The sequence below is a fragment of the Lissotriton vulgaris genome, chromosome 12, assembly GCF_964263255.1.
Source record: "Lissotriton vulgaris chromosome 12, aLisVul1.2, whole genome shotgun sequence".
Classification (NCBI taxonomy): Eukaryota; Metazoa; Chordata; class Amphibia; order Caudata; family Salamandridae; genus Lissotriton; species Lissotriton vulgaris.
Window position 1 is genome coordinate 642,106,577 of NC_141700.1, and position 997,138 is coordinate 643,103,714.

At 46.1% G+C, this 997,138-nt stretch overlaps 3 protein-coding genes and 1 pseudogene across 4 annotated transcripts; 2 read left to right on the top strand and 2 right to left on the bottom strand.

Moving 5' to 3' along the window:
* Nucleotides 1–5,474: 5,474 nt before the first annotated feature.
* LOC147677916 (DNA replication factor Cdt1-like) lies at nt 5,475–31,498 on the bottom strand. Its single transcript, XM_086945808.1, has 12 exons — nt 31,382–31,498; nt 31,203–31,296; nt 30,766–30,860; nt 29,575–29,724; nt 24,427–25,259; nt 23,489–23,692; nt 14,905–15,050; nt 14,696–14,790; nt 9,543–9,728; nt 8,702–8,851; nt 7,190–7,391; nt 5,475–6,329 (listed from the first exon to the last, which is right to left on the bottom strand). The coding sequence occupies exons 4-12, from the start codon at nt 29,683–29,685 to the stop codon at nt 6,163–6,165; spliced, it is 2,094 nt and encodes a 697-aa protein (XP_086801934.1). The 5' UTR covers nt 29,686–29,724; nt 30,766–30,860; nt 31,203–31,296; nt 31,382–31,498; the 3' UTR covers nt 5,475–6,162.
* A 7,811-nt stretch (nt 31,499–39,309) lies between these two features.
* Nucleotides 39,310–41,930, bottom strand: LOC147677917 (uncharacterized; annotated as a pseudogene).
* Nucleotides 41,931–72,774: 30,844 nt separating this feature from the next.
* PIEZO1 (piezo type mechanosensitive ion channel component 1 (Er blood group)) lies at nt 72,775–974,716 on the top strand. 2 transcript variants are annotated; one of them, XM_086945809.1, is made up of 51 exons: nt 72,775–73,224; nt 355,088–355,183; nt 526,248–526,370; nt 535,212–535,254; nt 539,796–539,961; nt 569,791–569,971; nt 571,383–571,596; nt 659,597–659,774; nt 662,071–662,169; nt 668,668–668,749; nt 684,846–684,946; nt 696,940–697,200; nt 697,855–697,969; nt 713,995–714,173; nt 719,392–719,540; nt 721,836–722,012; nt 725,498–725,604; nt 741,156–741,316; nt 788,532–788,708; nt 791,080–791,205; nt 793,953–794,153; nt 794,442–794,646; nt 795,415–795,519; nt 796,286–796,439; nt 796,591–796,834; nt 797,571–797,667; nt 800,836–801,004; nt 831,843–831,932; nt 832,590–832,669; nt 839,691–839,762; nt 841,701–841,801; nt 854,928–855,036; nt 863,854–863,934; nt 866,334–866,503; nt 868,070–868,224; nt 882,915–883,109; nt 895,842–896,100; nt 897,723–897,911; nt 898,305–898,539; nt 899,146–899,248; nt 899,946–900,093; nt 910,069–910,283; nt 912,993–913,151; nt 913,537–913,684; nt 936,021–936,209; nt 936,302–936,394; nt 944,172–944,344; nt 951,762–951,884; nt 965,147–965,226; nt 967,349–967,547; nt 973,146–974,716. In XM_086945809.1, the coding sequence occupies exons 1-51, from the start codon at nt 73,161–73,163 to the stop codon at nt 973,393–973,395; spliced, it is 7,590 nt and encodes a 2,529-aa protein (XP_086801935.1). In that variant the 5' UTR covers nt 72,775–73,160; the 3' UTR covers nt 973,396–974,716. The 2 variants fall into 2 exon arrangements, with proteins under 2 accessions (XP_086801935.1, XP_086801936.1); XM_086945810.1 differs by lacking the exon at nt 839,691–839,762.
* Nucleotides 513,731–518,374, top strand: LOC147677919 (uncharacterized). The gene is made up of 2 exons (XM_086946527.1): nt 513,731–514,867; nt 518,030–518,374. Exons 1-2 carry the CDS (start codon nt 513,731–513,733, stop codon nt 518,372–518,374), a joined length of 1,482 nt encoding a protein of 493 aa, XP_086802653.1.
* Nucleotides 974,717–997,138: the final 22,422 nt, after the last annotated feature.

The window sequence follows — 997,138 nt, forward strand, 5'->3', positions numbered from 1 at the left end:
GAACAAGCAGGATACGGGGGGGGGGGGGGGGGGGGGGACTGTGCCGAGAGCACATTCAAGTTAAGGGGGAGACGATGATTGTCTCGTTTGCCAGGTCCAAGACCGATCAGGGTGCGATCGGGGACATCGTAGTAGTCCATCGGATTCCCGGATCTCCCATGTGCCCCGTCGTATGCGTTGAGGAATATTTGGCGCAGAGAGCGGCATCATGGGGGGGGACCTTGTTGAGACACGCTGATGCCACCCCACTGACGAGGTTTCAGTTCCAGCGGGTGCTTACGATGGCAATTTCGGCCGCGGGCTTGAACCCGGGCGAGTTTGGGACCCATTCCTTCCGGATAGGGGCTGCTACAGAGGCTACCGCCAGGGGTCTGAGTGTGGAAAAGGTGAAACAGTTGGGGCGTTGGTCCTCGAATTGTTACAAAAGGTATGTGCGGTTGCACATGTTGTGAAGCTGATATCATGTACTCACGCTTCTTGTTTTGTTTGGTTTTCAGTTTCGCAAGCTTACGAGGCGGGGCGGACTGTGCAGTCGACCCGACACCTGGGAACCAGCGGTCAAAGATCACCGGCTGAGGAAAAAGTGGTGTGGGTCGTGGGCCACTCATACGTGAGGCGTGCCGCGGACGTATTCAAGGCAGGTGACATGATTCACATGGCTGGGGAATACGGGTACAGGGTGACCTTCTATGGAAGGGGCGGGCTCTGTATTGACCAGTTTCAACCTTTTTTCGAGGGTTTGTTAGGGCGGACAAGGTCACCGCCATCTATAATCATAGTGCATCTTGGGGGCAATGATTTGGTGACCACTGTTAGACGACTACTTCTCGAGGCGATACTATCCACTGTAAGTTGGTTGGCGAGAAGGGTTCCAGGGTGCACGATTGCATGGTCCCATATGATTCCACGAAAGGTGTGGCGGGGGGCTAATTCAGTGTCTGCTATAAATCATTCTGTGAAAAAGGTGAATAACAAGCTTGGTAGACTGTTCCGTACAAGTACATTGCATTCGATTCCTCATGGGTGTATCAGGGGGGACCCTATGTATCTAGAGGATGGGGTCCATTTGTCCCGGGTGGGGAATTCTTTACTCATAGGAGACCTCGTGGCTTGGTTAAAAAGTTTGCAGCATGACCTTTAGGTAGGAGTTTTGTGGGGGGCCCGGATAGCCGGTCAACTATCCGGCCTGTGGCGGTAAGGTCATGATCGGTGAGCAGTAATTGGAAGATCCCTAGGGGGGGGCGTCACCCATTACGGATGGGAGCGCCCGGGGGGAGGTGGCCATTGGCCCCTCAACGGGGAGGCGGTCCCTTCTAAGGATGGGACGCCGAAAGGAAAGGGAAGGCGGTCAAGGCCCCTCCCTGGATAGGAGGGGCTACGGGCCCCTCCTGGGAATTTCCCGGGGCCAGGACATCTGTGACGGCAGATGTGGTAAGTTGTGTGGGGTGGGGAGGGGGGTCTACGCTACCTTCTAGACACCTCACACGAGTCCTCGGACGACCAATAAGATGGCGTCGAGTTAATTGGGGCCCCCGTCAAGAAAAGGGAAATTGGTATGTGCACATGAGGTGCAGTCCTCTGTGCGGCCGCCCCTCACAAGTGAGGGGGGAGTTCTGGTTTAGGGATCTGACACCGGTTACGACCTTGCCGTTGGCCCTTAACGTTAGGATGTACAATTTCAATTTGAAAATGCATTTGTAGGATGTTAGTATCGGCTAGGAGAACCTTTGTATTAGAAATGTGTTAAGGTCAGCCAAAACATCGTAATGTGGAAATGAAATTGTACATGATATGAAACTGTTATTTTAATGTTTTACTTTTGTTTCATATTTTAATAAATACGGCCGGGAGGGTAACTCCCTCCCGCCTTCCAAAAGTTCAGAAATGTTTCCGTATTCCCATTCTTGGGGATTGTGGAGAGGGGGTGGCGGGTATCTCAGCCATAGAGCTTTGAAGAGCACTCCTTATTTGTTGTTTTCTGCGTCTTTGTATATGGTGCAGACGGTGCGTAGTTTTAGATATCAAAGCTTTTGCAGCTGAACTATATCTCGGCTCCAAGATAGTTTTCAGTTACGATGTGTTTTTTTCAGCTCAGGTTTTTCAGATTTGCGGAATGCTTCCTTGTCCAAGTCCTTATTTGACTTCAGGTTTGAAGCGCGTTGCGATGTCTGTGCTGAAACAAATTTTAATGCTTTAAATTTTCGAATGTTAGGAGTTCGATTGGTATCATTGATGTTGGTGGAAAGAACATTGACTTTTAGTCCGGAAAAGTTACGTTCAGTTATATTAGGTTTATCTGAGAAGAAAGATTTTAATCTCATTTTTCTAAACAGTTATTTCTACTTTAGTCTGCCCCATGTCTGGACGGTTGGTTGGAATGAAAGGCAAGCCTTGACTCAGAATTCTGGTTATATCTAGGGGCAGGTCTGCTGGATAGATTAGATGGGAGTGGTCTGTCTCCTCGTTCTACGCTACTTTAAATGGTCTACTAACAGTCTACTAACATCTGACCTTACCAGGACCGCTATAAAACATCAGTACTTGACAGTATTAGAGGACATTATGCCATTAGGTCAAAGTACACAAGAATAAGGACACAACACCGTTATGAGCAATATTTGTAAAAGTAATGTTTGTGATCTGTGCTACTATGAAGAAACAATGAGGTAATACACAGATGAATGAAAAATTGTCTTGTCACCATAAAGTGTTAGATATTAGCCAATATGTAATTTAATTTGATGTACCCAGTCGCAACAAGCTTTTGGTTGATTTGTATTACTTGTTTAGGTTCGTAGTATTCATCAATTGTCTTATGTCCAAATGAAAAATTACTTTGACGTAAAGAATTGAAAACAAGTCTCAGTGTAGACGTGTTTACTAACTGTGCAGGTCTGTAAATTAACCTGGATGTGGGGATTTTTGAATATTTACACCCAAAATTATTTTTTGCAAGTAAAAAGAGGTTAATGAGAGACTCCTACTAGGAATAATGTTCAAGATCCTCAAGTAGTAAATCATGATAATTGATGGTCTGGGAGACAACCCACTATAGATACGATGTGTTTTTTTAGACCGCATGCTGCATGACACGGACTGGCACAAGTACTCTTTGGTAGTACAGGTGTACCATGGCGGTCGACCGCACAGCTATTTATAAATAATACTGCTCACTCTCTCAAAAAGTGTCTTTTTGAGATAATAGTTATACAGCTATGTGTACCTCAGTCGCCTCTCCTCCTGAGGCTTGCCCTGCCCCCCCTCATGCCTGATTGTGTCGTATGTTAATGGCTTAGAATAGCCATGCAACTTATTCTCAGCTTCCGGTTAATAATAAATAATGGGCGGGGCTGCGCACCCTGCTGTAATCCGCGTGTTACTAAACTGCTCAGTGTGTCAGTTTTAAATAAAGTGCACTCTGCGGCCGGGTTGTGACCTCTAGGCTATGTGTGTACTCTTATGGGTGTATTTTCTGATATTTAGGTTTCCCTCGCCTTAATTGCATGATTTTGCTTGCAGAAAAAGTGTCACTCAGATGTTGGAATGTCACTCATAATTACACTGAAATTATCAAAATGTCACACAGCGCAATCTGAAACCTTGGCAGCTAAGCTTTGCGTCGATGCATGTAATGTAAATGTACTTTAATCGACAAAAAAAATCATAAAAGTATGCAATTTATACAATACAATTAAAAAGATAAAAAACAAGAACCCGCCAATCCTTGTATACATACAGCATCACATACTACCCAAATTCTAAAATCAATAAAATATACAGTAAAACAGATACACGAGAACCATGAAACATCCTACCAGAGGGCCATCTGGCAGTTAGGTTGAATGGGGGGTGGGCTTGGCCCTCCTCATACATGTCTGCCATGCACTACCCAAATATTTAGCTACCCCACACACCATAGCAGTAGAGGACGTGTCGGTGCAGGGGACCCGTAGGGCCATTTTATGACACCTAAGGCCCAGCTTATATAACAAGAGAGAGTGAGGGAAATTTTACAAGTACTATGTGAGGTGTGAACTCCTGGTCCCCGAAATAGATTACAAAAACAATGGAGGAGTGTCCCCTCGTAGGTAGAGAAATATTTCTCTGGATCTAGGCGTAAGTGCTCTAGTCAGCACAATATGCCCCAACCTGTTATTGGATAATGCATATCCTTATAGAAGACCCCTCACTCACCAACCTAGTTGGTGACATGCTTCATCATCGGGGTTCCACCCCATAGGCCGAGTGCCTACAGGGTGTGCTGCGACACCTGACTACAGTGGAGCTGGTTAGTATTTTCTTTTATGTGTGCATAACTATCAAGAAGTGAGTTTAAAAAGGGCCAAAACTACTCACTACAAGTATTTATTCTTGAGTGCTTGAACCCTTGTTAAAAATGGTGTGGCACCTGTGCCTAATTAGGTAGGCTTTGGTGTCGTAAGTAATGTATTAAAAATAGCGAAGTGTGCTATGTGAGATGTGGAATTTACAAAGCTATTGATTAAAAAGGTCTACATGTTTCAACCATTATATATATTCATAGGTTGTCAGGACCGTGTTATTTTGAACTGGGTGGTCCGCACACGCTAAGGCGCGTCCTGCCCTAGTCCAAATCAGAGATCACAAATTGTGAACTCGTGTAAAATAGTGTGTTTTTCCTCGTTCGGGAAAAAACCTGTAAGGAAACAGGAAAACAAAAAACAGGAAGGGGTCACATACCGGGGTTGAAATGCTATTATGGTTTAATAGCATTTTGGCCAAGTGACCTTTTCAATTCATCCGGCTATTTACCCTAACACCCCAATAGTCGAAGGAATCAACCAACTCCAAGGGGACACCATTAAGCGAAATATTGTTCCTAAATTGATACATGTTTTTTTAGACCCAATGACGCTCTTGATTTCCAAAGCGTCTTTTTCAATCTAGATGCATAGCAGACCTCACAAGAGGTTTCTTAATGTTCCAGACATAAACATAGATGACATACTATATGCAAGTCCTGTCTGGAATATTTAGCGTTACAGTTAGGGAAAAAACTGAAGGCCCATTTTCCAGCCCCCGTTGATATATTCTCGTAGATCGGAGTTGAATAAGTCGGGTAACGGCAGGCCTGAAAAGGCACAGTGAACAGAGGTATTACCAGTTTGTCTTCCGGGTCTGCGCTTTATAAGATTAGAGAGTATACCGAAAAACTAAAAAGCCCTCTGTGTAGACTGAAGCTTCAGTCCCAGAGCTGCAATAACAATGACCAAACCAGATGGCGGAAAAAAAAACACTAACAAAGAAGCAGAGGAACATGTGCAACACACGAGAGAAGGGGTCACAATACCTAGTGATTCGAAACTTCTTCGAAGAAAAACTTGTAATCATCCAAGAGGAGCACTTGATGGCAGGATTAAGCTAGGCATTTGTACCTACAGCCAACATGCTACAAATACATTGCTTAAATACCAAAAAGGCAAACATATAAACAATTCAAGTAATAAAATATATTTATTTAAACTCTAAATTTTGACAATAAATACTGAAGGAATAATATAATTAGTGCAAATATAAAGTCCTCAACGGACACATCTTTTCATAGTCACAGGGCAAATACAAAAACCAACATTGTTAATTTTAAAAGACAGGATTGTCCAAAAAATACTGAATATGCTACACAGGCAGCACAAGTCCAGGCCAGGGTGAATGACTTGCTGACCAAGAAGGCCACTCTTGCGGAGCTTAGTTTTTTCCACTGCACAGCACACTCAGATGATCATTTGATGAGCACAGTAAATTGAACAGGCTTTTTTTGCAGGTTGCAGATTGGCAGAACATTAGTTTTGTTTTTGGACCTCAGATCTAGTTTAAACAAAAGTTGAGACATTTCGTGATCAAAATAAAAAATCTAAAAATGTCACAACTGCGAAAAAAGTTAATCAGATCTGAAGCAATCGATTGAATGGCGTAGAAGGTGCGTGGACCAAATAAACATCAGCAGTATCCTTCAGGTTCATAAATTCAAGCTCATATAGCTTAAGCCAATAACATTTCTGAGCTTGCTGCAAAGCAGACAGATGGTAGTAAGAACTCAGATTCTGTCCTGAACCTTCAAGGAGACCAAGTTAGAGCAGTGCAAAAAAATCCCATTCTAGAGGAAATGCAGGTCCAAGCAAGGTGTCAGCGTCGGCCTTCTTCTTCCTTCACTTTCTTATCCAGAATGTCTAGAACATAGCTCAGCTCAACCTTATTTTCCAGTTTCAAGAATATTTCGTTCTGGACAGGGTGAATACTGAGCCAAGTCGGAACCAGTTCTGAAAGGAGGAGAAGGTGTTTCTCCAGCTCTCCTATGAATAAAGATAAACAGATTTAAGAATTACGGCAAGGGATGTTTTTGATAGAATACGTGCCTCCATTTCCTGGCTGAAATATTTATTCTCCTGCAGCTAGACACACTCACCAATAAACATCCTCACACATACTACTTTCAAGAAGATGTACACATTTTCTAACCTATTTTAAATATTAAACGTGAGATAGGTCTGATTGCCCATGTTGGATTGAGCAACCATTGCCATCCTGGAAAGTCTAATCACACCAGAAAAGGATTGGATGAGGCTCAAATACTTTTCAAAGTGGGTCATGAAGCAGGGATGCATACTGGTGAGCAGGGCAAGATTCAAACTGGCTAGCAGGACGAGATGCACTTGCACTCTAAATGTGAACTTCACTCTAGTGTTCTCTACTGCCGCCTTTTACCAGCACCACATTAAGTCACAACCCTCGCTTAGAGGTGACAATTTTCCATGCCTGCTAAATAAGAAAGTTTGATATATGAATACAGTGAACCCCAGGGACTTCCAGAAAACATAATGGACTTTTAATCAGATCAGGCTTTAAAAAGTTAAATTCAACTTGAGGCCGGGCACCTAGTCATCTTATCTTAACTTTTGCATAACTGAAACAATCGGTCTTATCTTGTACAATAAGGGAACAACATTTTATATTGTCTATTAATATACAATTTCATTGCAATGGTTTAAATTAATTGTGTAATAAATGTATCAGCTTATGGGAGGGCACGCTTTTTGTGGGTTTCACACACTTCACTTCCTGTATTTTACTTTCTCATATGCTAAAAAAACAGACCCGAGGTGAAAAACCTTAACTCAGAGACCAGAACTTCAATAAGCATCCTGTGCCTTACTTTGTGTAATTGAAGAGGGATAGCTAGTGATTGCTCTGTAGCAGGCCACCTCCATTTTCAGCATTGGCTTTGTTCCAAGCACAAAGACATTGAGCAGTAGGCGGGCTATATCTGGCAGCCTAGACATCATGGCAAGCCGTTCCTCCTGCTGGAGGCTCCGAATCAGTATAGCTTGCATTTTCTGCAATTCGTTTGCTTGAATCTGAAGAGTAGAAGAGACATGCAAGCCACGTGATCAAACTGGTGTAAATCCAAAAATGGAAAGAAAACAAATTAAATAAGGAAAAATGGTCTCATGGGCATGAGGCTACACTCGTTCTAGCCAGATATTGGGGGGGGGGGGGGGGGGGGGGGGGGGGAGGATACCCAATCCAGAAAGACAAGTGCAAACAAATCTTAACATATTTTATCTAACTAACTAGCAGACGAACACAAGCTTTCCTTTGCAATGACCAGCTTACCCCTCACCTTGTTTGCTTATCTCTAACATTTGTTTAGACACATTGCTCAAAGGTAGAGACTCTTTACCACCAGGCCCAGGAATGTCCAAGCTACAAGAGTTCTGATGGGGTTAGGGCTGCAGACATTCTACCAGTGGGGGGGAAAAACACCCAGAAATTAAGACATAGAACTACATTTATGGGTTTATGAGACCACCTTCTAGGAGTACCTGCCACTCCTCTTGAAAGTGAGGCTTAGCAGTATCAAGTTATCTTCTCATGACAAGCCCCCCCACCTCCAGTAGGAGCAGTGACAGTCCATGTGAAGTGAATGTCTCCTACATTCCACTTGTATGCACTGCAGGATTCTTCATTTGGCATTTAACACTGAAAGTAATTTTTTTGGCATCTACTCCTACCTTAGGCAACAGACTTGGCTTCTACACCTTCATTTTACCATGAGTCACATACAGTAAGGTGGAGGGTGGCAATCGAGGTGCCAGACCACAGAGGACAACAGTGAACTTCACTTTGAGTACACGAGGACGAGACGAGGTGCTGTGGGATAATGGCCACATGCCTTTGCTTTTTCCACAGCTTTTAGCACCTGCCTAGTCTTTTTCACATTGTATTAAACAAAAAAAATCGTTTAGGGCCAGTGCAGTAAGAAAGCTGGAACCTTAGGTTATGTTCATATAGGTTTCGATATATGTATACATTAGGGATACAATATATGCAACATTAAAGTACCTTAAACGGACGTTATTAAAATTAAAAATTTAAACTAATTTTAGAAAATTGGCATACAAATCAAATGTAACCTGTAAATATAATTCAGTGATGTAAATTAAAATACTCCTGATGTAATAACCATGATTGATGGACTCCTGATGCAATTGAAAACAAAGTAATGAATGACATTCAACAATTCAATATATGTTCTGCAGACTGTTGCAAAGACATGCTTACTTATATGTAGTAAACAGTCTCCACCCCTGGTGAATGTTGTACTTCTGTTTAAACTCCCACAAAAACAATGTCTCTTCACAGGAACCCCAAATTCTAGACGTACCCTATCTGAGAGGGTCTTCGGAATTGCCTTGTGGGCCTCAGAGATACTGGCCGGTGGACCCTGGCTCACAAGTTCTCCCACAGGGTCCTTTTTCTCCACTGATCTCATATTTGGACTGCTCCAGGTTAGATTGGTGAATGCACCCTCCAGCTGTACAAAAGAAGACAAACAAAAAAGCACACACCTTTGTAAAAGGATGGCACAGATTTTAATATCAACTTAAGATACCCCGCTTTTGTAGAAAATGTAAACGACAGCTGAAACTCAAAAAGTTCACAATTCTTACAACTGAAGGCTTTATTTTTTTTCTGCACTGGAACTATACATTAATCTGTTAGGTGTTTGTTGCATGGAAGCCTGTAAACAATCTGTTACACTCTTCACATACTGAGTCTGCAATGTAGGTTAGAATCTATGCATGAGGAAAGAAGGCACCATTACAAACTAGTAGGCTGTATCAAAACTGGGTCTGAGCAATAAAAAAAAAAAATAGACCGGCTTCTTGTAACAGACAGAATAGATTGGTATTTCAGTTTTGGGAGTGTTTATTATACGGGTAGTGCAAGAACAGTCATGTGGGGGCAAGACAGTTTTTTAGGCAAAGCATTCAATCATAAAAGAAAATACTGTACGGAAGTCCTGCCAACAATGCACCACTCCACATTACACTAGATGAGAAGCTACAACTAGCGAAATGGCAGACAGAGAATAGTGGGTCTTTGAGAAGCCTATTAAGCCTGGGCTAGAATAGGTTTTAGTTTACTTTGTGTTAAAAGGGCTGGGAGGATGCACATAGCTCAGGGAAGACCCTGCAGTGAAAAGGATTCCTCTGGGTCCTCACCTTGGGTGTCAACACTTTACGTGCCTTCTTCAACATCTCCAGAGCAGTGCTCAACCTGCTGACCTGAGGAGGCTGTGGAAGCTCAGCAGGAGGAATATCCGGCAAACTTTCAACATCAAAACGTGGATGCCAGCGGGTTATGTGTCCACGAATGATCACTGGTGGATCCAGGGACTCTATGAAAACCTGGGGGGGGGGGGGGGGGGGGAACAAAAAAAGGCAGCCAGAATACAAAGTAAAAAATACAGCCAGAACTAAATAGAAGCATACTCTAAAGTCAGGATATCAAGTTACTGAGACTAACAATGGAATTAGACTCAACACTCCCACAGGATGGGAAGCAGCACAGGCTAGAAAGCCTTCTGCTCGTGCTCCTACCCTGTCTATATAAAACACTTCTATCGCTAGGAAAGGATATGACCGAGATTACGAAAAAGATCTAAAAATACGTATACTAAATTATTCAGTTCCCAGCGATCTAAACAATGGTTAAGTCATTGCTACTCAGCAATGGGACCACAGATTTCATCTGTAGTAGAAGTCTTGATAAGTGCAGAACAAACCTTGGCTTTCCAGTATTCTTCAAATCATCCCGTGAACAATTCTGGAATAAAGGATATGCAGAGTTTTCATTCAACTTTGTGCTGATCAAAGAGGCATGAAAGACAAAGCACATCCTGCTCTATGCCAATTGCTCCCCATTGGATGAAATCTGAATTGCTTGCCTACCATCAAGTATATACACCCAGCTTTAGTATGATGGACAGAATCTTTGTATTCCATTCACTTCAAGAACTACTCTTAAATTGCTAATGCGCTCTCCTCTCCCAAATACTAGTCCAAGCTGATGTTTGCCCTTTTGAAGTACACTTAGAGGGTCATTAGGATGGTGGGCGGACTTTGCCCGCCCGCCATCCTCGTGGTAATAGGGACCACCCGCCATAAGGGCGGGGGTCCCGTGGGGGGGGGATATTAGGATGTGCCCGCCACAGTGGCGGGCACATCCTGTATTTTTAGCATTGTGGCGGGCGGGGCTCTCTGCACCACCCGCCACAATGCTAAAGCTGCATTTCAGCCTTTGCATTTACAAAGCTGCAGGCACCGCGCGGTGCCTGCCGCTTTGTAAATGCAAATGAAGGGGGGTACCACAGGTACCCCCTGTGTTCACCCCCTACTCCCCTTCACTCTAGGGGCCCACACTGGGCCCCCAGAGTGAAGTCCGCCTGGCGACCGCGGCGGAAAAGTGGCGGGAAGTGTTTGCCTCCGCTGCGGTCCCCCCCGCCATTGTAATGTGGCGGGGGGGGGGGGGGAAGGGTGGCGGGCGGGCATTGTCAGGCAGATAACCACCGCCACCATGGCGGTGGCGATCCGCCCGACATCGTAATGGGCCCCTTAGACTCTCCTTGCTTCTGCTGAATGTATCCAAATCAACTAGTGATTAAAAAGCTTCGACTACTTAACCTTCCCTTGGTCATCTCTGCCTTTACAAATCCTAGTCATATCCTGACCCTCTCTTCCTCCATAATTTCTTATTCTTGCAAGAGCAAGGTGACCACAGAGTGCAGGCTAGAAACGGTTAGCACTTTAACAATAACCTTCAGGGGGGAGGGGGGGGGGGGGATAGCGCCTACTGTTTCATATAATGCAATATATGTCCCTGACTATTCTTGATATATGCCTCGGCTTTTGAGAAAACACTATAATGAACTTTTATATAGTACAGACTTGACCCAAAGGTATCGGTTATCAGAACACTTTACATTAGCTCCAGTTGGGTTCCACAAGAACACATTCATTAGGTCTCGCCTATGCAGCGAGCAAGCATAGCCTAGGAGGGACCTCTTTGAATCACTCAGGACTTTTGTTAAAACTTGTGCATGTTTTGCACGGGCCTCTATTGGCACTCGTGCATGTTTAGAGCTTCCCTTGCGGGAGCGAGCAGCGGCGCCATCTGTTTGCAATTATCGCCACTGCTGCCTCCCACAAGGGAAACGCTGTGCGAGTCTCGCCCCCATTTGAAGCCTCATCGCTGTACCCTCTGCTCGCTCCCACATCACAAACTTTCGTGGCTGCAGGAGTCTTTCAGCGTTTGTTTAATGCAGTATTAGATTTCTCGGTATTGGGTTAGTTGGCTTCTTTAATGAGGCACACGTCCGGCCTTCCAGTGGTGGCGGCTTCTCTGTTGCACTTCTTGGATGACATCACTGTCTAGCGCCGCTCACTTATTTCCTGGAAATATAAACATACTTTCTGCGGAGATACAGGATGTGCCGGTCTGTAAACGGCAATCCAGCATTTGTTTCAGATGTGCAAAGTAAAACCTGACCAAGGCGAATGGAGGCTTTTTGGGAGGAAAGCAGGTCAGAAATTCTCTTTTCCAGACAGTCGTATTTTCCCAGTTCACCTGACCACATTCCTGGATTGTAGTTGCTGAAGTAACTTGGCCAGCGCTCTTTCCTGAAGCGAATGCGTCGGACGTTGTTTAATGAGGCGTTTAAGAGTTAACGGGAGCTTCATTGGATTAGTCTTTATTTTGTTAACCAATACAGAAGATGGGCTGCAGCACACATCTCCGGATCGATGGTTTTCGACTTGCGACCTAGGTTCTTATTCTCTAATTTAGATTACTATATTTTTCTTTCGTATAAGAAACTTTGTGGTTCCTGTTTAAATAAATAACGCAAACTGATCGCTTTGGCTATTTCCTAGTCTACTCAAAAATGTTAAAAGGAGCCCACTAAATCAAGGTAGCTGGCGTTAATATTGCGCTCTGCATGGTCGTCTGAACGTTGCGAGAAGCTACATTGAGCTTTATGCTCTGGACCCTCTGCTCATGTCAAAGGAGTGTTTTTGCTGGAGAGTAGTTCTCCTGGCCAATTTCATAAGCTACCACCCTGGTTGGTGCTATGCTCTCCATCTCTCCCTGGACACTGATCTGCTCTATAACTCTTTAGGGCTGCAATTTCTTGGCCTGCAGAGGGTGCACATCCTACTGCATATACAAGCCAAGTACTCCTGAATTGTATTCATTAAGTACCAGTGAGTAGGTGACAAAGTTGTGCATGTTAGCAAACCACACTTGGGTGTGCTGCTAATGTGTCAGCCAGGGGCGTCTTCTGTTACATTGTGTTGGCATCTCGATGTAAGCAGCTAAGCTTTCTGTAATCATACAGTGCCCCTCTCCTTTACTGCTCTGCACTTTGATACTCCCCCCCCCCCCCACCCCCCCCCCCCCCGCCCCCAGTCCAGTATATCTACCCATCTTGGAGATGAGCTCATACTGTTCTATTCATGATGATTATATTAAATCAACTGTGAAAACTTTGGGACTCACTTCATGGGTGTACTTTATGCCAGCCTGTGTTGTCACATTGTATCACACCTCACATGCACCAATTCCTTTTTTTCTACCCCAAATGCAGTGCAATACAAGTTTGTAGATTGTGTTAATTTGTATATATTCATCACTTTAAGCCCTCCCTCCCGTTGTCCGTGCCTTTTTTACCCTCACACCCTCCCTCCCGTTGTCTGTGTCTTCCCCCTGCCCGCCCTCCCGTTGTCCGTAATGCCTACCATTTACAATGCAATGGGTCTCGAATTTACGCAAATTAGAGCTATTGGCATTGTAAATGACGATGCCTTTAATTTATGTTTTGGTTTTTAAAACATGAATAAAAGGCAGTGTCATTTACAATGCCAATAGCTTAAACTCACGTAAATCCGAGACCTATTGCATTGAAAGTGCTTGTTTTTGTTAGGTATGGGGAGATGAAGTGATGCCCAGAACAGGATGTTGAACGTCATTGCTGAGACTCAAACCCAGTTCCCCAGATTTGAGGTCAACCGCCCTAGCAGTTAGACCAGAACCTCTCCAGTTAACAGCAGAAGAAGTTTAGTCATTTGGCAGAAACACCAGTATTTATTAAAACCCATCGATTATCCAACAGGTTTGCAGCTCTAAAACCATGAATGGCACTCTTCTACCGGGGAACTGAATCAAGGAAGAAAAGCATGGTTAAGAGGTTCTGGTCTCTTTTTCCAGCTCTGAAGTATTGAGAGCCTTCCAAAATAACCTTTAACGCATCTCGTAAATCTGAGAATTAGGATATAATTTACAAATTAAGCACAGTAGGTGCAAGTTAGAGCCAAATGTGAGTCTATCAGAAATATTGATACACGTGAGTAAATTAGTATTCTCTCCTGCTGCCTACTAGAGATTAGTTTTGTGTTTCGCGATAAATGCATTTGAGTTTTGGATACAAAATAAATTCCAAGATCCGCCATCCCTTGTTGAAGGGGTAGTTAAGACAGAACGCCTTATTTCCCGGTTGAAGCAGACCTCAAAGAATTGGGTAAAGGAAAAAAGTCAGGAAGAAAAGAAAGCAGGAAATACACTGGTTTAATGTGCTCTAAAATGGGCTGCAGTTCAATGGTTACTTGGTTGGCGAGCGGGGAGGATGGTGGTCATCAGCAATAGGTAGCATGTGGCTATCCAGTCTCAAATGGGTAGGAGGCAATCAGATGTCAGATACTGAGGTTGTTGGAATCCTGAGGGAGAAGATAATCTTGGGTTATTGAGGCAGAGCTGGCAGGGGAGGCTGAACAATGCAGTAATCTTTCAAGAGACATTGTGTACACTAAGATTAGTAGGTGCAAGAATGGAATTCCAGACGGGTTGAGAGTTGAGGGAAATAAGAGATGCCAAGAATGAATGGAAACAACTCAGAGCTCAAATTGGGGTAGGGTCCCAGGTTGGCAGGCAGAAGCAGAATTGGAGGGAGTAACTAAGAAGCGTCTTGGGTGAGGAGCCTAAAGCCCTGGCCACAAAGAGGTTTGTAGGGTGAAGCACAATGTAAAAAGAGCAAAGTTTAGCTGGTGATGTGAGAAAGAATGTAACGCAGAAGAGGAACTAGTCAAGTGGAGCACTGGCATTGCAAATGCAGAGGAGAAACTATGAATATTAAGAACGTCCTTCTGAAAGTTTGTCAAACTGAAGTTCACAAGAGATTAGAATAGAAAAAAAAATGACCATTCTGATATACCATAAACTTATATGGTGCAACATCAAAGGCAGAGTTACAAATCCACACCCACCATCAATCACGATGGATTGCTCTGCTGCTTTGTACCATCTGCAGTGACTCAGAACTTACGGTGTGATGTTGCTTTACTATGTCCACCAGGTTACGTTCAAAGATGCGGCATCGCTCCAATAAGCGCAATGTGCAGAACTGCTCCTGCGCATTCCCTAGAGGAAAGAAAAATAACTCCTGCTAGTCCAAATCAGTCAAGCACTTTCTAGAAGGTCATTTACAAAAACATAAGGAGACGTATAGGGTTGGCAGAAGCAGCAGAGACATACCATCCCCAGCCAGTGGCTCGATGGTGAGCTGGCAATCAAATTTCTTCACACCGTCTTCGTACGTAGGGATACTGCTCTCTAGACTGAAACGATAAGCTGTGGGATAAACCGTTTTAATCTGACCAATGTTGCGCTCTTCGAATGGCCTGCAAAACGATACAAGAAAAGTAAATTTAACAGTTAGATGGTGACAGTCAGCTTGCTTTTCAAACAAGAATGGAAAAAACTGTACATATATTTATAGATCACCAACCTTCCACAATATTACATTGCATCATGCCATTAAAAAAGGTTTTACACTTTTAGGTTATTTTTGTTTGAAACTCCATGATGTAAAGACACGTCATGTGCATCATTGAGACTTCCATTGGCTCTTTTTTCTGACAATGATATGTCTAGCTATATAGAAGGATTGGTTAGCATGGGACTACAGTGGGCAAGAACCAGCCTTAACCAGCCCAGGAGAAGACGGTCAAAGATTAGCCAAATAGTTCCTTCTGAAGTTAGTCTTACAATTGTTTTGGTAAAGTTAAAGATTACACCCTTTCATTGAAAAAAAAATGGAAAACGGTGCTCTGGAAGAAAAAGATGCTGTAAAATAATGACAAAAACTACAGGAAATATGAGAGGGAGAAAGTGTACAAACTGAGCAACTGAGAAGCGAGGAACAGAAAGAAATAATTGTCCAACAGATATAATAAAAAATAACACATAATTAAATGTTTATCATCTACGGACCAGTAAGATGTGAAGTACTATAGTAAAAAGCAAATACTTGTTTCCAACGACAATTGTAGTACATGCTCTAAGATCTGTTATTTCTGGTCATAATAGCATTACTGGTAAGATTAAAGCCCATCTAAAGATCACATGTAAACGTGATCAGCAGACACAAATTTCTTGGCAAGATAATGCTTCACTTTACCCAGACAGGTTGTTCTATGAGGACTATTTAAAAACCTACTCACACCTTGTACCCAAATTTCCATAGGAGCACATTTGATCTCTAAAAACCGACCTATGGAACAAAACATTGTTTTTCCAACTTACCAGGATCAAAGAAAACATGCCTGAAGCACTTCACAGACAATGGGCTAGCGAATAATTCACTTTGACAATCTCATTGAAAAATCATTGAGTATGTTAATCAACTGGTGGAACTTCTTTGTTTGGGAACCTTACCAATAACTTTTGTCCTTCTACCTGGTGCCTCCTACTTAGTGCCTAATTTGTAATAAAGTAAGTGCCAGGGCCCTGGTCAGGGGATCACTGCAGCTTGGAATCCAGTCTGCCCTAGCCAGTGCTGATGATGATCGTACCAATGCAACTACTAACCAGCACACACTTACAAGTGTGACAATTTAGACTCTTCCAGGCCTGCGAAGCTATAGAAATGACTTTGGCAGCAGGTTTTAGTCATTTATTTTTTAAAAACATGTTTTATTAAGATTGTACACAATGTGCAGGTCTCTGTTCCCCAGAGATAACCGTAGGACAGTTAAGCTTCCAATAATATAGTACAATCCAATTTCCTACTGAACTGATCAGTCAACAAATACTGAGGCAAATGTAAACATTACCCACCAAACCACCCACCACACAAACTCCCCCCTCCCCCAATCCCCCCCCTTTCGCACGGTCATCAACCTTAGTCTCCACTTTGGCACGCAAACTCTGAACCTAATGCATACTCTGATTATTAGCATCTCATCCCACATCCACCAGAGGGTCATGATCCTCCAGAGGCTCGAGCCACAGACCCCTATAATCTGCCCACCTTTTCCAATTTTTGAAGTGTTTCTGTGGGCAGCCCCTAGCAACAAATATCGGCCTCTCCAACCCCATGCAGAAATCGAGCCCCCTCTTCCAAGCCACCACCGTGGGAGCTCGCGTATCTTTCCAAGCTCTGGCCACATCCCTCTTTGCCAGGGTGAGGCCCAACAGAAGCAAATGTCTTATAAATATTCCCTCCTACCCCCTATAAGACATGAAGGAGACCTAGCTGTGATGTCAAGGGAGTTCCCATACAAGCACTTCAGACAGACAGTCCCACACCCCTTTCCAAAATCTAGTCAGCGCAGAACAGCTCCACACTGTATGCAGGAACGTCTCAACTGCCAGCCCACATCGTAGACAGTCCGGGGACAGTATCAGGCCCGCCCGCCATAAGCATGGTCTGGTAAAATAGACCCTATGGAGGTGCTTGAACTGTATAAGCCGCAGGCGCATTGAGATGGCAGCACCCCGGGGCCCGGCCAACGCCTCTCTGCAATCCTCCTCCAAGGCACCCACATCCGCCTCCCAGGACTCATGCAGTTTCTGTAGTGAAGTGGAACAGTGTATAACTAATGATTGATATATACGGGATATCTTTTTGGGCCCCAGGTCTCCCATAAATACCTTGGCCTCTAGGGGGCTAAACTCAGGGAGGGATTCCAACCCCGCCAGAGACGGGGAGAGAGTGTGGCGGAATTTAAGGTATTTGAAAAATTGAGTGCGGGGCATACCAAACTCCCGGCTTAACTCCTGGAAGGACTTAAGGGTCACGCCCGATAGCTCGTCCCCCCGTGTGGAGATTCCGATGCTGTCCCACCCTCCAAAGCCTTGTAACGCGGCTAGGACGGGAAGTCGACCATTGCGCCAGAGGAGTTTCACCTGTCAAAGTGTGCCACCAGCCCATACGCTGCAGGGCTTACCTCCAGATCGGAAACACCAGTTGTGTGCCGGGCGGCAGCGTCTTTCGTATCTGCACCGCATAGACGATAGTGTGGAGCGAGTGGGCACCCATTAGGAGGCGCTCCAAAGCGTACGCCGGGTCTCTATCCCCATACCACCAATCATTTAGAACGAGCAGATGGGATGCCTGGTAGTAGGAGAGGATGTCAGATGTCGCTAAACCACCACAATAGGTGGAGGAAGCACGTGCGCACTGCGACCCGTACTGCCCCCCTGTCCATAGGAACTGCCTGAGCGCCGCATTGACCTGCCTAAACCACTGGGAGGGTATCGGGTAAGGGTGATTCTGCAGTTGGTACAGCAGTCTAGGGACACCATTTTAAAAATGGTCAACCTACCGTATATGGTCAACGGCATGCGGGACCATGTTTTTATATCAGCTCTGGCCCGCTCCCACACTGGCATGACATTCGGTTCCCAGGAGATCGCCGGGACATGGGATATGAACACGCCCAGGTATTTAATGCCTCCCACCGCTACCTGTAGCGCTGACGCCCAACCCCTGCTGGGGGTCACCCCCCCCCCCCCAGTACCCATAGGGTGGATTTGCAGTGGTTCATGTAGAGTCCCGACGTCTCGCCAAAGATCTGCATTATTTCCATGATGCGTGGTCCTGACCTTTTGATGTCGGTTAGGAAAAATAATACGACGTCCGCATATAACGCTATTCTATCAGACAGGTCCCGATCCCACTCGAATCCCTGTACTTGCGCGTCCATGCGCACCCACACGGCCAACGGCTCCATGGCCAGGGCAAAAAGGTAGGGTGAGAGGGGACAACCCTGTTGGGTGCCCCTCCCGATGGCAAATCTAGAGGAGGTGACCCCTGCTACCCTAACTGAGGCCGTCAAGTCGGTATACAATAGCCGGATGTACGACAGGAAGCGAGGACCCAGATTCAGTCGCGACAGGAGGGAAAATCAATAAATCCAACTCAGCGAGTCAAATGCCCTGTTCATGTCGGCCAACAGGAGCGCAGCTGGCACCCCGGTTTTCTGTACTGCCACATGGTGCTCTTCGTATGTTATGACTGGTTGCCCTCTGGCGCATAAAGCCAGCCTGGTCTGGGTGAACAAGATCAGCCACGTGGGACAGGAGACGATTGGCCAAAGCCTTGGCAAGAATCTTTGCTTCAACATTTAAAAGAGAAATCTGGCGGTATGATGCATACTGCTCGGGGGGACGGCCAGGTCTATGGAAGACAACCACTTCCGTGTGTCTCCAGTCGGGTGGAAGGCTGCCCCGCTCTTGTGCCTCCTCCACAGCCATTCTATAATGACTCCCTAGCTGTAGGTGATATTTCCTCAGTCGCGGCTGGTGACATTTGAAAGTGGCGGGGCGTGATGACAGTATCTATTCCCACTGGTCATCCCCGAGGACCGCGGCCGGAAAAAGATAGGTGTGTGATTTTTCCCCCTCTATGGTCAGAGACCCTCGAGTGGCGCTCTGTCAGTTTCAATCGCGTGACCTCTGAGTCCAGGGTGGGAAAAGCATATTGGCATCTGACAGGCAACCACTGCCAGGTAACAGTGACACATTCCAGCAGGGCCTATTTAGTTATTTATATTACATCTACCGGGCACAGTGCTGCAAACACAGGAACTGCAGAGTGCAGCACAAACACAAAGTCATACAAGAGGCACAGAGAATGTCGGTTTGACTCTAAGGGACACGGAGGGAAAGTGAGCATCAAAGGGCAGGAAACGGAGAGGAGCCTCCCGCTTCATGTGGAAAGGAAGACATATGTGCTCTAACAGCAGCAAAGTGGGTTAATCAAGAGCATATATAAGTTAGTGAAACAAGACAGCGGCAGACCAACAGAGTGTGGCGTGATCCAAACGCCAGCTCTGGGCCTCGATTGAAGGGCAGCCAAGGCCACAGCACTCTCCCCCTCCCTTGCGCCGATTTGTTAAACAAAAAAATAGCATCAAGGAAATGAGATAACTGGCGTAATGAATGGTGTAATCACAAATACAATCCAAAATGTACGCTTTCTCCTTTCACTGAATTTGTAGAGTAAATTGTGTGACTTTCCGGAAACTTCTTTATGTCACCGCACCTACCTCTTAAAACTAGTAAATAGGTAACAGCATTTCAGAGCCCAATCCATAGTAAAACAACAAAGTCATAAGTCAATAAACTTAACTACTTACCTTACACCTTCCGGCTTCCCGCCTTCAAGTTAGCTCTGACTCCTGCCGCCGTCCTGTTCTTGAATTCGTCGTCAGACTCGTCACGCAGGAAGCCAGGCAGCCTCCCTCCCCTCCGGCTCCACCACAGCACAGCGCTGTGATTGGTTCGGCCGGCTGCCCCAACACCACATCATTTCTCTGTATGCTGCAGCATACAGAGAACAGGGAGAGTGAGAGGGGTTACCCGAGGGCAGGGGGGAGCGGCTTTCCCCGCTGTTATGAATACAGTTAATACTGTCTGTTTGGACAGCCTCTCAGGCTGCCAAACAGACAGTATTACCAACAGTGGGGAAAACCACTCCCCCCTGCCCTAGAGTGTCTGCTAGGAATTTATCCACAACGTCGGCCGGGAGACATTCACGCGAAGCGTACAGGCTGGCATAGTAAGAGGCAAACCCCTCTGCCAATGCCGTGGGATCCGTGACTGGGCTCCCCTCAGCGTCTAACATTCGAGACAGGGTTTGGGCCTGGAATGTACCCTGGCAGAGCCGGTGGAGCATTGTCCCCGGACTTGTCTCCCAATAGGGAGATCCGCCTGCGGGTGGCCAGCCATATCTGTTTGGCTTCGTCCATCAGCATGGACGTGTAGGATTGCTGCGCCAAAAGAAGCTGCCCTGCCGCCCCACCCTCCATACTCACTAGGAGCTCTAATGCTGCAATGTCGGCCTCGGACCGAACCAGGTTCTCCAAACGTTTCTTCCACGCCGCAGCACACCATGCTATGTCTACTCCCCTGAGCACTGGCTTGTCTCCCACACCGTGCCAATCTCCGCTACTGTCCCTACATTTTCGGTCAGGAAGTGGGCAATGGCCTCGCCCATGTGCTTTTGATAATCTGGCTGCTGCAGGTGCCACATGGAAAGGCGCCACCTGAATGGCCGCCTCTCCTTGTCTAAACCAACATCCACTGTAATAGGGGAGTGGTCCGAGAGCCCTCGGGGCAGGATTTCTGCTGCCTCCACCCTATGTATCGCTGCACCTGGGACAAATAGGTAATCCAGCCTAGAAAAGGATTTATGGACCACAGAGACGTAGGTGTACCCCCTCATAGCACCGTGTAGGCGCCTCCCAATTGAGACCCCGTGCCATGTCCAGAAGTTTAGTAGAGGGGCCTACAACCACACCGCTCCCAGGGCGAAACCCATCTATATAGCCGTCCATAAAATCGTTCCAATCACCTCCTACAATTTGTAGGGCATCGGGATGTCTGCCCACATCCCAAACAGTTTTTCAACCAGCGACCATTGCAGAGGGGGTGGGGCAAAACACTCCCTAATACCAGCGGTTCCTCACCTAGGGTAACTTTGATAATGATGTAGCGGCCCTGTACATCAGCCTATTGCGCTGTGTGGACATAAGGGATCCTGCGATGTATGAGGATAGCCACTCCGGTAGAGCCTCTCGTAAAGCCCGCGTGAAACACCTGGTGATACCCATACTGCTGTAGGCATAGTAATTTTGTGCCCATTAGGTGCGTTTCTTGGAGTAGTAGCACATCTGCGCCTGCCCTCAGCCTGCTGTAGTACTGCCCCCCTCTTGATCTTATCCAGGACACCTTGTACATTCCAACTGAGGACCCTAAGAGTGCTCCTGGACCCATGTGTTCTATGCTCAGAATCAGCCATTAGGGGACATCGAAGGTGAACGGCCAGTCATTAGGCCCTGTCTGCGCACACAAATCAACATTCCCGACTCCCATGAGACCATGCAAAAACTCCCCCCACCAACGATCTAACCCCAACTCTAACAACCCCCCTTTCCCACTGCCCCCCCCCCCCCTCCCATACCTCAGAAACGTCGAAGTATCTGTCGCGGCATAGCAGACACCCGACCCCAAACGGGAGGCCGGAGGCAGTCTACCCCAATGGATCCCCATCAACTCTCCCCAACCCCTCAGTCACATGCTCCTCGGGGAGCCACCCGCCCAGACCTCCCCCCCCCCACCCCGCTCCCTAGCGCTCCTCTAATCTTGTGTGCCATGGAATCGGCTTCCAAGGTATTAGTCATTTCTAATGTATATTAAATTCATAAATAACCGTAGTTGTTCTCATCTCTAAATTAGTCAAACAGTGCTGACAATTAAGTGCTAGTGTTGAGCACCGGAAACCGCCATCTCAAATTAGTCACCTTAGAGTAGATACACCAGGAGCAGTGCTTGAGTGCTTGCACGGGTTTTATAGTTTCATTCTTTTACCAAAGAGCCTTCTACATTATTACAGTCTTCGGGTAAACATACCAGAGGTACATACCAAAAATGTTGGTGCTACAAGTCTTTGACATTTAACAGTAGAAGGTAAATTCCACATGATTATCTGCAATGGGGTAATCATGAATAGCAAATAATTATATTAATAATCAGATTACATACTATAAATTACACGTTCTTGCCATATCAATTGGAAAAACTGCTGAAAAAAACATGCAGTTATTTCCAGAAGTAAAAAGAACAATTGGACAGAATGCAGAACAAGGTCATACATTCACCCCAGTACAGAGATCTGGGCCTAAATCCATCATTTTTTTTTTTGCTCACCATGCCATTTCAGTTTGGACCCAGCCATATGCAAATCAGTCTTGACCCTGTGCCCAATGGGAACAGTCCAGCCCGAACTGCCAGGCCAGGTCCTCCCTGGACTGCAAACAAGCATCTTAGGAGCGGTTTCGGACTTTCAGCTTCCAGAACTAGCAAGAATGTAAGATGTCAATTTTCACTTGATCCGTGTGTGTTTGCCCCCCCCCCCAGTTTTGTTTTTCAGGTGCATTGAAACCTTTGTCAGCTTTACAAGGGTAGACACAGGCCTTAGATGAGGGTGCAATGGACTCCCAATTCCACTCCAAGGAGGTCCGACCTGTTTTCCCTTTCATGGATATTAAAAATGAAGTCTCACAGTCCTTTTACAGGAGGGAAACAAATGGAATAAGGAAGGAAAATCGAATATTTTGGTTTCAAATGGAAAAGGATCCCCAGGGCAATTATTTACTTGAAAGAGCCAATTATATTTTCTTGAAACAGTCATTCCAACTTTACCTTCCAAATGTTTTTTTCTCCAGAGAACAGCCTGCAGAACCAGAGGAACAACCCCCCTAAAGGATGTGAGTTCTCAGTCAACTTTTTGATGTATCTTGGTTTACTCTCAAATACCAAGCCCCTACACTCTCAGGAATGTGTGAGCTTGAAAACTATGAGAATTAACAGACATGCCTTGAGAGGAGAGTGTGTGTGTGTGGGGGGGCGGGGGGGGGAGAGCAGGGTGAGTAAGGGGTTTTGAGATCCACTGACAAGATAAAGCAAACTATATTAAACTACGGCTTATGTTGCTCCATAACAGCAGGGGGTTACCAAAGCAAACGAGGACAGAAGAACAAATGCTGCTGAATACAGCATGCCCAATACTGCTTATAACAAGTTATAGAAGATCTGGCAGAAAGGCTTCTCGAAGGAATAATCGCCAGTAGAGAAGACTCGCTAATCAGAAAGGGTCTCTGGACAGGTTAGCATTACACCCAGATGTTTGAATGTATTTTTCAAACCGATACCAGCTAGCGAAGGAACATGGAACATAATATCACATGGTACTAGTATAGCTTGCAACTACCCTCTCAAACACTTCTTTCCCAAAAAAACACAGACGGCCTACATCTTTTCAGGCACTCACTTGTGCATCATGTTCTGCACACCCTGCTTGACCTTGGCAAAAGTCACAGTCTCACATTGGTTGAAGAGACTAGTCACAATGGTGTCCATGCTGCAAAACATCTGAGCCAGCACTGTGTACTTGTGTGGCAAGGACATCCCCGGGGTCACATCCTGGGTCACAGTGTGGACACGTTGGCAGACTGGTGCTTCCTCAGGGACAGGGCTGTGGAGACAGAAAGAGCAAGTTATGAAAGAGGAATATGCATTACTTTTATGATTCTTTCATGGATATTATTATATTTGAATGAAGTGATATTGAATTGAAAGAGGAATATTGCATGGACAGTCTCAGCAGTAAGTGAAAGAGTCACCAATAAGGTCAGTTATGCGTCCAACATCTGCCAACAAAGCAGCAAGTTAAACAAGCAGTATACTCAGGATTCCACCTTAGTTCCACTAAAGTCTCAACAACCAGCTTTAAGATACAGTGCATGTCCAACCTTAGTATTTGATAAAACGAGCAAAATATATACAACATGCATGTTGTATGTCAACTTCAACCATCAACGCTAGATCTGCGGAACCTTAGTTATGAATGCAGCTAGTCCGCCGATCAATTATAAAAAGAAAAGCCACATCAAACTCAGAACAGCTCAAGAACAGACAGACAGCCAACAGCTTCAACTGACAGCCATCCAGAGTTGATAAAAACAGACATCAGTAAGTTGAACTCATTAAGTCAGACTGTTTCAAGGTCCAAACATGCCAGTAATTGGGAAAGGGATCCAATGTTATCTGAGAACCATCTAAAAATAGCATAGATAGTGCCCTTGCTGAATGCCCTGGGGCACCTGGTCGAGAGCAGTTGCACACTTACCCATACCAAGCTTGCACCGCTCCCCAACCCACCCTAAACTACCGACCCCTTCTGGTTAAACTCCCCTTCCCTTACCTTACCTTTCCTCTTTGACTTGGGGTCCCATAAGCTTGGCTTTCTTCCCTTTGGTTTTCCACTCCTCCTCTCTGGCCCTCTGCTTCTTCTCTTTCGCAGCTTTCAGCTTTGCAATGTGTGCGTCAATCAGCTGCATCCGTTTCAGGCAACTTTGTCGGTCCAGCAATTCGAACACAGGCCGCGGTGGCAGCCGCTGTTCCCCAGGGGCTTTCTGTTCCAGCTCTTCCTCCTTTCTACATTTCCATTTCTTCTCTTTATCTTTCCATCCCTCTTCTCTGGCATTCTGGTGCTCCTCCTTCATGGTTTTCAGCTTTGCAACATGCATTTCAACCCGGTGTAGTTGGCCCTCGTGATCCAGCAATTGAATAATAGGACGGGATGGCAGACACACTTCGACCCTAAATAGCTGTTCCCGCTCTTCTGCTCGGTTTTTTTGCTTCTGCTCTTCCTCTATGGCTTTCTGCTTCTGCTCTTCCTCCATGGCTTTTAATTTCTGTACTCGTGCCTCAATCTCTTGCACCCGTTTTAAGCAACCCTCCAGGTCCAACAATTCAAAAGCAGGCACTGATGGCAGACTTTGCCCTTCATAGGCTTTCTGTTCCTCATTTATCTCCTGTTCCATGTCCTTGGTTTCCCAATTGATTTTCTCCTCCTTGGATTTCCAGTGGCGGGCACGTTTTAAGCCACCAACAGGGTCCAAGCCCTTACTGACCAGATGCCTTGGCAAATCATTGAGGTCTGAGACATAAGGCACAGGTGTCAGAGGCAAATTGAGTTCCTGACGGATTTCTTGAAGTCTTTTCGGATGCAGTTTCAGCTCTACCAGGTTTTCCTCGAGCTGTAAAGGAAACGTTGGATTGAGACATTTGCCAGCAGATACACAATAGATCTATAAGGCCTACCTAGAAGGGCCCTCAAATATATATATTGAATACCTACCATAAAGTGTAGATTTGTTGTGTACCAGTGTCTATAGAGGACACAGGTTTCATTGCCAATTATGGATGTAAATTTGAAGTAGTAAGAAGTCCTCTTCTAACCCAACAAAAGAATACTTTGAAATGTGTTCATTCTTTACAATATTCTATTTAGTCTGAAATTATCAAGTGTAGTAAACTAATGACAGCCCACACCCTTGTAATGACACAAGTCTGCTAAAGTGGTCACAACATTGCACCTGGACTCCTCTGGGAGACTATGAATCATGAAATGTTGTGCAAGTCATCCCGGAAGTAAATTTCCTCAAAAATTCTTTTGGCGTTAGAACCCATTTCATTCAGCCTTCCACAGGACAAAACGCACTCAGCTAAAACATAATACACATACATTACTATACTGGGCAGCTCATGCCAGAAATGGAGCATCAATAGGGTGACCGCAGACCATCAACTGGAGTGACAAACTGTTGGATGCCAGTGGTTGGTTCACCCTTTCAACATTTTATGTGCTTTGCTTGATTAATCCATACACTGCACTGGCTAAACCAAGGGTGGGGAAAACAATCTGTGTGTAAGTGGGAAAGACAATGCAAGAGTGAGACAGAAAAAAGATCAGTGTCTCGGAATGCAAGTAAGAGTGAGGTATAGAACATGGTTCAATGCCAGCTTTAAATATTAGCAGGAACTTTATTCTGAGGTGGCAGGGGCGTAACACAGGCCCTGTAGCCCCCCGGTGGGAAGGGGTGCCTCGGCACAGCACTCTGGCCAGAGCTCCTGATTGAGCCTGGAGGGGGGCCCTACACGGACCTTGCAGGGAGGCCCCCTCAATTTTCGTTACGCCAGTGTGAGGTGGATAGAAGTATTACAATTAATTTCAGCAGCCTCAGACAAATCTGTCTGCTTTGCAATAGCTAACACACTTTTATATATTACTCTTCAATTAAAGACATGTTGTAGGCAGTGAGAAGGAAGCACGTGAGACCACATAAAGCAAACTGAGCAACTTAGTAAAAGCTTCGCTGTAACTCCAATCCTCATACCCAATGAGGGACCACAACAGCTCATCGAGATCACATGATGGATATACCAGCTTAATAGGAAAAATATCTACAGTGTGAAGTTTGTTTTCCTGTTTTACACATCAAATGTGCCAGCCAAAGGTTAGAATTATCATTTTGGCAAATCTCACTGGTTTTTGCCAGGAAATCTATATCTTCATGTGTGGGTGACATGCTGTAATAGTGAGTGCTGGAACGAGGGTGTTCATCTCTGGTGTGGGTGTTTGTATTTGATGTGGGAGAGTGCATCTAGTGTCTACCTGCGTACACTAGCAGTATGCCCATAGTAGATGTGGGTAAGTGTATCCAAGCCAGATGGTGGCATTTGGGTTTTCCATGATGCCTTATCTCTGGCTCTAGCAGTCAGAGGTTAGTGGATAGTTACCATATCAGGTACTGTCATTTATCGCTGGTGTTCCTGGACCAGAAACTACTGAACACCAAATGAGTAACCGCATTCCTCCTGTTAAATGCTTGACTCTCAAAGGAGTACCGAAGAGGAGCAGTTGAGGCTTAAGAAAAGGGGCGGGACATGGTTTAGAACAGAGATGCTATGTGACAAGTAATTACACTCAAACTGCAGTCATGGAGGAATGCAACTATTTACAGACGGGAACAAGTGGGTTGGATAAAATCATGATGCACACAAAGTGGAAGAATCTAGAGCTTTCACAGCCCGTTGAGACTGAACAAACACTGATAAGCACTACAATTCTAACTACAGATCTAGTTTTAAGCAACAGGGAAAGGTTTGGTGCAAGAGCCCTTATGAGTTTTCAGGCTTACTGCAGCTAGTGAATGAAGCAGCGGTAGCACGAACAACAGTCACCCTCAGGCTTGCTCCGACAGCATTTTGTGACAATTGGTCAGATGGTGTCAATATTTATTCTTCCTTGGGAAGCAAAAGTGGGAAAACAAGGCCAACAAAAACCTGAGCTTCACTTAAATGTGAAACATTCCAAGTCAGGACATATTGAATCTCCATGAGTTTTGCAGAGCAAAGGAAAGCCAGGGGGAGAAACTGGTATCAACCGATTATACTTGTGTGCATTTACTCTGATCAGAACTTCAAGTCCTTAAACATACTAAGAACAATATGTAATAGGAGCTCAGGTACCTTGGAGGGAAGAAACTGGTTGGTGGGCACCGGGTATGAATATACGCCCGGCATCTTTAGGGTTTCAGGGATGGCACCTGGGTATCACTTGCATACCGGTTATCCCAACTGGTACAAACAGTCTGAAGAGTAATTAGCAATTTTAAAGCAGGCACTCAATGTATGCTCCCGAGACACCGTGCGCCCTACATGCAACACACATGATTGAGGGGCTTTCGTAAAGACTCTAGCTATGGGACACTGCCGATTTTCTAGAAACCATTTATTTTATGAAAAGACCCGAAAAAGGGCATCCTCTTCAAATCTAATTCAAATAAATGGTGCCTTCAGTAAGGGGAAGGTACTGATGAATTCCACAGACTTCTATTTAAAAACAAAAGAATTCTAGCTCATAGGTAATACAGATGACTATATCAACTGAGAATTGAGCTTATCACAAACATGCCAGGCACGTCATTAAAAAGGCTTTTGATATCCTTCTGGTTTTAGTACGAGATATCAGAGTTGTCGCCTATCTCCATTCATAATAAAAAAAAAAAAAAAAAAAAAATAACAAAAAAAATCGATGCTCCACTTATCTGTATCAATTAATTTATGTTGATTATGTTTTAGCTCATTGATCATTTTCCGACGGTTTTGCAACGGCCCCCCTCACAATGACCTAAAAAGAGCAATTGGCATCCTAATGTAAATCTTAATCATGAAGAGGGATTGCTTTTTATAAAAAATTCAAATTTATGATGTGGCCTTCTCGCTTTAGATTGGTTATATTTTCAGATGTATTCTCCTCCCCTCCCCGAATCCTAGGCTTTGAATGTGAGAAAAGCAAAAATGTGTAGGGTAGGTTGCTTGAATTAGAGTCAAGCGCTGTATTTACTGTGTACCACATTCCATTCCATGATTTATTGCTCATAAGACAGTGATCAACCTCGTGCAAATCAGCCTAGGTCTAATCTCACAATATCTGGTGTCCTGTCATCACCTAAGATGGAGCAATCATTCTATTTTGGGTTATACATTATGGTAACAAGATTGACATGTTCGATTGGATGTGCTGGTAAAGGGTTACAATTCTACAGGAGGCAGTCTAATTGATTTCTTGTGCCGTTTTTGGGTCCTGTGATTCAGAGATTCCTGGTGGTATGAGGTAGTCCATATTTGTGGGGCAAGTATCTCCCTAGAAAATGGATTCAGGCATAAGTAAAGGGGAAAAAACGCGTTTGAGCAGAGTGTGGCCTTGTCCATAGCAAGACTGGGTCAAATAGGTTTTACAGCTGAAACAATGACCACAATGATACACTAGTTTGTTATTTAGGGCTTCCTGAAAAATAATCTAAAACACACATTTAATATGCACATTTATAAACAATTTGGTGGTGCTCCTACTGTGTTGTCCAAAGGGTAATTAAATTTACGATTACAAGTAGATTAAAATGTGTTAGCAAAATTACCTTCACTAAAAGTGAAATAAACATACACCAAATGTATACTTTATAGTTTTAAGTGTCTGGAAGCAAAGGCAATAAACAAATCTTTCACTATGCTGAATTGCAATCAAACTATAAATTGTGTTTACAGGAAACATTAATTGTACACCACAGTTTAAGCAATAGAGCAAAACAGGTTATCAAAACATCACATACACTTCCATAGCTCAAACCAACCAGACCCAACATCACCACTAGGTCACACCAGTTTCACATTGCAAATTACAGCAGTGCAGCGAGAAGGAGTGGTCATTGTACCTGCAATGCATGTTAAAACTCTGCATGGACATCTGCCTTGACTCCTTAGCGCGCAAAGTCTTACGGAGTCCAAGCACTTAGGTTTACAGTAAACCAGTCTTCATAAGCTAGGCTAGAAGGTTGTGGCCCCTGTAAGTTAAATCAAGCAGATTTCCCTTTGACACCACTGCAACCCGGCATACAACTTTCTCCAGGTCTGCCCTAGTTTTATAGTGCTGATTAGTGAATTCACGATTAGACAAACTGGCTTGGGTCATCCGGAGATTAAAAAGCTCACAGATCTACATGGACTCACCATCGCATGCAAAACAGTAGGACGATCCTGGTACTGTCTCCGCCACATTGGTGACAACATCTCATTCACCATGTTTTTGGACTTCTTGTCCATGAATATCGGTGAAGGCATGGAGTGATTCCGAGCTGTCCTGGAGAAGGGGCTAATGAGCTGTAAGAAGATTTTTTTTACCGATAATCAACTTTATTGGGTTTTGAGCAGGAAAGAACATGAGACCAGCAGTAATCAAAAGCAGTGATAGACAGCAGAGACATTACATCATTGTAAAGTTGTACATCAAACACGTCTGAAGGCAAAATATGAGAAGGAAGACAGAGTCTAGCACTGTAAGAAGATTTACCCATTAGACATCAGTGACATGCTATACGAACTTTTCATAACGAAGATCAGTGCTCACAGACACATACTGGAAGGAGACAAACTGTGGACCTGGAACAAACTGCCCGGTGACAAAAGCATAAACTAAAGACTTACAAGTAAATGAACAGAGTTAAAAAAAAAAAAAGCACAAACACGCTGTGTGTACAAAGCAGACTGCAAAACAACACAAAAGTCTTTCATGACGCCTGCATGACAGTCACTTGCCCACCACTACAGAGTTGATGTATTGCTCAGTCAGTGCAGTTTCTCCGATAGTAGTCTTCCTTCTGTCACTGTGCTCTTGAAGTATTTTGTTAATAATTAATGCAAATGGGTGTGGCATTGCTTTTGAACTTTCTTGCAACCTGGCTGTCACCAGAATAAAGTGCATGGCATATCCTCAAACAGCTATGAGTATGACCGGACGCGGCAGTAGCAACATGATTATTTTTTCTTTGCAGTTTTATATAGTGCAAACTCGACTTGAAGGTACTGGAGCACTTTACATGAGCAATAGTTACCTTACACAAGGATACTATTTTTTAAATCCTACCGCTGACCTTAAAGAGAGGATGACAGTTTTGAAATGTGCAAATTGCACTGGAGCAATAAAAGGGGGGGGGGGGCAATTAAACACCCCAGAACAGACCTGGACACACAGATAAAAGACAGGCTGACATGCAAAATAAAAAGAAATGATGTTTCTGATAAAATACACTTGTGGAAAATGTGCGGCAGACTTCACAAGGAAATAAAACAAGAATAGTACATAAATATAACAAAAGAGATGTAATCAATCAATCACAGACATTTATATAGCGCACTACTTACCCGGAGGGTCTCAAGGCGCTAGAATCCACTGGTAAGCTCTCTTTATGTTCAGTCACACACCAGAACAACTTTCCTTTCAAATCGAACGATCACTACTGGGAGATTATCAGAGAAATCCACTTGAGAGATGGTAGAGGTGACGGATACATTTCTGGATAAATTAGTCCAAATGGACGAAAGAACCAAACACCATCACCAAAGCTTCAGGCTGAAAATGGGTGACCATGCATAAACCAACAGTGCGGAAACCCATAGTGTGTACCGAAAAACATAGCGAAACCCAAGTAATGAGAACTAAACAGAGGAGCAGATATAAAGGAAAAAACTAGAACCCCTATAGACAACATTTAGAGACCAAAAGTACTACCTTAAATAATGAGCCGATCATGGACGCACATGAAAGAACTAGTAAAAAAAAGTTCTTACTTTTAACGTACCGGTTTGATTTTCAGCCAAAGTTTATATTTTGCTGATATAGCCACTGATAAACTTCCTGATGTTTCGTACGGTCTCTGGACTAAGCAAAATGTCCTAGAATAATAACAAGAATTCATCAGTTGTGTGACCACTGGGGTCGAGGTCTCATGAGCAATAATGAAAGCTTAAAATCATATACCTGCAAGTGCAGCGTAATAAAGTAAGGCGTGCTTCTGGCAGGCAGCTGGGAAAGTAAATAGAATTTGTAATTATGTTTAGCAGGGAGTGGCAAAAATTGATACGCTAAAACCACCGAAATGGAATACACACCGAAGTAGGGGACGGGATACGGCTAATAGAGTTGACAAACAGAAAAACGTCTAAAAGGCAGATTAAGTGGCCCTAGCCTAGAAGGCCTACTATGATTAGCATGAATACGGAAGTGTTTAAACGCTGATAAAGTTATCCCCAACTACTTACAAGTACGCAAACAAGGTTCTTATATACCGGTTCTCTTTAAGGTTTATCCATTTTTTATAATATTGCTCATATTTATTCTTTTTTTTATTTATTGTTCAAGATGGTTTTTATGTATTATATGCTGTAGTACCTGAATTATTTATACTCTATTAAATTAATAAAATTGTTTGACCAAAAAAGTTCGCAAACAAATGTGCGATGGCTTGCAAACATTAAGGTGCCAAACAGAACTCTTGCAACCAAGGTGGAAACGCTTAAAGGAATATCTGGTAAAGAACATCGTTCATGCCAAACATTGCAGGGACAACCGAAATTGATAATACCAATACTGTCTGCAGACAAAAGAAAAATAGGAACATTATAAAGCTACCATTAAAGTGAGTGAACAACCCCCTCTGCTCGCTAGCCTGAGGAAGAGAAGGTGGGAGGGAAACTTTCCCCGAGCACGAACACATACTGCTCACAAAACCTTTCGCGAGCCGTCTAATCTGTGGCTGAACGCGGGGTCTGTTAAGAAAATATCGGAAACGGCATCGCAGTTGACGCGAAAGTAGGTCATGAACTCGTCTGCCGTTGACTTGCCTTGAAGAACAGCTGTGCGGCATGTGCTGTAAACAGTAGCAGCACGTGTGCTCTGCTGCTTATAAAGAAATACGAAAGCTGGACCGCGCGTCGCGTTGCGCGTCATGACACGAACTTCAATGCCATAAATGGCCGCCATGTTGGAATGGAATGGCGTGATAAACAAAATATATAATACGGGGGAAGGAAAGGCAAGAGTCTGAACCTTTATAGTGTTGAGCTGTGGAACATAAAGGTATATATGATTCGTAAACCACCTTAGTCACACGATGGCAGAACGGATATCAATTTTTATGCATTTGGATATAATGCTCACATGGGCAAAAAGTGCAGAGCACAGATAGTTCACTGTCTCAAATACTGAGTGCGGTCAGTGATTGAATCAATTCTATTTCAGGGCAGGAGGTTCCGATTATGCTTATACTCAATTTTTTTACTGAAACACAGCAGCCAATCACAGAACAGTAAAGAAACGAAAAAACTACATTACCCATAAACCCTGGGTAACCATAGAGTACACCAATGGTATATAAACAGTCATAGAGGTAACCACTTCCTCTTTCTTTGCTGCTCCGCAGCCAGTTAAGTGCATTCTTATTGTTCTTCTTTGCTTACTTGTGCAATTTTATGCTGTTGATTAGCGCTTTGCTTGCGCTGTGTGCCGCTTTGTTAAGCGCTTATCTCGCGCACTTGCTGCCGTTCGTTGCGTGTGTTCCCGCGACCGGTGCTCGCGGTGGGGAGCGTGTGCCACCTCCCTGGGTCAGGCGCTTGCTGCCTGTGTCCCATTCTCTTTGTGGAGGGAGTTTTGGGGTGGTTCTGCCTCGCGCGCGTCTAGCGCGAGCGGTTCCGGTGCTGTCTGGCCAGCCGGGTTTCCGCGCATGCGCGGCTTTCCTCCCGCTGCATTTCCTCCTCACGCTCAGTTTGTTGACATTGCAGCGCCGGCTCCTGAACTCGTCAGAACGACGAAGACGCCCACTGCCTCTCAGCTGGCCCCTTCTGACACCGGAGCTTGTGAAAAAGGTTCCGGTCGTATAATTGCATAGGCTTTGCCGAGAGTGAGCATATTTTTTGTCATCAAGCCTCCCTCCACGCTCTAATTGTTGTTTCCACGCAGTTTTTTCTGCTTTAACTTGCTTGCTGCGAGGTTTTTTCACTCCCTCTGACTGTGTCACTGACATACAGGATTTATAGTCACCTAGTGGGCTGTATTTACACGTTCACTGTGTACCATGAGGGATTCATATTACTATGAGGAGGAGGGTGACTATGAGGAAGAGGGGTCCGAATATTTTGAGCAGGACCTTGTTGAGGCGCTGGACAAAGGGGTTCAGCATTCGATGAACAAGGCGCTGGTACGCGCCATTACGCCCCTGAAGCGCCATTTGACGCAATATGCGCAGAAGCAAGGTTGGGTGCCTTCCAAGAAGTCCGCTTCTTCCCCTGGTAATCCCCATTCTTCTGACTTTCGTAAACTGGCACGGTCATTGTCCTCCTCCAAATTGAAGGCTGTTCCTGTTGGATGTTGACAGTGATGACCACAATGCTTCCTCATCCTCCTCGGAGGTTCTGCCTCCTCCACCAAAAAGCGTAAATGTAAAGAACATTTTGTTGACGCCCCTTCTCACCCTCCTGTCTTGACTTTTGAACCTGAAGATATTGTGCATCCTCATTCCTCTGCCTGGCTCCCCTCCCCGGCTGTGGCAGAGTATGTTCAACAACATATCCGCCATCCATTTGATAAGGACGTGCGTGGGCGTCTTCGCTCAGAGTGTCCACGGCCTGATTTAGCGGATAACCTGGCGGACACGCCTGAGGTCGACCCTACCATGTTGACATATTTGAAAAAGTTTTCTAAGGACCCCAAGAAGGGTTTGGATCGTTCCTGGCGGGCTTGTCAGGACAAGGTCTTGGACCTCCTAGGGCCTCTCACTAAAATTCTGGATCTGGGTTTCATAGCCAAGGAAGCATCCACCACGGTTGATCCTGATGATCTCATTGAATGGGCGCAACGCGCCATTTGCCAGTTGGGTAACGCCAACTGTGCACTCTCTAGTGAACGTCGGCGTTCCATTCTGCTTAAGTTGGACCCGAAATTATCTGAACTTTCATCTTCTGAGGCGGGGGCTGCGGCTCAGGGTCTCCTTTTCGGCCAGCCTTTCTTAAAAGAACTGACTCATTTTGTCAGTACTTTCAGCAGTATTGACAAGGCTCAGGCATCCTTAAAACGGGCCATGCGTCCGGTTTTCAACAGGGCCGGACGAAACAGGGGATGCTCGTCCGGCCATGGTCAACACCAACCCAGTCAACGTGGGTATCAGTCCCATAGGGGAGGCCAGCAGGATTCAGGCTATGCCCAGCGTTCTAACTTCTACTCCTCAAGAAAAGGACGTGGACAATACAAAAAAGGACGATCAGGCGGAAACTCCGGTGGATATCAGGATTCCGCCACTTCAGGTGAGACTTCTTCTTGCATGCAGTGTTGTTCTGGGGGGCAGGATTCCCCATTTTCTAGCCAATTGGCGCGCAATCTCCAGCGATGCCTGGGTGCTGGAGACAGTTCAGGGATTCAAAATCGAGTTCTATCATCCCTTACACCAGTCTCGTCCTCCTTTTCCCCTTCACTTCTCAAGGCAAAGTCAAGAGTTCATCACAGAGGAACTCAAGTCTCTGGAATTGAAGGGGGCCATTGTGCCGACAGTGCGCCATCCTCAGGGTTTTGCCAGTTCGGTCTTCCTGGTGGAGAAGAAGGGAGGGGGATCGAGGTTGGTCCTCAATCTGAAGGAGTTCAATGCGGGAGTGGTTTATCGACACTTCAAAATGGAGGGCATCCATCTGTTGCGGGATCTCCTGCGGGAACGGGATTGGATGGTCCGTCTGGACCTCAAAGATGCTTATCTCTCTGTTCCGATCTTCCCTCCCCATCGCCGCTTTCTGCAGTTTCAGTGGCTGGGGACTTGGTATCAGTATCAAGTTCTACCCTTCGGCCTTTCGTCAGCACCTTGGTGCTTCACGAAGCTGTTACGACCTGTGGTGGAATCTCTCCGCAGCCGCGGAGTTCGCTTGATCATCTATTTGGACGACATCCTCCTACTAGCGGATTGTCCTGTCAAACTGATGACTCATCTAGACTGGACCATAGACCTTCTTCAGTCCCTCGGTTTTCTGGTGAATGTTCCCAAGTCTGTGCTACGACCTACTCAAGTGATCGATTTCTTGGGGTTCAGGGTCAACTCCCTCACTTGTCAGCTTCTGCTTCCCCAACAGAAGATTCGGTACATGAAACGGGAATTGACTTCCGTTATCTCGAGTCAGACTGTATCATTGAGATCGTTAGCACGAGTTGTCGGTCTCTTAGCGTCTTCCCTACAAGCGATATTTCCGGCTCCGCTGCATTATCGTGCCCTACAGCGTTTGAAGATTCAACACCTTCAACGGGGCCTTCGTTATTCCGACCTGATTCCTCTCTCGGAGGAAGCGAAATCGGAAATGCAATGGTGGTTGGACCATATGGAAGACTGGAACGGCCGGGCTCTTTTCGGCTCCTCTCCGGAGATTGTGATCGAATCGGATGCCAGTCGTTGGGGCTGGGGGGCCCGTTGCGGTCCAATCTCGACAGGGGGACGGTGGTCTCCGCAGGAACTTTCACTCCACATAAATTGTTTGGAATTGCTGGCGGGATCGTTTGCGATCAAATGCCTGTCACCTCTTCGGTCCCACTGCTGTATCCTTCTCCGGATGGACAATGTCTCAGCAGTACGCTACATCAACAAGCTGGGAGGGACTCGATCGAGGTTGTTGGCAGAGATTGCCAAGGAGTTTTGGCACTATTGCCTTCAGCACAAGATCACAGTTATTGCAGAGTACCTTCCCGGCTCTCGCAATCTTGTGGCAGATTGGAACTCCAGGTACCTGAAGGACTTCAGCGACTGGAGGCTCCATCCTCGTGTGTTTCGCCAACTCCTTCGCAGTTGGGGCCCGTGTCTGATCGACCTCTTTGCGTCCCGTCTCAACACCCAACTTCCCCGGTTCTTCAGTTGGAGACCGGATCCGGAAGCTCTGGCCACAGATGCTTTCCTCCAACCGTGGCCGTCGTCCCTCTGTTATGCGTTTCCCCATTCATGATGCTCCCCAGGGTTCTGGCTTATGTGACACGCTTTCGGGCGGAGTTGATTCTGATTGCCCCTCTGTGGAGGGCTCAGCCGTGGTTCCCTGTTCTTCTGGAAATGACATGCGAATTGCCATTCCTTCTTCCTCAGAAGTGGAATCTCCTGCTCGATCCGCTTCAGAATCCGCATCCCCTGGTTCAGTCAGGCTCCCTCCTTCTCCTGGCGTGGCGGATTTCGGGGAACGTTGGGCGGTGTCAGGCCTTTCTGCAGACGCTACCAGATTTCTCAGCAACGCCTGGGCCCCAGGTACTCACAAACGTTACAGAAGTTCATGGAAACGTTGGAGTGATTGGTGTGCTCAACGGCAAGTTGATACCACATCGGCGGATGTCTCTTTGATAGTTAATTTCTTGGCTTCTCTATCTTCTTCTTCTGGTTTGGCCTACCGCACCGTTAACAATTTCCGTTCCGCTATTTCGGCGGGCCATCTTTCTGTGGATGGGAAACCTGTGGGGGAACATCCACTTGTGGCTAGGATTCTTAAGGGTATTCGTATGGCTACTCCTCCTCGTCCTAAATATGTTTCTTTATGGGACGTTTCGGTTGTCTTACGTTTCCTGGAAGCTTGGCCGATTAATTCTTTATTGATTCGTAAACAACTTTCGGCCAAGCTTACTATGTTGTTGTGTTTGCTTTCCTGCTTTAGGATACCGCGCGATCACCCAGAATCGGGTCGCGACAACCGCGGAAAATTAAGGCCTGGCAAGCCGACGGACCTTAATTTTCCGCGGTTGTCGCGACCCGATTCTGGGTGATCGCGCGGTATCCTAATGCCCGAGGAGTCAGCCCCCATCCTATGAGGCTACCCGGCATTTTGAGGCTTAATTAATCTAAGGCTTTTCAATGTATTTGTCCTGATGATGGTCCCTGATATTTTATAGGGGTCCGAAACGCCGTCGACCTTTTATGCACTTGAACCTAACTGTGAATACTACTAAAATGTCCAGTGCATGTTTGGTATACTCTGTATAATTGTACTGTTTATAGAGTAACGTTTTTCTGCCTTACTAAGCCCTTCTCTGCTGTCTACATCACCTCTTGTACTTGTTCTGTTAGTACTGGACACAGGCTTGTGGTCCACCCTTGGTGATTGTTGGATGATTTTTATGTGATTTCAATACATAATTCTCGAGTAAAGTCTCTGGAAGACCCCTGTCCGGCTGGACATGTCTTTCTTGAAAGTATAGATTGACTCTGTCTATATTTTATTCATGTGATATCCTTCAATGTTTGGGACCACTGTTGTTGTTCAAAAAGTATGCTCCCCATGGTCCCTGCTGACTAAAATTGGGGTCCCTTGTTGTTATTAAATTTAATAAAATTAAGACTTTCCATCATAAATACTAGGAAAATCTACATTTTATGTCAAGAACGGAGGCTCCTATTATGCTTGTTCAAAGCATATCAACAACTAAAGAAGAAGCAGTAACAACAGGTTTGCAATAAAACGTTTTGAAAATAGTATCATTAGACCAATCTGCTGATTTCAGGATATCCTCCAAACGAGAGCCTGCCCAAAAGGCTTTAGAGGCCATAGCACCCCTAGCGGAGTGAGCACCAAAAGCAGTAACATCAATGCCCGCGAGGGACATGATCCACCTCACCCAACGGGCTAAAGTGGCAGAGGACACAGGATGATGGGGTTTGCGAAAAGAAATGAGCAATTGCGAATGAGAGGAAGACCCGAGATCAGCAGTTTTCTCTTCGTAACTTTTTAAACATTGTCCAACACAAAGTTGAGGTTGCGAAGAAAAATAGGGATAAAACACAGATTATAAAATTAGTTTTGGTACGCCTGTGAACCTGAAACTAAACACCAGTAGGGGAAAACTGTCTGGTAGACAAATCCAAAGCTTTGACATCAGAGACACGTTTGATTGAAATTAAACATAACAACATGGTAAGTTTGGCTGAAAGCATTTTGAGAGAAAGAGCATCATTGTCAAGCCATGAGATAAACAATTTGAACACCAAATTAACATCCCCTAGCCAACTGAGGTTTTGAAAATTGAACTCCACGAAGCAGCCGACACACCAAAGGATGGGAACCTACTGGCGTATTGTCGATGGGACAATGGTTCAAAGAGATAGCAGATCTGTACAAATTAACAGTGCAATAAGATTTACCTGCACTGGCTTCTGAAGCCAGGAAATTAACCAAAAAGCTTAAAGGAGCTGAAAAGGGATCGACAGACTGTTCCATACACCAGCTTGCCCATAAAGACCAAGCAGACTTGTAGGCTCTGGAAGTACCAGGGGCCCAAGCTCTGCTGATAAAGAGTGAAGCCTCCTGTGAAATGATGACGTCAGATGAGGAAGTCCGGAAATCTTCCAAGCTGACAGAACCAGAGATCTGTCTAGAATCATGGCGTGGGGAAGACCCCGAGGGTCCAGCAGGAGATCCTCGCTGAAGGGAAGAAGCACCGGAAAGTCCACTGCCAGCTCCAGGAGAGAGGGGAACCAAATTTGAGCCTGCCAGAAAGGAGCCAGGAGAACCAAGGATGTCGACTGGCGACGAACCTGGGCCAGAACCCTGTTGATCATCAGGAATGGAGGAAACGCATAGTTGAGATGCAGGGACCAGTCCTGGAGAAAGGCATTGGTTGCGAGAGCAAGTGGATCTGGTCTCCAGCTGAAGAAAACGGGAAGTTGGGAATTGAGACGGGAAGCAAAAAGGTCGATAGAAAAGGGACCCCATTTCTGGGAGAGAGAAAGAAAGACGGAGGGAAGCAGCTTCCAATCGCTTGAATCTCAAAGGTATCGAGAGTGCCAATCCGCTATGGCATTGAGACTGCCCGGAAGATATTCTGCTCGAAGAGATAGTTTGTGTTGAAGACAGAATTCCCAAAGACTCTTTGCCAGTTCTGCGAGAGGTTTCGACTTTGGCCACCTAGATGGTTTATGTAGCGAACCGCAGAAACATTGTCCATCCGAAGGAGAAGAGAACAACTTGCTTAGTTCTTTGCCAGACTGCGGATTGCAAATTAGCCTGCCAGCATCTCTAAACAGTTGATGTGCAATGACGACTCCTCTGGAGACCATGTACCTCCAGTCGAGATTGAACCACATCGGGCGCCACAACCCGACAGGCTGGCATCTGATTCTAATACAAGATCTGGTGCCGTCGCGAAGATCGTTCTCCCGTTCCACGCATCTAAATGGTCTATCCACCATTGTAGTTTGAGACGGGACTCTAGGTCTAACTGGATGAGATCTGAGTACGCCAAGCCTTGGCGAAGATGACGAATCTGTAAGCGTTGCAGGGCTCGATAGTGTAGAGGCCCGGGAAATATAGCTTGAATGGAGGCTGACAAAAGGCCTACGACTCTTGCATGAGAACGTAGAGACACTTCAGAAAGACAAAGAATTTGACATAAGTCTGACCGAATGGCTGAAACCTTGGATTTTGGAAGATAAAGGGATGCGGTGGAAGAGTCCACGCGGAAGCCTAGAAACTCTACACTCTGAGAAGGGACTAACAGATTTCTCGGAATTGATGAGGAAACCCAGATCGAGGAGGAGAGACTGAGCTACATCGAGATGGGAAAGAAGAGTCTGCTTGTCTGAGTGCATGATCAAGATATCGTCCAGATAAATGATGAGACGAATACCTAGGGAGCGCAGATAGGATACCACAGGCTTCATCACCTTGGTGAAGCACCAAGGAGCGGAAGAAAGTCCGAAAGGAAGCAAACAAAACCGGTAAGTGACACCGGACCACTGAAATTGTAAATATTTTGTGTGAGACTCGTGGATAGGAATTGAAAGATATGCATCTTGAAGATCGAGTCTGACCATCCAATCGGATTGGCGCAAAGTATCTCTGAGATGGAGAATGGTCTCCATCTTGAAGTGGCGATAAACCACGAACTGGTTGAACCACTTGAGATTGATGACTGGACGAACTTTTTTGTTCTTTTTGTGAACCAAAAAGAGGGAGCTTAGAAAGCTTGAGGGATCGAAGGGAGCGACAAGAATGGCTTGTTTTTGGAGAAGATTTTGAATCTCCTGAGGGACGAGCAGAGCTACGTCTGCGGAAAAAACCAACGGAGGAGGAAAAATAGCCTGGGAAGGTTGAGCGTAAAACTCTATGAGATAGCCTTGGACAGAATTGAGGACCCAGGGGTCTGCTGTTAGCGTGCACCACCTGTGAAGAAAAAGAGCAAGACGACCTCCGATAGGAGGAGGAGGGCTCACTTTGGTTGTTGACATTGTTGTTGTTGGAACGGAAGCCTTTCTGTCCTCGGCCCCAGAAGCCACGTCCTCGTTGGGGGTAAAACTGCGGCTTGAATTTTGATAGCCAGAATTGGCTGCGCCTCTGGAACCTTGGTTCGGATAACCGCGGCCGGAAGAGTGGTTCCTGCCTCTGCCAGCCCTGCCAAAAACCCGAGGGGCAAACACTTTTTTGATGGAAAACTGGGCCTTGTCCAAGGAAGCAAAAGTGGACACATAACGGCTGCGATCCTTGACAAGGGAATCACCAAACAAAAGTCCGTCAGCTTTGTCACCAGGATCCTGGGTAGCCAAGTTGGCCAACTTCGGGTCCAATTTGATTAACAGGCCCTTACGGCGCTCATGAATGATTCCTGCATTGGCATTACCTAACAGGCAAAAGGACCTTTGGAGCCACAAAGAGATTTCTTCTGGATTAAGGTCCGTACCTTCCAAGCAGGCTGTCTCCTCCATATCCAAAACCCGGGCCAAAGGACCTACGACGTCCAAAAGCTTGTCCTGGCAAGTGGACCAGGCCTTATCCACACCCTTGCGTGGATCTTTGCCAAATTTCGAGAAGAAAGTAAGAAGAGACTGATCTATAGAAGGGGTAATGGTAACATGACAGGGAAGGGAAGGTTTGGGACATTCAGACTTGAGTTTTGCCCGAACAGACTTGTCTAAAGGCAGACGGAGCTTGGAGGAGATGTACTCTCCCACATGGGGAGTGGGGAACCACTCTGTAGAATTAGGTTGTCTGATAGAAGCGGGGTCAAACATAGGATTGCCCTCTGTATCCAACACAGGCTGAGATGCAAAAGCATCCAATCTCGCTTTCTTGGGGGAAGGAGGATCAACCAACTGAAAGAAATCTGCTAAGTCATCAGTGTCACCCAAATCATCGTCATCATCTGTGTCAGGAATAGTATTAATGACCAGCTTCTTAGGAACCTCCACATTTTTTGTCTTAGTTTTACTTTTAGACATAGTAATCTTTATCCCCTCCTTGGTGGGAGGCCTGAGAGGAACCACTTCCTCAGTCAAATGCGAGGAGGACTCGCGACCCAACAGTGACACATTTTTGGAAAGAGAGGTGGAAGGAACCAGTTTGATTTTTCTGCTATCCCCCGTAGAATGGGCCAAAGCTTTGGTCAAGAGGCTCAAAAGGGAATTCTCCATGTGCTTAGAAACACGAGTCATTGAAGCCTCGATAGCAGTCTCCACAGAATTATTAATAAATTGACTGAGGTCTGTCTTGAAAGCCTCGCTTTCCTCATTGTCCTACTCGGGAGAGCTTGGAATCTCCATAACAGGAAAAAACAGTGAGGCAGGGGTTAATTAGACCAGGGAAACAAAGGGGGCGTAAACGGGCCGGAATGGAAGGGAGACACTCCCCTGGGGGCGGGCACCGCGTTAATGAAGAAGCGAGAGGCAGACGAACAGCAGGAAGCCACAGAGCACAGTCGTGAGCAGCCGGTGAGGAGCAGGGAGCGGGAAGCGTGCGCAGCGGTAAGAACCAAACGCTGCAGCGCGCGAGGGGGGGGGGGGGGGACCTGAAAACGGGACCGGAGCAAATTGAAAAACGAGCGCGAACGCGCTCGAGGCAAAATACCAAATATGTCAACAAATAAGGAACAAGTAAGCAATAGAAACGCAATAAACACGCAAAGAACAATAAAATCAATAGAGAAATAGTAAATGCGACTTATCTGACTGCGTAGCAGCAAGAAAAGAGGACTTTGTGTGGTCAGAGCTGGCCATATATACTATCCTGGTTATTATTGGTCCATTGTTTGTTTACTCTAATCCCATTGGCCAGTAGTTTTCCTGCTGTGCCTTCTGGGTATTTGTAGTTGTTACTTATCTTGCTGCTATTGAGAATAAAGCAAGAAAAGAAGGCATAATAGGAGCCTCCGTTCTTGACATAAAATTGTTGTTACAATACTATCCCCAGCTATTCCCCCCCTCCCCCAAGTCAGGATGTATTTAAATTAAAATGTGGCAGAAGTGAGTGCCTGAAATGTTTATGGCGGGCTGACTAATTTCCCATACATTTTAAAGGAAAGTTAATCTCGGGGCTTTACTTTTTTTTTTTTTAAAGTTCAGATTTCACACGAGTGGCAGCAATAAGTGTATCGGTTTTCTTTTGTAACACATTTTATTGGGTTTTGCAGATGAATGCTCTTATAAAGCAATGCATCCAATACATTTTAGTTGCATAATGAGACGGCAAGTTACTCAGTTGTAAAGTACACATATGCACATTTCTACTCATGTATATGTTGGGATATCAAGCAGATGTTGAGGATCTAACATTGCATTTGCTAACAATGCATTTGCTAACAACAAAACATTTATAAGTAGTGGAGTCTGGTGATGAGGGAGTGGTGGGAGACCATGTTGAAGGCTGCCGAGAGGTCAAAGAGGATGATGGCAACCTCATTAAAATATTAAAAGCAAGGCATATTTTTTATATATCTAAAAAAAACATCATGTATCTGAGTCTTTCTTTTCACATTCTTCAGTCCACAAAATGCAATCATAGAAATAACCACAGGAGTGCCTTACACTCAAGTTGAAGAGCATATAGCTGCAGCTAGAAGGGCTTTTGAAAATATGAGTCATGGATTAAATGATCCAGGGGAGTTACTGTTTAAAAATAAAAAATGAAAAATGTAATGATGCTGTGGGCTGCTGCCCTTTCAGCAGTTGTTGACAACATAAAAAAAATTATTGGTAGTGCCCCTGCCTCTTTTAGCTTTTAGGTGCACCACCAGCCAGAAAATATCTATTTTTAAAAAGCCATAGGTCACCATTGGTCGCTTCTGCTGGAGCAGTAAATAATAATTGAGTGGCTTCGGCTGCTCATTCATTCATTTATTTTTATTTGCTTTATACATTTTTGTCGGTGTCCCAGTGCCCATCCAGGACACCCACATCTCTGTTTTTATTTTGGGATGGGTACAGGGTTAGCCCCAGGGTCCCCGTAGCCCAAGCTGGTTGTCCAGCTAGCCCACTTCATTTGCGCTGGGTCGAGTCGGCTTTTTAAAAAATTAATTGGGCACCTGATGCCCACCCATGACACCCACATCTCTGTTTTTGTTGCGGGTTGTGGGGGGAGCTCCAAGGCCCGGCGGCCCCAGTTGGCACAACTGGAGGAGAAAGCCATTTTGTTTCTTGTAGGTGGGTGCCCAAGTGCCCTCAGAGGGCACCCACTATTCAAGGTACATTTTGGGCCGTGGTGGGAGTCTTAAGGTCACCCACAACCCACAGCCCCAGCTGGCCCCCAGCCTGCACACTTTATATGTGCCGGGTGAGATTTTTTTTTATTAAGTGGGTGCCCCAGTGCCCACATAGAAAGCCCACAGAAAAGTGGGTACTCTAATGCCCTCCTGGGGCACCCACATCTCTATTTTTGTTGAGAGTTGTGGGGGGAGCCCCAGGGCCCCCGAAGCCCCTGCTGGCACACCTGGAGGAGAAGGCCATTTTCTTTGTAGGTGCTTACCCCATTGCCCACCTAGGGCACCCACAACTCTGGGTTCATTGGCAGCCACAAAGGGAGTCCCAAGCCCCCAACCCCCCCTGCCCGGCACCTACTGGCGCCACTGCCAGAACCATACTGGGTGCTGCTGAGAGTCAGCACCTTTACTTTGCTCCCGCCCGGATGGGAGCGAACTTCTGTTTCCTGTCCAGTGGAGCACTGCAGGATTTGCCTGCATTCTCCCTGCACTGCAGGATATGCCTGCATTCTCCCTGCAGGAAACCACAGTGTCCCAGGGATGGGCTCCCTGGAACACGATGGAGTATTGGGCCCCAGGGATGAGGTCCACAGGGCTGATCTTGGCTCGGAGAGGAGAGCCACATGCATGCCTCCCTGTCCAACATTAGAAAACAGCTATGGGGTATGGGGTTCCCTAGGGCCTCATAAAGGCTCAGGTAGGGGAGCCATAAACCCCCTTCCCGATTTTTAAAAGGGGATTGTGTCCCTGGGGCCCAGGCTGGCTTGGGGAGAAAGGCTGCATGCCCTCTCCTCTTTTAGTTCATATTTGGCCCCAGTGGATGGGGTGCCCAGGGCCTCAATTGGGAACATGTGGGGGGAAGGGGTGGTGCCCACTCCTGTTTTAATAATACATCAGGCCCAGGGGCGTTTATGGAGAGAGCGTGGGTTCCTTACTTCGCATGGAACTAAGATTCAACATGGACAGTTGGTGAATGAACTTTTGGAATCTTTCACTCTCCCAAAGCAGATTGCAATTATGAAGTGTAGTGCGCATAAGAAAGTTGTGGACGATGTTGGTCGAGGGAATGCGTTTGCAGATGAAGTTGCGAAGGAAACGGCGAAAGAAATGATGAGCCGTATGTGTGTTGCAGGCCCAGCTAATTGGGTTATGGCTGGTGGAATGTGTGAAGACACAATAGAAAGTGTGAAAATGATTCAGGCTGAAGCGACTGAGAAAGAAGTGAGTGTTTGGAGAGAAACTACGGGTATGTTGGATTCAACAGGTTGTTGGGTTGAGTTGTCAGAACACCAGCGATGGCTGTTGCCTGATACCTATGTGCTCCCAGTGGTTACAATGGCTCATGGAATGGCTCACATAAGTTCGAAGGGAATATGAAAGTTGTTGGCTCCAGTTTGGCAGAATGCTGGAATCCCGAAATGTGCAGAGAACGTGGTGAAAGATTGTATGATTTGTCTGAAGTATAATCCTAGTAAGGGAACTCCAACTCCAGCTGGTCATTTTGCTCCTTCGACGTATCCGTTTGAGGTGATACAGCTAGATTATATACATATGGAGAGATGCAATAATTTGATAATATACATATGGAGAGATGCAATAATTTGAAGTATGTCCTTGTGGTTGTTTGTGCCTTTTCCAGGTGGATAGAGACCTACCCCCTAAAGGATAATACTGCCTTGTCTACAGCCAAGGTTTTGCTGAGAGAGTACTTCCCTAGGTATGGTTTGCCGAGAATTGTATGGTCGGACAATGGGAGTGAATTTGTGGGTCAAATCATGAAGAAAGTATGTGCTGGTTTGGGAATAAATCAGAAGTTCCATGCAGCGAATCACCCCCAGTCTGCTGGACTTGTTCAATGTTACAATGGTACCTTGAAGCTGAAATTAGCTAAGGTACAAGCGAGCACTGGCCTTACATGGCCGGATGCCTTGCCGTTGGCTCTTTTGTCAACAAGGACGACATTCTCGAGTGGGACTTAGTCCATATGAAATTGTGTTTGGTCGTCCGGCCAATGTTTGGGGTGTGCCTCGTCCTAAAGAATACAGCAGTATTGAGTACCCTATGTTGGTGGATTACTTACATGACTTGACTGCTAAATTACGTGTTCTCCACCAACAGGTCCATGACAGTTTGCCGACAGCTACTACAGATCCAGGGCACACGATCCAACCTGGGGATTTTATCTTGACGAAGAATTTTCAGCGATCCAAGAATTTGGAACCGAGATGGACTGGTCCCTATTTGGTATTGCTGGTCACTAGAACTGCTGTTAGAGTAGCTGGTAAAAAGAACTGGGTGCATGCCACCCATACGAAAAAAGTTCCTTTGCCTTTACCGTATGATCAGTGGGTGAGGGATGGTATAGCTGACACAGATTGCGAGAGAGTCCCCACATTCATCCCTTTTAGTGATGCTCATTTGACATGGACACGGTCAGAACGAGAGGATGATGATGTTCTGCAAGCTGCTGTTCCTCCTCATCTAAAGATTGACACCACCAATCCAGAACTTTTATTTAAGGATCCAACTGTACCTGATAAAGAACGCTACGATTTAAGGCCAAGAAAGCCTATTGCCATGGACAAATAAAACCAATTTTTTTTATATAGTGAATTATACCTTGTCAGATCAAGAGACTTTTTTTTGCTTTTTCCTTTTTCGAGTCACCATCCGGACTCAGCTGCAGGGTCACGGTAGGAAGTTCTTAAGGGGTGAGCCGCGTATTGACACAAGGTCTGTGGTTCATGGTCGTTAGTGCGATCTTGGCGCACACTTAAGTGAAGAAGGAAAATTTCCGTGAGCAGCACGTTAGAGGATGGAGTTTTTTGAGTCTGATAAATGTGTTAGGAAAGTGGATTCTAAAGTCCGAATATGTATATTGATTTGTAGCAAATGTTTTTTAATAATGTGTTTTCTTATGCTTGTGAATATTACGTTAGCTTGTGTGGGTTGGATTTTCTATGTCACACAATTGCCACTTACATCTACCTCCCAACCTACTCTTTCTTTTTCTACTGTTTCTCCACATGAGTTTCATACATTACCTGAACATAAACAGACACGAGGATCAGAATTTGTGAACAATTTGTTTATACAGATGTTGCATCAGCATCAGCTAGTCATAAATACCACAAATTGTTGGGTGTGTGGTCTTATGCCACATACTACAGATAAAGGAATGCCATATTTGGTTTTACCTTTTTCGCCTAATGGGTCAGTTTGGGCACTCCAATCAATGTTTATCTATGCGAATGAAGCCTCTTCTGTACGTTCTGTCAAAGACAATGCGAGTAATAATGCCTTGGTACGGGGAATAGTTCATATGATTAGAGATATCGATGCGTATAACGCTATCCCTAGAAATGAGGTACGAGCATATGTCGGTTAGAATAAGACGACATATAGTGTTAGCTTGACGGAGAAAGAAAGGCAGCGAAGGTATCCTCCTATTTGGATTATACCCCACCGAGGTCATCTCTGTTTGCAAGGTAATGGTCAGAATCCGAGAGCTCAGTTTGGTAAGAGTGTGTGTGTTCACACATACGTTTATACGTCCCAGAAATCTCCTCCGTTCGTGCCAGCTAAAGGCACGTATTTGTCACGACAGAGCCTACACATGGTTGCCATCTGATTTTTCTGGCACATGTTATGTGGCGTTTCTGCTTCCCCCTACATACACTGCTGCTTTTGACTACCATAAGACAAGATATGGTAGAGGTATAATCGATGCAAAAGATACTGTCGCACAAGAAGCTGGAGACTTCTTCAAGGGTTTCCTACCCTTTTGGGGTCCTATGGCTAATAGTAGGAATATTCGTCAGCTTACGAGAGTGGTTGAGGCCACTATAAATGAGACTGCAGTGCCCTTAGCAATATTACAGCTGAGCTTCAAGCGGATCGCCTTATGACATTACAGAACCGCTTTGTTCTAGATATTATACTTGCAGATAGAGGTGGGGTATGCAAATTGATTAGATCTAGTTGCTGCGTTTTCATACCAGATAATGCCCCGACAGTGTACCAAGCCATCTCTAGACTACATAAGATCTCTGAGTCTATTCATGTGGACGAAGGTAACTGGTCGTTGATGGGATGGTCATGGGAATCGCTGTCCAAATGGGGATGGAAGATTGTGATGTTCCTTGGTATGGCGTTAGCTATCCTTTTCTCATGTTGTTTATGTATCCAGTGTGGTCCCGCCAATTGTAGTCTTTGTGCTGCGATCTGTGTGAGAAGACCAGTCCCGAGAGCAGTGAAGGATAATAAGATGATGTTACAGCAACACCTTGATGACCTGATGAGAATAGATATAGGCCTGGATTCAGATTGACATGAGTTTAGGTTATTGCCTACGTAATGGCAAAAGGAGGGTCTGAGGTTCTGTGGTTTTGCGTGCTTTTAAAGTGCACGACTTTCTTTTCTAAACATGGGTTTTTGCCATGCATCGTGACTGCCATCTGGTGTTGCTTTTTACGTAGGCCTCAGAAGTTAGTCTGCGAGCAAAGCAGTCTGACCTTTTGTGGGTCATGCATACATTAACTAAGGTTTTCTTCGTGCGCTGGAGTTAATTTCAGAAGCTGGCCTTTCACCTGGAATTGACCCTGCCAAGCCAATTTCCCTGCAAGATCGTTATCCACTTTCCCAATCACCATTCAAGACATTTGTTAACTTTTAAGTTTCTTTACATTTCTGTTATCTTGCACATTATCTGAAACTACTTTTCTTTACTGTTTCTTCGTTTCATGGGTTACGTTTTCAATTAAGGGTTTGTCCGGGCCTTCCAGATTATTATTTAGATATGCCTAAATATTAACTTGTGGGTTGGGACACTGTAAAATGAGCTTTACTATATGATGCTGTGTGATGTCATGTATTTTCTATTGGTTGAATTTTGGTGCAGGGGCGTGCATTTTAAATGTACCTTTTTGTGTATAAATAGGGATGTCTCGCCTTAGTAAAATTGAGCAGTTTCTTGAGTTGTACACCGTGTTGTATTGCTGGGATTTCTGCTACTACCTGCAGCTAATAAATGTGATCTCTGACGCCACCTAGAAGTATTCCGTGTCTCTGTATACCAAGGCAAGGGAACCCAGAGGACTTTGGGCGTGTCCCTGGCGCCGCTGGGTATTTGATACCCCAGTTCTTCACCAAAGCCAGGGCTCGAAAAACATCGCAAGAAAGCCCGGTTTAAATGTTAGCGTTTGATGTCCTTGCACAAGTCATATGATTAGAATGAACATTTTTAGGAAAGTCCTGCTTTGTTTTAAACCTCTCGTAACCTCCTAACGTAACAGTCATCTGTTTAGATTATATTTGACAACATTTCTAGGCACTGTATTTTAGCAGTCGTGCACAAATGCATATTACCGGTTTTTACAAAGGCACAGTTTCTTTTGCGGGTTAAAGATTGGTATGTGTTAGACCTGACATCATTGGCTTGAGTCTCTCCTCCATTTTTCTGTTTGCCTCTACTGTTTTACGATGTTTTGCTGGTATATGCTTTGGGCGCCGTGTCACTGCTGATCAGTGCCATAGCGCAAGTGCTCCCTATGTTAAAATGATGTATCTATTGTATCCATGTTTGGCTTATTTGGTTTACTGTCAGTCCCTAGTCTAGTGCACCAGGAGTGCCGGGGCTTGTAAATACAAATGCCGCTCGTGGGCTTGCAGCACGTGTTGTGCCACCCACAGGAGCGGCCTTGTAAAAGAATGTCTACGGGTCGGTCATTGCGAGACCCACGTGCAGTCTTGCACTGTCACGTCGGCTGCGCAGGTATACCTACTTGCCAGCCCCTCCAACCTTCCCTTAACTTCATGTTAGTCACCCCTATGGTAGGCCCATGGGCAGGGTGCATTGTAAGTGTAAGGTAGGACAAGCCTGACCAAGTTGGCATGTCCTGATAGTGAAGTACCGCCATCTTAGGGCTTCACTATTGCGAGGTAGCCTGCTCTCCGTTGGATAGAATGGGCCGCCGGGATTATTAATGTTATGATCCTAGCTAGCTCGGAGAGTACGGTGCAATGTCGAGTTTGGTATCCCTGAACTCGGGGTTTAATTACGCATCCGTTGGTGTGGATGGTTTTTGGACTCTAGGTTCGAAAGTAGTACTTTTAGAAAGTGTCTATTTTCTTGTCTAACCATATCTGGTCTCTGCTGGTCTTGCGTGTGTGTGACAGGAGCTGGGTGGCTCCAAGAGGTCTGGATGAGTCAGTGTGGGATGAGTGGGACATTTACGTTGAGAGTAGGGGGAGAGTAGTTGTTGATAGCCTGCCTTGCCTGATACAATGCTGGCTCCACCTCCTGCCAAGCGACTGATGGCTCTGTGCCTGCCATGGACGATCCTAGCCCCACCTCCTGCCAGGAGGGCGATAGCTCTGCTCCTGCCAGTATCAATGCTGGCTCCACCTCCTGCGGGGCGTCTGAGGACCCGGCCCGGCTCCATGAATAGGCCAGGTGCTACTGCCTAGCTCCACCCACCGCAGACCCAGGGTGTTGGGAAACCCCCGGCCTAGACAAAGGGATCAAAGACGAAAAGGGGTATAAGAGAAGGACCCCTGAACTAGGAAATCAGATCACTTCTGACAAGGAACCCTGTAACCAAGGACAAGAAGCCTGCTGATCTAAAGGACTGCCTACCCCTTCTGCCGGTGTGCTGTTGTTGGGGGAATCCTGCGGTGCTTCTTTATTTTTGCCAAGGAACCAGGAGAGAGGAACTGTGTGTGTACTCTCACGCTTGCTAAGAAAATCTCCAAGGACTGGAAGAGTGCCAGTCTCCTGCTGAAGTCACAGGGCTAAAGGACTTCACCTGCTAAAAGTGCTATTTGCTGGAAGTGTGAATCCAGCACCTCTGAAAGAACCAGCAACCACGACGATCGGACGCTGGGCCCAACCGACGCCAGCAGCAACGCCAGTGAGTAGGAGTACGGCTCTAACTCCAGAGGACCTCGTGTCTGCCCCGCTGCTGATCGCATCAACCGTGTGTCCTTCGACGCCGTGAGCGCTGCTCACTCTGTGCAACTGCATCATCGACAACGCCTGCTGAGGCCTGATCGACACCGAAGACGCGACGCCGGATTGCTCGACGCCGCTGATCATCGTGTGCTTCATTTTCCTAAGGTACTGTGTTGTTGGGGGTTCGTGTGACTCCAGGCCCGACGTAGCGCTCCTCGCGGTCGACGCCACGCCTGTGGATTAACTTTGCCTCGACGTTGTGTAGCTCCCGTGTGAGTTACCCTGTTGCTAAGAACTGTGTTTCCAAGAAGAAGATTTGCTTGATACTAAAAGACTTTTGTGCTAAAGAAGAAACTACGTTTGAACTATCCCTTTTTCCTTCCCGAACGTATTTATTCCGATTGTGTACAGTTTTGCCGTTATTTGGTCTTGTGCTAAGTCTTATATAAAGATACTTATTTTTTATAATACTACGGTGTCGTGTCCATTTGTAGTGTATCCACTTTATTACTGTATGTGGTCATAATTGCTTAACACACAGCCTCTGAGATAAGCCTGTTCTGCTCTGCCAAGCTACCAAGGGGGTGAGCAGGGGTTATCGAAGGGTGTGATCCCCTTGCCCTGACTAGAAAAGGAGTGTCCCTATTTGTCAGAAGTGTATACCTCTGCCAACTAGAGACAGCCGGTTCTAACATTGGATGCAGCGGTGAGGATTTGGACCTTGCATTTATGACCCATGTACAGTGATTAGTGTGCGCTACGTAGTGAAAGCAGACCCTAACGCAGTCACAATCTGATTCGGAAGGATCCTATTTTTGTTCTCCGCTTTCCTGAAACTTGATTTTCTGAACACTGCCAGTAACCATGAGTGACAACGGAGTCACTGCCCCTGCTATCGTTGTTGTTGAAGAGTTCGAGAGGAGTAAGCTAAAAAGATACAAGAAAGATGAGCTGAAACACTTTTGCAACCAGTTTGAAGTTCCTACCACCGGCCTCTCGAGAAAAGATGATTTTTATAAAGCATTACAGGCCTGGTGGGAATCCAGAAATCCCTCTGATGTGGTGGTGGTACCCACAGAGGAAGGGGATGAGGAGGTGCCAGTGAATGGACCTGTGCCCTCTCCCGGAAGCAGTGTTTCCTCCAAAGGTCTTTCCCCTGAAGAAAGAGAAGAAAGGGCGAAAGAGCGAGCTTACAACATGGAGATGGCAAGGCTAAAGATAAATGGGCAGTTGGAGTTAGAAAATGCAAGAGGGAGAAGGGAAGCTGATTTAGAGATCAAAAAGTTGGAGTTTGAACGAGAGAAGTTAGCTTTGGAGCGTGAAGCCAGGTTGAGGGAACTGGATATCCAAGCTAAAAAGTTAGAGTTGAATCCCTCTGGTGGCAGCATTCCATCCGAGCCTGCAGAAAGTAAGTTTTACTTCCCGAAAGATGTGATCAAAGATTACAATAAGAATGAAGATATTGGTCAATGGTTTAAAGCATATGAGTTAGCATTGTTGGCCTACCAGGTCCCTGAGAAGAATTGGGGAGCCGGGTTGTGGGGTCGCTTTGTGAATGAGGGAAGAGATACCCTGTTAGACGTGCCTGTTGCAGATAGGATGTCGTATGCTCATATGAAAGATGCTTTAATGTTGCGATATGGTTTAACCCCCGAGCAGTACAGACAAGCTTTTAGAGAATGTAAGAAGTTGCCTGGTACGACGTGGGTTGAATATGTGTCTTATTTTTGCAGAGCCATGGATGGTTGGGTAAAGGGCAGCAAAGTGGAAAGTTATGAAGCTCTCTATGATTTGTTTGCGTGGGAGCACTTGTCTAATAACTGTTTTCCAGAGCTGCGCCAGCACCTGATTGATAGCAAGATATCTAACCCTAGAAAACTTGCTGAGGAGGCGGACCGCTGGGTCAGTACCAGGGTCCACAAGGGTCCAGTGGGAGACTCAGCCAAAGGTGGGCAGGGTCCCCAGCAGAAGAGTGGGGGGGACAAGGGTAAACAGAAGGAGTCTCAGAAAGGGCCCCAAAGTAATCCCCAAGGGAACCAAGGGAAAGGTTCCCAGCCTCTCCCTGAGAAGAAGCCAGGGGCCCCGACGGGTAAACCTGTTCATAGGGGCCCCCTAACCTGCTACGGTTGTGGGCAGGTGGGACACCGGTTTTATGACCCCCAGTGTCCCAAAAAGGATTCAAATGCACCGCCGCGTGCACCCCCTCGTCAGTTGGCAAGTGTAGCCTCGGGAGGGGAGGAAATGGTTGTCCATGGTGGGAGGGGTCCCGCGGAAATGTCCCTGGTCTCGCTAGGAGACATGCAAATGGTCCCTCCACCCCCTCTGCCTAGTAACACTAGTAAATATAGGCAGTGGGTGACCATTAATGGCCATAGAGTGGAAGCTCTCAGAGACACCGGAGCGAGTGTGACAGCTGTCAAGTGTCACTTGGTGTCCAGAGAGCAGGTGGTTCCCCACGCATTCTACCCCGTGATAGCTGCCGATAACTCCCAGAAAGAGTGTGAGGTGGCTCAGGTTTCCTTTGAATGGGGGGGAGTTTCAGGTACTCTTCAGGTTGCTGTGAGGCCCGCCATGCCTGTCGACTGTCTCCTGGGCAATGATTTGGAAGACTCCCCTTGGGCTAAGGTGGAGCGAGCGGCGCACTTGAAAATGTTGGGTGTGCCAGAGTGGGTGTGTGCAACCACTCGATCCATGACAGCGAGTAAGGGTGTTGATGGGGTCCCGGAGCCTGAAAGTACGGCCCAGGACCGAGCTGTGAAGAGAAGAGGCAGGAGGCGCGGGAAACCGGCCCCCGTTGTTCCCGTGGTCCAGAAGGAGGTAGACCCTGAGGGGGATGCCCTGGAGCCCACCGGGGAACAAATTGCCGAACTGGGAGATCTGCCCGAGCTGACCCACTGGCAGCAGGATGGTGGTCCCTCCAGGGAGGAATTCTGTGCGGAACAGAAGGTGTGCCCTTCTCTTGTGGGCATGAGGCAGCAGGCCTCAGCCCAATCCTCAGGTGATCAGTCAGGGTCACATTTTGTGTACTGGGAGAACGACCTCCTGTATAGCGAGCCTAAGGCTGCTGAGCCTGGGTCAGCCCGTGTGCTGGTGGTACCCCAGCGCTTCAGAGCCTTCCTACTGGGTTTGGCTCATGACGTACCGTTAGCTGGACATCTGGGGCAGGACAAGACCTATGACAGGCTTGTCACCCATGTTTATTGGCCTCAGATGCGTAGGGATGTAGACATCCATTGCAAGACTTGTCGCACTTGCCAGGCAAGTGGGAAAAGCGGAAGGAAGCAGAAGGCTCCCCTCCAACCTTTTCCGGTGGTCAGCACCCCCTTTGACCGGGTGGGTATTGACATTGTTGGGCCCCTGGACCCCAAGACAGCCCTGGGCAACAGGTTCATCCTGGTCTTGGTGGATCATGCCACAAGGTACCCGGAAGCCATCCCTCTCAGGACAGTGACGGCCCCCGTGGTGGGACGGGCACTGATGGGTGTTTTCTCCCGGATGGGGTTCCCCAGAGAGGTGGTGTCCGACCGAGGCACCAACTTCATTTCGAACTATATGAAGTCTCTGTGGAAGGAGTGTGGGGTAACCTACAAGTTCACCACTCCTTACCACCCTCAAGGGAATGGGCTGGTTGAGAGATTCAACCGGACCCTGAAAGGCATGATTATGGGTCTTGAAGAACCAATGAGGCGGAAATGGGACGTCCTCTTGCCATGCCTGTTGTTTGCTTACCGTGAGGTACCGCAGAAGGCTCTAGGGTTCAGCCCCTTTGAGCTCTTATACGGTCACCCGGTAAGAGGGCCTTTGAGTCTGGTCAAGGAAGGCTGGGAGCAATCTCCCAGGAAACCTCCCCAGGATGTATACAGCTACATGCTGGCCTTTCGGAACCAGACTCGGCGCTTCAGAGAACTTGCTCAGGCAAATCTGGAGGCCAGCCAGGAGGAGATGAAGCGATGGTACGACCGGAACGCCACTCTGGTAGAGCTTCAGCCTGGTCAGGAAGTGTGGGTCATGTCCCCTGTGGAACCTTGTGCGCTCAAGGACAGGTGGACTGGACCGTTTAAGGTTGTGGAGAAGAAGAGCGATGTTACCTACTTGGTGGACTTGAAATCTCCCAGGAACCCCTTGCGGGTCCTGCATGTCAACCGTTTGAAGCCCCACTTAGAAAGGTCCGAAGTGGGCATGCTCTTAGCTACAGATGATGGAACGGAGGAGGAGAGTGAGCCTCTTCCTGACCTCCTGTATGCTAAAGAGCAAGACGGGTCGGTGGATGGTGTGGTCCTCTCTGACACACTGACCCTTGAGCAGAAACAGGATTGTCGCCACCTGTTGGGACAATTCCCGGATCTGTTTTCCTTGGTTCCGGGTGTCACGCATTGGTGTGTCCATGACGTTGACACCGGAGACAGCCCTCCTGTGAAGCACAAGGCTTCCAGGGTGACTGACAAGGTCAGAGCGTACATTAAGGAGGAGGTCTCCAAAATGTTCGCGTTAGGGGTGATTGAGTCCTCTAGCAGTCCTTGGGCCAGCCCAGTGGTCTTGGTCCCGAAGGCTGCAGCGCCTGGTGCTTCACCAGAACTCCGGTTCTGCGTGGATTACCGAGGACTCAATTCGGTCACGAAGACTGACGCGCACCCCATCCCCAGAGCTGATGAGCTCATCGATCGGTTGGGGGCTGCCTGGTACCTTAGTACGTTTGACTTAACGTCTGGGTACTGGCAGATCGCCTTGACTGATGGGGCAAAAGAGAGGTCAGCGTTCTCCACACCAGATGGGCTATACCAGTTCCGGGTGATGCCCTTTGGGATGAAGAATGCCCCTGCCACCTTCCAGAGGTTGGTCAACCAGGTCTTGGCTGGACTGGAGGAATTCAGCGCCGCCTACCTGGACGACATCGCAGTGTTCAGCGCCAGCTGGGAGGAACACTTGCGCCACCTCCAGGAAGTGTTGTTGGCCCTGCGCGGAGCAGGCCTCACAATCAAAGCCAGTAAGTGCCAGATTGGGCAGGGTTCTGTGGTGTACTTGGGGCACCAAGTAGGGAGTGGTAAGGTGGCCCCCCTGCAACCCAAGATTGATACCATCCTGGCTTGGGCACCGCCCAAAACCCAAACACAGGTGAGAGCCTTCTTAGGACTCACGGGTTATTACAGGAGGTTTGTCAAGGATTACGGTAACATTGTGCACCCCTTGACTTCGCTGACTTCCAGGAAGCAGCCACGAAACGTGATCTGGACTGATGCCTGTCAAACGGCCTTTGACACCCTGAAAACTGCAATGTGCACAGCACCTATACTCCAGGCACCCGACTTTTCAAAAGAATTCATTGTTCAGACGGACGCTTCAGAGCATGGCGTGGGGGCTGTTCTAGCTCAGGTGAATGAAGAGGGCCGAGACTTGCCTGTAGCCTTCATCAGTAGGAGGTTACTTCCCAGGGAAACGAGGTGGAGTGCGATAGAGAGAGAAGCATTTGCTGTGGTCTGGGCGCTGAAGAAGCTAAGACCCTACCTGTTTGGGACTCACTTCCGGGTTCAGACAGACCACAGGCCCCTCAGATGGTTGATGCAAATGAGGGGTGAGAATCCCAAACTGTTGAGGTGGTCCATTGCTCTACAGGGGATGGACTTTACGGTGGAACACCGCCCTGGTACAGATCACGCCAATGCTGATGGTCTGTCCAGATTTTTCCGCCTTAGTGATGAGGACTCCCTAGGTTAAGGGTAGTTCTCCCCACATTTCAGCTGGAGGGGACACGTGTTAGACCTGACATCATTGGCTTGAGTCTCTCCTCCATTTTTCTGTTTACCTCTACTGTTTTACGATGTTTTGCTGGTATATGCTTTGGGCGCCGTGTCACTGCTGATCAGTGCCATAGCGCAAGTGCTCCCTATGTTAAAATGATGTATCTATTGTATCCATGTTTGGCTTATTTGGTTTACTGTCAGTCCCTAGTCTAGTGCACCAGGAGTGCCGGGGCTTGTAAATACAAATGCCGCTCGTGGGCTTGCAGCACGTGTTGTGCCACCCACAGGAGCGGCCTTGTAAAAGAATGTCTACGGGTCGGTCATTGCGAGACCCACGTGCAGTCTTGCACTGTCACGTCGGCTGCGCAGGTATACCTACTTGCCAGCCCCTCCAACCTTCCCTTAACTTCATGTTAGTCACCCCTATGGTAGGCCCATGGGCAGGGTGCATTGTAAGTGTAAGGTAGGACAAGCCTGACCAAGTTGGCATGTCCTGATAGTGAAGTACCGCCATCTTAGGGCTTCACTATTGCGAGGTAGCCTGCTCTCCGTTGGATAGAATGGGCCGCCGGGATTATTAATGTTATGATCCTAGTTAGCTCGGAGAGTACGGTGCAATGTCGAGTTTGGTATCCCTGAACTCGGGGTTTAATTACGCATCCGTTGGTGTGGATGGTTTTTGGACTCTAGGTTCGAAAGTAGTACTTTTAGAAAGTGTCTATTTTCTTGTCTAACCATATCTGGTCTCTGCTGGTCTTGCGTGTGTGTGACAGGAGCTGGGTGGCTCCAAGAGGTCTGGATGAGTCAGTGTGGGATGAGTGGGACATTTACGTTGAGAGTAGGGGGAGAGTAGTTGTTGATAGTAAGTAAAATATCTTTATTCGATTGTTTGCATGTAACAATCATAAAAGTACATATCATAAACATTAGTCACATGGTACAGTTTGTGCAAAAAATAAAATATGTTACCACATCAACATGAGCACAAGCGGAAATTTCAAATTTATAGTATAAAAACAGTAAAAAATACAATGTTAAAAAGAAGAATCATATCGGGAACAGAGTTGATTAACCTTCCATGCTTTTCCTGTATTTAAGTGCAAGTTTTAAAAAACTACATAAGAACAGGGTGCTGTCGCTATTTAGCATTTGAAGGTAATAAAGTGCTGGTCTGTATTGTGCAAAATGGAGCCGTTGTAGTAAAGGTTTTAAAAACAATTTACGAGGGACTATATAATATGAGCAGAAGAATAAAAAGTGTGCCAGATCTTGTGGAGACTTATTGTCGCAGCCACAAGCTGGCAACACTTGGCCCCTGTGTGCCCCACTTGGTACAGCTAGCAAAAGGTGGAACATGTCAAATCGAAACCTTGTGAGCAAAAAGCGTTCGTGACCCGACAGGGGCCAGACTAGGTAGGGTTCCATATGGAGGGTCGTTTTGGTGAGAGCATGCAATCTCACACTGTTTTTCGCGTACTCTCTTTCCTCCCTTGCTAAGTACCTAGTTGTCATAAAGGTATTCTTCACATAAATAACATCAGATTTGGTTATTTTCTCTGGGGCTAGAAAGAGGTCAGGCCGGCCTAGTTCAGAGAGGCATCTTTTAATATATTTTAACCACGGGATCTTGTACTTCCCTTCCCACTCTAAAGCCTCTTGCAGGATGTTTCTAGTGAGGGGTATATCTGGATTTAGCCAACTGTTTAGCCAGCATAGCAGGGGGTTTACCGCAATCCTATCACTTAGATAAGGCATACCTAATTCTGTGTGGACAGAGAAGTTTGCCGCACCCCTAGGGAGCCTTAGAACTTGCTTTAGAAAGTTGTTTTCGATGACCTCAAGGGCGTCTATGGATTCAGAACCCCATATTTCACTCCCATAGCATGCGACTGCAATGCTTTTGGCTTGGTATAACTTCAGAACAGCGGCCACTGGGCTATTTCCCATTTTCTTAGCAAAATCCATTATACCTGTGTTTACGCGCACTATCTCGCCCTTTTTCTTTTGTATTGCAGGTGCCCAGGTTAATTTGTGGTCAAAAAGGACACCAAGATACGAGAAAGTCCTGGTTGTCGGTATTTTTTCGTTGTTAACAGAATGGGGGTAACTGTTTTTGGGGCCTGAGCCGGTCATCATGGTGAAAGATTTCGAATTATTAATGCTCAGACCACGGGAATTCATAAATACAAAAAAAGAATCAAGCAGAGTTTGGAGGCCGATCGCTGTTCTAGAGATTAGGACGGCGTCGTCAGCATATAGCAAGACGGGCACGCCCTTCCTCCCTATGTATGGGTAGTCTGCACCGGTTTTTAGAAGGTGATCCTCCAGGTCGTTAATATAAAGATTAAAAAGAAACGGGGCTAGGATGCACCCTTGTCTAACCCCGCGGTTTATCCTGAAGTCCCTAGTTACTTTCATATCCTGTGTGAAGCGAACATTTGCTCTGGTGTCCGAATGTAAAGCTGATAAAAAATTTATGAGATTTTGCTCCACACCCATTTTTTGCATGACCTCCCAGAGCCTACCTCTGTCGACGCAGTCGAAGGCGGATGATAAATCCATAAAGGCCATGTGGATAGACCCTTTTCTGGCCAGGGTGTATTTGCCGTTTATTAGATACAGGTTCAGACATTGAGCTATCGTGGAATGACCCGGTCTAAACCCGTATTGGATGGGTGACAGAATGTTTTTTTCCTTGGCCCAGAGTACTAGCCTATTTAAAATAATACCCCCCACCACCTTGGCAATTGAGTTGATCAATGATATTGGCCTATAACATGTTACACTTCTACGATCCCCTTTCTTGAATACAGGCACTATGGTCGAGGACCCCCATGATTTCGGGCAACCTTTGGAGATCCCAGCATTTATTACTGCGGTGAGGACTGGTGCCCATAGCTGAGTGTCTGATTTAAAGAGGTCAGGGGGAAGACCATCAGGGCCTGGTGCTTTGTTGCTAGTCAGGCCCTGGATACCCTTTACTACCTCCCCCACTGTGAAACACAATAATTCTTCGTCAGGAGTATTAAAATCAATGTCCGCTTGTGCATCGTCACTTTGGAAAATTGTTCTAAAATGAGTTAACCACTCATCCTCGGGTATGTTTGACCCGATCACAGAGTTACTGGGGTCGTCGAACAGGGGCTGGTTTATGATCTTCCAAAACTTAGAACTATTACCCAGAATTGCTGGATCACTCAGGGAATCCCAAATGCTTGCCTTCACCTCTTTCTTTCGGGCTGCTAGAGATGTCTTGTAGATGTTTCTCAGTTCTTTTACAAGGATAGGATCTCTGGGGTTGGCCTTTAGTGCTTTTTTTAAGTTTCGTCCGGCCTTTGAGCAAGCTTGGTCAAACCATTTCGGGTGGGGTTCATGATGTCCCTTCGCTGGTATAGTTAACAGTTCACCAATTCTGTCTACCACAGCTGAAAAGGCGGTTAAGGTCTCTTCAGGTAAGGTGGTGGAGGAGACACAAAGTGCGAGTTCTTTACCACAGCTGTTATTAATTGAGTTATATAGGGTAACACTGTCGACTTTTGACCACTTCAAACGACGATTTCCATTTATTGGCTTTAAACGGCCACAATCTTTCCTGGGCTTTCGAAGTTCGAAGATACCTCCTCTAATTTTCATGGAGATGGGATTATGGTCACTGAACAGGCTTGTTTGAATTTCAAAGCCAATTACTAGATCAACGAGATCTCTTGAAAGGAGAATGTGATCTATATAAGTGCCGTTTCTAGGACCTTTATACGTGGGGACGTCAAAAATGTAAGAATCCTCTGATATAGTCATTGCAACTGTCAGGTTCCTGTCATCAGTTAAGTTGTTAACATGGGTACCTCGTGGCGAATGATCAAAGTGGAAACCAGATCTATTATTGCATCCTAGAAGACCAATTGGTGTTTCTGCAGGGTTACCACATGGATGCGTATTAAGGTCTCCAGCAATGATGGTGCTGCGGGGCAGACTTGATGCTTTAGCTTTAAGGAAGTTATGTAGATGAAGAATGTTGCACTCCCTATTTGATGATACAGCATTATAGAAGTTAATGAGGGTCAATGCCCTTTTGCCCCTCCTGAGTACCAGAGTTTGGATATGTCTATTGTTGGATTCCCTGTTTAAGACCTGACAGATGAGTGCAAGGCTAACGTAAACTGCCAAGCCCCCCTTTGATCTTCCACTGTTCGTTGGAGTTGCCGGTAGGAAGAAGCTTTGGAAGCCTTCGATATGTACATTTACGTCTTCCAACCATGTTTCTTGGAAACACAAGATAGTATAGTCTTTTATATGTGATACCCATGTTGGATCCTTTACCTTGGAAGCCAGGCCTGCAACGTTCCAGGACAAAAGTTTTATGGGGCATGGTGATGTATCATTTGGGCTTACTTCCTGGGCGATGGTTATAGGTGGGGGTGTCACTTGATTCCCTTGGTCAGTTATTGTGTCTGCTTGTGTATCAGTGCTGGGTAGAGAGTTTACAGCACCGGCAATACCGCAATGGACTTGAGTGGGCGGATGTGAGGGACTAAACTCATATAGGGGCGGTGTGCTCTCTGTCTGGTTTGCTAAAGAAGCTGCCTCGTGGATTTCAACTAACCCTTGAGTAGAATTGTTTGTACACTCTAGTATAGTGCTCACTGGATTATTGGGAGCTGTTTCCATGCATGAAAACTCTGAGTATGTGGGAAGCGGGATTAGGGGTACAGTATGTCAATCGATCTCATCCAGATATTCTGGGGCGTAAAGCATGTCATATCTGTTTGAGACGGGGACCCCATAGTGCATGTTTAACTGTTGTGGATGTGGATAATGCTGAGATTGTGGGTGGGGTAGAAACTCCCTTCTCTCCTGATGGTATGTACGATGTCTATTTTGCCTGTTAGACCATAGGAGTTCATTCCTCTGGTTAATGTGGTCCAGCGGGGTAGGCGGTTCATACAGCCATGGGGTTTCCCTAGCTAGGTGATACGCCGTTTGCTCAGGCGGCCCCCCCTGTCCATAGGTTAGATGTGGTTGTTTTACATTGTGACCAGGATTATTGGAGGGGTAAAAATAGCTTAGATCCATTGTGCGGATCAGGCTGTTGGTCACGCCACTTTTCCAGCTGTTCACAAAACTAGCTGCGCGACTATCACCGAAGGTTACCACGATGCAGTCACCCTCAGTTGATTTGAATCTGGTGCCCACCCAGTCTACTCTTTTCACATGTGAGATATGCCCAATTATGTGTTGTGGAATGGGTCTGTGATTTGTCAGCCAGTGGCTGACCTTATTTTTTAGTTCCGCGTGAGATTCTGTTTTCTCCTCCGGTAATTTAGGAACCCCAATCATAACGCTGGTATAAGGACTGGATTCAGGGGGAAGGTTTATGTGGGGTGGTCTTTTAACTGCCACTGGTTTTGGCAATTTGTCCCCTGTTTGCAATATAGGGATACTCAAATGTGTAGTTTTAGTTTGACTCGTTTGCTCTAGGTGGGTTTGTACTAGTTTGGCTGGGGAGCTTTCAGCGGCCCATTCACTTTCCTCGGTTTCATTGTCAGGTGGGATTTGGGCATTTGTCAGGGTAGTGGCCACTATGGGGGGGGGGGTTAGACACCGTGTCTAGATTTTTTCTCGGCTTAGAGTGGGGAGTTTTATCCAGGCAAGCTGGCAGAGTGTGGTTATTTGCAGTGTTGTGAGTAGTTTGCTTTGTCCTTACTGCTTTATTATGACTTGAGGCAAGTGAGCTGCGAGCTGGTACAAAAGTGGAGGTGGTTTTTGGTGCGTTCAATATTTTAAGTAAAGTGGAAGTTGCATCGTTTTGGGCCCTTTCGAATTTCCCTAGAGCCTTCTCGATGTTAATGACTCTCTCACTAATGGGCTTCAGGAGGGTCTTGAATAGGGCTTCTAGTTGTCCCAGGAGTGGCTTGTTGTTTGTCGGTATATTGTCTGACTGGTCTGAGTGGGCAGTAGTCATATCTGTAGGGCCTGTCTGCTGCTTGCTCAGGGACGACCCTAGCTCCTGACTGGTTGAGGGAGAACAAAGATTTACTGCTATGGGTGTTGGGTTAGCCAGTCTAAAAGTGGACCAGATATCTTTGGCTAAATTATGTTTTTTGGCCTTTAAACAAGGTATTTTTTTAACTATAGTTGTTTTTTTTTTGTTTCGCAGTCTGCAGGACCTGTTTGTATGTTTTGGCCCTGATCTCTTAGCCGGGGGAGGTTCTATTCCTGTAGGTGCAGTAAATGTTAAACCTGCCGAGATTAAGGACCCAGGATCTGAGTGGTCTAAGGACGGCAAGCATGTATTAGTTCCGTTATTGTTAGGCACTATAAGGCTGTTGTCCCTGCTGCTGCCTAGGGAGGGAATAGTCAGGGCAGTTGAAGTGTTGTCTCGTGTTTGGGGACTTGGAAGCCCTGTGAAGGACAACATTAAGATTGATTCTTGTGAATTCATTGTATTGTCTTTAGAGTTAACGTTTTCGGTGGTATGAAGAGAAAGATCCGGAAAACACAGATCTGGCGTTAGAGATAGTCGTCTTTCAGTGTCCTGGATAGCGTCAGCCACCACGCTGATTGTTTTCTGTAACATTAAGTCAATAGCGGTTATTGTAGGAAGAGGGGTTTTAGGAGCACTTATAGTTCTTGTTACAGATCTAGTGGCCACGGGGGTCTTTCTAGTTTTGGACATCTTCACTTTATTTTCCGAGGTATAACAGTAATGAGAGGCTCCCCTTTAGTACGCAGCGGTTTGAGAGCAAGGGGTGTTAGGGTACCTTAACGCAGACGAAAGGGGAATGGCCCGTCCCGTCCTCCTCGGTCCCCTGAGGGCCACAGAGGGCCCGCCCTTTGCCCGGGCTTAGCCCGGCGCTGCCCCGCGCGCTCCCGCGACGCGGGAGATGAAGGTTGCTTTTAAGCGCCTCCTGGCGCGCTCCGCCTCGACACGACTTCCGGTCGCGGAGGCCGCTGGGAATTGTAGTTTTTCCCTCTCCCCCACTCTGCAGCAGCGCTGTTGTTGTGAGGCTGCGGCGGGGGGAGGATGATCTCAGCGGTGGAGCTGCAGCGAGGTCGGCGAGACTGGCGTTCTTTGGCGGTTTTGGCAACCCGGTATGGCGTCGTTACTCCCAGTGACTTTTGCTGGCTTTCAGGATGAGCACCCGCTCCTCTGCAGGTGAAGGCTGCTTTTAAGCGCCTCCTGGCGCGCTCCGCCTCGACGCGACTTCCGGTCGCGGAGGCCGCTGGGAATCGTAGTTTTTCCCTCTCCCCCACTCTGCAGCAGCGCTGTTGTTGTGAGGCTGCGGCGGGGGGAGGATGATCTCAGCGGTGGAGCTGCAGCGAGGTCGGCGAGACTGGCGTTCTTTGGCGGTTTTGGCAACCCGGTATGGCGTCGTTACTCCCAGTGACTTTTGCTGGCTTTCAGGATGAGCACCCGCTCCTCTGCAGGTGAAGGCTGCTTTTAAGCGCCTCCTGGCGCGCTCCGCCTCGACGCGACTTCCGGTCGCGGAGGCCGCTGGGAATTGTAGTTTTTCCCTCTCCCCCACTCTGCAGCAGCGCTGTTGTTGTGAGGCTGCGGCGGGGGGAGGATGATCTCAGCGGTGGAGCTGCAGCGAGGTCGGCGAGACTGGCGTTCTTTGGCGGTTTTGGCAACCCGGTATGGCGTCGTTACTCCCAGTGACTTTTGCTGGCTTTCAGGATGAGCACAGTTGTTGATAGCCTGCCTTGCCTGATACAATGCTGGCTCCACCTCCTGCCAAGCGACTGATGGCTCTGTGCCTGCCATGGACGATCCTAGCCCCACCTCCTGCCAGGAGGGCGATAGCTCTGCTCCTGCCAGTATCAATGCTGGCTCCACCTCCTGCGGGGCGTCTGAGGACCCGGCCCGGCTCCATGAATAGGCCAGGTGCTACTGCCTAGCTCCACCCACCGCAGACCCAGGGTGTTGGGAAACCCCCGGCCTAGACAAAGGGATCAAAGACGAAAAGGGGTATAAGAGAAGGACCCCTGAACTAGGAAATCAGATCACTTCTGACAAGGAACCCTGTAACCAAGGACAAGAAGCCTGCTGATCTAAAGGACTGCCTACCCCTTCTGCTGGTGTGCTGTTGTTGGGGGAATCCTGCGGTGCTTCTTTATTTTTGCCAAGGAACCAGGAGAGAGGAACTGTGTGTGTACTCTCACGCTTGCTAAGAAAATCTCCAAGGACTGGAAGAGTGCCAGTCTCCTGCTGAAGTCACAGGGCTAAAGGACTTCACCTGCTAAAAGTGCTATTTGCTGGAAGTGTGAATCCAGCACCTCTGAAAGAACCAGCAACCACGACGATGGACGCTGGGCCCAACCGACGCCAGCAGCAACGCCAGTGAGTAGGAGTACGGCTCTAACTCTAGAGGACCTCGTGTCTGCCCCGCTGCTGATCGCATCAACCGTGTGCCCTTCGACGCCGTGAGCGCTGCTCACTCTGTGCAACTGCATCATCGACAACGCCTGCTGAGGCCTGATCGACACCGAAGACGCGACGCCGGATTGCTCGACGCCGCTGATCATCGTGTGCTTCATTTTCCTAAGGTACTGTGTTGTTGGGGGTCCGTGTGACTCCAGGCCCGACGTAGCGCTCCTCGCGGTCGACGCCACGCCTTTTGATTAACTTTGCCTCGACGTTGTGTAGCTCCCGTGTGAGTTACCCTGTTGCTAAGAACTGTGTTTCCAAGAAGAAGATTTGCTTGATACTAAAAGACTTTTGTGCTAAAGAAGAAACTACGTTTGAACTATCCCTTTTTCCTTCCCGAACGTATTTATTCCGATTGTGTACAGTTTTGCCGTTATTTGGTCTTGTGCTAAGTCTTATATAAAGATACTTATTTTTTATAATACTACGGTGTTGTGTCCATTTGTAGTGTATCCACTTTATTACTGTATGTGGTCATAATTGCTTAACACACAGCCTCTGAGATAAGCCTGTTCTGCTCTGCCAAGCTACCAAGGGGGTGAGCAGGGGTTATCGAAGGGTGTGATCCCCTTGCCCTGACTAGAAAAGGAGTGTCCCTATTTGTCAGAAGTGTATACCTCTGCCAACTAGAGATAGCCGGTTCTAACAGTATGCCTTGCACAAACATTTCAGGCATGGCCTAGTCCGTGTTTATGGACCCCATGAATAGGTCTGCCAGCCTTGGCAAATACGAATCTGTGATTTTCTGGCACAACTGTGCTACCGCGCTAGAACTGCACCGTGTCCTCCACCCGCCCGAAAAACTGATCTCCATGCAGACATCAAACAAGTCTGTGAGTGGTCTTACTGTGTAGCAAAAATGCATACCATTAAAAACACGAATGCACCCAGCGAAACTCGCTACCCCCTATAGTTTCCATGCTCCACGAATAGGAACTTCCCCAGGCAACTGTAGATTGTTTTTCTCCAAATAAAAACATGGATCCATCACCCCCCTCACCTTATACTGAGTACCTCTGGCTTCTGACCCTTTCCTACATACGGTCCGTTATACCCCACTCGGACGATCTATGTAGTGAGCATCCTATCATTGGTTATCCCAGCCGCACTAACAGTTCCTCTGGGCTTCTATGCCAAATGCCAAGGACTATATCCCAAGAGATAAGTCAGGTACATGGTAAGTAAAAATATTCTCGTTATAATGCACGCTGGCGTGCATTGAATGCTGCCCCCCTCTTCTCTTTTTCTTTAGGTTACATCGAAGTTTCCGCTGAAGAATGGAGAAGGCCTAAATGCACCGTGTTCCACGCGAAAAATAGGCTAGTACTGTGAGATGGTACGTTGTATGCAGAGACTATCTCTGGGAGCGTGAAAAATTGTATGGTATGAATGCGTCTGTGTGCTGATTTGTATGGTATCAATGCGTATGTGTGGTGTACGCCTGGGTCGATAAGAGAATGCCTTTTGTATGGCTGAGGTGTCGATCGAATGGTTAATGGGATGAGAAAAATAGGCCCGAACATGGTACCTACATGCGAAAGACGAATTGAAGTATAGCACATTCCTTACTTAGAAACAAGTCTCTCTCTGAAGCTAGTGATTGGGAGGGTAACCTACATCAGGAGCTTGAAGGATTATTGCAACCCGACGAGCCCAACTCCAACCGATATCCCAAGTGTGCGACCAAAGTAATGCGCACCTGTGAGTTGATTTATGTGCTGACCAAATAGAGAAATGCAGAGTACACAGGGTTGGGGCTCATCCAAATCCTCCTCCACCCAGAAATTAGAGATATTGTCATGTTTTAGATTTACCCCTTCTTCTTCCATCCACGTAGAAAAATAAGAATTGTGCCGTCACACCTCCGACTGACATCCCTCCTTTACTTCAGCTTGGATCATCATTGCTAGATGTTGGGGGACCCCACCGTGAGTATAAGTACGACTGGACTAGTGTCACACCAATTAAAAAAAGGAGTAAGTATTTTCAAAATAGGCCACCAGCTAAAATTGTCAACTATTAGGAAGGAAGGAAAGTAAAGAGTCTGACCACCGAATGAATTAAGTAGAGTACTGAGAATGCGCAACATGAATAAAAAAGTCTTTTTGTCCAAAATAACTGTGTTTTTTGTTGTTTTTTTTTTTTACTTGATGTATGTACTGTCGCGCCCTATTTGATATTTGTGTGTATGTAAACTATGAATTTATGTTTTCCCTCAGCTTGTGTGTTTTATATGTAAAACTGACCTGTACTGTTCTATGTTGTGTGTGCACTGAATGGCCTATTATTGTACACATTCTCTCTCTTTATGTTGTAGGTGTACTGAATAGCCTATTTATTGCGCACGACCCTCTCTCCCTCTGAGAGCTCACTTTTGAATAAATGACGACGCTGTACCTCACCGGTACACGTCTAATTGGCTTTAAACACGACAGTGTTTGAATAAATTGACAGAAACAAAATATCATACTTTGCCATATTACTACCTCTCCGTTCCGTAAAATGATGGAACTTAATTGGCTGAGAAAGAAAGGACAGGTAAGACGACTGATGTCCCCTAATCCGGACCTTAAAAGGGAGCTATATGTCAGTGGCTTTTTGTTTTAGTGCCTTGGTAGCACAACCTTCATTGTTCATATTACCCCGCCCATTGCACAAAAGTAGAGTGACCAAAACGTCCCCGTTTTTCCAGAATGGCCCCAGTTTTGTACCAGCTGTCCCAGAAAATGTTAAGAAATGTAGCTCATGACCAGGTTTTCAAAAGGATAAATTGTCTAAAACTGATAAAAGTTAGCTGTTGTTTCCAGAAAAGATTTAATTGGCAAACAAGCCTCCAGGTTTAAAAATTCGCAATTTATGTAAGTTCTTTCTGACCGTTCTGTAGCTCTCTGCTAAGGAACGCACTCGCAGCCTGAAGTAAGATCGTAGTCCTTCTGCAAATTTTGTGAAATGTCCCTAGTTGTTTTTACTTTTAGATTCCGGTCACCCTAGATATAAGTTGTATGGATATTGCCAGTCCCTCGATAACTAATGAAGTAACCAGATTGTAAAAGTTGATGCAGAAATTAGAATAATGTTTATAAAAATTGATTTGAACCAAAGTAAAAGGAATGTTGTAGTAAACCCTGCTGAAAGAGTATTGAAACCAAAATGCTTAGCTAAAGAGTAGGAAACATTGACAGGATGGAACAATGCTTAGCCTGTGTCCTTTCTAGGAAGAGTACCTATAAGCCCATGATAGTAGCACTTCACACTTTTCGTAGTTAGCAGACCCTGAAGAAAACTATTGTTCAAAAGAATTGTTTTAGAAAGACGAGTCTCTGCCGGAGGAGCCGGTTTGAATTTGATAGACCATGTAATTGATAGATATCAGACTTCTTGCCGCGATCACGAATGTAACAGGAATGAACACCAAAGAGAGAGAAAAAAAAATATGATGGAAATTCGTAGAAATGCTTGCAAACCTGCACCACAGCAATAATTTATGAGTTAATAGCATACCCCGATGTAAGGATTAAAAAGTATCCACCCTATCGTCATTTTGAGCAACCGATAAACGTTTCCCCAGTTACTTGGGGTTGGGAGAGAAATTGACTTGTGTAAACGTCTTCCCCTGCCAGTTCTCTAAAAATTGTTTTTACTTATTTGAAGATATCATGCAGTCGTCAGAGGAGAGGGACCGGACGTGACGCACAGCCTGGCTGCAGATCGTGGAACACCTATGACATCGACCAAGGCGGAGCCGCAGAGCAAAGAGATGCTGGACGAGGCACAACTCCCAACAAGGAAAATGAAAGAAAGAAGGGCTGTCCAGGAGCCCCCAGCTTGTTGATCCACCCGTGCCGAAAGTCCCAGCCCATTGAGCCTGATTGATAGGCCCACTTGCGTGAAATTTCTGCCCCCCTTTGGTCCATTTCAGATCTGACCACACTCCGCCCTCTCTTCCTTCGACCTTCCAAAGCACACCACCTTTTTCATATGGAGTTTTTTAGGTCTCGTTATTACATTCCGCAAGCAGAACTTTGACATAATTACTGAAATGGCCCATCTTGAAAGCATTCTAGAAACTAAACCCTCTAATCATTCCATCGACTCCCATCCCCAGTGACATTCATTTGACTTTCACACCCACACACTCTCTTACTGGACCATCTGATTAACCTCTTCCTCAAACCAAGGCTCCCTTCATGCTGCCGTTAAAACAGGACAGGATACCACACTTCTTAAGAAACCCTCTGCTGATGTGAAAGATCTAAACAATTTTTGCCTTATCACTAACCTCCCTTTTCTTGCTAAAATTACAGAAAGTTGTGTGGCGAAGCAAATTTCCAAACTTATCAATGACAACTTCCTCCTTGACGAATTTCGATCTGGTTTACCCAAGGATGCAGTACCGAAACAGCCCCACGTCAAGTGATCGATGATGCCCTCCGAGTACTTGAATCGGGCGAATCTGGACTCCTGATTCTTCTTGATTGATCCGCAGCCTTTGACTCTATTAATCACAACACTCTTTTGAACACTCTTTTGAGCTCTTTAAAACTAAGAATAAGTTTTGAAGGCACAGTGCTCAAATGGTTTGAATCATTCCTCTCGGACAGACCCCAGATTATCAAATTGGCGAATTGTCTCTTCACTTCAATGGCTGTCGAACAAGGCGTCTCTCAAGGCTCGATCTTCATGCCCACACTGTTCAACCTTTACATTGAACCACTGGGAAATATCCTAAAAAGGTCTGGGATCCATTATCATCCATATGCGGATGACACACAAATCTACCTTAAATTGTCTTCCACTCATGACATTTCAATCCTCAACACCACTCTCAACTCCATCCACTATTGGCTCTTAACTCATCAACTAATACTGAATAGTTCCAAAACAAAATTCCATCTCCTCTCAACCTCACTATCTCCACCTCCTATCCAATCTTGAAAGAACAATCTGAACATTCTCAACAACAAGCCTACCATTGTTGACAGTGCCAAATCTCTAGCATCATCCTAGACAAAAGGCTCAACTTACAGTCCCATATCAATGCCATTACCACGAATGCATGCTACCAACTGCGCCGCCTCCAAAGCACTTCCTGGAATAATTCAACCCATTTCTTGACCCTTAAGGTATTCTGGCACTCGCATGAGGTCAACTTTAAAATATGTATTTTCCTCCTGTTTTAACCTTACTCTGACACCTTTATATATATATATATATATATATATATATATATATATATATATATATATATATATATATATATATATATATATATACAGAACTTGTTAGCATTGTAACTGTATATTTGTAACTTGTTAGCATGGTTGGTCCGTCTTGTGTACCTCTTGTAACTGTATATGTAAAATCCTCTGTTTAGTCCATCTTGTGTACCTCTTGTAACTGTATATGTAAAATCCTCTGTTTAGTCCATCCTGTGTACCTTTTGTAACTATATATATGTAACCTGTTAGCGTGTTTAGTCTATCTTGTGTACCTTTTGTAAATTACCTGATCCTTTTGTAAAGTGCTCTGACACCTCGCGCTATATAAAACTGCATTAAATAAATACAAAATAAAGGTGGTGTAGAATCGGTCTCATTTGGGCAGAGTAGAAAACATGGACGTAAAAACATTTGCGCCGAACACAGTATGAGGCAATGCAAATAACCAAACCCGCCGTCAGCCTATAGGTGCAAGAAAACATATTTTTAAAGCTTTTTTTTAATGATCGATACTCTGAATTAGAGGCTCCCCTGTTGAACTTGTCACTAACAACCAGCCAGGCTACTTCTCTGTGACGTAAAAAGCCATTATCGTGTCTATCGCTAGATGGCACTGCTGCTCCAGCAAAAAAGAGTGATGTGTGGTTCTGCTGATGTTTGTGCGGAGATCTAATATCACTAGACCTCGAGGGGCGTGTTTTCCCCGACTCTTCGCTAAGTGGCGCTGCTGTCGTTGGAATGCAGCTCCCCCCACGCACAGAAAGCAGTGGCTGGTGAATGTTTTCTGCAAAGTGCAACTTTGACGTAGTTGGCCCGGCCAGAGAACGCGTGCACAGACAGAAGTTCGGGGAGTGTGCCAGCTGTACCACCAGGGAGCCAACCGCGCAACCAGCTTCTAGGCGCTACACTCGCACTCCAACTCCGCAATCTAGAAGAGAACTCGCGGAGCAGTTCAAGGAGATCCCCCTTCCCGCCTCTGTGTGAGGTCAGCAGGGCATGTGACCGCCCTGCACCCCGGAGAGGATAGATCAGTTTCAGACATGTGGCGAGGAGCACCGGGCACCTTCCAGCCCCGGAGTTAGGAGCCCGGGGCATGGCACGGCTACAGGCAGGAAGGAGGTACGTAGCTATGGGATACGAGGGTGTTTGGGTTCGTCGGGTGGGGGCGGGGGAGGCTTTCTCCTATGCACAGACAGACTCACCCTGACGTGGTGAGTGTGTCATGGGCTTGAACCGCAGGGAGGGGGCGGGGCTAAGGAGGGTTGCACATGGCAGCCACATGTGGGCAGATGAGCCTATTTTCTGATCCTATAGTGCTCAGTGGGAGGGAACGAGGGTGTTTCCTAACCCATGCCTTACAGGGCAAGTATTAATTGGCATAACTCAGTGCCCCTCAGCCACATGTCTGCACCCTCTCTCCCAGTCTGTGCTGCAAAGGGATGCCAGCTGCTGGGGCATGGGAGGGTTCTGACCAGATTACCCTGCAGTGAGGTGAGCGTTCCCTGCTGCCTGTCCTGGAATGGGGTGGGTGCCACCCGCCTGCCATGCAGTAAGATGGGTGCCACTCACCCTAGCCTGTCTTTTCTGCAGGTTGCTCTGTTGTGGCATATTTGGTGCCCCCTCCAGGCTGCCTGACTTGCAAGGGCATGGTTATCTCCCCGCCATGTGGTGACGTCGATAACCCCGCAGACCTGCCCTGTAATGAGCTTGTTCTAACCGAGGGCTCTGGTGTGCCCGGAAACACGTGCCTATAGATAAGGAGGGACCTGTAGTTTCGGCATGCACGAGCCTTTTGGTAGGTAAAGTGTCGCGTGAGGTCAGCTGAGGTAGGAGGCCGAGACAGCAGGTGGTCCCAGAGCGCAGAGAGGCTCTGGTGACATTATAGGATGACTCCGTGTCACCGGGTACAGGATGTTCCACCCACCCTCCTTCTTGTGAACTTTAGCCTATTTGAGGGGAAACGGTACTACAACTTCCAGAATGCACTTTTCAGTTAACGGACTACACTTGGCTGTTACTTGTATCTTCGGTGACAGGCGGTCCGGATCATGTATTCGGGTATCCCTGGGTTCTCAGCGCAGGGAGTGGAAGTGTGTGTGTGTGTGTTGGGCTCCATCCCTTAGTAAACGGGCCACGAGGCCAATAGAGAGGGGAGGTGTTTGGCTTATAGAAGGGGGAAGAGTGGCTACAGAATGGGGAAGTCTCCAGTCTCTCATGTTTCAGTGCCTCATTTATCCCAGGGCCGCCTTTGCATTATGGGACTTGTAGTCCTGATTTTTTTGCAACGGGCTCTGCAGGACTGCAAATTCCAGAGTGCAAATACAACATAACTTACATTTATGAGTCACTCTCACGTGGACCTGGGAAACTGAAGTTCTCTGGGGAGAGTTTGAGAACAAAGGTGCTTTCCTCAAGTTTTGGGTTGGGCCCGACGCGAGACACCCAGGGGCAGAGCTGACACATGCACAAGGTATACAGAAGTCACAGGCGGCTGGCAGAGCCTGTGTGGCAGACCTGGGCATCAGAAGATCGTTGCCCTGCTCCACCCATTCACTCTCCTCTGCTCTCCCTTTCTGCAGGTCTGGAAGCAGCAGCAGCCCCCCGCCCCCTCCTCCACATGAGGCGGATTTTCCACTGATCGCGGAGTGCAGCGCCCGGCTACTGAACCAGCGGGAAGTTTTCAAGAAGGCGCAGCTTCTGCGGGCACCCCTCGCTGCCACCCACTTCCTGCTCACGCTGCGCTTCAAAGCCCGCGTTCCTTTGGGACTGTCCTGCGGGTACGGGCCGGGCCCTTCTCCGGGGCGCTTTCAGTCGGACACTGGACCGAGTGGATTTATGTGGGAGCTCTGAAGGACCGACCTCGTTGTCACCTGCTCACCCCGCTGGAAGAGATCGGGCGGTGATGCCGAGAGCCTGATCGCCTTCCTCAGGGGTGACCCCGCACCCCCGGGCAGGGAACCCGGCCATGGAGCTGCGGGTCTTGTGTGGGGTACTGTACTGGCTGCTGCTGCCGCTCTCCCTTCTGGCAGGTAAGACCACTTTCCTGCCAACTTTTACTGTCTGTGATTTGCTTTACCGTATCCCAACACACCTACCTGTACAGGTGCCTGTTTGGATTATTTTTGTAGCGCCTACTGTTGGCATTGTTAGCTCACTGACGAAAGAGACGTGCGGTGAGATAAAATGTTGTGCACAGAATCACACATGGTGGTCAAGTGGGGATACAGAGTACTGTACTTCTTTAATTCGAAATGGAGTACCGGCACTTCTCAGCAGGGTCGGGATACTTTTAAAGGGCGAGTGCAGGCACTTCGCAGTACCAGGCTGGTGCTGTGGGGCGGTGTGTACTCTAATTCCTACATTTCAGTTTGAAGCACTGGTCTTACTCCACGGTGTGAACGGGAGCAGAGGGGTGACAGGGCGGAAGACTACGAGGTAGCTCAGTCGGATAACATCCTTGCTGCAGTTGCTGGTGGGACATTGAGGTCTCTGGTTTAAATGCACGAGGCTAGCTCGGCCTTTTATCCTACATTAGTCAACACGAGGAGGACCATTAATTTGGGTTGTATTGACACCTTTTAACACCCTCGAGCCCAGCTTCTGTCACACGATGGAGCTGTCATACATACATATACATGCTGGGTGACTCCTCCCCTGCAAAATATCTTCACCGCGTGTCTTTACAAGTTCAAAACTGCCCTGATATGCGAGGGCCACTTTTATTTTAGTGCCAGGGCATCATTTCTGTCCCAGTGTGTTTGTGAAGCGTGTGAATGTACGTGAGGGCGGGTCCTGCCTCGGGTGCGCCCCGAGGCCCCCTTAATTACCCATTCGCACACATGCTTGGTCCTGTCCGCTCTGTTCCTTGGCCGTGGGAGACTTGAATGTAATCAGTAGGTAATTAACGCAAGTACCCGCGGAGTGAGCCACCCGGCCCTTCCCGGGAGCCCGGCTCTGAGGACACAGAGTCTGTACCTGCAGGTTCAGGGGAGGGTGAGCAGCCCGAGGGAGCTCTCGGAATTCTGTTCCCGCAGGCACCTGAGACAAATAAAAGCTGCACGTGCATAGCACACGGTAGTATTTCCGATCATGTGTCTAGGCACTTTGATCAGTTTGAAGCAAGGCAACTAAATTGCCAAGGCAGTCGTTTGGCATAAAGGCCGATATTTGTCAGACGTGAGTTGCTCGTACAAGCTTGGTCTTTTTTGGCATTCTGGGATTTATAGTCCTAGTTTTGTAACCGGAAATGCAAAACTATAAGTACCAAATGTCATGTGATAATCTAAGGGGCAATTTAAGACCTCAACGGGCCTCTCTCTTACCAAGATGCGAGGCTGAGTTTACAGAAGGGGGTTCAAATATTGACATTGTGCAAGTTATGCAGTCACCCAGTGAGCTGGTTTATCAGCATACGTCACTGTTTGTTTACCATTCAGACACCATGTCTCTCATTTCTCCTGCCTCCCCTCAGAGAGGGAAAGCCCCGCTTTCTGGTAGTTAATGCATCACTCAGTATTTAAAGCGATTTAATCTGTGCAATTAATAACATCGTTTTCAGTGGCATTTAATACCCATCTGTTTAAGTTGTCTCGGTCAGTGCCTATGTGCCCATGGGGCATTTCTTGTTTATCCGTTAATTTGTACCCCATGTCAGAGGTTTTTCTGAAGCAGTGTCTCTTCCACATGTTTCTTTTCTGCAGCTGAACTGGGTTAATTTGTGTATTATGAGTTGCTTTGTGTTTCACAGACTTCTTCTTTTGCAACATTGTATTGTTTGTATCCAAAATGTTGCCCTTTCTAATCTGCAGATCTGAGCGTGGTAGACAGAAGGATGAAGGGGGTGGGGAGAGGGGAGACAGACGGTTTGGCTCAAAGGCCTATGGTTGTCACTTGTCTGGTTTAATTTCCCACATACATAACATTCTCTCAGTAGGTTTCCGCTTCCCATATGTATTTTAGTTTCTTGTTCTATGCTTGCTTCTTGGTGAATTCTGATTTTAAAGGTGGTGGAATAGTAATTTCTAGGCAGTGATTAATTAGTAAAAATAAATACAATAAATAAGTGCCAGGGCCCTTGTCAGGAAGCCACGGCAGCTACCACCACACATTACCCCTGTCTGCACTGCCAATGATAGTAACAACACAGCTACTAACCCTCACACTACTACAAGTGGGACAATTCAGACTATCCCAGACCCCCAAAAGCTAAAAGAATGAGTTCCGCTGCAGGTATTAGTCATTTTTAGTGTACATTGAATTAATAATTAAGTGCTGTTGTGGCCATCTCTAACTTAGCCAGACGGTGCCACTTTATGGCAGACTGCCACAAGTGCCAGTGTTGACAATTAAGTGCCAGTACCGAGCACTGGAAACCACAGGCTCAAATTAAGCACTGCACTAGGGCATCTTTGGAGGCACGGACATAGTTTTAAGACGTACAGAGCCTCTTACAGCTGGCTATTGAATTGTTATGGTCTAGCCTTCTAGATACAGATTTAACTGCCCCCTGTTTCCCAAAAAATCTTAATAAGCATACGCACATTTCTTCTAATTCTGTGGTCTTGAAACTATGTTTCAATCCAACCTTTGCACCACCCCGCCCACCACTGGGGAAAGGGATATGAGGGTCTGCCCAGCAGAGATATGGAAGCTTTCTTATCACATTCATAAATGTCTTTGATAATTATACCAAAATACATTTGTTACAGTCCATAAAAATAGTATGCATAAGAGAAAGGGGAACTAGCCTTCATATTTGTAACTGTTCATTTCAGTTTAACTTATCACTTAGAAGTAAGACCATAGATGACTACCTAAGAATATCCTGTTATTGTATACAATACATGCAGTGTTTTCTCTTGCAGAGTATTGTATGTCACTGTTTTAGATATGTTTAAGCTCTTGAAACCAGACATGACCCTTCTTAACAAACAGGAGCGGCTGGTTTTCAGGAGGAGGGGCACTACGGGTCGCAGGGGGATAACAAAAAAACATACCTCCAGCCATCCCCGCCAAGCTCTTCTGCTCCTCTTAACCTCTTCAGGAAGGCACAGGCTCCCAGAATGCCTTGCGGCCAATCCTGAAGCTGCTCTTGCGCATGAAAGCAGCTTCAGGATTGGCCTGAGCACCCTTGATTTACGCTCCAGGGCAGACTGTGAGTCTGTGCCTGCTAGGTCCAACCCAGCTGCGTTGCTGGGTTGGAGAGAGCTTTCACTGTGCATGATGGTTTGGCTAGCATGAGGCGGCCGGCCAAACCATCATACGCAATGATGGGAGTGCACTACCACTCCCCTCAGTGCATGTCACCACCAGGCCCTGCCCCCAAGACTAAGCAGGCAAGGAAAAATAAAACAAATGTTTTATTTTTTCTTTCCTGCTGTTTTGGGGAGGGGGACGCTCTTCTGCCGCTGTTGAGAAACAAATAAAAATAATTTGTTTCTAAGCCTGCATGTATTCTTACCATTTGAGCGCTTAAAATAAAAGATGTTACTGTTAACCAGCCTACATGTACGCACCTGTGAGGGATGAATTGATGATTTGGCCTTGCTGTGATTTAGTTCTGAGGTCACACCAGATGTTGGCAGCAAGTGCGTAATGCATTGAGCCATCTTGCCAAAAGTGTTTGTAAGAGTAATACAAAGTAGTTCATGTCATCAATAAGTTTGTTCACATTCGTGGGGCAGGCCTCAGACCCTGTATTGTTTGCTGTGGCAGTGCACAAGCCTTTAGTCTGTCTTTTGAACCCATCTATGCCACCAAGTTGGGGTGTAGTGAAACCCAACTGTTTCTTCCATTCCACTGCCTTGGCTGCATTTTTTCCCTTAGGGCAAAACTTTGTCCTGAAAAAGACCCAGTCTCAGAGGATTGGCTCCCGTGTCGAAATGCTGACTTTAAATCCAATATTGGACTGCATTTACTAAATTAATACTGTTGAGTGACAATTGAGTTAATTGAGAACTGTGTCCTGATCAATATTTGATACTGCAGCCAATAGGATTGCTGTGAAGACTTGTTGGCATATTATCAATAGCCAATTCTTTGCAACTCACTGGCACTGCACCATCTCACTTTTATTTGGAGCACCATCTTACCACTTTTGAGTCCTAAATATTTACTTGACTCCAACATAAATTGTCTTTTTTTGTGCATATATATATGGCTGAGTTGTACTTACGATTATAATTACTTGTTAATACATTCAATGATCTTCAGCGATATATATTAAGCATGGGCGAATTTTGCGAATTCGCGATTTGCGAATTTGCAATCCGCAAAATTCGTGAATTTGTGCGAATTTGCGGATTTTCTATTTTTGCGTGTTCGCGGGGGAACTTTGCGTATTCGCGGGGCGCTTTGCGTGTTCGTTTTTTTTTTTGCCTGGTTCATCACTGCCACCCTCGTTTTTTATGCCCTTCTGCCCTCTGTACCACTTGTTTTTGTGCCTTTCTGCCCTCTGCCCCACTCTTGTTTGTGCCCTTTTGCCCTCTGCCCCACTGGTTTCTGTGCCCTTCTGCCCTCTGCCTAACTCATGTTCTCTGTCCCACTTTGTGCCCTTCTGCCCTCAGCCATATGTCAGCTTCAACAGGAAGCACTAATAGATAAAGTATAGCAGGTGCTTGAGTTGAAGGTCAAATTAAGTTACACAGTCATTAATCACCCCAAGTTTGGGGTGATTAATGATTTTGTAACTGAATTTGAGATTCAACTCTAGCACCTGCTTTACTTTATCTATTAGTGCTTCCTGTTGAAGCTGACTTTTTGTAACTATTTTAGAGGCTCTGGCAGCTTGCCGGCGCCATTCTAAAATAGTTACAAAAAGTCAGCTTGAACTTTTGACCCAATCCGTTCCGCTCGCGGATTTTGCAGGAAATTCTCGAATCTCGCAAATTGCAAATTTACCGAAAATCTGCAACATCCGCGAGCGGAACGAATTTTCCGCCCATGATTAATATATATGAAAATGTGTTTTGAATAATTCTGAAGGAACCACTGTTGTGTTGACTGTATAGTAACTCCGGTTCCTCTGCATACAGGAGTGTCCCATAAACCATTAATTCTGCACCTTTGTAAGGTATTGTACCCATAATGTTTTCTTATGCTGCAGAGAATACTATTTAGATATAGCTTCGGAGCAAGGTCGTACTCAGGAGTGGCCGTTGTCAGAGGAGAGTGGCGAGGGGGTTGGACAGGAGATGACAACATGGAAAAAAAGAACTTGCATGTGGCCTGTAGCCCACTTCTTCCTCTGCCCTCTGCCCCTCTTGTGGCTCCACTGTAGGCACGGACTCCCCTGCGGCCAATCCTGAAGCTGCTTTCATGCATGCCATAGTGGAGGAGCTGCCGCTGGTCGGTCTGCACAATTGCTCCGCATTGACATGCAAGAACTTTGTTTGTTTACTATACTATTGTTTATTATGAGTCCAACCTGTCGAATTGTGAACCCTTAATAATGTCAACTGTGCAGCAGGTGATCAAATACTCGATTGACTTAAATGTTTCTAACTGCAGTTCAGAACATGTTAAACCCATAAAATATCATCACTGAGGCTCTGCCTGCTATTTTTTTAACCCGTTCCGTGCTGGTGTCGGCCAATGGCTGACGCGAGCACTACCTTCCAGGTGCTGCGCACAACCGTTTGCCCACGCAGCCCCGCCCACCGTTTAGAACGCCTACACCGCGGCGGAATGTCCCCCGCGGTAAACGGGTTAAGTTTCATTTTGTGGGTTACTGGTACTAGATTATTTATATCTCACATTTATTTGTCCACAGTCCCTGTTTACTTAGGAGCAATAATGTAACCTCTGTTTCGTCTTGGATGTGTTTGTGAGCGGGGTGGGTGTTGGCTAGCCTTATTTTTTATGTGGTTTAGCATTTGTTATCAGCGCTGTAGCACATAGTGCAATGTATTTGATGGTGATATCTACCCATGTCATCCCACCTGTACTTTGCTGTTTGGGATTGGCTTGATATGTTTATTCATCTTGGGTAGTTAGACAGTTACGGCTGGCGAGTTGACAGAGTGACGGTTAGGGGGGTGGGGAATGGAAACGGGCAGGAAACAAATAAAAATAAAAAAAAACACTTACCTGCTCGCCGCATCGCCCTCCTCGATTCTCCAGGCTTAGGCTTCCTGAGTGCATACCGGCCAATCCTGGGGCTGCTTTCATGCTGCTGAAAGCAGCTGTAGGATTGGCCTGAGTGAGTGCCGATGATATGCGCTCCCACACATACTGGGAGCATGTGCCTGCTCTCCTCCACCCAGCAATGCCGCAGAGGTTGGAGAGAGCTTTACTGTGCATTTGGGTTTGGCCGGCCTGAGACGACTGGTCAAACCCACATGCTGGACTGGCCAAACCCACATGCTAAGTGAAGGCGGTGAACAACACTCCCCCGCCAACCTGTCACCACCCTGGTCCCACCCCCCCTAAGCCTCGGCATCGAGAGGAAAGTTAAAGCGATAATAAACAAGAGTTTATTGTCGTTTTCTTTTTTTCGGCTGCTGGCTGTAATGATGTAAATTCGCCCCACAATGAAGACTGAGAGAGAGTGGTTACAAGAACAGGTTTCTTTATTGAGTATTGGGACAGCTATCGCAAAGGAACGCCGAGCGTCTGACTGGTAACAGCTCCGGTCGCTTATGCCGTTAATCTCGCTTCGCGCGCATTCCCTATGCCCAGCTGCGCATGCGCGAGTGTTCCGCTCTGGCTCCGGCGCACCGCGTAATCACGCCGACCCGTCGGAGACTAGAGCGCAACACTACACTGGCATGTGAGGCGACGCTCCACCGCCATGGCGGAGGAGCCTCGGCTGTAAGTTGGTGCTGGTGCATTGCTGGTTTTGTCCCTTGATATCGCACCTTTGCTTTGTGTTTTGTACAAGGCCACGGGAAATAGTGTGAAGAGCGTGTCTGGCCCCGGTCGAGGAATCAGTCCTTACTCAAAGGGAGTGTAATCTATGTTTCTGGTCTTGTACTTTCCTGTCTTCAGACGAGAGGCTGAAAGGTGGAGTTGGCCCTGCTGGGATACAAGTGTATGCCTTTCAGATGTCATGGAAACCTCCAGACCTCTGGACGGGACACACTCGTAAACCTTCCGAAAAACACCGTTAATATATGCTAGCTGTTGGCATGGTAACTAGACACGTAAATAAATACATGGGTATAAAGCTTGCACTCTAGGCAACAGGAGGTGAAACAAGTTGCAAGTGAGAACATTCCTTTCGGGGCACTTTGCTGTAATTGTTGATGAATGAAGTGCTTTCAGTTCACACTTTGAGGTAAACAAGGCCCTGGCCCACTACCTTGGCAGAATGTTGTCGTGTTTCTTCGGTGCAGACTGTATTTGCACCATTATTTTACATCCCAACCTGTTTCCTGACTCGTACAACCCCATCTCCACTGTTGTCACCTAGGCATACTCCCCACTAACAACACGTGTGGAATGAGTGAGTAACAAAACGTCTTGCCTTGTAGATTTATTATGGTTGTTTTATAGCATGCCAAAACTTAATGAAATGAGGTCAAGCGCGCTTCAGGGCGAGTGTAGATGTGTTCTTGAAAGGCTCATGGTTTCCGTGGGTCATCGACAGTCCAAGCCCTGGCGCACAAACATGCTGTGCCTGGTCCTCTTTCATTATTGCTAAGCGGCCCCATGCCACGGGTGTCACCTGAAGCCTCTTCTGGCTTTGTCACCACTTGTAATGTGCTGGCAAGTGTGTCTTTAGTCATGCCAGCCTTTTTCCACAGTCCCTCCAATGCCCGGCAGAATTCTTGGAAGCACCATTGTACGATTTCGCTGTGCGTCTAAAATTTGGGGCGGCTGTGCCAATGGCAGCTTCATTGGATTGATATTGGGTTAATATGTGCAAGATAAGATCCCAGCGGAGTCCACATCTGAAAACAAGATGGTGCCTGCGGGGTCCACATCTGAGAACAAGATGGTGCCTGCGGGGTCCACATCTGAGAACACGATGGTGCCTGCGGGGTCCACATCTGAGAACAAGAAGATGCCTACAGGGTTCTCATCTGAAAGCAAGATGGTGCCTGCGGGGTCCACATCTGAGAACAAGATGGTGCCTGCGAGGTCCACATCTGAGAACAAGATGGTGCCTGGGGGGTCCACATCTGAGAACAAGATGGTGCCTGGGGGGTCCACATCTGAGAACAAGATGGTGCCTGTGGGGTTCTCATCTGAAAACAAGATGGTGCCTGCGGGGTTCTCATCTAAAAACAAGATGGTGCCTGCGGGATTCTCATCTAAAAACAAGATGGTGCCTGCGGGATTCTCATCTGAAAACAAGAATGTGCCTGCAGGGTCTATATCTGCGAACAAGAAGGTACCTGCGGGGTCCACATCTGAGAACAAAATGGAGCATGTAATCTGGATCTAAATTTCGAGGGCACATGACTGTTTTGATAGGTTTTCAATTGTGTTGAATAGAGGCCCGCAGTCTCCCAAAACTCTGGCCTGCTGTAGTGGATTCACAACATATTGATGTTTACCCACCTGCTTTCTCAGCTGACCTCCACATGTCCGCATTAAGTTTCCCTAAGAACAGAAAAGACATCACTGTACTTCAGCACAAATGATTAGTTGTTCTTGATAATAACAGAACCAGAGCCTGTTTGATATGTTTGGAAGCTGTGTAAATGTCTTCATGTATACCAACATGTACTAGTTCAAAGATTATGCTAATGTGTACGCTAGATATGCACAAGATATATTCTATATCTTACTTGCTCACTGAGCTGCGTAACTTTTAATTCAAGAACCATTAAAAAAAGAATGAAAAAGAATGGTGCCTTCAAAGCTGGAAAGAAGATCTGTTCTGATAAATTAGAGGTTTTTTATTCATGAGGTGGGACTTTGTTCTCCACAGCAACTGAGTGTGATGTAAGTTGGTTTGTCATGGCAAAGGCTGCAGCCTGTGCTCAGTGACGGGAAGATTCTGAGATGATAAAAATAGCAAGTTGAGGTTGTGTGGACATTTAGAAGCTGAACATAGCTTTAGTGGTCCATGTCATCTCCTATTCATTGCTATGGACCGTACGTGGATCACATCACCTCCATCCTGATGAAATTCCATTGGCTCCCATTTCTGGCCCACACCATCTTAAAAACCAGCGGCATCGTCTACAAAGCTTTCATGGCTAGCACCCCGGCTTATCATGCAGACAAACTCGCCATCTCTGGTGGCTAGTGTCACACCTGCAGTCAGGCCACCATCAGACTGGAGCCAAAAAGTGTCAAAAATAAAGCAGGAGGACTTTTCTCTTTTATGCACCCAGTATCTGGAACAACTCACCTGTCTCCATCAGGAGCCCTAAAGGCTTCTCCAATTTAAGAGACATTTGAAGATACCCTTTTTTTAAAGAACACTACATCACCTTGCAGCATCGGTAGATTCCTGTTCCTAGAGCTCAACTACCTCTCCTGTCACTCTACTGGATCCTTTCCTCTGACCATCTGAAGTGACCCACTGCCTTTTGGCTACTTTCGTGCTGTACATACGCCACATACATACGTACATGCACAATTGACAGGGTCACGAGAGCATTTGCTGGCTGAAATCTTGAATTCAACCAGTTCAGTAGGCCCCGAAGAAAGAGTTTGAGACGCGTCTATCAGTGATGATGGTGGACGAAGTGTGGCTAGTGATTGCGCTCCTAGTGGGGCTGGTTTTAAGTGAAGAAGACAAGTCAATTTTGGTTCTGCCATTTCTAGTTGGGTTTCACATGCATGTAGCTTGTGCCATTCATGCCAAGCATCCTGTATGCTATACTTTAGGAACTTTGGAGTCCACTTCCTTCAGTGATTGGTGTCTTTTTTTTGCTCGAGAACCTTCAGCCATTGGCTTGAGATATTTGTCAATCTCATCTTGGGTCAGCCCACCGGAGTATTATAGTCTCACCGTGTTTCTATAGGCTGTTTAAATGTGTAATTAATTCCATCTTTATTGGAATGCATGTAGGAATATCTTGCATCTTAAATCAGTTAGCGAGTAGCCCTATTGCACTGAAGCGTTGACGCTGACAAATGCGTCCGAAAACCGATGCTTCAGGAAACGCCCTTTTTCAGATACTTTGCTAGACCTCACTCCCTAGTTCTGTTGCACCAATTGCAGATTCTAAATGCAGTGAACCATCTTGGAGCAGCATTCTACCTAATTTATCATGGTGTGTTCTCCATACTGTTGGACTTGGCCCTTCTGGCAGGTTCACCCCTGAACTTTTTGCCTAGTGATTGCTGGTCTTTGCGCACTTTGACACTGTGGCGCAGTGTAAAGTGCGTGCTCTCCCTGAGTGCATGTGTGAGATTGGCCTGCTCTCCCATAGGAATGCATGGGGAATGTCTGTGTCCCTGGTAGTTCCTGATGCGTGAGGCGTGCATGGTCAAGTTTGGTATGTGCGAACTCGTGAGAGTGAATGCTGCGCAACGATGTATGTGACATGGTTGTGTCTTGTGCGGAAGTGCTTCTTCTAGACATGACTGTGTATGTGCTGTGAAGGTGCTGGCGTGTGATTGGCTGGAGCTGGCTGGGATGCCAGGCTCCAGGAAGTCTGTGTGGGTCTGCCCCGGTGGTGAATGGAGAGATTAGCATGCTGATGTGAGGGAGGGGCTGCGCCTGTGTCCTGAATGAGGCTGGGTTTCCCCCACACAATGCTGGCTCCGCCCCCTGTGGTGCGACTGATGACCCTAGCCTGCCTGATGAATGAAAGGGGTGGTTGAGCCATCAACAGTGCTCACAGACCAGCTGTGACTGGTTCTGCCCCCACCCTGCACCTACAGACAAAGGAAAAGGTGTATAAAAGAGGGGCTGAGACCCCATGAAAATCTTCTTGTTCTGCAACTTGAATCTGCCAGGGGCGTGCTGCTGCTTGGGCCCAGGGGGAAGGCTTGCCTCCCCTGGGCCCTCCTCAGCCCCTGGACTCCTGGAGAGCTTTGCTGGACTTTGCTGGACTTGGGAGCGCTGTTTATTCCCCTCTAGCGCTGTGCTTGGACTTTTGCTGGACTTGTGTTCCCCTGAGGCGCCTGGAGGCCCTTTGTCCTGCTGGTGGCGCTGGGAGCGCTTGACTGGTGGCTTCTGGCGCCTGAAAGCGCTTGTGTGCTGTCCCTGGCGCATTGGAGCGCTTTGTGTCCCGCTAGCGCTGAGAGCGCTTTGTTTTCCGAGGCCGGTGCCCACCCGGCGTTTGTTTGCACGCATTTTGCGTGAGGATCGGCGCGGGAGCCCACTCCGCTGTTTTTGCCGACTTCCGCAATCCACAGCCGGTGCCCACCCAGCGTTGCCAGAGATTGGGGAGCTTGTCCCCGTTATCCTTTCACTTCGAGGGTGCTCACCCCTCTTAAATGCCCCCGAGAATCACCGCCGCGGCCCGAGCGCCGCAAAACAGGAAGCCAGGCACTACGGTGCCTGACGCGGGGCGGGACTTCCGGTTTTGGAGGGACGTCCCGCCTGCCGCCGCGCACCGATTGGCTGCTCGCTGCCACGGGGGAAAAAGGAAACAAACAGCCGGCCGAGAGATGTTGTCTCGTGGCCCGGGGCTCCAGTGAATTATGGAGAGCCCCGGGGCCGCCAGCAGCGCCGCAGCCAGCGAGAGGAGTCCCCGCCACAGCAGATCCGGTGAGTGAGGGTGCTTGCAAAGGGGAGGAGGGGGGCGTCGGGACACATTGCCGGTGTCCGCCCCCCACCCTCTCAGTAGCACAAAGTCCTGGGCATTTCCAAGAGCCTGAGAGGCTCCAAAAACTGCTGCATTGTATGTTTGAGCCTGGAAGGCTCTGGGGCATATTTATTCCTCGAGTCCCCAGGAGGGGGACTCCACCGATTGCCCCACATTTGCTTCAGAGCCCGGAGAGGCTCCAGAGACGGCCGCAGTTTGTGGTTGAGCCTGAGAGGCTCAAGGGGGCATTTATTCATTCCGAGTCCCCAGAGGGGCGACTCCAACGTTGGTGCCACAATTGTTTAGAGCCCAGAGAGGCTTGTGGGCCCATTTCTTTACTCAGAGCCCAGCGAGGCTCCAAAAAGGGGACAAGCATATTTGTTCATGAGCCTAGAGAGGCTCCCACGATTGGCCCATCTTGCTTGCACCAGTTGCCCAGCACTTTGTGGGCAACTGCCACGTTTAGGACCCTGACTCTGAGACACAGGGCGTCCTAGCCCCAACAAGGCCAGTTGGCCTAGGGAAAGTCACAGTTGGTGACTAATGTGGATTTTGCTATTGCTACGTTTAGGTTCTGGCGCAAGTGGCGCAACCTGGACTTTGTGAGTTCTGCGCTAAAGGTGATTTATGCGCTAACTGAGGTTTAGATGCTGTTATGATCTATGTCCTATTGCTTTTGGGTGCTAGGAAATGTACAATGTGTAGTATGTTTTGTGCACCCTGTGCTCTGCACCTCTGAATGTGTTGTTGATGCATCATGTGCCTTTTTCCTTACACCGCTGAACGTGTGTTGATGCGTCATGTGTTCCTTACACCGCTGAATGTGTTGTTGATACATCATGTGTTTTGTCCCCAGGTCTATACCCCTAAATGTATGTTGATATTTAGTTGGTTGTTCTTGCTAGTGCAGGTGGTGCTAGTAAGGTCCTGGTTCCCTGCGTGACCTGTTCCTAGGGTGGTTAGGATTGCGTAGGGAGTACTTACCTGATTACCAGTAGTTACTTGTATTGAGCTACAGTGATTTTCTGTTATATTCTAAGTGCTATTCCAAGGGCGTGGTACTGAGCTCGCCCCCTGACCAGAGTCCCAGGACCAGTGGACTCTATTGTGCCTGCCCTGACAAATTGCTGGGACTTGTCTGATCTCTCTTGGGCCCCTGGGGCCTCGCTGAAATGTGCCTCGCTCATTCCCTTCGGCAGCTCGTGCACGGCAGCCCGTCCAAGCCTCGAGCAGCGCCGCTCTACCCTGAGCCGCGCCGCTTCGCTGGGCCGCCCGCATCCTGCCTCCCCCTCCTCTTCTGAGCCGCACACATTGGTCGCCCCAGAGAAACGCTTGTACCTTGCCGGTGGCCCGCTCAAGCCTCGAGCCGCACCACTCTCCCCTGAGTCGTGCCGCTTCGCTGGGCCGCCCGCTCAAGTTTACTAAGGAGGTCACTCGCATTATCCCTGCAACCAGGTCGGGAGGTACTGTCCGTTAGGCTCTATGTTTAAGTTCTAGGCCTACAAGTATTGTTGTCAGACTCCACGCTGCCTGATCCGGTTGATGCACATATGACTCCACCTCCCTATCTCACCAACACGCCTGTAATAACAACACAGCGTGTTCGAGCGATAAGGCGAGGGAAAAAACAGGAAACAAACAAGGAGGGGACGGAAGGGGGCTGCAGGGAAGGGACAGCTGGAAGACAAGAAAACAATTATACAGGTTAATTCGTATTCGCCTTGAATCCCTACACTCTCTCTGTCTTACTAGGTAAGTGTAGCTGTTCACCTTTATGAAAAGAAGATATCTCCTCCTCCTTCCTGTATTCCTTAATGTTGACGTTCGCCACACTAGTCCCTAGAGAACACAAACACGATTAGTGGCAAGCCTCTTCCTGAATCACATATAATGCTCTCTATTAGTAATGAACCTACCCTGCCTTGTGTTGAAGTGAGTTCAAATTATAAACATGTGAAGAACCCCAAAAAATCCCATGTGAAATCCGCAACAATCCTCTTCAGCAAATAAGTCTGTTCACATATATACAATACTCTCCGTATGCTTTCTGAAGGACACGGTAAGACGTAGCCTCCTACTACTGTCTTCCGCTCTCTATTTCACACCCAGCTTTCCTTTATTAATTCCACTCCAAAAACGGAAAGGTGTAGGATCTCCCCCCACTACCTTCCGCTTTGGCACTTGCTGAGCTAAGCACTAGTGTCTTTCTTCGTAACGGAAGTACGCAGAACTTTTAATCCGCCGTACTCCGTTCTCACTGAATGCCAACAAAATCCTTCAAATCACCTTTAAACGTTCAGGCGCCTTTATTTACTACACCACAGCTTAGGCAACTAACGCGTTAAAACTCACGCGTATTTCAGGGACTCACAGTACTGTCGCCGCTGTTACTCTGGTTCCTCCAATCTCCGGACTTAACTTATCGCCAGCCTTCAGCTCCAGACAAGCCTCGTCTCTCCAGCGAGGTTCCAAATATTCAGGAAGCGCTGACCTCGCGCTACGGGGAAAAAAGGACTGAAAGCGCCGACCTCGCGCTTCGAGGAAAAGGGCAGAAAGCGCCGACCTCGCTCTACGAGGCTTCACTTCCAAAGCGCTTCTCAATTCTCTGCGCGCTCACGCGCCTACAGTTAATTCCAAACCCAATTCCTCCTACGAAGTCTTTCCACAACGCACTCTTCTCCAGACTCTCCCAAACACAGGAGATACACAAAATCACGAACAACGTGAAGTGGGGCCGCCCTGTCTTTTATGGTGCCCCGCCCCCTCACTAGAATTCTGGGAGATGTAGTTCAGGTTTTAGGTGGCGCATCTCGGCAAATCCTGACAGAATGCCCCCCTCCCTAGCGCCTTCTAGGGCCAGACTTAACAGGAAATCTTTGACGAACAGACAGCACCTTCCCAGGAGCAGGCACCTCGGAACAGCCCACCCCTTGCATGTACTCTACCCTGACCTTGTTCAAACATCCCTGCACCCCATTATGATCCCTCTGCAGCATTAACACCTTTTCCTTAACTACAGGCTGAAATTGGAGATCAAAAGGGATAACAACCGGCAAAGTATTGGTATCAATTCCGGAATTAGCAAGGAAGGGGATCATTCCAGGGGGACTACGCCACTCATTCTTACTAGACCTCTCCGCCCTCATCATGCGTTTAACCTTCCCTGTAGGAATGATAGACTGTTTGTCGTCCACTCCCTCCTTGATTGGCAGCATTTGTCGGGTGAATGTGTCTGTATTCAAACTACTCAACCTATTGCGAACGGTGACCACCTCTTTCTTTGCCAACGTGGCCACCTTGAACTGACATGCGACTACCGCTAAAGGTGATGATGCATAAGACACCAGATGTTCCTGACAATACCCAGACAAAAACTGAACTGTTCGAGTTCTCCAATCTATAGAAGGGTTGTGGTACGTAAACCACGGCATCCCCAATATGATCTCGTATTGGGGAGCTTCTATGATGTTCAACGTTATCTTTTCCACATGTCTCCCTTCTGACACATCTATTGACAACATTACTTCAGCTGTCTTCTCCACTATTAGACCTGATTTTATAGGCTGTCCATCTACTGCCAAAACCTCCTCTGGTATATCTCTAGGGACTCTGAGTATAGCTAAGCGAGACACTAACCCATTATCAATAAAATTGCCTGTGGCTCCTGTGTCCAGCATAACCCTAACTGGATGACTTATTTGCTCATACTCTAAGGACATGTTAAGAACCAGGTGTGACTCATTCACTCCTATACCCGGTGAAGATAGGGACGTGAGTCTCCAATCAGGTATCACTTTCTCTATGGATGAAGGTGCTAACAAGTTGTCTGTCTCCCTTCCCACAGTGGAAACAGCTATTCTTTTATTCTTATTCCAACTAGAGGAGTTTTGGGGCTTAGAAGGGCATTCACGCACGTAATGCCCTTTCTTGCCACAGTACATACAAAGACCGCGTACTCTTCTGCTTTCTTTCTCATCATAGGACAGAGGGGATCTAACAGCTCCTATTTCCATAGGTTCTGCCCCGTCTGCCGATGCCTCTAGAGCTATAGGAGGGGAACTCACTATACTATTGTAACCCCTGTCCCATTTTCTTCTATCCCCACTCAGCTCAGTCAGCCTACCATCTAATCTCAGGACCAAGTTCACCATATCTACACAAGTAGTGGGTTGAGGATCTATGTAGGCCACAGCGTTCTTCAATTCATCTCTCAAACCCTGATAAAACAAGGACATTCTTTTTCCCTCGGGCCATTCCGTTTCTGCTATCAACCTGTTGAAAGTTGTTAAATAGGTAATTAAATCACTCCTTCCTTGTCTCAAAGATAGCAACTCTTTATCAGCACTGAAATTGGTGGCCCTTCTATCAAATACTTTTTCGAACTCTTCCCTAAACGCTGTCCAGTTAGATAACATGGCATCATCTCTCTTTACCAGCGGAACCGCCCAATTGGCTGCATCCCCCACCAGATATGATATAGCAAATGCCACCCGGGAGTGATTCGTAGGGAATGAAGCTGGTTTGCATGAGAAGTGAAGCATTATTTGGGTCATAAATGCTTGCGTCTTACGTGGATCCCCCCCATAACGTTCAGGGGTGGCCAAGGGAATAGGGGGAGGAACCGTAACCTGGATCTGAGAAGGGCCAGATGAAAAAGGGTTCTTAGATAGTTGTTCAACCCTATCTTTAAGAGCCACGGCCTCAGCTTTGGAAGAAGCCAATTCCTGTTGAACCAAAACCAACGCCCTCAACACATCATCCAAGGTGGCCATATGTACCCCGACCGTACCAGGCAGAATGCAATTCGTAGGTTCGTGATTCTGTCAGACTCCACGCTGCCTGATCCGGTTGATGCACATATGACTCCACCTCCCTATCTCACCAACACGCCTGTAATAACAACACAGCGTGTTCGAGCGATAAGGCGAGGGAAAAAACAGGAAACAAACAAGGAGGGGACGGAAGGGGGCTGCAGGGAAGGGACAGCTGGAAGACAAGAAAACAATTATACAGGTTAATTCGTATTCGCCTTGAATCCCTACACTCTCTCTGTCTTACTAGGTAAGTGTAGCTGTTCACCTTTATGAAAAGAAGATATCTCCTCCTCCTTCCTGTATTCCTTAATGTTGACGTTCGCCACACTAGTCCCTAGAGAACACAAACACGATTAGTGGCAAGCCTCTTCCTGAATCACATATAATGCTCTCTATTAGTAATGAACCTACCCTGCCTTGTGTTGAAGTGAGTTCAAATTATAAACATGTGAAGAACCCCAAAAAATCCCATGTGAAATCCGCAACAATCCTCTTCAGCAAATAAGTCTGTTCACATATATACAATACTCTCCGTATGCTTTCTGAAGGACACGGTAAGACGTAGCCTCCTACTACTGTCTTCCGCTCTCTATTTCACACCCAGCTTTCCTTTATTAATTCCACTCCAAAAACGGAAAGGTGTAGGATCTCCCCCCACTACCTTCCGCTTTGGCACTTGCTGAGCTAAGCACTAGTGTCTTTCTTCGTAACGGAAGTACGCAGAACTTTTAATCCGCCGTACTCCGTTCTCACTGAATGCCAACAAAATCCTTCAAATCACCTTTAAACGTTCAGGCGCCTTTATTTACTACACCACAGCTTAGGCAACTAACGCGTTAAAACTCACGCGTATTTCAGGGACTCACAGTACTGTCGCCGCTGTTACTCTGGTTCCTCCAATCTCCGGACTTAACTTATCGCCAGCCTTCAGCTCCAGACAAGCCTCGTCTCTCCAGCGAGGTTCCAAATATTCAGGAAGCGCTGACCTCGCGCTACGGGGAAAAAAGGACTGAAAGCGCCGACCTCGCGCTTCGAGGAAAAGGGCAGAAAGCGCCGACCTCGCTCTACGAGGCTTCACTTCCAAAGCGCTTCTCAATTCTCTGCGCGCTCACGCGCCTACAGTTAATTCCAAACCCAATTCCTCCTACGAAGTCTTTCCACAACGCACTCTTCTCCAGACTCTCCCAAACACAGGAGATACACAAAATCACGAACAACGTGAAGAGGGGCCGCCCTGTCTTTTATGGTGCCCCGCCCCCTCACTAGAATTCTGGGAGATGTAGTTCAGGTTTTAGGTGGCGCATCTCGGCAAATCCTGACAATTGTGTTCTGAAAGTGCTGATTCCTGACAGTGGTCCAGGTGGCCCTGTCTTGTAAATATCCCCTGTAAATTCTGCCCGTGCCCCTGGCACATTGTAAAGTGGGTGTTTTTATCTAATGTGTTTATTGTAATACAAAGGCTATTTTTTATATAACCTTGTGTGGAGTTTCCTTTGTGGTGGGCCTTGGGTGTTGTTGCTGGGGTGCGTGCGCAGATACTTAACTCATATCGCCTCCAAGTTTAGCCTTGCTGCTCGCGCCACGTTACCTAGAGGGCGAGTAGGGGTTATCTTGGCGTGTAACTCCCTTGCTCTGACCTTGGGAATGGTGATCCCTGACTGACCTCGACGCGAGTCTTGGCCAGCCAGGGTCCCATTTCTAACATTGGTGGCAGCGGTGGGATAAGGATTTGTGTTTGCGTTGTACCACAGTGGCAACTGGCCACTACAAAGCTCTGCATTTTAGATAAATCACATTTTTGGGGATTATTGTATGGTGCTTTTGCTAAAAATTTCATTTCTGTGGAAATGTGTTTCTTGTGCACTTTGAATTAGGTGTCCCTAGCTCGGGAGGGTAGATCATCCCCCTAAGTGCAGTGTGTTTTCTGGATTCACCAGGAGGGTGGGATCCAGTGGTGGCAGCATAAATATGTTCAGTGCATGTGTCCCCCGTCCCTGCCCTGGAGTAATGGTACCTGTGTCACGTGTGGTCAGGTTGAGAAATCAGGGGTGGTAGAAACTGCCTTACCAGTCTGGGGAGGGGTGTGTGTGGATGAATGGTGTGTGGCACTGGACGTGTGTGTGAGTTCTCTGGAGGGGAGCTTGCTGAATGCTTGTGTACTCTTGTTTTGCTCAGATACTAAAGTTCCGTGTGTTAAACTTTTCCCAAGAACGTCTGCAGACAGTGGAGCTGGCTTTTGATTTCTGTGGTCTATTTAGAGACAGATGTTTGGAGTTGGTAATGTTCTGGGAGGAGAGAGGCATAGGGGATGGAGTGATTCCAAAAGGAGTGGCTGAGGTGTCTTCCAGCCCAGTGTGGTGGAAGAGGTTAAGTGTAGCCCAGCTAGGTCTCGGTGTAGGGGCTCACGTCCTGTCTCAAGAGGAGAAGGAGTGGGTGGGACTGCATGTCTCCAGGTGCCCGAAACCCAGTGTCAGGGCCTAGAATGTTTCTGAAGGGAACGTCAGGTCGGGGGCCTAGGCTGTACCAATAGGTCATTTGAGGAAGATCTCCCAGAGTGTTTGAAGAATGTAGAACATCAGTGAACATGATTTCATGGGTGGGCCTGAAGCTCATGGGAGTTTCCCCTGCCCCTGTGCTATTGTGTTAATTGTTGGGGAGTGACCCTAAGGAAAGGTTCTGGTCTTCCAGCCCAGTGTGGTGGAAGTGGCTCGGAGGAGCACAAGCCTGGTCTTCGTAGTCTGGGTGTTTTTTTTCTTAGGAACACCAGGCGAGGGAGCCTAGCGTGTCCGTATGGAGCGTCCTTGTAGGGAGATCTCCCAGTGTGGAGAGAACGTGGAGCGCCTGTAAGCAGGGCTCTAGTAGTTCTGTTATCTGGCAGTACCGCTCCAGTTGGGAGGGTGCAGAAGTCCAGATGGAGGGGTGCGAGGGGGATAGGTTCCCCAGTGGAGTAACCAGTGGGTCAGGGGCCAACCAGAAGGGTTGTGTCACCCAGGAGTGACCAGGGTGATGCCACTTCTGTCCTGAGTGTCAGGCAGACTTGTACACGACCCATTAGTTATGTGTCACCCTCAAGGAAGTCCTGGTGCGCCAGGCATCTGACCAAAGGGGTACGTCCCTCGGTTGGGGAGCCAGTAGCCGGTGTGTCCGGATCTGGACGTAAGAGCAACTGTATGTAGTGTCCTGAAGGAACTCCTGCCTGAAGAGAAGGAACCGGGTAAGCTGTATGGGGGATTGACCTGCAGTGGTTGCCTTGCTGCTGAAGGAGGAGTGAATTCGAATCCCAGGTGGTAGACCAGTTAAGGGAGCTGTGACTCTGTCATGACCAGCCTGGTGTCCTGTAGGCACCGCACTGAGCCGCGTCTGCCTTCGGCCGCGCAGCCTATGCCGCTCACCGTCCCCGTCTCGACGCGGTCCGTGAGCCGCCGCCTGCGCCGCATCTGGCAACCCGCAAAGTGCAACGCCTCACTACACCGATCTGGTGCTGGTCTGACCATGGTCACTGCTGCTGAGGGAGTAAAGGTCCCGAACTGGTGGGAGAGTTGTGTTCTGGAGGGTGCTTCAGAAGTAGAGGTAGGGTGGGGCACTCTTGCCCGTGACCTCTGGTCAGCCTGAGGGTGCGGACCCTAGGTTGAAGAATCAGTGGTAGTTTGGAACTACACTGAGAAAGGGAGTGGAGAATGGCTATGTAGGCCAGGGGTTACCACCCCCCACTCTGTGGATTGGTAGGGACCAGTGGTATCTGGGTGGCCTAGGGCCTGGTCCTAGCCGTGGACAACTAAGGAGTACCAGTGGGGTAGCCTAGTTGGGCCTGTTTTTTTTTTTAAGTAGGTACTTGTCTTATGGATAGACATGGCGTAGAACCGGAGGGTGTCCCTGCAGTGCGGGCCCGCGTCCGTGTTCTATCGCCCCAAGCAGGGAAGTCCATCACGGTGGTGATTGTTCTCCCCTGCGTTTTGGCTGGAAGGGGGTTGTGTTGGACTTGGCCCTTCTGGCAGGTTCACCCCTGAACTTTTTGCCTAGTGATTGCTGGTCTTTGCGCACTTTGACACTGTGGCGCAGTGTAAAGTGCGTGCTCTCCCTGAGTGCATGTGTGAGATTGGCCTGCTCTCCCATAGGAATGCATGGGGAATGTCTGTGTCCCTGGTAGTTCCTGATGCGTGAGGCGTGCATGGTCAAGTTTGGTATGTGCGAACTCGTGAGAGTGAATGCTGCGCAACGATGTATGTGACATGGTTGTGTCTTGTGCGGAAGTGCTTCTTCTAGACATGACTGTGTATGTGCTGTGAAGGTGCTGGTGTGTGATTGGCTGGAGCTGGCTGGGATGCCAGGCTCCAGGAAGTCTGTGTGGGTCTGCCCCGGTGGTGAATGGAGAGATTAGCATGCTGATGTGAGGGAGGGGCTGCGCCTGTGTCCTGAATGAGGCTGGGTTTCCCCCACACAATGCTGGCTCCGCCCCCTGTGGTGCGACTGATGACCCTAGCCTGCCTGATGAATGAAAGGGGTGGTTGAGCCATCAACAGTGCTCACAGACCAGCTGCGACTGGTTCTGCCCCCACCCTGCACCTACAGACAAAGGAAAAGGTGTATAAAAGAGGGGCTGAGACCCCATGAAAATCTTCTTGTTCTGCAACTTGAATCTGCCAGGGGCGTGCTGCTGCTTGGGCCCAGGGGGAAGGCTTGCCTCCCCTGGGCCCTCCCCAGCCCCTGGACTCCTGGAGAGCTTTGCTGGACTTTGCTGGACTTGGGAGCGCTGTTTATTCCCCTCTAGCGCTGTGCTTGGACTTTTGCTGGACTTGTGTTCCCCTGAGGCGCCTGGAGGCCCTTTGTCCTGCTGGTGGCGCTGGGAGCGCTTGACTGGTGGCTTCTGGCGCCTGAAAGCGCTTGTGTGCTGTCCCTGGCGCATTGGAGCGCTTTGTGTCCCGCTAGCGCTGAGAGCGCTTTGTTTTCCGAGGCCGGTGCCCACCCGGCGTTTGTTTGCACGCATTTTGCGTGAGGATCGGCGCGGGAGCCCACTCCGCTGTTTTTGCCGACTTCCGCAATCCACAGCCGGTGCCCACCCGGCGTTGCCAGAGATTGGGGAGCTTGTCCCCGTTATCCTTTCACTTCGAGGGTGCTCACCCCTCTTAAATGCCCCCGAGAATCACCGCCGCGGCCCGAGCGCCGCAAAACAGGAAGCCAGGCACTACGGTGCCTGACGCGGGGCGGGACTTCCGGTTTTGGAGGGACGTCCCGCCTGCCGCCGCGCACCGATTGGCTGCTCGCTGCCACGGGGGAAAAAGGAAACAAACAGCCGGCCGAGAGATGTCGTCTCGTGGCCCGGGGCTCCAGTGAATTATGGAGAGCCCCGGGGCCGCCAGCAGCGCCGCAGCCAGCGAGAGGAGTCCCCGCCACAGCAGATCCGGTGAGTGAGGGTGCTTGCAAAGGGGAGGAGGGGGGCGTCGGGACACATTGCCGGTGTCCGCCCCCCACCCTCTCAGTAGCACAAAGTCCTGGGCATTTCCAAGAGCCTGAGAGGCTCCAAAAACTGCCGCATTGTATGTTTGAGCCTGGAAGGCTCTGGGGCATATTTATTCCTCGAGTCCCCAGGAGGGGGACTCCACCGATTGCCCCACATTTGCTTCAGAGCCCGGAGAGGCTCCAGAGACGGCCGCAGTTTGTGGTTGAGCCTGAGAGGCTCAAGGGGGCATTTATTCATTCCGAGTCCCCAGAGGGGCGACTCCAACGTTGGTGCCACAATTGTTTAGAGCCCAGAGAGGCTTGTGGGCCCATTTCTTTACTCAGAGCCCAGCGAGGCTCCAAAAAGGGGACAAGCATATTTGTTCATGAGCCTAGAGAGGCTCCCACGATTGGCCCATCTTGCTTGCACCAGTTGCCCAGCACTTTGTGGGCAACTGCCACGTTTAGGACCCTGACTCTGAGACACAGGGCGTCCTAGCCCCAACAAGGCCAGTTGGCCTAGGGAAAGTCACAGTTGGTGACTAATGTGGATTTTGCTATTGCTACGTTTAGGTTCTGGCGCAAGTGGCGCAACCTGGACTTTGTGAGTTCTGCGCTAAAGGTGATTTATGCGCCAACTGAGGTTTAGATGCTGTTATGATCTATGTCCTATTGCTTTTGGGTGCTAGGAAATGTACAATGTGTAGTATGTTTTGTGCACCCTGTGCTCTGCACCTCTGAATGTGTTGTTGATGCATCATGTGCCTTTTTCCTTACACCGCTGAACGTGTGTTGATGCGTCATGTGTTCCTTACACCGCTGAATGTGTTGTTGATACATCATGTGTTTTGTCCCCAGGTCTATACCCCTAAATGTATGTTGATATTTAGTTGGTTGTTCTTGCTAGTGCAGGTGGTGCTAGTAAGGTCCTGGTTCCCTGCGTGACCTGTTCCTAGGGTGGTTAGGATTGCGTAGGGAGTACTTACCTGATTACCAGTAGTTACTTGTATTGAGCTACAGTGATTTTCTGTTATATTCTAAGTGCTATTCCAAGGGCGTGGTACTGAGCTCGCCCCCTGACCAGAGTCCCAGGACCAGTGGACTCTATTGTGCCTGCCCTGACAAATTGCTGGGACTTGTCTGATCTCTCTTGGGCCCCTGGGGCCTCGCTGAAATGTGCCTCGCTCATTCCCCTCGGCAGCTCGTGCACGGCAGCCCGTCCAAGCCTCGAGCAGCGCCGCTCTACCCTGAGCCGCGCCGCTTCGCTGGGCCGCCCGCATCCTGCCTCCCCCTCCTCTTCTGAGCCGCACACATTGGTCGCCCCAGAGAAACGCTTGTACCTTGCCGGTGGCCCGCTCAAGCCTCGAGCCGCACCACTCTCCCCTGAGTCGTGCCGCTTCGCTGGGCCGCCCGCTCAAGTTTACTAAGGAGGTCACTCGCATTATCCCTGCAACCAGGTCGGGAGGTACTGTCCGTTAGGCTCTATGTTTAAGTTCTAGGCCTACAAGTATTGTGTTCTGAAAGTGCTGATTCCTGACAGTGGTCCAGGTGGCCCTGTCTTGTAAATATCCCCTGTAAATTCTGCCCGTGCCCCTGGCACATTGTAAAGTGGGTGTTTTTATCTAATGTGTTTATTGTAATACAAAGGCTATTTTTTATATAACCTTGTGTGGAGTTTCCTTTGTGGTGGGCCTTGGGTGTTGTTGCTGGGGTGCGTGCGCAGATACTTAACTCATATCGCCTCCAAGTTTAGCCTTGCTGCTCGCGCCACGTTACCTAGAGGGCGAGTAGGGTTTATCTTGGCGTGTAACTCCCTTGCTCTGACCTTGGGAATGGTGATCCCTGACTGACCTCGACGCGAGTCTTGGCCAGCCAGGGTCCCATTTCTAACACATACCTTTTGTAAAGGAGAAACCTGCTTTGGAGAATCCATAATGCATAGAAGTCGAACATGTGTTTAAGTCATGCAGTACTCTGGTCGTGTGCTTATGACGAGCTCAGCTCGTCATGAAACAATGTATTCCATGGATCTGCAGCACAGAGGGGGAATTGCTGCAGCATTGATAGTCTTAAGACTATCAATGCTGCAGCAATTCCCCCTCTGTGCTGCAGATCCATGGAATACATTGTTTCATGAAGCATTGATAGTCTTAAGACTATCAATGCTGCAGCAATTCCCCCTCTGTGCTGCAGATCCATGGAATACATTGTTTCATGACGAGCTCAGCTCGTCATAAGCACACGACCAGAGTACTGCATGACGACCTGAGCTCGTCATGAGCATCGAAGGAGTTAATGCAAAAGTTCCAACAAGCATACAAAAATAAGTACGGCAATTGCCTAGTCTATGCACCAGAGCTTTGCCCACGATCAGATGGTGCGTGTAATAATAAAGGCTATGCGTTTTGGTGCAACGTGTATGCAGTTTTTGTAAATGCAAGTGAATAGAAGGGGGAACACTTGATAAAACAAAAACCTACTGATGAGTGGGTGATACTGAGCAGGTGCAGGTTTTACTCGTGGGAAGAATGCAAGAAGACCTGCTTGGGAGGGATACACGTGTATCGCGAGCAAGAGCTGACTCTTAGTCGTTCTAAACTCCTCACCTAGGTGTGATAACTTCAGAACAAGGCCGGACTTACTAGAATGGTGTCCCTAAAATGTGCAGTGTGCAACACAGGATAGCAAGATGGAAACTCAGTTAGGATGCATGGACGTGTGTGTAACAAGGAACCCGGTACCCAAGGGGTGGTCCCGTAAATGGACTGGTGGACTCACAATGATTCGGATTCCCTTCCTCCTTCCCCGCAGGACGAACAGGTTCCATGGCAATCAGCGTCAGGGAGAACCATGTACGGCGCCTTTAACTGGTCGACTGAATCCCAGGAAGACCCCTCCCTCCGTGACGTCCGCTTCGGGGCATTGGTCAAGAACCCGGATATCCCAGGGTTGACGTGTGACATCACCGAAGAGGAGCGGAGACCGGGAGAGTGCGCGGAGAAGAGCTGGAGTGTTCCAGGAAACGAGGACAAAGGGCGAAGAAGAGAAGTAGACGGGCCGCAAGGCGAAGCAGACGAGCCAGGAGGCCAACGGAACTGCGCTGCGCCGTGCCACACTCCCGAGGGAGGAGTGTGGCTCAGACAGGTACGGGACAAGTTGGCAAGTTGGGTGGGAAGTCGTGTAGTCCTGCGTTAGCCAGTACACCCTCTTCCCTGTTTCCCGATCCCTATTTCCCTCCACTTCCTGTTCCCTATCTACCCTCACCACAAAACACAGCAGCGGTAAAGCGTCACTACGGAGGTGTCCCTTAACTACCCCGGTTCCCTCGGGTTTCCAGCAGAAGCGAGGACATCCTTTTAATTGGTCCTTTATTTGTTTTTTTTCCTTTCTGGTCACCACGAGAGTCCGGCACCAACAACACGAGGAGCCCAAACCGAGGGTGACACCGTTTCATAAGGGACGTTTATCCAAAGAGGCACCACGGATCCAGCCAAGTTTGCAAAAGAAAGACTGACATTTCGTAAAAAGAAACTGTATATGAAAATAAAACCCGCTTTACCAAAACCACGTTCCCAGCCTGTTCCTGACTCCCCGTTACAGTGTGTAAATATGCTGCAGGGTTGTGAGCTTCAAGTAGGTACAAAACTGAAATCACAACTGATTAATAAAATATGGCTGCACATGTCAAGCAAGGCACGTAGGTTGATTTGCCTTTTCATATTTTATAAGCAATTATTAAGGCATATATGTAAGCAAAGTCATGTTATCACTTTATTGTCCTTTTTTCTCATTCCACGATGGCTGTCATGTTTGTAATCAGTCAGTAAGTGGCTGATGGGGACTGGTATCTGTGGAGCGAGTTCTGCTGTACTGTAGTGTAGTTCCTAGTTTCCCACTAGGCCCTGCGCATTGGAATAACATAAACAGTAGTATCGACGTGGAACTGCGGATATTCCAGGCCTCCACTGACTATGCTAAACTTAATTGGGTTTGTTACCAACTAGCTCAGAGGTCACTGGAAACTTTCTTCTCTGTATAGGAAGTGATCAGCTTCCCTGGCACAGACAAGAAGAGATTCAGCTTTCCAACAACCGTGCAACATGACAACTTTGCTCCTCAGATCAAGAGTCAATCTCTAGGGTCGTGTGAAACAATAGACAGGTATTTCACTCAGTCAGGTTAGTGCAGTTTACTTTCACGAGATGTAGAGAATAGAGAGACGGGCGTTTGTCAATAAAGGGTTAACATTTATTGAACAGTCGTTCTTCTCGTACAAGAGAAATGTATTGCCACAATTGCAAGACTTGTTATTATAAAAAGTACGTACAGTAAGATAAGTATTGCGAAATAGAACTGTAAAAGCATTGATATGGTTTCTTAGCCATACAATGGTTTAAAAGTAATAAAACATATATACAGTCATATATACATTAGGCTAAAATACTCAACTGGTGCTTCTAACTACGCCTACCCCAGTGTGCCTGACCTAAGCCTAACACGTGGAAGGGGAGTAAGTAAGTAGCTTTAAGTTAAGTTGGTTTTGCCAAGGTTTGCTTCAAGAATTCTCATCTAAGGGTTTAGTCAACACCATACCTCTGAATAGAATGATGGAAGTCTGGTATTTCCTTCAGGGGGCACTCAATATCCCAGTCACCCGCGAGGGCAGACCGGAAACGCTGGAGCTGGATTTCTCTGCACGAGAAAGGCAGCGGCTCTCTTCTTAGCGCGTCGGGAGGAGGAGGCGGGGGACAGCGTCCGAGGCAGCTGGAATCTGCTGGGCTCTTCGCAGAGGGACGGCTGTTCAGCTCCTAAGCTTACCACACCATCGTTCGCGCTTTAGCAGCGATAATGGTATCAGTAGCTTCACCACCACGGGGACAGCAGTAGCATCAGCGTACTGCATACAGCATACAACAGCAATGGTACACCAGCAATTGCTTAAGGCAACGTTGGTAGTATTTATACCTGACAGGTGCCTGGTTTGACACAAGTTTGCTGGACATAAGACGTCAATTAAAGATGTCACTAGGAAGTGATAGCTATCAGTTGCTCATTAGAGTTCCATTACTAATCAAAACACAGCAAGCGGGGATTTCCAGGTTTGCTGAGTTTTTATCTTGTTGAAGAACTCGGAGTGTTAATCTAGGAATATCAGATAGTGACTTCTGCTCTGTCATTGCACTAATTGGTTGCAAAGGAAGTGGCAGAGAACTATTCTGGAATGTGGCTCTGTTCGTGTGAGGCCAGAGATGACTTTCTGAATATCGCACTTGAACGGTTATGCCAATATAGGGAATAAATGGATTTATAGCCGAATAGGGGCATAAGGTCACAGTATCGATCAGGAACCTAGATAAACACGCAACAGTACACATCTAAAACAAGCATTTGCAATGCAAATGGTCTCACATTTACACCAGTTTGAGCTATTGACACTGTAAATAACAATGCCTTTTTTTTTGTTTTTGTTTTTAAAATACAAATAAAAGGCATTGTCATTTACAATGCCAATAGCTTAAACTCTTGTATACCGAACACGTAGGTATTCTATATATCTGCAGTGATGGTGATCTCACACCTATATCTGCAGTGATGGTGATCTCACACCTATATCTGCAGTGATGGTGATCTCACACCTATATCTGCAGTTCTAGTGATATCACACCTATATCTGAAGTGATGGTGATCTCACACCTATATCTGCAGTGATGGTGATCTCACACCAATATATGCAGTGATGGTGATCTCACACCAATATCTGCAGTTATTGTGATCTCACACCAATATCTGCAGTGATGGTGATCTCACATCAACATCTGCAGTGATGATGATCTCACACCTATATCTGAAGTAATGGTGATCTCACACCTATATCTGCAGTGATGGTGATCTCACATCTATATCTGCAGTGATGGTGATCTCACATCTATATCTGCAGTGATGGTGATCTCACACTTATATCTGCAGTGACGGTGATCTCACACCAATATCTGCAGTGACGGTGGTCTCACACCTATATCTGCAGTGATGGTGATCTCACACCTTTTTACTGTTAGCTCATCACTACAGCAAGGCCAAGCAAAAGGAGGTTGTGAAGGGGTGTCTTGAGACCTTAGTAAACAACAAAGGAAGGCTGGACTCTGGTGTTGAGCAGTGACTGGTTGAAGAGTTGAAGGGAGCATTGGCGGCTTGCAGAGGGGGGAGGTGGTGCACACGTGTGCTCTGGAGGCAGAGGGGGGAAGATGGTGTATGTATATCATCACAGAAAACTGTTTAAACTAAACATTAGGTTTAGGGTGAGGAAAAATACAGTAGTGTGAACATTTTCTTTTGGTGTAGACTGTGCGCTGTGCGGTTTTGTAATGTCGTCACTGCCAGACATAATCACATTTAGAAAAAACAACAGACTTCAGAAACCTGATCCGTCACTACAGGCCTCCTTTAGATAAGAAATACCCGCACGACAGCCGTTAAGCAAACAATCCAGTCTGGATGGGCCATCCCAAAAGGAGACAGGGCGGTAAAAAAAGAAGCCTAATTTTCAATCGGAGGCCACCATTTAGCATAAACGATGATGCCAGCCAATGGAAATGATGGGCGGGGCTTCAATTCCCCTTCTGAAATCTCCTCTACCACAATAAGTCTCGCAGAGCAAGCATTGCATCTGCACTGCAACACTAGGCGAGACCTAAAAAAAGGATACTACAGTAAATTTTTAACCCTTTTTGGTCGTAGACTACCAGACAGCGCAGCTGTGTGGTATGTGAAAGAAATCTTGTGGAGTTTCAAGTCACTTGCCATTGGCTTTGTGGTTTGTAACTCACGTTTTCTTGCTTCCCATTTGCTGGCTGTTTTTGCTTTAGGCTCTCCACCTGGAGCTCCTACCTCCCCATGCGAAAGCTGTGTTTAAAATAATCTTTTACGAACTCATTTTCTGTAATAAACATTCCTGTAAATCTTGTTCTTATCTTGTCACATTAGCTGGGCATTCAAAGACAGAGGTCAAATGTCAAGTACCCTCTTTCGAGGGTGCCTGTTTTTCTTGTTACTAAAATCTACTCCTCCTCCTTGTGTTGCTCAGGTGCATCAGTGTCAGTCGGAAAGCCTTTGATATTTTGGTACATGGTACGCCTTCTTATGGTTTCATTATGCCACCGAAGCATAGGAAGTTTTGACAGTTTGTGTTCATGCTACGTTCACTTCATTGCATGTTTTGAAAACAGTTTCTAACACTATTTCATTTAAATTGTGCGTTCATATTAGACTGTCTGCCAAGATTGCAATGTTTTTTAAATGATGTTTTCCCCATTTGGTTGTTGGTGTCAGCAGAAAATAGATAGGATTCTATCCTGTACATTCAAAGAGATGGTGTCCTAATGGAAATCTTGTCAGTTTATCAACTGGGCTGATCCCTCTAAAGGGCTGATAGGTGTCCCATGTCAGACTCATTACATACGACTGACTCACTCTTGCCCGTTTGGCCTTTTCTCAAATCCTAGATTAGTTTATGTGCTAGTGTGGCCGTGAGTACATCTATGCAGACGGCTGCTGGGTTTACAGTATGATGGAGGATACCACAGAAAGCTGTCTTAAAGTAGCACATCAGTGTTTCCTCAAAAGGTGTTCCTTGCCATAAAATTGTTTGAGGGCTCTCCACAAAGAAGCCTTAATTCACCCATTTCCTTCCAGCCTCCTTGCCGTGACAAAGCTACATCGCCCTTGGCAACCTCCATTGCATGTGCCATAGAGCTCTCGCATATCAGCAAAGGGGTGGCGGGTCGGGGATTCATACAATTTTAACGGAATGGATTTAGGTCAATGCAGATGTGCAGGGCCGGACTGGGAACTAAAACAGACCCTGGCAAAGTGCTCGGCCGCCCCCCATTCCCCCCCCCCCCCCCCCCCCGTACGAGCTCTTTGCCAGGTTTTCGGCCGATTTTGCTGCAAAAACGGCCCTGTAACAAAATCGGCCCCCAGGGGCCCAAAACCGGCCCCCACCCATGCAGCGCACCGGGGGATTGCCCGGTGCCCGCTACGGCCAGTCCGGGCCTGCAGATGCGCAGGAACCCCAAAAGGAATCCTCCAGAGTTGTGCGCAGTATGTGATTATAAGAAATCTCCTGTAAAATGCATGCTTTTATTTATTTATCTGGAACAGGGCTTTGCGTTCTGAATATGAGCTCCACCTTGTCGATATGTACCACCCTGACAGCCCTTTCTATAGTATGTATATAGCCAGACAGTAACACTCGAAAGAATTATTAGAACAAGCAAAGCACCCAGCAAAAACCTCACCAGTGCCTGCATAGCAAAGATTCTATTTGTTTACACGTTGGTGGCCTGTTCAATTACATAGGTTTTCTCGCTCAAAGAAAACAAACATTGGCAAATCCAACAGATCTCGCCTATGCGGGATCTATTGGCTTTGTCAATATTGGTTTTTTAGCCATATTGTAAAACACTGCTGGCTTCAATACAACATTGCTGAAAGTAAAAAAAAAAAAATGTTAAAGTTGAATTTATAGTTGTCATAGTTTCAGGGTTTTGCTTAAATCGCCCATCTTTATCTTTTTTTTTTCTTTGTCACTTTCTGCAAGGGGATCGAGGATAGAAGATCCCATGGTGCGTACAGCCCACCTTTCTGATGTGAACTTCAGGCATTAACCCCACCATCCCAATGAAACTTTTCGATTTTCATGACTCCCCTGAGCGATGCTTTTCTCAAGCATTCATGATCTAAATTAGGGGTTCTCTATTAAATCTTTAACCTGTCCTGCTAACAAAAGTCTTTGTGCAATAACCAGTGTTTTCTTAATGCCTTCAAAATATTTTGCCTGTGGGTTTTCTCTCTTTACTCTAGTATTTCATTTCTCGCTTACTTTGGCACAAACTGGTTATTACTGGCAATTTGAATTGACCTCTACTTTATACTGTTTTCTTTTCATTTTGCGCGTTGTGTTTTTATTTATTTATTTATGTTGTATCTGTTGGCTTATGCTTGGTTGCACTGTTGTGAGATTTAGTTTCTAGTTATCTTGTCACAGGGATGTGAACAAGCTATCAAGAAGGTTTTGTTGAAAGGAGACTATTTTTCATGCAACAAAATAATAATGGTTTATGGCCTTTTTGGCTCTCATTCCTGAAGGTTCTGGGAATAGAAAATTATATTGTTTGTGTGTGAATAACCTATTGTATTCAAAATGGGGACCAGTGCTTAATTTGAGGCGTTGGGTCAACCAGTACTCATTTTTGCGTTCCAGCTCATGTTTTTCGTAATCGGACTTTGACCCAGAGTAAGAGAGAGGGAAAATATGAAAGAGGGAAGGCTGGAGGAAGAGAAAGGTGGAAAAACAGGGAAAAAAAAAATAAAAAAACATGAAAGAGTGAGATGAAGGGGACAGGAAGTGTCTGGTGGTGGAGGAAGGAGGCATTAGGTAGGATTACAACTACACTGGTTTGGCATTTGGAACCCAACATTTCTTAGTGCCACCTATGGGCTTCTGCAAAAGACACAAATGATGGGCGGAATGCAGAACAAATCAAACCTTCACCTCCAGTCAACAGATCTGGGCTAAATCCATTGTTAATTTGCTTACCATGCCACCCCAGTTTAGACCCAGCCACATGCAAATCAGTCTTGACCCTGCTCCTCATGGTAGCAATCCAGCCGAACTGCCAAGCCAGGTCCTCCCTGGACCGGGAACAAGCATCCTGGGAACAGTTTCAGGAAAACACCCCTCATCAGCCAGGCTAGCTTTAATCCAGTGGCAAAGTGAGCAAGGGACCCACGTCTGGGCATACCCTGCCAACTTAGCATGAGCAAGGCAAACGCAAGGAGATGATGGACGGAGCACTGAAATTTTTCAGACACTCCCCCCAAGTCACAGATCTGGGTTGAATCCATCATCGTTCTTTAGCTCACTTCATCACCCCATATGCTATATGCAAATAAGTCTTGACCCTGTTTCTCATGGGAACAGTCCATCCCGAACTGACAAGCCAGGTCTTCCCTGGACCAGAAACAAGCATCCTGGGACCAGTTTCGGGGAGTCACCCCTCATCAGCCAGGCTACCTTGAATTTCGTGAGCACGCGACCCACGTCTGGGAATACTGAGGGTTTCTGAGCATAACTTTGGGCCCCCAGCACTCAGTCTTTTACAAATTAAACAGTTAGGAGACACTTCTCGTGGAAGGTTTGTTTTCTTTTTAAAAATGTTGTCCTGCCACACTGAGCCTTTGTAATTAATGTTTGTGCGATAGTGCGATGTAAGCACAAGCAGGGAGTACAATGACATTTAGCGCAGTATTTCCTTTAGACTCTACACAGAGGGCTTTCTGTAAGTAATAATCATGTGCTGTACTTTAATGCTTCATACCACAAGGCTGCATTTTTTAACCTGGAATTGACTGTGGTGAAATTTTAACTTGTGGCCAGCAGGTAACAGTGGATGTCAGCAGCAAGCTTGTAACTCCATACGCCATGTTGCCATGGATACATGCCTATTTGTTTAGAGAATCTTGCACCATTTACGAATTCACCTGGCATTTTTGTTTCAGCCCTCTTCCCAGACCGAGGTATGCCGTGTGCGTGAATATATCACCACATCAGAGTCCGTATTTTTTAAGATGAACCCAGAAGTGAGACTTTTTCTACTGACACCAAACTTCTCCGGGCAAAAATCATGCAAAAGTTCGTTATGCGAATAATTTCACCTATAGGGAGAGGTGTGGCGCAGCGACCAGAATGGCTGGCTCTGGAGCGCGGCGATCGCACTTCGATTGCTGGCAGCAGCTCAGCATCATGTGACTCTGGACAGTAGCTCGCTTAATCTCCCCAACCGCTCCCTCCACCTGGAAACCGTTAAGGGGGTGATATGTTTGCGCTTTACAAATAGGAATTATTTTATTATTATTATATGAGAGAATGAAAAATTCGAATTCAAGACTAGGCCGGCGTAACACATTTTGTGCACATGCCTAATATTTACCTGCGCAAACCAAGGTGCAATAGAGCTGTTCTCGTCTAATGGTCTGCGGCTACAGGTACAGCTAATCCCCCGCTTCACGTTGATTCATTTTGTTTTCAATTGTTTAGGATTTACCACGGTTAAGCTTTTCTTTTCTGTTTTCTGCGCTGGTCACACCTTTAGAAAATAAATGACATTGCAAAATAAAATTGGTAGAACGTTTGCTCTTTTGATACTTCTAAGATTTCAACAATGCAAAGATCTTTGTGTTTTGTTAACAAAATATTTTCCTCTTAAATGGTTTGTGTTGGAAAATCGAAAATAGATTAATACTTCTTCTCTGGAAGTCATGTTTGTAGGTGATTTGGAGGCTTCTCTGTGGAAAATATCTTAGAGCCAAGATGGAAAGCAGAACCCTTGGTTCCTGGCAAGCTTCTTTTACTTAAAGAAAATGAAAGCAGTATCAGTTCTGCAACAGAGACCTCTCCATGCTGTATTTAATTAATATGTTAAGAGCCAACCAGTCTACAAAAATTGTAAATTGATACTTGTATAGCGCACTACTCACCCGCAAGGGTCTCAAGGCGCTTGTACGAATACCGCTGTGGAACCCATCCTGGCTTTCCCTGTGAGGCGTCCACTCCTGGGCACCCCCAAGGTGGAGGCCAGGCATCCTTAGCGTTGTGGGGCCGTTGTGGAGATTAAGCAAGCTATTGCCCAGAGTTGCAGAGTGGGACTCCATGATTGGAATAGGCACCGAGGCGAGAATTATCAGGTCCGTGGAGTTTTGAGCCCAAGACCTGCCGAGGCGGGGAATTGAACCCTGGTCCCGGGCTAGACCTCTGCATCAGGGTCTGCCGCTCTAAGCCACCTACAAGAGTCACCTCTGGACACTCAAGAAATTCAGGGACGCCAAATCACTCCTTCAGCATGGACTCTTTCCATATTTGGGCTTTTGTGTAACAACATAGTGCATTCTGGGTCTTATAATCTGAGTTTCCATTGATTGAATGTATTGGCCTAACTGTCCACATAGCAATTATTTTTTCAGACTGGAACAGTGTTTGTGATGAAATTGAGCAAGATTACTTCACAAAAGTACCTAGATAGTGTACATCAAATACAGAATATTTGAATAAATAAAAGTAGCCTAACGTCTGTGGTTATTGATTTTAGGAAACTGTCTCTTTACACCAGGTAAAGGAGGTGTTCTCTTTTTAGTGGCAGTCATACTCCAGTCCCATACCACACTTCTGCAATGCCTTACAATGTCCGTGCCTTATCGGCTGCTGGGGCAGGCGGGAAAGAGGCCTAAGGTATTGGTCTACCTGTTCACAAAGATGAACCAAATAATTTGTGGTAGCCTAATTTGCTGATAGACCGGATAATGGAAATCATGTTCACACTTCATCCCTCCACGTACTTCTATGTAGGGAGTACTGCACGGCACAAATGCCCGATCTATTATGTTTTGAAAAAATCCTCATCTTACGGGCGAACGACCTCAACTAAAACACCAAACCAATTGGATCTGGTATCAGAACAGACTTACGACCACTCACTTGAGTTATCTGAGTCAAGCGAATTGCAATAGACGGCCCCTTTCTCATCTCTATCTTGATTTTAAAAATATTGAAACATTTTGCATTATGGTTTTTTTTCTTTTTGCAACTACCCAGCTATTTCATGTCTTCAAGATAATATGGTCTGATATTTCAGTGTTCTCTTGTTATTAACTTGGACATTCTCCTGTTTAAAGCTAACCGTGAAATTATTTTTGAGATTCATTACAGGTTAAGTCTTCTTGTTTTGAACTAATAATTAATTTTTGTATAGACCTTAATACTACAGTGTTGCATTTACTTTTTTTATTTTTTTTTATTTTATTGTTTTGTTGCAAGGAAATACAGCAATTCATAGCTCATAAAATAAGACAAATCTTTCTTAAAGTATATATCGTATTGTAAAATAAATATCAATATAAGTCTAACAACTTAATAATTTAAATCCATTCGGCAATTGGTGCCCAGATTTTCTCCCCCAATGCTTTTTTTTTTAACCCCCTTTAACTTGTATATAGCAGATTCAGTATTATACATAAACAGTAGTTTTTCACGCCACATAAAGAATGACGGCGGATCCGAGCTGATCCATTCCTTAGTAATACAAGATCTAGCTGCAGCCATGCAAAGAAATAAAAAATAAGAAATTGAACTTGACCTTGTAACAGTATGATCAATACCTAGTAACAATAGTTCCGCCGTTATCTTAATCTGACTTTTAACAATAATAGATAAGAAATTTTCCATGTGTTGAAACAGCGTAGAGAGTTTAGGACAAAGAAAAAACGTATGCAATTCATCAGCTGCAAGTAACCCGCAACAACTGCAGTTTATACCTGTCGTCGTACTCCACTTAACAACTTTACTAGGGGTATAATACAAATTATGAATACACATAAAATGTTGAGATTTCATCATCCCTGTTATTAAACAATCTGCCGCCATATTAATTGAAAGCAAAATATCAACATCAGGTATACCAAGGTTGTTAGCCCATTTCAGCTGGCATTGTCCCAAATCATCTCCATATTCCTGAATTAAACTTGAATAGATAACTCCTATACGGGTTTTTTTTGTTGCAAAAGTTCTAACAATGAGACTTTAACTGGGGGGCTTAAAGGATGATTCTGTAGGAAACTTCGTAGTTGGAGAAATTTAAAGAAATCATTTCTTCCCACAGAAAATATGTTCATTAAGTCCTGAAATGAAAGCATTTGGTCATTATTAAACAGATCTCCGAAGTAGCATATTCCTTTCTGTTTCCATCTATACATAATTAGATCACAGAAAATTTCAGGAAAAAGGTCCTTTGATATAAGGGGAGTATAAAAGTTTAATTTACGTAATTTCAAATGTTTTCGAACTTTTTGCCAGACTCCAAAAGCGGCCTTCAGTATCTTGTATTTCATTTTTTTATGGTAACTAGGCTCTACAATCCTCAAAAAGCTGCCTTTAACTTTCTCGCCCATAATCATTTCGTAGATTGATGGAGTCTGAAAATTCAACACTTCTACTCTGTCTCCCAAGATTAAAGGGCTTATATATTGCAATACTGCAGAAAAATAATAAAAAAGAAAATAAGGAACATTCCATCCGCCACGTTCATTGCTCAATATCATTTTCTTTGATGCTTTTCTATGACGTTTATAACCCCATAAAAACCGAAAAGTACTTCTTTCTAAATTTTTAAAACAGAGCGGTTGGAATTCTAGTGGAATTGTACGATACAAATACAGTACTTTTGGTAAAATCAACATTTTTAAGATATTCAGTCTGCCATAGAGTGATAAATGTAAGTGGTCTAAACGCTGTAATGAAGCGTTAATTTGCATTATTATGGGATTTACATTGCATTCTGGTATCTTCTCTATGGGTAGGGAGATCTTGATTCCTAAATATGTAACTTCTGGAGTAGTGGAGATAATTGAAGGTGGTTTATCTCCTGAGCAAAAAATGTGTGTTTTCTCCAGGTTAAGTTTGTAACCCGAAAAAAGGCCAAATTGCTTAGCGATATCATCAATCGCTGGTAGGGCTGTCTGAACATCAGCGGTGGTTATAACTATATCGTCAGCATAAGCTAACACTCGATAATTAACATTGGCTAAAAAAATTGGTTTAATTTTTTGTTCTAAAAAAAACGGTTAATTAGAGGATCAATATAAAAGGCAAAAAGTAAAGGGGAGCAGGGACAACCCTGTCGGGTGCCCCAGGTAATTGAAAAGGGCGAGGAAATTTGCCCATTAATTCGAATATACGCCTTAGGAGCAATATACAAAGTTTTTAAGGCTTTTATAATACCAGGGCCTAGTCCCTTCCTAGATAGAAGATCCCAGAGATAGCCCCAAGCCACCCGGTCAAAAGCTTTTTCAGTATCTAAAAATACAAGTCCTACATTAGACCGAGTTGCTTGGGACCAATCCAGAAATGCTATCACTCGCCGAATATGATCAGCAGTGTCTCTAGCAGGAATAAAGCTGTGTTGAAAAATAGAGACTAAGGAAGAGATGATATTGGATAGTCGTTTTGCAAGTATTTTAGAGAAAATGTTACTGTCTGCGTTTATAAGAGATATAGGACGAAAAGTTGAGTAGTAACGGTGGCTTGACTTTTTTGAGAAACACAGTAATTATAGAGTCGTGCCATGATTGAGGGGCACTTCCCTGTTGCGCTCTTAGACATAAGTCCAGCAATTCTGCTTTTAAGACAGACCTAAACTGTTTAAAAAAACTCTAGAGGGATAGCGTCAGGGCCCGCTGCTTTTCCTGATGCTAAAGACATTAAAGAGAGTTCAATTTCCTCCCACGTAAATGGTAAGTCTAATTTCTCCTTCTCCTCGCTAGATAGAGTGATGTTCAAAGCTGGATCAACAAACTGGGTAATCTGATCGGAACAGTCTAACCTAACATCCTCAGTATACCAATTAGAGTAAAAGTCACTGAATACTTTAAGAATATCTTCTATTTTATTAACAGTCGTTCCCGTCAGGTTATTTATTTTATCAATACTGGCAAATGTCGCTTTCTGTTTAGCCCTCTTAGCCAAATGTTTACCAGCATTTTCTCCAACTTCATATACCTCTGTCCTAAAGGCAGAAACTTGTTGAGCAAACTCTGTAGCAAATCCCTGATGAATCTTAACTTTAAAGCTCATTATCTCCCTTGTAATACTTTCAGTAGATGATCCCTTATTACACGCCTGCATAAGTTGAATCTCTAGAGTTCTTAGATTTTTCATTTCTAATACTTCTCGCATTCTATCCTCCTTTTGTTTTCTTATTGAATAGCTCAGTGTTTCTCCCCGAACCCCACACTTAAAAGCATCCCACACTATTTCCGCAGATGCAGTGCCTCTGTTATGTGAAAAAAATTCCGGAATCCAGTTGCTCATATGTTCGATATAAAGTGAATCATACAGTAATTTGCGATCAAAAGACCATGATCGGGGGTAAAAGAAGTAACTGCTTCGAACTAAAGAGTAATGGGATTATGATCTGAAATAATTTTTGATAGCACATCGTATTCCACTTGAATAAGCTCGTTATATAAACATTTTGATACGAAGAAATAGTCAAATCTAAAGAGTCTTTGATGCGGGGCAGAAAAAAAAGTATATCCACACATTGCTCCCCATTTCTCATACCCTACATCCAACATTCTATAATCTTGAATTATCCCTTTAAGTGCCCCAAATACCTTCTTCTTCCTGCCTTTATATGATGTACTGCCGTAGATATCAAATGTTTCATCTAAATGTAGATTAAAGTCTCCACATAATATGATATTGGATGGCCATTGAGCTAACTCCACACTTAGATGATTAAGAGCAGTAGGATCGTCCATTATAGATACGTATATTGAACAAATAGTAATACTTAATCCTCCAAATTTAATTTCAGCAATGACCCATCGTCCTAGTGAATCTTCTTTAACTTTTTTAGTTTCCCCCAATCCAAATCGCTTTAGAATAGCAACTCCTCTTATTGTAGAGCTCTGGCGAGAGCACCCTACGATTTCTAATCCGAGATCTCTTAACCACCTTCTATTAGACCAAGCAATATGAGTCTCCTGTATGCAGACTATATCCAACCGCATGGTTTTGAGCATCTGTGCCATTATACCCCTTTTTAGGTTTCGCCTGGGGCACGGAGCGTAAGCTCCGCCCCCAGGAGAAATCTCTAGTCTTCAGTATGAGGTGCCTTGACTACGCCCTCTGTTCCATTGGCTAGCTCCATAAATGGAGGCTAGCCATTGGAACAGAGATCTGTCCGTCAATCACGGACCAGATTCGTGGGCGTTCCTGACATTTTTTCCCTCTCCGCCTCTTTCACGTCGTCATTGCGGCGGTGGGCGGTTCCTATTTTTTTTTTTGGTCGCCTTGTTTTGGTCAGTTTCGAAGTGTATTTTTCAGGAGTGGGCTGCACGATTGTCCTCTCCGTGAGTCAGAGAGGAGTCTTCGCTGGGATGCCCCCCCCCCCGCCCCGCTTCCGTGTCTTTCCCGCCGCCCCCCCCTCCCGCTTCCGTGTCTTTCCCGCCCCCCCTCCCGCTTCCGTGTCTTTCCCGATAAAAATACTGTTGCAGAAGACTGAAGTCTTCACACTTTAGTCACCAGCCACCTTGAAGTACTGCACCTACGGTACCCGCATCAGCATGCTTTTCTGTGCTATATTTAACGTCAAAGAGACCCACCGTTCGACCGACCCACCCATTGCCTTAAATTACCGCATAGTACAGGCTCATACTAGCAGAGTGGATTTCGCAGATCCCCGAAGAAGCCAAGTCAGGAACACAGTAAGACAGGAGCTTGATCCGAGGTGGACCCAGTTGTGCTGGAGCGTCCAAACAACGAGTGCTTAACACCGACACCCGGAGCACCAGGACGAGCCCCCTCGGCAACGAGGACTGAGACGGCGGATTCGGAGGGTCCAGAGTCTCTTTACCCCGCTCGCTGGAGCACCCGGGTGACCCCCCGCACAGAGGATCGTAACACAGGAGCAGTCACGACCGTCGCCGAGGACCCAGCTGCATGCAACATCAGTGCGGGCTACCGTCACGAATGACACTGCTCTAGCGACCCCTTCCATTCCCTGGCCCCACGCATACTTCTGAGCTGCAATTATAGGTCTGCTGTTCCCCGCTTGCACGAGGAGGTCAACACGCTGAATAACCGATGTGGTGTAGTGCTCGGTTTATTCAACTTTCGCGCTGCTCTTTAACATTTGTTCATTGATATGATCTTCATTCATGAGCTGGCGGTGGAGGGGCACCCAGAGCAGCGCTCCGGGATAGACTGAGGAAGGGGATCATAAAAGGGACCTAGACGGTCAAACACCGATATCTTTCCCGCCCCCCTCTCCCGCTTCCGTGTCTTTCCCACCCCCCCTCCCGCGTCTTTCCCGCCCCCCCTCCCGCTTCCGTGTCTTTCCCGCCCCCCTCCCGCTTCCGTGTCTTGCCCCCCTCCCGCTTCCGTGTCTTTCCCGATAAAAATACTGTTGCAGAAGACTGAAGTCTTCACACTTTAGTCACCAGCCACCTTAAAGTACTGCACTTACGGTACCCGCATCCACATGGCATCAGCATGCTTTTCTGTGCTATATTTAACGTCAAAGAGACCCACCGTTCGACCGACCCACCCATTGCCTTAAATTACCGCATAGTACAGGCTCATACTAGCAGAGTGGATTTCGCAGATCCCCGAAGAAGCCAAGTCAGGAACACAGGAAGACAGGAGCTTGATCTGAGGTGGACCCAGTTGTGCTGGAGCGTCCAAACAACGAGTGCCTAACAGCGACACCCGGAGCACCAGGGCGAGCCCCTCGGCAACGAGGACTGAGACGGCGGATTCGGAGGGTCCAGAGTCTCTTTGACCCCGCACGCTGGAGCACCCGGGTGACCCCCCGCACAGAGGATCGTAACACAGGAGCAGTCACGACCGTCGCCGAGGACCCAGCTGCATGCAACATCAGTGCGGGCTACCGTCACGAATGACACTGCTCTAGCGACCCCTTCCATTCCCTGGCCCCACGCATACTTCTGAGCTGCAATTATAGGTCTGATGTGCCCCCGCTTGCACGAGGAGGTCAACACGCTGAATAACCGATGTGGTGTAGCACTCGGTTTATTCAACTTTCGCGCTGCTCTTTAACATTTGTTCATTGATATGATCTTCACTCATGAGCTGGCGGTGGAGGGGCACCCAGAGCTGCGCTCCGGGGTAGACTGAGGAAGGGGATCATGAAAGGGACCTAGACGGTCAAACATCGATATACAGCACAAGCCCCACCATTTTATGATTTTATCAAACTATGGAACCTAAGACCACCCAATTAGCGGTAGGGGTAACACAAAGAAAGGACCACTCACCTCAAGCCACTGCAACCCACAAAGAAAGGACCACTCACTGCAAGACACTGCAGAACACAGGCCCTATAGCACTCAGCATATCATCAGACAGAAAGAGATGTTCATACAAACGGACAAAGGACCATCCCTTGTTAGTTTTTTTTGTAGCAACAATGCCATTTATTTATAAGTAAAAAAAAAAAAATGTCATGAGCAATGCCAATAGCTCGAACTTTTCCAAAGGCGAAACCATTGCATTGTAAATGCTTGTTCTTTTATCATTTAAACCACAAACATTAATAGAACATATCGTCAAATTAGCCATTCTATTCTTTTAGTGATTTAGCACAGTTGACATATAATAACAAAAATAACAGAAATTTCCAAAGTTCGACACCTGCCTTAAATGGATCATGAGCTTAGAATGAAAACGTCTTTCAGCTGTATGTCCTTGCACCCCAGAACAAAAAGTTTTTACCCACCCTTCCCCCAACACCACCCTTCCCCCAACACCACCCCACCAGAAGCGTAAGGGCAACTGCCCTCATTGATGGTAAGTGAGTATGGGCTGTTAGTTCCGCCCGAGCCAGTCCGACCTGAGAAAAAAAAATATGCCTCTGACACAAAGAAGATGAAAGAAAAAAAGACATAAGGATAGAGCACCGTTAGAAGGGCCAGCCTCTGAATCTAAGTATAGTTGACAGTGTTGCATTTACTAAATAAACACTGTAAACAATGGGTCGCTTTTGGGAATATAAAATACTTACTTAACAAAATTAAAAGGTTGAAAGGCTGAGTTGGCCCAATTTGGATTCAAACTCCAAATGTAAGATTGCTGAACCTACTGACCTATATTACAGGTTACGTTTGATGTTGGATTTATAATGTTTTCCATTTAGGAAAGATTACTGAGTGAGTTGTTCTACCCCCCTATAAAGGTAGTGTACAGTTTTCTTTGGCGCACATTAATCTTCTTGTTTAACACCTTGGCTTCTGTGGTTATTTTTCCCCTGTGCTGAAAAATGTAAGGAGCAAAAATACATGACGAGCTCAGCTCGTCATCAGCACACGACCACCGTGGCTGATGACGAGCTGAGCTCGTCATCAGCATCGAAGGGGTTAAAAAAATAAGTGCGAGGTGGCTGCTAGGTAAGATGCTGTGTGCTTTGTAACACAAGCAAAATATTTAACTCACTTAGAACATGAATCCAATTGGGATCCTCTTTACAAATCTGGGCCTAACTTCTCATGCATAGGATTTACTGGAGGTTTGTGTCCACCTCTAGGGCCCACACCTGCAGAAGAATGCCAGTGAATGCTAGGGCGTCCAGAGGGAAGCAATCAAGAACGTGCAGTGTCTATACTGGGGTTATGAAAAATTATAACTCCACCCATAAACTTTTGCAAAGGTGACAAACTTTGCAGTTTCACAAAATTGTTAGGGCAGTCACCTTTTCAAATTTCAACTGTGCATGGAATTTTACACATTTTTATAATCCGATTTTTCCAGCAAAAACTTTTTGTAGTATAATTTAGGTAGGGACTTATTTTCCATCTTCAGATTTCCACCAGGAGCGAGAGAGAGAGACAAAGGTAGAAGAGGGAGAGAGAAGGAGAAATTGAACCATAGGAAACTGGGTGAAAGGGAGAAAGCAGTGATGGAAATGAACCTAAAAGATTGAGATAAAGAGACAGATTATTAGAGGTGTGGAAGAAAGAAGCCTGTGGAGGACTAGAACTACGCAACTTTGGTACCCGGGAGCGGTTTCTTCAGAAACACTTTGGGCCCCGGAACTTGTTTTTATTTTTTTTCTGTTTTAATAAATTAAGCACCCGCCCTCCCCTTGAACCAAAGCAAAGTGATGCATATATTGATGCAAGAAAAATAGAACGTTGTTGCGTTTTAAAGTCCTCTCCACAAGTTATGTACATCTTTTGTAGCGGACCAGAACTTATCTAACCAAAGAAACCTGGTATTATAGTGTTGTATGGTTCACCTAAGAGAAAACCGAGGCAAATGTTGAATCTCAAGGCTTTGGGGGAGAACAACAACAATAAGGCACCGAGTGTGTTCAAGAATCTGAGAATACATTTCTCTTTGCTGTAGCCTGGTTCTCAGTTTACTATATGAGGTAGTGAATAACCAGTTTACTTGAGTATTACTTAATTAAATAGAAAACCGTTATCTTTCAATGCACAAAAGCCCTGTGAATAAATCATTAGTTTTTGCATCCTTACATGGTTAAACAGTTTTACAAGTTTAACAATTAAACAATATTGTAAAAATACTAAAATATTCAATATTTGATTGCAACAAATATAACTATTGTAGTAATTGGCGCAGTTTTTTTCTTCAAATAATGAAAAACTAGATTTTGTGAATGGCAAAAACTTCAGTTTCCTTGCATCTGAATGGATGCTGTGTCAATATATAGGGAAAGTTTACCATTTCAAGATGGCTGCTGTACTTTCGATAATAACCAGCCAATCACATGGAGGCAGCTTGAATCTGCACAGAAAAGGATTAGCACCCTATTAACTGAGCACCTCAGCATGGTGCTTTGCCATGGGTACATTTGTGGGAAGTCCGAAAGAGTGTACCTTGGCGGGATCACCCTGTGAGCCCATTCTTCAAGGACCACAGTAAATTCTCCCTGAGCAAGTGGACATTCTGCTAATCAAAAATCTATAAATTAATTAGCTTCTAGGGATTTGTTTTCCATGTTTCTTGGCAGATAAAAATCACCCAGACTCGGAGGTGATTACTGGTAAATTGATGATCAGAGTTAGTACATACACTTCTCAAAATACAAAGCCAGTATTCCATACTTGAGCAAAATTGATTCACCATTAAGCTTCCATTGCTTTGATCAAGTGTCTGTACTGTAAAAATACAGCTCACTTATTAATTATTCACAGGCTTTAGAACATATGATGGCCAGTGGTCCTCTACATGAATTATTGACCCACATTTGGCAATATAGGTTGGAATGGCACTTTGAACAACAATAAAAACAGAGCTTATGTTAATTTATAAATAGTGAAAGAACGATAGATTACTGCTGCTCCACAAATTGGGTCACATTTCGAGGTTTGCAGCTAAAGAGTTGGAGCCACAATGGGGGACTTTTGTGGCTTCTTTCTGAAGACCTAGTGGAAGTTTGGCTTTTTATTCTCCAGGCAGGTCCACACAATGATAAGTTGTGCTCTCGTTATTTTGCTACAGCGTGTTCTGTGGGTGTAGAGTAGATTTTGTTTGGATAAGCAGAGAGACACACAGGGACTTGTGCGTAGGCGTGGGCGGAAAATCCGTTCCGCTCGCGGATTTTGCGGATTTTCGGGAAATCCGCAATCCGCGAGATTTGCGAATTTCCCGCAAAATCCGCAAATCCGCGAGCAGCGGATTTTGCTCGCACTGCTCGCACTGTTCGCGTGAGTTCGCGCCCCGCGAATAAGTGCAAAATTGCAGAAATACGATTTTAGCAAAACTGAAAGTAACTACTTACCAGGTTCAAAAGTTCAGGCTCATCATTAGTAGCCATTTCCTGGAGTGCTTCCTGAGGGGCCCCTCCAGAGTTCAGTTGCCAGTTGAAACTAGTATGTGACCCTGCTCTGAACCTCAGAATAGTTACACATATGCCACAAAGGTCCTGAATTACAGCTAAGGGAGACAAGCAGGAGCCAGGCTGGAAGTTAAAATCCATTAATCAGCCCCTAATTCATTATTGTCAGTTGGGGCAGGGCAGGTGTTGTAACTAATTTTGCAACAATGAAAGCACTTAGCAAGTGCAAAAGATCACTAATCAGGGCGCACTAAGGAAGCAGGTGCCAGCTAAAAAAATATTCTGTGACACATGAATCAGCCCCAAATTAATTCAGGTCACTTGAGGCAGGGAAGGTGTGCTTTGCTTTGCCGAAAATAATGTACACTGGACAACCAGAGGGTGTGGTGATGAAACAGAGGGTGGCATGGGTGGGCCAGAGGGTGGCATGAGTAGTCAGAGAGTGGCAGTGGTGACAGAGAGTGGCAGTGATGAAGAAGAGTGTCCCAAACAGGCTGGACACGTAGAAACAACAAGTTCGCGAAACTTGCGACCCGACAGGTAAGTTCGCAATTTGCGAAAGTGTACAAAACCCTCGCGAACTGGCAGAAACACGGGCGAACACAAAAAAAAAAAAAATCCGCAAATTCGCGGGAATTCGCGGATTTTGCGGATTGCGAATCCGCAAATCCGCAAAATTCGCGAACGCGAGATCCGCAAAATTCGCTCATGCTTACTTGTGCGTTGTATTTTTGAGGATTTTTTATGACTTTGTGAATGAGTCTTGATTCTTTAAAAAAAAATATATATTGGAAGCATATAATGCCTATATAAAAGTCCATATTTCTCTTCTGATGTCATTGATTACCATTAAAAAGACATTTATATCACTACTCAAGTATGATATATGGGCTAAAACACCTCCTGTTGTATATTGTATGGATTTTGCAAGCTACTGAGGACTTCCGTGACCATATTCAGGACAAGGCTGTGTTCCTTTAAAAGGCCATGGAACTGTACAGCAACTTGAAATATCCCTTTAACTCCATTGGTGCGGCGCATTTTCCCGCTGTGCGCTGAAGATTTGAAAAACCCGCGGTTCATGAGCGTACGAGAGCTGTACTTCATGACGAGCTGAGCTCGTCATCAGCGTCGAAGGGGTTAAGATATGGCCAAAGGTATTGTATTTAGGGATGGGCAGACTCGTGAAGTTTCATTTTGCGTAATTCCGTGAAGTTACAAAAAAACATTGCGAGGTTCCGTGGAATTCCAACAACGGCAGAAAATATGCAGCTTGTGCTGCTCGCACTGCAATTTAATGCCGGCAGTGCGAGCAGCAGTGAAAATCAGTGCGAATGACACCATGCGTTGAGCAAGAACACACAGCCATTTGAGTTGATTTTCCTGCTGCTTGAGTATAAAATCTACTTGCGCTGCAGTAGATCTATTCGAACGGCAGCCCTCTGACTGCAAATGCTCATGAACGCTGGTGACCGCTCGCTTTAGAAAATCGGGCTACGGGAATCCACATCTAGCTTGCATATTCTGGAGCCTCATGGGAGAAAAATTCCACCCCACCGCGATTGGTGGAATTTGGCCAGAACTCTGCATTAAAGAATAACATTGAGTGGCCAAAATTCAGACAATTCCGCGGGTGAAAATGAACATTCTGCCCACTCCTAATTGCATTCTTTATAATACATGGTCACACTATCATCCTTGTAAAAAAAAGCATAACTTTTTGGTGACTTGCTGCTTCATATGAAAGAGCTACTGAGGTTGCAGAAATGAAGAATGTGAGGTACAAAATTGAACGCACCAAAAAGCAAGGCGTGTTTTTTTGCAAAAAACCTATTACAATTAGTTTAATGTTATATTTAAAAATAACTGTAGCTCGGGAAGTATAGTAGCATACAGAGTTTTTTTTTCCTGTAATGACCTGTAACATGCAAAAATTAACATGTTGCCTTAAATATTTCCTTTCTGCTGACAACTGTTCTTGGTTCGTCATTTAAACTGAAATTGCAATGATGCTCTTTGCCCTGCCATTCACCTTGGCTACCGGCAGCAAGCGTTGTGACGTCCAAAGTGACTGTAGTAATATAGTACGGTTGAGCAGCTGCATCATTTTCTTATTACAGGTGACTAGAGATGTCACAACTCGACTGTAATAAGTAAATTAGAAAAAGGTTTTTTTATATATGGATTGCAGACTTCCATGTATTAAAAAACACTAACATCAGTATTCTTCTGTAATAACTTATGACATGTAAGTGCTGATGCCACAGTGCCAGCTCCCTAAGCAGAGTACCTATTGCCGGTCAAACAGTGAGGACGAAGAATAGCTTTTGATAGCCATTTCTTCTAAACCTTCTTTCACTGAATGAAAGAAAAATATATATATATATATATATATATATATATATATATATATATATATATATATATATATATATATATATCTCCACCAAAAAAGAGTTGCCCCTCGGTGGAACGCCACTCTCAAGTAGGTATATGCTCTTTAAAGAAAGCCGTTACAACAGACATACTTTCCCGCTATTTCTTTCTGTCCAACGCGTTTCGGGCTACGCCCTTCTTCATGGACAGCCTTTGGAGAAACACAGCAAGCACAGCCAGTGCACCAGTATATCCCTTCTTTTATTTCCATTTGGCACGCTCATGTAAGCACTGCTAATGCATTGTGGTCAGCCCGGCTACGGAATGGCACCACCGCAGGAGTCAAGCGCGTCCGCCTCTGTTTATTGGGACAGTAATCGGCAGAACAGGAGGTGCCTTGTTGTACGGTGAAAGTGACTACATCAGACATTGGTGGTTTTCCAAGGAACTCTGTTAAACTGGTTTCACAGCAGCGACCCACATGGGGATGATATTGTTACTACCAGTCCCATAATGCATTAGCAGTTCTCACATGAACGTGCCAAATGGAAATAAAAGAAGGGATATACTGGTGCGCTGCTATCCGGTCTAATTAGTTTATTATTAACTAAGCAACACTACAACACCCAGAATGCATTAGGTTTCCACGTGGAAGCCCAAGTCAGGAAAAAGCGCTGCGATAACATGGAGTGTCGTGGCCACCCTAGTAGGAAGAGGTGTCTCTTTTAATAGAGGTGCTGGTTGAATAATTCTATTTTCAGAAGTACAGGAGAATGGGAACATGCTTGGTGGAAGAGGTGTGGCGCCGCAGCTAGGGCGACTGACTCCGGAATCTGGGGATCACGGTTCGATTCCCCGGCTCCGGCGGCAGGTTAGCCAAGCACAATGTGACTCTGGGCAACAGCTTGCTTAATCTTCCCGACGGCCCCCTGTGCCTGGAGACCCTTGTGGGTGATTGTGCACATTACAAATGTGGATTTATTATTATTATTGGTGTGCCCTGGTGGAAGTTCCAAATCCTGGATTCGGAACTTAAAACATCATTTGCCTTTGCTAGTTTATTTTTTTCAATCTTTGTGACTGGTGATATTTTGCTGTCTTGTTTTGAGGAGGGCTTCTGAGTATTCCTGTGTGTTTTTTTTTTTTCGTTCTTTATTTCTTCCATGAAATGCACCGTTTCATAGTTTTCACCATTAGCGCGACATGTTGCTGGTTCACTGACGTAGCTAGTGGGAGGATGAAAATTCCACATACACTCCGGAATTACATGAAATTCATGGAATTTGTGCAGCAGAACAACTTTGCAAAAAAAGTGGAGCATCCGTTCCATGAGTGAGATTTTTCTGAAAATGGGATTTTGTAGGCGTTGCATTCTGGCAAAAGTTTTGCCCACTGCTAGCAGGGGCGGCTGTAGGCTCATGGCGGCCCTGGGCAGAAAGCGTAGGTAGGGGCCCAGTAAGAGGGGGTCCGGGCGGGGCGGATCCCCCCCCCCCCCCCCCGGAGCTCAGAAAGGTGTTACAGAGCCGGTGGCCGGCAAATCCCTGCCATTGGCCGCCAGGCAAATATGTATCCATCCTCAGAGGATTATTATATTAAGGATATATATCGGCGTGGCGGCCCTGTGCAGGTGCACAGCTTGCACATGCCTAAGGCCGCCCCTGCTGCTACTCCTAGAATATGTCCCTCCAATTGTGTACCCTAGCAGAATTATGCTGCCAGGACCCCCAATTTTGAGATTTCTTTTTTTTTTTTTAATGCCTCCCCCCCCCTTGAAAGCGCAACTGCCTAGTTTGCGTATAACAAAGAGCCCACTGCTGTTCCAGAGAGAGATGGTGCATTGGATTGGAGGGAAAGCAATGGGGCATTGGAGGGGTCTTGGCAGCTCATCAAAGGGTCCTCACATCAAACTAACAATGTGACACGAGAACCCACACTCCGCACAGCCAGGTGTGAGAAACTGGTCTCTGATGGGGCTTCCTGGGTCACGGCCTTTGAGCTTCAGAAGCAGGCGGGCATCTGCGTCGCCCGTACAATGTTCACAAATGAAAGCTTTGCTTTGAAACACAGTAACCTGCATTTACTGTGTGGCGCGCGCCTCCCCTACAGAATGTCCCACCAAATCCGTGAATGTTCTCCGCTCTCACATTTTCGAGTAGGCCTGTTTAATTCCATCAGCTGTCCATGTCACCGACGAAGGTTTTATCAGTGCTCTGTATCCGGAAGTGCGTTTCAGAAGCACATAGTGGCATCAAAGAGCGCCGGCTCCCTCCATGGTCTCCCCAATCTCTCCCCGACTCCCTAGAACAGTTTAAGGGTCGAAAAAAAAAGTAATTAATAAAAGAGTTTACTTTATCGCACACTTTGTAATTACTTGCCAAGCCCGTCTAGTTTGTCTTTATTTTCTGTAATTTCTAATGCAGGTAAACAGAAGAAGGTGTTTTTTTTTTTTTGTTTTTTTTTGTTTTTTTTTGGTTTTTAGGCCATATTGTCAAGCAGTGCTCTAAAAGGGCTGGTGCTAACTGGTACTGAGTACCTGCACTTCTTTATTTGGAAAGAGAAAGCACCTGCACTTCTTCACACTGCTGCAATGGATTCCTGTGATGGTTGTTTCTGCACCAGCCCTTCTGACGTTTCAGGGCTACTCCTTGTGGTAAGATTCACCAACTTCTTTAGAGACCAAGGGTTCAGTCCATGAGTGCTGTAACAATGCCATAGTTTCCGGATTACACCCTGAGATAAATTTGCAAGCACTTTATCCAAAAGGGAACTGTTAACATGTTTGTTTGGCTTTCCTGAAAGGCCTACATGGCTGCCACAGTCTTGGCCGGCCTTGGGAGTCCCCTAAGTAGGCCAATAGGCCTCTTGCTATGAAACTGTTTCTTTCAGACCCCAGCATTGACCTAGAAAAATCTTTGTGTGGTGAATGGCACTGCCACATACAAATCAGAAGACAAACAGATTGGCGAGAACAAGAACTAGTTATTAAAAGACACCATGCAACGTGGTCCATCACCAGCGGTCCAGTCTTTACATGTCCGCTCCACTAGGTTGACAGTGATGCTCTTCCAGCAGTGATAGATTGGTTGTTAGCTTAGTTAATTCACCAGGTCAGTGATTTAGACACCACTAGACTGTCATTATATGCTTTCAAGGACAGTTTGCAGGGATCCATTTGTCCAAGACCAGGCCCAGATGGCAGATCAAATCTGCATCTATAGGGGGGCAAGGGCGTGCAATTAGGATGAAATATTGCAAATTGGAAGAGCTGCGCGCCGCAGATCAATAAAGCCAACCTGGTGCGATAAGATAGTCAAGCTCCCTTGGTGGCAGAAAGCACATAGCAATATTTACACGCCTCCAGGTATAATGAAGTGGAGGCAGAGCGATGGAGATAGGGCAGGTGTCTTGGGAACAGTAGGCCATCACCAGGGCAGTGCATCATGGCGCTCAGGAGCCCAGCTCACTTCCATTTCAATGTGACAAAGAGATGGGGAGATAACGGTGAATGGTTTTGCTGTCAGGCCATGATGAAGCCATATCCAATTATGTTCTCACTTGTGCAAGGAGTGTGAAGAGCTGTATGCAAATGGAGCTGCCGTAAAAGGCTTTTTTTTATCTGAGGGAGGTGGCTTCCCTGCTCAGAGTAAGCGATGCTGAGAACAATATTTTCTTAGGTGGAACAGTTTCCTACTAGGGTACCAGCATGAAAAATAAAGCAGCCCCCCCCCCCCCTTCCCCCTGGAATTCTGGAAGGGCTGACACTGCAGCAAAAGATGCCAGAATGGTCCTTTCAGGGGAAAAGGCAAAAATAACTGTATTATGAGAACCTGCTCTAACTTGATGAGTTGTGATTTAAGTTTATGTATATTTCTACTTTGGAGAGTTGATGGGTAAATGAGGCTAGTGGGGTGAATAGTTAAGGGTCCAGGAACAGTGGCGGCTCCTACGCTAAGGCAAAGGAGCATCGTCCCACTGAACAAAAGGACAAATAAAATGGTAATAAATATTGCTATTATCAATTTAGTTTTCCAATTGAAGTCAGTAGCTCTCAGGTGGGGCTGGCCAGAGCAGGGGGAGGAGTGGTTTACTCTCCCTAAGTGGGCACAACTGCGTGGCCGAGAGTGCCGGCCGAACAGTCCTGCGCACTTTGCATCTTCCTCACCAGGCTGCATACCGCCGTCTGGTAAGGGACATGCAAAGTCTCCCAGTCCCCGTCTGAGCGCCGAACCATGGCGCTCAGACAAATCACAACGATGCATTGCAGCGTTGTGTTTGGCTCAGGGGAGCTTGGGTACTTCCTACTGTCGTCTGGGACTGCAGGAAAAAGGGAGATGACGGAGGAGAGGTGGCGGCCAGCAGTTAAAGGTAAGTGTATTTTTTTTCTTTTTTCGTCGTACCCTCGTCCCGACCGCCCCACCACCCGGGTCTGGTAGCATCCGCTACTGTCCATGTAGGTCTTGACAAAGGTCAGGCCGAAGAGGAAGTCGTGCCTCATGCTCAGGGGCACGAATGGTTTCTGGAGTGGAGGACTCCGAATGTACTCTGTGCTGCTGCCTCTGAAATCTGATTAAATGTTTGATGCTGCAAATTAGACCCTGACTAGGTGTTTCCACTTCAGTTTTTCCAGTACGAGATATTGTGAGGAACACTCGTTCACGGCGTCGGATTGGTAACGGGGGCATTCGGGCAATGCCCGAACGGCCGGGGCCCGAGTTCCACCTGAGGGCTGCATTTGAGCAGCCTGGGGGCCGATTTGAGCAGTGTCTCTGTTGTTCGACTATACCGCCAGCGGCCTAGTGGGTGTCTGAGTGGCCTTTCTGGAGAGAGATGGGCGCTCATTACCTCGCGTATAGCAGCAACAGGTAGAGGTGTCACCCCTTTTCTCTCGCTGGGCCTCCCATTAATGTAGGCATACTGAGCGGGGCAGGGGGCCTGAGCAGAAGTGGCCTGACTTGTTTTCAGGTGTGTTTCACTAGTGTAAACTGATGCGTGCATTCTCCCCCCCCCCCCCCTCTTTTTTATGTAAAATTACGCTGAAGCAGTGGTATGAGGGAAGGCATTATGCAAATGTGGGGCGATTTTTTTTTTTTTTTTTTTTTTTTTTTTTTATGCATGCCTGGGCCGATTTTTAATCCAACCTTGCTCGTGTACAACGTGATTTCCATCACAATGTGCACCCAGAAGAAAGCAAAGATCATGCACTAGAACTAAGACCAGAGGTCTGCAAACTGCGGGCCTGTGGCTGCATACCCTGGGAGTGGATGGGTCGCAAATGCCCCAGCAAGATTTGTAAATGAATATGGCCTGGCAGCACGACTCTGTTTATTCGGCTCGTTTCCAGGCTGTCTTCATTTACAGGCTGCCCTTTAAGTGCCTAAATAAAACTATGAGAACTGAGATCCAGAGTGCGACGGTAGCAGGGTCAAAAACATGGCTAAAAAGTAACATAATATTCTGCAAGTGTCTTGTTTCATCACTTCCAGTTACCTGCATATAAAATAATGTAGCAACCTAAATTGAAAAATAAATGCAAGTTAAGCTAGTAGATCGGAAATGCACTCTTTTGTGTTCTGAAAGTTCAGTTGGGTGATGCGATCACTCAAGATGGGGGGAATAGTGACTTGTTTATTTATTGTGCTACGAGGTCCCAGCTTGGAACAGAAAGCACTGTGAATATGTAAGTTATTATTCTAAAATGTGTAAAGTAGGCAGCTACAAAATGATTTCGTGTTTAAGATAAAAGTGAGTGCTTTTAACTTATCTATGTTAGTAATGGGTAAACTCTACAAAGTGCAAATATTTCTATAAGTATCTATTAAAAGTACACTTTCCAGGGGTCAGCTTATAACATCCTGAGATTAGTGGCATAGGGCAGGGCGGATTACCTTTTAATACTATATGACTGCGTTATAGAGGGCGGCCGACGGGTTGTCACCGCTCTGTAAGTTTGGACAGGCCATGTGGCCAGCATGTAATGTCTATATAAAATCTAATAAAATGTGTCATGAAAAATAAAAGATTACCCTGCTGTCCAAATGAAGCTCCAAGGAACTCCTTCAATTAAAGCCTATTCTGGCTTGCAAACAGCCTTTACATCAGGAGATTAACAAATTGCACACATTTACCTTTCCCACCCCAAAACTGTCCTCCCTTCACTCTCACGCATGCAGGGGCAGACCAAGGGCCACATTAACTGTTCAGGGATGGTTGTTTATTAACTAGGTTTAACAAAAGGTATGGGAACTGCTTTTGTAAAATTAAATTGAACAAGATGGGCATCTTGGCCCTCATACTTCCCACCCACTTTGACCTTTGTTTACATGAAGATGCCCTTTAAGGTGAATCCAAGGGGTGGTGGGGAGCAGGCCAGAAGGTTGCGTTCAGGCGCAGAGCTCAGATCATCTGTACTCCAAGGGCCTTAAAGTAATGGCCCAGGAGAAAGAGGAAAGTACTGAGATCCTTGGATAGTGTTGAAGAGATGGCACAGAGGAAGTGGCTCTATATGTATGGTCATTTGCAGTGGCGGCTGGTGACATTGTAAAGTGGTAAGGCGTAAAAGTTCGGGATGAGGGCCCTATGGCGAGCGAGCGTAGTTGGCGAGCTCGACTGTTATAAGGAGGGATCGGGGATCCCCCCCCCCCACCACCACACACACATCTCCGAGAACATTTTGAAAAAAGATTGGGCAAATGGTTCAATTTCAATCAAATTTTAGAAAGCAAAAAGGTTAATAAGGCAAAATTGTGAAAGTATAGTTATGACATCAATGAAGAGCGTTTATATTATAATGATGTAGGTACAGCCTGAGTTAATTACTGTTACAGTATCCACATTCTCAAATTTACATCACAATGCAAGCAACACTACCAGTACAGTGGCGATGCTTTGCATTTCAATAGAAAGTTCACGTTTGAGCCACAATTTCAATGTCAGAGGACATCTGTTACATATTTTGCATGTTGGAGCCATGCCAAAAACACCTGCCAATGTATCGTTGCAAAATGAAACCACCTAAGGACAGTATGCAAGCACAGCAGTAGTCTGAAGTTAGCTGTACTGTTCTTAAATGTCATTCTAATATACTTTCAAATAGCGCTTGCACTGCTGTTTTGAGGTGCTTTAAATAAAATCCATATATAATACCAAAACCAACCTTCACAATGCACAACTTTTGTGGCCGTGGAAGATTCAGGTGGCTTAGTCCAGGCTGAAAGCTGAATGTATGACGTTTCAACGAATTCCGTTGCCACGCATGCCTTTACCACGCATGCGTTACAACGGAATTCGTGTACCACGCATAACCTTTACCTCGACTATTTGCGTGGTGACGTCATACGTCGTTAAGAGGAAACGGATTTTTTTTCCGATTTCTCTTTAACGACGCTGATAATCTGCAGATTTTGACGTGACTTCTGGTGAGTTTTTTATTTGGGGGGAGACCCCCCAAACCCCCCCCTTTTTTTTACTATTTACCTTTACCACATATGCCTTTACTACAAACATCGTAGTAAAGGTATGCGTGGTAAAGGCTTTAGTGGTAACCACGCATGCGTTGTACTGCATGCGTGGTTAAAGATTTCGTGGAAACGGCTTCGTTGTAAAGGCCGTTTCCCCTGAAAGCTATCCGTTTCCTATATACCCCAGCATGTGTGAGTAACTCACTGTGAGATCTTACTAGGAAATCTGGTGACTGTAACAATGGTATCTGCTGGGTCAATATTTTGAGTGAAACTGTAACTAGGAAATTGTTCCAGGTGAAACCTGGCTCATCACTTCAGCAGCTAAAATCTTACAAGTTCAGCATGCATGTGTAACTTTAATATATATATCAAAGGAAAGGGCGCACTCTGTTCCATATTGACCTCTAGTGACCCTTAAACACCTTTAAACCTATGCTCTGCTGAGGGACCATTAACTATATAGATGAAAACCGCCTCAGTGCCTCATTAACTACGGGCCTCAGGCAAGCACATTCCTGGAAATGTAAAGACTGGAGAGTGAATGTTTTCACCCATTTATTTTAAAGGTTGTTCATATAATTTACATCTTTGTTGCAAAATCAAGATTTTAAGTCCAATCTGTTTAAAAAGGCAATGCCTTTTCCATTTGTACTATGTATACAGATGCATGCACTCTTACACTTTTTAGGACTGACTAAGGAAATACTTAACCCACCACACCTAAACTAGCATATAACCTACCATGCCTTGTTGCTCTCCAACCACACTAACCTACCATACCTAATCTAACCTATCAGTACAAACCATATGGTACGTGTTGCTGTCTCCCGTTAGCAAAAATGGAGGCCCATTGGCCAAAGGGGCTGCAGCCTTTCATGCATCTGGAGGTGTAGTGAGCCCTATTTAAGGTGGGGGCATCAATCAAGCGGACCCAAGGAAGCAAAAAAAAAGAATGTTCGCCACTCAATGTGCAGGGGAAATACTCACATCAATCAGAGTTGACGTCTGAATCGGAGCAATAGTACACCACCAAATGTCGAGAGTGTGACCGTAAGTGAATCAAAAACTAAAACATTTGGGGCCCGATGTAGGATGCCTAATACCGGTCAGTAACAGCGGAAATTACTGAATTTCGGCTGTTACCGACCGGTATTAGGTTTTTCTGAATTAGGGGCCTAATCTAAGGATTTGGTAATTTACCAAATTGGTAATTTAAGGAATCGGTAAATTACCGAATTCTTAAATACCGATTTGGTAAATTACCGAATTCCTAATGTAGGGCGCACTTAAAGGAGTGCTTTTCCCATGTTAGGATTCGTTATTTACCACCAACTACAAGTTGGTGGTAAATAACGAAAACCCCCAAAAAAGCAATTTCATGCAAATTATTTCAGTGCCATGTGGCAGACATACATGACCTTAGGGCATGTATGTGTACCACATGTGCACCCATACACAATTGAGGGGTGCAACAGGGTGTCAAAGTGACACCCTGCCACACTTCAATGTTTTCCCCCTTTTACCGAATCGGTATTTACCGATTCAGTAATTCCTATTCATTCCTATGGGCCTCCAGGCCCATAGGAATGAATGGGGAATACCGAATCAGTAAATACCGATTCGGTAAATACCGAATCTTAACGATTCGGTAATACTTACTGAATTTTTCCCTACATAGCATTTACCGATTCTAAAATACCGAATCGGTAAAATTCGGTATTTTAGAATCATTAAATGTCCCTCACCTACATCTGGCCCTTGGTGGTGTATTGGTCGGAGCAATACACACTGCCACCAAATGTTTTAGTTTTTCATGCACACACTCCCCGGCGAGGTGTTCAGACAGGAAGACAAGACAGATATTATAATGCCTGCAGCCTGAATTAATTACTGTCACACCGCTGTCGGTACTTGACTTTTTAAACTTAGGCAGTATGTGCTACAGAATCAGTAGAATCATGACCGAAAGCCAACAGTTTTTTTTAATCATAATTAGATTTATTATTAATTATTTTGTTAACACCATGGCTTACCCGCTTCTCCAATAGCTTCACCCCCCTTCTACTGTGCTTTTTTTTTTATCAATATACCCATTCCCCTGATTCCCCTGTCCTCCATCAGCCTGAGCGAAAAACAAACTGTGTTAAGGGCACAGATTACTGCTTTTCCAAATTTTAACACTGGGTCCTTATTAAATACAGCAACAACTAGCACTTTATTCCTTGTCCCCAAGCAATTCTAAAAATCAAGGACTGGAATTGATCAAAGTGATGCTTCATGATCTAAACCTTAAAAACGTTTAAAACAATAGTGAGGCCACGATCCTAAACTCACCAAGGACAGCTTGCATCAAAAACAAAGATTACCCACAGCATGTGAATGCTGAATGCAGCTGGGCAGAATCACTTTGTCTTTTAAATAGTGCTTTGGGGTTGTTGGATAATGGTCAGTATAGGCCCACACTCTCCCATTTTTTTTTTTTGAAGAACATACATTGATCTTCTTATATAGAGCTGTGACCATACAAAACTTATTTTTTATGCGAAGAAATTGCAACACCCAACAAACAGAACGCACCGTAGTGTTTTTGGTCAGTTTCTGTTTGATATTCTTGCACTGTTATAAGTCATACATTGGATTCGCTTAGATACAGCTCTAGTCCACCCTATCTCTCTAGCTATTAAAAGACTACACCTCTGGTCCCCCCTCACACACTTTTTAAATACAGCAGCAAAACACACTTCCTCCCCCGAGCCCTCAATACAAGAAGTTACCAAGCCTCCCTGACTTCCTACTGTTTACTTGTATATAATTCTGATTATTTTGTTAATCCCTATTGCACTCCTTTAATGATGTATTGTGGACATGTACTGCTATTTGCAATATTCATGAACCTATGAATGTTTTCATCTCATCTTCTATGTTACACTTTTATTGCCTTGTTGTTTTTTTATATTAACAGTATTCTCTCATGCCTTTATTATTATTATTATTATTATTATTATTATTATTATTATTATTATTATGCTGTTTTATAACGCGCTCAATTACTGCCGGAGTATCCTGGCGCGAAGATGAAGAAACAGATTACACAGCCAACACTTCAAAGAAGAAAAAAAAAGCTAAAAGGCTTGCCGAAACAGATGGGTTTTCAATGCTTTTTTAAAGGAAATAACATTCACAGTAGCTCGCAAGGATAGAGGGAGCTCATTCCAGGCCAAAGCGGCCTTCACGGCCACTGATTGCCCTCCCAGCCGGGAAAGCCGGAAGCGCGGTACCAGCAACAGATGTTGAGCGGCAGAGCGCAAAAGTCGCTTGGGAGAGTAGCGACTAAATCGTTTCATCAAGTAGGCGGGTCCTTGTCCGTTGATAGCTTTGTGGGCCAGTGTCAACATTTTAAAAGTAATCCTTTGAGAAACTGGCAGCCAGTGCAGACTCTGCAGGTGATTCCAGCTTCTTGATATGCCCCTCCAACCAGAGGTCTTCCCCAAACCAGGGGGCATTGATAAATAACTGTTTGTGCGAAGTATTATTTTCACAACAATTTTAATTCTTTAATAAACCTTCACTTGAACTTAAAAACAATAAATCATACATTGGATTATGAGCCACAGAAAAATACCTCTCAAATGATCTCAAGCTCTGCCCGTTCATCCCACTCCTTTTCTTGCCATAAATATTTGGAAGGGGGCTCGACTTCAAAACATTTTGCATAGGGAAGGATCAGAGCAAAAATGTTTGAAGACTTGGACAAAAGGCAAAACAAAGTCTGAAACCTTAAGGAACTGGCTGCTAAATTTCATCCTGCACAGTTTATGCTGCTTCTTCAAGGAGTTCAAACTTTTTTTTTTTTTTACCTTGCAAACATAGAAATATACAACTCATGAGCTGATCAATGTGCTGGATGAATGTGACCGCAATGGAAAGCCAACTGTTTGTTATGATAGGAGCATTTGTTTAGTGCACCTCTACTCTTTGTGTGGTCATTTTGTGCTTCAGGAATCCTGGCGGCCATCACTGATCTGGGATTCTCAATGACTGCGATTGGAGTAAAAAAAAGTTTATGGGGCATTGTGATACTGTCTATCAATGTTGGAGCACATAAGTGCATTGTTTAGTAATCCAATTATATTGGCTAGCAGCTGACTGGATCCTGTTGCACATCTGCCTGGAGGATTGTGTACGTATGTCCATTGAAGAAGTTTGTGATTGGCGGTTGGCATTGCAAATCATCTGTCACAACCCATGTGGTTCTGTGTGCTCAATTTTCTGACTTTGAGTCTACTAATCACCAAATAGAGATCTGTATTGTTAGAGATTCAGCCGCCCCCAAATTCTTTTATGTTTGGCAGCATCTTTTTGGCAGTCGGCTAAAGATTGGGGATCTTATTCCAAAGCTCTCCTAAGCTAGTGTGGTGTCTGTGCTCTGTGTAATTGTGGGCTGCAGTGGGCCAGGCCAGGGCAGGTGTGGATGAGTGCAATGTAATACTTGCAAAACTTTGAAACATTTTAATGTGTGAGAGGAGAGGGGTGGACTGTTGATCCCTCGCTGCTTCACCAGCTATGGAAGGCACGGGGAAAAGGAGAGACGTCTGGCCTAGAGTTTGGCACTACCTAAGCAGAGGTTCTTATCCCCTGGAAACAGGAAAGGTGAACAAGGGTTATTGACGCACATCCCCATGTCTGTAGGATTTTCTAACCCTTGGATGGGTGACGCCAGCTGAAACCCTACTCCACGTAGAGGTTTCCAGCTCACCCTGTCTTCCACCATGTGATCTCAGCTTTTCACTGGAAGCCCGTGTGAAGAGACCCGAAATCCTGTCACACAGGGTGCACATGTGCTTTGGCAGCTCAGTACAGTCAAGCATTGTCTCCTGGACCATTCTGCATCATCAGTGCCGACACGTGTCGCATGCATACCACAGCGTGACAATCTGATGTACGAAATGGCATGCATATTAGAAGTGCACTTGTTGTAGACCAAGCTTCTCCAAAGAGTAGCTTGTGAGCTACTAGTAGGTCCAGCATATGTACATAGCTCTCATGTGTGCTGCCCTGCTTACTAAATTGAAAGCTGTTCCTTTTTTTTGAATTACTATATGTGCGCCAAAATTGAAAACTCGGTATTCAAGATCAAAATGTGTGTATTTTCAGAACTCATTAGCTCATGTTTGGAAAATAATTTGTTGACTTTGTAATATATAATATATTTTTTAAGCGGTGTAGGGATACTTATTACTACTATTATTACCTTGGTATCGGGGTAGTACAGCTCTGGCTGTTATGTATTTCTTGTGTAGAGGTATTCCAAATTGACAATCATTGCTGTTACTCTTGTATGGGGTGGCCACAAATATAAGCTTGTCTGCTATGCTCACCGTTACAGCAGTCATAACAGTAGCTCTGGATGATATTCATTGAACATTAGTAGACCTTCTTGCATATAAGGTAGGAGACCCTTGTTGTAGACCGTACTGCCTCACCACAATGTAAGTTTACAGAGCTCAGTGGAGTTACTGTTAAACTGTACTTTAATCTGGAAAAAGCTTAATTTGTGCTGGTAGATGTGGATAGTGGGCTACAGCACTCCTTTTTAGGTTTCGCCTAGGGGCGGAGCTCCTAGCTCCGCCCAGGAGAAATCTTTTGTTTTGCAGTATGGGGGACTTGAATCCGCCCTCTGTTCCATTGGCTAGCTCCATAAATGGAGGCTAACCATTGAAACAGAGATCTGTCCGTCATTCACGGGACCAGATTCGTGGGCGTTCCCGCGATTTTTTCCCTGGGCGTTCCCTCTGTGTAGTCATGCGGCGGTGGGCGGAGTTTTTTTTTTTTTTGTCTCGGCATCCAGCTCATTCCGCGGCCGACCGCCGCCGCCGGAGGAAGTCCAGTTCCAGGTGAGTGCTTTTGATTCCGCCCCCCCTCCCGCTGTCCGCGTGCCCCTTCCCGCCCCCCCTCCCGCTGTCCATTTGCCCGTTACCGCCCCCCCCCCCCCTCCCGCTGTCCGTCCGTAAATGCTTGTTTTCCCAAGCTATGGGTTTTGTGAATCTTGTGACCTCTGCTGAAAAGAGAAGTGAATGTTCCGCCCAACTGCAATATGACTCAGCTCTGCAAAAACCGGAGTTTCAATATAAGCCAATACAAAACACGGTCTTTCTTTTGAAAACCGAAGATTAACTTAGGTGGGCTTCAAACACCAACGTCAAATGTGGGCAATTTGAAATACGATCAAGCAGTGTAAATCAAAAGGGTGCATTTAACAGGTTAGACTGCAAACACAAGTAAGGATTTTCAACATCAACAAAACTTGCGAAACCATGTGTAAGCGCAAATGTTGAGGGTGTGTTTAAATTAATCCTTGATGTACCATTCCTGCTTTGACGATCAGAGAACTAAATATTAGGAATATATGCGTGTCATCATTGGTTACGTAAATGAAAAGCGGTTCAGTCTCATATCTTTCTCTCCAGACAAAGCCATGAATTGGCTGTTTTTTTTCTTGCTTTTCTTGTGCCCGTTCCCGCCCCCCTCCCGCTGTCCATTTCCCCGTTACCGCCCCCCCTCCCGCTGTCCGTGTGCCCGTTCCCGCCCCCCTCCCGCTGTCCATTTGCCCGTTACCGCCCCCCCCCCCTGCTGTCTGTCCGTAAATGCTTGTTAGTTTATGTAACCTTACAATTGGTGTGTCGCGACAACGTGTTTCCTATGTGGGCACTTTACTTCTGGACCATTAGTTATTTTCTAAATGCCTATTTCGTATAATTTTTATCATTGCTCTTACAATAAATGTAATATCGCAGACCTTCGTAAAACATCTTTTGGCTGTTGGTGGCAGGCGCTGGGGCTGAAGAGAAGACGAGCTTGATCTTAAGTTTATCTTTCATTGGGAGCCTGCCTAAGTTACTAAGAGGCCAACAATTGTTAAAGGGCCGTATGTCTGCCCACCTGCACAGCTGTACCCTGAAGTTACAGATGCACACGGTATGTTCTTAATAAAATGATATACTGCTAAGTCTGTTTGTCCGTTCCCGCCCCCCCTCCCGCTGTCTGTTTGCCCGTTCCCGCCCCCACCCCCCCCCTCCCGCTGTCTGAAACTCTCTTCAAAGGAGGCCCTATTTAGCCAAAGACCAGATATGGGAGACCCGGGGGCTGCTCATCCCATTCTGCACCAAGGGGAGTTGTTAGCATGGCAGCTGCAAGTACAAAAAACCTTCACTGAGTGTTTGAAAAATAGCACACGCTGTAGTGCTGGGAATTACATTGGTGCCTGCGTGTTTTACTTCCTGTTTCTTTTCCCACTCAGAGCCGCAGTTCGATTGAGATGTGGCCAATTTTTGTCCCAACAGCATTAGATTATTACCAAAAAAAAAATAGAATTCGAGCAAAATATGACATTTACTTTAGCTACACATATGCTATTCTTTCTCAAAACAATCTTCAACCATAAATAGCTCGCACTTGACCCCTGCAGTGAAAAACTGCACGTGTCTCGGTGATTATGTGACGGCATTGATTAATTTAAAATGCCTTATCAGAACACTGCAAGGACGAGCTGAAAGAAAACTAAAATGTGTACGTTTTTAGGACTTTGAATTTTTGTTTACATAGATATTGGTCTCTTCCTACTAGTCGAAGTGCTTGAAAATAAGTCCCACGGAATCAGACAGTTGTTAGTATTTTAGTGTCATTCAAACCGTGATTGGGGGGGGGGGGGCTGATCCATTCCTTTTAATTTCAGTGTATTGTCGTATTTGTGAAGTCGAACTTGGAAAGCGACTACCCGGTGACAGTTCCACAAAGCACAAAAAGTAGACTTGTTATGGGTGAGCTACTGCACCATAGAAACTCATCATTTCAGAGCTGTGCATTTTGCACTGTCAGGGGATCACAATCATCACATCAGATACAGAACAGGGTCTGTGCCTGCAGGGCTGACACGGTTGTGGGAGGAGGAACGAGACTGGGGGTCTGCTGATGTCTGTGTGGAACAAGCAGGGTTGCCTGAATGAGTGCGATCTTGCCAGGACCTATGGGAATGGGTAACCTATCCGTAGATAACTTCTTTCCATTCAGATCTTTCATTGAACACTTTCTCAGCGCTTTGTATTCACTGCAAATGATTCTGTTCGTATTAGATCAACGGCGCTTGGTATGTAGGATGGATAGTCGAACCAGTGAGCTCATGTCTAAGCGTACTTTTAAAAATGTAAACATTCATGACATTTCGAATTCACTTGGTAGAAAAGTAATAGTTTTGGATGGGAGTAAATGTCAGACAGATACACTTACCTGCATGGTTAGTTCTTAGTTCAGGGCTCACTTCTGTCCTCAGACTGTGAGTACCTTTCTCCCTAGCAGTAGGACTGAGATCTGTTTCTCTAAGCTTGACGCTGCTCTGTACGCCACCTTGGGTGACTTCACCTTCATCCTCACAATATCGATAGGATAAGTGCTGTCCAGTTGATATTAGCATATGATATCACTTGGTGGTGACGAGTGCGAAGAAGGAGGCGGAAAGCACGAGATGAAATGTATTTTCAACGTATCCGTATCCATGCCATGTGTAATCTTGGGCTAAACAGTTTGTCAACTCCCTCCTATCTCAGTAACATTGGTAGCGCCAATATGGTGCTGCGAGCTATATATGTACAATTGCACATCAGCTTAACAGTGAATCTATATTCGGGTAAACTCTGGTGGGTATAAAAAAAAGTTCCTAGTTTTATAAAAAAGGCACGTCTTAATAAAAGTGCTCCCATCGCCGGAAAGTTTATTTCCTGTAAGGAGGGGGGGGCGCTCCCTGAGTGGAAGGGACCTCTGCTGGGGGATTACCGTTCAGTGCAGCCGGCACTCTATGGGTGTGTGTGTGGCATTTGCGAGAGATTAAGCTATTGACATTGTAAATGACAATGCCATTTATTTATCTGTTTTCAAAACCAACACATAAATAAAAATGTTGTCATTTACAATGCCAATAGCTCTAACTTTTGCAAAGGCGAAACAGTTGCATTGTAAATGCTTGTTTTCAGGTGTTTTCGTGTTTTCCACCATCACACATGTAAAAAAACACAACCTTTAACACCTTGCATGCTTATGACGAGCTCAGCTCATCATGAGGCACGGTGCTCCTGTGCTCATGACGAGCTGAGCTCGTCATGAGCCGTGGAACGCTCACACGGGGGGATAATTCCCGTGCTGTGCTGAACGTTCCACGAAAACGGGTGCGGCCGTGACGATCACAGCTCGTCATGAGCATGGCGTCCACAGGGGGGGGCAAGGAGGGGCCCTTGCCCCCCCCCTGGAGCGACCCTCCTTGCCCCCTCTGCGGACGCCCATGAAAACCGTCACTTCAAGACGGGGTTCTCAGTCTCTTTCCTCTCCTTTCTTTTATTTGCTTCCCTGTGAAATGGATCCAAAAAAGAAAGACGCTTTTGCTGAAAATGTAGTATTTTTCTGTCATTTTAATTCCAAAGTGCAGCATTGAGAATAAAAGGCTAAAAATATGAAAAATAGATAAATAACTAAATAAAGTAAGACAGAGTGGTACCAAATTGGCCAAACTGATTTTATTCACACCTAAACACATTAGTGCCACTTTTACAGAGTTTGCCAGTGATGCGCTATTTTTGTTTTCTTGTCTTTGTTTTCCCTGGACTTGGAACTAGTGCACCAATCCTGGAGGTACCAAAATGTGTGGATTGGAAAACAAAATGTGTGCTGCAGCTCTGCGTCCAGGGATGTGGTCTTTTTACGATACTGCTTACGTTTTGTAAGGATATAAGCAATGGCCATTGAAATGGGTCCATTCAGGGCCCTGTAGTTGTGTCCTTAACTTTTCAGGCAAAAGCACTCACGGATTTCTGAATAGTGAGTGTAAAAGCATGAAGGTAACCATGTTGTTCCTGCTTACATTTCCCATAGTTTGCTAAATCTTGCATTCCCTATAAGTGTTTGCTTATTCCAGGATGTTGTTCCCTTTTTTTTTGTAGACGACATATTGATCTTGTCTAGTGCGTAATTTAAATTGCGCATCCAGGTGTTATATCGGGCAACAATTGGGTTGTAGTTGAAAACAGTGGGAGTTTTTCTCAGTGGGGCAGTACTTTGTTCAGTGGGGGAGAGGATGTGGCACTATGGTCAGAGCTGCTGAATTTGGAACTGGGAACCAGGTTCAGCCTTAACCGCATCGCTGCTGCGGTTATTTTTGCGCTGTGCGGCTGTTTTAAAATAACCGCGTTACATGACGAGCTCAGCTCGTCATCCGCACACGTCACCCGTGGCTGATGACGAGTTGAGCTCGTCATCAGCATCGAAGGGGTTAATAACCAGCCCGCCAGACCACTCTCCTGCGAGAGCACAATCACATGCCAGACCTTAGAAGGCTTCGCAACACCTAAGAAGTCCTGGTGTCTACGTACCAGCAGGTGGACCCTAGCATGGCAAGTGTAGGTTAACCTTCACGGCTTGTCCACCACTATCCATACTGAAGTTCACCTCCAGTCTTGCCAGCAGGCCTATGAAGCAGCACACCCTAGAACAACAGTCACTGAGGTCACAGGCCCCCTGAGAAGGGCCAGCTCTAGGGCGGTGCAACCAGTGTGACCGCACCAGGTAATGACTTTAGGTGAAGGCATCATGTTTGCAAGTATATTATGGTTTTAAAAACGTTTGCTGTCTCCTTCCTGGCTTCCAGCAATTTTCTGCAACAATAAAAATGTCATGAAGACTCTGGTGATTAATGTTCTTCCTAGAGAGAGATCAGAATTTTGTCTAGTGGAAGTTTTGACTCATGGAAAGGTAGCTCAGATGGTTAATGTCCCGGCTGCAAAGAACATGCGCCATGCAGATCACGAAGTGCACATAATGTAAATAGGTCAGTGATCTACTGCTTTTGTCAGAGATCCTTTTGTTACTTGCAGTTTATAAGTTAAAATCCTAACTTAGAACAGTGAGCTATTAACTGTCATCTAAGAGCTGCATACAAACGGCAAGGTATAAATTTCAGCGTTATGTTGCCCCCCGTCTTTGATTATCCTAATGTCCCAAGAAGTGTTCTTTTGGACAGAAATCAATTCTGATTATTAAGAAGAACCCCCAACCATGGTATTAAGTTTTAAATTCCGGGTATTGTGTTTCTCCAGACCAATCACTATAAAACTATACGGGCTACTAGTGTGGTTGTCATGTGACTCCTACACCTTGTGGTCCTTAGTCTTATGTAACATTTTCTATACAGTGATTTACACACATATTGATTGTCTTTGTCTAATGTGTGTGATGTAAAGTGCTCTGACACCCTACAATGATATGAGTGGCGCTGTAAATCAAATTAAATGCATCTGAGAGAGAGTGGTTATGGAGACTTGGGGGCACAAGTAAAGGGTGGTAGTGAAGGAATCCTTGTGCAGAGGTGGTCTTTGGGGGCACTAATAAACATTAATGCACAGGACACCACCAGTGCTATGGCTGGTCCTGCCCTTGAGGCCAGTCTGCCTCACCCAAAGGTACCTCCTTTGGCCTTGTTTCAGCAGCAGTAGCTGCAACTCACCAGGGATTGGCAATCCAGAATTTTCACATACCAAACTAAGTTCGCAAACTTCACAGTCTCCCTGCTTCATTCACAAGCACTTTTAACATGTGCTGCCTGCTGTGGGGCCACTGGAATTAATTACGCAGCAAAGGATGACAACATTATGCCGTAGTGTTGACTAAATTATGCATTAAAAAAAAGGCTGCAGCGTAATGCAGTATATTTTCAGATATTTTATTATTTTGACGTGTGTACACATGCTAACAGTCTATGGAAATATTTTGCCTTATTAGTACCAGTGTAACATACAAATGCAGCAGTGAGAAGGGTGACCAGTCAACCTTTACAATAGGCCATCCACTCCGCAGCAACACAAGTCACATTTTATATTAACTTTTGATATGTTTGAGCTACAAACAATTTATTAGTTTAAATGGTCAGATCATGCAGCAGATCTTGAATTATGAGGCAAATATGGCAGAGCCATAATTTTAGAGAAAACATTTGCAAACTAGGATATTTTGCCATTCATGTTTGAACTGCTGTTGTTGAAAAAGGGTTAAGTGCTGATGACAGAAACTCCATGGCTCGGAGACAAAGTGCTTGTGTTTCCACATTTTATCATATTTGGTACATTCTGTGATTAGAAGAATATCCCACTTTGTGAATATATTTTAATGTCATTAACTCATTATAACCTTAAATAATCATGTGTATCCATTGGTTGATTAAACTGGGCAGTGAAATGCCAAACAAATACTAAAAATTGGGATGTCTGCGCATTCTAGCAACACCTCTGGCTCCACCCACAGATCCAATCCTTGGGTTATTCCAGCCCTCTAATTCTCCGCCCACTTTTCCCCTACTTTTTTCCCCCATTTCGACCACTGTGTAAGACTCAGCATCCCTGAACCTGTGATGAGGCGCAGCTGCGGGCGCCACATGTGCCACACATTTATGGTGCCAGGCTTCCGCATAATGGAGCTGGCCATTATTGTATCCCTAAACGTGCGCACAATGTCAGTTTGACATTGACTACACGTAGAGGGACTCTTAAGTTTCTTTTCAAAAATATAGCTAACATTTGGACCTATACATTTTATTTTGTAGAAATGAATTGAATGTGTGTAAAACTTAGCAATGCCCAGGGAATTCTAGTAAAGGGAGCACCCACTGTCAAATCACTAGCGTTTGTGATTATTGCATTATTTATTACTAACTTTGACGTTGTGCTTTAACTTTGGATAAAAGTTATTATGAATTCTAGCACCAAGAAGCCAATATTGGTAAATATGTGTGCTACAAATAATCCCTAACATACACTGTGCATACAGTATATTTAATCTGGTGCTTTAATCATAGGCTGTTTTAAAGTATTCTGATAAAAATCGAATCGTGCTAAAGACAGCCTTGATTGGTGTTGGATCGAGGACCCAGAAGTCTGCACACCTAGCAGACAGAGATAAAGCACCTTGTCAGAAAGTTTAGCGTTTTCCCTACAGGTGGTGTTTGTTGGCCCGTGGCAGGGTCAGTCACATGTCCTGGATTCCTGGCATTTAATTGAGTCTATCCTAGTTCTGCACCCCAGTGTTTCGTGTGCCCCACCTGGCACACATCATGTCGGAGGATGGTGATGACGTTAACATTTTGCCCCCCCCTGGAAAAATTTCTGCGGATGCCCATGAGCACAGGAGCATTGTGCCTCATGATGAGCTGAGCTCGTCTTGAGCATGGGAGCGCTGTGCGAGCCCCCCCGCCCCCCAGCACAGCGGGGGAATTACCCCCACAGCGAAGGGTATGGAGTGAGATAAAGAAACAGGAAATGCAGCAGTGGGGGAAGAAAAATGCATGAGGTGGAGCAGAGTCTTCTCCGCCTTGGTGTTCAACATCCCCAGCATTCTATAGCACTGGCGGCGTGGTTCTAAGAAAATTCTGGAGTTTGAGCAGTTAAATAGGGTATTGAAATAAATATTTATGAACTTATTACAAATTAAGCACTTTTATATGGCCAATGGGCAAAGCCTACTGGCTGCACCGCTGATTTATAAACTGTAATTTGACTTGCATTTGTTTTTTGCTATGAACACATTGAAAGATCTGCTTGGACAAAATTAGAGACACAAGTAGAAGAAAGCTAAAAGTTATCGTTTGATTTTTACTTTCCACCAAAACATACAGAAAGCACATTTCAATTAAAGTGAGTACAGCTATATTTATCTGCCTGTTTAAAGATGAAAATTGGGGTTTGGAAAACCCCCGCCAAAAGAAGACCAGCTCTCTAGGGAAAGCGAGGTCCCAGCCATCTTTGTTTTCACAGAAGGGTGATAATCGCTCACTTAACTGCAAGAGAGGAAGGGAGGATATGTGTGTGCCTGGAAAATAGTAGCCGCATCAGAAATCGCATCACGAGAGGTGGTCATACATTGTAGCATCAGACTGGTTTAATCTGCCTAACAGGAAGTAGGGCCGGAAAGCAGTTTCATCCTAGAAACCTCTCAGACGCCATATTGGCTACACAGGAAACGCCACATTAAATTTCAGGTGCCACCAAAGAATTCCCACAAGAGTTGGCGGCGCTCAAACTGTTGGTAGACACAGGGAAAAGGTTCGTAATCACGGGCTCATAACCAGGCTAGGAACATGCACCACTAAAGCACAAGAGATTCTATACACTGCTACAATTCTTGCAGCCTTTTGCGGACAAATTGTCTTTTTGCTCTGCTGAAGCAGAAACCCTCTGTTTTACACGTCTTGATTGGACTGGCAATTGCTACTAAAACTAGGGGAATATGGTCCTGGATTAATCTAAATAGTCACTGTCAGAAAATCATCCTTTTGTCCTGTTCACTGCAATTTTTTTGTTTGCTGACTCGTACTGGTGGTAACTGACTCTGACTGTGCCCTGGGCTCTGCTAACCAGGCCCAGGCCCAGGCCCAGGTCCAGGTCCAGTGCTCTGAAAGTACGTGTAATTGGGTACACTTACAATTGGTCATGACCGACCCTATAAGTCCCTAGAAATGGGGCCAGGCGATTGAATCTACCTATACGTCCCAAGTATATAATAGGGCATGGAGGTTTAGAGGCCCTGCAGATTTCCTGAACTTGCATGTGGGCACTGCTGTGTGCCTGCTGCCCTTTTAAAGGCAGTCCTGCCTTGCAACCTATCTTTTCAAGTACATTCTCACAATTGATATTGACGGATCTCATGTGCCCCTAGTATATAATAGGGCTAGGAGGTATCAAACTACCTATAAGTCCCTAGTATATAATGGGGCATGGAAGTTTAGAGGCCCATCAGATTTTCTGCACTTGCATGTGTGCACTGCTGAGTGCCTGTTGTCATTTTAAAAGCAGCCTGACTTTGCAGACTGTCCTTAAAAGTAAATTGTATGCAAATTTGACTTTGGCGATAGGGCACTTTAAAAGTGATCATCTACCTTTATTTTACATATTAGACACCCAGAAGATCTCCCCTAAGTGTCCCAGGGGTAGGGGGCCATATAACTATAAGCAGGGACCTTATAAAATATGTTGTATATACCCTGGTGAGGGATAAACAGCCAATTTCATTTTCCCCATTGTAGATACTTAGTTCAAGCGGCTAACCTGGCAATATTTTTTAGGTATAACTATTGCTACGAAAGGAGTAAATATCATTCAAAGTCTTAAAAGATTGGTCCTGATAAATTCAACAACTTGCCACTGTTGAATTTATCATAACTAGTACAGAAGAGAAGTCACATAACTTTCTCTTCTGTAAGCCAAAATCCAGCCTCATGGCAGTCTATGCTGATTGGTCAGCCTTAACAGGCTTAGCCAGGTTGTTTTGATTAGGAAATAAGTGGTCTGGCTGGAGCAGGGGTTATCTGATGGTGGAAGTTCTGCAGCTGCAAAGATCAGGCCAGGCAGGCAGGGTCAAGAATAGAATTTGCTTAGGGCAGGTGACTAGCAGGCGCAAATTGACCGTAATATTCCTTCATATCCTGAACCGCCTGTTTCAGCGCCATTGATTTGACCGATTACTGTTTACTGTTGACATGCATACTATTCTGCCTGCCATTTTTCACTGCTGGGAAATTGTTCGGCACCTGATCCTTCCACCTTATACTATAAAATGAAAACCTTTTATATCCTGTTTTTCTAATTGTGCTATTTAGTGACCAAGAGTACGCTAGTGTGGTGATTCTGCTCCCCGAGGTGCTGCATGTGATTTAAACTTTGCTTTCTGCTAATCTAACTGCTAAGCGGCCAGCCCCGGGGGTTGTAGGCCCATACTTGTATTTGGTTGAAATGTCAATAAAGGTTTAAAAAAAAAAAAAGAATAGAATTTGCAGGGGTCTGGACGGGGAGGGTTTAGGTAAATGAGCAGCATCTGTAAGTTCCTTTAGCCAGCTCTTACGTCTGTTGGAGGAAATTCATCAATGTTGGATTTTGGATGTGCAATGCTTTGTGGGACAAGAAGATGCCACACATTAGAGGAGGTTGTAATGCTTTGGGTGGCACCCAGCACCACATTGGACACAGCTGCCCTCCTGCTTGTCACCCAGACAACTGAATAAGTATGTGAGAGCTGCTTAGCCGCTCAGATCTGCTGCTTGAAACTAGAAGGAGAAGGTCTGCCCTACTGGAATCTGCACCCAAAGGCCTGCACTCTGAATGACTGTGCTTGCAGCACAATGTGGTACTTCAGATGTGCAAACTGTGACTTGCTTCAAAAAGGATTAAGGAGTGAACTCCATGCAAGCTACAGTTTAACTGAGCTCACCTGCATGATTTCCACAAAGAGTTCTCATCCTGAAATGTGTCCAGTGGACTTTTAAGGATTTGGTCATGTGCATTGTGAGAATTGTAGTCCAGGCATCCCAGACACCACCTCTGAGATCCAGCCCTTTGGGTTGGTGTTTTGTACACTTTTGACCTACAACAAGACCTTCAGGTAGCACCTCCTGAAGTTTGGAGAACTTTATGAAAAAGCTCCATGAGGGGGCCGACTCGATGTGGAGAGTCAAGCCGACTACCTTCAGCCATTACTTTCACAGGATTTCAGGTTTGTCGTGCTGAAAGCTCTAGAGCTCAAGACTTTCAGGATTTTACCTGTTCCTCGAACAAAGTCAAGCCGTCAACCCGTGCCGAATCCAAACTTTCGTGGTGGGTCGATCGACATCGGAAGAAAATCCTCCAGAAAGGTTTCTAAGTGCGAAGGTAACATTTTGACCAAGGCCTCCTGCATAGCGTATCTGACCAGAGCTCCATTGCGGTCGGCCTCAAACTTTGTCCCAGTCAAGCACGACCAGATGTTCAAAAGTGGTGCTATCGGTTTTTAAGCACTATAAAGGGGTTTGTCTTTAAAAATTCACATCTCTGGTTCCCTACATTGGATTTTTGTCGTTTTGGTGTCTATTTGTTAATAAAAATATTACCTTGTTTTATAAATTGGTATGATATTTTTGTGCTCTATGTCTTACTTATTTAATGTATTGGTGTTTTTAAATGCGTTACACTCCTATTTCCCAAGTTATCCCTGACTGCTCATTGTCAGCTACAAGGGTTGAGCAAGGGACTCATTTCCAGAGAACTTTCCTGGACCCTATATCGTGTTGGTGGCCTTATTATTAGTGGTAGGTGCATACTTACCCCTACCAATAATCCACGTTCCAACAGTCACTGACACTCTCTGGTGCCTTTCTTGACTTGGTGTTTTGTGCCCCAGGTGCTTAGATGGGCTGTGCGCAGTGCCTGGTTACTGTTAAACTTCGCCCTTCAATCGGAGTGCAAACAGGCAGAAGGACCAACCATTCAGAAAAGTGCCTGGAGTGTGCTCTTTGCAGCCATAATAATAGTTGTATGTGGCACACAACTGCTATTGTGCTCAGCAAGGAAATGTAGTCTGTGCGCTTTTGTCACTATATTTATGTGGTGACGTGTTTGGAGGACAGTATATGCACCCCACATTCTCTTCCCTGAATTAGACTCCTCTGCAAGAATCTTTTCTGAGGGGATAGCACCCATCTATCCCCAAATATAAGTGCCTCAAGGTGCTTCCAGACAGATGAGGAACAGGCAACTTTCATTGTAGAAACAATCGCAATGGACCGCACACCGCTAGCCCCTCCTCCGGATTGCCCCTCGGGACTCTGGTACATTGTACACCGCTGGTAGTGTGTGGGTTTATAAGGTTCCTGATGTGGGATAATCTTTGGTGCCGTGCGTGAGGTGAGAATTGTGTTCTACTTGTGCTCCAGTGAACCTGTGGCTGCGCTTAGCACGGATGGAAGTAAATAGCTATAAAAGGGACACATATGCGTTTTGTGCATACCTTTTCATGTGTACTGGCTTGTAAATTTCATTGTAGTTCAGGACCACTCAAGAGCCAGTATGGTTGACCTAGTTACATGCAGTGCCTGGCTTGTTGCAGAACGCCACAACATTTTGTTTCCCTTTCTGACACACCATCCTTCGAGACCTTTCAAATGCCCCTGTAGGCCAACACATGCCTAGCCTTCTTTGCATCAGATCGGGTTTCTAAGGAGCATTGCACGTAGCATCCATTCAAGTAAAGCATAAGTAACTATACTAACATCTCATCTGGATAATAAATGAAATGCACTTTGGAACATTGGAACTAATCTTGATTTCAGCACCTGTCCAAAAGGTTTTTATTAATTCTGGGAAAATCATCAGATTTCCCATAGCTCAAATTGTTTGTGTCTAGCTTAGTTGAGTGTGTGTTTGTGGGGGGGGGGGGGCTGGGGGCTTTAAGGTCTTACATCACTTCAATAAATGTATTTTCTAATAAAGAGTTTGGTACCAGTGCTTTCAGTCGGGTATTGTGAGCTGTCAGGGGATTTCAGCTGGAATTTTTACATAAAACACAGACAAAAACGCACACACATTCTCTGTTTTGAAAGTCCTCAAAAATATGGGTTAGTTTCCAAAATATTGTGTTTTGTTTCTCTTAATACTCCTACCAGTCCGCATTCCTCTTCCTTTCCACTGCCCAAAGGCGCCTCTCATGCACCCTTCTTGTTGTATCCTGCGTCTAAACGTTATATGCCAGCCTGATTGTCTGAAAATGTGAAGCTTGCAACCCCCCAATATTACTGACCAAGCTACGCCCCTGTGTAGAATGTAGCCTTGTAAATATCAAGAATACATTGATCTGTCACACTCACTCCCTCCAGCGCTCCCCCAGCATATCCTGGTTTAAATTATCCATGTCAACTACACCTCACTCAGTAGCCTATGTAGTAAGTCTCCTGTTTGAGATATATGCCTGCAGGTTTAAGTACCATACATTGGTTAATTAGAAGAGCTGTTATTTACGCAATTTAAAATAGAAGTGTAATATTTATTATTATTTTTTTCATTACATATTTGTATTACTGTTGCCAATATTATTAATATATTTAATAATATGTCCTATTACAATAAAGAAGTCCCCTGCAGATTGTTCTGTTTTTTTTCTAAAAGCTAGGCCAAAACTAGAAACCATACCTAGAGTTAAATAAACACATTGTATTTGGTCCTCAGAGGTGGGGTGTAAGGCTGGCTGCTGCTTGCAGCCGATGGGCATTGCCTCACATAAGATGGCCGCCTTATCTTGGGGTTCTTGGTTTGGTGCAATTGAGCAGTGGCGTATCTGCCCTTCTTACATTCCTTTTTGGCCAGTTGTGTTAGTCAACCCAGCAGGGGCGTAGTGTGGGGGGCAGAGGGGCGGTCGCACCCGATGCAAAATTCTTAGAGGCATTCTTAAGGGTACAACATTTTAAAAGATAATCTTGCGCTCGTAAGAAAGCGGAAGGATGCTTGCCTTGCCCCGGGCGCTGGCAACCCACGCTACACCGCTACATCCCAGAGGCCTTGACGCGGACTTCAGTTACCCAGACATAATGCAGCCTCATTAATTGCGAAACAGAGAACTCATTCTCCCTCGTCCGCTTCCTCTTCTGCAGTGGAGGAGTCAGCGGATAGGCATGGGACCAGGTCCCTTCTTGACGCCGCAAAACATACTAGAATGCTTTCAGTTGCCAGCTTCTTCCTGGTCTGTGGGCCTTGTGGGGTGTCTCACTTCCTCTCTGTTCGCCAGCTGCAAAGCTGGGAGTTAGGACTCTGTCTCCTTCGCCTGGCGTGTGGTTGTGTCTTGTGCACTGCTCACTTTTCATATTTTGGACCTTCGCTGAGCCTTTACTGTCCCCTTTTCCTTTGTGTTTTGGCTCTCCAATCCAGCATTTCTTGATAAGTTTGCTTGACTCCCTTACTGTGCTCAACACTCTGCATTTTAAGCCTCTTCTCTTATCTCTTGGAAAGTCAACTGTTTGTAATAAATGCATTCTCAATGATTGTGACTGCAATCAAAAGGTTTAAAGGGCATTGTAATGAGTTGTTTTTAGTGTTGCCTATTGGAGCATCCTGTTGGATCATGTCATCAGTGTTAGAATATATATGTGTATTGGCTAGTAATACAATTATAATACATGGGGCTCTGTAGTCCCTGTATAAAAACCCATGCCTTATTTCTGTATAATCTGCGACTTGTGATGCATCCAGTTTGTCGATTATGAAGAAATGATGCCAGAACTAAACTGTAATAACTTATTACAGTTGAGTTCTGACATCACAGTGCCTGCTGCCAGGGTCAACGCCAGGGCCAGACTGATTGTACCGGGCATCAGGCATTTCCCCGGGAGGCTGGAAGAATGGGGGCCGGTTTTGCAGGAGTCTGGACTGGTTTTACAGCGGCGCTGCAATATGGAACACCAGTAACAAAAGGAGCAGTGCTTCACACTTGTGCATCCTTCCCTTGCCCCCTCCACTCCCCCAGGGCTAGTCCGACAAAATTGCCAGGGTTGCTTTGAGCTCCCAGTCCGGTCTTGGTCAACAGCCATGATGAAAGGCAGGTCCGGTCACGGAGCATAATTAAAGCAGCAGCTGAAAGTAGCAAAACGAAGTGCAGCTTTTCTTTCTTCTGCTCTGTTTTTCTAGCTGTACAGTGACAACCAGAAAGGAAATATGATGACGTTTCATTTTCTGCTCTCCTCAGGTAATTGTAGAAAATATAGAATCTTTCTGCACGTTTCTGCACATTCCGAGCTATGGTGGCACATTTAAAAAAAAAAAAACTGAATTGTATTAAATCGATTCGAATTTCTTCTTGCAACAAATATCTCAAAGATTTTTTTGATGTGTTTACTGTTGCAGTATATTCTATTTGTATTCTTTATGTACGAAAACATGGGGGTCTCTTTTCTATGAGAGCGGTCTTGGCTAAGATTTTGCCACTATCTTTGATGCCAACATGCAAGTCTGACAGCCATTCACAACAGTGCCTAGATATTGTACTTTGGAGGCATAGTAATAGCTGAAATTGCCACAGAAGTGCTCATGGGCCCAGCACCGACAGGTGATTTGAGCATTTTTTACTATATTTATGTGGTGCTCTGCCTGGGAAGGCAGTGTTGTACCTCACATTTTTCCTGAATTATACTGCTCTGGCAGTAGTCTTTTCCATGGGGAGAGCTACCCATATATGCCCCAGTATAGTTAATGAAGGCGCTTTCGGGTGGGTGAGGACCAGGCCAGTTCTTTATTTTACACCCTTGGTTGAATATTGGGATAACCGTTTGTGCCGATTTGCGTTCAATTGTGCTGCAGCGAACTTGTGGCAGAGCCTTAAGCAAATAGATTTAAAAGGGATACCCTTGGGTTTTGTGTATACCTGTGCATGTGCACAGGCTTGTACATTTCACGGTAGTTCAGTGCCACTTAAAAGCCAGGATTGCTGACCAACTGTCATGCAGAGCCTGACTTGTTTCTGAATGCTACAACCGTGTACTTATTCTTCTGACCATCAGCCCTTTCAGAACTTTCCAAATCCCCCTAAAGGCTAATCTATCTCTGCCCCACCTGGTGTGTTCTGCATCAAATCATTTTTAAGGCACTTTGCATGTAGCATCCAATCAAGTAAAGTATAAATCACAATTCTAACACCCAGTCTATATAATAAATTATGTGCACCTTGGAATATGGGAATCAATCTTGGCTTCAGCATGTGAATTAAAAGGTTATGTTATGTGATTCTGAGCAAAACGTCATATTTCCGATTGCTCAAATTATTTGCGTAGAATATAACTATGTAAGCATCAATTATACATTGTAATGTCCCAATTACTTGTTAGACCCCTCACTCACCATCCCCTATTTTATACAGTCCATCTCAACTACACCTCTCACTCATACTAGCCTATGTAGAAAGTCTCTGGTTTGAGATGTTTGCCTGCGGGATTAAGTATCATAAAGTGGGTGATGATAACATCTGTTATTTACACCTTTTAGAAATAGAAGTGTAATATTTAGTGCGATAAGATGCACACATAATTATTATGATTAGTTTTGCCATCACATTTTTAGGTCGAGCCTGCCAGTGCATGCGCTGCTCTGCGAGGCATGCTGTACCCAGGTAACGACTTGAAGCTCCGCCCATATTTTTCATTGGCTTGTGTCATTGTCCACTGTAAACTGTTGCTGTTCATTGGTCAGTAAGCTTAGTAGTCTCTCCTTAGTGCCACTTTGTCTCATTTTGCAACCTTCCATGGCGACACTCCCTGTTACGTGTGCTGTTGCTCAGTAGGCTTTAATTACAGCCTCCGAGCACCATTTTCTCAAATAGCTGCTGTTGCAGGCAAGACACACTCTCCTAGCGCTTTTAAAAGATCAAATTATTACACGGGCGCCGGACGCATTTTTGCATTGAAATGCTTGTTTTATATTATGCACGAGGGCTGCTTTCTATCCGGGCCACGTTCATAAGGTTGGTTTATTTCAATTCTTTTGTGCGGTCTTGCATAATATTAAAAAAGTCCTGAAACATACATTCCAGTCACTCCCACTCCCCCTTGTGCTCTTGTCCTCTACAGCAGCGGCGCTTTTAGTGCACGTCATCAAACTTACAAGGGAACCGCGCCTCAATTGTCAGCACGGCGCCCTCTTTCATCCAATGCAGGGCCCCCATCTGCCCTCCCATTGTCCCTGTGGCTTGTAGTAAGTAGTTGCATGTATTTGGTTTGCTGCAGTCGCCAAACTATTAAAAGTAGTGTGTGGCCTTCTAAATAACCATATCACATATGGGTGACTCCCGATGTGATGTATAATAATTACTGTGGTGTTATTTGGCGGCGCTGTGAACACAACAAAACGTGTCCCTGCAGGTGCCTTTCCACCAGTCACCTGCACATAGGATTCTTGCAGGAATCGAAGGCTTTGGGCTGTTTCTTTCCTGTTTGGTATAAACTTCAGAAAGCATTGGCCTGCCTTCTAGGCGGAGACTGTAGAAAGCACATGGTGGGACATCTGCCAAGCAGCAGCGGATGTCCCGTCAGCTCTATATATTGCGCATAGAGGGCTAGTCACTGCTGGTTGGCACATGTCCTGCTTCCAGCAAACTCTGAATCAGGCTGCGAGCCTCTAGTGCTGCGAGGACTGAGTCTGAGAGTGCTGGTTAGCAATTGCAGTGTGTGAGGATGTATCCACCTTGTCTTTGGGTTTAAACATCACAGGATGACCCTAGGAAAGAAGCAGAGGGGAGGCCACGTGTTCACATGCCAGGCCAGCAGCACGCGCACAAAGGCAACAGGGAGCGCTGTGCTAACATCAGTGACAGTCATGTACTGTATGCAGGCAGCCTTATTAGCACCCTCACACAGGCCCATGGTATGGACAGCGCCTTGCAGTTCATGGTACAGGTCCTGAATACCTGAGAAAAACTTTCCGAGCTTATGCGCCCAGCAGAGCCCTATGCTCTGCAGCTGCCAACCTTCTGACCGTTCCCAGAACAAGCAAAGTTAACTGGGGTGACAGAAGATTTGTAGTGGCAACGGCTAAACTTTGGAACCTGCTCCCCCTACAATTTCAGACTAGCCCTACACTACTATCTTTTAGGAAACAAGTAAAAACCTGGTTATTTGAGCAATAGAAGCCTCATGCTATCGTTACAGTCCATAGCGCCAAGACACCCTTGGGTATTTGTATGCTCTTTATATTTATATTTCTTATATAGCGCCAGAATCGACCCCCGAAGGGGTATCTCCGCGCTTGCCTTGGGAACCCGTCCCGTCCTGGTAAGCGCGGAGATACCCCTTCGGGGGTCGATTAAATTGCTAACATAACATTACATAATAACAGTTGTACTCTCGGCACTGCACAAAGCTTCAATACCACAGTGTGCAGTGGAAGCCGCAAGACTCACTAGACAGTGCCTAGACTGAGGCAGTAACCAAGTACACTGCGCAGTGGCAGCTACTCGGTCACAGTGTGCACTGCCAACTTACAAACACACTGCAGTCATCAAGGAGAGCGCTAGTCAACAAGCACTGCACTGCTGTTGGCTTCGAGGCACCTAGGCGTATAATGTCACTCAGTCACACTCTTCCTCTCATCCTATTCTCGGCCCAATTGTCTTCGCTTCTTCTCCATTTCAGTCTCTTCTCTCTCTATTCCTCCTGCCTCTTGTGGTCTTCCTCTGGTTCGCTGTGTTTTCTCATTCATCTTTTTTTCTTTCTCTCCACAGTGCTTGTATCTGTGTCCCACCTTTCTGCTCCTTCCTTGTTCTCGCTTTTCTGTTCTACCATTCCCTCACTCAACCTTTTCTTACCCCCCAATCCTATCTTCACCCCCTCATCCTATCTTCACCCCCTCACCCCACCTAACTCTCTCTTCACGTTCTCTCCCCATCTTCCTTTCACATATGTCTGCCCTTCTCCCCTGTCCCCAAGCAAAAGACCGTAAAGGGGGTCCTTACTCCTCACCAGGCAGAGATCCATGAACGACGGACACAACAGTGGCCCCCACAGCCCCCTGGCATCGCTAAACACTTATAAGGTCCCAAAGGCCTCTGCACTCCAAAGAAAAACACATAGATAAAAGACATTGTCATTTACAACGCCAATAGCTCTAATTCTAAAGAATGCAAGACCTATTGCATTGCAAATGCTTGTTGTTTACTGCTGCTATTGTTATGAATATTATTTTTATTTTGAATAATATCCCCCGCTACAAAAAATATGTCCTCTGCAGAGGGTTCTGCTATTGCGAGGCGCTACGCCAGTACGAGAACAAACACCTAAAGTAAGCCTAATATATTTGGTCCTCCGAGGTTCAGTGCAATGTCGATCCCTGGTTGCATCCGGTTGGGCATGGCATGACATAAGATGGCTGCCTTATGTTGGGGTTGGTGCTCTGGTGGCATTGAGCGGTGGCCGATCTGCCCTTCACAGTGACAAGCTGTGCGAGTCATGCCAGGGGCTTTCATGTGGGCTGAAGTTAGCCAGACACTTGATGTTAACTGCAGCAGTTGAGCATGGGACCAGGTCGCTTCTTGGCGCAGCAGAACTCGACACAATACGTGTGCTTGCCAGCTTCATCTTGGTCTGTGGCCTTGAAGGGTATCTCACTTCCTCTTTGGTTCCCCGCTGCAAAGCTGTGAGTTAGGTCTCTGTCTCCTTCGCCTGGTGGGTCCTGTGCACTGGTAACCTTGCGTAGTTTAAACCTTCTCTTTGAGCCTTTGTGCTTAACCCTCTAAACGTAGCCCTTTTCTTTGTGTTTTTGCGCTTGAATCCAGCATTTCTTCAGAATTTTGCTTCAATCCCTCACTTTGCTCTGCATTTGTTTCCATTTTCTTTTATCTCCTCTCTTCCATCATTAGATTTTTGGGCCTTTCTTTAGTGTTTGCTTTTGCATCCTAGATTTTTGGGCTATGTTGTCCATACTGTTACACCCTGCATTTTTGGCCCTTTGCTTTGAATTCTGCCCCTGCACTTGGCATTACTGGGCCTTGCTTTGCAACCCTTCATCTGGCATTTACTGAGTTGTGAGTTTGATTGCTTCCCTTATAAATTGTAATGTGGGAACTTTGCTTTGATTTCAACCCTTGCATTCTTGACTTATCCAGCCTTTGATTTGCTTGCATTTAATCTTTCTTTCTATCCCCTTGACCGTACATTTTTGCGCCTTTGCTATGATTTCTGTCCTTGTACTCTCTATTCTCCCTGCCTTTTCCTTGATGCTTCCATTATAACTTGCAGTTTTTGCGCCTTTGCTTTCCGCCCTTGTACTCCGCATTGTGCAGCATTTTTCTTCCCTCGCTCCCTTTGCACCTTGCATTTTGGTTTTCCTTACCTCCCTTTGCCCCTACATTTTTGCGTCTTTCTTTTCCTTCTGCCCTCGCTCTCTGCTTTTGTCAAGCCTTCATTTGGGAACTTGCGTTTTTGAACCCTTTCTTTGATGGTTACCTCCGCCCTTCGCTCCCTGGTCCCTCCATTCCTGCATATTTGAGGCCCTCCTTTGATCCTGGCTCCCGAGCTCGTCTCCCGAAGCATCCTCCTCCTCCTGTTCCTTGCAGTAAGCCCTCCCCCGGGCCTTGGCAGCGGGCCCTTGGATCGGTATGCGCTGTTTCCGCGAGTTTACATGAAACACTCTATTGTTTATTTAAACCGTCAAATATTTGAGCCCTGGTGCCCGACACGGGGAGCCGCTCCCGCCTCGGGCTGTGAGTGGAAAATGTTACCGTGCAGCACGCGGAGCGGCGCATTGATCGAGTCTGGGGGCCCTTTGGGACAAACGCGCGCGCTTCTCGCCGCAACGTCACAGGCTTACAAAGACGTAACATGGCTACAAAAATGCGAACTTTGAAACTCCACTGGTCCATACGAAAATGCCCCAAGTTCAAGACGGCTGGGCCGCTGAGAGGGTATTCAATCACAAGCAAGGTCACTTCTGTATAGGGCAAGCACCTGACTCCAGGCCACTGGACTTTGCATCTATTAATGAACTTTTCAGCAACAAATTCATGTTTTCGGGTGTCAGTCTAATTAGTTCAATAGAAACCAATCCAGACTACAAAACCCAGAATGCATTAGCTTAACACTTGAAAGACCAGGACTGAGAATAGGGTCTGTAATGACCTGGATGGAGGCGGTGACCCTACTCCTGTCAGCAACAGGCTTCATCGCCAACTAGTCCCTGCAGGCAGCGTCATGCCATCAATGGTGCAGTTAGTGCAGTGTATATGGGCCCAGAAGGAGAGCACACTCAGTCTACTGACTTATTCTAATTATTTGAATTACTCCCGCTCCAGTGGCGTAACAAAACTTGTGGGGGGCTCCCTGCAAAGTACCTGGAAGTGGGAGGGTCCCACGCTCCAAACCCAGTCAGGAGCTCTCAGTGCTGCACAGTGTCGGAGCGGGCCCCTGGAGCTCTCCCCTCCCCCCCCCCCCCCGCATCGTGGGGGGTGTTGAAGCTATTGTTTTTTTAAATTTTTTTATTTATTTATGGTATTTGCATATATACATATAGTGAACAGGGTGGCTTCAATGTGGGAACCCGCCTGTTGGCATCTTTACATCTTACATGTTCGGTCAATGACGGGCCCCTCGTTCGGGTGAGTAATATAGAGAGAAGGAAGGAGGGAAAAAAGAAAAGAGAAGTAAAAAAGTGAATGAGTAAAGAGAGAAGAGCGGGAGATTGCATCAGTCTGATATTGGCAAGATTTCATAGCATCTCTTGTTGGCTGGTTGTCGCGCTTGGGTATTTTGTTGCTCTCGGTGGGTCAAAAAACACCACTGTCCAGGTCATGGAGTAAGGCATGGGCTACATTGTTTCCTGTGATTGGATATCCCATTGCCGAATGTCACATATGTCTTTCTAAAGCATAACAATGTACTAACACCAGTACTAATAATAATAATAAACAATTTATAAAGCGCTTGACTACTTCCACTGAAGTGTTCCAGTGCTAATGCGAGATAGCTGCCAAAATGAGAACGGCGTAGAAAGAAGAAGCTACCTTAAAGGCCATGTTTTTAACTTTTTCTGAAACAGAAGCTCTCGTTTAGCTTGTCGAAGATATAGAGGAAGAGAGTTCCATAGCTTGGAGGCAAGAAACTAATTTGTAAAAACTGTAATTGCCAGGTCCCTTGTGAGGAGGCCTCTCAACTTGCACCATCCGTTGTCCCCACTAGCACTGCCAATGACCGTACCATCACAACTAGGGGTTTCGGTTTTATGGTATTTATTTTTTTAACATTTCCCTCTGTATTTATCCATATTTATTTTTTGGTCATTTTATCCGTATTTCTCCACATTTTATTTTGTCGCAAGCAAAAAAAGATGTTGCAGCTAGTATTTTTTCACATTTATTTACATAGGCAATGTGCGCTTTGTTTTTATAGGTTTAGATAGATTTATGTACGTGGATAAATGGGCTACTGCTTTTAACAAAGAGATCCTTTTGTTACTTGCTGTTAATACATTGCAATCCTTATAATTTAGCACAGTGAGCTATGAAGGACCTTGCAACCCTCACTAATGTAACACATCTATACATTGATTTAGACACATATGAGTTATTGTCAATGTATAATGTGTGATGTAAAGCGCTCCAACACCCTGCATTGGGATGAGTAGCGCTATAAAAGAAATAAACAAAATAGTGGTATTTAAATTATTTGTGTAAATGCTGGGACAGACCAACCCATCTAACATTCCTACAGTGCATGCATATCTCTTGGATTCAGGGGCTGAAGATAGTCAAAAGCATGCCTCTCAAGTACCTGTGAAGTGATAAGCTGTGTGCATTTGTTTTCCCTCAATTGCTTTTATGTGTGTGTCTCCTCCTCTCCACCCACCACTTCCATTATAGCACCCAGCCACCATACTTAAATAAAAGTAGGCCTGATGGAACCTTAACATCTACCTTTGTTATGGGCTCAGCTGAAATCCCATAAGCCCTCTCTCCGTCTGCATTCAGACAGGCTCCTCTTCTCCTCGCAGACAGCAGCAAAGTTAAACATATTTAATTGCCGTTTTACTGATTCTATTTATATATACAGACAAAGGAAAATATTTTTCCATCTGTATTTATATGCCAAAATCTGTTTAAATGGAAAACCGGGAGCCTTGATCACAACTAACCATCCCACTTATATAAGTGTGAGAATTCCGACTTTTAATATACATTAAAAATGACTAGTACCGCCCAAGATATTCTCATAGCTTCGGGTGGCAGGCATTAGTATTTTTAAAGTATATTTAATTATTAAACAACTGTCGTGCTCCCATTAGACCAACATCCCCATCATGTGGCAGGTTGTTACAAGAGGCGGTGTTGACAAAGTGCCGGTGCTGGGCACCGGAAACCACCGGCTCAAATTAAGCACTAACAGTGCAGTTTGACTAGTGTGCCCAGTGCCATTAAAAGCCTGCATGCTATATGTCAGTTGCTGAGTCAACAGGTAAATGCAGCACTCCCTGCAATGTATGTATGTATGTATATGATATTTCTATAGTGCAAACATAGCCAAAAGGTAGCGGAGAGCTGTACATGGTCAAAGGCAAGCTTAAAGTCGACGAGTGATTGGAGAGGAGGCTGAATTATGTATAGTTAATCTATTGTGATGCATTGTTCTTTAAAGAGGCGAGTCTTCTAATCATTCCTAAATTGGAGCAGCTTTGGAGCAGTCCTGATGAATACCGGGATGTTGATCCAGATCCTGGGTACATAAATGGAAAAGGTGTGGCGTCTTGTCTTTTGTTTTGTTTTTTTCCACTTAGTGTGCAGTCTGAGGGTGTCCTGGATGCTGGTGTGATGAGAACCAGCGGGGCCTGTCTCCAAGATAAGCATGCGGGGTCGTACTGGCCTTTAGGGCGATTGGGCAGTGCCCAATAGGCTGGTCTGACATATCCATGTGTGGGCTGTTTTTTCCGTGGTTTCTGGGCCTGTTATTTCTGTTGAGTTCCCTGATATTAACCCCTTGCCTGCTGACGAGCCCAGCTGATCATGAGGCACAGTGGAGCTGTGCTCATGACGAGACGGCCGCGCCACTCCCCCGCACGGCGAATTCCACGCCTGTGCGGACGTTCTACGGGAGTGGGCGGAGTCATGACGAGCCCAGCTCGTCATGAGCACAGCTGCATTGTGCTGCCCCCGCGGTGAAGGGGTTAAAACAAACATCATCTGCAGCAAACTCAAATCCATGCAGTCTCCCATACCTTGCAAAACACGTGTACAGAGCATCTTTACAAGTTCAACACTGCCTCAAATTTGCAAACATGGAGCATTTTTTACCTTTTTAATTCTCTAGTTGGGGGCAACTTTTTTTTTTATTGCCCTGGCCTCTTTTCTCTTCCCAGTCTGGCCCTGCAAGCTGGGGTGCAGGTCATGAAGTGTTTGTAAATGATGCAGTTAGGTTTGCAGATGATACAGGCTGGCTTGGGCTACCAGTAACGTTCCATCAAGATGGGGATGGATGTGGTCATATTTCTTCAGGCTCTGGCCGAGACTTGCTGTGGTGTGTGGGATGCCCAGCAGGGGTGCCATTGTGAAGTCTGGGAGGCCACAAAGCAGAGCATTACACCACCCACTCTAGGAACTCCTCCTAAAAAATCCTTACCACCTTCGCTCAGCACTCTAGTCACTGGGAAATAAAGGCTCTGTGAGGCAGGTGCATGTACCTACCGATGATACACCCCTCCGTGACCCCCATGCCGCCGCACACACCCCTTCCAAGCAGAGTTATACAGCGCCAGAGCAGCCGAAGTTCAAAGCGCCTAGAAGCGCTGGCCTCTGGGTTAACTCTTTAACTTTGTTCTGGTCTGAAACCGCTAACGTGGGAGAACAGAAGAAATGCCATTGAGTACCAAGCTGAGATACATGGCATGGAAACAGGAAATATATTTTCAAAAACCAAATCTGGGGAATATATTTTCTAATAAGCAGGGCCGGACTGGGAACCAAAACCGGTCCCGGCATAGTGCTCGGCCGGCGGGGGGTGGGAAGTTGGGGGTGCGACCAAGCTCTTTGCCGGGGCTGGTTTTCGGCCGATTTTGTTACAGGGACGATTTTGTGGCTATGCTGCATGAATGGCCCTGTAACAAAAACGGCCCCCAGGGGCCCAAAACCGTCCCCCACCCTTGTGGCGCACCGGGGGATTGCCCGGTGCCCGCCACGGCCAGTCCGGCCCTGCTAATGAGGCTGGTAGTCTTAAATCACATGTATGCCTCACTAATAGACTATCAGACACTCGCTGTCCCTTTTTTCGCTCGTCGAGGTTCCTGCTTTCTCCCTTTGTGTCGGGTTTGCCTTCTTTCTCTTCCTCAGTCTTTCCCATCTTCTGTTTTCTCCCTCTCTTGCACTCAGTAAGTATCTGATGTGGGAAAATAAGTGTCAGTCCCGAAAAATAAGGGGTGATGGGCCTCCATCCTAATCCTCTGATACCTGCAGACCCCTTCATCTCCCTCTGGCCCCTACTGATTATCTTCATCTTTATTACCTGTTCCCTGCTGATCACCTTCATTATCATCATTTTCGATCCCTGCAGGTCACTTTCATCATCACCCTTGTGACCTCTGCAGGTCCGTGTCACCCTCCCCTTCTGAACCCCTGCTGCTCATCTAACCATCACTTTCTGGCCCCTGAAGTTAATTGTCATTGCATCCCTTTGCCAACTGCTGCCCACCTTCCGCAGCAGACCCAGAACCCCATGGGTCATCATCATAATCCCATGTTTACCCTTATGGGCTCCCAGGATCTTACCTCACCAGCCTTTGCCACCCATCAAAGTGTTGCACTGAGTGGGTTGTTTGCACCATCAGCCACCGCTCTGCAAAGGCCACTTTCATCAGCACACTGTGGACTTATCTGCCCTCTGCTGCTCAACTTTCTCATCAACCCTCAACTGCTGCCAGCCCTCCTAATCACCACCCGCAGCGGCTGCGGGCAAACCACTTCATCACCAACTTTTTACCCCTATCTCAGCCGGACTTCTTGAAAAGTTGAGTTCCTAGCCGTCACCGTAGACTCCTTCATCCAATCCATCCCAAGCCGTAAAGTTCTTCTGCATTATCCTCTTATCCGTCAGGCCAGCTTACTCGTCCTCTCGCCTTGCTGTGTTACTCTGTGCTTGTCGTTATTATTCACTCCTAAGCTTCCCTAATTGTGCTAAAGTGCAGAGCTCCAGCTTGATTGTATCTTTAATTTGCCTGTTGTTGTGTATGATCTTCTAAAACTTTAGTCTTTCATTGCCTCTTAAAGCCAGTATGATTTTCAACATCGTGCGAGGTTTCTTGGCAAGGTACTCCACCATCTGGCGCACCAGGCATGCCAGGGCACACCTGCCTTAACGCACGGACTCGCTGAACCGTACTCTAGTTTCCAAGTATTGCTCGATCTCAGAGTCTGAGGTCGTGGCGGCCCATGTCTATCAAACGCTGTAAGATACTTCTGCTCTTGATCCACCGGGCCCTACGAGCTGGGCACAGCCCCTTGCACCCTAGTCGCGAATCTACTGAATCTCAATTCAGTTCTCTTGGACTGTTGGAATGTAAGAGACTTTCTTAAGCTTAAAAGTGTCTCTAGCAGCTTTGTTGTATTTTTGCTGCTGCCTCTATGAGAAGAAAGATCGCAAACCAGTGATCAGAGCAAATCGAACGTAGACAAAATGGCTGCTGTTAGAAGTGATGCCCACTGGAGAACTGTGCACCCCTTCGAAGACCCCAGTGAGCCAAATTTGTCAAGACAGCCTTCTCTCTCTGAACCCCAGTTCTCTGGAATGAAAACCACATATCTCAGTTTTTCTCCCTCGCTTTAGCTCTTGACAAAAGGATTAAAGTTTGTCCTCTTTAATTTAATGACTTGTGTCTGCCTCCATACAGCCCTCAACTCTATTGTGGTTAAGGTATGTCTAAAAATACAAACAATTCAGGTGAACCTGCCAGTCAGTGACAGACTCCAGTAAGGAGGGACCTAACTTTCAGAAACATACTTGTGATCAACACGTAGTCCTCCTGTAGAGACACCCTTATAAGTTCCCCCATCCCTGAAGAAAGGGATGGTGCCTGCAGACAGAGACACCAATACCACCTATCCATGATGGAGCTAGACTTCCAACAGGAAGGTGATTGCAGAATGAGAATAGGTGGACAAAACGGTGGGGACAGTAGATTGGCAACTAGTAAGGGGTGGGAGGAAAACCTATGAAAATGAAGGAGATCCTTGAGTGTGAGCCTTTTAAGGGTGGTACAAGGTGTACATGTGTTTGAGCAAATTCACATGGGATGTAGGGGAACCGGCGAAAATAAGGGCGGTTTGGAAGGTGGGATGTTGAGAGTATGTGAAGAATGTTGGGGAAGTAAGAGGGAAGGGGTGAAGGGATTGCCAAAGTCCTCAACTACTCTCATTTATGTGGCCAGCAGTATTGAGATTTACCTCAATTGCCACATACCCCACCATCAGCTAGCTACATGATGTGCAGATTGAACAGAAAGATTGTCTCTAGCTCAAACAGATCACAAGTTCCTTAAAAGAAACGCCACGCATGGTTCTGTACAGGGTTTGAGCCTTTGCCTAAGGTTAACTGGCCCCCATGTAGTTGAGGATTCCTGTTTTAACCTGTCAGATTGGTATTAAAGGCGGGGTAACATTTTTACCAAGACAATGGTAGTATGTGTTAAAATAACAAAGTAGTAGAGAAATACTTCTGCAAAGCATGCTGCTTTAGGCCACATAATGTGCCTTTCCTCGATGCATAATTTAGTCAACGTTCATGTCTCATTCAGTCCTCCATTGCTGCATAATTCCAGTAACCCTGGCAATAAGGTATGTATGTTCGTTGCATGCTAAGTCTATTGGTGCACCAACATCCGCGGGGGAGGGAAATTTGTCACTAGCCCTACAAAACACAAAAGTTCTACGTCATCATCTTGAGATACCCTTGACAGTGTGGTGGAGACAAAATTATAATGTCACTGGTGACATCCCTCTGCGCCCACCCTGTCTCACCTTTTGTCTTCCTCTATACTTTTCAGGGAGCCCTCTGATCCACTAAAAGGATAAGCCCAGTGGAATCCATCGCAGACTGAGGCCTATGGCTAAAAACCTGACCCAGAGTTATCGTAGAAGGGTTTGTCGGTGCAGATCGAGAGGCAGGGGAGCATATACACCTCAAAATTCAAAGTATTTGTCCTCAGGAGGAATTCGATATGAATAAGCAAGTTGTGTGACCTATAGAATGGTGCCCCCTGATCAGCTCCAACGAGAGCACCAATTAGGTGACATGGAAGCCTACAGGTGCATGCAAGTTTGGCACCCTTTAGCAATTCTAACCACAAAGGACTCCTCCCTGGTAGAGGACAGGGTCAGGCTACCTCACTGATCTGCTAGAAAACCATTAACAACTCCCCCAAACCCCAAGGTGAGGTTGAAGAGTGACTGGGAGAGGGATATAGGGGATCCGCGGGAGGAAAAAAGGGAGGAGGCCCGAGATCCCCACGTGTAGTGGCAATCATACGAAAGTGTTTCGATTCATACAATAAATAGTGCATCCTACACAGATCATACAATGCTAGAGTCATACTGCAGAACATAGGGAAGATCAATACAGAAAATGCATAGGAGGGTGCAATCAATGTGGCAGCTCTATCCATATACTGTGGTCATGCCCAAGATCACACACTTCTCGAAGGAAGTGAGTGACTGTTTGAGATAGGTAGTTGAGCACAAATAGATGTTACAGATGTGTTGGTTCTACCAGCGGTGGCTCCTCAACTAAGATGGAGGAGCGTCGTCCCTTCTGCTGCGTGCGCAGCGAGTACACACAGAATAATAAAATGGTAACAACCATATTATTATTCTCTGTGCCACCGGCCCCGCTATTGCAAGCGTGATGGTGGGGGCGGGCAGACAGATTTCTCCGTATTGTAGGATGACTGCTTAATGTGCTTAGTGCGCATGAGAAAATGGCCGGCTGTCTACAGCCGGCCAATCTATCATGCGCACTTCAGAGCCTGCAATCCCATTGCTGTGAAACAGCCGAGGAATTGCATGTACAGGCCCCAGGCTTCAAATGAGCGCTGGGTTAGCCTGCTCCAACCAATCCAGGAGCTGGTTAACAGCTCCAGGATTGGTTGGATTGGCATGCAGGAAGTAAACCACTTTCTTTTCCTGCTCGCTGTCGTCTGGAGAAGAGAAAGGCAACATATCGATGAGTTTTATAGTGCGCCGCGCCTCACCGATTTTTTTAAGTTGCTAGCCACCCTTGGATTGTAATTATTTTTTGGGGTAGGGAGGGCTGCTGTAATAAATAAATCAAACTGTAGGCCTCAGCCTGGTCGTGGCAAAAAGGAACATCGCTGAAAATGGGGAGTGAGCACCCCACCGAGTTAAAAAGCTGAAAGGAGGACATGGACTGGTGTATACTCGCAGAGAAGAAAGTTTGCAAGGGTTTTCTGAACAAGGGGGTGAAAATGTGGCAAGCATGGCGACAATACAGAGGGATGTTGTTAATTATGGGATTACCTGAAACTATGCAGAATTCAGTGGTCTGGGTCAGAAGTGTTGGGGCGGCCTGGCTGACTTAGTTTGGAAATTGCTAGATTGAATAGTCGGTAGATGTTTCTAAAAGAAGTTGTTAGAAAATCGGTTGTGTTAGTGACTGCATTGCTTCACTTGCCAAACAATAATAAAATGTCTTAGAACAAAAATAGGAAAGTAGTAACACCAGGGGACTATGGGGTTGTACTGCTGTCTGCCTCTGCATCCTTCCAAAGGAGCAGTGGCCCTGGCAGAAGGCCGATAGAAAAATGCACAAGTACTGGCCAACTCTTTTTGCTGTGCCCCACACACTAGTCCCATGAAGAAAGGGGCCCAGACTCGGACTGGCCTTTTATTCTGGGCATTTCACAGGTGGGCTGGCGACGTTGATGCCACTGTTGAAAGTCCAAGGCCACTAATTTCGACTCTGTTACTTTCCCCAGCCCTCCGAGGTTTATTGCAGGACACACAGGGAGGCTTCAGGAGAGCGAGCTAAAGAGAGGGAGGGAAAAGGTAGAGAGAAAGCAATGAAAGAGGAAGAGGAGAGGAGTGATGGTGAATGGGTGGGTGAATGGGTGGGTGGATGGATGGATGGATGGATGGATGGGTGGATGGATAGGTGGATCGATGGGTGGATAGATGGGTGGATGGATGTATGGATGTATGGAAAGAAAGGCTGAGACTGCACCAAGAGATGAAAGGACCGCTCCTGGTTTGATCATTTTTGCTAGGGCTGATTTGATTCCCCGGTCTAGCCCTGATGGGGGTCCCTAGAGCGACCAGTCCAATACATACAAATCTAGCCCCTGTTTTAACTTAAAGCCCTGCTGCCCTAGATGGGAGGAAGGGGGTGCTCCTATAGCCACAAGCAACGCCTCAAAACAACACGTATGGTAAATGAGAGAGCAAAACCGCACAGGGGCCTATGCTGACATACTTACCCCTTGGCACCTTATGGCTATAAGAAATGCAGCGGTGCTTGTGACTCTGCAGTGAGTTGCTGAGCCGAGACCCATTTGGATATATCATTTGTTAGTGAAAAAGAGCACTCCATGTACACTATCTGCCCCTCTTTCTCATTCTATTTTTGTTTACCCCACCCTTCCCTTTGCTCTCTGTCCCTTCCCTCTTCCTTGCGGGCTCTCCTCCTCTTGCCCTTGACTCTTTCCTCTTGTTTATCGTAGTCGCCCTTTCCTGACAGTTGTCTGTCCATACTCTTTCCCACTGTCTCTTTCTGGCGTTTTGCTTTATATTCATGTTCTCTTCCCTCTTGCTTCCATTGCCCGTCTGCTCCCAAGCCTACTGTATGTCTCTCATCCCTGCGATCTTTTCTCCTGACTCTCTACCGTGCAATAATGCCTCTTGGCTGTCTCTATTCTCTTTCCTCTTCTGAATGTATCTCTGCCTGTTCCCTCTGTATCCTGCCATCTTGCTTTCAGTGTCTGCACCTCTCACTCCAGTCCTATCTTGCTTGCCTGCTGATCTCTCTCATCTTTTATGCTGCAGTGTATGCAAGGGTGTAGCTATAATTGGTGCAGCAGGCACGGGCGGCTTCTTCGTAATGGCGGAGGAGCGTCGCTACACTCGTCAGTCGTCACACAAAAACAAAATGTTCATAAAACATTATAATTGTATTTTTTTGTGACTGGCTGGTATGCCTTTGTAGGGGATGGGCCATGAAAGGGTGGAGTGGTGGGCACTTAGGAGTGCATATGTAAGTTTGGCCAGCTGACTTCGGTCGGTCAAACAGACATGCGCACTTCTATTTCTTCAACCCACCTGTGTTCACAGCCTGGTTGGAGAAAAGCCGCAGGCACCCAAGCAGTGTCTGAGTGCCAGACCAGGCCACTCAAACCAATCCTGGAGAGCAGCGTCTGGATTGGGTGGGGAGCCTGTGCCTTCCCAGAGACCGCTGGGATTGAAGGATCGAGGCGAGCATCGGCGTCGGAGGGTGCGACAGCGAAAGGTAAATTTAAAAAATATATATTATTTTCCCCTAAATTCTCCCTGCCCGTCCCCCACTCACCCATTTGATTTTGTGGCAGCCGCCACTGGCAGCAGGTGCAGTGGCACCAGTGCCTAGTGGTCCGAAGGGCCCACTGAACCCTTGTTGTTGCTGTATGTTACAAACTAGGGAGCAGGCGGCGCATTTCCTTGCTTGCTCTAGGGCCCTTGGCTACGCTATTGAGTGTATCCCGGCCTCTCTTGCTGTCGCCTCTCTGGTAGCTGTTATTCTGCGATAATCCTGTTTTGTTGGACAAATAAACACACTGCGGCGTCTGTCATCACCCGCTCCGGATCAGAGCTTGATGGCTTTGCTCTGCATTGTGTGGACTGTTGTGAGGTCGTTTTCTCAGACCCTGAAGCGTGTGCATCTGTAGTCTGTTACATCAGGACTGTCAAAAGTCGCACAACTTCGGGGAGAAGGGCGTCTAACAGGTCACTGGTGCTGCCCTTACACAGTTTATTTTAAGCCTCGTCTGTGACAGAGCTGGAGTGCTGCCCTTCCCTCAGCCTGCAGGCACGTTTCTCGAGCCACACTCATTCAAGATGGCTGCCACTCTCAACATATACTCACTACTTTTTGCCTGCCCCAGGTATTCCCAACCTTTTAATTAATAACCTCTATTTATCCCCGGCCCTTCCACTGAGAGGGTTTTCATGTAACCACTGGCAAGTATATTAAACAAACACCTGCTAAGCCAATAGGTCGGGCTGACATTTTGAGCCCTGACTAAACCGGTATACTTTTCAGATGTGAAATAGTCCCTCCTACATTGGTATGCTAGCCCGCCAGAGAAGGTGGAAGGATACACGCAGCTGCCATTAGCATGAGAGGGAAAGCGAGTAATACTCCTATGGATAGCCAAAGCTCACTCTGTATTTTTCTGAAGAATTTGTAATGATACAGCACAATAGGTCTTGTAGTCAGCCGAGCTGTCAACAAAGACCTCAAAAGGATTTCTAATGTAGCTTCTGACCCACAGTTTCAACAACTCTTCCTGTGCAATCTCCTATAAGGTCTTCTACTTCTTGGAGTACCTACTAAAAATGCAACTTCCCACACGCTGTTTGAAGTAAATACCTCTTCATCTGCTGCTTCCCCATGTGTATAGATGGGTCTTTTCAGGATTTCTTACATCATGGACATGCGGTTTACAATGACTGTTCTAATTTTACCGTACACTCATCCTCTCCAGGGTTATCTATTCGGACCACACTTTCCAACTTCAGTGAGACCCTGCTACTTCATCGAAGAAACTAATTACATAGTATAAATTTTAATTTCAAAAGTACACTCCCGTGGACTGGGCAAGATGAAAACTGGCACATTCCACTCAATACATTTCCACAATACCCAGCTGAGAAGTTCGATAGATAGTGCACCAGAAAGGTGTTCCGACATTGCACTTTCCACTCAAAAGATTCAAAATCGGGTGGTTTGGGTGGCTGTCCATTTCATTCAACTTCCTTTTGGCATCAGTTTCCCTTTCCTCAAAGTCTCCACCATGCACCCGCCTCTCCCAGTGCCTTTACCCCACGTCACCACATTGAAGTGTTACCTTTCCATTTCTGTAATTATCAAGGAGAGAGAGAGGACTAGGTAGCCAGATCGTGTCCCCAAGTCTATTTATGTGTAATCAAAAAGGCCTAGGTGCTTGCATTACAGCGGAGCAGGTATATTACTGAGTGTGCAGTGAAAAGTGAAGTGAAGGTGATAGGTTAAAAACTATTTAGTGGTCCCTGTACCCAGGGGTTGTCTTTAATATCTGGGCCTCTGATAGTAATAAAAGCAAGGCTATGGATGTAGGTGGAGTATTAATTATGAACTCCTGCCTCCGGTAGGTGGTCTACATGTTTCAGCCAGGCCTTTCTGTAATTCTGGCTTTCCTGAGGACCGTAAAGTATGTGAAGGGGAGATCTACACTTAAAGTGAGTGTGTGATCTAAAATGTGTTGCACGCGCTAAGGTGCCATACGTGTGGGAGGGGGATTCCCTCTCCAAGCATAACTAGACATACAACATTAAGGGTAAACAAACATACAGTAAAAGAGTCTCATTATGATTAATATCGTAATCACATAGGATACATTTTTTCTGGTAGTACGTGCTAGATAGGCGGGAAAAATGCGGCAAAAGGTGAAACCGCGGTGGTGATGCGGTTTGGTGAAATTACCGATATATGCGGCAGTACGTGGGGTGGTCTATGTCGGGTAGGCACACACACACATGTGTATCCTGGTGTTCAAGATGGTATTAGCGTATTCCTTTCTCTTCTCTTCTTATGTTTGGCCCTCCCAGGAACATTACCTTATTACTAATCTTTTGATTGGATGACTTGGATCATATCACTGCTCACTTTTAGGCAGCTTCAATTTTCTGTCAGTACTTCATCAGTACTTCATCAGAGTGCATGTGTTTTCTTTCTCTTGTGTGCTGCTTTCCACTCCCAAATACCGCCCCTCCCTATGTGCTCCATGTTGCGCTCTCCCCCTCATTGTGTCCATTGCTTCCACCATCCCTCCTTGTTTTATTTTTTGCATCCCCGCCTAAAACACCTTCATTGCTCCTTCGCCCACTTCCCATTGATTCCTTCCACTCCACCTTGTCTTCACAGCACTCCTCTTTTGCTTTACCATCTTTTCTCTCCTATTATCTTAAATAAAAAATAAAAAAAGTTGAACCTTTTTCAATTTTTGGGACGGCCCGGCAGTGGCCAATTGCTGCCAGTCTGCTCCTATTTATTCAAATGCGCTTTTGCGCAGTTTAATTTTTTTACTTAGCTGCCCGAAGATCTGCATCCACCATCTTGGAATGGTAAATAAGAGAAGGAGAAAAACTACTAATGGAGGCCACTTCATGTTGTATGCTTGTCCCTGCATTATCTATTTGGCCTGTCAGTGTCATGATGTGAGCACATGCTTGCTCACTCGCATTTAATCATACAAGTTATTTCCAATATCCTTTTATTTTTTTGGACATTGCTGCTGCATCAGCTAAAAAGAATTTATTTTTGGTGATGCCGTGGCAAAAACAATAAGTCGAAAAAACGAGACCTATTGGCTTTGCCAACACTTGTCTCAATAGCTTGCGATAAAACAAACTTAAGTTGCAATACATGGGTTAACTGCAAAAACACATGCATTTGTACATTAACAAGCGGTCCTAGCAGAAAGGCAATGTGTGTCTTTCTCTGCGAGATGTGGTACTACAAATTCCACTTGGTCATTTGCTGTATTTTTCGCTTGCCTTATAAATGGTGTGGAAATATTTGAAAACCATTTTCTGAATAGTAAAAAAAAGTCTCTTAATATAACTTTTAATAAAACACATCTTATTGTTTGTGTTCCACACTCAACCCCTCTAATGTTATTGCTCTCTACAATCTTAGCAATCTTCGGGAAAAATGCAAAACACTTGCTGGCTCAAGTGCACTGTAACATTTTCCTATAAACAGAAAGCTTTGACTGAGTTTGCCAGTGCTAAGTGTGTTGCACTGTTTCACAGTGCGCAAAACTGAGACAAGTAGTGCTGTACGGAGATAAATCAAATAAAATCTAGTTTCTTATATTGTTTCCATGCAGCCCAGTGGGGATTGGTGAAGCATTTCATCCAAAGGCAAGATGCAGTTAATCAAAGTGATGTGGAATACATGGCTGTCTGCCTTCTACTTTCCACCTCTGCCCCATCAAGCAGAGCACAGACACAGAAAGTTTCTGGCTTCCTGATTGGCCCAAACAGCAACCAACCAGGCAGCACAAAACGCTTTAACGAAGCGTGCCTTATTGGCAGGAGGTGATCATTTCCATGGCAGGGCAATTGCGGAAGGGCTGGACTGAGAATAGCCAGACAGCCAGGCCTGGTCCTTGTTACCTTGAACAGTCACACGACAGGATACTTTATTACCCCAGTTCGTTGTATACTTCAAAGGGGAGAAGGGTATTGTCATGTCGTAACTCCAATAATGACATACAAAATATATATTGTTTCTAGGAGCTTTATTATCCGCTTCCTATCAGGTCCCTGTCCCTACTCTAACTGCCCCTTTCCTGTTACTGCCCCTCCTCTTCCTCCAACCCCGAAACTCCTCCCATCCCAACTACTAGAGCGTGTACAACATCACATTTCCTCCTTTGTTAACAAAAAAAACTTTAGCTAGTCTTAATCCATTTCTTCAATCAGTCTCTTTGGCTTGAGTATGTCTCTTCGCGGTCGGAGACGCGTTCCAACATCTGTAGGCGCATCTTCCTGTGGCCTGTCAAGTCTCAGGGTCGGACTTGGTTGACTCAGTCCGCCACCATCTCGTTGGGTTGTGTCCCTCTCAAGGGTCTCTTTCATGCCTGGTGTACATTTCTGGAAATGAGACACATTTCGGGTAATTCTTCTCTGCTCCGACTCAGCGGTGATCATGGTGCCTTTGCGCTGAGTAACAATCAGAGGTTCTTCCTTGAACCGACAATCCGTTTTCTTGGCCTGCTCTTGTTTGACCACTACACAATCTCCTGTCTGGAGGGAGGTAGACTTGGCGCGCCGTCTGGCGTCTGCCTATGTTTTCATCCTGCTCTTCTCCGCTCGGTCAGCTCTTGCTGTTTCTCGATGGGTGCGTGTTGGGGACACCGGTGCCAGAGCTCCTTCCCATGTCGGGATCCTTGTCCTGATGGGTCGCCCTAGCATGAGTGTGGCAGGACATTTCCCGGTGGTGGCATGCGGAGTGGTCCGATACGCTCTTAGCACTTCGTTCAATGCTATTTGTAAGTCTTTCTTTTCCAACGTGGCCTGTTGAAAGGTCTTTTTCAGGGTGGCCATGAACCTCTCAATGGTGCCATTGGCTTGGGGCCACAGCGGTGTAATCTTTCTATGTCGAAAGTTCAAATGCTTTGCAAATTCACTGAATTCATGGCCATTGAAAGGAGTCCCATTGTCTGTTTTGAGTTCCTTGGGAACGCCCCATGCGGCAAATACTTCGTCCAACACGGCAATTGTGCTGGAGGCGTTGGTGGACGACACAAACTGAGCTATTGGGAATCTTGAGTATTCGTCCATGATAGCTACCACATACCGGCCTGATTGGAGGGGTCCATAGAAGTCCATGGCAAGTTCCTGCCATACCCCTTTGGGCAGTGGAGTCATTTGAAGAGGAGCTGGAGGCTCTCCCGACTTCACCAGCTGACATTGAGGACAGTCTTTCAACGTGAGCTCAACCATTTGATCGAGTTGCGGGAACCAGACTCTCCCCCTTAAAGCTCTCTTGGTGGCAACCACTCCCCGATGACCTTCATGCGCGAGGTTGACCACTCCTTGACGTAGCTGCCTCGGGATGACAACCCAATGGTCCCTCAGCAGGAGCCCCTCTGAGGTGGATGACAACTCGTCGGAAGGCTTGTATTTCCTGACGTGTTTGTGAGTCACTCATTTCATCCTCACTATCATGTCTTCAGCGATGTGTGCGCAGTCGGCGCACCACCTTCTGAAGGATGTTGTCCTGTGCCGTAGCATCCTTGATCGCTTCTAATGGGACTGCCGGTGGTCGGGCTACACCTACCACAAAGTGTATAATTCCTCAGCCATCGATGGATGTGATTCATGGGATGCTTGGGGGTGTCTGGACATGTAGTCCGCCGGATTCTCCCCTTTCCCGGGTTTGTGAATAATAGTGAATGTGTATTCCTGTAATCGCAGACCCCATCTTTCAATGCGGGGCGGCATCTTGGCTTTGGGATTGCCGAAAATGGTGACAAGGGCCTGGTGATCCGTGATCATGGTGAAATGTTTTCCGAAGATGAACACATGGAAATGTTCACAGGCCCACACGACTGCTAGGCTCCCTTTCTCGGGCTGAGAATAGGCCTTCTCAGTGTGGGAGAGGCTGCGGCTTGCATATGCCACGATGTGACGCCGTCAGTGTCACTGTCATATTGAGCTAAAATGGCGCCCAAACCCACTGGACTGGCGTCCACTGTTATTTCCGTCTTCCTTTTGGTGTTGAAATATGACAGATTGTTCGCTGATTCCACCGCTTGCTTGATTTCTTGGAAAGCCCGCTCACACTGAGGGCTCCACACAAACGGTTGTCCTTGTTTCGTAAGGGCACAAAGGGGGTGACTGATCGTTGCATAGTCCTTGATGTATCTGGAGCAATAGCTAGCCATGCCCAGGAATGATCTGACATCGCTGACATCTTGAGGGCTCTTGGTGGTGTTGAGCGCAGTTACTTTTTCGGGGCCGGGCTTCATTCCGGCCCCTGAAAACACGTGACCGAAAAACTTGAGAGTGGACTGATGGAATTCACACTTGTCCTTGTTTAAAGTTAAATTTGCTTCCAGGAGAGCATGACATACTCGATCCAGGGCTTTGTCGTGTTCTTGTGTGTTTGATCCATACACCAATATGTCGTCACTGTAGTTTAGAGAATTCGGGATATGCCTGATGGTTTGGCGTATCACCTCTTGAAATATTTCCGCTGCGGAAGAGATGCCGAAACTCAGTCTTTTGTACCGAAACAGGCCCAGATGGGTGGCAAATGTTGTAATGTATCTTGATTTTTTGTGCAACTCCAGCTGATGGTATCCCTTGTTGAGATCTAGCTTTGAGAATACCCTGGCTCCATTCAGTGCCGCTATCATGTCACTCAGGTGAAGCCCTGGATGCCGCTCCCGTTCTAGGGCTGTGTTGGGAAGCCTCATGTCCACACACAACCGTACTTTCTCAGGGGTACCCTTTTTGAGGACAATTCCCACTGGTGACATCCATGGTGTGGGACCGTCCGTTTTTTCGATAATGTCCGCTTGAAGTAGTTCCTGAATCTCGTTCTCAACTGCTTGCTGAAGGTGGAACGGCACTCACCTCGGGTGCTGAGCAACAGGGCGCACTTGGTCGTTGATGTGGAGGCGAATCAGACACTTGTTCATTTTGCCGAGTCCACTGAACAACTTGGGAAATTTCCGGACAATGTCTGGATTGTCATGGACTCGGTATAGGATCTCAACCAGTCTGAGTCTCTCTGCCGTGGGCAGGCTGAGAAGGCAATCAGCCTCCGGTCCCTCAATGACGTGGATGTAAGCCGGTACTGCTGTGGACCCGTGCTTGAGCGTCGTAGCAAACTTGCCCAGACAAGGAAGCGGTTTCTTCGCCATCCAGGTAAACACTCTGACGTGTGCAGGACTCAGGACAGGCCGTGGTTTCATCTTGTGATATTCAGTCACAGGCATGTAGTTTAATGAGGCCCCACTGTCAAGCACAAATTTAGAGTCATGAGTCCCCACTTTGATATCTAGCGGAGGATACTTTTTCAGCTGGTCCGGGTCAGCCACCATACATATGTACTCATCTGTGAATGTTGTCTCTTGAGAGGTCGATCTCGATTCCCTCGACGGTGACCTTCTGGTCCATTGAGATCTGTGTGACTCCTTGCTGGAATGTGACGAGCCAGAAGACAACAGTGCCCTGTCTTGCACAGCCTTTGCGTGGTGTCGCTTTTCATCCGGTCGCGATCTGGTTTTCTCACTCCTTCTCTCCATGCTGTACACTCCACACATGGCTTCGAAGTGGTTCATGCGCCCACATTTCCGGCACTGTTGGCCCATTGCTGGACAGGTGTCTGTGTGTGGGAAGTGGTACCCACATCGGTAGCACTTCCGTGGACGTTCTGGCTTCTTGGTGTAGCTCGATTTCTTTTCTCTCCTTCTTGATTCGTAGCGTCGATTTACTTCATTGTGTGTGTCTGGACGCTGGACGAGATCTTCTCTGATGGTCATTTGATCTCCTCTGAGTGCCGGAGCTTTGAGTCCAGTATGCGTGCTCCTTTTTCTCGCCCCGCCCTGTCTCCATGGTTTTCGCGTGTTCTTCTGCCTGGTCGTATACTCTCGTCATTTCCTCAATCTCGTCGAGGTCATGGCTCTTTCTTAGCAGTCGCCTTCGCAGCGTCTCTGAATGACAGCCCTCAATGACTCTCAACCGGATGGCATCCTCTGTTAAGAATGAGTCAAAATTGCAGTACTGCGACAACCGACGCAGTCGCAATATAAACGTGCTCATCATTTCATCCTTGTCCTGACGTGCCTGATGAAACACGTACCTCTCGTAGTCCACGTTTCTTTTGTGCACAAATTTTCGGTTGAGTGCATCACGCACTTTGTCATAGGTCCCTTTATCATCTGTTGGTAGTTCTTTGATCACTTTCCCAATTTCTTTACCAACGAGATTACGGAGTGCAATCAGCTTGTCTCTGTCTCCTGTGACTTTTGACCCTTCTAAATAGTCCTCAAAGTCTTCCAGCCACTCCTGCCACCGAGGGCCCATACTTCCGCCCGCCATCAGGGTCAGCGGTTCCGGAGGGCGCAGGTGTGAGACGATGGGCACGACAGGGGCAGCAGCCATCGCTGCACCACCTCCATTCCGGCTTGGCGAGTTCGACCTGGCTGGGTTGAAGTGCTAGCGACGCACTTATGTACTGGCTAGTGCTCGCTCTTGCACTGCCCAATGCTTGTTTCTGCCGTAGTCAACGTTTGTACTTGCACTCCCCAATGCTTGTTTTGCAATTCTCAATACTGGTCCTTGCACTCACCAGTGCTTGTTTTGCATCTATCAATGCTTGTTTTTGCCTTTTCAGTGCTTGTTTCAACCTCAACTTGAGATGCCTGACTTTAAAATGGCCGTTCATGTATCCCACAGGGGTGTCTTTCTCGACCGCCTGACTCTAAGATGGCCGCCACACAACTTCTCTTATCTCTCACTAGGCTCGGCTGCAATCATTCTCTTACTCGCCGGGCTTCATTCAGCACTCACCACCGCTGCTTCCACGGGCACCAGGAGTCTCACGGCCTGCTCCATACTTCTCGGCTTCCACGAACATCCAGGTGAGCTCAGAGCTTTGTTCTAACTCGTGCCGCTACACGGGTGCCATTCCTCACGCATCGGGGGTGAGTTCCGACATCGGCGTTTTCCTTCGCGCGCTTCTCTGGGTTGTCTACGCTTCTCCCCGCGTTCTCCTCTCCTCACAGCTTCACGGTAGGATCGGGGTGGGCTCCCGACTTCCCCACTTGTAGCACACGGCTCGGTGCGCACCGGGAACGCACTCCCGTTTTTTTTGGCGCGAACTCGCGCTCGATTTGAATTTCGGGCAGCGCTTGGCCACACTTTCTGGCAGGGCTCCACGCGATCACCAAATCGCAGAGCGGGGTACTCACCGCTGGCCTTTATTGGTAGGTGGCGGCTTCGTCGGGGCACACGTGTCTTGCAGACAATCTTCACTTCGTGATGCCCAGGGACAGGACGCTTCTTCTGGATTTCTGGGGTGATTCTCTTCACATCCCACCCTCATTGCCAGTTGTCATGTGGTAACTCCAATAATGACATACAAAATATATATTGTTTCTAGGAGCTTTATTATCTGCTTCCTATCAGGTCCCTGTCCCTACTCTAACTGCCCCTTTCCTGTTACTGCCCCTCCTCTTCCTCAAACCCCGAAACTCCTCCCATTCCAACTACTAGAGCGTGTACAACATCACAGGTATATGTAGTAAGTAGGCCACTCGGACACCCCACCAGGATCAACGTCTTCTCTTCTCGAACATCAGACCCCCAACTCACTCATCCAGCCATACTCACCTTTACATTCACGCATCATCACTGCTACAGGCTGAGCAGTGGCACAGAATATTTGGCATAGATATAGAATATTTGGCATGGGAAGCAAAACTGAGCTCCTCTTTTGCTCATCTGATAAAATCCCGGTATCTCTATCCCCTAACTTCTGGCCTCCACCCACGGAATTGCCTTTGGGCAACCCAGCGGTGGTACGAAACTTTGGTGTGATTATAGATGGTCTGTCCATGGAAAAACAAGTGAACAGACTTACCAGGACTTTCTTCGCACGGATCCGGGCCCTCGGGAAGCTATATCCTCTGCTCGACCTGCCGGCCAGATCACTGATCTCTAGAAGTGTAATACTAAGTAGGCTGGACCCAGGGCACAAGTCCTAAAAAAAGAAGTAGGGGGACGCTGTCACCGGACGTGACGTCACGACTGGATGTGACGTCACAAAAGGTGGCTTGCACCATCGGGCTCATTGCCTCCCCTCGCTCACCCCTTAGATGCGATTGCATCTGAGAAGTCAGCGCCTGAGCAGCGTTCTGTGAGCTTCGAGCTCCTCGTCCCAGAGAGGACAAAGAGTGAATGAAGTCCAGCTGTTTGGCAGGGGGGATGGCGTCCAACCGGTAAAATAAGTGGGGGGACGCCATCCACCCGTGTGGTACCCCGACTCGAGCCCTGGCTGGACCACTCTAATGCCCTTTTATTAGGAGCCCCCAGCTATTTATTAAAGAAGCTAGAGCGAATTCATATAATTACAATAAAGTTAACATTGAACAGACCTCAACACTCTTCTGCCACAAAGGCTTTGAATGATCTCCACTGGTTGTCCATTAAACAGTGATTTTTTTTTTTAATTTCTCTGTATTGTTCATAAGGCACTATACAACAAAGGGCCAAAGCCACTACAAGCTAAACTAATAAAATATACTCCCAGCAGACACCTCCAATCAACCACAGGCAATGATGTCCAAGAACCCAGATTTCAAAAGTCCAACAAGGAGGACGTGCTTTTACCGCAAATGCAGCTTGAGTATGGAACAAACTACCAGCTCCATTAAGATCTCACTCTGACTTATTAAAATTTAGAAGATCACTGAAAACCTGGTTGTTCCCTCATTAATAACCTTATTTCAGCTTTAGATTTCGATTTGTTGTTTCTTCTTTCACAGTGGTTATAACTAGTGCCAGGATACCATATTGGTCACAGTGCGCTTTATAAGTAATACATACAATATAGGAGAAGTGTGGCTCAATGGTTAGAGCGGCAGACCCTGATGCAGAGGTCTAGCCCGGGACCAGGGTTCAATTCCCCGCCTCGGCGGGTCTTGGGCTCAAAAAATTCCACGGACCTGATCATTCTCGCCTCAGTGCCTATTCCAATCATGGAGTCCCACTCTGCAACTCTGGGCAATAACTTGCTTAATATCCACAACGGCCCCCACAACGCTAAGGATGCCTGGCCTCCACGTTGGGGGTGCCCAGGAGTGGACGCCTCACAGGGAAAGCCAGGATGGGTTCCACAGCGGTATTCGTACAAGCGCCTTGAGACCCTTGCGGGTGAGTAGTGCGCTATACAAGTATCAATTTACATTTAATATAGCATTCCTCTTTTTACTGCCCATTGTTCCTTTTTGCCCTGTTACTGAGCTAAGGAGTGTGTTTACACCACCAAATGGCAACTTTATGGCTCCTTTGCTCCACGTGTAATTTTCAACATAATTTTTTTCTCTCTACCCATTGGAAGGGGTTGGGGGCTTCTGAAGCAGCGGTGGGGGTTTTCCACCCCCTTCACTTGGCCTATGAGTCACCCGCCTGCCCCAGGGGAGGTAGGGTCATGAAGGCCCCTCATTGGCTGTACGGTATTCAATTAATTTTCCATCAAAAACAGGATGCTGTGGGCGAGTCTACTTTTCTGAGGTTTGCAGGAAAGTCCAGATGGGCCTTCCTGGAAAACCCTTTATCTACAGACACGTCCAGCTTGCTCCCTGTGGGATGGGCTCATAAGAACTCGGGTACTATTCGTTTTTTCCATTTAATACAATGCTATTCCCAAACCGGATGTTTCAGCTCAACTAAAATGCAGCTCCCAAATACACAGGCCTTTAGAAGAGCGTTTCAGTTATCTGTGATATGTGTGGTAACTGGGTTTTGTGATAAATGTCTGCATGTCAAACCTGTCAATATGTATTAGGGGCAAGAAAATGCCGGCTATTTCTGGAACATTCAGATGTTGGTGCGATAAGCACCAAAAACCACTGCACAAAAAACCAGCAAGTTTCCCCTCCAAAACTCGTAATTTGGTGAGATTTATCATATCCGACTCAGCTGAGCTGGAATTCGGGTTTTATCTGGTGCAGTAAATACCACATCAGTTACTGGGCCACCGATCAGGAGGGCCACGGTGTATATTTTGGTCAATGCACTTTGTAGAGATGCCAGCGGTGTCTCTGGGTGAGAGCAGGCGGGCCTAGAAGGAGTTTTGGCCATGAGATGACATCCCAGGGCGTTGACAAACTTCAGGTGGATTAGCAAAGTCCTCTGCGTGTCAGGCCGTTGCCTGACATGCACGTACATCTGCATCCCCACTAGCCTTCCAGAGTTGCTGGCCTGTGGGCTACTTGCATGATTTGTATGTAGACCGGCTAGCCATGTCTGTGGTCCTACTCAACTAATTTTACAGTCACTTCTAGGAGTATTAACGCATGGGGTGGCTTCTAGTTCCATTCAACCCTCACACACTGGCTTACCTCTGCTGCCGATTCTGTGGCACCCTTAAAACCTGTCAAGACGAGGCGCAAAGATATTTTTTCTATTGTGGAAGAATTATCTAACCCGGCAAGAGTCACTCTAGCCCCCCTCCCTTCCCAGTCTCTGTGCGACTCCCTGAATCAATTTTTTGTGGACAAAATCATTAAGATCAAAACCAGCATCTCCACTCTAGCCCCACCTGTTCCCACATCTTTCAGTGTCCCCGGTCATTCCCACACTCATATTCTTACCCATATTCCCCTTATTTCAAAGGATAATTTTTTATCACTTCTTCACAAAGTTTCCTCCGGTTCTCCCAGCGATTGTTGCCCCCCCTCGGCCCTTCGGGAAGCTTTTACTTCCTGTCCAGAACCTCCCCTTGCTCTTTTGAACAACTCTTTGACTATTGGGGAGGTCCCTGGATCCTTTAAACAGGCCGAGGTGGTTGCCATTTTGAAAAACCCATCGGCAGACCCTTCCATCATGAGCAACTACCGCCCAATTTCCCTTCTTCCTTTTCTCAGTAAAGTTCTAGAGTCGCACGTTACTCATACTCTTGGCTCTTTTGTGGAAGACTCAAGTGTATTGGACCCCCAGCAGGCCGGGTTCAGACCTGCGCACTCCACAGAAGCAGTCATTCTTTCTGTGATGGAGGAACTGCGCAGGGGGGCTGATGCTAACATCTGCCAGGCTTTGGTCCTCCTGGATCTGTCGGCCGCCTTTGACATGGTCGACCATGACATTTTGGTCGACCGTGCCGGGGAGGCTGGCATCCAGGGTACCGCCCTGGACTGGGTCCGCTCTTTCTTGACCCAACGCCATCAAGCAGTCAGGCTGTCCCAGTTTTCCGCTACTCAGGTCAAACTGACCTGCGGTGTCCCACAGGGTTCTTCCTTATCCCCTCTTCTTTTTAATTTGTATCTTTCCCCACTCATCCGTGCCCTTCGTCAGTTTAATGTCACCGCGTTCAATTACGCGGATGACATACAATTAGTTTTTACTATTGACTCCTCTGCTGAATCCATTTCCACTTTCCAAAACACCCTTTGCTTCATTAGCAATTGGATGAGCTCAAATCACCTGAAGCTCAACCCCGACAAGACTGAGCTGGTTCTTGTCGGGGGCCCCTCCAATCCTTGGGATTCTTCCTTTTGGCCTGCTAGCCTTGGCAGCCCTCCTTGCCCTGCCAATTGTGCCAAAAGCCTGGGAGTCGTCATTAGTAGTGACCTCTCTATGACGCCCCAGATAAGCGCGGTAGTCTCCTCAAGCCATTTCCAACTCGGGAAAATACGGAAAATCTCCCGCCTACTTACATCTGAGGCCCTTATCTTGGCCCTGCTTGCGCTAGTCATGTCTAGGCTTGACTATGCCAATGCACTATATGTAGGCATTCCTGCTTACCAACTTAGGAGGTTTCAGTTGATCCAGAACCAGGCTGCCCGCCTGATCCATTTTCAACCTAGAGATCAACATGTCCGCCCTCTCTTAAAAAGTCTCCACTGGCTTCCGGTAGCTGCCCGCTGCAAATTTAAGCTTGGCTGCATCATCTCCAAATCCCTCGCTGGTCATGGTCCCCTCTTCATTTCTTCCCTCCTCCACCCGTATGTTCCTTCTCGAACTCTTCAGTCATCCCAATCAGCCTTGTTATCAGTCCCTAGATACAAGAGGAAGAAACACGGCGGCCTCAAGTTCTCTTTTTTGGCCCCCACCTTCTGGAACTCCCTCCCCCTCCCTCTTAGGTTGTCCTCTCCTTATCCCAAGTTCAGATCCTCCCTCAAAACTTTTTTCTTTTCACTGAATCCTATAAATAACTGTTTCTTCTGTTTCCTCATCTGCTCTCTCCATTACAGCGCCAAGAAACCTAACGGTGTTAGTTGCGCTCTAGAAATTTATTTAACATAACATAACATGTTCCTTATCCGCAGCGGCTCAGCACCAAATTCTTGACCCGTCCTTTGACAGTTAGAGTACAGTACCAGCAGTGTTTTGGGACAGGACCATACTGAGAGTTCTCCTTTGGGAGTGGTATTGAGTTTTTGTTTTGAATTTCCCGCTCTTTGTATAATGTACTATATATATAAAAGCGGTGCACAGAAGCCCATCACTGCTGCCCACCACTTTTACACATGTTGTGCACTTTCATATTTAAAATTGGTCTTTTGCCCCCACGCCTCATTGCCACAATAATGAGGCTATTCCTGAGTTGGGTTGGCCAGCGTCAAACCTTTCCCCAAGCACCCTTGAATGTTAGCTCCCCTCCTTTGAGCCTTGCTCTCAAGGGGGCAGTACCATGTGTCACTGCCCTCTGTGGGGGCTCCCCGCAGCAGTGACAAGAGGAGGGTGGCAGTAATCCTGCCCTGGGAGTAAGGATGACTAAGCTAGTTTCTTCCCCTCCCCTCTTATCTACTTTATTTATCTTCAAAGCAAAACATTATTATGCCACTAGAAACCCTTGAAGCTGGGTGGAAAATGAAAAAAATCCCTTATCGTCCTTAAAAAATGATGTGCTGTGCTTAGAGAGCTTTCCATTGCAGATAACACATTATCTACCACAATATATCAAGTGACCGTCACTGAATGGGTAGTGATAAGGGCAATGGAAGGTCTACTTTCAAACCATCGATATATAGAGTTAGATCTTATATTACCATTTCATTAACCCGAACAAACTTAAACGTTATATTTAGCCTGGCCTTACATTTCTTATGTGACGTGCTCTAATGCTCCCACAGGATACAGTCCGCGGTATGTAAAAAAAAAAATAAAAAAAAAATAAAAAACTAAATAAACAGAAATTGTATCAGAACTAAAAACACAAACTACATTACATAGACTTTTAAAAAGTCTAAATCAATTTGAAATGCAATAAAAAAAATCTACATTTGTGGAACAAAAACTGGAGACTGATTTGCCAGTAGTTTTTTCTTTTTAGCCATAACTATTCGTACCAAGTGAAGATTGACAGGCAGAACATTTTAGCTGTTTTTAGCAGCTGCAGAAAAAAATGTCACTTTGTGGGTGGTCGTGGTGCACTTTCTTTTCATTGCTGGCACCTGTTAATAATGTATCATTTGTCTTAATATCCATTTGTGGATCTCACTCAGGTAGCAAGTTCTACTTGCATATTTAGTTGAAAATATGTGCCTGTCCTGGGATAAACCATCTAAAAAGTGAACTCCTCTCACAGCCCATCTCCTCTTGCCCAGAAGCCTCCATACAATGCTCTGCTCCCTGTTGCTAAAAAAAAAATGTTTTATTTATTTTGGCACCTTAGCTAAGTCGTTGAGGCCTGTTGCCTCTTGCCTTCTGCTTACCTTGAAATTGTGGGTGGAACATTCTGATTGATGATTATAATGTGTTTGGGTAACAAAGTTCTTCTCAAATCAAGAGAGTCCAAAAAGAAAACTGGGGTGCATTGCAACCCCAAAGTTAAGGTTTAGTGCACCTGAAGCAGTGTGCAATATGCCAATTACATTGGCAATCCGGTGTACGGAGAAAGTGAAGTAGCATAGTGTAGGCAGCCTGCTCTTTATGTAGTATATTAAAAACACATATACTGTGCAAAGAGTCCAGGTATTCCCTTGCGAGTGGACAGGGGCTTGCTCTAGCAATCCCAACATGCTCTTTTAGGGTTCAGTGTGGTCGAGCAGACTTAGGCTTATCAGAGAGGAGAGTGAGACATCCGCAAACAGACACAAAAGCCAATAAATGATGCACACGACTCAATAAGGCGATCCACACCAATTTATGAAAAGAAAACACATCTTTATATATGTTTCGGCACCAGAATCATTATGATCAGGTAAGTACGTTTTTCAAGAGAAATAAGTTTGCATTTAAACAGTCGACACCTTGCATTTTTCAGAGGCTGCAATGTTATCCTAAGGAAACAAAAAAAAAATACAGCATACAAGTTTGTTGCAGCAACTTTCGTGTTAGAGCTCCAGGACTTGAGGGGTGTATGGGGCAAGGTCTAATGCGGCACCTGCAGTTCACCTCCAGCGGCACGAGGGTGGCCGGGTGCAGTGGTGCAAAACAGCGTTGGCTGCCTAATACAAGTTGATGGGGATTGGTTTTTGTGAACATATATTGCAGTGTCGGACTGGAAGGCCAGTCCGGCTGAACCAACAGGGGGGATGCATACCTCACAATGCTAAGGGATGTGGGGGACACCTTTGGTCTTCTTTTCCATGGGTCAGGGGCAATGGGGCAGAGGTATCCTTAGGCATCAGGTTTTTCCACTGGGAGTGGTAGTGGTATATAGGGCCTGCGAATAGATGTTGCTTGCGGTGTCAGAGTCCACAGCAGGGAGACCGAAGGTGGGCTACGAGTCTGGAGGGTCTGGGGACCACATTGGCACTGTTGGTCCACTTAAGCTCGGGTGCGGTGGCTCGGATGCAGTGAGGCTTTCCAGTGTCGAGTCTTCGAGAACTTGGAGCCTCCCAGCTCAGTCTTTGATACCTGAAAATGCTTGGAAACAGCCTTGGAGCAGTGCTGGCAGTCCTCCCAGGCTTTGGGGGATCAGCATCTTGCAAGGCGAGATGACTTTGGACAATTGACGAATAGGTGAACAGGCTGGCAGGGCTGGTGCCAATTTAGTTGCTTCTTCTGCAGTTCTTGCTTTCGCTGCTCTTCGACCCTTCCTTTGGTTGGCAGGATCTGATTTCCTGGTGCCTGGGCTCCTCTAAATACTGAATTTAGGGACGTTAGAGTATAGGGTAGTAGCCAATGGGCTAGTTACCTCTGGGGTCACTAGTCCCCAAATATGACCACTTCCTGGGAGAATTTGCCATCACCAAGATGATACCAAACATCCCTGTTTTCAGTGAAGCCCTCATGTATCTGGAGAACTCATTTTCACCAGTGTCCAGCACATGCATTTGTAATGGCTTCCCTGATCACTTGTACTGGCAGTAATGTGACTGACCACTATGAGGGCATATCTGCTCATGCAGTATAATGCACCCTGACTTAGGGCAGTAATGCCTGAGGCAGGGATGACTTACTTATACTGCATGCAGTGTCGTCAGGCAGGGCACATAGGCTGTGTGCCATGTCGTGTTTTTACTTTGGTCTGCACCAAAACATGCAGCCTGCAGTGACAGTTTGCATGAGCTTGGTGAGGGAACTCTGGGGGGTGGGGCATCCTTGGGCACCCTTTATGGTACCTCAGGGCCTGGGTCCAGGGGGTACTAATTACTAGGGAACTACAGAGGGCTCTAAAGTTATCGTCAAGTGGGGAAAACAATTGCACAGCTTGGCGTAGAGATCTGGCACTGGGGACCTGGTTAGCAGGAACCCAGTGCACTTCCAGTAGAAATCATGTCAAATACCAGGCAAAAAGTGGGGGGTGATGTGTAAGAAAGGGCACTTCCGTACACTTTCTGCATTAGTAGCAACAGTTTGCAATGCACAGGCAGCAAAGGTTTGCAACGCCCTGGCATGAGCATACGCTATTGATTCAGATTTGGGCACCATTATCGAATAAACAGACATCAACTAGTAGTCCCCCAAAAGTAGTGTGCAGGGCAGAGCCAGCAGTGAGCAGTGGTATAGGATAGTGTGCGATGCACGGCCTGAGAAGCAGCGCCCCCATGGGCGTTTTTGGTACCCTAGCTTCTATATTACTAGAGGTGTTTTCAAGGGATCTATACAGAGGTTTTAATTGAAATAACTTACCTCGTATTAAGATTTCCTCTTTTTGTGCCTCACAGTTGATATGGTAGAGTCTGTGCAGGTATTTGTGTTTATTTGTTGCAGGTGTGTGGTAGTACAGTGTCATCAGGGTGCACCCCTCCTCTCCACCTCCTGAACTTCTCTCAAGCCTGTTTCAATGCAATCAATTGCGCTACGAATGCAGCTTGCTTAACCCCTTCGACGCTGATGACGAGCTCAGCTCGTCATGAGTTACGCCTGTCGTACGCTCATGACGAACGGAGCTCATCATGAACCGCAGGTTTTTTTAAAAACTCAGCGCACAGCGGGAAAACGCATAGCGCGCATGGGGTTAAAAAATAGATAAAGGGCCGGATTTAGACCCTGGTGGTGTTTACTCTGACCTGATGGTGACAAAGGACATTACATTTGATACCCTTACAGAGGACCGTTGGTCCGCAGTGATCTCTGGGTGTTAATAGGAGTCACCGCCACCACAGCATCTCCTTTGAAGGCACAGAACGTTTGGTGAGCATCGGCCATGGTTCAGTCACCCACTCACCAAACTTTTTTTTTTTTTCCAAAAACATACTCTCAAAGTGGGAGCTCTGAGATTCTCTGAGTTTCCTCTCAGTTTGTGGAATCGTTGTTCATTTTTTTCCGTTCAGGACTGTCAGGTTTATCCTAGGTATCACAAACAGAGGAAAAAGAGCATCACACCTCCCGCTTTAGTTCTAAAGTTCTTACACCGATGGCCCCTACCCCATCAGGATGTCAGTGTGGGTTGCTAATGGTAGAGGCACCACTGTTGAAAACTGATAATGGAGGAGTTGGACCAAGTGTTTGATGGCGATGGTGTTCGTTCATGGTGGAAAACCCTGCCCGCCAAGCTCTAAATTTGGTGTAAGTCTATATTTCAAGGGCAAGCAATAAAGGGTTCCTGAGAGCGCGAGGGATTAGAAAATAAAGACCGTTGAGATCCCTCAACATATCTGTTCCAATAATTCAGCAATCACTGACTGTACGCCTCTCATTCAGCTCCCAAAACTTTCACCACTTTCTGTGACCAAAATAAATGAGGCTGCTTATCATCCCTGACTGCCGTGGCAACACCGTGTCAATACTGATGCTGAGGAGATTCAGCGATTTTATTATGCTTCTTTCAAAACAATATAACTTGACAATTTGTTTAGAAGTTGTTGATTAATTGCGGGTTTCTAACAAGTTTCTAACGCGCTAGATTCGACTCCCGAAGGAGTATCTCTGCGCAATAGACCGCTGGGGAACCCGTCCTGGCTTTCCCTGTGAGATGGTCCCTACTGGGTATCTCCAAGGTGAAACCAGGCATCCCCGGCGTATGTGGGGGGCCGTTGTAGAGATGAGGCAAGCTAGTGCCCAGAGTTGCCGAGTGTGATCCCTGGTTAGAGTAGGCACCGAGGTGAGAATTGTCGAGTCCGCTGACCCTGGTCCACGACCCTGCCGCCTCGGGAATTGAACCCTGGACCTGGGCCGTCCTCTGTTCCCGTCTGCCGCCTCTAACCAGTGAGCCACACCACTCCACTCGAGTTCTTTCATGGAATTCTGATAAAAGAAGTAAAATTGGGTAATGTCAAGTACTTGGAAGGAGCTTTTTCACTTTGAGGTTAGGAGTAGCTGAAATAAAATATGCAGATGCTGAAACATGTAGCAAATCGTGCTCACAGTCCAAATTACGGCATCTGCCAACGGACTGGTATTTTGTCAGTGGGGGCAGGTATTTATCTGTCCCTGCCAAGAATGGAAAACGCTCATTCTTGGCATTGGAAACTGTGCATTTTGTACTTTTTGCTTCTCCTGGCTGCTCTGGGAAATCTCTTCAAGATTAGTGGGTTTCCTTCAATTGTCACAAATTGCCCCCTCCTGTGCTTGGAAATTGTTACTCTTCTGATTCTTGGCCCTGGCTCTAGCTGGGCAACAATCTTTTCCCAACCATTGTTTTGGTGCAGAGAGTAACATCAAGCTACCGCTACCAAAGACAGCCCTCTCTAGTAGGTGCAGACTGAGGCCTGGAGCCAGAGAACCGTTCTCCAGTGTTCTGCGCTGTGAGCCTGCACTGACAGCAGTGTAGAGCAGGGGCGGCTCAAAGCCAGTTCAGAGGGGTTTGGAGCCTGGAGACGTTTCACAAGTACAATCTAGACTTTTCCGAAAACTCTGTACATCCTGCAGCTCTTTGCATAGATTTTCCAATAGTTTTCACACTAACCTATTTGAGACAATATTGAAGAGATGGCTTAATGGAGATACATTGTATTGATTAGACATAGTTATATTATAAGACCTGCTCCCTGTCTGTTTCGGTGTACAGTCAGTATGTTTCAATTTTAGCGAAGAGTGTTACGACCATTTTGGGGAGATGGCTTAATGGAGATGCATGTATTAATTAGCCATAGTTATATTTTAAAACCTGCTCCCAGGGTAATTCCTTGTTCAATCCTGTGGCATAGGTGTTCAAAGTGAAAATCCAATAGACTTCTCTACATTTACGTACTTGGGTACTTAATGTGCCTGATGTTTTTCGGATTTTCTCAAGAATGAGCCAACGAATGTCATTGGCATTATGTTTTGCTTCCAAGTAGTGTCTGACTAGTGGTGCTTGTTACATCCTTGGTTTTAGCGCAACTCTAAAAGTGCATCTAGAGTCTACCCCCCCATATTGCAGCTACAATACTATATTGGTAAGAGATTATGTTAGTAGTATAGTAGCACTTACTACTTTTCCCTCCAATCTTCCTAACAAACAACCCCTCTCTTTATCTGTCTCCCCCTTTTTCCCCCCTTCTTTCTGTTTTCCATTCTCCGTCCCTTTAACACTATGCTATTATTCTAACTGACTCTAAGCGGTGTATACCAATTATTCGTCTATTTCTTATCTTTCATCCTTCACCCTTTTCCTCCCTCCCTTTCTTTCTTACACCTCCCTCCCAGCTGCTATTCTCCGTTCCGTTACCCCCTCATTACATAGATCAGATACCAACTAGCTAGAGTACCGACTTGCAGACAGTCTGGACTCCTTGTAATTCACGGTCTTGGGGAACAGGAACTCCTCTCTAGCCCTTCTATTCACGTTAAATTAGAGGTAATGGCAAAACCCATGAATTGCTATTCAATGCATGACTTGTTTATGCTAGTGTATGTAATCTTGTATATATGTATATAATAAGACTTTCCCCCTCTTGCTTTTATCCATAGTTTTGTAAATAATAAATGTAAAGCACTGAATGCACATGTAACTTTACTAGTAGGACGCTACACTGACACTGACATGTATTTTTCATGTATTTTTTGTATTTGTATAGGTACATTTGGAACGTACACCATGGCTTCCTGATGAAGGCTAATAGCCGAAACGCGCGTAGCAATTATAATTTACTTCTAGCCATGCTTTCAGATTAGTATTAAGCATTCTTGTATTTTTGTATCTTTTTGATCTATTTATGAACTGTATAATTATATTGAAATGTACTGTGCCCCCAAAAAAAATCCTAAATGGCACAGCATGAGATTCATTGCTGGATCTAAATCGATGAATGTTAAAAAGTTAAATCCTTAACAATATTATTAAATAAAGCATCTTTTTTAACCACATGCTACTATGTACATTGTTAATCCATAGTCAGTAATTTCTGCCGTCAGTCTATGTCCATTTAAAATTTATGTTCCTAAACTCCTGTCTTTTCAAATAATATAGTGATCCTGATTTAGGAACTTTAGTCGGAGATACCTCCTTTTCTTACACACACTGTTGCAAACAAAATACATTGAGTGGGTTTGGGGGCAGCCCTTTTCAATCATTGTCTTTCTTCGTCCAGGCTCTTTCAGCCCTTGGTTTGATGTTTTTTAAATCACCCATTGGCTGAGCCCAATGGAGTATTCATCTATCGCCTAATACTATGTTTGGATGCACCCTCACACTTTCACTGAAGTGCTTGCATTGAACAGCAGCTGCCTTCACCCACCTTCTTGTTCCAGCTCACCAGAGACCGTAATTCCATTCAACTTATGATGGCTGAATACCGCAAAGACGTCACCCTCACTGAAAAAGGTAGTAAGATATTAACATCCTTGAAAAAAAAACTTAGAAATTCACTGAAAAAGCCCTGCTGTTTTAAAAAGCACACAAAAACCAAACCAGTTACACAAGTATACCTTGCACTGCCATAGATTTTAGATGTCATCAGTGCTGTAATATGTGTTGTCATAAACAAATCATTTCAGTGTTGAAAGTTATACTGTTATACTTAGTGTCATTTACTTATATATGGCAAATTTCCCCCTTTTTGTTTTTTGAAAGATAGTGAATTTTCAGTGAATCTTTAAGTTTTTTTCTTTTTTATGTAAGTTAAGGCCCTGCTCCCAACCCATTGGAACAAACAGCCTTAGGCCGCGTGTGCTGCCAGTCAGGGGGGTTTGGCCACAGGGCATGCCCTGCGTCCACACCCTGCGTCCAATCTATCGACCCAACCCCTTGAGTTGACAATCTCCCCCGCTGCACACAACGATCCTGGGTCCCTGTAGGAGTCCCTTAGGAGCACACGTAATGCTACGCTGGTTCCTGTGGGATCATTAAAAGGCCATGTTTGTTTTTTCTTTTTGGACCTGGGGAGGGTGCGTCCCTCTCAGACCCCACCATATCGGCCAGAGTACCCCTACTCTTGCCCATACTACCTCATTTATTCTTTTACATTTCTGGACAAGGGAAACGGAATCCGAGCCTTGTCTTGTAATGGCTGCCGCAAAATTTTCTTTTATATTGCAACCAGCTAATCGGATAGCGCTGTAGCAAGCCGACCAACGTGAAAACAAGCACTCATGCCCAATCATATCATTCTATTTTTAAAATTTGCATCCTGCGTGACTTCCACAGGATCACCTGGCAATAGATCTATACATTTTTAACCTTAATTTCTCAAAAACTACTGAACAGTTTTCCCCGAATAGTAAAAAACGCATTTTGTGAGTAAAGATCTACCTTTCTGCCAAATTTGGAGTAGTTCTGGCCAGCCACTTTATCTGTATCCTTGCCTGACTTTTCCTATGGAAAATGCATGGGGGCAAAAACATTTTTTGGGACTCTGCTCCATTTTTCTCAGCCTTTGATTGACAGATAACACTGAAACTTCACAGCAAAGAGTGAGGTGGCTGAACTTTTCTTTTTAAATTCTCATGAAGATTTGTCAAATGCTGCTAAAGTTATTAGCAAAACAAATGTTCTTCCTGTGGAAACTCTGACTCTTACAACGACACATTGGCCACTGCAACAGTGTAAAAAAAAATTGAATAATATGATTGAAAAACATATATACATATATATGTGCGTGTGTCTAGATATGAATATATATATATATGTGTGTGTGTATATATTGTGTATATATATATATATATATATATATATTATAATTAGTTATATAACTATATATAATATATAGTTCATAATGGGCAACGGAATGTAAAATAGGTGCTACACTACCATCAGTGGGCTCTGATGGCATTTATATGCCATGAGGCTGAAGGCAGAGGCAATATAGAACCATATTATAAGTTAAACATTATGTATTTTGTGTATTATATGATTTATTCATTAATTTTTCTACTGTTTAGAAAGAGTTGGAGCATTCATTAGTATTCATTGTTTGTCTAAGACTGCCATATGTGTCAATGTACTGGGAAATGTATGTTTTTGTTAGGCATAATGTGTGAATATTTAAAAAGTATTTCATGCAATACTGTATTGTAATTGCATTTATATAGCACTTACCACCCCTGACAAGGCAGCAAAGCGCTTGTTCGGCGAGTAGCACGCTACTCCGGGACCCATAGAGGATTAGTGTTGAATTAGTATAGTGAAACATGCAAGTACATTTTAAATGGTGGATAGGTTAGTCAGTTATTTGGCTTTGGAATTCTAGTAGAAGGTAGAGGAGGAAAAAGGTTTATATTTATATAGTGCTTGTTGACGCACGCTATTCAGGAAGCCCATAAAGGATTAGTGGTAAATTTAATATGGTGAAATATGAAGTAATTTCAGTGGTGGATATTTAGTCAATTATTTGAAGTGATAAGGATAGCGGAGAGATAAAAAGAGGAAGAAAGGTTTTCATTCATATAGCACGTGTTATCCCTGATGGGTTTGAAGCGCTTTTCTAAGAAAATCAAATATACTGATTTGCTAAGTACTTTGTCCGCTGCTGCTCCCATCTCTACCCCCAACAAAATCTGCATGGCTGACAATTGTGTAGGCGCCCCCAAGATTTTGGGGAGAAATGTTTCCATATGCCCAAACAACCTACTTAAGTGCCCACATGAGTAAAAAACATGCACCACGTCAGCAGCTTCTGTCCCACAGCGGAAACCCTTTTCCCTCCTGACCACCCCCCCACTTAGTGATTTTATCAGGTGTAAAATATAAATTGAAGACCGTCTTATAGTGTTGGGCATAAACATTAGCAGACATAAAGAGTCGTCCAGCAAATCTATGAAAGTCTGAAACTGTATACCCTGGCATCCTAATCTATTATCCCATTTACGGCTATGGACTTCAAAATCATTAGGCATTGTGCCCAGCATTAAGGTATAGAGTGTACCGATTCGTGCCTCTTTCCTTACTACCTCAATAAGAGGGTTGGGTTGAATTTGCCAGCGGGCTTTCAACAAATAATCCCTAAATTGTAGATATTTAAAGAAATCCGCCCAAGACAAATGATATGGATCCCTAAGCTACTCAAACGACTTTAGCCCACCGTCCATAAATAAATCACCAACCATGAAGACTCCTCTAGCCCGCCAGTTGTATACCACCCGGTCCCAAAATACTATTGGAAGAAGGATAGATGCTGTTAGTGGAGTGTACCAAGAAACTCTTTCTACCTTGTACATCTTCTTGACAGCTTTCCATACTTTATAGGCAGCTATAAGAATTTTAAATCTTGGGCGCTTATAATAGCTCCAGTCCAATTTGACAAACCATCGATTTTTTTTGCATCGCTGCCCAACAACATTTGGTAAATAGAGGGAGACTCAGCCTTGTTTTCCTTGTTTTGTCGTGAATTTGTGCCCGTTCTGTATAAATTTTATTTCCCCCGTGTTGTGGTTTCCTTCCTTGTTGTCCGCCTACCTCGCCGCCCTCCCTTCCCGCCACCGCCGCTTTTCCCCGCCCCTTTTTCTATTCTGTACCCTCCCCGCTCCCGCCTCCCAGCTGCTCCGCCCACCCGCGCACTTGGCCTTAAATGGCGACCGTGCGACGCAGGTGAGTGTGACCCACTTGTGGGACACCCCCGCGCCGCACGGCCACCAGCTGCTGCGTGTGCCCCTTGCCTGCCCTCTGCCTCGCTGCTGCCTCGTTTTGCCGATTGCCGGCGGGCGCCGCTGCGGTTGTTTTTGCCCTTGTTTTGTCCAACATTTGTGCCTGTTTGATATAACTTTGGTTTTCTCCTTGTTTTCCTTGTTTTGTCGTGAATTTGTGCCCGTTCTGTATAAATTTTATTTCCCCCGTGTTGTGGTTTCCTTCCTTGTTGTCCGCCTACCTCGCCGCCCTCCGCCCTCCCTTCCCGCCACCGCCGCTTTTCCCCGCCCCTTTTTCTATTCTGTACCCTCCCCGCTCCCGCCTCCCAGCTGCTCCGCCCACCCGCGCACTTCGCCTTAAATGGCGACCGTGCGAACGCGCAGCGGTCACGCGCAGCGGGCGCGCCGATTGTGCGCCGAAGGCGCGCCAAAGGTAAGCCCGTCTACGCCCGTCCGCGACTGGACCGCGCCCAGTGCCAGGACCCCTGGACCTCGAAGACCCCGACCGACCCGCCTGACGTACTCCGCCGCCACCCTCACCGCTCTCAACACCGGCCGACTCCCAGAATGCCATCAAGCCTCTCCACGACGTACCCACGGACCCTTCAGCTGCCACGCCTGCAAGTTCACTTGCATCCGGACCTGCCTCGCACCAGCACCCACCAAGCCGAACACCAGCAGCACCCACCTCAAGTGCATCCTACTCAACACCCGCTCCGTCCACAGACATGCCATCGAACTCTGGAACCTCCTCGACACCACAGCTCCAGACGTTGCCTTCCTCACGGAGACCTGGATGAACGCCTCTTCAGCTCCCGACATCGCCATCGCCATCCCAGAGGGCTACAAGATCGTCCGGAGGGACCGAAACGCCAACCAGATGGGAGGAGGCATCGCCATCATCCACAGGAGCACCATCCGTCTCACGACCAGCACCGACAACTCCCTGACCACCGCCGAACACCTGCATTTCCAGATCCACACCAACCCGAACACCACCCTCAGAGGCACCCTGATCTACCGACCCCCTGGACCACGCACACAATTCAGCGAGGACATCGCCGACTTAGTCAGCCCACATGCCCTCCCCTCCGCTGACTACATCCTCCTGGGAGACCTCAACTTCCATCTGGAGAACAACAACGACCGCAACACCAGCACCCTGCTCGACAACCTCGCCAACCTGGGACTCAAGCAACTGGTGTCCACCCCCACCCACCTCGCCGGACACACACTCGACGCTGTCTTCTCATCCAGCAAGGACATCGACTTCAGCCACGCCACAGAGCTTCAATGGACGGACCACAGCTGCGTCCACTTCACCTTCAAGAAAACAACGACCCACCACCACCAGCAACAGGCCGCCCGCAGAAGCTGGAACAAGATCACAGCAGACCAGCTCGCCACCTCCCTGAGCCAGCACCCTCCTGCCAGCTCAGCGAACCCCAGCCAGGCCGCCGACAACCTCACGAAGTGGATCAGCAACTGCGCGGACGAACTCGCCCCACTGAGGACCCCGCCCAGCAGACCCGGCAGCAAGAAAGCCCCATGGTTCACCGACGAACTCAAGAGCTCCAAGAAGAACTGCCGAGCCCTCGAGAAAGTCTGGAGAAGGGAACCGACACCGGACAACAGGACCTCCTTCAAACTTGCCACCCGGAAACACCACCAGCTGATCCGCGCCGCCAAGAAAACAGCATTCAAGGACCGGTTGGACAACAACGCACACAACTGCAAGGAACTCTTCAACATCGTCAAAGAGCTTTCCAACCCCAGCGCAGGAAACAACGACATCACCCCATCGCAAGACCTCTGCAACTCCCTGGCTTCATACTTCCACAACAAGATCGCGGACATACACAACAGCTTCAACAACCAACCAACGCACACCATGACCGAACAACCACCCCCCACCACCACCCTCCACGCCTGGACCCCGATCAGCACCGAAGACACCATCCGCACGATGAACTCCATCCACTCCGGATCACCGACCGACCCCTACCCTCACCACGTCTTCAACAAGGCCGACGCTGTCATCGCACCCCACCTGCGAGACATCATCAACACATCCTTCGACACCACCATCTTCCCCGAGAGCTGGAAACACGCCGAACTCAGCGCTCTACTCAAGAAACCAACAGCGGACCCCACCGACCTCAAGAATTACCGCCCCATCTCGCTCCTCCCGTTTCCAGCCAAAGTCATCGAGAAGACCGTCAACAAGCAGATGGCCGCTTTCCTCGAGACGAACGGATCCCTCGACCCCTCACAGTCCGGCTTCCGAGCCAACCACAGCACCGAGACCGCCCTCATCGCCGCCACCGATGACATCCGAGCCCTGATGGACAACGGAGAAACAGCGGCCCTCATCCTCCTGGACCTCTCCGCGGCATTCGACACGGTCTGCCACCGCACCCTAGTACGGCGCCTCAGCAACGTCGGAATCCAGGACAAGGCGCTGGAATGGATCATCTCCTTCCTCGACGGGAGAACACAGAGAGTCCGCCTACCACCGTACAAGTCAGAGGCCACCGAAGTCATCTGCGGCGTCCCCCAAGGATCATCTCTGAGCCCCACACTCTTCAACGTCTACATGAGCCCCCTCGCGGCCATCGTACGCAAACACAACCTCAGCATAATCTCCTACGCCGACGACACCCAGCTGATCCTCTCCCTGACCAACGACCCCGCCGCCGCCAGAGCCAACCTGCACGAAGGGATGAAAGAGGTAGCCGAGTGGATGACGACCAGCCGCCTGAAACTGAACTCGGACAAGACGGAGGTCCTCATCCTGGGCTCCTCTCCCTCCGCCTGGGACGACTCCTGGTGGCCTCCCGCCCTGGGCACCGCACCCAAACCGACAGACCATGCACGCAACCTGGGCTTCATCCTGGACTCCTCCCTCTCCATGACCAGGCAAGTCAACAACGTCTCCTCGGCATGCTTTAACATCCTACGCATGCTACGGAAGATCTTCTGGTGGATCCCCACCGAGACCAGGAAGACCGTCACCCAGGCCCTCGTCACCAGCCGACTGGACTACGGCAACGCCCTCTACGCCGGTACCACCGCCAAGCTCCAGAAGACACTCCAGCGGATCCAGAACGCCTCAGCCAGACTCATCCTCGACATCCCACGAACCAGCCACATCTCCGGACATCTGAGAGACCTTCACTGGCTCCCCGTCAACAAAAGAATCACCTTCCGCCTCCTCACCCACGCACACAAAGCCCTACACGACCAAGGCCCGAGCTACCTCAACAGCCGAGTCAACTTCTACGCTCCCAAACGCCACCTCCGATCAGCCAACCACGCCCTCGCCGCCGTCCCCCGCATCCGAAGAGCGACTACAGGAGGAAGGTCCTTCTCCTACCTGGCCGCCAAGACCTGGAACTCCCTCCCGACCGACCTGCGCCTGACCCAAGACCACCTCTCCTTCAGGAAGAAGCTGAAGACCTGGCTGTTCGAGCAGTAGCGGCTCCCCCCCCCCAGCGCCTTGAGACCCTACGGGTATGTAGCGCGCTTTATAAGTGTCACTGATTGATTGATTGATTGATATCTGTTGGTCCTACCCCAGTGAGCAATATATTCATATGTTGCAACATACACGCAAAATAGTATAAAGTAAAATCAGGAACAGCCCAGCCCCCTTGAGCCCTTGGTAAAACCATATATCGCATTGCTCTTCGCATTTTTCCTCGTGCCCATATAAATCTAGCACAAATAGACTGTAACAGAGCGAGATTGGCTCGCAGTATCTCCAAGGGCACACGTCTAAAAAAAAATAACCTTTTCGGTAAGATCATCATTTTTAGGACGTTACATCTTCCCACCAAAGATCAGTGTAGACATTCACATTGATCCAATTGTCTATGGACGCCCGCCACAAGCCTCCCCCAATTAGACTCAACCAGCGCACTCTAGGAGACCTGTATCCTAATCCCCAAGTAAGTCAGCTCTTGTAAGACCCTTTGATCAGTGTTTGGGCCGGTATTAACACATAACATTTGTGTTTTGGATGTATTTAACTGATAGCTTGATACTGCCCCGTACTCTGCTGCCAGTTGCTCTATTTCATACATCGCTGCTGCTGGCTTAGGTGATACTACGGCCACATCATCAGCGTATGCAAAAACGCAATATTGTTGCTGCTGTAGAGTTACTGACTGAATCCGGGGACTGGTTTCTATCATTTTTAAAAAAGGATCTATGTATAATGAAAATAATAATGGGGAGCAGGGACACCCCTGTCTAGTCCCTGTTGCCTAAACCCACGTCGTCGCATCACTGCCCACAAAAATCCCCATGCGACGCGATCAAAAGCCTTCTCGGCATCTAATAGAATAAGACTAAGCGCATCGCCACTACAGTTAGCATGATCGAGCAGCGTTATAACCCTATTAACATGGTTTGTTGTTCCCCGTTTAGGAATAAATCCATGTTGTCTAACCAACACCAGTGAAGTTATCACTTCCGCCAACTTAGTCGCCAAAATTTTCGAATATATTTTGCTATCCGCATTCAGAAGATATCGGACGATATGATGCCGGAAGAACAGCAGGTTTATCCTTTTTTTTAAAACACAACAATACTGGCTTCATCCCATGACATAGGAGAGGCACCAATCTGAGCTTGTCTAAATGTGGCTAACATATCCTCCTGCAGGACTCCAAAAAAGATTTTATAAATCTCGAGCGGGAGTTTATCCAGCCCTGCCGCTTTTCCGGCTGCTAGCTCATTTATAGCTCTCTAGCTCACCCAAAGTTATAGGGGCCTCCTCTACTTCATCCAGATCCTTCTCACAAAAGCTCTGTAGCAGTAATTCGCCTTTTTGACAATCCTATTTTTCTTCTGCATATAGTGTTTCATAAAAATCTTTAAATACATCCAGTATACCAGTTTCATTTTCAACACGCATCCCACTGGAATCTAAAATAGCATTAATTCTTTGAGCCGCTTCCTTTGATCTGAGTTTTTGGGCCAGGCACCAGCCACTTGCCTCCCCATACTCGTAATTCAATTGTCGCTTAATTACATATTTCTTAGCTGCCTCTTGGCTCCAGTGAAGGTTTATTTTTGCCTTACACCTGGCTACTTCAGTTGAAAACTCTCCGACATCGATACCAGCATGTATGCCCCGCATAAGCATCTCTTCAGCCAGTGTCAGGCCCTGATACAATTCCTGTAAATTTCCACCCTGTTGTTTTTGCCTATATAGCCCGAAACTAAGAGCTTCCCCCCTAAAAGCTGCTTTAAAAGCATCCCAAACAAACCCAATGTCCGTACTACCCCGATTACTGCAAAAGAAAGTAACAATCCATTCCTTCATATGAGAAAGAAACTTTTTATCCAACAGTAATTTCCGATCAAAAGAAAAACCCTGAGGCTTAACAGCTACCCCAGAACATAGTAAAGTTAATACCACCGGGCCGTGATCAGAAGTGACCCTTGGGTACACTTGAATTCGGGCATCCTTCAACAACTGGTGAGGGGCAAAAAAATAGTCCAACCTCATCAATTTTTGGTGTGGACAAGAAAAACAAGTATATCCTGGATCCTTTCCCCTCAATGTGATCCACACATCTACCAAGCCATGTGCAGTAATCAAAGATTGCAGCGCCTTAAACACTTTTGGTTTTCTGCCGGTATATCTGTAATTGTCATTTCCCAAAGAATTGGGCAGTAGATTTATGTTTAAATCGCCACAAACAATCACTGGAGTTGGCCATAGCGCCAGCTCAACATTGAGGAGTTCTAAGACTGATGCTTCATCCATATTAGAACCATATATAGAACACAACGTATATTTCAGTGTCCCAACAGCACACTCAGCAATTGCCCATCTCCCCAGACCATCCGTCAATATCCTACCTGTGTTAACAATGTGTTTTTTGCCAGAATTACAATGCCCCTTGATGTGTAAGCCTGTTTAGTACAAGCCACTACAGTATACCCCAACTATGTTAATAATTTTCTCTTAGCCCATGCTATATGGGTCTCCTGAAGACACACCACATCACAGTGGAACATCTGCAACTCGCTTGCAACCCGCTGCCTTTTATTAAGATGGTTCAATCCCCTGACCTTCAACTAGCCAAATCTAATACCCTTAACCGCCAGCTATCTCTACTGTGCCTCCAACGGAAAGAAACCTGTGCCATACATAGCTAGCTATCATACAATGAAAAAAAATGTACTCGTGTATTATATTTTTATTTTTCTCCCCTCCCCCATACTGCCCCCCTGCCCCCCGTCCCCCCTGCCAGCCCTTCTCCACCCCAAACCACCCAAAACGGGACGTAAGGACCATGTCTTCAGAGTGTGTGCCGCCTCCGCCCCTTGGCCCCCCCGCCCGAATTCCACCCATCACCACCATATCTCTTCAGTTATAATACGCCCCTCTTCCGGTGTTAACATGCTCGCATATTATTATTATATGTTATGTTATATGCTGTTTTGTAACGCACACAATTACTACCGGAGTATCCTGGCGCGGTATACCGCTGGGGAACCCATCCTGGCTTTCCCTCTGGGATTGTCCCTACTGGGAGTCCCCAAGGTGGAGGCAGGCATCCCTGGCGGTGATGGGGCCATTGTGGAGATTAGGCAAGCTAATGCCCAGAGTTGCCGAGTGGGACCCCTGGTTAGAGTAGGCAACGAGGCGAGAATTATCGAGTCCGCTGACCCTGGTCCACGACCCTGCCGCGTCGGGAATTGAACCCTGGCCCCAGGCCGACTCCTGCTTCCGGGTCTGCCGCCTCTAACCAGTGAGCCACACCAGTGAGCCACACCACTCCACTATTCATACGTTTAAACATAAAAAAGCATTAAATTTATAGTCCTGTACTTTTCTGACTAATCAACACACTGCCTTTGTATCCTAGCATTACAATCATACTAATCCTGTACCAAAAGAGGGAAAAGCATAAAACAAAGAAGGAGAAAAAAGGAAGAGAACATACAAACTGAGATAATACGAGAGTGAAAAGATAGGTTCTATACACTTATTGACTACCCAATGTCTTCAAAAAGTCTTGCGCCACAACCTCTGATGTTAAAAACTGAGTTTTTTTTCTTTATAAATCACCTTTAACTTGGCAGGATTTAAAAGGAATGGCTGCCCCCCTTTGGCCTGGAAGAGTGAAATTAACTGCAGCAATTGCCACCTTTGTTGCACAGTGGTCGGACAAAAATCTGGGCGCACAAAAAATTTGCATCCTTTGCCAGACCGACGCCTGTCAGGCCGAGCAAGATCGTATATTGCCTCGTGAAGCAGATAGTTGTTAAGAAAAATTAAAATTGCTCTAGGCTGTGCATTCACCTCTCCCCTGGACCCCCCTGTTCTACTAGGTTGTACAAAAAGAAATCTATGTGCCCTGATGACCTCGGTTTCCCAGTTCCAGTCTTTCAAGTCAAGGAAGGCCTCTTTGAACATTTCGACAACAAACTGTCGCACATCCTGCCCCTCTTTGGACTCCGGTATGCCCAAAATACAAATGTTATTATGTCTCGATCTATTTTCGAGATCTGTTAGTTTCCAGTCAACATCCACCTAGGTCTTTTGCAAAACTTCAATAGCTGACTGTTGTTTGACCAGAGAGTCCTCGACGCTAGAGGTGCGCTCTTCTACTTCCACCACCCTAGTAGTTATTTCTGCACACGACTTCGCGATATGGCGTACAGTATTTTGTAATTTACGCACCACCCCCTGTGTTTGCAAGCCTTCCGCCTTTGTCTCCGCCCGGTAGGCCAAAATGATCTTGTAAATTGTATTCAAAGTAACCACGTCACCCTCATCCTCCGGGTTGTTGATACTAAATGCTGCCTGAACCGGATGCTCGGGTGGTGTGCCATCCCATCTAGGTTGATCCACTGGAATCATCATCTCATGCAGTGGGAGATCACCAAATTACTGCATTTTTCTCACAGTCTCTTCATTCAGAGATTGATCTAAACCAGAATCATCGTCTTCATCCTGTATTGCCCCATCATCCCCCCAGTCACGAACTGTACTCACATTGTCATTATCGTTATCATTTTCTGATACTATTGACAGGTCAGACATGGAATAGAATTTCCCCCTGAACCGGCGGAGTCTGCATCGTTTCCCTTATCCAAAAGAGTACATCCATTATTATCTATGTTTAACTGCTTGACGTATCTTTACCCGCAGTTAATAACCCATTCCCGCTAGGCACATCCAAACTCTTCCCAGGCTCTAATATAGGAGCTTCAGTGGGATTATTCAGGAGCTTTTCAACTGCAGTATCACTAGCACGTGTGCTCACCGCCATATCTGTCACCAAATCAACTGTGTCATCCGTGTCTGCCGGTGAGACCGGTAGCATAATATTGCCAGCAAGCCCGCATACAGGCGGGACTGAGGGTTGATTTACCAAGTCCGGGTCTCCAGCTGACTTGGCTTTTAACGTGGATTTTTTTATAGAAGATTGCAGGTACAGTGTGGTCTTTACCAGCAGTATCTTGCTGCGCCCGCCTACCATCTAGCGCTGATGTTTTATTCAGTCCTGCAGCCCCAAGATCAGCGTTCTCACCTGGCCCCGGGGAACCGCGTATCTGGTCAGCTTGCCTCCGTCTATGTCCGCCATTCCCATTTACACGGCAGTTATCCGCTTGTGGAGTGGTAGCTGCAACCATATTCACAGCAGATCCACTCCCTCCATTCATAGATGCCGCCGCTGCCATTGCTGTACTCGACGCTGCAGCCCTGCGGGTTTTAGCCCCTCTCCCTTTCGGGGCCATTGTTCCTCCGCTATTCCAGCCATCCACTACGAGCCGCCAAGTAAAGCGCGAAGCCAGTTAACTTGCAGCGTTCTCCGTCGCGAGCTCCGCTCCACTCCGCAGCACCGCACGGAGTTGCTTCGCCCCACTCCGCGAAGGCAAACCGAAGACGCCAGACTTCGCGCAGCACCGTACAGAAGACACAATCCGCGGGCGCTGGAGCGTCAGCCGGGACCGCCTGAACAACACACAGCCGCCGACAAATCAAGCCCGAACCCTGTCCTCAATCCATCAGAGTCGGGTGATTCAATTCAGGTAAGGAGCCACGGGAGAGCAGTGCACAAGCTGCTCACACGGCCACCGCAGAGGCCGCCATCTTGCCCCTCTTATGTTATATTCTAAATGTAAAGTGCATTGTAAGGAAATGAAACTTGTATACTGAAATATACTGCTTTTTTGAAGTATATTGGCACTACAGAGAAGGCTTAAAAAGACATATATAAAGAAAATAAAGTGCAAAAGGGAGAACGTAACTTTTTGGTTGACACGGTTCTGCGTTTACAATGCTTATTTTCACACACTGGGGAGGATTCATTGGTAGATGCCTCTATCAAGGAAGTGCCTGCAAGGGTGAATTCATCAGATGTGTGGTCAACGCTCTGGGAGCAGCACTGTCATTGGGAAAGTGTTTTTCCCAGCACTGAGAAAAAAAAATAATGCTGAGTTAACCACCCTTCTAACTCCTTTATTTGATTAAGGAAGCTGAATATTCTACAAATTAACTCAGCAATGTGAATTATGGAAAAATAATTCTCAGTTAAAACCTCTTTTATGTGAAATATGAGCGTTGAAACCTCTGGTAAACATTCAATAAGAAGGCTTACTCATGTAATATTTATACACGCACACTTGCACACTGTCGGTGGCTTGTGAGTTTTATTTATGCCCCATCTAAAAATATTTTCTCGAGACCCAACTGCACTTTTTTCACTCCTGCTGGCTCCCTCCTATCTTCCTCTAGTGTGCTAACACCAAATGCTTTTGCGCATTAAAGCCATACCTATTCGCTTTGTCAATGCTTAATTTTGTGTCTTTGCTACTCGTCACTTTGCATATACCACATGTTTCAGCTTAACATTTGGATGAGGCATTCTGCTTATTGTTAAAAAACAAAAAAGGAAATCAATCCCAAATACAGTGTGTGCCCTAAGATCTTTTCCTGGTTTCTTACTGCTCAGACTTGCATGAAGTCACTTCCAACTTGAGTCCGCATCTGGTTTCTGTTCCACCGCATAACTGGAAAGTTACTTTATCTGGCTGGTTCAATATACAACTCAACCTTTTTAAATGCCATGTTTACAGCTAAGTGAAGAATATGAGAGGTTGGCAAACATACTATTGATTCACAACTCTGCTTCAACTGTGTGAATGGCGTTCACCAATGTGTGGCTTCCCAGCATGTCCTGTGGTACCCCCATATGTGGCACAAGCGACCAGGCCACAAGACCATACTGGGTTGGAAAAGCAATCCTCATCTGCGATGGCCCTGTGAAATTCAGCCTCACTGTTGTTAGTGTTGCGATGGAGGAGAAGGGATCTGGACACCAAAGCTCGAGTCTGCGCTCCATCTGCTGGTAAAATATAATTCCAGATTTGTAAAGCGCGACTTATCACCCGTAAGGGTATCCAGGTGCTAAGGGCCGTTTGGTAGATTAAGTGAGCTATTGCCCGGAGTCACATGATGCTGAGCTGCCATCCACGCCGGGGATCGAACCTAGAGTCCCCGCTCCGGACTCAGCCACTCTGGCCGCTACACAACACCTCTCCCTAGCATCCGCTGGGGCTCCTCAATTACTGAGCACATCAAAACCTTGGCAGCTGTCACTCAGTATTGATTGCCGCTTATCAGTCACAGTTAAGAGTTGAGATATCTTGGCAGGGACGTAAAAATGGCTTTGACTTTTATGCCTTTGGGGCTTGAGGACATGTCTTTGATTGAAAGATTGCATTGGCCTTCATGAAAAAGACTTGACATTTTATGAAGTGAGGGCCAAGTCGAGGATCAGCATTCTGTTGACCTGAAGGCATCTCATTGCTCGTAGGATCAGGTCTTAAAGTGACAGGGACTCTTGACACCTCCAGTGTTTGTATCACGCATACCAGCCACCTAGGAATAAGCACTGCCAAAGCATTTATTTTTCCGATTTCTAAGTATTTCTCTGTTGGTGCATTACTGTCCATCAAATGCATTGCTCCCACAGGAGCGAAGATTGCGAAGCATTTGTGAATCATCAGCATCATTCCTCTTGGAACAGAACTGTCAACGTATCTGTACTGGAGCATCACTGATATGCCACACACCTCCTTTTCTCTTACAAAATGCTACTACAACCGCGATCCCTGCAGAATGCCTGGTGTTAACGCAGCACATAAGATGGATTGGGCTAATCATTGATTCCGTTGAACAATTTATGACTAATTTAGCATTTTCTTTCTTTAGCTTTCTTATAAACTAAAATGGAAACGTGGCCATGCCTCACTGAGCTGAAAACATTATCCGTGGAAAAGACCATGACAACATCAGTATTAACGTCCAGGCAATAGCGGGGAAGAAAAGTTTAATTCGAACCAGATTAAATACAAAATTGGAATGAATTTTCCTGTTTCTTGATTCAAGAATAACTGAATTTGAACAAGGAGAGGTTTGCAGAGTGTGTAGCACATTCAGGAACAGGTACCATTAAACTTCTTAAATTAGGATTCTTCTCTAGCCAGATAATGCATTGGGTGAGTGTGCAAACTCATGGTCCTAACTGAGATGACAAAAGTTTCTAATGAAATAGATTTCAAGTTGGCATGATAACTGTAAATGGATTTTATTACTTTTTTTTAGGTCTGGTTTTACAGGTTAGCTGTTTCCATCGTTTGTGATCTTCTGAAAAAGATCTTATTGGCTCTGCCCACATGTTGATCTTCCTCCCTACTGGATTTGATTGGATCCAAGCTGCCCCAATCAGGAAGAAACTGGTCTTGCATAGCTTGTGTTCCCCCAGAAGGGGTTTAACAAGGTCAACTTCAGGGGAAAAAATAGGAACATACTTTGCATTTTTAACTATCTAACAAATACTATAGGATGGGAATTTGGACTGTGAATGATCTTCTGAATAGAATAAGAAGTGCTTAATACATATGCCCCCTTTCTTGGTCTCGCCTCCGAAAAATCTTGATACCTGTATGTAGATATTTACGTCTTCCTAAAACATTTACTGGGTCTCTCTAGGTAGAGCCAACATGGTCCTGCTTATTGGCCTCACGTTAAAGCCAGCATACTTACTTTGTTGATTATTATCAAAGTCTGTTGCCCTTTCATTTTACATTTTGAAGGACTTGACATGGCTGTGGACTTAACATTTTTGATTGTGGAACCTCATTTTTTCGAGTAGGCCCATCCAGGAGCATTGCTGGTTCTTAGGATTTAACCATGCCGATGTGCAAATTTCCACATTGTACTTCAGTGATAATGGGAGCAGACTACATTTTCAGGGTTAGTTTCCCCCAAAACTATTTAGTTTGGGTATATGACTTTTCACCCTTCTGAGTCTGCGGGCCCGTAAAGAAGGTAATTCAATCTGTAAATCCAACTGAAATCTTGTACATATTTGCCATTTCGAGTATAATATTTAGCTTCTTATGGGTGAAGGTACTTTTCCTGTTTAAAGAAAGCCATTGGTTGGATCTTAATTTGTTGTGTGGAAATTTGTATGTTGGTGATTTCGGATTCTCCGTTTTTAACAGACAACAAATCAACGAGTCAGCCTTGGACTGCTCGACTTCAGTACCCCGAGAGCCGGGTGTTACATTCTGAACTCTTTGACACAAGCACTAGGATAGGGTTTTCATTTGTCACAGTGTAGGAGGAAAGAGTTTTACACTGAGAATTCTGCAGCATATGCAATTGGTAGAAATTAGGATTATCTGCACACTTTGTGGAGTTCTTTAATGTTTAACCCCAACTAAAGGGGTTAAATATGTAATGAACTGTCTGTCGACTGTGTAGTTCATATGTTCACATTACATAGTTAGATATTTACAATTTAATTCACAGAGGTAAAGTGTTTCTCTTAGAATCTCTCAATATCTTGTAAGTGCCCAATCAAGCCTGCACAAGGTCTACCCGCATCACACTTAGACATTTGATTTTTAAATATGATTAGGTTTCACAAATAAGCTTTAAAATACAAGAGCGGAAGAGGAGAAAGACAGCAACTTTTAGTCAAAAAGGAAAACAATGGAGTGGGAAGAAAGCCTCCAGTAAGGCGTGGTGGGTGAATCATAGCGGATGTTCTGCGATCACTGACCGGTTATTTTGGTGTTCCGTTACAATAAAGGTTTCGACAATTTAGATCTCACGAGTATCTTTACTGTAAGATGTTGGGTTGAGATTTCGAGGTGAGGTTGAGCACATTCCAGAGTGCAGGGTTTTGCATGACCAGGGGACTCAGTGTTTCATCTGCCTTAACGAGCATTTGTGGACCGCATATGTCCCAAAATTATTCAAAGGAAAATGATACCGTAATCAAAAAAGAAAATGCATGTTGTGTTTGTAAAAAATTAACCACACACTGCAACATTTTTTTCTAAAAAGTTTCTTATGAACATTACCTGTAAACCTCATCAACACGCTTTTTAACCCGTTGTTTATTTCTTTAGTGACGTTGACTTACCTAGGGGCCATGCCCCATCCCCAAAAACACAAACTCCGGGCTATGGCTTTTCTTGTGACCAGCTCTATAAAAGGTCCTCAACAATATGAACAAGTAGTCTGATAGAGAGAAAGGGCTGGGGCAAAATACTTCTGATGCAAGCTTTCCAGAATCTCAAAATGTAAAGGATACATCTTATTTAAACATATGTGTATGTATAATATGGACAGAGTGTGAGGCATACACCTATTATCTCTGCAAGATTAGAGCGTTTAAAAAAAATGTAAATATAAAAAGTCCTGTTCTTCAATGTTATACATGGTTGAATTGTGCGACTGAATTTCTACTGACATTGTCGCTGAGACCATTGTCATGAGTCTTTGCTTGTCCGACTTTCTTGTGCGCTACACAAAAGGAGTGTAGTCTAAAGGACCTAGGGCTAGATGTAGGTAAATCAGATTTACCGATTCATAAATACCGAATTTTACCGATTCGGTATTCATAAATCGGTAAATCTGATGTAGGTAATTATTCGGTAACAAATACCAAATCGGTATTTGCCATTGATTCCTATGGGCCTTGAAGCCCATAGTAATCAATGGCAAATACCGATTCGGTAATTACCGAATCGGTAACAATACTGAATTGCCAAGGGGGACAGGGTGTCACTTTGACACCCTGTTGCACCCCTGTTTCTGGCTTGTGTGCCATGTGACACACATACATGCCCTTAGGGCATGTATGTGTGCCACATGGCACAGGTGTACAAGCACAGATGTACATGTACACAGGAATTCGTTATTTACCATGCAATAGTATTACATGGTAAATAACGAATTCTTAGGGGCCTGTGGCACTGTTTGCAGTGCCACCAACATCTGGATTTACAGAATCAGTTAATTTACCTATTCTGTAAAATAAAGGCCCCCTACATTTCAATACCCAAATACCGGTCGGTAACGGCCGAAATCGGCCGTTACCGACCGGTATTTGGTCTCCTACATCTGGCCCCTACAGTATAGTTCTCGCGTAATAGGCAGGCATGTAATTTATAACTCATTCGTGGAACTTTCTTTGGAATCCCCGATATCCTCCAGAGAGCAACTGGAAATTGCGGACACTGTAGGAAGCAACCAACGATCCTGATAATCAGTTGAGCAGGAGGGTGAAGTCTGGGTCAGACAGTCGGCTATAGTGCCTCGAGGCGGTGCTGTCTATCTTTTTTATGTAATATTCCATCATCCTTTGTCTGCTTGCATGACCTTTTCTGTCCCTCTCTTTTCACTCCCCTCCCTTCAGCCTGTGTAGCTGGAAAGAGGCTGAATGCCATGTGCAACACGTGTCTAGGGTTTCTAGCCAACTCCACATTGCATTCAGAGGCAGTTGGCTGGAAGACCAGTCCTGGAGTCCAGTTATGGCTGAAGGTCAGGCGTCTCAGATGACATGGGTCCCTCTCTCTCTTTCTCTCTACTTCGCACACTCTCCTCTTCCTTGCATGCGGAGCCTCTCTAATGCACGCTCTCTCACACACCACCCCATGCATGTGCACATATCCCATGTGGAGACCCTCTGCAGATGTACATCGTCCCCTATACACAGTCTCACAGATATCCCAAACCTATATGAACACTATGGAACACACATTCAGACACACTACTCGGTCCTTTGATGATCCACACACAATCTGTAGATGAACCACACAAATTCCCAGGCATACTCCGATCGCACCACTGCGTAAAGCGGGCTTAAAAAGATGACGTCCCTAAAAGCGTGGACCTCGATCAGCCTTTATATGAGGCGTGGCTTTTGTAGTTAGTACATGTGATATAGCATCCTTTGATTAACTAATTCATTTAGAGGGTTTCAGTAGACACAGCATAATGAAAATTAGCAGGATATTTTATATAACATTTTATATAGCGCTTTATCCAGGGCTAAAAGCAATAAAAAACTTAACACTTTGGAGGTTAAAAGTGTCAATAAATTAGTCATTTAGTTGAAATGAAATAATGTCTTGGGCCCTGAAATATCAATGGTAACAGTAGCCACTTGGTCTCTGTGTCACCCAAAGAGCTTCTAGTGACTTGTGTTGCAGCACCAGCATGTGACAGGAAGCAAGGTTGGGAGTTTTTCTTCATTCTGTGAATGACAGAAATAGACGGTCCCTTGTTTAATGTCCATTTTTTTGGCTTTGCGAGAGCCCGGTCCTGGCAGGTCCTTTTAGAGCACGGTGTGACACACGCACAACAATGATGTCTCCTACAAAGACAGCAGCAGATGGGCCCTTTGAAAGGGGTGTTGTGGGGTGGGGTGTGAATACCAGCCTGAAGTACAGTGTGCAAGAAAGCTGAGCAGCCCTACTTCTAGCAGTAGACATTTAGGGGATTCTCCCACAAGAAAATGTAGAAACCCTTGGGCTAAATAGAACATTTTCAGCATTATTTTTACATCGTTTCTAAAATAGGAAGGTTGAAAAGACCCTCTTTAAAGTTTCCCATGTTTACCTGGTGTATCAAGCAAGGTTGCCCCTCACTATGGAACTTGACGGTTCAGCTGCACAAGGAAAGTTGGAAACATTAGTGGCAGATTTTGTATATTTCACTACAATGTCTCTTAAAAATGTCTAGAAAACCATGCCTACAATATCTCTGGGCCAGAACTGTTCCAGAGATGGGCTTTGTCATGCATTTGATGCCAGATTCATGCAAAGAATTACCATGATTATGTCAGCACCATTACTATTCCAGTATGGGCAACACTATGCGATTGATATTTATGCTATGCCAAGAAATATCAACATTATGCCAGACAACCACAGTAATAGGCGTGGGATCCCTCATGCAGTGGATGCTCTTGATTTGCCACAAATTTCCCCTAGTATGCTCGGGCCAGCACAATATTAGGGGTCAGCATCTTCACAGAGAGTCACCCGCAGTATGCCAGAACTACCACCATTATGCCAGGGTCAATGGTATGCCGCGAGTGTGCATGTTACCACTTGGCTTCCTCCCTTTCCCATCCATGACAAGTCCTTGGTCTGTTTACAGTGTGATTGACTGCACAAGATCTGTCATCCAGACAGCCACTATGCAGCTAATCTCAAATGGTGATTGGCTGTATTCCAGGCCCTGCTATGTATTTAGCACCAATTGTGAGGCAGGGTCTGCATTCCTTTTCTAATGCTGATGTGAAGTACTCGGCTGCAGGTGTGCTATTCTGGGGCCCATCTCTCTACAGTAGAAACTATGCACAGCTGTTGGGGCTAGGGTAGGTCCCCTGCCTTCAGACAGGCACAGTTAGTGTTTTTTTTCTGCGGAACAAATCATCTCAAGCTAAGATTCAGAGGCAGAGCTGCACCTTCAGACCTTGGAATGCCCAGGGGAAATTCCCGTGGGTAGGAGGGTGGGAGAGGGTCTGCCCAACTCCCTTCTTTGCCAGCCAGCACACAGGCTCCGATGGCAGCCATTTTCCTACACATTTACTTCATGCAGAAAACAGAACTTTTCTTCTCACAGCTAAAATCTTTTGCTCCAAAGGTACAGCGTCATACTGGGAAGGCAAGTTCTTTCTTTCACTGGACTCTGGCTCTGTCACCTGAGGGAGGAGCCTGTGGGACTTTGAAAGTGCATGTGCTGAACCATTTTAGCATTCTATCCCCAGCTAGTCCAACAAAAGATGTTTAGCCTGTAGTGTTTGGATGTCGAGACTACAGTAAGGTAACAGAAGTCCAGCATTTCTTGTCAACAGGATCACAAGAACATCTGGCTGTTTGCACAGAATCTTTCCAAGTAACTGGTATCCTGGTTCTGGGCAGAGCTTACCCACTTCTGCTAGAGTCTGTGTTTTCAAAGCTCAAATAGGCTCCAAGTGAAAACAGTGTTTGTCTTTTACAAGCGCTCAGAGACTAACAGAAGGGATTTGAAAGGATTTATTGTTTGGCTCTGAACCCCATTGTGCATTGCAATGCCCAAATTGTAAATCAAAACAACCATTGGCAATGCCAATATGCTGGTTTATGAATAAAACTGCATTTTGTATCAGTGATGGGATTAGGCCCTTAATAAGTCATCATACATGCACTCTGTCACTCATCTTTGCACTCATCCAGCCATTGACTCACACTTACATTCACCTTCTGACAATACAATAAAACACACACAAACTCAACAACCTATGCAAGAACATTTTAAGAATATCATTGGACAAAAAGAAAATGTCTGCCCTAAAATACAACTGGCATATGCTTGCAATAAGAAAACTAACCACTGGATGGGTGTCCATCTTGCAGATGTGCTGTACATAGCTTATTGTAACTTTAAAGTTCTACCATGGCCACCAGATTTACAGAAATATGTTGACCATCGTGGAATGGTAAAAAAAATGATATTCTATGGAGCACAGCAGAGTGTAGTGTGCTAATCCGCCCCTCAAAATGTCTCAAAATATATGATATCGCATGTAATTGGTTTATTACCATTTAAAGGAATCAATTTAACCAGATATTAATTTATGCAGGCTGCCAAATCGATCTCTGAATTACCTCTGCCCTTATAATGATGGTTGATTGTATGTCTTTCATGTTGTCTTCCTTCCTCTAACAATGTAAATTGGTTTTCATTGTGTTTCATGAGTTCTTAATTAAAAAAAAAAACAAGCATTCCATGACGGAGTCCATAAAGTGGGCATGTGGGATACGGCAGAAGAGTGGCAAACAAGCAACCCATTAGCACTGCCTCGAGAGCTGAAGTTGACATTTAAGAAAAGTGCGAATAAAAAGCGGAGATGCAAAGAAATGAAAACGGAACTATTAAAGGCCAGAACTGAACACTAAAGGACTGGTCAACCAGCTCCGACACTGAAGCATGCTCATTTTCAGGTAGACGTGTACATGTGGTCAGAAATGCCATCATTCACAGGGCAAGAGAGCAAATACCTGATGTTGACTCAACCATTACCCATGCAGTATGCTGTCATGGTTGGAATGTAAACTCAGCCAGACCAATGTGAGAAGAGAGCTGACCAAAAGTCCTCTATGTACCCATTTGAGCATATGTATGAATTTATGTATTATTTAATGATTTTATTTATTGCAAGTTCTTGGCAGTCAGAAAAAAGATTTTATTGCAAGTTCTTGGCAGTCAGTCAGTTAGGCCTTCCAAAGAGATTCTAGCAAGAACTTTTATATTGCAAATCTTCTACCCCTAGAGTTTGTCGGAGGCGGTAGCGAACACCAAAATCTTTCCCTACAATGGTAATCTGTGACATTTCATGTAACAAAATATCTATCCTTCGGATTTAATAGAGAGAAATGGCAATCCACCCTTTAATGTCTATTAGCTTTAACATATGCTTTTCAGAATCCATATGACTTTATCATAACTTGGCATAATAGACAGATTAGGCCTTTGGCATCTGCAATATATTTTCCTAGTGAACTGATTGTATCCAAATACATGCCTATAGTCTATAATATAATGTGGTAACAACCCACAGTTAGAGGCCTATTGGGTTTATCAAATGCTTTTTCACAAAACGTCAGGCCTACTGCCTTTATCATAACTTTTCATACTAAACAGACTAGACCTAAGGCATCTGACCTAACTTTTCTCTGCGCCCCAATTGGGCCTCTAACTGTTATTAGTTTGTCACCATAACCAACTCAGGTGTCCTGTACTGAGCTTAAGCTTTCCCACAAGGCAGCCATCAAGCATGCAGTCATAGAAGTTCAAAAGTAGGCAGTTTGAGAAGCAAAATACTATCACTCCTAAGAGGGCCTAAGAAGGATTCAAGTCTTCTATACCCACGGTTTGTCAGGGGGTTTAACCAGCACCAAAACCGTTGCCTACCACCTGGGCCGGCTTTAGTAGGCAATGGTTTTGGTGCTGTGTACATAGCAACGGCTACATAAGTGGCGCCCGGTGCAACAATCACTTTTGGCGCCACCATGTCCGCCTCCTCGAACTCTCTCACTACCACCGGGCAAAAGTCCCTCTCATCTCTCCAATCAGAAGATATTGCTAAACACAGACCCTCTCCACCCCCTGAGGTCAGCGATCAGCACTCCCTCCACACGTCAGCGCCCAGTGCGGCCGCATCAGTCGCACGGCCCTAAAGCCGGCCCTGCTTACTACAGTAATCTGTTATACTCTATGTAACAAAATGTCTATCTGCAGACTTTAGCACAGTGTAATAACAATCCAGCCCTGACAATCATTTCTTGCATTTAACACGTGCTTTTCACAATAAGTAGGTCAGGCCTTACTGGCTTTGACATAACAAACAGATCAAATCTGTGGGCAAACAGCAAACACTGGACCCCCATTTCCTGGTTTTATAATAAACGGGTGTGGAAGTCGACATCAGGTATATCTGTTATGTCATGGAGAAACGCCAAATGGGGCAATATCAGAGGGCAATAATGGCGTAGTTTGGCCCACACGGGTGTCCAATAGGGCTGTATGAAACTCTTAATGAGAGCATATTATATAATGTGTAAGCCCAACAGCCCAGTAACCTCTAAAACTCACCAGTGGCCTATGTTACAGTGGGAGAATTTCGAGGTTCTGCTTTCCCACTATATTCTTAGTTTCTCCAACCCAAACCTATTCCTCTCTACCTCTTTCTCACTAAATGTCCATCCTACCATCTCTTCTCTTTCACAGTCCTTTTTCCTTCTACTTCTCCTTGGGGATAACTCGTTCCCCTCTTAGCCTTGTACAATTGTCACCCTGTGATGCCCCCCATAAAATCGGTAAACCTTCGGAATCCGCACACTATTATTTTTACCCACAATTTTATGGAGATTTTTGACATATTGGTGATTAACAAAAATGTCAAGAGGAATTTCTAAAATCTTAGTCAAATCCTTCAGTGCATTCTTCTATGTACATAGCTCAGAGGATTGGCCACAAGGTAGGCAACCTGTAAGATTTGGAATCCATTTCAGTCAAAGTCCTTCATGCATACTCATTCCATATCATTCGCTCTAAGGATTGACCATGATGCGGGCAATCTCTAGGGTTATGGGCTGCAGATATGAAAATAAGCACATGCATGGATGTCAATTATGGGTCGCAAACCGTACGTTGCAACCTCTGATACCTTGCTTGCGACCCCTGGCTGTTTGTCTGCCTTTGCAAGCGCTCTGGTGGTATAAAAGCAGCTGCAGTTTGAGCAGCCCTTGACTGCACTGCTGTGGTGAAGCTCTGCCTGGAGAGACAAAATGGTGGCCTACAATCTGGCCCTGGATGGGAGAAACAACTGGTCTTATTTCATTGCTATGGTGACCCAGGCAGGCATTTACAATCCTTGATTTGATACATTGTCAGATTGCCAGTATCTCCTCTTTCAGGAACAACACAAGAGGTTCTTGATCCTGTGCCTAAGACGCTGGTGATGTGTCTCACGATTTACTTATGTATTTAGGGCCAGTGTTTCCTCATTACAAATGTCAACTGGTTTAAGCATCTGCCTAGTTTCTCTTCAGGAAGACTAGTTCCACCACCCACCATGGTGCGTTGCTCCACTTGAGTTCTAAGAAATTTGCAGATGAAATGCAAACACCTGGAGACGAGTGGACCCAGAGACATGACCACATCTGCAGTGACATGGGTGAGTTGCTGGTGATGTGATCCAGCACTAATGGGAAAACGTGCAAACATGCCTGTGTAGTAACACACACACAGTACAAAGTAAGATACCTGCGTAGGCAGAGACACACATTTATTAATTTGCGCACACACTCACCCAACAGTGGCGGCAGGCATGGCTCGCAAGTGGTGCAGCGGGTGCAATGTACAAAAAAAAGAATACAATAAACACTTGCCGCTGGGTCCAGCGTCTCTGCTTCTGCTCTCCTGCGTCTGATTCCAGGAACAGGAAGCACAGGCCAGGCTCCCCTGACCAATCGCAATGCTGCAATACAGTGTTGAGATTGGTTTGAGCGCAGTGACACAGTGCTCAGGCAGGGGTTGGATGGGCAGGCATGTTCTCCACTCAGGTTGTAATGCAGCCTGCATGGAGAACAGGTAAAGTGCGCATGACTGTTTTGGGCGGCCCGAGAGAGCCTGCCAAACAGTCATTGCGCACGTAGGAGGGTTCTGCCTCTCCTCCCATGCTCTGCAGCCCCGCCCCACCCCCTCACGCAAAGCTGCAGCAGCAGTGCAAAATAAAATGATAATAACATTATCTGCAGAGCAGCGGGGCAGTGCTCAGTCGCCTTAGCGGAGGAGCCGCCACTGTCAGACATGCACTAAAGTGCACACATGAATAAACTCACAGCTACGCAACATGCAGGAACACACAGAAATGAATGTACAAACTTCCGGATACACAGAGGTAGAAGAACGCAGTTGGGCGGTAATGTGTAGTTTGCCTTAATCCCCAGGTGGTGGCAGTTTGATATCTCGTTCATTTTAGCTTACCTCTCTTTCTGAAAAGCAGGTATTACCACCATGGGTGTTATAGCTACGCAGTCAGCCATGCATCACGTGATGAGGATTTGGGAAAACCCTTGAATTGCATAATGGTATAATTTGTAGGGTTTTGTCTGTCCAGTTGAGTAATCCCCTGGACAAACATTGGTACACATCCTAGTCCCAGTTGCAGGTTTACCTGCGAGCCGCGCTGTTTGAAAACAAACCCTTCAGTGTATTTCACCCTGTTACAAGCTCTCACGATGAACTAATAAGAGAGGTCAAAGGGTGAGTGGTGGCTCAGCTTCTGTTGTCAGTAGGGCAGCCATGTCTCCTTGAGTATCGGGCTGTAATAGTCAATGGCCCAAGGCTAATGGATATAAACCGATTTCCCAAGATGACAGAAATGTATCGAATGCAGAGAAAACGTCACTGCTCACACTGGTAGCCCCGGGGCCTGAACAGTCTGGTCACAGGTACCCCCTCGCCCCGATACTGAAGGTGCTTTTTTAGGTCTCGCCTAGGCAGTGCATGCGCTGTCTCTTTGAGACATGCAGTATCTACTGTATTGGCTTTGGGCATGCCCCTCTCTTTTCATTGGTCCATTATAGTGCCTTTCTAAATCTGTGTTTTTTTGTGTGGCAAATGTGTCACATTAGTCCCTCCTTTTATGGTTTGGGTCACGCCCATGGCGAATGGCCCTCTAACATGTCTCATCTCTCCAAGGGGCATTTAGGTTACCTTGGCAGGACAATTTTCTTACTTTGCCTTGCCTCAGGATTTTGGTTTGTTGATTTTTAGGGGTAAGGAAAAAAAACAGCTGAAGCCTATGCACTTTTCACCATGCCATCCCCTCCACTGTCTCCTCGCCACACTTTTGCTCCTATCACTGCGGCTTTCAGTGCAGTGAGATGGTCGCTTCCTGGCCCCCGTTCATCATCCCCCACATACCTCAGATGTGGTACATTTTTCAGGTCTGCTGGTTTTAGATCACTGTCCAGCACTGACCGTGTCTGCCCAACACTTCTCTCGAAGCTATTCAACAATCACAAGCGCGCTCACTTATTACAATGCACCCATATTTAGCTCTTTGCTTTGTTCTGTTGGTTTTCACAATGAGTGGGTTTTTCCTCCACAAATTACAGGAGGCTGTGCCTGTTAAAACGTCAAGAGGGGTACTTCTGCAGACTAACTAGCAGCTGCCTGTTGTGCCACCAGCTGGGGATCCAGATTTCCAGCAAAAATATCAATCATGAGCTCCTTTTTGGGGAACTGTAGTCAAATGTCTGCTTGCCTTGAGCAGGAAATCCTTCGACTGGCCATGCAAAACACGCTGGAAAGTGAGGGGCGTGTCATTGATTGCTGGACATTTTTGAGACAGATGATTCCATCTCATTAATAGTGGTGCAAGCTGGCCCTCACCAACGATCACCTTGTTCATTTGTGTAGGTGTTGCTCTGTATACGCAGCAGGCAGGTTGCTTTGTGTATATTTTGCTACTCATCAGGGAATGCTTTTAGAGTGAGAACGGGATTTTCTTCCCTGACTATGCCATAGCTCACTGTGTTTGTTCCAGCATTAAATGCCTGGTTGGGGAGGGCAACTCCCCCAAGTGACGTCATGAAACTAAGGTTCCATGTAAGGCACTGGCAGGGGAGCACCATGTAAGGCACTGGCGGGGAGCGCCATGTAAGGCACTGGCGGGGGAGCGCCATGTAAGGCACTGGCGGGGGAGTGCCATGTAAGGCACTGGCGGGGAGCGCCATGTAAGGCACTGGCAGGGAGCGCCATGTAAGGCACTGGCAGGGAGCGCCATGTAAGGCACTGGCGGGGAGCGCCATGTAAAGCACTGGCGGGAGCAGATGTAAGTGACAGGTGGGGAGCGCCATGTAAGGCACTGGCGGGAGCACATGTAAGGCACTGGTGGGGAGCGCCATGTTAGGCACTGGTGGGGAGCGCCATGTAAGGCACTGGTGGGGAGCGCCATGTAAGGCACTGGTGGGGAGCGCCATGTAAGGCACTGGTGGGGAGCGCCATGTAAGGCACTGGTGGGGAGCGCCATGTAAGGCACTGGTGGGGAGCGCCATGTAAGGCACTGGTGGGGAGCGCCATGTAAGGCACTGGCGGGGAGCGCCATGTAAGGCACTGGCGGGGGGCGCAATGTAAGGCACTGGCGGGGGGCGCAATCTAAGGCACTGGCGGGGGCGCAATGTAAGGCACTGGTGGGGAGCGGCATGTAAGGCACTGTTGGTGAGAGCCATGTAAGGCACTGTTGGTGAGCGCCATGTAAGGCACTGTTGGTGAGCGCCATGTAAGGCACTGGTGGGGAGCGCCATGTAAGGCACTGGTGGGGAGCGCCATGTAGGGCACTGGGAGGGAGCGCCATGTAAGGCACTGGTGGGGAGCGCCATGTAAGGCACTGGTGGGGAGCGCCATGTAAGGCACTGGCGGGGAGCGCCATGTAAGGCACTGGCGAGGAGCGCCATGTAAGGCACTGGCGGGGAGCGCCATGTAAGGCACTGGCGGGGAGCGCCATGTAAGGCACTGGTGGGGAGCGCCATATAAGGCATGGTGGGGATCGCAATGTAAGGCACTGGCGGGGAGCGCCATGTAAGGCACTGGCGGTGAGCGCCATGTAAGGCACTGGCGGGGAGCGCCATGTAAGGCACTGGCGGGGAGCGCCATGCAAGGCACTGGCGGGGAGCGCCATGCAAGGCACTGGTGGGGAGCGCCATGCAAGGCACTGGCGGGGGGCGCCATGTAAGGCACTGGTGGGGGGCGCCATATAAGGCACTGGTGGGGGGCACCATATAAGGCACTGGTGGGGGCGCAATGTAAGGCACTGGTGGGGGGGCAATGTAAGGCACTGGTGGGGGGCGCAATGTAAGGCACTGGTGGGGGGCGCAATGTAAGGCACTGGTGGGGAGCGCCATGTAAGGCACTGGTGGGGAGCGCCATGTAGGGCACTGGGGGGGAGCGCCATGTAAGGCACTGGTGGGGAGCGCCATGTAAGGCACTGGCGGGGAGCGCCATGTAAGGCACTGGCGGGGAGCGCCATGTAAGGCACTGGCGGGGAGCGCCATGTAAGGCACTGGCGGGGAGCGCCATGTAAGGCACTGGCGGGGAGCGCCATGTAAGGCACTGGCGGGGAGCGCCATGTGAGGCACTGGCGGGAAGCGCCATGTGAGGCACTGGCGGGGAGCGCCATGTAAGGCACTGGCGGTGAGCGCCATGTGAGGCACTGGCGGGGAGCGCCATGTGAGGCACTGGCGGGGAGCGCCATGTGAGGCACTGGCGGGGAGCGCCATGTAAGGCACTGGCGGGGAGCGCCATGTACGGCACTGGCGGGGAGCGCCATGTACGGCACTGGCGGGGAGCGCCATGTGAAGCACTGGTGGGGAGCGCCATGTAAGGCACTGGTGGGGAGCGCCATGTAAGGCACTGGTGCTACCTAATAATTCAGGGAAATGCGCATGCATGGGCATTCTGTTTACTTTTTTCTTTGCTGCAGTACTCGGTGTGATGGGTCACTTTTGTAGACCGTCAATAACATTATTATGGCCATCACTTGAGTTGCTTCCATCAGCGTGCGCCGGTTCCCTGTGCCTTTATTCTCTGCGATTCTCATGTGTCTTTGTTCTACGCTTGGCCAGTTGCTCACAGCCTTCAGATGGCCTAAAAATCCCAATGTTGTCACCACTGTAGGCATTTTTGGTAGAATTCTAATATGATCCTCTTATTCTCCTGCCCATGATGTACGCGTCCCATCTGCTTTAAAGCAGATGCCTACTTTTACAACACTATTTTGCAGGCTGTGAGGAAGATTTGATTTTGTGCAAAGAATTATATTGCCCACAGGGCAGATCTGGAGTGTTCCTTCTGCCAAATAAAGCAGAGGAGAGAAGTTACGTTAAATACCATTAGTTACAGAGTTTATATTTTATTCGAAAATGGTCACAAAAAAATGCTAGAAAATGATGTGCTGGAATCCGGATGCGATGTATTCCGCGCATGCAGAGCCTTTTAGTAACATTACGCGTTTCATATAAGCCAGGAATGCGTAAACCAGCGGAACGAATGGATTAATTTCCTGGCTGCGTGGCTCCATTCAGACAATTTTAAAAATTTGTGCAGGCTCGAGCGCTTGCTCTCCAAAGACAGTCGCAGGCAGTAGCTCATCCCTGTCCCCTGAACTGATTCCAGCTCCTTCCTCAGCCAGGCAATAGTTCAGACCTTACTATCTTCCTCGAGATGCGGTCACTGGCTCCATCTGATCTCAAGAGCTCTGTACGCGGCCGAGACCGGCTTCTCTTGTATTTTTTTGGGTGTCAAAGTGCAACGAATAATGACAAACATTTACCCAGAAAAGTGATAACCTGTAAAAAATGCAAAAATAATAAGGCAATACTAACACAAAATGGGCCCCGTTATGTCGCATAATTTGCGTTTTTCTTTCTGCATAATTTAGTCAAAGCTTGTGCATAATTTGGTCCTCCCCTGAGGCCCTTTTCAGTGGCCCTGATCATACGGTATGTAAATACCTACTCTGGGGCACACACCATTTTAAATGCTGCAGTCCTGTCTCTGACCCACCTGTTATGCACTCCTGAGCTGCATCACCACTGGGCAGTGGGACATATGTCCCTGTCAAATGTGACCCCTTGGAAGCCAAAGCCCTCCATAAAAGCGCAAGCTCCTCCCACCGTCTATCCATGTGCCACGTGCTCAGCACTCTGTGTACCACAAGGTCCTAGCACAATGGCTCTGTATACCCTGCACTATTTACAATGCCTGTCCATGTGCCCCAAGTCTGCTGGGGTTGATGAAAAGGAGCTCTGATAGCACCAAACAGTGGCATCATATGCTAGTCTCCTTAGAGTCCCCTCCTCAGGAGAGATTACTGGAAACCATGCTGCTATCCCTGGCCCTGGAAATTGAATTATAAGTCATCCCAGTCTCCCTTACCCAGGAGACAGTAGTGGAAGCTCGTCTGAGTCCCCCCTCCCTTGCAAGAATATTTTGAAAGCCATATTAGTCTCCCCTTTCCCTAAAATGGAGTCCTAGAAATCACAATACCCTCGTATGCATCCTCCCATTACCTGTTACTTTCTGTTCTCCAGAATTAGACACTCCTAAACCAAAATACAGTTTCATTGGTTTGCTGTTTGACATTGCTGCAGAAAGTGATGTTTTGACTTCTGTATACGAAACCTGGCAAACCTGAATAGCTCACTTCCTCTATATAGGACGTAGGGAAGGGAACACACCTCATGCAACATCTGGATTATATTGTTAATGTTTGTTCAAATATTTCTGAACTAGTGAAATCTTCTTTTCCAACAAATTTGCTTTATCTCTCCAACAATGGTTTTTGAATCTTTCTCCAAAAAGCGTGTGTCCGTGTTTAATCTAGGTGGTGTAATGTCTCTGGTTAGCTCGGCCCATTTGTCCCCCACACCCACACTTTCCCTCTTATCTCACACTCCCCCTGCCCCCTCATCTTGCACTCCTGCTGCCACCTCTCATCCTCCCTCACACTCCCTGTCTCCTCTCTGTACTGCCTGCTCCCACATGCTGCCTTCCTGTACTTCCTCGCGCTGTGCACTCGCCCACTACTCACCCCAACCCGGGTGCCCTTCCCACTCTTCTCGGTGCTGCTCTCACTTGTACTTGGAAACTGGAAGATGTGCACAACCTGTCTCTCTCCTTGCTCTCTCTCTGTTGGCTCAGATGCCTCTCCTGGGCCTGTGCCCATTCCCTGTGCCCCGCCGTCGCCTGGTGGGTGGTCATTGTCTCTCTGAACTCCTGCCTTACTTTGAGGTCATAAGGTTTCTTTGGAAAGAGCAACCAGTCCCTCTCTCTCTCGTACTCTCTCTCTCTCTCACACTCTCTTAACCAATCTTCCCACCTCTCTCCTGTCAAACTTTAGGTTTTCAAGCACAGTTTCTTTCCTGTGCCTTTTCATGGTTTCGGCCCCTCAATCATAGGCTCTCCTCCTCTTCTTGGGGTGTCTTCTGCGTACACAGGCGTTCCCTCTTTATTCCTCTGTCGCTGGCTCTCCCTTCCTCTTTCCCTCTTTCTCACGCTCTCTTTCTGCTCCTCTGTCTAGAGTTCATGCAATACTTTGTGCACAAACTACCTGTCCCTCTCTGTCTTCCTGTCTATTCTGTGCAGCTCTCATCCCTATCTATTTACCATGCCACATATTTCCACTACGCAAATTCATTCCACAGCACACAATTCCAAACCACCAAATTCCACAACTAATAATTCCAAACCAATCCACATAATTCCACTCCACACCACATACATCCACTCCACGCCACTCCAAACCAAAATACATGGGTAAAAGACATTGTCATTTACAATGGCTCAAGTGCCATTCTTAAAGCAACTGTCTTATAACTGCGAACATGATTTTCTGCTGCTGGGAAATAAAGCTCTACTGTACAGCCCTATAATACTTAATGTGATTCTCTTTAAGGGATCACATGTAAGTCCATGTGTGTGGACATGGGACCTAGTAAAAAAAAATTACAAAATCACGGGAATGAAAATGATGATCCTAAAACATCTAGGCGTTGGTGGGAGTCGTTGCACTTGGTGTGGTGTCTGTTGTATGGGTGAGGATATTAACCCCTTGCATGCTGCAGCGATTCTGCGCCTGTGTGGCACATTCCGATCGCGGGTGCAGTCCTGACGGCCGGGAGCCGTCATCAGCACACGAGCATCAGCATGCATGGGGTTAAACCGACTTCTGCAGCTGCTAATGGTGTGTGTCCCCCCCACCCCCCCCCATCCGTGTAAGGGACAGGCCAGAATACTACCATTCTAACTGCTTCCAGGGACATATGTGTCATTGGTGCCCTGGTTATTCCATAGTTACTTGTGCAGAATTGTCCAGAAGAGGCCTGTGGCTGCTGCTATATGTGTTGGAGCGTAGCGAATAAATACACAAATGAATGAACGAATATATAAATAAATGTGCACATGCACGCATGAATGAATGAATGGAGTAATAAATGAGAACTGCCAAGGCTTTTTCTCCAGGTTGGCGCTGTAATCGTGGTTTTTGTTTGGTTCTAATTTATGAAATAATTTTTGATGTACAGTGTTGGTGGACTAGCCAACAAGATATTGTCTGTTTTGAACACGACCAAGACCGGAATGACCGGGCATCTGGTGACGGGTTGGCGTTTCTCCGTGAGGCTGGAAGGGTGGGTGGCGAGTTTTGCCGGTTTTGTAGCAGTGCAGCAGTTTTAAAAGCACTGCAAAGTTCCTTGTATATTCAACAGTTTTTGGACCGCAATAAATGTGTCAAAGTTAACTCTGGTGATTTATTACTCTACCTGCTGGAGAAAGTTGGGAGTTTTCTCTAGTGGCAGTTTTAACTTACCTAAGGTAGCTCAGAGGTTAATATGCCTGCTGCAATGACCATGTACCGTGCATACCAACGAACTAGATTTTATGTGGATAGCTCAGTGGGTTACTGCTTTTGTCACAGAGATTCTGTTGTTATTGTGCAGTTCATAAATTACATGTGTAATCTAGCACAGTGAGCTATGAACTGCCATCTAAAGGCTGCATGCAAGCTGCATGGTACAGGTTAGAAAGTTATGTTTTTGTATCCAGTCTTTCTATCCTGATGTTTATAGGGTGCTTCTTTTATAACTGTCCAGATTTTCCAGCCTCTGTGTGAAATGTAAGAAATCAAAAGTTAGATGCATCGCTTCATGTGATAGCACCAAGCCAAAGGTCATGCAATGTCACTTTCTTTGAGTTCATGGGGTCCAAAGATCACGTGATATCACTTCCTGTGACATCAAGCGGGGGTCACATAGTTTGTGATGTCACTTCCGCTACCCCAGGCATTTTGGTGAGTTGACGTCTATGAACACATGTTTTGTTTTCTTCATGTTTTTCCTTAATCTAAGTTTTCAGAGGTGGGATGGCTCTGCAAAATGTTTGTGAGTACTGCAAAGCACAACCGTGTGACTTTGTAGCTGCTACAAATACTTCGTATGCCACTCCTCTGGGTATACCCATGTTACATGGTCCTACCCCTACACTTGTACATGGGCAGATTTCCCCTACCAGTAGGTGTGATCAGAAAAGCTTTCATCTCAATTGTGTTAATCAGGATTTAGACGTTTTAACCAGAAATTCAACTTTCTACGGACCTAATTTGAGCTTGGGTGGACACATTTTTAGGTTTCGCTGGGGGGCGGAGCCGTAGGCTCCTCCTCCAGAGAAATCTATTGAGTACAGTAAGGCACTATGGAACACGCCGCCCGTCCCATTGGCTAGCTCCATAAATGGAGCCTAGCCATTGGACGAGGGGCCTGTCCATCAATGCCGGACCAGACACGGGGGCGTTCCCGAGATTCTTTGGCTTTTGCCGACGTCACGCGACGCCGGGAACGCCCCCGAGTCTGGTCCGGCCCGGCCGTGATTGCTGCTGTCCTGGGCATGTTTTTCCCCGGCACGTTTCCCGCCTCCCTCCCGCCGTTCGTGTTCTCTCCCGCCCCCCTCCCCCCTCACGCCCCCTGTGTCCTCTCCCGCCCCCTCCCGCCGTCCGTTCCTCTCCCGCCCCCCCCCTGTCCTCGTAGGCCTCCCTCCCGCCGTTCGTGTTCGCGTTCGTGAGTAAACGCACCCACTGTCAATTGGACGTGGAAGGGACCCTGCCGGCCGCTTCTGATAGCCTGCCCTCTCTTGTTTTGCCAATTATTCCTCCATGCCATTGATGAGAATTTTTTTTATGTTTTTCTTCTAAACAAAAAAGTGCCCAGTGCTGGTGCCGCCGGAGAGCGCTTTCTTCTCGCGCTCCAAGCGCAGAGCTTGAAACGCGTCTTTAAAGTCGACGCCCGGGTCTGTGGTGTCGGAGGTGAGCCCGGAACAGCAGGGGTGTTTTTGAACCGGTGCTGTGCGCTCCACCCAGGTGCCCTGTTACCACCGCCAGGCTTTCATCCGGCAACTAATCTAACGTTTATGACTGTGAGTGAAGATGCGGCGGTACAGAAAGGCGCTGCCATGTCGATTTAACATCAACTGCCCCGCTGCCCTTCTGATAACTCGCCTCCCTATTGTAGTATTGATAACTTCATGTCAGTATTTTTTTTTTTAAATCAAATGTTTATTTTTCGTTCCATTGGAGATATCGTTCTTCTTCCTAAAATTAAAGAGACTTTACATTCCACAGCTGGGTCAGTGGGCTTCAGTGGGTGTGTTGTTGACCTTGTGAATCATGCGGCACCCACATTCCATCACCAGTCATGCCCCCCTGCCCCCCCCCCCCCCTCGATGCTTCAACTCGTCCGTTTGTTTGGATGCTAACACGGCACACAGTCAGTGCTATTGTGAAATGTCAGTGCTTCGTGGGGGGTCTAGCTTAAACTGCATTTCTGGTCGGACCCTTTCTTAGCATTCCTTTCTCTTTTTGACGGGTGATTTTAATGTCAGATTCGTTTTCCTTAAACAATTTGTTTTGACTTTGGCTAGAGTGTGTAACATAGCGCTTTGTTGTGTATGTAGTTGAACTTTGTAACATAGCGCTTTGTTTCTTATTTGGCTAGACTGTGTAACATAACGCTTTGTTTTCTATTTAATTAGATTGTGTAACATAGCGCTTACTTTTGTATTTAGTTAGACCATGTAACATAGCGCTTTGTTTTGTATTTAGTTGGACTTTGTAACATAGCGCTTTGTTTTGTAGTTAGTTAGACTGTGTAACATAGCGCTTGCAAGGCTGTGCCTCTCACGCTGACCCGTGTGAGTACCTACCGACCCAGGGGGGAGCGTCAGCTCTGCTGTTGGTGACGTCTACTTGCCCCTCTCTCTCACAAGGTACACAGAGTCTACTCCCCTCTCTCTGCGTCTCTTCTCTCCCTCTCTAGCTCTTCATCTCTCTTATTCTGCCTGTTTCCTGCTCGCTCGCTCTCGTGCTCCCTCTCTTTCGGTCTCTCTTTCACATTGTCTCGCTCCTGCTCTAGATGTGTGTCTCTCTCTCTCTTACTCTCACCCCTTTCCATTCTGCTTTTTCTCCTTTCTCTTTAGCTCTTGTTCTTTTTTTCGTTCTCACTTTATCTCCCCTCACTTCATTGCTATTTCTCCTTCTTTCTTTTTCTTACTCTCTCTCCATCCCTTCCTCTCCCTCCCTAACTCTTTTCTTCCCTCCCTTCGTCTCCCCCTCTCTCTCCCTCCTTCCTCTCTCCCTCCCAGCCTCCCTCCCTGCCTCTCTTTGTCCCTCCTACTCATCATCCCTCCCTCCTTTCCTCTCTCGCTCCCTTTCTTCCTCCCTCCCTTTCTTCCTCCCTCCCTCTCCCTCCCCTCCCTCCCTCCTTTCCTCCCTCCGTCCCTCTTTTCTTCCATTCCTCTCTCCAGTCCCCCTCTCTCAACACCTCCCTCCCTCTCCACCTCCCACCCCACCTCACTCCCTCTCTCCCTCACTACCTCTCTCCATCCCTCCCTCTCTCCGTCCGTCCCTCTCTCTACCACCCTTCGTCTCTCTACCTTCCTCCGTCCATCCCTCTCTCCCTCCCTGCCTTCCTCTCTCCCTCCCTCTCTGTCCCGCCCCCTCCCTCTCTGTCCCTCCCTCTCTCTCCCTCGCTGCCTCCCTCTCTCCCCCTCGCTGCCTTCCTCTCTCCCCCGTCCCTCTCTCTCTCCCTCCCTCGTCTCTCTCTCCCTCTCTCTCCCTCTACCTCCCCCCTTCCGTCCCTCCCTCCCTCTCTCCCTCCCTCTCTCCCTGCCTCTCTCCCTCCCTCTCTCCCTGCCTCTCTCCCCCCTGCCTCCCTTCCTCTCTTCCTCCCTCAAACTCTCCGTACCCCCCTCTCTGTACCCCCTCTCTCCCTCTCGCTCTCCCTCTCTCCCTCCCTCTCTCTCTCTCCCCCTCTCCCCCTCTCTCCATCTCTCCCTCTCTCCCTCCGCCCCTCCCTCTCTCCCCTGCCCCCCTCCCTTCCTCTCTTCTTCCCTCACACTCTCCGTACCCCCTCTCTCCCTACCTCTCTTCCTCACTCTTTTGCTCTCATTCGCTTTCACCCTCTGTGTCTCGGAGACTCCCTCATGCTATCGGTCCATAAGCCTGAAGACTACTTAAGGAAGCCTGGGACCCACAATTCCCTGGAGCTCGTGGGGGATCAGTACCACTGAACCCCCTGAGATGTGAAACCGAACCCACTGCACCCTCTTATGTGTGAGCTGCTGCTATGTTACGATATTCTAAATACACCTCACTGTCTCCGAATATTACATATAAACACACATTTTGAATTTGGACGAGTGCCCCTGTGCACTGTCAGTGATCTGGCCAAAGAGGGCACGAACTACCTGAAACTGGATCATAAATCCAAGACGTTCCAAACAGGGTCCCCAAAAATACGTTTGGCCCAGAGCCCCCAAAATCCTTAAAATGTCCCTGATGACAGCGCTGTAGTGATGGACTTCCATTCCTGGAACGTGCCAAACCTGGACCATAGGGCATCCCGACTGACCATACATCCTCCTCCCGGTGACGGGATCAAGTTCCTTCATAGCTCATCCTGCAAAGTGGTTCACTTCAAGGCGTTCAGGTGCGTTCATTGTGTCTGGTGGTTTTGAAAAGCGCCAGATTAGGAATATTGGGGTTTTAAGCGTTGTACAATACAGCGCCCCTACACTCAAATCACACAAGGTCAGGTAGGTGAAAGGAGAGATGAGACTTCATGCCCATTCAATCCACAGGGTTTATTCTAATACTGGCAGCGGGAGGAGCTTGTGTACCAATTACATAGATGCCGCCAAAAGGGAACAAGCATTTACAATGCAATGGTCTCGGCATTCTTAAAGTTAGAGCTATTGGCATTGCTCATGACATTATTTTTATTTATGCTTTTGTTTTTAAAACATAAATAAATGGCATTGTCATTTACAATGCCTATAGCAGGGCAGGAGAGCAAGCACAACGAACAAGGGGGCAGGACAGCAAGCACAACCACGAGGGGGCAGGACAGCAAGCACAAGCAACGAGGGGGCAGGAGAGGCTCCTCCTCCAGAGAAATCTATTGAGTACAGTAAGGCACTATGGAACACGCCCCCCGTCCCATTGGCTAGCTCCATAAATGGAGCCTAGCCATTGGACGAGGGGCCTGTCCATCAATGCCGGACCAGACACGGGGGCGTTCCCGAGATTCTTTGGCTTTTGCCGACGTCACGCGACGCCGGGAACGCCCCCGAGTCTGGTCCGGCCCGGCCGTGATTGCTGCTGTCCTGGGCATGTTTTTCCCCGGCACGTTTCCCGCCTCCCTCCCGCCGTTCGTGTTCTCTCCCGCCCCCCTCACGCCCCCTGTGTCCTCTCCCGCCCCCTCCCGCCGTCCGTTCCTCTCCCGCCCCCCCCCCTGTCCTCGTAGGCCTCCCTCCCGCCGTTCGTGTTCTCTCCCGCCCCCCTCACGCCCCCTGCCCGGGAGTGAGCCGAAGCTCTGCCTGGGCTCCTGAGCCGCTGGTGGAAGCAGCCGCGGAAGAGCTGGCTTCGTATCTGCTGAGGAGTAAATCGGTACGTTGAGAACTGGTGTATAGTTATCATTTATAAATCCTATGCTTTAAAGATCACGTTAAGCTGTTCTTTGGGATGTTCTCCCCTGCCAAATACGTTTTTGGAAATGTTTTTTAATCCAATGTATCTGTCCTTACTCGGTGCTCTCATCTGCCCCCTTAAACTGTTCAAAGTGATTGGCAAGGTATGGGGCGGCCCCTCCCTGAGCGCGGCTGTGTTTTATCCTTTGATAAAAGGAGATGTGGTAAGTGTGGCTGTAATCCGGGCTCCAGTTTCAAAGGGGAATCCAGCAGCCAAGCGGCGTCATCGTTCCAAACCCGGGCAGGCAAGGAGGGCGGGAGGGAGGCGCGCGCGCGAGGGACAGAGATGGAGAGAGGGGGAGAGGGCCATAGTATGCGAGGACCGTCGCAGCGAGGAGATAAAGTACAAAATGTAGGGCCAGGGATAAAGGGGTGAAGTTTGAGGGATGAAAAAATACGCATCAGGGGTTGATGGATACGAGGGGTGAGAGAGTGTAGAGTGAAATGAGAAGGGGGGCATGTGGAGGAGTGGGAAGAAAAAGACTGCAGTCGCGGAAGACGGCTAGGGAGGCGGAAATAGTGACAGGGAAACAGCACGTGTGGGGGGACGGACGGGTATTCGATCGTCCTGGTCCCGCATGGTTGTATCCCGCTGTCCGTCCGTCCCCCCTAACGCTGTCCGTGTCTTTGTTCGCCCTCCCCCCTCCTCCAAGCCCCCACCCGGCCTTGCCATTAATCTTTAGTTTGCTTCGCATTGACCACTCTTTCATTCCTGTAACCAACAGCCTCAGACTAACGTTCATTCGAGGACTGGGACTACGGCTCCCAGAATGCACCGAGCCGCTAATTAAACCCCAGGACTGGCACAGGTGAGTCTGTCTTGTCATGAAACGTCACCGCATCGATATCAAGTGCAGTAAACAAGGCATGCACCTTACGGAATCTCCTCTTTCGCTCGTTTTCTGTCCTCTTCGTTGTTGCCTCGGGTTTCTCTCGAGTGTCCCAGATAAAAGCCCGCAGCACCTCTTTTTATAGCTCTAAACTTGGAATAAACCTAAGTTCGTGCCTTCCGCTGATTGGCGCATGAAAGTGGGGCAGTTATGAGGCCCCTTCATCCGATCAGAGAAGGGGCGGCTCCGAAGAGGCTTTCACTTTCTGCCTGCCCTGCCCTGGGATCCCCTTCATTTCATGGAAAGCCGTGATTTACAGGAAAAAGAAACTTGAGGGATAACAAGCATTGGAAAAGGCAATTGGCCACGCTTTTGCGAAAGATATTGACTTTGCCTGTTTGACAATATCTTTAAGCTAAATTGTAGAGCAGTGGGACTGTGCAGCATGCTAAAAGTAAAGGTAGTAAAAAGGCACAATGATGGGACACATCGTTTGTTTTAAAAGGAGGGTGGCTGTGTCAACAGGGACAATGGGAGGGAAGGAACAACAAGGGGGTGGGAGTTAACAGGCAATGAGGCAGTGAGATAAAAGTGCTATTATGCAGTTGGCGCTGGCCACCTCATAGCGCTAGTTAAACATTTGGGGGGGGGGAGCGCGGAAGGAGCAACACAGGAATCTCGTCCTTCGCTCGTTTTGTGTCCTCTTCGTTGCTGCCTTGGGTTTCTCTCGAGTGTCCCAGATTAAAGCCCGCAGCACCTCTTTTTATAGCTCTAAACTTGGAATAAACCTAAGTTCGTGCCTTCCGCTGATTGGCGGATGAAAGCGGGGCAGTTATGAGACCCCTTCATCCGATCAGAGAAGGGGCGGCTCCGAAGAGGCTTTCACTTTCTGCCTGCCCTGCCCTGGGATCCCCTTCATTTCATGGAAAGCCGTGATTTACAGGAAAAAGAAACTTGAGGGATAACAAGCATTGGAAAAGGCAATTGGCCACGCTTTTGCGAAAGATATTGACTTTGCCTGTTTGACAATATCTTTAAGCTAAATTGTAGAGCAGTGGGACTGTGCAGCATGCTAAAAGTAAAGGTAGTAAAAAGGCACAATGATGGGACACATCGTTTGTTTTAAAAGGAGGGTGGCTGTGTCAACAGGGACAATGGGAGGGAAGGAACAACAAGGGGGTGGGAGTTAACAGGCAATGAGGCACTGAGATAAAAGTGCTATTATGCAGTTGGCGCTGGCCACCTCATAGCGCTAGTTAAACATTTGGGGGGGGGCGCGGAAGGAGCAACACAGATCTTGTGTGGGTGCAATGTGCAGAAGGGGTGGCTGCAACCAGGGCACGAGTCAGGGGTCCACGCGGGTGGACGGATTCCCCCCATTTATTTTCACAGGGTGGCTGCCGTCCACCCTGCCAAGAAGTTGGTCCCCACAGAAAAAGATACTGAATTCGTCCCGGTGTAATTTCCAAACACCGGGACACTCTCAGCAGCGCCTGCACGTTGTTGTCTGCTTCCGATCACAACAAAGTGCAGGAGGGGACAGGGCTCTCTTATTTCTATACTGGCCATAACAAAGGCCGAGTCTTAGGGGTCATAAGCCTCCTTTTGTTGGAGTCTCCTGGCTGTCAGCAGTCAGGAGCCTCACACCTGATGCAAATGGAGCGGAGGGCTCTGTGCGTGTGTTTGGGGAGCTCTTTGCGTGTGTGTGGGGGGCTCTTGTGTGTGGGGGGCTCTTGTGTGTGGGGGGCTCTTGTGTGTGGGGGGCTCTTGTGTGTGGGGGGCTCTTGTGTGTGTGGGGGGCTCTTGCGTGTGTGTGGGGGGCTCTTGCGTGTGGGGGAATCTTGCGTGTGCGTGGGGGGCTCTTGCGTGTGTGGGGGCTTTTGCGTGTGTGGGGGTCTATTGCATGTGTGGGGGGCTCTTGCGTGTGTGTGGGGGGCTCTTGCGTGTGTGTGTGGGGGGGGGCTCTTGCGTGTGTGTGTGGGGGGGGGCTCTTGCGTGTGTGTGTGGGGGGGGGCTCTTGCGTGTGTGTGGGGGGGCTCTTGCGTGGTGTGTGGGGGGGCTCTTGTGTGGTCTGTGTAGGGGGCTCTTGTGTGGTGTGTGTGTGGGCCTCGTGTGTGTGTGGGGGGCTCTTGTGTGTGTGTGGGGCTCTTGTGTGGGTGTGTGTGTGTGCAAATGCAATACGTCTCGCATTTGCGACAGAGTAAGCTATTGGCATTGTAAATGACAATGCCATATATTTATCTGTTTTCAAAACCAACACATAAATAAAAAGTTTGTCATTTACAATGCCAATAGCTCTAACTTTTCCGAAGGCGGAACCGTTGCATTGTAAATGCTTGTTAGATGACTGGGGCAGATTCCTCTGAGCCTTCTGACTCGTCTGAGAGACTTTTTGTTTCTCTGACCCTGCCTAGTTCCAAGATGCTTTTTTCTATCGAATCCTCTGTTTCTTTGAACCTTGTTGGTTCTGAGCTGCCTTTTTCCTAGGATACTCTGTTTCTCTGAGCCTTTCTAGCTCTGGTCTGCCTTTCATCAGAGGGTCCTCTGTATGTCTCTATGATGCGTCTTTTATACTGGCCTCACAATTGTGCGGTGGCAAATGTTAACACTATGTTACGCTTTCACGGTGTGCACCACACTCCTACAATTCCCGTATAATACAGATCAGAGAGACTAACTTTCATGACTCATAATCCATATGGTTTGCAGTGCTCACTTCCTCGATTGCTTCTCGTAATTGTGAAAACTTTTCCATTGCATGCTTGAAGATTACAGACTTGCACTATGTGATTACTGTCCCTTGTGGTATGTTCAAGTGACAGAGTGCGCAATTTGTAATTGTCAGTTTTTTTTTTAACATTCCCGGTTGGTCACTTTAGATAAACCACATTCACCCCAAATAATGTGCTCGCGACTTATTGTGTGAAGCTTTGCTGCAGCTATCTTACTGGAAATTGAACATTTTCAGAAGATTTTTAGGAGGCCCAGTACCAAGATGGACCTACGGCAAGACCATTTTAGGGAGCTGGCCAGTACACCTCCAGCAAGGGAGTTTCAGAGTGTCTCTAGAAGCATCAGATATGTCTACTTTGCTGTGGATTTGCAGGGGTAGATCATCACTTTGCCTTGTTGGTACTCAAAGGTAAACTGAGGTGATGTAGTTTTATGGGATGCAAAAGCTAGATTGTGCACATTGATTTCTTTAAACGTGCCTTTAGCATGGATACTAATCTAATAAACATTGTGTAAATGATGTGGCTGCATTGTTGGAAACTGTATACACAACAATTTATTGTTACGTGGTAACATGACTCACTGATATGGACCATTGGTTATTGTTAATTTTACTGCAGGTTAATCTTTTCCAACAAAGTTTGCTATTAAATGGATATTACATGGCTTAAACTCTTACTATCCCACTAGTTGATTTACAAACCTGATTTCTTGGCATGGCTATGCATATTTTTAAAGGTTGATCTCTTATGCTGAAAGAATGGACCTCTATAAAACTGTCCTGGAATTTGGCACTGGTGGGTTCAATATGTGCTGGAGTACTCTCCAAAATGAAGCACAACTTGGGCATGAGGAAAGCAGAAAGAATGGCAACCATACTGGCATTGTATACAAAATATAATATTTACTGTGGCTTGCTGGAATCAGTGGCCAGGTTTTCCGTAGCAGAGTAAACATTGGTCACTGGAGGGGCTGTGGGTCCACTTGGCAAGCTGCGCGAGGACTGACCCGTGCATAAGCTGCTGTTTGGTTTGGCCACTTGTGCCAAGGGACAGGCGCCCATGTGGCTTCTTGCCATCAGTACAGTGTGTCTGATACAAGCCGCCTACTGTGAGAGGGAGAAAGCGAGAGCGGGAGAAAGAAGGCGGAAGAAACCAGGACCTCTGGGAATGGGCATCTGGGAAGGAAAAGGAAATTGAGAAATTAGAAAATTGCCAAATGTTTTCAAATGGCTGTTTTTCTTGGGATTTCATAGGAGGGGTTGTTAGCTGGAAGATCACACTGCGGGATAGTATGAAGACGGTGGAGAATATTTCTTGCAGTTTATGAAGGCGCTCTTCAATATCATGCTCAACCCTCTGTTTGCAGGAGCACGTTTACTACTACATTTCTGCGTATTGTCTGTGAATCAGCTGTGGTTATTCCTAGCACATATTGATGTTGGTAGTTAATTGGTTCATACAGGCTGGGCAGAGTCAACCCTTGGCACTAAGCCCCAGATCACCAACTTGTGTTATCTTTTTAAGTATTTATAGAAAACTCTTGTGCTCTGCAGTGTGGGATGCATGTTATGCTTCTTCCACTATTTTCTCATTATGTTTGCTTCATGCATTACTTTTCACCTTGCTCTGACTTACAGCATGTCCTTTGCTCTTTGCCCTGCAAGCTCCATCATCTCCTTTGCTCTTTGCCCCGCTAGCTCCATCATGTCCTTTACACTTTGCCCTGCTAGCTCCATGTCCTTTGCTCTTTGCCCTGCTAGCTATTCATGTCCTTTGCTCTGCTTGCTCCATCATGTCCTTTGCTCTTTGCCCCGCTAGCTCCATCATGTCCTTTGCTCCTTGCCCCGCTAGCTCCATCATGTCGTTTGATCTTTGCCCCTCTAGCTCCATCATGTCCTTTGCTCCGCTAGCTCTATCATGCCGTTTGCTCTTTGCCCCACTAGCTCCATCATGTCCTTTGCTCTTTGCCCAGTTTGCTCCATCGTGTCCTTTGCTCTTTTCCCCGCTAGCTCCATCATGTCCTTTGGTCTTTGCCCCGCAAGCTCCATCATGCCCTTTGCTCCGCTAGCTCCATCACGTCCTTTGCTCTTTGCTCCGCTAGCTCCATCATGTCCTTTGCTCTTTGCCCTGCTAGCTTCATGATGTCCTTACCTCTTTGTCTAGATTGCTGGATTATATGTATCATATCCTCTTTATCCAGCCGGCTCTATTGTGTTCTTACCTGTTTGCCCAACTGGCTTCTCCTTCTCTTTAGCTTTTTGGACCGAAATCACATCCTGTCTGTGGGTCTTTGTCCAGACATCTCCACCCCATTTGTAAGTCTATGTCCAGCTAGATCTGTCCCATTTGGCATCTTGTTCCAGCTACCAACATTCTGTTTGTGAGTCATTGTCGGTGCTTAACTTGTAAAAATGGAAGTAGTGTCGGTCCCCAAACTTGGTTTAAGCCAACAGGGAGACAGGGCTTACCTGCAGTGCCTCTGCCATTGGACTACTGCTGCATACTGCCCACCTGCCAGGAGAAACTGACCTACTCTATTTTACATTCTCGTTCATAGAAGTAGAAAGGCTACCAATCCAGTCAAATTGAGAAGATGACTATATTGGCTTTCATTCTATTTCTATGTCCACTGGAAATAAAATAAGGGCTAATCTACTGTTTTCTCTGCTCAGGAGGTGTCAAAGAGTGCCGGTCCCCAGTAATAAGTGCTGGTGGTGTCCACTGGCAGCCACCGGCACAAGTTAATCAGCGGTCGTTGTCCAGTTAGCTCCATCCTTTGCCCAGTTAGCACCATTCTGACCCCCTAAATGTAGACTGCTGGGGGCTTATTACAGAGAGCTTAGTAGATGGGGACGCACGACACAGCTCGTCATTTAGTGAGCTGGAGAAGAGTTGCTTCTAATTTTTACAGAACAATTACAGAGCAGGGATTAACACGGGTTGCAATAAAACTCATTGGCGGTGCGCCCCGCGTGAGCTGGGCTACTGCCCTCCGCGTGGCGCAGAGCCGCCTGCAGTGCGCCCGCGGCTGCTCCTCGCGCCGTGGTGTGGGTTTACCGGTTTGGTGTGAAGTCTTTGTAAGCTCTCCTCCCGGGCGCTGGTGTGTTCGTGACGTCACCTCCTTCGTGCACCAGGGCTCTGTTCCTCTGGCCCCGCCCATCCATCGCAGTTTGCTGCCGATTCGTTGGCTCTTCGCACCTCTGTGGTGAATCTGTCGTCGACTCACGTGGGCTGTGTGCGCGCGCGAGGAAACCGAGCTCCTTCCGGTCTCGCGCCAGCTGCACGCGGCCTCCAGGGTCTGCTGTGGACACAAAAAATAATCCAATATTAACTGCGTGATGGCTGCATGTTCCCGTGTGGCGGGAACAGAGAAGGATATTCATAGCGAACTCTGCAGGGGTCTTTCTAAGACTTGACCTTTAGATGTCTTTATTAATGTATCTTTATTGATCTTTCATTTTGTGGTCTTGCTTTTGGCGGGTAATTAGTTTGCGAGAGTTTGAGGGGTTCATTCCGAGAATTCCCAATAATCGCTGCCCTGTATACACCTAGAAAAGATGAAGAGGAGAGAGATTTTGGGTTGGGAAAGGGCTGATTAGTGGCATAGCTATCCATGGTGCAGTAGGTGCAGTGGCACCAGGGCTTGGGGGTTAAGGAGCCCGTTGAACCCCGATAATTATTGGCGTAGCTTGATCAGTAAGGTTAGGGGGATGTGAGCTTCAGATTTTTCAACAATCACACAGGCTTATAATGTTAAAATACAATATACAACTAGCAGGGCGCATGAGAGGGGTTTATGAGGTAGTGGAAAGGGAGAGGAATGTACACTGGTAGGAGTTTTAAGTGAAAGAAATATTTTGAGAAACAACCAATATTTTCTAGGACTTTAAAAACAGAGGGAGTGAGACAGTGGCGGCTCATCTGAGCATGCTACCCCCTCCGCCCCCCCCCACCCCTCTCCAGAGAGCCAGCTGAGGGAAAAATAAAATGACAATAAACCATTTTATTTGTCTTTCCACACTTGAGCCAGCAAGCTAAGTCTGAGCAGGATGGCACCATGATGAGAGCAGGGGGAGGGGTAGTGCACACTAAGTGCGCATGACTGACCATTTTATTTGTCTTTCCACACTTGAGCCAGCAAGCTAAGTCTGGGCAGGGTGGCACCATGATGAGAGCAGGGGGGAGGGGTAGTGCACACTTTAAGTGCGCATGACTGGTTGTCCACCTGTCTAAGGCCGGCCAAACCGCCATGCTCACTTTGATCTCTGTCCACCCAAGCTATGCTGAATAGCTGGGTGGTAAGAGGCACAGGCTCCTAGGACCTGAGTGGGTGTAAACCAGCCCGCTCAGGCCAATCACGGCGCTCTGCTCTCATGCTGTATTACCAGTATGAGAGCAAAGCACTGTGATTGGCGTCTGGGAGCCTAGCAATATGCACCAACCCCTCGGGAATCTGAGTCCAACCGGAGCAGAAGAACCCCGAGACGGTGGCCGGCATCAGCAGGTAGGTGTTTTTTTTGTTGTTATTTAACCCTTCTCCCGATCCGCCCAACCACCTGCTCACCAACCGGTTAAAAGAGCAGCCGCTACTGGAGAGAGTGTGTGTGAGTATTTTTCTATGTGCATGTAACATGTCCCGGTGACATCCGACAGACACCTCCCCAAATCTGACTGAAAGCACCTGTACCCAACGGCTTATCAAAATTTACATTTACTGGGAAAGGGGGTGTAACATCCAAAACACCCGCCCCCCCCAAAGCTACACTGTGCCAATTTCTGGATTTCACTTGTCAAGCAGCAGGCGAGAGGGCCCATTTCCTTGCTTGCACTAGGGTCCGTGCATCCGATGCTACAGGGGGGGTGGGGGTGGGGGGTTTAATGGTTTTGTGTAGCCTGACAGCATTTTATGTGCAGTAGGAGAGGGGATAATATTCTGAAAATTAAACAGTATTCTAGAACATTTATAAGTAATCCAAGCATCCAGATGTCTTGAAAGAGATTGGTGAGTTTCCTTATGAAATAGATTTGCTGCATCACTTTATTACAAATAGCCTTGTGCAAAGTGTTTATTTTCAACTTGACACGCATTTCTTCCAAAGCTCGTGACATTTATGACATTTGAGGCGATTTGACTATTGCCTAAAATTCGGTGTGTTCGCAATTCCTTTAATATTGCACACTCCCGACTTTCGCAGATTTCTCTGTCAGTGGAATTTGAGGTGCTCTTCCCTCGCGAGTGTCCAGTTACACGAAAGGAAATTCGCGCAAAGTGCGCTCCAGAACAAAATACTGATCTTTACGTTGCCGTCTTCAAATTGTGAGAATAGGAGAGAGAATGCAAAGAAAAGTTCTTTTGTTATTTGGGACATGTTTTATTTGCATCAATGAGTTTACATACATACACACTTGCATGAGTTTACATGTGGGACAAAAGTATCAAACTATGCTTGAGGGCTTAGGGGAAGGGAAAGCAGAAAGTCCAGAAACGAAAGACCATTAAACAAACCTACAGTTAAGTAATAACATTTGGACACACCCCTCTAATTGGAGAGCTGTCTGGTCTCGATGCTTTCTAATGAGGCAGTTTATCCCTCCTGCCCTTTGGTGTTTTAGAGCTGCAGGAATGGAGTGGGGCATAAATGACAGAACACTTCATAGGTTCAGAGAGCACTCGGGTACCAGATCATAAGAGGTACTGAAACTTAACGCAACTCCTGCTGGAATCCCACATCACAAGGATATCACTAGAGTCCCTGAAATGCACACCTGGTGCTCCCTAGAGGAACCACAGCCGGTGTTCCTTTGAGGTACTGCAGCCAGTGCTCCTTTGAGTACTGCAGCCAGTGCTCCTTTGAGGTACTGCAGCCAGTGCTCCTTTGAGGTACTGCATCAGGTGCTCCCTTGAGGCACTTCAGCCTGTGCGCCCCAGACAACGCAGCCCAGTGCTCCCTTGAGGAGTCACAACCAAGTGCTTCCTTGAGGCTTCAAGGCCAGCCAGGTGCACCCTTGAGGTATCGCAGCCCAGTGCTCCCTTGAGGCATCGCAGCCCAGTGCACCCTTGAGGCATCTCAACCTGGTGCTCCCTTGAGGCATCTCAACCTGGTGCTCCCTTGAGGCATCGCAGCCCGGTGCTCCCTTGAGGCATCGCAGCCCGGTGCTCCCTTGAGGCATCGCAGCCCGGTGCTCCCTTGAGGCATCGCAGCCGGTGCTCCCTTGAGGCATCGCAGCCGGTGCTCCCTTGAGGCATCGCAGCCCGGTGCTCCCTTGAGGCATCGCAGCCCGGTGTTCCCTTGAGGCATCGCAGCCCGGTGTTCCCTTGAGGCATCGCAGCCCGGTGCTCCCTTGAGGCATCGCAGCCCGGTGCTCCCTTGAGGCACCACGCCCTGTGTTCCCTTGAGGCACCAAGCCCTGTGTTCCCTTGAGGCACCAAGCCCTGTGTTCCCTTGAGGCACCACGCCCTGTGTTCCCTTGAGGCACCACGCCCTGTGTTCCCTTGAGGCACCATCCCTGTGTTCCCTTGAGGCACCATCCCTGTGTTCCCTTCAGGCACCGCGCCCTGTGCTCCCTTCAGGCACCGCGCCCTGTGCTCCCTTGAGGCACCGCGCCCTGTGCTCCCTTGAGGCACCGTGCCCTGTGTTCCCTTGAGGCACCACTCCCTGTGTTCCCTTGAGGCACCACGCCCTGTGTTCCCTTGAGGCACCACGCCCTGTGTTCCCTTGAGGCACCACGCCCTGTGTTCCCTTGAGGCACCATCCCTGTGTTCCCTTGAGGCACCATCCCTGTGTTCCCTTGAGGCACCATCCCTGTGTTCCCTTGAGGCACCGCGCCCTGTGCTCCCTTGAGGCACCGCGCCCTGTGCTCCCTTGAGGCACCGTGCCCTGTGCTCCCTTGAGGCACCGTGCCCTGTGCTCCCTTGAGGCACCGTGCCCTGTGCTCCCTTGAGGCACCGTGCCCTGTGCTCCCTTGAGGCACTGTGCCCTGTGCTCCCTTGAGGCACTGTGCCCTGTGCTCCCTTGAGGCACTGTGCCCTGTGCTCCCTTGAGGCTCCGAGCCCTGTGCTCCCTTGAGGCTCCGAGCCCTGTGCTCCCTTGAGGCTCCGAGCCCTGTGCTCCCTTGAGGCTCCGAGCCCTGTGCTCCCTTGAGGCTCCGAGCCCTGTGCTCCCTTGAGGCTCCGCGCCCTGTGCTCCCTTGAGGCTCCGCGCCCTGTGCTCCCTTGAGGCTCCGCGCCCTGTGCTCCCTTGAGGCTCTTGCCCTGTGCTCCCTTGAGACACCGCGCTCGGTGCCCTCTTGGGGCACCGCACTCGGGGCTCCTTTGAAGCATCGCAGCCGGTGCTCACTTGAGGCACTGCAGCCCGGGGATCACTTGAGGCACCGTGCCCTGGGCTCCCTTGAGGCACTGCGCCCGCGGCTCCTTTGAAGCATCGCAGCCGGTGCTCACTTGAGGCACCGCAGCCCGGTGCTTCCTTGAGTGACTACTTCTAGTGCTACCTTGAGGCACCGCAGCCCGGAGCTCCCTTGAGGCACCGCAGCCACTGCTCGCTCCCTTGTTCATCACCACCCCCTTTTCTGAATCGTTTTTGGCCACTATAGGTGTGGCAGGGTATACTCAGACATGAGTCCCTTTTTCACTGCACCATCAGGATTCAAGCAAGCCGAGCCGATGACGGCTGAAATGCCAGAAACCGGTCCCCGGTAGCTTGTCTCCTTTCTGGTGAAGAATTGGCTTGGTAGTTTAGTCTGCCCTGTTCCCATGATGCACTGGGCCAGGGACAGGCTGATTTGCATATAGCCAGGTTCTGAACTGGGATGGTGCAGTGAGATAAATAACGGTGATGGATCAAGCCCTGATCTTTGGACTGGGTAAGAGTGGTCTGCTTAATTCAGACACTCTGTTCATCACCACCCCCTTTTCTGAATCGCTCCCTTGAGGCAACACGGACCAGTGCTCCCTGGAAGCACTGCAGCAATTGCTCCCTGGAGGCACGGCAGCCATTGCTCTCTTGGGGCATGGCTGCCATAGCTTCCTTGGGGCACCGCAGCAGGTGCTCCCCCGGTGCACATGACTCTGTGATCCCTAGGCCATACCACCCTCTACTCTCTTGTAGCACATCACTCTATGCTGTTCTACTGCACAACACGCTATGCTCTCCTATTGCACATCACTGTATCCTTCCGTATTGACCATCCCCCATTGCTCCCCTGACGCATAGCACTGTGTAGTACCGGCTGCACATGATTACATGTGAGTGTGTATCTATGTGCATGATTGCCACTGTGTTGATTGGTCTGTCTCCATTGGTGGTGTATGTACGGAATGGGGAATGTATATGGCAAATCTAGCTGGGAAGCACTGGACCTCGGAGGGTCAGTGTATACCTTGGTCTGTGTGCACCGATGTTTTAATATTGTAATTGCATTTATATATCGCTTACTACCCCTGATGAGGCGTCAAAGCTCTTTTTCGGCAAGTAGCACACTACTCTGGAACCCAAAAAGGATTAGTGGTGAATTAGTATAGGGAGTAAATAAATTCATTTCAGTGGTGGGCATGTGAGTTTGTTATTTGGATAGAAAAAGGATAGTGGAGGGCTTGAAGAGGGAAGTGTTTGCACTTAGATAGCGCTTGCTACCACTGATGAGGTGTCGAAGTGCTTTTCAGCGGGTAGCATGATATTCCTGAACCAAAACAAGATATCACTTTTTTAGCAGATTTTCACCCAGGAAAGCTGGTATGGATGTGCTGGGGAGACCGAGTGATAAACTAATCACAAATTCTCGGTTGCACTAGGAGTAAACACCAGGATTTTGAGCTGCTCTCTGAATGGGAGGAGCTGTTTGCAATGGTACCCCACGACTGTGGGTCTATTCCCCACAGGAAACACTCACGATCATGAGAGAAGGGTAAAGCGTGTGAGGGGATAGTTTTTTGTCGGGCTGTTAGAAGACCCACCCTGGAGAAACACCTCCTGAATGTCCCAGGGTATTAACATCCACTGGCAGCCCATGTAGGGGGCTGGGAGCAGCAGAGGCCGAAGAGTGATAGTTCTGGTGTAAAAGTCTCAGGATTGCAGCTTTCTGCACCTGATGAACCTGAGACAAGGCCGGTGCGTGTCAGAGCCCACGCTCTCTGACCTCGAGACAAGGCTAGTGTGTGCCTCGGACCTCGAGATAAGGCTGGTGCGTGCCAGAACCCATGCTCTCTGACCTTGAGATAGGGCTGGTGCATGCCAGAACCCATGCATGTGAGCCCATGCTCTCTGACCTTGAGATAGGGCTGGTGCATGCCAGAACCCATGCATGTGAGCCCATGCTCTCTGATCTTGAGAGAGGGCTGGTGCATGCCAGAACCCATGCATGTGAGCCCATGCTCTCTGCCCTCGAGGCAAAGCTGTTTTGGGCCTCGGATCTCGAGACAAGACCAGTGTGTACCTCAGTCTATGCTCTCTGACCTCTAGTCGAGGCTGGTGCGTGCCACGATCTCGAGACAAGGCCGGTGCATGCCACGAACTCGAGACAAGGCCGGTGTGTACCTTAGCCTATGCTCTAAGTCCTCGAGTCGAGGCCAGTGTATGCCACACCTCGTGACCAGGCTGGAGTGTGCCATGATCTCGAGACAAGGCAGGTGCGTGCCACAACCTCGAGAAAAGGCAGGTGCGTGCCACGACCTCGAGACAAGGCTGGTGCGTGCCACGACCTCGAGACAAGGCTGGTGCGTGCTACGACCTCGAGACCAGGCCGGTGCATGCCACGACCTCGAGACAAGGTAGGTGCGTGCCACGACCTTGAGACAAGGCCGGTGCGTGCTACGACCTCGAGACCAGGCCGGTGCGTGCTACGACCTCGAGACAAGGCAGGTGCGTGCCACGACCTCGAGACCAGGCCGTTGCTTGCCCGACCTCAAGACCAGGCCGGTGCGTGCTACGACCTCGAGACCAGGTCAGTGCGTGCCACGACCTCGAGACAAGGCTGGTGTGTGCCATGACATCAAGGCAAGACTGGTGTGTGCCTGAGCGCACACATCGACACAAAGCCGGTGTGCGGAGGGCTGGTAGGAGGTCCCTGTTGCCAAAGCCCATGCTCCTTGAGCCCTTCGTAAGGCAGACTGAGGCATGCTGAGTAACATGCGAGTGTGCCCATCTGTTGTGTACTCTGCGCATGCGCCAAACATATTGACCTTGTTAAGGTTTGCAACAAATGGGGCTTACTATCAGCCATGCTTCTTGGCACTACAAACAACGGGTCATGTCATTACGCTGCACTGTGGCACTTCTTTTGGTTGAAAGGTGAGTCAGTCCCACTTGAGACTTTACCTTGTCGCCTATACGTTACACACGGAATTCTCTGTTGCAAGTAGTTCCTTTATTCCATTCACATTAGCTTACATTTTGTTTTGCTTAAAAAGCACTTGTTCACTTTGTTGATGTTAGAATCAAACCAATATACTGGGTCAAGTTTATTTTTTATGAAGATCGTTTTCTGTACTGAATATGCATTTCACTTGCTATGTTCTCTCTTTCTCCAACCCTTCGTCTCTTTTGGGCCTCCCAGCCCCACCCATCGTTTTTCTCCCTTCACTGGCATGAAAACTCCCTGCACTGGGTTTGCCAAAACTATTTTGGCTCAGTTTATGTAAACACATTAAACCGTGCAAATGCATTTAGCGCTTACATATCTCAAATCCATCTCTAACCTGGGGCCCAGTGGGTTCCAGAACATTCCCAGGCGGCTTCTCTTTCGGTTATATATCGTCAGTGCGTGACGCCTCTTTTAGTCAGCGGCGGCTCCTCAGGTATGTGGGAGGAGCGTCGCCCCACCTACTGCGACTGCAGCAAGCACACACATTAATGAAATGGTAATAAATACTATTTATTTTAATGTGTCCCAGTCTCTCGCTGTTGCAGCACGAGGGCAGGGGGCAGGGCTGCTTAGTGCAATTGCATCAATGTAGCCCCCGGCCAGTGCGCATTTTAGATTGGCCGGCTGTCTAGAGCCGACCAATCTGACATGCGCACTTCAGAGCCTGCAATACCAGGACTGAGAAACAGCCGAGGGATTGCATCCCCTATTCTCAAAATGAGCGCTGGGTTAGCCAGTTCAAACCAATCCTGGAGCTGCGCTGCAGTTCCAGAATTGGTTGGTTTCGCGTTGTACAAGGGAGGAAGTCCTTCCCTTTCTGCCCGATTTAGAGCCGAGAAGAGCGCCAGGATGAAGGAGACCGCATCCGGAGCCTGGAGAGACCGCATTCAGAGCCTGCGTGCCAGCAAGTGTAACATATATGGTGAGAGTTTTGGGCATCGCGCCTCATCCTATTGTAATGTTGCCGGCCGCCGCTGCTATATATTCCAGAATCCTGGTGCGCGGGCCCCATCGTCTCCATTTGCACCTTCTGGTGGGGGCAGGTCAAATGAGTGAAACCCATGTTACAATAAACAGTTTTTGTGTTGGTTACTCATTTTCAAATGTGGCAACGTTTTTTAGTAACGTCTTCATCTCCTTGACTGGGGACGACATTTTGCTACAAAAGCACAAATCAAACGCATCCATAACTGCCAAGTTATCAGGTTGCGTATGTGTGACATTTTTGTGAACGCCATGTGTAAAATTTTGAGTGTCATATTATTGCGAGCAGAATATAGCAGTTTGGTCCATGCTTACAAGTGGAATATAGCAGTTGTGTCCATGCAATGAGTTGTTTCTGCAAATTATCCCTTTCTATGCTATAGAACAGGTTTGTAAATGGCTGTGTTGCATTCCAACAGCTCATAAGAGCTACTTTTGCTGTTCTGTTTCTCACTCAGAATATCAACGATGAAGTGTGTATCCGTGGGTTGGTCCACGAAATACAAATCTGGATTGCAAACTGCACTAACAAACAGCAGATGGTCCCCAACAGGGCCACCTTACATGGGATGACCATAACCCAAACTCCGCTCACCACACTGACATTCAAAACCGCATCCCCATTAGCAAAAATGCACACTGACTTGGAGAAGTGTCCCAATGGCCAACCAAGCATTAAACAAGCATTTTCAATGCAATGGTTTCGCCTTTGGAAAAGTTTGAGCTATTGGCATTGTTAATGACAACATTTTTATTTATGTGTTGGTTTTGAAAACAGATAAATAAATGGCATTGTCACTTACATTGTTATTAGCTTAATCTCTGGAGTCTCTAGAACTCCATAGCACTCCCTAGCACTGTGCACTTCCTAGCTTCCCTAGTCCCTCCGCACCTCTTAGCATTGTGCACTCCCTAGCTTCCCTAGTCCCTCCGCACCTCTTAGCATTGTGCACTCCCTAGCTTCCCTAGTCCCTCCGCGCCTCTTAGCATTGTGCACTCCCTAGCACTCTCTAGTCATTTCCTAGCACTCCTTAGTCACTCCCTAGTCAATCTGCACTCCCTAGTCACTCTGCACTCCCTAGTCACTCTGCACTCCCTAGTCACACATGCACACTTAGAGCCACACCCCCCCAAAGCCACACACTCCTCCCAGAGCTACACACACCTCCCCCCAGAGCCACACACACACCACCCCAGAGCCACACACACACCACCCCAGAGCCACACACCACCCCAGAGCCACACACACATACACACTTTGAGCTACACATATATAGCCAGAGCCACACACATACACACTGATTACAAACACACCCAGAGCCACACCCAGATGCACACACAGAGCTACACATACATACCCAGAGTCACACACATATAGAGTTATACATACACCCAGAGTTACACACACATATACACACACATACAGAGCCACACACACATACACACCTAGAGCCACATACACACACCCAGAGCCACACAAAGACATACACACACAGAGCCACACACACACACACACACACACATCCTGAGCCACACACACTCCGATCCACACACACAGAGCTCCACACACACACACCTAGAGACACACATACACCTAGAGCTACACGCCGCTTGCAAGCTGTCTAGGCTCGACCTAAAAATCAGAGTGGAGAAAATAAGAGTGGCAAAGTGTTTCGTTTCTAATAGATAGATTACTGTTGTGTGGCAAAGTTCGTAAACAAACTGGGGAATTTTCATCTGGGATTTGTATACACTAGGGTACTGCAATCTAGAAGTCAATATGCTAAGCGTAATTACTGGCAAATGTAAAACATTGGCTTTATCAGTCATGTGACAGTACCAAAACTTATCCTAGTAGAAACCACCTTTCACACAATGCAGAGTTAAAATGATTCATTTTGTACAAAACTGGTAGCGACAGAAGTACGATGTTGAGATTCAGCACCGTGTTGGTTGCAGCTACTGGGCACATGCATTAGTCGTAAAGCTAACATTAATTTAGAGGCTTTATACCTGCCAACAATTATTCCGACATCGCCGCAAAAAGCCGCAAAACAATGTCACTGAAGCCAAGCATGCATGCTTAGATAGCTGCAGTACCTTTTTTAGTGCAGTAAATTGATCAAACATCCTGGCCATTTACAATTAAGAGTGGAAGTACGGATAGATAGATTTTTTTTTTTTTTTAAACAACGAGATAGAAACAATTACTTTCATATGTAAACCTAAGGAGGCATGCAAGACTTCTTCCCCGTGACCTACGGTTATACTAACGCCCTGTATATACAGTCTAAGAAAGGCTACGAAATCAGAGAAGCTGTCTGAAGAAGAGAACATTTTTTAAAGAAGCAATAACGCTAAGGATAGAAACATGGGTAAAGCAGAAACCTGATAAATGTTGACTCCATGGCAGGCATGTGGTATTGAAAATCGGTAGGGCAAAGTGTAAAATAATTTGACATGGCAAACGTTATCTGCCCTAAATTTAACATACGTAATAAAATGTAACTCATTAAATACCTGAAGGAAAAACTAGACCAGTGTAAAAAAAATATTTAGATAACAGAAAGCAAGGTTCCAAGTGAACAATCAGTAAATGGGTGAACCTATGTGGCACAAATTATAAATAAAATTGTTTCAGGAGCACCATTGCATATCTCCTTGGCATCCCTTTTATGTACAACTCCCTTAAACATGCATCTACTCCATACATTTAATCACCTTATTATCTACTTAGACTCCTTTGAAATCTCAACCCTCGTGTCTGATTATCGAAGGCAAAGGTTAAATGGAGGGCAAGGGAATCTACTTTCACTTGCTGGATAGACCTACATCTCATTTGACAAATAGCAGTAGCAAAACCGAGGTAGAGTGGAGGCAAGGAAAGGTGGGTGCAACCCCGGCAGTGTAGGTGGAATCGAGACCACAGCAAAGAAGGGTGGTGAAACCATGTGGGTGGAACCAAGGCAGGAGCAGAGGGAGGGTGATTGTAATCAAGGCAGAGGTGGTGGAACAGAGGACGGGTGGGTGGAACTGAGGTGGGCTGGGGGCACCCCGGAGGCGTGAGGCAATGAAGACGAGGCGGGTCTCGGGAGGAGACGGGCAGTATCAGAGGGTCAGAAGGGAAGACTTGTGGGAACAAGGAGGGCGAGGCAGGATGAATTAAACTAGACGTGCGGAGGCCTTCATGCCAGGCTGCCCTCTGCTGACTGCACTTCGGGGCTTGGGACCGGTCACATTGGAGATGCCAGGGGGGAGGGCGCCGCGCTGTAACCAAGAGGCGGTGTCAGCAGAGCGGGCCTCACCACCACGCCCAGGGCGCCGGGCTATGCGCACAAGCATTTACAAGTACAGCCCCCCCCCCCCCTCTCTTTGAAAGCACCCGCACTCACCGGCTGTCTTCTGGCGGGCGGGGCTAACCTCCTCACACGGGAGCCTTGCTCCCTGCAGCACTCCTCCGGCGGTCGCTTTGGGGCCCATTAAGGGTACATTAATTTACCAATATCCAATCAGTTTAAATGACCTGGGAGTGACTCAAACATTGTTAAAGCAAATGGACCTGCTTTATGTTTAGAGCAAAACATTTTGGGCCTTAGTAAGAGTTCCCCGGATTTAGGTCTTGGATTCCAGTCAATACCTCTTTTCCTAAATCCAACCATTTCAAGCTATTTCTTCCAGAATGGGGAATAACGAATGAGTCCGGGAATACAGGGTCCAGTTCCACATGTCCTAGGGTGACCAACCCTCCATAAATTTCACAGACTGGCCGTTAATTGGAAGTCATGTCCATTGTCCATGACGATACCTCTTACAGACGCCTTTTGTCCATAATTTTGGGGGTTACAGCGACCTGCACTTCGCACCTTTGAAATGCCTCAGATATCTGAAAACTGCCTGCTGGGGCCAAGTCGCACTCCGCTGTGCTCAAGAGCAGCCCCTCCCTAGCATCTCCCAGACTGTGATGGCCCATTGTCCTTCTGTCTGCCCGCTGTGATCGTGGCATACAAAATAACAATGGGCTAGTCTGGACAATCAAGACATGTGGTGGGCCTGAAGGCAAGGAAGAAAAAAATGGAACAAATTAGATGGAAGTAACATTGCATATGCTGGTTTTTAAAAGTAAATGAGCAATCAGCCAAGCATTTGTATAAGTTAGACCTTTTGTTTACCTAATATAAACTTATTTTGACTTGCACTTATGTTGGTTGTCTATTTACTTATAAATTTTTGCACAATCTCCTCTGATGAGTCTTTAAAACGTACCCTTTGACCCAAAGTTTTGTCTTGAATTTTGACCTTCTGTCCTGAATTTTTGTCTGAATTTTGACCTTTTGTCCTGAATTTTTACACTCACCGTCCTGAATTTGCACCCACACCAGTTGGTCAGCCTACATGACCCCCCCCCCCCCCCCCACCCCACCTTCTGGAGGAAACGCCAGACTCTAATCTTCATACATTTTCCTCGAGTTTGGAGCAGGTGGTAAGGGGCCAGGTGGCTTTTTATCTGCCCTTTCGGGGCAGGGGAGGGTTGAACATGAGGGGTTAGCGTTTGTTTCTCGCTTCCTGCTTCCTATAGAGCGGGACCGAGCCAGCAGCTTCATGCAGTTCCACTGAAAGGGCTCGGGGGTCCGACTCCCCAGACCCGGAAGTAGAAGGCCCAGAGTTTACTGAACCGGTGATCCCGGGCTTGGAGACCACAAGAAAAATAGAATCACCCGATACCGCTCTGGCCTTCTCCAAATGAGGACCTTCGTGTAAGTATTAAGAGCAAATGTTTTCTGTTTGTAGATAATTATCGTAAGACAGTCTTACACAAAGAACCAGGATGTTAAACAGGTTGTCAGTAACACAGACGGAAGTGGCTGTCTGTCCAAAAGACACATTAAAATGCTAGCAATGTTAATGACTTTCAAACAGTGCTGGAGTAAAGGCGGCCTGGAGACTCTGTAGGGAATAAGGCTTGGCAGCCAGCAGGCATGTTGTCAGACTACATATGCCCCCTGGATGTTATCCACTGTCAATGTTTATTTAACTATGTAGTTATAATATATAAATCAGATTCATGCAGGCCTGTTAGCAGATATGCTGGGAAATTAATAGACCGAATGCAGAACAATGTCATACATTGACCCTAGTACAGAGATCTTGGCTAAATCCATCGTTTTTTTGCTCACCATGCCATTCCAGTTTGAACCCAGCCATATGCAAATCAGTCTTGACCCTGTACCCAATGGGAACATTCCAGCCCGAACTGCCAGGCCAGGTCCTCCCTGGACTGCAAACCAGCATTCTAGGACCAGTTTCGTGGTTTCACCCCTCATCAGCCAGGATAGCTTGACTCTTGTGGCATGGAGAGCACAGGGCCCACGTCTGGGCATGCCCTTCCCACTCGGGGTGACAAATGCAAAAAAGAACAATTGATGGACAGAGTGCAGACCAATGTCATACATTCACCCCAGTACAGAGATCTGGTCCTAAATCCATAGTTTTCTGTGCTCCCCATGCCATTCAAGATTGAACCCAGCCATTTGCGAATCAGTTTAGACACTGTGCCCGGTGGGAAAAGTCCAGCTCGAACTACCATATCAATGCCTTTTTTTCTGGTGGCGAACTCATCACCTACGAAGGAGCAAGAGCACATGCCGGCAGAATTCAAGTATTCTTTATATTTTATTACTTTAATAAAAGGTAAGTGTCTCACCGGGAGAAATGTTTCGCCAGACCTAAAATGTGACCGGGGAACCTTCCACAGTAGGGCAATATGAGATAAACTTTCCCATGGCTTTTCACATAACCTCTGTCTCACTTGTAGGCTTTTTCAGAGGTTTACCACAAAGAGGTTACAAACGCAAGTCCAGCTGGATAGCTCAGCAAGTTGGGCGCTTGCTGCTGAACACAAAGTGATTTCAGGCAGGACCAAAACAGCTTTCCATCCTTGCAAAGTCAGTCAATTGATGAGCATTAAATTGCGTACTAATAACACATATCATTTACAGCGCCTAGAAACAGCAGGATTCCGATATTAAGCTGTGTGTATACATAAAAATTGATATTCAAATAATAATTATTTTTGTCTTTAGATGGTGAGTTTTAACGTAGTGCTTCCTTAAATCATGACAGTTTATGCGTTTTTATATAGCGCAAACTTTACCCAGAGGTGTCAGAGCTCTTTACACTAGAACCAGTTACATTACATAAGGACTTCAGAGTACATGAATTACATAAAATATACAAACAGATAAACTCTAAATCCACATAAGAATGGTAGTAAGTACATAAATCTACAACAGATACTAGTGGTTAGAGTTCTATATATACAAGTTGCAAATTCACTCAAGGTTACATTTTAAGAAAAGTTGAAGCGGTTAGTGTTGGACAATTATTTATTGCATATTTACACAGTTACACAGAGCAGCTCTTTTTGGAGCAGTAAAAGGACGCATGTGAGTTTAATACATTCTTTACTCCTGATCTTGGGTGCTAGGTGGGTGCAGTATGTCCGTGAGTACTATATTGGAATTTCAGCAGGCTCCCAGACTTCATGTTAAACTTTTCATGATATAGAGGAATGAGGCTGAAGTAACTACCTAGAGCATGGAAAAAATACACCTTTGCATCAATATCTCTTTCCACTGATCACCATTTCTTTTAAGAAAAACATATCCGGAAGAAAAGCTAGTACTCCTTTTCACTGTTTAAACTGCAGCTGCAGTTATGCCATGTGACCTCTCATTGGCTCTGGCTTCTTGCAGGAGGTGTTATAATATCCCAACCCAACTGTAACAATTAAAGTATAGACGGCCTTTTGTACATGGATTGTAGGCTCCCATGTTTATAATACCATAAAAATCAAGCACGCCAGTGAGTCTTAAGACCTCAGTCATAACCGTACAGAAGATTTTCATGAAATAGGTTCGATTTGGCTCTCTTACTTGTTCCCGCATTGTTCTGATTTGTTCTGCTCTGCTTGTTGTCCAAAGCAGTTCTCATGTAAAGTAATGGGCTGATGTACCCCTATGAGAGAGCAGCACCATGGACAACTCATTATCTTTCCTAGATGTAGACATTTTTCGACGTGGGGGGTTGATTGAGCTACCTGGTGGTACAGTAGCTATTTGCCATGAGGAGGCGCCATTTTGATGGTAGAATTGGTCGGTTTGTTATGATTCTCCTTTGTTCTATGTGAATTTTAATTACATAAGCAAAGATCACAACGTTTGAATTAACACAGAATACAAATGTATTTATCCCAGCTCTCACTGGTCTTCAAGAAATGAAGGTATGTTTTGGGAGTTGGGACCTCCTGGTAAGTTGTGGTTAGTTTCAAGGTTCACCCCAGGCTACCAGCACTTGTATCTAGTGCTCTGCGAGTGGCTCTTTACACTGGAGTACAAGGCTAGCCTCCTGTTAGGGTCACCCTCCCAAAATAAAAATGCATATATATTGAGCCACTTCTGGTGGTTGAACATTTCCAATGGCGCTAGGCTGCTAGAAAGCCTGGCTGTCGTTCGTTTGAAGCTTTGGTAATCCAAACGATTCTAAGTTGTAGGCATGGGCTCAGTCTTCAAGGGTACATAGAAGATGCCTTCTGGCTGATGGTGTTAAGGAGTCTCTCCCACCTCCAGGGCAAAATGCGCAGCCCTGACACGAATGTTACAAAGTTAGAGCTGGACATTGCAGGCTAGATGTCGAGCTAAGGTTCTTGTTACACAAGGACATGCCTCTTTGCTGCACATTTGTGTTACTTGATTGTGCACATAATGAGACCCTGGAATGTGCTTTAGGGCCCAATACTCAGCAGGAGATATCCACATTGTAGCCAGAATTTTTGCGGCAAGAGGAACATCAAAATAATCCAGGTTAGAATGAGTGTTGGGGAACATGGTCACCGTTGTGTAATAGGATTGCTCACCTGCACATGCTCCATTAGTTCATAGGTCCTGTAAGGGTCCACCATGGCTTGCTGCTGCATCACTCAGCAGCATGGGGGTGTTGCGTTGGTCATCTGGTAGTCTACTGTTGCTGCTAGTGGAACCCCTGCCCTTGGGAAAGTATTCTTTGCAGGTAGGTACAGCTCCATGACATCTGGCGGATCAGATCTTCCTCAGGCTTAGACACAGCCATGCGGAGTGAGTGGCCTTGCAGATGAAACAGCCAAGAAGCTCCACTATAGGCAAAGTTCAAGAGATGCTGAAGAACTGGCTCAAAAGAGACAGAATGTCTTTGGTTTTCAGGTAGGTAGATTGGGGTTGATCTACCATCAGGCTTAAGTTTCATTCAAATATTTGGATGGCAGCCAATCAAGGATGTAACCTCTTAGCTAAGCTCTAGAAAGAAGCTTGACTCGAGGACTGGCGCAGGATTGCAGCTCCAAGCCGAACATGACACATAATTCTAATGAGTTCCATCCTGGGCAGTTTTGCCCCCAGCCAAGCTAGACCAAGAAGTGAAAGGACAGTGCGCTTTAGGAAAGGGGAGTTGTAGACTAGCATTATTAAATGCTCATCCCAGATGAACCATGTACCTTCCACCTCACCAAACACTCAGCGGTGAAAGACTCTCCACTGCAGAAGGGTCATGGTCGATTTGATGTGGGTTGGGCCAGTAGACATTGATACTGGTGTAACAATAGCTGTGCAGTGCGGGCCCCCGAACTCCAGGGAGCCCTTTTCGGGACTGTGCATGGACCCCTGGCCAGAGAGATGCCTACTGTGTCTGGAGCATGGGGGCCCCCTCTATGTAGTCTCAACGGGGGCCCCCTTAGATTTTGTTACACCACTGGACAATGCCCCGGGCGGTTCTAGGAAAGGCCCTCCACCTCCAAATTATCCAAGTCACTATCATCAACCAGGTAGCCACTTTCTTCTAGCAGAAGCCTAAGGCACCTCTGGAGCTGACTTTCTGGCAGACGTGTAGTTTTAGGGCCTGTGACAGGGCCACAATGGGCAGGAAGTGTAGGGGGTGCGAAAGCAAATAGTCTGGGACTAGTACAAGAAACCGCTACAGACTCTCAACCAGGCCATTCCCATTCAGGCTTTTTGTGGCACTAAGTGGGCTGCAAGAAACAGTTATAGTGCCACTAACTACTCATTGGCTCATGAGTTATAATTCCGCCACCAGGCCCTTTTGCCAGCAGTCTAAGCACTTGAACTTACATATCTCATAATAACTTGGTTTCCAGCCACATTTGTGTGTATTTACTGAAATGGGTTGCGTAGATGTTTATTAAGGCCGTACATGCCTTCTTCCACCTTGACATCCTTCGTACACCTATTGCTGTATCTCTATTCTCACCTGTCTCTTTTCGATACTCTCTTTCTGGCCCCCTTGACTTTTATGAGGCTACCCAGCTAGTTTCTTTGACGAATGTTTAGTAGTAGGATTTCTTTGAAGAATTGCTTGTTTTGTTCTTGTAGGGTTTCCCTCAAATTTCAACATAATTCATTTGGAAGGAAAAATATTTAATGCCAGTGCAGAGTTTTGCCAGCAAGTTACATCACCAGGTTTTGGCTACTTGAACTATGTTCCTGTTGCCAGAATTGAAAGCTGACCCAGCGAGAGGTATTGGAAAAAACAATTTGGCATTCACACTGAAGCAAAGAAAGGCTTTACGTCAATTAATTTCTCTGAAATCTCACCAGATGTGGATAGCCACATGCTGTAGTCTAAAAGTTCCTATAATTTCTCTCTACAGAGAGATCCTGTCGGGTTCCATAGAACATCTTCGGACTGCTTTACTCCTGTCCATCTCACCCTCGGTGTTTCTTCCAAAAACTGGTCCTGGATCTTAAAGGGATTGTCTTTCCTAATACATTCTTTGGATAATGACTGTGCTGTGTAGATTGGTCTCACATTATTTCTAAAACATTACACAGATTTTCTGTTGAAAACCAAAAATGAGACTTCCTTGGGTTCTTTACAGACTCACAGTACATAGCACTTTCATGGGGAAATATATTAACCCCTTCGCTGCGGCGGCTATTCCGCCGCAGCGCTAAAGGGGCGGGGCGGCCGCGCGGCGGCCGCATGCTGGTGACGGAACCGCTCCGTCACTAGCCTCGGTTGAGCTGTGCTGATGACGGAGCGGTTCCGTCATGGCCCGCCCCGCTCAATAGAACGTTCAGCGCAGGCGTGGAATTCGCGCCGCACATGAGCGGCGAGCGGGCCATGACGGAACCGCTCCGTCATCAGCACAGCGCAACCGCAGCTGATGACGGAGCGGTTCCGTCATCAGCGTGCAAGGGGTTAAAAGCTAGGCTAAGCTGCATTATGTTAATTGTATTTATTGTCCACAGCAGGTGCCTTGGAGGTCGGTGCTAGGAGATGGCATGAGACGGATGCTGCATTACTGTTGTAAAGCAAAATCTCTCCAGCTTTGCAAAGCTGGTTGAGGTGGGAATCCATGTGAAGATTTGTGGATAGAATTTGGCAGAGTCCAAAACAAGAAGATTTGGGCCTTACCAGATAGGCTGCAAATCCTGAGGGACACCAAGGGAAAATCACCAATCAAAAAGAGCTGGGCGAGCTTCCCATTCAAATCTGTTTGATATTTTTAGCCACTGCCAGGAGTGGATGGCAGGAGAAAGATTTGTATTTCTTTCTGATCGCACTAACAGACAGACAGCAGAGTTCTGGACTTGTTGCAGAGAGGCCATCAGTTTGTTAAGAAGGTTAGGGGAAGGCAGACAATACAAGCATAAATGAAGAGCTGCCGTTAGATGAGGAAAAAAGTTAGGAGCACAATGTAAGAGATTACATTGAAAGAAGAAATGTGTTGTGGTTTTTTCAGTGTGGTTTCAAAAGACAAGGGCGTTTTTATGATCCTTAAAACTAAGGGTATTGGGTAAAATGTGGGTATTCAGCACTTCTGGTTTGGTAGGATCTAAATATAACTGGAGTCTGTTGCTAGACCTCAAATTTCATTTCCTGCCTGCAACATCTGCTTCCCCAGAGCATCCGTACAGATGAAAAATTCAAGCAAATTTTGAATAAATATAGGGTATCCTGAGGTTTCTTGTTCAACAGTAGGGAAGGTGTTGGACTTTATATCTAATACCACTCCACCAATACACCCCCCTAAAGCAATCCGTTGTAATGACTTGCGTGCTAAAGGAATGTGTCATTACGACTCCTACGTTCTAATGCCGGTGTTGAAAAGGCATGCGTGCTAAACACATGCGTGATTCCATTATACAACCCTTTGGCTCAGCCGGAGTCAGGGGAGGTTTCTTTTTAACTCTAGGATGCTCGTGGGGTGGCAGGATGACCTCAGAAGTGTAATAATTCCATTGGATTATTAGTCCCATTTTACAGGGACCCTTGTAGAATCCTTCACCCTCCCCTCCTAGTTGCTTCCATTGTCCTTGCAGTTTTTTCACAGATACCTCATTTCTTGCGGTCGTAGAACATGCCCTTTGCTCTCCTCATTGCCTTGTTTTACCTCGACCTGTTCTTTCTTCTCCTTCTCATGCTAACACTCTTTTTATTCTACTGTCCCTTCTGCCTCACCTTCCCCTTACCATGTTCTAGTGACCTCCTGCAGCGGATGAGGTACATGAAGAAGTTGGAACTACATCCCATTCCCAATATTTTAGTTTTGTCGACCATCTCCTCTCGAGGCATCACCTAATTCATCTTCCCGCCAATTTCTCTTCCCTCCAATTCCTTTCCAAGTTCTTCCATGTTGACCCATTTGCGTCTTTATACCTTGTTAAAGTTAACTAATGGACTTTTACAAGGCGGCTCATGGAGTCGAGCGTTGGCTGATGACCGCTGTATGGGTTACAAGCCTCAAGTACCAATATTTGCACGGCCAGCCTAAGCTTTCCGAGGTCAATATATTAAACGCTAGTTAATGGAGTATGTGCAACACCTAATACATACAGCGCTTGTAAACGGGAAAATGGTGGTATTAAGCACTATATTAAAACAGTTGCCATCACTTTGAATGTGTCTATCGTCTTGGGTATGCATTGCTACCTCTCTATGGCTTACCTCGGTTTCTTTTCCCTTTCATACCTTCCACTCCATTCTTTTTTTTACTCCACTTTTTCCTCACTCAATTACAATTTATCCTTATTATACCTGCTTCCGTTTTCCCTGCATTTATTCCCCAGCTGTCCATTTTATTTTGCTATATCTCTGTTAACTCCTTTCTTCCCTTTTTACCTGCTCGTTCTCCCATCCTGTAACTTCCTCCTTTGGCTTTCTTTGGCATTACTTACTTGTGCTCTTTCTTTGTTGTTCCTCCCCTTTCTTTCTCCTTGTCTCTCAATCTTCCTCCATTCTACTAACTTTCTCTATCCCTTCCTTTTCTCTTTCCGTGATTTATTTTACAATTCCCCTCCCTCCTCCCGTTGTATGTCTTTGTTTCTTTCCCATCCTTCTCTATTCATCTTCTCCCGCCTCCATCCTCCCCTTTCGCCCTTTATTTCCATCCCTCGTGCCCCTGTCCTCTACTTCTTTCTTGGATTCTTTTCCTTCCTGGTCCAGTTCCCGCTGTCTTTTACTCTCTCCATCCTTCCCATAACGCACCCGTCCCTCCTGTCTCGCAGTTGCTGCTGGCCCGAGAAGCAGAATATTTCTTTCATGAGCTCACCAGTTCTGGAAATGCGGGAGTTTAGCAACCTCAGCTTCTGGGAGCGAGTTAAGACAAGCCAGCCAGGGTCAGGCAAGGGCTGGGCCCTGCTTGCCTGGTTCTCAGCCCTGCTGCCTGGGGCACGCACCCCTCAGGGCCCAGTAATTGAGAGGCAGCAGTGCTCTCCCTTTTACGAGAGAAGCTGCTTCCGAAAGGAGAGGAGTCTCGGTTATCCTTAGTGGCTTTGAAATATGTTTTCCATACAATATTTGCCGAGGCGATTAAGTCTGCCTGTGGCAAGCGGGCGTGAAGCCGCAAAAATAATAATTAAAAAAAGCTGCTGCCTGAACGAGGTGATCATACGCTTGCAATACTATTTTAATTAAAACATAATAATAAAACACTGGGTAGAGCAGTAGAGGTGCTTTATAGCCTGAGTATCTAGAAGAAGTACAGAGTTCTTATTTAGTTTAAATGCACATCACTGCAAAATATGGCTCTGTTTGGAGCAAGGAAAAAATTATCTTGGTTTTAAATCTCTAGAACTTGAATATATAATTGAAACGCACAAGACATTTTTTTTTTTTAAAGGATGAAAAATAAAAAGAAACAAGATTGTCAAAGTAAAGTATTGCCAAATGAGCAGTTGTGATCATTGGGAAAAAAATCTTCACTCACAGTGACTCAGTGGCTGAAGCAGGAGGACCCATATCCCCAAAGTGAATGACCGCTGGACTGTCCAATGGATGTAGAGGGCTGTCCCAACTCGTGTGTCTGTCTGTCTTAGTCGAGTCCGGACTGAAACAGCTCCCTCAGTTTCTTTATATTATGTCCCACTGCAGAACAACAGCAGAAAAACAGTCGCTGACACCTAGTAGAAGCTTTAAATGTATATTTTTTTAACATAGTGTGTTTTAACTCGCAGAAACATTTTCTATTTTCCTAATGAACACATTTTACCATACCATAAAAGTGCTCAGTGGAAATTATTCAAAATCGTGGTACCCTGATCAACAGTATTTAAATATCAATCTTAAGCACAATCTATGGAGTGTCTTCCTCGTGAGACATCATTTCACCCTCATATTTCATTTTCAAACGAAGAGTCATGATATAAGCAGATGAGTAATGACAAATTCTAATTGATGAAAATAAAATAAATTAACGATATGACCTATCAGATTTTTCCAATAAATACATACATTAATTTCTTATATTGTACATCACAGCACAATTATTTTCAGGCAGATTCAAAGTAGATAAAATCCCCGTATAATTATCGTTTTGCAATAATTTCTCTTCCCATTACATCCTTTAAAATAAAATCTCTCCCAAGCGACAAAAATAATCAATCAGTTTTTTTCTATAACTTAATTCATAGCTTAGACAATTATACAAAAGGATAATTTAATGGTAAATTATGTGTATTTTTTGGTATGGATTGACAGCCCAGCTACCAGCAGACCTTATGTGTTCAACAGAAAATAAGATTTCACAAATGCTAAAAGTGTTTGTAATGTATATTTTGGTTTGCGGAAAAGTTAATGCTCCATACAGCAGGGCTGAGTTAGTTATGGTGGCAAGTGCTTTTTATTTATATTTCATTTATTGTGAAAACCATTTGTTAAAGTCAATAGACATTTATGAGTGGTTACATTTCGTTCCATGGAATTTCACAGATTATCGTAGTAGGCAAAGGTTTTGGTGTTAGTTACCCCTGTGACAAACTGTGGGAAGAGAAGATATTCAATGTGATAATCTTGTGGTTAGTCCTCTGAGGAGAGACTATTTTGTTTTGCCAACTGCAAATTTGTATACATTTGTGGAAAAGCTTAAACTTTAGACCACACCATACAAATCATAGTTGACTATGGAGACAGGCCAATGATAAAAGCTATAGGCCTGATCGGTTCACTGGGGAATGTTACGTACAATTCCTTAGGTCAGATTTTTTTTACTATGAAAATGTATGGCAAAGGTTGTAGGTCTGTCTTATTTATAGTGAAACTCTTTTCTTAAAGCCAATAGACTTTTAACAGTGGGTTTTTATGACATTGTTACAAGCTGTTGTCAGGTATTTTGTTACACGTAATCTCCTAGTGTCCTGTAGTAGGCAGGGGTTTTGGTGTCGGTCACCCACTCTGGCAAACCATGAGCGATATAATATTTTCACTGCAATGATACTTTTGCAAGCCATATTCAAACGAGTTGAATTTTGATTTGCCAATCGTCATTTTGACATTGTCTTTTTATAACTGTCCGGTTGTGGGAAAGCTCATTACAGTGGGCCTTATTTTGCCATGGCGACAAAGCAGTAACCGCTCTAGGCTTGATTGAAAAGTTATGTCTGATGCCATGCGTCTAATCTGCTTATTTAAAAAAGTTATGAGAAATGCTGTTGATCTGGCTTATTCATAGTGGTTATTGTAGCAGGCAAGCGTGTTGATGTTGTTATTCACCCTGACAAACCAGGAGGACAGAATATTTTTCCTGTGTGAAGTTAGAGTTTGCACTGCGGCTCTGTGCGGGGCCAGAGTCGGCACTGCGGCTCTGTGCGGAGCCAGAGTCGGCACTGCAGCTCTGTGCGGAGCCAGAGTCTGCCCTGCGGCTCTGTGCGGAGCCAGAGTCTGCCCTGCGGCTCTGTGCGGAGCCAGAGTCTGCACTGCGGCTCTGTGCGGAGCCAGAGTCTGCACTGCGGCTCTGTGCGGAGCCAGAGTCTGCACTGCGGCTCTGTGCGGAGCCAGGGTCTGCACTGCGGCTCTGTGCGGAGCCAGGGTCTGCACTGCGGCTCTGTGCGGAGCCAGGGTCTGCACTGCGGCTCTGTGCGGAGCCAGAGTCTGCACTGCGGCTCTGTGCGGAGCCAGGGTCTGCACTGCGGCTCTGTGCGGAGCCAGGGTCTGCACTGCGGCTCTGTGCGGAGCCAGAGTCTGCACTGCGGCTCTGTGCGGAGCCAGAGTCTGCACTGCGGCTCTGTGCGGAGCCAGAGTCTGCACTGCGGCTCTGTGCGGAGCCAGGGTCTGCACTGCGGCTCTGTGCGGAGCCAGGGTCTGCACTGCGGCTCTGTGCGGAGCCAGGGTCTGCACTGCGGCTCTGTGCGGAGCCAGGGTCTGCACTGCGGCTCTGTGCGGAGCCAGGGTCTGCACTGCGGCTCTGTGCGGAGCCAGGGTCTGCACTGCGGCTCTGTGCGGAGCCAGGGTCTGCACTGCGGCTCTGTGCGGAGCCAGAGTCTGCACTGCGGCTCTGCGCGGAGCCAGAGTCTGCATCTGCACTGCGGCTCTGTGCGGAGCCAGAGTCCGCACTGCGGCTCTGTGCGGAGCCAGAGTCCGCACTGCGGCTCTGTGCGGAGCCAGAGTCCGCACTGCGGCTCTGTGCGGAGCCAGAGTCCGCACTGCGGCTCTGTGCGGAGCCAGAGTCCGCACTGCGGCTCTGTGCGGAGCCAGAGTCCGCACTGCGGCTCTGTGCGGAGCCAGAGTCCGCACTGCGGCTCTGTGCGGAGCCAGAGTCGGCACTGCGGCTCTGTGCGGAGCCAGAGTCTGCACTGTACCTCTGTGCGGTGCCAGGGTCTGCACTGCGGCTCTGTGCGGTGCCAGGGTCTGCACTGCGGCTCTGTGCGGAGCCAGAGTCTGCACTGCGGCTCTGTGCGGAGCCAGGGTCTGCACTGCGGCTCTGTGAGGAGCCAGGGTCTGCACTGCGGCTCTGTGCGGAGCCAGGGTCTGCACTGCGGCTCTGTGCGGAGCCAGGGTCTGCACTGCGGCTCTGTGCGGAGCCAGGGTCTGCACTGCGGCTCTGTGCGGAGCCAGGGTCTGCACTGCGGCTCTGTGCGGAGCCAGGGTCTGCACTGCGGCTCTGTGCGGAGCCAGGGTCTGCACTGCGGCTCTGTGCGGAGCCAGGGTCTGCACTGCGGCTCTGTGCGGAGCCAGAGTCTGCACTGCGGCTCTGTGCGGAGCCAGAGTCTGCACTGCGGCTCTGTGCGGAGCCAGGGTCTGCACTGCGGCTCTGTGCGGAGCCAGGGTGTGCACTGTAGCTCTGTGCGGTACCAGGGTCTGCACTGTAGCTCTGTGCGGAGCCAGAGTCTGCACTGCGGCTCTGTGCGGAGCCAGGGTCTGCAGAGTAGCTCTGTGCGGAGCCAGGGTCTGCACTGTAGCTCTGTGCGGTGCCAGGGTCTGCTCTGTACGGAGCCCGGGTCTGAATATTGCTCTGTGGGAAGACTGGGTCTGATCAGCTGACACGCAAAAACAAATTCTGCTCCGTTGTTCTGTTTCAGTGCTGTGACAGAATAACGTCTGTCCTGCTCTGTGCAATCTGTGAGCCTGTCCTACTACTGGGTGAAAATCCGTCTATACTGTACAGTTTGTAAGCAGTCAGACTGTCCTGCGCTATGAGGAGCCTACCTCTGCCCCCCTCCTGCCCTCAACCTCTTTGCGATACTGAACTCCGACTAAATCCCCTAGGTCCAGAGCAATGAGTCTGGTCTAATGCTGTAAGAAGCCAAAGCCCTTGTTACTGCACTGTGAGAACCGCTGTGTGCCGGTCCACTTGTGCGAGCCAGAGTCTGCCTTACTACTCTGGGAAAGGGCATGGCCTTCTCTAGACCTCGGACATGCTTATGTCTGTCCTACTGCTATTCTGGAAGAAGCCGCAGGCTACCCTATACTCAACTAGGAGCCACATTCTTCCCCTGAGCTTCAAGCATCAATATTGTGTTGGTATACTCGGGGAGAAATCCTGTTCTGGAGAAAACCCTCAGTCTGCCCTACTGCTTTAGGATTGTCTTCAATCTATCTTCCTGCTCTTGGGAACGCACGGCGTTGCCTACCAGTCTGGAAAAAGTCCTAGTCTAATCTACCTCTCTGGAAAAACACGCGGTGTGGCCCACCAGTCCGGAATAAGTTATTATTTGTTGTTCTACTCTAGGACTATCGCCTCCTTCTTGGGGACTGGGACTTGTATTTCATCAGACTTTGAGCCAAAACTAGAAAGAGAGAGCAAGAAAATTGAGAAAGTAAGAGAAAGATACTGTGAAAAAGGAACAGAAGGAGAACGCAGGAATGGAAAAAGAATGTACGTTTGACATGAAAAGGCAGATCGTGTCAGGACATGAAAGAAAGAGACATGAGATGAAATCTAGACTAGAACACTTTGTTATTCGGCAACATTCAGTTAGCAGTAGTTGGTTTCTAAGAAAACTTAGGTTCCTTACCTTGTTTATTTTCACCAATTAGACATTCCCTGACACCAGGCTGCTGAAGTTCTGAGAAAGAAGCTTCTTGAAAGCTAAATGTGATGAATGATCATGCGGAAAATGCAGCAGAAGACCTCCTAGGGGAGCTCCATCTTTAAAACCAGAAAGGGGAAAAAAGGCACAGAGAGCCCTTTGTAGCCACTGACTTCTTGACCTTTATTTTTTCTAATCTGTAGAGTGAGTCAAAAGTGCTAAGAGCGTTCTACTGCCTTGAATATGTCACTTACTCAGATGGTGCCATGACCATGCTGTGGTCCTGATCTTCCCAGCATGACTTGAGGTGCAATCAGAACTTTCGCGGTCATTTCATACCTTCACTGGTTACTTAAAAGAAATTAATCGTCCTAGTGAAGTGATTGCGAAAGGAGCTTTCGCAGGGCTCAATTTGTATTAGCGATAAAATATTTTTTTTAAAACCATAAGTGCCATTGTTCTCTTTGGAGCCCACTGCCACTGTTGTCGACTTTCAAGATTACCGAATGCCGAGACTGCTTCGTCTTCACAACACCACATGCCTCTTGCTTCTTCCACCCTACACTTTCCATCTCTTGATCTCACTCTTGCACATTCTTATTAGTTCCTACTTTCTCACTGATCTACTTGTCTTCTCTTCCTTTTTTTCCATTTATGTCTTTTTCTCTGTTGTTGTGGCTCAAAGTTTGATGATGAAAAATGCTTTTGTCCCCAAAAATGAAAGTCTGGGCCACCACATACCACCACCAGCACAAAATAAGTAAAGGGCTTTCATAAGATGGTTGGAGTTCTCCTTGGAACAGTGGATCTTCTGCACTGAACCAAGGAGGTTTGAGTGTGGAACCATATATTGCATATACTCTTGTTCATGTGACTGTACGGGAACAAGTGACATCAATGGTTTTTGAATGCAACACTATTCCAGCTAGAAAATCGTCAATTGCTCAAGTGGCGAGTCTACCAAATGCTCTTTCTCCACCTCACCTCTGTGTCTTATGTCTGTGGCTGCAGGAAAAAACTGGCTCATTAGGTCTTTTGTTGTTGTCACTTGTGGCTTGAAGAGCGAGTCGCTGCTACTATACGAAATCAGTTGCCGACGTAATTCCGAATTATGGGACCCGATTAAAAATATGGTGAGAATCTTGAAGAATATCACTTAAATTTACTAACCTAGATAAAGGTCATGGGTCAAACAGGGGTCTGTGGGCAGTGGGACCCCTTTATCATCAATTTAGACTGATTGTAAGTGCCTCCTTTACACCTCTTCTAGAATACTAAATTTGGATGCTATGCTGGGCTTAAAGTTGCAGTTTACCATTGGCTGTGTGATTGGTGGTGAGCATGAGTCACTTCCTGGCTTTGTTCTGGTGCACCCCAGATGGGCTCCAGCTCCCGCCCACAGACGTGACCTCAACATGTCTGCCACGCCACTGAAGGCAATACTGCATTGGGCGGGCTCCACGGTGGGTAATTGCTTTGTCTTTTGCTAAACTCTGACAGTTCAACACAAGACTTTAATGGATATCTTGATCCAAGTGTCATTGTCTGTGGAAATGGAACAGACGGAAGAAATTCAGCTCAAGTTTAACCAGCATTTAATGGATCACAAAGATTTTTTAGACTCAAACTCGTTATTGTTCTACGTTCCAAGATCCGATTTTTGATTGGAGTAAATGTTTGGCTCAGAAATGAGGTCACATAGTTGGGTTGACGTTTCTTCAGTCATATGTCTCTTGCATTTTCATTGTGTGTCCTGGCATGATTGTGTTGCCTCTTGTCTGGCTGTGTGAATTGTCTTGTGGCATATTTCTGTGCTTTGTTTTCTTTTGTTCCCGCCGAGTGGTTTTTGAGTCCAACATCTTTCAGTCTATAGAGTTCTCCAACAGGTCTCCTTGGAGTTGAGTGTGTTTTTGTTGGAGTGGACATTGCTACACGGTTTGGAGTGCAGGTGTGCAGTTTTGGGAAAAGACTACTGAACTCCTGGCCCACATCAGCCCCTGAGCAATCAGTTAACTCCTAAACACAACTGTAGATTATTTACTCTATCCGTGTTGTGAATCCCATTTGATCCATTGCAAATGTTTTTAATGGACCCAGTGTCAGGCTTTTGAGAATGAGGTCAGCAACTTTACTGCCATAGAGAACAAGCATATGCAATGCAATAGGTATTTCATTTGCAAGAGTTTAAACTATTGGCATTGTAAATGACAATGCCTTTTATTTCCCTGTTTTGATAATTAACACATAAATAAAAGGCATTGACATTTACAATGCCAGTAGCTCAAACTCTTGTAAATGCGAGACCTATTTCGTTTCAAAGAAGTGGCCACCATTGTCATGGGCTGCTTGGAAAGGGAAAGCTCGCATGCCTGCTGAATGTTGCAGGAAAGCATGTCGTGCCTGCAGTAGGAGAAACTCATTAAAGAAAATAGTGCTTACAGACTACATAAGACACACTGTGTAACAACAGAAGTAAAAGAGACAGTCCTCATGGGAGGTTACAAATGAAGACAAGGTGGTACTAAGGAGGGACTAACAACCCTATTAACGAATCAGCCATCATTTACAAAGGACAATGACACAAGCCTATGGAAACTATGTGCAGAAAGTGGGCGGAACTTCAAGTCCATACTCTAATACAGCATGCCTCGCAGAGCAGCGCATGCGCTGCCCAGGCTCGACCTAAAAATGCTATTTAATTGATTTAAGAGTTGGAACTGTTTTTTGGTTTTGATCTGTTTTTAAGTCGAGCCTGTGAGAGCGCGTTCTAGCTTATGCACTCTCGCTTGTGAGACTCTTGTATTCAATAATGAGTTTGGAACCTGCCCATAGTTTACCAATTGTTGGCATCATTGTTGCTCTTCTTTCCTGCATTCTCATTGGGCAGCGCGTACCATGTCTCACTTCCTTTTCTTGCTGTGTTGTGCGGACTAAGTACAGATTAATTACTATTGATTCGTGCCCCTGCAGTGGCCATATTATCTGCTGCTTATGCTGGAATTCAAGTACTATTTCTGAGCTATGACACTGTCAACGCTGGCCGCATTTTATAGCCTTTTAAAAAAATACTTACCCCCCACCCCTCCCTGTTTCTTATTCTCTCTGTCCTGGATTCTTTTCACCCCCCGCCCCACTGTCTATTTTTTAATTTAATTTATCACCACCCCCCTCTCCCTGTTTCTTCTCATCCTATCCCTAGTTATTCCCCACCTCCCACCCGCCCCATCTCTGAAGTATTAAGATTAAAGCACTATGAAGGCGAGCTTTTTAAAATCATCCCATTATCCACCCCCACCCAATTGACAAAGCCAATAACTCGCCCATTGTGATGTTCTGCCGCAAGTCAATTCTACAGTCTAATTTAAAGCCATCCGAATGGCAACCTTGGAGCGTAAATAATTTCTCTAAGGATCGATTAACCAAGAGGTGAAACAGTGTTAGGCACTAGTTGCGAGGCTAACTTCAGAAAAACTCCATCTGGAGACGCCATGATCAGTTAGACGTATTTGGCGGTTGGCGGTTCAGACTGTTTTGCTGAAAGTCAGCCTAAAATGTGCCTGTAAACGATGTGGGCGATGTTGTGATGATTTTGTTGGGGGAGGAGATGAGTTATAGTGTGTACCTTCAAGCCAAGCAAAACCACCATGTCTTCATCTGCTTCTGGAATACCTGCTGCTCTGCAGCTCACCGCGGTTTGTGGGACTACGTCATATGTAATCCTGTCTGCTAGCAAAAATAACTCTTAGCGTGGTCTAAACTTACCGCCGCACCAGAAATGTGTAAGATGCTGTAAACATCTGCATGTTGCATTGAATTTAGGGAATAAATAGTATATTATTCAATTTCTGCCGAACTTTGAAGAACCTGGCATATTGTTTTTCAAAATGGCAAAATAAAGCAGTGTTGCATGGAAGCTAAAAAGTATGCACTCAACACCTTCTGTATTGTGTAGTAAAGTTTGAGGCGTCCTACAGTGTCCTACCAGACAGAACCAGCAATCGCCTGACCTGCCTTTGAAGGTTTTTAGTTGCATTAGGATTTGTTATGATGAGTTCTGGCAGCCCAGATGGAGCAGAGAATGGCAAGATTTGCTTTAAATTTTATTTGTCAGAAAATATATTTTGAAGCTATCTTGGTACATTAGTAAATAGTACAATGACTAAAATTGCAATAGACAATCTTTCCAGGTGTGTGCTCCACTCGTTGTCTTCCAGTGGTTTCCGATTCTAGTGCGTGCTTCAAGTTAACAGGATGTGAGAGCCATATGCAGTTTATGTATTTTTGTTTTAATTCCATAGTGGTCAGGAAGAAATTGTCTTGTGGCTTGAGGATCTCAGAATGTAGGTGAAACTTGTACATGGGAATCAAAATGGGAAAACGTATCATTTCAGTTAAATCAAAACTCCATCTGAAAAGATGAAAATGCTGTGTGTGTGTGTATGTGTGTCCCCGCCCGTTCTTCATTTCACAGTAGTTGTTGCGTGCAAAATTGATGTTTATATTATCAGCCTTTAACAAGCTCAAGAAAAATTATGTAAAATGCAAAACCCAAATTAAAAAGATTCATGCCACCAACGCGTTGCGGCGTGATGCCTTCTAGTTGGCCTATGTTTCCGTCATGCCGGACATCCTTCCTTTATGTAGTACTACACCAATCTCATTGACCCATGAGACATTAGTGTGTTTTGTTTTCCACAGGGCAACCCACTTTACCCTCTATTTTATAAAACGCACACACACACACACATATATATATGTGTTCGAGGCATATGGGCTGCAGATGGTACATTATGAATAGATCGCCATCTGGTGTTGGGCTCGGATGATTGCACTTTGTTTTTCTCTTGGAGAGTCTTTTGTATCTTGGTGACTCCTCCCTTGGTTGGTAGTGCGCATGGGCATCGGCTCCATCCTTAGATTGTTTTTTTCCGCCATCGGGTTCGGATGAGGATAGAGACGCTCCAGATCAACTTCAGGAAAAAGTGATTTATCGGCACGTATTCCCTTTCCAATTCGACGGTATTGTTATCGAACGCGTTTCATTTCCATTCCGGCGCGTTGCGAATTCAACATCGAAGAAAAAACTTTGATCTACGTCGACGAACAGGAGGCCTTTCTCGACGCAGTCAAGCCCGGAGTCCATGGAAAGGACTCCATTCAAAAAATGTCCAGCGTGTGGTGCTAAGTTCCCACACAAGGACCTACACGAGGTGTGCAACCTCTGTCTATCGCCTGAACACGAATCCAGGGACTGCGAAGCCTGCGCAGCATTCTCCTCCAAGCTAACGATTAGAAATCGTCGGGCTAGAAGACACGAGGTTTCCAGAATGCAGTCGGAGGCGATCCCGGAGCTGTTCGGAGACGAGCAACTTGAGGAAGAAGAGGATCATGAGGATCAGTCGGGGTCGGAAGGGGACCAGTCGGATGTCGAAGAACTCGACGTGCAACAAACCGTGAGTGACGACGTCCCCTTACCGAAAAATCGACCCCGTGTGGTAACGACCCCGCCTTCGAGCCCGGTATATATATACATATATACACACACACACATATATATATATATATATATATATATACATATACAAAAAAGAGGAGGAGAGAACTCTGGGTAGTTCTCAAGTTTATGTGGAAAGCAGCTCCTGTTAGAGCACTCTCAACACCAGCGACACTCTAGATCTCCTCACCTCAAATGTCTGTTTTTCTATCAAAGTCTTTAAGCATAGGATTAGCACAGTGCCATCCACGCCGAGATAGAAAAGGACATAGTCTTTTGCCATTTGCACAGCAAAATCTTTAAGCATAGGACTAGCACAGTGCTGTCCTTGCCGAGCTGTAAAATGACAAAAACCATTTACCACTCCAGGCACAGTATTACAGCTTTGAATTGGTAAAATACCAACTCAAGCCAACCTGAAATTAGTATATATATATATATATGCTGAAGGGGGTGGAGCAAAGCAGGTCAAATCAGGAGGGGCGTGACTTTTTGTCAGATATATTGGCCGCTGCCTGACTAACTGAAAACACCCGCGGCGCTGAAGAAGGCTAATCAGCGGGTGTACAATGTATCCTTACCTGCTGCGGATGGAATAAAGGCTGTTCCCACTTGTTCTCCTGTGTTGGCCTCTTCACTCTCGGCGGCTGCTGTTGGTGATGGATCGCATGTTTCAGCGCGGAGTCTAGTACCGCGCTAAGGGGCCCCCGTCCCACCAAGTTGACTCTGACTCTGCTGGTTGCTGCTTCGGTGGCGTTTTGGAGTTGCCCGGGGTGCCGGGATTTGTCAGAGTCCACCTGCTTGTCTGGGTCATATACGGCGGTGTTGGGGTCAATTGGCTCTACGTTGGGCTGGGCGTGCATGTCAGCCTTGTCCCCGCTTATTTGATAACAGGAACAGGCAGGTTGAGACGATAGGAGACCGGAGGGGACAGCGTATTCTTCTGCAGCAAAGTGGGGAACAATTGCATTACAACGACGCTTTGCCATCTCCACGCAACGTTTTCCAGTGATTAAGCAGGATGCACTCTGGGAATGGTAGTCACTTCACAAGACTCGCCAATAGACATTTGCGTTTGCCTTTGGGCTGAAGGGGGTGGAGCAAAGCAGGTCAAATCAGGAGGGGCGTGACTTTTTGTCAGATATATTTGCCGCTGCCTGACTGACTGAAAACACCCGCGGCGCTGAAGAAGGCTAATCAGAAGCCGAAATGCATTCGCCTTGACAGCGGGTGTACAATGTATCCTTACCTGCTGCGGATGGAATAAAGGCTGTTCCCACTTGTTCTCCTGTGTTGGCCTCTTCACTCTCGGCGGCTGCTGTTGGTGATGGATCGCAATTATATAGATATATATGTATATATATAGATATTAAACAGAAGTGAGCTGCTGTTTTGAGTGAGTGAGGGGACTGGTGGGGGTAGGGGATCTTTAATATGTCTCACTACATTCTAGCACTTTGCATGTACTACCCAGACTTTGGCGGTAAGCAGGATGCTACTGCCGGACTCTTGGTCAGATCAGCGTATCCCTCTGTGAGGAGGAGAGGGTCCTTGAATGGGTGGAGCTTCACCCCGAGAACTGCCAAAGAAGCACTTCTGCCCCCTCATCCCACCAACAGCTCCAAAAAAATACAACAATAGCTTGCTAAGGCTGCTGCTTTTGTCCTGGGGTCTTTCCAGTCCCTCGATGGATATTGGCTGCTTAGAAGCGCCAAACATGATTGGTAAACCCACCCAGTACATGGGTACGCTGCCACTGTATAATATCAGTTCCTTACTGCGTGAAGTGAGCCAATATTATGTGATGTATTAGATGTATTTTATTTTATTTATTTATTTAATGTGATTTTCTATAGCGCGAACATTACCCGAAGGTGTCGGAGCGCTTTACAAAAGAACCAGTTGCGATACATTAGGACTTAGGATTACATGAGTTACATAAAAGATACAAACAGGAAAACAAATTCCAAATGTACAAGTTGTAAAGTCACACAGGGAAGAAATACAAATAGAAAAAATTGCAAAAGTACAAGTTGGAAAGTCATTCAAGGAGGAGATACAATTGGATAAACTCTAAAAATCACATAGGAATGGTAGTTAGTGCAAAGGTCTACTACATATACTAGTGGTTAGTTATCTCTATATACATATATATACAAATAGATTTTCTCAGGATTCCATTTTACCAGCGATTCGGCTTGGACAAGTATATATCACATATTTACAGAGTGAAAAGAGAAATATTGTTTTTTGTTTAATTAAAATAAAAAGGGGTAGAGAGCGGTATGTGGGGGAGAAGAGTTGGAGGCTGAGATTAGTGAGAGGAGAGAGGGGGACCTGAGGGGGAGAAAGAGATCAGGCAGTCCAGCGTAAACTGAAGGTCAGCAGGATGGAATCCAAGGGACCAAAGGAAAGGACCAGAGTCAACAAAATGGCGGACCCAGGTTGTGGCCATCAATAGAAACCATCTCAACATGGCAAAATGCACCCAGGGCAAGAGCGACAACAGGAGAGGGTCCCAAAATGGAGGGGCGCACACTAGTTCCATTCCAAAATTTACATGGGCCAAGTTGCTAAAAGGCACGGCTGAGGATGTCTTGTGAGAAACGAGGCGACTTGGCAGCCATGGAGCAGGCAGCTGTAGGGAGAGGGGCCTCCTGAGCAGGCAGCTGATGCGATGCATACTCCTAGGCGGTCCGCTATAGAAGTACCCAGCCTCCTGGGCACTGCTGTCCCCTACGTGCAGTTAACCCGACCTGTGCATTTATTGTCACCATACTCTGCCCCTAATGTTTAATTGCAAAATACAGTAATACATTATGTCCCAGTGACAGCTGGTCACTGGTAGTGACATCCACTATTCTATCTGGTAGAGAAGGCTAGACTGCTGATTTCTGACTGATTTTTTTCTGTTTTTCCCACGCACCCTACATAGTCTACACCAGTATTTTTAGGTCAGGCTTGAAAGCACCTGCAAAACCTATTGCTATCAATTTAGTAAAATATACACAGAATTTTGCTCCACCTAAATAAATATTTCTCTCTTGCTATTTGCTGCTTGGTGAATCAGTGCCGCAAGTAAGATTGCTTCATTTGCAATGTATGATTTATTATTTTACATCTCAAATGTACACAGAATCACACATGAAATTATTTATCTCATAGATGATTTCAGCACATAAATCTATCATTTTTGTTTGGGTTTTTTCAGCGCAGTAGTCTTTGTTTTGAACAAATTTCAAATGGCCAATTCTTTGACTTTAAAACCTGTTTTCTCATCTTGGTCCAGTCCTGACACCACCCCTGACTATCTCTTATGTTGCTCTATTTCTCAAGTAGTTAGTATGATTTAATCGGTTTTCTTTTAGTGCTTTTATTCGCTGTAGGAAGTCAAAGGTCTGTTCCTTATACTCCTTGATGCTGGTGTACCCTTCAGATTTTTACACGGTCATCCATGGACTTTCAGTATAAACTATTTACCTGTCTAGGTGTCTGCTCTTGGAGGTCACAAGGATGACTGTCTTTCTGGAGCTGTATCTCTCAAAACCTGATGTAAAACTCAAGGGTGTTGGCATTCAGGAATGGTCAAATCATTCCAGACGTAGTCCCCAGAACTACCCACAGTGCTCTTAAACTTGCACTATACTCCGGGTCGGTCCTTCCACACTGGACACAATACTCCAGGCGAGGCCTCTGAAACTGAACAAATATCCAGATGACGCCGCAGAGTTGGACACAATGCTCCAGATTAGGTCCTTGGAGCTGAAAACAAAAGTCGAATTGTAGCCTCAAGAAATTGAACAGGATGAACTAGAAAGTCATATTAGAGTGAGTAGTTGCCTACTTTCCACAAAGAAAATACCTTTCTGCATATTTTTTTAGCAGGCTGGTACTTCCAACCCAGGCTATTTCCTGGCTGAGTCAACTATTGCAACATCAACCTCCCACCTCCTGACATTCCTCATGATGGAGATCATCGCGAGTCATCTACTTGGGTGGATCCTTGACGGGAGGATAGATCATGCCTCACTGCTTGTGCCACTACCTAAGTAGGTGAAAAGGACAAAGTCGTAGCAGGCTCTGGGCAGCTCCCATTCACAATCTGTCTGGCTGCTGGATGGTTGGGGAAGGGTTCAGAGACTCATTCCAAGAAGTGACGCAAGATGGTTTAGTGATGCAACAGACAGAGTGCCTGGATGGTGATCGAATGAGGTATCTCTAGCGGCGCAAAGAGTTACCTAATGTCATTTAGGAATTCGTGTACATTGGTTCATTCTGAAAATGCAGCCTACATAAGGCATGTATTCTCTTATGTGGAAAAGTTGTTCTCACGAAGGGCATGAAACATTTGGGGAAACTGTTTGAAATTATCAGATTTTTCTTGAATCTTCGATTAAACTGTGCAGAGCTTCTACAAGAAGCATTTTACTGACCCTCTGAGAATAAATACACTGTGTTCCTTCTAAGCACTGCTTTTTGGCACTGTACAGTGGTACACCCCAAACACCTTCTAGTAAACCCTTGCAGCGCCTGATGTGCATGTGAAAGTGCGTTATTCTGAAGCTGAATACGGCATGATTTGCAGTCAATGCCGGTGCGCTAAGGGGAATATAGTCTGGCAAAGCATTGCACCACCGGGACCTGAGCGAGGTGACTGACACGCATAGTCATGCTGTGTATGGACATAGACACCTGATGTCATCACATCTTTACCGGCCCACCTTCCTGTGGTGCTGAAGGTGTGCTTGTGGTCTTGCTCCCACTGAGGATCAGTCTTGGACCTCATTTTGGATTGTTTCTACTGACTATAACCAGTTGCTCTGTTCTATCTTCTCCTTGTGACTATCATGGCTGTGATGGATGGTGCAAGCTGGCAGGACTGAGAAGGGGTTTGCTGAGCAGTTGAATTAGTGAAGATCCTTCCTGGAAAGGCAAGGATTTCTTGGACCGTTACAGACCCTCTACTGGCCTATTGACTGATGTTTTTGTAAGGGAGGAGCCTGAAGAATAACATACCCTCCATTTTGAACCATATCCCAACAGGCATTGAATGAGCCAGTGAGGTGAGTGAGCCTAGCACTCGTTTTGGCTGCTGCTCCATGGAAATTCTGATGACAATGTAGACAAATGTATCTCAGTTTCCAATGAACTTGGTCATCTTTACATTTACCCATCCATCCTTAGTTTCTCCTTACATCGAGCCCCACTCTCTATACCTCCATATTTTCCTGCTCCCTTGTTTCGCGTGTTTTCACTCGACCCATGCCTCCATCATGCTATTATCCTTCAGGGGCATTTATGACTTGTTCGAAGACCATTGTCTCCAATCAAAGTCAAGGAAGCCATAAACAACTTGATAAAGGTTCTATGTTACACACACTGCCCAGTGGCCCCCACTACACTCAAGCAGCTAAATTGGGGCCTCAATGACTCCCCTGTGTACATGTAACTTGAGCTACTGTACAAATATAGTGACGTTTTTTCCACCACACTTCTTGTCTTTTTATGACACTCTTTCAGGCTCTTTTTTCACTCCTTTCTCCCTTTGTCATTGTTTTCTTAACTTTTCTGCGTCCTTCCTTTTCCGTCTTTCTTTCTCGCCCTGAGTTAAAGTCAAATGACTTTATTTCTTTTACTTTCTTTCTCCAACTCTCTCTCCTGCAGCACATTCAGTCACTCAGACACAAGACAACATGGCGATGGTCATGTTGCATGCCTCATCGCCATTAGCCACACTGTGAGTGGGCGTTTGGTTAGGAAAAAGAATGCCCAAGAAACCAGGAACCATTTTAGTTCAGATCTGCAGGAGTCAGGGTGCAAGTGTGTGTGGACAATTTGAAAACGGTCCAAAAGACAACAATTCCTGCGACTAGAACAGGGGAGGAGGCATGCAAGGGTACACCTGTCTCTAGGGATGGGTGTCCGGTGGGACTGTGTGTACTTTCATGTGGTTGTAAGAGTGACTAGTCTGGGGGCGTGCGTGGCAGAGACCTGTTCCAACCCGGGGGCAGTCATTATCTGAAACCACGTTTTGAAAGTACGTTTAGCAGTACCTCAACATACAGGGGTCCTCTCTGCCTTACCCTGTCCATTGATGGCGTCATGGTGACAGGGACGCTGCCTTTTAGAGGGAAGTCCTTCTGGCACGACTCGTGAAAGGCAGGAGGGCAAGGAAGAATGTAAGAATGGCACCATGTATGGGGCAGGTCTCTATTGCAATAAGGGGGGCATGATGGCATTATGATGGAGCAGGGCGTGTTGGCACGCTGAAAGGTGGCAGCATGAAACTCTGTAGGATAGAAAAGAATACTGTAATAATAGCACTTTGAAAAGGACAAGGATTCCTGATACTATGAAATGGGGCAGAGCAGCAAGGCACTTTGGAAGGAGGCTTTGCTGCCTGTGAATGGTACTCTGTAAGGGGTGAAGGGTTGCATGGCACTCTGGAAGGAGGCTGTGCTGCATGCGCATGGTACTTTGTAAGGGGTGAAGGGCTGCATGACACTCTGTAAGGGGGATTGCATGGCATTCTGGAAGGAGGCTGTGCAGCCTGTGCTTGGTACTCTCTAAGGGGTGAAGGGTGGCATGGCACTCTGGAAGGAGGCTGTGCTGCATGTGAATGGTTCCCTCCTTTTGGAATTTTGTTTCCACACATGAGGCCTGGCCCTCTTAAATGTGCTCTTACTGTTCAGGTAATTTATAATTCGAGAGAACTTTTTTTTAATGGTCTGCAACTTTGATTATTAAGTGTTCAGTTTACTTGTGCAATTAAACTTCTGCCTCTTTGATCCTGTGGCGCCATTTGCTTGCTGTCCATCCCTTAATCACCCATTCCACAGTACTGCTCCAGGCCCCCACCACCCCTCCAAGGTCACTGGTGTTTAGCCCATGACACTGCTTGCCTGCCCCCGACAATGAATTGTTATGTTATTTTACATTTGTAGCTTTTATTTATATAGTGCACCTATCCGTGCACTCGGGGAGGGGGGGGGGGGGGGGGGGATTAAAGAATCAGGCTGACACCAGACTCAAACTGGGATCCCCAGTCAGCAGCTCTCACCACTGCACCAATATCCTGTCCTTGACCATGTTGCAGGGTGCAGCACCAAATGTGGCCAATAGAGGTGCGAAGGGACTCCTAGTGACAGCCTGTGGTACTGCACCCTCACAACATTGCTTGTTTATTGTATTCGGGTTAGGAAGGATGCTTTTATGACAATTGTCGGACAAAGCTTTGAAATTGAATTGCTTGTTTATTGCTGCTGTGAGACCTATTGCTTGCAAATGCTTGCTAAAACTGGAAAACCCTACCTCGTTTTTTTGTTGTCACAGATTGTTAGTATAAAAGTTACGTTGGAAACAAGTTTCTGGTTGCATAACTGAATTCTGGTCTTCTACGTTCCCTGCAGACAGAGACTACCAAGGTGCATTCTAAGGTTTTTCAATCCAAAACGTTGGCAGGTTGACAAGACAGACGGTCCCGTCCCAAAGCAGTAGCATCATGTGTTCTCTTTTTCCCATGAACAATGACATTCTTCTTAACTTACCGCCACTTCCTCATTTGCAGATTATGATTTTTTTGCAATTTTGGAATTCTTAACAACATTTTTTTTAAAAAGCCCTCCTATAAGGCCTAGCTTTAGGTATTAGTTTTTCTTTGCTTTGCAACTATGAACCAAGCACTAAAAAAAAAGGATCCCTTTGCACTCATCTATGTAAATACATTTTAATTCTTCCTCCAGTGGGGTCTGTCGGCAATTAATGGCCTGGCTAGTAAAATGGATTATAATCACCTTAATTATTTTTAGGTCTGGCTTGACAGCAAAGCGGTATGCAATACATATTGTTATCAGTTCTTTAAAATATACCTAGAGTTGGTATCGACTCCACCCACAGGAGTATTTTTCTCTCAACTCATGCTATTGGCTATTTGGTATATCATTCCGCCTTCTAGGAAGCAGTTTCAATGACACTTCATGACACTTTTTTCAAATTTAGTTCTGAAATTCCTCTGTGTGTTCTGGACAGAAAGCTATTATTTTTTTATACCCTTGTTCCCAGCTTTGATAAAGCCACCTTTAGTGTGCTGAGGAACACTTGTGCAAACACCACATGTAAACAGCATTTGTGAATGCCTGTATTTACATGTCTTGGCATATTACATTAATTTGCCAATTCATGTTATATACACACCATTAAATAAATAACTAGCTCACAGTTACGCCTGATAGGAGAGTTGAAGCACAGGCATGTGAAGTAATTTGCCCAGGATTACACATTTTGGTCAAGGGTGGAGCTAGGAATTAATTGTTCCTCTAGGCTTCAGTGTGCAGGCCTTATCCTTCAGATCTCTTCCCCCAAAGTTATAAATGTGTTCACCTGTAGTGAACTCTTCCAGAGGTAGTCAACCGAGGACACCAGCTACTCTAAATCTGGGGACTATGATATTTACTCATTGACGTCTCCGGTTTTGTTGCTACCGTCTCTAAAACTAGGGGGCTTTTGCTCAAGTGGGACCTGCTACTTCTGCACAAATGTTTGCCTTTTTATTTTTTTTTAATAACTCTTTTTATTAGAAATATATGGCAGTATGAATGTATACATTTTTACAGTGCATGTTATACAGTTTCGTCCATAGTTGGTAGTCTTCTATCGCAGCTAGTGCCTAGATATTACGCACATCCTGTATCACCTAGTTGTATCCATACACGTAATTGTTTTGTTCACCTTCGTACATTTCTAGATCATTAGTCACTGTCGGCAGTTCACATATTTTGCCCCTGTAGGTATTTCAACATCTCCACAATTTTAACCACTTCTTTAGACACCCCCTATGTACATATACCGTCTTTTCTGCCACCATGGCCATATCCATATCTTTGCACCACTTTGTGTGTATGGGGGTGGCTTCTACGCCCCAGTGTTTAGCTATGTTTTGTTTTGCTAGCATCATTCCTAATGTCACCCATATTTGCGCCATGGCGGTAAGATCTGTTGCCTCCCAGATGTTCAAGAGGCACCGCTTGGGTTCCGGGGGGACTGGGTGCCCGCTGACTCTTGTGATGTTACCCATGACCGGCTTCCAATATTGCATTATGGCGGGGCAAGCCCAGAGTGTGTAGAAGGAGGAACCAGGCACACCACATTGTCTCAGGCAAAGTTGGGTATCTGCTCTGCCCATCTTATAAAGAGCGGTTCTTGTGTAATAAATTCTAAGGAGGATTTTGAGCTGTATGAGGCGCAGCTTGGATGTAATCGCTACCTCTCTGGGTGACGCTAATGCTTCTTGCCAATCAGTGTCGTCTAGGTCGCCTACCTCTCCCCCGCCCCCATTTTTCCGGTGGCTTTTGCATGGGGTCAGCCAAGTTATTTATAATCTTTCGATATGTCAGTGATATTGCTTTGGTGTGCAAGTGATCTGTTACCAATCTGTCCTCTAATGGCGAGGCCTTGGGCAAAGTAGTGTTAGGGGGAATCGCTGCCTCTAGGACGTGTCTGATCTGGTGATAACAAAATTGTTCCGTCAGTGTCATCTAATACTACTCCTGGAGCCGTGTGAAGGGGGATCACCTTTCCTCATGCCCAGAGATCTCCCACCTTGGAGATTCCAATATCGTTCCAGCGCTTAAAGCCTTTGCTCTGTCCCAACCGGCCCAATTTGTCCGTAACCCAGAGGGGCATAGCTAACATGTTCTTATTATGCCATCCCAGCTTTTTACGCGCCAAGTTCCATACCTAGAGTGTGTGTTGGGTTGGGCCCATCCGGGTCCGGGTCTTGTTGTATAGAGCTCGATATAGTCCCTCCTCACCCAGGTCAATTCTATCAAGACCGTAGGCCGGGTCTGTACGGGAAACATGAAGCCATTGATTGATTACGGTTAGTTGGAATGCCCAATAGTATACCTGTATATTGTGGAGTGCGATGCCATCATCGTACCACGTCCGGAACAGCTTTGTCATGGCTATTTGGGCTGGTTTATTATCCCAGAGAAGCTTGGTAACTTCTGTTTCTATGGCTCGGAAGTATGACGGGGGGACAAGGAAAAGTGTGTTTTGCAATGCGTAAAGAAATCTCGGGAGCACCATTGTCTTAAAAACAGTTGCCCTTCCCAATAGCGTTAGAGGCAGCGATTGCCAGTGTTTCGTGTCCCTTTGCAGTCGTTGCAGGGGTGCTTGGCGATTCATAGTCCTGAACACTTCCGGATCATGTGTGATATGGATTCCCAAGTATTTGAAAGTATCCTGTACTATTGTTATGTCACAGCCTTTTGGCAGTGTAGGTGTAGGCCCATGCAGGACATATAGGACCAATTTAGCCCAATTAATCGTATACCCTGAGTGTCTGCAATAGGAGCTACATATGTCTAGGAGACACGAAAGGGAACGACGGGAAGAGGCCAGATATAGGAGAATATCATCTGCGCATAGGGATATTCGGTCTTCGCAGCTTTCCATACAACGGAGTCCACGAATGACCTGGTCTGGTCTTATCCCAGCCGCCAGGGGCGCTAGTATAAGGGCAAAGAGGAACAGTAATAATGGGCAGCCCTGTCTTGTGCCGCGGTGCAGTGGGAACTCTCTAGAGATATGCCCATTGGCTACCACATGCGCCATGGGGGTGGTATATAACAGCCTCACCCAGGAACAGAATTTAGGTCCAAACCCCATCTTTGTGTGGACAGCAAAAAGGAACGGTCATTCAACCGTATCAAAGGCCATTCGCGCATCAAGGGACAGAACAGTTGCATCCTCCTGTATAGTATGTTTACGTCCGAACACGCCCTGAAGGCGCCTCGAATTTAAAGCTGTGTTTCTACCCGGCATAAACCATGATTGGTTTTGGTGTATTAATGTAGTTAGATGTGGTGTCAATCTCATGGCCAGGATTTTAGAAACGTTTGCATTTTGAACATTTGTGAGGAAGCCTGCCGAAATCATTCCAGAGAATCTTCACATTTTGGTAGTGGAGCATCATTCTGGGTGAAGCCATTGCTTTGCAGTGATCCAAAGGCCAGAGTGACCCCAGGTAGGAGATGGGATGGGACAGTTTTGGATCAAACGTTAAGGGTGTAACAGATTAAAGGTGAATCTAGAGATATTCTCATTCCACAGCCAAGCAACTGGAGGCAGCTGCAAGGCAGCACAGGCAAAGGGGCCAAGATGGGCCCAACAGCAAATCTTGCCCTACTTCATGGGTGACAAAATATAATTTTGCTTAGAGCAGCAAAAATCTTTATACCAGGCCTGGCCCCAGATAAGAGACTCCTTTTAAAAGCAATGGGTTCATTGCAGTGTTTAATTTGTAAAAATAACGCAACCAAAAAAGTGCCAGGAATCTCTTCAGGAGGCAATTCTGCTTGCACCACGCTTAGCCCTTGCCAGTGCTGCAAACTGCAGTAGCAACACAACTACTAACTACCACACTCCTACAAGTGTGACAGTTCTGAGTATTCCAGGCTCCAAAGCTATAAATATGACTTTTTAATATATACTGAATTAATAAACATATGTTAGGCTTTAAAATAGGACAAACACGGCCAGCATGTGGCAGCGGTCTGGTGCTGACAATTAAGTGTTGGTGTCGAGCAACGGAAACCACGAGCTCAAATTATGCACTAGTTAATTGAGACTCATGAGATGTGAGACTTGCACACAATTGTAAAAATAACTGCCTATTCAAAATACAGTGCGTCATACTATCCTTCTGACATTTCTAAACCCTGTAAATAACATGTATTATCTTTCAAGTTTAATAATACTTACTTTACTGAGCTCAGAACAATGTAACGTGTGGGTGATTCAAACTTGTGCCTGCTAGTTGAAAAATGAATCATAGAAGTCAGCCTGTTTTTGGTCCTGCCATTAAATCACTTCAGTTGAATGTTGCTGAAAAAATTTTGTGTCTAATACAATAAATATGTGAAATAGTGGACATTGGGTCAGCCACTTGCTCTTGATTGGGTGGCTTTCTTATCAATCTCATTTCCTTAATTCTTATTTGTTGGTTTTCCTCCCCAGTCTTTGTTTGTGCTGCCTATGGAGTAGTATTTGTTCTTTGCAGTTTTCTGATTGGATTACTTGTGTCATTCCACTGCTTGTATTCTGGGAATCACTTTTATTTTTTGCTTCTCTTACTCTCTCCACAGGAATGTATATGTTTGAGTGAGGGTATTTTTTTGCCTCTCTCCTGCTTTTACTACTTCCCCCTGCAAACCCCTGCCACCCTCTGTGTTTCTCGCCCTCAGTATTCCATAGCTCCCCCGACTGTTTCGTTATCTCTTTTTTTTTTTCAAAATATTTTATTGAAAATTAATTTTACATATAAACCCACCCCACCCCTGCTCCTCCTGCCTCCTCTGCTCCTCTTCTCACTCAGCAGAGCTGACTTCTCTCACACTAGCTCCTCCATATCTCCCCAGCCTTCACATCACTTCATTTTTTACATATTTTATTTAATTCGTTTGAAAGGCTCCTTTCTTAATGTGCGTTGTGCGGGATTGACAAATAAGCATTTCCACTTTTTGCTAATGGAGAAAAGAATCCGCAAAAAACATTGGTAAAGATAAAAAGTCTTCATTGCTTTGCCAATGCTTGTTATAGTTTACTTGTGAAGGGAAAGTAAAATAAAAAATAAATACATTCGGTGCATATCTGAACACAAAAAGGGCTGACTTTGTTGCCTAACCGCAAAAGACTTTGGGCTGCCTGCACCCACCTGGACTCCAAAATGCAGTCAAGCAAGGCCCAGGCTGTTCACAGGAATTAGGCCTCCATGCCAGCATCCATTCAGAATGTTCATCAAGAAGGGAACCTTTCAGCCAATCAAAATAGATACCTCTGTCAACACAATTCTGATTGGCTGCTCACAGCCAAAGGCATGCAAGACATGCCAGCAGATCGTGCAGATGGGAAATTACACTTCCACTGTGAAATTGCTATCTGGAGTATTCCTCCTGAGTTTGCCTATGGAACCCAGATGTGAACATATGAAAATGGTTTGCAGACCTGCAGATGTGCTGTGATACTCAATATAGGGCTCTACCTCCTAAATACTTTGCATTACATACTGCTATCACTTGCTATTGGTTGCTCTATCAGACTTCAGGTGGACCTGACTAGCACCCTCTTGTTGCGTTCCTTCTCGCACGTACCAGATGCGCTGTCCACTTTGTGTAACTAAGTACATGCTACTTCCTCCCTGAAGACATGCACTGTTCCTGAACTCTTCCTCTTAATGCTATTCATTAATTCACATTACAGATCTGGAACAGTCAACACTCGATTACAGCAGTTCATCAGATATCATATCTGGATGGGCGGTGGCGGGGGCGGACGTGTAAACCAAATGCTGGCCCCAGCCAAGTTAAAGAAACAGATTTCGTGTGGACCAGTGAAAAGAAATCCCTGGCTGTGTAAGAGCCGTGCGAAGAACATTGGGCCAGATGTATGTAGATGTGGTGGCAAAATAGTGGTTGCCGTTTGTGAGCAGCATTTTTGCAACCACTAAATTATTTTGCAAAGAGACGTTTATCTTAATAGATCGGATTGAGTGGTCGAAGTCTGACCTACCTCAATACTATTCATGGGTTCGGTTGTAAAATTGTGATTTACTTAAATTGGGACCTTACATGGATGGGCCTGCTGGGAGTCATTTGACCACCATGTCTGTGATCACTTTTCTGTTTTTTAATGTGGTCCACTTTCCTTAAAGAAAACGGTGCTTTACACAAAGTGGAAGAGGTTTCCAGGGGACTCTCTTCCCCTTTGCTAAATTCAAATTGTGGTCATGAATCATTGGTAAATTGCTTTGCAAATCTCAATTTGGAAGGGACGCCTCAAACTCACCCCTGTGATCCAGTACTTACAGTTTGTTACATGGGTTTAGTACATACTAAAAAGCCAATTAGCAGTTTCAAACCCCCGGTTTTAGGGAATTGCAGGGTTTGCGAGTGCTAAATGGCTTCATACATCTCGCCCCATGTGACACATACCCCAACAGAGCCTCTTCTCGACCACAAAAGCACAACCCATTTTCACTTCTAGAAGTGAATCCCATAAATGGGAAGAGAGGACAGAAATGTGAAGATGCTCCTAAGGGCCAGTGACTTTAAAAGGCGGTTATTGGTGGGGCTTTTATTCACCCGGGATGGCCGCTATATTACTTTGGGTTCCCATGGGGTCAGTATTATTGTTCATTTATGTAGCTCTTATCGTAGGTCAACCAAGTAATTGTGCAAAAACATTTTGCTTTTATTAAAACAACTGCTTCCAAAATACATATGTTTTAGCAATATGCAATAAGACTGTACCTAGTGCAAAACTTTTTTATAACTTTCCATTCAAGACAGAACTCGGAAATCATCTGGAAATACCCATACACCTCATACCCTCCAATCTTACAGAGCAGTTGACCAGTTTGAATTTCACTCGGCAGGTGTCTACAGCCACCCATGTCAAAGACCATATTTTAGATCAAATCTTGTCTCTGAATCTCCATATCTCCTGTTCATTCCCTGTTGTTGGCCAGACCATAATTTATTTAAATTTAGAATAGGTGCTCCCTATTTTTAGGAACCCCATGTCCTGGCACGTTGAACAGGAATTGGAAACCTGTAGATCTCACTGCCTTTTGCAATTCTTTGGCACAGTCCCATCCCAGCGGGCATGCGTTCCAGGAGGAGCTTGAGGCGGCAATGACGAACTGGCTCAGGGAAGCAAATGATACTCATGCCATTCTCTGTGTACAATGAGCCTAATTCGTCGCCACAAGGCATCCAAATGGTTTTCAGATGACCTTGAAGAAGCCAAACTCGTTCTAAGTAAATCTGAGAACAAATGGCGTATGGCATACGACCTCGACGAAAAGGTTCAAATTCTCTTGTAGTTAAAGTCCTACAAGAAACTTATCTGGGAAGCCAAAGCCATCTACTTTTCAAACAAGATTATAAATTCTGAAAGTAAAACTAAAGTAATATTTGAAGCAGTCTCAGAATTGTCCAACCCCAACCGCCTAACCGTCCCAGTGGCCCCCACATAAGCTTTATGTGTAAAATGTAATTTTTTCTTCATTGAAAAGATCAGGCAAATCAAAGACAACATTTTGTCATGTTCCACTTAGCACATGATCTCTGTGGGGCTCCTAGTTACTTACCTCAGGTGGTTCCTTGGGTCCCCAACACTTCTACGTCTTCTGGGTACAGTGTTGACTCGAGTCGTGTTTCGCATTCCACTTATTTAGTATATGGTTTGGTCCCTCCCCTGGTGACCGCTGTGTATTAAGTGCTATTTACCTGTTTCTATCGTAAAGTATTGTGTGCATTGTGTACCTCTCCAGGTAGGATATATCTGAATATGTTAGTGAGTATCTTATAATAAATACATATTTTTATAAATACACTGTAGGTTCTTTTTCACTTAATCTGTACTGCTTTACACTGCTTCTGGACTAAGCCTGAAGGCTGCTCTCCATAGCTACCAGTTAGAGAGTTTTCTAAGGTTGTCTAAGACCACTAAAATCACCACAAGGCTTGTCTGGATTGGTGCAAGGTACCCGCTTACATAAATGTACACCATATACCAAGCCAGCTTCTCACATGAAGCCTGTCTGATTGGCCCGGGAGCAGGTTGTGCTTATCAGACCACCTGATGAGGTCCGCGAAGATAAGTGATGCGTATAACTTTACTTCTACGTCGAGTAAGGCTATGAGCTTATAATTTGCCAGGTTCAGTCGTTCTCCCCCTTTGTAGATTGGATTGATATTCAAGCCTTGCCAACTGGATGGCGTACAACCTAGTAGTTATGCTTCTTTAAATGGAATGGATAGATGATTGCCCCAAAAAGCCAAATCTCATTTGTAAATAGCCTGGGGAATACTTTTTGGTCCCCGTACACCAACTCTTCTGCCTTTGCATATTGTGTTGGTTACTTTTTCAACTGAATAGCTCCACAAGGTTAATTTATTTGCAGGAGGGGTGCTCTGTCTTACTTTGGTTGTGCTGGTTTTTACCGTTATTTCATTCCCCTCACCGTTTTCTCCATTTTTGGCACATTCAGGTTGTGATGCTATCGATGATTCTGCTGTTATATATGTCATGTTGTGTATTCTGTCCAGAAGTGTATTAGATTTGTTTTTTCGTTCCTGCTGGTTATTACTAGTTCCTTTACTGTGCTTTGAAGATCCTGTCCTGTATCATTTATCCATCTTAATCGCTGTACATTTGACAAGTTTATGTGCCACACTGCTGCTGAGGTAATGCTATGCTTTGGAGGGCTTATGCTACAGTGTATATGTTGGTAAGAATGATCACTCAAGATGGTAAATTCCATTGAGAACTATATTAAGAATGGCCTCAATGAAAGTGAGATGATTGTAAAGTCTAGTATGGATCGTGCATTTGCTGCATGATAGGTGAATTTTGGGGGTTGTCTTCTGTTTTCTTCCGTTGATTATTCTCATTTCCAAGTACTCTAGAGCAGTTGCTAATGATGGACTTGTACGATTTGGTTGAATTGTTGATAGTTGATACTGGGTTGCACATTCCAGTGTATGTTATCTATTGTTCATTTTCAATCTTGTCAGGTGTGTGGATTAAGTTGGTGTTAGTCTCAGGATGGGTGGGCAAGCCTTATGTCTGAAATCGTTGATAATTAAAGAGTTAAGTTCTTTTTTTATTTTTTTGGGGGTGAATATATATGTTGATCAACAGAACTGGGTTTACTTCATGAATTCTCCAATGAGTACATTTAATTAGTTGCAGTCCAGGGTCGGGGGATTTTAGATGTTCTGATTTAATATTTAGGGCTGTGGACACATAAACTGCTAATCCCCCTTTTGGATGCCCATACCGCTCAAGTTTTTTCTGCCCAACTCTGAAATGGATAAAACCCTCTAGAGCTAGGTTATCTAGTGTACTTTTCTCCTGGTGGGCTATTATGTCATTCATATTCCATTCTGAGGTGGTGTACCTTCTAGCAATTTTTTGCTTCCTGCTATATTCCATGAGAGCAGATGTAAATCGTTCCTCTCGGTCTTCTTTACTGAATTCTCCCTAGGTTATTCTTCCTTATATGCATTTCGGGTGGCTGGAAGCCAACTCTTTTGCTTTTGGCTTATATCGGTCTGGTCGTCGCTCCTCATTTTTTGTACTTAAGCTTCTTCCTCAGGCGTTCGGCAGCAATGAGTATACCAAGGTCTTTCCTGATGCTTTTATTGTGAAAGTGGTTTTGAGATCAAGGGTTGGGGATAGCGTGATCTAGTTTGTTTAGATAACTTTATACCCAAAGCTACCAATTGTGTGAAGTTCAGAATGAGGAGTGCTGTTTCTTCTGTTTGCCATGTGGTGAGAGTTTGTTCCATACATTTTGGCTCTTCAGCTGGAATAAATTCCTCTGATATGAGATCCGAGGATTCTATATGCTTTAGCCCTAGGATTTCTGCTGTTAGTTTTAATATGTTCCCCCCTATTAAAGATATTGAGAGCCGTATTCTGGTGTTAGAATTATTTGTTGCATTACCTTTATGTTCGGATGTAGATGCCTGGTACCTTCTGACGAGTTTGACTTTCTATGGGTTTGTACAATAACCCTGTGTCTTAACGCATAGGCAAGCTGGACAGTTGCCCAGTGGCCCCACAAGCACAGGGGCCCCATGCAGACCAGATTTTAACACTAATTTTTCGTTAAACATTTTTATTCCAGTGAGTGGTTGTGTGGGCAGGGCCCAATGTATTGCCTTGCCCAGGGGCCTATAATGCTGTTAAGACTGCCCTGTTGATTTGGGAGTGGTACCATCCATTATTACATTGACTGATAGCCTACACTCTTCTGGGTTAGTGAAAGGAAGACACTCCTGATGACCTTCTAGCCAGACATGTGTTGCTTTCTGTGCCTGTCCCCAAAAATTCTGTCGCCTGGGCACTCTTTTTTTTGGCGTTTTCGGTGGCAATGCTTGCTGAGTATATCCGACGTCCGATGTATGGCATAAACTGTTCCTGTTGGTCTTGTTTGAATTAGTGGCTTGATTGGTCCTTGTTTCTGGTTCTTTCTGGGCGGTAGACCTTTGCCCTAGTGCATGGGCATCATTGTCCTTTAGAGATGACCTTTGCTGAGTTGTTCTTTTTGCACTTTAATCGTTTTTCTCCCATGTGTATTGGGTTTTTGATATTATCTGTTTTCCACTTGAGGTAATAGAAATTTTCAGGTAGCTAATGTGTCCCCCACTCGCACCCTATCCATGCACCCATGTTCCTTGTATGTCGTGTAACTTCTTTCCCGTGCATGCTAGAAAGACGCATATGCATTTGCATCCAACCTTAACATGTCAGCTATCCAGTCCAACATGAAAACCACGTTAATTAGGCTTCTAGGCCTATGGTGCCAACGTCTTTACATGGTACACTTCTGAATCCTGCACACGTTTTCTCCATGTTTCCTGGCTCAGTCGAGCTAGGCCCTTAATTGAGGCTCCAAGTCTCTTCTGTCTCTGAAAGCTGTAGTTTAGGTATGCATCCCTGACCTCTGCCTTACTTCCTGCCCAGCGACGCGGTGCCCGGCTCAGCCTGGCCTTCCTGCCAAAGACAGTATTTTGCCTACAGTTATCAGCTCAGCCTCCTCGAAAACACATTCCAGCCTAGTGAAATAGGTAAACATATTCCCGGCTGCAGAGCAAAGGGCCCGGCCTTCCTGTCCTCCTTGCAAGTGATTTACTAAACCCGTTACCATGGTAGGTCCACGGCCCCGCGCATTGCACCAAGACACGTATGCACGCACTAGCATCCAGTATTGAACGGCCTCTGTCCGAGAGACCTTTTACTCCAGATACTACATCCTCCAAACATGAGATACCAGATATGCCATAGGTACAGGTCGTTCTGACATCCCAGACACCAGTCTCCTCTTCTAGTGCTAAAGTCAAAGCCCCCAGTTCACCCCAGTTACACGTCATACTCAGTTGCGCGCGCATCTAGGCCAAATGTTTCTGCTGACCCTGCAGGAATTCACTATGTATCCACCCACTTATGACACTTCTTGTGACGTTTCTCTGACATGTCAAGTGCAGGCCCATGTGTACGCCTTCTTACACGCCTCCTGTTACGCACATGTGTTCTTATCTTTTACTTTTCACTTGTTACGCCTACTGTATTCATTTCAATTATACTGCTTTACTATATATAATGTGTGATGTTAATAAAGCGTTGAATATCCCTTCCTGAACCTTAGTGGTGATGGAACATGATGTCCTGTTCCTCGAGGATCATAATTAAAGCTCGTATGACGGACTCTGCCTCTCATTTGATTGAGCTATCCTTATTGATATTTAATGTATGGAAAAATAGTCCGGTAAATTTATTTACCACATATTCTGGCGCCCGAATAGGTACCCCCCCCTTCCCCACTCGCCGGCGATGTAACGCAGGCCTTGACCCCTTCTACAGCCGTGAGGGATCCAGTGCACACCTGCGGGTTTTCCTGCTATCTCCCTCAGGCCTCCGAGGAGACGGAGACTGCGGTCCGGCATCCAGACGAGGCGGTGAGGAATGCGGAGGATCCCGACCAGAGCCCCAAGTCGGGAGAGCAAGGTCCGAGGTATCCGGAGGACCACCTGTTCCGAAGCGCATGCGTAGGAGAAATCGTAGCCCGACGCAGTCCAGTCCAGTCCAGTTTCCGAGGCCTTCAGTATCTGCTTCCCGGTGAGTACCGTTGTTGGGAACGCATCTAGACGGGTTCATTAATTTGTGCCCGGTCAAGACAGGTCTGGGTACACAGACCTGGTCCAGACGTGTTCACTTAGGTGAACACGGTATGACGTGTCTCTTTACGGGACCGGTATTGTCTGTACTGTTTTAGCAGTGCATCTAGTAATCCAGTGTTCTAGTATTGTTTCTCGAGATTTCCAGAATATATGTTTTCTTTGTTCCAGGTAATATCAGTCTAAAATGTTTTAATGTGTTTAATGTCGTGGTATGAATGATTGTTTGCCATTCATTACTGTGTTTATTGTGCTCACGTTCAAAGTCAGTTCAGATATGCCGCTGTTCTCGAGATTACGTCAGATAGGAACTAGGAAAGGGATACTCGAAGAAGCAGTTCCGGTCCCGCCTAGGGACACTCCAGGACATTTTATGTACCACAAACACGGCTTAGATGTCATACTGTACCTAGATTTGTGGGTGGATTATACTAAAGATCTGGAAGAGAAGTATAGATGGCCTGTCTCAGGGACATGGGATGCTGAATGCATCATGAGAGTAGAAGAAGCACTATGGAAAAGGAAAGCCAGACATTCCCAGAAAGATGCCATAGAATTATGGCGTAAAGAAGCGCATAGAAGAACAGAGAAAGAAATCAGAAAAGCGGAGAAAAGTAGAGAGGAATCTGAAAAAGCTAAAGAAAAGGAATTACTAGAAGAAGGAGAACGAGTCAGAATAGAACAACAAGACCGTCAAAGAAATGCCCTTATTACAGGCATGTATCCTGTTCTTGCCGAGGGCCTGCCTAAAGCGACCCCGGAAGTACCCTGTAACTTGCCACCACCATTAGTCCCGACTAAACTCCGTCATAAACAGACCGCAGCAGACATTTTCCTTTCTTCCTATTTAGATGATGTAGCTCCAGCATACACCAATGTACGCGTACCACCTGTTAATAATGTACAGCAGCCTATTCAGCCTGCTCAGCCTGTTCAGGACACGTTACCCCCACTCCCTCAAGACTCGACTCCCCCACCCGTCGTCATTTCCCATCCTGTCACTACTACTGCTACTGTCCCCCCTGCTGTCGGTCCTACCAACCCTTTTGCTACACTGACAACCCAGAGTCTGCCTACATTACCTACACCTACTTTTCAAGCTCTGACACCAGTAGCAACAACACATCTAGTTGATGGTTACGCTTCCGCTTCAGGAGGAGCGGTAGGAGGTATTCCTGTCACCCCGCCTCCACTACAACGACTTACACTCAGAGAAGCAGCATTACAACGCACACCGAAAGCGGCTACATTCGCAACCCTTAGACAGTACCTTACAGATTGTAGATCTGATCCAGTACCAGGCGAAGGAGAGATGATATTATATTCATTACGTCTGCGACGTGTTGCAAACTATTTGACTATTTTACCGGAAATGACTAAACACTTAGACAACATATATCACTTTATTAGAACGGGGGAGAAACCAGAAAGTATTCACGAGAGCATGGCACGCCAAAAGGTGGAGACTCAGAGTATGATCTTACAGTTCCTGATAAATTGTTTGATTAGGGAACAAGACCGGCCAGGTAAAAACATAGAAGAAATGAAACTTCTGATTAAATGGAGTGATAACATAGCTAATGGAAAACATGATAAACAAAGTTGTATAGAAGCCATGTATAGAAAGATACGTAAAGAAATTCTAGACATACACGTAAGGGACAAAACAGCGAGAGAAGATGAGAAAGCAGATGATGACGTCTCAGAGGACGATGATATGGACACAGGAACTCAAGGCAGAATAGCATACGTAGGAAAAGCGAGACTTCCAAGACAGAATTCTTTTGACAGACCTTTTGACAGACCCATTCGTCTGGAAAAACAGAAACGTTTCCTTTCTCCCATACCAGAACAATGTTCTCTTGAACATGTATTCCAAGCCACTAATAGAATACTGAAAGAAAGAATAGGTTACAGTGAACTTAGTACCATGCGTGATCAGGAACTAGCACGGTCAGCAGTACAATGGGCTGGAAATACTAGTATATATAAAGATGATTCAGTAGCACAAACATTTTTGAGCCTTTCTCCAGACGAACAGCGATTAGTTGGTATGTACATGATCCAACATCTCATTACCCTATATGAAAGTCAGCATTCTGATCCAGGTCCCCTATATAATATATTGGAAGAATTACTCCTAAAAAGATGGAGAGGCCTAGGTACCGATTTAATTAATACCATCCTAGAACAACGCCACAAATACAGAACTTTCCTGACTCCACATTTCGTTCCTGTTCCACCCCCAGTAAGACAACCATACTATATAGACAGACAGAATCCCTTACGAGAAGTTCATCCCGTCCAGACCCCAGGGGGTGAGCTTCAACGAGTATTTGTATACACACCCCTGACCAAAATGGAATTATTGGAAATGAAGAAATTAGTGCCCTGTCATGATAAAGATCCAGAAGGGTTCCACCGTGAATTAAAAGATATGTTACTCATGGGAGATTATACGTATTCCGACATTCTTAAAATGTTAAAGGTATTATTGCCTGCCGGCATTTATGAAAAACTTTAAGAGAGAAAGAATGGGAGGTGGGAGATAAAAAGATTATTTGGACTGAATTAGAAGACGAAGAAAATAGGCGAGTCCCAGGTACAGGTCTTGGGGACATAGCCAAAGCATTACCAGGATTATTAGTACAAGTCTTGCCTAGGTTATTGACAGTTAAAAAGGAAGACTGGGATGCAATCTCAGCCTGCAAACAGAAACAAGACGAAGACACTAGTGATTTTTATTCTAGATTCGAGAAATGTTTTATTATTAATAGCGGCCTGAAAACAAGTAGTGAATCTTATCCACATCTTTTTGTGACCAAACTAGTCGAGAATTCCTTACCACAGGTTAAAAACAGAGTACTGAAAGTCGAAAGTACTTGGCAAGCAAATACTCCTTCCCAAATGTTACAAATGTTACAGTACCACCAGAACCGAATCAGAGAGGAACACGAACATGAACAGAGACGTATGAAAGATACGAAAATGAAAGTACTAGTTGCCCAGTCCGTCCCAGCAGATGGTCAGAAGAGGGGTACCACACAGACTAGTCACCCTGCAGTCCCTGTTAAAGGAAATTGCAATTACTGTAAACAGCCAGGTCACTATATAAACGAATGTACCGTTCTGAAATACAATATTGCTTCAGGCAGGACGAAAGAAAGACCGCGTCCACCTAGACCAGAACATGTTCCACAGAATATTCCACAGAACACGCAACCTCCCCAGAATGCACAACAGACAGTAGCTGTACGCCGGCCCCAACCCATTTCTGCCACGCAACATGTCACACAGCAAATGTACCAATATGCACAGTCAGAGTACCCCGATTATCAGCAGTATTCATGAAACAGCCTAGAGAGGGAGGTTGGCTTGCCCCTTATCGAGGTTCCTGTAGATCAAGAGGGTCCCTATGTACATAGTCAGGTATTAGGGAAGGACAGAAAATTTTTGATTGACACAGGGGCGAGCAGAACTACCGTCAGTCACGACGAGGTTCCAGGGGCACCCCTCTCAGGCTCACAGAATGTTTCCCTTGGATTTTCAGGAAAGCCTATTGTTAACGAAGTGTCAAAGCCAGTTCCCCTTGCAGTTGGTCCATTGTCTCGTACTACAGACTTGTTACTTACGAAATCATGTCCAGAAAACTTACTTGGTATTAAAACATTGAAAGCACTAGGAGCAGTGATATGTTGTTCTCCGGAAGGAGTGAGATTGTTTTTACGTGACTTTAAAGGTCATTATGTGTTGAGAGATTTTGATCCAAGATTGCAAAATGTACCACAGCATTTATGGGCGCAAGGTCCAACTGATGTAGGTTGTATGCACATTACTCCCTATCGTGTCACACTCAAGCAAGGTGTTGTACTACCTCGAATCCGACAATACAAATTGCCTCCCGAGGCTGTAGCAGCCTTACTGAAAATTATTGACAAACTCATTGCCCAAGGAGTAGTCGTAGAAACTGACTCCAATGTATGTAATTCTCCAGTCATTCCGATCCTTAAACGAACAGACCCAAATGCACCTCCAGTCTACCGATTGGTGATCGACCTTCGAGAACTCAATAAATGCATAATACCACAGTACCCAGTAGTCCCAGATATTTCTTCCCTATTGACTGCTATTGATTCCGAAGCAGCGTTCTTTACTGTAATCGATCTCAAGAACGCCTTCTTTAGTGTTCCCATTCATCCTGAAAGCCAGTACCTTTTCGGATTCTGTTTAAATGGCCGAAGCTTCAAATTTGCACGTGCACCTCAAGGGTTCACAGAAAGTCCTAGTATTTACAGTCAAGCTCTGAAACGACAACTAGACAGTATTCATATGCCCACTGACACTGCACTGCTGCAATACGTTGATGACTTGTTAATTACAGCACGGACCGAACGTGACTGCGAACGCGCATCACTGACTGTCTTGTATTTTCTGGCCGAAAAGGGGCATAAAGTGTCCCCTTCGAAGCTACAATTCTGTGCCCAGCAAGTGGTATACCTTGGACACTTGCTGTCCAAGAGGGGTAGACAGTTGACACCAGATCGTATCCAGTTAATTGCACATCTGCCACAACCCAAGACACAAAAGGAAGTACGGGCTTTTATTGGCCTCACTTCTTACTGTAGACAATGGATTCCTCAGTATGCATACCTAGCCAAGCCACTCATACAGTTGACAACACAGGAGGCAGCGACTTCGACTGTCCTCCCTTGGACTCAGGAACATACACAAGCTTTTAATGACTTGAAGAAAGCTTTATGTCAAGCACCAGTTTTAGCTACATCATGTTACAGCAAACCTTTAACGCTTTTTGTCCCAGAACGCGATGGCACAGCATTATCTGTTCTCACACAAGATCAAGCAGGACACCACAAGCCTTGTGCTTATTTTTCTAGTACATTAGATCCAGTAGCCCAGGCTTTGCCTGCGTGCCTTAAATCAGTTGCAGCAACAGTTTTAGCTATCAGACAAAGCGATTCAATAGTGTTAGGACATCCCTTGACAGTACAGGTTCCACACTCCGTGGAAGTTCTCCTAAACCGAACCCAGACTCAACACTTGACCATAGCACGACTGACAGGTTATGTACTGACACTGTTTCAACCACACATAGAAATCAGACGTTGCAACATACTCAACCCTGCCACATTATTACCCTCCATTACAGCAGATCCAGTACCACATGACTTTGTGGAAGTCATTAATACCGTGACAAAGCCAAGACAAGACTTGACAGACATTGCATTGTCCGATCCAGACCTGACACTTTACGTGGATGGTTCATGTATGAGAACAAGCACAGGAGAGTTAGTAGCCGCATATGCAGTGACCACTGAAACTGACATCATAGAAACACATTGTATTGACACATTATCTACCCAAGCAGCAGAGCTCATCGCTCTGACCCAAGCCTGCATACTAGCCAAGAACAAGAAAGTAAATATATACACAGACTCACAGTATGCATTCGGAGTCGTTCACGACTTCGGTGTCCTCTGGGAAGAAAGAGGTTTTTTAACTTCTCACGGTGCCAAGATACAACATGGTCCCCTCATTCAAACCCTGCTAGAAGCAATACATTTGCCCACAGCCATAGCCATCATGAAGTGCAAAGCACATACTAAAGTCACCGATACTATTTCCCAGGGTAACGACCTGGCAGATCGAACAGCTAAACTCACAGCTCAGACTCAGACAGACATACCAACTGATCCGACAAAGACTGAAGTAATTACACTGACACATTGTATGACAGTTAAGGATCCCACGCTAGACGTACTCGACATACAGACACATGCAACTCCAGATGAAATCAAGAAATGGATTGAACAAGGAGGGGTCCAGACAGATCAGGGATGGATGACGAAGGGAAGAGCCACATGGTTCCTCCCCGACTCTATGGTCCATATTATCATTAACACAGCTTATAGTCCAGCACACTTAGGAGAGAAAGCCATGTTAGACAGTTTACAGAATCTTTGGTTCAACAAGCATTTACGTGCAGCAGCGAAACAGAAAGTGCGTACCTGCATGATCTGTTGTCAGTTCAATCCAGGCAAAGGTATCCCCGTGGAACAAGGTGGATTTCATCCTCCTGACCATCCTTTTGAAGTCCTCCAGATGGATTATATCCAGATGGACAGATGCCGAGGATTCAAGTATGTCCTCGTAGTCGTATGTGCCCTTTCCCGATGGACAGAAGCATATCCAGTCCCAGATTACACTGCTGTAACCACTGCCAAGCAGTTGGTCCGCGAATTTTTCCCGCGATACGGTTTGCCCCGTGTCGTGTACTCTGATAATGGTCAGCCATTCTCGTCCGAGCTCATGAAACAGGTATCACTCCTGTTAGGTTACCAGTGGAAATTCCATTGCGTACGACACCCTGAAGCCGCTGGTCTCGTTGAGAGACATAATCAAACCCTGAAAACATGGTTAGCGAAGATCTGTGCAGAAAAAGGTGTAGACTGGATAGTAGCCTTGCCAGTTGCCCTCTTTTACATGCGAATGGTAGCCCATTCTAGAACTGGATTGTCCCCGTAGGAAATAATTTTTGGACGTCCCCCAAACATGTGGGGTACGCCTATGCCCCGAAAAATAACAGATGTTGACAGTACTATGCTGACAGATTACCTAGCTTCCTTGATGTCTGCACTACTATCTTGTCGTTCACAGGTCGCAGTTGCCTTCCCGGACAACACCCAAGTAAAACCGCATGAAATCGTTCCAGGGGACCACGTCTACGTCCGTAATTTAGACCGATCAAGCCCTCTGGAGCCGAGGTGGAAGCAGCCAAAGTTGGTGTTGCTAAGGACGAGGACCGCAGTGAAACTAGAAGGCCGGAAGGGATGGTTGCACTCCAGCCACGTGAAGAGATTTCATGGATTGTGTCCAGAGACTGCAATAAAGGACTGCCCCCTTTCAGACACTGACTCTAAACTCCCCCTGCTAGAGAAAACTCCACAGCAGGAGTACCGAGCCAAGTTGAGGTCTAGTAAGTCAGACAGCGTTTAATTGTTTAAGTCCCCCTCGGGTGAAGCGGTTAGACAGGTTTCTGACATGTATAAGATAGACCCAAGTAGTCAGAGAGATAGGCGAAACGAAAAGAGAGAAAAATATTGCAAGAATTTGCACAGCCGATGCATTATTGCATTAATTTTTATGTTTCTTCTGAGTCTTACGATCATATGCATAAGTTTAATGCTGCATGTTTTCTTTCCTCTTGATTCTCATGTACATACTTCCTCTAATGTCCCTGTAGAGCACACTTTCAGCGACCTGCCCCCTCACGAGCTGTCCTATCGATTAGCAATGCGTAACAATACCTTCATCCGTATGTTACACCATTCTCACCAGACCAGCAATGCCACCAATTGTTGGGTATGTGGCCGACTCCCTCCCTATCAGAAATACAAGGGAGTTCTGCCCCTCTTTCCTTATCCGTTTACACATAATGGTTCGTGTGGTGCATGGTTTACTTTAATGTCCTCCCTAGACAGTACGTCCACGGTTTCCCAAGGCAATTGGATTTGGGGAACTTGAATACAGTTATGAATAAAATATGTTTCCCAGACAAGGAAGGTCTTCCCCAAAGGACAGGGACCGATCTAGAAAATGAAGTGTATGGATTAGGTAATTTTACACTTAACCTCATGATTCTGAATGTGCAGTCTGAGACTAATTCAGACTTGCCGTCTATTACAGTTTTACCAGTGAAAGGCGAGTTATGCGTTAGAAAGAATGGTTCAATACATCTAGGACACAGTGACTGTAATACTGTGGTCGAATTCAGTGATAAAGGAAAGTCTACTTTCAAAGCCTCCCGCCATTCATATTTTATATGTGGTCAGACAGCCTATGTACGTCTGCCATTAGATTGGGATGGGACGTGTTATATCGCGTTCCTATTGCCACCTGTTTTCCTAGCCCCACCTGATTATCATCGAAATCCACATCTTGTGCATGTAAGACATAGAAGGGAGATCAAGACCCCGATTGTCGATCAGACTGAAACAACGTTGGAGCAATATACAGATTTCAATAAAGGATTCTTTTTCTTCATAGGCCCCATTCAAAATAGTAAATTAATACGTAGGTTAACACGAACTTTGGAAGCAGTAGTGAACGAGACTACTTCTGCTTTAGGTAACCTGACCGAGGAGCAGTCTGCCATGAGACTTGTTGTTCTTCAAAATCGCCTTGTCCTTGACGTCATCCTGGCCGATAGGGGCGGGGCCTGTAGAGTCATCGGATCCAGTTGTTGCGTGTTTATTCCTAATAACGCGCCATCTGTGTATAAGGCCATAACACGGCTTCATGAGATAGCTCATCAGATACATCAGAACCCAAGCACCTGGACTTGGTCCGGTTGGCTTTGGAGTGTGATATCCGCCTGGGGATGGAAAGTATTGTCATTCCTAGGAATTATACTGCTCATAGTATTCAGTTGTTGTCTCTGTCTGCAATGTGGGCCAGCGATTTGCGGCTTGTGCGCCACAGCTTGTATTCCCCGTCCAAGTTCACGTTCCCGTTCCCGAATGAAGAAAGATGAACAAATGATGCTATATGAACAGATAGATGGTCTCATGAACATAGATATATCCTAAAGGGTGAAGTAGGGGCCAAGGAGGGAATGAGGTAATAGAAATTTTCAGGTAGCTAATGTGTCCCCCACTCGCACCCTATCCATGCACCCATGTTCCTTGTATGTCGTGTAACTTCCTTCCCGTGCATGCTAGAAAGACGCATATGCATTTGCGTCCAACCTTAACATGTCAGCTATCCAGTCCTACATGAAAACCACGTTAATTAGGCTTCTAGGCCTATGGTGCCAACGTCTTTACATGGTACACTTCTGAATCCTGCACACGTTTTCTCCATGTTTCCTGGCTCAGTCGAGCTAGGCCCTTAATTGAGGCTCCAAGTCTCTTCTGTCTCTGAAAGCTGTAGTTTAGGTATGCATCCCTGACCTCTGCCTTACTTCCTGCCCAGCGACGCGGTGCCCGGCTCAGCCTGGCCTTCCTGCCAAAGACAGTATTTTGCCTACAGTTATCAGCTCAGCCTCCTCGAAAACACATTCCAGCCTAGTGAAATAGGTAAACATATTCCCGGCTGCAGAGCAAAGGGCCCGGCCTTCCTGTCCTCCTTGCAAGTGATTTACTGAACCCGTTACCATGGTAGGTCCACGGCCCCGCGCATTGCACCAAGACACGTATGCACGCACTAGCATCCAGTATTGAACGGCCTCTGTCCGAGAGACCTTTTACTCCAGATACTACATCCTCCAAACATGAGATACCAGATATGCCATAGGTACAGGTCGTTCTGACATCCCAGACACCAGTCTCCTCTTCTAGTGCTAAAGTCAAAGCCCCCAGTTACACGTCATACTCAGTTGCGCGCGCATCTAGGCCAAATGTTTCTGCTGACCCTGCAGGAATTCACTATGTATCCACCCTCTTATGACACTTCTTGTGACGTTTCTCTGACATGTCAAGTGCACGCCCATGTGTACGCCTTCTTACACGCCTCCTGTTACGCACATGTGTTCTTATCTTTTACTTTTCACTTGTTACGCCTACTGTATTCATTTCAATTATACTGCTTTACTATATATAATGTGTGATGTTAATAAAGCGTTGAATATCCCTTCCTGAACCTTAGTGGTGATGGAACATGATGTCCTGTTCCTCGAGGATCATAATTAAAGCCCGTATGACTCCGATACCACGGACTCTGCCTCTCATTTGATTGAGCTATCCTTATTGATATTTAATGTATGGAAAAATAGTCCGGTAAATTTATTTACCACACACTGGTGACTTCCCCGTGGCTAATGGCGTTCATGTATCTTTCGTGGCTATTGCAGTGACTCCTTCAGCCATATCAGTTTTTTCAAGCTCTACAAGGCTTTTATGGATGGGGACTCTGGTCCAGATACTTTAGTTGAGTTTGGTTCTTCAAATGATTCTACCTCCTCTGCTTCCCACTATGTTTGGCACACACTGGCCACTATACTGGTACTTGTGGAATTTATAGATACGGCGGATTCGGCCTTGTTACCTTGGCTTGTTTAAAATGTTGAGTGTACTCTGGGTTCCTGTTATTTTGCCAATTGTTGTGCTTTATTTCTTGCTTTTCTTTTGCGGTTTTCTTTTTGCCTCTTCGTTTGCCTGCCCCTTTTGGGCTCCTCTATGCTTACTACTTCTGTTGGGGGGTGCTGAACCTCTTCCTGTAATGCCCTTCTTGTTTCTTGGCTATTTGGATGTTCACTCACTTCATCTATAGGCTGAAAAAGTTCATGTAGTTTCCCTTCTTGATTTATGAGGTGTTTGATATTTTCTTGTATTTGACTCCTATCCGGAAGATCATTAGCCAGATTGACTTTTTAGGTCTCGTAGAGAGACCTATTGCAGTCAAACCAGAAAGCTTAGGATTTGTAGAAGTGCACGTGCTCGTGAACGCGCTTCTATCCCCCTGCCTTGCTCTTCAAAGGCTCCCCTTACCATTTGCTCATGCCTCCCCGCCCACTACTTCACACTTCACGGCCGCTAGGCCGTGACTTGCATTTCTGCCCAGGAGCTTCAAAGGGATCTGCTTCCCCGCCCACTGCTTCACGGCCTGGCGACCGCGACTCGCATTTCTCCTTCCCCCTTCCCACAGCAATGCCAAGAGCTTGTTCATGCTTGTTTCTTTAATCCCCGCTTTCCGCTCGCACACCACCATTCCACCATTTGTCTGACTTCAAAGGAATGCCTCTCGCTCCCCCCCCCCCAGCAATGCTGAGAGCTTGTTTTGAATTTGCTCATATGGGTCTCAAACGAACCAGTAAGGATGTTCTGCAAATGCTTTAAAATCGTCAAGTTAAATCCGTCACTTGTTTTTCTGAAGCATTCGTTTCTCATGCCATCCATGTCGTCTCGTTGCATGTTTTAAATATTTGTTTTTACATTTTTCAAAAACAGTGTAACTTATTAAGCCAAATCAAAACACACAAAGTGCTTAGCGTGCCTTTAGAAAAAAAGCCACTTCGACCCCGATCCTTCCTTGCTGGTTATGTGGCGCCGAGCCCTACGTTTGACAGACTAGAACAAAGCAGTGCAGAGTGAAATAAAGTTACAAACCTCTTCCCTTTTTACCGGCTCTGTTGACACTCCAGCATGTATTCGATTTTCATCCCATAAATTTAAATAAGTTGCAATCATTAGAAGTCTGTGAGGTTTTCTGGTGAGTTTCATTGTTTATCATTGGCGTGCCTCTGTGGGCAGAGGAACATAATCATTGAGCTTTACACCTTCAATAACACTAAAAAAGCTTGTTTTTTTAATTATTCATTTCGCGGACCGGCTGTGTGGCCAATGCTTGTTTAACATGAGCATGCAGATCTGTACTTTGGATGAGAGGTGAATTTGACGTATGGTGTGTAGAAGTACATGCATTTACTACATGTGAGTAATGTGTGATGCTGCACGAGATTTGAAAGACTGGTACACCGTGTTCCGTGTATTTTTCACTCTGCATGCTGATTATACACAGTGAAAGCTATGGCCTTGTTTTACAAACCCCTAATCATGGCCCCGCTGACGCCGCAGACAGCACCCCCTATTCTCCAGCTGCACACACCTAATTATGCATTTAATACCCCCACCCTCCTTAAATATCACCCCGAGAGCCCGGACTTGCACTACCACACATTTCGCACGCCATGCTTTACAACGTCACAACAGCTTTTCAAAAAAGTATTTTAGAGCGCAGACAATTATTTTCCCTGATTCCATTTCCTAATGAGCCACTGGACCGTTATCGAAGGGGATGTGGTGCTCAGAGCGAGGTAATCGTATTGTATTTATTATGAATGGATAACCATAACGTAGGAGAACACTTGTTAGTGTGTACGGCCCCCTGCACTGCTTTGCATGCTCCAAGCTCGTGACGTGACCCCCTGCACTGTTTCACGGAGCATAAGGAGGCCCGTGGGTTGTGACCCCTCCCCCCGCACTACCTCACGTAGCATAGGGTGGCCCCGTGGGTTGTGACCCATTGCATTTTGTCTTCACCTCACGCCCATATGGGAGCGAACCACTGCACTTCTTTCCGTGGCTCACACAAGCCCATGTGAGTTGTTGTGACCACTGCACTTTTTGATACACAGCACAGGTGCCAACAGAGTGGGGGCACCCCATGCAGACCCATGGAGGCGGAGTACTGTGTCCTGTCCAGATGTCGTTTACCTGAGGCATACCTGCTTGAGATTTTCACATAAAAATGCGGTGAATTAGAAATACAGACAATGTGTTGGCTGCAAAGATCCAACAGTGGTACACGTGGGTAACATCAATGTGGATAAAACGTGCTGGAAGAAACACATACACACTGGCAAGACCGATAATATTGGGCAAGCCACCACATTTTTTATATAATTTGAAGTGTGGTCGGGGCCCGCGGGGACTGCAAGGTGACTGCACAGCTGATGCCTTGCACGCCGGGTGACTTCACCTAACTAATGCCCAGTTGAGTTAGGCACACTCTCTCACCCTGCCTATGCTTTAGAAAATCTGACTGTAGTTTAGATTACCTGTTGAAGGTATTGTTCCTTACTGCAAGACAAAGCACCCCACAACATTGATCTATTTTTTCTTCTTTTCTATTTTTTACAAGCGCATTTTCTACAGTTATGCAGTATTCCCAGTCTTCTTACATTTGTATATTATATTTGTTGGTTTATACACCTCTTCTTTGCCAAGCAGGGGTATTTAACGCCTGATTTCATGATTTACTTACTATCAAGTTGCTGCTCTTCTTGGTATAATTAGCATGAATATCCCACTGGAACATTTTGTCAGAAGTTAAATCAGCTTTGTTAAAAGACCGTGCCCGTCTTATCGCCTTTCTGTTCTCTAGTGTTGTCAGCTGTATGCTCAGTGTCAGAGACTTTCTTATTTCGCAACTTCACTAGCACTTCTCTGTACTAAACGACTATGGGCAAATTGTATTTGGGATTAGGCCTAGTAGGAGTGGCATCATTGATGAAGCGCTGTTATTGAGGACGTCTGCCTTGCCAAAACAAATGTGTTCAGAGTCAAACCTCATAAAGCATAAACACGTGAAATTTGCACTATAACAAGGACTCAATATACTAAATGTATAACCAGCACATTGCGTTAAAACCATATGAAATCAATCTTGGCTAAGAAAATCATTGCAGTATTGATCTGTGCCTACTCGTCTCTCTTCATAACACATCCCATGCTTTGTTAATCAATGTTCTATACATAACAAGGGTTTTGTTTACAGGTCTATTAAGAGGATACTTCACTCGGGGACACCACCACATCACTCGGGGACACCACCACATTACTCTGGGACACCACCACATTACTCTGGGACACCACCACATTACTCTGGGACACCACCACATCACTCGGGGACACCACCACATCACTCGGGGACACCACCACATCACTCGGGGACACCACCACATCACTCGGGGACACCACCATATCACTCGGGGACACCACCACATCAATTGGGGACACCACCACATCACTTGGGGACACCACCACATCACTCGGGGACACCACCACGTCACTCGGGGACACCACCACGTCACTCGGGGACACTACCACGTCACTCGGGGACACTACCACGTCACTCGGGGACACCACCACGTTACTCGGAGACACCACCACAACAGCACTGTCCTTGCTTGCTACCAACAAGCATTGCCGTAGCCAATAGGACTCGCATTAGGAAAGTGTAAGCTATTGGCTTTGTGAATAACAATGCTATTAATTTATATATTTTCAAAGCCAACACATATAAAAAAAATTGACTTTTACAATACCAATAGCTCACACTTTCCTAATGCGATACCTATTGCATTGCAAATGCTTGTTTGCTGCTTATTACCTCGTCCAATATCGCTGGAAGGGTACTTAATTTGTTGATTATTGGGCAACGTGCACGGGTTGCTTGCAATGGTGAATGAATCATTTGGACTCTTATTATTAGGTCTGTGAGATGTTCCAGCTTAGTATTAATACACGAAATATAAGTAGCCATGATATTCATTAGGTTTATTTGAATATCCAATTTGTCAGATTGCATTGCAAGTGCCTTTGTTTAGGCTTGTAAAGTATGTATTAGGGAAATATATAGGCCTGCCTGGCCACCCAGGTCACCATCCAACTGCCCTTGCGCCGCTTTTGGACCAGTGCTTATTTTGTTGGTGTTTTGCTGAATTTTTAAATGTTGGGGGGGTCGGGGGATTGACTGGAGAGGCATCATAGAATGTTTTGGCGAGCATACCATAATTTGGACACTTGACCTGTGTCATCGCTTCTTCTTTTGGTGTGTTGTGGTCATTTTTTCCCTACACCCCTTTGACTTACCTCACTTGATTAACTGTTTTTACTTCCATCTCCTGTAGGAGATCCCCATTGCTTGAAAGGGTGATTGATCTCAAACAGGTATTTTCTAGGTCGTCCTGAACAGTAGCTTTTCTCCCCTGGGTGGCTTCATGTTTTGAGGTGACTCTTGGCGTAGAGTGAGAAAGCTTTATCTCGTTGGTTTGAATGTTTGTGCTTGAGTGGGGCTCACCGGGTGTGCCCACAAACCGCACCCAGTTCTAGCTGGGCCACTTCTGGGGGCCACCCGGGGCACACACACTGCTGCAGCTGACTACAGCTTCTGCGCTCGTTCCTTGCTTGTTTAATCTGTTCCATGCCCCTTCCGACGTCACAGTGGGCGTGTGCGGAGGACGGCCAGGGGCCGTCCGAACTCCGTCCACTCATTATTTCGCCCGCACCGCGGCAGAATTTGCGCCGCGGTCAATGGGTTAACTGAAATACTTGCCCCTCCTGCTTTCACTCCTCTGGAACACCTCACGAGAGACCCCCTCACAAGCTGCCGAGCTCCTCACCTCTGGCTTTCCTTTCCCACAAGGCTATTGCTCCTGCCGTGCCTGATCTGAACTGGTCAGAGATGGTCCCATACTGGTCCTGTACTGCCGCACATCCGAGCCACTAGGCTGCCGGATTGCTGGGTGGGCAGCTGAAGTGTAGTGTAGCCACTAGGCCACTTCTTGCCTTTTCCTGGCATAGGCGGTAAGCAGCCACGGGACCGGAGTAGCAATCCGCTGACCAAACCTACACCACACAGGATCTGGGGTGAGAGGTAGAATGGGGGTGAGGCCTCCTCTGCTTGCCTCCTCCAGTGAACTCCTCCAATCCGCTGCGTCTCTGCTTTTGATGAGTTTCTGCTTCCACTGACCTGGAAGGCTTAGTGGGCTTTGCCTGGCTGCTTCCACTTGTTTTCACAGTACAGGAGATCCTCTCCCTACCTTTTCACCATAAGGCACCTCAAGAACAGTGTTATTCAATCAGGGCCTTTTTATTTTAACAAAGAGCAGTAGGAGCTGTTTTTGTAAATAGAAAAAATGATTGAGAACATTGTTTCCAATAGATCCTGTACACTCCAATCACTGGAAGTTCCATGGCAACTCTAACTGAAGCATGGACATAAAATCACCCAAATGCCGGGGTTAGCAGAAGTGACATCACTCACCCTTTTAGCTTCACTTTCACTCACACACACATGCTCGCTCATGCTCACACATACACACACATTCACACTTGCACACACTCTCTATTACATAAGCACACTCTCTCTTACATAAGCACACTCTCACCCGCAAATATGCTCACAATATGCATTTAAAAGTTTTTTTTTTTTTTACTTACTGCAGCTACTAGGGAAGGTCATATTTCAGCTAATTGTACTCCATGTTTCGTTACGCTTATTGGTAAATAATATAATATTAGTCACTATTAATGTAATAACAACATTGACAGAAACAAGGATCCCCAAAACATGTCCAGCTGCCGCTATGTTCCTGGCACTGCTTTTGCCTCCTCTGAGACCAGGGGTCGCAAAGGCAGTGCCAGGGCTCACAAGGGGCAAGCCAGACATTGCAGCTGCAACCCCTGGCGCCCCTGAACGACATCCAAGAAAAGGCCATGGCATCCATGATTCTTGCGTTTCATATTACTCCACAGGCAACTTTTGGCACGCGCCTCCGCCTCTCTCGTGGATGGGACGGGCCGCGCGCTCCGGGGACCGCTGACGTCACCTGGTCGGGGTCCTAATGACTTTGCCTTCCTCGCGCTCGCGGAGCCTGCAGCTGGTTATTGATCCCGAGGCCGGGACTCCAAGTGAGAGTTTTTACACTGCTGAGCGCTCATCAGCGCGTTTGGTTCTCTCTCATCCTCTGCAGACGGAAATGCACGGAGCGCTGACATTACTTATCCTGCAGCTTTTGTGAGTGTCAAAACACAATAACAGCTTTCTTAAGAACCGGCTCCCAGGGCCGCTCTTCAATCGGCCTCCGCAGAAAGGGCTTAAAGTAGTCCTGTAAGTGGGGATGGAGTTCCCCAGACAAAGACGTGTTTGTTAAAGGGATTAGGAGGGATGATGCCTTTTGTTGTCTGATTGAAGGGAGGTTTGATTGCCTGGGTTTTTTTAAGACTTGGGCTGTCTGATTCCAGAGATACACAGATACTTTTTCCAGTGTGTTGGGTAGGTATTCATAACTTGAGAAGTGACAGCTCGCATCAAAGATAATGCAAGTTCAGCTCTTTGTTTTTTTCTCTCTCTCAAATTCACCAACACAACCACAACACACATGATATTCCAAAATATATTCCACAAGCAACACACGCATACACAGCTCTCTACTTCCAACCTAAATGTGCATCCAACCCCACATAACACACTAAACACAATCACCATCGTGCACCACCAACATCCAAAAATAACACCCAGAGATACACATGAGGGAATGGACCTTGACTGGGGTAGTTATGGGCGAGACATTACAGGTTCTAAAAATTACAGTCCAAACCACATCTGGATGCAATCCTTCATAGAAGTGGATAACCCCAATTTTCACCATGCCTCACTGTTTGGTAGCTTGGTGGAACTTAATGGTACTGACTACATTCACTTGTCTGTCAGGAGTTGCCCCTAAAATATTCTATATTCATATATTCCATGAAGTTGTGTATTACTGAGCTCACAACAGTACCAACCACGAGTTTAAAGAAACAGTCACAACCTCCAACATAGCGCATTTATCGGAACACTGGGCACATATCCAACACAGCTCAGAGGTACCATTTAGTTGATCCACTCTGAGTTCAAAACAGAAGTCGTCTTCTTAAAACAGTACAACACTCCATAAAATCACATAAGAAATTAAACCATCACCCCATAACTTGTACTACACACACATGCTTAAAGCCGGGCAATTCACATACTAACGCTCCCAGGAGGAATCTTCGGAAACTGTAAGCCTGTGGACATTAACAATGCTAACCATTACAGCACATGCATACCCAACCTAACAAGTACACAAAAGCATCAGATTAAGCATGCTCGCACTTCTGATACTGAAACACAGTCAGAAAACAGACTCCTGTCTGTGATGGGATCCTTGTGATCAGTGTGTGAAGTTAAACTCAAAAGCAATGTGAAGACTTGGTAATGGCAAGGAAGGATTAATCATATCTCTGCAACAGGTGATACAATGGCAAAACCTGAAATAAACCTATGGTCCGGCAGCTGACTTGAGCCCAAGACATTTGCCCTTCACACTCTGTGGGCATCTCAAGTCACTACTCCCTAGGTACAAGTGTCTGTCCTGATGATAATGTCTATTTTTGAACTACTACTGGATTTGTGTTTACCTTGAGAACGCCATGTCACAAATCACATGGTAGTCGATTTTGCAGCAGTCATTTCATCACAGATGTTAAGATGGAAGTCCTGACATGGTCCTGGATTGCATTCTTCCAAGCACTGCAACACTTTTCCCTGCATAGCATTTGCCATTTTAGATTTTTGCCCAAACCCACTAAGACCACCCCGTTGAATGGTCTGAGATTCCAAAATAGTGCCTTTGGGTCAACGGATCTCCCAAAGTGCCCACCTCTTTAAGAGAGCCAGCACTATCCCAATGATTAAGTCTGGGCCAAGAATTCTAGCTGAAGCACTGTGGGACAGCCTTACTAGTAGAAGAGCCTTGCCAGCTGTGGAGAGGACACTGGACTGTCCCTTACAAACAAGAGCCTGGCTGTAGGAAGGAGCCAAATAGCCAACCTGTCTGTGAGGACCTGCCGGAGATGATACAAGGTCTGTCCCGCTCCAAGTCTGCCCAGCTGCTGCCGAGGAGAAAAGCTTAAAACATCTTCTTCCAGGGGTAGAGTTGTTCTGCACTTCATGCTCAGTGAGCCTCTTTTGCCACTGGCGCTGTCAGCATGGCAAAGAAACCTAGGTACAGCCCTGATTGCCTGAAGGGACCTTGAAGTCTCAGAGGTATCTAGGTGAGGCTGTGCTGAATTGGAACTGCTGACTGTGAAAATCTGCCAAGCAGCTCCCAAGACATCAGCCTTTGCACCCCTGATCTCTTATCTCTAGTTATCTTAATCACTGGAGACCATGTCCCCGAACTATAGGCACTCTTGAGTGCTGAGAAACCCCGGCTGCATCCTACAGTTTGAAGGTTACATGGTCTTTTAATTAACTTTGCCCTTTACTTTGGCACTGGAACCTCCTTTAATCCCCAGAGAGTAGCAAGTTGGACTAATGGACACCTTTATTTCACGTCCCCATCATCTGGTACAGGACGCTTCCCCTGCACCCCCATTTGAGTGAAAGTTTACTTGCCAGGATTGTGTGTGGGCACTTATTTGTGTGTTTGGGAGGTGGGTGCTTGTTTAGATTTTTAGGCCCTGTGAGGTTTCGAGGAAGGTGCCCCTAAATCTCGATAGCTTTTCTTTGTGTGTCTTTAGTATAGTTTTTGGTTGTGTTGTGTTAAACTACATTTCTTTTTACAGAGTAAATGCTGACTGGACATTTAGTTATTAAGAGGGAGTGTGGTGTTTTGTGTTCTGAGATTCTAAAGCTCATTATTTCTTTCATCAACCTTGCATGGCTCTACCTTCTTACCACTGAGTCAACTGTTAATGAGGGGTGTACATGATCATTCAATTTGGGGTACAATAGTAAAGTGTGGCCAGAGCACCAGTGGTAAAATACTCCCATTATCACAAATGGAACCGAGTAGCCCTTGATTACCCCAGACTACCGTAGCTAGGTCTCTCAAAAGAGAAATAATATAAAATATTGAAGTTTTTTTAAGTGCCCGTGCCTCCATATACTGTCTTTGATAACATTGTAAACCTGAAAGGGACAAAGTTGTTAAACTGCGAGTGCACTCGGGCCCTTGGTGAAGTAACATTGTAAATGTAAATTGATACTTGTATAGAGCACTACTAACCCGCAAGGGTCTCAAGGCGCTTGTACGAATACCGCTGTGGAACCCATCCTGGCTTTCCCTGTGAGGCGTCCACTCCTGGGCACCCCCAAGGTGGAGGCCAGGCATCCTTGGCGTTGTGGGAGCCGTTACGGAGATTAAGCAAGCTATTGCCCAGAGTTGCAGAGTGGGACTCCATGATTGGAATAGGCAACGAGGTGAGAATTATCAGGTCCGTGAAATTTTGAGCCCAAGATCTGCCGAGGCGGGGAATTGGACCCTCATCCCGGGCTAGACCTCTGCATCAGGGTCTGCCACTCTAATCATTGAGCCACACTTCTTCACCATTAAATGTTCCTGACTCAATGCTGTGTTGACATTTGGCTAGAGTTTGTGTGTTTTGTGCTGTAAAGAAATACAGTTGAAGAGGTCTTCCCTTTCTCTGGGAAATGCATTCAGAAGTGGACAAGTGCCCAATGCACCACAGATAAATGTTTACTGAGTACATACAACAGTGAAAACATAACGGAGAACATTTTGTAACATTGTACAGATATAACTGTGTAAAGTAAATGATTTTTCACTAAGATAAAAATGTCATGTTATGCAGATTGAGCAGATTACACACAGTGACTGGCCCAACATGGCCACTGTGGCTAGGGCTAATGGGAAAATCTGGAGCCACATTAGATTAGTTCCATTGTAAATCTCCATGTCGTGCAAGATGCTTATAGTTCCAGGAGGCAACCAGTAGAAAAATGTTTTTTTTTTAAACTCACAGCAACCACTTAATCCATTTTCTATATCGATTGCATGATTTATACGTGCTTGGCACTAAAGCATCACATATTATGCTGAACCTAAAGAAACAGATTTACAAAATCAACAGCTGGAAATTAGTGCATTTCTATTGAAATTTACAATGTAGAAAAAAAGACATAAACAAAAGCAAAAGGTAGCCCTCCTTGTAAGATTCCCCCAACCCCCCAACAGGTAGACCCAAAAACAGTACTCCTCGATATGTTGCGTCCCATCACTGCACTCAACGCTGTTAATAAATAGCAGATTTCACTCTGAGAATATGCATCGGGAGAATGATTGTCAGTGTCTGAGATTAAATCCAGCATTCTTTCCATTACTTTATTATTTTTTGACCAAATTACAAAATGCATGACACACATCTGAACCTCAGGAAATTACAAGGAAGAAAGTGGAACTCCTTGCAGACTAAGAAAAGGCTTTGTCAGAGAAAATAGATCTGGCCTTGTGTTTATAGTAGAAATCTGTGTACATCGAGTTTGAAGATGTATTATCTGAAATACCATTGTGCCTGATGCAGGTGTTTATACTCCCAACCCTCAACAGATAAAACCTGCTGCACATCAGGAAGTCAAACAGAACACGTTCCTGTTTCACACACATCTCAAAATAAGGGAAAAGGTGGAATCTGTAGAAAACTGCAACACTTTTTAAGTTTCGAACTCTCTGCAGCAGTAATGAGCAAGCGCGCAACCTGCACTCGTGATTGGTCTTAATTAGTAATGGGGACCTTTATTAGTCTGCAGTGTTGGACAGACAGAAAATGGGAAGACTAAAAGGACCTGTCCTGATGAGCCATTCCGCAGTTAGTAATTAAGCCTCTTTAGGTTTTGCCTGCATCGGTGCATGCACTCCCGCGTGCATGAGATCTTGTGTTCTACACGGGGCTTGGAGCCCACCCGTTGGTTGCCATTTGTGGGTTTCTTTGCCACTCACATTTGCTGCCTTTTAATTGAGCAGTGCAAGCTGGCTTCACTTCCGCTTCTTTCGGCTGGAGCACGGACCAAGGACTCATTGCTTCATCTAGATTTGGGTCATTTTGCTACTGACTCCGTGTAATTGAAGTACTGTTTTCATTTTCTTTCTTTTTATCCTGCCGTCCTTAGCTGTTGCTTTCCCCCCCCCCCCCACCCGTCCATGTTGCTTCTTCCGCCTCCTACCCACATTTTCCATGTTTCTTATCCCCCCACCCCCTTCCATGTTGCTTGTTTTTCTCCCACTCTCCTATACATGTTGCTTATTCCACTTTCACACACTTGTAACCCCAATTGCTTATTCCACTCCTCCTCAACAGCCTTTAGAGAAAAAATGTGTTATGATGTTACCAGCGCTGGCTGCATCAAAGCGCTTTTTTTAATGGCTCGTTTCCTCACACCCACCCTCTCGTTGTCCACCACCACCCGATTGGCAAATCCACTAGCTTGCCCATAGGCGCGGCCTATTGTCTTTGCCAGTGCTTGTTAAAAATGCACCTCTGTTTTTGCACAAAGTTTGAAAGAAGCTCTCTAATTAAATGAAACAATTTCAAACATGTTTTCATCTGCTGCTGGCTGAACTGAGGTATAATTAACACTTTTTCTTAAGGCACTTTTCATTTTCTAAAACATCTGTTGCTTGCTGACAGCATGTCTCACTATTAGAGCGATGTTTGGTTTTTTTTACAGAATTATGAATATGGAATTCATCTGGCACACTCGTGTTTTGCTAAATATGGTAAACAATGTCCTTTTATATCTCACACCTAATCTCATACGCCCGATCTAAACAAAATAAAAGAAGTGGTGACTGACTGTATAAATTAAAATGAAATATAGCGCAGTAGAATTCCTCACAAAGCAGAAACAGAAATCCACAAAGTGTAAGAAATGTAGAGACTTTGAAAGGCTAGGGTCCTAGCCCCAAGCAATAATGAAAACCGCAGGGAAATTTATTTGGGTTTAGGGGTCAACATTAGCTGGTCGCAGTTCAGACCTTCAGCTAGTGAAAGGCATGTATTTTACGTAGTGTTTGTTCTCTTAATTGTCCCTGCATGTCCCCATCCAATTGCCCGTTAATCGTCAATCTGTTCACATCTAAATCCTATTTTGAACTGCGGTCACACCGCCCGTGTTTGTTTTTCCGCCGTCGTTTATTTATTCCCGTCTGGTTTCTCGACGCTTATCTGCCCATTTTGTCCCAATCCGAATCTCGCCCGCGCAGCTGTTGCTGCTCGTATCGAAACGTTTCCTGTTTTGTCAACACGGCGACGCGATGAAAATCCGGGCGGCGCCATCTTGTAATTGTTTAATCTGCTCCGGAGAGAGTGGGGAGGAGGCGGTGTGCCAGGAGACCGGACCCTCTCCGCCTCTGCCCTGTGCCCCGCAGACAGCCGTCTGCCCTGAATTGTCAAGGATGATATGTTGCTTGATATCCACCAAGACCCGCGACCTATTTTAATGAAGTCGCTCAAAACGTGACCCTAACATTCACATTCACTCCTGGCTCAAGTGACCAATCACTTTGTCCCACAGACAAGGTATTTATTTTATCTTCCCATAAGGCCCTACGAGAAGTACTTTTTTTCAGTAAAATACACGGGCCATTCGTTTACCTTTTGCTGTTGTGGAGCGACCAGGATCTAGTTGGTGAAAAAGAATTCATGTAAAATTGTAAGGATTCTTTTGTAGCATGGCAATTATCCCCCTGTTTGCTCTGAAAATAATTCTGAAACAATTTAGACAGCTCTAATTTTTTTCTTGTTTGCTGTTTTAGGTTTGTTTTTTTTGGAAGGGGGAAGGAGGGTATTCACTGCTTTAGAAAACCACAAGAACTCGGGTAAAGACCCGAGAAGGGAACAAGAGGCAAATAGGGCTCTAGAAGTAGGTCAACCTCCAATTAAATATGTATCACACAAATAGACCGCTTCTAGAAAAAGGACCAAGTTAGTGTGGATAGCCAAGCAGTACTAGGGCATCTCACAAAAAGTGATGGACTGGCATCACACACCACCAGGTGTCATGCTTCATCATCTGCCAGTCCTCGCCCTCCAGAAACCCCCGTTTGGGGGAGGACGGGCATACACCTGACGACAGGGATGCACTTATCTAAAGTGAGTGGGGGCCCAAAGGGAAAAGTGAGTTAAAAAGCCATCTAGAATTCCCCCATGAAACTTTATTTAGTAGGGGAACCATGTGGGATTTAAAAGCAAGAAGTGCGGTGAATAAGAAATCAATTATTCAATCACCGCTATGTGAGTTTTCAAACACAAGGTCAACATGTTTCAGCCATAGTGTCCTGGAGGTACATGGCTTTCGTCAGGACCAATTTAGGGGGCTCCAATCTTACCCTACTGTATAGGTAGTGCCACTCTGTGGATATGACCTATAGTCCTTGTCCACTCTTAAAGGTCCAGTGACCCATTAGTTGGGAGCAATTAGCCCCATGGGAGGCGAAGGTTCTGGGGGTACCCCGTGGTCACATCCGTGTGTGTGGGGCCATTCCCCGTCGAATCACCTACGTAGTACCGCTCTCATTTCCTCCCCCTGCTTTACCCAATATTTTTACTAGCCTGGCCTTAATAGTCTAGGCCAGTAAAAATAGTCAGATTGTAGCCCTATTTACGACTAGGCCCATCTGTCCTCTTTGGCCCAACAGCATAGTGCTGGCACCCGATGCAGTCACCCATCTAGAACCAAATACTCGAGGCTACGCTTGGGTAGCACCTGGTACAGTTGTCGTCACTGTTGCTCTCTGTCTTCACCGGAACGGAGGGTACCTGATTAGCAGCAAGGGATTAGATTGCAGTTGCTGAACCCCCTTCAAGCACTGGTTCTTATTTTCCTGCCTGAGGCCAGAAAGTGGCTGCAAGGGTCTTACTTTTCCTCCCAAGGGAAGAGGCATTTTAAGGCATGGCCAAAGTATTCAATTGCCCAAGACCCCACCTTTCAAGGGACCTCCTGGAAAAATTCAGCTTTTTCTTTATTTGACTTATCTCTGACTATTTCCATATCTCCACCTCTTTCCGCTCTGCCTGCCTCAACTTGCCCAGTGGCATGTTACAGATGTTTGGAGGCTCTGGAAAGATATCTTTCACTGTGTTTGTGTGAACCCCGGTACTGAAAGTTTCTTTGTCAACATGTGAGCTTCAATTAGCAGAAAATGGGCAGTAAAATGAATGAACAGGGGGCCCCAAAATATGTCTTGACCAATGCATCAAAATCCTTAAGACAACACTGCCCAAGTGACATCCCTCCCCTATCTGCCAGTGTTTTTAGGGTTTATCTTTCACCCCCCCTCCGGAAACTCCCTTACCTCTCTATATAACTCAAAAAGGACGGCAATAATCTGCTCTCGGTTGGTACAAAGACCTAATCACTTTGACACATAGTGCTTTCTTTCCTCTGTTGCTCAAGTGGGGCACTTTCATCCATTTGGCATACTTAAAGGAAGCAGACGCTTTAACCCATGTTACAAAAAGGGGGTGGGGTCGCACACTACTCACACACCGGCGGAAGTTGCCCCTAAGGACTCTGGTCATTGTAGTAGAGTGTTCGCGATGCATCATCTTTCGATCTTGCTATCTTCGCTGTCTTCGCCATCCCTGGACACGTGTTTCGGGTTTTCAACCCTCGTCAGCAGGGATAGGCAGTGTTCTGGGGTCGCCGATGGCTGCCAATATCTGCCAGGTATAGTACCACTCCGGCGCGTAGGTGCGGGATCCCAGGCTCGTCAGCCCGCTGCTCAAGGGAGCTTTAAGTTACAAAAAGGGGGTGGGGTCGCGCACTACTCACACACCGGTGGAAGTTGCCCCTAAGGACTCTGGTCATTGTAGTAGAGTGTTCGCGATGCATCATCTTTCGATCTTGCTATCTTCGCTGTCTTCGCCATCCCTGGACACGTGTTTCGGGTTTTCAACCCTCGTCAGCAGGGATAGGCAGTGTTCTGGAGTCGCCGATGGCTGCCAATATCTGCCAGGTATAGTACCACTCCGGCGCGTAGGTGCGGGATCCCAGGCTCGTCAGCCCGCTGCTCAAGGGAGCTTTAAGTTACAAAAAGGGGGTGGGGTCGCACACTACTCACACACCGGCGGAAGTTGCCCCTAAGGACTCTGGTCATTGTAGTAGAGTGTTCGCGATGCATCATCTTTCGATCTTGCTATCTTCGCTGTCTTCGCCATCCCTGGACACGTGTTTCGGGTTTTCAACCCTCGTCAGCAGGGATAGGCAGTGTTCTGGAGTCGCCGATGGCTGCCAATATCTGCCAGGTATAGTACCACTCCGGCGCGTAGGTGCGGGATCCCAGGCTCGTCAGCCCGCTGCTCAAGGGAGCTTTAAGTTACAAAAAGGGGGTGGGGTCGCACACTACTCACACACCGGCGGAAGTTGCCCCTAAGGACTCTGGTCATTGTAGTAGAGTGTTCGCGATGCATCATCTTTCGATCTTGCTATCTTCGCTGTCTTCGCCATCCCTGGACACGTGTTTCGGGTTTTCAACCCTCGTCAGCAGGGATAGGCAGTGTTCTGGGGTCGTCTGGGGTATAGTACCACTCCGGCGCGTAGGTGCGGGATCCCAGGCTCGTCAGCCCGCTGCTCAAGGGAGTGTGTGAGTAGTGTGCGACCCCACCCCCTTTTTGTAGCTTTAACCCATGTGTTAGAACCCTTCTGTCCTCCGCGAGCTTAGATGCCCAATCACTTTGTTCCACACAGCTCTGTACTTCTTTTCATGAATAGCCCAAAGCAGTATGATTTGATCTCTCACAACAAGTCTATTCTGTGCTTGCATGGTCCAAAAGGCTTGTGATTTTGTCCCTTGAAGTTACAACAGATCTCTTCTGTCTTTAGCTGGCCAAAGTCTTATCTGCTTTTTCCCTCCACTGAGCTTCGTCCCTCATTGCACTGGATTTATGTTCTCAGCTCAACCAAAGATCCAATTAGTTTGCCCACAAGTTTCTCAGAACAACCTTCTATACACAAATACAATATGAACACAGAAAAACAGGTAGCCTGAAAGCAAACATGAGATGGATTGTATTTTCAATAGAGTAAAGGACATAGTTTGTATTGTGTAAATGTTAATATTGGGTTTATGTAACCTGCCTCTAACCAGTCCCCATTTATCCAAATAGGGAAACCAAATATACATGAAAAAACAGGAATGGTACAAATGGAAGATGCATGTTACTGTGAACACAGCATAATGTTGCACCAACATCTACTACGTGTGTTTGTGTGTATACATTTGAAATACATACATGCCTGCATGCCATGGCTGTGAAAATACATGTAGTTTAGAGCCACTGTACTAAGAAGCACACAGTGCAAATGTCACATTTGAATCTACCATCACAGTCGAATAAAAAGGACATAAGAAAAACGCTTTTTACTGCCCCATAGATTGCATGCAGCAATTACTTTCTTCAGAGAAACAACTCTCCTATTAGCCACAAGGCTCTTTATCACCTGGCACAAATGCCCTTCCACTCCTGGTTTTGCCTCTAAACACCTTATGTTAAAATAAACGCACATTAAAAAAAACATGGCACAAGCTAAATATGCAGATGTGTAAAATATAATGCTAAGTGCAATTAAAAGTGCAGGTATGGTTGTAAATTAACGCTGAAAAAAACGTGAAATTCACAAGTTATGGTTAGGAGCACAATTCATAACTTGAATAATAGCCTCAAAAGTCACACACCAAATACAATGCTTGCGACCTGACCCTCAATGAAATAGTTTGTTATAAATGTGAGAATAAAGTATTTCATCAAATTGTCCTTACGCCACTTTTGCAGAGACAACTCTGAATGTAGTATCATTAATTGGTTAGATTGTGCTGTTGTTCAATACGTTTTGCTTTTAGGTGCTATTTATTGGTACAAATATTGTGAGGTCATCAGGATTGCCTTTGATGTGCGAGTTATAGTTTCAAGCTGTTGTATAAGTTATGGGTTGTACTCCTAACTATAAATTGTACATTTCTATGGTTTTTCAGGGCTTGGGGTGCTCACGGCAGGTTGGGCGCAGGGCAGGGCTTGTAGCCAGGCCTTCCGCCCAAGCTCAGTTGCCAAATGCCATGCTCACTGGGGGTTCTTAATTACACCATAAAAATGAAATTCAGTGGAAAAAACACAGTTAAAAACTGAGTTATGATTTTGGCTGAAATGCGGAAAAACCACTGCAACTCGCCAGTTATAGTTATCAACACACAGAACACAGCCATAAATCACGACATCCACCATGCTAAAAACACCAGTTTGCCAGCAGCACAAAAATGCAAAAAAACGGTTAACAGGAGAAAAACATGGTGGGTTTCGCAAGTTATGGTGTGTATTGTGTGTGTGTTGCTAACCATACCTTGTGAATTTCAATGGTTTTACATGTTTGAGCCAGAACCATATTTCAGTTTTTAACTGTGTTTTATACAGTGAATATGTATATGTTTGTATAAACCGAGTGGATCACATGATGAGCTCAAGGTGATCAAATTCAGGAGTTGTGTGATTTTAGACTGAGTCATTTGTAATTCTGCTTCAATTCTCGACCACACACACAACACCCCATACCTCCGGGGCAGTTTAATGCATTCTAGGGCCCCAACATGTTTTGTTTGGTCTGTCTAATGAAATACACTTAGACATAATATTTGTATTTTCTGATAGCATCACTTCAAAGCAGGTTTAACTAGAAAATCAATCCTACCCCCAACCCAACAGGAGATGCACAAGAGAGTTGAGAAGGCACTAGGTTAAACTGGCCCTTACCTGCCCTTCTGCACCTCTCCTCCCTTCCCAGTTTCCCTAACCAAGGCCATCTGATTGTCCAGGGGACTAATTAAATTGCTCTTGTCATTTTTGGAAGAATAGTCACATTTCTCTGCATTTTATTGCTGATTTTACCTATAATGTCATTTCCTTGTCCTAGTGTCTCGAGCAAGAGCAAGGTTGGGTTTAAACTTGATAGCCTCTGCTTTAGAATCTAAGTTAATGGAGTTGATAATGGCTAGGAATTATTTAGTCTAAACAGTCTAGTTTTAATTATTAAAAAGTCGGAGAATGCAGAGAGCGTCAGCTAGGGGTGTAAACTTTAAAACGATGACACTGATTTTCAAACTGATCCAAGAGGGTGTTTTTTTACGTATATAACCAAAATCATCAGGTGCCGTAAGTAACATTAGGCACCATTTTACTCCCATCATCATGTCATTATAACATTGCCGGGCTCGTATTTGCTGCTGAGTGTCTGAGGAAGGGTACAAAGTGGAAAATATAAAAAGTAAACAAGACTCTTGGTGGCCTTGTTTCCATTCCTGGTCCTTCTGCAGACTAACTCTTGGAAACAGCACAGCAGGAGATGGAGAAAAAAGACAGGGTTAGCTTTACTTCATTTAATTTGAGTTCCATGCAGTTGTGTAGATACCTTTGAAGTACAGAAAGTTGTGTGTTTTGGTTTTTTAAGGCGAAATAGCTTTGTGCCCATGCAGTCTTTTATAAAGTATGAACCTTATGTTACTTTCAGCATATGGAAATATCTGCACCACCTCTTGTCTCCACCACACACAAAATGGAGCTATAAACTCATGAAGAGTTCTCCACATGCACCTACAATTGTATTAGCCAGTTCTTTACATTCCACATAAACACCTAGACGTTAATGAACCCATATGTGAGTCTAACCACAAACAACTCAATTGAAAGAAGTTTTAGAGCTCCATACAAAACATTTAAATGCTCCCTTTTTAGGTCTCGCCTGTCGATGCGCATGCGCATCTAGCTTGCGAGTCTATGGTGGCTTATCCACTCTTTATCCCCAACTTGCAAGGAATCGTGGCGATTCCTTGCAGTGCACGAGAAATTTAAGCTCAATGCGCATGCGCATTGAGCTTAAATGCGCGTGCACATGCCCCCAGCCGCCTGCCTTGCCTACTCTCTCACACAGACTCCCCCAGCTCCACCCCCTCACATCTTGATTGCACGGCCGCTAGGCCGTGCCTCCTCTACTCTCCTCCTCCTACTCTCCTCCCCGTCTGTTCCCGCACTCCTCCCACACCCCCGCTCCGCCCCCTCCCCTGCCTGCCATGTCGCGTTCAAAACTTTTACTCCATGCATAATCACGTAATAGTGTAAGAATTACAGAAACAGCTGGCCTGTCACAAGCAGAAAATCTATTTGCGTTTCAGGACTTTGAGCACACGTTTTGCTGGGCGATTTGTTTGAATTTGCATTTTTGTATAGTCTCTTATTGCCGTCCTCCGGGGTACATTATCAGATCTTACTACCTGCTACAAAAGTAAAGAAGCAAACAAAACATGCACTGGAGAGGCTAGAAAAACAAGTACCGACTCAATGACCTCTCCACTTAATAACGTAACCCGAAATGCAATAAAGTGTTTTATATCTTCACCAGACTTGCTTAGAAAGGACCTCAAGCTCACGCACAAGCAGGCTTTCTAATTGGAAGGGAGACTCCCTCCATTTAGACCAATAAAGTGTTCTGTCTCAATTTGTGTTTACTTTCTCCATCAAACGGCAAATCTTCAGGGTATGGTGGCCATCCGAGAAGCTGCCATTCCTCTCGACCGGAAACGCTCTCTTCTGAAATGGCCGCCCCGTTACCCTACCCTGGGGAAGCGTTAGTCCTCGGTCTACTTCTTACGCATCTGCAAAAACTACGAGGCAAGGTATGTCAGAACGCTCTTCGACTCTTGCGTTACTGTGGGTGTTTTGTACAATTAGCGAGGATTAAGGGGTTAAAGGCTGTATTTAAGATCCTTCAGCGCGCCATATTTTAAACTATTGTTTGCATTGTTTTATTTAGCAATGGCAGCGGCTTCTGTTGCCCCGAGGGTGCCGCTCAGGACAACAACGATACTGGATATAAATGAAGCGAAATCTGCCTGCCTTCGATTTGGTTGCTACTCATCTCAAGCTCATTTTTTCTCAAACTTCCTTTAGGAGTTCGGCATCAGTTTTGTCAGCCTTGAGCTCCTGACACATAGAACGGAACAGCCAATCCGCGTTCGTCCAAGGGCATGAAGTGTAGACCGAGCTGTCACGCTATAGACCCCACGCCTCAGGATGGAGATGTCAGTAATGTTTAGATCATACTTTCGCCTGTCAATTTGAGGCGGCGCTCTGGATCGTTTCATACGAAAAAATGAAGCAGGGTTTTCCGCCAAGGCTATTCAACTAACCCTTGTATGGTCCTGACTACACTTATAGAAACATATACATTGGTCTGGCCCAGTCCTACCAAACTGTGACTTTGGACATATATTAGGGTGTTATCAGGGTCAATAGTACTTACTATCGACAGTGGTTGTAATTTAAACAGTCTATAAGCAGTCCTCTGAAGTCATTAAATGTAGCTCACTCACCCTCACTCACCCTCACTCACCCTCACTCACCCTCAACCCCTCACCCTCACTCACCCTCACCCTCACTCACCCTCACCCTCACTCACCCTCAACACCTCAGCCTCACTCACCCTCAACCCCTCACCCTCAATCCCTCACCCACACTCACCCACACTCACCCACACTCACCCACCCTCACCCACACTCACCCACCCTCACCCACCCTCACCCACACTCACCCTCACTCACCTTCACCCACCCTCACTCACCTTCACCCACCCTCACTCACCCTCACCCTCACTCACCCTCAACCCCTCACCCTCACTCACCCTCAACCCCTCACCCTCACTCACCCTCAACCCCTCACCCTCACTCACCCTCAACCCCTCACCCTCACTCACACCCACTCACCCTCAACCCCTCACCCTCAACCCCTCACCCTCACTCACCCTCACCCTCACTCACCCACACTCACCCACACTCACCCACACTCACACTCAGCCACCCTCACTCACCCTCACTCACCCTCACTCACCCTCACTCACCCTCACTCACCCTCAACCCCTCACCCTCACTCACCCTCACTCACCCTCAACCCCTCACCCACCCGCAACCCCTCACCCTCACTCACCCTCAACCCCTCACTCACCCTCATTCTCACTCACCCTCACTCACCCTCAACCCCTCACTCACCCTCACTCTCACTCACCCTCACTCACCCTCAACCCCTCAGCCTCACCCTCACTCACCCTCAACCCCTCACCCTCACTCACCCTCACCCTCAACACCTCACCCTCAACACCTCACCCTCAACGCCTCACCCTCACTCACCCTCAACACCTCACCCTCACTCACCCTCACCCTCACTCACCCTCAACACCTCACCCTCACTCACCCTCAACCCCTCACCCTCACCCTCACTCACCCTCAACCCCTCACCCCCTCACCCTCACCCTCACTCACCCCCTCACCTTCTCACCCCCTCACCCTCACTCACCCTCACTCACTCACCCTCACTCACTCACCCTTACTCACCCTTACTCACCCTCACCCTCACTCACCCTCACTCACCCTCACTCACCCTCACTCACCCTCACTCACCCTCACTCACCCTCACTCACCCTCACCCTCACTCACCCTCACCCTCACTCAGCGCAACCACAGCATCTTCACTAAATATATTTAATAAACTTTAAGCTATTGGCAATATAAAATAAAATCCATTTTATTTACGTATTAATTATTAATTGTTTTTTAAAGCCATTGATTTTTTTAATATCAATACATATAAGTCACATATAAGTCCCGTTAATACAAAACATGTTGCTTTACAAATGCTAGAGGTGTCACATTTACAAAAATTATAACTATTGGCTTTGTAAAGAAGAAAGCTATTAATTTAGCTATTTAGAAAAAACAACACATAAATAAAAAACAAAAAAATAAATAACACCTATAGCTCAAACTTTCCTACTGCGAGACCTATTGCATTTCCAATGCAATAGGTCTCGGAGAATTTGAGTTAGAGCTTTTAGAAATGTTTATGGCTTTTTTTTTAATTCTTTAGCATTGGCTACAGGAAACAAAAATGCTAAAGATTTACAAAAAAACCCATAAACAATTCTAAAAGCACTAACTCTAATGCTGCGAGACCTATTGCATTTCTAATGCTTGTTTCTAGTTAATGTGTGTGTATTTTTTGGGGGGGACAGACCTAAAAATATATTAAAATATGTATATACATCAAGGGGGCTTTGCGTCAGCCCTGTTCATACATTGGTATGTTCAGTTCTAATTCACATTTTGTTTCTGCCCACCACAGCATAGAGCATGGGGTAATGGGTCAGCCTATTTCCAACATTGGCTCCCTTTCACTGTGAGTTGACAGCATTTTTTCCCCTGGTCATTTGCACTTTCATCTAAAAAAGGGACTTCAGGACTAGTGGGACAGTACGTTACTTTGAGAATGCTTTTTAGGTCTCGGCTCAACGCGCGGAAGCGCGTCTCGCCGAGATCTTTTGTTAGCGAGTGTGCTTCCCAGGAGACAGTTCCGGACGCGCGCATCCTTGGAGCCGATTTGAAACGTGAACGCGCGCTGTGGCCAGGCGCTGTCTCCTGGGAAGCTCAAGCACCACACACGCATGCTCATACACACACACAAGCGCACATGCACGCACGCACATACATACATACAGAGACACCCCCCTGACACATACACACACGCGCGCGCACACATACACACACGCGCGCGCACACACACACACACACACAAGTGCACCGAGGCCCCCCTCCCTCCCCCGCCTTCACCGTCGCACACATACATACACACACACACAAGCATACACGCGCACACACACACACACACACACACACACGTGCACCAAGCCCCCCCAGCCTTTTGTAACTTACCTGGCCAATGTCGGGGACTCTTCTCTCAGCACGCGGCGCCCAACCTCCGGCTAGCGCGGCCCCGGGGCTCCACACCGCTCACAGGAGCCCCGGGCCGCGAGACGCATTGACTCCGCCTGCCTCCTCTTCCGGTCTGGACGTGGCCCCGCCCCCGTCACAGGCGACCGTGCCTGACTTCCGGGACGGCCGGAATACGACGATTTCATTGAAGCGCGAGCCTCTCCAATTTGGAATTGTACCTGCATTGAGCACAATATTTCCGGGTGATTATTTATTTCTTGGTGAAACATTCACTTCGTGAACGTTTTACAATTGAGTCTAACAGTGATTGCTTCGCTTCTAGGGAAGGTCCTTAAGGTCACAGTGCTCACTTTCAGAAAGTTTGTTTGCTTCTGAGTCCGAGACCTCTAAGTGCTGTCCTCTCAAATGGTCCAGTAACACGCTTGTGGCTTATATGGTAAGGCCGAAGGGCTCTTGCATTATTCACAAACCCAAGAAATGCATTCTGCATCATAAGGAAATAAATGTTAACGTGTAGATTGTTCTCTGTACAAGTCAAAATGAATAGGACTTCGGCGTCACTTTTGCTGAACTTGGTTCATACGACGTGGGCGGGGAACTCTGCTGCAATTGTCCTTTGTTCAGAGAACACCATTTCAATTGTGTTTCAAACATGAACATATGTTTTTAGGTAGTGATCTGAGGATAGTTAGGAATGTATTGAGTACCCGCGCTTCTTAAACCTGAATTATAGTCGACACAATTTCACGTGCAGTCCTGTTTGTTTTGGTCTTTAGGGCTTCATTATAAGTTCCTGATTACTGCCCCACTTGTAATACTGCCCCTTAGAGAGATAGATGTATGTAAGTTTAGCATCATTGGTTAATGAAGGTGTGAATCTTCAATTCCTAACTTTTGATCCCTACATCAGTGGCTTGTTGTTACCTTTATTAATTCCATCTTAAAACGGTTTGCAAAAACAGTACATGGGCACTAGGCTCACAGATGGAGTAAACAAGGGCTAAAATATGTATTTTAGTTACAGTATTTTACTATGTCAAATGTATTGAATTAAGCCAGTGCTGGTAGCTCAGAGGTCTCTTGCATCCACTGCAGAGGTCAACTTTGGCCTCTATAGTCACAGGTCCACTCAGCCTTTCATCCTTTTGAGGTTAATAAAAAGAGTTGGATGAATTGGACAGTAATAAACATTAGTTATCTGACAATATCATGAAGAGACTCCTCAGAATGAAAGGTTCTCTGCAAGCAGCCTGGGTTGTTTGTGCATGTTTTCTTCATTTTCATCATATGTTGCAGTAGCGCTAAGGTGAAATCAGTCAGATGTATGAGGTTCTTGGGGCGCCACTGAATCTGCCTTTTCTCTGTTGCCTGGTAAGGTTCAGAAGTGTCATGTGTCTGGTTATACCGCATCCCCTCCAGCCTTTTAACTGTAATTCATTCACTGGTAGGAGATGTTACTAAATCTGAAACAGCCTGCCGACTTTTCAGGAGCAAATCAGTCGTGCCCCTGAACAATCCTCAGCCCTAGAGGTCTTTTACAAGTGTGGCTGCCACGGGAAAAACAATGGTTTACTTCTGTAAGCCTACTACTGGTAATGTTGACACGTCCTAGATATTGTTTTGTCTGAACATCTTTCACAGATGATCCTGGTGACTGCAGTGCTGGAAAATTGCACAATATTTTAGCCAGCAAAATTGTTGTATTCTGGGGCTTGAAGGTTTAATTTCCCCCCATTATACCTTTGTGTTCTCAAGTCTGTGCATCAGAAGTTCGATTTTCACATCACTCTGGGGGCACCACCACATCACTCGGGGACACCATACATCACTCGGGGACACCATACATCACTCGGGGACACCACCACATCACTCTGGGGGCACCACCACATCACTCGGGGACACCACCACATCACTCGGGGACACCACCACATCACTCGGGGACACCACCACATCACTCGGGGACACCACCACATCACTCGGGGACACCACCACATCACTCGGGGACACCACCACTTCACTCGGGGACATCACCACTTCATTCGGGGACACCACCACACCACTCTGGGTCACCACCACATCACTCAGGGGCACCACTTGTCACTTGGGGACACCACCACATCACTCGGGGGCAGCACTCAGGGACACCACCACATCACTTGGGACACCACACACACACATACATACATACATACATACATACACACACACTCCTCCCTCCCCCCTGCCCCACTTACCGCATCAGCCGCCACTCCTGACTTCTGCTGCCACCGCTACTCTCGCAGTAGACGGAAGTCCCAGGAAGTCCCGCCCCACGACAGCCGTGAGCATGCACATCCCGTAACCGGAAGTTCGGGAGCAATGTAAATGACAATGCCATTGATTATTTAAAAAAAAAAAACCAAATGTCATGAGCAATGCCAATAGCTCTACCTTTAATGATGCCGAGACCATTGCATTGTAAATGCTTGTTTTCTCTCCATTGATTATCCTTTTTGTAGCCATCTTGGTCTGATTAAACAAGCTCTTCAGTTTGCAGTAACTCAAAACCAATAGTCATATTCCTTCATACCAATAGGCATTATATGTTCCTTTCATGCACATTAAAATGAAAATAGGTTCTATTTTATTGCAAACATATGGTCACCACATTTAGGTGCATGCTTCTTTATTTTTTATGAAATTGATAAACATTGTAGAAAAAAAATTGTAACACTTGGTATGGCCTTGGCACCAGCGTGCCAAGGCCATACCTATTGTATTTGCCAATGTGGAGTGATTTTTATATGTGGGGTCTTAATGGTGGACGGAATTATTAAACTTTCTTTGAAAGTGTCTTTGACTTTTTAGATCAAGCCTTTCTAGATAGTGCAGGCTGTCTGATTGTAAAACGCCTATTATCGGCTTACCAAGAACGTACAGTGAGCTTAAAGCCCACATATTGCTTACCATTGGTTGGCTTTGGCACTCTCTTTTCCTTGGTTCCTAATCAATGGCTTGCCTTGTTCATCTTGTGTTTGTACCTCCACTGGAGCATATCCTATTTACTGGTGTCCTTACACTGCTCACTTTTCAGGAACTACTTATTTTCTTTTTTGCTTAAGCCCTCCATAAGAGGGCATGCGTTTTCCAGCTGTCTCCCATGCGTGCGTCTCACCCATGCTGCATGTTGCTCTTTCACGTGCAATTCTCAACCCCGTGCTCCATGTTATTCTCTTTCACTTGTGTTTCACCACCCATGCTCTGCGTGACTGTCTCCCTCGTTTGCTTCTCCCCCACACCTCCATGTTGAACTTACCTTCATGTCCCTTCCCCGCCCGCTCCTCCAATGTCACCCCATTGCTGCAATTTGTTTCTAAATTATTTTTTAAATATTTCGTTTTTTTGCGAGCCAGACAGCAAAATACTACTGCACACATAACATGTATTCAGGAAATGATTTTTATTGATTGATCAAAGTGGCATCCTTTATTTTAGATCAGCCAATAAATAAACAAATAAAAGAAAATGGCTTGGCATCAATCTGTAGGCATATTCATTACGCCTTTTCATTGCGCCTTTTTTGCCAATACTAAATAACACCACCAAAAACCATTGCTTTTTACCGATGCTGTTGGACATTGCCAGAAAGCACCGGCAAAGTGGGTCCTAAAGGAAAGACACGTTGGCTTTGCCATTGCTTGTTTTCACTGGTGGCAAAGTTCTCGTGCAGGCAAGCTATGAACTGACTGAGTTTCAAGGCTTTGAAACAGTTGAAGGTTTGACCCTTTGTGACCTCTTTCACGTGACATTGGAGTGGCATCTGATTCCAACAAACCTTATTGGCCTGACAGACAAGTTATTCAAGTATAATAACGAACAACATAAATCAGATAACAATCGTCGACGATATTACTTTTTATGCATGTTTACGCGTGCATACCTTTCCTTCGTATTCTGGAATAATTTCAGGCACAATGTCAAGGGTTGCAAGAGGTTGCCAGTAAGCTATGACATCCGGCAGCCGCAGGGCGTGGCCTGAAGACGAGGTCACATGAACCATCCAACGTCACAGAGGACAAGGGCCCAGCCTGTGCCTGACGTCACAAAGGAAGACGCCTTAGTCAGGTGCCGACGTCAGACAAGAGATGAGGCGGCTTGCGGCAGCCATTACAGAGCACACGCTCTGTGCTCAGGCCGGGGGCGGATGCAAAAGGGAACCTTCCCTAGTCGCCAGGTCAGCTGAAGAGCAGGCTTCACAGGGAGCCCGACAATCAAAGGTGAGTGTTCGGTTCATTTAATTAATAACCCGCCTTATGCTCCATTTATAAGGTTGGAAATCAGAACCGGTAGCCAGAGGGTGGTTGGAGCGAGCCCAAGCACCTTTGGCGTAACACTTTCTCGGTAAAAAAAACCAAATGAAAATGACCCTTGCAACCTCTACCAACCAGCCAAGCCTGGGTTTTGCTAATTTCATCAAACTCCTTATAGACCGCTTCGAGAATGAAGGCGCATAAGCAGTGCATTTTCCGAAATAATCGTATTTACGTGTCTTTAGCCTTAGCCGTCGCTTGCGGCCTATCTGAAATGCCCCTATGTATTTTATTGTGAGCCTGTTATTAATGTGGCATGGATTTTTCCTGTCACACAAAAGCACCCAGTTCTCCAAAGATAGGAAATTACATTGTCAACGAATTTTTGGGATGCCCTGCATACTGTATGAATAATGAGCCTGGTGATTCCAGCTATATGCTGTTAAAGTATATTTAATATTTTTACATTGTTCAGCACTTACTCCAAAATCGATCCAGCCAGACTAAACTAAGAGGTGAGACAGACCTTTTAGTTGGGCTCATTCTAAATCCGAGTCGTATGAGCGATGCATGGTATTGGCTGAGAGGAGCCAGTACATGAGGGGTTTGGGTGGAAGATGGGAAAGAGCCGTAAATGAATGAATGAGTGAAGGGAAGAGGGCGAGGCCCAGGTGCCAGAGCGGCTGACTCCGAGCGCGGGGCTCACGGTTCGATCGCCGGCGGCAGTTCAGCCCAGCATCATGTGACACTGGGCAAAAGCTCACTTAATCTCCCCAACGGCCCCCAGCGCCTTGAACCCTTGTGGGTGATATGTTTGCGCTTTACAAATAGGAATTGCAAATAGGAATTATAGTGAGTGAGTGGGGCACTTGTAGAGTACCGCATTCACGGGAGACACCCAAGTGCTTGGACTGACCTGAAGATGGAAGACAAGAGAGAGAGCTAACCTAACTGGCACCTCTAGCACTCAACAAAAGTTCAGGTGGTTCATAATTTGGCGAATATGAGTAGACTTTTCCTTCCATAACTGAAGGACCAAGACTGAAAGAACGTCTGCCGCTGGTTTATTAAAGGTGGCGGCTCAATGGCAGCCAGTGCTGGTTGCTATAGGTATCCAATATCTTGAAGTCTCCAGCCACAGTGATATGTTCAGGGGTGTCCAACAATGATTTATAACGGGTTGACCATATATTCGATTCAGATTGTCCAATTTATCCAAAGGACATAACTGCTCATATAATGAATCTTACTGAGAGTAATTTACATACGTTTGATCGGCATGAGAATCTTGCATGGTTCAGCACCATTGCCCGACTCTCCCTTATGGCCCAACATTGGGCAACCCTGCAACTCTAGGATATGCAGTTAGAAATGGCCTGTTTCACTGTTGGGGTTATTATACATCACTAACTAGTAAATAATGTGTGTTAGGTTTGCATTGCTATCAACAAAACAAGGTGCCTCGGACACCATAAATCACACTGGATCTTTTGGTACACAGAAGTCCCTTTTATTGACCCTGTACTTATTTTATTTTTTACATCTTTTGTATACTTTTTGCAATTAAGTATTCCTTCACCAAAAATATTTATAAAAGGGCAAACCCTTTACATTTATATACACAACATGACAAATATGTACAAAAAAACTAATTACACATGTACGACAATACACTTAATTTTTATGAATATTTGAAATTTTTTCAGTTTGGCGTTTAAATATTTTTGCACATAGAAGAGAAACCTTTGACACCTTGTGTCAAGACTATATATACAATGTCGTCCTGTTCACCTGTCCTGACTTATGGTCCTTTAGGGTGGTCTGAAAGGAGTTTTTGAGTTTATTTGCAAAGGGGAGTTTATCCTATTTCAACTCGACCAGATGGAAAAAAGCCAACTTGTCTTGGAGTAGATCTTTCTAGATCACTGGGTTCTGCCGACACGTTTCGACCTTGCAGTTGTGAGACCAACACGTTAATTTATCTCGAGGTCTTCATCAGGGCTGATATCGTTTGTAGTAGGATGGGTTTTGGTGTCGTCTTGGTAGCAGAAGAGCTTAGACTTTTTTTCTTCTTTATTACCATCTCTTTTATGGTTTGTATCTTTTCCTGGTGTGGGATTATCCCTGTGCATACAGCTGATTTCTTCTCTGTACCAGTCCGTACCGGGTTTCCTGGACGTGCTGTTTTGAAGAGGGCTGCCTTCTTCTTCCGTTCCGGAACTTGCTCTCGCTCTAGCTTGAATGGCGTCTGACGTCAGTCGGGCAGTTATTACTGGTGCTTCTCGCATGCATCGTTTTTTTGCGCATGCGTTCCTGCAGTATGATTCTACACCACACATTAGACAGAACTATCAGATTTGGTTTAACGTCTACAAATTCACATTTATGTGCTTTCACCTTCCCATCCTATTGGCAGGCTGCATTCATCGATTATATCATACAAGACCTGATGACTATCCATCTATGTCATTCACATACTCCTAAAGGCCTTGTGCAGCCTGGGGCCCATTTATCAATATCGCTTAAACTCAAAACTCTGTGCTGTAAAATTTGTCAGAATGCATGAGCGTGCAATATGGCTCAGTGAGTTATCTGAGTGCAACTGACCTCTGTGATCTACAGGGCAACACAGCCCTTCATCTTTCTGTGATCGATACATTGAGGACAATTACATTGGGTTCTAGTCACACCTGTTGAATACCGCGCTTCAAAATCTTGAAACTGCAATAATAAGCACTACGTGAACATTTATTATTATCGCAAAAGAAGCATTGAACTTGTACTTGATTATACTTAGTAGAACTCCTCTCTGTTGGTACTTAGTTTCTTGCAATATGCAAGCACTCTGTCAAGCAGGATTTGACACTGCTGTAAATAGGAGGCCCGCAGCCCACACCCTGCTTAGTGCTCAGAGGAATCATCTCTGCCCATTCAGGTCAGCCTATTGTTTGCTTCTGGGAGGCATTTCACCCCCCCATTCAACACGAATCACAGCTCCGCTTCTGCTGGAGTTCTAATACAAATTAGCCTACAAAAACTTCAGGCAGGGAAAAGGTAACTCTCTAAAAATTATTTTTCCTTATAATTTATAACATTTCTGACTTAATCATCGAATTGGATTTTAGATAACTATTAAAATAATCACCTGCCTAAGATCTTCAATTCCATGTTTAGTACAGGTGTTCTTCCTAAACAGTGGAAGGTGGCTCCTGTTCTTCCACTGTCGGAGATGTTCAACTTAAATGTACTGGCCCCGAACAGCTATAGGCCTATCTCCAGGCTTCTCATCCCAGACAAGCTGGTTGAGAAGGCCATGAATACACAACTGGCCAGGTTTCTGGAAAACAGTAGTCTGCTAGATGATACACCATTTGACTTCCTAGGTGGTCATAGCACTGAGTCAGCACTAATTGTGGCCACAGAGGAAATTAGGGCCTCAGTGGATAAGGGTGGCATTGCTGCCCTTATCCTGCTTGACCTATCCACATTCGTTGACATGGTCGATCATGATCTCTTTGATTGGCCAGTTACAGAGCTTGGAAATCGAGGGTGTAGCTCTGGCCTTTCTGTGCTCCTTCCTCACAGACCGTATCCAATCTGTCTCCTTGGAAGACTTTACATCTGAACCCTTTTCACTAGCAAGCGGGGTAAAACAGGGCTTATCATTGAATCTGACATTGTTTAATCTCTACGTCAGCCCTTTGGCAGGGTTTATTCATTTTTTTGGATTGTCGTTAGTCTCTTACACTGACGATACCCAGATTGTGGTTTCACTCTGATATGATATGATAAAAATTATTTATACAGCGCACGTACACCAACGGTTTCTTGGCACTTACAAGGACAGACTTAGAACACAGCAGCGAGGTGGAGTAAATTAATTATATGCTTGGGAGAAGCGCCCTCCTGAATAGGGGGTAGGAGGAGATGAGACAGAGATCTGGGGGAAGTGAGTTCCAGAGGAGTGGGGCCTGCGAGGAAAATCTCAGACCACCATGCTTCTTACGTCTGAAGGTGCATGTGGACAAAAGGTTTGAGCATGAAGATCGGAGGACCCGAGAAGGAATATGGTGGTGGATACGAGAAGCAATAAAGGCCGGGCCATGAAGAGAAAGGGCCTTGTGAATCAGGCAGCCCAATTTAAAAAGGCTGCGCTGGGCCACAGGGAGCCAATGAAGTCTCTTAAGGAGGGGCTTAGTATGACTAGACTTTGGCTGTCCAAAAATGGGTCTAGCTGCTTGATTCTGAATAAGTTGAAGTGGATTGATTGGTAAGCGGGTATTCCGGCGTACAATGCATTCGCATAGTCAATCCGGGATATGGCCAATCCCAGAGTGACTTGGATGAGGGCGTCATGAGAGAGGAATCTGCAAATTTTCCTGATTCGACGTAGATGGAAGAAGCAAGCAGACACCACTGATTTCATTTGAGGCCCCTTAGAAAGATCCATGCTGATGGTAACTCCTAGGCTCTTAACCGAGTTAACGGGATGGTGGACAGACCAGGGAGCATGGCCAGAAATTGGTGTTTCAAGGATTTCCTGCGGGCCCAGTGAGGACCAGCTCAGTCTTATCAGTATTAAGCTTGAGCTGGTTAGCATTCATCCAACTGCTAATGAACGTCATAGTAGATTGAACATTCTCTATGAAGGAGGGTGAAGAATCAATGTTGAAGATGAGCTGAAGGTCATCGGCATAATTAAAGATGGCTACTGGCCTTTTCTGGAGCTCTGAAATTAAAGGAAAATTGTACAGATTAAATAATAAAGGAGAGAGTGAGGAGCCCTGAGGGACTCCACAAGTGAGGCTTTTTGCCTCTGACATAAAAGTGGAGAGGCAAACCGCTTGATTTCAGTCTTGAAGGAATGATGCAAGCCACCTCAATGGAGTGTTCCCGGATGCCGACGTTCTCAACCAGATCGAGTAGGATGGAATGGTCAATGGTATCGAACGCCGCCGACAAATCCAGGAGCACCAGAGCTTGTGAGGTGTTTTGGTCGGCCCCCTTTCAAAGTTCGTCATGAACCGCCAGGGCAATGGACTCAGTGGAATGTTGGGGCCTAAATCCGGCTTGGTGGGGGTCTAGGAAATGAGAATTTTCCATGAAGGTGCTGAGGCAATTTGCTGGAAGCAGTGAGATTGGGCGAAAATTGCTCAGTACCTCAGGGTCCGCTCCCGTTTTTTTGAGGATGGGAGAGACAACTGCTGATTTAAAGGAAATGGGGACCACCCCAGAGCAAAGGGAATTTAAGACCGTCTTAGGGATGCTAATTTTTGATTTTAATTATCTTGTCAATGAAATAACTGTTAAGAGATTGGCAGAGGAACTGCGATGACAAAGGTTTGATGGCAACACGGTCGGGTTTCGCTAATTCGTTGACTATAGAAAAGATGTCTTGGATTTATTAGAAGAATTCAGGATTTTTGCAGAGAAATATTCGTTTTTCGCACTCAAGGATAGAGGATATATAATCATTTAACGCAGTAAGAAAATTAGATTTCTTTAGGGGACAATAGTCGATCTCCACTTGCGCTTGGTTTGTCGAAGGGCGAGTTTCCTATCTTTCAGGTCCTTGGTAAACCAGAGCTGGGCATAATGAGGCCATTTATTTTTGAGTATTTTCAGAGGAGCGAAAGTATCCCTTGCCTCGGCCAGCCAAGTATTGATGTCTTCGTGGGCATGGACTGAGAGAGGTGAACCAGAGGGCTTGAGAGGGCTTGGTGTAGAGGCGGCCAGAGAAAGACAGAGAGAATAGATATCTACTCGACCCCAATTCCTGATCGTAAGGAGATCAGAGGTACGGGGTTTGGTGGTGACAATTTTAAGCAAGGAAAAAGAAATGAAAAAGTGGTCCGACCAGGCACAGGGGGAAATCTGAAGGTTTGACATATCCAGATTTGAAGACCAAACCTGGTCCACCTGGTCCAGGATATGACCCTTGATATGGGTGGCTCCATTAATGTGCTGGGTGAAGTTGAGACCATTTAACAGATCCGTGAACTCCATCGAGCATGCACTTTCATGCTGATCGTGGGGCCAATAATTAAAGTCTCCTATAATAATTTTTGCATGGTTTATCGCCAACTCAGCCACCATACCAACAAATAGGTTGAGAAAATTCGGTAGATGGCCGGGTGGCCGATTAAAAAAAGGGCAAAAGTTAAGGGAAGACTGTCTGAATCAAGTTTGAATAGCAGAAAGTCAACCAAGGGGATTATGAACATAGTGATGGAGGTGACTTTGTAAGTGTGGGAAATAATGGCAGCAACTCCGCCCCCCACTTTCCCCAGTGGCCTGTTTGCCTGGAGAATGTAATAGTTGTCGGGAAAACCTATACCCCACCACCAATACCACCACCACCAATACCACCTCCAATACCACCACCACCATCAATACCATCATCAAAACCACCACCAATACCACCACCAACAATAATACCACGACCACCAATATCACCAATACCACCACCACTATCATCAATACCACCACCATCAATACCACCACCAATACTACCACCAATACCCCACCACCATCAATACCACCATCAATACCACCACCATCAATACCACCATCAATACCACCACCACCAATACCACCACCACTAATTCCACCTCCACCACCACAATCTATACCACCACCACCACCAGTAGCACCAATACCACCACCATCAATATCACCAGCATCAATATCACCACCACCAATACCACCACAACACCAACACCACAAATATCACCACCAATACCACCATCACCACTAATACCACCACCACTAATACCACCATCACCACCACAATCTATACCACCAACACCACCAGTACCACCACCACCACCAATACCACCACCACCCCCACAAATATCACCACCAATACCACCACCACCATCAATACCACCACCATCAATACCACCACCAATACCCCACCACCAATACCATCACCATCAACACCACCACCACTACCAATACCACTACCACCATCAATACCACCACTAATACCACCACCACCAACCACCATCAATACCAACACCATCACTACCACCAATATCCCACCACCACCATCAATAAACCCCACCATCAATAGCACTACCAATACCTCCACCACCACTAATACCACCACCAATACTACCACCAATACCACAACCAACACCACCAATACCACAACCAACGCTACAATACCACAAAAGGGGGATGGAAGCACACTGCTTCACCTCCCAGCACAGTTCGCCCCTCTGCATCCTGGTAAATGCAGTTCAATTTAAATGCTTACTTGAAAATTTGCAGTGTTTCACCAAAGTTGGTGCAGGTTAGTGCTGTCAATCTCTAGACACATGTGTTTCTGGATTTTATCCTTCATCAGTAAAGATAAAACAAAATTCATCTGGGGTTTGCTGAGAAAGCTGCCACAATCCTCTCAGGTCTCTGTACCTCTCCCTGGCACACAGGTGCATCTCCAAGAGCTCGTCAGCTCAGTGGCTCAAGGGAGCCTTTTTAAACAGAAGAGGGATGGAAGCACTACAATACCACCACCACTAATACCACAACCAACACCACCAATACCACCACAACCACCACCATCAATACCACCACCACCACCACTACCACTATGACCATCAATACCACCACCACCAATACCACCACCACTAATACCACCACCACCACCACAATTCATACCACCACCATCACCACCACAAATATCACCACCAATACCACCACCAACAGCTGGAGTGTTTTTTATTAGGTCAAAAGATAGCAATGAATTACGCAATGCCACTATTCCACCTTAGCCACATTGTAAACACAGAGCGAAAGGTGTTGGAGCGCTTTGTTAGTTTTTATAGCTCGGATCATATGTAACTCTCACTTCACACTTTGTGTCAGCGTAATTTACAACACTTACACATCTTCACTGCACTATTTATCACTACTTTGAAGACGTCTGATATTTACAATCTAACCAGAGGTTGAGAAGGCCCTTTATTGCAATGCAGTAGGTCTCTCATTTGCAAGAGTTTAACCTATTAGTATTGTAAATGACAATGCCTTTTATTTATGTTTTAAAACCCAAAACATTAATAAAAGGCATTGTCATTCACAATGCCAATAGCTCAAACTCGCGTGAATGCGAGACCTATTGCATTGCAAATGCTTGTTTTAAATGCACATGGTCGCAAGTTGGCTGATTTTTATAACTTTGCACTCGCCTAAACCACACACAAGAGCATGCTTCTTTCTCCTGCATCTAGTACAATAAACATAATGAAACATCATGAAACAAAAAGAAAAAAACAGGAGAGAGTAAATTATAACCCTCGGGTAATTACAATTCTAGTTTGCACATCACTCTTCCATAATACTGCTAGCACTGTGCCCCTAGACAAGAGCTCTTCCGTAGTCACTCACATACCACACCAAAACACTTCCCACATGTGATCACAACAAATACATAAATCTTTCTACCAAGCATTTCTCCCTGGTGTAGCTCAGTTTTTCATAAGCTTTTGACTTCTGTGGACCCCCAATTAATCACTACTGGAACCCAGGGATCCCCATTGAATCGTTATTGGAATCAAAGGCCACCCACTGAGTCATTACTGGAAGCCAGGGTCCACAACCTAAGCATTTTTGATGATTTAAAACAATACAGAAAAAATGCAGAAACAAGCATTCATAATACAAATACAAACATTATGTAATATTTTATTTAATTCACAAACAAATATTTAAAAAATCTACATTTTATTTTCAAAGTTAAGGTTGGAGCTTTTCTAAATTCAATTGAGACCACTCATCGTCAAAATCACATTCTGTTTGATACACTTGCACTGCTCCCACAAATCAACATGAGGATACTTAATTTTTAGCTGCCAGGTTTACATTTTCTTTCTCTATTAATATGCAGTTTGATAATCTGTTGTTGTTATTATTTAGTTTTCTAAGTGGTGGCAGACCCAGGAGTCAGCTTTGCGGACCCACAGGGGTCCTTGGATCACAGGTTAAGGAGGATGGAATTTGCTGAGTTTTCCAAAGACAGTACAAAAGGGGGGGTGGTGATGGACGGAGCATCTGAATCAATCAAACACTCACACCCAGTCAAAAGATCTGGGTTTAATCCATCACCGTTGTTTAGCCCACTCTGCCACCCCAGTTCAGACATGGCTATATGCAAATCAGTCTGACCCTGTGCCTCATGGGAACAGTCCAGCCCGAACTGCCAAGCCATATCTTCCCTGGACCGGAAACAAGCTTCCGAGGACCGGTTTCTGGCATTCCAGCCGTCTTCAGCCCGGCTTGCTTGAATCCAGTGGCAAAGTGAGCAAGGGACTCACGTCTGAGCATACCCTGCCACACTTATGGCGGCCAAAAGCGGTACAAAAGGGGGTGGTGATGGACGGATCATCTGAATCAATCAAACACTCAAACCCAGTCAAAAGATCTGGGTTTAATCCATCACCGTTCTTTAGCCCACTCTGCCACCCCAGTTCAGACATGGCTATATGCAAATCATTCTGACCCTGTGCCTCATGGGAACAGTCCAGCCCGAACTGCCAAGCCATATCTTCCCTGGAAGGGAAACAAGCTTCCGAGGAACGGTTTCTGGCATTCCAGCCGTCTTCAGCCCGGCTTGCTTGAATCCAAAAAAGACTCGCTGAGATTCCGCGGACTTCCGCAACTGGTGGGATTTTGGTACATCGCGCTGAGTTTTAGCACCAAGATTTTTCCTGCACTGTAAAATCAGCTTGAACTGTACCACGCGGAGTGTCATGGGTGCTGCTTCTTTCTGCTGCTCGTGTAGATGTCCTAGGAAGGCAGCCTGCTTAACATGAGCGGTAGCGACCTGCCGTGACCACCTGCGTTTGAGAAATCTAACTGGTAGGCGGTCTAGTGTTTAATTTCAATTCTCGCCAAATTACCATTGGCCAGCTGAACGCAAGAAACAGCTCCGCCACGCAGCAGTTAGTGGAGTTTTTCTAAAACTGTGCACTTCAAGCAAAGCACAGAGTGGACAAAACTCAGCGAACTACGACAGAGGAGCTGAGTACACCACCCACCCCTAGTTAATAACAACTGGTGTAGCATATTGCCCATCCAAAAAATGCACATAGGTGCCCCCCAACTGGGAATGAAGTACTATATAAATGCACAATGCAAGTACAGCACCTCTTGACTTAAACTCAGAAAAGTCTCAACACTTCCTCTCTTTTATTGAATCCAAGAGCACTGCGAGTTCAAAAAGCACAATAAAGGAGCCAAGCTTTGTCCCACTCCTAAGAGCTGACGGGTCTGAATCCTAAAGTGACTGAAGTGCACAGAGTCAGTTACAGAGGATGTGATTCCCTGCGCCATATTTCATATTTCCTTGAATTATTAATGATCTTTGTACAGCACCCAAGAGGCTGTGTTATATCACACCATGTGTTTTATTTATGCATTCCAGTGCATAGAGCGGAGAAAGTGCTTACGCAGGCAGTTCTCTTTCTGTCCCACTCAGCCTTTTAAAGTGTTAAAGTACCTCGCACAGCAGCAGTGTATTTCTGAAAAGGTGCATTTTACTTGCAAGACTTCCTGTGAACTGAATGGCCTCTAGGCGCTCGTGGGATTTGACTTGTGAAAAGTACCAAGTTTGAGAGCATTGGTACCGGAGGTCCAATGATGGTCGCTCGGGCAAGTGGGCGGGGCACTGGAGGAAAAACGTACCCATCTCTGCCACTCCCCTCAGCCTGCCATAGCACCCTTCACCTCTACCCTGTAAACCTCTACCATTCATGATTTATTTCCCTCCCTCTCAACTCATCTTACTGTATACCCGGGGTGTCCAACGTAGGTCCAGACTGGCAAGATTAATGACAGACTTTCAGGGTATGCATGTAAGGTGTATTTGCCACATCCCAATCCATTGTTATTTTGCACACCATGCCACCTCAGTTTGGATCCAGCTATGTGCAAATCAGTCTTGACCCTGCTGCAATGCAACTGGAATAGCCCATCCTGAACTGCCAAACCAGGTCCTCGCTGCACCAGAACACAAGCAACCCAGGACCTGTTTTTACCTAGTTAACAAAACCAGTCCTGGGTTGCTTGTTTTCGGACTGTTCCTATTGGAGCAGGGTCAAGACTGATTTCCATATAGCTGGGTCCAAACAGAGGCTGCATGATGTGCAAAATAACGATGGATTGGGATGCGGCCCAACTGATTACCAGTGGCTGAGATTAATTCAAGCATTCATCCATCACTGTTTTGTAGACTTTAAGAGATTGTTCTGGTCCTGGTATTTTGGCACAGAAACAAGGTCTTTCTTTTCTTACAAAATCGAAGGAGGACAATATGAGTATTTTTAGGCCTCACCTATATACGGCGGTAGTAGTGGGGGAGAGCCTTTATTACCAATGCTTAATAAAAGTACACATAAGAAAAGATACAGGCAGGTTGGATTTTGTTTCAACCCATTGCAGTGGTTGGCTTTCACAGGTTTTTCGTGGTTTGCCATTTCTTGGATGGGCTGCTAATGGTTGTGCTGGCATTTTGAGAACTGTTTCATTGCCCTGCTTGTTCTCCCATTAATGGTACTCATGAAGTGCTTTGGTAAAACTGTGGAAGCATCCTTACTTGTAACTTGTATTTCACAGTAAGGGCGTGTTCTTTGTTGTATTTAATGACATAATTACAATATAATTGTTGGTTTATGACTTATTTGTTTGGCAATCACACCCTATGTGTCTTCATTGCATTGAATTGGTGTTCACTAATTACCCTTACAAGTTCCTTCCTTCTCTATTGATCTCTTGATAGCATGCTCATAATTGTACGTAAGAGTTTCTTCTGTGCTTTTTTTTCTAACTCCTTTACAAATGGCTGCCATATATCAGCACACATGAACAGTGGCCATCTTGTAATCAGGACCAGCTTTAGCTTTGTTGGCGTCCAATGAGTCACTCTTTGTGGGCACCCCAATCTACTCATTCTCCATGAATTTCCTACTACCACCCCCAAAAGTGCCTCTCATCTCTCCAGGGCCATACAGAGAACCAAATCCGGCCCTGGCAAAGTGCTTGGCTGCTCCCTCGGTTGGGTTGGGGGTGCGGCCGACATGTTTGCCAGGGCCCGTTTCGGCCAATTTTGTTACAGGGGGCGATATTGCAGCTATGCTGCAAAAATGGCCCTGTAACAAATCCGGCACACCAGGTGCCCAAAACCGACCCCCACCCTGGCGGCCTGCTGGGGAAAAGCCCAGTGCCTACTACTGCCAGTCCAGCCCTGCATCTCTCTATATCCCCCCTCTCACAGGTATTTCATGTGTTTTATAGCTTTACTCATACCAGTGTGGGGTGTCAGAGCACTTTAAATCGCACTCATATTATACAGAGACAATAAATCAAAAGTGTGTAAATCAGTGGATAGGAAATGTTACATGAGAAAATGAGGACGACAAGGTGTAGGAGTCCCATGTCATCCACACTGGTAGGTTGTATCTTTTAAGAGTGCTTGGTCTGGAGAAGCACAAACTCCGGATTGAAAGCGTAACACAGTGGTTGCGGTCGGCTTTACCGATAATTCATTTCCACCCAAACAAACCTTTTTTAAGCAACATTAGGATAATGAAAGTCTGGTTGGAAAACAGGATGTTCTAACTTATTCCTTGGAATTTGTGTGCAGCTCTTTGACAGTTCATAGCTCACTGTGCTATATTAGGATTGTAATTTATGAACTGCTAGTTTAAGCTAATTTAATCTGGATAAGTATTTTGCTATGGAACTATGTAAACTAACTAGTCATGGAACTATATGCTACCTAAATGACAATAGAATTCTAATAATTTTATTGCATTGGGGGAATAGAGTGTAACATTGTTACATTATGATAAAACAATATGTGAAATTTAAATTGTAATTGAAGAGCACTATGCATCAATTAACGATTCAACTGTATAACAATGAAACTCTTCTAGCCATAGAACAATGCAATTATGTAACACTAAATGTACTAATTATGTATCCTTGGAACTAGGCAATATCTTACATGGAGGCACTACACTGTAATTATGGAAATGTTTTCACTATGAAATTACAACATAAATATATAATTGGAGAAATGTGGTAACTATCAGGCAACATGACTAAGCCTGCGGTATTAAGGAAGTCTGCCTGTTGTGGGATTATAGACCTATGGTAACTGTGTACCCATAGAAACGAGATCACACTGAACATACTCATACCTCGAACATGCTTTTAAAAAATCATATTTTGGTAAAAAAAGCCTTGGGCGCAGGGATAGGTATTTACATAAGATTATATGGCATGTCTGGGAGGAAGCAGGGACTCTCGAGTCATTACTCTTTAATCCAGGTCTAGTTACTTAAAAGGGGAACTCAAATGTGAGGAAACAGTGTGGTCTTGTAAGATCTCACCATGCTCGTAAAGGTGAGGTCTATAAAAAAAAAAGTAGATTTTTTTTTTTACTATTTCCTTGTAGCTGTGCACTTCACTCTGAGGAGGCAAGCTCTGCTTTCTAAAGAGGCAGTCCAGGGCTATGGGGCGGTGTGCTGAGCACAGCGCCTCAGCTTCTGTGCGCTGGAGACAGTGCGCATGACTCTATTAAAGGGACTCCTAGCCACTTAAATTCTGATCCTCGCAGCAAATGGAACAACTTTTTTTTCAAGGGCCCGCTGTCATGTATATGTTTACGAGGACATTTAAAGAAACGGACATGGCGTGTTTTAGGGGCGAAGTTTGACTTTACCGTGTTTACATACTACGCCACTCCACCCGCTTCGCCTTTTTATTTTGTTTGTAAGTGAGAAATATGCAGCAAATACCTGTCGTTCTTTCAGGGGTTATATTTCGTGCCAAAGTCAATAATAGCAGGTATCTGGAATTCAGGACATTGCATTCGTATCCATCCAAGTTGTCACGATGTTCATCACCTCTGCATAAACTTAAGTTCAGAAGGTAACCAACTCTGTTGAGTTTCCATATAGACACTATATAGAGACACGAAGCTTTCCCTTTTAAATAGTGTATATTTTGGTGCATTTTCTACTGTGCTCCATACATGATTTATGTGTACAGGTTTGTAGATTATGCACATCATTACTTTTGGGTTCTATGGAAAAGCCACATTATTCTGTTGGGAGTCTTACTAATCCAAAGTAATGCTTTCATCTGGTGTATCGCATTCTCTTTCTCCACCAATACAGTGGGTCTTTAGCACAGCTGCTGGTTCTAAGTTTTACATAAAGTTAAGATGGCCAACAATGCACTAGTTTGTGTTTGTTGAGCAGCTTGGAGGATAAAAAACATTGATACACCAAGTATGGTTAGGCTGCCCAGAGGTTAATATCTTTACTAAATGCTCCCGATTTTTAGTAAGTGGGGTTCCTGAAGCACTAGATAATAAGGTGATGTGCCAAGGATCACACAATTTGATCAAATGGGAGAAGTTGATGTTAAAATATAGTTCTCCAGTTACAGGTCCATCTACCTTCGCCTCTAGATCATGCCTCCTTCTGATTGTGAGATTGGTCTTGGGTACTGTGTCACAATAAGGGCCTACCAGGGAGGAGGACCAGCGAGGTGCACGGTCACCGGTGGACCTCAGTGATAGATGCCAAGGGTTCAGCTATGTGTGGACTACTACATTAATGTGATCCTGATTTACTGCACTTGCCACATATTGCATTATCTGTTGCATCATTTACAGATTTTAACAAAAAAATGGTTCTAGTCCAAACATAGCAAACGTTATTTTTAAAATAAGTGGCATTTGCGGTGCCGCGCAGTGGCAATCCCATTGCAAAAGTTTGCGTGAAACCTTGCCAGCCATCACCGATGCTCTGTTCAGGTGTTAATTTGGTATTAATGTAGGTAAAACCTTAGCCCAGATAGTATCATTGCCTGTTAAGATGACAAAATAGCAAAATAATACTGCCACAGAGTGTGCCGCATACTTTTACTTTTCTTGTCAGATAATGTAATCAACCCTATCACATAATCTGGTCTTCCACTGCCACATCATTTCAGTATCCCTGGCTGACGGGTTTATGGTTGCTGGTGGAGGGGGAGGGCGGGTGTTAAGTACACATTGGTATTTGTGCATATATATACATATATCAAAGTCAAAGGTTGCCCCATTGAAGATGCCTCACATGAAGGGTACAGACACAAAACACCCTCGGCAGCAGCAGTGTCAGCACTCTCGCATCCTTGCTTCAATTAAAATGCAAATGCCAAACGCGTTTCGAGCGATGTCACGCTCTTGATCACTGGCTTCACTCTGGCTTGAAAACACGGAGACACAGAACAATTAGGAACAGCTGATTTATTGTCCACACAAGTCCCACCCCATTGGGCGTTGTCAATCCTGGCCTCATGGTTCTAGTAGTCCCACAGTATACCGCCATAGAACTTGTAGTCCTTAGTAAAACCCATGTGGGTGTCATTGGTTCCGTGTTCACAATGATTGCCGCAGTGCAAAATGTTCAAAATACTGACTGGTATATATTGGCATCAGGAAGTGACTCCCGCACTGCTTTTACCCACTGGGGTCTGTATTTTGAACATTTTGCACTGCGGCAAACATTCCTCCCCTCACTTTGTGTGTGTTTTTGTCTGATTGTTGCTACCTCTTGAAGTTGTAAGTTAAGAAAGAATTTTCTAGAGCACACAAATACCAAAGTGTCTTAGCGCTATGCAAACCTCCAAAACGGTGGGAAAAAGACAAATAACTTACTTGACAGTGAGAGTGAAAAGCCAAGTTTTTATAGATTTCCTAAAAAGGATGAGGCTTGGTTAGGATCTTCAATACAGAGGCAGAGCGTTCCACAATGTGCTGCCAAGATAGGAGAAATTCCCCCCCCCCCCCCCCCCCCCCCCACCTAGACTTGTTCATGTTATAAAACTAGCTGTGGAAAATACAAGGTAAAACTTGTCTAAAGATAAATGGCACTGGTGCCATGCAGGGCTTGGTGTCTCATGCAAAGCGCCATGAACTTGACCCTTTCTATCACTGGCCGCCAATGCAGTTCCTGATTTTTCTTAGAAACAGAGCTGAATTATGGTAGCTTTAAAAGAAGGCATATCACTGCTTTGGATTGGGAGCGTTTATTTTTCTCTAAATGGAGGCCATTGCGATATTCGCTCCTCGAAAGGATAAGGGCAACCACAACCGTATTTTGCAGGTCAATGAGAATAAAAGGAAAAACCTTATGAGCAGCTTCATTGTGTAAATATTGGATAGGGGCCGGTAGTGGGCCAGTCCTCAGGCCACCAAGAACTGTTCCAAGCTGCTAAGTTCTTCCCAGAAAAAATCACCTTTGTTTTCTCAGTATTCAATTTTAGAAAATGATCCCACATCCAAACAGCGGTCTGGGTTAAGCATTGATTAAAATTATAGGCAGCTGTGTGTCCTCTGTGGAAAAAGATACAATAATTTGTGTATCATCTGCGTAAGAAGTAGCCGAAAGGCTGAATGTTTGAATGAATTCCACCAAAGGGGTGATATAAATATTAAAAAGCATGGAGGACATCTGTGGTACCCCACAATGAAGAGAGAAAGAGTTGGATTTACAGCTGGCCATCTCAACAATTTGAAGTCCATTAGCTAGGAAGGAACTGAGAAGTGGGAGCCCTGCACCTCTAACCCCGATCCTCTTAAAATGGTTGATGAGCACCCCATGGTTCACCGTATCAAACGCGGCTGAGCGGTCCAGAGAAATCAGGCCGCCACCTTCACCCTCCGGATCTCTATGCGGCAGTATCAACTATGAGACTGCATGTGTTCCCTACTGATCAGGCTTCTGGATAAATGAAAAAGGAGTGTGAATCACTGGAGCTGTAAAAGTGGGGAAAATAATTCTTACCCAATTGTTAAAGCATCCAGACTTTGGATATTTGTTTGTGGCTGTAAGAACCTGCGAACCTGGCATCATGAAAAATCTGTTACAAAAGCAGGAACAACTTGAGTAAATTCCATTTAATGTGGGATGAACGCTGAGATTTTTCAGTGGGTGGGGCTCCTTTATGCAACAAAAAGATGGTTTGTGGTGAGAATGGAGGGGGTGTGCTCACTAGGCAGTCACCAATCTGTAGTTTGCTTAATTGCATGTTTGTCAGGTGTATGTCATTAATATCCAACAGGTATATTCTGAAACTTGCCAGAGTTTCAGGGTGAATTTGTGGTTACCTTTCTCAGTCAGGAGTGCTCTTGTTCTCAAACAAGGACAGTGGCACAAAAGCAGACTGGCACATGAGTAGGAATTTCTGATGACTTACTTAAAATGTGGATCAACAAAGGGAGAGACAGGGTTCAAGGGCACTCTTGGTCCCCGATCAATAGATACAAAAACAAAGGAAGAGTGTCCGTCAGTAAGGCGTGAGTGTGATCGAGATAGCACGTGTAGATGTAAGGCCAGCTGTAGTTGGTCAGAAGGCTGGGCTAACTTTCAAGAAAAAGCTCATTATTTCTTCAAGAAACCCTCACTCACCCTAGTGGTGACATGCTTCATCATCGGGTCCACTCGGGAGATCGAGTACCTCCCGAGTGTGCTACGACGCCAGGAGACTGCGGAGCAGGTTGTTGTGAGAGTGAAATGTGAAAAAAGGTGTAGTTAAAAATGTCAGCGGTTGTACCAAAAAATCATTTATTCGCTGGTCAACTTGACATATTAAAATTAAAGGCTATGTGCAGGGAAACTATCCAAAAGAAATACAGGTGTTTCCCTGTTAGGGGAAGGTCAACATGTTTCTGCCCTTTAAGTGTGTGAGTTTACAGGGCTTTCGTCAGGACCAGTAAGCGGGTGTTACCTCAACAGGTATAGGCGCGCTAAGGCCTACCCTGCCGTAGGTTGTGAAAGTTAAAAACAGTGGCACTATGTGTAAAAATAAGTGCGTGGAAATACAAACCAAAAGGCTTGGGGATTTACCTCTGTTGCGAGGAGCCCAGAAGTCTGCAGATAGGTGAAAGACAGACAGACAAACAAAACACAAAACATAAAATGAACAAATGGTCATTAATGATCATGGTTTGTTGCCATGCAACTTTAGGTGTGGCGTGATACGTGCTAACAGACCTATCAATGGCCGTGGTCGGAGGGGATCACGTTGTAAAGTGGAAGTTGTGCCCAAGAACCTTGGTGATGGGCCTCAACTAGAGCCAGGGTAGTGTGACCTGGCGCAGTAAAAATAGTGAGGTAATGCAACGGGGGCTTGCAGTGCTAAGTCTGTCCGTGTGGGGAGCCTGGTAGGCTGCCCATAATAGTAACATTACCTATGGTAAAAGTACGGAGACATATTCCCCGAGGAGTGATGTAATGAGACAGAACTGCGTAATAGTAATGCGCAGCCCTGTTGGCCGTGAATTAGAGAGCTTAAATAGGCACACTAATTGAGAATATCGGTGGCACAGTCCTCACTTGTATTCAGTATGAACCACGCCCCATAGATTCAGAGGGGGGGTGGGAGCGACAATGGCACACCCTGTCAGGGTAAAAACAAAAACACACACAAAGGAGAGTTCAAGGAGAGTAGGCAGAAGCTTACACACACAAACACTTAGCTTATTAAGATGTCAGGTCGCTTGTACATACGCCCGCAACGCTCAGCACCCTCTCGGCACCTAGCTGTCCCCGCTGGATCTCGTGGATCACGAGCGAGGAACTAGCCCGGCGCTAAGAGAGGGAGGCGTCGGGACGTCGGCCAATCCCGAGCGTTGACTGGAACGAGGCTTGGGAAGCAAGCCTCGCGTCGTCGCGTACAGATCACTGTTGCACGCCGCATCAAAGCGAGGCTTGCAACGCACGTTGTGTGCGCATGCGCGTACATGAACAAGGTTAGAACCAGATCGAGGCTTGGCACGCAAGCTGCCGAGCAAGATTCTAAAAGAGGCTTGACACGTAAGCCTGTAAAAAACGGACCGGCAGTAAGGTTCGTGAAACAGAAGTCGGCTATCATATGAAGTGTAAAGCTCACGCTAAGATCAATTGACATAGTGGATGGGTATAGGTTCAGAATAATCACGATGTTGGAGTACCCATCATCACAAATGTGAATGGGGGTTGATGATGTAATCGATCATATTTGTGTACTGTGGGTTGTAACACGGGAGTACACTCATCAATATGACCAGCACACAAAACGATAGGGGTAAGTACCCACCATCATAGATGATATATTCAAGGGTCTGTAGTATTGGCATACTGAGGGCTGTGTCCAAAAAAGCGATATCACCAGTGAAGAACATATATCATTGGTAGTGCCCTGAAGTGGAGAGAAGCACAATATTAATGTTTCAGAACGCTGGCCCAAGGAATTTGGTCATTTAGACCTTGATTGTGTGTGTTAAGTCTGTAGACCCAGCGCTGCTCTTTTTCAAACAAAATATTCTCTCTGTTCCTGGGGTTGTTGACCTGTTCTATTACTGTCCAGGTCATATCATTGGGGGTATGATTTGCCTGCAGAAAATGCTCGCTGAGTTTGGTCGTTACTTTCTTGCAGCGAACATTGCTGCGATGTTCGCCAATGCGGGTCTTCACTTTCCGAGTTGTCATGCCCACATATCTCTTGGCACACGGGCAAGTAATCAAATAAATAACATGAGTGGAATTGCAGTTGGTATGGGACATTTGCGTCCATATTTTACCCGGTTCCAGATTTAGCTGTTTTGTGTGGGTGGTTAAATGACAGACACTGCAGTCGGTACAAGGGAAGTGTCCAGTAATGGGGGGTAAATGCCATGGTTCAGTAACAGATCTGATAAGTGCTGATGGACATGCTAAGGGCCTTGTGTGTACCAGGGCATCCTTAATACTCCTGCCCTTTTTGAAAGAAAAAAATGGTTTTTCCCAATTACCAATGCTACTGGTGATAATTCTCCAATTTTTGTTTATTGACTTTTTTACATTGTCTGATAGTGTGCTATATGTGGTAACACACGTCAAAGGGACCTCTGTGTCGATTTTTTCGTTCTCTTCCAGAAGGGCTTCCCGGGGTTGGTTCCGGGCTCTAGTCTGTCCTTTGTTGAGGATGCCTTGAGGGTAGCCTCTTTGTTTCAGTTTGACAGTTAGGTCCTCTGCCTGTGTCTTGTAGTCCGTAGTGCTACTGCAATTCCTTCTTAAGCGGAGATATTGCCCGTAGGGCAGGTTCTCACGTAGTGGTCTTGGATGGAAACTACTGAATTGTAGAAGATTGTTCCTTGCTGTCGGTTTGTGATGGGTCACAGTGGTGAGAGCTGTCCCATCGATCCTTATCACCACATCCAAGAAAACTATTGATTCTTTGCTGTAGTTGTTCGTGAATTTTAGATAAGGGTCAAGAGTGTTGACCCAGCTTAAGAATTCAATGAGACTGTTTTCAGTGCCCGTCCATAGTATGAGAATATCATCTATGTACCTCTTCCATAAGCCTATGGAGGAGGCAAAGGGGTTTGAAGGGGGCAGGATGTGTTTAGTCTCAAAATCGTAAACGTACAGCCCCGCTACGCTTGGAGCGAAGGTGCTGCCCATAGATGTCCCTGTGCATTGAAGGTACAGTTGTCCCTTGTACTCAAAGTAATTTTCTTTTAGTGCCATCCTTGCACATTGTAAAATAAACGCCTTAGGCGTGACATAATCCCACGTCACAGTGTCCAGTGCTTGTGCCAGTACCCGTAATGTTTCTTCCTGCGGGATACTCGTGTACAGACTCTCTATGTCCATGGTGACCAAGATGACAGAGTCTGATTCAAAAGAAATGTCATTCAGTAGCCTAAGAAGGCTTTTAGTATCCTTCAAATAGGTGCTGGAGTTTTGTACTATTGGCTTTAGGTAATGATCGCAGAATGTGGATAGCGGTTCTAGTACTGAGCCAATGCCAGACACTATAGGGCGTCCTGGTGGCGGTAATCTATTTTTGTGTGTTTTTGGCAAAGTGTAGAAATAAGGGATTGTTGGTCCCCCTGCCGTGAGATAAGCCGCCTCATGAGCTGAGATATATTCATTCAACTCCGCCTCTCGTACCATTGTGGATATTCGTGCTTTCATATCAGCAGTTGGGTCTGTAATGAGAGGGGTATAGTTGGTCCTGTCATTTAGGAGAGTTAAGCAGACTTCGTCATAATCCTTGGAATCCTGGATGACAATTCCACCGCCCTTGTCGGCGGGTTTTATGACGATGTCTTTGTCATTTTTCAGGTTCTCAAGGGCTTTGTGTTCCGCCGCTGAAAAATTATTGAACCGTTTGGGGTTCTCAAGGGCTTCCAGATCTTTTGTTACCGCCTGTTCAAAGGTCGTGATTGCGGCTGGTATAGTATGCGGTGGTGGCATAAAAGTTGATTTAGGTCTGAATGTTGTGTCAAACTCCTGTTCGTGGGTTTCAGGCTGTTCTTTAGACTCAAAAAACGCCTTGAGTTTAAGTTTTCGGAAGAATTGTGCTAACTCGCAGTGGAGTCGAAATTTGTCCGGACGTGAAGTTGGGACAAATCCTAGGCCCCTCTCTAGGACTTTTGTTTCCTCTGGTGTGAGAATTTTCTTTGAGAGGTTCGTTACGAGACTTAGATTGCACTCGTGCTGGCTGTTGCTGTTCGACTGCGAGTGTGTTTCCCCACTGAGTCCTCGTCCTCCCAGGTCACTTGTGTGTTTCCTCTGCTCCGTCCCCGTCCCCGCCCGCCTCTCCCTAAAAAAGGCATAGGTGGATGGTTCTGAGGAAAAAGGGGTTGCATGTAGGGGTTCCAGTTCATCATCGGGAACTGGGGTTGTTGGTAAAACATGGGTGGGGGACCATTGTTTGGTTGTCCATAGTTCTGCCACCTTGGTTGTTGTGTAGGGTAATTAAATCTGCCCCTACCCCCTCTTCGTCCTCTTTGTTTTGGGCTCTGGTTGCTCGTGGAGCTCCCACTGGACGAGTGGCTATCTGAATCGTCAGATTTATTAGAATCCTTTTTTGGTATACTATAGTTAGGATCAGAGTAAGGGTATACAGTTTCAAATTTAAATTTTTTTAGGTCCTTTTGGAACTTTGTTAGTTTTGCTTGCATCAGGTTGTCTTTGTATTCTACAAGGTCTCTATTAATTTCATCCAACTTTTTTTTATATCCAGTGATTGTAGTTTTGAACTGGGCTTCTGTCTGTTGGATCTCGACTTGTAGGGTTTCTGATAGGCGTAGTGCTGTTTTAATGATCAGCACAAGCCAGTCTGTTGTGCAATGCCATGCAATCATGGCCCAATCCCGTCTAAAGGTGGCATCATTTAAGAATATTCTTGGAGCGTTGGTAACCAATAGCCCTTTTGGGGCCGAGTTAGAGGTGAGGTATTGTTTTAGAATTGTGCCATGTAAAATGGTTCTAATTCTATCACGTTTTAATTCCGTCAATTGTTCCCATTCTGCTGTGTGTGACACTGCTTGAGCTATTGCTGGATCTGCAAAGATGTTTGGGTCTGCCAGTAGTTCGTCTATCTCCTCCGTGGTGAAAGTTAAACCCAGGTTAGGCGTTGCCATTTTGGTTTCTATAGATACACGTTATTGTATCTATGAATATTTTGAAGGAATCAAAGGAAAGGGAAAGGTAGAAACTCTCACTGCTGTGTGCAGCTGAATATCGATCAACAAAGGGAGAGACAGGGTTCAAGGGCACTCTTGGTCCCCGATCAATAGATACAAAAACAAAGGAAGAGTGTCCGTCAGTAAGGCGTGAGTGTGATCGAGATAGCACGTGTAGATGTAAGGCCAGCTGTAGTTGGTCAGAAGGCTGGGCTAACTTTCAACTACAGCTGGCCTTACATCTACACGTGCTATCTCGATCACACTCACGCCTTACTTAAAATGTGGTCAGAGCTTCAGGGGGGGCTCCTCCGTTGGAGCGGAGGAGCGTTGCCTCACTTAAATTCGCCCACCAAATCCCGCGAGATGAAAAATGACATGGTAATCTATTACCATTTTATATTTAAACCCCTGTCTCGAACAGAGCTTTGGGGCGGTACGCTGCTAAGTGACAGCATCAGGGAGGAGGGAGGGCTGTCTATGCACTTTTCAAAGTGCGCATGCCCCTTTGGCCAGCCATCTTGCGACGACCAGCCAGACATGCGCAATTTAAAACCTCTAACCCAGCCGTTTTAAGACAGCTGGGTTAGAGTAAGTGCAGGCCTTAAAGACGCTGTGGAGCGCTGCATGAGGCTGCTCCCTCCAATTAGGGCGCAGCTCTCACAGAATGAGAGCAGTGCCAGGATTGGTTAAGCGACTAGCAGCATCCAGCTCCTTTGGGCGCCTGCGAAAGAAGCGCTCCAGAGCCGAGAACCTCATTTGGTAAGTCTTTTTAATATAATTTTGGGCACGTGTCTGCCCGCCCTCCACCCTGTGGTGTATACCATCCACCACTGCAGAGCTTAGAAATGTGGACAACTTTCAGTTCCATTGTTCAGAATTAGAACAAGACAGGCCTAGGCTTGAGCATGTAAAGGCTGTGAAGTATTGTTCTGAATAGACTGAGTGGAGCTGGACTTTGATTCAGCAAAGGAGAAGCGAACATGTATTGTGTGTGTAGCAAATTATGGTCAAAGCCACTTCAAGGTCAAAGCCTCTTCAAGGACATGCAAGCTAGAAGAATGGGCTTGGAATGGACCAGGATGTTGATACCAGCTTCTGAATCAGACCAATAAAAACACAAGATTTTAAATAAAAATAGAAGGAGGATTTGCGCATGCTCTTAGTACAGGTCCCAAAGAAGCGCTACACAATGCCCTGGAAGACACAAGCGGGACAGCACAAGAAGCTGAAATATTGAAGGACACTGGGGTGAACCTTCACCTACACAATAACTTATTGTGGTGAAAACCTCAAAGCACTGACGAAAACACACCAAATGCAGACTGACTGACCACAGGCTAGGAATAGAGACCAGCCAACACAGATCAAACCGCAGCCCCAGAGAGAACCGGGTCTGCCAAGAGCCTGTGGGTGAAGGAGACAGAGCGACACTGTGTCCTCTTCGGTCCTGTTTGTAAAGATACACAGGAGACTTTCTTCCCACACTCAGCATGGAAAAGCAGGTCTGTGCTAGTTGGACCTGGGAACTCAAACTGAGCAGCATGCTAGGAAGCCTCTTTTTTTGTGTTCAAGAATTTTATTAAAGTTTAAGAATAATTAAATACAATATAGAGTGATACAGTCAAAATTCATAGGTATAGTATTACAGTGTACAGTAAATATAAGAATGCCTGCAAGTAATAGAAAGATGAAAAATAAAATAAGAAATTGATCAGGGAAAAATCAATGGACTAAAGCAACCGTAACAGGTATCACTGAGATTGGGCATGTCTCGAATGGAGCGACCGCGTGTAAAACGTGGACTTTGGAGTGGCTTGAAAATTGAACCAAGCATTGCTGGGGAGACTACAATATGTGTTTGATTTCACGTTTACTTTGGCGGCTGCTGTCTGCCATGGCATCATCAAAGTACATTGAATTGTGTTGCATTTCCCCCTCCATCCTTGGCCTTTTAAAATACTCCCAAAGGAGCAAGGAAGGATGGAATGAAACAAGATGGAGGATATACAGCTATGTCATGTTATCAGCATGCGTTATAGCGCCTTCTATGGCACCGCAGCACTACCCTCATCTGGGCTCCCTTTTCGTGCAGCGCTGGTTTTTGCACCCAGCGCTCGTGTGTGGCTTCTGGTTGCGGGTGGCAGTGGAGATAGAAGAAGGGGGGGAGGGTCATAGGTCATGGTGGGTTCTTGTATTTCGCTATTGGACCTCCCTCCTCATCACCCGGCCCTAACTCCTTTAAGATTGTCCTGGGAAACAGGAGGAGGAGGACAGGGAGAGATGGAAAGGAGCCTGAGAATAGGAAAAGACTGGAACACGCTGCTGTGTGGTGTGTCCACTCACCCAGGGAGGGAGACTGTGGAATGTGGAGGAGGCTTCTGGGTGAGGCATGGGGGGAGGTGTAGGCAGGTATGAGAGTGACGTGATTGGGGGACGAGGGGGATATGCTTCACGCCGCCTGTGGCCGGTACTTCTCGTTTCCACAGCACGCCCTACACCGCATGTAGTATAACTTGGCAGTGCTTCCAGGCGGTTCCCCTCCCCGACGAGCGGCCTTGTACCGGCTGAATACCCAGGCCAGGAATGTTCCATCTTCCTGCACGGCTCGGCTCGGATGCTGTCAGAGAGAACAGGGCGCTGTCTGTGCTGGAATGTGCCTGTGCGCTTTCCCGGGAGCTCGTGTTTGTTTTAGAATGTCTGTGTTTGTAATGAAACGTGCGGCTGTTCAGGGGTGTGCGAGTGCCCACCTGAGGGGCGCGCGCAGGTGGCGAGGGGAGCCCAAGAGTGCATGAGTGGGCTCAGATATGCATGTATAGGGCAATGCGAAGTAAAGCAGAGGTAGGCGCACGTGTAGGATTGTGTGTGAGGTGTAACAGGTAGTATCAGCTAATGTGTAGGCACAAAAAAAGATTGGCGCGTGTGACCCTATAAGAGTGTGATTTGCTTCATTTCGGGAGTGCAGGATTCTCACATGTTCCGGATTGTGTCAATAGTCTATGTGAATGCTCACGTAAAAGTTTTGGAATATATGATTATTCAACGATTTCAAGTTCCACGCATGCCTTTACCACGCGAATTTTAGTTCGCATGTGTCTTTTGCACGCAGCATTTGACAACTCATGTTTTTACTCCGCAATCATAACGTTACGAAACATCTGACGTCCCATTTACATTTACATAATGATACTGATAGGCTACGAAAAAATTTATGATACTGATAGGCTACGAAAAGATCGATGTTTTAAACTATAATAAACAACAGATTCCCTTACATTTTTTTTTTCATAATGCGCTTAATTAATACCCTAATTTACAAAGGTTTGATTCTTATCTTACCCCTGTACGTCTTTCACCATCAGCCCTTTCTTCCACCGACCACGGAAACAAGTGTCAAAACACGTCTATCAAAACTGATAACGGACTTCTATTATGACGTGCTCTTTTCCTTCATCGTTTTGAGGCATTGTAGAGCGTTTTTTTTTTACGTTTTCTTCTTATTTATTTATTATTATCCGCTTGGGTTTTTTTTTGGGGGGGGGGAGACCCTCCCCCCAGCCCCCCCCCCCACCCAGCCCCCCAAAACCAGGAAGGAATACCACTCGCGTGGTAAAGACGGTCGTTGAAAGCTTACGCGTGGGAAAGACCTTTGCGTGGTGAGTGACGCGTGGTAAACGTTATGCGTGTTATTTGCTTCGTAGTAAATGATGTTTCCCAAAGTTTTGAAGCAGTGTGCGACCAGATGGATTTTTTTTCGCATTTTTATTTAGCGCAAGCTCGACCCGAAGGTATTTGAGGACGAGCACCACCAGTTGCATTACACAAGGGCACATTCATTTTTTTGTTTAATTTTTTAAGGCACGGGGACCTTTAAGTAAATTTCCCCAGAATCAAAGGATGATGAGCCGACTCCGGTTCTACAGTTTTACATCCGGCTGCTCTGGCTGTAAGATATATTTTTATATATATATTATTCAGACATTTTAAGTTGTCCCATGTCAGGATAAACATATTATCTCTCTGTCCTGTTTTGTCTTTTAACATGTATACCGGGACTTGTAGTTTTACATTAGCATTATTAAGGCCACAGAATGCAAACATTCATCTTAGCCTGGATAAATCTTCGCTTACCTAACTTGTGACAATTTTAAAGTGTGTGTTTTTTGTAGTCATAGATGTAACTTGAAATACATTGCCTGTTTTTCTCCTTTTCAGGCCTGGCTAGGCAGAGCAAAAGACGCACAGATGATGGACAGAATGCAGAGCAAATCAAACATTCACCCCAAGCCAAGAGATCTGGGTTAAATCCATCGTTCTTTAGCGCATTTCGCCAGAAAAAGACCCTCAAGTGTACCATTGTTGAGCAATGCGATACCAACCACTGTCGTAGGCTTTTACTGATCCGACGGTCCACTCGCAGAAACTTTGATCACTCAAGAGACTATGCAAGCTCATTCTTCTGAACAGGAAGATGTATGTGCACAAGTGCTCCAAGAGCAGATGCTGAACTTGGCTATTACAGTTAAGGAAAAGTGTAATGGTAACCTGGATTTCCGCATAGGTATTACCACTTTTAACCATATCCCACCCACTAGGCCCAGAAAACTTTGTGTATTTATTTGGATGAAGCAAAGCATTCCAAGTGTCTTAAAGCATCCAAAAGTTAGCAAGCGTATTGACTTAACAATACCGTCTTACTTCTTTTTGTAAAGAATAACACTTCGACATAATTTTAATGTTGGGAATACACGCGCTGCCTGTACTAGTTGTTCCACTGGACACCACCCTCCAAAAGTAAGCCTTGACTGTCCGACGTATGCCGTAGCCTGGAAGTCAAGATCTAGTGAGCCTTTTAGTGAGCTCACAGTATTACCTGGTTCTGGTTATCCAAGGACAACAGCAATGCATGTCACAAGGAATACGTAATTGCTCTTGAGTGGTACAGGCCCGAATGTTTTTGTGATTAGGCACAACTTGGGCCATTGACCGTGCCAGATGTTCATTCAGAAACCTCATTTTTAAAAATCTCAGCAAATTCATCTTCAGCAAAAGAGGTTTTGATTAATTTTCCCAGTCTAAAATTTATAAGGATTCTGAACTTAATTTCCCCTGTATTTCCTCTTCTCATCCCTCTTGGGCCAGAATTTTAGAAACCGGCTCGCAGAGAGGCAGAGAAACAAAGCTGTGGCTGCATTTTTCAGAAGGCGGGAAACCACGTGCCTGACCACGGACAAATGTGGAATTATGACTTGGCAGCAACTGCACTGAGCGTGGGTGGTGATGGTGCCATGATGTGCAGGGCGGTCTGAGACATGCGGATTGCAGGTTGACTTCCAGGAAGCACAAAATCCTTCCAGGATACATCTGTGTGCATTCAGTGTCAGCTAGCAGGCACTCAGCATAGTTTTCCTTTCACCAGCTCGTCTTTAGAATAATCACACTATTGTCCCACTAGGAGATGTATATGGCTCAGCATTCTGGTTCACTCGTTAATACACATGGATATAATTCTTTTATTTTACGGAGTTTTATATAGGGCGAACTTGACCCGAATCGGGTTTCAGAGCCCTTTACATAGCACCAGTTGCGTTACATGAGGACACATTCATATTTTTTGTTAGGCAGGGGGAGATTAAGTGATTTGCCCAGAATTACAGGATGTTCAGCGTCGTTGCCGAGACTCTAACCCAGTTCCCCAGATTCGAGGATGACCGTCCTAGTCATTAGGCCAACTCCTCTTCCTAACTTTCCTGACTTTTCGGGGCTAGGACATAGGAATTCATTTTGATTCCTCATTGTACGTTGGACTTGAGCCAATGTTAAAGCATTTAACTTGGTGTGCTGAGCAATACTGGGTCCTTCTCAATGCATTTATACAGCGCACAGCACTCCCCCGACAGAGATAATGCTCTTAACAAATTTTACTATCACCCAATAGAATTGCTACCAATTTTTTCAACTGTGGCAAGGTCAAAAGCTGGGATGACCCTGCCTGTGACCTCCTCCCGGGTCTCTATAGCAGGCACGAGTACTTCCATTAGGTAAGGCAATAACATCAGTAGACCGCCACCTGGTGGTGACACCAAATTATTGCAAAAAAAGCCACAAAAATGTCTTTCGTTTCTGTGGAGTGCTATAGAGGTATAAATGTTTTTGTGTGGGACAAGGGCATATGATATATTCTACAGTTCATTGGATTCTTGGTTCAAAAGCCACAGATCCATGTTTCGGGCCAGATGATCATGAGGCCCACTTCAGAACTACCAAGTATTTCACCAGTGATAATAGTATCACACAAGTGCATAAAAAACAAAACTTTCTCCTTCCACAGGAAACAAAATTAAAAAAACGTCTGACACAATAATCAGGGGCCGGAAGATGGGCCACAAGGCCCCATGATCTTGGCCATTAGCACAGGCAGGGGTCTTCAAGACAGACACTTGTTAACTCGTTGGCATTTAATGAGTGAATTGTGGCAAGGGTCTCAAAAAGTTGGAGGTGTTTTTTTCCTCTCTGGATATTCCGGAGGGATTAACACTCACAAAGGACAGGTTCATGGAAATAAAGAGAAAACTGAAGTGCAAGGTATTAGAGGAATGTCAAGTACATGTAAACAGTGCACTCTGAAGTGGGATTACAGGCCTGCTGGTAGGTAAGTGTCTGGTATTTGCAGATGATTCAGAGATCTGTCATAGGGTGGAAACTCTATAGCGAGTGCCAAAGAGAGGGGAGCTTGGGTTTAACACCACAGAGTGTCGAGATAAGTCTTGGAACCAGACGATCTTAAGCAGAAGTGCAGGGTGAAAAGTGACCAGTTATGGGTGGAATGTGACCAGTTGTGGTAGAGGGCACTCTGATTAGTGGAACTTCCTAAACCCAGGCCTCGTGCCTGGTGCAACAGGTAAGCAATGTAGAGATCGAAATATAGTGGTTGGAGAATAATCACCCTCGATTCTGTGCTTCCTAATTTTTTGTTTTATCTTTGCTTGATTTTTAAATTTGTGTAAAATGTATTTAGAAGTTTCCTCCTTCGAGTTAAGTGTTTAGTCTGAAGTGTAATGGTATTTTGTGGGCCTCGCTCTACTGATGTCTTGACAAATGAAGAGGCATCTGCACTGTTGAAGGGTTCATCTGGTGTAAAGAACACATACATTTCTATTCACCCAGTCCAGGTCCCCTCATGAGTGATGGTGGTTGAGTTTTGAGTTTCCTTGTGACATCATTGACTGACTAATGTAAATGTAAATGTAAATTGATACTTTTATAGCGCACTACTCACCCGCAAGGGTCTCAAGGCGCTTGTACGAATACCCCTGTGGAACCCATTCTGGCTTTCCCTGTGAGGCGTCCACTCCTGGGCACCCCCAAGGTGGAGGCCAGGCATCCTTAGCATTGTGGGGGCCGTTGTGGAGATTAAGCAAGCTATTGCCCAGAGTTGCAGAGTGGGAGTCCATGATTGGAGTAGGCACCGAGGCGAGAATGATCAGGTCCGTGGAATTTTGAGCCCAAGACCCGCTGAGGCGGGGAATTGAACCCTGGTCCCGGGCCAGACCTCTGCATCAGGGTCTGCCGCTCTAACCATTGAGATGTCCTATTAATCAGCGACAGGTGCTGCAAGCAGCAGAAGAAAAGGTTCTCAACATTTTAGCCATCACTGGTGAGGTCTGACCTGGGGGATTTTCTCCAGCTCTGGCCTCACATCACAATAATAAAAAAAAGGCCAGCAACAAAAATATTGCATGGTTCTACTGCTTAATTTGTACAGATACTTGCAGGTGATGGGCTCCCAAACTCCTTTCTTGGGACTGGGGATAACTTTTTATCATCAATCTTTGACCCTGCGCACAAGAGAGGGAGGTGGAAAAGGGAGAAACGAAGGGAAGGGAAGGACAGGGAAACAGTGGCAGAGAGAAAGAAGGGGTGAAAAAGATCCAACGAGTCAGACAAAGATGTGGCAAATATAGAGGGTGATGGAAGAAGTAGGCATGTGCTGGACTCGAGACGAGGCAGTTTTGTTATTCGCAACTCTGGCATTCAACAGCATTGTTGGCAGGAGTGTCTGAAACTAATTTGGCTCCTGCGTATATATTTTGACAAACTATGCACTTCACGGTTCAAACCGCAAGACCTAGAAGAGAGGTCTAACAATTTATTTATGGCGCCTCCCTCCATTACTGGATTGCAATCATTGAATCTCTCGCCCTGGCCATATGCAATAATTGTACCCCTGTCTTTCAGCAGAGCAGGGCAGTAAAAACAAGAACTGATGGAGCCATTTCCATTCTTAAAGGGCATATTACATCCTACATGGCTGCAATTTTCAGTAAAAGGGGCGGGTTGGAGCTAAGGATCATAAATAGTGACTGGAGACGTGAGCCATTGACGACTTTGGAATGCCCTGGCTCAGAAGCGGGCTCACTACAACTGAGTGCATAACGCTAGAGCTGGGGTCCATGTAGCGTCTGTTTGTGAATGGTAAATGGAGGCCAAGTGTCCCTAGCACACTTCTGTATCACCTAATTGTAAGTTTCTGCAAAGTGTAGGTTAGGAGTGTTTGGCTGGACTCAACAGTCACAAACACACAAAAATGTCACTTTAACCACACGTATTAATAGTCTATTGTGTTTTTAAGGGCGTTTGTTTTGGCAGACTTAGTTTGCAGTGAAACCATCAGGAAAAATGCCATTTCGGCTGATTATACATTAAGAGTCCCATGCTGCTCTCTGTAGGATGACTTTTGGTTTAAAGTCGTGCCGACTAAAGCCCGAACTTTGGGATTTAATAAGTTAACGTTTCTCCTCTTCTCATTGTCTGTACATCTAGACTAGGGACAGTCATTCAATCTCAGATGTCAGAACCCGTGCTTAGGTTTCTTTCTAGTAGTCATTTTTACAAAAATGTAAGAATCCACTTCCAGTGCAGAGTCAAATAGTGGGCAGATGGGGGAAAAACTCACCACGCGGAGTGGGACTCCCACTTTCCATTTTTATCAAGTGATTGCGGTGCGCGTATCATAACTCGTAGTTAAGCAAAATGATGTCCCTGAATCTGCTCCGATACATTATACCTGCAGACACATGCCTGTAGGGCTGAATTCTTTCCGTGTGGAATCATGCCCAGGGTTCCATATAATCAACCCAAGAGCCACCAGCAAACCTACAAATATCTAACCGCTGCTCAACAACCGAGCCTTAATTGTGTCCTCTTGGTAATCGTCCACCATCCACATCTGGCTGCTCTATGCAAGATTGCTATAAACCTGCAACCAATCCCCCATGAAGATGAAAGGCTGATGGCATTCTTCCCAGAAACCCTCCTGTTGCTCTTCAGACAGCCAACCATTTTATGTCAAACGACTATCAAAGGCAAAATTGATCGTCCTTGCAACAGAATGCAGAAAAAGTCCCAATAAACAAACAATGCGGAATGTGTGCATATGTTGAAGAATCAGACATAATCCACTTTAATCATCAATGAGGTTTTTTTACAAAACCACCAGCCAACCTGGTAGAAAACCTAGTAATCTGTTGGATCCATGAAATGCGTTACTCAGTCGCCGTGAGTTTGAAACAACAACATTATTTTGTGTTTTATATAGCGCTAGCTAGCCCCTAAGAGCGCTTTACATGTTATGTGATAACCTCTAAGAGTTGAAGAGACAAAAACGAGAAGAAACTTTTCTTTGACCATCTCTAGGACTTGTTGAGAAATACTTGGGTATAAATACTGCTACACCTAGTAGTCGGAGTTTTGTGGAATTACCTGGCTTCTGCAAATTTCTCCTGCACAATTTCCTCCAGATGTTACCTGGAGGAATATGTGCATGGAAAAGTGTGGGGATTTCTTCTGTAGCGAAACAGCATCCACACACTGGTCCCCATTCCGATGTCATTAATTCAGAACAGGGTGGAAAAATCTCCCAGTGGTAATTTCTCGAGCTGCAGTAGCAACATTACACCGGGGCGCTTTTACCCCAGGGTAATTCTGTGGAAATCATAATGTTGTTGTCAGGGAATATACCAAGAGTGTAACTCCAGTCCAACACAGAATTGGGCGTGTTTCCACCCTGTTTCAATCCAGAAACTAAATTTAAGACCCACCAGTTGAAGACATCAGCTCTGTTGCTACATCCAAGAGCTCCAACATTTTTAAGACTCTAGGCGCTGTGCGCTCACTACCTCAGGGGCACTGAGGTTTGGTATTAAATTGGCTATTTTACTGTACACTCTATTCACGTTACTTCCCCTCTCTCCCCATGAAGGCGATTTTGAATTATCCATCTCTACCTGTACGCTTCATCTATTTCAGTATGTCTCCTTGCTGTATGATAGCAACTTGCTTCTTTCTGTGGACAGCCTACCACAAACAACATTGAGATACACAAGAAGCGTGTTTATCAAAATGTAAAAGTAGCATTTAACCCTTTCCTGCTAACACAGAAAAGGCCAGAATGAAATATGCAAGGCCGCTCTCTGCAAAAGAGAGAAGAAGCTTTGTAATTTTCTGAGCTTTACCTCTTAACCTTTAAAACAGAACACTCCCTGTACTTTTTAAAGTTGCATGTTATAGCCAAGCATCCTTTCTACAACTCTTAAACTGCAGTGCATCCATATGGAACAAGGGGCTTGCGTCATTCCGAAATCATGCAAACTAAGTATACATTCGCTGGATTAACAGCATCCTCCTTTCAAAATCTTACTTTGTGGGTTTCCCCCCAAAAATCAACCAATGTAACAATTTTAACTGCGCTACCTATAAAACCATGTAACTATTTTAGAAATGTAGCAATATAGAATTACTAATTAACAATTGATCAATATTATGTAACACGTTTTAATAATGTAAAAATTGTAATTGTACTAATTTACACTGGAGATAAAGTGTGTAACCCTGTCATTATGCATGCTCCCCTGGAACTCTGAACAATCCTAAAGCCATCTGTGCTTCGATCAAACATACTTAATTTACTTTTTGCCTCTGTTTTTTTCGGGGCAATGTTTAATTTTTATGTATTTTTATTTGCAGGATAACATACATAACTTACATCAAATGCCTAAGAATGTACTTCAAGAGCATTTTTCCTCCTCTTTAGATAATTTAATAATATATACTTCCTTATCCCTTCCAGCTGTACCCTTCTACAAGAATGCTTTAGTGCGCAGTTGGTAGTTTAATGCACTATACATGAGTGCGTTCTAAATTGTGCACACTAGGTATATATTTGCAGAGTTCATGTAAAGATTTGGTACGTACTTTGCTCTTACATTCTATGTAATTTATATTTAGCTTCTATGTAAATTGTGAACATTTTCATTACAGATATTTTTTTGCAAGACTTTGAGAAAATTGTGACTTTTCCGATGATGAGCTCATATATTGCAGCATCCCTGTTGTCCATTTTTTAGATTTGGTCTTTAGGCAGCTTTAACTGTTTTGCCAAACTCATGTTGTTTTTTCTTCTTTTTAATATATTCATGCACACACTTCCTTCAGCCTCTTCATCCTTTGATCTGTTTAGGAGTGATTCACTTTTTGCTTCCACACTCCATAACATTCCGTGTGCGATATTGAGTCAGCTCACTTCATCCATTTGTTGTCTTGCAATCCGAGTGATGTCATTTTGCCTGATCACATGTGCACAGCTGCCCGAAAAGGAGCTTGCTGCAGTGAAGGGGCTGATGTGCCGACACTGGTCGGGGTGGAAAGGGTGCCCGCAGCTTTTTCAAAACATTTCTACAGTTATCTTTGCTTATTACGTATGTAAAAATTAAATTTAAAAAAATCATGCTTACCAAATCCAAACCTATCGCATTTGCCAGTGCTTGATGACCTAGAGTATAAATAGTAATCAGTAGATTAGAATACATCTGTTACGTACAATCAGGAGAGCCTTATCCTGAATCGATGCGCACTCGCGCGGGTGACGATCGATGTCCTGTGGTTTAAAGCACCTGAAGTTGGCTCTGATCCCACAAAGCTTGCGGAGTTTGTTTACGAGCTCGTTAAGGGAAACTCTGGCTGCCAATGAGGTGCATAAATACATACTATGATATCCCGTTGCTCATAGCTCACTATCACTTCGCTGCAAATGCAAATCCTGGCAAAAGAATTGTGGTTGCAATTTTTCTTGTCTTCTGCAACGAATGTTGCTCTTGCATCACTTATGACAGAAGGAACATTGCCAATAGTATTTGCTTGGGCTGTTGCTATGCATGCTGGCTTAGCTTGTAATCAATCTGGTAGCAGAATAAATATAATCAAGAAAGTACAACCTAATTCAGAAATATCAAGGATCCAAAAATGAATGTTTGTATGTGCACGTCTGTAATATATTGTGTAGAGCGTCAGTAACTACTGTGTAAGTTATGTAAGAGGTTGAGACCTCGAACATTGTGATGGTAGGTGATGGAGAGCCATGTGGAGAGGCGAACCCCCAACTCTTGCTAGCAGAGTTTGCAGGCTGTCCTTTAACACGACTGTCTGTAGACCCAATGGTGCATAGGGACTCCCCTTGATGGCCCTTGCTTTCTCCAAGACCTTTGGCAATTTGGAACTATATTGGACTCTATGCCACTCTCCCATTTTCCCAGTAGGCTGCAGACTAGGAACAGGATGGGATGCGTTGACCCCACATGACCCCATTGGAGTTACGGTCTCCTGTTTAGCCTAGGTGACGTTTTAGGAACCCCTCTATACATTTTGTTCAATGCCTCTTCCCAAGCCCTCTGCAAGGTCAGCAGTGCAAATGGATGTAATTTATTATATTGTATAGTATTGTAGCATTTGTACCACATTTTATCCGCAGACAGTGGGCCAATTCACGTCAAGTGGGTCGAGAAAGTGGCTACTCCATCCTCTGTGCTTGTTGTTAGCATGAACCTTGTGAGAAGGGGTTTGTTATCATGCTTTAAGTCGGATGTGCACGCCAAACATGTTGCAGTGAAACTGTACTTGCACTTAACCCCTCCCCTGCTGATGACGGAACCGCTCCGTCATCAGCTGCGGTGGCTCTGTGCTGATGACGGAGGGATCCGTCATGGCCCGGCCCCCACGCCTGCGCGGCGCGTTCTATTGAGCGGGGCGGGCCATGACGGAACCGCTCCGTCACAAGCACAGCTCAACCGCGGCTGGTGACGGAGCGGTTCTGTCACCAGCATGCGGCCGCCGCACGGCCGCTCCGCCCTGTTAGCGCTGCGGCGGAATAGCCGCCGCAGCGAAAAGGTTAAGCAAGGAGTGAGGTGTGTAAGAGTGATACAGTCAGATTCCTGCATATTTACCATCTTCGAATACGAGGTTACGTGGTTTCGTTTTGGGGAGTCCACTTGTTCTGAGCAATGGTGCTTCTGTCCCCTCAGGGAACTTTAATCTGAAAGGCTTATTTTCACTTGCTTTGCCCACATCAATGCTTTCAATGCTAATGTTTTCTTCTTTTGTTTTCTTTTCAGCCTGCCTCTTCCGGTATAATGCCCTGTCACTTGTATATCTTCTTTACTTGCTGCTTCTCCCATGGTTCCTTGGTCCAATTGAACGCAGCATTCAAGGTAAATATGTTTCTCTGGATTACTGTTAATCGAAAAATGAAACTGTTTTTTTTTAATGATATATTCTGGTCGGTTACAAAAATAACTTGAATAAATTGCCATTTTTTCACTTTGACCATTTTGTTATTTAACACTATCACCCTCCCTCATTCTGTGATTGAGGATTCATGTAGTTAAAAAATATCTCTAAATATAAAATGAAGACTCGGAAATGTAGTGTGGAAAAATGACTGCCAACGTACATATAGACTTGTATTTATCCCATGACCTACGTCTATGTATGCTAGGTCTGGCGCTGAAGTAGTAATTTAGGACGACTTGTGTTGAACTTAGAATTTAAATTTACAGATCAATATTTCCCATGATCTTTATTTTTGGTCATTACATCTTTTTGGTAACTTGCATTTGTGTGGTCTGTATTTCTAAATAGAGCTCTCATTCCATCAGGGTTCCTCCCCCTTTCCTATCAGCATTTCTGCATCATGTCTCTTCTTTCTTCCACCCTTTACTCCTCTTCCTCTGTTCACTCTTTCAGACCTTCATTTCTCTTTCCCTATTTGCCCATCACTTTCCCTTTGTATACCCTAAGCCCATTGCCGACCGTATTTTGCCACCTGCATTTTTTGCCTAAAAATGTAACATTGCATTCTGATACCCGGTCTCTTGTTTTGACTCTTTCTTTTCTTTATCACTTTTTATCTGCTTTGAACTTTGCATTCATTTTATTGGTTGTACATTCACTCTTTGAATTATTTCTCTATTTTAACCCCTTTTCCTTTTCATCCCATACATTCTGTCCCTCACATTCTGTCCCTCACACCTTCTTTAGCTTTCGTGCCTATTTATTCCTCCCTGACAACCTCTATTTTGAATCTCTCTTTTCATTGTCATTTCCCACCGCACCCATGTTCTTTGGCTCGCTTCACTCTTCTTGACATACTATGGTTTTCTTCCCATACATGCATAATGTGCCTCCCCATCTTATATTTCCACATATCTTTACCATCCCCATATTCGTCTGTCTGGCCAGGGTCTTATATAGTGATACATCTACAGACCACTGCTCCTTCTTCAACACAACTTTTAAAATTAATGTTTTCTCCTGAGCCTTCTTCCCAAAAACGAAAGCAGACTTGGTGCCATTTTTTATTTTAAAAAAAATGTTAAAAGACCCAAATCCCACACATTTCTTTCCTCTTTAAGAGACTCTCTAAAATCTAAAGTTTTAGCCCCTATGAGGTGATTTGGTCAGTTGAATGCTTTATTGGGATTTCCTGGCAGGGCAAAAGTAGTTACGTATATATACTTTGTACTAAATATTGTGGAAAACTGGGGACAATGGAGTTAGTATCAAACTTGGCTACAATAGGAAAAAATCATATCAACAAAAAACGTCAGGATGCCGGTACTGAAAAATTCCATAACAGGCCTCTCGTGTACAACTTCATGCCACTCTAGTTGATCTGACCTGGAGTTTGCAGTCCTAGTTGTCAATTCTTTCATTGTCATTCAACCAAGTCAAGCCTATTGCCCTGTTGCCCGTGTCATGGCCCTTCTTAAAATTGGGTTCTATTCTGTGGGGTTCAAATTAATTATCTATATCTACAAAACCAAGATAATGCACAAATTTCCAAATAAGTTGTGTGTCTGATCAGTAAGAACTAAAGATCTGGATGGGAACCTGTAGAAGTTTCACGTTCATGTAAACCTCTAACTCTCTCCTGACCTCTTCCACATACCTGAAGAGCCACTCACTTTCTTGTATTAGTTTTTGTTATAAATTTCTCAACTTCGTATTGTTTGGCAAGTCATGTTTACTTCCTTGGAGCAGCTCTTAGCCCGTGCGATTGCAGTTGGAATTTGAGGTCTAGCAGATGTCACCACAGACAAAAATGTTTCTTCTATAACCGGTCCAGTTAAGGAGTTTTATCCATTTTGTTGGCGTCTTTATCTGCCTCTTTTCCTTTCCTGTGTAATTTCGTAGTATATTTGTATGGGTCTGTGATGCATCAAGTTGAAAAAAATGATTATAATTAATGAAAATAAAAATAAGGCTTGTAACACCCTCATTACCTTGCTGCTGATGATATCCAGACATCTTTCACATTTTGCTGTAAACTCTCCAACAATGAATTAAAAGACACTCCGATTCTTGGCTTCTCCCTTACGAAGTGTCTGACTTGGACTGAGTCCACCTGGCCCGGCCACAGTGCTGCTCAAACAGCGATCCTCCTGATTGGCTGAGATCAGGCAGTTTTAAGATGTTCTGCATCTCTTTATACCACCTGACGTTTCCATAGGATAAGTTCCCCCCAGTAACACAAGTCATTGAAAAGGCTTTTAAAGTATATATTTACAGTCATGCTGGCTGGATACGGCAACATCTGAAGCGCCTCTAGGAGATTTTCAGCCAACAAGCACTGGTACCTGCAAAAGCCTGTACACCCAACACTCAGCAGACACTTACCATATCCTCCTAGTTCTATGCAGTTAGACTTCTAGACTTCTCAAGTGGACGAGAAATAATTGAAGTCCTTCTCTAGCTAAAAAACAATGTATCGATCGTACACATTGGGTGTTTAGCCCATTGGGACCTGTCCGCCTCCCAGAAACCTTAAGCAGAACAGAGGAACTACAGCTACATGCACTCGGCACAAAATAAGAATGTAGAGTTTATTCACTACCCCACTATACTTGACTCTCAGTGCCTCGCCCACCTCCGTTGACTGCTAGCCCAGTCTCTATCCTTGCTGAATTTTTATCATGCTTGTCTCAATCCGTGAATAAATCCTCTCAATCCTGTGGTCATTATTCACTTGGATCGGTCTCTCCTCGTCCAACCTTTTTTACTGTCCTTTTGGAATTTGTGGCTATTCTAACTTTCCCTATTTTCTCCTGCAGGTCGACACTGTCTGCCCCTCTCACTGTCCTCCTGTTATTGTGTGTACTCGGTCATTCCTATTCGAAATGCTCTTTCTATCCATTCTTCAACCTCTTGTGATTGTAGGCCCAGTGGTATCTTAAAGATTTTTAGAGCTCGAGGCAAGAGATTTCGAGGGGCGGGGTTGGGCTCTTCTGAACAACTTTAACAATTTTTGGCTCATTCAACCACTCATGATGCCAAATAATATTGAATTATATGTTCATGTCAGGGATAGGAGTCCAAAGAAAACAGCCAAAACCTCAAGCTGCTTGGTATCAGACAGCCATATAAGTGCTATATAAAAAAGCTAGAATAAACATTGGCAAATACTTTTCATTTGTGCTTGTATTTACCATTTTTTGTCTTGCAACACTATTTTACAACAAACTCATTGTTTAACACCCCAATTCCACCAATTCTACAAGAGTAAGGGTGACTTGGTGGAGGTTTAGTCGACCATTAGGTAATATTGAAATATTCATGAAGTCACCCTAAACGTGTTCTTTTTTTCCTACAGCTGGATTGCTAGGGTGTTTAGACACGGAATTCCCTGTAAAATATTGTGGTTGCAGGTCAAAAAAACTAATCGAGAGCCATAGAAGTATTGAAGGAGGTATGCAGGACTGCGCAAGATCAGGAGTGAGATGAAAGAGCAAGAGATGGATAAAGTAGAGAAAGAGGCATACAGAAAAGTAGAGAGTCCAAGGTACCTATAGGAAGCAAGAAGTTTACATAGAGCAAGATAGATGTTTCTCCTGATCTCTGTAGCTGGAGGCCCCTTGGAAGTTTGAAACACTGCGAAATTGTCCACTTTGCCCATGCCTTAAACTGTCTCTGTACCCTAAGTTAACAGATGGCTTCTTGACATCCTGAACGGATGTATGACGTTACAACGCATGCTTTTACCACGCATGCCTTTACTATGCGGTTTTAACATCGCAAACCTTTACAACGCATAGCGCTTAGAGGTGCTGGATAGTGAAAAGTTTAATGTTCTATTCCAACTCCAGTCCCCGTGGACACTAGGGAAGGTGTTGGATAGAAAATTAAACTTATTCCCTATCCTAGAGCGCCCCCAGCGCAATGCGTTGTAATGGTTTGCGTTGTAATGCCTGCGTTGTAATGGTAGTGCGTTGTAAAAGTTTCGTTGTAAAGGTTGATCACCTCCCGAACACCTTATTGCAGTCTAGTCTCTCCTCCTTCGAACTTTTGTTATCTGGCAATTTAGATACAAGTGAGGAGAAGAAGACTGCAACTCCCAGAGCCTTGGGTTTATGAAGAAGAACACAGATCTGGAAAACATGATTATATGGTGACATTTGGTAACCCTAAGTTCACCCTCTTTTATTCCATGTTCCTTTCTCTAAAATTCTTCCTTTTCCCCTTGCCCTTCATTTTCTGCCCTCTCTTATGCCCTTAGCTCGTCCAGTGTTTCATTAAAAGTTTCTGATTTCCATTTCATTTTTCATGTTTGGTTTTCTGAGCTGGTAGAGCGAAGGCTCAGCTGCCAGCACTTGACTTTTTTTAATTTCAGTTTTTTTTTTTTAGCCCCTTCCATGCTCATGACTGAACGGTTCCGTCATCCGCGTCGGTTGGCCTGTGCTCATGACAGAACCGCTCCGTCATGGTTCCATAAGCCCAATGGAACGTTAAGCACAGTGCAGGAATTTGCGCCGCGCTGAAGCGGTTAAGTATCCTGGCTTTTGTACTGTCTGTCCAACAGTTGTACCCTAAGCAGACTGCTTCCGGCACACTGGTGCTGTAGAAACGATGTGTCCATCAAACCCCTCTTATTACATTTGTGGCTGTGTATTAAATGCTTGTCTATCTCCGAACACACTAACCAGACAAGCTCCTGTGGTTTGTCACGAGCTGGGAAAAGCACTTAATACTTGCTGCTCATGGTGGTGCGTAGACCTCAGACTGAGGCATATGCTTTATATATGCCGTGCGATCTCCCCAGCCCCGTCCAAAAAAGTTAAAGTTAGGTTATGTTACCAGCATTTGTATGGCACACATCTACCCTTTGTTGGCACTATGGTACATTTCAAAGCCTGATCTCTGTTTTCATCTGGCCCTGGGGTTTATATCGACCGGTTGCGTTTAGATTGGTTTGCTTGTGTTTCATTAGAGAAGACTAGTCTATCTTATGCACTTTTGAAATCATAGTTCACATCCGGGCCGGACTGGCCTTGGGGGGCACCGGGTGTTTGCCTGGTGGGCCAAAGGGTGTGGGCCGGTTTTTGGGTGATGGTGGCCGGTTTTGCAGCAATATTGGCTCCTTGTAACAAAAGCAGAAGCAGTGCTCCTCACTAGCATCCCCCCGTACCAGCAGCAGTGCTTCTCACTAGCATCCCCCCGTACCAGCAGCAGTGCTCCTCACTAGCATCCCCCTGTACCAGCAGCAGTGCTTCTCACTAGCAGCCCCCGTACCAGCAGCAGTGCTCCTCACTAGCATACCCCCGTACCAGCAGCAGTGCTCCTCACTAGCATCCCCCCGAACCAGCAGCACCAGCAGCAGTGCTCCTCACTAGCATCTCCCCGTACCAGCAGCAGTGCTCCTCACTAGCATCCCCCCGTACCAGCAGCAGTGCTCCTCACTAGCATCCCCCCGTACCAGCAGCACCAGCAGCAGTGCTCCTCACTAGCATACCCCCGTACCAGCAGCAGTGCTTCTCACTAGTGCTCTACCCCCACCCCTCATGGGCCCATCCAATTGAATTGCCAGGGCTGGTCTGTGATCCCAGTCCAGCCCAGGTGCACATTGTGTAAAGTGAAAACTAAAATGTGGTCTATACCTCTTGGAACCTTTGTAGTGGACTTCATGAGTGGATACCTGCACTGAATGACTATTTTCTAGACAAGCATCTCTAGCCAAATGTATACCTGCCATGCAGAGTTGTGCGAAACAGGTTTACATGTTAAATCTAAGATTGTCTGAGTATTTGTATGATGTATGTTGTTGAGAGATGTGTTGATGGTTGAGTTGACAACACTGTGTGAACTATATTGTTTGGTGTTGTGTCAATATATGTTTTTGTAAAGTCCATTTACATCTGTTGGCAATAACAACAGATGCTTATTACCGATCTCGGTGGTAATCATTTTAGCAACACCAGGAGGATGAAAATCTGAGTGCATAAAACAAGATTCAAACCTGTGACTTAAAGGTAGAAATATAAAAAATGAGGGACAGAGGGCTTTTGGCAAGTCCAGCATATGCGCCCAGAATCATGAGAAAAAACAAGTAATATGCCTTCCTAATCGTTAAAAGTTGAAACGCCTACACTGGATGTTGTATATGCATTAACATATTTGTCAATCTCTCTCCAAAAAGGTAGATGGATGTATGACGTTACAACGCATACTTTTACAACGCATACCTTTACAAAGCATTTTTTACAACGCAACATCCATTACAACGCATGCCATTACAATGAATTTTTAAAAACTACCTTTACAACGCATTCCATTACAACACATACTACCTTTACAACGCATACCATTACATTGCATGTATGGTAAGTATTGGATCGTGTAGGGGTAAACATTACTATTCTAACTCCAGGGGGGTGCAACAGTAGAGTAAGTGTTGGATAGTTAGGGGTAAAAATTACCATTCTAACTCCAGGGGGTGCAACAGTAGGGTAAGTGTTGGATAGTGTAGGGGTAAAAATTACTATTCTAACTCCAGGGGGTGCAACAGTAGGGTAAGTTTTGGATAGTGTAAGGGTACTATGTGTTGTGATGGTATGCGTTGTAATGGTATGCGTTGTAATGGTATGCGTTGTAGTGTCATGTGTTGAAATGGTTGCATTGTAATGGCATGCGTTGTAATGGATCTTGCGTTGTAAAAGTTTTATTGTAATGGTAGTGCGTTGTAAAAGTTGCGTTGTAAAGGTTGTTTCCCAGGTAGATCCTGTATTATCAGGTAGATCCAGCACTACCAGGTATTCCATACAAATTAGTAGGTAGGGTGGTTAGTAGTGTGATTTTTCGACCACATCACTGCCCTAGGTGACGAGAGCTGACATAAAGTTTTTTAGGTCCTGACGAATCGCCCCTAGATTTAGGATTAGGCGAGAAACATGTTGGCCTTCCTTATGAAAGAGCGCCCCAACTGAGACATACATCTCAGCTATGTGCCTTTTATTTTTGTTTTTACTCGGGGTAGGAGACCCACTTATTAAAATTGTTTTTGCAGGTACTCCCAGCCCTGTTTTAAATTCACTCACTTAACGCATCTTTTTGATATCGTCACTCACAAGGCCCCTCACCCCCACAGCACCAACGGCTATTGGAAAAAAGATCTCCGCCAAATTGCCCCACATTGGGTGCCCGTCGGGTATTGCAGCGCCGACACGACGAGGAGCAGCCCGATGATGAAGCATGACATTCATTTGGGAGTGTGAGGGCCCTCAATTCCAATAAAATGGATTCCCACCCTTTGATTCACTCATAGGCAAGCACTTTTAGATACCTTCAACTGACTCTGCCTTTTAACGATTAGGAACAGCATATTACTTTTTTTTTCACTTAAAAGTAGAACACAGATGCCCGCAGTGGATGCTAAGCCCACTGAGCTACCAGACCTGGGCTTTGGACCTGAGAGTGCCACAAGGTCTCCTTTAAATGTCCTGATGAGGCAAAGCTAATTATAAGCTTTCGATTGAACTTCAGGGAGTTTAGACAGATATTTTCTCAAACAGGACACGTTAAGTATACTATCACCAGGCCCCAACACCTGCGAATGCAAATAAAATTGCACTTTTAGTCGCTCCCCCTTTTTAAATAAATAAATCCCCATCCCCATCCCCAAATCCAAGAAAAGTGCTCTTCCAAGAAAGAAAGCCTTCTGCCTCCAAAACCAGCCTTAAAATCTTGCTATGAGAACTCGAGTCCCAGTAAATGCTTAAAATCGTCTACTTTGTGCTAAGATGTTGACCAGCTCTCTTCTCTATTCCACGCTGGCCTTGCCCTTTAATATTATAGGTTACCGTTTACCATTCACAAAAGAGGACCTGATCCCTGGAGTTAAGGAAATAATAGAAAAAATTGAAAATCCTCCGATCTAGGGTGTTGGTATGGGGTGGGCTTGGATTATCCCTAACAGGATGAAGACCCTCACCCACCCAGGTGGCCTACTTCATTATTTAGCCCCTTCTCGCTACAAGAACCGTGTTATGTAACTGCGGCTGGCGCCTTCCGGAGCTCCCTACGAGGTTGCATTGTTTTTATATCTCGATAATTGACTTCCGAACAGTAAGGTAAACTGGGACCTAATTATAATCTCAAAATGTGTCCTGGGAGGCCATTTTGTTGTGTAGTGCTTACCAGTCGCATCAATAAAACCAGGGTACACCAAGTTCTTGAATACTGCAGATCCTTGGCAAGTAATGTCGTCATCATATTTCTGCTGATGGAGGAAGGGGGGGGGGGTGTACCTCAATCCTCCTTCCATCCCACTCCCCTTTAGGAGTGTAAAATTTCAATTTATCACATATTGCAGTCGTACACCTGGTATGAACTGCTACACCTTAGTTTCCCCCGCGGGGCCATGCGGCGCCCTCGTTAGCACCCTGGAACTCCTGTGGGCCACAGTTCTATTCCAGTCGAAAGTCACATATCTTTATTCCAGTCTGTGGGGTGCCTCCTGGGAGTGTTCACTCACCTCCCTTTTGAATCACTTTGAACCGGAACAGCTTTCAGGCTTTGCAATGCCTGCAGATGCATATTGCATGCATTGCTAACATGTCCTTGTAAGACCGCTTCAGTGCCATGTGAGAACCGAGAACGTTGGATTCTGTCGTAGAAAACCTTCTGCATGAAGTGCTTAATTTGTGCCGGTGGGTGCAGGTGAAGGGCACCAGCACTCATTTTGAGGACTGAAACTTTTTTCATCAGCAGTTTTTTTGACACAGAGTAATAGAGAAGTAGAAACTGGAGAAAGGAAGAAGAGACGATCAGCGAACAGTGACAAAGAGAGAAACCAGACACAAGAAAGAGCCTGCAAGAGTGAGATAAAGAGACATAAAGCATAGGATGGCGGAAAAAAGGTGCAAGGTGGGATCAAAACACGAAAACCCTTCATTTTCTGGAACCCCAGCATTTGAATATGCTGGTGGCGGGCCCAGAAGACAAAATTTAAGCCACTTCATTTATTTATTTACAAATGAAGTACTGTAGCGATATGTGATTTGCAGTGATGTACAGAAGGGCTGCCGATTCACCCGGCTTCATACAATACACGGTTGAAAAAAGCCTGTCAGGTCCCCAGTCAGCCCACGTCCTCACCTGTTACTGTCGCCCCTTCATCTACCTCACTATGCAGGCTGTGCCAACTATGATATTTTAAATTCTTTTTTCTTTACTTCTCCTCTTCAAAACGGGCACACACATGTGCACGCTTCTATCTGCATTTCTCCTGCTACCTTTTGCTTTCAAAGAGAGCTGAGGCCCCGCAGATCTTTGCACCTGCACCCCTCATGCTCCCTTTCTGCTCTCCAAACATAGATGGCCCCATCCTGGGTGAACTGGCTGGGCCATGTCTCACTGCCCAGCCAGCATTGCATTCTGTAGAATAAGGTTACCACATGAGTCCGTGTCCTCAGATATCCCATTACACAGTCTTGGCCTTACCTTGGACAATCTGTTCTTCACTCTGGGAGTTGTATAGCCTGGTTCATTTGAGTTCACCACTTTAACGACCAACACCCGAAACCAAGGATTTGTAAAAATAAAAGTCGAGGACTGGGATATGGGGCCCCTGGTGACCTGCATCAAGAAACAAGGAGTTTCACTTAGAATCCATTCAATCATCTTCACTATATATTACTAGTGTATAGTGGCCAGCAATTAATATAAAATTATCTCATTCATGACCCAAAAGTTGGTTTAATTATAAAAATGAACACATAGCGACACAGCTTATGAAGCATACCATATACAAAAATAAGTACAACAAGACAAAATGAGCAATTCTGCGTGGTGTCAAAAACATTCAAGTGAATAGATTATAAAAATATACAATTTTACACATTCATGTAAGTTTTTAATAGCACACATATGGTGGGCCTATAGAAATAAATACATTTTGTCTATGCCAATATCTATTAGGTGCTATAGTGTTGACATTTCGAATCTTGTTCTGGATGTAATGTTCTCGTCGGGACGGTCAAAAATAAGACGACACCTGAGACCAGGAGCTGATGAGCATCTCCGGTAACTAACGTGTAAGTGACCCAATCGCAGTGCAAGTGACACCGTCACAAACTGTGGAGATGGCGGCTTACTCAGGTGGTGAAGTGACCACCCCAGAGTTATTTATTTATTTATTTATTTAGTGTTTTCTATCCAGAGCGCTTTACAGCCGTGTGTCAACATTAGCACCATTTGGACGCATAGATTGCAATTTACAAACTCTATACCACAGTACACTTCAGGGAAGTGTATTAACAAAATAATGAATCCGCAATTGAATCAGCAATTGAGTTAGTAGCGATCGCATTTAGTCACACCACCACATGCGAGAGGCTGGCGGATAACTGGAGGCAAACATGGAAAGATTTGATCCATAGGTACTGCTGCAAGGTCCAAACGATGTGGGGGTATTAATATTATATAAATTAATGCATATAATACATTGTATGTATTATAAGCCCGGGTTCTAGCTTGTAAAAAGGAGCTCTTGTTATTTCGAGTTCTTGATGACCTGCAGTCATCCCCTAACCTTAACATAGTATGACCATGATGCGAGAGACTACAGTTAATGTTGGGTATACAGCAGTTGCGGCTAGCATGGTTCGCGGGTGGTGGAGTAGGTGCGGGCGCGTGGGTGGGGAGCAACGAGGGGGGAAATAGTGTGAAATGTAAATAAAAGAAACTAATAATAAAATAAACACTGAGCTTGCCGCGCTGTGTCCCTCGTCTCTGCTCCGGCTTTGCTCGTCGGACTGAGGCACAGGAAGCACAGCCAGGCTCCCCTGACCAATCACAACACTACAATGCAGCACTGTGATTTTTCAGCACCCTGGTTCCCCTGACCGATCACAACGCTGCAATGCAGCATTGTGATTGGTTTTGAGCGTCCTGGTTCAAAGCTCAACCAGGGAATGAGGGCCTGGGCATGTTCTCCAAGCAGCCTGTAATGCAACCTCCATGGAGAACGGTAAGAGTGCGCATGACTGGTTTTGGCAGCCCGAGAGTGCCACAACAACAAAAAAACTTGAAGGTCTGGAAGGTTGAGAAAAAGAAGTGGCCACAAAGAAGTATCACACACCACTATCACAACTAACGGTGAAAAACCATCAGATGTAAAGAAATCCTATCAGACCACCCATGTGGCGGAACGTCGTCATCTAGGACCTTATCAGCAGGTTCTTGTATGGCCAAGCCCAAAGGTAATGGCTTTGTGCCAGTAGATCCTGATGCTGAAAGAGGATGTGTCCTCACCGAGAGTGGTGCTGATAGGGTGCAGTGCTGTAATGGCCGGATTTTCCGCTTAGATGGGATCAGCTTCTAGGGGCCCCTATAACCCAGCCAAAACGTACTCACCTCCCTCCTTAGAACGTATTCACAATGGATATGGATAGATATATATATATATATATATATAGATCGTACCTAAGGATGGGGAAATAGCAATACACATGCATAGATTTTCTACTATATCTTATTCACATCAGTTAGTCTCGCGGCCACTCTGACCCAGACTGATCTACCCCAGGGCAGATATGACACACAATCTGGTGCGTCTACACATGGGCCTGCAGAACCCAATGCTCTCTTTTCCAAACGGTTCGCAATCCGGCAAACCTACACGCCAGTCATTCCCCCTGACGCTCTCACTTACACAAGCCACAATCCTGTGGGTATCCACGCTGGTAATCCCACCCAGCGTTCTCACTAACGCCGCATATCAACGACGACCACATTCCTATGAGCACTTATCGGAACAATGTCTCCTTTGTCTACTTGGGATAAAACTATAATAATAGAATTTGGTACGGTTTCCAAATAGTTCAATGTGCCTACTATCCTTGGCATTGAAGGTCCACGTTACTCCCTATTTATGTGATCACCTCTTACCTGATTGGGATTACTCGTCCATTCATATAAATGGAAACCACCTAGGAATGCTGTTTACCAAGATTGAACAAAAATACATGGCACATATTAGTTCACTAGAAACTATGGTATTTATTATCATCAACATATGTATAACACAATACTATGCAACACAAATTATGCAAAGAAAAGAAAAAAAGGTAAGGGTTAGAATGCGCGCTTATGGTGAAAAGAGCAGATGTCACCTTATTAACGTGAAGTCGGGACTCGGCAGTCATCTAGGTTCCCTTCTCGTCTCTGTGTCCTGGCTCGCTCGCAGTCACACCCCAGCCGTCACAAGTACACGTCTGCACCACTAGGCTCAACCTCGTCTGCTTCCCTCCAGGCCACCGGAACCTTGCTGGTTATTAACTACCGTCTCTCTCTCTCTGTTTCAGTGCGCTCCGCGCTAATTCTCCTTCAGTCTTTCTCAGAGAGTTTCGGTCTTAAATCTTTCTCGGACTTCAAAGATGGCGACTGTCTGCCATAGAATAATTAATGGCAGAGATGCTAACGGCTAGATGCCGCCTACGAACTGACTGACGACTAACTAACACCTTCGCTAATATCAAAGCCTGTTCCTTCATGGAAAGCTACGGCCAGCAACCTGCCGCCCACCAAATTCTTGTACCTCCCCGTACCAAGGACACGTTCCCAGCCGGCCGGCCTGAAGTTGTGTCTTCGGAGTGGAGAAAAATACATTCCTTCGATAAGGGCCAGCCCGAGCCGGTTCTCTCCAAGCGAACAACAGCTTGAAACTAAAACATTACACTTGACCTAGAAGGCCTCTCGAGCTACCAGGCAGAGAGCAAGATGGAGTCTGTCTCGTTTAGGGCCTACAGGGCCCGCAATATGCGTAACGCCATGGAAAATATCCTAACACGTTAGCAAATGGGCAAATCATGATTAATACTCATGTATCTATCTCCTAACTTAAACTCATAAGCCCTACTCTAAGGGAAAGGGACACGAAAATACTCTACTATATAAAAGGCAGGGATCCTGTCTATAGTCCTAATCCCTATGCTATGGGGGTGATAGGCTGGAGTCACTCTCCATCATTCTCCCTCTTAAAGGAGCCAGAAAAGGGCAGCCATTACATTACACCCCTTGACTCCAGTCTATTCAACCACAAACTAAATAGAACTCACATCAGTAGAAGAATAATAGGAAACAAAATTAACTGACCTATGTCTCTTACTAAGTCTACAATATTGGAGCAGGGAAGGAATGCACTGAACAAAGCAACAAATAGCTATTAAAACACAAATGGCAACGATAACTCCCCCTAAAATCTGTCGTAAAGAGTGCAAGTCAGGTAACCAATTAAAGAGCCAGTCAAAGAAACCCTGATCTATGTGTTGTCTAATTTCTGCAGTCAAGTCGTGGAGTTTGTCAATATGGGCTTGGATTGATTTAGAATGGTCGGACAAATTAAAACAGCATAGACCTTCAAAATCAGAACATTCATGTCCATGTTTTAGCAAAAGATAATCAATAGCAGCGCGATTCTGTAAAATAGCTCTACGTTCGCCTTGGGCATCTAATAACAGATCAGATAAAACAGTAGAGGTTTGATTGATGGACTTAACCATCCAGCAGGCCATCTTGCCGATTGTTTTGGCATTGTAAACGGCCAACGCAGGGACTCCAATAATAGAAAAAGCTAAACCAAGATATTCCGATTTAGAGTAAAGATGAACAGAGGAATCACAGTCCTCATGCAATGACATTGAATCACGTACCATACGGGAATGTGAATTAGGATGTGAGGAAAACATTAATAAACTCAATCTAGTGATGGCACATGGACCACCAGAAATATTTGCAGGAATATAAGGCCAGGACGAATTTCCGCAAGAAAAGAGCCAGCCAGATGGCAATAACATGGAACGATAATAACTAGGGGCAACTAATAAACGTTTACATGTCATATTATTCTTAACAGAGAGACACGAATTCGGAAGTCTTTTCAAACACAGCAATCGTTGATGAGCTGAAAAAGAAGTTGCAGCTTGTATCTTTAGCCTAATACATTCGGTGATAGCTTTAGGATCACATGTCATCACAAAACACAGATCTCCAGGGGTAATATTAAAAGTAGTAATCCGGGAATGAATAGGGATATCGAGGTCTGGAAGAGCAGTACATAAGGGACAAAATTCGTGGGCCGCAAAATCGCCCAGAATAACATTTGGTCGGGCATTCGAAATATTAAAAATATGTCGTAAAGTCTCGGTAGAAGCAGGGACGGCAACCAAGCAGGTCGCCAAAATGTCAGTCACAGACCTCATCGGTGTAAGACAGAAATGTGGAGAGTTTGTCACTCTCTTTGCGAGTGTTTCCAGAAATTAGATGACGTAGTCCACGCGGAACGCGGAACTCGGATCTTCCCATCAACCGACGTCGGTGGATCCTCTCCTCTCCCGGCGTAGCAGGCCAAAAGGAGTCCAACGCCGACACATCCTGCAGCAGCAGTCCAGAGAATGATCTGAAAAAATACAAATACAGGCCTTAATCATTCTCGTAAGTAACATTTATCAGCTGGGACAGCTTCCCAGCCATCTTTCCCTGGCTTCATCACCAAAACGGTGTTGTCATGACCGGTCGCAATAATATCAGCCTGTTCAGGAGGATTTTTAGGCGATTGCACCCATATTTTAGCTCCAGGAAGATCAGATGATCCGAAGCCTTTTTGTCCTCGCACAGTTAGCAACGTTGGGGCAGAGCCTTTCTTGATCTCACCACTGAAGACAGGCATAATCAATAACTGAGCAACACGGTCAGACTTTTTAATCAATAAATCAGTCTCACTGCTATTAAGCAGGAGAACCTTGATCTCTCCCTGATAGTCACTGTCAATTACTCCTCCGAGCACTTGAATACCTTTCAGGGCAAGGCCTGATCTGGGGGCAATTAATCCAAAACTACCGGCAGGTATACAGACACCAATGCCAGTTTCAACAATGATTCGGTCTCTTCCATGTAATTTTGCATCATTTAAAGCATGCAGGTCTAGGCCTGCGGAACCTGGGGTCGCTCTACATGGAGCCAAAGCACCGGGGGTAATTTCCCAATACATGACAGTGTTGGACAGAGAATTAGGCTTTACATCCACATTTGGAGGAAACAAACGCATCAAAGGGGATTCAGCATGTAACAAAGGGCGATTATTTAAAATCAATAATGCTTGAAACAAAACATCTTTCCAATGTCTCTTCTCACCGATGAACTTCGCTGAACCATCCGTAAACCACACATGTTTTCTATCCTCCGCGGACAGATCATCAAATGATTTACCCCATTTAACAGGAGACTCCTGCACTACAGGTACGGGACAATCGCTCTCAGTCTCACTGGAGGGCGCCTGCGCCACTCGCTCATGTAAAACCGCCACACCTTTCGGACCCACACGTGCCCTGTCCTGAATGTACCATTTCCATTTAATCACGCTCGCCTCTTGAGCATGTCCAATTCGATGAGATTTCGGTGAACTCAAAACCCACTGCATAATGGGAATTTCAGGCCTCAAAATTACAGCATGGCCTAGGGTCAATTGCTCGATATCCACCAGAGCCCAATAACAAGCAAGTAATTGTTTCTCAAAGGGTGAGTAACGCTCACCAGCCTCAGGTAACTTTTTAGTCCAAAAACCTAATGGCACTTTTTGTCTGCCCTGCTTTTGCCACAGACTCCAATTGGCATACAGACCTTCCACGGACACATTCAAGTCCACATCACCTTCACCCACCGGCCACAAATCCAAAGCATATTGAATAGCTTCTTTCGCCAAATTAAAAGCATTCTGTTGAGACTCACCCCATTCAAACGCATTCTTCTTACGAGTGACTCGATATAATGGAGCCAAAATCTGACTTAGATGGGGAATATGTTGACGCCAAAAGCCAAACAAACCAATGAAACATTGAGCCTCTTTCCTGTTCCTTGGGACAGCAAAATCAAGGATTTTTCGCTTCACCTGTGGGATCACCTCTCTGTGACCTTCATGCCAATTAATTCCTAAAAATTTCACATTTTGGGATGGACCTTGTAATTTATCAGGATTAATTTCCCAACCTTTTGCTCGCAAACAGTCAAGGATCTGATCTAAATGGGACTGTACCTGGTCTTGCGATTCACCTTGAATCAAAATGTCGTCAATATAATGACACACCTGAACTTGTGGATTCGTGGGCACTTCAGATAAATGCTCTGCCACCAGCCGGTGACAGATCGTAGGACTGTGCACATAGCCTTGAGGAAGACTCCGGAACGTCATTTGACGTCCATTCCACGTAAAACTAAATTGTTCCTGACACTCGGGGGCAATCGGAATTGAAAAGAAAGCATTAGCAATATCAATAGAAGCATACCATGTACCTGGATGCTTTTGAATTTTCTGAATCAAAGTAACAATGTCTGGTACTGCAACAGTCAATTTAGGTGTGTGTTTATTCAATTCTCGATAATCAACAGTCATGCGCCAAGAATTATCACTTTTGCGCACGGGCCAGACAGGGTTATTCCAAGCAGACGTGACCCGAGTTATAACTCCCGCGTCAACCAAATACTGAATTGTAGCAGTAATTTCTTCATGACCACCTGGGATACGATATTGCTTCTGAGAAACCACTTTCGTGGCTAAAGGAATTTTAATAGGGGGCATTCGCAAACGGCCAACCCGTACGGGTCTGGTCGAAATGTACTGTCTAGTTCCAAATTGATAACAACCATCTTCCAAATGCAAAGTCATTCCTTTTAAAATGTCAATTCCAATTATATATTCCAAAAGTGGTACAACCAACACAGAGTATTCTCTACGAGGAATCCTTCCAATTCTAATTTCAAGTGCAGTTTGTACTGCGGGGGTTTCTTTTCCACCTAAACCAGTAATTGTGAAAAACTGTCCTTTAAATTTCTTTGATTTACCGTGAATTAAAGTGGCCTCCGCCCCAGTATCAACTAATGCTCGGGCCCTTTGGATATTACGATGTTTCCAAAAAATCTCAATATCTACATAGGGTCTGTTGTCTCTGTGAGCCCACTTGTGTACCGGAGCTTGACCTATTTCCTAGTCATTTTTCCTGCGTTCTGTCAACCAAGACAAATCAGGGTAAATGCTCTCTGTTTTCTTCGGTATCAGAATGTCTTGTTCATATCCGTCTCCAGTACGAAACGGATTATTGTCATTTTCAAAAAATTGTGAATGACGTTCAGAAAGTCTGTCACGATCCTCCCGTCTTTTCATTTCAGGGGAATAACTCCTCTCCTCTCTATGCCGGTTGGAACCACGATCATCTCTCCCTCTTTCATGTTCACCCTCTCTCCCCCTCTCGACATTACGACGAGGGGATACGTCACGTGCATAACGCCGATCATCACGGCGATCAGAATTCACACGTCGTCTCTCATCACCACTGTCATCAGAAGCACGATCATACTCATTCTTTCGCACACGACAGGCACCCTCTTTCCGATCCAAACCACGCTTACGAAACATATCCCATAAGCGATTATTAGGCTCACCGTCAATGTCCTCCCTCTTGACACCATCAGCAATAAGAGCAAGAAACATATCACGTCTAGAGAACTTATAGTCCCCACCAGTACGACCCTCAGGTCGAGATTGTCTTTCAGGTTTAAACCACTCACCCAGCTCACCAAGCTGACGAACGGACTGAAGCACAGCAGACAAAGGATTGCCAGTTTGATTAATCAACAAAGTCATCATAACCTGCTTGTAAGCAACAGGCGAAGAACGGATAATGCGATTACGCACAGAAGATGTTAAAAGCCCATCCAGCAATCTGTCAGAAGTACTAAGAAAAATAGCAGTTTTCATGACTTCCTCCTTCAAACGTGCGACGCATCGCGCAAAGTGTACCATGGCTTGTCATCAATAGGCCAATAAGATTCAGTAGAATATTTGTGGTTACAGCCGTCAGACGCAAGCTGGAGCAAGGTAATTTGACCAGCACCATTATAGTTCCGAAAATGATCTTGAATAGTGGAATCAGAACTCAAAGAGCAAAACCGCAAGCAATCAACAGCATCAAGCATAATACCGGCAGCGCCGAGTTCATAAAGGCGCACCATCCAGGTAAGCAAGGCCTCACCAGGCCGTTGTCGAAATCGTTGTAAAATGTCACTAACCTCCTGTTGAGTAAAGTCTTCAATACAATCCAAGGCAATACCAGCTGGATTACCAGGGGCTTGTTGTAATTTGCGTCGAAACACAGGGTGAGCAGAAACCTCCGGAAGAGCTTCCGAGGAAGCCCGCATCTTAGATCTAGAAGAGCAATCGGGGCAAGATACATCATTCAAATGGGAAGAACGTGCACGGTCACCGTGAGGAACCGTGTCATCAGAAGAAGCAGATTTACAATCACGTCCGGAGCGAGAAGATTCGCGCTTGCCACCCTCCTCAGCCGAGGAGTCCGAAGCATTTGAATCCCAGATATTACCATCCCACTCATCAGGGTTCCAATCCATTCCGGCTTTTGCTACAACCAGACGCACTTTCCGTGTCGATACCCGACCACGACGATGTTTGTACTTATATCGTGCAATGCGGACCGCAGCTCTTTCGGCTATGGTCTGATATGTTTCAAGTTTGTCGGCAAGCAATTTATTTTGACAACGCAAAAGAGTATGCGCATTTTGCAACTCAACACACTGTCCTTCCATGTCCTTAAACTGTCTTTGTAGCAGAACAAATCTCTCATGAAGTATTCTGTATGCATTAAGAACAATCCAACCTCTGCGTCCTAAAATAGGAAGCTCATCACCTTTCACTACTGGCGCTTTCTGTAAGCACGATACCACATCGGCAGGCTCCGCCTGCTCCAAACAAAAAGACCAATTTTCACTCAAACCAGTAGAATCAGCCCATTCACGAGCCAAAGCCTCATAAGGCGTACACTCCCAGCCGGGAATCTGAATCGGTAACTTGAAAACCGACGGTGATTTTTTCGCAAACATATTGACACGCAAAAATGATATACACAATTATATACAAAATATTATAAGTACGAGCCGAGCGCAAACCAACAAGATCAAAACAATACAGCGCACACAGGCTTCGTAAACAGTTCGTGACGCCAGATGTAATGGCCGGATTTTCCGCTTAGATGGGATCAGCCCCTAGGGGCCCCTATAACCCAGCCAAAGCGTACTCACCTCCCTCCTTAGAACGTATTCACAATGGATATGGATATATATATATATATATATATATATATATATATATATAGATCGTACCTAAGGATGGGGAAATAGCAATACACATGCATAGATTTTCTACTATATCTTATTCACATCAGTTAGTCTCGCGGCCACTCTGACCCAGACTGATCTACCCCAGGGCAGATATGACACACAATCCGGTGCGTCTACACATGGGCCTGCAGAACCCAATGCTCTCTTTTCCAAACTGTTCGCAATCCGGCAAACCTACACGCCAGTCATTACCCCTGACGCTCTCACTTACACAAGCCACAATCCTGTGGGTATCCACGCTGGTAATCCCACCCAGCGTTCTCACTAACGCCGCATATCAACGACGACCACATTCCTATGAGCACTTATCGGAACAATGTCTCCTTTGTCTACTTGGGATAAAACTATAATAATAGAATTTGGTACGGTTTCCAAATAGTTCAATGTGCCTACTATCCTTGGCATCGAAGGTCCACGTTACTCCCTATTTATGTGATCACCTCTTACCTGATTGGGATTACTCGTCCATTCATATAAATGGAAACCACCTAGGAATGCTGTTTACCAAGATTGAACAAAAATACATGGCACATATTAGTTCACTAGAAACTATGGTATTTATTATCATCAACATATGTATAACACAATACTATGCAACACAAATTATGCAAAGAAAAGAAAAAAAGGTAAGGGTTAGAATGCGCGCTTATGGTGAAAAGAGCAGATGTCACCTTATTAACGTGAAGTCGGGACTCGGCAGTCATCTAGGTTCCCTTCTCGTCTCTGTGTCCTGGCTCGCCTCGCAGTCACACCCCAGCCGTCACAAGTACACGTCTGCACCGCTAGGCTCAACCTCGTCTGCTTCCCTACAGGCCACCGGAACCTTGCTGGTTATTAACTACCGTCTCTCTCTCTCTGTTTCAGTGCGCTCCGCGCTAATTCTCCTTCAGTCTTTCTCAGAGAGTTTCGGTCTTAAATCTTTCTCGGACTTCAAAGATGGCGACTGTCTGCCATAGAATAATTAATGGCAGAGATGCTAACGGCTAGATGCCGCCTACGAACTGACTGACGACTAACTAACACCTTCGCTAATATCAAAGCCTGTTCCTTCATGGAAAGCTACGGCCAGCAACCTGCCGCCCACCAAATTCTTGTACCTCCCTGTACCAAGGACACGTTCCCAGCCGGCCGGCCTGACGTTGTGTCTTCGGAGTGGAGAAAAATACATTCCTTCGATAAGGGCCAGCCCGAGCCGGTTCTCTCCAAGCGAACAACAGCTTGAAACTAAAACATTACACTTGAACTAGAAGGCCTCTCGAGCTACCAGGCAGAGAGCAAGATGGAGTCTGTCTCGTTTAGGGCCTACAGGGCCCGCAATATGCGTAACTCCATGGAAAATATCCTAACACGTTAGCAAATGGGCAAATCATGATTAATACTCATGTATCTATCTCCTAACTTAAACTCATAAGCCCTACTCTAAGGAAAGGGACACGAAAATACTCTACTATATAAAAGGCAGTGATCCTGTCTATAGTCCTAATCCCTATGCTATGGGGGTGATAGGCTGGAGTCACTCTCCATCATTCTCCCTCTTAAAGGAGCCAGAAAAGGGCAGCCATTACAAGTGCTCAGAAAGATAAGTGACGGTTATTAAAATGACGGTCAGGGTAAAAAAATATGTTTATTGGTATCTACCAAGACGTCAAATATAAAAAAGTGTGATGACAGTGTGAGAATATCACTGTACAGTAAGCATATAAGATCTAGGCCAACATGTTTCTGCCGTTATGGTATTGGTTTACCGGCATTCTTCAGGGCCAGGCTGGATTATTAGCTACTGCAACATCCACCATAGTTAGTGTGAAAAAATGATAACTAAATCAAGAAAATAACATGGTTACAAAGATGGAATGGTGTGGCTAGAAAAACCACCCTACAGTATCCTCGTAAATAACCGTGTAACGAGAGTGCCGTCCAAACAGTCATTGCGCACTTAGGAGTGGGCAAACCACTCCTCCCCTGCTCCGACAGCAGAGCAGCTCCGCCCACCCGACCGCAAAGGAAACATAAAATGATAATCCAAAGCTATTATCAGTTTGTTTCCTTTACTTTGCAGTGCACTGCTTAAAAGGAGGCGGGGCAATGCTCCTCAACCATAGCGGAGGAGCCGCCCCTGGTATACAGTCTTGAATGGTACCTTTTCACTCTGTAATGGTCCACTCAGAGAAAAGAATCCGCTTACAGCATGATTAACCTTGTCAATGAATATGTTGTCAAGGCTAAGTCAATGACTTCCATAAAAGAAGGTGCAGTTAAGTCCTCGTTTTTAATATACGACGACAACAATGAATGAGGATTTTGGACTTTTGTAAAGATATTCTGTTGAATGCTCAAAGAAGGCATAGCGTATTAGTCTAATCTCTGAATGCAATATATTGTCCAGGTGGATTGGAGCCTTTCCTGCTCTAGTGCCTCTAGTGGATTAGAGCTGTTGTGTTTTGAATTTGAATTTGAATTTGAATTTGAATTTAAAATATTTGTATAGCGCAACATTCACTATACGGTTTCTTGGCGCTATGGAGGCAAATTTAGCAGCAGGACAAAAAACAAATGCAGAGAGAAATTTAGGATCAATTCACATTAGGAAAAAGCCTGAGTGAATTCAGATACCCGTATATAGGTTTCCCGAATCATGCCCTTATATAGGCACAACTCTCATTGCCCTTATTTAGGCATAGAATCCCAGTCCTTATTTAGGCATTGCCCATGCAAACCAAATACAGGCATGGTCACCTACATCCGTCCATCCCTCGTCACGAGTTTTTAGAAACCAGACTCTTAAGCCATTGGGACGTCCCCTGCTTGGATTATTGATTTCTCCAAGAACTCATTTATTATGCATGAACAACTATTCCTTAGGGGTGCCTTCATGACCTTCCTCTGCCCGACTTTACATCAGTGCTAGCATTCCTAAGCACCTTCCAGGTATAAATATACCTTCACTTACCCTGGCAAACCACGGCTCAGCTACACAGCTCAATACGGCTCGCCATGGCAAGTTCTGTAGAAATTAGAGTCCCCGCCTGACGCGCCGAACAGACGCGGTCATCCTCCTCGCAGAAAATCCGGCTCCAGTGTTTCTGACTCCCTTCGCAGGGTGTTTAAGATCGAGACCCGGAAAGAGATTCCAACCTCTCTTTCTAAGGTATGGAGCAGACTAGAACCTAGAGAGGGACTCTTGGCAATACTAACTATAGCTAAACTAGACTATAAAAAAACTGCACATACTTCTTGGTTCAATAAACCCTTTTTATTGAAACGCCCGTCTATCTATTTCTCTGTAACTCTGTAGAAGCGATGCATGCACAATTGACTAAATTAAACTGTTATCTATTGTTTCAACGATTCTGAGAACTGTTCTGATTCTAAGGGAACCAAAGTTGTCATGTTTATGCGGTTGTCAGAAACAAATCCCTTCTTGTTTATTCGAGAAGTTTCTAGTGACCTCTGAGTTAGCTGGCACACACAAGTAATTATGTTTAATGTACCTCAGTCCTATGCCAAAACTATAGTGTATATCATTCCAATGCGCAGAGCCTATACGGGAAATAGGAACCACTCTACAGAGGCTTTCCTTCTTTACTGCCTCAGGTGGATTAGGGCCTTTCCTTCTCTACTGCCTCTGGTGGATTAGAGCCTTTCCTTCTTTACTGCCTCAGGTGGATTAGAGCCTTTCCTTCTTTACTGCCTCAGGTGGATTAGAGCCTTTCCTTCTCTAGTGCCTCTGGTGGATTAGAGCCTTTCCTTCTCTAGTGCCTCTGGTGGATTAGAGCCTTTCCTTCTCTACTGCCTCTGGTGGATTAGAGCCTTTTCTTCTCTAGTGCCTCTGGTGGATTAGAGCCTTTCCTTCTTTACTGCTTCAGGTGGATTAGAGCCTTTCCTTCTCTAGTGCCTCTGGTGGATTAGAGCCTTTCCTTCTCTACTGCCTCAGGTGGATTAGAGCCTTTCCTTCTCTAGTGCCTCTGGTGGATGAGAGCCTTTCCTTCTCTAGTGCCTCTGGTGGATTAGAGCCTTTCCTTCTCTAGTGCCTCTGGTGGATTAGAGCCTTTCCTTCTCTACTGCCTCAGGTGGATTAGAGCCTTTCCTTCTCTAGTGCCTCTGGTGGATTAGAGTCTTTCCTTCTCTAGTGCCTCTGGTGGATTAGAGCCTTTCCTTCTCTAGTGCCTCTGGTGGATTAGAGTCTTTCCTTCTCTAGTGCCTCTGGTGGATTAGAGCCTTTCCTTCTCTAGTGCCTCTGGTGGATGAGAGCCTTTCCTTCTCTAGTGCCTCTGGTGGATTAGAGCCTTTCCTTCTCTAGTGCCTCAGGTTGGTTAGAGCCTTCCCTTCTCTACTGCTTTGGGTGATTTGGAGCCTTTGCTTCTCTACTGCCTCTGGTTTGATTCTTCATGATGGCTTTATGCTGTGGTTTCAGTTTATTTAAGAGGTGTCATCTGGCAGCACAGTAGGGAAGGCGGCCCAAGAGACCCTTGGTGCCATTGGCCAAGTTGCACCCTTGACTTATGAGAGGTGGGTTGTACATACTGGCCATTTAAGTTGGACCCATGGGGTTGATTCGGGACTGAAGGGCATGGATTATGTTTGCAAAGACAACTCCGCTGATCATGTTGGTTGGCATAAATTGTCAGGTGGACATAAACATATGGTGGTTGCTGGCAGTATCCATGTCAGACTATGATGTAGGCACTTGAAATAGCCTCTCACCCATTGGGCTGACCGCTTGATTTCAGAGGATGGAGAAATCTGCATGAAGGACTTTGGTGGGGAGAGAGGGAAGGAATCGCCAGTAGAGCAAAACAGCCTGCTTTGGGAAGGTAACGAGCTCTCAGAAAATCAAATCAAATGTAGATTAATAGTAACATTATCAGCCTGTTCCAAGCAAATCTAACTTAAGCAAAAAAAAAGAAAAGAAAAGAAAAGATTGAAAGCCAAGTCATCAAGTGCCCTAAGAGAATATTTAGCAATCAAAATGAGTTAGAACCTGTCCTAATTATTTGCATAGGAACAACTGTTCCAGGAGCGGCATATGCTTTACATTTGATTTAATTAAACAAGGCAAAAGGTCAAAACGTGACTCGAGAGCAAATACAAAATTAATGCACATTATTAGTAAGCGGGACAACTCATTTGAAAAATTCAAAGTCTGACATCCGCATGCGAGCCACAAACTCAATTGCCTTCATTCAGACCATTTATTAAAGGGCACGGCACAAGTTGCGCTATTGAATAAGCTGAATAATTGCATTATCGCCATCTGATAATTGCTAATCAAATCTTTTATGCCCTATCATTATGTAACCTAACAACACAGACTTCGCGCAATCACATATTCCAATGATCTATTAGCCATGCATGAAGCCAGATGGCCTGCAGATTTGTGGATCCAATATCCACCTCGTCAAAGTAGTACTGTAAATTAGAGGAGCTCTTTAGAGAGTGGCGCTAGCTGAGCTCAATATGTCTGCCTTCAGGGGATCCTGAGTGCTGTAGCTCTGGTTCCTGTTCTGTAGCCCCATTGCCATAGGGCCAATTGTCTCTGCTCAAGTGGGGAGGGAAGAAAAGGAAAGCAATGTGGTCTTAAACCCACCAACTTTGCACCGATGGACAATACGCCACCTGTACTAGACACGGGTAAACACATCATGGCAAGTGTAGGTGAAAAAAGTCATAAAAGAAAATGCAGGCTACTGGGTATAGGTAGAGATTAGACGTCTAGGTCACAGCTCATTCTGTCTCACGTGGTCCGGATGCAGCTCTTCCGACTAACATAATAGCTCAAGGGTAAGTGGCAGTAAACCGGGAAACCATCTTCGGGAAGTTGGAGGAGCAAATGGGGAGGAATGTCTTGTCTGGCGGAAATGTTACTATAGAACACTCACCAGCTCACAGAATGCGACTGGGCATAATACACTTTCTTCGCTTCCCAGATGGTACTTACTATTGAACAGGGTAAGTAAGACACACTGCCTCCTCCCCTCTTGGTTACAGTAAACAAAATTGTAAGATTCTGTGCTTCCTTTTGATCCCATTCCTGTACCTTTGGAGGTATCCATGAATGTAAGCAATCAAGTATCTTTTCTTCAGCAATGAGCAAAATTAGCCTTGTGCTCGATTGCCCAGAAGGAAGCCGCCAAAATACCTTGTGATGCTGTCTGCCACACAGCAGGAACACATCACCTGCACTGCAGTGTGTCTAATTTTGCTGTCTGCTGCTCCTCGACCTCTCTCCATTCCTAAACGGACTATCATCTATACATCGCACAACATCCAATGAACTATATCCGTTGATGTGGTCCCTACATGTATTCTTCCCTTGGGCAAACACAGTCACAAATTTCACCTGCTTTTCATGTACGCTTCTGGATTCCTGCTTATTTCTACCAAGTGAACTATTCCAGATCAGGCTTAGAGCAGATAATTCACTATGTCCGCCCTGCACTGAACGCACGCTTTCGAAAAGCATCCAGTCCTCAATCTGCTCTCTCAGTAAGTCCCCTTCAGATCATGGTGAATGTGTCAGAGTGGAATGTCCTAGAGCCATATTTATTATTTAGCTTGTTAAATATGCTTAGCCATTACTTAGAGATTCTCTTTTTGTTTGAGCTGTTGTGTTTGGTTTATTGATCATTATTGAAGTTTTGGAGGAGATGTTTTAATATAGACCCTATAGGACACCTGACCCCTTGGGGTGCACAGGGTGTGCTGATCCTTTGAAGGCTTTACATGACCTTGTTTGGGTCTGACTTGAGTATACTTCGGTTGAATTTAAAAGATCCCTTTTGGAGGTACGATGATCTTCAATTTGCTAACTTAAATTGTCATATAAAAATTGACATTGGTTCCTTTGTGAGCCTTCTAAAATTTTAATTTTTGTCCAATGAATAATAATGGAAAAAGAATGGAGTTGAGGCTTGATACACATTTAAATGAGAAAAACCCATTGCAGCATTTTTAACAAGATGAAATATATTCTTCAAGAGTAGAACCTGAGTGGAAAAGATACCCCAGCAGGCATAATTGGTACCCTAAACCTACAGTATAGTAGACCCTATAAATCATAGCTGTTTTACCACCCTTAGAAGATTGAAAGCATAAATCCTAAAATGGAGGAGGAGCTACGCTCGCAACCAAGATGGCTGCGTAAGCTCCCGGCTCCGCCGACCGTCGCCAGTAGCTCATGAATCCTGATATTGATCCTGAATTCGCTCCAGACTCCCGTGTGGCTGAAGTGTTACTGAGCTTAAATGTGTAATCCCGAGATTTCCATCTCCTCGAATGATGGAGCTACGCCGTGTTTTCATTCTCGGCCTAACCCAGCGTGGAAGCTGGGGCCTCGATTTCTAATCCATCCGGGTTGGAGTTGAACAACATCGGCCGCGGGACCTGGGTGGCGTCTGGTCTCCCGAAGTGGAGAATATCCTGACCGGCTTGGATGGTGTTACGGTGGCCAGGAGGATTCTAAGGATACGGCGGTAAGATGCACTGGTTGCTGTGGATGGGAGTCCGTTGCCCGAAGACCCTGCTGACCTCCTGGGGTCGACGGGCTTGGATTCTCACTTGCGGCAACGGTGTCTAGACAGCGATAATGACTGGTGCCCTCCGTTAAAGTCGGACCCGCTTGTACCGGTTACCCTGGAGTAGTCGACCTCTGGAGCCAAAGGTCTGATCTATCGTTTTGCGAGAGGATATGGAGCGGGTGGAATGTACGCCGTCGTTGAAGACCGTAATGGCCGCCATTGGGGCGCTTCACTTGCAGGTCACAGCCATCATCCACAAAATGGACGCAACAGCCGAGAGTATGTGTCTGGGACCGGATCACAACTCTTCAATAGCTTTGGAACACGGTGTGTTACCCGCGGAGCAGGGCATGCCTGAGATAGAGGACCCCGAGTGGAAACCTGATCTGGTGTTTTCTGTCGGCTCCCGAACAAAAGCTAGCGAGCCTGGAACTATCAATAACTCAGCATACTCAATGCCGATACCGCCCAAGATGGACTCTGCTGATTTTATACTCCTGGGTAATTTTATCAGTGATTATCGGAATGATTCATCATTCTTTTTCTCCCAGTTGACTTAATTACGTTCTAGTGCCTTACTGTTGGTGGACAGGTATCTCCTTTTGATTTGTGGTCTTCAAGTACTAACACGTTGGATTCGATCGTACCTCACTGACTTTGACTTTCTTGAACGTTTTGATTCTCCTGTTGGGGGGGCGGTTCGAGCAGAGAGAGCTCACAAGAAAAATCGGAGTGGCCAGGGTTGAGTCTGATTATATGGGTTTGATAACACGGCTTTATTCGAAACAGGACTTGTAGCCTTCAATGATGCGGGAGTCGGGTGGTCTTTACAAACTCCCACGGTTGTTTTGTAATTGCTGCTTCACAGTGTTTTGGCCATAATACGGGGTGGTTTGCTTCTGGCGGTGAGGGAGGGGGGGGCCGGGAGCCTGTATGATATCTCCTCCTCCACTCTTTACCTTCTTTTATGCTTTAGTTGTAGGGCGACAGGCACCCTGCTAGTGGGGTTTGGCCGTAGCCATTACAGGGGTGCAGGGTGGGGGGAACGGGGGAGAGTTTTTTTTATTTTGTCTTTGTTCAGTTCTGTGGCCTTTTTCTTTTCTTTTCTCCCTTTTTACGAGAGGCGGGTTGCTTATCCTGAGTCTATCTCTTTCACATAATCTGGGTGTCTGCTCTGGTCTTAATTATCCTGAATCGTGAGTTGGACGGAATCTGCTGGAGTCAGCTTAACGGTGTTTTGGATCGTATTGTTACTCTCTTTTTATATACCTGTTCATGTTGACGTCCTACTCTCCTGTACACTGACTTTACTGTATTGGCTTATTCGCCTACTCCCAGTTGCAATGTATTTCATCGTATGACACCTGATATGTGTAATATTTCCTCTTGTTTTTCTTCATTCAATAAAAATATATATAAAAATAAATAAATCCTAAAATGAAAATATATACATATATGTTACTGCAGAATGGGTGACTGAATAGGAATAATCAGACACTGACAGTCGCACACAAGTCAGCTGTGAAAAGGAGTCCCTGGACAGTAAACATTTACATTCTAGCACCTGCAGTAAACATTTCATCCAGAGAGCATCCCCTCCATTCCTCACTGAGCTCATAAACAGCTCCTACTGCCAGGAATATCCCAGCCTCCAATGATACAATAAACACTACATGGTTAGTGTTAGTAATGTAAGCAGCATGCCGTGGTGTGTGGTTAAAGCCTGGCTGAGGATAATATTAGGGTCTGCCAGGCCCAACTCCTGATGCCATTCTGCATTAACATCTCTACACTCTACGTAGTGTCCTGATCTGTGTTTGCTCTCACACCATATTTACTCCTATGTCTGTCCTAGACATTATGAATCACACTGATTCTGCCTATGGTCGAAGCCCAAATGTAAAGCCTTATATTTCTAAACCCAGTCACTACATGTCAGAATAATGTACAACATATGAACTGGAACAGCCTTAAGCCCCAAAACTATTGTTACAAGTAAGTAACTTGTTTCATGTAATTTTAAATTGTATTCATATAGCACTTACTAGTGTAATGTTTTTTCCCACTGTCCCTGCTGAAAAATCTGTCCTTAGGGTAAAAACTCTTTTTTTTTTTTTTTTTTAAACGATGGCATCCGTATAACGCTTCTGAGTCGCTCTGACCTACCACCGTGTTTGAAAATGTCCCTTTTCATTTGTTAATAATTACTGTTTATTAACATAATATAGCTCATAGTATGGAATAAAGTTTGTTAATAGTGTAAGTCCAAAAGTAGAGGATGGTGGGGAGCAGGGTTTGGCATAGGTCATGTCCTGTTTCCTACAATATAGCAAAAGGTTAACAGAGGTGTGATGTCACTTCCTCTACTCCTAAGATTTTGGTGAAAACCCCACACAAACTACCTGCACTACAGCAATTGTTTCTTCTGTATCCTCAGAGAGTTCTAACTTCACATGCTTCAGCTGACGTAAAACATGGAAGTCCGCCTCAGCCGTGAGCATCCTAACTTACCTATTCTGCCCATACTACAGCAAAACCCATCAAATCCTGAATCCTTCCATATGCGTGTGTATCCCATACAAAGTCGTCCACCCGATAAAACCAGAGTACAACGCAACCAAACTAGGCCCCACAGTTCTAACAACTCCAAAGAGGCCTCCACTATTGCCCTCTCACTATTCTCAAACTCATCTTTAAGGGCACCATTTTGCTGCGTTCTCACCTGACCGTCCATCACCCACTGCCTCTTAACAACAAACATAATCTAATTGCCTACCAACCTATTGGCATTCATAAAACTAATCGTACGTGAGTATGTATTGAAGCGCAAATCAAGTTAGTGGCAGCAACACTGTACAAGGCCGGCCACCAAGAATACGATCCAAAATAGTCTACAACGTTGAAAAGAAGGTGGGTAGAGTAATGAGTAAGTGTTATGGGGCTTTTCTGAGAAGAGGATGGTTTTCAGTTCTTTTCAGAGTAAGAGGAGGGTATTGGTGGTTTTGATGGTTTAGGGGCTACAGTACAGATCATGGGTCCATGGATGGAAAAGGCTCTTTCCTGTGCTTTAGTTTCATGCCGTTCTTTGTCTTCAATCTATCGGATTTTGGCTGAGGGAGTATCATGTGAGCCCTGAAATGTTCAGCGTCTCATCCAGATAGGCTGCTGAAAGTTGGCTATTATTCCTTGCCATCAACCCCTAATGTACACTAAAATTCCACCAGAGTCGAACGTCGACAAAACAAATCCGTCCCCACTCTGCCTTTCTTACTAGTTGATAGGTAATTGTCGTGGGCACCCTCACCAACCTTTTAAAAACTCACTTTGAGTCTTTTGCGTGGGAGGAGCTATTTATTGTACATGGTATACAACCTTTACAACGAATCTTTTTACACACACTACCATTACAACGCAGTCACTACAACGCAAACCATTACAACGCATTGCGCTGGGGGGCGCTCTAGGATAGGGAATACGTTTAATTTACTATCCAACACCTTCCCTAGTGTCCACGGGGACTGGAGTTGGAATAGTAAATTAAACTATTCACTATCCAGCACCCCAAAGCGCTATGCATTGTAATGGTATGCGTTGTAAAAACCACGTTGTAATGGTATGCGTTGTAAAAACCATATCTGAAAGAAACACGTTAGTGTTAGATTCCTTACCTTAGAATATCCCCAGGCGTCAGTCTGGATCTGGAAACTTTTGCGTAGCAGTACCCCTGCGCGTCGGTAGGCGTCGTCTGCAGGCGTCCCCTGCGGCTCCGCGTCCGTCGTTGGCGTCGTGCGCCGTGATGATGTCGCTGGAGTATATAGACGCCGCCTCCGCGCGCTGACGTCAGTTCTTCTTTTTTCCGCGCCAGTGGACGCAGATCTGAAGAGCAGTACTCCGGTCTTTGACCAAGTTTTTTTTTTCGAATTATTGTCACTTTGTGCCTGTTAGGATGCCTGGGTTCAAGCACTGTGATGACTGTGAGCGCACGATGTCGGTCACAGACCATCACCGCCTCTGTCTCCGGTGTCTGGGCCCCGACCACGACGTGGACTCCTGCGTCGACTGCCGGGCCCTCACCAGCAAAGCTAGACGGGAGCGGTCCCGCAAGCTACTGGAGCTCCGGGTGTCGGCCCCACGTCGGGACCGGGAGCGGTCCCGGTCCGGCCGGAGGTCGAGAGAGCGTTCGAGGGAGCGGTCGCGGGGCCGCGCCGAGCGTTCCGGAAGTCGACACCACTCGTCATCCTCGTCAGGTAAGAAACACAAGAAGTCGGGGCGTCGTCATCGTACCCCCGACTCCCCCCCGACGCTCGCGCGATGCGGCCGGGGGTTCGGGTGACCCCAACCCCGCGGCTCCGCGAGAGTCGCCGGCGCGGCCTGCCCCATACCCTCAGGTCCCTGGGCACGGTAAGACGCCTGAGGAGATAGAGGCGTTCCTCATGGCCATGAGGGCCCTGTCTCCTCCGGCGGGTTCCACGGCGCCTACGGGCCCAGTGAACCCGTCCGGGGGCCCTAGCGGTTCTGCTGACCCTACCTCGACGCCGTCGGATGCTCCGATTCCGGCGCCGCCGGCGGCGCCGATCCCGGCGCCGCTAGGGCCTTCGGGGTCGACGCCGGATGGACGCCCACTCAACCCGGCGCCGATTCCATCAGGGTTGCCCGCGGCTCCGCGCGACGCCGGTTCCTCGGTGCCGGCTTCGGGCGGCACTGGGGCTCCGACGCTGGCTCCGGGCGGCGCCGTCCCCTTACCTTCACCGACGCCGGACGCGGGGCCGGACGGGCGTCGCACGACGCCGGTCCCGGCGCCGATGGGGCCCATGAACCCCGAGGAGCCGGTCTACATCGTTGACTCCGAATACGGAGAGGATGAAGAGTTCGGTGAAGGTTGGGAGGGGTCCGAGGACCCTCTGTCACGCGAGTGCCAGTATGACCCGGACTGGACAGGTGACTTGGGGGATGCCAGTGGTCTGGATGACTCTCCTAACCCTGGTTTGATCTCTCCTCCTTCCGTGGCATCGGTGGAGGGAGCTGCATATTCTGTGGTGCTGATGAGGGCTGCCAAGGCCTTACACCTTGAGCTCCCCGTCGCGGCCGTGAGGCCTAACATCCTCACCGAGGTCTTCAAACCGCAGTCATGCCCACAGGAGCCACTGCTGCCGTTTAATGAAGCCTTGTCGGACGTTCTGTTGGGCACGTGGTCCAGGCCCGCGTCAGGTGCGCCTGTCGATCGGAACGTGGCCAGGCGCCACCGTCCTTGTCCGGACGACCCCAAGTTCCTGTCTACCCACCCCACTCCTGAGAGTCTGGTGATCCAGGCCTCAACCTCCCAGTCCGCATTCCCGTCGGCCCCACCTGACCGGGAATCCAAGAGGTATGACCAATTTGGCAAGAAGGTCTTCTCGTCCATTAGTTTGGGCCTGCGGTCTTGCAACACCGCCTGCCTCTTGGGCCGCTACACCCACTCTGTGTGGGATACGGTCGCGGAACTGCTGCCAGAATGCCCCATGGTGGTGCGGGCAAAACTCGGTCAGGCTGTGGCTGAGGGCCGAGATGCAGCGAAATATTCAATACGGTGTGGTCTTGATACGACCGACTCGCTAGGCAGAGCTATGTCAACGACGGTGGCGATTCGTCGCCACGCCTGGCTGAGATCCGCCAATTTTTCGGCCGATGTCCAGAGTACATTGATGGATATGCCGTTTGATGGCTGTCACCTGTTCGGTGACAAGGCGGACCACGCGCTGGAACGCTTCAAGGACTCCAGGGTCACGGCCAAGTCCTTGGGTCTCTCGACCCAGCGTCAGCAACCGGGTTCGTTTCGCCCCTTTCGTGGCCAAGGAAGGGGCGCCCCCACACGTGCTGCCAGCCACGCGCCGCAACAATCCTTTCAACGCGGTGGCGGCCGTGGAAACCGCCGTGGTGGCGGTCGGGGACAACGGTGGGGTCAAACCACACCCTCCCCCGCAGCATCTACCCCAAAATCCTCCTAGTCCGTGCTTTCGGCCCCATGTGACGCCAGTGGGTGGCAGGGTTCGCCATCACCACGCTCACTGGCGCACAATCACTTCGGACAGGTGGGTGCTGCAAATTGTCCGAAGGGGCTACTCCCTCCCCTTCGAGACCTCTCCTCCAGCCATGCCACCGCAGAACCACCGTGTGTCGGGGGACCACTTGACACTTCTGCAGGAGGAAGTTACGGCCCTCTTGGCCAAGGGGGCCATCGAGCGCGTTCCTGGGCCAGAAGTAGGGCGTGGTTGTTATTCCCACTACTTTCTGGTGCCCAAGAAGGACAAGGGGGGCCTACGTCCTATCTTGGATCTAAGGAACGTCAACGGCTTCCTCCGGAAGGAGAAGTTCAAGATGTTGACGTTAGCTCAGGTCTTGGCTGCTCTAGACCCGCAAGACTGGATGGTAGCGTTGGACTTGCAGGACGCCTATTTTCACATCCCCGTCCTGCCGGCCCACCGGCGTTACCTGCGGTTCACGGTAGGCCTGGAGCACTTTCAGTTTATCGTGCTCCCCTTCGGCCTTACCAGCGCCCCACAGGTGTTCACAAAGGTGATGGCGGTGGTCGCAGCCCATCTGCGCAGGTTAGGGGTTTCAGTCTTCCCCTACCTAGACGACTGGTTGTTGAAGGCGGGCTCGCCCCAGACAGTCGTCCACCACCTTCAGATGACGGCAGACCTCTTGCACGACCTGGGGTTCTCCATCAATGTGCCGAAATCACACCTGTGTCCCTCTCAAAAGCTCCTTTTCATCGGAGCGGTTCTGGACTCGGCGCAGTTTCGGGTTTATCCTCCGGAACGGCGGGTTCGGGATATTCAGGCTTTGATTCCCATCTTTCAGCCGCTATCCCGAGTTTCGGTCAGGTTGACGCTGCGGCTGCTGGGACTGATGGCTTCCTGCATCCTTCTGGTGCATCACGCTCGGTGGCGGATGCGGGCTCTGCAGTGGGACCTGAAGTTTCAGTGGGCCCAGCATCAGGGCAACTTGTCCGACCACGTCTTGATCTCGGAGGGCAGTGCGAGACAACTGCAGTGGTGGCTTACGGACCGCGATTGGGTCAGGGGCAAGTCCCTCTCCCTTCCCCAACCGGAGCACGTTGTCGTGACGGACGCGTCCCTCCAGGGCTGGGGTGGCCACTTGGGAGAGGCAGAGATCAGAGGCATCTGGTCTCCGGCGGAGTCCCGGCTCCATATCAACCTGTTGGAGCTGCGGGCAATTCGTCTGGCACTGAAGGCATTCCTCCCCTTTGTCAACGGGAGTGTGGTGCAGGTGTTCACCGACAACACCACCGCCATGTGGTACTGCAACAAACAGGGCGGAGTGGGGTCGTGGACCCTTTGCCAGGAGGCTCTGCGCCTCTGGCAATGGCTGGAACCTCAGGGCGTGACTCTGACGGTTCAACACCTGGCAGGTTCTCTGAACACCAGGGCGGACGAACTCAGCCGTCGGTGCTCGATGGATCACGAATGGCGTCTGAACTCGGACTTGGCGCAAGGCATCTTTCTGCAATGGGGAGAGCCTTGGTTAGATCTATTCGCCACAGAAGAGAACGCGCAATGTCATCAGTTCTGCGCGTTGGAGTTTCCAAGACGGCACTCGCACGGCGACGCCTTTCGGCGCGAGTGGAGTTGCGGTCTGTTATACGCCTTTCCGCCTATACCACTTCTGCCCAGAGTGCTGAAGAAGATCAGGCGCGACCGGGCCCAAGTTATCCTTGTGGCTCCGGACTGGGCTCGAAGGTACTGGTATCCCGAGCTACTCAGCATGTCAGTCGGTCCCCCGATCCGCCTGCCCCTTCAGGAGGACCTTCTGTCGCAGCAGCAGGGGACGGTCCTCCACCCGAACCTGTCCAGTCTCCACCTCCATGCTTGGAGATTGAGCGGCGGCAGTTGAGGCCATTTGACTTGCCTCCTGAAGTCTGTGATGTTATTCTGGCAGCCAGGCGTCCCTCCACTAAGTCGGTATACGCCTGTCGGTGGAACAGATTTGTGGCATGGTGCACAGCAAATGCTGTGGATCCTCTCTCTGCCCCTCTTTCGGAGGTTCTTCTGTTTCTTCTTTCTCTTGCCCAGCAGGGCTCTGCTCTGGGCACTATCAAGGGCTACCTTTCTGCCCTTTCAGCCTTTTTGAGGCTTCCTGATCAGCCTTCTTTGTTCAAATCCCCGATTGTAACTCGGTTCTTAAAAGGCATCACTCACATGTTTCCACCTGTTCCGTTTGTGATGCCTCAGTGGGATTTGAACTTGGTTCTGACTTTCCTGATGTGTGCTCCCTTTGAGCCCCTTCATTCTTGTCCTCTCCGTCTCCTGACTTTAAAGACGGCTTTCCTGGTTGCCATCACCTCTGCCAGGAGGGTGAGTGAGCTCCAGGCTCTTTCTGTCCAACCTCCTTTCCTGTCCATTCATCCTGACAAGGTGGTCCTGAGGACTAGACCTTCTTTCCTGCCCAAGGTTGTTTCGGCCTTTCACATCGGGCAGTCCATCACCCTCCCTTCCTTCTTCCCGCCTCCGCATCCTTCAAAGGATGAAGAGCGGCTCCATCGTCTGGACCCGAAACGTGCGCTTTCATTCTATATGGATCGCACACGCCAGTTCCGGGTGGATGACCAACTGTTTGTTGGCTACGTGGGTGCGAAGAAGGGACGGGCGGTTTGTAAACGAACCATCTCTCGATGGGTCGTCCTCTGCATCAAAGCGTGCTACTCTTTGGCTCGGAAGGAGCCTCCTGTTGGGCTGAGGGCCCATTCCACTCGGGCCACGGCGGCTACTACTGCCCTGGGCCGGGGAGTCCCCTTGCAGGACATTTGCCAAGCGGCTACGTGGGCCTCGCTGCACACTTTTGCGAGGCACTACTGCCTGGACAGTCAAGTCCGGAGGGATGGCTTCTTTGGCCGTTCTGTCCTCCAGGACTTTCTGGTGTAGTTTTGTATTGGTTCGCAGACCCACCACCGGGGTTGGTATTGCTGGGGTATGTATTCTAAGGTAAGGAATCTAACACTAACGTGTTTCTTTCAGATGAACAAGTTACTTACCTTTGGTAACGATATATCTGTAAGAAACATTAGTTAGTGTTAGATTCCTTACCAAACTCACCCATCCTCCCCGTTCTGCGAACTGATACCTAGGGTTAAGGTCATCCCTTTCAGGGCCCTAGTTTTACATGGCACCAGTGTTGGTTCTCTCATGGCTCTGCGTCTTCTGGCGCCGAAATGCTGTGTGCAAAGAACTGACGTCAGCGCGCGGAGGCGGCGTCTATATACTCCAGCGACGCCATCACGGCGCACGACGCCAACGACGGACGCGGAGCCGCAGGGGACGCCTGCAGACGACGCCTACCGACGCGCAGGGGTACTGCTACGCAAAAGTTTCCGGATCCAGACTGACACCTGGGGATATTCTAAGGTAAGGAATCTAACACTAACTAATGTTTCTTACAGATATATCGTTACCGAAGGTAAGTAACTTGTTCGTTGTAATGGTATGCGTGGTAAAAGTATGCGTTGTAACGTCATACATCCATTGTACATGGATAACTGCTTCCAAAATATAATCTCAGTACACCTGCAGACCACGAAAACAGTTCAAATACTCTCAACTTGTTGAAGCACAGTGAAAAATATCACTATATTTAAACACATTGGAAAAGAAAACCTATCTGTCTTACTGAAATCCTAACGGATATTATTTATTATTATCCCATTATCAAAGGTGAGTCACGCAACCATCAAGCAGTTGCGCCCCATAACCTCCTTTGGTCAAACCATGCTGCAGTGCATCCATTATCCCATGGCTTTGAGATATTCCATCGATACGTCGTATGTTTCCTCACCAGATCTATTGACCTATGATAGCCTTATCTAAGTCTTCTCCTTCCTATGATAGCCTTATCTAAGTCTTCTCCTTCCTATCATAGCCTTATCTAAGTCTTCTCCTTCCTATGATAGCCTTATCTAAGTCTTCTCCTTCCTATGATAGCCTTATCTAAGTCTTCTCCTTCCTATGATAGCCTTATCTAAGTCTTCTCCTTCCTATGATAGCCTTATCTAAGTCTTCTCCTTCCTATGATAGCCTTATCTAAGTCTTCTCCTTCCTATGATAGCCTTATCTAAGTCTTCTCCTTCCTTCTACTTTTATATTATGTTCTATTTTCAGGGGGTCCTAATGTTGGTGTTCAAGATGGCTAGGCCTTCATACTAGAGTATTTCATTTAAGAGTATTGAGTATAGGTCCAGTAGGACTGGATTTCCATCAGATTTTTAGGATAACCACTGAGTATGTATGTGTACTACTTTGTTTACTGCATACAAAGCTTTCTAATATAGCTATTCTAAAATCTGATGTGTATGTGACCGTAATAGATTTACGTTCGACATCGCCAGCTAATTGATTCCGACCCTGGGCTAGATATCGAGGAGGGTGGCGCGGTATTCCATTGAGGGAAGCTATCCACCCTCATCACACTCACATCTGATGCCATATTATGTTAAGTGCTCTGGGTATACAGCAGTATTTTGCACCTGCTTCCATGCACACTGGTGCAGCGGGGATCCCTTCTCCTCTTTCATGGCAAGGCTCGGTTTGCCGCCTTCAGTGAAAGACAAGCCAGCAGCTTAAAACAGCCGGTCCACCTTTCACTAATGAGTTGTTCCCAAGTGCAGGCCTGAGTTCACCCCTGAGCAGTGATGTAACATCTATCTATCTATATATCTATCTATCTATCTATCTATCTATCTATCTATCTATCTATCTATCTATCTATCTATCTATCTATCTATTGCTCGTTCACTCACTACATTATCAGAAGCAGACCATATATATGTGTGTGTATATGTATGTGTGTGTATATGTATGTGTATGTGTGTATATATATATATGTGATATGTGTGTGTGTGTGTATTTGTGTGTGTGTGTGTGTATATATATATTGTTAGACGGACCGGGAGGGTCGGCCGAGGTTACGGGGAGAGGTCTCCAGGGAGAGCCGTCTCCAACGACTGTACAGACAAGTAACTTCCCCCCCACAGACGGACACCACACAAGTTTGAAGGTTAACGAGACTTTATATGCAATTCTTAGGTTACGATGATGGATACAAGGAGGTCTGGACTCAGGGGTCCCCTCGGTTCTAGTCTCTGGCTTAGGAAAAGGGGTAGCGGGACAGTCTTTGTTACCAATGAGTGGAAAATAGCTCTCAATCCTCGAGCTCGGCGTTCTAGATGATCGGGCCGCGGCGGAGCCAGGCAGGTCCCGAGATGGACGAAGGAAAACGACGGTCCGCGGCGGAGCCTGCAGGTCCCGGTGAAGATGGCGGTTACAACGGTCCGCGGCCACGCCAGCAGGTCCCGACGACGATGAAGGTGATGAAGATTACGAAGGCTGTGGCAGCGCCAACAGGCAGGACGATGGTGCACAAGACAGAGCTACGGCAGCGCCAGTAGTCCGTCCAGGATGAGTTCCTCTTTACGTCTCTCGACTCCAAGATACAACTGCCTTCCTGCTCCGGAGCTGCCCCAGTTATAGGGCTGGTGTGCTTTGATGTCCGGACCCTCGCACTTGGAGGTCGGGGGGTCCGGGATGAGGGAGTCCAGACACACAGCAGGGAGGTGGAGCCAGTGCCCGGGGAGGCGATGGGTGAGCGGCACTTGGCGGGGGAGAGCCATCGACACCTCTTTCTCCCATTGACTTGCCAAGTAGCCCGCTCACCTCCTGGGTGGAGAGTGGTGCCGGGATGTCTGAGGCCTGGCCAGGCCCAGGGTTGAGGTCGGCCGGAGGCCAGGCGGCCACGTGGTGGAGTGTCCAAGATGGCGCCCCGGGATGGGCGCGTAGACGGGCAGTGGATCGGGCCCACGAGGTTGACATACTCGAGGGCAGGGGTCCCTGAGGGGACGGAGGCCGTGCAAGAGTGGTGTGTGGTTCCTGCGGGACCGGGCTGAGGCCGGGTCGGGCTGGGGGAGAGCGGCCTTCCATGTGGCCTGTCCAACATGCGTCCCCCCCAGCTGAAGGCGGGGAGAGTTACCCATCCTCTTGGGGACTCTCCTCGTCGAGGCGGAAGAACCGGGACAGGCCATCCGCGTTGGCGTGATCTGGCCCAGGCCGGTGTTCGACTGTGAAGTCCATCCCTTGTAGGGAGATGGACCAGCGTAGTAACTTCGGGTTTTCCCCCCGCATCTGCATCAGCCACTGCAGGGGTCGGTGATCGGTCTGTACCCGAAAGTGTGTGCCAAACAGGTAGGGCCGGAGCTTCTTGAGGGCCCATACCACAGCGAAGGCCTCCCGCTCTATGGTGCTCCAGCGCTGTTCTCGCGGTAGGAGTCGTCTGCTAATGACGGCCACCGGTTGATCCAGGCCTTCGGTGTTCACTTGGGACAGGACTGCCCCAATGCCATGGTCAGAGGCATCCGTCTGGACGATGAACTCCCGGCTGTAGTCGGGGGCCTGGAGCACCGGGGCGGAGCACATGGCGTCTTTCAATTGTTCAAAGGCAGCCTGACACTCGGGTGTCCAGTTGACTTTCTTTGGCTGGTTTTTCGACGTGAGTTCTGTGAGGGGTCCCACTATAGTACCATAGTCCTTCACGAACCTTCGGTAGTAGCCTGTGAGGCCCAGGAAGGCTCGTACCTCGGTCTGTGTGACGGGGGACTGCCATGACTGGATGGCGGCAATTTTTAGCTGCAGAGGAGCCACCAGCCCGCTTCCCACCTGGTGCCCGAGGTAGGTCACGGATCCTTGTCCAATTTGACATTTGCTGGCCTTGATCGTGAGGCCAGCCCGCTGTAAGGCTTGCAGCACTGCTCGGAGGTGGTGGAGGTGCTCGGACCAATGGTGGCTGTACACAGCGATGTCGTCTAGGTAGGCGGCGCTGAATCCTTCGAGCCCCGCCAGGACCTGATTGACGAGCCGTTGGAATGTCGCTGGAGCGTTCTTCATGCCGAAGGGCATGACGGTGAAATGGTAATGGCCATCGGGTGTGGAAAAGGCAGAACGTTCTTGCGCCCGGGGTGTGAGGCCGATCTGCCAGTAGCCCGCCGTCAGGTCGAAGATACTGAGGTAGCGGGCAGCTCCCATGCGGTCGATCAGTTCATCGGCCCGGGGGATGGGATGTGCGTCTGTCCGGGTGACCGCGTTCAAGCCCCGGTAGTCGACACAGAACCGAAGTTCCGGGGTGGTGCCGGGGGTGGCCGCTTTGGGGACCAGTACGACAGGGCTGGCCCAGGGGCTGTCCGAAGCCTCGATGACCCCAAGTGTGAGCATCTTGGCTACTTCTTCCTGGATGCAGGCTCGTACCCGATCTGGCACGCGGTAGGCCCGGTGGCGGATAGGGGGGCTGTCCCCCGTATCTACATCGTGCACACACCAGGAAGTGACACCTGGGGTGAGGGAGAACAGGCTGGCGAACTGTGAGAGGAGAGCTTGACATTCCTGACGTTGCTCTCCGGTGAGGGTCTCCGAGAGTCGGACCCCATCCACGGAGCCGTCTTGTTCCCGAGTCCGTAGGAGGTCAGGGAGGGGCTCGGAGTCTTCTTCCGCCCCAGTGTCTGTGGCCATCAGGAGGCTGAGTTCTGTACGCACAAAGTGGGGCTTCAGTCTGTTAGCGTGGAGGACCCGGAGTGGGTTCCGGGAGGACTCCATGTCGATGAGATAGGTGGCAGGGCCCTTGCGCTCGATTACCTTGAAGGGCCCCGTCCATTTGTCTTGTAGTGCACATGGCTCGGTGGGGGACATCACCCATACCTGTTGCCCAGGTTCAAATTCAATGGATGAGGCATTCCGGTCATACCACTTTTTCATGTCCTCTTGACTGGCCTCTAGGTTGGCTTTTGCTAGTTCCCGGAACCGCCGGGTCTGGTTGCGGAGGGTTAAGAGATACCGGAAGACATCTGGAGGGTTCTTTGATGGCGGCAGCTCCCAGCCTTCTTTGACGAGACTGAGTGGCCCTCGCACTGGGTGTCCATACAGCAGTTCAAATGGGCTGAAGCCCAGGGATTTCTGGGGGACCTCTCGATACGCGAAGAGGAGGCACGGCAGCAGCACATCCCACTGGCGACGGAGGGGCTCTTCCAACCCCCCGATCATCCCCTTTAGCGTGCGGTTGAACCGCTCAACGAGTCCGTTCCCTTGAGGGTGATAGGGGGTCGTGAATCGGTAGGTGACCCCGCACTGTTGCCAGAGGGACTTCATGTATTTGGAAATAAAGTTCGTGCCTCTGTCGCTGACGACTTCTCGGGGGAAGCCCACACGGGAGAAGATCCCCATCAGGGCCCGGCCGACTACCGGGGCGGTCACAGTCCGCAGAGGGACAGCCTCAGGGTAGCGGGTGGCGTGGTCCACCAGCACCAAGATGAATCGATGGCCTTGTTTTGTGCGTGGGTCCAGGGGCCCCACAATGTCTATTCCGACTCTCTCAAACGGGGTAGTGACCACAGGAAAAGGTTGTAGGGGAGCTTTTAGCTTGCGGCCGCTCTTTCCACTGGCTTGGCACGTGGGGCAAGATCGGCAATGCTGGTGCACATCGTTCCTCATTTTTGGCCAGAAGAAGTGGGTCACTAGGCGACTGTAGGTTTTATCTTGTCCCAGGTGTCCTGCCAGGGGGACATCGTGGGCCAGGTTTAACAGGAAGTCTCTAAAACGGAGGGGCACCACTAGTACTCGGTTGCTCCCCAGCTCGGCGATTCTTTGCTCGCTGTACAGCAGATCATTGTCCCAGTAGACCCAATGAGTTCCGGAGGTATCCCCTGCGCTTTGGGCGAGCGCTTGCTGGCGGAGTCCCTCGAGGGAGGGACAGGTCTTTTGTTCTTGGCGAAATTGTTCTTGCGTGGGCCCCCCTTCTTGAGGCCACTGTTCGAGGTTAGCGAGGTCGGTAGGTTGAGCTGGTTCGGAGGGAATGTCACGGTCGGTGTTTTCGGCTGGGGCGACCGGAGGCGGTGGCGCCGGCCATTCGGGTTCTTCTGGGCGGTGATTGGCACGGGCGGCCATGGAACGGGTGGTGACGCACGCCCAGTCTGGGACGCCCAACATCCCCAGGTGTTCTCTTCGCTCCACGGCGGCCCACGGAGAGCTTTCAAGGTCATTGCCCAGGAGGCAGTCTACGGGGGCATCGTCTCGGACCGTTACTTTCAACATGCCGGAGACCCCCCCCCATTCGAAGGGGACGCAGGCCATCCGGCACAGGCTTTCCGAGTTATCGGCTGATCGTACAGGGCAGAGAATGTTCGGTAGATATTGTTCTGGGGCCACCAGGTGACAGCGGACGGCTGTTACACTGGCCCCGGTGTCACGAAGGGCTTCGGCCTGGCGTCCATTGATGCTCACCCATTGGCTGTACTTCTGGGTGTTAGCGGGTAGGGGGACCCGCGGGACTATGTCTTTCCCCCCTAAGCAGGCTAGAGCCATGGCGGCTGGCTCCCACTCTTGATGCTCTTGTTCGTATTCTTCCTGCTCCTCGGAGATCTGTTCTTCCCCTAGGGCTGCAGCGGCCACTTGGCGGGGTCTTGGGCTCTGGTACTGCGGGCAGTTTGGGTCGTTCGCATAGTGGCCGACTCGTTGACATCGGTGACACGTGACATTGGCTCTGTACCCCGGTCGCGCTGGGGTGCTGCCCCGGTTGGCCGGGGGGGTGGTGCTGGTAGCGGGGGCGACCGGGGCGTTGTCTCTTCCTCGCCCTTGGCCCCCTCCTCCTCCTCTGGGTCGGTGCTGACCATTGTTGTTCCGGTTCTGTTCGTAGGACCCATTCCGGCCTACTCTGGTGATCTCCCACCGGTCAGCTTCGGCTGCGAGCTGCCGGGGATCCGTTAACTTGCTGTCGAGGAGGTGCTGGCGGAGTTCAATGAAGCAATTGTTCGACAGATGCTCCCATACCATCAGATTAAATAGTTGCTCGTAGGTCGTGACGTTGCTTCCTCTGATCCAGCCCTCGAAGGCTCGGCTAAAGTATGTTACATAGTCCACCCAAGTTGTACCCGGGATGCGGGTGCAGTCTCGGAACCTCTGACGGTACATCTCGGGTGTGAGGCCATAGCGGGTGAGGAGTGCTGCTTTCATATGATCGTAGGAGGTCATCTGGTGGTCCGGGAGCTGTAGCAGGGTGTCGCGGCCCTCATTGAGGAATCTTCCCCATAGACCGGCTCCCCAGTCGTTTCTATCGATCCGGTGTGCAGTCATAGCGATTTCATAGGCCTTAAACCATTGCTGGATGTCGTCTTCTCTGAAATATTCTCGGACAACATCCTTGGGGATGTGTACCTTTTTCTCAGTGGTCCCTGAGGTGGGGGGTCGCTCTGGCACCCCTGCTTCTTTATTCTGCTTGCGTAGGTTGATCTCGGCTAGGTTCCGTTCGTGTTCGTACGCTAGTTTCTTTTCCTCGAGCTCCCTTTGTCTCTGTTTCTCCTCTCTTTCTTCTCGGAGACGCAGGTGCTCTAAGTTGATTTTTTGTTCGGCCAACTTAAGTTCAACGTCCATTTTGAGTCGGGCCATTTCCAGCTCGTGTAGTCGGGTTCTTTCTCTTTCCTGGATCTCGTCTTGCGAGAGACCCGTTCTTTGTCCTTCAGGGGCCGTGGTTGTTTTTTCTGCGGTGCTTTGATCAGGGGTTCCGGCAGCCCCGGTCTCTGCCCAAGATTCTAGGGCATGCTTAAAATCGTCCTTGGTACTCAGTCCGGTGGTAGCGATACCCAGTTCGATGCAGAATTGTTTTAGTTCACGATGGTTGTACTCCTCCAATTTCTCCATTTGGAATTTCTCGGTTGATCCGCTTTCTTTCGTGGTCATTGTGACTTCGTCGTGGGGTGAGCTACTCTCTGTACGTTTATGCGGTGATTCGGATCGCGCCGCTGGCCACCAATGTTAGACGGACCGGGAGGGTCGGCCGAGGTTACGGGGAGAGGTCTCCAGGGAGAGCCGTCTCCAACGACTGTACAGACAAGTAACTTCCCCCCCACAGACGGACACCACACAAGTTTGAAGGTTAACGAGACTTTATATGCAATTCTTAGGTTACGATGATGGATACAAGGAGGTCTGGACTCAGGGGTCCCCTCGGTTCTAGTCTCTGGCTTAGGAAAAGGGGTAGCGGGACAGTCTTTGTTACCAATGAGTGGAAAATAGCTCTCAATCCTCGAGCTCGGCGTTCTAGATGATCGGGCCGCGGCGGAGCCAGGCAGGTCCCGAGATGGACGAAGGAAAACGACGGTCCGCGGCGGAGCCTGCAGGTCCCGGTGAAGATGGCGGTTACAACGGTCCGCGGCCACGCCAGCAGGTCCCGACGACGATGAAGGTGATGAAGATTACGAAGGCTGTGGCAGCGCCAACAGGCAGGACGATGGTGCACAAGACAGAGCTACGGCAGCGCCAGTAGTCCGTCCAGGATGAGTTCCTCTTTACGTCTCTCGACTCCAAGCTACAACTGCCTTCCTGCTCCGGAGCTGCCCCAGTTATAGGGCTGGTGTGCTTTGATGTCCGGACCCTCGCACTTGGAGGTCGGGGGGTCCGGGATGAGGGAGTCCAGACACACAGCAGGGAGGTGGAGCCAGTGCCCGGGGAGGCGATGGGTGAGCGGCACTTGGCGGGGGAGAGCCATCGACACCTCTTTCTCCCATTGACTTGCCAAGTAGCCCGCTCACCTCCTGGGTGGAGAGTGGTGCCGGGATGTCTGAGGCCTGGCCAGGCCCAGGGTTGAGGTCGGCCGGAGGCCAGGCGGCCACGTGGTGGAGTGTCCAAGATGGCGCCCCGGGATGGGCGCGTAGACGGGCAGTGGATCGGGCCCACGAGGTTGACATACTCGAGGGCAGGGGTCCCTGAGGGGACGGAGGCCGTGCAGGAGTGGTGTGTGGTTCCTGCGGGACCGGGCTGAGGCCGGGTCGGGCTGGGGGAGAGCGGCCTTCCATGTGGCCTGTCCAACATATATATATATATATATATATGTATATATATATATATATATATACACACACATATACACACGTGCATACATTCATAGTCCGTTTGCAATAACCCATACAAGTTAGTTCTTGCACCTGCTTTTAAAACACTACAACAACATTCTCTTTATTGCACAGTAACACACATTTTAAACGCGCAGCCATTTGTATTTCAGTGGTGTACACAGCACATTTAGGCCGACAGTTCAAGTAAGCACAGCCAAGTTTTGAAGTTGGCATTGCCGAGCGAGAACTGCAGATTTAGTGGACTGCTTTCTGCTGCACCCCTCTGCATTGTGCTCCCATGGTCTTCTCACACTCTTCCCACAAGAAGAGCTAGGAGCCTGCTCGTTGGTGTGTATCTTAAGTTTTGATTGGATCATGTATTCTTTTCCTCAGGTTAATACATTGAAGAAAATGTATAAAAGCAGTATAAAAGTGTATAGATTTTAGCATTATGTGCTCCCAAAATTCAGATGGTGGAGCTCTGGTTTTTTGACATTGCGAATCGCACTTAGAATATTTCGGATTCTTGGTACCTATTTTTGATTTTTAAATGTGTGAGGCCTATTTGAGCTTTCCTGGGTACCTGTTTTCTTTCACAAAGGAAAATGGACCTCCCTTACGCACTGGTTGGCAAGTAAAAGCCAGCCATAATTGGGATGCATAGGCCACCCCTCTCCTTTGGGCCTCTGCACTAGTGTCGCTAACGACAGATATACCTGTGGCCAAATTGTACTAATTCATTATTTTGCCCCAGGTGGTCCGTAAGCACAATTTTTGCCATTTCTAAGCACTATAAATTACAGGAAAGAGTACTTCATTCACCCACTTTGGAAGCATGAAAAGCTGAGTTGGCCATGCCAGGACTCAAACTCTTGACCCATGTATCAAATCATGTCAGCTGCAAGACTTTAATTTGCAGAGTCATCTTACCGCCTATGTGTTTTTGTCTTAAAAAAAAAGAAAAAACCATGGAGATGCTAAGCATTTATTTGAAATTCTGTTCAACTTCAAATGTGCAGACTTTCTTTATGTACAAAAACAGTAATTCTCGCTTATCTATAACTATTAGTTACACCTTTCAGTAAGAAAAAGGTTATCCAGAAGTGCTTTTGAGGCTGCTTCATACTTTCCATTTGCCTATGTAATCTTCCATTCAATTTTCTCGGAAGGCCTGACAGTCTCCCATAGGAGCTGTCACTCTTCGAACCCAGCTGGAGTTTCTTCGCCCCGACTCCACCAATGGCGTGAAGCGGCGGTTCTGTAACAAGGCATTCCGCAGCAGCTTAGTCAATAGTTTGCTCAACCTCAAATAATGATATGTATCTCTGACCTCAGTATTCTAATGCATTTCTGTAAATCTATCACAGTTTTCCATTTTATAAAGGCTTCCTGGATAAACTAATCCCACCCGGCTTGATAAAATCACGTCATTATTAGTATTCTGACTTTGTATTAAAGAGCTTTGTCTTGTATGCAAGGATCTCTTCCACCAGAAAGTGAGTACTTAAATAATATAAATATTGTATGCGGGTTGAAATTGGAATATTGTCTGGAGTTTGGTTCACCATTTTATGCATGTTTCTGTTCCTCTTTTTAGTTATCCTCGTGCTTTGTGGGTTATTGGTTAGTCATGGACGTGAAATTACAGTGAACTTTAAATACACATTTACCTTGACCCCCAGTCATCTTTACTCCATCAGGCAACACGTAAATATATGAACTTCTGAATTGTAGACGGAAAGTCTACTGCTTTGAACCCTTTTTTTTTCTTTTTTTAATGTTACACCCCATTTATCACAAGCAGTTTTTCAAGTAGTCCAGGTGTTGTTTGCCTGCATTCTTTATTAAAACAAAGAATGCAAAAGAAAAATGGCAATTTGTGGAAAACGTGCCTTTTCTGAGTGGTCATTGTTAGACGGACCGGGAGGGTCGGCCGAGAATAAGGGGAGAGGTCTCCGGAGAGAGCCGTCTCCAGCGATCGTACAGACAAGTAACTTCCCCCCCCACAGACGGACACCACACAAGGTTAAAGTTCAACGAGACTTTATAGGCAATTCTTTAAGTTACGATGAAATGATACAAGGAGGTCTGGACTCAGGGGTCCCCTCGATTCTGATCTCTGGTTTGGGAAAAGGGGTAGCGGGACAGTCTTGTTACCAAAAGATGGATATCGCTCTCAATCCTCGAGCTCGGCGTTCTAGATGATCGGGCCGCGGCGGAGCCAGCAGGTCCCGAGATGGACGAAGGAAACGACGGTCCGCGGCGGAGCCAGCAGGTCCCGGTGAAGATGACGGTTACAAACGGTCCGCGGCCACGCCAGCAGGTCCCGACGACGATGAAGGATATGAAGGTTGCGAAGGTTGCGGCAGCGCCAGCAGGCAGGACGATGGTGCACAAGACAGAGCTACGGCAGCGCCAGTAGTCCGTCTAGGATGAGTTCCTCTTTGCGTCTCTCGACTCCAAGATACAACTGCCTTCCTGCTCTGGAGCTGCCCCAGTTATAGGGCTGGTGTGCTTTGATGTCCGGACCCTCGCACTTGGAGGTCGGGAGGTCCGGGATGAGGGAGTCCAGACACCCAGCAGGGGGGTGGAGCCAGCGCCCGGGGAGGCGATGGGCGAGCGGCACTTGGAGGGGGAGAGCCATCGACACCTCTTTCTCCCATTGACTTGCCAAGTAGCCCGCTCACCTCCTGGGTGGATGGTGGTGCCGGGGTGTCTGAGGCCGGGCCAGGCCCAGGGTTGAGGTCGATCGGGGGCCAGGCGGCCTCGTGGTGGAGTGTCCAAGATGGCGCCCCAGGATGGGCGCGTGGGCCGGCAGTGGATCGGACCCACGAGGTCGACATGCTCGAGGGCAGGGGTCCCTGAGGGGACGGAGGACGTGCAATGGTGGTGTGTGGTACTTGCGTGACCGGGCTCGGGCCTGGTTGGGCCGGGGGAGAGCGGCCCTTCATGTGGCCTGTCCAACAGTCATCCAGATTTTTGCTTTTTTACTTGACCCTATATTTTTCTGACTTTAGAACTCCTTTTAATTCACACTTGCAAACCAGTAGCAAAGTGCCTGTACTCCCTCTTTAACATGGCTGAATTGGCATACACCTTATTTGTGTATATTTCACTTGCCTACAAATCCCTTGTATATGGAACAAAATGTACCCAGGGTCTAGAAGTTAAACGCCTACGGTTCCATCCACAAAAGTGACAGTGTAAAACATGGTACTATAGCAGCGTAAAAACTGTATTTCGACAAGTCAGAGTAAACCCTTTTCACAGGTTAAAAACCACCCTTTTAAATATTAAATCATGACCCATATGTAGGCCTTGTAGCTCAAAAAGCAGGGTGCATGGTATTCTAGGACACGTATAAATTTAATGTTAGCATGTCCTTACAGTGACAAGCACCAAAAAAGTATTTTTTACTGCGGTAGGCCTAACTGGCCAATGTAGAAAACCAGAGTACAGATTAAAATCCTAATATTGTATCTCAGGAATGCGGCTAGTTAGACAAGCATTTGCAATGCAATGGTCTCGGCATCATTAAAGTAGAGCTATTGGCATTGCTCATGACATTTTTTTTCTTTAAATCAAAAATAAATGGGCATTGTCTTTAACATTGCCAATACACAGCACTCTGCACTCAACAGCACACAATGCTCTGCACTCACTGCTCTGCACACTCACTCTGCACACTCACTACTCTGCACACTCACTACTCTGCACACTCACTACTCTGCACACTCACCACTCTGCACACTCACCACTCACCACTCTGCACACTCACCACTCTGCACACTCACCACTCTGCACACTCACCACTCTGCACACTCACCACTCTGCACACTCACCACTCTGCACACTCACCACTCTGCACTCACCACTCTGCACTCACCACTCTGCACTCACCACTCTGCCCTCACCACTCTGCCCTCACCACCACTCTGCCCTCACCACCACTCTGCCCTCACCACCACTCTGCCCTCACCACCACTCTGCACTCACCACCACTCTGCACTCACCACCACTCTGCACTCACCACCACTCTGCACTCACCACCACTCTGCACTCACCACTCTGCACTCACCACCACTCTGCACTCACCACCACTCTGCACTCACCACTCTGCCCTCACCACTCTGCCCTCACCACTCTGCCCTCACCACTCTGCCCTCACCACTCTGCCCTCACCACTCTGCCCTCACCACTCTGCACTCACCACCACTCTGCACTCACCACCACTCTGCACTCACCACTCACCACTCTGCACTCACCACTCACCACTCTGCACTCACCACCACTCTGCACTCACCACCACTCTGCACTCACCACCACTCTGCACTCTGCACGCACCACTCTGCACTCACCACTCTGCACTCACCACTCTGCACTCACCACTCTGCACTCACCACCACTCTGCACTCACCACCACTCTGCACTCACCACTCTGCCCTCACCACTCTGCCCTCACCACTCTGCCCTCACCACTCTGCCCTCACCACTCTGCCCTCACCACTCTGCACTCACCACTCTGCACTCACCACCACTCTGCACTCACCACCACTCTGCACTCACCACCACTCTGCACTCACCACTCTGCACTCACCACCACTCTGCACTCACCACCACTCTGCACTCACCACCACTCTGCACTCACCACCACTCTGCACTCTGCACGCACCACTCTGCACTCACCACTCTGCACTCACCACTCTGCACTCACCACTCTGCACTCACCACTCTGCACTCACCACCACTCTGCACTCACCACCACTCTGCCCTCACCACTCTGCCCTCACCACTCTGCCCTCACCACTCTGCCCTCACCACTCTGCACTCACCACTCTGCACTCACCACTCTGCACTCACCACCACTCTGCACTCACCACCACTCTGCACTCACCACCACTCTGCACTCACCACTCACCACCACTCTGCACTCACCACCACTCTGCACTCACCACCACTCTGCACTCACCACCACTCTGCACTCACCACCACTCTGCACTCACCACCACTCTGCACTCACCACCACTCTGCACTCACCACTCACCACTCTGACCTCACCACTCTGCCCTCACCACTCTGTCCTCACCACTCTGTCCTCACCACTCTGCCCTCACCACTCTGCCCTCACCACTCTGCCCTCACCACTCTGCCCTCACCACTCTGCCCTCACCACTCTGCACTCACCACTCTGCACTCACCACTCTGCACTCACCACTCTACACTCACCACTCTGCACTCACCACTCTGCCCTCACCACTCTGCCCTCACCACTCTGCCCTCACCACTCTGCCCTCACCACTCTGCCCTCACCACTCTGCCCTCACCACTCTGCCCTCACCACTCTGCACTCTGCACCACTCTGCACTCTGCACCACTCTGCACTCTGCACCACTCTGCACTCTGCACCACTCTGCACTCTGCACCACTCTGCACTCTGCACCACTCTGCACTCTGCACCACTCTGCACTCTGCACCACTCTGCACCACTCTGCACTCTGCACCACTCTGCACTCTGCACCACTCTGCACTCTGCACCACTCTGCACTCTGCACCACTCTGCACTCTGCACCACTCTGCACTCTGCACCACTCTGCACTCTGCACCACTCTGCACTCTGCACCACTCTGCACTCTGCACCACTCTGCACTCTGCACCACTCTGCACTCTGCACCACTCTGCACTCTGCACCACTCTGCACTCTGCACCACTCACCACTCTGCACCACTCACCACTCTGCACTCTGCACCACTCACCACTCTGCACTCTGCACCACTCTGCACTCTGCACCACTCACCACTCTGCACCACTCACCACTCTGCACTCTGCCCTCACCACTCTGCACTCACCACTCTGCCCTCACCACTCTGCACTCACCACTCTGCACTCACCACTCTGCACTCACCACTCTGCACTCTGCACTCACCACTCTGCACCACTCACCATTCTGCACCACTCACCATTCTGCACCACTCACCACTCTGCACCACTCTGCACCACTCTGCACTCACCACTCTGCCCTCACCACTCTGCCCTCACCACTCTGCCCTCACCACTCTGCCCTCACCACTCTGCCCTCACCACTCTGCCCTCACCACTCTGCCCTCACCACTCTGCCCTCACCACTCTGCCCTCACCACTCTGCCCTCACCACTCTGCCCTCACCACTCTGCACTCACCACTCTGCACTCACCACTCTGCACTCTGCACCACTCTGCACTCTGCACCACTCTGCACTCTGCACCACTCTGCACTCTGCACCACTCTGCACTCTGCACCACTCTGCACTCTGCACCACTCTGCACTCTGCACCACTCTGCACTCTGCACCACTCTGCACTCTGCACCACTCTGCACTCTGCACCACTCTGCACTCTGCACCACTCACCACTCTGCACCACTCACCACTCTGCACTCTGCACCACTCACCACTCTGCACTCTGCACCACTCTGCACTCACCACCACTCTGCACTCACCACCACTCTGCACTCACCACCACTCTGCACTCACCACCACTCTGCACTCACCACCACTCTGCACTCACCACCACTCTGCACTCACCACCACTCTGCACTCACCACCACTCTGCACTCTGCCCTCACCACTCTGCCCTCACCACTCTGCCCTCACCACTCTGCCCTCACCACTCTGCCCTCACCACTCTGCCCTCACCACTCTGCCCTCACCACTCTGCCCTCACCACTCTGCCCTCACCACTCTGCCCTCACCACTCTGCCCTCACCACTCTGCCCTCACCACTCTGCACTCACCACTCTGCCCTCACCACTCTGCCCTCACCACTCTGCCCTCACCACTCTGCCCTCACCACTCTGCCCTCACCACTCTGCACTCTGCACCACTCTGCACTCTGCACCACTCTGCACTCTGCACCACTCTGCACTCTGCACCACTCTGCACTCTGCACCACTCTGCACTCTGCACCACTCTGCACTCTGCACCACTCTGCACTCTGCACCACTCTGCACTCTGCACCACTCTGCACTCTGCACCACTCTGCACTCTGCACCACTCTGCACTCTGCACCACTCTGCACTCTGCACCACTCTGCACTCTGCACCACTCTGCACTCTGCACCACTCACCACTCTGCACTCTGCACCACTCACCACTCTGCACTCTGCACTCTGCACCACTCACCACTCACCACTCTGCCCTCACCACCACTCTGCCCTCACCACTCTGCACTCACCACTCTGCACTCACCACTCTGCACTCTGCACTCACCACTCTGCACCACTCACCATTCTTGTTAGACGGACCGGGAGGGTCGGCCGAGATTACGGGGAGAGGTCTCCAGGGAGAGCCGTCTCCAACGACTGTACAGACAAGTAACTTCCCCCCCACAGACGGACACCACACAAGATTGAAGGTTAACGAGACTTTATATGCAATTCTTAGGTTACGTTGGTATGATACAAGGAGGTCTGGACTCAGGGGTCCCCTCGATTCGAGTCTTTGGTTGAGGAAAGGGGTAGCGGGACAGTCTTAGTTACCAGTGAGTTCAAAATAGCTCTCAATCCTCGAGCTCGGCGTTCTTGATGATCGGGCCGTGGAGGAGCCAAGCAGGTCCCGAGATGGATGAAGGAAGGACGACGGTCCGCGGCGGAGCCTGCAGGTCCCGGTGAAAGATGACGGTTACAACGGTCCGCGGCCACGCCAGCAGATCCAGACGACGATGAAGAATGAAGGTTACGACGGCTGTGGCAGCGCCAACAGGCAGGACGATGGTGCACAGGACAGAGCTATGGCAGCGCCAGTAGTCCGTCCAGGATGAGTTCCTCTTTGCGTCTCTCGACTCCAAGATACAACTGCCTTCCTGTTCTGGAGCTGCCCCAGTTATAGGGCTGGTGTGCTTTGATGTCCGGACCCTCGCACTTGGAGGTCGGGAGGTCCGGGATGAGGGAGTCCAGACACCCAGCAGGGGGGTGGAGCCAGCGCCCGGGGAGGCGATGGGCGAGCGGCACTTGGTGGGGGAGAGCCATCGACACCTCCTTCTCCCATTGACTTGCCAAGTAGCCCGCTCACCTCCTGGGTGGATGGTGGTGCCGGGATGTCTCAGGCCTGGCCAGGCCCAGGGTTGAGGTCGGCCGGGGGCCAGGCGGCCACGTGGTGAAGTGTCCAAGATGGCGGCCCGGGCTGGGCGCGTGGGCCGGCAGTGGATCGGGCCCACGAGGTCGACATGTTCGAGGGCAGGGGTCCCTGAGGGGACGGAGGACGTGCAATGGTGGTGTGTGGTGCTTGTGTGACCGGGCTCGGGCCTGGTCGAGCCGGGGGAGAGCGGCCCTTCATGTGGCCTGTCCAACATGCGTCCCCCCCAGCTGAAGGCGGGGAGAGTTACCCATCCTCTTGGGGACTCTCTTCCTCGAGGCGGAAAAACCGGGACAGGCCATCCGCGTTGGCGTGGTCGGACCCAGGCCGGTGTTCGACTGTGAAGTCCATACCCTGCAAGGATATGGACCAGCGTAGCAACTTGGGGTTTTCCCCCCGCATGTGCATCAGCCACTGCAGGGGTCGGTGGTCGGTCTGCACCCGAAAGTGGGTGCCGAAAAGGTAGGGCCGGAGCTTCTTGAGGGCCCATACCACAGCGAAGGCTTCCCTCTCTATGGTGCTCCAGCGTTGCTCCCGTGGTAGGAGTCTCCGGCTGATGAAGGCCACCGGTTGATCAAGGCCCTCGGCGTTCACTTGGGACAGGACCGCCCCAATGCCCTGGTCGGAGGCGTCCGTCTGGACGACGAACTCCCGGCTGTAGTCTGGGGCCTGGAGCACAGGAGCGGAACACATGGCGGCCTTCAACTGTTCGAATGCCGCTTGACACTCTGGGGTCCAGTTCACCTTCTTGGGCTGATTTTTTGACGTGAGTTCGGTGAGAGGCCCCACTATGGTACCATAGTCTTTCACGAACCTTCGGTAATAGCCCGTGAGGCCCAGGAAGGCTCGTACCTCGGTTTGGGTGATAGGGGGCTGCCAGTCCTGGATGGCGGCAATTTTCAGCTGTAGAGGGGCCACTAGGCCGCTTCCCACCTGGTGTCCGAGGTAGGTCACAGACCCTTGTCCAATTTGACACTTGCTGGCCTTGATCGTGAGGCCAGCTCGCTGAAGGGCTTGCAGCACTGCTCGGAGGTGGTGGAGGTGCTCGGTCCAATGGTGGCTGTACACAGCGATGTCGTCTAGGTAGGCGGCGCTGAACCCTTCGAGCCCCGCCAGGACCTGATTGACGAGCCGTTGGAAAGTCGCTGGGGCATTCTTCATGCCGAAGGGCATGACCGTAAAATGGTAATGGCCATCGGGGGTGGAGAAGGCAGAACGTTCTTGTGCTCGGGGTGTGAGGCCGATCTGCCAATAACCTGCTGTCAGGTCGAAGATGCTAAGGTAGCGGGCAGCTCCCATTCGGTCGACCAGTTCATCTGCCCGGGGGATGGGATGTGCGTCCGTTCTGGTGACTTCATTCAGGCCCCGGTAGTCGACGCAGAACCGGAGTTCTGGTGTGGTTCCGGGGGCGGCGGCTTTGGGGACCAGTACGACCGGGCTGGCCCATGGACTGTCTGAGGGCTCGATGACCCCGAGCGTGAGCATCTTAGCCACTTCCGCCTGGATGCAGGCCCGTACCCGATCAGGTACGCGGTAGGCCCGGTGGCGGATAGGAGGGCTGTCTCCGGTGTCCACATCGTGCACACACCAGGAAGTGACACCTGGGGTGAGGGAGAACAGACTGGCGAACCGTGACAGGAGGGCTTGGCACTCTTGGCGTTGTTCTCTGGTGAGGGTCTCCGAGAGTCGGACCCCATCCACGGAGCCGTCTTGCTCCTGGGTCCGCAGGAGGTCAGGGAGAGGCTCGGAGTCGTCTTCAACCCCATTGTCTGTGGCCATCAGTAGGCTGAGTTCTGTTCGTGCAAAGTGGGGTTTCAGTCTGTTGGTGTGGAGGACTCGGAGGGGGTTCCGGGAGGACTCCATATCGATCAGATAGGTGGCAGGACCCTTGCGCTCGATCACCTTGAAGGGTCCCGTCCATTTGTCTTGGAGAGCGCATGGCTCCGTGGGGGACATGACCCATACCTGTTGTCCCGGCTCGAATTCAATGGATGAGGCGTTCTGGTCATACCATTTTTTCATGTCCTCTTGACTGGCCTCTAGGTTGGCTTTTGCTAGGTCTCTGAACCGCCGGGACTGGTTGCGGAGGGTGAGGAGGTACCGGAAGACATCTGGAGGGTTCTTGGCCGGAGGCATCTCCCAGCCTTCTTTGATCAGGCTGAGCGGCCCCCGCACTGGGTGCCCATAGAGCAGTTCGAATGGGCTGAAGCCTAGGGATTTCTGTGGGACCTCTCGGTAGGCGAAGAGGAGGCACGGCAGCAGCACATCCCACTGGCGACGGAGGGGCTCTTCCAATCCCCCGATCATTCCTTTCAGCGTGCGGTTGAACCGCTCAACAAGTCCGTTCCCTTGGGGGTGATAGGGGGTCGTGAAGCGGTAGGTGACCCCACACTGTTGCCAGAGAGATTTCATGTATTTAGAGATAAAGTTCGTGCCTCTGTCGCTGACGACTTCTCGGGGGAACCCCACACGGGAGAAGATCCCCATCAGGGCCCGGCCGACCACTGGGGCTGTCACGGTCCGGAGAGGAACAGCCTCAGGGTAGCGGGTGGCGTGGTCCACTAGCACCAGAATGAAGCGATGGCCTTGTTTCGTACGCGGGTCCAGGGGTCCCACAATGTCTATTCCGACCCTCTCAAATGGGGTCGTGACTACTGGAAAAGGTTGCAAGGGGGCCTTTAGTTTGCGGCCGCTCTTCCCACTGGCTTGGCACGTGGGGCAAGATCGGCAATGCTGGTGCACATCGTTCCTCATTTTGGGCCAGAAGAAGTGGGTCACTAGGCGACTGTAGGTTTTATCTTGTCCGAGGTGCCCTGCCAGGGGGACATCGTGGGCCAGGTTTAACAGGAAGTCTCTAAAGCAGAGGGGCACTACTAGTACTCGGTTGGCCCCCAGCTCGGCGATTCGTTGCTCGCTGTACAACAGATCATTGTCCCAGTAGACCCAATGAGTTCCGGAGGTATCCCCTGCGCTTTGGGCGAGTGCTTGTTGGCGGAGTCCCTCAAGGGAGGGACAGGTCTTCTGTTCCTGGCGAAATTGTTCTTGTGTGGGTCCCCCCTCTTGGGCCCACTGGTCAAGGTTAGCGAGGTCGGAAGGTTGAGCCGGTTCGAGGGGGGTGTCATGGTCGGGGGTTTCGGCTGGGGCGACCGGAGGCGGTGGCGCCGGCCATTCTGGTTCTTCCGGGTGATGGTTGGCACGGGCGGCCATGGACCGGGTGGTGACGCACGCCCAGTCCGGGACGCCCAACATCCCCAAGTGTTCTTTTCGCTCCACAGCGGCCCACGGGGAGCTCTCCAGGTCATTACCGAGGAGGCAGTCCACGGGGGCGTCGTCTCGGACCGTCACCTTCAACATGCCGGAGACCCCTCCCCACTCAAAAGGGACGCAGGCCATCCGACACAGACTTTCCGAGTTGTCGGCTGATCGTACAGGGCAGAGAATGTTCGGTAGATATTGTTCTGGGGTCTCCAGGTGACAGCGGACGGCTGTCACACTGGCCCCGGTGTCCCGAAGGGCTTCGGCCCGTTGTCCATTGATGCTCACCCATTGGCTGTACTTCTGGGTGTTAGCGGGTAGGGGGACCCGCGGGACCATGTCTCTTCCCCCTAAGCACGCGAGAGTCATGGCGGCTGGCTCCCACTCTTGATACTCTTGCTCGTCTGTTTCTTGTTCCTCGGAGATCTGTTCTTCCCCTAGTGCTGCGGCGGCCACATGGCGGGGTTTTGGACTCTGATACTGCGGGCAGCTTGGGTCGTTTGCATAGTGGCCGACTCGTTGGCATCGGTGACACGTGACATTTGCTCTGTACCCCGGTCGCGCCGGGGTGCTGCCCCGGTTGGCCGGGGGGGTGGTGCTGGTAACGGGGGCGGCCGGAGTGTTGTCTCTTCCTCGTCCTTGGCCTCCTCCTCCTCCTCTGGATCGGTGGTGACCATTGTTGTTCCTGTTTTGCTCGTAGGACCCATTCCGGCCCACTCTGGTGATCTCCCACCGGTCAGCTTCGGCTGCGAGCTGCCGGGGATCGGTTAACGTGCTGTCGAGGAGGTGTTGGCGTAGTTCAATGAAGCAATTGTTGGACAGATGCTCCCATACCATCAGATTGAACAGCTGCTCGTAGGTCGTGACGTTGTTCCCTTTGATCCAGCCTTCGAAAGCTCGGCTAAAGTACGTTACATAGTCCACCCAAGTTGTACCCGGGATGCGTGTGCAGTCTCGGAACCTCTGACGGTACATCTCGGGCGTGAGGCCATAGCGGGTGAGGAGGGCCGCTTTCATATGGTCGTAGGAGGTCATCTGGTGGTCTGGGAGCTGTAACAGGGTATCGCGGCCCTCATTGAGGAATCTGCCCCATAGGCCGGCTCCCCAATCGTTTCTATCGATCCGGTGCGCAGTCATAGCGATTTCATAGGCCTTAAACCATTGCTGGATGTCGTCCTCTCGAAAATATTCTCGGACAACATCCTTGGGGATGTGTACTTTTTTCTCCGTGGTCCCTGGGGTGTGTGGTCTCTCGGGCACCCCTAACTCTTTATTCTGCTTGCGCAGGTTGATCTCGGCTAGGTTCCGTTCGTGCTCGTACGCTAGTTTCTTTTCCTCGAGCTCCCTTTGTCTCTGTTTCTCCTCTCTTTCTTCTCGGAGACGTAGGTGCTCTAAGTTTATTTTTTGTTCGGCCAACTTGAGTTCTACGTCCATCTTGAGTCGGGCCATTTCTAGCTCGTGTAGTCGGGTTTTTTCTCTTTCTTGGATCTCGTCTGGCGAGAGGCCGGTTCTTTGCCCTTCAGGGGCCGTGTTGCTTTTTTTCGCGGTGCTTTGCTCAGGGGCTTCGGTATCCCCGGTCTCTGCCCAAGATTCTAGGGCATGCTTAAAATCGTCCTTGGTGCTTAGTCCGGTGGTAGCGATACCTAGTTCGATGCAGAACTGCTTTAGTTCACGATGGCTGTACTCCTCTAGTTTTTCCATTTGGAACTTCTCAGTTGATCCGCTCTCTTTAGTTGTCATTGTGGTTCGTTGTGGGGTGAGCTACTCTCTGTACGTTATGCGGTGATTCGGATCGCGCCGCTGGCCACCAATGTTAGACGGACCGGGAGGGTCGGCCGAGATTACGGGGAGAGGTCTCCAGGGAGAGCCGTCTCCAACGACTGTACAGACAAGTAACTTCCCCCCCACAGACGGACACCACACAAGATTGAAGGTTAACGAGACTTTATATGCAATTCTTAGGTTACGTTGGTATGATACAAGGAGGTCTGGACTCAGGGGTCCCCTCGATTCGAGTCTTTGGTTGAGGAAAGGGGTAGCGGGACAGTCTTAGTTACCAGTGAGTTCAAAATAGCTCTCAATCCTCGAGCTCGGCGTTCTTGATGATCGGGCCGTGGAGGAGCCAAGCAGGTCCCGAGATGGATGAAGGAAGGACGACGGTCCGCGGCGGAGCCTGCAGGTCCCGGTGAAAGATGACGGTTACAACGGTCCGCGGCCACGCCAGCAGATCCAGACGACGATGAAGAATGAAGGTTACGACGGCTGTGGCAGCGCCAACAGGCAGGACGATGGTGCACAGGACAGAGCTATGGCAGCGCCAGTAGTCCGTCCAGGATGAGTTCCTCTTTGCGTCTCTCGACTCCAAGATACAACTGCCTTCCTGTTCTGGAGCTGCCCCAGTTATAGGGCTGGTGTGCTTTGATGTCCGGACCCTCGCACTTGGAGGTCGGGAGGTCCGGGATGAGGGAGTCCAGACACCCAGCAGGGGGGTGGAGCCAGCGCCCGGGGAGGCGATGGGCGAGCGGCACTTGGTGGGGGAGAGCCATCGACACCTCCTTCTCCCATTGACTTGCCAAGTAGCCCGCTCACCTCCTGGGTGGATGGTGGTGCCGGGATGTCTGAGGCCTGGCCAGGCCCAGGGTTGAGGTCGGCCGGGGGCCAGGCGGCCACGTGGTGAAGTGTCCAAGATGGCGGCCCGGGCTGGGCGCGTGGGCCGGCAGTGGATCGGGCCCACGAGGTCGACATGTTCGAGGGCAGGGGTCCCTGAGGGGACGGAGGACGTGCAATGGTGGTGTGTGGTGCTTGTGTGACTGGGCTCGGGCCTGGTCGAGCCGGGGGAGAGCGGCCCTTCATGTGGCCTGTCCAACAATTCTGCACCACTCACCACTCTGCACCACTCTGCACTCACCACTCTGCACTCACCACTCTGCCCTCACCACTCTGCCCTCACCACTCTGCCCTCACCACTCTGCCCTCACCACTCTGCCCTCACCACTCTGCCCTCACCACTCTGCCCTCACCACTCTGCCCTCACCACTCTGCCCTCACCACTCTGCCCTCACCACTCTGCACTCTGCACCACTCTGCACTCTGCACCACTCTGCACTCTGCACCACTCTGCACTCTGCACCACTCTGCACTCTGCACCACTCTGCACTCTGCACCACTCTGCACTCACCACCACTCTGCACTCACCACCACTCTGCACTCTGACCTCACCACTCTGCCCTCACCACTCTGCCCTCACCACTCTGCCCTTACCACTCTGCCCTCACCACTCTGCCCTCACCACTCTGCCCTCACCACTCTGCCCTCACCACTCTGCACTCACCACTCTGCACTCACCACTCTACACTCACCACTCTGCACTCACCACTCTGCCCTCACCACTCTGCCCTCACCACTCTGCCCTCACCACTCTGCCCTCACCACTCTGCACTCTGCACCACTCTGCACTCTGCAGCACTCTGCACTCTGCACCACTCTGCACTCTGCACCACTCTGCACCACTCTGCACTCTGCACCACTCTGCACTCTGCACCACTCTGCACTCTGCACCACTCTGCACTCTGCACCACTCTGCACCACTCTGCACTCTGCACCACTCTGCACTCTGCACCACTCTGCACTCTGCACCACTCTGCACTGTTGGACAGGCCACACGAAGGGCCGCTCTCCCCCGGCTCGACCAGGCCCGAGCCCGGTCACACAAGCACCCCACACCACCATTGCACGTCCTCCGTCCCCTCAGGGACCCCTGCCCTCGAGCATGTCGACCTCGTGGGCCCGATCCACTGCCGGCCCACGCGCCCAGCCCGGGCCGCCATCTTGGACACTTCACCACGTGGCCGCCTGGCCCCCGGCCGACCTCAACCCTGGGCCTGGCCAGGCCTCAGACATCCCGGCACCACCATCCACCCAGGAGGTGAGCGGGCTACTTGGCAAGTCAATGGGAGAAGGAGGTGTCGATGGCTCTCCCCCCACCAAGTGCCGCTCGCCCATCGCCTCCCCGGGCGCTGGCTCCACCCCCCTGCTGGGTGTCTGGACTCCCTCATCCCGGACCTCCCGACCTCCAAGTGCGAGGGTCCGGACATCAAAGCACGCCAGCCCTATAACTGGGGCAGCTCCAGAGCAGGAAGGCAGTTGTATCTTGGAGTCGAGAGACGCAAAGAGGAACTCATCCTGGACGGACTACTGGCGCGGCCGTAGCTCTGTCCTGTGCACCATCGTCCTGCCTGTTGGCGCTGCCACAACCGTCGTAACCTTCATTCTTCATCGTCGTCCGGATCTGCTGGCGTGGCCGCGGACCGTTGTAACCGTCATCTTTCACCGGGACCTGCAGGCTCCGCCGCGGACCGTCGTCCTTCCTTCATCCATCTCGGGACCTGCTTGGCTCCTCCACGGCCCGATCATCAAGAACGCCGAGCTCGAGGATTGAGAGCTATTTTGAACTCACCGGTAACTAAGACTGTCCCGCTACCCCTTTCCTCAACCACAGACTCGAATCGAGGGGACCCCTGAGTCCAGACCTCCTTGTATCATACCAACGTAACCTAAGAATTGCATATAAAGTCTCGTTAACCTTCAATCTTGTGTGGTGTCTGTCTGTGGGGGGGAAGTTACTTATCTGTACAGTCGTTGGAGACGGCTCTCCCTGGAGACCTCTCCCCGTAATCTCGGCCGACCCTCCCGGTCCGTCTAACATTGGTGGCCAGCGGCGCGATCCGAATCACCGCATACGTACAGAGAGTAGCTCACCCCACAACGAACCACAATGACAACTAAAGAGAGCGGATCAACTGAGAAGTTCCAAATGGAAAAACTAGAGGAGTACAGCCATCGTGAACTAAAGCAGTTCTGCATTGAACTAGGTATCGCTACCACCGGACTAAGCACCAAGGACGATTTTAAGCATGCCCTAGAATCTTGGGCAGAGACCGGGGATACCGAAGCTCCTGAGCAAAGCACCGCGAAAAAAAGCAACACGGCCCCTGAAGGGCAAAGAACCGGTCTCTCGCCAGACGAGATCCAAGAAAGAGAAAAAACCCGACTACACGAGCTAGAAATGGCCCGACTCAAGATGGACGTAGAACTCAAGTTGGCCGAACAAAAAATAAACTTAGAGCACCTACGTCTCCGAGAAGAAAGAGAGGAGAAACAGAGACAAAGGGAGCTCGAGGAAAAGAAACTAGCGTACGAGCACGAACGGAACCTAGCCGAGATCAACCTGCGCAAGCAGAATAAAGAGTTGGGGGTGCCCGAGAGACCACACACCCCCGGGACCACGGAGAAAAAAGTACACATCCCCAAGGATGTTGTCCGAGAATATTTTCGAGAGGACGACATCCAGCAATGGTTTAAGGCCTATGAAATCGCTATGACTGCGCACCGGATCGATAGAAACGATTGGGGAGCCGGCCTATGGGGCAGATTCCTCAATGAGGGCCGCGATACCCTGTTACAGCTCCCAGACCACCAGATGACCTCCTACGACCATATGAAAGCGGCCCTTCTCACCCGCTATGGCCTCACGCCCGAGATGTACCGTCAGAGGTTCCGAGACTGCACACGCATCCCGGGTACAACTTGGGTGGACTATGTAACGTACTTTAGCCGAGCTTTCGAAGGCTGGATCAAAGGGAACAACGTCACGACCTACGAGCAACTGTTCAATCTGATGGTATGGGAGCATCTGTCCAACAATTGCTTCATTGAACTACGCCAACACCTCCTCGACAGCAAGTTAACCGATCCCCGGCAGCTCGCAGCCGAAGCTGACCGGTGGGAGATCACCAGAGTGGGCCGGAATGGGTCCTACGAGCAAAACAGGAACAACAATGGTCACCACCGACCCAGAGGAGGAGGAGGCCAAGGGCGGGGAAGAGACAACACTCCGGCCGCCCCCGTTACCAGCACCACCCCCCCGGCCAACCGGGGCAGCACCCCGGCGCGACCGGGGTACAGAGCAAACGTCACGTGTCACCGATGCCAACGAGTCGGCCACTATGCAAACGACCCAAGCTGCCCGCAGTATCAGAGTCCAAAACCCCGCCATGTGGCCGCCGCAGCACTAGGGGAAGAACAGATCTCCGAGGAACAAGAAACAGACGAGCAAGAGTATCCAGAGTGGGAGCCAGCCGCCATGACTCTCGCGTGCTTAGGGGGAAGAGACATGGTCCCGCGGGTCCCCCTACCCGCTAACACCCAGAAGTACAGCCAATGGGTGAGCATCAATGGACAACGGGCCGAAGCCCTTCGGGACACCGGGGCCAGTGTGACAGCCGTCCGCTGTCACCTGGTGACCCCAGAACAATATCTACCGAACATTCTCTGCCCTGTACGCTCAGCCGACAACTCGGAAAGTCTGTGTCGGATGGCCTGCGTCCCTTTTGAGTGGGGAGGGGTCTCCGGCATGTTGAAGGTGACGGTCCGAGACGACGCCCCCGTGGACTGCCTCCTCGGGAATGACCTGGAGAGCTCCCCGTGGGCCGCTGTGGAGCGAAAAGAACACTTGGGGATGTTGGGCGTCCCGGACTGGGCGTGCGTCACCACCCGGTCCATGGCCGCCCGTGCCAACCATCACCCGGAAGAACCAGAATGGCCGGCGCCACCGCCTCCGGTCGCCCCAGCCGAAACCCCCGACCATGACACCCCCCTCGAACCGGCTCAACCTTCCGACCTCGCTAACCTTGACCAGTGGGGCCAAGAGGGGGGACCCACACAAGAACAATTTCGCCAGGAACAGAAGACCTGTCCCTCCCTTGAGGGACTCCGCCAACAAGCGCTCACCCAAAGCGCAGGGGACACCTCCGGAACTCATTGGGTCTACTGGGACAATGATCTGTTATACAGCGAGCAACGAATCGCCGAGCTGGGGGCCAACCGAGTACTAGTAGTGCCCCTCTGCTTTAGAGACTTCCTGTTAAACCTGGCCCACGATGTCCCCCTAGCAGGGCACCTAGGACAAGATAAAACTTACAGTCGCCTAGTGACCCACTTCTTCTGGCCCAAAATGAGGAACGATGTGCACCAGCATTGCCGATCTTGCCCCACGTGCCAAGCCAGTGGGAAGAGCGGCCGCAAACTAAAAGCCCCCTTGCAACCTTTTCCAGTAGTCACGACCCCATTTGAGAGGGTCGGAATAGACATTGTGGGACCCCTGGACCCGCGTACAAAACAAGGACATCGCTTCATTCTGGTGCTAGTGGACCACGCCACCCGCTACCCTGAGGCTGTTCCTCTCCGGACCGTGACAGCCCCAGTGGTCGGCCGGGCCCTGATGGGGATCTTCTCCCGTGTGGGGTTCCCCCGAGAAGTCGTCAGCGACAGAGGCACGAACTTTATCTCTAAATACATGAAATCTCTCTGGCAACAGTGTGGGGTCACCTACCGCTTCACGACCCCCTATCACCCCCAAGGGAACGGACTTGTTGAGCGGTTCAACCGCACGCTGAAAGGAATGATCGGGGGATTGGAAGAGCCCCTCCGTCGCCAGTGGGATGTGCTGCTGCCGTGCCTCCTCTTCGCCTACCGAGAGGTCCCACAGAAATCCCTAGGCTTCAGCCCATTCGAACTGCTCTATGGGCACCCAGTGCGGGGGCCGCTCAGCCTGATCAAAGAAGGCTGGGAGATGCCTCCGACCAAGAACCCTCCAGATGTCTTCCGGTACCTCCTCACCCTCCGCAACCAGTCCCGGCGGTTCAGAGACCTAGCAAAAGCCAACCTAGAGGCCAGTCAAGAGGACATGAAAAAATGGTATGACCAGAACGCCTCATCCATTGAATTCGAACCGGGACAACAGGTATGGGTCATGTCCCCCACGGAGCCATGCGCTCTCCAAGACAAATGGACGGGACCCTTCAAGGTGATCGAGCGCAAGGGGCCTGCCACCTATCTGATCGATATGGAGTCCTCCCGGAACCCCCTCCGAGTCCTCCACACCAACAGACTGAAACCCCACTTTGCACGAACAGAACTCAGCCTATTGATGGCCACGGACAATGGGGTTGAAGACGACTCCGAGCCTCTCCCTGACCTCCTGCGGACCCAGGAGCAAGACGGCTCCGTAGATGGGGTCCGACTCTCGGAGACCCTCACCAGAGAACAACGCCAAGAGTGCCAAGCCCTCCTGTCACGGTTCGCCAGTCTGTTCTCCCTCACCCCAGGTGTCACTTCCTGGTGTGTGCACGATGTAGACACCGGAGACAGCCCTCCTATCCGCCACCGGGCCTACCGCGTACCTGATCAGGTACGGGCCTGCATCCAGGCGGAAGTGGCTAAGATGCTCACGCTCGGGGTCATCGAGCCCTCAGACAGTCCATGGGCCAGCCCGGTCGTACTGGTCCCCAAAGCAGCCGCCCCCGGAACCACACCAGAACTCCGGTTCTGCGTCGACTACCGGGGCCTGAATGAAGTCACCAGAACGGACGCACATCCCATCCCCCGGGCAGATTGTTAGACGGACCGGGAGGGTCGGCCGAGATTACGGGGAGAGGTCTCCAGGGAGAGCCGTCTCCAACGACTGTACAGATAAGTAACTTCCCCCCCACAGACAGACACCACACAAGATTGAAGGTTAACGAGACTTTATATGCAATTCTTAGGTTACGTTGGTATGATACAAGGAGGTCTGGACTCAGGGGTCCCCTCGATTCGAGTCTGTGGTTGAGGAAAGGGGTAGCGGGACAGTCTTAGTTACCGGTGAGTTCAAAATAGCTCTCAATCCTCGAGCTCGGCGTTCTTGATGATCGGGCCGTGGAGGAGCCAAGCAGGTCCCGAGATGAATGAAGGAAGGACGACGGTCCGCGGCGGAGCCTGCAGGTCCCGGTGAAAGATGACGGTTACAACGGTCCGCGGCCACGCCAGCAGATCCGGACGACGATGAAGAATGAAGGTTACGACGGTTGTGGCAGCGCCAACAGGCAGGACGATGGTGCACAGGACAGAGCTACGGCAGCGCCAGTAGTCCGTCCAGGATGAGTTCCTCTTTGCGTCTCTCGACTCCAAGATACAACTGCCTTCCTGCTCTGGAGCTGCCCCAGTTATAGGGCTGGCGTGCTTTGATGTCCGGACCCTCGCACTTGGAGGTCGGGAGGTCCGGGATGAGGGAGTCCAGACACCCAGCAGGGGGGTGGAGCCGGCGCCCGGGGAGGCGATGGGCGAGCGGCACTTGGTGGGGGAGAGCCATCGACACCTCCTTCTCCCATTGACTTGCCAAGTAGCCCGCTCACCTCCTGGGTGGATGGTGGTGCCGGAATGTCTGAGGCCTGGCCAGGCCCAGGGTTGAGGTCGGCCGGGGGCCAGGCGGCCACGTGGTGAAGTGTCCAAGATGGCGGCCCGGGCTGGGCGCGTGGGCCGGTAGTGGATCGGGCCCACGAGGTCGACATGCTCGAGGGCAGGGGTCCCTGAGGGGACGGAGGACGTGCAATGGTGGTGTGGGGTGCTTGTGTGACCGGGCTCGGGCCTGGTCGAGCCGGGGGAGAGCGGCCCTTCGTGTGGCCTGTCCAACATGCGTCCCCCCCAGCTGAAGGCGGGGAGAGTCACCCATCCTCTTGGGGACTCTCTTCGTCGAGGCGGAAAAATCGGGACAGGCCATCCGCGTTGGCGTGGTCGGACCCAGGCCGGTGTTCGACTGTGAAGTCCATACCCTGCAAGGATATGGACCAGCGTAGCAACTTGGGGTTTTCCCCCCGCATGTGCATCAGCCACTGCAGGGGTCGGTGGTCGGTCTGCACCCGAAAGTGGGTGCCGAAAAGGTAGGGCCGGAGCTTCTTGAGGGCCCATACCACAGCGAAGGCTTCCCTCTCTATGGTGCTCCAGCGTTGTTCCCGTGGTAGGAGTCTCCGGCTGATGAAGGCCACCGGTTGATCAAGGCCCTCGGTGTTCACTTGGGACAGGACCGCCCCAATGCCCTGGTCGGAGGCGTCCGTCTGGACGACGAACTCCCGGCTGTAGTCTGGGGCCTGGAGCACAGGAGTGGAACACATGGCGGCCTTCAATTGTTCGAATGCCGCTTGACACTCTGGGGTCCAGTTCACCTTCTTGGGCTGATTTTTTGACGTGAGTTCGGTGAGGGGGCCCACTATGGTACCATAGTCTTTCACGAACCTTCGGTAATAGCCCGTGAGGCCCAGGAAGGCTCGTACCTCGGTTTGGGTGATAGGGGGCTGCCAGTCCTGGATGGCGGCAATTTTCAGTTGTAGAGGGGCCACTAGGCCGCTTCCCACCTGGTGTCCGAGGTAGGTCACAGACCCTTGTCCAATTTGACACTTGCTGGCCTTGATCGTGAGGCCAGCTCGCTGAAGGGCTTGTAGCACTGCTCGGAGGTGGTGGAGGTGCTCGGTCCAATGGTGGCTGTACACAGCGATGTCGTCTAGGTAGGCGGCGCTGAACCCTTCGAGCCCCGCCAGGACCTGATTGACGAGCCGTTGGAAAGTCGCTGGGGCATTCTTCATACCGAAGGGCATGACTGTAAAATGGTAATGGCCATCGGGGGTGGAGAAGGCAGAACGTTCTTGTGCTCGGGGTGTGAGGCCGATCTGCCAATAACCTGCTGTCAGGTCGAAGATGCTAAGGTAGCGGGCAGCTCCCATTCGGTCGACCAGTTCATCTGCCCGGGGGATGGGATGTGCGTCCGTTCTGGTGACTTCATTCAGGCCCCGGTAGTCGACGCAGAACCGGAGTTCTGGTGTGGTTCCGGGGGCGGCTGCTTTGGGGACCAGTACGACCGGGCTGGCCCATGGACTGTCTGAGGGCTCGATGACCCCGAGCGTGAGCATCTTAGCCACTTCCGCCTGGATGCAGGCCCGTACCCGATCAGGTACGCGGTAGGCCCGGTGGCGGATAGGAGGGCTGTCTCCGGTGTCTACATCGTGCACACACCAGGAAGTGACACCTGGGGTGAGGGAGAACAGACTGGCGAACCGTGACAGGAGGGCTTGGCACTCTTGGCGTTGTTCTCTGGTGAGGGTCTCCGAGAGTCGGACCCCATCTACGGAGCCGTCTTGCTCCTGGGTCCGCAGGAGGTCAGGGAGAGGCTCGGAGTCGTCTTCAACCCCATTGTCCGTGGCCATCAATAGGCTGAGTTCTGTTCGTGCAAAGTGGGGTTTCAGTCTGTTGGTGTGGAGGACTCGGAGGGGGTTCCGGGAGGACTCCATATCGATCAGATAGGTGGCAGGACCCTTGCGCTCGATCACCTTGAAGGGTCCTGTCCATTTGTCTTGGAGAGCGCATGGCTCCGTGGGGGTCATGACCCATACCTGTTGTCCCGGTTCGAATTCAATGGATGAGGCGTTCTGGTCATACCATTTTTTCATGTCCTCTTGACTGGCCTCTAGGTTGGCTTTTGCTAGGTCTCTGAACCGCCGGGACTGGTTGCGGAGGGTGAGGAGGTACCGGAAGACATCTGGAGGGTTCTTGGTCGGAGGCATCTCCCAGCCTTCTTTGATCAGGCTGAGCGGCCCCCGCACTGGGTGCCCATAGAGCAGTTCGAATGGGCTGAAGCCTAGGGATTTCTGTGGGACCTCTCGGTAGGCGAAGAGGAGGCACGGCAGCAGCACATCCCACTGGCGACGGAGGGGCTCTTCCAATCCCCCGATCATTCCTTTCAGCGTGCGGTTGAACCGCTCAACAAGTCCGTTCCCTTGGGGGTGATAGGGGGTCGTGAAGCGGTAGGTGACCCCACACTGTTGCCAGAGAGATTTCATGTATTTAGAGATAAAGTTCGTGCCTCTGTCGCTGACGACTTCTCGGGGGAACCCCACACGGGAGAAGATCCCCATCAGGGCCCGGCCGACCACTGGGGCTGTCACGGTCCGGAGAGGAACAGCCTCAGGGTAGCGGGTGGCGTGGTCCACTAGCACCAGAATGAAGCGATGTCCTTGTTTTGTACGCGGGTCCAGGGGTCCCACAATGTCTATTCCGACCCTCTCAAATGGGGTCGTGACTACTGGAAAAGGTTGCAAGGGGGCTTTTAGTTTGCGGCCGCTCTTCCCACTGGCTTGGCACGTGGGGCAAGATCGGCAATGCTGGTGCACATCGTTCCTCATTTTGGGCCAGAAGAAGTGGGTCACTAGGCGACTGTAAGTTTTATCTTGTCCTAGGTGCCCTGCTAGGGGGACATCGTGGGCCAGGTTTAACAGGAAGTCTCTAAAGCAGAGGGGCACTACTAGTACTCGGTTGGCCCCCAGCTCGGCGATTCGTTGCTCGCTGTATAACAGATCATTGTCCCAGTAGACCCAATGAGTTCCGGAGGTGTCCCCTGCGCTTTGGGCGAGCGCTTGTTGGCGGAGTCCCTCAAGGGAGGGACAGGTCTTCTGTTCCTGGCGAAATTGTTCTTGTGTGGGTCCCCCCTCTTGGGCCCACTGGTCGAGGTTAGCGAGGTCGGAAGGTTGAGCCGGTTCGAGGGGGGTGTCATGGTCGGGGGTTTCGGCTGGGGCGACCGGAGGCGGTGGCGCCGGCCATTCTGGTTCTTCCGGGTGATGGTTGGCACGGGCGGCCATGGACCGGGTGGTGACGCACGCCCAGTCCGGGACGCCCAACATCCCCAAGTGTTCTTTTCGCTCCACAGCGGCCCACGGGGAGCTCTCCAGGTCATTCCCGAGGAGGCAGTCCACGGGGGCGTCGTCTCGGACCGTCACCTTCAACATGCCGGAGACCCCTCCCCACTCAAAAGGGACGCAGGCCATCCGACACAGACTTTCCGAGTTGTCGGCTGAGCGTACAGGGCAGAGAATGTTCGGTAGATATTGTTCTGGGGTCACCAGGTGACAGCGGACGGCTGTCACACTGGCCCCGGTGTCCCGAAGGGCTTCGGCCCGTTGTCCATTGATGCTCACCCATTGGCTGTACTTCTGGGTGTTAGCGGGTAGGGGGACCCGCGGGACCATGTCTCTTCCCCCTAAGCACGCGAGAGTCATGGCGGCTGGCTCCCACTCTGGATACTCTTGCTCGTCTGTTTCTTGTTCCTCGGAGATCTGTTCTTCCCCTAGTGCTGCGGCGGCCACATGGCGGGGTTTTGGACTCTGATACTGCGGGCAGCTTGGGTCGTTTGCATAGTGGCCGACTCGTTGGCATCGGTGACACGTGACGTTTGCTCTGTACCCCGGTCGCGCCGGGGTGCTGCCCCGGTTGGCCGGGGGGGTGGTGCTGGTAACGGGGGCGGCCGGAGTGTTGTCTCTTCCCCGCCCTTGGCCTCCTCCTCCTCTGGGTCGGTGGTGACCATTGTTGTTCCTGTTTTGCTCGTAGGACCCATTCCGGCCCACTCTGGTGATCTCCCACCGGTCAGCTTCGGCTGCGAGCTGCCGGGGATCGGTTAACTTGCTGTCGAGGAGGTGTTGGCGTAGTTCAATGAAGCAATTGTTGGACAGATGCTCCCATACCATCAGATTGAACAGTTGCTCGTAGGTCGTGACGTTGTTCCCTTTGATCCAGCCTTCGAAAGCTCGGCTAAAGTACGTTACATAGTCCACCCAAGTTGTACCCGGGATGCGTGTGCAGTCTCGGAACCTCTGACGGTACATCTCGGGCGTGAGGCCATAGCGGGTGAGAAGGGCCGCTTTCATATGGTCGTAGGAGGTCATCTGGTGGTCTGGGAGCTGTAACAGGGTATCGCGGCCCTCATTGAGGAATCTGCCCCATAGGCCGGCTCCCCAATCGTTTCTATCGATCCGGTGCGCAGTCATAGCGATTTCATAGGCCTTAAACCATTGCTGGATGTCGTCCTCTCGAAAATATTCTCGGACAACATCCTTGGGGATGTGTACTTTTTTCTCCGTGGTCCCGGGGGTGTGTGGTCTCTCGGGCACCCCCAACTCTTTATTCTGTTTGCGCAGGTTGATCTCGGCTAGGTTCCGTTCGTGCTCGTACGCTAGTTTCTTTTCCTCGAGCTCCCTTTGTCTCTGTTTCTCCTCTCTTTCTTCTCGGAGACGTAGGTGCTCTAAGTTTATTTTTTGTTCGGCCAACTTGAGTTCTACGTCCATCTTGAGTCGGGCCATTTTTAGCTCGTGTAGTCGGGTTTTTTCTCTTTCTTGGATCTCGTCTGGCGAGAGACCGGTTCTTTGCCCTTCAGGGGCCGTGTTGCTTTTTTTCGCGGTGCTTTGCTCAGGAGCTTCGGTATCCCCGGTCTCTGCCCAAGATTCTAGGGCATGCTTAAAATCGTCCTTGGTGCTTAGTCCGGTGGTAGCGATACCTAGTTCAATGCAGAACTGCTTTAGTTCACGATGGCTGTACTCCTCTAGTTTTTCCATTTGGAACTTCTCAGTTGATCCGCTCTCTTTAGTTGTCATTGTGGTTCGTTGTGGGGTGAGCTACTCTCTGTACGTATGCGGTGATTCGGATCGCGCCGCTGGCCACCAATGTTAGACGGACCGGGAGGGTCGGCCGAGATTACGGGGAGAGGTCTCCAGGGAGAGCCGTCTCCAACGACTGTACAGATAAGTAACTTCCCCCCCACAGACAGACACCACACAAGATTGAAGGTTAACGAGACTTTATATGCAATTCTTAGGTTACGTTGGTATGATACAAGGAGGTCTGGACTCAGGGGTCCCCTCGATTCGAGTCTGTGGTTGAGGAAAGGGGTAGCGGGACAGTCTTAGTTACCGGTGAGTTCAAAATAGCTCTCAATCCTCGAGCTCGGCGTTCTTGATGATCGGGCCGTGGAGGAGCCAAGCAGGTCCCGAGATGAATGAAGGAAGGACGACGGTCCGCGGCGGAGCCTGCAGGTCCCGGTGAAAGATGACGGTTACAACGGTCCGCGGCCACGCCAGCAGATCCGGACGACGATGAAGAATGAAGGTTACGACGGTTGTGGCAGCGCCAACAGGCAGGACGATGGTGCACAGGACAGAGCTACGGCAGCGCCAGTAGTCCGTCCAGGATGAGTTCCTCTTTGCGTCTCTCGACTCCAAGATACAACTGCCTTCCTGCTCTGGAGCTGCCCCAGTTATAGGGCTGGCGTGCTTTGATGTCCGGACCCTCGCACTTGGAGGTCGGGAGGTCCGGGATGAGGGAGTCCAGACACCCAGCAGGGGGGTGGAGCCGGCGCCCGGGGAGGCGATGGGCGAGCGGCACTTGGTGGGGGAGAGCCATCGACACCTCCTTCTCCCATTGACTTGCCAAGTAGCCCGCTCACCTCCTGGGTGGATGGTGGTGCCGGAATGTCTGAGGCCTGGCCAGGCCCAGGGTTGAGGTCGGCCGGGGGCCAGGCGGCCACGTGGTGAAGTGTCCAAGATGGCGGCCCGGGCTGGGCGCGTGGGCCGGTAGTGGATCGGGCCCACGAGGTCGACATGCTCGAGGGCAGGGGTCCCTGAGGGGACGGAGGACGTGCAATGGTGGTGTGGGGTGCTTGTGTGACCGGGCTCGGGCCTGGTCGAGCCGGGGGAGAGCGGCCCTTCGTGTGGCCTGTCCAACACAGATGAACTGGTCGACCGAATGGGAGCTGCCCACTACCTTAGCATCTTCGACCTGACAGCAGGTTATTGGCAGATCGGCCTCACACCCCGAGCACAAGAACGTTCTGCCTTCTCCACCCCCGATGGCCATTACCATTTTACGGTCATGCCCTTCGGTATGAAGAATGCCCCAGCGACTTTCCAACGGCTCGTCAATCAGGTCCTGGCGGGGCTCGAAGGGTTCAGCGCCGCCTACCTAGACGACATCGCTGTGTACAGCCACCATTGGACCGAGCACCTCCACCACCTCCGAGCAGTGCTGCAAGCCCTTCAGCGAGCTGGCCTCACGATCAAGGCCAGCAAGTGTCAAATTGGACAAGGGTCTGTGACCTACCTCGGACACCAGGTGGGAAGCGGCCTAGTGGCCCCTCTACAACTGAAAATTGCCGCCATCCAGGACTGGCAGCCCCCTATCACCCAAACCGAGGTACGAGCCTTCCTGGGCCTCACGGGCTATTACCGAAGGTTCGTGAAAGACTATGGTACCATAGTGGGCCCCCTCACCGAACTCACGTCAAAAAATCAGCCCAAGAAGGTGAACTGGACCCCAGAGTGTCAAGCGGCATTCGAACAATTGAAGGCCGCCATGTGTTCCGCTCCTGTGCTCCAGGCCCCAGACTACAGCCGGGAGTTCGTCGTCCAGACGGACGCCTCCGACCAGGGCATTGGGGCAGTCCTGTCCCAAGTGAACACCGAGGGCCTTGATCAACCGGTGGCCTTCATCAGCCGGAGACTCCTACCACGGGAACAACGCTGGAGCACCATAGAGAGGGAAGCCTTCGCTGTGGTATGGGCCCTCAAGAAGCTCCGGCCCTACCTTTTCGGCACCCACTTTCGGGTGCAGACCGACCACCGACCCCTGCAGTGGCTGATGCACATGCGGGGGGAAAACCCCAAGTTGCTACGCTGGTCCATATCCTTGCAGGGTATGGACTTCACAGTCGAACACCGGCCTGGGTCCGACCACGCCAACGCGGATGGCCTGTCCCGATTTTTCCGCCTCGACGAAGAGAGTCCCCAAGAGGATGGGTGACTCTCCCCGCCTTCAGCTGGGGGGGACGCATGTTGGACAGGCCACACGAAGGGCCGCTCTCCCCCGGCTCGACCAGGCCCGAGCCCGGTCACACAAGCACCCCACACCACCATTGCACGTCCTCCGTCCCCTCAGGGACCCCTGCCCTCGAGCATGTCGACCTCGTGGGCCCGATCCACTGCCGGCCCACGCGCCCAGCCCGGGCCGCCATCTTGGACACTTCACCACGTGGCCGCCTGGCCCCCGGCCGACCTCAACCCTGGGCCTGGCCAGGCCTCAGACATCCCGGCACCACCATCCACCCAGGAGGTGAGCGGGCTACTTGGCAAGTCAATGGGAGAAGGAGGTGTCGATGGCTCTCCCCCCACCAAGTGCCGCTCGCCCATCGCCTCCCCGGGCGCTGGCTCCACCCCCCTGCTGGGTGTCTGGACTCCCTCATCCCGGACCTCCCGACCTCCAAGTGCGAGGGTCCGGACATCAAAGCACGCCAGCCCTATAACTGGGGCAGCTCCAGAGCAGGAAGGCAGTTGTATCTTGGAGTCGAGAGACGCAAAGAGGAACTCATCCTGGACGGACTACTGGCGCGGCCGTAGCTCTGTCCTGTGCACCATCGTCCTGCCTGTTGGCGCTGCCACAACCGTCGTAACCTTCATTCTTCATCGTCGTCCGGATCTGCTGGCGTGGCCGCGGACCGTTGTAACCGTCATCTTTCACCGGGACCTGCAGGCTCCACCGCGGACCGTCGTCCTTCCTTCATCCATCTCGGGACCTGCTTGGCTCCTCCACGGCCCGATCATCAAGAACGCCGAGCTCGAGGATTGAGAGCTATTTTGAACTCACCGGTAACTAAGACTGTCCCGCTACCCCTTTCCTCAACCACAGACTCGAATCGAGGGGACCCCTGAGTCCAGACCTCCTTGTATCATACCAACGTAACCTAAGAATTGCATATAAAGTCTCGTTAACCTTCAATCTTGTGTGGTGTCTGTCTGTGGGGGGGAAGTTACTTATCTGTACAGTCGTTGGAGACGGCTCTCCCTGGAGACCTCTCCCCGTAATCTCTGCCGACCCTCCCGGTCCATCTAACATGCACTCTGCACCACTCTGCACTCTGCACCACTCTGCACTCTGCACCACTCTGCACTCTGCACCACTCTGCACTCTGCACCACTCACCACTCTGCACTCTGCACCATTCACCACTCTGCACTCTGCACCACTCACCACTCTGCACTCTGCACCACTCACCACTCTGCACTCTGCACCACTCACCACTCTGCACTCTGCACCACTCACCACTCTGCACTCTGCACCACTCACCACTCTGCACTCACCACCACTCTGCACTCACCACTCTGCACTCACCACCACTCTGCACTCACCACTCTGCACCACTCACCACTCTGCACCACTCACCACTCTGCCCTCACCACCACTCTGCCCTCACCACCACTCTGCCCTCACCACCACTCTGCCCTCACCACCACTCTGCCCTCACCACCACTCTGCCCTCACGACTCTGCCCATACCACTCTGCCCGCACCACTCTGCCCGCACCACTCTGCCCTCACCACTCTGCCCTCACCACTCTGCCCTCACCACCACTCTGCCCTCACCACTCTGCCCTCACCACTCTGCACTCACCACTCTGCACCACTCACCACTCTGCCCTCACCACCACTCTGCCCTCACCACCACTCTGCCCTCACCACTCTGCCCTCACCACTCTGCCCTCACCACCACTCTGCCCTCACCACTCACCACTCTGCACTCACCACTCACCACTCTGCACTCACCACTCTGCCCTCACCACTCTGCACTCACCACTCACCACTCACCACTCTGCACTCACCACTCACCACTCTGCACTCACCACTCTGCACTCTGCACCACTCACCACTCTGCACTCACCACTCTGCACTCTGCACCACTCACCACTCTGCACTCACCACTCTGCACTCTGCACCACTCACCACTCTGCACCACTCACCACTCTGCACCACTCTGCACTCTGCACTCACCACCACTCTGCACTCACCACCACTCTGCACTCACCACTCTGCACCACTCACCACCACTCTGCCCTCACCACTCTGCCCTCACCACTCTGCCCTCACCACTCTGCCCTCACCACTCTGCCCTCACCACTCTGCACTCACCACTCTGCACTCGCCACTCTGCACTCGCCACTCTGCACTCGCCACTCTGCACTCACCACTCTGCACTCTGCACTCACCACTCTGCACTCACCACTCTGCACTCACCACTCTGCACTCACCACCACTCTGCACTCACCACCACTCTGCACCACTCACCACTCTGCCCTCACCACCACTCTGCACTCACCACCACTCTGCCCTCACCACCACTCTGCCCTCACCACCACTCTGCACTCACCACTCTGCACTCACCACTCTGCACCACTCACCACTCTGCACCACTCACCACTCTGCACCACTCACCACTCTGCACCACTCACCACTCTGCACTCACCACCACTCTGCACTCACCACCACTCTGCACTCACCACTCTGCACTCACCACTCTGCACTCACCACTCTGCACTCACCACCACGCACCACTCACCACTCTGCCCTCACCACCACTCTGCCCTCACCACCACTCTGCCCTCACCACCACTCTGCCCTCACGACTCTGCCCATACCACTCTGCCCGCACCACTCTGCCCTCATCCCTCTGCACTCACCACTCTGCACTCACCACTCTGCACTCACCACTCTGCATTCACCACCACTCTGCACTCACCACTCTGCCCTCACCACTCTGCCCTCACCACCACTCTGCCCTCACCACCACTCTGCCCTCACCACCACTCTGCCCTCACCACCACTCTGCCCTCACCACTCTGCCCTCACCACCACTCTGCACTCACCACTCTGCACTCACCACTCTGCACTCACCACTCTGCACTCACCACTCACCACTCTGCACTCACCACTCACCACTCTGCACTCACCACTCTGCACTCACCACTCTGCACTCACCACCACTCTGCACTCACCACCACTCTGCACTCACCACCACTCTGCACCACTCACCACTCTGCCCTCACCACCACTCTGCACTCACCACCACTCTGCCCTCACCACCACTCTGCCCTCACCACTCTGCCCTCACCACTCTGCACTCACCACTCTGCACTCACCACTCTGCACCACTCACCACTCTGCACCACTCACCACTCTGCACCACTCACCACTCTGCACCACTCACCACTCTGCACTCACCACCACTCTGCACTCACCACCACTCTGCACTCACCACTCTGCACTCACCACTCTGCACTCACCACCACGCACCACTCACCACTCTGCCCTCACCACCACTCTGCCCTCACCACCACTCTGCCCTCACCACCACTCTGCCCTCACCACCACTCTGCCCTCACCACCACTCTGCCCTCACGACTCTGCCCATACCACTCTGCCCGCACCACTCTGCCCTCATCCCTCTGCACTCACCACTCTGCACTCACCACTCTGCACTCACCACTCTGCATTCACCACCACTCTGCACTCACCACTCTGCCCTCACCACTCTGCCCTCACCACCACTCTGCCCTCACCACCACTCTGCCCTCACCACCACTCTGCCCTCACCACCACTCTGCCCTCACCACCACTCTGCCCTCACCACCACTCTGCCCTCACCACCACTCTGCCCTCACCACTCTGCCCTCACCACCACTCTGCACTCACCACTCTGCACTCACCACTCTGCACTCACCACTCTGCACTCACCACTCTGCACTCACCACTCTGCACTCACCACTCACCACTCTGCACTCACCACTCTGCACTCACCACCACTCTGCACTCACCACCACTCTGCACTCACCACCACTCTGCACTCACCACTCACCACTCTGCACTCACCACCACTCTGCACTCACCACCACTCTGCACTCACCACCACTCTGCCCTCACCACCACTCTGCCCTCACCACCACTCTGCCCTCACCACCACTCTGCCCTCACCACCACTCTGCCCTCACCACTCTGCCCTCACCACTCTGCCCTCACCACTCTGCCCTCACCACTCTGCCCTCACCACTCTGCCCTCACCACTCTGCACTCACCACTCTGCCCTCACCACTCTGCCCTCACCACTCTGCCCTCACCACTCTGCACTCACCACTCTGCACTCACCACTCTGCCCTCACCACTCTGCCCTCACCACTCTGCACTCACCACTCTGCACTCACCACCACTCTGCACTCACCACCACTCTGCACTCACCACTCACCACTCTGCACTCACCACTCACCACTCTGCACTCACCACTCTGCACCACTCACCACTCTGCACTCACCACTCTGCACTCTGCACCACTCACCACTCTGCACCACTCACCACTCTGCACTCACCACTCACCACTCTGCACTCACCACTCACCACTCACCACTCTGCACTCACCACTCTGCACTCACCACTCACCACTCTGCACTCACCACTCACCACTCTGCACTCACCACTCACCACTCTGCACCCACCACTCACCACTCTGCACTCACCACTCACCACTCTGCACTCACCACTCACCACTCTGCACTCTGCACTCACCACTCTGCACTCACCACTCTGCCCTCACCACTCTGCCCTCACCACTCTGCCCTCACCACCACTCACCACTCTGCCCTCACCACCACTCTGCCCTCACCACCACTCTGCCCTCACCACCACTCTGCCCTCACCACCACTCTGCCCTCACCACCACTCTGCCCTCACCACCACTCTGCCCTCACCACCACTCTGCCCTCACCACTCTGCCCTCACCACTCTGCCCTCACCACTCTGCCCTCACCACTCTGCACTCACCACTCTGCACTCACCACTCTGCACTCACCACTCTGCACTCTGCACTCTGCACTCACCACTCACCACTCTGCACCACTCACCACTCTGCACCACTCACCACTCTGCACTCACCACTCTGCACTCACCACTCTGCACCACTCACCACTCACCACTCTGCACTCTGCACCACTCACCACTCACCACTCTGCACCACTCACCACTCTGCACTCACCACCACTCTGCACTCACCACCACTCTGCACTCACCACTCTGCACTCACCACTCTGCACTCACCACCACGCACCACTCACCACTCTGCCCTCACCACCACTCTGCCCTCACCACCACTCTGCCCTCACCACCACTCTGCCCTCACCACCACTCTGCCCTCACCACCACTCTGCCCTCACGACTCTGCCCATACCACTCTGCCCGCACCACTCTGCCCTCATCCCTCTGCACTCACCACTCTGCACTCACCACTCTGCACTCACCACTCTGCATTCACCACCACTCTGCACTCACCACTCTGCCCTCACCACTCTGCCCTCACCACCACTCTGCCCTCACCACCACTCTGCCCTCACCACCACTCTGCCCTCACCACCACTCTGCCCTCACCACCACTCTGCCCTCACCACCACTCTGCCCTCACCACCACTCTGCCCTCACCACTCTGCCCTCACCACCACTCTGCACTCACCACTCTGCACTCACCACTCTGCACTCACCACTCTGCACTCACCACTCTGCACTCACCACTCTGCACTCACCACTCACCACTCTGCACTCACCACTCTGCACTCACCACCACTCTGCACTCACCACCACTCTGCACTCACCACCACTCTGCACTCACCACTCACCACTCTGCACTCACCACCACTCTGCACTCACCACCACTCTGCACTCACCACCACTCTGCCCTCACCACCACTCTGCCCTCACCACCACTCTGCCCTCACCACCACTCTGCCCTCACCACCACTCTGCCCTCACCACTCTGCCCTCACCACTCTGCCCTCACCACTCTGCCCTCACCACTCTGCCCTCACCACTCTGCCCTCACCACTCTGCACTCACCACTCTGCCCTCACCACTCTGCCCTCACCACTCTGCCCTCACCACTCTGCACTCACCACTCTGCACTCACCACTCTGCCCTCACCACTCTGCCCTCACCACTCTGCACTCACCACTCTGCACTCACCACCACTCTGCACTCACCACCACTCTGCACTCACCACTCACCACTCTGCACTCACCACTCACCACTCTGCACTCACCACTCTGCACCACTCACCACTCTGCACTCACCACTCTGCACTCTGCACCACTCACCACTCTGCACCACTCACCACTCTGCACTCACCACTCACCACTCTGCACTCACCACTCACCACTCACCACTCTGCACTCACCACTCTGCACTCACCACTCACCACTCTGCACTCACCACTCACCACTCTGCACTCACCACTCACCACTCTGCACCCACCACTCACCACTCTGCACTCACCACTCACCACTCTGCACTCACCACTCACCACTCTGCACTCTGCACTCACCACTCTGCACTCACCACTCTGCCCTCACCACTCTGCCCTCACCACTCTGCCCTCACCACCACTCACCACTCTGCCCTCACCACCACTCTGCCCTCACCACCACTCTGCCCTCACCACCACTCTGCCCTCACCACCACTCTGCCCTCACCACCACTCTGCCCTCACCACCACTCTGCCCTCACCACCACTCTGCCCTCACCACTCTGCCCTCACCACTCTGCCCTCACCACTCTGCACTCACCACTCTGCACTCACCACTCTGCACTCACCACTCTGCACTCTGCACTCTGCACTCACCACTCACCACTCTGCACCACTCACCACTCTGCACCACTCACCACTCTGCACTCACCACTCTGCACTCACCACTCTGCACCACTCACCACTCACCACTCTGCACTCTGCACCACTCACCACTCACCACTCTGCACCACTCTGCACTCTGCACCACTCTGCACTCTGCACCACTCTGCACTCTGCACCACTCTGCACTCTGCACCACTCTGCACTCTGCACCACTCTGCACTCTGCACTCACCACTCTGCCCTCACCACTCTGCCCTCACCACTCTGCCCTCACCACTCTGCACTCACCACTCTGCCCTCACCACCACTCTGCCCTCACCACCACTCTGCCCTCACCACCACTCTGCCCTCACCACCACTCTGCCCTCACCACCACTCTGCCCTCACCACCACTCTGCCCTCACCACTCTGCCCTCACCACTCTGCACTCACCACTCTGCACTCTGCACCACTCTGCACTCTGCACCACTCTGCACTCTGCACCACTCTGCACTCTGCACCACTCTGCACTCTGCACCACTCTGCACCACTCTGCACTCTGCACCACTCTGCACTCTGCACCACTCTGCACTCTGCACCACTCTGCACTCTGCACCACTCTGCACTCTGCACCACTCTGCACTCTGCACCACTCTGCACTCTGCACCACTCTGCACTCTGCACCACTCTGCACTCTGCACCACTCTGCACTCTGCACCACTCTGCACTCTGCACCACTCTGCACCACTCACCACTCTGCACTTTGCACTCCCCACTCTGCACTCCCCGCTCTGCACTCCCCACTCTGCACTCTGCACTCCCCACTCTGCACTCTGCACTCCCCACTCTGCACTCTGCACTCCCCACTCTGCACTCCGCACTCTGCACTCCCCACTCTGCACTCCCCACTCTGCACTCCCCACTCTGCACTCCCCACTCTGCACTCCCCACTCTGCACTCCCCACTCTGCACTCACCACTCTGCACTCACCACTCTGCACTCACCACTCTGCACTCACCACTCTGCACTCTGCACCACTCTGCACCACTCTGCACTCTGCACCACTCTGCACTCTGCACCACTCTGCACTCTGCACCACTCTGCACTCTGCACCACTCTGCACTCTGCACCACTCTGCCCTCACCACTCTGCCCTCACCACTCTGCACTCACCACTCTGCACTCACCACCACTCTGCACTCACCACTCTGCCCTCACCACCACTCTGCCCTCACCACCACTCTGCCCTCACCACCACTCTGCCCTCACCACCACTCTGCCCTCACCACTCTGCACTCACAACCACTCTGCCCTCACCACTCTGCACTCACCACTCTGCCCTCACCACTCTGCCCTCACCACTCTGCACTCACCACTCTGCACTCACCACTCTGCACTCACCACTCTGCACTCACCACCACTCTGCACTCACCACTCTGCACCACTCACCACTCTGCCCTCACCACCACTCTGTCCTCACCACCACTCTGTCCTCACCACCACTCTGCCCTCACCACCACTCTGCCCTCACCACCACTCTGCCCTCACCACCACTCTGCCCTCACCACCACTCTGCCCTCACCACTCTGCACTCACCACTCTGCACTCACCACCACTCTGCACTCACCACCACTCTGCACTCACCACCACTCTGCACTCACCACTCACCACTCTGCACTCACCACTCTGCACTCACCACTCTGCACTCACCACTCTGCACTCTGCACCACTGTTGGACAGGCCACATGGAAGGCCGCTCTCCCCCAGCCCGACCCGGCCTCAGCCCGGTCCCGCAGGAACCACACACCACTCTTGCACGGCCTCCGTCCCCTCAGGGACCCCTGCCCTCGAGTATGTCAACCTCGTGGGCCCGATCCACTGCCCGTCTACGCGCCCATCCCGGGGCGCCATCTTGGACACTCCACCACGTGGCCGCCTGGCCTCCGGCCGACCTCAACCCTGGGCCTGGCCAGGCCTCAGACATCCCGGCACCACTCTCCACCCAGGAGGTGAGCGGGCTACTTGGCAAGTCAATGGGAGAAAGAGGTGTCGATGGCTCTCCCCCGCCAAGTGCCGCTCACCCATCGCCTCCCCGGGCACTGGCTCCACCTCCCTGCTGTGTGTCTGGACTCCCTCATCCCGGACCCCCCGACCTCCAAGTGCGAGGGTCCGGACATCAAAGCACACCAGCCCTATAACTGGGGCAGCTCCAGAGCAGGAAGGCAGTTGTATCTTGGAGTCGAGAGACGTAAAGAGGAACTCATCCTGGACGGACTACTGGCGCTGCCGTAGCTCTGTCTTGTGCACCATCGTCCTGCCTGTTGGCGCTGCCACAGCCTTCGTAATCTTCATCACCTTCATCGTCGTCGGGACCTGCTGGCGTGGCCGCGGACCGTTGTAACCGCCATCTTCACCGGGACCTGCAGGCTCCGCCGCGGACCGTCGTTTTCCTTCGTCCATCTCGGGACCTGCCTGGCTCCGCCGCGGCCCGATCATCTAGAACGCCGAGCTCGAGGATTGAGAGCTATTTTCCACTCATTGGTAACAAAGACTGTCCCGCTACCCCTTTTCCTAAGCCAGAGACTAGAACCGAGGGGACCCCTGAGTCCAGACCTCCTTGTATCCATCATCGTAACCTAAGAATTGCATATAAAGTCTCGTTAACCTTCAAACTTGTGTGGTGTCCGTCTGTGGGGGGGAAGTTACTTGTCTGTACAGTCGTTGGAGACGGCTCTCCCTGGAGACCTCTCCCCGTAACCTCGGCCGACCCTCCCGGTCCGTCTAACATTGGTGGCCAGCGGCGCGATCCGAATCACCGCATAAAAGTACAGAGAGTAGCTCACCCCACGACGAAGTCACAATGACCACGAAAGAAAGCGGATCAACCGAGAAATTCCAAATGGAGAAATTGGAGGAGTACAACCATCGTGAACTAAAACAATTCTGCATCGAACTGGGTATCGCTACCACCGGACTGAGTACCAAGGACGATTTTAAGCATGCCCTAGAATCTTGGGCAGAGACCGGGGCTGCCGGAACCCCTGATCAAAGCACCGCAGAAAAAACAACCACGGCCCCTGAAGGACAAAGAACGGGTCTCTCGCAAGACGAGATCCAGGAAAGAGAAAGAACCCGACTACACGAGCTGGAAATGGCCCGACTCAAAATGGACGTTGAACTTAAGTTGGCCGAACAAAAAATCAACTTAGAGCACCTGCGTCTCCGAGAAGAAAGAGAGGAGAAACAGAGACAAAGGGAGCTCGAGGAAAAGAAACTAGCGTACGAACACGAACGGAACCTAGCCGAGATCAACCTACGCAAGCAGAATAAAGAAGCAGGGGTGCCAGAGCGACCCCCCACCTCAGGGACCACTGAGAAAAAGGTACACATCCCCAAGGATGTTGTCCGAGAATATTTCAGAGAAGACGACATCCAGCAATGGTTTAAGGCCTATGAAATCGCTATGACTGCACACCGGATCGATAGAAACGACTGGGGAGCCGGTCTATGGGGAAGATTCCTCAATGAGGGCCGCGACACCCTGCTACAGCTCCCGGACCACCAGATGACCTCCTACGATCATATGAAAGCAGCACTCCTCACCCGCTATGGCCTCACACCCGAGATGTACCGTCAGAGGTTCCGAGACTGCACCCGCATCCCGGGTACAACTTGGGTGGACTATGTAACATACTTTAGCCGAGCCTTCGAGGGCTGGATCAGAGGAAGCAACGTCACGACCTACGAGCAACTATTTAATCTGATGGTATGGGAGCATCTGTCGAACAATTGCTTCATTGAACTCCGCCAGCACCTCCTCGACAGCAAGTTAACGGATCCCCGGCAGCTCGCAGCCGAAGCTGACCGGTGGGAGATCACCAGAGTAGGCCGGAATGGGTCCTACGAACAGAACCGGAACAACAATGGTCAGCACCGACCCAGAGGAGGAGGAGGGGGCCAAGGGCGAGGAAGAGACAACGCCCCGGTCGCCCCCGCTACCAGCACCACCCCCCCGGCCAACCGGGGCAGCACCCCAGCGCGACCGGGGTACAGAGCCAATGTCACGTGTCACCGATGTCAACGAGTCGGCCACTATGCGAACGACCCAAACTGCCCGCAGTACCAGAGCCCAAGACCCCGCCAAGTGGCCGCTGCAGCCCTAGGGGAAGAACAGATCTCCGAGGAGCAGGAAGAATACGAACAAGAGCATCAAGAGTGGGAGCCAGCCGCCATGGCTCTAGCCTGCTTAGGGGGGAAAGACATAGTCCCGCGGGTCCCCCTACCCGCTAACACCCAGAAGTACAGCCAATGGGTGAGCATCAATGGACGCCAGGCCGAAGCCCTTCGTGACACCGGGGCCAGTGTAACAGCCGTCCGCTGTCACCTGGTGGCCCCAGAACAATATCTACCGAACATTCTCTGCCCTGTACGATCAGCCGATAACTCGGAAAGCCTGTGCCGGATGGCCTGCGTCCCCTTCGAATGGGGGGGGGTCTCCGGCATGTTGAAAGTAACGGTCCGAGACGATGCCCCCGTAGACTGCCTCCTGGGCAATGACCTTGAAAGCTCTCCGTGGGCCGCCGTGGAGCGAAGAGAACACCTGGGGATGTTGGGCGTCCCAGACTGGGCGTGCGTCACCACCCGTTCCATGGCCGCCCGTGCCAATCACCGCCCAGAAGAACCCGAATGGCCGGCGCCACCGCCTCCGGTCGCCCCAGCCGAAAACACCGACCGTGACATTCCCTCCGAACCAGCTCAACCTACCGACCTCGCTAACCTCGAACAGTGGCCTCAAGAGGGGGGGCCCACGCAAGAACAATTTCGCCAAGAACAAAAGACCTGTCCCTCCCTCGAGGGACTCCGCCAGCAAGCGCTCGCCCAAAGCGCAGGGGATACCTCCGGAACTCATTGGGTCTACTGGGACAATGATCTGCTGTACAGCGAGCAAAGAATCGCCGAGCTGGGGAGCAACCGAGTACTAGTGGTGCCCCTCCGTTTTAGAGACTTCCTGTTAAACCTGGCCCACGATGTCCCCCTGGCAGGACACCTGGGACAAGATAAAACCTACAGTCGCCTAGTGACCCACTTCTTCTGGCCAAAAATGAGGAACGATGTGCACCAGCATTGCCGATCTTGCCCCACGTGCCAAGCCAGTGGAAAGAGCGGCCGCAAGCTAAAAGCTCCCCTACAACCTTTTCCTGTGGTCACTACCCCGTTTGAGAGAGTCGGAATAGACATTGTGGGGCCCCTGGACCCACGCACAAAACAAGGCCATCGATTCATCTTGGTGCTGGTGGACCACGCCACCCGCTACCCTGAGGCTGTCCCTCTGGGGACTGTGACCGCCCCGGTAGTCGGCCGGGCCCTGATGGGGATCTTCTCCCGTGTGGGCTTCCCCCGAGAAGTCGTCAGCGACAGAGGCACGAACTTTATTTCCAAATACATGAAGTCCCTCTGGCAACAGTGCGGGGTCACCTACCGATTCACGACCCCCTATCACCCTCAAGGGAACGGACTCGTTGAGCGGTTCAACCGCACGCTAAAGGGGATGATCGGGGGGTTGGAAGAGCCCCTCCGTCGCCAGTGGGATGTGCTGCTGCCGTGCCTCCTCTTCGCGTATCGAGAGGTCCCCCAGAAATCCCTGGGCTTCAGCCCATTTGAACTGCTGTATGGACACCCAGTGCGAGGGCCACTCAGTCTCGTCAAAGAAGGCTGGGAGCTGCCGCCATCAAAGAACCCTCCAGATGTCTTCCTGTATCTCTTAACCCTCCGCAACCAGACCCGGCGGTTCCGGGAACTAGCAAAAGCCAACCTAGAGGCCAGTCAAGAGGACATGAAAAAGTGGTATGACCGGAATGCCTCATCCATTGAATTTGAACCTGGGCAACAGGTATGGGTGATGTCCCCCACCGAGCCATGTGCACTACAAGACAAATGGACGGGGCCCTTCAAGGTAATCGAGCGCAAGGGCCCTGCCACCTATCTCATCGACATGGAGTCCTCCCGGAACCCACTCCGGGTCCTCCACGCTAACAGACTGAAGCCCCACTTTGTGCGTACAGAACTTAGCCTCCTGATGGCCACAGACACTGGGGCGGAAGAAGACTCCGAGCCCCTCCCTGACCTCCTACGGACTCGGGAACAAGACGGCTCCGTGGATGGGGTCCGACTCTCGGAGACCCTCACCGGAGAGCAACGTCAGGAATGTCAAGCTCTCCTCTCACAGTTCGCCAGCCTGTTCTCCCTCACCCCAGGTGTCACTTCCTGGTGTGTGCACGATGTAGATACGGGGGACAGCCCCCCTATCCGCCACCGGGCCTACCGCGTGCCAGATCGGGTACGAGCCTGCATCCAGGAAGAAGTAGCCAAGATGCTCACACTTGGGGTCATCGAGGCTTCGGACAGCCCCTGGGCCAGCCCTGTCGTACTGGTCCCCAAAGCGGCCACCCCCGGCACCACCCCGGAACTTCGGTTCTGTGTCGACTACCGGGGCTTGAACGCGGTCACCCGGACAGACGCACATCCCATCCCCCGGGCCGATGAACTGATCGACCGCATGGGAGCTGCCCGCTACCTCAGTATCTTCGACCTGACGGCGGGCTACTGGCAGATCGGCCTCACACCCCGGGCGCAAGAACGTTCTGCCTTTTCCACACCCGATGGCCATTACCATTTCACCGTCATGCCCTTCGGCATGAAGAACGCTCCAGCGACATTCCAACGGCTCGTCAATCAGGTCCTGGCGGGGCTCGAAGGATTCAGCGCCGCCTACCTAGACGACATCGCTGTGTACAGCCACCATTGGTCCGAGCACCTCCACCACCTCCGAGCAGTGCTGCAAGCCTTACAGCGGGCTGGCCTCACGATCAAGGCCAGCAAATGTCAAATTGGACAAGGATCCGTGACCTACCTCGGGCACCAGGTGGGAAGCGGGCTGGTGGCTCCTCTGCAGCTAAAAATTGCCGCCATCCAGTCATGGCAGTCCCCCGTCACACAGACCGAGGTACGAGCCTTCCTGGGCCTCACAGGCTACTACCGAAGGTTCGTGAAGGACTATGGTACTATAGTGGGACCCCTCACAGAACTCACGTCGAAAAACCAGCCAAAGAAAGTCAACTGGACACCCGAGTGTCAGGCTGCCTTTGAACAATTGAAAGACGCCATGTGCTCCGCCCCGGTGCTCCAGGCCCCCGACTACAGCCGGGAGTTCATCGTCCAGACGGATGCCTCTGACCATGGCATTGGGGCAGTCCTGTCCCAAGTGAACACCGAAGGCCTGGATCAACCGGTGGCCTTCATTAGCAGACGACTCCTACCGCGAGAACAGCGCTGGAGCACCATAGAGCGGGAGGCCTTCGCTGTGGTATGGGCCCTCAAGAAGCTCCGGCCCTACCTGTTTGGCACACACTTTCGGGTACAGACCGATCACCGACCCCTGCAGTGGCTGATGCAGATGCGGGGGGAAAACCCGAAGTTACTACGCTGGTCCATCTCCCTACAAGGGATGGACTTCACAGTCGAACACCGGCCTGGGCCAGATCACGCCAACGCGGATGGCCTGTCCCGGTTCTTCCGCCTCGACGAGGAGAGTCCCCAAGAGGATGGGTAACTCTCCCCGCCTTCAGCTGGGGGGGACGCATGTTGGACAGGCCACATGGAAGGCCGCTCTCCCCCAGCCCGACCCGGCCTCAGCCCGGTCCCGCAGGAACCACACACCACTCTTGCACGGCCTCCGTCCCCTCAGGGACCCCTGCCCTCGAGTATGTCAACCTCGTGGGCCCGATCCACTGCCCGTCTACGCGCCCATCCCGGGGCGCCATCTTGGACACTCCACCACGTGGCCGCCTGGCCTCCGGCCGACCTCAACCCTGGGCCTGGCCAGGCCTCAGACATCCCGGCACCACTCTCCACCCAGGAGGTGAGCGGGCTACTTGGCAAGTCAATGGGAGAAAGAGGTGTCGATGGCTCTCCCCCGCCAAGTGCCGCTCACCCATCGCCTCCCCGGGCACTGGCTCCACCTCCCTGCTGTGTGTCTGGACTCCCTCATCCCGGACCCCCCGACCTCCAAGTGCGAGGGTCCGGACATCAAAGCACACCAGCCCTATAACTGGGGCAGCTCCAGAGCAGGAAGGCAGTTGTATCTTGGAGTCGAGAGACATAAAGAGGAACTCATCCTGGACGGACTACTGGCGCTGCCGTAGCTCTGTCTTGTGCACCATCGTCCTGCCTGTTGGCGCTGCCACAGCCTTCGTAATCTTCATCACCTTCATCGTCGTCGGGACCTGCTGGCGTGGCCGCGGACCGTTGTAACCGCCATCTTCACCGGGACCTGCAGGCTCCGCCGCGGACCGTCGTTTTCCTTCGTCCATCTCGGGACCTGCCTGGCTCCGCCGCGGCCCGATCATCTAGAACGCCGAGCTCGAGGATTGAGAGCTATTTTCCACTCATTGGTAACAAAGACTGTCCCGCTACCCCTTTTCCTAAGCCAGAGACTAGAACCGAGGGGACCCCTGAGTCCAGACCTCCTTGTATCCATCATCGTAACCTAAGAATTGCATATAAAGTCTCGTTAACCTTCAAACTTGTGTGGTGTCCGTCTGTGGGGGGGAAGTTACTTGTCTGTACAGTCGTTGGAGACGGCTCTCCCTGGAGACCTCTCCCCGTAACCTCGGCCGACCCTCCCGGTCCGTCTAACAACCACTCACCACTCTGCACCACTCACCACTCTGCACCACTCACCACTCTGCACCACTCACCACTCTGCACCACTCACCACTCTGCACCACTCACCACTCTGCACCACTCACCACTCTGCACCACTCACCACTCTGCACTCACCACCACTCTGCACTCACCACTCTGCACTCACCACTCTGCACTCACCACCACGCACCACTCACCACTCTGCACTCACCACCACTCTGCCCTCACCACCACTCTGCCCTCACCACCACTCTGCCCTCACCACCACTCTGCCCTCACCACCACTCTGCCCACACGACTCTGCCCATACCACTCTTCCCGCACCACTCTGCCCTCACCACTCTGCACTCACCACTCTGCACTCACCACTCTGCACTCACCACTCTGCACTCACCACTCTGCACTCACCACCACTCTGCACTCACCACTCTGCCCTCACCACCACTCTGCCCTCACCACCACTCTGCCCTCACCACCACTCTGCCCTCACCACCACTCTGCCCTCACCACTCTGCCCTCACCACCACTCTGCACTCACCACTCACCACTCTGCACTCACCACTCTGCCCTCACCACTCTGCACTCACCACTCACCACTCTGCACTCACCACTCACCACTCTGCACTCACCACCACTCTGCACTCACCACCACTCTGCACTCACCACCACTCTGCACTCACCACTCTGCACTCACCACTCTGCACTCACCACCACTCTGCACTCACCACCACTCTGCACTCACCACCACTCTGCACTCACCACCACTCTGCACTCACCACTCTGCACTCACCACTCTGCACTCACCACCACTCTGCACTCACCACCACTCTGCACTCACCACCACTCTGCCCTCACCACCACTCTGCCCTCACCACCACTCTGCCCTCACCACCACTCTGCCCTCACCACTCTGCCCTCACCACTCTGCCCTCACCACTCTGCACTCACCACTCTGCCCTCACCACTCTGCACTCACCACTCTGCCCTCACCACTCTGCCCTCACCACTCTGCCCTCACCACTCTGCCCTCACCACTCTGCCCTCACCACTCTGCACTCACCACTCTGCACTCACCACCACTCTGCCCTCACCACCACTCTGCCCTCACCACCACTCTGCCCTCACCACCACTCTGCCCTCACCACCACTCTGCCCTCACCACCACTCTGCCCTCACCACCACTCTGCCCTCACCACTCTGCCCTCACCACTCTGCCCTCACCACTCTGCCCTCACCACTCTGCCCTCACCACTCTGCCCTCACCACTCTGCCCTCACCACTCTGCACTCACCACTCTGCCCTCACCACTCTGCACTCACCACTCTGCACTCACCACCACTCTGCACTCACCACCACTCTGCACTCACCACCACTCTGCACTCACCACCACTCTGCACTCACCACCACTCTGCACTCACCACCACTCTGCACTCACCACCACTCTGCACTCACCACCACTCTGCACTCACCACTCACCACTCTGCACTCACCACTCTGCATTCACCACTCTGCACTCACCACTCACCACTCTGCACTCACCACTCACCACTCTGCCCTCACCACTCTGCCCTCACCACTCTGCCCTCACCACTCTGCCCTCACCACTCTGCTCTCACCACTCTGCACTCACCACTCTGCACTCACCACCACTCTGCCCTCACCACCACTCTGCTCTCACCCCCACTCTGCTCTCACCCCCACTCTGCCCTCACCACTCTGCCCTCACCACTCTGCCCTCACCACTCTGCCCTCACCACTCTGCCCTCACCACTCTGCCCTCACCACTCTGCCCTCACCACTCTGCCCTCACCACTCTGCACTCACCACTCACCACTCTGCACTCACCACTCACCACTCTGCCCTCACCACTCTGCCCTCACCACTCTGCCCTCACCACTCTGCCCTCACCACTCTGCACTCACCACTCTGCTCTCACCACTCTGCACTCACCACTCTGCACTCACCACCACTCTGCCCTCAACACCACTCTGCTCTCACCCCCACTCTGCTCTCACCCCCACTCTGCCCTCACCACTCTGCCCTCACCACTCTGCCCTCACCACTCTGCCCTCACCACTCTGCCCTCACCACTCTGCCCTCACCACTCTGCCCTCACCACTCTGCCCTCACCACTCTGCCCTCACCACCACTCTGCACTCACCACTCTGCACCACTCACCACTCTGCCCTCACCACCACTCTGCCCTCACCACCACTCTGCCCTCACCACCACTCTGCCCTCACCACCACTCTGCCCTCACCACCACTCTGCCCTCACCACCACTCTGCCCTCACCACCACTCTGCCCTCACCACCACTCTGCCCTCACCACCACTCTGCCCTCACCACTCTGCACTCACCACTCTGCACTCACCACCACTCTGCTCTCACCACCACTCTGCACTCACCACCACTCTGCACTCACCACTCACCACTCTGCACTCACCACTCTGCACTCACCACTCTGCACTCACCACTCTGCACTCACCACTCTGCACTCACCACTCTGCACTCTGCACCACTCACCACTCTGCACCACTCACCACTCTGCACCACTCACCACTCTGCACTCTGCACCACTCTGCCCTCACCACCACTCTGCCCTCACCACCACTCTGCCCTCACCACCACTCTGCCCTCACCACTCTGCACTCACCACTCTGCACTCACCACCACTCTGCACTCACCACCACTCTGCACTCACCACCACTCTGCACTCACCACCACTCTGCACTCACCACCACTCTGCACTCACCACTCACCACTCTGCACTCACCACTCTGCACTCACCACTCTGCACTCTGCACTCTGCACTCACCACTCACCACTCTGCACTCACCACCACTCTGCACTCACCACCACTCTGCACTCACCACTCACCACTCTGCACTCACCACTCTGCACTCACCACTCACCACTCTGCACCACTCACCACTCTGCACCACTCACCACTCTGCACCACTCACCACTCTGCACCACTCACCACTCTGCACCACTCACCACTCTGCACCACTCACCACTCTGCACCACTCACCACTCTGCACTCTGCACCACTCTGCACTCTGCACCACTCTGCACTCTGCACCACTCACCACTCTGCACCACTCACCACTCTGCACTCACCACCACTCTGCACTCACCACCACTCTGCACTCACCACTCTGCACTCACCACCACTCTGCGCCACTCACCACTCTGCACCACTCACCACTCTGCACCACTCACCACTCTGCCCTCACCACCACTCTGCCCTCACCACCACTCTGCCCTCACCACCACTCTGCCCTCACCACCACTCTGCCCTCACCACCCTGCCCTCACCACTCTGCCCTCACCACTCTGCCCTCACCACTCTGCCCTCACCACTCTGCCCTCACCACTCTGCCCTCACCACTCTGCCCTCACCACTCTGCCCTCACCACTCTGCCCTCACCACTCTGCCCTCACCACTCTGCACTCACCACTCTACACTCACCACCACTCTGCACTCACCACTCTGCACCACTCACCACTCTGCCCTCACCACCACTCTGCCCTCACCACCACTCTGCCCTCACCACCACTCTGCCCTCACCACCACTCTGCCCTCACCACCACTCTGCACTCACCACCACTCTGCCCTCACCACCACTCTGCCCTCACCACCACTCTGCCCTCACCACCACTCTGCCCTCACCACCACTCTGCCCTCACCACCACTCTGCCCTCACCACCACTCTGCCCTCACCACCACTCTGCCCTCACCACCACTCTGCACTCACCACTCTGCACTCACCACTCTGCCCTCACCACTCTGCCCTCACCACTCTGCCCTCACCACTCTGCCCTCACCACTCTGCCCTCACCACTCTGCTCTCACCACTCTGCTCTCACCACTCTGCTCTCACCACTCTGCTCTCACCACTCTGCACTCACCACTCTGCACTCACCACTCTGCACTCACCACTCTGCACTCACCACTCACCACTCACCACTCACCACTCACCACTCACCACTCACCACTCACCACTCTGCACTCACCACTCTGCACTCACCACTCTGCACTCACCACTCTGCACTCACCACTCTGCACTCACCACTCTGCACTCTGCAAAACTCACCACTCTGCACCACTCACCACTCTGCACTCTGCACCACTCACTACTCTGCACCACTCACCACTCTGCACTCTGCACCACTCTGCACTCTGCACTCTGCACCACTCTGCACTCTGCACCACTCTGCACTCACCACCACTCTGCACTCACCACTCTGCACTCACCACTCTGCACTCACCACTCTGCACTCACCACCACTCTGCACCACTCACCACTCTGCACCACTCACCACTCTGCCCTCACCACCACTCTGCCCTCACCACCACTCTGCCCTCACCACCACTCTGCCCTCACCACCACTCTGCCCTCACCACTACTCTGCCCTCACCACTACTCTGCCCTCACCACCACTCTGCCCTCACCACCACTCTGCCCTCACCACCACTCTGCCCTCACCACCACTCTGCCCTCACCACCACTCTGCCCTCACCACTCTGCCCTCACCACTCTGCCCTCACCACTCTGCCCTCACCACTCTGCCCTCACCACTCTGCCCTCACCACTCTGCACTCACCACTCTGCACCACTCACCACTCTGCCCTCACCACCACTCTGCCCTCACCACCACTCTGCCCTCACCACCACTCTGCCCTCACCACTCTGCACTCACCACTCTGCACTCACCACTCTGCCCTCACCACTCTGCCCTCACCACTCTGCCCTCACCACTCTGCCCTCACCACTCTGCCCTCACCACTCTGCACTCACCACTCTGCACTCACCACTCTGCCCTCACCACTCTGCCCTCACCACTCTGCCCTCACCACTCTGCACTCACCACTCTGCCCTCACCACTCTGCCCTCACCACTCTGCCCTCACCACTCTGCACTCACCACTCTGCACTCACCACTCTGCACTCACCACTCTGCACTCTGCACTCTGCACTCACCACTCACCACTCTGCACCACTCACCACTCTGCACCACTCACCACTCTGCACCACTCACCACTCTGCACCACTCACCACTCTGCACTCACCACTCTGCACTCACCACTCTGCACTCACCACTCTGCACTCACCACTCTGCACTCACCACTCTGCACTCACCACTCTGCACTCACCACTCTGCACTCTGCACTCTGCACTCACCACTCTGCACCACTCACCACTCTGCACCACTCACCACTCTGCACCACTCACCACTCTGCACCACTCACCACTCTGCACTCACCACTCACCACTCTGCACTCACCACTCTGCACTCACCACTCTGCACTCACCACTCTGCACTCACCACTCTGCACTCACCACTCTGCACTCACCACTCTGCACTCACCACTCTGCACTCACCACTCTGCACTCACCACTCTGCACTCACCACTCTGCACTCACCACTCTCCACTCTGCACTCTGCACCACTCACCACTCTGCACCACTCACCACTCTGCACTCACCACTCTGCACTCACCACCACTCTGCACTCACCACCACTCTGCACTCACCACTCTGCACCACTCACCACCACTCTGCCCTCACCACTCTGCCCTCACCACTCTGCCCTCACCACTCTGCACTCACCACTCTGCACTCACCACTCTGCACTCACCACTCTGCACCACTCACCACTCTGCACCACTCACCACTCTGCACCACTCACCACTCTGCACCACTCACCACTCTGCACCACTCACCACTCTGCACTCACCACTCTGCACTCACCACTCTGCACTCACCACTCTGCACTCACCACTCTGCACTCACCACTCTGCACCACTCACCACTCTGCACCACTCACCACTCTGCACTCACCACTCTGCACCACTCTGCACCACTCACCACTCTGCACTCACCACTCACCACTCTGCACTCACCACTCTGCCCTCACCACTCTGCCCTCACCACTCTGCACTCACCACTCACCACTCTGCACTCACCACTCACCACTCTGCACCACTCACCACTCTGCACTCACCACTCACCACTCTGCACTCACCACTCACCACTCTGCACTCTGCACCACTCTGCACTCTGCACCACTCTGCACTCTGCACCACTCTGCACTCTGCACCACTCTGCCGTCACCACCACTCTGCCGTCACCACCACTCTGCCCTCACCACTCTGCACCACTCTGCACCACTCACCACTCACCACTCACCACTCTGCACTCACCACTCACCACTCTGCACTCACCACTCACCACTCTGCACTCACCACTCTGCACTCACCACTCTGCCCTCACCACTCTGCACTCACCACTCTGCACTCACCACTCACTACTCTGCACTCACCACTCTGCCCTCACCACTCTGCACTCACCACTCTGCACTCACCGCACTCACCACTCACCACTCTGCACTCACCACTCTGCACTCACCACTCTGCACTCACCACTCTGCCCTCACCACTCTGCACTCACCACTCTGCACTCACCACTCTGCCCTCACCACTCTGCCCTCACCACTCTGCCCTCACCACTCTGCCCTCACCACTCTGCTCTCACCACTCTGCACTCACCACTCTGCACTCACCACTCTGCACTCACCACTCTGCCCTCACCACTCTGCCCTCACCACTCTGCCCTCACCACTCTGCCCTCACCACTCTGCCCTCACCACTCTGCCCTCACCACTCTGCACTCACCACTCTGCACTCACCACCACTCTGCACTCACCACTCTGCACCACTCACCACTCTGCCCTCACCACCACTCTGCCCTCACCACCACTCTGCCCTCACCACCACTCTGCCCTCACCACCACTCTGCCCTCACCACTCTGCCCTCACCACTCTGCACTCACCACTCTGCACTCACCACTCACTACTCTGCACTCACCACTCTGCACTCACCACTCTGCACTCACCACTCTGCACTCACCACCACTCTGCACTCACCACCACTCTGCACTCACCACCACTCTGCACTCACCACTCACCACTCTGCACTCACCACTCTGCCCTCACCACTCTGCCCTCACCACTCTGCACTCACCACTCTGCCCTCACCACTCTGCACTCACCACTCTGCACTCACCACCACTCTGCACTCACCACCACTCTGCACTCACCACCACTCTGCCCTCACCACCACTCTGCCCTCACCACTCTGCCCTCACCACTCTGCACTCACCACTCTGCCCTCACCACTCTGCCCTCACCACTCTGCCCTCACCACTCTGCCCTCACCACTCTGCTCTCACCACTCTGCTCTCACCACTCTGCACTCACCACTCTGCACTCACCACTCTGCACTCACCACTCTGCACTCTGCACTCACCACTCTGCACCACTCACCACTCTGCACCACTCACCACTCTGCACTCACCACTCACCACTCTGCACCACTCACCACTCTGCACTCACCACTCACCACTCTGCACTCACCACTCACCACTCACCACTCACCACTCACCACTCACCACTCTGCACTCACCACTCACCACTCACCACTCACCACTCTGCACTCACCACTCACCACTCACCACTCACCACTCACCACTCTGCACTCACCACTCACCACTCTGCACTCACCACTCACCACTCTGCACTCACCACTCACCACTCTGCACTCACCACTCTGCACTCACCACTCTGCCCTCACCACTCTGCATTCACCACTCTGCACTCACCACTCACTACTCTGCACTCACCACTCTGCACTCACCACTCTGCACTCACCACTCTGCACTCACCACCACTCTGCACTCACCACCACTCTGCACTCACCACCACTCTGCACTCACCACTCACCACTCTGCACTCACCACTCTGCCCTCACCACTCTGCCCTCACCACTCTGCACTCACCACTCTGCCCTCACCACTCTGCACTCACCACTCTGCACTCACCACCACTCTGCACTCACCACCACTCTGCACTCACCACCACTCTGCCCTCACCACCACTCTGCCCTCACCACTCTGCCCTCACCACTCTGCACTCACCACTCTGCCCTCACCACTCTGCCCTCACCACTCTGCCCTCACCACTCTGCCCTCACCACTCACCACTCACCACTCACCACTCTGCACTCACCACTCACCACTCTGTACTCACCACTAACCACTCTGCACTCACCACTCACCACTCTGCACTCACCACTCTGCACTCACCACTCTGCACTCACCACTCACCACTCTGCACTCACCACTCACCACTCTGCACTCACCACTCTGCACTCACCACTCTGCACTCACCACTCTGCCCTCACCACTCTGCCCTCACCACTCTGCCCTCACCACTCTGCCCTCACCACTCTGCCCTCACCACTCTGCACTCACCACTCTGCACTCACCACTCTGCACTCACCACTCTGCACTCACCACTCTGCACTCACCACTCTGCACTCACCACTCTGCACTCTGCACTCTGCACTCTGCACTCTGCACTCTGCACTCTGCACTCTGCACTCTGCACTCTGCACTCTGCACTCACCACTCTGCACTCACCACTCTGCACTCACCACTCTGCACTCACCACTCTGCACTCACCACTCTGCACTCTGCACTCTGCACTCTGCACTCTGCACTCACCACTCTGCACTCACCACTCTGCACTCACCACTCTGCACTCACCACTCTGCACTCTGCACTCTGCGCTCACCACTCTGCACCACTCACCACTCTGCACTCACCACTCACCACTCTGCACTCACCACTCACCACTCTGCACTCACCACTCACCACTCTGTACTCACCACTCACCACTCTGCACTCACCACTCACCACTCTGCACTCACCACTCTGCACTCACCACTCTGCACTCACCACTCACCACTCTGCACTCACCACTCACCACTCTGCACTCACCACTCTGCACTCACCACTCTGCACTCACCACTCTGCACTCACCACTCTGCCCTCACCACTCTGCACTCACCACTCTGCACTCACCGCACTCACCACTCACCACTCTGCACTCACCACTCTGCACTCACCACTCTGCACTCACCACTCTGCCCTCACCACTCTGCACTCACCACTCTGCACTCACCACTCTGCACTCACCACTCTGCACTCACCACTCTGCCCTCACCACTCTGCACTCACCACTCTGCACTCACCACTCTGCACTCACCACTCTGCACTCCCCACTCTGCACTCACCACTCTGCACTCTGCACTCTGCACTCTGCACTCTGCACTCTGCACTCTGCACTCTGCACTCTGCACTCTGCACTCTGCACTCACCACTCTGCACTCACCACTCTGCACTCTGCACTCTGCACTCACCACTCTGCACTCACCACTCTGCACTCACCACTCTGCACTCACCACTCTGCACTCTGCACTCTGCACTCTGCACTCACCACTCCGCACTCACCACTCTGCACCACTCACCACTCTGCACCACTCACCACTCTGCACTCACCACTCACCACTCACCACTCACCACTCTGCACTCACCACTCTGCACTCACCACTCTGCACTCACCACTCTGCACCACTCACCACTCACCACTCTGCACTCACCACTCTGCACTCACCACTCTGCACTCACCACTCTGCACTCACCACTCTGCCCTCACCACTCTGCACTCACCACTCTGCACTCACCACTCTGCACTCACCACTCTGCACTCACCACTCTGCACTCACCACTCTGCACTCACCACTCTGCACTCACCACTCTGTACCACTCTGCACCACTCTGCACTCACCACTCTGCACCACTCTGCACTCACCACTCTGCACTCACCACTCTGCACTCACCACTCTGCACTCACCACTCTGCACTCACCACTCTGCACTCACCACTCTGCACTCACCACTCTGCACTCACCACTCTGTACCACTCTGCACCACTCTGCACTCACCACTCTGCACCACTCTGCACTCACCACTCTGCACCACTCTGCACTCACCACTCACCACTCACCACTCACCACTCACCACTCTGCACTCACCACTCACCACTCACCACTCTGCACTCACCACTCACCACTCACCACTCACCACTCACCACTCACCACTCACCACTCTGCACTCACCACTCACCACTCTGCCCTCACCACTCTGCCCTCACCACTCTGCACTCACCACTCTGCACTCACCACCCTGCTCTCACCACTCTGCACTCACCACTCTGCACCACTCACCACTCTGCACTCACCACTCTGCACCACTCTGCACTCACCACTCTGCACCACTCACCACTCTGCACTCACCACTCACCACTCTGCACTCACCACTCTGCACTCACCACTCTGCACTCACCACTCTGCACTCACCACTCTGCACCACTCACCACTCTGCACTCACCACTCTGCACCACTCTGCACTCACCACTCTGCACCACTCACCACTCTGCACTCACCACTCACCACTCTGCCCTCACCACTCTGCACCACTCTGCACTCACCACTCTGCACCACTCACCACTCTGCACTCACCACTCACCACTCTGCACTCACCACTCACCACTCTGCACTCACCACTCTGCACTCACCACTCTGCACCACTCTGCACTCACCACTCTGCACCACTCTGCACTCACCACTCACCACTCACCACTCACCACTCACCACTCTGCACTCACCACTCTGCACCACTCACCACTCTGCACTCACCACTCTGCACCACTCTGCACTCACCACTCTGCACCACTCACCACTCTGCACTCACCACTCACCACTCTGCACTCACCACTCTGCACTCACCACTATGCACTCACCACTCTGCACTCACCACTCTGCACCACTCACCACTCTGCACTCACCACTCTGCACCACTCTGCACTCACCACTCTGCACCACTCACCACTCTGCACTCACCACTCACCACTCTGCCCTCACCACTCTGCACCACTCTGCACTCACCACTCTGCACCACTCACCACTCTGCACTCACCACTCACCACTCTGCACTCACCACTCACCACTCTGCACTCACCACTCTGCACTCACCACTCTGCACCACTCTGCACTCACCACTCTGCACCACTCACCACTCTGCACTCACCACTCACCACTCTGCACTCACCACTCACCACTCTGCACTCACCACTCACCACTCTGCCCTCACCACTCTGCACTCACCACTCTGCTCTCACCACTCTGCTCTCACCACTCTGCTCTCACCACTCTGCTCTCACCACTCTGCACTCACCACTCTGCACTCTGCACTCACCACTCTGCACCACTCACCACTCTGCACTCACCACTCTGCACCACTCTGCACTCACCACTCACCACTCACCACTCTGCACTCACCACTCACCACTCTGCACTCACCACTCTGCACTCACCACTCTGCACTCACCACTCTGCACCACTCACCACTCTGCACTCATGTTGGACAGGCCACATGAAGGGCCGCTCTCCCCCGGCTCGACCAGGCCCGAGCCCGGTCACACAAGCACCACACACGACCATTGCACGTCCTCCGTCCCCTCAGGGACCCCTGCCCTCGAGCATGTCGACCTCGTGGGCCCGATCCACTGCCGGCCCACGCGCCCAGCCCGGGCCGCCATCTTGGACACTTCACCACGTGGCCGCCTGGCCCCCGGCCGACCTCAACCCTGGGCCTGGCCAGGCCTCAGACATCCCGGCACCACCATCCACCCAGGAGGTGAGCGGGCTACTTGGCAAGTCAAGGGGAGAAGGAGGTGTCGATGGCTCTCCCCCACCAAGTGCCGCTCGCCCATCGCCTCCCCGGGCGCTGGCTCCACCCCCCTGCTGGGTGTCTGGACTCCCTCATCCCGGACCTCCCGACCTCCAAGTGCGAGGGTCCGGACATCAAAGCACACCAGCCCTATAACTGGGGCAGCTCCAGAACAGGAAGGGAGTTGTATCTTGGAGTCGAGAGACGCAAAGAGGAACTCATCCTGGACGGACTACTGGCGCTGCCATAGCTCTGTCCTGTGCACCATCGTCCTGCCTGTTGGCGCTGCCACAGCCGTCGTAACCTTCATTCTTCATCGTCGTCGGGATCTGCTGGCGTGGCCGCGGACCGTTGTAACCGTCATCTTTCACCGGGACCTGCAGGCTCCGCCGCGGACCGTCGTCCTTCCTTCATCCATCTCGGGACCTGCTTGGCTCCTCCACGGCCCGATCATCAAGAACGCCGAGCTCGAGGATTGAGAGCTATTTTGAACTCACTGGTAACTAAGACTGTCCCGCTACCCCTTTCCTCAACCAAAGACTCGAATCGAGGGGACCCCTGAGTCCAGACCTCCTTGTATCATACCAACGTAACCTAAGAATTGCATATAAAGTCTCGTTAACCTTCAATCTTGTGTGGTGTCCGTCTGTGGGGGGGAAGTTACTTGTCTGTACAGTCGTTGGAGACGGCTCTCCCTGGAGACCTCTCCCCGTAATCTCGGCCGACCCTCCCGGTCCGTCTAACAACTCACCACTCTGCACCACTCTGCACTCACCACTCTGCACCACTCACCACTCTGCACTCACCACTCACCACTCACCACTCTGCACTCACCACTCACCACTCTGCACTCACCACTCACCACTCTGCACTCACCACTCTGCAATCACCACTCTGCACTCACCACTCTGCACTCACCACTCTGCACTCACCACTCTGCACTCACCACTCACCACCAGGTAGAGATAATACTAGCACCCTAGCCCACTCATTGCCTTTTGTATCTGAAACCTGCAGGGACTTTTGTACAGGCTGCATGCAAAGCTTGACATACATACATCTTGGAGCACCTTGGAAGTGTTGTAGCAGAAAGAGCAGTCGTTTTAATTTAAGTAGACTTAGGTCATTTAATATTTTGAAAATGGTTGTACGTCCTGAAGTAGAAGCAAAGATGCTTTTCATTTGCATCAGTTAATGTAGTAGATTCTGCCTGTGCAATGTACCAGCGTGTTTGTGATTGGGTTATTTGCTGTTGTGGGTCTCCAATCACGCTCCTCATAGTTTCTGAAAAAGCTTTCTTAGTATCGCGGCCGCCCCGGAAGTCAGGCACGGTCGCCTGTGACGGGGGCGGGGCCACGTTCAGACCGGAAGAGGAGGCAGGCGGAGTCGTTGCGTCTCGCGGCCCGGGGCTCCTGTGAGCGGTGTAGAGCCCCGGGGCCGCGCCAGCAGGAGGTTGGGCGCCGCGTGCTGAGGTAAGGTAAGTTCCAAAAGGCTGGAGCGCGATTGGTGCACTTGTGTGTGTGTATGCTCGTGTGTTTGTGTGTATGTATGTGTGCGACGGTGACGGCGGGGGAGGGGGAGGGGAGGGGGAGTGGGAGGGGGGGCCTCGGTGCACTTGTGTGTGTGCGCGCGTGTGTGTATGAGTCAGGGGTGGTGTCTCTGTATGTATGTATGTGCGTGCGTGCATGGGCGCTTGTGTGTGTGTGTATGCGCATGCGTGTGTGGTGCTTGCGCTTCCCAGGAGACAGCGCCTGGCCACAGCGCGCGTTCCAGTTACAAATCGCATGGAAGGATGCGCGCGGCCGGGACTGTCTCCTGGGAAGCATAGTCGCTAACAAAAGATCTCGGCGGAGATGCGCTTCCGCGCGTTAACGCCGAGACCTAAAAAATTACTAAACAACAATTTTTAATAGTTATTAAAAATCCAATTCAATGGCGAAGTTGGATTTTGAAATCATATTAATGAAATATAACTTTTAGAAAGTTACCTTTTCCCTGCCTGAGGTTCCTGGGGTATAATATGCATTTGCTATCCAACTTGTTCCAACCATTGCTTAGCATTTGGATAGGAGTGGCAAATGTGTGAAATGCTTCCCAGGAGTAAACAATAGGCTGACCAAAATGGGCAGATAGGACTCCTCTGAACCTCACAGAATATGTATGCGGGGCTGTGGCATCCCATTTGCCTCTACAGTGTCAAATTCCACTGGAGTGAAAACTTATGCTTGACAGATCTGATCTGGTGAGTTTACATATGACACTGGGTGTACACTTGAATGGCAAGGCATTTGTTTTGTATTCATTGTCTGGTTGCTAGGAAATTCAGTTTTTGTCCTATCAGATTTTTGTCTCTGGGTTTACTAGGGATACAGTAGCTGCTTCAAACTGGATTTTACTATTACATGTGGGAGGGCAATAGGATTAACACAGTACACTTCCCACGTACATCCTTTACCCTCAGAGTTCAAGTTTAGTGTGACTGAAGATGTTTCCCATCTTGAAAATGCCCAAAGTGGATTGGGCTGGCTTATATTTCATTGGTTTGGGCATGCCCAGGAGTCATTCTCACCCACTAGCTCATGCCAGGCTTCAAAGTGAAATCTCCAGACAACCACTTCAGAAAATTACTAGTACTAAGAAAGAACAGAAGAGGAATGGGCCTGCTGACTGTGACCTAAGAGGAGCTCTGAAGGACTGGACCTGCTCCCTCTTGTTACCAGGACTAAGAAGTGAACTCCAAGAGTCATAGTGCTGACCTCCTGTTAAAGTGAAAGCGACACAACAAGTTAAAATAGGCCTTTTCCTGCAGCTGTCCAGCTGGCAATTGAGCCTGTACTGGACTCTGTTGGCCTATTCCTGACATCATTGGGAGTCTCTAAGCGTCTCCCATGATATCCTGTTGCACTTTAAAAGTGTGCTCCTACAGTGGATTGTTGGACAGGCCACATGAAGGGCCGCTCCCCCCTCGGCCCGACCAGGCCCGAGCCCGGTCACACAAGTGCCACACACCACCACTGCTCGTCTTCCGTCCCCTCCGGGACCCCGGCCCCTGAACATATCGACCTCGTGGGCCCGACCCACTACTGCCCCGCGCGCCCAGCCTGGGCGCCATCTTGGACACTCCACCACGAGGCCGCCTGGCCCCCGATCGACCTCAACCCTGGGCCTAGCCAGGCCTCAGACATCCCGGCACCACCATCCACCCAGGGGGTGAGCGGGCTACTTGGCAAGTCAATGGGAGAAAGAGGCGTCGATGGCTCTCCCCCGCCAGGTGCCGCTCGCCCATCGCCTCCCCGGGCGCTGGCTCCACCCCCCTGCTGGGTGTCTGGACTCCCTCATCCCGGACCTCCCGACCTCCAAGTGCGAGGGTCCGGACATCAAAGGGCACCAGCCCTATAACTGGGGCAGCTCCAGAGCAGGAAGGCAGTTGTATCTTGGAGTCGAGAGACGCAGAGAAGAACTCATCCTTGACGGACTACTGGCGCTGCCGTAGCTCTGCCTTGCGCATCATCGCCCTGCCTGCTGGCGCTGCCGCAACCTTCGTAAACCTTCATCGTCGTCGGGACCTGCTGGCGTGGCCGCGGACCGTTTGTAACTACCATCTTCATCGGGACCTGCTGGCTCCGCCGCGGACCGTCGCTTCCTTCATCCATCTCGGGACCTGCTGGCTCCGCCGCGGCCCGATCATCTAGAACGCCGAGCTCGAGGATTGAGAGCTATTCCCATCTTTTTGGTAACAAGACTGTCCCGCTACCCTTTTCCCAAACCAGAGACCAGAACCGGGGGGACCCCTGAGTCCAGACCTCCTTGTACCATTCATCGTACTTAAAGAATTGCCTATAAAGTATCGTTGAACTTTACCCTTGTGTGGTGTCCGTCTGTGGGGGGGAAGTTACTTGTCTGTACGATCGTCGGAGACGGCTCTCCCCGGAGACCTCTCCCCTTATCCTCGGCCGACCCTCCCGGTCCGTCTAACATTGGTGGCCAGCGGCGCAATCCGAATCACCGCATTATCGTACAGAGAGTAGCTCACCCCACGACGAAATCACGATGTCAAACAAAGAAAGCGGATCCACCGAGAAATTTCAGATGGAGAAATTGGACGAGTACAGCCATCGTGAATTAAAACAATTCTGCATCGAACTAGGTATCGCTACCACCGGTCTAAGTACCAAGGACGATTTCAAGCATGCCCTAGAGTCTTGGGCAGAAACCGGGGCTGCCGGAACCCCCGATCAAAACATCGCAGCAATAGAAAAACAAACCACAGCCCCTGAAGAGCGAAGAACGGGTCTCTCGCAAGACGAGATCCAGGAACGAGAAAAAACCCGACTACACGAGCTGGAAATGGCCCGGCTCAAAATGGATGTTGAACTTAAGTTGGCCGAACAAAAAAAAAACTTAGAGCACCTGCGTCTCCGAGAAGAAAGAGAGGAAAAACAGAGACAAAGGGAGCTCGAGGAGAAGAAATTGGCATATGAACACGAGCGAAAATTAGCGGAGATCGACCTACGCAAGCAGAATAAAGAAGTAGGGGTGCCCGAGCAACCCCACACCCCAGGGGCAACAGAGAAAAAGGTACACATCCCCAAGGATGTCGTTCGAGAGTACTTCCGAGAGGACGACATCCAGCAATGGTTTAAGGCCTACGAAATCGCTATGACCGCCCACCGGATCGATAGAAGCGACTGGGGAGCCGGTCTATGGGGGAGATTCCTCAACGAGGGCCGCGACGCCCTGCTACAGCTCCCGGACCACCAGATGACTTCCTATGACCATATGAAAGCTGCACTCCTCACACGCTATGGCCTCACACCCGAGATGTACCGTCAGAGGTTCCGAGACTGCACCCGCATCCCGGGTACAACTTGGGTGGACTATGTAAACTATTTTAGCCGAGCCTTCGAGGGCTGGATCAAAGGAAGCAAGGTCACAACTTACGAACAACTCTTCAACCTCATGGTATGGGAGCATCTATCGAACAATTGCTTCATTGAGCTCCGCCAGCACCTCCTCGATAGCAAATTGACCGATCCCCGGCAGCTCGCAGCCGAAGCTGACCGGTGGGAAATCACCAGAGTGGGCCGGAATGGGTCCTATGAACAGAGCCGGAACAACAACGGTCAGCACCGTCCCCGAGGAGGAGGAGGAGGCCAAGGACGTGGAAGAGACAACGCTCCGGTCGCCCCCGCTACCAGCACCACCCCCCCCCGGCCAACCGGGGCAGCACCCCGGCGCGACCGGGATATCGAGCCAATGTTACGTGCCATCGATGCCAACGAGTCGGCCACTATGCAAACGACCCAAACTGCCCCCAGTATCAGAGCCCAAGACCCCGCCAAGTAGCCGCTGCTGCTCTGGGGGAGGAACAGATCTCAGAGGAACAAGAAGAATATGAGCAAGAGCATCAAGAATGGGAGCCAGCCGCCATGGCTCTAGCCTGCTTAGGGGGGAAAGACATGGTCCCGCGGGTCCCCCTACCCGCTAACACCCAGAAGTACAGCCAATGGGTGAGCATCAATGGACGCCGGGCCGAAGCCCTCCGTGACACCGGGGCCAGTGTGACAGCCGTCCGCTGTCACCTGGTGGCCCCAGAACAGTTCCTACCAAATATTCTCTGCCCTGTCCGTTCAGCCGATAACTCGGAGAGTCTGTGTCGGATGGCCTGCGTCCCTTTCGAATGGGGAGGGGTCTCCGGCATGTTGAAAGTAACGGTCCGAGACGATGCCCCCGTAGACTGCCTCCTGGGGAATGACCTTGAAAGCTCTCCGTGGGCAGCCGTAGAACGACGAGAACACCTGGGGATGTTAGGCATCCCGGACTGGGCATGCGTCACCACCCGGTCCATGGCCGCCCGTGCCAAACCCCGACCCGAGGAACCCGAATGGCCGGCGCCTCCGCCTCCGGTCGCACCAGCCGAAACCACCGACCGTGACGTCCCCCCAGAACCAGCTCAACCTCCAGACCTCGCTAACCTCGACCAGTGGCCTCAAGAGGGGGGGCCCACGCAAGAACAGTTTCGCCAAGAACAGAAGACCTGTCCCTCCCTCGAGGGACTCCGCCAACAAGCCCTCGCCCAAAGCGCAGGGGATACCTCCGGAAAACATTGGATCTACTGGGACAATGATCTGCTATACAGTGAACAAAGAATCGCGGAGTTGGGGGCCAGCCGAGTGCTAGTGGTGCCCCTCCGTTTTAGAGGCTTTCTGCTAAACCTGGCCCACGATGTCCCCCTGGCTGGACACCTGGGTCAAGATAAAACCTACAGCCGCCTGGTGACCCACTTCTTCTGGCCCAAAATGAGGGACGATGTACACCAGCATTGCCGATCTTGCCCCACGTGCCAAGCCAGTGGAAAGAGCGGCCGCAAACTAAAAGCCCCCCTGCAACCTTTTCCCGTGGTCACCACCCCGTTCGAGAGGGTCGGAATAGACATTGTGGGGCCCCTGGACCCGCGTACAAAACAAGGCCATCGGTTCATCCTGGTGCTAGTGGACCACGCCACCCGCTACCCCGAGGCTGTTCCTCTGCGGACTGTGACAGCCCCGGTAGTCGGCCGGGCTCTGATGGGAATCTTCTCCCGTGTGGGCTTCCCCCGAGAAGTCGTCAGCGACAGAGGCACGAACTTTATTTCCAAATATATGAAGTCCCTCTGGCAACAATGTGGGGTTACCTACCGATTCAGGACCCCCTATCACCCTCAAGGAAACGGACTCGTTGAGCGGTTCAACCGCACGCTCAAAGGGATGATTGGGGGGTTGGAAGAGCCCCTCCGTCGCCAGTGGGATGTGCTGCTGCCGTGCCTCCTCTTCGCATATCGGGAGGTCCCCCAGAAGTCCCTCGGCTTCAGCCCGTTTGAACTGCTGTATGGACATCCAGTACGGGGGCCACTCAGCCTAGTCAAGGAAGGCTGGGAGATGCCCCCTCTAAAGAACCCCCCAGATGTTTTCCGATACCTCCTAACTCTCCGCAACCAGACCCGGCGGTTCCGAGAGCTGGCAAAAGCCAACCTAGAGGCCAGTCAAGAGGACATGAAAAAGTGGTATGACCGGAATGCCTCCTCCATCGAATTTGAACCTGGGCAACAGGTATGGGTGATGTCCCCCACCGAACCCTGCGCCCTGCAAGACAAATGGACGGGGCCCTTCAAAGTAGTCGAGCGCAAGGGCCCTGCCACCTATATCATCGACATGGAATCTGCCCGGAACCCCCTCCGGGTCCTCCACGCTAATAGACTGAAACCCCACTTTGTGCGTTCAGAACTCAGCCTCCTGATGGCCACAGACAATGGGGCCGAAGAAGACTCCGAGCCCCTCCCTGACCTCCTACGGACTCGGGAGAAAGACGGCTCCGTGGATGGGGTCCGACTCTCGGAGGCCCTCACCCGGGAGCAACGCCAGGAGTGTCGAGACCTTCTGTTGCAGTTCGCCAGCCTGTTCTCCCTCACCCCAGGTGTCACTTCCTGGTGTGTGCACGACGTGGACACGGGGGACAACCCCCCTATCCGCCACCGGGCCTACCGCGTGCCAGATCGGGTACGGGCCTGCATCCAGGAAGAAGTAACCAGAATGCTCAAGCTCGGGGTCATCGAGCCCTCAGACAGCCCCTGGGCCAGCCCTGTAGTCCTGGTCCCCAAAGCAGCCGCTCCCGGCACCACACCAGAACTCCGGTTCTGCGTCGACTACCGGGGCTTGAATGCGGTCACCCGAACAGATGCACATCCCATCCCCCGGGCAGACGAACTAATCGACCGCATGGGAGCTGCCCGCTACCTCAGTATTTTCGACCTGACGGCGGGCTACTGGCAGATCGGCCTCACACCCCGGGCCCAAGAACGTTCTGCCTTTTCCACCCCTGATGGCCATTACCATTTCAAGGTCATGCCCTTTGGCATGAAGAATGCCCCAGCAACATTCCAACGGCTCGTCAACCAGGTCCTGGCAGGGCTCGAAGGATTCAGCGCCGCCTACCTAGACGACATCGCTGTATACAGCCACCATTGGCCCGAGCACCTCCACCACCTCCAAGCGGTGCTACAGGCCCTCCAGCGGGCTGGCCTCACGATTAAGGCCAGTAAATGCCAAATTGGTCAGGGGTCCGTAACCTACCTCGGACACCAGGTGGGAAGCGGTCTGGTGGCCCCTCTGCAGCTCAAGATTGCCGCCATCCAGTCCTGGCAGCCCCCCATCACCCAGACCGAGGTACGCGCCTTCCTGGGCCTCACGGGCTATTACCGAAGGTTCGTGAAAGACTATGGTACCATAGTGGGGCCCCTCACAGAACTCACGTCCAAAAATCAACCCAAGAAAGTCAACTGGACCCCGGATTGTCAAACAGCCTTCGAACAATTGAAGGCCGCCATGTGCTCTGCCCCTGTGCTCCAGGCCCCCGACTACAGCCGGGAGTTCGTCGTCCAGACGGATGCCTCCGACCATGGCATTGGGGCAGTCCTGTCTCAAGTGAACACCGAAGGCCTTGATCAGCCAGTTGCCTTCATCAGCAGGCGACTCCTACCCCGAGAACAACGCTGGAGCACCATAGAGAGGGAGGCCTTCGCTGTGGTATGGGCCCTCAAAAAGCTCCGGCCCTACCTCTTTGGCACGCACTTTCGGGTGCAGACCGACCATCGACCCCTGCAGTGGCTGATGCAGATGCGGGGGGAAAACCCGAAGCTACTACGTTGGTCCATCTCCCTACAAGGGATGGACTTCACTGTGGAGCACCGGCCTGGGCCAGATCACGCCAACACGGATGGCCTGTCCCGGTTTTTCCGCCTCGACGAGGAGAGTCCCCAAGAGGATGGGTGACTCTCCCCGCCTTCAGCTGGGGGGGACGCATGTTGGACAGGCCACATGAAGGGCCGCTCCCCCCTCGGCCCGACCAGGCCCGAGCCCGGTCACACAAGTGCCACACACCACCACTGCTCGTCTTCCGTCCCCTCCGGGACCCCGGCCCCTGAACATATCGACCTCGTGGCCCCGACCCACTACTGGCCCGCGCGCCCAGCCTGGGCGCCATCTTGGACACTCCACCACGAGGCCGCCTGGCCCCCGATCGACCTCAACCCTGGGCCTAGCCAGGCCTCAGACATCCCGGCACCACCATCCACCCAGCGGGCTACTTGGCAAGTCAATGGGAGAAAGAGGCGTCGATGGCTCTCCCCCGCCAGGTGCCGCTCGCCCATCGCCTCCCCGGGCGCTGGCTCCACCCCCCTGCTGGGTGTCTGGACTCCCTCATCCCGGACCTCCCGACCTCCAAGTGCGAGGGTCCGGACATCAAAGGGCACCAGCCCTATAACTGGGGCAGCTCCAGAGCAGGAAGGCAGTTGTATCTTGGAGTCGAGAGACGCAGAGAAGAACTCATCCTTGACGGACTACTGGCGCTGCCGTAGCTCTGCCTTGCGCATCATCGTCCTGCCTGCTGGCGCTGCCGCAACCTTCGTAAACCTTCATCGTCGTCGGGACCTGCTGGCGTGGCCGCGGACCGTTTGTAACTACCATCTTCATCGGGACCTGCTGGCTCCGCCGCGGACCGTCGCTTCCTTCATCCATCTCGGGACCTGCTGGCTCCGCCGCGGCCCGATCATCTAGAACGCCGAGCTCGAGGATTGAGGGCTATTCCCATCTTTTTGGTAACAAGACTGTCCCGCTACCCTTTTCCCAAACCAGAGACCAGAACCGGGGGGACCCCTGAGTCCAGACCTCCTTGTACCATTCATCGTACTTAAAGAATTGCCTATAAAGTATCGTTGAACTTTACCCTTGTGTGGTGTCCGTCTGTGGGGGGGAAGTTACTTGTCTGTACGATCGTCGGAGACGGCTCTCCCCGGAGACCTCTCCCCTTATCCTCGGCCGACCCTCCCGGTCCGTCCAACATGGATGTATACTAAAAAGACTGAAGTCAGATGTTAAACTCCTAGACCAGGAAGAATCTGACTGGTGTTTCCGACACGCACACCATTGCGGGCAGCCCGAGATTGTGCCTAGGTCCCTGTCTACTGCACCATGGACTATCATTGTGCTTTTCCTACATTAAACTTCAAAGAACCATATGTTTGGTTCTCCTTATTAGATTTTTATAATTTTGGTTTTAATTTGTTTTTTAAGTTTGACTCTATTGTTCAATTTGGTTTTGGATTTTTATTGCTTTTCATTGTTTTACTTTATTATTGTTATAGTACTGCATAAATACTTTATACATTGGTTAGTTAGGTCGGTCTGCTCTGTGCCATACACACCATGGGGTTGAGCTCAGGGTAATTTAGTGATTTGCGGATTCACCCCTACAAGGGTTGTGATAATTCCGTGAGGGGGGTAGTCTCCTATCCAAATTATGAAGCTAATTTTTTACACAACTGATATTTTTTCTTTATAGGTCTCACCTGCACATCACTTTAGCTGCCCGTTAATAAGACCTACTGCCGACAATATCAATACTTCCAGCTGGCTTTAAGTCTGCCCATTGCTCATCATTAGTTAACTTTCTTGTAAATCTCATTTGTGTGATTCTTATTTGATGGTTTTCCTGCCTCTTCTTCTGTTTAGCCTTCCTCTTGAGGATAGCTTCTTTACCATCATTTAATTAGATGATTCATTGGCTCCTTCTACTGCTTACATTAAAGGAACTACTTTTCTTTTGCTTTTTGCACTCCATAGTAGTGCATGTGTATTCTTGCTCATTTTCCTCATGTGTTGTTCCCCCTTTATGTTTCCGGACTCCCTCCTACTCTTTCCATTATGCTCTCCCAACCCCTATCTCATCTTTGGTTTCTTCTCCCTAGCCCACTCAGTGTCTTTTTCTTAATAACCCCCCCCCCCCCCTCCCCTTTACTCCCCTTGCCCGCCCTACTGACTGATGCTGCCTTTTGGCAATGCTTGTTTTCAGAGCCGACTCCAGTTCTGCTCTGTTGATCCCCTGCCCCTCCCTGTCTAATTTTTTTCAAATACTTTTTTGTTTCAACGTACATTTTGAGAGCTTGCCAGCTGCAGCTTGCTACCAGTGCGTATCCTAAAGTGTAAGTAACATTGTTGCTGCGACAACATCTCGCAGACGCATAAGACCTCTTCTCCCACCCCTGTAGTGGCACGTACTGTCCTTGACAAATTTGTAGAGTAACTGGTGTATATGTAAAAAGTCTGAAGTTTCAAGCATATTTCCATCCCAACAGGTGGTAGGATGTTTAGACTGGGCAAAGCAATATCTAGTTGTTTTTTAACCTCATGTTTTTAAAAATAAAATCATAATAAATGTATGTACCTTCACACAGTGGCAGCTGGTGACATTTGAAAGTGGTGGAGCATAAACGTTGGTTATTACTTTTTTGTTGCTAGCAAAGCCAACTGGCTTAATGGACAAAGATCAGGTCAAGGGGCGTCCTCTTCCCAAGAAAGTATTGAAAAAAGATTGGCAAATGGTGCATTTTAAAGCAAATGAATTTAGTGAGAAAGCAAGGTTTATAAAGCAGTGGGAGAGTATAGTTGGGAAAAAATTAAATTTTAAAAACTGCCCCATATTTTACTACATTAATATGTTCAACAGTTACTGTAATGTGCATATTGTACAGCGTGACAAGTTCAGGCCCTTTAAAGTGTGTGCTTGCCTACTGTCTGGCACTGCACGCAGCGCCGACTTTGGAAGAAAATGATCTAACCAGGCTTCAGGAAGCACCCACAGCTGTGACTGCAATCAATTATGTAGAAATATGTGCCGAGAGGTCTTTAAATGGGATGAAATAAGCTGGGGCTTCTAAAAGGGAATATGTAAAATTAATTTCTGTGATTCCATAGTTTGCCACCCAACTGGTATTATGGTTTCTCTCTGAGATGTTATTGCATTCAGACATATAATACAACAACTGGCATGCAACTAAAACCTGCCAGTACTATTGGCTTTGTCGGTGGTTGTTAGCTGTTTAACCCCTTCGCTGCTTATGACGAGCTCAGCTCGTCATCAGCCACGGTGGTCGTGTGCGGATGACGAGCTGAGCTCGTCATCTAATGCGGCTTTTTGAAAAAAGCCGCACAGCGGAAAAATAACCGCCGCAGCAATGCGGTTAAGATAATTGAGTGACAACAATGATTTGTTATAAATAATTAACATGGGAAATGGTTCAATTTTGAAACTGTGCGACTGTGAATGAAATATTTTTGAGGTCTGTGGAAGGAGTATTGGCCTTCAGTTATGTGCGCTTTATGTTAGACATGTGTGTACTTTTTCTCTGCACATCTCATTCATCTGCCTATCTTCAACCTCATCTCCTTCCTGTTCAGCACCCTCTGTTCACTCTTCCCCTGATGCACCTCCTCACATCTCCATCACTTCTCCACTCCCAGACGTACACTGCACTCACTCACATTCAAACACTTCATTTATTTTGCTTTTTCCTTGTAAATATTTTGACTACGGTGTACCACCTTCACACACATTTACACAGAATTTCAATTACAGCTGAAATACATGACCATTGTTCTGTGCGCTCTGCAGAGAGTTTAACTCACTGACAGGCACGTTGCTTTACCATCAGCCTCAGTGCCAGAGTTCTCAAAAGCCCTTCATAAACCGCTGAAGTGACTCCAAGTATGCACTCTACAAGAGTAGTAAGATGCCCAAAATAGTACAGAAACACAACATGATGAAATAGCAAACACTCTTGGGGAATACAAGATTCTCAAAAAATATGAAATAAGAGGAATTAAATTGCTGACATGCCTTACCTCAGCGTTTTTAACCCTTTAAGTGCTGCCGTCGGCCAACGGTCGTCGCGAGCACTACCTTGCCAGTGCTGCGCACGACCGTTGGCCGACGGGCCAGCACCCGTTATTCGAACGTTTAGCACTAGGCACTGAACATTCGACGCTCTTAAGGAGTTAACATCCTTTGTCCATAAATAAATCCATGTTTTTTGTCATTAATGTTAAGGCCTTGAAGATAGGGCCAGGCTTAACACCAAACAGCAAGTAATTGTCTTTTCCATATGCACATATTTTTCCCTTTGTGCTTGACCAGCTATTTGTATCAACTTCATAAGGGAGCAAAGGCCCTGTTTGTCTTGTGGACCAATTTCAAAGTGGGATCTATGCCTGTGAATGACGGACGTCTGGCCTTATGCAGGGATGCAGACTCCGACTACGAAAACCATGACGCTGACAGCGTCACTGGCCTACAGTGGATACCACCATAGACTGCAAAAGCAATGAAGAGTAAGCCCTGCGCCTTGCATAACATTGCAGAAAGTTGTTTACTGCCTGGCTTCCATCTCCTGCTTCAGAGTGAGGTGGGGAAGGCAGCCATGGACAGACAGCCCAGCCTTAAATACATTAATTTGTATAGCGATATGGTTGTGTCTCAATATAAATGGATCTATTTAATATTTTCGGTGAATGTTTAGGAATTTCAGAGGGGCACAGCCCCAGAGCTCTAATGGAGAAACCGTCTCTGCAATTACATCTACATAGAGGGCCTATCAGCCACCATCTTGATCCATTGCTATGCTCCAGTTACATTCATATGCTTCTTCTGTCCCTGACAACCCAAAGTATGGGGCAGTGGGTCAGCCCAATTCAGCCGCTGACTTTCTTCACTGTGAGTGATGAATGGCATTTGGCTCTTTCACATGTGCACATCTACCTAGAAAGTAGACAATTACTTTCTAAGGCTTTTTTTAAATTGTATTAATGTATTTTTGAAGTGAATCAATTTTATAATAGGTCATTTTTATTTTCATATCTTTTTGAAAATGTATACCCATCACCTTTAGACAATTTCACATTTTTACTCTTTATTACTTTTGCAACATTAATGTATTTTAGATATGTTTGCAGAAAACAAATGAAAAAAAAAATTGCAGGCTTGCAAAGGCCTACCTTTTGGCTTTGCCAATGCTAGTTAATAATAGTGCTGGCCTGTTGCTGATGTCAAGCTTTGACGAGCGCGCACCCACACATTATTTTAGGTCCTTAGTTGGAGTTGAGCTAGAGCAGAGTCATTCCATGTTTTACTGGATTGGCTTTTATTTATAATTATTTGGATCTGTTTGGCCGGAGTATGCTAACCAGCCTTAGCTACAATAATCATTTCTCTAAAGCAGTGGGCCACCCACTTATGCCAGAGAATAATCTCAAGTTTCCATTCACACATCATAAACAATACTTAGGCCTGCTAATTCTTGGGCATTAAAACAAGCTCTGGTTGCCCAACTGCTAGAGCAAACGCAGCCCTCCTGCACTAGATAAACATTTAGATTCCTAGACTATTTTGGAAAATGTCACTGGCTGTTTGAAGAAGAAAGTGATTGGAGAATGGAAGATTGACATGAGGTGTCTGAGCAAGCCGCAGGCACCTGGGAGGAAGTACTGAATCTGTGCCTGTGGTTAGTAGTGGGCACCACCTTCAGGGTACCAGAGTTTCTTCCTGGTACCAGGGTTCTTAACTTCCCATTGTGGGTGCAGTCCCAATTCTAATGCGAGTGCTATTGCAGCCCTAGCAGGGCCTATTGTGTTGCCTAGGCCAATGCTCTTGGACTCTTTGCTGTTAGTCGGCCATTTCTGAAACTAGACTACCTGGGAGCACAAAAGTAAAGGAGGATGAGATGGGGATTTAAGAGGAAGAGTAATGAGTGGAGAGAAGGAACACAACTGTGAAAAAGTGGAGGCAAGAGAAGAAATAACAGTAGGATGAAAAACATAAGAACTGTAGAGAAAAATGAAGGGGATAGAAGGGGCGAGAACAGAGAGTGAAAGAAAAATAGGGAAGCAAGGATAAAACATGTAGGAACCAGCATTTGCAATGCAATCGGTCTCGCCTTTGGGACGTTACATGTATTTAGCTATGCAGCACATTACCCTGGGTGCTGAAACATCTACTGTTCTTTAACATGGAGGGAAAGTAAGCACCAAACTGCGTGACACGCCAGCCAGGTATGGGGAAATGGTATAGTCCAAAGCTCTGTTTTTAATATAAATAAGGGCCTTCCATGGTCATATCACTGAAAACACAAGATTCGAAAACAATATTGTGATTCTGGTATTTTACTGACCTCTGCTGGTCGTTTCCTATCAAGAAAGTTAGGAAACCTGTTGTCAAGCCAGCAACCTTTGAAAGTCCTGAGCTGACGTCACAGCAATTATGTGACGAAGTAGCACAGTTCTTCACCAGTAAGATCGACAGGATCTATGATAACATCACCAATGCTAATCTATCCGCCACAGGAGGTGTGGAAATGCCACAGGTTCCAACTAATTCCCCCTCAAGCTCCCTTAGCACATTCCCTCCAATCTCTTTAGATGAGGTAGATGGCTATATTAATCAAATTAAAAGTGGAAGCCCATTGGACATTATTCCAGCAAGAATAATGCCAATTGTTGGGAATATACTGGGCCCAGGCATCCAGAGAATAGTGAATCTTTCACTGACAAATGGTCAGGTGCCTAGAGAATGGAAAAGAGCATCCATCAGACCGATCAGGAAATATTCTACCATCCCATGGACTGATCTGTCTAATTTAAGACCGATATCTCTACTCCTTTTTATGGGAAAATTAGCTGAAAAACACGTAAATAGGCACTTATCTAATTTTCTTGAGCAGACCAATTGCTTGGATCATTCCCAGTTTGGCTTCAGGCCCAAACATGGCACGGAGACCGCGTTATTATCAGTAACAGATGATCTCCATAGATATCAAGATAGAGGCATCTCCGTTGTTCTGGTGCTGCTAGATCTGTCAGCAGCGTTCGATACTGTTTCTCACAGTATCTTACTCGAACGATCTGCTGACATTGGGCTGAAGAACACAGCCTTAGCCTGGCTAAAAAGCTTTCTAACTAACCGGACCCAAACGGTTAGCATGGGTACATTTCCTTCTGCTGAAATGGAGATTGCCAAGGGGGTGCCACAGGGCTCTTGTTTGAGCCCGACTCTTTTTAACATCTCCGTGGCCCCCCTGGCAAATATCCTGAGAGAGTTTGGTTTCATCCCCGTATCTTACGCGGATGATACCCAGCTACTGAACCCTTTCAGGCATCTCACGAACGAAAGGAAGGTCTCCTTCTCCAATGGCATGAAGGCAGTAGCCAAATGGATGTCATCAAGCTGCCTTCAATGCAATGTGGGGAAGACAGAGGTCCTGCTGCTTGGAGAAGCAAAGATCCTATGGACCCCAGATTAGTGGCCGCAGGATCTTGGGCCAGTACCTGAACCCAAACTGGTTGTGAAAAACTTGGGGGTGCGCCTGGATCGAGACCTCTCCCTGAAGCAACATGCCACCTCAGTGGTGGGCACTTGCTTTCATGTGATCGGCCTTCTTCGAAAAGTTTTCCCCTTGCTACCGGATGCCACCAGAAAAAGCTTGGTGCAGGCTCTGATCCTTAGTCGTTTAGACTATTGTAATGGGCTCCTGCTGTCAGCCAACGAGGGAGTTAAAGCTAAACTCCAGGTTGTGCAGAACACAGCAGCAAGGCTGGTTTTAAATGCCCCTCCAAGAACGCCATCTAAACCACTCCTGGCCAAATTACACTGGCTCCCTGTTCGGAAAAGGGTGATATTCAAGATCTGTTGCCTTATCCACAAGAGCCTAAATGAATTAGGGCCAACATACTGGACAGACAAATTTGTACCTTACACTCCGGTGCAATCTCTCAGGTCCAGTAACCAGCTGCTCCTAACAGTGCCAGCTGCTAAAAAAGTAAGGCAGGGTGGCAGGGCTCTGTCCGTAGCCAGTCCCACCTTGTAGAATGGATTACCCCTGTCACTTAGGAAATGTACAGAACATCTGAGTTTTAGGAAACAACTTAAGACCTTTTTGTTTCAATCATAAATCATTTCCTCTGGACTTGTAGAAAACGTTATCTAGGTCACAGGCGCAGAGATACTCCTCCGGGAGTCGATTCCTAGCGCGGTACAAACCTGTAAATAAATAAATAAATAAATGGAGGCAGTTGCCAGAAAAAGAAAAAAAAAAGAAAGTCCCTCCGCAGAAAGCAATTCTGAAATGTTGCTGACCTCTACTGGTTGTTTCTAACAAGACCGTTAAATAGAGGCAGTTGAACAAGCAGAAAGGAATTCTGGTATTTACTGACCTCTCCTGGTCGTTTTCTATCAAGGCAGTTAATTGGAGGCAGGTGAACCGGGGAAAAAAGTCCCCACGTGGAAGCAGACAAGTCCTAGGGCTGATCTCCAGAGCCCACAAAGTACATACACATAGAAGTATATACTAAAGTATATTCAAGCATTCTCGAATGCTCGACCTAAAAAGGAAGAAAGAATGATGATGGCACATCAAGGAAGGACGAGATTAAGAAAGTGATGGGATTGTGGCCAGAGGCAATAAATGACTGAACAAGAATGTCAGTGTAAAAAGCACAAGAAATAAATATGTGCCATAATAAAACGAACATGTGAAGAAGGAAGGCCGTGATGACGCATAGCCGAATAGGGGGGGCATCACAGGACCGTAAAGAGTGGATCCCTGCCTGTAGTGACCGGAGCCAGTATTGGAAATGGGTATTAGCTGGCTAGCAACAATTGAATGTTTATTTATTCATTCATGTAGATATTTATTTATTTATTTATTTATTACAAATTAAGCACTTCAGGGAGGAGGCTATTGGGTTTGGAGCTCTTCGCCTTCAGTCCCTCAAGTTTCCCCTGCCAGTGCTGATTCTTTTGACTGCACAGATAAAGTATTGAAGGGCATATGTACTTTAAATAAGTTTGATGTGTCATGTAGGCATCGCTTTAGCAAGTAAAGACTAATGTTTCTTTCTGAAGACTTGATGCATTGTGCAGTGGGCCTTTAAGTATCCTTGGGGCGGTGGCGGCACTCAGTCAGAGCATTTGTGGTCTTGAGCACCATTCCCAGGTTATGGAGCATATAAGTTATAGTGCCACGAATATACCACTTAAGTATGTGGCCCTTTCTAGGACAGTTCATGCAGGTGCCTTCCTTTGGCACACTCTGTTGAGAGAAGCCTCTTGTGACCCACTGAACATGGATGTAACCCAAAAAGGAGAGGAATGGAGACAGGTATATCACCTTTGGCAATTAATACCTTGAAACTTTGATAGCTGAAACTGGATCTCATTACCATCATTAGGAAATGGGTTAACCAGTTGATCTGACCTTTTATAGTGGTGGCTGGAGGACTAGTGCACTGGTTTTCTAGGACTTTATACCAATAAAGGGAATAATCATGGCTGCCATCTTCAAGTCACTTAAACTTTTACAAATAAAACACACAAAAACGATATTAATCACAGACAGCAGTAATGCCCGTCATTAACTACTCTACAAGTAACTTTCCTGTTGACAACTCTTGCAAGTTAACTGGAGACTCTTACAGCGAACTCTTAAGTTGTAGGATGCGCCGTTATAATAGTCTGAACCCCAAAACTTTATGCTGAACCTGGGAGGGTGAACATGCTCACTACATATTGCTGAGGTTCACAACCCCAGAAAGAGGCAATAATCTATGTCACACTTATACGTTCTGGAAGAACGTATCAGTTTCATGAGATTTGTGGCATATGAAATCTTTGATTTTTTTTTTGTAACATCGTTTTTATTGCAGTACCAAAAATTTTGCATAGACATTACAACAATGGATAATAAATCAATACAACGTGATGGCACACATTTAGACCACTACCATTATCAGGATGCCCATACCCCCAGCTAGAAAGCCGAGCTGCGTCGATAATATGTCCATCTCCTGCTTCTTCTCCCAATGTCCGTTTCTCGAAAGCACAGGAGGACGCGGACCGCTTTTAAGTTTTCGCCCCTCTCCCTCCCCCTATCAACCACCCCCCCAAACTCCCCAACACCCCCCCCCCCGTGGCAGCGCTGTAGTGGAATTTCAGAGAAAAGTAAGTTCTGGTGTGTGCAAGAAGGAATTAAACATTCGCTAAGGGTGTGCTCCTGGTGCGTTAGTGGGGTCAACCATATCAGAGTCCGTGTCTTCTCCTTCCTCCTCCCCAGTACCATCCCGGAGTGCCTGCACTATCATCTCCCACGCTGTTGCCCTCTCCAGAGCTTTCTCATCTGCAGTCCTCCTAGCCATCTGATATCGTAGAGTACTTTCACATGCCGCCCACTTCAAACATTCACTATACCAACGTTTGTACGGGGGCCCCACTTTTGACTTCCAATTCCTGGTTATTTCTCTCTTCGCCAGTATCAACCCCATATCTATAAACCTGCTGGTCGCCTTATTCTTAGGCGTGTGTGGAAACCAGTGTAGCACTCCCACTGCCTTGGTGTATTGTATCTCTCTATCCGTGGCGTTGTTCAGTGCCCTCCCAACCTCCTGCCAATACCCCCCCAGGTTAGGGCAGTCCCAGAGCATATGTCCCAAGTCCGCCTCCAGTGTACTGCATCTAGGGCAGGCCGCCTGTTCCACTCCAAAGTACTGTTTCAGTTTCCCTGGTGTAAGGTACGCCCTATGAATAATATAGAAATGTATGAGTTGGAATCTGGTGTTCCTCGTGCTTTTCCGCGCCCTCCGCAGCAGTTGGCCCCAAGTGGCCTCAGGAATCTCTATTTGGAGGTCCAGTTCCCACTTAGCCTTCAGGGCAGTGAGCGGCTGCAAGGTTTCTCGCAACATTCGGGAATACAGACAGGTCACTGCCTTAAAGGTTCCCGCCGCCATCATCGTGTATTGGCATGCCATAGAGGTAGCGGGTTCCTGCAGACCGTCGCCCCAGTGTTCTTGCATGGCGCCAGTCACTGCCCCGTGCAGAAGATAATCTCCTCTCGGCAGGTCAAAACGCTCCTGTCATATGAAATCTTTGATATAGCATTATATTGTGCTCAAATGCATTTCTTGACTACCCATTTCAAATGAATACTGTCTCTTGCTAGTCCACTCATGGGTTGTGGCGGTTTAACCCTTCAATGTTGAACAAAGGGGCACATGTATCAAGCATTTCACCGGTCCGATTCGGCCCATTTGCGACTGGAAAAATGCCTATTCGGATGCATGTACCTTTTTGCATTCGAAAAATAATCGCAGTTTTTGGCGATTACCTAAATTGCAAATGCATTTAGGAATCGCAATTTACGATTCCCTATTTAAGATGCATGTAGCATTTCCTTAATGCGACTGCATTTTACAATGGCTAATTACCATCAACTTCAAGTTGATGGTAATTTGTGCATGCATTGGAAAATGCAAATAAAATGCATTTTCTCAGTGTGCTGTGTAGCGCAAATATGCCCTTAGAGGATGTGTGTGCTACACATGTGCATACTTACCTTTTCTGTGGTGTGCCTCAGTGGGGCCTTAGGTCCCCAGGCACCCTTGGATTTGCATTCGCAAATTGTGATTACCAAATTGGTGATTGCAAATTGCGAATGCATTCCCATTCATTCCTAGGGACCAGTACAGGCTATGCTCTGATTTGTTTCTTTAGGGGGTACACCTTAAGGTATTGATCCTGTACCCTGACAATATATCCTTTTACAAGCTATAGCTTGATGTGTGGAGCAACTTATATCCTTATCGGTAATACCTTTGATTTATTTACAGTGCGTTACTTTAGAGGTCTTTTCATGATATGTACACCGTGTCTCTCATGGCTACAAATTCCTACTTCTTTACATATTTTTGTACAGGCTTTACCTTGATGTGTTGTAATGTCTGCTTACCGGCACACCTTAACGTGTTATCCAATATCCTGACAATGAATCTCTTCATGGGCTACAGCTTGATGTGTTGTACTGTATCACTTTACTGGCTATATCTTCATGCACAGTACAATTTATATCTACAGGCTCCACTTTGATCTGTGGCACTATGCATCTCTTTACAGGTTACACCATGACAATCTACCTCTTTACTGGCTCTACCTTGATGTCTTGTATTTTACATCTTATGGGGCTTTACCTTGATGCTGGTAAAAGGACTGTCTTCATGGACGGTGCCTCGTATATTGTAATTTGTTCTTAAAGACTATACTTTGTGTGGCATTGCTCCTTTTTATAGCTACTACCTTTATGTGTGGTGCAGTGTGGCCCCTAAAACGCTATGCTTTAATGTGTGTTACAGTGAAATTCATTACATGCTACATCTTGATGCAGTGCAATGTATCTCTTTGCTGAATATATATATATATATATATATATATATATATATATATATATATATTTTTTTTTTTTTTCGAAACAGTCCACTCCAGTCTGGCTAGACAAACGACCAGCACACCATACCATGGATTTCAAAAAGTATTTAATTTAAGCCCCTACCCCCCACAACAGACGCGTTTCGCCCGGAGGCTTCGTCAGTGTTCACCCGTGTTACCATACACAACACTATTTTGCCCCGCAAGTGTGTATTAAATCGTAAAACACCGCCTCCGAGTAAAGAACTGTGTGGGTTGAATGCTGAAAGTGCAAAATAAGAAAATACCACTATGTCAAACACAGGAGATTTGATGCTTGAGAGAGAATCAGCGGCTGAAATAATGTTTAAAACAACCAAAGATAAACAGGCAAAAGCTGGGAAAGAAACCACAACTCCGGCCCCGCCAAGTAATTTAAAAATATTATTTCAAAGACTCGAAAAATTAATGGAAAGAGAAGTAAGAAAGTGGTGGGAAGCCACGTCCCTGCAACGTTATGTGGACTGCGATCGAATTCCAAGGGGTCTCCGCATATTCACAGTGCCCTCATACGAAAAACCAAACCCAGCCCTGCTAAAGGAATGGGCTGAGTATACAGCAGAGAGCGCTAAAGGAATGGTGAAAATGCTAATAAAATATGCCTGGATAGACAGAGAAGATTGTCTAAAGGAAATAGCAGACCTGGAGAAAACGATCGCCAATTAAAAAGATACCAAAACCAGCGACGACTTAAGAGCCACAATAATGAAACGAGTTAAGGAATACGAACTAGGTATCAGAAAAAGAAAACAGAATAAATTCCTCAGAGATGAACAAGATTACTTGTCAGGAAGAATTCTGACTTTTGCTCGCAAGTTTGATGCGACCAGGAAACGCTTGGCACAAGGGGCCCCTGCAGCTAACAATGCAGAAACTTCGGAATCTGAAGCCGAAATCTCTGATGAAGAACGAACAGGGGCACTTGGGAGCAGAGACATAACCAGCGATGAACAAAACGAGAATGTTTTTTTCGACGAGTTTCAGGTGATAAAAGAAACAAGACAGAGGCCACAACAACGCAACCACCCTCCAAATCAAAGAGGAAAACGAGGAGGGGAAAGAGGGGGAAATGCCGCTACCGCCTCGCCAAGAGTAACGAGGAGTGCTTCCAGACGCACGAAGTGGTAGAAGACCAAACCATCATCAATCTCTCTACAAGAAAACTAACTAGAGATGAGGAAAATGTACTCAAGAAAGGCTTGAGCTTTTGCCCCACCAACGATTTCAATTTGGTTGACACTAAAATTGACCTCTTCAAATATATCAGGAAACTGAAATTCCAAAAGATCTTTGCTTTGCATCCCAATGATCCAAGCGATGGGAATAACCAAACGGAAAATGAAGCTGAAGATAACGTTACACTTACCCAACTTTTGGAGACAATAAATGATACTGCCTTAACCATAACGAACGACCGAGACACTGAGGCACAAACTCCATCTAGTGCGAGCAAACAAATAAGAGATCCCAGCAATATGAAAAAGAAATCGAAAAAACTTCCTAAAACACAGTATGATGCGATTGACGTCTTCAGTGATGCAGTGCTTATGGACCTTGATAAACTGGCAAAAGAAAAACTAGATGTGAAGAAATCAAACATAACTAGAAAAGAATGGGAAGCGATAAAATCTTTAAGCAGTGATGAAACTATCGAAATTAAACCCTCCGACAAAGGTGGAAACATCGTTATTTTTACAAAAGAGAACTATCAGGAGGAGGCCCTGAGACAACTAAGGGATAGAGACTGCTATAGAACAATCAACAGGCAGGAATACAACAAAAGCATTTTGGACTTCAACAAATTGTTGGGAGTCTGGAGAGAAAAAGGAATGCTGAATATGGACGAACTGTTGTACCTACAATGTGAGTCACCTATCCTTCCAACATTCTATCACTTGCCAAAAGTCCATAAGAATCCAAAGAGACCTCCAGGATGGCCAATTGTCTCGGCAATTGGCAGTTTACTAGAGAACGCATCTAGATTTATTGATGGTTACATTGCACCAATTGTTAAGGAACTTCCTTCCTATGTGAGGGATACACAGGACTTTCTTCGATTAATAGACAATATTGCCTGGGAACCTGGTTTCCTGTTAATAACTCTTGACGTTGTCAACCTCTATACCTGTATTGCCCATGAAAACGGTATTGCTGCAGTAAAGTGGTTCCTAGATCAGAAACATGATCAATATCGGGACCACAATGAAATGTTGATACAACTGATAACATTCTGCCTCAACAATAATATATTTTTTGTTTGCAGGACAGCTATACAGACAGGTTAGAGGAACATCTATGGGCTCGTGCTTCTCTCCCAGCTACGCGAATTTATTCGTCGGCTGGTGGGAGAAGCACGAGGCCTGGGGGGAGGCCAAGGACCAGTGGACAGACAATATTCTTCTATGGACAAGATATATAGACGACCTGTTTGTGGTTTGGCGCGGCAGTAGAACCTCGGCTGAGGAATATATTGCCGCGCTTAACAACAACAATTGGAACCTCAAATTTACAAGTGAAATCAGTGACACCAGTGTATATTACCTTGATCTGGAGGTTTATGTAGACAACGGGAAAATACAGACCCGGTTGTATAGAAAACCAACGGCCGGGAATGCTGTCCTACATGCAGTGAGCCAGCACCCTAAATGCCTTATAGGAAGCATACCGTACGGCGAATTCCTTCGCCTAAAAAGAAACTGCTCGGACGAGGAGGAGTACGTTTGGGCGAAGGAAGAAGCCAAAACGAGGTTCCAGATCAGAGGATATTCTCGCAACGTACTAAAAAGTGCGGAAGAGAAATCCAAAAAAATCCAAAGGGACCAGCTTTTGGTGGTAAAACAGGTGTCAAAGCATGAGGAAAATCCAAGAAGGATTACCACATTTAACTCAGTCAGGAAGGATAATGCACATATTTCAAAAGAACTGGCATATCCTTAAGACTGACCAGTTAATGAGAAAAGTCCTTCCAGAAAGACCTATCTTGACATATAAACGTAGTCAATCTCTGGCGGACCATCATAGCCACTTTGTATCAAACAAAAAGAAGTCTGTCCAAATCTCAAAATCCAAAGGATTCTTTCCATGTCGAGCCTGCAAGGCCTGTAAGAATAGCAAAATAACAAAAACCTACCCAGGGAAAACTGATGAAAATGAACCCGAGAGAAATATCAAAAAACTACTCAACTGCAACTCTGAGTACACCATCTACTGCCTCACTTGTCCATGTGGGAAACGCTATATAGGCAGTACTATCAAGCCTACCAAAATGCGAATTCTCGAACATCTGCGGGCAATTGTGAATATAGACAAGTCGTACCCTGTGGCACGACACTTCGCAGAATTCCACAAAGCGACAGGGATCTGCTTCGCTTTTACTGTATTGATCAGGTGGAACGTAGCGAAAGGGGTGGTGACAGAGAAAAAACACTTCGCACTTTAGAGTCCAAATATATCATCGGGTTAAAAACCACGGTTCCCTGGGGTCTTAACAACAATGAGGAAATGTGGGTACATCTGGAATAACAACTGTGCATTGTATAACATCAAACAAGTACCACATTCCGTCTACAGGCTCTTGCTGTTCCGCACTCTTAAAACTGTCTTTGATTTATCCTATTTGATTTTGCCCATTCAGGGCTGAATAGACTGTTCAGATTCAGAAGTATTGTATAAGCCCATTCAGGGCACAGATCTGAGCCAGTGTAAATTCCTGTGTGCGTTAATAATCTAAAAACAATGATGTGAGATGAATAAGAACATCTATATCGCAACAGGCAGGGTATAACTGTGTTTGACTGAAAATAAACATGCATGCACTTTAGATATAAATTCATTGCTTACCTGAATGTTTTTAATTGGCACTGAGCACTTTATGTTATTACAACGCCATGATATGTATACATTTTTTCGAGATTTGCACATTGAAAGATGGCCGCCATGAATTGTATTTCGAAAATGTGAAACCGTCATTGATTTCCATGACGAGTTGGCTTTAAATGGCGTTGTGTATTGTAACACGGGTGAACACTGACGAAGCCTCCGGGCGAAACGCGTCTGTTGTGGGGGGTAGGGGCTTAAATTAAATACTTTTTGAAATCCATGGTATGGTGTGCTGGTCGTTTGTCTAGCCAGACTGGAGTGGACTGTTTCGAAAATTCGTAAGCGGCTCACCACCGCGGACCAAGCACCCGGGACTGAGAGGAGCGACGGCGGTGAGGACTCTGTTGTGCAAAAAAAAAAAATATATATATATATATATATATATATATATATACCTTCATATGTTTTAATATAGCTTTTTATAGAAAATACTTGATGTATTTTAGTATCACTTTGCGTTCTATTTCCTGGTCTGTTGTAATATATCTCTGTAAGGCCAATACCTTGATGTACTGTAGTATCTCTTCACAGGCTATATCCTGGTCTGTTGTAATATATCTCTGTAAGGCATATACCTTGTTGTACTTGTTGGTGGATATGGCAAAGTTTTGTCTAAACAGCAATGTTTTTATGTTCAACAATATGATGTATAGGCAGCTACAGGGTGTTGCCATGGGGGCCAGCTTCTCTCCTAGCTACGCGTGCTTGCACATGGGCTATTGGGAGGAGCTGGTCCTCATGGTAGAACACGCAGAGACAATGCACAACAGGGTGGTAACTTGGTTACGCTTCATCGATGACCTGTTTGTTATCTGGAGGGGGGATGTAACATCAGCAGAATTATTCATAACTAACATCAATAGAAACAATCTGAACCTCCAGTTTACTGCCACTATAAGTAAAACATCTATCACATTCTTAGACACAGAAGTGTTTGTTGAACAAGGCAATCTAGAGACGAGACTACACCGTAAATCCACCGCAGGGAACTCTACCCTGCATGCCAAAAGTTCACATATTAAACATCTAGTGAACAGCATTCCGTACGGGGAAATGCTCAGGCTTAAAAGGATACATAGCAGGGAGAGTGACCTGAGAGACGCACAAAAAGAGAGTAAAAACAGATTCCTACAGAGGGGTTACTCAAGTAAAATTATAGATGCAGCTATCCAAAAAACTGAATTAAAAGATAGATCCGAACTGCTGTTAAGACATCCTGAGTTGCCACTGGAAGCTAATGCTACAGTCACTAAGCCACCTGAATTCAGGATAATAGTGCAGTATAGCGCACAATTCAAACAAATACAGTCCATCATCAGCAAGAATTGGCCATTAGTCCTCAGTGACCCGGTGATAGGAAGCGATCTTCCAAAAAGACCATCCATCACTTATAGTAGGGGGCAGTCTATGAGGGACGAACTGGTGAAAACCAGCCCAGAGATCTTGGAGTCAACAGCCTGGTATCAAACACACACAGGCTTTTTTAATTGTAAGGTATGCAAGGCTTGCCAACAAGCAGTCAACAAATCTTGCTACCGCTCTCCATTTGACAGGAGGGAACATAAAATAGATAAGGTGTTAACATGCAAAACTGAATACGCCGTCTATGTCTTGATTTGCCCATGTGAGCTGCTCTATGTTGGGAGCACTAAACATCCCGCACACAAAAGAATTCTCCAACATCTCAGAGCAATTGACAATCAAGATAATACCTACCCTGTCGCGAGACATTTTAAAGCCAAGCACGACTCCAAGAGTAACAAACTTAGGTACTATGTAATAGACTGCGTACCGGCAAGTAGACGAGGCGGCAACAGAGAGGATAAACTTCGCCGCCTCGAGACTCACTATATACTTGCACTGAACACCAAACACCCGTCAGGCCTTAACATTACTGAAGATCTTTACACATGCTTATAGTGGGTCTACTGGGGACATACACGATATTTTAGGATGTGGCCCAATTTTAATTGCATTATGAATTAGCATGTTTTATGGATTTTAGATATATATTTATTATGATGAATTCTTAAGTTTTGTAATGCCATACCATCTTTTAGCAACAATATTCACTGTGATGGTTTTGTAGATATGTACAATTTATACATCAATTTTAGCCTGTATATACCATTTTAAGGTTTTAATTATAGGTGTAATTATGAATTGATTTGTCTATGTATATTTATCTATCTATTGCTGATGATGGTCGGTATTTTACAAATGGAAATGTATTCATTTATTTATTGATATGAATTTCAGAATCCATATTTAAACATGCGTTACTTTGCACATTAACTGTAGCTGGACTGTACAATCATGGTACTTTACCGATATCACCCTAAACCCCCTTATGAGTGGCTTTCCGGGAGGTCATATGATATTGTTTTCTTGCACTTTATCTCCATCCCTTGGGGATTGTAATTAAAGGAACATTCCAAACGTATGGGGCTCCATACCGTTCCACCCGTGAATACACCCAGGGATGTAAAGAAAATGTTTTGCTGCTATAATTGAATGATATATATTCATTACGAACATCAGGAGTCATGCTGCACCAAGACTCAATAATAATGAATTCATTTATTTTAAATCACGTCTAATATTGTTTCTCACCTTCACAATACTTAGGCATTGTATGTTTTTTTACTGATGCACACGATGTAATTTATTTCATTTGGCTGACTGCATATTGAATGCATTATTCATACATAAACACATTGTATTGAAAAGAACAGGTCATTGTAGTTCACAAACGAGGATTTTCTTCATGTCTATGCATTTTGTAGGCCAAGACTTGCAATGTCATCAGTTTATAAACCAATGCCGTAAATTTACCTGTGTCATGTGATCAAGCGCTCTGTGTAGCGCGAAACGCGTCATGATGGCTGGGAAAACTAACACCGATTAAATCACTTTGCACCGAATTTGGGTCCGTGTCCGTGTTTTCAAGTAGAGTAAAGCCTGCCTTGCTGCCGGATTACCTTTGGAATATATATATATATATATATATATATACCTTCATATGTTTTAATATAGCTTTTTATAGAAAATACTTGATGTATTTTAGTATCACTTTGCGTTCTATTTCCTGGTCTGTTGTAATATATCTCTGTAAGGCCAATACCTTGATGTACTGTAGTATCTCTTCACAGGCTATATCCTGGTCTGTTGTAATATATCTCTGTAAGGCATATACCTTGTTGTACTTTATTATCACTTCCCAGGCTATATTCTGGTTAGTTGTAATATATCTCTGTAAGTACTACACCTTGATGTACTGTAGTATCACTTCGCGGGCTATAACCTGGTCTGCTGTAATATATCTCTGTAAGTACTATACCTTGATGTACTGTAGTATCACTTCACGGGCTATAACCTGGTCTGCTGCAATATATCTCTGTGAGGCCTATACCTTGATGTACTGTAGTATCACTTCGCGGGCTATAACCTGGTCTGCTGTAATATATCTCTGTGAGGCCTATACCTTGATGTACTGTAGTATCACTTCGCGGGCTATAACCTGGTCTGCTGTAATATATCTCTGTGAGGCCTATACCTTGATGTACTGTAGTATCTCTTCACAGGCTATATCCTGGTCTGTTGTAATATATCTCTGTAAGGCATATACCTTGTTGTACTTTATTATCACTTCCCAGGCTATATTCTGGTTAGTTGTAATATATCTCTGTAAGTACTATACCTTGATGTACTGTAGTATCACTTCGCGGGCTATAACCTGGTCTGCTGCAATATATCTCTGTAAGTACTATACCTTGATGTACTGTAGTATCACTTCGCGGGCTATAACTTGGTCTGCTGTAATATATCTCTGTGAGGCCTATACCTTGATGTACTGTAGTATCACTTCACAGGCTATATTCCGATCTGTTGTAATACATCTCTGTAAGGCCTATACCTTGATGTATTGTAGTATCACTTCTGTAAGGCCTGTACCTTGATGCATTGTAGTATCACTTCACAGGCTATATTTCGATCCATTGTGTTATATCTCTGCAAGGCCTATACCTTGAAGTATTGTATCACTTCACAGGCTTTATCCTGGCGTGTTGTGATATATCTTTGTGAATGCTATACCTTTATGTGTTGTAATATCGCTTTGCATTGTAATATATCTCTGTAAGGCCTATACTTTGATGTACTGTAGTATCACTTCACATCTCCTGGTCTGTTATATATCACTGTGAACTCTACTCCTTCATGTGTTGCAACATAGCTCCTTTACTGGCGATACTTTGAATGGGTGTAATTTATCAAAGGCATGTATTGGGATATGTGAAAGAATATTAGCTAACCCACAATAGGCCATACCAGGGGATACTCAATGCGTTTCTGTTGAAACAGTGCTTTAGTGTTTTGTAATGTATCCCTGTTATGGCTGTGCCATGGTGTGTAGCAATATATGACTGTAGGAGCTCTACCTTGGTGTGTCATTTAAATCCCTGTTAGGGGTGTACATTACATAACCTTGTAAAATCTGTACCTTGGTGTGTTACAATGTGTCCTTGTTAGAGCTGCTCCTTTGTGTGTTATACTGTATCTTTGTTAGGGCTGCACTTCGGTGTGTTATAATGTATCTTTGTTAGGGCTCCACCTTGTTGTGTTATAATGTATATTTGTTAGGGCTGCACCATGGTGTGTTATAATGTATCTTTGTTAGGGCTGCACCTTGTTGTGTTATAATGTATATTTGTTAGGGCTGCACCTTGTTGTGTTATATTGTATATTTGTTAGGGCTGCACCATGGTGTGTTATAATGTATCTTTGTTAGGGCTGCACCATGGTGTGTTATAATGTATATGTGTTAGGGCTGCACCATGGTGTGTTATAATGTATCTTTGTTAGGGCTGCACCATGGTGTGTTATAATGTATCTTTGTTAGGGCTGCACCTTGTTGTGTTATAATGTATCTTTGTTAGGGCTGCACCTTGTTGTGTTATATTGTATATTTGTTAGGGCTGCACCATGGTGTGTTATAATGTATCTTTGTTAGGGCTGCACCTTGTTGTGTTATAATGTATATTTGTTAGGGCTGCACCATAGTGTGTTATAATGTATCTTTGTTAGGGCTGCACCTTGTTGTGTTATAATGTATATTTGTTAGGGCTGCACCATGGTGTGTTATAATGTATCTTTGTTAGGGCTGCACCTTGTTGTGTTATAATGTATATTTGTTAGGGCTGCACCATGGTGTGTTATAATGTATCTTTGTTAGGGCTGCACCATGGTGTGTTATAATGTATATTTGTTAGGGCTGCACCATGGTGTGTTATAATGTATCTTTGTTAGGGCTGCACCTTGTTGTGTTATAATGTATATTTGTTAGGGCTGCACCATGGTGTGTTATAATGTATCTTTGTTAGGGCTGCACCTTGTTGTGTTATAATGTATCTTTGTTAGGGCTGCACCTTGTTGTGTTATAATGTATCTTTGTTAGGGCTGCACCATGTTGTGTTATAATGTATCTTTGTTAGGGCTGCACCTTGTTGTGTTATAATGTATCTTTGTTAGGGCTGCACCTTGTTGTGTTATAATGTATCTTTGTTAGGGCTGCACCTTGTTGTGTTATAATGTATATTTGTTAGGGCTGCACCATAGTGTGTTATAATGTATCTTTGTTAGGGCTGCACCTTGTTGTGTTATAATGTATATTTGTTAGGGCTGCACCATGGTGTGTTATAATGTATCTTTGTTAGGGCTGCACCTTGTTGTGTTATAATGTATATTTGTTAGGGCTGCACCTTGTTGTGTTATAATGCATCTTTGTTAGGGCTGCACCGTGTTGTGTTATAATGTACCTCTGTTAGAGCTGCACCTTTGTGTGTTATTCTGTATCCCTGATAGGGCTGTAGCTTGTTGTGTTACAATGTGTCCTTGTTAGGGCTGCACTTCGGTGTGGTATAAAGTATCTCTTATAGAGCTGAATCTTAGTGCGTTTCCATTGTATTCTTTCAAGTTTGTTGTGATGTTCCTTGGACTCAAGAAGCCTGTTTACTTTAGCTCAAAGAAGCCTGTGTTCTTGGCGCTGCTCCAGTACCTTTGTGCGGTCACAGCTCACGTGAGAAGAGTGAGAGTCGCTATCGGTATTTAGACAGGGCTCAGCCAGGTGACAGAGCTGCCCTTTGTGTTACTGGTCGAACAAAAGCTACGCTCTAACGGGGAGAGCGCAGCCTCCAGAGTAAACCGATCCCAGCACCACGTCCTGAGTCTACCGCTGAAGCACTGCGTGACCCTCGCCAAATCACTGGGCTAACACAGGTCTGTGCAATGAGAGTGGATGGTGACCTAAATGTAAACATGCGGGAATTGCAGGGGGCCACCGAGAACTGCCCAGAGCTTAATCTGTGAATAATAATAATAAAGATAATAAGTGCTGAGGCCCCACTGCTGGGTAACGGACCTGCTGAGTAACACATCTGCGTAGTCTTGATTCCGCTGCATGCATCTTTCTTCCACCACCCTACTTTGTCTTCTTTATCGCATATTTTCAGGTTCTTATTAATCCCTGCTTTCTCCCTCTGTCACTATTTTCCTATCTTTCTCTCCCTCCTTCTTACTCTCTTTTCTGCCTTTCTCTCATTTGCTCTGAGTCAAAACCGGTTGATGACAACTAGCCGTGGCCCCCGAAAACCAATGCCGGTCAGGCGCGGACTGACTGTAAAGGGGCCGGGCATTTTCTCGATGGGCTAGCAGGGTGGGTGCTGGTTTTACTGCTGGTGGGGGCTGGTTTTACTGCTGGTGGGGGCTGGTTTTGTTGCTGGTACTGGGCTGGCCTCGTTACCTGCCTGCAGATCTTTGGACTTTACAAACAATGCTAAACAAAGGGGTTTAAGGCCTGCCAGTCCAGACCGATCGCTTCAAAACCATTTCTTTTTGCATTTGGTTGGCTCCTGTCTCTTATAGGGTTGCCACAAGCGCTGACTTTAAGAGTGAATGGAGTAAGGCAGGGGTCTCCAACCTTTTCTGCATTGAGAGCTACTTATGTTCAATAAAACACTTTAACAGCTACTAATATTATTAGTGCAGTATAATTTCAATTTCTTTATATGTATATTAATTCAACCAAGCAAAATCTGGGCTGCACACAGGCAAGCTACTCAGAGTTAGTTCAAGAGCTACAGTAGCTCACAAGCTACTGGTTGGAGACCCCTGGAGTAAGGATCTGCTGTGGCTTGGCTCAGAGTCCAGTACATATATGATAAAGTATCATCAAAATTCACAACAGTGCGTTTCTTTATTATGTGACTTTAACAAAGCATTTCAACTTAATATATTAAATTATACTATTGCATTGCGTGACGATTTTTTGAAGTGGCTTTAATCATGCACTTAAAAGCATTCGTGCCCTTATGACGATGCCATTAGTCAACCAAGAGGAGAGTCCGTTGTCTTTTGCGTCCTAATACGTGGCCTAGGGTGTTACTATAGATTTAGTAAAATTATATATAGCCTTTTGTTTGATGCAGCTCACACCTTGCACTGATATACTTCAAGGTCCTCTTATGTCAGGTTAAAGAAAAAGCTGTTAAAAAGTGATTGCCTAGGATCACACAGCGTGGTCAAGTGGAAGCCGTAACTCTTGCAAGTTTTCCTGGTTTCACGTTGTGCTATTTGGCCACTACATGGTTACCTCTTTCTTTCTCCCATTTTATATCAAAGCTTAATGCTTTGTATTTACTTTTTTAAGGCACTAAATCAGCTCACTGTGTTAGATCCATCCAGTCTATAGATGCTTCACAACGTTTGGTGGTAGTAGTGTTTTGGAATTGTGATGTTTTCATGCGGAACTGAAATGAAAACCAGAGCCCTCACTCTTGCTCAGTCCACTGAGACTATTTGTCCACGTACCTAAACGTCTTTCGTCATTGTCATCCATTCTTGACTGACTTCATCCACCCACTGCTCATGCATCCAACTATTCATTCATTCTTTGAGCCAAGCAGCCAGGTCTCCAATCTCCATTCATCGGCTCAGTGATTGTAAAAGGTTCTGTAATGAAAAACGTGTTGTAAAAAGGACCCTATTTGCATTTTTTCCAAACATTCTTTGGTTAAGAAACCCCCCTCAGTCCCCTCCTCCCCCTAACATCGCTTTACAATGATCAGGCTTACCTGCTCACTACATGTCGTATTGCAGGACGAGGGCTTGCCTCACAAAATTTGCGAGGGTTGCTTTTGGCTCTATGTCCGGCCCTGGTGCCGGTTCCCACCACCTCAAACACTATCACAAATTATGCACTGCATTTGACCTCTGTCTATTTGTAAAAGAATGCTGAACAATAAGGAGCCAAGAGGGAAGTACGAGTACTGTAGGGATAGCCCTCCACTCAATAAACAACAATACAAAAAGATCCCAGTACCCTGGACATGGATTAGTGTTCATCTAATGGGGCATATTTGTGTCCTGGGAGACATATAATTGGGTCCCTAGTCACTATCCTACTCAATATTGAGTTAGGTATTTGTCAACAATGCCTATTCGTCCAAACAAATTATTGTTTTAACCTTAAAAAATGGGGGAAGGGAGAGTCCAAATCAACTTTCAACTCGACTTAACCACCTAAGAAAGTAAGTGATCACACACTCATAGTGAAATAACAATAAAAAATGTGTGGTGAAGAGGAAGGCACCTCACGGGAGAACACCCTCGGGGCCCTTGGCAGATGTTTACCAGTTTCTTGCCCCTTTCTCATCATCGGTCGCCATTCCTCCTCAAAAGTAAAGTGTCCAAACGCAAAACCATTTGTGTATTGCATTCCTTGGTATGGAACAGAAACAGGTATTAAAATCAGCAGTCACCCCAAAATTACAAAAAAGGCTGGTAGCTTAACATTGCATACCAATACCCACAGGTGGGTATTGGTATGCAATGTTAAGCTACCAGCCTTTTTAATTCATCAGTACACACCATAACTAATAATAAATTTGTAATTTTGGTTTGACTGCTGATTTTAATCACTGTTTCTGTTCCATACCAAGGAGTGCTTTCTTGGATGGTTTGTCTTGCACCTGTCTTCTTTGAACAATACACGAATGGTTTTGCGTTTGGACACTTTACTTTTGAAGAGGAATGGCGACCGAATAGGTTCAGTTCTGCACCTCTCAAACTCCTTGAAGCACAGGCAATAAGCTTCTCTTGTCCATTCCTTCTTTGTTTTAAAATTGCTCCCAAACCCTTTGAACTTGCATCTGTAATTACATATGTCTCTTCAAAACGAACAAATGCTTGCAAATCTGGTGCAGCAACTAAATCTTTCTTGATATCCTCAAACTCCTTTTGGCATTCATCTGACCACTTAAATTCTTTGTTTTTTCCTAAAAGATTTCTTAAACCACCAGATTTACTTGCTAAATTTTTAATGAACTTTCCATAATATTCCACCATACCAAGAAAAGAAACAACCTCCTCCTTATTCTTTGGTGAGACCAGATTTTTAATGGTATCAACCAATTCTTTCTTAGGTGAAATACCAACCGCTGATATACAATGACCTAAATAATTCACTTCAGTGACAGAAAATCTACATTTCTCATATTTTAAAGTCAAACCAGCATTTTCTAATCTTTTAAGAACTGTCCTCAAAATTCTATCATGCTCTTCTTGATTCACACCATAGATCAACAAATCATCTTGATAGCATTTCACAGATTTTATTCCTTTCAAAATGGATGCCATAACACGTTGGAAAACCGACGCAGCAGACACAAGACCAAACGGCATTCTCTTATACTTGAATGCACCCATCGGAGTGATAAAAGCCGTAAGGTCTTGTGAATCCTGCGTCAACTCAATTTGATGATATGCCTGAGTAAGATCAAGTGTTGTAAAAATTCTAGCATCACCTAAAGACGATAATAATTCATCTACATTAGGCAAAGGGAATTTGTCCACTACAACTTCCTTATTGAGTGACCGTAAATCACAACATAATCTTATATCGCCATTGGGTTTGTTAGCGACAACAATTGGAGCCAACCATTCAGTTGCCTCAACAGAAGTAATTATATCTTGATCTTGTAATTTCCTCAATTCCTGTTCAACTTTTTCCTGAATAGCTATTGGAATCCTCCTAACTTTAAGTACGATGAAGGTTTAAGCAAGGTTTATTCTTAAACACCCTAACCATCAGCTACCAGGCAGCAACTGATCCCTTCAGGAATATTCAACATCTAAACATTCCAGGTTCCAAGGTGCAGACATACAATAGATATAAAGAGAATACTACAAGCTGTAGTGTTGTCTTCGGAGCGCCTAGTGTGTGAAGAGGGAAGACCGAGGAAGTGCAATACTGTGCTGCATACATGTATGGACTCAGCTGAAAACCAGCTAGGGCTTAGAATGCTACCTTCTGTAGGGATATGACAGCCTGAATTAGCCTGAGAACCTTCCTCTACTGACACTACAATTGCTGTTTAACCACCCTTCGAGCATCTTTGCCCCTCACTGCACCACACTAGCACCAACAAGGCAATTAGCGTCTGTGGTTGTTGACAGTTTGTTTCTTACTGAAGACTGCTTAGATTTTAAGTTGACCCAGGACTTATGATGCGCTTCTTCCAATTCTGTTATTTATAACCAACCTCCTCTTATAAGATTGGCCCTCCTGGTCCAGCATGCTATGTGTTGTTGGAGTGTGTAGGCATGTCAGTGGGGATAATGTGCGGCATGGCTAAACACTTATAAGGTCCCAAAGGTGAGACCTATTGGCTATGCCAATGCCTGTTTGGTCTTTTTGCAGTAGTGTGGCGTTTTTATGGGGGTGGGGAGGTCCTTACGGTGCCAAGTGGTGTACTGAGTTATTGCAAAAGGACCAAGTAAAGCGTTTGGGGTTGACCATAAATGTGATGTTTAGACACAATCTTGATTGTGACCACGCACCACAATAGATGGACTGTTTTACTCTGTTTTATAGCTTTAGAAAGTACACCTATAAAATGATTTCACAATAAGTCTGAAAACTCAAATAAATTTCATGAGATAAAGGGACATGCTGGAATGTTGCGATGTTGCCAACAATCTCAACGCTCTTAATCGGACCTCGATGTCTGTGTTTTAAAAACACGAGTCAGCCCATCTTTGAGGCATGCTCCTAGTTAAGTAGAATTTAGTTAATAACATTCCCCCCCCCAAGTGGTTCTTAAACCCCTTAAACCCGACACACTCAATAGGTGGTGAATGTAATGATCCCTCTCCCAATCTCCCTCTTTATAGCCTACCCAGGTTTTATAACAAGAAAGCTATCATATATCACTGTGATACTGTCAATCAATCAATCAATCAGAGTACTTGTCGAGCGCGCTACTTACCTGTGAGGTCCCAAGGCGCTGAGGGGAGGGGGGGAGGGGGGTGCTGCTACTGCTCTAAGAGCCAGGTCTTGAGCAGTCTTCTGAAGGCGAGTAGGTTTTGGGTCTGCTGTATGTGGGTAGGGAGGGTGTTCCAGGTCTTGGCGGCGAGGTAGGAGAAGGCTCTGCCGCCGGAGGTCGTTCGTTGGATGCGGGGGACAGCGGCGAGGGCGAGGCTGGCGGAGCGGAGCTGGGGGGTGGGGTGTGGAAGCTGAGTCTGCTGTTCAGGTAGTCTGGTCCGGCGTTGTGGAGTGCTTTGTGTGTGTGGGTGAGGATACAGTAAAGGATTAGAACAGGGAAGTTCAAATGGGAGTAATGTGATAATAGTCCCTTAATGGAAACCTTACCTCCTTTTCAAGCTTCTTCGTCTCACTCGGAGATATCCCACAGTAAATAGTGTATGGCTCAACAACAAAGAAATCACTCAACCTCTCTGGCTCATTTGAAGGCCCGATGGGAGACGTATATGGGCTGTGAATTCCGGGATAAGGAATGGACCTTTCTCCTTGAATTCCCCAAGAAACTTTCCTGCAACTCTAGATTCAAATTTATGCAGTGCTCTATTTTGCACTGTGCATACCTTACACCACGTAGCCTCCATACCATATTCCACAATGTTCCCTCAACATGCCCCAGATGTCTTGAACAGGATGCTGAGCTGATGCATATGCTGTGGGTTTGCCCCACGATATCCTCATACTGAGCACAGATTGGCACCACACTAGAGGTGGTAACTGGTGGGGCCAACTGGCATTTAGCCGAGAGTTGTGTTCTGGGTCTCTACCCATGCCCCAGAGGCAACAGAGTGAGGGCACAGTTTGCGACCTGGTACTCCTCCTGGCAAAACGCCTACTGACCTGGAGGTAGAAATCTGCAACAACTCTCATGGCATTCCTGTGGAGGGAGGAAGTAGAGAGGTGGGGTTTAGCAGAGAGCAATATTCTTCGCCGGGAAGAATATTGTGGGTTGTGTATGCGACCATTAGCAATGGAACGGGATGCACTGCTGGAATCCTTTAACGCACTAGAGTTGCCCGATAATTAAATACCGATACCTGCTAATTGGAGGACTGATGTAATACCCTGGACAGCAGTTATGGCCCATCACTATAGAAAGGGCTGTGCGTCACCTAAGGCTGAACGAGCATGGGGTCAGACTGTGGAGCCATATTGCCTGAAGCTGTTCCTTTTAACTGCTGAACGCCATGCTACGTTCGCTAACCAATCTTTGTTACCCAATGAGCTGCAACAGACATGTATGAATGTCATGTTACAGGGGAGGGGGAAGGTGACTGTTACATTTGAATATTGGTTATCACCACATACCTTTGGGGAATACAGTGTTCGCTGCCTTGTCTCACACTTGTGGCACTTGCATAGACAGGAATAGCATGTAAGAAACGAATATTACTGTATATGTTCCTGTCTGACATGATCGAGATAATGTCAATAATACTAAAAACTATGGGCTAGATGTAGGTAACTGGGAAATACCGATTCCTAAATACCGAATTTTACCAATTCGGTATTTAGGAATCGGTTTTTCAGATGTAGGTAAGAATTAGGTAAAAAATACCCAATTCTAAATATTCGTTATTACCGAATCGGTAATTGAGATTCGGTAATCACGAATACCTACCCATTCATTCCTATGGGCTTGGAAGCCCATAGGAATGAATGTGAAGACATTCTGTATTACCGATTCAGTATTACCGAATCGGTAATACAGGGAGGTATTTCAAGGGTGCCAGGGTGTCCAAAGGACACCCTGTTGCACCCCTGAAATGCGCATGTGTGCACATGTGCAAAAACCACAGTTGATGGACAGAATGCAGAACAATGTCATACATTCACCCCAGTTCAGAGATCTGGGCCTAAATCCATAGTTTTTTTGCACTCCACACCACCCCAGTTCAGACATGGCCATATGCAAATCAGTCTGACCCTGTGCCTCATAGGAACAGTCCAGCCCGAACTGCCAAGCCATGCCTTCCCTGGACTGGAAACAAGCTTCCGAGGACCGGTTTCTGGCATTCCAGCCGTCTTCAGCTCGGCTTGCATTAAACCAAGTGGTGTAGAGTGCTGAAGATGGCTGGAATGCCAGAAACCGGTCCTCGGAAGCTTGTTTCCGGTCCAGGGAAGACATGGCTTGGCAGTTCTGGCTGGACTGTTCCCATGAGGCACAGGGTCAGACTGATTTGCATATAGCCATTTCTGAACTGGGGTGGCAGAGTGGGCTAAAGAACGGTGATGGATTAAACCCAGATCTTTTGACTGGGTGTGAGTGTTTGATTGATTCAGATGCTCCGTCCATCACCACCCCCTTTTGTACCGCTGTGTGCACATGTGGCACACATGCAAGCCACTAAGGGCATGGATGTGTGCCACATGGCACATTTCAAAAAGCAAAAAAGTGCTTTTTGAAAGGAAATCGCGATTTACTACCAACTTGAAGTTGGTGGTAAATAGCGATTCCTTAAGGCTGAGGTGCACTGTTTAAGTGCTACCTACATTGCATTTAAGGAATCGGTATTACCGATTCCTTAAATGCAAGGCCATAAGGAATCGGTATTAAGGAATCGGTATTTACCGATTCCTTAATACCGAATCCTCCCTACATCTCAAATGCCTAAATACCGGTCGGTAACGCTGAAATTTACCGAATTTCGGCGTTACCGACCGGTATTTAGCCACCTACATCTAGCCCTATGTCTTTTGACAATCAATAAAGTTTGTGGTGAAAAAAACAAATCAAATCAACAAAGAAACAACAGGAACTATTCAGCAGATAGAATTTTGGAATCTAAACCCAGACATGGGGAATCCGAAACCTCCAGCTTGTGACAGGAGGCAAAGGACGAAAGATCAGACCATTTGGACAATTTCGGGGAAAAAACAACTGGGGGTCTCTGAGGCTTGGCCCAGGAAGTTGCCATACCTCTAGGAGAATGCACCGCCACATACTGGGCAATTCACTTGAGCCCAGCTCATTGGCCATTGGAGCCTGATGATGACTACTACCCCATCGCTGTGCAGTGTGTACAAACTCTCATAGCTTGGAAATTTAGCAGTCCTATTAAAATCTACCTCTCTGCTTACCTATCATCAGTCACAAGTAATAGTGAATCTGCAGCAGACATCAGCTCAGAATATTCTATTATGTTGCTCCTTTTACATAGTGTGTTTGCACCATACAGCATTACAAACCATGGCAGTGAAGTAGTATAAGATTCAGTGAAGCCACTGAAGGGTGGGAAGGTATGAGCAATAAGTGAACCGGACATAGCAGGCTTTTTTTAAAATCAGAAATGAGTGATGGCTTCCAGTTGTAGTGTTAGAAAATCTAGGATTTAGCTCAAGTAAGGTCTGAATATAGGGTTCTTTAAGGGCTTTCGGAAAGATGAAAAGGTAGGTTGGGTCCCCACCCTAATGGATTGAACAGTCAATTTATAACTATTGACTTTTTGAGGAACAGTCAGATTTGGGGAGTCATCAATATCAAGAACCCCAACACCCCAGATTCTCATCCAGAATATTGGTACCAAGAATGTCTCAAGAAAACCCTGAAAAAGAGGATCAAAGGGATGCCACTGTACAGCTTAGATGGCAAAGGAAAATCTGAGGCAGGAGCCAAAACCTTTACTGCAAACTGGACCAAGAAAAACTCCTGAAAAATTCGCTTTCAGAGGCCGGTTGCCAATATCTATCACAAAAAGGTTTATTGCCCCAGGCAGCAAATCATAGAAGACAAAACTCAAGATCTGGAGACCTCCAGTAATTATTTCCACAGAATATCCTCGTGTCTTAGAACAGCTTAAGAAAGGCAGCCTCAATCATTATATGTTTGAAACTGTACGAGCGCCAAAAATCCAGACTTGATCTGACACTGTGTGATAACCATATTTCCCTCAGAGCTAAATTGTTGCTGACACTTCTAATCAGATTGTAATGTTCTTGTGGCCACGGGGAAAACCACTACATGCTTGATTTTGAGGCGTATTCCTGGTGTTCCGGTATGACAAATGCCTGCATCGAGGCCGCCAATCTAAAATAATTCTAAGATGTTGAGCAAGTGGCATGCAAGCCATTATCCTCGAATTGTACACTGCACAACCCTGCCCTGTTTGGACTTAAACACAGCATATCGGCCCCTTGAGAAGTACGGTGGCCTACAAGTTCTCAATATTATAAGTCCCCTACTATGGAATCTGCCATGTCACAGTCTCATGCCCATACTCCCCCAATCTGTGGGCTAAGAGCTGCTGAACAAAAGGGCAGGTTCGACCAAAAACCTGATCCAACCTTTTGCCCACCGCCGTCATGTGTATATACATCATCTTCCAAATACCCATTGAACAAAACAAGTTCACCAGCTCAGCAAAACCTTCCTCACCCTGCCCAAAAAAATCAGAATGCCAGTGCAACCTTCATCATCCGTCAACACCGGATTGTACGAGCCCTGCACCCCATTGGTGGCCCATCAGCGGTGCCTCTATTTCGATCAAGTAGGGAGTGAGTCCCAGAAGGGATCTCCTATGGCCCATCTGTCAGGAGACTGGATTAATCAAGAGGAAACATAATTAAATCATAGTATATGAGTCCGCAGGTGGCTGTCTCTTGGGTGGGCCCACCTCACGAAGGGAGAAGAACTGGGATGCAGAAAGTTGCTAGAGAGGTAACTCTTATTCTTGGCACTTGTTGTGGATACAGGATTAGGTAAAGAGATCTGACTTCCTCTTTCCACTGGATGACCCTTTAATAATACAATTATGTGTTACCATCATGACTTGTTCTTTCCAGATTTGATGTTCCTTGCAGAGTAATCCTTTTTAAAAGATTTGATTGATTTTCTTAAGGTAAGACCATGCACAAGCGATGAAGGCAATGCCATTTTTTGTTTTTAAGCTTAAAACCCTCATTTCTGGCCGATGATATTCAGAGACATTTACAGAAAAATATACATTCAGAATAAGCAAAGGCCTAATACGTTGATTAAGTTATTCAAATGGCAGCATGAGTGAGCGTATAGAGAACATTGTTGGTGGCTTCATTGAGCGGAGGAGAAACCAAATATCAGAAAAAGAGGGAAAAAATAAGGGGGGGGAGGTAGGGAAAAGATTGGGGGGGGGGGACAAAAGATCCAATCAATGCCCTAATTTGTGTGAGTATGTGAGGGGGAGTATTTGTGTTGAACCTCATGAGTTTAGCGTGACATGATAGATATTTGAGTATATCCTTTGGCGGTATTCATGGTTGTTTTATCTTTTGGATATGTAATTACTTTTATTCCAAAGTTTATTTGAGGATGTAGGATTCAAGTTTTTGTTTGTAATTGAGTTGTAAGCGCTTCTTGGAAGCATACCCTGGCTCACCAGGTATGCTGTGAGATATTCTGATATGATTTCCATTCGCAGAAAATGCTTTGGATCGCTACGGTTAACAGAAGATCGAGGAGGCAGAGATGTTTGCAAGAGGTTTGAGGGACCAGGGCCCCGGATTATTGCATGATAATTGTAGCTAATATTATTTTGAATGGAATGTATCCTTAAGGTTTATTGTGATTTCTGTTCAGAACTTGTCAAGCAGTTTGCATCGAAGAGCATCCGTGTGGGTGCGCCAGAGGCCTCGTGGCAGTTCCAGCAATCATCTGGTTCTATGAGTCTTTCTGTAAAGAGTTTCTTGGGTTTCCAGAAAGTGTCCACAGTTTGCATTGGGATAAAATGGGGGAGTTTTTATATAATTTTCAATGGGTCTTCAGGAGGGGTTGTGGGGGGTAACTGTCATAGAGGTCTCTTGCCATTTGCTTTGAATTGCTATGACGAATATTTTATTTATGTTGTGGGAGTTTAAGTTACTATATGTTGTGGCCAACACATGTGGTAAGAAAGACATTTTTGTAATTATGTTAATGGGGACAGATGTGTGTTCCCCTGATTTTGTTCAGCCCAACTTTAATTTTAGGAATTTGTAAAAGTCCAAGTTACTTAGGTTGTGTGTTTTTTGTAGCTCAGATAAGGGTTTGGGTATTTTTGGAGTGCACAGGTCTTGCAGCAGCAGTGCCGCTTGAGAGCAGGAAACATGATAAATAAAATGTTAATAAAAGAGATTTATTTTCTCAGTTTATTTTAAATTCTGGCAGAGCAAGTCTGAGGGCAGGACAGCAGCAGGGAGGAATAGTGTGCACTTAACTTTAAAGTGTGCATATCACTTTGGCCGACGGTCTTGAGATGGCGGGCCTGACATGCACACTTTTTTTGGGGGGAGGGGGTGGGGGGAGAGTTTTATATAGCGTGAACTAGACTCGAGAAATCTGGTATCAGAGCTCTTTACATAGCACCAGTTTTGTTACACAAGGACACATTAATTTTTCTGAGGCACGGGGAGATTAAGTGATTTGCCCAGAATCACAGGATGTCGAGCGTTGTAGCCGAGACTCAAACCCGGTTCCCCAGCTTTGATGGCTCTAGCCGTAAAGCTTCATCCTCTCCCCTCTCTTTGAACACTCCAAATCCAAGCTGTCTTAGCTGGGTGGAGGGCAAGCCCAGACCGCCAGTGCTTTAAGAAGTGTTGCATCAGCCAATCTTGTTGCTTCTCTCATGCTACCTGAGCAGCACGAGAGAAGCATTTGGATTGGTAGAGAGAGTTGCTGGCTGGAGCTCTGGGAACCTGTGCTGCCGAGATGAAGAAGAGCATCGAGCACAAGGCTGTAGGTAAATCAATATTTTTATTTTAAGGTCATTTAACTCACTGACGGGCACTGTGAGAAGCTCGCAGTGTCTTCAGGTTGAACTCCAGAGCTCCCAATCATGGCCCTTTATAAACACTGTTTAAAACGAACCACAATTGACAGCTTTGGCTTTGAGCATAAGGGCACTGCTGGTTTTTATTAGTGCCTGTCAGTGGGTTATATATTCGGCCGTTGGCCCACCTGTTTTGTTTGCCGCTGGCCACCACTGAGCTCTTGGATATACAGAATGCCTTTTTTTGCCAAGCTAGGCCACACAGGGGAGCTTCCATCTATTGTTATGTTTGTATTGCCCCAGAGGGATGTGTGATCTGAACCTTGAATTTTTAATAATGGAGTAAGAGTGTTGTATTTTGATCTTTTTTTCATTGCTAGGGCTGATATAAGGGAAAACGGTCTTAAGAGATCCTCTTTGATGTATGTGCATAAAGGTTTGTCCTGTTTTTTTGGTAAGATCCACCACGTGAACTGTCTGGTCAGAATGGCGAGCTGGTATTTACCGAAATCTAGTAGGCTAATTCCACCTACTGATTTGTGTATTCTGAGCTTGTTCAGGGCTAGCCTGCTTTTTTAAAATTTTCTACAAAAGATCGATATTAGGGTATTGAGGTTCTTGAAGAAATTAGGTAAGAGGATGGCGGGAAGCATTGAATTTATGAAGTTAACTGGGGGGGGGGGCAATCATTTTGATGTGCTCCATCCTACGCCACCATGTTAGAAATTTCGGGGACCACGTGGCAAATAAATCCTTAACCTTTAGGGTGAGAGACTCTTCTGCTAGTTTCCTTGTATTACCAAGGTTATGTTTACATTGTATTTCATGGTATTTGATTTGGTTTGACTGCAACTTTAATTTGGTGTTGGTAATTATGGAAGGTAAGCAGGGGTTATTGACAGGAAAAATGTCATTTCTGTCTACATTTAGAGTATCCCGAAACTTCTGCATAGAGGGTAATTGTGTCTAGGATCGCAGGTAGTGCGGTCTCCGCTTTTTGTGAGATTAGGACGTTTTCTGCGTACACAGTCAAGTTAAGTCAAGTCATAGAATTTATATAGCGCACTACATACCCGGAGGGTTTCAAGGCGCTTGGGGAGGGGAGGGGGGCTAGATAACCTTAGGGAGGGGGATTATTTGTCAAATATCCACGTTTTAAGTTGTTTTCTGAACGCTAGGTGATTCTGGGTGAGGCGAAGGTAAGCGGGGAGTGAGTTCCATGTTTTGGCAGCCAGGTATGAGAAGGATCTGCCTCCCATGGTGGTTTTGTTGATGCGAGGGACAGTGGCGAGTGCTTGGCTGGAAGAGCGAAGTTGGCGGGAGGGGGTGTAGAAATATGTGTCATTCTTGAAGGCGATGATTTAGATGGTTGAATTCACCCTTTGTGCAGCCAGTAGTGGTACAATGGCTAAGAGGAATAGTAGTGGGGATAGAGTACAATCCTACCTCCTTCCTTGAAATGCCTATTTTATTGGAGAGGTGTCCATTAACTCGTACATGATCTGAAGGTCAGGTATATAGGGCAAAGACCTTGCGTTTGAAGCTGTTGCCCAGGTTCAGCTTGTACGTGACTGAATGCACGAAGGACCAGGAAGCCTTATCCAATTACTTCTCTGTGTCCAGAACCATGGCCATTGTGGGGGAGGAAAGTGTTTTGGGTTTTTCAGTTAAGTGATAGAAAAGCCTAATATCATCGGATGCGATTCTGACTTTAACGTAACCGTATTGGGTGCGGTGGATCCACTGAGGAAGTACCTTCTCCAGTGTCAATGCTAGGATTTTCATGCAGATTTTACAACTTTCATTTAGTAAGGGAGTGGGCCTGTAAGTTTTTTTACCTCTAGGGGGTCTTTTCCTTCTTTTTGTATGACAGAGATCATTGCCTCGGAGGCTGAGCCTAGGATTTCTCCAGATGTTCTGAAATATTTGTATTGTGATTCCATTTGTGGTAGGGGGCAACTTTCAACAGTTCATAGAAGCTTTCTGGAAAACCATTGGATTCTGGAACTTTTTCAGATTTTAGTGAGTTGATTGTAACACAGATCTCTGGAGCCGTGATGCTTTGGTTGAGAGGGGTGTTCATGGGGGTCACTGAGTCTTGGTAACTATATTTTATTTATGTATTTTAGACATTTATTTTGGGTGGGGGTGCTTGGTGGCTATATAGCTCAGAGTAGTAGTCTTGAAATACCTTAGTTGGGTATCTAATACAGTATCACTTGATTTGATTTTGATAGCAGAAGTATAGGAATTAAGCAATCTGTGTTTAAGATACTTTGTTATCATGCTGCCTGCTTTGTTTGAGTCTTTACATTTCCTTTCTTTGTTGTGTTGGACCCAGATGTGGGCATGTGTACCAATGATATTGTTGTACTCGTATTCCAATGGTTTTAATTTATTTAAGTAGTCCGGATTCTATGTTCTCCATAGTATCTTGTTTTGCTTCTGATTAAAGCTCATTTAGTCATTTATCTGTCGATTTGTTCCTGGCCTCTTTTGTTTTACTAATTACACCTCTGATTGTCGCTTTCAGAGCATCCCAAAGGGTTTCAGTGTGGATGTTTTCTGATGTGTTTTCCTTGAAAAATTCACTGATGGCAGCATCAATTTATCACTGAGCTTTGGGTCACAAATGATCTCATTGTTCATTCTCCACTGTTTTTCCTCTAGGAGTATTGTGAGATGTCTGAAGTTTCATGGTGACACACGTATGGTTAGATATTAAGATTGGTTCAATGGTGGGGGTATTAATGTATGTAGTCATAATGTTATTGGTCATAAAATAATTAATTCTGTATAATGAGTTCTGTGGGTCCGAGTAGAAGGTGAACTTGCTCCCTGTTGGGGTTATGTAATCTCCAAATATCACTCAGGTTATGCTGTTTACATAGGTTTTTCATATGTTTGTGTAATTTGTTGGACCTGTAGGTGCAGAAAGAGATCCTATCTAGTGTCAGGTCTAAAACGAGTTTGAGATCACCTGCGGTAATAATAGTCATCAGGTAGTTTACATAATTCCTTATTTAATCTGATTCAGAATTGAGGAGCATCTGCTTTTTGTGCATAAATATGGCTTGGTTTTTCTTAACTTTTGTAATTAACCCCTTGAAAGCTCATGATGAGCTGAGCTCGTCATGAGCCACGGCGCTCCGGTGCTCATGACGAGCTCAGCTCGTCATGAGCCGTGGAACGCTCGCATGCCGGGATAATTCCCCTGCTGCGCTGAGCGTTCCACGGGAATGGGTGTGGCCGTGACGAGCTGAGCTCGTCATGAGCACAGGAGCGCCGTGCCTCATGACTAGCTCAGCTCGTCATGAGCATGTGAGCACTGTGAGCGCCCCCCTCTCCCCCAGCACAGCGGGGGTTAGACATCTCCCATTGTTGTCATGGAATGTGTCTAGGATATTGAGACAAGATTTTTTCGAAATAAGTGTTATGACTCCATGTTGTCTTCTGCAGTGATGGGGAGTAGATAGAAGTTTGGATCCAGTGATGGCTTATTTTTTGCTTTCTCTGGCATCTATTTTCGTTTCTTGCAAAAGGATATTGTCTCCTTTGAGTCCAAAGCAATAGTCCAACACAATCTTTCTCTTAATTGGGTGGTTCATACCTTTGGCATTAAAATAGAGAATTTTTATTTGTACAGTTGGGAATTGTTTTAGCAGAGGTTTCCTGTTCGATTTACACGCATGGAAAATTGTTCTTTTATTCATTGACGTGGTGGCATGATTGGGTCGGGGTAAACAACCTACAGGTAGCAAATTTGTGTGATAGATGGTAGGTGAAGAGTGAAGGGAAAACATCTATGTCTTGAGAAAGAAGATAGAGAAAGGGGTAAAGAAGAAGAACTCCCCAAGCCCACCAAGCCCATCCTGACAGGAGTAGGAAGGGGCGGTGGAAGCCACGGGTGGAAGGATCCCAAAGAGCTCTTAAAAAATGACTCTTCATAGAGAGGGGGAGAGTTAGTTTTAATAGCTGAGGTGACATTATTTTAGTTTAATTGAAGCCATATAGGGAAGTGTATATGTGTATGCTGGCGTTGTAGTGGGCGAACAGCAATTATTGGCTATGGGTAACAATGTCTAACTAGGGTAAATTTATTAAAGCCAACATTGGTCAAAGTAAACATGAGGGATAGTTATCCAAGTCAAACATATGAAATCTCCATGTCGATAAATAGCCACAGTCATTATTCTTTCAACATTCGCTTATAAGGTAAGATTGCAGAACAATTTAAGGTGTCAACTCATTATAGCATTATGTTGCTGATCACAAAGAGGAATATCCAAACTCACTTCACACTTTAGAATAACCAAACTCATTGATTGATTGCTAGATAGATAGTTTGGTGCTATACTAAAAAAAACGAACATGTGTTCTCGCTAAAAGGTCTTGCTTGAGGGCTTGACAATAATGAGTGTAACATCGCTTGTAATAGTACAAAAAAAGTCAACGTGAAAGCAATAGGAAAGCTCATTAGAAACATTCAGTAATATCTAGTTCTGGAATTAGGTGAGAGTTATGCATCATTATTCGTCGAGGATGAGATTAAGTAAGTGAGCAAGTGATTGTTAAGCTATTTTAGGTATTGTTTATCGTTATTAATCATTGTTATCAGAAAGACCGATTGACAACACTTGTTGGGACATGTCATTTTTTTAGTGTGACTGTATAGGATGATCATTAGGGTGTTTTTTAGTGTGACTGTTGTTGGTTTGTTAGTGTGGGTACTTGTTGGAGCACTGTAAAAAAAAAAACAAGAAGAGGAAGGCAAGAAGTCTCACTGTCATTCCGATGTAGAGAATTTGGTGGGTCACACTTCCTCTTAAAAGGAAAATGTTATGGTTGCAGTATTATTCAACAATAGTAGTAGGTGAATGGGAAATTCCTTGTTAGTGCAGGAGCTGAAGAGCGCTATACTCAGAGTTAGGGTTTAACATGCACAAAGAAAGAGCATCATCACATTATGCTTTCCACATCCATATCAGTTTGCTGTAGTTTGCCCACGATTGCACCCAGATGTGACGGGTGGTCGAAGAAAGATGACATTCCATTAAAGGTGATTCTCATTGTCAAGGGGCCAGAGAAGGAGAAAGAAATGTTCAGTGATTTCATGATGATTCTTAGGGCTAAGAAGCCCTTCCTATGTTTGACAGTTACTTTAGCGTAGTCTTCTGATAATCCTATTTCGTGGCCTTTCCATGTTATGAATTTTCTTTTCTTCATTCAATCCAGAATCATTTCAGTGAGGGATTTGAAGATCATTTATGTGGGGTATTTCCAGTGCTCTGTCATTCTGGATGGTATTCTGTGGGCTCCCTCAATTTTGAAGTCTTGCTTAAATTCGTTATTCAAAGTTCGGGGAATCAGTTGTTCTAAGAAAGATGAGTCGCATTCTGCTTCTCTCTCCGCATTCTTCGGGAGACTGACGATATTAAGGTTTCCCTTTCTATTTCGGTTTTCAAGGTCTGTTCCTTCTTTCTCCAAGAGCTTAAGGTTTCCCTTTCTACTTCGGTTTTCAAGGTCTTTCTCCGAGAGCGCCATTTTTGTTTTTGTCTGTGATTTCTTTTTGTTTGGGATTGTAAATTGGCCTTCGGTTTTGCTTATTCTGGATTAAACTTCATGTCTGCTAGACCTATTTTAGAACTCCTTCCTGAAATCTTGCATCTTAATTTGCAGTTGGTCAGTGTTTATTTTGAAGGAGCTGGTAAGCTCGTGTAGCGAATTCAGTTTCTCTAAGATCAGATCAAGGTTTGAGGAAGTGTCTGATCTGTTTTTAATTGAAGATCCCGGGATTGGGGGTCCAATTTCATTCTTTTGTGTCAGTTTCTGTTCTTTTGTCACCTTTAATCTCCCTTTCTTTCTCTTTTGTGTCTAGCATTATTTAGTTTGAATAAACTCGTCAATAAGGCTAGATATTGAATATATGACTGATACCAGGTTTCTTTGAATGAATGAAGGAAGGTTTTGGTATCTCAAGGCTTCCCTTAGGATTCTGGATTGTGAATGTGCAGGACTGATCTGTTAGCACTGATGGTCTAATGATGAATGCTCCCTAGCCGGTATTATGGCAATAATACTCAAAATATGTAGATAGATTCAGTCTTTTTAGATTTGGTCATCTTAAGAAGACACCCTGGCTTTGGGAACAGCTTAAGATCAAGCAGTGTGCAATAGTCTGTTTAACCAATGATGCTTTGCTCAACAAGCTCTGAAGACTAAGACTAGAGGCAATGATAATGTTTATCACATAAAGACCTTGGATAGGTAGACAGACCAGGTCAATACTTGTCAAATCAGGTCACAGTTGGCAAGTAGTACTAGTAAAAACTATGTAGGCATTTAGGCATTTCTCCAGCTTTTAATTATGTGGTCCTTTTAATATTGCTGTCTGACTGCATGGCGCATGGGTCACACTTAGAGCTTCACTTTCTTAACGACTCTGTTGCGTTTGAAGTGTTTTGATTTCTAGTCTGTCACAGTATTCAGCCAAACTCTTGCTAACTGCTGTGCTGGGTAGTCAGGAGCTATACCTTGAAGTGTGATATGAGGAGACAAGCACAGTGATCTGAGAGGAACAGGAGTCGCAGGATCAGACTGTGCCACGGGGATCAATATGGCTATTTAAGTTGACCTTATGTAAAGTTCGGGTTTTAATTGTTGGTCAAAGCATGTCTTTGATTGATGAGATTAGGAGTCCGTGTTAATGTGAGTTTACTGTTCCAGCCACCTTGCTGTGTAGTTTAACTACTTACCACATTACTGTTAGTCTGAGTAGCTGTGCAGTCTCCTATTGTATTCCAAACCTTGCCAGTACAAGTTGACAGTAAAGTTCCTCAGAATTTGTAAAATAAAGTTCCTCAGAATTTGGAAAATGCCATGGTGTAGGTGGTCAGCCATAATGTCACTAAGGCTCCATCTTCTTTTCAAGTTGCTTTGCGAGTCGCGTGTTTTTACCATTACCCACCGCATTACATTGCTGCTTGGTTTGAGTCTCTTACTGCATTGTAGATGCTTCTAAATTGTCTGATGACTATAGGAGAGAAGGTTACCCTCTTGTTTTGAAAATGGCATAGATTTTATTTGAAGGCGCAGGAGAAGCGGGAGCACTCAGTCGCGTTGTCAGGAAGGCGCCATTATGTTCCCGAGCCGATCTGCCAGGTTTGTGTGGCTGGCAGCTCGCCTCGCGAGAAGAAACACCAATTGCAAATTCTTGGCGGCTCTGAGCCTACAGTCATTCAGAGGGCAACATCACTCCCATATGTCACATGAATGTCTGATCAGATCTTTATTAATTTCCGGATACTCGGCTATCCCAGAAGAGCAACGGGATTAGGCAGCCCTCCTGTCCGGGCTCAATCCACGCTCCCCTTATATAGTAATTTCATGCTTGGCTAATAAAGTGATGACAGTATTCCCTTGGCATTTATAACTAGTTGTTAGTGAAGAAAGATATTATTACAGTACTAAGTAAACTATCAAATTTGCCCATAGGCCAAAATCAGAACTTGGCAGCTGTGCCCAAAGATAAGCAGCTGCTGGTACTCTGTTACAAAATCTTATTTTGGATGGAATATTTTTCACCCCTCCCTGCTCTCCTGCAATCTGCATCTTCTCAAAACGTCTGTCACTCGATAATACCCTGAAGCCCTTATGAAAAGGTAAACCAGACCCTGAAAGCCAGCCCGCTGGGTCCCTCTGAGCATGTGAACTCCACCGGCTTCCGGTCTTTACTTCCTGATTTGCGGTCCATGAACATTACTTCCTTGGGTAACTTTGCTGTTACAGTCCCAATGTATTATGTGGACCCTTAATCAAAAGATATGCAGGTCACTTTGGTCCTTTATTTTGTAGGAACTAAAGTAACTCTGCTGTAGCTCCTATCTCACTTTCCTCTTTTTATATTCCACAAGACCATCCAGTACTCATTAGAATCCTCCTGTTTTCACCTGTCTACTCCGGAGACTGGATTCACAGTGCCTCCTTAGAGAAGACTCTCTAACAGACACCAGATCAGATATTTATCTGATATGTTTAACAGACTGTCTTCTGTGGCTGCGATTTCAGGGCCACCATTGCAATGATGCGACGTATGTATGAGATCATGGGAGAGAATGGTGTATAAAGAAATTTGCTGCTGCTCTTAATCTTTTGTTGGCTCTAGAATATTAGACCCTCAGCTGGAAGACTGAGCTAAACACATGTCAAGAGACACATGAGGGTGATGTTTACTTTTTGGCAGTCCTCATCTTGAGGTCACAGGTTTTCTTTCATTAGGTCTTTGAGGTGACTGGTACCTTTGCAGTGCCTAAAAAACTTTAGTGACAGACTGATAGCCTGGAATCCTTCTATGCAAAAAGATCCAGTCACAGTTTTCACCACCCCTTCACCACACATCTAGTCCTTGAAAAACAATGACTCTTTCACCATCGCAGGGAGCTTTCTAGGTTAGGTCATCAGTGATCGGCTCCTGCATGCCCACCAACAGTGGCACGCTTTCATATTTGAAAAGTGGGCCCTTCGTGTGGTCAGATTAGGATAGGATCACACCAGTCCTGGGCTCCGCACTACCCTAATCTACAAAAATAAGGCAGGCACTGTTGTGTGACCTTAATGATAATTAAACATGAATGCAGTCAGGAGTGGGCAACATGGGGAAAAGGGAACTAGAGTGTACACATTTCTGTTTCTATTGTGCAAGCATTCAGAATTCAGATAATGGGCCTCTAACCAGTGAAACGTGTGTGTCCTTCCCCACCATTCAAAATAGCCACCTTGCATGTTATACACACATTGCTTCAGCCGCTATATCATCAGAAATTATGGGATATAAATGACGTACATCTGCACATTTTGTCTAAATGTCTTCCTGCTTTTCGTGAAACATGGGTGCTTCATTTTCCAGGTACTTCCTTCTGGGTTTGTCTTTGTATCTAATTTATTTACCAAAGTACTTCCTCCACCTCTAGCAACAATACTTTCAAGAGTGGCTCAGATTTTTCTAGACCTGGACACTTGACAAATTATTTCCTGCTATCTATCTAAAATAGAGGAAGACCCCATGGTCTCCTCCATTTCCCTTTCTGTAGAGAGCTTCGAGGAAAATACAGCAGAAAAAGCGGCAGTGATCCTAACACACCAAAGTAGCCTTAGCATTCTTGGTACTCTCTCATGTTACAATTAGACCCACCATTGAGACTGTGTTCACTTCCTTCCCACACCACACCAGTATCTTGGTCACAGCTCCACTGGATCGTTGCCTAGGGGTCTGGAGAGTGAGTGGCTGGGGCTGCAGAAAAAGGGGACTTCATATGGAGTTTCATCTAAATGTAGTAGGGCAAATTCCGGTCTACCATAAAGTCTCATGCTCAGCACCGCAAGCATGAGTATCTGAACGAGTACACCCTAAGCATTTTCTCCAACTTCAGATCTTGGAATTCTTAAGCAATTAACTTTAAACTTGTCTATTGTTTCATTCTTCTGGACTCAGTAGGCGGCTATTAAGGCCCTCCAATAATCTTAGTCAGTTATTGTCCCAATAACCCCTGATTGGCTCATGTCAGATGTTATTCACTAGTCTCTTCCTTTGGTCCTCAAAGCTCTTCTGTTCCCAAAGTTTATCCCCTGTAAATGGTAATATTGTTCCTACTCACTGCCAAAATGGTCTTAATAGTGTACATTGCTTCAGATTATAGGGAGAGGAAACTGGTTGTCTTTTAATGGAAGGAACCCAATCTCTGCTTCCACTCAGATAAGATGGTTCTTTTCTCATTCCCTCTTTTTGGCCCGGGTTTACCTCCTCATTTCACTGAACTCAGTAGATGATACCTTGTTCTTCCATAGTCTGGCAAATACAGTGACTTTTACATTGCTTAGGTGTACATGAGGCAATGTCAATTTACATTACTTTACTTCAGACTTTTGCAAGACTGAAAGCGTGCTTGAAACCTTTCATAGAGCAAGTAAGTGTGCCCTGTCACCAGTCGCTGATTTGGCTGGCCATCAGTAATGTATACGAGTTGTTGGGGTGATTAACTGCACCTGCCTGCAGGAAGATCTCAGTCCATTTTTGAACTGCTCGCCAATCTCCTTTCTCCTGAGGTTGAAAACATGTTGGGGGCAGGGGTCCATGGGTGCTCCTGAGTGCAAAGAGTTCATGATGGAGATTGTGGCTTGCGTTGTGAGGTAGTCCGGATGGGTGAGCCAGTGTTCGGGGTTTGTGTTGGAGGGTGTTATCGGGCTGATGCAGTCAGCAGTGGAGGGGTGGGTTTTGAAGTTTTCGTAGATAAAGATCTTGTCATGGAAGTAGTCTACCAGGGTGGCGCACAGGAAGTTGTTTGTCGTGGCTGTGGGGTTGGAGAATTCTTTTACGATGGTGAAGAGCTCCTTGCTGTGGATCAAGCTGGCTTCTATGCAGTCTGCTAGGGCATTCTTCTTTGTTTCTTTCAGGAGGTGCTGGTACTAGTTGAGTGCTGTCTTGAAGGTGGTATGGTCTCTTGTGTCTTTGCTGCTGCCACTTCCTTTCTAGTTGCTGGCAATTGCATTTGGTGGATTTCAGTTCCGCTGTGAACTGCTGGCTCTTCTGGTGGGTCCTTTGGATTTGGCTGGCTTGGAGGGGGTGATTGTGTCAGCACATTCTGTGATCAACTTGGAGAAGTTTTTCACCACCTGTTCCGGGTAGGATGCAGTGTCTGGAAGGTGGGAGTTTAGAACGTAGTTCCACTGGTCATCCAATATCTTTTTTTTCTTCAATTTCTGTGTGTGGGACTGGAGTGCATGGTGACAGTGTTGGTGGGTCCTGAGATTGTGAAGTGGATGCTGCATTGGTCAGTCAAGGTGAGCTGTGAGACATGGTTGTACTTGACGGACGGTGGTAGGGTCAGTGACCAGTTGCTTGAGGCCGATGTTGCTCATACTTTCCAGTAAGTTGGTTGTGTTGGAGTCGCTTGGGTCGTCAAAGTGAAAGTTAAGATCCCACAAGAAGATGTAGTGCTTGATGTCGATGGTGATGAGGTCAGGAATGGCGTTGCAGAAGCTGGGGCCTGGTCCTAGTGGTCTGTACGCGAGGGTGCCTCTGATGGTGCTTTTTCTGTCTGAGTAAAGTTGGAAATGGATATGTCCCCTTATTAGGGTTGAGTAATCTGGGGAGGTCGTGCAGCCAATAGGATCCTTATAGATTATGGCAATTCCACTGTCGAGTTTGTAGAGTACTATTTTGTATCCTTCAGGGTGACTATTACGATGTCCAGTGTGGAGCTTGCTTTATTCGTAACTGCTGCTACCCAGTTACTGAAAAAAGAACACACACACCTAAAAGTGTAGAGATATGACACCAAGAAAGGGGCATCAGCATACTTGGGAAATTCAGCTTGTTTTCTGACCATTGACCGCTAGCTACTCTTGCTCATAGAATACTTCCTTTTTTGGTTTGTATCTAACTTGTGGGTTTTTGTTTTTACAATTGATTCACGGCTTTGGTTCTCATTCCCATTTACCTATTACTTCAAACAAGGTGTGCATGGACAGCTTGTCTTACTTCCTGGTTTTCCCACCCTTTAGTTCTTCTTAATTTCCAATTTAGAAAAACGCTTTCAACAAAATTTGCACTAACACCACTCAAAGAATTTGGCAGATCTAATAAGAAGATCTTAATTTTATAAATATTATAGTTCAGTAATAAAGACCACCAATTCAAAAACGAATATTTTTGTATCTCTACCACCATCATGTTTTACCCTTTTTGTAGGGTGGATGGCCAGTTTTCACATCGGCGGGCACCTCTTCCCTAAGCAGCATCCTCCCCTGGCTTTGCTATTGTGGGTCCCCTTCTGAATCTAAGATTAGCTCAACAAAGAGGAAGATGGGCACAATGTGCTCAAATAAAGGAGAAAGGACCCACTGCTGCAAGATCAAACGTTCTAATGTACAATATAGGTCTTTTTGCTGAAAATGATTAAGGTAACCCTGTTTATATAAGCGGCCCTAAATCCCTTGAACTCCTTAAGGCGCAGCAATTCTGTGGGTCAGGAAGCACAGGATCTATTGGTTGACATTATATTGGAGCACAGAATTAAGGCCTACTGTCAAGGGCTATAACAGTTGTTAAAGGCCCTCTCCCTGAGTTGTAGGAAATGGCCTATAACAATGGAGAGAATTTTTAACAACTGGTGCAGCTTGAGGCAGAAGGGCTAGAATGCTTTTAGAATATTCCAGCCACTGAGGGTAAAATGTTCTGAAAGAAAACAGAAGAAACAGAAAAAAATGCAACATAGGAGCAGAAGGCCTATGCCAGCCACTGTTGTCTGTGATCCAATTATTTGTCTCCAGAGGAGCTCTCAACATTCCAATGTTCTAATTAAGCAATGTTATTCAGTGGAGAGGACACTTTCAAGTATTCATTAACTGGTGGAGTCAGAGGGCCTGAGGTGAATTCTACATTATGGAAGGCCTAGAGTGAAGCCGAAATTATGGATGGCGCTTCAGAAGCTAAAATGAGAGCACATTATCAATACATTTACAAATATCTTCCTCCTACATGTAACCTAAACGTCTGCCATGTTGACTAAAATACTCACAACAGCAGCAGCAGTCGGTCAGTTGATGATTTCCAAAGTTGTCTACTACAATTTCCCCACAAAGTTCCAATAAACAATTCAAGCACTAACATTTTATACTCATGAGAAAGTGAGACACCTCTGAACATCCTATTTTTGGAATAGGAGCTGTAGAATCGAAATCAAAAGTCTCCACAGGATATGAAGTAAATCAGCAATACAATATTATTGGAGATATGAAAGCAGCTCATTTGATAATAATGTGAGGGAAGTATGGGTTTTTAGTCATTTAAAGTATGATCTATTAATAAAGGGGCTAAAAATCGTTAATGAGAGTGACCCCTACCAAAGTCCAGCATCACCTTTCTACTTCTGTTTTCTCAGGCTACCCATCTTCTCAGTTGCTTATTAACTCCTCAGTTTTTATAGTAACATTTTGGTGGACATCAAATTTTTTATAAAATCACCAATTTAGACTTACTGGAGTAGATTGTTTTAGAGAGGCTAGAAGCTTTTTAAAACACATAGATTTGTGCTCCACAGTTGCTCCGTGGACATTTATTTTTTGGCACTTTTTCCCCACTTATTCTGGTCAGTTATTGCATCTATGTATATGAATGGCTACTGGCTTCGAAATATTTTTTATTGAGAGGTAAACATAATGAAATGATGAAGCACATTCATTATTTCTTGACTATAAAATAGTTTTCTTAAAAACTTTTTAAAAATAAGTAGCTTTCTAAATCCGAGAGAGAGTAGGTAGACTCTTAAAAACAGTGAAAACTGTCCGGGATTCCACCAGTTCACACTCTCCGAGCATTTTAAATATTTAATACTAACAAATGGAAATTAATGTTTTAGAAACTCATTTATTCCGGTAACTCGTCGCTGCAGATATAAAAATCATTTCCATTTACATATTAAGCCTTCTGTACAGGAAAGTGACTGAGAGACTCGTAAACACCCGGCTGACCACCTTCATCAAAGAGAACTCCATCCTAGACGCCTCCCAGTCCGGATTCAGCACCTACCACAGCACCGAGACCGCCCTCCTTGCCGCCACTGACGACATCCACATGCTACTCGACCAGGAACAAACCGCGGCCCTTATCCTCTTGGACCTCTCTGCAGCTTTCAACACCGTTTCTCATAGCACTCTCGCAGCCAGACTTCATGACGCAGGGGTACATGGAACTGCCCTCGACTGGGTGCAGAGGATCAGATTCCATCCCTTCCTTTCTGAACCCACCAATATCAACTGCGGAGTGCACCAAGGATCATCGCTCAGCCCTACACTCTTCAACATCTACATGGCCCCCATCGCCCCGTTCATGAGACAGCATGGGCTCAGCATTGTATCCTACGCTGACGATTCCCAGCTCATCCTCTCACTCATGAGGAACCCCGAAGACACCAGACTCTGCTTCCAGGAAGGAATGAAGCACGTGGCAGCCAGGATGTGAGACAGCTGCTTGAAGCTCAACTCAGAGAAGACCGAGGTCCTCATCCTTGGACTCTGCACCTCCGCCTGGAACAACACCTGGTGGCCCTCCGCTTTCGGGAACCCTCCCACTCCTACAGACCATGCACGAAACCTCTGCATCATCCTCGACTCCGCCCTCTCCATGTACCGCCAGATCAACACCGTCGCCTTCACAAGCTTCAACTGCATGTGCATCCTCCACAAGACCTACAAATGGATCCCCCGACTGCAGAAAAACCGTCACCCACGCACTCATAACCAGCTGACTGGACTGCGGCAACGCTCTATACACCGGAATCAACAGAGCCCTGCTACACAAACTCCAAACATTCCAAAACGCTGCTGCCAGACTCGTCCTCGGAACGTCTCATCACAAACACATGACCCAGCACCTACGTAACCTCCACTGGTTCCCCATCGAGAAGAGGATCACCTCCAAACTCCTCACCCACACCTACAAATCCTTAATAACATCGGACCCAAATACCTCAACTAGAGAATATCCTTCCACGTACCCAATAGGAACCTCCCCTCCACCGACCTCGCCCTGGCAGATGTCCCCCACATCTTCAGAATCAAAACAGGCGAAAGGGCCTTCTCCTACATCAGACAAGAAATGGAAAGAGCTCCCTGTGAACATCAGACGCTCATCAACCCTGCACACCGTCCTGCTCCCTGCAGAAGCGGTCGCTCCACACGCTGCTCCCTGCCTCTCATTGCTGCTCCCTGCCTCTCATTGCTGGTATCGTAGCGATCTCGCCTTGCACTGCTTCAGCCTCCATATTTATTTCATTTACTTTGGTAGCGATAGATTGCCCCGCCTGCCTGCATAATTATTTCATTTACTCTGGTAGCGATAGATTGCCCCGCCTGCCTGCATAATTATATCATTTACTTTGGTAGCGATAGATTGCCCCGCCTGCCTATTACTAATTATAAATTGCTGAGGTATTCTTGATCGTAGCGCTTGATTGCCAAGGTGCGCTTGTTGAACTTTTAACTTGTGCTGCTGCGCTGCCTGCAGTTTCATTTTGCCTGATTGTGCCGGCGCCACTGCCATTTGCTTCACGCTATTGCCGATCGTGCCTGTCACGGGTCTGACTGTCAAGAGACATCTGAATTTAAAGACTGGTGGTGCGCCACCCCCCTTTCACCTTGCGTCTTGTCTCAACAGCCGCAGACTTCTACGTGGCATGAGGAAGAAGGAGACCCCGACACGGAATGGCCATCAGGTGTGAATGAATACGGCTCCTTTAAGGCCGACGGCTGGGATTGTGGAGTCACGCCCCTAGTGACGACAAAAGCAGGAAGCACGGCATCGAGGACGGACGGCGTTTCCCCCGAGGAGGAGAGCAGCACGGAACCAAGTCCAGGAAGAGAAGCAGACGGAAACGACAAGCCAGGAGGCCAACGGTCGGACGAGTCGCCCTGCCACGCGCCCACGGGAGGAGCGTGGCTTAAAGAGGTACGGGGCCGGGTCGCGGGTTGGGTTGGGAGGCGGAGACAGCCCCCGGCGTAACACTTCCTGCAACCAAACCCTTACCTGAGCACGAGCACCTTCCGTCACTCTCATAGTTAATTGGAGCACTTCACGGGGTTTGCGTGTCCCTCACTCCCGGTCCTTGTCTGTGTCCAACCAGAGTGCAGGCAGTAATTCGCCTTCTCTTGATTTCCTTTTCTTTCCGGTACCACGTGGAATCCTGTTGTTGAGACGTATCAAGATAAAGACTTCCACGACCAGAAGGCACCGCGGCATTCAGCGAAACCCAGAGACTAAAGACTACTTACCTGTTCATGAAGAAAACGTATATAACAATAAAGCCCTCCTTAAAACCTTTAATCAAGGACCCAGTGTTTCTCTTTGAGCCGGCCCCTCCCGCTCCAGTGGTCGAACCTCCAATCCTTCCTGAGCCCCCGGGACATTTGGTGTCAGAAGTGGGATCTGCTTCATCATCCATCAGAGAGATCAAGATGGAGACCCTGATCGACCACCTCATAAAAGGGCAGGAGAAGTTAGGATGGGCCGTGGAGAACCAGCTCACCATTGCTCAAGCGGACCGAGAACTTTTTACTAAAACAATGACCGCACACGTAGAGGGTCTTAAGTCCATACCCTCTGTCCAACAGGCGGCCACGGGCGAAGGACGGGTACACACGCCACATCCGTCAGGGATGGCCCTCCAAAAATATGTACCCGGTGAGGATCCTGACGCCTTTTTGGTAAACTTTGAAAGGGCGGCTCGGGCTATGAGCTGGCCCGAAGAAAAATGGCCGTTCTTTCTCGCCCCTCTCCTGACTGCCGAAGCCCAATCTGCATATCAAGCGGCGAATCCCCTGGGGACAACCCCATATGCGACTATTAAAATGGTCATATTGGACCATCTAGGGTTGGACCAGGAGGCCTATAGGGTCCGTTTCCGAAAAGAAAAAGGGGTTCCTGGGGAAAACCCGAAAACACTGTTCTTCAGGCTAAAAATGGCGGCTGACAAATGGCTTCGCCCTGATGTATGTACCAAGGAAGAAATACTGAATAAAATCTATGTAGAGCAGTTTATGGAGGCATTACCATATGCGACCCAGCGTTGGCTCAAACAGCATGTAGGCCTGACAGTAGAACAAGCCATTGAGATGGCATCCCAATATGCCAGGGCCCAACCCAAGTCTATACCGTGGGAGCCAGAAAAAAACTCCAAAGGTACTCCTATCATCAAAACGGACAAAAGGCCAAAACCAGTACTCGAGGCTCCCCGACCCTACAGACCTCCCGGTATGATGGTTCCTCCAACAAAAGGACCTCAGTGTTTCGAATGTGGCGAGTGGGGCCACATCGCCAGGATGTGTCCCAAAAGGAAGAGCCATGAGGAACCCATGGAGGTGGGGTACCTGCCCCGGACTGTGATGTATTCCGCCGAAATGGGCAGCACGTTTTACGTGAGTATAAAAATGAATGGGTTCCAATTGAAAGCATTGTTAGACTCAGGGTGCAGGCAATCTGTGGTACAGTCCAGGTTCGTAACCCCGGATCAGATGAATCATAAAACTCCCGTATATATCAGGTGCGTCCATGGGGACGGGAAGCCTTACCCCATGGCCTCCATCACTCTAACACCGCAGGATAGGGACCCCTGTACTGTTAGCGTAGGGGTAGTTGATTCCCTGCCTGAAGATATGATCCTGGGGACCGACAATCCAGAATTCCTGTCCCTATTTAAGGAACACCTTTCCACAACCAGGAGTGGGGTGCATATACCATCCTACCTATCCCCCGAACCCTGGGTTATTGATCGCAGTTTCAGATTTGCCCAGACTGAAGACCGATCCCTTTTCAACGCCTGGGAAACAGCCCATAGCTCAGACAATCAGACCTCTCCAGTATTTCCCCGCTTTTTGATCAAAAACGATTTGTTATACAGACAAGCCAACCAAGAAGCAGAGATGCAGCTATTGGTTCCCCAGTCTTTCAGAGAACAAGTGCTATTCTTTGCACATGCCCACTTGATGGCAGGACATGCCGGCAAGGAAAAAACCACTGACTGTATCCTGCGCAGCTTCTATTGGCCGGGTATTTACAAAGATGTTCAAGAATTCTGTGCCCGGTGCGAGGTCTGTCAACGTAGAAACACACAGCGCCCTCCGGCTGCCCCCCTACAAAGGATGCCCTTAATTGGTGTCCCCTTCGAGCGAGTGGGCATGGATCTGATAGGGCCCCTACCAAAGACGGGAAGAGGCTTTCTATATGCATTGGTAATCGTGGACTATGCCACTCGATTTGTGGAGGCTTTTCCCTTAAAGAACACTACCACAGCGGCCATCGCTGAAAAATTTGTGGAACTTTTCAGCAGGGTAGGTTTTCCTAAAGAAGTATTGACCGACCAGGGGACTCCCTTCACCTCAAAATTAATGAAGGAGGTGTGTGCCTCATTGGACATAAAACACTTGAAAACCTCGGTGTATCACCCCCAAACTGATGGTTTGGTGGAAAGATACAACCAGACTCTGAAGCAAACACTAAAGAAAATGCTGACGGCGGAAGGGCCCGCCTGGGATCGGCTCCTACCTATCGCACTTTATGTGATAAGAGCCCAAAAGCAAAGCAGCCTAGGATGCTCATCGTTTGAGTTACTGTATGGGAGGATGCCCCGGAGTCTCCTAGACATCACCAAAGAGATGTGGGAAAACGAAACGTCCCAGGAGCAAAAATCCATGTTGGAATATACCTCTCAGCTCCGAACTAGACTTGGTAAATTAAGAGAACTCGCCTATACATCCATGGAGCATCAACATGAGAGATACAAGAAAAATTATGACAAAGGTAAAAGATTAAGATCCCTGGACGTAGGAAAATGGGCTCTAGTGCTACTGCCTTCCATCAGTACTAAGAATAAGCATGAGTGGCAAGGCCCATATCAGATCACGGAAAAAATCGGAAACACTACCTATAGACTCCGATTAACCCCTCACAAATCACAAATCTACCACATCAATCTCTTGAAAGAGTGGTTGGGACCCCTACCCCGGGTGGGACAATTCGTAGGGCAGATGGATGTCCGACATGACTCTACTCTAGAACAGTTGGTGGTGAACCCCGAGCTGACTCCCCAGGAAAAGCAGGAGTTAACAGAGACTCTAACCCCGTATACAGCAGTGTTTTCCGACTTACCAGGAAGGACGGAGTTAGCAGAGCACTGCATAGAAACTCTTCCGGGGGAAGTGGTAAAACAAAGACCATATAGAATTCCCGCAGCAAGAAAAGAGATTGTACGGAAAGAAGTGCAGGACATGCTCGAATTGGGAGTCATACGCCCTTCACAGAGTCCTTGGTCATCCCCGATTGTTCTAATTCCTAAACCTGATGGCACAAAAAGGTTTTGTATGGACTTTCGTGCATTAAATGCTGTCTCGCATTTTGATACGTATCCGATTCCTCGAGTCGATGACTTGATTGAAAAAATTGGAGACGCCAAATTTATCACCACCATTGACCTCACGAAGGGGTATTGGCAGGTCCCCCTTCGGGAGGAGGATAGAAAGAAAACAGCATTTGTAACCGATGAAGGTGCTTTTGAGTTCACCGTCCTGCCTTTCGGATTACACGGCGCCCCGGCAACATTTCAACGCCTGATGAACAAAGTCTTACAACCCTATTCACACTTTAGTTCAGCTTACTTGGATGACATAGTCATTTACAGTCAGAACTGGAAGGAACATTTGAGACACTTACAAACCATTCTGGAAGCCCTACAAACAGCAGGTCTACACATCAATGCAAGAAAATCGCGAGCAGCTTTTCAAAGTGTGAAATACCTGGGCTACGTGTTGGGTGAAGGAACCATCGCTCCCCAAAGCGAAAAAGTAAGAGCGATAGCAGCAGTTCCGTTCCCCAATAACAAAAGGGACCTTAGAGCCTTTCTTGGCCTGGTGGGTTATTACAGGCGCTTTATTCCCGGCTTTGCAGAGTTAGCAGCCCCCTTAACCAATCTGCTCCGCAAAGACGTCAAGGCCAAGGAATTTAGTAACCCATCGAGAGAGGCCTCACAGGCTTTTCACCGTCTTAAGTCCACGATGACAACGGCTCCTGTTTTGATATCACCGGATCACAGCAAACCATTTGTGTTGTCCACGGACGCTTCTAATCAGGGGATAGGTGCGGTACTATCACAAGTCAAAGAGGGCGTTGAACATCCGATCCTATACGTCAGTAGGAAATTGTTCCCCAGGGAGTGCCGATACTCTACCATCGAAAAGGAGGCCTTGGCAATCAAATGGGCAATTGACAAATTGCATTACTACCTGGAGGGCAAGCCCTTTGTTCTACATACAGACCACGCCCCCCTGAAATGGATGCACCAAAACAGTAGCCACAACCCCCGGGTGTTGCGATGGTTTCTGTCCTTACAACCCTATGCATTTACTGTGCAACACCGCAAAGGAAGAGACAATGCAAATGCAGACTTTTTATCCCGGGTGTTTCCTCTCCCCGATCGGGAGATGCCAGGGGGGGAGGTGTGTCACGGGTCTGACTGTCAAGAGACATCTGAATTTAAAGACTGGTGGTGCGCCACCCCCCTTTCACCTTGCGTCTTGTCTCAACAGCCGCAGACTTCTACGTGGCATGAGGAAGAAGGAGACCCCGACACGGAATGGCCATCAGGTGTGAATGTATACGGCTCCTTTAAGGCCGACGGCTGGGATTGTGGAGTCACGCCCCTAGTGACGACAAAAGCAGGAAGCACGGCATCGAGGACGGACGGCGTTTCCCCCGAGGAGGAGAGCAGCACGGAACCAAGTCCAGGAAGAGAAGCAGACGGAAACGACAAGCCAGGAGGCCAACGGTCGGACGAGTCGCCCTGCCACGCGCCCACGGGAGGAGCGTGGCTTAAAGAGGTACGGGGCCGGGTCGCGGGTTGGGTTGGGAGGCGGAGACAGCCCCCGGCGTAACACTTCCTGCAACCAAACCCTTACCTGAGCACGAGCACCTTCCGTCACTCTCATAGTTAATTGGAGCACTTCACGGGGTTTGCGTGTCCCTCACTCCCGGTCCTTGTCTGTGTCCAACCAGAGTGCAGGCAGTAATTCGCCTTCTCTTGATTTCCTTTTCTTTCCGGTACCACGTGGAATCCTGTTGTTGAGACGTATCAAGATAAAGACTTCCACGACCAGAAGGCACCGCGGCATTCAGCGAAACCCAGAGACTAAAGACTACTTACCTGTTCATGAAGAAAACGTATATAACAATAAAGCCCTCCTTAAAACCTTTAATCAAGGACCCAGTGTTTCTCTTTGAGCCGGCCCCTCCCGCTCCAGTGGTCGAACCTCCAATCCTTCCTGAGCCCCCGGGACAGTGCCCCAGTCCCGTTTGGTTACTGGCTTGCAGCCATTTTTGTTGTTGTTGTTTGTGCCTCCCTGCCCTGATCTCCACCCCGCTCCCGCCTCCCAGCTGACCCTCCCTCCCACTGATACTTACTGCCCCGCTCCACCGTGGCTGCGCTGTGACCGTCCTGCTCCCTGCAGAAGCGGTCGCTCCACACGCTGCTCCCTGCCTCTCATTGCTGGTATCGTAGCGATCTCGCCTTGCACTGCTTCAGCCTCCATATTTATTTCATTTACTTTGGTAGCGATAGATTGCCCCGCCTGCCTATTACTAATTATAAATTGCTGGGGTATTCTTGATCGTAGCGCTTGATTGCCAAGGTGCACTTGTTGAACTTTTAACTTGTGCTGCTGCGCTGCCTGCAGTTTTATTTTGCCTGATTGTGCCGGCGCCACTGCCATTTGCTTTGCGCTATTGCCGATCGTGCCCCAGTCCCGTTTGGTTACTGGCTTGCTGCCATTTTTGTTGTTGTTGTTTGTGCCTCCCTGCCCTGATCTCCACCCCGCTCCCGTCTCCCAGCTGACCCTCCCTCGCCCCTCCCCTTCCACTATCCACATATGACAGATCCCTTTGCGCGCAGCGTTCACGCGCAGCAGACGCGCCCCATGCGCGCCGAAGGTGCGCCAAAGGTAAGCCCGTCTACGCCAGTCCGCGCCTGGACCGCGCCCAGCGCCAGACCCCCTGGTTCTTGCAAAACCCACTCCACCCGCATAACGTATGACGCCGCTTCCCTCCTTGCCCTCAACCCCGGACGCTCACAACAATGCTGCACAGCTACCCCAGGATACACCCATGGACCATTCGCCTGCCACTCCTGCAAGTTCACCTGCATCAGAACCCACACCAAATCCTTTTCCCCCAAACACAGCTCCGACTCTAACTACCTGAAATGCATCCTGCTGAACACCCGCTCGGTGCACAGACACGCCACTGAACTCTGGGACCTACTCGACACTACATCGCCGGACGCCGCCTTCCTTACTGAAACATGGATGAACGCCTCATCAGCACCCGACATCGCCATAGACATCCCGGACAATTACAAGATCATTCGAAAAGACCGCACCGTCCAAACAGGAGGAGGCATCGCCATCGTCCATAAGAACACCATCCGAATCACGACCAGCTCCGACGACAACCTCGCGGCCGCCGAACACCTTCACTTCCAGATCCACACCGACCCCAGGACCACACTGAGAGGCACCCTCATCTACAGACCACCAGGAACCCGCACACAATTCAACGAAGACATCACTGACTTCATCAGCCCACATGACCTCACTTCCGAGAACTACATCCTACTGGGAGACCTCAACTTCCACCTGGAAAAGAAAAATGACAGCAACACCACCACCCTCCTGGACAACCTGGCCAATCTCGGACTCAAACAACTTGTTGACACCCCCACCCACTTAGCCGGACACACGCTCGACCCTATCTTCACCTCCAGCAAACACATCTCCTTCGATCACACCCCAGCTCTTCATTGGATGGACCAAAGCTGCGTCCACTTCAGCTACAAAAAGACCACGACTCACAAACCCCCACAACCTATTCCTCAAAGAAACTGGAATAAAATCACCACCAACCAACTCACCACATCGCTTATCCAAAACCCTCCTGCCATTTCATCGGACCCAAACCAAGCCGCCCCAAAATCACACAATGGATCACCCACAGCGTTGACGAATTAGCACCCTTGAAAAACCACCAGATCAAACAAGGTAACAAAAAGGCCCCCTGGTTCAAATATGACCTCAAAAAATCCAAGAAGTTATGTCGCACCCTCGAAACCTGGAGAAAAGACACCACCACCGACAACCTGACCACCTTCAAGGACGCCACCCGCAAACACCACCAATTGATCCGATCCACCAAGAAATCAGCATTCAAGGATCGAATCGACAACAAAGCCCACAACAGCAAGGAACTATTCCACATTGTCAAAGAATTTACCAACCCCACCGCCGGCACCAACACCATCACTCCCTCCCAAGACCTATGCGACTCTTTATCCTCTTTCTTCCACAACAAAATCGCCGACATACATAACAGCTTTGAAAACCAGTCCGAAGAACAGTCCACTTCCCCCACATCCGAACCAAAACATCACTCTCACAACCTTTGCACCTGGAACCCAATCACTACTGAAGACACCATCCGCCTGATGAACTCCATCCACTCAGGTTCTCCAACCGACCCATGTCCCCACCACATCTTCAACAAAGCAGACTCCATCATCGCACCCCATCTCCGCGATGTCATCAACTGTTCCTTCAACTCCGCTACCTTCCCGGAAAGCTGGAAACATGCCGAACTCAGCGCCCTTCTGAAGAAACCCACAGGAGACCCCTCTGAACTTAAGAACTACCGCCCCATCTCACTCCTCCCATTCCCCGCCAAAGTCATTGAGAAAGCCGTCAATAATCAGCTCGCCGCATTCCTCGAATCCAACAATTCCCTCGACCCCTCACAGTCCGGCTTCCGAGCCAAACACAGCACCGAAACCGCCCTCATCGCAGCTACAGACTACATCCGAACGCTACTGGACCACGGAGAAACAGTTGCCCTCATCCTACTTGACCTCTCCGCCGCCTTCGACACAGTCTGTCATAGCACCCTCATACAACGCCTCAGCAACGTCGGAATACAAGGAACAGCTTTGGACTGGATCATCTCGTTCCTCGCCGGAAGAACCCAGAGAGTCCACCTCCCCCCATTCAAATCAGAGGCCACCGAAGTCATCTGTGGCGTACCACAAGGATCATCTCTCAGTCCCACCCTCTTCAACGTTTACATAAGTCCCCTCACATCCATCGCGCAACAACACAACCTCAACATCATCTCCTACGCAGATGACACCCAGCTGATCCTCTCCCTCACCAAAGACCCAAACACCGCCAAAACCAATCTACACGAAGGAATGAAAGAAGTAGCCGAATGGATGAAGAACAGCCGTTTAAAACTAAAGTCCGACAAAACGGAAGTCCTCATCTTAGGACCTTCCCCCTCTGCCTGGGACGACTCATGGTGGCCACCGGCCCTGGGTACAGCACCCATACCTACAGATCACGCACGTAACCTGGGCTTCATCCTAGACTCCTCCCTCTCGATGACCAGACATGTCAATGCAGTCTCATCTTCATGCTTCAACATCCTACGCATGCTCAAAAAAATCTTCAGTTGGATCCCCACCGAAACAAGAAAGACAGTCACCCACGCACTGGTCACCAGCCGACTGGATTATGGGAATACCCTTTACGCCGGAACCACAGCCAAACTTCAGAAAAAACTCCAACGCATCCAAAACGCCTCAGCCAGACTCATACTGGACATCCCCCGTCAAGCTCACATTTCCGGTCACCTGAAGGAACTCCACTGGCTCCCCGTCAACAAGAGAATAACGTTCCGTCTCCTCACCCACGCACACAAGGCCCTCTACGACCTAGGACCCGAATGCCTCAACACACGACTGTCCTTCTACAATCCCACCCACCAATTACGATCTTCCAGTCAAGCCCTCACTGCAATCCCGCGCATCCACAGATCCACCATGGGAGGAAGATCCTTCTCCTACTTAGCGCCCAAAACCTGGAATTCTCTCCCCACTCACCTTCGCCTTACTCAGAACCACCCCTCCTTCAGAAAGCAGCTAAAAACCTGGCTATTCGATAAATAATGCGCCCACCATACCTCAAGCGCCTTGAGACCCTCTGGGTGAGTAGTGCGCTATACAAATTCTAGAACTTGAACTTGAACACTTTCAGGAAGGACCTCAGGACCTGGCTCTTCGACTGACCCGGAGCTACCCCCTAGCGCCTTGAGACCCTCACAGGTGAGCAGTGCGCTTTATAAACTCTTGATTGATTGATTTATTGATTGGTTCTGAAGCTGCGTGATCTAGCGGGTCTTCTGCTTTCCTGGAACGGTCAATGCAGCTCCCCCGACAAATGTAAAAGACCCACCTTCCCTGCATTCTAATTCAATGCTACCTGACATGGCAATCACAAACGATAGTGCTGAAGACAAAGGAATAGGGAAGATTGTTGAAGAATCTAGGCTAGTAATTGGGCACGTCCTTTGACAAGACACCCTTCTCTATTTGTAAGCTATTTCAGAAAATGCCAGGCAGAGGAACAGTTAAAGTCCACCCTTCCCATAGGCAAAAGGTCCTCATAACCAGGCTTTCAACCAGCACATGCCCCCCTATGCCCTCCTCTTGGCAGAGGAGGAGGACATTCTGTGATAAGTGGTATGCGCTGTCCCCATGTACGCCTAGTGACTCATTAGGAACCCTAATAATGGCTATTTTCAATACCTCTAACCACAAACAATTGCTCGGTGTATCTCTCCAACCCATCCCTCTTATGCCCACCATGCCACCTCAGTTTGGACCCAGCCATATGCAGATCAATTTTGACCCTGTTTCTCATGGGAACAGTTCAGCCCGCACTGCCAAGCCAGGTCCTCCCTGAAATGGAGCACAAGCAACCCAGGACCGGTTTTGTCCTAGGTACGGGCTCATCAGGTGGGTACAGCTTTGTTCCAGTGACCCGGTGAGCCAGGACCGATGTCTGGGTATACCCATGCCACTTAGGTCAGTACATGAAACACACAAATAGTGTGGTGTAGCTCTCCAACCCGTTCTTTTGGTCACCATGCCATCTCAGCTTGGATCCAGCCATATGCAAATCAATCTTGTCCCTTCTCCTCGTGTGAACAGCCAAGGTAAAAATGCCAAGCTAGGTCCTCCCTGAACTGGAACACAAGCAACTCAGGACCGGTTTCACCCAAGTTATGGGCTCATCAGCTGGGGACAGTTTGGTTGCATTGCACTGGACCCACATCTGGGTATTCCCGTGTCACTAAGGGCAGTACATGAAACACACAAAAGGTGATGGGAGACTTCTTAGATTAAGTCTGACCACTGGCAGTAGCTCGGGTAGCACTCCAGCCCATTGTTCGTTAGCTCACCATGCCATCTCAATTTGGACCCAGCCGTATGCAAATAAGTCTTGAACCTGTTCCTCATGGGAACAGTCCAGCCCGAAAAGCCAAGCCGTGTCCTTCCTGAACGGGACCACAAGCAAAAGAACGATGGGGTGGAGTGCTTCTCCGAGCTCTTTCCAGTGATTAGACTTATTGCCAGCAGCTTCCATCACCTTTTCTGCATTTCATACTCCACTAACCTGCCTGCTCTTGGCCCAACTGAGGAACTACCAAACAAGTGCCAGTAGCAACTTACAGTGCCCCTCTGCCAACATCAGTACACCCATTAGTTCCAGTCCCATAACTTACTCAAGTTAGGCAGAGCTTTGATTACCCATACCCCACTGGGATGCACCCTGCAGAGACAGCCCTTCATCCACAGAGAAAAACCCATAGCCACCCTATATTTATTGGGCCAGTGCCGGACTACAGGTTTTGCCCCACTGACCCCCCCCCCCTACACCTGTCAAAGCCACAGCTACAAACAAGGTCATCCCTGAAGCGCTAAGGCAGCAAGTAATTGGTCCTTTGCATTGCCCCTCTTCATACCTAGTTTTTCACCTAATTAGAATACAATATAGGCTAGGTCTCACAATAATGGTTTGTTCAGCTGTATAGTTAATGGGCTGCTTGCAGTGCTTATGCACTGCCAAGACTCAATGTCAGGGCAATTCTACTCACAACAACCCTCAGACTAAAGCTTGCCATCCTCTGTGTCGCTCCAGTCCATTGCCTTTCCCAGACACATGGGACCTTAACGGCTATGGCCATTCAGAGCTCATTAGAAGGCTGCAATACCATTATAGCTCAAATTAGTGCTGCATAGACAACTAGACTTGATTATTAGGCCATTTAATGTATGAGATTTCATGCAATGATTTTTAAGAAACAATTTATTACATATTTGTAAGCAAAATAATTGAATATTGAAATATTTCTCTCTCTTATCTATGTTTTCCACTGCTTTGTTCTGTTAATATTGGCCCTTGTACTATTGTCGTTTTGTTGGACTGTGGGTTTTTGATATATGTAAGGATGTCTGTTGATTGAATGTGGTGTGTGTTGCATGGTTGATGAATCGGTGAATCGGTTGTAGACCTCAGGGCGAAATAAAAAGTTGAGATAAATTGAATAAAATACTGGGTGTGCCTGCTGTCACTTAGAGTTGTGGACGTTCTGCAGTGCAAGCCTTTGGGATGTGAGTATGGTCTTGCTGGCTTCTTTCTTGTAAAAGGTGTAAGCATATTTCATGTTGGGATTGATCATCTCTTAGTGTGGACTCCCATATTCTCGAATAGCAACATTGAGCTACCGTAGCTATCTTCAGTGCTAGAATAAGCCACTTGCATTTATTGCAAGTTTGTATTCTGTTGTGTTGCTTTTTATTATTCAGTACAGTTTATAAACCCTTACAGTCTCTCAAAAATATTTCTGGAATATATCTGAGATTCGAGTGCATAGCATGTCACTGGAACTATGGCCAATTTGATTTCCACTTAATACTAATGAACATTCTCTGCTTGAGCACATTAATGTTTATATCGCACTTTTTTCTTTTTGGGTAGTCTATAAATCGTTCCCCGCACTGTTCTTCTCTTCTCATGTGTGCCATGGCTGTCTTCATGGGGGTGGTCAGATATGTCTGCTCTGCAGGCTCTCTGTGGGAGTGAACTATCATTGTCACCTGCTAAAATATTGGCACAGATGGTTGATGTCTGGGGTCTTTGGCTGAAACCAAAAAATGATACTACAACTAAGTTAAATGTGACAGGGACTGAAAGATTTAGTCGAAAATGGGGCTCTGTAGGTAGACCAGTACTTTGGGGCCTATTAAATGGCGTTTTGGAGAACTTAAAGTTGTACTCCTGTAGTACTCTTTATTATACTCTGAAATATCCATGCCTTTGTGACTTGGCCCCAAAATATCTAAAGTGAGCATAGTTGTATACAATTAATACAACTAGAAAAAAAATCTGCTCTCTTTGCACTTTTACGAATTGGGAGTTGGACGTTTAGGGTTGTTTCACTAAGGCATGTAAACGAGTACTCCTGTGGTACAATCGTTGGTACAAACATTTGTGATTGGGCCCCTGGTTGTTTTGAATAACTTGTGTATGGATTGAGCAAATCTTGTGTATTGCAAAGAAGATAAAGAAAGTTCACCATTGAATAATATGGTGATTCCTCACATATAACATAGATGTCAAAATGCTCTATTTAGCCTGTCTTATTGGACTGATGTTCCAAAGCTGTATCAATATGTGCTGGTCGTGTGTGGCAACTATTGGTCAAGGGAGTGTTCTTATGTTGAAATTGATGCCTTTTTGTTTCCTCTTGCTTGATTCTTTTTATACAGTCTCTTTGATATTGTTCAAAGCTTTGGCTGCTCAGAGACCATGAGCAAATGTGTACACACAGCATGACTTACGTCCCTGTTTATTTGTTTTTCAGGTCACACCGGACGTCTACTGAAAGCGCTCCTGAGCACCAGCATCATCTTCCTCTGTGCACACCTAGCCTTTCAAGTGTGCCTTTACACAATACCCACCCTGGACATGTGGCTGGGCCACAACTGTGAGTAAAGAACCTCCTTGGGCCGCAGCATTCTAGTGAATGGGAAACTCAAAGTGACTCCGGTAGCGGCTTTAGGAGCAGTCCAACCATATTGCTGTGTCCAACAGTATACAGTCCTGAGAGGCTGCCCCATTTGTGCACATTATATAGAGAGTCTGGGTTCTGCCCATTAGTACTGGGATAATAAAGGATTCTGGCCTTTTATGTACAGCTTAGTAAGAGTAGAATCTTCCATTTGCATTCAGTGTAAAGAGCCTGGGCTCTGGCCCTCCATAAACAGCCTATAGGGAGACCAGTCAACAAAAACATAAATGGCATAGTACATAAAAGAGATCAACAGATATTTTAACCTGAAAATCAGTCTCTCTCATGCCAAGCCCATGACGCCATGATCCCAGACCAAAGCTCTTTTAGCTACAACTCAACTCATTGGAAGGAGTCCAAACTTTCTTCTCATGTCAAGTGTTCAACCCCACTTACCTGGAAAAAAGTATGCCTTACAGGATATCTGTATGTATCTGTATGTTTCGATGGGGGATCTTCACCTGCAGATGATCTCAGTCCAAGACTGGGAGGCAAGCACACACACCCCACAGTGGACCATTAGTCCTGCCTGAGACTTAAGGGACCTGATTTTTTCCATAAATGCTCTTCTGCTTAGACCAGTATACCTTAGCAATCTAGATTTTGAGACCCTCTTTTTCTAGTGCATGTGCCACAAAATCTGATTTCCTCGGAAATAATACATGTATGCAGGTATGTATAACTGGAAGGATAAACCACTCTGTCAGGGATTGCACCTGCTAACTCATCTGACTCCCTCAGGATGGAGCATCATTGAATGTATCCTCCTGTGCCCCCCCCCAAAAAAAATACATGCGAAAAGAAAGACACTTCTCAGGTAGAAGTAGAAAGAAGGGAATAGGGAAAGAAAGGTAGAAGACACAGCAACTCAGGAGCTAGAAATGGTGAAAGCAACACGAGTAAACACCAGAGAGTTTACCTAACACACATATATAACTATCATGGTGATCTTTTTTAAGTTCCAACCTTCCTGAAAGTGATGGAGGTGAAACACTCCTAGGTAAATCCAGTGTCTATATCAACCCTCACTTCTAATCGAGTCCATCAAGCCCACAGGCGTTGATGTCTTGAGGCACTGTCTGGGACGCACATCAAAGTCGTAGTGCCAATGATGGGTACAAGAGATCCCATAGGCACTTGCTTGATTTCCACTATGATGTTGCTCATTTTGTCTGGCCAAGCTGTGAAAGTCCAAGATTCACCATGGAGCATAGACCCCACTGAGACTCCTGTTGTGCTGTCTGTTTGGCAGACAGTGCACTTCCTACTATCCCACCCGTGCAGGATCCTCTTGTCACTGTGCACTGCTGTATCTATCTAAACTTAGCAACTCTTGGTCACCATCGCTCCAGATGTAGAAGCAGGGTTTTCCTGATGCCCTTATGTCTCTTACCTCAGCAGTGTCTGACTTTTCTTTCTCTTTTCACCTGTTAATGTGCAGCTTAAGTGTTAGCTTGTGTACCAAAGATGCCATAACACACTTTTAGTTGGTATGTGCCATACTGACAACATACCATATCCTCTATCCTGCCTTAAATCCCCAATGTCATCCATATCCTCCAAGATGCCTCAACAACATCCTTTACACATTTCATATCCTCCAAGCTCACACCAAATGTTCCGCTCTCATGGAGGTGAGCGCACTCGACCACCACAAGAAGATAGGTTGGATCCACAAAGTGAAATCCTTTCTTACTGCAATAGGATTAGAGGGTTATTGGGATGTTAAGGACCCAGCATTGCTTCCCAGCAAAGAGCTAGTTAAAAAACAGTACTGGGGCTAGGTCACACAGGCTTCACTTATCCATCTAGGGGGTCTCTCAACCATGGAGTTAGTGGATTTTAAGCTGTCTAGTTTATAGGAACAATACCTAGAGATCATTACGATACCTCAGACCAGGAAAATCTACATGCAGTTCAGGTTTGTTTCCCTCCCCCTGAACTCTTTTGGAGCTTCCTGGAGACAATCCTCCACGACCGCTGCATATGTTATTGTGTTTTCTCTTAAAAAGTCTTTTTTATTGTTTTAATAGCTTATTGGTCCATGTTTTATTAACAATTCCTAATCGGCTTTGAGCATAGTGCAACTCTAGTACTAAGGTAGCATAACGGGCCATGTCGCCCACTTTGGAATAGGCATAGGCTTTTGATTGCTTGGATTGCTAGGTGCACCTATGTTCAATACATTTTTCTGATGGACTTTAGATTATGGTATGAATTATATTTTTATATTAAGCTATTAATGTATTTAGTCTGTTCTTAATCGCTTGTGTGAATTATATTGCACTTGCGCTTTTATGGTCTTGGGACCAAAATAAAGTTTTTATGATGATGATCACACAAAATTCCACATCGATTCTATATGCTCTATGCTCCCACATGCTCACTAACCTAATCAACATATCACTCACTTAATGCATACCCTCTTGTTGAAATAAGATTTTTTTTTGAAACATTCAATAAGCTCTATATGTCTAAAACATCTCTCATACATTCTATATATCCTCTTTTCTGACAACACCATGTTTGAAACATTCTATTTCTTCCAAGCAACAAAAACATCATTCCACACATTCTTTATTGTACATACGGGCATAACGGCATCTGTGATGCATGACTTATCCACTGTAACTCTGTCAGCCCTCATACATTCTACATTCCCACTCTCTTATAGCTTAGCCATCATTTCATGTTCCATGCTCCAATAACAAGTCCAACTCATGTGACAATCCTAACTCATACCACACGCTCTACTCTAAAGCTTTTCCATTCCCAAAAGAACATATGTTTCCCTTCTTGTGCTTAGATGTTCCCTCTGGATTCCAAATTTGCTGTACCTTAATGACATGCAGGCAACTTTAGGCTGATACGACTAATTCTAATGTTGATCAATTAACTTCCAACACCTTGGTGACTGTTTTTGAAATGGACCAGCCCTCTGACCACACATCTCCCACACTAAAACAATACACTTCAAACCATAAGGAAATAAAACCTAACTCTCACTGTCAGTGCATGCAATGGAAGCAATGCTGCTTTATAAATGGATGAGCCCAGTTTACCTGAACCACATTGTCGCTTGAAGACAGTGAATCTGGTTTGTCAGGAATCAAGGTGCTACTAAGGTGCAAATCCTGGATGGTCCATTTGATATATGACCAATAGCAGGTATGTTCTGGACAGAGGCTTGTTATGTAACATGTTTCTTTGTACTGCCTTTACCACTTTATCTCATTATTTTCTTATAGAGAACAATGGGGCTACTCGCAAAGGTAGCTTACCCTCTGAGTAAATTACACACATGTGTTTTCTCTTACACGTCATAGCAGCTATACTACTTTTGGCTATCAACCGTTTACAAGTGTAAAGTTACTAAAAAAGTACAGACTTGCATACCTTTACCCCCTGAAATAGGCGGCGGAGCCAAATTTACTAGTGTAAGTAACAGCAGCCAAAATGGAGCAGTAGTAAGTCCAGCACCACACATTGTCAACCATTGATACTGCAACACTCCCGTAGACCATAATGGTGTCAAAGATTAAAATTAGAACCCAATGGGAAATAATGTTCAATTAATTTTACTAATTTTGACTTAAAAACAAATCTATATAATTTATTTAATGCCAAGAAATATTAAATACAATTAAAAGTATTTTGTGTAAAATAATGCAATAACATTTTTAAATGTAACTGTAAATTAATAGTGCTGTAAGATTTTTTTATTCTGTTTTACATTCAAAGTAAATGGATTATGTTTACATTCATATTTAATATAGGAATATTTGTACTAATGCTTGTAAAGTTTAATGCCCTTTTTAATTTTTCCTTATACTTTGCTTTAGGGAGATCCCTGCCCCATTGGTGGGGATCTGGGTATGGTGAAGTAATGTAATATTATTCCCTATAGGGTTTTATTTTAAGTCCCTACCTTAATTATTTTTCATTTGAGGGTGTTGCAGTATCAGTGGCTGCACTCGTAAATAGAGGGTGTCAAAGACTAAAATTAGAACCCAATAGGAAATCATGTTCAATTAATTTTGCTCATTTTGACTTAAAAACAAATCTATACAACTTATTTAATGCCAAGAAATATTAAATATTATTAAAAGTATTTTGTGTAAAATAATGCAATAACATTTTTAAATTTAAAAGTAAATGTAACTGTAAAATAATAGTGCTGTAAGATTTTTTATTCTGTTTTACATTCAAAGTAAATGGATTATATTTACATTCATATTTAATATAGGAATATTTGTACTAATGCTTGTAAAGTTTAATGCCCTTTTTAATTTTTCCTTATACTTTGCCTTAGGGAGATCCCTGCCCCATTGGTGGGGATCTGGGTATGGTGAAGTAATTTAATATTATTCCCTATAGGGTTTTATTTTAAGTCCCTACCTTAATTATTTTTCATGTGAGGGTGTTGCAGTATCAGTGGCTGCACTCGTAAATAAAGGGACCCCCTCTAAGAGGCGTATGAGGTCGGGGAGAAAGAGGAGAAACCAAAACAACTAAAGCAGGAAAAACTCCCCTGTGACCTATATTTCTTTCCCGAAAATTCAATCTAGTATGGGTTAAAGTAGGAGTCCAAATTTGCATAATTATGACATTTAAATGCACATATACGTGTTCTTTTTTTTAAAAAAATCACTGTATTTATCTTTCTTATTGATATTTGTCTGTTTATGATAAATACATATTAATCTTTATTTTTTATATTTACTAGAAAAACACTTAAACATTTTTTTTTAGTACAAACATTATTACACCTTGTTATATACAGTGTAATACAACTGTATCAGGCCCCAATAAATAAATAAATCAAATGTCAAACACATTCATTCCTCACACTCGCTCACAGTCATACAAGACACTTATACACCTTTGGGTATAAGGAACACATAAATGTATAACGTTTCCAATGGACAGATTTGATGACCAAAGCCAAAAGTTCTGGTCGCATGTGGTCTACGCTTGTTTCGGTGGAGTAACACAACCGTGAGCCACCTTCATCAGGACCTCGCCCAAATAGAATACAGTGCAACCAGAACAAAACAAAGTGAGGGTACTAGTTTCAAATGGGTATGATACCCATTCTGCAGAAAAAAAACAGATTTGAGAAATATGGACAACGAAGTCTGTGTCGCCAATGGCTGACCGTCCCCTTCTAACTCAGGGAGGGAGTTTGCTTCTAGATAATTTGTTTGGTATGTTGTGGGTCTTCAGCACAGATGTGTGTAAAATTTTCAATGCATGTGTGTGCTGAGTTGTATGTTCTTGTTCACCCAAACACAGAGTGAGTCACATTCTGTGCCGTTGCAATGGAGAAATCCTTGTAATATATCCTGATGTGCTCAGCGGGCTAAAACTTCCATAAATGTACCCCCTCTCAGAAAACACTTCCGCGTCCATCTGAAGCTGACCAACTCAGCACAATCATGCATTGAAAATTTTACACACATCGGCGCTGAAGACCCACAACATTACACTGGCTCACAGTTCTCAGAGAACAACATTTGAAGTAATCTGCATTCTTCTCAATGCCCAAAATATCCACAGATGCTGACCCAACGCTGCAATCTTAGATCACATAAATCGAACCTGAATTTTCAAACCAAATTTTATCAGAGGACATATGGGTTCAGAAGAATTTTGTCCAGGATTGAAAATTTTGGAACTTTGGGAGCCACTTCTGAGGAATCAGTCAAGTGTGTCAGCTTTGAAATGAAACCTGAAGTCAAGCCTCATCGAAGAGGTTTTTGCTTCATGCCACTGGCCCCTTCAAGAAGGGCCCATGCCCCTGTAAGCACCTGCATTGAAGATGCACATTTTGAGCCCTTACTGTCCTAGAGCTGCACCAGCCACAACTTTTATAGAGAGGTATTAAGAAAAGATCCAACTATTTATAACTTCTATAGCACTGCTTTGTCTTTTCATGCAGTTCTTATCCATGCATTGCATTACAATGTCCCTTGTAGAGTCTACGTCGTTTGTGCTACATTACATAGCCTTTATCCACATGTTTCACTACATCTCCTCATACATAATCCTCACATTTTTGTCTAATTACTTTTCCCCTATATATTTATTTTTTACATCGTTTTACAAAATGCTGTGCATTGAGTTTAGTTTAGTAATGCTTCACAATGTGTCCACTGTGTGGCTTACAATGTTGGCGTCCAATCAGCAGACCGGAGCATTCCACAGCCTGAGCCACTGGACTCTCTGAGCCTGCCTCCATGTCCCTTCCTTTGAATGTTTTTTGAGTGATCAGATGTGCGTTCCCTGAAAGTAAGATCCTGTTCGAAACAAAATGGAATGCAAGTAGACTAAAACTTTCACAAAGTAGGATATTAGGAAATGTGCACCAGTCATTGGACTTCAAACGTATTCTGAACACCTAAGATGAACCAATCAAGTGCTTTCAGGGTAGATGTTATGTGCTCAAGCTTTCACATTCTTTACTCTGGGTTTGAAGTATTTCCAACCTGTTGGGAGGTGCTTTGGGAGCCGGTGTAAGATGTTGCACTTGTCTAAATGCACCATCTCAAGAACTGTTCTATTTTTAAGGACCACATTTTTTATAGAGCGGGGACATCTTTAAATCAATATTTTTTCCAACCACATTAACTTGGGTAGTAAATAGAGAGTTCAGAGTAAGATAGTATTACCAAGATTCCTACTACAAGCAGAGTCTATGGTGGTGTTCCTATCTTAGTGGGCAGTTAAAGGGTGGGGGATACATTCTTCTCCTCTTTGTGGTAATAACTGAGACCATAAATTAGAATATTTTTTTATCCAGTACAATAAATATTCCATCCATATGGTAGTGTTTGATTGCAATATTTGAACTTAAACTTAATGTGGGTGCATTTGGAGATTCGCCTGCTGCTCAAGACACTGTGCCTAAGGGTGCATGTCAATGTTAAACAGCAGTGTGAACAAATTGGCATAATAACAACACAAAAAGAGGGAGAAATTGTATAAAGGGCACGCAACCAAATAATCAAAAAACTATATTTCATTTATTATATATGTAATTGGTCACATTAAAAACACTGGATAAAAAGGCATAAAAAACAATCATACAAACAACACATATAAACAATAACCATATACTTGTATCACAAAAAATGTTTAAAAAATCATAAAACGGTGGCAGACAATATTATTCGACGCGCGTTTCGGCGTTGTTAGAAACGCCTTCTTCAGGAGCCACAATAATATCTGAAAAACATTTAAAATCCAATTAGAACAGCCTAATTTATTCAAAAATTACATTCTCAAATTCCAGTATGACAACTGAAAATGACAGCAAAGAAATACATTTTACAGTGCCTACATGACAATAACTCCCTACTTGTGTAGCTGATTAAATATAGCTACACAAGGTACAGACTAACATTCATATATTTAAAATGACCTATTATGATTGAAAGGTTAGACATTTTTTAACATTTTTTGTGATACAAGTATATGATTATTGTTTATATGTGTTGTTATTATGCCAATTTGTTCACACTGTCTATTTCCCTGTATTTCGAATTAATTTTCCTAACAGGGAGTCCTTCTAATTTACATTGAATGTTAAACAGCAAGCATGGTATGTACGAAACGTGTACCACTCCACATAAAACTGCATGTGAAGATGATTTCATTACTCCTATTCGCACATGTAGGCTCCAGGTGGAGTGAACGGATCTGATTAAACTCTGGGCAGACCCAGACACTCCAGCCCTTGCCTTGAATCTTCTCAGCTTTATTTTGTGATCCACAGTGTTTTAGGCCCTCAAGAGGTCCAGAGCTATGATTGTGGTTTTCATATACTGTATCCATACCTGAATTGTCGGACATGATCTTTTACACAACCGATATCCTTATGGCATATTATACCTTCTGTTACATGGCACTAATCATTTTGCTTCATTACATCTTCCCTTCATAACTCCATATATTTGTTAGTAACTGTCACACAGGGCCAACATCTATACCGGGTTATATCTTCCTTCTTATACCTTTGCCTCATTACACCGCTGTATCTGCGGTTCATTCCAATTTCACTTACACAGCCCTAATCCATATGGCATAGTACACCTTCCCTAACACAGTACTAAGTGCATTGTTTCATTATAGTCTATTTCCAGCTCCATATATTTTAGTACTTCTTCTCACATACAGCTCATATCCGTACTTAATTTCATCTCCCCTTTAATAATTGTCTCAATTCACAGCTGTATCTGGGATTGAGGTCATTTGCACAATTGTTATCCCTTTGTTGTAATTGATCTTCTCTTATTCAGCCCTTATTAGTGTATTGTGGTTTCATTCTCTTTTTGTATCTTCCTCTGCACATTTCATATCCCTTTATCGCATGGCCTCTTCCCCCTTAAGGGCCGGTTCTTAGTGTCTTAGTGTATCTTCCCGTACACATCTCAATCTCTGCATCTCATTAAATGTTCCCCTTTTACAGCTGATAGTCGTGCATCTTATAACTCTTCCCGTACACAATCACCATTCCTTCGTATCTTGAGGTATACACACTTCATTTTGTCGCACTCACACAAACCATGTCCTCGGTGCTTTTATGACATGTTCATCCATACATCCTCTATCCCTATGCCTCGTTAAAAAATCTCATGTGTAGAAATATGCTTTTCTGGACAGATATACATGCGTGCTACTTATGTGAAGATAATTTTCTAACCTATGAAGATATCTTTTCTATTTATTGGTAAATTGTTTCTTTTTCTTTTCCAGGTAGCACATGGGAAACACTGAGTCGTCACATCGGGGTGATGAGGTGAGTCAAAATTATGTTCTTCATAATCCTCAACAGGACTTGAGGTGTCTGGAATATTCTAAATCACTAGGATAAGGTGGTACCCAATATGTTCTTTATGTGATTGGTCACACAAAGAAACAATGTCTTCTTTGACATCTATGTGACATGTATTTGGTAAACATCACTTACAACGCATTCATTACAACGCACTACCATTACAACGCAACCATTACAACGCATTGCGCTGGGGGGCGCTCTAGGATAGGGAATATATTAAATTTACTATCCAACACCTTCCCTACTATCCACAGGGACTGGAGTTGGAATAGTAAATTAAACAATTCACTATCCAGCGCCTAAAAGCACTATGCGTTGTAATGGTATGCGATGTAAAAACCGCGTTGTAACAGCAGGCGTTGTAATAGCCTGCGTTGTAACGTCCTAGATCCATGTATTTCAACCCTGGACGTAGACAACTATTCTCGGGGCTTCATGCAAAGATTAGATACTGATATCAAGGAACAATTCCGCTTGAACATTTGCATTCATTGAGTAGGTACCAGTGACAGAAGAGAAGAAGGTATCTCTGACCTCAACATTTCCTGTTTGACTTGGCAGTACTACGAAGTATGTTGTGTGCAATGAACCAGAAGGAATGTTGCATGACGAGGGGTCACATTTCAACCTGGTGATCCCCATTCTATGGTGTTATGCTGGAAGTTAATGGATGTATTTTTCTTGCATGGTCCCCTTTGCATGGAGATTTGGCCAAAATGGATAGCATCACATGAATGATTAAAAACGTTGATGGAATTAAACTGTTTGCAAGATTGTTTTTTCAAGTGACTTCTTCACTGGTGCTTGACTGTATTTTGTCTTCGAGGGATGGCCCATTCCATGGGCTTCGGGTTGGGAATAGGGTCTCAGTTGCCAATCTTCAACAGTGATAGACTGGACATAGAGTTCCGGGTTAGATCTTTATTTGTGGTAGGCTGACGATAGTGTCTTCATCTGAGATCTACTTTGGTGATAGGCAAGGATGGTGTTTCGATGCAGAAGCAGTGCCCCAGGTGGTGGATATCATCTTCATGTGAGATTCAGTTTTGTTAAACTGGGGCAGTGTCCCCATGAAAGCTCTCTATCAATGCAAGATTGGATTTAGGGTCCCCATGAAAGCTCTCTATCAATGCAAGACTGGATATAGGGTCCCCATGAAAGCTCTCTATCAATGCAAGACTGGATAGAGGGTCCCCATGATAGCTCTCTATCAATGCAAGACTGGATAGAGGGTCCCCATGAAAGCTCTATATCAATGCAAGATTGGATTTAGGGTCCCCATGAAAGCTCTCTATCAATGCAAGACTGGATAGAGGGTCCCCATGAAAGCTCTCTGTCAATGCAAGATTGGATTTAGGGTCCCCAAGAAAGCTCTATATCAATGCAAGATTGGATTTAGGGTCCCCATGAAAGCTCTCTATCAATGCAAGACTGGATAGAGGGTCCCCATGAAAGCTCTTTATCAATGCAAGACTGGATAGAGGGTCCCCATGAAAGCTCCATATCAATGCAAGATTGGATTTCGGGTCCCCATGAAAGCTCTCTATCAATGCAAGACTGGATAGAGGGTCCCCATGAAAGCTCCATATCAATGCAAGATTGGATTTCGGGTCCCCATGAAAGCTCTCTATCAATGCAAGACTGGATAGAGGGTCCCCATGAAAGCTCTCTATCAATGCAAGACTGGATAGAGGGTCCCCATGAAAGCTCCATATCAATGCAAGATTGGATTTCGGGTCCCCATGAAAGCTCTCTATCAATGCAAGACTGGATAGAGGGTCCCCATGAAAGCTCCATATCAATGCAAGATTGGATAGAGGGTCCCCATGAAAGCTCTCTATCAATGCAAGACTGGATAGAGGGTCCCCATGAAAGCTCTCTATCAATGCAAGACTGGATAGAGGGTCCCCATGAAAGCTCTCTATCAATACAAGACTGGATAGAGGGTCCCCATGAAAGCTCTCTATCAATGCAAGACTGGATAGAGGGTCCCCATGAAAGCTCTCTGTCAATGCAAGATTGGATTTAGGGTCCCCAAGAAAGCTCTATATCAATGCAAGATTGGATAGAGGGTCCCCATGAAAGCTCTATATTAATGCAAGATTGGATAGAGGGTCCCCATGAAAGCTCTCTATCAATGCAAGACTGGATAGAGGGTCCCCATGAAAGCTCTTTATCAATGCAAGACTGGATAGAGGGTCCCCATGAAAGCTCCATTTCAATGCAAGATTGGATTTCGGGTCCCCATGAAAGCTCTATATCAATGCAAGATTGGATAGAGGGTCCCCATGAAAGCTCTTTATCAATGCAAGACTGGATAGAGGGTCCCCATGAAAGCTCTATATCAATGCAAGATTGGATAGAGGGTCCCCATGAAAGCTCTATATCAATGCAAGATTGGATAGAGGGTCCCCATGAAAGCTCTCTATCAATGCAAGACTGGATAGAGGGTCCCCATGAAAGCTCTTTATCAATGCAAGACTGGATAGAGGGTCCCCATGAAAGCTCCATATCAATGCAAGATTGGATTTCGGGTCCCCATGAAAGCTCTATATCAATGCAAGACTGGATAGAGGGTCCCCATGAAAGCTCTCTATCACTGAAAGATTGGATTTACGGTCCCCATGAAAGCTCTCTATCAGTGAATGATTGGATAGAGGGTCCCCATGAAAGCTCCCTATCAATGCAAGATTGGATTTAAGGTCCCCATGAAAGCTCCATATAAATGCAAGACTGGATAGAGGGTCCCCATGAAAGCTCCATATCAATGCAAGACTGGATAGAGGGTCCCCATGAAAGCTCTCTGTCAATGCAAGATTGGATTTAGGGTCCCCAAGAAAGCTCTATATCAATGCAAGATTGGATTTGGGGTCCCCATGAAAGCTCTCTATCAATGCAAGACTGGATAGAGGGTCCCCATGAAAGCTCTTTATCAATGCAAGACTGGATAGAGGGTCCCCATGAAAGCTCCATATCAATGCAAGACTGGATAGAGGGTCCCCATGAAAGCTCTCTATCAATGCAAGACTGGATAGAGGGTCCTCATGAAAGCTCTCTATCAATGCAAGACTGGATAGAGGGTCCCCATGAAAGCTCTATATCAATGCAAGACTGGATATAGGGTCCCCATGAAAGCTCTCTATCAATGCAAGACTGGATAGAGGGTCCCCATGAAAGCTCTATATCAATGCAAGACTGGATATAGGGTCCCCATGAAAGCTCTCTATCACTGAAAGATTGGATAGAGGGTCCCCATGAAAGCTCTATATCAATGCAAGACTGGATATAGGGTCCCCATGAAAGCTCTCTATCAATGCAAGACTGGATTTAGGGTCCCCATGAAAGCTCTCTATCACTGAAAGATTGGATAGAGGGTCCCCATGAAAGCTCTATATCAATGCAAGATTGGATTTAGGGTCCCCATGAAAGCTCTCTATCAATGCAAGACTGGATAGAGGGTCCCCATGAAAGCTATCTATCAATGCAAGATTGGATTTAGGGTCCCCATGAAAGCTCTCTATCAGTGCAAGACTGGATAGAGGGTCCCCATGAAAGCTCTCTATCAATGCAAGACTGGATAGAGGGTCCCCATGAAAGCTATCTATCAATGCAAGATTGGATTTAGGGTCCCCATGAAAGCTCTCTATCAGTGCAAGACTGGATAGAGGGTCCCCATGAAAGCTCTCTATCAATGCAAGACTGGATAGAGGGTCCCCATGAAAGCTCTCTATCAATGCAAGATTGGATTTAGGGTCCCCATGAAAGCTCTCTATCAGTGCAAGATTGGATTTAGGGTCCCCATGAAAGCTCTCTATCAGTGCAAGATTGGATTTAGGGTCCCCATGAAAGCTCTCTATCAATGCAAGACTGGATAGAGGGTCCCCATGAAAGCTCTCTATCAATGCAAGACTGGATAGAGGGTCCCCATGAAAGCTCTCTATCAATGCAAGATTGGATTTAGGGTCCCCATGAAAGCTCTCTATCAATGCAAGATTGGATTTAGGGTCCCCATGAAAGCTCTCTATCAATGCAAGATTGGATTTAGGGTCCCCATGAAAGCTCTCTATCAGTAAAAAAACTGGATACCATGTCCCCATGAAAGCTCTATATCAGGGAAAGACTGGGTATAGTGTTTTGGTGTGTGTAGTCTGCGAAACGTCAGGGATAGTGCTTTGATGAGAGGCCTGTTTCATGTTGTACATTAGGGATAGTGTCTTCATGTGAACTCTACATCATTGATGGAAGGTCTATGTGGGACCACTAACTCCAGCTTACTACCAGTGGAGAATGCGTCTTCCTCTTGACTTAAGTTTCCTGTTGGATTTGGTGTGCATTGGTAAATGAGAAGAAAGCATCTTTCTCACGTAGGTTTTCTTTTCTTCAGTACCTTTTTCCTACGTTAATGCCATTGTGTATGTCTTCATATTGAATCAGAGTATTTTATCTGTTTTGGAATATGAGTGCGGCTTGTTTTCTGATCATTCATTGCATCCCTTTTACAGGTTTGACCTCACTGATATTCCAAACACAGTGCGTTTGGTTGCTCCAGACTTTGGTATCTTGCTGGTGTCGGCCATCAGCCTGGGCCTGTGCAACCGCCTTATACCCAAGAGAGCCGCATCCTCTCGAAGTAGAAGGATCGAGTCCATGGAGCCTGTGGAGCAGGAGGTGAGCAAAGACGGTCCTTCTTTCCATGGCCTCTAATGTCTCGATCAGTAGTGAAAGGCACACTTCTCTGGAGGAGATAACAAGAAGGTGCATGCTTTAGGGACATGTTCTGCAATTTTCTCTCATGTGGATCCCAAACGAAGCACAAGTATCTACCACAGACCGTCATCTCTACCTAGCATAGCAGCAAGCGATAACATGACAAGATTTGGAATTCCTCCATTTTGAGTTGTCCGCTGTTTTGCAACAAGCACGCCACAAAATGAAGGACATCTAAACACTTGTTTTTGCCAACAAACATTGTGGTAAAAATAAGTTACTGTTTTCCAACCAATCACTGTATCTAGAAGGCATATGTACTGCATTTGAATTTATAACTATTCCTACTGAAAAAAACTCTACAGGTAAATAAAGTTTTGTTTTCAGAGATTCCTGGCCAAAATTTCCATAACCGGTATTGTCGGTATGACAGTCGCCTGTGGCCTTTATTGATGCAATGTTTTATTTATGGGTTTACTTTTGCATACATATTGTTACCTTCACCTCGAGGGCAACTAGAGCACTGTTCTAAAAGAATATTTTTAAATAATAACTAATACCTCGAATAAAATCCTTGTTTGGACAGACTCAGAAACTTACTAAGAAGTAAAATTACAATATTCAATTTGTAATTAAATCAAAGATAAAAATGGCCTACCAGTCCATTCGGAACAATTTCCAAGTTACAATAGATAATAAAGAACCAATTAAAAAGACTGAAATCAGAAGAAATATTTCCTCAGTACGTAGGGCCGTTTGCATTATTTACTTTCACATAATTACGATACATTTAGGGGAAATTATTGTTAGTGGCATGAAATGCAAAACCGATATTTAGCACTATACCTTAGTGCGCAGTGTTTTCTCATGCGCATTCCATGCGTTAGAGCACATTTTGATAAAAAGCACAACAAAGAGCTGAAAAAAATGAACTCTAATATTTTGTCATCTGCGTCATTCCTGCACTCCAGCGCTATAACATTACCACAAATGCAATTTAGTTACCAGATGTGGCATAATGGGCTAATCCGAGCAATTTCATATAACAAACATAACGCAAAATTCCCAAAATTAAGTGTATTAGTATTACCAGTGTTATTGAAATGTAGACCAGTTCTACTCAGCAGCCATGGGACAGCATCTCAGAGAGACCATTTAAAGACCAATTCTGACCCCTGCACAATCTTCATTTTGAGCAGATATCGGAATTATCAGTTTTAAGGAATTTATCACACCTTGTAAATACTTGGTGCACTAAAGTCTTCATCCCGCAGGTCAAAGCTGTCTGTTTACAGGAACATGCAAATGTTGGTGCACTGAGCACCAAAATCCAGGTTGTGCCTGATTTTCATTGGCAATAGATGGAATTTATTGCAACTGAAACAATTCCGGACCTGTGGAGTTGGATCTTATCAAGTGCATAAAATACCCTCTATCTCTCCAGGGAACTCCTATTCGGACCTAAAGTCTTGGAATATCCAGTCAAGAGGATCAGTCCTTCTCATCACCCTGAAACCCCTGCAAAAACCCCATCTTCTGCACAAAGACTTAGAATGAGGCAGGACAGGTGCCCCAGTGATTATTAAACCATAGAATGGACCAGGGAGCCAGTGCAATTTGGAGAATTGGTGTAATATTGTCAAATGCTCATGCACCAACAACCAATCATTCAGGAGAGTTAAAGTTGCTATAAGTGGAGCACTGGCAGAGAGGGGGTGTCGTTTCACACAGGGGCGTAGCGCTGTAGATTCCGGGGCTAGTGGTTTCTTGAGGTAAGCACCAGCAGCCATTTTTGGGGACTGGGGCTTATTTTTATCATACCTTGACCTCAGCAAGACAGAGAAAGGCAGAAAAGGGAGTACATAGAAGGGAGAGAAGGATAAGGAAACAGAGACAAAGGGGGAAGCAGGAACGAAATGGAACCTAACAAAAGTGAGCTACAATGACAGGAACTGTAAGGAGCTGGAAGAAAGAGGCATGTGGTGGAATCAAGACTAGGCAGCCTTAGTATTCTGAAGCCTTGGCCTTCAGGAGAGCCAAGCGCATGCATTTTTTTGTGGTTTTTCTACAAATTTACAAATTAATCTTTAATCCCCATAGAACAGATAGAAAACAATCCAGGATGCAGCCAGCAGTTCCTCTGTGAGGTTGTGGTTGAATGTGTTCACCAAATAATTATATTGAGTAGTTTCTAGCCTAGGATGAATTTTTGGCCCTTGGTGCTGGACGTGTTTAACTGTTCTAAGATGGGGGAGAGGAATTTCATCTCTAGGGCTATTTTGTACTGTCCGTTTCCGCTGCTTCTGAAATAAACATGTGGTTCTTTTAGCGACACTGCTACTAGGAGGCTTCATGTGCAGCAAGGTATTGGAGTACACTGCCAACCTGTTTACACTAACATTGTACTACACTCAAGTATAACAAATGTGGCAAAATGTAACTCATTGTAAATAGACAGAGAGGTAGACACAGACTGCCAGAAAGATTGAAAGAGAAAGCCAAGCCAATGATGAGGAAATGAGCAGTTGTAGAAAATATTGTGAAATATAAAGTTAGCCACTTCCTGTAAAATAAGCACCATTAGCCATCACTTCCTGAAAAGTTAACAACTTTAGCCATAATTGTTCCCAACCTGTCTTTTAGTTGGTGGTCTCTTTGTTCATTGTTTTTGTTTCAATGTGGTTTAATGTTCTGATCTCAGTATTTTGTTGCAGCCAAAGTGTTGGAGTTCAGCCTATATAAATGTAGCACTTCCAAAAATAAGGGTGTTCCATTTGAGAAGCTTTGCCCTATCCCTTGCCAGGTAAAGCGTTTGTTAATGTGGGCAGCTCCTGCCTGCTCCACATTTCTGACTCGTGTTGTGTATGGGAATCTTTCCTAGGGCTGCTCATCAAGATTGCAGGGTCTAGGGACTTGCCACATGCCCTACTGCATAGTCAGAAGCAGAAAGAACAAGCATTGCATCTTGCACCATAAATCCTATACAGACCCCACCGCCAACCACGAATCGCACATCTGTACGCAGAAACTGACCTTTTCCTTCATCCTGCTGATGGCCTAGTCTTCACTTGACATAGTGGTCCAAGGTCCCTCTTCCATCATTTTGATCTCGAGTATGAACAATGCAGCACCGGCATCTCCTCAGCTAAGGCAGTGGAGCGTCGCCCCACTGCTTTGTGAGAAAGTTCAACAAGCATTGGAAATGCAATAGGCCTCGCACCATTAGAGTTAGTGCTTTTAGAATTGTTTATGGTTTTTTTTTGTAAATGTTTAGCATTTTTGTTTCCTGTAGCCAATGCTAAAGAATTACAAATAAAAAAAGCCATAAACATTTCTAAAAGCTCTAACTGAAATGGTCTGATACCTATTGCACTGTGTGAGGGTGAGGGGTTGAGGGTGGGTGAGGGTGAGGGTGAGGGTGGGTGAGGGTGAGTGAGGGTGAGGGGTTGAGGGTGAGTGAGGGTGAGTGAGGGTGAGGGGTTGAGGGTGAGTGAGAGTGAGGGTGAGTGAGGGTGAGGGTGAGTGAGGGTGAGGGTGAGTGAGGGTGAGGGTGAGTGAGGGTGAGGGTTTGAGGTTGAGGGTGAGGTGTTGAGGGTGAGTGAGTGTGAGGGCGAGAGGTGTTGAGGGTGGGTGAGGGTGAGTTAGGGTGAGGGGTTGAGGGTGAGTGAGGGTGAGGGTGAGTGAGAGTGAGGGTGAGTGAGGGGTTGAGGGTGAAGGTTTGAGGGTGAGGGTGAGGGGTTGAGGGTGAGTGAGGGTGAGGGGTTGAGGGTGAGTGAGGGTGAGGGGTTGAGGGTGAGTGAGGGTGAGGGTGGGTGAGGGTGAGTGAGGGTGAGTTGAGGGTGAGGAGTGGAGTGAGGGTGAGGGTGAGTGAGTGTGAGGGGTTGAGGGGGAGTGAGGGTGAGGGTGAGGGTGAGTGAGGGTGAGGCTGAGGTGTTGAGGGTGAGTGAGAGGTTGAGGGTGAAGGGTTGAGGGTGTGAGGGTGAGGGTGAGGGGTTGAGGGTGAGTGAGGGTGGAGGGTGAGGGGGTGAGGGTGGGGTGAGGGTGAGGGGGTGAGAGTGAGGGGGTGAGGGTTAGGGGGTGATTGTTAGGGGGTGTGAGCGTTAGGGGGTGTGAGCGTTAGGGGGTGTGAGCGTTAGGGGGTGTGAGTGTTAGGCGGTGTGCGGGTTAGGGGGTGTGAGGGTGAGTGTGAGTGATGGGGTGTGAGGCTTCGGGTGTGTGACGTTGCGTGAGTGTGTGTGAGGGTGAGTGAGGGTGTGAGAGGTGTTGTTACGCAGAGGGTGTGTGACGGTGTGTGAGGGTGAGGGTGTGTGAGGGTGAGTGTGAGTCATTGTGAGGTGTTGAGGGTGAGTGAGGGTGAGTGAGGGGTTGAGGGTGAGTGAGGGTGAGGGTGAGTGAGGGTGAGGGTGAGTTAGGGTGAGGCGTTGAGGGTGAGTGAGGGTGTGGTGTTGAGGGTGAGTGAGGATGAGTGAGAGTGAGGGTGAGTGAGGGGTTGAGGGTGAGTGAGGGTGAGGGTGAGTGAGGGGTTGAGGTTGAGTGAGGGTGAGGGTGAGTGAGGGTGAGGGTGAGTGAGGGTTGAGGGAGGTGGCAACAGGAGATCGCCAATGCGCATTTTAAAATGCTGTTGGTGTTGTGCGAGCGCGCGTGCATATATCCTGTCCTGCGTGTGCGTAGACAGGGAGGCAGGGGCAGTGTGGCATTGCTCCTTGGACAGTTAGCATAAATTGTAGGAGGGTTCTGAAATACGGGGTTTAGGGGCAGATGAGGGATGGAGGGATGTTGTTAGCTTACACTGCCTTTGCTCGCGCAGCATGTTGGTGATAGCATGGCACTATTGGGGGGGTTGCTTGTCGGCGTTTGAAGTTTGCAGTTAGAGTACTAGAGTGTTGGTGGCTCAACAAAGATGAGGTTGTTAAAAAGTGAGATACACTTTAGAAGAGGAACATGGAGTACAAGGGAGGGGGGAATGTAGAAGAGTCTTATAGCAGTTGTATGTTAAAAGAGATGGAGGGTTGATTTTGTAGAAGTTCGTGTATTGGAGAGTAGGTGCTTGAACCGGATGTTTTGGTACTTGTGTACGTTTTTGGCTCTGCCACTGTAGTTATAGTACTGTACAGCGAGTTCTGCCGTTTGGTGTGTGCTTTAACTGTTGGGAACTGAGATACAACTTAAAAGCGAAAGATGTTGGGCATGGAAGAAGTTTACGGAAGACTTTGAAAAGTAATGCAAGTGAAAAGGAATAGAGAGAGGTTTATCATGGTTGGTGAATTTAGAAACGCACTGTTAGACAATGAACATTTTTATCAGTTGTTTTTTCCCCTTGGAAGTTTTAGCGTTGGCCCTGGGTTTTTTGTGTCGTACAGCAAGTTCGCACCTTTTGTGATTTGCTTAGAAAGGCATTCATTATAGAGTGCCTTTGCTTGCGCAGATAATTGAGACTGAGGGCCTTTTTTCAAAATGCTGGTTGTGCTGTTTATGCAATGCGTGAGTAGTTTGTTTAAAACTGTAAAATACGATTGTGCTCTTTTTGTGCACCATGTATGAGGCAATCTTTACACAATACGCTAATAAAGTATACTAGTTGCATGTTAAAAATTAATATTTTTGCCTTTGACGCTTTGCTTTAGTGCGGCCACAGGAATCAGAAGCAATATGGTGTTGACTGCTACAAGACGCTGATAAAGTATTTTAGGTTGCATGTTTAGCTTTAGTGTTTTTGCCTTTGGTGCTTTGTTTGAGTGGGGCCTGGAGAATTAGGAGCAATATGGTATTGACAGCGATGATGATGGCCACAAAGGTCGTAAAAAAAAGGGAATTAAAATAATTACTGGACATTGCCGATGACCGGGTAGACTGCGTATGACGAATTGTAGATGCTGCTATGAAAGTTAGAGAAAAAAAAAAGAAAGCACACTTCCATTCCTTTGCATGGCAATGCTCTGTGCACGCGTTCCTTACTGAAGGCACGGCGCCAGAAAGACGCCACTTATTTACTCTCCTGACAGTGGGTTAAGGAAAACACCAATAAAGGAGGATTTGCAGTGCACACTGTTAAAGCACAGTTCCATTTCTCATGTGCCTGTTAGTAAAGAACACAAATAAAGCCGCATTTCAAACGCACGCTGTTAAAGCACACTTCCATTTCTTGTGTGCTTGTTACTGAAGCTCTGGCGGCAGCGCAGTGGCACTTATTTCCTTTCCTGAAAGTACAAGGCATAAATCTTGCAGTAAGTGGTACAAAAATACGAAACGATTGCATGCGACATGGCAGGGTACAGACGGCTGAGGGAACAGACGGCGAACAGACGGCGGGCAGGGGAGGGGGCGGAGCGGGGAGGGGGTGTGAAAGCAGCAGGGGCCTGGAGTGCGGCTGAGGGAACCGATGTGCACGCGTTTTTAAGCTCAATGCGCATGCGCATTGAGCTTAAAAGTCACGGGCACTGCAAGGAATCGCCACGATTCCTTGCAAGTTGGATAAAGAGTGGATGAGCCCCCATAGTCTCGCTTGCTCGATGCGCATGCGCATCGACAGGCGAGACCTAAAAAGGAAAAATAAAATAACGCAATTTTATTATAAATTATTTTTTTGTACTGGCATTACAAATGCTATAGGTGTCGCATTTGCGAACGTTAAAACTATTGACATTGTAACTGACAAAGCTATTAATTTTGCTATTTTCAAAACCAACACATAAATAAAAAAAGTGTCATTTACAGTACCAATCGTTCAAACTTTCCTAATGCGAGACCTATTGCATTTCCAATGCTTGTTACTTTGTTCAGGCTCTGTTTACTAGATATGCATGCACTGAAAGAATGTCAGATGTGTTGGTCTCTCCCAGTATTTACATGAAATAAATTTAATTTATAATAGCGCTTACTACCCCTGAGGAGGCGTTGACATAATTTAAGACCCACAATTTTTTCTTGTATAGCGCTACTCATCCCAAAGCAGTGTCTCAGAGCGCTTTACATCACATGTACATATTAAAGTCGTGGCTTGTGATGCCACTTCCAATGATGTCAATTTCTGTGATGCCACATGTAATGTCATGTGCCGTGATGTCACTTGCATACTGCCTAACTAGGTTAGTCCTACCAATTCTTTTTTGGGACTTGTGCCCTCGTTAGGGCCAGGATGCATGCTTTTGCATTGCCTGGTTGAGCTGTTCGATGGTGGCTGTGACTGGACAGTTCCTTTACTGTGATTGCAATCCTTGACTTTTAACTGGCTCAGCACCTCTGGAGCCCCGGTAATATTTATAACTTGATTGGACTGATCATTGGAGAAGAGCGTCTGTTCCCGCGAGACGTCGGTGGAAGTCCAGACAGACATTCCCAGCATGCCCCAGGAACCCGAGATTCCACGCGCTCTTGAATTTCAACACCTCTTTGACGTATGTGCGTAGTTTATTGACGCTTTCACCACTGTGCCTCTTTTGGGAACTCGTTGCCCATTTACGCGAGCTCATGTTGGTTTTCCTCTGCGTGCACATTCTCTCAGAATAAACAGTGAGCAGTGAGTTGGTATTCATGCCTCGCATCACGTGCCTGGAAGTTTGCTTCGTTGGTGTGTTTTCGCATGTGCCACTGCCGTCTTCATGCATTGCATGTATGTAATTGTATTTTTTTCGTGAAGGACAGCGCTGTGCCCTACCTACGACTGGCAGTGCTTGCAATGTTCAGCTTCAGTAAACTCTGATTGTACGTATCCTATCGAAATAAAATGGCTAGTAAAGGGTTTTCGGCCCCATTCACATAAACGTTCACAAGTTTGCATTCAAAGTTCTATGACTTTGCATGGGTGCAGAAACCTGATTTGGAGAGTTTTACAAATGTGTCCAAGCATACTCAGAATGTTTTTGTGAATCTCCACTTGAGTCCATGCAGATGTACTTGCTCGCGTACAAACACAAATAGGATTAAGTTATTCATAGAGAGATGCCATCGGATTAGTGCAATGGTACTTTAAAAAATGTTTTTGGTCCACGAGGAAACCCTGTTCCCCATGGAGACACTCTTCACACTAATCAGTTTTGATGGTATCAACCGCATTTCCATTCTGGAAACTAATGTACTCCTGTCTTTGACCAGCGTACACTTCCATCCATTTCCAAGCGGTAATGAGCCAGAAAATTTTTTTGTTTCTCCAGATGTCCATGGCATTCCCGTCCTGGAACACTCTCTCCCCACCCCTGTTGGTGGATTAATCCATGGACGCCATTGCACCATCATTGGGCAACGTTATACATGAGTAAGTTATTATCAACTTGTTTCTGTATAGCAGTTCATGCTGCACTAAAGCATTTTCAAAGCACTAAACATTTTACCATCACCCCTTTTAGTGGTGCTCGACATACTGACCTAAGAAGGATGGAAGGCTGAGTTGGCCTTACTGGGATTCATCGTACCAGGGTTCATACATGTCACAGCAGATTGTCTAATTTATGAGAGGTAAGCATGAAACTCATTGGGTCATCTTTCAAGGTCACCTTTATTGAATCAGCTCTGCCCCAGCAGATGATGACCAGGTCGTTCTTAGCCCCTGCTCACTCAGGCTTCGGCCTCTCTTTCGGGTCCGCCAGCATGCTCTCCGTGAACGTATTAGCCTTGACCCATTGTACCTTGGATAAGACGAACCTCATGCAAGGATCAATGCTGCGGTGTTTTTATTTTACACATCGCTTTGTGTACAGCGACAAGAATGACTGTGGCATATCTTTAGTGAGCATGAGGTGGTTCAGGAGACCGTTAGCCAACATGTGTTCATTAGCCCTGTACTGCCGGAGCTGTGTTGGCTCCCAGCATCCTCTGCAGCTATGAGGGATGCCCCGCTTCCTTTTTAGCCTTGTTGGATGTCCTGCTTCATCTTGAACCAGGCTGGATTTGCTGCTTTCTCTGCAGCTTTATTGTAAGTGCTGCTTCCTTTTCAACAAGTTTTATGCACTGCTTCCTATTCAATCATACTTTACTTCCTCTTCAGCCATGTTGAATGTACTTCTTCCTCTTCAGCCATGTTGGATGAGCGACGACTTGTTCAGCAACGGTTAGATCAACGCTTCCACTTTTCAGTTTTCTTTTATGATGGATAAGAGGGTATGTTCCACCCAATGACCCAAATTGCTAGCCTTGGAGAACTACAAAAGCCTTTCGATTGGAAGATGCATCTTCGAGGTCCACAACACTCGCTCTAGAGTAACCCTCCCCGGGAATTAAAAGCACCTGCCATGCTCTTCTGGTTTGTGGCAAATGGAAAAAGATTTGTTTGGGGATTCCTGTTCCTCATGTACCTCACTCTCTGCCTACTTCTGGTGGTGATACCCATCATTATCGAGAACTTGATCCACTCGCTGTCTGTGGTGATGGTAGTTTGGTCGAGATGAACTGCTCACCCAAAGCCAAGCGTAGAGCCCCACCATCTATTTTTAGATGAGCCAGTGAGAAAGTAATCAGACTGTGAGTCATACTGGCTCTGGTCAAATTAGAAAAGGGTAATTTGGTGGTCAAATGGTCTGAATCCGTTTGCAGTCTGTTGACATTGCTCCCTAAATCAGTTTCCTAAGAACTGGCTGAGAACGATAATCGTAACAACCAGAAATAAAAGTGGATGTCCTTTGTAAAATCCTCCTGTCTGGTAGTGTCCCTCGGTTTGATTCACAAAAGGTCAATTTATGATTTTATGTCCAACATGTGCAAATACCATCAGCGTCGGAGACTGCAAATCATACCAAGAGTGTGTTACTTGATGTTAACAGCGGCAGCTACAGCTAGAAGTATCGAAATGGGATTCTATTCAGCAGGCAGCGCTGGTAGTAGAGTTCACACACCATATAATTCTATAAGATTGGGTAGGCCACACTTGCAAAAGCGTGATGCGCTCAGAAAGTTGGGGTCTAGTGATGACCATCTGGTAGTATTGAATCTAGAAAAAGTTACTGTGTATATATAAAGACAAGAAGTCGAAGACTACTTAAAACAAAGCCAGTGTTCAATGATGGAGGCTTATATGTGAGAAAAATTATGACAAGTAAAGAGTGACCCATTACTTGCGCATTTAGGTGATATCAAACAAAATGAGAATAATCCACTGTAGTAACCAAAGTATATGGCTGAGAGTGTAACAATGTTGTTATTTAAAGAGGGCAAACTTAGCTACAGAGCAATGGAGTACATCATGGAGAAGAAACAATATGAGATTGGTCTGAAAAATCTAAAATCACAGGGAGGTTGAAACACTTTAGAGCCGAGTGAGAGTGGGTAGCAGCAGCTATTAAGCCCATCTTGACGTTGGATGAATGAATGAATTTGGAATTTGTATTGCGCGACTTAACCCGAAGGCATCAAGGCGCATCTGATGGAAACAGCTGAGTGATCGGAAGCAATGTTTATTCAGTTATTTTCTAAATTAAAGGAGTGAAGGGTGAGTATCTAATTCCATGTTCTTCACAGGTATTTGGGGAATCCTGGCCATCTTTTTATGTATCTTCATCACTTTTGCTTGGCAATGCCTTAATTCTGTATGTGGATTTGGCCCCCAGAGATTTGCAGTTTTTCAGCTAAGTATCAAAGCGAGCTGTTTGTTACTGCTTTGTATGTGACGCAACTGATGATGTAGAGGATGCAGACTAGCATGGGTACCTAAGGGAGGTCAATCGCATGGGAAGAGAATTGGTTGAATTCCCCCACATGTTCCAAGCATATGTGGACATCGACAATGCTCTTCTGTGGAGTCCGAGTGGAATAAAGAACACCAAAGAGCAGGGTATTTCCATTGTCCAAATCTGAGAGAACCAGACTTGAGAATCGACTGGGCAATCAGCTTGAGAATGGTATGGTTTGATTTTCAGTAGCAGTGACAGCAGATACCGTACTATCTGCTTTCTTGACAGTAAAAGGAAAGGTTGGAGTCAATGGTGATGCCTAGTGATTTGCGTTTGTTGAGTAGCGATTTAGGGCCTGATTTAGCTCTTGCAACGATGGGTTAGTCCATCACAATGGTGACTAATATCCAGTCTGCCTAAATGTAAATCCCATTATATCCAATGTGAATTATATTTCAGTGGACGGGATTTCCGTCACCTTTGTTACGGAGTAACCCGTCCGCCACGATCTCCATCAGGCCCTAAGATTTGGGCTTGCTCAGTGCTTTTGGTGATGAGGGTGAGATTGCTGTTGGCTGCGTCTGTTGTCGGGTTGGTGCTTGACATCCATGCTTGGAGGATAAAGAAGCATTCTCTGAAGGGGCCAATGTCACTAAATGAAGCTTTTCAGACACAGTTGCATTTTGGTGAGACCTTTTCCAGTCAAGGGTGAGGAGAAATTTGATTGAGGTGTAAAATTGTTTGGGAAATAATGGGAATTGGAGGGACAATATAGGCCACTGGTAGGTGTTGAGATCCTTTAATATTGTAGGATTGCCAGAAAGTAAAATGTTGCTGATTTGTTGGTTACTGTGACGCCTAGATGTTTGTTTTCAGTCGAGGAGTTGGGGGCACTGAATATCTGGGTATGGGTGGAGGGGACCCATGTTTCAGTGATGAAGAGCACATCGAGGTTGTGAGTGACAAATACATCTCCTTTTCAGCTGAATAACACATGAAAAACAAGAGTGAACGAGTATAAGGTTTACTTTTTCCGCTGGTGTCTTCTGTGTGGTGATGAATGGTATGTTCTACAGGTTACGGGACTTAGAATGATGTGAGTAGCTGTATTTATTGTAGGTTTGCATTTGGAGTGATTATTTGGCTTGGACAAGAAGTGCTTTGACTTTGGCACATTATGGTTGCTTCTTTAAGGTATGAGACGCAGGGGCTCTGACCCAGCCATTCAGATATCTGGGAGAGGACTCCCTGAGTCTGCAGCTGAAAAAAAGAAAATGGCGGGATATTCCTCATTGGTTGGTTTTTGTCAGAAGGGGATGATGAGGTCATGTGACCTGTCTCTGATTGTGCTGGCTCTGGATTAGTGGAGATGATGGTGTTGACTTTACTTTTTGAAAAGGTTTCTTCTGGCAGTAATTCCCTTCTGGGACTAACTGGCAGGAAATTAATGGGGATATCACATTGTCTTGATTGACTAGCGAGGGGCAAGCATTTCCAACTTTTTCCTCATTGGCGCATATGAAGTGGAAATTTCCTCTGTACCCTGAATGGCTGGTGGGTGTGGGGAGAGAAGAGGACATGTTTCTATGATGAATTGACTTTTTGGAATAAGCTGGGATATCAACTTTCAAAAGCTGAAGATCTAATGGACAAATTGTTAGAACTAAATCACAAATGGAAGAAAGTAATAGCAATATTGGTCAACGGAGGGGTGGAACAGAATCTGTTTTAGGTACGTAGGTAATAGGAGTTTATCAATACAGGATTATTGAGGCTGAAAGGAAAAGGAAGTAGCCGTCCAGAAAAGTAGGGATACATTTGATGAGCTGTTTGTGGAATACTGATAAAGAAAAAGAACCAGCAGGCCAAACTTGGGAAAGGGGAACAGGGCCTGATGGAATGCACCCTAAGAAATGTAGGAAGCGTACATGAGTATTGGCAGAACTAATGTCAACACCATCTAATCACTGGTTGGTTTGTTGATAGAGGACTAGAGAAAGGAGATTTACATACACCCCACATAAGTGGAAGTGACGAGGAACATTTAGGTGAAAGGCCTAACACCTGTAATTGGCCATAGAGATGCTAATTCAGAGTTTAGAGGAATATTGTAAAGTTCTGGATTTTTAGGACCCATGTCAGCATGGCTTTGAGAGAAGAAATATATAAGACTTGTTTAATAATGTGATGAGGGCATGAGATCAAGGAAGAGCAAATCACCAGAATCACTTTGGTATTCTGGACCATTGAGATGGGTGCATAAACAAGACCCATAGAGAAGTTAAGTAGCCACAGTATAGCCCAAGTAAGGGCAGCTGAAATGAGACCCAACTGTGTGAAAGGGAACATTGGGTACCTGCGAGCATAGTTCACCCTGAGAAGGGGAGCATCAAGTAGGGAGCCCCCTGGTTGCTACAAAGGAAGCTTTTCGTCACCTTGGAGAAAGACATTTGATTTCTCTTTACAAGTAATGCTAAGCTCTTCACCATACTTCATACTTATGAATGGTCACACAGAAAATACAGGAATTTAAGTGCAGTAAAGGATTTCCTTCAAAGAATCAGTTTAGTCGAAGATCGTTGGCAATTAGTATGTGGTTAAACAACCCAGGTAGCAGTTGAAGATTGAGTGCAGGTTTGGCAAACACTAAATGGGAGTTTGTTGTGGGATAACTTACCCAGACACCTCAAATGGTTTACATGGTGTCACAAGGCATCTTCAAGAACCAGTGTTATCTGGGGGCAGAGCAGAAGTTCATTATGAGAAGTACTACATAAAGCATGTCCTCACTGGCGTGGCCTTGCCTCGTGTACTGTATTGTCTATTTTTGAATGATTTCCAGATGGTCTTAACTTACACAGGACAAAGTGGTGGCTCAAATCTACAAGGAGTAGAATGTCAGTAGGAGTTATGGGGTCACAAATACATACTCCACCGAGCACGCCATATGGTGCAAGTTTGATATGAGGGCTGCTCTTCCAAAATGACCTTTCGGGCGAAGTAGGAACTCTGTTACCTAATTTAGACACTGGGGAGTTCCCGGTTGAAATTAAGCGTGAGCGTCCAAACTTTGGTACCATATGAGCATGTAGTATGAATCTATGCATGTTAAAAAAGAATAGGCAGTTGGGGCTGCTGCCCTGCTAAACACTGAGATTTATACTGCTGGGACCAGGCGGGTTCTGATGAAAGCTGGGCAACCTTATTGGTAAACACAACCAGTTAAAACATGTCAACCAGAGGATGGAGGAGCCAGAGGTACTCCAAGTACATCCCTACTTGTTCTTTTTAATCTGCCTATGCACTCTATAGGACACCTGCATGTATTTTTTATCTGTTCCAGGGCTATAGTTCAAGCTTCTCAATTATATCATAGTACCCCCCCCCCAGAGAGCAGTTGAGCCCACCCGGATGTGACAACTATACCTGTTGAGGACTAAATGAAGCATGCCACATAGATATATGTGGGTGAGAGTCCATAAAAAGAACACAGGAGCGTCTCCCCTCAAATTCAGTAAGCAGACGTAATTTAGGAGCGTCCCTCTCCAGTGGTACTGATTTGTAAAATGTACACAACTAAAGAGAGAAGGGAGATTGGCTGTATAATAAAACTTGTTTAAGGCAATGATGTCTAAAGTTTGTTCAAAAGTGCCACGTTTTCAGAATAACCACAAGCAATGAAAATCATTTTCTGTTTATATGGATGTGTTGAAAATGTATCCCATATGAATGTTCAACAAATTTCGTATAGCTCTTTTCCTTCTGGACCAGTGTTGGGCACTGTTAAGTCAAAGGTTTCTACAGCGCACTGGAGGACTCTATATTTCATTGAAAATTCACCAGAGATCATTCTTGATGTTGTAGGTAGGTTGGGAAGGTCAAGACTATTGTATGGAAGCGTGACGGATACATAGAACGGTGCTGCAAGCAGGGCGTGTGGCCGCAGACTCTGCAAATGGATGGAAGAAGCCCTCAGAGATGGGAATAGGCGCAGCGTTAGATCAGGCATTAAAAAATGGGCAGAAAAGGTGGGTCTGGTGGTCCTTGGTTGCCTTCATGAACTATGTACCTATTTAATGTCCAATTTTCACCTGACATGATGTAGGTTAGGTGCTAGCCATTTCAAATGCTCATCTGTAAGCAGAACAGAGCACTTCTTGCAGTGCATGAGCCACTGCCATATGAAACCTCAAGGCCGCCTCTTTAGAGGGTGATGTACAGATAGTCAGGCAGCTGCTTCAAACATTTAACTTATAGCTTTCTGGAAAGTATGTACATGAATATTTATTTAGCATGGCCATATAGCTCACCTTGCAACACCTGTTGTCTGCTCCCCATGGTGTGGCTGCCGGAGCGCCCAGGGGCCGCGCCAGGCTGATGACGCTCGCCCATTGGCGGGTTTGACTTTGCCCATGGCCATAGATGTCCATGGAGGCCTCCTTGCTGTCTGTCTGTCTTTATCGATGCCTGCTGTGGCATTGACTGCTGCCACTCAGATCCTGAGCCTACAGATCTTGTTACCTAATAAAATGTGCAGAGACCCCCTTCACAGGCGCCAGCAGGAATTGTGTATCCGACTGTCTTCTCTCTGTCTTCCGCGAGAGGGGAAGAAGTCTGCCCTCCTACGACTGGCACTAAAATCCGACACAGGGTGTCCTAGAAGCCATTTAATGCCTGGCGTCAGGCTGGTTCTCGACTTTGAGTATTTACAGCAGCAACAGAGCTCTCTGAGAGAAAGTTTAGGGTCCCTGGTAATCCACACTGAAGGCACTGAGCCTGCTATAGAATGTGTGGGTCCCTGAAGCGTCTGATTCTCTGGGTAGACTTGCATTCAAGAGTGTGTGAGGGGTGTGTCTGAGTACAGTACAACACAGTGAACCAAGTGACAAGTATTAATGTCCAGCCAAGACTTGTGTCTATGCAACTTCATAATACCTCATATATTAAAGATATTTAAAGTCTGAACATGATTGAACCAGGTGGAAAGCACCCGGCATACTACACAACGCAATACTAATGTTACAGACTATAATACGAGTCAGTACTGTCACTATGAGAATAGCAGTCTCAAGGGGACACACAAGTAGTACAGGTGTCAACACAATGCTTCACTAAAGCCTGCGCGACTGGCAGTAAGACGAAGCAGTAAAGCTATGCGCCACAAATACCGCAGTCTGAACCTAATGTTTGTGATCAACATGGACACAGTTGACAAAAATGGAGGACTGCATATGCTTTCCCAATAAAATAGGATGCTTTCTATCTCTTTATTTACCTCACAGTGCTCACAGGCCTAAGTGTTGGCACAACGGTGCCATGGGTACCTCCAGGGCCCGGGGCCAGCGTCTCAGTGTTTGTGCATTTAGGGTGGTAGGGTGGAGGTACGCAAACCTTAGGGGTGCCCACCAGCCCGCAGGGAAAGAAACCAACAGCTCAGATGGCTTAGAGTGAACCACAAACGTCCCTGAACCCTGCAGGCAGACTAGGTAACCAGAAAAAAATTTACATTCATTCACTCATGTATTTACTCAATTCTCAGAGTAGATATACATATGGCATCAAACATTCATATTTTATTTATTTATTTATAAAGTTTTATATAGCGCGAACAATATCCCGAGGGATATCAGAGCGCTTTACAATAGGGTGGGAGGAAGGACATAAATGGAAAATCGACAATGCAGCTTGGTTGTTGGCTCTGACTACCATGGGTTCTTGGAGAACCTAAAACCCCTATATATCCCCACAACCAGAAGGGTCTAGTGTTATGTGCCCGGGTTATGCCCTTGTAGCAAAGTTGCTCATTTCTTACAATGTCCTCTTTTTCACAATAACATTTCTGCTGTGACCTTTTGCACATATTTACGTGTGACAATGTTGTATTAGTTTCTCTGAAACAACTTCTGTTTACACATCTAGCTTCGCATAACATTATTTATTTATATTTATATTTTAAGATTTATAGAGCGCGACAGCTGCCCCAGCCAAGGGGCGTCTCGGCGCTAGATGTGTAAACAGAAGTTGTTTCAGAGAAACTAATACAACACCGTCACAATGCCTCGAACACCATGTACAAGGCCCTTTTATGCACAATGCACAAATGTTGTTCGGTATGACTTGTATACCGTTGTCTCTCTCCTATGCAGTAAGCATTCCCTATAGGTTTGCTCAGCCACACAGAATGCCTACAATGTTGGAACTAACAAGTGTTGTTCACCTGCATTCTAAGTTCAGTGGCAGAGCCTGGAAACGATGTAGTGGGTATATTTATTTATTTGCCGGGTACCTTTGGCGGCAGTGTAATAGCATAAATGCCCGTATTCTGTATGGCTTTAACAGCAGTTGACTGCCTGCCCCTCATTATGCACCCTCGTCATATACTCAGGCCTGTGATTTTGAGGCAGGAGATTAAAAAGAGTTAAAGACAAAAGCAGAGAACAGGAACCACTGTTAAGGCCCTGCGAACTGGGCAATAACACTAAAGTGTCGTGCATCCAAAGTCAATCAACACTCGTTTATCATATGCAAAAAATGCAAAACACAAAACTGGTAAAACAATTTTTTTTAGACAAACCAACAGTTTGTTGATCTGGCCGTAGCAATTTTTGGGAAGGGACGAAAAAGGCAACAAGTGACTAAGCGCAAGCCTGGCACTGCACCCTACGGCTTCTTCACTCAATATGTGGACAAGGTACTTCCGCGTTACCAGTTGACCTGTCCATGCCACTGCTGCTGGTGAAATGCCTCCCCACCTCGGTGTTACTGTGGCTGAAAGCCTCAGGAATATTCTGCCATGAGACAGTGTGCTCTTCAGCACACTCACTGTACCAGGAAAAAATGTCCTGGGGGCACAGTGCCAGGGGAAACTTTTACCACCTCAAAACAGTATCCTAGAGTGCGTGTAATGTACAACAAAATACTGGACAAATTCAAAGGTTTGACAACATGTCTTTAACAATCCTATCATTAATTCTAGCGCTCTGTACCCGTGCTGTATTATTTCATGGTTCAGTGAGGAAGCCCAGTGTTGCGCATCCTTACAATTTGTTAGGCCCAATATGTTCCTGTGCAAAATTTGTAATTTGAGCAAATGAATAAAATATATAAAACATGAAGTCTGTTCTAACTTTATAAAAGCATGCCCCAAATATTCTTACAGTCCATGGGAGTCTGCAATTCTGGATTAAAATCCTGTCCATAATGTTCTACTTCGATATCGCTAATAATATATAATAAGAAAATAGCGTAGCTGCTCATCTGTAATAAATAATTACAGCCAAACTGTGATGTTAGAGTGGCTGCTACCAGAGCCAACAGACAGTATAATAGGCAGGCATGGAGCTGAATGATACTTCCAATTTACAACGCTTCTGATCTGTTTCTATGCGATGAAACGTCAGTAGGATAGTTATAAATATATTTAGTTTTTTGTTGCCGTTATAGAGTTCATTACAAATCAGAAATCTTGTCCTGTGGTGTAACACATTTTGAACCACACACATTTTTAGAAAGTTCCTTAAATTAAACTGCTTGTGCTATGTTTTTGCAGCAATCTACTTGCTTTATGTGGAGTGTTTAATATAGCACTACTGATTCTGTGTTTCTTAATATATCTCTAACCATACGTTTTCATGTAACGGAGTAAGAGGCCAAGGATGTATGTTTTCTGGCAAAAGGTAAATTGTGAATCCTTGTATTGTAAGGAATAAAATACCGACCTTCTCGTGCCCTGCAAATAATGTACGGAAGAGGGTACTTTATCCCATATAGTGCACTCTAGTTGACCTCACTAGTTACCTGTAATATGAAAAGGGCATAGCTGCTCCACAATGCATAGACACACTTCACTGAACAGAATCACACAGGCTGTTTCAACAATGGTGGAGATTACTAGCTTTAAAGCATTATTCTGCTCTTTTTTTCTGTGAGACTTACAGCTATTAGCTGATAAGGAGACATTAATAGCAATACTTTATTTAATGCACTTTTGGAATTTTATCTGCATGCTAAAACACATTCTATTAAATGTGATTTACATTGAGCTGCTTGAAATCTAGATTACGACCAGTTTTATGCTGTAAAGTGGTGTGTTTATTTCCACAGTGCATATTTCAAATGAATTCTGTGAATCTCCAATCATATTATCCTTCTTACAAGAAAGAGCAAGGGAGCAAGAATTAAACAAACAAAAACATGTTGGGGATGGTTAGTTCTGTGACCGCGCATTATAAGGAATGAAATACCCTTTAACATTCGTAATGAGGATGTTGTCATTCACCTCTGTTGTTTCATAGATCTAAGAATTCTGCCTACATCCTCGTTCCTCAATATGGTCATCGAACTCTATGATGACTTGCAGCATCCTTATAAAGTACACTAGGGGTGATGTATCCCGTACAAGCCACAGCGATACCACCTATATAGAAACTGTAAGCATGTTAGGGCAGTCTGTACCATTCTAGGACTTTGCTAACAGTGATGCAACATAAAGGACTGTGTGAGGTGCCTAAAGTTCGACTAAATGTAGTCCCTGGAAGACATTTAATCCACTTGCACTGCATGGTCTGTAACATTCCTGCCGTTCTAGAGTCGCAAGTCAACAACAATGTAAGGCCAGTAGGGCTGGGGCAGTGTCAGTCAGTTGTCCAAGACTCTCAAAGGTTGGAATAGCCAGCGGGGAGGCAATCATCTCAAGAGAGAATGCAACCCGAGTGACTGTCCCAGCCTTCTGGTCTAGCAGAGACACCAGTCTGGAGCATGCACACTTTCGAGACGGGCTGATCCCTCAGGATTTAACACTGGACAGGGAGTCACAGAAGTCCTGCTGCTTCTGTTGCATGAACATCTTACTCCAAATCACACATGAACAGGATGTGTGAGTGCTCCTGGTTTTAGAGCACATTGCACATTCAAGAGGTGGGCCATCGTCTGATCACAAATGAAGCGGACTCTCCAAATGATGAATTTTTGAAAGGGTGTCCCAGACTCCTCCTAACTGGCTGATACTGACTCATCCCTCCTCCTGCTGCTAGACCAGGCTTGGAACCCACAGTAGACCGTCTCAGACTTGTAACGAATGAAGGAATGGAGATGAGATAGAGGAGCCGGCCAGCCCCGCGGGCTCATGAATAAGTGCAGTGTGTGATAGGCTGGTGACATCACTGTCTCCATTGTGCTGCAACAATGCATCCATTGGAAGCCGAGCGCGGGAAGGTGTGGTCGAGGTTAAAGACTGTTTTTTCCTTGTGCCTGTGAACTGATTACAAATTGTCTGAGTCATTAGCTATAGCAAATACTCCACCTGGCCTGCAGGGGGCAGTAGAGAGAAATCAGAAGAAGGTGGTAGCACAGGGTCTGAGGTTTTACGGCAGATTGAGCCAATAGGTTCCCAACATGTGAATGCCTTTGAGAACCGAGTACGACCAGCCCAGAACCTTCGCATATCAGATCCTGCTCCAGTCCTATTGGCATTTCAGTGGCACTGGTCTGAAAGGAAGTCTCCCAAGTTGCCCATGGGCCACTGCAGGAATGGCTGATGCTGAAAGAGAGAATTTATTTCTGCCCACGCAGACTCAATTCATTTGACACAAAGGCTGGCACCCAGCTTGGGTCGTTCCAGCTGGAAGGGCACCAGGATGCAGCTGCTGTGGAAATGAGATTTCCTCTTAATTGGCGTAGAGAAAACCTTTTTTTCAGTTTAACTCTCCTAAAAGTCACAGTACTTGTAGCTTGGAGGAAGATGTTCAACATTGGTCCATTTAGGCAATATTTATGCCACATTTTTAGGGTAAGCACTGGCAATGTATTCTAATTGTTATATCGGAATTTTGCTACGGTCACCGTGCAGAGTCCTTGAAGCTAGCTATGGGCCATATTTCCAAAAGCAGATTAGTTTAGGGTCTAGTTTAGAGACTTGACAGTCCAGCAGAAGGTGGCAGAGGGAGTGCCGTGTGACTGTTTTTCCCCCATGTTCATGGTCTGCTGGAGGTAGCACGTGCAGAGAAGTCGTACAGTCTTTATAGGCTGCCTCTGCAGTTCCTCCCGCGGTGAGGCAATATATTAAGGGTGAAAGTGTACAAGACTGTTTATAGTTGCCAAGTTGAAAAAGTCACCGCCTTGCCAGGGCCTGTCATGTACCATACTGTAATCTGGATTTGTGATTTCCTGCGAAGGAATGGGAGGGGCCAGGGTGGAGCAATCAGCCGGTTCTGTTGAGAATTGAGTGTTATGCAGGCTATAGGCGGGAATAGGGAAGTGAAGATATCTGAATGTTCTGGAACAGATTGTCATTACGGGAAGAACAGCTTTCCCACCAAAAACATGATGGGAAATAAGGAAATGAAACCAACACACTCATGGCTGCTGGGAGTAGCATAAGAGGAAGGTACAGAAATAGTCTCTTGAGTCTTATGGTGATGTTAACGCCCAACTCAATGGCGCTCGTCTTATTGGTCTTTGGAGTCTGAAAGACTGAACCCTGCTTGGATTCAAATTTGTGAGTGGAAGATCAGACACATTTCTGATGCATGCACCCATCCTACTACCAGTCTCCCAGACTTAATGGGGAATGGGAAAACAACATTCTGTGGATTTTCTCCCCCCTCCACCTAATATTATTTCTCCCCCAGCACACATTCTCACCATGAGGTCCTGTCCACCTTAGAGGTTGGGGAGGATTTAGAAACTGGATCAAGACCATGATCATTTGTAGTCATTGTTTGATGTCACCTCTCGTCCATGCCATTTTGGTGAATGGATCTCTCTGATGTCAGTGTCACATGAGAGGGGCGCCGACTTTCGCTCTCACAGTTTGTAGGCAACCACTATGAATGAGGTCATATTATAAAGACTGTCAATTTTGATTTCTTTTAAGGTTGAATTTTGTGACCAACATCTGTCTTGATTCCGCCGTCAATTTACTTGATAAAGATCATTAGAGCATTGTGCCTAGATTGTGTCTAGGCAGTGCCTTCAGCTTGATGCGGTGCATGTTTTTCATCATTACATTTTATTTGCAATACACTTGCCCTTAAGGTCAATTCTTCGGTCATGGCCAGGCAGGATAGGTGGTTAATGCAGAGAATGATTCATTCCAAGCAGGAGGGGTTTGTGCTTAGGAATGCATTTTTTCTTGTATTATGGAATGTGGAGGGTATATATGTATTCACCATTGTTATTGGTTTTGCTGTTATTACTCAGTCGATAATTAATTCACATCCTGCCTCTGATGTGTCCTACTGCTAGCAGCGCTCCTTTCACTGGACACTCGCTCCACCACGCCTTGTATAGGAACCAGAAATAGTCATTTAAACATGTGCCTCGTGTTATGGCAGCAAAGTTCCCTTTATAATGTTGTATTCTGCCGAACTGAAAAGTTATGCATGGCTTCCTGCTGTTTCCTTTTTAGGTTCTTAGCCACGGCATTGCTTAAGCAATTTTTCTGTAAAGTAGGAAAATGAAACTTAATTTCAGCAGAGGGCTATAGGAGAAAAATATATTTGTCCTGTTCATTTATCAGACGTCTTGTATTTGAGGGCAGCTGCACACCACACACCCTGCACTTTAAGCTATACATATATAACAACATGTCCCAAATGGCTTTGCTTTGGAAAGTGTGTCATACGTCACTGTATCCCAAAGAGCCCCCCAGGGTCGATGGTTATGGTGACTCAGTGAACTAATGCTTCTACTAGAAGCATCTGTGTTTGATCCTCTGGTCATAAGTTTGAATCCTGGGAGGTTCACTCTTCCTTTGGAGGTTGATAAAATGAGTATTATTGAAATGGGTAGATATAAACATGTTATTTAGAGCCAAGAACCCCACCGGTGGATGTGCGCTTTAGAAATACATGTTTTGCTCTGTGTGTTAGATTAGAACCTGTGTGGGAGGCTCACGGTTCTTGCACACAAGTGTTTTGACTAGGTGAGAATTGGCACCTGTCGGCTCCACTGGGGAGTTGTAAGGTAAGGCGAGGCTCGATCCAGATCTGATATAGGACTGATGCACCAGAGGAAACAGATAAAGTCAGGTGGTTATAGTAATCTGAAACCGCGCTCTAGGAGGTCACTTCTGATGTTCAGGGAAGCCATTTACAAAGTCGCGCAAATAAGTGGTCCTTAGGTCCCACGGTAAGAACTGAACATGTGGCAAGTTTTTCACCAGAGAGTCCTGATGACACGTGATGACCCCAGAGTACTTTAAAAAATGTGACCAGTCATGGAGGAAGAAAAATTGAAAATAAATACGGCAAAAATAAAGGCCATGACCATTACCAGACAAATATCGAAAAAAGGCTCACGGTATGTCGACGGAAAACCAATTGAAATAGTCAATGCGTATAAGTATTTGGGAGTATCGATCAATCACAATGAAAGGCAGATCACTCAGATCACAGCAATACAAGGAGGCGCACAATCGCTACAGGGGGTCTTCTGCAGAGTGAGGAAATCCATGAGCACACCGAATCAAACTCCCCTAATTCGTACAATGGGGCAAAATCCCTACTATCCTTGGCCTATGCTGCAATAGCCTTTAAAGACAAAATGTCGATATTACTGGAAAGAGCTCAGTCATGTTGCTTCCACAGAGCATTCTTCCTACCAACATCCACCTCCCATCCCTTTGGAATTGAATTTGGCATCTCAAAAGTGGCTTTTAAAAGCTAGATATATAGCCTACTGCCTGAAAGCCAAACAAGCCAGGGACCATACACTAAAGAAGCTTATCTGGTTAGTGATAAGCCAACCAGGGTCCAACTGGTACAAATATTTAATACACTGCATAGAAGCATTCGAAGCTCGTGAAATGGTGTCTGCCCCCATACCTACTATTGAAGCGGCTAAACTACTCACCAAACAAGCAAAGGTAATGTCAGCCGACAGTGACGCATTCGTCTTGAAGGAACTGAATCATGGTAGCTGGGCGTCAAAACTTTATAACAGTGGAAATCTGCCACATCCCTTGCCATACTATGTGTCCGGTCTCTTAAAACCAATATTGAAGCACCAGCTAATGAGACTACTGTTAGGTCTAATACCACTATTGGCTTACAAGTATGGTCGAGGATACAAGGAAGTTTTAGTCTCTCAGTGCTGACTGTGCAGGGCAAATAAGGAAACATTAGTCCATATTCTGTGCATTTGTGGGAAACTGCACCCAGAATCTTCTGGCATTGCCCAACTTGCCATATTTTAAATATGCGGACATGCCAAGAAGCCCTGGCAGAGTGATTGAAAGGTGACTCAGTGCAATTAGACGCACTTTTTATGAAATATATGACAGTAGTAAAAGCCATGCTTGACTTGGAGACTTCTAAAGAACAATAAAGCGTTAAGGTGTGCCTATGGCTCCACTTCCTACGCCTTTTTAAAGTGGATTAAAGGTCACATTAACTTTTAATTTCAGAACAACAGAACCAAAAATGAGCTCATGTTTTTACATATTGTCTTAAACCGTGTACTGTATAGTTTTGATTTTTATCCAACGTAATTGCAATGATTTTAAGTAATTGTGCAATAAAAATTATCTTATCTTACCTGGGAGGTTCACTCTTCTTTTTGGCCTTCATAGGTTGCTAAAATGAGTATTATTGAAATGGGCAGATATAAACATTTTATTTAGAGCCAAGAACCCCTCCGGTGGATGTGCGCTTTATAAATACATGTTTTGCTCTGTGTGTTAGATTAGAGCAGAGGTCTTCAAACTTTTTGATGCCGAGACCCCCTTGTAAAACCTTTTTAGGCGTAAGGACCCCCTTCCGACAAAAGTTTCTAGAAACTGGTACTCCTCATCATCAACTTTTGACAATCATAAATGCGCCTGTTAGACCTCATCACATCCCTCCATCATTCATCCACCCACACTTTCACACATCCATCCATCCACCCTTTCATCCTTCCATCCATACATCCATCCACCCTTTCATCCTTACATCCATCCTTTACCCATCCACCCTTCTTTCCATCCACCCATCATTCATCCACCCACCTTTTCACACATCCATCCATCCATCATTCATCCATCCACCCTTTCATCCATCCATTCACCCATCCTTTACCCATCCACCCTTTCTTCCATCCACCCATCATTCATCCACCCACCCACCTATTCGCACATCCATCCATCATTCATTCATGCAACCTTTTATCCATTCATACATTCATCCACCCTTCCATCCATACATCCATCCACCCTTTCATCCTCCCATCCATACATCCATCCTTCATCCATCCACCCTTTCATCCATACATCCATCCACCTACCCTTTCATCCATCCACCCATCATTCATCCCCCCACCTTTTCACACATCCATCCATGCATCATTCATCCATGCAACCTTTTATCCATCCATACATCCATCCACCCTTTCATCCTCCCATCCATACATAGATCCTTCATCCATCCACCCTTTCATCCTCCCATCCATCCATACATCCATCCTTCATCCATCCACCCTTTTATCCTCCCATCCATACATCCATCCTTCATCCATCCCCCCTTTCATCCTTCCATCCATACATCCATCATTCATCCATCCACCCTTTCATCCATCCATTCACCCATCATTCATCCACCCATCTTTTTACACATCCATCCATCCACCCTTTCATCCATCCACCCTTTCATCGATCCATCCTTCATCCGTCCACCTTTCATCCGTCCACCCTTTCATTCTTCCATCCATACATCTATCCATCAATCATCCATCCACCCTTTCATTCATCCATCCACTCATCATTCATCCACCCACCTTATCACACATCCATTCATCCATCCAATCTATCCTTCATCCATCCACCCTTTCATCCTTCCATCCATACATCCATCCATCAATCATCCATCCACCCTTTCATTCATCCATCCACTCATCATTCATCCACCCACCTTATCACACATCCATCCATCCATCCTTCAGCCTTTCATCCATCCACATCCATCCATCCTTCAGCCTTCCATCCATCCATCCACCCATCATTCATCCACCCACCTTTTCTGTATCCCTCTCATGGGGGGGTCAGTATCTCTCTGCGTCATCGTCCTTCTTCTTTCCCGCTCATGGGAGGGCATCTCTGTGCCTCCCTGCTGGGGGGCGGGGGACGTGTCACGGGACCCACAGCTCCAGGTGTGCAACATCCATTGAACTCAAAGGGCTAAACTACAGCCACTCCCCAAGCCGCCCCCCCCCCCCAACCCCCCCAGCTTGTGAATGTGAGCCCGTCTGAAACAGCTTCAGGGACACACACAGTCACACCCAAGTACTTGGCAGGTCTTTAAAAGTCCTTTTACTTGTTAATGAGGCGTTGATGTTTTTCATACCTCGGTGTGAATTAGGCCTTCGACGTGAGCACCCTCGATCAGCCCAATGCCAGGAACTGCACTCTGCAGAATCTGCTACCCCCTTCCCAGGACTCCACGACCCCCCTGGGGGTCGTGCCCCACACATTGAAGACCGCTGGATTAGAGCTTGTGTGGGAGGCTCACAGTTCTTGCACATGAGTGTGTTGACTAGGTGAGAATTGGCATATGTTGGCACCGCCGAGAAGGTGGAAGGTAAGGTGAGACTCGATCCAGGTCTGATATAGGACTGATGCACCAGATGAAGTAGATAGTCAGGTGGTTATAATTATCTAAAAGAGCGCTCTAGGAGGTCACTACTAATGTGTAAAGAAGCCAATTACGAAGTCACGCAAATAAGGGGTCCTGAGGTACCAGGGTAAGAACTGGACAAGTGGCGAGTTTTTCACCAAAAAACAGAGAGTCCCGATGTCATGTGTATTGTATTGTATTATATTGTATTTATTATTTGTAATGCGCAACTGTCACCCTACGGGTATCCTGGCGCCTAACAGGAAGTAGTCAGATGGTACTACAATACACTAGCTGTCAAGACATATAGAACAGCCGCCGGATCTATTAAATAAAGTCACGGGGATTAGACTTTGGCGAATAGCCATGTTTTCAGGCTCTTTCTGAAACCCAGTAGGGTGCCAATTTGTCTGATGTTCTGGGGAAGCTCGTTCCACAGCCTAGAGGCAGAGATGCAAAAGGCTCTGCCTCCCATCCTCGACCTCCTGATCCTGGTAGTAGCTGCCAGACTCTGGCTAGAGGAGCGCAGGGATCTGGAGGGCCTATACCAGGAGAGCCTTTCCTGTAGAGGGATAGGTCCCGTGTTGTGCAGGGCTCTGTACACAATACATAGGGATTTAAAAACAACTCTACTCCCGATTGGCAGCCAATGTAGATCTCTTAGCGCCAACGTAGTGGAGGAACTGCGAGGTCTTTTAAGCGCCAGCTTGGCTGCTATAGACTGGACCCTCTGGAGCCCCTGTAGGATGTATAGGGGGGGGGCCTAGATATAGAGGGTTACAGTAGTCCAGTCTGGCCAGGATCACACTCCTAACTACTAGTGGCCTGGACTCATCAGGCAGAAGGGGCAACATCTGTCTGAGTGCTTTCAACAATCCAAAGCAGACACTGATGGTTTAATTGGTCTGAGAGGTCATTTGGAGATCCGCATCAAACAGTACCCCTAAATTGCGCACGGTTTTAACTGGGATACAGGGTTCAGCTCCCGGCGCAAGCCTGATCCCATGGGAAGGTTGTTGACTCAGTTTGGCTGACGAGCTATAGACAACCTCTGTCTTCCCCTCATTAAATTGAAGGGAGTTTATGGTCAGCCACCTGAAGACCCTGCTCATGCAGTTCTGAAATGTCTCCATGCTCACCGCCTGTCTTCCTTCTAAGGAGAACACCAGTTGTGTATCATCGGAATAGTTTATCAAATCTATGCCGAAGGATTTAATCATGGGAATCAGGGGCTGCAGATAAAGATTAGATGTGATGACCCCAGTGTACTTTAAAAAATTTGACTAGTTATGGAGGAAGATGGGGAAGAGCAACAATGATGCTGTAATAAAGAGAGGTGCACACAACAAAAAGCCGGGGTGACGAGCAGGACCACACGCGGGACGTACATCTATGTAACTCGGAAGGGCGCCAAAAGAGAGTATCTCTCCGAGTAGACAGAGACCGGAACGCTAACTTCTCTGTCAGCCGATATGAATTGCTGACATAAGGTGGTGCACAAACGGAATTTGGAACCGTATCCTGTAGTACTGCGTGTTAATGTGGCAGCGCTTTTATTTTGCTGTCTTCCAGAAATCTAGCTGGATGCGTGCTCGTTACCCTCATTTAAAGCACATACATTGATGTGTTGATAATTTTATGAATATTTTGAATTCAGACAGAGGAATATTCGCTGGACGAAAAACCTCAAAGAAGGAGGCGAAATACCCCTTCTTTACACATTGCTTTATCTATCATCCATTTCGAGAATTTTACTGGGAAACAGTATGTGTTTAATGTCCTGATGAAGGCGGATCTGATTGATTGTACCGCCGAAACGCGTCGACGCCCTAGGAGTTAATCAGGGACTATAAGTCAAGGAAAAATTCAAAATCAACATTTGTGTTTGGGTTTAATCCTTTTCCCTGTGCACTCCTTTTTAATTGACTTGGTGTTCTTATTATTAAATGTACCGTCCTCTATATATGTTTCCCTATTTTTTAATTGATGTAATGTGTACATAATAAATTGTTTTATACTTTACTTTTTTGCCAGAGTTTTTTCACATATATTGTAATGTTTACATTGCTTCCATGTTATTAGTTTGTTTGTTTGTTCTGTGAGTATTTACGTACCTTTGCGAATTTACCCAAAGGGAATTTCTTTTTGACTTGCGTCATTCGTGGAACCCTATCCCTTTGGCTTTTGGGGTCCCTCTCTCTTTTATTAGAGGCACACAACAAAAAGTACATGTGTTTTCCCTTTCCCTTGTGCCTGTCATTAGCAATGGTTATATTGTGCCCTGTCCTGAATGCCTGTGTTGAAGTTTTCAATCCTGGAGGTTGCATATGGAGTAGTGTGCCCATTCCTGGAGGTTGCATCTGGAGTAGTGTGCCCATTCCTGAAGGTCCCATTTGGAGTAGTGTGACATTTCTAGAGGTTGCATGTGGACCAGTGTGCCCATTCATGGAGGTCCCAATTCTGAAGTAGTGTGCCCATTCCTGGAGGTCCCATCTGGAGTAGTCTGCCCATTCCTGAAGGTCCCATCTGGAGTAGTCTGCCCAATTCTAGAGGTTGCATGTGGACCAGTGTGCCCATTCCCGGAGGTCGCAATTCTGGAGTAGTGTGTCTATTCCTGATGGTGCCATCTAGAGTAGTGTGCCCATTCCTGGCTGCCCCGTCTGGAGTAGCGTGCCCATACCTGGAGATCCCATCGGGAGTAGTATCCCGTTCCTGGAGGTCACATCTGGAGTAGTGTGCCCTTTCCTGGAGGTCCCATCTTGAGTAGTGTGCCCATATCTGGAGGTCCCATCTGGAGTAACATGCCCATTCCTTGAGGTCCTATGTGGAGTAGTCTGCCCATTCCTGGAGGTCCTATGTGGAGTAGTGTGCCCATTCCTGGAGGTCCTGTGTGAAGTAGTGTGCCCATTCCTGGAGGCCCCATGTGGAATAGCGGGCCCATTCCTTGAGGTCCCATCTGGAGTAGTTTGCCCATTCCAGTAGGTTCCATCTGGAGCAGTCTATCCATCTCCTTTAGGTCCCACCTGGAGTTGCATGCCTAGTCCTGGAGGCCTCGCCTGGAGTAGTGTCCCTAGTTTGAGAGGCCCTATCTAGAGTGATTGTGTCCAGTCATGCATGTTCCTTTTGTGGTGATGCCCAGTCCTTGGGGGTTAACTGTGTTGATGCTGCCTAGTCCTGGAGGCTCCATATGGAGAGCATATGTCCAGTCCTGGATTCCCTATCTTGCCAGGTTGAGTCCAGTCCAAATCTGGGTCTGATTGTGTCCCGTCCTGGAGGCCCCATCAGTAGTGGTTGTGTTCAGTCCTGCAGGCTACATCTTCAGACAGAAACCTACAAGATAATAAAGGTTTGTTGGAGACATCCTAGAGATGGTCAGTAAAAATGGGGGTTGATTTAAACCACAGATCCTACGAGAAGAGGATTGAGAAACTAGACATGCACAGGGTCTGGGGAAAGAAGGTGTATGGTGAATATTTTATTGATTTAAATTTCTAAAATAGACAAATGACTGCACCAGAGACAATCATTTGCCATTCATTTATGTTATAGCATCCTATATTTTGATGGTTCTGTGATATTTAATAGATTCTTCTTGTTTTCTCCAGGTTGAAGAAGAGGACACTGCGGATGCTGATCACAGGAGTCTGGGGCAGCCAGAAGGTGTAGAAGACCTGTCACTGGCTCGTAACCGTGCTGGGCAGCTGGCCGCCCGGCTGCGGGTGACGGCACACAAGGTGCTCCGGACGGTTGGGAAGTCTTTAGCCATTGTGCTCCTCGCTCTGGCAGGTAGATTGAGTTCTTCCTCCCAGCCCCTCATAAATTCCCTTCCCTTCTAATCCCTCCTTTATGCAAAGCCCTTTTCATACCCTTCTCATGTTACTTCATTACACTCCCCTTTGCTCTCCTTCCTCCTTTTTCCCTCATCACCCTCTGTCCATCAGTATTGAGAGTATAACTAAGTAGCGAGGCTGAGTCATGGTGTGAGTGTAGGTGGGTGAATCTGCTATGTAAAGCTGAAGCACTGAATAAGAAGATAGGCTGCAGTGGTGACCGAGTGACAGGAAGAAAGTGGACAAGTGAGAGTGAGTGCATAAGTGAAGGCGTGAAGGTTGTCTAGAGAGCAGATGAGTTAAAGGGTGAGTTTTAAAATTATGGAAGTGGCTAAGTTTGCTTGGAGTGTGAATAAATAAACAGGTTGCATGCTTGTGTGACTGACTAAGTGAACTGGTTGGTACTGATTAGAGGTTGCATGAGTGAAGGGGTAAGTGGATAAACAGTGAATAGTGTGGATAAATAGTTAATAGTGAGAATGAATGACTAGGATATAGGTGATAGTTAAAGCTCAGATAGGTGAGGTGGCGAAGTGTGTGTGTGTGAGTGAGGAAGCTGCACTCTCTGCCCTACCATATTTCACTCACATAAAAGAGATCAGTCTTGAAGTCACAAGCCTTTGCTGCAGGCTAGTCTACACTTGTAGACAGGCAAAGGGAACAAGTGTCCTATACTCCTGGAATCTCAGTTTATCAAATGTGTGAGAGTGAAGACTATCGGAGAACCTGAAATAACGAATGAACGAACGAACTACAGGAGGATTCAGGTGGTAGACCTCCATCGTGGCAGGGCAGGCTGAATGGCGGGTAGGACAGGACTGTGACAGTGTTGAATGATGGCGGCTGCAGGGCACGACAATGCAGATGACTGCACGGAACTATAGAGGTGTCAGGGAAGGCTGGTGATATAGAATTAGCAACAAGGAGTTGATAGGACAGAATGGTGGGAGGGCAGGTTGATGGCAGTGTAGGACAGGAAAGTGCAGAATGATGGTGGTGGTGGTACACCAGGACAATGCTGATAACAATACAGGGATAGCACAGAACCATAGAGGTATCAGCCTGTGATAGGGCAGTGGCATGAAGGAAATCAGACCAGATAGTGTAGGGGCAAATTGCTGGAGGTAATTGGGCATTTGGAAGAGGTGTTTGGGTAGAACGAGGTTATGACATCACAATACTGATGACCTAGTAGGTTTCTGATAGGGCGGAGAAGGACAGCGGTAGTGGGACGGAAGCGTGGTGTTGGAGTATGATGATGATTGGACAGGTAGGTGCATGTGTTAGAACCAGATAGTGTTGTAGCGTCATTGTCTTGGCTCCACTAGGGACCTATCAGTGATCACTTGTGTTTACTTGCTCCCCAGGTATCACCCTGCCGTCGGCCTTCTCTGGGGCCTACTACCTCCTGTTCATTGGAATCTGCACCTGGTGGGCATGCCACTTTCCCATCAGCCACCTGGGCTTCAACACCCTGTGTGTGATGGTGGGCTTCTTTGCTGGAGGTCACCTCATCTGTCTCTACTGTTACCAAACTATATTCTTCCAGGAGCTCATCCCCCCTGATTGCCTCTGGGCCAGGTAAGAACCACCATCTTTAAGCCTAACCAAAGCCAAGTGCTCTCAGTCCATAGGTAACACCATTACCTGATGTCAGTCAGTGTGTGTGGGGCCACATTTCAACTGCATTCTTATGTAGATGGGCGATGACCTCACACCGATTCTGGGGGTGGGATATTTCTTACAAACCAATACCTTACCATGCATTTCAGGATGCATGCGTCGGATTGACCGGTTTGAGAGGAACGTTTCATGATCGCACAGCAGTAGGTGATAACACGTGGTTGGAGATAGAACTAATGCAATATGGGTAAACTTGAACATTCTGGACGACATCTATGCTCCAGTAACAAATGTAATTATGCAAAACTGTATTTCATGTAAAGCGCTCTGATACCTCAAGGTCTAGCCACCGCTATATAAACTCTTCAAATAAATAAATGACCAGATTTGTGTAGTAGCCTTTTCAATGAGATTCAGAGGATTTCATTATAACAGAGTTAAAAAGAGTACATTTGGATTACTTACGGACGAACATTTTGTCTAGTTAGTCCTCCATTATATGACTGTATGCGGACTATATTTGAAACAAGAAGTGCAGGTGGTCCAAAGTTTTTCTTAGGCACCTGCCGCCATCACTGGCTAATGCCATGGTGGCTTAATACCAAGGCTGTCTGCGATTGATTCCACATCATTCTTCTTTTTTCCACCACCCAACACTACTGGTCAAATTTCTTGCTGGTTCTTTTTCTTGCCTGCATTCTGCTTTAGTCATTGGTATCCAATTTTTTCTCTCATTTTTCCCCTTTTCTCTGTTTTTCTTTGAGTCCCAATCCAGGCGCAGAAAAAAATCAGATTCACTGTGAATTTTGTGAACTTTTTGTAGTTTTACCATTTTGGTGTTTGTTGTATCATTGGTGCGTTTCATGGTTCATGAAGGTTTGCTTGTACACAAACCACTGAGGACTGATAAATCATCCATGAAATTTCATGCTTCGTGGCATTTACGAGTTAAAAATGAGTCCCCCCATATTTCTTGGAAATTTGTTTACAAAATGTCTTTTCTACAAAATGAAAAGGAACACTGGCCTCGGCCTAAAAGGAGACATATCTGTTTGGATTCTTGGTGGCCGTCACCCTCTCTCAAACAAATGGTACATATGTGCACATACGTGGAAAATATTTTACCGGGGCCTATGAAATATTTAAAACATTTCACGTGTCCCCGGGAAATTCGTTTCCTCATCATAATGATAGTTCCAACCCCCTCTAGAGAGCTTTACCATTGTCCGTTGTTTAACGAGAATTCTTTTTTTTTAAACAATTTTTATTAGCTGCACAGGAAACATAAATATATAAACAAAGCAAAACAAGCAGAACGAGGGAAGAAACAATAAAGAAATGTAAACATAGACAGAATTGACATTAAATCATTAGCAAGTTTAAATTGGAGCCAATCGAACTAAATGTGAGTATCATTGCAGGCATACAACATAAATCAAAATTTATCTGCTAGATTAACATCAGATAATGAGTAACTTTCAGCTAAAAAAAAGACCCCCAGATCTTATCAAATTTAACTAAGGACTTAGTACCCCTGAGCCTGGCCAGAGCCAGTTCCATACAGTGAATTTCGTTAAGCAGTGACCAGCATTCCATTATGTGTGGGGAGTTAGGAGAGATCCAGGCACGAGCAATTATAAGTTTGGCGCACGATAACATAATAGTAATTAAAGCTCTTTGTGGAGTATTCGTAACATTAATATCTAACAAAACTAGCGCTGAATCTAAAGAAAATGTACACCCTAGCTTCAATTTCGTTATGTTCATCGAAAAACGTCCAGAATTCTGATATCATAGGACAAGTATACAGCATATGCACCAGGTCTGCTGCAGCTAACGCACACTTGGGGCATTTAGATCGATCACTGTATGTACTGTTCGAAGCCCATTTGGATATTCTTTCTGGAGTGTGGTAAAGCATGCAAGTTGTTTTAAATTGCTGCAGTCTTAAGCTTGACGAAGAAACAGCTTTGTTAATGTTACGTAGAGATGTATTAATCACTGCCGAAGTAATATTACTCCCCAACATCCTACTCCATTTCTCCGCTAGAGTACTGCAATCAGTGTTTCTATAGGTGTTAAAACACTTATAGCAGCAAATAATTAATGACTTATTTTTCTGCGAGTAAAGGCTGTCCCATATATTAGAATCAGAGATATTCTGAAGTTTCATTTTTCGAATCAGAAAGTCATATATTTGCATATACTTGAACCTTGTAAAGTCTGGGATATTGTAGAGTATTTCAAGTGTTTCGAAGCTCAGAAGCCCTTGTGCACCATACAAATCCCCAAGTGTTTTTATTCCATGCGCCAACCAAATATTAGTTGGTCCATCACTAAATATTCCCGGTAGGCCAGGATTTTCTCATAAAATCAGTTTAGGATGGAAAAAGGTCCCTTTACAGAAAACCTGTAAGTTACGCCAGATTTTAACCAAGTCTCTGGCGGTCTTAAATCGCACCCTTTTGAAATAGTTAGGATCGTTGATCCTCCACAGAAACAATTTAGCATCCAAATTAAACATAAACGTAAGAAAATAAGGTCGATTGTCTGCACCATCCAAATTAATTAAATGTCGTAGGCGTCCTACAAACGTTGCCCAGAAGTATAACTTGAAGTCCAGGAAGTTCAACCCTCCTGCATCTAAAGCCCCTTTTAGGAGAGTCATGGATCTATGAGCTTTGCAGTACCCCCAGATAAAGCTGCTGAAGACTCCATCCAGATTTTAAAAAAAAGAATTGCACAGTGCCAAAGGGATAGACCGGAATAAATAAAGAAATTTGGGTAACATTATCATTCGGATCAAATTAATTCTGCCTATAATATTTAAGGGAAGTTTATGCCATTTTTTTAAAAGAGTTATAGTAGTTTTAACTAAATCGTCATAATTTAATTTAATTATGTCCTTATTATTAGCAGATATCTTAACCCCCAAATATGTTGCCGTCTGACACAATCCCATTTTTGCCCCCCCGGTTTATGATTAGCAATTATTTGTGTTTTATTTAAATTCAATTTATATCCAGAAACGTCCCCGAATCTGCTGGCTTCTGCTGTAATGCCCTGCATCGCGTTTACAATATCAGTTGAATAAATGGCGATGTCATCTGCAGAAGCTGTGAGTTTTAATAAATAAGGGCCAAACTTAAAGGGAATAATACCGGGTTGTAATTGTAATGCATGAAGAAATGGTTCTATTGATAATGCAAACAAAAGAGGTGACCGGGTACACCCCTGACGGGTTCCCCGGGTAATAGAGAAAGAAACTGATGATAAACCTGCATTGCTAATTTTGGCCATAGCATTATCATATAATGATTGCATCCAATTAAAAAATTTACCCCTAAAGCCAAGGCCAGTCATAACTAGCCACAGGTAATCCCACCCCACTCGGTCAAAAGCCTTTTCTGCGTCAAGCATAATCATACCGAGTGGGATGGATTCCTTTTCCACTATATCAAAGGCTGTCACGGCCATGTTAATATGTGCTGTGGTGTCCCTACCCATTCATTACAAACCCATGTTGGTTTGGGCTGACTATTTTAGGTATATGAGGTGCTAAACGGGTGGCCAACACCTTTGCAAATACTTTGGCGTCCGCGTTGACTAACGAAATGGGGTGATAAGAGCCACACTCATCTGGTGGTTTCCCCTTTTTTTTTTTTTTAAACACAATTTTACCTTGTTTCAGGACCCCGGGGCTTTCCCACTATCCATGTTGGAGTTAATTACTTGGTGAAGGAGAGGTATAAGCTCCTCAACACATAGATTATATATCTCTATAGGGATCGTGTCTTCACCGGACGCTTTCCCAGATGGCAAAGAAGAGATTGCGTGTCTAATTTCAAGTTGGCTAATAGGATTAGATAGTTGTTTCAACTCGAGAGAGTCAGGTTTTTCAAGAAAGTGATCCAGATAGTTCTGAGTGGCCGCCACTGTCGGATAAGTTTCTGGAGTATATAATTGTTTGTAAAATATTGCAAAATGTTCTAAAATTTGCGCTGGTTGATCAATTATGATGTTATTGGGGCCCCTCAGATTTTTAATCAAAGTATTAGCTCTCTCGTCAGTTATTTTGTAAGCTAATAACTTTCCAACTTTGTCTCCGCTCTCATATTGTGTCACCTGAAATTTATGTAATTTTATGCTGCTTTTTTCCCAGAAAATAGTTTTTAGGGCCTACTTCAGCCGCCCTAAATGTAATTCCAATTCTGCTGTGTTAGCAGCATGTAGGCGAAGAGCCTCCGACAATAGTAATTCGACTGACAGTATGTCATTAACCAAAGCTTTATCCTTTTTACGGCGCTCGGAATTTTGGTGAAAAAGAAATTGCTGGGTGAACCCCCGGATACTTGCCTTGCAAGAATCCCATACCATAAGGCATGTCGTGGAGTTAAGGTTGAGCTCAATAAAATCTGCAATATGTAACTTAAGTTGTGAAATAAATAAAGTGTTAATAAATAAGTGCCTCGGAGAAGAAAAGGTACGAGGTGTTGTATGATTCTGTTCGGTATCAAAGGATAGTAATATAGGATTGTGATTGGAATTAATTCTAGGACAAAGATCAATAATACTAGTGTTCACTACTCTGTCCGATGCCCAAGCCATGTCAATACGGGAACAGAGCCTATGGGGGGCCGAGTAATATGTATAGCCGGGCGTTGTAGGAAAAACACAGCGCCAAACATCTTTAATGTTGTGTATGCGCCCTAACTCTAGAATAGTTGCCCGGGTTCTTTTTTATCGAGAATTCTATTCATGAAAGACAAACAAAATCTGAATGTTCGAAATCAGCAGCCATTGTTAGTTGCACTTTGCCGAGAACAAGTTAAACAATTTCTCTCTTTTCCTGGGAGAATGTGATTTTTCTAATTAAACAAAAGGTATTTCTTTAAAAGACTGTATTCTTAAGTACATGATGAAGTATTTTCCTAGCTTTTTTTCTACAGACAGGCAACCCTCATAGTCCAGAATATCACTTATTGTTTTGAATAAACAATTCCTTGTTCCAAGTAACCTACCCAGAAATAAAAAAAAAATGCAATATGAAACATAAACTACCGGTAATATGTGTATTATGCTCCTAAAATTACCATCTTGCGGTTCCGCTGATATTTACAAACCATGTCTTGAGGTATACGAGTTAACCAGAAGCCGTTGGGGCAAAATAGAACCATATTACATAGTTACAATGTATCTTATACATAAATAAATGTTCGCATAGATATATTTATCTATACTAATATAATAAAGAGAGAGCCCAAACCTCTGAGGCGGGTAATCTCAGGAACCACAGCACCAATCACAACACCCAATACAGCGTTGGAAAGGGCAGTTGCAGCAGAAGGAGATAGGCTATGCAGATGCCCACCATATACATTTAAAAGGTAAAAGAACCGTGCCAGCAAAGTAGTCTCTTGGGGGCGTGTCTGCGTTGTGCTGTGACCGTGTGCTGGGACGTGACAAACGCTGGGGGCGTGTGGTACGTTCCGCCCTTCATGCCATGTCTCATATCGTGTGCTGTGGGCGTGTGCTGGGGGCGTGGGCGTTTCGCGGGGCGTGGGATTATGGAAAAAAAAGCGAGTGTTGTGCCCAATATTTCATTGTTTTTCTTCTCAGGTTCTGTACATTCCAGCTCTGGGTGTACTTGCCCCGCGCTCCCAGTGACGTGCACCTGCTTTACTGTTTGGAGGTCAGGCATGGGGCTATTCCCAAGGGCCGGAAGGAGCGCAAACAGGGCCCATTGTGCAGGAAATGTAATCTCGCCTTAACTTCCGGTGACCAAGAGTCAAGGGGGGTGGGGTACGCCGCGGACATGCAAAACGGAATTACCTTTTGCATCATGGTAAATGTAGTTTTCAAAGTTGCTGGTTTGTCAAATTTCATGGCCAGTGCCCGTATCCCTATACACGTGTTTCGAAATTCCTTTCTCTTCAGTAGGGAAAAAGTTCATAGGTTCTTGTGCATGCTGCCGTCATCTTATCAGGAATATTACCACTCTCAGCATGCGTCGCGCGCCCAGGAGCTCGTCAGCTCGCGGCTCGTGGGAGCCTTTTCAACAGTCAAGGGGGGTGGGGCACGCCGCGGACATGCACAACGGAATTACCTTTTGCATCATGGTAAATGTAGTTTTCAAAGTTGCTGGTTTGTCAAATTTCATGGCCAGTGCCCGTATCCCTATACACGTGTTTCGAAATTCCTTTCTCTTCAGTAGTGAAAAAGTTCATAGGTTCTTGTGCATGCTGCCGTCATCTTATCAGGAATATTACCACTCTCAGCATGCGTCGCGCGCCCCTGAGCTCGTCAGCTCGCGGCTCGTGGGAGCCTTCCGGTGACGCCTGAAGCGCACACTGGAGATTTTCCACTTCTGTTGCGCACAGGCCTCGCGCCACGCACATCCGGACACAAGGCCCGTCTCCACGGAAATAGCAAGAAAGGGACTATCCCTCCCCCGGGAATATGTGATGATATTCCGCAAACCAACATCCCGCATACCATCATTCTGCAATTTTTATAACGCGGGACTATTACTCCGCAAAGACATCATTTCTAAAACTTTTACAACGCATATGACTTTATCACGCATGCCATTATAACGCAAATGCATGTGTGGTAAAGTCATATACATTGTAAAAGTACATTATTAAAACATCAAATATATGTTTGTATATATGTGTATTTATATATATATATATATATATATATATATATATATATATATATACAGTGAGCAAGGACGTCTTGTCCGAAACGCATCTGTTCGGCATTTTCACCCTGCACTTGAAAGCTCAATAAAGCTGAAAATAACCAAAGACTGGCTCTGGCGTATTACTGTGTCTACGCGCTGGGTTCTGTGCTTGGATCTATGGCACGGCTACCGGCTGGATTGTGATATATATATAGATTCTGTTGGACTGAAGCTTTAAATAAATCTTGTGCCTTTACCTACTTGCTGGATTCGTGTGGTTTTCCTGGGTCGACTTTCAGCGGAGCCTTTGTAAAACTGCTGTTGCTGTGTGTGTATATATATATATATATATATATATATATATATATATATATATATATATATATATATATATATATACACACATTTTTTTAATTTAATTAAAACATTTATTCTTTTAAATTGCATTATTTATATTATTTTTATTTATTATTTTATTTTATTACCCTTTGCACCCTAAAACGAATCCCACCCTGCTCCCTTTAAATACCCCTGCACCCCATAATCATAACTCAACTTCTTAAAATACCCCAACACCCTTAAACACTAACCCATCTTAACCCTATAAATATACCCTGTCCCCCAAAACCCAAACCTAGCCCTGAACCCTATAAATACCCTTGTATCTCAAAACCCAAACCTACCCCTGAACCCTAAAAATACCCCTGTACCCCAAAACCCAAACCTAGCCCTGAACCCTTAAAATACCCCTGTACCCCTGAACCCTAAAAATACCCCTATACCCCAAAACCCAAACCTAGCCCTGAACCCTAAAAATACCCCTGTACCCCAAAACCCATACCTATCCCTAAACCCTAAAACTACCCCTGTACCCCATAACCCAAAACTATATCTGAACCCTTAAAATACCCAAACACCCCAAAACATATACCTCAGTACCCCAAAACATATACCCATACTTACCTTATCCAAACATTAAAAAAACAGGCTTTTACCATTCATCCATTTACAACGAATTTCGTTGTAAATGTATGCGTGGTAAAAGCATATAAAATGTGATGCCATGCGTTATAATGGCATTGCGGGGTCATGGTACTTTCGTTATGAAAGTATGCGGAGTGATGGTATGCGGAAAGAAAGTTGCGGAATAATGGGTGTTTACCCTCCCCCGGTAAGTACATTGGTGGCATGGCGGCCCACATCTCCAGCAACATACTCATATTTTTTCACCACCCATTTGAAAAATGCACAGGTCTCTCTCATTTTTTTATTTAAATTTGTTTTTATTGTTGCAGTGAAGTATTTCAGTACAGAAGAGGCAGATCGCCGGCGTGGCGTCAACATTCAGCCACGCACAGCTATGTGTGCAACGTTTTCTCGCTATATAAAACTGGTATACATAAACATGACTTCGGTGAATCAGTGCATTACAATCATGTAAAGGCTCCCGTAGGCTGGAAGGTGATGGGACGGTATCGCCATAGGGGCGGTGAATAAGATCAGATGGGTATTTCCATGCCGTTACAGCGCCAGATCTAGATCTGCACTGTGCACACTGCAGTGTTACCAGTGACCAGGGGGGTAACGAAACTGTGGGAGGGAAGCACGTAGGCGCTAGCAGGGTCTGAGACGGGGGATAATGGCGGCGGGTGTCGAGGGGGGGGGATGGCCGGATCTGCGAGAGGTTGCCTAGGATATAGGGGGTTATTGGGGTTCGATTCTGGGGTGGCTCACTCAGGTGAAGGCTACTGGTCTTCTCGGGTGGGGGGAGGGGAAGGGTCAGGCGGGTCTCCAGCCTGCGTGGACTGGCGGAAGCTGTGGAGGAGCATGGCCCATTCCATGGAGATGGGAAGCTTGCGCGCGCCTTTGGCTTCTTCCTCCCTTAAAGCGTCTTCCTCCGCTGCCGCCCATTTGTTAACCGCCCCCTGCCAGTGTGCAATGGGGGGACCCTCTGGGGATCGCCAGCGCATGGTTATACATCTATTGGCTAGTAGGAGCGCTAAGGACACGAAGCGCCTATGCACCGGCTCACGTTTAGAGATGTGGAGGATGCCTAATGCACTGGATTCCCAGGTGGCTAGTGTAGTGAGACCCGTGAGTTCCAGTAGTGTGTTGTGCACCCCCTGCCAGAAAGGTTGGAGATTGGGACAGTCCCAAAACATGTGACGGAAGTTCGCAGTTGGGGAACAGCATCTGGGGCACAGGAATGGCGTGGAGGGGTAGTACTTCTGTAATCGCGCTGGGGTGAGGTATGCCCTGTGTAATATATAATATTGAATATTTTTGAAGCGGGCATTTCTAGAAACGCGCTTAGGGGCCTCAAGAGCTTTAGTCCACTCCGAGTCGTGTAGAGCACGGCCTATGTCCTCCTCCCAAGTGGCTCGCAGGGTCGTCAGGGGGGTGAATGAGAGTTCCCGGATGGATTTGTATAGCCATGTGACCAGGTGGCGACCCACCCCCATATGTAGGATAGTGTGTATTACTGGATGCGGGTCTGGCTCGCCATTTTGGAGATTGAAATGGGGTCGGTATCCGTCGAGCAGTTGCCTATACCTGAGGAATTGGCCTGGGGGGAGCCCGTACTCTGCGACCAGGCGGTCCAGCGGTTTCAGCTGACCCTCCTCGAAGAGTGATTCTAGATCTGTGATGCCACAGCGGGACCAGTCGGCGAGTAGTGGGGCTGCAAAGTAGGAGTCCTGCTTGGGGCCGCCTATTAGCGGCAGCAGCGGGGAGTACGGGGGTCTAGCGGGAGACAGCCGGTGAATCCGTAGCATACATCGGCGCGCTATCGTCACCTGGAGGGGGTAAGTGCGTCGCGGCTTGGTGCCCGGGAGGAGCAGACGGGTGAGTTCCGGAGTCACGATTCTACCGGTAGGGGTAACCGTCTCCTGAGGGTAACGGTCCGCCGTCCAGTAGGACAGCCACTGGAGCTGTGCTGCGAGGAAATATGCCTCGAAGGATGGAGCTCCGAGTCCCCCCTGTGTGGTAGGGAGTTGAAGAGTTTTCAGGGCGACTCTGTGGCGGCCTGCCCCCCAGATGAGAGTTCCTAAGAGGGAATCAACGTCGCGGAAGAAGGATCTGGGTGGTATCACCGGCAGGTTTGTGAAATGGTAGAGGAGCCGGGGGAGCATCACCATTTTAGCAAGGGCTATCCGTCCAATCGGGGCCAGTGGCAACCTATTCCAGAAGGCGACCGTCGGGCGCAGATTCTCGAGCACCTTGCGGTGATTGCCCTCAAAGATGTCCGCCGGAGAATGGTATAAGCGGACGCCGAGGTATCGGGGAGCCTCCGCGGACCATGAAAGCCTATGCGGTCCAAGGTCTATGTCTCGGGGGGGTAGGTCCGGGTGTAGGGGGTAAACCGTGGACTTGTCCCAGTTGACTTGTAGACCCGAGGCAGTTGCAAAGTCCGCCAATGTGGCCCCTATGGGGGTTAGGTCCATTTCAATGTCTCGGACATATATGAGGAGATCATCCGCGTACATGGACACACAGTGGGTCCCGTCTGCAAGCGGCACTCCCCAGTCCATCCCCTCCTGACGCAGCCGAACCGCCAGCGGTTCGACCGCTAGCGCGAACAGAAGGGGCGATAGGGGGCAACCTTGTCTTGTGCCTCGTCGGACTGCAAACGCCGGCGAGATACGTTTCCCGATACGAACTCGAGCAGTGAGGCCGGTGTATAGGAGGCGGGTGTATGCCAGGAGCGTCGGGCCGAGATTAAGGCGTCGCAGGACCGAAAATAGGTAGGGCCAGGTGAGGGTGTCAAACGCCTTCTCTAGGTCCATAATGAGGCAGGCAGCGCGGGGAAATCTGTCGCGTACCTGATCTTGGATATGGAAGACTCGGCGGAGGTTCTGGGAGGTATTCCTCCCGGGAACGAAGCCGCATTGGTCGGGGTGGACCAGCGGGCGTATGACCTGCGCATAACGATCAGCTAGGATCTTCCCCAGGATCTTACAATCAGCCGACAGGAGTGTGATAGGTCGGTATGACCCCATGTGAAGCGGATCTCTGTGGGGCTTAAGAAAGGTGACAATCACGGATTCCCGTAGCGACTGGGGTAGTTTCCCCAGGTGGAGTGACGCCCCGAACACCCGTGATAGACGGGGAACTACCAGGGAAGAGAATGTTGCGTAGTATTCTAGTGGGAAGCCGTCCAATCCTGGTGCTTTATTTCGGGACATGGCGCGTATCGCTTGGGTAATGTCCGAGGGGATTATCCTGGAATCTAGTGTGCGCTTGTTGGGATCCGATATCGTGGGCAGCGTCAGAGGGTCCAGAAACTGATCTACGGTAAACGCGGTACAGCATGTCGGGGCATCGTATACTCGTGTATAATGGCTTTGGAATGCTAGGAGAATCTCCGCTTGCGATTGCACCAGTACACCCTCCGGGTTGAGAATGTCCGTGATCGGCTTGATTTCGGTGTCTTGCTTCGCCATCCAGGCCAGAAGAGCCCCGGTTTTGTCTCTGTCTTTGTGCACCCGAGAGGCGTATGCCCTGAAGTTATACTTACGGAGGTCAGCGCAGGCAGTTTGGTATTCCGTTTTGGCCTCTGCCGTAAGCACGGCGTTTTCCTCCGAGTCATCAGGCCGTTTAGTGAGAGCAGCTAGAGTTTGTTCCGTCTGTAAGAGCGACCGTTCTAAGGTGCGGCGGACCCCCACTATCTGTTTGATGCATTCTCCCCTCGCTACCACTTTATACGCGTCCCACTCCACTAGTACCGATGACGCTGTGTTCTCGTTGTGCATAAAGTAGTCGCTTATGCTGGTTTTGTGCGCGTCCCTGAAGACCGGGTCCGTTAGGCAGTCTCTAGGGAGGCGCCAGGTAGGGACCGGTGGATGCGGGGGGCGCCAGGCAAGCCGCAGTATGTGGGCATCATGATCTGAGAGGATCCGTCCCAGATAATCTGTAGACGTAACCTTAGGGAGGATCGTAGCAGAGCAGAGGAAACGGTCTAGGCGGACCCGAAGATTGTGCGGAATCGAGTGGAAGGAGTAGATGCGAGCCAGTGGGTGTAGGTGTCGCCATGCATCAGTGAGCGCCCAGTGTGTGGTCCATGCCCTGAAGAGGGCCGCCTGCCGAGGGGCCGGGGAGTGCGTGGGGGGAGGGTGTGAACGGTCCAGTGAGGGGTCTAGTGTGCAGTTAAAGTCGCCTCCCAGCATCCACGGGATAGTGGTGAACTGGGCCAGGACGCCCGTAAGGTGATCCCAAAACCGGTCCTGATCTGTATTAGGGGCGTATATGCTGCCCAGTAGTACCCCTTGCCCATCAAGAATTCCCTCCAGTAGCGCGTATCTGCCCTTCCTATCTACTACTCGCCGGAGCGCCCGGAAGGGAGTACCAGGCCTCACCCTGATTAATGCGCCGCGTGCGAACGCTGAGTATTGTGTGGCGCAGATGGTCACTCGCCATTTGGCTTGTAGGCGAATGAGTTCAGTAGCGTTAATGTGCGTCTCTTGTAAGAACGCTATGTTGGCCGACATGCGCCGTATGTAGGAGTATACAGAATAGCGCTTGCTGGGTGTGTGTAGACCCCGTACATTTAGTGTAAGGATACTAATGTCAGAGTGGGGGATAGCCATTGCTAGGGTGATGTGGTTGGGGGAGGGGCCCCTCTACAGTTCCCGCGTGTCGCCTATGTGTGTGTGTCGTGTATGCTCCTGCGCGCCAAGCTTCCTTAAACATGGGGGGGGAACTGGGGATGTGAACAGGAACTAGAACTTCGGGTGGGTAACTGTCCCAATACTGAGGATACGTCACTGGGGGTGGCATATCCAAACTAATGTCCCACTAGGGGAGAAAGTCAACAGTAATTTGCGGGGGTGGCAGCATGTGTCTTCGCTGGGCCTGTGCGCGAGTCGGGCTCTAGTAGGAGAAATATCTATCGCTCGCTGGCGCGTACAATTATCTAGTAGGTCAGTCTAGGCTTCTAGACATCGCGCATCATCACAGGCAATCAAGAAAAGGATATGTCAGGTGACAGTTCAGTTGTTCACGAGGAAATGACAGGATGGCTGGTGAGGGCAGCGTCCAGAGTTCGTGCCACAGCAAGGGGGGAGGAGATCGGGCCAAATCCCGACATGGTCCCATCGCTGTCTCGATCTTTCTCCGGGGTGAATAGGTGTGGCTGACCTTCCAAGTCCGAAGCAGGGGGTGACGAATGCAGTTCAGTGACCGCCCGCAGGGCGTCTCGTCGTTCCTGCATGATTTGGGTGAGATCAGGTGAGCCCGCTGGGGAGGACGCCTGGCCCTTGGGGTGGCCAGATCGCTCATGGTTAGCGCCACGTCTCCTGAACCGTCTGGAGTCATTATTGTGTGCCTTCCGGGGTCCGGGCTTAGGGAGCAGCGGGCAGTGAAATTCGGTCCAGTCCTGCGCGTCTGCCGCCGTGTCGAAGAAGAGGGCTTTCCCCTTGTGGATCACCTTGAGGCGGGCAGGGAACAGCAGGGAATATTGAAGTTCGTTTGCGCGGAGGCGCCTCTTGACTTCTAGAAACGTGGATCGACGTTGTTGAATCTCCCTGGCATAGTCTGGGAACACCATAACGTGTTGGTCCTCCACCTGCAGGGGGCCCGCCGTCCGGGCCGCACGAAGCACCGCATCACGGTCCCGGAAGTGCAGGAATTTGGCCAACATAGGTCGCGGGGGAAGACCAGCTTTGGGTGCCCGGGCCGGGACCCTGTGTGCCCTCTCGATGGAGAAGTACGGCGAACGGTCACAGTCCGGGGTGAATGATTTAGTCCAGGATTCCATGTAGGTCAGAGGGTCTGAGTTTTCTATCCCCTCCGGCAGGCCCAGGACGCGAATGTTGCAGCGTCTCGAGCGTCCTTCCAAATCCACCGTGCGTTCCTCCAGGGTCGCCACGCGGCGTAGGATCTCCTGCATATCCGCTGCCTGCGATTGCACTGTTGGTTGCAATTCAGTCACGATCCGCTCACCCTCCCTCACTCTGTCTGCCAGTTTACGGTGCTCATCCCGGATCAGGCTAATGTCTGTTGTCAGGGTGCCTAATCTCTCCTCCATCGATAGGCGAGACATTTCTATTGCTGCCAGCACCTGGTCCAGTTTTGCTGATAGCGTAGGGTCGGCTTGCGATGTGTTGGATTGTGCCCACGCTCTCGTCTGGGGCATCTTCTCGACAGCTGTTTCTGGGACTGCCGTCCCCTGGGTGTTCCTCGGCTTCCCCATGGGTGCTGCTGAGGAGAGGAGGGGGGGTTTTTCCCACGGTTGTCTTGTGTCCTGCGGGTGGTAGGTCGTCGCCACGCGGTATCGGTGGGTGAGTGGGTCACCACTCCGAGTCCTCCGGGTCCAAGGCGAGGCTCGTTTCACCCTGGGGGGGCCACCACCAGGGGCGTCGAGGATGGTATGCGGTTACCGGGCCGGTGGATTCGATCGTGTGGGGGCCACTGCACCTCACAGGGCGGGGTCCAGTGCCCACGCTGACCGGCAGGGTAAGGTCGGGTGGCGTGAGCTGGGGGAGGCGCAGACAATGTCTCCGATGCAAATGGGATGCTCTCGTCCCCAGAGCGGGACTCGTGGCTGTTCCTGGTGTTAGGCCTGCTCAGTCTAGGGTGCTCTGGTCGGGTGACAGCGTGCTCTGTGGCTGTCCTCGTGGGTGGGTGCGAAGAGGGGGCCACCGGGGTGCAGGCCTGAGGTCCTCGGGGAGCAGGAGGGGAAATGGCAGTACTGCACTCACCGACGGCAGTGGCGGGGCCTCCAGAGCGCTCAGCTCCGTGCGAGTGGCGGTCCTCCTGTAGTCCGCGGTGGCAAGCTGTCTGGGTTTGAGGGCCGGTCAGGCTCCCGGTAGGGACACAGCCTCGGGGCGTCGGGGCTCCGGGGTGGCGGCCGCTCCGTTCGGTGTTCCAGCTCTTGCAGGGGTGGCTCCCTCACTTCGCTGTGCGTTCGGGTAGGCGGTATCCCGATGTTGGCAGGCTTCTCCAGTGCCACCCGGGCTCTAAGTGGGGCTCCCCACCGGCCCGGGGTGTCAGAGGTGGCTCGTCAGGGCCGGTAGCGCCCGGCGCCAGGAGGTCGTGGGAGCGCCCTGTCCCTCACTGATGTATATTGCAGAGTCAGTGTCCGGCCGGCTGGTGCAGGTGGTATCGGCCCAGGGGGGGGCCAGGTTCGTAGCGTTCCCGGCGCCTAGGCCTCCGTGGGCGCCATGTTAGGGTCAGGCACTCGGGCTCTCCACCCAGCTCCCAGCGCAAACTGTTCCGGATCCCTCTGTCCGGTGGCTATGTGGGCTGCGCACCCCTGCAGGGCCTCGTATAGGTGGGGGGGGGGTCCCGCCAGGCATCGGTGTCGGGGCTCCGGGGGGGGGGGGGGGGGGAACTCACCGCCCTCGAGGAGTGTTGCGGGCCCCCGGAGGCACAGCCCCGCTCTGGCGGCACTTCCGCCGGCCTCTCGTGGTCCGCTGTGGCGGGTCGGTCGATATCACGGCCTGATCAGGCCTCCGATGCAGTGAAAGCGCCGGGGTTGCGGAGCCTTGGTGCAGGCGGCCGCCATCTTGCGCACCGGAGGTGTAGAGGTGGACCTGAGCGTCGTCCAAGGTGGACCCTCGAGGGTCGGACCCACAGTTTCCCCGGGATTCCTCACTGCCGTCAGCTGGCAGTATCTTCTGCGGCCGTCGCTGAAGGTGTCGGCTCTTAGCGGGTTCCGCGCCCGGGAGACGGGGCTGCGCCCGCCATTTTCAGATCGGCGCTCGGCTTCGGTAGAAGACTCTCCAGGGCGCGCTGTCCGTCAGCTGCTCCTGTAGGTCGCTTGGGGGATGCCCCAGGTCAGCATAGATGACATGCGTGGAAGTTGAGGCTCCCGGCGATCACAGGTAATGGGCAGGATGCTAGCCCGATCGCGGAGCCTCAGCAAGACACAGCCGCCATCGTGGCTTGCTTAGCCACGCCCCCCCACAGGTCTCTCTCATTGATGGCCAGCACCGACATACACTTTTAGACACACCTCCCGCCACAAGTTCTAGAACTGCGAACTTTAGAGCTGGGGAGATATGTTCGAATCTCGGCATCAGCTCAACATCCTGTGATTCCAGGCAAATCGCTTTGTCTCCCTGTGCCTACCACAAATGAATGTGTTCTTCTGTAATGTAAATTGTGCTCATGCCATGTTGTCGAGTTCGCGCTATATAATATTGCAAGGAAAAATAAAGTAGGGAAACTCGAGTTTACACACTACTGAACGGGCACTCTTAAGTGCATCAGCAGTGCACTGTGAATCGGAGCGTTTCACAGGCCTGTCACAGATAAGAAATGCTATCAAAACGAAATCCTACAAAACAATATACGCCTGGCCGGCAGCAATTCATACCCGGACAACGTCGGGACGGGCTGCTAGTACAATTAATAAAGATATAGGCTTGTGTGTGTGTGTATATAGGAAGGAGTGTGGTTGTGTGCACGCTAATTAAGCATAGATAAATAAGAGTTAGCTATGAGGTTTAGAATGCAGCTAGAGGCACAAGGTTGTGTTCACATATTTCCTGTAAGACCGAGCAGGCAGATGCTATTCAGAGCAGGAGATAGCGGGAAACAGCCCTCATGACAAAAGCATGTAATGCGTGATAATCTGCACCTGAGCCTAGCTTGTGCTGAATCTGACCACAGGAGTGGCAGTACTATACAGATAAGTTATGGTATGTTATTAGCATGGTATCACACTGCTCAGCACACCTTGTTGCAGAATCACTGTGCTTGAAGTGTATTTTTTTTCACCAAGTTTGTGGGGGGGTCCGGCACGTCATCTTATCTGGTAAGAGCATTGTTTAAGATCCTGCAAGATGGAATCTGAGTTGGGGCTAGTAAAACAGACTGGTTTATTAAAGTACATGCATGAACCAGAAGCTAATTTGGTTCCATTCTCTGAATGATTAGTAGGTTGAAGGTGATCTTCATCTCCAAGACAATAAACTCTCCAAACACTATCCTTTTCACATAGAACCTCTTTTCTGAGCCCAGGAGGAGGCCAGATGAGAATCTGATCGCTTATAACACGACCTTAGCATAACTAGCAAGACTGATCACTGGGTTAATGCGTTGCTATTTAGATCTGAACTGAACTTGCACATCAAAGGTTTGAATCTAAGCAGGCCAACTCAGGGTTTCAGCCTTCTACTAGATATTTCTATTAGAAATGTTCTAAAAGACGTCAACACTCACAATGGTTTAGAGTGCATTATATATACACATATCCATCACTCCTTGGCCTTCCTTGATTCAAATATTTAATCGTGTAAAGTTCTGATGTAACTTTACCTTATATGTAAAGTTTGAGGACATCCATCAAGGCACCGAGAAGGAAGAAGCCAAACATGAAACCAACCAGAGTCATACACTGTTGTGTGGCTGCATTGGGTTTATGTACTGTTTAAGATGATTTTCTGTTTACAACACCTCTGCCTTTGTGTTTTTTATTTATTTTTTGGCAGTTTCATACTGAGAAGTGAAATTGTAATTTGCAGTGTATCTTGATCCCTTTGCTGTGTGTCAAGGAATGATAAACAACAAATACACAAATCCCTTTTCCTTGTTTTATAAGGAAATAAATCTCACGTGGTCTTATTCTATTCTAAAGCTGTTACATTCATCACTGGTGTGGTAAGGCGAGAGGAGAGCAGGACGGATCGTGGAGAGCACCAGATGAGATACCTCACAAGATTGGGGAGTCTACAAAGCAAAAGACAGTACAATCTTTGTAGACTCCCCAATCTTGTGAGGTATCTCATCTGGTGCTCTCCACGATCCGTCCTGCTCTCCTCTCGCCTTACCACACCGGTGATGAATGTAACAGCTTTAGAATAGAATAAGACCACGTGAGATTTATTTCCTTATAAAACAAGGAAAAGGAATTTGTGTATTTGTTGACTATAAACCCATTCCCTTTTCTTAAAAAGGGTTTCTCCCAACATTTTTTGATCCTCAAGGAATGGTAAAGTCACAACGGGCAGGAGGGACCAAGGTAATTTCAAGGCAACTAGAATGCCTGGTTGCAGTAAGCAAAGTCCAAACCAAACTTAGATTAAACACTTGGTTCAATTCTGGGTATTATCGCTGCTACTGAAGGCACTACTCGCTACCGATGAAACGCTGCTCAGGCACGCTCACAGAAAAACTGTAAAATCGTTGAACTTTTTAAAAATGTATGTGTGAATTGAGGTTACAAATTTACCTTATTTTTAAAATCCAACCCCTCGCGGCGCACAGGGCGGCTGCTCCTTCAACACCAGCTGATCCCCCTCACTCCCCTCCTTGCAGCCAATCACGTTGTGTAAGGGCGGAACTCGGGGCGGGGCCAGGAGTCTTAAGCAACTGTAGCGCGGGAATCTTCCCTTAGGCACTACTCGCTACCGATCGAAACGCTGCTCAGGCACGCTCACAGAAGAACTGTAAAATCGAGGAACTCTTTAAAAATGTATGTGTGAATTGATGTTACGAATTTACCTTATTTTTAAAATCCAACCCCTTGCCGTGCACAGGGCGGCTGCTCCTTCAACCCCAGCTGATCCCCCCCTCACTCCTCTCCTTGCAGCCAATCACGTTGTGTATGGGCGGAACTCGGAGCGGGGCCAGAATACTTATGCAGCTCGCTGCGCGGAGCTGACGCGCACCAAAGGCAAGCCCGTCTGCGCCCGTCTGCTCCCCTCCGGGACCAGGGGCCAGCCATTATGTCTGCCACTTCACCTATTCCTCTGATTCCCTCAAAAAGCTGCACTCAAGTCCACACCGCCTTCCCCACAAAATTTGCAGCTGGGCCACTAAGATTGAAATATACACGGAACGGAGTTCCTTTCCTGAACTACCTCTCAACTCAACTTCACCACTCAAAACACACCCAGGCCATTTCAATCCTACCTCCCACCCCTAGCTATTTCTTACCTCAACACCCGCTCCCTTGTCAAACACCAACTGGACATTTTCCTTCTCCTGGTCACAGATAAGCCAGACATTCTCTTACTGAACGAAACCTGGCTGACACCCGACTCCTCCCCAGACATTCTGGCATCACTTCCCCCAGACTACTACAACGTTCATGCCGATCGCCTCCTCAGCAAACCTGGAGGGTTCGCAGCTATTATACACTCCAAACTCAAAGTTAATGTCTTGACCTGTCTCTACCTCCCGGAGTCGGAGAACCTAGTAATTAAACTGGAATCCCTTTGCGACACCTTTGTCTACGTACTAGTATACGGGCCCCCGAGCCATATGCCATCGTTCCCCCTTTCCCTAAGCGAACAGATCGCAAACCTGGTCATCAACCACACCAAAGTACTGCTTATAGGCAACTTTAAATACTGGTTCAAAGACCCCCACAAAGGCCCACATTCTACTGAACTAACCGACCTCCTCACCAACCTGAACTTCACTCAACAGGTATCCTTGCCAACCCATCTCAAAGGGCACATCCTTGATCAAATCTGGACTAACTCCCTGACTGTAACTGCCCCCGTCACACTCCCTTGCCTATGGTCCGATCACTACTTAATTAAATTCACGTTAGCCCACTCGACCATCAGGAAACCCCGACGGTCATCGGTGGCTTGGCTAGGAAATGGAACGCCTTAGATAAAAATGAATTTCTGGAGACAATGACTAGTACTGTCCCGTCCCCTCACCCTGACATCAACATATTTGAAGCAAACTTCTCTAGCTGGCTGCCAGCAGCAAGTGATACACATGCCCCCCTTAAGAAAGTCAAACTTGCGCGCCGCGCAGATGCCCAGAGATGGTTCTCCGTTGAACTTAAATCTCAGAAACTGACCCTATGCCAACTTGAGCGACAATGGCGACACAACTATGCCCCAGATACAAAGCTCCGGTTTATCACAGCCCGGAAAGAATACATGAAGGCCATTCTTTCTGCTAAAGCCACCCATATCTCCTCACGCATTCTTAACTCAAACAACAGTTCCAAAGAGATCTTCACTATCATGAACGAACTGACCAACCCAGACAGAATCCTCCCTTAGGCCACTCCCACCCAAACTCTCTGCGACTCACTCAATGACTACTTCATTGATAAAATTTCGTCCATCAAAGCTAGTATCCTCAAACACCCCAATATGATCTCCCCTGCTCCCCACAAAAACAAATGCACAATCAACAGTTTTCCCACCATTAGCCCGGAGACCTTTCTAGAGCTCCTTGCTAAGGTCAAATCTGGTGCCCCCACTGACAGCTGCCCTCCTCACATATTAAAATACTGCTTCTCCGCTCCCCCAGACCCTGCCCTTACCCTCCTTAACAACTCTCTATTATCTGGTCAAGTCCCTACAGCCTTTAAGGAGGCTACCATAGTTCCTCTCCTGAAAAAACCTGGAGCCGACCCCACCTGCATATCTAACTACTGCCCCATCTCCTTTCTCACCTTTTTAGCGAAAGTGTTAGAGGCACACGTAGCCAGATGCCTATCTAATTTCCTGGAAGAGTCCAACTACCTTGAGCTCCATCAGGCAGGGTTCCGGCCTGCACACTCGACTGAAACCGTTATATTAGCCGTACTGGACACACTTCGTGACTGCGCCGACAACAGCTCCCCGCAGGCCCTGGTACTCTTGGACCTCATTGCCGCGTTCGACACGGTCGACCATACTATTTTCGACGACCGTGTCAGACAAGCTGGCATTCAAGGAACAGCGACCAGCTGGCTTAGCTCCTTCCTGGAGAACAGATCTCAGGCCGTCCGCCTTAATAAGATGGTAGTCACCAAACAGAGTATCACCTGCGGTGTCCCACAGGGCTCCTTCTTTGTCCCCCCATTGTTCAATCTTTATATTCTCCCCCTGATTCAGTCCCTCAGAGACAGGAAGGTGACAGTCTTCAACTACGCAAACAACTTGCAACGGGTCTTCACGATAGACAGCACTGAGAGCTCGATTACCGACTTCCAGACCACCATGAGGCACATCCAACTTTGGATAGACCAAAACCACCTTAAGCTAAACCCTGGTAAGACTGAGCTGGTACTTACAGGAGACAGTCACAAGTTCTGGGGCCTGCACTACTGGCCTCCCGAGATGGGTTCCCCGCCATCCCCCTCATCCTCGGCAAAAACACTCGGAGTCACACTAAACAGCGATCTTTCACTTAAAACACAAGTGGGTCTTGTAGTCTCCAAATGTTTCTTCCAACTACGGAAAATCAGGAAGGTCCGCCGTCTTCTCACGCTGGAAGCCCTCACCCAGGTTGTGATAGCCACTGTTCTGTCACACCTGGACTACGCCAACTCTTTATACCTAGGCATGCCTCTCTATCTGCTAAAACGGCTGCAGCTGGTCCAGAACCATGCGGCCAGACTGATCCTAAGACAACCCAGATGGCAACCAGCCACTCCCCTGCTAAGGAAACTACACTGGCTCCCCATGTCTCAACGCTGCACCTTCAAAACTGGATATCTGATCTTTAAATCCCTGCACGGCAAAAGTCCAAAATTCGTAAACAACTTGATACTCAGGCATACCCCTGCCCACGTTCTCACTGTTTTTTATTTCCTAACTTCTAAATATGGCCCTTATTCTCTGGTAAAGGGACATAGTTAGTACAAGAAGGCTACTGTCCTTCTAAAAAAGAAGCCACTTACCCAGTCGTTCTCCTTCTGTCATGCTGATCAGTCTATCCTATCTATCTGGACCACATAACATCCTCATGGGCTAGATTAGGCTATGTTATGTTTTTTTGGGTTTGCTTACCACCAAATGATCCTAATAAAAGTGGGACCCATGAAATGACATGAATCCTAGTGATTGTTATGGAAAAACCTATATTTGGTAAGTTGCTTACAGCTGTTTGGTAAATGCAATTTGCTCACTGCTGGCCTTTCCTTTTACAGATTATCTTCAGGCTTTTCCCACATGTCCTAGAGCTTTAGGGGGTAGTAACAAGCAGTATTTGTAAGGGTATTTGTAAAACGTCTACTGAGCTGCTTGGTATAAGAGACCCCACTCTACCCGAGATTCATTACTGCTGCCTGCTAGTATACTTGTGAGAATTGCCAAGTCTTTGGCTTCTTTCTGAACAACGTAAGAGAAGACTGAGTAAGTAGAGAAAGGTTAAGAGGGATGTATGACGGTACAACGTGTACCGTTACAACGCGTCCCTTTACGACGCAGTTTTAACAACGCAAGTGGTTACAACGACTTGCGTTGGGGGGGCGCTGATAGTGAATAGTTTAATTTACTATTCCAACACCAGTCCCCGTGGATAGTAGGAAAGGTGTTGGATAGTAAATTAAACTATCCCCTATCCTAGAGCGCCCTCCAGCGAAAGTCGTTGTAACGACTTTCGTTGTTAAAGCTGTGTCGTAACGGTACCGCGTTGTACCAGTTACGTTGTAAAGGATGTTTCCCGGTTAAGAGCATTCTAAATCTTACTGGCGGTGACTGAAAAAGCTCTACCCCTCCATCTGGCTTACTCATGTCAGAACTTGGAGAAGATTAGGAAGAAGGATTTTAATGCACATGATTTACAGAAGTGGTTAAATTTGGAGGTTATGAATAAAGGAGAGGAGACTTAATTGATTTTGTGAAGTATATTGAGGGATTGAAATGTTTACTTTTTTTTCAATAGGGTCCAGTGTAGTTTATAGAGAATTGACGGAATATCTTCCCATTTCTTTATGATAAGTCTGGCTGCTGGGTTCTGAATCACCTGTAGTTTTGGTTGTAGTTTGAAAGATGATCGCAGTTGAATGCTGTTACCAAAGGTGAGCTGAGAATATGTCAACGCCCTCCCTATAACAGAAACAAGCATCCCGGGACCAGTTTCGGGATATCACCCCTCATTAGCCAGGCTAGCTTGAATCCAGAGGCACAGCGAGCAAGAGACCCAAGTCTGGGCATGCCCTTAGCCACTTGGGGCAAACATAGCACCTGACAGAAAATGCTACGCTTGACATCCGCTTTCAGAGAATGGGCAGGATGTAGTTCCAGATGTTCAGCTAGCAATAGCAGGGCCAGTGGGATCTTCAGATTTCTGATAGGAAGGCTTCAAAGCGCATGCAAGTGAGTGAAAGCTGAAAGTGATTTGGGTCACAATCATTGGACGACATTGTTCATAGTTTTGCCAACCAGCCAATGAACAGAGGAGGGCAACTTTTAATGTTTCCTCCCACAAAACCGGTACTGGCTGGAACAAGTTTTGTATTCCATCTCAAGCTCAAATCATGTGAACCAGCTCTATATGGGTATTAAAATATAAGCAATGTCAGAGAGGGCAAAGATCACCATACACACTCTCCATGAGACAAATGTATGCTGCATGCATTTAGACCTCCTAACAGCAGCACAGGCATGTATTATTGCAATTGAACCACACATTTGCGGAAAGGCAGGAGCAAGTGTCCTTCTTTACAAAAGACTAATCATATTCTACTGGAGTTGGATGGGGTCAGTAGACCTTATTCTTGCGATACAGCAAGAAGACTTCACCAAAAATAAAGATGACCCTGTCACCCGCCCAAGTGAACCTTTCCAAATCAGCAAAGGGAGATTATGAATTTCAGATTCTCCCCGGGTACCTGCCTTTGTAACACAATCATATCCAATGTATTCAAAGGCCAAAACTCAGAATGCAGTCTAACTGTGAGGGCTTGAAGTGAGGAAACAGGACTTGGAATTCCAGGCATTTCTTCCTTCCCGTCTCAAATTCTGTTTCAACTCTGTTGCCATCAGGCACTTTTTTTTCAAATGCAAACAAGCATATGGGCAAACTTACTGGTTTCCTTGCAGGCTAGTTCCACTAAAATGCTGATATGGCAGATTTTGCTTCAGTCTGTAAAAGTAGCACACTAGAGTGCTATGTGCCATTTGCCCCACTCTTTATTTTTAGATTTTTCAAACTATATAATTCCTTGTTTTCACAAGCTGGGCTCTGATCCTGTTGTAACAGGATCCAATAAGCTCCCAGAGTTGTAGCCTCAGCCTGGCAGAAGAACATAACATTCTCTTCTTTTTTTTTTTAAAAGGAGTAACATTCATGCTTCTCTATGGGATGCACACCTCTCTGGTATCAATTTGTAGAGGAGAGCCCAATGTACTGTTGTTGAGTGGGTTCTAGGGATCACCATAGAAATCGATGTATTTTTCCATAATTAGGCCCATCTCTTTAGCCACATTTGTGTGGTGAGGTTGGGGGCACCCAGCTTAATTTTTCATTTATCTGGAGACCCAGATAACTCACTGTATCAATTTGAGTGTTTCCCAACATGCCAGCATGTTGATGACTTCTCTCAGCCAAAACTGGTTTATTTCTAGACATTGGCCTCACTGTATGGAGCCAGTCTGCCAGCGACGTCTGGAACCCTTTTGTTATATAATTGGCTCAATATTGTGTCATTACCTGCATTACAAGAAACCATGTGTTCACTCCCTTGTGTTGAAGGGCGGGGGGATAACTGTAGCTGTAATCCATTCATAACTAAAGTCTAAAACACATATATTGAATGATGTGTGTGTGTGAACACATTCATGGTTTAGTCTATTAAAGCAGTTGACATTTCTAGATAGGGACCTTCTTTTTGCCAATGTAGAAAGAACCAACCGATATGCTTCAAGAAGAATCTTCTTCCACAGTCTGCCTGGTCCAACCTGTGATGAGTTGACTCCAAGCCTACAAATGCACAGTGTACTAACAATGGGCATAAGCTTAGCACTGTGTATTGTGGCGACAAACTTCTGGAAACTGATCTGCATCATAAGGATTCTATCGAGTTGGAAGTCAAATCCTACAAAATATGGTGCCAACTGTTTTTCCAAATGACCTAATATTTTCATGAATTGTTGGACTTTAAAGCTGGCTCTTCCTAAAAACTGCCAATTTCCACGTTGGAGAGAGCACTTCTGTTTATATGATTTTTCTTCTGAAAACCCCATTAGGAACTGGCAATCAAACTGTGAAGATTTTATGGGCTAACATTGGCAAATAAGTTAGCCTCTAAGCCTTAGAATGTTTGTAACGCGTTACTCATAGACACCAGCATCTCATGTTTTCAGTCCAATGCCATCTCTTCTACTTCAGGCAGGAGAATTGCAGTGGTGCCTACTGTCCCATGTAGAGGGTCTTCCAAACCTAATGAAACTTACAGTTGGAAGCATGTTGTCCCGATTGTCGATGGCTTTAAGCAGGGTCTTGGCTTGCTTCTTAGTATAAACGTTTTGTCTTATTATAACCCATACTTTTAGATTTTTTTTAACTTAATTAAACCATTCAGCTTATGTCAGAATGGCAATTTTATTTAAGAGTACGAAGAACTTTGGTTATTTATCTCCATTGGCTTATGTCAAAACAAGTCACCAGGCTTTTCTGGTGATATAACGTAACAAAAGCAATATTTATATTGTCTATCATATTTCATAGGACCTAAAGAAAATTATGGATGTTTCACGTGATGGAGGACTCTAGGTGGATTGGCTGAACAAAATCAGACCAAATTGACTTATTCTCGGTTGTCACATTTAGCTCTAGGATTAAGCGGTCTTTACAAGATTGTGGAAAGAAATTAACATTGATGCTCAGTGACATATACCTCATGAGGGGTGGGTTGTGTTTGCTCTCAAATCTAGAAGTAATGGTAATATTTGTTTCACTCTGCAAAGCTTTTGGTCATTCCTAAAGGTGTAATAAATTAAATATCACTAAAGGTGTAATAAATTAAATATCACTGATTCCTGGCAACACTTGACTGATGTTCTGGAAACCCCTCTTTGTCCTGCCTTTCAATAGGTGGTGGTGATCCATTCTATTGTTGAATACATATTGCAGGCACCCAGACAGTCTCTAAAGAGATCCCATTACATTTGGTTTCAAACTACCATGTAAAGGATGATCAGGAGTTGTCCAGTAATCCAACGTTGGCTGCTAACAGTAGTTACCAGTCTAACAGAGACTGCGGGAACATTGCGGAATGTAAGTAGTTAACTTGCTGAAAGTTTGTGAAAAGTCAAGGTGCCGTTTCGACCCAAATGCGGCATGATATGCTGGAAATGACAATGAGCCACCTATTTCTACATGTTAGTCCAAAACTTGGAATGGTCTTGTACAAGCTTTGTAACTCTGCACCCAGTATGACCATGCTCCTAACACTAGGCTACTAAGACCAGGCTCTTAGTATGAGGCACTTCCTTGCATAATCCGAAGCAATGCCTCTTAACAACTCTTTTGTCTTACAGACACTGTGGCTTGAGCCTCGAGGAAAGCCGTTGCTCTCCATTGTGCAACTTCTCAGTCATGTCCTGACCCCGCAGTCCTTGATGCAAATTACCATAAAGAGCTGCCAAGTCAAGAGCATCTACTCCATGGTTAGGCCGAGACCATCTGTCAATCTTGTAAGCAGTCCACTTCACTTCAATCTCCGGCTCAGTTCAATGCGAAAGACCCTCAGCTTGTTCATTGTAAGGTCTTCGGATAACCATGACTTCTGGGGAAGAATTATCTGGAAGCATCTGAAAAATCTTAAATATCACTATTTGCCATGTTCTTCTAGGTTCCAGCAATGTTGAATGAGTTAATGAACATGTGTGTACTGTTGGGTGGGGGTCAGGAAGTCATTGTAGGTCATGACGAATTGTGCATGGGCGCTTCAGTCAATCAATGGCATGGCCATTATCTCCTTAGATGCTCTGTATCAGTCTCTTTCTGAATTTTCGTAGCCTCAATCATTTTCGCTTTCTCTGAACTCTTTCTAATGCCCCTAATGGACGCCCTTCCTTTTCGTGTTTTTAGTTGCTGTTCCTCTAACCTGGTGCACTCCATTCATTGTTGCACACGCTGGAGCAGAAGTTAAGCTGCTCACAGGAACAGACCTGATTGGTGACCCAGGGATGATACCCGAACCATTGCCCAGTGGAACTAGGCCATCAACCAAAGGGCTAAATTAAAAGAAAAGTAGGTTCCCCCTCTCTTTTCACAGAAATGGCCTGGCTTCAATCTTATCCCCACCCACCCAGCATGCCCTAACGTATGGTTTAGAACTTGGGAAGTTACAGACAGAATCCAGAGTGAATGAGCTACAAAAAGCATATGTGAAAATAATTCACTCTGAAATGTCCTCTCAATTAGTGTAGACTCTTGGGCTCAGTGGGCGCCATAACAGGCAAGGTTAACCAGATTGAACTACAACCTGAGTCCTGAGCTATAGAAAATCTGTGGCTTTGGAATCTATGATGATAGTTTAAATCATTTAGCCTCAAAACCTTGTGCACAGCAAAATATCTTAATGTTGATATGTAGTAAATGTCCATCTGCACTTAAATTGCAATTGTCTCACATCATCTTTTTTTAATTCATGTTTAAGAGAGATTTTTTTAAGCTGGTGCACTCCCCACTGCCCTTTAACTTCGATCTCAACTCCTGCTTTCCACCTATCCTCGCTTCCACTCTCCTCCTTTCCATTTCCCTTTTCTGCTTTTTTGCTTCACTTTTCACTTTTGAGAGAAGTGCCCCCCCCCGTGCTTATTTACATCACCCAGCGCACCTATCCTCTCATTTTTTTTCTTTTACTTTCTATCTCATCTCTTCTCTGATCCTTAATTTTTCACCTTTTTCGAATGTATTTATTTCCTGTTCGACCCAGTTGGTTTCTCTGCAATTTAAAGTAAAGCTGTCTGATTCAATTTAGTTTTAATTAGAACTCATTGATTCAAAATATTGATTTTCTACCTCTGCTCTGATTGGCCTTGCTTTGGTGGCTGTTTTCAGCCATACTGCTAGGAGAGCAGCTCCTGAAAGTGCTGCTAGGTCTTTTTCACTGGTATCTTCTAGCTGATCCTAATAGACTTGCCTAATCCGGTTCAGCTGCATAAAGCAGAAGGCACCAGGGCAGGTTCCTGTGCTACGAACTCCTGGACATTAGCTTTTAGTGACCCAGCATTCTTCCCACAGTGAGCTGTCTCAGAGGCTCAGCAACCGTAAGGTATCTGTATTGCTTCTATGTAGGCTAGAGTAAAAACCAGCTTTAGAAAAGCAGTGGATTTCGTACATCGTTTGACAAATGCTCTTTGCATTAGCTCCATCTCTTGCGTGTTTCTCAAGTTAGCATGTGCATAGCTTTTAATAAAGGTTTGTTTTGCCATTGATGACCCCTCAGTTTTCTAAGGGAGCTTCAAGATCTTCTTGAAGCAGGAAGGCTGCTTGTTAGTTGATATATGGAGTTTAGAGCTGACCCGGAGATGACTACCCTCAGGTCTGATGTCACACTTTCTGTCTCATGGCAGAGGGGGCATTCCTCTGTTTTGTGGTCTAACCATTTCACCTGAAGAGTCTCATCCTGCCCACCAGGTGCATGGGCAGGAACCTGATGAGAGCTAGAAACACAAATGAGAAGGGCTTAGGACAGGAAACCGTACCCGGAATCCGCTCATCCTTTTGCAAGAGACGGGAGGCATAGGAAATGCTTTGGTCAACGGGGCTAAAGTTTCAAAGAAAGGTCTTCTCAAGCCACAACTGTAAGAGGCGCGAAGCTGTGCAGAATTAGGACTTTTGATGTAGGCTTTGCATTGGAGTTTTGCTTCATTTGGAGTTTAAAAATTAACAGAAAAAGGAGCCAAACTCTTAAACAAGTCGTCCCCCGAGTTAAGAAAAGAGGAAAATCTGTTAACTTTTAGGAAAAATCCAAGTCTTAACCATTCTCTAACTAGATTTAGTAGTGGACAATGTGTTACACAACGAGATCATCACTGTTGTTGTTAGGGCAACAGTGTTGGATACCATTTGGGTTTAGAGCTCTATAAATGTAAATTATAAAGAAATTACAATGCACTATATATAAAATTGTGAGCAAACGTGAAGCAGAATTAGTCAATAGGAGTTAATGGTCAGCTAGTATTAACCTGGAGACCAGAGGGTTGCCTTGGTGCTGCGGGGGTCATTGCTCTTGTAAACTGGAGACCAAGAGGTTGCCAAGGTGCTGCAATGGGCACGCTTCAAAGGCCTGGGGCTGTGTTTTTTCTGCAAACAACTGTTTGTAAACTGGAAGTTCATCTGAATGCACGGTGAGGCACGCCCAGAGATACTGGCCCAGTCAACACGCTTTGATGCACCATACACTGTTTGAAGCTAGGCTTCTCTATTGTGTTTTCTTTTCTGTTTGTTTACTGTGCCTCAGAATGTTTGGAAGCACCACCAAAGAGGCATTTTGGATATGGCATGGAACTACCTCATAGAGAGTGGCAAACACAGAAGCTTTAAAGAGAAATTTCTGATATCAAAGCAATGTTTTTGAAGTTAGAACAAATCTTAGAGAAACATTTTGATGGAACTTTCAGGAGTTTGATATAATATAGTGACAGAATTAACATTGTCGGGTTAACACTCAGCAAATTATCCACAGGTTTCACTTACCAAGAGGCTCTTGTTTTAGACAGTGGTGCCAGCACTCAGGAAAGAGAATTTACAGGCACAGACATCGTATAGTAGAGCGCTCCCTTTGCATGAGGCCTCTCTCCGGTTGCACATGTATGACTGCTCAGTTTACACAGACTGTCTGGTGCTGGATTTAGACAGTGGAGCTGTCTCTCATGATTCAGGATACACAGATCTTCTAGGGGTTGGCCTTCAGACCCCAGAGTTGTATGTAAAGTTGCACAGATCTTACAGGTATTCGCTTTTAGACAGTAACGCAAGATTTTAGCTTTCACAAATCTTGCAGCTTTACCCTCCAATCAAAGCAATCGTTTGAGAAACCGCTTTTGGTTTTTGGCTTTAGAAAGCTGCTCAGGTTACACAACATGTGGCAAGTGGTATCACCAGAGTGAAAATAAGAAAATACAGGAAAGAGAAGGCGAGATGGCGAGCCTACCCTTCTTATGGTGTCTGGAGCTCCCCACTAGTGCAGATCAAGAAAAGTCCATTTATTTTTCACTTCCAGGCAGCCATTCCGTCAAACAACATCTTGATGCAATATAAACTCCAGCTGCTTAACCAACCAAAGAAAACCACTTCTCAACTATTCACTCCAAAGTCCTGCAGTCACCCATTCTTACGATTTCATCTTCTCATTTTACAGCTGCTGCATGATCTCCTCTCCTTGTTCTGCTACGTTGTCTTCTTTCTTGAAATTGCTGAATGCCACGATTGCTGAATACTAATGTTGCCAAATCTTGATTCCATCTCATGCCTCTTTCACCACCCTACACTTTCTGTCTCCTTAGCTCACTCTTGTGGGTTCGTTTTCATCCTGGCTTTCTCCCCTTGTTACTGTTCTATTGTCTTTCTCTTCCTCTTTCTCTATTATCTGCCTTTCAGTCTCTTGCCCTGATTTTGATGATGATGATTGCTAGACCTGTCATCCTTGGCTTGGTTTCCCCTGACTTTTTGCCTCCTGAAATCCTATTTTGCTGGCTTCGTTTTAGCTACCTTAAAGATTTTGGGCACTTTACCACTACTAATCAGTGCTAAAGTGCATGTGGTCTGTACTTTAATATTACATATGTCACCGCTATAGTAAGCCCTAGGCAGCCCTAAGGGCAGTGTGCAGTGCATTTAAAAGGTAGGACATGCACTTTTGAGTTTTATATATCCTGGTTGTGAAAAACTGCTAAATTAGTTTTTCACTACTGCAAGGCCTATCATGGGTTAATATGGGGATTTCCTAAAAACATCTTTTAAGTGCAATTTCCCATTGGGAGCAGATAGAAATTTGGAGTGTTGTGTCTGAGGACTCACAATTTAAAAACACATATTTTAGTAAGGTTGGTTTTAAAATTGCAGTCCTGAAAATGGCACTTTTAGAAAGTTGGAAATGTCTTACATTAGCCATTCAATGCCTCTGCCTTTCTCTGAATACACGTCTGGTTTAGGGTAACAGCTGGGCTTTGTGCATTTCCTCTAGACAGTCACACAAATGGAGCTGAGGTGTGACATTTGCATCCTGATGACCCATCACCAGGCTGATGAGCCTTCTTGAGGTAGATTGAGAGGGAGGAGTTGAAACATGCAGCTGAACTGGGCTGTGTCTGCCCCCACACAAAAAGCAGCATACCCCCCTGTAGTGTGTCTGGAGCCAGGGCTGGAAAATCAGGGACCTTGTGATCTCCAAAGGCCTTTTTTATGTCTCCCCCACTTCAAAGGCACATTTTGGTATACGTCCTGGACCCCTGATAACACCAAATCAGAACTATACTGGAACCAAGGACATTCTGACTGGAAGAAGAACTGCTGTGCTGGAGGAGGGACTGCCACTTTGCTTCTTACTCCGCTGTGTTAGCCTGCTGAGTGCTGTGCTACAAGAGGGACTGACACTTTGCAACTTGCACTGCCGTTTTGGCCTGCTGCTTCTTGCCTGGGAGTGAGAAGCACTGGAGCTGCTCTTTACATCCTTGGATTAAAGATTCTCCAAGGGCTTGCTGATGTGCCTTCTGTTTTCAGAAGTCTCAGGGACTCAAAAGACTTGTTGCAACTCTGCTGGTGCTGCTGTACTCTGCTGGTGCTGCTGTACTCTGCAATCTGGGAGACCTCCCCTTACCTGAGGTGCCCCCCTCCAGTCCTTGGCTTCAGAAGTGTTTCTGCAGCTGTTTTGCTCCAAACCTGGTGCATCGCAGGAGAACAATCTGTGCATAGCCTGCTGACGCACTGCAGATTCTACGATGACACGGGTCCTGACTACGTGGTTCGACGACAACACAGTGCTGATCCCTCGACATTGTTTACACTGCTCGAAGACGACGCTCCGCGTGCCTCGACGACGACTCATTGCCTGTAACTCAACGCAGTCCAACAGTATCGCAGTGACCCAACTGCATGGAAAAGATTAGTGCATCGTATTCTCTATGTCGACGCTTTTCTCCATCCAATTTACTTTTTCAGCAGACCCTGTGTGGGTTCTGTAGCCGGCCTGCTTTCCATCGTGGTCGACCTGAACTTTTGACTTGCGACCTCAAGTGACCTTTTGACTGCTAGTGACTTCTAATCACTTTTTTTGGATATCATCTTTAAAATATCATATCTCGAGTTCTACTTAATGGATGTTTGTCATTCTGGATTTGTTTTATTCAGATAAATATTCTCTGTTTTTCTAAACTGGTGTGGAATCTTTTTGTGGTGTTTCCACTGTGTTTCTGTCATTAAAGTGTGCGCAAATACTTTACACATAGCCTCTTAATTTAAGCCTGACTGCTCTGTGCCAAGCTACCAGAGGGTGAGCACAGGTTAATTTAGAGTGTGTGTCTGACTTAACCTGACTAGAGTGGTGATACCTACTTGGACAGGGTGCAATCTAAGGCATCATTTCTAACAATAGAAAAACATTAAAAACAAAAGTAACATGAGAGCAGGCCAGCAAGCAATGGGTTAGCTGAAGCAATTACCAGTAACGCTTCCAAAAGAGTTCCTTTGGGGACTTGACCGAAAGCAGCAAAACAGCTTGTTTATGTATAAGTCAATCTTGGGCTACTTTATTTTCAATGAGAACCAGACCATTTTTAAAATAGGAGAGGGAACTGCGGCTATTATAAAGCAACCCCCTGCCACACACTGGCTAAAAATTGAGCCGATTATGGAAAAGGTCATCCTGTTTAGATTAGATGTTGGAAATAAAGCCATGACGGTCCTGGTAGTTTTAACGCCCACCACACTATATGAAGGATTTTCTATCTATTTTGTATGATGTTACGTGCTCTCTTTTGATGAATCCTAATAATTGTTTTGATAGTGGGTGATTTTAACGATTGGAGACATGAGTTAAATCCCTGTCCCACAGGCCAACAGTTTTTTTAGCTTTATGAATTCTCCTAAATTAACTCCGCATATAAACGAACCTACATATTGTAAGGGTCACACACTTGATCTTGTTTGGTTTCTGGATTGCTCAATTGAAAACTATAGTATAGAGCCACTTGGTTGGTGAAAGCATTATTATTCGGTTATCATTAATAACCCCCTGGTTCAAAGGAGGCCAGCGTTTGGGGCATTAAGGGATATCCTAGAATTCTGATAAGATTGATACATTTGGTAACATAAGACATTGGAAGTAACAAAATCAATATGAAGCTATATCTTTGATGAGGCCACCTGAGAGTTCAATAACTGAATTGATAAAGTAGAGCATGAATATGCTCCTTCGGAGTTAAATTGAGCTAAACAAGGATAGTGCCGGCACCGTGGCCTGGAGCAGGAACTAAGGTACAGCTTAGCCACCTTGAACATTTATGGTGGACAATGATGATGAATTGAGCATACAGGCCTTCAAAGAAGTCATACCTAACTATAAGAAGCTAGTTGTTCAAGCTAAGGCCTCATATTGTACAAATACAATTTGCAAGGCTCAAAATCCACAGAGAAATGTTTAGCATTATGCGCAGCCTCTCTAATATAGCTAGGAATAGTCAGCCACTGAGACACTCACAGGAGAACTGTGATGAACTAAATGTGGTTTTATATTGAGAACATTGAGATTATTCAAGATTCCTTACTAGATAGCTCTAGTGCGGACTGGGATTGGCTGGAAGGGAAGGAAAATATCATGAAGCTAGATCATTTTAATTTATTGGATCAGAATGCCGTACAGCGTCTGCTATTCAAAGTAAAATCAGGATCTCTGTGTGATTCAGGCCTTCTTAGAGTATTGCATCGTATGGTTCCATCCATCCTAGACAATCTTACTAGTCTCTTACATGAGTCTTCGAAGGTAGGTAAAGGTCCTGGCTATCGTAAAAAAAGCCCCAGTATTACCCTTATTAAAAAGAAAAAACTGATTATAACCCGAAGATTTTAAAGAATTTGCCACCTACCTAACTACTGCCTTATTGTGCTAAACTTCTGGACACTCACACTGTGCAGGAAGTGAACCCCCATCTTTGTGACTCCAGATTCCCTTCAAGCAGGGTTCCTACCCAAACACAATATTTAAGCAGTGATTCTACTGGTTATTGAAGACTTGAGAAAGGATTTAGGTGATGGTTGCACTCCAGCTTTGAACTTTCTCCATTTATCCACAGCCTTCGATCTTACTGTGCTGATTGCCAGCAGTGAGATTTATGTTGAGTGTTTGCAATTGGCTCACCTCTTTTTTGGAGAATAGGATGCAAGCAGTACAACTTAATCGATTTCAGACATGAGAAATGAATATTGATTGCGGTGTTCCACAGGAATCTACTCTCATCTAATTTTTTTTAACATCTATAAATCAACCTCTTATAAAGGAGCTGTACAAAAGAGATTGTCTGATCTTTAACCATGCTGATGATTGTCAGATATTACTTTGGCTTGATACTCCACCCCAGCACAGGATAACCTAAAAGATATGATGTGCTTTATCAGTAGATAGATGAGACACAATCATCTAAAACTGAATGCTGAGAAGACCGAAATTGTGGTGTTAAATTAAAATAACTCTGTATGGCCCACCTGTTATTGTCCCCTAAGAACTTGGCACGCGACCACAGCCGAAGCCAGTTTCAAAAAGTCTTGGAGTTCAAATTGATCTGCATCCTACTATACAGCCTCAGATAAATGTGATGGTCTCAAAATGTGTTTTCATCTCATAAACTATCAGGAAGATTCAATTGTTTCTTTCCTTTGAAGCTATGAAGACTTTTCTGGCAACTTTTCTTAGTGTTAAACTAAACTATCTGAAAAAGAAGACTTTAAATGATCCAGAATGCCCAGACAGGTTCGTTTTTAGAATTCCCCGGTGAACGCAGATTACTCCTTACCTAAAGAGCCTTCATTAGCTCCGAACAGACTACATATTACATTTAAAATGTGTTGCCTAACATTTTAGGCACTACGGGGATTGACCCCAGATTTCCTAAGTTAGCAACGGTCCTGATATGCTACAGAGAGAGCTCTCTGCTCGGCTACTACTCATTTTCTGGTGGTGCCTAGATTTTGGAAACAATGGATAGGAGAGAGCATTTTTTTGACATTGGCACCAAAAGAATGGAATACTCTTCCAGTTGAGGTTCACTCAATTATGGAACTGGTCCCAGTTAGGAAAGCTTTAAAGACCTGGATTTTCAAGCAGGCTTTTGATACTTACGCATAATCTTTTGACTTTTGTGCTACTCTATAGAGAGCGATAGTGCAAAGAGTTCTGCGGGTAAAAATCATGCTCTGCAAGTACTCTAACATAACCGACAACAACAAGATCCCTTACAGAGGCCAGAACTAGAGGGCAAATGTGGGTCCTTCCCTACTGTGTTGCTGTAAAATCGAGCTTCAATGTTTACTGGGCACCTTTGTCACCGTTAAAGTGCTGCTAACTGGGATTTGTTCAACAATGAACTGTCATTAGCAGCAAAAACAATATCTATAGAATGCCCTCGAGAGGATTGCCTCAGAGTTGAGGAGATGTGTCACGGGAGTGACAGACGGACAACCAATGCGGGTGGCTGCTGTGTCCCGGGCTTCTAATTGTAGGTGCTCATTCGTAAAAAGTTAGGTGACCCATAGCAGTGGTATGGAAAGAACTGGTTCCAGGCAGTAACGTGGAAAATGTTAACTCCACGGAATTGTGCTGTGTCCAAAAACATTGATGTAATTTTGACTGACCACTTTGTTGCTTTACATGATCTGACGGGGAAGGGAGGGTCCGGTAATTGCTGGAAACACTATGTGTGTCTGCCCTTATATTAAAGACATATCTGGGAAATGCCTCACGAGTTATGCTTCCCAACTATGGGGCCGATTAGGATGGCGGTGAATTCGCATACTCCAGGCCGGTGGAAGCCACCGCCGGCCTGGAGGATGCGGATTCACTGCCGCGGACATTGGACACACCCACCACCACATTAGGATGGCGGTGGGATCAGCGGCGGACAGCAAGTCCGTCCGCCGCTGATCTGCGGTGTATGTGCGCAATATGGCGGCGGTGTCTGCAAGACACCGCCAGCCATATTAGGATGCAGGCGGAAACATGCTTTTCCACGGCGGCTTTTCCGCCATGGAAAAGCATGTGGTCTTTTGTGTTTGGGGCCCCGTTGCGGGGTGGGGGTGCACATGGGGGGTACCTATGGTACCCCCCTGATTTGGCATGCACAAGGTGGTAGGCACCACGCGGTGCCTGCCAAGTTGTGCATGCCAAAGTTAAACATGCATACTTTACATTGCGGCGGGTGCTGCTCAAAGCAGCACCCGCCGCAATGTAAAATATACGGGATGTGACCGCCAGGGTGGCGGTCACATCCTAATTTCTACGGAGGGACCGTCGCTGCGCCTGCGGTCGGTCCCTCCACCTCAGAGGGTGGCGGACGGACGCAAGTCCGTCCGCCATCCTAATCGACCACTATGTGTTAAAACTCAGGTTATTTTATGACTGTAATAATGAGGGTCAACATGTTTCACTGCCATCTCAGTTTTAAGGCAAATTCATCAGGGTGAATGAGGGAGAGACCATCATGCTATAGTTGTCTCACAGGTGCTTCTGCAACAGAACAAACAAGCATTTGAAATGCAATAGACCGTGCATTTGCGAGAGTTTAAGCTATTGGAATTGTAAATGATATTGCCTTTTATTTATCTGTTATGATAACTAACACATAAATGAAAGGCATTGTCATTTACAATGCCGATAGCTCAAACTCTTGTAAATGCAAGACCTATTTCAGTTCAAAGCAGCAGCTGCCATTGTCCTGGGCTGCTTGGAAAGTGAAAGCACGCATAGTGGTCTGAATTTTGCTGGAAAGCATGTTGTGTCTACAATAGGAGAAACTCATTAAAGAAGATAGTGCTTACAGAGGAACTAAGACATACTGTGTAACAAAATAAGTAAAGGGGCCTGTCCTCATGGGAGGTTACAAATGAAGATAAGGCGGTACTAAGGAGGGACTAACAAGCCTATTAACGAATCAGAAGCCAGCATTTACGAAGGAAAATGACACAAGCCAATGAAAAATATGGGCGGAGAGAGGGTGGGGTTTTAAGTCCACACTCAAATACAGCATGCCTCGCAGAGCAGCGCATGCGCTGCCCAGGCTCGACCTAAAAAGGGGCATTGTTTAACAGCTAATGAGAGACAGACGGACCTTTTAAATTGAAATTATTTTAATTAGTAAATCAATAAAGTATTTGCACACCCTTGTGATAGATCTAGCAGAAGTTTAAATTGGGATTTGGGCCAGTGTTATTATGCACCTCGACCTTCGAACCATTGTCAATTCATATCTTAAAGCAATCGATCTCTCGGTTTCTTGCCTAAGAAAAGAACACAAAGGGGTCGTAGAGTTGTAACTGTCACCCATCACAGAGAAGCCTGTGTGTTGCTGGGACCGCGAGTAACGAGTTGCGCATTCATCGGACACTGGTTTGTAGCAGCATCTGTGAATTTGAACAGCCGTACTACTTCAAATTAGGATGGTGTTAATATAATCTTGCAATGGTGTGTTGTAATGGGGAGTTTCTACTGATCAACGTTAAAAGCCAAAAGGTGCATAAGAAGGAACAACACATACCATAGTTGCCAAGCGGGGCTATATTAAAATGATAATCATATTAAGGCACTCGGAGGATGCCGATTCGTAGCATCATCTATGAATCTAGACCGACCTGTTGCTTCAAAGTGAGACTGCGTCACTTCTGTGCACCATCATAGAGGTGTCAAGGAGATGTAGGTTTTGTCTTGAAGTGGTGCTGTGTTGTAGAGCTCTTACTAGTTAACACTGAAAACCAACATGTATGTAATAAAAAATTATATGAAAGCGATATTTGTGTTCAGATGGATGAATTTAAACCTGAAGAATGCTAGAGAAACTTCCCTGGTGTAAAATTGTGTTTCATACTATACCTTAACCATTTCCCACTTTGACAGACACAGTTAATGTAACCTTCTGCTTCAAAGATAAGCTACCCAATCCCCCTTCTATATAGTCATTCAGTTCCTGATGGTGTGTAGCTTCTGCAAAGATCCATTTGTCTTCTTTTCTATGAAGAGTCATTTCTGAAGATTGTAAGTAACTTGTTCCAGGTCTGTCAATCTGAAATCAGTGGGGTGCGTGGAGTCGTGGTGAAGTGTTCCACCAGTGTAGTGGTGATCTTTTTATTCCTAAATCTGCTGACATGTTCCCGGATGCAAAGTTTGACTAGCCACTTAGTGAGGCCATTGTAGCACAGGTCGCATGGACATTAGAGGCTAGAAATGACTAGTCGTACCTATGGAGATAATAAGAAGGAGAAAATGAAATCAAAGAAAAAGGAAGTCCTATAAATGACATAGGAGGGTAAAGGATGTAGCTTTACAGCTTGAAGCTGGGGGACCACGTTCAAGTCTTGGCAACTTCGCTCAACATCCTGTGATTCTGGGCAAATCACTTAATCTCCCATGCCTAAGAAAAATTAATGTGTCCTCATTTAACGAAACTGGTGCTCATGTAAAGCGCTCTGATACCCGGTGTCTAGGGTCTACTTCGCGCTATATAAAACTCTACAAAAAAAATATGTTAAGATTAAAAAAAATGGGAGTTACTTGACTCATTTGAGAGTGTTGAAATGTGAGCCATAGAGGTAGGTAAAACAAGCAATACTGGCCCTGGCTGGGGCCCAATGTCTGTTTCTGACTCAGCCATTGTCCCATGGGGTCTGGCAAGCTGAAATAAAGATGAGCCAAACATCCCAGGCACTTCCTTTCCCCTAAAGCTGTTTCTAAACGCGAGGCAACTAAGCTGATGAAATCTAAAAAGGTGTTTTTCAGCAGTATGTGTCTGAGCGGAAACTCCCTGTTCTCACTGAAGACTTAACCAGACATCAGCCTCTGCTGGAGGGCTCCTCTTTATCTTACCAATCAATGTAAATGTTGTATTTGAGGCGCTGATCCACTCACTCTTTACAATGTGAGTGGTGGAAAGGCGGCGCAATTAATACAATAGACTCTCCTTTTTCCTGTATGCTCAACATTTTGTCATTGTGCGCATCTATTGAACAGATTAAATTAACAGGCCATACTTGTATTTATTGAACAAAGTGTACAAATTTAGGGCACGAAGTAATTGAGCGTAAAAGATAGCCCTTTGGTGATCAAAGGGGGAGAGATGGAGCTATTCATCCAGTGGCTGAATAGCACAATGTGTAACCAGGAAACCTGGGTTCTATTCCCAGCATTCTCACTTAACTGAACTGTGTGATCCTATGCAAACCATGTTACTTAACGGTGCCTTATTTTGATGCCTAAAACCTGAGGCTGCTTGTCCACAGAGTAAACTCTCAAGGACAAGGGGACAGGGCTGGAAATCCGTCACTTAAAAAGTATGCGCCCCTTGGTATGATCAACGCGTATTGCAAAAAAATTTCAACTATGAAGGCCCCCAAGGATACTGAGGCTCAAAAGTTATTTTGTTTTGAGAAATGAAGGTATCACACTCTTGTTGTTACACACTAGCAATGTTGTAATTTACACCAGTCTTTGTAGTGTAAATTTATTATGAAAAAAATATATTTTAAATCTAGATTAATCAGCCTTCTTTTTGTTTATAAAAATAGATACAGACACTCTTAAAATGATGTTTGAATTAGAACAAGTCCGATCTTGACATTAAAGAGTGAACCTAAACATATTGTTGATGCTGTGTTTCAGTGGTTCAATAGTCTATTCCACCTTCCTCAGAAAATAGACAGGTATATAGATAATTTTTTATATTGTGATTGGACACAATTTTCCAAATTGTTTCCTTAGTTAAATTGTTATTTTTCACACCCACTACATTTAAAGGTGCTAAATTCCTTCTTCTATATTCTCTGTTTGCATTGTTCAGCATTCTGTCCATCATCTTACGTGTTTGCTATGCTTGCCTTAAATGGCCAAGTTTATGCCCAGACACGTCATTGGTCCCGTGCTCACTGTGCCACTGGATTCAAGCTAGCCTGGCTGATGAGGGGTGATACCTCGAAACCAGTCCTAAAATGCTTGTTTCCGGTCCAGGGGAGACCCGGCTTGGCAGTTCGGGCTGCACTGTCCCCATGGGGAGCAGGGTCATTACTGATTTGCATATGGCTGGGTCTGAACTGGGGAGGCGTGGTGAGCTAAAACCAATGGATTAAGCCCAGATCTGTGGCCGGGGGTGAATGTTTGATTTGTTCAGCATTCTGTTCAGCATTTGTTCTTTTTGCTCCAATAGTTACTAAGCACTGAAGTACACTTAAACCGGAAGGTACTGTAGGTTCAAATGCACAGTGTTCCCAAAGTAGAATCCTCTGCTGGAAATGACAGCACTTATAAACACTGTTATGTTTAACAAAATATAATACTGGGAGATTGACCAAAATTATGCTTTGTGCTCTGTTGGAGCAAAAGCAAGGCTTAATATGTGACTACCAAATCTTAACACTGAGCTGCCAAGCAGCAGTTTTATGCATTTATAACTTTTTAACCAACAACACTTTCCATGCTAGGATTTATGAGCGCGTGCTTGGTAAATTAAAGCGGAAATAAAGGTGCAGAATGCAACTTGCTGTCCTCTCAGAAGCCAGCTGTGTTTAAAGGTACTACACATGATGATATGTGGCCACTTAGCATCTCTGCTATGTACGCGGACAAGACTATGTAACTGCAGCTGTCTGGTCCTCAGAGCTAAAATGAGCATCTTTGGGATATCAATGACGTGAAATGACTGATCCCAGACGGGCTTTGATCTGAGACTGGCAGACACGCTGATTGGGTGGGTGCCTTCTACAGCTCCATGACTTGAGAAGCTAAGGAGCCAGGGAGCAAATGGAATGTTTAAGGGGGCTCTGCTGTCTTTTGAGTGGATTATCGGTCAATTCTTAATTTATTCTGTTGACAGACAGGCACTTATTTTGGGGACCCTGACTTTTTACATCACCTGCCTGCTGTGACCCGGAGCAAGAGAGTGAAGGACAGGAAAGGGAATGAGAAAGAACATTTCAGTGAAAAAGGCAGGAAGCAGAGTTGAGAAAGAAACGGCAAGACTCTGAGATAAGCATGAGGTGAAGCCAAGAGAGACGAGGCAATTCTGTAATGTCATCGTCTGCATTGGCTGGCAGTCGGCCTCCAGCAAAAACTGTGCCCCCTGCACTTTTTTGACAAATTACTTACCATAAATTAAACTTCTTCTGGGGTTAACTCGTATTCTTACTCGCCTGAACATACCGAGGGACTTTCTGTGCTGAAGTCATCTGAGTGAGCAAATGCAATAAGGATTCTGGAGGATTCTAAGCTCTTTATTAAAGTTTGATTAGTTTATCCTAGTAAGAACATCAACAGTGGAGCTTCAGCGCCCCACATAGGGGTAGTATTCTCGATATAAATGCTGCAATACAAAACAATACAGTTGCGAAAGGAAAACCAGAACGAGGCAATGCAGACCTACAGGAGGATGTTGTACAATAGTGCCCCCCACCGACACAAGAAGGAAGAGCAGGCCCTTTGGCCAAATACAGACATAATACTACATTTTCCACATATTTGGGTAAGTTGGCGCAATAGGGTGTTGTTATTTATAAAGAGGACATTTGCCATGAGTTCACTGGTAACCACCGCTTTATCTTAATTCTTTTGTACAGCATATGGTTGTAATTGCATTTATATAATATCAATAATAATAATAATAATAATAATAATAATAATAATAATAATAATAATAATAATAATGTGGTTTGTAAAGCGCTTGGTTATACTACAAGGGTGTGTCCCCTCTCTGGACCCGGAAACATAATTGAGGAAAGGAGAAACAATAAAGACAATAACTGGACAGAAGTTAGATCAGTTTGCTGAATAGCCATGTTTTAAGTTTGCTTCTGAGCTCAGTTTCTGAGGGAGAGGCTCTCAGAGCATACGGGGAGCGAGTTCCACATTTTTGCAGCCTGATAGGAGAAGACTCTCCCACCCACTCTGGCTTTCCTGATCTTGGGGACTCTAGCAAGTTTTGCTTCAGAGGATCTGAGGTTCCGACCTCTAATATATGCTTGAATCCGAGAATGTAAATAGTTGGGGCCTTGTTTATTGAGTATTCAACGGCAGAAGCAATAGGGCTTTAAAACCAATTCTTTTGAACGCAGGGAGCCAATGTAGTTGGTTGAGAGCACCAGAAGCTGAAGATCTTTTGGGGAGCTTCAGTGCATGCCTCGCTGCTGCGTTTTGAACTCGGTGCAGTGACTTGAGACTTCCCTTAGTGGTTCAGAGATATTGTATATTTCCATAATCATGGTGTCGAAGCGCTTTTTGGCGAGTAGCAAGCTACTCCAGAACACAAAAGGATTAGTGGCGAATTCGTACAGGGGAATATGAAATGTATTTGAGCGATGGACATGTGAGTTTGTTATTTGGATTGAAAAAGTTTAGTGGAGGGGTAGAAGAGGAAGACAAACCTTTATAAATGTGGTGTTTCAGCTTGAATTGGCACTGCACATTGTCTTCCACATCTAAGAAAATGTTTTCTAACCCAGTCTCTACCAGTGGTTGATCTCTGTATCTTGTCCAAAGAGCAGGCTGGTATCCACCGGAATCCTGGTTGATGTGCTGGTCTGTTGCCGTAGTTGTGCATCACAACACAAGACCCCTCCCACCAGGTCCGTGCATCCAGAAAATGATCTGACTGTGCCTCAGAGAACAGGCTTGCACTCTAGGGAGTGATAATGGCGTCCACTCTCCCTTTCTGTGGTAGAGAACAATTCCATTCCTCAGGCTCTCACCCAAAGAAGGAGTGGCACCAGTGTGCCACTTGCTATTGCCAACTATTTGTGACTTTGGAATAGCTCTGATTCTTCTCTGTCAGTCCTTCTACACTCCGCACGTGGCCGCCTCACATACTTGGGGAAAACAAGCAGCACAGATAGTGTCCCCATAAATGTGTTAATACTTAACAATTTCCAGTGGAACCCAGGAGGTTTTCATATCCTGCATTTGTTCTTTAATTAATCTTGCTAATAGAAACGTTATGTGTCCAGTGTAGGTAATATCAGAAATTGTCTCATTCTAAAAACTCAGTAAAGTAATTCCCATTATCGAAACAGTGCCAACAGAGCTAATGACCACAAAGGTCACTGAGTTATCCTAAAGTGAGAGACCTAAAGACCTTTTTGCCTGACAAGTGTTGCCATCTGAAGTACTGTGTGCCTAAAGTAAAGACTCACAGTGATGCCCTCTGTACCAAGAGAGTGTTCTCATATGATGAGGCATGTGGCCTATCCCAACTCAGGCTTCATCCCTGGCATTGCCAAGTAAAGCCATGTCTACTGTCGGAGTCCAGGAGTCCATGCGGTACAGCATCCCCACCTTACCACACCCTGTGTGTCGTAACCAGGGTTGGTATCTACAAGTTGAGTATACAACATGGTGCAGACTTGTGTTTTGGAAAGGTGAAGCCATTTACAGATCCATGGATCCTATAGCACAGAGGCCGTACTGAGCAGCACCGTAAGCTAAATACCCCCTTTGCACCCTCACTGGGCTTCGCCCCTGCGAAAGACCGTCTGACTAGTAGGACTATGCAGCCGTTTACCAACCAAGGGACCTCCCTAACTCCCAACTGAGTTGTGAAATCTACACCATTTTTATGTCTCGCCTGCCGATGCGCTTGCGCATTCGAGCTGGTGAGAGATTAAGGGGCTTATCCAGACTTTAACCAGACTGGCGATTTGATGCAGTGCATGTGCGCTTTTAGCTCAATGCGCAAGCGCAATGAGTTAAAATGCGCGTGCACAGCATCAAATCGTCAGCTTGGTGCCGCCAGCAGCTCTTCCCGCTCTGCCCCTGCTGCATCAAAGGCTTTGCACTCTGCCTCAGCCCAGCCATTCTCCTCCTCTAATTGCCCCCTGCTGCATCAAAGGCTTTTTCACGGCCGGCCGGCCGTGCTTTCAGTTTCACGGCCGCTAGGCCGTGTCTCCTTTTTTAAAAATTTTAAGTGGCCAAGGCTTGTTTGTTGTTGTTGTAATACTGGCTTCTGTCTTTTAATCGGCGCACAATGTAGAGATGTAGATATCTTACATCACAAATATGCTCTCCTGCAATTATAAACATGGTATGTAAATCATCTTCTTACCTCCTGTACCATACTAGATCTCACTGTTTCTACTTCCTTGCATATTCCACATACTGAACTTTTAATTCCCCCTTTTATCCTGCTTCCACCTCAGCTCGTTCTATTTTATCCGGTTTCCTTAATTTGATGTTTTACATCCTCTTATTAAACTCTCCAAGCCTTCAATGCTCTCTTTAGAAAGACCCTTCCTTCTCCCCTTTTGACCCTTAAACGTCCAAGTCTCCAGCTCTTTCCTGCATCTGTCTATTTAGCTCACATTACCTTCAATGTGAGCACCTAATAGGCTACAAAATATATCGATGTTCAGCTTCTGAATGGATCTGAGAGACATTTGTCTCTTTTACGAAGTGTAAATACCCGAGGCAGCTGTAGACATGGACAGAAGGAATTCTTTGTGAATGTACATGTACGAGACGAACAGAGGCACATTTAAATATATTATGCGACCTAAAGGTATATAAATCGCTGCGAGCTGGAGGTTACAATCAGTCAGCCTCATTTTTGAGGCCTTAGCCTCATCCGTGCTGCAGTCAGGGTCTCTGATCAGTGACACCTGATGCTTCTTGGTTCTTAAAGGTGTTTTCTAGGCACAGTGCCCATCCCCCAGTCTGCAGCCTAAACTGACTTCAGGAGATCCTGGCGCACGGGTCTCTTGACATGCTAATGGCCCTTTTGTTATGCGCAGGTGTGTGTTTGCATTGAGGTCCCTGCCCATCCCGAAGTCAAGCCTTGAACTTCCTCTCAAGGTAGAGAATATTAGCATCTTCAATGCTGGATGGAGGGACGGGCTTTGTGCACAGGATGAAGTGCAAACAACGGCTTACTTGCTTTAACTACCTTTCAAATGCAGTGTGAAGAAAGATTCTCTCTTTAAACAGGAAAATGTAAGTTTCATAGCGATATGCGTTCACGTTTACATTACAAGAACTATGATAAATGCAAGGGTTTATATACAGACGCTTCTGAAATTGGTAAATAGTTTAAGAGGAGACACATTTTAAAAACATACTTTACATATCGCATCGCCTTTTCAGGATACACAACTTCAGTGTCAAGGTTTCTCCTATTTAAAGGCTTGTGATAAATAGAAAATGTTTCTTAATGGAAACAGGGGGCCAAGAGGCTCTAGGTATGAACACAGGTTAAGCCCAACATTGAACACAGTTTTGAAACAGAAATGGGATGTGCAGAATAACATGAGCGCAAAATGTATTGGAATCACGTTTATGTTTTCTATAGAGTACAATATATTTATGTTGAGCAAACTTTTACTCTGGGAGGTAAAAGTAATATTTTGAACAGAATTTGATGAACATTTCTTAAGCAAAGGCGCATTATCTAGAAGCAGTGTAACGTGTCCCATAGGCAAAATTGCACGCAAATATTAAGAGTTTTCCTTAATTTTAAATAGGTCTGTTTGTTGTTTTCGTCATAATTTGTTAAACTCTTAACAATCTTTTCCTTCACTGCAATGTTTCTGCAGTGGCCCGGAGTGCATGCTCTTTCCATCAGGGTCATTAATTCAGCCAGCAGTCCTGCCTAATACTACACAGGTGGATGACCTCTTTTCTGGACATGCAAAGTGTCACATGAGACTCTTCGACATCAATTGTATTAGTAAAGCAAAAAATAAATAAAATCCTGGCTGTTACCTGAAATCATGTTTACCCAGCTAATATCACATTATTTTAGAGCAAGTACAGAACAATGAATGTTTGCAACCAACATTCTATTTTACTTCTTCAACAAAGTAAAGCTTGTTGACTGAAATGGGTTGCTTAACAAACTGCCAAAAGTCGTGAAATATGGGTAAATGTATTTGCAGATTATGGTTAAGAACAGAGAGAAAAGAAAACAGGCCCTGAGATGCATATACCTCTTTCACTGAGCTCCTTTTCACCGTACATCTGCTGTTTAGGCATAGGGAAAACTTTGTTTAATTGGAAACTGTAAAGCTTTGCCTCGTTTTGCATGATCACCTCCAAAGTTTTGGACTGATGTTGCTGTCTAGGTCTCGTCTGCCGATGCGCCTGCGCATTCGAGCTGGCGTGAGTTTAAGGGGCTTATCCAGAGTTTAATCAGACTGGCGATTTGATGCAGTGCATGTGCGCTTTTAGCTCAATGCGCAAGCGCAATGAGTTAAAATGCCCGTGCACAGCATCAAATCGTCAGCTTGGTGCTCCCAGCAGCTCTTCCCGCTCTGCCCCCTGCTGCATCAAAGGCTTTACGCTCTGCCTCAGCCCAGCCATTCTTCTCCCCTAATTGCTCCCTGCTGCATCAAAGGCTTTTCATGGCCGGCCGGCCGTGCTTTCAGTTTCACGGCAAGGCTTGTTTTCTGTTAGTGACTCAACATCATTGTCCTACCATCTTAATTAGTCCATCTCTTCACCCCTCACTTTACTTGTCTGTTAGTCGCTCCCTCTCCTTATTATGAACCCCCTCATTCTTCACCAATCACTCCCTATACATTTGCTAATGCTCCCCATTGGGGCTTTTACTCCTCGCTAACAGTCCCTCCCCTCACCACCTTTGTTTCCCGATCCTGTCCGCTTTCCCAGACTCACCCACTGTTGCCCAAACCTCAATTCCGAACTACTCCATAATCATTGTTTACCTACATTTTTCCTATCTCCCCCAACCCTCTTCTGTTACTGCCCTCTGCTTATTCCTATTTAAGCGTGTCCTTTCTCCACTGCTCCCCCTTCCCTTATAATCCCGATGCCTTCCTTTGCCCGCAATATTACCTCTCCTCACTGGTACTGATTGCCAGGGGCACAATTTCAAACTGGGGGGAATTTCGCTCTTTCCCACTCCTTCTACTTCCCTTGCTACCGACATCTTTCAATCCCGAAAGGCGGCTCTGGCTCTCAGCTGTGAGCGGGAATTGGAAGCATGAAATAACGACTTCAGAAATATAGTCATTATTCCAACAGACTTCCGACCTGCTGAGTAATCGCAGTGCAGTCGGGCTCGAGGCATCAAGCTTTCTGTTTAATCTGCTTATCTGTTTGTTAGTTTAAAGCCAAAGTGAAGACACTTCTAAATAAATAAATAAAGCGTAAAAACACACGTTCTTTCAGTGCGACCTTTCAGTATGTTTTTTTAGTTAGTTTAAAAACTGACCAGAACATCTATTGTCTTCGGGCCTTAAGCATAAGCCTGTGTGTTCCCTTGGAATCCGTAGGAGTAGTAAAACATAAACCAGTGTGTCCCCTTAGAATCCGCAGGGGTGTCGTACACTCCGAGGGTTGCAGAGGTTTGGGGAACTAAATCGGATTTAATAAATGGAAGAAGGGTTTGTGAAAATTGTCTTTGTGCAAGATTCCCCCAGCGTGCGCTCTGGTATTTCTCCTACCCTAATTATTCACTGCCCGGCACATCAAAGGCTGCTGCTCCCCGTGCGTCTCGTCACCCTCTGCTGTCCGTTGGTTATAGTATGATCAGTCCCGTCGTGCCAGTGCCCGTCAAGCACTTTAGCATGTCCGATTTGCTTTAATGAAATCCTCGGAGTTGGTGGACAATGTTCAGACTGTCGACATTATGGTAGAAGATGTCTTGTGTAGACAACATTTCCTTGAAGCATTCAATGACTAAATCTCGCCTTTTCACCAGCATGAGATGCAGTCCCCTCGGACCACCATTCCGTCAGATGTTTTGTCTCTAATATTCTCACCAAACAATAGTGAGTAAAGATACTCCACTGCCCACAACAGAAGAACTGACATGAGGGATGCGCGGCCCCTCTTATCTCTCCGCTCTCCCTACTCTAACCACTCTCCCCTCCCTCTCTCACCTACCTCTCACCTCAATATCCCATCTCCTCACTATCCCCACTCTCCCCTCTCAACCCTATCCCCTCTCACCACTATCCCCTCTCACCACTCTCCCCTCACTCCCCCTCACTCCCTCTCCCCTCCCTCTCCCCTCTCCTCACTCTCCCCTCTCCTCACTCTCCCCTCTCCTCACTCTCCCCTCTCCTCCCTCTCCAATCCCTCTCTCCTCTCCCTCTCTTTCCCCTCTCTCCCCACTACCCTCTCTCCCCACTCCCCTCTCTCCTCACTACCCTCTCTCCTCACTACCCTCTCTCTTCACTCCCCTCTCTCCTCTCCATCTCCCCTCTCCTCACTTTTCCATCTCCCCTCTCCTCATCCAACCCTCTCCTCACTCTCCCCTCTCCTTACTCTCCTCTCTCCCCTCTCTTATTCTCTCTCACCTCTCTTCTCCTATCTACTCTCTACCCTCTTACCTCTCTCCTCTCGTCCCGCTCCCCTCAGCACCACCACAGCATCACTCAGGGGCACCACAACATCACTATGCGCCACTACAGCATCACTGAATGCCACAGCATTACTCATCGCCACCACAGCATCACTCAGCACCACTCACCATCACTCAGCACCACTCACCATCACCACATCATCACTCAGCATCACCCCAGCATCACTCAGCACCACCACAGCACCACTCATCATCACCACATCATCACTCAGCGCTACCCCAGCATCACTCCGCACCACCACATTATCACTCCGCACCACCACATTCTCACTCAGCGCCACCCCAGCATCACTCAGTGCCACTCCAGCCTCACTCAGCGCAACCACAGCCTCACTCAGCGCAACCACAGCATCACTCAGCGCAACCACAGCATCACTCAGCGCAACCACAACATCACTCGGCGCCACCACAGCATCACTCAGCACCACCCCAGCATCACTCAGCACCACCCCAGCATCACTCAGCACCACCCCAGCATCACTCAGCACCCCCCCCCAGCATCACTCAGCACCACCCCTGCATCACTCAGCACCACCCCAGCATCACTCAGCGGAACCACAGCATCACTCGGCGGAACCACAGCATCACTCGGCGGAACCACATCATCACTCAGCGCAACCACAGCATCACTCGGCATCACCACAGCATCACTGGTTCAAATATGTTCTCTCAATGTTTCAAGCTTTATTACAAATGTCAAAAAAGATGTTAATATTTCACTTCTGTTCTTGGATTTTCGTCACAATAAAATACACTGAACATAATCTTCACTAAAGTTATTTACAAAAGTTTAAGCTATTGCCATTATAAATTACAATCACTTTTATTTAAGTATTAATTATTTTAAAAAGTTAAAAGCCATTGTTATTTGTAATATCAATACATCTAAGTCACGTAAATACAAAACATGTTGCATTACAAATGCTATAGGTGTCACATTTGCGAAAGTTATAACTATTGGCATCGTAAATGACAAAGCTATTAATATACCTATTTTAAAAAACAATACATAAATAAAAAAAGTCATTTATAAGACCAATAACTCAAACTTTCCTAATGCGAGACCTACTGCATTTCCAATGCTTGTTATGATTGTATTTCATGCTGTCAACTGCTTCGGAGACCGTAACGACCCAACTACTCTACACAGAATTGGAAAGCTTGGACCTTGGCAGAGCTGATGACGGATACAAAAGCGCCTCTGCTTGTGCCACGCCATCTCCAGGGCACACTAAATAGGACATGTATACCTTTGGGGAGGTGTGGATGGGAATTTATTTTAAATTAAAATGTCTTGATCTTAAAAAATTCTTGGTTCCCATCACAATTCAGGATTTCAGTTTCAGGCTTAAGCGACAGTGTGACTAATTTTATGTCTCAGGCTGCTGATATATTTTCTTTTAAGTCTAGTTTGTAAATTAACCCCAACGTTTCATATAAACGTGTGTAGAAAACTGACATATTGCAGCCTTCTTCTTTTTTTGCACTCTTGTCGCTCAGCTAGTCAATTGGAGGAACTTACAAAAACGTCTTTACTCTGTACCCAGAGGAAGTGACAGTAAACGCAGATGTCCATTCTAAAAATTAGCAATACTTTTCAGATGTTGCCTGATATTTCCACTCAAGAAAGACCAAATGGTTTTAGAAAAAATACAGGATATATATATTTTTATTGCTAAAATTCAAACTGAGCACCATCAAGATCACCTGGGAAGATTTAAGACCACTCTCACCCCTAATTCATGCACCACTCGTGTGTTTTGTGAAACACCTTTATTGTGTGGACCAGTCCCCGAATTGTCGCACTGTGTGTTTCCACATCCCTACCCTTTGCTTCCTATTTTCTATAGGTTGGTCTCAACCAAACGTTACACACCAAGCTCTTCTTTGAAGAGAGCCCCCTGGTGTGTAAAGTGCCCCTCTATGCAGCTACGCCTGCATTGCACCAAATACAATTAATTCCACTCTTTTGACCTCATTCAGTTTTTTAACCAAAAAACATTCTATCCCAGAAGTCTTTCCTCCCTGATACTCACCGATAAAAATACACAAGCGCCTAACAGGAGGGTAGCACAGAATCTAAACACTTTTTATTACATTTTATCTACATTTGTCAATTTTCCCTCCTCACATTAAGGAAGGTGATGTTACCCTGGTCGATGGAACACTCAGGCACCAATGAGAGTGTTGTGTTAGTGCTTTATGCAGCCACAGGGTACCTCCAAGTGGTCAGGAATGACTGGAAAAATTAGGAGGATGGACAAGAAAAGGGGGTAAAGTGGAGTCTTGCAAATATAATGATATTCCACAAAATGTTTGTATTTCACCAGCGATAGTGAAAGTGCGTTGTGTATGATTTTGTGGCACCTAGGCTCAGAATGCGGATATATTCGTGACTCAGCCTTATTCTATCATCTCAGTAGATGATGATTGGTCTGTCCACTCCACATTAATGGAGGTATTTCAAAACCGATAGCTAACACTGAGAAGGCTAGTTTTCCAATTGTGTGTTCAAGGAACCACAAATACCTTTTCTGGAGTTCTGATGGGTTGTAGGTTGAGATATAGTGACCAAACTTTAAATTAACAAAATAAGAGTCTGTAAAGCTGTGTGTACAATGTCCAATGTCTTACAGAGCACACCATTGCTGATTGTGTGTCAGTGAAGCCAGCAAAGGACAAGACTGAGCTCAGAGTGCGACATCGGTGGCCAGACAAGCTCTTGAGATCTGTGTGCCACAGCAAGATAGTTAGACCTGCACAAACCAATGATATACCCTTACCTGGATGGAATAACCTGTGATGTCACAATGACTGTTTGTTATGGCGGAATGCATGGGACTGCCTTGCTGAAAGCCCCGAGTTGAGAAATCATTGGATGGTCACTGCCGCTGCGTTAGCGCAGAGCATCCGATTTTCCTTTGAACTCTCTCCTGGATCTTTCGCCCAGAGTTTCGGTAAGGTTTGGGAACAGGGATTTCTGAAGTTCTGAAAGAGTGCCCCTTTTCTTTTGGGGAGGTGAGATGTCAGGTGGAATACCCCTGCCTCAATGTATTCAATTCCCTGGAGCAAACTGGAAAAGGAAGTGGGAGGGGGCGGAGGGGGAGTTTGAGGACTCCGTGAGAGTTCAGAGGGGAAATAAAACAAATATCAACCAGTTAAAATAATACTTCAGGTCCTTCAAGTCTGGAAGTTCCATTTTAAACACAATGCACCCTATGGAAGTCTTTGACTTAGTGGCTCGTATTCCTGGAAGGATTTAGACTTTTATTGAGCTTTAAAAACATCTAAAATCGGCGAAGTACAAGCATCACAGGTGCAGAGTCAGACGACTGTGGTGCAGCAGGCTAGAAGTCTGATGTCCAACCACCTTTTAGTTTTAGCAAAGATAACCATTTTGGACTCATTAGTCTTTAAAAGTTCATTGGCATTGAGTGGTCCAACTCTAAGGGGCGCCACAGTACTCGTGGCTCCAGTAGTCGGCTCCCCTAACCGATACAATGATCTGTATGTCATCGAGTTTGGACAGCTTTAGTTGGTGATACACATGGCACCTGTATTAGATGATGAGCAAAGATCCCATTGCATTTAATCGGACTAATGATTTAGAAAGAGAATTATTCTGCCCCTGAGGTCCCCGTGTACCATTCCATAGCCTATCTGTCCACATCTCATCGGGGTGACGCAACTAATAAGGTCACATCGATAAAGGTTGATGCATCAACCTTGCAAGCCTGGTGGAACAAGGAGAAGGTGGAGACATAGTCTGGTGGTAAAGTTACTCCATTAGAGACCTGAGGCCTTGGACTCTAGTCCTGGCTCTAGACTAGAGCTTGAACGCACATCTTGTGATTCTGGGCAAATCGCTTAATCTCCCCGTGCCAAAAATTGTAAGTAGGTGTGAAAGGTGGTAAAGTTGAAATATGGGCAATGTAATGTCATTGTACAATTTAGTGATTGAGAACACTAATTGTTGCATACAAATTGCTTGGGTGCTCTGCAGGTCCTCTTGTGCTACATACATATCAATACTTACAAAATGGTGTGGTAATGTTCAAAACTACAGAAGAACACAGCCACAATTAAACATGAGGTCCGCGAATAGGTTACGACCTGGTCACCTTTTGTTTATCCCATGCATGATAGACACTGACCTATTAAGGCTCCTGATTTAATAAGCTTAATAGAGAATCATACTTTGTGGTATTTTTTTAAAATTAAAGCGATATGTAGTAGACACACTACTACTAAACACCCTGTAGGTGTTTGCTTTTGCTCTCTGTTCTTCTGCTTGTTTGGTATTTCTGTGAGCGGCTGTAGCTACATCTGGTTGACAAGTGCTTGCGTACTTTCCGGAGTAGACTGAGATCAGATCGGCACTTGATGTAGAGTGAGTATCACTTTTTGAGGTGTAATGCTGAGTCCTATGCGATTAGTAGATCAACAATCCCTCTTAGGGGAACATTGGGCAGTTGTTGTTTTTCTACATATAGAACTTAGTGCATGCTTTTACCATAAACTGTTTCAAAACGTTGATAGTTAGGAGAACTAAGACACTCGAGATGGAAGTAATTTGCCCAGGATCACACATTGTAACAAAGTTGCATAATCAGATTTAGTACCTCGAGCTCCAGGATCCAAAATAGCCAGATTAGCTTCTTAGTCCTCACCCAATCGAGGGTTGAGTCCTCCTGGCATTTGTAGTTCGGGAAAGGTTTCTTCTATGTTGTCTGTTGCTGCACTGTGCATCAGTGGAGCCATCTTGGGACTGGAGCAACTTTTCCTTCATATTGTAGACTGGCAATAAATGTTGCAGCTGCATTCTGAATCTTGTGAAGGAAGCAGAGTCTGGCACAGTTGGGGTTTTTCGAATAGGTTTCACCCACGGCAGCCGTGGGTTCAGTAAGCATGCAGGCCTTGATTAACTTGTTATCCCAGTTTCAGGACTCCTTTTTTTGTAGAATTAACCTAGGGAGTCATGCTCTTGCTGCCTTTATGGTATACCCCTACATTTTAGACCACTTAGGCCTAACAGATTGAGCGTTTGGAGACACTGGCTGGTAGGACATTGATTGACAAAGCTCCAGGAGTAAGACTTCAGTTTCAGCACCATTCCCTTGAAGAAGCACTTATCCTCAGTAGCGCTCTTGCAGTTGGACATGTTGATGAAGCGTTATTGTGGGCCCGTGAGTCAAGCGGATGTGTATGTCGACTGGACTGACATGGAAAATAAAGGAAGTTCTGCTCTTGAAGGAGGAGTGTGAGTTGATGCGTGTAGCTTTTGAAGAGTCATTGAGCGAGGGGTGAGCGACTAATAAGGTTAAATCGATAAAGGACCCCGGGTAGCTGCTGGAGTGCCTGATAGGAGGACTCCAGGTTTCATCTCTCCTATTTTTCACTAAGTAAAAACCTGGGTTTTATTAGCACCCAGTAATGAATGTTGGCATTGACTCAGCCAGCCAGAACCTTTAACTGTGCCAGTATCCACTGTAGTTTGCCTTCATTCCAAGTTCATTGAGAGTGTGAAGCAAGGTCTTGATGCAGACGGGGACCGCTGCCTTATTCATCTGCCATGCTGGGTGAGATTAGAGGGAATATATGTTAATAGCATTACTACCTAAACTTTGCCAGGCGTTAACAGCTATTAATATTCCTTCCTCTTATTCTGCATCATCAACTTCATCATTAGCCTATAATTGCAAAGTGGGCAGTTTACCGCAGTTAAAGGACCTCACCGAAGGGGAAAAACACTTAGGGCATGATTATGACTTTGGCGGTGTTGCGCTGGGTCCACCCCACTGCCTTACTGCAAAAGCTGTTGTCAGACCGCCCGCCAGATTGGTAGTTTCCTCCTGTCTGGCGGGCTTTGTTTTTGATGTTCCCACGGTGGGGGCCCTGAAAATGGACACTGCAATGGAAACTTCAAAAACAGATCCTGCATGGCATGGATTGAAAAGTCCATTCCATGAAGGAACTGGGGTGCATGCATTCATGGGGGCACATTTTATGCCTCCTGTGTGCATCTACATGCGGTGAGGCACAGGGTTCCCTGCAGGGTCCCCTTCTTTTACTCTCCACCATGGTGTTCATGGAGTACGATCCTCTGACACCACCAGCTGAGAGGAAACTCGTAATATGCTTGGCAGGCCCGTAGCGGACCCGCCAAGCATTTTGCGGCCTCCTGACCACCACAACATCTCGGCAGGGCTGTTGCAGCCCAACCGGCCAAATCGTAATAAAGCAGTCTGGAGACCGCTGCACCCCCATGAACCCCAATACTCATAATCTGCCCTAAATAAGGGTGGAGAACACACATTTCTATGTATGACTCTGTTGAAGGCCTAAGAAATGGGAGTATGAGAAATGTGTGAGATCTCATTCGAGTGAACAATTTTGGAATATCAAACTGTAACCACAGGGAAGATGTATAAGGGCAAAAATAGAGTTAAAAAACAAGGGGGGCAAGGTGGAATGAGCAGCAAGATATGTTTTAATATAAAATGCCAAACTAATGGAAAAACCATAGTCCCGTTAAATGGAAAGCTGTCAATGTTATACCTTTCAATTCTTTACTAGCATAATTGACTAGCTAGTCTCTCCCAGCTTCTTAGGGGAGCTCCTGGCATGATCAAACAATGAAGGATTTTCATATATTTCCCCTATAAAAGCGTTATGTGAGTTTCTTCTGCCAGCATCTGACCATCACACGCATACGCCCTTCCACGAGTGAGAACCAGTGGCGCCATCTCACTGCTCGGATAACAGAGGATCAAACTAGGGATCAAGGGACACCTCATGATTCAGCTACTTTGCATGTTTGGGTCAGACATTGGATATGGGGCTCCATCCATGAGAACCAAATGACATCACAGCCACATGAGACATTGCTGGCCAGGTTCAGGGCTGGTGGTTTTTCACTCACAAGGAAAAGCAATCCTTGGCAGTCATTGGAGTGCTTCAAAAATGCCGGAGACGTCTGGACTGCCTTATACATCTACAAAAATTAAATTGGCAAATTCTCCTGTTTGGTTTAAGACCCTTCGGAAAAAACTATATCCCTCGATCTGTGGATTTTCCACAATCCTCTTGATGTTTTTTTTTAACATAATTACATTTTTCGCTCCGGATTGTTCTTGACGATTTCTATCGGACAGCTCGCCAAAAGCACCTCTGAACGCACCAGCATTAAAAATAATCTAAAATTGCGGTCAGGTGTAGGGACATTTTTGGTTTATGGCACACATCATAGTGAGTCATGCTTACTCCATCTATGGCTGACACCCAAACAAAAAACGTTAACTTAAGTATAGACCTAGCCAATCGATGGTGGAATAATGCAGAGTACTTGACTCACCTCATGCTGCAAGACTATTGTTGCAGGTAATTAACCAGTTTCTTCTGCCATCTCTTGTTGAAAGTGTACTTCGGATAAAAAGAACTAGAGTAATGCAAAGTTCAATTAAATGTCTGCCTTCATATCAAAAAAGTTGATATTCTTACATCAAAAGATACAAGGAAGACATTTAAGCATATATCTACAAATCAGAAAAGCTTAATACAAGAGTGTGATCACTAGATCATAATTTTGTCATACTCATGTATCAAAAACATCAGAAAGGAGCCCAATTAATTTAATGTGCTAGACAGATAATGTATTTAGACCTGGAGAAGTGGGTTCAGATTTCCTTGAGGTTAACAGCAATAACAATATTAAAATTGTTTGTTATCATGAATCTTATCAGTAGCTGATTCAATTCCCCCTCCTACAGCTATAAACTCCAAAAAAAAGAAATAAACAAAAATACAAAATACATTTCTAGATCCTTCCCTCTTTTATCCCTCCAATATTCCTTTTCAATCTAAATAACAGACTAACATGTCCACCACTCAAAATAATTTCATATTTCCCTTTACTAATTCCCACTAATCCTGTTTGGGTTCCGGCGAAGTGTGCTACTCACTGAAAAAGCATTTCAACACCTCATCAGCGATAGCAAGCACTGAATAATTGCAAACCTTTTACTTCTTCTATCCCTACACTATCCTTCTCAATCCAAATAGCAGACTAATATATCCACCGCTCAAATTATTTTCATATTTCACTATACTAATTCACAACTAATCCTTGATGGGTTCGGGAGTAGCGTGCTACTCGCCGAAAAAGCGGATTGATGCCTCGTCAGGGGTAGTAAGCACTATATCAATGCAATTACAATACCAGTCACACCAGTGTTCATTAATTCAATACAGAGTTAAATTTCAATGTTTCAGCACATTCATCTACTTGTGTATGCCTTCTTCGGGACGCAGTGAACCACGAAGGATCACTTCAAATGCTAGAAGCCTAAACAATTTGGCAACATATTCTGGCCCACCTTTAGAGATCAGTCTTTACGGAAGGGTTTTTTGTGGAGCTAGTATCAAAGTGACTTGGGGCCTTGACCTTGTGGCTTAGAAGATAGTCCTCAACAGACTTCTGGTTATAGCAGAGGAGCCAACTTCCAAAGCAGCTGAACCACTAGGTGTTACTTTTCAAACATATGATTTCACCGGAAGTGACAATCATCAGAAGTGCAATTATAAGTAGCACTGTGGAAGGAATGGGCAGAAAAAACAAGTGGTTGAAAGCTGGGCATTACCACAGTCCCCGAAACTCCTAAACTGAACTATTTACAGTTAAGAATTAACTCCGCACTAAACTCACAAGCAGTGATGAGAAAGAACACAAGCACAATGTAATATTTTTTTTAATGACTGTTCCCTTCCAAAACGTGTCACTGTTCCAGCCGTTCCTCCTTCCTTTTGTTTCCTTGGTTTCCCTCCTTCATTCTTTCCACCCTTACCAGCTCTCACCCTTCTCTACTGCTTCATTCATCTGTAATCTCCGCTATGCCCTTGCCTACCTTTCGTCCTTTTCTCTCCCCCCTTCTCTTTTTTTATCACGCTTTTCTTTCCTTTCTGTAGGTTCTTTCTTACACGTTTTATTTTTGTGCCTTTGTTGCCTCCTGTTCTTTAGTCTCCTACCAGCTTCTCTAATACCAGCTTAGTTCTGAGCAGAGACAGCCTGCAGATCAACCACCAAGATGGCTCAGTGTGTTAATTCTCCCCAGTAGTATTTGTTCTGATCTGCATGTCACCGGTCTATGTGCAAGGCCAACACAGGCCTCTATCCTTCCAAGGTTGGTTTAGTGAGTGCCATTAAGATTGGTATAGTGCATTTATTAACAGGACTTAGAAAAGTCAGCAGTGTGAACAGGAAGCTCTGTCTAAAAACTGGTTATTCCTATTAGCGCAAAAAAAAAATGGCACTGAGAAGGTGGTAAGTAGAGTGGGAACCAGAATGGTGGCTGTATGGTAACTAGTCTGATCAAAGAAAGGGTTTGCACACTTTTCAACTTAAAATGGTTACACTCTCCTACAAAAACTCATTGAGAAGACACCTACTTCTTTTCTAGCACTTTCCTCCAATCTTCATACCTGTTCCTCCATTTATATTTAAAAATTACTGATTAGCTTCAGGCCATTTAAGTGTTTTTTTAAATAAATAATTAAAGATGTACCTTTACTTCTGTCCAGACCCCTACATTTTCTAAAGCCTTGCTGGCATACGTATATCATTACATTATTAAGTGATACATGCCACATTTGATTTTAATTTTTCTTTCCCTCTTTCAAACACATTTATTTAGAGGACCATGTCTATTTTACCATTCCAGTTTTTTGTTGGCTTGCAGGTGAATTCCTGTCTGGCTCTCTCAGATCTGTCACAGGGCAGATTCCAGGGATAAGGAGCTGCCCTGTTGCTGGAGAATAAAGACACATTCTGCGTGTACTTTTTCCTGCAGCCTGAGCCCTGTACACGGACAGCACATCGTGAATTACTTCCAGCCTGCAGAAGCCAAATGCCGTACCAGTGGTACCCCTACCTGATCATCCATCTTAGGTCCCAGTAAGGAAGAAAATTCTCCACTGCATTCAATCAAACGGGATATGACTGTCGGATACCTGCATCCACATGCCTTACTCTGAGGAGAACCATCAGCCAGGAATAGCTGATAACTCTGGTGTGGGCAGCGCCACATATTCTACATTCTCCCATTGGTTCTCCCATGCACCTTCATCCTGCTGTTGCTATATTTCTGAGGGTACCACTGCAAATACTGGGATGTGCTTTACTAATCGGTTTGGCACTCCAAAACCAGGGAGCAGTTGTAGCCAACAAAATCCTCCACCAAGGTCCATCATTCTATGGAGCTTGAGTCTCTATAGAGAGCAGGATCGTAGACCTTGTCCCAATGTTTTCCTCCTGTAAATCTTTCTAGCGATCGTTTCCGGATTGCTTTTACATTTTAAGATATGACCTTGCCAAAGACGGACTGGCGGGGGGGAATTGGAAGCATTGCTAACAATCGGGCTGGAGACGGGCCCGTGAGCTGCTGCTCTCGCTCAGTTCATGGACGGAGGTCTTGTCCATGCCAGTCCCCTGAGATGGAACAATGGGATTGGGAGACTCTTGGAGCCTTTCTGCTTCTGGCCACCCCTTGCATCAGTACAGGGGTGAACTGAGGTGACCACCCGCCTTTGCTTTGAAAGACAAAGATCCCACATTGTCCTGCTTGTCTATGACTTTACCTACTGATGCAGTAAACCTCTCAAAAGATTGCAAAAACAACCAACGCAGTACAGTGTTCGGAATCACTTCAGTATAATGATCCACATACTATTAACGTAAAAAGTTCAAAAATAGTCTGTCCAGAGAGAAAGGAAGTTACTCACGTGAAGACACTAACACCAAACGTCATGCTTGTGACTATGACCAAACTAGTGACAATATATATTTGATCACGTTGAAAGACGTCAAGAGACGAGAGACCAAGAAAAACGAGCCGGTCAGATTCCATCCAGAGCTTGGACTGCACTTTTGAACACCTTTTTTATGACTTTGTGGCTATGACCGTATGAAATCGAGAAACTACAATGTTGGAAACTTCTGAAAGATCACGCTAGGAAATGAAAGATTTGTATTATGTCCAATAATGACCAACCTCGGGGTTTCTTAAGCCAATAAGCAGCTTGTCCAGGCTTGCAATACATAGAGAGGATGCTCAGCAACAAAGGCATTTATCTGTGGGAGCACACAATGAGGCAATGACTTCAGTTGGTAATAATACATCTGACTTTCATACAAAGCAGAACAGCATCTTCAGAGTTAGTTAAATTTAGCTAAAGTGGAGGAATGCCCAGAGATGCTATGATACTTGGAACTGAGGAGAATGGGCAACCAATTAAGAATATCAAGTTGGGATGTAAATTAAGAATATTTCAAAATAGTTTGACAATCTTAAAGAACATGTCTTTCCCACATAAACAGTTATAGGAATGAGTTAGTACAGGGGTGGGCAGTGGGCTTACACAATGTTTAAACGCACTATTCTGATTGTGATCAACGAGGGGGAGATGAGTTTCTAAAACTTTTGCCTCTTGGCCAATGTTAAGCCTCTGAACATGCACCGTGTGGTTTTGTTCTCACTCTCGACTAGACATGGAACGATCCTCAGCAACAACGGTTCTGCGGTCATGCAAGGAAGAGCAAATCAGTAAAACTAGGACATAGAGGGGCCAGAAGCGTTAATCATATAAGTTTTTGGAGTTAAATTTGGAAATTATCTTTTTGAAAAGGTTGGAAAATTTCTTAAAGGATAAGTTGATAATAACTAAATCAAGAGACATAAGGAACAGACAAAGCGCAAGGATGAATGTTACTTTTGTCAGTAAATGCCAACAGATACAATTGTGTAACGGACAGCAAAATACCATGCTGGCTTCTTTCGATTAAACCTTATTGTACTGTTGAGCATTTAGTGAAGCAAGTGGAAGGATACATGTTAGAAACACTGACAGGGTCATAGAGCAAGATTCGGAGAAAATGAGAATAGTAAATCACTACAGGTGTTTAGACTACTTCTTATGATTAGGGAGAGTATGTTTGTACAGTATGAACCGAAGTAAATGTGCACAGACCAGTTGTTGCAAAAAAGACACTTTCACCACATCGATGGTGCAAAATGTTATTTTTCCACTGCTTGGTTAGTGCAGATGTTGTTTTGGCACTATTGAGTTGATTGGAATTAGTGTTTCCAACACTAGTGCAGTCTTTGTAATATGGTCCTCTCAATGGCTAAACCAGTGCCTCACATGAGCCCCCAAAAGGATGTCTCTTCTAAGGATCTTCATTAAGAGTTTTAATCTTGTATCTAGAAATGACAAGCATTGGCAAACCCAATAGGTGTGGCTTTGGTTGTCAGCTTTGGCACGGTCACTGCTTGTTTTGTAATACAGTTTTTGCAAATCTTTATTTTTGTCAAACTAAACAAATTTTAAAACATGGCTGATAGCAAAAATATATTTTTTGGTCGCAAAAAGCACACTTTGACATGGAAGTCCTTGGCATTGAGTACGAACCTCTTTTGTGTGGAAGTGCTCCTTATGAAATGGCAAAATGCCAACACTCGGGGTGAAATTAGCCAATGTTTGAAGTGGGTTTCCTGTAGTGGGTGGAAGAAAAACGTGAATGCCACCATGACAGACCAATGGAAAAAGAGGGCTGGGTGAAAGTTCCTATAGGTATTATATACATCAAGTTTTAATAAAATTAAAAGGTCTTGGCTAATGCAGACCACAAATACAAAAAAAGAAGACAGGCAGACTGTAGCATATTTTTACTGTAAAATGCCCTTATTTATTATTTACATTTCGGCACACTCCAGAGGACACTTTTTGTTGTTGTTTTTACTTGTCATAAAATGGGGATTGTTGTTTGTAAGTTACACTTTGAGCTTTATTGCTCTCAAAACCTCTCTGCTTCAGTATCCGGAGACCCAAGGAGGGTCAAACTCGTCTGTTCACTGAACATCTCTCTGAGTACCGTTTAAAAGTAACTCTGCCTTAATACTGACATTGTTCTGAAATTGAGATAATTGAAGTTGAAATTCAAATGTAAGGATTCCTCTGAAAATCTGTATGCCCACAACTTCTGCTCTTATCTTAGTATTGGTGAAGACCTCTTTGATAAAGGCATGCAAAGAGAATGTTCCTTTACACTTGATGCGTAGTTAATGTTTTCATCCATTATAAATTTAATATTGAAGTAGTTTAGTTTCTGCACACTCTCTTTCATCTACCAAATGATATGTTAGTGGCATCAGCCACCCGATCTCTATGTCTACTCGTCCATGGACTCATGCACCCTTTGATCCCGATTACATTAAGGTGTACCACTCCAATAGCGTCTCGAAAGAGCAACATTGGAAAACTATGAATAGTAAATATTGCTCCCTGAGCGTGTTTACTTCCTGTTTCTGCTGCAGCCTTCAAGACCCAGAGACCAGGGTTATCCATGGAGGGGCCATGGGTTGCAATTGGGGTAGCTTTTACTATCCTTGTCCACCTCCTGTTGACATCCATGTTGTAGGCCTGAGAGTGAGTGTTGTGCCATGAAATGACTAACTGCTGGTGAAGTTCTAAACAAGGCGGTTACTGTACAAACAGGATACCAGCCAACAGCTGCTCACAGCTGGGCAGTCGATCTTCTGTTACATGGCGCCAAACTGTAAAATATCCTGGGCTCTGGCTCAAAAACACCCACAAGGAAAAACAAAATGTCGCCCAACTTTGTCTTTTCCCACCACTTAAACACCTGTTGGTATATTGCTTTTGGGAATAGATTCGGATCTATAGAAGAACTGACTGAAGCGTTGGTTTGCGTCAAACCATGTTGTGTGCGAGGACATGCAGCTTGTAAAATTACTTATTACCTGGAAAATTTTTGTTGTGCCACAAGGTATTTACTTTGACTCAAATGTGTGTTAACGAGAAATCGTTAAACCCTTTTAAGGTTTAATCTTTTGCCTCGGTTGTGGGCAATAAAAAGTGCCATTGGGAAGGTGGATCAACAGAGTCTACGCTGCACTTTTTTTCTTCTTTTGTGAGTTTTATAGTGCGCTGGTTAAAAAATACTCAAGGCCAGTGTTGCACATGTTCCTTTTCGCTGTTATAGGCCAACTCTTTTTGTTTCTCTTTCAGTGACCATTTTCCTGTTCATCAACAGGCATTAAGAACGAGAAAGAAATTGATTAGTTGGAATAATGCTAATTCCTGAATGCCCTTCTTGATAATTGTATCTTTTAAATTTGACAGGGTACTTTTAATTACATTTCATCATATAGGTTTATGAAGGGAATGTGAAATAAGTAATGTCTTTTTGTGGTTGACCATTTTATGGGCATTTACAGTTTCCAAAAAACAAACTAATTTTTGATTCTGTATTTATCCCAGCTCCTCTTTGAAAATAATGCTAATAACGAAGTCATCCTTAAAACTGTAACCCTAAAGAAAGTAAACAAAGATTGTTTTGGTGTGAAAAGAAAGCATGCATACTAGAATGTCAAGTGCAAAAATCTGATGATTCCAAAGATGAGTTTGGATGCAAGATACGCAGTTGTAGAAAGGGATGCAAACGTAGGGCTAAGCAGAGGATACTCACTGAAGAGTAATTCTTGTTTTGGGGTTTTAGAGAGGCTAGATTGAGAGCTAAAAGCAGCCCTGAAAATGTGTAATTACCAGCGCAGGTAGGAAGCCCAACTACCCATCCCAGGGGGATAAAGGGGTCGATCCTTACTCACAGGAGCTGGAAATACAACAGGGTGTTGGGAGGCTGGAAGCAGATGTTGCTGCCGGCCTTGACTGCTGCCTTTCATTGTATGATACAAATCATGATTTCAGTAACACTCCCGCTACAGCTGTGCCAAAGGATTGGCTAACACACAGAGATGCGTACAATTATCATTTTATCAGCAAAGTTTGGTCAATATGAAAATCTCATCTTAGCAAAGTTGTAAAGGTTGCCTCCTTCTCAAACCCTCACCTGCAGGTAATATTTTGTGCAAAAAAAGAGTTGTTAGGGGGTATTGTTTCCCCTAAAAAGAAAAATAATTTGCAGGAAAATTGGCCCGCACAAAGTAAATCTTATAGTTATTTTCATCCAACTTTCTTTTGTGATTTGACACCTGTAATTCTTTCCTTTAAAATTTCTTGAACTTTGCAATGAATTGCTTTAATAAGCAAGATCTAGGAGTTAAAGGGAAGCTGAATGGCGTTCCCTTTGAAGACCGTAGCTCTTGCAGACTTGCAGAAGCCTTGGCTCCTGTGAGTGAGAAGGCAATGGTGCGAAGATCTCCACATATAGACCTGGATGTGAAATCCAATCATAATGTTGGTAGCAGTAGTTTTAAGGACTTCATTTATTTATTTATAACGCTTTATAGCGTGAACTTGACCTTTACTGGTATCAGATCGCGGTATATAGGTAGAATAGACAGCCACATCATCAATGTTAGTACCTGCCAAGCCTCGCGTTGAAAGCAGCATTGCAGAAATGTACCATATAGTCCAGCCTGAACCAATGAATCCATGGTGTTTCTCAGCAAGCTGAAATTACTTAACCAAATATCAGTGTAGTATCACCATTCTGCAATTTTCCTGGGCATTGTTTTTCAAACAGTTCCGAGTATTGTCATTCGTTAACCAGAACTAAGTGAGTACAATTTCAACACGTTAATACATATAAGAAATGAATAACTACACATGATATTACATCATCTTTGTAAAGTGCAAACCACAACCATGAGGTTTGGTTGTCATTCCGAGATCCTACTCATCCTTGATTAAATTTCTATCGTAAAAGTCCCAGCTTCATTTGTGTAAGGTGATGAAGACTCATAAATCCTACATCTGGGTGACTTCTGACCAGAACTGATGAATACCATTTTGGAGGAGAGATATCCACTCATTTGTGGCAGAAATCTCTTGTGCAGACATCTCCATCCGTGGATTTCCTATTGTGGATCCTTCCTATTGGTATTAATAGTTGTTAAGTAACAACAGGTCCATATAGACCTTTCATTTCCTTTTCTGATGTAGTAAAACCTTACACTTTACTGCATCTGAGGCTCTGCTATTTTTGTCATTCTGCAGTCATGCCTTGGTGTTTGTAACAAGTCATTTTGAATACTGTTCCCCATCTTGCCTCAACCCCTCTTGCTAGCAGACGGGTTCATGCATTCTCTGGCATTATCGTGAAAATAAAGAATCAGTATGGCGGATGGCCATCTCTGAGCCCTAACTTAAAATAAAAGTTGTGCTAAAGCGTCTTTACAAAAAAAAGCGCCTGCTACCAAACTGCAGCTTTTGGGTCCTCATAAAAAGTTATTTAAAAAGACAAATTTGTTTTAAAAAAGCACAGGGAGGGGAGGTGGAGCTAGGGAGGAGAGGGACAGGGCAAGTAAATGCCAGTGGTAAATGACAGCGGTAAGCAGGGAGGAGCAAGGGGAACAATGGAAGGAGGATAATAAAAACTTTTTTTTTAAACTATCAGTACAAGATGGGAAAGCAGAAGGAACAGATTACCTGAGAATGGTAGAGGAACATGGAGAGCGTAGATGTCCAAGTATGTAAAGGTAGAAAAATAAGACAACGCATCACTGCATTAGAAAATAAAAAAGTGGTTCTTGGAATGTAAGCAGTGAAAGGCTATAGTCATCCAAACAAAACAACAGTTGAAAAGCTGCGCTCCAGTGGAGGAACAAACACAAAAATAGGAATGGAAGCCATTGAATAAGAAGCAAGCAAATGAGATTGGCCAGAAAGGCAACCAATGATCGGCAATGGGCTGACCCAAGGCCGACTGTAAGCATTGGAATTTTACACAATAGATCTTCTGACAAACAGCTGAAGCTTTCTCTAGGTGGAACCTATAAACTGTAATGAAAAAATCTACATAAATGTGAATACAAACAATATTTTATATATAAAGTAAGATAAAGAAATAAAGAGCACTGAAAACATGTAATGTTTCAGTATTTTAAGGGCACTGCAACATGATGAAGGGGGATTGACTGCAACATTAGTCGGTAAATTTGAATCTGATATCCAGAACCCATTACGGGTGAGGAGTATGGCAGATCATGCGCAAAGGTAACTGAACGTCAAGTAACGCCGGCTTGAATTGGTCCGTTTGAATTCCTTGCATAAGAAGCATGTGACCCCAGGGACACTAAATAGAATCTGCCCAGAAATGCCCCTCAGGTTACCCAAGATGTAGAGCATCTGATGCAGACTTTCTGCACATGACATAGAGTTGTTTGCAGGTACATGCCTTCAGGTCTGAATTCACAGTCAAACTACAGCCAATTACAAAGGCATGCAAGCCCTGACCTCCTGCATTGCCAATTGGGAATCATCCCAAGGAACCAGAAGGGTAAAATGACCCATACAGTTGTAGCTCTAGGAACAGTACTGGCCACAAGATGTATTGCAAGACATTTCTTTTTACAACTTAATAGCTAGGTCAGAGACATGGGGGAAATGAGCGATAGCTGAGAAAGCTCGAATGAAGCGCTCAAGGCGTAGTAAGGCACCGAGGACCTAGTGGATTGGATGAAAATGCAGCAGACACCTTCCTCCCGGACACCTCACCTCCATAAGCAGATTCTTGACACGCACACGGAACCAGGAAACAAACACCAAGACTAGAAGATTGTTGACCAACAACAGCGAGATCGGGCCATGGGACTACCAGAAGGGCCCAGGGCTAGCGGGTATCCTGTTTAGACACATGATCTAGAATAAGTGAGTTTATTATTCATGGAGCACTGGCAGTGAATATGGATTTCACAATATGTAGCCAAATGAATGTAATACGCAGTGCCTGAAGTAGACGACTGCAGCGTATAGTAGAATAATAGACTTGAAAGACCTTGAGGGGACTTGGCAATACTTAACCCTGCGTGACCATGGGGAGAAAATATATTTCTAATTGAATGCTGATGTGATGATATGGCCTGCATGTGATCTTCTACTTTAGTGTACTTCGAGTTTTTAAGTTTGCAATTGAATGATGTTCAAATGAAAAATCTATAAACGTGTTTTTTTTATAAAATGTTAAAAAACATGGATGTCATATCAGTTGCAAATGGATAGGAGTTGAATGGTAATGCCTCATGTTTGTCATTAAGGCAATCTTTCTTGTGGAGATGTCATTATGAATTCTAAATTTTGTATTCATCATAGCTGGAACTGTGGATTAAAACATTTTCACATGGACCCGTATTTACCAGCCCTTTCTTTGGGGAGGAATTTATTTGTTTAATTTAAATTTTTTGTAAAGCACATAAATGTCCCGAAAAGGGTATTCCTAGTGCTAAATGAGACTTGCACATCATCTGACTTGAGAGAGACACTAGGTCTCAATCACGTTGGGTTTAATGTCATTTTGGAAATGCTGGATTTTTGGTTTCAGCACCAAAGGAAAGCAGCAAGGAGTTGCAGCTCCATGTCTGCAAAGAAAAGCCCAATCATATTCAAGTTGCTTCAGAGCCTCCACTCCCACTAGCCTTATTTCATGACCATATTTTCTAGAGCCATCCTTAATACTCCGTATGTTATGTTATGTTATCACAGTTTTGAAGCGTGCACAGCTACTCAAAGAGTGTCCCGGCGCGAGCCCAAGAGACAGCAGGAAGTGGGAGAGAGGAGCGATAAAACAACAACACAGAACCAGCTCAGTTGAAAAGGAAGGTTTTTAGTTTTTTCCTAAATTGGGTAGAGTTTTGTAAGCTGCGCAAGTCCAAAGGGAGGGAGTTCCATGCCATAGCTGCCAAATAGGTCCGGGAGCTGCCGCTCTTTCTTTTCTAGTGGAATCTAGGAATAGAGGCCATAAGCATGTTGGAGAAATCAAATGTCTGCTAGGGGAGTAGAACTGAAAGCGTTTCCTGAGATAGGGGGGGCTATGCTCATAGAGCGCAGCATGAGTTGTTACCAGGGCCTTGAAAGTAACCCTTGCCTTCACCGGTTGCAGATTTCACAGATGTTGCCTGACACTGGTACGTTTGGGAAGGTCAAGAAGCAGACGGGCAGCAGCATTTTGCACCACCTGAAGTCTGTCCATTAGATAGGCGGGAAGGCAAGGCCCACATAAAGTGCGTTTGCATAATCGATGCGGGAGGTAACAAGAGCTCGGACAACCGTTTCTTTTGCTGCTAAGGGCAAAAGGGGCAGAAATTTTCAGAGACGCTTCAGAATGTGGAAACGGGTACCTGCCAGTTTATTGATTTGGTTGCAGAAACTCTGCTTTTCATCAAATAAAATCCTGAGATTTTTTACAGGGAGCCCTGAAGGTGAGGGCCTGGAAAACTCAACTGGCCAGAAAGTATGCCAAACCTGAGGGGGAAACTCCCCAAAGAATAAAATCTCCGTTTTATCTTTGTTACATTTCAGCTGAGCGCACGGAAGCCAACTGAACACCGCAGCCAAATAATTTTTAACATGGGCAGTGGATGTCTCTTGTTTTTTCCAAGTGAACAGGAGCTGAGTGTCGTCGGCATTAGCAACAACTTTAGCTCCCAGTTCCTCTGCCAGCTGAATGAGTGGAATCATGTACAAATTGAACAAAAATGGGCTCAGTACAGACCCTTGCGGAACCCCTGTCAAAAGGGTTTGGGGAGTGGACGTGAAGGGGATTGATCCATACTTGTTGGGTTCTGCCTAATAAAAACGATTTTAGCCACTCACCGGCAGCACCCATGATACCTAATTTCTGTAGGCGGGCTAGAAGAAGTGAATGGGGCACAGTATCAAAAGCGGCAAAGAGATCCAACTGTAGCAAAGCTGCCCTGCCCCCACCATCCACAGTCTCACGGATAGCTTCCGTGATTTCCACCAAAACTGACTCCGTGCTGTGAGAGGCCCTGAAACCAGATTGAGCCGGATGCAGAAAGCCATTTTGTTTGATGAAGGCAGTCAACTGCTTAATAACCATTTTTTCATATACTTTGGCAATAGCAGGGAGCAGAGAGATAGGATGATAACTGGCCTGGAGGTTGGGATCAAGAGTCGTCTTTTTGATAAAAGGGATTAGCAGTGCCTGTTTCCACTCAGTGGGAACAGAGGCCAATGTCAGAGAGGCGTTGATCTTCTGATTAAGGAGAGGGGTGATGACAACCGCCGCGCTGGCCATAAGTTTGGCAGGACTGGGATCATTAGGGAAGGCAGATTTAAGGGAGGATAGAGCAACCAAAGAATCCGTCAGTGATATAGCATGAAAGGTGGAAAAGGTGACAATTAGTTGTGCTGGAGGCACTGAAGTGGCCTGGGCATCCTGGTTGGCGAAAGCCAATTGAAGAGCCCTGACTTTATTAATAAAGAAATTAGAAAGCTCTTCACAGCAAGCGGGAGAAGAGGCATGGGTGTTGCTTATAGCTTTAGGAGTCACATAATGTTTCACAATTTTAAACAGTTCTTTATGGTTATTGCCAGACCGGGCAATACAATCAGTATAGTATGAGCGTTTCGCTAATACGATATCAGTTTAGTATGATTTTTGGGCTGATTTCAAAGCAGTTTTGGCCTCTGTGCTATAATCCTGCCTCCATTTCCTTTCCAGCCTTTTACAGAGCTGTTTCTGTAATTTAAGCTCAGGTGAGAACCATGGATTGGACAATGGCCTGTTCCGGCCTTTGGGTCTCACTTGTGGCGTAAGATATGTAAGGTATGCCTATCTCTTCTACTCTGTTAGTGCTTTGGAGGTATTTAGACATCTCCATCACTCCCCCATTCTTCCAGACTAAACAGATTTCATTTCTTAAGGTCCCATGCAGCCCTTGTCAAGTTGGTAGCTCTCCTCTGGCCTGCCACTGATTCATTGTTGTCCTTTATTGAACTCTGTGCTCTTAAATCTGTTTCACAGGCTTCTCGAAGACCGGTCTAGGGCCTGTGCCAAGAGCTTTCTTGAAAGCCCGCAAAGGACATTCAGAGCCATATTTAAGAAGCAGAGTTGGATCAGGGCTGACGTAGAGACCTTTTGTTTCAAGTTTGATCAAAATACCCTGCTTAGAGGTCATGGGATCTGAGTGGGCACATAATGACAGATCCAGACCTGGGTTTGGGCCGGTCTTCAGCGACTGAACCTCCACAACCCAGTCTCTTCTTGCCACAATTGCGTGCCGTGGATCCTGAGCCGGCTGTTTTGCTCCGTGACTTGGCTGCAAAGAAGGTTGGCCAGTGCAGGACAACTCTTGCTGCAGAGACTGTAGGCCAGAGGCCAGGAGCGTGATTGTGTTAACTACTTTGGCTCTGGCCATTTATCTTGCTGCCAGTGGAGCCTTAATGGCGTCATTGGGTGTCTTCCAACCAAGATCTGTATCTTGAATTAACTGTGTAAACTGCGGGCTCTGTGGTTCCTGTGGGTGCCAAGTGCCCTGCAGATCTGGCCAGAAAAACGTGCTTTTCCATCCTAGTTATTGCAGAATATCTGCCATTCCCTGGTACTCTCACTGAGAGGATTAAAAAGTCTCCAGAGGGGGGTGGGGGAACTATATTCTGCTTTTGGTGCTCAGTTGATTAATCACTTCTCCGTTACAGTAAGGGTCATTTAGACAACAGGAAGTGTTGCTGAAACACAAAGGTTTGCCAGCTCTCCAAAACCCATGGCCCAGGCATGGCAGCAAGAAGGTGCAGGGTAGCACGTGCAAGTGAAGAAATGTCACATTGGCAACTGTTCAAGAAGGGTCGTGGGCCTGTTATTGACATGCAAATGCTGGCAAAAGTATGGAGAGATTTCAGACAAGTCCCTTAGTCTGTAAGGTCCATATGGCAGGGGCGGTTCAGTCTCGCGTACAGCAACCAATAACACTCTTCTGACTATCTCGGTGAGGACAGAGTCGGCTTTTTGCAATTGAATTGTAATGTGTGCTGTACGCACTCGTGTGTTAATTAGTCCCACGTGTGGCGCCATCCTGTGGTTGTTGCTTGCCCGTCTCCCCCACTTTGTTTTTTTGTTACTTTAAATGGCCAGTCACAATGACCAGGGTGGAGGTTGTCATTCCATCTCACCTTTGGCCCAATAAGACTGGAACTTGACTGAGGCTGATGAAAGTCTGCTTCAAAGGCAACTCGAGTAAGTGCGTGGGTAGATGGTACCAACTCAGTTGAGATTGGCTGGGGAGTTCCTCAGGGGCGGGACCCTTTTCTTTTTACTTTCTGCAATAATGACCTTGATGGTTTTCGAAGTCAAGGGGTCAGGACATGCCACAGATAGACTTGTGCCCACTCCTTGTGCTCCTCTGTGCTGATGACACAGTTTTAGTGGCACATTTGGCTAATGGATTGCAACAACATCCAGATGAAACTCAGTGCTTTTGATTTACAGAAGCAATTAGCAAAATCTTTTGTGACGGTCTGCAGCCCTGGGTCCATAAAAATAAAACCTCATTTTGTTCATGACAAACTTGTAGATAAAGTGGAAACTTTCCAGTGTTGGGTGGTTCTTTTGGACTCTGCCTTTATACGGGATCACTGAATGGTTAGAGTACGACGGCTTGAAAGATCGTCTTTAGGTTTGCCAGTAAATTGGCCCCATAAACCACTCGGAGATTTTAGCAATTTACAACAGGAAGCACATCTCTTTTGAAACTTATGGGGCTCATCTTTGGGCCTACACAGACCAGGTGGGGCAACAAACTGCAGAGAATGCTTTTTTTACGTAGACTTTATCTGTCCCTAAAAGTACATATATTTTTATTTGTCATGCTAAGCTAGTGATCATTTACTCAGAGGACCTTATTAGGTTCCTCCATTGTCACTTTGGCTTTCCATTTGGTCAAAGCCTGTTTTATTGTTTTGACTCCCCTTTCCTTTACTGAGAGCTTTCAATGGCTAATGAAGTCTGCTTAGCTTATTTAGTTCTTCAAAATACCTGATACTATGTTGGACCTTCTCTTTTCAGTCTCCGATCTGTCCTCCACACCCTTACAATATTGACACTAATCTTTATACCTCATTTAATTACATCATGGAATTATATGTCTGGCTGTTGTTCTGTCTTTCTGTGAGCATCTTTTCCATACTTGTCGATTTTCCTCTTTTCCCATCTCTTCTACACTATGTCTTTGCCCCGATCACTTTCTCTTAATCTTGCAATCTATCTAGCCCATTTTCTTTGAGTCCTTTCTGTCCCTCCATTCCCCATCTTTAGCCCTGGATCTCTATTTCCATCTTTCTCCAATCTCTTCCCCATCCCTTTCATCTTTCCTCTGTCCCACATTTCCTTCCTGCTGATCCTTTCGCTTTAGACTCGTACCTTCTCTTTTAACCCCCTAGTCAATATTATCCCCTCTTTTCTGCTGATCCATCCCTTTCCACCAATCACATTTTTTTAATGTCTCTACTTATTTGACTCTATATCTCATTACACCACTCTCACTATCTCTGTAAATATTTCCACCTCACAATTCTTTTCAAGTATCTCTGTAACTACCTGTCAGAGAAACTTGTGTAGAACCTGCACAGGACATGGTTTGCATCAATGAGCGTGATAGGAGGGAAGTGCAGCTAGCATGTTTGAAGTGAAGTACACTTTCCATTCTAGCAGCATAAGCAGGGGTAGGTGGGCCTGCCACTGGGCCTGATGTACTGCTAAGGTGGCTCACACCAAAAGCTTGACTAGGTTTCATTAGCCTCTTGTGCCAGCGAGCAAAATCAGAAAAATGCTATAAGGGAAGAGTGTGTTGACTCAAGTTCAGTGACCGCGAGACAGATCGGGAAAGAGCAACGATGACAGTGGATAAACAAGCATAGGCAAAACCATGTCCGGCTTGCCTTTAATGCACTAGCAGGCAAACTGTGGCATTATTACTTCATTCATGTGAAATTGTGAAGTAGGAAATGATTGTTCTCTCATTACTTATGACATAATGTAGTCTATGGCACAGTGTAACCATATGTGATACGCTGTAACTCGCTAGTACTAATCTCATTAGCACTCGCAACAGACAGCTAAAACTGTCTTTAGCCCGCTAGAGAAGAATAGAGACAGAATAGAGAGCGGGGCAAATGGAAATATTTGGTGGGAGATGGAAGGATACAAACAAAAAAGTAAGGTGGGGGATAAACAAAGGTATTAGTGAAGAAACAAAGGGAAGCACGTGTGAATGATAAGAGGGAAAAAAAGGGTGAAAGGAAAGGATTGACGTAAAAAAGTTAAAAGTGATGTACGGAAGGCAAAAGCCTGGAAAATAAAGCGTACATGGAAGTTGGATGGATAAAAGGGTCGGTGAAAAGATGAATGAATGAAAGGGTGACACAATGGAAGGAATTAAGGTTGATTGGTGAAAGAATTAATGGAAGGGTGAAAGAATGGTTAGATAGAGTGAAATAGACGAGTTGAAGGCTGGTTGGATGGAAGGGTGAAAGGATCTATGAGTGGATACAAGGATGGAAAGGTGCATGGAAGGATGGAAATTTGGTTGGCTTCAAAGAAAGAAAGTTGGAATGAAGGATAGTTGAGTGAGCAGATGGATTAAAGTATGGATGGGTGAAAGGATGGATTCATGATGGATGGAGAAGCAAAATATTGGATGGAAGACTAAATGGATGGATGTAAGAATGTCAATGGATGAGTGCATTATTAGTTGGATGGGAGGAAAGGTGAACAGATGGGTGAATGGATGGATTGCTATGCTGGGTAGATGCAAAGGGGTGAGTGGATGAATTGACTTGTGGGTGGGGCCAATGCAAAGGTGAAATAATTGAGGGATGGGGGTAGATAGAGAGAGGAAATGATGGCTAGATAGATAGCAGAGAAGTTTGAAAGGTGGATGTAAATTATGGGTGAACAGATTGATAAATAGGTGGATCAGTGGTTAAAAGGATGGATTGTTTAATCAAAAGGTGGGTGGTTGTAATGGAAGGTGGATAGATGGAATAATGGAAGGGTGAAAGTAACTCTTCTTGGAAGGTTTTTTTTTAAACATTTATTTATTGGCATTTTTCAAACAATTCTACAAACATTTCAAACAACAAGCCAGTTGCTAATCATTACATTATTGTCCATACATTGGCATACCATTTAAGTTACAGATATCATTACAAACGTGCGCGTCCGACTGTACAGATAAAAACAAATAGTAGTAGAAACTTTGAAGGTACTATGTACCGTCTACCAAAGGATAACAGTTTAGAGTCCACTGTATCTCTGCACCCAATCGGTGTAAATCTTACTGGTTCTTGCAGTGTAAAAAGAAAAACTGTGCCCAGCGTGCAGTATCCTTCCACCACAGTACTCCACCTTCCCCCTGGCCTACTTGTACTTGTCTACAAAGCTACAGATGCCTCTGGGGATCCTCCTCCCACCTCCTGTTGCACTCGGGTCCATATAAAAAAAAGGCTCCAATATCTGACTAGGCCTGGATGTCGACGGCATCAGTTCCGAAAAGGTGGTCAGTTGCGTATGGCCAAATGTTACGCCTTGTATCCAGTCTTTCATGGATGGAACCCCCTTCCTCCCCCAGTGCTTGGCCACCCGGCGCTTAGCAAACAGGAGAAGCATAGCATGAGGTTTCTGCGCTTTAACTGGCATGTCCTTTACATGTCCAAGTAAGCCCTGTAGGGGATTTGTGTCATCTATTGTACCTATTATATTATGGATCGTAGTAAATATGTCAGGCCAGAATGATAACAATTGTGGACCGCTCCATGCCATATGCAGACACGAGGCCGGGGCAAGGCCACATCTCCAGCAGCTGTCATTGTCTTTGAGTCCCATGCGGTGTAAGTGGGAGAGGGTCCTATAAAATCTGTGGAGGTACTTAAAGTGTATTAATCACAGCTTATAATTGGGAGATAAGGCCATAAGTTGGTTGCAACAGTAAGCCCATTACTCCTCTGAGATTGGGGTGTGCAGTTCCTCATTCCATGCCTGGAGTGCCCTTGGTTTAATCAAGGGGGCTGAGTTTTGCTTTTGGTTATAAATACTTGTGATTAGTCTGCGTGGCGAGTCTAACTTTAGCGCATTTGCCAATGCGGGCAAAATAGGCGGGGGTTCAGAAGGTGTCGTGCAGGGACCTGCACGTATCCCTGGGTTTAGGGCATGTTTACCTAAAAACGTCATCTCCTGCTGCGCCTCCCGCTCAAATTCTAGCAGTTTTTCTTTCAAAAGGGCCGGCGGCTTGTGATCTGCAGTAGTGTATTACTGTGTCCCCAGCTCTTTGATTTGTTTTTCTAGAGATGCTATTGTACCCCCTATGGCCTTCAATACTCCCGCTTGACGCGCCATGCAGTTTCCTCTAATAACTGTCTTAAAAGCCTCCCATAAAGAGGCCTAAGTTGTAACCGAGCAAATATTAAGTGTAAAATAGTCAGTGATGTCCCCTCTAATCTCTGCCTTAAAATCACGTCAAGTAGGGCATTCAACGGTGGCCGCCACATGAGCATACGTGGGATTGAGTTTGGCAGCGTTACGTGCAAGAGACTCGGTGCATGGTCCAACAAGGACCTAGGGAGATGAGAAGCCTCACAGATCCACCTGGCGACATCTTGGGACACCAGCCGGAAATCTAATCTGGACCACGCCCTGTGATGTTCAGAAATGCATGTCCCTTCCCTAACCAGTGGGTGGTTATGCCTCCAAATATCGATCAGGTCTCTGTCTGAGATAATAGCATTTAATGCCGCGCTAGCTGAGGGGTGCAGTGAACGAGATTGCCCCTTCCTGTCCAATGCGTCATCCAGTATTGCGTTAAAATCGCCTCCCTAAATGATAGTTTCGCAATTAGTCGCTTTCACCTTGGCCCATAGGTCTTGGAAAAAACTGAGGGAGTCGACATTGAGGTCGTATACTGCTGTTAGTACCACCTGGACCCTGCCCAGGACACCAAGTAGTATGATAAATCTACCTTCTGGGTCAATTTGTATGTCACTTTCCCTCCATTCCAGACGTTTTCTGACTAGTATGGCCACTCCCTTGAATAATTAGAATAGATGGCTGAATAAACGTGCCCCCATCTACTATGCTTGAGCCAGGGAGAGGGTGTAACATTCAGGTGTGTCTCTTGCAACACGCACACATCTATATGGTGCCTTATTAAGTATGAGTGGACTAACCTTGTCTTCCTGTAATCATTCAAGCAGCGGATGTTCCATGTTAAGAAATTTAGATTTGCCAGATGAGGGCCAATGATTTACGATGCAAAATTACAGTGTGAACACAGCACATTGCAGTAGACAATAATACACCATTGCTGTATTGAAGGCTGAATAGCAATACACTGGCTAAAAACATAATAACAACCCCTCCCCCCATCGCTCCACCCACTTCAACCCCCCAATCAGTTTGTGAAATCCCCACCCCCTTTCCAGAACATAATCAAGTATTCCCTGAAAAGTCGTAAAAAACTACTGCTGGGAGATCTCCCAGGGGGCATAGCAACACCTGCATACTCCCATGCCCTAAACAGGGCGGCCAAGAAACTGCTGAAAGCCATGCTTATCCCATGATATTATGAGCGACGCCAATGCACTGCACCAACAAGTCTAGAATCAGAGTGATCAAAAAACAACTTAGCCGCATAGAAAAAAACATAAAGAATCTTGTGGAGCCCAGCTCAGTGTAGGTTGAGCATAGTAGTTGGTATAGCAATATGATAAAATCCTTTAATAATTATCACTCAGTCTGTCCGCAGGTGAATCCACAGAGTTAGGGTCTTGTTTAGCCCTCTCCCCCCCCCCCCCCCTGTGCTTTGCAAACTTTAAGGCGGACTTTGCATATGTGAAAAAGTGAGCTGTGCCATCATATGTTACCTTGAGCTTCGCGGGGTACAGCAGAGTGTAGGGAATCTGTGCTTGAAGCAAAGGTTTTACAGGAAGAAATTCCCGTCTCGCCACCTGCACAGCTGGTGTAAAGTCTGGGTAAAAGGAGATGTTATTATGTGTGATGGCCCCTTTTTCGTGATCTAGACTTTTAATCAGGTCGCGGTCCTGTTAATTCAGGATTCTAGCTAGAATCGGCCTGGGTGTAGCTCCGACTGGTGGTTTAGGCCCCAGGGCACGGTGAGCTCTCCACCACAAACACAGCGGATAAATTGGGGTCATAGAGTTCATGGAGCAGTTTGGCAATATAGGTCTCCATCTAAGAGATGGCCGTTATCTCCGGTATCCCAGTTAATTGCAGGTTATTTCGACGGGACGAGCTTCCAAATCCTCTTTCTTTGCACGAATAATGCCCAACACTCTATCCATATGTAAAAACTGTTCCTTAGTTTCAACCTGAAACTCGTAGAAGTCGGAGGTGCGATTCTCAAGTACATTGAACTAGGTATCATGGGAGCTCACCTGCTTTTTGACAGCATCAAGTTGGGTAGTGAACGCATCCAGCTTAGTATTGATGTTCCAAAGGCTAATCTCCAGCATCAAGGAACATAGATCTTCCCCTCGGTCCTCCGTCTGTGACTCGGACGGTCTCTCCAAGCCAGCCTCCGGATCCGACTCCGTGAGCCTCATGATCCGCCTACCGTCGAAGTTCAACTTCGGTTGTTTGGCATCCTGCTTGCTCATGTCTTCCAGTCCAGGCGCCTCGATCCAGCCACGCAGAAGTTCCTTTCAGAAACCTGGTGCAATTGCACCAATCAGTCAGGCCCCAGTCTCAGCCCGATGCCTAAACTCCGAATCTCCACGTATCCAGTGAACAGTCGGGGAGCGTATATTGGATGTGGACTTCACAACACCCTTGTTAGTGCAAACGGCCCCACAATTGAGTTTCCCTTGAAAAGCTACACTAGCCTACTCAGTGCCTGTACCACTTTGTCCACAACTGGTGCCCACTCACCACTATTGCATCGCAATGGGCCCAAGCCACGCCACTAACTTTGCACTCCGGCCCCTGAGCACCAGGACTCTATTTGCCAGCTCCCAAGATGGCGGTGCGACCTTCTTCCCCACGGGCCTTCCTCCGCCCGCTCCGGACCTCCGACAGTCAGTAGGCCTCTGCAGGGGATACATACTTAGGATCAAAGCTGCCACATCCCAGCATCACTGTGGAGACTCGTGCTAATACTTCCTCGCTGCAGCGAGAAGAGGCGTGGGGTTGCAGGGCTGATGTCGCATTTCGCTGTTGCTGGACTCCGGGGCTAATATTTCAACCTGGTATGGGCTACGCCATCAGACAGGCCTTTCGGGCACCCGCGCATATGTGCCTGGGAGGAACGGGGCAACTCCAGTAGCCCCGCGCCGCCTAATCGACTTCAGGATCCGGTGCCCCCTTTGGCCGCAAGCGAAGCCTCAGCCCCGCGCCAGTCCGGGGATTTGCTCCGAACAGCTAGGCCGCAGTTCACTGGGGCTCGGCGCTTGCTGCCGGGACGTCTCATTGCCACATCGATCGGCTCTCTCGCTGCGGCGCCCCAGAGGCAGCGCCTAGAGGCTTGTTAAACACTGCAATGGCCCTCAATGTGTGCGGATAAATGCTGGATTAGGTCTCGCCGGCGGAGCTTGCTCACACAGTGGCCATCTTGCAGCTCGGCAAAACACGCCCCCCCCCCCCTTCTTGGAAGGGTTGAGTGTTCGTGTGGTGCAAATAGAGGAGTCATTACAAGTGGGTGATGTTTTAATGTTAGGACTCCTCTCTTGGTGTGTACACAAAATGGTCTCCACAGAACCCATGTTTTGAGATCTCGTCCTGAGGTGAGAAGGTTGTTGCTAAAATCTGAGACTAAGAGGAAATAAAATGGTTGCTCTTTCTCTGTGCAGGCTTGTGGCGTTGTCTGTACCTCTGGTATTCATGGATTTTGATGCCTTCGTGCGGGGAGATTAGCTCATTGTACATGAAGGCTGCCTGCAAGAGTCCTATTTTGTAGTCTGTCTTCCGCAGTGGCTGCTGATGTGAGGGCGGAGTGGCGGAACGGGTGGATGTAACGATGGAAGCCTACGACTGGAAAAAAATATATAAAAATAAGAACTTTCAGGGCGTGGCTTGCGCGCCGCTTCAGCATGGCGTGTTGCGCTTGAGCTCCGAGGCGAGTTTGTCCCGTCGAGCGATTTTCTCCGTCTCTTGCTGCCCTTCTTGACGGAAAAAGCAACCCTCATCAGCGGAACATGTGGTGAACTGATTGACGCTGTTTTCCTGAGGTTTTGGCCACCGGTTACATGATTTCTGCCTCACGCTTCACAGGCGCTCGCATTCCTCACGAGCGGCAGCCATCTTCCCGCTCATGTAGTTCCTGTCATTTTACTTCAGAGGCGCCGCCGCGGATATAACGTTGCTGTGTTGCTGGTCCGCCTAATGCATTTTCTTCACGGCGCCCACTACTGGTAACATTTTTGCCTTCTTTATGTTACTCTCTTGCTGCTTGGTTGGGCTTTAAGCTGTTATCACGCTATTTTCTCTCAGTCCGCCTCTTCCACAGAGGTGTCGACATTTTTGCTACCAACTCATTACGGTGCTCCCCTGCTCTGCTCACACTGTCACCGCTAGAATACCATAGCGCATTTTGAGCTTGTTCTCCTATTTTTTTACTATTTGTGAGTCACTCTGCGCACGTTTTGTGCTTTCATTCTTCCTCAAGTGGTATTTTTTATAGTCTACTTCAACATTGTCAATATGAATCGGTCTTCGACCAACAAAGACTCTAAGGATGTGGGTACGTCGTTGAAAAGGCTTAAGTCACTCTCTCCGATGCCTGAGGCTCCTCAGTCGGACACTGCTTCCACATTGGACACAATATTAACGCGCCTTAATGAAGTACATGATATTGCGCAGTCAACAAAAACTAACACTGACTTGCTACAAGTGGAAGTGTCTGCTATCAGAAATGACTTTAAGGCTCTTTCTCTTCGTGTATCAGCGACTGAATCACGAATCAGCTCTGCAGAGGATGGAATGCAGAAACAATCCAGATCCCTCAACCACTTGGAACGTTCAATGGCGGCATTGCGCAGAGATCTCACTGAGCAGGAGGACCGTAACCGTAGATCTAATCTACGCATTTTTGGTCTACCGGAAGATTCGGAGAAATCATCTTCCTCTATGATAGACTTTTTATCTCATTGGATTCCGGATACCCTTCAAATATCATTCCATAGAGATTTTGAAATAGAAAGAGCACACCGTGTTCCAACGTTTCGACCTAAAGCAGCAACCCAACCAAGAGCAGTCATTTTTAAGCCTTTGAGACATCAACACACTGAGATGATTCTCTCTCATATGCGGAAAGTTAAGCAACTCAGTTGGGATGGTCATCGCATTTCCATTTCCCAGGACTTTGCCAGAGACACAGTCATAAGAAGGAAGGGCTTCCTGAACCTTCGAAAACGTCTCACGGAAATGGGCATTCCTTTTTCGTTTTCTGGCCCCTCCAAGTTTCGCATCACACATAAGGGTCGTTCCAGAGTCTTCGATGAACCGGCGGATTTGGCGACATTCCTGGACAACCAGCTGGAGATAGAGATGGAAATCCAAAGAGCAACTTCAGAGACTCCTGGGGCCTCAGGAACTTGAACTGTTTCTTTTCTATCTCTGGATGTACTTTTCATGGCTAGATGCCTCTTCTCTTACTCCAGCTAACTTACATGTCTGTTTATTCTCCTGACACTTTTCGTCCTACTGTTTCCTTTCTTTCGTTCATACAATTCTCGACGTTCTCATCCTTCCTTATTTTCCACAACCTACATGTTCTTGCTGTTTATCCTGTGACAGCTCTTTTCTCTTATCCTTCCATTCTTTTCTCTTCTTACTTCCTACCTGTCGTCCTTTTTTCAATTCCTCCTGATTATCTCTTCAACATTGTCACTCCTCTTTTATTCTGAGTCTTTTCCCCTCTCTTTTTTCATCCAAGTTCCCTTACCTCTCTATTCTCTTCCTTTCAGATTTAGTTTCATATTCCTCTCTTTTACTGTCATAATTTGGTCTTCATTTATGATGTTACTATTTTGAATATGCGTTTTACCTGCATTATATGTACCTACTGATTAAGACTTCTCCTATATGATTAGCGTATTAGTACTCCTTTCACTACAATTTTACTCACATATTTTTTCCGAGAGGATGCTCTTATATTATGGTTGATGCTCAATTCTCTTCTTTATTTCCTCTCCTGTTTACTGTACTTGTTCTCTTCCATCTATTCTCTCCCTCTTTTTATCCACAATACTCTTTTTCCACTCTCTCACGCATCTCTTTTTTTTACTTAATTCACTTCATAGTGTATTCATATGCAGGTGTATGTTATTCTTTAACGATGTTGTAACTGTTTATAATACGTATTCTATTCACTTAATAATATATGCTGGTTAGTGTTTTCATACGTAACTAAATTGTTACTATAGATATAACTATCGCCAAGATATTGTTACTCCATTAGATGTTGAAGTACTCTATTCTTTTTCACTTTAGTACTTGCACTATAACCCTGTTTTTTCCGGTGTTATTGGTTCCTTGCTTTTCTTATTATCAATAGCTGTTTTTTAGAATTGGGCTACTCCTTTTTACCCACTTATGCTCCTAGTACGGGCTCCTTACTCGCTTCTTCCACGTTCTCCCTTGCATGATATGGGTCTCTTTTAGACCTCCCCTCCTGCCTCCTCTCTGCCTCCTTTCTATTCTATTTTCTTCTCTTCTTTTTCTTTCTTTCTTCTGGTTCTCCCACATGGCTGCTCCCACAGTATTTCGTTTGATTAACAGTTGGTCCCTTATATTTTTCATGTTCGTTCTTTCTCTGTTATCATTGTTGACTTCTTATGATCCCTCCTTTGTTACATGCCAGGTCTAAATGTGTTATCCCTTAATGTTAAGGGTTTGAATCACCCGGTGAAACGGTCTAAAATCTTGGATTACTGTAAGTCCCTCTCTGCAGATTTAGTTCTTTTTCAAGAATCCAAGATCTCTAGCAGAGAAGCGCTGTTTTTGAAGAAGGATTGGGTATCGGATGTTTCATGTTCCGATGCCTCTGGCAAACGAAATGGTGTTGTTACGTTAATTTCAAGGAATTCTGGGCTATCAATTCTCTCTTCTGACCATGATTCTGAGGGGCGTTGGCTCTTATCTAAACTATCGGATGGACAACATGATTTGTATGTTATGAATATTTACGCCCCGAATATTGATGATCCAGCGTTTTGGAAATCCATTACAAAAATTTTGCATAATACCCCACATGCTGGCAATCTCATTGTTGGTGGCGATTTTAATTTACCAATGGATCCTCTTTTAGACAGGAATTCTGCATTTCAGTTTCGTCCTCCAAAAGCACACAAACAAATGCTTAACATGTGTTCCATTTCTCATCTTCAAGATATCTGGCGTCTTCATAATCCCACTGGTAGTGATTTCTCTTTCTTCTCCTCGCCGCACTCCTCCTTTTCTCGTATTGATTATCTCCTAGTTCATTCTTCTCTTGTCTCCTCTTCTTCTTCTCCGCTTATACACCCCATTGTCATCTCTGATCATGCCGCGGTCACCTTTACGCTGTCTTCCTTTGCTCCTAAACCACGTGGTCGTTCTTGGAGATTAAACACTGAAGTCTTACATGACCCCTCTCAAGTGGCGGAATTTTCTACAGATATTGATACTTTTTTCTGTGAAAACGAGAATTCTGTTTCTTCTCCAGTAATTCTCTGGGACTCGTTTAAATGCACTTTTCGGGGCCAAGTCATTAAATGTATGTCCAAACGTAATTCTGCTATTAAGAAAGAACTTACTGACTTATCATCTGAAATCAAAACTCTAGAAGCTTCCTTTCGACACACCAAAGATCCCACTAGTCTACAACAAATAAAGCTTCTAAAATACAAATATAATACGATTGTTACAAAACGAGCTCATATTGGTGTCCAAGCACAAAAGTCCAAAAAGTTACTTTTGAAGAATCGGGCTGGGAAACTTTTGGCTGCTACCTTAAAATTCCAAGATTTCTCTTTTAAGTCCTCACAAATTTCTTCTATTACAGATCACAGTGGATCTAAAAAGTTTCAAACGGAGGAAATTCTGGAAGTTTTTCGCGATTTTTATAACAAATTATATACCCCCTCTAACCAATCCTCTTTTGACAAGTGTCAAGATTTTTTGAAATCGGTTCCGATTCAGTCAGTCTCTGAAGATGATCGTTCCATCCTGAACGAACCTATTTCTCCCGAGGAAATTGTTGCTGCGATCAAGGCCACCCGTTCTGGGAAAGCCCCTGGTCCGGATGGATACCCAATATTATTTTATAAAACCTTTCTTCCGTTGCTTGTTCCTAAGTTACACTCTGTTTTTAATTCTTTTGTTCAGGATGGTTCTGTTTCTGGTACGGCGGCTGAAGCCACCATAGTCGTGATTCCGAAGGAAGGAAAGGACCACTCGGATCCTAAAAACTTCCGGCCTATTTCGCTCCTAAATATGGAAGCAAAGATTTTTGCTAAAATCCTGGCTAAGCGCTTAGAATCCTTTATTCCCCACCTGGTTCATCCCTCCCAAACTGGCTTTGTTAAGGGTCGTCTGGCAAGGGACGATATCCGCACTTTCTGTCATATTATCGGTGCTGCCAAACGTTCCCAACTCCCGGCCGCGGCCTTGGCCCTTGATGCAGAAAAGGCCTTTGATAAGGTTTCTTGGCCGTTCCTCCGAGCTGTCCTATGTGCTCATAACCTTGGAGATTCCTTCATTAATATGGTAATGTCTTTATATTCCCAACCTAAAGCTAACATTAGAGTTAATGGTGCCACGTCTTCATTTTTTAATCTTTGCCAGGGCACTAGACAAGGTTGTCCCCTTTCCCCACTCTTATTTTTATTATCTATTGATCCTCTTCTTCGTTTGATTGATTTACATCCTAATATTAAAGGTTTTTCTTTTGGTTCTCACTGTCTTAAAACTGCCGCATACGCTGACTATGTTCTTATTTTTTGAGATGATATCGCCTTGGCCATCCCTGCTATTTCTGACACCATATCCCTGTTTTCAACGGTATCGGGATATACTCTAAATAAAGATAAGACAGAGATGTTCCCTTTAAATGCCTATTGCTTTCCTGCTCATATGGGTTCGGCTGGTTTTAAGTGGCAATCTACTCATCTCAAGTATCTGGGAATTTATTTCTGTTCTACTCTGCATTCCACCGTTGCTTATAATGAGTCTCAGACTATTACCAAAGTACGTCGTCTTCTAGATACGTGGTCTCCAAAACATATCTCATGGTGGGGTCGTTTACAAACCCTTAAAATGATGATCACGCCGATTATTAATTTTGTTTCCTCCATGCTTCCGCTTAAATTATCTGATTCCTTTTTTCGAGAAATTGATGCTCTCACCTCTAAATTTTTATGGAATGGCAAACAAGCTAGATTAGCATATAAGTATTTACGTCGACCTTGCGATATGGGTGGATGTAACTTTCCGGACTGGGAGAAGTACCAGACTGCTTTCTTGGCTTCTCAAGGTGCTTTTTGGTTTTCTCCTCCAACTCGTCATGTCCCCTCCTGGATACTCATAGAACAGGAACTAGCATCACCTTTGCCACTCGCCTCTTTTTGTACTACATCCACTTTGCATATTCTGTTTTCCCGCTCTATCATTATTGATACGATTACTGCAATTAAAAAATTAGATAGGAAAATGGCAATTCCCTTGCATAAAACAAGGTGGTCTTCTATTTGGAGAAATTCCAAGATCAAGATTACTATTTCTCCCACCCTCATGTCCTACTGGGCTGCAAAAGGAATCTCTCTTGTCCAACATTTATATAGTGATTCTGGTGACCCTTTCCCTTTTTCTACCTTAGCACATAAACATTCTTTAACAAATCTTGACTTCTATACCTTTCTGAAAATCAAGGTTGCTGTTTCTAAAACTCGTCTTCACCCCTCCTCCTCCACCATTTCGCTGTTCCACATTTGGCTCAAAGCTGGTCATGTTGCTTCCAAAATTTATAAGTTTTTGTCTTCCACTTCGCTTCCTGATCAGACGGTGGCACAACAAAAATGGTCGCGCCATTTTGACCACAACATTACAGATCATATCTCATCCGAAGCTTGGCAATCCATTGGTAAATTAGCTCTCCGTAATAAAATAGCTCCTTCCCTAATGCAATCTAAATTTTTCTCGATCAATCTTCTACATTGGACGCCGGCGCGTCTTCATTCGCTCAACCTTAAAGACGACGACCTTTGCTGGAGTTGCGGCTTGGGGACAGGTGATTTTCCACATATGTTTTATCATTGTTCCCTGCTTAAACCTTTTTGGGACCTTATTCAGCAACATTTATCCCTTATTTTTAATATTGAACTCCAGCTTTCCTTTCCTATAGTCCTACTCGGCCCCTTGGCTGCTCCTACTCCTCTTCCTTTGGAGCCGATAGAACTACAACTGCTAGATCTTCTCTTAACTGTAGCGGTTAAAATCATTCTTATGGAATGGAAATCCTTTTCGTCTGTCTCTTACCATACGTGGTGGGCATGGGTATCCTTCCTACGCAGTGCCCACACCTCAGTAGATCTAGCACACCTGTCGCCTTCCATCTCTAAAGGGGTTTGGAAAGCCTTGGATGACTATATGGAACTCTCCTCGAATTTCCTACCTCAATTTCCTGTTGATTCGCCTGTCTAATTGTTGCTTGTTCTGTGTAGTGCATTGGGTCGTTCATGTGGGAATCCTTCTTTTGTCTCTTCTTTCAGCTTTCCTGTCCTCTCATCCCGTTCTCTCTTCCTGCTGCGTTCTCTTCATTCTTTTCTTTTTTCTTTCTTTTCTTCTACCTCTTCCCTTATCCCCTTCCTCAATTTAGAGAGTGATTCACTTTGTTTTTCGATTACTGACAGTCGATATTGGTTCATATTCCCAACTTAATTTTATTTACATTCATTTTATTTATTTCTTAAGTGATGTATATGCTTCTCCTTTTCACTTATGTCAGAATGTATCACCTCTATTGTACTTGATTTTTATTACTTGGAACATTCTTTCTCAATAAAATCTTATTGAAATCAAAAAATAAGAACTTTCCTTCAACCAGCTGCATCACGCTCTTCTGCTTCTCTGCAGACAGGGTCCCAAAATCCCCTGTGGTCAATCCTGATGCTGCTTTCATGCAGCATCAGGATTGGCCGGAGCGCCTTTGATTTGCGCTCCCAGTGAGACTAGGAGTCTGTGTGTGCTGTTTCCAGACCAGCAACACAGCTTGGGTTGGAGACTTCTTCAGTGCGCATGTCGATTTGACCGTCCTGAGACGGCCAGCCAAACCGGCATGCGCACTGAAGGCAGTGCATACCATTCCCCCTCAGTACCTGTCAACTCCCTAGCCCCGCCCCCAAGACCTGGCACACTTAGTTAAAAGAAAAAGAAAACAATAATAAAACTGGTTTAGAACCCATTTTATTATCATTTTATTTTTCAAGTTATTTAGGGTGATGGCAGGGGGTTGACCCTCCTCCGCCAAGGCGGAAGAGCCGCTGCTGGTCTTCAGATGGTGGAAGGTGAACCAAGCACCTTTTCTAGGTTGAGAACAATGGCAATGAATAGCTGAATTTAAAGATTCCTTGCTCCAAACAGATAGATGTAACCAAGAGCCAGCATCCTTTAGTGCACACAGGAGGCCCTCAGCGACTGTTCTTCTCACGGTGGCAAAACAGTTTTTAAATGGTGATTTGGCACTAGCCAAACACAGTGGTTGACTCCTTTCATTAAAACATGTCGACGTAGCGAAAATGTAATGTTTACTATAGCTCAAGGCCAAACCGTGTCAGCTTTTCTCCAAAATTAGCATAAAGATGCACGGAAAACTGCTGTAAAGTGTGTGTCTCATTTTAAGGACTTGGAAGAAAGCACAGATGTCTGCTAGAGTTCTGGTTACTAATGCTTCCAAATAAACATAGCACTGGCTCCTCCCAGAGAAATATTTTTCTTTCACCTCTTGCTACTGCCTGTTTGTTGTGCCATTCCGCCTCTTATGCAGCGCTTGCATTGCAGGGAATGGGGGATTGTTTTACATCTCAAACGTACATAGAAATATCACAAATTAAATTCTTTATCGCCAAGATGCATTGTGTACAGAAAGAGATTTATTTTGTTTTTTCACTCCAGCATGGTTGCTAATGGTTTAGTTAGCACTCAAAATGCAAGCCAGGCCTATTGGCTTTGCCAGTGCTTCAATGTACAATCATGAACCTCACATTTCCTCCAAATCTGATATTTCTACAAACCATTGTGAATTCGTATTTTCTTGAACAGGTCGGTGATGAGTCTGCAGTTTGCCCCGCAGTCGATGGGAGGGCAGTAATCACAGCTTTGTGTAGCGGCTGTCATCCATTGCTTCAGTATTTGCTGCAGTTTTAACTGGGGTTTGAGTTTTTAATTTATATGATTGAAATCAGTGCTTAATTTGAGCCGGTGGTTTCTGGTGCCCAGCACTGGCACTTAAGTCCTTCGATCAGGGCCGAACTGGGAACCAAAACCGGCCCTGGCAAAGTGCTTGGCCGGCGGAGATGCCGCCGAGCGCTTTGCTAGGGTCGGTTTTCGGCCGATTCTGTTGCAGGGCCGATTTTGCAGCTATGCTGCAAAAACGGCCCTGTAACAAAATCGGCCCCCAGGGGCTCAAATCCGGCCCCCACCCTTGCGGCGCACCGGGGGATTGCCCGGTGCCCGCTATGGCCAGTCCGGGCCTGCCTTCGATGCTCATGCCGAGCTCGTCATAACAGCTGCGCTCCGCCCATGCTCGTCATGAGCACAGCTCCACTGTGAGTCATGACGAGCTTGGCTCGTCACGAGCACCGCGGTGCCGCGGACCCGCCCCCCGCACCCTGGGGGAATTACCCCCGCAGCGAAGGGGTTAATCACCAACACCGTCACTTTTCATGAGCACCAGTTAAGAACACATTAATTTACGGAGATTAATTGATTTGCCCAGAATCACAGAATGTTGAGCCGACGGCCAGACTCGAACCTGGTTCCCCAATTCTGAAGTTGGCAGCTCTGGCCATTACACCTCATCCTCACCCCATTTTCATGGTTAGTAGTTGGTTCTCTTTTAGGCGGCGCTAACAGGAGAAATAAGCTAGTGCAAGCTGCCTCTGGACGAGAGCCGGGCACTTATTTTTTCACAAATTAACCACTGATACAGATGAACCTATATAGAAAAAAAACAGTCTGTAATGTGTATTTCTAGAGGCAAAAAAGAGAATCCTGTAAATACTCAGCATCCTGCTTTCATTAAAGAAAGATAGGGGTTGATTAATGTCAAGATGGCAGATTGATGAGGACACAACTGCTGGACAGAATTACTATTGTGTATCCGTACTGGCAAATTCTTACGTGGTTACTTGCATAAGAGATCAGTTTCATAGTTACTCTCACAATAGTGATAATGCATGATTACCGGCGCAGTCGAGCTGAGAACATTTTTATTGATGCAGTTACATAATCAGCGAGTAACTTTGTGAAGAGATGGGATGTCATACTTGCACAGTAGCTGACGGGGCACGATTACAGGTTCTATAACTGGTTTAACATGAGTGGCACAATAATGGTGTGGTGGTGAGAACTGGACTTTGTAGGCCTCTCCTTCTTCCTTCTAAAATTCTAGAAACTTTACAAAACAAAGTACATGTGTGATAATATTGAAATATGAGGACTCCGGACCACCTTATTTCAAGTTTCAAACCATCTAAGGTCCTCAGAAGGTGTACACTTCATTAGATCCTTGGTCCTGTGCCTACTCCTTGGTGGATGTGTGTTTTCTAGTGCTTCTCTGGGCGTGCGCAATTCACTCCACCCAGTTGGATTTACGCCCTAGGTCTCCCACAGACTTGATGCTGCTAAAAGACCTTCTTTTTCTATACCATTACTATTTGGGAATAATTTCTAAATCAAACACTATTTAAAGATCTTATTGTGCTGATTGAAGGCTTTCTAGTTTGGTGGATGCGTGACAGCCACCAAACATTGGTAGATGTGCTGTCTGCCTTATTTTAGATTCTATATCCAGGCATTCATTTGAAATAGGGCCACAATGATTTTTGGCAGGTAGCCTGCATCCTCCAAATTCTAAATAACCCCATAAATTTGCACGAGGTGGGTTATAGTCTGCTTTGGTGGGTGCACAAATACATACAAAAGAAATGATAAAGATGATTTAAAAACAATAAATGTGTGAACACCGCTGGAAAATATTTAAAGATTACATGCCATAATTCAAGAGCCCTGGAGGTAACAAACTGTTCATTCTTTACATAGGTTGTTTGGTTTGAAGAACATCATTCTGCACTCAAACTGCACCAGCCAAGAAGACCTGGTCCTCAACGTTGACCACGACTGGCCGGTCTACGTGAATCCTGGTATTCTATTGCTGCTTTATTTCTCTGTGGCCTCTTTAGTGAAGCTCAAGAGACGGGAGCCTGATGCTCAGGTAAAGGTATGTCTGGATGACCATCAGGCTGGACCATCGGGCCCTTCCTATAACCCCGTCATTTCATAGACGTCAATATTTTAATTTCTTTGCTGCTCTAAAATTTGTGCCAACTCTTTTCACTGTGTTGTTTCTCACGCTTCTGAAATTAGGATTTTAGCTTCACGTGTTGAATGTTACCCACAACCTTTTCTTGTATTTCATAGAAATGTCTGGCTTGGTGTGCAAAGCTTTGACATTTTCATTCTGCACTTTCTTTGTCTTAAATGTACTTTTACCAATGTAAACATGCAGATGCTGCTCACAAGCTAATAAGGTAACTGTGAGACCAGAACCTCTATTGACAAGGAACAAAATCTGAAAATGAATTACACATTTGAATAGCAAGGCTCTAGTCTGTTGGTACTGGGTGAAATCATTTGTTTCACCTTCTGAAGATTCAACCCAATAGCAATAGATTAATAGCTTTCTCTGCCTCCCTGCATCTAAAATGCAAGACGATAAAGTCAAGAGTTAAAGAGCCAAGATTGTATATGGTACATACTGAGCCAAGATCAGAAATGTCAAACCCAGGCCAGGATGGGCTCAAAAAGCAAGTGCTAGTCTCCAGGACATCCTTTGCGCAGTAAGAGAGTGATGTCAGGCCCCATTTTGACTACTGCCCTGGGGATTCTGATACAAAATATGGAGGATGGCTTGTGGATGAATACAGAACTTCTACTAAGAGAGCATGCAGAAAGGAGAGTGTCTATTAAATGCCATCTTTGAAGACAACAGGTGTGGTCATCAGCACTTTGACATCACTGCTGCTGAGTGATGTGAGAAGGTATGCACATGATTGACTTGATTATGGAATGCTGATCATTCATCAGCAGAGCAACTACGGATTCCTAGCAAGTCCTAAGAAGTGTTGCAAGAGAAGGCACAATTTGTTCCCCCCGAAGAATCAGGTTATGGCAAGTAGACCTTCTAAGATGAAGTGGCAGAGCAAGGTAGAGACAATGTTGATCTGGAATATTGTTTCTATGAAATATAAATCTAGGAGCAATGCTAAAGAATTTCTAGAAAACAGGACGTTGGAGAATGGGTTCTCTTAGTAGTCTGTCTGTGACGTATACATCTTGGTCTCTATCCAACTCACCGGACATTCTTGCTAGGGCCAATATAGAATAAGTCTAGCTATGAAATCTATGTCTTGGTCTCCCACTGCGATGGAGTTGGAGCTTAATAAAGAGGCCCCATGAGCATTTTTGGGGGGACCCCTCTGATTTTAATCACCCACTGCATAACTGTTCACCCTAAGCGATGCCCTCTCAAGATAATGTCAGTTTTAGTTAAAGCATTATTGCGTTTTGGAAACACTGACTGGATACCTGGAAATAACTCCTGGCTAGTTCCTCCTGGAGGGAGAGGTCCACTGAACTGGAGGAGCTGTAGGCATGTACATTACACCCCTGAGTCGGGTAACTGCAAGGAGCTTGAGAGGCGAGCCCCTATGAAAAATTTAACAATATAAGGCATGTCCGACTCTGCTAAGGTAAATGTATAGAAGAGGGGTTGCAGTGAGTGTGCCATTTAAACAGTCTGGTTACGGAATGTACTTCCAATTGCACTAAGGTCAAGGCTACTTAAAACAATGACACTGGTGTCCCCTGAATTATCTTGCTTTGAAATATACATCCTGGATCTCCATTGTGTTGGAATAAAAGGTACAAAGAAAGAGGAGTTCCGATGATTCCCCTTTCCCCTCAGAGGAGCGGGTGCAAAGTTTGCCCTCATACACCCCATATTGGCCTCCATTCATGAATATTTTTTCTATATCGATAATATGTCATTAAAGACGCTTGCATCGGTAGTCAAGGAACCGGGAGTGAAGGACATACCGAGTGTTCAATGTTGTCCGCCATTACTGCCCAGATTAAATCCCATTGCTCTTGTTCCATGAATTCTGCCAATATTTGCCCTGTTGTGTCTTGTAAGTGTCAGTACAGCAGTTTGTGTTTATGTCCTCACCTAGTATTGTGTGGATTATCTTGAGGACCTCATGGAGGAGGAGTGGTGCATTCATCTTGGTGCTATTGTGGCTGCTTATTTTATTTAACTTTTACCTCTCATATCATAAGGGTTTGGTATCTTCACTTTGGTAAAATTAATAAAATAACTTAGCAAAAAGAACTTATTTTTGTGTTGATACCTTGAGTTGTGTGCAATGTGATCAAATAGATTGTTTCACTTTCTATATGTGGCTATTGGTATGTGTATAATATCTTAGGCTGGCTCTGTTTGTATCGCAATTTAAAAGGGAAATGCTGTGAAGCGGAGACTGGCAGGGGACAAGGTGGAGCTCACTGATCCGGAGGGCTGGGCCAAGACCAGGGACAGCCTGGCAGAGGAGTGCAAGGTGAGCACAGGGTGGTGCGGAGAGCAATAATCCTCCATCGGGTCTGTATTAGATCCAGGTCTTAAGTAATTACATTTTTGACTGAAGTCTTTTCTGACATCAGCAGGCAAAGCCACTGATCCTACCACAAAAGGTTAATATAGTAGCAAAATAATAATTTCCCCGGGTGTTAGCCTTCCCATCAAGGCACATGGTTGATGACAGACAGACAGACAGAGAGAGCGAGAGACACACACATGCACAGCCCAACACACACCACAACACACACACTCAAACCCCACTGCCCTAAGGACAAGGTTTACTAAGCCTATTCCTGGCAAGCTAATGACCCTTAATGTATTTTCTACTTCCCTACCAAAGCCAAAAACATTGCCCTCGCACACACAGCTTTTCAAAAACTCCAAGACACAGTGATTACTAAATTTAATTTACACACAGTTGGGAGAGGACAGTATGAAAGTTCTGGAGACACAGTAATTAAGATTACCCTATGTGACTCCAAGTCATCAGAAACCCTAAGCATGCTTGAGCATTCATTTAAACCCCCAAATTATTACAAAAATCCTGTTACACCTCGAACGAAGAAGCTGGAGAGAAACTCTAGATTACCACTAGGAAGAACAAAACAACGTGTATTACGGTGCCCCCCCCCCCCCCCGACGAAGTGGAGTCATCTTGTAACCTTGATCAAATTATAGCCTTGTACTAGATAAAGCAGTCACTGCCTGGCTTGATATCCTGCTGCATATGAGGCTATTTCAGGGACCCCCTCTTTCCACACCTTACACGACCGCATGGAGCACATGAACCAGCTGTCCCCTAGCTGGAGGAAAGCTAAGACGACTAAATATATATAGTTTTCCCTGAGTTCTAGCTTCTCTTTCCCTTTGTGCATTGGGTTCTGGGTGATCATTGTCTTGAAAGTCACCTGCAAAGGACATGGGCAGATGTTCACCTGTCTCACAAGTCTGTACCACAACCCTTGGTACCTCCTTCCGTGCGACATGGGCGCTCTCTACCTGAGAACAACAGTATTTAGTGTACATTGACAGGGGCCTGCTAAAGATACAGCTCCAAATGCATTCCATGCAGACAGTTTGAAGGATGCTCTCATCAGATCACAATCCTGCACATAAAGCACCATTCAAAGGTGAAACAGTATTGGTTCTAAGTGCATTTGCCAATTACATTGTTTTGTCTTTGTGGTGTTGCATTTGTTTCTGGCCAAAACTAATAATGTTTTGCAGTAGAGTTTAACTCTGTCACGTTTGTCTTTTTGTCTTTTGTCTTGCCTTAAACTTTTAATTCGCTGTGGCCTCTTGTTCCTTTCTTTTGCTTTGATTTCTTTTTTGTTCACCATTGTTGCTATCTACGTCTTTGCCACTGTAAGCTTGACCACTTTAATTTTCAGTCCGGCATTTGTAAGACTGTTGGGTTTGCCTCTCTTAGTGCTGAAAGTGTGGTTGTGATGTCACCACACTGTAGGCGCCTCCGCTGAATGTGCATCACCCTTCCACTCCCTGCCTCTCCAGCCCATCGCCTGAACATGTTTTCACCTCTGAAGAGGGTTGTCAGTCTCTGTGTTTTTCCTCCACAGTCTGTTCTTCTCACTGATGCCTGTCTTTCAAGAGCAAGGATGCTGTGCCAGTCCAGATGTTGACTCCACCAAGGCCTGTGTTTGCTCCTTCCGCATACACCCACCAAATCGAGACTCTCATCCATATGCCCACCCGCCCGCTCTAGACCAGAAACCTTTGCATAGCTCGAATCCATTATACTTGGTGATACCTGCCATCTTCCACTGGAAGAGAGTTCTTCGGTGCACCACTTTTCTTGACTAAGATGACCCAACTCTTTGTGTTTCTCGATGTGGTATCCCAACCAATTCATTTTTTCATATTGTCATGTATTGACTGAGACATATTTGGGTTTCTTTAGTGAATGTCATAAATACAGCTTCAATAATTCAAACGTTCATGGGCTCAACTTTATTAATTAGTTGGTCCAAATATAGAAGTATGAATTTTGAAACCCTAGTGCCTTTCATCAGTGAGTATAATGATACACATGAAAAATATGCGGTGCCTGGATAGTTTTCATCTTTGGGGACTATTTTCAGACTGAACCGGTTGGACTATTCGCAATATTACTATGTGTGCACTAATTTCATGAACATTGTACATATTCTACCGTACAGTTACGATTGGGCCTGTGGTAGCTGGAACCGCAGTGTATGCACTAGTCCAACACTTTGGAGTATGGATGTTGAGTGCAGGACTACATAGGCGTACTAGCTACTATTATAAATCGTATGTTATCCAATGGCTTGCTTTGTATCAGCAGACTCCACTTTTATTAGTATCTCGGTAGCTGAGATGGGTAGCATCATTCTTAGAGTGGAACTAGTCATTGGACGTAGTGCAGATGGAACTGGCTTTTCTTTTTTTTTTACTTGAACTGTGCTGTGGAAAAACCCTTTCTTGCCCAGTTACTGACATTCCCTTCCATGTCTCATGGCGGCTGGACTTCTAGTTGGATATTGTAGGGCTACTTGTTAGCTTTTTTAATACTTTGGAAATCCTTCAAAAAAGACAATCCCTTTTTGCAATGAAGCAGTCAGATACCCCAGGGATGGTCTTTAACATAGACAGGATGGCGAATAGCCCCTTTTGTATTCCAACATTACCTGGGAATTCCATATGAGTCCAGATGTTATACTTTCTTTTCTACACACAGTGCTTCTGTGGCAGAGGAGATCCTTTTGAAGCAGGACATCCAAGTAGCTCTAATGTTTTCTATTGGCTGTCCATGCAATGCTAGGTCATCTTCCAGACTCTCTGCTCCCATCAGATGGGGAGAATACCATTTAAGAGACTTCATTTCATCCATTGCACCCTGGTATTGCTCGCTGATTGTTTAAATGCTACTTCTTGAATGCGGCCTTCCCATGCAAGGAATGCATGCCCACACTGTCCTCTTTAGGAGAGCTTCAACCACTGTTCGGGAAGATGCAAGGAAGGTTCCCTGGCCTACATTGTACCATAAATGCACTGTTGACACCTGTTCCCCTGCAGAAACTCATTCGGAGTGGCAGATATCATAAAGTTATGCCCATGAGTCTGTAATGTTGGTTGCTCCTGCCATTCTCTTCTTATTTGCTGCATCCTAATTTCCATACACCTTGGGAATGGAGAAGCTCCACGCAAGAACAAGATCAAGTCCTTGACAATGCAGCACCTCTTTACCCTTATTCCTTCTTCTCCCTCTGTTTCCGTCAACTTATCAATATGTGTACCGAGTGGTAATACTGCCCAGGGAAATGCCAAAACTCTATGTATATCCTATGGGTGGGGCTACCCTGTAATTAATTAAGCATCCTGCTGGAATGAGAGAAACTTTGCATAATCAGAATTTATGTATCCAATTGGCACACAACTTTCTGGCCTCTTTTGTCGTCTTACAAATTTCATGGTACGTAACATCACCAGTGAATTCTGCACAGGGAAAAATGTGTGGCGTGTGGTATTTTACAAGACTCTGAATACCAGTGCTTGTGTCCAGTATTTCCTCAAGAACGGAGATGTTGTCCTTCGTACATTCCTGTCGGTTTGTGTTGTCCTAGGAAACTGCCAGCTAGAGCTGTGTGATCAGGAGAGCCTGCTTGCACTTTTGGCCTTGTTACATGAAACTTTAGGAGGTTTCTGGTAGTGCCTTATGAGACGGTGCCTACACCACATTATATGGTGCTAGTTAAGATACTAATAGTATGAACTAACTATACATGGTGCGTCCATGTTCTCTTTTGATCGTGCCTCTTACACGTTTTTTACACTTGCACTTTATATTGTTTGCTTTTTTTCTGGCGACTATCTCCTCCTTTCACTTCTTTTTCCATTATCTCACTTTTAAACTCCTATATTTTTAACTTATGAATGTAAATTGTTTTTTTAATAGTCGGTCACTATCTTAGAGTTTATTTTGCATTCATCCTTTCTCTGTTTCTATCTTGTTTAGTTTGTGTCTTTATTGCTTGCACACTTGCCTTGCTGCCTCCTACTTTACCACTGTTTCCTTGTGCTTATTTTTTCACATTTTTTACAAGATTATCCGTGTACTTTACTTTTACCATTATTTCTTTGTTCTCACTGCTGTAGCCATTTCCCTTTTGACCTTGCTAAGTTGTGTGCACCCTTGCTGTGTCCTTTGTTGCTCTGGGGTATTATTCTAGCTTCAAACTCATTGTTCATTTTATGTTCTCCATCTTTGTTTTATTAATTGCTATAATTGCCTTGTTTGCATCTTCTTTGTCTTTAATTTAATCATTTTACCAAGTTTCTGTCCTCCCGGTCTTTGTTTATTACCCTGGATTTTCACTCGAAAGATCTTCTGCATCTCGTTGATTTTGGTATTTGCTTATTTGCTCTAATATTTATTTTATTTAGACGTTATCTCATAGATGTTTTATCTTTCCTGTATGTCCCTGTATTTTGCTACTTCACTTTAGTTAATCTCCCTGTCTGATCATTGCTCTTATCAACTTGATTTTGCTTTTTCTCTATCTGACGGTTTGCTTTTGCCTTTATCTCTTTGACTTTTTTGCAATTAATTTCTATCTTGCCTCTATATCATTTTATTGACTCTTAGCTTTAACTCCTGGTTAAATTATCTTCATGATACTTTAACACCTGTGCCTTTGTGTGTTTTTTTGCTCTACTTTCTGTATCTTTTAGTTGTCCGGTTGCTTCTCTCTCACTTATTTTTCCTGTTTCTTCTGTTGTGCTTTATTGCCTTTTTGCCCTTGTTTCCTGGTTCTAGCGTATGTGGTTCGGTTTTTGTCTCTGCCTCTTTTTCTAGATCATATTGGATTTGTCTCTTGCCTCTACCAGTTAATTGTGTTCCCTGCCTCCTTCTGCCTCTATAAATTTACCTCGTTCTCTTGTTTCTACTCCCCAAGTTGGTCGTAGCTTTTTCCCCCATCATGCCTGCTTTGCTTCTTTATGCTTGCATATCGATCAGTTTGGTTTCTTGTCTGTTTTCTATCTATTGCCTCAGTATATGGTTTTGCCTAAGTAACCTTCAATTTTCTCCTTTTTTCTTGATAGCTCTATTTTTGCTCTTGCCTTTGGCTAATTGTTTTTTGCTATTGTCTGTATTGCCCTAGTGTTTGCTCTTTCCTCTTTCTTTTTTTTCCAATCTTTGTTGTTGCCTTTATGTCCTTTGTGTTTGCTATTGCATTTGTCTTGCTGCTTTTGGTGCTCACTCCATCACTTTAGTCTTTACTCTTAATCGTTGCTTTCTATTTTGTTCTATTTCTTTATGTATTGTATGTTTACTTTCCTCTGTCTCATACGTGTCTGTTTTTGTTTCTGTCTTTTAATTTTGTATTTCCTTTCTCAGATTAGAGTTCTTGTAGGGATCACGTTTGATGTTTGTTCCTGCTTTGGTCTCATCTGTTTCCCTCATCTATATTAATTTGACTTGTGCTCCTGCCTCTACCAATTTTGTTTTTTTCTTGTATCTTGCCCCTTTCACATTGGTTCGCTCATGTCTTCATTGTGTTAGTATTTGGTGTTGCCTCTGTTACCATGCTTTTTTCTCCAACCTCGGTTTCTTTTTTCCTTTGCCTCTGTGGTTTTGAATTTGCTGTTGCCTCTGGCTAATTAGTTTGAGCTCCTGCCTCTAACTTGATATTTTGTTGTTCTTGCATCTGTGTTAATGTTTCGTGTTCTTGCCATTTTCTTACCTTTAGCTGTTGTCTTTTTTTTTGGTTTATGCCACATGTGCGTCACATCTAACATGATTTCTGTCCTTATGGAACAAGGTTAAAGACATCCAGTTTGTGTGCTTGCCTTTACCCATCGTTAATGCTCTGTTATCTTATTAGTTACGTTATTTTTTCCCAGTTATGTTTTCCTGTTGCCTAATACCTCTCTTTTTTGCTTGTACCTCTTACTTTTTCTTTTGTCCTTTTGCACGTGCTTCTCAGTTTTCTCTTCGTATTTTCTCATGTCTCTATTGACTGGTTAGTAGAAGTCTGTGTTGCATTTTGTGCTCTTGCCTGGTTTTTCCTCTTGGATGGCTTTATTCACACTGTTTATATTGTCTTCGTTTTTTGTCCTTACATATAGTGAATTTGTGTTTTCTTTCGCCTCTTACTCATTGTCTTTGTCTTTTTGTTGTCTTTTGTTTATTTTCTATACATGTCCCTTCTTTACTATTTCATTGCTTTTGCCTCTATCTAATTTTTCGTCCTCTTGCCTCGAACTTCTGAGTTGCCGTGCTTGCCTTTGGTTGATTTGCATTTGATCTGGTGACTGTCCTTCTCAAGCCAGTATTTTTTCCGATATGTGTTTTAGTGAATAAGTTCAACTTCTGTGTGATGGTGCATTATTTGCATGTATTGTTTAGTTTTTTGGAGCATTCCATTGCCTCAGAAATAATGTCTTCCCCTCCTTAACATGTCATATTCTATATCTCATGTTCCTTGTGTTTCTGCAGCCAATGCTGGCAGCGGCTGGAGGATCAGACCCAGAAACTAGCTCAGTTCCAGTGACATCATTCTCTCACCAGCAAGATGAGGGTAAGTGGTGGTAGTGGGGTGTGAGGGAGGGGTTAGAAGATGAGCTGGAGAGGTTATAAAGATGGATGTGTTAAGCAGAACATATTTCCCTTGGATGGGGAAAGTAAGGCTTGGTGGACATGGAGGGCAAACGCAATGGCAGCTTTTTAAAGCAAATTATGTTCATTTTGGTTTCAATTTGAAAGAACTCTTTCAAAGACTGACATTATTATTTTATTTTTTCTTCTACAAATGTTTATAGGAATAAAATGTCTTGATTAAAAGTCAATAGATGGATAGATAGAGATACATTTAAAGGCACGTCCACAATAGATTTGAAATATATGACAAATGATATCAGAGACGTTAGGACTGACATGGAATAGGGTTATAATAACAAATCCTCGTATTTATTTTGAAAGAAAATGCTATTCTGAAAGAGAATCCAGCATTGTCGTTTCCTCGATCTCTGGAACAGTATACTTGAGGAAACTCCACTGCTGGACTCTGGAAGTACTTATTTTGTGCTAAATAAATAAATTAGTGCAGATGCCCAAAGTTTTTCTTAATAGGCCGTTGCCAATGCTGCCAAATGCCGGGGGTTGCTGAATATTAAGGCGAGGTTGACTTGATTCCACCTCATGCTTCTTTCCTCCACCACCCTAGATTTTCAGTCTCTTTATCTCACTCCTACAAGGTTTTTTTTTCATCCCTTTGCTGCTGATTTCATATTTTTTGTTCTTCGTCTTTTCAACAATTTCTGTCTTTCTCTCACTTGTGTGGGTCAAAGTCTGAGGTTATTAAATAGGTCATAGTCCCTAAAAATTAGTGCCTGGACCCAGCACCTGCCTCCACCAGGAGAAATTGAGTACTGAACTCCTGTCCTTTCAAAATAAATTCGAAGTGTTACTGCATGTTTAGGGACAGAAGAGTTGAGCATAAGTACACAGCAAGAACCGCACCCTCCCAAGCTCTGCGGCCCTTCTAGAAAACTTCAGAAACGTCGGCTTCACACAGCATGTTACCAATCCCATCCACACCGCCAGACACCTACTGGATCCGATTTTTCCTCAGTCAGCAACCTCTCAGTCAACAACCCAGCAACTTTGACCTGGACAGACCACACCTTCATCTGTATCTGCATACCCATCTCGCATCACCACAGTTTCACCACCACCGGAACTGCCCGCCGCAGTTAGAAAAGCATCACAGAAGAGGAGTTGGCTTCCACCCTCTCTGAGCACCAGACCAAGCACACAGGGCCGGCTTTATGGTGGTACAGCCGCACTTGGTGTGAGGGGCGCTCTGTTTAGAAATAACTTACTGATTTAAAAGCACCTACTGCAGAGTTCCTTGTGTGTCCAGTAGTTTTCAGACAGCAGTAAAAATGTCAAGATAACTGGTGATTAATGTTCTTGCTGGAGAGAGATCTGAGTTTTGTCAAGTGGCAGTTTTGACTCCTTAAGTACCACAGAAGGTATTCTGCCTGCTCCAAAGAACGTGCACAATGCTGATTACAAAACTGTATTTTATGGGGCTAGCTCAGTGGGGTTCTGCTTTTGTTACAGAGAGCCTTTTGTTGATTGCAGTTCATAAGTTACAATTATAATATAAAACTGTGATATATGAAGTGTCATCAAAGAGTGGCATGTCGTGGAGAAGGAGGACATGAGAGATGCCAAAAAAGATTGCCATACCGGGCACCACCAGCTCTAAAGTTGGCCCTGCGAGTACACCAGCAACTAGCCAAAAGTAATCAAGAGCCTCCCCAACTGGATCACTGCATACACCAACACCCCAGTTCCCCTTTAGTGCAACCAAGCACAAGAGTCCGGACACAGACCAACTGATATGCAGAGGAACTCAGGCTGATGAAACACCACTGCAAGCAACTGGAGCATACATGGAGAAGTCAAGACACCGCAGATAAAGACCTCATCAAATCAACCCTGGAGGCTACCACCAGCAGATAAAGAATACCAAGTGCACAGCTCTTTCAGATTGCATCAGCAACAGCACTAACAACAGCAACAAAATCTTGGCCATCATGAAAGGTTTCACCACACTTCCTGCAACCTCTAGCAACATCACCACCTCTCAAGATCTTTGCCACAAGCTCTTCTGCTCTGTTCTTTTGTAGCAAAATCACCTCGATATACAGCAGCCCCTGTCCTCAACTGGACCCCGTCATCATCACAGCTCAATTTCCCAACACTACCGATGAATAAACCCTGACCTCGAGGTCTGTTATCACCACAGTCCACTTCAGTGTTGCCATGAAGAACATTCACTTGAGGGCTTCATCTGACCCTTGCCCCCACCAGACCTTTACCAAGGGACTCCTACTGATCAACGAAGCATAACACCCATCCTTAATGTCTCCATGGACTCGGCCACATCCCTGGTTACCTGAAAACAAGCCACCATCAGGCCCTGCTAAAGAAGCCATTCTATGACCCAGCCACACTTTCCAGCTACATACCATGCAAGGTAAAGGTCTTGGAGAAACTAATCTACCGACGCCATACCTACCACCTCAGCAACCATTAGCTCCTAAATGCCAAACAGTCCGAATTCAGACTGAACCACAATACAGAAACAACACTCATCACCACTACAGATGGCATCCACATTATCCTTGATAGAGGAGACATGGACACCCTCATTCTCCTGGACCTCTCAGCAGCTTTTTACATGGTCTCACAATCCATTCTCATCAGATGCCTGCACGAGTTTTGTATCCAAGGACCCTCTCTCTGTTGCATCTGCTCCTTCTTAACGGATAGCACACAAGCAGTCAGCCTGGCACCCTACTCCTCAAAAGCCAGCATACTCCTCTGTAGAGTGCCTCAAGGTTCATCGCTCAACTCCACTCTCTTTAGTGCATACATGATCCCTCTGGCCAATGTCATCCATGTACACATCAACATCTTCTACTATGCTGATGGCCTGCAACTCATTTTCTCCCTCTCGGACAGGACACCCAGAGCAAGAAACCAGTTCACTGCCCGCATGACTGAAGTCACTAACTGGATGAAAGCCAACTGTCTTAAAATAAACAGCAACAAGATAGAAGTAGTGATCTTCTGCAAGAACGCGTCACCATGGGACTCCAACTGGTGACCAGGGGAACTCCGACACACAGCCAGGTCCCATAGCAGGAACCTCTGAATAATCTTCAACAGCAAATTGGACATGACTGCACAGGTCAAAGCCACCACTGTATCCTGCTTCCACACCTCGAAGATGCTTAGGATTTTCAAATAGCTCACAAAAAACACCAGCAAAATGGTCACTCTCGCCCTAGACATCAGAAGGTTGGACTATGGGAACACCCTTTAGGCCAAGATCACAAGCAACTCACTGGAAGACTACACACCATCTAGAACTCTACAGCCAGACTCCTCCTCACCCTCCCATACATAACTTGCATCACACCACACCTCAGCAAGCTCCACTGGCTCTTAATACACAAACCTGCTCAATTCAAACTCTTCACACACATTCTGCACTCTACACTACTCAGACCTCACCTACCTGAACAATCGCATCTTCTTCCAACAACCACCTAGACACCTGCGCTCCAAAGGACTCTTACTTGCACACATCCCAAGCATACACAGAGTTAGATCGGAAGACGGACATTATCTTACAATGCTCCTAAATCCCATTCCACATCAGAGCATACTTCCCTCTTCTTGAATTCTGCAAGAAGCTGAAGACCTGGCTTTTCCATTATCCAATCTACCACAGGCAGGGCTAGACGCACACATCTGCTCAGCACCAGAACACCCTCGCAGATTGTTACTTAAGATTAGGAAATATAGGGGGTCACAATCCAACCTGCCTCATAAGTATTAATGAGATGGGGCACAAATTGTAACTCACTGGGATCAGAGGCCATTACAGCTACGGTGGCCTGCTGGGATAAGCAAATTGCCTTATTTAAAACAATCCTAGACATGCTAGAATCTTTTTTATGATCTACGTGTTTTGGAAGGATTACTGTGATGATGGAAATAAAAGAGAACATTTGCAGTTTTTTAAAGGATATTCCTATGGTATAGCTAGTGAAGAGATTTTATTAAGCCCTGAAGAAGCAGCAGTTCACTTCAAGCCACGAAACGTGTGCTATTCAATATCAAAAAGGCCAATATTTGCACTTGAAATGAATGGAAAGTGACTCTATTGAAATTGTTTGACTATACTATATCCATGACATTTTGAAGTAGGAGTACTACATTTTTGAAGTAATGTTACCTACTACATGAAGATACGAACTTGCCAAACAAAAATCAAAGCTAATAAAAGTAATATTGTATTGAGAAGTTCAACATATAAATGTAATTGTTTTTTCATTCAAACAGTGTTATGTTTTGCTTATTTGGACTCTCCAATTTGTAGAATCTATTGTTACAATGTTTCATGACATTTTGGCACTAGGGTGATTTTTCCAGGTTTTTGGCAACCTGGTGGGTTGAGTCCCCTGGTTTGTGTATTTTTTACATGTAAGACTCGATGCTGTAGGCACACCTACAAGGCCAAGCGGCAACATGAGTTGAGGTAAGTAGAAAGAGTTTGTCACTGTCCTTATCAAGCGACAGTGAGGAAGATGGATTTGCAATATCAGTGTTGACAGCTGAACATCCTTCACATGTGGGATTAGCTTCTTGCAAGGAAAAATGCAGGTCAAAGCTAGGTCAACAAGTGAAAGTGTGAAATTCATTCGGACACTGTCCTAAGATCACACTGAAAGTGAATGCGTGCTCCATACCTTTTATCATAGACAGTGGCTCGTCAATAAACATAATGGCAAAGGAAAAGTAGAATGAACTGTCTTCAGAGCCCCATTTAAGCCAGTTGAAAATCAAAGTGTATACATCATCTGCTTTGATGCCACTGCAAAGTCAAGGTGGATTCATAGCAACTGTGGAACATAAAAAGAAGAAAGTACAAGCAGCAATTCATGTCTTGCCAGGGACTTCATCAAGTGCATGTTTACTCAGTTTCAGTCCTGCTTTTGATGGTGCTAGTTTCTGTAAACTACAATGTTAATGCCTGCATGAAATAGTGAATCAGTTTCCATCCTTGTGTCATGGATTAGGAAGACCATGAAAGTGGAACCTCCCATAAATGAGGACATCCGTCCTATTGTTCAATAGCCTCGTCAAATTGCATTTCATTTACATGGGGTTGTTGAAAAAAACTTGAGCCACTATTAAAGCACATCATTGAGCGGTCCACCGGTCCGATACTATGGGTATTATCCATCGTTGTAATGCCAAAAAAGGATAGAGGAAGAGCCGTGCGCATCTACATTGATATGTGCCAAGTAAACAAGGCATTCAAAAGAGAACGACATGCAGGTCTGTGCATTGCTGTCATGATTACGCAGCTGAATGGAGCTAAAGTCTTTTCCCGCCTTGATTTGAGCCAAGGGTATCACTAGTTAGAACTCAAAGAGAGCTGCAGGTACATTGCTATCTTTTGGACTCGTGTTGTTTTTTTCAATATGAAAGGCTACGTTTAGAGTGTCACCAGCTGCAGAACTTCTCTGGATGTCTTTATTTGCATGATACAGCCAGTCACAAATGCGTTCAATTACAGTGATCACCTGCTAGTTTTTGGGGCCACAGGAAAGGAACATGATAAAAGCTCTTACACAAGTTGTTGTATACTTGCTGATGCAGGTCTCACTTTAAATACAGAAAAGTGAGAATTTCATAAAACCAAATTTGGTTACATCTTTTCTGAAGGGGGAATGACTCCAGATCCAAATAAAGTACTGGCCTTGTCAGCCACGTCTCCCTCACAAGATGCAAATAGGCTGCGATAATTCCTTCGTATGGCCAGTTACTGTTCAGGGTATAAACGTGACTTTGCCACTGTAAGTGCCCTATGGAGAGACGTAATGAACCAAAATGTTCCATTTCAATTGTAAAGTAAATGTGAACCCAGCTTCAAGAAAATCAACCATGCAATTGAAATGGCATACTTTGACCTGAAATTGCATATGGAGGTTGTTGTTGATGCAAGCCCAGTGGGGTTGGGTGCCATCCTTGCCCAGCACACTGGACATCTCAAAAGATGTGCTAATACTCTGACATTATTACACACCAATCGTGGCGAAAACATACTAAACCTCTTCATGATGACCTTGAATACCAGAAATAAAAAAATGTGCAAGAAGAACTTTCAGTTACCCCAGAAGGCATCATCTTACCAGGCTTAAGAATTGTCATACCCGAGAGTCTGAGACAACAAGTTATTGAACTGGCACATGAGGGGCACCATGGAGTTGTTGCTATGAAACGAGCTTTACGGGACAGAGTGTGGTACCCTCGTCTGATGAAAGATTTGAAAAAGTTTTAAAGGCATGTCATTTGTGCAACTGTTAGTAGTCCAAGACAACCTCACATCTGTTAAGCATGTCTGATCTCCCAAAGCATGCATGGGAGCAGATTGCAATTGATTTCTTTAGACCCCTTGACAATCGATATCGGCTAGTGATTGCTGATGATTATTCCTGTTTTCTCCTTTATGGAAGATCTGTAGTCGACTACTCAGGACAAAGACATTGAGAGACTAAAAATGTATTTTCACAACATGGGGTGTTCATTTAATTTTGAAATATGACAATGGCGCACCTTCCAATAGTCGAGAATTAAAAAACTTTCTCACTCATTTAAATGTCAAGCATCGGAACAGCTCACCTCTCTTGATACAGGCAAATGATGTTGTTGAAACATTTATGAGCACCCTCAAGAAGGCCGTTCAGTGCGTTGCGCTGTAAAAGCTTTGACTCAAACAAGTCCTTCAGTCTACACTTTGTGCATACAGGGCAACTCACCGTTCTACCGCGGGTGATAGCCCTGCCACCTTAAATCTTAGGAGAGCCATAGGAACCAAATTGCCACAATGGACCACTGAGAGATCTATTGACATTGAAAAACTTCAAACCACTGACTCATGGCACAAATGCAAAATGAAGACCTTTGCGGATAGATGCGGCAGTGCTCGGAGCACTGTATTCAACAGAGGAGACCAAGTTATCATCAGGCAGAAACGGAAATGCAAGTCTGAGGCTCCTTTCGATGCTGGCCCACTGAGGGTTCTGACTAGTAAAGGACAGGGTGACTGCTCACCGTCCTGGAAAGTCCATTACAGCAAATTCTTCTCATTTCAAGCACCTGCGTAGACCTTCACCAACTCCAGATGTCAGGAGTGAGACTTGTCCTCCTGAGAATCCAGAGGGCCCAATGACTGTACCGATGTTGCCAGTGCCAGTCATGGAGGTTTGTCCAGTATCTCCCTAGCCTCACATGACCAGATCTGGGCAATGGATTCAAGCACCAAAATGACTTATTGAAGAGTTGCAATGTAGATATATATATTATTGGTACTTTTTAATTGAACAAAGGGGTAGATATAGTGTCTTGTAAGTTAGAGATGGCACAACCCTTGTGTTTCCCGACAGACTCCTAACAACAGTGGCATTGGGGAACGGAAATCGTGATTTAGAATGTTCAGTTAATGGTTGCACGTTAAGACGTGTAGTTCCAAGCTGCGTTTGTGGCGTGATCATTTCCTTGTATCCAGGCTGGGGAGGATGCTACAATAGGTCCTGTACAAAGCTGACTCTCAAGCCATATCTAATAAACGCATCCATTCTGCCTCAGCCAGGCCATCCTCAAAGCCATGTCGGGTTACAGACTGGTTAATGCACGATGTTGTGCTAATGAAACATTCTTCTCCAGTGCTTAGACGCCGCCTTAGCTGTTTCACCTGTCTATTGTTTTTCTAAAACCTAGATTTAGATACCTTCCGACCTGATTATCGTATTTATATTGTCTTAGAGTTTTTAAATGGAAAGTATTTGTATATCTGTTTTAGAGTCAGTAGAGTAGGTTCCTTGTCTTCAAACAGATACGCCTAATCTTTATTATAATTGTGGTTGACTGTGATGATTTTAATTAATACATACATAAGACATATACCCAGAGGCCTTTTGGGTCATTGGGCTCCATCCATCGATCTGCTAAATTGTCATTGGCATTTTGCGTTCGCACACAACAGCATAGAGCATAGGGTCAGCCCACACTACCTATTGTCTCCCCTCACTTTGAGTGACTGCACAAAAAATAGTTAATTTTTTATTCAGGGGCAAATTTGATACAAAGTGTGCTTTTTATATATATTTTTAATATTATCTCTAAATGGCATTTGGTTACTTTACCTTCACTTCTAGTGCATAGTTGCTGTGTGTACGTGTTTCACTGACATTGTAACATCAAAGCTGCCTGCAGTACGAGTACTTAGCAAAGTCGGGATTTGTTCTTCTCTTCATAAGCATTAATGATACTTAAAGGTATGGTGCAACTGAAAGCCTTTTAGTTGCAAAGCATAACTAGTAAACCAACCACCTCACTTATTGTTTTTAATCGTATTTTTTGGTGCAAACATATAATAGCCACTTTAGATGGGAGCATATCTTTTGTACCATCCGTTTACAACAAAAAATACAATAAATATTCATTGCACGGGTTTGCCAAGAGCAAAAATATTGGCTTTGCCAATGCTTTATTTGTTAAAATCCTTTTTTTGTAGCTGATAATGTTAATAAACAAATAAGTATATTTGTAATAATAGAACATTTTTCCAAACTCAGTAATGGTAGTTGTGTGCCCCCTGGTGGCACTGTACGGCGCTGCTGCTGGTCCGCCTCGATCACAGGAGCAGTAGTGACGGAAGAAGGCCTCAGACGTCCATAGTTACAATTTCGTAGTTGTCAGGAATCATGGTCCCTATTCATTTCTTCGGATTCGGTTTCGAATTGAGGCGGTACACGTGGCTGTAATTTTCTGTGGTGAAAATACATATCCAATCCCATTTCATTTCACGGCGTGGTGGCGCACGCAGCTACCAGTCCTGAAGATTAGGTATTTAATTTAATTTATTTATAAAGTTTTATATAGCGCGAATAAGATCTCGAGGGATGACAGAGCACTTTACAATATGATGGGGGAAGGACAAAAGCAATATCTATAACAATAGTATAACAAGTAGTAGCGCCTGAGGATTCGTTGGTCCCGAATTCTCAATACAGCCTCCACACTTATTTATAAAATGAGTTTATTAAACGCAAATCACTTTAGTTCTCTGTGCCTTCATATCCCTTGAGAGTGCTGACCACCAATATTAAATATGTAAAAAAAGAAGATATGTATATGTACAAAAAAGCGCTAGACAAGGAAACAAAGAAAGGGAAGCGTGCTACTCGACATAAAAAAGCGCTTCAAAACCCCATCAGGGGTAGCAAGCGCTATATAAATACAAACCTCTTTCCCTCTTCTATCCCGCCACCTACCCTTCTCTATCCAAATAACTGAATAACATATCCACTTCTCAAATTACTTCATATTTCACTATATTAATTTTCAACACTAATCCTTTATGGGTTCCGGAGTGGCGTGCTACTCGCCAGAAAAGCGCTTCATCACCCATCAGGGGTAACCGGTGCTATATGAATGCAAACCTTTCTTCCCCTTTTATCCCTCCGCTATCCTGCTCACTCCAAATAACTGACTAATATCCACCACTCAAATTACTTTCATATTTCACCATACTATTTCACCACTAGCCCTTAATGGGTTTCCAGAGTAGTGTGCTTCAACACCCCATCAGGGGTAAAAAGAGCTAAATAAATATAAACCTTATTTCCTTTTCTATCCTTCTGCTATCCTTCCGAATCCAAATAACTGACTAACCTATCCACCACTTAAAATGTACTTGCATGTTTCACTATACTAATTCAACGCTAATCATCAATGGGTCCCAGAGTAGCGTGCTACTCGCCGAAAAAGCGCTTTAACGCCTCGTCAGGGGTAGTAAGCACTATATAAATGCAATTACAATACAATAGAATTTATACCTTCTCGTTTTTACTTTTCACACCGCTTCAGCGCTCGGTAGAGCTGTAGCAATGGATCAATTACTGGCGGGAATGCAGTGCCCACCTGTGGTCAGCGGAGGCACTTACTGAGAAGCTATTGCCCTTCTTTACAGTGATAATATTTTATGTATCTATTTCTGTTTGCACTGTTTTCTAAAGTGATGATCAGGCAGTAGTATACAGACAATTAAACAAGAACTAGGGTTCATGGTGCAGCAAGTCAGAAGAGAGGAAAAATAGATGTGCTGTCCACTCCACAGCACGGGCAGTGACGCTTGGAAAGACCAGTTTGACCAATGTAGCACGAGAGCATGGGATGACCGTGAAACATCTGAAGAGGATCTGAGGTGAGGTGTTGTTGTGGGACTAAACCGGAGTGTCCTGGACTAAGATTTTTAATATATCCCTAGTTGAATATTTAAGGTGCGTGGTGTGGGAGCAGAGGCTCCTGGGAGTAGCCACCTCGGGGCTGCAGCTGGTCTTGAGGGAGTGATTTGGAGAGAACGTGTAGATTTTACTGTGGAACAACTGTCTCATAAAGCAATGTTCTTGTTGTGAAAATGGTGGCCTGGGCATGATGTTGCATACAAGGCTCTATCTAAGACTGGGGCTTCACGGATGCTGAGCTCCTCCACTGACCCTCTTGCTCTGCTTGTACCTTCCTGTGCCCCTGTCCTCCCTGGGGGTATGACTGCTCCAAGGCTGCCTGAGCACAGAGGATGCAGGGCCCATACTCAGGAGCAGGTTACGGGAAAGGGGCGATAACAGCAAGGGTCCTGGGTCCTGTAGAGTTGTGGGCCATAGACCCTCATGCCGAGATAAATGATGACACTGTCTCTAACTGTGTGGTTACTCAACTGGTCCAGGGTACGTGCACCTGACCCCTTTTATTAGCAGTTTCTCGAACTAGCGATGCATGTGATGGATGGATGGATGGATGGATGGATGGATGGGTGAGGTGTGGATGTTAGCACAGCACCTGCAAGACATGTCTTGCAGGACACTACATTCCTCCCAAAATCTAAAAGAAAAACACGTTCTAGCTGTGGAAACAAAACAAGAATAAACTGGATACCACACGGTCCATCAGTCTCTCGAGTCAGTCAGCAGGAAAGCAGTAGGCATATGAACTGACTAGCAGCCCGCCCGACGTTGCCTGGGGGCAATCAGGCTTGCTGGTATTCCACCCGCCGACATCTAATTGCACTGGTCCCGTACTTTTAAGCAGAGTTTTGGGCGCTGGTACTTATTCTTAACTCTGCTTAACCCCAGGCTCACTTCCATTCCCACGTTGTCCGGGGGCAATCAGGCTTGCTCCCAGTCGCCGAAACCCAGGCCCCCAACCACCTCCTCAGCCCATGTTCACTGCCACCTTCAGTGCCCCCAATCATCCGCACATACCCTGCTCCCTAATACTGTGGCCACGCATCCAACGCTGCAAACGAACAAAGCCAGTATACACGCCCCGCTGCAGCGCTAAAGTTTACCTGTCATCCCGCTCCAGTCCGCCTTACTTCACTGCTCCTCGCCGCGGTTCACGTACCTCAGGCCGCTCCAGTGTGGCTAAGTTCTCCGCTCCTCCCCACGCTGTTGTCCACCACCGCTGCAGTCCAGTCCTCCTTAATTCACCGCTCCTCCCTGCGGTTCACGTATCTCAGGCCGCTCCAGTGTGGCTAAGTTCTCCGCTGCTCCCCGCGCTGTTGTCCGCCGCTCCTCCCCGCGGTCCTGTCCGCCGCTCCTCCTCGCTCTCCCATCCGATGATGATGTCCGCACGTATGTGGTTAGCGCACACGGCCGGCGCTACTTCGAAGGGACTACTTTTTTTTATTGTAAATTTTTTAAATAACGTATATATATTTTTTTTATATAGCCTATGTCCATCTACTGGACCTCCCCTTTCCAACGCTGTATTGGGTGTTGCGATTGGTGGTGTACTTTTCGAGTTTACCTGGCTCAAAGGACACAGTTCTCTCTTTATAATAGTAGTATAGATAAAGCTGGCTTCACCAGGACTTCACCACTCGCATTCATAATTTAGCCTGAGTGGTTCAGGACTCAAAAACTGGCTCAGATATCGCGTGCCTTCTGGATGCATGTTGGTTGGAGTCATTCATGTCCATTGTGTGGAGTTGGCCCACTGTGCTTAAGGTGATTAGTGGTTCGTGTCAACAGTTCAAAAACAGGGTTTCTCAAGAGCACTGTCTGAGTCCATCGCAAAGGGTACATAGGTGGTGTTGCTATACTCCTTGAAAACTGTCTTGGCATGCTGCAATCTGTTAAAGTCTCTGCTCTTGGGCCCCACTTGCTATTGGCATGCAGCATTGGGGGTCATTGTTAAGACCATCTCTCACGCTTTTCAAGGCATCTTGTTAAGGTTGCTACAGGAATGCATATGGTCTGCAGTGGGACTGCATGTGTGCCAAGTCTGGGCTGCTGAAAAACCACTGGGGTACATGGGTCCTAGTCAAGACATGCTCTCGCTACCAGGATTAGGATGGATCAGGGGTGAGCAGGTAGTTGCTTGTTGACTGATCCTCAGGTGATATTTGGAGCTTCTTGCCTGTAGTTTTGATGATAGTGTTGGATTACACTCTGGTTGTTCGATGCTCCATGGTTGTTAAAGATGATGCACAGGATGGACTGGCATGATGGGGTTTGCCAGTTGTGTGGTGAATCTGTATGACAGGTGGCGCCAACTAGCCTTTATGGTCTCAGGCATTCTTTGCCGGGTCGTCAACAACTTTGAGTGATGATTGCCAGGTACTTACATTCTTTCTTTGTGGAGGCACCTGTTTCAGTCAGCGTTTGTACTCTGTGTTGCTGAGCTGCCAGTTACAATAGCTGGATAGTTTTCCTGGAAAGTGTGGGACAGAGACTGGGTTTGCATATGATAGCTGCTCACTCTCTGGTCTCCTGCTGGGCTTGTGACAGAGACTCTATTTGCACGTGCTTGCGGTGTACTTCCTGTTCTCCCGCTGGGTTTGGGGCAGATACTTGGTTCGCGCGAGCTTGCATCCTACTCCCGGTTGTCCCACCTTGCTATCGCCAGACGTTCCTTATTTTACCTCGGTGGCTTCTTTGTGTGGATAGACGCCTTCCATCCATGGCTAGAGTCCTCTCAAGTGTGCCCTTCCGGCCTGGCCACTCTTGATCTTCCTTCCTTCTGGACTTGGTCGATCATCAGGTTTCCCAGTGTGAACTGGCAGGTCACACTTACTTCTACTCTTTTTCCTTGGTTCTTTGGCCTGCACCTTCTTTTTTGCAATTGAGACTTCTCATTGTAAGTCTCTTCTCCTGGGTGCAGCAGTGTGCACCTTGTTCTGGGCCAGCCAACAGGGCCTCTCAGTGGTCGACTGCATCTATAGTCCAGTCACTAGCCCTGGGCATTGGGCCCTGGCTTGGTGATGATCCGGCCAGTCGCTAAGCCAATTCTCCTCTGCTTCTCTGGTGCTGGGTGGTGTCTAGCCATGTTTGCTTGTTCCGTCTTCAGGGACTTTTCTGGAGCTCCTACTCCATGGGGTCATATTTGTGGCAGGCCCTCTGTCTCAAGGGTCTTCCTGTTGCCTGACACTCTTCTCCCCTGGATCATTGTGGCATCATGCCACATGGTTGCACATTCCCTCCTTCAGGACCTTCTTCCAAGGGCAGTCAGGAGCTGTGCTTCTGTCTCCGTTCGCTGGGTGGCACAGGACTTGCACCATGAGGCATTGCTACCATCAGGCAGGGTTGGTGCAGTGTGGCACAGTGTGCCTTGACGGTGGAGGGTGATGTGGTCCTTGTGTCTGTATCACTGTCATGGTGTTGTGTGGTTCTATCCACCTTCTGGTCCTGCCTTACTTTCCTTAGGCTTCCCACTGCCTGGAGCCATGTCCACCCTGCAGGCGCAGTCAGGCACAAGGGTGGCTCTGGGGCATGTGAACTCAGTCTCTTTAGTGAGTGGCACTGGTTGAATTGCACCTTTTGGTCCGGGTATCTTCCTGTGATGCCTCAACTCCTTCGTCACACAGAGTCAAGGGTCGGAGCACTCTCCTCCCTTTCATTGCTTGGCTCCTGTAATCCTCTCCTCACCGATTGGGGAAACAGGCTCCTGCCCGCTTCCTCTCTGGATTGGTGTGGTGTCATGCCACGTGTCGCCCGTTTCCTCCTCGGGGACCTGCTTGGAGCTCTCGCTCCATGGACATTCTTGCTTCAGACTAACCTTCTCATGGCCAGAAGACTTTCGGCTTCTAGGTAATCAGGATGGTCTAATGGATCAAGCAGTACATAGAGATCTTGTAGATGGACATGGCATTCATCAGGGTGCCACAGAAGGTGTACATCTTGGACCTGAAAGAAGATGGTTGCATCAGACCACACAAGGAAGGCATGAAGGTTTGTGACAGCTCCATCGCTGGTCTGAGGCTTCTGTCCGTCATCGTAAAGTTACGCCTGGTTACTCAGAACAAAGGACACTGCACAAACCTCCTGTCCAAGGAATGCTCCCTCTACACCCTGAGAGGCAGTCTACAGCAAACTCCTACGTGATCTTTGGAAGAACAAGGACTACTTGTGAAGGGGTTCAGGCCTCGTGATCACAGGATTCCTGGGGGCTGCCAGAACCTCCTGGATGGTGGGGGAGGTAGTGTTGTATCCTCATTCTGACAGAGTACTGGACTGGCATTGACCTCACTGGGAAGCATCCAGGGCTGGGAGGGCTTGAAGAGGCCGGGAGATTCCCATAGTGCCAAGGGTGGCAGCTGTATAGATACCAAAGGTTGACAGTGCCACCCTGGGGTGCTTGGCCTTGCAAGAACCAAGTTTTGTTTATAATCCCAAAATGTTCAAGTCTACACAGGGCTTACAAGGAGAGAGGCCAGGTGACCTCGTTGCCTGCAAGCAACCATGAAAGAATGTCTGTCTACTCTACACAAAGAGATTTCCCTTCTCCATTGCCTCCCCTTGTTTGCCACAGAAGGGCACCTCTATTTTCACCAAAGTTTTATTTTTGTACACTTATTTTTTCTGACAAAGGCTAAGAGCCGACAACAGACTTTATAAATGAGTTCAGGCAGGAGAGAGCACTTTAATGAATACATTATGAAACATACTGCGAAAACATGATTAATTGCCTACATTTTCATGCCTTAAAACCAATGCTGGCCTTTGAGAAACAGGGTTAGTGCCTCTGGTAGAGCTGTGGCAGAATCAGTCACTTGTCTCGCTCTACGAGTATTACATAGGTATTATCTTGTATGGAAATACCTTGAGTTCACTAGCCCACCTAAGTATGTCTATTGAAATCAAATCTTTTTTGCCCATAAAAAGAACATATAAACTCCACCCTATAAACACAACATATTTTCCAGAACACAATTGATTAGACTTCATTAAACACATTTCGTTTAAAATAAATCAAACATAGCACCGGACTGTCCAACCCAAATTTGTTTCTACCTCATTTCCATCATAAAGTTTTAAATGCAGCCAATCCATCCTTCTCAGCTTATTTTATCATAAATATTTACTTGTGTCCAAATCCATATGTAATTAGTTGGAGGATCATCCAGGGCCAACTTTTCACAAGGTTTACAGATTTTCTGATATCAGAAATAAATATTTAAAAAAGAGGATCACAGTTTCCATAACTTCTCTTGAGCCAGAGTAGAAGACCAATTTAACCACTACATTCCTTCTTGTTGCTTACCATTTTCCAGTTCAAAATCACTATTATATACTAGTTGTTTGTGTGCACTGTTTTCTGCTGCCCATTGGTTACAAGTCCCATCAAATGCTGCTCATTTGTTGCATTTGAGGTTGAGTGCTGCCCAGTGGCTCCATGTCCCTTTAGATACAGCTCATTGGTTGCCTGCTGTTTAGATGCCAGCCATTGGTCACATATAGTGTTAATTGTTTACCATTAATCACATGTCTCGTTAGATGCTGCCAATTGTTTACATATTTATTGGATAATACCTATTGGTCGTATATCACGTTAGACGCCATTCAATGCTTGTGCGACACCTAGACGGCTGCCCATAGGTGCAGGTCCTGTTGCATTATGCCCAATGGTAAATATGCCCAGTCATAAGGCTGTTGTTGGTTGCATGTACTAGTGAATGTTTCCCATTGGATAAATGCCATATTAGTTGCTGCCCATTGATTACATCTAATCTTTGTTTACCACAGATACCAAGATTAATGAGCAGCAGAAGGAGAAATCTCCACTTCACATGTTGGGTCACGTGATCATGAACCAGAGCTATATTTGTGCCCTCATCGCCATGATGGTAAGACACTCCTCCACACTACAGGACTGGCTGCATGCAACTAGACTATTCTCCTGTCAGTCTTCGCCTCTCTCCATCGTTATGTGTAGATGCTTACCTTTTGTGGTATCTGTCACTCTCTAGCTATCTGTCTATCTTTATTTTTGTTTCTTTCGCTCTCTGTTCAATGTTTTACTTTAGCAGTCTAACTTCTTTGTTCATATGCCAGTTTTTATCAATTATAGCCCATCCTGTTTTTCGATTCCATTTTTATATCTCCATCTGTGGATGCATCTGTCTCTGAGTGTTTCTATGTAGTTCTGCCATTATGTTATGTTCAGTGCCACTTTCATCTATCTGTCATTTCCTTTTTGCTCCTCTCGCCCTCTTATTTCTGCCCTTGTGAAAGTTCAAGTTCATCAATTGCAACGGCTTCCTACTTGGTCCATTTGCTGGCCTTTGGATGTTAAGATACCTGCTGATCTGCAGTGCAGGAAATTCAAGTCACAGGCTGGAACTGGTTCCTAATGTCCTTCCTTGTCTTTACTGTTATCTGATGCTGTTTGCTGGTTTTAGTTTGTGTTTTAACTCGCAGTGTTAGTCCACTTAAAAACAATGTACAGGGAGGAGCCGCGCCAGCGACCAACATGGTCGCTTGAGCCTCGGCTCCGCCGGCCGCCACATCCTGACCAGCCACCCGGCACATTATCCTGAACCCCGTCCCTACCATCGGGTGGGGGACCAGCACCTGAGTTACTAGGTGAAATTCTGGTTTGTTTGGGTGCTTCGGCGACAGATTATCGTCGTCTGAAACATTGGGGCCTACGGGCGTGGACAAACTGACCCCGAGTGTGGCGCTGTCTGCACCGGAGTGCGACAACATCGGCCTCTGGGACCAGAAGTGACCGGTCGGAACCTGATTTATCGCAGGAGAGCCGCGGCTGGGGTGTTCTGAGTCCACCTATCCTGGTCTGAGGTCGCATTTCTGAGGAAGCTGCCTGGTGGTGGCAATGGCGTCGAGAGGAGACTCTGAGAAGCCTCAGACGAAATCGACGAAGAATACTCGTCAGGTCCAGTCTAACAAAATGGACAAGTACGCCATCTCCAAGGGGTCCCCAGCTGATGCGAAACGTACCCCGACGGGGGGTAGGGATGGCGATTCAGTAGTGGAGGATCCTACTATAAAAGACTTGATGGCAGCGATCACCGGGGTCCAATCTTCCTTGGGTAAGATGGACACTAAACTGGACTAGGTGTCGATTGAAGTGGGCCTCATAAGGGTTGACCTTACTAAAACGACGGAGAAAGTTAAGAACTTGGAAATTAAGACGACGAGTCTCATCGAGGATGTGTCGGAGCTGCAGAAAGCGGTGCGAGATCTTAAGGCGGCCCGGACTCAATTTTATCGAAAGCTCGATGAATATGAAGGACGGGCACGCCGCAATAACGTCCGCATTCTGGGATTGCCGGAGAGGTCGGAGGGGTTGACTCCGGATCTCTTTGTCGAGGAACATCTCAAGCCTAAGGGCCTCAGTAACTTTTTTACAGTGGAGAGAGCCCATAAAGTTCCCGGTGGTCGTCCGAAGACGGGGGCGCCTCCTCGTCCCGTAATTGCCCGGGTCCTGAACTTTCGGGACCGAGATGCTATCCTGCAAACGGCAAAATCCTCGGGCCCGCTGGCCTATGAGAACGCTTCGCTGTTGTTCTTCCCGGACTTCACCCAGATGGTACAGAAGCAGTAGCAGAGCTTTATGTCCATCAAATGGCGGCTGAAGGACCGGGATATGAAGTACTCAATGATGTTTCCGGCTCTTCTTCGGATTGAACATGATGGGAAGACTTGGTTTTTCGATAATCCTGTGGTTGCCGCGGACTGGCTGGATAGGATCGAGGGTTCGGACTTCGGGGCTCAGGCCCGGACAGATAGTGAAGAACAGTGACCTGTCGTCGTGTCTGTGTCAAATTAACATTATTGGTGGCGTAGTGGGACTGGTTGGGGTTGTTCTTTCTTCCCCCTGGACTATTTTTGTTGGGGCCTTTTTTGTATTTTACCGTGCGGGGGACCGTGGTTGGTTTGGGGTGGTGGGGGCGGGCGGCCTGTTGTAAAGTCCTCCTTTCTACTTTTAGATACTTGTAGTTAGTTGGGGGTGACAGGCACACTGCAAGTTGGGGATGTGCGTATGCTACATGCAGGGGTGCAGGAAGGGGGGTTGGGGGATTGGGAATGGGGGGCTTTTGTTTGTTGATTTGTTTGTTTTGTGTGACCAGAGTCCGCTATGGGTGCCTATGGATATCCTGTTCTTTTTCGGAGTTATGAATGGCTTCCGCTAGGTTGGGTTTGGGGTTTTCCGTCCTCAGTTGGAACGTGAATGGCTTGGGCGATAAGATCAAGCGCACTATGGTGAGTCAGCTGATTCACCCGACGTGGCGTTGCTGCAGGAAACTCATCTCATGGGTAAACGTTGTATGGCGCTACACAGGGGGGGCTACAAATTAGTGGCTCATGCTGGCTTTACTTCTGGCTCTAGAGGAGTGGGGATCTTGGTGAAAAACTCCTTTCCTCTCACTATCCAGTCGATGTGGTCTGACAACAGAGGCCGATATGTTGAAATATCGGGGCTTTGGGAGGGTAGGACTGTCACGTTCCTGTCTATGTCCTTCCAGCGTTACAGGTGGATACTTTCCGTGATTTGGGCCGAGTGTTTCTGACTCTGCCCATCAGGATAATGGTGCTGGGCGGGGACTTCAATGCAGTACTGGATGGTGAACTAGACAGGCACTCCTCCCGTGTGCTTTTGCCTGCCCGTAGATGGCTGGCGGATTTTATCTCCGCGTCGGGTTTGGTGGATGGATGGCGACTTCGGCACCCTAGTGATGTGGGTTATACACACGCCTCTGCGGCGCACCACTCACTTTCTACGATAGACTATGTTTTATTACCAGTGTCTCAGGCGGCCTTTATTCAGGAGGTGACTCATTTGGCACGGGGAGTGTCTGATCATTCGCCGATTTGGCTTCGACTGCGCATGGGACAGGGTGATGTGGGTAGGGTTGCACCGATTAATGCTTTGCATCTGAAGGACCCTGCTGTCAGGAAGGAACTTGTACGTGTCACGGATTGTTATTTTCAGGAGAATGAAGGGTCGGTTACGTCGAAGTGCTCCCTGTGGGAAGTGTATAAAACTGTTGCAAGGGGGGAGGTTCTCTCCCTAGTATCTGGACAGAAGAAGAAGAGCAGGGCGGAAATAGATAGGGTGGAGGCGGAGCTATTGGTCTTGGAAGCTGCTGTCTCCTCGGGGAGCGACCCTGGGGCGGGGCACCGCCTCGGATTGCTCCGGGAAGAGTACAGGACCCTGACACGTGACAGAGCAAAGACACAACATGCTACTACGCAGAGTAGAATATATGAACATGGCGACAAGGCCGGGAAGTTGATAGCATGGTTGGAAAAGGAGATTGGGGGTCTCGGTTGGTGCCGGAACTGCGTATTGCGGGTGCGGCAGCTTCGTCGGATCCTCAGTTGATTGTGGATGAATTTGCCCGATATTTTGAGGAGGTCTATACTCGGCAGGCGACTTTATGAAGGGAGAAAATGCTGATATGATTCGGGACATTCCGATGCTCGTTCTGTCTGTCGAGCACAGGGAATTTCTGGACTCTGCCCTCATGAACGATGAGGTGGCGATGGCCATTAGGGGGGTTCACTCCGGCAGGGCTTCTGGCCCGAACGGTCTCCCCATTGAATTGTTTAAGCTTCATGCCAACCGCTTGGCCCCGCACCTGAAAGATATATATCTTGAAAGTAGAGACCGTGGCAAGTTGCCTTATGATCAACGCCTTGCGAACATTGTGGTCATTTATAAGGACGGTAAGCCGCATCTGGAGTGTTTGTCATATTGTCCGATTTCCCTTTTAAATGTAGAGCCTAAAGTGCTAGCCAAACTGCTTGCCGCCCGTCTAGTGAAGGTTATCACAACGCTGGTGCATCCGGACCAGTCGTTTTATGCCGCGTCGGAACACTGCCCTTAATCTCCGTCGGCTCCACGGAGTGGTGGCGGGTGCGTCCCGCATCCATGAACCGGCGGTGTTGTTGTCCCTGGATGCCACTATGGCTTTTGATCGAGTGGAGTGGCCGTACCTCTTTGCGGTCCTGGAGAAGTTGGGGTTTGGCCCTGAATTTATTGGTTGGGTTCGTCTTCTCTACTCAGCCCCCCTCTCATGTGGTCGTAAACAATCATAGGTCCCGCGACTTCTCACTTGGGAGGGGCACTCGTCAGGGTTGCCCTCTCTCACCACTCTTGTTCGCCCTTGCCCTGGAGCCGCCCGCGGCCTGGGTACGATGGGACCGTTCCATTAGAGGACTGCGTTGGACGTCGGAATGGGAGGATAGGATTTCGCTGTATGCTGATGACATCCTGTTGTAGTTGGCCTCCCCTCACAGTACCCTGTTGGTTTTTATGGATATCCTTGCTAATTTCGGGAGGCACTCGGGCTTCGCTATTAATTGGGCAAAGTCGGTCCTCTTGGTGTTAAGTGGTGAACCACCCAGAGTGCCAGTGAATTGCCCTGTGAAGCTGGAATTGGTCAGTTTTCGTTATTTTGGGATCCAGATATCGAAGGACCCTAAGGTACGCTTTAGTTAGAATTTATTACCCCTATTGGCCAGACTGCGTGGTGATGTTGCAAGGTGGAAAGCATTACCACTCTCCTTGTTAGGCCACGCGGTCCTCTTTAAAATGTTGTCCCTCCCGCGCTTTTTGTTTGCTCTGCAGAATTCCTTCGACCCGGTGCCTCCGTCGTATTTTAACAAGATCGAATCTTTGCAGCGCGGCCTTCTGTGGGAGGGGAGGCCGCGTATTGCATTGTCAAAATTGATGTTGCCCTGGTATGACGGAGGTATTGGTCTGCCTAATATCAGGAAATACTATTGGGCATCCCAGTTGGCTCCTATTAATCATGCAATTTATGGCTCGCCGGTAGACCCGGGCTTTGCGATGGACCGTGGCCAAGTGCCCAGGGGAGAGTATACTAGAGTGTTGTATGCGAAGACTAGTCGCTTCCCTTTGGTGGGTCCTCCATAGACAGCGACGAGGGTATGGCACGAGGCTAACAGGGCCCTTAAATGGGCGGGGCGAATAACACTGGCTACGCCTTTGTGGAGCTCGGAGATGTTGGGTAATCTGTGGAAAACGAAAGGGTTTGACTGTTGGGATTTGATTGGAATTACACAGGTGCGAGATGTGTGGGGTAAGGCTAGGGTGGTGACATTTGAGGAGTTGCAGGCCAAGTACCAGCTGCATGATACTGAACGGTTTAGATACCTTCAGGATAGTCATGCTTTACGTGCTGTAATCCCCAGTGGCGAGACACCTCCAGTAGCCTCCCCGCTGGAGGACAGACTGTTGGATGGTTATTTGCCTACCAAAGCAATATCGTTGACCTACAGAAAACTCATTAATCATACTGAGGATCCCCTGGTGCAGCTTAGGAAACAGTGGGTGGCGGATGCATTAGTTCTGGATGAAGAAGATTGGAGGGAGGCGGTGTCATCCCCTAGAGTAGTGGGGGTCCCAATGAGACTTCGTTTGGTCCAACTCACGATTCTGCACCGTTCCTACACCACGGGTCCTGGATTGTTGAGGATGGGGTTGGCCGTGTCTGCAGATTGTCGAAGAGGGTGTGGAATGCCTGGAACGTTCCTTCATATTCTGTGGGAGTGTGAGAAGGTCCGTGATTTTTGGACGAGGATACATTTGAAGATGAGTGAAGTATGGGGTGTGCGGATTGAGTTGGAGGCGCGTCGATGTTTGCTGAATGTTTGGGAGCTCTCCGACCTCTCGAGTCATGGCAAACTCTGGGTCACTCTTGCTTGTGCGATAGCCAAACGTAATATTGCTCAACTCTGGGGTGCTGTTCGGGCGCCTCGGGTTGGGAAGTTGATGGAGGACCTCGACTGGTGTATGTTCCGGGAGAGGTCTGTGTATGTGTCGAGGGGGCGACCCCGCAAGTGGGGTAAGATCTGGGGAGTTTGGAACGCTTATCGTGGGGACATCTGTACACCACCTCATGTGGATCCTGCCAGTGTGGAATCGGAAGACGCCTAAGCCCATTTTTTACATTTTGCTTTATTTGTCTTATATGGAGCTCTATGTTCTCTATGTGTATATTTGCAGTCACTCCATGCGCTCTGGTCAGTTTTGAGTTGTGTAATGTCCCTTTCTTTTGTTCAATAAAAAGATGTTTTAAAAAAAAAAAAATATGTAAGCCACAACTAGAGCTATTAGAAACCCTTTGATACCCGCCGACTGGAATTTCCTCCAAGTTGTTGTCTCGATTTCAAATATATGTGTGCTTAAAGGTCGCAATTTTTATATGCATACATTTCTCTTGTGTGCCCCCAAGCATCCTCTGTTCTGTCTGCGTAAAGCATCTGTTACCATTTACATGGTCTCTTGGTAGCAACGCTCTAAAGAGAACATCATAACAGAAGATGGCTGCATGTGTGTTGGATGATGGAGATTTATATGTTTCTTACAGACTGTTTTTTAAAGTTTACCTGGTCAGAGGTTGGATATATTCGTTTAGGCAGAACCATACACAGGTTTGGTGGCAAAACGCCCGAATTCGCGACCTCCAATCTGTTTTGTATGGGGACGACACTGTCACAGGAAGGGCACCAAGATTCCTAATGCAAGCAAGAAACATGCCCCACTAATCCTCTTTAGGGTGCGAAAGACAGCCGGCGCACTGGACCTTTCCACCCATGTGCCCTGTGACCCTGCATCTGCTACACAATTCATGGCTGCACTCCTGCACGTACATGGATCAGAGAGGAAGATGTGCATGATCTGCATGGCATGTAATATAGTTCCCTGAGCATAAGAAAGGGTGCCCCTCGGTTATTATATACATGGTGTCAAACTTTATGACCTGTCGATAGAATGTTTGTGCAACGACCTCAATGCTGGTGTTGGATGGTTTCAGGGCTTCTCCATACAAGTAAATGCCTCTGTCCCTCGACAGATGATGCTCTTCATTCATCTATCATTTCTCCCTTGATTTAACTTGTACTCATCTCTGTCCCAAGCATAGTTTTAGATTTTTGCTCTACCTTAAAAGATTACTTGGCCCAGTTGCATGTTGTTGCTGCGTTATTGCCCCAAGCCTGATTTCTACCATTGAAGGACAGAAGAATCTTTCGATAAATCCTGTTGCACAAATCTAGAGGGGATTGGGAGAACGGAGGATTGAAAGGAACTCCTCAAAGATTGGTGCAACAACTTGAAACGGTCTGAGGTCACTCACTCCTAAAATAATGCACATTGGCCGGGACATGGTTATCATTGCAACAAAGTTATTGAGTTGGGTGTTGGGAGGGTCCTGGGAAAATTGCAGAAGGTTCTGCTCTTTATCCATTTGCTAGCTACTTGAGGCCCATTAAGGTTGGCCAATATTAATATTACAAGTTAACTCCACCCTGAGTATCATATCCAGAGATAGGATAGCTTATTTAGGATGACATGTGGCCCTTTTCATCTGGTGTTCGTGATAAACCTTTCCCTCAATATCCTCCCTCGGACCTACCAACCATGATAAGAGGGCCTACCCTTAACTCATACATCAATGTAGTCTACTCTCAGGTCACACTGAGCCTTTGCTTATAACCTGGAAGGACTTCCTAAACGGATTTCTTCGAGTACCTTGACAATGGTGAATGTGGAGAGGAAGGCAATCTTCTTTTCAATTATTCCCTCCAGTATCTGTCACGGAATGCATAGTGAGCCTTAGCGGCTTCAGGTAGATACAGGTGACTCTGAAAACAGCATAATGGCATGCAGGGCTAATTTAAGAGATATGTTTATATGCATTGAGATAGTATTTTCGAAAGACTCCGTTCCCATTTTAACTAAGAGAAACTGAGTGAAGAAGTGAAATTACTTGTTTAAGTCTAAACAGAAAGTACTATAATGAAAAAGGAACAAGAGGAGAAATCTCTTGGAGAAGCCGTACACTTTGGAGGACTGTCTAGGCCTCAGTCATCAGCGGCCTGCACTTTGATGAGCTTCTCAATAAAGTGCATGGACAAACCTAGCTTCTTTTACTTTGAGACCATTGAAGATCCATTGATGAGTGCTGATATCCAGGTAATATATTTAAAGTACAAAACTTGACCCCGTGCAGTCCAGCAACTGATCCATAGGCATTCAATGAGGGTTTAATTTCACATTCAAGAGGAAGTTGTTAGTCTGGCAACTCCATTCTTACAGATAGCCAAAAGTTCACCTGGCACAGATGAACTCAGCAGCCAGAATATTTTTAATGAGCAGAGAAATTCAATCAACCCCTTTCCCCCAGTGTATTGTGACTTGGCTCCCTCTTGACCCCAGAATTAAATTCAATTTGGCCTGTGTAGCACTGAGCCCTTCCACTTCAAAAACTAGCCTCCTTTTATTCGAGCCTAAAAATCTCTGGAAAAAATGTAAATCTCAGGTTTTTCGACTTTCTAAGACATTAACCTTAGACATGTAGGCCTTCCAATTCTCCTCATGTGTAGCCACCTCTCTTTGAACTCGCTACCTGATGGCCAACAACAATTCCAGAAAAAAGCGAACTTATTGTTTTCTTCTATATTTTGATCCGTAACTGATATTCTGTATTTCTCTTCCTCTGCTTAAATATATCCAAGCAGCCACTCATTTACCTTCTCTCGTCTTCTGACCTTTTCCCGCCTCCACTGACTTTTCCACTTGCTCCTATTTATACCTCCGACTGTCCTCATCCTTCATGATTTACTCCTATTTTAGCTCCTTTGCCCCATCGTCCCTTACTCTCGTCTCTCCAGCTGTCTTCTCCTATATATTGCCCTGATTTCGCCCCATTCCCTCTTTACTTGGTCTGCAATCTTCCCAAACCAAACCTCTCTGATTTGCAAGCTCAAGTTAAACAGTTAAGGATTTGTCAATCCTTAACTGTTTGTTTTCACTTATTTCCCATTCTGTGTTCAGCTGTTTCGAGTCCTTTCTAGCGGACCGCCGTCAAACGGTCTGGGCCCCTCCATACTCTGCCGTAGTGCCGCCATTGGAGGTAGGAGTTCCTCAGGGCTTAATTTTGAGCCCTACTCTCTTTAACATCTTTATGGCCCCCTTGGCGACACTGGCGGAGTCATACGGTGCCCAGATGGTTTCGTATGCGGATGACACCCAGCTCCTATTCTCTTGCATGAAGGGCGCTGATTTTGATGGAGAGAGTATTAAAGGTTGCCTTGAGGCCGTGTTTAAATGGTTCCAGCTAAACAGCCTCAAGTGCAACTCGGACAAATCAGAGGTGCTCTTTTTTGGCTGCCTTTCGGACCCTAGGTGGAAGGCTTGGTGGCCTGCGGCCATGTCTCCTCCTTCCGCCGCTTCTGCCACAGCCAAGAATCTTGGAGTAATGATTGGCAACTGTATCGGAGGCCGTTCTTTTAGACGCCTGGCGCCACAATTGTGGAATTCCTTGCCGGTCACTCTGAGAAAGACTGTCACCCTGCTAGCTTTTAGGAAAGACCTGAAGTCCTGTCTTTTTGTTCAGTAGAACCGGCCATCCTCTGCCTGCCCTGCTCCTCATCTGGTTTGAAGCGCCGGGACACTCCTCGGAGTAGCTGAGCGCTATACAAAAGATACAATAACATAACATAACATAACATAACATAACATAACATAACATAACATAACATAACATTCTCTCTCTCCCATTCTTGCTTTGTCTGTGTGATATTTTTCAGGCCTCCTTCAGATTCGTACTTTACTGTTGTTCTTAGTTTCAGAGTTCACCATTCTCTGTAACGAGATCCCAGTCTTCATTGGTTTTAAATGTGACCTATATCGGGCTTGGGCAGATGCGCACTATATGGAAATGGAAAGAAATAAATAAATTCACCTCTCTATAGAAAGGACACATGGCTGATCATGGTGTAATAATATTTCAATTGAGGGAAGGGGATGATTAGCGCTTGGCACTGAAGGTCTAATCGTAGCAATCTATGTTCAAGCCAGCCCCCAAACAACTCTTCAAACAAGCATTTGCAATACGTCTTGCATTTGCGAGAGTTTAAGCTATTGCCATTATAAATGACAATGCCTTTTGTTTGTCTGTTTTGATCACTAAAACATAAATTAAAGGCATTGTCATTTACAATGCCAATAGCTCAAACTCTTGTAAATGCGAGACCTATTTAATTTCAAAGAAACGGCAGCCATTGTCCTGGGCCCCTTGGGAAGTGGCATGGCACGCTGAATGTTGCAGGAAAGCATGACGTGCCTGCAGTAGGAGAAACTCAAAGAAAATACAGACTAAATAATACATACCGTGTAACAACACAAGTAAAAGGGCCAGTCCTCATGAGGGGTTACATATGAAGACAAGGCAGTACTAAGGAGGCACTAACAAGCCTATTAATGAATCAGAAGCCAGCATTTACGAAGGACATTGACTCAAAATACAGCATGCCTCGTAGGGCAGCGCATGCGCTGCCCTGGCTCGACCTAAAAAGACAAACCTATTACTCATGTAAATACTTTGTGCGTGAGATTTAATTGAAAGACAACAATGCATTCCACTGCAAACTAGTTTCCAGTTTTTAACGGCACTAGGTGCTATATAAATAAAGATAAAGTAAATAGTGGGACTGTGTCCAACAGAATATTTCTAGGGAAGTCAGCAGCAAATGAAAGACCTTCACTGTGAGGCTGAATTCATTGCTCTTCGAAGCAAAGCATCTTCTATCTTAAGCAGATTGGGGTTGTAGTACAAAAGAGCCTGGCCACCGATGAACAATGGTGTAGTTATAATTAAATTTGCATGCCTTTAATGTGTATTTCCATAGAGAAATGGAAATGCACAGTTTTGAGCTGGTGCTAAAAGAAATCCTATTGCCCTAATCAACAAGACATCCTGCCATTCATATTGGGGAGCACCTTTTTTTCAACAGTCTTCTGCATTTAATGCTAATATAGCTGTTGTGGGATGGTTGCTCCTAGTTGCCTCAAAGTTACATGCAGACTTGTCTAAATCCGTTTTGTTAAGCATATGTCCTTTATACCGGGCAGTCTTAAAGCTTTTTGTTGCCCCATTAAGTACCCCAGAAACATGCAGACGAAAGCAAAATCTATCAGGTACTCAGTTAGGTTATGATGCTGTAATGTTCCTCAATGGTGCCAAAAACCTATTGTGCCACATATGTCAATTCTGGGTCCCAATCTGCTGATGTTCTTGCTTTTGAGCCTTCTGTACCATCTCCTTACTCATCCCAAGGGCCAAACCATGTCCCTTGTTATGGTGTTGGCTCTCGAGCCCAGTGGGATACGAGGCACTCCTCCTTGGCAGGGTCATCATGCATCAGAAAGTTAAAAGAAGTGACCGCCTTGTCTGTGGAGATGTTTTAAAAACATTGGTCTTTTGGGTCGGACTATATTCTTGACCAATCAGATTTCAACTGCATGTGCATTAAAGCTGCTCTAAATATACTTTATTGGCAGTAACACTGGAAGCCCTCTGCCAAGAATGCTGTTAAATATTACACAGGAGTTACAAGTTTACAGATAATGGTAGGGAGAATTTATAGGATGCAGAAGGAAGCCATGAAACAATAAGCCACGAACAAGACCTTACACCATTTGTATAAGTTGCATAAATGTCCCCTGGACCAAAGTTACACTGCTAAGCAGACACAGAATTTGGTGGGTCCCTAACTCCACATACATGCTTGAAGGTACATGAGGAACACTGATGAGACTATAGCCCCAGATGAGTTTAAACATGGAAAAAAGTACATTGCTCAAGCTCTCCACTGTCAGTCCTGCAAGAACCAACTTCTCTTGTGCACTTAATTCAGCTGTGCAACATCTTAGTCTGTACTAAAGCAGTGTGGTCAACATTTAAATAAAAGTGCTTAGATTGTAGTCCACAGTATTAATTTATCGCTCCTTACATTGGTCATGTTTGACTCGCTGAATGTGTTGACCATGTTCTTGCCACAGGTCTGGAGTATCACCTACCACAGCTGGCTGACGTTCGTGCTTCTGCTCTGGGCTTGCCTCATCTGGATTGTGCGGAACCGGCGCCAGTTTGCCATGCTCTGCTCCCCGTTCATCCTGCTCTACGGCATCTCCCTGTGCAGCCTGCAGTACGTCTGGGCAATGGATTTGGAGTCGGAACTTCCAACAAAGATTGGCTTCATGAGCTTGACACAGCTCGGCCTGATCCGGTCGCAGTATCCTTGCTTCCACTTGGGTGCCATGGTAAGCCTCTCATATTGGGTTATTGTTATATGGATGGAGTTTGCCTGTCAATTGGTTAAAGAAAGATAGTATGAATCAAATAAGGATGGCTCGGAGAGTTGAAAAGTCATGCAAATAAATTGTTTTGTTTTTTTGGCTCAAAGTCCATCTTTTGATCAGTCATCAGCAATGGTAGAGGTCTCTCTTGTGGTTCAGTGCTGTTAATGTCACTGGCGTAAAGCCTCCAACAGAGCCGTGTGTGTAGAAGCAGGGGCCAAACTCAGTCATGTCCATTATTCATTCATGCTTTAAGGTTTTGTCGGCATTCAAACTGTTAGTGGTTCTTGATGCGAAAGGGGTTAGTGCCCATTCATGTGAGGGGTTGTTGGTGCTTCCCATTTCGCTGTTGTGAGTACTTTTATTCTTAGTACTTTTTGGAAACGTTTTTAGGGATGAAAATCAGGTTGATACTTTGGAGATCTTCCATACTTTGAGATATAAAGTCAATAGCTCATCAGATCCAATCTTTTTTTGACTTTACATCACCATTCATTTTATTTTTGAGATACTGGCCCCCAAGAAGTAAATGCAATGAGTGTCACTGCTGATGTGTGTATTGCAGGTTCTACATTTTTCTGACAAGAGCCTAACTTCTACTTTTGCTTTGCTTTTCAGCTCCTGTACACCCTTACATTTTGGCTCCTGCTGAGGCAGTTTGTGAAGGTGCAGCTCCTGAAGAGGAAGAGGAGGACATCGGTCCCACTGACAGAGGTGGCCGTGGCAGAAACAGGTGCGTGGAAATGTAATGAGTTATGCACCCAGGGAAGGCTTTAGTGATGGTGGTGCCCGGTGCTACAGTCTTTTTTTTACCCTCTCCGCCCCATGACCTCCTTCTTCATGAATTCCCTCACTGCCACCCTCCAACAATTCCCCTTATCTCTCCATAGCCTCTCTCTGACATAGATTTCATTATTTTGTAGTGCTGCTCCTAGTTAACTCACACTCAGTTTTGTGATCTGAATGGTACACATTCTTTGCAGCAGACCCGTTAACTCTCCTCGCTACTTTATGATGAGTCAAAACTGCCACTAGACAAAATTCTGATCTGTCACCAGTAGTAACAGTAATCACCAGTTTTATCTTGACATTTTTATTGTTGCCTGAAAACTGCTGGACGCACATTGAGGTTCACGTGCCTTTAAACCAACAGTTATTTTTCAACACAGCGCCCCCACCAAATTTAGGGCCAGGTACGGCTGCACCATTCGCACTGCCCTAAAGCCGGCCCTGTACGCACCTATGAACAAAGTTTAGCCAACTTCTCTGTAGTGTAGTTCCTAGTTTCCCACTAGGCCCTGCGCATTGGAATAACATAAACAGTAGTATCGACGTGGAACTGCTTATATTCCAGGCCTCCACTGACTATGCTAAACTTAATTGGGTTGTGTTACCAACTAGCTCAGAGGTCACTGGAAACTTTCTTCTCTGCATAGGAAGTGATCAGCTTCCTTGGCACAGACAAGAAGGGATTCAGCTTTCCAACAACCGTGCAACATGACAACTTTGCTCCTCAGATCAAGAGTCGATCTCTAGGGTCGTGTGAAACAATAGACATAGATTTCACTCAGTCAGTCTAGTGCAGTTTACTTTCACGGTATGTAGAGAATAGAGAGACGGGCGTGTATCAATAAAGGTTAACATTTATTGAACAGTCTTTCTTCTCGTACAAGAGAAATGTATTGCCACAATTGCAATAACTGTTATTATAAAAAGTACGTACAGTAAGATAAGAATAGCAAAATAGAACTGTAAAAGCATTGATATGGTTTCTTAGCCATACAATGGTTTAAAAGTAATAAAACATATATACAGTCATATATACATTAGGCTAACATACTCAACTGGTGCTTCTAACTAAGCCTACCCCAGTGTGCCTGACCTAGGCCTAACACGTGAGAAGGGGAGTAAGTAAGTAGCTTAAGTTAAGTTGGTTTTGCCAAGGTTTGTTTCAAGAATTCTCTTCTAAGGGTTTAGTCAACACCATACCTCTGAATAGAATGATGGAGGATTGGTATCTCCTTCAGGGGTCTCTCTCGATATCCCAGTCACCTGCGAGGGTAAACTGGAAGCGCCGGGACTGGATTTCTCTGCACGAGAAAGGCAGCGGCTTCTCTCAGCGCGTCTGGAGGAAGGAGGGGTGACAGCGTCCGCGGGCAGCTGGGCTGGATGTCTTCGCAGAGGACGGCTGCACGGCTCCTCAAGCGTACTGCACCATAGGTCGCGCTGTAGCGGCGATAATGGTAATCAGCAGCTTCACCACCACAGGATAGCAGGCTGCAGCGACAGAGTGCTAGTTTTTACCAACACGGGGTCATGCAGGCAGCTGGCATCAGCAACATGTTCGCTCTCACAGCTCACAGCTTCGCATTGCTTAAGGCAACGTTGGTAATATTTATACCTGACAGGTGCCGGGTTTGACGCAAGTTTGCTGGACATAAGACGTCAATTAAGATGTCACTAGGAAGTGATAGTTATCAGTTGCTCATTAGAGTTCCATTACTAATCAAAACATAGCAAGCGGGGATTTCCAGGTTTGCTAAGTTTTTATCTTGTTGAAGAACTCGGAGTGTTATCTAGGAATATCAGATAGTGACTGCTGCTCTGTCATTGCACTAATTGGTCGCAAAGGAAGTAGCAGAGAGTCATGCTGGAATGTGGCTCTGTGGCTCTGCTCGTGTGAGGCCAGAGATGACTTTTCAGAAAATCGTACTTGAACGGTTATGCCAATATAGGGAAAAAGGGCTTTATAGCCGAATAGGGGCATAAGGTCACAGTATCGATCAGGAACCTAGATAAGCACATGACACCCACTCCACGAATTCATGTCCATCAAAATTACTAAAACTAAGCAATTGGATGTATGTGTAACATTGTGTAACATAGCCCACCCCAAAATACATAAATGCATTTGAAATAGGCGTACTTGTAATACATGGAATTTAGGTACTGTACGTAGTGTTAAAGCATAGTAATCATTCAAAAAATTATTGCATATGAAATCAATGAACGATTATGCATAAAGAATTACACATGAAGTATCTCTGACAGAAGAAATGCGAGATAAATCATCACATAAAAATGCATTGTAATAATATGTGTGCTAGAGGCTGGTGTTATGTTGTTATGTCTCTAGATGTGTTTTTAGAAATAGAAGTGTGAAGCTTCTGTTCTCTAAGAATAGTTTTTACGTTAAGCAAAGAATTGTTCGTGCCAAAAGGAGAGGGTCAATATTAAAAAATTGTCCAATTCAAAGAAAAATCAGTTTACCAAAGCTCCTGGCAGTTTCTGTTGATCAAGACTGAAGGCCGAATTCAGAGTTCATGGGAACGCTGTGTGTCGGAAAGCTTCTCAAAAGTTATTGTTTCTCTGTGGGTGAGAACATCGTATCAGACAGGCTCGCAAAGAATTGGTCTACAAAATCAGGTGATAGTTCAACCAAATTAGATAGCGCTGAAACTTGGCAGGTGTGAGAATGATTGCTGTCATCGAAGGCAGGATCAGCAATGCTCACAGAACGTTGTACCTGGATGATGTTGCTTTTGTCACTCGCTCCACTGTTACCACTTGGCTGTAGTACAGGAGTCTCCACGAATGCCGTCATCAGGATTGGTAGCCGCTGGGGACAACACAATGCGTGAGCCGTTATTGGACTTAGCAAAGTATCGACGTCCATTGGTACTGCTGATGGAAGTGAAAGACAGATGTCCAACACGCATTCCTCGCCGCAAAGCATACACCGTAGCACAGGTAAAATGCAATTTTGCCATATCGGTCTGAATGAAAGGAACCAGGTCATGTTTAGATCTCTCAGCCTGGCCAATCCGAGGACGTTAGTTATCCTGTCCCTGTAGCGCATTGCTAGGATTGTCTCTTCCATTCCCATGGGAGCTATGTCTGAGCCGAGGCTTGCCATAACGTAGCAGGAGGGTCAAAAATAGAATCCCTGCGATGAGTCCAAAAAATAGTGGAATACCACCAAAGATGGAGTGCACAAAATTAGGAAAGATTCCCAAAATTGCCTGGAAGGGTGTTAGCAGTCCCGTAAAGACTGTCTTAAATATGCCTGGGATGCTTGTAGCACTAGACATGTTAAGGAGTTGGTCGAGCATTTGTACGAAATGCACGGGGCAATTTGTTGATAAAAGGTCATGGACTTCTGTAGCCGTCCTTGCGACTAGAAGATCATACGTCTCTTTAGATGACGTTATAGGCACTGTTGTCTGTAAAAGCACAGATTTCATTTTGCTTAATGTATCAATTCGTATAGAATAGAGATTCAGACGAGGCCAGAGGGGAGTCACTGTGTCTGGAGGCCCGCTCGGGAACAATGCTTGCATGCAACATTTGACCATGGACGTTACTTCTACTAGATAAGAGTCCGGGCGCGAGGCCACAGCACCTGTGATCCGTTCTTAGAATGTAACTCCCGTTTGCGAGTTGCATAAAGAAGGGCTCTATCTGAGTTGCAGGTGTGACTAGCTGGTGGCATGAAAGGTTGTTTGAATTGCCATCACATGCTCCGTGTAAATTAATACCCTGACACAAAAGTATACCGCTTAGTGAGTGTTTACAGTTGTCACCACTAAGAAATACATTTTTGTCGCTGTCACTATAGCAAGAATGAGTGTATGGTAATTTCCATTCGGATTTAACATATCCCTTACCCAATTGTTCATATTGGCCAGCAGGTATGTATTCAAGGCACTTTTTAAAGCGGAAAGTTGTTATCGGAATAGTGATAACCCCGTGTATTATCCATTCAATGACAGGACTCTCTGACATTGTCAATGGTAATCTCTCGAGTTTCTCGATGCTCAAGATTGTATAGTCTGCTCCTTTCTGTGCCAAACTGATCTGTTTATCAGTAAGGTTAAAAATGGAAAATAATGACGTTGTGTTTATCAGACGCCAAGGCACATAGCCTGAACGAAGATTTTGCAGCGTCCAGCCTAGTTCTATAATAGAGCGTAATTGAGACTGGCCATGTTGTAACATTAGCAAATCTCTGTCTATCACATCAAAGGCAGAGGATACAATATTGTCCAAAGAATATATTCTGGAAGACAGAGTCATTAACCCATTGTCTACTACAGAAAGTGATTTTTCCAAATTAATACGATCAATTTCTCGTATTTTTTCAGCAGTTCCAATTTGCTTTACTTTCCAAGCCTCGTTGTAAGCAGCATAGATGCTGGTCGCTATGAAACGCTTTTGACGCTGTTTGCGTGGTCCAAAAATGAAATCGCGCAAATCAGCACCATCTTTTAATAAAGACAAGTGTTGCTTAATTTCAGCCAGTGTGGATGTAGTTAGCCATTCTAGGCAGAGTTTCCCTACACTGTATGTGGTTATAATACCTGGATGTTGTCTCTGGGAGTATCTTGGGTCTAATCTGGTCATTTTTAAACCCTGTGTTTTGTTCAGGAATCGATCTTGACAGCTATTTGTGTCTGTAGGCCAGATTAACCATTTTTTCCAATCAGGATGTGTTCTGTTGAAATGTAAAATGTGTGACACGTCTAACTCATTATCTGCAGTTGCATTCTCAGCTATTGGCTTTGGTATAGACGGTGTTTTCATTTCTTTGTTTTTGGCTAGGCCAAGACAAGATGTTTGGTGTACAGTGTCATTTAAAAATAACATTTGTTCTGGTATCATGCAGGTTCTAAAAAGTGCTTCTATGCCTTGCACCTGCCAATCTTTTGTACCCCAAATTGATTTCGTTTCAATATTAGTTTTCCAATAATCAAAACCAAATGTCATCATTTTGTCATAAAATGCTTCTGAATATATCAATTTTGAATTTGTCAGCATTGTTTTCATTCCTGTTTTATCTAACAGTTTATAATAAAACGTTTCTGCATCACTGGTGTTAAACCCTGAAAAATATTTGAATTTCTCAAAAAATGCTTTAGAACTGCTTTTAGGTGGTGTAGAACAATGTTCCCATTGGTTATACATAAAAACATTTCTAGGCTGTGCAGATTTATGCAAGTAATGATCCCCATAGTGGGTATAACAGAATAACTGCTCATAACTAGATGAACCTTGTAAATAATCATGATCTGTGAATCTAGCTGACATTACTAAATCAGACATCATGTCATTAATACTGTTAAAGTCCCAATTATCAGAGAATGTACTTGGTGTAACAAAGTCACTTAAGGAAACCTTTAGTTGATGAGGATACTTCAGTATTTCGACCGGACCATAGATCTCATAGTCTGTTTTCTCCCATACTACCCCACCAGGTATTGGAATTGCTGTGACATTTACTGTTGACAGTTCTCTTTTCTTCACGTGGGATGATCTGTGAGGTTTCAGGACTAGGTTGATGTTCTGACTTGCTGTGTCCATTCAATTGTAATGAACTTCCCTAAAATTAAAACTAAAATTAGGCATAGTAGGAGTATGAATACCCCTGAGATAATCCAATGCTCAATCAACGGTGAATCCAGATATAATTCTTTGATTTGTTGAAGGAGTCCTGTTGTATTTTCTTTAGAATACTTTTTTGTTTCTGGCATCACTTCGGGGTCGTTAAAATCTTCAGAGAAGTTGTCGAAGTTGATGAAATAACCAGAGGCAGTTCTGTCAATTGATGGGATTGTTCTTTCAATCTGTCTCTCGGTAGCACTTTCTGATGCCACATCATTGTAGACTGGTGTTGTTTCTTGACGAACTGTTTCAATATGTGTTTCAAGAGGCACGAGTTCCATGGCATTTTTGCATAGTCCTTCATTGTGCACTGCAGGCTGATCGAATGTGATGAGTCTTTCAGTTTGAACCTCTTGGATTGTTGCAAGTTTGGGTATTCTGTTGTTTCTTGGGAGTCCACTGGGCCTACTGTTGATTATAGGCCACATGCTTGTGGTTTTACCAGATCGATGGACACAGCTCTGTTCTCCTTTTTACCAGCAAGGGGCGGTAGCACAACTGATCTTGTTCCGGTGACTGCTAAGACAGGTACTGCTTTTCTGTAAGAAGGCCCAAATTCCTTCTTAACCGCGATCTTTTCTCTGACTAGATCCCCAATCTTTGGAATCCAGACAGGCCTTGCTGGGGCTGTTGCGGGTGGTGCCTCGTCAGTGGTACTTGGCTGTTGCTTTAACTTTATGTTGCTTAATGATTTTCTTGTTTCATTCAGTTCCTGTAAAACAGCCAAACGGTCTTTTACTTCAAACTGCTTTGTTTCTTTTTGTACCACTGACATCTGACTATCGAGGTCCTGAACGCGCATTCTTATTCCGAACAATAGTTCGTATGGGCTGAAACCTTTTAGAGAATTTCTTGGCATGTTGTTAAGACTAGTCTGGACACTTATTAAATGTTTGACCCACCCAGCGCCTGAACCTAATACCTTCGCTGTTATAGATTGCTTTATGTCCCGGTTTTTTCTTTCTACCACACTTGTGCGATGGACAAGAATACCGCAACCCAATTCCCATGCTAGCCATGGCCCCCCCATAAGCTCGAGAGCTGAAAGCAGGACCCTGGTCAGAATGGAACGTGGTAATTGCGTATGTGCCGATATGGACTCGCTAATCTTTTATAACAGTTCTAGGCGTCAGCCGAGTGCTGGTGGCCTCATTTTTTAAGTGCATTTCGTCTTAAACGTTGTACACTGGGACGCGCTTCTCTTCTTTGATTGCGCAGATAGACCGCCTTATGCTGTCTAGAAGGGATCCTGAAACTACACTGGCCTGTTCATTACTGCGATCTCTGTTGCAGTCTTCACAATTTTGAGCAAAACATTGAATATCTATACTCATTCCTGGCCACCAGTACTCTGATTGCAATTCTTTCAGAGAGGCTTTGATTGTTTGGTGTTTCAGACCCAACCCCATGTGTGCTTCCAGTAGGAGGAAGCCCCTCCTGCTCCTGTTTGGAATTACTCTATCCCCCACTCCAGGGATTCGAGCAAAAGGAACGGAGTTTGCATCGATTATGTATGCATAATTGAGTGGATAGTTTACGGGTAGTGCTGCACAGTCGCCTTTTACGGTCGTTTTTACTGCCAGCATGGTTTCCCCGTCTATATACTTATCTGTACGCTTTTTTGTGGCTACGGAAGCTGGGTTAGTTGCTTCCGCGGTGGCTGTATTAGCCAATGAATTCCCTGCAACGTGAACGCCATCACGTTGAAGACTCTGTGCGTGAATCACGTGAGTCTTTTGTAGTTCTTTACTTAAAAGAGCTACCTCGTTCCAGAGCAATTTATGCTTTATTGTGGCACCTGTGTCATCTTTGTAGTCGTTTTCGATCCAACTCTGCAGTTTGTTGTTGTAAGAATTGACGCAAAAATGAGAATCGCACACGATAAGTGTGGGGAATTCGCGTTCTGCATTTTCGAGCGCCATCTTTAAAGATCTGATTTCAGTTCTTTGAACGGAACAGTACTTTACTGATTCAGTTTTTGTTACTTTCGGTCTGAATTTACCGCACAGCCAACGACCTTTAATAATCGCACATGCTGCATCGTAGGATTTTCTCTCTACATTAAAATGCTGTACAAAGCTATCTGTATAGATTATACAGGCGTATTGTGGGAGAGGCAGGATTTCGATTGGCAGAGGATATTCTTCTTCATATTCTAAATCATTCAGTTCTCTGTATTGCGGGGCGAATTAGTATTTCACGTCTTCCGCTCCTAGAGAATCTATGCACTGTATCCATTTCGGGTCCAGTGACACTGTAGGCAGGTTTACTGGGCTGAATAGCGCCTCGAAGGCGGATTCCGCTGTAAGGATATTAATCCGTTTGCCGTGTGCTAGTTCTCTTTCATTTGCTAATGCGATTTGCACTGCGTTCACAGTTTTTTCTGTGCGACTGAATGTTTTTTCTGCTTGTGTGTACAAGTGAGATTTAATTGAAATTGGTACCTTTTCTCCCTCATTAGAGGTTAGGTACGTGAATCCGCATCTTCCTGGGATGACTCGGATTACAAGATCACGTGTGTTGTCACGTGTATCTAATTTTGTTTTTGCTAACATGTCTGTTTGCAGTGATCTCAAAATTTCTGTGTGTTTTTGAGTCCAATTGATTTGTTTTAAATCAGGTTTAATTAGTTCGTAGAGAGGTTTAACCCTCTCTGCGTAATTTAGGATGTAAGTTCTTCCGAAATTCAGAAAACCTAGTATGGATTGTAAATTCTTCAGCGTTTTTGGAGCTTGGAGTACAGCGCACTTCTCTAAGAAGTTGTCCGCTAGGCTTTTCCCTTCACTTGATAATTCGTACCCTAAGAATAGTACTGTTAGATGGGCAATTCGGGACTTTTTAAAGTTGAATTTGTAACCCTCTGCTGCGAACCCAAGTATAATGGTGTTCACCCTTTTCAAGTGAGTATCCAAGTCGTCGTCTGTGAGATAAATATCATCTACGTAAGATAATGCTTCATCATCATAGATTTGTAGTAACTCTGTTACCCTAGCTGAGAATAGTCCTGGGCTGTTCTTGAACCCCTGTGGGAGTCGACAGAATTTTTTCTGTGACCCAAATGCGGAGAAAGCGGTCAAGTATCTGCTTTCCGTTGCAATGTTTTGACAAAAGAAACCATTAGAAATGTCTAATGTCGTTTTATATTTTTTCCTAACTATGTTATTCATTAGGGCTGCACTATGCGAGTTTTGTACTGCAAAGGTTTTGCAACATGTATTAAGGTGTCTGTAGTCCAAAACTAGACGATATGAATTGTCTGGCTTGGAGACAGGAAACAAAGGATTGTTCATTTGAGAGGTGCATGTTTCAATCACCCCCTGGTACTCAAGTTGATCTAAGATCTCCCTGACTTGTTTTTTAGCTTCTTGCTTTATGGGATACTGCCGTTGGGCAGTTGGTTCACTTTTTAGTTGGATTTTGTGAGGAGGTGAATCCTCATCCCATCCTACATGATTTTTATACAATGCAGGTGCCTGGGCTACTGCCCATTTCCTTGCATATGTGTATTTTTTGTGAATCGGTATGTGATTCGAGAAGGCAGGCATAATTACCTCTTCGCCACGAGGGCACTCCCTGACAAACTCTGGGGGCCAATCTTTTTCAGCTAACAGAATATCATAGCCTTTCGAGAGCTTATCCCAAAACAGACCCTTAATTTTCCTAGTCTTATCACCCTCTATACGCAATGTTATTTCGTATATTTTATGGGGCTCGCTAAGCCTGGCGTCGGCAGTTTCAACCTGAATGTATTCATTCGTGTCCACTGTCTCCAGATGATTCATCAAGATCTTGCGCGCTATACTGATTTCTGCTGCACTGTCCAACATTGTCAATGCCCACTCCCCGTTTTTCAACTGTGTCCTCAGTATTCTCGGCATGGTTGATTACTCTAATACTGGCTACCTTCTTTTTCTGAAATTGAGATTTCTTATTTTGAGCAGGTTCCTTGTCTTTGGACTTGGAGCGCTCTCCTGGGTCTGACCGTCCTCTTCTTTCCGAATTCTGTGGAAAAGATCGAGAGGGACGTGTATCAATACTTTGATATCTATCAGGTTTTTTTATATTATCCCTATTTCTAAGGTTATATCTTTTCTCAGAGGGCTCCCGTTGGGGAGACTGGCGTTCTCGAGTCGGAGTTCTTTCCCTCCGTCGAGGAGACCTTCCTCTGGACTGGAAAACTTTTTCCTTGGGAGTGGATTGTTTATTTCCATCCCAGCTCTTTTTAGGAGTGTTTGAATTATTTTTAATAAATAATTTTTCTGGATTTTCGAGCAGTTGGGGCTTAACTGGTTTCCCACCCAAGCTGTCTCTACCTAATTCTTCATAGCATTTTTCTATGATTTTTGCAAGTTCAACAGGATCTTTTATATCTGTTTCCCTCAACTTCTGGCGAATCGCCACAGATGCTGCTTCTCCCTTTACGTTGGCTAATAATATAGCCGTGACCTGCTTGAAGTCTTTCAGTAATTTCATACCTAGATTTAAAGCGGGTTCTGGACCGAATTCATTTTGAATCTGTTTTAGCACGTCTGGTATTACCGCCATAGACGGAACACCGTGTGTTTTTGTGTAAATGGAAGCAAAGACTGTACCCCAAGTGTCGCAGTCCTCCACGTGTGGTGCGATTCCCATAGGAAGGCAGATGGTCAAGATTCTGTGTTTCTCAATAGGGGTAGTATCAGGAAATACTGCCTCTATTTGAGTGATTTTCTGGGCTAACCAGAAAGGAATTTGTTCCCGTTTTACGGGTGTTTTACCAAGACATGACTGTATGTTCTGCGGTGTAATTTTATTTGTGTTCCCCTGATGAGGGGTCAGCTGGTGTGAATTAACAGCTGGCTGGACTGTTGCAGTCCGTATTACATATTGGACTAATTGCCTATGTATTTTTATTAATGTGTTTAGCTGTGCTAACAGCTCTTCTCTAGACATTCTTGCAATGTCAGGATGTGGTGTGTAGCTGGCTAGAACCGGCCACGTGGCTCCTGGTCTACCTAGTGGACCGAGCCTAGTTATGTGATCATTGTGTTTTAGGGCGCCATTAAACCAGAGCAGGTGCTCTTGAAATTTAAGTGGGATTTCAACCTCCTCGAAAGGAGCGTACTCTCCCGGAGGTTCCTCTATTTTGTAATAGTGAAACTCTTGTGTTATAGCGTTTACCGCTGGAAAGTTTATCCATGAATAGAATACCTCTGTCTGCCGATACTCGTGAGCCTCTATCACGAAAATTACTGTACCACCTTGAGGTGGCAGTCCGTTTTCTATAAGTTTTAAAGTTATAGATCTTCTTAACTGGACCGGGATGATAATAGCACCCGGGTCTGTGTATTCGGGACCTTGCTGAGTCGCATCTACTGCGGCCCCAGTGGTGCCGTTATTTTCTCCTGGCATTGTAAAAATGCGAGGTTTGCAGAGTAGGTCTCCAAGGAGACAAAGATTAGGTGCACAATATTTTGGAACACTGTATCCTTCAACGTTGAATAAACCAGAGCTTTACATAGGAATCTCTTCCTACTAAGGTCGGGCGGATTTTAACCTTTCACCCACTCCAGACGTCTATTGGAGTATTTACGGGAGAAAGGGGTGTGAAATATGCACGACTGAGTTACTCTACAAGTCTTACGTTAGTTTATCGCCTTACCAAACGTTAGGGCGCCATGTAGTGTAGTTCCTAGTTTCCCACTAGGCCCTGCGCATTGGAATAACATAAACAGTAGTATCGACGTGGAACTGCTTATATTCCAGGCCTCCACTGACTATGCTAAACTTAATTGGGTTGTGTTACCAACTAGCTCAGAGGTCACTGGAAACTTTCTTCTCTGCATAGGAAGTGATCAGCTTCCTTGGCACAGACAAGAAGGGATTCAGCTTTCCAACAACCGTGCAACATGACAACTTTGCTCCTCAGATCAAGAGTCGATCTCTAGGGTCGTGTGAAACAATAGACATAGATTTCACTCAGTCAGTCTAGTGCAGTTTACTTTCACGGTATGTAGAGAATAGAGAGACGGGCGTGTATCAATAAAGGTTAACATTTATTGAACAGTCTTTCTTCTCGTACAAGAGAAATGTATTGCCACAATTGCAATAACTGTTATTATAAAAAGTACGTACAGTAAGATAAGAATAGCAAAATAGAACTGTAAAAGCATTGATATGGTTTCTTAGCCATACAATGGTTTAAAAGTAATAAAACATATATACAGTCATATATACATTAGGCTAACATACTCAACTGGTGCTTCTAACTAAGCCTACCCCAGTGTGCCTGACCTAGGCCTAACACGTGAGAAGGGGAGTAAGTAAGTAGCTTAAGTTAAGTTGGTTTTGCCAAGGTTTGTTTCAAGAATTCTCTTCTAAGGGTTTAGTCAACACCATACCTCTGAATAGAATGATGGAGGATTGGTATCTCCTTCAGGGGTCTCTCTCGATATCCCAGTCACCTGCGAGGGTAAACTGGAAGCGCCGGGACTGGATTTCTCTGCACGAGAAAGGCAGCGGCTTCTCTCAGCGCGTCTGGAGGAAGGAGGGGTGACAGCGTCCGCGGGCAGCTGGGCTGGATGTCTTCGCAGAGGACGGCTGCACGGCTCCTCAAGCGTACTGCACCATAGGTCGCGCTGTAGCGGCGATAATGGTAATCAGCAGCTTCACCACCACAGGATAGCAGGCTGCAGCGACAGAGTGCTAGTTTTTACCAACACGGGGTCATGCAGGCAGCTGGCATCAGCAACATGTTCGCTCTCACAGCTCACAGCTTCGCATTGCTTAAGGCAACGTTGGTAATATTTATACCTGACAGGTGCCGGGTTTGACGCAAGTTTGCTGGACATAAGACGTCAATTAAGATGTCACTAGGAAGTGATAGTTATCAGTTGCTCATTAGAGTTCCATTACTAATCAAAACATAGCAAGCGGGGATTTCCAGGTTTGCTAAGTTTTTATCTTGTTGAAGAACTCGGAGTGTTATCTAGGAATATCAGATAGTGACTGCTGCTCTGTCATTGCACTAATTGGTCGCAAAGGAAGTAGCAGAGAGTCATGCTGGAATGTGGCTCTGTGGCTCTGCTCGTGTGAGGCCAGAGATGACTTTTCAGAAAATCGTACTTGAACGGTTATGCCAATATAGGGAAAAAGGGCTTTATAGCCGAATAGGGGCATAAGGTCACAGTATCGATCAGGAACCTAGATAAGCACATGACATCTCTGGATATTCATTGCATGTATAAAGACTTCTTTTCAGTATAGCATAAAGTATCTCTTTGTGAGTGTTATTGATTCATGTAAGGATAGTGAAGATTACAAAAAGAGATTTAGAGGTTTAGGTAGCCTGATAGTTACAAAGATCAGAAAGCCATGGGATACTTCTATGCATGCTTTGGTAAGTAGGCATTTCTGGTTCCTCCCCATCAGCTACCATATACGTTTCTGCATTAAAGAAAGTATAATTTCAAACCTCCCTCTGAGGTTTGTCCCTATTTGAGTAAATGCTTTGTATTTTGGTGGCAAATAAGAGTTTAGATCTCAGTAGGTGTTTTACCAATTCCCTCTGATGACAATGGCAACGCCTATAATATGCTCCCCAGGCATAATGAGTGCATGTTTTTAATCAGTATCACTGTTATGGCTCTCTAGGGACATATCCCCCTCCCAGATGACACAGTCATTGCTTGTAATTGTGTTTTCTGAATGATAATCACCTCAATGATGAGAAATGTTTTGCACTTGTATATTGAGAGCTGCAAGTCCAATAGAAGGGCAGATAGAGAGTAACTGAACTGAATGTACCAGTAGAATGCCATAGTAAAGCTTGATATGTTTAGCCACAGATATTTCTGAATCACGCCTCTTATCTAGGACTCCCTGAACTCCCCCTTTCCCTCCCACATTTACTACTAAATTAGAGACTTACGTATACAAAGATCTCTATCCTAGAATACACAGGCGAGGCTGTGGTGGAGGGCTGCAGCCATAGGTTTGTGAATCGCATTTTGTGGTATGTTACTGCTACCGTAGGACTACTTCACACTACAAAGGGGAGCTTGTGAATAGGCACCATGGTGCTTTGGACATTCCTTTTCTTAAGGTGAAGGCATGTTGAGGAGGATAGTTAATGATGATGAGGTGAAGGCTCTATGATGAGAGTGTAGAAAATAATGGTGGAGAAGTGTGGCTCAATGGTTAGAGAGGCAGACCCTGATGCAGAGGTCTAGCCCGGGACCAGGGTTCAATTCCCCGCCTTGGCGGGTCTTGGGCTCAAAAATTCCACGGACCTGATAATTCTCGCCTCGGTGCCTATTCCAATCATGGAGTCCCACTCTGCAACTCTGGGCAATAGCTTGCTTAATCTCCACAACGGCCCCACAACGCTAAGGAGGCCTGGCCTCCACCTTGGGGGTGCCCAGGAGTGGACGCCTCACAGGGAAAGCCAGGATGGGTTCCACAGCGGTATTCGTACAAGCGCCTTGAGACCCTTGCGGGTGAGTAGTGCGCTATACAAGTATCAATTTACATTACATTACATAATGATTTCACACAAGGGTTGCTGGTGGTTATGATGCTTGGGCTTCGGGTTTCTTAGTCTCAAGAAATACCTCCTCTCTCCTGTTTAAAAGAGTGTATCATAACATGGATGAAGGGATAACATGCTGGAATGGGGTTGAAGCATAGGTCAATGCTAAGTTGTGGAGGCATGAAGTTTATATACAATTCTTATGAATTTGAGTAATTTACATCTTAATTATCTTGAAATTCTGATATGTATCCACCCTTTCTGGACGAAAATTAGATGATTTGGTTTTAGAATATCATCAGCAAGTTGAATAATGGACAATTCTATTACTTTTGTTAATTTAGTTAATTGTTTATGGTGTCACTTAGGTCTCATGAGATCATAAAGAATGTGGATATCAAGTCCAAATTTAGATTTTTTGTAAAAATGTTAAGACCGGCTCTTCCCATTGGCAAACTGTTTCATAAGACCAGTTCTTGTCTTTGTGTCCAGCAGTTCTCGGATACTGGCACTTAGATGAGGAGAACTCCCAATGGGAGGTTTTAACCTCATCCATAGGTGGCAGGACAGATATCCAGGTGGCTGCATGAGGTGCAATGGAAAGAGGGAGACATTCTAAGAGACAAAACACTGAAAACAAGGACAGAGCTGGCAGGTAGAGAGATGAGAAGAGAGGTGAGCGACATAATTGATGAGGGAAAAATTCACAGTCAAAGACTTGTGGAGATATTGGAAAGATGAGCAGAGAACGAGAGAGACCTAATCAAAGAGGTTGATACTAAGTTGGAGATGGAGATTCAAGGGAAAGAGGTGGACCGAAGAAAGAGAGATATACACTGGTATAGATACTGAAAAAGAAAACCCGGGTGGCCAAGAGAGATTGAGTTAGAGGGAGGGAGACTGAGGTTTGGAAAAAAAATACTGACTAATGGTGATAAACACTAGGAAAATGATATTTTGAGTGAATGAAACACAAAGACAGACTGTACAAGAAAGAAAGAAAAATGAAAAAATGAAGACTAATAGGAGTGAAAGCATAGGAAGCAAAAGGAATAGAGACTGTGTAAGTTAGAAAGATCATTAGACAGAAGGGGAGGTAAAAAGAGGTCAGAGGAGAGAAAAGTTGAATGAGATAGATGAATAGATGAAAAACATGCAGATAAAACAAAAGATGTCGTTATTTCTTTTTTCTGCTATTGCAGGAGGAGTCAAATCCTTCCTGTGTCTAAGTCCTAAGCCTCGTTATCTTTTTTGAGTGTGTTGGCTAGATGATGTTATTTATCAGCGATGATATGCAATGTAACCAGTCCTTCAGATCAAATGTCTGTAGTCGTCAAAGGACCCAGTGCGTACTATATAAATACTGCCACTCACTAACTCATTCACTGATTAACTCAACATTTACTAGGTTCCCTTCTCTCATGAGCCTTCCATATTGAAGGTTGTGCTCATCTTACCCCAAAGAGCTTCCTAATATATGGCCTACCTCCTAGAGTTCAATCTGTGGTTCTTTGTTCCTTTTATATTTTAAGTGGTGTACTTTGTGCCCAGGGATGCCCTTAAAAACTGTCTTATGACTAACTGGCATGCATCCACCACTCTATGAATAGCTTCTTCCTCTTCCTATTCGCAGGGACAAATGTTCCCTTTCACTGGGCCAGTTCAAGCACTTTATTGGAGCCATTCTGTTTGTAAAGGTCCAGCATGTGGATTCAGTATGCTTTAACCGTGATCAATTCTAGGATGTGGGGAAGTCTACTGGTGACTTCTAGTCTGACCTGAGAGTCCTCTCATTTTTTCCCATTCAGAGCCCAAGAGGAAAAAGGACGTGTTGAAGGTTTTCGGTGGGATGGTCATGGGCTTCTACGCGAAGTACTGGATTTATGTCTGTGCTGGGATGTTCATCGTTGTAAGCTTTGCTGGACGGCTGGTCGTCTACAAGATTGTGTACATGTTCCTTTTCCTCTTGTGTCTTACACTTTTCCAGGTAAGTCCCAGTCCAAAGGCACATGTCCTATTATACACAGATGGACACCTATTAACAGTGGGTCTTATATACTACCCAAGGAACGTATGTGATGTACGTGAAAAGTGAATAATTGACCATTTGAAGAGTTCCTTTAGACCGTGAATTACACAGTTTCACCCAAAATATAGTTGGGGACACCCAGACACGAACCCCTGCTCTCAGTGCCACTGTCTAAAACTCCAGCTTACTGGCAATGCCTAATGAGACAAAAACCATTAATTCATTTTTGCCTTGTATAAGTAGGACATGACCTAGCAGGTAATGGGCCACTACTCTATTTTAGGGACAAATATACTGATTTGTTTAAGGCTAATGCCTTGCTGTAAAAGTACAAACCAAGTGTGACCTTGGAAAAATCCTAGTAGTTTGAAAGTATTAGCTCAAATATTTGAATCACATTTTTCTTCACTAGTGAGAATAAAAGGCTACTACTGGGTGGATGGATGGGGAATCCCTACATGTTTGATTAAACAAAGATTTTCATAAATGTGATGAAGGATAGTTCTTATTGGGTTAGAGTAGCGATGGTTGTTGCAGTATAGATATAGGCTAAAGTGTTACTGGATAGTAGGTTCAGTGGTTGTTCTTTAAATATGTTTTGCCTTTCCCTTTCAGAGTGTGAATTCCTCTTCTGTGGATTACGTGTGCTAATTAGTTAATAAAAGTTAATATGTATGATCAATGAAAAATGCAACTTCTTTGTAGTATTTAATAACTGCTTTTGATTATTTATACTTTTTATCATTATTGTGGAATGATAGAGTTTCTAGAACATTGACAATTATGTGTCACATATATTTTCTTTCCCAGAGATAACTGTCCGATAGATTGATCTGATTTGTGTTGGCATATTGACTGAGTTATTGGTGTCAGGCGGTCAGAAATCCAAACCTGCAGGTCTTGAAGGCTCTAAAGAATGTAACATGGGTTGATTCGGGGGAGGCATCAAGAGAGTGAATAGAGGGAAGGAGAGAAGGTTCCTAAAGAGTCAGTGGATATAACAATTCAATACCAAGGGTGGTGGAGCATCCTGTAGTGTGAATGCATTCTGATTCCAGTGGGGGAAGGGAGTGCTCAACAGGATAGGTAGAGCCCTATTGACTTTATGTAGGTCCTACATGGTTGGTGCCTAAGCCACCTAGAGCAGTTGATTAGATTATAGGCCCAGGAAGACCTGTTCCATGCCAGATTTTCAAGATATAAATTGATATATAAATTAGTTTCAAATCTGTTCATAAGAATGTAAATATTCGTAGCATGGTTGGCTGTAGATACACATACTTGGCATACTCTTTTCATCTAGTGTTGATCTTGTACATTTTCAAGATGTTTTTAGTCTAAAAAGTTTCTCAGGTCACAAAACATGCATCTCAGCCAGATCGATGTCATCTTCCTTGTGGAGCCTCTTTCAATTTCTGAGTGTGCCATCTAACCTCTACCTCTTAATAGTGACTTGGCCTACTTTCCCCCTGATCACATCACCTGTCTGGGGGAGGGTATGCGATTTCCAAATAGAGAGTTCTAGCCGTAGTCTAACACTGATATTACCACAAACTACACAGAACTTCTCACAGCATCCCACCTCTTACACATGCTCTCAGCAAAGAACAGCAAAGAACACATCGCCTTTCTTTAGGAAGTGCATGGCCTATTTTAGAAGGGTGGTATAGAGGGGGTGCTTGTGCAATATGGAGGGAGTGATTTCTACTCTCTCTTTTCTCACCCTCAAGAAGGGCGACTCTTTGAGGCCCATCCTATACCTGTGGCCCCTCAACTACTACATCCTATCAGATCATATTCTTATGACAATTCTGCAGAATGTCAACACCCTTCTTCAACAGGGTGATTTCATTATTGTACTTCACCTCAAGGACACCTATTTCCACATCCCCATCCACCCTGCCTATCAACGGTTATCTTCGATTTGTGTTAAGTGGACAACGCTAACAATTCCAAGTACTACCTTCTGGTTCACCACCACTCCAAGGGTGTCTACGAAGTGCCTGGCATTCATGTATTTTCCTGCTTTGGCAATTGGCTTATGAAGAGCAACATCAGGCTGTAGTGTCCAGCACAAACTAATATAGCTGGGCCCCTGCTCTACATTCAGGGCTTTATCCTAACTCTACAAAGTCCCTCCTGAAGCCTGTACAAATCCAAGCCACCAAATAGTATCTGGACCAAGCATTTCAGCAGCTGCTTCCTGTTTTTCAGCTAAATTATCAGCTCACAGTGGAATTATCATGCACCTTCTAGAAATGATGGTCTCCTACATCACCATTGTTCCACACACAAGTCTTCTCATGCACTCTTTCCGATAGTGCCTCATGGTTCTAAGGTCCCAAGCGGAGAGTCACTGGGAAGATATAGTGTTGGTACAGGACACACTGAAAAGGTGGAAAAGCAACAACTTTTTGGGAGTAAGGCCTTTTGCAGACCCAAGTGAACATCACCCCGGACAACCCTCTCATAGGCCATGGCACACAGCGTCCACAGCATCACTGTACAGGGAATGTGGCCCTAGCAACAACAGGGTCTTCCAATCTAGTACTTGGAGCTGTTAGAGGTAATTTAGCTCCTCTAGTCTTCTTACAAGTTCCTCATGCTGCTCTAGTCAAAAAGGACCAACAACATCCCCCCAATGTATAACCCACAAAAGCAGGGTGGCACACACTACCCTCAGTTGCTTCATTTAGCCCAGGGGATGTGGCATTGGGAATCCGCCACTGTATTTTCCTCATGGCCGAGTATCTCCAAAGGGTGGACTACACCTTTGCAGACTTGCTCAGAAGGAAGCATCAACACATCCATGAGTGGAAACTCTACCCTCAGGTCCTTCACAGGCACTTCCATTGTTTGGGCATCACAAAGGTAGACTTTTTTTTACCACCCCAGCAAACACAAAATGCCCAAACTTTGCCGCCAGGTACCCACACTCGCAAAATACACTGCACTATGGATCAGAGGTATTTACCTTTGCTTTTCCACTTCTCCCACTGCTTCAATATGTGGTCACTACATTCAGGCACACATCACTAATGCTCATTTTCGTAGCATAAATGTGGGCCAGACAACCTTGGCACATCACTCCTCATGCGAGACTACTGCTCAAGCTGGGAAAGTTCTAGTCAGGCATCCGGATGGTAGGCAGCTCACACTTCCAGTATGGCACCTGGGGTCCTGGAATTCGAGTAACTCCGCTTCCCTAGGAATGCATGTCCATCCTAAAGGAAGCCCCTCAGCCCACGACTCTGGCATGTTATGCGTTAAAATGGAAAATGTTGAATCACCACTGCTTTTCCCAAAACATGGGCCCATTGAAGCCTAGTGTGCAGGTTATTATCACCTAACTTTTGCATTTGCACAAGTCAAGCTTCACCTACTCCTCCATCTATTTAGACTTAGCTGCACTCACAGCCTACATGCTGAATAGGGAATATTCGTCCCTCTTTAAAATTCTGTTTATTAATGCCTTCATGGAGTGTCACAAGAAAGTGATACTCCCTGGAGTGCCTCCTGCTCCCAGGTAGAATATCACTGTAGTCCTCCTCAGGCTCATGGGACCCCCATTTGAACTTCTGCATTCATGCCTCCTTCAGTTTCTGTCCTGTAAGGTTGCTTTCCTGGTGGCTATCACCTCTCTCAGGCACATTAGTGAACTGGAAGTGTTCACACTGAAGGAGCCCTTAATCCAAGTCCACAAGGACAGAGATGTTCTTAGAACCAATCCTAAATTCCTGCTAACCAAACCATAGTGCTCAGCGCTTTCCCACAACCTGACTCAGAAAGAGCACTCCACACATTGGATGTCAAAGGAACTCTTATGTATTGCATTTACAGCACCAATCCTTTCCATAAATCAGATCTGCTCTTTGTCAACTTTGCAAAGCCTCAAAGAGGATATCCAATATCAAAAGCAGGCATAGCTAGGTGGATACCTAAATGTATTCAAACTTCCTATCATAAAACAACAAGAGCTCTTCCTTCTCCACCAAGGGCGCACGCCACCTGCAACAAAGGAGCCACCAGGGTCTTTTTAGGAACTACCTCATTAGCGAACATTTGTAAGGTAGCCACCTGGTCAACACCACACACCTTTACCAAGCATTATTGTGTAGACATCTTGGCTCACCAACAGGTGAACATCTGCATCATTCACACGCTAGCCACCACATCTGAATGTCACTGCTCTACAGTCTCTGATACACATGTGTATCTACAGCCACACATGCAACAATCAGAAGATGCTGCTTACCCTGTAAATATCTGTTTATAGTGTGTAGTGAGGCAGATTCCTCTCCACCTGCCCTCCTCCCTGCAAGCCTGTGTCTTTTTCAGATCTCTTGCTTACTGTACTTCACTGCACATTACTCTTTACACACCTTACTTACAATCACCTCCAAATCCCACGCTCACCTACTTAACATGGGATCAGTGCTCATGTGCAATGTACACCAAGGGAGAAGTCACACCAGAACTTGTGACTCAAGAGACGTCTTCAAAGAAAAACACTTTGCAAACCTCCTAGCCCAACACTACATGGCAGAGGTAGGTGACGCATGTAAATCTACATCACTACACGCTACAAACAGATGCTTCCAGGATATGTGGCATTTAAAAAAAAAATCTTATGTGACTAATAAATCTTTAATATCTGGCTTTACATTAAACATTTCTGACCAATAGTGTTGTCGCAGTAGTCATCCTTTAGGGTTGGTCGGGGTGGAGTCTAAGAAGATAATGGTAGGAAATGTAAAAAGGTTGGTGGGTTAAAAATCCTTCAAAGTGGATGGATGGAAAGCTTGGCATTGGTGACCAGCATCCTTCCAGTAAGGCCACACTCCTGCTAGATTTTCAAGAGAACTGTTGACTATGTAAGGGGTTCCATTTACATTCATTGTAAGCAAACTGTATATGAATATCATGAAAATATGGCATGTATATGCCCCTTTTTGGTTTCTTTAGAAACCCCATTTTGAGGGAGGGGTCCTTAATAATGAATACAAGAATCCTATAGGTTAGATTTTTGGTTTGGCTTACGAGATTTGTGCCTAGAAAGTCTCGCAGGGTTGATGGAGGCTTGGGGTTGGGATGAGTGGGTCCGCATTTGGGACAGAGGTTTTGAAGTTTGGTGTCAGACATTTCATGTCTCTCTCTATGATGCTCACTCCTGCAGGTGTACTATTCCCTCTGGCGGAAGCTGCTGAAGGTCTTCTGGTGGCTGGTGGTGGCTTACACCATGTTGGTGCTCATTTCAGTCTACACCTTCCAGTTTGAGGATTTTCCCATGTACTGGAAGAACTTCACTACGTTCACAGATGAGCAGTAAGTCATGGGTGTGAGGTGCACAGGACTTGTCCTGTAGCTTGATGGCTGGCAAATTCATTGAGTTGAGGGGTTCTGTGTATGTTGGTTCTTTCTCACCAAATTATTCAGCAAATAGTAGCCGAAGGGCTGAGAGGTCAATTCAGTTATTCAGTAGGTTTATAGCAAGTTCTTCAAGGAATTGTTTGAAATTCCCCACATACTGGAGGAACCTTGTCAGATGAACAGTTTTTGCAGGAAGGCTTGGGTATGACGTACACATGGCTGGGACTAGGGTTTCATTGCACATCTTTGCATTTCACAGTTTTATTCCCTGAGCCAGAGAAATGTATAAAATAGTTCACCAATGAGCTCAGTACTTAGATTAATTAGGTGCAGAGAGCTGGGTCTGTGGCAGATTCTTCCCTTATTGTAGGACATCCCCATGTAATAAGGGAACGTTGCATATTTCATATTCACACAGTCAATTGTGTGTCGAGATGCCTGTAGGATTGATGCAGGGAAGTTGTTCATCTTAGGCAAAGTGTTGTTTTTCCTCTGAATTTGGGAGCACCTCTGCAGACTCCTTTTTGTAGAAATTCTATGCAAGGGACATTCTTGTAGAAGGGGCTCTGCCTCAGCACACTCCTCACAAAATCATGAAGTAACATTGGATGCTTTTGTGCCAAACCAATCTGGTGCCCACTCTCTGCTGCCATCTTAGGTTGCTGCCTGGTATCACTTTGCCCTACAACTAGCCGTAGTGTCCAGTGCTGCCTCTAGGGCACAGAGATATGTGCCAAACAACATCTCTTCATGAAACTGGGCCTGTGCTTCCATTCTTCTGCTGGAGAGAGTGAACAGTGGTATTTGTGCCTTTGTATAACACAGGGTAAACAACGTTTGCCACGAAATTATCTCGCCGCATTGAATCACAACGCGGTTGTTACCACGACCGCGTTGTGATTCCGCATACCATTACTCCGCAAGTCGGAACAACGACTTGCGGACGGGGGGAAGGTGTTGGATTTAAAATCCAACACCTTCCCTAGTGTCCGCACTCATTATACTATTCCAGCATCCAGCACCGCCCCCCCCCCAAGCAAGTCGTTGCTCCGCCTTGCGGAGTAATGGTATGCGGAATCACAACGCGGTCGTGGTAACGACCGGGTTGTGATTCCCTGCGGGAAGAAAGACTGCGGGGTAAAGAGACATATTCATAGCACGGATGTCAAGAGCAAAGATTAGTTGATGTTCTGAAGGACAATATTCTGACCCTTGGGCACATCCCCCTATGGCCAGTCCATGGGCTGATGGGCCACACTGTTTTGCTAAAAGAAAGATAAGCAGGCATTGTCCCAGAACAAAGCACTTTTCATTTATTCTTAATCACATTGTGTTAAAAAAGTAACCAAGAAGAGAGGTGATAGCGAGCATGAGGAACTTTATTTAGGAAAAATAATATAGTCTGGTGGGAGTTCCTCTTTAAAGATGTGTTGTGTGTTGGAGAACCTCCACCCAATTAGCTCAGAATGCACATACATTTCAGAGTTCCCCAAAGTGACTTAACTAGTCAGAGCAATGTTCAGATAAATTATGCCCTATACATTTGTTCTTTTGATCGAAGATTCTGTAAATGCCATAGTGGGAGGGGGCTTGACTTTTGGGTGTTGGTGTGAGTTCTACTGTGCTCTTCGGGGGGAGGTAGTAGAGAAGGGAGTTTTCGATTACTCCTATGTATGGTGGGGCGTCGAGTGCCCTCTATTTCTCTGACTCGGATGGCTTCCACTATACTCTCTTGAAGGTGGGGAGAGTCAGGTGCCTTTTCTTGTATGTCCAGGATGAGTAAGAGAAGAATGCCCTTCCCTGCTCGAGTATGGTGGCCTATGCCACTCCTTGCCAAAGTTCCTGCACAACTATCCTTTACCATTTGGGTTAAGCTTAGAACACTTGGACAGACAGTATAAGAGTTTCAGGATACATGGGTAGACAGTCTGATGTGCTGGGCCCATGGAGACAGTGTGAGCAGCTTATGGCATGAAGGTTAGGGCAATGACAGAAGCTCCAGGAAAAGGGCAGATTGCAAGGAGTTCACCATGCCATGGAGGATTTTACTTCCAGGGCCCGATGTAACCTTTCGCAATGATTAACTTCCAGGCTCTGAATGGTGGCTCAGCTCATAGCATGCAGGCGACGAAAAGTATGTTGCACATGGCACTTGCTCGCCAATATGTTGTACTTTGCAGAGACAAAAACGTTTGTAATATCTATATATATATATACAAGTAAATAACTGTTTTTGTTTCTACTCTGCAGGTTGGGAGATTTGGGTTTGGAGCAATTTAGTGTGACCGAGCTTTTCTCCAGCATTCTCATCCCAGGCTTTTTCCTCCTGGCCTGCATCCTACAGCTACATTACTTCCACCGTCCTTTCATGCGCATCACGGACCTTGCCCAGATACCCAACCCGGAGATCTGGCAACCCATGCACAGGTAGCAACATGGGGCAGGAGAAAGTATGGGTGCGTGAACCCTAAAATGGGTCTCACAGGACTATATGGGGAGGGAAAATGAGACAGTGGGATGAAGAAAGATAGGTTGGGGGAGGATGGATGGATGGATGAATGAGTGAATTGGAAAGTGGACATGATGTACCATCCAGGATGTGGTCATGAAACCATGAGAAGGAAGCGCATATCCTACAGTATTTGTTTATTGGAAAGTGTAGGAAAGAGTGGGGTGAAGATATGGCATGGCATACAGCACATTCTATTCGGAGTCATTCCTGATATGGGGGATTAGAAGTAATAGGGAGGTGCCTTCTTATAGGTACATATGTTTCATTCCTCTGCTGTCCGAGGCAGGAATTCTACTAGTTCTTTGGCTAACAAAAAAAAGAAGAGGACGTCTGCTTAAATTGGCATCGTACGTGACTTCTAAAGATTGCTGATATTCGCGGTTACCCCAAATCCTTTTGGCTTTGATCACATGATTACATTTTTTCTCTCCACCTTTGTAATATTCTGTCTGGTCATTTTGAACATGAAAGAACTGTTTGATCATCGGCGTTTCTGACAATGCTGAAGTTGACTTCATACCAGACTAGGCATTGATTGACAGGAGCAGACCTTAAGAGGTTTTGACATTTATTTTCTGCTTCCGAAAGATGGCTGAGTCTGACTTGCTAGACCACTGTGTGTATCTCCTGCCATCAAAGCATGGGACATAAGGGATTCAAAGTGTCTAATTCTACGACCCCTAAGATAATCAAACAAAGGTAGATTTTGTGGATGGTAGAAAAGATCAAAGTCAAACAAAGTGCATCTAGAAATTATATCCTCGAAAGAAGGTGAAGTCTTTGTCGTGTCTCCATTTCACGCCTGCTGCAGTACCCTCCACTGAAGCTGAATTGTCTCCAGTATCTTCTAAAATTATAGGCTTTGGCATCTGGTGCCCAGCATTCGATAAAGGGGAAGACCATACTGATGATGAGCTCTCACATTGAGACATCATCTTGGAAACACACACCTGGCCCTATAACTTCCATCCCATGTGCTGCAAAAACAACATCCTCAGGCAAGCTCCTGTTGCTTCAGCGTCAACTTCGCAATCCGTGTTAGCGCACACATACTCCTCTCGCATACTTCAAGAGTGCTCGGTGCTCCGGCATCAAGTACGGCAGAGTCATTGCTTAATGTTGACCTCTTGTGTGACCACGTCAACACGTCAGCACATCGTTCAGTGCGGAAGAAACCATGATAACCATTCGAGTTCGCGAGGATTGACGTGTGAAAGTCATATACCCATTCGTGGTACAGGGAATGACAAGGCACTGCCTGCATTTAAGGAAGAAATTATGCTGTGTGTGATTTTTCCCTAATTAAAATTTTGGCTTTAAAGTCTTTTGAAAATCAAGTAGTCAATTTTTATCTGGCACAAAAACTTAATACCACTGGCTCCAAAATCCGGTCAGACCATCTGGCTTCTGAAAACACATTATATAGAAACAGGAAGGATATATATTTTTCTGAATCGAGCAAATAATCATGCAGGCGATGCATGTCCCGAAAGGAACTACAGGCTTGCACCGTGAGATCCATTTTCTGTTGTTTTTTTTTAAATGTATTTTTAACTTTTATAAGTCACGTACGAGGCCAATTCATGTGCAAGAACAATGTGCAGGAAATGCCGGTTTTGATAAAATCGAGCATGTAAACAGAGTGCAGGTTATATTCGACAATGACTCATGCAGTCACAATATATTGCCAGTGAGTCATGGATTACAGGAAAGAATTGTACTTCAGTAAAATGTGTGCTGTAAGCGACACACAGTTACACCTACATATGGACTTACATGCGTAGTGGACATTTAATTAACATCGAGGTGTAATTCTGCAGTCATTTTTAACACTAAAGCAATGGTTGTCAGGTAAACAATAGCACAAGTTCTGTCACAGATTTAAGGAAACACCTAAAATTAGATTCAGTAATTGTGTCTAACAAAGAAAAGAAAATAATTTCCACTCAAGAGCTTAAGAATGTGAGCCTGATGTGTCCACGCCTCAATGCCTTGCAGCAGTGTTATTTCTTCTCTATACCATAACATGGCTTCAGCTGGGAGGTTTGCCCTGAACTCGTAGACTGGTCTGATATTGTTTCTGACTTGGATGACTCAGAACTTTGTTTTAATTACAACTATGATCCACGATCTCTAGAATTATGTTTCAATATAATGTAAACAACGAGACTGGTTAAAGTTAGTTTTGGGGCAAATGAAGAGAATTTGAATAGCACTGTCTGTGGCACTATTGTGAGGTATTAGTAAGTCATTTTGATAACGGCAGACACCGTTACAGCTATGTGCAATATTACTATGTACTTTTATGGCCTATTGTTTTTAGACCGAATAAAGGTATATTGACTTGATACTGTTACTCATGGATAGTAATGTAAAAACACAGGCTATCAATTATACTCAAGTGTAACTCGGTTCCTGTGTAAAAGTTGTGGTATTGATGGCCTATAGGCAGGGCCACTAGAATTATTCACTTTTGGGGCTCCGTTGTTTTCCGCATAATTATGGATTTGCTGCATTCACTACATAACTCGTCATTTTCTGCATAATCAGATCATTACAAAAAATGTTTCTATCTCAGATGTATCTTAAGTTACAAAAAATGCGGCAACAATTTGTTGTGAATAGGAATGCCCATTGCAAATGTTGACTGGTCACCTTTCTGTTCCCTATTGCTGTATTCGGGTGTTAAATCGATACTAATGAGGCAAAAGGTTTGCCCTGACTGTGTTACAATGTGTAAAATGACAAATTATCTAAGTAATAGTACAACAAAAAGAGTACTGCATCATGCCGCATAGTTTGCCTTTTCATGCTGCATAGTTTGGTCCTCCCCTGCCACACAATTGCAGTGGCCCTGCACATAGGTGTAAAATATCCCACATGTGGCAGCTGGGGTTGGCACATCCCATAAATAGACTGTTTTCATGGCGTAAAAGTTTGACTGACATATTTGCATTTGGCGAGTAGAAATTCGCCATGTGAAAATAATCTTGCCTCATCCAGTAATCGTGAAAGGGTCTATTTACACAACCTTCTTCTCACATGCGACCAGAGGTCGCTAAGCAGAAGCTTGGCTTTCTCTATACTCCTGCGCCCATCTAGTTCATGACCAAACATAGCATTTGCACCATTCTGCTTCAAACCACAATCCGTCAGTCCAACCATTTTCTAACTTCTGCACACTTACCCTGGTGGCCAATTCAAAAAGGTAAAGTCCTCTCCCTGGTGCAAAGTCTGTTGACCAACCACTTACCTCAGTTACCTTGCAATGAACTTGAGACCTGACTCACCTGCAGTCTGACCGCCTTAGTTGGTAGACATTTAAGGCTTGCTCTGGGTTTTCATCAAAGCAGATACTTTTTCTGTGTCAAAGCTGTATTATTATGATTTTCCCCAACAGTGACCCTGTGACGGAAAGCCAGCTACTGGCTGATATGGAGCCTGCCGCCTCCAGCCAAGAAGGAGCCATTCACACTGAACTTGCAGATGAAGAGTTGGCTGAGGAAGGTAACGTTATGATGACACAAGAGTTTAAATGTCACTGACTGCAAAAGCCTGATCACGATGTGCTGCTTTTCATATAGCATCAGACGTATGCCTGATGTGAGACTGTCATGTGACGTTCAAAGGGTCACCTAAGGCTATGGTATGTAACCATGGTGTAAGGAGCATGAATAAGGTGTTCGTTGATACCTGATGTCACTGATGGTGCATTGCCTAGACACACACACACACACACACACATGCTTGCAGAGTTGGGATTCAGATTCTCTGGGCAAAAGTTGTGGGACTGAGCAGTGCTTCGTTTGTGCTTTTGATTGGAGACGGTAAGCACAGCCACTCAGTTTTCGGTCAGGGACATTTTTCCTTCGACTTTTACCCAGAACAAGAGAGAGAAAGGTAGGAGGCAAGAAGAACAAAAAAACACAAAAACAGTGGCATGGTGGAAAAACAGGGATTAAATCGACCAATTTGTAGGGTAGTGGAAGGAAAATGCATGAGATGAAATCAAGTATTCAAAAGTGCTGGTGGAGGGGTCCTAGGAAAATAAGAAAAGGTTCAGGTCCCTGCGCTTATGGGTTATTTTGTGTGTATTTTGTTCAGATTTAGCTACAGGGCTGAGAAAGCACCTGCGAGCAGACTGGGTGCAACTCAGAACAGAGTTAGGGGTGTGAGTAATGTAGGGTCTGTTATCATGGGACACCCCCTATGTGGAGGTCATCAGAGATTGACAGAAACTATGGTATGTCTGTGAGCTGAACCAGCATTCCTAGTTTTTGCCTTCAGGTTAATCCTCATTCAGCAGTAGCTAAAACTGCCCCAAGGCAACACATTACAATATTGGGTGCCTATTTCCTCGGTTTGGGGAATGTTATATTTAACCAAAATATTCTAGGGCTGGAGCTAAGATAGTAAAAGATCCTGCTGGACAAGTTTAAAAAAGTTACATTGCCGCCATATATTGTAGGACTGAAGTTAGAATAGTTTCAAGGTCATTTGTAGAGCGCTAACATGCTCCCTAAGGGATCTGGCGTTATCTGGCAATAGTCATTATTCAAGAAAAAAGAGCTGGCCACTTCTATAGGGCCAACAGCCAAGTTTTTACCAATTTCCTGAACCTCACCGAACAGTGGTCTGTCTGAACCTCACTGAAGAGTGTTCTGTCTGCAGACTCCTCTAGAGAGTATTCCATAATTTAGCTGCCATCACTGAAAACAATGTCCCTCCCAGAGTAACTCTGTGGAACCTGGGAACATTCAATAAGAAGGCCTTTTCTGAGTGCAGATTGCGTCTCGGATATAAAATGAGAATCTTTTAGTAAGAGGGCTGGTCTAACAGTTGTAAAGTGCTATATGTACAAGGCACAAGGGTTTGAATGTAATCCTTTGGCTAATTGATGTTCAATGATGTTTTACTAAGCCCTTAGAGATGGAGTTGAATTTTTGGATGTTTAAAACCAATCTAGCTGCTGCGTTTTGGTCTATCTCTAAACTATAAAGTGCTTGTGATGATAGACCATGATATATTGAATTGCAATAATCCAGCCTAGCAGAGACGGAGGTGATGACCATCTGTAATCTTTGATGGACAGAGAAAAGATGGATAATTTATTTCAGAACCCGGAGTTGGAAGAAAGAGTTCCTGAGAACTGTATTGATCCTTTCCATCAATGTCAAGTCCGAATCCAGTTTGATCCTTAGGTTCATTGAATGGTGTAGGTTACTGACCCAGAGAAGCCAGCCAAAAAGCATGGTCACATACAGATTGAAGAAAGGGTAGAAGTGTTTCTGTTTTCCCCCATTCAGCTGTAATTGAGTTTTAGACCGCCAATGTTGGACATTGACCAGGCAGTTTTGTAACTTAGCAGCCCTAACCCCAGGGTCGCCACCCACAACAAACAGGACTTGTCACTTGAATACATCAGAGCAGTTAATCCGTAAGCCTGAGTTGTGGCCTTTTGGCATCACATAAAGATTGGAAAACAATGACAAATGCACCGACCCTTGTGGAATGCCTCATGTCAAAGGCCTTCCCTCACATAAATAGGGACCAAGTTTCCAAGTCCACTCAAACAGAAAACTTTGAAACCAGTTTAGAGCTGAATCTTCGATACAGTAGTTCTCGAGGCAGTGTACGAACACCCAATGATCCATATTGAAAAATGCAGCTGTTGATCTAATAGTATCAGCTCTGCTGGTATATCACAGTACGAAGAGAATCGTAGGTCATCAAATACTGCATTGACTGCATGTACTGTACTACATTCTGCACAGACGCCTGTGTGCACAGGATCGAAAAGACTGATGATCAACCAAGGATGCAAACTGATTAAAATCAACTTGTTCCAGAAATTTGACAAGATATGGTTGTTTGCGATACTGGTTTACAAGTCTCTAAAACATTCTAGATTGATAGTTGGTTTCAGCAATGGAAGAATCCTCAATTTATTTTCTACTCCTCAGGAACTGAGACTGACAATAGAAGAGTTGATTATAGGAACTAGCCTCAGAATACGTAACTAGCCTCAGCTTCTCACGACTTTTACCTGGTAGAATATGCCCCCCTGAGCCTGATGGACAGTTGCTCTTCATTCAGATGAGCAAGTTGACATGAATTGAACTTTGTCCACATATCTATTGATATAGAAATACTATTACTGTCTGAGGTCGATGTAGGAAGCTGGCTCTGTTTATACTATACCAAAAAGAGGTTTAGTGTACACAGAGTCCAGTTGAATCCCAAAGGTAGGCAGAGGTAAAAGTAGATGGCACCTTACTCTCTATTTGTGGTAGTGTGGGCGAGCAGTAAGGCTTTATCAGAGGGCAGTGTTAAGCATTTGTCGTACACACTCAATCAGGAAATGATGTCACACACTCAAAAACTGAACTCAGACCAATTTGATTTGTATAAAAAATATTATTTTGTTGTATTTATTTTCTAGAACCAAGCATGCCTGGCACAGGTAATGGCATATTATAGTTTTCAAAGCATGATGAACAATACAAGCAAGTTGAATGTAAATGACTTTGTTACAGGTTTGTAAATGATTTCACTATAGTTGAAATTACTGTTAGATTACTTTTGGATACTTTTTAGATTACTTTTATATTACTTTTTCTACTCAGTGTGACATACCTAGATATCACACTGGGACACTCCATAGAGTAAAGGTAAAGAAAGCAGTTTTTAGTTATTTGCAGTTTTTCAATGATTCATACAAAAAGCAACTTAAAACATTTTTTAGGAAAAAGAGGTCAATGCAATCCTATGGAGGAAATTTGAGTTATCGGTTTAAAGGTAAGTACAAGTGTGTGGTAGTTGGTACTCTGGAGTTAAAACCAGGGTTTCCCCAAAGTCGAGGATGGACTCTCAAAACACCCACCGCGCCACTAGGGCGGCCAGGTGCAGAGTGTTGAGGCCCAATGTTATCCAATTGGGCATAGGGAGCCTCCGGTTGGTGGCTGCTCACAAGCAGGCCACAAGGTTGTGGGAGCAAAGCTCCTCGAGTTTAGCTCAGGGCAAAGGGGGATCTGATTTAGGACCTAAGGTACACCCGCAGTGGCACAGGGGTGGCTGGGTTCAGGATACTGGTTGGTGTTGAGTGCCCTGTTGATTTCAATTGGTATTCTCCAGTTGCAACAAAGACTGAAAGCACGGGGATGAAGATCTTCTGGATGCTGGGACACCGTTGGTTGGGCCACCTAAGGCAGTGGACTCCGGGTGCAGGGGTGTCTTTAGGCGTCAGGTTTTTCTTACCAGCTCCAGTTGCAGTCGGGGTATCCTCTAGTAAGAGGCTGCAGGCTTCGCTGGGAGATTCGAGGCAGGTCAGAAATCACCAGATCTCAGGTCAGGAACACCAGGGAGACCTCCTTGTGGTGTTGAGCCACTCGGGCCGTGGGCTTCGGGTGCAGAGTGGTGCAGACTCGCGGATTTGGCTGGAGCCAGAGTCTGTGGATGATCAAATCCAGTGCTCACAGGAGACAGTCTTTCTTTGGAAGGCAGGGTAGGTTCTCGGGGTTCTTGAGGTTGCTGGCTGCAGGACACACTGAGGTTTTGCTGGCACAGGTTTGAGGTGGGGACAGGCCAGTAGGGCTGGGGCCAAGTCAGTGGGCGTCCTCCTCTTCTTCGGTTCAGTACAGCTCTTCGGTCCTACTTCTTCTTTTTTTCTTGGTCAGTTTTTGTCTAAGGAGTCAAGGTTCAGGGAGGCCCCTAAATACTAGATTTAGGGGCATTAAATGTAGGTAAAGGTCAGGACCAATGGGTCCTTTCCTTGGGTGGGTACACCCCTATTATGCCACCCTCCAGTGGGATGGGGGCATATGCCTTACGCTGGTTGGCTGGGTCCCCCCATCTGCAAGATGGCGGGGACTGAGAGTTGTGCTTCACCTCGTCTCCCCACCTGAAAGGTAGGGTTGGCAAAGGTGGGCACACCTGCCTTCCTCACTTGGTTTTCCCGCCGATTCTCCTGCCCAAAGTGGTGGTCAGAACCGGTGGGGGCCAGTTGCTGGAAGCAGCAAATGGCCTGGGGAATCTCACAAAGGCGACAAGCCTTTGAAGTTTCCCCTTCGTGTACCCTGCCCATCTTGGGGGAGAAGGCTAGCCACCTCGTCCCAGGATGTGCATTGTTTCAGGCCCAAGAGAGCAGCAGGCTCTCGACCCATGGGTCTAGAAACATGTCTGGTGGGGACAGCTGGCTCGAGGAGTTAAGCAAGGATCCCCTGGGCAGCGCACAAACCACACAGTGAGATGCTGTGGATGATTTGCTCGCCATCGATCGATTTCTCCATAATTGCAGCCCCCATCCTTCTAAATTAAATTTAACAACACCTCAGAGTCAGTACGGACCGCCGCCTGAGGAGCTGTAATCCTGACTTCGCCTCATACTAGGTTGCTCCGCCCCCCTCTCCAGTCCTGAGGAATACCCGCCTGCAGAGGATTAAATGACCCTCTATGCGCCAGGGTCGAAATGTCGACACTCTACCCCTGTGAGCCTGTACCTGTCAACATCCCAGTCCCCCCCCCCCCCCCCTTTTTCACAGATGAATAATCTCTGTGCATCATCAGAAGATAACAATTACTTGTAAACACATGAGGGGCAGGCCTATGTGTGAAACTGGTTTCTTTGAGAACTACGTCCGGTTTACCAAGAAAATTATGATGTAAAAACTGTTCAGTTCATCTGTTGGATTCCCTTCCTCTATATCTGCCTTTCCTCACGAGCACTTTCCTTTTCCACACTCCTTCTGGACCAACCTCTATCTAATGGAATATTAAATATGGTGATCTGTGACAAGTATAACATTAATTGATGAATAAAACAGACACTACATTGAACTATATTTTGTGCCTTTGTATCTGTTGAGGATATACAAGTTTTAAGTGTGAAGAAATTGATGTTACTTAGAAAATAGAATAAGAATGCTTCTTACTGTCTAAAAGTTTAATCTGTAGTAGTCTAGGACCCCTGTTTTTCTATCCCGAACGATACCCAGGTCCTTGGACTTTTTTTTTGTGGCTCACCCCATTATATCATAATGGCGAGCAGCCACTCAGCCTGGACACTAGTGTTAGGTCGTTTTTCAGGTGGCATCTCTAAGCTGACCTCTGTGTGCATTTGTCATTAAATCCCACACTGGCATCAGTGTGGGTTTAATGTGCTGAAAAGTTTGATACCAACCTTCCCAGTTTTCAGTAAAGCCATTATGGTGCTATGGAGTTCGTAATGAAAAACCCACAGTACCATGTACTCTTAATGGCATTACTGCACTTATAATGTCTAAGAATAGGATTAGACACTGTAGGGGTACAAGGCGCATGCACCTGTACCCTCACCACTGGTATAGTGCACCCAGCTAGAGGGGTGGCTGACCTATGACAGGGCAGTGGGTTGTAGGCATGGCACCATGTCGACTCTTTGCTTTGTTCTGCACCAAAGCACGCAGCCTACAAAGACAGTGTGTGTGTGTGTGTGTGTGTGTGTAAAGGTGCAGGGCCTCTAAGGGTGGAACAATAAGTGCTGCAGCCCTTAAAGGCCTTCCCTGGCCACCGTGCCCTTGGTACTTGTGGTACCATTTACAAGGGACTGACCTGTGGCCAAAGAATGCCAATTGGATTTTGTTTTCAATGCTGTTTAGGGAAAGAACATAGGCCCTGGACACCAGTTTGGCAGGAACCCAGGACACACTCAGTTAAAGCACATAAGCAGTTTAGCAAAATAGTGGGGGCAACCTTGCAAAAAGAGGGCACTTTCTCACAGTCGACACAAGATGCTCTTTGATATTATTTACCTTATTTTAAAAAACAATTAAATTGATTGCATATGGTCTCAAAACATATACCTGCTTATTAACCTGGGGCTTCTCTTATTTAGTTAGTCACCTAAAGCAGTGTATTTGACTAATTTTGAGCTTTTGTGATTTCCTCAGAATAAAAAGCAGCTTTAGCTAACTTAATAGTCTTTTATACTCCTTTTTACAAGAAAGCCACACTATTTTAGCATCTGCCAAATAAGCCCGGTACCAATCTGTTCACCTTATGGAGTTTAAGCCTCATTAATCTCAATTCCTCCATCAAACAACTTTTTTGTCTGTGCTTCCCCTGATTAGGTATGCTTGCTAACCACTCACAGTGGTTTTGTGACATCTCAGGAGTATTATCTTGTTTTTAGGGATCAGATTTTCCATGATTCTCTTGGTCAGTATTATAGTGTCAAGATGACACTAGTTATGCATCATTCCCCCCACAATGGCACATGGCTTAATGGAGAGTTGCAGTTTCCAAGCCCAACCAAACAAGATTACAAAATGATTTGACCTAGGTGCCTCGATTGGTTGCTGAAAATGCTGAAATAGTTATCACAGCATACAATATCTAGTATGTAACCACCCTGTGAGCAGAATAACCTCTGGTGGATTAAAGTTGAACGGGGCAGGTCATCCTTTGAGCTTGAGTTGTAATATACTAGTAGGCATATCAAAGTGCGCATTTAGATCCCCCTCAATAATATTTCTAATGTTGGGGAAGAGATACGGCTTAAATGGGCACTCAATCAATCGGACTCTGCACTAGACAGCCATGTGGGGCTATAGCAAAGAAACACATGCCAAATCAATCCAGTTGGATCTGCCAGACTCGTTAATAGTACAGTCGGATCGGCATGAATCTCTTCCCTGTTTTCTCACATTTTCCTATTTGACCAACTAATGGTAGGCCACCACCCTACCTTTCCGTGTTTGTTACCAGTCATTTATTTATATACCAGTGGCACCAATTTTTCCTAAAAATTCAAATACTCTTTTCCTTTAACCAGGATTCATTTATACACAACAGGTGCAATTAACTCTGTATCTAATCATTTGTACTTTGATACATTTTCCCTGCTGGACAGGTATTTTTTAGCTCGCTCTTAAATCTGCTAGAAGACTAGGGGCCCGATGTAGGTAATCCTCATTTACCGACTCTAAAATACCGAATTTTACCGATTCGGTATTCTAGATTCGGGAAATGAGATGTAGCTTAAAAATTCGGTATTTTTTACCGAATCAGTAGGATTCGGTAATTACTGAATCGGAATTTACCGATTCGGTAATTGCCATTGATTCCTATGGGCCTTGAGGCCCAAAGGAATCAATGTCAATTACTGAATCGGTAAATACCGATTCGGTAATAATACCGAACTGTCAAGGGGAACAGGGTGTCACTTTGACACCCTGTTGCACCCCTGATTTTGGCTTGTGTGCCATGTGACACACATACATGCCCTTAGGGCATGTATGTGTGCCACATGGCACAGGTGTACATGCACAGATGTGCATGTACACAGGAATCCGTTATTTACCATGCAATAGTATTACATGGTAAATAACGAATCGTTAATGGCCTGTGGTACTGTTTGAAGTGCCACCTACATCTGGATTTACCGAATCGGTAAATTTACTGATTCGGTATTTTACAGTATCGGTAAATTTACTGACCCAGTATTTTACAGAAATGGTAAATTTACCGAATCGGTAAAAATACCGATTCTGTAAATATAAGGCCACCTACTTGTCAAATCCCAAAATACCGGTCGGTAACGGCCGAAATCGGCCGTTACCAACCGGTATTTGGCGACCTACTTCTGGCCCCTAGGTGTTTGAATCAGAGAATCCGTCAGCATTACTTTTAACACCCCCACTGTCCTTTAGTTTTTGCAGATGAGACAAGGCATAATAAACACAGGTGTGAAGAATTCCCAATTGATCTAGAGCCCTTTGGAGCAATTACTATCGAGAGGTGCTGAATATTAAGCCGAAGAACATAGCCCACTGGTGGTATAGCTCAACTGTGACTTGCCGTGCAAATGCCTCTGCGAGGGCAATATCTCTGGCCTCCGGTTGCTGCTTGGCCACAGACTGGTGGAGACAGGCTTTGCCTTGCAGACATGCATCCACAGGCATGCAAGCACCTGCTGCTTTAAATAGGCATCCTTGGTCATAATCCGCCTGAACCAACTAGATTGCCTCACAAAATGGTGCCAAATATTTGCTCCAACCAGGAAGTCAGGTTGATCGCAAGCTATCCAGGACAGCTTACAAGTGGACAATTCACTTAGCCATGCTTGATGCACCAGAAGTACATCTAGTTAAAAGAAACATACCCAAAGAATTTAGCTATTAAATACGTGCCAGTAAACAATCTTTCGTAGGCCTTGGCAGCATCCGAATACTAGGACTCTCTCATACAATCGAATATTGCACAGACGTGCATGCGTTTGTTTTTAATGGCCACCCTTGGCCATAATAAGCTCCAGACAAATAGAGCACTTCCCAAAATGGCGCCACATATTAGTCTCAACCAGGAAGTTAGGTTGATTCCAAGTGATGCATGGGAAGAGTCTGCTCTTACTGGCTGCCAGCTCACTTAACCACTACTGGATGTCCAGAAACACCGCTTGTTAAACAGAAAAATAATTCAACTATTAAAAGAAATGAAAGCCAGTAAACATCTTTTTTGGTTCATAAAATCAAGAATAGTAAATTAGCTTACAGTGCTATTCTACTGGTGCAGACAGGGGAGCACAAGTCTTAATTACTGGGCTAGATTCACCGTGCCTGCTAATTTTATGAGTTCAAAAATAGGTGTGCTGTCTGAATCTCTACTATTTGAAAGTCTTACCTCATTTGCCATTACTCATTCATGTTCCTTCTTTTGCAAGGTCAGGCTAATGCAGTCGTCAGAGTGCAGTGTAAGTAGTTCAGTTACAAAAAGAAAATCTCACCCAAACTTAGATTTACAAATATCTACAAATATCTAATAAGGATCTTTTATGGTGGTGCAGCCTTAAAATTGCTAGCATTTTATAAAGCACTTGTCCTGAGTTACAACGTTCAGCATTTACATGGGGGTGCAAGTGAAAACAACTTGTAAATCATGTCTGACATTTCTCGTTGGAAGCTTCTAATACAATCACATTCCTTAAACATGTTATAGCATATAGGTAAGTGGCATATAGTCTATTTTTAGGGCCTGTAACATAGCTGGTGCGCAAGATGCGGCCCTTAACTAGTCGTCTTTTGACCCTTCGCCCAGCAGTGAGCGGTAAATCAAAATGTGGTCACTGGAGTGCTTTGGTCATATTGGACCCTTAAAGAATTGTGGTATTTGCTACAGTTTTGTGATATTAGATCTCATGTAGAGTTTAGAGGAAGTGAAAATGCTCAGAATTCTGGTGGTACCTCTAAATATGGAAGCTGAATCCACCAGTTGAATTAAGTCCACATTACTACCATTATGCTGAAGGAACTTCCACTGGTGGATTTTACACCTATATTTTAGAGTTTCCTACATAAACTGGGGGAGTTCCCTCCAAACTCTAAATGAGGCCCTGAATCTTAAAGATGTAATTATCACATAATGTTATTCAAAAATGTTTGAACAATAGACGCATTGTTTGTTATGATGTTGTATAACTTAGCGTTTGCATAGCTCACTTCTGACACTGGTTATGACTCTGAGCTCTGTGCGCGGATGTACGAAATTACAACGCATGCTTTTACATCGCATGCTTTTACAACGCGGGTTTTACAACGCATACCATTACAACGCATAGTGCTTTGGGGCGCTGGATAGTGAATAGTTTAATTTACTATTCCAACTCCAGTCCCCGTGGATAGTAGGGAAGGTGTTGCACAGTAAATTAAACCTATACCCTATCCTAGAGCGCCCCCCAGCCCAATGCGTTTTAATGGTTTGCGTTGTAATAGTTGTGTCGTACAGGCACTGCGTTGTAAAAGTTGCGTTGTAAGTGATGTTTCCCCTGTGCGCTGTCTGGATGGTGTGTTTCTCCTGGGCTCTCCGGATTAAACCGCAGCTGTTTATTATAACAACACTAAAATACACAAATTGAGTCTGTCTAGGCTACACTATATTACTAAAATGTGAAGCTCCTGTTTGAATTTGTCATGTAAATTGTTACGTTATGTAGCCACCATTTGCAGATCACCTTCTACCAGTATTTCGTCACAGGAACGTTTTATTAATCGTCCCTCACACACAGTTGTGGGATTTCCATCCATTAGTTGAATGTGTTTGTTTGACTGTGTATGGCTGTGCAGAGTTAGTAGAGATTTGTAAAGCTTTTAGTTTAGAAAAACATTATGTTGGTTAATGTGAAAGTAAAGTGAGTTTGATTCTGCTCAAGAACTTTGTAGCGTGTAATGTGTATGGATGAATAGTGTTTTATTTTTTAGATCTACACGTCCCACGAAAGACTGGTCACACACATCTTAAACATCTTTATTTTAAACTATGAATTGTTTCTGCTTTACTTCTCTGCACCCTGTAGAGCTTGTAAATTCTGTTTTTCATTTATACTTAAGAGAACACTGGTGAACCTAAAACATCAGGTTTCCAGGCCATTATATATATTTTAACAAGAGAATTAGCATTTTGATCGAGGCAACTAGAGGCAGGTAGCACTCGTTCGAGTAAAAACAGACTAAGTCTATCCCTGGTAGCGGTAATGTGTTGAGCTTGGCCCATGTTGCACCAAGTGGTAGAGAAGAGTGAGCCTTAAAGAAATGTGAAGCTTTTACAACAGGTTGGTTGGTGGCTTTGAAAGGCTAGCAGGCTGGGACCAAGTGAAGTAGAAGTTGAGAAGAACTCAAGCTTGCTTAGTGTTAACTGATGTTGACCTGACTACTACCTTGCAATATGATTTGGTATGATTGTTATATCAAACCTACCCCAGCGATTGTCCTATGAGAAAAAGATAAATATTTTAATTGTTGCAGAACTGTATATTGTGCGCATGGATTAGGCAGCTCTACAGGGATGTCCTACTGGGTTCCCTACAGAATGAGAACCTAGAAGTTATCACGATTAACTCTCAGGTTCAGGATCACTAGGTTACAGCAGAGCAATTATCCTAGCATTCTGCAAACCGGATATCAGTCGGTAGCAAATGACTATACAGTTCGGGTGTAGAAATAACAATGTGCGATGAATTGGCCCACCAATCTCTAAAAGCCAATAGTTCACACTCAGTAGGTCTTGGGTGTATGGAATTACCTGATGGGGTATGCACTCGGAATCACTAGGTGTAGGTGTGCCGGTGAAGGGGGCTCAGGATGATTTGTTTCATTTACTGGTGCTTGTTTGTACAACCCTCACTCCAGTGGCTGCCACAAACAATGGGTGGTAGTGTGGGTGGAGGGAGCGTGGGTGGGGGAGCAAGGAGGGAGCGCGCGGGGGGATGTTAGTAGTAATATATTTTAAAACACGTACCTTAAGCCTCCAGCCGCCTCCCGCGATGTGTCCCACCTCCTGTTCTCTTCCTGGTGTGCTGAAAAGACGCTCTGCTCAGACCAGGGAGTCTGTGCTGTTTCTCCAGCCCGGCTACTCAATGCAGCCGGGCTGCAGAAACCTAAATGTGCATGTGTGTTTGGCCAGGCTGAGACGGCCATCCAAACACATACTGGCACTTCTCCTACCCCCTCTCATGCCCCACCCCCTGCACAAGCTGGCTCAGAGCCGGCAAACGAAAAATAAAACAATGCTAGAACATATGTTTTATTTTTCATTTGCTGGCTCTGAGCCAGGCAGTGGGGCGACGCTCCTCCGCCATTGCGGAGGAGCCGCCGCTGCTTGCCGCCTCCTCTCTGCCGTCAAGCTTCTGGCACTGATGCAAGTCCACAAGTACATCTCCAGCAGTCTGCTCCAACGGGTGCAGTGGAAAGATCTTCCTCCATCAGTCTGTAGCGCTGGTGTTATCACTGAAGTGCAACAAAAGTAAGTCAGCACAGGACGCCTGTCTCTTCCTCGACGGTGACATTTGAATCGGGCTGCCCATGCTATATGGTTGACACTGTAAAGTCCGAGAAGAGCCTTCCTCAGTCGTGCTTGACTCCGCAACAAGAAGGGGGACCCTGGACACTTCATGCATCTTCTCGCTACTCAATTCCCCTACACGTTTTCGGCTTCCTCTGGACCACTCCTGACACCAATTCTTTGCTGGCTTGGTTCTCCACAGGTAGGCAGACTCCTGCAGGACAAGGCTTCTTCCCCTCCCCTCTTAGCAGGCAGGCTGCTCCAAGGTCCCTGGCAGACCCGTAGTCTTCCCCTCCTCTTCAGTGATACTAGTCCAGGGACACAGTGGCCCTTCTTCTCCAGCAGTGAAGCAGTTTGGACTGGAACAAAGTAGAGTAGTTTAGGACCCACTTTTATGTTTTATTTTCACAGGGGTGTAGATCCACTGTAAGAGTTACAGATACAGTTTGCATTGTCTCTTTTCACTGTTCATTATATCTCCGTAGCGCAGACATGTCCTTCATGCAAGAAGATGGCTCCTCACTGCAGGTAGTGATCATGCTGGCTCCACAGGATGAGCTCAATAAGTGTAGAGTGCTGCTCCTGGCTCTCATTCAACTTTCATGTTGGCCACACAAGGAGAACAAAGGGCGCAGTCTCTTCCTAGAAACTTCTTTCAATAGCGACGGTCTCTGCTGACTCAGCATCATCCCCCTATCATTAAGCAAATAGCAGCGCTCAGTAAGGACTAACCAAAAGTCTCTTGCTAAAAAGGGCATATAGAATTTCCAAAGGCAGTCTGTCTCCATCTGGGCACACTTGTTATCTAGAGTTACATCCTCATGCTCAGGAGTGCAGGTAAACCACTTGCACTGTCTAGGGTATGTTTCTCAATCTCCATGTTGTGTCTTGACAGACCAGGGGCAAACCACAATGGACCCCACTGATAAAAACATACATAGACACTCACAAACAATATGGAGTACTGCTACCATATGACATACGTGTTCACACACTCAACATTCACACAGGGATGTCAACACAGGGTTTGTTTATGACAGGCAAGTGGAACTTTACTCAAGTAGGCCTTGTAATATTATCTCTGACCAGGTAAAAAGGCCTGCAATATGTCACCACCACTGACTGTCCATGATCACAGATGCAAATGGTGATCTTGTGCCTATCCAAGGGTAATCTTTTGGTGCCCCTCCAAAACCCAAGAGACTCTAGGTCTCAAAGTCGATTTTGGGCCCTAGTCCTCTAGATTGAATGCAGGATTTTGTGTGTGTTGATGCCAAAATAAGGTCAGGATATCACTTGCAGGTGGGAGGCTCAGGGCAGAGGTACACACCCTTTTGCATGTAATGGGAAGTTGCCCTCCCCGCACATGACAGCAACAGAGTTCCTATACTTTGCCCCATCAAAAGCCTTTATAGAATATCCATATATGGGCAGAGCCTAAGTTTGCCTCTCAGTACTGCTTCCTAAAGTTCTTTTCCTGATGATCTGATAAGGTCTAGTGTCATTTAAGTTGTCAAGCCAGATCCAAAAGTGTAACTGCCCACTGTTATACTTGGCTCCGGATGTGCTTATGCTGCTACAAAGTGTGACAGGTTGTCTGTTTTCACAGTTTTGACATCCAATAAATGCAATGAGCCAACCCGCCTCCCCATTGCTTATTGTGAAATGGAATAAGCACAGAACAGGAGTAAACCCGTTAACCCAATTGAGACCGGGTAGTATTTGCAGCAACAATACAACGTCTCAACAGGAATATCATGTAAACAGACAATTTAAAAAGAGAGTAAATCACATAGCACAGGGAATAAGGAACAAGGGAGACCAAATGATAATTCAAAGTTGTTTTTTTACATATAGAAGCACGGAAGTACAACTAGATTGCAGTAACCATAACAACCATGTGTGTACTGGCAATGTGTGAGTGACTAAACGGCGCAGTGACACATATAGTTGTGAAAACAAAGTGAGGCAGCGCAAAGTGAAAATAATCCTTGAGTCAAGAGTAACGTTACTCTTGACTGAAGGACTGCCCGACTTGACCGGACCTCCCGCTGCCAATTCCGACGGCATTAATTGCTGTTCCAAGGATTTTTCCAGAGTTATGTAGCCTCACAGTTTGGAACTTTCAATTCTTTAAAGTTCGGCATTAGAACGAGCGTGACCCTTGGCTGACTCCCGCATCGCGTATTGGGACCCCCCTCGCACCCTCCCAAAGAATCTTGATTTTTGTGTAATTGCTACACTAATCCGAGCGTGACGCTTTGCCCTGCTCTTCGCCAATTTCAGATGTTATACTCTCTGCCTTTGATCCTTATTCGGTATTCATTATCCGCCTAGACGTTGCCTATTTGATTACATACGTCACTTCTATCATCTGACAGAGCACTGATTTCAACTATGTAACCATCGTCCTGATGATGACCTCAAGTTATAGAGGTTGAAACATCGTCGACCCTGCAACGCCATTCGCGGCATTCTATTGCTCACTCTCAAAATAACAAAATTTTATGTATAGTTTATAAATATCTTATTCTGACCTTCACTGATTATTTTTACTTTGCGCCGCCTCACGTTGTTTCCATAACTATATGTGTCACTGCGCACCTGGTTGTTATGGTTACTGCAATCTAGTTGTACTTCCGAGCTTCTATATGTAAATACCATTTTTGAATTAGCATTTGGTCTCCCTTGTTCCTTATTCCCTGTGCTATGTGATTTACTCTCTTTTTAAATTGTCTGTTTACATGATATTCCTGTTGAGACGTTGTATTGCTGCTGCTATTGAGAAATGGAAGCAGAGCGGTAGAGTGAGAGAGAGAGAATGAAATTTGAGAGATGCCCACTCATGATCTATCATCTAGGCTATACACAATGACGGGTGTGAGAAAACGTCTCCACATTCTATGACAAGGTACTACTGTCTGTCATATTTGCTGTAATGTACTAGGTAGGCACTGATATTGACCCCACAGAAATTGTGGCACATAAGTTCATAGTTTCATTGAGATCAATTTTGTACAGTGATTGCTATCAAATAGTATTGTAATGATTTATGTGTTTATACATTTTTGGTGTTTCGTGCAAAGGGATAGCCAAGAAACTCCTTTTTTTATTCTAAAACTTTATGAACTATCAAACAATCCAGCCCGGATGGAAAATTGAAGGTAGAAGATCTTCTATTCGCCTTGTTCTGCCCTGGATGACTGTGTCTTGTGTCTAAACGCTTTTTCATTTTTGCTATTCTGCAGAGGTTCCAAGTAAATGGGGCCTGGTGATGGAACGCTTGATGGTCCTCTTTGGGAAGTTCTCCAGTGTCCTCCACCAGATCCAGGCCTTCATCTGGAGGCTGCTAGAGCTGCACATCCTCAAACTAGTGGCTCTCTACACAGTATGGGTGGCCCTCCTAGAGGTAAGTGGAAAGAAGCTTGGACCTTTCAGATTGTGTTCAAATAACAAACTCCTCACAATCTAATGTCACCTTAGGTAAATGTATTGTTATTCCCAGCTTCAACCCTCCCATTTATCTCAATTCAAGCATACGAAATCTTGACATGTAAGAACTTTGAGGTGCAGGTCAGAAAAAGTTGTTGACTACGCCAAATCTATTTCTGCAAATTCATGAGAGGGCATAGCAGGATATTCACAGTTTAAATCATGGGCTTCTGTAAGCCTTATATATTATGGCAGACATGGATATCTTGCAGAATGCAAATCATGGGTTGCTAGTGCAAATGTTTGTAAATTTAAGGTGTTGAATACCAATGATTTTTTGTAAATTACAAACCAGTGGAAGCATCAAGGCGGTGTGTGTTATAGATTGTTGTGAATGTGTTCTAGATTGTTGATGGTCCCAAATGTTTGCACTTGGGAAGTAATAGGGCGCGCTGTCAACCCAGAATGAACTTTCCACTTAAGACAAAATAAAAAAAGCCTGCAAAAGTCTCAGCCACTGGAAATTGCTTGGGTTGCATTCCAGTTCATCATTTATTTAGCCCACTGTGCCTCTGCAAGTGTGGAGGAACCATATGCATATCAGCCTTACTCCTGCTTCAATAGGAACAGTCCAGTTCGAACTGCCAGTCAACATCACTGCTGAACAGGAACAGAAGTAACACCTGACACCTGATGTTGACCTTAGATTCACATGTAAACGACCACAGTGTGAGGGTTCAAACTTCAACACATCATAGGTGTTAAGAAGAAGTTGGTCTGAATTTGGCAACTTTTAGAATCGTGTGACGCTGAGCCCCCTCAGACATGTTGAGGTGAAGATAAGTAACTTCCCAAGTATTTCCTGGCATGTTTTATATGTGCCCCCTCTCAGAGTCCTGCAGGAGGCCCTGCCAATTCCTTCACCTACATGAGAAATAATCTACTTAATCTCTATCCTTAGCACAACAGAGGACCTTCCTCATTACTGCCTCTGATTTTTTTAAATCTCTTATTCCACGTTAGAGCACTGATATTCTGTATGTCAGTATTATATAAGGCAATAGTCTAATAATCTTAAAACCCAATTCCCTATGATTCAACATGTCTCTCTTTTTGTAGACCCAACTTGAAGCTGTGTATTATATTCACAACTCCATCCTCTGTTCAGAGGGCCCATCACTTGTATGGTATTGAGAAGTGTTTGTAAAACTTTAAGGCATGCCAGAGGCCATTTCAGAGATCATGAGTTTTTCAAGCCCCAATGAACTACCTGATTTCTGCCCCAGATGGAAAGAAGCCATAAAGATCAATGGCTGTGCAATATTTACCTATTTGGGTAAAGTATTAAGGACAATCATTTACTCTCAAGGAGTCTCTTGGTGCCATCAATAATTCCTTGATAATAAAGCTGTTGTTACCTGCAAGCTGGTCTGATCTAGAAGTGGATCTACTTGTAAGGGTGGAAATTGACCAGGTGTTCACCTTTTTATGAAAGTTAAACAAGGATATGTGTGTACAGTTATTTATAGTGCAATGGATAAGTTCATGTTTTTTTTACCAATCGCCTGAATTTCAAGTCGTTCGACTCTAGCCAGATTGGTATTCCACTAGTTGGGACACCATGAATGCCAGTGTTCCTCTTCCAGACCTTGCTGTCTCGGTGCTTGTGGACTTCAGTGTGCTGGTCCTCAAAAAGCTCTGCGAATGAATGCCAGGGTTTTGACATTTCATGTGGTGTAACCAAGGTCACTGATTTAAGGGGCATTGTATATTATCTGTAACCTCACTCTATTTATATCTGTTTATTTCCTGCTAAAGATCTCAGATGCCTGTCACAAATGCCACATGTCCATACCACACATTTCTCAGTACTATTAGAAATGGAATCCCCCTGATTGTAATTCCAAAAATAACACAAATAACTTGAACTGAGCCATGAGCTGCTCCAAGGCAAGCCGTTCTCCATTTGGTAAACAAACAGAATTCAGCCAAAGGAATAATCAGTGAATTTCTGTGCTTTTCATGTCATATTTTAAGTTGAGCAGACACCCAACCTCCTCCGGTAACCTGCACCCAAAACCACGTGTGCGGCCTCAATGCGCATGGCATTTTTCAAAATTACTTTGCGTACCACAGAAATTATGCAGTTCCACATGGTGGTCAGTGCTGGGTCCCTTAGTAGTAACACGGTACCGGCGATAAAATATTTTTAAAAATGTTTATTGCTGGCAGATGAGCTTGGGGGTGTAGAGGGTCAGGGTGTGCCCTGCCTGCCCCATTAGGGGCCCTTTTCAAGTTTTTTTAGTACATGTGGACAGAGTCCTGTATCTGCGGCCGCTAAGCTTTCTGCAATGCTGCAGCCAAACAATCTGATTGTTTCCGTACTGCTGGACAGGTACCAATACCGCGCAGTACTGAAATGGCTAATGCAACAAAAAAACTCCCTTGATTAATCGAGTTCCAGTATTTTATTTTTTTTAATTTGGTACCACAAAATCAACCATCTAGATTGCTCTAACTTTTTCTGAGGGTTAACTTAACCTGATCTTCTCTTTAAACACCAATTCCTTGAGAACAACGGAATGCATTTACACCAGATTACAAAAAAAACACGCTTTCTGATTAAAATTCTAACTTTGCTAGATTTGCTGTAGTTTTGTTCAGCTATTTTTGTACTTAATCGGAATGCAAGCTTTCTTATGAGAATTCAAATAGAAAATACACTTTTGCGATTTCCCCCTTTTCCTTTACACCTCAGCTCAAAACTTTCCGGGGGGGGGGTGGGGGGGTGCAGCCCATCTCTCCTTCAAAATAAGGTACGGCCCTCCTGGGGTGGGTTCCCAGGCCCCCTTGACTGCTTGGGGAGGAGGACCACATGCCCGCCCTCCCCTTTTTTTCACTCATATAATATGGCCCAGCGATGGGGCCTTGAGGCCCCATCCCCTTTTTAGTTGAATATCGCCCCAGATGGATGGGGTCCCCATGGTCTAATGAGGCTCAGGGAGTGGGGCCACATGGGGAAGGGGTTGCTGGGGCCTATTAAGGCATGGGGAGGATGGCTGCATGCGCCCCACCCGTTAATATATATGTTTTTTTGGCACCGGGTGGATGTAGTCCCCAGCGCCTGAAGACCAAACGTATGCCACATATACCAAAGGCTGTGCTGCATGACGTGGGGTTGGCAGCCTGCGGCCAGGCCCTGTTCGGCAGTGGACAGTGCAGGGTTTAGGCCCTGCGGGCAACCTCTCACCATGCATGGCCTAATGCCCACGCAGCCTGGAGTTGGCTGCCTGTGGGGGGCAGGGGGCTAGTCACAGGGCCTGGCTGCAGAGAATTAGCAGGGCAAGGCGAGCAAGAAAGTCAGTTATAGTTACCTTAGGACATAAGTTATAATTACTTGCGATAACTATAACTGGTGAATTTCTGTGGTTTTTAGAGTTTAAAATGTTTCATTGCTACTTAACATTTCACCTAACCATAACATTACTTTAACCTTTGTGTTTTTTGTAATTGAATTTCTGTAGGAAGCTGGCTCTGTATATAGTATACCACTAAGTGGTTGTAACATGCAGAGTCCAGAGATTCCCCCAGAAGTGTACAGGGCTCAATGTAAACCCAACGTACTCTATTAGTAGTGTGGGCAAACAGCCTTAGACCTAACACAGAGGAGTGTAAGGTGGAGATACATGCAACAATAGGGGAAACGGATGCCCTCGCACAAAGCGCTACCATATAAGCATCCATGTATATGTACATACATTTCTGGGTGGATGCCTGGTCAAGCACGCAATGTAGGTACATATTGCACTTGTACGATCGACAAAGGGCAGTCTTTTTTGTTATTGTTAATAAAGTTGGAGATAGCATATTTGTGATATAGAATGTCAATATTGTTACATAAATATTATCGCTGTGATTACTTGACGCCTCATCAGTACTGTATCTGCTTTCTCTTTATTTCTTCATGGTACAGTTAAATGACATTTTAATTCTCTATTTTTAGAAACCAATAAAAAATAATCCAACAAAAAAACCAGAGAGGAATGTAAGACATTTATTGCACAATCACAGGCCAATAAGAGATTCATGACTCAAAAAGGATATTTTAGAAAAATAAGTTTCGTTTGAGTTTTATTTTAAGACCAATATCTTCGCATAAAGGTAAGTACGTTTTTCAGCAAAAATACTTTAGTCTTTTAAAAGTTTACAGTGTAATTTTCAAATAGTTCAATGTTATTCTATAGAGGAAAAGAACTATGCGGTTTTACGGGTAAGTACCCAACTTACAATTCCAGCCTGCAGGAGTTGACATCAGCAGAGAGCAAGGTTCAGGTAAGCACAAAGTCTGCAGCACCAGTGGCACAGGGGCAGCCAGGTGCAGAGGTCAAATTCGAAGATAGGCCCGATGCATTGGGGTTGGGGGTGCTCAAAGCTATACTGCTTGCAGGTAAGTAGATGGTTGCAGGGACCAAGCTTTGGGGGTTAGATCAAGCACAGGGGGGGGCCTCAAGGCAGCACCAAACATACACCACAAGCGGCACAGGGGGTCGGGTGCAGAGTGCAAACACAGCATTGGGTGGCCAATGCTTTTCAATGGGAAATCTTGGTTTTACAAATAGGCTGCAGGCGTCGAACTAGTCGCTGGATGGAGGAATCCAGTGCCAGCAGAGGTAAGTTGAGGGTTTGAGGGTCATAGGGGCACCATTGGATCAGCTCACCAAGGGCCATAGGCTTTGGGTGCGAGAGTGTCCTTTGCCTTCGGATTCTTTTTATCGGAGGGAGCCTCTTGATTTAGTCTGCAGGCATTGTCGTAGAGTCCAGGAGGGGTCATCTAACACTGGACTTGGACTCAGTATTGCTGGGGAACCTTTTCTGGCTCAGTGGGCAACCTGGACACTGGTGCAGAGTGGTCAAGGATTGCAGATCTGGAGGGTACCACAGTCCTCGGTGTTTATTTGTGGACGTAGCCGCTGTCCTCTGAGTTCTGGTCTTGCTCAGAGGTAGGCAGCCCGCCTGGGTTTATGGAGGTCATTGAGAGCTGGACAAGCGTTGCTTCTTTGCAGGACTTTTGAGGGATACAGCCAGTCCGGTAGTGCTGGGGCCAAGTCCGGTAGTGCTGGGGGCCAAGTCAGTAGATGTCTTCGGTCTTCTGCACAACATCTACTTTGTCCTTTTTAGGTCGAGGACTCAGTTGCACTGCTGTAAGCAGTGTGGGCGGAGCCCGAAGATTTAATGTTTCTTAGAGGGGGCTTGGAACCCGCCCCTCTTCTCCATTGGCTAGCCTAGTAAATGCTGGCCAGCCATTGGAGGAGAGGGGCGTCACTCGGTCTAAGCCCCGTCTTTTTCGGATTCGGGGGCGTTTTTTTAAGGTTCTTTTTTCTTTTCTTTCTCTCCTCTTCCCATTGGCTGGAATTTTACCTTCCAGCCAATGGGAAGAGGAGAGAAAGAAAACCACGCCCCGAATGCGAAAATGACCGTGCTTTCTCCGAGGCATTTCTGCCTCGCCTCGGAGAAAGATGGTTGGTCTGTCTCTGTTCCGTCCGGGCCCCCTTACTGCTCCTTTCGCTCTTTTCTTGGATATGTGCTTGCGGGATGAAACCTAGCTTCAAAACGTTTGTGATAGGATATCCCCTCTTTCACAAAGAAAACTGCACATTTTGGGAGTTTACCGCTTCTCGCAGCGTGCCTTTGTGTAATGCGCAGCCCCTCTTTCACTCACCTAACCCTTAATTTATGGCGGTGCGAGCCCCACCCCTCCTGCAGACGTCTCGCTGTCGTTTTAAGTCTTTATTAATCGCCACTTAGCCCTAAGGTGACATTTAGAAAGGCAAATGGCTTTTGTTTGTGAACATTTGTTTGTTGAGGATTACCCACTGCACAGACCCCGCCCGGTATAGGCGTCCGAGCGCTGTAGAGGGATAGTGCGCGTAATAGAGTGAAGGCACAAATCATTACTAGACAAAACTCGAAAGGTCTGGTGGCTTAACGGCTAGAGTGGCTGGCCTTGAATCTGGGGAACCAGCTCAAGCATCCTTTGATTCTGGGCAAATCACTCGTGCCTAAATAAAACGTGTTTGTTTGTCATGCAACCGGGTTAAGTTTGTGCTATATACAAGAGTTTGCACAGGGGTGGGCAGGACGTTTTTGAATCGAGTATTTCTGTGTATGCACTCTCTTTTAAAACAAAATGCTGTCCTGGGCGTTAGTGGCGTTCACTTGCAGGGAACAAGACTACAACTCCCACAACGCAGTTGTTTTGACTGAATTGTATGCCTTACTGACAGTCAGTCCCATGTGTGCGTGATGTCTTGTGCAGAACCTCTGGACCGCTTTCAGAAAGTACTAGCTTTAAAGTAATAGAGGAGCTTGTATCTTCACTTTGTTTCTCCATCATTTAAACTGGACCACAAATGTGTCCGTACTTTTGCGGCTTGCTTTAAATCACGACTAACGCACAATGTGTGTCCAATTAGTAGCTGTGCGTGTGAGAGTCCTGCAAAGTTTTAGAAAGTGCTGGAGGGTTTATGGGGCATCACAGAAGATGATGAGTTTGCAACACAAACATGGATATTTAAATTTTCCGATTAGAGTTCCAATGAGGTGAGTTATCAAACGAAGGGGAAAAGTTGCCAAAAATTAAACCGGGGATGGGCAGCTAGTAAGAAATCTCCAACAACACATCACGTCCCCTGGACGGTTCTGCCCCCAGCACGACTCCAATCTTCACACGCTTTCTTCTGTTTTCACTCTGAGTCATTGTGCTCGAGCCGAGGGAAGGGCAGGGGCCATGGGAGGGGAAGCCCTGTTTGAGAAGGGTTCTGCGCGAGGCTCTGGGTAGGTCGGGAAGGGCATCCTTTATTAAGTAATTTACTGATAGGAATTCTCTGTGCACTTGGCATGCAGTCTTTTCGAGCAGGTAAGCTGAAGAGTTAGGAAAAAAACTTGGGGAATTAAATGCAACATTTAAATTTAATTAACACAGAGTAACGTTTAAGATGATAACATTAAAAAAACAAAGGCATTTTGGCCTAAAAACCCTGCAGTCTCCTGACGAAATTCGGTGAATTGGTAACTCAGTGGCGTGCGCCCACGGCGCTGCCCTTGAGCCTGCAATAAGACCCCTCGGTGCCCTGGGCATGTCGCTGCCGGCAGCCCGGGCAAGTCTTCAAGGGTAGCCCGACTACTGACGTAATAGGTCACAGACACCGCTGACCTGTAACTCAAGGGGGTTGCGCAACTTCCTTTCCCCAGCGTAGGCACCTCCCTTCAACAGCCTGGGTGCCTCGGTTCACCAGCCGCAGCGCATCCCTTCACCTCCCGTCCTCAGCTGGGCACCTCTGGATACCAGTCTGAGCCCATCGTCTTCAGCCTGGCACAGAGTGCCAACCTCCCGGCTCCATAGAGAGTATGCCCTGGTGCAGGTTGGGAGGGAGCCCTGCGCTCCGTCCATTAGCAGAAAAGACCACCACAGGCCGTTTTACTTACCTCATGACGTATAAGGAGGGAGTTGAAGGATGTTAGGGTTGACTTATCTGGGTCCACTGAATGTCGTCCCGCCGTGACAGGGGTGCAACGAGCGGTAGAAAAGGTGACAGATACCGTCTTACATGACAAGGAGTCCAGGCCAGTGGCGTAACACAAAATGATGGGGCCCTGCTGAATGTGACGAGGGGCCCTCGCGTCTCCCATACCTCGCAGATATGCTTGGCCTGCATGGTGTCCCCTGAATGGTGGTAAGGGGAGGGGCTCTTAATTGGAACCACCCCTGTGCCCCTTGTCGAGGGAAAGTACTGTGTGGTTGTTGTGTTTGGTTGAACGTGGAGCCAGGAAGTGACACAATGAGAGAGAGAGCAGCTTCGATCGTATTGGGTGTGATGTGTTAAACCATGGGCGATCAAGCCTCAACAGGCCAACCCTGCGCATTTTCTCGTGCCTGGGGGCTGTAGTTCCCGATAACCAGCTGACGTCTGCAAACATCCGCCTCCGAGTCCAGTCAGGTGAATTATCACCACTTTACCATTGGTTGTAGACAGAGACTGTCTATAATGGCTGCAGTAATATGTACCTGAGCTTAATACTCAAAGGCCAAGAATCGGAGCGTGAGAGGTGCAGATCTGACAGGTCATTAGTGGCTATATAGCAGTGTTTTCCCCTTCAAACCGACCCTATGCACTGCATTTATTGCATGAAGCATGCCAAACCCCGTAGCTGCCTCTCAACTGATCTGCTCTGTGGAAGTTGTGCAAGGGCTTGTTTACCTCACGCTACATTTCAGGACACTAAGCACCAGTGACGGTGACGGTGGGGGTCTGTGAAAGGAATTTTTGAGTCAAATGTGGGGGGCTCTGTGTGTGGGGGGGCTCTGTGTGTGTGTGGGGGGCTCTGTGTGTGTGTGGGGCTGTGTGTGTGTGTGTGGGGCTCTGTGTGTCTGTGTGTGTGTGTCTCTGTGTATGTGTGTCTGTGTGTGTGTGTGTGTGGCTCTGTGTGTGTGTGTGGCTCTGTGTGGGTGGCTCTGTGTGTGGGTGGCTCTGTGTGTGGGTGGCTTTGTGTGTGGGTGGCTTTGTGTGTGTGGCTCTGTGTGGGTGTAAATGCAATAGGTCATGCATTTGCGAGCGATTTAAGCTATTGGCATTGTAAATGACAATGCCATTTGTTTAACAATTAAGCTATTGGCAATGTAAATGACAATACCATTTATTTATGATTTAAAAAATTTTTATGACAGCATCTTCAATTATGCCACACAACTGTAGGAGGGGGCATAGTCCTAGCCCAAATTATGGGGGCTTCCCGTCTTCAAGATGGCAGGGACTGAAAGATGTGCTTCACCTTGCATCCCCCACCTTAGGGGTGGAGTTGGCAGATATGGGCACACCTTCTGCTCTCCTAGGTTTTCACACCCAAAGTTTGTGTAAACCAGGGGCTGCTAGCAGCAGAGGCTATGGTCGCATTACAAAGGCAGCAGGCCTTTGAAGCATCCCTCTCTAGCTCTGTGCCCATCCTGGGGTAGGAGGTGTGACAACTCCACCCAGGATGTGCATTGTTTCTGGGCCCAGAGAGCATAGGCTCTCGACCCAGGGGTCCAGAAACATGGATACCTACAGCCAGTCTGTGACCATACCAGGGTTGGTAGAATTTCAGAGGGCACCTGTGAGGTGCCCTCCGAGTACATGGGTCAATCAATCCCACACTGGCATCAGTGTGGGTTTATTGAAAGGAATAGTTTGGTACCGAACACTCCTGTTTTCAGAGAAGCTATCATGGTGCTGGGGAACTAGAGTTATCAAGTTTTCTGCCCTTGTATTCTCTATGGCATCCATTGGACTTACAATATCAAAGAATTGCCTTAAATATTGTAGGGGCATATCTGCTCATACAGATATGCCCGGGCATAGTGCACCTTGGCTTAGGGCTGTGAGGCCTGCTAAAGGGGTTACTTACCTATACATGGGGCAGTGTGCAATGTTGACTTTGTTGTTTCGTCTCCACACGCCAAGCATGCTGCAATGGTAGTCTTCATGGCCGAGGTGAGGGGTACCTAGGGGACCGTCTTCAGTCCCAATGCCTTACCATTTTCTAGGGGCCTCCAGGGGCCTGAAGTACCAATGTAGAATTGTTTTAGGGAAGAAGCACTGGCACAGAGGACCTGGTTGGCAGGAACCCTGTGGAGTACAATCAAAACCACACACATTTGCAGGCAAAAAGTGGAGGGAAACCATGTCAAAGGAGGCACTTTCACACATGACCCCCCACACACCTCCACCCATGAAAGAGGACACAAATAATCTTCCTCTGGAGAGTCTTCATCTTCTAAGTTGAAGAACCTGGAAAGGCCATCTGCATTGCATGACAAGCCACAGGTTTGTGTTCCACTGTAAAGGCCATTCCCTGTAGGGAGATGGACCCTCTTAGCAGTTAGGGGTTTTCGCCTTTCATCTGTTGTAAACACCTGAGAGGCCTGTGGCCTGCCTGCACTATGAAGTGAGTGCCAAACAGATATGGCCTCAACCTTTTCTGGGCCCAGACCACAAAAAAGGCTTCCCTCTCTGTGGCACTCCAACGCTGCTCTCTAGGGAGAAGTCTCCTGCTTATGAAAGCAACAGGTCATGTCTCTCATCATTTATTTGGGCTTGGTCTGCACCTATCACATGCTTCCAAGTGTCAAAGGCCTTTCGACAGCTCACTGCCCAGTTCACTTTCTTTAGCATCTTTTTGGAGGTTAGTTAGGTGAGTGGGGTAACTATGGAACCATAATCCTTCACACACCTCCTGTAATACCCAGCCATGCCAAGGAATACCTTTAATTGGGTCTGGGTTTTTGGATTTTCCCAATCCTGAATTGTCTGGATCTTGGGTTGGAGTGGCTAAACTTGGACTCCACCTACCAGGTGGCCCAAGTATACAACCCTTCCCTGCCCGATCTGGCACTTGCTTACCTTGATAGTGAGTCCTGCACTTCTCAGAGCCTCAAGGACCTTCCCCAGGTGGATCAGGTGATCCTGCCAGGTGGGGCTATAGACAGGAATATCATCTAGATAAGCTGCACTATTGGATTCCAATCCAGCAAGGACTTTGTTCACCAACCTCTGGAAGGTGGCAGGGGCATACTTTAATCCAAAGGGCATCACGGTAAACTGTAAGTGCCCATTTAAAGTGGAGAACGCAGATTTTTCCTTTTCTCCAGAGCTCAGACCTATCTGGCAATACCCTGATGTGAGATCAAAGGTACTCAGATATTTGGTTGCCCCAACCTGTCAATCAACTCATCTGTTCGAGGAATTGGATGTGCATCCGTTTTTGTCACAGCATTTAGGCCCCTTATAGTCAATGCAAAACCAATTTCTTTCTTTTCACCCTTGGAGTGAGGTTTGAAAATAAATAACTGTGCTGGCCCAGTGCCTCTTAGAGGGTTCAATGATACCCAATTCCAGCATTTGTCTTACTTCAGCTTGGATGCTCTCTCGGACATGATCAGACTACCTGCAATTTTTATTTTTGACAGGGAGGCAGTTACCCAGTGTCCATGTCATGGGTACACCAGATATGCTGACCAGGGATCAGAGAGAAGAGCTCAGCATACTGATTGAGGATTTTGCTGCAATCAGCCTGCTGTTGATCAGTGAGGGTGTCAGAAAAGAAAACTCCATCAACGGACCCATCTTTTGGATTGCTGGAAAGGATATCAGGGAGAGGTTCACTCTCAGAATCCTGTCCCTCATTTGTGACCATGAGCAAGGTCCCAACAGCTCTGTCAGAACAGTGTTTCAGGCATTTGACATGTACAACCCTTTTGGGATATTTGCAACTACCAAGGTCCACCAGATAGATGACCTACCCTTTTCTTTCAAGTGCCGGATAGGGCCTACAGCACAGCCAGTGGGCCCCAAGCTCCAATACCCATACCTTCTACCCTGGTTTCAACTCAACCATGGCAGCCTTCTGGACATACCACTGCTTTTAAAACCTGTTGTCTGGCCTGAAGACGTTGGCTTGCTTTTCCATGTACTCAGCCATTCATGGAACAAAAACTAAGCACATAATCTACTGTCTTTTTTTGGCTCTTTGTGGGACTTTTCCCATCCTTCCTTTACAAGACTCAGAGGACCACTAACATGATGCCCAAACAGAAGTTCAAAGGGTGAAAACCCCACTCCTTCAGGGACACTTCTCTGTAGGCGAAAAGCAGGCATGGAAGAAAGATATCCCATCTCCTTCTGAATTTTTCAGAGACTCCACCAATCATGCCTTTTAAATGGCTGGCTAAACCATTCAACCTAGCTATTGGTTTGTGGGTGAGTGGGGTAGTGAACTTATAAGTCACTCCACGCTCCTCCCACATGTGTTTGCAGTATTTATACATTAAATGTGTTCCTCTGTCTCTGACCCTGTGAGAAGCGGTCGCTCCCCACGCTCCCTGCCTGGATAACGTAGCGCTTGGCTCTCACTGCTTGGCTGTAAAAATATTGCTGCCTGGGTATCGTAGCGCTTGTTAGCATTACTCGTAAAGATCTTGTGCCTGCTATTGTCCTTTGCTCGCATTTAATTTGTGGAAGTTATTTCCCTGCTTGCATTTTTATCTGTGCTATCTGACTGTCGGCGCGCTCGCATTGCGGGACTTTTAAATTAATAAATATTGCCTGATTGTGCTGGTACCACTGCCCATAGCGTCATTCATCTGTGTGCCCCAATCTCGTCCTGTTTCAGTTTTGCTTTCGCTGCCATTTTGTTTGTTGTGCCTCGTAGCCAGCCTCTCCACCCCGCTCCCGCCTCCCAGCTGCTCCTCCCTCCCACGGACTGATTAGGCTTGTCCCGTTGAAAGTAGCGCTGTGACCTCTCTGACTCTGTGAGAAGCGGTCACTCCCCACGCTCCCTGCCTGGATATCGTAGCGCTTGGCTCTCACTGCTTGCCTGTAAAAATATTGCTGCCTGGGTATCGTAGCGCTTGTTAGCATTACTCGTAAAGATCTTGTGCCTGCTATTGTCCTTTGCTCGCATTTAATTTGTGGAAGTTATTTCCCTGCTCGCATTTTTATCTGTGCTATCTGACTGTCGGCACGCTCGCATTGCGGGACTTTTAAATTAATAATTATTGCCTGATTGTGCTGGTACCACTGCCCATAGCGTCATTCATATGTGTGCCCCAATCTCGTCCTGTTTCAGTTTTGCTTTTGCTGCCATTTTATTTGTTGTGCCTCGTAGCCAGCCTCTCCACCCCGCTCCCGCCTCCCAGCTGCTCCTCCCTCGCTCCGCCCCCCTCCACTATCCACTTATGACAGATGCTTTTGCGCGCAGCGGTCGCGCCCCATGCGCGCCGAAGGTGCGCCAAAGGTAAGCCCGTCTACGCCCGTCCGCGCCTGAACCGCGCCCAGCGCCAGACCCCCTGTCCCCCACAAAATCCACTCCACCCGCATAACGTACGACGCCGCAACCCTCTCACCCCTTAACCCCGGTCGACCACTAAACTGCTACCTAGCCGTCCCAGGACTCACCCATGGACCCTTCACCTGCCACTCCTTCAAGTTCGACTGCACAAGGAGCCGCACCAAATCCACAAACTACAAACAGAGCCCCGACACTAACCACCTGAAATGCATCCTGCTCAACACCCGCTCAGTCCACAGACACGCCATCGACCTTTGGAACCTACTCGACACCACTTCGCCGGACGTCGCCTTCCTTACAGAATGCTGGATGAACGCCTCATCAGCTCCCGACATCGCCATAGCCATCCCGGACGGCTACAAGATCATCCAAAAGGACCGCACCAACCAAACAGGAGGTGGCATCTCCATCGTCCATAAGAACACCATCCGCATCACGACCAGTTCCGACGATAATCTCGCTACCGCCGAACACCTTCACTTCCAGATCCACACCTACCCTAAGACCACACTGTGAGGAAGAACTCACCGTTGTAGCTCCATGGGCAGTTACACCTCTTAAAGCATCAACGGATTGCTCGGACACCGAGAGTTCCACTCCCAAGTCTGAAACTCCATGCCGTCTTTCCGTATTCCTACAGAGAGCCAACGATAGTCAGGACCCGGAAGGGGTTGGACATGACCCAGGAGGTACACCTTGTGAACCAATGAAAAGGCGAGTTGACAGGGACGAAGGCGCGTCGGGTTGGAAGAGGAACTCAGCGGAGGAGACGCCAGCCGAGGAGGAGACGCCAGAGGAGAAGACGGAACCTTTGCAACAGAACCAGACCAGCGGAAGAAGACTTCGGAACGACGACGGCGCCGAAGAGGAATCGGACGAACCGTGGTGCGAGGACTGGTGGAGTCCCCCGGAGGATGCTGGAGAGCGGCCGTGACTCTGGAGAGTTACGGCAGGGCCGGTGAGTGGGGTGTTACAAGGGACTGAGGGTAGAATACGAAACAGTGGTGTTAGATAAACTGGTATTCTGACTTAACGGCCGTGTAACTCAGTTGTCCTGACATAACGTTTTTGATAAACGGAGAAGTTTGGTTTGAATCATGAACCAGGTGGTTATTTTGAGAAAGTGTTGAACCGCTCTGTAAAGTTCATTGATTGTTATAGGTTACGCATCCCAATAGGATGTGATGACCGAGAGTCCGTATTTGCTTCAATTGATGGTGTCAGTATGTGACCATTGCAACTCAATTTATTTCAACCTTAACTAGCTTAGCACATGTTACGTTCTCCGTTAGTTGGTTTCTTTTTCTTAAATCTACACGGAAATTATTAGAAGCAAGACCCGTGGTGTGGTGACGGTATCCTTCTATACTTGTTACATAGAATCAGTAGTCTGACGGCCCCTTTCTTTTTCCGCTTCTTTTATGAGCCTCCAGGGAAACCCTGAAGACTCCGAAGACGAGGAGCCGGGAAACATCTCTAACACAGCCCCTCTACCAGCGGAAGAAACGGACGAGGACATTCACGTTGATTCACGAACCTTTACTCATCCAACTGTCATTAATAAACAACCCATTCGTAACTATCTTCTGCCTCCACGCCTGTTTATCCGACCTGCGCTCCCACAAGTGGTGTCAGAAGTGGGATCGCAAGGCGTGATGGAGGCCGCACTCGCCAAAATGGCCGAAAATCAAGAACACCTGGGAAAGGTGATGGAACGGTTCTTGACTGTGGTGGAAGAAGACCGAGCGAAAATACAACAAGTAATAACTGGTCAAGGACAAACGCAAGAGACAGCACTGGGAAAACTGACGGAGGCCTTGGGACAACAGAGAGGTCCTACAACGTTGCCCTCCGTCGTGTTACAGCGATATGTAAGTGGAGAAGACCCCAATTTCTTCTTTACTAACTTTGAGAGAATGGCGACCGCCGCGTCGTGGCCTGCAGATAAATGGGGCCAGTATCTAGGACCCTTGCTATCAGGTGACTTACAAGCAGCTTATCAGGCGGCAACGGTACAAGGCGGCGTCGCCTACACTGATATAAAAAAATGTATCATGGAACGATTAGGAATTGACGATGAATCATATAGGCAAAAGTTTCGTCAAATGAAAGAAGGTCCCCAGGAGACACCACGAGCTTTGTATTTCCGAGTAAAAGACATGGCCGATAGATGGTTAAAACCCACTACCACCGACAAAAACGGCATCATGGCAAAAATCTATTTAGAGCAATACTTGACTTCCCTCCATCCTCCTATACAAAAATGGGTTCGACAACAGGCCAATCTTACGCTGGAGACAGCAGTAGAGATTGCAAGTGCTTACAGTAGGGCGCAAGAACTCCAGAAAGGTACTGACTTTACAGGGAAGACAAGTGGTCCAGTACTCCATCGACCCCCTCGCCCACCTCTACAGAAAAAACCCGAAGCTATAGCCATTGTACCCGGATCACCCATAATACGGGCCCCAATGGGACCTCAGTGCTACCAATGCGGAGGTATGGGCCACATAGCACGATTTTGTCCACAAAAGGAGAAGGAGGAACCCATGGAAATAGGTGTGGTTCGTAATTATTATTGTTCTTCCTCAGAAAGAAAACAACCCCCATACCATTGCACTGTATCCGTGAACGGACAGAAAGTAACAGCCTTAGCCGACACGGGTTGTCGACACAGTGTGGTACGGCCCCAAGACTTAGGTACACACATTGGTCCCGTGGATGGAGCAGTAGCAATCAGATGTGTGCACGGTGACACAAAACCCTATCCAACTGCACAAGTAAGAATACGACACCCGAAAGATGAAGGCACTACTCTGACTGTCGGGTTAATTCCTCAGTTACCCGAACAGGCAATCCTTGGGACTGATTATCCAAAGTTAGACCAATTGTTGCAGGATAAACCACCCCAGGAAGAGGAGTGGTTATCCACTGCCCCGTTTTCACAAGACGAAGAGAAAGAATGGCCGGAAGCGAAAACACGGAAAAGCAAAAGACAAAGACGTGCAGAGAAAAACAAAAATCATGTTGCCTTGCCGATAACTGTGGACGAAAATCCCTGGGAAACAGATAGAAGTTTCCATGCAGCTCAACAGGAAGATCCGGCATTGCAGGGAGCATGGAGTCAAGCACTCAACGAAGAGGACCCCCAACATGTATGTCCTTACTTCTTTAAGAAACAGGGTTTGCTATATAGAAAGGGAAATCCAACACAGAAAGCTCAACTGCTAGTCCCTGAACCATTTAGAGAAAAGGTGTTATATTTGGCCCATAGTCATTTACTTGGGGGACATTTTGGTGCAGAGAAAACGGAAAAACAAATCTTAGATCTTTTTTATTGGCCTGGGATATATCAACAAGTGAAGCGATATTGTAGAGAGTGTCCCATTTGTCAACGTAACAGCAGATACCACCCACCCAGAGCCCCCTTACAGCCTCTCCCAATAATCAGCGAACCTTTTAGCAGAGTTGGCATGGATATCATAGGGCCCTTGTTACCCTCACGTAGTGGGTGTAGATATGTCCTAGTGATTGTAGATTATGCCACCTGGTTTCCCGAAGCTTTACCCCTGCGGAAACCGGATACCACTAATGTGGCGAAGGCCATGATTACTGTCTTTTCCAGAGTAGGGTTTCCGAAGGAAGTCATAACCGATCAGGGAACCCCGTTTGTATCCCGACTAATGAAAGAGGTGTGTTCACAGCTAGGGATCAAGCAGATACGTACATCAGCCTATCATCCCCAAACGGATGGTCTGGTCGAAAGGTACAACTCCACTATCAAAACGACCTTAAGAAAACTCCTAGCATTAGAAACAAGAAGGTGGGAGGATATGCTGCCCTTGGCTTTATTTGCCATTCGTTGCAAGGAGCAGAAAAGTACGGGCTATTCTCCCTTTGAGTTATTGTATGGTCATAAACCCCGGACCCTACTCGAGATGGCACAAGAAAGGTGGGAGACAGAACCACACAATTCGAAACCCATCACTGAATATGTGTCAAATCTCCGAACTCATTTGAGTCAGATAAGGACAATTGTTAGAAACAATTTGGAGGAGGCACAAACAGCACAAAAACATCAGTACGATAAAGGTGCTAAAGCGAGATCATTCCAAGTAGGAGATCCTGTATTATTGATGATGTCGTCCTCTGACCACAAATTATTGGGACAGTGGCAGGGACCTTATATTGTAGTAGAGAAAGTGACTCCAGTGACTTATCGAATCGAGTTAGACTCAGTTCGACATGTGACCCAAGTGTACCATGTCAATTTACTTAAAAAATGGGAAGGGCCTATCCCTGATATTGTGAACCTGGCAGAGTCAGAAACCACTTCTTTTGATCAGTGCATAGATCCAGATTTGGATATAACGTTACGAGAGAGATTGACACGGGTATTGCAACCGTTACAAGAGACATTTTCCACTACTCCAGGCAGGACAAGCTTTATAGAACATGCAATCAGAACACCACCTGGGAAACGGGTTCGATTACGACCTTATAGAATTCCTGAAGCCCGTAGACAGACTATAAGGGAAGAAATACAGAAAATGCTACAAATGGACATTATCGAACCATCCATGAGTGAATGGAATTCACCAATAGTTCTCGTTCCCAAACCGGATGGGTCAGTGCGCTTTTGTATTGACTTTAGAGAGGTGAACAAAATATCCGAATTTGATACTTATCCCTTACCAAGAGTCGATGAGATGGTGGAAAGAATCGGTCAAGCAAAATATATCAGTACTCTTGACCTTTGTAAGGGATACTGGCAAATTCCACTTCGCAAAGATGACCGTGAGAAAACGGCTTTCTCTACACCCGATGGGTTGTATCAGTTCAAGGTTCTACCCTTTGGATTACATGGAGCACCAGCTACTTTCCAGAGGGCCATGAATGTGATATTGCGACCACATGAGCGATATGCTGGCGCTTATATTGATGATATAATCATCTACAGTGACACATGGGACCAGCATTTGAGTCATCTTTGCAATGTAGTGCAGTCTCTAGGAAAATATGGGTTACGGATCAATCCTGCCAAAAGCCATCTTGCATCCCAAACAGTAAGGTATTTAGGATACTTGTTAGGAGAGGGAGTAATTAGACCCCAGACTTCCAAACTCACGGCAATTTCTCAAGTTCCTTTACCTCAGACAAAGAAAGACTTAAGAGCCTTTCTGGGACGGTTGGGATACTATCGGAGATTCATTCCTCAGTTTTCGCAGAGGGCAGCCCCTTTAACCAATTTGTTACAGAAAAATTGTAAGACTGAGGAAATCCTCCGACATCCCCCTCCTGAAATCAGACAAGCGTTTGAATCTCTGAAAAACACCTTGACCTCAGAAACCGTGTTAATCAGCCCAAACTATTCACTTCCTTTTATCCTACAAACGGATGCCTCCGACTTGGGTATCGGGGCAGTCCTATCGCAAGATACCCCACAAGGCGAAAAACCCATCTTATACATAAGTCGTAAATTGTTTCCAAGAGAACAGAACTATGCTACCATAGAGAAAGAAGCCTTGGCGATTAAGTGGGCCATAGAATCGCTGAGATACTATTTGGAAGGTAGGGAGTTCACGCTGTTTACAGACCACGCTCCCTTGGAATGGTTAGCTAGAAACAAGGGACATAATGAAAGAGTGCTCAGATGGTTTCTTGCTCTTCAACCTTTTCGGTTTTGCACCAAACACAGGAAAGGTAGGGACCAAGGCAATGCAGACTTTTTTTCTCGTTTCCCTCAAGAATCATCCCCAAGTAGTAGGACAGCAAGGGAAAGGGGATGTGAGGAAGAACTCACTGTTGTAGCTCCATGGGCAGTTACACCTCTTAAATCATCAACGGATTGCTCGGACACAGAGAGTTCCACTCCCAAGTCTGTAACTCCATGCCGTCTTTCCGTATTCCTACAGAGAGCCAACGATAGTCAGGACCCGGAAGGGGTTGGACATGACCCAGGAGGTACACCTTGTGAACCAATGAAAAGGCGAGTTGACAGGGACGAGGGCACGTCGGGTTGGAAGAGGAACTCAGCGGAGGAGACGCCAGCCGAGGAGGAGACGCCAGAGGAGAAGACGGAACCTTTGCAACAGAACCAGACCAGCGGAAGAAGACTTCGGAACGACGACGGCGCCGAAGAGGAATCGGACGAACCGTGGTGCGAGGACTGGTGGAGTCCCCCGGTGGATGCTGGAGAGCGGCCGTGACTCTGGAGAGTTACGGCAGGGCCGGTGAGTGGGGTGTTACAAGGGACTGAGGGTAGAATACGAAACAGTGGTGTTAGATAAACTGGTATTCTGACTTAACGGCCGTGTAACTCAGTTGTCCTGACATAACGTTTTTGATAAACGGAGAAGTTTGGTTTGACTCATGAACCAGGTGGTTATTTTGAGAAAGTGTTGAACCGCTCTGTAAAGTTCATTGATTGTTATAGGTTACGCATCCCAATAGGATGTGATGACCGAGAGTCCGTATTTGCTTCAATTGATGGTGTCAGTATGTGACCATTGCAACTCAATTTATTTCAACCTTAACTAGCTTAGCACATGTTACGTTCTCCGTTAGTTGGTTTCTTTTTCTTAAATCTACACGGAAATTATTAGAAGCAAGACACGTGGTGTGGTGACGGTATCCTTCTATACTTGTTACATAGAATCAGTAGTCTGACGGCCCCTTTCTTTTTCCGCTTCTTTTATGAGCCTCCGGGGAAACCCTGAAGACTCCGAAGACGAGGAGCCGGGAAACATCTCTAACACAGCCCCTCTACCAGCGGAAGAAACGGACGAGGACATTCACGTTGATTCACGAACCTTTACTCATCCAACTGTCATTAATAAACAACCCATTCGTAACTATCTTCTGCCTCCACGCCTGTTTATCCGACCTGCGCTCCCACACACACTCAGAGGCACCCTCATCTACAGGCCACCAGGAACCCGCACACAATGCAGCGAAGACATCGCTGACTTCATTAGCCCACACGCCCTCCCCTCCGAGGACTACATTCTACTGGGAGACCTCAACTTCCACCTGGAAAAGAAAAACGACAGCAACACCACTACCCTTCTGGACAACCTGGCCAACCTCGGACTCGAACAACTTTAAAAAAAAAAAAATTAAAACCTTTATTATCAAATGCACAGTACACAGCGTCTGCCTACAACCCAATCGGGCCGGCCGCTATGACAATCGACAGAGTAATCAACCACATTACGTTCGGGACAAAGCCATAAATCGCTTCATCACGGTGTAGTGGCATAAAACATCATAAGAAGGATACCGGAGGTTTCATTTTATAATTTTGATGAAGTTCAAACAAACAACAGAAACACTCACATGGTGAAAACAGTGTCTAGAGCATGGGAGGGGGGAAATGGGGAAAACAATCTCTAAGAATAAAAACAGTTCTCCAAGGGGCGGGGAGATGGCGAAAAGGAGCATTAGAAAGGAATGGTAGCCAGTCTAAAGGAACGTCAATTACGGGGACGAGGGAATGGTAGCAGTGTAATCAAGTGGTGGGGTACAGATGTCTCCACGGTATTCGTTCCATTGTGACCAGATCCTACCCCATTTCTTGGGACGGCCCGAGCCTCATATACTGTCTTTTCCCGAAACATGCACCAATCCATGTTATCTTTCCAGGCACTTATTCCAGGTGGTCTGTGGGAGCTCCAGAGTTGCGCTATATCCCTCTTGGCAACCATGTTGCCCAGGGTGATCCAAAAGGTCTGAGCGGCCGTACAATCCGTAGGCTCCCACACATTAAGCAGGCAGTGCCTCGCCTCAGGAAGGAGGGAGACCCCAGTGACTCGTCCCATTACATCATGCACTCTAGACCAGAAAGCGGAGATAATCGGACATTCCCATAGAATGTGAAGAAAGGTGCCATCCATACCACAGCCACGCCTACACAACTCATCAGTTGAGAACCCCATCCGAACCAGACGCATACCAGTCCTGTAGACTCGGTGGAGGATCTTCAATTGCACAAAACGAAGGCGAGCCGGAATAGCCACCTCCTTGGGGGAGGAAATCGCCATTTGCCAGTCCTCGTCATCCAATTCGAGGCCATCTGCTATCCAAGAGGCCCTGAGTTTCACCAGAAGATCAGCCCTGGTGTTAATGAGCTTTTTATAAATTAAAGAAATCGTACTGTCCGGCACATGGCCGTCCAGAATACGATCCTCAAGCGGGGACGACTGGGGGACTTCCGTCCCAGGGGGAAAGGCAGAGAGCAAGGCGTGACGCACCTGAAGATAACGAAAATACTCCTTATCGTCCAGTTGATATTCTACCTTCAGGGCCTCAAAGGACTTTACTGTGCCTCTGGCCCAAAGATCCTCCACCTTGCTAATACCGATCATGTCCCATCTGTCAAACCCTTTCGTCCGCCACAGGCTACCCAGCCGCTCAGTCATATAACGGGGTCATGCGCGTCAATCTATCACTCCAACCTGTGGCCACAGTTGCATCCTTCCATGCACGCACGGCGCATTTCGTAGGTCCAGTCAGGAGTCGGAGTGGTGCCTTCGAGTATAAGGCCCTATTGAAGTTGCCGCCCGGCAACAGGAGTTTATCCATAGCGAAAGCGGGAGTGGGCCCTGGGGAATACGTCAGGTGGTTAATCGCACTCAATTGTGAGGCCCAATAATAACGCCTGATGTCTGGCAGGGCAATGCCACCATCGTACCATGGGAGCGTAAGTTTAGATAGGGAGATACGAGCTCGTCCGTCCCAAATTAACTGCCTCTGAAGGCCCTCAACCTCACGGAAGTAACGGGAGGGAACAGGGTCAAAAAAATTCTGTAAGGCATACAAGAACCTAGGGAGGGACATCATTTTAAAAAGTGCCGCCCGTCCCAGTGGAGATAGAGGCAAGCCACGCCACCTCCGTACATCCTGCTTAAGGCGACGAAGAGGAGCATAGAGATTACGGTCATAGCGTACTGAGGAGTCCATAGAAATGAAAATTCCCAAATATTTGAAACCAATATCTGCCACTTGGATCGGGAATCTACGAGGTAGCGGAGGCAGCACCCCCGCTATAACATAGACACATGATTTGGTCCAATTATTAACAAGCCCGGAGTTCTTCCCAAAAGAGGTGAGAACATCGAAGAGCACGTTGAGGGACTTCTGAGGTGAGGTAAAATAAAGAAGAATATCGTCAGCGTATAGAGAGACGCGATCCTCCAGGTCCAGTGTCCACTGGATCCCCTTAATCGAGGGCTCCCATCGAAGCCACGCAGCGAGTGGTTCCAATGCCAATGCGAAGAGAAGTGGAGAGAGCGGGCACCCCTGGCGGGTGCCACGTCCCAATGTAAACGATTCAGAAACTCTGCCGTTAACTACAACCTGGGCCAACGGTTGTTCATATAGGAGCCGCACCCACGCAATAAAGCTAGGGCCAAAACCAAACTTGGAAAGGGCCGCCCACAAATATGGCCACTCAATGGTGTCAAAGGCCATCGTGGCATCCAGGGAGGCCACGACAGCAGGTTCAGTAAGTGTCTCAGCTCTCGCGAGAATGCTGTGGAGTCTACGAAGATTGAGTGCTGTATTCCGATGAGGAATAAAACCGGATTGATCCGGATGGATCAAGTCGCAGATCACTGTCAGTAAACGATTAGCGAGGACCTTGGCCAGAATCTTAGGCTCGGCGTTGAGCAACGAGATGGGGCGATAAGAGGTGCATCGATCACGAGGCTTGCCATCCTTGTAGATGACTACTATGGTAGCCAGACGCTGGTCGTAAGGGAGGAGGCCCGCCTCGAATGCATCAACAAACATAGTGCGCAGATGGGCCGCCATTTTGTCCGGTCGCAACTTGTATAGCTCGATAGGTAAACCGTTGGGCCCCATGGCTTTGCCTGATCGCAAGGACGTAATGGCAATAGCGATCTCATCCACCGTGATAGGTGCGTCTAGAGCTGATCTATCCTCCTCCGACACGCAGGGCAGCGCGATATCGCGCAAAAGCAAGCGGGAGTCTCATCTCGGTCACTCACAGATCGGTATACTGATTGAAAATGGTCCACAAAACATTCAACAATCTCCCCCAGATCAGTCACACACACCAGTCTCACGGGTTATTACTGGCACCACACGATTCAGTCTCTCAGATTTGTCCAACCACGCCAAGAGCTTACTAGCCTTATCACCCACATCATAAAGCCGGCCCAGCTGATTCATACGCATCACTTTAGCAGCGTCAGTTACCAAGGCTCTATAGTCTGCCTGTTTCAGCGCTAAGGAGTGCAAAATTGTAGGTGTATCATCACCACCCAATTCACTTTCAAGCGTAGTAATTTCCGCCTCAAGAGCTGACACAGTTCCTCTCCTGGCCTTCCTATCAGCCGCAATAAGGGACAACGCGGAACCCCGTATAACGGTTTTGAAAGCCTCCCACAAAGTCGTAGGGGAAGCGACTGACCCCTCATTCTCATCAAAATAAGTCAATTGCCTTAACCAGGTCCAAGCGAAGCTGAGGATTCCTAAAGTGCCAGGGATGAATAGGAGGGACCCTATCTCCAGAAGGGCCTCCCACCGAAACCTCAAGTAGCAGGGGGAATGGTCAGAGATACCCCTAGGGAGATGCCGGACCCCACGCACCAGGGAGGTGTTAGCAGTTAGCATCAGAAAGTAGTCAATTCTCGAGAGGCTGCCGTGGGCACCAGAATGAAAAGTGTACTGAGTTTGTGTGGGGTGCAACATCCGCCAGACATCCACTAACCCAAAAGTCTCAATCAGCTCAGTCAGCCACATCTGGGACAACGGCAAAACCCTAGGGGTTAGCCGGTCACACTCGCCCGAAACCACCGAATTGAAGTCCCCACCCATTATAAGGACACCATCCGAAAGCCCTAGAAGAGTCTTGCCAAGGTCAGCATAAGTGGTAGCCTGGAGTCCCGGAGGAACATAAACAGCAACAATTACAATCAGCCTCCCCTCCCATCTCCCCGAAACAGCAGCATATCGACCCCGATCGTCGAGAGCGACTTCATCTATCTCAAGGGGCAAGGAGGATTTCACCATTATACCAACCCCCCGGGAACCAGATGTAAAACCAGCGTGCGCCACCAGTCGGTATCCTCGGCGATCTAGCGCTTTACAAGCATTCCCTATCAAATGGGTCTCTTGGAGTAAAACAACATCAGGGGAATGGCGCCTAATAAATTGAAGCACAATACCACGCTTAATCCTGTCTCCCAGACCATTAACGTTCCAAGACAGCACTTTCATATCACCCCCCCATCCCTGTAAGACCCCCAAACCATCCCCTCCCAGAACCTCAGAGCAAGGATACAAGCAGATGAAAAAGTACCATGTGAGAAACAAAACATAGAACACAAAAAACGACCAAAACCCCTCCCCCACCCCCCAACCACGAACCCGTTACAATACCCCCCCACCCTGCACCCCTGCTGACTCATAAGCCACCCCAAACTGCAGTGTGCCTGTCGCCCCTCCAGAAATCTACACAAAGAACCCCTGAGGAGGAAGGGAGAGACAACCCCATCCCGCCCCACCCCTGGGCCGAACAGTAAAAACATATAGAAAATACTCAGCAAATATTTCCGACCCAGAATCGGACCTCAGGACCCAAATGTCATTCCTGTGTCGATGCACCTCTGTCCGCGCCTCCGGGGCCCCTGCTTTCGGTGTTCTCCTTAGGCAAGGAATCCAGCCAGTCGCTAACACTGTCCGGTTGATCAAAAAAGAAAGTACGTTCTCTATACTCGATGCAAAGGTGATCTGGGAACAGCATCGCATATTTAAGTCCCAAGTCCCTCAGTCGACGTTTCACTCCCAGGAATCCCGATCGTTGCCGCTGCACTTGAGGAGTGAAATCAGGGTAAATAGAAATGGAGCTGTTCTCAAATTTCAGCGGGCCATGCCTGCGAGAGGCCTGAAGGATGGCGTCCCTGTCCCGAAAGTGGAATAGCCTAGCAATAATAGGCCTCGGGGGAGCCCCCGGTTTGATCTGTCCACCCGGGAAACGGTACGCACGCTCAACCGCAAAGAACTTGCTGAGGCCTGCAGGAGCAAGTTTGGTCACAATTAATTCCTCGACCAATAGATCGATAGAAGCAGCGCCACTGTCCTCCGGTACCCCGACCAGGCGGATGTTGTTCCGTCGGGCCCTGTTATCATACTCCTCCATACGTCTGGCCAGCAGATCATGCGAGGACCGCAGATTTCCGATCTCCGATTGTGCGTCCGCCATGTCGTTAACCAGACTGGTGGCTTTAAGGTCCAATGCTTTGACCCTCTCATTGGTCTTGGCCAAGTCAGCTCTAATAAGGGTAACATCAACCGCCACCTTGTCTATCTTGGACACGATGGCCTCATACTGTTGACCCATATCTGTCTTGAGTCCAGCAATGGCGGCCATGAGGTCTTGAAGGGACACCTCCGATGTAGCCACCAGGTCCGTCCTCGGGTCCTCAATACTGCGGCCAGCAGCACTGGGGGAGCCTCTTGGTTGAGTATAACGATCTATTACGTTAGACTGGACTGATCCCCCACGATTAGTGACTTTCGTCCTGCGCTTCTCCAGCTTGGGTTTTGTCACCATATTGGAATCAGCACACCGATGGGTCTTCCCGGTCCTGGTGAAATGGCAGCGACCCTCTGGTCTCCAAAGCAGCACTTACACGAAAAATCGCAGACTGCCGGCCCAGGGCTATGGTCAGAACGCACAACTGGTTAGACTACCGGAGCCAGGAATGCAGATTGCACCCTAGGTAGTAGCCCGGAGGTGGAATGGAAACCGACAGTGAAAGCGACAACACCACCAGTTGAGCAGATGCCAGGCGACCGTTGTTGTTGAATTACTGCTCGGCCATCCAGAGCAGCAGAGACCCCGGTCTCGTCCGGGGCTAGGCCAGAAAACTTAGGATGACGTAGAGATGGTTCCCGAAGTCCGATCTCAGCCCTGAAAAGTGCGGCAGCATCAGCACGAGTAGTACTTCAAAAGCCCATCAAAGTAACCAGGATATCGGAAGGATAGATCGATGAGGGCGGCGCAGGTCTCGGGAGCTCTCTGCTCACGCGACCATCTTGGATGCCCGCGTAGCTCCTCCTCCTCGAACAACTTGTTGATACTCCCACCCACTATGCCGGGCACACGCTCAACCCAATCTTCACCTCCAGCAAGCACATCTCCTTCAACCACACCACAGCTCTCCATTGGACGGACCACAGTTGCGTTCACTTCAACTACAAAAAGACCACGACCCACAACCTCCCACAACCAATCCCCCGAAGAAACTGGAACAAAATTACCACCGACCAGCTCTTCACATCGCTTCACCAAAACCCTCCTGCCAAATCATCGGACCCAAACCAAGCAGCTACCAACCTCACACAATGGATCTCCCACAGCGCCGACGAACTAGCACCCTTGAAAAACCATCAAATCAAGCAAGGTAGCAAAAAAGCCCCCTGGTTTAACGATGACCTTAAGAAATCCAAAAAGTTCTGTCGCACCCGCGAGAAAGCCTGGAGAAAAAACCCAACCACTGACAACCTGGCCTCCTTCTAGAATGCCACCCGCAAACACCACCAACTGATCCGATCCACCAAGAAATCAGCATTCAAAGATCGACTTGACAACAACGCCCACAACAGCAAGGAACTATTCAACATTGTCAAAGAATTTACCAACCCCACCGCCGGCACCAACGACATCACTCCCTCCCAAGACCTCTGTGACTCCCTAGCCTCATTCTTCCACAACAAAATCGCCGACATATATAACAGCTTTGAAAACCAATCCGGGGACCAGTCCACTCCACCCACCTCCGAACCAAAACCCCCCCTCTAACAACCTTTGCGCCTGGAACCCAATCACCACTGAAGACACCATCCGCCTGATGAACTCCATCCACTCAGGATCGCCAACCGACCCATGTCCCCACCACATTTTCAACAAAGCAGACTCCATTATCGCAACCCATCTCCGAGACGTCATCAACTGCTCCCTCAACTCCGCTACCTTCCCGGAAAGCTGGAAACATGCCGAACTCAGCGCCCTTCTGAAGAAACCCACAGCAGACCCCACTGAACTTAAGAACTACCGCCCCATCTCGCTCCTCCCATTCCCTGCCAAAGTCATTGAGAAAGCCGTCAACAGTCAGCTCGCCGCCTTCCTCGAATCCAACAAATACCTCGACCCCTCACAGTCCAGCTTCCGAGCCAAACACAGCACCGAAACCGCCCTCATCGCAGTAACAGACCTCATTCGAACACTACTGGACAACGAAGAAACAGTTGCCCTCATCCTACTTGACCTCTCCGCAGCCTTCGACACAGTCTGTCACAGCACCCTCATACAACTCCTCAGCAACGTCGGAATACAAGGAAAAGCATTGGACTGGATCATCTCCTTCCTCGCCGGAAGAACCCAGAGAGTCCGCCTCCCCCATTTTAGATCAGAGGCCACCGAAGTCATCTGCGGCGTACCACAAGGATTTTCACTCAGTCCCACCCTCTTCAACGTATACATGAGTCCCCTCGCATCCATCGCGCGCCAACACAACATCAACATCATCTCCTATGCAGACGACACCCAGCTGATCCTCTCCCTCACCAAAGACCCAAACACCGCCAAAACCAACTTACACGAAGGAATGAAAGAAGTAGCCGAGTGGATGAAGAACAGCCGTTTAAAACTGAACTCGGACAAAACGGAAGTCCTCATCTTAGGTTCTTCCCCCTCTGCTTGGGACGACTCATGGTGGCCACCGGCCCTGGGAACTGCACCCATACCTACGGACCACGCACGTAACCTGGGCTTCATCCTGGACTCCTCCCTCTCGATGACCTGACAAGTCAACGCGGTCTCATCATCTTGCTTCAACATCCTACGCATGCTCAAAAAAATCTTCCGTTGGATCCCCACCGAAACAAGAAAGGCATGCACTGCTCACAAGCCGACTGGATTACGGAAACACCCTTTACGCCGGAACCACAGACAAACTACAGAAAAAACTCCAACGCATCCAAAACGCCTTAGCCCGACTCATACTAGACATCCCCCTCCAAGCTCACATTTCCGGTCACCTGAAAGACCTCCACTGGCTCCCCGTCAACAAGAGAATAACGTTCCGTCTCCTCACCCACGCACACAAAGCCCTCTATGACTTAGGACCCGAATGCCTCAACACGCGCCTGTCCTTTTACACCCCCACCCGCCAACTACGATCGTCCAATCAAGCCCTCGCCGCAATTCCGCGCATCCATAGATCCACCATGGGGGGAAGATCCTTCTCCTACTTAGCGGCCAAAACCTGGAATTCTCTCCCCACCCACCTCCGCCTTACACAGAACCACCTCTCCTTCAGAAAGCAACTAAAAACTTGGATATTCGATAAGTAAAGTACCCCCCCCCCCTCCCTCAAGCGCCTTGAGACCCTCTGGGTGAGTAGTGCGTTATACAAATTTTCGAACTTGAACTATACTACCTCCTTAGGAAAACCAACCCTGGTAAAGATACAAAGGAGGGCCTTGGCCACTGTTAGAGCAGTAGTGGTCCTAAGTGGAATAGCTTAAGGATACCTAGTGGCATGATCCACTACCACTAGACAGTCCTGAGGCTGTCTGAGGGCCCAGGGGCCCAACAAAGTCGACTCCTACCCTTTCAAAGGGTACACCAACCACTGGAAGTCGAATTACGATTGCCTTTCAGTGCCTCCTGCCTTACCACTGGATTGGCAGGAGACACAGGACTGACAAAAGTCCTTCACCTTTTGAGACACCCCTGGCAAGTAGAAGTGATTAACTAATCTACTCAATGTTTTATACTGACTAAGTTGCCCAGCTGGGGGATATCATGGGCCAAAGTAAGAAGGACCTCTCTAAACCTCTAAGGTAGTGCCACTGTCCTGGTTGTACCAGGTTTAGGGTCTCTGGCCTCAGTGTATAGAAGTCCATCCTCCCAAAAGACTCTATGGGTGCCAGTGATATCATCCTTTACTTTGCAACCACTTGCTGCCACAGGCTCTCAAAAGTGGGGCAGGTTTCTTGTTCCCTGGCACAGATCTATCTTAGGGGTTCCTCTGGGATCAAGAGCTCTACCATGTAAGGCCCAAGCTCCTCAGGTTCAGTTCACTCTGAGGATAACAAGTCCTTCTCGTTGTTCCAGCACCTAATTTTCTCTTTGAGCTCTACTATGTGCTCTGGTTTTCACAAAACTCCATTCTGAGAGTCCAAGCATGCTTGCATGCGTCTTCAGTTTGACTTCAGCCCAAGGGAAAGCCTGCAAATCATTTCCAAGCATACAGTCTACAGGGATGGTTGGGTACACAACCACTTTCTTCTTTCCAACTACTCCCCACCCCCCCCAATCAAAAGATATCATAGTCATGGGATGGATCTTAGTGACATTGTCAGCATTTGTGACCGGCTAGGTCTTTCCAATCAGGTACTGATCTGAGCGAACCAGTTGCTAAGTCATGATGGTGATACTAGCACCATTATCTCTCCAGGCCTCTATTCTGGTCCCAATAATCAGGGGGTGCTACCTGTATTTGTCCATATTAGTGAACCAAGCAGCTCAGGAAAAGTCTAGCCCTCTCTCCTCGACTAATGTTGCATCAGTGAGATCGCTAACATGGTCAGGCCACACCTGCAACTTTAGGGATTGCAGGTGGACTACAGGCATTTTTTAGGTCTCAGCTGTCGTGGGCTGCACACATGCGCAATCTTGTTGGCGAGATTGAATAATTTAGAGGGCTTTCAGTATCTGGCTTTAAGCCCCGCCCCTCTTTCCCATTGGCCGGCGTCACCGTTTATGCTAAAAGGTGGCCAGCCATTGGGAAAGAGCTTTTCCTGATGTAGACTTTTCTCTTTCAGGCTGCCCACTTGAACGGGGTCGTCTGATTTCCGTTGGTCACAAAAGCTTTCTTACCTTTATGGGGCCATGTGTTTCAAACACAAGGCTCCATAAAGACAAGATATCGTTTTGCAATGAACAGAAATGAAAGCGGATCGTGCTTGTTGCTGGGCCGAGCCAGGGGCAGTGGATTAAATGCCGTGGGAGATGGCCCGGAGCTTGTCTCCAAACCTACCAACTTGGAGTCGAAGTGCCGTAGAGCACTAGGGCGCCTGTGCAGGCTGGCCACATGAGTCATTTAATGCTACAGGTTTATTTCCGGGTCTGTAAAGGAGAGGACAAGAACTAGGCCTCTTAGGGTTGTGGAAATCGGCCTCGTTTATCTCACTTAGCAACGTGAGTCACTGGACTCCCTGCCGGTGTGGGCGACGATGGGAACAATAACTACAGTGAAAACTGACAGGAAGAAGAAATCAAAGCCACGCAAAGGCACTCTGGACATGGCGTTGGCACGATGCTCGGGCTCTATTAAAGAAATCCACAGCTATTCTCCTGCCACTCGCCCACGGTAAGTCAATCCGCAGCAGGCGTTGTAAAAGCTATCTGCTGGCTAAGGAAGGGTCGCAGCAAGAGGGCCTGACTGAAACCTGCCAACCCTGCTCCAGATCCTTGTGCCGAGTTTAACCCCAGAGTGGGTGTGATCTCCGCGTCCGTTTAGTCCAAAAGCGATCAGCACATTTAGGTATCCCCCAGACAGTATAGACTCCCAGACATATGGTGGCGAGGACGCCAGGCGACAACTGTGGCCAGCTGTAAAGTATTCTCCCCAACCACAAGCTTGTATTCCCTTTCCACCGAACCACACACAAACACACATACTGCAAACTGTCCTCCATCCACAATGCCTTAACAACCATGAGCCAGCAAAATTTAAATTACAGGCACAAACTTCGCGTAATTTCAGGAGCCAGGTATGTGGAAATCCAGCAGTTATTGCGTGGGATTGTATATTATATATATCGGCCAACAAATAAATATACACCGCACTTAGTCTTGTAGTAAGTTCAACTTATTAGTGGCCACATACTGCCACCAACACAACACCATCGACGCATTTCGACCACAAGGTCTTGCTCACGGTGGTGTGTTGGTGGCCGTTATGTGGCCACTAATAAATTGAATGTACTACAATACTCTCCTGGAGTGCGGCGTATATTTCTTTGGTCGCTGATAATATTTGGAGCAAGCTCCATCCCCGATGCCGGAACCAGGTTAGCGCACTGTTCATAGACCGATTTGGTGACTGATATTGATATACACACACACACACATACACATAAATATATATATTTTAAATCAGATGCCCAGGAACAGTTAGAACGACCAGAACTCGATTGGCTGTTGTTTACTGAAGTTGTGTGTTTTCATGCTATTTTCAGGGCGAAATGGGCCCGTGCGTCCAAAATTAAGGCGAGGATGCATTTCACACTAAAATATGCCACAAAATGAAAGATTTTCATTTTGTGTAGAGGGAAGTAGCGAGAGAAAGAAAAAGGAAAATAGTACTTGCACTAATACGGGTAAACCTTAACTGCAAAAAATTGAGAAAACGAAGTGTTGGGCATAAACTATATGTATGGCCCAGTCTCTTGAATGTGACATATTTTATTAGCTACTTCTAAAAAAGGGATCAGCTACATATTCTGAAATTGAAGAGACTGTGGCCATTTTAAAGAAAGACCAACAGTTAGCACCCTGGTTTCTAATGACGGCCCTACTAACTAGTGACTACAATCACGAAGAAAATAAATTGAGAAGTGAGAGTTCTGCTATTCCCTGGCTGTCGGCGAACTACTGCCCAATAGGAAGAAGACGTGCAGAACTGCTGACGGACAAGACCGACAAGTTAGAACAGCAGTGCCCATAAAACGCCCCCACAGCCAGGCGGGATAAGTTTCAATGTCTAGGGCCCGCCCGCAGCAGAAACTGCTCTGGCTTCAGAGAGACTAACTATTTAAAGCGGCATGGCGGCCAGCAGATGCCTTTGAAAGAGAGGACCAATCCCTCTCGCCAAGAAATAGAGCGTGCCGTATCTGAGGACTTAGTGACTAACGGGTCCTTTGCAGGGATCTGCGTTTGTCTCCTAGTCTCCTAGTCACTAATTGGAATCTGAAAATAGATCACACACTTTCTAACAGACCAATGTATTGAAGTACTTGAAATGTCTTCATTTGATTCCAACACACACCATTGTTACCCATACTGGGGGGACTGCCAGGCAACTCTCAGGACATAAAGCTTGGAGTGAGTCCGGCAATGGAACATGCCTTAAAATGAGACAATCGCGCCACTGGGAGGGTCACAGCAAGGAGGGCAGTATCCCCTGTACAGCTAATGTTATTGAAGCAGAAGGGTAACCTATGCCGATCACGCAAGTTTGTTCACCTGGGCAGGTCTGTGTGCATGGTGCTACACCAGGGGCGCAACTAGACATCTACCTTTTTTGGGGGGAGGGGGTAAAACTCCCAGCCAGATCGGGCCCTAGCACTGGACGCACATGGTGCAACATTTTATTTTGCACCTGTTTCCTCCTTCCCCATGAACTCCCTCAGTACCACTCACCAACAATGCACATCATCTCTCTATAACACCTTTCTGACACACTTTTTTTTATAGCACTACTCAAAGTTTACTCACACTCATTTCTGTTATCTGTATGGTACCTGTTCTTTTTTTAGCAGGCACATTAACCCCGCTGCGCTGTGTGGGTGGCAAGAGTGCCGATGTGAGTGCACGGTGAGCGATGCGACAGTGTGAAGGTATAGTGATAGGAGTGACTGCAATGTGAGTGATGTGACCATATGACTTTGGGTGCGGATGAAAGTGCAGAGTGGGACGAATTATACATGGTTAGTGATGGGCTTGTTTGAATGGGATTGCAGATTGAGCAGTGAGAGGGACAGGTGAGTGAAGTGTCACGTAAGTGCAGGTGAGAAGTGTGCTCGTGTGACTGCAGGGTGAGGTACAGGGTGAACAGCGCAAGTGCATTGTGAGTGCAGAGTGATCGCTGTGAGTGCAGGGTGAGCGGCTGAATGGTGTGAGTGCATGGTGATTAGTGTGAGTGCATTGTTATCGCTGTGAGTGCAGAGTAAGCGTGAAAGTGAGAGGCGAGAATGAGGAGTGAGTTGTCTGAATGCACGGTGCATTCCCAGACACTTGAAGTAACTCAGCCTGCTATTGACATTGGCATAAGGTTTCAGATATAAGTTAAACTATTGCTTTTATGCAGGGCTTTAAGTGGGATGAAATAGCTGGGGGGGGTCTTTCAAAGTGGTGATGTAATTAAGGGCGTGGCTTAAACCATTTATGATAAAAATCTGTGCTCAGCAGAATGTGCCGCCCGACTGGTATTTCGCTGCTTCTGTTATTGTCTCCACATAAGTAACATTACACCTACAACAAGCCAGGACTATTGGCTTTGTCAAAGGTTGTTAATTGCATTAGATAAATATACTACATGCATACATATGACTGCCTCGCTGTATATAATATTTCAAATGCTTTAGTTCTTGCACAAGAAGTTGTGGCATAATGGTTAAAGCTGCCAACTTTGGAGCTGAGGAAGCAGGTTTGAATTTCAGCATCGGCTCAACAACCTGTGTCACTGGCCAAATCACTTAATCGTGCGTGCCTACCAAACAATTCAGCCCAATGGGCGTTGCGCGCCAGTGCAGCACTGAAGTACACAGAGGCAGGTGCCTCTGCACTATAGTTACTGCGCGGCAAGTCGGCTCCAATTCCCAATCCAAGTATGCCCATCACATATTCCCGTCTCGCTTTCATCTCTGTTTACAGGATTTCTGCTGCACCATCTTAATAACGTCTCCCAATTTTACATGGGGTGGTAGGATGCAAAGGCCTCGCTAATATCTTTCTACCGAGGGAAATAAGTCTTACCCTGGCTTGCCACTGTCCAACCCGATCAAAATATATATATATATATATATAATTATTATTATTATTATTATTTTTTTTTTTTTTTTACTCTGTGTAAGCCTAATAAACAAGCATTAAAAATGCTATAGGTCTCGCCTTTCATTAAGTTAAAGCCATTTGCTTTGCTATACAAAACCATTAGCAAAGCAAATAGCTTTAACTTAATCAAACGCGAGACCTATTGCATTTTCAATGCTTGTCTTATGTTCACATCTAGGGTCTCCATTTCGGTGCCCCAATGACCTACAGTCAAGGCACCAAGCCTTCTTTGGATCTCAGTTCTTCCCCTAATACCCACCCTTTGGCTGTGAATAGTCTGTGGGTCCACCCTCCTGAGCAGATTTTGGGGGCCTTAAGAAGACTCTTTATTTTTAGAATCACCCTCTTTCCCTTGGGGGTAGGGCTTTTGGCCTTTTTCTTTTAGTCTCTCCCACCAGTGGTATTTTTGGTCATCCTTGTCTGGACCCAGTGGTCTGCCTTCCCCAATTCTTGAGGAGAAAGTGGACCTAGGTCTACCAGAAATTGATGTCGTTTCTCTTGATGACAATCACTCAAAAGGTGCTCCTTCATTATCAAATTATACAACCCTTCAAAGTCATGTACATTGTTGCCCTCTAATCAACCTCCTAGTGTTTTCACTGAGTAGTCTACAAAGTCTACCCAGGTCTGGCTTTTGGTTTTTCGAACCTCTCTCTATCTGATCCCATACTTTTCAGTACTAAATCCAAAGCCCTCAAAAAGGGTACAATTCATGAGGTCATAGGATGCATCATCATTCCCATTGGGTGTTATTAGTTTATTGCTACACTTCCCTGAGAATATTTCCCACAGGATAGCATTCCACTGCTTCCTGTGGACCTGTCTCCCAAGACAGGCTCTCTCAAATGCATTGAACCACTTAGTGATATCATCACCCTCCAAGAATTTTAGGGGCAATACCTTTGGTGATTTTAGTGTCAAAAGATTATACTTCCCTATTTATTATTTTGCCGACACCAGATATGGGTCCTAAGCCTATCTCAGCTCTCTTTTTCTATGGACAAGAGTTTAGCCTTTAAGGTTATCCTCTTGGCCAGCATCTCCAGTGCCTACCTCATCTGGGATATTACTTGGGTTACTCCCAGTGGTGGTGTTATCTGATGGGGTAATGCTGGAGTCAGTGTCCTCCACCACCACATTAGAATCATCATTATCATCTTTTTTCCCATTGGGGGACATTTGACTTGCCATGACCTTGTCATTCTCTACCAGCAACTGCTGGAGATGGGCTTTAGCACCCATGGTTTAAGTTTCTATGCTTTGCACAGTTCTTTGAGTTGGGTTACTCTCAGATGTGCATAGGGACCCAGGTTGAGCCCCTGGAAAGTTCCTGGATTTCTGACATAGTGTTTAAAGTAGTTGAGATTTTATAAAGGACTTTAAAAAAATGCAAAAGGACTACTAAGGCCTAACTACTTTACTGATTTTTATTCTTAAATAGAGGGGGACTTAGCTAAGGCCTTAACACTAGTTTAACACATTTGAAAAAAAACGAAAATTGAAAAAATATTTACCTAAAGACAATTTTGGATTTCTTCTTGTGAATTCACTTATTAATCAAGTGGTACAAGAAATGTCAAGTCTTGTACCCCACCCCTGTGCCACCAATGTAGGAAGTTGGCTCTGAATAACTAAGTGGTTATATTGTGCATAGAGTCCAGAGATACCCCCAGAAGTGTACACGGCTCAATGTAAACACAAAGTGCTCTATTAGTGGTCGTGTGGGCGAGCAGCCTTAGGCCTAACACAGAGGGGTGTAAGACGTTTATTGCACACACATACACCAATAAGGGACACATGACTCAAAAAGGAGATCCACACCAGTTGTAGAAAAATACATTTTGTTTGAGTTTTATTTTAAGACCAAGATCTTTGCATAAAGGTAAGAACGTTTTTCAGTAAAAATACTTTAGTCTTATAAAAGTTGACAGTGTAAATTTCAAACAGTTCAATGTTATCCTATGAAGGAAAACAACAATGAGATTTTACGGGTAAGTACCCAAATTACAGTTCCAGTCTTCAGGGGTTAAGATCAACAGAGGGCAAGGTTCAGGTAAGCACAAAGTCTGCACTATTAGCGGCACAGGGGCGGCCAGGTGCAGACGTCACATTTTGGAGATAAGCCCAATGTGTTTCAATGGAGACTAAATGTGCTCAAAGCCACACTGCTTGTAGGTAAGCAGATCGGTTGCAGGGGCCAAGCTTTGGGGGTTTGAGCACGCACAAGGGGGTCCACAAGGCAGCACCAAACATACACGACCAGTTGCACAGCACCAGCAACACAGTGTCATGGGCGTAGAATGCTTTTCAGTGGGAAATCTGGGTTTGACAAACAGGCTGCAGGAGTCGAGCCAGCGGTTGCATAGAGGAAACCAGCGACAGTAGAGGTAGGTTGAGGTCCTGAGGGTGGTAGGGACACCATCGGTTCAGCTCACCAACTCCCAGGGGCTTCGAGTGCAGGGGTGTCCTTTGACGTCCGCTTCTTCTTGTCAGAGCCAGTCGCGGTCGGGGGAGCCTCTTGATTCAGTCTAGAGGTGTTGTCGTGGAATTCAGGAGGGTCATCCAACACTGGACTTTGACTCAGGATCGCTGGGAACCTTTTCTGGATCACTGGGCCACCTGGACACAGGCCAGAGGGGTTGGGTGCAGAGCGGTCAAGGATGTAGGATTCAGAGGGTACCTGAGTCCTTGGTGTTGTTTTCTTTGTGGATATAGCCGCTGTCCCCTGAAGGCCTGGTCTTCTTCAGAGGTAGGCATTCCTCCCTCAGTTTGTGAAGGTCACTGACTTCTGAACAGGCATTGTTTCTTTGCATGATTTTTGAGGGCTGTAGACAAGCCAATAGGGCTATTGCCAAGTCAGAAGGCATGTTCAGTCTTCTTCTGCACTGCATCTTCATTCTTTTTCTTTAGTCGGCAGGAACTCGTTTCCAGTTCTGGGGAGCCACCTAAATACTAAATGTAGGCTCTTTTAGGGGAGTTGCAGGTAGGGCACCTTACCTGTGGTAGCTGCACCCTCAATTATACCCCCTCCTGCAGGAGGGGTATAGCCCTAGTCCTGATTAGAGGGATCTTCCCATCTTTAAGATGGCGGGGATTTAAAGATGTGCTCCCCCACCTTAGGGGTGGAGTTGACAGAGGTGGACACACCTCCCATTGTTCTAGGTTTTCTTGTTGGTTTTCCTGGCCAACATGGAGGTATAAACTGGGGGCTCCCTACAACTGCTGGCAGCAGAGGCTGGGGGTCAAATTACAAAGACAGCAGGCCTTTGAAGCTTCCCTCTCGAGCACTGTACTCATCCTGGGGGAGGAGGTGTGACACCTCTGTCCAGATTGTGCATTGTTTCTGGTCCCAGAGAGCAGAGGCATTCAATCCAGGGGTCCAGAAACATGTGTGGGAATATGCCTCTTCACTCCGCTTGTCATTTTTCTGCATGCTGACACAACGCGGTCATAACAACGACCGCGTTGTGACAACACATACCTTTACTCCGCAAGTCGTTACAATGACTTGAGGAGGGGGCGCTGGATGTTGGAATAGTAAAATTTACTATTCCAACTCCGGTCTGTGTGGACTTTAGGGAAGGTGTTGGATTTCAAATCCAACACCTTCTCCCCCTCTGCAAGTTGTTGTAACGACTTGCGGAGTAATGGTATGCATGTCACAACGCAGTAGTTGTAACGACCGCGTAGTGACAGCATGCGGGGTCACAGATGCGGGGTGAAAGTGCTTTACCCATGTGTGGTGGTGGCAGGCTGCGTACAGTCAGTCTGTGACCACACCAGGGTTGGTGGATTTTCAGGGAGCACCTCTGAGGTGCCCTCTGAGTACCTGGTTCAATAAATCCCACACTAGTATCAGTGTGGATTTATTGCGAGTAGTTGTTTGGTAACAAACACACCTGGTTTTAGAGAAGCTGTCATGCTGCGGGGAACTCGAGTTGTCAAGTTTCCTGCCCAAGTACTCTCTAAGGCTTCCCAGGCACTTCCAATATCCAAGAATGGCCTTACATATTGTGGGGGCTTATCTGCTCATGCAGATATGCCCACACCTGGGACCTGGGGTATAGTGCACCCTGCCTTAGGTCTGTGAGGCATGCTAGATGGGTGACTTACCTATACCTGAGGCAGGGATAGTTGGCAGGGCACAAGGCATTGTCTTTCTGTCTGCACTAGGCCATTCATGCTGTCAGCATGACCGAGGTGAGGGTTCCCTGGAGGACCCTCTTCAGTCCCAATTCCCTAGGTACCCATGTTCCTTTTACTAGGGGCTACACGGGGGCCTGAAGGTTCTGTTGTGACGAAGCACTGGCACCAGCGACCTGGTTGGCAGGGACCCTGTGCACTACAAATCAAAACCACATCAATTTCCTTAACATAAATTCATAATTAATTACCATATTTAAAGCCAAACCTCACCATGCACGACCACCCCCACAAGTAGCCAACCCCATGCTGCAAGATTGGCTGCAGGACCTGGCCTCCAGCCAGAACTTGTTGTCAGCCCAGCCAAAGGCATCCCCCCCCCCCACAGGCTGCTAACCCCACACCACTCACACCCTTTGGCGATACAGCACAGGGTAGGTGTGGGACCCGGGTACCCCAGCCTCCTGGGCCAAAACATATATTTAGAGGGGGGCATGCATCCCCCTCCTCCCCAAGCCTTAATATGACCTGGAGACCCCATCCTCTGGAGCCAAATTCAACAAAAAGTAGAAAGGCGGTGGCTGTGCGGCCCTATCACCGAAACTTAATATGCCCCAAGGACCCCATTCCCCTTGGGGCTGAATTCTAAGAGGACGGGGGCGTGCAGCAGGAGTGTGGGCAGGGAACAGGAGAGAAGTCTGCTCCCTTCCAGTGGGATCATGTTTAAATCTCCCACTGGCTGTCAGCAGACTCATACATGCTCCCGTTTGGCGGGAGATTTGAAAACTGAGCCTGGCAGATGGGAGCAAACATATGTTTCCCTGTCTGCGCTGGTCCAGGCTGGAAAACTACTGTGCCCTGGGGGTGGGTTTCCCAGGGCCTTTAACCCCTTCTCTGCTGGGGTATTTCCCCCGGTGAACAGAAGGGGGGGGGGGGGGAGGGGGTTGAACGCGGTGCTGCGGTGTTCGTGACGAGACCAGCTCGTCATGAGTCACGGTGGAGCTGTGCTCATGACGAGCTGGTCTCATCACGACCCCGCCCACTGATTCATTCGCCCGCATAGGCAGGGAATTACTTGTGCGTGGGCGGAGCGCAGCCGTAATGATGAGACCAGCTCGTCATGAGCACAGCTCCACCATGACTCATGACGAGCTGGTCTCGTCACGAGCACCAAAGAGGTTAAGGGCACAGGGAAGGGGGCCACGCAGCCCCCCTCCCATTTTTGATCTCATCACTGTTGCCACTCAGAAATAAAATCTCCCCAAAATAAATAAAATGCATGGTCAGCCCTGGACCCTGGCCCACCACCAGGCCTAGGGGAGTCAGTGTATACCTACCCTGCCCCCTGTGTTTTTTGGTGCATTTTTTATGGCCCAGGACTGAGTCTGAAGAGATCTAGCTTTCAGCCAAACTTGGTGTAAATCCATTCAGCCGTTTGGGCGGTAGCTATGTCTTAAGTTTCTGTGGAGAAATGAATTGGGAAAATTAGTTTTGGACACCCCTTTTTTCATAGCCACCACTTGATGAATAAACAGTGAAACTTTCCATGTGAAAACTAGTCAAAAAGTAACACTTTTCCAGAAAGTTTTGTCGAGATTCGTCAAACCACGGCAAGTTATTAGCAACACAAAAAAGGCATTTCCTTTGGAAACTCAATCCTACCTATAACTATCCAGTGGCAAGCACCACTGGTTTATTTGTTTGTGTGTGTATATATATATATATATATCTCCAACTAGCGAAAGCCAGTAGGTAGCTACTATAGTTCGGGCCAACTTTTCTCATAGATGAAGCGTTTTTGTTTGCTAATAACCTTTTAGCGCCGTTGACTAACGTTTATGACATTTTCAAAACTTGTGTACAACTTACTTGTGCTTTTGTCTGGAAATTTTCAAGGTGATTTATGAAGCGGGCCGAGAAAAACGGGGGGTCCCAAAACACTTTTTCCCCATGCAATATCTATGGGGATTTCGCAACTTTCAAACACGGCTACAGGTCGAACTGCTGAAAGCAATTACAACAAACTGCTGAATTTCTATGGTTTTGAGTGGGTAGACCGTCAACTTAACTATAACATCCCTGCAACCTTTGTTTTTTTCAATGATATATAATTTGTGAATATATGTTAAGATAAAAAAAAACAGTGCACAATTGTTTTAAGTCTCCCATTGATGTATTAACATTTACCTTCAGAACCAGACAAAACAACAACAATCCTGAGTCAGTCCTTTAAAATGTATTTTGAAGATCTATAAAGTGTACAAAAAACAGTCTTTTGTTATAATGCAATGAACTGACAACTGTAATTCTAAATTTAAACAGCATGGCACAATCCATCCCTGTCATGCAAAACAATAGATTAGTTATCCAGTCTGGCTAAGAACAGTTCTCTGTATATCTTGGCAGGCAAGTCAAGATGGCAGACCTATAATTTGCTGTAAGCAACCAGTCTGCATTTTTTAAAATAGTTTGACTCCTTACAGTAATTGAGAAACAGCCTCACCCTCCAAAACTGCATTGACAGACTGCAAAATAGCAGTAGGAAAATATTTTATTTAGACTATCAAATCTCCATATATACCTTCTGTATACATTTAAAACGCATTTCTGAATTACATTAGTATTGCACTATTTTAAAACACTCCAGAATTATTGCATCGATTTTGAATGCACAGCCATTAATTATTATGTCAATCCATTTAAAAATCCAATGCATCTCCATTGTTTTTTAACTTGTCTCTGCTAAATTGTCTCTCTTATATTACTACTTAAACCTGTCAATTGATCTCGGATCTCCACAGCATTAAGTTGGCTGGACTTTGCACTTCCGATGCTGACCAGTTTAAACAATTAAATTCCATTTCTTTGAGAAAATATTATGTCTGTCTTGTTTTTGGTGTAAAAGTAAAGGCTTGGTTTCAACCAACTTTCTCCAAATCTATTGGCAAAAGATTATGCTGATAGATTCTCATTTTTGCGCTTTTGCAAAATAATAGTGGGCTCCAGGTCCTGGTATGGTGTTCCTAAACCCCCCTCACCCCGCCCCCTACTCACGCACATCAATGCTTCTCTGCCTTACTGCTCTACGGTTCTTTGTAATAAGCATCTCCAAGGAAAGAAGACAGTGGAGTCCATTCATTAGGAAAAAGGAAGGCCATGATACAAGGTAATTCGGTCATGGTATCATGCCACATGTAGAACAACTAACATACCCATTATTAACCCTGCCTGCTCTTCTAGAGAGGAATTTAACCAAACGTCAAGGGAGAATTACTTGCTGAGTTAGCCTGCTTAGAGAGGGTCATTGAACCTTCCATTTACATTCATTCATTTATCCTTTATTTCGATCAAATATATCATAAAAGGTGACATTCAAAAAATTGAACAGTACAAATGGTATTAAAAATCTGTCGGCCATAATTAAAAGAACTTTACAGTTTCCTGTTGAACAAATCAGACAAGTCAGGAGTTTACCAACATATATTGCACGTTAATTATTTTTTTTTAAATGACAGAAATTGTGTGTACTGTACTTCAGTTAAAAATACAAATACATTAAAAAGAATTTTAAAACTGTGCCAAGACTATATCAGTACTCGCACAAAACCATAGAAATTTGCATATATAGTTAGTTGCAATAACTATATATCGCGCACCCGCAATCCACTGCTGATGATGTCACATATTACATCATTCATGACATGGTCAGTGACATCACTGATGACATCACTGATGACATCTCAAATGACATCACTGATGACATCTCAAATGACATCACTGATGACATCTCAAATGACATCACTGATGACATCACTGATGACATCTCGAATGACATCACTGATGAAATCACTGATAACATCTCATTTGACATTACTGATCACATCACTGATGATATCATTCATGTGATAATACGATGAACCTCTTCAGACTCTAATATAACCTTAGATACAATCAGTGTAAACAGACACTCACAGACTGTCACTCATCCATGGAGTTACTCACACACCTAGTCAGTCATGCAAAGAATCAATCACACCTCCATTTCCTCAACTATACAGTTATACACACCTTACTTAATCAAACATATACTAACACATATTTACTCTTTTATACAATCACTGATACAAGTTCACAATGATCCATACAGCCACTCACACATTCACTGGCTCTTATGCACAGTTATTTATATATGTCAACTCTTACATGTACTGTGTTTTACATATGTACTTACTTTGACATGTAGCACTGAGAAATCCAATAACTCACCAATACACTCATGCAGATAGTCAACCGCCCATACAGCTGTTTCCACATGCACTTTTGAACCCATACATCTACTGAATCAACTGCTCACACATCTATGCACAGTCACATACCTCCCAGCCACCCCCACACACACACTCACTCTCCCATACAAATATTTGGGCAACCAATCAATAACCCATATAGTTACTCATATAGCTACTGATCAACACATGCAGCAGTTTACAGAACTACAGAAATAATGATGCACAAATTAAGACAGTTTAGTCACTAACCCATGCACTCAGTGAGACACATTTAATCATTCTCTCATACAGTCAGTCATGCACCTACTAAATCCTTCATCCAAACACTTATACATCCACTCATTCTGTAAGACATATTTTAACTTTACAGAAACATACAGTCACTGGATGTTGTCATCAGTGATGTCATTTGAGATGTCATCAGTGATGTCATTTGAGATGTCATCAATGATGTCATCAGTGATGTCACTGACCATGTCATGAATGATGTAATATGTGACATCATCAGCAGTGGTTTGCGGGTGCGCGATATATAGTTATTGCAACTAACTATATATGCGAATTTCTATGGTTTTGTGCGAGTAAATTAAGGTTTTGTAAATGCTAATCCCTAACTATATATGGTCTATAACCTATGTTTTTTTCAGTGAATTTTCAAGGTTTTGTAAATGCGAATTCCTAACTATATATGGTCTATAACCTATGGTTTTTTCAGTGAATTTCAATGGTTTTTTAATAGCAAATATCAAAAGCTGTAAAATGTATTCTTATTCTAATTCAAAAATATATTTTATATTTTTGTAATATTATCTTTATATTTATTTGTTAGTTTAATAAGGTTCCGCGACCCGCTCGGCGAACCGGTAAACGTTCCATTAGCGCAACCACCGCGTTAGAAAACGATATCGCGAGGCATCGCGTAAGCGCGACGTATTGCGTTACCGCGTAATACGTCTTATGACGCGCCGCGTTAGCGCACCCGGAAGCGTTCTGGAACGCAAACCAAGGCGCGAAGCGCAGCTACTCGGAAGCGATCCGGGTCGCGTTACGGGACGCGTAACGTAAGCATAACGGGTCATGTGACTTGAAAATAACACTTTTTATTGGTTGATTTCATTTTTTATTTCTGAATGATGTAAAGCTAGGTCATGTGACCTAAAAATTACACTTTTCATTGGTTTAGAACATTTTTTTTCTCCAAAATGATGAAAGCCCCCTCCTATTTTTCTCACTCTGACTTTCAACTTTGTGAGAGGAAGAACTATTTTCATTATTGGAAGATGGCTTCAATTGTAGCTGCAGCTGGTGGACCCCCACCAACACCACAACCTCCTAGGAAGGATGGACCACCTCCCCAGTTTATTCCCAACCCTGAAGAAGAGGAGGAAGAAGAAGAACAAGATGTACATCAAATAAAAATTTTCCCTGAAGAGCCCCGGAAATCGCACAGCAAGGCCAATTTTATTTGGCAGTTTTTTTCATTTCCTGCAGGCCAAAAAAAAGTGAATGCACGTTATGTTACATGCCTGATATGTAAAGAACCTCTGTCTCGAGGCACCGATAAAAAGTATAGCTTTGGAAACTATATAATGCATCGCCACATGCAAAGGTGGCATCCTATAAATTATAGTATGGCGGAGGTGCGTAACCTAAGTGAAAATCCACCAACTCTTGTGGCCACCACCTCATCCCATGAAAGTCTTTCGGGACCAGAGGCGAGGGAGATGGTCCCCGCTATTCAAACTAATTTTCAACATATCATGCTGGTGTGCATTTATTGTGGGGGTTTGCTTTGTTACGGCGAAATGAGCTTTCCATTAATGAACAGAGCATTTGAAAATTACAAGTGCTCAAAACGCCCCAGAAAGTGATTTTTTTGTTGTTGCTCCTGTTGAGCCGTTTCTAATGCCTGTTTTTCGTTCTTTCCCCTGAAAAAACCCCCCAAAAATATAAAACCGTTCAAAAAATACAAAAAAAGTATAAAAAGTGTTCAGAAAAATAATTAAAAAAATAAAAAACAACAAAAATAATAAAAAAAAGTTCTTTTAAGAACTACCTTCCCTTTATGAAAAATTTCTAGAATTCTAGAAGTCAATCATTCTTGTTTCCTTAAAGTACGTTCCCCGGACTGCTTTCCGGTGCGCGTACCGGGCGCACCCCACGAAAAAAACGATTTTTTTTTTCTTTTGGCCCTTTTAAAGCCTCCACATCAAACCTAGGGGGTCAGGGAGGATCTACTATGCCCCCTTATGGTCATTTTCCCCTTCGTTTTGGCCTCCTCTTATCTCTCGATCCTACCGAGAGACAAGATGGCGGCCGCTCAGGACTGTTTAGAATGTTGACAGACACCGGAGAGCCAATCAGCTTCTCTTCGCAAAGCTCCGTTACGCGAAAAGTACACGAACTGGTGCGCTACCCGGGACGCTGTCACAGATATATCTGTTTTTTTAAACGTTAATTTCTCAAAATCCACTGGAGCACATATATTGAGACCCAGCAAAGGCACATCGGGCTACAGTCCCTACAATTTTGCCAAGTTTCGTGCAAATCCATTCAGCCGTTCGAGCTAAAAGTGAGGCCAAACGCCATATGGAAAAATGAATGGGAAAAACGCGTTTTGGGACCCCCCTTTTTTCTCGGCCCCCCCTTGACGAAACGCCCCCAAAGTTCCAGGGGCTCCTCAGAAACAAAATGTGCCATTTTCCTGAAAATTTCAGCCGATTCCGTCCACAAACGCCAAAGTTGTTAGACATAGAATTTTCAAAAGTTCCATAGAGAAAAAATCCTAACTATATATACCTACTGGCGACCGCCAGTAGGATATATATATATATATATATATATATATATATATATATATATATATATATATATATATATATACATACATATATACACGTTTCACTCTACACGAGAGCTTGTTCACACAACACGCCAGGAACACACAGAGCGTATAAATAGTTGACATAAACAAAGGACAATTAAAAAAAAACAGTAGTACACGCCTTCTCTGGACAATGGACATAATGAAAAGACTCATGAAATGAAAGGAGTATAAATAATAACAACAACAAGGAAATCCATGGACCGAAATTGACAAATGATAAGGCTCCGAGATCACAGAAATATAAGTACAGTACTAGGAAAAAGAATTTAGATTATTCCGCACATGGACACAAAACAGAGTATGTACAATATATGTAGCCACCAATTAGAATATAAGTGGAAGTCTGAAAAGTTTTCAGACCAAATAATGGCATAGTGCCAAAATGAACCACAGAAAGCAATGCTAGTGGATGAAAGTCTACAGATCATGAACAAAACATGATGACATAGTGCCAATTTGCATCGCAAAAAACATAGCTATTTACAACAAGTTTAAATAGCCCAGTGCCTAAATGAATAATGATGCAAAATCCTAGATAATGGGATGAAAAATGTAAACAGTCATATAGATCATACCTCATCATACTATATACAAGTAGTCCATATAAATGAGAAAAAACAAATAATATCTGATTGGGCAAAACATGCAATCCGATCAGAGAAAGCAAGAGAAATAAAAGTGAAATGAAAAGAGAAGAAAAAATATACAAAGAGTATGAGAAAGCCACAGCTGAGAAGAATAAAGATGACAGTAAAAGGAATAAACCAATGCAAGTGAGCCTACAAACTGGTGTAACACCATTAAATAGATGCACAATTGATATCATTGTAGTAGAGTGTACACCAGACTGAAATATATACATGTGAAAGCTAACCAGGCGGCCAACCACTAAGTGAAAATCTAGATCGCATCAGAAAAGTATATGGAGAACAAAGTCATGATGAGATGGTAACAGTTCATAGGAAATTACTCAAATCTTCAGTGAGGTTTAGTCAATTTGGGGCCTTAGTATCTAAGGCAAGAATCAGGTGCGATTCTTTCTGCCGAAAAAGCTTCATTCGATCACCCCCCCCGGCCGGGTTGGGGTACCGAGCATAGAACGGTGTATTCGAGATCCTTGAGTTTTTTGTCGTGTACTGCACGGAAATGTCTTGCGACAGGATAACTATTGTCGCTGTTAACAATTGCACGAATGTGCTGCAAAATGCGTTGGTGCACCGGAAGTTTAGTACTTCCGATGTACTCCAGATTACAAGTGCACCTTAGTTTGTATACGACATACTCAGATCTACATGTCAGGTATTCTCGAATAGGAATAGGTGTGGAACAGAATGCAGTAACATAATGTGTGCTGTTCTTGGCAAAGGTACAGGCTCGACAAGATGTACATCTAAAATATATATATATCTACTCTATGTGAAAACTGAACAGCTTGCCAAACCTGAAGTGGAGTTCGAGCCTTTCTTCATCGCCTGCATGGAAGTTGGAGTTGGCATAATTTCGATATATATATTATATATATATATATATATATCTTCATCAAAGACTTAAAATCCTTACTTGTTAATGGACTTATACTTGAAAGGTTAACGGAACCTTATCACCATTTCTGCCCTCTTGGATCTGTATATGTTTATGGCCATTTATGTCTTAGCTTTTTCAGTGTGTCACCCTAGAATTTGGTGACTAACAACAGCCATGTACATGGCTGCATTCATTCTTTGGCCAGTCAATTAAGCTGTCCTCCAGCCCCCACAAAATTGCCAACATGAACTATGTAGGAGACATACATATAATTATCATGACACAGCCTTTAGCTAGTTTGCAATATTTAAAATAAAAGAAGGCAGAAATACAATAACATCCAGATTTTTTATAGGAAATGTGGGTGAACCTTTTAAACGTGTGATTTGTGCAAACCTGCCCATACATTGTTTAAAATTTGCTCACTGTTTGTACTGAGCTGATCATTCAAATGGCATGTGATGGGACATGCTTAGGTTCAGTAATGTGGCTACAGCCTAAAATAGAATTGCTTGTGGGTCAGTGCGGAGTGTGGTTTGTTACTTCACTTGAAATACTCCTTTAAAGGATCTGTTCAACCTTTGCTTCATTTCAGGTCTCTGTGATGAACTTCCTGTTTGTGGCCCTGTGGTCCTTCGCCATGCCATTCCCCCGCTTCCGGCATATGGCCTCCTGCCTGGCCACCATCTGGGCCTGCACCATCATAGTTTGCAAGATGTTGTATCAGCTGACCATTGTCAACCCCCAGGACTACTCAACCAACTGCACTGAGGTGGGTAGTCCTTGTCTTGTTTTCCAACCAAGACAGACATAAATTGAGAAAAAGGGGTACAAACCCCAACAGGTCAGAGTCTTTTAGATGGCTCGAGCAATCTGCTGCATATTAGACAGAGCATGACATGTGACTCATTGTGCCTCTACCCATCTCGCTTCGCAAAAGATGTTCTGAATACTTAAAATGTTCCTGTAGGCTTGTCTTCTTCTGATACCCCATCCAAGATGTTTTGCTATTCCTTTAATACTGTTTTATTTAACACTAGCAAATTGCCTTTTGGACACTGTAGTACATTAATTTTGGCCCCATGGAAGCAGTAACACAGGGAAGTAAAGATGTAAAGCATTATTTAGGTGGAGAACGAGTGGGTGAAATACAAGTTGAGCTGGCGATTGGGAAAATGTGGTTGGGGTATTGATGTAAAGATTGGAAGAGTAGGGGTGCAACGGCAAAAGGTGGAGGTTAGAATGTATTTATTAAGATGTGTTTGCAAAGCACTAGTGTGTCACCCTACACCCATTTCAAAGCACTTAAGCCCTAAGTAATACTTTCCCAATACAATAATACAAAGAATAAAAGGAAGACCTACCGGAACCAGTGTTCAATCAATTCGCAGGGCTGAGTCCCATTGCAAGGCCTGAAACTCATTAAGATGCAGTAATACCTCAGCCTATAACTACTGCACTACTGCTGTGTTGGTAATGCCAAGTGTAGTATTACCACATTTGCTTTCAAGCAAGACTGCTAATGAGCTCTTTAAAAACTCTGGGGGGAGTGGATGAGGACAGCATAAGAGGAATGGGAATGCCTCACACACAGGAGTTACCACAATTTCTTGCATTAAGGTCAAAAAGATATAAATGCAGTAATAATGAAGTCAAGTGTTGAAATTACAAATCGCTATTCTGCTTAGTAAGCATCATAGCGGAGAGTATTTTCAGTATTACATAGCAGATTTTGTATTTTGTACACCTTCCAACAACCCCTTTTTGAGTCTGAAAAGTGCCACTATGGAGAGTTGCTGAATCCTGTTTCCTGTTTTTGAACCCAGAACGTGCTTCTTTTGAACTTGGTAATGTTGTAAGAATCTGTCATGATAAATTCTGAAAAGTATAGAATGACCTTGCTAATTTCTAGGCCTGGGAAATAATGATTGGAAATCAGGTACATTTTAATGGATTTAGGCCTCCTCTGAGGTCAACAAAATGGTACAAACCCTTAAAGTTAATATCAAATTTTACGTGTTAGTAAGAATTCAAAAAACCTTTACAGTTTGAAAAATATAGTAGCATGCTTGTTCCTTAGGCGACAACACTAATGTTTGAGCATCATTCAGTGTTTTTAATCTTTGGTACAGGAATCTGGGGTATAAAAACACACTTCCTTGTACAATTGGAGCAGACCAGTCAAACAAAGTTTGGTTAAGATCTTGAATACTGTCATCAGTGAGATCACACATCCATAGTCGTCCTTAAGTGGTAGACTGACTGTGCTTAACAAAAATATGACTCTTACTAATCCTATATTCTAGAGAAAATTCCAAATGGGGTTGCATTCTAGTCACTTTTCACATATCAAGTTTCAGCACTTAGATTTAGTGCACCTTTTACTACAAATTTTAAAGCTCACTTGAGGTGTTGCCCTTTTCAGGGACAATCTCAGCTGGACAGAAGATCAGAGCTCTAGATACCCCCCAAACTTTTCAAAAGTCTGTAGGGCATAGTTGAGTCTTGGGAAATACATGGTGTTGTCTATAGGTAGCAGTAAGTTCTTCATTCAAAATTGTTCTCAGTGATCCTCCTTGGAGAGCCTCAGAGGTTTCCTCAATGGATCAGTCTGAGAAAAAGCACCTGACTGTCCAAATTCAAGACGCAAAGCTTGAACCAGAATGGAGAATCCCGAAGAGCCGAGAGGATGTCTCTCTGCTCTGATGATTAAATGCTTAGAGTCTTTTCTGAAATGAATTATAGACCAAACAAATGTCTCCACATCACCTTATGGGCCACTGCTTTGTCACTCTGCTGGTTTTGGAGATGTTTAGTGCTCAGATTGCGGGGAAAGTGCTTTTTCCAAATAACGGTAGCTTCTTACACATTGGACTTTTTGATCATCTAACACCGAATTATAGAGAATACTTTTCTATTTGTTGCTAAAAGCCACAACCCTACTTTTCAGCACATTGATATCTGAACAATGATTGGTCACAAAATGGTAAATTTTATCCAAGCTATGTTGCAGACCAATTGGGGCGAGGTCAAGAAAATAATTAGAACAGGGATATTAGTGTGTTTTTGTATGACGTCTAGATATTTTAATATTTTGTATATACAGCAATTAGGCAAGTATTATTCCCTCTGTTTCTTTTTAGCCATATAAGAATAGCACCAACCTTGAAGATGAGGAGATCCTGAACTCCACCCTGTACAAGGCACCCGTAGATCCAGCCAATTGGTTTGGCATCCGGAAGGGCTTTCCTAACCTGGGATACATTCAGGTACAAGTTTCTCCTACTAAAATGTATGCTGGTTTGATGGTTGAATGTTGGTATTATAGGCTATGTTTGAACTGAACATACTATTTGTCGGCACACCTGTGATGATGACATTAATTGTAATATGACTGAGGTTACATGAAGGCATGACTGAGGTTACCTGAAGGCAATCTATCTGTGCAACAAGTCTTCTTAGATGGCAAAGCTGTGCCATTTCTGGGCTTTTTGGGAGACAACGTCACAGTGATACCAATAATCTTTGTGGGCGGTGATTTAGGCTAATTCCCATTTTCTTTTTTTAAAAGTGACAAAAATAATGTGCTAATTTAATTACAGGGCTTTTGAGTAAGCATGTTGCAGGTTGTTCTACTACTGTGGGCCGGGAGAGTGTATAAAAATGTTGTGCTACAACTGCTCTTTGTGTGATGCTATGGACAGACCATGGTACTGCTGTAATTTAGAGGTGGGCGGGGATTGCTCCGAATACTAAGCTTCTCTGGCAGTGGGTGTGCAGTGTACACAACTGCCAGGCTTCTTGTATGCCTCTAACAGTGATTGCACTATCACTATTACCAAGTGATGGTGATGGCAGGAGCTGTGTAATAGCAAATTGTTTGGGTTATACTATTTCTAATGTAAAGGGGTATCTATTATTGATAGCATGGTTGCATTATTACCGAAGGCATGCAGTTTCCTATGTATAATGTTGTAATTTATCCAATAAAAATGTATTGCTGTTGCCTGTGGCACTATTGCAGACAGTTAATATGGCACTTTTAACATTAGCCAAGGTATGAGTAACACACTGACTTACATGTTTCTGATGCCTAATGCTGTACTATTTTATCTGGTAGATGGCATGATATTAATGATTATGTTGATACTCTTACGGATGAGAATGGTTGTACAATGTCCTCGCTTCTGCAAATGGTGGCACTTGCTGATGATTATCAAAGGCTATGGTTGTGCTCTTATTGATGTCTTAGGTTGAACTGAGCAGCTAGAGGTGGCTAAGGTGGTGCTATTACTGCTGGATACATTGCTGTTACTATCAGTGGCCATAGTTGTAATATTACAGGTGGTTTAGTTGTTGCTATTGCAGATAGCTGTAGTTGTATTACCATAGATCACTATGTCTGTGCCAGTGTCAAAATGTAGACTTTTACCAATGGCTAAGGTCCTGGTATTACTCTGATTTATGGTTGTACTAAACCTGCTATCTCCAGGTAGATTGTTGTATTTGTTGTGAATGGCTATGGTTGTGTTGTAACCAATCGTTGTGGTTACATTCATACTGATAACTAAGACTACAATTACTGATGGTTGTGGCTGTATTTTTACGCGTTAAGCTTTTAGAATACCTTATTCATCATTAGCAGGTCAGAGACTTGTGCATAAGAGGAAATGTATTATTTGGCTACATTGGAATCAACCACATGACAGACGTCCTACTCATGGCTTTCCCGCGTAGGCCATCATTCAGAGTATAAGGGGAGAACTGGTGAGGGGTTGTTTGCCCACGGACCTCGTTAGCCCTCCTCCTGTTACTGGCAATTGTGAATTATCTAGGAATGAGGGCCAAATAATGTAGTATTGTGAACATCACTTTATGTACAGCTTATGTAGGAGCCTTTCTCGTGAATAACTGGATTTGAAATGTGGTTAATCATTGCTATGATGTAACAACAGTGGGAAAGACAAGGTGTTGCCCGCTAATCTTGCTTCACTAGGGCAAGTGCTTGCTTCTGCTGTGTCCCCCTGCCGAGCCAGGGCCAGTGGAGACCTAAGCGTGATGGTGGATCGGTAGCTGGCGATGTAATCTTCTATCTTTCAACTCTCCTGCATCTCTACAATCAGGAGGGTGATGGGAGAACATTAGTAGGGCACAGCCTGTACCAACCATCACATTCCTTGTCAGGGTGGCTCTCTCCTGACCTCGCTGATGGATAAAAATATGAGCAGCGCCACCACTTTGCTTTAAATTTGAGTGGAAAGAGGTCAACATTTTTTTTAAACTTTTGGGCAGGGAGGGTTGGTGTATGCAAACAGTGGTAGAGGTGGGTGGTATTATTTTTGTATATTTACGAGGAAGAGGGTCTTTTTTTAAGTTAGTGTGGGAAGGTGGCAGGGTGCCGTGTCATTTTTTCATAATGTTGCGTAGGTGGGTGGAGGGTTGCTTAGAGGATGGTGGTGAAGAATGGCGAGACACCCAGGTTTATCACAGGTCAGGGGAGGCTATGTTTTGCAAAGCTAACCTATTACTTCTCTAACATTGTGCATCTGTTAAAAGCAGAGACAGATGATTTGGGGTGAGGGGATATATATATAAAAGTGTGGACCGGTAACAGGGAAAAATATATGCTACAGAAAAACAGACTTTTTAATTTCGTAGTTAAAATGTGCAGTCTTAGCATTAGTATGCAGCACAAAGACCTTGGTTTCATTGTCTGTTTCACATCCACTGTTCCCATTCTGGAGTTAAATGGATGTTAAGCCTTGTTTTCACCAGATCTAGTCCCCCCGTATGAGCCAATAGGTCTTTACCCACTGTGCTTATGGAAGGCCTTTGCCTGCCAGTTTGACATGCTCCTCCCTGGTGTTCTCCGTGCCGATAGTATTGCTACATTGCAGAAGCCTGCCTGGTTAACCTGTCATCAGTGTATGCCTGTCAGTTTCTAGCTGGTGAAGTCAATCTGGTAATACACCCCAAACAACCATTTGCCAAATAATTTAAACTTGTCTTTTCACAGAATCACCTGTTGGTGCTCATGTTGCTGGTTTTTGAGGCAATAGTGTACCGCCATCAGGAATATTACCGCAAGCGCTACCAGCTGTTGCCACCCGGCACCCAGACTATCTTCGAGGGTGTTTCCCGCGAGAAGCTAGACCAGGGAATCATCAGCTGTGCCAAATATTTCATGAACTATTTCTTCTACAAATTTGGCTTGGAGGTGAGTTAAAGATTTGCCTCATGAAAAGTTCCCATATGACCCAGAAGTGAGTCCAGTGCAACTCAAGAACACAGATCTATCAGCGGGTCTCAAAAAAATGATGTTATGTTTCTTTATTTTCTTTGGTGATTATGCTCCTCTTCTATTTCCAGTTTGGATCTCTTTCCATCTTTAGCCATTCTTTTGGGTTTTACTTCACTACGTCACTCATTGGTTTATGCTTGTATTGAGCTTTCTTTCTCCAATGCATTTGACCTTTATTGTTTTTCCTTCTCTCGGTTACTACAGATCTGCTTCCTGTTAACGGTAAATGTGATTGGCCAACGCATGAATTTCATGGTGATCATACACAGCTGTTGGTTAATCGTCATCCTGACACGGCGCCGGCGGGAAGCTATCGCCAAACTCTGGCCAAAGTACTGCATCTTCCTACTCTTCTTCACTCTCTACCAGTATCTGCTGTGTGTGGGGATGCCCCCTATTCTCTGCCTAGGTATGCTTCTCCCCTTCCCATGTACATTTGAAAAAAGAGGGCTCTTCTTCAACCTGTTCTTGCTTAGATTTGTATTCACTATTTACCAGTAAAATCCTTGGTTATCCATTCAATGTGAGATCACATATCATGGTACAATGTAGGATGTAGGAAAATCTATATCTGTTCAGAGACCATCCTTCAATACTACAGGTAACATAAAGGAATGCTCATACTTTATTTGAGATATCTCCGGGTTTATGGAATGGGTGGTGAAGAGTAGTCCGAACAAACCCATGCGTCCTAACCTTCCATTTAAACCTTGGCTACTCCTGGTTATTTGTTTGCAGGGTTTTTTGAAGGTCTGCATGCTACGTTTGCTTTGAAGAAGGGGGATTGTTCACATGACCACATTCAAGTAGTCTGTTCCGTAGGTGAAGGGCGTAGTTGGAAAACATTGAATAAAGAAGACAAGAAGTGTAGGGCAATGGAAAAAGCGGCATGAGGTGGAACACAGTCTAACACACCTTAATATGTAGCAACTGTTGCATGCAACTGCTCCATCAGTAGGCGCTTAAGAAAAACCTTAATCCCTTGTACTTAATGTTGTTTGCAAACTAAACACTGACCAAAAGTGGATCTACCATCATTGTGGACCTCTCTTCCTGATGTATCATTGTTGTACGGATATTTGTTCTTACATTTTGTCTGGTGCGTTTGGCATATACAGTTTAGCCTGATGGGAGTCCTTCAAGGAAGCTACTGCTGACTTCTTGTCTGTTTTCTCAGATTACCCCTGGCGATGGAAGCATTCTATCCCAATCAACTCTGCACTCATCAAGTGGATGTACCTGCCAGATTTCTACATTCCTCCGAATTCAATAAACCTCATCAGTAAGTAAGAGCTAGCCATCTAGCTCTGGGGTCAACTATACCAAAGTTCCTCCTATCCAGAAAGGGCATTTCCATATGGCTTTTTTCATGTGGCAATCTTTTATGTGATAAGTAACCTCGAGTTATTAGCATTGCGTATAGCACTTCTTACTACTGATTGGCCATGTCAAACCAGCAATCAAAATATACTTAACTTTTCAACCTCAAGAAGGATGAAGAAATCTGTCCATCCTGGCAGCTTTTTGACAATGGGTACTTTGTGGAGTCTGTGCTGTGCATTTGTCTGTATTTGGCAATGTACTGGTTAATGACCAATGATATCATGATGAAATGGAAGTGTAAAACACTTCAAGCCTAATTAGTATTTCAGTGTTTCCAAGTATGGGAAGAAGGCTAATCAGAAGGTGAGTCTGGCCACAACCAGGCGCCATGTTTTTAAATTGAAAATATTGATTCAGAGGCTTGATCAGGCCTGAATTTGTGTGAAGCATCTAGCACAATACATCACAGCACAGCACTGCAAACTACATGGTCTCAAAGCTATTCCTGGCTTGAATAAGCTGTTGCAAGGAGAATTCAGTAAGTGTGAGTTTAGGTTGCATCTGGAGAAGGTAGAGAAAATTAGTCTCTGTGTAGTGTTCCACGGTCATGGTCTTGAAATGAGTAGGGTACAGTGTTGGGTTTCTTTCCTATACTTAACGTCTTACCCAGGCTCCTGAAATTGGGTCAGTCTTTTTCCTTGACATTGCTTCTTCTACTTCTGCAGATGATTTCCTGTTGTTGCTTTGCGCTTCCCAGCAATGGAAGGTGTTTGCTGATGAAAAAAAGGAGGAATGGTACACTACAGGTGGCGAGAATGTGGACATCTTAGACGATTCCATGGATCGGCATTACCCAGTGCCAAATTTTATCAACTGCAGGTGGGCACACACTTGCAACCATGGGAGAATCAATGTCAACGTGGCTCTCCTTTGTTGGCCACGGGACATCTCCACTGTGTAGTTCTGGCTGCTTTTATTGTCCATTATATGGTCACTTAGTTGAGTGTGGTACTTTTAATTGTTGTTGCAGGTCTTACCTGGACATGCTGAAGGTGGTAGTGTTTCGATACCTCTACTGGTTTGTTCTGGCTGTGGTCTTTGTCACTGGGGCCACCCGCATCAGCATCTTTGGCCTTGGTTACTTGCTGGCATGCTTCTACCTTCTCTTGTTTGGCACAGCCATGCTGCAGAAGCCATTGAAAGTGCGCCTCGCCCTTTGGGACTGCCTCATCTTTTACAACATTGCTATCATCATTGCCAAGAACATGCTTTCGGTAAGGAGCAGGGTTGTTCTCTTGTCACTGACTACCTTTCACAATAGTGGTCCTTAAGAGTGGTCCAGGCATAGTATTTTATTTACCACAGCATCTACAGTTTTTGTTTTTTCATTATTTCTGAGGGTACATGAGCACAAATCCATGGGAAAGAAACCTAGAAAAACATTCTCTTTGTGACTACAGTCATTGGGTTTTAAAATGTGCTGTTTCCCACAACTTTCTGCACTTTATGGACTGGAGGACTAGAACCTGGTTTGTATAGTATAGTAATTCCTCAATTGACAGTGCAAATTGCTGACTAAATCCATAAGAGGCATTTTACCACTTTAACACTTTTATCCCATTTCACCACTTTGTAGTCCCTTCTTGTATCTGATTTTTTGGGTTTCTGTCCTCGAAGGACATTCATTTATATGCTTTGTGAAGCAAAGGGTGTAATACTGGGCCTATCTGACATCTCAAGCTGCATCTGTTCTAAGTACCTCATTAGGAAGAATTGGCACTTGCAAATGGTTTAGGGTTGATAAATCTAGTGCTTTGAGCATCAATTCTGGGGCCAGTCTTAAATGAATCTTCCTTCTACTCCTCCTCACCCTCTAACTCTTGTAGTCATCAAGGTACCAATGGTTGTAGTAAATTACATAATGTGACAGATGTTCGCATCAGTCTCATCACTGTTGCCCCATTGTCCTTTGTCAGTGATTAACTGCATTGTTTTCTGTATTCCCCACAGCTGCTTTCTTGTGTGTTTGTGAAGCAGATGCAGAGCAGCTTCTGCTGGGTGATCCAGCTCTTCAGTCTGGTCTGCACTGTCAAGGGCTACTATAACCGTAAGTAGCGGCTCCTTGCTGAACACTCTGCACTAGGACATGCATGAGGTCAATTATCTTATCTATGCGGTCCCAATATCTTCTTGATGTTTAGGCAACGGTGATCAGGAGAGCACAATCCTACAATGTAAATATATTATGGACTAATACAGTGTAGAGTCCAGGCAACAACAAATCCAAATGATGTCAGTAATTTCAAATAGGATGCAGGACAGATAGATAAGTAAAGTTCATGTTTTATTTAATCTTTTTCTTTATTGCTTTATTTGCTCATGTCTGCCTAAATTTAGGCACATTCTGACTTCCTTGTTTTACACCTTTAACAGTCTGGTTTTTTTGGACGGCCGGTGTAAATTACATTGTTATCTTATATTTATGTTATAGAGTGCTGGTTTGGGGGTGGCTAAGCAACTAACACTGTAGTGAAAACAAAAATAGCAGCAGACCCTAGAAAAGAGGCTAATGGAAATTAAGCATTAAAATACCAAGCCTTTGTAATCTTTGAGAATTTTTTAAGACAATCACTTTAAAGTTGAATATCTAGAGTGAGGGGTATAGTATTCCACACTTTGCTGCAGTAGTGGAAAAGAACCTAGAAGCAGAGATTGTAGATGCTGCTTTCCTCACAAGAAAAATAGATATGTTGGTACAGTTAGAGGATAGCACTTGAATTTAAAAGCCACAAATGTAGTCACCTTTTGGGCATAGCTTGAGGTCATAGCTCTGAACAAACCCTACTGCTGAGGAAGTATGCAATGATATATGCTGACATTGTGAGAGCCTGGTGACCAGCTGGACAGAAGTATTCTGCTCCGCAGTATACAAAGCAAAATCTTCACTGGAAAAGTGGTTAGAATTAATTTGCATAGTCACATTTTTCACAGAAATGCATATACTTCTTTCAAAGAAGGTAAGTATTCTTTTAAGAATTCCCAGTGGTGCAATGCAGGCGTTAGCAACTCTAGCTTACCTGGTTGAACAAAGCCAGATTAGAGTCAACATGTAGGCCAAGGTTACAAATTTATACAGAAGGCTAGGGCGCTAGACACAAAGTTTGAGGCCAGCCAACGTTGTTCCAGACAAAACCTTTTGAGGCATCAAAACTGTATTCCATTCAGGTGAGATATCCTCGATTAAATTGGTTACCTCTACTATCGAGTAAAAACCAGGTACTCCGTCAAAGCCTCCAGATCCTGAGTGAATTTCCCTTGCATATGTGATGTTATGATGGCCAAATAAGCTAGATGTTTTCGACATACATTTGAAACTGGACCACTGCCTGACATAGTAATTTGGCAAGGGGTCACATGCACAGATTAAATGGAAAGGTGGAAAGAATTGACCCCTGCTGAACTTTCTGGGTTCTGTAGCAAAAGGTGTAAGAGCAACATCCCTTTCCCCACTAGCTAAAAGGAATTTTAGCCAATTAAGACCAGTGATACTGGTTTTGATCAAGGTTTAGATCAAGAAGTTCTGGCCAGTGGTGTTGCTTGTAACTAACATACCTAAACTACAGTTTTTCTGACACCACCACCCATCAGCCAGCTTGCCAAAATCGTCCAACGTGGACAGCATCACTGCCTTTAAGCTGTGGAATGCATGGAGACCCATGTGAAAGGGATCTTAGTGGCCATTCGAACCAGCAAAAATTAGCAACTATCTAAAAGCAAGCTTGTCCAGCTGCTTTCCACAGTAAGGATGTAAGAAAATGTGGAGAACATTACTCAGAATATCTGTGCTGAAAAAAAGGCTTTTCAGGCACTAGTTTTACCGCTGCAGACTTCCATGTTCTGTGAGCAATGCCTTAGCTCAGAGAGTTAAACTTGAAATGGTTGCATCAAAATTCTTTTGGGCAACTAGAGAGATGACGTCTTGCGTTATTGGCCATTAATTGAGGGTTGGCCATTAAGTCGGTGTTCCAGATGGGAATTAGCTCAGAGCAAGAGCACTTTTTTCTTTGTTATATTAAATAATTCGTTTGAAGGAGAGAGTATTTGTGTGAGAATAAACCTTTGTCATATGTACATAACATTTTGGTACTTCCTCCAATTATGTGAGTTTTAGTTTATTTAGTTTATACTTGCCCTAAAATCAGGCATTCACTGCAACCTTCCACTTATATGTGATCTATGCCTACTTTTCATCATCCCCTAATTCACCATTGTAACTTGTAGAATACAGCTTCAGTGCCAAGAACACAATGTCCAGTTGTTCATTTCGCAGTGCATTTGCGTGCATTAATTTGCTGTGTGCTACAGTGAAATGATGATGCAAGTGATGAAATGGCACAAATTCATATTTCTTTTTTTAATCTACACTGGAATGTATCGCTTTACATTGACAAATGTGTGTTTCACACTTATGTATTATTTACTAGTGTAATTTCTACATTCCTTTCAAGTATAAATGACGCCAGTAAATAAATGTATCCTCCAACCACTAAACGTTTCGGTAAAAAAATGTTGTTGCTCTGAAAGCTTCATCTGGTGTTTGTTGCTCTGTTTCAGCAAAGGATTTGCAAAAACCACAGTTGATGGACAGAATGCAGAACAATGTCATACATTCACCCCAGTACAGAGATCTGGGCCTAAATCCATCGTTTTTTTTGCACTCCACACCACCCCAGTTCAGACATGGCCATATGCAAATCAGTCTGACCCTGTGCCTCATGGGAACAGTCCAGCCCGAACTGCCAAGCCATGCCTTCCCTGGACCGGAAACAAGCCTCCGAGGACCGGTTTCTGGCATTCCAGCCGTCTTCAGCCTGGCTTGCTTGAATCCAGTGGTGTGGAGAGCATGGGACTCACGTCTGAGCATACCCATCCCACTCGGGGTGACAAATGCAAACACCACAGTTGATGGGCAGAATTCAGAACAATGTCATACATTCACCCCAGTACAGAGATCTGGTCCTAAATCCATCGTTTTTTTGCACTCAACACCACCTCAGTTCAGACATGGCCATATTTTAATATACACTGGAATGTATCGTTTTACATTGACAAATGTGTGTTTCACACTTATGTATTATTTACTAGTGTCATTTCTACATTCCTTTCAAGTATAAATGACGCTAGTAAATAAATGTATCCTCCAACCACTAAACGTTTCGGTAAAAAAATGTTGTTGCTCTGAAAGCTTCATTTGGTGTTTGTTGCTCTGTTTCAGCAAAGGATTTGGACAAAGACAAGGATTGCATGCTGCCAATAGAGGAGGCGGGAATCATCTGGGATGGAATTTGCCTTTTCTTTCTCCTGCTGCAACGCAGAGTCTTCCTCAGTGCCTATTACCTTCATGTCATGGCAGATCTGCAGGCCACAGCCCTCCAAGCCACCAGGTGTCTAATTTTATTCTCACATCTGTTTGCCTTTCTTTCTGACATTTGAGCCTGCAGTACTTGTGATCTGCTGACATTGAGTTTAGAATGCTGCTCTGATTGCTAGTCCAGAACATTATAGTTGGTTTTTACGAATGATAAAATGAATCTATTTCTCGAAGCTATTAGACTAGATTTGCACACCATCAGCTTTTGTAAGTTTAATGTACCTGCATTCGACATTGGTTTTGTTATAATGCTCAGTTGTTTGAGAGTAGTTTCAAAAATGAAGTGTAAGTCACCATACTTTGTCCTTTTTAATAAGTAGAAATACTAGGATAAATTATGAGAATTGCAAAAGGGTGTCTCGAAGGAAGAGGGCTCTTGTCCACTTTAAAACTCCTTGCTCCTGCCCCTCAGACTTGTCCCCTTTCAAATGAGAACTCAACTCTATTCTTTAGACATTGCCTTCTGGGAAATAAATCCCATAAATGCTACAAATATTTACAGCCTCGCTAGGCTGTCCACACGTTGCCACCAGCCTCAGTGCTACTACCTTCTTCGCTCCCTTCCACTGTCATTCCCTCGTGTTTCTAACATAACATAACATGTACATTTATAAAGCGCATGTATCACCCGAAGGTCTCAAGGTGCTGAATAACAGATGTATATTGTTACCCAACTCAATGGTACTCATTTTATCTACCTAAGGTGGATGAAAGGCTGAAGGGACACGCCGGGATTAGAACCTGTGACCATGAGGTCGAACTCAGGCCCCTACAGTGGATGCATTAGTCCACTGCACCACCAGACCCGGCATATTCTGCTCTTGTCCTGTCCAAAGGCATGTACTTTGCGCATACTCTCCTCTGCCTTTAAATGTCTGAGGATGATTTTATTGTCTTAATAACTCATCCCATATATACTTGTATAAGGGCCAAATAGCACTTTGATGTCGCTCTTTGCCACGCATGCAATAACATTCCTAATTAATTCACCAGTAGTTGTCCATTTGTTTGCCATTTTCAATGAGAACTGAACTGTTTAAGTAAGATCTATATTTACCTTCTGCACACATTCTCCTATGTAAAGTGTATTAATTTCAACTGTTTCCTTGTTGACAATGGCTGATTCCCAAAAATATTTATATATTTCAAAGAGCGCATGTTCTGCAGAATGGTAGACTGCACTTTGACTCAAATTTGGAAACCTAGAATTAGGATATGTTCTCTAGAATTAAATTGCACCGGTGTGTAATACACCATGGTTACTGCAGATGGGTGCACTATATTCTGCCATTTGAAGAAATGTTCATTATGCTTGGGAAGTCTTGAGAGCGGTCTATCAGTCTCAGGCTGTTATATCAAGGTTTAGACGATCTTATCAAGCATCTTCATAATGCCTCCAAAGTTACAGGCCTACATACATATTGCCTAGACATTGTAATACGCGTATACGCTACATTTTTTGTGTTTTAAGTTACTTTGCTTCTGAGGTATGATGGAGTGTCTGTCCTTCCTTGACCCAGACTGTGTCCACTCATTTTACGCAATCTATCACTAGCTGACAAATCTCCAATCACAGCTTCCGTATTTCATCAAACTAACTTTGTTTCCTTGTGTCTCAGTTTTAATCAGTCAACATTTGAAGTGTTTTACAACTGGTTTCATGCTGAACTGTGTGCTGTGTAAAAGAGTAAAAACATGGTGAATAAGCGGGGACTGTCTTGTTAAACACATTTCTTTTCTGGGTTTGATGACTCCGTGCACTGACGTCTGACGCATCCAGTGCAGGGATCTGGTCCAATGGCCACTGGTTCTACTTCTGGTGTGTCTTCTCAGCCTTTCATTCTCTGATGAACGATAACATTAGTTAAATTGAGTAACAATAAACATTTGTTAGTCTGTTATTACTTTTGAAAATGACCAAGTTTTTTATTGATTTATTGTTGCCATTAGCCAAGACTTCATCAAGGGTTCCATTGTGGACATCCCTTTTTGCAAACTGTTGAGGCTTTATGTTAGGTCAAGCCTCAGCGAAAGACCTATTGTTTTCGCTTTGGGGGGAATCTGAGACAGCGTTTGGGCACGCGCCTCTGCTGTCTCAGATTCCTCCTCGAGAGCGCGCACGCCGCCGTGCCCATCTCCTGCCTCAGAAGCTCCATCTCGCAAGTAAGCCTCTCGCCTCTCTCAATCACGCGCGCGCGCACACAGCCACACTCACGCATGCACACACACACAAACACGCAGGCAAACACACATACACGCAGGCACACAGGCATACACACACGCGCACACAGACACATACCGCCGCCGCCCCCCACCCCACTTACCGCGTCAGTGGCCTCAGCCGCCACTCCTGACTTCTGCTGTGCATCACGACTGCTCCTGGGCCATCCACTCCGTGGGCGCGGGCTTCCCGGCAGACGGCAGTCCCGCCCCACGACAGGCGTGACGCTTCCGAATTTCCGGGATGCGCACGCTCACGGCTTGTTGGGAATTGCGGGCTTGTGAAGGTAAGATCCGAATGCCGGGCATGACAGTTCTCATCCAGTTATGAAGGATGTAGAGGAAAGGCTAAAAATAGTGAAATCACCATGACGGAAATTGTTTCTAATTACACCTCCTATCACAACCAATAGGAGATCTGGATTTATTCACTCAAAACGGTAGGGAAGTGGGACAAGGGGGGTTAGATACAGACTTGCAGGTAAGAGCGGTTAGGCAGTGGGGCGGGGGGGATTTCGACAGTTTTTTTTTTGTGTGTATCTTACGGGGTGTCCCGGCGCTTGCATTGGGAACCCGTCCTGGCTTTTCCCTGTGAGATAACCCATACTGGGCATCCCCAAGGTGAAGGCCAGGCATCCCGCCGCGGGGGGCCGTAGTGGAGATTAAGCAAGCTATTGCCCAGAGTTGCAGAGTGTGAACCCGTAGTTCGAGTAGGCGCCGAAGTGAGAATTATCAAGTCCGTGGACACTTGGGCTCAGACCCTGCCGCGTCGGAAATTGAACCCTGGTCCCGGGTCTGACCTCAGCTTCCGGGTATGCCTCCTCTAACCATTGAGCCACACTTCTCCACAGTGGTTGACAAGGGGAAATTATTTATTCAATTTTTCCTCGTGGACGTCGGTCGATTACCCACTAACCCGGCCCCAGCGCTCTTACCTGCAAGGGCCGCGAAGGTTAGATAGCACAAGGAAAGGAAGAGTAGGATAAAGAGCATTAAAGGACCTTTCACATTAAACCAAGTATTCATAAATGATTGGTTATATCATGTCAGTAAACTGAGTGTTTAGCTAAAGTTGCAACTATTACATGTCACTGTACTAAAAATGCATATTGATATATGAAATGGCACTACACACAACAGTTAGTGGAAACAAAAACAATTGTTTTAGATAAAACATAACGTTTTGGGCAAACTTTAGTCACAGTAGGCATAATCTAGTGTAATAAATTGAGAAAACGTGGCATGTGGATATTTTTCAACGACCTGTCCTGTTTAAATCCTAACCAGGGCCGGACTGACTGTAACGGGCATCTGGTGTTTGCCCGGGAGGCTGGAATGGTGGGGCCGATTTTGGAGCGGTGGGGGCCGGTATTGCAGCAATTATGCAATATTGACCCCCAGTAACAAAAGCAGCATTGCTGAAGGCCGGATTTATTTAAAACTAGCATGGCCTCATGTCTATCCCCCCCCCCCGCCCCAACTAGGGGGTGGGTGCCGGTCTGACAAAATTGCCAGGGCTGCTTTGGGTTTCCAGCCCGGCCCTAATCCTAACACTGTCTGGTACAGTCTTTCTTACAGGTACCCACATAAAAAACACTGTCAATGAGCATTTTGGCTCATGAAGGTGTACAAGACAGGATAAGTGTTAAGATCCTTTGTGTTTGAGTGATTTTTATTGTTTTCATCATTAAAACTTAATACAAACAGAAACTCACCCTCTACCCTCTCTTCTTCGGGTTGGGCCCATTGGGCGAGACCTTTCCAGGATTTACTGCTGAGCAGAGCTCTGAGGTGACTCAGGATGATTCGACTTGGAAAGTGTCTCTTGGAATTATTTGAATTGCTGTCAGTGTTATTGGACCGGTTAGTGATCTGGCACCCTTGCCAAAGATATCCAGAAGTACACTCCAGTGAGTGCCAAACTCATTCTCTCTACTTGCTGCCTCAAATCTATTTTCTCCATTCCCAGCTCCAACCATTGTCTGCGATATCAGTCCAACTCCATTCTACAGTCCATGAAACTCTATCTCTCCAGAAGAGTTTGTTTGATCATGAGTAATAAGCACTGGACCAGCCTTTTTTTACCCTTGCTATCTTCCTCCTCTTTTCCGCATCCAATGAAGCAACGTCCCCATACCTGAATCCCTGTTGTATGGCATATGTCTCAACGGTAAACCAAACATCTTTAATCTTGAGGCTGTGGCAGAGAGATGGTCATCTCCCTTGCTCTACCCTATCCTACACTTATCTGTCCTATGAGTGCTAGAGAAGTATAGTCTAGCAGAGCTTCTGTGCCATCTAGAAAGGACTTTCAGGTTAGCTTCGGTTAGTGTTATTCATCCCTTTTGGGTGTACCCTACAAGATCGGCCCATTAATTATCATTTAGAATAAGGCCCACTTTCTTCATCCATGCCTACTGAACAGCTCCATTTGGGATGGGCTTCTGCCTTACATAATACAGAGTATAGTTGGGTTATTAGGTGTGTTTCTGGATCTGAAGTTTGTAGTAGTTTCTCAAAAGATGTCAGTTCTCTTGAGGCCCCTTCTGCACAGATTTATGCATGGCCAAGCGGCAAAGGTGAGTGTGCCCAAAACACTCAGTAGTATTAGGCCAAAATACTTTTTTATTTGTTCTAATTATTTATTGTTGTCTTTTTGAATGAGATCACCTAGCTTCAGGCACCTTTAAGCTTTTCATGCTTGGAACGCTTACCCTTTATTTAGGGGCTGAAAGTCCGAGTTCCCACTTCAGGCGGTAAAAGTGAAACAGAGGTTTGTTAGACCACCTTGAAATGTGTTCCACACTCCAAATCACGAGTATCACCTCCATCACTTTGGATGTGTTTAGACATCAACGCATTTTGGTTCTCTTGATCCATGGAACCTCCAGTAGGTGTCTTCCAGCAACATACAGTGTATGAAGCACCATTGCTTTCCATTGATGCCCTAACATTCTCACATGCAATGTTGCGGTGTCCCTCTGTAGGTGAGGTCTGGGATACCCATTCCTCCTGTTTCCTGAGGGAGGTACACCGGTTTGAGTCCTATCCTTATTGTCTTCCCATTTCCCAAATCAATTGAATGTTGTGTGATGTGCTCTACGTATCAGGATCAGAAGGGCCTGAAAAACTGATCGTTTTTTTGTAGTATCATCATTTTTATGGATATTTAACAATATTAATAATAATAACGTATTGATAGTTAAATTAAAACCCTTCTAAGATCGTCCTTTATTTTGTCGTTCTGAGATCCCTTTTTTGGTTATCTCTTACAACAAAGTCCCCTATTGTATTACCCTGTTTGTGTTGGTCATGTTCTATTACCATTTTATTTATTCGCTCAGCTATCAGAAGGTGTGGATCCGTTGTTTAAGTTTCTGATGCATCTTCGTTTGAGAATCTGGCTGTTGTAGCAGTGGTTGATTTGTGTTTTACTTTGTACGCTAAGGGCAAATAAGATGTTAATTTGTCAAATTTCAGATTAGATGTTGGTTCATCGGAGGGTGTATTGATTGAGCAATGAATAGGCGCCTCTTCTCTATTATTTACCGTTATGGTTTGTGCGGTGCCCTTTCTGATTCGATCTTGTCCGAGGTCATGTTGATGGTGAATTTCAGCAGAAACTTACAACCTCCTTTGTTTGTGTTGATTTTGTTCATTTTGTCTCAGGTATGTGAAGCAATTTAATTTCAATTTGGGGTCTATGGCTGTGCTCGCAATGGGCTGTAAATGTGTTAATTATTTGGGTGTAGGACATACACTGGGCCAGTGGTTTGCCTGCCTTTGTAAATGAAGTATCAAAAACGTAAGCTTTGTATTTTCATATCAATTGTTCCCAAGAAATGCTCTGCCTTTACTCTCGTGGTTTGATGTTTTTCGAAAATGTGTGTTAGTTGTGAAGGAGCGGGAGCCGATGTGATTGTATTATGTCCTGCTAGCAGTACACATCAATTTGTGGATTAATTTTTTATTCCATCTTCTTCTATGGTGTAGATTTCATTCTCATGGGATGCAGAAAGTATGGTACCCTAGATTCTACGAGGTTTTCATCCGGTATTTGATAAATGGTTGGGTTCATATTCTGATTGAGTACCAGGTTCTGATCGTTTTTCGCTATGTTATCTCTGACTAGTAGAGACGTTTGATATTTTTCATTTGGAGATTGAAAGGTTACCAACAACTAGTTGCGCAGGGGCAGGAGATCTTGATTGTTTTACGACAAAGAGCGACAAAGAGCTTTGCAGCCATAGCAGGGGTTTTATCATGGCAGCAAGACTGAGATTATCATATTTGGTAGAGCTGAGCAATTCTGGGCGCAAGATTGGTGGCCCCCGGAGTTAGGTACTTGTCCTTCTCCCAAGTTAGCAGTACTTAACCTAGGCATTACCATCGACAATTCTTTGTCCATGAAAACCCATGTTAACCAGGGCTTAGGCGTCTGCAATTGGATTATGCGTTATCTCCGTAAAATCTTTAAGTGGCTACCCACTGGAGAGAGGAAACCTTTGGTGCAGGGTCTTGTTATTAGTTGTCTTGATTATGGCAACACTTTGTTTACGGCACTCAATGAGGACCTGCTTTCCAAGCTCTGCACTGTGCCTTACTGAGCAACACAGCCCTTTAAATACAGGAAAGAACTAAACTGAAAGGCATTTGAGTTCCTTTCATTCGATCGTTTTATAATTTTGTAGGACATTCCATTTATAAGTTTGCTCCGCACGTAGCTCCAGTAACAGCATCAGTCAGTTGAGGTGTAGGATGACACTGCTATTCACTGCAGGTACACTATCCACTGCGCTACTACCCTACCACTGCAATTCGCACCCATTCAACGCCATCCGGATCATTTCTCACTGCATTGGGTTGATGCTGCCACCTGTTGGCTTCTTATCGGGGTGGACGCTTTCCCCCTACAATCGTGGCAAGAGCAAGAGCAGGTCTCAGAGATAGGTAGGTAGCGGTGGATGTAAAGGCATGAGTCCGTTTCTGCTACAGGAAGGGAACTGGAGAGCAAAAATTGTCCCTCCATGGGGATTAGCGCCTTGCTACAACTCGTGGTTGGTGCTTGGATAATAATGTTTTGGACTGTGCTATGTTGTTTCCTAATAAGCGTTGCTAGTTTGGTGGCCAGTGGTTGCAAGTTATTGTGGGGTGTGGCTGGCATTGGATTGGAATCACTTGGTACCTTGTGGCCTGTGCAGCCAGAAGCCGCATTCAGTCGAGCCACCTGTTCAAGCAAAGTGCTCCTCCACAAGTCCCCTGAGAGCCTGGCTTTGTCCTGCTCTACCCTGCCTATTGAACCACATGCCCTCTCCCAAACACTGCTCACTAGCACCTGGATGGGGCAGGGAGAGAAACACGAGTGGATACAGCACGGAGGTCCAGGGGCTGAAATGTTATGGCAGCGGGCTGGAGGGGGCGACGGGGTCCAGAAGTCGATTGCCCTTCTCGATTATTTTAATGGACTCACCGGGTTGGCTGCTTGTTGGGGCCGTCAGCCCTTGGTACCGCAAAGTCTTGCGGCCCATGAAATCAGGGCTCATACGGTGTTGCAGCTATAGCGCCAGGATAGTCAAAGGAGCCATTGAGATCGTTGGGCCACTGCTGTCTGCCACCGCCACAGTCTGCTGACTCTTGCTATTTTTATGGATGATGATTGCCTGAGCTATGATATATTTAGATTATGCCATCCATCCACACTCTCTTTAAGTCGATCGGGGTGTAAATGGTGGCGTATGGTCCTTCACCAACAGTTGTGGTTTTTACATCCAGCTATTTAACAGATTCTGTTGACCATTGGAGGCTCCTCCTCACTTCTTGAATTCCGCAAGAAGTTGAAGACCTGGCTCTTTGTTATAGGCACCTTGGGAAGCTCACACTTACACACCTGCCCAAGTGCCTGATACCACCTTGGGTGATTAGTACGCTATACAAATCAATATAACATAACATTGTAACGAGGTGAGTGCTAGTAGCACACATCATGTGTTTGATGTAACAACGATCCCTATTGACTCAGACTTTGACACATTTATTTTAAAGCCCAAAACTTTGCTGACCACATCTAGCCCTAACATTAGCAATGGGACTGGCATTCTCTATTCAGATATAGAGGCCAGGACACCTTGAATGAAAATTGTAAGTTTAAAATGATCTGAGCCGATGTTAATGCATATTGAGTCTTCGTTCATGTAAATAGCAAACAGGAGTGTGGGGTAATGTGTGTGACTTTTTAGGTCTCGCCTATTATATCCTGCAGGAATAAATAGGCGAGCTTATAGTAAGGGGAAAAGAAAAGTCTACCTAGCCTGCGGATCGCGTACAGTTCATTTGAGCTATGCGCATGCACAGAGCCAGCCACTTCACACACCACCATTTGTCTGTGCCTCGGCATCAGACGTCAAAGGCTGCCGCTCCCCCGCCCCGTGCACATCGCACACCACCATTTGTCTGAGCTTTGGCATCAGACTTCAAAGGAATTCGCTCCCGCTCCCCCGTCCCCCTCCACAGCAATGCCGAGAGCTTGGTGTTTTTTTGCATCCATTTCACGGGGAAGCCGTGTTTTGTTCGGCGTTCTCTGCACCTTTCTCGTTTGTTTTTTTCTGAACGAAAGTGAAAGCCTACCGTGGTTGTTTACAGTAGCCTTGCTCCTCAAATGCTGTTGCTGTGTTGCCATCTCTCTAGGGACACTCAGCTTGAAAATGCTTTACTTGCTAGCTGCAATGCTACATCCGCTATGCTTTGCCTCTAGACTCGTTGATCCCTCGCAGACTGTGCTGACTCTGCCCCTCCTGATTCTGAAACTGACCGACGCAGTCTCTTCTCTCTGTCTTATGATCTCTGCCCTGCCACCATTTATTTCGGACCCACACCCTCACACCTCCTCACCCTCACACACCCTCACTCACCCTCCCAACTTCACACACTCTCACTCACCCTCACACCCTCACCTTCACAACCCTCTCACCCTCACTCACCCCCTCACACCCCCACACACTCTCACCCTCACATCCCCTCACCCTCACCCCCTCACCCTCACCCCCTCACCCTCACCTCACACTCCCACCCCCTCACTCCCACACCCCATCACCCTCACACCCACTCACCCTCACCCTCACACACCCTCACCCTCACACACCCTCACTCACCCTCTCAACCTCACACACCCTCTCACCCTCACACCCCCTCACCCTCCCTCACACCCTCACCCACACACCCCCTCACCCAAACACCCCCTCACCCTCACTCACCCTCACCCTCACACCCCCTCACCCTCACTCACGCTCTCACCCTCACTCACCCTCTCACCCTCACTCACCCTCTCACCCTCACCCTCTCACCCTCACTCACCCTCTCACCCACCCTCTCACCCTCACTCATCCTCTCACCCTCACCCACCCTCTCACCCTCACCCTCCCTTTCACCCTCACACACCCTTTCACCCTCACACACCCTCTCACCCTCACACACCCTCTCACCCACCCTCACCCTCACACACCCTCACACACCCCCTCACACCCCCACCCTCACCCCTCACACCCCCACACACCCCTCACACCCCCTCACCCTCACCCACCCACCCACCCTCACCCACCCTCTCACCCTCCCTCTCACCCTCTCACCCTCACACACACCCTCACCCACCCTCTCATCTTTACACACCCTTTCACCCTCACACACCCTCTCACCCTCACACACCCTCGCACCCACCCTCACACCCCATCACCCTCACACCCTCTCACCCTCACACACCCTTACACACTCACCCTCACACACCCTTACACACTCACCCTCACACACCCCCTCACCCTCACGCCCCCTCACCTTCACACCCCCTCACACCCCCACACACCCTCACACCCCCACACCTCCTTACCCTCACACACACCCTCACTCTCACACCCCCTCACCCTCACACCCCCTCACACACCCTCACCCTCACCCTCACACCCCCTAACCCTCACACCCTGTCACCCTCACCCCCTCACCCACCTCCTCACCCTCACACCCCCTCACTCTCACACCACATCACCCTCACTCTCACACCACATCACCCTCACCCTCACTCACCCTCTCACCCTCACTCACCCTCTCACCCTCACACACCCTCTCACCCTCACACACCCTCACCCCATCTCACCCTCACACCCCCTCCCCCTCACATCCCCTCACATCCCCTCACCCTCACATACCCTCACACCCCCTCACCCTCCCTCACCCTCACTCACCCTATCACCCACCCTCTCACTTTCACACACCCTCTCCCCCTACACACCCTATCAAACCCCCTCACCCTCACACATGCCCTCACCCGCACACCCCTTCACCCTCACCCACCCTCTCACCCTCACCCACCCTCTCACCCTCACACACCCTTTCACCCTCAAACACCCTCTCACCCACACCCTCACACACCCTCTCACCCACCCTCACCCACCCTCACCCCCACACACCCTCATACACCCCCTCACCCTTACACCCCCTCCCCCTCACCCGCACACCCCCACACACCCCCTCACCCTCACACCCCCTCACCCTCACTCACCCACCCTCTCACCCTCACCCACCCTCTCACCCACCCTTTCACCCTCACACACACTCTCACCCTCACCCCACACACCCTCTCACCCACCCTCACACCCCCTCACCCTCACACACCCTCACACACTCACCCACACAAACACCCTCACCCTCACACCCCCTCACCTTCACACACCCTCACCCTCACACCCCCACACACCCTCACCCTCACACACACCCTCACACCCCCTCACCCTCACACACCCTCACCCCCCTCACCCTCACACACCCTCACCCCCCTCACCCTCACACACCCTCACCCTCACCCCCTCACCCTCACACACCTCCTCACTCTCACACCCCCTCACTCTCACACCCCATCACCCTCACACCCCTTATCCTCACCCTCACACACCTTCACCCTCACACACCCTCACTCACCCTATCACCCTCACTCACCCTCACACACCCTCTCACCCACACACACCCTCTCACCCCCTCACCCCCCCTCACCCTCACACACCCCTCACCCTCACACCCCATCACCCTCACACCCCTTATCCTCACCCTCACACACCTTCACCCTCACACACCCTCACCCTCACTCACCCTCACACACCCTCTCACCCACACACACCCTCTCACCCCCTCACCCCCCCTCACCCTCACACACCCCTCACCCTCACACCCCCTCACCATCACTCACCCACCCTCTCACCCGCACACACCCTTTCACCCTCACACACCCTCACCCTCACGCCCCTTCACCCTCACGCCCCTTCACCCTCACACCCACTCACCCTCACACCCCCTCACCCTCACACCCCTCACCCTCACCCACCCTCTCACACTCTTTCACCCTGACACACCCTCTCACCCACACCCCTACACACCCTCTCACTCACCCTCAGACCCACTCACCCTCACACCCCCTCACCCTCACACACCCCCTCACACCCCCTCACCATCACTCACCCTCTCACCCACCCTCACCCACCCTCTCACCCTCCCTCTCACCGTCACCCACCCTCTCCCCCACACACACCCTTTCACCCTCAAACACCCTCACTCACCCTCACTCACCCTCACCCACCCTCACCCACCCTCATCCTCACACACGCTCTCACCCACCCTCACACCCTCATCCTCACACCCCCACACACCCTCACACCCCCACACACCCTCACACCCCCACACACCCTCACACCCCCACACACTCTCACACCCTCACCCTCACACCCCCTCACCCCCCCTCACACCCACCCTCACACACCCACACTCACCCTCACTCACCCTCACACACCCTCACTCACCCTCACACCCCTCACCCTAACACACCCTCACCCCCTCTCATCCTCACACACCCTCACTGACCCTCACCCTCACACACCCTCACACCCCCTCACCCTCACAAACCCTCACCCTCACCCTCCTCACCCCCCTCCCCCTCACCCCCTCACCCTCACACACCCTCACTCACACACCCTTACCCTCACACAACCTCACCCCCTCACCCTCACACCCCCTCACCCTTACTCCCCCTCACCCTCACACACACTCACACACCCTCACCAGCATAGCATAACAAAACATAGCATAGCATAACAAAACAACGCATAGGATAGCAAAACAAAACATAGCATAACAAAACATAGCATAGCAAAACACAACGAAGCATAACATAGCATAACATAACACAACAAAACATAGCATAGCATAACAAAACATAGCATAACAAAACAAAGCATAGCATAACATAACAAAACAAAACATAGCATAGTAGAACAAAACATAGCATATCATAACAAAACACAACAAAACATAGCAGAACAAAACATAGCATAACATAACAAAACATAACATAAAACAAAGCATAGCATAACAAAACATAGCATAACAAAACATAACAAAACATAGCATAGCATAACAAAACACAACAAAACATAGCATACGTAACAAACCATAGCATTGCCAAGCATAGCAAAACATAGCATAGCATAACAAAACACATCAAAACATAGCATAGCATAACAAAACACAACACAATATAGCATAGCATAACAAAACATAGCATAACAAAGCATAGCATAGCATAACAAAACATAGCATAACAAAACATAGCATAACAAAACATAGCATAGCAAAACATAACATAGCATAATAAAAAACAACAAAACGTAGCATAGCATAACAAAACATAGCATAGCATAACCAAGCATAGCATAGCAAAACACAAAAAAAATAGCATAGCGTAACAAAACACGCCAAAACATAGCATAGCATAACAAAACAAAGCATAGGATAGCAAAACTAAACATAGCATAACATAACAAAACAAAGCATAGGATAGCAAAACATAGCATAGCATAACAAAACATAGCATAACATAAAACATAGCATACCAAACACAACAACACATAGCATAGTATAGCATAACAAAACATAGCATAGCAAAACAAAGCATAGCATAATAAAACACAACAAAACATAGCATAGCATAACAAAACATAGCATAGCATACCAAAGCATAGCATAGCAAAACATAGCATAGCATAACAAAACATAGCATAGCATAACAAAACACAGCATAGTATAACATAACAAATCAAAGCATAGGATAGCAAAACAAAACATAAGAGAGCAAAACAAAACATAGCATAGCATGCAGCATCACTCCACACCACCACAGCATCACTCAGGGGCACCACAACATCACTATGTGCTACCACAGCATCAATGAACGCCACAGCATCACTCGTTCGCCATCACAACATCACTCAGTGCCACCACAGCCTCAATCTGTCTAACCATTCAACAACACCTGGTTCAAATATGTTCTCTCAATGTTTCAAGCTTTATTACAAATGTAACAAAAAGATGTTAATATTTCACTTCTGTTCTTGGATTTTCGTCACAATAAAATACACTGAGCATAATCTTCACAAAAGTTATTTACAAAACTTTAAGCTATTGCCAATATAAATTACAATAACTTTTATTTAAGTATTAATTATTGAAAAAAAATTAAAAGCCATTGTTATTTGTAATATCAATACATGTAAGTCACGTAAATACAACCCATATTGCATTACAAATGCTATAGGTGTCACATTTGCTAAAGTTATAACTTTTGGCATTGTAAATGACCAAGCTATTAATTTCGCTATTTTCAAAAACAAAACATAAATAAAAAATGTGTCATTTATAATACCAATAGCTCAAACTTTCCTAATGCGAGACCTATTGCATTGCAAATGCTTGTTTAAAATGGAGGGAAACCTTTGATGTTCTTGGCGGGCTTCGGAAGTCCTTTTGTTAAGTAACATTTGATTGCTTTCAGACAGTCAATGGAGCAAAAATAAAGAGCACAAGAAATAAAGAAACAAGACTTCAAGTTGCTTTTCAGATGTCTGATCTTTGCCCTGTTTTCGTCCTGTCCCTATATTCAAAGTGGGATACCCTGTTTGATTTAAGCCTGTGTGCCAATGTTCCCCACTAAACATACTAAAACACGTACACCCTAAAACCTGCCATTCAAACTGAAACAGCAATCCCACAAAAGACAGCAAATAATATGGGGTGCCAAAGTCAAGTTCACCAAATAGACTGTCAAATCTAATGTGTCTACTGGTGGTGCGCTGGGCGCAATCACTGGAAGGGGAGACCAGTTAGGGTCACATCAGGTCTGATGTTGCATCTGGAATGGATGCTAGTTGAAATAGATACCAAGAGTAAAGTCCCCAGGAAGATGCAAGGATTGAGTGTTTTGCCCCATTAGATGGGTGTAACCAATGTATACATAGGCTCAACCAGTACCAACAGGGATTTATGGTCAGTGGCCAACCTTGACCTTAAATGGATATTGCACAAATGGCTAGGAAAACAATTCTTGTTATTTTGGATTCAGGTTGACTTGCTACAGCCAATGGGACACTGCTGTAGACCTGGGATGTGAGGAAAAACCCTTTTGCTCCTGTGCTGCTGGATTTTAGCAATCCAACGCTCCCTTGGAGTACCAGGCAGATTAGCGTTTATGCAGACTCGCCACTTGAAAAGCAATACCCTTATGGCTTCTGGGCAACTTATATCCTCGAAAATCCTCCACATAGGCTGGACCTTCCTCTTTCACCTCTTGGTCAGGAGCGCGTCTCTTTCTGGTTAAGTAGCAGTCAGGCTCCTCTTCTTACAAGCTGAGATTCAGTAGCAATGTTTCTCACCCATGGATGTAGATGGGGCAGAAATCATCTACCAGCAAGATCCAATCCATGACTTGTCTACTACTAAGAGTCTCCACAAAGCAGAGATGACTCACTTGGTGGTGGTTGAAGGTGACTGGTATTTGGACTACTCAGGAGCAAATACTGGAATCCTTTGTCGGGCAAGGTGCAAGGTCAGTTTGAAATCCAAACACTCCGCAGTCAGGATTTTTCTAATACATTTCCATTTCCTTCCCAGGCTTTGGGCTTGTGGGCAGAGGCAGAGCTGGTTACAACTGGTCAAAGTAATTGTATTGTATTGTAATTGCATTTATATAGCGCTTACCACCCCTGACGAGGCGTTATAGCACTTTTCCGGCGAGTAGCACCCTACTCCGGGACCCATAGAGGATTAGTGTTGAATTAGTATAGTGAAACATGCAAGTACATTTTAATTGGTGGATAGGTTAGTCCGTTATTTGGATTTGGAATGATAGCAGAAGGATAGAGGAGGAAAAAGGTTTGTATTTATATAGCGCTTGTTGACGCACGCTATTCAGGAAACCCATAAAGGATTAGTGGTGAATTAGTATGGTGAAATATAAAGTAATTTCAGTGTTGGATATTTAGTCAAATTATTTGGAGGGAGAGGGATAGCGGAGGGATAAAGGGGAAGAAAGGTTTGCCTTCATATAGCACTTGTTACCCCTGATGGGTGTTGAAGCGCTTTTCTGGCGAGTAGCACGCCACTCTGGAACCCATAAAGGATTAGTGTTGAAAATTAGTATAGTAAAATATGAAGTTATTTGAGTAGTGGATATGTTATTCAGTTATTTGGATAATGGTTGCTAGATGATGGTCAGTAAACCATTGGAAATGAGACTGGCAGGATTTAGGTAGAGTCAATGGAAGCTTGTTTTACTGGGAAATGGGTGTAGATGTACACCCAGTTCACTTGTCAGCTACCATTTTGGAGGGAGCCAAGGTAACAAAAAACAGCCATATTGTCATATCAGCAGGAGGATAAAGTGATCCTTTTAGGAACGCATCCCTGTGGCAGCTTATTCAATGTGTCCTTTGTGGACACCATTTATACTAAAGGGAGGGGATGGGGTAGCAATGTGTGAACATGTGTGTGTTAGATGCACACCCTACTTCCACATGATATATGCAAAGAAACAAAGCACATTGCACTTCATACCCCTGGAGGATGGTAAGGTCACTAGATATTGGAGAATGTAAAGATATTACATTACAGTAGTGTGTCACCTGCACCAGTATTCAGTTGGCAACTGTTGGAAATGGCCCTTACTAGGAGGCTTTCCCTTGACTTTTTGCTTTTCTCCTTCCCATTTGTCCACTGATCTGGATGCTAGCCTTATGACTTTGAGCACGCTTAAGACTGCCATTCAGTGTCAAAGCACTGTGCTCGTCATATACAAGATTGACTGAGTCAAGTTAGCTGTAAGTCTCTTGTCAAGGGGTAAGACGTATACCCAGGGCAAGTATCTTGAATGCTCCTCCGTGGGCCTTCAGTACTGGTTGTGTCTCCACTGAGGTAGCTGGTCGATTGTACCACAGGTTTGCCCTGGTGGGGCCTGCGTGCACAGGTTACTGTTTCTTGGGTTGGCATTTAAAAAGCTATGTGCCAGGGTTCTGCATGTCTCTTGCTGTATTAGAGTTTTCCCTGGGTACAGGGTGCATTGTTGGGAAGGGTGTAGTGCGTGTGAGTGATATATGCAAAGCTTGTGAATGGCACCAGGTACCAGTGGCGGCTGGTGACATTTGAAAGTGGTGAGGCGGAAACTGATAATCATACAGCACCGTAGCGAGCGAGCGAGCCCCAACCCCCTAAGGAGGGTTCGGGGGGATTTCCCCCCGAGAACATTTTGAAAAAATAGTGGAAAAATTATGCATTTTCAAGCAATTTTGAGAAAGCAGGAAGGTTAATAAAGCAATTGTGAAAGTGCAGGTATTACTTTATTAAAGAGCTGTTATATAACATAGGTAGCTGCTTATTCAGTATAACCACAGACCTATTTACATCAGGTGCATTTTGTGATATGCATCAGGTACATGTTCTTTGCAGCAGGCACATTAACCTTCTGTGCTACCTTTACATGAATCAAAACTTCCATTAGACAAAAAACTCTGATCTCTCTCTAGGAAAAACATTAACAATATCCTTGGTGCAACAACATCAAGTGTTGCATGGCTAAACATTTATTAGGTCCCAACGGCGAGACCTATTGGCTATGCCAATGCTTGTTCTGTTTACAGTGGCATTCCCGTGCAAAAGGAAGACTCACAACATTGGGACTTATTCCTATAGTAATCTGTTCTCAATCTCACAACGCCAGGTTTACGGCATTAAGGCTGGATAATGTTTAATGGCGGCCTGCCATTTCTGTAATGGGGCTGTGAGTGTGCCACTGGGGTCCCACTGTGTCTGCCTGTGTGTGTTTATTTTGGTGTTTGAGTGAGTGTTGTATGAGTGTGTGTGTACTGTACTTCTTTGCACGCCACATCCTCGACTCCTCCCAATCCGGCTTCAGAAAAAACCACAGTACGGAAACCGCCCTCCTCGCCGCAACAGACGACATCCGCACCCTACTGGACAAAGGAGAAACAGTAGCCCTCATCCTCCTAGACCTATCAGCGGCGTTCGACACAGTCTCCCACCGCACCCTAATACGCAGACTCTACGACGCAGGAATCCAGGACAAGGCCCTCAACTGGATCTGCTCCTTCCTCTCCGGCAGGACGCAACGGGTCAGACTCCCCCCTTTCCTCTCAGACCCCACACCTACCACCTGCGGAGTCCCCCAGGGCTCCTCCCTCAGCCCGACGCTCTTCAACGTCTACATGGCTCCACTTGCCCCCATCGTCGGAACCTACGGACTCAACATCGTGTCATACGCAGACGACACCCAGCTCATCCTCTCCCTATCTAACGAGCCCAACACCGCCAGACTCAACTTTCGAGAAGGCATGGAAGCCGTCGTCAAATGGATGAAAAACAGCTGCCTACAACTAAACACCAACAAAACAGAAGTACTCATCATGGGCCCAAAACCCGACGCCTGGAGCGACACCTGGTGGCCCACCGCCCTCGGAAACCCGCCAACCCCCACAGACCACGCACGCAACCTGGGAATCATCCTGGACTCCGAGCTCAAAATAGACCGCCAGATCAACTCTGTCTCCTCTTCCTGCTTCCACACCCTCCGCCTCCTTCGTAAGAGCTTCAAATGGATCCCCCTCGAACACCGAAAGACAGTCACTCACGCCCTGGTCACCAGCAGACTCGACTACGGCAACGCGCTCTACGCCAGAATAAACAAAAACCTCATCCGCAAGCTACAGAACATCCAGAACGCCGCCGCAAGACTGGTCCTCAACCTGCCAAAACACTGCCACATCTCCCAGCACCTGCGCACACTCCACTGGCTCCCTGTGGAGGCGAGAATCACCTTTAAGATGCTCACCCACGCACAGAAGGCCCTCCACGGCACCGGACCAGCATACCTGAACAGCCGGCTCAAATTCCACGCACCCCAAAGGACCCTACGATCAGCCCAGCTCTCCTACGCTGAGGTCCCCCGCACCAGAAAGACCAGATCGGGAGGCCGCTCCTTTTCCTTCCTCGCGGCCAAAGCATGGAACGCCCTTCCGCTCCACCTCAGACAGACAACATCGCTCCCCATCTTCGCAAGAAACATCAAAACCTGGCTCTTCGACAGACCCCCTCCTTGATGGAATGGAACCTGCACCCCCCCCCACCCCTAGCGCCTTGAGGCCCTTACGGGTGAGTAGTTGCGCTTTAACAAACTCCTGATTGATTGATTGATTGTGTATCATTCCACAAAATTATGTCACTGTGTGAGCAACACCGGATATCCCTCTGAATGGCTGAGCAATCTGGCACTGCACTTGAAGGCCGCCGCTCTGCCAGGTGGAGTGCAAGGGGCTGCAGGGCCCGATTGCATAGTGCACGCTTTAGTTTACATGGGTGCAGGCTCTGGTACCAGGCCTGTAACGGGCTATGGGAGGGCACACTCTGCAGGCCCTACACTCAGCACAGAGGCCACAACCTCCGACTGTAAGGGAGTGCACCACGCTCCCAAGCCTAATCATTATCTCACGAGTCACGTCCATCTGATTTTAGTGTGTGCTTCGGGCCCGGGGTGCACTCCGTCAATTATTCTGTGCTATTGAAACCAACTGAGCATTACATACTGAGCAGCCAACCAGTCTGATGTTACATTCTGCAAATTCTAAATCAATTAAGAGCTGCTGTGTGGCAAATCATGCCCCCCACCATTTGATGGGTGAAAGCCTAGAAGCCATAACCATTATACCACCTTGGCTGCTAGGTGTTTCCCCCCCCTAATGCTGGAATCACAGAGTTGCCTCTATTCATGACGAGCTCAGCTCGTCATAAGCACAGCTCAACCGTGCCTCATGACGAGCTGAGCTCGTTATGAGCAGCGAAGGGGTTAAAGAGGGATGCCTCGTCAGTGCATGCCGTCTATGACCCCATTAGATGGGCTGGCTTTCCTCACATGCCGCTCTGATCCCAGCTCACACTGGATTAAAGTGCTGGTGAAAACGAGGTCAGAGAGAGAGTGCAGTCAATTGTGTGATTAGCTTATCAAGAGTGCTTCCATTACAGCGCTACCTACCCTGGCTGCTCAATATTTGCCAGGAAGAGCAAGCAGTTTAGGACTTGCTCCATAATTCTGGAGCATCCCCACAAATATTTAGTTTTATGGGTGAACCATTTTTTCTGCGGGTCTCTGCCTTCCACCCCAGAGCGAAGTGTATTGTAATTCCATTTATATAGCGCTTGTGCAACTTAAATGTGGCATTCATCAGTGGTAAAAGCAAGAGTGTGAGGGCTGCACTGGTTTCTCTTAGGCCTAACACTGAAGGATTGGAGTTTCTCATGTAATGCAACTGGTGCTATGTAAAGCGCTCTGATACCCTATATAAAACTCTATAAAAAAAGAAAAATACAGACCAAATAAATAAGAGATCCAGAATGGAAGACCCCTCAACAGACTCACACACAGTGTGAACGTAGTCTGCTTCTGGGCACGCAGCACGGTGCCCACAATAACAACATAAACTGGGGCGTTGCAAGAAGAGCACGATGGATGCACATGGAGGAGTGGCTCTTGACTGTGGTATATTAATGTAAATTAAGTAAAATTTTACTTGAGAGCAGAGGCCACAAAGCTGTCAGAAATAAATGAACACGTGGGCGGGACTGCACATAAACCACAGACCCAAACTGACAGCGTAAATCAAATTTGTTTGGACAACACATCTGCAGCTTTAGTTCAAGAACATACAGTATGGCAGCCAAGCCTCACTATTACAACAACATACCTTAACTAATAACTCCCCCTGCTTTAAGTCACCCCAGAGTGCGAACAGTGCTCATAAAATTAAAAAATACCCCAAGACATAATTTCTACATTGTCATCTTCCATCTCACAACCATGCTTCACTAACCCACCCCTCACGAGCCACAAACATCTCAAAATCATCTCCCCACCTGCATGTGTTCAAAATTCTCAACCCCTCACCAGTGCCCCCTCTCTGAGCTGTATAGCCTGGCTTGCTTATCACCGTGAGGGTACCAGGCGCTGGGCTGCGGGTTTCAGTTGAGGAACCACATCAGGCCATCACATCCCTGCTTTTGTGATACTGGGGGCATGGGGCTTTGGGTGTGCCCCTTGCTTGCAGTAACATGATACGCACGGACACGGAGGGACTGCCAAGAGAGTGGAGACATTATAAGACCGCATCAGGCCATCACATCCCTGCTTTTGTGATACTGGGGGCACGGGGCTTTGCTTGAACATGATACACACGGAGGGACTGCCAGGAGAGTGGACATTATAAGACATGCGGCACCGCTTGTGACTGCTCTTCCAGAGCCATTGACTTGAGCACATTTATGTGGAAATTGTGATTTAAAACATACTATTTGCCCCATGTTTATTAAAAATGTCCTAGATGGGGAAACTTTACCCTCGCCTCAGAACAGAAATCGGGCACCGCTGGAATTTGAGCCAGTAGGCCGCCTGGCGCCTCACCACTTTCAAAGCCATCACATCCCTGCTTTTGTGATACTGGGGGCATGGGGCTTTGGGTGTGCCCCTTGCTTGCAGTAACACGATACACACGGGCACGGAGGGACTGCCAAAAGAGTGGAGGCATTAGAAGACCGCATCAGGCCATCACATCCCTGCTTTTGTGATACTGGGGGCACGGGGCTTTGCTTGAACATGATACACACGGAGGGACTGTCAGGAGAGTGGACATTATAAGACATGCGGCACCGCTTGTGACTGCTATTCCAGAGCCATTGACTTGAGCACATTTATGTGGAAAATTGTGATTTAAAACGTACTATTTGCCCCATGTTTATTAAAAATGTCCTAGATGGGGAAACTTTACCCTCGCCTCAGAACAGAAATCGGGCACCGCTGGAATTTGAGCCAGTAGGCCGCCTGGCGCCTCACCACTTTCAAAGCCCACCGGCAGCCACCACTGCATTCTGGGCCCTTTCCACTCACCTTCACACTTGCCGAACACCACTGAACATTCGAATGCATTGTAAACCATACTTAAAACACAGGTTTATATATCTATTCAGTACATACTCCACCCTGCTGCTGTCCTCCCACCGTACTCATGACATTTGTTATTCATACTCAACTTCTCATAGTAGCGCTATCATAGCGCTACTGTGAGAAGTCGGCCGCTATCCAAACATCCGCTAGCCCCAGCAGGCGTCCCTGCTCATCTCCGATAATTAGCAAATTAAGCACTTCCGAATTGCAGACTTCATAGGCACGCCTCGGTATGGTAACCTTCAGTGTTATTTACTATAGCCCTCATTTCAATAAACCCACTCATTATGTTGTTGATGTTAATGAGTCAGCCTCAGGCCTGCTAAATATAGCCACTTACTTACTGCATTGGTCAAATCAGGCACGGCACCCCAGTATGATGCCACCAGGCCCAGCCACCACCCACACAACGCAGTCACACCGGTCCATCCGCGAATTTATTTTATTTATTATTCAATTTTATTTATGCATTTTTATATAGCGCGGACTTTACCCGAAGGCGTCAGAGCGCTTCACAATAGGAACAGAACTGATATGAGGAGAACATAACGTGAACAACAGATTACAAAAGCAGATGTTGAGTATTTCATTGATGTTTTGTTAACTCAGGCCTGCTAAATATAGCCACTTCCTGCGTTGCTCAAATCAGGCACGCCGGGCACGGTATGATGCCACCAGGCCCACCACCCACAACACACAGTCACACCGGTCCGTCCGCGAATGGCGACTGAGTGAATGTGTGTGTCAGTATCCATTTTATTTCTAAGTGAGACAGTGAGTGTCTGACGGTGACCCGCACCCGTGACTTCCATCGATTCGTAAGTCGGACAAGCCAGCCATTAGAAAAAACTTAACTTACCGGTTTCAGACAGTCACAGACTGACTCTGTCTCACGTCGTCACTCGTCAGTCGAAGACAAGACAACTGTTGCACTGCACACTGGACTGCACACACAGGCACGAGTCACAAGGTCTGAGTCACTCTCCTCGTGACTCTGGTGGTGTTGTTGTGCAGTCCTCGCCAGGGCGCAGTGACGTCCCCACAGCGGCGCCAATTACAAGTACATGGATCCAAATGGGCACATGTGATTGGGCAAACAGCGCTGAGCACAGCCAGTCAGCCACCCACCCACGCGCGGCAGCACCACCATCCTCATACGCGTGAACTCAGCCAATCCTGGCGCAGGCATAACATCGCCACTGCGCCAGGATTGGCTAAAGAGCAGGGCTAATACTGCCCTTGATGAGACCCGGCTCCCCCGGGTCTCTGCCTGTGTCATGGCTAGGGGAGGAGGAGGAGGAGGGAAGGGGCTATTGTGTGTGTGCGCATGCGTGGGAAAGTCATAAAAATGACTTGTCCTAAATGCGCACACAATGACTGCTGCCTGCCATGACGCTGCCAGCCTGCCACATGCCACTCAGTGCTGCAGGCCTGCCCCCCCACACCTTCCGCGATCGCACTGGATGACGTCACAATTTGTGACTCCGGTCCGGCCTCAACTGCTGCTTGCCGCTGAAAATTTTACTTTTTTTACTGTGTCAGACAAATGTTGTGTTAGCCGTGACGGTCGTCCATGGATAGTGGGGCAACGCCCCAACGCCCCCAATGGACAAACCGCCACTGCCAGGTACGACGGGACTTCTTCTCACATTGGATTAGCATGTGGGAATGTACAGAAAGGCTACTAAGCAGCATTTCCTACAGGCAGAGTAGTAGAAGTATCGTGTTTGATATCAATTAGTTCTTAATGGTGAATCCTCTCTGGTAGTGCAAGTGGATCTGACATAACTTGCGTGGAAATGTCACTTTTGGGAAAGTGGGGATTTCGATGCTCATGGCTCTGTGTGCCTGTCTCTCAATTCACATCTGGGTCAGGGTGCAAGAGGGACAGCTACATCTGTGCATTCCTGATTAAAGGCCATTACCTAGGGGCTCAAGGGAAACTGTGGACCTCTGACCTGCCTTTCTAGTGTGGTTATGTGGGGGTGGAATTGGCACCTGCATTCCGAGGGACAGGATTAGGATGGCAGACAGGACGGAATTTAGAGAGGGGCTGTTTATTTCAAAGGTGGCCTCTTGAACGGATTCCATCTTCAAAGGCCATCGTGGGTTATAACTACTGGGGCTCTGGCCTCAGCAGTTAGAGACGCTTTTGGATTTGGAACCATACTACACTAGTAATATGTTGGTTTGACACTGGTACATCGACACAAGGGATTCTTTAGGCACGAGGGACTGCAACTGGATTATCCGCATACTTGTGGTGGCCTGGGCTGGTCTTGCTCCAGGAAGGGGAATATCTTTTGGTAGATTTTGTTTGGACGTTGCTGGCCTGCAGCTTAGTGACAACTATTGTGGCGTGGGTCCCTAAGTACTCTCCAAGGGCCGGTTAGCAGACCTCATGTTCATGAGATCCCAGGACACATAGGATCTCACTGTTTCCACAAGACCGTAAGGGCGCTACTGGGTGCGGCGGAAACGGGTGGAAGTGATTGTTGGTTGGGACAAGGACCGTCCTGACATACACAATCATCAAGCTGTGCAGAAGAGTGTGTTTGTAAAGATCAGTAGCCACTTGAGGTGATAAGACGTGAGGAGTGCGGGGGAAGCTGGCAGAGTCTGGGGGACCTGTGCTAGCTTGTGCTCCAGAGCATGTGGTGTTTGAGGGGTGTTGGGGGAATCTGAGCCAGGAGCCGAGACTGTCTGCGACTTCCAGATCGGCACAACAGTGACTGACATCGCAGCCATTGTCCGAGGTCATTCGCTTCTTCCCCCTGGATCCACACATCAAGGTACTTTGTTGTGGAGAACATTGTGACAAAGCCTGAGGGGTTTTGTGTGCCATGCAGGCACCTACAGTTGACTCTCGGGGGCTACTGCAGTTCACACCTCCGCCTGAGGCGAAAAATTTCTCCAGACTTGGATGCGCGCCAACTTCCTGGGTCACAACTTATTGTCTACGGGGGATCACAATCCTGTACTCGTGCAGGTGCCTTTGGGTGCCTGGAGGTCTAATCCGGATGGACGGAAATAAGTAACCGTTTCTTTACGTGTTTAGTGGTTCCGACTGTTTAGTCAATGGGGCGCCAGCAGGGGCAGCGTGTAAAGTTGTCTGGTGTAATTGAATGACTGAGAGACTGGGTCAAGAGGCGTAGTCAAGGCCCTGGAGACTGTTTGACTTTTCTGCGAATGGGAAAGTCCGACAATGACATATAACTGCTAAGTGTATCTTATTTTGATTTCAATGGTGAAGTTTGACAATTACATATATTTGTAAAGTATATGTATGTGTGTATGTATATATATATATATATATAACAAATGCGTTGCTCATACAATTGAAGCGCACACTCGACGTTAACATTTTCATCTCGTTTATTTCAGCAGACAGCAGCGCAAATCGGCGCACAGTGGAAGCACAGTTTCTTTAGCCTTTCGCCTGAATGCGTTTGTGGATACAGTTAATCCCTTCTACAAAGTCAGGCCATGGGGGAAGTAACGGCAGCTCTTGTTAAAGACTAACTTAGATTGATCAGAGTCCCGCCCACTTTGGCGTGAGCGCCGCATGGCATTCTGGTTCTTGTATTCTTTATTGGTGAAACCGTAGTGGTAGCAACTGTCACTCCCTTCCTAATAATAATGTTCCTTCGGGTTGCATTCGCAATGTTGCGTTGTTCTCGCGGCTTATCTTGTGTCCGGTGTTTGAAGATGATAACACCATGTAGGAACGATGTTGCCTCTTCAGTTATATAAAGAATACAAGAACCAGAATGCCATGTGGTAAGCAAGCTCAATGCGCAAGCGCATTGACATAAAATGCAGGTGCACATGAAAGCCAGCCATCTGCCGCCAGCAGCTTCACCGCCCCCTGCTTTTATCAAAGGTTTTTCAGCCATGTCGCATTTCTCCTCCCCCCCTCCCCACAGCAATGCCAAGAGCTTTCACTTTCACGGCCGCCAGGCCGTGTCTCTTGTTTCTCCTCCCCCACTCGCTCATCAAAGGCTGCTCACTCTCCTTCTCCCCCGCCCCCCACCCCATCCGACTTGTTTTTCTTTCATTTTGCGGCCGATTTTGCGTCACACTCGCCGTTCTTTTTTAATTATTATTTCGCGGACGATTTTAGTTTCACGGCCGCCAATGCTTGTTCTGTTAGCTCCTTGTTCGCCACTGACTGTATATTTTCATCTGTAAGAAACTATTTTGGCATATTTACAAAAGATCAGCGGTGCCTGCAGCCGCCTCCCACCACAGCCAGCCCAAGCGCTATCGGCAATGCCTACAGACCCCTCCCGCCTCCCACCACAGCCTGCCCCAGCGCCATCGGCAGTGCCTGCATATCCCTCCCGCCTCCCACCACAGCCTGCCCCAGCGCCATCGGCAGTACCTGCATACCCCTCCCGCCTCCCACCACAGCCTGCCCCAGCGCCATCGGCAGTGCCTGCATACCCCTCCTGCCTCCCACCACAGCCTGCCCCAGCGCCATTGGCAGTGTCTGCATTACCCTCCCGTCTCCCACCACAGCCTGCTCCAGCGCCATCGGCAATGCCTGCATACCCCTCCCGTCTCCCACCACAGCCTGCCCCAGCGCCAGCGGCAGTGCCTGCAGACCCCTCCCGCCTCCGACCACAGCATGGCCAAGCGCGAGATGCGTGAGGTTCGGCACCTCACCCGAGATGCGTGAGGTTCGGCACCTCACCCGAGATGCGTGAGGTTCGGCACCTCACCCGAGATGCGTGAGGTTCGGCACCTCACCCGAGATGCGTGAGGTTTGGCACCTCACCCGAGATGCGTGAGGTTTGGCACCCCACGCGAGATGCGTGAGGTTTGGCACCTCACGCGAGATGCGTGAGGTTCGGCACCTCACGCGAGATGCGTGAGGTTCGGCACCTCACGCAAGATGCGTGAGGTTCGGCACCTCACCTGAGATGCGTGAGGTTCGGCACCTCACCCGAGATGCGTGAGGTTTGGCACCTCACCCGAGATGCGTGAGGTTTGGCACCCCACGCGAGATGCGTGAGGTTTGGCACCTCACGCGAGATGCGTGAGGTCTAGCGCCTCACGCGAGATGCGTGAGGTCTAGCGCCTCACGCGAGATGCGTGAGGTCTAGCGCCTCACGCGAGATGCGTGAGGTCTAGCGCCTCACGCGAGATGCGTGAGGTCTAGCGCCTCACGCGAGATGCGTGAGGTCTAGCGCCTCACGCGAGATGCGTGAGGTTTAGCACCTCACGCGAGATGCGTGAGGTCTCACACCTCACGCGAGATGCGTGAGGTCTGGCACCTCACGCGAGATGCGTGAGGTCTGGCGCCTCACGCGAGATGCGTGAGGTCTGGCGCCTCACGCGAGATGCGTGAGGTCTAGCACCTCACGCAAATGCGCGAGGTCTGGCGCCTCACGCGAGATGCGTGAGGTCTGGCGCCTCACGCGAGATGCGTGAGGTGTGGCACCTCACGCGAGATGCGTGAGGTTTGGCACCTCACGCGAGATGCGTGAGGTCTAGCACCTCACACGAGATGCGTGAGGTTTGGCGTCTTACGCATCTCGCGTGAGGCGCCAAACCTCACGCATCTCGCGGGAGGTGCCAGACCTCACGCATCTCGCGTGAGGTCTCAAACCTCACGCATCTCGCGGGAGGTGTCAAACCTCACGCATCTCGGGTGAGGTGCCAAACCTCACGCATCTCGGGTGAGGTGCCAAACCTCACGCATCTCGGATGAGGTGCCAAACCTCACGCATCTCGGGTGAGGTGCCAAACCTCACGCATCTCGGGTGAGGTGCCGAACCTCACGCATCTCGGGTGAGGTGCCTAACCTCACGCATCTCGGGTGATGTGCCGAACCTCACGCATCTCGCATGAGGTGCCGAACCTCACGCATCTCGCGTGAGGTGCCGAACCTCACGCATCTCGCGTGAGGTGGCGAACCTCACGCATCTCGCGCCTGGCCATGCTGTGGTGGGAGACGGGAGGGGTATGCAGGCACTGCCAATGGCGCTGGAGCAGGCTGTGGTGGGAGGCGGGAGGGGTATGCAGGCATTGCCGATGGCGCTGGGGCAGGCTGTGGAGGGAGACGGGAGGGTAATGCAGACACTGCCAATGGCGCTGGGGCAGGCTGTGGTGGGAGGCAGGAGGGGTATGCAGGCACTGCCGATGGCGCTGGGGCAGGCTCTGGTGGGAGGTGGGAGGGGTCTGTAGGCATTGCCAATAGCGCTTGGGCTGGCTGTGGTGGGAGGCGGCTGCAGGCACCGCCGATCTTCTGTAAATATGCCAAAATAGTTTCTTACAGATGAAAATATACAGTCCGTGGCGAACAAGGAGCTAACAGAACAAGCATTGGCGGCCGTGAAACGAAAATCGTCCGCGGAACATATCGTCCTTTGACTATAGTCTGCTTACCATTTTTCATTCAGATTATGTCATAACACATTGGATGAAGTAGTCTGGTTTTAAAGGAGTGTCTTCAAAACATGCATCTCTACTGCCAATGTTGATAAAAGGCCAAGTATTATATACAGCATACAATGCAATGTAAAATGCACAAACCTGGTAAAGTGCAAAGCATAGGAGCTGTTTAATGATAAATCATTGTACAAAGAAGGCCTCTCTCTCCACCACATAGCAGTATAGTAAAGTGGTTCACCCCCAAGGGATATTGTTTCCTCCTTAAACTCTTCCTGTGAGTGAACACGAAAGATTGGCTGTCTTGGGCAGTTGAACACTAATAAGCACATGCTTTACAAGGACCTGGCAATAAAGAGTGCATATGGTTTAGTAGTAAACAATCTAATGCGTTTGTAGAGTTGGATCTGGATGTCTGACGGATGCTATTCTAATGCCTCTGTGCTGTTGTTGCCAATAAAGCAGTGGGAATGGATCCCAGATTCTTAAAACATTATCAACTCATATCACTACTTGCTTTTGTTGCAAAGGTTCTAGAAGGACAGTTAGCGAAACCACACTACTTTTTGAAAACTAACAAATTAGTTGCCGACTTACGAGCTTGTTTTCTCCTGCACTCTGTGCTTTATTAGTATTGCTGTCTATATTAGATTATCTAAGACATGAGCTGAATTATGGCCCACTGAATGGCTTTATCCTGCTTGATGTCTCTGCTACTTCGACACGGTCGATCATTCCATCCTATTAGATGGCCTCAAGGCCTTAGACATTACTGCTGTTATGAGAAAGTAGCTTGAATCCTTCCTTTCTGGCTGTATCGGGCAGTAAAATTAGGCATCTTTACATCTACCAAGCCACCAGGTACTTGTGGGGTCCCACAAGGTTCATTCCTCTCCCCACACTTGATGCGCCATTAGCGAAAGCCTTACTTGAGCAGAGTATGAAAGCTTATATGTCCGCTGATAATGCTCCGCTTTTACTGTGCCTTGATAACTATCCTGCCTTCCATAGCGAATTCCAGAAAACAACGGCTTTATTTGGCAATAAGTGGAGAGCAACAAACTAAACTAATTGCTGACCAGACTGAAGTATTAATACTCAGTGGTCAGAGTGAAGTCTGGGTTGATTCTTACTTGCACAGTGTATTAGGTACTACTCCATCGACTATGTGATGAGCTCCGGAGTCAAGTTGGACTGCCAGCTATCACTAGATACCCAAATAGCAGCTGTAGATTCTTCATGCTCATAGCACATCAAGATTCCTAGGAAGATTCTTTCATATCTTTCACCAGAAGGCAGACATATGGTAGTATGCACATTAACTGGATGAAAATTACACTGCTCAAATGCGCTGTACTTGGAGATACCTCAAAATATGTTCTTCAAAACTTCCTGATCGACTACACAGCAGTGAGATGTGTGGGGGGCATCCCATGCCTTGTACAAGCAAGTCCATTATTACAAAATCTTCACTGGTCCAAGATTAGGGAAAAGATCCATTTTAAGACACTGTGCGTAGCATGTAAGTTGTTAGCAAGGGATGTACCTGCATTTGTTTATAACACATTTGAAAATCTACCAGCCTAAAAAGGGCCTTCCAATCCTCAGGGGCCAGTCTATTGATTCTGCCTGGATCCACAGATTTAAAATTGATGGTTTCCTGTGCCACTAAGATCTGGAATGCTTTTGCAGTCAATCTGGAAAAATCCCATCTAGTTTTTAGAAGGCATTTGAAAATCTGGCTCTTCAAGCAGGCATTTTGTGACCGCTTATTGTGGAAACTTGGCCGTAATATTTATCCTGTAAAAGAAGGCCAGCGCCTAGAGTCCTTATGGTGATAGCGTGCTGTGCAAGTAAACATTAAGATAACACATTTGTAGAGAATATATTTTATACCTACGGAGTTTCTTGATCCGGTCTTTGCTCACCAATATTGCCAGACATAATCTACCCTTCCACAAACTTTGGCATCCACTCAGCTTTCTCTGCATTTCTAAACCAGGTCTTATTATAGACTCTCCTCCATCTATGCCTTTGCAAATTAAAGATTTACTCTGTGAAAACGTAGGTGTGACAAAATGACTACCTCTTACTGGCTCTTTTCTGCTGTAAATCTATAAGGGGACATGACTAGTCCTCAGATGCTTTCCACCAATCCGTCCCCGACATATCTTGGGCTTTTCCAGTTTAAAGTACTCCAAACCTGAGAGCCTGAAACTGATTATATCGTAAGTTTTACAAAATCTCGATCCACTGACTTTAAAACACATATGGAGTCTACTTAAATACATGACCAAAAACTTGGATGAAGAGCAATATATGCACCCATCTGCTAAGCCCAGAGAGAAACCTGTCACTTTCAAGCACATTCAGTACAGAATTCCCATTGTTTCTGTCTAGGTCAACTGATGCTACCAGTTTAATTTGTCGCTGTAGCAAAATGTATTATGAGAGGAGCGCCTCCCCAGAGGCAGTAATAGCGAAGAAGGGTTTGCAGTTTAATTCCAGGTTAATCTCCAAGGTTCCTGTATATAGATAGTAATGCATTTAATATTTATTTCAGTTGTTACTATGTATTATTAATTTGTTCTTCTGAAACTACTGACGTACAATATTGTTGAATGGCCTCTTCGCCATGTTTTTGTTCAGTAATGTTGTTCCTTGTTAACTGGTTATGGATTTAAGAGTATTTAACCATGCTTCTCTTGTAATACTGTTAATTTCGGTACTGCTGCATCTCCTACGATATAGGGTGTAAGGGTGGGCAGCAGGGTTAAGGTAGGCATTAATGAAATGTACTCAACATTATTGTGCCCTGGATACGTTGCGCCTTTCTGATGCTTTCGGCCTTTCTCTTTGATATGTATTGTAGAGGTTTTGAGCTCTTCAGAGCCAGCATGGTGAAGAGCATGAACTTTCACCGGGAGACAGAGAAGCGGTCCCTCTTGCAGCTGAAACGACAGTGAGTATCATCGGACTTTTGTTAAAAATCCTCCAAATAATTTCTGGTCTGAGGACTTCTTCCCATTTCTGGGGTGATCATTTTTATGCGCCGACCAGCAGAAGGGTCTTGTCGCCCATGAATAGTCATCCGGTACTTCTCTGGGTTTGTGGTTTCATCCATTGGATTTAATTTCAGCATTGCTGGGTAAGAACGAAATATTTAATCATTTTCATACTGGGCCGTAACTTAAATTTGTGTTTACGTTGGTTTCTCCACTGGATGAAGCTTTGAGTGTCCTGCAATAACGGGCATGCAATTACATTCCATTAGGAATGTTCTGTAGACTTTCTGCGTATTGTGATTCCTCTATTCGCTGACCGTGTTGTCTGTAATTGCCATTTATATATTGTTAAAGCTCAGCATTCCTAGCCACTTGGTTGCTAATTAAAAGATTGGGATACAAAAGCCTAATTAACTGGTGATATAAATACAGTGCTGGACCTCTTGAAGCATACAAAAAAGTGTGCAAATCATGACCTGATTTAAATGGCACAGTCCACTCCTACTCACGTGCAGTCCTTCAGGAATGAAAAAGCAGCCCATGCCAGGGCTCATGAACTGTATGAGAGGGAACACAGTGTACTGACCACCATTTCTTTTGGGTTCCTTGTTTAGGATGGAAAGGATCCGAGCCAAGCAGGAGAAGTACCACCAGAGCAGGCTGCCCAGCAAAGACATGGAAGATGGCAAAGGAGGTGAGGCTTTGAATTGTGGGGAGTCAGATGGCCTTCTCCCTCTCATCCTTTGTACCCTCTGTGGGATGGGCTTGGCCATGGAGTTTGGAAAAATTACACCTTGCACTAAACCAGAATGTGTGCGGCCATCAATGCTACAATACAGAGGCCTGTAGGAGAGTTAGGCGATTGGTTACAAGATTTTGGCACTGTTCAGAAGTGTGGCAAGATAGAACAATGGTGTGTGGAGTGACATTTAGAAGTCAAGACCACATGAGCAGACCGTTTGAAAATTGATGTAAACACAGAGTGCAAATATCCCCTTCTTGGCAGGCTCCCCGCCTCCAAAAGTAATTCTGATCTCAATAAATTATATCCAATGCAACAAAATTAAAAGCAGCATATCAACCATGCAGCCCACTTGTAAATAAATTAAACAGTTGAGGAGGGAATACAGCCTGCTATTGTACACTTGTTTGTGTGAATAGCAGAATGCTCAATTCACTTCAGATTATGTTGTTGCCTAGACTTTGAGTTCCCATTTATTTGTAAACAGTTTCCCCCTGCAGACGACACTACACCCCAGAGACTGTTGTGGTTGCAGGTGGCTTAATCTCCGTGCGCTTTGCCTGACCACTTTATCAGAGGTGGTTAAGCGGTTGTCAATGCTGGCATCATTCAGCTGAATGCACAGTCTTATGGTAAGTTAATGTCATTCCAAAGACTGAGCAAGTATGTTTGATTTATCTGGCTACAATGTCATCTTTATAGGATTTCCACAAGTGGGCAGTTCCCGAAAAACTAAAGATTTTAAAAAAATTTTTTTTAGAGTAAGACATCTAATTTTTACACGGCATTCTGCTCTAGCACCAGTGAATGTTTGATTGGTTCAGATGCTCCGTCCATCACCACCCCATTTTGTACCACCATAAATTAGGAGCCATTAAAAAACTATGAAATATTCACTAGGAAATTGTCCCATTTGAAGTGACTGGAATCTTCCTAACAGGCTGGTGAAGGGCAACGGGCTGTGACAAAGACCAAAGCGTGTCAGGATAGACATAGGTCAAAGTGGTACCCAATACTCATTGGGGGCACCGATCCTTCAAGAAATATTCACTCCTATATAACCCAGCCATTCTCTGTTGAATACCCAAAGTAATTGTATATTTATTAAATAGTTTGTTAAGATTCAAATAGCTCACATACACAAAGATTACCAGATCAGGAATGCACTGCCTCTTAATCTCATTTGGCAAATGCCCGGTTGGCTAGTCCCTTAACAGCCTTCCAACCCACTGACCTTCTTATTTATGGTTCAATGGGAACAAGCGATCACCAACTCTCCCTTCTCCAAGCGTCCTCAACGGAGTCTATATAATATATATTAGAACATTGGAATGTTGGTAGCTATATTGAAAACAATGGAGTGCTACGGGCTTATAATTGCTGGTATAAGCACGGATCTCCAACATTCCAATGTTTCTTTGTTCACAGCTTTGGCTGTGAACAAAGGCTACAGGGAGCCTGAGGGGATTTTAATCCTGTCTCGCTCCCTGAAGGCTTTGTTGTATTTGTTAGAACATTCTGTCCTCTAGTGGCAGAATATTCTAATAGCCTTATAGCCCTTCGTAGCAGTTCTATACTTTCTTTTAAAGTCCCTCTGCTTTGTTAAAGTCCCTCGCCTTCGGCTCGGGTCTTTAACGCTGCAGCGGGCCTTTAATAGCTGGTATAGCCCGCTACGGCGGGCTATAAGGCTATTTTAGAACATTGGAATGTTGGGAGCTCCATTGAAAACAATGGAGTAGCTTCGGGCTTATAATGGCTGGAATAAGCCCGGAGCTCCAACATTTCAATGCTTCTTTGTTCACAGCTGTGGCTGTGAACAAAGGCTTCAGGCAGCTTGAGTGGATTTCAATACCCTCGCGCTCCCTGAAGCCTTTCTTTTATTTGTTAGAACATTTTGCCCTCTAGTGTCAGAATGTGCTAATAGCCTTATAGCCCTCCGTAGCTGGGCTATACGGCTATTAAAGTCCCGCTCCCTTGTTAAAGGCCCTCGCCTTCAGCTCGAGCCCGGTCTGCGGCGGGCTATAAGGCTATAGTAACCCTGCTCTCTCACAGTCATGAATGTTAATAACGGGGTTATAATACACATCTTGCAGCACCCGTCCTTAAGGGCAACATGGTATTCACGTCAGTCTCTCGAAGATGACGGACAGAAACAGTGCTACTTTGCCGTTCAATTGAAAAGAGCAGAATCAGGCCACTGGTCAGTCATCCTTGAACACTAAAGTATTTTCCATCAGAGGCCCTGAATAATCCATTCTGTGATGAAATGCTTTTATATAGGTTCCCTGTCTTCAAATTTGCATTTTATTAAGAGCGGTTACTTTTGTAGCTGGAAGTTGATTTTTGCACCCACCACATCGACCTATATATGTTGTATTTTATGGCACAATCAAGTGTTTGTTTTTGTGTTTTTTCTGTTTGTGTGATGAATGCTTCCTGTGTGGAAAAGTAATCTGATGGCTTTTGAATGAGAAGGTAATGGATGATTCCGGTTGCATCTTTCATCTTTTTCTTCTAAAAATGAAATGAAAAAAATTGTCATTTTAACTGTGTGCCATAAAGAACCATGTCTCCTTTCACTTTTGGTTGCTCCAGTAATCCATACTAGCTTTCGAACAGTAACTTTCCTGGATCTGCTGCTAAGTGTCGCACACTATACTAGAGGAGTTTTCACTGTTTTCTAAAGTTTAATCACTAGTAACATGATACCTATCCGCATTATTCATATTTAGTAGTCACCACAAGCTAGTGGCAGTAATGGGCATTTGTATAGCTCGTATAAGCTAAATTGTCTCTAAGCACTTGCATTGTAGATGTGGTGATCTACATGCAAGCTCTTGACTACTTGTAGCTGATATGTTTCCTAACGCTTAATATCAGGATCAGAAACCTCTTCTACAAGTACCTCCTTAGCTACAGCTGTTCACTGCTCACATCATACATACATGCCCTGCTTGTGTATATGCTGTATGCCGCTTCCTATTTAGACACATACCTATCACTAGTCCCGGTTATACATCAAGCAGTTGAACTTGAATGTATTTTGTGATGGAACCCCAGTTTTTTTTTCTTCTTTAGAGTGTAGGAAAATACCCCATTAATTTGCTCTGGGACTAAAATCTGTCCTGTGAAAAAACAAGTTCAAATCCTCTCCACCCCGTCACTGCAGGCGTTCACGAGTAGAATGGGGCAATGGAGTCTATCGTCTGCAGCCTCCTAGCCTGCAGGCAAAATTGCAGAGTAGTACAATAGCCAGTCCGGACCTGAATTTGTTAGTGGTCGAAGCCCCATTGGTTTACAGATCCATTCCTTTAATTTTTTTGTTCTTCCTTTCTTACCGAAGTGACCCTTCAGACAGGCTTTGAACACTGATTTTTACAAGTCTGGGCACGATTCATTATCAGGGGTTCTCAGTAAACCTCTCACATTATTTGTTTATTTCAAGGAGCCCGTTTACCAGCACTACCATGGACACCAAGCTAGGGATGTTATTGTCTCATTCTTATTCATTTATAGCCTGGTTTTTCATTTGTATTGAAAGCTTTATGGCTCTCTTTGGCCTCGTGTATCTATGCTGTGCGTCTGTCTCCATCAAGCCATCCATCGTCCGCTGTTCAACATTTGCCACAATAACCTTCCATTCCTCTCGTCTTATCTCCTCTCTGAGGCAACTGTCCATTCAGCATCTTCATCCAAAGATCTCTCCACATTCCATAGTAAGCTTGTTGTTCTCAAAGGTCTTTCTCCCTTTGGCCACAATCCACGCTTACATGATTACAATTATTTGCTTATCAGGAAGCAGGGTCCCACTTACTTCCCTGCGTCTACTAGCTATAAATATATGAACATGACTCAGTTATCACATACAGTAATGTCTTTACCAGCTGTCTTACTAGCAGGGCTTTGTAACAGTCAAGACTGCAATATGACCAGCATCCTGCATGCTCACATAAGAGGTAATCGAATACAGAGATTACTTCTTGGATTAGCAGACCTCTGCTTACCCTCTGTATGCTAGTTGGTGGACACATGGAAGTGTTGCAAAAGACGTGTTTTATCTTTGGTGGAGTATGGACGGGATGTACATTGTTACAACGCATGCTTTTACCACGCATGCCTTTACAACGCAGGTTTTTCAACGCAAGTCGTTACAATGACTTGCGTTGGGGGGTGCTGGATAGTGAATAGTTTAATTTACTATTCCAACTCCAGTCCCCGTGGATAGTAGGGAAGGTGTTGGATAGTAAATTAAACTATTACCTATCCTACAGCGCCCCCAGCGCAATTCGTTGTAATGACTTCCGTTGAAAAACCTGCATTGTAAAGGCGCTGCATGGTAAAAGTTGCGTCGTAAAGGATGTTTTCCTTATGGACGTGGCTTTGTTGAAGGCACTTCATGACCGACTGCTGAAAGAAATCTTCTTTCCTTTCTCTGGTAAGGGTATAAATGGTATCTCGGACACCCACGGAGCAATCAAAACTGTCTCCTAAGTATCACTACCAAGTTTAATCTCTCATGAGAGGGAAGCAATATTCCCAACCTTCTTCCATCACTGAACTTAACACGCTGGTTGTGCGGATTAGATCTTTGGTCACCTGAACTTTTCCATGTCCAAACTGGATTTCACCTCGGCATCCAGGAAGGATTCCATAAAGTTTCAGGCACTTTGGTGTTCACAGTTGAGTTCTAGAGATATCAATACTTCACTTGCACAGAGGATTTTGTCAATCCAGATCTCCAGCAGCCTTCATGTAACCTGCGGCTCACCCATCAACAGGCGTTGAGATACAGGAGATCCACAAAAAGCGACAATGGAGAACCCTTCTCTGTTTACGCCCCAAAACTCCAGAATAAACATTTACTTTTTCAGTGACAGTTCACTTTGCAACATTTTAGGAAAGGGCTAAAATATTGTTAGTCCTGCTCCCTACTGCCCACTAACTAACTCACTCCTACCTACCCCCTATTGGTCATCTCTCTGCACCCTTCACCCAAAAGTAGATGTTTACTCATTTAAATAAATACGTCAGACTGTACAGACTGTAATTCTACAAGTGCTGATTCTGCTTCTGTTCTGATATTGGATTGTTTTTTCGATATATATCAATTGTGTGCATCCTAGTCTGTATACAACCTTATATACATTTTCCAGGACCCCCAAAGTATGCATTATTTATGACTTCCACCCACTCTTAACATATATGTCCTATGAGCACCTGAAAATTAATTTGCTCTGGAACCCTTTACAGTTGGCATACAGTCCTTCTAATCTGCTTTGCCAGGATCGTGGTGCATAAATACTCCCAATGAAAAAAAATACAAATGAGTATCTGATAATAGCTCAATTTAGTGTCCTGGTTAGGGAAATAAGCCAGAGGAGTCCCTTCCTTTGTATAGCAATGCTGTTTAATGTCATGTCTTGGTTTCTTTCATATGTTCGATCTGCTAACAACATTTTGGAGCTGCATCCAGTTCTCTCACACCTCATTGATAAGCCATTTGAGCTCAGTTTGTTTATAACCTAACCTTTCTTAGAATACTGAGAATTTGGAGGCCCTTACCTGTGCCAGGCATGTCAGTTAGACTTTCTGGACCTTGGAGTCTTGCACAATCTTCACTGTGACAAGTTCTACTTATGACAACCACTTATTTTTCCCAAAATCCTACCTACTATTCATATTTATGTTTAACTAAGTCGTTGAGATCTAGAGAGAATCTCTTCTTTCAGAGTTTTTTAACCTATCTTTTAGTCTGCTTTATTAAAACCAACATGGGAGGCTTTGTGGCTAAAGCAGCTCTTGCAATTTGTATAGCCTCTAATACTTGCTCAACTAGATTCTACACATCTGGATAAGTTCAAGACACCTAGTTCTAGAAATGATACAGCATCATAACTTCTAGTCTGCCTATTAATGGCATTTACGAAGTAGTTATATAGGCTAAGTCACCTTCAGGTATTATCTGTTCCACTGCTTTTTATAAAAGAGTTGTTCAGTTTTAAAAGGAACCTAGTCACCAAAAATATGATTGTCTAATGCAGTCTCCCCTCTTTCCCCACCCCCAACTTATCATTTTGACTTGGTAATCTGTCTAACTCATTTGAATCGGATAAAGTAAGAAATTGGAGCCGAACTGGCAAGTGAGACACAAGTGTACCTATTTGTTGAGTCGGATTCTCTTAAGTCTTTGGCTCCCTCCTATTACCGACAGCCACTTTCCTACCCTGTTCCTAGTTGGCCACATCCATCAACATCTGCATGCATGCACGGTGCCAGCTGTGCCCAGCTTTGGGTAATCAATTATATAAAGAAGCAGTTCCTTGTCCTCATCGTAAGTAGGAGGTATTCCACATGTTGGTAATTGTAAACATCTTTGAACATTGAGAAGTGATCGTTAAGGTAACTTTACTGAAGTCCTTCTGTGGCTAACTGTTAGTAGGAAAGTGTTCCTGTTGAGGGACACTGCCATGAGTGTGAGGTTTCAAGAAGGCAGGGTAAGCGCAGATATTCCAATGTAAGAGAAATAAAAGGCCACGCACTGAGTCCGTTTTAATTCATCAATACATTTAATATGGTACAGCCCTGGTGTTTGATAACTTAACAATTAATTTTATTAGGCATATATTGGGTTGTTATAAAAAGGAAGCGGAAGAGCACCAACAACAGTCATCATCCAGAAGCAGAGTTGGGTCTGAATGAACGGAGGATGTGTTTTCGTGGTGAAATCACTTTTTAGAATGAAACATTTCTCTAGTGTCATGCCTTGCAAATACCCAATTTTCTACATGGCTGTCAATGTGGAGCTCTTGCTTCCAATGTGGCTGACACAGCCTTTTCCAGCAGATTGTTGCTTTTCCTTCCCATGCTAGAATTGGCAGTGCACCACCAGTGCGTACACATATTTTGTGATTTTCACGTGTTCCAGTGGGTTGACATGGTACTTAAATCCCAGTTCCCATCTTCCATTGAACAGAGCAAAGTGACAAGAAGGAGACCTCCAGAAAGAAAAAAAAATGGTGGCGCCCTTGGTTAGATCACGCCTCAGGTATTGTTCATGCATGTGTGGTGGCAGCGGTAGCATGGATTTCACTAACACAGTCAAACTCTGCTATTCACTAACTTTGTGTGCCTTACAGATTGATAATAACCACAAGAAAGGAGTATATTGACTAACACTCATCTTAGCACTCCTTTTCCCTTTTCACAGAAACCTAGCACCATTTCTAATACATACTTAAGACAGTTTGATGAATGCAGTGTTAACCTCTGGGCCATCGATTTCCTGCTTTTTGCTCATCCTTAGGTGCTTTGTTTACAGAAACCTCCCAATTGTTTGATATTTTTGTGTCATTTTCTGGAAATCCCATTAACTGGACGTACTGGCCACATTTGAACATAATTACAGCTACGGTCAATCACTTGGTATTTGTAAAATGTAGCTATTTACTAGTTGGAGTATCAAACGATGGTTTGGGACAGAGGGAATTAGAGAGATTAACAACATGCTGGAACCTTTGGTAGGCTCGTAGCTTTAGCTTTGAGGAACTCCCTTACTTACGCCAATGCATGTATATGACTTAAAGTTCAGTCTATGACCTGCCCCTGTCGAGTATGCCATATTAGTTGCAACTGAAAGAACAAGGGGCTTACAAAATTGTTGAACATTGAGGGAGAGTCTTATAGTTTTTATTGGAGCCTATGTGCTGTAAGCATAGCCAATGATTTTTTTCGGATATGGGATGACAAGGTAAGTTCAGAGTCAAAGATGATAACCAGGGTCATGTCCCATAGATTGCTCCACTACAGAGTCAATTTTGCATTAAAACATTTTCAAATTGCATAATTGCACTAGTGTAGAGTTCATTTTGAACTAACATTTGGACTGACCAACTAGTGTGAATGTCAATTTTCCACTGGCCAGTCAAAGAAATGTCATTTTGAGACTTGTCGGGCAGTGCAAATATGGGGTCACTGATTCTAGTTAGCCTTTGAATGATAGTATAAATGACTATTCTCTAGTTCTGGGTGAAATTTAAGAGGATGTGGATCCTCATTTCTTGCTAGTGTTGTATTGTTTATTTTTCTACTTGTTCTCAAGTTCTGTTTAGAATTTGTTGACATTTTAAATGTCTTTAAATAGTTTTAAGTTCTGTTCAACTGATCTGTTTCTAGTTAGAATTTCATATGCAAACCTGGTGGAATTGACATTATCGGTAGCAGGTAGTTAAGGGACGACTTATAGTTTAAGTTAACCAAGTGTTTTAATGTGGGTTGGAGTGTAAATGCTTGGACTGCCTCCATTTGGAAGCAATATCCCTCATTATATCCCTCATTTGAGAGATGTATTTGTCTCATTGTTTCAATGTTAGCTCAACAACCAATTTGAATGAAGAGTTAGTCTCTTTACCTTTTGGTCTCAAGATGTATTTATTATGCAAATATTGGGTTGTATGGTTTTACCTTTAACCTGCCTTTAAAAAAAAATATATATATTTATCATTGGAACCCCAATATGATCATACGTTCTTCATGTAAGACTTAATTATCAGTGGTTTCTCTGACATTACTAGTCCCAGAATGCACTGGGAAGCTAACACAAGTGTTACAGCTGACATCAGGTGCATATGCACGATTCAGAGCCATGACTGCACCTACCCTGTAGAAGTGGTCACAAGTTAGGTACTTACTCACATTCCCGTCTGCTCAAAAGACTTTGAATAACCAGGAACATATCCTTTAGCATTTTATTAATCCTTGTTTAATACAGTTTTACCTCACAAATGGATTTATCATCCCGAGGCCGCATGACTAATTTAGCTCTGGCTGCCAGTGCCGGAAGTTGCAATGTATTGGCTGTTTTGCTAAGCATCTACAAAGGCAATTGACATTTTGCAATAGATAGCTTTGCAATTGTCCCCCATGTACTTGTCGAGTTTCCAGTTTTTGCTGCTGCCCTCTAACTCTTTGCTCCTGCTTCTGGCAGTGCTTCACTCAGGTGAGTATTACCTGTTTGAATCGGACAGTGAGGAGGAAGAGGAGTCCATGCAGGAGGATCAAAGGCCAGCCAAGCAGAGCGCATTCCAGGTACTGTTCAAGAGTGGAGATTGATTCATTTGTTCATGTTTTTGTCAGCTCTAACATGGTCTTGTTTAATTGTAAACAATCACTTTTAAAGTGTGTTAGATGGGAGAGGCAGAAGGAGGTATATTTAGGATTTCTCTTTTGGCCGCGTATATATGGGTTTATGTAGAGGCTACGTTCTCGACCGTTGCACTTGATGCCATGGGCTTAATAATGGTCCTCTCCCGCATCACGGAAGCCGGCATTTACTGTCTGCTACCCAGGAACACGGACCTAGCACAACCCTATATCTGGAATTAGGAGCACACGGCTGCGGCTCCCTCCCCCATTGGGATACTCAAGCCATCGCACCTGCCCCTTCCTTTCACTGGATGGGTCTCACTAATACCGCACCATTACCTTTGACGCTCTAAGCGGTCTGGTTCCCCTACACCTCTGATTGTATTTTTCTTGATCTGCCTGTTCACCATTCGTGCCCGCAGTTCCATATTTGTTAGTATGCATGCAGGAGTTGCCAACATTTATTACAGGCAATTGCACACAGGCATGCTTATTCTAAATGTCCTGATGATGGTCCATTTATTGTGTATATGGATCAAAACGCCGTCGACACCCGATACACCTTATACACTGCTCTAAATTGTCATTTAATGTGTAAATGTGTTCTCTCACAATTTGTTTGTTACATTGACAATTGTGTGTTTAGTTTGTCCTTCTTGGTTTGGTTGGATGCAGGCTTGTGTCCCACTTACAAATTGTCTTGTCTATATTGTTCCTATTTGAATTTAAAATATTAAATATCTGACCTCTGTCCGGCTGGACATGTTATACAAATATAGTACTGACTGGTTCTATATTCCCCCCCCCCCCTTTTTACTGTTTTTTTTTTCTAGGGACCACTGTTCTTAAAAATAGCTTAATTCCCAAGGTCCCTGGCAGACCATACTTGGTTCCCTTGTTTCTTTACAATATGGGTTTTAATCTTGACATTCTCACCATAATATGATAACCACAACTCAGTGGTCACCACACGCAAGGTGGAAACACCTCCCTCATTGAATCAAAACAAAAACAACACCCTTTGAACCGCACATCATACTGGTGTAGCACGCTTCCAATGTGGACAAACACTTCAGCACCTTGCATAGAGGTAGTATTCACTATATAAATGTTACAATACAATGCATATTGTTAGAAATGAGGTTCTGATTGGCTAGGGTATGTTACTCTGGTAACTTGGCACAGAGCAGGTAGACTTATCATCAGAGGCAATATGTAAAGCGTTTGTGCAACTCACTCGCACAGCAAAAAAATTAATACACTACAAAAGAAACTCCACCCAGAGGGATATGCAAAAATGTGCTTTCTATATTGTATATACCATAAAACCAAAACGCAATACATCATAAGTACTTTGTACATTATACAGTTGTCAAGATATGTCCGTCAAATGCAGGTAGCACAAGTATTTCCCAAGGTTTGCAGTATCAAGCAAGATGCAGAGCTAAACATTCCATAGATATCACTTTAAATACATTTCTCCTATGGAGCTGTTATGGCCCTATTAGGGCAATTGCGGGAAAAAGGGGTTAGGGTAAATTACAAAAATACCAGTGTGCTCCTATACCACTTTGTACAGTAATTTTCTAAGACCCCTGTTGAAATGACTGTATTTGGGCATAAAACAAAGGCCACAGGAGCACCTGCGCGCCTACCACACGTGTTACGGTAGTGTGAAATCTCCCTCAACGGTTCTGACACTCATGGCAACTCTACTCTGCTCTAGGGTTCCTCGTCCGTGGTTTCACCCCTACCACAGGGAAACTGAACAGTGCTCCCCCTCCACAGTAGGTCCACAGGGGGAGGGGGCACCAGCTTGCAGGCATGCAAGAGACCTCACTCCCAACTTCTAACCCCAGCTGCCCGAGATCGCGCTGTGTAACTGCAAGAGCTCCATACCTATAGGAAGCTGGCTCTGTATATGGTATACCACTAGGTGAGTATACCGTGCACAGAGTCCAAATATTTCTCAGACGAGAACAGGGCTCAATGAAAAACCCAAAGTGCTCTATTAGTGGTAGTGTGGGCAAGCAGCCCTAGGCCTAACACAGAGGAGTGTAGAACATTTACTGCACGACCAAAAAGGAGATCCACACCAATTTTATCAAATTAAGCATTGTTTGAGTTTCACTAAATAAGTTTCACTTTAAAAAGACACAGTGCAATTTTTAAAATGTTCAATGTTATCCTATGGAGGAAAACAATAATGCAGTTATACAAGTAAGAATCCAACTTACAGTTCCAGTCTTTGAGACCAAAGGTCAGCATGGGGCAAGGATCAGGTGAGTACCAAAGCGGAGGTCAAAAGCTACACTGCTTACAGGTAGGTAAATCGATTACAGGGGCCAAGCTTTGGGGGTTAGAGCAAGCACAAGGAGGGGGGCACAAAGCAGCACCAAACATACACCACCAGTGGCCCAAGGGCAGCCGGGTGCAGTGTGCAAATTCAGCGTTTTGGCGCCCAATGCTTTTCAATTGACAACTTGCTTTGGATAAACAGGTTGCAGGCGTCTCACCGGAGCTTGCAGGATGGAGACCAATGACAGCAGAGTTAAGTAGAGATGTAGGGGATTGTAGGGGCACCATCGATCACCAAGGCCCTGGGTCTTCAGGTGCAGGGATGCCTCTAGACGTTGGAGATTTCTTACCGGAGACAGTCACAGGGAACCTCTGCATTCAGGCTGCATGCGTTGTGTAGTCTGGGAGAGGTCTGCCAATACTGGACTTGAGGGCAGGATCACTGGGGAACCTGTTCTGGTTCGGTGGTCCACCTGGACATGGGCTGTAGGCGTTGGGTGCCGAGTGGGCAGGACTCGCGGATCTGGAGGGCATCCGAGTCCTTTGTGTAGGTTTCTTGGGGACAGAGCTGCTGTCCTCGGGTGCCTCTGGTCTTTGTTGCAGAGCAGACAGTATGCTTTGGGTTATGGATGTTACTGGCTGCAGGATAGGTGTCATCTTCGTTGCAGGGTCTATGAAGCTGGAAACAGGCCGGTAGGGCTCGGGACAAGTCAGTAGTCATCCTCCGGCTTCGCTGCACAGTGTCCTCTTCATCCTTCTTCTTAGGTCGGCAGGGAACTGCTTTCCAGGTCTGGGGAAGCCACCTAAATAGTAAATTTAGGGGTGTTTTAGTGGAGTAGGAGTTAGGGCCAATGGGGACTTTTTCTGGGGTGACTACACCTCTGGGAGGAGGCATAGTCTTAGCCCTGATTGGAGGGGTCTCCCCATCTTCAAGATGGCGGGGACTGAAAGTTGTGCTTCACCCAGCCTTCCCCACCTTACGGGTGGAGTTGGCAGAGGTGGGCACCCCCATCCCCCTCTATTCTTCTTAAGTTTTTCTGCCCAAAGTGGGGATGTACAGAGGGGCTGCCATCTGCTGCTAGCAGCAGAGGCTGGGGGTCGCATTACAAAGGCTTTAGGCATTTGAAGCTTCCCTCTCGAGCCCCGTGCCCATCCTGTGGAAGGAGGTGTGACACCTCCACCTAGGATGGGCATTGTTTCTAGTCCCAGAGAGCAGAAGCTCTCAACCCATGAGTCCAGAAACATGTCTGGTGATGGCAGGCTGTCTACCGCCAGTCTGTGTCAACACCAGGGTTAGTAGGTTTTCAGGGGACACCTCTGAGGTGTCCTCTGAGTACATGGTACAATAATCCCACACTGGCATCAGTGTGGGTTTATTGAGAGGAGTAGTTTGGTACCAAACACTCCTGGGCTCAGAAAAGCCATCATGGTGCACAGGAACTCTGGTTTCCAGCCCATGTACTCGCTATGTCTTCCCTCACATGTTCAATATCTAAGATTTGACTTAGATATTGTAGGGGTACATCTGCTCATGCAGGTATGCCCTCATCTGTGGTATGTTGCACCCTGCCTTAGGGCTCTAATGCCTGCTAGAGGGATGACTTCCCTATACCTTAGGCAGTGCTAAATGGCATGGCACACAAGCAGTGTGCCATGTCGACTTTGTCGTTTTGTCTGCACTAGGCCATGCATGCTACAGTGGCAGTCTGCCTGGCCAAGGTGAAGGGCCCGTAGGGGACCCTCTTCAATCTCAATGCCCTAGGTACCCAGGTACCATTTACTATGGGCCTACCGGGGACCTGAAGGCCCAATTGTGGAATAGTTTTAGGGAAAGAACACTGGTGCTGGGAACCTAGACAACAGGGACCCAGTACTCTACAGTTAAAGTTGCATCAAAAGCCCGGCAAAAAGTGTGTGGGGGAGTACTGCAACAGAACCCCATTGTCTCACAATACCTTTCAGCGGTTTTGGCTTCAAACGATGGACTCTGCCACTCTTGAATGGCATACTCAGTCTTCCTGAGCGTGGCGGGTCCCCGCAGCGCTGCCAACACAAAGTTTTTCCTTGTTGCCTCAGCAATGCCGCAGGAACCACAGGTGGCTTGTCGTGCCTGCACTGCATATGCGGCGCAAGTCCGGAAATAATGAAACACCCTCTACTGGAGAGTTGTAGTTGATCCGGCAACCACTACTTGAGTGGCGTAAGTTGTGAGAAGGACACGCCAGTCTAGGGCAGCACTTGGTCCTTCCCCACACGGAGCACTCATTGAGAACTCGCAATGATCTGAAAACCAGTTGTGTGCACAAAGCTCCCTTCAGGACACAGAAGCTTTCGATACCCTCATTCTGTAGGTAGGAAGCAGCGCTTGCCACATGCTGATTTGCAGGTTTGAAACTGAGGATCGTTTGACCACAGCGCCTCGAGTAGCCCACTGCTGCCGTACTCCCAAGAGGTAGAGTCCCACAGCAGAAAGGCATACAGTAAATCTCTTCTGGCCCTTAGATTGCAAGAACAGGGGGCAAGCCAACAAGTTCTTGGAGCACACTTGGGGCACAAAGAGAGTAGCAGGCAGGCCAGCTCCAACGTCCAATTGCAGAGTGGCTGTCCCTCCTGCAACCCAGGAGGCAGCAGGCCAACACAGCAAAGCAAGTAGTCCAAATGGTGGTTCCTCCTGGCAGCACAGCAGTCCTCTGGCAACGTGCAGTTTGTAGAGCCAGCAGCAACTGGTTACAAGTCCCATGCAGTGTTTAAAAACATGGGGTCAGAGCCCCAGTAATTATACTAAAAAATGCCTTTGATGAAAGGGGGACTTCAAAGGAACCCTTAGAAGTCTGCAATAATCCCTTTCAACCTAGCCCTGGCTCCAGACGATAAATAAGGGGGTAAATCAGTCCTTTGTGTGAGGGAAGGACACAACCGATACAAATGTAAAATGTGAACCACCTCTCCCAACTCAGGAAGACTATTAGTATGCAGAGGAATACAGATGTATCCCCTGTCACACCCAGCCCTTCCTGTGTTGTAGGTGTCTAGAAAGCGGTCACCCCGCCCAGACGTGTATTGGAGTCAGGCTGCAAAGCACAAAGTCATAAGCACAGAGAAATGCCCACTTTCTAAAAGTGTCATTTCTAAAATGCTAATGTAAAATCCAACTACCCCAGTAATTAGGTCTATTCATGACTATTCTAAACATTCCAAACATGGCAATGCCGCTCCATTCTGATCAGGTATTACTACTTAAAAGTATATGAGGGAATTTCCAATCTAGTTGTAGGATGATGTCTCTTTATATGGGGCAGGCAGTCCTCCCAAGGTTCTGGAGTAAACAGTTGCAGGACTAGCTGACTCTGGCACAGTTTTCGACGAGGGATGCAGACAGGCTGACGGGGCCAGTACCAAGTCAGCTGCTTTTTAACTCCTCTCTGCTTTGGTAGCTCTTAGATGGCCTCTCTCCTCTTAGGTCATCAGGATCTGCTTCTCTCATGCCAGGGGGGACTCTAAATACCGAATTTATGGGTGTTAGGGGAGTGTAGGGTAGTAGCCAATGAACTACAGACCCTTAGGGTAACCATGCCCCCTATGTGACCACTTCCTGTTGGAAGTGGACAAATCCCTGTCCCAGAATTCCCAAGTATGTCATCACAAAGATAACTACTTCTGAAAAATAGTGTCCACCTCAGTTTAGCCCACTTTAGGGATGGTACTAGCCTGGGAGTGGCTCGCCTACCTGACTAGCTAATTTTCTCACCTGTCCAGGGCCTAAGGGGCTCTGGACAAGGGGGTCAGCTTTCTTTCCTAGGAGGGGCGCCAGAATCACATTTCAAAGGCGGCACCTCTTTGAAGCTAGCCGCCTTTGGAAGACTAATCAGCAGGTCATACTGTGGGAGGGGATGTGACACACTCTACCCGGACAGGCTTTTGTTCTGGGTCTCCTGAGAGCAAAAGACTCTCATCCTAGAAAGCCAGAACAGTGTCTCAGGGGGCAGGCTGGCAGAAACCAGTCAGCAAGCACACCAGATGCTAATAGGTTTCCAGGGGACACCTCCAAGATGTCCTCTGGGTGCATGTATTGGTAAATCCACCACTGGAATCAGTGTGGATTTACCAATACGAGATATTTGATAGCAAACATCCCTATCTTAAGTGAAGCCATGTAGCTGGGTTGCATATTTTCACCAGTGTTCAGCACATGTTCTAAAATAGCTTCCCTGGTCACTTGTACTGGCAGTAAGAGGACTGATCAGCAAAGGGGCATATCTGCCTGTGCAGATATGCCCTCGCATGTAATATTACATACCCTGCCTTAGGGCTGTCAGGCCTGCTGTAAGGGGTGACTTAAAAATATTGCATGTAGTGGTTGGTGGCATGGCACACGGGGATATGTGTCATGTCATGTTTTCACTTTTGTCTGAACCAAGACCCGCAGCCTGCAGCGGCAGCCTTACACGTGCTTGGTGAGGGGTCCCTTAGGGTGCCCCAATTAGTGCTGCAGCCCTTAGTGACCCTCTTTAGGACCGGAGGGACTTACAGAGGATGCTAAAGGTTTTGCCAGGAAATGGATCTGGCACTGGGGACCTGGTTAGCAGGGACACAGTGCACTTCTAGTCAAAATTTCATCAGTTACCAGGTAAAAAGTGGGGGTAACCATGTCTAAAAGGTCACTTTCCTATACTAGCGTATGAGAGGAGTAGACCTCAAAGCAGTGATAAATGAAATAGGCTGTTATTTACTACCAGTACATGCCACAGAATAAAGGCACATGTCCTACCTTTTACGTACACAGCACCCTGCCCATAGGGCTACCTTGGGTCTATCTTAGGGGTGACCTATGTGTAATACAAGGGGAGTTTAAGGCTTGGCAAGTAGTTTAAAATGCCAAGTCAGAGTGGCAGTAAATTGCACACACAGGTCCTGCGGTGGCAGGCTTCCGACAGGACTGAAAGGCTACTTCTGTGGGTGGAACAAACTGTGCTGCAGGCCCAGTAGTAACCTTTAATTTACAGGCCATGGGCTATATGGGCTACCAATTTACAAGGATATTTACAAGTAAATTAAATATGCCAAACATGTGTAAACCAACCATACCTTGTTTAGGGGGAGAGCACATGAACTTTAGCACTGGTTAGCAGTGGTAAAGTGCTCAGTGTCCTATAGCCAACAAAAAGAAGGTCAGAAAAACATGCGGAGAAAGGCAAATAGTCAAGCGGGGTCAGAGAAAAAGGGGAGCTTCCCAAAAGTCGTTTTCCCCATTCCCCCTAAGCATGCAGGTCTTCCACCTGGCGACAGATTTAACCATGCTCTGAGAGCAGACGTCTGTTCTGATTCCCTGCCCGCACTCAGCTCTGATGTCGAAGAAGAGATTGGGTTCCTCGAGCACAGGTTCAGTACAAGCCAGCCTTGGCGCCCAAGACAAAGTTCACACTGGGTGCTCAGGTCAAGCCTGCAAGTCACTCACAGACCCCCAGATGGCCAGTAGCCAAGGCAGAACACTGCTTATGCTAGAATCTAGAATTAAATCCTCGGTCAAGACAAAAGCCTCATAAACCTTCAGTTCCAGTGCCTCCAATAATGTCTCCTTGGACTCAAAACATGGTTTTGCCTACCAAAGCTCCACCCAAGGGCACCCGGGCTCACCATGCTGCACCGTCCCCTAGGCACTGAGGTTCTGAACCAGCAACATTTGGTGTTGAAATCCCCACAGTGTAGTCTCCAAGCTGATTTTTTTCAGAGCCAATCCCAACTCAGCAACTCGCACCGAAGTCTGCGGTAAAACAGCCATTGGTGCTGAGATTGTATGTCCCACAGGGTTACATTTTCGAAAAGATGGCAGATGTTTTAAAAGTGAAATAAAATAAGAGATTCCCGCACTCAGATATGGGCAACATTCTTGCCAAAGCCCAGCGATGCATTGTATTCTCAAAAAAAGACACTTCGCTTTTGAGCAGGAGTCACAATGTTCACCTCCTAAGCCCTAAAATGGTTTGAGATTTGAGACTGTTACTAGTCCTACCCCCCATTACGATCTCATTTGTTCCTCAATTACCACCCCTCCCATCACACTCTCCTCCACCTGACCCACAGGATTCAGACTCGGATACAGGCAGTCCCTGTTATCCATAGGGCTCATATGAGGAATCATTCATGGCTCCCCGGTTGGCTGACCCATGGCAGGATTATGCAGTGGACACGACGGATGACCCTGCCTTGAAGTCATGTGCTGTCAAATCATCTCAACAAGATGACACTTATGCATATCATGCAGTGATTCTGAGGGCAGCACAGCATCACCACATAAAGCTACATAGGGAGGAGTATGAGTTTTTCTAAATAAAGATTTATATAGTGCGAACAAGATCCCGAAGGATATTGGAGCGCTTTACAAAAGGGCGGAAGGAAGGTCATAAACCCAATATTGACATCAAGTAAGAATACACAACGTGAATAATCGCATGATTCACAGACAAATGACACAAAGGAGAATAATACAATAAACAGGTATATAGCGGGCTATAAAGGGGGCACACAATGCGGTAAAGAAGAGCAACATCACATGATTGAACAATGGTTGTAGGATCAATGATTTCGAGCCAGTGAACCTAGCCCAGATTAAGGTAGGAATTTGCCCATTAGGAATCTTTTGGCTTCCAGTTTGAAAGAAGTCGTTGAGGAGATTCTGTGTACTTCCGGTGGAAGAGGGTTCCATATCTGTGTGGCAGTGCCGGAGAAGTCAAGACCAAGTCAAAAATCGCACTAATTTCCCATGCTGAAGGGGATGCATAAATTGAAAGTGAAAATATCAAGCAGCCGATAAATGCTAGAGTGGTAACACCGCATATAGAAAAACAAATATAAACCTGCTCCAAATAACTCAACTTTTGTTAAGGGTCAAAAAGTCCTAGACTCCCTGGTGGTTCAAACTGCCCTTTTGAGGGCCTCGGCTCAGGCCACAGATGCTCACACGTCTGAGATGACATTGAAAAAGATTGACACAAGCAAAATATTGGCATATTAGCAATTTGGTGGATCTCTTTTCCAGCCATGATAGATACCACTGGAAGGAGATGGAGGAGCTAATAAAGCACCTACCAGAAGTCTGCTGGAAAAGGGGACACAACTTATTACGGGGGCAAAACTGTCAGTAATGCTAATATCAGGTGTGACCTCGTCGCAGAAAACACTGCAGGAAGGCGCCTCAATACCAGAGTCTTTCTTCACAGACCGACCTAGCTTAGGGGGTTTAGGCTTTACGTCTGAAGTGCAACAACATCTGTTAGACCCTTCCTTCAGCGACAAGCATCTGTTCCTGTTCAGCCCTCAGGTGGACCAGACGCTCGAGAAAATAAATAAAGATATGGATATTCATACCCATAGGTGTCCTGCAGTACCTCAGTCCCAGGTCAGCCTTCAGGAATTTGCAAATATGGGGAGGTCTCAAACTAGGAGGATCATACCAGAGACCACCGTATCAACTTTTCCAGCAGTGCTGTCAGGACCCCCAGCAACCCATGTCTTTCCACAAAGAGGCCTTTGGTGGGAATGGGTGGGGTAGAGGCAGAAGTAGTGCCACAGGGGGCTCCCCTGCTGTAAAGCATCGACTTCCCTTCCCTCTCCATGACGTAGGCTGAGGCACTTTTCTATGTCAGTGGAGAAAACATCATCGCAGATCTGTAGGTACTCTCCATCCTGCAGGAAGGTTATTGCCTCCAATTCCACCTCCCACACACAACATCCCACCCTGCCCTCATGTACTGAATTCAAATCACCTTCACCATGGGAAAAAGAGGTTTAGGAACTCTTACAAAGGGATGCAATAGAAGCAGTACCTCCACACCAATGTGGTGCTGGAGTTTATTCCCTGTACTTCTTAATCCTCAAAAAGGAAGGCACACTCCGGTCAGTCCTCGACCTTCAGCCAATAAACAGGTTCTTAATCTCTGAACACTTTTACATGATAACTCTACAGGATGTCATCCCTCTACTGAACCCAGATACATTCAAGTCACTGCTGGATCTGAAAAGCATGCACTTTCTTATCTAAATCCACCCAGCACACCAGCAGTACTTTTGTAGTAATTGACCAACACTACCAATTCAAGGTATTGCGTTTCGGAGTCACTACAACTCCAAGAGTGTTCACAAAGTGCACAGCAGTAGAAGTAGTACACCTGCTCAGAAATGCCATTCACATCCTTCCATACTTAGACAACTGGCTGATCAAGAGAAGCAGCAAGTGGCAATGCCTAGCACACACTCAACAAGTAGTCCCTCTGCTTCACAACCTGCGAATTGCATCCGCAGCCACAGCAGATTCAGCCTCCCCTTGGGATCCTCAATACAATAACAGGCAAGGCATATCTCAACCATAGGGTGATGGCATTCCAATAACTGCTGTCTCTTTTTCATGTAAGGACATTGGAAGGATTTAGTGTGTGTACCATCCAAGCTTTGCATTCTCTTGTTTGGTACAACAATGAGAACTTGTTTTTCGGCAAACCTTTTCTAACGCCTTCCACACATGACCATCACCACCAATGCCTCTCTCATCTCTGCAAGTTAACTGTTCAAGACCAGGGGACTCCTCAGCACCAGGGGTGCAGCATAAACTACCCGGAGCTCTAAGCCACCAGACTAGCCCTCCAAGCGTTCCTCCTTCTCATACAGGGAAAGATAGTACTACAAAAAACAGACTACATGACAGTCATGTTCTACATTCAGAAGCAAGGGGCACACATTCTCCCTAGCTCTCTGCACTAGCATAACACATATGGTATTTGGCAATCGACAAAAGCATTCGCAGGTACTTCCAATGGTGGGGAACTCCAACAATAGACCTGTTTGCCGCTCCCGAAAATGCAAAATGCCAAAACTTCACCTGCAGTTACCCGCGGTCCATGAGCAGTGCACTGTGGATGAACTGGTCGTGGATATTTAAGCTTTAGTTTTCTGCCTCTCCCCCTCATCCCCTACATGATGAGAAAGATTAGTTAGGTGTCCATGACCTTTATCCTAGTAGCTTCAATTTGGGCCAGACATACCTGGTATTCCATGCTCCTGGCGATGTCGGACACCCTCACAAGAAGCTCCAACATACACCAAGCCCTCTCACTTATCATTTGAAGCAACTCAGCCACCCAGATCCAAAGCAACTGAACAACGCAACTTGGCACTACTTGATGTCTTGGTGTTTGGTTATCTCAAACTCTCGCGCCAGCTGTGCCACAAAGTGAAAAAGCTTTCTGCAGAGTTAGCTGACAATATATACATAAAAGTAACCCTTTGAACCCCACTTGCCACATTTTTCAAACAACTATTTCCTATAGATTACCAAATGGCTTTGCACCAAACATGTAAACATGCTATCCGAGAAAAAGATCTTCTATCCTGCCAGGTGTGGGGTAAATCCATTCAGTGGTTTTACTGTAGCAGAGAACAAAATTTTGTACAGGAACTAAATGAAAAATACAACTTTTCTGACCCAACCCAACTTTAAGTTTTCCCCTGCACAGATCAGCACATAAATCGACTTGCTGAAGCTTGGTTACATACGCTAAGTGAATGACAAATTTCATGCAGATACATCCATGGGATCAGAGTTACAGGCAATGCAGCTCTAATGTTATAGTCACAGGCAATACAACAATTGTCCTGGACCATAACAACATAGTCACTATCAACGGCTGTGTAATCTATAGTACAGATGCAAATGTGTGTAGATATGCTATATATTACCGTTATTGAGTTTGGGGAATGGTCATGACTCAGCATGCAAAGCCTGAAATAGGTCATGCTGCTTCTCCCTTATGCATCTTCACCCCCTTTTCTCAGCCCATTCCCCAGCTTAACAAAATGTCTACTGATATCTCTATGGATTCCCTTGTTTGTAACCAATGGGTCAGGTTAGGCTCATTATTTTCTCTATAAATATTGTGAAATGAGTCTTTCAGTGGCAGAGTGAGTGGAATTTGGACACATTCTGTGGCTCTGCTAACCTCTAAATGGCGCATGTGAGACTATCGCCATGTCTCTGTCTATATATATATATATATATATATATATATATATCTATGAAAGGTAATCTTGCACCCTCTTTTGGTAGTGCCATAAGGTAGCTGCCTACAGTGTCTTTCATGTAGTACTGGCCCTGAAAGTTCCAATTCTTTTCCAACTTATATAATTTGCTCCCAAAGAAGCTCTCCATTCGCCTCTCTAGTTCCCAAAAGTGTTGGCTAAATGTGTTGATAATTCTGTCTCTCAGTGCTTTTCCACGCATCAGGGAAATACTACACTTTTTCCCCATTTCCAGACTTGTTGTGTAAAGCTTTGCTTAGGTACTGTTCCACCCTACTCCAGTATCCAATCTTCTCCTTTTGTCACTGTAACCTCTGTTCATTAGAGGCTGACATGTTCACTCTATTAGCCTGCATATGGCATTTTTCACATTCAATCACGAACCCCTTGGCTTATGTGAAGCCACCCATCAACATCTATTCTCCTTCTCCCCAACTCCACCCAAGAACCTGCTCTTCATTACGTGATGTTAATCGCCAGTGACCCTCTCACATCAATACATCTCTCATGCACTTGACTTCCATCCATCACGCCATCTGTATTTTGAAGTTCATAGTACATCTCATTTGCTGGACCTCAAGGGACATGCTGTACAAAAATCTATTAAAATTTGTAGCAATGAGATTTTAAAAATAATTAAATGTTCTCTGCTGGTTCCACTGTCTGTGACAATGACCTACTTTTTGTTCTCTTTTGGATTCAGTTGGCATATCAGGCATGGGTGACAAATGCAAAATCAGCACTACAGGAACGCCGCAAGCGCCACCGGGAACTGCGAAGGGCCGAGAGGCAGAAGAAGCTGCAACAGACAGGTGGGAATGGATTCTGTTTCTGAGTTTGTAGCCTGTTCACAAACACACTGTCTCATTCTTATGCCCCTCACTTTTGACTTGGTTCAACGTATGTGCTGGATCAATCTCAGCATCACATCTGTCCTGGAGAATGGTCATTGCCTTTTTCCTTGCTTCATGTCTAATAGACATCTACTGTATTCTGACCAGAAATACATTTCTAAAGACATCTGTGCCATTGTCAGATGCTAAAGGTACAAGCAATCCAGGCTGAAAGGATTGTACCACTTGCAGTACTTCGCCTCCCAAGGATAGAATGTACCATTCTCATCGCCACAACTACCCTAAAGGAAGGATATTCCATTCTGAGCACCGCACTTTCTTAATAAAAGAATAGGCACATCTTCTTTCCTGGTCGTTATGCTCCACTGTTCTCAGTATCACATCAGCCGCCTGGATGCTGGGCTTTACCACAGACAGTACCTTTTTTTCTGGGAGCCTACTAATACATGAGGTGCCCGCTTGGCTTTGAGCAGTGATTTTCTGATTTTGGAGCAGAACCGACTGAAAATTAACTGAGACTAACCTGTACTAATAGGTCTTTCTCAGCACTTTACTGAATATTGGCCTTTCCATTCAATGTGTCAAGTGATGGGTGCATCTATCATGTTCAATCTTTTACTTACTCGCCCTCCCACCAACCCTCTCTTTCACTACTCAAATGAGGTAATTTATCTTTACAGCCAATTCTCCTTTTTAAAATTATTAATACATGCCTGTTAGGACCAATCCTGCTCTGAAATGGTGTATCACAGCTCCACTACAGAAAGCAGCCTGGGGTACCTTTATCAGAGAGGTCGGCTCAACACTCCAGAATAACAGAGCATACGAAGTATTATGTTGTTTATCCATGCCAATGGTGCACAGACCCCCACTGCACCCAGCCAATGCTGCTTTATTATTGGGAAATACATTTTCTCAGATAGTTTTCAGTGTTTTTCTTTACCTTAACCACATGAATCAAAGCGGCTGTGCATCAAAATCTACTTCTACATCCTTGTCAAAGCCGTTGCTACACTATGTTGTTTTATACCTCTCTGCATAAAGTAAATTCCATTAAGCAAGTCCCAAGCTTGTACCTAACATTTGTATTGAAATCAAACAGTAAAACATTTTGGTACACAATTAATAAACTCAGCGTAACCAAGACTTTAAACAGAAAGCAGAACCTATTTCAAGAAGTACCCATATTTTTCTAATTCCTGGAACACACCACTAAGAAAATACTCTATAAAATCGCACCAAAAAGATTGGAAAAGCAAACCAAGAAAAAAAAGCTCAGTTTGACTAAGTGTATACAGAAAATGGAAGTACGAAATCTCATTTGTGTAACTCATTACATAAAGTATTATTATCCTCTGATATGAGCTGTTTCTTCTTCCTTTTTAAAAAAAATGTATTTGTTAAAGTTTTTCCATTTCCAAGAAATCAAAGCATTTTACATATAGCACAGTCACTTTGTTTGAGATGCAAAACAAAAGAAAGAAAAAGAAGAAAAGAAATAAAAGCAGTCCTTAATAACCACAAAGAGAAAAAACAAAAACAAAAAACACAAGTATAAATTCAAAAGAAACAGAGATCGAAAAGAGCAACATCAGATTTGTTTTTAAACATTCTCCTTCCACCTCATAATAGGTTCCCATATATGTTTTCCGAGAATTTTAGCTTTTTTCCCCTTCCTATCATACATCCCTTTTTCTAAATTATATACTGCCAATAACCTACTCAACCAAAGGTGAAAACTTGGGGCTTCCTTGTCCAAAATTGCAGTTGCCACACAGAGTCTTAAAACTGACATAGCCATGAATAGAGAGTATTGCGAGCCGCACTGCTCCTCGTCCCCCCCTACCCCAAGGATAATCCATGCTGGCGTGAGGCTAATTTTAATTCCTAAAGTTTGGTCCAAAAAGGATTCAATTGCCCTATGCAGCGAGCAAAGCTGAGGACATGATACAAACACATGAATAATATTAGCCTCTGCGCTATCACACCTGGGGCAGAAAATTCCGATCGTTTCCTCCCACTGCGCAATCCTAGCAGGTGTATGGTACAAAGAATGTACCGTTTTGTAGTGTTGGGCCTGCAGTGCTGCTGAACAAAGTAAAGTTCGCCCCATCTCGAGAGAGACCTGAAAACATTCCTGATCCACCTGGAGCTTGTCTGCCCATTTCCTTCCGTATTTTTCCAGATTAACCTTTTTAAGTGCAGACAGCTCTACGTAAAACCTCCTAATAGAACATTCTGCCCCCCCCTCAATTGCATCCAAAATCCCATTTTTACAGAACCCAGCAGAGCCCCACTGCTTATTTATTAGATAACTCCAAACTTGCAAAAACGTAAAAAAATTATTGGTTGCAATACCGTACTTCCCCTGAATCTCGGCAAACTGCAAGATGCCATTTAACCCCCATCAAACCCCCCAGTTTCCTGACCCCTCGCCGCCCCCAATCGACCATAACCGAATCTGCGAATATTTCTCTTGGAAGAGAAACATTCCTTTCAATTCGAGTATAGGTGTTAAACCGACCCAGCCCCAATTTTTTACAGAGTGGTGCCCAGATTTTATAAGCTGCCATAAGTGTTTTAAACCTGGTTCTTTTAAAATAACTGGGGTCTGTATATTTCAACAAACAGTTCTCCGCAGTATCCCCTATAAGTATTGCATAAATATCTGTTGATACTGTCTTAATCTGTGATTCTGACGTATCTCCCCCCATCAGTCCACACATATACTGAATGGCCGCAGCCCAATAATACAACTTAAAGTCGGAGACTGCCCATCCTCCCCTATCTCTGCGGAGAATCAAAAAGCGAAGGGCCCTCCTGGTCTTCCATTGTGCCCAAATAAATCTGTTAATAAGATGTTCAATTGCAACAAACCATTTAGCTTAAAAAATCAGTGGGATTGTCCTAAATAAATAAAGGAATTTGGGCAAGATAATCATCTTCACCACATTAGTGCACCCTACCAAAGAAAGATGAAGATTGTGTATTCGATCCAGATCTTTCTTGCTTTTAGCCACTATAGGTCCAATATTTTGATCTACAGCCTTATCTAGGTCTGCTGAAATATTGATCCTCAGATAGACCGCCGCACTGACTACCCAAACATTCTTACAGATCGCCTGACTATTCTTAATAATCTGTGTCTTGGGGCCGTTTAACGCAAAGCCCGAAATTCGACCAAAAAGAGCAGCTCTCTTTCTGCTTCCTGAATGGCGCTAGCCGGGGACGGAGTCACTATCGCCAGATCATCCGCATATGCCAAAGTTTTAAAAACTTGGCCCTGGATGCTAATTGGAAAAATCTTGTCATTTAATTCCAATTTACGAATCAAGGGGTCCATATGTACCGCAAATTATAAAGGCGAACAAGGACACCCTTGACGGGTGCCCCGATTAATGAACACGGCAGAGGTATACCCTCCATTAATTATGAGCCGAGCTGTAGGGGACTGATAGAGCGCCTGAATCGCCTTGATGAACCCTTCACCAATACCATACCACGTTAAAGCTACCCACAAGAAGTCCCAGGAGACCCGGTCGAATGCTTTTTCTGCATCCAAAAACATAACCACCATAGGGTCTCCTGAGACTTCCGTGGTATCAAATAAAGTAATGACCTTGCGAACGTGGTGAGCAGTTCCCCTTCCTGGAATAAAACCATGTTGTGTAAAACAAACTAGTAGCTCTATTCTCTTGCACAGCCTCAGAGCCAGTGACTTCGAATAAATCTTAGCGTCTGTGTTCATTAAAGTAATAGGCCTATATGACCCTGGCTCCAAGAGTGGTTTTCCTTTTTTGGGAATCACAACAATATCGGCGCCTGCCCACGACCCTGGCACAGAATTTCCTACCTGGGCCTGTAAGATTGTATCAACCAGATCCAAGCGTATTGCAGTTTGGAATGTTATATAAAATTCCATAGGAATTTGGTCTGGCCCAACAGCTTTACCTGAAGGGAGACTATTAAGTGCCATCATAATTTCTTCAAGATTCAATGGAGCATCAAGCGCCTCCCTATCTTCCTCATTGAGTAGAGGTACAATAACATCCCCCAAATACCGTTGAATATCTGAAGGGTCTCCCGTCTGGTCATCGCTATAGAGCTTAGTATAGAACGGTCTAAAAACCTCCCTAACTTCCTCAACATCAACGGCTGTACCCCCTTTACCATCTAATATTTCCTTAATTTGTCCCGAAGCCAACCTCTGTCTTGTGCGAACCGCAAGGGTGTGTCCCACTCGCTCGCTCAATTCGGGGCATTGTTCCTTATTTGTCAAATAGATTGCAGCCGCCTTAGTCGCGAAACCCTCATTTATCTCTGCTTTAATATGCGTTAATTTTAACAGTACTGTATCTAGGGGAGCACCAGTCCGAACTGCGAGGCACAATTCACCCTCTGCCTCTGCTCTAACCAGCTTACTAACTCTACTTCCCTCCTGCCTTTGTTTATACATGCTGTAACTTAATGTCTCACCACGGATCCCAGCTTTAAAAACGTCCCAGCTAACTCCTGTGGCCGTACTCCCCCGATTAATTTGCCAAAAAGTAGCTATCCAATTATTCATATGTTTAATATAATCATCGTCTTTAAGCAGCTTCCTTTCGAATGTCCATGTATGTGCCCATCCATTCCCTCCTGCCAATTTAAGTGTTAGAACAAGTGGGTTGTGATCAGAAGTCAGATGGGGAAACTTCTCTAACTGACTTTTGGACAACGAACAATTGGATATAAAAAAGTAATCAAGTCTGACACAGACCTTGTGTGGAGCAGAATAGAAGGTGATTCCGTCGTCTAATGGGTTCAGCCGTACCCATACGTCGGATAGAGCATTATGTCATGCCAAATTGCAAATTACCCAGCATACTTTCTTCTTACGACCTCCATAGAGCTGTCCGTGCTCGGTACCCAAACCCCCTCCCCATTTATATTAAAATCCCCACACAGGATGATCGGCTAAGCCCACGAAGCCAACTCTGTGTCTAGAAATTCAAAGACATCTGGGTCATCCTCGGTAGATCCATATACTGAACCTATAGTGACTACTTGATTGTTTATTACACATTCCAACAAGACCCATCTACCCCATTGATCTTCCTTCTTTTTATTAACCTTAACATCCCTTCTTTTAGACAAAATGGCCACCCTTCTAGTCTTGGTCCCCTGTTTTGAGTACGCCAATAGAAAAAAATCCAAAGGCTCCATTAAATAGGCCCTTGTCCCTTCTACATGTGTCTCCTGAAGACAGACAAAATCCAACCGCATTAGCCTCAAGGCAGCCGCAACACGCTGTCTTTTCATATGATTATTTAATCCACACACGTTAAGAGAAGCAATTCCTATACTAATTAAAATACATCGTATACCTGTCCTATCCAAATAGCCAATGCATTATTGCGTAGTTTCCTCCTTTCCTGCACAAAGTGCTTCATTCCTTTGCTAATGCACCTCATATGACTGCTTAACCGTTTCAAGATTGATACTGTGCTACACCGTGTGGAAACCCCCCCCCCCCCCTTAACCCCACCACCTCCCCCCCCCATTTAAAACTAGCCCCCAATCTCCCCCCACCCCCATACAGGCAAATAGGTCACTCATGACCTATATGTGACGGCTCAGACTGCAGCAGTCGCATCCCCCCCCTCCTCCCCAAGCTTCCACCCTTTGTGTCGCTTAATACCAACCCTCACCTTTGGGGAAACCCCCTCTGTCAAAAACACATCTCCAGTAAAAGAAAGAAGAAAAGAAAAGCAGGCCATAAAAGGCTTCACAAGAATCAGCAAACAATCCCCCCCTAACCTCCCTTCTCCTCCTTTAGTTCTGTGAGATACTGCTGGGCCTTAATCTCTGGAAAAAACATTCGGACATGCCCCCTAGCAATTATCTTAAGACTTGCCGATACAATAGGTAGGCCTCATGCCCTAGGCTCTGAAGGGGTGCAATCAGCTATCTAAGCTTCCACCTTCTTTCTACCGTGGCGTGGCAGAAATCCGGGTGAGCAAAGAAAGTAACACTATCAAATGTACACCTAGCCTCTGGTTTGGCCTTCTCCATAATCTCCTGTCTTAACAGAAAATTGCCGACATAAACAAGAATTGCCTGAGGTTTTGCATCCTGAGATGCCCCGTAGGTTTTTTTCTGAGACTTTCCCACCCCCAAGATGTCAATTCTGGGAAGGCCCCCTTAAACAAGTTGATAACAAATGACCTAGCATTCTGCCCTTCAACCCCTTCCGCAACTTCTAAGAGTCTTATTTTGTTGCATCTCTGGCGGATCTCAAAGTTCTCCAATTTCCATTGGACGTCGTCCGCTATCTTCTCCTGCGCCTCTTTGAATGATTGTCATCTAGAGACGTCATCTTCCAGCCTCCCCGTTCTTTCTTCTACATGGCCAACCCTTCCTGCCATCTCATCATATAATTTGTTCATTTTCCCCATGGAGTTCTGAATTTCTTTTGCCGCCTGTTTGGCTCTCCAGCTTTCTACTCTGGCTTCACCCTGCATCTGCTTCAGGGTGGTGTACAAAAGATCAAGTGAGGTGGCTTGAGGCTGGGTGCCCATACTATCCTGAGTCAGCTGTAAGTCAGCTGTCATGCCCTCTTGATACAAATGCGAGGTTGCAGAGTAGTCTCAACAGAGTTTCCTGTTTGTCCCAGCTTCTAGAGGACTAAGAGGGGGTTTTGACTTCGATTTTGTCCTTCTTTTCTGCTGAGGGCCCCTATGGGTCGCAGGTGCCTGCTGAAAATGATGAGCTTACTGCCAAATCCAAGTCAGAACTGCTAATGAAACAACAGTCACTTGATATCTGGGAGTCAGTTTCGATGTTGAGGGAAAAAAAACCTTCCCCATCCGAGGTGCCAGGGATCCCCCTGTCCAAGATTAGTGCATAAGTGTGTCCCTCAGCCTCCACCTCACCCAACACAGCAGAAGAAGCCCCAGGGGGAACTTCTCCAGGTACATTAATTCCATTACTTGGCAAGGTTTCTGCCCCCCCCCCCCGGCAGCCCCCCCATTAGAGCCAGCGTCTTGGCCAAATTTAACATTATTGCAATCTTCCAGTCCACTTTCATCCAAGATCGCACTCCCACTGGTAGACTTGCTTTTTCCCATGTTGTGTGAGTTTTGTGAGTCTTGAGCCTCAGCTATTGCAGAGGAGGAGGTAGAGACATCACTCGGCTTCCCTTGCATCGCACCGGTAATCGCCTGTGGCTCTGCTTCCGCTTCCGCTTGTTGCCCAGCAATCGCTCTTCCAGCGTCCTCCTCCAGCGCAACACCAGAGCCAGTTCCAGCAATCTCCGTCACCTTCGTCTGAAAAGATTCTTGTAAGGTAGGTTGCCTTAATGCAGGCTCTTTGGGGTCTAGATTTACTCCCATCTGTGCCCCCTTTCACCATCGCCGCCTTACGGATAACTCCGATTGGGTCTTTTCCCCCGCTAGCTCCGACGGGCCCACTGCCGCCATTGCCTCGTAGGTCGTCAGGTTTTTTGGCCCTGCCTCTCCGTGACTAGGTTGAGCTGCGCCGACTGTGGACTAGAGTCACTGGGTCCTTTAGAGTCTCTTTGCCGCGGACATCATCTTGTTGGCCCTTTTGTATATTAGCATCTTTCAGCTGCTGCTTGGGCCCCCTAGGTGCCATGCCTTCTTTGCCTCTAAGCCGCCATCACCTCTGGGGAAACTGACCAAGCCGCTTCGCTACAGTTGCCGTAATACACAGCACTCGTCGGAACAGCGTTAAATCACGAATCCATGCTACTACACGGTGACTTGCGATGTAAGGAGTCTCCAGCATTCCGACATCAGAACTTGGGAGGAGGGAGGGAGAACTGCGACTACTAGCTGCAATCAGTCAGCGGCCATCTTGCCTCCCCGCACTTCTCGTTGCTGTTTCTTCTTCCTTATCAAACTTCTTAGTTTTATAGTGATATTAGTGTTGTGATTAAATTAGAAAATTAAAATAGGAAAATCAGGAAAAAACTCAAGATACTGGAAGGGTAGGCAGTCCAGTATAAGTGATAGGTTGAAGGAGACATTAAAAATGAAGGGAAAGAGTGCAATATTGCAAAGACAGGGTGAAGAGAAGTGTGACATGGAGTGTACTAAGCCACTTAAAAAATAATCATTATTGTAACAAAACAATTATAGATAAAAAAAAGTCGAGTTAAAAGGATGTCTCCACATAAATGAAAACAATTATGGCTATTATAAATTAAAAGAAGCACAAGAGAAAAAAGGATATTAACACTAGTTTAAAATAATTTTAATAATCCAAAATGAGTGTCAACACAATAAAGCATAATAACATTATACTCACAAGATTAATGACTAAGTGATTAATACACCTTACAAAATTACATCTATTTCTGATTTCAAATCTAAACTCCAGTCTTCAGCTGATGTTTTCCCTTGAGTTCCACAGTATCAAGACTTTGGTCTTAGGTCACAACAAATTCATGACATCCGATAGTGTGGTTGAGAAAAACTGTGAGCACCATTCTGCATATGAAGAACCTCAGTATGAGACAAATATGGTAAGATACCTTTCAAAAAACACTTAACGATTTCCAGTGCTGCAATCCAAATCTTGCTTGTCTAGTTCAAGCCCAATAAGGTGCTGGGACATTAATCTCAAGTAGCGGATTTTCATAGCAGTTCAATAATTTTGCATTATAACATCATAATGAGTAAGGTTAATATGAATATTCATTATGGTCAGCAATGGTCTTTGTTTACAAAAAAGCATTTCCTTGATGTTTGTGCACTTGTGATGATTTTTCAGGCGTTCCAGAAAACATTGAATCACCCGAGTTTGAAACATCTGAAGAGATTGAAGGCCAGGCGGATGAGGAGAGAACATTAGGTAAGATAGAAATGTACATCTAAAAAAAAAATGCACATCATGTGGATGCGGTCTGACATTTAGAAATGGTGCAAAGAATTTGTGCTCTCCAGGTAAAATAGCATTTTGCAAAGAGCAAACTTATTCCTGTGTTTTCTTGCAATTATACTTTGCTGAGAATTGAATTGAATTGAACTGCTTATGTACAGAGCTTAGACTACAAACTAAACTGACTTAAGCCGCGAGTTATCGGTCATGTCTTGAGATGATTTTACTATGTGGTAAAGCAAAAAAGTAACTTTTGACAGTTCTACTAAAGAAGAAGTGGGTTTTGGTTAAGCTTAAGGATTCTTGGATGACATGCTAGATATGGACCACCAAAAGCCAAGGTATTCTCCATCATTTTCACATGTGCAGTTGACATGATCAGAAGATGGCATTCTTAAATTCGGAGGAGTTACTGGGTTGTGTTATTGAACTGGCTGCTTACGGGATGGACACATTCCAGGGAAGGCTTTGTGCTCAATTGAGGTCTCTAGAAATGCTTTATTTGTTCTGGAGTCCTCAGTGTGTTCTTGGAGCAGTGTGCAGTGATTGCAACTGCTTTTCCCAAGATCAGCATTTACCGTACAGTTACAATGCCTTCTCAAGTTTTAAGAATCTTTTTAACGAAGGCGTGGAAATGTATGCTCTTGCAGATCTAAAAAGTGTGATGGTAGGAGTAGCTTAGTTCTAGATACGGTGTACGGAGGTGCATTGGTATATAAACCACACTTTGTGGTCTGCTGCACTTATATGTATGTTTACCAATACCTCTAAGGGGATATTTTCTATCTATAAAGGCACCCTTGCTTCTTGCCTTGGCATGATGGTTTATTTATTAAACATGGATGGTACTGTAAATGTTGGAATCTGAAATTGTTCATATCTTTGTCCCTTGTTGTAGCTTAAAACATGTATTACGACCAGGGACATTCTTTGTGTATTTGACGTAGCACTGGGGAAACTGTTCAGACAATAGCCTTTTGCTCACCTTTTCATTAGCAGCTGGTTTGATCTTTAAATAACATCAGGGGTGAAAGATATCTTCTTGATATCCTTAACTAGAACATGCTGCTGCCTCACAAAAGGAATTAATATGATCCATGAGTGCGAAAGGACTTTTTGACTTGTGATCTATGAAAAAGCAGCATAGCATAAGGTACTTTTTTATGTGCTGAGAGTATAAAAATTAAGAATGGTGGAGTCAGAAGCAGAAGAGTAGAGAGATAATCATTCCTTCTACTGCTGCCTGTCATGCTTAATAGGGCCTTAAAGGCAGCAATTGTCTCTGTATACTATCAATTAGATCATCAATAGTGATTGACTGCTAGTTTTCAATTAAAAAGAATTACATTCCCTAGCCCGTGATGCTGCATCTTGTTGTTAATATTAGAAAATATTTTCACTTGTAGGTTCAGTGAACGCATGGGGAACATCCTAAATGAAAATAGTGGAGCAAAAACACTGAAATAATGCTAGGCAAACAGAAGCAGAAACACATGGCAAAATACAGAGCAAAACACAGGAACAAACACAAGGCACTGAGCAAGCATGGCTAGAACTTGGAACCATATGAGGTCTCTGTGTCTAGAGAACATTAATTTGGTCAACTTAATATGCCTACAATCGTTGCCTGCTGTTCCATTCAACGTTTCATTGTTAGGCCAATGACTTTCCAGCAGTTATTGAAATATTGGGGCATTACCTCTACACGTACATTTACACATGCGTAACTAGTATGTGGATCACATTTTCCTTTTTATGTATACTGCTAGTATTGCTAAATAGACTACAAATATTCACATTTCCTATACGTAAAGCCAGGCAAATGAGTTTTGTAATTTATGTCTAGGAATGCAGTGTGGGAGACTGAATTCAAAAGAAAGTTTGTTCCAGTGTATGGAATTTAATTTAAAGGATAGCAGATAAGTGTGGAAATCTTTAGGCACAACCTCGAGTAACATTCAGATTTGTCATCACCCTTCCTATTGAGTGCCTGGTTTTTCTACCCCATACAAGAACTACAATGTTCAGCGTCTGTGAATGAGTTCTCAGTTTCCTTAACCTATTGAGGGCCTGATGTTTCTTTCTCAACCAAAAAAGATGGTGTTCATCTATTTTATAGTTAGTTCTCTATTTGCTCTCTTGTTGAGTGCATGGCTGTTCCATTCTTACTAAAAACATGCTTAAAGTCTTTAATTGGGGCTGTACTTCTGCTCCCTCCTGGGTGCCCAGTTATTCTATCCCAACCAAAAACATTTGTCACGGATAGGTTTTCCATTTCCTGTCTTATGTTGATTTCATGGTGGTTCGGTCTCAACCAGTAAGGTTGGTGTTCAATGTTTCTGAATGTACTCTTTTTCTGTGTTCTTTATAAGGAAGTAATTTTGTGCAGCGCATTATTGACATCCTCAAGTTCCTGTGGGTCTTATTCCTGACTATGTTGGATGGACTCACACAGTGGCTTGGATCCCTCACAAAACACTATGTCAACATGTCCACAGTGCTCTGGGTGGAAAGATACGTCCTCACCAAAAACGTGTCCAAGGTATGTGCGTTGTTCAGTAAATGTGCCCCAGTTGTTTCTGACTTTTTGTGAACTATGTTGAATCATTGTGTGGGCATCAATTAGCTGTGCCTTATTAGGAACATACTTCCAAGCAAGAGCTTTGAGAATTGTGCATCACTTCACCTTTGTGATGTTTGACCAGTTTAGTATGCCATTCTAATAACCATTTGTAGCAAACTGTTTTGTGTTCCCCCAAATATTCAGCAGTTACCTTGATTTTAAGAAATTCATATCACTGTGTGCAGAAACCTTTCCAGAGCGTGGGCCAATTCATAAAGGCTAGGCTGCAAAAGTTAAAATAGAGAGCTGAGAGGCAACAATATACAGTACAGTACATAAATCAAGCGGTTTTCCAAGGGGTATTCATATATGTTCACAAAAAAGAGTAGCGGTCCTTCAGATTATTCTTCAAAGAATTTTTTATTGCAGTCTTCAAACACAATCTTGACAGAGATGACAGCCAACGCGTTTCGCCCAGATTGGGCTTCCTCAGGGCAAAATAGTATTTTGAATGTCAACGGGACTTCAGTGTGATGTCACACGGAGGGCGAGCCTGATTTTCGGGTGTCGAATTAACGCTGTCTAAAAGTGAAGAGGTCCACACGCTTTCTATTTAAAGATGGATGCCAGTATACATTGAACATGAACACGGTGCTGACGCAAAAATTTGCTTTCAGATGAATCTTACTCTAATGCGTATAATGGTCAGGTCTGAATCAGTAATACATAATTTTCCGGGTGGACACTATGATAGGTGTCACTGGATGTAACAAGTTATGTTGCAGAGCGAGATGGAGCCATCCAGCATGCGGTTTCTCTGCAAGACCGACCCCTACGAAGATTCGGAACCGGGTGCTGGATGGCTCCATCGCGCTCTGCAACATAACTTTTGTGTAAGTTTACTTTTTTTGGGGGGATTTACCAACTGCAAGTATATTTTTATGTGCAGAGACTCTGCACATAAAAATATAGCAGAGAGGCCCTGTTTTTTTATGTTCTTCCTCATCTGACTTCATTTTCATTACATCTGGCATTCTGTAGTCGTTCAGGGGCACAACACAATGGCCTCCCTAAGACAGGGTCACCTAGTTCTATCTATAGTTTGGGGAAATTGCATACCAAGAATTATGGATCTTACATGTATTGTGCGTGACAGCGTTCTGAATGGAAATATAACACATACTGTCCCCTTAAGTATCAATGCTTGTGAGATACCCACTAAAATGTGTTGCCTATTCTATTTTCAAAATACTGGTTGAACGTTGCTAGCGCAGCACATTTTGCCATGGCACCCATTTAGTTTCAAAGTTCATGTGAGGCATTTGATGTTCTAACCAAGTCTCCTCAGAAGACAATTATGCAGTCATTGTAAGCATAAAGAAAATTTAAATCATGCATGAAAAGCATTGAGCAATACATGAGTTTTATAGTAGATTAAGTGACCATACCTCTGCATAATAAAATCACTCAGAGTTTTAGTTATACTCTTGATTTACATCTGAATATAGTTTAAGACATTAACAATAACTTGTTGTTTCATTCCAGGGAGGTGATGTTAACCGAGGTGCCTTGGAAGACCTATACTTGCCACCTGAGGAAGGAGTAAGCCCCAGCTCAGAAGCAGAGTCACCTGTTTGCATTCACGAGGAGTCTGGGGCAGAGAAGACCGTTGTCGACTCTCAACACAGCATGGCTTCAAGGCAGGTGCATAGATAAGTTCTTGGGGCCATTTGAATGCCATTTTGAGATGAAATTAAGGGGTTATGAATGTTTCTGGTTACTACATACTTAGGTGGCTTTTATTTAACTGGCCACCAGGTAAATAGTGACTATTCTCTGCTATTCACGCAGCCACTAGATAAATAGTAAAGATTAACTATTTGGTCAGCAGCCTTTAAGTAGCAGAAAAAGTCACTATTTCACCAGACGCTGGATAAATAATAAAGATTATGCACTGTTTACCTGGTGGATGAACAAATAGCAAGGAAAGGTCATTATTTACCCCACCACCCTCTAAAGAGCAGCCATTATTCGATATTTGGCTGGCTGCCATGCATATAGCAAAGAAACATTACTATTTACCTGTACTGTGGTTAAATAGCAGACATAACGGACTGTTTGGCCGGCGGTCGAGTAAGTATCGAAGAAAGTTTACTATTCACATGTTAACCGGCTAAATAGGAAACATTATGTCCAGCGGCCGTACAAACTGCCTAAAAACTTCATCCAGCTGGTGGCAGATTAGCATACATTATCTACAATGATTTACTTTGCTGCTGGCTAAATAGCAGAAAGGATGTACCATTTAGTCAGTGACCTTTCAAACAACACGGAAATATCACTGTTTACCCGATCGCTGGCTAAGTAGCAGACATTATAACCTACTGGAGAGCAGCCATGCAAATAGCAAAGAAATTTACTTTTTACTTGGTCACTGGTTAATAGCAGGCATTTTGCACGACTTAGCCGGTGGCCGAGCAAATAGTGGTGAAAATCCATTATTTGCCTGCCTACTGCCTAAAGAACTGAAATTATGTATTATTATGCTTAGCACAGATTTTAATATGCACTTACCACCAGGTAGAACTGCAAACAAGGAGTGAACACAATTATCTCACATGTCCTTATGCAAATAAGGGCTAACACTGGCTACAATGCAATTTGTACCTGAACAGTACAATCTAAACGTCTCAATAGCAATCAAAGAGAATGTTTGAATGTTTCTAAGTAAATTTTGCAGTAATTGTCCAGCATGCACCTCCATTGTACTAAGGGCCAAGACACAGCAACTTGTGAGGCCCATTATAGAGCGGTCACTTACTCTACAAATGCATCTGCTCCTCTAGGTCTACCGGAAGAGGCCGCTAATGATGGAGATGCTTAGGACCTTTGAAAGATTAAGTGAAGCTGTTACGTTTGTAGCGCTATGCACTTGCTTTAATACACAAAGTCATGTTAACACACCAGGGCCAGATAAAGGATTCCAAAAATGCTCTAGGCTATAAAGACTGATTTTCCTGTCTGAGTTTCCATGTATAAAATCAGTGTAATCTGGAATTTGTAATTCTGGTGTAGCAGAATTAAGGAAATCTGAATAAAACGCATGAAAACAATTATTTGTAAATCTAAGGCTAGAATTGAAAACATTGTATCCCAGTGATATGGTGCCATCTGATAACCTTATCTATATAGGATCTGTGTGATCTGTTTCAAATAGAACCAATTGCAGATGGCCCCTTATGCAAGTCTGTTCAATTCATTATTATTAAGTTTGGATTTCCAATTTAATTTCAATTTATTAAGATTTAGATCTCCAAGTTATTTCATATTAATACACATATCAAAAGCTTTCAAAAATATAAATGTGTTAAAAAATATAATTTTATTTTCTAGTAATAGTAAAAGATGGCAAGCTTTTTCAACAGAACAAACATTAAATGCTATTAAAGGACTCTTCAGATATGAATGATGCATTAAGTGCAGTGTGGGATATACAAAGATTATGTAATCTAGAACTTGTACTCCATTTTTACATAATTCACATATCCTATTCTTAAAAGATTGTTTTTGCCTTACACCTGTTACATTCTTCAAGGATAAAATACTAATTCTTAGTAAAGAAACAAACAATGAATTCCATGATCTAAGTTCCACGTTAAATATGGCTGAGGTTTTTTTCATCATACAGGAGGATAACATTAATTTATATTTGCCCTTTTTCAAGCTGAAATCGTCATTTAACCCAACACTGATGTTAAAAGAGGTCTGTTTCTGCAGACATTCAATTGCGACATTAACATAGTTTTGAAGACATTTTGTTCATGTTTTAAAATTAATTCAGATTGTAAATGAAAGTTCTATAAAAGATATCCGCTATCTTTTTTCAAAACTTTCTAAATACATTAGTTTCCTTAAAGGGTTCTCTTTGCTATTGAGTACCCTAACGTAAAACTGAAACAAGCCTAGCTCAAAAGCGCTATTCAATCCAAGCTCTAACCTGATACCCTGGGCAGCAGCAGAATATTCAAATTACATATTTTGTGTAAAATGTGCCACTCAATGACATTCATAAATAACCATCTCAGCCGATCAATGTTTACAGTTGCATACAAAAGACGAGGGGTATTATCAACTGATACAGTAATAGAGATGAACAAAATGTCTGCTTCAAAAAGTTATATAAAACATTCTGTCTATTAATGTGTGACAGTGCTTTACTAGATATTTTTTCTTTCTCGTTCAGATTGTAAGAGAAGATTTTACCCTAATAAGGGTACGTTATTACGACCTCTAACTTCTCGTTACCTACATGCTATTTAAAGTTTCATTTCCGTCTGCAACTTTTCCCCCCTAAAGGTCAATATTTTACTTTTTTTCATGTTAATCTTTAAAATATGCTTTTCTACATATTGCTGAAGAGCATTAAAGTGTTTTTGTAGACCCTTTGGTGTTAAATCTAAAATGACAATGTCAATGACAATGTCGAGTAGGATCTAAAGGTGGAGGAATAGCCATAATATATCGGGATACTTTTGAGGTCAAAACCAGGGTTGAGATCATAACAGATGCCGAGGCTATATCCTTCTCTGTAAAATTGATCAGGGAAGAAATATTCCCTGGCCTCCTAACCTACAGACCCCCGGGATCTAAAGTGGGATTTCTAAAGTCAATATATACCTTCATGGAATCATGCCTGGAAACCCCGCACTTTACAATATTGGGAGATCTTAACTTCCATTTGGAAGATACAAAAAACCCTGACACCAGCTGCCTACTGGATAAACTAGCCAGTCTGGATTTTTATCAGATTATTGACGAGCCCACACATATAGCAGGGCATACGTTAGATGGGATATGCACTAATAATTCTGGCATATCCATCAGGAAAATCTGCATCCTACCATGGACCGATCACTCAGCGATATATTTTGATGTATCTTATCTATCAGCCAAGAGAAGATATATCCCGCAGACTCTAGACAACAAGTATAGAATCTGGAAATCAGTGAATGAAGCACAGATTGCATCAGCCCTTGCAAATAGGCCGGTAATATCGCATGACTTAAACCAAACCATCGATAGCTTTCATAGCTGGTTAATCATAGCGGCAGACAAAGTAGCACCAGAAGTGTCGAAAAAATCTATAATTTAAAAAGCCTCCTCACCTTAGTATTCACCTGAATTAAAACTAATCAAGATTAAGTGCAGGCAGAAAGAAAGAATTTGGAGATCCCAATATAGTCCTACTCATAAGAGAGACTACTGTGCAGCCCTGGAGGAATACAAAGCTGCCATCATATCAGCAAAGGCCACATACTATACAAACAAAATCCAGAATGCTGCAAATTCCTCCAAAGAACTATTTCAGACAGTCAATGCCCTGATGAGATGCCCTCGAGATAGCATGTTCATACCGGAACAATCATTTGTAGACCAAATTGCCACTTTCTTTCAGAATAAGGTTCAGTCAGTGTATGATAACCTAGAAAAAGCAATACACAATACAGAGAAGCAAACTGCAGTTCACTCTGAAGTTACAGTGGAATATGAAACCCTGTCATCCTTCACATTACTAACAGAAAAGAAGGTAGAGGAGTTGATATTAAGTATAAAATCGGGTTCCCCGCTAGACCCATGCCCACCTCATATAATACATCTGGCATCAGAAGTCATAAGCAAAATCTTTAGGCATAACACTCGACACCAATCTCAACATGCAGAAACATATCGGCATGGCAACTAAGGGAGCGAACTACCAAATCAATACCCTGAGGAGACTTAAACCCTTCCTCCCTGCCAAAGACTTCCAAACTGCAGTACAAGCACTAGTCATTCCCCGAATAAAATACGACAGCATCGCTCTCTGCGGTCTCCCTCTAACTTCTACTGCACCCCTAAGAGCTTCCCTAAACGCTGCAGCGAGGCTCATCACTGGGTCAAAAAAACACTCGCATATCTCCCCTGACTTGAAATCCCTGAACTGGCTGCCTTTTGAAGCCAGAATACATCTGAAAATCGCCTGCATGACACACAAGGCTCTACACCTGAGCTCACCCGGATACCTCACCCAGAAGCTGACAATCTCTGGCGGCACTAGAAACACTAGAGGCACAAACAATCTTCTGCTAAAACCTCGAAGATTCCAGAAGGAAAAAACTTAAAAACGCTCCTTCTCAGGAATGGCACCCAGGATCTGGAACTCACTCCCTCCTGAAACCAGGCTCATATCATCCATCACACTCTTTAAGAAAGAAGTAAAAGCTATCCTCATGGCTAAATACACCTGAGCTATTGACGCCGGTTTTCAAAGTCGCTGCACCGGTCTGTATTATCTGTTAGATCCCTTCGATTATTTGTTTTACTTGTGTTGTTGATTTACCTGACGATCTATGCTTTCACTTATTTGTACCCCTTGCATTATTGATGTAACTGTTTTACTATGCTCCTTCCTATGCCTTCCCCACCCCACTTATTACCTTCAATTTCGCCATATCTAATGGCTTGTTTTGTATGCACTGTAAAGCACTCTGATATCTGCAAAGATCTGGTTCGCGCTATATAAAACTTTCAAAATAAAAATAAATAAAATAAGCTCTGTGCTATCTCCTCTAATCAACAAAATTCTGTTGGATGGAGTGTTCCCTGTAACATGGAAGAAAGCATGTATACGCCCACTTCTAAAAAAGCCCAAACTGGACTCACAGGATGAGTCGAATTACAGACCCATCTCCTGTCTGCCTTTTACAGCAAAGGTGTTGGAAAAGGCTTTAAACACTGAACTCATGTCCTTTTTTGAGAAAAACAATTTATTGGACATTACTCAACATGGATTCCGACCTAAGCAATCCACGGAAACTGCCTTAGTTTTAGCAATAGATGAAATCCGTAGGGCTACAGATGAAGGAGGGAGTGCTGTAATGGTCCTACTTGACTTAACAGCAGCATTTCATACGGTAAACCATACTGTGTTGAAACAAAGGCTGCAAGAGGCAGGTGTCAAGGGGACGGCACTCTCTCTCCTGTCATCCTTTCTGGCAGACAGGAAACAACTGGTCTACTGGAATGGGCTCAGATCAGAAGAATTCATCCTGCCGGGAGGAGTCCCCCAAGGATCGGCCTTATCACCAACGTTGTTTAACATTTATGTAGCCCCCTTAGCTAGCCTGATAAAGCGATACGGATTTAAGCTGGTATCATATGCTGATGATACACAGCTTATAGTATCGGTAGACAAGGGTGCAGATTCCAGAGCCTTGGACTTCTGTAGATGCATGTCATCCGTGATGAACTGGATGAATGCTAACTTCTTAAAGTTAAAAGCAACCAAGACAGAGGTCATTGAATTTGGCTCAAAAGATCAAATCTGGAATCAGTTATGGTGGCCGAGCACGGCCGGAACACCTCCGACACCAGTTGTAAAGGCAAGGAATCTGGGAGTAATGGTGGAAAAAAATCTTTCCTGGGCAGCACAGATCAATCAAGTAACATCAGCCTGTTTCTTTACCCTTAAAGGGCTGAGAAAGATCCTCTCATTCATACCATTTGCCTTAAGGAAAACTGTTGTCGTGTCAACCATACTCTCCAGAATTGATTACTGTAACGCTCTCTATCTTGGACTGGGTGTAGCCCAATTAAACAAACTCCAGGCCATTCAAAATGCTGCGGCCAGAGTATTGCTTGGACTGCCAAAACACCATCCCACATCGGCAGCTATAAAAAAATCTTCATTGGCTTCCAGTGTGCAGACGGATAGAATTCAAATGACTCTGTCTAGTCCATAAGGCTGTGTTTGGAGAGGGTGCGGAAAAAGTGCGGAATCTTTTCTCAAAGTATGTTCCTGCTCGGATCCTCAGATCTCCCTCTTTGGGTCTGCTACAAGTTCCAAAGATACAGAAAGTACACTGTGGAGGAAAGCGCTTCTCATTCCTGGCGTCAAAACTCTGGAACAAACTTCCACTGCACATAAGAAGTCTGCCCAGTAGATACACATTCTGCAAGGAAATTAAAACTTGGCTCTTTCCCTAAAGTCATCTGAATGTCTGTACAGTTGATGTCTCGTTCTAACACAGCGCCAAGACGCCTCGGCAATAGTGCGCTTTAAAAGTAAAGACAGTCACTCAGTCAGTCATCCACTTACAACAAACAAGCTATAGCTTGGTTCCCTATTCTCGGCACCACTCACTTTTGGCACAATAACACAGAGGGCAAATCGTAAAGGTACAATGAAAACAATAAAGGAACAAACAAACAGCCAGATTTAAGACTGCTTTCTAAGGAACCTTAGACTAGAGGCCTTGGGTTCCCCCTAAAACAACGTGACACCAAGTTGACGTATAGAATGCAATGATTAACTGGAGTAGGGAGTGAGGAATACCCAACTGTAGGCAGCTGGCTCCTTATATGATGTATCAAAATGAGGTATATCGTGTGAAGAGTCCAGGGGTTCCTTTATAAATGCACAGGGGCTTGCTATGGCAATCCCAAGGTGCTCTGCTAGGGGATAGTGTGACCGAGCAGCCTTCTGCTTAACACAGAGAAGTACAAGAGATCTGAAAATACCCACCATGGTCAATAAATGAGACACATGACCAAAGAAGGAGATCCACACCAATTAGTAAAATTAGCAAGTATCTTTATATATGTTAAGGCATCAGAAGAAAATCGTTCAGGTAAGTTTTTTTTTAAAGAGAAATACTTTTTTGGTTCAAAAAGTTGACACAGTGTGATTTCTGAGTTCTGCAATGTTAACCTATGGAAGGAAAATCATATACGGTTTACACGTTCTTGTGCGCGAATTACGGGACCAGTGTCTTGGGTCCAAGGTGAGTACAGGGCTAGGTCCAAGGCAGCACCAGCAGATCACCTCCAGCAGCAACTATAGGGCTGTTTGGTGCAGCGGTGCTAAGAGTGTCCGGTGACTTATGCAAACCAATGGGAATCAGTCTGGTCACAACAATTTTGGGGGACGTGGGTACACATTTGGTACTCTTCTTCTCAGGACAGGGTGTCCGGGTGCAGAGGGTCTTTGGGTTGTCTGGTTTCTCCATCTGGTTGAGGGGGTCTGCCACCAGAGGGGCAAGCGACATCGGTGAGTTCACGAGGAGTCACATGGGTACCATGCTTACACCATTGGCCCACTTCAACACAGGTTGGGGGGGGGGGGCAAGTATAGTGATGCTTTGCTGTGTTGGGTGGACCCTTCGGGTCAATATGCCCCCTAAATTACCACTTCCTGTGGGAAGTGGGCATAATCCTGTCCCAGAATTCCTAAGTAGGCGATCATAAAGATGGCTACTTCTGAAAAATCCTGTCCGCCTCAGTTTAGCCCACTTTAGGGCCGATACTAGCCTGGGGGTGGTACTAATTTTCCCGTCTGTCCAAGTGCCAAGGAGCTTTGGACAGAGGGGTTTGTTTCCTGTACTGTGAGGGAAGCCACATTTGGATTTCAACTGCAGCAGCTCTTTGAAGCTGGCTGACCTAGGAAGGCTATTCAGTAGGTCATATTGTGGGAAGGGGTGTGACTCCCTCGTCCCAGACATGCTTTTGTTCTCGGTCTCCTGAGGGTAAAAGGCTCTCACCCTTGGAGGTCTGAACAGTCTTGTGGGTGGCAGGCTAGCAGAAACCAATCAGGGAGCATTCCAGAGGCTGGTAGGTTTTCAGGGGGCCCATCTAAGGTGCCCTCTGGGTGCATGTATTGGTAAATCCATCACTGGAATCAGTGTGGGTTTACCAATACGAGATGTTTGATACCAAACATTCCTTTCTTCAGTGAAGCCATCATGTAACTCACTATCACCAGTGTCCAGCACATGTTTTAAAATGGCTTCCCTGGTCATTTGTACTGGCAGTAATATGGCTGCCCAGCACAGTGTGAAATCTGCTCATGCAGGTTTGCCCTCATATGTAATATTCAGCACCCTGCCTTCCGCTGTCAGGCCTGCTGTAGGGGTGACTTAAAAATATTGCATGCAGTGATAGAGGACAAGGCACACAGGGATGTGTGACATGTTATGTTTTCACCACTCTCAAAAAATCATCCATAGAATGACCATGAACTAACAGTGTAACTCATGAGTGAAGAAAACATTTCTGTAGTATGTATTAAAACATTCTCGTTTTTTCCAGACTTCACCGTAGTCATGTGAAGACAGACATATACCCCCAGAATTCAGCACAAAATGTGTGCCATAGCTTCAAGCTCCTGAAACAGAAGCTGATTTTGTACATTTGGTATTTTAATTGTGTACCACATTTAGCTTAATTAATGCACTTACTCTTGTATGTAATATTGTACAGTTGACATGCACTTACTTTCAAATCCTTCACACTCTCCCGGCACCCCTATTACAAGATCGCCACCCCACCACCTTGGAGTCCTTTTTAGGGCTCGCCTACGCAGCGTGCATGCGCTGCAAAGGAGAAACTTTAACCGTCGCTCTGCTCTTTTTGGAAACACATACACGTGCTTGTGACGGCATCCACCTTGCGGGAGCGAGCAGGGGCGCGCCACTAGCACGAGTATGTGCTTCCAAAAAGAGCAGACTGCACGCGCCCGCTCCACTGCCGGGCTTGTTTTAAACAGCGGTGCGCGCAGGGACCATTTGTTTTTCATTCAAAATACTTGTTTCGCTTTTGCAGTTGCAATGTATAGTCTTGCTGCTGCTTCTGCGCGTTTACATCCAGTTGACAATTCTTAGTTGTCTGGGTTTTTGTAACTCCCTCTTTCTAGGTTAATGTGCAGAACTTCTTAAACGGCTGCAGCCGATTTAAAATGCTGCTGACAGACTTACACTATGATGTCGGTTATCATACTTATGCTTCAGCGGCTCTAGGCTCCTTACATTGGTTGCCATTGCTAACATAGATTCGTTTTCAGTTTCTGTGTTGTATACATAGGCATTCAATGGGAAAGAAACTTGCTATCTCCAGAAGAAATGTTTACGGTATACTCCTGCCCGTAGGTTGTGCTCCTCCAACAGTCACCTGGTTGTTGTCCCAAAGTTTAAGAGGGGACGACTGGGAGGCAGATCATTCTCGGATATAGCTGCTTATGTCTGGAATTTTTCCTCTTATTTCCATAAACTGCAAAATACGTTTTCCTTTAGGGAAGCCTTCAAAACTTGGCTTTATGCCAAACAGTGCCTAGTTTCTTCTCATTCGTCAGTTATTAGCTTGCATTACCTCAGCGCCAATAGCGTGGAGCAGCATAGAGTGGATCACAGTGCACTTTACCAGGTTGCCTAACATAACATAGCCCACTTATAAGGTAAACATGACAACTGACTTGCTCTTAGTTCACTAATAGCATTGCTAGCAGGAGCGAGCAGGAATGTTTCCAGGTGCAGTTATAAACCTCAGAAGAATGAAATTCTGAGCAGGCCTTCCCAGTGTGTGACCTTCAGCTCACACTAGATGTCAGCAAAAAGCGTTTAACTGACTGAGGCATCTTGCCAGCTACAATAAGCATTTGCAATGAAATAGGTCTCGCATTTCCGAGAGTTGGAGGTATTGGCATTGTAAATGACAATGCCTTTTATTCATTTGTTTTGAAAACCTACGAGCGGTGCATAAAAACGCACTTTGTACGTACTGTCCTTGCTAACGAGAAGCAAGGCTGTCAGTAAAAGAGACTGCCAGCTTTGCTTCTCATAAGCAAGGACTATAAGTACAAAGTGCTTGTTTACGCACGCCTTGCAGGTTTAAAATAAATAAAAGGCAGTCATTTTCAATGCCAATAGCTCAAACTCTTGCAAATGCGAGACCTATAGCATTGCAAATGCTTGTTTGTTTTTGTACATAAAGACCTCCATCACACTATTTATCCGGTCAAATAGTACATAATCTGTGCTATTTAGCCTGCGGCTGGATAAACATTCAAGTTTTAGATATTAAGATGGCCGCTGGCTGAATGGGTTTGTGTAATTTTTCCAGCTGCTGGCCAAATAGCAGAGATTATTGGACTATTTTGCCGGCAGCTGGAAAAAATAGCCAGCCCATTTACATTTATATCGTAGGAAATGACTTTGATACAGACATAGCCAGTATAGCCACCAAAGCCTTTCACAAAAATGATAATAAAATGAACAGCTGAATCACTTTTAACAGTATGATAAGCTGTAGCTGAAGCAAAATCAATGCCTATGGTCAGGGCCAGACTGGGAACTAAAACCGGCCCTGGCAAAGTGCTCGGCCGCCCCCCGTCCTCCCAGGGAGCTGGGGGTGCCGCCGAGCTCTTTGACAGGGCTGGTTTTCGGCCGATTTTGTTACTATGCTGCAAAAACGGTCCTGGAACAAAATCGGCCCCCAGGGGCCCAAAACCGGCCCCCACCCGTGCGGCGCACCGGGGGACTGCCCGGTGCCCGCTACGGCCAGTCCGGCCCTGCCTATGGTGCATACTGAAGTTATATATTTTATCACTCCAGTTATATGTACCTGCCACTCTACCAAGCAAGGATGGGTTGAGTCATGCAAATGTTTCAAGTAAGAAAAGTGTTCCATTGTTGTAGAACCTTGGGTATGTTGGTGGGTGAGTGGTATGGTGGAGGTAAATTCCAGTAAAGAAGGGCATAGAGGGGGGATTATTAACTACAGGGATGTGGTTTGAAAAGGTGCAATTTTAGCTGTAGGATAGCAAGTATGTCTTTTAGTATGAGAGATCCCCAAATGGGAGGAGGGGTATTTTTATGGTGCCCTGCATGGCTTTATACATCTATGAGTGCTTTGGATGTGTTTTTCATTTATTCATGCATTTGGGGTTTTAGTACAGCATAGACATACCCACGCAGGGAGGGAGAGTGCTAAACATGCTTTGTTATAAATACAATACTGCTACACACTTTTACAAGCAACTGCCATCAAATAGTACACATTTAGCTCAAAGCTTATCAAAGAATCACGATGCCTTAAATTAATGAAATGGAATAGGGATACTTAAGATAGATGTGGACGACTAACTAGGATTACAGCTGTGGGACATGTAGTCGTGCTTGAAGAGATGTGGTGTCTCTAAGTTGTCCAGTTGATTTTGTGTGTTATTTTGTGGCTCATTCTTTGATCAGCATTGAACCGCACCAAGACAAGGTTAGGTCCTTTCTTTGCACTATTTAAATGGCCCTAAATGTACACGTCTCACTGTTTAGCTGTCACTTGTTGATGAGCGGTACAAATTGGGAAATGTTCTGGGTAGTTAATTGATGCCTGTTTTTGGACTGCAACAGTTTTGAAAAAAGTTCTCTGAGCCCACCTTTAGGAAATACAAGTCTATGTTTTTTTGGCAGGAACTGAGTCTTCTGTCATTATGGCATGTTTTAACCTCAGGAGCAACCCACACCACACATGCGGAGAGCTGTAATAGTTTAGAAGACACTATGCAGTTTTTTCGTGGTCAGTTGTATGGCCTGTAAAATTAGTGTGTGGTTTATCTCTTTTTAAACTACTTATTTTGGACTTTCACATCGTGTGGACCACACCCAGGGGTGGGTAGCAGTTGCACAAGAATAACTTAACTCCTCCAGTAAAAGCATCTATTTGTCAACTTAGAGTGTATTAAAGTAATACCGGGAATGGGAAGGAGAGGTGGTTGTTCAAGGTTAGGAAAGATGCTGTGGTTGTCGGAAGTTACTGATGGAGATAGGTATCTAAAGATGTTAAGAAGATGGCGCTGATGAGGAGGAGGTGGGTCTGGGGTGAGTGTTATAGATGTGCTTATAGGTCATCTCATCTTTTCAAAGAGTTTAGAAATGATTTTGCAGCAACAGGAAAATCTGTGAAAATGTTCCAGGTAGTTTAGCAAAGCGTGCTAATTGAAGAAAGTGCTCTGATCTTCCAGTGAAATTCTAAGTCTGAGGAACTCCATGAGTGCGGAGTGTCTGCAGCAAGCGCTAGTTTTTCTTTGACATGGAAAAGGGTGGACAGAACTATTGTATTGAACACAAGTAGCCAATGTAATACCTTTGAAGGGACACAATCTGGGCATCATATAATGAAGACACAGCACATCCCTACAGGACGTTGTGGAAAAGGAGATGGAAACGATGAAGGTATGCCAAGCCATTCATTATAATATGAAAGCAGGACATGGGCCTTCTCTGTTCATTCTCCGCCCTTATCTTATCAATGCTAATAAATGGTGTAGTGTTTGTGCATCATTAATAGCCTATATCTTTAAAGATGGTTTGAGGAAGCAGAGTCTCCAAAAATATGTGGGAATGATAAATTCTTGCTAGACATAGACAGGCGAGCAGAGAGTGGGTGCTACCATAAGCACCATCGGAGTTCTTCAAGTGCTAAAATGCATGATTTACCTTTACCCATAGCAGTTGGGTTGGTCTTTTCATTTATTTAGCAGCCTTTCTCCCAAATAACTGAAGGACAAGAAGTATAAACGTTTATAGTAGTTTCAGTGGCTGCCTCAAAGAGGTCGGTCGTATTCGTTTTACAAAGAGGGTACAAAAAATAGATTTTAAATGTGCCTAATCAATAAACTAATCATGGTCGACTAGTGGGTTCTCCTGAATTCGAAAATAAAGGTAAGACTTTTAAAGTGTCATCAGGTGTTGCTTTTAGGGAATGCTTAAAGACAGAAAAGCAGGGCGTAGCCCAGACTGAGAGGCACAGACCTTTTACCGAAGAGGTCTTTGGAGGCCGAAAGACGAGAAACTCATGAAGACACAACAGGGTTTTGCACAGTGAGGAGATTGAGATGGCAAAATTAGCATATTTATACAGTGTTTGTTCCCTCCAGAGAGGTCTCTTACAACTGCTCAGAGATAACAAATGCTTATTGTTAACCAAATCATTGATCCTAATTTTATCAAACTGGTAATTATGAAAGGCTGGGTAGACCTGCCCGGATTCAAACCATTGACTACAGGATCAAATGCAGATCCCTGGAGTGGAACCACTAGTCCATGGAGTCATGAGACCCGTAATATTGTTGTAAAGGTGATACGAAAAGTAAAGTGAGAAGATGTCATTACGGGAATGATGTAACAATAACAGGAGATTATAGACCGGCCCAGTACAGAACCATAGGGAAGACCAACTTGAAGTGAAATTGGGGTGAGCAGAAGGAGCACCAGGAGACAGAAATATGGTGAAAGTGGTAGAAGGTAGTTTATTCCAGAACCATGTCCCCATGCCTATGGAGGCGAGAGCAGAAAGCACAGTTTTGGTGCTTGACAAGTGTTGAAGCCTACAGACACATCCGAGAAGATGAGTACACCGCTATGGTGCTTGTGGTTGGTGGAGGTTAGAAAGAAGCTGCAGGGTGGAAGGATGTGCCCAAGTACTGAAGATGGAAAACACCAGATTTCATGGCTTTATTATCTAGTGGACAGATATAAAGTTGAAAATTATGTTGGAAACAAATATCTTCAGAATTTTTGGATAGTATGGGAGCTGGGATACGAAGAAGTAATTGGCCGGAGAAAAACATTTACTCTGTGTTTTTTGTTTTAATTTTTTTAGTAGAGGTAGAAAATGTGCTGGTTTTAATCAGTCAGTCAAAATATAGGCAGCCTTGTTACTTGGCAGTCAGTGAATGGTGTTGCTGTGGTATGAGGGTTGGATGTGAGGGGAACCATAACCATCTTTGAAAACTGCCAAGGAATTAGTTGCAGTATATGGCACTGCTTATGGTATAGCTACACTGCATACATTGTATAGAATACACGGAGTTGTATGTCCCAGGACAAATGTGGCATGAGTACTCAAAGCCTCAGATAAAGTGATTATGTGTCCTCTACATCTAACTATATTTTCACTTCATGTCTCATCTTCCTGACCTATAGCAAGGATCCTTTAATTTGTTCATGGGCAGACAGAAATATGGCTTATGCGCGATAATTAAAGAATTTAATAAAATCCATACAATCTGTCTCTTCTTCCAGTGGAGAAGTGTGGCTCACTGGTTAGAGCGGCAGACTCTGAAGCAGGGATCAGGCCGGGGACCAGGGTTCAAGTCCCGACGCGGCAGGGTCTTGAGCTCAATGTCCGTGGACTCGCTAATTCTCGCCTCGTCGCCTACTCTAATCATGGGTCCCACGCTGCAACTCTGGGCAATAGCTTGCTTAATCTCCACAACGGCCCCTACAACACTGGGATGCCTGGCTTCACCTTGGGGGTGCCCAGGAGGGGCATCTCACAGGGAGAGCCAGGAAGGGTTCCACCGCGTTATACAGCGCCGGGACGCCCCGCTGGGGCAGCTGTGCGCTTTACAAAATACACTACATTTACATTTACATTTACATTCCATTTGAAGACAATATTTCTTTGCAGGTACATCCAGTAATTGAACCATTTTCCAGAATTTGCAATGATCTAGTGTTAATTATGAGTAAAATCTGAAAAATATATTAACTGTGTAATACTTCTTCTCTGCCTTTCCTAGTGGGTGTGAAGGAGAAGAGGTGCTCAGCAGCACTTTGGAATATACAGATGTGACCACTCCATTGACCACAGGCTACAATACCAGGGCAAACAGTGAGGAGCAGATAGTGGACGCACAGTCCCTGCGGAGTTCTGAGGGCATCATGGGGCAAGCGATGCACCGGACACGGACTGCCAGCGAGCTGCTTTTGAACAGGTATTTTAGGCAGAAAAGAAGGTCATATGAAAAGAGGACTATGTCCACCGTGCCCTATCACATTTTATGAACAGAAATTTTGGGTCCAAGTCACAGACTGCACTTTTGAGTAAGTGTACACTTTCGAGTAAGTTTACTACAACTCATTATTCACAAACTGCACTTTTGTAGTTACTTATATTTTTGTTGTAAGTCAAGCACTACACATGGCCAACCAATGGTACTGCAACACCCTCCCATAGAAAATAATGGAGGTATTGAATTAAAATAAAACAAACCACTTAGGAAATTAGGTCAAATTAAATTATCTAAAATAGGTAAAAATATAAATCAATTTAAATTAATGTTTCAAAAATATATACAAATACTACATATTTACTATTTATAAATATTTGTTAACATTAATCTCTCTACTAACATTCGTCTAGCTATTACTATCTACTGATAGCCTGCTTGTTTTTCTGCAATCCAGTTCCCAAGATCTACACTACACCGATCTTCCATTTGCCATCTGTTCAACTCCATTACCTCTGCCATTTATAGTAATCTCATCTCATCTCATACTTCTGAACCTCTCTGTTGCATTTGATACTGTTGATGTCTCCCACTTTACTATCTATCCTTTCTAACCTTGGTATCACAGAGTCGGTACTGGACTTATCTTCATCCTATCACTCTGGTGTTTCCTTCCTGGTGCCATTGTGCTCCTTGCTCTCTTCCCACAAGACTCAGTCCTGGACCTTTCCACTTATCCATATACATTGCATCCCTTTGGTGAAATCACTGCTCTCAGCTTCTTCTATCATTGCTACGCTAATAGTACTCTGATCTTCCACTTCCTACTTTTAATCTTCCACTTCAAACCTTCTTTCGAAAACTAGATGACTATCCGATTGCTTTAACTGAGTTCATCCAAAACAGAAATGATATACTTTCCAAATGCTTCTTAACCTACCTCCCTCAGTGTCCCAATAGACACCACTTCAAATACTCCAACTCACCTCAGCCAGCCATCTAAAACAAAACTTCAATTCATCTGTGAATGTGGAAACTTCCATCACCAACATCGCCACAGCAACCAGGTTCCAACTTTTTTTCATACATGAAATGGCTCCCTCTCTATCATACAGCCAAAACACTTGTTTTCTCACTTCTCTTGAACTAACTGCACAACAGCAACAACCTCCTAGGAGGTCTATGTCAATACTTAACCCCCCAAAGGCAAAGTCCTTAATTTTGTCACAAGGACCCTTTTATAATCTTCCCAGACACACTCCCATCTTTGAATACTGACACCAAGCCAGATGGCTGTTAGCAAGGAACAGGGCAGTCCATTAACTGTTTATCATAATATTCCATCCATAAATATCTCCTCCCTAACAGGAGGCATCCCAGCCTACAATTTATGATCATCCAATTACAATTCTACTAGTACAGCCAAACCACCATTCACACCATCTAGCATGTACTCATTCTGTCTGTTGAAACCATTTTACTGAAACTCAGTTCCAAGCAGTTATTCACTTTTTCTATGTTCCTGCTGTATTCAAGACAAATCATTAAAACACATCATCCTGAAAGAATCTCATGAACTCTTTTAATCAAGCTACACCCCCAATAAATCTACCTCAGTAAACGTGTATACAGTAAGAAATAAATGTTGTATTGTTACATCATTGTTAAATATCCACAAACCATTGATCCCCAAATCCTGCCTGCTTGTGAACACCATCTAACTGCTGCTACATTTAGCAAGTTGCATCTAAATGCTGCCTTTTCTTGTAATAAGTAAATAAATGGCAAATGCCCAGAAGGCACGTCTAATGTGATGCAAATCCCATTGAAATTGGTTAGTCTTACATTATCTAGATTGTGTTCATCAATCCAGATAACCTAAACAAAGCAAGACCATCAACAGCATCATCTAAATTTCCAATTACAGAATCAATCATCCTATGACATGGCAATAAGACCTCGAAACTTCACATGCCCTTTAATAGTATAACCTTTTTGTTGTACCCTTGAAGGACTGACTTTCCATTTCTAGAATGCAAAAGCGGTAATAAATAATACTCTATCAGACAACAACCCTTCAATAAGGGTACAAAATCCTTCAGCACTGTAAGATCCCCGAGGAATTAAATCTTAACAATAAATCTCACAATCATTTGTAGATGTTATGTTATGTTAAAACAACTTATAAAGTGCACAAATACCAAAAGGTGTCTCGGTGCTGACTGCTCCAGAAGGCAGGCCAATGGCCTAAATGTAAAAAGCCTAGTTATTGAAGAGGCAAGTTTTTAATTGTTTCCTAAGTGACAATAAAGTAGGACTGGCTCTGATCTAAGATGGGAGAGAATTCCATAGCTTAGCAGTTACAACCACAGAGCTTCTGTCGCCCCAGTGAGTTCTCTAAGTACTTAGGATGACAAGCAGGCTAGCACCTGACAAATGCAAGGGTCAGCTGGGAGTATATATCTGCAGTAAGTTCTTCAGAAATTCTGGCCCTATATTGTAGATCGCCTTATAGGCAATACACAACGCTTTGAATGTTTTTCTGCTTCTTAAAGGCAACTAATGAAGTTATCTAAACACCTTGGAGATAGACTTAAATTTTGGTGTGCCAGAAAGCATCCTGGCGGCTGCGATCTGTACCAGCTGTAACTTATTTAAAACCATTTCCTGTGCGTTAATCAATAAACTGTTGCAATAACCAACTTTCAACATCACCAAAGTGGATATTATCTTTCTCCTGGCATCAGCCGGGATGAAAGGGAACAGTTTCTTCACCATTCTAAGAGCATAAAAGCATGAGGAGACCACCGAGTTGACACGTAATTTAGAAGACAGCTTGTCGTCTGGGACCACACCCAGATTCCTGGCTTTAGATCTGTGGTTCTGTATTATTTGTAAGAGATAATCAGACGTATTACCATTTCTCACCCTCTCTCTTCTAAAAAGAGATTGTAGTAATATTTCCTTCTATGTCCATGGAACTCAACGTTGAGAAAAAACTGCCAAGTTCAGGACCTCCTAAATTATATGAACACGCTCAGCCAGCTCTACCCTTCCCCCAATCCACCTACCATTTCTCTTGATATAAGTCTTTTGCACCATGATTTCTGAAATAAAGGGGCCGTACATTATTTGTCACTATCATTGCCTTCATAGACTGTTTTACCTGCATGACATTTACCATGAGCTTCTCCATATTCTTCGTATACTAACTTCAACCTACCTCTTTAAATGCCGCTTTTTCTATTGTCACTCAACTATTTTAAAATGATTCCATGCTCATGTACCGTGGATAAAACTTTGACTGCATTGTTTCTAAAGGACAGCATTCAAATACTAACCTTACATCTTGAAACAGAAACTTGGTTAGTTTAGGAGTTATCTGTTTACCAAGAAGGGAAAGACGGGGAAAGTGAATAACTAGGGTACATCTACTGTTGAATTACATACCACTTACCCAAAGCGTCCTATGGAGAAATCCTGTCAAAAATGTGAGAGTGCAAAAGCAAGAATAAGCGGACCTCCTATATAGCAATATTAGGTCAGGGAAAAGAGGGGAGGACAGCATATATATACATATGAAAATTTCCCTCATGGACCAACATATCTACTTCTAATATTTGAAAATATGCCAGTGACAGAAAGTGATCATCTCAAAAAAAAATTATTTTATCAAAACATTTCATTTCTTTTTTTAAAAAAGATATTCATCATAGTATTATTATAAATATTCAAAGAGTTATAACTTCATCATAAATAGACTTAGATGCATATAATCGTTGGCACATTTCTTTTACAACCACGATTATTGCAAGAAATTATATAAATATGACATACAACTATACAACACATCTATAATAAAAAAGGTCCTCCTGATTCAATATAGCAAACACAAACCAAACTCCAATCATACACTGTCATTCATTCTCACACACTTGGAAACAAACACTATCTGTCAATGGTAGAGTTTTGGATCAGACAGAAAAGAAAATAGTAGTTTTGCTCTCTGCCAACAAATCGGGTCTCAAAAAGAAAATATGAGACTCGGCACTGGGTCGACGCGCATTTCGGTGGATTGAAGGCTGTTGGAACCACCTTCCTCAGGACCACTTCAGATACAACGCTTTCATTTCACAGGGGACCTATAAATACAGCAAGATGTCAGCTTACAACACTGGCACACAAGGAAACTCTGTACATAGAAAATTAAATTTGTTTTGTTTGACCTATCATGGATACCCACATGTCACTTATGAGCATATCAATCATCAAAGTACACATACATAACAGATGTTCTGCAAATTTCTAAATCACTTACAAAATCCTAAATAATAACACTAATGTAGTACACCTCATTATATACGGAGACCGCTCAAGGATATCTAGCGCATCATGTCCATAGCTAAAGTTCATAGACACCGTCACCAACACCCAGTGATCAAGAGCATCATACCTAAAAAGAGAGTCCATAATATTGGTCTCTAGTATGTCAACCAGCAAGAAAGTAGAAATCCTTCAGCAATCAAAAGTAAGTTGTACAGCGTCCTATAGATGTGGAAAGAATATATATACTGTCAGGCAGTCTAATAAACTATAGACGGGTACAATTAGGTAATCTTCATAACATCATTATATTACCTAAAATTGTGCAGCTAGTTGATTCAGGATAACTTTAACAGGATAACTTCTTTCAAGGTGAACGGAGGCCATCAAAGAGTTAAGGTTACTGGAAAGATAGTATATGAGCAATCTGGTGAGTGACCCTAAGCTACAATGGAACTCATCCAAAGATAGCTAACAATTCCTAACATTTATACTAAACCGTACGCAGTTAATGCTCATATTTTAATTCATTTTTAGGTCTCGCTGGTGTTAGCAGCGCGAAGCACTGCTCCAGCGAAAGACCTATTGTTGTGGGTTTGCCAGGAAAGGGGCACAGGGGGTGGTTACGCGCTTCACCTCGGCGATTTTATCTCGAGGACGCGCTTCTGCAGTCGGGCTTGCATCACGTGAGCAGACTCTCCAGGGCGCTGCAGATCTGTTTTTGCGATCGCGCCTAATGACTTCCGTGTCTCGTTTTAGGTCTCGCTGGTGTTAGCAGCGCTTCGTGCTGCTCCAGCAAAAGACCTATTGTTGTGGGTTTGCCGGGAATGGGGCACAGGGGGTGGTTACGCGCTTCACCTCGGCGATTTCATCTCGAGGACGCGCTTCTGCAGTCGGGCTTGCATCACGTGTGCAGACTCTCCAGGGCGCTGCAGATCTGTTTTTGAGATCGCGCCTAATAACTTCCGTGTCTCGTTTTTTTTTTTAGGCAAGTTGCACGCGCTTTTTTTTTTTTTGCAGGCAAGTGGCACGCGCTTGACTCTCCAGGGCGCTGCAGATCTGCGCTGCAGATCTGTTGTGATCGCGCCTAATGACTTCCGTGCCTCGCATTTTTTTTAGGCAAGTTGCACGTGCTTGACTCTCCAGGGCGCTGCAGATCTGTTATTGTGATCGCGCCTAATGACTTCCGTGTCTCGAATTATTTTAGGCAAGTGGCACGCGCTTCTGCTGGCCGTGTGCAGACTCTCCTGTGCGCTTCAGTTCAGATGTTGTTATCTAATGTGCTTGGTGATTTTTATTTAACCACGGTGTTAAAAGTCGCAAAGGTACGTTAAAAGCCGCCTCACTGGGACTACGGTTGCTTTTAAATTCCAAAGCATTACCACGTCTCAAACTTCGTAACCCTTCTTGCCGCTGACACCATTATGGTTAAAAGAACGGCTTACAATATATAATTTCTACGATAGATCTCATGTTATGGAATTAATTAAAATCAATAAGTTATGTAAAAAGCCGCCTCACTGCCGCTTCTGCTGGCCCTGTGCACACTCTCCTGTGCGCTTCCGTTCAGCTGTTGTGAACTAATGTGATTGGTGCTTTTTAGGTCTTGCTGGTGTTAGCAGCGCAAAGCTCTGCTCCAGCGAAAGACCTATTGTTGTGGGTTTCCTGGGAATGGCTGAGAGGGGGTGGTTACGCGCATAACCTCGGTGATTTCACCTCGAGGACGCGCTTCAGCTGGCGGGCTCGCATCACGTGTTCAGACTCTCCTGGGCGCTGCAGCTCTGGTGTTGTGAACGTGCCGAACGTGCCTAATGACTGCACCTAATGACTTCCGTCTATCAGTCTAGCCGTCAATGTGCCCCGACGCCCCCACTCACCGGGTCTCTCATACTCCTCTCGTCCTGTCCCGCGGTAGTGGCGCTGCACGGGATTCGTAGGTGGCGAGCTCCCTTCCCTTCACAGGAGCGCGGGGTAGGCTCCCGTCCGCTTTCTGTCTGTGCTGGTGGCCCCGCCCTCAAGCAGGCAGTCCTGGGCAGTCCAGCCTGGCTTCCTGTGTCTCGCCCGTGCAGAGGGACCGGAAACACTCAATCCAAGAAAGGTACGTTGCTTGTTGTGGTCGGCATTTGCTTGCAGCGTTTCTCAGTAGTGTCTACCAACTTTGTTTGATGCGCTCTAAGCTTTCAATTTGCCAGAGAAGAATATTCACATTTTAAAGAGCTGCGAATGTTGCTGTATACAAGGAGGCGCGATAGGAGAAGAATCACACAAGCTGATGAAGTGGGGAGCCGGATCCCAACCTGGGTTTCTTCTTCGAGAGACACACACTTTCTGCTCTGCCCCAGCTCACTTCAGTCTGAAGTTCCAACGCTCACTCTGACCTGAATGGCAAATTTATTTACTCTTATAGCCTTAGACAAACGTTACCATTTATAGACTGTTTTAGGAGGAAAAAATATTGCCACAGCTGTGCGAGATCCTGTCTTCCTTGGATCCACCTGTTGGGCAGACTTCACTGCAGGCTCTCTGAGCTGGATGCACCCTGTTTAGTGGCCTCTTTATGCCGGGTGAGACCACCGCCTTTATACTCTGGGACTCTCTCTCAGCCTTTCATGGCCCTTCCTGTGAGATTCAAGCAGACCCCTTCTCTGGGGTATTGAGCCCCCTCACACCCCATTGGTCCCCTGCATCCGGGTGCAAAGCCTTGAAGCACCCTCTCTGGGGCTTTGCCTGTGTGGCGCTCAGTCCGATGCCCGCAGCCCTCATTCTAGGCCCTGCCTGTACAGTGCAGCTCGCCAAGATCCCCTCCGGGGTCTTTGCCTGAGGGGAGCCAAACCACTGTCCCTCCATCCAGGACCCCCATGAGGTGCGCATCCACCCATTCCTATTTGTACTGCAGAGCCACTGCCCCTTCCTCTTGGCCTGGCCTGAGGGGCTTATAGCATGATATCCCTGCCTGTCGAGGGCACCTGTGCATGAACCCCCCTCACTGGGCCCTGTCTGTGGAATGCAGGGGTAATGTCCTTCCATCGATGCCCCCCATGGGGTGCGCATCCCCCCAACCCTTTCCCATTTGTACTGCAGAGCCAGAGTGCAGAACAACTGGCCCTTCCTCGTGGCCTGGCCTGTGGGGCTTATAGCGAGATTTCTCTGCCTGTAGAAGGCAGGTCTCCATTAACCCCCTTCTTGCTCCCACACCTGCGGAATGCAAGGGGTAATGTCCCTCGGTCCGTACCAGTTCCCGTTCCCTCATACCCTGACACTTTCAGCTTCTGCTCTGCCTTTCCCCTCCGGGTTGAGGGTCCTGCGGGTGGGTGTGCTGCTCGATGGAACTTGGGAGCCCCCTCCCCGCATATGCTCCCAAGTACTGAGTGCTTTAACGCCAATTAGGAGCGGCTGCCACACAGCCCCATTGAGCGCCACCGTCCCCTGAATGCATCTGCCTAGATATGAACACGAGGCGGTTAATGGGTGAATGGTCAGGAGAGGGGGCTCTCCCGGAGGAAGGGGCGGGAAGCTATGATTTTATGGAGCGCTCAGAAGCAGCGCCTTTCAGATTTATGTGCACTTCGACAACCGCAAGATCTGAGGAATCCCTTCGAGGGGGCTTCAGAGGGACTTTTGCAACCTTCTCAAAGCGGGCTGGGGCTGATCTCTGGAGGGGCTTGGCATCAATAGTAACGTTTCCAAATTACCAACATGACTCTGGGCAATAGCTTGCTTAATCTTACCGACGGCCCCCAGCGCCTAGAGACCCTTACGGGTGATTGTGCCGCTTTACAAATGTGGATTATCATGTAATATCCTGGGATTCCCATATAACTGTAATTACTAATCAAAGGCCGGCTTAATATCCAACCCGCATTCTGTTAGCCCCGCACAGCTGGTCAGGGGGCGTCCTCCACAGAGGGGTCTGGGCTGCTGCTGCCCTCACACTGCACTACAGCTAGTGCATACTGGCCGGGGTCTGCAGGAAAACGCGCAGCTGATACAGCGCCTCTCAAGAGACAACCGCGTGGGAGCTATGCAAATGTTTATAAGTGTGAATGCGGTGGCCCTGGTGCCTCTCTGGTGCCTATTAGACTCGCAAGTCCTTGGGGGGGGAAAAAACTATTTTGTGTTTGTAATCATTTTGGTGCATTTAAGACAGAGCTGCACGAAACTTCATCTTAAAAGGATGCCCTGCCACGGTCTAAGGTAGCTCTGTGCCACCATGGCTCACTGCTTTTCTCTGCCCGGCCACAGGCTCTGGTGACTTGAGAAATCCGTGGCTCACAGGGCTCGGGTGGCTTCCTGACACTGTGGAACTGTTCCTTCTATGTTGTCTCAGGGATACCCGACTCTGTCGGAATCTGGCCTTCCCCTGGCACGGCTAGCATTGGGATGCTGTGGCTCACAGTACTATGCGCCGCAACAAGCGGGGACTCACTAGAGTCAAATCTGTAGTTGCACAGTTCATTAAAACAAGCATTAGCAATGCAATAGGTCTTGCATTTGCGAGAGTTTGAGCTATTGGCATTGTAAATGGCAATGCCTTTTATTAAAAGCGTTTGAAAACCTGCAAGCTGTGCGTAAACAAGCACTTTGTAATTGTAGTCCTTGCTTATGAGAAGCAAAGCTGGCAGTCTCTTTTACTGACAGCCTTGCTTCTCGTAAGCAAGGACTATACTTACAAAGTGCATGTTTATGCATGGCTTTTAGGTTTTCAAAACAAAAGAATAAAAGGCATTGTCATTTACAATGCCAATAGCTCCAACTCTTGCAAATGCGAGACCTATTGCATTGCAAATGCTTGTTCTTTTTTGTTGTCGTGCAATTTCTGGAGGTTCCATAATTCTTTTTTTTTTAAAGATTCGATAGAGTGACACTTCCTGGAAAAGACGAGAGTGAATATAATTATCTCAATACCTGCCTATTGTTATGCGTCGATGTGCCCCTGTTATTACTAAGAACCCTAGCGATTAGAAAAACGGGACAGTTGGAACTATTCCAATACTTATATTAACCCTCAGCTAAACATCCATACTAATGGTAGTGCTGTAGCACTTTTCAAAATGACTCTGCCCTCTATAGATAGCCTCGAAAGCTAGTTACGCTCTTACTTCTATAGGACGGAGTTCTATTGTGCATACAAACGGGGAATCACACTTGTGGAACAGCTGTCACGTTATAAACGGAAACTAACAAATCTTTTAACTACATTAGGAGCTCACTCGTAAAGATAACCAAATGGGAGAATAACGGATCTACTAATGCAGACCAAATTATCATTAATATTGTGATGGTCACATCACAGAATCCCGGCATTAAGAACGAAGAAAAAACACCTCAGAAGTACGAATTATAGTCTACTTGCCCTTCTATCAACGTGAAATGGCGACTGTGAAGGCCGCCCGTAGTGCGAAAACTGAGACAAATTCGGCGTGCAGTTGAAACGGTTTAAATAGTGCACCACCTACCTTACGGTAGGGATATCACCTCTGTAACTTCTCTCTGCCCTCATGCAGCTACTCTAGGGACTCATGGAGCTGAAAATGCACAATGATCCCCTGTACACGCACAGATATCCACAAATGGCTATAAAACACGCCCTGCTGACAAATAGTAACTCAGGACATGCAGAGAGTAAAGAGCAGACCAAACAATCAGTATCGATTCAGAAAAGGGGGTGGTGATGGACAGAGTATCTGAATTAAGCAGAACACTCCTACCCAGTCCAAAGATCAGGGCTTGATCCATCACCGTTTTTTAGCTCACTGCACCATCCCAGCTCAGAACCTGGCTACATGCAAATTAGTCTGTCCCTGGCCCAGTGCATCATGGGAACAGGGCAGACCAAACTACCAAGCCAATTCTTATACTGGGAAGGAAACAAGCTTCCGGGGACCGGTTTCTGGCATTTCAGCCGTCTTTGGCCCGGCTTGCTTGAATCCTGATGGTGCAGTGAGCAAGGGACTCACATCTGAGTATACCCTTCCACGCTTATGGTGGACAAAACGATTCAGAAAAGGGGCTGGTGATGGACAGAGTATCTGAATTAAGCAGAACACTCCTACCCAGTCCAAAGATCAGGGCTTGATCCATCACCGTTTTTTAGCTCACTGCACCATCCCAGCTCAGAACCTGGCTACATGCAAATTAGTCTGTCCCTGGCCCAGTGCATCATGGGAACAGGGCAGACCAAACTACCAAGCCAATTCTTATACTGGGAAGGAAACCAGCTTCCGGGGACCGGTTTCTGGCATTTCAGCCGTCTTCGGCCCGGCTTGCTTGAATCCTGATGGTGCAGTGAGCAAGGGACTCACATCTGAGTATACCCTCCCACGCTTATGGTGGACAAAACGATTCAGAAAAGGGGGTGGTGATGGATAGAGTATCTGAATTAAGCAGAACACTCCTACCCAGTCCAAAGATCAGGGCTTGATCCATCACCGTTTTTAGCTCACTGCACCATCCCAGCTCAGAACATGGCTACATGCAAATTAGTCTGTCCCTGGCCCAGTGCATCATGGGAACAGGGCAGACCAAACTACCAAGCCAATTCTTATACTGGGAAGGAAACAAGCTTCCGGGGACCGGTTTCTGGCATTTCAGCCGTCTTCGGCCCGGCTTGCTTGAATCCTGATGGTGCAGTGAGCAAGGGACTCACATCTGAGTATACCCTTCCACGCTTATGGTGGACAAAACGATTCAGAAAAGGGGGTGGTGATGGATAGAGTATCTGAATTAAGCAGAACACTCCTACCCAGTCCAAAGATAAGGGCTTGATCCATCACCGTTTTTTAGCTCACTGCACCATCCCAGCTCAGAACCTGGCTACATGCAAATTAGTCTGTCCCTGGCCCAGTGCATCATGGGAACAGGGCAGACCAAACTACCAAGCCAATTCTTATACTGGGAAGGAAACAAGCTTCCGGGGACCGGTTTCTATAGGACGGAGTTCTATTGTGCATACAAACGGGGAATCACACTCGTGGAACAGCTGTCACGTTATAAACGAAAACTAACAAATCTTTTAACTACATTAGGAGCTCACTCGTAAAGATAACCAAATGGGAGAATAACGGATCTACTAATGCGGACCAAATTATCATTAATATTGTGATGGTCACATCACAGAATCCCGCGTTAAGAACGCAGAAAAAACACCTCAGAAGTACGAATTATAGTCTACTTGCCCTTCTATCAACGTGAAATGGCGACTGTGAAGGCCGCCCGTAGTGCGAAAACTGAGACAAATTCGGCGTGCAGTTGAAACGGTTTAAATAGTGCACCACCTACCTTACGGTAGGGATATCACCTCTGTAACTTCTCTCTGCCCTCAGGCAGCTACTCTAGGGACTCATGGAGCTGAAAATGCACAATGATCCCCTGTACACGCACAGATATCCACAAATGGCTATAAAACACGCCCTGCTGACAAATAGTAACTCAGGACATGCAGAGAGTAAAGAGCAGACCAAACAATCAGTATCGATTCAGAAAAGGGGGTGGTGATGGACAGAGTATCTGAATTAAGCAGAACACTCCTACCCAGTCCAAAGATCAGGGCTCCATCACCGTTTTTTAGCTCACTGCACCATCCCAAACAATCAGTATCGGCCACATTTTTCCAGTTTGTGATCTGGACTCCTATTCCCAATTTAACCATGAGAAAATGAGAGGACACCTTGTCATAGAAATGTGTATTCCAACCCTCCAAGGACACTGGATGTTCTTTCCTCTGCCACGGCTTGCCTTGCTTTGGTTGGAGACCTGGCATCTTTTGGGCATATTAATCTAGTTTCAGTGCACACAAGTGTTCTCTCTTTACTCCCACCCCCACAGAGATTTATGCAGAGAAGGGAAATCCAGATGGAAGAACAGTTGAACAAGGGCGGACTTGTATAGAGAAAACCCTGTACCAATGTCATTCATGTACAAAAGTCCCATCTTCTATTACTAATTCTTGAGGCAATGGGTGGTTGAAATGCTCAAGCTGAAATATAGTGCATAGGGAATGTAAAATTGTTTACTGATCTTTTAATTGGTGTCACTGACATGTCCAAAACACCAAGTAGCCATTTGAATTGAATGGAAACAATTTTCATGATTATATCTCACCCAGCTACTTTGGCAGTTTCACTATTGGTGTAAGACATGGAATATTAAGCCACCTTTAGCCAAGGGGTTAGCTACAAACTTTATAGAATGCTAAGTTTCTAATAAAATGATTGATTATAAAATGTAAAGATTTTTTCCTTCCTTCATGATGTAGGGAAAATTATCATGGTTCGGCACCGGCGAGTGGAAGGCGCTACTGAATATAAAGCAAATCATAGTGCTCATCACCTATATTATGAGATAGACATGTTTAATGAACCTGTTATGTGTTTTTTATGCTTGTCACTTTCTTAGGCAGTTTCCTTTTGAGGAACTAAAGGAGTCTGAGCAGTTCTACAAATCCCAGAACCGATTCCTGAAGCTTTTGCTGGCCATTTACAGCTTCATCGCTGCTCACTCGGAGCTTCTCTGTTACTTCATCATTATTCTCAACAACATGGTGACAGCGTCCGTCATATCCCTCTTCTTACCCATCCTCATCTTCCTCTGGGCAATGCTATCCATTCCCCGGCCCAGCAAGAAATTCTGGATGACCGCTATTGTGTACACTGAGGTAGGATTCTGAAGAACACAAATGCGTGGTGTTCATATTTGCTTCAAAACAAGTGAATTTGTTTGTGACACATACAGGTTCTAAAGACATTGGACAATCCCTGTGGTTGGATCCAAGTAATGTAAAGTGAGCACGAAACTTTGCTCATACTGCAAAAAAATGCACAAATTCCCTATTTGTGAGGAATGTTAATATAGTATGAGTGGTCGGTCTAACCAGAACATATGTACAGGCTAACCCCTGGAGAATTTCCAGATGCTGACTGCACTTTTGACTTGTGCAAATAAATTTGTTTCTTGGGTGTTGAATAAGATCCGCTATTGACATGATGCCTCGTTCAGTGGTACATGGATTTCAAAATCCAGAAGACGTCCTTCGGCAGGCATTGCCGGACTCAGTTAATTGAATTTTTATTGAATGCCTTTAAAAAGGGGTGAAGCTAAGTATTGTGCACGTACACCCATTCAAATGGCTATTTTCATGCAAGTGTGTGTGTGAAGATTTACTCCTGTATATGGCTTTGTGAATGCACTACCAGCAAAATGTGTAGATATGCCACTTTGCACTTACACAAATATAAATTTGCATTGATGCAACAGGAAGCTTTTTGACGCAGTCATTCTCACAAAGGGCATGAACAAGAATGGAGAAGTTGGTGGTGAGAAGTGAGATAGGGTTGCTGTGGAAATAGGTAGTGAGTGGATGGGATATTCCTGTTTGCAGTTACTTCCTGTGACATCTCCACTGGCAGACGATGTGCTGTTTTTCTCAATAAAAAAAAGATAAATGTCAACAGTTAACTAGTGAATCTGTATTGAATTCCCAAAATAAGATCTGTTCCATGTTTTTTGTTTTTATAATTATAGTATATGACACGTTTGCAGTATTTCCCATTTTGTTTTCAAAGAATGCCTGAGTATAAAAGAGTGTCAGTGGAAATCCGGCAGCTCTGTGTTATTTCACATCTTATTAAGTAATGCTTGTGGGGGTCATTTCAACAATATTGCTGGACCTGTTGGCTGTCTTCTACACAGCTGATCATCCTATGTTCATGTACACCCATGCATAATGAGGGAATACCCTCCTGAGATAGTGCTGGTGCTACATGTGCATCAGCACCAACTGTATTACAGAAGTGCCCGCAGAAAGCCTCTACGGCCCGTTCTGTAATACCAAAGTGCCACAAAGAGGGGGTACACGTCTATTGCGCCAGTATGGCATTTTGTGTAATACGACCCTGGTGCACGTTTATACCCACTAACAACCTTCATGATAGGTAATGGGGAATTGCAAATGCAAACAGTCCATGCCCATGTTATTACGCATTGCACACTATACTATATCGCCAGTTGCATTATGGTGATGTTGCCTTTGCAAAGAAGGGAGCAAATACTCCTAATCCGAGCAAATGTTTTTTCACCCCTCCTATCACTTACTGGCAAGTATGACTGGCCATGTATGCATGTTCCAGCAATAAAGCTTTTATTGAACTTTTTTTTAGTAAAGAGACGGCTGAAGTTGTTCCCTTAGTAAAGCAAGTTTTTGGGATTAGAAAAAGTACAAATGGCAACAACTGTAAGTCTTTCTCATCCATCGCTCCTTGTTGTCTGTCTCCATTCCAGGTGATGGTTGTTATCAAGTACCTTTTTCAGTTTGGATTTTTCCCATGGAACAGTTACATCATCCTGGTTCGCAATGAAGGCAAGCCGTTCTTTCCTCCTCGCATCCTTGGACTGGAGAAGACAGAATCATACATCAAGTATGACCTTATCCAACTGCTGGCGCTATTCTTCCATCGATCTCTCCTCATGGTAAGCAAATCTACCTCCCATTCTACAGTCTATGAATAGCAGCTTCACCTTTCAAAAGACCAATATAAAGATCATGTTAAGTTATTTTAGTTTTGGGAATTCACATTTTCATGTTCCCGTGTTGTGAATTCCTTGTATTGCATTGCCATTGTGTACACCACTTCACCATTTTAATGTATTTGTTTTACATGGGGCTGCAACATATCCTACTCCTGTGTTGCCCATGTTCTTGGACTTTAAAAACAAGTGGAAATTAGGTAAACTTAGTAAGGTTTTTTGAGGAAGGCCAGAAGGTCAATAGCATAAGGGGTTTGTCGGAATGTCTGTTCTCCACACCCCCATCCAACAACTAGCAGTGAGTGAAAATGCACAATTTCTGCTTGTTTTTCCTAGAGTTATGGCCTCTGGGATCATAAAGAGACTGAACCAAAAGTCAAGAAGAAGAGTGAGAAGTTAAAACATGACCAAGAAGAAAGTGCCCCTAGCATGGACCTCGAGCTGGATCAGGCAGACCCTATACCAACAGAAGTGCATCTGGGGGACAAGGACTCCAAACCAAAAGGGACAAGTTTACGTCTAAGGTGGCGGGGAAAGAAAAAAGAACCAGAGGCTTTGGAGTTGCAAAGTGGTAAGTGATTGTCACCTTCTGGTGATTGCGGAAACCTCTTGGAGAAGGTTTTGCTTGTTTCATGGGCCTTTAGGGATAGATGAACTGAACTGTCCATACCTTTGCATGAAATCTAAAATTCAAGAAAGTGGACCAACTCGAAGCAAATGAATTAACAATGGCATAGGCTAGACAAAGGCTAGTAATCTTAGTTTGAGGGTGAAAGCAGAGCTGGAAACAGAAGATGAAATGTTATATTGAAGCAGAGAGGCAGATGAACCACATGGTCCTTCAACAATATCTGTTCCTCTATGTACTTGAATATTGCTCACTAATTAAACATTCTCCATTATGGAATCTTCATTGATAGTTATGAACACTTGATTAGTGTTGTCTGTGTGCAGGACTCTGGTGTCCCTCAAGCATGTGGAATTATTCAAGAATGTATAACTTCACTGAAGATTCCCAGGATTGAGAACCAAGATTAAGATTTTATTATCTGTAGACTTTGTATTGTAACAGGGAGGACTACTCTTTACTTGAATATCAAAATAATTTGTCAAATGTGTATGTAAACCAGCTGCCAATCTTCTGTACTCTTTTCTCTTTATTACTGTGTATTCTCAGAGAGCGACAAACCACAGACAGAAGCGGAAGAAGTCAAAAAGGGCGAGACGGGACGCAAGATAAAAGCAGCAGGGTTGAAGATCAAAGTCTTCTTTTTTACCATGTAAGCAGCCTCTCCCAGGTCAGACCCTTTCTGGTTACAGCTTCAAGCTAAAATACTGAGTTACAAAGGATGAAGATAAGGATCAGATGCATTTTGTATTTTGTTTTAAAGGGGTAAAAGTTCTGACATGGCAGAGTGTGAGAGGAATGTATCAGTTCAGGATTTCACCCAGGCCATATAAGCCAACTAATTGTGGTTGCCTTCCAGAATTGAAAACTCTTCAATGAGGCCTTTCCTCTTAATAGAGTACCATTAGGTCACACCCTTCACTCTCCTAAAAGAGACCGGGCCCCACTTGAATGTTGTTCAAAACCTGGCACAAACTGAATCTGAATGCCAATAGGAAACCATAATTCTCCACTAATACAGCTTCACATTGACAAGCTTCTATGCCTTGCACTGCTAAGCAATTGCTTAATGCATTCCAAACAATTAATGAATGCATTGTAAGTAGAAAGCCCAACTATGCCATGAGTGTTTTGTGGGTAGTTTTTATAAGCAACTGATATTTTGGTAGAAGGCTGGAAACGTGGGAAAACAGAGCCTAATAAGTGTAGACCCCTGCTGGAGTTCTCTGCCCCTTTTAAATTAAGTAAAGGGTGTGCCCTTGCTCACACTACTGCATGGCACTTCTACGATTGTAGTATGGTAGCCTTTTGTTTTGCTAATGGAGTGTATCCCATTCTTCCTGTTTTAGAACCCAGAGCATCTACCTTCCTGTGAAAGGCTTCTTTCGTGACATTTTGCATGCAGAGTACCGGGCTGCCACTGATGTCTACGCCCTGATGTTCCTTGCCGATGTGGTAGACTTTGTGATCATCATCTTTGGATTCTGGGCATTTGGGGTAAGTCTGTACCTCCCATCCACAGGTATTGTGTTCTGCAGTCCACAGATGAACTGTCTTTTATGCAGTAGCCGAGCAGAGATGGTATCAAGGGATGATACTATCTCTGCTCTGCTCCCGCCTAAAAGACAGTTCATCTGTAGACTGCAGAACACAACACATTTCTTCATTTCACTTATCCAAAGGCGCGATATGTGATAATCTTGATTTGAGTTACTGATGCCCTTTGCTTATATCTAATGTGATACATGATAATAAGGTCACTGCCTCCTAAGTATACAAAGGGAAACCCTCAGGAGGTGTCTCACTTTTAGCAAGGATGCTAGGGCACGAGATCCTTTTCAGTTCCAGCCACACTGCTGTGGACTTCCTTTTTCTTTCTTTTCAATGCAAGTGATGAAAGCCAGTGAGAACCCCAGTTGAAGCTCTTTCTGGTATTAGTGGCAGTCAGTCATTTGTTTTTTGCCTCATGAGGCAGAACTCTGAGGTCACCTCAGTGAATTCTAAACACATTTCAAAGTGAACTCTGGTAAAAAGCTGCCATTATCCCTTTCATAGATACTGTTCTCATGCTTCATCTCATGTATGAAACGTTTCTGGTAGGTATAGTCTTTGTCTTTTTCTATGGATACTACCATCCGCTCCCTGGGCTCTTACACTTGCATGATGGCTTTACAAATTTTGCTGTATCAATTCACAATAGGTTATGTTCCTTCAATTCTTCCAACAATGATGCCACTTCCTGAGCAGATGGATCATCTGCACAGGAAGTGACATCCTAGTATTTACCAGCATCCAACTGCACAGGAAATGACATTACTGGAATGCCATTCATCCATCTGTCCAAGAAGCGGCTTCACTGGTTTCCCACCAAAACGGTCTTAAAGGAGAAGCCAATCAAGAGGACTCATTTCCATCATCCATCTAAACAAATTGACACCCCTGGATTTCCCATTATGTACAAAATGGCATAATCGGAGTTCCCATCATCCATCCGGACAGGAAGTGACATCACTGTTTCCTGTCTTTAAACTAAGAAGCCACACAAGAAGGCTAGTATATCAACCTGATCATTACAATGATGATGACCATTTTCTAGGCTTTTTCCTGTAATTTAACACAATCTAGTAGCTGCTCCTTATGGCTACCTCCTTGTTTCACCTTACGAAGTTGTTTGGTGCTAAAGGCAAGTTGAGGTAATGGTAAGTCAAAGTAACTATTATTTTAAATATAGTACTCAATTGACATAATGGTGTCGCACCAGGTAATCACACATATGTATGTAGGTGGTTCATCATGTTTGTCATCTCTCACTTATTTGCATTGCTGTTCCCAGCTGGCTAATCTCAGATTGCTGAGAAAGTTGAAGAGATTGAGGCACAGCAACAGAACACAGGAAACCGAGAATTCACTCTGTGGATAGTTACTGGTTACAACAATAATTTTAGTAGGCCTGGACAAAATTTCAATTAAGCCAGAGTAAGCGGAGTAATTTCTGGAATTCTGCATTACTCTTTGATGCAAATTTACCGATAATTTCGTGATTACTCCTGCTCATGTAATTAAGAGTAATTTGAGGGGGAATACTACCATGAGAGCTATTTTGTGTTCTGTTGCATTTAATGCTGTTTCTTAGCTCAAAATGCATCTTTGCATCCTTTTTGGACACATGCTAAGAAAATAGCGCTACATGCTGGTATTAACTTGGGGTAAAATCATACCTCAAGAGCGCATTTAGCAAGCACAAGCAGCCGCTCGCAGTCATTTTTTGTGCTCTGTTTCATTTAGTACTGTGTATTAGCGCAAAATGCATCCTTGCATTCATTTTGGACGTGAGGGGGCATTTTTGTGCTTAGAAATAGCGCTAAGCACAGAAGTACTCTTGTCACATAATTCAAACACATAATCTTGCCAAGTTATTATGTAATTCCACATGATTAAGCTACATCAGGGGTCTCCAACCTTTTCGGTAGTGAGAGCTACTTCTGATCAGTGAAAATTGTCGTGAGCTACTGAAGGCCAAGCAACTTGTGCATTTTTCCAAGAGTACCCCACGCCCAGCTTCATTTACTACTTTAAGCCTAATTTCGTAGGTTCACCAGGCAAAACATATAGGATCACAAGCCAAAGAAAACATTTCCAACCACATTCCATAGCTTGCTGACCATTGTAAGTCAAGGCTTCAGTGCCACGCATTGGCTAACGTTGCCAAGCACTATAAAAATACTGCAACACAATGCCTCCATCCCCCTCTTCTTCATTATCAAATAAACATAGGGCGAAAAGTAATGTTACAAATTAATACATAGGATCTCCTTTCATGTCTGGGCATTTGCAGACTATTAAATCAATAAAAAATAATAGCTGGTATTTGGAAAGGTGGTAATCCTAGTTTCACTATGTGCATTATTTTATTTTTAAACGACAATGCATGCTCATAATCTCAGTAAATGAGCGCTTCCACCAGCATCTCTGTTTTTAAAGCAAAAGTTACAAGTTGTCCCTTGGCACAAATCTGAACCACAGACTTTATTTTGTGACTATTAATCATGGAAGGAAAGTTGTATGCCCTGGTTCGCAAACTTACAGTTTGCTCAGATAGATGCAATTTATTTAAAAAAAATAAAAGTCCAAAACACTGCTTTATTCTTGTTACAGTAAGGGATGGTGTATTCTGGGCCTTGGTTTTAGTTTGAACTTCATAATAGCCAGACAACTGTCCAGTAAACAAAACAGTATTGATTATCACACCAATTGGTATCACCACATGGTAATGGAGAGGTATATCCTCTGTATGAAATGGAAACTATTTTTATTGTGGGGAAGCATTTAATTTTAAAATGAAGAAGAGTAGGGGATATAAAGTGTGGCGCCAGCTCATGTTAAAATTGTAGTGTCAATTTAAATAGGCAGCGTTTCTCACTGATTTTGTTTTTATTTTGGGAAAGCATTTCATTTTCTAACATAGATCATTATTACTTGATACTTTTGCAGTTTTATATACAGCGAACTTGACCAAAAAGTCTTGAGTGCTTTACATGTACACCAAATACATTACACAAGGACAAATTCATTTTTTAGGCATTTTCCCACAATTACAGTATGTTGAGACAACATGGAGACTCGAAGCCCGTTCCCCATTTCGAACGTTGGTAGCTCGGACCCTAACGGCACCTCCTCCCAAATTGAGAAGTTAATTGATGCTTGGGCTCAAAACCTTACCCTTCAGCTGAGTGTCCAGGTCAGGGCCTCAACAGTACAGCCATCAGTGATTGACTTGAGCTGCTGAACTGTAATTACATAAGTGCATACTAGTACAATGGCCCACAATGGACAAGGTTTGCTTGTGAAGCCTGTCCATAGTCTTCATAAGCAGCCCACTGTTTTCCCATGGCTAGTGAACGGCTGCTCACCCTCAGCAGGATTCAAGTTCATGGCCCTGACTACACCTTACTGAAAAAAACAAAAATGCCCTGGTTATTTAAACGACATCGTACTACCTGCATACTCAATTTCAGGCATAATGTTACCCCCTCCGATCTTGCTGTAACTGGGCCATGAATTCAGTAAGTGAAAGCTAGAACCTTGAGCTAAAATACGTTCACAGCTAATCAGGCAACACAGTTAAATGAAAACTGCTTTAGGTCGTAGTGCTAACTAAGCCCTTCTTTTCAATTTTTAGTCCCCCCACGCCCTCTCTCTCCCCCATAGTGAATGCCGCCATAACATGGTATTTCGAGAGGCCAATAAATGTAAATGTGCAGCTCGGAGTCAACCTCGACCAGTTGAAGGACTGCTTTAGAGGAAATCAGGGAGAAATCGGTTTGCCCAGCTAAGTGCAGCGTGCACATATTCAACAGGGGAGCCTAAAATAGGGCGGGAAAAGCAGCTGCAACGTCTCACCTGAAACCTTTGAAGAATTGCTGCCCGTTCTAGAAAAGGCTCCACTTCTGCCTCAGCTAATGACCCACGCTACCCCTGATCCTCGCATCATAGGATCATAATCACTGCGCTGCAGAATCATTTCTGCCTGCATTTTCATTTTTCCAAGAGACAATGGATCAGTTTGAATAGTCTGACTCTAAACTTGGAAGCGAGGGTAGTAAGCTCCACGCTTTCCATCTAGTAAAGAACGGTAGTAGCTGACTATAAAATCAAACGGCGTTGCACGCATTCAGCCGCTTTCACTGACTAATATGTGATGGTAAATATAAAGTGCGGTGTAGTCAGTGAAAGCGACTGAGTGCACGCAAGGCCCTTTTATTTTAACATCTTCTGCTTCTTACTAGGGAAGGCAGATATGAAGCGCGGTGCCAGCCCATGTGAAAATCAAAGGCACTGAACTGCTTTTGCCGACTATGCAGCTACTTAAGTATGCCAAAGACTCACTTACCAATCTGATTCTGTTGCTCCACACTCCAACCAAAAGATCCATTTTACGGCGCGATGCCCGTCTGCAAAAGGCTGATGGCGCGATTACTGATTGTGCCGGACTACAGGAAATGCGTCATGTTCCTCTGTCTGCCCCGCCCCAGCTAAACTCAGTTCAGCCAATCTGAGCAGCTGGTTTTGGAGAGGTCGGGCAAACGCTAATAACAAATCTCAAATGACAATGAAGGGCTAATAAATACATGCTGGTGCGCCGAACGAAAGGAAAAATTAGATGCTGGGCGAGCTACTCCCAAGGGGTCGGCGAGCTACTGGTAGCTCGCGATCGACCTGTTGGAGACACCTGAGCTACATTGAATTTAGGTATTTATGCCAACCCCTAATTTTTAACAATATTACATACAATGGGACAAAGAGAAGCCAAAAGCCTAAAATGTCTGGATTTGACCACTGGCATGGCCTTATCTTTGCGAACGGAAAAGCAGTGTTCACATGTCACCCCTACGCACACCTTCCTTTCTTCCTGTCTAACCAAGTTCTAAAGTATACCGTGCACAGCAAGTGACATATAAGAAATCACAATTAAAACATGAAACCTCTTCCTCCAGTCCAAACCCATTTTGTTGTATTTCTGGTAACTTTGATTACACATGTTTAATTTCATTTAGTTTAGTTTTTACTGCACCATTGACATATCCTCTGGATTTCTAAACCCTGTAAGGTTTTTCAGGATTAGGTACTAAATATTTAGATTTTTCCAGTTTTGACTGGAACATCCATAGTAGTATTCCCTAAAACTCAACATCCATACAGATGAAAAAGGGTGAATGGGGAATACCGCGAGCAGTTAGATACCACTCGTTCAGAAAGGGGAAAACCCAGCCTCCTGGCAAAAAACAATTCTGTTCGCTTACCACAGAAATTATACTGGATTAATTTAGTAGTAAAAATGAGCACAGGTGATAAGTGCAATATCTAACAACTTATTGATTGCTGGACATAATTCTATCTCCAAATGACTGTATTTGTCATTGCAGAAAATATCAGCATGAGATGGTCTTAAATGGTGTCAAGATAATAACTAGCTGTGATTAATATGTTGGCTAAGCATTGTCACTACAGACTTGGGTAATGGCATGGAGCTGAAATAAGCCACATATTTTCCCTCCACTGCCCCTATAATTAATGCTGTTGTTTCTGATTTCTTTCTATTACAAAGGAAACATTTACTGTCTGTGGTAAAACATACAGCAAATTTAACTGCTGAAAGTAGAACATTATGTGTACCATTGTCGTAGTAATCTTAAATTGTGATAAATGCCACTTGCAATATCTAGCACTGGTCTTTTACCATATAATTATGACACATTTTACCACAGGTGTAGTGATAATTTCAGCGGAGTGGTAATGTACCACCAGCTGCATTTCTTCCAGAATAAGGCCACAAACGTCAATTGGCAATGCATGTATAAGTTGGATTTGATAAGCACCGTGGGACTTGGGCCCTTTCCAAAACAATACACAAAACATCCATAGAAATCAAATCTAATTTTGAGTTTGAAACCCTGTATTATAGAGTGAGATTTTGTATTCAAGGTGATATTTTTATAACTTTCATGCAATCTTACTTAAGCTTTTTAAGTGGCGTTTGTCATGTGTTCCTTGGACATTCATATCTTTTAATGAAGAATTCAGTTAATTTATAAATGGTCAAGATAATACTATAATATCTCTCCACCATCTATCTATACTGGACTGGAATTCACATTCTCTTTTATATGTATACTTTTGAATATCTTTTTATCTTTTGTAACTTGTAAAGGGTTTTTTTTAAATCACGCAATAAAGATATCTCTCCACTAACCACTGGTGGTAATCTTCCTTCTTCATTACATTTTCTAATAGTGGTGAAGCTCTTTACCTGATTCACTTCTTTCCTACCTGTAGACTCTTTTCTATCCCTATTCATATCTCCCAACACCTCTCTCTGCCTGCACAGAAACAAGATAATAATAAAAAAAAATAAAAAATGTCTATTAAGAGTTTAGATAGAGTGGTTACTTGGCATGGTGTCAAAATGCAAAGGAGTTCTATATGTTGTAAGTGGATCACTGTTTTTTGCAGGACAAAAAGTGAAAATAATATAGCTTTTGAGACCACACAGACCCGTTCATCGTATGTTACATAGACAGACTAGCAGTGCTTAATATGTTACAAAATAAATAACTGCAGGGGCCCAATGTTTTCCTTAGGAACCAACTGCGGAATGCATAGGTTGCCGAATAGCAAAGCTGCCTAGTTTTGATTCCACCTCATGCTCCTTTCTTCCTCCACCCTACACTTCCTGTTCCATTATCACACTTGTGTGTTCTTTTTCACCCTTACTTTCTTCATGTATAGCTGTTTGGATCAAAGTCTTATAACAAAAAATAGGTTTTGGCCCCCAAAAATTAGTGTTGATGCCCACGACCTCAGTCACTTGGTCAAATTAAGCACTGCAGACCAGAGATCTATATGATAATGTATTCAGTCAACTAATAAAACCACCTACTGCTTCAGTACGTTTGCAACTAAAGATATGTTCTTGTGGCCTGCTTAGAACCGTAGCGCTGCTATTTCTGTTGTCCATTTCCAAACCATGTACCTCTTTCAGAAGGCTGCATGAATCCTAACTTTTATAAAAGAATATTTTATATTTTGCAATCAGCTTGCAGTATTGCCCAGGGATTACCACCCTCCACCCACCACAACACTGGTGCTCCAGCTTGCAAACATATTGGCAAAGAAAGTATTGAGGTACATAATGACTATTATCAGAGAGAGCTAAATCTATCTAATAGTGTCCAAAGCCACACACTTCATTTTTGGTAGGATATGCAATCACAGCTTAAATCTCTACTAGTTACACAGTTGCTGCAAGAGAAGACATTTTTACCAATCTTAGCTAAACACACACCCATATTCTTCTGCCTACACCCCTTTAGTCTATCGGCACCCAGCTATTACAGTTGAGGTAGATGAACATGGGAGCCAGGTAGTGACTGGAAGTCAAACACAACCATTCCAAAAATGTTCAGACCAGCCCCACCCTTCAGAAGGCTGTAGCTAGAGCAGTGTTTCTTAAACTGGGGTCCGCGGACCCCCAGGGGTCCGTGACACATTCCCAGGGGGTCCGTAGGCAGCAGTTTTAAAAGCACAGAAAAGTTTCTTATATAATTAGCAGAGTTCGAGCAACATTAAAAGTGTCAAGATAATGCCAGCGATTAATGTACCTACTGGGGAGAGAGGAGAGTTTTGTTCAGTGGCAGCTTTGACTTAACTAATGTAGCACAGAGGGTTAATGTGCCTACTGCAAAGAACGTGTAACATGCATTTTAAAAAGCAGATTTTATGTGCATAGGTCAGTGGTTACTGCTTTTGTCACAGATATTCTTTTGTTAATGTGCACTTCATTAGTGGCAATCGTGATCTAGCAGAGGGACTTATAAACTGTCATCAAAGAGCTGCTTGTAAACTGCATGGTACCAGTAAGTAACTTAGGTTTTTTTCCCAGTCATTCATTATCCTGATGCTGCTAAAAAGATTTCTTTGGGTGGAAATACATTTCTAATGTTGAAGTCAGTGCTAACCACTGTGTTATGTTCTGAATCCTGAGTTTGTGCTTTTCCAGACCAAGCACTCTTAAAAAATATCTACCAGTATGAATGACATGTGAATACTGCAAAAGAAGCTCTCCCGCCTAGGGAGAGGGCGGCCCTGCGCACTACTTTAGGGAGACCAATGGTCTAATTCAATGTTCCATTTAAGCAACAAATCGTAATCCGAATAGGAAAGTATTCAAACATCCAATTTTATTCATATCCATGATGAGATGTTCTTGTAAACAATACAAATCAACACTTGTAATCCATATCCAAGTATGCGTTAATTCAGGTGTGTTATCACATCACACAACCCAATGCATTTCGGGCAAGGCCCGTCGTCAGGGGAATTACTCTACGAACAAAAACAGAGAAACCAGCTGTAATCTCCATATTGCATCTTAACTAAATCATATCATGCAGGGACCGTCTGAGGTGAATACGTGCTCAGCTTTTTGGATTACCTTAGCTGTGCGAGATCCACCACTCTGACATGTGAATACTACACCTTAGAGTCCCCTTTACCTTATGTAACATTTATATCTATACACTGATTACATGTATGATTCATTGCATCTATATGTGTGTGATGTAAAGTGCTCCTACAATGGTATGAGAGATGCTATAAAACAAAGGAAATACATGTAACAGAGGGGGTATTCCTTCAATATAAAATACTAAGGGGCCAGATGTGCAACCCGTTTTTATATGCGCAAAAGTGTTTGTGAACCCGTTTGCGCATAAAAACCTATTGGGCCATGTACATAGCCTATTTCGTGAGTCGCAATTTTTTTGCAGCTTGCTAAATAGGTTTTGCAACTTGCTATTTGGAAGGGGCATTCCCTTTCAAATAGCAAGTCTCAAAACCGTGTACAAATGTTTTGCGACTGTAATTGCGGTTGAAAAACACTCGCAATTATTACCTCCTTCAAGTAGATAGTAATGCATTCGCAAATGGGAAGGGGTGCCCAGGGGACCCCTTCCCCTTTGCAAATGCATGCAAAATTATTTTTTAAGGGCAGGCAGCTGGGACCACTGCCTGCCCTTAAAAAATGAAACTAAGACGTTTCTTTTTTTTTTATTAAATGCATGGCTGCATTTTTTTTTTAATTAAACTGCTTTATTTAAAAGCAGACCCAGGCATGGTGGTCTGCTGAGCCCAGCAGGCCACCATCCCTGGGAGGGCTGGCATTCCCAATGAGCTCGCAAATTGTGAGAGGCTCATTTATAATAATGAGCCTCGCAATTTGCGACCCCACTGGGAATGCCAAACAGTGTTAAACATACTCTTGTACATTTCATTTAGCGACTCGCAATAGATCACCAATTGCGAGGTGCTAAGGTGCTAAAGAAAATGGTCGTACATCTGGCCCCAAAATCCTTAGTACTTTGAGTATTTGATTTGTGTGCACACGTGTGTTTTTTTTAAATTACTGTTTTAATATTTGAAATTTAACTCCTACAAATTGCTTGGGGGTCCCCGGCTTCAAGTGGTGAATCAATGGGGGTCCTCAGGAGTCAAAAGTTTGGGAACCACTGAGCTAGAGTATTGCAATTTAGACTCATTAGGTCACAGCAATTCATCTCCTCTGAAAGCAGGCCCGACCCTACAGCTTACCAGTCAAATGCCAGAGTGGCAGAATTACCTGTCCTGCCCTGTTGGAAGGCACATCTGAATTCAGTAAAAGCTCATTCTATGCCAGGCACGAATAAGTAGAGAACATCCCACTTTACAAGCCGCCATGTTAGATTTGTGCTGCACAGTGCTTCTTTACTGATGCCAAAACATATTCACAACCCAATCAGGATTTAAACTAGAGGAGTCTTCTCATCCTTTGTCATTAAATGTATAAGATTCTTCTTTTCCTTTACTGTGTCACACCCTCAGCAGCTTTTCTTCACTATTGGACGGTTGCTTCAATTTTTGTTTTCTCTTGCACACTAGAAACACTCTGCTGCAGCTGATATTGCGTCTTCGCTTTCGGATGATCAAGTGCCTGAGGCCTTCCTGGTGATGCTGCTCATCCAATTCTCCACCATGGTGATTGACCGTGCTCTTTACCTGCGTAAGACTGTGCTTGGGAAACTGATTTTCCAGGTCATTCTGGTCTTTGGGATCCACCTATGGATGTTCTTCATCCTGCCGGCCGTTACGGAGAGGTAACAGAATGGGAGTAGCTAGTGTTTTGCAATGGCATGTTATTGGGTGAGATTGTAGATTTTATTGCAGGTGTAAGTGTTCAAAGAGGGTTGTGGAGTGCTCCCTCTGCTATACTTCAGGTTGGAACATAGAGAAATAGCCCTCCCATCCCCCAACACATGGTGCTCAGACGTCCACTATAAGAATTTCCAAAAGTGGGCAAAGATAGTTCCTAAGTCCCTCCCCACCCTTCATAATTCAATCGGGCCACACCCCATAATGGAATTGGGAAAACTGGGAGCCTGAACCATGCATATCTTATTCACATGTGCTGTCAATTTCCAAGTGAGAGTCATAGTGTTTAATCTGCCACTCTGGAATCCAAAGCAAGATTAGGGTACCTTAGATGGTTCTTTCTTCTCCAGAGTTCGATCTTTAACTCACATGCTTAAATATACCATGTCATCAGGCTGGGAATTCTTTGGTTGATGGTGTTACATCAGCATTGTACAACTAAATACTAGAACACTGAAAACAGCAGTCAAGTATAGATAGTATTTACAACTCATTGGGTTATGTGGTATATAAGGGCAAACTAGTTATTATCCAAATCTTTACTTGCCCATCCTGGTAGTGAACAGCATATAAAAATAACGATGTACCATGATTGATACGTGCTCTTCCTGGTATCAACCAACAAGTAGGATCATTTCTACCGTGCAATAAAAATTAGTTGATTTTCATATGTACTGCATGTTGGTCTACAGTGGACTTGCCTGGGGATGAGAGTATCTATTGTACGTGAATGAGACAACAACACTTAAGTAGGAGTCTAGCTTGTAGAATAATAGGTAAAAGGAACAGTTGATGGACAGAATGCTGAACAATGTCATTCGTCACCCCAGTACAGAGATATGGGCCTAAATACATTGTTTTTTTTGCTCCCCATGCCATTCCAGTTTAAAGACAGCCATATGCAAATCAGTCTTGACCCTGTGCCCAGTGGGAACAGTCCAGCCCGAACTGCCAGGCCAGGTCATCCCTGGACTGGAAACCAGCATCCTGGGACCGGTTTCTGGGTTTAATCCAGTGGCAATGTGAGCAAGGGACCCACGTCTGGGCATACCCTGCCAACTTAGGGCGAACAAAGCAAACAGAAGTAGATGTTCTTTTTGTGTTTGTCACCCCCAATGGAATGGGTATGCCCAGACATGGGCCCAGTGCTCTCCATGCCCCTTGAAGTCAAGCTATCCTGGCTGATGAGGGTTGACCCCAACCGGTCCTAGGTTTCATGCGTTTGTTAATGGTTTGTTACCATGATAGGATTCTCCAAGTTACGTTTAAATATTTAACCTCTGTCGCTGAATTGTGCTCTTACTGCAGAAATGACCACTGTGCACTGTTATTTACGACTGGGAATGGAATTTAAGATGTGACCTATATCATTTTAGATTACATAGCAAATTTTACATTTGTGGGGTGATTGCAAAATGACCGTGCTAATGAATAGTAGCTAAGCATAGTTAATTTGTGAACTTCTGTGATTGGCTGCGAATTTAGGGATCGAGGCCTTCCAGAAATAGTACACATCCATCCCTGCATTTGCATTCCCAGACAGGAAACCTCTTTTAAGGCAGCCCGTGTCCATGAAAGAGGCAGGTTCAACTTTTTTAAAAAGAAGTCTTCCATTTGGAAACACTATGGAGGAAGAATGCTCCTGGATCACTGTCTGCTGATCCCTAAGCCACCTACACGATTTCCAAAGGGGAATCCATCCCACAGAAGCAGCATCTCCTTTGCCAATCAGGTATCCATCCCACCCCAGGGTGGCAATGAAATTGTAATCACAAACCACTGACACATTCCATTGCCACTTCTAGATAGGCGGTGGATTCCTCTTTCACAGAAAAGAAATTCTGGCTTATAAAAGGGCTTTGAAATATTTTTCAAACGTGTTTTGTAATTGGAAGCCATGTGATTCTGTGAATAGCATGCTTTGCAACCGCATTACTCCTTTTGTACATGAGGCCCTTGCATCATCACATTAATCAAGCTGTATCCCACAATAAATAAATTCTTTGTGAGTTCTGAATATTGTAACCACTCATTTAATTTAGCCGTGGCGGCTGGTTTTAGGGCAGCATATCTGCTAACGCTAGTGAAATTTTACTCCAGCCTCAGGATATGCTCTGTTCGATACAAACAAGTGAACTTTGATGGATCCTGCCTCATGGTTTGCTGTATTACTCCATGCGTGGGACTCACTCTCAGGACTTCCAGCATCACCCCTATACTTGCAAAATTCAGGTTCTGATACACACTTTAAATATTACTTTTACTATTTGGAAGCTCACAGCCTAGGCCTAATGTCCATATTGACAGTGGTGACTCTATACCTATGTGGTCCCAGCATTGACACAATGTCAATATTTACAATGCTATCATCATTCCTGGTAGTTCTGAGGTTCTGTCCCCATGTTTGAGGATTTCATGTTGCATATGCCTTCCTTGGGATTGCAGATAAACATAAGCATTTTGATGTTAAGTATTGTTTGAAGAAACAGATTTTCACATTGAGATCCTGGTATGGAACTGAGTCTTTCCCAGACGTCCTAAATTTTCAGAGGCACCCACCTGCTGGGGCATCTTCAGATTTCCAATCTGTCTTTATTGGAAAAGGGTAGGTAGGTGTGCTGCTGATGACTTTTGCTTCTCTTTGTCGTTGACAGGAAGTTCAGCCTTAATACCGTGGCTCAGCTGTGGTACTTTGTGAAATGCATCTACTTTTCCCTCTCGGCCTACCAGATCCGGTGTGGCTATCCGACACGCATTCTGGGAAACTTTCTCACCAAGAAGTACAACCATCTCAACCTGTTTCTCTTCCAGGGGTAAGTAAGCACAGTTTCCACCTGGTGTACCATGCACAATAGGTTTATGGCGTTGGTTAAGATGTACGCCTCATTGCTCAGTGGGCTTCATCACCTTTCCCATGACTGATATCCTGCTGAAGTCCATTTATAGTATGTGGAACAAGTCTGAAGAGTCCAACAATGACTGCTATTCATTAGAAGGGTTGTTAAATAATCCACCCATGCCCAACCCAGCACTCAGCCCTGCCTGGATAATAACCAAGACTGAACTAAAGGGAATGCTAGCAAGTAGAGATGCACAAGGAACTAGAAATGTTCAAGAAATAGAACCTAAATGACTGAGAAGATCTGCATTCTTCTATTGATGCTTGAAGATGAATCCTTTTTGTTGTCTTTCCTGCAGCTTTCGCCTGGTACCATTTCTGGTGGAGCTTCGAGCCGTGATGGACTGGGTTTGGACAGATACCACTTTGTCCCTCTCCAACTGGATGTGTGTGGAAGACATCTATGCCAATATTTTCATCATCAAGTGCAGTCGGGAAACTGAGAAGGTAATATCTTGATTTGCAAGCAGGCGAAGCAGTATCCATAGACATTTTGAAAGATAGGAAACAATATGATCCTACTACTGTCTGTGAGGGTGGGCTCTGAGTGCAGCCTTCTAGGTGACAAAAGATATATGTGTGCATGTGTGTTTAGATAACAAACGACACATGTTCTGTTGACTAATGCAGAAAGGCTCCAGATATGTTTTTCATTGTTTGTTTAGTATTTCTTCTCTCATGTCCCAGCCGTTCGATTTGTTGCTGGTTCAGCAGGCTAGCCATCTTGCTGAGATTCTGCAGGTGGTGAGGTGACCTCTGACTAGAGGGTCTTGTGTCATCTGATCGGTCGAGGATGTCACTGATTGGTGACAGGACGTTAAACACACTTTACAGAAGGTTTTTGGATTCACCGACAAGAATTTCTTCAGGATGAAGAGTGGTAAAAGCTTTAAGCTTTTGCAGCAATGGCTAGTTTTCACTGTGCACCATTATGCTGGAATTACTCAGGGGTGTCATGCAAATGCAGTAGAGGCACACGTGCAAGCACACACCAGCACAGAGGCACGTGCACACCTAAACCGGCACACATGCATTAAAAATAGACCTTTGTGTACACGAATATAGGCATGCATTCAGCCAGGCAATGATGCACACAGTTGAATAAAGACCCATCACAAGCAGTATACAGACACACGAATACATGGAAATATACATAAGCACTAAATAATACCCCTACAGGGACAAACATGCAAATCAGTTTCACTACAAATTCTTCCTTAGTTCCATGTATCTAACTACTGAGTACAAAATAGAAGTATCTTTCTGCGTTGGTAAACTGGCATTTCTATGTCCCTCTTTCGTGTACTTTCTTGGGTTTCGGAGTAGCGTGCTACTCGTTGAAAAAGCGCTTCGATGCCTCGTCAGGGGTAATAAGCGGTATATAAATGCAATTACAATACAATACAATACAATACTTTGGCTCCATACCATGACTAATAATGATACTTAGAAATTAACCCTTTCCCACTTTTCAAGCACTTACCAAAGTTTCATGTTACTAATACACTTTTTTCACAACATTAGGTTTGATTCCTTGGTCCTATAAACTGAAAATAAGTTTCAGTTGTGTAATAGCCATCCAGACAGGATTCAGATGTTCCTTGTAACTTGCAACTAAAATGTGAATTGGAGTGATGCAAGTTATTCCATGCAAGATCATCTGGTTTATTGGGGGGGTTTGAAAATGTATTGTATGTATATAGCTGTTTGTGAGAATGATAGTATAAAGGTAAGAGGTAAAAATGTAAACTTTGTTGGCAACATTGCAGAAAGGATATACTAAGACATTATTGGACGAAGGGTGCATGTAATCACTTCTATACTGTGCCAAAGGCATGGTATACCTAAGCATTTTGTTACACACATCATAAGTAGGAGAAGCATTTCTTTATTGAGGAATAATAAACAAGGACATTTTGTAACAAAGATTGTTTATAAATGTAGGCATTTTGTGAAGGCGAGAGGATATACGTGAACATTTGCTGATGATGAAAAATGTACCTAGTCATTCTGTGGCAGATAAAGGATATACTTGGAAACTTTGAGATGAGGGGATAAACCGGGCATTACGTAGCAAATTATAATCTGGGTTGGAATAAGACCACTTGAAAAATCTTTGATTGACATAGGAGGATATTCTTTGACAGTTTATATAAGGATGCAGGGTAGGGCGGCTCTGACCTCTCTAATAGTTGTTGGGGGGTTGGTTCCCAGAGGGGACTCCTCTTTGGCCCAAATATTTCAAAAAGTGTAATGTCTTCCCGGTCCTGCGGGAGCCATAGTGACTCCTCTGTACCCTGGTAGTACCAGAATTTTTTTTCCTTTTCTGACTAATGTGGGGTAGAAGTCTGCTGCCGTAGGCTGCCTGTATGGTATTGTGTGTGGGGCCTGGAGTTTGGTATGATCATAAGATATTACTTTATGTAAAAACAAAAATACTGGAAAAAACAAAGGTTAATGTGACACTATAGTTATGTGTAAGTGTCAGTCACAATGTCCCGTTTTAATCCCAAAAAACACAAATTATAACTGGCGCCTCCACCATGTACTACTTATGACCTCACATATTACATCACTCATGACACGTTAATGACATCTTTGATGCCCCGTGAGACTTTTCACTTTCAGGGACAGTGATGTGCTGCAGCTGGCATGAGAAAAGCAATCACAGACACACAATGGGTACTGGAATGATTTTACAGCATCTGTGCAGAAGGCCCACTGGGAATACCTCTCCTTAAAGTGGAAGGCGCTCAAAAGCTAACTTCCCTTACGCCATGCTCTATCCATCGCGGCTGAGTAAAACCCATCAAAACAAACCCCACATCCTCTCCACTCCACAAAGTGCTCATCTCTTTATAAAACGTATCTATATGATTACCTCCCCTGATTCATCCCATGCAATGGACTCTAACGTGAGTGTCAACGATGACTGTCAACGATTGACTGTTTGGGCTACGGTCAACCCCAACCTGTCTCCTTTCACTTCACTCTCTGATTTCCCAAAGTATCTACTTGTTCTTCTACAATTATATTATCACTTAATATGTTGCAATGACAGCCTCCCATAACTGTCTGTGTAGGTACCACTGGTACGTCACAACAGTGCAGTGAGTCCTATATGAGCCCCGTTACTGCTTAATATGTACTGGCGTCAGTATCTGGCAATGCTGTATTTGGCTGATCTCCATGGATCCCAGTGACAATGCTTACCCAGGTTTGGACCATCCCACTAATATATTTGACCTTATTTATGCTTGGCAGCCTTCATACCTGCGGTTCATAATGGCATATGTCCCCCATATGGTGACCGTGGCAGCCACCATTCCCACCTTGGCTGCCCAGCAACACTCAGTGTGCTGTATTGGTCCAATATCTCTTTCCTACCCTGGCAGACATCTCCCTGTTGGAGGTCTTGCTCCGTCGGACCTCATGGTTTTCTCTAAGGAGTGTACTGACACACCATATGTCATTTTTGTGTCAATCTTGAAGGTTTGTTCTGGTGGGTGAGAGGGATGGGGCTGCTTTTTTCTGCTGACAAGTTGTGGTGGTCACCGTGGTTGAAGTGTTAGTGATTATTTCAATGTTATACACCTCACATGGACAACACAGTGAATTGTATTTCATGCATTTATCATGTGTGTTCACGTTACCCACAGCCTCTACATTAACTGAGAAGTCGATCAAGGATTAAGGGAACCAAGATACCCGTTTACTCATACCCAAGATGTCCAAGGACTTGACCACCTTGCAATATCCACATGGAATGTTAAGGGCCTAAAAATGTATGTGACCTAACAGCCAGAGTTGCTGACTTTGGAACTGGGGAACCAGTTTCGAGTTTCAGTGTCAGCTAAACATCCTGTGATTCTGGGCAAGTCACGTAATCTCCCAGTGTCTAAGTGTAATGTAACTGGTGCTCTTATAAAGCACTCCAGTACATTTGGGTCATGTTTGTGCTATGTTTACAAAGCTAACAAACAAACAACACCAGGTTCTCCAGATATTGGATATCATATCTGGATAGCCAACACATAGAAGTAGTTTTTCTTCCAGAGGCCCAACTCACTAATACTCAGACCACCAACGTTGTGCCATAGTGGAGTGGGCACTGTGCCCTTACCACTTAGTCCTTATATTCCAGGACGATGGCTATCTTCGTTAAACAGGCACCCCCGTTTGTCTGTTATAGGAAATGAACAATGGCTGATTCTTCATTGTCCAGGAAATTATATATGGTAAGCACATGTCCTTTATAAATGGTAACTGCCCTAATACAGATGATCCTGAGTTTGTACAACAAGTGTAGAACCACAGTTTGCAACTAACAGCTCACTTCTATCCTATGGGGCAAGAAATCAATCTGTTTCTGTCCCCTGGCTTGGACAGATCACATACCTGGCTCACCCCCCCTCCACCACTGTGGTTTTGTGCTATTCAGTGATCATAACTTAGTAAATGGCTGGAGGAGAAGAAACCTTACTCTTACGGAAGGCACGCACATATACTCGGTCCATGGCTCTTGGTCTAGACTGGATTTCTGGCTCTGCATCCCTGATGTTTGCCCCTGCACTGAAACAGGGACAAACATTCTGAACACCTTCTCTGACCACACCCCCAGTGCACCTTGTGCTCAACTACCCATTCCCCAACATAGAGCCTTCTCCTGACGTTTGTCTCCTTTCATCTTGCAGTATGGGCTTTTAAGGGAGGAGGTAAGAACTGACATTGTTAATTACTTTGCAGCAAATGAACATTGTCAGTATTGTGGGTATGATATGAGAAGCCTACAAGACCGGCATTCTTGGTGTATGTATCTCCAAACAGCACAGTGTTAGGAAAATGCTTCTTGGCCACTTGAATAGACCAGAGGAGGAGATACGCACACTGGAGTCATATTATATGACATAAAATTGAGACTGAATTTACAGAGGTAGCAAAAAGGTAAACCAAGCACATGGCTCACAATGCCAAAACCACAGTGTATGTTGATGGTAAGAGATCGGGTAGGGCACTAGCAGCACTCTTGCAGCCCCCCCCCTGGATTCTTCCATGACATAATTTAAATACAAACTGGCAATGGGGAGATGGTGTATTAAGCGAGCACTTATTAACAGAATTCAGTGCATTCTATTCTGGCCTGTACACATCCTGGGAATCGCCTTCTTAGACAGGACTGTTTTTCTGGCTGCAGGGGGCTAAACACCAGTTTCTTGATGGCTCCTTTCTCTGGAGGCGATCAAGGCCATCCTTTCTAGGCTGCCCACGTGAAAAGCACCTTGGGGTGATGGGCTCCTGAGTGAATTTTACAAAGTATACCAGACATATTAGCTCCCTGAGCTTTGCAGGTTTAAGAGGAGGCCCGTGGCAAGGGCACGGTTCGCCAATCAATGTGTTCAACTATAATGATCACACTTTTAAAACCTGGGACACCTTCTGCACTATGCGAATAATATAGGCCCCTCTTCTTAATAAAATAGAGATGCCAAAATACTCACCTATTGGATAACAGACTACGGTTAAGTCTACTCAACATGGTACGTCTGGATCAATCTGCCTTTATCTCCTGGTAGGTCAACTTTGACATTCTCAGATTTATTTGTGCCCTAATACATCAATTAAACCGCAATCTGTAAGCAGTTGTAGTCTTCTTGGAGCCACCAAGGCCTTTGACTTTTTGGAATGGGAATATATTTCTGGTATCCTGGCCAGAATCGGGATCCCACCTGACTTTGAGCTGGATTAAACGTCTGTATGTAGAGCCAATGAACACAATTCACCTGAACAGGCTCCTTTCCACCCCCATTTCAATTAAGAGAGACACCAGCCAAGGATACCCTTCTGTTTGCGCTGGCGCTTGAGCCTCTGGCTTCAGTCATAAGACAGTGCCACGCAAACACAGGCCTTAATTTTACTAAATGCAAAGGAATCATTTCATTATATACTGACATTACACTATTCCTTCATGACCCAAATTGTAATCTCTTCCCAGTCATTTGTAATCTACCAATAAAATTGGAGAAATCCACAATATTCCAACTTACCTGTAGTTCCCTTACCCACCCCTTAGAATTTCCACTCCATTGTGTACGTCCTCTGTTAAATATTTAGGTATTGTTCTTAGCTACTATAAAAGCGTAATTATATCTGATAAAGATGGCACTGCTATTTTGAAAATTGAAGATCAAGTGAAGCGATGGTGGGCATTTCCTTTATCATTGACAGGCAGAATCTTCCATTTGAAAATGGTTATTTTTCCCTCTACTACTTTATTTCTCAACATTCCCATCACATTGAACCAACAATTCTTCAAACAACTACACTTGTGCATGATAGAATTAGCTTAGAAGGGTGCCCTTCCCCCAAAGCTTAAGCGGGAAGTGTTGATGCTGCCATATGACCAAAGGTCTTTACTGTCCCATCGAGCATGCTCAGTTTGCAATCTTTTAGCTTCATGCACCTCTTTATTTTTCTGCCCACATCGCATTTGAGAGGGATACATCTGCTCCTGTACCTGCGCTAAGTCTATGCCTATCACATAACCACTCTGAGATTAACTTGTGAGCCTCTACATAAACTTGCACACTGCATGGAATAAACTGCTTGTCCTATACGGTATATCCTTGAGCAATCTCCATTGCACTACCTTCTATACTCAGTCACTAAGGACAGAGAAATTGGCAATAGACTTACCCGCTGGGGGCTGCTAACACTGATCAACATTTTTCCGGGAGGCAGCTAAATTCCATACTCCCTTATCAAAGGTATAAGATACTTCATTAAAGACTGAGAGAAAATGTCAGGCAGCCCTAGCCTCCTTACCACAAGAACCTAAACTGTGTACAACACTATCCCTTCTCCTTATCACAAATAAACAGATAATTACCAAGCTCTAAAATGCAGCCCATTCATCTCTCATCTGGTTCCCTGTGCTAGAGTGAAGTAGGATATGGACATCTGAGCTCCTTATCAAACAAGGCCTGGCTATACTGTTGCAAACAAACCAGTGCAATTTCCCTTAATAATAGATTGAGGTTGCTCCATTTTAAATTCCAGCACCAAATTTACTGTACCCGTATCCTTGTGCTCCTTATAAGGAGAGATCTGGTGGATGACTCAGCCTGTCTGAGGTGCCATGGTCAAGATGTAGATTTCTTACGCCTTGCCTATTTTTGTCCCCTGATGCACGCTTGGGTGGAAATATTTAATCATCTATCACTAATGCTCAAGGTGAATCTGCAACCTTCACCATTGCTGGTGCTGCTGGGCTCTACATTCATCATCCCCAAGGATCTTTGCCGGCTGGTGGCTGTGGCGCTCTAGTTGTTGAAGAGGAAGGTTGTGTGTGTGTGTGTGTGTGGGGGGGTGTGGGGGTGTGGAGGAGGAATTGTTCATCGATGGTTAAGTCTTGGTTGCTGGGCTTTATTTACTACATCAAGCAACTGGATCTTCAGCAAATCGACCCAATGACATTTAGTCACCACTGCATAGTTTCCTAAATAGTATTACACTCCTAGGGGTAACTCCCGTCTGCATCAGCACAATAGCGAAGCATGCTGTCCTGAGGCGTGCACCGATAGGTGAGGGGTGATGCCAAGATGGAACTGTTGGAGTAATTTTAATGCAAACACTGTTATTTACTGCAGTTGATGTAACCAAATGTTTGATCACCTTGTCTGAAATGCATGGATTATACTAAGCTTCTGTACCATGATTCCTGAGGTTTTATCTTCCCCACACTTATAGAGCTCATAAGACTTGTAGTTCATTACTTGAAAATGTAATCAGTTAAACAATAAAAGAAACATTCTGTGACTGAGGGATGATATATCTAATCATTACGGTGATAGAGCGCGCAGGTCACCCGACCAATATTACCAAATATGCACACTTGGGCCCATAAAAATATTTTCGTTATACTTAAATCAGGTAACCCACACACTACTATCAGCAGTTTGGTTCCTTTCTGTTTTTTTCCGTGTACTTGACTTACCAATCCTCGTTTCAGGTACCTAAGATCAAAATGGATCTAGGAGCTAGCTGTGGAGAAAGTAGACCACACAAATCCCATATACCATTTCAATGTCTTTGTACTCTTTATAATAACCACAAACGCCAGAAGTTTCAAAAAACCTTTATCTAATTATCGTTTTCTTCAATTTCAACGAGCCACAGGTTAACACAAATCAAGCTATCTATCCCTAAGATTAAGAAAATAGTATAACAATGAATTAAAGCAAGAAACATTTAGAATTGTGAAAATAAAGGGCAAGGGAAAATAAGGAACACGCTAAATTTAGATCAACAGGCTTTGGTAACTTCACTAAAGGCGGGTAAGAAAACGGAACATACTAGTCAGGGCAGACTTTCAGTTATCACTAACTGTCTATAAGAAACGAAACTTTATTTTGGTTTGTCTTGATGTTTTATTCACTAACGGGAGGGTAAGAATGGAACAAACTATATATGCATATGATTCAGAAATTTTCTAAAGGTGGGGAGAGAATGGAACATGCTAATACACCAGTTTGCACGAAAATCTTATTTATAGGGAAAACAGGGTAAAAGACCATAGGCAATTTGCTTTATTGGGAGAAGGAGAGAAGTCTGGGAAAGACAAACACCCACGCAATTTTATATTTACCTAGGACAGAATGAAGACCAACCCTGGCCACGGGTCGGTTGGAAAGGCGGGAAAGGACCCTCAAGGACTTAGGCTGCTAGTAGGCGAGCAGGTACAGCTCATGGACAGTCAGGACAGGATAACCTCAGGATTTGGATCACGACTGGGCTCACCAAAGGGTACGACCAACACCTGCAGCTTCGGATACAACGCCTGCACTACCCCCTCCCTGCAAGGGATCTGCCAATAACCCCAATTGGGTTTTTGAATCTCCCAGCAAAGTGATTCGCCAGCACTTAAGGTTTCTCAACCCCCAACTGAGTATGTGGAAATTACGGACAGAGTGCTCCGCAGCTCTCTCTATCAATCACCTATAGAGTTCGTTGGGTCAGTGACAGGTCAGCTATTCGGACAAGTCAGACAATTTCTCTAGCTAAACCTAGGCAAATTATACTGTTTTCGGGACAATGTACCTCCCACAAATGTTGCAAGTGAAAGGTTCCCTAATTTCTGATTGGGCAAGAGAGAAGGATAGGTCATGGTACCTCCTAAAATTTAGGCTTTCTCAGACTTAATATTCATTTTTCGAACCCACCCCTTACATTCCAGTTCCCATGGCAAGAGAGGTTTCAGCAGACAATGGGGTACACAAAATCTAATACATTTGTTGCCATTGCAGGTATGAGTCAGCTTCTTCTAGCTGGGTAGAGAGCAGGTTCCCAGGAGCATCTTGGCTTTGGCTGCCAGCTGGCTGAGTTCCACTGCTGCATGACTTTCTTTTCCCCCGTCACATGACTGGTTCTTTTTGGGCTTCAAGATGGAGTAGCGGTGCTTCCCAGGCCCCCCCGAGGATGGTACATGAAAAGTAAACGGAAACAATTTAGAAACACAGAAAAATGAATACACTGTATACCGTGAATGGCTATACTACATCCCTTACTTTATAATGTCTATAGCATTAGGAGTTAAACAGAACAAACGGCTTTGCCAAAGCAGCAGTGCAAGCACGGAGCATGTGAAAACCAAAGCGGCCATATTTAGCAGTACTGCGCATGAGCGACAAGTTCCCTCCAGAACTGCGAGTGCGTCACATCACGTGGGTATGACCGACGCATGCGCAGACTAGATTCCCGCAAAGCAGCAACCATATTATAGACAAGCTTCATTATTATCAGTAAACACATAGGCAACCATCGCTGGGACAACCTTGTGTAGTGAAAAAGTGCAATTATCAGTAAGATGAACATATTGAATTAGTTTTATTACTGTTATTCGAGGTTCTTGATACAAGCAAGTCGCGTCACATGCAAATACTTGCTCCATCAATCCCCTCTTTGATGATATTTACTATCATCACTATAAATGGAACCAGATGCCAACTTGTCACATATCTTCCATCTCAATCTCCTCAATCATTCGATTAATCTTTTCTTTCGTATCTTTATTAGGGTGAGAATTTTTCATCTTTTTGTAAATTTGATTATTCAGCTCCTCCAGTTCCAATTCATCCACATTCCTTTTCACTCCTCTCTTATTCACAGTATACCTTTTCTGATGTTTGCGACATTTACAACAAATGAATATAAGAAACACTACTATACTAATGCCCATGATTGGCAATAGTATTTTACTCAAAAGACTTTTTCCTAGATTAGTAAACCAATGACCTACAGAGGAGAGACCATCTGTTAGTCTCTTCCAGGCACTTTCAACTTCCAGTGGTTTGAGCTCTTTTTCCAAATTTGTAATATTCCTCACATACCTTTTGATTTCCACACTTTTGTCAGGTATGTAAGTGCAACAATGTTGTGCTTTCAACATTCTACAGACTCCGCCCTCTTTTGCTAATAAGGTGTCAAGAGCAAGCCTGTTTTGTAAAACCATAGATCTGATCGCAACCATCTCGGTATTGACCATCAGGAAACCTCCAGCAGTGTCAGTGGATAACCGATCCACTACTGTTGATAATTTGCAAATTCTGTGTGTATTCAGAGTCACTCCCACTGCAGGTATCAATGCACTAAAAATATCTCCCACTATTTCTCCAGCACTCTCTCTTCTTGTGCGTGCTAATGTGTTAGTCTTTTCAATGCTTCCAGTGTTTTTCCCCACATGGTATATCTTTGGAAAGACAATACCAAAATAACAGCTTCCGTACCAATGGTCCGGTAATTTGAAGTAAGCCTTGTTTCCACATATAAAATAAATTCCAGGAAACACGGGTTCTGACCCATCTTTGAATCCCCAACCCCCAATTACCTTGTAATTATGTTCGCACTCACTGGAACCAATAAGTATGTTATTATAATAACTAGTCATTTCTCTATGAAGACAAAGCTTCCCCTTCTTTTTCTTTTCGAAATCCAGCAACAAGGCAGCATTTTCTCTACCATTTGAGGTACTTTCTGCCCATTTAGGAACTTTCTGAGTTTTATCTTTGGCCTTCCTTTGGAAGCTTTCTCTTCTTTGTTTCTACCATATCTAAAAATTCCTTCTCCTTTTCATGTAGAGAACAAGTCAGGTTATTCTTGTGTGCGTCATCTATGTTAATTTTACCTATAGTTAGAAAATAATCACCCATATATTTAGCTACATTTCTAGTCGTATGTACAGGGTTCAGGTTTCTTGAACAGGAATCTCAGAAAATGTCACGTCAAGATTTGAGTAATAATACTGTAAAGGTCCTTTTCTGTAAAATAAGCTAGTCAGTATGCTACAGGAAATTCCATAAGTCAAGGGTAAGTGGTGGCAAGTCACGCCTTCAGCCACTGAAGTGGGTAGCTTCATGCAGACATAAGTCATCTATCTCCATTGTCTCTACATAATGTACTAATAGATTCGCAAAAACATTTAAATGAGTTTTGTTCTGGATTTTATTAAAGTGTAAGTCTTCCTCATCTGATGCTTCTAAGTCTAGTTGTGTCTGTTTCAAGCTAAGTGGTCTGTCTAATGCATCTATACTTTGTGGAGTATTTCTAGTATGTGTTTCTACAGTGTCGTCCGGTAAATTATTATTGGGGTATAGACTTGGGTTTTCGCTCATCATAGATGGAATGGTTATAGTCAGTCCTATCCAAAGTATTATAATTAGTGCTACATTACATACACATATTTGACAACACGTTTTACACCAATTACGCCTAGGTCTTCCATTTACACTGGAATCAGACATTTTGGGCTCAAGAGAAGTTTTTCAACCCCTCTTTGTAACTTTACACAGGTTTTCTTACACTGAGCAACTTCAGGTTGGCTCTTCTTCTTCGGTGCTCTGAATGGCAATCACCTCTTCGTCACTTTCGTCCCTTATATCAAGATCTTCGAACTCTTCCAGTACCAAAAAAGTCCATTCAGGATCCTGATATTTACTGTTTTGTCTCCTTAGTTGGGCACTCTTTCTCTTAGGCTTAGTTCCAGACTTCTCCTTTTCTCTAACAGCCTGTTTCCTTTCCTCAAGCTTTTCCTCTACAGTTTTTAGTCTTAGTCTCAGTCTTTTGATGAATCTTGGTTCACTTTTCTTTTTCTTAAATCTTTTGACTGGCACTGTCACTGGGCTTTCTTCTAGTGATCTTTTATTTTCGTTCAGTTGTGGCACATCTGCTTCAATGGTTTCTTGTTCCCTACCTATCTGACTAGTTCCAGGTCTTGGGTCGATTTCTTCTACCTGGTTACTAAGCTGGCCTTGTTCAGGTGTATGTTGGATTTGGCTTTGCTTGGTTTCAGTTTCTTCTTCCTGAACACTTTTATCTATTTCTATCTGATCCTGTTCAAGCACTTCGAACCCTTCATTTTCTTCCGCTTGAACCTTTGCTCTATTTTCTAATTGTCCCTTTTCAATCTCAGGAGTTCTTGGAGGTGTGTCGATAACTAGTTCTGTCCCTCTCTGTTCTTCCTCGTTGTCTGATCTGACATGGATCTCGATAATCTGGTTATCCTTTTCTATTCCTGTCTCGTCCTCACTATCCCACTCTCTATCTAAGTAGGTGTATCTTCTGGTTCTTATAGGATCGAATGTCAGGTCGGCTACTGGGACCCACTCATCTTGACTGGTGCTTGGTTGTTCGTCATCAGCTACTTCAGGACCAACATCAGGAGACTCCTCAGCTGCGCAACCTTCAGCCTCAGTTTCTTTGTTCCGTCACTCTTTTTGTATGACTGGCGTGGATCCACTTCGGCACACCTGCACACTTCACCGCTGTCGTGGTAACAAGAATCCCTTGTCTCGGTTTACCCCACTTCGGTGCAAGACAACTCGATCGGGTGTGTTTCTTTAGCACAACCCAATCCCCTGGGTTCAGATTATGGACTGGAGTTGTTGGCCTGGCAACGGCGTCTTCCCCAATCTGGTGAGAGATAGAACCCACTTGGTCACCCAGTTGCTTGCAGTACTCTAGCACCAAATCATCAGAAATGCTTAGCAGTTTGTGTCCTGCTACCCATGCTTGTCGCATTACTCTTCCCATCAGTATCTCATGGGGGCTCAGGCCTGTCTTCCAATCTGGAATACTTCTAATTCCCATCAGGACAAGGGGCAAGGCGTCTATCCAATTCATTCCAGTAGAATCACACATTTTCCCTAACCTCGATTTGATAGTGCCATTCAATTGTTCTACCGCTCCAGAAGCCTCTGGGCGATATGCACAGTGCAATTTTTGGGTAATTTTGAATGCTTCACACAGCTGTTCTATTATTTCATTGTGAAAATGCATACCTCTGTCTGATTCAATTGTAACTGGAAAACCAAACCTAGGTATCAGTTCCCTTAGTAACAACTTGGCTACAGTGATGCCATCATTTCTCTTTGCAGGATAAGCTTCTACCCATTTTGAAAATAAGCAGACAATGACAAGGACGTACTTCATTCCTTTACAGACGGGCAACTGTATAAAGTCAATCTGTAATCTGACAAAGGGACCTTCTGCTTTCCCGATTGTACCTGCTGTAACTACTGTTTTCTTTCCCGGATTAAACTGCTGACAAGTTAAGCACCTCTGGCAAAGTGCCTCTGCAATGTTCCTGAATTTCGAATTGTATCATGTCTGGTTAAAGACACGAACCATAGCGTCCCTGCCTATATGTCCATCTCCATGTATTAGCCGGGCCATAAGAGCAAGCAAGCTGTCAGGCAATACAGGCATACCATCAGTGGAAACCATAACACCATCCTCACTCCTCTCCCGACAACCAGACTTTCTCCACCTTTTCTTTTCCTTTGGTCCTGCTGCGTTTTGCAAATCTTTCAGTTCTTTCCATGATTGCACCTCTTCAAACACCAAAAGTTGGCAGCTGTTTCCATGTCCCCCCAACTTGATGTTTACCGACATTCTATAACGTTCACAATATTGGGCTAGTTGGTCAGCATATCAATTACCTGCTGTCACATTGTCATTGCCAGATTTGTGAGCAGCACACTTGACCACTGCCAGTTCTTTTGGTAACTGGATTGCCTCCAGTAACTCCTTTACAACCTTTCCATTTCAGATAGGAGTACCCGAAGAAGTCAGGAACTCCCTTTGCAGCCACAATTGGCCGAAGTCATGCACAACCCCATAGCCGTACTGGCTGTCCGTATATATGGTTGTCCTTTTATTTTTCCCAGCTTTACAGGCTCTAGTTAATGCTATTAATTCGGCCAATTGTGCAGACTTGACTCCGAACAAATAGGATGCTTCTACTGCACGTTCTAGTGTGCACACTGCATAAGCAGCACTTAAGCCTCCATCCTCATGTCTTAGACACAAGCCATCTACAAATAGTTCGTAATCTTCAACAGGCAAAGGCATTTCCTTAATATCTGGGCGTGGTTTTGTACTGAACTCAGTCAGGTCTATGCAATCATGCGCGACCTCTCCCTTCGCTTCTGCAATGAGGTAATCGGGTAATAGGGTAGCTGGATTCAATAAGTTACATCGAGTAATGGTTACATTTGCTGCACCTACCAGAATCCTTTCGTACTTAGTCAGCCGACTAGGAGTGAGATACTGGGTTTTAGTTCGGGTCAGTAAGATTACAACTGCATGTGGAACATACACAGTTACAGGATGTCCCATGACGATGGATTCACTCTGCTCAAGACTCATGCAAGTTGCAGCTACTGCCTTCAGACATCCAGGTAATCCAGCAGCCACTGGATCTAAAGTGGCAGAAAAATATGCCACAGGACGTCTAGTCAAACCATGCGCTTGGGTCAGAACTGACAATGCACAATTGTCACGTGTGTCACAAAACAGTGCAAATTCTTTCGAGTAATCAGGCATTCCCAATGCAGGAACAGTGCACAGACAGTCCCGTAATTTTGTAAAAGCTGACATGCTTTCTTCATCCCACTCCACTAGGTCTTTTGCTCCTTTCTTGGTCATTTTTATCAATGGTTTTGCTAAAACTGCAAATCCCACAATCCACTGTCTACAGTATCCTACAACCCCAAGGAACATTCTGATCTCTTTCTGAGTGCGGGGTAGATGCTTGTTTTTAATTATCCTGATTCTTTCTGTGGTTACTTTCCTGATACCTTCCTCTATCTGGTGCCCCAGATATTTCACTGAAGAGGTACAGAACTGTAATTTGTCTGGTGATACTTTATGCCATCCTTCCCCTAAATGGTTCAGTAAGGCAATGGCGTCAACAACACAGTCATTCTGGCTTTTAGACGCCACCAAGAGGTTGTCTATGTATTGCACCAGCACTGATTCTTTAGGTAAGACCAAAGATTCAAGGCACTTTTTCAAAATCTGATTAAAGATTGAAGGGCTTTCGGTGTACCCCTGAGGGACACGATTCCAGACGTAGACATGACTGTCGAATTCAAATGAGAAAAGAAATTTGCTGTCTGGATGCAATGGGATTGAAAAGAATGCATGGCATAGGTCAATGACGGTGAACCATCCAGCATTCCATGGAATTTGGTACAAGATCACGGCAGGATTTGGCACAATAGGACAGCAAGGAACCACAATTTTGTTTACCTTGCGCAGGTCCTGCACTACCCTGTACTTACCACTCGGTTTCTTGATTCCAATTATGGGTGAATTACAAGGACTACTCATTACCTCCTGTATGATATTTGCTTCCAACAATCTTTTTACTTCGATGGCAACCCCTGCTTTCACTTCTGCACTCATTTTGTATGGTTTGGTATTTGGATAGACTGCATCTTCTCTTATGGCTATTTTAATTGGGTCAACATTTGCCATTAATCCTACATCTTTTCCCGTAAAATCCCACACCTCTGGTTTCACTGTCTGTTGGAGTTCTTCAGGTAAGTCTTGTATTGTCAGTCTTTTACTTTCTGAGTCAGGCCTAATTAACATTAGTTTGTAAATTCCATCTTCATCTGGGCTCTGAATTTCAACGCATTTCGGTGTGCAAAAGATAGGACGTGATTTGCTGTGCAAAATGAATTGCACTAACAGGTTCACAGGACTGGAGTCACAGACGACAAATCTGTGCATCTCTTTGAAGTTCCCTATTGTGATTTCCATGGGCTCAGTTACTGGGGTACTAATTAACTGATTAGAAACACCCACTACTTGGATTGCTTCTCCCGAGAGGGGTAGGTTTGGGACATCTGCTGTTCTCACAGTAGAACGGGTAGCACCAGTGTCCAACAGAAAGGTGACGTCATTTCCTTCAACCTTTCCTTCAATGTATGGCCCGACTGGTCTACCGGCAAGGAGGCGCCAAGCACGCACTCCTTGTCCTCCCCCCTCAGGCACCGTCAATAAGGTTCATCACAGAGGAATGTATCTTTCAACAGGAATTGTGAAGTTGCTGCATTTCCATCCTCCCTTCCTTCCCAAACCTCTGCTTCTTCACTCTGCTGTGCTCTATTCCTATAGTTTGGCCTAGGTGCCCGAGGCAGCTGTGGCTGCTTTACCTGTTGCTGAGTCTTTCGTGGCCCCTCTTTCTGCACCTGTGGATTCAAATCATTATTGGGCATGTTACCATTCTGTATCGCTGGACACTCGTCTCTCCAGTGCCCTATCTGTCCGCACCCGTGACAGGGGAACTTCTTCTTGGCTTCCTCTCGGCTCATTTTAACTCTGGGCTTCCCTCCACCCCCAGGGTTTTGATTCTGAGTATTAGTATTCATTTTACTTAACTGCTTTTCTTGTGGCTCTGCCAGTTTCACTTGTGCCCACATGACCTTCTCTTTTAATGCTTTCCTTTTATTTTCCATCTCGTCTTCACAATACTTGGCGTATTTCAGGACCTCATCTATAGGTTTAGCTTGCCAACAGATTTTATTGTCTTTAATCCACTGTGAAATTTCAAGTCTTAACCCTAACACGAATCGATAAATGAAATGGGTCATATCCTTCATCTCAATGTTATCTATTTCACTGTACGTTTTGAACACCTGTAACAGTTGTTCATAATATGAATGTACAGTTTCATCACGATTTTGGGTAGTTCTATCTATACGGGTCCAATCAGTTTCTTTAGCAGGCACTTTCCCCTTTAAGTACAGTATGACTTGGTCATATTTTCTCATCACCTCCGCTGAGGGGGCTCCTGTCCTAGTATCTCTGGCATACTCCTCACTGGGCCAATCAACTGCAATTTTGCATTCTGTCCACAAATCTACGGGAACTACAATGTCAAAGAACCCATCTAGATCTTTCAGGAGACATTTTTGAACTTTAATAAACCTCTCAACCTGTCTGTACCATTCTACAGGTTTCTCTCGTAATTTTGGGAAATCATTTGTGAATGACACAATATCCTGTCGGACCATGGAACATGTACATATTTCCCACCTGACACTTCTCTCATGGGATACAATGGTTCAGCTTTATCTGTTTCTTTTAGGGCATACTCAGTGGACACGTGTCGGGACCTACTGTCTTCCTTCTTCTTTGCCCACCTTGCTTTCCATTTTTCTAGGTCTCCCCATTTCTGTAACAGGTGTAACAATTCTCTTATCTGCACCTTTCTCCCTGACACGTTCATGTTTTCTAAGTCTTTGTCAGAAAATTCTGCTCTGTATGGTTTCTCTAATACCTTGGATCTGCTGACATCTATTCCCATATTAGCTGCAGTGTCCATCAATTTCTCGTGGAATGTTCTGGTATTCCTGGTAATACTTTTACATATGAACAGCAGCTCTTCCTCATTAAGAGTGTTCAGTCTGTCTAATCCCACGTTCCCAGGCATCAGTTCTTCCAATTCTATTCTTAATTTGTAAATATCTAATGGTTTTGGCTGAGGAGTTAACTTCTCTAATTCTCGAGTCCATCGATCTATTTCTTCCGGAGTCACTACCGTGGCACTCCAGGTACCTGAAGCTGTTTCTATCAGGACTTCTCGTGCACTAGTCTGATCGTTCTTCCTTGGTGCTCTCACTTCCGGTTCTCTTATGGGCAAGTCCATTAAGGAAATTATAGATTCACATTCACTTGTCTGGTCATCAACTATTAAGGGCTCTTTTCTTGGCAGCGCTACAACTGGAGAAATAACTGGAGTTTTCGGACTAGCCTGTCTATCCCCGTAAAGAGGAACAACTGGTCCAATAGTTACTGGAATTGTCAGAGCTTCGGGATTTGAATTTAACTGCGTTATTTTCTGTATCAATTCAGTTCTCTGTTTAATTAAAGCCTCTCTCTCTCTCGGTCCTGTAGGACCCTTTCTGTGGAGGTGTCATGTACTATTTGTGGAATTAAAGGGGGATAAAGATTCGGGCAGTTGAAATGGTCATACTTGGTCACTCACCACAGGACGGTCTATAGCATGGAACAGTTGTATCAGGCATGCTAAATCCCTCTTTACTATTAGGCCTATAACCTATACCTGCTGTATCAGTTGCACTGGCCCTCCTATTACTGGGAGGCCTAATGAATGGAGTTTTTGAACTCAAGGATCTAGACTCTTCATCATATGGAGGTGGATTTTTCATTAATAAATCCTCCAAATATTCGTCTTCCGAATCCCCCGCAGTCATTAAGTGTTGGGTTTTCTCTGTCCTTTTCCCTCCCATGGGTTCATCTACTCCTCGTACTGGAAACAGTCCTTCTACTATCATATTCCGTCTCCACTGCTTCATCTTTTTCTCTTTAGCTTCTCTTTTCAATTTTGGATACCATTTACTTATTGCCTTGTCAATTCTGGGTCTGTCTCGCTCAAGGGCATCAATCTCCCATTCCTCTAAGGCCTCATATTGTGTCAGTCTTGGTCTGGGGTGCAAGTCATTCATTCGGGTCCTTAAATTGAACAAAATTCTACTGTTAAAGGTACCATCCAAAGGAAAAGCTAAAACTCCGTCGTCTTTAGTATATTTCACCCAATTTTCCAACCATACACAGGTATGATACCCTTTGTCAAACATCATAAATGATGCGGGAGTATTGGGTGGTGGAATAATAACTCCTTCTTTAGTCTTTATGGGCTTGTCTTTCTTGAAATAATTCTTCATTTTGTCTACGAAAGTCAATTTTCTCTTGCTCCCGTACATATTGCAAGGTCTGCCTCTTAGCATCTGATCCTTACCAATATCTAAATATGTCGGATCAGGTAAAAATTTGGGATACCACATATACCTCGTAAAACCTAACTCGTACCTTTGTTTACAAATGTTCATCCAATGCTAGCGCGCCTTGTAAATTTCAACAACCAATCAATACTGAGATTGCAAAAACTTCAACCAATGGGTGCACGGCCTTTTCGTGAGACGCGATCTCACGTTCCGGCACTCACCCCTCCCTTACAATACCAGATCCGTTACACACACCCGCTGTTTCGAACAATACCAGCGCGGCACAGAATGACGTCAGTGCAGCTCCGCAACTGACTCCCTCCTTCACAAGGTAACGGAAACTTGATTTCTTTCTTAAAGTGCAAGTGCTCTATTTAATTTACAACGTAAAGATTTGTTTCACTACAAATAGACTTCTTCTGTCTACTTTTCATACACTACGGATAGACCCTCCTGCCTACCCTTCACACAAGCATTAGAGAACCTGCTCCTTCTTTGACTCATCCACTCTTTCCGGAATATATACTAAGTTCAAAGTTTCACTAGCGAACTCCTTTGCTATCACTCAAGCTCCGATGAACCTACTACTCCTTCCTCGTGTGACCCTTACTAGGTAATATCACAACTGAAGTTTCAATAGCGAATCCGTTGCTATCATTTATTCAATTTATTCATACAGAAACCCTAATTAGCGCTTCCAGTTCTGCCTAACCATGCACTAATTTTCCTCGAGCCACTGACCTCACTGCGAGGTGGATTCTCCTCACCACCCGCTATTCTGCCCCCGGGGATTCCAGACAACATACAACAATCACTAACAAGTGGTTAATACAATTTTAAAAATCATATAGCAACATTTTATCACAACCTAAAAAAAAAATGTCATAGCATTTCCAAACAATATTTTTACGATCGATCGATTCTCAAAAAAAATATATTTTTAGCAGCACTTCTAATTTCTCACGGTTTATCAACAATTAACCTATCTACCTATCTCAACTAGTCCAAACCATCCTACTGCTTACCAGAAAAACTACTGATAGAGCGCGCAGGTCACCCGACCAATATTACCAAATATGCACACTTGGGCCCATAAAAATATTTTCGTTATACTTAAATCAGGTAACCCACACACTACTATCAGCAGTTTGGTTCCTTTCTGTTTATTTCCGTGTACCTGACTTACCAATCCTCGTTTCAGGTACCTAAGATCAAAATGGATCTAGGAGCTAGCTGTGGAGAAAGTAGACCACACAAATACCATATACCATTTCAATTTCTTTGTACTCTTTATAATAACCACAAACGCCAGAAGTTTCAAAAAACCTTTATCTAATTATCGTTTTCTTCAATTTCAACGAGCCACAGGTTAACACAAATCAAGCTATCTATCCCTAAGATTAAGAAAATAGTATAACAATGAATTAAAGCAAGAAACATTTAGAATTGTGAAAATAAAGGGCAAGGGAAAATATGGAACACGCTAAATTTAGATCAACAGGCTTTCGTAACTTCACTAAAGGTGGGTAAGAAAAGGGAACATACTAGTCAGGGCAGACTTTCAGTTATCACTAACTGCCTATAAGAAACAAAACTTTATTTTGGTTCGTCTTGATCTTTTATTCACTAACGGGAGGGTAAGAATGGAACAAACTATATATGCATATGATTCAGAAATTTTCTAAAGGTGGGGAGAGAATGGAACATGCTAATACACCAGTTTGCACGAAAATCTTATTTATAGGGAAAACAGGGTAAAAGACCATAGGCAATTTGCTTTATTCCGGAGAAGGAAAGAAGTTTGGGAAAGACAAACACCCACGCAATTTTATATTTACCTAGGACAGAATGAAGACCAACCCTGGCCACGGGTCGGTTGGAAAGGCGGGAAAGGACCCTCAAGGACTTAGGCTGCTAGTAGGCGAGCAGGTACAGCTCATGGACAGTCAGGACAGGATAACCTCAGGATTTGGATCAAGACTGGGCTCACCAAAGGGTACGACCAACACCTGCAGCTTCGGATGCAACGCCTGCGCTACCCCCTCCCTGCAAGGGATCTGCCAATAACCCTGATTGGGTTTTTGAATCTCCCAGCAAAGTGCTTCGCCAGCACTTAAGGTTTCTCAACCCCCAACTGAGTTTGTGGAAATTACGGAGAGAGTGCTCCGCAGCTCTCTGTATCAATCACCAATAGAGTTTGTTGGGTCAGTGACAGGTCAGCTATTTGGAGAAGTCTGACAATTTCTCTAGCTAAAACTAGGCAAATCATACTGTTTTCGGGACAATGTACCTCCCACAAATGTTGCAAGTGAAAGGTTCCCTAATTTCCGATTTGGCAAGAGAGAAGGTTAGGTCATGGTACCTCCTAAAATGTAGGCTTTCTCAGACTTAATATTCATTTTTCGAACCCACCCCTTACATTCCAGTTCCCATGGCAAGAGAGGTTTCAGCAGACAATGGGGTACACAAAATCTAATATATTTGTTGCCATTGCAGGTACGAGTCAGCTTCTTCTAGCTGGGTAGAGAGCAGGTTCCCAGGAGCATCTTGGCTTGGGCTGCCAGCTGGCTGAGTTCCACTGCTGCATGACTTTCTTTTCCCCCGTCACATGACTGGTTCTATTCGGGCTTCAAGATGGAGTAGCTGTGCTTCCCAGGCCCCCCCCCCCCCGAGGATGGTACATGAAAAGTAAATGGAAACAATTTAGAAACACAGAAAAAAATGAATACACTGTATACCGTGAATGGCTATACTACATCCCTTACTTTATAATGACTATAGCATTAGGAGTTAAGCAGAACAAACGGCTTTGCCAAAGCAGCAGTGCAAGCACGGAGCATGTGAAAAACAAAGCGGCCATATTTAGCAATACTGCGCATGAGCAACAAGTTCCCTCCAGAACTGCGAGTGCGTCACATCACGTGGGTATGACCGACTCATGCGCAGACTAGATTCCCGCAAAGCAGCAACCATATTATTAGCAAGCTTCATTATTATCGGTAAACACATAGGCAAGCATCGCTGGGACACCCTTGTGTAGTGAAAAAGTGCAATTATTAGTAAGACGAACATATTGAATTCGTTTTATTACTGTTATTCGAGGTTCTTGATACAAGCAAGTCTCGTCACATGCGAATACTTGCTCCATCAAAGGGATAGTGTGAAGATGTAACTAATCATCATGTAACTAAGGAAGCATAACCCTTAACATTGTGACTGAAAGAAGAGTATATCTTAGTGTGTGGTAGAAGCAGTATATAACTAACCATTAAGTGACTGAGGGAAGGTATACCTAATCATTATGTGACCGAAAGTATTTATGTTAACAAAGGGTGATTTAGGGAGGCTAAACTTATACACTGTGACTCTGGGAGGGCATACCTAATCCTTATGTGATAGAAATAGGGAAATACCTAAACATTATGTGAAACGCAGGATGTACCTAAACGGTAAGTGACTTAGGGAGGCTATTCCAAGCATTATATAAATGATGTAGGATATTCCTAAATATTCTGTGACTGAGAGTGATTAGGTCTACGTATTCTGGCAGGGATATCTCTATAGATTCTGTGAAGCAGGGTGGACATACATAACTATTTGACATAAGGAAATAAACAACATTCTGTAACTAGAGGGGGTCCATGTTCGCATTGCTGTATCTCAAGGTAGTGGTGTTTTCTCTTGCTCTTTAGAAATATCCTCAACCCAAAGGTCAAAAGAAGAAGAAGATCGTCAAGTATGGTATGGGTGGCCTCATCATCCTCTTCCTTATCTGTATCATTTGGTTCCCACTGCTCTTCATGTCCCTTGTGCGCTCTGTGGTGGGAGTCGTGAACCACCCTATTGATGTCACTGTCACGCTCAAACTGGGGGGCTATGAGGTAAGCAAAAATGCTTGGCAAAGGTTCTAGATGATTATTTATTTATTCTTGTTAGCTGGTCATCATACTGTCATTCTTTTCCTCACACACAGCCTCTGTTTACCATGAGTGCTCAGCAGCAGTCCATACAGCCATTTACAGCCCAGGAATATGAAGCTCTAACTGAGGAATTTGAACGGCAGCCTGTAAGTAATCTTTTAAGCCTCTGTGTATATCAATCTATTTTGATACTGACTTATCAGAGGCTCTGTATAACTTGTTAAGAATCTTGCTTTGAATAGGAGGGAAAATGTATCATGGGACCACTCTACGTATTCATTTAGGTAAAGTTTTCACCTTGCACCTTTCTTATTCTGGTCTCATTTTATTTTATCCTTCTCTTGCATCCTCCTTCCTTAATTGGTGTACCATCTCCTCTGTATATTTCATTCTTTGCTTCATGGTGTATTCCTCCTATTTCCTCAGTCCACTTCCATCCTTTCATTTCACAACTTACATATTTTCTTTGTTCTTCCTTTTCTTCATTTATGCCTTGACCTTCAAGTCCATTTTGTCCTTCCCTACCCTTTTTTTTTTTTTTAAAACCTTTATTCGCAACAAGTAGTGGAAGACAAGCATGAGATCATCAACAATGTACATACAAAGCATACAAAGAGTCAGGTGTAGTGCAGTGCAGCGGCATACAGAGAATGTCCAGGTTGCATATGCAGAAGGTGAAACACAGCGGGCAGAAATGGAGTTATGGCAACAGCAGTGGCCTGTGGCGCAATACATCATTACTAAGCAAATAAACAGATCAATAACATGAATAACAAGCAAATATCGCTCAGGAGAGGAGAGCTGCGGCAGGGCCGCAGGTACGCATTCACAGTGCAGTAGTCCCCGATGTGAGGCCCCTTCCTTCCCTACCCTTTATTCAGTTTTCCTTCCATACTTCCCCTCCTGCACAACTCCTTCACTGTTACATTTCCTTTTCACAAATTGAATTGAATTGGTCATTTGTAAAGTGCAGGAAATCTAAAGAATAAATGTTTATAAAAGCACCCATAGACCAAGGTGACCAGCTGCACCACTTTCCCATTATTTTTCTCCTTCCCTACCTTTTAGGCTTCTATCTGCTAATTCTCTTCTTTTCCTTGTCTTTATCTCCACAACATACTTTATTTTATCCACACTTCATAATTGCATTACTTTCCACTTGTATCCCCCATTCTAGTTTCTCATATTTCACTCATTCTATGTCATTCTTTTCTTTACTTAATTCCCCTTCATCCCATTTCCCTTTGTATGCCTCTTTGGAGTTTTTTTCTGTTTAATTCCTGTTCCTCTTTGCTCCCTATAACCTATCTCCATCCTCCTCTATTTATGTTCTCTTAAGTTCCAACTTCTTTCTTTCTGTTTCCTTTGATTCTTCATTCTCTTCTCCTTTTGTCTGCATTTCCACGTCCCCTTTAAACAGAGTTTTTGCACAACGAGCTGGTATAGATTAGAATTTCTTTTCTAGTTTCTGCATCTGATGTTTGTATCTGAAATATAGAAAATAGCTTGTGGGTCTATGATAGTGAGTCTGATGACAATGACTTACTCTCTAGACCCTCTTGGATTTAGCACCACCCTCACACTTTCTAATGATGTATTTGTTTATAAGCATACCTTTCTTTCCTATGAGAATTGACTGCCTTGTGGTAGCTGCATAGGCTTTTACAGTTGACACGTTTTAGCAGGGATACAGTTGAGTTGAGTAAGGTGATGTGAGATGTGCTCTCTGCGAGGCAGGCCTAGAACAAAATATCCAACTGTAGTCTGAACTTAGCTGTATATGAGGAGGTAGATAGCCAGGGAGATCAGGGCATAAGGCACTGCCATAGTCTAAATGAGAATCACCAATCGCCTGAATACCCAGGAATTGTGATTCAGATGTAAGAAAAGGGAGGACCTCCATGATTTTCAGGTGACAGAAACACCTTGAAAATATGGGAAGTTTGAATCTATTTAGCAAATTCATAAATAGCAATCTATGTATGATTCTCTCCTTTTTAGCTTATTTTAAGATCAAGGAAAGGATTCATATAAATAGCTACTGGATCACTTCAGCTGATATTTTACCTGCACTACAATCTTTATGAGGTATCCAGTGCCTTGATTTGTTTTGCTGTAGTTGGGCTTTATGCTTTTTTTCAAGAGTGTGGTCAGCAGACGGTACAAAAGGAAGGTGGCAGCAAAATTTGTTTAATGTTTTTTGTGAAAACGCAGAAATTTGCATCTGTGCCAACGCTAGTGGGAAAGACTCAAAGCATAATATGAACTCAGACACTGCCAGTTTCCTGCAAAGAGGAGGATACTGAAATCAAAAAGTACAGATTTCATTCCAGGTCTTCATTGCTGGCATTTTAACACAATACATTTTGAGGTGGACAAATCAACAGCAGTGTCAGTGAACATGACCATCTTTTATGTGAGGTTAGGAGGGTCTTACCCCGCTTTGATAATTTAATTGACGTTATAAATCCTATGGCTTCGACCTTGAGCTGGGCTCTGTGAAGTATGACCCTGCCTTGTCCTATGATGTTCTGCACAAATCCACTTATGGTCACAAAGAATCTTTAACACCATAGCCATTGACCTTAGACATAATCTGAGGGTGAGAAAGGGGTTAGGACTGTCACACATGAAGCTGAAATACCAATCATACCCAACATTATTTATACAATAAGTGCATATTACAAAGTGAAGGATATTGCTCATGTCAAGGCCTCATTCATCATTATTTACACTTTAGATGGATGATGAAAGAAACCAAGAGAAGGAAAAGGAAAGGTTGTTAGATCCTCTAGTTTCCATGAAGTGTGTTGAAAATATTGATTGATTGATCACACTGACCCTTAACGTGTAAGGAAGGACAAGAAACCCTTGCAATACCTCCCATGGAGTTGGGACTGAGTAGTGCTGGTTAACAAAGGAAATCATGCAATACAGCCCTGTCAAAGTACCCATCACTGTGCTTGGGTTGTGAATCAGTAATGTTTGGCAAAAGTATGCACAGATGAGCTCATGTCTACCCAGCAAATGTCGGCCACTGTAACATCTCTGGTGACAGCTGTGAAAGTGGCCAATGCCCTGGTGAAGAGCCTTTCTTGAGTAAAGTGTAGTAGCTCTTGATAAAATTATGGCCCAACGAGAACTGGTGTGGCTGGTCACTGCCTTGCCCTATTTCGCTGTGACCAAACCATAAAGAGCTCATCATCCACGGTGCTGTCAAGCAGGATCAGTGTAATCAGGCACAGCACATCTAGGGTCCAATCTGAACTGGTTGAATGAGAAGGAGGGAGATGGATGAGGCAGCAATAGACTTGCCTATATGAAAGGCAGATACCACTTTTGGTAGGAAGGATTGGTAAGATGGGATGAAGAATCAACTTATTATGGTAGAAAACTATGGAAGGTGGGTGAAATGAGATGTCCTGACATGCTCTGACCCTATGAGTTGAAGTTATTACAATAATAGTACAGGTTTCAGAATCAAACCAGCCAAATGTGCATCACCTCAAAAGGGAATGCCATGAGGAAAGCCAACATGCAGTTCAACTGATGCTTCTTTACAAAAATGCTAGAAGGGATTGAGTGGTTGTCAATCTGGACAGAAGGACTGCTAACTTATTGATTTGGGACCCCACCATGAATCTCAGGTAACATCTGTGGCAAGGGTGGATTGGCAGATACAAGTAGGAGTCATGGTGGTCAAGGAACTGCAGCCAATCTCCTGCATTGAGGGGCAGCATCTTGATCTTACCCTGTGGAGTAAACAGGTTCAAGAGATGAAGAACAAAGATGAGTCTCAGGCCCACTTGCTTCTCAGCTACCAAGAAGCAAAGGCAATAACATCCTATGCTCTTTCTTCCAGAAGCTCCACTTCTCTGGCCCCTTTTTTAAAAGGGGCAAGGACATAAGAGGGTCTGTCCTTTAATTGGAAATCTTGTGTTATTGTGGGAAGATATTTTTGGAGCTCGTTCCCTGTCAAGAGACTTACCTAGATGGGAAGGGGAATGCCTCAATGTATCCCTGTGGGTCCAGGCCAAAAATATCTTGGCCTCCCACTTCTCGATGGTTTCAGGTGCACTGAAAAGCAAGAGCCATAAGCTGCGGCATTGTGTTCCAAGTCAAAACTAACTAGTTACTTACCTTTGATAATGCGGTTTCTGGTAGATACTCTTTATCTAACTACAGATTAATCACCTTAGAATAGATACCAAAGCTGCAGCAGGTGGAGGGTCTGTGGATTGGGCTGAGACCAAAACGTCTTGCATGACCGAGCAGGGAAAATGCCATTCCTGCCAGACTGGCTGTCAAGGCAGAAGTGCTTCATGAACATGTGCACTGACGCCAACGTTGCAGCCTAGCAGAAGTCTAGGACGGGCACTTCATCGCCAAAGCAGTGGTAGGAGCCTTATCCCTTGTGGAATGGTTCCTTGGGCCTTCCGGTGGCTTCTTCCTGGAATCATAATGCCCTCTCGCCTTCTCTATGGAGTCAGAGTTGTGGGACTGGGTTGAATCCCGCTTCGTTTCTTCTACTTGCTCTTAGACTTAGTGGAGGTCTATGACCACAACGTTGAGTGGTCGCATATATGGTCTCTGGATCTGTACTGGGATCATGATTTTGATCGAGAAGGGGACCTACACAAAGACTGTAACCTCTTCTTGTGTTCTCTGACATACAGCTTCACCTCCTGACTTAAAAGTTTGGCCAAAGCTAAGACACCAATAACGCACCGCTTGTGGTTCCATGACCAACATCTGCTTCCTGCAGTTGTGGCATGAAACCTGATATTTTTAGTGGGGACGTAGTTCCCTAGCACACTGTTTAAATCATTTTGGAGTCGGCAGAGAAACCAACAAAGTTGGGAACAGAGCTCCATATCTGTGTCCAAAGCACGGAAAGAAAGGAACTGATATTGCTTACATGCAGCGCTGCTCTATCTCTTCCCCGGCAGTATCAAATCAGCCGATAGCCAAGAGTGGCACACAGTCATTGCTGTAAAAAGTTTCTGAATCCTGTCTGGCACATGGGGAGTATTCTACGGTGAAGAATCTGCGTTTAGTAGTATCCATTAGTATATGTTGTCATACGTATGTCATGTGGGTCTGCAAGAACATTTTCTTAGGACCCGTACAATATGGTTTAAACCACGAAATCTTCGGAGGAGGCATGTGACAGTCGCTGTCCAGATACAGAGGCATTTCATTGTAAAGAGAGCCCTCCAGACCCACATCAATGAATTGTGAAAACCACAAACTGACACCCGCGAGCCAGTTGGTACCAAAAAAAAAACTCCGATGTTGTCACATCTGCCAGGCAAAATAACAGCTGACTCAACCTCGGCCCAACTGGCGGTCCTGGAGAGCTACTGCTGTGGAGAAGTCTTCCAGACCTACCTGGAACAATAGTCATAAGATGATGAATCTACAGAAAGATATATCCATCATAAATCTACCGAGTTGCAATAAGCAATAGCTTTCTGATGGGATTATTGATAGAAATATGAGGCAAGTATGCAGATATTGCCAAATCACATGTAACTTAATCCCAACCATGTTTAAATCATGGCTCATTTTCCCACTAAATATATGCATTTCATTATCCCCTGCATTCATTTTTCTAATGTACACATACATTATTGTTGCTTAGAATTCATTAACTACTCAGGGTTGTATAAATAGCCCCAGTAAAGTGCCAACTTTGATTGGATGCTCTACCAATGAATTCTTTAAAGCAAGGGTGGTAATAATGAACTGCCCAGTAAGTCTACTCTACAAAATTATTTACGGTTAAATAAGTCCAATGGTCTTCTGGAAATGGCAACAAGGAATGGGGTACACCATTGAGGGTGATTACTTGGTGTATTGATATTACTCCATTCTAGAAAGATTGAACAGGTTGTATGAAAACACATCAGGCATTTGTTCCAAAGAAGCTGTTGCATGTTTTTTTATTTTTACTGTACCAAATTCGTAAAAAACTGCACAGACAGCAAGGATGTTTTTCATTGTATTTATACCGCCAGTCCCACCATAACTGGTCTCACAATTTAATTGAACTTTACCCTCTCTTGCACGCAGCACATCTTTTCATGCATCAAATCATGACCCTGATAAGAAAATACATGATTTAAAAAATAAAATAGTATTAATCTCAACAACCTATAATGTTGCCTTTTGTTAATGGTAATATATAACAGAAACAAATATAAGAAATTATTGCAAAAGTAGTCAATATTTCTGATAACAATGTATTCTGGTTATTAGTAGACGAAATGTACACAAGTTCTGGCTCTCACATATATGAAGAGATTCTGTGCTGATGCTAGTGTTATTTGTGGAGAAGTGTGGCTCAGGGGTTAGAGGCGGCAGACCCGGAAGCTGAGATCGGCCCTGGACCAGGGTTCAATTCCCTGCCTCGGCGGGTCTTGGGCTAAAAAAAATTCCACGGACTCGATAATTCTCGCTCCGGTGCCTTCTTGACTCACGGGTTCACACTCTGCGACTCTGGGCAATAGCTTGCTTAATCTCCACAACGGCCCCTCGCGGCGGGATGCCTGGCTTTCACCTTGTGGATAACCTGCCGGGGTTATCTCACAGGGGAATACCAGGTCGGGTTCCCTAAGCAAGCGCCGGGAAACCCACTGCGGGTAGCTGTGCGCTATATAAGCTCAAATACATTTACATTTACATTTGGGGAAGTTTGTGTAGATTTTAGTGACAAGTTGTATTTTATCTGGGTCAACTTTAAAGCAGTTACTGACTCTTTTTAGGAACTGGCATGTTTTGTTTGCCATTGCCATTAAAGCAAAATTACACTGTTAGTGTTTTAACCTCTGATGTTTTGCTGATTTTCCGGCTGTGTTTTGTTCTGAGATGTTGTTATAAGCATTATCTATATATTTATTAAATGCATTTTGTAAAAAGGGTAGTTATATCACTATTTTGTAATGCACAGTTACATGTTTATTTGACATTTCTCCCCAGCTTTACTCTTTATGAGGGTGACTGCATGTTGCATTTAAGTATAAAAGACACAGTCAATAAATAGAAGTCCATGTCTAGATGAACTTTTCGCCACCTTCCACAGGAACAAAGTTGATCTGAGGCCTCATACTTTTCTCTTGTAGATAGAATATGTTTCCATTGATTTATTTACCAGTATGTTCCTCTCAATCACAATTAAATCCACGTGTTCTCTGCACAAACTAAACTAAAAAATAGCCTGCCCTAAATCTACTATGTGGATTGGATTAAAGCTATAATTCCTACAGGACAATTGTTTGTTGCCTTTAGACAGGAGATGTAGCAGTCACTGCATATAGTAGCATGATTCAGATTTGATTGCTACTTAGTTAAGCAGCCATTGCCTGCTGATACTAAACGCTATCTAAACTTTATACCACAAAGGAAAATACCACAACAGCCTAATGTTTGGTAAACTTTACATTGGCTAAAATATGCGATGTAGCGTCATGGCATTCTGGGTACCCTTTTACAAGTAATAATCGAACTCTGATGCTTGAGAAGATATTAGAGTAAAGCAGCATTATGAAACCTTTTAAGGAAGTGAACCATGGATTCTATTCCACTTCCAATTGAAAAGTAAGTAAGTCTGTAAGAGATCCAAGCTGTAAAAGAGGTTTCTGCTTGGCAGTAATACTAGTGTTACAGCTTGGCATCTTTATTATGTCACATATGTCCTGCTTAGCCTTTCTACAAGACAAAACTGGTACACCCATGATGGATCGACAAAAAGGGAGCATTGTCTACTAAAACATTGAGAGGTTCTTGCCAATGCTCTTTATGCTTTATTGTGGTTGTGCATCAATATATTAGGATGCCTTATTTACAGAAATGGGTTGCTTAGCTGTACATGTAAACTGTGTGTGCTGATGTTGATCTTGCTTGTTGTTCCCCTGATGGCAGACTGCCATGCAGTTCATCACGCTGTACAGCTATGAGGACATTGTGACAGCACGCATCGAGGGCAGCTCTGGTTCGCTCTGGAGTATCAGCCCACCAAGCCGTGAGCAGATGAGGAAAGAACTTCAGAATGGTACCTCGGATATCACACTTCGCTTCACTTGGACCTTTCAGAGGTACTGATGCACAGATGGCCTGTAGTATGTGATCAGCCTGCCACATTGTTTATGGTCAGCCTGACATATTATCTATCGGGCCATCCTCTTCTAAACTACGACGCTACTCTAATGTATGTTCCATTGGAGTCTGTTGCTTCTGACCGAACTGCCCTAATGTAGTCTCGATTGCCAGCTCATAGCACTCGACTGGAGTGAAATATTATAGCCTGCTGAACCTGAATTGTGTAACCTGCCAGATCACAATATGACATAATACTAGGTTTTACCTATTTTACCTTGCTACTCTATTGCATGCTGCCGGCCACTGTAACGCTCTGCCATGCTGTGAATTCCACTTAAGCTTTTCCACAATGACTTACCTCACAATGGACTATCAGGCACAGCATGTCCAAGCCACAACATAAGCTGGGATGTCTGTACCTGTCCATCTCTCTCTGGGTCTTGCTGTCTGAATGTCTTTCTGTGTTTATTTTGCTATGTGTTTTTGTGACTATGCATGTCTCGCAGTCTTTTTAATTGTGTGAGAGTCCTGCTGTGCAACTTACTTTGTGTATGTCAAGGTGTATGTGTATATATATATATATATATATATATATATATATATATATATATATATCCACAACCCTGATGCACGAAGGGACGCGCAGAAATCAAGTACAAACCTATATATCTATCTATCTATCTATCTATATATATATATATATATATATATATATATATATATATATATATCAAAACAAGAGTCCTGCAATGCGTCTCCTCGCACCACCGCGGAACAGATCTCAGAAACACCAAGGTAGATTTTTCAAAGATGTGGCTTTATTTTTCCCTCGCCATCGGCATATATATATATATATATATATACATATATATACACACATATACACACATATATACACACATATATACATATTGTATACATACATACATGCATATATATTTATATATTACACATACATGCGTACGTTGCTGGCTTTTTTCACTGTAAATCTGTGAGACTCCAACACCCCCTGTTGTGTGTTTAGCTCCCTGTATGTTTCATTAAGAGCCTGGCTATCTATTTTATTCTGTGGGCCTTGCACCAGATCGTCTAATGTGTGTTTGTCATGTGTACATGACTCTCTGTTTTTTTAATATATGCCTTTCTGACTTGCTATATTTCTCACTGTTTCTCCAGCATTGGATCGTAGATTCACATGCTTGAATCATTCCACTTCATCAGACTAGGAACCCCCGGGTAATTTTGCAAACAGCAGCCATATATAGAAATTAATAAACACATACATTAACATTGTTTAAAAACAATGTTTTATTTTCTTACCAATCTCAAGCCTCTAATCAGAAACCACCTCACCCAGCTGATTCCCCAACATTCAGATTTTCTACCACACGCAGTTTAAGATTTTACTATTGGAAGAGAAAAAATAATATTGATCGCAATGGCTGAGACAGAGGCTACCACATATAAGTCTTTGTTTAAAGCATGTAAAGCATGTAGGCAAAAATAAGATTTATGTGGAAGATCAGCATAAGAAGTGTCTATATTATTTACATCCTGATCACAAGCCAGCAGAATGTAAGATTTGCCAAACATTTTCAGCCAAGACCCTGAAGGATAGGAAAATGGCGCCAGGCGCTGGCTATTTTGGAGAAAGTTGAAAATAAAATAGATTGGAAAAAGACCCTCTGGTTCTGCTTCTAAGAGCCAGACAGCTGGTCTTGTGCACTTTACTATTAAGAAACACAAGAGGCGTGATGTGCAGAAGAAGCAAACAATAAAAGAAAAAGATGAGGCTAAGGTTAAGGTTCCATCTAGGAAGTCTAAGGTAACTGCAGACTCAGGGCAGAGGTTGGCAGCGATAAAGAGCAGAGGAGGCTACAAGTTGCTATCTGAGGAATAACCGTTGACGAGAGAGACAAGCAAATGCAAGGTCACCCTCTACCGAGCCATCAACGTCTATGATAAGACTGTTAGTGCAGAAGGCACAGGAGCATTCCCCATCAACCAAGTCGTTGATGGGGGTTTGTTGTTGATGAGGAAATTACGGTCAACTGATGAAAAGCGGTCAACGAAGGATTTGTTGTTGGGTGCGAAGGCGTTGCCGTCGGTGAGTGAGATGCTGTCAACAAAGAATTTCTCTTCGGCTGGGGAATTGTTGTCAACGACTGTGTTTCTCTCAGCAAAAAGGAAGCAGAAAATGCTGACACCCATTGATTGATTGGGCAGGGTGTTCCTGAAGAGTCACACAAAATTGAAGAACTTTAATTCAGTTGTTGATTGTTTTCCCAGTACCATTAAGACCACCACAGCATTTACTGCAGGGACTTTCACTAGAAGTGCAAAATCATCTACTGAGGTGTCATGAGGATAATGAACCAGATCTGGCTCAGATGGAAGCATTCTTCAGTGAAGGAGAAGATTCGGAGGATGTAAGAAAGGCAACTCACCCAGGGGAATTTAATATTCTGTACATGGTTGATGATGAGGATGACAAGGAGAAGGAGTTGATGGAACAGTATAGTTATGAGAGGCAAGAGTCAAAAGGAGGAAGGAAAGCACATTCTTCTGGAGGGATGCTGCACATGTCAATGCAGCTGTTGACTTCTACGCAGGATATGATTGCTGAAATTTACAGATGACTGCTGAAGAATGATCTTCAGACAGAGGTGGTTAAAACACAACAACCGCCACAGTTTAGGCCAGTGCAATCCATGGCACAGGGCAGCAATGCTGATAGAGGTTCAGCAAGGGGAGCGGAGGCAGATGAGAATGTATCTGTGGAGCAGAGTGTACAGGAAGTCTAAGCAAATTCTCCAGATGCAGATGTTGATATTGCTGCTGATGATGATTCAGATGTGGGGAGCTTGCCAGGATCTCCTAATGAGGATTCAGAATGGGACCAGTTTATTGTTCAGAAGGATGCAAGCCCTGAGGATTCTGCAGGATGCATTTTGAATACAGTATGCACTGATGCAGTAATCTCGGCTGCAGCACAAAGAAGGTCTAGATAGAAATCCTTCATCAGCATGCACAGCACCATCAGATAAGAAGGGAAGCAAATGAGACTCTATTGGAAAAAGAGTTAATCTGTTGGCAGCTGATTTAGTAAAGATTGCAAATACATCTGAAATAATGGCGAGATTGGATAGTCAACTTTGGAGCGATATGGCACCATTTTTAGAGTAATTGCCGGAGGAAGACAGAGAAAGGGCTTCGGCTGTATTAAGGAATAGAGATCAAACACCTTCTCTTATTGATGCTGCGATGGATGCTTCTACATTCCTATTTAGGCTTATTGAAAACGTGACAGGCATGAGGAGGTATGGCTGGTTGAAGGTGGATGAAGCGTTGCGGGCAAGAAAGAAAGATAAAGAGACGGCTCATTCTCTAAGAATGTTGCAAAATAAGCAGCCTTACAGAGGTTTTAGAAGGCAGTTTTAGAAACAAGGTCAAGGACAGCAAGGCACATTTTTTTCGATCCCACAGGCAGTATGGGTTGAATGTATGACTAAATTACGACTTCCTAAACCACGACTTTCTGTACCACGAGAGCTGAACAACTAGCTATGCTAAACTACTACTGTATTTTACAACGACTTCCTATTCCACGAAAAATAAACACTTCCTGACTGGCCATTAGATGGCACTATTGTATTTACAATACTTCTTCGAAATATTTTTACATTGCTCATTATCCTTTTTATTTTTAATTTATTCAGTTTATATTTTAATTTATTGTTATTTTTTCTAAAACCTGACAAACTATAAATGATTGTAATTTTTTTAATTGATATTATGCTTAAAAATGTAAATGTTTGGAAAAGGCAACATTAACAATATCGAGTAAGCTTATTTTTGATAATTTCATATTTCATTATTTAAAATATTGTTTTACAAAATGTTGACTCTGATTTAATTATTTTACAAAAGAATAACATTAATAATAATTAAATCAATTCAATCTAAAATTTAAATCACCTACCTGACAACATCGATGGGGAGGAGGAGAGACTTGTGGTGTTTGGTTCCCCCAACCTATTACCATGCTGGCATTTTGAAGGCTGGCTGCTTCCCAACTTTCCTCTGAGCCCGTCAGCCTGATATCTTTATTCAAGTGTCTTTTTTGGGGTGGGGGACGTGTATTGCCTAATTAAAGAAGAGTTGAGGGCTATCTCGTCAAAATCTGAGGCATGTAGAATCACGCACCATTGTATGCCCTGAACAAACAACAGAGTGTGCCAGCTGGGCACACATCACGTACCCAGGAACCGTACCCAGGAACCAATTTAACTATTTACTTAATATTTTGAGGAAGTGTCTCATTGTGATCTAGCCCCTGAGAAACCTTTGCGACCAATAGGAAACGGGATTAATTTTGCATATTGATGGCTCTATCACTCCTCAATGCTGATTGGATATATCCCGAGCAAAGATTATTTGAGTAAACATCTCCCGGAACAATGGTGTTCACTTGTTTTTGTGAGACTACAGGGGTGGGGGTGGAGATGAGTGACGTGAGCAGTCCGGGTTCTGAGATCAATGTCGGGAGAAGAGAGTGACGTGCAGACAATGGGGGCGGAGAGATGCCAAGCATAGTTTTGCATTGCAGTCCGGGAAAAGTCGTGGTTTAGGACTTCGTGGTTTAGAACTTCGTTGTTCGGAATTTGTCGTGGTTCGGACATCGTTGTTCAGGTAAGTCGGGATTAGAACTTCGTTGTTAAGGATGTTTCCCGTATGGGTTGTATGGTCAATATGGAGCTTATGTCCAGCAAATGTGACAGGAAAGACAACAGAAAGGACAACGATAGAGACTGAATCAGATAAGAGTATGCATAGGAAGTTGGCCCCCATAGTTTGAGGGAAAAGGAGGGAGAGCATGACTTGGTGGTAGAGATTACCACATCTGCATGGCTGCCTGTGGGAGGAAGAATGCATTGTTACTTGGAAGCTTGGTAGCCAGTCACATCGGACAGATGGGGTTTAGAAATTATATAGCATGGACATACTTTGAGTTTCTGAAGGAGCCGCCATCTGTTCAACTGATAAAAGAAATGGGCAGACATTTGAAGGAGTTGAAAGATGTAATATAGAAACTGATGGAGGAGGTAGCCATCGAAAAAGTACCATTGGAGGAGACATTCAAAGGGGCAGATTTACGTTACCTGGCGCATCCCTGCAAATCAGCAGGGATGCGCCAAGAAACGTGCAACACGCAATGCCATTGTTGAGCCACCACGGATGTGCCGCATTTACAATGCGGCGTGCCATGACGCAAGGATAGGCAGATGCGTGTCGCATCTGCCGGCGCAAGGTTGGCGCAGTTCTGGAGTTGTCGCTGGTGCGACTCAACTCAAGCACTGTGCCAACCCGGCCTATCTTCCACATGGTGAGTCACACCTCACACCTGCTTCAAGCAGGCACAAGGTTTTGACGCCGTTGGGTCGGAAAAGTGAGTGAAAGCTTGTAGATTTCACTCAGGCACTTTTCTGAGGCGTTCCTGCGCTGGAACGCCCACCCTGCGCCCGTACGCCCACATGAAACCTGACACAGGTTTCATGTGGCGCAGGGCTTTACAACATGACGCATCTCCCTAGATTGTAAATCCCCCGCAGCATGGTGCTAGCTTTACGCCGCCGCTGCGTCACAGAAGTGACGAAACAACGGCGCAAAAGTGGCGCACAGGGCTTGTAAATCTGCCCTAAAGAATTTTATTCTAGATTCTTTTTAATTTTATAGAAATATGGACAGTGGCATCCAGTTTTGGATCTCATGGAATTAAACACATCAAAAGAGGGCATTTCCACAGTACCATAGATCTGGAGGATGCATATTTCAATGTTCCGATCCACAGAAATCACAGAGGGTTTTTGAGATTCACGGATGGTCAGCATTTTCAGTTCAAGGCTCTACTATTCGACCTGAGGTCCGCCCCATAAGTTTTTACAAAGAGTATGGCACCAGTAGCAGCTTATATAAGGAGAAAAGGAGGTTTGGTTTATCCATACGTGGGCATGTGGTTGATAAGTGCAATCACAATGCAGAAGGCAAAGGAAATGACCTGTTTTACAGAGCAAGTGCTGTTAAACTCTGGTATAGCTATCAACAGAAGAAGCCTCACCTACAACTGAGCTGGGATTTGATTTTTCCAGGGTAAAATAGTTACAACAGAAGAGATGGTGTACTCATCACAGGAAAGACTAATGAAGTTATGAAGCAAGTCTATATGATAATGGAGCAAGAAAGAGTGGTTGTAAGGAAGATCAAGTCAATTCTCTGGTCCAATTTGTAATGCATTCTACTGTTGGCTTCTTATGAGGCTTGTCAGGAGCAGTTAGCCGGGCACTAGCAAAAGGTAAATGGAGAATGGGATGACATAGTCCATGTAACGCCGCGTATGAGGAAAGCTTTTTAGTGGTGGGTAAACAAGGAGCATGTTTTCAGAAGTCAGGTGCTGCTAGCAGTAACACCGCAGATGTACCTGACTACGGATGCTGCCATGATAGGATGGGGAGTTCATATTTTTGAGATCCACATGAGCGGTCTATGGACAGAAGAGGAGCACAGGTTGTGCATAAATGTTTTAGAGCTGCGAGTAATCAGGGTGGTGCTGAAAGCTTTTCTGGATGTAGTGAAAATTGTCATGTGATGGTAAGAACAGACAATACAACAATGATGTATTGCATTCAAAAGCAAGGAGGAGCAAGATCAATAGTGCTTTCATGGGAAGAGCAAAGAATATGGAAATGTACAATCAACAGCAATGTAATGCTGATGGCAGCACACATACCAGGTTTGGACAATGAGGAGGAAGATCTTGTAAGCAAGCAGGATGTGGATGCACACAAAGTGGTAATAGATTCCAGACAACTGAATTTAACATTCAGGAGATGGTGAAAGCCGGTATAAGACATGGTTGCAGCGGATCAGAATCGCAAATGCAGGAAGTTTGCAAACAGGTGGTTTTGCCCAGGCAAACATGGCAATGCATTTATGATAAATTGGACAAGACATTTGTATGCATTTTTGCCATTATCATTGATTGTGTGGGTGTTATGCAAGATATATATAGAGAGAGTTGCAAGGTCATTCCGGTGGCACCTGCATGGCCACATCAGCATTGATTTGCGGATTTGTGGGAAATTAATGTAGAATAGCCAGTGCATCTCAGAGCAGATAATCAATTACTCACAAAGTGCACTGGACCAAAGGATACCAAATGCTGGTGAACCCGAGTTACAAGTAAGTAACTTATTTTCTTAGATTACTTGTATATGTCCCACTGCCTCTTGCTGCAAATATCTCCCACACAGCTGACGAAACATGCGTAGCAAAGTAAACTGTACATGCATTCACTTGTGTTGCTTATGACTTGCACCCAGCTGTTTTTTAAATGTATTATTGTTTCTTCCACAGAGATCTGGGGAAAGGTGGAACAACCGAGCACACATCAGAGAAGCATTCCACTGACTTGGAGCCAGAGAATCCAGTGCGAGTAGAGCTAGCAGAGCTTCTTGATGGAACCAGGGACAGCCCAGTGTAAGTTTGCCACTACTTGCAGGGCCTCTAAAACAATCTGTACACCAGTAAATGTAAATGTAAACGTATTTGTAAAGTGCTCTGTTACCCCGGAAACCAGTGTATCCTGGCGCTGTACTCATACCGCTAGGGAACCCATCCTGGCTTTTCCCCGTGAAATGTCCACTCCTGGGCCTCCCCGGGGTGGAGCCAGGCATCCCCAGCGCTGTTGGGGGCCGTTGTGGAGACTAAGCAAGCTATTGCCCAGAGTTGCAGCATGAGACTCATGTTCAGAGTAGGCACAGAGGCGAGAAATCAGGTCCGAGGAATTATGAGCCCAAGAACCACCGAGATCAGCCGAGGCGGGAATTGAACCCTGGTCCCGGGCCAGACCTCTGCACCAGGGACTGCCGCTCTAACCAGTGAGCCACACTTCTCCACTCCCAGTCTCCAAGGCAAAGAGTTTCAGACAACTAGTTCAGTCTACATACTGAGAACATCATTTGAAGCAGTCCATTTGAACTGTCTTAGCGCAGTGCCTCTGAACATCCCATTCCCACTGATCGCAGAGAACCACTCACAGTGGAAGACCTTATAAATGCTTCATGTACACCTCCTGTAGAGCAGGGCACCATTTCGAACCTGTTCCCATCTCTTTTAGAGTCAAGACTTTAGAGCAACCGATTGTTACTGATTGCTCAGTTCCGACAAGGTTCTCTCCCTTGGTCTACTTCAAGAACTCTGGATATTGGGATGTATCACCAGAGTCAGATTGTTTTCACTACCCTCTCCTCCTATGTGAATCACGTAATTTCCTGTGTGCCCTCTGGTCTGCAAAAGATTCCCCTGCACCCTTTTGCATGGTCAAAAATGCTGTTTTTTTGCTGCTTGACCTACGTGGAAGTGTGTCACACTGAAGCAGATACTTACCATCATTAGGGTGGTTTGTTTTATAAATTAGGAGCTTCCCTTGATGTTGACCAGTGGTTCATAAGTATTAAACTATCTGGGTTTACCAGAGAGTGACAGTGGCCCCACCCCATGGAAATGTTCAGTCATCCGAAAGAAGTGTTTGTAGCATATGTGGCTGTATGTACACATGCTCTGCATACGCCTGCCATCTACTGTTGCGCTTAGATGTTTGCAACTTGTTTTTGTTCAGAAAAGTCTTTTGAGGTATGAGGAATCGGGACCCCTCCTTTAGTTGGCAATACGCATGGGCATCAGCTCCATTGTTAAGATTGTTTTTCTCCGCCACGGGGTGATATGCAACACCCGGACTCCACACATTAAACGTTTGCCATTCACTGAGCCCAATCCTTGCCTATCCTGTCATCGAGACGCCGTCTCTGCAGATGGGTCACCGATCCTTGGGGCACCCCCCACCCCTCTGGGCCCCTTTCCTACCATACTGACTCTGGAGAATGAAGAGCTGTAGAGGGTGATGGAACGGACGCCCTTCAGGAAATGCCTTCAGTGGCACACACTATGTTCTTGGAGTTTCCTGCAAGAAGTCCCAAATCTGTGTCTCTTATTGGGGCACAACATTACTTGCTGCGCCTCCTGCCTAGATTTCAGGTGCAAAAAGACCCTTCAACAGCAGAGAGACAGACACTGAGCCCGTGTCCAATTGCAGTGAACTTTCGAGGAAATGGTGGATATCTTCGGCGAAGCTGACCTGCTTGATGATAAAGAGGACAACGCAGATTCTGCAGTTGTCTCAGCACTGGCCCATTCCCCAAGATGACACCAAAAGTTGTAAGTACTTTTGACACAAAAACTGGCAAGCCAGTCAAATGGCCACGTGTCAAGGCAAAGCACTAACCCATGGAGGAAGGGAATGGAGCCCAAAGCACAAGCCACTGCCAACTCAAGCTGCGTTGCTGTCTTTAGGCTCTGATAGACATCAAGGCAAGCCGTCAGAGCCAAGATGGGATCCAGGCAAGATGCTCAGCCCTCATACGGCTGCACCATACGCACAGGGGCATTTGTTTTTCGTCTCGTTCTCTTCTTGTCTCCATGTACGCGGATGATGTCACACTATATGTCTGCCATCCTCAGGACAACCTAAGCCCTTTAGTCCGGGAAGTCATACGTTTTGGTGGGTTCTCGGGCATACAGGTGAACTGGAGCAAGTCCGTTCTGTTCCCCCTGACTGATGCCACTGTTCTGTTTTCGCCCGACTTCCTGTTTGAGTGGGCTTCTGGCCCCATGCGCTATTTGGGCATCTGGCTTAGCAGGGACCTGGATGAGCCATGGAGGGCTAACTTTGGGTGGGCGGTGGACTGGTTGGAATCCAAGATCCCCTCGTGGAGCCGACTACCGCTGTCCCTGGCCGGCCGGATTACTATTGCCAAAATGGTGGTTCTCCCTCAATTTCTTTACCTTTTCTCGAATATACCTATCCCCCTCACCTCACACTTTTTCCGAAGACTGCGCTCTCTGATCATCTCGCTAGTATGGGCAGGTAAACAACCCAGGGTGGTGTACGATATTCTAACTCTCCCTATGTCTGCCGGCGGGTTGGGCGCGCCTGATTTCCGTATCTATGCTTTATGCGCCAAGGCCAGTTTCTTACACTTTTGGATCCACCCTACTCCCTATCAGCCTCACGTTGCGGTGGAGACCGACTTGGCTTCCCCCTGGCCCCTGTCACCTGCACTGTTCGCGCCCGCTGTACGTCCCCGGGTGGAGGATGACACAGTTGAGACGCTGCGTTGGGCTTGGTCCTGCCTGCGCCGGCACTCAGGTCTTTCCCTTCTCTCTGTTAATCACCCTGACTTTCCCGCGCTTCAGTCGTCCAGTATGTCCCGTCATGCGATGCGCCTGGGCCTTAGGACAGTGGTGGATCTATACCCAGAGAACTCCTTTTACTCTCTCCCCGACTCTTCGGGGCTGCAAGATACTTTGCTATTTTACAAGCTGCAAGCCACTTGCTGGAAACTGCACCCTACCTGTCCTCGGCCCCCGCCTACCCTCCCAGCTTTGGACTTCATATACTCCTCTTCTTCACCTCACAAGTTAGTCACCAAGCTTTACGCTTTCTCTCTTGTGTCTGCTCAGATATCTTCCGATCAGGCATGGGACGCGTGGAGTGTGGACCTGGGCGTAGATATATCAGAGGCCGACTGGCTCTATTTCTGTAATCAATCCAAAAGGCTGTCCATGAACTATCGGCTCCGCCTGATCCACTTCAAGTACTTGCACAGGCTTTACCGCACCCCCGCGCAGCTCCATCGGCTAGGGCTCGTCCCTGAGGACAACTGCCTGCGCTGCGCTGCCCCTGCTGTGGATTTTGCCACCTTGGCGTGGCTCTGTCCTAGGGTTTCTGAGTTCTGGCTGGCAGTATGCACCACCAATCTCTATCATTACTGCCTCTGTCGCACAACCTGATCCCCCCCCCCTGTGCCTTCTAGAATTTAAGTTCTGCCCTGATGCCTCTCGCCGCCTCATCTCAATGCTATTGGTGCTCGCCAGGCATAGGTTGGACATGTCTTGGGGGCGCCGTCCTGCTCCCAAGGTAGAGAGTTGGCTTGAGGACGCCTCTCGGTGCCAGACTCTCCTGTCTGAGTTCTGGGACTTAATGCCAGCCAGATCCCGTCCCGTTGACATCTGGGCTCGATTGGTCTCCTGCCTCCTTTCCCGCTCCCACTCCAGCAACGCTCCCTCTCCCGCGCTCCCCCTCCCACTCCAGCAACGCTTCCTCTCCCGAGCTCCCCGCTGGCCCCGGGTCGTCGGCGGCCACCGGTGCTGGTCCTTGACTGACCTTTACATCTCTCCTTTCCACCTGGGCCCCTGCCACTTCAGATTCCCTGCTAGGTATGCTTTTTCATGTGTGCTTCCTCCTCCGGGGGCTGAGACTCTGTGGGAACTGGGTTTGCCAGGCCCCATGGGGGGTAGCTTGGACCGAGCCGGCAGGCACCAGAAGCTTAGATGTTAAGTGACTATACAACACACGCATCCACTGAGACAATAAGTGCACGCAAAGACTGGGTCCACACCAGAATGCTTGATTCAAATAAATAAGTTTTATCTGGGATCAGAATCAGGGCAGTCAAAAATCACAGCAGCATTAACTCATTGCTTTCCCTTAAAAACACATGCTTTCCATTTCTTGGCCATAAATACTTAAATAAATATTAAAATATTAAATAACGGTAGGACTGGTAACAGCCTTGCTCCTAGTCAGCACCTGCAAGGAGTTCCCTTTTCAGACATTTAAATAACATTTCATTACTCAGCAGCAGTCACTTTGTCGCTGAAGGAATCGGCGTGTCAATCAATGGGGGGTAAACATTTCCTAGCTGCAAAGATAAGCCATTTATCAGCAAATGTAGTGCATTTCACAAGGCTGGAATAAAGCAGTTCAATAATTAGAAATAAGAGTTTCTTCTAGGTAAACTCCAACAGTTCATTAGATGGGCAACAGGCACTAATAACCTTTCCTGTCGGCAAAATGAGCATTTCTTTTGGTCAGAATATGCAGGACATTACTCTCAGAAGCTAAGCATGACAATTCCAATAACAATCAGGCCACCATAACAGAATAAACTTTCCCCTACCAAGGGGTTAACTTTTCCCTAGGGATAGTCACAAGAGCCCCCTGGAGGGCTCCTCAAACGACACAGGGCTCCTGCCCAGTCCACAGTACTTATCGGGGCCAACGGGGCCCAACTGCAGTCTCCCACGGGGAGGGCGGTCTTGGAGCCTCCCCGGGGGTTTACCTTACTTCTTCGGCCCCTTCTTGGGCCCTTGCGGAGGTTCAGCAGGCTGGGGTTTATACCCGGAGGCGCGCTCTCACTACTGCGCTCTCCGGTGAAGTCGGGGACAGGCGGGGGCTCCAGTACTCTTCGCGAGCCCCCCGCGCAGGTGTCAGAGCCGGTCCCGGTCCTCCCTCAGTGCTTGCAGGGACCGGGAACCAATGGGAGGCCCTGGCGCCCAGCGACCGCCAATAGCAGAGCGGCTCGCAGGGCACAGCACAGGGACTCAATCAGCACATGGCGGGGCGGAGTCAACACGGGCGCCCCCGTCACGTGATGCCAGATCCAGGCTTCAGGCCTAGCGAGGCCTACTGCGGCCTAACAAGATTTCCCGGCGGCCCTCTCCTGGCTCCAGAGGCCACCGAGGGGATGCAGAAGGTGGCGTTGGCGTCTCGGGGAAAGCGCCGGGCAGCGACAATGTCGGCGAGGCTCAGAAGGCCCCTGGTCTGAAGCAGTAAGTTCAGGGGCGCACTCGGTGGAAAGCGCGAAAAGGGGGCACAGCTGAGAAGCGCCTGGTAGCTAAAGCACTTGGTCCTCGTAGCGCTTTGGGGACAATTCACAATTGCGCCTCGGGCAGCTCTCTTCGGGCCAACAGAGGGTCTCCACGCAGTATCGCTTCTCAGGGGGGCACATCGCTTGCCAGTCAACAGTTCACAGCGCTTCTCAGGGTGGCACAGCGCTTGCCAGTCAGCAGTTCACAGCGCTTCTCAGGGGTGCACAGCGCTTGCCAGTCAGCAGTTCACAGCGCTACTCAGGGGCACCATAGGAAAGCGCTGGATAGGGGAATCAGACAGAGTTGCAGGTCAGATAGCCCAGGAAAGGCCACACGACAGTGGCAGAACAGCAGGGGGGACCCAGGTGAAGTCAGGGAGCGCAGGGAGTGACACAGCGCCAATACCTGGTTGATTCCCCACCAGTCCTCTGGGCAGTGAGAAGGTCTTCTTGGCGCTAGCTGGTTCCTACACCCTTGGTAGAATTTACTTGAAGAGAGGGGGGGGGGTTGAGTTGAAGGCTTGTCAAGTTTCCTCAGCAGATCACTTCAGGTGGTCCCTGGGTTCCCCTCCCGCTGTGCCAGATCAGTGGGCTAGTTCAGTGTTCCTCACACAGCTTGGTGGGCAGCGCCTAAACCCTGTCACCCCCAGTGGCATAGGTTCCTGACTAGGCCCTACCGCCTAGGTCTCCTGGCGGTAGGGTCCCCCAGGTCAGTGATGCCCCAACTGACTAGAAAGTTTCCCTCCCTTTCCTTTTATAGCGACAGTTGGCAGTTGGCAGTGGCAGTTGGTGTCCACTCCCCTATTCTGGAAGGTTCCAGGAGCTTCCTCACTCTAGCTATGGGCAGGCTGGCAGGCCGGTATTGCAACAATGTTTAAGGGTTCCAGCCAGCTCCTGGCTATTAGAGTGTGCCTATAAAGACCACGCTGCAGTAGCAGGTGTCAGTGGCAGCCATGTTAGGGGAAAAGAGCACCTGCACCTTAGCATTGATAAGCAATGGGAAGGTGCCCAGAGGCCTAAAGCCAACAAAAAGTAGGTGGGAAAAATGAGGCAAAAGCGAAAAAAATGGGGAAGACCACCCTAAGGCTGACAGGTCTAACACTCTGAAACTGTTTGCTGTGTCTATAGATGCTGGATTCACTATGATGCTCTGTTCTTTTATTTCATGGTAATCTGCCACATTGTCTGTAATACCCCCTGTCATGATGTGCGTTGCTGCTGCACCGTGTACCATGCCTGCTGTGTCTTTATTCCTTAAAGGTTTTTGAAAACTTAAAAAAAAAATTCCTCATCGGCCTTCGAGTCCAGAGAAGCACCTCGAAGCTGAGGCGTCCAAACCCACTTCAAAGCTGAAGGCTGTGTTGCGGCAAAATCTCCACCTGCCTTGAAACTGGCCTCAACAGCCAACCCTGAAGACTCCGACAGGCCCATCTTTGAAATAATCCAGCACAAGCTTGACAAGTGGCAAAATACTATTGTCATTCACCGTGAAAAGGAAAGATTTCTTTCAGCCTTGGTGCAGAGGTGTCTAAGAAAGGCAGGCTCACATTCAAGGTCACTCCTTTTCCAGATCCTTCTTCAAAACCCTTGGCTCCTTCACTCAAGAAGGCAATCATTCCCAAGGACACCAGCCCTTCACCTCCACCTCTACTTCCATCCACTTCCACCACTCATGACCCTTTCTCCTACATCCCATTAGGGGGTCACTACAGTCCTTTTGGACATAGGCAGTCCTTATTCTCCTATAAAGTACTTCAACAGCCCTCGCCACCTACATCCCATTAGCGACCCCTTAGAAGACTATGACGTAGAGCCTCAAAGGACTCCGACCTCGAACACGTCCTAGTAGGGGCTCCTCCACTAGATAACACTACTGCCGTAGTGATCCAAAGTGCAGCATCCTACCACAAGGTAGACATGCACACCACTCATGAAGATGTCAGTTTCTTGGTAGAGACCATCTCCAGGACGGAACTCCAATTCCTTACCATGTTGAAGGGCATGCACACCGCTACCCCAGAGATGTTCAAGGAGCCAGTGAAATGTTGTATTATCACTACCAGAATAGAGAGCAAATAAAATCTTTTTCCCAGCAACCTCGTCTACATTAGAGGGTTTATCCTCTTGGAATCCCTGGTGGTTGCCACCACCCTCAAGAGTCAGCAGCAAATCAAGACACCGTGACTCCGCCCCCCCTCCATCTAACCCATGCCCCCTCACCCCTGTGTATAAGGAAAACAAACAGATTGACACTGTAGCAAAGAGGGTAGCAGTAGGTGACACAACCCACTGACATATCTCCAATTCCATTGGCCTTCTGTCTCGTTATGACCGAGCGCAGTGGGGCCCTTTGGCGAACCTGCGTAAGCACTTCCCTCCAGAGCGTAGATAAAAGAGGAAGAGATAGTGGCAGACGGAAAACTCATCTCTAATGCCATTATCCACTGTGCCCTGGATGCCGCTGCCACTTCAGCTAGAGCAGTTAATACTTCCATCATTTTGTGCCACCAGTACTGACTACATCTCTGGCTTCAACCCTGAAGTCCAGCAACATCTCTTCATCAACTTGCCCTTCGAAGTGGAACAACTTTTTTGGACACAAGTTAATGAGATGCTAGAAAAAATTAAGTCGGACAGGGACACGGCTAAAGCCATGGGTGCCCTTCAGCCAAGGGTTTCTTTTGCAGGGGGATGGAGGTGGGGGGAGGGATCCCAGATTTTGATGTTTGGCTGATCAAGAGTTTAGTCAAGCAGCAGTACCTGGTACACACTCAGACCACCATCTCCGTCCACCACAGGTTGGAATTTATCATAAATACCACCAGATCCCGACTCCAGCCCATCTAGAATTAGCCCTTCTTGGGGGCTACCCTCAAGTCAATGATGGGCAAAGTCTACCCACGCTAAATCAGAATGCAAGGTTTTTTCCAGCAGCTATTGCTTCTTTTTGAGCCCCATTGTCACCAAACAGTCAGAACACTGATGTCTCCTAGAGATGATGGTTTTCTGCATTGGCATAACCCCCATCCTAGACTACACATATGTACTCTACAACAGTGGCTATCGGATCAATGCTAACAGGTTGAGGGTCATTGGGAAGATTTATTGTTGATACGGGCCACCACTTGTTGCTCTGCATTGTTGGAACAGCAACAACCAGTTGCAGGGATGGCACTTTATGGGCCCCATTCCACAAGTGACCATCAGCACAGACATCTCCCTTTTAGGATGGGGATCTAGCATGTTAGGGCATTTGGTCACAGCAACAACAAGGCATTCACATCAATCACCTGGAGCTTCTAGCCATTGAGCTTGCTCTCCAACCTTCCTTCAGGTCAACAGATACAATTATGTCCTCATAAGAACAGACATCATGACCGCATGTATTACCTAAAAAAGCAAGACTGCACACATTCCCTGTAGTTATCATCACTACTGCAGAGTATTTGGCATTGGGTTAATCATCACCAGGTGCACCCCCTGCCGAAGTTCCTTGAGGAGCGGATAATAACATTGCAGCCTTCTCAGCAGGATGCAGCAACAAGTCCATGAGTGGGAACTCCACGCAAGAGTCCTACTTCTGTTGTTTGAGAATCCTAGAGGTCTACCTAGACCACTTCACTTAATGAAAAATGCCAAATCTTTGCCTACAGTTTTCCATACCCTCAATCCATGGGCAACACTCTATGAATGAACTGGTCAGGGATCTCTGCTTACACTTTTCTTCCCCTCCCACTTCTTCCATACGTGGCAAAGAACCTTTGGCAATCCTCCCTCACTTTCATCTTGTTGGTTCCCACATGGGCCAGACAAACCCTTGTGCTAGATCCTTCTTGAGATGTCTGCCGTACCCCACAAGACACTCCTCAACAGGCTGAGCAGGATCAAGGCAACTGGAAGCCCAGGTAGCTCAATCTAGCAGTTTGGCTCTTGAGGTCCCAGAGTTCGGTTACCTCAATCTCCCTCAGGAATTCATGGACTTTTTCAAAGAAGTATGCAGGGCCACTACATGCCTGTTACGCTGACAAGTGGGAAAGGTTTGCCCAATATTGCATATCAAAATGCTTCAACCCTCTCAAACCTGCAGCTCAGGATATATATATTTTTTTACAGAGTTTTATATAGTGCGAACTTGACCCAAAAAGGGTATCAGAGCGCTTTACATAGCACCAGTTGCATTACATGAGGACACATTCTTTTTTTTCTTAGGCGCAGGGATTGTTTGTCAATTCCTTCACTTACAGGATCCCCTAAATGCATTCACTCAATGGCTATTGCAGCCTACAGGGAACAATCTCTTTGTTTAGGATTCCTGTCATCAAGGCTTTCACAGAGAGGCTCAAACGGGTCATCCCACCAAGAGTTCCTCCTGGCCTGGTCTGGAACCTTAATATCATTCTTACGAGGCTTATGGGCCCTTTTCTTGAACCACTACACACCTTACAGTTTCTTTCTTGGAAGTTTGCCTTCCTTGTCGCTATTGCATCCCTATGACGTGCCAGCTAGCTGTAGGCCATCACCTTGGGAAAGCATTTCTGTCAGGCCCATAATGACAGAGTCGTCATTAGGACCAACCTTAACTTCCTTCCAGTGGTCATAGTCCCCCTCCACCCCAACCAAATGACAGAGTTCCTGGTCTTTTTCACTCAACCAAACTCAGTAGCAGAAAGGGCGCTTCACACCGGAGATATAAAATGCACCAATATGTACCATATTGACAGGACCAAGACATTCTGCAAAACACAACTTTTCTTCAGCCACTGTCAAAGGCTGGTTAAGCCAGGTGGATAGTTAATTGCATCTAAATTTGGTATCTTAAAACGTAACCTGCTCTGCCCAGATAACATTGTACCTGGAATAAAGGGTCACTAAGGCTTTTCTGGATAACATCCCTATAATCCACACACCTTTACTAAACACTACTGAGAGGATGTCCTAGCTTCACCATCCATTGGATGACCATCACTTAACACCATCAGTGCTGCAGCAATTCCCCCTCTGTGCGGAGAGGCTTTGAAACCCATTGTTCATGACGAGCTCAGCTCGTCATAAGCACACGAGCAGTGTACTACATGACGAGCTGAGCTCGTCATGAGCATCGAAGGGGTTAAGGGAGTACTGCTTTACAGTCTATGCAGAGCATGCTCATCTACAGCGGCACATGCTACGAACAGAAAATGTTACTTATCCTGTAGGTATCTGTTGCATATGTAGTGCTGTAAATTCACACGCACCCACCCCCCTCCCCGGGAGGCAGTGGTTGCTACGGATTCTTACCTCTTTCATTTACATATTTAACTTTGTTATTCACTTTCACCCATGGACATCAAAATGTCCTTTGTACTGTTGCGCCTGTACGCTCACCCCTGTGCAAAAAATAATGTAGCAATGGAGCGCGATCCCCATGCGCATGGCCCAGAGCATGTGAATCTACAGCACTACAAACTGTGAATAGATCCTTACAGGATAAGTACCATATTGCTTATGAGGTCCACCCCAAGCAGCAGTAGCCCAACGTCTGAAGGCATGATTAAGCAATCAGAGAATATTATATGGGTTCCCTCATGGATCGAAAGATGCACATGCTCTAGTAGCCCGGCTAAGCACCCAGAGAATACAGTATGGAATACAATCTGGTGTGACACATTCCAAGAGGCATAGTTAAACAAACCGAGGTACATAGCTCAAAGGGATGTGGGAAGGTTTGAGATTCCCTCACATCCCTTTGAGCTATGTACCTCGGTTTCTTTAATTATGCCTCTTGGAATGTGTCACACCAGATTGTATTCCATATTGTTTCCTAAAATGATTAGGCACAGTACAGGAGGCTACATTTTAAAGTGGAATGGAGATACTGGGACCATGGTTTATCAGAAAAGGTGTGGACTATGTTAAACCCCTCCCATAGGTTTTGCCTTGTCAGTTTCACCCTTTGTTGCCTTAGCATATATTACAGGGTTATTTTGTGGGAGAAAAGAAGGGAAAAGACATTCACACAATTCAAAAATAGCCTACATCATAAGGAATCGATAAACCTAAGGATTAAAAATCTTTTTAGCAGGGGAGTTATTTCAAAGGAGCCAAGAATGAAAGGAGAGATCCCAGTCACCTGTTTATTAATTGAGTAGGCTGCAGGGTGTGTATTCGTCCATGGTCTGCAAATTTTATGGACACCAATTTAAGCACAATTTAGTGGGAATATACAACTGTATGCGATAAAGTTCAACATATGTTTGGGTATTGAGGACTAACATTAGCTTTATGTCCGGAAGGAAGGATTATGTCAAAATTCCACATGGGCAGCAGAATTAGTGACGAAGGGCAGACTGACAAGTTCATCCCAGCTTTTAGCGACTGTACAGCTCAGCTGATTAGAAAGGTTATTGAACTTGATTTGAAAACTATGCATAAACTCAGGCCGGTCTAATGTGACACCAGAACATCCGCTATTCTCTGCCATGGAAATGCACTCGGGCAATGCAGTGCTTGGGGTAAAAGGTAGGCTGACAGTCCGTCTCCACCTAGTACTCAACTTGTTGTCATGGCCACGTGGTACTGCAGACCAACTTATGCAAATCTATAGAACAGTTCATGTCTCACGCAGGGTGCAGCACAGTAGGAATGGCATTCAACCTAACTCTTTTCTAGTAAAACAGGACAAAAAAGGTTGAATGAAGAGGTATTGCGTGTTTTGGATGCCCACAAACGCCCTTTACAATCCCACCGTTCTTGAGACCCTCCTTTCCTTCTGTTTTTATGTGAAAGCCACCGGTGTCTGGACAAATGGGTGGGGGTGCAGTGGGAGGGGGGACCGGGGACGATGGATAAACGAGCGGAAATATTTTTTTTAAAACATACCTGCCACATTGCCGGTCTTCCACTCCTCTGTGGCTCTAGTCCACTGCAGGCACAGGCTTCCAGACTCCCCTGCAGCCAATGCTGACACTGCTCTCATGCTGCAGGCAGTACAGGAGCAGCAATGCTACTGGCAGCATGAGAGTAGCATCAGGATGGACCTGAGCACCCTCAATTTGCGCTTCCAGTGACACTTGCAGCCTGTCTCCAACCCGGCAACGCAGCCCGGGTTGGAGACTGCTTCAGTGCGCATGTGGGTTTGGCCTGCCGTCTCTGGATGGCCAAACCAACATGCACACTGAAAGCAGTGTGTGCAACTACTCCCTTCAGTGCCGGCTATCCCCCTGGCCCTGCCCCCAAAGACTTGGCAAGGAAAGAAAATAAAACTTTAATAAACCCGGGTTTATTATAATTTTTCTTTATATTTTTTTAGGATGCTGGCATGGGGGCGCTGCTGTTTATATGCCATCCTCTTGCCGCCCCTTCTACTTCATTTGGTTTATAAATGAAGCAGCAACTTAATTTGGTTTCCGTTATTTTTACTCAAAACTCAATGCAGGGAAACTCTTGTAGTGAATACTAGTAATCAACAGGCAACAACGAAATATCTTTAGCCCTTCTTTCTCCTTCTCAGAAATATTCTTCTTCGTGCAATCCAGTATTTGCGGTTTAATTATTTTACAACTTTTCCCCATCTTAAAACCCACCAGCTTTGGGTGTTTCACTGGGCTGTAGAACCATTTCCTTCTTTCTCCTCTAACTTCCAGTCCTTGCAACCCATCATTACAACCACGGAATCCATCACTAGTTGCAGAAGGCCACTGCTGAGCAGACACAAGCGACTGTGCTCTCAATTGGATTGCAATAAGATTTTTGATGCTGGATCCCACAGATTTAGTGTTGGTACCACACATGCCTACACAGCTCTACTCCTCTCTACATAAGGGATGGTATGGCTTAATCGCACGTTTAACTCGCCAAGCATGTACTCAACAGTCTTCTCTGATGACTACTTGTTTAGATGTGTGTACATTTCGTTGCACTCTCAGAAAACCTCAGTGTGGCCACCAGCAATGCCATATGACAACCAGATGCCCAGAGTGAACCCCTAAATATCTGATTCAAAGTTACTTGTAACTACTTTAGGTTTTCATTTATTCTTTTGCTTTTCTGCAGTCGCGTGGCTCACCTGTTTCCGAAATACATTCGGGCTCCCAATGGACCAGAAGCCAATCCTGTTAGGCAGCTGCAGCCAGGTGAGTCTGGATCAATCTCCAAACTGTAAACTGTGTTAGACATATGTATTTTCTGAGTCTGGTGCTAATCCCCAAAGGGTGAGCTTGTTATTCCATACTTAGTAAGCAGCTGAGTGTCTCCTGGGCCAATACCCAAAAATGCAAGCTGTGTGAGTCCATACTTAACTCCAATTAGGAACCATGTGGTTAGGGGGGGAAACCCTCAATTTATGAAATGTGCAAGTCTAGTAGGCAGTCAAGTGAGTCTGTGGTCAATACGTTTGATGTGTGATCTGCGAGTCTAGGACCAATCCTCATGGTGTGGGATTTGTAAACCCATTGTCAGGTAAGCAGCTGAATCACTTTTGGGCCAAAGACTGTACTATAACTGTGAAGGTCTGTACTCTTGTGAAAACTTGAGCTAGCCACTTGATTTTAAGCTGTGGGAGCCTGTCCTCAGTCCATTGAGCACCGACATCAGTCTGGAGCCACTTGCTAGACTGTAAAATAGGAGAGTCTGGCTAGTCTCTGGAGAGTGAGGTCTGAGTCCATATTAGTACTAATGCGTAGAATGGATGTGTTGGGTGCTAAAGCCTGGACTGTTACAGTCTGTAATCTTTTCAGTGTGGTGCAAGTTCTTGTAGTCTCGCCTTTGAGCCTATTCTCAATCCACTAAAAATCCAAATTAAACCAGGGCCAATCTCTGAAGCACGTTCAGTGTTAATCAAGGCCAATTCTTTTGAGCATGTGTGGAGTTTGTAGCCATTTTGTGTAGTTAGCTTTTTAAGTTTGCTCTCACTGCACTAGTCAACCAGGGCTCTAGTAAGGAGCCAAGTGGGTATGACTCCTCTCCCCTAGATTCTGATTTGTGTGAGTCTAATCTGTCTGAATTCATAACAATGATAGCTGTTACTTTCAGGCATCTGGTGGTGAGCAATTATTTTAACATAAAAGGCACTTTAAGCATCTGCCAGTGAGGCAGTATTTAATAAATCATTATAGCCTACTGCTATAACCTTTATTTCAGGCCTTCTTATTGGGTTATATGCCCGAGCCACAGACGAGGGGACTATGAAGAGGCAGTGGGTCTTTAAAACCCGGAATAGTTAGAGGTAGAAGGGCTATAATGCTATTATAACATTATATCCACTGAAGGTAGAATAGTCTATAATCAAAAATGGAGAAAAAAAGACCAACATTTGATTTTTGGATCAGAAGGTTTCCACCAGCCATCACTGTCCCTAAGCCACTCAGTTGTACAATTACTGATGTGGTTGGTAGGACATTCTGGTAGTGACTAGAGTGTAATCAAATGTTTCCCGTGCCAAAGCCTCTGGTGGGACTGCGGCAGTGTGGGGGAGAGCATGTGCCTCACCTGCCCACATGATGTGGGACTGGGAAGTGAAATGTGGGCACGTACCACAAATCTAAAAGACCAAGTATCATGGATCTTTGGTTACTTAAAACAGGGGAGTAAGTTAGAGGGGCCAAGATCCCACATCCAACCATGTATGCAAGAAGAAACACAGGGTGCAAAGTGCGGGGATACAAAGCATAACTTGGCTAGAAACATTTGCAAATATTCATTATTTATCATCAAGAAAAGTGGTTTGAGATGTGGCTAATGGTCATGGGCAAGAACGGGCTCGGCAAAGAATGGGCAGGACGGATGCGGTTTCTTTACCCGCTGCAGGATCTGGCCATGTTTTTTACAGGCAGTATGCCACTGGGCCACAAACTACAGTCTTGGTTCCTCATAGTCCTGCACTCAAAGTCCCAACACATGTTTGGGGAGGCGATAAGTTGTCTTTTTGGAGTGCAGGACCAGAGATGTGGAACCCATCCTTTTACAACCTCAAATGCAAAGTGACTGTGTGTTTTGGTGTTGCTTCAAGAACTATTTTACCCTCATGCCTTTCTTTTTGTGTCTGTTTTTTTGTGAGTTTTACATGATTTAAGGCATGCTTATACTCCATTTAGTGGTGAACGACAATAATAGACGTCTTCAGAGATCCTGGTGGCTCACCTGCAGCTATAATGTTTTTATGAGATGGAAGCCTAGTGAGAACCCATGCCTGTAGATTTTTGGAGAGAGTATAGCAGTGTCAACTTGCATGCTTATACTCTGACACACATTTTACAGAGGAGGAGGAGAGCTACCTAGATGTTGAGGTGCAGCTGAAGAGGCAGCGAATTGGCGAAGGCAACAGCACAAGCAGCTTTCTCGAGTGGTGGGTGATTCGACTGAAAGACTGTGAGAAAGACGACTGCAACATACTGCCAATGGTCATCTTCAACGACAAGGTCAGCCCCCCAAGCCTGGGCTTCCTCGCCGGATACGGGTAAGTGTAAAGAAGGGTTCCCTGTTTCATTTGAGTGCAAGTAGAGAGGACTGTAAATCCAAGTGATGCTAGCAAAGAAAAGCCAATCCAAGCAGTGAAACCCAATCCATGAGAGGTACAGAAACCAAAAATTCAGATCATGTGAATAAAGAAAACTGAAAAAATAATCTGTGTAAAATAGGAAAAAACTGTTCCATGATAGTAAGGAAACCCACAAACCATGCAAGCTAGGAAAAAAAGAGGAAAGGTGGTCTGTGCAAGGTGAAAACCAAAAATACAATCCACGCAGGGAAGAAAAACTACACACATGAACCATCCAAGATAGGAAAACCAAAAACAGAAGGTAGGAATACCAAAAACCCGATCAATAAGAGATTCAAACTTTTGTGACTCAAAAACCAGACCCAGATTTACTAAACTGTCATGTAACGCAGCAAGTTGCCTTGCTACATTGTGTGAAAGAGAGAGAAAAGAAATGCACCATATCTAATGATATATGGTGCACTTCTGCTCGCTGCATTCGGGTAGCCTAGTGCCATGGCTGGCTCCTTTGAGCCATTGTGCATTGGGTGTTACAGGCAGGATTGTTTTTGTGCAGGAAGGTGCGCCTTCAATCTTTTGAGGCATATTCCTCTTTCTAAGTATGCTGTAGGTTGCAGCACACATGGAAAGAGGCTGTAATAAGGAACAATTAAGATATTTCTCATTATGCCAGCCTCAGCTAGGCACACCAATTTGGCATAAACCCAGGCTTACTACCTTTAGTAAATTTGGGTTTGCATCAAAAATACATGATTGGAGGGAAACAACCTTTGGAATGCGGGCATTACAGCGTGGTTATTACAACGCATATGGCATTACAACGCAACATTTTACCACGCATATGCGTTTAAATTGAATTTAGTTGTAAAGGCATATGCATTTTAAATGTAATTATTAGGTAAGTATAGAGGGGCAGATTTATGTCGGACTTGCGCCAGGTTTAAGCCGCCGTTGCGTCACGCAACGGCGGCGTAAACGTGGCGCATCCCTGCGACCCATTTACAACGTGACGCATCTAGGCAGATGCGTCACGTTGTAAAGTCCTGCGCCACATGTGGGCGTTCCGGCGCAGGGTGGGCGTTCCGGGGCAGGTGCGCCTCGCAAAAGTGCCTGCGTGAAATCTACAAGATTTCACGCAGGCACTTTTAGGCCAATGCTGCGTCAAAACCCTGAGCCTGCTTGAAGCAGGCGTAAGGCTTGACACAGCATTGGACAGATAGGGCCCCCCAGAGCATTGCTGGAGCTGCGTCGCGCTTGCGATTTAATTCCAGCAATGCGCCGCCTTTACGGCACAGATGCGTGACGCATCTGTGCCGTTTTTTCCCCATGGTGCGCCGCATTGTAAATGCGGTGCACCATGGGTGGCGGAGCTGTGGCGCACAATAACTGGTGCATCCCTGGGGATGCGCCAGTTATTTTAAATCTGCCCCAAGTGTTTATATGTAAGGATGAGTATGGGTTTTTAGGGTGGGTATGGGATTTTGGGTGGCAAGGGTATTTTTAGGGTAAGTATGGGTTTAGGGTGGGCATGGGCTTTTGGGTGGCGAGCATATTTGAAGACTTAGGGTGGATATGGGTGTTGGGTGGCAAGATTAATTTCAGGATTTAGGTTGGGTATTGGTTTTGGTGTGGCAAGGTTAATTATAGGGTGGGTATGGGTTTTTGGCTGGCAAGGATATTTTTAGGTTCAGGGTGGGTATGAGTTTTTGGGTAGCAAGGATTTTTTTTAGGGTTAGTATGGGTTTTTGGGTGCAAGAGCCATTTTAGGGTTTAGGGTGGTGATGGGTTTTTGGGTGGCAAGGGTAATTTTAGGGTTTAGGGTGAGAATGGGTTTTTGGGTGCCATGGATATTTTTAGGGTTGGCATGGGTATTTGGGTGGCAAGCGTATTTTTAGGGTTGGCATGAGTTTTTGGGTGGCAAGGGTAATTTTAGGGTTTAGGGTGAGTATTGTTTTTGGTTGGCATGGATATTTTTAGGGTTTGGGGTGGGTATGGGTTTTTGAGTAGCAAGTTTACTTTTAGGGTGAGATTGGTTTTTGGGTGCCAAGGGTATTTTAGGGCTTAGGGTGGGTATGGGTTTTTGGGTGGCAAGGGTAATTTTAGGGTTTAGGGTGGGTATGGGGTTTTGGGTGGGAAGGATATATTTAGGGTTTAAGGAGGGTATGGGTTTATGGGTGGCAAGGGTGGTTTTAGAGTTTAGGGTGAGTATTGTTTTTTGGGTGGCATGGATATGTTTATGGTTTAGGGTGGGTATGGGTGGCAAGTTTACTTTTAGGGTGGATATGAGTTTTTGGGTGGCAAGATTCATTTTAGGATTTAGGTTGGGTATGGGGTTTTGGGTGGTAAGATACATTTTAGGGTTTAGGGTGGGTATGGGTTTTTGGGTGGCAAGGGTATTTTTAGGGTGGGTATGGGCTTTTGGGTGGCAAGATTAATTTTAGTGTATGTATGGGTTTTTGGGTGCCAAGAATATTTTTAGGGTTTAGGTTGGGTATGCCTTTTGGGTGGCGAGAATAATTTTAGGTTTTTGAGTGGGTGTGGGTTTAGGTTGGGTATGGGTTTTGTGGTTGCAAGGGTATTTTTAGGGTTTTGGGTGGATATGGGTTTCTGGGTGGCAAGGATATTTTAAGGATTTAGGGTGGGTATGGGTTTTTGGGTGGCGAGGGTATTTTTAGTGTTTAGGGTGGGCATTGGTTTTTGGATGGCAAGGGTATATTTAGGGTGGGTATGGAGTTTTGGTTGGCAAGCATAATTTTATGGTTTAGGGTGTGTTTTGGGGTGGCAAGTGTAATTTTAAGGAGGGTATGGGTTGGTTGCCAATAATATGTTTAGAGTTTAGGGTGGGTATGCGTTTTGAATGGCAAGAGTAATTTTAGGATTTAGTGGGCGTGGGTTTATGTTGAGTATGGGTTTTGTGGTTGCAGGGAATTGTTTAGGGATTATGGTGGGTATGGGTTTTTGGGTGGGTATGGGTTTTTGGGTGGTAAGGATAACTTTAGGGGGGATGGGTTTTTGGGTGGTAATGGTATGTTTAGGTTTGGGTATGGGTTTTTGGGTGGCATGGTTAATTTTAAGGATTGTGATGGGTATGGGTTTTTGGGTGCCAATTATATTTTTAGGGTTTGTGGTGGATATGGGTTTTCAGGTGGCAAGGATAGTTTTGGGGGGGATGGGTTTTTGGGTGGTACGGGTATGTTGAGGGTGGGTATGGGCTTTTGGGTGGCATGGTTAATTTTAAGGATTACAATGGGTATGGGTTTTTGGGTTTCAATTATATTTTTAGGATTTAGAGTGGGTATGGGTTTTTGGGTGGCATTGTTAATTATTGGGATTAGGTTGGGCATGGGTTTTTGAGTGCCAAGGATATTTTTAGGGTTTGGGGTGGATATGGTTTTGTGGGTGGCAATGAAATTTTAAGGGGTTTAGGGTGGGTATGGGTTTTTGGGTGGCAAGAGTAATTTTATGGTGGTTGTGGGTTTTTTGGGAGGCAATGACATTTTTAGGAATATAAGTTGGTATGAGCTTTTGGGTGGCAAGGGTATTTTTAGGGTGGATATAGGTTTTTGGGTGGCATGGTTAATTTAGTTATTAGAATGGGTATGGGGTTTTGGGTGCCAAGGATAGTTTTAGGGTTTGGTTTGGGTTTTGGAGTAGCAAGGGTATTTTTAGGGTAAGTGGGTTTTTGGGTGGCAAGGATATTTTTAGGGGTTTAGGGTGAGTATGGGTTTTTAGATGGCAATGGTGATTTTATGGTTTAGGTTGGCCATGGGATTTTGGGTGGTAAGGATATTTTTTAGGGTGGGTATGGGTTCTTGGGTGGCAAGAGTAATTTTAGGGCGGGCTTAGGTTTTTGGGTGGTGAGGGTATTTTTAGTGTTTAGGGAGGTTGTGTGTTTTTGGGTGGCAATGAGATTTTTAGGATTATTGGCTGGTATGAGCTTTTGGGTGGCAATAGTAATTTTAGGGTGGGTATGGGTTTTTGGGTGCCAAGAATATTTTTGGGGGTTTAGGGTGGGTATGTGTTTTGGGTGGCAAGAGTAATTTCAGGATTTGGTGTTAGGTTGGGTATGGGTTTGGGGTGGAAATGGCGGTTTAGGGTGGGTATGGGTGGCAATGGTATATTTAGGGTGGGTATAGGTTTTTTGGGGGGCATGGTTCTTTACTGGAATTAGGATGGGTATGGGTTTTTGGGTGCCAAGGATATTTTTAGGGTTTAGGGCAGTTATGGGTTTTTGGGTACCAAGGTTAAATTTAGGGTTTATGGTGGGTATGTGTTTTTGGGTGGCAAGGATATTTTAGGGGTTTAGGACGAGTATGTGTTTTTAGATGGCAAGGGAAATTTTATGGTTTAGGGGGCCATGGGATTGTGGATAGTAAGGATATTTGTTAGGGTGGGAATGGGTTTTTGGGTGTCAAGGATATTTTTAGGGTTGGTATGGGTTTTTGGATGGCAAGGGTAATTTTAGGGTTGGTATGGGTTTTTGGGTGGCAAGGTGCCTTTAATAATCATGCTATTACAACAAAATTCGTTGTAAAGGCATATGCTTGGTAAACGTTTGCATTGTAATGTCATATGCGTTGTGATAACCGCGTTGTAATTGCATGCTTTGTAACGTCATACATTCATGAGTGGATGCATGGTATCACCCTTACTCCACCCATGTAACACCTTCCCATCATCAGGGCCGATTACGATGTTGGTCGGAAAGGTTTCGAATGGCATTCAGTTTGTCCGAATCCGATTTGGAAGCCTTGTTTCCTACGCGTTTGACTGACATTCAGAGACACTGAGTTGGTTGGAGCGGACTCTTACGTCTCTGCGGGCTGCATTTCTGACCAAGTGATTATGATGTCAGATTCAGACAGCCTTTCTGAATCGGTCTGTCTGACATGGATCCGCTGTTGGCAGCCGACTGTAAAGGCCCGTTGCAGGCCCCCCTTCACCCGGAGGCCTCCGGTTGGGCCCTGTGGGGGTAGCCATGGGCCCTCTCTTTCCAACCATGCACAGTGTGGCAGGCACCATGTAGTGCCAGCCACAGGGTGCAAGGTTTTCTGCAACTACCCAGTTTTTCATTGGGAGCCAGTGTAGTCGGTCAGAACACAGTCTCCCATTTAAGTCAATGGGAGTCTGACCGAATGGTGTTCGAGAACATCGTAATCAGTTGGTCGGACTCCCCTATCCAGAGTTGGTCGAAAACCATTCGGACAAGGATCGGTCAGAATGCTTTCTAACCGGCATCATAATCAGTCCCATAGTGTAACGCAACACAAGGCCCTGCATAACTTTTTTTTTTTTTTTTTACAAAGCCACGCAAGGCGATTCAAATCAGCCCTTGCATGGCTTTGTAAATCTGGGCTAGCATTGTGCATCATGGCAGTCAAAAAATGTCTCAGCCACGATGCAAAAATGTTATCAAATATGGGCCTCAGTTTAGTTGTGATGGCAGGGAGTCCAAACAGAGAACACATCTAAGAGACAGACAACTCATTTAATGAATACAAAATGCTTGTACAACAATAAACAAAGCAAACTAATGTTCATGTTTTTTGTTTTCAGGATTATGGGTCTGTACGTGTCCATTGTGCTGGTGATCGGGAAATTTGTGCGTGGCTTCTTCAGCGAGATCTCCCACTCCATTATGTTCGAGGAACTGCCTTGTGTGGATCGCATCCTGAAGTTGTGCCAGGACATCTTCCTAGTACGGGAGACGGGCGAGCTGGAGCTGGAAGAGGAGCTCTATGCCAAACTCATATTCCTTTACCGCTCACCTGAGACTATGATCAAATGGACCCGGGAGAAGGACTAAGTTTTACCGGAGCCCGCAGGGGACCCTCACAATCATTTACCTCTTAGCGACAGGAATGTGGAACACGGGGTGCCTTAATGTCTTAACAATTCCTGGAGCTCATCTGTGCAAACTCTGGGATGCCACTGCCAAGGCACCATGCTACAGTCCTCATGGGATAGCGCCTGGACTAAGGGATTCTAGTAGGGTTGCCTTTTGTGTTTTATGTTAGTCCAGACATCTTAAAGAACCACCTGTCCTCTCCCATCTTCAACCCAACAGTGCTTGTTATAGTGGCGTTCCTCAGGCCCTTACTCTGCACAGTTTGGTTGTTATGGACTTGCCATCCCCCTTAAACCCACCGCAATGTCTTAGATTTAAAGGAGTCCTTAATTACAACCGAGTGTATGAGCTGCTGAGTTCATGTTTTATAGAAAAGCGTGGGGATGGGTAGCTGCTATTTTTGTCTCTGATTTTTAATTCGCCAGGATTCAAAGCAGCAGAAAATCATTAAGAATGCACCCTCGAGAACACTAGGATGAAGGTCAATGCAGTGGCTCTGCAAAAGTACTCGGAAGACTTTTAGGTGAGCGCAAACGTCAGAATGGCAAATGGCATCATATGTTACACGTGGTCGGATTTTCTCCTGCTGCACTTGTCAAAGATGAGCAAGATACCCATCAACCGAGATGCTTTGCCCAAAGTGAACTTCAAAACTCCATCCATCAGGCTCACCTGAGAGTCACCACACATATCCTACTGCTGCTGACACGTTTTTTAAAAATGTTTTTACTGAGTAATCCTGCTGCCAGCACACAGACTGTGGACAGGACATAAATGCCTGGAAAGGCGAATCTACTCAACTGAGAACGGCTTTTCATGGAATACTGTATGCAAAAGAGAATATGAATCATGCAAGACTTTAAAGAGAACCAAATAAAAGAGAACCACAACAGATATTTATGTATAAAAAGATTTAAAAACACAATGTATTTTTATTTAAAAAGAAAAGTACAGCTGTTATTATACCTCCTTCCTTTAATACCAAAAGGGGAATAAAACTTCCCCCGATTTACAGAGGTCTGTATCTTTTTGATAACCTTGAATGTAACCAAAGGCGGACTGGCCTCTGGGAACATTAGAGCATCCTGGCATGCCTCTGTGTCTGATAGGTCAATAAAGTGTAGGCCAGGCTGGCCACATCTCTTGATTCACCTTAAGGCCAACTTGTTTCTGCAGGTGACCTTACCTTCGCTGTCACTGGGTAGGGAAAGCAGTTACATTGCCAACTTTTTCCAAATAATTTGGTTGCACTAAATAAAATAAATGTTTTTCAGCATGATTCTGTTATGCATGTGTCTATTGTTTGGATCTGTACTAATTCATAACCTTGTGACGTTGACAAGGTAAGTTTCAGTAATAAGGCCATTTGTGACGCCCACCGGAACCCTATCTGATTTCGCAGTATCACTCAATTCGCTTTAATTCATTCAATTTTTTTTGGTTTCAGACACAAAATGTTAAAGGCACAGCATTAAATAGGTACATTGATTCAAAAAGGAGAAACATAACTGCACCAACAACTATCTTATGTTGAAAAAATACATAAAATATCAATAATATGAACACCTTTGTGAAATATCATTTCAGAGAAATATATAGACCCATACAGAAGCTCCTTTTAATCGAATACCCACTCATGTTTATACATATGTATCATTATAACCTTCCATAAGAACTTGGACATAGCTGAGCAGATTTCAAGAGATTCCACTTGTAAAATAAAAAAGCAGAGCTGCTCCACATTGTGTAAATGTCACAATAGTGGCATTAAAAGATGTGTCCGGGGTACCTCATAAACGTTACACAGAAAGGTAAAATACAATGTGCATTGTTCACTAACATCATCACACAGGAACCTAGCAAGAAGGGGTGACCTGTTGCATCTAAGCTGGGTTCAAACAAATCTATGTTGAGGGATGTGTACCTGCTCCTGATAAAATTGTTAGCCCTCATTAGTTTACATCAGTTCCTCCTCGAGCAAATTAATTGACATGTTTAATGTCTGCCTTCGTAACCAAATATAGAGAAGCAGGGTAATTTAAAATAAACCCGGTCTACCCAACCTGCCACAAAAGGCCTTGCATATTTAAGCCATGGAATTTTATCTGCCAGATCCAAAGATAAACATTCAGTCATCATCTTGCTGTTTAAACATGTCTCAGGCTGAGTTCAAATTCTGTGCCAAAGTAAGATAGGGTGCATCCTAATAAGGTCCTCAAGAAACGAAAGCCCCAATTCCCTGTGACAAACAGGTCGAAATACCTTGTGGAACGGAAAGGTACTTACTTAGTCAAGTGTTTTTTGCACGCTGCAGTTTTGCTAAATTAGCATAGCCCTGTATTGGGCCAAGGAATAACTTTTACTCCAAATACAATACATAGCTCTTTAAGTGGCTTCCTCTATATCTTTGCTGAAATTATATTTAATGCCGCAATTGATTTATTCATATGCTTTGTTGTAATTATAACCAACTTCCCCCATGTAACATCAAACAATAGTCCCAAGTAGGAGAAGGTGGATGTTGTTGCAAGCTTGGTAATACCCATTTTAAACCTGTATGACTTATCCGCCTTCGGACCGCATGTCATGATAAAAGATTGATAGATTCACTCAAGTCTAAGAAAGCCATATATTTAACAAATGAATAACTCGGAGATTAGAGGTCCCTAGGGGTATGAGCCTTAAGCACTGCATCGTCCGCGTACAGAAGTGCTAGTATTGGTCTGGCCAATTTGCAGAACGTATGTGTTTACTTCAAGGGCCCTCATCAGATTATTAATATAGAGTGTAAAAAGGAATGGAACCAGGACTCCACCCTGTCATTCTCCACGTCCAATAGTGCACTCACCATGAATCACTAACCTAACTCTGGCATTAACACCCAAGCAGACTTCTTAAAACAAGCATTTACAATGCAATGATCTCGGCATCATTAAAAGGTAGAGCTATTGGCATTGCTCATGACATTTCTTTTTTTTCCTTTAAATCATAAATAAATGGCATTGTCATTTACATTGCCAATACACAGCACTCTGCACTCAACAGCACACACCACTCTGCACCTGCACTCACTGCTCTGCACACTTACTCTGCACTCACTACTCTGGACTCACTACTCTGCATTCTGCACTCACTGCTCTGCACACTCACTCTGCGCACACTCACTCTGCACTCACTACTCTGGACTCACTACTCTGCATTCTGCACTCACACCTCTGCACTCACACCTCTGCACTCACACCTCTGCACTCAATAGTCTGCACCCTCACTACTCTGCCCCTCACTACTCTGCCCCCTCACTACTCTGCCCCCTCACTACTCTGCCCCCTCACTACTCTGCCCCCTCACTACTCTGCCCCCTCACTACTCTGCCCCCTCACTAGTCTGCACACTCACTAGTCTGCACACTCACTAGTCTGCACACTCACTAGTCTGCACACTCACTAGTCTGCACACTCACTAGTCTGCACACTCACTACTCTGCACACTCACTACTCTGCACACTCACTACTCTGCACACTCACTACTCTGCACACTCACTACTCTGCACTCTGCACTCACACTTTGCACTCACAACTCTGCACTCACACTCTGCAAAGCTCGTCCACATACCCTAAGCAGCTCGTGCACCTGTCGGTCTCCCATTGGGAGGCATTTTAACAACAATAGGTCTCGCTGCCGAGACCTAATGCGTGTCAAAAAAAGGCAGTTATGTAATGTGTTTTACACAGCTCAGAAAAGACTACATCAGAGATGTTGCCCTGTAGTAAAAAAATAATACTTGTACTCTGAAATGCAAAACATGAACCCCTTTATTAAATAGTCTTGCTTAAACCTTTGACTGCCATATAGCGTTTACCTCTATAATGAGCAATTATAGCCAGGGTACCCTCCTGATACTTACATACCTTAAAAATATTATTACGCCCCTAAGTCTTGCACCATTTCTTTTATCCATCTTACCCCAATGGATGAAAAAGTTTTTGTTGTGATGTTGGTGGGAGACCGGAGTTTGAAAGTGCCGGTCTCTTCAGGGCACTTGCAAACTCTTGTTCAGCATAGCTAAAAAATCATAACCATAGCCAATCGGTTCCACCGGAGAGACCTATTGACTGTCCCAATGCTTGTTTCCACTGGAAATGTTTAAAGCTAGTATTAATGTTTGAGTGGAGCATGTACTTTTTTATTTAATTGCTTCACTCGATTGCATTTGAGCTTTTGGTTTCAGTAACTACTTTCCACTTATGTCATTTGCTTTAACTAGACAGCTGAAGTATTATTTACACAATGATAATCATTTAGGATTATAATATTTTTTCATGAACTTCCTTCAAAACACACCTTTCTGCAGTGTTGTGTCTCCATTGGCGCACGCACCGGAAGTCAGGCAATATCGCCTGTGACGGGGGTGGGGCGGCGTCCGGACCGGAAAAGGAGGCAGGTGGACTAAATGCTTATCGCGGCCCGGGGCTCCTGTGAGCGGTGGAGAGCCCCGGGGCCGCCAGCAGGAGGTTATGCAAGTGTCGTGGGGCTCCCTTGACCAAGAGGGAGTCCCGTGAAAGGAGCTGGCAAGAGCCGCAGCGGCGGAGTCCCCTGAGATTGGCCCGGTAAGTTAAAAAGGGCTGGGGGGGTCTTGGTGAACTTGTGTGTGTGCGACAAGGGGGGGGGGGGGAGCACTCGTGTGTGTGTCTGTGTGCGCGTGTGTATGTGTGGGGGGGGGGTGTCTGTATGTGAGTGCGTGCATGGGCGCTCGTGTGTGTGTCTGTGTGAATGCACGACAGCAGCTGCCCACTGGAAAGCAGACACAGCAACAATAGGTTCTCGGCGAGAATGCGCATCCGCGCGCTTAGCCGAGACCTAAAAACGAGTACCATCACTCAATTTGTTTACCCACATTTGTGTTCTTCTCAGGATTTAGCTGGTTAAAAAATTCCACTTCTCCACAGATTTTTAGAATTCACTTTTTATTTTTTTTTGCTTATTTTGATAGGACATAAGGCTGACCCAGGTCATAAAAAATGCTACCTCAAGGAAGTGTTTCATATGTGAGGACAAGGTGGTATTGTTGAAAAGTACCTTGCATGAGTTCCTTTCAGATGTCAAGGAGTCAGAAATATGGAAATATGGAAAACAGACTGCTCATATTAGTATCAAAGCACTACTGTTACCATGACTTGTGCTGCCTGCCTTCTGATTAGAAGGATGTCTAGGATTATGGCAAGTTTCCACATATAATTCTGCAAACAAACAAATTATGAGAGAAGCAACAATGTAAAATTCTAAAGATGACTGACTCAGAGGGGACTTCTGGGTTTCCAGTCTGGTTCTGGTTTCTGGGTTGGCGTTTGTGCATGCCCATAAAATGTCTTTTCAAAACTTTATTTGTAGCATGTGCTGTTGTAGATATACATGCTCTGCATACTCCTGCTCTCTAATCTTGGATATGAATGTTTGCAAGTTGTTTTTCTTCAAAGACGTCTTTAGGCTTGTGAATCCTCCCGTAGCCCAAAATATACAGGGGAAAAAGGAAACTCCAAAGATTGAACCGGATGACTGGGAACGAATCCGGCATTTCAGCTCTAGCTTGGGTACCGCTGCTCATTCTGTCACAAGTGTAACATCAAATTCCTGCGGTCAGTTCCACATCAGGTCTGCAACCTTTGCATCGAACTGCCCTGAAGGCAATCCCAGGGCGAAAACCATGCCCGGAGCCTCTGTTCCTAAACCCACACCCGAGGATTGACCTTCAGGCGTTTCACCTTGAAATCCATCTCAGCCAGAGGCCAAACCCTGCTCTCCAGGAAGTCTGGCATTGAGGCCCAAGACTGGCCATAAGAGACACTGACCTTCAGATCCACCATCTGGCTCCAAGAACACGCAGCTTGGACAGTGGCAGCTCCTCCGCTATGGCGGAGGAGCGTCGCCCCTCTGCTTTTAAGCATTGCGAAGTAGAAACATAAAATGATAGCTAACTTATCTCATGTTATGCTTGTGCTGCTTTGGGGGCGGGCGGCTCTCGGAGCAGGGCAGGGGAGGAGTGGTTTGCCCACTGCTAAATACAAGACTGTTTGCCAGCCCACTCGGGCCACCCAAACAGTCATGCGCACTGTCCCTGTTCTCCATGCAGGATGCATTACAGCCTGCATGGAGAACATACTCAGGCCCCCATTTCCTGGTTGAGAGTCGAACCACGATGCTCAAACTAATCCCAACGCTGCATTGAAGCATTGTGATTGGTCAGGGGAGTCTGGAAGTGTTTCCTGTTCCTCGAGTTCAACAAGGAGAGAAGAGATGCAGCAAGGTAACTGTATTTATTTATAGCACCCCACCTCAGCAACCCCAGGTGACCCACCCACCCCTTCACCTGCGAGCCATGCCGGCTGCCACTGAGCTTGGGGAGCCTACCTCCACCTCAGAGAGTCTGGTCAAGGGCACTGAGCCTCAACCATAACCAGCACAAACTTGTCCTCGAGGGCAAGACCCACCATAGCCAAAATTAGCTCCGAAGTTGAATTAAAAGCCACCATTGTAAATGGCACCAAAAAAGATCTTGATTCAGAGATGGAAGCTAATTGAGCCTTCCCCTAGTTATCAAGTTCCCTGAAGTGGCTGATGTTGAGGAGCGCAAGATACACAGTCAATTGGGGGAAATTAGTGCTCGCCCACCACCTCCAGAAACACAACACCTCAGCCAGTTCCCAGGAAACTGAGCAGTGCCTAAACCAACAGGTCTGGCCTTTGGGACCTATTGGCTTTGTCAATGGATTTTAGGAGTGCTGTACGGTATCAACAATGCTGTGAAGGGGGCAAAAAAAAGAACAGATGGCGCAGCTGCGCACATAATTTTATAGGCTTAGCTCACACATCATGTATGCACATGCCTACAAAATGACGCAGGCGGATTTTTTTCTTCTACTGATCGGAGTTAGATTGGTGAATAAAAAGAAGAAATATGCAAAAGTGAAAAAAGTAGAAGCGACGGAAGCAACATGAGAGGAGTGGGGGAGGGAAGCAATACAGGGGTGCGCTAATGGCAAAAAGTAACATTGAGGGCAGAGGAAGCAACATGGTGCAGACGGGAGGAAGCTACATGGGGCGGGGGAAAGCAAACTAGAGAGACCAACATGGAACACAAGGGGAGAAAAACAAACTTGTGAGAGAAGTGTGGAGCTGAGGAGAAGGACATATGCAAGAAAGCAACACAAGGGGAGAAGCACATGAGAGTGAGTGCATCATGGAGGTGGGTGAAAGGTAAGCACATAGGTGAGTGAGAGGAAAACAGAGCGGGCCAGGAGTACACTTGGGAGACAGCTGGAAAACACATGAAGTAGTTCCCTAAAAATAAGCAGTGTAAGGACACAAGTACATTGTAAATGCTCCAAGGGAGGGACAGACCCAAGATGGGCAAGGGAAAACATAGAAAAAGGAAAAGACAAATGAGAGAGACAGTAAATCCAACAAATGGTAGGTAATGGTGGGCTGCAAACCCCTCTGTTCTTGATAAGCCCACAAGATGTCACCCCCCTAGTGCACCTAAAGTACCTAATGCAGTGGTAAGTCTCCAGGTGAGCTGAAGCAACATTAGTCTCTGAGGGTGGGATGGATGTAGCTGCCCTGGCTGTCTGGCCCAATAACTTGGAAATATACATACGACAACCTCATATACATGATATCAGAGATGAAGTACTGAGGGATACAGGTGCAAGTGTCACCATGATGACTGAAAATCTGACATCCCTAGGACAGTATCTTACTGGTAAGGCATTTACAGTCCTCAGTGCTGACAACCAGACTAAGGTCTATCCCATGGCGATGGTGCCCATAGAATGGGGGGGGGGGGGGGGGGGGTTGGGTTTATTGTCCAAAAGAAGTTGGTGGTGGTAGCCTTTGCAATTCATGTAAAACGTCAGCTGGAAATGATCTGGAGTCCTCACTTTGGGCTGCGGTCGAAAGAGAGACCCATGCAACTATCCTAGCTATACCTGAATGGGTGTGTGTAAAAACAAGAGCCCAATGCAAAGCCCAGGGTGAAAAAGAGGAGTTGGAGCCTGGAATAATGCCCCAAACCGCCAAAACAAAAGGCAAGAGAAAGACGGGAACCAGATTCACATCAGTCATAAGCTCAGGTCCCTTCTCCTCAGGGAGAAGAACCTTCGGCCCTAGAGGGAACTGAGCCCCAGGAATTGGCACATCACATGATCAAGCTCCTGGGCCCAGGGGGACCCACTAGGAAAGATCTGTGCCAGGGGCAGACGACCTATCCCACTCCTGAGACAGTAAGCTGATGATCAGCATAAGGGAAAAGTCAGTGCCCCCCCACAGAGGGGAGACTTCTATACACTGAGGCCAGAGACCCCAAACCTGGTGCCACTAGGAGAGTGGTAGTGCCTCAGATGTATATAGATTTCTTACTCACTTTGGCTCTTTACATCCCCTTAACTGGACATCCTGGCCAGGCCAAAACTTGGAGTAGGTTAGTAACCTACTTCTAGAGGACAGCTATGTCAAAGAAAGGTGAAGGCATTTTTGTAACTCATGTGCTACCTGAGTTTGAGTAGGGATTTGTAGAGCGCATAGCTACCCTCGGGCATCCCAGCGCTGCCAAGCCAGTGGCAAATCAGGTGTCCACCAAAAGCCCCCCTAATTCCACTTCCAGTGGTTGGGGGATCCCTTTAAAGAGGTTGGCGTTGGTGGCCCCCTAGACCCTGCAACAGCATCAAGGAACAGATTTATATTAGTTGTAGTGGAACATGCCACCAGGTACCCTGAAGCTATTCTCCTACCGAAAGTCACTGCTCCTACAATTGGCAGAGCACTAATTAGTATCTTTACTAGAGTGGGTTTACCTAAAGATGTGGTGTCAGACAGAGATAGTAACTTCATGTCTGGCTACCTGAAAGCCATGTGGGGTGACCTATAAGTTTATCACCCACAAACTAATGGTTTAGTTGAGAGATTCAACAAAACTATGAAAGGTATGATCAATGAACTCCTTAAAAAACTCAGAAGGAGATGGGCTGTCTTACTTCCCTGTGGGCACAAAGCAGGCATGGTAATACCGTAGGGTTTTTCCCCCCCTTTAAACTTCTGTTTTGTCATCCTGTAATGGGACCATTGTGTCTAGTGGAGGAAGTCTGGGAGAGACCTCTCAAAAAGCCTAAGCAAGACAGTGTACTATGCACTTGGTCTATTTTCAAGGATGACTGAATACATAGAAAAAGCATCAAAACCTTGAGGCCAATCAAGAGCTCCAGAAGCTCTGGTATGACCAAAAGGCTGCCCTGGTGGAGTTCCAACCAAGGCAAAAGTTGCGGGTTTTGGAGCCTGTGGCCCTCTGGGACAACTGGATTGGACCCTACCCCAACCTTGAAAGAAAAGGGGAGGTCACCTATCTGCTGGACCTTGGCACTTGCAGGAATCCCAAAAGGGTAATCCATGTAGACTGCCTCAAACTCTACCATAACAGGGCTGATGTGGTCATGCTGATGGTCACTGATGAGGATCAGGCAGGAGAGGGAACCTCTCCCTTACCTCCACTCTCAGAACCCTAAATATGAGGGAGTTGTCTTTTCAGACACCCTATCTGTCCACCAGCAGATTGACTGCAGGCAAGTCCTGCAGTGGTATGCTGAGCTCTTCTCTTTCACCCCTGGCCAGACAAGCTGGTGTGCACATGATGTGGACATGGGGACAGCCTACCTCTCAAAAATTAAATATACTGGCAGTCTGACCAACTCAAAGAGCACATCTAAGCTGAAGTAAGCAAGATGCTGGATCTGGGTGTCATTGAATCCCCTGAGAGCCCCTGGACTAGCCCTATTGTTCTAGTCCCCAAACCTCCTTCCAAGGGTGGACAAACGGGGCTGAGGTTTTGTGTGGACTATATGGGCCTCAATGTAGTAACCAAGACAGATGCACACCCAATTGCTAGGGCTGATTGACAGCTTGGGGCAGCCAAGTTTCTCAGTGCCTTTGATTTAACAGCAGGGTACAGGCAGATTGGTCTGACCCCTGGAGCAAAAGAGAAATCAGCATTCTAAACCCCAGATGGACATTACCAATTTAGTGTAATGCCATTGCCACCATCCAAAGATTTGTGTATAAAGTCCTTGCTGGGGTGGAGTCTTTTAGCGCATCATATCTTGATGATATTGCATTCTGTAGCTCCACTTGGCAGGATCACCTGATCCACCTTGGAAAGGTCCTTGAAGCTCTGCAGAATGCAGGCCTCACTTACATGGCAACTAAGTGCCAGATAGGGCAGGGCTCTTATGTATACTTGGGACACCGTGTAGGTGGAGGCCCAGTACAACCCAAGATCCAGACAATTGTGGACTGGGTAGATTCAACCACCCAGACTCCAGTCCGGGCATTCCTTGGCTTGACAGGATTCTACGGGAGGTTTTTGAAGGGGTATGGTACTATTGTGGCACCCCTCAGAGAACTGACCATTAAGAAAATGCCAAAGAAGATAAACTAAACAGTGAGCTGTCAAAAGGCTTTTGACACTCTGAAGGAAGCAATGTGCTCAGCACCCATTATGAAAGCTCCAGATTATTCTAAGCAGTTCCTAGTGCAGACTGATGCTTCTGAACATGGGATAGGAGCAGTCCTATCCTAACCCAATGAAGATGGCCATTACCAACCTGTTGCTGTCATTAGCAGGAGGTAACTCACCAGAGACCAGCATTGGAGTGCCATTGAGAGGGAAGCCTTTGCTGTGGTTTGGTCCCTTAAGAAGTTGAGATCATACTGGTTTGGTTCTCACTTTCTTGTTCAAACTGAACACAGGCCTCTCAGATGGTCAATGCAAATGAAAGGCAAACATCCCAAACTGTAGAGTTGGTCCATCTCCCTAAAGAGTATGGCCTTTACAGGGGAGCACAGGCTTAGGACTGACCATGCCAATGCAGATGGCCTTTCCAGGTTTTTCGACTTAGACAATGGAGACTGTTGGGAAAGGTTAATCTCATTCTCTTTCATTGGGGGTGGAGGGGAGGTTGTGTAGGTAAGTGCCCCCTTTTTGCCTGGTATTGGATGCAATTTCAACTACAAATACACTGGGTTCCTTCTAACCAGGTCCCCAGTGCCAGCAATTTTACCCCGATTGACAATACATTTAGCACCAACCTGTAAGTCCCTAGTAAATGGTACCTAGGACATGGGGTACTAAAGAGGGTGCCTTAGGGGTAAAGCATGAATGGTGCCACCCCAAGATACCCCTCACCAAGCATGGGCAGACTTTCATTGCAGGCTGGGTGTCTTGGTGTAGATGACATGCCACACATCCTTGTGTGCCAAGCCCACGGACTCTGCATGCAGCCTGGGTATGTCACCCCTACAGCAGGCCTAACAGCCGTAAGCCAGTGTGTACCATACTGCATTCGTGGACATACCTGCTTGAGCAGATATACCCCACTGCTGGTCAGTTGAATTGCTGCCAGCACAAGTGACCAGGCAAGCCAATTTAAGTACATGTGCTGGACACTGGTGAAAAGGAGTTCCCCAGCTACATGATGGCTTCACTGAAACCCAAGATGTTTGGTGTCAAACATCTCATATTAATAAACCCACACGGATTCCAGTGATGGATTTACTAATACATGCCCCCTTAGGGCACCTTAGAGGTGCCCCCTGAAAACCTGCCTTCTACTAGTGTGCTGACGGACTGTTCCTAGCCAGCCTGCCATCTGCAAGAATACCATTTGATTAAATCAACTACTCACCCACACCAGAAAAACACGAAGGATTAAGATTGTATTGAGGCATGCGGTTTAAGTCTAAATCAAAATGATGAAGAAAATAGGATCACAACACCAAAAGTAATTTATTATACATGTTTGGTAGCTGTTTTTCTCGAAAGCAAAAGCACAGTGGACTGGACAGCATTCTGAGCTGAATGAAAACATTGCATAAAATTCACTTAGTTCCCTGAACCTATAGCTCCTAAAGGACATGATACCAATGGACTTTAAAACTTTGAGAAAAGTTAAGTCTTAGCATGATCCTGTGAAGACACACACCTGTGATTGGTAAGCGATTGGCACCACCATGAACGCCCTTCCTTATACTCTCCTTGCAAAGAATATCCCGCAAAGCCAAAGGGAGCAAGTTCAGAAGTCAATATTCAGCAGTGTTTATGGCCCCTGGGCAGCCCAGCTCTGAGGGAGCTCCTGCAGAGATAGACCACAACCAAAACCTTGTTGAATGTTCAGATTCAGCTCAGAGTAAACGGTCAAAAAGAATATTGCTGGCTGAGAGGCCCAAAAGATAAAAGGGCAAGTGAAAGAACAGGGAGGCACCAAGAGCTTTGTAAGAATACCTGTATGGATGAGCAAGCATGTGAAACTTCAAACACCCAGGCGATAAATCAGGATGACAGACAAGTAGATAGTATGTAAAGCTAGGCGTGAGTTGCATATTCAAATAAAGAGTTCAATCAGGAACGCAAGAGATACCATCAGACACTATTGAGTCTACAGATTCTGTTTTAATATCTGTCAAATAAAAGTGAAGCAACAAGGCACTCAACTGCCCAGCTATAGCATGAATTCTTGATTTAGAAATTGCAATGTAATGTTAGTGCTCTCCAGGACCAAATGCTAAAGAATTTAAGGTACAATCTTTGACCAAGGAAGATATCACCCCAAATCCAACAGAACCACCAACTACAAAAGGAGAATTGGGAACTTACCGCTCAGAAGTCAGCTAGAGGAAGGTAAGAGGGAACTCTAGCTCACTTGAAAGTGTAAAACTAGCACCATGAACCGAGAATCAGGGCGTGACTCTGAATGACTTCAAAGAAGATAAACAAAGTAAGGATGAAAACGAGTGTTAGCAAGATGGGAATTCCAATTGAGAAATTATTCTTTCAACGCCCCCCCCGGATATACCGAAGAAGAGTAATATTCTGAGACTCATGAAAGCTATTCTGGACAGTGCACACCTGACAACTTGATTTCAGGTAAGGTTTTGGTCAGGAGGCGCAAAGACCTAGAGGAATTATGGCAAACTGGGCTACTCCATCATTATCAAGTTTAGTAGTACTCAGAACTGATTTTGAATGGGTGCACACAGATTTGTCGCCCTTTGAATGCACTACACACCAACATTCTGACTATATGACTATATATGAGCAGACAGTAATCTCCGGTAAAGGAACGAGTAGAATTGCTTATTATGTCACTAAGCACATATCAAGTGCTGGAGAAGGGATGTCAAACCTCAAAGAAAGATTTGCTTTCAAGAAAAGGAGAACATAATATTTTGCTATCAGCCCACTTCATAAGTAAAAGAGGACAGAGACTCAGTTGTGAGTAGCGCTGTAGAACAGCATCGTCAAAACGACTGACTAAAGGTTCTACATAGGTACAAGAAATACAACAAGGCGTGAGCAGACCAGAACCTAAACAAAAAGTCTTACAGGCTAGGAACTTCTGCCAGATAAAAGGCTGGAGTGTTACCGGTTTAAGGGGGGAAAAAATACAGGTTACTGATTGGGTTAGATGTGGTAAACATTGGTATCTTCAAGAAACGTGGGTTACTGAACAGATCTCAATGGGTGGATCCGTCATATTTGTACCAGCAGTTAGGTGTAAACAAGGGAAAACAATGGGTGCTTAGGGACCTGGGTTTCACATACGTTGCAGTTAGAAGTCCTACAAGTTTAATCACATAACATATTGCACATTCTGTTGGAGGGTCGTGGAGCATATATGAATGTCTTAAATATGTATTAGACATAAGGTAAAAGTAAAGAGGGAGACCCTCTTCTGATGGCACTTGAGGAAGAAGTCCTCTATTTAAGGAATGATCTACTTGGGTACAATGGCATCACCATTTTGATCTGCATATGCTTCAATGTGAGCCACCCCAAGGGATGGCTAGAGAAGAACTAAAAGGGAAGGCTGCACAAAGGCAACAATGGACGTTGATTCAGAATAGGTCTGATATCATAAGGAATTAACCTCGCTTATTGCTATGAGGGTAGATGGTGTATGAGCCCTAAATGCCTGAACAAGGTTTGAGATGCCAGCTTGAAAAACATTCAGCGAGGGAAGCGGATTTAGGCCAACTGAGCATGACTTTATTAATTTGGAAACAAGGTCAACAGTGATGGGTATGGAAAGAGTCCAGTGGGCAGAAAGTGACAAGGACTCCTTTATAACTATCGAATATGCTACTTACCAGTATGCATCTGTTCTTGGCATGTAGGGCTGCTGACATTCATATCTGTGCATAGATCGCCGCCTAGTGTTGGGTCCGGATGATTGCACATTGTTGTCCTGGAAGTCTTCGAAGTATCATGAGATAGGTGGCTCTTCCCCTTTACTACAGTGCGCATGGGCATCGACTCCATCCTTAGATTGTTTTAGCCATTGCGACCAAGATGGAGTGAAACTAAGTGAAAGATGACCATGCTAGAAGTATGTGTGAATTTTGCAGCTGCTACAGGCGCCGGGGAGGAGGGCGGGCGATATGAATGTCAGCAGCCCTACATGCCAAGAACAGATGCATACTGGTAAGTAGCATATTCGGTTCGAGGCATGTGGGCTTCTGAATTCATATCTGTGCATAGAATACATAGCAATCCCTCCATTAGCGGCGGCCGCCTGTGCCAGCTGCAGGAGTTTGGAAAAGTGTCTTTAGAACAGCCTGCCCTACAGCTGCCTGCTGTTTGGAGTGCACATCGACACAATAATGCTTTGTAAATGTGTGTGTGGTAGACCATGTGGCTGCTCTACATATGTCTTCCAAAGGAATATTTCCAAGGAAAGCCATGGAGGCCCCCAACTTTAGGGTGGAGTGGGCCCGTGGTGGAATGGTGAGAGTGCGCTTGGCTTTCTGATAGCAGATCTGAATACATTTAACTATCCACCTAGCTATACCAGCTTTGGAAATGGGGTTACCTTTGTGTTGTGGCGCAAAGGCAACAAAGAGTTGTTTAGTTTTCCTAAAATCCTTGGTCCTATCAATGTAATACATCAAGGCCCTTTTGACGTCAAGGGTGTGGAGCATTCTCTCCGCCAATGACTCAGGATTTTGGAAGAACACAGGTAATTCAATAGTTTGGTTAATATGGAATTGAGATACTACTTTAGGAAGAAATTTAGGGTTAGTGCGGAGCACCACCCTGTTGGAATGAATTTGAATAAATGGCTCTTGTATAGTTAGCGCCTGGAGCTCACTAACTCGTCGCAGCGATGTAATCGCAACAAGGAAAGCCACTTTCCATGTCAAGAACTGAATCTCGCAGGAATGCAGCGGTTCAAAGGGGGGACCCATCAGCCTGGTGAGGACCACATTGAGGTTCCACTCCGGAGCTGGCGGAGTCCGCGGAGGAATAACACGCTTGAGCCCTTCTAGGAAGGCTTTAATAGCAGGCACCCTGAAAAGTGAGAGGTGCTGCCTGTTTGAGATAAGCAGCCATCGCAGATAGATGTATGCGAATGGAAGCATAGGCCAAATTACATTTGTACAGATGGAAAAGATAACAAATGATGTTCTGAATAGAGCATCTAGCGGGTTAATGTTGTGGTCTGCACAGTAAATGACAAACCGCTTCCACTTCGCCGCGTAGCATGCTCTAGTGGTGGGCTTCCTTGCCTCTCGGATGATGTCCATGCAGTCTGGAGGCAAGTTTAGGTACCCAAACTCTAAGACCTCAGGAGCCAGATCGCCAGGTTGAGCTGTTGCGGATCTGGATGCTGAATGTCGCCATGGCTCTGCGTCAGAAGGCTGGGTGTGAGGCGTAGCCTCTGATGCGGTACCACGGACAGTTCCAGAAACGTGGTGTACCATGGTTGGCGAGCCCACGTTGGAGCAACCAGGATGAGAGTCATCGAGTGCTGCCTGAGTTTGCGTGCCACCAGCGGTATCAGAGGTGCTGGGGGAAAAGCGTACGCAAATCTGCCTGACCAGTTCATCCATATCGCATTGCCCTGCGACTGTGGGTGTGGAAACCTGGCGGCGAAGCTTTGGCATTTTGCGTTCTCCCTTGTGGCGAACAGGTCTATCTCTGGATGACCCCACTTTCGGAAGTACGGGTGGAGTACTGATGGATGCAACTCCCACTCGTGCATTTGGTGGCTGTACCTGCTGAGCAGGTCCGCCATTTGATTGTCCTTGCCCGGGAGGTGTTCTGCCATGAGGAAGATGTTCCTCTGAATGGCCCACTTCCACATGCTCTGAGCCAGATGAAACAGCTGCGGAGAGTGGGTACCTCCCTGTTTCTGAATGTAGTACATGGCTGTCATGTTGTCCGTCCGGATCAACACGACCTTGTTGCACAGATGTACTTTGAAAGCTTTTAGTGCCATGAAGATTGCCATCAGTTCCAGAACATTGTTGTGCATCTTCCGTTGCCGTTGCGTCCATAGTCCCTGCACAGTGTAATGGAGTACATGAGCTCCCCATCCCTGGAGAGAAGCGTCCGTTGTCAGGATGATCTGTGGCACAGGCTCTTGGAATGGTCGTCCCTTGCAAAGGTTTAGTGGATTCCACCAATGCAGAGAGTTGTATGCCCGACCGCTCACCAACACTAGGTCTTTCAACTGCCCGTGAGCCTGAGTCCACTGACGTGCAAGGCACTCCTGAAGCGGACGCATATGTAGTCTCGCGTGCGGGACTATGGAAATGCAGGAGGCCAACATGCCTATCAACTGCATGAACACTCTCGCTGGAAGCGAGTGTTGGGGTTTGAATTGTTATATCAGCGATTGAATGCTGCTGACCCTCACTGAATTCGGCTGTGCTGTGGCTGCCAGAGTGTTTATCGTCGCACCCAGATACTGCCGTATGTGGGCGGGCTGGAGGTGGGATTTTGGGTAATTCAGTGAGAATCCCAGATCGTGAAGGAGGTGAATGGTGTGGGACACGTGCGCGGCACACTGCTGGGCTGACTTCGCCTGGATGAGCCAGTCGTCCAGATAAGGGTAGACATGGATGCTCCGTCTCCTTAGGTGCGCCGCCACTGTCGCCAGGCACTTTGTGAACACCCTGGGTGCCGTGGTGACTCCGAAAGGCAAAACCTTGAACTGGTAGTGTTGGTTTTGGATGGTGAACCGGAGGTACTTTCTGTGTGACGGGTGCAGTGGAATGTGAAAATACGCATCCTTTAGGTCTAAAGTTGCGAGAAAATCCCCCTGACTGAGCAACGGGAGCACTTGCTGCAGGGTCAGCATATGGAAGTGCTCCGACAGGATGTACTGGTTGAGGGGCCTGAGGTCCAGGATGGGCCTGAGGGACCCGTCCTTTTTTGGTATTAAGAAGTACAGGGAGTAGACCCCTGTGCCTCTTTCCTGCACAGGCACAAGCTCTATTGCTCCTTTTTGCAGCATGACCATGACCTCCTGCTGCAATAAGTGCAAATCCTCGGCAGACATAGGACGGTGTCTTGGGGGTATGTTGGGTGGAGTTGATGTTAACTCCAGACAATAACCGTATTGTATAAGTTTTCTGACCCACCTGTCTGTGGTGATGGTTCTCCAGACCGGCAGGAACTGCTGAAGTCTCCCCCCGACCGGTGTTGCGTGGTCGGGGAGCAGTGACAAGGCGTCACTGTTTGTTGGTGGCAGAGGATCTGGAGTTGTTGTTTCCACGACCTCTGCCCTTGGCGCTGTTACCACGATATCCCCCTCGACTCTTGTTGGTGTATGTGGACTGAGTGTTGCCTTTGTAGTACTGCGTAGTTTGGGAGAGTTGGCCTCTGGAAACGCCTCTAGTGCTTGAGCGACGAAAAGACCCACCCCGAAACTGCTGGGACTGTAAGGCACCCATGGATTTAGCAGTTTCAGTGTCCTTCTTAATCTTTTCTAAGGTGGTGTCAACCTCTGGGCCAAACAGGGGATCTGGATTCACTGTTTGATTAAGGATGGTGGTTTGTATCTCTTGCTTAAATCCAGAGATTCTCAGCCAGGCATGTCGTCTCAGCATAACACTAGTGTTGACAACCCTGGCTGCGGTGTCAGCCGCGTCCAGAGCGCACTTAATTGAAGCATTAGAGATCAGCTTCCCTTCCTGAATAAGCATCTCAGCTGCCTCCTTGTATTCATCAGGCAGGTGCTGCAACAGGGTCTCCAGCGTGTCATAGTGTGCCCTGTCATACCTCGCCAGAAGCGCTTGTGTATTGGTAATGCACCAGATGTTGGCCGCTTGTGCTGCCACCCTTTTCCCTGATGCCTTAAACACCTTAGATTTTTTGTCTGGGGGAGGAGCATCACCCGTAATCTGAGAATTAGCCCTCTTCTGGGCATTCGAGACGACAAGAGAGTCCAGAGGCAACTGTCCTTTGATGTAGGTAGGATCAGTAGGCGCTGACTTATACTTTTTTCGATCCTAGGGTTTATCACCCTCGCCCTGGTAGGCTCTTTAAAGATCTCTCCAGCATGCTTTAAGACACCTTTCAACATAGGCAGAGTCTTGACAGTCCTCTCCGAGACTGAGAAGGTACCAAAAAGGAAATCAACGTCAATAGGGTCAGCATGGAGCTGGACGTTGTGATTTTTAGCTGCCCGTTCAATGAGGGCATTGAATGCTGCAGAGTCTTCTGTAGGAGACGTCTTAACAGAATATAGTTGAGAGTGTTGTCCTGAATGAGGATCACCTAGGTCAGCACCAGCGGCCCAGGGTTCATTGGTATCCTCAGGGTCTGTATAGACGGGATAGCTGTACTCATCCTCATCATCGCCCTCCCCAGCGTCCACATCAGAGTAAGTGGGCGAAACATTATGAGTCTGTGGAGAAAGTGGTTCCACCAAGACAGGAGTGGAAGCAGAGTCCTTCTTTTTCTTCAGAGGAATCTTGTAGGACTCCATTGGTTGTTCTGGGGCAATTTTCCGCTTGAGGGAAAGCCTGCCCGTTTCGGCTTCAATAAAGTGTTCTTGTTGCTCGTCTACTGAAGGTAGTCGAGGCTTTGGGGTGGGGACCACCGTCGACGACTTCGGCGCCGAGGAAACCTTCTCGGGGACGCTGGCGACCGCCTTAGGAGTGAAAGCCTTCGGCGCCACCTTTGGCGGCAACGTAAAGTGAATGGGCGTTGACGCCTTGTGAGGTTTCTCGACCAGCTTCGGAGGATCCTTTGGTCCGACCGATGAGGCCTTCTCCCTGATGCGCCGTAGGGAGTCCGTCACCTTCTTGGTGAAAGCGGCGGACGGGCGCGCCGGTTCGACGGGATCCTTCGAGGCCTCACCAGGAGTATACTCTCGGGGTGCGCCGCGCTTGGCCCTATCCTGTTGACGCGGAGTCTCGAGAACCTTCGGGTCACTGAGTCCTTTCTTCAGGTCACCGAGAGCTTTCTTCAGGTCACCGAGAGCTTTCTTCGGGTCACCGAGTCCTTTGCTGGTGTCGACTGTCTTCGGCGCCAACGTACTTGGCTCGACCACCTTGACTTTAGTCTTCGGCGCGGCAGACTTCGTCTCGACCCCCTTGACTTGAGCCTTCGGCTCGACAACACCCGTCTGCTTCTTCGGCGCCGAGGGCTCCGAGGCCTTGAATCCGACCAAAGTGATGCGCACTTTCGGTTTCGAGGACGGCACCTGCGCAGTTTCTTTGTGTCGAGACCGTAGGTTTCACTTTCGGTTTTGATTTGCCAGGGTGCGGCTCAACAGCAATGTCCATGGCCGAGCCCGAAGGCGGGCCGTAGAACCCATCGTAAGATCTTGGGTAAGGCCTAATGGCGATCCCTCGACCTGAGCCTTAAGAATTGGTACGGCCCCAGTGTCAGTTTGAGGTAGCTTTTCGTCCGAGCTATCCTCCATGGCCCTGAGGGCCCCGTCGTCGTCTCCTACCTCGTCGACAACTTCTTCAGCTTCGAACATTTCGGCATCCGCGTCGTAGTCGTAGTCGTAGTCGACGTCCGACGCGGGGTTAGACTCACTGATGTCCCTGGTAGATTCTTCCTTGACATCCCCTGCATCGAATATGTCCACAGGCGCCGGTGCAGCTTGCTGGGCCTCCTGGCGCGCAGCTCGTCGAAGCTTAAGCGTCTTCTTGGACCTGAAGCGGGAACAAGCCATGCACTTGGCTTCATCATGGTCCGGCGACAGACACTTGTTGCACACCGGGTGGACGTCGATGTGGGGATACTTCGAGTTGCAGACGGGACATCTCTTAAATGGACTACGGTCCATGATGAACAGTCGATGGGGTCTGAAGCGTCGACTGGGCCTTCCGCGCCGAAAGCACGTGGGTGTATGGAATCCGGCTCGGAACCGAGCTGGAAGAACTAAGACCGAACGCAAGACTATACCGACGAAGAACTAAAGACCTTTTGGTCTTAAGAAAGTTTATCGATTCCGACTAGAGGGAACCCAAAGACATCCGAACCCAATGGCGGAAAAAAACAATCTAAGGATGGAGTCGATGCCCATGCGCACTGTAGTCCAGGGGAGGAGCCACCTATCTCGTGATACTTAGAAGACTCTTCCAGGACAACAATGTGCAATCATCCGGACCCAACACTAGGCGGCGATCTATGCACAGATATGAATTCAGCAGCCCACATGCCTCAAACATAAAAACTCCCAAGCTTTGTGCAAGCTACTATAGTATTTGAACCCTTGGCAGCAGCAGCACAATTTGTTCGCTTTTGGCCGCCATAAGTGTGGCAGGGTATGGTCAGACGTGAGTCCCTTGCTCACTTTGCCACTGGATTCAAGCAAGCCGGGCTGAAGACGGCTGGAATACCAAAAACCGGGCCTCGGAAGCTTGTTTCCGGTCCAGGGAAGGCATGGCTTGGCAGTTCGGGCTGGACTGTTCTCATGAGGCACAGGGTCAGACTGATTTGCATATAGCCATGTCTGAACTGGGGTGGCAGAGTGGGCTAAAGAACGGTGATGGATCAAACCCAGATCTTTTGACTGGGTGTGAGTGTTTGATTGGTTCAGATGCTCCGTCTATCACCACCCCCTTTCGTACTGCACAAATGGACAACCATCAGGGACATGCGAATAAAATGACAAATATGTACACAATTACAACTGGAAAACAATACGCAACTCCTCTGAAAATGACCTACTAATGATTATCACCCTTCAAATATTAAACGCCTTCCTTTCTCAGACGGGATAACCCATACCAAATCCTTTGCTAACTTTGGTAATATGTGAGATTTCATGTAACAAAACCGCAGTCTACAGCCTTTAACAGTGCAACAATCATCAACCCTTAAACGCTTCTTGGTTTAATAAATACATTTCATAATAAATTGGTCAGGCCTACAGCCTGTGTTGCAACTTTTCATAATAAATACATTAAGCCTATGACACCCAATATAAGTTTTCCCAAATAACCAATCACTACCATGTCACCATTACCAACTCAGGCCTACTCAGATCAGAATAAATTGTCCTACCGGGCAGCTCTCAGGCATACTGTTAGAAATTATGAATATACCAAAATTACAGTTGGCAAAAGAATATTAAACCCCTCCTAACAGGGTAATCAATGAGTATCAAAGTGCACATTTTCTACAGAAAGGATTTATCAGAGGGAGAACTGGGAAAGGGGGGGGGTCAAAACCTTTGCCCACAACTGTAAACCGTGAGACTTCACATTCAATACTGGACTACATGTTTTAACACAGTGTAATAACAATCCACCCTTCAGACCCTATACATAAATGAGGCCTCCTGCAATTGTCCTAAATGTTCATAATAAAAAGATAGGACCCATGAACTCGGACATAACTTTTCACACTTACCTGATAGGCTCATAGCCTTGAACTTTAGCTTGTCACCATAACACAGTCCATTGCTTACCATTAATAGGCTTCATCGTCACTCTTTTCCTTGCTTTTCTTCGCTCAGCATGTGCAGGCTTCGCTTCTTCTTGTGTTTGTCACTCCCCTAGAGCATGGACCAAAGTACTACTTCCTTGCCCAGCGTGTGTCCTTCCACTGCTGGACAGGCATTTCTTTTTCTTTTAGTTGCAGCAGTGTATGTGTTTGCAGGCAGTCTCCCACTTGTCCGACATTGTTGCTTGCCTAGTCGCTTGTTGCTTACCCCGTTCCCCTCCCGTGTTCTTTGCCACCTCCCACTCAAACCCCTCCCCCATTGTAACTTGCTCCATCCTATCAGAAAAAAAAAACCATTGCCAATAGGTTTAGACTGTGCAAGAGCTATTGGCTGCAGGTTTAAAAAAATGCTTTGACATTGCTAGCGCTGACCGCGCCATTATTATTATTATTTTTTACTTTAAGCCACACTGCTGCACAACATGGCAACAAAAAAAACACATTGGCAATAACTTTCGCAGAGGCGAGACCTATCGGCTTTGCCAATGCTTGTTTTGTAGCTGGTATTCAACAAGTGCCCGGCTGCTTGTCTACCTCGAACACAAAACCTTCAGTTTTGTGAATGCAAAAGCTTAGAAATACAAGTTGTACTTTCCGACTGTAACCACTGGGTGGCATGCATTGCTCATCTAATATGCGAAATACTGTTCATGCTGCAAAACCAGTATCTGCCCCTCTCAGGGAATTTTCCCAAGAATGAGCCGCAGGCTGCAGTAAACTTAAAGCTAGCCGGGGTTGGTAGGTAGATCAATGTGAAATCCGAGGAATTGTCGAACCAACTTTCAGAATGACAAAGAATGTTCAAATCATTGTCAAGTCAGTTCAGCCAGAACCAGAGATAAATAACCACGGAAATATTCCATGTGGATATGTTGAAAATATGCCATGGATGGGGCTTAGCTTAACACCCTCGGTTCATCCTAAATCAGGCGCAGCACACATGTTTCTTGCAATCCCCCACATCCTAGGAGAGATCCTCCTCTGCTGGATCTGGAAAAGAAAAGGGCCTTGATCTGTCCTGACGACCACAGGGCCTCTCAAATTACTTGTGTTTTTGGACAGGGGCCTCTAGACCAGCATTGCACTGCCCCAAATCCTTCCTCACCAGACACAATGTCCTATCTAGAAGTGGATCATCTTGCTCAGTTCTATACAACGTTCCTAAAGGATCTTCCCTCTATTCCTCTTAACATCTGTGGCAGGCAATCTTCAGCAGTCCCCATTGAACAGCCACATGTACATTGACAATGCGGACACCCACTTCCACCTCGAAAACAGACCAGAGACACCAATCAAAGTTTCTGTCATTTCACTGGATGAAGGAGAGCTACCTGTACTAAAACTGGATATCTTAAGCTAATTGGGCTTTGGGTTTCCAAACTTTGGTCATATTCTTAAACACCAGCCTCACCTTTGCTCCACAGGTCAGTTCTGCAGCAACGGGTGAGACATGCATCTCTCCCTCCAACAGAAACTTCTCCCACTCCTCCAATCTGAACACATAATTGAGCAAGCCAGAGGCCTTGTCCTAGTAAGCAGTGACTACTGCAAAATCACTTACCCAGGGCTCCCTAAGAAACCTACAGGTTCCAAGAACTCCCGAACCAGGCAGCATGAATGTGTCTGAATCTCAGAAAGTGAAACCACACCAAACCTGCTAGTAAAACTAGTTGCCAGTAGACACGAGTATGAAATGTAAAGTCCTACATGCCACCTACAGTGTACCGGGTCACAGATCCTTCTTTAGAAGCGGACAGCTGTCAATCCACTGCATTACCCCACAAGCCTTCATACAAGTAGAAATAGTGGCAAATATCTCTGTGAGTAAGGATCGAGACGGAAACACCCTTAAACCAAGCACAACAGCTCAACAAACAATGCACAGTTAAGGAAACTCTTGAAAACAGA

Coding starts and splice junctions, on each gene's coding strand:
- PIEZO1 (XM_086945809.1), top strand. CDS start 73,161: ATGGAGCTGCGGGTCTTGTGTGGGGTACTGTACTGGCTGCTGCTGCCG. Junction 788,709..791,079: donor ACTCAACCAACTGCACTGAG/GTGGGTAGTCCT, acceptor GTTTCTTTTTAG/CCATATAAGAATAGCACCAA. Junction 866,504..868,069: donor TCACCAAAAACGTGTCCAAG/GTATGTGCGTTG, acceptor GTTTCATTCCAG/GGAGGTGATGTTAACCGAGG.
- LOC147677919 (XM_086946527.1), top strand. CDS start 513,731: ATGAAGAAAACGTATATAACAATAAAGCCCTCCTTAAAACCTTTAATC. Junction 514,868..518,029: donor AAATGGGCAGCACGTTTTAC/GTGAGTATAAAA, acceptor TTGTCTCAACAG/CCGCAGACTTCTACGTGGCA.
- LOC147677916 (XM_086945808.1), bottom strand. CDS start 29,685: ATGCCTTCACCGATATTCATGGACAAGAAGTCCAAAAACATGGTGAAT. Junction 25,260..29,574: donor CTACTGTTTTGCATGCGATG/GTGAGTCCATGT, acceptor TTTCCTTTACAG/CTCGAGGAAAACCTGGTAGA. Junction 15,051..23,488: donor GTGCAGAACATGATGCACAA/GTGAGTGCCTGA, acceptor ATCGTTTTGCAG/GCCATTCGAAGAGCGCAACA.